Source organism: Mustela erminea, chromosome 19, assembly GCF_009829155.1.
Source record: "Mustela erminea isolate mMusErm1 chromosome 19, mMusErm1.Pri, whole genome shotgun sequence".
NCBI classification, from domain to species: domain Eukaryota; kingdom Metazoa; phylum Chordata; class Mammalia; order Carnivora; family Mustelidae; genus Mustela; species Mustela erminea.
The window spans coordinates 44,982,252-46,135,684 of NC_045632.1; the positions used below are offsets into that span (position 1 = coordinate 44,982,252).

The 1,153,433-nt window shown below is 42.4% G+C and overlaps 2 protein-coding genes, 1 long non-coding RNA gene and 1 other non-coding gene across 8 annotated transcripts; 2 read left to right on the top strand and 2 right to left on the bottom strand.

Moving 5' to 3' along the window:
• Positions 1 to 93,047: 93,047 nt before the first annotated feature.
• LOC116579026 (basic proline-rich protein-like) lies at positions 93,048 to 915,227 on the top strand. 3 transcript variants are annotated; one of them, XM_032323799.1, is made up of 10 exons: positions 93,048 to 93,299; positions 228,758 to 228,820; positions 341,036 to 341,100; positions 558,051 to 558,320; positions 650,539 to 650,648; positions 736,790 to 736,881; positions 833,199 to 833,278; positions 871,205 to 871,564; positions 898,588 to 909,799; positions 911,111 to 915,227. In XM_032323799.1, the coding sequence occupies exon 9, from the start codon at positions 898,957 to 898,959 to the stop codon at positions 900,043 to 900,045; it is 1,089 nt and encodes a 362-aa protein (XP_032179690.1). In that variant the 5' UTR covers positions 93,048 to 93,299; positions 228,758 to 228,820; positions 341,036 to 341,100; positions 558,051 to 558,320; positions 650,539 to 650,648; positions 736,790 to 736,881; positions 833,199 to 833,278; positions 871,205 to 871,564; positions 898,588 to 898,956; the 3' UTR covers positions 900,046 to 909,799; positions 911,111 to 915,227. The 3 variants fall into 3 exon arrangements, with proteins under 3 accessions (XP_032179690.1, XP_032179691.1, XP_032179689.1); XM_032323800.1 differs by lacking the exons at positions 93,048 to 93,299; positions 228,758 to 228,820; positions 341,036 to 341,100; ... (3 more) ...; positions 833,199 to 833,278; positions 871,205 to 871,564 and adding an exon at positions 898,310 to 898,485; XM_032323798.1 differs by lacking the exons at positions 93,048 to 93,299; positions 228,758 to 228,820; positions 341,036 to 341,100; ... (3 more) ...; positions 833,199 to 833,278; positions 871,205 to 871,564 and having other exon boundaries at positions 898,310 to 909,799.
• LOC116580396 lies at positions 306,491 to 306,638 on the bottom strand. Its single transcript, XR_004281641.1, has one exon. It is a non-coding gene; the product is annotated as a U4 spliceosomal RNA (small nuclear RNA).
• LOC116579027 lies at positions 742,353 to 758,365 on the bottom strand. Of its 2 annotated transcripts, XR_004281117.1 has the most exons (5): positions 757,555 to 758,365; positions 754,317 to 754,510; positions 749,704 to 749,916; positions 748,473 to 748,562; positions 742,353 to 744,067 (listed from the first exon to the last, which is right to left on the bottom strand). It is a non-coding gene; the product is annotated as an uncharacterized LOC116579027 (long non-coding RNA). The 2 variants fall into 2 exon arrangements; XR_004281116.1 differs by lacking the exon at positions 754,317 to 754,510.
• A 71,408-nt stretch (positions 915,228 to 986,635) lies between the features above and the next one.
• ZFHX3 (zinc finger homeobox 3) lies at positions 986,636 to 1,145,806 on the top strand. 2 transcript variants are annotated; one of them, XR_004281115.1, is made up of 10 exons: positions 986,636 to 989,348; positions 994,158 to 994,654; positions 1,045,890 to 1,046,121; positions 1,097,532 to 1,097,639; positions 1,115,177 to 1,115,310; positions 1,115,468 to 1,115,668; positions 1,129,390 to 1,129,492; positions 1,130,783 to 1,136,263; positions 1,137,562 to 1,137,698; positions 1,140,063 to 1,140,149. XR_004281115.1 is itself a non-coding variant. In XM_032323796.1 (9 exons), the coding sequence occupies exons 1-9, from the start codon at positions 986,636 to 986,638 to the stop codon at positions 1,141,742 to 1,141,744; spliced, it is 11,151 nt and encodes a 3,716-aa protein (XP_032179687.1). In that variant the 3' UTR covers positions 1,141,745 to 1,145,806. The 2 variants fall into 2 exon arrangements, 1 of the variants encoding a protein (XP_032179687.1); XM_032323796.1 differs by lacking the exon at positions 1,137,562 to 1,137,698 and having other exon boundaries at positions 1,140,063 to 1,145,806.
• The last annotated feature ends 7,627 nt before the right edge of the window (positions 1,145,807 to 1,153,433 follow it).

Sequence of the window (1,153,433 nt, forward strand, 5' to 3'; positions counted from 1 at the left end):
TGCCTTTGGTCATGAAAAACACGTAGATTTGCTTCCATGTCTTTGCATAATTATTGCAAGTGGGAGGACAGGAGTGAGCTCTTACCTCCAGGAGAACTTAAGTTGATAGTGTAGGCTATTTCAAAGCCAGGAAGAGCGGGGGGAAAAAAAAAAAAAACTGTTTTATCCTCTTGTCTGCCAGGGGAAAAGAAAGACCTTTGAAAGGTGAGTTTGAGAATTTTTCCACCCTTGTAGGACATAAGTTTCTTAAATTAAACGGTGTATCACCTTAAAGGGTTGATAGTATTATGAAAATTTATGGCTGTGCACAGTGATAGAAAATCATTGCTTGTGATGAGAAATTTCTCCTGTGAGTTGCAATGAAGGATATTTGCTCTCTTTCAAACTTGAAATGAGTATTGGATATTAATATTATGAAATTTAATCTGACATTTAGGCACTTGTCAAGTTCTTTAATTTATTCTTATTTGGATGGCCTCATGAGATTCATGCTCTGATAAGCAATGAAAGTTAGTGGTGACTAAATGTTAGCATGAATTTCAGACATATTCATGATTCTTGTCCTCAGAGGTAGCTGTTGTGTGCAGGTAGATTCTGAAAAATGGGTTAATTTTCGTAGTCCTGTGCCTTCTGGATTAAACACCCCAAAGTAGCCATTATAAAGCAACAAGCTTGGAATAGCAAATCCCTGGTAGATACATTGGGAAAAATGTTTAGGTAATTGTTTTCTCCTGATGATTTCATGCGTGATCATCACTGCATGTCTTGCTTTTATGTTTTTAGTTTTGCAATTAGATGTTAATCAAGCCATCAGTATGGCTTCTACTAGGATTTCAAATGTGTAATGAATACAGTTTGTAAGGGTCTGGGTAGCTCTATAGCTTCAGGATTATGAATTTGCACAGCTGTATGTAGCTCTCCATTCCTGAGTTCCACCCCTCAAGAGCAGCTGCTTCCAACACTTTCAGCTATTTTGTTCAGGAGTGTTTCTTCTAAATGACCAGTAGATCTTACAACTACTCCCCTCCCCCAGAAATTTTAGACATTATCCTTGGCTTTTTAGCAGAAAGATGAGGACTTTTGAGTCTTTTTACACTACTCCCCATCCCATACCTGCACACTTGGCTTTTCTTTATTCTCCAAATATAGTTAATGCTATACTTTTTGGTAAAATTTATAATGTATCTGCTATTTTGACTATGTAAATATTGTTCTTAAATGAGCTATGTGGTGTTCTTATAGCTAGATTTCCTTTCTGGGGCCAGAGTTTCATTTTCCTAGATTTAGAGGTAATAATTTGTCCTTTTTTTTTTTTTTTTTGCTTGCTTGTTTGTTTGCTTAATTTTCTGGATATGCATCACTGAGTCTTCAAAGTTTGTTTTGGTTTCTTTCTTTCTTTCCAGTTTTGAGATAGAATTCATATACCATATGATTCACCTATTTAGAACCCACAGTTCAGTGATTTTAGTATATTCACAAATATGTGAATCACAGATATGTGACCATAGTCAGTTTGAGAACATTTTTAACAACAAACAAAGAAACCTTATCAGTTTTAACTATCATCCATCCCCCCTGAATTCTTCACCCCCACCTTCCTGCCATCCCCAGCTATAAGCAACTCTACTTTCTTTTTAGATTTGCCTCTTCTGGACACTACATATAATGAAGTCATATAATATGTGATCTTTTGTGACTATCTTCTTTGACTTCGTGCGTTCTCAAGGTGTATCTATGTTGTGGCATGAATCCACATTCCATTTTTTATGGCTGGATAATATTCCACTGTATGAATATGCCACATTCTTTTATCCATTCATCAGCTGATGGACATTTGGGTTCCCACCTGTTGGCTACTGTGAATAATGCTCTGATGAGCACTTTTGTACAAGTTTTTGTGTTTTCACACAATTCTCTTGGGTATATGCATAGGAATAGAATTGCTGCATCATCTGGTGACCTTTTGAGAAACTGCCACACTGTCTTCCAAAGTGGATGCACCATTTTATATTCCCACCAGCAGTGTAGGAAGGTTCTGATTTCTCCATATCTTTGTCAACACTTGTTATTGTCTGACTTTTTTTTTTTTAAAGATTTTATTTATTTATTTGACAGAGATCACAAGTAGGCAGAGAGGCAGGCAGAGAGAGAGAGAGAGAGGGAAGCAGGCTTCCTGCTGGGCAGAGATTCCCAATATGGGGCTCTCTTCCAGGACCCTAGGATCATGACCTGAGCCAAAGGCAGAGGCTTTAATCCACTTAGCCACCCAGGTACCCCTATAGCTATCTTTAGAAACAAACACTTCTAGAAAGACTTTCTCTTTGTACAGCTTTCCCTTATGTGGTCCACATTTTCAGTAGCTTTATTTGTGATAAGCCGGTTTCCTGGGAAGGTAGAGGACAGGGGACGTGGCAGAGAAGAACCCTGAGCAAATCTTTCTAAAACTGGGCTTTGGATAGCTCTCTCTTTTCCCAAAGCCCCACACCCTGAGCAGATGCTCTCTGCATGAGTTTTTTCATCCCCTATGCCTCCAGTTCCTGCACCCCTCTAGGATACTGAGGGGTGAGACCTCTCCATTCTCTCCCTACCTACTTTTGCATTCCATTGTTTAAGCTTTGCTGGTGCTGCTCAGGGCTCGGCTCCTTTTCATCGCCTAAACTTTTAGGACAGCTTTCACTTGCTGTGTTCTCTGCACCCATTGTCCTTGCCCTCTTCAGTAAATACATATTTTTAATATCCATTCAGTGTCATTTTAATGGGCTTTTAGGAACAAAGATGATAAGGCCTCTTAATCTGAGAGCCTCCAGAGAGACTCCCGTCTGGCCTACCTGCCTCCCCACCCTTGGTTCTCTACCCCAAGTGCTTCAGAATCCTTGGGAGGGCTTGTGAAAGAGTAGTGCAGGTCTTACCCTGGGAGTTTCTAATTCAGCAGCTCTGGGTGGGCCCTGAGAACTGTATTTCTAACGAGTTCCTAGGTGATACTAATGCTGCGGTTTGGGGAAGAAAACCTACTTTTCTAGACACTCTTTCAGCCTACGGCTTGCTGCAAGTTTTCATTTTGCAGAACAAATCTACTTCCGTCATATGCATTTCAGCGATCATCCCTGGTCACACATGGGAGGACATCCAAGCTCCTTGGCATGTCCTAGGCAGTAATATAATTTGAGAAATCAATAGGTCTTTGATTGGTTCTGAACTTTTTACCATCCTGTGGGGATGGTAGCCAGACCTCTGTTTTCTTAACCTCAGTGGAGGTTGGGGTTGTGGGTAGAAAGCAACGTGTATTTATGCATATATATTTATATGTATATGTATTTTTGTATTTATTTACTTATTTTTATGTTTACACACACACGCGCGTGCACACACACACACATTGATAGTTCCTTTACTAGTTTTTGTTTTCTTTTTTTTTCTTTTTTAAAATTTTTTATTTTTTATAAACATATATTTTTATCCCCAGGGGTACAGGTCTGTGAATCACCAGGTTTACACACTTCACAGCACTCACCAAAGCACAGTTTTTGTTTTCTTAAAGTAGATCTACTAGAGGAGTATTCCAGGGGACAAGAAAGTAGGAAGAAGGGGGAGAGAAATTCTTCTTAGCCTTGGAGATGGTGGATGGAGGTAGAACCTAGGCTTAGTGACCTTGACAGAGATTTTCAGGGGCTCACTGTGGCTCACAAACAGCCTGGGAAGATGTCAGAGGCTCACCATCAAGTTTCTTTTAGCACTGACTGAGTTAGAGGAACACTCAATGTGAAACAATACGCACTTCAGAGTCAAATGTAGTAATTACTAGTAGTGGTTGGCTGCCTGACCATTTCCAGGGACTGGAGTAAGTGCTTATAATGTGTTATTTCCTATTACCGCTTATCTCTCTTCACACGAGGAAACACACAGAGAGGCAGCACTGGCCAAAGTCACACACTGATGTGATTCATTTAACCGGTCTCATGAAACCTCCCCAAGAGAGTCCTATCTCCCTTCTCCCAGCATATCTGGCCCCTTTTCCACCCTGCCTCGAAAGCATTCATGCATACATTTTCCCCCATTTCTGTTTGGAAAATCCTAGTGTATGAGTTGCATTTCTGTATCACTCTGAGTAGAGAATTTCACTTCTAGTATATGTGAACTGTGAATCATTCCTGTCACTAGTATTTGAAAACGTGGACACCAGCAGCTGGGATAGAGATTGCCGCAATAACATTTAGAACTCGTAAGGGAAGCTGAGGAGGGAGAGCCCGGCAGCATCCTGGTGCTGTGGGAGGAAGCACAGGGAGTTAGCAGGGGTGTGCCATACCTGACGGCTAGGGGACGGAGGTTCAGAAATACTCAGTCATGCGGACTGGCTTAACTACCATTCCCTGAACTGGCGGTGGTGGTGCCTGCTGCCGCTTTTCTTCCTCTTCTTCCTCCTCATTCCTGTTCCGATTCCCACTCCTCATCGGATTCTTAATCCAGCTATTTTGCAACTCATTTGTTTTGCGGGACCTGGGCAGAAAGAATGTGTTTTGAATTATAAAATAAGGAAGGAACCAACCATTGGAGAAGATGACTGGCATAGAATATAGTTCCTCTTAGTTTGTGCATCGGCAGCGAAGCAAAATGAGTGGAGAGACTAGAACGTCTATAGAAATTGTAGATTGCCCTCAGTTTGTTCTTGCTTTGCTGGGTCTACTTCTGTCTGGACTCTAGTCGTGGCCATGGGACTTGCTTCAGCCAACGAGATAGTATCAAATATGATGTAGAGGCTGGAAAAGGACTCATGATTAGGACTTATGTGCTCTAATTGCTGGAAACCCTTCCGCTGCTGTGCAAACAAGCCCAACTAGCCTTCTGGAAGATGAGAGACGCTGTGGAGCAACCTCCAACCATGCACACCATGCAGTGGAAGCCATAGGTGTGAGTGAGGCCATTCCTCCTCATTCAGCCCTGGCTGAACCCCAGATCAGAGTCAGAAGAAATAATATGTAGTTTAACTTTTGAGGTGGTTTGTTTTATGCCAGAAATGAATAGTAGAGTAACCTTTCCCACAGTTTTGCGGTAAGAAATATTGTTCATTTTCTCTTCATTTCATATGCTACCTTTGTTCTCTTCTAGTGAAGTCCTATAGGTTTATCATAATGAGTGTTGAAGTTGGATTATCTGGGTTTAAATTTTGACCGATCTGCCAGGTACATGGTTTTGCACAAGTTGCCAGACCTCTCTGGACCTGTTTCCTTATTAGTAAAATGGTTTTGGGAGGCTTAAATGAGAATGCATGAAAGGTACTTCATGTTGTTTTTTGACACATAGTAAGTGCTCATTAAATATGAGCAACTAGAACTAGTATGCAATATTTATAAAGTTTCTCCTGGGTTAACTCAATCCTCTGACCTTGTTTTTCCATAAACTTCTACAAGTTTTCTTAAATTTCAGTTCTGTTGTCAAATGGATTTTTGGGAATAGACTTCAGGGTTGGTGAAGGATTCTATTTTTATTAGCATTATCATATTTTTTGTGTGTATGTTTCTTTCTCTCCACAAATCGTGGTTCCCCTGGGCAAGGGACAGAGATATAGCTGTATTATTAATATGTAGCATGGTTTCTGGCATGCTGCAGCGTAGACAATAAGTGTCATTTGAATGACTGGAGTCAACAGGAGTTGAGTAGGTGCTCCAGAACGCCACACGCTTTTGGCAAGACCCTCCCCTCCCAACATTTTATACCTTGCCAGGTGGGAGCTCTACCCTGGGCCATCAGGATTACTCTTGTTGAACTTTTATCCCTGTTTATGGTAGTCATAAAGCCAAAGCCGTAGAAGGCATTAGAGTTCATGACCCCTGACCCAAACCCTAATAAACATGAAAGCTCAGTCATATCCCTAAACCCAGCTCTACCTATTGTATTATGTGGTGGCTTTCCCATTATCATATGCCTAAAATGGATATAAAGTGACATAAATCTGTAGTTGATCAGAAAATACTGATAGGCACATGAGTAGAAGCTAGGTTTCTGGAGCTATTGGCCTGATTTGGTAGTTAAGATAGATGGATAAACTAGGGCATGTAGCAGATAAAGCTAACGTTTTGCCTCCTGTTTCCGTGGCTTGTAACTGAACCCACTGATGGCTCCTGTGGCTGGTTCCTGTGCCTTGTGACAGCTTCCATTTCTAGTCCTGTGTCTCTGCTTCTTTTCCTAAGAGCTTTTTCTAGTGCTGGACCAGGTTATCCAGAAGCTGGAGATTTAACCCTCTATTAATGCTTTCATTAAAACACAATAAAGGTAGCTCATGATAAGAAGAAAATATGAGCAGTGTTTCATATTGCAAAGATATGCTATAGCAACCCTCATCTCCTGAGAGATGGGAGTTAGTGAACACATTCTCTTGCCTTCCCATCCTTGGGAAGGACACTTTTTTTTAACATAAAGTTTTTAATTTTAATTCCACTGTACTTAATATACAATATCATATTAGTTTCAGGCATGCAATACAGTGATTCAATAATTCTGTACATTACTCGGTGCTCATTATAAGTTACTCTTAATTCCCTTTACTTTTTTTGTCCATCCCTCTGCTAGCCTCCCCTCTAGTAATCCTCTGATCTCTGTAGTTCAGAGTCTGGTTTTTTTTGGTTTGTCTCTCTATTTTTTCTTTCTTTCTTTGTTTTGTTTCTTAAATTCCACATGTGAGTGAAATCATATGATATTTGTCTTTCTCTGAAGGACGTATTTTGCTTAGCATTACTCTCTAGCTCCATCCATGTTGTTGCAAATGACAAGATTTCATTCTTATTCTATGGCTGAGTAATATTCCATCATCTATCTATCTATCTATCTATCATCTATCTCTCGTCTTTTTATCCACTTACCTATTGATGGGCACTTGGGCTGCTTCTATATTTGGCTACTGTAAATAATGCTGCAGTAAACATAGGGACACATATATCCTTTTGGATTAGTGTTTTTATATTTTTTAAGTAAATACCCAGTACTGTGATTACTGCTTTTTAGGGTAGTTCTAGTTTTTAATGTTTCGAGGAGCTTTTCATACTGTTTTCCACAGTGGCTGCACCAGTCTGCATTCTCACCAGTCACGCATGAGGGTTCCTTTCTCTCCACATCCTTGCCAACACTTGTTTCTTGTGTTACTGATTTTAGTCATTCCGACAGGTGTGAAGTGACATCTCTTTGTAGCTTTGATTCACATTTCCCTGGTGATGAGTGATGTTGAGCATCTTTTCATGTGTCTGTTGGCCATCTGTATGTCTTCTCTTGAGGAATGTCTTCTGCCCATTTTTAAATTGGGTTATTTGGTTTTTTGGGGTGTTGAGTTGTGTAAATTCTATATATATTTTGGATGCTAACCCTTTATTGGATATGTCATTTGCAGATATCTTCTCCCATTCAGTAGGTTGTCTTTTAGTTTTGTTTTTTCCTTTGCTGTACAAAAACTTTTTATTTTGATGTAGTCCCGATAGTTTATTTTTGTTTTTAGATCAGAAGGACACCTCCGATCCACCTGGTGGCTCAGAGAACCCCCAGTGGGACTGAGGCCCACTTGTCTATGACAAAAGCCCCTCATCAACACACAATTTTTTTTTTCCTTTTCTCTCTCCATCTCATTTTCCCCGTTCCCTCAATTGTGCTTCCTGAGATTACCTTCCGAATAACTGTCCTGTGCTGAACTCCTTGCCTGCTCAGGGCCTGCCTTCCATACTGGGACAGTACCTGCCTAGCCTTTTCCCAAGGAGTATTTAAGGCAGAAGCAAGGTTACTATATTTTTCTATGTTACAACATGAGAAAGATTGATTTTGTTCATAATGGAAAAATAAGGAGAACAGCCAGCAGTATCAGCCAGTGATTTCCACAACATTTCATGGATTTCAGAAGACTCAAGAGAAATCCCAGGATGGCAGATATGTTCATTTGTTTTCTGGATCCCTTCCAAGTCTATGCATACATTATACCGAGTATCCTGCCCATATGAAAAAAAAAAAAAAAAACAAGCTAAAAAATACTGCAGTGGAACAAAGAAATCTCGAGAAATCTTTCATATTGAAAGCGACTGCTATTAAGTGTCAAGTAATGTGCCAACCACCTAGGGAGAAATCTGTCCTTATATTATGCCTTGAACCCAGTGGGTACTTAATATATTTTTGTTGAATTATGCTTGAGGAACTTATGTTCTAATTAAGTAGGCAAGACATTCAGTCAGTGGTTAAGTACTTCGTAAAGGTGTTATTTAATTAAGGACAATAATTAACAGAATAGGTAATAAATGGTTAGATTCTTTCCTCTGGGGTCTGAAGCCTGGAGTGAGTAGAAGAAAATTATAGAATAGGTTAGAAATGATCTAGTCTCTTCTATTGATTTTACAGATGCTGAAACCAGGAACATTTTAGGCAGAGTTCCTTCCCCTAAACATACTTCTGTGAATAAATCTGGTTAGAATCTGTATTAAGTGCTGCACTTGGAGCATAAACCTAAAGAGTGGGATTTTTTTAGGATTAATAGCCTAAACCTCTATATTTTTAGCTTTAAAATTTTCAAAAGTTAGTTCTTATTCATTCTTGTACTTGATTTGGGGTCCTCTAATGAGTCTGGGAAACGTTAGAACTGGGTTATTAGTGTCTTGACTTTTTTCTTGTGCTATTGACTCACCACCAAAAAATGAAAAATACAAAGACGTCCATCCGCTCCTATGCTCTCATTCCAACCAGATAGTGAACTTGATAGTTCTGAAATCCCCAAGCATTTCAGGGGCAAAGAGGGAAAGGAATTATGGGAAAAACTCTGGAATTTGGAAGTGTTTGTGACTTATTTAGAGGGAAATATAATAGGATATATAATAGGATGGCTTATTTCAGATCAAATCAAATCAGGCTCTCCGCTATCAATGGTTGGCAAAAGGTTCAGTATCAATTTCCTTTGGGCTGAGCCCAGGGCTTCTGCTATCCATTACAAAGAAGATAGAGATCCCTGGCCAGGTTTACCCGGGGTGCTACTGGGACCATGTGCTAGGTCTATTAATAGATCAGCTCTCCTAGTGTTGTCCACATCAAGCTGATCTTGAGAGCCACATCTCAAGGCTGTGGCACTGAGTGTGGGTAATAGATTGCTACAGAGCCACTGCCATCTGAGGTCTGTCACCTACAAGATGTTACCATCCATGGAACCTGTTATCTCCTTGGGAGCGAGTTTTCACTTGGGAAAATAAGGCTGGACATCAAAGATACTTGGATCAGTTATCCTTCTGGAATGTGGCCAAGGGAGGAGAAGAGAATGCCTTTTATTTTTTTTTTATTTTTTTTAAAAGATTTTATTTATTTGACAGAGAGAGAGAGAGAGATCACAGGCAGGCAGAGAGGCAGGCAGAGAGGGAGGAGGAAGCAGACTCTCTGCTGAGCAGAGAGCCCGAGACATGAACCGAAGGCAAAGGTTTAACCCACTGAGCCACCCAGGCACCCGCCTTTTATTTTTTTGCTGATGAGTTGATAGGAAGAGGAAAATAATTTCGGACATCTGTTAATTTTACCATATCCGCAGGATGGGATCCTCTTCTTGCCAAGTAAACAAGGGAAGTTGTGAGGGGGCCAACTCAGAAAAGCGTTGATTACTAGAGTACAGAAAAGTTTGATTGCCTCAGTAAGGGCATCTGGAGTTTTTCCGAAAAGGAACGGTACATTTTGAAGAGGGGGTTGGGGTAATGAAATCAGTGTGCAAGGTGGCTTACCTTGGTATTGTTTAGACAGATTAGAGAGCATGGAATTGTTCATTAGATAGAAAGAGTTATAGTAACTTTTGAAACAAGATGCCTGGCTGGTGGCAGTATGATTAGAAAGAGATCCAGAGACAGATGGATGAACGGATGGATGGATGGACTGCTGCTGACTTATTATCTGCTCTATTAGGCCCAGGGTGAATAAGACCCACAAGGTCTCTATGTCCTGGAACTTATCTTCTGGAAAGGAGGACAAATGATAAACAAAATGTAAATAAATAAAAATTTCAGATGGTGATACATGCTCCAAAGAAGAAAAGAAAGTGAGGTAATAGAAGGTGATGGATAATGGGTGAGGATGTCTACTTTATATTGATTGGCCAGCAAAGGTCTTTCTGAGGAGGTCGGCTTTGAGCTGTAAGCCTCCGTCCTCTCTCCTGTCTGTTCTTGCTCTGTCCTCATGCATGAACTCTTGTGCACAAGTGCGTGCCAATTATTGTTCTCTACCAGATAAATTCTCACACTATGTTATGAATCTGCATTGGCTTATTTATATGCTCTGTCATACAATTATAAGGGCAAAGGTTTATCTTACTTATCTTTATAACCCTAGTATCCAACACTGTACTTGGCACATCATCAGGATTCAGTGTTGTGTGAATAAATGAATGAATCGTTCAACTCACACTGAGGAAGAGTGTGAAGAGGCGGGAGTGGGTAAAGGATTAGGCTTTGGGAAACTTCATAGTTGGGGGTAGGGACAGAGAGAAGGAGGGAGTTGTTATTTCCCTTCTGCCATCCCTGCCCTGTTAGCACGTTATTCTGTACCTGCCTCACATCATTCTCCCTGTAGTTTCCTCATCTGTCTGGAGCTGAGCTTTTCAGTGTGGTAGCCTCCCTGGTAGGTAGTTTGGTGTGGTAGCTATCCGTTATATATTATGTGTAATAGAAAATAATACATACAAATAATGTCAATATTTTTACCTTTTTAATGTGGCTACTTGAAAATTTAAAATTAACATTTGGCTGATATATTTCTGCAGCATATCACTTGTCTGTATCCTGTAATAATTAGATTAGCTTGATATTAGCTGACCATATGTGAAATGAGTGGTGCATTATAAAAATCTCCACACGTTCAAAAATGGGGACCAAATGAGGGAGGTATAACTTACCTTTATAGCCAAGGAGACCTATCCCAGTGGGAAACAAGTTTGGGAGATACTGGTTTAATATTTTAATGCATAAGTAACTTCTTGATTAGAAGATAGCTTTCAAGTTTTTAGAGGAAAAAACCCTCATAGTTTTATACTAAAAAGCCCCTTTTCTAATTTCATTTCTATTTTATCATTTGATTCCTACTCTTTGATATTTCTGCCAGATGATAACTGTATGACACGAAGGGATATTTTTCCTTTTTTTTTTTTTTTTTTTAATGATGGAGCACAATCCCCAAAGATGCAGTGAATGATGCCCCAGCAACCCATCTTATTCTGGCCTCACATAAATGATAGCAATATGAAGATGCTTAAAAGAGAAAAGCAGATGTGAGTCACTCCACTTTTATCCTACCAGTAACATTTTTAAGATTGAGCTCATAGTGCCCGGATGTTAAAATTCTTTCACAGATCCCAAATTATGAATGCTCCGTGTTGCTTTAATCCGTTCCGTCGCACTGGCTTTATTAGATGGAACACCCTGTCGAGCATCTGAAGAACGGTGGGATTATCACATTTCCCTTTGAAAATCCGGTAAAGACACAATAAATGGTTAACAAAACAGCAAAATCAGTTTGCAGGTGTTCATAGGCGATGCCACCCCCGGTAGAATCTGGGTGTCTGTATTCTTCCTTGCTTGCAAAATGCCTTTTAAGCAGGCCAGAGAAAGAGGAAAAAGAAATCATGGGGCAAAAGTTGCTTTCCTCTCCTTTTGATGTGTGGCTAATTGCATTGTGTCGACTCCAGAGACCGTGTGTCGGAAATCTGACAACTTTATTTTGTTAAGCTTTACTTTTGACTCTACCCCGAGTGTGCCAATAGCACTTCTTCATCCTGTGCATCTCCTAGAGTGGAGAAAAATAAACCATTTTTTTTTCTTGGCAAATCTAATTAACTATTTCAAGTATTTCATCAAGCGGTACCCAGTTACTACACACACTTGGTGGGTGGCTCTTCGAGATAATCTTAAAAACTCAGTTACGTCCCAGCACTCTAAGACTTCTTGTCTGTCAGAGCAATTTGAATTTTGTTATTAGTGTCTGCTGGAAATCATAATTCAATAAAGATTAACTCATTTAAAAATGTTTCATACTGGGCATGCTTTAGGTAACAGGTAACTTAGGAGACACAGAAAAACATACAATGTTCAGGTCCATGTAGGAAATTGGAGTGGTAGCAAACAATTTGAAGGAGGCTTTTTGTATTTTTTAAGCAGCTGTAGCCAGATGAGGAAGAGTGTGTGTGTGTGTGTGTGTGTGTGTGTGTGTGTGTTTATGTATGCATGCACACACACGTTTAAATCATTGGACCCAGTGGTCTTTGCTTTTGCTCCTCTAATGTACTAGCATTTTCCATCAATCCCCAAACACAAGCTAGTGGATATAAAAGGAACCTCTATCAACATTTAAAATAATAATCAACAAGGGCCCCTGCATATTTCTTTGTGTAATGCTTGTATGACCCTGGCTTCTCCCTTGAATGAGATTGTATCCGTCTCTTGTCTTCTCTCTCTTTCTTTCTCTTGTTCCTTTTATGGACATAGGATTATTGCTATAGAAAATATGGTCATGCCATAGGGGAATGTACCTCCTGCTCAGGGTGTTTTTTTCAACTACATCTGCAGACTGCAGCTGCCGCAGCCTTTGAAAAAAAAAAAAAAAGTCTGGGTCCTTATGAAACTGTAATTCTTGAACAATGAATTCTTCTTCACAGGACAGTGTACTTTTTCACTGCTGTTTAGCACAGTCTGCCATTAGTCTTCCCTGCAGTTTGTTTGCTCCCCCAAGTTCACCATCTGACATGTAGGAATATTTAAGTAATTCTTTTTTTTTCCCCAGAGAAGTTTGCTTCATCTTCGGAACCACGGGGCTTTCTGCAGACTTCACAGGACCCTGCATAGTCTTCCCTTCTTTTTTTCCTGTGTGCTGTTTATCTGTGCCCACTCCCAGATGTCCCTTTCCTTTATGATGGGGCCTCTCACAGTTCTCCATTTGCCTCCAATCTGCATTTAAAACATACATCTTTTCCCCGCACCCCACCTTGCCTTCTCTGTCCCAAACCTCCTCATCTTTTGTGACGTAGCAGCAGACTTGAACTTCACATTTCTTCTTCCTTGTTTACTGCTCTGCTACATCTTGTCCTTTTATGAGCTGTAATTTCCCTGTTCTTAAAATTAAATTTAGTGCCTAGAGAGATGATGATGTTTTTCTAAAAGCAGGGAAAAATAAAAATATATTTATTTTATTTTGGCACATTTCTTTTTTTGTCCTCTAAACATTATTAGTTACTTGAAATATAAGAGGAACCCATCCTGATTTGATGAAGCAAGGCAGTGGCCTCCAGATAAATAAAAAGACAGCTAAATGATGGTTAATGATTTGTCATATAGAGATACATTCTTATTTCTCAAACTTTTTTGTACATACCAGAGGAAATCAAACCTGATTTGTGATTTTTGTGGTACAACTCAAAGGTTTGAAAAAATGGGTGTTTTCAGATACCAGCTAGTTCTCCTTTCTCCTTTAATCTTTAAGTGCAAGTGAAGCCAAATTATTGATGGTCCTGTAATGGTTGTATGGGATTTTTTTTTTTTTTTTTTGGTAAGTCTTTAAAAAATAAGAATCAAACCGAGACAGAAACCTAAAGTTGTTGCTTTCTGGCTAGTGCAGATACCCATGCTAACATTCAAGATGCTTGTCAGTTAATGTTTTTATGGGGAACTTTTGGTGCCTTTTCTTTTTAAGAATAATATAGAGAAAGCCGTTGGCATGTTGACATTAAGCTGTATTGGGGAAAGTGGGTCCCTTCTCTCCACATCTGTTCAGTGTTTCTGTTGCCTTTCATTTTCTAAAGTGTTACATATGGAATACATATGTCTTTCTGTTCTAGTACCACAGGAAAAAAAAAGAAGTAAAAAAGAGAAAAATCACAAAGAAATCAATAAACACCTGTTATTCCCAGATCTACCATTATTTGGGCTCAGAAGTGCCTGCAGGCAAAGTTAGAACAAAAATCCAGGATGTCTATGTGCCTTCATAGATTTCTCTTAGCCTGTATGAGAGTTTTTAAATTTTATTTTATATTTATTTCATTTTGCTTCATCTTATTTTATCCCAGAGTGGAGCCTTCACCTTCTGTTATTTTACTGACCTGGATTTGTTCTCTCCAATGTATATTTCCTCCTTCGCTATATGCTATATTTTGTATTCAGCAAAGTGGAGATTTTTTTAACTGGCTCTAGAATGTAACCTTGCTTTATCTTTCGCCATTTCCACAGCAGGTTTCCTACGTTAGATTGCCCCCTGCTGCTTCCGGAACATTAAAAATAAAGCTTGAAATAAAATATGTTTGGGGATGTACCATTATAGAAGTATATATTCAGTGAAGTATATTGGAGTATAATCATTAGAAAACAGATTCACAGTAACAATTGGCAGATGCTTTGGCTTGTCATATGGAAGTTTCTAATTTGAGTGTGTGTGTGCAAGCACACATGTGTGTGTGCACGCACGTGTGCGTACATGCGCACCTGCCTGATGTGCATACTTATAGCCAGCTCACTTACTGCCCCTTACTGTGGAAAGCGAGCTATGAACTAGAAGGCATTGTTGAAAATAATTGTGAATCACATGATCTACATTTTCCTTTTGTCATTTATAGGCAATATACTTCCCACAAGTGCATTCTTACTCAATTTTATAATCGTTTCCTTAAAAAAAAAATTTTTTTTTTCTTAAGGGCAGGGACTGTAGTATGTTTGCTTTGTGTCTTTAGTCCAGTACCTGACAGATAAAAGACACCGCTTGTTAGTTTCAGTGGGTTCATTCATTCAGCAAGGAGAGTAAGATCACTCAGGTTTAAGTCATAAAAATAATTTTCTTGTTGGTTTTAGGATCCAGAAAGAGCAAATAATGTAGCTAATATTTTGACAGAAATAATTCCCAGCAAAGGCATGGAAAATTTTTAGTCATTCCTAATGAAAGGGCAGATTCCACATTAGTGGCTTGTATTTTTGGCTTTCAGAATTTGCTTTCTTTTTATTGCTATTTCCATCTTTCCCAGCTCACATTTTATAGATAGACTTGACCTTCTCTCCTGGGTACTCGTCCCTGGCCCCGCATATATTGTTAGGGTACCTCATTCAATAATTTGATTACTAAAACTTATCTGTGTTCTTTATTAAACCTTGTGAATGATTTGAGGGCAGGAACTATATCTGATTCCTTTCTGCATCCCACAAATTTCCATTTGCTATTACATAGTTGACATTGAAATGGGATTCAAATATCCTCCAAAGGAAACTAGATTTTAAATAAGAAAAAATTAATAAAAAATGGAACTGAAATTATTTTAGATGTGGTATCTAGTTTTAAGGACGATCCAACTAAAAATAAAGGACAGCAGTGAGGTATAAAATGGCTGTGGTGCCAAAGGCAAAGATTGGGTAGTGGAATGAAAACACGAAATTGATTGTGGTTGGATGCCATGATCTCTGTCCTTCTTCCCCATCTGTACTCATTACAGCATCTCTATGTGTACATCCTGACACTTCTTTTTCCCTTTTCCCACAACAGCTGAGTCCCACTGACTCTGGCATTCCAACTGACCAAAACTATCCCAGCTTAATTTTAACAGCTGTAAGACCTATAATACTCTAGAGTGGGATGAGGGATCTTGTGTCCCTCACTTATGTGGGTAGTATTGGAGTGTGGACCTTTTGCTTCTCTCTTTTCCTTGGTCTGCAAAGGTTGAGATCCTGGGGTATAAGTCTTTATCAGGAGAGCATAAAAAGAGGCTATTCCCCTCATGCTGGTATCTGCTCAACCAAGAAACGTTCACTCTGTACCATTTCCAGGGATGTCTTCTGCCACCTCTTGTTTTAAGTATGCGCAAGTGAGGTTTATAAAAACTGTTGGATTATTTAACCTTTTGCTATCTAAATGAAGAAGAGCTTATTTAAAAAAAAAAAAAATCCTTTGGGACTCATTCTCCTTTTTCCCAGACAAAAGTAACGAAGATCCCCAAATTTTATTTCCTCATTATCTTGTCCCTTAAAAAAGCACAACATTTGTACCACCATGTGATACATAGGTCTATGGCCCCCACTAGCAATGTATAATAGCTCTCCTCTTCCATATTCTTGCCAGCCCCTGGGATCATCAGACTCCTACTAAATTTTTGCCTATCTGGTGATATAAAAGTGTTATTTTACTGTGGTTTTAATTTGCTTTTCCTTGATAACTAGTGAGGTTGAGAATCATGAATTTTGGCCATTTGTGTTTCCTCTTGTGAAAAATACCTGTTAATGTCTTTTGCCAATTGTTTCCAAATAAATTTTGTCTTTTTCTTACCAGTTTGTACAGTTTTCTTAAATATTCTTGATATGACCCTTTGTTAGCTGTGAATGTACAAATTTTTTTATATTGTGTATTTTTTTTTCATTTCTTCTATTCTTTTATTATCTTGTTCCCTTTTTTTTGGATGAAGAGTGGTTCTTCATTCTAATATATTTTTATGTATCAATCTTTTGCTTTCTTATTTTTTAAAAAAAATTTTTAATTTTTAATCTTTTGTTAAAAGATTTTTAACAAAATCTTTAATTTTTTAATTAAGGATTTTTAATCTTTTGTTAAAATCCTTCCCTGTGCTGAAGTCATAAAAATAAATTCCCATATTTATGAGACTTAAAGAACTCTAAAAAATTTTAATTTATGCTTTTCTTTTTTAAAGACTTATTTATTGATTTATTTGAAAGAGAGAGCAAAGGGAGAGACAGCACAAGCAGGGGGAGGGGCAGAGGGAGAAGCAGGCTCCCCACTGAGCAGGGAGCCTAAGGTAAGGCTCAATCCCAGGACCTCAGGTCATGACCTGAGCCCAAGGCAAATGCCCAACCAACTGAACCACCCATGCACCCCGAATTTGTGCTTTTCCTGGTAAAATCCATAACCTGTCTGGGATTGGTTTTCAGCTATGGTGTAAGGTAGGGATCCAAACTCATTTTATTTCCCTACACGGATAATCAATCAACTCAGCATCATTCATTAAGTGCTCCATCCTTTCTCTGCTGATCTACAGAGCCAGCTCTGACATCCATCAAGGTTTCAGAAACATGGAACCTGTTCTAGGCACTCTATTTGGCTACACAGGTCTATTAATCTGTCTTCTGCCTTTACAGATTCTCTTTCCTTTCTGTCTTCCAAGACTAAGAAATAGTTGGCCTTGGACCTGAGACCATTGTTTGCATTACCTTTGGTAAAACAGCCTTAATGTGTAATGTGGAAAGAAGCAGTTGGGAAACTACTTGTTTTTAATACTGTATGTTTGTGGAAGCTCTTTTAAAGGCATATTGTCACATGTCTAGTGCCAGCATAAGTAATTTTTGTTATCCAGATCCATGTATCAACTATTCAGTCTCTTGATAGTTCAGGCTTTTGTTTGTAAGTCTTGAGTTTTTGTCATTGTGATTCAGTTTCCTAAGTGGGACTGATAGAACTGTTGGAGTTTTCTTTTTTATATCCAATGAAGAAGAGCATGTAGACATATATAATGTTGCTTCTACTAATGAAAATTCAGTAGAATCTCATTAGAATGCTGATGTCAGAGAATGAGGGTAACACCTGCTCTTTCATAACTTACTGCATTATGGTGTGATGTGCTGTGTATAGACGGGAAACTTGGTGGCACATGATTTGATTCATTTGAATCCTTGGAACAGTGAGATTTTTTTTTTTTTACCATATATAAAACAGTCTAGGAAATAAACTTAAGATTTAATTTTTTGGGGAACGGATTTCCTAAAAATGGAATCTTTCATTAAACGAGTCACAGAGCTGGTTTCAGGAGTGTTTCTTACTTGGATTTTAATGAAAGTCATACATTTTTATTTCAACTCTGTGGTAATCTGTGTACATATACTTCTATTCATTTTAATAAATCTTAAGAAAATGGTGACTAAGGGATCCACACATCTTAGCGGTCTAACATAATCATAAACTACTCAGTCTTGACTCTCTAGCCTAAGATAATATGAACTGGAATTTCACTGATATATATAGCAATGTTCTTTTAAATCACAGCTGTGTGTGAATAGATACACCCATACAGATTTCAAGAGATTATGGACTGCATGCACTGTATATATTCTATAAAAATTTATGTGCTGATTTTTGTGACTTTATGTACCACTTGACCTAATAATTGAATTTAATTATTTTTGCTTGTTGAAGAGAGTAGCTTTTCTTTCAAAATTAGTTTTGATCCTAATTTTTAAATAGAATATTTTTTATTCTGTTTTATTGATATCACAACTAGACTTATTCTAGGCATAATGGTTGTTTTAAGAAAGGTGCGATTAAATGCATGTCTCTGATTTAGAAGCCATCAAAGTGGAAAAATAACCAATTGTGAGTATTAAGGAATCTGGATTTATATATTTTGGAGAGATGCTGCTGTTCTGGTCTATATTCCTTTCTCTCTTAAATGCATCCCATTACCGTAAATGAATCTAGCTGAAGTATTATTCTGAGTTATTTTTTAAAGTGAAGGACAGCACTAGGCACTACTAACACCATGCCTGAATTACTGAAAACTTAAACTGTTGAATATTTTATGTTTCTTCTTAAATGCTCAGGTTTTTTTGTTTGTTTGTTTGTTTGTTTAAAGATTTTATTTATTTATTTGACAGAGAGAGATTCCAAGTAGGCAGAGAGGCAAAGCAGAGAGAGAGGAGGAAGCAGGCTCCCCACGGAGCAGAGAGCCCGATGTGGGGCTCGATCCTAGGACCCTGGGATCATGACCTGAGCTGAAAGCAGAGACTTTAACCCACTGAGCCACCCAGGCACCCCTAAATGCTCAGTTTTTCTGAAAGAAAGAATGTAGGTGGAAGGAAGACCATAGCAGGAAGCTTTGTATAAAGGTTGAGAAACCAGAGCCCAGTCTGGACTGACATTTGCAGTTTCATGTTTTGAGGTCCTTTGTAGAATTAAGAAAAATGCTGATCCAAACCATTGTTCTCAAGGTGTGGTCTCTGAACAGACAGGACCAGTGTCACTTAGAAATGTATTAGAAATTCAGATTCTTAGCCTTCACCCCAGACTTCAAATTTATTTATATTTATATTTATAAATTTATATTATAAATATTGTTTATTTTCAAACTTTGTGCCTATTGTTACTTTGTATCTGAGCTCATGGTTTGGCCTCTCATTCAGATTTTCTCATTCTAGCAAAGTAAGACCAACTTCACCTTCTGCAAGAGTTTGGAAGACATTGCAAAAAATTTAACTGTGGTCAAGTTCACCCGAAGTGAACTTTTTGTGAGGCTTTTCCTTGTCCTGTTTCTTCTTTTCCCCTCCCCACCCACCTTTCTCTTGCTTTCTTCCATTTCTTCTCTTGCTTTCTTCCATTTCTTTTTTCCTTTCTCATTCTTCCTCTTCCTGCTATCAAAAGTGGTTCTAAACCCTTCCCTATCTAAGTCTATAGTACAGAAGTCAGTTCTTGATTATAAATTCTGAAGAAAGAAGACATTGTGAGGTGACCCCAAATGTTAGTTGAAGGCAGGTCTCAGTATGTGGTAGCCCAGCAGGCTATGCACCTTCGTAGAATTACAAAATTAATCAGCCAGTACATTTAGTCTCTAAATTATTTGACAATTTAGATTTTGATTAATTGATCTCTTCCTTTCTTTCTTATTTTTACTTCTAGACTTTAGATTAGCTGTAGACTAACTTTTTTGACCTGCTGAGAAAGCCATGACTGCTCATAGGGTTAAGCTAGCCATGGGTTGGGGCGCCTGGGTGGCTCAGTGGGTTAAAGCCTCTGCTTTCAGCTCAGGTCATGGTCCCAGGGTCCTGGGATTGAGCCCGGCATCGGGCTGTCTGCTCAGCAGGGAGCCTGCTTCCCTCTCCCTCTCTACCTGCCTCTCTGCGTACTTGTGATCTCTGTCCCTTTGTCAAATAAATAAATTAAGTCTTTAAAAAAAAAAAAAAGCTAGCTGTGAGTCATCACTAGATGCCCTGCCCCCAAATGTCAACTCCACTAACCTATCCCTGGAAAGGACTTGCCCTTGTGAAAAAGGAAATGGACGCCAGAGTCCAGAGGGTTTGGTTCTATAATTCCTTTAAAAATTATGTGGTTTTTAATTTTCTCCACCACCGATCTGGGAGACATTCATAGAACAGTGTTATTATGGAGCATCTACTATATACCGAGCACATTGTTTCCTCTAGTGACCAAGACACAGTTCATGCCCTCCAGCCTAGTAGGAGATATAGGCAATTGGAGGGAAAATTTAAATGCAGACCGATGATTATAACCACTGGGATAGTTCAGGGCAAACCTGTGGGATGCTCTTTTCAATGGCCATGTTTTCACCGAAATTGAAAATAGGACTCCACTCTTTTCTAAAAGAGCTTATCTACTTTGCTCAAAGCTAGATGTTTACAGGCTGTCTTTGAAAAGGCCATAATGATATGCTTTCTTAACTACAGAGTGAATTTCCAAGTATTTACTTGGCTAAAGGTAGCTTGTGAACAGGTTTTTCTCTTGTCACTTCGGCACACACTGGGGAGTACTCAGAGATTCTGAAGAGGCATGGAAATGGCAAATAATGAGATTTGGATGAAACGTTTCATTGTGGTTGAATTTTAAAAGCATTTTGTTTAATTTATTAACAAGCCTGAATTCGTGCACATCAACAAACATTTGTAAGTAGGAGGAAACTTTCCTTGGGAAACAGAGCATTTTTCTGGAACTTAACTTTTAAGAGAAAAGGACTGAATCTCATGGAAGCTAGTGCTGATAGCTCATCCAATGCTCCACAACTTTGCCTTAACTTGGTTTATTGCAGGAAAAATAAAATTCTGGACATACTGTAAATGCTGTTATAGAAGTTGGCAAGGTTGTGAACAGTCATGGAAATCAAGGAAGACAGTTGGAGGGCCTTTCATTTTGTGGCTTACATATCTCAGACTCATTACATGGCCCATGCTTATTATGTGTGCTATGATTTCATGAAGCCCAAGGAACCTGAACGTATACCATTGTGAACATGGCAAGATTTTGGAGTCACTTGTTCATTTTGCAACAGGATAAAGAAGGCTAGTGCTCTAAGCAGAGAAGGCTTTCAAATGTACAGCAGTGACTGAATTCTGTTACTGGCTTTATTACTTTGAAAAGACGTTCATGTTACATTGAAATAGATTTATGGGATGTTTGAGAGGCAGGGTATTAGGACCAAGAAAAATCAGCTACATATTGGATAATTTTCTAAAAAGTGGAAATACCATCCTGGAGGTGTTTTGTTTCTGGTGATTATGGTCTTCCATTTCTGTATCTTCTGTTTTGTTATTCATTAGGGATTTCTTCCTTCCTTCTTTCTTTTTGTTTTTAAGATTTTATTTATTTATTTACTTTTAAGAGAGAGAGAACAGAGAGGGGAAGACGGGGAGGAAGAGGGAGGAGGTTCTCTCCACTGAGTGCAGAACCTCACATGGGGCTTGATCTCACAACCCAAAGATCATGACCTGAGCTGAAATCAAGAGTCAGACTCCTAACTGACTGAGCCACCCAGGTGCCCTTCATTGGGGATTTCACTCTTTATCCCCATCATTTGAACCCTTTGTTTTGCTGAACATTTTAGACAATTGTTTCTTCATAAAGGTCTTGCTATTCAAAGTCAACTGAGGTACAGAGACAGAATTTCTTGAGTAGAGTCTTGCAGGATCCAGAAAAGTCCTCTCCCCCAAATAACCCTACTTCCCCTATAACATCTGTTGCTGTTGCCTGAAGTTTTCAATCAGTGAGTCATTCCTCTGGATTAGCAAACACCATTAGAAAAAAAGGAAATTATTATTATTCACACATCTGTAATGCAAATAGTTTTTACAATTATTAGGAGTAGAATAATTTAGAGTAGAAGCTCCCTTTAGAGGAAATCAGGCTCAAGTGGGCATGAGGGGGCACCATAGTTATGGTAGCATTTGGGAGTGCAGGAAGGGAAAGTAGGACGATCACATTTCGGTGACTTAATAGTTTCTTAGCTTAACATCATTTAGTGACCTACCATGTTGAGACTTTCATTGTGTGACAATATAACCTCCCACTGGAGCATGAGCTCTGCAGAGACAAGTTCTATTCATTCACTGGGGTTTGTGAAGCAGATAGTATTGTACCAGCCCATAGTATGTGTGCAGTAAATATTTGTGAATAAATGAATAACCTTGTACACAAAAGCCACCCTGGAAGGGTTTTTCTCTGCATTGCTGAAGCAATTTTTTTCGGTTAATTTTTATAGTGCTCTTTTTTTTTTTTTTTTACCCCCAGCTCAAATGATTTTTTAATAAGCTTTACAAAACCAGGTATAAGTAATTTCTACCTGCCCCAATCTTAAAACACTAAGTATCAGATGTTCTAGCACCTAAACAACTTATTACAGGAATCAGTCAATCAAGTATTATTAACCACATATTCTGTGCCAGGAACTTTTTTTTTCTAAAAGAGGGCAATCTGTTGGTGCATATTTTACTTTTATACATGTAAGAACCCAAGGCAAGCAATTAGGACTTTCACTATTTGGAGATGCAAATATGCATGATAAATAATAGCCATCATTTTAATCTTTCAGATTTTATTTTATGGTTGCATTATGACCATTTGTCTGATGTATTTAATTTTCTAAATTTCTGTTACATGAAAAATGGAAACTGTATTGATTTAACATCAGAAAAATGTACAGCAGTTAATTTTAAAAAGGCGGCATCTAATTTTGTTAATAAACTGTAAATGGTAAAATGACATACAGTTTAGACTTCAAAGCTTTGGGAACCCACATTTTTGTGTAATAGTAATGATGCAGTTTTCGTTTTGGCAGCAGCATAATTCTATAGTGTGATATTTCTACTTTATTTTTTCTCAAAAGTAAGCCTGAAATGTTAATATAATATGGGAAATTTTCCCCTAGTGAAGTGTGCACTGAGCAAGGGGGCTGTAATGTTTGTATTACCAAGGTAAGTCTTGCAGAGATTTGCAGATTAGACACTCTTGTCATCATAACTCCTCTTAACCTTGACACTGAAAGATTTTATTAATGTCAAATGACACAGATTTGCCATTATATATCATGGATTTAAATGCGGTTTGTTCCTCCTGATTGTCTCTGGAGTAAGAGTCAGGTTTAGTACTTCACTCTGCAACCTTGTAGCCTTGGTTTGAATCCTGGTGCTCCAGGTCTTAGCGGGTTCATCTTTACTGAATCATCCCATATCCCAGTTTCTTCATCTATAGAATGGGGGTAACAACTGGATCAACTCTAGGGTTGCTTTGAGGATTGCATATGTTAATACAAATACATGTTTAGAACAGTGAATTGCTATGGATAGATTATGAATATTCTTGCCTTTAGAAATTTTAGCTCTGAGGAAAGAGTAATAGAAGAATACTATGGACAAGGGTAGCTCATAACAAAATGTAATGACACGTCTGATGTGTCGGGTCTTGGAAGAGTTATTAGAGGTTGGACTGAGCATGGAAGCCTTTGAGATGAGAAAGAACATGGGTCTCTGTGTTTGAGAGTGCACAGCCTCCACTGGTGAGAGATGAGGCTGGGTAAGTAAGCAAGGACCGAATCTTGAATGTGAGATAGAGAGCTTTGGCTGTTACCTTGAGGATAGCGGGAAGTCCTAAAGGATTTTACAGTGGAGAGTGACATGCTGAGATGAGTGTTGAGCAACACCACTGTGCCTGCAGCACAGAGACGGGATTGGAGATTGACTTGTGTAGGAAGTAAGCTAAGAGGCTGTTAGGCGGAAAGAATGGTGGTGGCCTGGATGAAACAGGCTGGTGCCCTGGTGGGCATAGAGACATGGACAAACCTGAAATCCATAAAGAAGATGGAATCAATAGCATCTAGTGATTGTTTCCAGGTGGTGGGTCAGAAAGAGGTAAGAGTTGGGGATGATGTCCACATTCCGAGCTGTGGTCTACCAGCATGCGGCACTTCTCCCTGACCAGGTGCAGCGTTGTGCTGGGCCATGAGGCCTAAAGGAGTAATGTGGTGGATGGAGTGGCTCTCTGGGGTGAGACAGCACCACAGTTGGGACTGAAGTGTTTGGGCCCAGGTTGGAAGTCCAGAGAGGTTAGAGAAGCAGTGGGTGTATGGTATTCAGAATAGAAATAAGGGTAAATCTGGGGCCAGGGTCCAGAACAGCCCAGGACATTGCCCCCGACACTCTCAGGGCTCCATGCAGGAGGGAGCAATCTTTTAATTTTTTTTTTTTAACTTAATGTGATTCTTTTCTAGTGAATTTTGTCCCCAGAACAGCCCCTCTAGGCTTTAAATGCCCTGGGCAATTTCAAACCTGTGTTGACTCTCCCCTTTTCTACCCTGGAGCCTTGTTACTAGCAATTGTTACTAGCAGTTAAGGTTTGTGTCTATCCCTGAGGCAAACTGGAGGTCACCTTGAATCTGAGATTGTCTTGGGCTCATACCTCCAGGTTCGGAAGATGCTCTTTTCCCTCTGGGACACTGGACCCTGAGAAGCTAAAGCAGAGAGTTCTTAATTCTTCATCAGTGCCCGTGTGGCAATTGCCTTCCTCAGGCCTTAAGGTTTCTTTGAACCATTCTGCTGAAACTTGATCCCTTGTGCATTTTAGCTATGTGTTTCTGCAAGCTTAGTTCTTAAGATGAGTTAGGTCGAATTTAGCTAATTGATAAATTAACTTTCTAATTTCACAAAGTTTAAGTTTTACGAATCATTGCCAAGCTTTTAGGATAAAATACAAGCAAGCCTGCACATGATGTGAATTGCAGCGCTGGTGGGCAGGAATTAAAAAATCAATGTTGCTCAGAAATTAGCAATCTAATCTTACATGAGCTAGCAAAGAATGGTAGAATTGTTAATTTATGTGAATGAAATGTGAATCTTGTTTCAGTTTGTTTAATATTAGAAATTCAAGAAGAGGATGATTCAAAGCATTTCAGAATATTGGAAACCTTCTTAAGGTGATGATTACAGCAACCCTCATGGAAAGTAAACAGACTTCTCTTGCTTCTTCCGTAGACAGACCACACTAGAGAGAATGAAATTAGCACTGAAAGTATTAAAATATTGATAGCAATCATTCCATGTCCATGCTCTGCCAATTAATAATTAATTTTTACCTTGAAGGTAACTGTAAGAGTCAGAGTTGTTTTTTTCACGCTTTTACTTGGCAAGAATACTTCACTTCCCCACCCCACCCCCATGGTATCAAGTCTCCAGTAAATAATTCACATTTTAATGTGGTTCATAGCTAGAATTTCTTTTGTGTGGCTTCATAAAATGAAAAAAAGTTTGCTGCGAGCAGTTTAGAGAATGCATAAGTTGGTCATCTGTCTGTTTTCTATGTGGCATCAGTGGATTTTTTCTTTAAAGATATTATTTATTTAGGAGAACATTTATAAGCTAGGGGAGGAGCAGAGGGAGAAGGAGAGAGAATCTCAAGCAGACTGTGCATTGAGTGCGGTGCCCCATGCAGAGCTTGATCTCTTGCCCCTGAGATCATGATCTGAGCTGAAGTCAAGAGTCAGATGCTTAACCCACTGAGCCACCCAGGTGTCCCATGGGTAGATTCTTAATGTGTCATCACCAGTTATGTACTTTGTACAGTATACCTGCTGGTTTTTTTTTTTAAGGGTCATATGAAAAAGTGGAAGGTGATCTTTATCCTCTGCTTGCTGATGATTATAAAAGGGCTATAGTTTATTACAAAATGGATTATTTTCTCACCAAAATAAACATCCTTCAGGTTTTATGGCTTTGATTTGGGCAAGAGAAATTTGTGTGGAACTTTTCCCAGTATTGTGGGTAAAGAACCTTCTTGCTATGGTGGTATTTGGGGGCTAAAAGAGATTATGCTATCTAAGTGTTGATCTTGCCCTGGTAGTTGGTAGTAAAACTATGTCCTGATTTGTTTTATACATACAATAGTTATCTATTCAGAGGTCCATTGAAATAAGCAACTAAAATATTCACTCACTGTCTTAGCAACTATTTGCTGAATGCCTGGTGTATGCCATCCTAAAAGAAAACAGACAACACCTGTTCATCTTGTACTAAAAAGTTTATTTAGTAATAGTACTCAAAAAAAATAGTACTCTATTTCTCATTTTCTAAAATGGAACAGGGTATTTATAGCCTTTGAACCTTACACCAACATGTTTCCTCTTTTAAAACAACCTTTCCCACCACTTAAAGGGATAGGCTTAATTATTTTGATTATGTAGACTTGGTGTTAAAGTCACCCATCACTCCAGATTTTGGAAATGTTTTATTTTAAAATCCTTGTTTACGTGTAACTACAGGAAAAGCATAGCTGTCCTAAGTGACTCTGTCCAAATGTTTGCAAAAGACACCTAGCAGAGTGCAGGGTCTACGTATTTATTGGTGTGGAGTGCGGTGGAATCCCAGCTTAATTCAGCCCCAGCTCTGTGCAGCCACCTGACTTTCCAGTGGTGCTTTCTGACTTTATTTCAATCTTGGTGCTTTAGCTCCAACCTGACCCAGACAATTCAAATTGCTTGTTGCTCCCTAGCCTCTAAACGAGCAGTTTTCAGACTATTAATTGCAGTGTTAGCCAAATTGCAAGCACTGTTTAGTTTGAATAAAAAGTCTGGAACAGAAGGGAGTACTTTTTTTGGTTGACCATTTGTGTGAGTCAAAGTGTGGCTACTGATAGGATAAGGTTTCACATACCACTACCATATTTATTATTAATAGGATTTATGTGGCTTATAGGGTTTCTACCAACTCCTCTTCCACTGATCAGTGACATAAGTGGTGAGACACTTGCCAGGGAGTTAGACACTTACAGTTTTCTGTAGTTACACATGAGATTTATATGGTCATGCCAATAATTTAATTTCTACAATTTTAAGGTCAATAGGCATTGTCACTTGTGAAATGTGAGCTGGAATTTATAATAGCCTTCAGATGGATTGTATTTTGCTCTTTATGGTTACTCATGGAGAGAGAGTTTCTGTGAAAACAAAGATGTACCAGCATAGTGTCGTATTTATCATTTTTCCGGATTAGATAGAAAGCATACTTATAGGTTATTTGTATCGGTCACAGTAGAGTTCCCAGTGTAAGTTGAAAAGAAATGCTATAATGTTTTATATTCAACCTTTCAAAACCCTGTTAATTATGCATAAGATAATACTCTTCAATAACATCAGGAGTAGACAAATGAAATCATTAGTTTTATATTCCAGAGCTCCATGCACATCCATTATAACTGTGCATTTGAATACCTCCACCCCCATTTCTCAAAATCACTTTTTCATACATTATAATGTGATATTACAAATGAATATGAACAGTATTATATAGTGGATGAAATTGTACAGAAAAGACCTTAGCTTTTGAAAATTATAAAACTATTTCATTACTTGGAAGGGACAGTTTGCTGACAGCCTGTGACAGTGGAAGGAGAGGTGTTAATCAACCATTTATTGTGGTCTTCATTTCATTAAATAGTGCCTCTGACAAACATGGAATCTACTCCAACATGCTTAGGATGCTTCACATGCTACCTTGGCAGTGTCAGTGTAGACAGAAGTGGATCTTTGTGGTGATACTGGATTATGAAGTCTAGCTGGAGGAAAAGTCCTCTGGCTTCCTGCAAAGCCTGAGTATGTTGAGATATTCAGGGTATATCTGCATATTTCTTTAAATTTGAAGCATTCTAGAGAATTATTTTGAGAGGTAAGAGAAGAAATGCATAGTGCACATTTAAAATGACTTTGTAAAATGATATGATTTGCCCAAATGCACATTATTGTAATTTAGCCAAGATAGGTGGCCAATTGAATGCTCCCAGAACTGTAATTGTCTACATGCTATTTGCAAGACCCTTTCTGATAGCCCTAGCAAAATGCACCTTTTTCTTTCAATATCCATTTGGTTAGGAATGCATCCATTACGTGTGAATGATGACTCTCTCTCTCTCTCTCTCTCTGTTGGCTAATGTAAATATAGGTGAAGGTAATTTCTAATACTGTGGGGTTTTTTTTTCTATTTTTGTTCATTTTCTATTTTTTTGTCAAAGTTATTTTTAGATATACTGTTGTTTTCTTAAAATTCATTCTAAACTGTATGTTTGCTTAAATAGGGAAAGGAAATATAATTTGAGAAAGATAACTATATCCAAATAGAGGTGGTTCTAGCTATGCATTTTATAGTCAGAATTTCAAAACAAATTTCAAATTGCTAAGTTTTTGTTATTAAAACCTGGGTAACTTTTAAAAATTTCACTTAGCGGACATGGACCAGAAGCAATTAAAATATTTTAAAAAGAATCCTATCTGTTACAGAAATGGTACATTTTAACTGGAAAAAGTCATGATTTACACATTGGTAGATACATTGGTGCTTTTGTTGTGAAGTTGTAAAGTATAAAAGCATGAACAAAATTTTAGAAAGGGATTTTTTTCTTGTTTATGAACTCTGCTATTATTAGTAAATGTTAAATATGTCCTCTCATCGAAATTTTCTTTATTGGAAAAAATAAACCAAATGAACAAGTAATCTTTATAAGTTCTATCTTATATGGGAGACCTGGATGCAGATGTCTGATCTCTCCAACGCACACTAATAGTCATATTTCTAACCTTATCCTGCCCCTACTAGGTGTTTGACTTTAGGTAAGTTATTTAAATCTCTCTGTACCTTATCTTCCTCATCTGTAGAATGAAAGAAAAACAGTATTTTCCTTCTTAAGTTGTTAGGAAGATTACATGATTGAATATGTGTATCTTTTATAGGGATTCAGATAACAGGCAGTATTGGCTATTCTCAGTTATACTCTATTAATAAAGTCCTTGGTAATGAAAAATGCATGTATTTTTTCAAATTCTAAAAATCTATTTTCATTTAAAATTTTTGGAACATGCAGAAAGAAATAAGGAAGGTAATAAATAACACTTCTTATTCCCCATAATCACTGTTACATTTAGTTATAAATCCTTCATTCTTGGCAACTCTTTCTTTCTTCCCTTGCTACCTTCCTTCTTTCTTCTTTCCTTCCTTCCTTCTTTCCTTCCTACTTCTATTTCTTTTCCTTCCTTCCTTTCTTCCTTTCTTTTTTAGAGAAGGAGGTGGGGAGGAACACAGGTAGAGGGAGAGAGAGAATCTTAAGCAGGTTCCATACCTGGCAAGGAACCTGATGCAGGGCTGATGTCATGACTCTGAGATCATGACCTGAGCTGAAATAAAGAGTCCTATGCTTAACTGAATGAGTCACCCAGGTGCCCCTCTACTTTCTTTTGGTTAGTATTTACCTAGAATGCATTTTGTTATCAGTTTATTTTCGACCTTTCAGTGTCAATCTATGGTGTCTCCTTAATAAACAACATAGAGCTGGACTTTAAGTTTGATACAGTTTGAGAGTTTCTGTCTTCAAAAAAGGCAATCGAAATCATTTGCATTTATTATGGTAATGGATACTTAAACACTTCTTTAGTATCTTTGTCTTCTGTTTAACATTTTTCCCTTCTTTCCTGCCTTTAGTTGAATTTCTTTATCTCCCTTGCACATTTTTTCCCATTTACTGAACCTGTAGTTCATATTCTGTCAATTCTTACAATATGTACCCTAAAATATTTGACACGCATACTAAACTGTAGATTTTCCAAACACAGTGTAAAGTTGATGAAAATTCTATCCTGCTTTTAAATAAAACAGTAATCCTAGAACTTAAATAACTCCTTCCTGTTTCATGTTATTGTTATTAAGAATTTCATTGATTTGAAACTCTCCAAAATTAGTTACTTTTTTTTTTTTAAAGATTTTATTTATTTGACAGGCAGAGATCACAAGTAGGCAGAGAGGCAGGCAGAGAGAGAGGAGGAAGCAGGCTCCCTGCTGAACAGAGAGCCCGATGTGGGGCTCGATCCCAGGACCCTGGGATCATGACCTGAGCTGAAGGCAGATGCTTAACCAACTGAGCCACCCAGGTGCCCCCAAAATTAGTTACATTTGATTTGGATTTATCTACACATGTTACCAGTCTCTTTGTTTGCTATTATTTCTTGTATCTCATTCCTTCCTGTGGGATTCATTTTGTTCTGGTTGAATCTATCAGTGGTTTTTTCCAAAGGGGTATGCACTCAGCAAGCTCTTAATTTTTATATCTTTGGCAGTTTCCTTTTGTTTGAATTAAGTGATTGTTTAGCTGGGTATGTAAGTCTAGGTTATATTATTTTTTTCTTAGTATTTTAAAGTTACTGTTATTGTCTTTGTGCATCTATTGCTGCTGATAAGACTTCTGTTGGTCTGATTGCTGTTCCTTTGAACATAGTTTATCTTTTTTGTCTTGTAGCTTTCACAATTTTTTCTCCTCTTGGTGTTCTGTAGTTTCAGCACGGTGTTTTAGTTGTGACTTTGGCTTTAGTTAGTCTGGGGGTTGATGAACTCTTTCAAACTATGCATTTATATCTTTCTTCGGTTCTGGAGGCTTTTTAAAAGTCTTATCTTTTTCTTCATTCTCCATAGTCTCTTTTTTTCTCAGAACAATCATATTCTGGAGTTTTTCCATTCTCTTCTCTGTTTAAATTTCTCTTTCATACTTTCATATTTTTAACATCCTGTGATACATTCTAGGTTATTTCCTTGGATCTGTCTTCCAGTTTACTAAATTTTCTTTATCTTTGTCTTATGTGCTCTTTTAATGTATCATTGTTTTGTTTTCCAGTGATAGTCTTTTAATTCCAGAATTCTTTTTCAAGAATTACTTTTTGTAATATTCTGTTTTTGTCATGGGGAATATATTATCTTCTTTATCTGCTTGGTTGTTATAAATATTTATTTCAAAAAAATTTTAAAAATTGCTTTAGTATCTAATGTTATTTGATTATGATTTTTTTGTTGAATTTGCACTTTCATAGATTGGATTTCTTTGCATTCTTTGTAGTCTTTTCATTTGGGTTCATCAGTAGTGATTATATTTTTTAAAGGTTATGTGCTGTTTTGTAGAAGAATTCTTATGGGGCAGTTTTGTGCTTTACTCTGCCGTGGATGTATGGGTTCCCTAGCTTTGGACCACTTTTTATATTAATTTCTGAATTTGGAGTTTTCCTTATGGCTCAAAGAATTTTACACTGTGCTTATGTGCCTTATGGGGTAGGGAATTAATATTGTCATGGTAGACTCTGCTTCCTGCTCATATCTTGAAGCAAACCTTGTCTTTAGGCAGTGGGAAGTTTTTCTAGTTGCAGTTTACCTTCTAGTCTAGCTTCATGGAGGAAGCTCAGGACTTAAAATCTTGATTTTCTGTGTCAGTGCCAAAATTTATATCCACCTCCTCCAGAGGGCACAGTGACTTATTCTTTTGCTCCCCAAAATGTGTTTTTCTTATTTTCAAGTCCAGTGGTGCACTTCAAAAATTTTCTTCAAATTTTACCTAAAATTTCTCGATGTGTTTGAAGTGAGAGGAGAGATTTTATACCTCAGATCAGTCTGCTCTCAGTCTGGAATGTTCTCCCATTTTTTTTGTTTTGTTTTGTTTTGTTTTTGTAATTTTCTTTTTATACAATCAGGATTCTACTATATATAACTTTTTATTAGTTGCTTTTTTACCTCTAAGACTTTATCACAAGTCTTAAACCATTATTAATCTTCTAAACCATGACTTTCTCATGGTTGTTTTCCACAGAATGGATGTGTCATTTATCTAGGTACTACTTGTTGTTGCATATTAAGTTATTCCTAATTTTCTTTGCAATTATGTTATGCTTCTGTGAACATCTTTATGCGTATATCTTTGTGAGCCTTCCTGCCAGGGCTACCTTATTCGAGATGAAATAATTATTGTATATTGGGGTGGGATGATAACAATTTGAATGACTGATTAAGCAGTAATGGGAAGTATCATAGATATATCAAAAATTCTGAACTTTAGGGGAAAAAACGGGATAAAATAGGAAGAGGAGAATAAAGTACAATGGGCTAGAAGTTTATACCATTATAAACTTCAAATCTCTGTTCACTTAGTTCACTCATAAAACTTTGTGGCATTATGTCAAGTATTGGACCTAATTGGGTGGGATGAGAGATAAAAACAAGGGGGTTTCTGTTCTTTAGAAGAATATAGTTGACCTCTCAATGGAGATAAATGGAACTACAAGGAACACTAATGAAATGGTAAGCATAAGTAAGTGATATACTACAGGTTACAAACTGGAGAATGCTGTGACATCTCAGAATGATAACTCAGTCCATTTGGAGGAGCGGGTCATATCTGCCTAATAATTCATGACTCAAAATGGCAAGAAGAAAGTTTAAGCAATAGATGAACATGTGGTTATAGGAAGAATAGTTGCTTCCGTTAATTTGTGAGCCTAATTATCTCAGTAAACACTTGTTTGTACGAACAGAACTACACTGTCAAATCTGTTCTTGAACTTCCGCATAGCAGTAACACTCTAACACTCATCTCAGTTTCATCCTTTTCAGTAGAAACTGTTGGTCTGGTTTCCCACCATCCTCGCACATGGCTGTATACTTCAGAGGAAGCTAGGTCTGTCCCTGCTATCCTGTTCTAGTTAATCCAAGATAGTCATCGAGCATTCCCCTTGCCAATAGCTGGGTGGCACACACAGGTAATACATAGGAGGAAAACTTTGCTGGGGGCTTTCTTGGAAAGATTTACTCACTGCTAAAAAGGAAAAAAAGATGAGATGGTTCTTCTTTCATGGGCCAGTGTTGGGATCTGGATGTTGTACTAGGAACTGCTGTAGTCATCCTGCCATCAGCCTTTGGATGAAGTCAGTACAAGAGAGAAGGCAAAACTAAGATGGAGGGAAACAACTTAATGTTGTGATGATAAATGCTCATATGATTTATGTTTTCAATTGTCTGAAGCTGAAATCTTCCGAAGGTGAGTGGGAAGCTTGCAGAGTTGTTCCTTGGCACTCTTGTCACTTTGGGACAATCCCTGCAGTCTACTAAAGAGTCTCATGCAGGGATGGAGGCAAGATGCTGGGTGACTTGGGCTGCTTTCCTGTTTGTTGCCTTTGGACAGTTGTTGCCACAATACCTGGGTCTTGGAAAGTATAAAACTATGAAGTATAAAAAGTCTTATATCTTAGAAAGTATGAAAGGTGACATAGAAAATGAAAGTACAGAAAATGTGAAGCATTTGCATTCCTTCCAGTCTATTTCATTGTCTGTTTTCAGCCTTTCTTTTCCCCAACCTAAAAGTAGGCTCTTCTAGTTGATTTTTGAATGACTTAGAACCAAGAGAACTATTGATGTTGCACAGTACTTACCCATATGTTTCCTATTCAGTTCCTTTGCCTTGAAAAGTAGAGAAAAAAACATACCAAGAAAACTAGTTTGGGCCAAATATAATTAAAAGTAAAAATTAGCACTTGCAAATGTGATGACTTCTCTTCATTGTGTCCCTTGTGCCTTCACTGTCTTTTGACAGTTTTTCACTCACTTTCAAACTCTTTTCCAAGCACTGAAACTCTTTTTATTATTTCCAGGTAATTTCCAAATGGTCAACACCACCTCCCTTGACAAAAAAAGAAATTGTAATGTATTGATTTCATAAGTTCAGATTTATAATTGAAGATTATGGGTGACAGTTGCAATCTGATGTCATCTTGAGCAAGTGACTTGTTTTAGATTCCCAATGGTGAGAGAATTCTGATTCACACTGATAAGTAGTTAGAAACTAAAGGTTTTTTTTTTTGTTTGTTTGCTTATTTAAGCAGCTTACTTTGCATTCTCTAGGTTCTTAGATAAGGATAGTAAGAAATATTTCATTCAATGTCTTTTTTAAAAATTATTTCTTTTTTTTTAAAGATTTTTATTTATATATTTGGCAGAGAGAGATCACAAGTAGGCAGAGATGCAGGCAGAGAGAGAGGAGGAAGCAGGCTCCCTGCTGAGCAGAGAGCCCAATGCGGGACTCGATCCTAGGACGCTGGGATCATGACCTGAACCGAAGGCAGAGGCTTAACCCACTGAGCCACCCAGGTGCCCCTCAATGTCTTTTTTTTTAAGTGAGTTTTTTTCTTTTCATCTTTTTCTTATTTTGAGATTTTATTTATGTATTTGAGACAGTGAGTGAGAGAGAGAGAAGAGGGCACAAGCTGTGGGAGAGGCAGGGGGAGAAGGAGAAGCAGACTCCTGGCTGAGCAGGGAGCCTAATGTGGGACTCAATTCCAGGACCCTGGAATCAGGACCTGAGCCAAGGGCAGGTGCTTAACCAACTGAGCAACACTGGTGCCCCCTTTCAAAGTTTTTATAAGAGCAAATTAATCAGGTTGCACAACTTAATGTATTGAAAGTTTCAGATATATTAAGATTTGTGTATAATATTCTTGGGTGTGCATGTTTTTAAATACTCATTTTAGAAATTAACATTATTTAAATGAAATTAAAATGACAGTTTTGGTACCCCTGAAGTACCCCAGCAAAACTTGAATTTGGAGACCACTGCTTTTAAAAGATTTCTATCAAATCTTAAAAAACGAGCAGTATTTACCCACTGTATTTAAAACATTTCTATCAAATCTTTTAAAAGAGAAAGCAAGCACAAGCAGGGGGAGTGAAAGAGGGAGAAGCAGGTTCCCTGCTGAGCAGAGAACCCAATGTGGGGCTCGATCACAGGACCCTGGGATCATGACCTGAGCCAAAGGCAGACACCTAACTGACTGAGCCACCTAGGCACCTTAGAGACCACTGCTTTTTAAAATTATTGTTTTGGGGGGCCACCCAGGTGGCTCAGTGGGTTAAGCTTCTGCTTAAGAATTTAGGCTCAGGTCATGACCTCAGGGTCCTGGGATCAAGCCCCACATCTGGCTCTCTGCTCAGCAGGGAGCCTGCTTCTGCCTCTCTCTCTGCCTGCCTCTCTGCCTGCTTGTGATCTATGTCTATCAAATGGATAAATAAAATCTTTAAAAAAATTATTGTTTTTTACAGTACTTCTCCCACCATGTTGCAATTAGTGAAGTTCTTGCCTCCCTTAAGCTGCTTGGGCAGCAAAGCTTCTATCTCATTTATGTCTGTATCCTAAATTTAGGCAGCCTGAGCCTGACACAGAGCTTGATCTCACAACCCTGAGATTATGACCTGAGCTGAAATCAAGAGTGGGACACTTAACTGACTGAGTCACCCAGGTGCACTCCCAGTTTTATTTTTACCTGGTCATCCTCTCGTTGGACCACCTGAGGGCTTCCCTAGGCACTGCTCCTCGTCCACATAGTGCAGTGTCTACTGAATGATCAATCTATGAAAGGATCATATTACATTCCAGCAAACATTTCTCTATTACAGTCTACTCAGTTTATAAAAGACCATATTAGGGGTTGATCTTACCGAAGCTTCTCTTATAGTATGTATATACATCTCCATTTATGATAACTTTGGTTGTTCTTTTCATGTGTAAGATAAATTGATGCTCCTGGTAGAAATCTAGAAAGTATAAAAATGACATAGAAAATGAAAGTACAGAAAATGTGAAGCAGTTGTATTCCTTCCAGTCTTTCTTCTTTGTGTGCATTAGTTATGTAAGTGATGCCTACGTCCTCCTTTTTTCACTAACATAGTAGGGGCATTTCTCCATGCCATTAAAAAGTTTTCATAAACCGGGGTGCCTGGGTGGCTCAGTGGGTTGGGCTGCTGCCTTCGGCTCGGGTCGTGGTCCCGGAGTCCTGGGATCGAGTCCCGCGTTGAGAGGGAGCCTGCTTCCCTCTCTCTCTCTCTCTGCCTGCTTCTCTGTCTACTTGTGATTTCTCTCTGTCAAATAAATAAATAAATAAAATCTTTAAAAAAAAAAAAAGAATGCTTTAAAAAAGTTTTCATAAACCTAATTTTAATTGCTTTGTGAGCAGTTCCATCTTATGAAAGTACCATGGTTTATTTAACCCATTATTTACTGTTTCTAATCTGCTTTTGTAAATTATGTATTATATAATGCTGTGATACTCTTGCATACAATGTATCAACTGTGCAAAGATTTGTTCAGGATAAATTCTTCAAAAACAAAACACAAGATTGGATCAAAAGTACAGACATTTCTGTACATTTTCTGTACAGAGACATCGTACTCTGATTGCAATTGGATAATTGTTGGTATCTCAGAAAATGAACTCTTCTGTTTAGAATTGTAGCCTTTAGATGGACAAGTACCAGCTAAGTTTGGTTTGTCAAACTGAGCAGGTAACAGAACCAGGCAGGCTACCATGCTATGTAAAAGAATTGGCTTTTAGACACTTAATGTTGAATCTCAGTTTTTTAAGGATACCACTCTCCAGGGCTTTTTGTACCCCTGATTCTTGCTGTCTTTACATATCCCGAGTTTCAGTGGGACCTGGCCTTTTCCCCTAAATAGCAAGGGACAGAGAACCTGGTTAGAGACGGACATCATTTACAAGCCAGCCCCCATTTACCTTATCACAAGCTGAACTTGGCCTCTGGCCAAGCAATACAGTCTGGGTTTCTCTTCTCAGGTTTGCATTAACAAAGCTTTTTTAAGCTTACACGTGCAGAAAGGCTTGATATAGTGGAAACATTATTTTGTTTCAGGGAAAGGATAATATGTATAAAGGGATACATTGAAACTGAATTCTTACATATTTAAAAAATTTAACCTATTTACCCAGAGGCAGAAGTGATTTGGGGCATAGAAAAAAAAATCACAGATAATTTGAAATTCATACATTATTATTCGATTTAAAGTCATATCTTTCTTCATCTAGATCATATCAGTATAATTCTAAGAGAAACATCCCAGGAGTTTGAATGAGATTTTTTTTTTTAATGTAAAGCAATGGCACTTTTTTTTTTTAACCAAATTGGCTTTTCACAGTGGCAGACCTGCAGCTGTTAACTAATCCCATAACGAGCAGTATTTACCCACATATTTTTCAAATTAAATATGGGTATATGCAAGCCTGGTTTAAGATTTTATAATACACACACTTTACCTGCTAAGGAAAAAAAATGTTAAATCTAAATTGCCCCAGGGATTACAAGCCCTGATGGGGAGGTGAGGATTAAAAAAGCCAGGGAGGGGATGTATGTAACTTTGTAGAATGCCCACTGCCCACTTAGGGCAGAACGGGGAGGATGTTGCAGAGAGGGTTGAAGAAGAATGCAAGTACCTGATCATTGCTTAGCAGCTGTGATCAGTTTTCCAGAACAAATCGTGCTCCTGTTAGTAGGACCTGGGTGTTAAGGACTGCCATTCAGGCAAGCACTGGTGATTGTTTTTTCCTAGGAGCCATTAGAAAAAAAAATTTTTTTTTCAGAATTACTGTGTAATTTTATATTTGTCCTTCTCTTTAAAATTCTTTTTTCAGATAGTGAAATGACATTTTTACAACTTTAATTTAATTTGGATTCCATTCATTATAGTTTTTCCAAACAAATTAATCGTACAGTGAGCTAATACTTGGATTGCTAGAATGGCTGATCATTGCATCTCCCCCTAGCCTGCAAATTTTTTGAGATCCCATTAAATTTTATTCAGGAGTCCCTTACCAGCCAAATGTATTGTTTCCATGGATACAATTAATGGGGAAAGCAATTTTATAAGACTGATGTAAAAAAATGAGCACTTCATCAGCCCCCCTGCTGGTCGCATTTAGAGACTGGAGGAAGGAAGTCGGCTCTTGTGAGGTTGGCAGAAGCTCTGTGGTGTAAAGGGGGCAAAACAATGAAAGCAGAAGTCAGAAGTGTCTTTTTTAGTGTAAGGAAGTAGCCCTGAAGACTTTATTAGGAGTTGGAAAATGTTACTAAATTGTGATACTTTCTTCCATACTTTGTAATTATGGAATCCAGTCTATAACAACCTTAACACACACACACACACACACACACACACACACACACCCCTCATTTCTTAAGAATACAGATGTCCCTTCCCCTTTAATTGCTGGAACTGGATTTGGGGTATCTGGAACAGGATGGATAGGCAAGAAAGAATAGAAGCCTCAGTGCAATGAAGGACTGACTTACCAGCTCTTGACCGTCACTGATTTCTACCAAACATTTAAGTTGTAGGGGTATGGCTCAATCATCAAAATTTTTCTTGAGCATATTTATTTATTTTCTGAAATATATTCAAAGAGGTGAAATCAGTATCCCCTCATCTCATTTTCCAAAACACTGAAGTGAAACTAAGAGAACCCCAATGCAGTACCCTAAGCACCAAAGAATAATTTCATTCCCACCCCCAGCCCAAGCCCAGGGCAGAAACCTAGAGAGATGTCTTGAAAAATTTAGGGCCTACGTACAATGATCCCATGGTATTTGAATGATGATTAAATTTGGAGGGGGGGGGAGGGTGGTTTACTCACATTAGGGGAAGAAAGGAGACCGGAGCGATTCTGTGTTCAGTTTTAATATCACTGTACAGATTGTGGCCAAATGGTGCCCTTTTCCTAGTCTCATGTGACTGGAAATGTGGGATAAGCCAAAATTAAAAAAAATAATAATAAAGTGTGAACAAGTACATTTTAGGGTGAATAAATGCAGTTTAATTGCTTGCAAGCAAATACATTGAAGAAACGATTTGTTGATATTTTCAGTACCACAGCTATGCTGGGGTTTTTTTGAGTTTGCTCAGAAGGGGGTTGTTACAAATGTGTTTTCCCCTGCAGAGGGCAGTCTGCCTCTACAAAACATACCCGGCCTCGGCAGCATTTGAGCGTAGAGAACAAGTATGTATAATTATTTTCTAAGCTATAAATGTAAATAATTCTTTTTCTTTTGGATGAGGCTGTGGGAAAAAAATCTACTATATTGGAAAATTATAGATTGTGTGTAGCTCCATGTACGTGTTTTCCTCTTGCTCTTTTATGTATTGTTTTGCTGACCAGCTTTTTAAGATTGAAGGCATTTTTGAATAAGCATTGAGCAAGAAAGATAACAAATAAGGTCCCAAGTGGAGGGGGAAATGGTAATCAGGGAAGTAAGAGAACCATCAGGCTGGGTTGCAGATTAAAAATGTATTTATATTAAGAATTTAAGGTCCTACAAATTGCACCACAAATGTAGAGAAAGTAAAATACACCACCTGATACATTTTTTAAAATACAGAAAATAATTTTAGTTTAAGGAGGTTTGTATCCGCAGCTGGAGATATTTAATCGGAGAAGTGTGAGAAAATAGGTATTTCTTTCTGTACCATTTCTCTCCTGTTTGATGTACCTCCCTAAGAGAGGAATGGATTAAACGAGGCAGCTATTCCAGAAGAGAATGGGAACCTTTAGAGAAGAGGCGCCCGAAATGCATGGAACTGATGCACAGATAAATACGAGAGAACAGAATTCCTAAACAGTTTAATCACAGGTTTTCTGGACTTTAAAGGGGAGGTTTCACTTTATGCTGACCAGGAGAAAAGTGCTGGGAGATAGATACTGTGAAGGCTTAGTTTAAGGGTGTGTGAAAAACGATGAAGCTGCAAACGATCATTTCAATAGATCAGCTTCAGTGAGCAAAGAAGCCACCTTCCTGGTGTAGAAATTCATAAACACTGGGAAAAATTACATAGTTTTTGTTTATTGGAAAACATAAAAAAGAAATGTGTAAAACACTCCTTAAAAACACAATAACTAATACCGAGAAAAATGCTCAGAAACTTATGCCTGGGGAATATTACAGGAATCTGCAGCTCACACCGATTTTCACGTCGTGAATGCAAGTTTGGAAATACCTTTGAGAATTTCTCTTTTGCTGCTTGCCTGTCTATTTACTTGCCAGCATTTTTCTCAGTTCCTTTTTCTAAAGCTGTTTGAGAATGTGATTTCGTGTTGAGATGCTTTTGTGAAGTGCAATTTATTTATTCGCTTCTCACCACATATGTTTTTATTAATGTGCAATTATTATATAGCCCGATAACACCAGCACAAAATTTATTGTCTCTAAATGAAGAGGAGGACCTGTAAGTGGTTTAATTTTTGGAACTTGCATTTTTGGAGCCGGCTCTCAAATCATGCAGCTTTGTAGTCTGCGATTTATGACGGCTGTGGTCGAGCCAGGTGGAGCAAAGCCGCAAAATGGCAGGACAATTACTGGAAGGGAAGAGCATGGAGGAGTCTTGTCAGTTCCCAACGTGAAATTTAATCAGGTTACGTAGAGAGTGATGCGATCTATCTTGTTAGCCCATTCTGAACACTTTTGAAAATATAAATTATAAACCTTTTAAAATTTAAAACTCAGGGAGAGGAAGAACTGCATAGCTTATCCAGATGTTTATTTTGCTGCCATGAATTTTTAGATCAGTAAGTTTATTTTAATCAGGTGGCCCATTCTATATCATACTGATATTGCCCATACAATCATGGTTGTGAGTTTTAACCATTTAGAAGGAATTTTTTTTAGCAAGTGTATTACGATCAAATAGTCTATTCTCTTTTATATTGACATTGTTCTATCTTGTCACAGTTGCCAAGGCCAACATATAATTCTTCTTTCTCAGAACTGCAGAGCAAGTACTAAATGTTTGCATGCATCCAACGAGCTCATCTTTGAGGGCTGTTCCTCCCTGTGCTACCGTGAACAGTTGGGCTTATGCCCTCTAATCCAAACAAATATTATTAGAAAGTTACTGGTGTTGTGTCCTTTTATTTTAAAATGAACACCACTTAAGACTCGTGAATATTAAAAATTAAATCACAGAAGATAAAGTATACAAGGTACTGTTAAGCCCTCCCGATGTTTAAAGAGTTACAGTGTTGGATAGATTGGTTATTTTTCTCTAAAAAAATGAAGACTTTCACCTTGTAAAATGTATGCATTTTGTGTCACCAATACTGATATGCTTAGGGGAATGATGCTCTTCTCTGCGCTCACACAAACACACGTAAGCATAGAACACATATCAGTCTTTCCTGGGGCTAAAAAAAAAAAAAAAATTATGCCTACTTTGTTCTGTGGCTAATGAGACACACCTAATCAACTATCCATAAAATTAGTACCTTTGCCAAAATATGTGAACTTTTCTAGTCTTTCAAGTGTATCATGCGCTCTCCAAAATCTACGTGATTGGATTTACCTCATTCTTCCTCACTCCTGGGGAGCAATGCTTGTAGAGGAAAGGGTAGGTGGCTTTTAAATGGCTTGAAATGTTTAGATAATATTCCAACTTGTGAATGTATTGCTATTAAGTGATCCTAATGCCTCACAGGTTTAAGAAAGACTGTCTTGGAATCCTAAGTCTACGCTGAAATTATGAAAAAGTATAATGATTTTTTTTTCCTGTTGCCTCAAAAACAAGTCATTTTAACTAACTTTCACATTTGATTTGAAAAGCAGAAGCCTTCAGTACTGCGGTTCCCCCTCTGTCTTGACTCTGCATTGTATTGTGTTTTCCTGCCACCTTCCACCGCCTGAGTGCAAAAAAAAAAAAAAAACCACAGTGGGAACCCTGATTTTTCAGCCATTCTGTATCTTCGTTGCTGTTAGACTCGTAATTCTGCTTGAGTTTATAATATTTGCGTTTGGTCTTATTACACCAAAAGAAATTCCTTGGAAAACTTACTCACTTTCTCCCCATTCCTTTCATTTGCAGATGAAAGGCAAATGCAGATTTAAAAAAAATAAATAAATACGATATGGTTAGGACCATTCATCACTCTCCCTGTCTGCTGGGTCTTTGTTTCTGTTTCATGCTGCGTGCATCACATTACATTTCTGAACCTGTTGTGAGTTTTTTTTTTTTAAAGCATTCTTCTTTTGTAGTTTATTAAAATAAAAATATTTTCAGTCAGCAGAAATCCCATTGGTTCTTCTGGAAATCTTGCCCCACAGGCCTTTGCAGGACAAGAACAGATTGTCTGGGGCCTAATTCTGAGCATTGTTTTTTATGAGGAAATCAAAAGTATAATTGTGAAGACCCAGTGTGTCCTTTTATGTCTGAAAAGGAGAATTAAATTGCTAGTGGCAAAGCAACAGGGGATAGAGAGAGAGAGTGGATGTGAGGCAGGCCCTCTGGAATTGGGGGTTTGTTGTTGAAAGTAAAGAGAGAATGCACTTCAGAGTGTACCCAAGCGAGTGAGCATTTGGCAGGTAGATCATGGGACCCACCCGGTACAATGCAATGGGAATTGAAAAGGAATAAATGCAATAAAATGGTCTCTCTGGCCATTCAGTTTGCGGCTGTCAAATTCTTCCTTCAAAGTCCCAATTTGCAAATGGTGGAGAAAAATATTCTGATTCTAACTAAGAAGATGGACTATCAAATACCTACCAAGTTTGGTTCTTTCTAGGATAAAAAGCTCTATATTCTTGAGGGCTTTTTACTGAGACATGTGCCTTTTCAGCATAATTTACAACAGGGCTACTCTAGCTCTTTGACCTGTGCTTTCATTTTTAATTCTGATGAGAAATAGCTTGAAATTTCTATTTCATTTGAGCTGATTCTGCTTTCTGGCTCTGATCGCTAAATGATGTGTCTTGATCTGGGACTTGTGGCATAACCGTTCTAGATTCCTGAATTTAGTCAAGTTCTGAGAACATCCCCAGAGGTCTTTAATTGGGGGGTATTCAGTCAATTGTGAATTTTGGCAAACAACGTTTAACATGTTTCAATGTTTTAGGGGACGTACCTAAGACAGAAGATTCTTTGAAAATGATCTGTGTTCAAAATCTAATGGGTATGTAATGAAATAGATTAAAAAATAGAAAGAGAGAGAGAGAGTGTTGTGAATCCTGACAAAACGTTGGTGGTATGCCGTGGTGGACAAATGGTTAAACCATACACTCACTGGAGTATGAAGGCAGTTCTTTTCGGCTGTCAGATAGTTTGACCAGTGTCAGGCTATTCTGACGCGTGCAGCATACCTTCATTGCATCATAAATAAAACAGACAAATTACTTTTTTTTTTTTTTCTTCTCTAGGACGGAATAAGCACCATGAGAGGGGAGGGGAAAGGATTACCGGGGGTAGGAGGGGTGATTTGGAGGGTCTGTAGGGGGTGGGGGGTCTAGTGAAGAATTAGAAGGGAAAGGGAAAAAGAGATCCTTTCAGCCCCTCTATGAATCTTGGAATGGCAGCCGAGAACAATGAGAAAACCAGGCAATTACCTAGAATCCTGTTCCCTTATCCAGACATAGAAAATATATTCTTGCCCAGCCTTCCTTCCATCCCCCACTCCCCACCCGCCCCCTCCCCTTTCGTCCTCCCCACCGCACCCCCCTTCTAATTCAGTTCTTTAGTGGAAGGCCCAGCAGATATAACAAAGGGAGAAGGGTTTCCTAAGATGGGCCACTCCGGTCTCGAAGATCCAGCCTTCCAGGGATGCAGCAACAATTTTTTTTTTTTTTTTTAAATTCTGTGCCCTTATACACTTTGGTAACCTCTGAAGCCGCGGCAGTGAGAGATGAGTGGAAAGGTATTTTATGGTCTGAACTCTTTCCCTGATTCTCCGACAATCAAGTGCTCAGGACACTGAATCACCTGGCAAACGCGCACCACGCCAACATATCTCTTCAGTCTTTGGGAATTCTGTCCTAAGGTGTGACTAGGAATCCTGGGCTCTGAAACCGGTTTGCCCAGAAACCTTACGCGGAATCCCACTAAGACATTCTGCTTTATTCCTTATTTAATTAGTGCTGTCCGGCTAGAGGCTGCCACCTACCGAACTTTTCCCTTCGATTAGACACCACTGACTCGAGATGCTGGCAGCGTGAGTGATTTGACAGGTACTGCCACAGTGACTGGAGAGACTGCCCTTTCTTCACTCCTTTGCTTCCTCATCACCTACCTGGCCAAAGCACCTGTATGGAAGGCTGAGCTGTAAATGACTACTCCCTCTGAGGCCTTGAAGGTGGGAAAGTGTGCATCCCATTATATGCTGAGCGGGAGCATTTGGTTAACAGTGTAGTGAAAAGTGACATTTAAGTGAGAGTGGGTGTCTGAACCCCTGTCATTTATATTCTAAGATGGCAAGAGTGGACCTAAATACAATTTCCTGTGTCCTCTACCCACCTCCTCCCACCATGAGTAAGACTTACTTTGCATTGTCTTGAATGGTGATGGTTTATAAGGCTCCATCCACACTTCTTGTCATGACTGGTAGTTCATAAAGTGAGTCAGCTGCCTGGGGTTAGGGTGTGGTTGGCAGCTGCTTACAAAAATTCCTCCCTGTACTAGTTACAGTAGCTGTGCAACCACTATAAAAAAAATGGAATACCCAGGCTTTCCCATGGCAACGCTTACTCAAGATAGTGCTTGAAAGAGACTTACTTTTTTTCTTGGAAAAGCAATTAGCAAAATCTCAGAGGCCAGGAGATTGCTGAGACCACCTCCCTAAATTAGCCAAAGAATACTTGTTGGCATTTACTAGCTTATTTAACCTCCCCCTTTCAGTAAATAGATTTACTGGAAATGCCATTGTTTCCAGTGGAGGGTGGTGTTTGGTTTCAAAGTGGATGCAAAGTGTTTCGACATCTACTGTGCCTTGCAGTGTGATTTATATCCTGTAGTTTTCACTGTATTTATGTTTACAGCTTGGTTATGAGTCAGGGGTGGCTGGAACCCTGGTTGAGACTTCTCTGCATCATCCTATGGAATCTGGAGGTTTGCGGTTGGAATCTATGGGGTTCAGATTGCATTTTTACCTCTTGCCTGGTGTGATGTTAGGGAGATGTGATGACTCTTAGGTTGAGACTCAGCTTTTGATGGGCAAACAAGCATTAGCAGTCTCATGAAGTTTAATAAAATGATAGCATAACATATCACTTGGTAAACTACCCAATGCCTCGAAATATTAGTTAAAATTACTCCAGTAGTTACTTGTGAGTATCTGTTGGTTGAGGCCTCAGTTCTGTAAAGGTAAGCCTAACCTAAGCTCTGTTTTCCTAAGAAAACCCCTAAAAATAAAGGATTGTCTGGGTTAACACTAGGAAATATGTTGGGAGAGGATGGTATTCAAGTTAAAAAAATATATTGCCTGGAAAACAGCTTTCAGTGGCCAGATAGAGCTTTTTCTCTTTCTCCTTAGAAGTGACATGTGAATTGAACATAAGTTCCAAAATTCAGTGCTGAGACAAACCATAAAATAATCCAATTAATGAGTCCCTGGTGTAATTTGTAAGTTTATATAGCAGATTCATCATTAAAAAAAAAAAAACCTGATATTCTTTACTAGTCATTTTTATGATATTTAAGCCAATTTAATTGGACTCCTTAACTACTTGAGCATTGTCTTTCCAAGATTTATCTAGTACTGACCATTCCTGATAATTTTTTATTAGGTAAGATCATCTAATTTCTCTAAATTTAATTTCTATAAACGGTATGTTTGAGGAAAATGTTACTGCAGTTGAGGTTTTTTTAGTTGTCGAGATAATTGTTTCCAACCTCACTGATTTTTTAAAATTCCCATGGTCTAATTCATTCATCATATTATAATCACCTTCACTCTCCATGTTGACAGTGAGGGAAGTTGTGGCTGGCCCGTGATGCATCCTATCACAGTCCACACTGCTGATCTGAATGGCTTTGACTTAGAAATCTCATATATGAATACAAGTGTATCAGACCTGGAGAAATCCTACAAGTCCCACAGACTGAAGCAGAAAACCTTTTCTGGGCAATTGTACTGAAACAGGTCACCCCAGTTCCTTTTGCTAAGGATGGAAAATGCCCAGAAAGGATTTGAGTCCTTACTTATTTATGTGAATTTAAATGACTATAAAAACACTTGAGTGAATAATTAAAAATATCATCTAAAACTATAACCCCATTTTTAAACCATTTTTACTTTTAAAAAACTATTTGACAGAATCAAAGTTTTGTTTGAAAGAAGGGCTTTAACTTTGGGAGAAGTGCAGAAGCAGAAGCAGAAGCAAAAAAGTTAAGGATCATGCATTGTTTAGATAGACATTAACTCTTTTTAAAGATGCTCCTTGGAGGTTGAGATTTGTTTTTTAAATGTTGGAGGATGACAAGTAATTCTAGAGGGACATCAAAGGACAGAGGATGCTATATCATATTAAGATCACAGTTTGGTGAATCTGTGCAAGGCTTTTCCTTAATCTAATGTAAAGGTTTGTAAGAACCTGTCATCTCACTGTTCCTTGGCTGCGTTTTACATAATACCCTTCAGCATCACTGATACCAACCTCGATGGCATTATTATTGCTATTTACTGTCGTGCGCTAGTGATGTTAAACCCGAATGGGATTAATAAAATAAATTAAGTGATAAAGATTTTAATGCTATTAACCATCAGTAATACTTGGTGACAGCAGAAGAAAAGGAATAGCATGCCATTAGCCAGCCTAGATAGACTCTACAGTGTGTAAACACAAAGGTTCCTGGTAATTCGTGTTGATAAACCTTACTTTCTTTAAGTGGTTTTTCCTCCACCTTCCTAATCTTTTTGTCCTTTCTCTTCCTTCCTCTCTCCTCTCCCTTACTTCACTCCCTCTTTCCCTCTTTCCCTCCTCCCTCCCTCCGCCTTTTCTTCTCTTTGTCCTATCTCTGCGTGTGAAGATGCATTCTTCATGATCTCTCATCTTTACTGCTTTGCAGTTATTCTGCTGTTATTGTCTGGAAATTGACCGCTGCCTAGCGATCATGTGTGTGACTTCTGCCAATAAACCTGCTGGCTCAGACTCCTTTGCTCCCAGCTCTCGTTGCCTTCCTTAGCTAGTGCTTTCCTCACTCCCACCGTCTTCAGCTTCCACCTCAACTCTCTTCATCCTCCCGCAGATGCTTCCTGGGGTTCTTTTTGAAATGGATGCTTGCCTTTTGTTCCAGTCCCACTCTGAGCCGCTAGGGTCAGGCAGCTAGCAGCCTCCCTGGGGCAGTGCTATGATGAATTTTGGCATGGCCAGGCTGTTAAACAACTCCATCGCAGAGTGCCAGGTTCCTCAAAGATTGAAAGGAGCTGTGATGAGCTTTTTCCAAAGGCTCCATGCAAGTTTTGAAATGCCAGAGATTCCCGTGGATCTCTAAATTATGTGGTAATTTTTTGAACCACGCCTTCCCAATAAAAATGCATTTTCTTTTTCTAAGACACATAGGTACTCTGTGATCTTACTAGTTAGGTGCTCACATTTTCGCTGGGACTCATGTTATTTGGGCTTAACAATTTTTTTTATTAAAAAATGTTCAAGTCCTGTCAACCTTTTTGTTGCTGATTGTCAATTATGTCTCATCTTTGCCATCATTCACGCGTTTTCTTCTTTTTAAAGTCATAATTGTTTTAAGTGACTCCCTCAAATAATTTTTAAAAACCTTCGTTATTTCAGAAACATTTAGGAAGTTGTCCTAATTGAGTACACACTTTTTTAAAGCAGGTAGAACCATTTATTTCAGCCCAAATTATTTATCTAGGTCTGCATGCATGTGAAAAATTGTTCAGATTAGAATATATTACATTTTTCTTTATGCTATTGATATTTTATCTTCAGAATTACTTAATTTTTTTACATTTACGTATTTGGGGTATAACATGGCCACTACAGAGCCAAATAGTGGTCTTTAACTGAGACTACTTAAGTAGTCAGAGAAGACAGTCCTGCTAGGGACCTTCATGATGTTAGTCGTAAATGAAAAGACATGTAAACTTAGTTGATGTGACTGTGTGCACAAAACATAAGCATCTCGCGTGGCCTCTTGGCAAAGCAGATGTGCCCTTCAGCTGTACTTCATTTTGGTGACGCACAGCTTTTCTGGAACCAAGGAATGGGCAAAAGTAACAGGAAGGATATGTGTGTGTGTCTGTGTGTCTTTATATCTGTGTCTCCATTGAATGCGACCAGTGTTCTCAGGAAGGATAACTTGGGCTGATCTAACAGTTCTGTACCTTTTTTCTTATCCTTCCTGGTATTCATTAAGTTAATATACTGTTGCCTGCATGGGGCACCTTCTTTGATGGTGAGTACAGTTAAATGCAGTTAGACATGTCATGGGCTAAGCAATGCAAGAAGGGGCATAAAGTATGGCGGGAAGAGAGGGAGACGGGGAGAGAGAGGCAAGTGTTACTATAGATTTTTTAACTTAAAAATGCTTCTTCTTAACAATCCTTTGCAGCTGGCAGAAGGCTAAGGTTTCTCACACTGTGAAAGGAAGTCAGACCATAAATAAGCCAGTTGAGCACACCTGGAAAGAATAAAATGCCTTTCTAGACTTTACACTGTGCTCAGAATGGATGCCAGCCTGGTGAGTGCATTCAAACGGTATGGAAGAATGTGTAAATGCCACATTAGCATAAAGCTAGGGAAATGTTTCAATTTTTAATCTCCAACTTTTAAACAAATAGTTTAGAAAATACGGAAAGGCATTTTTCAACGTTGATTATGTAGCTGTCATGCTTGGGGCGATGGACCTCTTTGGAAAAGTAGTGACAGAATAAGACAGAAAGCTCTCCTCTCACAGTCAGAGACTCACAAACTTTCCCAAAGCTGTCACAGTTTTCACCCTATGGATCTAATTCAAAGAGCAAAGATAAGCAGTACATTCCTCATCTGATGTGCATAAAAGATCTAATGTGATCCAGTGATTATGAGCTCTCTTTACCTCATCCCCTTTCAGGCTATTACACGAGATTTTATTATCGCTGCCCTGGTCATACGTGCGCTGGTGCAGCTCTTGGGTTGGGAACTGTGGATGCTTCCATTTAATCATCTGGCTGTCAGACTGTCTGTGATGTCCGTCCCATCTGGCTTGCGCCTTTTACAAATTTTAGGGTAGGATTCTCAACATCCCCAGAAGGTGGGCACAGCTGAAACAAGTCAGCAGACTTAAGGTTATACTACTTTTGTCTGAAAAGTGTGTATTCACAGCCTCCCTTATCCGCAAAAGAGGGTTCATGTCTAGGCCACAGGATGGACAGGAAGCGCAGACTTTGCCAGGTCCAGGCTTGACTGTGGGATAGACACTTCGCAGGTGAAGAGAAGAGACTTGGTCTTGCACAACCCATTCCTGATGCGGCTAACTTGGCCCCCAGATTCTGAAGTCCAGAAGGGGAAGATAACTTTTTTGTTTGTTTAGTCTTCGTCAATTTTTACAGATGCATGCCAACATTAAGTCGATTTTTGAGTACATTTGAAAACATGTATGGTATGTTCAGGAAAGTAAAAACAAGTATATCTGGGCCCAGCTGCCTTGTCACATTCTTCCTCCTTCTCCAGTTTATCTCCTGTCACTGGCTTCTTTTGATGGTAGACACGGATTCATCGTGTATCCTTGGCTGGTCCACTTCATTAGCAGCCCCTGGTACAGAAGGACACAGCGGAGGAGGGCTCCCAAGAGACAGCACAAGGCTTCCCTTTAGAATGTATTCATTTTCTTTACCCAGGTGGCCTCCTTCCAAAATGATGGGTTCTGCCTCTCACTGGCACTCTAGAGGGGGATGGGAGGAAGCAAAATAATTCTCAAGTGCCTGCGTTTTGCCAGGCATTGCCAGGCCCAGATGCCACTGAGCCCTGGAGTCACTGGGATTACGTGAAGGGGTTTTCCTTGATGCTTTCAACTTCTTTGGGTTCCTGTTTTGAACCTTCGTGGGCTAACATGTCTGGTGATTATTTTGTGCCGGACACTTTGTTAGAGTATCACTTGATATTATATAACTTCTTATAGCTGAGGGGGAGGAGCCTGAATATTTGACTTTTTTTAATACCAACTTAGTCCTTCTGAAAAGAAGAGTGGGAAAAAAAGAAGAAAAAAGTTTATGGTCCATTTGTTTATTCTTTGGAAAAATCAGTTGTATGTTTTGATTTTTGAGTAATGATAATCTCTGCTGATCTTAAGTAAAAAGCCAATTTTTAAGAAATTTTTGTTCCAGGACACCTGGGTGGCTCAGTTGGTTGAGCCTCTGCCTTCAGCTCAGGTCATGATCCCAGGATCCTGGGATTGAGCCCCACATCGGACTTCCTGCTCAGGGAGGAACCGGCTTTTCTCTCTCCCTCTACTGCTCCCCCTGCTTGTGTGCTCTTGCTCTCTTTCAAATGAATGAATAAAATCCTAAAAAGAAAGAAAAAGAAAAAGAAAAAAATGTTGTGTTCCATTAAAAACAGAAATTTATGTGTTGAATAGGCTGACAGTGATTCTAAAAGGATAGGTATCTTAGTGGAAAGACTAAAAATGGAAGTTGCTAGTTTGCTCCAATAATAATTGAAGCCAAGGATCCATTTTAGCACAAGTTTGTTTGTAGACCAAATGCTGAGATGCTTGCTTTTTGATAAAGATGGAATTCACTGTTTGCAAAGTTATTGTATATCCAAAAGGAGGACAGTAGTATTTTTAGCATAATGTGCTGCTAATATTTAAAGTGTTGCTTTTCTGATACTATTGCTTGAAATTTCCCATGGTATCAGTTAAACCCTCCAATCCCTGTCTCAGCCGTAAACAGTAATTGAGGGTATTGGATGATTTTTGTCCACGTGGCAGAATGTACTTCATGATTCAAAAGAAGCAAATCTCTGCATTCAGTTTATTTATACTACATTTTTTTTTTTTAGTTTCAATATTTTGAGGAGTGAAGGAATGGATACATAATAATTTTCTTAACAGATAAAAATCAAATAAATAAGTGAGGATATAGTACATTACTAAGCATTTCTTGAGTGTGAGTTCACTGTATGCTCTTTTTCAGCAGTTTATTTTCAGCTCTTCTTCCTAAGCCTCTTGGCTGATTAGAAACATGCATTGTCTTTCTAATTTTATCATCTATGTCTTCGCTTTTTTATATCACAACATTTTAGTTCGTCTTTTAGTTCCTTTTTGGCTCAGAATCAAGTGGAGAAATCCAACACGAGAGTAAAGGGGGCAATATTACTAGTTTGTGAGGAATGTCACATAACATACTTGAGTATTATATGTCATGGTGTCAAATATAAATCTCTTTACCGGGCTTATAACTTTACTGTTAAAATTCACCTGAGGGTGATGCTCTATAGGTAAGAAATATTAATTGAAAAGAGATTTACAAAACCAGACCTTAAAGAAAGCACCAGAGGGTGTTTCTAATTTTCCTAAGCATAGTTTTTCTATTTGTATTCCCTTTAATATGCCACTATGATTTTTAACACTATATTTGATAGGCAGTAAATCTAATTATTAGTGAGCATATAAAAATGTATATATAATGTAAGAGAGCTGGCATCTAAATATTTTGCTTTCACATTCATGGATTATTTGTTAACAAAGTTTCATAAAGATTTTAAAAATCATTACATATCACAGTTATACCTCTAATAAACTAATTATATATGTTGATTCTACTCTGTAATTAGGCGTAATTACACTAATTGCGTAAACAGATGATAATCAACCCAGAATTACTTTATAAAACAAGAACATTTACACAACAATAATGTCATTAAAAAACATAAGCCCCCAAGAATGAGACAAAGCAAGCACCCCCAGGAAATTCAGTTAGGGATTAAGTGTCTAGCACGGTAGGTATAATAGGGACGCTGTCACCTTCCCATTACCCTAATGCACTCCATTCCTCTTAGATATAGTATGTTTAAATCCCGAGCTGTGAATTTCTAGGCCTTTGTGCCTTTGTCTCACCACCTTAACATTTTTAATGTAGTTTTTGTTGTGTAAATCTATATAAGTGCCATCACCCGTCAGCGGTGACATGTGATGGCATGAGGCCGACCCAGTCTGCATGTATTAGGGCTTTTTGTGTTTGTGCAGTGGAACCTACTTAAACAAATTCCAGTTGAAGGAATAAACCTGTAAAAGGAATACATTTTCCCTGTTCTGAAACAATAGCTCAGTGTTGAATGGATGCCCATGAAAAGAATAAATCACACAGAAGGATAAAGTTCTTTTCCTCCACAAGGCAAGAGGAAGGTAATGATGATTTTGACCTATTGAGGAAATAAATCTCTTGATTTATCAGTGTAATGTGCAGACCAATCTAGAACACATGCCAGGAAACCTCCTTGAAATTATTGCTAAATTTTGGATTCTCTGAAAAGAATTCCAAGTAACAAAAACATCATGAAGAACTCAACAATTTCACACATACACACACAAAATGTTGAGGCTCCCTGGACCGGAGCACACTTGACATTCCTTTCATACCTCTTGAATATCTAGTCACTTTATCAGTGCTAGACACCAGTAAATCAAATACCTAGCATTCTGGGATTAGAGGTAAAAATGAAGCCTCTGTTAAAATACAGTGTTTAGATTGGAACCGCCCTTTTGTGTTGTCTGCAAACAATAGTCTAGGAACTCTAGACCTTTTAGTAAATACACTTTGGGAAGGACTTGCTGTGAATTTGAAGTGAATTTAGGCCTTCGGAAATGTATAGAGCCCTGGGTTGTTAGCTTCTAAGACTTGTGGCATCTATGCTATATAAAACTTCAGTGCCCATTATCATCTTAATTTGTAGTAGAGCAATCAGAGTATTATTAAGGGCATTTGGGACTCGAGATGCCAACTCAAGTTCAACTTGAGAGCCTGAAGATGCCGGCCTGTATTCTAACTTCATCAATTTAAAAAAATGTAGTTGACAAAATAATATATAATTTTCAAAATTGTCAGCTGCTGATTAAAAAGTAGATACACTGGCACTCAATAAATACTTGCTAAACAAATACATGAATATAGGGGGGAAAAACAGTATTTGGTAGGCCCCCCCACCAAAAAAGCGAGAATGTAAGTTGTGTTTTGACCGAAAACTTGCTGATCACTTTATTTCCTCTGATCATAAAATAATATTTACTGTAAAATTTTGGAAACTGCATATAGGCACAAAAGAAGAAATGGAGAGCCTTTGAGTTATGTGCTGAGTTTTTACTCTCCAGAAAGCTTCCATTCCCACCAATATGGGGTATAAGAATGCTGTTTCCCCGTATCTTAGCAGTATTGGGTGTTTCAATTTTTAAATCTCTGTTAATTTTATGCACTACTCCTGTGTATCATCTTCAATCCTAGAAAACTATTTTTCTTTGCATTTCTGTTTCCTTATGATTCTATTGGATATAACTTGTGTTCCTATAAATATTATCTGAATCCCTTTTCTATGCTGGGAGAATTCTGCAATGTTTCGAGTCTTAATGCAGCCTGGCTTCCACTATGAAAATTGAAAAGTTCCAACTTTCCTTATTGTTGAGAGTCCAGGCATGTATAAGTTGTACCTACAATGTGCCCCCAATTCAGAGTTGAGGCAACCATGAGGAGTATTTCTTCAGGACAGTTGTGGAAAGAGTGAGTTCTTGGATAGAAGTGGTGTCTGTGCTGCAATCCTTTGTCCACTGATGGGAGTGTTTGCAGTGTTCATGCTCAGCTGGGGCACTAGTGATGTACCATTTCTCCTGAGATTCTCCTAGCTTTGGAGCTTTCAACATGCATCTTCAGCTCTCATGATGATAGACAATGTTCTTTAATAAGCATCGTTTTTGCTTCAAGAAGCCAGCATAGGTTTTTATTACTTGCGACTTGGGATATATTAAATAAAGAAATGGATGCTAGAACCCAGTTACTTCTAATGTTGCCAGACAGTTTAAAGAAAAAGAAGGATGATCTCAAAGTTCTAAATTCTTGGCTTTAGAAGGGGAATTTGTGTTACAAATTGAAAGAATATCTTCTCTCTTGGTACCGCAGAACTGAAGAAATTCAAAGTCAGCAGTGGTCAACCCCCAGTGTTGTTGAATTACCAAGTCAATTGAATTCATTGCCTGGTGCGAAAGTATACTGACGAGAATAGAATTGGGGTGGAGATAGAGGGAAGCATTTGAATGATTCAGCCAATAATGAACTCCCTCCCAATCCTATGAGTCTCCTTTGTGGGCTAAAAGAGACTTCTTGCCCTGTCTTGCTTAAAGACTTTGGAATGACCTTTTGCAAAGGGAATCCAATATTCCTTATGGCCATTTTCAACATCATACACCACCCCATGACTTATATCCCAAAGACTGATCAATCCTGGTGTGCCCTGGAATATCAGTTATGGAGTTGAAACTGCAAGATTTTGCTCATTTTTATTTGCAGAAATCTGATTGTATGCATGCAAAAGGGTTCTAAAGGTAAAAGAACAAGGAAGGAGTGTAATTTTATTTTATTAAATTTTTAAAAAGGTTTACTTATTTGAGAAAGAGAGTGCACATGCACATGTGAGTGTGGGGAGGGGCAGAGGGAGAGAATCTTCGAGCAGACTCCCTGCTGAACATCCCCTGACCCATGAGGTCATAACCTGTATTTTTAAATTTAGCTGAATTAATTGATACGGATATACTTGCTACAGATTCTGGATTCTGTGTAGCAGCTTAAGTGAGAGTGCTCAGTGTTACTTGAGGCATTTAGCTGCTCAGGAAGTTAGAAATGTTGGAGGGGATTTATCATGTTTGCCTAAATTTACCCCATGTCCTTTAAGAGGATTTAGAAGATACTCCCTTTAGACATTTAGAAATGCATTAACAAGAGTGTTCTAGGTCTTGGAAGACTTCTGAAGTGGCTATTCTCTATAAGTCAGTGACACTGGTGGGAGACACAACAGGGCCCCATGAATTTACTGGCGTTACAGGTATTCCAGGATGGCAAAAGCTTAGTAGCAGCTCAGAATCAGAAGCAATAAGATAGATGTGGTTATCATAATATGCATCAGATCTAATATGATAATAGTTTGACCAGCTATAGTGTTTGGTGATAACTAGGATTAAAATAGATGGGCAAGGGTTGCCTGTCTGGCTCAGTTGGAAAAGCATGTGACTTTTGATCTCGGGGCCATGAGTTCAAGCCCCCACATTAGGTGTGGAGATTACTAAAAAAAATAAATAAATAAAACTTAAAAACAAATTAAAATATATGGGTAGCCCAGTAAGGTTCTATTCAATACGAGTAACAGAACAACTGCATACTTGATAAACTGAAGTCTGACATGCACTATATCAATAGTCATGATCTCTAAAAAATCCCAAATCTCTGTAAGTTTACAGTTTAAGAATTCTTTGAATGCAGGGGAGGCCAGATGCCTTGAGAGGGAGATATCTAAAATACATCGTAATCAGTACATGTATATCTTTTTGTCCTTTTCAAAGGGACCTGGACAATTTAGCAGGGTAACTGAGCACTTGGAAGGAATACCTAGACCTTTTTTCTTTTTTTTTTAAGATTTTATTTATTTATTTGACAGAGAGAGAGATCACAAGTAGGCAGAGAGGCAGGCAGAGAGAGAGAGGGAAGCAGACTCCCTGCTGAGCAGAGAGCCTGATGGGGGGCTCAATCCCAGGACCCTGAGATCATGACCTGAGCTGAAGGCAGAGGCTTAACCCACTGAGCCATCCAGGCATACCAGGAATACCTAGACCTTTTAGAAAACATTAGATGTTAGCTCTGAGTTAACACAAGTCTTTGGACCCAGAATATAATATGGTTTTTCCATCAAAATATGGGATTTATAGGGGTGCTTGGGTGGCTCATTCAGTTAAGCGTTCACCTTCAGCTCAGGTCATGATCCCAGGGTCCTGGGATCAAGCCCTGCATTGGGCTCTCTGCTGTGCAGGGAGTCTGCTTCTCCCTCTGCCTGCCACTCCCCCTGCTTGTGCTCTCTGTTTCTCTCTCTCTCTCTAATAAATAAATAAAATCTTAAAGAAAAAGAATATGGGATTTATAAAATTCAGAAAATAGAGGTTTGATATGATCCACCGTGGTCTTGAATGCATCCCTCACTTATTTAATTCATGAATTTATTGTTGAAATATATATCCTCAGCAACAGAATAACCCTATAATAATTTCTGGCATATCAGAAAGGACCAAGTGGGAACCCCTGGACTATGCCTTAATACCCAAGAGAGTAAATGAAAAGCATTACCCCATCCCTGGGGAACTGTAGGTAAGTATCATCATACACCACTTGAAAGAGGCAGGGATGTTGACTTGTTTCACTTCCTCACATAACTCTCTAGGATGGATAGGTCTTGAAGAATGCTGGTGGGGGAATTATCACTTCATAAGCTAAGTAGGCAGGAACTTTATTTATTTATTTTTTAAAAGATTTTATTTGTTTGAGGAAGAGAGAAAGAGAGAGCAAGAGCACAAGTGGAGTGAGGAGCAGAGGGAGAAGCAGCTCCTCACTGAGCAGGGAGCCTGATGGGGGGCTTGACGCCAGGATTCCAGGATCATGACCTGAACTGAAGGCAGATGCTTAACTGACTGAGCCACCCAGGGGCCCCAGGGAACTTCATTTAAAGCCAATGTTCCAGATGTGGTATTTTTACTGAAGCAAATGAGCATAACCTTAATTACTGATCTTGCAAATCTATTTTTTTTTTCCTTATTTCAATGTATCTAGAACACCAGTAGGATTTTTCTTACACTTGGCATGGATAGCAATATACTTTCACTACTTTGCCTCAGAATTCTGTACATTGCCTAACCTTGAGCCATAGTGGGGAGTTAGGTTGTATTATTATCCTGAAGGACATCAGGTTGGGTCATGAAATTGATGACTTAATGCTGATATAATCTGGAGAATATTAGGTAGTAGACACTGTAGGTATACACATACCAGAAAATGGGAGCAATATTCATGAAAATACAAGGCCTGAATTGCTCGATGAAGTATGTAGAGGGTCCACTGGTTTGGAAATTTTCAAGGTATTTGCTGAAGTTTGAATCTCATACCATTAAGAAACATAGAACTTAGTGCATCTCTTTCCATTTTGAAGGCAATATATACCACATTCAGCTGTGGTGATTGACAACAGTTACTCAGGGCCTCACCACATCCTCTTACTTCTTACCCCTCCCCTGTAACTCCTTTGTCAACACTTCAGGAAAACTGAGAACTGCCAGTGCCTGCATTCTTTTTTCTGAGGGATTTCTCTGATTGCCAGAGCATAATTTTGCATCCATTATTCAGTGTCTTGAGAAAACTGGATGCTGAATGAAAATTTTATTAAGTCTTGGTAAGAAAAGCATTGTAAATGCCCTGGGGCTTGGGATTAATGCCATCCTCTTAGTCAACTAACTTGTCTATTGAGAAACAGTTCTCAGTCTATTGAGGAACAGTTCTCTATGGCCTTAATATAAAGGCCATATAGACTAAATGTTTACCCATGGCATACCAGGTAAGTAGTCAACCTGAGCTGCCCCCAGCATGTGTTGTGATTCACCTATCCATACATTTGGATGTGCTAAACTGCAGTCTGTTTTCAAGTGGAGGTGGTATATATGTGATCTAACTCAAGTAGGTTTGTCTCATACTTAGTCTCATACCTCATACTTAGGTGTCAAGGGGAGGTTTCTATAATCAATTGATTAAGGAGGAGAGAAAAGCAAAGGCTTAATTACCATTGGTCATGCATGATTGATTAGTACCAACCTCAAGTGGACTCTTGTACTTTTACACATGTACTCTGGGATTGCTTGGCCTTAGCTTGTAAGCTTTATCTCATCAAGGTTGACTTATCATCTTACTGAATGCTCAACCTGTTGACTCTAGCCCCAAGTATGGTACCATACTCCAGGTAGATTAGCCAGATACCTAACATAATAAACTATAACATCATGGAGCAAAAATCATTTTGAATTTGAATTTGCTTTTCCTTGCCTGCCATGCATTAGCTAGTCCCACCATCCTTAGATCTGCTAAAGGCTTTATTTTCTATCATGATGTCCCAAACCACAGAGTTTCTGAATAGGAACTCTCCTTAAAAAGAAGTAGGGCAATATGTATAGCACATGAGATTCCTGCAATCACCCAGAAGCTGCAATGGAGTCTGTGAAATATAACTTTTAGCTTTACATCATCTGGAGTTTAGGGAAGCAGATAGAAGAAGGTAAGAATGGATGCTAAGGGTCAGTCCACCCCTTTGTGAATTTGTGTGATCACCCAGAATGGTGGAATGGCCTACCACAGGCTGTTTATAGCTTCAGATCAGAGACTAATTTGTGAATTTGAGGTGCTGTCATGTAGAATACAATATATACTTTGAATTCATGATCAAAATGTGATTCTGGTCTGTCCTATTGGGAATATGTAAGTTTGGGAACCAAGGGGGAAGAAAAAAGAGAATGATATTTGAGATATCATTGAGATATATGAGAATGATATTTCTCATAGGTTCAGCTAATGACCCACTCACAAAAGTTTGTCTTCCTGTGTCACTCAGGATTTGGTAGAAGAAACGAAAATCACTCCAAGTATAATTAGGCAGAAAGGGCTTTAATATAGGTAATTAGGTGATTATAAAATCAATGGGAGGCTGGAGGAGTGAGTATCAGGAGTCATTTCAAGAATAATTGATTTCAAAAACACCTGCTGTCGCCACAATTCTGGAATTAGGTAGTTGAAGAACCAATTGGAATGGTGAATGCTTAAATTGTATCTGGAACATTTCTCATTTCAGAAGCTCTACTGCTTTAGAGGTTTAATACCCAAAGAAAGATGGCTTCCATCAGGGGAATAGTATCTATTCCATTGAATTCAGTCTGAGCCAACCGACTCAGTAATTTCAGACTTCTTGTACCCTTTGACAAATATGTAACACGGGATTTAAGATTGGCATGGGAGATTGTTCCTGTCACCAAGGTTGCTGCACGGAACCCAGGAGATGCTTTGTGGTACCATCTTGTACTGTTCCAGTGAAATACCTTAATGAAAGTCTACATTAATATTTTAAATTCCTCAGGAATGAAGGTTTAGATCATTTCATTCCGTAAAGAAACCTGGTCAGGTAAGGAGCCAGATACAATTGGACCTGGAAGGAAGTGTGGGGAAGGGAAGTCAAAAGTACCAATGATAACACCATGTCCATTCACAGATGACTATTTCATCTACCGTATTTTCATATCTGCTATGATGTCTCATGTATACTTCTGTATCTTAACAAATTCTCTTCTTTTTCTCTCCTTTCCCCCACTATCATTTATATATATGAATGATATATATATATATATAATTTGTATAAATATATGTATATATCTTAAGTATGTTAGTGATTAACTTTATAGTTTAGTCTACAGATTATAGGATATTGGAAAGTGACAGGGCTATGGAGGATCTTGGACTCGGAGCTAGTTGTTGCATTTAACTGAAAGGTCTTGGGATTGCCCACTGTTGGAGGAAATGTTTGCTTTTAGATTAGAGAAGGATGGTTGTATTATGTTAGGCAAAAGCTCTTTGTTGTGTGTGTGAGGGGCAATGTATGAGAAAGAAAAATGTAGGTTGAAGTGGAGCAGTTAAAGTGTGGTCTTTAAGGGGATGTTTGTCATCTGCCTTAGCCATTCAATATCTGAACCTCCTTCCTTGTTTTGGGTACTCCCTCATCTTATGAGCATTCTGGAAATGCTGAAAATGCCAGTTATTTGCTTTTCTCATCCCACACCCCCTTTGGGTCTCTTGCAGCAGGGGTGCAACCATGTCATCTAAGCTCTAGGGACAGCTGTTTTAGATTGACAGGGAAGCCACACCTTCAAGGGCATCTCCCTGGTAGAGCAGGGGCTGCAGAAAGAGTGCATTGCTGGGATGATATTGGTGCGGTATCAATGAGACCATCCCATTGTGGGTTTTTTGTTTTGTTTTGTTTTAAATTATTTGGGGGTGGGGAGGGGCAGAAGGAGAGAATCTTCAAGCAGATTTCCCGCTTAGTGCGGAGACCCTGTGAGATCACCACCTGAGCTGAAACCAAGAGTTAGAGGCTTAACTGACTGAGCCACCCAGGCGCCCCCTGCTGGTGCTCTTGAGTGCTCATCAGTGACAGTAGTAGCGCTCTCTCTGTCCTCATTCTGAGGTGTGATATTTTGGAGTTTTTTTGTCTGTGTTGCCCCAAATAAAGGTCTTCAGCCTTCCTGGGAGTTCTGTGCATTCCCCTCTATCCTTTTTCTTTTTATTCCTTTTTACTGTTTCTTTCTTTAATTTATTCAGTGATAAAATATAAAGAGCACTGGATTTGTAGGTAAGAGACTGGATTGAAAATGGGGGCTATTACCTAACAATTTTATGACCTAGGGTATATTGAACTTCTCAGAGCTAGGTATTTATTTATTTATTTAAAATATTTTATTTGTTTGTTTGACAGAGAGAGAGAGACACCGAGAGAGGGAACACAAGCAGAGGGAGTGGGGGAGAGAGAAGCAGGCTCCCCGCTAAGCAGAGAACCCAATACAGGGCTCTATCCCTGGAACCTGGGATCCTGACCTGGGCCGAAGGCAAACGCTTAATAACTGAGCCACCCAGGTGCCCCCAGAGCTACAGTTTTTTAATCTGTAAAATGGGAATAAAAATTCCTACTTCAACCATTTGGCACAAAGATCACATGAGCTAATACTTGTGAAGGGTCGTAGACCTATGTTTGTCACATTGTTGTTTTTGTTTTTAAATAAGCAGCACAGTGGGAAGATCACTATTTGAGCACAAAGTAACTATGCTGTTACTGTACTATATGACTATATTTAATATTACTTTCATTAAAATGTCCTGGAAAAGAATGTTTTCTTGCTTTCTTCTGAGAGTGCACAAAGTAATAGAGTTATAATTTCCAATTCTGAATGCAAGTGTTCTTTAGTTTTCATTCAAGCATTTCCACAGCACATAGTTCAAATTTCTGAGGGTCATCTTGGGAACTGCAGAATAGCAAAATGTACTTTTATGCCTGGTTGCTGTTAGAACGTTTAATAAAGTTGGTGAATGTATTAAGTAGGCCATTTATGGTGAAAGGCAGCTTGCTTATCTGTCAATTAAATTATTTTTTACAAAGGCATATATATATATATATATATATATATATATGACACCTATATACCTATCACTTAACTGAAGCCTCTTAACTGAATTCTCTCCATATCCTTTCTCTGTCCTTCTTCTAGTAGTATGCTTTTAAAAATACCTGGGATTATGTACAACAAACTTGGCAGAAGCAGGAACCATAGGGTGCTTTCACTTTCTTCAGTTCTTTGTAGCGCCAGTGTTTTAAGAGTGCATTTTTTTTCATTTAGGAAAATAATATATTAAAAATGAAAAAGAATAATGCTATTAATTGCATTGAAACAACAGAAATTAACAAATGAATTACAAAACATAAATATAGTAGACTTGCTAAATAAATGAATGAAAATTTAGAAGCACATAAGCAACAATTAGTCAGACAGTGATTAGTTTGTCTGGTTCAGTTGCTCTCTGCAATTTGTAGTGATTGAAAGGGTGGACTTTGGAGCCAGTGGGTAAGCTCCAACACTGACTAGCTATATGCTGTAACACTTTATGACTAAATCATGAAAACTCCTTTATGCCTTAGTTTCCTCATTTTTTAAAAAGATTATTTATTTATTTATTTGTTTGACAATTTATTTATTATTTGACAGAGAGGGAGAGCAGGAGAGCACCGCAGGGAGAGTGGCAGAGGGAGAAACAGGCTCCCCGCTGAGCAGGGAGCCTGATGCAGGGCTCAATCCCAGGACCCTGGGATCATGACCTGAGCCAAAGGCAGTCACTTAACCCACTGAGCCACCCAGATGCCCCTAGTTTCCTCATTTATAAAATGTGGATAGTTACGAAATCAGTCTTATAAGATGGTTGTGAGGGGCCGCCTGGGTGGCTCAAAGGGTTAAAGCCTCTTTCTTCGGCTCAGGTCATGATCCCAGGGTCCTGGGATCGAGTACCACATCGGGCTCTCTGCTCAGCAGGGAGCCTGCTTCCTCCTCTTTCTCTCTCTGCCTGCCTCTCTGCCTGCTTGTGATCTCTTTCTGTCAAATAAATAAATAAAATCTTTAAAAATAATAAGTTGGTTGTGAGGATTGGATATATACTTACTTAGGACAGTGGTGCAGCAATAGTATGTATGTATACATATGAAGTGAGATTCTGGCAAATATAATCCATCCTAGTCAAACTGATGCATTATGAAGTCCTCTATTCTCTACATTGGCTATTTTATGTATTTTTTATTAACATATAATGTATTATTTGTTTCAGTGGTACAGGTCTGTGAATCATCAGTCTTAACACAATTCACAGCACTCACCATAGCAATACCCTCGCCAATGTCCATAACTCAGCCACCTTATCCCTCCCCATCCCCCCTCCACCAACCCTCAGTTTGTTTCCTGAGATTAAGAGTCTCTTATGGTTTGTCTCCTTCCCCAGTCGCATCTTATTTCATTTTTCCCTCCCTTCCCCCCACGACCTCCCATCCTGCCTCTCAAATTCCTCTATCAGATCATATTATAATTGTCTTTCGCTGATTGACTTATTTCGCTTAGCATAATACCCTCTAGTCTCATCCATGGTGTTGCAAATGGCAAGATTTCGGGTTTTTTTTTTTTTTTAATTTTTATGTCTGCATAAAACTCCATTGTAGATATACACCACATCTTCTTTATCCATTCATCTGTTGATGGACATCTAGGTTCTTTCCATAGTTTGGCTATTGTGGACATTGCTGCTATAAATATTGGGGTGCACGTGCCCCTTCAAATCACTACATTTGTATCTTTAGGGTAAATACCCAGTAGTGCGATTGCTGTGTTATAGGGTAGCTCTATTTTCAACTTTTTGAGGAACCTCCATACTGTTTTCCAAAATGGCTTCACCAGTTTGCATTCCCACCAACAATATAGGAGGGTTCCCCTTTCTCCACTCCTTGCCAACACCTGTCGTTTCCTGACTTGTTAATTTTAGCTCTTCTGACTGGTGTGAGGTGGTGTCTGACTGTGGTTTTGATTTATATTTCCCTGATGCTGACTGATGTTGAGCACTTAATTGTATTTTTTAAAAGATATTTATTTAGTTATTTTAGAGACAGAGATAGAGAGTAGGGGAAGGAGCCGGGGAGAGGGACAAGAGGGACAAGACTCTTCATTGTGCATAGAACCTAATGTGGGGCTTGATCCCCCAACACTGAGCCAAAATCCAGCGTCAGTTGTTCAACTGACTGAACCACCCAGGTGCCCCTACATTTGCTCTTTTATTTTTTTTTTTAAATATCCAATTTTTTTTTTTAAAGATTTTATTTATTTATTTGTCAGAGCGAGTGAGAGCAAGCACAGGCAGACAGAGTGGAAGGCAGAGTCAAAGGGAGAAGCAGGTTCCCCACGGAGCAAGGAGCCTGATATGGGACTTGATCCCAGGACGCTGGGATCATGACCTGAGCTGAAGGCAGCCGCTCAACCAACTGAGCCACCCAGGCGTCCCTACATTTGCTCTTTTAAAAACTCTTTATTACAGGAGAATTCTTCCTGGTCTTCAGATTTGCTTACTCAGTTTTCTGGAGCTTAAATTCTGCTCCTTACTGCCTTTAATGAAGGTATCACCCATTCTTTTTTTCTTTCTTTCTTTCTTTAAATCCAAATTTTAAAAAATTCATTGTTACTCTCAGGTAGTTACTTCTCCCCCCTCTTTCCCTATTCTATTCTTGTTTTAAAATGGTGAAAAAGTGTGTTTAATCCTATTGAGCCAGCAAGTCAAATATTCTCTGTGTTTCCTGCATTAACATTAGATCTGACATCTTAGTTTTTCTTGTCTTTCAATTGCTGATAATCTTCCTGTGTTTAGTAACTTTTTTATATTGCCTGATCCCTAAAAACTAAGATCAGTAGTCGTTCCCCAAAGTGAGTATGCCTTAAAATCACCAGCAGGCTTTATTAAAAGTACAGACACCTGTGTCTTACTCCTAGAGATTTTTTTTTCCCCCCGCAACAAATAAAAATACATTTATTTGGTTCTTACTTTCAAAATTACCAGGTTATGTGGCTTTCTACCTGAGAAATACAAACAAATTGAACAAAAAGACATCGACAGGTTTTTAGTTTTCTTGAAGCACTATTAGCAGCACATACAAGGGAAACACAAGAAAACACCTATTTAAAAAGACAGAGTTTAAAGTTCAGGCCCTTACTTACTTAATAGGTCACAGAAAAAAAGTTGAGAAAATACTCTTGTACCACTTAAAGAACAGCACAATGAAGAAGAACAATGTTAATTAATAGAAAGTGATCGCAATATTTTCAGTTCTATTTCATTCCTTACTAAGCCTCTCATTCTACTGAAAAGTACTGGATAAATTGTTCTCTTCCTCATTTAAGGCCTACACACACAGACAAAAAAAAAAAAAAGTTTCTTCAAATATAAATCACTCCTAGAGATTTTCATTTGGAAGTTCTGTTGTAAGAGCCAGGAATCCTACTTTTAAAAATAAGTATCCAGTACTTTGACACCATTATTGTGTATAGGACAGTATTTGGGAATCCTTGAACTGGGTTGCTCAGTATGTATAGCTAGTAAAACTCATGTTGGCTGCAGTTGTGTATTTATTCTGTTTACTTTTTCTTGATAGCGTTTTCTCTAAGCATAGCAGTTGGTGTGTTATTGGTAGGTCTTCCTTTCCTTATTCACAAGCAATAGGCAGGAGCCAACCATCAAACATTTTCTCTGTGAATATAAAGATTGAGTGTAATAGACTCCTTTAATAGGATACCATATGCATTAAAATACACGCACACACACACATTTGGATTTGAATATTTTAGTTAATTTATACATATGTGTATATATTTATATTTGAATATTTAAGTTAATATATTTTGAGTCTTTACTATTTAATAAGCTCATAATTCAGACTTATTTGCCTCTGGGCATAGCTTTTTTTTTTTTTCTTTTTAATATTTTATTTATATGAGAGAGAGAGAGAGAAAGCACACTAGAAGTGGAGAGTCAGAGGGAGAAGCAGACTCCCTGCTGAGCATGGAGCCTGATTTGGGACTCAGTCCTTGAACTCCAGGATCATGACCTGAGCCAAAGGTGGTGGCTTAACCAACTGAGCCACCCAGGTGTCCTAGGGATATCTTTTAGTACACCTTGTAAGTGTTGCTGTAGTAAGGTTATCATTGTTACTATTTCCTAAATGATCTATGATCTGTGAGTACTTTTACTTAGAAGACTCTAAAAGTGTTCAGGTTGTTGAAGGTTTTTTGTTTTGTTTATGTTTCAGGGTTTATTATACTGTGGACAGATAATGAAGTCTGTCTGTATAATTTTTACTATCTTGAGTTTAGTCAGTATTTCTTTTTAGGTAATATATAGTAAAATAATATGAATGTTCTATGGATATTGGTTTTTTATGGGGTAACCATATGTATTGTTATTTATAATTTGTTTAATCTGCCAAATTTATACTCTGGCATTTCTTGAGTTTTTGCTATATTTCCTTTATTTCTTTTATATTTATCTTTCTATTTCAGGGAAGTGTTATTCCATGCATAAAAGTTAATAGTTGTTAGAATTTCATTACATATAATTTACTTTCTATTAACATATTGATACCATCTTACTTCATTTAATGCTTTGCCTTGATTTTCCCTTTTACTGATACTAATATAAGAACTGTCACTTTCTTTTGGTTTATGTTAGTCCATTATATTTTTGTCCATCCTTTTAAACTTTCTGTGTCACTTTGTAAATGTTGAGGCAATTTAAAAATCCAATCCAAGAATTTTTGTCCATAATAGGGGTGTTTAACTCATTTATATTTATAATAGCTATTAGGATAATACATATTATTCTTATTTCTGTCAAAAATTCTTTTTTAAAATGTATTTTTGCTGTTTCTTGTCTTTTCAACCATAAACTATGTTCTTTGCTTCTGTGCTTGTCAGTGTTTTGGAAATTACGTATCTTGATTTTAATTCTATAAATGGTGACTATGCTCATTCAAAAGCATTTAGTATTATTATTTTTTTTCTAATTTTCAGAGCTGACTAAAATAATAGCTTAAAACACTACCTGGCAGAATTTTCTGATTGTTATAGATAATAGGTTAATAAATAGGAGAAAGAAACTTTCTCCATCTTAACTCTTGCCAGTTACTACAGGAGCCAGTGAGGAAAACATTCCCCATTGCTGCATCTGGGAATTGGCAGGAAACAAATTGAGTTTTTGTGTAGGCTTGTATATAGAAGTAATTAAGCCATAGAACGTACAAGAATATATGTTTCTAAAGATCATAACGTTTCTTCTAGAATAACCATCCCATGTTGCTCTGTTGGGTGTAATTGAATAAAAATGTAGTGGAGCTAGAAAAGATTCTGGGAAAGAAAATGAAAGCAATTAAAATCAGTTGAGAAACTTCCATATAAAGCCAAATTAAAAAAAAAATCTTTTATAGAAAAAAATAAAATAATAAATTTATAGTTCCACTGCCAGGATAAAACTCTGAGCCAAAGAAAGTTGCCTCAATATGAATTGGTAATTGTTTTTAACATAATGAATTTCTTTCCAAAATATTTTTAATTTGTTAAAAAAATCATCTAATGCTTATCTCCTTGATCCCTATAACAATGAGATATGGAGATTGTTGCTCCTTTGACCAGAGGTAGGAAGATGAGTGGAGATCATTTTTAGCATGTTACTACTTTGAACCATGCCCTGGCTTAAATACTTGAATTGGAGATAGTCTTTTGAGTTAGAAATGTTACAAATGGTTCAGATGTTCATCAAATCTATCAGCCTTCTTTCATTTAGATTCACTTTATACAGTTTTGGAATTATTTACAATTTTCTTGGATGTACAAAGCCAACATTTCTGCCTTGGAGGTGGTATGGAATAACAAATAAAGACATAGAACAAAAGAGAGAAAATAATTGAAAAGAGCCTACTGAAAAAGCAAGAGAAATGGAGAACTTAATAGCAGTAGGACTGTTGGTCAGTTTGGTACAGCTGATCATGGGTATCCTGGGTGATAGTCATTTTCCTGGAATTTTTCACTAAGCCATAAAAGTTAGATGGCTGATCTGATGGTTTTGGGAAGAAGAAGGACTAATATAAGAATGCTTTTCCAAAAAAAAAAAAAAAAAAAGAATACTTTTCCATTGTAGGATCATAATTTACTGTGATATTTTACATATAGTGGATGACCCAGTGAAAGGTTTAAGTCCTACAAATTAGTGGTACCTCCATCCCCCAAAGGAATATTCTGTAAGAGTTCATTTCAAAAGGAAGTTTAGAAAGCATTATGCTACTGTCAAGCATTTGGTCAATAGTACAATATCTATAGCCATGGGGGTAATATTATTAAGTAGACTGCATTATCAAATGGTGTGTTCCTCAGAAAGTGTTCATTTCCAACAACAGTAGGTGAGGATCATCTGATAAGAGTGACTTTTCAAATTATATCTTGAATGAGAAATCACCTGGCCAAGGAATTCTGAATATTGGTAAATTCACTTGAAAACAATTATGTGGAGCATTTGTACATTAGTCCCTGTGAAGAAAACCATTTATAAAGCCTGTTTAGCAATAGTTTTTCATATTTTAGAGAAAAATGTGGAACTGCCATGACCTCTCTGGAATGTAGCCCAGGAGAAGGAAAGCAGACATATGGAAGAGTTTCAGGATATTTATTCCCCATTCACAAACAACACATTTTTTTCAGGTTAAAAAGGTCTGACTAAGTCTGTGGTGGGTTTTTTTTGTTGTTGTTGTTGTTTTTTTTTTGTATTCTCAACATTTCCCTAGTAGCTGATGAGTTACATAACTTCTGTCTGCTCTGTTTCTATATCAGAAAGGGTGTAGCATGAATAGGATCGTGGTTTTCAGATATGGATATCAGTTCATAAGGAAAACAGCCACATGCCAGTCAGATTTGAAGGTGAAGTTGTTTGCATTGTGTCCATTCTCTTTTTTCTTGGCTACTTGGTGACCTATTTGTAAGGGCAGATAGGCTATGTGGTGACTTGCCAATGGTATTCTCAGGGAATGTACTGTGTTTTGTTCAGTCCTAGGTTAATCAAGATAAGCCATTCCAATTGAGCTTGACAAGGCAGATGGAACTATTACGTGATCCACGCAATTTTTTTTTTAATTGCAGTGTGATTTTTCTGGGGGCAAAAATAGCAAAAAAACTTGAGAGGCTAAAGATGGTTTTGCAGCAACAGAATGAACATGGATTTGAAGTGAATGAAGAAAGAGGAAAAGAGAATGACTGCAAGTGTTTTGCGTGTCTCCAAGCATGCGCACTTATTTATGTTACATTGTTTGTGACATGGCATATGATGTCACCCAGTACTGGTCCCTGGAGGGGAACCTAAGTGTACCCAACGTTAACCATAGTGAGATGGACTTTGCCAAAAGTTTAAAGAGAAACACATGATTCCTGGATTGTTCTAGTATCTAATTAGATACTGAGTAGTGGGAGAATGTTGAATAATAAAAGCAGGAAAAAAAAATCTGGCATGTCTTTTGTTGAAATTCAATCCTCTTGCTTTTCCCCCCTATGTTCTCAGCAAGAGTCTGAAAACTTTTCAATCACTTTTTTTAAGGATGCAGTGAATTTTATCACAATTTTGTCTATCAAAACCACATGTGCTTGCTCCATTGATGACAGAGGATAACAAAATCATATTTGTTAAGACCGAAACTGAGGTAATAAATAACTGGGATGCAATGTGAAATCTAATGTTCTTTAAAAGGAACAATGAACATTGCCGAGAAATTTTATTTGGAGGGTAAAATGAACTTTTTGAAGAGAAAACCATACGAAAGTTGTGCTTGTGGCTCAGAGACCTTTTTTTCCCCCTTTATCAGACCAATTCTCTTTTTCTGTCCTGAGGTCAGAAGAACTCTCCTCCAGCCGCCCAGCATTGATGTGCTGTCAGCTGAAGTCCAGAAGCGTGGGTTATGGTCAGGACCATGTTTTAGAGTGAAGATCGACAAACTAGAATCTGCAGGCAAATGTGGCCTAGTGCTTGATTTTGTGAGGCAAGGCTTACTAGATCACAGGGATGTCCTTTTTGTCCTTTTGTCCTTGACGTGTCATCTGTGGCTACTTTTATGGTCCAGTGGTGGAGCTGAGTAGTTGTGAAATAGACTGAGTGGGCCCCAAAGTCTAAAATATTTATCATCTGACCTTTTACAGAAATATCTTATTAGCTGCTCCTTTAGATGATTGGGAATGTTCAGACAAAATACAATCAGAATAACTAACTCCTGGGAACAAGGAGTAAGGATTGTGGTAACTTAGGGAACATTTCCTTCTGATTCTTGGGCTATGACATTGTTTTGTTTTGTTTATAATGCTATAAGGAAAGCTAATCCCGTCCATGTGACAAAGGCCATCAGCAGATGCTCAGAGACTTCCATTCTCTATCACTAAAATGACTTACTCTTGGGTTTGGCCTTGGCAAGTAGCCACAATGTCTCTGTCTTCTCCTCTCCCCTCCTCCTTTACTGAGAAGGGCCTGGCTACAACCTAAATGCATGGTAGAGCTTTAGGGGTGTGGAAATGTCAAGTTCCTCCTTTCATACCATCACTGTGGAATGGCTTGTCCTAGTGTTTGTATCCCAGGATAGTTAAGGACCAATCATAGCCTTGCCTTTAGAACGTGATGAATGTTAGGGTGTCATTTCGTCTGTTTTTATTTTTAGCTTTGGAACCCGTTTGATTTTAGGAATGCTATCAATTTTAATATGATTGCGCAAAGAGAACAAAAGAAATGTAATCATATCTTGAACAAGATCTTTGATCACTTAATTGATGAATTAAAGACTCTCAGCGGCTGTGCACCAGGCGGAATGCTACAGATTTACCGGTAATTTTAGAAGTCCTTTGTTATTAGTTCCTTATTTCCAGCCGTCCTGCAAAAGGTATTTCAAAATGTATATTAAAGTCAAAGCCAAGCTGCCTCTCTTCTCCAACAGCTACAGAGCTCCAGGGAACTTTTCTAGGAAGGCAATGTCAGGATATTTGGAAAGATTAATTCATCTCTAGGTGATAGGAACCAGGTTCTGTCCATTTGAAGGGAAAGAAAGGAAGGGGGAGGTGGACAAAAATGAGACACCAGGAAAAAAAATAAAGGCTACATAACTAGAGAAAATAACCATGAAATGTGTAAGGCCTGTGGGTCTTTGCTTAAAAGAAATCAGGCTGGGGTCAGTTAAGAATTTGAATGGTAATATAAAAGGTCTCTACTCTGATTAGATATTTTCAGGTGATTAATGCTCTCTGCTGTCCACTGCATCATTGTTGCTAAGTTTGGAGATGGTAATAATTTTAGCAGGCTGGTTTTATTTTGTGTGCTGCCTATCGAACAAAGTAGAGATGGCAAGTCAATTTCTCAGCAACCTCTTCCAGCTCTAACTTGTTTGTATGTCTGAACTGTAGAACATCTTTTGAGCTTACCCCTGTCGCTCAGTAAACTAGCTGAATTGCTTGTGTCCGGGGAAATCCCTGGGCACTGGGGACTGCTGGTGCCTTTGTGCTTTGTAGCAAGAGGAGTGAAGGGGAAGCAAACGGATGAGCCATCAGCCATCATGGAAAACAGTATGATAGAAACAGAGTTCTTTGTTATCCATATTCTTGTGGCCCATAGGCTGAAATATTTTGTGCTTGTTGAGGGGGGGGCACAGTTTAATTTAATTAGAAGTAAATCTGAAGTCTTGACCTGATTTCAGGGAGGCAGTACCAAACATTGAATTGTGAGCCAGAGGCTTGCTGCATTCTGCACTGCTATTTTATGAGTTCATATTTAGAATCTCTCTTTCACTTATGACATACTGAATATCTAAATGGTCATATTTACCAGTGGGAGAGATACACAACTAGCAAAGCTATGTAGACCACTTTCTTAGGGGGAGGTTTTCAAAATAGGCTATTTTGATACTAGAAAGGAAAGAAAAATTGAATGAATATGACATACCCAGATGTCTCTATAGGAATTGGGCCTCAGCTGAAAATTTGAGTTTAGTTTTGGGGACCACCTCTTCAGAGGTATGTTACACGTGAGAATGTGCTGAGGTGAGAGGACTTAAAACCATGTAGTCATTCATTCCATGGAGTTTTTGATTGTTTTTCATGTGCCAAGCACCATATTAGTTACTAGAAATACAACAGTAAAAGACAGATATGGAACCCTCCTTTGTGGAGCTTAGTCTGTAAGAGAAAATGGTATAGTTGAACACACAAACCAGCTAGCTAGCTAATTAACTCACATGGGAGTTGTGATTAACAGAGAGGGGTAAATAGTTCCTAATTTAGGAAGATAGAGACTGTGTCATTGAGGAAATATTTAAATGGAGGACTGAAGAATGGGGAGGAACAGGATGAAGAGCATTCTGGTAGAGTGCAACAGTCCTCAGATGGAAAGAAACTTAACATGTGCTGGGAACTACATGCGGGCTACTGTCACTGTAATGCAGTGATTGAGGGGAGGGAGAAAGTAAGTTGGCATCAGAGGGGAAGACTTGGGTTAAATGACCCAAGGTCTTAAGGACCATGGGTGAGAGGCTGAAATTTTTTCAGTGCCATAGGAATCCACTGAGGGTTTCAAGCAAGAGAGTAACGTGATGTACTTTACATCTTAGATTGATTGATTGTTCATGGTTACCATAGGAAGAATGACTGAAAAAGGAGTGAGCTTGGAAGGGGGGATGAGGGAGCTTTAGGAGACTGCGTTAGCTCAGGCTGGAAGGTCGTGGCAGCTTCGAGGAAGAAACTTGTATGGATTCATGTACATTAAAAAGGAAAATTAGCAGCTCTTGTGTTGGATTGGAGATGAGAATGAGGGGTGATGAGAAATCAAACATGACTTTCAGGTGACTACCATTTGTTAAGATAGGGAAGAACATGTCTGAGGAATAGAGTAGGGGAAATAAAGAGGTATGACTGGAGGAACTGGAGATACTTCTGGGGAGATGAGGATGCTGGAGAAGATTAAGTGCTTCATTTAAGCATTAAATCAGTGGTTCTTAACTGTTGCAGGGGAGGTCACAAAGTATTTTAGAATGTGATGACAGCTGAGGATACTCTGTAAAGACAGAGGACTGTATATCTGATATCACATATGATTTTAAGAGCTCCAGGGACTGCCCAAAGCTGACCCATGGATTGTTCATGGAACCCAGCTTTTAAAAAACCTTTCCTTTAAATACGTGAAGGGTTGCCTATGGAAAAGATCAATGCCTTTTCCATAGGCAGTCCTTCATCATTGATCTTTAGACGTCATTGATCTTTAGACAATATGGGTTAAAGGTGATGCTGTATCTAAGAAGTCTTTGCCTAATTCAACATCATGAAAATTTACTCCTCTGTTTTCTTCTGGGAGTTTTATATTATTAGTTCTTACATTTAGGTCTGTGACCCATTTTGAGTTAATTTTTGTCTAGTGTGAGGTAGAGATCCAACTTCATTCTTTTTTATGTGGCGATCTGATCATCCCAAAGTAATTTTTTTGGAGAGACTACTAGTTCCCCATTAAATTTTCTTGACACTCTTCTCAGAAATCAATTGACCATAAATGTCAGGGTTTATTTTTGGGCTCTCAGTTCTATTCCATTGGCCCACATGACTGTCTTTATGTCATTATCACACCATGTTGATTACTGTAGCATTGTAGCAAATTTTGAAATCAGGAAGTGTGAAGTCTGCAGTTTTGTTCTGGATTTTTTGCTTTTCCATAGCAATTTTAGGATGAGTTTGTCAATTTCTACAAAAAGTTAACAGAGATTTTGATAGAGATGGAGTTTAATTTGTCAGTCAATTTGGTGTGAATATTGCTTTCTTAGAAATATAGTATTCTGATTCATGAACATGGAATATCTTTACATTTATTTAGGTCTTTAATTTCAGCAATGTTTTATAGTTTTCCTTCTACAAGCTTTGTGTTTTTGTTATATTTATTTGTATTTTATGCTTTCTTTTGCTATTATAAATGGAATTATTTTCTAAATTTCATTTTAAGTTCACTTCCCCTTCAAGCCTATGTAAATATAATTAATTTTATTGTATTAATCCTGTGTCCTGCCTTCTTGCCGAACTTATTAGTGCTAATATTTTTTTAGTGGTTGCCTTACGAGTTTTTATATACAAGGTCATACCAGCTATGAAAAGAGATAGTTTTACTTTTTTTCAATTTACATTCTGTTTCTTTCTTTTTCTTGCCTAATTACCCTGGTTAGGCCCTCCATTATCATTTTGAATAGAAGTGGTGAGAGTAGACACCCTTATCATGTTCCTGATCTTAGGGGAAAAACATTCAGTCTTTTACCATTAAGTATGATGTCAGCTGTGGGTTTTATTAGATGTCCTTTATCAAAGATTGGTAAAACCCCCTTTAATTCTAGTTTGTTGAGTGTACATATCATGGAAAAGTGTTGGATTTTGTCAAAGACTTTTTCTGCTTATATCAAGATGATGATTTTTTTGTCCTTTATTCTATTAATAAGTTATATTGTATTAACTTTTGGATTTTGAATTAACCTTGTGTTCTTGGGGGTAAATCCTATTTGGTCATGGTGTATATTTCTTTTTATATATTGCTAGATTTGTTTTTTTATGTATTGTTAGTATTTTGTTCAGAATTTTTGGATCTATATTTGTAATGGATAATCGTCTCTAGGGTTTTTTTTTTTCCTTGTTATATCTTTGGTTTTAATATCAGAGTAATAGTGGCTTAACATAATATGTTCCTTCTATATTTTGAAAGAGTTTGTGAAAGAGTTTGTGAAAGATTGGTATTAATTTTTTTTTTTTTTGAATGTTTGGTAGAATTCACCAGTGAGATCATCTGGGTCTGGACTTTTCTCTGTAGGAAGTTTTAAAATTGTTAGTGGGCTCTCTTTACTATTTATCTAGCATGAAGCAGAGATCCAACTTCATTCTATGTCTATGCAGAGTTTTTGTTTGTTTTTGTTTTTTTGTTTGTTTTTTACATCATCTTCAATATGTTTTGGTAATTTGTGTCTTTCTAAAAATCTGTCCCTTTTACCTAAGTCATTTAATTTGTCAGTGTATCACTGTTCATAGTATTCCCTTAAAATCTTTTTTTTTTTCCCCTTAAGGATGGTAACAATCCCCTTATGTCACTTGTGATTTTAGTAATTGTATCTTCTCCCTTTTTTTTCTTGGCCAGTGTAGCTAAATGTTAATTTTGCTGATCTTTTCAAATAAACAACTTTTGGTTTAGCTGATTTTCATTCTCTCTCTCTCTATATATATATACATATATATATATAGTCCTCAGTAATATATATTACTCTAATGTTTATAGCCTTCCTTTGGTTAGGTTTCAGTTTAATTTTCTCTTCCTCTAATTTCTTAAAGTAGAAGGTTAGTTTATTGATTTAAGATTTTTCTTCCTTGAGACACCTGGGTGGCTCAGTTGGTTGAGTGTCTGGCTCTTGGTTTCAGCTCCAGTCATGATCTTGGGGTCCTAGGATCAAGCCCCACATCAGGCTCCATACTAGGTGGTGAGTCTGCTTGAGGATTTTATCTCTCCCTCTACCTGTGCCCCTTGCCCCAAACTCTCTCACTCTCTCACGTAAATAAATAAATACTTAAATAAATCAGATTTTTCTTTTTTTTAAAAGAGTTTATAGCTATTAATTTCCTTCTGTATCCTGCTTTAGACGCATCCCATAAATTTTGATATGTTGTGTTTTTGTTTTCATTCCTCTCAGAGAGCTTCTAATTTATGTTGTGATTTCTTCTTTGACCCATTAGTTATTTAGGCATATGCTATTTAATTTTCACATACTTGTGAATCCCCAAATTTCCTTCTTTAACTGATATCTTAGTTGCACTAAGAGAGAATATACCTTATATGATTTCAGTCTTTTAAAATTTAAGTTTGTTTGGGCGTCTGGGTGGCTCAGTGGGTTAAACCTCTGCCTTTGGGTCAGGTCATGATCCCGGGGTCCTGGGATCGAGCCCTGCATCGGGCTCTCTGTTCAGCGGTGAGCCTACTTCCTCCTCTCTCTCTGCCTGCCTCTCTGCCTACTTGTGATCTCTGTCAAATAAATAAATAAAATCTTTTAAAAAAAAAATTTAAGTTTGTTTTATGGCCAAGAATTTGCTTTACTTGGGAAATGTCTCATGTGTACTTAAGAAGAATGTGTATTTTCCTATTGTTGAATGAAGTATTTTAGAGATGGTTGTTAGATATGGTTGGTTTATGGTATTGTTTAAGTATTTATTTGTTTATTAACCATGTCCCTAAACATAAATGGGGTATTGAAACTCTCTTAATTGTATCTGAGTTGTTTATTGTCCCCTCAGGTGTGTAAAATTACAGTTTTGGCATTATGTATATTGGGACTTTTGTTGTTAGGTGCATATATTGTTACAGTTGTTATATATTCGTGATTGATTTTTTTATCATTGTGAAATGCCCCTATTTATCACCAGTATTTTTTTTTAATTTTAAAATCAATTTTGTCTGATATTAATATAGCCATTACAGTTCCTTTAATGGTGTTGTTTGTAGGGGCACCTGGGTAGCTCAAGTTAATTGTCTATCTTCAGCTCAGGTCATGATCCCAGGGTCCTGGGATGGAGCCATGCATGGGGCTCCCTGCTCAGCAGGAAGCCTACTTCTCCCCTTCCCACTACCCCCGCTTGTGGTCCTTCTCTGTGTCTCTCTTTGTAATATAATTGTCCTGTCTACTTTTAATTACTTCACCCTTTATTGCTGCCAGGGGTGAATGAAGATTTCTTTTATTTTATTAAAATAAAACAAATTCCCTAAGAGAAAAAGAAGCAGCTATCTATTATACAGTTTATCTACTTTTTAATTGTCAAATATTTCTAATGTACAGAAATGCAAAAAATAATAAACTTGTATGTTTTAAAATCAGATTTATCAGATCTTATTTTGCCATGTTTCTTTCATATTTTACCTTTCATAGGTTTTTTTTTTTTTTTTTTTTTTGCCTTGAGGTAGACTTCTTACCTCACCAGTGGTTCTGTGTTTATAAGCTAAATGAAATGATTAGAATTTTTATTCTTCACCAAGTCCAGAGCACATCACCATTGTCAAGATATGTTGTTCATTTTGTTTGTTTGTTTCTTTTAAATTCCTGTTCTATCAGCTTTGCATCCAAAGACATTTTCCATGTTCAGAATGAAGCTTTTCTTTACATTTAGGCGGACCTATTTGCAAGTGCATCTTTCCACATTTCCTAAGTTGCTTTCTAAAATACCAATATGATAGTCTCCTGTTAGTAGGTAACCTCGGGGATTCCATTTTTCACTTGAGGAAACTGAGGTTTGGAGAAGGGTAGAGGAAACACTTAAATCAGCAGATGGAAGAGATGCATTGAAATTGAAATGAGACTACAACAATCATTCTTTCTGGGATGTTATGCTCACTTTTCTTACACTAACACTTGGGTTCCAGAAAATAATGCTGTTGTTATCATGAGCACTTGAAGGAACCTGTGAGATTGTATCTTTTTGCATGACTGAGAAGGTTCTATGTTGTAAGTACCGAAAGCCACAGAGAGAGTCTGAGTGGCAGTGTGTGAAGAGGCAACAGAGATAGAGAGGAGGACTGCAGACGACAGGGTTCATGGATTCATGGGCAAAAGTGATATGCTAAAATGTTTGAAGGAAATAAAATGTGTGGGCATAAAGATGATGGCAAATTCCAGAATGAATAGAAAGAACTAAGCTGACAATGAGGACTGAAGAAACAAAAATATACATAAATTTATTTTTTCTCAGCTATGGAAATTAACAATAGTTATATTTATTTAACACTTTGTAGTTTAAAAATCCTTTAGAGTCACTGCCTTATTTGCTTATTACAATTACCCTGAAAAATGCTTTTTCTGAATCCCAGTTTGAAGATTTTTTAAAGGAGGAAAGACATTACTTTTCACTAGTCATTTGCTATGTGCTGGCCACTTGACAAAACATGTCTCATTTCATCATTGCAGCAACTATGAAATAGGTATTATTAATGCCATTTACAAATTAGAAGATGAGGGTTATAGATTCTGAGTTACCAGCCTACAGTTGTACAGAGAAAAGCAGAGCAAGTGGCTCAAATCTAATTCTCTTTCTACCATCAATGTTAATGTCTAGAAAGTCTTGATCAGAAACGATAAATCTGTGCTGTAAGGTAGCCCATTAGTCACATTGGGGTTCCTGATGATGCATTCAGTTAAGAGTCTGACTCTTGGTTTGGGCTCAGGTTATGAACTCAGGGTCGTGATATTGAGCCCCAAGTTGGGCTCCATGCTGGGCGTGGAGCCTGCCTAAGATTCTCTCTCTCCCTCTCTCTCTGCCTCTCCCCCTGCTCCTCTCTCAAACAAATAAGCCTTAAGAAATTAAATAACATTAAAGATTATTTTCTCAGTCATACTAGCCACATTTCAGGTGCTGACTAGCCACGTGTAGCTAGTAGCTACCATGTTGGACAGTGCAGTTATGGAACACAAATGTCGTTGCAGAAGTTCTGTTGAACAGGGCTGTTAGAAAGACTGTGCCAAATGTCTAATACCTTTGTTAATATATATATGGTACAAAATGTAAGAAAGATGGAGTCCAGAAAATGAGGTAGCAGAACAGAAAGCAATACTAGTGAACCCACTACTTGCTTTGTTCGTGTGAGAGTGAGGCAAGTTATAACTGAGTGGGTATACAGCAGGCAAAAATTAAAAAGAAAGGATCCCTTTATTTCAGCATATGGAAAGTAGCAAAGGTTGTAGGGAGGATGTATTGGTAAATGTAGTAGTTAGTGAATAAGTATTTGAGTGTCCGTAGGATGCTTAGTTCTTTACTAGGTGCTTGAGGGTACATATTAAAAATAGACATGGTCTAGTGCACAGTTTGTGGATCCTATGATTTTTCAGAACTCCCAGAAAAGCTGACAAAGAATTGCCTCATGCACTGCACAAGAACCATACAGATAAAAACCATTCATACCGTCAACACAGTCATACAGAATATTGGCTATTATTTTCTTCCTCAACAAATGTGGGAGATAGATTGCCTCAGGCAAAATAGTATTTTACACATGGTTTCCCAAAAGCCCTGTGCATATTTAGAGCTCTTCTCAAAATGTTTGCATTTGTTCTTCCAAAAAGAAATTTGCATGACATTTTAGAATTGCATTCTGTCTAGAAAGCAAATCCTAGCTTTTCATATTTAAATTCAAAGCTTTCTGATGTAAAATCTGCCAGGAAAATGTATGTTCCAAATTAGGTAGTTGTTAGAGCACAGCAGACCTTTTTGACCATTAAAATAATCTGGGGGAAAAATTCCTAACATCATGCCATCCTTCTTGGTTGAGAAAACTATTGATGGCGATGCAAGGATCCATCTAGTCTTTGACTTACAGAAGTAGAGGCTGGATTCCATTTTGATGAGGCTGCCCAGAGACAGTCATGTGCTATTACTGGCTAGCCACTTGATGTCACAGTTGTTCCACATAAAAGTCCTTAATAGAGTATTTGACAGTAGTAGCAAAAAGAAAAAATTCCTAAAATTTTTTTTTCCACATTAAAGTAGTTGATCACTGTAATTAAAAAAGATTGCTGAATTATTCAGGTTATATAAAAGAACTCTTGGTAATCCCTCAAATTTACCTTCTAGACTGGCTTCATTGGACATCATCGTCAATGAGCACAATTGCTCAGCCATGAGCCTTTGAATTTTTCATTTTTGAGCCCAATTTCTCTTGTTCAGTTGTCTGTGAACACTTGCTCAGCATCCTTCCTCTTAAAACTCTGCAGCATGTTTTAAAAAGTTCTAGTTCTTCCTAGCTCTTTTTCCTATTTTATACTGTATGTCGTAAAGTACCTGTCATAACAAATCTCTAATGTGACTAGACTCAAAGCAATATTTATGGTTTAATGGCAGAGATCAAATCAGTGGGCCAGAGCCAGTGGTATGGTTACTTGGTATGGCAGATTATTGCAATGATATTCCTGCCTTCTTGTAGCCACAGCCACATGACTCTGGACTTGGTAATGTGACTTGCTTTGACCAATGGGACAAAAGCAAATGCAATGCAGCAGAAGCTTGAAATGTGCTTTTGCCTCTGGGATTTCCCACTCTTGCTGCTCTTTGGAACCCTGAGACCACCATGAGAAGAAACGTGGTGTAAAAGAAGAGAGACCATATGGAGCAGCCACCAGCAATCCCACCTGAGGTCCCATTAGATTAACCAAGATGGCAGCCACCAGACATGTGAGTGAGGACTTTTGATGAATATCAGCTGACTTCAAAGAACTGCCAAGTTGGCCCATGGTAGCTGTATCACCTGGTTAACCTACGGAATATCCAGAGGACCATCTTTGGGCTGTTAGATCTCTATTATATGTTTTATATTACCTAATTCTGCTTTGATCTATATTGTTGCTTTCCATCTACTGTCTTTGACTTCTTCTTTTCTTTTTTTTCTTTTTCTTTTTCCTATCTTTTTTTTTTTTTTAAGATTTTATTTATTTATTTGACAGATCACAAGTAGGCAGAGAGGCAGGCAGAGAGAGAGGAGGAAGCAGGCTCCTTGCTGAGCAGAGATGTGGGGCTTGATCCCAGGACCCTGGGATCATGACCTGAGCCGAAGGCAGAGGCTTTAACCCACTGAGCCACCCAGGTGCCCCTTTTTCCTACCTTCTTAAATTGGATGCTTATCTTATTAATTTTCAATCTTATAAAAAGGCTAAGAAAACTTGCTTTAAAGGTAAAATTGAAAGAATTTGGTGGTGAAATAGATGTTGAGACTGAAGGAGACCTAAGTATCAAAGACTCACAGGTTTTAGAATTCATTTAGATTGACATTTTCTTTGCTCTGAATATCCCAGATGGGTTGACTTTGTGTCAGTTCAGTTCTCTATTAAATCTCTTGATGGTGTGACAAATGGTATGTAACTTTTGTTATCCCTTAGTGAGATGAGTATCATTACAGTAGTACTGATCTAACAGGATTTCTTGAGAATTAAATGAGATAATACATGTAAGACATTTGACATGCATAATAAGTGTTAGGTGTTATTATATTACTAGTATTAGGTGGGCATGGTACAGATCCCAGCATGGGAATTCTTTTATTAAAGACCATGATTGACCCGGCAGGGCCTCCCCCAAAGTGGGAACCAAAGGCTTAGTGTTAAGTGAAATGTATCTGCAACCTATCTTGGGCTTGTAGAACTCATTTGTTCTTGATTCATTATCTTGTTTATATTTTATATTTAAGCCCTGTCTTGGTTGTGATGATCATTCACTCTTGTCACTTGATATCACTGTGCAGTAGTTCTTCAAGATCTCAGTCTGTTCTGAATATGAAGAAATGGAGGTACTGAGGGGGCCACAGAAATTAAGAATTTGTATTCTATGTTACTTTTAAGCTTTTGAATGCTTGATTTCTTCTGAAAATTTCCCAAGTTACTTGAAATATGAAATGAATATCTTAAAAACTACCCCTTCATTTTCCGTGGGTGGTGTTTGCCTTGGGTCTCTCTGGACAGGTTTTGTCCATCCTGCATATCCTCTCCAACTGGAAACTGGGTGCCTCTGGGGCACAGGCAGGCTGTTGATCCCTGTTTCCTTCTCAAAAGAGCAGTTATGTGACACCTGCTCTTTTGTCCTGGAGCAGGCATCTTGGCTCTTTGTTCTTGTATGTCTTTTCCCTTTAATTCCCTTGAATTATAACAGAAGAGTTACTCTTCTTTCTGCTGTGGGAAGCTATTTCCGTTTTCCCTGTTGGGCTCAATAATTACAATTCTTTATTTTAACACATAGCATAAGCATGAGGTCTTGTGTTTTACCCACACTTGGCGCTTTCTAGTAGCTCCTGACACTGCTTCCAACAGGAATGCCTTTCAGTCCTTTGAGGTAGATGTAAGGCATGCCTTGCTTCAGGTCCTATGGCTGCAACAGTATATTGGATGGTCCTGGGTACCCTGTTGGTGCCTAACAAACAAGCTCTAATGCTGACGACAACGAGCAAGCAAAGGGAGAGCCACCCGTCAATTTTCTGTCATACAGGATTGAAGTGGAGGGACTGGGGTGCAGAAGGCAAACCTGTGCCATCTGCCTGGATGTCTGGGCCGTGTACTGGGCATAGGCCGTCTTAGTTAAGTTTGACTGTGAGTAAAAGACCACCCCACCCTACCTTTGATTACTGTATCAGATTATTGCTGTCCAAAATCCCACAGCTGGCCTATCCCACTGACATGTTCCAGAATTCTGGCTTGGTTTGTCAGTCCTTTATATAGGACAGAAGAGGTGAGCAGCAGGAGACCTCCAGATTGTAGCATAACTAAAGACCTCCCCGGTCACATGCCACTTTTGGTCCCTGCCCTTTATAGATTTTGAAACAGACCTTACGTCAGGTAGGATCTCTCTGTTGGCAGAGCCAAGTTGCAATGCAGAAATATTCAGTGGTTTATTTTATCTCTTGTAGTCTATGAATAGCAAAGCCACAACCAACCCACAAAAGGAGATGTTCAGCCTTCCAGTTCACATTTCCGTGCTTGAATATGGCCTCCCGCCATTTTGAACGTGCAGAGCACAGAACAGAGGTTCTTTTCCTGGTTTTGCACATTTCTTCACCTTTGCTGCTCCCTTGATAAAGACTATAAATCAAATTAAAGAAGAGGGTTGATTTTATTCCATTTCTCAAAGAATTTAGGTTTTGCACTTCACCACTTAAAAGCACCCTCCATGTCACTCTCACAAGGCATTTTGAGTTGAATAGCAACTACTCTGAACTCTGTTTTTTAACAGAGAAGACCGTTTTCTATCACAGTAGCTGCTGCCACTGAAATAATTTTGAGATGCCAGTCAGCTTTCAGTCTCAGGTGCCATAAATACAGGAACCTTATTCTCCAAGTGCTTTAAGGAAAAACTGTGATTACAGTTTCTTCCATGGCTGCCTCGATTTAGAGCCTGAACTTCTTTAAAAAGCACCTTCCAGATTTGAGCAGTAGAGGGAAATTCCATCTGGGCAGTTTTTCTGTGCAGGATCTGGGAGTGGTGCTAATGGGGAAGGGGGCTGGGAGCAGAGATTCTTACAGTTGGAAGAAATAACTACTTAAAGCAAATGCTAATGATTTAAAATGTTATTCCTTCTGTGCTTTTAGAAAAAAAAAATAAAATTAAAGTAATAAAGGCTCACAGCCTGTACCTCATCTCCAGTCACTCCACTGAAATTCCCAAGAGGTTCTCAGCTCCCCTCTCCTCCCTTTAAAAATGGTGGACCTGGAACCACTTACAGGAGGGGTTTAATAAGAGGCAAATGTGTTTTATATTTTGTATCTTGTTAAGTGAAAAAAGATGGATTCTCACAAGTAGTCTCTTGGTGCAGATTTGAGTGGTCTGTGCATGCAAACGTGGGGATGCTTTGCCAGCTAGCATCTCCGTTCTGGTCCCCCATGGCTACTTAAAATCCCCCCTCCCATTCTACTCCCCCAACCCCAGAGCCAGCAGAGATGAAATTGCTTCATTTGTAGAATGGATCTGCAGGTCCAGGAAACTTGTTTCTATCTGATTTGCTGATAATTTACTCCTCATTTGATTTAGGGGGAAAAAGAGAGGGGGGAAAAACCCAGTTTCAACTCTCATAGCCCTTCCTCAAGGAAAGAGGGATTTCTCTGCAGGTTAGAGAAAATCATGATTGAAAGCAACTGAAAAAATTAATAAAGATTTATGCAAAGGTTGCTCGGTTATTAGAGGAAAAGCCAGGAAAACCTTGCACCTGTAAGGGACCGAAAAAAAAAAAAAATCAAGTAGCTCATTGGAAACTGGGCTAGGGAGAATGATTTTAAAAATATATATTTTGCCTTAGATATATAATTTTACAATGAGACACATTCCCTTTCTGGCAATTTTTTTTATGACCTTTGGGTGCCAGATAGCGCCATTCCTGCTGTCTGCTTTCACTATTCAGCGTTGAGGAAGCCCATTATATCTGTCTTTGATCCAGAGATCGGGATTGCTAAAACTGATGGCCACAATTAAAGACAGTCCTGTTGAAAAGCTGACCTCTGCCTGCTCTCAACTGCATGTAAACTTTTCAATATGGATGTAATTTGGTATTAAATTACCCATGCTTTATTGCTTTTTAGTACAGCCCTGTCTGTTGCCTTTTAAAGATAAAGGTAACATAAAAGAAAAATTGTGGTGTGTCTGCATAATTATGTAATTATAAACTTGTTTTCCTACATTCAGAAAACCCTTTGTGTGTGTGTGTGCATCTATTGAAAAGTCATAGGGTGGTAGGATTGGAGAAGAAGCCTTTATATTTTTTTTCCTCCTGATCTGCTCAACTTAGACATAGGCTGTTCAAGATAGGTCACTGGATTTAACTGTTTTAATCTTGGCTTTCAGAAGAGATTCTTGATTTAGAAGTGAGGCAGGTTCGTAAAAGATGTCGCTATCTTTATCCTCAAGATTTGGCCAAACCTGAATGGAGTTTATGCCATAGCTCTCAGACAAAGCCTACCTGTTTTACCAAGGATTGAGCCTATCCTAGGGACATGGTAATATCCCAAAAGTCTGGAATGAGCCCTGGGATGATTTAAACATCACTATGCCTGAAATTAAAAATGATGACTGTGATTTTCTCTCCTAACGTTCTTGTTGGAGGTGAATTCTGCAGAGGGGAACTGAGAACAAGCTGGAGGGACTGGAGCAGATTTCCTTTTTACATTACAGAGCTGCCTGCACCTCTCAGTTCTACTAGCTACCACTCTGTTATTTCAGCTGCAAAGAGCGTAAGCTATCATTAGAGTTGGATATAGGTTTCTAGAATTGCATTTTCTGAATAGAGACAGAATATCTATTTGGAGGGATAGTTGAAATCACAATCCCATCATAAAACTTCGAGGAAGACACACTCTCAGGCCTCTGGAAACATGCAATAATTCTGGGTATAAATGGAAATTTTTGAGCTTGCTTCCTCTTCTTGTTAAATGTTCCATGGCAAGATCTTCTGGTAGAATCACATAAAAAGCCAAGCAGATAAAAAGCTGATAGCAAAACAAACAACCCAAGGGAAGCCAAACAGGCTGCTCCAGATACCTTAAAATGTAAGAAAGCAAAGGTTTCAAGTTGAGGGGAAAATGTCTGCAGAATGGGGGTCAGTCCATCTCTTCCTCCTTTCCAGACCTCCACTGAGTTATGTGTCTAGTCCACTACCTCCCCTCCACCTCCCCAGTCTGATTCTCTGGGCACACTGAAGAACTGTGGCCTGACCCATGTTGTAATTTATCTGGTTGCTCTATAAAAATTGCATCCTGTGGAAAACATATGCCACATATACTTTTATTGGCTCTCATGCAAAGAGGTAATACCAGAATATTGAGGACATGTTGAAAATAGATTCCATGCTACATTTAATCCCCTCCAACCCTACCCCCCCACCCTGCCCCGAGTATAGCTTGCTTTAGGGATTGAGACCAAAGAGAAGGCTCAGCTTCAAGTAACCTTTGGTCCAGCTACTGTTTGAATAGGGCTCATCCTTTTTCTTTAATTCCTCCACCTTGGATCTTCACTTCTCTGATGTTGCTAGTAGCAATGATGTGATGGCTGGGCCATTAGATACAGTAAGAGTTAAGGATTGAGCTATGGGGCTCAAAATGGTAGCTCCTACCCCATGTGGCTACAGGTATTTAAGTTAATTAAAATTTTATTAAAGTTCATGTCCTCAGTCATATACCCTACGTTTCAAGTGGTCAATGGCCACATGGGCTCCTGGCTACCATTTGGACATTACAGATATGGAACATTTCTATTCTTGTAGAAAATTCTGTTGGACGGTCCTGATCTAGTTAGACCTGGACTGTCTGTTCCATCTGCCTCTGGCTAAGCCACAGCACCTAAGTTTATTAATCTATAATGTCGGAATAATAATTGCATGTACTTCTTCAGGTGATTGTTGGGATATTTAAATGAGGCAATATATGTGCTGTCCAGGAGAATTTTGTGCAATGGTGGAAATGGAATCTTCTCTATCTGCTTTGTCCATTAGGGTAGCCACTAGGCACAGGTAGCTGGTAAGCACTTGAGGTGCGGCTAAGGTGACAAACTGAAGTTTTAATTTTATTAACTTTTAATTAATGAAAATGTAAATATCCACATAACGGTTCTGACTGCTATACTAGACAGTGTGGGTCTAGAGCAGAGCACCTGAAGTAAACATTAGCTTTTATTTCTGTTGGTTCTTCCAGCAGTTTAGAAAAGGTGCATAGTGACACAGTACAGGTTTGAAGTGTAAAGGAGGAAATATTCATGAAGGTGCTAAATAAAGAGTATTGTTTAAGAGATTTTTTTTCACCATGAATTAAACTTAGTTACAAATGGAAGGCTTATGGAAATAGAAGGCTTAGGAATAGGAGTCACAAGTCACCGTGAAATCGTAAAGGACAAAGTAAATACATTCGTCTTCTGTTTAAATGTTCAAATAAGTTTGAATTCCAAGAAAGTTAAAAAGTTTAAGAGCAGAAGATCCCTGAGAGGATCATTATTTTTCTTGTGTTTTCACTAACATATAGGCCAAACTTGATTTTCTGAAAGGTCAGTGGATCAGCTGCATTATTTACTAGTATGAACAGTTTAATCTATTAAGGAATATTTTTGCTCATTTTTGTAGGGAGCCAAAGGTTTGGGGGCGAGCAGGATCCTTCCTTTTTAAATGCAGCTGTTTGAAAAGATATACAGTGGAAAAGAGTCTCCATGGTGCTAGTATTTGGTCTGAGCCAAATCTGCAAAGCAAGCAGAACTGCTTTTGATTTCTTTACTTGCCGAGTTCGTTCGGAGCAGTTGCCTACAAAATTTCCCTTAGTGTGTGATTGTGTGCTCTCTTGTGTTGTTTCATGAGAGCTTCTGCCCCCGTCAACTAAATCATAAGCTTCCTGAAGGCAAAGTCCAGGATTTCATACGTGATCCACATCTAGCACAACACTGATAGGTAGGTATTCTGTAAATGCATGTTGATTTATTATTGATCTTTCTCGATTGCTTTTCTTTTTATAACACCAAATTTTATTAGGCAGTTGTGACACAGTGACTACACATAAGGCCCTCTCTGGCGATGAATAATGATTCTGCACCTGTTTACAGTCATAAAATCTCTGGTGGTTCTGCTGACGTGTCCCTGGGACGCTGACACTTGTGGGGCTCTTATTTGAGAAAAATCAGATCGCTTGGGGGCATCAGTGTCACCCAGAACCACTCTTTAAAGGTCGTCACTTATCTTACCAGTATAGAAACAACCTGACCTTTTTAATCTTAGGAAAAGTATTCAATTGACTCCTGAAACATTTGGTAGGAATCACAGTGTCTATTTAAAAAAGAATCATTATCAATTAAAATTAGATATGCTAGAGATGTGGCAGGTGAGGATAATGTTGAAGATACAGTTTTATAAAAGATTGAAGAATAATTGAGCTCCTTCTACTAAAATATTCAACTGAATATCTTGATCCATATCCATTTTAGCATTTCTTTGCAGAAAGAAAGAAAGAAAAGAAAAGGAAAGAAAAGAAAAGAGAAAGAAAACCTACCTTCAACATTTTTGGGGAAATTGGCCAGCAAAGCCAATTGTGAGGGAAATGTACCTACTGAGATGGCCCTGGGCCTGACAGTAGAGTTGAAAAGGACCTCGGAGCTCAAATGGTTCGGTACACTAGAGGTTAATGAACTGACTCACGATGACACAGAGCCAAGATCAGGTTCAGTTCAACTCTGAACGGGCCCACTTGCCAGTGTAGACACAAGACATGATTCACTTAAATACAAATGCATCCATGCTAGTTTAACCCCGATTGTTACAACGGTGCTACCTGGGGGCCCTGTGCTACAGTTTTATTAATCCCTAACTCCTCATTGAGATTACTGTATTTAAATGTCATCACCCAGCTCTAAAATATGCTTTCAAAATAACCGTGGTGGCCATGGGATACAAAGTAATGGGAGAAAAAAAGGAAGCAGTAGAAGCCAACTTCTGTTTGATATGTAGACAGGTTTCAGTCCACTGGGCCCCTGGTGGTGGCACTGAGGCAGGCTTTACAACCAGGCCCGGACATCCCAGCTGTCAGAGGGGGACTGCCATCGCCACTGGCAGGGTTGTGCCTTTGGAGGCATTTGGGTCATTGGTAGAGTAGGATCAGAGAAAAGGTATAAAAAGTGAGATGAAGCAAAGCGGTCTATAAACTAAAGTCTTATGATGCAAGGTGGGGTGGGGGAGGCTCCTGGCATTAGACAGAGAGAAGATCAGAGTCAGTTAATAAGTTTGGGGTGCTGGCGACTGAAACCAGATCACTGGTGGCTGTCAGCTGGAGAGGGGCGTTATCCCAGGTGGATGGCGACCTGGTCAGCTCTGTTTCAGCGTGTGCCTTAGTATTCATTTCTCTCCACTCCTGCTCACTTTTTTCAATCCTTTGTCGAAAGACAGTGGAGGGTTGGCCTTTTCTCCCCCATGCTGATACAGGTAAAGGCAGAGACTGATGGTGCCAGCCTTAATTCCCCAAAGAAAAGGAGATCCAGATTTATGTGAATACCTTTAGTTCTGAAACAAGAAAAGATAAAACAGGTTGCATTCATGTATTCATGAAGCAGGCAGTGTGTGTATTGGCGAATTCTGTACAAATTCACTTATTGTTCCATCCCTCTTATTTCTGAAGACCCAGTGCTCATTTTCCCTCAATAACATAAAAGCATTTTTAGCACAACTGAATTTTCCCATTTAAAATGGGGTATCCATAGTTCAAAAATGCCCTTTGTATGGGTGTGTGTGTGTGTGTGTGTGTGTGCACGCGCGCACGCGAGCGCAACAAATTGATTAGAAGATCAGTGTGATTCCACTGGGAACAAAAGTTTGTTGTTGTTGTTGTTTTATTTTGACTTTGTTTGTTTGCTTTTGCTTTATGGGATTTTTTAAAACCCAAACTAAAACAAAAGGACATCTTCCAACTGAGAGAATTTTGTGGTCACAGGTTGGAATTTTGACATCTTGATAAAGATGGTGAGCTGCGACAAGCAGCCAATTCTCCTTTCTCGGGTCTGTATAACTTGTCTTGCTTTTCCATTGATAGATGTTCTATCTTTGAGAGCTGGAATGACAACTTTTATGGGGACTAGGAAAAAACTCAGTTTAGAAACAGTGGTCCTCAAATATTTGTATTTCCATCAATCACCCAGGGGACTTGTTTAAAAAGAAAAAAAAAAATCAGATCGTGGTTCAGTATGCCTGGAATGCAGCCCGGGAATCTGTAATGCGTACAAGTAGCCTGTGGTCACACTTGTAGAGGTATTGGCCTGGGACGAGGGGGGAAAAGTACAGCCAGTGGGCCACATCTAGCTCATTGCCTGTGTCTGCAAGCAGAGGCTTAGTGCAGTGCAGCCACTGTCATTTGTTTTTGGGTCATCTGAGGATACCATTGTACATGGCCGTGGTGGCAGGGAGTACTGTGACCAAGACCGTACGGCTTCCACAGCTTAAAATATTTACTGCCTGACCTTCAAGGAAACATTTGCCTACCTGTCTGATCTAGGAGAAGAGGAAGATTTCAACTTGTTGTTGTAGGTTGACGTGCATGTACGTGCGTGAGGGTGTGGTGTGTGGTGTATGTACATGCATGTACACACACACAAATGAATACATCCACATGTACATATAAATCCCCAGTATTTGTTCACCCCCATAAAAGGTACGTAAAAGGCTGGATGATTTGGTTTGAGGGTGATGCTGTTATTTTAATAGGAAGACTGCGATGTAGGAGTTAGTAGTGTCGTCTCTGTGGCTGAATAGACAGTGCAAGAGTGGGCTTTGTTACATATCAGACTTGTGATCTTGGACAGGTTACTTTAGCTCTGTAAGCCTCAGTTTTCTAACCCACGACAAAAAGATGTAGTAGTGTCTACTCATGGGGTTGTGAGGGTTAAAAAAGATAATGGGAGCAAAGCGCATGGTATTGTGTCTGGCATGTATCTAGTATGCAGTGAGTGTTGGCTCTTGGAATCATCACCTTGCTCACCAGTGTTGTGCACTGCCACTTAGCTGCAGGGTGTTGAGGTCGATAGATTCTGCTGCCATGCCTGTTTGGGCCCCCTGGGCTGACAACCTGGTCCAAAGTTCAGGACTCTGGACAGCCCAGACCCTGTCGGTTCTGAAGTAGGCATTTTATGAGGCATGATCTTCTCTTATTAAATGTCATTTCCAATTTCCCCCTTGAATACACAATTTCAAAGAGGTGCCTATACCTTTGGAAGTGGTTAGTCCCATCTCCTTTAAAAATATTGCTTAATTGTAGCCATGAAACCCTGTTCCCCATAAAAAATTCCATCAAACAACAGCCAATAAATGGTAAATTGAGATAAGAACTGTGAAGAACCCATGTGCTTTGTTATACTTTCTCCAATCTACAGTGAATCACTGATGGTGGATATGATACAAATGAACATTTTATATGCAGTTGTGAAAAGATCTCCCTATAATCCAATGGCTTTTTTCTTTCTGCTCTGCTTATTAACTATGGGCTAAGTGGCTTAAAAAAAACAACTGATTAAGCACTATCTTTGTCCTATTTAGAAAAGAGGCTAAATTGTTCTGAATGAGGAAAGAACAAATAAAATATCATCATTATCATTACAACAAATTTTTTTTTTTCTGTACCTACTGAGTGCAGGCCCTGTGTGGGTCTCTCTGGGCATATCCCTTCAAGCTTTACTCTAACTCATTGATTATCACTGGGGAGGGTTTTGCCACCTCACCGCAAACATTTCTGCTTATCATAGCTGGGGAAGGGGAAATGCCACTAAACACCATGCTGAGCACTGGACAGCACTATTCCGTCCCCACTAGAGAATTATCTGGTCTAAAATGTCAATAGTGCCAGAGTTGAGAAACCCTGATTTCTGGGGAATGAAATCCAGATCCTCTACTTTCTGGGCCTGTTCCTGGCATAGGTACCAGATGATTAGTAACTTTACCCCATTTATTGCTTTGAGGCCCCTTCTAGAATTTTCTTCCTCTTCTGTAACCTTTCTGCCATTGACTGCTTTGATATCCCAGGAAAGTATGCTTGTTGATTAAAAGCAGTTAATACAGGAAAATATATTCAACTTGGGGAATGTTAGAACAGAGAAGGAGTGATTCACTCAGGATATGGTCCATAGATCCTTGGAGGTGAAAGAATCCTTACCTTTGTGGTCACCCAGTATTGCATACCACAGTGATTCATGATGATTGCAAGTCGGCCTACACCAAACATTGCCTTTATTTTTAGCCATTGCATATCTTTAAATGTGTTATATATTCTAGTTATTTAAGTATGATATTAAAACAAAGATTGGTTATTAAAAAGAAAGTGTCAATAGTTAATAATGTTTGATATTTAATAAGTTAATAATATTTAATAGTTAATAATATTTAATAAGTGCCTGGGTGGCTCTGTTGATTAAGCGTCTGCTTTTGGCTCAGGTCATGATCTCAGGGTCCTGGGATCAAGCCCTGTGACAGGCTTAGCTGGGAGTCGGAGTCTGCTTGGCCTTCTGCCCCTCCCCTGCTCGTGCATGCTCTCTCTTTCTTTTTCAAATAAATAAATAAAATCCTTAAAAAATAGTATTTAATAAGATTAATTAGACAAACATAACTGACACAAGAACTTTATTCTAATGATCAATTTTTAGTAGGCATGTTTAAATTTCAAAAAGTGAGTTTTTTTTTTTAAGATTTTATTTATTTATTTGACAGAGATCACAAGTAGGCAGAGAGGCATGCAGAGAGAGAGGAGGAAGCAGGCTCCCTGCTGAGCAGAGAGCCCGATGTGGGGCTCGATCCCAGGACCCTGGGATCATGACCTGAGCCAAAGGCAGAGGCTTTAACCCACTGAGCCACCCAGGCGTCCCAAAAAGTGAGTTGTTTTAAGAAGTATTAGATAACAGTCTTATTAGATAACAGTCCATTGACACAGGATATGGCAAAGCCACAAAGATGGCATTAAAGTTTCTCAGATCTGGGGAACTCTAATGTAGTTTACACCCCTTGTTTTGCCCATGGGGAGAATATTAACAGTGATTTAGAAAGCACTGTCCCACTTATTTGTTACGGTGAAATGAAATACCCCAGTGCTTAAGGGCTCCGAAGAATGGTAATATTCGTTTTGCTCATGAACCTACAATTTGGGCAGGGCTTCTTGAGAACAGCACATTTCTGCTTCTGTCATTGTTAGCTGGGATGGCTGGACAGCTGGGGACTGGAATCCTCTGAACCCTTGCTCATTCACATGTCTGGTGCCTGATGCTGGTGTTAGGACCTCAGCAGGGGCTGCGGTGAGAACATATATATGGTCTTCACCTATGGTGTTTTGCTTTCCTCACAACATGGTGGCTAAATCCCAAGGGTGAGTGTCTAAGACAGAAGCCGTTTTGCCTCCTGTCATGCAGCATCACTTCCACTTCAGTTATAGAAGGTGGGGATGTGTGTGTACCTCTCACCTCAGTCAAGGAGTGTCCATGTCACATTGTTAAAATTACCTCTGGGTTGGGATATACTGCTGCCACCCATCTTTGGTTAAAATAGTTTGCCATAAGCACCATCATGTGTATTAGTATATTTAAATTTTTGGAATAATTTTGTGTGAATCCTTGTATCACCCTCCTTCTCTGCTATTTTCCAGATAACAGAATTGAGGCTCAGTGAGCTTAAGTCACATGTCTGTAAACGCATAGCTCGCTTGTGGTTAAAACAAAGTTAAAGCAGTTTTGGGGTCTAGGCGAGACAATCTTCACCAGGTTGCCAAGTTCCCAGAGATCCATCTCACATTCTTGATTATCCTCTTGCGAGGGCTGTTGCTTTCTTTCCACCTGGGACCATTCATTGTGCAGCTTTGGAATACCGCTTAGAAACAAAGATCCCTGGTACAGCCTCCCCCAGATATCATTCAGTCCTAAGATGTTTTAGAGAGGGGCTGTTACTGTTTACTGTTGTTGTTTGTTCAGTCAGCAGCTTAATTTAGGCACTAAGACTGGAAGATCAAAATCTCCCGGTCAGCTTGACGCAGAGATAATTGTGTGGACCACATTTTCCTGAGTCTTCACAATGTTTTAAGGTTTTTAAGTGTAAAAGAGTTCAAATAAAAAACAAAAATAATACTCATTCCCTACCACCTAGTTCTAACAGAGCTTTGCCATATTGTTTCACTTAAAAAAAAAAAAATAGGACGTTACAGATATCCACATTTCCTCTACCTCCCTAGAGGTAACCACTGTTTAGTTTTGTTTATATCATTTCCAGGGATGTTTTCATTGTTGTTTCAAATATATATATACATATATATTTAATCTATCTATAAAAATAATATATTCTTTAAATATACATGAATTCCTGCATTTTGTTCAACATTATAGTTTTTGAGATTTATCTGTGTTTAAACTTAGAAATAATTTATTCTTTTATTTTATCTGTTCTATAGTGTTCCACTCAATACTGAATTTGAATTTGGCATAAGAGGACATTTTAGCATTTTAATCTGCATTTTTGTGATTACAGGTGAATATGAACACCTTTTCATAAATTTAATGTTCATTTGGAGTTCTTATGTTAATCTCCTGTTCATTTTTTTCTGCCCATTTTTTTTCTACTAAGTTTTTTTTCTTAAAAATATATAGAGAATCTTTTATATGTTCTGATCAGAATACTGTGCTAATTATATGTATGGAAAGTATCTCCATCTGCTCTGTGACTTGTCTTTTCACTTTGTTCCTTGTGCTTTTTGTCGTATAGAAGTTTTACCTTTAAGTACAACCAAAATTAACAGCCTTTTCCTTTATGGTTTGGACCTTTTGTGTGTTGAGTACTTCTTCCCTACTGAGATATCAGAAAGATATTCTTCCATGTTTGTTCAGTTTGGATGATTTTTCCTTTTCAGTTTAAATATTTAATCTATGTGCAGTTTTTTCCCATTTTGGGAGGAAGTGATCTAATTTTCAACTTTTCTAAATGGATGGTTGATTGTCCCAGCAGCATTTAAAAGTCCATCATTTCTCCCACTGATTTGCAGGGCAGTGTTGTCCTATGCCAAGTTCCAACGTGTCCAGGAGACTGTTCCAAATTTTCCATGTCTACCTGTATGTTAATATTAGATGGTCATAATTCCTGTAGCTTGGCGATAAGCTTTGTTATCCTGGGAGTGAGGCTCCCCTCCCTTATTAATTTCTTCTTTCTGAAAATTGCCTTGCTTCTTCTTGACTTTTTGCTTCCGAGTAAGTTTTGGGGTCTGCTTGTCAGCTATGCTAAGAATAATGCCCCGCTGGTGGGTTTTGATTGGCATTATATTTAATTCTTAGATTGTTTTAAGGTCAGTTCCCACCTCGAGATAAACTTCTGCCGTCCAGGAACAAACTGTCGCACTTCACGTATTCACGTCTTTCAGAGACTTTCCTTGTCTCTTGGGGCATCTGCGCATGCGGATCAGTCAGAAGGCTTTCCCGGAGGCGCGCGCCGGCTGCTCCGGTGCCCGCGGGTCTCCGCAGCCCAGCGAAGAGCTTCCCAGTCATTGCTGACGAGGGAGCAGCTCCGACAGGCCACAGGCGAGGGCACTGTGGAAATGGGGTTCCCTGCCCACCCGTCTAGGCAGTCCCTTCGCTGCCGGAGTCGGACTACGGTGATGGCGGCAGGGTAGAAGACAAGGAGCTGGAGATTGAGACCCGGGCAGCGCTTCTGAGGAAGAGGCCCGCCGACCCTAATCATAGTGAGCGTACAGGTTTTTGGGGCCCATTTACTTCCTGTGTTCTGGTGGGAGTGTACATAGTTTTCCAGAAGAAACTGGGTGCACATTCCACCTCACCACTTGCTAGCCTGAGAAACGTGCTGAACTTATTCGTACCCCCGTTTCTTCATTTGTCAAGTAGGCAATCTCATGGGGGTTGTGTGGAGAAGTAAAAGTTAAAGGTAGCAAAGTTCTGAGAATAGTGTTGTGCCTTTTGGGTCTTACCTGCTGTTCCAACATCACCATTGTATTGTTTGGATTGTATTGAACCCGCTCAGATTCAAGCCGGCATTTTCCCGCGTGTGCTTTCTCTTGAAGTGAGCTTCCTGGGACATACTCGAACTTACGGGAGGCTTTTGGTATCTATTCTCATATATTCAAGGTTCTTAAAATATTTGTACTAAGAATACTGTTTCATCTTATTTAAGCCAATATTTGCAAAATCCACTTCATTGGACTTTCGCTTTTTCCAGATAGTACCTACGAGTATCGCTGTCATTAGTATTCCATAGAAGACCGTTTCAGGAATAGTCCTTAGGGCATCACATTAAAAAATTACCTTTAAGTTGGCGTATGGTACAGAAAGACATCCCAAGAAAATATATTCTTAGTGAGGGGTTTGAAAACAGAAGTTAGCTAAGGCAGGGAGATTGACATTGGTAGGCAGGCTCTGATCAGTAAAATATCCTTTAAGAGTGTTGAAAAAACTATACCATATGTTAGCCAAAGAACTCCCACTGATTATAAATATATTCATATAACTTAGGCCATTGAATAAAAGGGAGTTTGATTATTATCATCAGGTGTTTTTTTTGGTTTTTTTTTTTTTTTTTTTTTTAAGAAAAAATGTTGTAATTTTGGTGGCGGTATTGCAACTTCGTGCTGAGATAGAATTAGATTCATTTTGTGGAAGGCCCATTGGAGTTTCTCCTAAAGGCAGGAAGGCCAGTTTGTTGGTATTAATCATAGTTCATTTACTGCTTGTTTTTGTTTCTTCAAAGAACTCAAGTTGCAATTGAGAATGGCATTTTGGGAATGCTGGGAACGCTACTGAGATACATATTTACTCCCCCATCCTTCATATGTGTTTGGTTATTTCCTTTGCCATATTCTCTACCAACCGCCTTTGAAAATGTTTGGCTAGTTAATTGCTCTGAATCAGGGACAAAATGCAAAGGCAAAGCAGAGAGGAAGCAGCTCGGTGCTGCCACCTTCCCTGTCACCTCTGGCTGCTCTTAGCTGAGGGAAGAGTGGGTTATGTGAATGTTTGATCCAAATAATTAGCTCTTTATCAACCAAAGCAAAGCAAAACCAATTGTAGACATGATTTCCTTCTGTTTCCTGAAAGATCTTTTCTTCAAATAGCTTCCCCCAATCCCTTTCTATTTCCAGTCCTGTTCCCCGTTCAAATAGCTTCCCCCAATCCCTTTCTATTTCCAGTCCTGTTCCCCGTCCTCCGACCATGGGACTTTTTAATTGCAGTAAGGTGGTATCTCCTTGTGGGCCGCTGATGAGTTTGAAAGCTGCTGGGGGCAGGACCTGGTGGGAAATGTTTGACCATGAAGAGAATTAGAACTGAGGAGGGAACTTTCTGGCAGGGCCATCCCTCTTCTTAATTATTCATCTTTCTTTCCCTGTAATGCAGATTCCTCCCATTAAAGTAGTTTATCCTAAAGTCAGCAGTAAAATCCAGGTGATTTGCTGATAAACTGCAGTACCTCCAGTTCACATATGTTAGAATAAAATGTCCAGTTATAGGTTTAGGTGCTTCTAGAATCTTAAAAATGGCTCTTTGATGGCCTCGGTTTTCATGGATCATGTTTGGTTCTTCCAACATGCTCATGCTAAGTGAGATGTCTTGGGTTAACTTGAAGTAGGTACATTTTGTTGTACAGTTTTATGAATGAAGTTTTATAGATATTGTCTCATATTTCTTTTCAAACAAACTTACTATAGGCACTTAAGTATCTAGGAATTACTCAGAAATCAAGTTAAACTAATAACTTTTGGGTTATCTGTCAAAGATAGATTTTTATGGGACTTAATCATTACTTAAGCAGAAACATTAAAATACCAAATGAGCTTTGGGTTTGTTTTTCATTAAAAAAGAAAAGAACTGGTAACACTTGCAAAATGTAAACATTGTTGCCTAGTAAATTATAATTGAATTGCCGTTGGAATACGTATTACACTGTGCTAACATTAAAGGACCCATTCCCAGTGATGTCATTACAGCCTCTGAGTAGACAAAATCTGTTACTATTAAAAAGAATGTGCTAACAATTTGCAACAGACCAAGAGTAATTTGGGGTAGGACAGGCTAGAATTTTAAAGAAGCGTTTCTTTTTGTTGAGAAGAAACTTTCACATGTTCAATCTTAACTTGTTTCGGGCAATATTCAATAGCCACAGACCATTTTATTAATTTAAAAAGTGTCTTAAGTACCACCAAATTTGTTTCTCTGAATACAGTTGATTTTATATAATAGGATCAGATGAAGGAGAGGTTGAAGCTTGCAGAAGAAAGTTTTTGTCTTTGTGTATGCTTCTGTTACCAGTACAGATAAAATAAGGAGTGAATGGTCACGTCAGTGGTTTTTAAAGTAGATGATTTTTATTTTACGCTCCTTTTTTGCATACCATGGAGACGGGATGCATCTGTGATTCTCATACGTCCACTAGTGGGTGCTGCAGCGCTTCCAACTTTCTGTATGTTGTTATCTGGGCAGTTTTAAAAAATCATAGTGAATGGCGAGTTTCCCCTTAGAGCTACTGTCCTGTCAAGAAAGACACCAAAAGTACATTTGGAAGATTATATCTACTGAAATTATTTACTAAAAATTTTTGAATAATGTGTTTGAGATTGCTGCTCAGTTTTTGCTAAAATTCATTTATATTTGTGAATTGTCACATTTATTCTTGCTTGATCGGCACATATATTGAAGTCCACATTATAAGGAAAAGGAAACGTACTTAATGCCATAGTACAAATTAACAGTATTTATTAGGAGAAAATCCTGCCCTTTTTTATTAAAGACAGACATTTAACATGTTCAGTTTATATGATTTTGAGTATGAGGCAGTGCAGTTGTGGCTGAAGATGTCTATTTGATATTTAGGGAAGAATTTGATGCTTTAATAAGGGAATCCTCTGTCTCCCTCATCCATCATCCGCCATCCTCATCCATCCAAACAACACTGTAAATTTGTCAGAGCCTTTTCCATATTCAGTACTTGTATAAATAATGGCTGCTGTGATTTGAAAAAAGGGAAATGTGCACTTTCCTGCTATGTTATATATCTGATCGCAGTCATGGCGACATTTCATAGTTTTTGTTTTGCATTGCTCAGCCTTGGTGCATGTAACTTAAGCTCCAGAGCCAAAGGACATTTTTGTATGTTGACCCTTATTGTGGTTACTACTTGCCAAAATGGAATTAGTTGGGGGAGGGGGAGGTTGCTTTTCTACAACAGCTGAAACACAGTCTCTGCTCCATTACTATACCTTTATCATTGCCCATCACCTCTCCTTCTCTCCTTTGCTATCTTAGGGATTGTTCAGGTTCTGTGCAATATTCTGAAATTAATCAAAGGAAGCAGAACCCCATGCCTCATTATACATCACAGGAAGAGAGTGGTTTCCACAATCCAGACGGCTTTGTGATGTTGTCTAGTTGTGTAACTAGAATTTTATTATCTTTAAAAAGAGGTTTTCGTTTTCACACAGTAAAACCTTTCATGTTAAACTTGTACAAGCAATGGATTGCTCCATGTGAGTGTAACAAAGGGTCTGAATTGAACTGATAGGCTGTTTCCCTTATTTAAATAAGAAACTGATCTGTGAACAATGTTCATTTCTTTCTTTGATTTTTAGCTTAGGAGAACAGCTGTATGTCCTTAACGCATTTTGGGTCATAGAAGCTTTCTGTGCAATGAGATAGGAGCAAACTTACAGGATGCTTATCCAGTCTGGACCATGTATTCTATCTCATCTTTTTTATAATCATGCTCTACAAATTATTTTTTCCTAGTAAATTAGTGGCCATTGTACAGATTGCAGACACTTAGTTTGATTGAAAGTAATAAAAGGAGATTATCCACCAGGTTGGTTGAGTGAAGGTTCTGATTTGACCCACTGCCTGGAGAGAAAGGAATTAATCTTATAAACCCGACTCACTTCTGCCATGCTTTGAAAAACTGCCAGGAATGCATTAGATCCCTTTGTCTTAAGTCCATTGAGGACTAAAGGTGGAGTGGGACAGATCCGATGTCTGAACCCCAGAGACAGTGGCCTGCCTCTGTGTTTCACTTTGTGTGGTATCTTGAACTTGAATGAGGGCTTTCCCTTGCTCTCTGAATAAATTCCTACCACCACAGTCTTTCAATTCTGTGGAAGAGGAAGAGAGAGTAGTTTTCATTTGTTACGTAAATTCGTTGTGCTAGGTAGTATTTTAGATTGTGAGTTTGGAATATATGTATTTAGATTGTATATGTTTTCATATCTTATCCTCATGAAATAAAGTGCTGTTATGTCAACTTTATGGGCGTGGGTCAGGTACAAACAGGTGGAATGTAAGATCCTACAGCTAGTAGGTGGATGATTTGAAATTCAGACCCAAGCTGTTTTTCCTATGAAGTACTTGCTTGTAAACGTCATGCTATCTTGACTAATTTGAGAGAGAAAAGGTGGAAGCACTAACTCAGGGAAATCAGAGTTGGATCCTGCAGCATGCCCTGAATCAGGCTGGCCTAGGGAGGCCCTCAGAAGAAATGAATGAAGTTCATCAGTGAGGTTGAGGGGAGAACCTTTTGTACTTCTTAGCAGGTTGCGTGGTAAACTGGAAAGAGCACAGGCTTTGGAGCTTGCCTGACCTGGGTGTGTGTACTCTCTTCGTTGTTGTTTCCGCTGTGAGCTCACCACTCACCTCTCTGAGCCTCTGTTTCTGTCTCCATAACATTCCTCATGGATCGTTGTGAAGATGGAGAAAGATGGCCCGGTGAGTGTTGGATGGCTTATAATAGCTTGAAAGTCTGTTTTGAAGATGGGATAAACTGCCTCAGATGGGAGGTTGGAGGTTGGGGATGGTCTGTGGCACCAAGAGGAAGGTGGAGGGAGCTTCCCTCATGTCATATTGGAAGAAACTTAAGGGCCCAAATCCAAATGAAAAATCCCAACCTAGAGGTGACACATAGTAGGATTCACACTAACTTTAAAAACTTTCAAAGCCTGAAGAGAAGACTCTTCCACCAGAGTTATTTTAGGGTATGCCTTACATAAAATGGTAGTGTCAGCTCTGATCTTTAACTATAATTTCCAGTGGGCATCTGGAACAGCCCTGAGCATTTAATACCAGTCCTGCTTCTCTATGTTAGTGGAGGGATGCCTGATTTACTGGAGTAGGCACTGAATGAGCCTATCTCACATCCACTTCTCTCCTGTTGTGTGGACAAGAGTGAGGAAGATGGAGAGAAAACAAACTTTGTCCTAGAAATAGTTTCGTTCCTTCAGATTCTTCAGGTCCTTCTGTTTGAGTGTGTTTTTTGTTGTTGATGGTTTATAATCCATTTTCCCAGTGTTACCCATTTTACAATTTTTTTTTTTTTTTAAGATTCTTTATTTTAGAGAGTGTGCAAGGACCTGCGAGTGCGGGGAGGGGCAGAGGGAGAAGGAAGGAGAATCTCAAGCAGACTCCCTGCTGAGCAGGGAGCCTGACTGGGGTTGGCTGGGCAGGGCTGGATCCCATGACCCTGAGATTATAACCTGAGCCGAAATCAAGAGTCTATGGCTCAAGCCACTTAGCCCCCCAGGGACCCCCCCCTTTGCAATCTTGATATGTGGTAGTAGAGAATGAAGAGGAGCAAAGGAAAGAGTTAAGGGGTATGGAGGTCAAGAGGATAAATGACGTGGACTACGGTTGGAGGCCACACAGGGGCCGTGCTGGCTTTGCAGGTTAGTATGGTAAGGGCTGCTCTGTGGGCTGTTTCCCCTTCTTGCCTTTGTTTTAGCCAGAGTCCAGCTCCTGGTCTGCAAGTTGTTTTGCAGATGGCTCAGCAGCAGACTCCCAGCTGGGCCGATTTAACCCACAGAGTGTGTTTGTGTTTGTGTTTGACGGCCAAGACAGGGAGCAGGAAAACTGTTTTCATTGGGATCAGCTTCAGTTGTTCTCCAGAAGCAATTGGTTGAACTGCTCCACTGTTTCTGGAGCCATTATGCCATGAAGTGAAGTTTGGATGAAGGACAGATGCATTACCTAGGAAGGAATCCTGGTTTTTCTTCCGAAGAATGTCCAGTCATTGACTATGCCAACAAATGGAACTGTTCTCCAGTGTTCTGTTTTCAGAGACTGTTTCTGGGGGAGGAAGAAAAAAAAACAACAACACTATGACATTAATTCTCCTTTGCTCAGAAGCAACTAAGGAGCAAGTATTGGTTAATATCCATTTTATAGGTGAGGAAGTAGAGGTGCTGAGAGATGAAATAGATAAGTGCTTCTCAGAATTGCATGTATTTATGAAATGCCTAGGGATCTTGTTATAAATGCAGGTTTGGATTCAGCAATCAGGAGAGGAGACCTGAAAACCTATACTTTTAACCTGCACCATGGTGGTAGAGATGCTGCTGGGCTGTGATTCCTATTTTGAGTTTCAAAGATGTGGCTCATTTACCTATGCCCCAAGGAAGGAAAAACAATGCAGTCTTCTAATCAAGACCCTATCTGAATTGCTTCAAAATAGTTAAAATATAAAGCATACCACTTACTGACTCTTCTGACCATAGGGCATAAAATAACCAGATTGACAGGTTTGGTTTTCAGCAGAATCAGGTAGTTAGACTGGTTTCATGCAGCCATAACCATAGTCTGCCTTAGATAACAGACGCATTAGAAATTGTATCCAAGCATCAGGAACAAAGTAGTGCTTTAAACAGAAGGCAACTGCTAGCTTATAGATTCATATTTCATTCCAACTAAAGCCCATAAATCACGTGTATGTATGTGTTTGTATAGGTCCTGTGTTAACTCTGGTTCTAACCGTACTCCTGTAGTCTATTTCCGTATAACATGTTATCAGAGCGGAGTTGGCCTCTGCGAAAGACAATCCTTCCCATGTGCTGCTACTCAGAAAGATTCCACAATTTGTTGATGACTCGCACATCTGTGTGGAAGTCTAGGCTACTGCCCTCAGCTGCAGTAGTTTATGTCTTTCTCTCCTCTAGAATATGATTACTCAGAACTATGTAATAGTCATCTAATGGGGAGCAGGTGTAAGAAGAAACAGTAATTTTGAACAAAAGGAATGAACGCAAAATGCAGCATGAAGGACTTAGGTTAGACATGCACGTATGGGAAAGAGCAGTGAAACACTGGGACGTAGGATCAAAGCAGAGTTGTGGCACATTCTTCAGGCGTTTGAAAGAAAAGGGCAGGTGGTTTTATTTCAATGCTTTTTATACAGCTCCTCCCAGAGAGAGGCGAATGAATCCTGCAATTGCTGGAGATCATTTTCAGTTCTGTGATTCATGAGAGATGAATTCTGGGGACATTTGATTAAAAACCGTGTCAGAGAGGCACATATTCCAGAGGTCCTTTCTGATCATCCTAATTGATACGGAGATGTCAATTTTTGGCATGAGTACAGGAAGCCAACAAGTATTTAAGACCAGTTTCATGTAAGGTTTTTTTCATTTGGCTGATTCTCACCTACACTTTCAATGATAAGAAAAATTACCTTCCCTAGGGGCATATAAGACCTTGAAGGTAGAGTATCATCCAGAATACACAAGGAAACCAGAGGTCATCAGATATTTTTTCTCCTGGTCTTATTTAGAATCTTCCAAATATTAATAGTCTGTACAGTAGTTTAACAGTTTAAATAGTAGTTCTTTGTTTTCCTTTCTGATTAGAATGCTGACTAGGGATCCTTACAGGCATTCACTTTCCTCACTTTGAATGATTTGGTGCAGTAGGCAGTGATTAAGGATGTCCGTACATGGGTCCAAAGTTGCCATTGTGGTGTCATTTTTGGCATTATACCATATTAAAACCCATGCCTTAAGAGAGAGTGACAGTGCCTAAAAATAATGGAGATTAAACTTTGTCAGCTTTTCAGAGGATCCTGAAAATAAAATACTATGTGTCTTCTAAGTGACTAATGGCACCTTGTTATAAACAGCATCATAAGATATCACACACACATACACACACACAATCACATAAAGATGAGAAATGGGCATTTGATTTTCTAGTGAATATTTCCTAGGTCCATTATATATGGGGTCAGCAGCAGTGTACATTCAATAAAATTCACAGCAGGCAAATAGGAATGTGGAGAAATTCTATAGACCTTTCGGAGCTGGATAACTCAAATATTAAGAAGGGGAGGAAACTTGCAGCTTTTGAAAGCAAGAATTAGCAAAGTGAGCAAAGAGGGTAGGGGAAACTGAAAGTCAGGAGTGACAGGCCTATATTAAAAAAAAAAAAAAAAAAAAAACTCCTGTAGGGGGGATTTATGGCACTTGGATTCCATACATTTTCTTTCTTTCTTTTTTTTTTTTGGTACTGTTGTCTTTATCCCAGTCACAGAATCTACCCCTCAGTAAGCTGCCCCATTAACTAGGCAGAGTGTGGATAAGAAAACTGAATTCTTTGGTGGTTGTTTCAGTTATTAAATTCAAGTTTCAAAAAGCTATGCCAACACAACAATTCCTTCTCTTCTTTGTCAGGTTACTAGACTAGTGAGATTAATTAGTATTTTGAAAGAAAAGAGATGGAAACTGTCAACTGTACTTGAATTATTTAAAAAGAGAGAGAGAGAGATAGAAACTTTGTCCCTAAAACTTTTCTCTTCACAAAACCCCAGAAATTTGGACTTCATAGATCATTATTTTTTATAATTTTGTCAATTAGAATGTTTCTTTCTTCTTTATTTTTTTTTAAGATTTTATTTATTTATTTGTCAGAGAAAGAGAGAGAGCACACGCAAGCAGGCAGAGGTAGAGAGAGTAGCAGGCTCCCCGCCGAGCAAGGAGCCCAATGTAAGACTAAATCCCAGGACCGTGGAATCATGACCTGAGCAGATGGCAGCAGCTTAACCAACTGAGCCACCCAGGCGTCCCTGTCAATTAGAATGTTTCTAGAAAGATGTTTCCAAATTAAAAAACAAAACCCAGCAGACAAATAGAAAACAAAATAAGTATCATTTATTACAGCTTTCATTTTGTAAAAGAAATGCCATATGAATACTCAAAGTGTGGGTAAGATTTCTTTTCTTTTTTTTTTTTTTAAAGGATTGCCTGTATGTTCAATAAATTTAGCTTTATGGCATCCTGGCACAAACCCATGGAAATTTCACCATGGACCAACATTGACCAATTGATGGGATTTGGGAATCACTTCTGCAAAAACCAGCTGCTTGTTTAAAAACTGATCTGCTTGACAGGACAGGGTGACTTCTGAAGGCCCACTGGAGTTGGGCTATTGGTGATCTTCACTGATGGGATAGGTATGCCATAAAAAAATTATAAACATTAGAATATTTTTACAAAATCATTTTCATAAATGAAAATACATCATTTGGGGGCACCTGGGTGGCTCAGTGGGTTGGGCCTCTGCCTTTGGCTCAGGTCATGATCTCAGGGTCCTGGGATTGAGCCCTGAGTTGGGCTTCCTACTTAGTGGGGAGCCTGCTTCCTCCTTTCTCTCTGCCTAACTCTCTGCCTGCTTGTGATCTCTGTCTCTGTCAAATAAATAAATAAAAGTATTTGTTTAAAAGAGAAAATACATCATTTTGACTCCAGCAGGCTTGAAGAATTTCCCAATACCCAATTTATCTTGTGATTGTTCTACCAAAATTTAGCAATCTCTGGCCCATTAAATACAGAAAGACATGAAAGCTGCTTGGAGGAAATCATACTACATCTATTCTAAAAGTCTTATCTGTTTTCCATTTTACAAACCTGCGATGACTTAGCAATTTCACCGCAGAAGTTTAGGCATCATAATGTTTGAAATGAGAAATCTTCATGTTATTACATAACTTTTAGTTGTAAGTCCTAACTCCTCTTACTCTTGTGTAATATGTAAAGCTTTCTGAACAGAGAAGCCTTGGTTGAAGGAAAATGGAATGAACACCAGCACTTGAGGTTTGAAAACCAGTTGCTAGTCCAGATATGATATGCTTACCTCCCATTTTGTACCTCACTTAGGTATAATAGTCCATTTTTTTCACCCAGATTTTGTGTTTAGAAAAAAATTACAGGGATGAGGTAAGCATCCCTTTCACTGTTTTAACTGTTTGTAGCAATAGTTTGACCTAAGAAGTCTGGGTCTGACTTGGTAGTAATCACATGGACTGGTATAGCAAGAGAGACTAGAAGGATACATTATTTTATAGACAAAGGTGGGGGGGTCCAGGGAAGGATTCAAGTTGAAATGCAGATGTCTGCAAAAGGGTATAACAGGACCCAGAAGTGGAAAATTGAAGAAGATGACAGAGTTGAAAGGTACAACAGTATTTCAGATAAAACTTTATGGATTCCTTCCAGGAGTACGTGGATTTCAGTTGGAGCTAAGTCAGTGGTTTTGTGTATAATGTGTTCCACAGCCGTTAGGAAATGCCAGATGTGTGTGTATTATGCTCTTTGGATAGGCACTGCTAACGAGGGCCTGCATATGGTCACTTACCTGTTTTTGTAATCGGCTACAGCCTTAAAAGGCCCAGGCCTCACAAGGGCATCATTTAGGTTCATTGCAACAGGGGCTTTCCCATTGTGTGCTATGCTAATTTTGGCAAAAGAAGATGTTGCTTAGAAAGTTTGCATATTTAAATATTACACGGACATTATACATGGAGTCTGCTCCCATTTTAGCACTCCTTGAAACTCTTTGTCTTGACTCACTTCTTACAGTGTGGACTTGTTTGGCTTAAAGGAAAATTAAAAAGGTCAAGCATCACTGCATTGACCTTAAAGGAATAAACAATTAATCTAAAGATCATAGTATAGTCCATTTGTTAAGCTCATTTTTGTTTGCTTTTGTTTTTTGTTTTTTTGGCCAGCTACACTGAGGCATTCAAGTACTTAGGTCTTCATAAAACTGTTTTCTTTCTTCCACTTGTGTTAATACAGATATTAAGTCTCATAATATCTACTTAGCCTAAACAAGAAGATAAAAATGATTTCTATGATTGAAATGTTTGTTATTTAGCATTAAGCATCTTCCTGCTCCCATGCGTTTTGCATTTAATCCACTCGGTGCTTGGTTTGGGGATTGCTAGATTAGTTTTAATCCCCTGTCTAATAGTGGAGTAGTGGTGAGATTTATTACACAAGCAGGGTTTGGTTCTTGGATTTAAGAGGGCTCACGTGCACTCCATGCATATTAAATTTGGGAAACCACCGGTTCAGTATAAACGGTTGGGGAGACATCCTTTATCTCAGAATGGTTCTCTTTAGGCACACAAAGTGCAGACAGCATTTATTGCATTAATGAAAAGAAAATTGATTACAAGTGTTTCTCTCTTTTGGGTTCAGACTAATGTTCTCAGAATATGTTTTTTTTCCCCTCTTTTGAAATGTACTCTGCCATCATTTCAAAGCATTCTAGATGTTTTCTTTATTTCTTTGGAGGCCACCTTCAGGGAAAAGATAAATAGCTTATTATATAATGGGTTCTTCCCAAGAAAAATGGAAAAAGTTGGGTACTACCGAATTAGGGGAATAAATATTTGCAGAAGTTTCAGAAGAATAGAATAGCTCACTAGTCCTAGACAATCTAATAATTGTGAAATTTTCACCAAATGGATATAAAAACCTGTGCTTTTCAAGATTGGAGGTTTATTATTTTAATATTTACTATATTTCACATGATTGAAAGGATTCTGGTTAATAGAAAAAACATTAAAAAAAATATCAGTGCGGTGTGACCTGCACATTTTTGTGATAAATGAATTAGTCACACGGGGTGAAAATTGTAGTGGTTGCTTAGGCTTTCTCCTGTTGTTCCTCTTAATTAATTTTACCTTAAGAAAAAGAATGGAGGGGCGCCTGGGTGGCTCAGTGGGTTAAGCCTCTACCTTTAGCTCAGGTCATGATCCTAGGGTTCTGGGATCGAGCCCTGCATCAGGCTCTCTGCCCAGGACGGAGCCTAGTTCCCACTCTCTGCTTGCTGCTCTGCCTACTTGTGATCTCTCTCTCACTCTGTCAAATAAATAAATAAAATCTTAAAAAAAAAAAAAAGGAAAAGAAAAAGAAAAAGATAAAGAGTGGAATGTATTGTTTAGTGAACAGACAAATAGACAGGTACTAGGAGCAACTCAGGATATTGGGTGGAAAATACAGATTTTTATGGTGTTAATATACCATCTGTTATTTTGAATGAATCTTACCCAGAGAACTTGAACTTGAATCCAATGAATTTAACCTGTGACCCAGGAAATCTTACTTAGTGTGTCTTTCAGAGCTATTTTACTTTCCATTAAGGTTTGACCCTCTAAAGGAAGAAGACAAGTACGGGAAATGGTCAGTGATCTCCTAGTAAAATAAAAAGGAGCTCAAATGAGGGCAAAACAGTTCAGCTTACTTAAAAGCCTTATTTAAACCTTACGAAACAATGTTTTTTGTTTATGATATGAAAGTTCATAGGCGCCCTTCTGTATTCTTCGTATTTTCCTTCAAATTTTGACTCTTGATTTGGTTTCCAAATTTATATTTTATCCATTAAATTTGTTTGGTGCTAGCTGTGGATATAGTGTAGTGTAATTGGTTTCTTTGAGAGACTAAAATAAGAAGGAAGTATGTACTTTTGGAGTGTTACTAATGCTATGTTTTAAAATCCCACTGAGCAGACTTTTAATATATATATTCAATAATATAAATAAATGGACTTCATAGTAATTTTACCAAATATGGACCACTAGTCCAGCTTTTTAACATCTCTGAGACTCAGGTGAGAATGTGCTGTTCGATTTGACAATCTCTAAGGTACCTTTTGGTTCTAGGATTTTGTGATTGAATGAACTACTGTATAAATCTACAAACCTATTAAATTCCTGTTCTAAAAACTCAGCCAATTGAAGTTTTGAAATATCTCTTTCATAATGAATAAAACATTAATATAATTATTTTTTCATTTCATCATCATCCAAATATTTGCTCCTTGAGGGCAGGGACATTATCTTGTTTATTGTGGCATCCTTAGAGCTTAAAATAGGGTGTGTGACATGTCATATTTGATAAATGAATAAATTAACAGATGGACCAATGAATGAATCTCTGGAGGTGAGATGTTTGAGCCTCCTCTGTATAAAGTTGTCAGGCAACTTCTTTTTTTCCAGTTTTATTGAGAAATAATTAGCACATATCACCATGTAAATTTAAGGCATAGAGGATAATGGTTTATATAGGATGTGAAATGATTATTGCAATAGGTTCAGCTAACAACCATCATCTAATGGATACAATATAAAGAAAAGAAAGATATAAAAAAAAATTTCTCTTTAGGAGATACACTCTTACCAACTTTTCCATATGTCATGCAGCAGTGTTAGCGGTAGTCATCATGTGTGTCACATCCCTAGTATGTATTTATCTTATTACTGGACACAGGTTTTTGACCACTTCCCTCCGGTTCTCCCTAGCCCCACCTTCCAATACTGGTAACTATGGTAACCACGCCTGATTTCTTTTTCTGTGAGTTTAGGTTTAGTTTTTTGTTCATTTGTGGTTTTTTTTTAGATTGCATGTGTAAGTGAGATCATACAGTATTGGCCTTTCACTGTCTGACTTATTTCACTTAGCTTAATTCCTTCAAGGTCTATCTGTAATGTCATGAAGAGTTAGATTTCCTTATCACATACATGGTACTTTATTTTTTTAAAGGAGTGGACACATATGTGATAAATGTACATCTCAACTTCTTTAGCTATTTATCCATTAAGGGGTTAGGTTGTTTCTGTGTCTGGGTAATTGTAAATAATGCTATGAATGTGGGAATGCAGACAGCTTTTCAGGTTGGTGTTTTGGCTTCCTTTTGGTGTATTCTCAGAGGTTGAAGTACTGTATTGCATGGTAGTTCTATTTCTAATTTTTTGAGGATCCTCCATTCTGTTTTCCATGGTGGCTTAACCAATTTACATTCCCACAGGCAGTGCACAAGGATTCCCTTTTTTTCCACATTTACACGAGCATTTGTTATATCTTATACTTTTGATGATGGCCATTCTAACAAGCTTGAGGTGATATCTCATTGTGGCTTTAATTTGCATTTCCCTAATGACGAATAACATTGAACATCTTTTTGCATACTTGTTAGTCTTCTGTATATACTTGGAAAATGTATTATTCAGGATATTTTCCTATTTTTTATTTTAAATGGAGTATTTGCTGTTTTGCTTTTGAGTTGCATGAATTGTTTTTATATTTTGTATGTGTTCACCCATTATCAGATACATGGGTTTGCCAATATTTTTTCAAATTCCATAGATTGTCTTTTCCCTTTGTTGGTGGTTCTTTTTGCTTTTAATTTTGATGTAGTCCCACTTGTTTATTTTTTATTTTGTTGCTTATGGTTTGCATGTCATTGCCAAAAATTTATTACCAAGACCCGTGCTAAGGAACTTTCTTTCTTTCTTTCTTTCTTTTTAATGAGAGTTACATGGTTTCCAGTCTTATATTTTAAGTCTTAGTCCATTTCACGTTAATTTTTATGAATGGTCTAAGATAGGAGTCCATTTTCATTCTTTTACATGTGAATTTCCAGTTATCCCAGCACTATTTATTGAAGAGATTGTCTCTTTTTTTATTGAGGTTTCTTGGGTCCTTTGTCAAGTACTAGTTGACCATATATGCTTTCGTTTATTTCTGGGCTCTTGATTCTGCTCCATTAGTCTATGTATCTGTTTTTATGCCAATACTGTACTGTTTTTGATCACTGTAGCTGTGACTCAGCTCTTCACCTGGGCATGAGTAAATCAGCCTTTAAGATTAACAAAACTCTTTGAGGATCCACATCAAACAGATCTGCATCCTGACCAATTTCCTTGGTCAGTATCCATCATTGACTTGTTCTGTAGATGAGCAAAATTGCTGGTTGAGATTACTCCTTGGGATTGCAGGTGCTGTGTACTCATTGTTGTAAGCCACTCATCTTTTCTTGGTCATAGTCAAATTTCCAGCTGTTGAGGCTTGCAGATTCTTCGGCAACCCCATGAAGTGAGATCATAGTAGTAACTCTCTCAAAGTAACCCACGATGCTGGGGAATGCTGATTTTCTCCACCCCTCTAGTTCTCCATTCCCCCTGGAGGAGCTTGAGGCTTAGGGGAGACATCTGTGTGTAGAGCTTCACTGGTCTAGGGAAGGGGCAATGCAGTCAACATGCACCTGCTTCTCTTACCTCTCTAATGCAGACCGTCTTGGTCTCTGTGGTACAGTGGCATGCTTCACTCTCATCTCCATGTTCTAGGATTCTCTCAGTGGTGTTTTGTTCTTGAATAGTTGTTAGTTGTTTCTCTCATGAAGTCAGAAATGACCAATACCACCATCTTGGTGACATCACTCCCCACAGCTTCTTGATATTAAGGGATAGGGAATTCAGCCTCTGGTTAGCCAGACCTTACAAAGGGGGTGGAAGTGTATTGCAAAGGAGAGATACGAATCTGAAGGCCAAAATTGAGGTTTAGGGTATTTCTATTAAATCTATAAAAAGTAGAAAAATGGTATTATGTAATTTATATAAAAATACATAAATTATAGAACTTATATAAAATATAATAATTATATGTGATAACATGAAAATTGTGTGTCATTAATATATAATATAAAATTAAAATATATAAGTATATAAAATATGTATAACTGAAATATAACCCATATTTTATTGTCTGAGAGGTAGATTCCATCTATTTGCATTTGTAATTTGTTGAGTATGTTTATTTTGAAAGGATTGGCATATTTTTTGTCTGCATTAATCGAAATGGTCATATGATTCTTTTTTCTGTCATCCTTTAATTCATATATTCTATCATATATTCTATCCAGTTCTCTAGTTGTTCATATGGGTGCGTGCAAGTCTGATAGAAATCAATCCATCATGGCCGGGAACCTCTGGATGTTGAAGTTTTTCCCTTTTTTTCTTTCTAAATATTTTTTTCATACCTCTCAGTTATTAACTATTAACATACTGGATTCAGGGTTTTTTTTTTGTCTTTTCTCTTTCTTTCTTTCTTTTTTTTTTTAAAAAAAAACATAGACATGGACATATTTCCATCATCATCTTTCTGTTTTCTATTTGTCTTGTTCTTTCCTTGCTTCATTTTCCTTCTTTGCTTATTTTTTTTCTGGTTGATCTCACTTTCATTGTTATTCATTTCTGTAGTTAAATAATATCTTAATCTACTCTCCAACAAGTCATTGTTTTCAGAATTTTTATCTTAATCCTCAAGAATCTTATACTGTCATTGTTTAATAGTGTAGTTTTACCTTTTTTTTGTTTTAAATACCATAAATTATGTCATCATTACCATTGGTATTATTTTATATAAATATTATTTGTTTGGATTTACAGCTGAGTTTACCTTTTATTTGCCTGCTGTTTATTTTTGTATCTCAAATCTCCTTTTGGGGATTATTTTCCTTCTTTCTGAAGGACATACATTTAGTACTTCTTAGATACAGGGTTTTGCATAGGAAGATTCTCAGTTTTTGTGGATTCATAAATATATTTACTTAACCACTACTCTTAGAAGATAATTTTGTTGAATATGCAATCCTGGATTGAAAATAATTTTCTCATCATTCTGAAGCATTATTCTACTGTCTTCTTGTATCTACTGTGAGTACTGAGATGTCTGTTGCTATTCCTTTGTAATTGTTCTAGTCCTTTCTCACTGATTTCTCTTAAAATATTCTCTTTGTCTTTGGTATTCTGTAATTTCTCTATAATGTATCTAGGAATGGGTCTCTTTTCATTTATCTGGCTTGGGATATGTTATAGTTCTTTGTTGGAATCATGCTTTTCATCGTCCTGGAAAATTCAGAACCTTTATCTCTTTAAAAGTTCCTTTGTTCCTTTTTCTTTATTTTTCCTCACTGGTATTCCACTTGAATATATCTTAAACTCAATTATTCACTCCTATGTACCTCTGAATATCTCTTTCATATCCTCCATCTTGCCTTTAAATTTTTGGTAATTTCTTTGTGTGCATTTTCCATGTCGTGAATTCTCCCTTCAGTCAGCATGATTCTCTGCTTTTTAACCCATCCATTAAATGTTTTATTTCAACAACCTTATTTTAACATCAAGTTCAGTTTATATTTCTTTCAAATTTATCTGCTGATTCTAGATATCCTCTTGTTGCTTTCTTATCATTGAAACAGTACTCTTATTTCTTGAAACATTTTTGGCCATAGATGCTCTGATTTCTGTATCTGAAAGTACCAGTGTTTACATACCTCGAGGGTCTAACCCTCACTTTTGCTTTTTGTTTTTGTTTGTTTGTTTGTTTGTTTTTTGTTTGTCTTTCATTCATAGTGTCTCCCCTTCAAGTGTGCTTAGTGATCTTTTCCTGTGAACCCTACGTTTTGATCTTCATCTGTGGGGCTCCTTTAGACCTAATTTGCGGATATACTTCCTTAAAAGAGATTTTATTTTCTGTAGTCAAGAACTGTACCCGGTCTGTCACCATTCTTGAGAGGTGTTAGTTTTTCACAGAAGTCCCAGGCTCGACTTCTTTTTTTGCTGGCCCAAGTCTTAGTATCTTGATAGGAGTACTTCAACTCCCTTTTCTTTTTTTTTTTTTTCCAACTCCCTTTTCTTTTAAGATACATTGTACCTCCTCTCTCTTTATTGCTCTGACCTCAGCTAAAAACCACCAAAGGTTTTTGGTGGACAGTGAAATCCTCCTTTGAGTTCCTATAACTTGTGAGACCAGTAATGCCTTGAGAATGTGCCCCATTCAGCAATATAGTTGTTCTGAATTAATGAGGCTCCCTAAGGGTTTTTCGAAAGCTGTAATGCTAGAAAGAGAAGTCATATGGTTGCTTTTTAAACATTAATCTTTTTTTTTAAAGATTTTATTTATTTGACAGAGAGAGAGAGAGAGATCACAAGTAAGTAGAGAGGCAGGCGGAGAGAGAGGGGGAAACAGGTTTCCTGCCGAGCAGAGAGCCTGACTTGGGGCTTGATCCCAGGACCCTGAGACCATGACCTGAGCCGAAGGCAGAGGCTTAACCCACTAAGCCATCTGGTGCTGCTAAATATTAATCTTAAATGCTAATTGTTCTTAGTGTAAAAAATGCCTTAAGTTTAACTTTAACTCAACTATTTAATCTCTAAATTCTTTTAGAATTTCTCTGTACACAATGATGTTTCTTAACAAATAATGACAGTATTTATTTTTTCTTTCCAATCCTTACAACTTTTAATTCATGTTATTCTCTTACTCTACTGACTAGAACCTTTATTACAGTAATAAATACAGGAACTGTTAGTGGGTATCCTTTTCTTCTCTTCTTCAAGGAAATGCTTTCCATATTTCTTCACTAAGTATAATCTTTGCTGCAATGCATGTGTGCGTGTGTACCTGTATGCAGAATAGTTAATTATTTTTTTTAGCATTTATTTATTTAACATATAATGTATTATTTGTTTCAGGGGTACAGGTCTGTGATTCATCAGTCTTACACAATTCACAGTGCTCACCATAGCACATACCCTCCCCAGTGTCCATCACCCAGCGACCCCATCCCTCCCATCCCCCTCCACCCAGCAACCCTCAGTTTGTTTCCTGAGATTAAGAGTCTCTCATGGTCTGTCTGTCTCTCTGGTTTCGTCTTGTTTCATTGGTCTTCTCTTCCCCCATGATCCTCTGCCTTGTTTCTCAAATTAATTCTTATTAGAGAAGTTAGAGCATTGTAAGATTTAAATTTGATCTTGAAAATGAGCAGGTTGAGATATGTCATAGCTAGATGGCATGTACTAACTAGTTTACATTGATTAATGGAAGAGAAATTTGGAAGGGATGATAAAATTTTTTGTCTTGTTTGCATATTTTTCATTCATTTGTATATCTGAGTTTAACATAGCTAAGCCCCTCATTTTTTTTCCTAGTTTTTTTTTTTTAAGATTTTATTTGTTATTTGACAGAGAGAGACACAGCGAGAAAGGGACTGCAAGAAGGGGGAGTAGGAGAGGGAGAAGCAGGCCCCCTGCAGAGCAGGGAGCCTTATGTGGGGCTTGATCCAGCACCCTGGGACCATGATCTGAGCCTAATGCAGATGCTTGATGACTGAGCCACCCAGGCACCCCATAGCTTTTTTGTTTCTTTTTGTAATTGATATATGCATGACCTTTCTCTGTAATTCTAATGTCAGGCAAAATTAGTATATTAGAGCTCAAAAGTTCATGAACTTAGGGTCTTTCAGAGAGGAGTAGTGATGGGGTAGAGTTGATTAATTTTTTTTCGTTCTTTTTTTGCAAAATTTCTACTTTTGCTCAGTTATCCTGATCGGGTACATTCCAGCCTTTAGCAGTAAGAACCTCATCAGCTCTCGAATTCAGTGAACCAGATATATATATATTTTTTTTATTTTTTTATTTTTTTATTTTTTATAAACATATATTTTTATCCCCAGGGGTACAGGTCTGTGAATCACCAGGTTTACACACTTCACAGCACTCACCAAAGCACATACCCTCCCCAATGTCCATAACCCCACCCCCTTCCCCCAAGCCCCCTCCCCCCAGCAACCCTCAGTTTGTTTTGTGAGATTAAGAGTCACTTATGGTTTGTCTCCCTCCCAATTCCATCTTGTTTCATTGATTCTTCTTCTACCCACTTAAGCCCCCATGTTGCATCACCACTTCCTCATATCAGGGAGATCATATGACAGTTGTCTTTCTCTGCTTGACTTATTTCGCTAAGCATGATACGCTCTAGTTCCATCCATGTTGTCGCAAATGGCAAGATTTCATTTCTTTTTTTTTTTTTTTTAAGATTTTATGTATTTATTTGACAGAGAGAAATCGCAAGTAGATTGAGAGGCAGGCAGAGAGAGAGAGAGGGAAGCAGGCTGCCTGCTGAGCAGAGAGCCCCATGTGGGACTCGATCCCAAGACCCTGAGATCATGACCTGAGCCGAAAGCAGCGGCTTAACCCACTGAGCCACCCAGGCACCCCAAGATTTCATTTCTTTTGATGGCTGCGTAGTATTCCATTGTGTATATATACCACATCTTCTTGATCCATTCATCTGTTGATGGACATCTAGGTTCTTTCCATAGTTTGGCTATTGTGGACATTGCTGCTATAAACATTCGGGTGCACGTGCCCCTTTGGATCACTATGTTTGTATCTTTAGGGTAAATACGCAGTAGTGCAATTGCTGGGTCATAGGGCAGTTCTATTTTCAACATTTTGAGGAACCTCCATGCTGTTTTCCAGAGTGGCTGCACCAGCTTGCATTCCCACCAACAGTGGAGGAGGGTTCCCCTTTCTCCGCATCCTCGCCAGCATCTGTCATTTCCTGACTTGCTGATTTTAGCCATTCTGACTGGTGTGAGGTGATATCTCATTGTGGTTTTGATTTGTATTTCCCTGATGCCGAGTGATATGGAGCACTTTTTCATGTGTCTGTTGGCCATCTGGATGTCTTCTTTGCAGAAATGTCTGTTCATGTCCTCTGCCCATTTCTTGATTGGATTATTTGTTCTTTGGGTGTTGAGTTTGCTAAGTTCTTTATAGATTTTGGACACTAGTCCTTTATCTGATATGTCATTTGCAAATATCTTCTCCCTTTCTGTCAGTTGTATTTTGATTTTGTTAACTGTTTCCTTTGCTGTGCAAAAGCTTTTGATCTTGATGAAATCCCAATAGTTCATTTTTGCCCTTGCTTCCCTTGCCTTTGGCGATGTTCCTAGGAAGATGTTGCTGCGGCTGAGGTCGGAGAGGTTGCTGCCTGTGCTCTTCTCAAGGATTTTGATGGATTCCTTTCTCACATTGAGGTCCTTCATCCATTTTGAGTCTATTTTCGTGTGTGGTAAGGAAATGGTCCAATTTCATTTTTCTGCATGTGGCTGTCCAATTTTCCCAACACCATTTATTGAAGAGGCTGTCTTTTTTCCATTGGACATTCTTTCCTGCTTTGTCGAAGATTAGTTGACCGTAGAGTTGAGGGTCTATTTCTGGGCTCTCTGTTCTGTTCCATTGATCTATGTGTCTGTTTTTGTGCCAGTACCATGCTGTCTTGATGATGACAGCTTTGTAATAGAGCTTGAAGTCAGGAATTGTGATGCCACCAACTTTGGCTTTCTTTTTCAATATCCCTTTGGCTATTCGAGGTCTTTTCTGGTTCCATATAAATTTTAGAATTATTTGTTCCATTTCTTTGAAAAAGATGGATGGTACTTTGATAGGAATTGCATAAATGTGTAGATTGCTTTAGGTAGCATAGACATTTTCACAATATTTATTCTTCCAATCCAGGAGCATGGAACATTTTTCCATTTCTTTGTGTCTTCCTCAATTTCTTTCATGAGTACTTTATAGTTTTCTGAGTATAGATTCTGTGCCTCTTTGGTTAGGTTTATTCCGAGGTATCTTATGGTTTGGGGTGCAATTGTAAATGGGATTGACTCCTTAATTTCTCTTTCTTCTGTCTTGTTGTTGGTGTAGAGAAATGCAACTGATTTTTGTGCATTGATTTTATATCCTGACACTTTACTGAATTCCTATACAAGTTCTAGCAGTTTTGGAGTGGAGTCTTTTGGGTTTTCCACATATAGTATCATATCATCTGCGAAGAGTGATAATTTGACTTCTTCTTTGCCGATTTGAATGCCTTTAATTTCCTTTTGTTGTCTGATTGCTGAGGCTAGGACCTCTAATACTATGTTGAATAGCAGTGGTGATAATGGACATCCCTGCCGTGTTCCTGACCTTAGTGGAAAAGCTTTCAGTTTTTCTCCATTGAGAATGATATTTGCGGTGGGTTTTTCATAGATGGCTTTGATGATATTGAGGTATGTGCCCTCTATCCCTACACTTTGAAGAGTTTTGATCAGGAAGGGATGCTGTACTTTGTCAAATGCTTTTTCAGCATCTATTGAGAGTATCATATGGTTCTTGTTCTTTCTTTTATTGATGTGTTGTATCACATTGACTGATTTGAGGATGTTGAACCAACCTTGCAGCCCTGGAATAAATCCCACTTGGTCGTGGTGAATAATCCTTTTAATGTACTGTTGAATCCTGTTGGCTAGTATTTTGGTGAGAATTTTCGCATCTGTGTTCATCAAGGATATTGGTCTATAGCACTCTTTTTTGATGGGATCCTTGTCTGGTTTTGGGATCAAGGTGATGCTGGCCTCATAAAAAGTGGAAGTTTTCCTTCCATTTCTATTTTCTGGAACAGTTTCAGGAGAATAGGAATTAGTTCTTCTTTAAATGTTTGGTAGAATTCCCCTGGGAAGCTGTCTGGCCCTGGGCTTTTGTTTGTTTGGAGATTTTTAATGACTGTTTCAATCTCCTTACTGGTTATGGGTCTGTTCAGGATTTCTATTTCTTCCTGGTTCAGTTTTGGTAGTTTATATGTTTCTAGGAATGCATCCATTTCTTCCAGATTGTCAAATTTGTTGGCGTAGAGTTGCTCATAGTATGTTCTTATAATAGTTTGTATTTCTTTGGTGTTAGTTGTGATCTCTCCTCTTTCATTCATGATTTTATTTATTTGGGTCCTTTCTCTTTTCTTTTTGATAAGTCGGGCCAGGGGTTTATCAATTTTATTAATTCTGTCAAAGAACCAGCTCCTAGTTTTGTTGATTTGCTCATTGTCTTTTTGGTTTCTATTTCATTGATTTCTGCTCTGATCTTTATGATTTCTCTTCTCCTGGTGGGCTTAGGGTTTCTTTCTTGTTCTTTCTCCAGCTCCTTTAGGTGTAGGGTTAGGTTGTGTACCTGAGACCTTTCTTGTTTCTTGAGAAAGGCTTGTACCGCTATATATTTTCCTCTCAGGACTGCCTTTGTTCTGTCCCACAGATTTTGAACCGTTGTATTTTCATTATCATTTGTTTCCATGATTTTTTTCAATTCTTCTTTAATTTCCCGGTTGACCCATTCATTTTTTAGAAGGATGCTGTTTAGTCTCCATGTATTTGGGTTCTTTCCAAACTTCCTTTTGTGGTTGAGTTCTAGCTTTAGAGCATTGTGGTCTGAAAATATGCAGGGAATGATCCCAATCTTTTGATACCGGTTGAGTCCTGATTTAGGACCGAGGATGTGATCTATTCTGGAGAATGTTCCATATGCACTAGAGAAGAATGTCTGTTCTGTTGCTTTGGGATGAAATGTTCTGAATAGATCTGTGATGTCTATCTGGTCCAGTGTGTCGTAAGGCCTTTATTTCCTTGCTGATCTTTTGCTTGGATGATCTGTCCATTTCAGTGAGGGGAGTGTTAAAGTCCCCTACTATTATTGTATTATTGTTGATGTGTTTCTTTGATTTTGTTATTAATTGGTTTATATAGTTGGCTGCTCCCACGTTGGAGGCATAGATATTTAAAATTGTTAGATCTTCTTGTTGGACTGACCCTTTGAGTATGATATAGTGTCCTTCCTCATCTCTTATTATAGTCTTTGGCTTAAAATCTAATTGATCTGATATAAGGATTGCCACTCTTGCTTTCTTCTGATGTCCATTAGCATGGTAAATTCTTTTCCACCCCCTCATTTTAAATCTGGAGGTGTCTTTGGGCTTAAAATGAGTTTCTTGGAGGGAACATATGGGTGGGTTTTGTTTTTTTATCCATTCTGATACCCTGTGTCTTTTGTTTGGGGCATTTAGCCCATTCACATTCAGGGTAACTATTGAGAGATATGAATTTAGTGCCATTGTATTGCCTGTAAGGTGACTGTTACTGTATATGGTCTCTGTTCCTTTCTGATCTACCACTTGTAGGCTCTCTCTTTGCTTAGAGGACCCCTTTCAATATTTCCTGTAGAGCTGGTTTGGTGTTTGCAAATTCTTTCAGTTTTTGTTTGTCCTGGAAGCTTTTAATCTCTCCTTCTATTTTCAACGATAGCCTAGCTGGATATAGTATTCTTGGCTGCATGTTTTTCTCGTTTAGTGCTCTGAAAATATCATGCCAGCTCTTTCTGGCCTTCCAGGTCTCTGTGGATAAGTGAGCTGCCAATCTAATATTTTTACTATTGTATGTTACAGACTTCTTTTCCTGGGCTGCTTTCAGGATTTTCTCTTTGTCACTGAGACTTGTAAATTTTACTATTAGGTGACGGGGTGTGGGCCTATTCTTACTGATTTTGAGGGGCGTTCTCTGCACCTCCTGAATTTTGATGCTCGTTCCCTTTGCAATATTGGGGAAATTCTCCCCAATAATTCTCTCCAGTATACCTTCTGCTCCCCTCTCTCTTTCTTCTTCTTCTGGAATCCCAATTATTCTAATGTTGTTTCGTCTTATGGTGTCATTTATCTCTCGAATTCTCCCCTCGTGGTCCAGTAGCTGTTTGTCCCTCTTTTGCTCAGCATCTTTATTCTCTGTCATTTGGTCTTCTATATCACTAATTCTTTCTTCTGCCTCATTTATCCTAGCAGTGAGAGCCTCCATGTTTGATTGCACCTCATTAATAGCTTTTTTGATTTCAACTTGGTTAGATTTTAGTTCTTTTATTTCTCCAGAAAGGGCTTTTATATCTCCCGAGAGGGTTTCTCTAATATCTTCCATGCCTTTTTCGAGCCTGGCTAGAGCCTTGAGAATTGTCATTCTGAACTCTAGATCTGACATATTACCAATGTCTGTATTGATTAGGTCCCTAGTCTTCGGTACTGCTTCTTGTTCTTTTTTTTTGTGGTGAATTTTTTTGTCTTGTCATTTTGTCCAGATAAAAGTATATGAAGGAGCAAGTAAAATACTAAAAGGGTGGCAACAACCCCAGAAAATATGCTTTAACCAAATCAGAAGAGATCCCAAATCGTGAGAGGGGAGTAAGGGGATAAAGAGAGGTTCAGAAAGGAAGAAAGAAAAAAAAGAAAAAAAAAAAAGAAAAGAAAAGAATTAAAAAAAAGAAATCAAATAAAGAAAAATATAAAAAAGAAAAAAAATATATATATTAGATAAACTAGTTAAAAAACATTAAAAAAGAAAAGGGTAAAAGTTAAAAATATTTTACCAGAAAGTGAGGGGGAAAAAAAATGAAAAAGAAAAAAATTAAATTAACTGCAATACTAAAAAAAATCACAGGGAGAAAGCCATGAGTTCCATGCTTTGCTTTCTCCTCCTCTGGAATTCTGCTGCTCTCCTTTGTATTGAAACCGCACTCCTTGGTAGGTGAACTTGGTCTTGGCTGGATTTCTTGTTGATCTTCTGGGGGAGGGGCCTGGTGTAGTGATTCTCAAGTGTCTTTGCCCCAGGCGGAATTGCACCGCCCTTACCAGGGGCCGGGCTGAGTAATCCGCTGGGGTTTGCTTTCAGGAACTTTTGTTCCCTGAGCGCTTTCTGTAGAGTTCCGGAGGATGGGAATACAAATGGCGGCCTCCTGGTCTCCGGCCCGGAGGAGCCGAGAGCCCGGGGCCCCACTTCTCAGTGCGCCCTCAGAGAATAGCTCCCAGTTACTCCCGTCTGCCTGACCTCTGGCCGCGCTCTGAGCTCACCGAGCCTGTGGCTGGTTCAAGGTAACACCGAGCTGTGAGCTTACTGTCGGCTGTCTCTGTAGCCGGTTTTCCCGTTCCAATACCCGCAAGCTCTGTGACACTCAGACACCCCCGATCCTTCTGTGACCCTGCGGGACCTGAGGCCACGCTGACCCCGTGTGGGCTTCGCCCCGGTTTAGCCTCTGGAGCGATGTCCCTCAGTGGAACAGACTTTTAAAAGTCCTGATTTTGTGCTCCGTTGCTCCGCCGCTTGCCTGGAGCCAGCCCCTCCCCCTGGGGTCTATCTTCCCGTCGCTTTGGATTCACGCCTCCGCCAGTCCTACCTTTCAGAAAGTGGTGGTTTTTCTGTTTCCAGAATTGCTGTTCTTCTTCTCTTCGATCAGTTGATGGATTTGCAGGTGTTTGCAATCTTTAGATAAGCTATCTAGCTGATCTCCTGCTAGCTGAAGTAGTCTCAGCCTGCTAATTCTCCGCCATCTTGACTCCTCCTCCCCAGAAGTATTTTTTATTTTTTGTATTTTTTAAAGATTTATTTATTTATTTATTTATTTGACAGAGAGAGATCACAAGTAGGCAGAGATGCAGACAGAGAGTGGAAGGGAAGCGGGCCCCCTGCTGAGCAGAGAGCCCAATGTGGGACTCTATCTCATGACCCTGAGATCATGACCTGAGCCGAAGGCAGTGGCTTAACCCACTGAGCCACCCACGCGCCCTGGAGAGATATTTTTAGATATGTGTTATTTGCTTAGCCCTCAACCCCATGCGTTCCCTTTGTCTCTGTATGCTACCATGTAGTTCTTCATGCTATTATCTTTCTCCTCACTGTTGATTGGATGAGGGTGGCTGCTGGCCTAAACACATTTTCTTTTTTGAAAATTAAGAACCGGAATCCAGAGAAAGCCAGAAATTTTCTCTTTTTTATTTTATTTTATTTTTTATTTTTTCAGACACTCTCTCTTTAAATGGATGAACATGAAACTTATACATTTAGTAACAATGTCATGGCCATCTGTATCCACTATGGGAATCAGGGATAAGAGAAGATGGTTTTGTAGAGGAAGAGAGAAGAATTCAGAGAGAAGTTGAGTTGACTGATGGAAAGAAAGAACTGCCAGGGTTACTGACAGGTGTTTCTTTCTTACACCAGCTGCCCTACAACCTTTGTATTTACGAGATACCTCCATATCCTTATTATGACTAGTTTTTCCTTTTTGCAAAGACTTTATGGAACCACAGGCTTTAGCATCTAATACACCTGCATTTAAATTCTAGTTTAGTGACCCTGAGCAAGTTACTTCATCTCTGTGAGCCTCAGTTTCTGCATCTGTAAAATTGGAATAATGACTTCTACTTTTCAAGGTTCTTATGAGTATCTGAGCTAATGGAAGTAGTAAAACAACTGATTCAGAGTACACTTTTAAAAAATAATAGTTATTACTTTTAAAGTTATTTTCCCAGTCCCATAAGATGTCTGACAGTGCACTTTTTGTTTGTTTGTTTGTTTGTTTGTTTTTTTGACACATCCTAGTCTGCTTGTGTTTTTGCTTCTTGGTTGTTTATCCTGTCTTCCATTGGGTTTCAAACTTCCTGATTGGATTAATTCTAATATGTGCTTCTTTATGCCCTATCAGAAACCATCCCAGAGTTTATTCTTAATAAATAATTATTGAATGGGATTAATACTTTTGGAATTTTTTGTTAGAGAAAATCAAAAGAGCCAAGAGTAGACCACTTTACCCATTATTTATGATTACTTGCTTTATCAAACTAGCCAGCCACAAACTCTGATGTCTTCTATTCTAAAGAACTGCCCTTAAGTGACAGTTCTTTTGCGTGGATAAGCCCCTGAAGACTCAATGTTATTTCAATTATAGTTTTTCTAATCAAATCCTATGGAGGAGCTCCAGTATACAAAACAGATTTAAGCAGAGGCATTGTGACTGAGCAGGAAATTCCTGTATCGCATTCTCATGGTATGCCAGAAGGCACCTGAAGGCTCTTTGAAATCTTTGAATCTTTGAAAAGATTTTAAAAACTATTACCATAGGGATGCCTGGGTGGCTCAGTTGGTTGGGCCACTGCCTTCAGTTCAGCTCATGATCATGGAGTTCTGGGATCGAGCCCCACATCAGGCTCCCAGCTCCTTGGGGAGTCTGCTTCTCCCTTCTCATGCTCTCTCTCCCTCTCTCAAATAAATAAATAAAATCTTAAAAAAAAAAAACAAAAATAAAAAACTATTACTATAGATTATTTAGGATAGTCTGTGTAACCAATGGCTATCTTAGGTTTTTACTGAATTAAAAATATGTGGAACCAAAGAAGCTAGATGCCATAACCCTTCCCAGAATGATTATGAAGGTTTTAAAAAGCTTCAGGGCATTGTTGTCAAGCTTGTTATGATTGATGGTGTGGAGACTTTGGGCCACTATTACAGGTAAGAATGGTTTTGATGAGGTAGGATGGAAAATGTTTGGGGCTTAACATCAAAAGACCTGAGTTTGAATTCTCTTGTTTTTTCTTACTGGCCAGGGATGTGAGGCATCTTTGCAACCTTACCAAGTCTCAACTGCAAATTGGGAATTCTTATCCCCACCTACTTGATGGGTTTGTGAGCGCAGACGACAGAGAGATAAATTAGTTTTGTAACCTGAAAAAAACAGTATTATGTAAATATGACACATTTTTAGTAATAGGATTAAGGAACTAAAGAAATAAATAAAATATATTGAATTAACGACTTCCTTTAAGCTCTGGTTTTTTTTTTTTTTAAGATTTTATTTATTTATTTGACAGAAATCACAAGTAGGCAGAGAGGCAGGCAGAGAGAGAGGAGGAAGCAGGCTCCCCGCCAAGCAGAAAGCCCAATGCGGGGCTCGATCCCAGGACCCTGAGATCATGACCTGAGCTAAAGGCAGAGGCTTTAACCCACTGAGCCACCCAGGCGCCCCTAAGCTCTATTTTCATCTTATGACTTGGTGTACACATATTTCTTTTTATTTTCACTAAGAGAAAAACTCAAATAATCATCGTATCAATACAGACCTTCCTGTTAGACTGGAGGTTTCTTGTTTCTCTGAGTCTTTACGTTTTGGTAATAGCTTTCATATTAACCAGATATTAAAAGCACATTGTAAACTTCTGCTTCTGAAAACATGAAGCAAACATATTTCTAAGTCTCCCATTAAGTACAGCTAAAAACTCTGGATATTATTTGTAAAACAAACAGTGCTCTGAAGAGTGGAGGGAATAAGGCAAACTGGTTAGGGACCTTGGGATCCTAGGAAGGATATTGTGGTGAGTTTCCTAGGCTTTCCTTTTGCTTCATAAATCCCAGACTCTGTACTGAAGAAACTGGCAATCTAGAAATGCCAACACACACAGACAAAAAGAACTGAAGACTGCTCTCTCTAGCCAAAGGACCAAGAAAGAGACAACCTAGCAAGGCAGAAAGCTTTCTGTTGGTATGTTGGTTTGCTTGTGTTGCTATGACAAAGTGCCACAGACTGGGTAGCTTACACAACTGCAATGCATTGTTTTACAGTTCTAAAAGTTAGAATTTGAAAATCAAGGTGTTGGCAGGATTGGTTTTATCTGAGGGCTCTGAAGAAAGCCTCTGTTCCAGCCTGCTGTCCTTGGTTGTAGGTGGCCATCTCTCTGTCTTGTCATATTTTTTACCCTCTGTGCATGCCTCTTTGTCTAAATTTCCCCTTTCTATAAGGATACCAGTCATGTTGGATTAGGGTTCATCTTAATGACCTTGTTTTAACTTGATCATCTTTTAAAGACCTTATCTCCAAATAAGATGATGTTCTGAGGTACTGTGGGGTTAAGACTTCAACACTGGAATTTGAGGATGCTATAATTCAACTGCTCTAGTCCAGCCAAATCTTTGTCACAGTAAAATCTTTGATCTTATCCCATTTCCCATCAACAAAGGCCTAGTGGAAAGCTTATACTTCTGCCTTTGCCCAACTATAAGGAAGTGTGATCTCCCCCTCTCCTTTGCATTGGTGAAGACCACATGGGGCTTGCTAGGATTTTCACCCTTATACAGGGATAATCAGGTACCCCTCTGCTGTCCTTATTATGATGGTTTCAGAGAAGGCCTAGTGGAGAGTCAGGTTAACTTTGTTTGCTCAGCAGGAACAAGGTGTCCCCAGAGGCCATGTGGGGGAGAAGTAATGATCAGCAGAGGCCTGTTGAGGAAGTCTTAATTCTTACTTATACTGCAGTAGTAGGAAGAAACTTTCCTGCTGTCAGTGGAGGCTGAGTGGAGAACATGGACTTTAGCTCTTACTTGGCAGTAATCAGGTGACATCCCCCTTTCCCTGCTGCAGCTGTATCAGAGGAGCTCTACTAAAATAGATTTTTTTTTAAAGATGTATTTATTTATTTATTAGAAAGAGAGAGCACGTGAGTAGGGGAAGGCTCAGAGGGAGAAGGAGAGAGAGAAAATCTCAAGCAGACTCTCCACTGAGCACAGAGCCCAATGCAGGGGTTGATCCTCTGACCCTGAGATCACGACCTGCATGGAAATCAAGAGTCAGATGCTTAACCCATTGAGCCACCTGGGTGCCTCTTAAATAGAAAGTTTAAATATGATCAACTTTTCTAACATAATATCCAGAATGTCAAAGTATCAATCAAAAATCACTCCTCATACAAATAATCAGAAGATCTTCGCTTCAATGAGAAAGGACAACAAATACTGTTACATGACAGTAACAGATGTCACAGATGTGACATGACACAGATGTTAGAATTACCTAATGAGGGTTTTAAACAACTATCCTAAAAATGCTTCAGTGAGCCGTTAGGAGCATGTTTGAAACAAGTGAAAATACAGGAAGTCTCAGCACAGAAATAAAAGATATAAAGAAGAATCAAATAAAAATTTGAGAACTAAAAAAATACAACAGTGTAAATAAAAAAAGTCAGTGGATGGACTCAACAACAGAATGAAGGGGAGAAAGGAAAGAATCAATAAAGTTGAAACTAGAACAGTAGAAATGACCAGTCTGAACAATACAGAAAAAAGAGACTGAATGACAACAACAAACAAACAAACATTCAGGGACATATGGGAGTATAAGAAAAGATCTAATGTTTGGGTCATTGACGTCTCAGAAGGAGAAGAAAATAAGGGGAGGATTTAAAAGGTACTTTAATAAATTGCCGAAGATTCCCAAATTTTGCAAAAGTCATGAACGTAGAGACCCTAGAAGCTAAGTGAACATGGGACAGGATAAATCCAAATAAACTCACATTAAAGCACACTGTACTTGAACTTTTGAAAACTAAAGACAAAGTAAAGAACTTAAGCATCCAGAGAGGAGCAATATATTATCTCTAGGAAAAACTATTTGAATGACAGAGTATTTCTCATCAGAGACCACAACCCAGAATGAAGTGGTATGAGGTTTTCAAGTCCTGAAACAGTGAACTCAAATTCTATTTCCAGTAAAATGTCCTTCAGTAATGAAGGGGAAATCAAGATTTTCTTAGATAGAGAAAAGCTAAGGAAGACAGCTAAGTTGTCAGAACAATGACCAAAGGCAGTTTTCTAAAAAGAAAGGAAATGAAAAAGGAAGGGACTCTTAGAACATCAGGAAGGAAGGAAGGAAAAAGGAACAGTAGAAGAATCATGAGTACAAATGCAGTAGGATTTTGAACTCTCTAAATTATATATGATGGTTGAAGCCAAAAAAAAAAAAAAAAGTAACACTGTTCAGTGTGTTTCTCAATCTATGTAGTGATAATGTTTAAGACCATTACTTTACAAACGAGACTAAAGAGTGTAAAGTGACATAAGGTTTCTAGACCATTTGAACTGGTGAAACATCAGTAGATGATGATAAATTACATATGTGTGTGTATAAAATTTAATACCCTAGAGCAGCACTAAAAAAACTATACAGAGAAATATACTTCAAAACAAAAAACTCCTAAGGATTAGTTAAAAGTGAATGAAAAAATTGTTCAGGTAAGGAAGGCAAGTAAAAGGAAACAGAGAAGGAAAGAAAACAAAAAAGAAAATGGCAGACTTAAATCCTAACATAATAATTACATTAAATATAAATAGACTACATTCACCAAATAAAAAAGAGGTTGGCAGAGCTTATTTAAAAAAATTATACAACTATATGCTGTCCAAAAGAAACTCACTCAAGTGTTGGATTCAGGTTAAAAGTAAATGGGAGGGGGCACCTGGGTGGCTCAGTGGGTTAAGCCTCTGCCTTCGGCTCAGGTCATGGTGTCAGGGTCCTAGGTTCGAACCCCACATCAGGCTCTCTGCTTGGCGGGGAGCCTGCTTCCCCTTCTCCTTCTGCCTGCCTCTCTGCCTACTTGTGATCTCTTTCTCTCTCTCTGTCAAATAAATAAATAAAATATTTTTAAAAAAAAAGTAAATGGGAGGAAAAGGATATAAGAAAGCGGCAGTGGCTGAATTAGTATCAGATAAAGTGGACTTCAGGGCAAATTAAATTTTTAGAGACAGACATCATATAATAATGAGATGATCAATCCACCAGGAAGACATAGCAATGCTAAATTGTATATGTGTCAAATAACATGTTAGCCAAATGTATAAAGCAAAAACTGATAAAACTGAAGGACAGATAGACAAATTGAAAATTATAATTAGAGACTTCAACACCATTCTCTCAACAGTTAATGGAACAACTAGACAGAAAATGATCAAGAATATTAAAAAACACACCATCAAGCAATAGGATATAATTAATGTTTACAAAACATTGTCTCAATGGTGGCAGAATACACATTCTGTGCAAGTGCCAGTGGAACATATGCCAAGATAGACCATATTCTGGTCCATAAAACAAACCTCAGAAAATTTAAAAAGAATTGAAATCATTCAGAGTGTGTCCTCTTACCACAATGGTATCAAACTAGAAATCAGTAACAAATGTGACATGAAAATCTCCAAACACTTGGAAACTAAATGATACATTTCTGAATAATCTGTGGATAAAGAGAAGTGTCAAAGTTTAAAAAATACATGGAAGTGGATGAAAATGAGTGTAACACATCAAAACTTGTGGGACACAGATAAGGCAATGCTGAGAGGAAAAGGTATAGCATTAAATGTTTATGTAAGAAAAGAGGGCAAAATATCAACATCAATAATCTAAGCTCATATCAAAGAATATCAAATCCAATTTGAGCAGAAAAAAGGAAATAATGTATACACAAGCAAAAATCATGGACCTAAAAAAGCAGAAAAATGTAGAGAAAATCAATGAAACAAAAAGCTAGTTCTTTGGAAAGATCAATAAAATTGACAAAACTCTAGTAAGAATGACAAAGGAAGAAAGAGAAGACACAAATTACTAATGTCAGGAATTAAAACAGAGGTATTACCATACCCCACAGACATCTTTTTTTTTTTTTTAAAGATTTTATTTATTTATTTATTTATTTATTTGTCAGAGAGAGAGATTGGGAGAGAGAGCGAGCACAAGCAGACAGAATGGCAGGCAGAGGCAGAGGGAGAAACAGGCTCCCTGCTGAGCAAGGAGCCTGATGTGGGACTCAATCCCAGGGCACTGGGATCATGACCTGAGCGGAAGGCAGCTGCTTAACCAACTGAGCCACCCAGGCGCCCCCCCACAGACATCTTAAAGATAATTAAAAAAAAAAAAGTATTTTGACTCTGTAGCCATAAATTTGACACCAAACAATTAAAACTCAAATAGATGATTTCAAGAGATCATCAACTCTTCAAGACACTGAATTTTTAATTTAAAACCTCCTGAAAAAGAAATCTCCAGGCCCTGATGCTTTCACTGGATAATTCTATCCGATGGTCAAAGAAGACTGAACTCCAATTCTTCAGTCTCGTAGAGAAAATAAAAGAGGAGAGAACACTCCCCAGCTATGAAGTCAGTATCATCCTGATATCAAAACCAGACAGACAGTACAAAGATAGAAGAAAGAAAGAATGACAGACCAATGAAAAAGAATCCCATAAAATTCAGAATAGAGTTTTGATAGAGCACATCTACAAGAAATATCCAGCTAGCCTCATACATAATGGTCAGAATTGAATGCTTTCTCCCTTAGATCAGGAACAGCTCAAGGATGCCCAGTCTCACTGTTGCTATTCAGCAGTTGTACTATAAGTTGTAGTCAGGGCAATATGGAAAGGAAATAAAAAAGGTATATATGTAGCAGAAAGGAAGACAAAAAACCTCTGTATTTACAGATGACATGATTGTCTAGAGTATCTCAAGAATCGATGAAAAAAAAACCCTCTTAGTACCAGTAAGTGAATTCAGCAAGATCTCTGGATACAAACAACATACAAAATCAATTTTATTATATACTAGCAATGAACACATGGAAACTGAAATTTAAAATACAACATCATTGAGAGAATGAGAAGACAAGCCACAGACTGGGAGAAAATATTTGCTAAGCACATGTCTGATAAAGGTCTAATATCCAGAATATCTGAACACTCTTAAATCTCAACACTAAGAAAACAAACAACCCAATTAAATAGTGGGCCATGGTCTGAACAGATATCTCACTAAAGGCAGTGTCCAGATGGCAAATAAATATATGAAAAGATGCTCAGTGTCATTATCATTAGAACAACAATGAAATACCACTACACACCTATTAGAATGACTAAAATCCAAAACGCTGGGAATGCCAAATGGTAGTAAGGGTATGGAGCCCTAGAAAACTCTCATTCATGTGTGGTGGGTATGCAAGATAGTACAGCCACTTTGGAAGACAGTGTGGTATTTTCTTTGAAAACTAAACGTAGTTTTATCGTGGGATCCAGCAGTCACGCTTCTTTGCATTTACCCAAATGAATTAAAAACTTAAATACATATAAAAATCTGCACACAAATGTTTATAGTAGCTTTGTTCAGAATTGTTAAAACTTGATGTAGGTGAGTAGGTAAAAAAACTACAGTACATCCATATGGTGGAATATTGATATTCAGTGATAAAGAACTAGAAAGCTGGAGTGCCTGTGTCTCAGTCATTAAGCATCTGTGTTTGGCTCAAGTCATGGTCCCAGAGTCCTGGGATCAAGCCCCACATCCGGCTCCCTGCTCTTCGAGCCTGCTTCTCCCTCTCCATCTGCCTACTGCTCCCCTTGCTGTGCTCTCTCTCTGTCAAATAGATAACTAAAATCTTAAAAATTAAAGAACTAGGGACGCCTGGGTGGCTCAGTGGATTAAGGCCTCTGCCTTCGGCTCAGGTCATGATCCCAGGGTTCTGGGATCGAACCCTGCATCAGACTCTCTACTCAGTGGGGAGCCTGCTTCCTCCTCTCTCTCTGCCTACCTCTCTGCGTTCTTGTGATCTCTGGCAAATAAATAAATAAAATTTAAAAGAAAAATTAAAAACTAGAAAGCTAAGAAAATATAAGGAAAAAGCTTCAATTTGTATTGCTGAGTGAAAGAAGCTAGTCTGAAAAGTTTGCTATTGTATGAGTCCAACTATATGATGTCTTAGAAAAGGGAAATCTAAGAAGACAGTAAAAAGATGAGGTGGAATGGCTGGAAATACTGAGACTAATGGGGCCCCTTTCCATGTGGTCTTTCATTTTGTAAGAAGGTAAATCCTACATCACATTGTCTGTCCTCAATAGCAAAAAAGAGAAGGTACTTTCTGAGCATCCATTGGCTTGGGTGATGTTCAAGGCCAGATTTAAGGTGGGGGAAGAAATCGTCTTCACCTTGGAATGGAGAAGCTGCAAAGTCATATGGAAAGAGGTACAAGGATGAGAAAGGAGCAATTTGTGGCTTCTTTACAGTCTACCACATGGGATAATGGTGAGAATCTTAGCCCAGACACATAGGATTCACCATCCAGACACTCAGTGTGGCTGTAAATTTCATGGTGTTGGAGGTGGCCTTCATCACTGGAAAGAAAATTCTTATCTTTTGTGGTAGGCATCACCAGCTGTAATTTGCCACTTTAATACTGTGCCATTTATTAAACTATTGTCTTTTATCTCCAAACCCAACTGCTTTGTGATTCTGGGGGCTGAAGCCCTGCAGATTCCATTTTTTGTTCTGCTAGCAGGTTTGCCTTAAGCTCTGTCAGTAGAGACCACCAGAAAAGATTCTGAAAGTCTGGAGAGGAAGAAATGACACACTCCTATGGTTTTTCTTCCAGTGGGCATCCCTCCAGCACCATTTTGTCGCCGTGTTTATGGAAGTTGCTTCCTATAGTAACAGTTGAATCCAATTTGCAGTTTTCCTAACATCTTCAGAGTCTGCCTGTTTCATCAGGCCCTGCTCAGATAAACCAGTACCAGCCTCTTCAGAGAACTGAGTTTTGCCCCTCCTCCAAACCCCTCAGTTTTAATAATTCCAACTTTTTCTCTTTCAGTCTTTGGAGTGCTTGGTATTTATTTGATAACTTAAGGTTCTTTTGGTTTTTTAGTTAGCTGGTTAGAATTTTTATATCAGTTAACAACTCTTTATATTAAATTTTCGTTGTGACATGAACTGGTGTAGTTTGTTTTCTGCGTAAACCTTGACCAGGTAGGAAGAGGCAGATAAAGAAGGAAAGCTGGATTGAAACATATAAGGCAGTACTTGTTTTCTGCCATTGTAGTTGCCTAAGTACAACTATAAAATTCTTAAGACATTGTTTATCTTACTTATTGAAGCTTGGAAGCAAGTGAAACTTGACAAGAATAGTACGAGAAAACGAAAGTTATAGACTGTCTCTTTAATGGATGCAGAGTCAAGGGCAGAGTATTAGCAAAACAAATCTAGCACTAGATATTATTAGCAAACCAAATCTAGCACTAGATATTATTAGCAAATGAAATCTAGCACTAGATATTATTTTATGGCCTGGGCTTGTTTCTGGAGTGGTATGTTGGTTTAACATAATAAATCAATTGATTATTATATTATATTATTATTATTATATATTATATAATGAAAGGGAAAAATGATCATCTTAATAGGTACAGAAGAATTTGATAAAATTCATTATATCCACTGTGAAAATTTTTAGCATACTAAGACTAGAAAGAAACATTCTTTATCTGACAACTAATATCTAAAAACCTCCAACAAACAACCTTATTAATGGATAAACAATATAAATCTTTTGAGATCAGGAAAAAGATAAAAGTACCTATCATCCCTTGCCTTCAACACAGCACTGGACTTTCTAAGCCAGTGTAATAAAGCAGGAAAAGGAAATAAACAGTACAGGATTGTGAAGGAGGAAATAACAATATTTATTATTCTTCTTCATAGCTGATATGATTGTGATATAGAAAACCCAAAAGAATCAATTGAGAAATCATTAAAATTAATAGAATTTAAATTTTTAATAAAAATTTAATTAAAATTAAATTGAAATTTAATTTTAATTAAAATTAATAGAATTAATAGAATTTAATAAGGTTGCTGGAAACAAAATCAATATGGAAAAATGAACTACATTTCTGTGTTTTAACAATAAATAGAAAACACATTTTAAAATATACATCCTTTCTGGCACATCTGACTCATGATTTTGGCTCATGTTGTGATCTCAGGGTCGTGAGCTTGAGCCCTGCTTTTGGGCTCCACGCTGGGTGTGGACCCTGTTTAAGATTCTCCCTTGGCCCTTCCTCTCCTCTGTGTATGTTGTGTGTGTATATGCATGCACACTTGCGCTCTCTCTCTCTGTTATACACACACACCCTAAGAGTACCAAAATATGAAGAAACTAGGAAGAAATCTAACTAAAGTTGTATAAAGTCTTGCTAATCTTAAAGTGAAAAACTTAATATGAAAAAGTATTTAAATAGACAAGTATAGCGTGTTCATGAAATATAACAGTTCCCTAAAAATTAAAGCTTCAATGCAGTCTCAATCAGCAGCTCAACTTAATCTCAACCTAAAAAAATAAATTTAGGGGCGCCTGGATGGCTTAGTTGGTTAAGCATCTGCCTTCGACTAAGGTCATGATCCTGGAATCCTGGTATGGAATCCTGTGCTTCTCCCTTTCCTTCTGTCTTCCTCTTCCTCTCCTTCTGCCTTCTTCTCCCTCTCCTTTTGTCTGCCATTCCCCCGCTTGTGCTCTCTCTCTTTGTGTCAAATAAATAAATAAAGTCTTTTTAAAAATTAAAAAAAAAAAACATAGAAATACAAGCAATAGGGACGCCTGGGTGGCTCAGTTGGTTAAGCAGCTGCCTTCGGCTCAGGTCATGATCCCAGCGTCCTGGGATCGAGTCCCACATCGGGCTCCTTGCTCATCAGGGAGCCTGCTTCTCCCTCTGCCTCTGCCTGCCATTCTGTCTGCCTGTGCTTGCTCTCTCTCTCTCTCTGATAAATAAATAAAATCTTAAAAAAAAAAAAAAGGTTTAAAAAAAAATAAATACAAGCAATAAAGTATTGCCAAGAGCCTTTTAAAGAAAAACATAATTGGGACTTCTTGCCAGATGTCAAGGTATGTTATTAAGCCACACTGATCCAGTTTAGTAATGGTATAGGTGAAAAGAGCCCAGTGGAACAGAAAAGAAAACCAAGAAATAGAATAAGTCATATGTATACATTAGATAAATAATAGAAATGGCTTTATAGATCAGTGAGGAAAGGACAGACTTGCCAGTAAATGGTTTTGGGAAAATTGGTTATTTATATGGAAAAATAAATGAAGCTGAACCTCTAGCTCATAAGATACAAAATAATTCCAGGTGGAACAAAGACCTAAAGATGTAAAAGGATAACTAATAAAGCTTTTAGAAAGATATTTTAGAAGATAATTGGGGGAAAATTTTTTAAACAAGGCACAAAAGGACTAACTGTAAGAATAATAAATAGAACTGCATTAAAATTAACAACTTCTATTTATCATGAGATACCATAAAGAGAATGAGAAGAAGACCCATCTCATTGAAAAGATACTTGTAACACATGCTGACAAAAGAGTACTATCCAGAACATATAAAGAATTCTGGCAAATGAATAAGGAAAAGACTAATATAGTAAGAAAATGGATGAGAAATCTGGATTCTTTAAGCAAAAGAGCAAACCTAATAAACATATGAAAAAATGCTTAATCCCACTGGTAATCAGGTCATTACAAATTAAAACCCTCAGGAGGTATCATTGCACACCAAACACCTTACCAACATTTTAAAAATCTGGATGGGGCGCCTGGGTGGCTCAGTGGGTTAAGCCGCTGCCTTCAGCTCAGGTCATGATCTCGGGGTCCTGGGATCGAGTCCCGCGTCGGGCTCTCTGCTCAGCAGGGAGCCTGCTTCCTCCTCTCTCTCTCTCTCTGCCTGCCTCTCTGCCTATTTGTGATCTCTCTCTGTCAAATAAATAATAAAATCTTTAAAAAAAAAAATCTGGCAAAGGTGAAGATCATTGAGAGCTTTGCTGATGAGAGTATTAATTGAGACCACCATATTGGAGAAGAGTTGGGTTTAATTTGTTAAGTTGAACTTACTTTATACCCTTAAACATCCTCGCTCCTGCCTATATATATATATATACCCTAGAGGAAATCTTGTTCATAAGTACTAAGAAACATTAACAAGAATGTTCATACTATAACTGTTGATAATAGCCCCAAACTAGATAAATGAAATGTCCACCAGCAAATACTGGTCAATAAAGACTGATATATTCATAAAATGGAATACTGCAGAACAAAAATGATTGGACCATGACTGCACATGATTGAACTTGTGAATCTTCTAACACTGAGCAAATGAAACAAGCTCTAAAGAATAAATTTTAGTATAAAATAAATTTTATAAATATATAAATATAAAATATATATAATAAATAAAATATATAAATATAAAATAAATTTTAGTATAAAACCAGGCAAAATTAAAATCTTGTTAGGATTAATATGAGATAGAAAACTATATGAGAAAAAGATCAGGACAGTGGGAACCTCTTACAGGGCTGTGAGAAGGAAAGTATGATGCTTCAGTCCAGGACAGGGAGGCACAGAGTGGATTCTAAGGTGTTGGCAAAGTTCTGCTGCTTCACTTGCTTGGAGGTTACATGGGTGTTTATTTTATGATTTTTCTTTGAACTATACATCTGTATTTACACTGTTTTATGTATATATATGCAATATGTTTCATGGTTAAAAAATACATTTTTATCTCTTATTTAATATAGCAATTGCAGAAAAGGAAATGAGAACCTGGAAGCTACAAAGATTACTTTTTTTTTTTTTAAAGCTTATTTATTTATTTGACAGAGAGAGATAGATCACAAGTAGGCAGTCAGAGAGAGAGGGGGAAGAAGGCTCCCTGCTGAGCAGAGAGCCTGATGCGGGCTTGATCCCAGGGCCCTGAGATCATGACCTGAGCTGAAGGCAGAGGCTTAATCCACTGAGCCACCCAAGCGCCCCCAACCTCAAAGGTTACTTTTAAATGTTGCTTCTTTAGGAAAAAAAGTAGTATTGTTGTTCCTTGTACACAAATGTTTATGTTAAGTATCATTATTAATCAGCGTTAAGTTAGTTCATCATAGATTTGGCATAGTGTTATATTAAAAATTCATGAGATATCCTTCCTAGAACAGCTACTTTCATGGTTCTCAGAGGCTAAGCTTCACTGGCTAATGTATATTTTACTGAGGGTTGTCACCATCATGGAAAATACTGACCAAAATCCTCAAAGAAGACTTGTATGGGGGCTGAGAATGCTCCACAATGCATTGCTAGGAGCACCCCTACATTTATAACCCTGAATGAAACTCCCATTTTGCCATTTTAACATCGATGCTTTGCTTTGGGGTACAAAATTTCCACATTAAAAAAAATAAAAAACAACAAAACAGCAATTATGTAAATTGAATGGAAGAAAACCAGTAGTGTCCTGTTTGAGGTAATTTTCCTCATAATGAGTGTTGGGGGAAGAGGAGAATGGGAAGGACTGGAGGTTAAAAATGGGAAATTGTGTATGTGTATGTAATAAGCCTGCACAGAAAGCAGATGCACGGTGTGGAAGTCATGTATAGAGGCAATAATCTGTGACAGAAAGATTTACATAATATTCTTTCAGGGCAAGTTCCCCATTTTAAAAAGATGGTGAAATGCAGACGGCAGGCCTGACTGTAATGAATCTAAATCAGGTAAATAATTTGCACTCTCAGATTAGGCTCCCCCTACTTCCAGTCCACACTTGGCTAATGGATCTATTACAGCTTAGAGGGTAAAGAGAACTGAAGTTACCTTGATATGGGCATGTGACATAAGGGAAAACATTGTATTTTGAAAGGCAGAATGGTACTAATACTCACAATTTTGATTCTTACAGATCATAATTAATAATTGGTGAATTTATAAATGGAAGATAAATTTCCCTAAATCATCAAAGGAAGGTTGTTTTAAACACACACACACACACACACACACACACACACAAACACCCCTCGAAACTGTCTTAGAGGACTCCAGGTTTAATGGGATGCTGATTTTCCCTGCACTAAGGTTCATGCCATAAGATGAATATTATGTTAAACATATATCAGTAACCCTTTCTCTCTTGTCCCCTTTAACAGCAAATTTCCACTAGGTACTGGGATGCCTTTTGGCTAAAGAAGGAAAACCAAAAACACAAAATGCTGTTCACCTCATGTGATGTCACTCAATATTGGATAGGAATGAGATCCAACTGCCTTATTTCCTTTACATGTGATGACAGTTCCTACATTTTAAGCTTTCCCTGCTTGTATTTATAAATACCTCTCTTGTCTGTTATGCTATTATAATTCACATAATTCTGAGTGACTTTTCCTTTGGTTATAAATTGCAGCTAGAGGTCTTCTTTGTGTGTGTGTGTGCATCTGATGCAGGGAGGCTAATAGATTTGACTCCAGCAGCTCCTGATACCAGGCTTATGGTTTCTAACTTTTTACGGTGCAGTAGTCACAAGCTGTTGCAAAGTCTTGACTTGGATACTTAATACCCTGTCTCTATTACACAATTTTCAATTAACCTACAAACCTCTTAGTTACTGTAATGCTTAACTAGAGCTAGAGTAATTAACTGCCTATAATTACTACACAAAGCAATTTAAAATATTGTTTCACATGTATGAGAATTAAAAAAAAAACTTTAAAACTTTTTTTCTCCTTTGAATGTGAATGGTATTGTCCATTGTAGGTACGTGGTATTTCTTTTTTGAGGTAAACACAAAACATTGAAAGGGAAACAAATCATAGAATATATCCCAGATACCAGCAGTGCTGTGGGTTTTCAATCTTTTCACTTTTCTTTCAGGTCATCAATGTGGGTACCAGAATAAGGTAGGCAAAGAAGAGAATTCTAATGTGGTTTAAAAAATACATAGTTTATTTGTTGAGGGCATCTGATTTGCCAAGGCACATCTCTGATTCAGATGCAGGCGATCTCCAATTATCGCTACACATTTATCATCATAAAATGCCTATTTTGACTGTTTTTAAGGAAAGCAAAAATTTATGTATGTACACACATGCACACACACACACACAGGCACATAAAGGGCAGTGCAAGGAGCCGTCTCTCACGGCTAGGCTATTACTTGCCCCCGCTTGGAAGAAAAGGCTTTCTCAATGGGATTATGTCCCCTCTCATAACCTATCAGTTGTCTGATCAGAAATTCATAACACAGCCCATCTATCGCTCAGCTTGGCCAGGGCTGCAGGATGGAATTTAAATAGGCAAATACCAGACTTGGGCGTTGACATTCTCTCTGTCTCTCTCAATCTTCCTCTTTCTCCGGTCTTCCTCCCAAGCACACTGTCTCTCTTTTCCTTTTTTTTTTAAACCTTTTTTTGTTTATGTTTGAAAATTCCTCCACATACCACAGTTTTATATTAGGCATGAACTAACGTGATGCGAAGTTATCAGGAAATGGAGAATGGATGTGAGTGGAGAAGCAGACACAGCGAGGGGGCAGAAGGAAGGAGGATGAACAAGAATGAGATGGGGGAAATTGTAAATTTTTGTTGTCATATCCTTGCTGGGACAGTAAATCTTGGTTGCCTTTTTTTTTTTTTCCATTTAAAAGAAAATTTTTCAGGTTAGATTACTTACCACATATCCTTACTCAACCAGCAAGATGCCTGTGTATGTATGGTTTACATGTGTCTGGATTCTACCCCTTTCTGTGTGACTGGTATGGAGAAAATGCATTGGAATCTGTACTTTGTCTGTCTTGGCTTCCTTTGGTCACATGGCTACCGAGAGCGTCGGTTCTATAGAGTTGTAACTTGGTGACATTTAACTTTGGTCTGGTAAAGTATTAATTCAGATTCCCTCTTCCTTTTCATCTTCTCTAACTCCAGTAAAAGTGAATCAGATTTTTCTCTAAGTGCAAAACCACAGTGGAAGGGAAACTTGTTTAAAATGTAATATATTAAACTAGCCATAGAACTTAAATGTGGAAAGTTAAGGGTTTTGTGTTCAGGCAGGTGGGTGAATATTAATCACTCTGGTGCAGTCCTGCTGCAAATGATTAAAAAAATGAAAATTTCTGTGAGAAAACTGTCTATTGTCTTGCCTCTCTCCTTTAAAGAAGGTGGGAACATTCATTCAACTTTGTGTCAGATTACTGGTTTTTAAATGTCATGCTCTCCTTCTTCTCCCTCCCAGTATCTTTTCACTGGGCTAAAAAGTGAACCTTGAACTAGGAGTTTCCTTGTGTTTGTGCTAAAATCCCTCTCCTCATGGCTACTTCTAGAAAATTAGACCCCTTGATTTTAATGTTTCTGTCAGTAATGCTTAGTTAAAAAGAAACATTTATAAGTAGTTTTTTTTTTTAATCACCATCAATTTACTGGTACTTAAATTTATTTCAGAGGACACACTCCAAATAAATTTTTCCACATGGGAGAACATTTGGGGAATATTGCACAACTTGTAACAAAAACCCTAGCCTTAATAAAAAGGACATTCTACACTTTAACATACTTCTTTGGCCTGGAGGAGGACAGTGTTATGTACCAGAAAATGTTGCTAAATATTTCTGTATTTAAAATTATCTCCATAAATATTATAACCTCCTTACTGTCTTAGGATTTTGAAAACTCAGGTGTTGTACATTTCTGGTCAGTCAGTGTTTTGTTTTTTGTTTTTTTTTTTTTAAAGCCAGCAGCTTTAATGAGATAGAATTTGCATATTATACCATTCACCCACTTAAATGCATAATTCAGTAATTTCCAGCATATTCAGAGTTGTGCAATCATGACCATGATTAGTTTTAGAGGATTTTTATCATCCCAAAAAGAAATCCCATACCCATCTGCAGTCATTCCCTAACACCTGGTTAAAGGTTTAGAGGCAAAGGAGTTTATACTTCATAGTGATACAAGCAACTTTATAATCTATGTATTTATTCAAGGAAGTCTTTGGCCTCTTAACTATAGAAACTTGACTGCTTTTCTTTGAATCACTCACTTCTTTTTCTATTCGACACTCTTCTCATTTCTTGTCTCCTTCTCCCACCTCCTAATTTATGTGTTTGTATATAGAAAACACCTTAGCATTTCCTTGTTGTTTTTATCTTGCAGTTTGGCTTATTTTCCACAGTAAAGTGGCACATGAGAGTGTTTCCTATCCGAAAATGTAAACCATTCCTAAGCGTGAATGCTACTGCTTGCTGTTAAAAAGAAAAAAATAAGAAGTCACTGTGCTATATAACTCTCTGAGGATGATGATGGCAGAACAAAGTCAAGCCACTCTTCTTTTCCAGTAACAACTTTGGAATAATCCTGTTATGTTTTCCTGGATTGTCCCACTTGTGAACACTATATATGATGTTTATAGCTTTTGTATTGCATCAGTGAGTTGATTGTAAATCACTGAAATATTACTGTTTAAGTTCTTAAAGTGGAAAAGTAGGGTCTTTCTCCCCCCCGTTCAAGAGTAGGAAGCAATTGAAGTTATAGAGAAAAAAGGAAGGAACTATTTGAAGTTTCCCGAAGTAAATATGAGAAGGTTGTTTTGAATCCTGCTAATAAATAAAAACGGTATCTGCTAAGTCAATAGTAAGCATTTCTCAAGCTAGTTTTAAGGTTTTATAAATGAATGGGTAAGCAAATTTTGCTGATGACAAAAATGAAAGAAAGAAATCCAAACCCATTTGAAATACAAGTTGAAACCAAAGTTCTTTAAGAAATGAAATTTCAGGGGCACCTGGGTGGCTCAGCGGGTTAAAGCCTCTACCTTCGGCTCAGGTCATGATCCCAGGGTCCTGGGATCGAGCCTCACATCGGGCTCTCTACTCGGCGGGGAGCCTGCTTCCCCCTCTCTCTCTTCCTGTCTCTCTGCCTACTTGTGATCTCTGTCTGTCAAATAAATAAATAAAATCTTTGGGGAAAAAAATGAAATTTCAAGGGTGCCTGCCTGGCTCAGTGGGCTGAGTGTCCAACTCATGACTTCGGCTCAGGTCATGATCTCAGGGTTGTGAGACTGAACCCCACATCGGGCCCCATGCTGAGTGTGGAGCCTGCTTGAGATCTCTCTCTCTCTCTCTTTCTCTCACTTTCTCGCTTTCCCTTTGTCCCTCCCAGCCCACCCTCTCAAAATTTTAAAAAAAAATTCTGAAAATACAATTTCAGAGAAATATACCCAATGGTTGCCTATATAGAGAAGTGATCAGTGCTTGAAAATTCACAAACCTTTACAAAAAGGTACTGTTTCTTAGCAGTTACTACATTCCACAAAGCTATCACATAGCATAGAAACAATATGTAAAATTTTAAAGATTACTATCAGAATTAAATGAAAGCAAATCATGGGCAAAATTTCTGCTCTGATGAAAATAGATTGTTGAACTTATCTCTGCCTTTTGTGTTTTGCCTTGGGCAACCTATATCCAAAATTTAGCTTAACAGGTTTCTGATTAGGTAAAAATCCAATGTAGAAAATCAGAATTGAAACATTTTGGTGTCTGTAATAACAATATTTTCATGTGCACTTCAAATTCATTTTGTGGCCAGAAGCCTGCTGGTTTTCATCTGTATTTCTCCACTGGTAAAGCTTCACTTCTCCTTGTTTGTAAAACTTAGTAGGAATTTTAGGTTAGCAGAGTTTTCATGATGTCATCAGATATTTTCTGATGATAACTCCTGGTCATCTACCCACTCTGTCTCTGCATGAATATTTCAAATTGGTGAGACTGTGAAATACAAGGCTTAATCTCTTGTTCAAACATCTTGAAAGGTCTAGGCATTTAATATGTGCACACACTTCTGAAAGGGCTCCAGGGGTGTTGAAAACTAGTTAAGAAAAAAAAGAAAGAAAGAAAACTAGTTTAGTTTGGCATGCAAAACAGCTGATGGATCTGTATCCTTGACATAAACATTTCCTACTCTTCAGTGGGGTTTCTTTAGATGGTATCCTGTAAGAGAACACAGAAGGAGTTTAAGAGAGCTTCAGTGCTTTTAACAGAATAAAACAGGAGAATAAGATTATTTGAGAGCTCATCATTAAACTGAAAACTATAGCAAACTTGGTTTAGTAGAAATACACCATTTCCTGTATCTACAGGAGGCTTTCTGAACCTATGAATATGTTTTCTCTGTGTATGGAGTTGTGTGCATGTACGTGTGTATATGGGTGTTAATTATTGATGACAGATGTTTGTTTAGCTGACACATTCAATGAACGAAGTATTATTTGTGGTCAGGGAATGTACAGAAGCAACAGCAACTACAACACAGGTTAAGCAATATTGTATCTGCCATGCCTGGTCCAGTATAAATACTCTTAGAGAAAGATGATGGAGTGTCTGTCAATCATAGGAATTTCCTGACCTTAGTGTGAGTGGTATTGTTCATCCCTAATGTCTTTTGGTTAGCTGACAGTGACAGAAATATTGGGATTATTTGGCAGCACTGTAAAAGACAGAACTCCTGTCCAGTGTTCTCAGTATTATCCTGCTCACCGAGTGGCATTCATTCTTTCTTCTCTAACATCCTTCCTTTTGTAAGTTTGGGTAGCTTCTTCTTGACTGTACAGTGCCCTTCCCCAGCCCTGTGGAGTACATTATTTATCACAGTGCACCTGAATGTATCAGTTTTCATGTTGTACTCTAATGTGGGTAGTTGAGGGTGAGTTTCCATTGTAGTGAATGTGACCATGAGCACCTTCCTTTCAGTTGGTCACCTGTAATTCAAACAAGTCCCTTGACCCATAAGGGAAGCTGCAGGGGAAAATCACTCAAGGCAGTTACAATGTTCTTCCCCCCATACCAAAGGGAGATGAGTATACAGTGCCTTTAGCCTCTAGGGCAATGATTCTTAACTTACTTAGGGTCATGGGTTCCTTTGAGAATCTGATGGAGGCTATGTCCACATGCCTGTGTACACATCTACTCTTACACATCTGCACATGCTGTATCTGCCTGTCTCTGTATCTCTGTCTCTCTCTCACACACACACCCCTTAAGTTTTATGCAGTATTTCAGAGGATTCTTGTACTCCCTGAGGCCCATCAATGATCCTTTTGAGGCTTAAGCATCCAGGTTAAGACACCCTCATCTATTGAACCCAAATACTGAACATTCTGTATACCAAGAAAAAAATCGATTTTTGAGTTGTTTTGAAATTGAGTGGCTGTAATAAGTTACCATTATACCTTGTGTCTCTTGGGGTTTTACCCCTTCTATATCCTGTTTTTGGGTCTTTGCCATTTATTTTCTGACTTTTGTCCTCTTTCCCTTCAAGGAGTCCCCAATCTGGATATTTGACTCCAGTGTCTATCCAGATTTCCTTCCTACTCAACCTCTCTTCAGATGAAATCTCTTTTCCATTCCTACTGTACTGTGCTTTTCTCCATCTGTTTCCCACATGCCTTGTTCCTTTAGGGGACTTGACAAATTAGATGGTGGTGCTTGCAGGAAATGGGCTTTAGAACATGTTACATAATTTTGGTAGCAGTCACTGTGCAGTATGACAAAAATGTTATGATCCCAGTTTCATTTTATCAATATCAAAATGCAAAGGAAGAGAATACAGAAAAGATGTGGTGGTGACATTTTGCAGACACACAACTTTTGATGTAAAACAAAGAATATTGATGTTTTATCAAAAAATGTTTAATATTTAATAAGTCACTGTGCTACATGAATTATGATCCAGGAAAATGAGACACTGACTTTGTTTTCAAGCATGTTCAACAGGAGCCTTCAATTTTAGAAGCGAAGGTCTGATTAACCATAGTTGGTCTTTAAGTAATTTAATTCTCTGCCACATTTTAAGTAGGCTCTGTTGAAAGCAATGGAAATGAAAACCAATGAAGTGTCCATTTCAAGATAACATCTTAGAATTAAGCAAGTTAAATCGGTGGAAATCAATAGAATATTAGGAGAAGCAAGAAAACTACCTCGCAGGACAGCAGTAAAGTAGTGAATTAAATTTTCATACCAGAATCTGTGTATTTCCACTATAGTCTTGGGGCTTTGTGGACTCAGTTGGGTGAAGAATCTATGTGTGATGTCTTGAATTGAACAGTTTGTGGCCGCTACTCTTTGTCACACTGGTCTGTGATACCATTTACTGTAGGGCTGGAGTAGGGGCAGAACTTGCTTTTGAATGTAGGCTCAACTACTACATTTTTAAAAAATTGTCAATACTCTGTTATTTTTGGCCTAAACAGCAGCAATTTTATCTTTCCACCTAATTTTATTTTGTGTGTTTGCAACCTATAAATGCTATAGCTTCTCCTTTTAAAGATAGAAGTAACTGGGGTGCCTGAGTGGCTCAGTCAGTTAAGCACCTGCCTTCAGGTCAGGTCAGGATCTCAGGGTCCTAGAATTGAGTCCTCTGTCGGTTCCTTGCTTAGTGGGGAGTTGGCTTCTCCCTCACACTCTCCCTCTGTCCTCTCCCTCTCCCTGTCTCTCAAATAAATAAATAAAATCTTAAAAAAAAGAAAACAGGTTTAAGAAAAATGGAGGTAGTAGTTAGACTTGCCTTATGAAGTGGCCTCAGGATTAAATGAGATAATACATGGAGCTTGCTTAGGATGATGCTCATGAACTCTTAACAATCACTGTTGTCATTACAATAAAAAAAAAAAACCTTAGTTATATTTTTATGCACAATACTCCCAACAAATTTTTTAAAGCTTTTTTTCCCCTCTTCCTTTGGTGGCTTGAAATATCCTAACAGCCACTGGCTTGTGAATGAAGTGTGGCCTTCTTCAGTGTTTTGGTGTAGACACAGTTAACCTAATTTAGTTCTCTATTCTTAATGCTTTGTAAATGTCTTTTACCTAGTAAGTGCTGGTACATATTGAACTGAATTGCTTTGAACTGCATTTTCTCTTAAGTTATAGAGCACTTTTTAATTGTACCTTATTTTTAAAAAAAAACACCTTATTATAAGAAGTACAAATTAATTAGGCATAGGGAGTGTATTTTGAGATACTTGCAAAAGGTAGTCATTGTAAGAAAAAATCTCATAAAATAGTAACTCTGTTATCATTAGATATGCAGAAACACATAAAATAGGCAAATGGGATTCTTGGGGGCACAGGGATATGAGGATGAGATTTGGCTGCTGGTCACACCTGTAGCTGGACAGCTGAGGAATCATGCTAAGGATGACCTTTAATTAGTCAGCCTCCAGGAGCTCTTACAGGTTCTCCTTCATTCCAGACCTCGTCCAAGAAGAAAAGGCTACCCAGGAGGAAAGGGCTATGCATGCCCACCTCTTCTCTTAAAGAACCATATCTATTTTTTGTTAAACTGGTGTATTCTTTTGGACTCCTGGTATTGATGGAAATTATTTTTACCCATTTTATATATTATTTAAATTTGGACAGACATTAAATTAGGCATTTATTTCCTATGTATATAGCTTTTATACAGCTATAAACCTAAACTATATTTACAGATTACTTGTATAAATTTCCTATAAAAACCACTAAAGTTTAAATTAACAACATTAATGTTCTATGTGATGTTTTGCTGAAACTAAAGCATTGATTATGGATTTAGTCAAAGAAAAAATGTATTTTCATATTTGGTACTTTACTTATTAAGTTGATTCTTTGCATTTTGAGCCTGATGGTATTATCATTGTAATAATTTTCAGCATCATGGTTATTTTCCCTTTTACATACTGAGTTCATTTTAAATCACTGATCTGTCATTTTGATGACCATTTGATTTGAGAATGCTACTCAAAATACAGTATTGAAGTTTAAAATGTGCTTTAATGAAAAATCTTCGCTATTATTTTCTACACTTACTGAAAATGAATTTTTGCAAGTTTTTATGTATAATTATGGGGGTCTTGTTATTAATTTAAAATGGAAATATGACAGTGGTATTGTTATGGTAGAGGTTGTTTGGGGTTTGGCTTGCCTGTGTGAGTAAATGCTATGTGAGAATTCCATTTTCCCGCCATTTTCTTCCATTCCATTTCCCACAGAACTTTTGCTTCTCCAATGTCCTATGAAATCATTTGGCAAGAGCCTATCATTATCTATTAAATCAGCCTTTACTTTTTTCTCACTGGATGCTATTAAAGAAACAAGTTGATCTACCACACACTCATGATGCCAAGTCAAAAATTCAGTTTATTGGGTAATTTATTGGGTAATCTCTGTTTTACTCTGTAAAAATGCCTCTCAATAATCACTGCAAAAAAGACTGTTTGTGTTTATAGTATAAAGAATTCTACATGACTATTATGGTAGACATGATGATAATTTTGTATTTTGGACTTTTCAACTTTGTAAAACTTCAGTGTAGAACATGAGTATGTTATTTGAATGAAGGCAGTGAGGGACAGGGATAAAGAGAATGGAAATGGAAGGAAGTTTCATTTTGAAATAGTTGTTTCTGCTACCTGACCATATATAGAGTTGATCTTTCAAAAGAAAACCATCAAGTGTTTGTTACAAAAAACAGTGATTCCCAAAACATTTTAGAATTGAAATAACATTGTACATTATTTAGTTCAGTACGAGAAACTCCGATGGCTGAACCCTACTAAGTTTGTCAATTGATACTTTATACTTATTTTATTGCTTATTTTAGCTGTTTTCTAAGCTTCTCATAAACACCCTGACTCTAGTAGTAAATTTTTACTCTATGGCATTAATTTGTCTTGAAAACAAACTCTGTGTGTGGAGTGGCGTGTGTGTGTGTATGCATGCATGTATTTTAATCAGTAATTTCATTTGAAGGAGCACTCAGTAGTATGTGAAAGCCCAGAGGTCAGTGCTAGCTCTGCCATTTACCCGCTCAGAAATCTTTGAGAAGTCTGGGTCTCTCAGCCTCAATTTCCCTATCTGCAAGGTGGAACTAATACTAATTGATCTGCTTCATCGGGGGTTAGTTGTGACAGTATTATTGTATTTTGAAAGGATGAATCTTATGTGTGTATATGTTGTTATTACTCGAGAAATTCCAAATGCTAATCAAAAGGTTTAAAATCTTACGTATTTGCAATCATTAAGATTCTCTAATTCTTTCTCTTCTATTGGACATCTCCACCCATTATTCCATCCTTCAATTGCATCATTTAAAAAGGTATTATAGATCACATCTTAGGAAAATGCAGGCTGAATCTTGCCCACCTACCTTGTTTATAAATAAAGTTTTATTGGAACACAGCTGTGCTCACTGGTTTAGTATTGTGGCTGCTTTTCTACTAGAGTGGCAGTTGAGTAGTTGTGATGAGACTACATGGCATGCAAAACCTAAAATATTTACTCTCTGGCTCTTGACAGAAAAATATTGGTACACTCTGTTACATAACATTAAAACCCTAGAACCAATTGTAATCCAGCTCTTTCTGAAACCTATGTTTTTCACAGATGATGTAACTCTCTCCCATAAGTGTCCCTGAGTGTCCCTTTCCTCTTCTGATCCATGAGTTCAAAGATTGGGGACACCTTATGATCTTGTTTCTTTTCTTGCTCCTTTCACTGGCTTGTTTCTTGAAAAGAATATGCTTAGAGTCTTGAATGATATTGCTGAAAATTTCATTTAGAAATCTAGGAACTTTTAAAATCAGTTCATTACCAGGGTATACCAGTATATGCAGGCCATTTTCTTACCAGTTTTTAAGCTCAGATGTCACACTGAATAATGTAAATTAGCAATCCAGCAAGTAATGTGGAAAGATAAGATACAGTGGATAAGTTCACACTTAAAATGCACTTCAGTATTTTTCCTGTTTCCAGATTTTCGTATGTCTAAGTTTTTAGACTTGGTATGCTATCATCATGTGAATTTGGAAGAATCTAGTGGAGCAATAGGGGATTTGGCAGTCTTTGCAAGTTTACTTTCCACTAATTTAGAAAAGTCAGAGGTGTCTCATTTAAAATATAGAATTTTAGAGCTGAAAGAGACCTCAGAGATCAGCATTTCCCAACCTCTTTTGACCCATAGACCGTTTTCACAGTAATTTATAATCTTGTCAACCCTCTTAGGAATTTTAAAACCCAGTTCATCATTTTTGTGTGATATATTATGAAGAAATAATTTTAAGTGAAAACTATTTCATCTTAGATTAGTACATTATTAAGGATTATATTATAAATTTTATTTTAATGCCATCATTAATGGTGGTAAATATAAACAAATATTACCTTTTTTCACCTAATGAATGGTAAATACTTTTTAAATTTACACAGGAGAAATTATGAAAGGGAAAAGTGATTTGTCAAAAAGGAAAAATTACATTATTTTCAATATGTAGTTTTAGAAAGGAGGGGTATAAAAGAGGTAAAATTTGCTTTCATAATCTGATATATTGAAATTCTTAGATTTTATAAAAGTTAATTTTGTATAATTTTTGTATTTGTGCTTTAAATGATGAAATCAGGGAGGTTTGGAGTTTCCCATCTCTAAAGAAATTACAGTGACAGAAAAGTCCCAATGAAAAGCCAAATGGGATATAATTGCTTATATGTATACACACATATATTCATATATTTTATTTGAACATTTTTCAGGTACTAGACATATTTGATATGCTATATAAGAATTTTTGTCAGGTAAATATATCCTGTGAACTTCTTGAGGCAATTGGGCAATTATTACTATTTTAATCACCTCATGAACTTCATTTCCACATCTCTTCCCCTTTTTGGCTTTTGGTATTAAGTAAAGGCCTATGATGATTATGTATTGAACTCCACATGACTGTGAACAAGATAACTTAAAGCTATGTGATGTTCGAGGACCTGAGGTAGCCGACTGTGGGTCTGGGTCCAGAGAGCACTCATCAACACTGATCTTATGCTTTCCCTACATATACTTAGAGGATCTTGAACTCTAACTTGAAAGGGAAGGGAATTTCAGTAATTGTGTATCTTCTGAAGGGATGTAAACAGATCTTATTGACCAGAACCCCATGGTTGGCTCATTTTATATATGACAAAAGGGGATCCAAGAGAAGTGAAGTGATATTCCCAAGTTCACACAGGGGAATGGCCGTGCCATGCCTGGAACACAGGACTCCTAATTCTCAGTGCCCCATTCATGTGTTTTGACCGAACCATTTAGCATCTTGCTACCTGAATGCATGTAATTAAGTAATGGTACTGGGTCCTGCACAAAGCTTGGAAAGTAAACTTGATTCTAGTTTTTAATTGGTGGCTCACCAATTAATTCACTCCAAAACATGTATTGTGTTCTAAAGCTGTTATGTAGCCGAAAGAAGCCTGTCCAATTACTTCTGAGACTTCTCTCTTGAAGACGTTGATTCTTAATGTGCCTTCCCTTCTGGTATGCCAGTAGTCTGATGGTAATTACTTCTGTATTTGTGTTCAATCACAGCAAATACCTATGCAATGCAAATCACGTTGTAACAAAGGATATTGGACCTGAACTAATGAACTACTTATTACCAGCAAGTCATTGAGTTTACAAAATGACAAAAAATTTTGAGGGTACTCTAGTGCAGTAATATTTCAACATAAACAGATTCTCCCCAAGACATTATGGAATAATTTGTTTAGGTCATTGCTCCAAAATCAGACTGAAGATTAAGAAGGGTGTATTATAGCATATGATCTCTATTGGTCAGTTCAAAAGAATTCCATTCAAGAGATAAGTGTCCATTTGTAAAGTTGCTTTGATCACAATTGTTTTTCTTACAGATTATAAGGAAAACATCCTTGGGTGTCTTCAGCTGATTGATTGTCGACTGTTCATCCAGCATATATTTATTGATTAATAGTCCTTCCTCTCCATTGTTAAATTTATCAGATTACATTATCACCCAACTCAAGGCCATGCTGTCATCCTGTTAGAGATGATTTTAAACTAATCTATGACTACCAGGAGGAATGGAAGTTTCCTGCTTGTAACATAGTATTTTTAGTGGCTAGTCTTCACTGAAGATGAAATGAGTGGATACAAAAGATCAATCAGAAAGCAGTTAGAAATGTATTCTGATCAAATTGTGTGTCTTTATGAAATGGGAATATACGCTGGTTCTCTACATTTAGATGTTCATATTTTTTAAAAAGGATTTTATTTATTTGACAGAGATCACAAGTAGGCAGAAAGGCAGGCAGAGAGAAGGGGAAGCAGGCTCCCTGCTGAGCAGAGAGCCTGATGTGGGACTCGATCCCAGGACCCTGAGGTCATGCATGACCTGAGCCGAAGGCAGAAGCTTAACCCACTGAGCCACCCAAGCACGCCTAGATGTTTATATTTTTAAACAAATTTTTAGGATTATGAGGAAAACAAGGTCTTTGCTAAGTAATCAACAATTATTACGTTGTCCAGTATTTCTTTTTATCACTGCTGCCTGCATTCATTCTTTTTTTTTTTTTTTCTTTATTTATTTGACAGACAAAGATCACAAGTAGGCAGAGAGGTAGGCAGAAAGAGAGAGGAGGAAGCAGGGTCCCTGCTGAGCAGAGATCCTGATGCGGGACTCCATCCCAGGAGTCTGGGATCATGACCCGAGCCAAAGGCAGAGGCTTTAACCCACTGAACCACCCAGGCGCCCCACCTGCATTCATTCTTTTTTTTTTTTAAGTTCTTTTTTTTTTCTTTTTTAAAGATTTTTATTTATTTATTTGGACAGAGATCACAAGTAGGCAGAGAGGCAGGCAGAGAGAGGAGGAAGCAGGCTCCCTGCAGAGGAGAGAGCCTGACATGGGGCTCCATCCCAGGACCCTGGGATCATGACCTGAGCTGAGGGCAGAGGCTTTAACCCACTGAGCCACCCAGGTGCCCCTGCATTCATTCTTGATGGAGTCATGCTGCACCTGTACACATTCCCAAAGAAATAACTCTCAGGTGGATTTGGAGAAATATTCTGACTACTTTTAAACCTTTATCCAATAAAGACTCTATTTCTTAGCACCACAATTTAAAGCAACCAAGGTCAAAGTTAATAAAATTGTCCTTGTGTCCCATTGATTAATTCTCTGTGATCAGTTATTAGGATGATCATTATTTGGAAAAATAAATTTTTTCACCTTGGCATAGTAATATTTTAGAAGAAAGCCATTTGTGTTATTTTTGCCTAAAATTGTAATTAAACACTTAAGCTCTTGGGTTATGTCATAAGCCAACCATCTGTGCCCTCCATGTGGGGGTACCTAGACTAGATGGAAGATGGCATCTCCTGACTTGCACATACTTTAAGTCTTGAAAACACCACGCTTTTCAAGCAAACTAAGTTATTTAAAACACACTATGTAAAAACCCCAAATGTTTACCCCCTTTGTCATGATTAAGGGCCATGAAGTTCTAAGTGGGATATTAGGTTACAGACTAAGTCCTATTTATCAAAAACTTCATAGGTGATTCCCTGTTGTGGATCACAGTGCCACGCAGAAGGTATTACCAAAATTAGGCACCTTTGAATAGCTCTTCTTATTCTCTGCACCCCCTCCCCCCACTACAGTTAGAGTGGGGAAGGAGAAGAATATAAAAATATAAAACCAGACTTCTTTTCTTACCACTTTACTGTCTCAGTGGGAGTCACCAATGGCAGATTATTCAATGGCTATGTTGTAAAATCGTAGATTTTTAATATCTGGACTACTGAGTACAAACATAACATTTAAATAAAAATAATGCAGAGTTATTTATCTTCACCAAATCTTCTCTGTCCCATATTGGATGTGAGCTGTCTCTTTAATAATGCAAAGGAGTAGTAAATTTCAAGCTGAGGATGGGCAATAACAAGGAGAGTGATCTCCACGCTGCCCTAATGTCAGTGGAGTGCCTTAGGAGAACACCTTATTAGTTCTAACAGGCTGGTTAGCGCAGGGTCACCTCTCTGCCTCCGTCTTCCCCAGCAGGGTCACTCATCTCTGGGCTATATTTGGGAGGAAAGAAGTGAGGGGGAGGGGAAAGCATACATTTAGAGCTTCTCTCATCTTTCCAGCACTGAGAGCTGTTTTTGTTGTTCAATTGTTACTCACCTTTTTTCTCTCTCTCCTCCCATTTTTCTCTTCCTTGAGCCCACCCCGCTCCTTCTTTTCTCCTGGTACGTCTGCTTACATTCTCTGGTTTGAGTTAAAGCAGAAACCTCTAGCAAGGTATTTTTTTTTTTCAACATTGTTGTTTCATTTTTAGAAATCATCCAAAATAAGTGTGGTTTGTAAGTCTGTATTTACATAAGTATTTACTGTGTTGAAGACATTCACTGGAAGAGGGGCCTAACGTAGCTAAGCTTCCAATTAACTTGACTAGCAGAAAAAAATAGGGAATATAGACACACATTTATACACCTTTTACTGTCTTAAAGAATTGAGATAAATATATATGTTAAATTAATCTCATTTTAGAATTGCTCTTCGTATTTTCACAAAAGGAAAATATTAACTGTCCTCTTTTTAAGTGTATTTTTGTGCTCTTTGATTTTTTTTTTTTTTTCATCGTGGCTACAAATATCAACCCTTTCTTCTCCCCAGCCCCCATTCCCCATCCCCCATCCAAAAATGAATGCAAAGAAATACTATTAGACTGTCTGGTTATGTATTTTTTATGAGGCCATACAAGACGCAGCCTGACCCCTTGCAGCTCATGTTATAAGCACACTGAAGATGCTTTTCATTTGGGTTTTGCTTTTCAGCCTGGATGACCTCTATTAAATAAAAAAAGGGGGGGTGAGGGAGGGGGGGCAGGCCTAATATGTGACCCCAGGGACTGGTCGCTTCAAGGATTACATTTAATTCATATGATAATATTGAAATATAACGTTCCTTGGTCTAATGTTTTGGTTATTTTCTCTTTCTCTTTATTTTGGGGACTCATCAATGAGTCTGGTCATAGATTTTTTTTTTCATCAATTTTGGATGGAGAGCTATAATTTGTGCATTAGGGTCAAATTCTTAAAATTACATTCCCCCCCTTTTCAAATTCAAGCCATCACTACATAACATCGCTCTTTTCATAGTTTCTCCGAGAGACAGAAATTAATTTCTCTGATGCGTGTCTGCCAAGAATTATGTTTCAAATAAAGAAACAATTTTTATTTGGGAATTTACTTAACCATCCTCATCACCTGGTCCCCAAGTTCTTTATTCGTGTGAACCTAATGTTTTTTACACTCCTTCCTTCTTTCCCTTGCTTAATCGGTTGTACATATAAAATGGTGTACTCTCATATGTGGTATGTCATGATCTAGATAATGACCCACATTTGGGTCCTTATGTGTCCTACGTAAATGTGCTGTAATTCATATTTTTACATTGCTTTTATAATTATCCTTTTTTTAGTGCCTCTATTAGTTACTGGATGCTCACAAGCACAAATTTTAAGGGACTTAAAACTTCACTATGCATCATCATCTTTTTTTTTTCCTTTTACAGGGAAACATTGTTCATACCATTTAATTTTAGGATTAATGTTCAAAACCAATTTGCAAAAGCATCCCTCTGGCCAGTTAGAATTATATTTCTATTAAAGTTTCTCACCATATCGGATGCCTTTTTGTCTTTGCTAGTTGAAATGAACAGGTTGAGAAATGGAATTGAACTACACACCATATGTTGTATTTTGAAAATGTTTTTACTCCTTTCACTTAACAGACTAGCACTTAATTTCTTTGAATCAGCTGCTGTTCATCAGTACTGCAGCGGCTCACTTGTCTTCGAAGGCAGGTTCCTTGGAGGGACAGTAACATTTCACCGGAGCTAATAAAGTCAATTAGGATAATATTATACAGTAGGCCACTAGAAAATCAGCTGCATTTTGTGCGAATCATTCTATGTTTTTAATTCATACCAATTTTACACTTCATAAGGAATATTTAAAGAGACCTATTATTATTAGTTACATCAGCTTGCACATATATTTAATTGCAATTTTTCTTCTTCCTTCCTTTCCCTTTCTTCCTTTCTCTCTCCCTCTTTCCTCTTTCTTTCTTTTTTCTTTCTTCCTTTCTTTCTGTCTTTTCTCAGTGTTGCAAGAAAATTTGTGGACATGTTCACACATTTTTATTACCACAAAAGTACTGGTGAAAACTGATCAAAGGTGGGAAATTCATCTCAGCAGCTTGAAACCCCATCTCAAGCCAGTCCCTTATTACCCGGGTATTGCCACACAAATGTGATTCAGCAAATAAACCAACCCCCTAGCTGCCTGGTCCCCTCTGCAATCAGCAGCAAAGTGATTCTGCAATGGGGTTTTCACAATGACTCATAATTTTCCTACATTTGTTTGCATCACAGTCTTAACATTTTTGACATCTGAGTTACTGGTGAAAACGTTCATATGTCTTTATGTATACATATAGTATGTATATTTTTGTCTTGGATAGTCATTGTATGTGAGAGGGATGTTTTAAAAACAGACTCCAGGTTCTCCTTTGTAAAGCATTAAGCTGTGACCCTCCCCTCCTCTCTTCCCTCCCCCTATAGCCCAGGACTTCATGATGCCTTCTTGACTGCTAGCTGAACATGGACTTGTCTTTTTATTTTTTTTTTTATAAACCCAGTCACAACACAGAAAGAGGAGGAGGAGGAAGATAGAGAGGGGGAGAGAGAGAGAGAGAGAGGGACAGGGAGAGAGGGAGAGAGGAAGAGAGAGAGAGAGACAGAAAGAGAGAGAGAAGTAAAAATCCTGAAGGATGGTTCTCAAAAATTCTAAAGGAACCACAGGGAATTCCTTTTAAGAGCAACAGAAAGCAAGCTAGCTGAGGTAAGGCAGATGTGGACAGCCTTTCTTTTCTTTCCTTCCCTCTCTCTGTCTCTTTCTGTGTCTTTCTCTCCGTTCCCCTTTCTCCTCATACTCTCTCTCTTTCCCTTTCCATTCATGTGTTCTCTCTCTCTCCCCACTCCTCTCTCCCCCACCCCCACTAGAGCTGTTTCTTTATGGCTCGGGGAGGGTAGGTGGGTGGGGGAGCTACCTAACTTCTTCCCTGCATAAGCAATCTGAGAATGGAACTCATGTGAATATGCAAATAGGACTGCCTGGGCCGCGTTGCTGACACGTGTATGTGTTGTATCCTTCTCCCCACCTCCCTGTCTTAGCGTCTGATCTTCAACAGATTGCTGTTGTTTCTTGTGATCACCAGCACAGCGTGCTGGAAAGAGAGATGGGGGGAGAGGTGGGGATTGGAGGGAGTGTTGTGGGGCTGGAAGGCAGGAAATCAGACATGATTGCTGTGACTTTTTTATATTAATGTGTGGCTTTTTTCTAGCTCATTTGCATGTCAAAGTGGCGGAGGTGTGAGGGCAGAGATTAGTATGGAGATGACATAATGATGCAATGAATTAAATGTGATCACTTCTCAGAGCAGGGGGGTTAGGGGGGCCGAAGGGGTGGGGGGAAATGGGGGGGCAGCAAGACAGAGTGAGAGAGCAAGAGGGGAGCGCTGCTTCTGATCTTCACCACACAGTTGATTGATGTCACCAGCGAACAGAATGCATCTTTTTATTGTGATGATGGTGATGGTGGTGGTGGTGATGCTGATTGCCATGATTACACTTATCGTTAGTGTGAAATTTGAATTTTAAGTGGTCAGTGCTGCAGCTCCAGTGCACGTGATTGTTTGGTCCATCAGTGCAAACCCTTTACTGTCAAAATGTAACGCCGCTCTCCGTTTGCTTTTATTTAAAAAGGAGGATACAACATGCAGAAAAGAGATTACTAATTTGTGATGTTACACAGTAGGCTGGGATACCAAGGTTTTTCCCTGTAGCTTCAGTTCTATTTTGCATGTGGTTCCCCCCCAACCAGAAAAAGAGGGAGGTCGAGATTAAAAACATTTTTATTACTACAAAAAAAAAAAAATCTTTCACTGGATCGGTGGGGTGGCAGGGGTTTCAACCGTTGACAATAAAGAAAATGCAATTTCATCTCTGGCATTCAGTGTTATCTCCCTTTAATAACAAAACCAAACCAGACTGATTACTGAACAAAGCAAATTCTCAGGCGGCTAGTTGCAGGTCTGAATGCAGGAGTAAAAACTGAACATTTTTTCCCTTTCCTTTTGGCTATTTTGTATGCAACACCTGCAAATGTGCATGGAATAGTTGTAAAAGGATTTGTGGGGGAAGAAAGGAGAGGCTTAAAAAAAAAACCCCACAATTCTGCCGTAATTAAAAGTAGAAAAAGAATATAAACACAAACTACAAAGAATTTTAGACTGCGTTGATTTATTTGTTTTAGAAGTCAAATTCATTTTGTCTTCCAGTAAGTTTTCCTTTGATTAGTCTCAGCTACTGCTTCTTCAGGAGGTCAGACTTCCTATTGTATAGACAAATCAGTATAGAAATTTAGGACTAATTGTTATGTGTGCAATAACCCTGATGATATAAATGAGCACTTAAGAATCCACAGAACATCACTAACATTAATTTATTGAAAAAGAAAATCTAAAGCAACTCCATTAGTTTTTCCCTGTTATTGTTAAGGACTTTAAATGGATTTCCTAATTGGATAATTTTATTCGCAAGAATAATATACAAATGGAAAACAAGCCCTAACTCTAGGGTTGAGGGGGGGCTGTTGGTCTGCACAAGGAGGAAGAGTCAGTGTGAGAGTGAGCTACTGTCAGCTTCTAGAAAACCTGCTCAGATAGTGCACTAAAGAGGAAGATGAAGCATTGGGAGAAAAAGCCCCATGTGTGAGGACGAGCGGGCCAACCTAGGCGAGGGCAGAGGGTGCTTTAAGCATGTTCAAGCGATAGAGCTGATAAATCCACTTGCCTTCTTTGTATGATATTTAAAAACGTTGATCATCGTTGCTCCTCTTTGCTCATAGGCACTTCACATTCATCTGTTCTAAGTTTTTCCTAAGATGTAACATCACATCTTCACACTCTTTCATTCGCTCTTATCCACACCTCTGGCATTTTCTGTCCACCCAGTTCACCTTCTTAGAGGGGTACTTGGGTTTGCATCCTGTCTCTTCTTCTTTCCCAGATGGAGGTAGTCGTGCTTACTCTAAGCTGGGTCTCACGGAATGCTGTGCACGACTACTATTAATAGAAAAGTATCTTGTGTCCTATTCTTACACCCTTTGCCTGCCAAACACAGAGAATGAATCAAGATAGTTGGAGAAAAGTTCTTGAGTGCGGTCTGGAGTGGCTTTCCTTCTACACATCAGCACCTGTGTTCTTGCTCTCCATCTGTCCCCAGGTACTACTGCTACCTCCTCTACATCCTGCTTTCTCCTTGCCTTAGTCTTCTAGGCCAATAAAGAAGAAAGGCAGGGATGAGGATTGTTCCTATTGATCTGCCCAAGGGGATCATTAGGCATCTGTATCAATCTACAAATCAGTAGGCCTGTGTTACTAGCTTGGGCAGTCATTGCCAATTTGTTCCTATTAGATGGAGGAGCCTGGAGGTGTTTGATGAGCAGATTGGGTCTTTATCTCAGTGCTAGAGAGTATGCAGGCTTGCTGCCAGACAGCAGAGGTTTATAGGACTTTTTTTTTTTTTTTTTTTTTTTTTTTATTTGGTAGAGGGGTCAGGGATCCTTACGGTTATTGAGGATTTTGTTTTTGTTGTTATTATTGTTATTTTTTGTTTTATTTTTATTTTCTTTTTTTTCCTGAAATCTGTCCGTACCTTAACTAGACCTCCAGCACCCAGTCACCACTGAATTGTCTGTAGTTACAATTAACCCCCACGTTGCCTTCTCTGGCTCTGACACTTCCTCCGAAAGCTGCCGCAGATATATCTTCTTGAGTATTCTTTTGTGATTCTTTTCAGGACTGGCCTCTGAACGATTAAAATGTAAACACTTTTCTGGTCCTTCCTCGGACTCCTCCTTTGCAGAGAGGAGCGGTGTTTTTTACTGTTGAGCAGGTGACCTTTTTAGCTGTCATTCTCTCTGCAGTTCAATTAGAGAAAGTAAAAGTTAAACTCCAGATAATTTTGTGTGGGGAATCCTGTTTACCCCTTGAAATTGAAATCGGGAAGGAAACGCGTTCCCATGGCCATGCTTTTATTTTTTATTTTTTATTTTTTCATCTTTTTAAAAAATCATCCTTGTGTTTAGTCCTTGGCTTTGAGAGAGCAGCAACTATGGTAAAAGCCATGCTCTCCTGGATGCATGTAGATTTGAAAAATAAAAATGATGTTTCCATGGGGGTAGGGGAGGGGAAAGGATAATGAGTGAATAAGCACAATTTATGCTGTTACTGCTGCTAGCATGACATTTCCTCTTCATTATTTTGTGAAAACCTCAATTTTAAACCTGGTTTTACTCATTCCTGACGTGAGCATTATTCAGTATAAATATCTGTCCATTGCCAGACCATGGTGATGCTCTCAGTGACATTTCTGCTTTATAGCTTTTGGTGGGGAGTGAGGGAAGGGAGGCCAGGGAAGGTAGGCTGATGCAGATGGGGAGGGAGGGAACCAGTCAGTGTTCACTTCCTGGGAGCTCTGTTTTTATCCTGCCCTTGAATTTGTTACCTGTGAATCATATACTGCTTTTCTGAGCTAGGGCTTTGGGGGCGGTGGGTAAAGTATCTCACCTGAAGTGTCTGTGAAGCACCTTAGTGTTCTCTTGAAATTTGTCCATCCTTTCAAAGGGGCAGAATGGTTTTTTGTTTGTTAATAAAACCTTTCATATTTTGAGTAATAAACATGAAATGAACTCTTGAGACTTCACCCCAATTTCTAAGTGGGTTTGGCCTGTTTTTAGTTCTCTGATATACTAAAGGTAATTGTTAAGGAGAAACCTGCATTCTCCTTCTTTAAACGTAGTGATTATTATTGTTAGTTTGTATTTACATTTTTCTCACCTGTGTACTTGTTGTTGCCCTTCCTTCCCTGCTCCCACCAAGCCACTCTGAAGAAGCACTCGTTTTCTTCCATTTGACAAGCGCCTGCTTTTTTTGGTTGTTGAGTAGCTCACAAAACTTCACAGAAAGACATCTGTGTGGGGTATATGATTCCTTGAAGTTAAACCATCTTAATTTATCATAAACCAGACATCCAGTCAACTTTTATCTTTACAGTGCATGTGCAGAAATTGATTTGGAGTGGACTCAGAGGAATGTTTTAAGAGTTTGTTTTGCAAATATTTATAAACCTTTTTCTCTGGAGCAGAGTCGATTTTAGAATACTCATCATACTCTTAAGAACAGAGCTTATTTTGTGGAAGACGTTGCCAAAGTCTGTTGTTTGTTTTATTGTGAGGGTTGAGAGTTCAAATTTGTTTCGCCACTGACTTACTGTCGAAGCTAGAGATATGTGTGAATAAGGTGGTTATTTTATCATCTTCGGGATGCCCCACTCCATTTTTTTTGTACCCCATGAGAACTTTAAAGTGAGTGAAACAGCCTAGGTGCTCACTTGGATTTTCTGCCTGAAGGACAGAAAGTGGATCCTTTTGCATCTTTCTTCTGGAGAGAAAAGAAACCCAACATTTCCTCATTACATCCAGGCTTATTATTTAAGGATGCTGACAGTATGTTGCAGTTTTATAGAAACTTTTAATCATGGAGAGTCCGGCTCTTGAGCCCAGGCATTTATAGTTTGCAGTTCACCTAGCCCATGCACTGGGGACATTGCTTTGATTTCTCTCATAGTGATAGAAAACATTTTCATTCCTTAACACACTGTTTGTTTATCTATCCATACATCTCCCTGGTTTTTCTTGTTTTATTTAGTGTGGCTTCAGATGTGCCATTTCTCCATGAAACAATTGATACATTCTCGGCACGCTGTTGTGAGTAGAAAAACTCCTAGATTAATGGTCAGTGTCTCACACACGCACATTTGTGTTGTGATACTACGGAGGAGCTGCGAATTACTGACAAGATCTAGAATAATTCCTAATGCTGTCGAAGGCTTCATTTTCTCCTCGGCATGATGGATGAGGCATAAGAAGTGCTTTCTGAGATCATTATGTGCATCATTCTGTTAAGTGTTATTAAAGTCCGTCTGTCTTAGGCAGCAGAAACAATATCTTTGCCCTTATTTTGCTCTTGTTTTTAAAAACAGCAACTGCAAATCCCTTTCTTCCTCATGTGAGCGTTGTTTTTTGAGATCGTCTGGCTACTAATTTGTGCCATAAAATCAAGAATTGCAGTTTTCTTTCTTCTTAACATTTGATAATATTAATCCATAAATGAATTCTGGTCCATTTTGAAACCTTTAATTCACAAGAAATGCTTTAGAAATCCATTTTGCTAAAAAATAGAGGAGATGTGGGAAGGGGTCAGAACTTGAGGTGTGAGTTTCAGTCTGTGACTTCAAAGAGCTTTATTAGTCTTTTATTTTCTGGGCTCCAGTTATTTTAACTATCTCGACTATTTGTTAACCTCGAATTGATTGTGTAAGAAACAGGAAGAATATGAATTTGACAGATATTTCATTGAATTCCTCCCTTAGAGGCAGTTGTGTTTCCAGCTGACAATGCAAAGCCATGTAAATAGGGATGAAAACTTTGCTCTAACACTTGGTCAGGGAAAGTTTGTTTTTGTAAAACTCTGCATTTGGAGGGCAGATTTCCCTTAGTCAGTTGGGGGTACTTAATGTTTTTGAATGGGAGCGGGCAAATGGGTCTGGGAGTGAAAGTAGCTGTGCCTGTTTAATAGGGCAGCCCAGGTAAATTACAGATGGTTCATATTATATCTCAAGCAATTTCACCCCAACAGAAGAATTTACTTTAAATGTTTGTAACCTTCCTTTAAGTCGCAGATTTTTTTGCAATAATAAAATTCAATCTGTTTCACAGAACATTTCCATTATTACCCAGTAGCCCTCCCCCACCACTGTTTTGTTGTTGTTGTTGTTGTTACTGTTTTTGAAGAGTGTGGTAGAACATTTGTAGACCCTGGCAGGCTTGTCGAAGGAAAATGAAACAAACAAAAAGAAGTAGATCATCACACTTTCTTTAAAAACACTGCCTGCCCTGTTCAGAGATCAGCGAGACCTAGAAAGGCTCACTTTTACACTTTTAATAAAATTATATAAGTTTGATGCACAGCTGGCATAAGCTCAGCCATCCACAGCATAGCGCGTTTTTGAACATTTAATTTTATATTTGAATAATTCTCCAGATCAGGCTATAATCATGAATGTCATATAAAAAGATTTTTTTTATAAATTACATTATTTCACAGATGTGCAAATACTTCTGAGAAAAAAATTACATTGATCAGTTTTTAATACCCCCCTGTCTCACCCTTCAGTCAAAGGGAAAAATAGCTTTTTTCCCATCTTTGTCTTCAGAAAGGTGCTAGATTGTAAACATCTGAAGGAAATGAAAGGGGGTTGGCCAGTCCACCCCAAACTCTTTCCAGATTTTCAATCCTTTCAGCAGCAGCCTTCAGTTTTCAGAAAAGAGGGAGGGTTTAGGGGGGGAAAAAAAGAAAGGAGATGTCTCTGTTTATTATTAAAATTTAAAGTGAGAAGCATTGCTATAACTGGCTAATTTTGAATCTACTAATTTAGAGGGTTGCACAACAAGAGGCAAAATTTAGACAACGTGTGTACTGCAGTAATTGGGAGAAGATAAGGCATTTGCAGCTAATTAAGATCTAATTCTGGAAAAAGGACAATAAGCAACAGATGGCTATCGTTTCTTTTATAGTTTCTGAAACAATAGCATGTGGATATTTAATTCAAAAACTATTCAGGCAAATACAGTTATTTTTACTTAGGCAGAAAGATGATTATTCTTCGTATACTGTTTCTGAAGTGTGTGTTTATTTTAGTTTAAATAAAGGCATTTCAGAATTTGTGTATTGCAAATACTGGACTATTTCACCAAGCAACATTTGAAGTCGTGGTCTGTGGTCATCTTGGGAGCAGTCACCTGGGGTTGGAAACATCACTGTTACTCAGGGCTGAACGAACAAGTGCTTTTGAATCTGAAACAAACAATTTTAATTAAAAGTCTCGACTGTGTTGATTTTTTCATGTTTCTTTCTTTAGCGCCTCTGACCAAGTAACATGGCATGGCCTTAAAACCCATATACTATTTGGATATTTGATATGTCATCTAAAAGATATTCTGAATGTGGAAAAAAATTGCATTAGCATTTGGCCCATGGATAATGACCTGGTTAAGCTAGCTGCAGTTTTTCGGGACTTCTCTATTTGACCCAACATAAGTATTCTTTTTTCTTTTCTTTTCTTTTCTTTTTTTGGATGCAAAACACTGAGAATAATATACAAAAATAAAACAAGGTATATTCATATCAGTAGGTATGAAATCACAATTGCCTCTTTGTCTTTTGGAAACCATAGATACCAGATGCACTATGAGAAAAATAATCTAAAATGTTGAGTTTATTTTCAATATGCAAGTAGTATAAAAATATGCAAGCTCTGATCGCAGTGGGCTGGAAACCACTCCACAGAAATGTGTAACGAAAGCTGTTACTATAAGTGCGGTTCATGTATTGGAACAGCTGTGACAGCCTGATACAGTTTAACACTTGTTCAATTATAAGAAAAAGAAATTCAGAAGGGAACTTGATTTAGATAAGAATTTTAAATAATCCTTGAAATTTCCAAAGGAAGTTCTCCTTCCAGTCAAAATCATACCTTTTCTCTAGTTTGCCCTCTTCTCTTTTCCTATATTTAGCATCCCACTTCCTTACAGAGACCTTGGAAGGAACAGCTGTGCTTGACTTGACCACCTTTTCCTTCCAAACTGCTTATATTTTATGTTTCTTTGGGTCTGGGTTACAGCGATTTGCAAATTATTTCAGGTGTCTGCTCTTTTATATTCACTTAGGAAATTGCAAAGAAATCCCTTAGTAGCTGGCCACACTTTATACCCAATCCTTTTTTCATTTTCAAGTGGATTTTACTATGCTTTTTTGTGGATATATTTAGGTGTACGTAAGAAGGCTGACATTGATATTGATACCAAACCTTAAGGTCTGGGGAATTTGAACACATGCCTCTGTTTTCTTTTTGTTTAGCAAATGCTTGATTGATGTGGGTGCAATGTGTGTGATGGCATGTACGTATTATATATATATTTTTATGTATATATACATGACTACATAATGCATACATGAACACATATACATATATGTGCCTAATGGGCTGTAGTGTCTGTGCTTCATCGAAACTAATTCGTGGAGTAACTGAATGCAGGAAGAATGTATGTTTGATGTGTGAAATTTGTTTAGCTAAACTTTTTATTTTCTGAGCTGAGTTATCTCTATGGTTTTTAATGTGTGTAAGGCTCAATTAGCTAAAACTGTGTATTTTGGAACTGAAATATTAATGGTGTTTGCAAAAATCAGCATTTTAATATCATTTTGAAATTTCCTTCCTCCAGAAACAGACAGACACATAGGACAAAGCCAACCTTAAAGCTAACAGAAATTATTTAGTATTTCTAATCTGAAAGACTATTATTTTCTTAATATGACAAAAACAATACTCTCAGGCATTTAAAAAAAAAGCCCAAATCCCCAGTGCTTATGATCAAGGTCTACTGGTAGGCAATATGGGGAAGTATGTGTTTGTACCAGAGGGAGAGATGGCCCTCAGGCTTCCTTGATTTCCACTGATTTTACATTATTTAAGTCTCTGAAAGTGGACAGGAGAAACAAAATACTGAACTTTTTCAAGTGATTTTTTTGGGAGAGTTACTGTCCAAGAAGCTTACAAAAGGGTCTGTGCATTAAGAGTCTGGCTGGAAAGGGGGAAAATGATGCAAGCTATCTTTTTTCATTCTGTGGTGGTTGGTATGGGCAATTTAAAGTAGGATCCTGGAATTTCCAGACCCTGACTCTATCTTCTAAGTCATTTCTGTACCTGGAATAAAATGTTGCTGTAGAAATTATTGACATAATAGTCCCCATGAGGACTCATAGCCATCAAAGTGAAATCTCACAATAAATTCAGAGGCCACCTGGAGAACCACCGTTAAAGAGCTTTTTAGAGGAGGAAAAAAAAAAACTTTAAAAGCTTAATTCTTCTTAAATATAAGTTCACTGATCATGTTTCTGTACCACTTTCCTAGAGTTTAGTTCTTTACTTTTAGCTTTGTTAAATAATCCTTTAAAGCTTTTTTGACAGCAAAAATGCTGTGTTTTGTATAGATGACATCACTAGCCCAACTCCAGCCACGTTGAAAGCCAAGGGGTTACTAAGCAATAAACCTCAGTCAGGATTTCTTCGTGTCTCGGGGCATAAAAGCCTTAAAACGTGAGGTGGGTCTTAGTGATCTGTGGGACAAACATTTCTACCATAATACAGAAGCATTATTGATCAGTTTGGGGGGGAACATTTTTTTAAAAGCTAATTAGTCTTTGCAGAGTTGAATAACTAATGCTGTTTTACACTTAGCACTTAGGCGGTGCTTTTCATCTTCAAAGTGCTCTGAAAACATTAACTAATTAATCATTAGCTAATTTAGCAACTGACGATAAAAGTTAAGAGTCTAAAAGAGGCTGGATTCCACCAGTGTTTTGTACACAATGGCCCCTCTTTGGAATCAAAGAGAAGGGTCTGTCTGGAAGGGAACCATGGGGGCAGGTTGCCAGGTGTGGGGGACTTTCAGAACACTGCCCAGGTAATATCTATAGGGAACTGAAGCAAAACCCTTTGGATACACACTCCTGAACAATCTTAAGAGGCAGTGATCAGCTTTTATTTATTTATTTTTTTTTAAGCTACCACAGTAGCAGGAATCCTAGCAAATACCCAGAGTATATCGGAATGCTGAAATTTACAATTATGGCCATCGTAGGCAGAATGGGAAGTATGTGTATGAATAAATGATCGGTACCAGTAAACCTTCCTGGATCCATTGCAATGTAATCCATGAATACTGCCCTGGAGATCTAGCTTAATTTGGGAAACTTAATGCAGAAACAGAAGAGAATTTTCTTGCATGTCGTGACAAACAGAACGCTTTCCAGGGGGCTTGTCTGCTCTGCACTGTAGTCCCATCCATTATGTGAATGAGATGTGAAAATAGTTCCTTGTTTCTCTGAGATATCAGCAGACCGCACAAGCTGAGTTTCTTTAAAAATACGGAGACAGTTCATCTATAGACTTATTCTGAATGAGTGAGTATGTGTGGTCCAGCTCATTTAAAGAAAGAAGCACTTCACAAAGCCACCAGTATTATAGAATGTGGTACCAGTGACTGTAGTTTTGAAGAGTGAATATACTTTGTTTTGCATTCAGTTCCTTCTTAATCCCACATACCGTTTTCTTGCAACAAGGAGAAAAGCAAGATTTCAGAGTATTAAAAAATGTCAAATGTTAAATATCTGTTTTCTTTGCATTTGCTTATTATCACTGAAGGGCTGATAAACACAAGAAGCAGAAGACAGGTGTTTTTTATTTTATTTTTTCAGTGTGAATGCCACAGAAAGATGAGTATCTGATTGAAAACTGCCCATCAACCCAACTTAGACAGTAAAAAGCAACAGAAATAGACAGTGCACATCTAGTACAGTTTGTTAGTCACTATAGAATTATTCAGTGTTCTATTGGAAAAATTTGAATGGAGCCTGCACATATGTCCTGGGATAGAACTTAAAAGATGTTATCCCTAGTTATAAGTGTTTCAGGTAAATATAGATCTACAGTGTTCTAGGCCTGAACTTGGCTACAACTTGAACCTCATTAGTCCTCTTGAATGTAGACCTGCGTCTTCCCTGCCCCCGCCCCAAATCCACTTTCTCCCCTTAACTTTATCTCAAGCTCATCTTTTCTTACAGATGAACAGTTTTAGAAAATCTGCAAATAGTTTCAAGCTATGTCCCTAATTTGGAAATTTAAACCTTCCCTGTTAAAATTTTCTATTTTGGAGGCAAAAGACTTTGTGTTCAAAGGTGACCTATTTTTCAGTTCACTTTTTGACTCTGAATGGTGAAGTTGCTTAATGTAAACATTGAATAAAACACTACCCATTCCTCTCCCCATTGTCCATCTGAACCCTCTGGTTGACTGAATATGTTATCAAGATGACAATTTTTTCCCTTCTTTGGAGGTATATCCTTTTCACAGCTACCATCCTTGAGCTAGCTCTTCCCTCCTAGAACTCCTTCCCTAGAACTTGCAGGGGAGCCCTGTGGAAAGGTCAGGTGCCCTGACTAGCCCTCACGTTAAATAAATTTTTAAGTGGAGATTACTGCTTTTTTCTTCATGTCTTGTATCTTAAAAAATATTAATTCATGCAACATGAATCACATGAGAACTAATGTATATAAGACTGGAATTAGTATCCTACAACAGTTATCAATGGGCAGAACAGGATTTTGTTCCCGAGGTGATCTATAGCAGTGTGTGGAGACCTTGTTGATGGTCACAGCTCTGTGTGTGAGGGTGCCATTTGCGTCTCTTGGATATAGGCTGGGGATGCTGTTTACCACTCTACAATGCACAGGACAGCCCCCCCCCCCCATAAACAAAGAAGTGTCTGCCCCCCTAATGTGAATAGTGTGGAGGGTGAGAATGTCTGCTCTTTATTCATGCCTATGCCCGTACTGGAATATACTAGCAATAGCTCTTAGGTAGGCGCATACTGTTTCTGATAGTGCTTATGAAATAAATTCTTATTTAGCTGGGGTGATAGTCCGTTCTTGTTTCTTAAATATGTCTTTCTTCAACTTGAATAATTCTGCATGGAGAGTGAGAAATGGTGGCCCTGCCTCCTTTCTGTTTCTCACTTTTAAAAAAATCACAGAGCAAGCCAGCCAGAATGAGAGAGGAATGCACACACGAGCAAAGGATGCATTGGTGGAAATGTGAGAAACCTGGCAGCAGAACCTGGACAGATTTTTGCTCTCTAAAAGCTATCTTAGATTCTGCATTTCCTATAGTATAAGAGGATATAAAAAGAGACTTTTTGCTTATGGTGTCAGGGCTCTCCCTGTGTCTCCTCTCTTCTTTACTCCCTCCTCAGCAGAACCCTTGCCTTTTCCCATTGTGATTTCTAGGGATAAAAATAATCTTGTGCAGAGAAGATTCTAACACAAACTGCTTGTAAAAATCACAAGCTAGAGATTGCAGAAAAGAACCCCAAGGTCGCTCACTGTTGGTGATTATTTTTCTGGGTGTTGGGAACTTGTTACCCAAGAGTAGTTGGAAGGAGCTGAGAAAGAGGCTTTTAGCTGTAAATTAAGAAGCAAAATGCTGGGAGGAGATTGCAGACGAACAAAATGATCTATAATAAGAACTGATGTCTCAGTGACAATATATATTTTTTTCTTACCTTTTTTTTTTAGCAATGTAGAGTGTAGGACTGGATGTCTCCCTATTTAAATCTGCCTTTTAAACTAGTCTTGCTGTTTAAAGTGAAGTTGAACTTCACTTTCCCAGTAGATGGCATTGTAGTCTGTTCAGTGGAAAAGAGCTTCCCCTAACCAATAGGACTTTAATTTTTTTCCCTGAGCTTCCTCCTTGATAATGCACCCTCCTCCCCCTTGCATTAAATACTAGCTTGAGGTTATAAATAAGAATCTTGTTTTCGCTAGTTACCTGTAACTCTCAAAAGATTTGATTTAAAAAAAGAAAGATACAGTAGATAATTTAATATCCCTATATCAAATGAAAAAAATATAGACTCGATCTGGGATTGTGGCATATGGAAAAAATATGCAAGCATGGAATATTTTCAGACTACACTGTTTCAAAATGAGAGCTGCCTCTGGTCTTCCTAAGTACACTTTTCAGTATTAATCCCTTAACTTACAGCATTTTAGTGTCAGTATGAAGAGGAGCCTTGAGAAAGTTATTCTGTGTCAAAGATTTTCAGACACAATGTGTTCTTAATCAAAACCCTGACATAGTTTGAGTCTTCTTTATTATCTAATTGCTTAGCATTCCCTCTCCCTATCCCTTTTCTAAATCATCTTTTCTGGCTTTCATGTATATCATATGTAGGACAAATACTTTCATATTTGGGAGAGGTTAATTATAAATACTTTTTCGTATTATTCTGTTTACTTCTTTTAAATCATTAAACCTAAAAAATAACAGCAGTAATGGATTGAGTTAGGGGAAGTCATCATTGCTTGGTGTTAGAAAGAGATGCCTTGGTGGGCTTTATTATTGTTATTTTGTTTATTATGAAGGTCCCTGAAGAACAGTCAGAACATTAAACTGGGTTTTAACCAAAGAGAGAAGTGATATGAAGAATAGATAGATTGCTTTAAAAAATTCATAAAGAGGATTTACTTATGTAAATACCTTTTCAAAATAAAGAGATTGAATGTATTGACAATTACAATCAAAATGGATCTTCTCTCTTTTTTTTTTTCAGATGAACTTTGAAGAAAGAAATATGGTTGTGTGTGTCTCTGTTTGTTTTAACAGAATCTGGGTTGACCCTTTACAGTCCTTTTTTTCTATGGGGTTACTATGTTCTGTTTTAAAAATATTTTTCTAAAACTATTTTTTTCCTCTCCAAACAAAATCCTCTTTCCACTGAATATAATCTGTATTTCGCTGATAGTCATTTAGTAATAATGTTTGACTTCCATTTATCAATACTGTTTCTTTCCATTATTTTTAATCACAAGATTATAAGCTGTGTATTTAGTTATTATTTAAGTTAAATGGTGTCTTTGGCTGTTAGCTTGAAAAGATAATGTCCCAATATCAGGATTAAGTTTTCATCTGTATCAACTGGCTTAAAAATACCCAACTTGATTCCTTTTGAATTAACTCAGTCTTATTTTATTTTATTTTTTTTTTTCAATATCACCTATCACCATAGTAACCACTAGCTGTCAGTTCAGCTTCTGACATTTTTCTCATTTGGTAAGATTTCAGAATTGCCATCCTCCCTGCCAACATGTCATGAACAAGAAAAAAAAATTGCATGAAAAATCTAATGGGTGTCTGGTCTGATTGTCCTCATTCGTGGCAGGAAAGACAAAAACTGATGAATTGTGAAATGTATTCAGAGGGATTCAAGGAAGCAAGTGCCTGGGACCCCCCTCCCCGCCAAACCTCGTTTTCATTTTGTTATGCTTGATGCACCATACATGCTTACCCTGACACTTGGGTTTGTAGAAATTTAAGATGAACAATTTTTACATTCACCCTGCTGATCTATCTCCCCTACCTTGGTTTTTTTTTTTTTTTTTTTTTGGTAAAAAGTCATCATTAAAAATAAAGTTACCAGCACTCGTATTTAGCATGATTTCTCACTCGGATCATAGATTTTTAGTAAGGCCAAATTGTCTTCCAGTATTTAAGATGTTGTGCTTGCAAAGGTACAGCTCTGTTTTGGAGCCTCATATGGACCGTGGATGCACATGGTGGGTTTTGTGCATTTGTGTGTGTGCATGCGTGTGTGCATGCGGGTGGTTGAGAAAAGATATTAGGCCCGTTTGAAAAAAGAAACAAAGCTGATTCTGGACCTTTTCTAGGGCTGGTTTCTCATGGCAAAGAAAAGTAAGAGGAAACGCTGTATGTTCTAATTCTTTCCAGCTTTTTGGTTTAACAAATGAATGGGGAAAAAATCTTGCTAATGAATTTCTACCCCAAATACCTGGTTGGGTAGTTGATGAAAGAAGCTGTTTCTATACTTATTTCCTTCCTTTTGATTGCCAAACTTGCTAGAGCAAAAAGCAGAGAAGAAAGGTAAGTGATTATGTAGTTCGGCTGATGCAAACACACAAATTATTGAATAAATGTTACTGATAAGACATGAATGTATACCCCATATATAGATCTTATCACTGACGACCTAGGTAAGACATGTAATATGTATGTGGTCTCAACACCAGTAAACATATTACGTATATTAGCATGTGTTTATATGCACACGGATATTTGTATTGTTAATATGTCCTTAAGCTATCTAGGTGTACGTGGGTTTGAAAAAAGTTACGTGTCTTTCCAGAGGTTTTGTTTTGAACTAGATCAATCTTATAGGGTATTTTTTTTTTTTTTCCATGACAGTCTACAAATTCAGGCTCAGCAGCAGGAACTCATTCCAGAAACGTAAAGCTGATTTGATAAGCAGCTGCAGAATCCAGTGCCTTTTTCCTAAGGGGTGGACAACCCCAGGATCATGCATGTAGACATCGGGATGTTTCCATTTCACATCTCATATGCTGTGGCTTTAGCTCCTTTAAAACAATTCACATACTGGACAGTTTGGGGAAACGTTGTAGAATTTATTGCAGATTTTTATTTACAAGTATATTTAAACATTACATATGGCTAAGAAAGAATGGAAAGGCCCAGTGAAAAATATCTCCATTAAGGGCCAAAGTCTCTTAATTTAAAAAGCAAAATCACATGTATATTTTTGATGCAATTTATATGAATATTAAAACATTTAATGTTCAGTGTAGGTGGATTGATAACACGATTTTGGCATCCATGATTAATGATGTGCTAGAAATATACATGCATAAGTGCATACATATGTATACGGCTATAATGTGTGTGTAAAGCAAGCAATTTGGTTCATCATGCTTTTGTTATTTGATTATTTTTAAATTTAAACACTTTGGAGAAACCAAACGAATAATGCTTGAATGTTTGCTGCTATTATTATGAACAAATATAACCCTTGAGAAATAACTAGAAAATTGATATTGAGTCTCAGGGTATATTTCAAACACATATTTGGAAGTGGAAAAATAGAAAGTATTTTTTTGAGTGCTGGCAAATAAATTTACCTCATAAAAGAAAAAAGCAAGAAAAATATAAATCTTTTAATAAGAAATAATAATATTTTCATAAGCTGTATTTTAAAATGAATGGTATAAACAGAATATACTTTAATGCCTTTATGCTTTATAAGATTTATAACAATAATCAGCAAAACCTTGTAACTGTGTTTGCACCTTATGTGCCTTCAAGCCATTGGACCTTGCAGTTAATTGTATAAATTCCATACACTATGGGAAATCACGAAGTATCATTTATATTCAGCATGTGTCATGTGTATAAATATTAAAATATATTAGCCAAAAATGGCTGATTATTCCTCAAACATTTTGTGATAAATCTTATCTTTTTATGGGTTGGGTGGGGGAACCTAAATATTTTATGTTATTTGGAAATATTCTTTAAACAACCTAGATTTATTATTAACATTTTAAACATTTATAACTGCATTAAAATATTCGGAGACTTAGCTCACTGAACAGCCATCTACCCGGGTAAAGTTGTTTTTGTATGCAGCGTAGGCAAGTGTGTCAGACTTCACTGTTCTCTGGTGGGCTGCCTAGATGACCGTCCACTGGTGGAAGCTTCTATCTGGTGGCAAGCTTCTGTGTATAGAACACCTGTGTGGGGATATGTTCAGAGTTACATAGGATCACTGAACAGATGCAGCTAGGACAACCATATGATCTGTATGTGCAGGGTTGTGTTGAAACCTCCATCCTTCTAATTCTCATCTTTAAAAAAAATTCTTTTAATCCATCCTAGACAGGAAGGCAGCATATAGGTGAATTTTTGCATGTGAAACCTTGATTTTATTTTCAGTGTGTATTTGAGGAGGTAGTTTGAAAATGTGGGTTCACTGTCTCAAACATAAACTCAAAGTCAGATATACAAATGTCTGATGTAATAGCAAATGTAAAAAATTAGAGTGATACATATTTATTGAGACTGATAGAGATGCCTAATGAATAAACAAACACAGGGTTGAACTGTTTTACAAATGTATTTGGCAACTGCCCGTAGCAGTGAGTGTGTACATTTTGAGGGGAGGAAATGTCAGAACAGAGTCTTGTAAATACATGCAGCTGGAAAGAATAAAATAAAAAATGATGACTAGCGTTGACAGGCAGACTTGGGGTGTATGATATACTTTGTTCATTTGATTCTTAGAACTCAGTCGGGGGTTAAATTGGAATCCAGACATCAAAGAATTCTTCCACCAGACCCAAATTTTGCCCGTATAATTTTTTTTCTTACAGTTGTCATAATTTTAGCTAATTTCACAGTGCAATAAATTTTTACCGTTTGAAGTCTTTTTTTTCTTTTTAAATATGCTCACAGTATGTATGTAATATATCTCACACAAACTACACACACACTTGCTATTAGGTACACATACACATAAAAATGATCAACGTGCACACATATGTGTATCACACACGTGCCAGGACATGCACATTCACACATGGAGAAAGAAGTGGCGTAGGCAGCCGCTGTGTTCATCTGACCTTAATCTTGAAATATTAAAAAGGAGGCTAACGGTTTTCAGTAGCAATGTGGGTTTTTTTTTCCTTTTTTTACCTGTTGTTGTTTTTCTTCCCCCTTTCTGACTGTTGTGTCTGAAAATGTTGGAAGCCTGTGGTGCTGCATATTTGGAGGTTTTGCAGATTTCTGTATGATTTTTATCTGAAGGTCAGGGCTGAGGAAATACATCAGGTTGGGATGTTTGCCGTTTGCCATTTAGCCTTGCTCCTCTTATCAGATCATTTTGTCGCGTGGGCCACAAACAAGGAACTCCTCTGAAGAGAGAGTAAAAATAAGCATTATTTTACTCATATGCAATTTTCTTCCTTTTTAAGAGTCACAACACCATTTCTGTGTATACTTAACTTTCAGTGCTCCTTAGGTTCATTGGCTTATGATTATAATCCCATTTACCATTTGCATTTCTCAAGTAAAAATGTTAAAGGTAAGTGTGTCATTTCCTGCTAAAAAGTGAAAACAGTGATAAATCACGTCCATAAGGTAATGTGTCATTCCTGAGGCATTGGTTTGAGTTCCCTATGCCTGGTTTTACCTGAGTAAATGCCACTTACGGCAAAGAAACACATATAAGTTGCTTAAGAGGATTTTCTTTACTTGTACTTTCTATAGACTTAAGAATTTTGTTTTATAGATGGTAAACCCGTCTGTTTTCAAATGGGCTGCGCTGGTGCAGGGCTGGGTAATTTGGTCACCACTACCAGGAGATTAGGTAAACAGGCTGTGGCTTTCATTCCGTGAAATTAACATTGTTAATGGAAGCCCCAGGTAGAGAGAGTGTTTCATACTATGAGTGGTATAAGTAAGTTTATTCAGGGTAACTGTCCAATCTCTATCCCTCATGCACTATTCAAAGGGCATGCAGAGAGAGAGCCAAGGAAAATGAGCTTCCGGTCTCCTGCTATTAAGAAAGGATCTCCTCCTATTTACGTGGAGTGTGATTAGACAGGAGCCATACTGGAGAATGAAAGCCATTAAGATTAAGTGTTGGTCATGGCTTTGGGGAACCAGGTTGAGAGATGCCTATCGGCTTTTAGGATTATTGGGTAAGTAATTATGGTTTTAATTCCAACAAGTCCTTCATCTACAATTAAAAATTAGAATATGGATTTCAAAGTTGGCTACAAAATCTTGCGTTTGGACCTGAGGAAAATCCTAGATGACCCTCATTATGGCGGACCTGCCATTTTTCATCAGTGCAATTACTCTTTGAAATAATTTTGAAGGAATGGCTCTCATTGGGAATTCCTGGAGGAAGCCAAGTTTCATTTCCCTAAGCGTTTATCTAGCTCAGGGGGCTCTGAAGCTGCTTGTTGCTTTTCAGAGTGATTATTTATTTTGTTAGCTCGCCTGGCTACAGTCTCACTATTAAACAACTACCGTCAGAGGTATCCATTAAAGACTTGTTTTTTCTTTTTTTTTTAGCAGGGACTGGTGAGAGTCTACCATAAGCTTTGTTATGCTGTCCTTTGCAAAAGATAAACATTTGCTTTCCATCTTGATGTCATCTTTTCAGGTTATTATTTGGTCACTAATTTATCTCACCATTAGCGAATTATGGTAGATTATTGCTTGGATGCATTAAAAGCACCAAGGAGATGTGGTCCTATGGCTATTTCGGGCAAAGTCATAAGCACACTCTTTTTTTCTTTCTTTCTTTCTTTTTTTTTTTTTTTTATTGTCCTCCCAGGGAGCAGAATTTGAACTTAATATTCCATGAAATAAGCCATTGTAATCACGTTGGGTTAATAGAAGAAGTAAAATTGCCTCTCCTCTCACAAGACATTAGAGCAAGGCTGCGTTATTAAAGTTTTCTTGCGGACAGGCGGTTTAAAATATATCCTCAGTGGCTGACGCAAGTCCTTTCAGGGTGGATGACAGCTTTTCAGACCTTAATAGGCTGCTCATTCCTGGCCCATGAGTTTCCAGCAATTCTTTCTTTCGAACCAGGCTATGACATGATAGCTAAAATGTGACATAACAGAGTACCATAGGCTGCGTAAACCCTTCCTCATTAAGTAGCTTTATGTAAATTTATGTCAGTAAGTAAACAATTAGAACTTGTAAACACTATTGATTTAGACCACTTCTCACCCATTTGACCCACAGAAGTTTCTATCGGATGGCTTCTTTGGAATCCACAGCCTGTTGCTTATATACAGAACGATAATGGAAGTCTAGCAAGGATAGGATTCTCTGTTTGACTGGCCCAGGAATTGTGGAGTCAGTGGGAGACATTATTCAGAGGTTTTATTTTTTAATTTTTAAAATCTTGCCATTATACTTGCACTTGGTCTTCTGGTGAGCTAAATTTAGGGAAAGGTAAGAAGAAAGCAGTGAGTTATTTCCATGTCCCTCCTTTTGCCTCCCCTGGTTGCTCTGCACCCCCTGAAGATGGTCATGTGCAGGTCCAGCAAGTACTGGGAGGCAGGTGCTGCCCACCAGTCTTCAGAACTAATCCCAACACTTCCCATAGGTTTGAATCAACTTTGAACTTCATTTGAGTTGCGGACTCTATCTCAGGGTGTATTTTCCTCTTAGTGACTTTATGAACAAAGGAAAAAAAAGCAATGAGTTCACAAATGCTTTGTAAATGCCCTTTTCCAAGTCATGTTTTGTCCAGGAAGTACAGGGATGAATGGGCACCCAACCTGAGTATTTTTCAGCTCCTTAGGAAAAAGAATTGTTTCAAGGGCTGGGGTGGACGGGTTTGAAGCTTGCTTTGCCTTTTTCTTCTTGCCATCTTGTTTTGGTTTCTCTTTCCTCCCAGCTTATCTCTACTCTGTAGGACTGAACAGCTGACCAGCTTCACTGGTGGTGATGCTTCAGAGGGCTTCTAAGGATTAGCTGGAGGCAATTCTTTGTTATTGGCCTTGCCTTCAGCCTACTAGTTGAGAGGGAATACCGAACTTGTGTGGTGTGTCCAGTGCCCAGTGGTATGGGAGATTCTCTCAGGGCCCCTGTGTTAATGCAAAATGCAAACAACAAACCTCAGTTGTGTATAAAGTGATTATCAGGAAGCTATCTTTATCGGTAAATGTGATGTACAAATAGATACATAGTTGGAGAGATGGAAAAGATGAGCTTCTGACCTATTTTGTTATTTCAACCTGTGAGATTTTGACATATTTAGTATTTGGAAATAGCTCAGTGGAGTCAGATGGTTCATTTTCCAGTGAATTGAGCAGCTTTCTGGAGCTGACTTTGTGCCCACTTGGAGGATGGACACAGAGAAGATAATGGGAGAATTTAATTTAGTCTAGTTAAACCACTGTTTGTTGGACATCTGTTGTGTTTCAGGCATGTTCCTAGGCTCCTAAGGTTGCAGAAGTTGTCCCTTGCTGAAAGAAACTTGCTAATACGTAAGACCACACCCTCCCATGAAACAAACAGGACACAGGGTTAGAAATTATGAGATGCCTGGGCTTCTCTTCAAGCCCCTTCCATAATGAACAGGCTACCTCCCCAGACCCCTGCCTCATCCCTGGGGAAGTGGGCTTCAACAGGTCAGTGCCAGCATTTGTAGATGGAAACACATTAATAGCTGCCTGCTTTGTCTTTATTTTCTTCTCCCAGTGTATGTGTATGTGCCTCTTTCTTTCCCATGATAATCCTTAAGTATAGTCATGCAAATACACAAATAAGTTATGTATGTATATCCCACAAATTCTAAAGCATTTCTCCTGTTATCTTTTGCATGGGCAAGCCCTTTGTAGTGGAGTGTATTTTATCTGTGGTGCATAAACAGTTAGCCCTTTGTGTAACTTTTACTTGAAGACCGCTCTCTGCAGATGCTTTGCTTTTTTTCCAGTATTGACATAATTCATCTCAGCTGATAAGTTTTAGTCCTTTTTCCTAGTCAAATGGCATCTAAAATTTAACTAAACATTCCCTCTGTGTTTACACTTGGAGTTGATTTGGGTGGTCGGGGCTGTTTGCTTATTCATGAGTTGTATTTAAAATGCTGTCTTTTCTAAAACACCCTGTAGGTTGCTACACTATGAATTTGCAGCTCTTCTACCAACTGTGTTTCCAAAGTTGTACAATTTATGTGTGCCTTGACCATGATAAGGTTTTTTTTTTAAAAACTGTTGTCAACATTACTAGCTACTGGGGAGGTTAATGTGACACATTCTTAAAGAATACTGACCTGGAATCTGTCCCGGGCTTTTAGAGAGCACTGGGCATTTCATCCTAATTTAAATTTAATAGGACAACATTCACCATTTTCAAAGGGTAGAACTTCCAAGGAAGGGAAATGGTATAAAGAAGATTATGAAATCATGGGAAAGAATAAAAGTGTTCTTTAAAAAGCAGATCAATAGCTGGCTTAAAGTCCTTAGATTATAAACTGATAATGCAGAGTATTGAAATAAAAATATGGAGCCCGGGCATGTGATGGAACAAGAGGGGAAAGCCAGCTCATTAAAAAGGGAAAAAAAAAAAAAAAAAAGGGATGTAAAGAAACCCTTCAGAGTGCACTGAATAACGTTTGCACTGGGACATCCTCTGCATTCAAATGGAAAAATAGGCTTTAGTTAATATGCTTAGGTTTGTTAGAGTGTATGAGGAGTTCCCTGTATTGCCACGTAAATTTTGCATTCACGTGATGAAATGCAGAACTATGTACAGTTTCAGAGGGATCAGAGAAAAGCTTCTGTGGATACAGGTGAGAACCTTTGCATATGTATAAACCTCGGTGCTTCCATTGGGTGACATGAACATTACCGATTCCACAATCAGTTTGTCTGTGCTCTGTATCAGTTATGATTTCTGGGTACAAATACTGAGATCCCGGGAAATTAAGCAAAAGGAAATTGATTGAGAGGAAAAGAAGTGGAGCAGTGAGCATTCGCCAAAGACCAGGGTATCAGGTGGGTGGTCCAGCAGGAGGACCCTTGTTACTGCTCTGGTTAAGAACTCACCATTTCTGTTTTAGCATCACTTGCTCAAGTTGGAAAGTTCCATGAGAAAGTATCTTCTTGGTCCCTGGAAAGGATCAGGGCACCACAGATCCTCAAATGAAGAGCAAGTCCTTGGACTTGCCTCCTGATCATGCATACACTACTGAAGGAGAGGTGTTTGTTTATGAAATCAGGATGCACTTGGGAAGGGGCATGGGTACTGGTGCCCAGAAAATATCAGGAGATGATAGGTGTCCACTACACCTTTTTGTTATGTAATACTTGTTTGTTAAATAGCTTAATTGCAAGGTGTTAAATATCTCGTGGATTAGTTTAGAAAAACACATGAGACTTTAAGCACATAAAAGTTTATTTTATTTATTTATTTATTTATTTCTTGAGCGACAGGGAGAGAGAACATTCAAGAAAAAGGAAGGAGAGAGAGAATCTTAAGCAAACTCCATGCCCAGCATGGAACCCAATGTGGGGTTCAATCTCAAAACCCTGAGATCATGACCTAACCCGAAATCAAGAATCAGATGTTCAACTGACTGAGCCACCCAGGTCCCCTTTAGGCACAGAAAATTTTAAATGGCTAGATTAACCAAGAAATAAAAAACTAAAACGCAGGGGAGAGACTTACCATGGCCGTGTATGAGGTTGTGAGGGACTCCAAGGCAAAGGCCGTTTCTGTGGTCTTTCTGTTAGTTTCCACAATGGTAGGGAGCATTTGCTTTGCCTATTGTTTGCAGTCTGTCTTACCAAGCTGCTTGATGTGCAAATGCATGAATGAATCAAATGGAACCACACTTAGGATCCTCCGCCCTACCTACTTGGGACAAGGGTCTCAGTTTCCCCATTTGTAAGATGGAGCTCATAGTAACCTCATGGCTTTTGTTTGAGTGTTGCAAGAGATTGATTCATGTGAATCATCTGACACCAGATTTGACTCAAAAACAGTATCTGTAAATGTTAGCATAGTGGATTCTGTCAATGTATTGCTCCAAATCCCCTTGACCTTTGTTCATCTGTAGCTGAGGTGGATACTACCAGGCTGCTGATAGCTGGCTTCCTTTCTCTAGGGTCTCTGTATCTTAGTCTATGGGATATTCACAGACCATGAGCATTAGCCATACTCAAGCACTGGGCAACAGAGATGACAGGGGTATAATGCAAACAAAGAAAGGATACCAAGGGAGGTGGAGGGCGAACACTCTATATTTCTAGCCCTCGAAGGAAAAATTTATAGGCTGGTCTTCCATGATTTCATCAGTGATGCCCCCGCAGGATTTCGCACTACGTGCTCATGGCAGTCAGTACACCATTATTATTGCTTTCTTTTACCGTGCTCCCTCACTTGTCCTTCCTGGGCTCAGTTACTAAATAAGCTCCCTGCATCCAAGTCATCACATTGAAGTTCACTTTTGAGGGAAACCCAACTCAACCAGCTCTCATTGTCAACCCTAAGGATAAACCCCAAGGATAAATCCATTTCTGACATGCCCGCCCCCCAAATTTTCACCTTGTTTATTTTTTGGTGCTTGGAGTAAATAAGGAGAGAATAAACAAGGACAATTCATTTGAGGCCACAACTCTTTGAAAAGTGATAGATTTTTGTAGGAGGGGAGGGCTTGTTATCACTTGAAGAAAACTGAGTTCTGTGACTAAGCATAGGATGCTCGAAGCCATCCCTAGGTCAGTAATATGTTCTTGGACTCAAGTGGATGCTTCTCTGAGTCAAGAAGTTCAGATTTCCCCCAAATGTGGACCAGGAAACTGTACCAATGGCCTGGAACTAGGAGTGAATGGGAGGGAGGGAGGAAATTGACAAGGTATAAATGTGTAATTAATGAACAGATCAGAGAAACTACTTAGAACATCAAACATTTGGGAGGTTGGAAGGTGTGTGTATCTCAGTCCCAGGCAACAGGATATGAAGAGTTTCCTAAATGAACACATGGCATACAAGCTTCAGAGGGGTGCCTCATTCCTTTCCCTGAGCTCTGGCCACACCTGTCTTCCAGTTTCTCAGATGTTCTTATGCCTCAGGAGACTTGTCAGGAGATTTCCTCAACCTTGATTATTCTTACACACTCTAGACCTTTCATTTGTTTCAATCCTTATTTTCAGGTCCCAGCTAATGTTTGCTGCATGATATACCATCCCAAACTAGTCACTGTACAGCTGCTCATGTCTGTGGGTCCCAGTTTTAGCTGGGTTCACTCGGGGTGGTTCCTCTCTGGTGTTGACCCTCATGACTTATTTGGGCCCTCAGCTGCAGTGCCTGGGCCTGTTTCTCATGGGGATGTTCTAATAGCATGAGAAATGAAGCAGCAAGTTCCCTTGAGACCTCGGTTCAGAACTCACATGGTTTCACTTCTGTGAGATTCTGTTGGTCAAAGCCAGTCCAGATTCTAGGGGGAAGGCAATAATCGCTACTTCTTTATGAGCTGTAATACTCCATGGCCATTCCCAACTTGTGACATGACTCAAATAGCCTTTCTTCAGAGATGCCTGACAGCTCTTGGACCAGGTTATGTCAGGTGCTCCCCTTTTATTTTTTCAGATTACTCTGTACCACTTTGTAGTCCAAATGTGCTCTTCATTGTACAGCTATTTCATTAATATGTGCCCCACTCTAACTTCCATGTTTATCATGTATCCGTGACATTTAGTATAGTGCCCAGCACAAAGTAGTTAATAACTCTTCCTTGAGTGAATGAGGGATGGTTTGGGCGATATGCATATAATTGAGTGTGATGGTAGAGAAACTGTTCAGGAGGTGACAGAAATTTGGTTTGGAAGCCAAAAAAAGACTGTGTTCGGTGAGATCAGTTATGAGTAAAGTCATGAAGCCAGAAACAGCACATTTTGGTTCTGGATTACAAGACATGCCCATAATCTGGGCATGTAGAAGTACATATGACACATACCAAAATAAGATAAATTCTTTAGAAATTTTAGATAAGGCAAAGTGCAAAGCAAGAGAACTAAAAAAACTTGCCTCTTAAATGTGAAACTAGAATTATTACATACTGCCTGATAATTTCTTTCTGTCAGAAAAATTGGGCTACATGTATATTAACCAGAGTTTAGTAAACTAATAAGAAATTATGAAATCAGGAAGGCTGTTGGAATATGCATCATTTATGTACTCCTTCACCTGCGAAACAGCTCTTGAGCCCCTCCTGAGTACAGTGCACTTGGCTGGATGCTTTACAACAAGTAAAGAATATAAGAAAGGTCCATGTATTCTAGGGTATAGTAGAGACTTAAGGTATATGCACAAATGCCTAATTTATGATCTCAAAAGTGATATATTTTGGAAAATGTGTAAAATGACTTGAGAATTTAGAGGATGCTAATGGGGAACTTCTAGTCACCATCATTAAATGTCCTTTTTGCCTTTCTAATTTTTTCTCTGTTTGATAACTAACTGCACTTGCATGTACTCTGCTCTCTGTGAGGAATACCTCCCTCCCTCTGGACTCAAGAGGGTACTTTATAAAGCATGGAAACCATCTCACAGTCTTAGGCAAAGACAGTTCATGTCTTCTTGACCATTCCCATTCTTCAGCCCTGATCCTTTCAGGGTCTACTCTCTGAGGATCACTGTTCATGATCTCGAGTTTTCTGCCCACTACCTACATTCTAAAACTTAACTTTCAATATCACATTTCCCTAGGGAGTGCTTCTACTAATTATTCTGTCCCAGTTGTGCCAATGAGGGGTCTTTTAAAGTTGTATGATTTGAGGTATTATGTTTGGCTGGCAGGTAGAGGTTTTGGTATAGATAGCTGTCTTTACATGTTTCCCTTCCTCTCTTATCTTGCTAGTGAGGATAGGATTCTAATATGTCAGGGGGCCACAGATGCTCACCACTTACAGATTTTTACTATATGTCAAGCACAACACCAAAAACTTTCACATATATTTGATAGGTTCTTATGTACAGACAACAGAATCTACTCGAAGTTAAAGTCCCTGGAGATTTCAAGTGATAGCTCATAGGAGTCTTGGGTGGTTCATTGGGTAAGGCAGCGGACTCTTGACTTCGGCTCAGATTGTGATATCAGGGGCCTGAGGTCAAGCCCTGCTGCGGGTACTGTCCTCAGCCGGGTAGTACACTTGGGACTCTCTCTTCCTCTCCCTCTATCTCTTCCCCCACTGGTGCATGCTTTCTCTCTCACTCAAATAAATATTTTTGAAAAAGAAGATAGCTCATAAATTTGGTGAGAGGGCCTAAGACAGATGCCCAACTGAACTCTAGAAAAGACTCCTGGAAACACACTTCAAGAACAGATTTGCCATGGGAGCTGCAGCCTTTAGTACGATCAGCTACAGGTTCAAACCACATGGTATTCTATGGATCTGTGCTCACAAATTGTACACCAGCTCCTGGCCTTTTTTCTCTACTTAACTCATATGGGTGCTTCTCATTTAAGGAATCTAAATGACAGGGAGGCAGAAAATGTAGCTTTTAGGTCCTTCTCTGGGAAGGTGAGGTGGTATACTGTAGGGAACTATCAAAATGTGGAAAGGAGCTTCCAGAAATTTTAGGAAGTGACAGCTGAAAGTGCTCTTTCCATAAATATGAATCATACATTTTGACTATTTTACTTTCACATTATTGATTTCCTGTGAACTTTGTCAGGTAGGGATTAATACTTCCTCTTTTAAGGTTAGAGGAAAAGGCACAGAGAACCAAATAATGTGTATACAGTAAGAAATAGAATGATGATTAAAACCCAGAGTGGTCTGACTTCCAAATCCTCTGATTTCTTTGACACCATTTGTGTTTGTATTAAAGAACATTTTCCTTCCCGGACTCTATTATTGTCTTAAGAAGTAGCAATCATACTCTTGTTAAACAGATGATTTTGATTCTAAGAGGAGAAGTTGTATAGAAATATTCACAAGTGTATCAGCAGCATTATTTCCATCAGAGAGTCTATAAAGGGGAACTAAGAAAATACTACCTTTCCTCCTCCATACAGAGCAGAACTTCTGGGAATGTGCAGAGGAGAGGAGGCATGTGGTGGGAGGTGGGGAGTCTGTCCCTGACACTTGTTGTTCAGGCTTTTATGACGAAGCCGTGCTAATGTCTTTAATCACTTCCAAAGAAATGACAAGCAGAGTTCTGGACCAAAAAGGCCTGAACTTTTATCAAATGGTGGCGTCTTTAGGAGAGAGCATGGGAGAAATAGAAAACAGACCTAAGGAAGGTGCAGAGTCTGCTTTGTTTCACTACCCCCCACCCCCAGTAAGATATAAGTGAGATCCTTCTGTAAGGACCAAAATGGCTCCGTGAGAATTTGCCATATTAGACAAGAGGTCTTTTTACTTTTTATGTGATGCATTTATATTGAAAACACATGTTGGAGGCCAAAGTAATTTTCTTTACAGACAATGAATCTTACAACTGGTTTGAACAGTTTTTTTTAAACCCAAAACTCAAATGTTTTAACGCTCCCTGTGATGGGTAGGACTGGAAAAATTGAAAAGAAAAAAGCCGTGAGGGAGAGAAGGAAGACAACAGAAGCAAAACCAGAATGAAACCGCTTGGAAAGTTACAAGTTACAGAAATTAAGAAATAGAACCTTCAAAAAGCAGTGATTCCTTTACTTGGGAAATTTTGCTTGTGGTCATTGCTCACAATTTTAGGAGAATGAAGGGAAAAATGAAGGGTGGGGGTGGAAATTGGAGTGGGAGACGAACCATGAAAGACCATGGACTCCCGAGAAAGAAACTGAGGGTTTTATAGGGGAGAGAGTTGGGGGTTGGGTTGGCCTGGTCATGGGTATTAAGGAGGGCATGTATTGCGTGGAGCACTGGATATTATATACAAACAATGAATTATGGAACACTACATCAAATGCTGATGATGTACTGTATGGTTACTAACAGAACTTCAAACAAACAAACAAATACACAAAAAAACTTTCCCAGAACTAGAAAAAAAATTTTAGGGAAAATTGTACATTTTTTGATTGTTAGACATTTTATAATTCTTTTTTTTTTTTTTTTTAACTAGAAAAGAAAGCAAGCTCTGGAAAAAAACAAAGCGAAGCAACACTTTAGGGTGATCTTGCTTCAGGATGGTCTAATCCTTGGTTCCTGTTTGCTATTGTGTTTTTTGTCCAGCAATGATCAAGGCAGTATCTTTAAACAAAAGTGAAAAGTTGTTGTGACCTTCACTGTCAGACTCAATTTGAACCAGGCCACAGGACTTTGCGTTTTATTTTTTAAATTAGCCATTCCTGTCTCTTGGTGTTTGTCTACAGGCTGCTCCTGCTGCATGAAAAAGACATGCAGTGGGATGCTTTTACTTTCCTTCACATTTCCACACAAACAACAGGGGCCTACCTTTTAATATGCTCTAAATCAAAGCAAGACTCACTGACATTGTGTGAGCTCTATGTTAGGCTTTATTAATATGTTAATATGTGAAGCATTTTGTCTCTGAGTCTTTTGGTCAACTTCTCCCCATGTTTTCTTCTCTCTTTGCTAGAAGAGAGCTTGTTTCCCTTGTGTGGCTTTTATTGTGATGTTTTTGCTTTCTTGTTGTTGTCTTTCTTGAACTGTTGGATATCACTTTGTTAATAGCTGTTGGAATTCTAATTTCTAAATTTAAGAGCAAGACTTGGGACACCTGGCTGGCTCAGTTGGCTAAACGTCTACCTTTGGCTCAGGTCATGATCTCAGCATCCTGGGAGTGAGCCCCGCATTGAGCTCCCTGCTCATGGGGGAGCCTGCTCTTCCCTCTCCCTCTGCTGCTCCCCCTGCTTGTGCTTTCTCACTCTTTCTGTCAAATAAATAAATACAGTTTTCAAAAAAAGAAGAAGAAGTCTGTACCTTGAGATATGCTCCTTTAGTCTTTCTGAATGTGAAGGAAATTGGCTGTTAGAGAAGTAAAATGACTTGTGCAGGGTCATACATCTAGTTACTGACCTGCAGACTGACTGCTTGAATCTCTCCTTTGTTCCAGGTGGCTGATATGTGGTGAGGGGATAGAAGGCTACTGCTTCAGATGGCCTTTAATTCACAAACTCAAATTAATTTTGATTCCCCAACAAAACCCATGTGACAATAAGATTTAAATTTAGTGGTGCTCTTTTACCATTTTGCCTGGTAGCACTTATCATTTTATGAGGGAGGAGCTAAGTGCCATTCCCAAAACCTATTTTAGACAACAGGGGACGTTAGTCCTTCACTGGGATCTGCAGATCAGATGGTTGTCCGGAAATCATTGAGTGTAATTCCTCATCTCAATCTGAAATTTGGAAATACTTCCTCATATCTAGCCGTACAACTGCTCTTCTCTGGGGGAAAAGATGGGGATTTGTACTCTTCTTATCTTCCCTTGGGTATTGTTGTGGCTTTTTTTTTTTTTTAGATAAATGGAGTTTACACAAATAAAGATGGAGCGAGGAACAAAGGGAGAAGTAGATGACTATGACTGGTGAGTTCGGGTGGGAAGAGCTGGATCAGAATGAGGTCTGCTTCTCCTTTCCTCTGCTTCTTATGTGCCCCGTAATTTACTGAAAGTTGTGGATTATTATGGAGCTAAGAACCCCATCATCACGATATAGTCCATCTGAAAACCCTATATTAAAAGCAAACCAAGCTGTGTCTACCTCCCACTCGGTGAAACTCCCTGGACATCTTTTGTGATAGCTTTGTATTTTTGTATATCAAAAAGTTTAAAGTAGGGATTATTCCTCCCAAATCCAAATGCTAGATTAACCCATATGTCATCTATTTATTTACAAGACCCCGTGATCCTAGTTTTCTTTTACAGTAAATGAGTCAGTGTATGGTGGTATTTCATGAGGGCATAATAATGCTACACAGCATCTTAAAATATAGTGTGATGACACAGTGCAATTCACATAAGCATTCATTTCCTTTCAAAATGACAAATGGGGTTTCAGTGCTATAGAACCCAACTCTGGCCATTGTTATCGATGGAAATCCCTTGTTGTCACTGGAACATCTAAGACTCCATCAAGATCGGTAGCCACTCTGCCCCGAATGGTGAACTTTTTGATACTCAGGCCTTTCCAGGAGTTCTTTGACATGGTCTGACCCTCTTTCTATTTTATTTCTAATTCTTGGTCTTGTAACACCACTGTTTACTGCATTTGTACCCACTGAGCTTTTCCCATGCAGGATGCCAAAACTCTGATGTACATGGTGGAGGAGGGGCAGGCACTGTAGGACAAGTTCCTTTGCTTAGTTTAATCGGGACATATTTTCCATTTCTTTAAGGTGTCCAAAGTTGGTAACGGGTCTCTACCACAGGACTGGGGATCCTGTTGTTTACAACCCATGGAAGGAGAATCTTTATGGACTCTACATCTTATTAGAATGTGCGGAACAAAATTCCTGATGCAGCATATTAAAACTTAAATGGTATCAGGCAGTTCTATTTTTAGTTCCTATGTTAGCATCTTTTACCTGGACATGTTTGGCGCAGGTTTCATGAGACTTCATCATAGAACCCACGAACAGGGAAAATATTCTGGAACCCATACTCTTTTTTGAAAACTTTATCGATGGTTTGGAAACAGATATCTGAGAGCAAAAGGAAAACTTTAGGAAGAAGTGGAACCAGTAGGGTTATTTTATCCTAGGGAGGGGACATGTCACTTCTACCAGAGGACTCGGCATGTTCACAAACAATCACTTTTTCAACTGGTAAATATATTTAGGGAGAAGTGCATTTAGATAGCATCTTTACTCATTTATTCTTCAAACTGTAATACAGCACATTTTGGGTTTCAGTATATTGCATTTTAAAACTAATGATGCATTCATTCTAGAGCAAATCTTATTTCTAAGCCCTAATTTAATAGAATTAAACTCTAAGCTGAATTGGTTTTATGAGATAAAACTCTGAAGTTGATAACCACATTTAGGCATAGTTCAGGTATTGAGTTTCTAATTTGCTTCCTGAGCATGGAAATCCCTCAGATAATCAATACTGACTACCTTTAATTGGTAGGAAGGGCTCTTGCTGAGTTTTCTGTCTTCTACTGAAGGAATTGCCTCCACACGTTGGTTGTTTGTGCTGCTCTGATTGCTCACAGGCGAAGAGCCCTGGGCTCGAATTCATTTCAAGTTGGGTATTTTTTCCTGACCAGCTGACCACAACTCCATTCAGTTCTGTTCATGTAACAGTGGGACATGGAACTCTTCCTTCTCTGTGCCTTATTGGAGTTTCTGGATTTATTTTACTTTCCCTTTAAGACTGTAAATTTAGTCTTTATTGCAGACATTACTGTTTTCGTTTGGTGGGGCAGGAGGCAGGCTGGTCAAGATAAGATCAGGAGCTTTCCAAAGATTGGGGACGTTTCTGATTACAGTATGACACTTTGTAAATCAGTTTAATACCTTCTGAAAATGAAAATCCTACTAATTGTTCAATGAAGTAGTCACAGATGCTACAGGCATTTGGAAATGGATTTCTCCAAATCCCTTAAAAATCAGATGCTGGCTTAATTTGGTAAAGGAAATATACTTTAAATGTGATTTTAAACACAGGCAAATGTGTATTTTTCTTTTGGAGTAGAGGCCACCTAGTCATTTCATCCTCGAGCCAAGTTCTCTAAGAAATAACTTTTTTGGTTTTGTTTTGTTTTGTTCTTGCCAATCTAGGAGTAATTTCAAGGAATTAAATGCGAATACTGTAGAACTGCTACTGCACCCAATCTCATTTTTCAGAAATAAGGCAATTTAAAATTTGTACTGTTCCTTTTTTATTATCAAGGCAATACATATTTAGTGTAAAATATCTTTAAAACTGTGGGATAGCACACAAAATAAAATAAAAATAAAATGTAATCCCTCTACCTACATATAATCATTGCTAACATTGAAGAGTATATCTCCTCTTTTTTCTTCTATGCATATATGCTTTTGTACAGTTTATGAAATTAGGATAAAAATGTGCATACTTCTTTGTAAACTGCTTTTTAAATTTGAAGTTATATTGGGAACATTTCCTCTTGCTATTGAATACACTTTTACAATATGATTTTTTACTAGTTCCATGCTATGGATGCACCATAATATATTTAACTGATTCCCTGTTGTTTGGCATTTATTTTCCTCCACATTTCTTAGTATTATAAATAATATCATGATAGATAACCTTGAACATAAATCTTGTAAAGCAGTTTTTAACACCATGCTATTTTATATGTATGGAAAATCTTGCCCCAAGTACCCACTTTGCAGTGTTTTTGGTGTGTGTTCTCAGACTGATTTTTTCCTGTCTTTATCCTTTCAGAAATTTTCTGTCATGATAATGTAAATGTTTATATGTTTAGGTTATTTGTGAAATTTAATTGATCTCTTTAAGTTCAGCACTCTAGTAAATACTTTCTGAGCTTGTTGTATTTTCCAGAGATGACTAAATCTATGTATTTTATTCCCATCTATAAATTTGCATTAATTTCAAGGTATGTGTGGGAAAGCTGAAAGGATTTTCAAATGAGAAGAGCTTTGGCATTTGAAGTGGATAGCAGTGTTCTTCCTTCTCCTGTGGAAAACTCCCTGTGTTATGGGTGACCCTGCCACCTGTGCCTGTGGCCACCCACCTGCCACACCATGGATATTTGCAGGCCACAGAAGTTGGCTCGCTCTCTGATAGTTTGGGAAGGCCACTGAATATGAAATCCAGACTGAAATGCTGGGAAAGTAAATCATGGATCTGGCAAGTTTCAGTGCAAGTAAATTACATTTTGTCAGCTTCATTGCCCTGAATTTCATGCACAAATGTGGGACATTGAACGACTGGCATTTGACAAAAAAAAAAAAAGCTAACGTCTTATTAATGCAAACAATTTCTGATTCAAATGGCTGCAGGCAAGAAATCATTACTATTTCTTGGGACAATAGCTGTTTTTCCTTCTGTTCATATTAATTTATCAGAAAAAATCAGGGAAACTTTGTTTTCCAGTTTGCTCCTCTCTGAATTGGAAGCACCAGTGGCTTCTTTGGAAGGATATTGGCTTTTGGAGGCTTGTAGAAACCAGGAGATTTGGGGTCCTCATTCATGACAGAGTGCCTGTGTTTGTGATTTATGTAACAACAGGCTCATCCTCTTAAGTCTGCATCCGGGCTTGCCTCCTTTCACTGCAGATCCTTGTGCTTTCTTCTCTGTGGTTAACCTCCCAGAAATGCTCTTGAAAAACCTAGGTACTGGATCAACATGGTAGGTGTTTTATGCCCTATACAAAGAACCAGAGGTCTTTGGTTGACTTCTAGAAATATGAGTCAGTTCTTTATTTTGGTGGAGGAGGAAGGAGGGATAAATTCCTTTATCTCATCAACTCCAACAAACATGGTATTTGTGCTTTCCTTTCTATTAGATCAGAGAAGATAGCTAACTTTGGAGAAGCCAAAGGCAAATCCTAGTTCAGTTCTGTACATTCATTCCTATTTTTATTGATCTAAAATAAGAACAAATGTGTGCTTTTTAAAATATTAACTTTCCATACCAGAGAGAATGTGACACTCAAAATTTCAGCAAGTTTATGGATAGGTTTGACCTAATGCTACCTGTTTTTGTGGTTTGTCACTAGTGAGACACGAAAATGTCTGTTGTATTTCTTTAAATATCTGGTTTGCCTCTACTCAAGAACATATATGTAAAACACATACCCAAGTAAAAAATATAGTGTTGTTTGTGTGTGTTTGTATGTGCTTTCTTTGTGTTCAGCTGAAAGGTCCTGCAAGAGTGTCATCCTCAGGAGTGCCTGGGTGGCTCAGTTGGTTAAGGAACTGCCTTCAGCTCAGGCCATGATCCTGGAGTCCCAGGATGGAGTCCTGCAGTCCCAGGATCAAGCCCCATATCCAGCTCCCTGCTCAGCAGGGAGTCTGCTTCTCCCTCTGACCCTCCCCACTCTCATACTCTCTTTCTCTCATTCTCTCTCTCTCTCAAATAAATAAAATCTTTAAAAAAAAAAAAAAAAAAAGAAGTGTCATCTTCAGAATCAAAACCTTGGATCCTTAATTGGGGCCTTGACTAAGGTGCAGAATGGAAACAAATGACCACTCTAACACATGTGACAATAGGAGACCCTTACAGTTTTGTGGAAAGTTTTGTCAGTCTTTTCTGCAAACTTCTCAATGTGCAAAGACCTAGTCTTAGTCAACTTGATCACATGGTGATGAAATTTTGACCGTGACTTTTAAGTATCCTGCCAAGTTTTCAGGCATGGGCAAGAAGGCCCAGCCTTTATAGGAGAAAAATCTGACAGAGGAATCAGGGCTAAAAAACTGATGCTTTCTATTACAGTGGTGATGATAACCAGTTTCATCAGGTGGACACAAAGAGGGCATAATATCAGTTCACAATCCTATTAAACTCAGAACTCCTCCTTTGATAACAAATATTTTATAGCCTCCTCTTTACCAGCCTACAAGAAATACATAGACATTTATAACCTACCATTCACATAATTTTAAAGTCAATAAAATGCCCCAATAGCAATGTAAAACAAAATTAAAAGGAAAACAATTCATAATAAAACATGCATTTGCATATGAAAATACTCAGGACAATCATACTAGAAAATATAATGTAGAAGTTAATAACTATACCTACATGTAGATTGACCATGGGTTGGCCACAAATGGATCAGTGAAAAATGTGTTGTATTGGCGACTTGGTTTCATTAATTGGCTTTGTCATAACTTTGACATGGGGAGCAACTCTTGGTCGAGTTTGGAACAAAGCAGCATACCGTTGTCCCTTGATTTATCTGACAATTATATTCCTGGAGAATTCATTTAAGTTCATACCGAAAGGTAAATAGTTTGTTTATATGTGAAAGTATGTAGGTTCAAGGCTCAGGTGATGATTAACAAATCTTTATCTTTGTAGATGTCCAGGGGCTATTGGAAAGTCTTGCAGGAGGTAGGTGGGGCAATTCTTCATCATGAGAGATTGTTTTGGGTCATGTTCGGTGTTTAACATTCCTGGATCTGCCCGCTACACATCACTAGTGCCCTCCCCACACTATTGCTGGGACAATCAGAACTACCTTCAGGAAGTTCCCCACTGTGGAGCCACTGTGGAAGATGGTGTGGTGAGGAGGATCAGAGAGACACAAATGTATAGACACAAGCACAATACAAGCACAATACCTGGGTAGGCTGTATTTTGAAACATTTTGACAGGGATAAATCTTCATTTCAGTAGGAGTTCTCAGGTCCCCTGTGGAGATACTTTTTGAAGGCACTAAAAATATGCTACATTTGAAAACTTAACATGTGCCTAGCACTGCATTAAGCAGTATTTATATATTATCTTATGGGACCCCACCACCTCTAACTTTTAAAAGATGTTAGAGAAAACAGAGGCTGTAAGAGGTAGAACCCCAACAAAACTTACCCAGCTGATACATGTCAGAGTAAGATTTGAGGTTGTTTGTCGAGAAAGAAGTAATTGCACAGCCACCTCAGTGGAGATAACCTCAGGAGAGTACAGTTGTTGCCTTTTAAATTGCCCTAAGACCTGCATTAAGGGTGTCTGAAATATGGCCACACCTTTGTAGAACATTTCAGCTCTTGATTACTTTACATGCTGTGCTCTGTTGAAGGTTTTGTCACACACCATGCTCTAGTGGCTAATTTTCTCCTCTCTGAATTGAGTTCTATATTTTAATCTATGTTCTAGCTCTTCATAGAAAAAAAAGAGTTTGTAACCATGTTTTGACAGCAAGAAAACAGACTGTAACTCAGAAGTAGAGATGTTGTGGTCTTTTGTAATTGTGCTTAATCACAATATATTTCAACAAAAGGAAAGTTTAGAAGGAGGATTAAAAGTAAGAGGATAAAATCATGGAGGGGCATACGGCTCTGCATATTTTGCCCCCAGAGGTCACCCTGTTTGGTGGGTTCCAGATTTTTATAGAGTAATTTGTGATGTCTTCGTGGTAGATGCTGGTAGTAGCATGCCACCCAAATCCTCTGGGCTCCCTTTTACCAGTTGGCAGGCCTATATCTCTCCCCTCACCTCTACTTCTGTTGAGGAGCTGTTGAATACATCTGTAACTTTCTCTCGAAGCTTGATCTTGGCCACGTAGACTGCTTTGCCAGAATGTTCTGGGAGTTCTCTCTCTCAACCTGAAAGTGAGGCTTCACCTGAAACCACATTCTTGTTCCTTCCTTCCCGGGCCACATCCTGCCATCCTCATTCTCCTACTCCTGAAAGCTCTCACTGAACAGCTCATGTGAAGGATAACTCACGTGCCTACTGAAGACTGTTTCTGTGAAACCAGACTAGAGACAGACCCAGTTTTCAGAAGGTAACCATGTTGATTGCCAACCAAATTCCTGCAAGAGTCATTTAAAAAAATAATGCTCATCTTATTGAACGTTTTCTCTGTCTGCCACACTCTACAAAACACCTTATATATATTATCTCTTTTATCCACTCTAACAATTTTTTATAGTTGAGGAGACTGGGCTTAGAAATGTTAATTTGCCTGGCAGCATACAGGTTAGTAATTGAAGGAGATGGGCTCTGACTTCAGAACCTCTGGTCTTAGCCGTGTTATTCTGCCTCCCTGGTTACTAATCACTGAAATGGTGAGCCCTCAGCAAAGTCAACCATGATTTCCAAGATTCAGCATTGTGCACTGAAAATTAGTCTTGCCAAATGAATCTTATTTCTTTTCTACAATGAATGCAGTGTCACTGGATTAAGGGAACATCCTGGATTTTAGCAAGCCTCTTTTTAAAGTCTCTTACAAAACGGAGAAATGTAGACCGATGGGACTAATAGTTGAATAACTACACTCAGGAAGTTTTCTTAACCACAGAGAATTACCCTTCTTTTACAACCACTCCCAACTTGGAGGTTTTGTTATTTTTTAAAATTTTAAATTAATAACTTAGATGATGACACAGAACCTATACATTATCTGTATGCAAACTAACAGGAAACTAAACAGACTGGCTCCGAAAGCCAGTGTTCTGTGGAATGTGCTCTGGGAAACACTGTTCTAAAGGATTTGCCAGTTCTTGTTCTTATTTGTTAGAGATCAGGCATTAGGCATCACTGCTGTAGTCTCATAATAGCTTTTTGCTGGGGCTCAGGCTTGAGCATAGATCAGGTATAAAAAATAAGACTGGAAATGTAAAGCTATTGAGTGACCCTGACAGAGTCCATCTTCTGCTGGCCATCTTTGATCCTGCATTACATGTGATTAGGACTGTCCAGGGGGTGCCTGGATGGCTCAGTCGATTAAACATCTGCCTTCAGCTCGGGTCATGTTCCCAGGGTCCTGGGATTGAGTCCTGCATTGGGCTCGTTGCTCAGCAGGGAGCCTGCTCCTCCCTCTGCCCCTTCCCCCTTCTCATGTGCTCTCTCTCTTTCATGATCTCTCTCTCTACCAAAAAAAAAAAAAAGAAAGACCTGTTTCAGCTGGTAGGTAGGGTACTTATCCCACATCCAGACTGGATTGGGCTTAGACTGTATAAAATAAAGTTTACTGTTCCTCTGGGCTTTACTAATGCTACTAATGGAAAACAGTATTTATTAAATACTATATGCTAGACGCAGAACTAGTTCTTCCATGTATATTGTCTGATTTTATCTTCACTACAGCTGTGCAAGTTAGTTTTTATTCATCTCATGAGACAGATGAGTAAACTGAGGACTTAGGATGCTAACTGACTTGCCCAAAGGTCACTCAGTCACCAGAGGATGGATCCAGGATTTCACTCTGACTGCAGTTACACTGTGGACAGACTCAGCTCACCACACTGGATGACTTCATCAGGGTCAAGGTGAGTTTACAGATGCCATCCAAGGGAGCCTTCTCCCAGCCTGGTTCTGACAGGAATACTTTTCCCTCAGATCATCCAAATCCCTCTGTGGCACTAACATTCCTAGATTGGGACCAATACCATCCTGAAGGGCTTTTAAAACCCCAGAATCTTTGAAAACCTAAGAGATGGGTGTGGTCCACAATGGAAGAATGGAGAGAGAGAGAGAAACACCTACTTAAAAACATTTCAAAAATAAAAAAGCACCTGCTGGAAAGTTTCTACCAAAGTCAGTTTACTATTTGTTGGGATCCAGACATTCATGGTGGCTTCTCCTTAATGGCTGAATTTGTCTTTGGTTTTTGTTAAAAGTACGTCTTTTGAAGCATCCTATCCTGGAAGGCTAGTTTCTGTCCACGTTGGAAGGTGCACCCATGTGGATGAGCAGCCCCAGCTTCCGCTGTAGGCATGCCACATTTTCTCATGCGCAAGTAGGTAGCAAGAGGGCGCCCAGACATTTGGCTTACTGCTGAGGAGTCTGTGCTTATTCATGCATATTTACAAGGTAATTAGTTGTCCATTCATTCATTAGCGTGTTTATAGGGCCACTCGCAAAGCCTCTCAATGCGGCTTGGAGAAGAGAGACAGCCAACGCAGGCCTCCAGGGAACACTTAGGTTAAACAGAGTCACAGCTGGATTTAGTGGAACCCACCAGCCCCAGAACCAGAACTAGTTTAGCAATCAAATGTAGCTTGTCAGCCACCCTGGAATGAGGTATGAATTGGCTTATTCACATCTCCCTTCAAAAGTCAGACAGACACTCAGGAAGTTTCTGTTTTTAAAGACTTTCACATCTAGGCAGATATATATACATGCATATGTGTGTGTGTGTATATTTAAAGTAACTTTTATTCAAATTGAGATATAATTTGCCTATACTTGAATTCACTTTTTTAGTAGACAAGTCCAGGAATGTTGATAAACACGTACAGCCCTAACCTACCACTACAATCAAGGTTGGGAACAATTTCCATGTGTCTGAAAAGTAAAGAGATGTTGCATTTTATCGTTTTCAAAATCATTTGAATAGATGGGAAGTGGTCATGTCTTACTATGTGGAGCAGGAAAAGATGCTATTATTTTTTTTCTTTTTCTTTTTAAAGATTTTATATATCTGAGAAAGAGAGCACGAGCAGGAGGAGGGGCAGAGGAAGAAGGAGACTCCCTGCTGCACAGGGAGCCCATTGCAGGAACTCGATCCCAGGATTCTGGGATTATGCCCTGAGCCGAAGGCAGACACTTAACTGACTGGAGCCCCAGGCATCCCTAAAAGATGCTATTTTCAGAGAGTGAGGCCTGTTGTGGGAAGGTTTGGAACCCTGACAGCATAGGTGGTTGCAGGAGCCATTTTGGGGAAATGCCAGTGAAGCCAGCATGTCTCCATGGAATGATCCATCTATCAGCAAAAGGGAGTAAATTGTTCTGATGACTCAGAATTGATTTAAGATCAGTGATCTAGTTTTCCAAAGCTTGCTCTTTCTTCCTATCCCTCCCTCCCTCCCTCCCTCCCTCTTTCTTTCTTTCTTTCTTTCTTTCTTTCTTTCTTTCTTTCTTCTTTCTTTCTTTCCCTCCCTCCCTCTCCCTTTCCTTCTTTCCTTCCTTCCTTGAATAAAAATGAGGATAATGTTATCTGCCATTGTGGTTTGGTGTGAGTTAATAACATTCCTGGGACCCCCTGAATATTTGGGTGTGGGCCTCCGTGTAGCTAAAGTAAGCTCCCTGGCCACTTGAGGCTGGATCCATCATGGAGGAAGATGCTTCTTTCACAGAAATCCTTTGCGTTCCTGGTGAGCCCCTCTTGCATATCAGACAGGGGCACTTTGTCGACCCCATGTTTTTGAAAATCTCTCCCTATGTTAGATCTGAGAGGAAAAACCATTTAGCTCTTCAAATTGTCTTTTCCCTTTCGAGTCCCCTCTGACTCTTTGTTTTTCCAGTGTCAGTGAATATCCTTCCTGTGGGCATGTGCTTGTTTTAGTATTGAGTTCCTTCGGTCGTTTCACAATGGCTTCAAACTCATCTCCTTCAGGAAATTTCCATCAGACTCACCTTGTAAAGAGCGGAGGATATCACTGCATGGCTGCTTAGGGAAAGTTCATCTTGCTTCCACTTCTTCAGTTCCTGTTGTGTATTCCAGCAGCCTTTTACTTACTGTCCTGTTGCTTAGCAGAGGCCCCTCAATGTAGGGTCAAGTGCTCCATTTTTAGAGTTGGGCTGCTGTCTTTATCTGTCCGTCCATCCATCCATCCATCATCTCTATCATTAATTTGTACCATTCTGTTTATCATTCTATTATCTATAATCTGTCAACCATTTCTGTATCATCTCTAACACTTACTTTTCTGTCATTTGTCTGTTTTTCTATCAGTCATCTAGCTATCTATTTACCCGTCCCTGCCTTGGGCATGTTATTTAGCCTCTCAAGATCTCAGTTTCCTCACCTGTAAAATAAGATTAACAATAATACCTCATAGGGCTGTTACGAGGATTAAATGATATACTACATATGACATTTAGAATAATTCCTATCATATAGGAAGGCTCTATAGTATTACTCTTCAGTGCCTCACTTATTTTCATGACTTCCTTTTCTTCTTCCTTCTCCTGTATTCAAATCACAAGAGTAGGGCCATGCTTTCTCATTTGGGACTTCGCTCAAACCCTACCCTCAATCAAGTCCAAGTGTCAGTGGCAAAACAGCTGTTTTTTTCACCCCTTTTTCGCACACTCACTTCGTCATGAGGACTGATGCAAATAAATTTCAGCACATTTTATGGCTCCCTTTTCTATTTGTGGTTTGCTCCTTTCCCCTACTTTCTTTAATACTAGAGTTTTGTGTGGTGGCCGGTTCAGTTTCTGCATTCTGGAACATGTGTTCTGAAGTAGGATTCTGAGTGTTTAGATCATTGAAATAGTTTGTGCGTGATGGAACAAAAGGAGGGTGATCCTGCCCACCTACTAATTTCATATGGCCCATCAGCTAAAGATGGTTTTTATATTTTAAATTGTTGGAAGAAAATAAAAAAGAAGAAGAATTCATAGCATGGAGATTATGTAAAATTAAAATTTCAGTGTCCATAAAGTTTTATTGGAACACAGCTATGCCCATTTGTTTACACATTGCCTATGGCTGTTGTCACACATTATTACGGCAGAGTTGAATAGTTGGGACAGAGACAGAGTGGCTTGAAAAGCCTAAAATATTTACTGTCTGGCTCTTTACAGAAAACATTTGCTGACTGCTGACTTGGATTCTTGTGCTGTGTAAGTAAACGCCATGATTTTAAAAACAGTATACTCTGATATGAAAAGTAGGAGATTGAAAGCAGATGATTTTAAGGAGAGTTGTCTTTGTGGAGCTGTGGTCTCCCATTTTTGGTATTTCCTATTCTTGTTTGATGTATTTGACATATCGGACGGTGCGTGTGTTAAGTGAGTTTTCATAAAACTTTCCTGACGAGTCAATTTCCCGACACTCTGCCCAGCAGTGAGGCAGACCCTGTCATCTTGGAGTGCTGGGTTTCTCAGGACTCAGTCACTTTCCTCAGTGGTGAAGGCTTTGTTTCTTTGTGAGCTGCAGTAGCTCTTCCTGAATTTTTTTGATGTTTAACACCGGGCCTTTTGTGCCGAATATCTTCACACGTTTTAAAACAGTGCAACATCGGCCTTTTCAGCTTGCACATGGAAGGAACATATGCATTGTCTTTCTATTGGGGTGATTGACTTGTTCTTTAAATAAAACCACAGCCTTTGTTCTCAGTTCTCCACTCACTGCCATTTTCAAATTGTTTGTTCTTGTCTAAAATCACTTGTTTGTGCCAGTTACTCTGCAGTCTTGCAAACAATTAAGTGCAATGTTTACAATGTAAATTGACACCTATTCTGGAAAAATTCTGAAAAAACAAAGAAAGAAATCCAAATAACAAAATGGGGGGAAAAAATCAGACAGTCCTTTATTTTGTACATAATGTGTTCCTGAAAACTTGTCCAAGAGTGAAACAATCGACTCCCGCACGTAAAATTGGGGGTTCTGTTTGCAGAGACTTTTAAAAAAAGGCCACAGAAGGCATAATTCTGATCTGGACAGACTGTGCCTGCCGTGACTCATCAGAGCTGGGATGTGAGCAGTGGCCATGCATGAGGGAGGTGACAGCACATGCTGGTTTTTAGGGAAGTTGAGTCAGGCATCTACCTGGACTGTGGTTGATGGTCAGGCAGGCCCATAACCTGGAGCCTCTATGTATGGATGTGTTAGGTCCCTGCAGTAAATGTGTGGGGAAAGGTAGAGTTTTCCCCTTAATTCTCATATATATATATATATATATATATATATGTAAAGATTTATTTATTTTATTTGAGAGAGAGAAAAAGCGAGTGCATGAACATGTGAGCAAGGTGGGGGAAGGACAGAGGGAGAGGAAAGAGAGAATCTTAGGTAGACTCCCCGCTGAGTGTGGAGCCTGACGTGGAGCTTGATCTCACAACCCTGAACTCATGACCTGAGCTGAAATCAAGAGTCGGACACTTAACCAGACTTAGCCACCCAGGCGCCCCAGCTCTCCTACTATATTACTAGTAGTATGGGTTCTTGCCTAGCTCCCTCCTGTGTATACACATACATGTGCACACACACACACATGCACACCCGTCATTAGACTGCTTCCAAAGGGAGAACCATGGTGAAGTAGGAGGGGTCAGATGTTAAGACAGGATGGACACAGGCTGGACCCTGTACCCTAGCAAAAAAACTGACTCCAGGTGTCTGGCTTCTGGCCAGGTGTTGTTTACTTGCTGGGATGGCCCATTGCAATGGCAGCTCTTTGAGCCTAAGGTTGGTGGGATGCTTCCCCCCTGCCAAGGTCCCATGCAAGCCCTGTCCTGGTAGCTCTCTAAGGACCTGCACTCCCTCAGCCACTTCTTCCCTTGGTGAAGTCCAAGCATCAGGCAGTGCAATTACGGGGTGGCTTCCAATCATATTTCTTCATAAAAATTACAAAAGTTCACAGAACTGGATTGCAAGCTATACACTATATACTGATTGCAAAGAAAATGTAGTTTTTAAAAAAAATGTTCTGTAACAGATCTCTTCTTCCCTGGTTAGCCCCCAAAGTGCTCAGTATCAAGGAAAAATAAGATTTGGTTTGATTTGACAAGTTAAACACCTTTTTCAGGAAAGGTCTCTTTAGGATAAGTATTAGTCTTTTGTAGTTCTTCCTCTGCTTCTGTTGTTCTCCAAGAGAGCCCTTGGGTGGGTGGGAGAGGAATCTTAAGTCATGGTAGGCGGATACCTCCAGCATGCGGGTCCCTGTACTACCCATTGGATCCTCTTGTGGCCACGCCATGCCCTCGGTCTGTGTGGTTGTGAAGCTCTGGCAGGAGGGGCAGAAGTTTATGGCTCTGAAATCTTGGTGCCTTCTCTCTCAGCTTGGTGGTGCCAGGAGTCCTCCCAGCCAGCCCAGGCCCCTCCTGGCTCTGAGTGTCTCTCATCATTCCTGATCTGGGACATCTCCCCTGTAGTTTGCAGTTCTCACGGTTCTCAGGATTACTCTATCCCTGCTGTGAGCATCCGCTCCCTTATAAGCCAATCACCTATCATCTGGGTCTTTCCACATGGCATCCAGCAGCTAATAGATGCTTGCTGTGTAAAGAGATGCTGGCAAGCTAAGTGCAGGGTTTCCCTGCGCCAGTCTTGCCATGCCCCCAATTGGACTGTGCTGTGGATACCCCAGGTTGGTACGGGGTAGGGAGGAGTCAACTTCTGATGTAGTTATTACAGACTCCGAGCACCTGATGCGAGGGAAGTCTTCTCTCGGTTTACTTTTTCCCTTTAATGTATTTCACTTGCCTTTTCCCCTCCAGGATTCTAGCTGAGAGAATGGAGGACATGCAGTTTTTACCACCTGCTTTCATGTTGCTTGTCCTGGTATCCTATCAGTTCCCCTGGGATAGAAGGGAAAAGCATTCTCTTTCTTCCTTTCCTTTGATGGGAATATTTCTGTCCATCGGGCCTCCCACTTCCCAAACTGTTACTCCCTTCCCCCACCCCATCCCTACCCCCTAAAATTAGAATAGTAAAATGGTTGCCAAGGGACATGATTTATGGTGAGAATGAATGGCAATCACATTGGTTTACTCTTTTCAAAATGTTGTCTTAGGTTTAAACCTCAATTTATGATACGAAAGGCAGTTTAGAGGTACATTATATAATGGGGTCCAGCTCAGGGTGTACGGGAATTGACATGGAATAGGTGAAAACCACACTGTCCTGTAGCCTGTGTAGGCTTATTAGTTACTGAGGACACAAAATGCTTCTGTCCTTGAATGAGATGTAAGGTCCAGCATAGTCTGGAACACAGGAACATTAGATCCTCTATTGTCAAATGATGTTACTAGAAGTTTCCTATATCAGGGGGAATTGTTATTGTTGAGAATAAGCCAGCCAATTCCTGGATATCAGGCCAGGGAAAATTACATTGTGTGTCCAACTGAAATTAGGTGGGAGTGAGTACCCAGATCATCCTTAAAGGAAAGAGAGACACATGATCAGTGGCCTAATAGGCCACTGCCTTTCTTTCATTTGTTGGTGGGGGGCATTTTTGGGACCGGGGAAAATGTGTCTCTTAGCAGTGAGAGGGTAGGAGCAGATTTTGTTGTTACCTTCTCTGTTTTCTCCTCTTCACTGGTTTCCTTCTCTCCGTCTTCATGCCATTTCCATCCCTTAGAGCCTTATTAGTAGCCATACTATACTGTTGGTGGTACACAGCCCCTCATTCTTTCAGCATGTATTGAGTGCCTGCTGTGTGCCAGATACTGGGCTAGGTGGTGGAGGGCAAAGATTAAGTTCCCGTTTCTCTCAGATGGAACTGACTTGTGCGAAATGGGATTTGAGGAAGTTGTTGGTTGTGAGAGGAAGATGTCTTGGGAAATGGAGAGGAGATGGAAAATGGGGAAGAGAAGGGACAGGGAAAATGTCCTGTGCGCAACTAGCGGGAAGTGCCTGGTACACCACGCCTCTCCCTCAGAGGTTAGTTTTTCACAGTTTCCAAGGTTAGGGTTAGGGTGATGGAAATGGCTGCAGTAATGAACTCACTTAGCAGATGACAGAGCGGCAGCATGTCTCCTTGGGACTAGTCTGCTGTGAGAGGGGAGTAAGGTTCTTGGGTGCTGATGGGCCGTTTCCGCGCTATGGGTGCACGTTCCCTCGTCCTTGACACAGAGAAATGAGGAGAGATTTAATCCTCTAAATTAATTGGGCACCTGAGTGGCTCAGTTGGTTAAGTGACTGCCTTTGGCTCAGGTCATGATCCCGGGGTCATGGGATCGAGTCCCACATCGGGCTCCCTGCTCAGTGGGGAGCCTGCTTCACCCCCTCTCTCTGCTGCTCCTCCCCCTGCTTGTGCTCTCCCTCTTGCTCTCTGTCAAATAAATAAAATCTTTTTTAAAAATCCTGTAAATTAATTATGATGGACTCCAGACAGGTTCACAAGGACAGACATTAAAAATACCCTTGAACATTTCATTCAATTTAATTATATATATGTATGTATTCCATTTGGCTGAAATTTTAACAGTTATTTTCATCCATAGTGATTTCTTAGGTAAGTTCAGGCAAGGATTACCTTCTAAACTGTCAGTTTCTCATATACTCATGTGCAACCTGAAAGGTTCTGAAAATGAACTCAAAATACTCCAAAGCATATTTTTAATTCACTATCCGTGCAAACCTAAAATTTTCTCTGCTTTCATACCAATATACCCTGCACCAGCCAGCTCAGCACCGGAGGCTACAGCCATCTACCCACATTAATAGCAGTTGTCTGTGAGTAGTGTTGTTTCTCATGCGTGTTCCTGATTGAAATTTGTTCTGGTAACTTTCTCATCTGTTTCTGAGGCCCTGATCCTTCCTTGGTCTTCCAGGTTTGGGATTTGAGCTTTAGGTTTTCCCTGCGAACTTGAACCTAAACTGCTCCTTCAAGAAAATGGAACATTGTAAGAAGCTTCTTATTAAACCTCTGGTTTCAGAGAACTCCAATCCGTTCCTGACCTGCCAGTGCACACCATCCATATGAACACACACACGTGTGCATGCACATACACACACAGGCATACTTCACACACATACACACATTTGTACACACATGGTTGTAAAAGTTGACCTGCAGGACTTGACCAAAACACACACTGTTCTCATCTCCCTTTTATACAGCTGGATGTTTGGAAACATCTTCAATGAGACTAGAAAAGACCACTTGTAGGTGACAGCTAGCATTCAGATAGGAAACTCCCCACTTCAGTAGCATTTCACACTTGCCAAAACTCTTTCAGACTCATTATGTCTCTTAGTTATCTCGAGGCTATATTAGGATCCACTAGAGTTGTCTGAGCTGTGGACCTTCATTAAGGCTAAGATATCTGATTTTTATGTGATGTAAATTAAATTGGCAACATGCATTTTTTTTTTTTTTGAGCTGGCAAGTGTTGGGAACATTTTCTCTATTTGCTATGTACCTAATTTTATTAGAGTCCATTAAAAATGACAGAAGATATGCTCATATCGAAAATCTTTTGTCTGCTTTTTTTTTTTTCCTTAAAGAACAGAGAAAACTACATAGCAGAGCTATGACATATATTAGCTACAGCTCTGGACAGGTCAACCCCAAAGCAGGAAAAGCATGGTGTAAGTCCCAATGGAAGAAAGACCTTCTGGGCCAATTTGGAGTACTGCATTACATTAGTAATTTTCCAAATTCAGTCAAAATCTGACAACACTCACATATTTGTAGTACAGCAAACACCCAGTGTCAAATGGTCAAATTAAAATGGAGACTTGGAAATGCTAAATAGCTGAGTATGTCATGTTCAAGTGCATGTGACATTGACACTGGGGCTTTATTTTTTTTTTAATAATTTTTAAATTTTTTAATGAACATATAATGTATTATTAGCCCCAGGGGTACAGGTCTGTGAATCTCCAGGTTTACACACTCCACAGCACTCACCATAACATATACCCTCCCCAGTGTCCATAATCCCACCACCCTCTCCCTAAACCCCTCCCCCGTCCCCCCTCAGTTTGTTTTGTGACATTAAGAGTCTCTTTTGGTTTGTCTCCCTCCCGATCCCATCTTGTTTCATTTATTCTTTTCCTACCCCCCTAGGCACCTCCCCTGCGCCATTGCATCTCCACTTCCTCATATCAGGGAGATCATATGATAGTTGTCTTTCTCCGATTGACTTATTTCGCTAAGCATAATATCCTCGAATTCCTTCCACGTCATTACAAATGGCAATATTTCATTTCTTTTGATGGCTGCATAGTATTCCATGATATCTCTCTCTCTATATATACATATATATATGTATATATGTATATATATAATATCTTCTTTATCCATTCATCTGTTGATGGACATCTAGGTTCTTCCCATAGTTTGGCTATTGTGGACATTGCTGCTATAAACATTCGGGTGCACCTGCCCCTTCGGATCACTACGTTTGTATCTTTAGGGTAAGTACCCAGTAGTGCAATTGCTGGGTTGTAAGGTAGCTCTATTTTCAACTTTTTGAGGAACCTCCATGCTGTTTTCGAGAGTGGTTGCACAGCTTGCATTCCCACCAACCGTGTACGAGGGTTCTCCTTTCTCTGCATCCTCGCCAGCATCTGTCATTTCCTGACTTGTTAATTTTAGCCATTCTGACTGGTGTGAGGTGGTATCTCATTGTGGTTTTGATTTGTATTTCCCTGATACCGAGTGATGTGGAGCATTTTTTCATGTGTCTGTTGACCATCTGGATGTCTTCTTTGCAGAAATGTCTGTTCATGTCCTCTGCCCATTTCTTGATTGGATTATTTGTTCTTTGGGTGTTGTGTTTGCTAAGCTCTTTATAGATTTTGGATACTAGCCCTTTATCTGATATGTCATTTGCAAATATCTTCTCCCATTCTGTCAGTTGTCTTTTGGTTTTGTTAACTGTTTCCTTTGCTGTGCAAAAGCTTTTGATCTTGATGAAGTCCCAATAGTTCATTTTTGTCCTTGCTTCCCTTGCCTTTGGCATTGTACCTAGGAAGAAGTTGCTGCCGCTGAGGTCGAAGGGGTTGTTGCCTGTGTTCTCAAGGATTTTGATGGATTCCTTTCTCACATTGAGGTCCTTCATCCATTTTGAGTCTATTTTCGTGTGTGGTGTAAGGAAATGATCCAATTTCATTTTTCTGCATGTGGCCGTCCATTTTTCCCAACACCATTTGTTGAAGAGGCTGTCTTTTTTCCATTGGACATTCTTTCCTTCTTTGTTGAAGATTAGTTTACCATAGAGTTGAGGGTCTATTTCTGGGCTTTCTATTCTGTTCCATTCATCTATGTGTCTGTTTTTGTGCCAGTATGACACTGGGGCTTTATGGACAGGTTTTTATCCCACCACCATTGTTGAAAGAGAAATAACAATTTTTTTAGAAATAGCAGGATAAACATAATTCAGCCCATGTGTGCATGTTTCCAAGAATTCTTGAGCCCATAGTGACTCTAGAGCCTGGGGATGGATTGCTGCTTGAAGAAAGTTGAAGAGATTTGAAAAGCAAAACACTATTAAAGTATTTCAAATGGTTTGTGTCACTTTATCCCAACACTTCTATTTTCTAGCATTCCAGGATTTTTTTTTTTTTAAACCTAAGTAGTTGAATGGGTCTTGGGCATGGAATGGAACATCACAACATCACAACAGGTTGGCCCAAAAGTAATCATCATTGGGGGTACCTGGCTGTCTCAGGCAGTAGAGCATGCAACTCTTGATTTTGGGGTTGTGAGTTCAAGCCCCATGTTAAGGATAGAACTTACTTAAAAAAAAGGCAGTCATCATGTTGATTTGATGAAGCTCAAAGAACTGAACTTGAATATATGAAATTCAGGTTTATAGGGATATTGTACCAGGTAGGTTGAGCTAGATCAAACCTCCAATCTGTAGACATCAACACAAGTTTAGTTCTCACTCATGTTTACTTGTTGTACTAGATAGCTTAAACAACAGGAATTTATTTTCTCATGGTTCTGAAGATTGGAAGTCCATGATCAAGGTGCCGGTATGGTCAGGTTCTGATGACAGCACTCGTCCTGGATTGTAGATAGCTGCTGTCTTCTTGCTGTATCCTCACACAGGGTAAGGAGAAATCATCTCTCTGTGTCTTTTCTTTGAAGAGCGCTAGACCCCATTCACGAGGGCTTCAGGCTCACGATCCATTTACCTCTTAAAGGCCTCATCTCCAAATAGTAGCACATTTAGCATTAGGGTTTCAATATATGAATTTGGGGGGGGAGCACAAACATTCAGTCTGTAGCACACCTACTACAGTCCCTTACATGTGGGCAATGAGCTTCTGTACATGGTCATTCCTAGACCCGGTCTGTTAGAAGCCTCATTTTGATGTGAGCTTCAACAGTCTTATCAGCAGGGAAGAGAGAGACTGTTAAGCCATGAATGCTTAAAATGTATGCTTTGATGTGACCAGTTAATGCCGTTCATACCTCAATGGTTAAAGCAAGTTGTGCTGCCACTCAGGAGTTCAAGTAGATGGAGAATTGTGATCCACACTTCTAGAACATGTGCTGGATGTTGGTTGATAGTGTCAGTGGCTACCACAGTTACAATTAAGGATCATTTGTTTTTTATTCTTAATAATTAGGAAATAATTCTTACCTTCTTGAATCCTGAATCCATCCCACTTAAAGTACACTTTCTCCCTACAAAAAATGAGCATGTTAAATAACCGATATCTATATGTAAGAACCTCATTTCGAATTGATTCAGCCTACTAATATTAGTTCTATTAGTTTTTTCTATTGTAGGCATTATATTAACTGCTATCCTCAAGTTGCTTACTGTCTAATTAATTGGGTGACAGACAAATGCTAGCAGTATAATAAGATGACTAGTCCTCTGCAGATGGGTTCTGTATAAAATGAAAGTAGTGGACGAGGTGCTTTTAAGTCTCTCTGGGGACACGTGAGGGAGTCTACTTATATTGAAAGGAAGTTTTTTGTGCTTTCTTGTGTTTCTTGTACTCTCCTGTCTTCTTCTGGCCTGAATATTATTATTATGTTTGAGTGAAAGCTTTCATGTCCTTGAAATTAATACTGCTCTACTTTCCTCCATCTTTTCTGTGCAAAGTGAGCATGATTCTTTTTATTTCTATGGGTTGAATTTCTTTTCCTTTGTGGCCCTTTGGAATCCTAACTTGCTCCTAACCCAGATGTGGAGAAAGTGATGAGAGCACAAGAAATAATGCACATTTGGTCAAAAACTAAGCTGATTGGAAAAAAACCCTTGACTACCCCAAGGGAAAATGGGAAATTAAGCATAGTTTTCTTGACTACCTGGAGGGAATGGGCTCTCACACATATTAGAGCTGAAGCCACCCCAAAGCTGGAGGGGGAGTCCTCTTTTTATTCTTACAGTTTCCTTCTAGATCCCTCAAGCAAACCAGACTAAGGAAATTGTAGACCATTTCACATTCCCATCTTATTGGAATCCTCTCTGGGAGTACTTAGTCCTTCGGCTTCTCCAGTAATGCAGAAGCTGCTTCAGATACCATTTTTGTTTGTTTTGTTTTTGGTAGCAGGGGAGTCATAACATAGAGTTGCACCATTTGCTACTACAATACCTTTTTCAGTCATTTCTGAGGGCAATCTTCCTCTACTTTTTTTTTTTTTTGGTTTTCAACTAGTCGGCAAAATGTAGCACAGTTTATGTTTGTTCATTGTTAAACGTAATACCTGTGGCCAAACTTATTGGGGAAAATGCTTCTTCCCTGCTGCTGATGTTCTCTTCCATGAGAAGAGGTGTTTGCTAGTATAACTCCTGGCTTTACCCTGATCCAGTAGACATAGATTTGACTAAGTTGTAAATTTGGGGAGAAAGAAAAAAGCATTTGCTCAACTGTGCACTTCTTCTTACCTTCTTTTCAGGAGCACTTGATATCTGACTCTCTGGGAAACAGTTCACCTAATTGTGGAGTTCATGTATCAGACTCGGCTCTGTGTCCTTCAGTTTGGCCTTTTTCCTTAGTAAGGGTGATATCCACATATAGTGATCCAAAGGGGCACCTGCACCCCAATGTCTATACATCAATGTTCACAGTAGCCAAACTGTGGAAGGAGTCCAGATGTCCATTGACAGATGAATGGATAAAGAAGATATGGCATATGTATACGATAGAATATTACTCAGCCATCAAAAAATGAGATCTTGCCATTTGCAATGATGTGGATGGAACCAAAGGGTATTGTGCTAAATGAAATAACTCAATCAGAGAAAGACACGTGATTTCATTTGTGTGGAATTTAGGAAACAACACAGAAGCTTAGGGCAAGGGAGGGAAAAATAAAACAAGATGAAATCAAAGAGGGTAACCATAGGAGACTCTTTTTTAAAAGTTTAAATTCAATTAATTAACATCCAGTATATTATTAGTTTCAGTGGTAGAGTTTGTCAGTTTTATGTAACACCCAGTGCTTTTTACATCACATGCCCCCTTTAATGTCCATCACCCAATTACTCCATCCCCTGACCCCTTTTCCTCTCCAGCAACCCTCAGTTTGTTTCCTATACCATAGGAGACTCTTAACCATAGGATACAAATTGAGGGATGCTGAACAGGAGGGGGGTGGGGTGATGGGGTAACTGAGTGATGGCATGTGATATAATGAGCACTGGGTGTTACAAAAAATGATGCATCGCTGAACTCTAGCTCTGAAATTAATAATATACTGTATGTTAATTTCATTTAAATTAAATTAAATTACAAAAATAAAGGTGATATCCAGACCTTTGACTATCTATCACTCTTGTTTTTCCATTGGTAGAAGCTGAGTGACGAGGGGTGTTATTTATTGAACCCCAGTGACACCAGGAAATTTAAAAATGCAATTCATGGCAAATACTGGATAGTTAGTACCTTGGGTGAATGAGTGGAGTAATCCAGGGAGTCTAGAATCAGCCCTGTTCCTGGAATCCTCTAGAGGTTCTCCTTGGCCTGTTTTTCAGAAAAACTTCTCCAGTGACTCAGACTCACCACTGATCTCTCTTCCTCCCTTTTTCTATAGCACATTATAATAGACAGTATGGCACATTATAATATAATTTGCTGAATTTCCTGGAGTCTCAGTTTCTTCATTTTATTTTATTTTTTTCTTCATTTTAAATCACAATACTTTCTCACTATTTTGGGGGGAGGGTGATTGAAATTATATACATACACACATTCACACATATACAGCTTACTTACTATTCTTATAATATTTGTGTTTTTGCATAAGTTTATGTGTTTTGATTAAGATCCTGAGCTGCTGCTGCCTTTTTTTTAAAAGAGAGAGCGCATGTACTCATGTGGGGTTGGGGGAGGGGCACAGACAAAGGGAGAGAGAGAATCTCAAGCAGTCTCCATGCTCAGCACGGAGCTGGACAAAGGGATCTCATGACCCTGAGATCATGACCTGAGCTGAAGTCAAGATGCTTGACTTCATTGGATGCTTAAGCAACTGAGCCACCTGGATACCCCAAGATCCTGAGCTTCTTAAGGACAGGACCTATGCTTTATATTTCTTTTCCCATCTTTCAACAAATTGGTAACCAATTCTGAATAAAGTATTGAGAGACACTCTAGAAGCCTATATAAAACGATCTAAACTTATTTTTGAACTTCTGAAAGCCTAGTTTGGGCAGGAAGTATTACAGTTCCATTATATTTTCTTTGTGTAAGCCTGCATTAGATATTCACTTTGATAATCAGATACTAAGTTTCATGGTCAAACAGCCTGCTTTCTTACTCCAAAACTCTCCCCAAATCTCTAACACTTAATATCAGACACTGTGCTGGAGAAAATTTGTGAGAAAAAATATTTAGCAGTATTCCTCAAAGAAATGACAGATGTGTATATGAATTTTTAACATGTAATACCAGTGTGTGAACAAATAGTAAAGAAAAAAAACCAATACTGGCTAAAAAAGGACCTTGCTTAAAATAATTCCCTTTATCACACGTTTGGTCTCAAAATATGCTTCTTGAATATACTGTATGTCATATGCTCATTTCAATCTTCTTCATTCCATAGTCTTAAGGAATAGGCGACTATGGGCTCTTTATGCCATTTCTTAAACTCTTAGATTAGCATTTCTTGTAAAATAAGTATAGGTGCTTATGTCCAAAAAGCCCCAAGTAAACTGGAAGTCTGCGAGAACTGTGGGTAGTCTCAGCATACGTCAGAGACCCAGCAGGTTGGTACCATCTGGAATGAAAATGAATGGCTTCAAGAATGCTACAAAGCCTATGACACTGCCGTCAGGGAGGGTCAGTCCTGGCCAGATGGAAAAAATGGATGCCCAACTGCTTATCCCCGTCCCTGAAGGAAGGTCTCCTATAAGGAAACTTCCTCCCTCCCTCCTACTTCCTACCCAATTTCCCCTTGGCCTCCTCCTCTTTCTACCTTCCCCCCTCTCCCATGGGTGCAAGGAGCAAGGAGTTGAAAACAATCCTTCTTGGTGGGAGAGTTTTACAAGAGAAAGTTGTGGGATTGCCAATTATTTTATAATTAGGTATTAGATTAACTGTCTTTGTGAGGGAGAGAAAGCCAAGGAGTGAATTTTCAAGAAGCTGTGAAGTCTGTATCACCGTGCTGGGAAAGCACTTTGCGTTACTGTTAATAGGCGTCATGTAGATGAATCTCCAAGTGCTGCACACACTCATCTGCTGAAACCTCACTCTTCCAGCTGTCATTTTGCCCATTCCCATCTGTTTCTTATGCTCTAATAAACGATTGCACTAATTTATTTAGCACCTCTCATCAGAGCCCCCAGGGCTGCTCCAACCCTGCAGGGATTCTTGCCAATGTGTGATGACCTCGGAGTGGACACATGGCCTGCTGCTTCTGGACGTCAGTACCAGACTCTGAAATAGGACTTTGCCTTCAGGGATGCTCACCATCAATGGTGTGATTTTTCCATTGCCCTTTTCAAATCCCTTTAGCCTTGAGAATGGAAAATTTGGCCCATTTCTCCTGGGCTGTGACTACCCTGGGAATTGCTTGCCTACAGAGTCTATAATGTTTGTGTATATTTATGGTTCTTTTGAAAATGTTTATTAGACTTCTGGTGGGTCTTTTGGAGGTAACAGAAAGAAAAGAGAAATACATATAACATTTGCCTTCTTGAAGAGAATGTCAGTCTTTGGGTTGTCAGATGTCCAGATCCGTTTCTTCAGCGCTTAGAGATGGTGGGCCTGAGAGCAGTAAGTGCAGTATGAGTTGGCTGTCTTGTCCCTGACTGATTTCTTTTAGACTTTGAGCCTTTCGGGCTACAGTTCTTAGCATATTAAATGATTGGCTGGGAAGTTATCTCTTGCAGTATTTAACAGAAATTTGGCATACAGGATTTGGGATGCAGTGAGACCATCAATTTAAGAAGTTAAAAACATTTGTTTATTTCTCATCAACTGATGCTTTGAATTTAGAATTTTTGAGCCAAGAGCAATTTGTTGATGTTGACAGTTTGTGGGAGATAGAAGAAGAGAGGCAAATAAATGCCTGAAAACTCTAAAAACTAAGTCAGTTGGGGCGCCTGCATGGCTCAGTCGGTTGAGCATCTGCCTTCGGCTCAGAGTATGATCTCGGGGTCCTGGGATTGAGTCCCATGTTGGGCTCCCTGCTCAGCGGGGAGTCTGCTTTTTCCTTTCCCTCTGCCCCTTCTCCTTACTTGTGTTCGCTCTCTCTCAAATAAATAAATAAAATCTTAAAATACAACAATGAAATCAGGGAATCCCAGACGTGGGATTTTTTTTTTTTTAATAGGAAATGGAAACAAAATCTAAGGGTTTGTGTGGGAGGAATTGAAGGGATGGAGATTTACTTCTTGTGTATCCATGGGTTTCTAGCTTGCCACATCTAACCCTTTCCTCTTCTGACAGTTCTGAAGATATTTTGAAAGAAAATAGCTTTCTGATACTATTTTGGAGAAATTAAGAAAAGGAGATTTGCTTTAAGAAGTTCAATACAGTGTTCCTCAAAGTATGCCTCAAGCAACTCTGGCCTGACAGGGTGTTGGAAAAGGAGTGTGTGATCAAATAAATTTGAGACATATAGCATGTATTTTTCTATCTCCTGGAAATTTGCAAGGCACATACTATATTTAAAGGCTCTGATAAGTCTTGCATTAAATATGCTAGTCCATCTTTGTTTATCCAGTGTTTTCACACTTATATGAGTACAGTATTTTTGCTTGTTTACTTTCTGGATCACATCTGTGTGTGATTCTTTTCAGGGAACAAATTTTGGGAGATGCCAGTGTACAATGAACTTTCCTGGAGTACACTGTTCTGCAAAACAAAATATGCCTAAATGCATGGACCTTGTCTAGTGTGATACTATAATCTCTATGATGTCCCCTTTCCCTTTTGTGATTCTTTCACTCCCTCAGAGCATTTCCTGAAAGATAAGCTCAAGCTTCCTTCTTCCAGGCACCAGAGGCAGTAGATACCGGCACAATTTTCTTCTTGTCTCATAATTTCAAATTCTGGTCATCATTTTAGATCAGGACTCAGCAAATGTTTTGTGCAAAGGGCCAGATAGTGAATATTTTTAGTTTGCAGCCTAATGGTCTTTGTAGCAACTACCTAATTTTGCCATTGCAGTGTGAGAGCAGCCACAGGCACCGTAAATGAATAGGCATGACTGTCACCCAGTATAACTTTATTTTCATCAACAGGTAGTGGCAGAACTTAGCCAACCACTATCCCAGACTCTTCAGAGGTGACCCCCTTCTTGAAGACGTTGTTGAAGTTCCTGGCACTATTCCCACATTAGCTTGGACTTTGGCTTAGTGCTTACTTTTATTTTTTCTGGTTGTGGTATCTGTCGTCTGTCATTTATGTTATTCTGAGGGACAAAGGATACAGGGTGGCCTTATGTACACCTCTCATCTCTCACAGCAGGCTTTTCCTTCTTGCTTGCACTTTGGTTCCTCAAACATGCTGTGCTCACTATCTTTGAGCACCCTGTTCCCCCTGCCTGCACCACTCTTCTCCCTATTTCTCTCTGTCTAATTAGCTCCTTACTTTGCCATAAGGTCTTAGCCTACTCATGCTTTTCTTGAACTCATGGATTTGTACAAACTCCCCCATTTATAAGAACTCAAAGCTTCATGCATCTCATAGACCTTGGCTCAAATGAAATTTCCTGCTTACTTACTTACTTACGACTTAAGGGTGCCTGGGTAGCTCATTCATTAAGCATCTGCCTTCGGCTAAGGTCATGATCCCCCGGGTCTTGGGATTGAGCCCCTCATCAGACTCCCTGGTCAGTGGGAAGACTCCTTCTCCCTCTGTGCCTGCGCCCCCCTCCCTACTTGTGTTCCCTTTCTCGCTGTCTCTTTGTCAAACAAACGAATAAAGAAAAAAAAATGAGATGATTCATAGCTGGTTTTTTTTCTTCCCACTAAGCTCTGTGCTCCATAAGTATAGGAATTACGCATTGTTTTGCTCACTGTTATATCCCTAGCACATGGCTTGGTGCCTGACATATAGTAAGTGCTCAATAAAATCTTATGGAGAGAATGAATGCGTGAACTAATGCTTACATGATTGAACCCATTTCATTGTTCATTTACCCCTGGTTCATTGTTTTGTCCAAGAACTTGCAACGGATGCTTAATAAAGATTTTAAGGAATAAAAATTAATGACTACTGTTACTCTCAAAATATAAAAGTGACATAGACTTCCAGCTGAGACCCCCTTTGGCATCAGTTAGAAATTTATAAGTTATGCCTCATGCCACATTATGGCACCTTCATCCAAATATTTGATTTCTTTTCAAGTTGAACTCAAGGAACAACTGCCAGGCATAGACTTTACAATAAATGACAGAGAGTGATTCTTTTCTGCTTAGGGAACTTTCAGTATCTATGCTGAGCAGAACTCAACTGGACATGAGCACCTAAAAATAAAGTGTTATAATGTCCTTTAGTATTTTTTTTTATTATTTTTTTAATGAGAAAAAAACAGATAGCAATAGTGCCTTTTCAGTGACAGCTGACCTGAGAAAAGCAAGCAAGTGGAAAATTCTGAGTTAAGATGCAATTGTGTTATTAATTGTGTTTTAAGGTCGTTTGCAAAAGTCATAACATGGTGAATTTGGGATGAATAGTTGCTTTTCCTTTGAAACTCAGGCTTCTTAGCTGGCAGAAACTTAATGTGGCTGAACTGTAGTACATTTCCTGAAGAAGAAAGCCTCCGGCCTGGGGTGGAACTGTGAAGGGAGATCAGAGCCCCAGTTCTGTGTTCTCATTCCTAGCCCCTCCCCTGATGTGAGCAACCTTCAAAGAGAAAAAAAAAAAAACAGATGCTTGAGGGACACTGACAGGAAAGGGAACTCTCACCTGGGCTGGCACTGGATCCTGTTAAAAATTTTTGGTTACTCTTTGTTGTGCTGGTCATTGATGATGCCAGCAGAAGTGTCTTTCTACCTGACTAAAGATTTTATGAAGATCCAGGTGTGGAGTTCCCTTAGAAGGCCGCATATCAGCTGTGCTCAAAGGTAAATGTAGAGGGTAGATCCCTTTGGAATGGGCCTGCAAGCATCAGGAATTTCCAGGCATGGGGTCTTTAGGCTGCATCTACTCTAACAAACACAGCATTGGATATCTGGGTATCTCAGAAGTGTGTGAGCATTGTGTGTGCAAAGGTCAGTCCATGTATGTGCATCTTAGACTAGAGTGTTTTTAATTTTCCACTGAGCCCAGCACCCTGGCACCTATCGTCTCTGTTACATGTCTGCCCTAGGCAGCCCAATATGGTTTTAAATTTCCAGGTATTAGTTTAGACAGAGGCTAAGTGTTAACATTGTAATCTGGCCTCATTCCTCAGCCTACACAGTCTGGTCATGTGTCCTAGGCGGACCACTGCTTTTGAGTATCTCTCGTGTGCCAGCAGTAGGCTGGGCACTTTCAAACTTTAAGTTGTGATAGCAACTCTGATGGGTAGGTAATTCCCATTTTATAGCTGAGGCCTCTGAGGCTTAGGAAATAGAGATAAATCACGATGATAGTGGAAGAGATAAGGATTAATTCCTTAGAAGATTGTATGAGGTTTTTCCAGTCCTATTGCCCCTTCACAATGCTACCAAAGATGGCACCTGATCTCTGTACTTGCCAAGTGTGCTGTGGGTCACATTTCTCAAAGAAGAGACATGTATGCCAGTCCATTGGGAAGAAAGATGGCTGCGTACATTACTCTGGGAACCTGTGATCACAGGATGGAATTTTCTGATAGGATTCTTTGAGTGGCATTCGAAAGAGACTTTCTGCCCCCATCTAACCTCAGCTGTTGTTGTCTTTGGGAGAATATTTTCCCAGGTCATGCTACTAAGGGGGAATCCTAGTCATTGCTATGCCATTGGTATTTCCCTGCACAGCAACAGTTGTGTTGCTCCACGGTGTACTTTTCATCTTGTTGCTAGATGTAAGGAGCACCTAGTTGCTTGGGAGACCTGAAGATTTGCTTGGGTGTGGAGATAACTTGATTGTATAGATTCCCAAAACAAGTATACCAGTTCATACTTCTTTCAGAGTCTGTCCCTGCGAAGGTCCTATGCATTAGTCACTGTGTTAAGTCCGGCTTTCTTAGTCATTGTGTGTGTTGTCATTTCTTGTCTCAATGAAACTCTGAAGCTTCCTGAACTTCTGGGAATCATCATTCTCTTGCTCCTGACTGCCCAAATAGTGAGCAATTAAAGTTGAAGAACAAATCCAGAGTGCAATATGAGAAAGTGCTGCAGAACCATGATCATTTTCCCATCTCCCTTTTCTTGAATGGATTTGGTGTTAATCATCCTTCACTGGCCCAGCAGGGACCCAAAAGGATCTCTTTAGAACCTGTAGGTGAATTGAGTGTGGATGTCTGTTTCTTTAATGCTCTGATACAAAGTTGAGCAGAGTTGCCAGATGTCTGAAACCTCTACTGAACCTTTCTCGAAAGAGCAGGGGGTCTGAGCTTCATAAGAGCTTTGGGTGGTATCATATAATGATGCTGTGTTGGTGAGAGGACTTCTTAAACATGCCATTTGTACATAAAATCGCTTAGCATGAAATCCATCTAACTCTGTGGTATGGGGTGGGGGCTGAGTTAATATCATCTAACCTGATGAAAATCACCTTGCCATGAACTCCTTTATAAGCTGAAAATCCATTGACATTTTCCCTTTTCTCCCTAGTAGCAAGAGGTGTTAATTGGGTCCATTGCTCCTAAATAAGTATTTGCTTCCCACCCACCCCCTGCATACAGTAGGATTTCTGTTTTTCTGTAAACAGTTGCAAATGATAAAATAAATCAATATTTGTTAATATTATGATGCAGCAGCATCCCCCAGATCTGCAAAGAATGATTTATAGACTACAGCATTTCAAGCCTGACCCGTTCGGGTCTCAGAAAGCACTTAAAAAATAAATTTACCCTGGCCTCTCTCACCCCATTTCAAAAAGGGTGACAAAGATAAAGTAATTTATAAGTCACACTTTTATTAATGCTTTTAACTTTCATACACTTGGCTTTGTTGGCCTTCGAGTGGCTTTAGTGCAGGCCCTGGTTGAATGGTAACCTTCGGCACTTTGGGGGGGTTCGGTACAAATGATCAACTCATAAATAGGTGCTGGGCTCCACATTATCCTGCCATAAATTCACCAGACCTTTCAAGTACATCAAGTAAGAGCGAGTTGAACTAGGCGTTTCGCTCTGCGTTTACAGACTAATGCAGTACTAATGAGTATCTGGGCAAAGGGTTCCCAGAACGATGTCCAGCACTTTGCAATGAGAGACACTGCTTGTCATGAGGGAGACAAGAGCCTTGTAACATAGGAGTCGTGGGGAGCAGGCCTGTCTGTTTTCAAGAGAACCAAATGGATGTTCCTGAGTGGTGCAACTCCTCCTTTGTAGCCAGAGCAGGAAAATGAGGAATTGACTTGAACTTCACAATCTGCCTGTCAAGACTGTGATTTTAAGACTTACTGTTAGGGTGTCTGTAACATGAAAAGGAGAAGAGCCAGAGAAACTCCCCGAAAGATGATAATAGCCACCTATTTGCTTGAAGTCTTTAAAAAGGAGTCTGTTGTGGTTTGCAGGATTAGTGATGACAGGGTATTGACCTGTCAGGGTAACTTTGAGAAGCAGCAAACTGCTGCTTTTCTCCTTCCCTGAAATAAGGCGAATGAGTCAATGTATTACATTGATTAGCAGGGGTGGGGAGAGAAAAAAGATCGCTGAAATCATTGACCCTGTACTTGAGAATTGCTTTGGACTTGATTCGTGGCATGAAACTTTCAGGCACACCTCCAGCTGTCAGCTTAAGAAATCGCATGTGCCGGTGCATGTGGCTGCATGCAAAGTGGTCAGCTTGGTGGCCAGCTGGGGCAGCACTCTGCTCCACCTCTTTCCTCCTCTCCAAAGCCAGCGGCTATTCAGGCATGATGTTGAGCTTTTCCTGCCATCTCCCTTACTTGGAACATTAAGCCCGGCCCGGCAGCTTATGGGCTGCTCAGACCTCAATGTCCTGTGCCAGGAATCTCACACCATCCACAAAACCACTGCCTGACGGAGTTTTTCTAAATCTTCACTTTTGTTTTGTCAACCCTCTGCTCTGAAACCCTCACTCGTGGCCAGCTCTCTACAGGATCAAGTCCCAGTGTTCTTGGTCTCGATGTCTGTGGCTCTCTGGCTCGAGCAGGGTTATCCCGTGTCACCGTTCATACTGCCTTTGACTGAGCCACTGCTTGGGCCCTGTAGTGTCCAGTTCCATCTCCACTCAAATGTTTTGAGTGCCTTCTTGCTTGGGGAGCCCTTTGCTCGTTCAGTTACTACCCATTGCTCAAGACAGGTCTGTGTGTTTTTTTGTTTTAAACTCCCTTTGGAAAGCCTGTTTGTGGGGATCAGCAAATGTTTTTAGTAGTGGGCCAGATAGTGACTATTCCAGCTCCATGGGCCATACTGTCTCTCTTGCAGCTTCTCAGCTCTGTCAATGCACAGTGGAAGCAGCTATAGGTCATGCACAAATGAAGGTCTGCGTTCTGAGAAAACTTGACGAAAATAGGGTATAGGCTGAACTTGGCTAGTGCGGCTAGAGCATGATCTTTGACCTCTGACTTAGTTACATGGTCACCTTCCAAGACCTCATATGAGAAATTTAACCTTTCTGATACACTTTCCATAATACCTTATCCATGAAGATTTTGTTAGGTTATTTAAGGTTTCATGACTATATTATTTCCATAATTAGATTTTAAGTATCTTCTGCACAAATATCAGCCAGATAATTTAAGGTAGAATAGCAGAGCTGAAGATCCAGTCTTACCCCTTTGTATCTATACCTATACCTATAGTGCATGTATACCATCTATATTTATATATAACTATCTCTATCTGTATCTCTCTTTAAGTATATATAGTTTTTTGCTTGATTTGGTTTTTGGGCTAAGTGGTCTTCTAGATCCAGATTCTGGGTCTCTCCTACCTAACTCATTCTCTACCACCTTATTTTCATAGATGAAGACATAGATACTGAGTCCATGAAAGGCTAGGCTTCTACTTGAAAAGTAGAAGCTTCCCCTGATCTCCTGACACCCATCGGCCTCATCACAGTGCCTTGGAAGAAATGCCATTCTTGGTTGGTTTCATTGGCAGATTGGAAGATGAATAAATAATAGATGAGATTTGGGTCCTAATAGGTCGTTCCAGATAAATTCTGCAAAATGGACACCATATGGGATGTTCTGGTTATATAGAATGAGGTGTGAAAGATTTACTATGTAGCTTGGGTGTTTGAGGGCCACTTTTAAAGGTTTCCTAAGGAGCACTTCCTACATGGGGTTTCTGTAGCTAAGTTCAAGTTTACACTAAAGGTGAGTTTGACTGTAGAAGTCACCACCTGTGGTGTAAAGCATTCTGGTATATTCCAATCAGAAGGATCAGCTACTCTGCTTGGAACTGTGAACTTCAAAAAGATATGTTCTGATGGCATGTTTCACCTTAGAGATAAGGAAGTCAAACTGGGTGGGATATTGTAGGTAGTAATGATAGATTCCATTATAGTTAGCATTTTTCTCATTCTTCTGATATTTGCTGAGTACTTATTATAGGTCAGGCATTGGGCTACATGCTTTGCATGTGTTTGTCATCCACATGTTATGTACTATCCGGCATTCTCTCATTATATGAGCATAGCTCGGAGATATTGTAGGTTCGGTTCCAGACCACTGCAATAAAAGGTATGTTGTAATAAAGTGAGCCAAATGAATTTTTTGGTTTCCCAGTGCATATAAAAGTTATGTTTACACTATACTGTAGTCTATTAAGTGTGTAATAGCAGTATGTCTTAAAAATGTACATAACTTAATTTAAAAGTACTTTATTGCTAAAACACGCTAACCATCATCTAAGCTTTCAGCAAGTCCTAATCTTTTTGCTGGTAAAGGGCCTTGCCTCCATGTTCATGGCTGCTGATTGTTGAGGGTGGTGCTATGCTTACTGAGGGTTGGGGTGGCTCTGGCAATTTCTTAAAATAAGACAATAATGAAATTTGCTGCATATATTGACTTTCCCTTTTGTGAATGATTTCTCTGTTGTGTGTGCTGCTGTTTGATAGCATTTTACTGCGGTAGAACTTCTTTGGAAATTGGAGTCAATCCTCTCAAACACGGCTGCTGCCTTATCAACTAAGTTTATGTAATTCTCTTAATCCTTTGTTGTCATTTCAGTAGTTTTCCCAGGATCTTCACTGGAGTAGGTTCCATCTCAAGATGTCTTTGCTCATCCATAAGAAGCCACTCCTTGTCCACTAAAGGGTTATTGAGAATTCATCAATTCAGTCCCATCTTCGTACTCTACTTACTTTTAATTCTAATTCTTTTGCTGCAGTTATTCCCTCCACATAAGTCATCTGTGAGGGTTAGAAGCAACTTCTTCTGAATTCCTATTTATTTTGTTAATTTGACCTCTTTCCATGAATCATGAATGTTCTTGATGGCATTTGGATTGGTAAATCCTTTCCAGAAGGTTTCTCAGTTGACTTTGGCCAGATCTATCAAAGGAATCACTATCAGCAGCAGTTCTAGCCTTGTGAAATGTACTCCTTAAATAATAAGACTTGGAAGTCAAAATCGCTCCTTGACCTGTGGGCTGCAGAAAGGATGTTGTGTTAGCAGGCAGGAACACAACGTTTATCGTGTTGTCCATCTCCATGAGAGCTCTTGGGTGACCAGGTGCCTTGTTAGCGAGCAGTCAGGTTTTAAAAGGAATCTCTTTTTTTCTCAGTAGTAGGTCTTAATGATGAGCTAAAAATATTCAGTAAACCATGTTGTAACAGATGTTCTGTCATCCAGGCTTTGTTTTTCCATTTATAGAGCATAGGTAGAGCAGGTACAGCACACTTTTTGAGGGCTCAAGGATTTTAATAATAGTAAATGAGCTTTGACTTCAACTTAAGTTCATTAAGCCCCGAAGCAGCATTAGCCTCTAACAAGAGAGTTGTCCTGTTTTAAAAGGCTTTGAAGCCAGGCATTGACTTCTCTTCTCTAGCTATGAAAGTCCTTGATCGCATTTTCTTCCAGTAGAAGTCTGTTTCATCTACATTGAAAATCTTCGGGAGAACTTGCTGCAGATTCAACATGAGCCCCTGTGGGCTCACCTTGCGCTTGTATGTTGCAGAAATGGCTTCTTTCTTTAAACCTCATGAACCAACCTCTGCTAGCTTCAGACTTTTTTCTTTTGTGGCTTCTTCTCCTCTCTCAGCCTTCACAGGATTGAAGAGAGTTAGGACCTTGCTTTGTAGGTGTTGGCTCAAGGGACTACTGTGACTGGTTTGATCTTCTATACAGACCACAAAAATGTTCTCCATATCAGCAATAAGACTGTTTTGCTTTCTTATTCCTGTGTTTGGTGCAGTAGCACTTTTAATTTCCTTCAAGACGATTCCTTTGCACTCAGAATTTGGCTAGTGTAAGAGGCCTCATGCCTTTCGACATGCCTTCCTCACTAAGCTAAATCATTTCTAGATTTTGATTTAAAGTGAGAGATGTGCTTCTCTTTCACTTGGACACTTAGAGGTTGTTGTGGGGTTATTAATTGGTCTACTTCCCATTTTGTTGTGTCTAAAGGAATACAGAGGCCTGAGAAGAGGGAGAGAGATAGGGGAACGGCCAGTGAGTGGAGCAGTCAGAACACACACAATGTTTATTGATTGAGTTTGCCATCTTATAAGAGCATGGTTCGTGATGCCCCCAAAGATTTCCAGTGGTAATATTAAATACCACTGGTCATGGATCACCATAACAAATAGAATAAAGATGAAAAAGATTGAAATATTGCAAGCAGTACCAAAGTGTGACAGACACTAAGTGAGCAAATACTGTTGGAAAATGGTACCAACAGATGTGCTCAATATAGGGCTAATATAGGGTTTATATAGGCTTCAATGTGTGGAAACACAATGTCTGTGAAGCCCAATAAAGCAAAGCACAATAAAACCAGGTGTGCCCGTATTAGAGAAGTGCTTCCTAAATTTGGTAACTCTTAGCCCACTTTTCATAATGGTGACTTGTAAACACTTTATTCAGAGATTTTGGAATAGCCTAATTGACTACAGAATGATAAATACTGGTGTTTCAGTATATGTGGGCTGTGATCTGTACTTTTAAGAAGGTGTGAATTGTGTTTGGTCAGAAGACCTTCCAATGAAGAAGTGTTAAGCTTCCTTTGAAAAACACACCTATTACACATTTTAAAATTTGTGTAGAAAGGCATTGTTATGAAACGTCTACCTGCTGAACAATTTTTTTTTTTATTAAAGCACGAAGATCCCAAGATTACTTCTTCATCTAAATCCGTAATAATCACAGCCATCCCAATGATCTAGCCAAGCTTTAGGTGGTATTCATTTTTTTTTTGTTTTAATTTTTGAAACTAATTACCATATGTTTGGTTTTGGTTTTGTAGGTTTATAGGAATATAGAGGATCTGTGTGGCTGTTGTTTGTCCGTCTACCAGTTGGCAGGGATGGTAGGGGAGAAGTAACTTTGCCTAACAGTTTGCCTGATTTTATTTATAACAAAGAAGCTAATGAAAAAATTTGAGGATACAGATCCCACTCAGCTTTCCCATCACCCTGTCCTCCCTATAATTATATACATAAAATTGCAGATATTACTTGCAAGGAGGAATTACTGGGCCAACAGACTCCAATGTGATGATTAGAGAAGGCAAAATCACTTACAACTTAAGAATGATACCCAATAATAGAAGATTGAAAGAAATGAATTGGTACAATGAGTTAAATTAAATTCAGCACAACTAATAGTAGATTAAGCAAACATTACAAATTAAAACCAAAGCTCCAGACAAACAAGGGAACAAATCTTGCCTGGAGCTGAGCTGCCGAGAGACCCATCTGATAGCCAGGATATGTGCCTTCGCTCAGGGAAGGAGTCTTTGACTTCTTATTGGGGCCAGGGTATAGGAAAAAGGAAAGAAGCTGTGTGAAAAAGCATGGACTCAGCTAACAAAGCCGGCTTCTGGTTCAGTGCAAAGAGCCATGGCCATATAATGACTGCCATGGGAGGGCTTTTGAGGAGAGTCTGCCTCAAAGAGCTTGAGGTTGGTCAGACTCCCGAGATGAGTGGGAAGAACGCTCCAGACTTTAGCAAGGAGTGGGAAGTATATGCCCACTTTCTTTCTTTCTTTCGGACTGCATGATTAGCTTTTTTTTCCTTTTTAAAAGTAGTTTTATTGAAATAGACATACAGATAAGTGCCCAGTTAGTAAGTTTACAATTAATCACATTTACCCATGCAGCCAACTTCCAGGTTGAGAAAGGGAACATTACCAGAATCTGGGGCATCCCTACTACTCCTCGTCCCTGTCCTCCAAGGGTAACTATTTTACTGAGAATCTTGGCTTGCTTAACAGTGCATTCTATCTCCCACCCAAACATTAACTTACCATGAGAGAAGTAGAGGTGGGGAGGGAGGGGGGCCGAGGAAGGGAGAGAATGACAACAGAGAGTAGAGAGAGGTTGGTTTGCTCTGGGAAAGATGCTTCACATTCCTGGTTTGGCAGCTGGGTGTTTGCAGAGCCAGAAAGATAGACTGGGCAAATCTTGGTGTTTAGTTTGCCAGCTCTATTTAGAGGGGATTCATTGGAAGCCCAAAGCTGGTATTCACAGTAGGACTCGTATCTACCACTTAGTACAGATAATGCCTAACAGACATTAACTAATTATTTCATGTGGCTCCCTAGTGAGATGTAGGTAAGTATTAGCATATCTGCTTTGTAAATTGAGTTAACAGGCATAAAGAGATTAAAGCAGCTCCCCATTTTATGGGTTTGCCCAATGAGTTACTGCTTTATCTGCCACCCTTGTGCTCAGTAGATCTTTTAGCTGCCTTGCAGTCTTCCTGCGTTCATCTGTTCATTTTACTTACTCGTTCCTCAAACATCTATGGAGCTATTTTTCTGGTACAACTGCAAACCAACGTGAGGCTGCATGGAGGATACTAAAATGAATAGGGTGTAGTCCATATTCAAAAAGGTATAATTCTTATAGGGGTTAAATCGTAAATCCCATCAGAGGGCAGGCAGGTAATACAGATAGGCGACCCGGCAAGGATATGACAGTAGGGAGCGGGGAGGGTTGTGGCATGCCATCTATTTATTATAATATGCTGGCTGTCCCAAACACAACTGTCGATGATGAGGATTCAGTTTGCAAGACTTTTTGGAGGGGGCAGAACACAATTTGCTCTAGTGCAGCATGGTGAATACTGTAATAGAGACGTAAGCAGTATGATGGAAAGTCAGAAGAGCTATTCATTATGACAAAAGAACAGAGGAAGGGTGTTAACTGTGGACACAGGAGCATCCCAGAAGGAAGTAAAAGGGCTTTAAAGACAGATTTACGACCGTGAGATTCGAGAGTGAGAAGCCAAGTGGAGGCCCAGGCTATGCTTGGATGCCTGCAGTGATGGGGAATTCAGTTCCTAGAGAACTCACCCCTTTGGAGTTCTCTCTACTAGCTGATTAGTGGGTATATGGGCTGCACTTTGGTGGTGAAGACCACCTTAGGCTTGGAATCAACCTAGCTGGGTTTGAATCCTAGACTCTATCACTTATTAGCAATATAAGCCTGGAGGAAGTTATTTAACCTCTCTGTGCCTCAGTTTACTCATCTGTAAATGGTGGTAATCATAGAATTTGTTATAAGGACAGAATGCAGATTAAAAAAACTTAGCACAGCATCTACATGTAGGAACACTCTGCTAGAGTTGTTCCTGTACGACTGGGGCTGAGTAAAGCTTGAGAACTGGACAGGGCTCTCCAAATAGTGATAAACCCCTGAACTCCCAAAAGACCAATATCCAGAGGGAACTAAGTTGTGATAAAATAGTCTCCTTTGTCCTAGCAAGGGAAGGGATTGAAGATCATCTTTGATGCTTTCATGGGCATGCTCTATGGCCTTGATGTGCCCTGGAAAACTTAGGGTACAGGTGTCATTTACAGAGGTCATAGAAAAGACAAGTGGCACCTGGCACAAGGTAGACTCAGGTCTCTCAAACTGAGGGCTCCAGTTCAGGAGAAAGGCAAGCACTAAAAGCACATTCTGGATAGTTTTTCATCATACTGAAAGAACAAAGCTATTAATTAAATATCATTGAAGGGTGAGATTCTGATAATTTTATACCATAATGGGGATAGTAGGTGCCTCTGCTCTGAGCTTTTTTTTTCCTAAAATATGTGTGTGTGTGTGTGTGTGTGTGTGTGTGTGTGTTTAATTTGGTCTATTTGTATTTGCAAGGCTTCTGAGTGTGCCACAGTGACTGTTTTCAATCTCAATTCTCCTGAATGGTTGATAATATTCACTTATTTTTGGTTAGAGGCATGAAGCTCAGAGACTTAGGATGGTAGAATTTTAGGACTTTCAAATGATGATAACATCTATCTAGTTTATTCATTTTACAGATTGAGACAATCAAGCTCAGAATAGCAAGTGATTTACTTAAGACTATACAACTATTTAGTCTGAAGATTCTGGACTTGGATCAGTCCTAAAATTCCCTGATGGTTTATATTCAGGTTCTTCCATTTTTTTAAAATGGCCTTGGCTAACTCTTTTAACCTTCTTGAACTCCCATTTCTTTTTTTTGTAAATGGGGGTCCTAATAATACATACCATAATCCATAAGGTTACATGAAGAGTTAGATAGAATAATGAATGGGAAAGCATTTTGTAAACACTTTATAAAATGTTAACACAAACTTTAGGTATAATTATTATTGTCTGAAGTAATTGAGCAAAATAGTAGGTGACACATTTAACTCAAAGAAGTTGCTGGATTTTTAGAGTTAGAAGGAATCCTCAAGTCTACCTATGTTAATAACTAAGTAATTGAAGAATATGTTACTTGTCTTTCGATTAAATCAGAGAATCTTTTAAAACGTGCATTTGTTCTTTGTGTGTTTTTTTTTTTTTTTTTAGAAAGAATGCATACGTTTGTGGGTGGTAGGTGGGCGGTGAGGGCAGGGAGGGGCAAAGGGAGAGGGAGAGAAAGAGAGAGAGAATCTTAAGCAGTCTCTGTGCCCCACATGGAGCCAGCATGGGGCTCAGTCCCATGATCCTGAGATCATGACCTGAGCTGAAATCAGGATTCAGACACTTAGCTGACTGAACCACCCAGGCGCCCTTTAAAATGTGCATTTGTAAACTGACTTCCTTTGCAAATAGAAAAATTTTGGTTATCTCTGAAAAATCACTTTCAATCAGGGGCCTGGATACTCCCAAGAACTGGTTCACCACCTCATTTATTAGGAATGGCAATAGAAAGTTTGATTGTTTTCCAGCTTAATTTTTTCAGGGCTGTGTGCATGTCATACAGTTCCACTTTCCAGGGGTCAGTGGGGTTAAATAGGGGAGAGGTTGTGGCAAGAGTATGGGTGGGAAAAGACTTAGCCTCAGATCTAGTATCCGACAGCCAGGACATGCAAATGCCAAAGTTTACATAACCAAGTCCTCCCTTTCTAGATTTGCTCTCCACATTGTCACAAGAAATGAGGAGGCAGACACTGCAATCGGCAGGTTGCAAGAAAAGGCGTTTATTCCCTGCACTGCTGCTAAGCAAGGCGCGCAAAGTCACGATGGGTAGGAAGGAGAGCAGGTGGCAGCAGAGATATCTGGGCAGGGCTGACTTTTTCTCCAGAAGAAGCAGGGTTTTGATGGGCTGGTGATTTCTGAAAACTATTGGCAAGGTCATGGTAGGTCATGGAGATCATTAATTTTTTTTTTTTTTTAAACAACCAGAGCAGGAAGAGAAACTCATTTTAAAATTGCCTCCCATGGCTCCTGTGCATGTTCAGCAGCACAGATCAGAGCTTCGAGGGGGGTGCATGTGAAAGAGGTGAAACTGCATTCCCATGCTGCCCGCCCCCTTAAGATCCTATATTCCGCCGACTCCCCCAGTAAGTGTGCTTCCACTGTGAATAATTCAGATGATGAAGTAGGCTCAGTGAGAGTCAGCACCATGAAACACACAGAGCTGTGTGGACCGGAGTTTATAAATCCGTGACAGCTCATGGGTTTCAGAGCACTGGAGAGGAGGACAGGCCTGCTGCGGCCCCAGTGAGGGCATGTAGGCCCCCTTGAATGAAGCTGTGGGCCAGGCACCTCTCCCTGACCAAGGAAGGCACCTCCCCAGGTCAGGTGCATTTTCGTTGCCTTTTCGGGAGAAGGCGGTAGGACTGTCCGCTGTCGGCTGCAGCTGCCCCGTGCCGCTGACCTACATTACAGCTTTGATGATGCTTTTCTCCGAAGAGAGGTTTCAGTCTCTGGAATAGCCTTAAAGAGGCCTTTTCATCCCTCCTGGGAGCTCTGTCTGCACCTTGGGATTGCAGCAGGGTCACCTCCATTCTGACAGCCGGGGAGAGCAGGAAGCTGCCGTTTGGCTCCTCCTCCCATCTTCTCATCAACCCCTTGCTCTTTCGGAAACACCACATCATTGCTTGATACAGATGCACTGTAAAAACATCACAAACAGCAGACCAGAAAAGCAAACTCAATTAGAAAGTTATGATAGAACAGAATCTATCCAGCACTTTGTCACCAACCAGGTACTATAAATTCCGCTTCTCCAAGTAGTTGGTTTTAATTCTTTAACTTGTGAGTGGGTGTCCTCAGGCTCCTTTTCCAGCAGATAATCATATACTTTTACCCATTTTGCCCATGCCTTTCCCCATCATCTGCCTTTGGAAACTGTTTTTTTGTTTTGTTTTGTTTTTCTCTTTATCTATGAGGGTTTTTGTGGTGGTAGTTTTGTTTGTTTAGGTTCTACACATAAGTGATATCAAACAGTATTTGTCTTTCTCTGTATGATTTATTTCACTTAGCTTAATGACTTCAGGATCCAGCCATGTTGTTGAACATGGCAAGATTTCCTTTTTTTTGGCTCAGTAGTATTCCTATATATGTGTGTGCATGCACATAATGTGTTGATTCCCTCATACATTCAATAGTTAATTTGCTCCTATGTTTCAAATACCAAATATTGTAAATAATGCTGCAGTGAACTTGGGGATGCACATACTTTTTGAGATAGTAATTTTGTACCCATAAGATAAATACCCGGAAGTGGAACCAGTGGATTATATGGTAGCCCTATTTTTAATTTTTTGAGGAATCTCCATACTGTTTTCCACCATTACGTTCCTACCAACAGTGCACAAGTCTTCCCTTTTCTCCATATATCCTTGCCAGTACCTGTTATTTCTGATCCTTTTTGTAGGAGCCATTTTGACAGGTAAAAGGTGATATCTCATTGTGGTTTTGATTTTTATTTCTCCGGTGATTAGTGAGGCTGTGCACCTTTGCATTTACCTGTTGGCCATTTGTATGTCTTCTCCGGAAACCCTTTTCCAGCACATTCTTCTCTAAGTCTTCTTAGAATGCGGGGTTATTGCTATTGTAGATTTATAGTCTTAACACTATATGCTGCTTTCTGTCTCTGGATTCTTCTTTCTCTTCTAAGTGTTTCTATGTCTTTCTGGAACTAGTGCATTCCTTCCCTCCCCCTAAACTCATATGTTCAAATGGTTGCATGTCATATAACCAAAGGCATGTGCTTTAAGCTCTTCTTAAATTTCTTACCCATGTCCCTGCCATCCACGTACAATAGTTTCAGATTGACTCAGTTCAGTCAAATTCAACTGACATTTTATTTGATGAACACCACTTGTAAAGCCCTAGACTAGATGCCAAGGTGGTGTGTGTGTGTGTGTGTGTGTGTATCTGTCTGTCTGTCTGTCTCTTTCTCATTTCCTAGCTATTCATCCATCTTCTATTTACCTGAGGCGTAAGATATAAGGAATCATAGCTTGTAAGGTTTTTTAACATGCCCAACTTTTCTTCTTTTTTTTTTTTAAGTTTTTATTTTATTTGTTTATTTTACAGACAGAAATCACAAGTAGGCAGAGAGGCGGGGCGGGGGTGGTGGTGGAAGCAAGCTCCCTGCTGAGCAGAGAGCCCAATGTGGGGCTCGATCCCAGGACCCTGGGATCATGACCTGAGCCAAAGGCAGAGGCTTTAATTCACTGAGCCATCCAGGTGCCCCACCGACTTTTCTTTTTGATATTTAATTAAGACTTTTCAACAATAACAACAGTTATACAATAAGAATCTTAACCATCCACCATTGCTTTCTCTGCCAAAATGGGATGAATGAAATTCAACAGGTTTCCCTATAATATTCTTTTCTTTACTCTTCTCCCAAAGGAGAATTTGCTTCATTCTTGTAATAAAACATACTCATAATCCGAGTTATGGATATAACCATTTCCCTTCTTTTCACAAAGTTCCATCATGGAATATTCTCAAGAAGGAAATTGGACTATTTTCAGTGTGCACATCCTTCCTGCCACTGCCTTATGCCTAACAGAAAGGTTACTATTGAGAGGTAGGGTGACTGAGTCATCTCCTAACCATAGACATTAAACCCTGGATCTTCCATTACTTAGGTATGAGATTTGGATCAACCTATAGTCCTTGAATGTAAAATGGTGGCATAATAATAGTACCAAGTTTTTAGGGATTGTTAGGGCAATTAGATTGAATGAAATGATACATGTAATCTAGCACAGTCCCTGACATAGTACGTATACTTTAAAGGTATGTTGGAAAGAAGAGAGATGCTAGCATCCTGAGTGGGTAGATAAGCTATCTTAATTTTAAAAACAGATAATTTTTAGCAGCACTCAACGGATTTTATTGATGCAGATGATTTGGTGGTTATATTCCCAAGACGTGTATTTGGATTTTTCCTAAATTTGGTTATCAGTGGATGTAAAGACTCTTGGACTGAGAAAAGAAAGGAAGGGATGAAAGGAAGGTAGAGGGAGAGAGAAATCAGTCCAAGGGTGTTGGTCAACATATGGATTTGTATCACATAGGTCAGGACAGATTTGCATAATGGAAGATTACATATGGGCATTACTAATACCCAGTTGCTATGTGATATAGGTACCTATGTCTTGAATGCCCATGGTTCCTGATGCCCCACCTGGAGGTGTCCAGTGGATGTAACCACTTTTCTTTCTCAGTTCACAGTGCTTATTTGTACTCATTAAGCATTTTTTTTTGTTACATCCTGCTTTTTTTTAATAGTTATTTTCTATTTTGTGGAAGCTCAGTGCCTCTTTGCCCTGTCGCGTGCTAGATGAAATTGGACAGAATGCTGCCATTCACTCAGGCGAGGCTCAAATCTGCTGACAGGATGATGGATTCCTTCTACTCCAGAGGCAGCAAAACCCTAATAAGGGTTAGGGCAGTGCCCAGGCTGGAGGGGTTTTTGCAGAGTGGGATCTGGAGCTGTTGTTCCCCTTGGTCTCATTTTCCCAAAGTGGCATCTTTCACCAGTTCTTGAAAGGTGCACTGTTCTACAGGAAACTTGTCAAGACGCTGATGAAAAGGGAAAGCGAAGAGAAAGCAAAAGTTTTTGTAGATAGGGTCAGGGTGAAGCCTGGAAACCTTACAACAGGATGTCCTAGTGTGGCCCCTTACTGTACTCTTCTCCCCTTCTACCCCCACACCAACCAGTGTTAGAGGGTGAACTACCCCCACCTCTCACCCTCAAAGCTGCCCATCTTGGGAAAACTAGCTGTTCATCTGCATGAGGGCTGACCCACTTCTCCCTGTATTGCCCCTGAAGCCCCTCCCGTCCCTAGCTGAAGTAAAGCCATGGCATCAGGACCCTTGGGGATCCAGCTTGGTCTCCAGCTCTGATCCATTTCCTCTCACTGTGTTGTGGCCACATGGACTTTTTTGTTGTTCTTCAAATGTGCGATCACATTCCTGTCTCTGGGCCTTTGCACTTTTGTTCCCTCTATTGGGAATGTTCTTTTCTAGATGTTTCCATGCCTGATTTTGTTCAAGTCTATTATCAGATGTCACCTTCTCAGGCCTTCTCTGACCACCCCACACCCAAGCTTAAGAGTTTCCCCTGTCACTGTCTTTCTTCTTATTATGCTCTAATTTTCTTCCCATACCACTGGGCATTATATTGTACATGGAGCAGATTATTGTCTGACCCCCACAAGAATGTAAGTTCCATGATGGCAGGGACTTGGAGTGTTTTGTTGTCCGTTGCTGTATCCCCAGGATAGACTCGGACACTGTACATCATAGGTGCTCAGTAAATTTGTTGCATACATGAATAAATAGTGAGTGATTTTTCACTCACCCATTGATCATACATCCCTTCATTGCATGGTGACTGAGTGTCAACAGTGTGTAAAGACAAAGACATCATCGTCCTCACTTTCTAGGAGGTGGCAGTGGTGATGGGGAGATAGATATGTAAACAGAGATGAGTGAATGAATAGGTGTTTATGAAAAAGTTTTGCAGGTGCAATGTAGAGCTATAAAAAGGGTATTTCCTCAAATACAATGTCAGAGAAGCAGCAGATAATATGCAGACATTAAGTATACTCACTTCCTTGAGAATTGAAGCCACATGGAAACATACTGTGTGTGTGTGTGTGTGTGTGTGTGTGTGTGTGTGTGGTGTATATTTAATGGTTTGGCCATATAAAATTTCATAGAGTTTAGAGAAAGGCTCAAAATGGTTTTGCAGTGCTGTTACTGTATGTCAGAAAGGTGAAGAATTCACTCTCTTTCCCCCCAAATGAAATAGAAGCTGCTGCATTTTTCCCAGGTGGGCCCAGGCATTGTACAAGACCCACATATTTTTTAATAAGAAACTCACATTTGCTGTGATGCTAGGAGCTTCTAATGGGCCTCTGAGGGTTGTAAATTATATCAAATAATTTTCCAGATACAAAGCTGTTGTTTTTTAAAGGATGGAGATAGGAGGGGTAAGGATAAATCTTTCTTTGGGCCCTGAAATTATACCTTGTTTCAACCACATTCAATAAATCTTTGTGAATGTTCATTCATTCAACAAACATTTACTGGGTATCAACTATGTGAGAGGTGCCATCCAGGGCCATGGGGCCATTGTTGGTGGGGAAAAGTCTGTAGATCTTTACTGGAAAACTGCTAGAACTTAGTGTAGCTTTTTGTTTGTTTTAGCATTACAATTTTATTGCTGTTGTTTTATTCATCTTTATTGTAGCAAATCAGATAATATAGAGGTGTATAAATATGCATTAAAAAAACTAATGTTCCACTCTTTCTCTTCATTCCTATCACCCATTGTAATTAATTTTTTCAGTAATTTGATGGATATCTTTCTATTCCATTATTTTAGTGTGCACACAAACACACACACATGCACATGCACACAGTTTTTCCTTTTTTAAAAATTCTGTTATAGAAGCAAAATCCTGTAACGCATATTACTCTGAAATGTACTTCTAAAAACTTACTGATGTAAAAAGAACATCTTTCTAGACCATCTTATTTTTATTAAGTTCATAGTTTTCTATAGAATTTGCATAATGCAGCTACCCATTTTTGTATTCTTAGACTTTTAGGTAAATCAAAATTTTTTTCTACAATATTCAGATTTTGAGTAAACATCCTCATACATATTTTCTTATATATCGGCGATTTTATTTCTATTGAGTGGATTCAGATGTGATTATCATGTCAAAGTGTAAATGAGTTTTTAATCTTTTTATAACCATAGCTTGATTACTTTTCCAAAACATTGTAGCAATTTCTATTTTCTTCAGAAAAATACAGGAGTGCATTTGTTCCTATTATTATCCCCAGCACTAGATGTCATCAATATTTTTAAGTTTTGTCAAGAATGACAATAATGATGTGTCAATAATGGTACCTCATTATTGCTTTACTTTCAGTTACCTGACTATCCCCGGGGTTGGGCACTGTTCGTGCATTTATTAGACATTTGCATTTCCTATATTATAAATTCCCATTCCCATCCCTTTGCATGTTTTTCTTTTTTAAAGATTTTATTTATTTATTTGACAGACAGAGATCACAAGTAGGCAGAGAGGCAGGCAGAGAGTGAGAGAGGGAAGCAGGCTCCCTGCTGAGCAGAGAGCCCGATGCGGGACTCGATCCCAGGACCCCGAGATCATGACCTGAGCCGAAGGCAGCGGCTTAACCCACTGAGCCACCCAGGCGCCCCCTTTGCATGTTTTTCTATTGTGTTTTCTTTTCCCCTTGATATGTAGGAACTCTGTGATAGAAATAATAATGGTTTGTTGGTCATGTATTATAAGCATATATGATAAATCATCCTGCAGATATATGTATCTGCTTATTTTTACAATTTCCATCTTTGTCTTGCTTAGAAAACATCCCTTATCAACCTTTTGAATATGGTGCTCATCATAAACATGACTTGGATAAGCAAGAGTCTTTGAATTAGAGTCATGCCTATTAATGGTGCTTTGTGGCTACAGGGTAGCATTTCAGGATCTGGTGCTGCCCCCTGGCAAAGACGTCACCTGCATTAGCCTTTTCCATCCCACCCCCCTCCCTGATTTTAGTGGAGACTTACTTGCTAGCCACAGACCTTGTGTCCTATCGTCAATGCCTGGGATCCTCCTGCTGGAAAATGTGTGGGATATTCCAAACCACAAAGTAAGACTACTGAAAGATGTGGTCATTATAAGACAATGCAGCATTTCCTAACATCTCTGGGCCATATCTCACTGTGGGAAACATCAATAGCAAAGCATCCAGAGTTTGGCAGTGAGCACCCTGGCTCACCCCTTCCCTATAGAACTGCGTCTCGATTGCCTTTGCTTTGTTGCTCTTTTTCACCCTCTTCCCTGAAGGGATTATTGGAATTGCCCAAGACCTCTGACACTTTGGTACTTCACCCTGGTAGGTGGATTTTCTACAGAATCAATTTGATGCAATTTTGCCATGTATCTTGCACCTAGAATCTTGTTGGGGTATGATTTCTGTGGTCCGGGGCGTTGAGGACTTTGGCATGTCCCTATGGTAATGGAGTCATTTGTTTCTCTTGACAGGACTAAAGGACTGTCCTTCAAATTCATAAACAAGGACGACTGCTGACCGGGGCAGACTATTAGGTGAGTTTCTCAAAGGATGAGGATAGTTAGGAATTTATAGATTGTAATGAACATTTTCCCTGTTCTTATGACTGAGCTGTTAGAGAAAGCTAGAACATTAGAGCAGAGCCACAGGAAAGTTTGGGCTGGGAAACTGAGGCAGAGAGAAGTAAAATGGATTCACACGAGTCTCTTCACACATTACTATACATTAGTAGTCTTTGTGGGTTTAGGATAGCCACAGACACAACAATAACAGGTAAATAGAAATAGGTTCAAATGGACACATCTCAGTATGTGTATTATCCTATCAGTGGGACACAGGCCAAGTCCAGAATTATTGAAGGTAATTCAGAGCCACAGTTCAGAGCCACAAGACCATCTGGATCTCTCCATTTTACAGCTGGCGAGATGGAAACATGGGCAAATAAAGTGATGTGCCCCATCTTAATGTAGTAATTGGCAGCACTGTCAAAACTTGAATCCATATGTCCTGACTTTCTGGTCTCAGTCCTCTCTCTACTGCCTCGTGCACCTCCTGGTTGATGTATGTAGTTGCAGGAGTAATTTTTTTCGGTGAAGAGTAAAGATTGAAGACCAGCTCTTTTGGGGGACCAGTATCTATTGGGGGATAGGATTTATTGCCACTCTCATATATATCCCTTTAACCTGCCTCCCAGCCAAGGAGGATTATGTTGTCTTGTTGCTTTATTCAGAAAATGTGTATTGGTCATTTCCGATGCTAGGGGCTTAATAAATATGTGTGGCAGTTCATTCAGTGTTGAACTGATTGCATTGTTAAGGTACCAGAGGTGGGGAGCTGAGCAAGTGACTGAGCAAGTTCATTTTACCAGTTAGGGTAGAAGATGCAGTACCCTGAAAATATACAAATCCGTTCTTAACCGTTCCGTTAAAAACATATGCTATATAATTGAATATAAGTACAAATAGAAGACACCTGGTACAGCTTGTTCCAACTTCTCTTTTATTAGAATCTAAGTGGTAACATTCATTTCCAGGCAGTGTCACTGATGTTGGTTTTGTTCATTATTAGGATGTGGTAGTTATTGCACTCTGAAAGGAGAAGCCCTGGGTTTATAACTGCCAGGACTGGCAAGGGACTGAAGAATGACACACACCAGCTTATGCCCTTTTATAGAGTCAGTGTGTCAGAAATCATCTTCAGGAAGCAGAGTGTCCCTTCCCTGTGGCTTGTGTTCCCAGGAGGAGGATGGACACTTTTTCTCCTTTGGCTGTAGATAATAGTATGGACTTGAGCCCTGAAGATGCTGTCTGATTTTGGACCCTGATTTGGGGCCCAGGCGCTGCTGGAGGTGGGCAACTGGGAGGCTGATGTTGTTGTGGCCGTGGGCCCCGTGAAGACTGCTGAGAGAGCACCAGGGCTGGTGGGCCAGTGGGCCGGTGGGCTGGTGGGCCGGCGGGCCAGCGGGAGCTCTGACGTTTCATTATTCCGATTGTAAATGGCATGATGAGGATTTTTGGATGGGCTTCAGAACAGGTGGAAAGAGAAAAAAGGCACAATGTAAATTACAACAATAATTTATAAGCTACCGTTGAGCACACTCACACCATGATCACAGTCCCTAATAAATACATTCCTGTGACTTATGAGGCTATAAGAATCCGCTCACTGATTATTTCGGCGTTAAGTTGTTGCTGTTATTATTACCGTGCATGTTTGGTAATGAAGAGCAAAAATCAATATTGGGGTGTTTTGATTCTTTTAATAAGGAGAATAAAATTCTTATCCTTTCCTACATCCTTTACACCTTAACTAGAAACAGTTTCAAAACCTGGAGATCGAAGATTGACTTTGGAGTTTATCCTTTTCTATTTCCTGATCTGCTGGGGGAGGTTTCAAGGCAGACCTGTAGTCATATCAAGTCACTTTCCTGTGTTCTTTTTCCTCCTGGGAGTAAGGGAGAGGCTATTTTGTTCCCTCAGGAAGCTCTGTGTGGAGTGTTAGCTGTCTCAAGGGGAGCCATGGAAGCAACAGGTCCATAAGGAGTCTATACCACGTTCCTAAGCAAAAGGAGCATCTCGCCTCCCTTATCCACCTTTGTGGATGAGAATGCTGTGCTAAAGGGAAGGAAGGTCAAAGAAATCTCCCCCAGTTCCAGTTCTATCACTAGATGCTTTATAGCCAACATAAATGTCGTTTGCTATCACAATATGGGCCTACTTGAGAATTCGACTCTGGGCTTTTTTTTTTTTTTTTTTCCATTTACACCTAAACAGTATCTTATCATTTTCAAAAACATTTTTGTTGCTTTTTCTCATTTAATCATTGTATCATTTGAAGTGGCTATTAGTCATTGCTGTTTTCAGGTGAGGAGACTGAGGGTCAGAAAGGAGGTGGGTTTCTTAAGGTTGCCTGAGTATGGGGGGGATATAGATCCAAGTTTCCTATAAGAAGAGTATTATTCCCACTTCTCCGGGTTGGTGCCTCTGGAGTAGCACAGCATTCACCGGGGGTCTAGACAGGGGCTTGCTTCTACATTCTCCCACAGAATTTAAATAGACACATCAGATTCAGTGGAAACTTTGAAGAATCTTGGTGCTTAGATCAGGTTCCCTTGAGGGAACGGTAGACAGAGAGAGAAATTGCTGTATGCTGGGAGTATGTTTCTGATTACTTAATATTAGCAGACCATTTGTAACTCAGACATCAGGTACGGTTTTAGTGTCCTAAAATTCCTAGAAAAGTTGGTTAAGCTCCTACCCCACTCCAGATACGTCCCATGTAAATACATGGCCCTTTTCAATGCTTTATAGATTTCCAAAGGGCTTATGCATCCTTGTGGTTGCCTTTGGCCTGCAAGCTCCCACTTCTGTGGAATGAGTTCATCTGGGAAATTGTCTCAGGGCTCCTCTTTTGTCTAGGATGTATGATACAGCTAAGGAATGTGGCTGTCTTCCTTTTCCTTCAGACCAACCACTCAGGCAAGGAGTGTGTATATGTGCGATATATAGAAGGCTACTGATGCTTTGGTAGGGCAGGGATGTTTACACATCACCCCTTGGGTCCTTTTTCAACTTTCCTGCCATTTTCCAAGACTCCCTATACTCTTGCCCTTCTTTCCTCACTTGTCCCTCTGCCCCAAATTCGTATCTTTTCTGAATGCATTTCAGTGCATTTCAGTTTAGCTGCTTTCTTTATTTCCTTCTGACAAAAGCTCTGAGGGTCTCACCTTCTCTGCAAGTGCCTTATCAAGGATATTTTCCTCAAAAAGGCTGTTCCCTAAAAGGAATTCTGATGCCAGCTGAGGCCATGTTTTCCAAACTACTGCATAAATAAATAGTTAAACAACAAGCACAGGAACTGAGTCTTGGATGTACATTGGAACAGTGGTAGCTGTGATATTAATATCTTACAGATATTGAAAGTTTTCATGTTGCCAGCATGCTTTGTCTATATATATTAGTGTATTCTATCCATAGAGTAATTCCTATGATCCTGATTTTCAGATGAAGAAACTGAGGGTCACAGAGAGCCAGGAAGAGTGTGCAGGTTCCCTGACATTTTTAGAGCTCTTTCCCCACCATGTCAGTATAGGTCTAATTCTATTCCAGTCTATACTGCCACACTGGTTGACTTCGGTGTTTTGTTGTCACACAATGAATCAAACTTGAAAATTTCAGCCATCTCTGACTTATATTTGCTGCTGGACTCCATGGATCTTAAGCTCTCAGGAACTGACTTTTTGGTTTTTGACAGCCCTAAGCATTCAACCACCCTAGATCCCCAGCCTTTTGGAAACACTGTGCAATGAAGGCTGTGCCTCACAGGACCAGGTTATGAGGCCATGTCACATGTGTAACCTGCTTCTTTAAAACTTGTGGACTATTTCTCTCTGTGTTCATTGACGGCTACAACCAGCCTGCATGGACATTGTTTAGTTGTTTGTTTGTTTGTTTGTTTGTTTTCCTATGTAACATTTCTTCAACCTGGAAATGCTTTATCATGTGACTCAAGGACATGTTTTGGCCCCAGCAAGGCAGGGGTTAAAGTGATTTTACCCACAGGATGTCATGAAACAGCTGTGAGGCAGTTTTTGGTCCTCTTCTCCATGTCTTTATGTAGTTGTCCCTACTCTCTCTCCCAAGTATGCATTATCTGGACCATTATGGAACCCATCAGCAGAGGGGCCATGACCTCTGGCTGACTTTGGCCTGCTAATGCCCTGCCATGCACTCCATTTACTAGGATATGTAGAGGTGGCTACAGCCTTCTGAGACCCTTGGACGCTTATAGCTTTGTCAGGCCCTTACCTCTTTTCAGTGGCATTGGGTGACTTCTAGATCCTGCTGGCATTTCTCTTCTCGGGTGACATGTGTGCTCACTCAGAAATGAAAACTCCAGAACTGTGGTTGGTCTGTCTTATTGGAAAACCTGTAATTTTCCACTGCTTGGCCTGTTTTCCTTGGATGATGGGCTCTAACAAGGAACAGTGAGAATATGAGGAAATTGGTTAATATCTTTGCTAGCAGCAACATTATTTTTTTATATTTTCAGGGGGTGGGGGCATCTAGAGTTGAATTGCCTTGATACTTCTAAGTCTCTCTTCTTATCTTTTAAACTTCATATTCATCCCTAAATTGACTATAGCTGTGCAAAATGTTTAATGGTTTTGGTAGTATTTTATAGTATTTTTGTTAATCTCGCTCTCTCTCTCTTTTTTTTTTTTTTACCCTGACCATGGGCACTAAAGAAAAAAATGTCAGTATGCTCTGCATTCAGAAGCAAAAGAAAATTAGATACCTGTTATGTAATATGCTCACAACATTATATAACAAGTCTTTCCACTGGATATAATGCTCCAAGCTGTTTTGTTCTCCATTTGCTGTGATTCATTTAAGTGTTGAATGTTAAACTGGTCTATTTACCAAGCTCAGAAATGTATCAGGTTGAACCCTATGAATTTGCTGATTATGTAGATCAAAGCACTAAGATACAGACAGTTTTATAGGGTCCAACTTGTAGCAGCAGCACTAGGGAAAAGCAGATTGGAGGCAAGAGGGATCACCCAGTGTCTCTCCCTGTCTCCAGGCAGGATTGCATTGCAGTCAGACTCAGAAGAACCTCTTAACTCGCACTTTTTAACATTTGTCGTCAATGAGTAAGATCCCTTCTACTGCTGAGGGTTAGTTAAGGGGTTACTATCATTATCAAAGCAGGGAATGGGTCGTTCTGGAAGATCCACTGAAGTGTCAGTTATGTCTGCTCTTTAAGATCCTAAAGTATATGTCACACATTGTGTCTCTTAGTAGCATGATTGGGTTTTTACTTTTGTATTTTTTTATTTTTAAACAACTATTAAATTTGGGTATATTTCTCTTTTAAAGGGAGATTTTAAGACATTTTTCCAGTTTATTGGGATATAATTGATAGGCATCACCATATACATTTAAGGCGTACAGTATAATGGTTTGACTTGGATATATTGTGAAATGATGACTGCTGTGAGCATCCATCATCTCATGTAGATAAAATAAAAGGGAAAAGCATACAAAATATCTTTTTTTCCCTTATGATGAAAACTCTGGATCCACTCTCTTAACAACTTTCCCATATATTACAGAGCAGCGTTAGCCTCAGGCATCATGTCGTACATTATATCCCTAGTACTTACTTATCTTAAAACTGCAAGTTTGTAACTGGCTGCCTTTCCGCAGTTCTCCCCCTACACTCTCACTCCTGCTATACACAAATCTGATCTCTTTTTCTGTGAGTTCTCTTCTTCTTTTGGATCCACATATAAATGAGATCATACAGTATTTGTCTTCCTCTGAATTCATTTAGTATATAGTGCCCTCAAGGTTGGTCTGTGTTACTGCAAATGGCAGGATTTTTCTTTTTTTTTAATGGCAGAATAATATTCCATGGAGTGTCTGTGTTTGGGGGGGGGGTTCGCATTTTTTTTTTTTTTAATTTATCAGTTGATGGAGCTTTAGGTTGTTTCCATGTCTTGGCTATTGTAGTGCTGCTGTGAACTTGGGAGTGCAGATAGCTTTTCAACTGAGTGCTTTCATTTCTTTTTGATATATTTGATTGGGATTTTAACAACATGGAAGGATTTTTTATTCCTTTCACCTCCTGCCAACCAAATATGCATTTCCATGTTCACCAGAAAGCAGCGAAGTCTGGCTCTGATTTGCAACCTGCTGGAGACTCTCTCTCAGATTTTAGCCTCGAACGTAAAAATATAAGTTGTTAAACAGCTTGCTTGGCTACCTTAGGAGGTGGCTCCTCTAAATGAAGAGATCGAATCTGCTTTACTCAAGCAATGAGATTTCCAGACAAAGCAAAGTCATGGTGATAGCCTCTGGACTCTAGGTAGAGTTCTCAGCATGTATATCAAAGCCAGATGCTCAGGGTGTGTGCCCTTCCTCCCAGACTCCTCACTGTGTCAGAGCCTGCAACTTCTCCCCACTCCCACGGGCCCTTGGCCAGCAGTTCATGACACCCAGAGGTTTTAGCTCAGCACGCATGTTTGCTTAAGCCAGTACCTTTTCCAAGCACTGAGCTGGACTTACTCGTTTGTTGCCTGTAAAAATGTAGCCACCCAGTCCTGGGTGTGTTCACTGTAGCATGAGTTTTAGGTACTAGATTTTTTTTGCAACAAAGAGCATGAAGGCAGCCTCTTTTCATTTGTCTAGGAACTGAACTCAGAACTTTGTACACCATGATGTTATTCCAACCCAAAAGATACAGGGTTTGGTTGTGGGCTATATGATAGGAAATTTTATGCAATATGTAAACTCTGCTTAAATGGGATAAAAACACCCAATATAGTTCTTGGCCCCCTACAGACTTCTTCCAGATGCCAAAACGGCATAGAATAATTAGCTAAAAAGGAAAGAGGAGAGGCTTTTGGGTCAGGAGACCTACGCTCAGGCCACTTGTACGTGCCTGACCTCAGGCCACTATTTCATAGCTTCTGTTCCCATTTGCAAAGTGGGGTCCCTGTACCACTCAGGATTGTGCCGTGTGCATAAAATGCAATTGTGGGAGCAACAGTGCTTTGAATAAAGGCTGGCAGAACCTAAAGGTATTGGTATCTTTTACCCTCCAGGTCTAATTCTTATTAGACTTCAGATGTTTTTCCATAATCAGACAAAAGGTTAGGCTAATATGTCTTAGAAGTGGATGTTTCCTAAAATTGATGAGCAGCTCTGAGGCTCCACCAGGGTCTTACCCTTTGGGAATCAGCTGTGGCAGTAAAGGGCTTAGAGGGGTTTGTGGCAGGCTGGGGTCCCCTATTATAGAAGACACCCCTTCCCCACAAGTCCTATGTCCCCTCCCTTCTTCAGCTTGTCATTAATGAGGGAACTTGGTCCAAACCCAGTGTTCCAGGGTCTGAGGAAAGCCATAGCCTACGTAAATCATTTTCCTGTGGCCTTTAACCTAAAAAGATTACATTTCAGGGGTGTGGGGTAGAGGAGGGTGAGCAGCAGAGGACCAGCCTACTGTCAGAGGACAAAATCAAATTTTGTATGTGATGTTGCTGCGTTAAATGGGCCAATCTTATGTCATGTAACATGTGAATAATGGCTCTAGCATGTGATGTCAAAATTTTCCACACGTCTCGTAAATAAATCCAGCCACACCCCTCCCCCACCCACCACCCAAAGGCTATCCGTTTTTGAACCTCAGCTTGCATCCCAAATTAAGAATGCGTTCAGATTCAAGGTTAAAGGTACAGTGTCCCCTTTCAAAAGGCACATGTCAGTGTTTCTGCTGAGAATGATAAATAACATTTGAAACAGGCTATCAATTGTCAAGACTCTTCCTCCCTACCTTCCATTTTTCCTCTTCTTTTTTTTTAAACTTAACTTTGCTGGTTAGTTCTGATGCTTTGGAAAGAATAGATATTATGTTAGGCCAACACTGGATGGGATTTTCTTTAAAGAAAACCACTTGAGATCCCTAGGGGAGAAAAATTCCACAGTCCGATAGCCCAGTGGCCTTCCAGAGTGAAGGAGCTACATACAGCGTAGCTACAATTAGTATTGGCAGCAGAGCCAAGCCAAGCACTTTTTCTAGCAAGAAGCCTATATTCTTTCGAGACCTGTCCATTCGCATGGAGATACCACGCACAGATCTGACATTAGTCAGAAAACCTGAAACTCTGTTGTTGTTTGCCAGGGAGATGCTTCCTTTTCGTTATTGATTGTGACCAACACAGGTGACTTTTGGAAATAAGAATCCAGACTGTCCTCGAGTCCAGCACATTGAGTATCAGCCGTAAATGTACAGGGGGATTTTCCTACAAAATCCAGCCTTGTCGAAAGCTCCTTTGTTGAAGCAAAACGGCCTCTTTATTTCCTCTAAAGGACAGAATGCTTTTTTTTGTTTTGTTTTTCCATATTCCAGAGGGTCAGGAGGAGGCAAGGCGCATGATGGCTGAGAACCAGAGCAAAGAAAAGGAGGGGAATTTGGCTTGATTTTCTTAGAGGCTCAAGTCCCCTTGTCTGCTCTCTTGGTCCCTCCCTTCTCCCTGCACCTCACAAACAAAGGCAGCATCATTCTCAGATAATGCCGCGTGTGTCAGAAGCGAACGTTCTGGGAATGTACATGGTGACCTGCTCTGTGTAACAAACGTCAACCCCAAACCATACAGAAGTCGCTACATCTGTTTTGGCTTTGTTCGCAGCACAGAGGGGAGGGGGGTGCACTCCATGGTCAAGGGCCAAACTACATGTCATATTTCATTACCTTCATTAGCTACTACAGAAGGCTGCATTCAAAGAAAACGTTGGTATTAACTCTTGAGCCGCCAGCCTTTTCTGACAGTCATTTTCACCTTCACCCACTACTTGCCGATCACTGTGCATTCATGCTGTGGGCTCTGATTTAACTAAACTGTAAATCAGTCCTGAGGTCCACGATTTCACCTTCCTAAAGGAGGCAAGCTACTGTTTTATCCTAGGTAGCTACTTACAGGACGGCAGAACATCTGGAACCTATTAGGGCAAATGCTAGTGTAAACCCAATGGGGAAAGCGTATTTAGAATTAATAAAACTTTCCCTTCTTGTTTTGTCCGCAGTTGTCTTTTTCTTTCCTTCCTCACATTATTTCTGTGATTTAGTATTGCCAGCTCTGTTTCTGGTGGCTGAAGTGAAATAAGATGATACTGATGCCTCGCTCTTTTCGGAGAGCTTTTCTTGTGATGACATCAGTGGAGCCTCGCAGTCACGGTCCTTGGACATAAGAACCCATTCCACCATATTCATGTTGTCTTTCTTAAGCTGTACTTTGCACTTACTGAAATAAAAGTGGGTACAAGCATAAAGTAGATCTTGATAATTCAAGGCTGTAAAAGTGGTCTGTTTTCATGCTGCATATTGAATGCATCATGATTCTATTTTAAATCCTCTATGGCCCATATGTGCTGTTACTTAATATTATGAAGAATGGCCAATCGGCCAGCATAGGTCAGAACACACCTGGACTGTGGAATTAGAGGTCTGGAATTTGATTCTTCGTCCTGGCTCTGCTATTGATTTATCTCCTGGTATCAGACAAAACTCATGCCCTTAATTCTTCCATCTGTAAACTGTGGCTCATTATACCATTACAAGGGTTCTAGGAGTTCAAAAGATTTCATTTGAGGACACTCCTAAAAGCCGTAAGAGGACAATACTTTAGAATACAGCATTTGGAATACAATAACATTTCTTTATTTTTATTACTAAACCAGTAAGTTGCATGTGTAGTTTCAGACCAACAACATCATTATCACATAAGAACTGGTAGAAATGCAAATTCTTGTCCTGAAATCTTGGCCTGAATGTACCTACTGAGTCAGAAACTCTGTGGTGCAGGAATTCTGATGTACCCTCAAGTTAGAGACCTGCTGATCAGTACATTTGGCTTCTAATCCAGAAGTTAAATCCACAGAGCTCTCTAGCCCCAAGTATTGAAGTGGAAGCTCAGCTCTCCAAGGATTGAAATGTTACTTCTGAACACCTCTCTAGATCTGTAAGTAACACGGTTCCTCTTTCATTCTTATTTGTGGGCAGTGCCGAAACAAAATTGCTTTTCTGGTTTGGAGATGCGTTTCATGATTTGGCTGAACATTATTGACTTGCTAAACTCCATAACGCACTTTGTAAGCTGGTGTCTGTCTCATGGCATTTTGGATACAGTTTAACCTTACAGGAAAATAAATTTATAATGAAGATGGACTCCCACCAGCAGAGTAAAGGCATTAAGCTTAGATTTGGGACTCAAATGTACACAGAGAAAGAATGATGCCATAGAAGGCATCTAGAACTTATCTGGAGTTGGGACACTAATACAAACATAATTTGCACATTATCCACTTGGAGGCAGAAAGAGTGAAGTGGAAGAGAATAGTGTTCATGGTCAGAAATGCTATGCTTTCTTTGGTGCGTCCCACATGTCCCTCTTTCACATTTTACAGGAGTTGTTGTAAAATAAAAACTAACCATGCAGTGGACACCCAGATATGTGATCTAGTTTGGTAAATCAGTAGCACTGTGTAAATTCTAAGTGCAGGAGCATCCGCTATAGGTTAGCTTTTAGTATGTATCTGTGTCTAATGCTCCTCTGTGCCTATAATGCCTTTTTTTTTCCCCCATAAAGGAATGAAAAATTATACTCTCTCTCTCATCTCCTTTTGGTATTTCAGGTTTCCCTAAGATTCAGGACACATTCGGAATCTGAGAGAAAGGCCACCAATTAGGACGATTTTTTGGTTCCCATTTTTAACCTCAGACCAGCCAACTCATTTCTCCCTCCTTTGAATTTGTCCCTAAGTTCGGTCCTACAATGAGACCTTTTGCATGGCAAGTTTAAGCCTGGAGCAAATTTTTATGGCTGAATTATAAACCCTTGAAAATAGGGGTTTATAATGGAAACGCTGACACAACCTTAACTCTAGCAGTGAGAGCGCAATGTAATAATAAATGAGGCAGAACAGCAAAGTGCTGCTTTTAATTTATCATTTAGTAGAAGAAAAAGGCCTTGTTTACTTCTTCTTTTTCATCTTCTTCTCTGCTTCCAAGACTTGCAACCATTATTTTGAAATGTATTTTATAATAAAACTCAGTGGTTATGTTGCCTAGGGCTTGAGTCCATTTTTGAAAGGGAGAAAGAGAGAGAGAGAGAGAGAGAGAAATTTTTGAGGCCTGAGAAGCATATTCTGTTGACTGATTATGTTTTGACGGCACAGTTGCTGCCTGGGATGCATTTATCGTGGAACAGATCAGCTACTCTGCTATGATCCAGAAATGCCCTGAACATATGATCCCGTTTGGACATGTCTACAATAGTAGCAGTAAGAGTAATAATAATATTTGAAATGCCTTCCAGCTCTTTAATTCCAGACATTCTAGACTTCTTTTAATTCAGTGCGTTTTGAGCATGTGGATTATAGCCTTTGGAGTCACTTAAGTCATGTAGCTTCATATCATCCCCCATTCCCTGCATTCCCATTTTGTGGATGGAGGAGCTGAAGTCTTTCATTGTCATTGTGATTTCTAGAAATTCACTTCGGTCCTTACTAGGTCTTTGTATGCTAAGCACTGGGCTGGGATACAAAAGAGCATGGCCATTCATCTCCTGGAACTTAGAGCCTAATGGGCAAAGCAAAGATGTAACAAACAAAAAATAATGGTGTAAAACATCACAACAATAGAAGCCTGTTTTAAAGTCACTTTATGACATGGGTGTTCACCTACTTCTAATCCCAACTCCATCATTCCTCTTTCTTCAGAAGGGCCCAAGGATCCAAAATCTTTAGCATACCCCACTTGAGTATTTTACGGTCTGTGTGCCCAGGATGGTGACCTTTATAAATGCAACAAATTCCTTCCTTTGTCCTGTAGCTTCTACTTTGGTTTGTTCGATAGGAGGGCTCTGTAGAATGGGAGGCAGTAGGAAAGTAAGGTCATAGTATTTATCCCTCTGGCTTTCTCCCTTTTGGGGGCAGATTTGGTTGCATTTCTCTATTGAAGACCATAGCTCCTGGGTGCAGCCCTTTCCAACAACTACTACTCTTGCCAGGTACTGGCAACCCTGCCCTCCTTGGCACCTTCAGGCCTAGGGGTGGTAATGGTTCCTGTGCTCTTGCTAGCCCAGGGGTGCTGCTGCTTCACTGTCCCTTGTGGGTTTCCCCAAACCCAGCTCACATCTTGGCAGATACTCTCTTCATTAAATTCTACTCAGTATCCCCATTTGAGTGTGTACAAATTGTTTCCTACTGGGCCTCTGGCTGATGCAAGAATTAGACACAGCACACCTGTGTGTGCACACACATATGCATACATATACTTTAAGAAAACAGAGTATTTAAGCAGAAGATTTATAGAGTGGGTCTATCCAATGTTGGGATTTGTGTGAGTACATTATGAAGTCACTTCTTAAGATTCCTAGGCCAGATAATGCATCCATCATGCAAGGCGGCAAGCCCCTGAAATTACATCAGATTTACAACATAATAAACTTTCATTAAGATGAAGCTACATGAAACTTATTCCCTTTCAGTCCCAGGACTAAACAAATGCTGCTTGAATGCTTAATGAAGCCAGATCTCTCCCAAATTGGTAATGCTTGTATGAGGATGTTAGGATGAAACCAGGAGACACAGAACATGTGACTCCTTGGAACATCCTGGTAGCTGATCAGTACTTACATAGTTGGCCTCCATTTTCCTCAGCCATTCACAGTGAGAGACATGAGGCTCCTCACTGAGGTTGATCTGGGCTTGCACCCACCATACAGATTCCTGAGTGCATTTTAATCATCATGTGTCTTGTGCTTTATTGAAAGGTTTACATTGTTTGGTTGCTTCCTTCTCTGATATTGCACTGGATAAATCAGTTGTGATAATTCCTCGGCATTTCAGAGAGCAAATACTCCAATGAGAATGGAAGTGGTTCACCAGGAGGCATCCCCCAAAAAGACATAATTCAGGAACATGGCAGCTTGAACATGTAGGTTTATCTCTGTGCTCTTAGCCTCACTGAAATGACAGTTTAAGTATAAAATATAAAACCACAAAGACAACAAACATAGAAGAAAAAGTGATGGCAGATAAGAAGTGTCAACAAAATTTCGGAAGCTGAAAAATAATCGGACTGATGGTAACTAATTTAGCAGATAATAGAAAGGTAGAACTATATGCCTGCAAAAGACAAAGTCAAGAATTGAGCCAATTTGGGGTGCTAGAACATAAAGGTTCTGCTATTGGAGACCCTGCCTATCTCTGCAAGTGTGGGAATGGGTAGGACTGGGAATAGAACTGTTTGGAAGTTGGAGAAAAGAGAAGTGATTCCCTCACCCTATAGTACTTTGCTGAACTTTATCAGAATCTTAGGTTCTGGAGAGGCTATTGAATAGGGTCTCACTTGGGGATTCAGGCATAGGTGAGTGAGGGACACTAGTCTCACTGCACATGAGGATTAATTGAAGTCTGTGTGCTGAATGATGACACATCTTTGCTCCTGTCTGCCATCTGGTTGGGAAACATTGTTGATCAGCTCCAGGCTGGAGACTGGAGGATTCCTCCCTGAGGAGTTGAAGATTCCAAGAGGAAAGTTCTATAGATACTGTCAGCTGGGATTTCAGGGAAACGACCAGATCTCCTCCTAAATGCAGAGGACATCAACCCCCCACAGACCTTCCAACAGCTTTTTAAAAAGTGTCTATCTTAAAAATATAAATGAACAGTGTTCCTCCAGATACTTGAGGAAAACTTTATCTTGATGACAAGAACAAACAAAGAGAGAAAGGAACTCAGAGGCGATGGAAACAGGGCAGAAAGCCGTCGAAAATGTAAAAACAGAATTAAGATACTCAGACGAGGGGTGATGCCACATCCATCGAATAAGAGTGGTATGGTGTTTTTGAAAGAGTTCAAGATGAGAAATAGCACCCAGGTACTAAGGAAACAAGTGAATATGGCAGAAATTTCATACAAAGATTAAAAGTTTCAGAGAGTAAAATGGTTCCAATCAACATCAGCTTTTTGAACAGAAGTTCTGGAAACTAGAAAACAGTAAACCTTGAGCAAAAATTATTTCCAGTGTAGAACTTAAGAACCAAACTGCTGCTTAAGCATGATGGTAGGATTTACCTCCCCTGTCCCTTTTCTTTTCTTTTCTTTTCTTTTTTTTTTAAAGATTTTATTCATTTTACTTGACAGAGAGAGAGATCACAAGTAGGCAGAGAGGCAGGCAGAGACAGAGGGGGAAACAGGCTCCCTGCTGAGCAGAGAGCCCGCTGCGGAGCTTGATCCCAGGACCCTGAGATCATGACCTGAGCCGAAGGCAGCGGCTTTAACCCACTGAGCCACCCAGGCGCCCCCCCGTCCCTTTTCTAAGAAAGTTATCGAAGGGTGTACTTTCCTGATGAAGACGAAAGAAACTAAAAAAGAAGCATGAAGATTAAAAAAAAAAAAAACAGATGATTTAACACTAGAAGGAGGCAAATGGGATGCTTGGGATAATGGAGAAGAGGCTTTGTAGGATGACTGTTGGTCAGAAGGGTAAAAATAGAAACCTAGTCTAGTTTAGAGTAATAAGACATAGGGCCCTAGGATGTCTCTGAGGGAAAAAAATGATTAGGATAGTTAATCTGATGGGTTTAAACATATTTGTAAGAAATTCATAAGTGACAAGAATTGGGGGATAAATTAATTATACATATGTAGAAAACCAAGCAGACAAAAAACAAACAAACCCCAAAACAAAAACCAAGACCATTACTAAGTCCTGGAAAAATAACAAAATTGTGCCCAGAAAGAACTGTAACTATAATAAACCACAAAGCATGTGTGAATAATGTTTGTATGGTAATAATACAATTACAATATAGACAGAAAGTGTTTTGTTAACAAAAAAATGTTATATAACTATATCAATAGAATGGCACGGGTATATACATACATGCACGTGCTTAGAGTTATAAGAGATCTGAATCCTCATTTTCCATAGTGTGAAGTCATTAGATAATAGTAAAAAGAGCCCAAATCAAGAAACTAAAGAAAATCAGATTAGTTTAGAAAAAGGGAGGCAGACACCAGTAGTAAGCGGGAGATTGCTCTCGGGAGCCGGAATCAGGACTGGAGAGAGGGTGAAGTGAGGAATTGCTATTCCTCTTTAGAGGCCTTGCAGAAGTACTTGCATTACATGGATAATTTTGTAAAAGGTAATTTTAAAAACAATTCTGCAAGTCAGAATATGTCTTTTTCATTTGTTTATTTTTCTTCTTTGGTCATGGTTAAGGGAAGGGCTCATGATGATATGTATTGGTAGTGCTATCTGAGTGCCAAGCACTCAGTTAAATACTTGACATGCATTTTCTCATTTAATCCTCTTGATAGTCCTGAGATGTCTCTTTTTCCCCCTTTTAGAGATAAAGGAATTCAAAGTTCAGAGAAGATAAGACATTTGCTCAAGTTCCATAGCTCTCTCTGATTCCAGAGCCCAGATGTTTGCCTTCCTCATCTCCCCTACCTGCCCTCTCTCCAAGATAGCCAAGCATCTCCTTCCTGTGATCTGCTCCCCTCTCCATATTTTTAGTAAGGCTTTGCTCATGCTATTCTTCCCACCTAGAGAATACTCTTTCCTGCTCATCCCACCTGCCTCCTTTCCTTGCCTCCTAAACATAGCCCAACTTTGTCAAGTTGCTGTTTTGAAGAACAGCACTGACCTAATGGGGATGCTGCTAGCTGAATAGCTGAGGACCAGGATACAATGGAATGTAGTACCTGGGACAGCCCTATTTATAGCTATACTTAGTACTAGCTCCATGACCTTGAGAAGACCATTTAAATGTACCAACTTTCCTTGTCTGGAAAATGGGATAATAATAGTAATTACTTTATTGGATTGTTGCAAAGATTAAATGAGTTCATACCTGTGAAGTCTTTAAACTAAGACTGGCACATAAGTGTTAGCAATTATTATTATTTGCAATAAATACAGTTGACTGGTTTACAGTTGATTAATAATTGACAGAAAGTTTGTGGATCTAAATGAATAATTCATCAGTCTTATAGAATAAAACTTGAAACTCTTCTTTATTTTTTTTTAAGATTTTATTTATTTATTTGACAGAGATCACAAGTAGGCAAAGAGGCAGGCAGGGGGTGGAGGGAAAGTGGGCTTCCTGCTGAGCAGAGAGCCTTTTGCGGGGCTCGATCCCAGGACACTGGGATCATGACCTGAGGTGAAGGCAGAGGCTTAACCCACTGAGCCACCCAGGTGCCCCTGAAATTCTTCTTGATGATGTAGGCCACACACTTCTTGCCCACTGGGTTTCCTTCAGGGTAATAAAACAACAGAATCTTTACTGTTGTCTACCCTCAGCGTCCATTTCCCTGAGTGGCAGTCTTAGGCTGAGTTATCCTAATCTAAGAGGGGCATTTGTGTTCAGGGAACTTAGGGGAAGTATATGTGAGTAAAACACTATTAAGGGTCTTGGGGAAGAAGCAGGATTGGGCAAAGGAAGAAATCAAAGAGTGATGTTCTGGCTGCAGAGGCCTTTGTTGATCCTATGGGAAGACCATTGGAGGGCCATGGGATCTGAGTTGTCCTAAGTCCGGGAGAGGGGGCTGGGCCTTTCTACGCCCACATTAACAGTCATGGGACGTGTGTTAGTCTGAGGTGGTGCTCTTCGGCCAGAGATGCAGCTGTGAGCCTTCAACACCGAACTCACCTGGCAGCTGCAGAAGTGAGTATCTCACACAGATGGAAGGAATGGGGCTACTCATCACAGCCTCCATTTCAGTGACCCCCCTCTCTGGCAACTAGCATTTTCATGCTGCCTCAGCAATTAAAGTTGGGAAAGAAGGTAGTCCTCAAGATTTACGTATTCTAAGTTTTTTTTTTTTACCCTCTGTATTTCAGAATATATTATGTTGTGATAACAGATTAACTTTCAGTTTCCAGGGGCTTAGCGCGACAAAGATTTATTTCTAATTTACAGTGTGTATTTAGCAAATTTAACTCAGTTTAGTTGTGGATGGGGATGTGTTCCACACACTAATTCAGGGACATGGGCCCTTAGGTACATCATCTTGCAGCAGTCCACCTAGAACCTGAAACACAGAGCCTCCTTTGTGGCTGAGGAGGGAAGCAGATTGTCACATGCCAGTTGTTAATGCTTCTGCCCCACAGATGTACACATTACTCCTGTTTAAAGACCAGTACCCACCCGTAGCTGTTTGACTCTATTTGCTGGAGAGCTGGAAGATGTGGGGGAGCCACAGATGTGCTGGGGGCTGCCAAAGCTTTGGAAGCTTTGGCTTCCATCAAGGCCATTCCCATTCTCAAGGAAGGAGGATAGCAGATTACTATCTGCCACCAGAAGGAAAGAAGTAGGTTTGAATGTTTACCTCTAATCATACCCTAAGTCGTGGTGCTTAAATTGCTACTCATTAGTGAGCTTCAGGGAATAATTGAGCCCTTTAATGTTGCCTGAAAAATCTTACATGTATTACACATGTTCCTGGGGTACAGAGTCCATAACTTCTAGCAGATTCTCAGAGAGGGCTGTGACTCTAGCAGTGTTAGAATTCACTGTGCTCTTAGGTCTCTGTATTGGTCCTTGGTTTCACCTATACGACAAAATAAAGGCTCAGGCTTTGCCTTTCTGCAAGTGTCAAGATTCAGATTTGAAAACTGGAGACAGGAGTTGTAGCAAGTGGGGGCTGCCTTTCCCCTGAGCCGACTACCCACTGTGCACCTGAAGCGTAATTCCTGACCCCAGCATGATTCCTAGTTTCCATAGTGACCGGGACCCTGTGCTAGCCAGTGGGGCCCTGCCCAGGCTCCAGTCAGAGCTTTTCTTAACTTCGGCGGCAGGTTCTCTCATGTACTGGATAGAGGATCCAGTTAGTGATGGCTCCTTCTAGCCCTAAGTTTTTATGACTCTGGTTATAATATATAGATGAAGTCAGCAAACTTTTTCTGTAAAGGGTCATCACCTCTGCCTCCCGCAAAGACCCCAAATGATGTTAATCTCCCCATCTTCCCAAGCCAGTTTTCCCTTTCTGTTTTGTTTCTAATCGTTGGTAAAGTTTTTAATATGGCTGAAACAAAGGCTGTTGTTTTTATACACGTTTTCTTCATTATTGTTATCGAGTAACTGATATTATCTTTCATGTGTGCCAAGGGACTTCCTTGTAAATAGCAAATAGGTGTGGAAAAAAAAGCCGCCTTTGAATAGTCATAATGCCTAGCTCTTACGTTCCACTTTGATGAGAGGCAGTCTGCATATATATCCACCTTTAAAACAGGAAGCTATTCAGCACTGAAAACAATTCACAGAGGAAGTGAAGTGATTTCACAATTCAGCTGTCACGAACCTTGTTGGCTCCATTCATGACTTGGAGGTCTAGGTTGGGTGAAGACAGAGAAGACAATTTTAGGAAGTCTGGGGGCTGCTGTTTGATCTGAGGTGACCTTTGTTCCTGTGAAGGAAGAGTAGAGCTTCCATTCTGCTTTCACTGTTGACCTGTGCTTCTGGGCCTTAGATTTCTGTATGTATTTGGTGTAAGGTCCTCACAGACCACAGCCTTGTTTATCTTTGTAAGACCTAAGTTTTATCATCTTCCATATGGCAGACTTGGAAGAGTAAATGAGAGAATGAAGGAATGAACAGTGTGTAGGATTTTAGGACCCAGTAAAGTCAATCTCATTCTTTGGATTTTCTTCTCAGTCACATCCCAGAAGGAAACACTTAACTGCCTTTTCCTCTTCCTCCTCCTTTTCCTCTTCCTCTTTGTTCATTGGTACCTTCTTTTCACATGAATTACATACAGCATTCACTTAAAAATTAACTTCTGGGGCGCCTGGGTGGCTCAGTGGGTTAAGCCACTGCCTTCGGCTCAGGTCATGATCTCAGGGTCCCGGGATCGAGTCCCGCATCGGGCTCTCTGCTCGGCGGGGGGCCTGCTTCCCTTCCTCTCTCTCTGCCTGCTTCTCTGCCTACTTGTGATCTCTGTCTGTCGGATAAATAAATAAAATCTAAAAAAAAAAATTAACTTCTGGACAGTCATTATACTTGAATTGTGTGTCGTTCCAAATGGCATTTGTAGACTCACTGATTTTACTCTGGTGGTCTTTGAATGTATGAATTTGAGCTCAGGCAGTAAAGAAAAAGTGAATTCCCAAGATGAGCTTTTGCAAATGTTGGGAGGCTCTGAAATGCTACAGTTATATGCCAGTTTCTGTCTTCAAAATAGGAGACATGGGTTACTGCATTCTACTCTGTTAGCCGTCTCCTGGTGATTCCTGCTAGACCCCTCTCCTGAGGCCCAGACAAGATGAGTTTCATGTCATCCAGAGAAAACACTAAGCTATAGCTTATCTCCCCAGAGTTTGCTAGTAGCTTTGTTCATTTTTCACTCACCTGTGAATTTTCCATTTAGAAAATATGATTAATATTCCATAGAAGAAGAAGAATCCCACCTTTAGAGATTTTCTTACCACCTACATTGCATTTAAATTAGTTGATAGAAGAATGTCCTCCTTTCACTAATCAAGATTCTATACCTGTTCAAGATCTAGAGGATCTCCCTCCCATCAGCTTCTCAGCATGAAGTGACCTTGGCTTTTCTTGAGTTCAGGTACAAGTTGTTGGTCATTATATTTTGTACTGACATGGTTTCTTAGTGTTATATTGAACCATTGATTAAATCCTGCTTTGGCATGTTACCATTTAGTTAGATGAAACTTAAGCTCCTGGAAATCAGGCGAGGTATTGTCTTCTCCTGCCTTTTCCTCTCCCTCCTCCTTTTCTTCTTCCTCTTTGTTCATTGGTACCTTCTTTTCACGTGAATTACATACATCATTCACTTAAAAATTAACTTCTGGATAGTCATTATACTTGAATTGTGTGTCATTCCAAATGGCATTTGTGTGTCTTTGTAAATCTTTTGGCATTAAGTATGGTGCAGAGGTACATAGGGAAATCGTTGTAGCTCTGGGTAGGTCATAAGCAAATGCATCAGTGGTTGTTCTCACATATTGACATTTTCCCTGTTTGATCTTTGAAAATAGTTACAGCCCAGCTTAAAACTGGAGAACATACATTGCTGCTATCATTTAGGGGATTATTGTGGTTTGAAATATGCCCTTGAAGAATACTTAATATTTTGCAAAATATTTTCACTGTTCATTTCACTTACTTTTGCCTTGATTGAACAAATGAACAGGTAAGTGGACAAATGGCATCAGAACAGAATCCGAATTGGAGCTGTTTGATTTTGAGTTGAAGGCTAATGCTTTACTCCCTTCGGCGGTTAGGATGGTGAGTGCAGTGTTTGTCTTCCAGGACAGAGTTGTGTAGGAGTGTATGGTGCACCGATTCCTCTTCACCAGTGGAGCTTTCTTTCAGCATCTGCTTTCTTTCCTGGAGAGAGCTCCTAAGGTCACTTCTGCATTCACCAGTTGGCCTTGCCACTTAGTATCATTTAATCTTTCTCCGTCTTTTCCAGGATGCTTTTGGTGTCCTTCCCCTAAAGAAAAAAAATCCCATTTCTGTCACTTGCGCTGTGGGAAAACCCTGAGCCTCAGTTTTCTTATTAGCAAAATGGGGACGAAATGGGACCAGCCACCGCAGGTTAGAGAAGTAGATGAGGCAGTATCACATGCGTGGCCCTCTACTGGCATAGAGCAAGTGCTCACCAAATACTGGCCTTCGGTGCTGTTGATAGAATTGGAGATAAACACTGAGGAAAAAGGATTTGCAGATGATGTCATCAATGGAGTGGCGGTAAATGAGTATTTCCTTAGTTGCATTACATTAAATTAAATTTAACTCGGCTTCCTAAGGGAGGCATGTTGATCCAGGGGGTGGTGAGGGACAGGGATCCTCACTGCGCACACAGAGAAAGGAAAGGTGCAGCAGGGCTGTAGCAATTAAAACTGATACGTTAGATGGGATGCGTTGTTTCTTACAAATCCTGGCAGCGCAAGACCTCCTTTACATTCATGGGAAAAGATGAAGAGTAATCCTGCCCCCGGATGCGGCCTTCCTTGCCAGGAGAAAGGGATTGGCCCAATTCAGTTGCACAATGTGCAAGGATGTAAATCCGATAATGTCATGCTTTAAAAAAATAAAGAAAGCAAGCCCTGCTGATTGCTTATATGGACAGCCGGCATACCTTAAGAAGTGAGAGCGGTTCAGGCGGGAATGTAATAAGGCCCAGGAAAGTGGCAGCATGAAAGGGATGACCTTTATTTGCAATCATGGCTGAGATTTACAGTTTATTACTGATAGCTTTTATAAAGAGCCATTCAGTTCAGAGGTGAGAGGTTTGTCATCTGGAAATGCAATTAACTTTACCTTATCCCAATCCCCCTGGTCTTAGTGTGAGAGCAGCACTCCAGCTCTCCAGCAATATCATGATTTCCCCTCTAATTTCATTTCTGTCTACTGCATCCCTTGGTCCCTGGCATTAGCGCGGTTGCATATTTTCACTATTATTATTTTTTCTTATTGCTCCTCCCTGTCTTCGGTAGCCAGGAGGCACTTGTGTATTTTTTTTTTTAATTTAAATTATTTGATTTCCGAATGAGGAAAACTCAAAGCATAAAGCCCTTTTAAACCACAGCAGTTAGAGGAGCCTACAGAACCAAAGGTATGCTGTCTGAGGTCCTGGAAATTAATTATGGAAATGGAGAGCTGGTATCAAGGTGGAGCACTGTGACCCATAGATGGGATCCCAGGGAGTTGAAAGCCTTGCAGCCCTTCCTACTTTAGCGCTGGACACACCGTGCCTTAGAGGGATACCCGCTCCCCCGTGCCTGCTTGGGCGCATGAGCATGGGCAGGAAGCACAACACAATTGGAAACATGAAAAAATGAAAGCGATTTTGGCACCCCTGCTGTGTGTGTATGAGAAGTCCCGAAAGGTCTATTTTTGTTTCACAGGTTCAGTTTTATGATCCTCTCTTGTCTGTTAAGTCAGGTCTGCAGGAATTTAAGAGCCAGACACAAAAGCAAGAATTTAGTACTTTTTGCCAGTTGGTTTAGGTTATTTGAAATATAGCCTAGTATATTTTCCACACTAGGCTGCTGCCAGATAGAACAGAGGAGGGAAGTGGTTCCAAGACCCTGCATCCTCAGATTTTTCAGCCTTTGAAGAATGGAGGGAGAGGTGTGGGATTCTCCTGCGTGCCCCATCCCTTAATGCCACATTGTCTGCGGCTCTGGCACACTCCCCCTGCCTCCAGATAGCCCCTCCACCTGCCTTATAAAACCCCAAACAGAGGGACCTTTTACAAATTCCTAAAGCTCTATCTGAAAACTATTTCCTCTGGGGTAAGGTAAGAGCAGAATAATTACTACCCCTGCGTTTTTCATCCCGATTTTATTGTGGCTATTATTTTCATCAGTGTTAGAGGTTAATATCCCTATTTTTCCCCTCCACTGCCTAAATATAACTGGGGCTCAGCACACAGCCAAACCAGGTAGCGGAGGAAATAGCATTGCCACCAAAAGAGGCTTGGATTAGTCCATCTGAAATGAGGGTTTGGGGCCCTAGGGTAAGAATTACCCTACTGCAGCTGATAGCAGATAGATTTAAACCCATAGTATTTCTTTTCTCAGCTGAGAGAGGTCGGGCTAAAAGATTCAGAAGGTGAATAGAGCATGAAACGATGCGCTTATATAACTATATTGGTGCTCCAATAGAATGGCATCTCTAAGAATAAAAGCATCCAAGAGCCATTTTTAATAGGAAGAAGGGAAAGCAGGAGCTTCATTTGAGCATCCTTAAAGAACTCTTTGCAAGCAAAGCAGGGCTGAAGGTGCTTAACTTAAGGGACTGTGCTAAACTTGAGGGGGATATGTTCAACTGCCCTTTCCCGTAGAAGTACCTTTAAAATTAACTTTTAGAAGTCTGGCATTTTAAATCTTGTTTGTCCCTAGGCTGTGTCTATACTCAAAGAATAGAAATGGGGGAGAGGGCAAACATGGAAGCTGGAGGGTGAGCGTTTCAAAGGCTAGTGGAGGATTCCAGTTGAGATGCTATCTGGACTTAGGTAAAGGTTCTGGCAGTGGAGATGGAGAGATGTAAATGGATATGAGATAAAGTTTGGAGGCAAAGCCTACAAAATATGCCTACATATTGAAGAGGATTAGGAAGCATTAATACAAGGAAGTCAAGAAAATTACATCCCAGAGCCAATGTGTCCATTTCAACAGGCTGCTTCCTTAGAGTTCCAAATGCTACAGCATCAAAAAGCCATTCCCATTAAGCACTGCTGACCCACTCTGATAAGCTAGGGAGGTACTCACCATTTGTAGCTTGGTGATGTGGTTCAGGTGCTTTTTTGCAATTAATGCTTCCAGCTGTGGAACTCAATAACATATGCCTGTTCCCTTCCCGAATGGTACCTTCTTCCAAGTGTATGTGTAGAACAGTGTCAGCAGTGGACACAGGGATAGAAAGAAAATTTGGGGTGAGGCAGATGTTTATATGTACGAGGAACAGAGCATATGAGTCTTTGTTAGAATACCTCTGGGCCATCAAACTCAGGAATGCTTGTGAGTCATGGGAGTGAGTGTCATAAAGTTACCTTGGACCATGAGGGCAACACGGAAGCTCAGATTTCACTAAACACTTAGTGAGTTTATGCCCGCACCATGTGAGGCCATGGGGGCTTTATAGTGACTGAAATAGAGAGCGTTCTCTCTGTCTTGGAATTGAATTTGAGAGTTTTGACCCATGAATCAAAGAGGAAAAAAAATCAAAGTGAGAACAGTCAAAGCTTAGTATCTTTTCCATTTATTTATTTATTTATTTATTTATTTATTTATTTTAAAGATTATATTTATTTATTTGACAGAGAGAGACCACAAGTAGGAAGAGAGACAGGCAGAGAGAGACAGAGAAGCAGGCTTCCTACGGAGCAGAGAGCCCGACGCGGGGCTCGATCCCAGGACCCTGAGATCATGACCTGAGCCGCAGGCAGAGGCTTAACCCACTGAGCCACCCAGGCGCCCCTATCTTTTCCATTTTTTAGGAGGATTGGACCATGGAATATTAGAGTCTCCTAGAACTTAGCTCTAAATCCTCTTCCCATCTACATTAGCTCCCTAAATGTTTTCATCTGCTGCTATAACGTTAAATACAGTCCATGGGCAGGTTACACTCAAATATATGTGTTAAAGCCCAGCTTTCCTCTGAGTTCTAGATGTATATTACCAAGTGGCTATTCAACATTTCTACTTAAATGCATGAGAAGCAGTTTAAACTAAATGTGGGCAAATTGAACTCCTGATTTTCTCTTCTGAAGTTTGTGCATAACCATCTTAGTAAAATGTACTGCCACTCCTTCTGTTCCTTTGACTGCAAATAGAGGGTTCCATCACCTTCCACAGCCAAGCCACCAGCCTTTCTGCAGGTTCTCCTCAAAAATGCCCTTGCACCCACTGCTTATTCTTTCCATTTTACACACCCTTGACCCTGGTGTAAGCACAGGTAGCTCTTGCCTCCTCTTTCATTGGTCTCTTCCCTTTACCCTATTGTCCTTGTTTTTGGTGTCAATTTCCTGCTTGGAAGCCACAGAAAGTATAAATTAAAAAAATGTTTTAGAATGCAAATCAGAGCCTAGCTCTTCTGCTCTCAAAACCCCGCCCTGTGGCTCTGATCCTTCCCAAGCTCTCTGAGACCACGAAAGATCTAGTCTCTGCATCACGGCTGCCCCCATGTCTTTGACATCTTCTTTCACCAGAAGCAGCTTTTGTTTCAAGTGAGTGAAGTTTAAGTTTCATGGACTCTTATTTGCACAAGCCCCTTCCGAGGTTTGGGGGCGTCCTGGAGCAGCTTTATATTTGTAATTTTATTTTCTGTGTTGTAAAAAGGGTCCTCCCAAACTACATAAGCTTCAAGCCCCTATGAAACCTGGTTTCACCTCCTCTAGCCCTCTTCCTCTTTTTTCCTTCTCTTCAGCTGTATTAGGCTTCTTTACCATTTCAAACATGGCAAGCTCATTCCTACCTTGTGGCCTTGGCCCTCACTCTTCTTCTGAAGCATCGCATGGTTCACTCCCTCACTCTCTTCGAGTTTCTGCTCATGTACCTCCTTTTGAGAGAACCCTTCCCTGATGGTTCTCCCCCAACACGCTCTGCCTCTTTTTCCTCTTCACAGCTTCCCACGGACATATGAGTATGCATACACTCGTTTGTTGATTGTATACTGATTGTATGTTGTTTGTTGTAGATGTTGTACTATTATCTACTAGAACAGAAGCCACCTGTGGACAGGGACTTTGCCTCATTCACTCTTTATTCCAGGATCCAGGAGCAGGGCCTGCCCATAGCCAGGGGCCAGTCAGTGATAGCTGCATGAGTGAAAGGAGGGCCCAGCTGTTCTCCATCTTCTTTGACACAGAAAGACTTTGATAAGAACTGAAAATGTATACAAGGGAGAGAAAAATATACTGCCTGGTGGTGAGGTCTGCAGGATGTAAAGAAGGGAGAACAGTGGGACCCAGCTGTCTGGAGCAGCGCTCCCCTCTAGAACTTTATGCTGTGATGAAAACATTGCATATTTTTGCTGTTCAGTAGCCACTAGCCACTGTGGATTGAGTACTTGGAGCTTAATGAAACTCAGGAAACTGAATTTTAAATGTTATTTGATTTTAGTTAATTTTATTTCAGTTAACATATTTGATTAATGTCATTAACTTTAAATAGCCACATGTGGCTGATGGTTACCACATTGATCAGTGTAAGTCTAGAGACTCAGAATCCTTTATCTGGGAGGAGCCAGATGCAGGAGCTGAGACCAAAACTGAGTGCTTCTGATTGTAGAGAAGGGGAAAAAAAAAGTCCCAAATTTACCACAGATAGTGACAGGGTGTAGAATGAGGCATGTTTTTCAAGATTCCTTGAGATCCTACAAAAGCAGGACCTTTCCCATTTTTAAGAAAACTGTCTGATAGTTAGCAATAATTAGATTTTTTTTTTAGGTTAGCCAGACTGGATGATTTAGAAATACACACACGCTACAGAAGGTTGGTGAGCAACCAAGGCCAGGTAACCTACATCAGCTAGAAATAGGAGCTGCCCAGGAAGGATGAGAAGCAGTTGTAATAAATACAAGGTTTCATACTCAAAGAGCGATGCAAACAGCCAGATCCAAATGAGAGCAAGACTTCTTAACTGCAGAGCGGGTGTGCCTGAAAAACACTTCAAATGAAGAGTGAATGACCAGCTACATAGGGTTTTGCATGGCAACACCAATTCCATTTTCACAGGAAGGGTGTATGGCAAGGGGATCCAGGTGGCCAATTGCATTGTTCCAGCTCACCCGAAAAGATTCTAACCACATCTGGAAAGTCAGCTGTGGTTCACATCCCCACAGTTTAAGAAGGAAATAAAATGTAGAGGAAATAAAAGAAAGGCCACAAAAATGATAGAATGTTGGAAGAGCAAACTTGAGTGGTCTGACTGAAGTAGTAATTTATATCCTCCCCAAAGAAAGGCTTCTAAGGAGGAAGTGACCGCAGTCTATAAATACCTTCAAGGTAACCATATAAATGAGAGAAAGGGATTAGTCACTATTTTCTGGGATGGCAGGACCAGGAGCCATTGCCTAAAGCTAAGAAAGAAAATGTATTGTAGCCATTAGTTTAAAAAAAAAACTTTTAGTCCTTATAGGACTGGTCAGTGGGCAGAACTCTCAAGGGAAGGAAGCCAAGTCCTGTCACTACGCTCAGAAGCTGATCGAATGAGATAGTAATGGAAATAAAAGGAACATCAGACTAAGGACTTATTATGTCCTGGGAAATAATTGGTCTGATAGGTCTGGAAATCTGCCTTTGGCCGTGGTTCATGAACGAGGCCTCAGAGAAAAGTCAAAGCTCCACACAGTATTTCTCCAGACATGCCGAAGCCAGGCACATGAGGGAAAGTCTCCCCTGACGGTTGCTTTCAGTAGGCCCTGAGCTAGAAGCTTTGTGTTGTGTTGCCCACACCCTGTTAATCTGGATTTTTGGCTTAACTGACCAGCTCTGCTGTGGGAGCTGTGCTGAAAAGGGTCACGGGCCAGCTGTCAGGGCACCATCCTCAGGCTTCTTCCTTAAGGGGAGGATCCTGCAACACCATGTACAACCTTCCAGAAGAAAAGTCTGGCCTGGCCTGGCCTGACCTGTGTAGTCAAAGCAAAGCTGTGCTTGAATGCGCCCTCACCTTTCTTTGGAGGACTTGATAAGTTCATCTCTCTTCATTTTCCCCATCCTGCTGAGGCATCTCTTAGCATCCTAAACATTTGACTCCCAGGGAGCTTTGGTGACCATATCATCTTCTTATATTTTTCACAATGAGAAAACTGAAGCCCAGAAACATCAGGTGAATTATTGTAGGTCACACAGCCAGTGAGGGGCTGAACCAGACTCGTGATCCACAGTCCTTAGTCTTCGATGTTACTGTGCCCTGCCTTGCAAGGGGAAAGATGATTTATCCACCCATTCCATAAGTCATGACTGTCTCTTATGACACTGCGGCCCTGTGTTAGATTCCTCAGCTGTGTTGGGAGAGGAGTTGAAATATGGATCATGTGCAGATTCTAGCTTCAACGATGATCATCTCCAGAGCACAGTTGCCTATATCAAGGGGTGCACAGTGCAGTCCCCTGAGGGTATCAGAAGGAAATTTTAGGACTCCTGCTTTTGAAAACAGTTTTGTGTAATGTAAGTTCTGTGGTGTAAATAGTACCACTACATTAGGTGTATATATATGCTTATATATAACTTACAAACGAAATAAACGAAAATTTATTGGGAATGAACAAGCTAACATTTTATAAACTGATTTGGAATGGTTGCAGCAAGATAAACTCAGGTAATTATAACAGCAGGCAGCAGAGCGATACTGCTGGATAAGTGGGGACCCGGAGGAAGGATGTGGTGGGATTAAGTAGAGTGTTGAAGAGGTGATGTTGGAACCATACTTTGAAGGGTGATTAACATTTGATAGAAGAGACAGAGGAGATGAAGAGTTTCCAGTGTAGGGAGAAGAATCCTCACAACAGGAAGATTGGGATTCTCTAAGGATTGTACAGGAAACCCAAAGTATTTATTATTGGCTGGACTTTGAGGATAAGGAAATGAAATAGTAGTAAATATGGTTGGAAAGGCAAAGTTGTACTGTATTGTGGCAAGCCTAAAAAATTAAGGTCTGCCTTACCCATTTACTAAAGTGGTCCTGTTTGAACCAAAATGGAAGGGGTAGATGAGAACAACAGTTTCCCAAGGGATTTGGCACGAGCTGATTTGCGGGCTAGAGTTTTTCTTGGCTAAGAATAGGAAGGAAGGTTGTGTACCAGGTAACAGATGAGCATAGGCATGGGGGACAGGGAAGGAGTTTGTCAAGACAGCTGGTCTCTTACCTGCTCAGGCCCTGAGAAGAATGGGAACAGAAGCTGGTGAAGCCGATTTCAGTAGGGCACTTGGGGCACAAGTTATGACAAGGTGACATCGTTTGCTACATCCGGCACATCATGTCACTACTGCCATATCGTGCTGTGTAGGAAACTACCCCAGAGCTCAGTGCCTTGCAAGAATTATTTATTGTTCCTTACGGGTGTGGGGGTTAGATGGGTGGCTTTTCCCTCTGTACGTGGCTTCATGTTGCACGTCTTCAGGTCCGCTCGGTAGCTCCCTGCGTTCATGTGAGCACACTTGAAGCCCATGCTGGCATTACACATACTACCATCCCATTGCTTCAACAGATCAGGTAGCCTAGCCCAGTATCAGTGGGATGGGGAAAATATACTCTGTTTCTTTGGGACTGTGGCAAAGGTGTGGATGCACATTGCTGCAACAGGGAAGTGAAAATTGTGACCAGTCACTGGATTTCCTTCAATCCACCCTCTTAATCAGGTTTACTCATATTCCCAACTCATGAACAGTACCCTCAACTCCACCTCCAGACTTCTGGTCCCTGAGGATTCAGGGGGGCCATCCCTAGAGACTTGCATTCTTTCTGTTCTTGCATTTGTTTGCAGAGCACCCACGAAGAAGTGCTCTTAGAAAGATCATTGCAAGATTTGATGGTGGTGAGACTCCCTCAAGGGAGGGTGTAAGTAGACCCTGATGAGGGGATGGACTGAAGGAAGAAAAGTGCCTTTGCTCCTGAAAATATGCAAGACAGTTGCTGGGTACGTGGCAGATGATGGAAACCTGTAGAAATGCCTGGCTTACTACACAATCTATCTCCATAGCATTTTTCATGTGATTTTTATTTGTACATGGAGACTGGGGAGGTCAGGAATCATTCTCATTTCTTTGCACACAGTGTTTGTCTTCCTCTTCTTTCTTCTTAATTGCTAGTTAAAAAAACCACTCTTTGGTAAGGCATATCACATTATCACATTAAGCAGTCCTTATCCCATTATCACATTAAGCAGTCCTTATCACATTAAGCAGTATTAATGCCTGTCTCACCTTCACCAGTAAGTAAGCTCCCTGAGGACAAGGTTTTTGTTATTTGGATTTTTTTGGTTTATTTTTGTTTTAGTTTCTTTTGTTACCTGCTGTATTTCCAACACTTAGAACAATGCCTGGCACATAGGAGATGCTCAATAAACGGTCAATAAATAAATGAATATAAGTGTTTGCTGTTAGAGATAGTGATGTTTGTTGACCAAAAGGGTCACCAGGGTAAGCCAGCTGGAAACTTGTGCTGGAAGGTAAAACTTCTTCTAATGGATTATGTAGCTTGTAGATTACTCAACCTGAAACTCTAGTGTTCATCCATGTCATATAGGGTGTACAGGTGGTTAGAAAGTAGATCTTTTCAACTCTGACCCTTCCCACCCTCGTCTTCTGTTATGGTGGGGGAACTTCTAATAAGCATGGAAACCTATTCCAGATGAGCTTTTTATTTTCATCAGATTACACTCTTTACCCTTTGTGTTCTGCCTGTGCCTAGTTATCAGACTAAAGTCTAGAAATCTCATCAGTTATCTCCATGAAGAGCCTCCTTACTTGAAGCTGCCATTTAGAAACAGATAAAATTGCTAGGATCTGTAATGCAGTGTTCCCCCGTATGTCCTACCCAGATTTTTATTGCATGTTTATGTGGACATTTCTGACGGTACTTTCTACTTTTAAGAATTTGAAGAACCTTCAAGAGCTCTTTTGGGAGAAGGAGTGGGAGACAACCTTGTGGTAAAGATTGCTATTATTGTTAGTAGTGATAGGTTTTCTTTAACAATTCAAGTGAAGATGCCATTAAATGATAAACATAGGGCCTATTAATAATATATTATTAAATATGTTAATAAATTACATACTATTAAATGTCCTAAAATAACATCCCAAGTATCTAAAAGTACAGCCTTCTGAACAGATACCAAATTTGATAGATTCTTTGCTTCAAAAAATTTCAAACTAGTATATTGGGGGTCACATAAGTTTCAAAGAGGGTTAAGTTAATTTGCTGGATAGTCTTCAGTTTTATAAGTCAATTAATATACTGAATCACTTTGCTATCATTTCAATGGTCTTCTTTGTGGCACAGTTATGTCTAATGAATTTGATTGTGTTACCAATCTTGTCAAATTGTGAAATACCTGATTTATTTGGTCAGCATTTTCAAATTTGCTACTGTAACTCAAGGCAAGCCTTCTTGCTGTTGTCGTTTTCAAACATGTTATTAAATTTACATTTACGGTAAAGAATTATTCCACTTAAAACCCAAAGTGATCTTTGTTACATAGCTTTTAAGTCTTAAAATTAAGAATAGCATAAATTGTGTCTTGAGGTGAAATAATATTTATAATCGTGCCTCATTTGCAAAGAACCTTCACATATATTATTATCTTGCTATCTCCATTTTATAAAAGAGGGAACATGGGCTCAAATATCTTGCCAAGAATCCAAGTGACAAAGCTGAGTTGCATACTTTCTTCTTGTGAAGGTAACTGTAATGGTCTTTAGAACAACTTAACACATTCTTCCATTCTTTCTGCATTCTTCCATTGTGAGGATGTGAGTATGCTGTGCCTAGAATCATCCTTGATGTGTTATCACAGACAGTAACATCCTTCTTGCTGTTGTCGTTTTCAAACATATTATTCAAACATATTATTTCTGCCATTCTAACTGTATGAGCTTATGTTCCTGGTAAGCATTTTTCTAGAAAATTATGATACCTAAGTGCCAGGTCTCTCCATTTTGAAAGCATCCTTATTTCTGACTGTTGGAGGTTCACTCAGCAAATATTTAATTTCCTGTTGGTTTTTCTAAAATGATTTTGGTTTTTCTGACTCTTTCTTTCTTTCTTTTTTTTTTTTTTATTAATATATAACATATTATTGGTTTCAGGGGTACAGGTCTGTGATTCATCAGCCTTACACAGTTCACAGCACTCACCATAACGCATACTCCCTCTCCAATGTCCCTCACCCAGCCACCCGATCCTTGCCACCCACCCCTTCCCCCACAGCAACCCTCAGTTTGTTTCCTGAGATTAAGAGTCTCTTATAGTTTGTCTCCCTTTCTGGTTTCATCTTGTTTCATTCCCCACCCCCCCTTCCCCTACAATCCTCTGTCTTGCCATACCACCCTGAACACACCCAGTCTCGTCTGATCTTGGAAGCTAAGCAGGATCAGACCTGGTTGATACTTGGATGGGCGACTCTTGCTTTTTTATGGTTCTGAACATCTACTGACTATTTCTATGTATGTTTGTGTGTATGTGTGTCTGTGGGTAAATATATTTGCATATCTGTCAGTTTGATTCAGTCAATTTCTGTTCATCTGGGTGATTAGTACCTGTGGATGAATCATTTAAAGAACCTGATTATGAAATCAGTTTTGACTTGTTGCTCTATTCATTCTTATACTGAGAAAACCTGGTATTTGCTGAACTTTGAGGTTTTCTCATCCTCTGGGCTTTCCCTGGGAGATGTACATCCCTACCCTGTTCATCTTCTCATGGGCAGGCCATGGGAATCATTTGCTTTCATCAGTCACATTGTTGCTGCCTCTATACTACGATATATTTATTGTATAAATGTCCCGAGGTTTCCACTAGCTATTAAGACTCTTGTGATTTCAGTGACTTGCCTTTTCGGAGTCATATATCCTTGGGAAGTTGAGTTCTGGCACAGGTCAATATGGCTAAATGCCATTCTAGCTTTAAGTAGATGCCTCTGCAGCAACTGAGGCACTTGCAGGTCCTCTCAGTCCTTAGTCACAGACACTGCCAGCTCTTCCTTGGTTCATTGTCTTTCATCTTCCTGGACCTATCTCCACCTTCTGATTCATCATCTTCACTTGTTATTGGTTACATCTCAGTTCTCATGCAGCCTTACCCTCTGATGGCTTCCATTCCACCTCTTTTTGGCAGGAGTGCCCTCAGAAAAGCCCCATTTTGCACAATTTTGTTCTTTTACCTCATTCTTGTCAACACAGGATTTGGGCTGACCTTCGGGTTTCTTAAACCTGTGTTCTCATCTCCTTTTCCAATTAGACTGGTTGCAGATAGCCGTGTGGTATTCTTGTTTATTTTGATTGTGTCATTAAGTTGCTTTTTATAAATCTTATGTTCAAGGGTGACATTATAACCTACCTGTTTTGTTTGATTCTGTTCATTAATACATAATTGTTGACAGTTCTAGAAAAGCATGACATTACTTTTCTATGGATGTTGTAGCACATCACCACAAACATGGTGGCCTGAAGCAATACTGATTTATTATCTTAAGAATTGGGGAACTCAGAAGTCGAAAATAGGTCTCACTGGACTAAAATCTTTGTTTTCTGGAAAGTATAAGGAAGATTCCATTTTCTTGTTTTTTTCCAGTTTCTAGAGGCTGCCCACTTTTCTTCATCCGTCATCGAAGCCAGAAATAGCTGGTCTAGTCTTTCTAAACTTGCCTCACTCTTACTCTGTTTTTTTAGCTTTTTAACTAGTTTTCTAGCTTTTTAGCTCTTCCACTTTTAAGGACTTTTGTGATTAACATTGTCCCCCCAATAATCCCGAATAATCTCTATATCATAAAGTCATCTGATCAGCCACCTTAATTCCTTCTACAACTTTAATTATCCTTTGCCAGGTAACATAACACATTCACAGTTTCTGGGGTTAGGGTGTGTATGTAATTCCAGAAACAATTATTCTCCCTACCACAGGTTGTGATAAACGGTAAACAAACATTGAGTCCATTATTCTCATGAACAATATGATGTAACTACTTTTTAAATTTACATACCTAAGTTATCTTTTGCCTTTCGAGTTATAGCTATGCAGTGCAAAGAGAATTCTGTTAACTACTAGGGCCAAAAAATGTGTCAAGAAGGAGCAATTCAGAGGAATAGGGGTCACAGGCAATAACCTTGGTGTTCTTCTATGTTCTCTACCCTGAGTATATTTGCAGGATAACTGATTTGTTCATGTATCAGAAAATTTTCAGAAAAATATTTGTCCTTTTAAATATATTATAGCTTTAGAAGCAGTTTCAGTGACTGAAAAGATAAAAATTTTCATTTCACATTTTAAGTCACTTTTTAGCTGTAATAGGTTTTCGGATTGTCACAGATTTTCTGTCTTTATAGAAAACCAAATAACTGCCTGATTTGGAACTCCAGAGTATAAATATAGATGCTCATGCCCATTAAAATTTGAATAAGAATGGTAGCATGCTGCTATCAATTCTGTAAGGATTTGATGAATTTGTATAATATACTGTACATTACAAACTAACATAACACTATTATGAAATGTCATTATGACATTTTCCGGGTTATATTTTCAATCGATATAAAAGAGCTCATTAGGGGTCTTGCAACTCAGGATGGTTTGCTAGGTGGCTTACAGATGTATTTAAATCTTTATGAAGTTTATGATGTAAGTCAGTGAGGCACAGCATGGGACAACAGAACCTTTGCTGCTAGTCCTGATTCTCTTTTAATCGTCTGTGTAACATTGGGAAGTTTCTTGATAATCATGGGCTTCAGGTGTCCCATCTACTAAGTGTCAAGTTTAGTGAAGAATTTCATCCAGGTTCAGGGGCAGGATTGTCAAACTTAGCAAATAAAAATGCAGGGTGCCCAGTTTAATTTGAATTACAGGTAAAAAATGAATACTTTTTAGTGCATGCCCCAAATATGGTATGGTATATATTTGTAGTAAAAACTATACACTTTATCTTAAATGTAAATTTAACTAGTCACCTTATATTTGTATTGACAAGGTAAAGTAGTTTCAGGGATGTACTCTTTTCGTCCATCAGCTGGAAGAGACATATTTCCTATAATGTGGGGTCCTGCTTTTAATTGCTCTCAACACAATGCTTCATGTAGTTCCTACCAGTCACTTACAGTTGGCATATATGATAGAATCCAAGCTCAATAAATATTTATGGAATGGAAGAGTACCAGTATCCCTAATTTAATGTTATCTTCATTTTATTTCTAGAGTTTGATGAATCTCAAACATTTACATAGTGTAGATAGGAATAAAGATGAACAATAGTTGTGTGGGTTTTTTTTGTTTAGTTTAGTTTTGTTTTTTGTTTTTTGTTTTTAGTTGTGTGTTAATATAGAATAGCAGAAGGATCTCAGAAAAGATTAAGGTCATATTCAGTATTTCTCTTTTTCTATTGAAAGCTTGAAATGGAAGACAGGATTTCCTATATAGCTTGGGTTTGAAGTATGGTCTACTGGGAAAACATTGAGGGGTCGGGCTTAGTACATTTATGAGGTATTCTGCTGGATGTTCTTTATTTCCATATCTACCCTTTTCCCTTCCTTAGTCTACTTTGTGTCTCAGGAGGCCAACCAGCATGTACCATATCAACGGGGTCACTTGCTTTTCGGTTTCTAGTTGGATTTGGTAACTCAAAATCAAGAGACTGGAGTGTGAGAGGAGAGCAATAGAGCATTTATTTCACATTAAGTGGCCTTTTAATGAAGACCCCAGATCCTTTCTGGCACATTCCTCCTAAAATTCTTATTTCCAGATTAAGGAATGACTCCCTCCCTTGTGCCCCTTCAGATCCAGGGGCAGTAGTGGCTCCCTGCAGTTGCTGGTCCTAGGGTGCTATGTTCTATTTTTTTCCTAAACCTTCTTCCCACCTTTATAATTTATAATTAGTCTCTTTATTAAATTCTCCTCAATTAATCATTTTGACTGTGCTATTTGCTTCTTGTGAGGACCCTGACTGGTACATGTAGTGCTGTTATTAGCTGATTATATGAGAGTGTTGGGCTCACAGAAGTTAAGTCACTTGTCTAAGGTCACGTGACTCACAAGAGGCAGAATTAGGACTCAGACCTAGTATCTTCAAGTGAATTTGAAAGAACTAAGAGAGAAGAAAAAGTATGTTGGGGGATCTGTGGGGAATCTGGTTATAGTCTTGGAAATATTAGTATATTTTTCTTAATTGCCCTGAAAAATATTCTAAGGAACCAAACCTACATTACCATCTGTTATGCCTCTCTTTTTTTCATTTTTGGGAAAGTCAGAGAAACAATACTTATGTACCTATTCTTTGTTAGTCTTTCAAAAAAGGGGAATCAAATGAATTAGTGATTTATGATTCTTACCCTAATACTCTGTTTTCCAGAACATGCTGCTTCCAGTACCTTCTACTTAATCTTCATCCCTTTTCTTGAAGTCGAAATAACTTTGCTTTTTAAAAAGGTGATCCTTCTGCAGGGCATGTGGGTATTCATGGCAAAGCATTATCATTATTATATGATTATTATTTGACGAGTAGCATGCCATTCTTAACATTATGTGCCTCCTTTGAAATAATTATGAATGGCTTGGAATTAAGCCACTTTGCTTAGATTGGACCATTTCCCATGGGTGTTCTTTGCTGCCAGCTAGCCTGGGTATAACAAGGAGGGGCAAGTTCTGGGAATCCTTGTCTCTCTGACCTACAGTCCTCTCTTGAGCAGTATATTCTTTGGGCAGCCTTCTGGCCATTCTCTTTCCACTTATCCTTTCATGCGCCCTGAGCTGACTCCACTTTCTCTCTTTTCCTACTGAACACATCTTTCCAAAGCTTCAGCTTGCCTCACACTCAAGTTGTTCTTGATTCACATCAGTTTCCTAGTTCCTGCTTTATTCTCATTGGTACTTGCAAGGTAGGTTAAGATCCATTGATGATTGCATGAAGCACGAGTGATATTACAAGGCAGAAATATGGTATAGATGTCAGGAGGAGGATGCTACCTTTTGTTTCTGGGCAGAGAAGGATTTGGTGGCACCCAAAAGAACTAGCACATCCTAAAGGCTTCTGATACATGATACATAGACAATCTGGTGTATTAGTAGATCCTTTCGAGCAGAGGAAATAAGAAATTTTAAGATAAAATACTTAAAATAGCATACAATGAAGTTTTTGAGGAGAGATATGGGTTTTGTTAATGAAGGAGAAGTTGCTGCTGCATGGTTTTAGCTAATTTCATAAAACTGGAATTTATTCATGCTGTCACTGTAGGGGATTAAAGTGATGTTGAAGGTGAATCCTTTTTCTTTAAAAGATCTTCTTAGGGGCTGTGGGATCCAAGGAACTTTTTTTCAACAATATATCATGTATCTTAGTGAAGAAATTCTACTCTTAGGGACTGGGTAGGTCAAGGAGCTCTAATTTTTTCTCTCTTCTTTCTTTCTTATTTTTCTTTTGATCTCCAGTTCCTGAAAACTTAAACCATATTGAAATGGGCAGAGAGTAACCATAGAGCTTTCTTCTAGGAATCATCCATAGGGTTCAGCCATAACAGCCAGTGTTCCAAGTGAACTTCCTGGCCAGAGCCAGTGGTGTGGCTAGGGATGGTATGGAGGCAGATGAGTCATTCTGAACATTCATCCTCATGCTGGAAAACTGAATACCTTTAGTTAGCATTGAACTTTTTTCCCCCTAAGATTTTATTTATTTGAGATAGAGAAAGTGAGCACAGGTAGGGGAAGGGGCAGAGAGAGAGGGAGAAGTAGACCCCTTGCAGAACAGGGAGCCTGACAATTCAGGGCTTGATCCCAGGGCCCTAAGATCATGATCTGAGCCAAATGTGGATGCTTAACCTGACTGAGCCACCCAGGTGCCCCAGCACTAAACTTCTTTCACAGAGAGTTGTACCAAAACTTAAACCCATTATTTTCCATGGGACTCAAACTAGACCTGTTACTTTCTGACCAAATAATTTGGGCAGTGTTTTCCTGAATGACCAGTGAACTGGTAGCTGGCTTTGAATCAAATATGAACTGAATAACTCTGGTCATGACCGAAATGAAAGTGTAGCTGACTCAGATCTCAGACATCTTTCCTTGACATTTAATTTAAACTCTAGACTGAGTGAGGCTTTTGGCCCAATAGCTACCAATAGGTGACCCCCAGCCTTACCCAGTCCTGCAACTCTTCTTTTCATTCTATGTTGTGTTGATCAAGTATGTACATCAGGTAATTTTCTCCATGGTAGTCACATCAGTATTTAGAATCAGAATTGCTTTTTTTTTTTTTTTTTTTAACCAACCTGTTATTTCCCCATATACACACACTGGAAAGAAAAAACAATGTGAAGAAATTTTAGTAACTCAATGTTTCCCAAATCAGAGATATTTGCATTGCAAATGCTGCCAGCCACTATTCTATGGAGAATCTGTCTTTTGAACCCTTCAGTAGTGACGTGGGTTGCTGGGGGATCCCATAAGACAAGTCAAAGAATGTAGACCAGATTTTTTTTTTTTCCAAGTTGTTTCCTTGGGAGCAGGAATAAAAGGCTAAGATATAAGGGAAATAAAGATGGCCTTTCTGTAACTTTGAGAAGGGAAAAAATATCAGTGAATGGGAAAGAGGACGAAATTCAGGAAGTTGGGGTTAACACTCTAGAGAAAAATGAGGATCCGAGAAGAGTCTTGGGAATAGAACTGTGTTGTTTGTACTTGCTAACCCAAACACTGGAATTACCTTGAATGGGCAAGACTTTGACTTCTGGGGCCACAGAACAGAATATTTCAAGCCTAGATGCTTCTAAAATAGGTGTCAAGACACAAGGTCCCAAGAGCTGCATATAGGGATTCATTTGGGGGAAAAAGCATGGTGATTTAGAGTTCCTGAACTTCAGGACATTCAAGCCACTGGCATACTGACTTTAATACTCTTTTTAGGTTTGTGCATATGTAGGCTGACTATGATTTGCTTTTAGAATTTTTCTCAGCTGTTCTTTGGATGCTCCTTTCCTATATATTCATTTTGGCCAAGCATCCTACATGATTGGACTGCCTATGAGCATAGAGCGCTCTCCTTCCTTCTTATCCTGAGCCAGAAATCATTCCCTTTTGTATCCACTGTTTTCCTTAGAAGCGTGAAGCATTAGCTTTAATCAGTTTATAGAGCCCCTGACCTAATTTTACATCTGCAATAAGATCACTATGAATTCTCTGCTTCCCCACAGAGGATAAAGCTCTGCCTTCCCCCTCCCCTCTGCAGTCTTTCTTTGTGATGGACGTTAGAGAGCCTGGCAGGTTCTGTTCCACACTGCATTGCTCCAAGAGCAAATTTATTTATATATTAATTTTATATTAAAAAGATTTCTCATAGGGAGCCAAAGATTGAATCATAGGCAGAAACCTGATTTGAGGTTGAAGGCAGGATGGCAGCAAGCAATGTCAAAGAGAGAAAGCTTTGGGAGTAGGAGGCAAGCACGGATTAAAAATTTGCTTCCGAAGAGCTCTGCACCTCTCCCTGTCCCTTCAGCGCCCTGGCACATGTTGAGCCTACAACTTGTGTATTAGGTTTCTTTTGCTCTGTAACAAATTATCACAGATGTAGTAGCTTAAAACAATATCCATTTATTATCTCACAGTTTCTATAGGTCAGGAATCTGGGCTTTGCTTAGCTGGGTTCCCTGCTCAGGGTTTCACAAGGCGGGGATCAAAGTCTTGGCTGGGCTATGTTCTCATCTGCAGGTTCAACTAGGGATGAATCTGCTTCCAAACTCCCCCAGGTTGTTTGCAGAATTCATTTTCTTACAGCTGTAGAATTCATGGCCACTTGCTGCTTCAAAGCCTGAGTTGGGGGTAGAAGGGGGTGGGGAAGTCTCTGCTGATGGCTCTGACCTCTAGACACTGTTTTAAAGGACTGCTCTGATTAGGTCAGGCCCACCCACGATAATCTTGCTTTTGATTAACTTAGTCAACTGCTGAGAAATTTTAATTATATTTGTAAAATCCCTTTACCATTTCCTTATTATATTAGTTAGAAGCAAGTTACAGGTTCCAGGCCTTTCAGAGGGAGGCTATTATATGGGAATGTGGTTCATTGGGTGTCACCCCAGGGTATGTCCTTCATATCTTATCAATCCTCCAAGCCACCCAGGGTCCAAAAAAAATCTTACCTTCAATAGCACTCTGTCATTTTAAGCAACGAAATGTGGTCCAGTAGCAGAAGATGTATCTTTCATAATGTTCTGCATTTCCTTCCTGCTTAGCAAAGTCCTTTGTTAGTTTACTTAAATAGGGTTCATGTGGAAAAAACCAAGAAATGGAAATGAATTAATAAGAGTTTACTTATAGTTATATACCTCACTCAAGTGTAGTGTGACTGTACTCTCTATTTTTTTTATTGCATTTATTTGGTGAATGCCTTGGACTTTTAAAGATTTTGTAAAGTTTGATATCAGCCTTCTCTGCGGCCTTTCAAAGAGGAGTAATTTTTTGTGTAATTAAGAAAGTATATTTTGAAACAGTGTGCCCTTAACACTGGAGACTTTTAGATTGTTTTTGTAAAAACCTTTATTTTTAAAGACTTAATGTGTGAGAAAATAAAGAAATTCAGGAGCATTTCTTTTCTAGCACATTTGGGAGGAGATATTTAGGGAGGGAAGCCCACATTATACTTCTTTTTTTTCTGTAATACTAAGACAAACCGAGACATCAGTTACGCTCACTTGTTAATCAAAGTTCTCAAGGTTATTCTGTATCTAAAAAGAGAACTCTACCTCTCTTCCACTGTACTTCCTTCATTCACAGAACTTAAAGGGTGTAACCTAGGGATTGGCCTAAAGTATAGGAAACCATAGTTTCCTATGCATAGTTTAACAGTGCATGAGAGTCAGGAATTTCATTCCAGAAATAATTCCTTAGAAGAAGGAATTTGGAAGACCAGGGTAAGTAGAGAGCCCTGGAAGAAAAGAAGTTTAGCTTACCTATACTTGGTAGTTTTGCCTCCTCTTTTTTCACTTCTTTCTTTTTTCCTCTTGTATCTCACTGTAACTTCTACTGCCTTATTAATGGGAACTTGTAACACCTGAAGCCAGGTTTTAGACATAGTCATTTGCCTTTTTTATTTAATGAGAATTTTTAGCTGGGCACATGACTTCCCACTTATGCATTTCCCAGCTTCCCTTGCAGCCAGGCATGGCCATGTGACTAAGAGCTAATCAGTGAGATGCTGAGTAGAAGTCATGTGGGCAATTGCAGGCCATGTCCTTAAAGGAGCAGACATGCCCTCTCCTTACCTTTTTCTTTCTTTTTTTTTTTTTTTTTTTCATTTTCCTTTCCTACTGGCTGACCATGAACATGAAGATGGAAGTGGATCAGCCCTTCTGGCTCATATGAGGGAAGCCATGCATTAAGTGTGACAAAACATCAGGAGGAAAGACACCTAAATTTCAGTAGTACTGTGGAGCCACTCTCCCTATCATAGACCTTCACATGAGAGAAAAGTAGACTTCTATTCTTTAAACCACAGTTAGTTTTGGTATCTTGGCCAAGTCAGCCTACTTGATACCATAACAAATGCAGCAGCAGAGAGATGATTCACCAGTGGTGTCAGGGGACAGTGTAGTGGTTGAGAGCAAGGCTGTCATAGCAGGCTGAACCTGGATTAACTTACTGCCACTCTGCCACCCACATCTCTGGCTGAATCCCCTTTTCATTCTTTTGTAAGTGGAGATAATAGTAAATGCCTCACAGCATATTGTGGAAAACCAGGAGGTGAAGATTCATTGGGATACAAACAGATACAGTCTTTGTTACAGAGGGAGAGCTACATAAGTAAGCATGTGCATAAATAATGCCAAATTGTAACTGGTGCAGTGGAAGAACAAATGAAAACCAATAGCTGGGGATTCCTTGGATGTGAAGGGATTCCGTTAGAGGAATCTAGTGAGAAGGAAGCAGCCATATGGAGCACATCGCTGTGGCCCAATTAGACATGCCTACATGCTCAGCCCACTAAGATGTCATTCACTCTTCTCTGGCTCTTACTGAAGTTGCATTTAAAGTACTCAGATTTGAGGTTGGGCTGTCCTTACCAAATAGACTGTAGGTCCCACAGGGGCATTGTACGTGTTCTCCTTGCTCATTGCTATAAATATCAAGGCACCCTTTTATTGGCCAAGTAAAGAATAACTAATGATTAAAGCATGGATTCCCTATCTTCCAAGAGAAGTTTAGTCTTCTTATCTTCAAAGACAACTGGACTGGAGCTAGGCTAGCAAGGTGTGATCACTGAGAACTCTGTGGTGAAATTGTTTTATATAATTATATTTATACTGAATTCTTAATGACAGCATATGGCATAGAGTGGTAGTATAGTAAATTATTTGTTGAAAGAATGAGTTTCTATTAACCTTTCAGTTCCCATGGTTGGAAATCTTTTTTTTTTTTTTTTAAAGATTTTATTTATTTATTTGACAGAGATCACAAGCAGGCAGAGAGGCAGGCAGAGAGAGGGGAAGGGAAGCAGGCTCCCTGCTGAGCAGAGAGCCTGACAACTCAGGGCTCAATCCCAGGACCCTGGGATCATGACCTGAGCTGAAGGCAGAGGTTTTAACCCACTGAGCCACCCAGGCACCCTCCCATGGTTGGAAATCTTAACCTGATGAACAGTCTAACAAATGCTAACAACCAGGGCTGTGCAAAGGTGGATGAGCCCCTTGGAAAGCATTGAATCCCCTATTTTTGGACGTATTCAACCAAATTGTTCAGGATTTTGGGGAGAATGTCACACTCTGAATGGAGGGCCTTATCTTCTGGATGTCTGCCAACCCTGAGAGTATATGTTCTGTCAATATGTGTGCTAGTTTGTACTTGAGGCTGTTGAAACTGATTCTTACGGAGTTTTGATCATTTTATTGAAATAATATCTGTGCGCTGAAGTTAGTCTAACCTTTGTGCCAATGAGTCACATAGTCTCAATGGCATTGAGTTTCCCTGTGTTTCTTGAGCACATGGAAGCTACTGAAGCCTCCCGGAGACTGGAGGCAAGGATTTCAGTCTACGTTTTATCATTTCACATCTGTGCATCCTGCAGTGGCCCTCCAACACTGTGCTCCATGAAGAAGACCTTTCCCATATTTCCATCATCAAAGTCCCCATATTCTATTAGAATGATCTCTTTTTGGGTCTGTTTCCACCAGTAAATTATGTGTTCCTCATGAGTATCTTACTTATATTTTATCTTGGTACTTTACACCATGCCCAGCCTTGATGGGTGCTCAATAAATCTTTCTTGAGCTACTGTACTCCTGGGGAGAAGAAAAGCGAGGTAGGTTTCTGATTTTCATGGATAAGCAAAGTAAATTGTAGAAACAGAGGAACTTAACTACAGCCAGCATTCTGGGTATGACGTTTGTCTAGGTCTCTGACTGTGGAGCTCCAGTCTGTTCTAGAAGCTCATCCAGAGACACAAGGGGGACCCCACAGAACTTACAGGAGAAGAGAGTGTGAAAGAGACGTACTTCTGCACCAGTTTGTTTTTCTGTCCCTTGCTCGGTGGCACCCTGACTTGACTCTTTCACTTTCCCCTCTTCCCCTTCCAACACTAGCCTTACACATCTCTTCTCATACCAGCTTTCACACAACCCCACCCACCCCCACTCCCCACCCCTCTGGATTCCCACAGCCATACCTAGGAAGAGACAGTGAAGCATCTGTGAGCCAGCATTTGTTCCTGCACTTCCTTACAGTGACTAATGGGTAACACCTGTCCTGTGGATTCCCTGTTGCACTCTTACGATTGGATTTATCACTGCAGTAGTTTAACCATAACTAGAAAAATGTAGCTCTCTAAAGTCCCTATAATGTGGAAGTTCCTAATGTGGTTTAAGTTATTCTTTGTGTCATAAATAACACAGACGGCACTATTATGGACCAATACCCTGAAAAGAAAAGGCACTAAGATCATAAATAACACACACAATAGGGGCTTGAGGAGACTCCTGGAAGTGCTCCGGTTCCTGATGGAGGACAGGAGCGTGGGTGGTTTCTAGGAAGGCTTGAGGTTTCAGGACTCCATCTTGAAGAGAAGTGTCATTGCATCTGCAAAAGTCTTTCCAGTTTCTCTAACCTAATTGTGCAGTAAAGGGATCTCACCTGGTCAGAGACCAAGGACAGCCTGCTTCCCACCCTAGGAAAGATGGGAAGAGAGTCAATCTGTTTGTGCATTTTTCTTATCCTGTATATCCCCAGTAATTTGCTAGGAAAGGGAAGTGGGTAGGATGAAGTCCGTGACGCACGAATGGCCTCAGTCCCTGCAAGGACCAAAAGCTGCATTTGGAGCTCACATGTATTTCCATCTCTTCTATCCCTTGTCAGCCATCCTGTTTTAAGTAGTTGCCATTTTTACTGGATTAGGCCTATCAGATTATACTCTAAAGATGAAGAAAATGCTACCTCTCCAACAAAATGGTTTCCCCTTTACCTCAAAGGCTCTCATTCTCTTTGCTTTGAGGAAAAGAGAAAGAGAGTGAGAGAGTGTGCATGTGGCGCCCTTTACTTGGACTTTCATCTTAACCTGGTCTTCTATTTCCTTCCTTCTCATGTAACTCTTCATTGATTTTCTTTAAATCAAACAAGCCACCATCACAGACTCTTAGAAAAGAAAGTCAGCCATGAAGGAGCCCTGGGCTTGGAATAGAAACCAATCTAATTTTAGTTGCTGGTGAGCCTTTCTAAGCAGTGGACATTGTTCAGAAGCTCTTCTTGGGGGCATGTGCTATCAGGACACAATGGCAGCTGGCCGGTGTCACCCAACCTCCTGGGGAGTGGGGCACAGGGAGCTCACACTGATGACAGTTTCTGCCATAATTTCCTGATGAAGCAGCTGTCTGCCACAAGTAGGTCTTTCATTCTTTACTTTTTAAAAAATTTGTGGGACGCCTGGGTGGCTCAGTCAGTTAAGCATCTACCGTTGGCTCAGGTCATGATCCCAGGGTCCTGGGATCGAGCCCTACGTTGGGCTCCCTGCTCAGCAGGGAATCTGCTTTTCCCTCTCCCTCTGCCCCTTCCCACCACCCATGCACTCTCTCTCAAGTAAATAAAATCTTTTAAAATTTGCTCTGATTTATGGGCTAATCGCTTGCTGGTATCATGGATGGGGGTGCTGTGCCTCATTGTGATAAGCAGCTGGAGCCTACACTCCTGCTTTTCTTCATGGAGGTTTGACTCTTTGGCTGAAGTCAGGGGACTGGGCTGACCATGAACCATCAGGAGAATTCACAGGATATATCTGTAGGATCCCCAGCCTTTACAGACCGTTCCTTCCTTCAAATCTTATTCTAAGACTACTGCATTATTTTTTTTAAAATGAATTGTGTAATTTATTCATGCTAATAAGTTCCAGAAGTTCTTGTAGGATTTTTTTTAAAAGGAAGAAGTGATATGAAGAATTATTCACACATTATGTTCTGCCTTGAAAAATAGTCCGGGCCCTATCTACTTATGGATATAATTAAAACTGAATTAGTAGGATAGATTATAGAGTTTCTAAGACCATCAAAGATTTGAGTTCCAGAATTCTCCTACCCTTTTTTCCCCTCCTCACTACTCCCTTTTCTTCAGTTCAAATTTATATATGTCATTATATCCAACTCAAACACAACCGTGTCTTGGACATGGGACCTTGGTTAGCCAAAGGGAGAGATCTTGGGAAGGAACATAAAATGCTTGAGAAGAAAGGGACCTTAGAGATTAACCAGGAAATGTGAATGAGAGATTGACTTAAACTGCCTGGATTCGAGCCATGACTTGGTAGCTAGCGCTGTCAGTGTAGAGGAGCTCATCACTGAGCCACCCTGCACCTCTTTGCAATCCACCTTCCTCACATAGAAAATGGGAGTGATAATAGCATCAACTTTGTAAGCTTGTTTTGGAGATTAAATGAAATTGTGTTTAGAAAGTGTAAATGTAATAAAAGCTATCAGTATCATCATCATCTTCATCATCATCTCGTCATAACTCCTGGGGTCCTTTCTGGAAGGGAAACCAGGCTCCTGAGAAGCCCACCACATTTGCCCAGTAGCTAAGAGCTATAAGCTGAAAGCATCCCAGCTAAACCTTTTCTTAAGTGAATTCCATGTATTGTGTAATTTACAGAAACTTAATATTCTCCCCTCCCATTTTCCCCCCAATGTCAAATTTGTGTCTTCCTTCACCCGAAACAGAGCATATGTAGAAAAGCTACACCCAGTGCAGATTCATAAAGGCAATGTTGATCAAAGGCAAAAGTCTGAGAAATCAGGCAGCCTCTTATGAGAACACCAAAGTCAGATCGAGGAAAAATTTCTCATTTTTCAATTACCTCTATCTTATTGCCAGCAAGATTCAAGGAGAATAGAGTGTGTGGCACCTGGTTGGACAGTGATGAGCCAGAGATGCAGGTATGTGCTGTGATTTTCATCCATGAGAGAGAGAGAGAGAGAGAGAGAGAGAAAGAGAGAGAGAGATCTATTCGGTAGCAATGGTCTCCGACCATTGAGACATCAAACATTCGGATCTTCCTCTCAAGGATGAAGAAGTTTATTTCCCTACAAATTCTCTAGCTTCCTTCATTCCCTTTGCCATTAAAATGAAAAATGGTTTTGGGTAGATACCGCATTTGAATAGATCTACCACATACCCAGAGGGGAGGAACTATAAACAATAAGGTAGCAGGGAATGCTCTAGAAGTTTTTTGCATGGGAACAATTGCACGAGTTAAGCCAATTTGATGTAGGTTCTGTAACTGACCAATATATTCATAAATCAGTAAGTTTTGAAGTGCCCACTAATGTGCCTTGTTATGCACAGAGCACATATGGTGTGAGCTCTAAAGGAACTGGCAGTTTGGTTGGAAGAAAAAGTAGATCTGGGGAGCAGTCCAAGAGCATAAAATTGAATAGCTTTTTACACACACACACCACAGTTGATTCCTATTATTCGTAGTAGTTGTATAAAGTCAGTAAAAATAATGAATTAAAAAAACTGAACATTTCTATTAGAGAAATACAGGGTTTGGTTCCTGTAAGCCTCTGGTCACAGCATTTTGTCAGCGGCTCCATGCATAACTTTGTTTTGTGTGTGTTTCTGTTTAGAAGCACTTTAATACACATTGCTGGGGAACACTGAACTCACAGCCAAGAGCACTGTGAGTGAGGCCTGGATGAAGCTTATCTGGCACACTTGTTTTCTCTGTAAGGGACGTCACAGCCTCCCCGTGCCTAGAACACTAGCCGGTGCTTTGGCACTCTGTTTGGGGCCATTTAAAACAGTAAAATCGGGGCGCCTGGGTGGCTCAGTGGATTAAGCCGCTGTCTTCGGCTCAGGTCATGATCTCAGTGTCCTGGGATCGAGCCCCGCATCGGGCTCTTTGCTCAGCGGGAGCCTGCTTCTCTCTCTCTCTCTGCCTGACTCTCCGCCTACTTGTGATTTCTCTCTCTGTCATATAAATAAATAAAATCTTTAAAAAATTAAAAAAAAAAAAAAACAAAAAACAAAACAGTAAAATCACATCCATAGCAGCCACTATTAAACAACAACAGCAACCATAAAAAGGCAAAAAGAAAAGAAACTGGAACGAAATAGCTGTAAAAAGGACACTTGTTTACAATGTGAGCATGGGAACGAGAAGACAGACCATGGCCTTGGTTAGCCACAGGTGGGAATGTAACACAAGGGTGCCTCAGAATCCTTGCCACTCTGGGCACATCCGTGAACACCCCAAGTGATGGGTTTGGGCTTATCAATGGGTGGTTGTGAGTAGGCACATTTGCAAATATGGAGGACCCGCTGTTCCTTGGAGTGTTATTTGGTATTATGGGAGGTTCTCTGCTTCTCTGTGCTATGGAGAATGAGAGAAGGAAGCAAACAGTGAAGGTTTGCTGGAATGAGGGAAAATTTCATGGAAGAGGTGGGATTGGAATGGCACTCTTAAAGACAAGTGAGATACACAATTTTCAGAGAAGGGTCCCTAGAAAATATGCAGAATTGGGAATGATTTTTGTGTTGATGGGGATGTGACGCCATACCGAGGAGTAATGAGAGGTGAGCTTAGACGGGACTAGTGGACATCTACTATTTTTGCCCTCCTGCTACCCATTCCCACTCATCCTGTTACTGCTAAGTCTTCTTTTAGAACAGCTCCTCCAGTTCAGTCTGTATCGTTTGGATGGAGTCGCTTCTTCCCTGGGCTGCAGGGCCTGCGGTGACTGAGGGTTGGCCCATTGAGATATTTAATCTCTTTGACCATAGTGACTGTAGTAAGGAGATGGGACGTGATCCAGGGTCAGTGAGAGTCATCTCTGGAAGTTTTTTCCTGCTATGATTTAGTTGCAAAAAGATGAATCTTGGAGCTTTTGAGGACTACCAGGAAGAGAGAATGTCTGTGAATAAAACCAGTACAGAGTTAGAAGAGGGACAGTGACACGATAGAGAGAGAGACAGTGACATGATGGAGAGAGAGAGACTGGGATGTCAGTTTTTAAAAGTAGGTGGATCTCACCATGCCTAAAGGAAACTTGAGACTTTTTAACTGCGTGAGCCAGTTCATTTCAATGCATTCTTACTTCCTCAGGTAGAACTGGGTTAGGGCCAGAAGAGCCACATAGTAAGTAGGTGTCCAAGAGAAGTGGATTGGAGTGAGGAACAGGCACCTCAAACTAAAAAAAGAAAAAAAAAAAGAGAGAGAGAGAAAAAAACAGAGGCCTGTTCTAAGCCACAGAAACTCATATGGAATCCAAGCACAAGACATTTCACAAGGACTTGGGAAAATGGGAGTTGTAAACTGAAGACTCAGGAATCAGGGTTATTCCCCTAAGTATCAGGGCCCACACGGCTCTGCTCATCTCTTGTGTCTCTGGCCCCCCACTCCATTCTCCTTTCTCTCTCTGCTCACAGATTTTGCTCGTGGCTAGCCATAGTGACCTCAACTTTTTTTTTTTTTTAAAGATTTTAATTAATTAATTAATTAATTAATTTATTGACAGACAGAGATCACAAGTAGGCAGAGGGGCAGGCATAGAGAGAGAGAAGGAAGCAGGCTCCCTGCTGAGCAGAGAGCAGGATGCAGGGCTGGATCCTAGGACCCTGGGATCATGACCCGAGCCAAAGGCAGAGGCTTAAACCCACTGAGCCACCCAGGCGCCCCTCAACTTTTAACAGTGTCTTAACCAGCCCGGTTTCTCAGGATGCCAGCTCCAGACCCCCAAGAAAGGATCCTTATCGACCTGGTTCATCTTTTCTTGTAAGACCAACCTATAGGTTCAGTCCTCAGAATAGAACCCTCCTCAGGTCCCACTAACGTCGATCATCAGGGATAAAGATTGTACCATTGCGGTAACAGACATCTCTGATATGCGTGAGGCTAGATCTGAAAAAGTTTCCAAGGTCAGGTGTGGGTGCATTTGGGCTTAAGGCTGTGGCAGTAGGAAGCCAGAGATCTCAGAAGATAGCCATTACCTTTCTCTCAGGACTTCCTGCTTTTCAATATGAGAAGACGGGACTATAAAAAAGGCCTTTATATTGAGAAAATTACTTTACTTAAAAATATTTATTTTAAGTATATATACATAACATATATATAATGAAATGTGTGTGTGTTTATGTACGTGTATGTATTTATATACACACACACACATACTCTGTGTCTATGCATTTCCTCATATTTCACTCTCTTTGCTTTGTTTTTCTGAATTCCTATTGAGGTATCACATATATATGTGTCTATATGATTATATACATAGACACATATCTAGGCATTAGTTTGCATTCTTTGCACATACAGGGATATACATTTTGAAAGCTGATACACAGTGTATCCTTGATGGAGAGTATATATGTATGTTTCTAAAAACCAGAATAGATTAGGACACTAAAACCCTTCTTTGCCTTTCCTATCCTGGTTTTCCTATTCATGGCTCTCTTATAAATTGAATCTCATAGATACATATATTTATGTATTTACGTATTTTTACTGAAGACAAGTGCAGGATGGGTATACGGTACTTGTTCAGCAAACATTATTTGGAGGCACAGACTGATTGACTTTGTGTCCCTAGATTGAAGGACCTCCTTGCAATGGGCTCTTGAGTTCTTCCCAGAGGTTCTCTGTCCACAAATGTTAAATAATGATTTGAAGGCATACATAGTTGCTAAGAACCCAGGTCTGTTTATTATCCATGACAGAGTCCCCATGCTTCAATTAGATGGATGCAAAACACTGACTTTCTATTGAGTTTTCTCACAGATGAAGCCATAGGTATTTTTCAGCAGCGGCCAGACGGTAGACCTCTAGGCCTCATTTTGGATTTTTACGCTCTTTTGATGGTTATCATGGTCCCCTAGGTTGTTATTTAGTCAAATTATGTTCATTTTATCGCCTAGGCCTTTCCTCATATTTCACTCCCTTTGATTTGTTTTTCTTTTCTTTTCGAAATTCCCTTTGAGGCATCACATTACCCCTAATTGCCTGCAGTGTTCTGGGTCTGGTCTCATAGCTGACACACAGACCCAGACTCTTAGCCACGGTTTGGGATGCCCCCATGTGAACCTTTCACAAGCTCAGAGATTGCTGAACTGGACTTCCTGCCTAACCTCACGATGGCTCTTTACCATGAGCTCAGAGTTTTGTTGTTGTCTCTGTTACTGCCATCCAGGACTCCCCTTCCAGTTAAATGCCATCCTTAAGTTTATTCATCTCCGGATAGATCATCTGCATTTTTGCAACCAGAGCCTCATTGTGTTACTTTTGACATCTGTTACTAAGAGTTATGCATAGCTTGGTATCGTGTGCCAATCTTCACCCACTGTTGGGAACGCCACCGGATTTAGTAGCTAATGTGATTATCATGATAATAGTAATAAGATCTTTCCCTCTTTCTTGATTCATTTTTTTTAAGGTTTTATTTATTTATTTGACACAGAGAGAGAGAGATCACAAATAGGCAGAGAGGCAGGCAGAGAGAGAGGGGGAAGCAGGCTCCCTGCTGAGCAGAGAGCCCAATGCGGGGCTCCATCCCAGGACCCTGAGATCATGACCTGAGTCTAAGACAGAGGCTTTAATGCACTGAGCCACCCAGGCACCCCTCTCTCTTGATTCTTAATAAGTTCATAAAGCCATGAATCTTTGCCAGTCGTGCCTCTAGACTTTCTTCTCACAGCTCTTGTCAGTCTCTGCTCGTGGCCGGCCTTGGTTTTGGGTCTGTTTTTACTTTTTGTGATGGTGCCGCAGGATACACCCAGGCCTCCCTTTATTAAAGGGCTCTTCAAAGTCAATTTACCAAACCCAGGGGAAAGTTTCAGTCTTGGTTTCTTTCTCCTTTTTCAGTTCCTTCCTCTCCAGTTCCATCTTAGAGGTAAAGTAGACCTTCAGGACCCTTTAAGGAGATCACAGAGTGTTAATTATTGAATAAATAAGACTCTTCAGTCACTGGGCTGCTGACTGCCTTGAGGTTAGGGGATGTACCTTGGGAAGCCAAAGAAGTGGTTCCTTCCCTTTGGTCTGATAGACAATGTGGGGTTCTTTTGGCAGATCAGTCCATTTCTGTGCCAGGCTGCTCTTCAAGTAGGCAGCTTCTGCCATCTTCAAGAACAATCCCTGCATTCCTGCTTTTAACTCAGCGCCTGCATTAACCCACACGCAAGTCCAACACTATATCTTGTGGCACACTCCAATGAGCGTGACACCAGTGCCCTGCCTTAGCGTTCTCATCTGTCCCTGAGGCCCCTGTGACACAGTCACACAGAGCTGAGTATTAGGAAGGGTATTTGTAATACTTGATTTCTCACTGTTTGGCCTTTTGTGGTGTTACTCTCTGTATCTTTTTGAGTGTTTTAAATATGTCATCATAACCTACAAAAATAAAAGTAAAAGGCAGCAAATATCTGTTAACAAATGAGGAAGAAACACTACAGATGAGAACGTCTGCAGTCCTGTGGCTCCAGAGATGAGTGAGCAGCCTCACTATCAACCAGGGGAAGGGAGTCCTATGAACAGATAAAGCTCCGAAATTATCTATAGGATGAGCCTTAAAGAGGAAGTGGAGGTCACCAGGTATACAAGGCAATAAGGGATATTTTAGGCAACTATATAGTATATTTGGAAAGCATAAGAGGTTTGGTAAAGCCAAAATAAGTGTATTTGGGAAACTGGAAGATTTGTGCTAGTGATAGTTTAGAAAGGAGAGTTTGCAAAAGATTATGTCATTCATGCCAGGCAAAGACATTTGCATCCTATTCTATAGGCCCAAAGGCTTTTCTTTCCTGTTTTGTTTTGTTTTGTTTTTTAATTTTATTTTGAGAGGGAGAGAGAGAGAGGGAGAGAGGAGAGAGAGATTCCCAGGCAGGCTCCATGCCCAGCGACCCTGACAAAGGGCTGGATCTCACAACCCTGAGATCATGGCTGAGCTGTGAAATAAGAGTCAGACACTTAACGATTGAGCCACCCAGGTGCCCCCTGTAGGCCTGAGGGCTTTTAAACAGCCAGAGTGATATGATGAGATTTACATTTGATGAAGATGAGGCAGCAACCTGAATACAGGATAAGCCTGGAGGCAGGAGTAACTGGTCTTGTGGGAAGAGCACACTAAGCAGAGAGAACCGAAGAGCATCAGTACAAAGAAGAATAACATAAATTTATACGGAATACATAGAATATAAGCGTTTTTTGCCAAGTTCTTATCCATGATCAAATTTGAAAGCTACCAATATAGCCTGTGAATTCACAGCAACTCTGTGCTGAAGCTTACACATTTCCTATTATTTATAAAATGTTCCTTCTTTGTGGAACTTCTTTGCTTTGTCATATTTGTTCTTGGTTGAAAGCCCCAGGTTGTTATTACCCATCATTAAAGCATTTTAAATAGGGAACTACAGCAATAATAATCCAAGATATTTTTTAAAAAAGTTGTTGAGTGACAATGAATGAATGTGACTGGAAAGGATCTTGGATGACAGACCAAGAAATCTTAACTTTATTTACATGGTACCAAAGGACTATTCTAGGTTTTTCAGAAGGGATGACAAGCATAAACTGTAGTTTTAGGAAGATTTAATTTAAGTTCATGGTAATCTGAAACAATCAGATGATGGAATCAGGTAGATTTGGTTTGTTTTGGTATAGCTTCTGTATTTTGGATTTGTGACTTACATAGTTGTCAGTATTTCCACATTACAAATGTTATTGTTCTTTTGCCCACTGTCAATGCCTTCATCTCTTTGCATTTCATATTGTGAAAAGCCTCTGCAAAGTTTCAAATGTTAGATTCTGAATTTTTCCAGGAAAGTTCTCAAATAATGATTCCAGGTAGTTTCTACAACCTAATCGATAGAATATAATACCCATCTTTCTTTTCCTCTTACTGCATGTATTTGTAAACAAAGGATAGAAATCTCTCACAGGAAAAATTTGACAAGCCCCATTCAGCTGTATGATAACAAAATAGACAGTTTATTTGCCAGGCTGTGGAGCTTGGATTCCAGATGCCTCTCTGAGGAATCAATGATAACTACCAGTTTTGGAGCTTGAGTAATTGAATGGTATTGATGCCATTTAATAAAACAAGAAAACTAGTAGAGACCTACTGTGTGTGTGTGTGTGTGTGTGCGTGTGTGTGTGTGTGTGGAGTAGAGGGGATTCTCTTAAGCAATGTTAATTTTAAGGTGCCTTTAGCCATCTAAGTGGGAAAATCAAGTTATAAATGTACATATATCTACATCTGTATCTCTATCTATTTGGGGGTGCTGTCCTGGAAGAAATATTTGACCCTAGATACACTAATTTATGTTCTATTCATCCTTCTATTTTGGGGATTATTTTAAAAAGATTGATGCAAATTCTTTTCAATTCAGTTTCAGAAGGTATAGAAAGCTAATACTCTATAACAGAGCCCTTGTTTTGAAAAGTATGTATTTTGACAATTTAAAAAAAAAGCTTGTTTTGGGGTTCCTGGGTGGCTCAGTTGGTTAAGTGTCCACCTCTTGATTTTGGCTCAAGTCATGATCTCAGGGTCATGAGATCAAGCCCCGTGTTGGGCTCTGTGCTCACTGGGGAGTCTTCTTGAGATTCTCTCCCTCTCCCTCTGCCCTTTCCCCTGCTCTCTCTATAGCACATATGTGTATGTGTATGTACTCTCTCTCAAATAAAGAAAATCTTTAAAAATTTTAATTTAAAGAAAACTAGTCTCTTAAGTAGTTAAATTTAGACTCTGCTTAATCAGATATATGGGAACTTTTGGTCTGTATTGTTTTTACATAAATGGTCATTTCAGGGCATTTGTTATCTTGCCTAAGGAATGATTTACAGAGCTTAATAATTTGGTAAATTTAACCTTGATGTTGGAGGAGTCCAAAGAGGATCATGCCATTATCTAGATGGCTGCTGCTCCCTTGCCTTGATATTTCAAGAAAATTGACCCTCAGTACAGGACATAGTCTTATCAGTGAAATCCCACTCAGCCCAGGACCTAAGTCTCAGGGGGCTGGAAATAAGACACATGCCCTCTGGAGGGGCTGTTCTAATCCACTGATCCTAAAAGATAACTCTGTATTTAGTATTCTGTCAAGAGACTGCAGAGATGCTGTATTTATATATCATGACTGAGAATGGTTTAAAACTAAGTGCTATCAAGCCTGCTTTTGTTCCATATATAAGAAAGAGATTTATAACAAAAATCATAAATAAGAGACAAAGGAACTCTGAAGTTTCTTTTTCTTCTGCCTGCCTTTCCCTGTTCAGTGATAGAACAATTTATGAATCTGACAAATCCTCCCCTAGATAATAGTAAGAGTAACATAGTGTTCAGCTGAGTAATCCCGGGCCACTAAAGTTTATTGGACTGTGGAGCAACAGCAGCAGGATTGACGCAATAATCAAATGACATGCTTGATTTGGGCTCTCCCAGTCTCTTTCTCCCCACCCGATCCCCCATTTCCCTCCCCACCCTCGCTTTTTCTTGCCTGTGCCTAAGGAAAACTAAATAGAGGGAATTTGAAATCGAATAGGTTGGCAGCGGTAGACTCCCAATTTCTCACAAGTACATTCATTGAGAAAGTATGAAAAGTCTGTGCCAAAAGGTTAAATGAAAATAAGGAACGGGGTTGTAAACACGTTCCGACTAAATTTTTGGTTTGGATCCGAGTAACCTAAGAGGCAGGAAGAGAAGCCTGTTTCGACAGCCTCACTCTTAGGTCAACTCTGAATTGTCGGGACATCAGAGACATCATCAAAGGACATCAATAATGTGAGTTAAACCAGTGTTGATGGTTAGAGTTGGCAAGAAGACAGAAATTTAGGCACTAAAAGCAAACTCTACTATGCTTTGAAACCATGGACTCCATGTAAAAGCATTTTTTAATAGGTCACTTAATCCAGCACTTCAAAATGGCAGCTAGAGGCTGAATCTGGCTGGCTGTCCATTTGCTTAGCTTGGACCACAGGAACAATTTTGTCAAGTGGAATTTTAATGCCGTCAGGGTAGATTTTCACAGTCCAGCCCACCATCGGGCCTCACCTCATTTTGTTATCTTCTGCCTCTCTCCACAATATATGGCCCTCACCTCCTGGCTCATGAAGGAGTTTGTGTTTGAGGTGTAAATCCACCCCCTGCTTCTAGTAGGACCACAGAATGACTCCAAAGTGAAAAGAAGTGGGAATCTTTAACTGGCCTCCCCATGCTCTGCTCTTAAGAGGATGGAATTCAGTGGAAATTGTTAAATGTCACCATTGTTCAGGAGAAGAAGAAGTTAACATATTTCGAGAAAACCACCAGGAATGACACCCAGCCCAGGAGACCTTAAGCTTTTTCAAGACACTGAAAGAAAAAGGTCTCTCAAATATCAAGAAACGTACTTTATAACCAGAATAGTCTGTGATGAATGGGGTAATAATATTCCACCCAGCCTATAAAGAAAAGTGGTATGGACATTATTGCTTTTTTGGACACTGGAGCAACTGTATCACTCATTTCTGAGAGGTTGTCAAAAAAAAATTGAAGGGTTTAAATATATGACCTTTTACAGGAATTACTTCAACAATAGCTTCTTCTACTGAGTGCACTGAAGTTGCGGTTGCAACAATGAATTTCCTGTTGCGAGATGCAAATTGTGGGCTAATTGCAGGATTCAATCCAATCTGTTTAGGGCACTCCTTGAAAAATTGGTCCTTGTAACACTATTTTATTGGTTGATACCAAATATATTCTGTCACCAGGAAGAAATAACAGAAGAAAATTAAAAAAAGAAATAGTAATAGTCAGAATGCAAAAGTTGTCAGAAATACAGACTGATTTTGAGGCAAATGGGTTTTGCTTTGAGAATCAAGCTGGTAATGGGACAAAGGAGCCACCTGGATTGATGCAGAATACCAAAGCCTCTAAAAAAAAATAGGGGCAGTATAGATGCCAGCCACATATGTAGAATAAAGCAAAATAAAAGTGAATGTATGTTTGTTCTTTAGTTAGTCACTCTCCTGTGAGACACCGTGCCATTATACCTGTCTAGACCATGCACATGATCTAGCCTGAATGACAGCATTTTAGAAATACCAGGGTGAGGTAGGAGAGAATGTTTATTGAAATAGATCACTGAAAGCCCCATTTCTAGCCTGTCAGCTTTGCCAGCTGAATAATTGAGTCTGAAGCCCTGAATAAACTCCATCCATAGATGGCCCGCTTGGATTAAATGGTGTCATCTTAGTCATGGACAGCTCCCTGGATTTTCTCTGTCAAACACTATATGTGTGTACACCAGAGACATATCCAAAGGCTACTGGCAAATGTCTTTAGATAATGAGTGCAAATTAATAACTAGTTTTGTACATCACAAGAGATCATGCCATTTTAATGTTATGCCCTTTGGGTGAACAAATAGGACAAAGATCTTTTAGATACTAATGAATAATGTCTTACAAGGATTAATTCGCCCAACTTTTTGTTGAGTTGGTATCACACGCAACTTGGCTTGATTTGTTGGGGCTGTGTTGGGGTTGCCTCTGTGGAACTGTGGAAAAAGAAGGGTTTTAGCTTTGAGCTTTATGACTGTTACTTAAGAGGGATGCCATTCTGGATTCTCAGTGAAACAACTTGTCATAGAGTTACCATATATGCTCATAGAGGCTGCAAGCTCATTCCTATGCAGTGTAGTCTACATGAATGGTGTCCCCTAGAGTTGTGTGTGCCTAGCTGGCGTAACTGTTTGCAGTGGCCCTGATAGCTTCTTATGACTGTTAATCATTACTCTGTGATGATGGTGTGTATGTAATAGGAGTATAATACTCCATTGAATTAACAAGAATTTGTTTATTCGTAATGATTCCTAGTCATTCTGATTAAGAATACAGTGGCTCTTGTTTTTGCTCTATGTGGGAGACATGTGTATGTCTTCTAAAAAAAAACAGATACAGTTTTTAGCTATCAGACTTCCGAATGTTAAAAGTATAGGTAATTGCCATTATTGGCTTGGGCACAGGGAAGTAGGCCTCTTAAATTCTTTTTTTTTTTTTCAAGATTTTTTTTATGTATTTATTTGACAGACAGAGATCACAAGTAGGAGAGAGGCAGGCAGAGAGAGAGAGAGAGGAGGAAGCAGGCTTCCCACTGAGCAGAGAGCCTGATGCAAGACTCGATCCCAGGACCCTGGGATCATAACCTGAGCGGAAGGCCGAGGCTTTACCCCACTGAGCCACCCAGGTGCCCGGCCTCTTAAATTCTTAATGAGTAGCTTAAATCAGTACTACAACTTTTTGATTTTTAGGGTAGTTTGGAAATAGCCATTACCTAAGAATGGGTATATGCTTTGACCACAAATCTCTTTGGGACTCTAACAGAAATGCTTTCACAAATGTATAATGTATATGTAAGTATTGTCTATTGTAGTTTGTAATGACGAAGATGGACATTCAGGCAGTTAGATGTGTCCCAAAGTAAGAATTTGATTCAATCCGCTGTGGACTGTGTGCCTTTGCAGTGGAGTGCTATGGAATGGTCAACAAATGAGGCAGACTGGCTGTCCGTACAATGTACGATACTTGCAGGCATATGTAGCAACCAGGTCTGTTTATAATAACTGACCTAAAAGAGACCCAAGATATATCATTAAGTGGAAAAAAGCAAGTTGTAGTATGGTATTTAGAGTATGATACCATTTATATAAGAATTAAGTAAATAAAAGTGACACACATACACATATGGAAACAATTCTGTACAAATAAACACTGAATTGTTGCCTGTAATTATCTCTGGAGGATGAGACTTTAAGGGTCCCTCATTTCCTATGACATATATTTCTATACCTAAGAATAAATAAATAAATAAATAAATAAATAAATAAATAATTGACGATGGCCAAAGAAAGGCATTTCTAAAAAATTGTAATTAGTTAAAAAACAAGCTTGCCAGGTTCCTGATTGGGAGTGCATTTGCTCACATTTACGATCATGAATTCCCATAATAATGTGTATCTCCCTAGACAAGGAGAGACTGGGTGCTGAGACCAGCTTAGAACTAATTACTGGCTCTGTAGAGAGAAACCTGACTCTTCCCCAGTAATGGTGACCACATTCTTTTTCAGTGCTTACTTGATCTCTGTTTTTAAAGCCAAAATTTTAACAAGGTGCTGCTATGTATATAGAAGTGACATTTCAAATAAATAGTCACAAAGCAGGTTGACCACATTCACCCCCACTCCCCGAGGAAGTCATTGTAGGTTCTGTGAATCACTGAAGGGTCAAAATGGCTCCATATGGAGTATGTTTCCTTGGTCTAATGGAAGACCAGAACCCATCCGGTTGTCAGGTGCTATTGGTGGTGAAGAGTTCTTAATCATTTTGCGGGGGGCGCCTGGGTGGCTCAGTGGGTTAAAGCTTCTGCCTTCGGCTCGGGTCATGATCCCAGGGTCCTGGGATCAAGCCCTGCATTGGGCTCTCTGCTTGGTGGGGAGCCTGCTTCCTCCTCTCTCACTCTCTGCCTGCCTCTCTGCCTACTTGTGATCTGTCAAATAAATAAATAAAATCTTTAAAAAAAAATCATTTTGCGGGTAGACACTTGTGTATGTCTATGGAAACAATAATCGATTTACCTATATACCCACATCAAACATCATTTTGTACATAATGTGGGGGCTCTCTGTCCTTTTAAACATTCCATGATGGCATTCCTTTTTATCATGTTTAACATTGGTAGACTAGATAAAGTATGCTGGCAAGTAATACATGTCTGTGTTCATATACACACTTAAAAGTGGCTGTAACTTCAGTGGAAAGAAGGTCCTAGGAAGGTAGCTTTCTTTTTCAAAGATCTGAATATGAAATATCATTCCAAGTTGATGCTTTGGAAACTTGAATTGCTTATGGGTTGATGATCTCAGTATTGGTGATGCATGCTTGCTAAGTGGGGACCCATTTCATCTCAGCATTAGCAGTTTCTGGGTTTCTCTTGGTTTGTTTTCATTTTGTGGACCCTGGGGCCTTCATAAATGGTTAAGTTTTCCCTTTTTGGCTTTGTTGTCAGGAAGCCTTAGAACCAAATCGGTGGTCTTGAGAACAAGCACATAAGACTCAATGCTATTTCGCATTTATCCATTTCTGGGTCCAGTTTATACTCCTTGTGTTTTTCTGTCTTCCCCTTCCTTCCCCATTTCTCTTCTCACTTAGGTCGCCTTGTGTTATTTGGTGTAGTAAAATAGGCGATAGGTATAGGATATAAATATATAGAGAGATAAATAAGTAAATGTGATCATCCTAAAAATGATGGCATTTTTATCTTCCACTTGATGAGGCTCAGGGCTCCCATCTCTCTGCTTCTCATGGATCCCCAGAGCAAATGTTGAAGCAAAGCTGCCTGCTGCCCCAGTGAAGTTGCTTAGAGTTTGCAGTGGTACAGTTTGGAGCTATCTGGACGTTTTTTTCCACCTGTTTCACACGTGTCATAAACATGCACACTCTACATGAAGGGAGAAAAGCCATGGAGACTCTATTTGTGAGAGGAGTCATAGACTTGATTTGGGAACATGCGGAAAGAGGGATTTCTGGAGGAACACGGACTTCCAAGATTTAGAAACTCAGGAGATTTCAAGTCCCCATGTTTTCCTAATTGCCGCAGTGGTAAGACTATCATTCTAATTTGACGTGTGAGGTGGATAGTTTATAAAGCTGGGATTTCTGCCTGTGGTCACGTCTTAAATGAACTGATTTGGAGCTGGCCCATTTTTGCCATTTTAATGCCCTACATACAGGAGCATTTGAAACCCTCTTAATTTTTTACTTAAAAGTATTTAAATTCATAGTCTTTATCATTTAGTTACATTAAAAAAAAAAAAAAAAAAAAAAAAGGATGTATTAGCTACACCCTCCAGAGTAGCTAATCACATAGCTACTATGGTCATCATGTCATCAACCATGTCCATGAGTAAAACCAAGGTAACTTCAGGAAGTCTGTCCAGGAAAGGCCTCTTTCTTCCCTGTGATATGAATTTTTTGACCCCCTTGTATTCCATAATGAGGGACATAATTGAAAACGGGGGTTGCTTTCTTTAATAATTTACTGTGGCCTGAGAATCTGGGGTTCAGAGGTTCTTTGTTCATCAAGTAGCATCTCACTAGACCTCAGCTCAGAGAAGACCGACAGAAATATGTCATTTAATCTCTAAAACGAAGTAGCCTTTTAAGTATTTTGCATTTATATTTTGTGTTCAAAGCACAGTAAAAATGATTGCCACTTTATTATAAATAGCATCTTGCTGAAGGAAATATATGGCAGGGTTTTTCGGTTTTTTTTTTTAATGATTTGGGAAGTTAAGCCCCAAAGAGAGAGACAGAACAGTTTGCCAAGAATGGATCTGGGTGAGAATGAAACTTTCCCATCTGTTATTCCTAGCTCTAGGCAACAGCTCCCACTCTAGGATCAGAAGTCCAGTTGAAGGGATATTCATTTTAACAGGAAGAATCTCAACCATTCAAGACCAGACTTCCCAGGCTGCCCAGCGAATACTCAGTCATTTCAGTGTGTGTTTGACAGCAGTTAGCAACACAAAGCAAGCCCAGTGTCCAAGGAATGTGTAGAGGAATGTTAATTCTAGGAGCAACCATAACCTGATTTTCTAGATTTCCGTGAGTTTAAAGTCTCAGCTACAATATTACATTACCAAGTTATTTGCATTTGAAATATAATACCTGGGAGGTTGACATTTGATTAAATTACTGTGCCACCTCCCGCCGCAGGGAGCTAGGATGGCACGCTGTGTGGGTGGGGCCAGCAGTACCTTTGTACCCTTTCTGAAAGACAAGGGATTAGGAGGAGGAAGCCTCACAGGTCACCAAGGGCATCAGGGCCAAGGGCACACCATTGGCTGGTTTACATTAAGAACATGAAATGTGTTTAAGAAGCGGACAGGCCAGACCTCACGGAGCGTGGAGAGCCTCATACCTGGAGGCTCCATTCTCCACGTTTTCTCAGTGTCCTTACAAAAGAGAGGTGGCAAGTAAGAATCCTTGGCCCTATTGCAGCCACCATACAGCCTGGACCATCATTTTTCCCAGCAAGGAAGGAAACTGGTCCTTTTGTCTTCAGAGTCAACATGGCTTTTTCTTCCCTCCTCTTGAGAATTCATGGTAGTCAGTGGAAGAGGCCACCAAAGGCCCACTGATGAGAGCCCGTCTACCATGGCCCTAAGCCCCACTCACTGACCAGGTGTAGGGCAGGAACATCCAAGGTGTATACACAGAGCTGTCGCCACCAAATCTCCTACAGCATCCACCCTCAACCAGGGAAGGTGTGTTCCTTCCCAGGGGACACCTTGCACCGTCTCTGGAGGTTTTTGGATCTTATTACACAGGAGATGTCCCGCTGGCACCTACTGGCTAGAGCCGGGGATGCTGCTGAATTGTCCACAATGCACAGGACAGCCCCTCCCAGCAAAGAACTACCCAACTCAGTGAGTCAGTTGTACTGAAGTTGAGAACCCTGTTCTAACAGGCGGCAAAATCATGTAAGTGGATTCCAGCTACTGAGTCAGCTGTCAAGATAGAGAATCATCTCTCAAATGCACTGCTGCAGTGTGTCAGTCAGGATCCAGCCAGAAAAGCAGAAACCACTTTGGTGTTTAAAAGGGAGCAAATTCGGGGCACCTGGGTAGCTCAGTGGGTTAAAGCCTCTGCCTTCGGCTCAGGTCATGATCTCAGGGTCCTTGGATTGAGCCCCGCATTGGGCTCTCTGCTCAGTGGGGAGCCTGCTCCCCCCACCCCCGGCCTACCTCTCTGCCTACTTGTGATCTCTGTCTGTCAAATAAATAAATAAAAATCTTTTTAAAAAAGTAAAAAAATAAAAGGGAGCAAATTCAATGTGGAGTCAGATGTCCAGGTGTGTTGGAGAGGCTGGAGAGCAGAGAGGACAAGGCAGAGATTCACAACAGCAGGAAGCCACTGCTGTTCCTTGGGTAGAGGGCAGAGGGAGGAGGTGGCTTGCTAGTTAGGGATTATTATAGTTAGCACGTAGGCTGGCCTGTCTGGTGAGGGCCAGAGCCACAGAGATGAGGAAGCTTCTGGGGCTGCAACCTGAGGAAGAGAGGAAGAAATATTCTGTTTGTCTCTTTCTTTCCATCTTTGAGCCCCAGCAGTAGGGAAGGGGGAGACAGCTGGGTGCAAACAGGTCCAAACTAGAATATGCAAACCCTTAGAACCCTGTGGATTTTCCAGAGCACTGGAACCAACTGAACAATGGCACCCTTGAGGAGTCATGCCAGGAGTTCTGTGCTGCAGCTGGTCCTCTTCTAGCACTGAGTGTCTACTTTCCTTATATCTCGGAACACTAGGCTTGAAAGAAATAAAAGATTCTCTTAAGAAAGAGCTGGTAGGGGGCGCCTGGGTGTCTCAGTGGGTTAAGCCTCTGCCTTTGGCTCAGGTCATGACCTCAGGGTCCTGGGATCAAGCCCTGCATTGGGCTCTCTGCTCAGCAGGGAGCCTGCTCCCCGCCCCCCCACTCTCTGCCTGCCTCTCTGCCTACTTGTGATGTCTCTCTGTCAAATAAAATAAATTTAAAAAAAAAAAGAAGAAGAAAGAAAGAGACCCACCTGTTTTTTTTGTTTGTTTGTTTTTTTTAATTCAGCCTCAGAAGTAGCAAACTTGTTGTATGGAGTGGACTCCCAACATGATGGAGAGTTTTGTGTCTCCTGCACAGACAGCAAGGTTCGATGGAAATCCGTGTCAACGTGCAGAGCACACATTGTTAATTTTACTGTGTCTGTGGCGAACTCCATCCTTCATTGTCAGGCTTTGGCTCGTTTTGGTGGCCGTGATCTCGATTCTTGCTTTACTCAGATGTACCCTCTCCATGGGTCCTGCTCCTCTCTTAGCTGGAGTCAGGCTGAAAAGAGAAGGTTGCCGAAGAGCCGGAGAACCTGCTGGGAAGGTTTTTATTTTTCCTTACAGTGCAATTTTAAGAATCTAGACAAAGCAAAGGGAATTAATTTATTTGTTTTCCATTTGAACTGCCCAACAGGTCCCCAAACTCTCAGGGATAAAAGTGATAGATTTTTAAGTGTCTTCTTTAAGAAAGTTCTGTAGATGCTTAATTATTTCGCCCCACTTTTGATTATCTGCACTAATGGAGATGTAGAGGGCACAAATCAATAAAATCCCTTGATAATCCCCAAAATCTCAATGTTGCCATTAGTTTTGACCTCCTCCCCCACCAAACCTTTTATCGGAGCTACTAAAAAGTGCCTCTGCACCCCCTGGGCTCTCAATATATTCAACTTGTTGACAGGCTGACTGATAAAATTGTCTGATTTGAGTTTTATCTCTTTTTCTCTTCTCCTGCCCACTCTCTGGGGGAGGTGCTAATGAGCAGCACAAGAACAAAACCACAGGAAAAAGAGACTGCAGAAAAGCCAGGGTAACACACAAAATGATTAAATAGCTCCCGTATCCCTGAAACTTTACTATATAATGTCAGCTTTGTGGGATTTTTTTTTTCTTTTTTCCTGAAGTAAATTGAAATAACTCAAATGGCCCAAGTATATGGGGCCTTCACAGACCCTTGCTTTGAAGCTTTGAATAGCTTTTGTATGGTATTCCTTTCCTGAGGAAAGATTTTTAATTGTTAATCTTTATATATGGCGTTCATGTTACCCCTCATGCTGGTTAAATGGCCGGGCATCTTCTTAAACAACCTCAAGGCACAGAGAATTGGGATGGTGGTGTTTGTCTTAATCCCATTAGGGATGTCTGCAAACAAGGGGAAAAAAAAACACCAAGTTGTTTTTCTTGTTTTGTATTTGCCAAACGTATTTATCCATTATCCATAGTGGATTCACAGATAGCATAGAAAGAGACCAAAACGTGGCTGGCTGCTTACCCATCTCAAGGCACCTGCCTAGTCTTCCCTGGATCTTCCACGCACCAGGCATCTGGCAGATTTGACAGTGAATAAAGCATATGTTAATATGAAGACAAAATCTCTTAAAAGTCCCAACTCACATTGTCCTTTAATATACTAAGTCTACTAAAGATGACTGCCTGTCTTCCCACAGTGCCAGAATGCACCCCTAAACAAATCAGAATGTCTGATAGAGGGTGCAAACGTGGAGTGAGAAGAAAAGTTCCCATAGGAGGGAAATGATCTGATCCCTGTACAGGAGCCAGCAACCCTTCCCTTTGGGCTTTACTTTTCAGAGGGGAACAAAGTTTGCTCTTTCCAAAGGAGAAAAGCATTGCATTTTCCTTTCTGTATTTCCTTCATTCATTTTATTTCAATTTGCTACATATTTGAAAGCAACTCATAAACATCAAAGTGGCTATGAAATTCAGTGTTTGTATCTGGCAGGTGGTTTGTAAAATCAAACCCAGGCACCACCTGGATTTGAAGAATTGGGATGATGTGTCAGGGTTCAGTCAGAGAAGCAGAACCATCTTGAGTGATTAGAATAAAGGATTTGTTATAGGGCTCAAACCTTCCGCTGCTGTGGGAGCTGGTAGATGGACCCATGCAGGCTGATGCTTTGGCATCCAGTGCTGGAACTAGAATTGCCGTTGGTCAGTTAGACCCGCAGTTGGGAAAAAAAACCTTGAAATGGACATGCACGAGGATAAACTAGAAACTTACGAGGACGACTGAATCCATTAGCACAAACTGGAATCCCCAACTGTGTTTGACCACTTCCAACCTCAGTGCTATCAATGACTACAAAGAAGAGATGGCACCCTTCACCAAGGAGCTATGTATGGACCTGGCCAAAGACTGAGAATCCGAAGAAACAGATCCAGCAGAAGCTGGAGGAACTGTGGGTCCAGGTGCTGCTACACATCACCAGGGTGAGCCAGCAGATGCACCAAGTATATGAGCTGTCATATGCCTAGTGTCCAATCAGATACAGCAGTCTTCAGAGCATTAACACACAGTCTGCTGCTTCATTCTGCCTTCCAAAGCTTGCACAAAACAGCACTTGTGGGCATTGTTGACTCAAACTATGCAGGGAAGGGAATGCTGGGAAGCAACTATAGTTCTTGCTTAAATTGGCGTTGTACAAAGCCACATGATGACATGACTCAAAAAGAAATGTCTCTGGGCACACTGATAGATAACGGAGACCTCATACTCTGGAAGAGGGTGCCTTTTCAGGTGAATGGCAAGGAGTCACTGTTTGGTGATGTCATTCAAATGTACGTTGACTGTAATAGTCCCATACTGTTGTAGATTTCTTAGCCATGTTTCTAATAAAGTATCACTAGTATTCTGAAGAATGTACTCTTTTCACTGTTATTATTTTAAAACTTTTTCATAAAATTGCCTACAACTTGGGGTGCCTGGGTGGCTCAGTCAGATAAGCATCTGCCTTGAGCTTAGGTCATGATCCCCAGGGTCCTGGGATCAAGCCCCACATCGGGCTTCCTGCTCGGTGGGAAGCCTGCTTCTCTCTCCCTCTGCCCCTCCTCCTGCTTGTGCTTGCGCGCGCACTCTCACTCTCTCTGTCAAATAAATAAAATCCTTAAAAAAAAATTGCCTGCAACTCTTAAAGTTGCATTTTTTTGTTTGAAACTATTGACATTAATTTACTAATCTTTGTAAGCCACTATACTCTCAAATGGGTAATTACTCTCTCTACAAATGCTAGAGTATCTGCTAAGCTCAGGGGAAAAGATTCTATCAAATGGATTATAGCCTCAATTTTTTTGTTGTTGTTGTTCATATGGAAGTGTGTAAACATTTCTGCTTTAATTCAGGGAAACTTACTGTGATGAAAACTTAAGACAAAATGCATAATTATCTGTTTCTCTGTAATTCTTTTGAATTTGAACTAAGATGCTTCAAAATCATAGGTTTTCTCAATTTCAGTTTATCCCAGTAAAGACAGGAATTTATATAATTTTTAAGGAAGAGATTCATCCAAATATTCTTTGTACAACTTGAAATGTTCTAAAGCCTATTTATAGAATTTCAAAATGAAATACTATACATCATATATGCTCTCATCATTTACTATGTTTAAATTTCCTTCTTGCTATTTTGGGGATATATTCCAATGTGTCCCTATATACAGATTTTGTTTCCAATTATTGTGATTTACTGAATTCTTTAGGCTGTAATCATTTGGTGCTCATTTGTTGAATACTTGATTAAAGCTCTCGGACTAATTTTTAACAAAGTACAAACAAAATCGAAAGGACTCATTATTTACATTATTATTCAAACACTTAGGTTGGCTTACAAAGTAGTTCTTCAGAGGTTGAAATCTAAAACCCGATCAATTAAAAAAAAAATTAACAATGAGTAGCAAAGAAAGAGAAGTCATTCCATCATGGTCAGGTCTTTTTTAAAAAGTGAATTTTATATCAGCTTAGTCATAAAATCTTGGTATTTAATTTAATTTAATTTCAAGTATATAAAAATGTAAATTTTAACATCTATTTCTTTTTTTAAAAAATATTTTATTTATTTGACAGAGACATCACAAGTAGGCAGAGAGGCAGGCAGAGAGAGAGGGGGAAGTAGGCTCCCTGCTGAGCAGAGAACCCAATGCAAGACTCAGTCCCAGGACCCTGAGATCATGACCTGACACGGGCACCCCTTAACATCTATTTCAATTGAAACCTAAAGTAGTAAAATTAAGAAAGAGAACATGACATTTGATCTAAATGAAAAGTCATGGTTGATAAAGTAGTTCACAGTCAAACCTTCTGCAGGTTGCATATTAAAAATCATCATTCTTGGTCACCTGGGTGGCTCAGTTGGTTAAGCAACTGCCTTCGGCTCAGGTCATGATCCCGGAGTCCCAGGATCGAGTCCTGCATCAGGCTCCCAATTCCATGGGGAGTCTGCTTCTCCCTCTAACCTTCTCCCCTCTTATGTTCTATCTTACTCTCTCAAATTTAAAAAAAAAAAAATCTTGAAAAAAAACCATCATTCTTTTAATATTGTTTTCATAGAATAACTACTACCTTTTTAAGTAGAGCATAGTATTTCTTCGGCAGCTGATGTCCTTTGCTTTTCTTGTACTCTGTCATACTTGTACATATGTGTCATACTATAATCTCTCCAAAGTAGATGGTAAACATCAATATACCTTTGTGCTAATTAAAAAATTTTCATTAACTTTTTTAAGGAGTAGAATTTCAGAACTTAAACTTCCTGTCATTTTTTGTGGTTTTTGAGCTCATTGTAGGCTAAAGAGTTTATTGTAAAAAAAAAAAAAAAAGCATTACTGGATATTAAAACAGTCATAGATTCTCACCATACACTGAGGGACAAAGCCCAATAGTAAGAGTACACAGACTACTGTCTGTGATCCATGATAAGACTGCTATAATTTTCCACTTTCCCTGCTGATTCCACCACCTTTGTGCATCTTGTAGGCAGCTTGGACCATGACATACAATGAGCCAGGAAAAGCAGTGGTGACAAATATCTTTTTCATTATCACTGTAAACCAGAGGAGGTAGATTTCCCTAAGTGCTTATTTTATCCACAAATACTTTCCAAGCTCTCCTTGAGAGAGAGGTATGAATTGTCCCTGGAATGAGCCTTTAAGACAGACATATGGGTTAACAGTAGTCATCCTTCAGATTTAACCATGGGCTAGTGGGAGAGTTCTCCTACACATCCATTTCCTGCATGAGTAAATTGGACCGTAGATGAAGCTGGAGGTACAAAGTGCAGGTCTACTAATCCATCCTGGATTGATACTTGATTCATGAGAGAAAAATCTAAGACAAATGCTGAAGCAAATGAGACACAAGAACAAGAGGCCAAAGCTGGGCTTGGTCTGGGCTAAGGAGGACACATGGTCCCCCTACCAAAAGACCAACTTTGTTGTTGTTATCTGTATGTTTATTTCCTTGCTAACTTGAAAGAATGTGAAGTAGATTTTTCTCAACTCTGATTTCCTTTTCTATTCCTTAAGCAGATTACTCCTAAGAAATCATTAGGCCTTGGCGAAACCTTCAGAAGATAACCCTCTATGGCACTTTTTCTTAGTGACAAAGCCTGGGTGTTAATGGTGAGTGGCGGTTGTTGTTCCGAGCCAGCCTCCCTTGCCATTTTTAGGGGAGTTGATCCCATTTGGTTTGATGTTATCAAATTTGAGATTATTTAGATGATTACTTAGTCTAGAAAGCTGTATGTATTTTTTTGCACTCATCTAATTGGTGGAAATGGTTATTAAATGCAAATAGTTTCATGTGGAGTTAGAATAATTTCTAAAATTACAATGTTTGCTGCAGGTGAAGACACGAAATCCTGAAACTCTAAGCAGGAATTGCGTATTTAACAAAGCAACCAGCATTTGAAACGGGAAAATGGCTTTATCCTGCTACTCTCTATTACAGATTGTTCTTCACTCAGAATATGTCCAATTCTCTTTAGTGCATCTTTTCGAAATATGTATCTTTAACCCTTCAGTCCCCCTGTAAAGAATGGCTTTTCTCATGCAATTTCAGTCTAAATGATTCCTGCTTACAGGAACATGTTTTGGGTTTAAAAAAATCTTGTTTGGCTTTATTTTGAACATAATGCCCCATTTGCATTTTCTTATTGTAGCCTGTCACTTGTTATTTCAGAAACTTTGCTTGAGGAGTTTGGAATAGCTTTTTTCCTCTCTGAACATCATTGGTTTATGTGTATGAGCTGCTGCAAAGTGCAGTGATTGCTTAAAACACTATAGTTACTTAAAAAAGATGACTTTGATTGTGTGTTTTTTGTTCCCATCACAATAACACTTTGCAGGTGATTATTAAATTAGAGATTTTCTTTGTTTTTCTAACAAGAAAAAACCTTTTTTATGTCAGCGCCAATTATGAGTGGTAATTTTTCACATTTTACAAAAGATTTTTCTGTCCTACCTCCACGCCCCTCCCCCAGATAAAGAAGGGCTTTGACATTCTATGACAGGGAGGGTTTTTTGCATACACAGTGCTTTTGACTTTTCTTTTTAAAAAATCTGTTGACTCTATTGAAATGTGACAGGACAATATTTAACCTGAATAGAGGCATGTTGACTCCTCTTATTAAAACTGACAGTTAAGGACGTTTCTCTCTTTATTCCTTCTGATACACGCAGACAAGTCTTCACTGCTAACTAGTATACAAAATCAAAAACAAAAAAATACGGAGCGAAGAGATGACTACCTTATAAACAATATATGAATGACAATCGCAAGTTTAATCTAGCAAAGAAACCTTTTTTTATCCTTTAAGAAAATTAAAGCCCTTTCAAATTAGCTTGATATATGAAGACAGACTGACATCATTAATTTTCAAGAATTCGCTCTTTTACTCTGGCTGCCTTTCCCCTCAAAGATATAGAATGTTCCGCTAAGCCCTGGACAGGGCCACAGCGACATCTATGGAGAGAGTCCAAGGCCTTAACTTGAGTCTTTTGTAGAGCTTGAAGGTCTGCATCTTGTTCCTTGGAATTCATCCACCTATTTTACTCTCAAGGGAACAAAAATGGTGGCGTGGAGGTAGTCCCTGATCTCCCTTCTAACTGACTGATGCTTGGTCTCTTTAAAAAAAAAAAAAAAAAAGGCTGGAAATATCAAGCTTTGGAATTCTTTCTGTCTTATTGGACAAATAAAGAGCCTCATTAGCATGAATGAGGCTTAAGTTCCTCTGAATTGTGCATGAAGTGGGCCTCTTGGGAAGAGTACAATTGGGAACCTGATGCCAACTTTCAGAGATAGGCAGAAAACATATGGAATTTGGATGTCTTTGGGTACTTGCCCACTCTCCTTAGCTTCCAGGAGTCAAATCTCTTAAAAGGAAATGTTGGCTTCCTTATGTATTATGCCACTGGATATTTATGGGCTACAAGTAGATTGTCTACTGAAGACTGAATTTTTTTGGGGGGGTGGTAGGAGGGAGGATATTATACAAGGATTAATGATGAAGTAATTTCGTTGTAATGGAATTTGAGCTACAGCAAAATGGTGAATGGAACAGTTGGCCATAGTGTTGGCAGTTACCTCTTACTTTCATTTCCTCCTGAGCACGCTCTTCTCTGCATTTATCACCAAATGAGGGTTCTTACTGTCATTAAGTTTTTCAACATTTTTGTTGTGGAGAGTCAGAAAAATAACCGTTTGTTCCCCAGCAGCCTTCTGTATTAGCCATCTAGAGTAGAATAATCAGTCTTCTGTGTACTGATGCTAATGTGTCCAGTTTATTTCTAGAAATGACTTTATTTGTATTTCTCTGATTATCTTGAAAGGGACCAGGTAGGACAACTGGTCAGGGTAGCCTGTAGGTTATACCATGGAAGCAATTCTAGATTTCCTTCCTCTTGAGAAGAAGGACCCCCACCAGCATTTTATGAGATTCAACAGTGCCTATGGTACTGAAAATGCCTGTGGTAAAGAAAACACCTTATGGTGTTGTCATTAAAAATTGGTGTATAAAACTCAGTCCCTCTCTTTTGTGTGTGTCATGATTGTGGGAGAGGCTGCTGTCTGTCATGGTGTTTTAGTTGGGGTTTCTACAGAGACAGATCTCGGAGCGAGGATTTAATCCAAGTAGTTCATCTGGAAAACCATCTCAGAAGTGCTGGAAGGGAGTGGGGGGAGGGAAGACATCCCAGTGGGGCATGTTGTTAAGTATATTAGCACCGTGGCCATTTGGAGCTTCTTCTTTTGAGGGTCCTATGAGAGGTAATGTAGACTATCCTTAAGAACTGGACCATGAAGGAACAGAAAATTATTTACCCATAACTTCTATCCTTTGTTGGTTGAGAACCATTTCTGGGCATTGATTTCTTAGCATTTCGGGCCTTTCCTCTGTGCTGGTCAAATACACCACTTTGGCTAGAGGGAGCAGGAAAGCAATGCATATGGACCATTTTGTTGGTTAAGTCTGTGGTGGCCTGAGGAGATAAAGGGAGGGCCCCAGTTGCTTCTTTTCGTTTACACAGTTTAGAGAATTAAGTACAGTTAGAACTTTGTGTGTGTGTGTGTGTGTGAGGGGTGGGGAGATTATTCGTTCTTCCTGTCATTAAGGTGAGTGTGTTTTTGTGTGCGTGCACGCGTGCACATGTGAGTGAGGGTGGGCATTGCCACTGTGACTCTCAAGCAGGGGTACAAGCCTCTTGTTAGACGCAGAAGGACTGCAAGCTACAGATTCTCAAGGCCTCTGCTTGGCTCTTTGAGTTGTAGCTGAATGTTAAAGGGAAGAAGAAAAGATTCATTAATGGGACAACATGACTACCTATAAATCGCAAGTCTTACCATGTATGAGAGTGAGTTGTGAACCACAACAAATTGTGTTTTCTCTTTATTTTGGCTACTTTTAGTTCCAGAACAGTGCTCTCCTGTAGAACATGCTGCTCCTTCAGTGCGGTTATTAAGATGTGGCGAGTGTGACTGTTAGTTCGCTAGGCTGATGTAACAAATACCACAGATGAGGTGGCTGAAACACAGAAGATTATTTTCTCACAGTTCTGAAGGTTAGAAGTCTGAGATCAGGGTGTCAGCAGCATTGTTTTCATTCTGAGGTTTCTGTTGTTGGCTTGCAGATAGCTGCCTTTTTGTTGTGTGTCTCCACATGGTCTTTCCTCTGTGGGAACACATCCCCAGCATCCCTCCACGTATCCCCATTTACTCTTCTTCTAAGGACATCGGGAAGGAGGAAGGCCCACCCTAGAGACTCATTTTAACTTAATTACCTCTTTAAAGACCTTCTCTCCAAACAGAGTCACATTCTGAGATGTTGGGGGTTAGAACTTTAACATATGAATTTGGAGAGGGGGGGGATACAATTCAGTCTAGAACAGTGACTGAGGAGCTATAATTTCTCAACTTAATCTCATTTTTGTTAATTTACATTTGATTGGCTGTATGTGACTGGTGGTTTATATTGGCCAGCGTGGCTCTAGATGATTTACTTGTTGGTCTCTCTCCTGGGAATCCAGAGAAGTCTGCACCAATGAATTTCCTCCTTAATCACTGAAGGATTGGTTTAACTGGAACACCAGGCAGTGAGTGCGTTGTGTCTTAGAGATTTCCCACATCAGAAAGAGCCATGACTCTTTGGTAAACAGTGACATTCGGGGTTGGAAGAGACAGAACAACAGATCCCAAAGTGATAGATCAAGAGGAGGTTACTTGCCAGAGGTAGGGGCAGAAACCTAGAAGGTGAAAGGGAACAGAAGACATTCAAGAAGAAAAGGCAAAGGGTCTTGGACACTGGGTACAACTCTGATTATGACTCTGATTACATCTTGCTGTTCAGCTGCCACAACCCTTGACAACAGTCTCTAGGTTAGATGAACTCTGTTTAGGTAAATGTTGGGTGAATATAAGATCTAAACACCTCTTTCAGGGAGGGTTTTTTCTCTTCTCTTAAACTGTCTAATCCTGGCATGCCTTTTTTATTCTAGGGAAGAATACATCTTCTTCATGGGGGCTGACAGAAGATTGTCCTCTGTATATGCATTACCCTTGGGTCTCTTCTCTGGCTTGGGTGGCCTGGGTAGTTTCCTGACATTCAGTGCGAGTACCCACTGAAGCTTGGCTGAATCTTGCTGGTCTTCCTGGGCTCTGAGTGGGCTTGGGCATTGCCTCTGGTCCCCTCCGTTTGTGGTGTCTTCTGAGAGACCAGTTCACTCACCAGTTCCACCTCCACCCCTTTTGAGGTGTCCTGAACTCCTCAGTTGCCTGCACTTGGGCACGGGCTATGAGAACTAGGGTGCTATCTCTGGTCCCATGGTGTTCCACAGAAAATGATTTGGCCCCCTCCTTAGGGGATGTTGGCAGTGTCTATAGACATTTTTGCTCACCCCAACCCAGAGGTATGGGTTTTATACTGGAATCTAGGGGATAGAGGCCAATAATGCTATGAAATGTCCTATACAGCCTCCACCACAACGATTATCTGGTACCTAATGTCATAAAGCTGAGGTCAAAAACCTCCTTCTAGTCCATCCATTTAAACCCCTCCTTTAGCCATTTCCAAACAGTGCTTTGGCAGTAACGTTATGTGAGGATTTCTATTTCTTCTTACTCCCAGTCTTTCTTTGGAGTTTTGACCCCAGAGGGAAATTGATGACACTTGTATCTCATCTGTTGTTCTTTATCATAACCTACATTTCCTCTGCTCCATGGCTAATTGATTTGGGTGCCCCAGGCTTAGCTCCATGAAGGGGAGTTTTTACCTATCCACACTTCCCTTGAAACAATGAAGCTCATTTATTTAATGGATGGTAAGGAAATCCACTTAAAGGAAAAAATTAAATAGGTTACTTTTCCCAAAATATCACCCCCCTTATGCTGTGGCTTAATGTTGTTGGTGAGCATATGGTGCAAGCATGTGTCAGGTCCATGAAGGTATGTGACCCCACATGCATGTCCAGGTCTGTAGTTGAATCTCTCATGGTTCGAAGGAGGAGCTCCGGTTTCATTCTTAGCAACACTGCTCATCCCTACTTCCAAGTAACTTAAATAACTTAAATCATGTCTTTAATTTTGTTCCTAAGAGCTGCTGATTTTAGAGAATTAGAGCAAGGAGTAAAGGGAGAGACTTGGTGCTTCTCCTGTTCCTTCTCTTAACCCTGACTGTAAGCGGTCTGTATTCAACCCCATTCCTTGATCCTCTGCTCTCACCACACATGCGTGGGCTTGCAACTGCATGCGCATGCGTGTGTGCACACACACACACACACACACACACACACACACACACACAGGAAGGAAACAACAATGAGAAATGGTGCTAATAGGAAGATCTCTGCTTCCTTGGGAATCCATGTTACCACCATGACCTCTATCCCATGGGGACCATAGTCAGCTCCAAGTCTTAGCACCTCCAGGGCATCCTGGGTGCTTCTCTTTTGGCAGTGTGATGCAGGAGAGTGGCAGGCCTGCAGCTTGAACATATTTCTCTTTTGCTGCTGCCTCGAGAAAACAGAACCCTTTGTGGCTAGGGTTTGGCAAAGCACTGAGCATTTCAAATCAGGCTAGGCCAAGAAATGTAGGTCTAGCTTTCTTTTTATATATAAAAGCTTTTAAAAAAATCTTTAAATTTGTTCTTCAAGAAGAAATAAACCTTTATTAGACCCTATGTATTGCTGTAAATTTGATTGACCAGATGTTTGTCAGATTTAATACACGCTGTTTAAAAAGTTGCTTTCTACATCTTGACTGAGGCCCTTTCTGGTGAGGAAGGAGCCAGTTTATAGGAAACAATGAAATCATTTTTTACACCTTACAGATGCTCTAATCCCATTACAGACTGAGGTGTTTAAAATTCTTGGTGTTTTCTTGCTTTATTTTTATGGTATGAGTGATTCTGAAGGAGAAAGCTAAGGCAAGAAAATATTTAAAGGAGACGTCCCCCAAGGGGGCACTGGGGTGTGGGTGGAGGAAGGGATGCAGAGAATGGTTGAGGGTTGTTCTTTGTGTTTGGTGTGCCTTCCGGCCCTGGCTCCTGGCAACAGCTGAAAGGCTACTGCTAGAACTTTGATCAGTGATGCCAACCAAGCACTTGGACCCAAATCCCAGAAGTGGCTAAATAGAATTGGGGCTAGTTTCTCTCTGATCTCACTGAACAGAACATGGCTTCTCTCACCCCTTAAATTTCTTTCTTAAAAACTGGCTGGAAGTGTGTTTCCTAAGAAGGTAACAGACTCAGATACCTGCAAGGGCCCGGCAAGTAGCAAAAATGACCAAAGTTGGCCAGACAGCCCACTGTGTCAGACTGGAAAACCCTAAGCCCCACCAAAAGAATAGTGGGTCTTCAACTACAGCTTGCTGTTCCCAACAAGGGGATCTGAGCCCAGTGAAAGGGTATTTATGAGAAATTTCTCAATTGTTAGCAAACACAATTCATCCACAGGGTATATTCTGCCTTAGGACCACAGATTTGCAAATCCTGTTGAAACAAAATGTGTATAAATAGAAATGCACCATTCATCAATAAGAAATCTCCAAATTTGAATTACCAGGACTAGTAAAAATTATTTGAAGCTTTGGAAACTACCACAGGAGTTGCCAGCCTTTTATTTTGTTATGTAAGGGTATAAAACAGTTACTAAATACTATCACCAATGTGTTTCATAAAATAATGGATATTTAAATAATTCCCCTCCCTCCCCATGAAAGAGTAAGAAGGAGACCATCTGAGACTTAAGGACAGTCTTTAATATGAATAACTTCAGTTTTGCGGAAAAATCTTCCAACTATCCATTCATTTCTAATTTTCTAGTGAACATCTTTTCAAAGACCATGGGTGATCTACAGACCATTGCCAAAGTTGTACCGCCTATTGATACAAATATAGATTGTTTCCTTGAACTACTTAGACCATTAGGGTATTCTAGGGTGTTGTCATCTTCCTTGCCCCTTTTGGTGTCTTTGGCTTCTAACTCATAGAAGCATCACTCATAAGAGTTGGAGGAACATTAAAGATCACTGAATTCAGCCAGTTTATCCAAACATTGAAACAATTTGAAACATTTCAACAACACAGGTTGTACAGTTCATTGATTAATAACTGGGTCCATAATTCTTTAAGTCACACATGGGAAAAATATGTATTTTTTTAAATTATAAAAATTATACAAGCGGAGGGGCACCTGGGTGGCTCAGTGGGTTAAGCCTCTGCCTCTGCCTTTGGCTCAGGTCATGATCTCAGGGTCCTGGGATCGAGCCCTGCATCGGGCTCTCTGCTCAGCAGAGAGCCTGCTTCCCTTCCTCTCTCTCTGCCTGCCTCTCTGCTTACCTGTGATCTCTGTCAAATAAATAAATAAAATCTTAAAAAAAAAATTTTTTTTTTAATTATACAAGTGAAAAGAGGAAACTAACAACTGTCTCAGTTCTGTTTCTATGTGATGCCACTTAAAACATTCTGGTGTGTATCCTTCTCATCTTTTTTCTGAGTGTGTATTTATTTGGGATACTGCTGTCTGTGCGGTTTATGTGTTTGCACTTCAGCAATACATTGTGAACATATTTCTTTACTTAGTAATCTTCAGCACACTTTTTAATGGCTGAGTAGCATGATATTTTGTGGCACAAAATAGTGTCTATGGTTGTATAAGCATAGTATTTCTCATTTTGAAATTTCCAAAGAACATCAGCATGAGTATCTTTGTCACTGTAATAGCTATCTTCTGAATATCTTATTTTGCTTACACTTCTTTTCATACTTCTAGATCCTCATGGATCTGTTGGGCCATGTTTCGTATAGTGGGTGTTACATAATCGGTCTGAAGCAACATTGAGCTGGTGCTTTGCTAAAATGGATGACAAGTGCTGGTCTTATCAATGGAAAGGAGAACACTTGGCTTTAAGATTACACAAGCATCAGGAAGCCACTTGAGTACTGAGGAGTTTGAAACTGGGACATTTAGAAATGCAAGGACCACACGATTCAACCATTCTGCTTGGAAAAAGATGGGCAATACCTAGCGTTCTTAATATCTGGATGTATTTTCTCATATTATTTAAATAGATTTAAAGCAATTATAAAATGTACTCTTTCCAGAGACATTTAGAATCTTTTTTGTGTTAGATCCTGTTTGTACAGAAATGTTGTAATTCTTCCTTATAAGCCCTTCTTATCTAGGTTATTGGAGGCAATTTCATTAAATGTGTCATGGTTTATATCTCCATTCAGAATCTTCTCACCACATGGCTTACCTTTACAATTTAGTTCTTCCTTAGGAAAAAAAAAAAAAAAGACTTTTCTGGAGATTTGGGCATATCTAATTTTCATGCTGTTGTATTTCATGGAGTACTCTGTCTACAGCACTTTGAACCATCTTGTGTAAATGGGAGATGAGAGAAAAGAACTTCTACATTTGAAAGAAGTTTAATTTTGCTGCCTAAGAATCAGAACCAAGGGCGCCTGGGTGGCTCAGTGGGTTAAGCCGCTGCCTTCGGCTCAGGTCATGATCTCAGGGTCCTGGGATCAAGTCCCGCATTGGGCTCTCTGCTCAGCAGGGAGCCTGCTTCCTCCTCTCTCTCTCTCTGCCTGCCTCTCTGCCTACTGGTGATCTCTGTCTGTCAAATAAATAAATAAAATCTTAAAAAAAAAAAAAAAGAATCAGAACCAAGTGTTAGAGGATTTCTTGATTCATAAAATCAAGGTTATTTTGGGGAAAATGATTTTGGTGTCCCAGATAGCTTGAAATTGAATTCTGATGGTTGGAATTCATGTAATTCACTCTACATTTTTTGTAAGTCTGAACAAGCAATGCCCCAAAACATTGTCAACCAGTTGAATATGACGTCATCTTCCTTGGCTTCTCTGAATCATTATCTCTGAGCAAAATGTGAATGCTTTTTTATCATCCATTGCTAAATTATCTTGTAAGTTCCATGAGGGCAGGAAACTTGTTATTCTCTTAACAGCTCTGGCTCAGTACCTACTTGAGCCCTCTGCATATGGGATGTGCTTAATAGTTACTAAATGGGAGAATGAATGAAAGAACCATCAAAACTGGGTAATTTACTAGTGGCATTGTTCACACTGACTAATAATTTCCCTAGGTCGTGCACAGTTTTCAGAATCAAGATACTGTTCTCATACAGACTGGGTCTATAGCAGGAGAACCAAAGAGCATCTCCTTGCACACACATTTAGGACACTGAAGAAATAAAGCCCTAGGAGGAATAGTTGGAATGCCTTGCCCAGGTGAGGCTTGAAAGTGAACTATGTTCCACAGGAAGACAGAAGGCTACCTGTTATTATTTCTGCTTTGGGGACACTTGCTCTGTGCCCAGGTACCCAGATACGTTCATTAAAGCAGCCTTGATTCCGGACTGAGCCACTCTCTTTATGACTTCTAGGCTATCTTTTTTCATCGATTATTTTCTGTATTATATTAATGGTAAAATTGCCTTCTTTGATAATTCCATTCCTTTTCTCCAGTTCCTTCATGTAGTGAGCAGCTAGGAAAACAAGGAGGACAACACTTTGGCATTGTTGTATAAAAGGGTCTATGAATCCCGCATTTATCCCTAACCTAAAGCCAATTCACCTGCCATTCTTATTAGTTAAGATTCCTCTCCAGAATTACAAGTTAAAATAACAAGTAATAACTAAATTAAAATTGAAAACTATTTTAGGAAAAGTTTTCAATTAGCAATAATCGCGCCTCGGGTAAGCCTCATTGGCTACGATACTGCCACTGCGCAAAGCTGAAAACTATTTTATTAAGCCGGACTTTGAACAGGAGTACTCTTATTGGAAGAGGTGAGGGGATATAAAATAGAGGAAACTTTGGGATAGAGAGCAGTGTGGTACAGAGGAAAGAAGTAGGCTTTGGCACCATAGAGCTTGGCTCTGGGCCTGGCACATTCTCAGTAAGTATTCACTCATTTATGTTGTTTAATCCTTTTGTGCTTGTTTGACCATTCATACAAATAAAAATAAAATAAAAATAGCTTTCTAGAATTGTTATCCTAGAAAAGGATTAAAGGTGCTTATAAATACTTAGCATGTTTTCTGGCACATTCTAGGCATTCAGTAAATAGCAACACCATGAACTGTGTATTATGGGCTGAATAGTATATCCTCCAAAATTCATATGCCAAAGATCTACCCCCAAGATGTATTAGGAGAGAGGATATTTGGGAGGTAATTAGGATTAGATGATGTCATAGGGGTGGACCCCTCAGGAATGGAATTAGTGCCCTCGTAAGAGTCATAAGAAACTTCCTTTCTCTCTCCTCTCTGCCATGTAAGGATACAAGGAGAAGTAAGCAGTCCACAACCAGGAAGAGAGCTGTCACCAGAACCTAACAATACTGGCACTTTGACCTTGGACTTCCAACCTCTAGAACTTTGAGAAATAAGTTTCTGTTTTTTATAAGTTACCCAGTCTATGATACTTTGTTATAGCTACCTGAGCTCATAAAGACACTGTGTTTACCATGCTGCTTACAAAGCAGCTAAAACTTCTGAAAGGCCCTGATTGCAACAGAACCAGAAGTATATATAGGTGAGGGGTAAATAATGTGCAGGTGGATGCATAAATTAGGAAGAAGGCTTATGGGCACTTCCTATTCTAATTTGGATTTCTACTTTTGGCAAACTTTGTTCACTGAAATAGATAAATGCATTAGAGGTCTGCGAATCCAAGACAGAGAATTAAGACATGATTGTGTAAGACTGTATGGAGGACTGAGGACTGTGGCAAACTGCAAAAGGTAGACTCTACCCCAAAGTATTCAGATTCACATCTTAAAGATGTAAACAAAAGATGTCTGCGGACTACAGGTGGCTCCTAGTTGTCACAATGTTATCATAGAAAGAATCAAATGCCCTGTTTTCCTGATGAGAAAGTTGAAGATACTAACTTGGAAAGACAATAGATAAATTATCTCTTCTCTGAATAATTGCCATAAAAATAAACCCCATCCCTTAGCTTTCCTATATGTTTTCACATTTTTTACAATATTAAAAATTAATGAATATTTCTAGAAAGAAATGGCTTCTTTTAGAAAATTTGGGGGAAAAAATGGAAAAGTATGGGACAAAACCACAAAATTACCTATAATTCCATCACATAGAGATAACTACTCTTTATATTCTATGGGTAGTCTCCTAGACTTTTTTCAGTGGAGAGATGTAGTCATACAGACATCATAGAATTGCACAAAATTGAGATCATGCCATACAATTTGTTTTGTTTAACTCAACATAACTAGTGTATTTTACTTTCATTAAATGCTATTTTAAAGCCATGATTTTAAATGACTACATAATAGTTTAGTACATGAATCGACCAAATTTTATGTCAGCATTTAACATTTAACCACTGAAATGGACACTTGGATTCATATTATTTCTTCTGCTTTTTGAATAACATGATAAAAATCTTCATATATAACATCTCTCTATAAATCCCCAATACTTAGAATCAATTTTCAGACATTGAAAATTGTGGTCAGGGACTATGAATATTTTAAGGGTGTTTATCCATATGGCCAGATTGCCACCCAAAAAGTCAGTACCAATTTGTACCCATACAACCTTTTCCTATAACACTTTTCCACATTAAAATATGTTGTCATAAAAAAGTGAAACATATGAAACTTTGCCAGCGTGTTAGATAGAAAATACTTTTGTTGCATTTTCCATTTCATTGGTTGCTAGTATTTATTGGTCCATTGTATTTCTTCTTTGGGACCTTATTTTAATGTCCTTGCCTATTATTCTGTGGGTTATTCATCAGTTTCATAAATATTTATTGCACAGCTACTTTTCTAGGCATTGGGGAAACAAGTGACGTAAACAGAAAACATCTGTTGTTCTAAGAATTAAATGAAATCAGGTTTATAATATGCTTAGCCTGGTAGTATGTGGTTCACACAAGATTGTAGCAGGTTATCATCCAGTCTTTCCTGGTGTAATTATGAGTCGTTCTGCCTGGAGCATCAGTTACTATTTTGGGAATAGGCTGTTTCTGGAATTTTCCTAGATTGAGTTGGGTAGCAGTAACTTCACTGTTCATGGATGTGAATATGAACCTCACATAAATGTCTTTCTCCATAGCCACACTTAAGCATAACCGGATTCCCAAAATGCTGGTGACCATTGGGGTGCTATGTGGCATGAAAGGAAGGGTAACAAGGCCAACATGAACAGAGATGGCAGTCTTAAGTGATAGCCTAGCATACCTCACTTCCACACATTTTGCAAAAAATAACAGCCTTCACCATGGTCTCTCCCAGGGCCTCACCATTAATCTTTCTCTGGATGGGAAAGATACGAGAGCTTGAATAGCATCCCTCAGACCCCAGGTTCAGGCAGGATGATTGAAATACAGTGAAAAAGTGATAGTTGACAATCACCAGGGTTCTTGTGGTTGTTACCCAAGGATTTTCGAAGCTGGTGTGCACCGGCCATGTTGTAACTGTGCTTGCTGCATCAGGGTGTCAAAGAATCAGACAGTTTGCAAATTAGAATTACAGGTTTTATAGGACTAATCACTTTCTTTACCCTGATTTCAATGGGTTTTCCATGTGGTCGCTTAGAGGACGGCTGGTTTTTGCTTTTAAACACAATTCAGCTCCTGAGCTAATCACCGAAGTTCAGGGGTGAAATGGATTCCAGGCCTGTTCGTTGCAGCTAGACCTCAGTCCCTCTAAATGTGTAGTGTTTGTGAACACTCCCGCCAAGCAGGAGTGGTTAGAGGGTGAGGGAGGGACTTGTGTGCTTTGAAGGGCTGGTTCTTGTAGGTGGAGGAGGGAGAGGTTGAGGGCTGGGGACAGTGGAGAAGGGATGACATGATAGGTGTCAAATTTATATCTGAATAACTGGATCCTTTCAAGATGGCATCACTTGGAACAAAATGTCACCAAATCCTCGCCTTTTACCAAGAACAAACTGTCCACTTCTCATTCTGCAGTTTGATGGCTGTTGAGCTCCTTAGGTCTGAGCAGAGCCTTATGCAAAGTGTTGGGTAATTGTGTAGTTTGCCTTGGTCTGCCTTTGGAACAATGTCTCATAAAAATCTTAAGCGGCTATCACTTTTCATGGCTGATGAACTGAGGAACTGGGAATGAGATCCAGAGCCAAATCTTGGATTAAATCTTCTGAGCCTCAAACAAGGCTGTGTTGAGGAGCTGAGGCGGGTGGGGGGAGGTGCAAACGAAGGGATGGAGGATGATAAGCTCCAACCTTCCAGCAGTAGGCCTAGAAGCCTGCTGGAAGAGGGCACCGCTGACCAGTCAAGGAAGGACGGGAATATTAAAAGGCTTGTTTGAGCGTCAATAAAGCATTTAGTGTATTTCCCCCCCTCTGTTTGTTTTCCATGTGATTTCTAAGAGGCTCTTTCTCATTTTAAGACATATTTGAAGTAAGAAGCATTGACATTCACATGCTGATCAGTAGCCAAATGGCAGTCATGGCTGGTGAAGAGTGTCGGCCTGGAGTGTAGATCAGGAACCCTCTGGCACAAAGGAATGAAGTAGAATTGGAGTTGCTGGTCTCTACTGAGAAAAGCATTTAAAGGCAGATTTCATCCCGTCATGGGTAAATGTAGATAAATAAATAAACAAACAAATATACATCCTTTTCCCCTTTATTCCATAATAAGGACAAGGTCTGCCAATGCTTTTGCTCCCTGAGGAGGAATGGCCCGGAGCTGGAGTCCAGGTGTAACTGCATTAAAGATATCTCAGATAATTCCCAGCTAGATCTCTGGGTCTTTCATCTGGTTTTGTTTCTGAGATACTACAAATTTCCTTTCCCTTCTTTTATTTTTCCATCAGTCTTTGGTGCTTGCACTCATTTCCAAAGAAGCACTGAACATTCTTTCGTATGGCAAGGTGAAAATAATTTTATTTTCATCACTTCCCTCACCTCCCCCCACCTCAACCTTGTGATGGATTTACTTGAAAAAAAATAATGACGGGGCTTCACAAACTGGCCTGACAGTTGTGATGCGGGGAGCGAGCCAGCTGAGTAGGGACGGTGAGGCATCTCTGTACCTATTATGGCAAAAATCAATAATGCTTTCTGTAAATTGCTCCTCCCAAAGGAGCCGAACAAATGCAGGAGACAGGGGAAGCCATCATTCTGTGTGAAGGCTCTGCACACTTGGACCAGTGCAATTATGAACAGAAGGGTGATTTGATCTGTGTTTGTGTGTGTGTGTTCAGAGTAAGAATTCTGGGGGAGGGGGACCTTATTCATTCTAAAATTTTAATTGTACAGTTCTTCTCTTAGAAAGGTATATCCTTCCATCGGTCCTTCCAGGATGGGAGAGCCTGAGTCAAGTTACCCCAGTCAGTCCTTTGGAAGTTGCAATGGGTAGGTTAAGGAGAATAGCCAGACTATTTAATGGTTGGTTTCTTTGTTGAGGATTTACCATTTTGGTGCTTTTTGTTGCAGGCTCTTGCAAGGGTTTTCAGAATTCTATATTCTGTGACTGTAAACACTCTTGTATACTTAGGTTATTTTAAGAATTTTCTTTACATTCCAAATCTCTTATCTTAGTGCTCTTTGAATAAAAGGTAATATATCACAAGTTCCTCTTGTGACTGTTTTTTCTAAAAGATTATGACACCTTTCCAGCTTGACCCACCCTACACATTGAATTACAGAAGAATGTGGCAGCCATTTTCACAAAGACAATTCTCTCTATAGGGAAGGTAACTGCATTCAGAGCCTAGGTATAAGGATCAGCTTTGCTACTTACTAACTCAGCCTGTGGTATGTTTCAGCCTTTATGTCTTCATCTATAAAATGGGAAAGGCGACACCTTCTAAAGCTCTTTCACACATTGTGAGAAAGTTTTATGAAAATCCATTGCCAACATGAGAGTTATATAAGGATATAAATTATTAGCATTAAGGAAGATAAGCAAGGTCAAGCCTGAGTATACTTGAATGGGAAGACCCAGTGGGTCTGTCCATGGTCACATGATGCCAGCACGCTGGATTGCATTTGGTCTTGGATGCCATTCATGAGAGACGAAGCCTAGGTTTCAGGCCATGTTGGCATTGAGCACCTACATAAGGGGAAAATGAAACTGTGGAGATTCAGGTTGTTGGAATTTTAGCTGAGTACCAACGATCTGACAAAACCACTTTTCCCATGGCATCCAGTTTAAATCAGGTAGATTGGGGATTGATGCTATACCCTCGAATGAGAGAGAGTTGCAATTTTGGTGGTGGGAGGGAGGCAGCCGAGAAACAGAAGGCATTGTTAAAAAGCAATGAAAGAGTCAGAGAGAGAGAAACAGAGACTTGGATTTTATCTGGGAAGATGACATGGGGAGAATTTCCCATTGTTTGTTAGACTCTTCTGTTTAAGTTAGTGGGTAGATGAATAATGGGTCAGTGTATGAGAGTCTGTGCCCATCATCTAGTAAAAAAGCAAAAAGCAGCAAAGGACAGATGGTAAGGTAAGGGGAGAAAAGATTGCACAGATAATAAAATTTTAGGAATAGTTATGTATATATAGTCTTAGAATAGTCCAGTAGTTGTAGGATAGGGCAAGTGGACACACGGGAAAGCATAAAAAACTATCACTATCGTCATGGCCCAAGGAAAGAACCTAGTCATTATTGAAAACATATTCCAGTTGGTTGAGAAGTTGGGAATAGAATATAACACACTTATTGAGACGAGCCGGGCAGCCATCTCCATGTAGTGAAGAAATGGAATGTGCGCGTAGAAGGGGAGTCGGAGAGCAGGGTGATTTAGAGGGCACTTGGATGCATGGACATTTGGGGACATCATTTAAGAAACAGAGTCACAAATACCGGAGGAAGGAGTAAGGCTAATGGAATTCTACCAGGTTGGTAGAAATGAGTCCAGCACCAGACAAGGGGAGTCCCTTGACCCATATCAGGCTGGGAGCGAAAGCATATCCTTTCAAATAGAAACCTTGTCTGAGGCTTGCCCCCTGTTGGAAGCAGCTGCTTGGACTCCCAAAAGTGGTGGGGGGAGGGAGCAAATACAGGAAAAAAAAAAACCTGACCTATTAAAGTCAATAATCCCGGGATCCTAATGGATCCAACTGCATCTGAATAGTATATTAAAATTACCAAAATTGTCTTTTAAAACATACTGATGTGGGTCACCCAAGCAGCATGCTCCCAGTTGTTAATAATTAATACTGAGCATCCTGGGGAGGAATCGCTGTGGATAATTGTAGCTGGTAAGTACAAGTCTGGCAGCCTAGTGTGCTGCGGGTCGGAAAAGGGCAGCAAGGAAGGAATCGTCCATCAAACTGGTGCCCGCCGCCAGGTACCCGTGGTCTGCTGCCTTTGGCTGTACTTATTCTTCTGATGGGAAAGCCTTCTAAACAAGGCTGTGAATTGGTTTTCATGCTCGCATTGACAGATTGGGAAAGCAGTTTGTTCTACCAAATTTAACAATGATATATCATTATCACAACTTTGGGGGAAATCTATAAAATCAATAAGTTTGTAGCCTGAACAGGATTTGTATCGCTTGCTTGCTGTGCTGGTGTCAAAGCGTGAGCATATGGATTGAGTCACAGCCTGAGATCAATGGAATTTGTGGACAGTGAGCTCAATAACAAGCCCTTCTGAAAAGAAATAGATGTAAAAAGCAAATTTACTAGAGTATAAAAAAAAAAAAAAAGCTAATATCTGTTCCGCGCCTGACTGTAAAGTGCTGTTTGGCTGCCTTTGGCTGCGGGTACTTTGAAAGCTGTCTCGGGTATGTGCTCGCAATGCTGAATGCTCCTGCGCCCGCTTCATGCATTGCCTGGACAGTCGGGTGCTTCTGTTTGCAGGGTTTGTACTAGGAAACTCGCCAAGAATAGGAGGAGGGGGAAAAATAGCCCTTTATATTGTAAACTGAATAAAGAATAAAAACAGTCAGTGTGTCTGCTGGGGAAAGACCACGGTGGCTTTATTTACTTTGTGCTGGTAGGACTTGCTAATGGAGAAAAATAAAAAGGCATAATTAAATAGTTTAATGAATTCGCAGCTCTTTTGTTTGAGTGGGACAGGAATGCATGTTCCGGAGAGGCCTCACAAAGAGCTTGGCTGGCAGTGAGTTAAAAGTAGGAAATCAGTTCTTTGAAGGCATTTTTATACTTCATTATCCCAGCATGTAAAATGACTTGTACTAAACGATTGAGGATTTTATTTTTCACTCTGTCTCTTTCTCTCCTTTTTCCTAAACAAAAGAGAGCGTGGGGCGGCTGGTGTCTAATTCCCCTCTGGGTCCTGGAGCTGGGAGATCAGCAAGGCTGATCACCAGGCTGGTGGGCCAGTCCCCGCACTGGAGCCAAGTCCAGACTGTGAACCGCCATGGAGCAACCCCGCCACCCCCCAAGAAGCCAGCCAGCCCTCCCCCTCCCCTGGGCAACAGCCCCTGGAGGCGGTGCCCTCAGCCCCTCGGACCTCCTCCTCATGTAAGAAAGCTACTGGCCAGCACTGGGCTACGAATGGGGGTGTGCTTTATGTTTTGTTTTCTGAGCTGCAGAGGGTAGACTTCTTCTCTTACCGTGAGGACAAAGGGGAGAAAACACCAGGGGAAGACCAAGCCAACTTGGAGTGTCCGGACTCTGATTCTTAGCCCTGACCTGGTGACCTTCTGTTCTGCTCCGGAGGGCAGGGCCTAGAGGGCAGCCAGCTGGCCACCAGCACCCAGCTGTTCCCCATGGGCCACTGGTTCCTACACTGAAATGGGCCAGCTGGGTGCCGACAGGCCAGTGAGAGAGGTGGGCGTCCTCCCCGCCGCCAAGAGTCAGAGCGGGCTTGTGTTACCTACACAGGACGAGTACAAGGTTGAGCCTCAAAATGGTGAACTCCGGCTGTGGTCTGGACAGGGGGCTGGAGAGGGGCACTGTGGATCTCAGGGGTCCGTGTTTAGGTGAGACTCATCCTGAGGGCCCAGTGAGGAGAAGGCCCGGAGAAGGGTAGCCTTTGGCCCCTGAAGGTGTGGGGCAGCCCATAGGAGGCAGAGCAGGTGACTGAGGAGCAGCCCCAAGTACCTTAGGGCAGGTGTAGATCCCTGGTTTTAAAACCCACCAGGGGAGTTAAGCTCAGCCTCACAAAGCCCAGGGCTCAGGATGAGATCTGGGTATTTTAGGACCAGTGATGACCATTCTTCAACGTCCACTTGAGCCTACTGTGTAGAGAGTAAGCAGAATGATTGTTTTTTCAATAACTTGATTATTTTAAGTGCTTGACAGTTTCCTACCCTCTCTTTCCCCGCCTTTCTCCCTCCCCGAGCTGTTAGAGCGCAGGGTTTCCCAGAGGGTGTGGCCAGAGCCCCAGGGCAGGAGGGATGTCCCTGCGCCCTGGCAACTGCCTGGAGAACCCCACTATAGATTTGTTGTTATTCCTTCCTTCCAGCCAAAGTGAGGGCTCTCTGCGGAGCCTTCCGTGGCAGAACTTTGAAGGCAAAGGGAAAACAGCCCAGCTGAGGTGGTTCTAGGTGACACACCTAATCCATCTTTGGAGGAGGACTCTCTTGGGTCTGAAAATAATTGCGTCTCCTGTTAGCCTTTTATTTTCTCTCTCTCTTCCCTCTTTCTGCTGTACTCACATGCTAGTCTTGCTTCCAGATCAAGACCACTGTGTGGTTTCTGGCTCAGCCTTTCCCCCAGCTCAGTGGTATGCCCCCAATAATCCTCCACAGTGTATCTCTGCACACCGCCCCCCGCCCCCCCAAGGCCTGTTCCTGGTGGCCTTTCCCCTCCAGCACCTTCAACTTGCCAGTCAGCCGCCAGCAGCAGGGAATTTCCATTCGGTGTTTTGCCAGGTTCGGGGATTTGCATTTACAAAGCCTCTCTATGCCTTTAAATGGCTACATTTGCTTATAAACAGCACTTGTTGTTTGTTTCTTGTTAAAGTTTACCTCGTAAACAAATATTACTGTGTGAGTCTCACCTAACAATTGTTTAATCCCGACTTCTTTTTTTTAAATGCCTATAATGCATTGACTATAAACCCAAGATTTAACTTTCATAGGATTTACCCCCTTCCCGCCCTCCCCCCCGCCCCCGCCCCTGCCCCATCTCTCAGGAGAGCTCAAGGTTCATCTGTGTGTGGGTATTTGAAGTAGTAGTTGGGCCCACGAACGTAAATACCAGATAGAAAGTGCATCTTCGGGGTAAATATAGTTAAACACTCTGGTTAAATAAACAAACCCCAAACGGACGGGCTCTGAGTTCTCTTGCCTCCTTTGGTTCGGGTCCTGAAAAGTGTGACAGAAATTATTTTCACAATTAGCCCTAACTTTTGAATTACAGCATTTCTTTGGGTATAATGACCGGGCTGTGTGGTAATTTACAGCCAGTCCCAGCCTCACTGAGTAGCAGGGAGATGCTGTGAAAGTGACTGTTAATATTGATCAATGAGGGCTGGAGAGAGTTGCAGACCCTCAGCAATGCCACTTAAAGTGGGCAGGAAACCCAAATTGACCAGTAATAAAGTGTTTGAGGTTGTACGAGGCGGCTCCTGGGGAAACTGCCTGCTCAGAGGGGAGGCTGGAGGAGAGAAGCTGTCAATTACTCTTGTTGGATGCCCAGTTGCCGGAGCAGGACGGAGCGGGCTGGGGCCTGTGGCAGACAGAGGACAAGAGGCAGACCCTCCTGCATCTCTCCAGAAACTGCCATCGTTAGTGTAGGGAGACACAGTGGCTCTTTTTACATTCCTTATGGGTCTAGAAGCCTCACCTCACCACTACGGTGGCCTAGTTTTCTTTCATTTAGTAAGATCTGAGCTGTTTGCAGCCTTTCTCCCACTTCTCTGCTGGACACTAGTTGATGACCTGGCTTTGGTTTGGGCTACTATTGGAGTTATGTGCATGAAAGACCAGAAATCTCAGAAGACAGATTTGGAGATGAGATTCAGCTTCTGTTAGGGACTTCAGGCATAAGTCTCATTTAAAGTGATCACGATGCCATTACCATTGTGCAGATAATTAATAACAGCAGCATGAACCATGCACTCGGATCTCAGTCCTTAATGTATTAACTCTTTTAATCCTAAAACCAACCCTGTGGAGGGAGGTGCTGTTGTTTTACTAAGGGAATAGTATATGATCACAGTTTTGATATGCTGTATTTGATTTGCAGTAATTTTACTACTTAGAGGAGATGAATTAGAACATTGTTGGGACAAGACCATGCTCCAGAAGGAGTTCATGAGAAATTGTTCTTTTACCTCCTGCATGCACCCCCCCCCCATAACTGCTGCTGGAGTAATAGATTTCCTTTAATGAATATGTGGCACATTGGCATTATTTGGGGTTTGTAGCATTAACCTTCCAATTTGTCTGGGTCTTGTTGCCTGAAATCAGCTGCATATTCTCTTTGAGAGTGAGTGACTTAGTTAAAGCTCAGCTTGAGTAATTAGCCAAAAATAGATGATTATAATCAATTTAGATGAAAAGACCAAAGAGCACTGATAAAATTGAGGCATTGCTTATGCACTCACTTTATTTTCCATGTTTTGCCCTATGCTGGTTCACATGTTCTATAAGTTATAGTCCTTATTTGTGAACTCTTCCAATACAAGTTAATTCTTTTTTTTTTTAAATTATGAAATATTTCAATGGCAGAAAGAAAATGTATAGAGATTAATATCTATTGTAGCCACCCAGCATTGTCCAATCTAAATATTCTTTCTCATTTGTTTTAGACCATTTTTTCCAACATATAAAATGTTTCAAGTCTGTTTGAGACCCCTTGTCTGTGTCTCTCCTTGATCTCCTCTTTTTCTCCCTGTTCCCTGTCCCCCAAAATTAACCAGTCTCCTGGCTTTCGTATTTTCTTTTTCTCTTTTCTCGTTTTTTTTTTTCCCCCTCACCTGTGGGCGACCATAAATGTGTTATAGTTTTATTTTTGGTTATTTTTAAAGTTTATATAAATATTATTATAGTGGATGTATCTGCAACTTTTATTCATTCCTCCTTACATTTAAAAAAAAATCTTCATGTTGATACATATTCCATGGGCCTTTTTCTAAGTGAATCCATCATCATCTTTCCTGAGTATGGGGTAGGCAGGTGTCCAGTGTCTCCAAGCAAAGGGGTCACTCCTGGTGGAGTGATTACAGCTTAAATCACAAGAGAAAAGCAAATATTGGCAATGTTGGGCAGAAAGGGGTTTTTAAAAATCAGCTCGACAACTTCAAATGAGTTGAATTAAAAATTTTTTAAAAAATCTTTAACTAAATGGACAGTGTATTGTATGATAAAATATATTGGCTGTTGAATTAGGTCTTTACTCCCCATTCAGTCTTATCCAGTTTATTTGGATTGAAATGGATGTAATCTATTTATTCAGCAAATATCAAGCTCCCACTGCATGAAGCACACTGTGCTAGGTGCTCCAGAGGAGACAGAAATTAGTGAAGTAAGAATAGCAGAAGGCAAATTACTAAAATGCGGGTCAGAATAAACACTATGAAGGTGGTAAAAGAGCACATTAACGATTTTTGAAAAGGGGAGAGGTTTCTGGGTTGGAGATGAGGAAGCAGGAGATGATAGTGCATTGAAAAGCTGGTCTATGAGATAGCTTTTGAAGGATGGAGAACCATGTTTCTCATGAATAAAACCGTTTAGGTGAGGGCACAAGGCAGAAAAACTCCAGGCATTGTGATAGGGCCAAGCCAGCCATTTGGTTTTTCAGGTATCCCAGAGTATGAAGGAGCCTTGGTGGAATAGGGCTGTAAAGGGAGATTGCCTAAAGCAGAGGAGCAGGAATGCTTGCTCAAGGTCTCACCTGGGTAGCCCCTCTAACACTCTTTAAGACATACAGGAAAGATGACTCCACCGGTGATTTAGAGGTGACTTCAAGCCAGAAGAGACTGGAAGCCATGACTCTACTTTGGAGGCATCGAGAAGAGTCTCTATGAGATATAACACAGGTCTGGACCAAAACAACTACATTGTCAAAGGAACTATGACCAGGAGTTGAGAGAGACCTTCTTGGGGGCTGACTGGATATGGATTCAAGAGAGAGTTATAAGGTTTTCTAGAAGAGCAGTTCCTCAGCAAAAATAGGAATGGCAGGAGAAGAAGAGTGAATGAAATATTTTAGACATAGTTTTAAACAATAAGGCAGGACAAGTCAGTGAAGAATATGGGTCAGTGTTCAACTGCTAACATCTTCTTTGTCTGGTCTCTGGGGTCCACTTTGCAGCTCACCCCATAGGCTGGAAGTCACAGGGACTTAAATCTGCATTGGGCGTACTGTTCCAACAACGACTGAGGGGAATTTGTGCATTGGTGGTGTGGAAGTGGCTCATATTGGCTTGCACGATCTGATGGTTCAATTTTCAGGAATTTTGTGAGTTGGTTATTAAACACAGACATTATTAAAAATTAAATTACATACAGTTACAATGAAGTAAATTATATTAAAAGTAAAGGTAATCAACCCTCACTTCCTAATTATTTTACTAGATTTTATGATTCCCTGTGTGCTTTTGTATTAGAAGTTGGCAGAACTGTAGAGGGGCGTCTGCTCTGCTTTTCTTCCCAGCTGTCTGTGCAATGGTTCCATGCTGAAATCAGCATGAAATCAGCCATGGTGGGTATTGACACCACGAAAACTGGCAAATGCTATAAGTCAGGGTTCACTCAACCCTACCCCATTCCTGTTGGAGAACTTGTCGCTAAAGATTACCAGCATACCCCTGAATTGGTAAATAAATACTCAAGTCCCTTTACCTCACAGGTGGGACAGCCCTGAGATACACATCTATACCCGGTGAGTTCCCCAACTGAATTAGGGTCTGATTTCTCATGTTGATAACTTGCTTGATGACATTATTTTTGGCTACTTCTTTCTTTGTCTCACTGCCTTTTCAATAATTCTTGGGATCACTTCTTAAACTGTTGACAGTTAAATCCTTATTTGAATGCCTACCTCTGGGACAACCAAAACTGAGACAAATGACAGGGATGGTTCCTCTTGCTGATGAAGGTAGATGACAAGGTAGGTCAAGAGACGCCTGTGACCCAGTGGGTGGCACGTGGAGTGCCTGCTCTATGGATGACCCACGGCGGGAGTGGCACTAATGGGTTTCTTCTCTCCACTATGTATAGTTGTTGCAGTGACTTTAAAATGATCGGGTTCCAACCTCATTTTATTTTTAAATCTTACTTTTTTTCTCTTCTGTGTTTGGGAGCACTCTGTAAGTACAATTTCTTGTTTATTCCTTGAAGAATAATGGTATAGCGAACAGATGATTGTTCATTCTTCAGGAACTGTGATTTCTACTTCCTCCTGACATGTACTGCTTTTGGGAGAACGTCACTGAATAATTGCATGTGCTTTTTGTTTTTGTTTTTGTTTTTAATATTGGATTCATGTAGCATAAATGACCAAAGAGCCAAGACTTGTCACTTTTTCTCTCTGGAATTGTATAATCTGAAATTGTATAACCTGAAATTGTGTAATTGACATTTCTTTGTGACTTGTAGTAGGAGACAAATTTCCTTGTCTCAGCTGACATCTTACAAATATTTTTCACCCTGTGGAATGATCTTAATTCCAATTGAGTTCTTTAAAATACAGGTGAGAGTGATAAGAATTAGCCAATGAAGATAGCATCGGTTTGGTTGATATGGCCATCTAATGTTCAATTTCATCTTGCTTTTTATTTCCCTACTTTTAACTTACTCACTCTGCCTTGGGTGCTTTGAAAACTTACCACAGTGAAGTAGAAAATTTTTAGTGCATCTTAAACCTGAAGATTGCCTGTCTATGCTTTCCTATCCATCTACCTGTGTGTCTACCTTAATGTATTTTTTGTTGTTGTTGTTTAGTTATTGGAACGTCCAGTCCAGTGTCTGCCTTGAACCTCTTGGGACTCTTAAATCTTTCTTACTCGTGAAATGATTCAGGTAGGCACAGTCTACCAATCTCTGCACACTTCTTTATTACTAGTTCGTTATGGATACCATTTCATGGCTCTCTCTGCTACTGCTATTGGAAATTATAGAGCTTCCTCCTATAAACCTCCTCCTTCCCCTCCCCACATCAATTTTTCTGCTTTCTCTTGCTTTCTGGTTTTCAATTCCGATTTGAATCCACAGAACCTAGTTTTAATCTTATTGGCTAATTAATATATATCTTTTAAAAGAATGACTTTTTTTTTTTCCCTTCCCTTAAGCTGGGTTGTTATTTTTAATGGTTGATTTAATGGTAGCCAAGGATGTCTCTGCTTAGGGAGGCCTTTTCTTTCTGTCCATAATGAGGCATAACTCATTTGTACTGTCCTGAGATTTATGGAGGGACTGGGGGTGGGGGGAAGCACCTTTTCAATTTATTACATCTTAAATGAACTGCTCCCAAAGCAAAAACAAAACGAAACAAAACAAAACAAAAGGGCAGTAAAGCAGTGTCTGTGTTCTGTTTAGTTTGATGTTTATTGAGCTGTATGGGAGTTTGCTGACTAGTGTGAGACTGGTAGGCAAGAGTTATCATCTCATTTGAATTGCTCTCCTCTGTTCTGTTTGCTGTAGCTCTTCCTCCTTTCCCACCCTCACTACCTCTCCCTCCGCTCCTCTACTGAATAGCTGAAATGTTACCGCGTAGAATTATACCCAGGTCATTAGATAGTTATAATGATTACTTTCATCATAACTTGTTTTCTCTTTTTTTGCGGGGGGATGGGTAGGGAGGAGGAACAAGGTGAAAGAGGGACCTCTTTATTTCCTACTACTTGGTACAGCACACTAAGCTCTTAGGTATATGATCTCAAGGACATTGTAATTTAATAGGAATCCTTTTTCTTTCCAAACTAGTTTGTGAAAAGATAGTAGAGCATTCAATTCAGTTTTCCACTAAAATCCTACTTTATGGGGCGCCTGGCTGGCTCAGTGGGTTAAAGCCTCTGTCTTCAGCTCAGGTCATGATCTCAGGGTCCTGGGATCGAGCCCTGCAATGGGCTCTCTGCTCAGTGGGGAGCCTGCTTCCCTCTCTCTCTCTGCCTGCCTATCTGCCTACCTGTGATCTCCGTCAAATAAATAAAATCTTAAAAAATAAAAAAACAAAAAATAAATCCTACTTTATATCATCTACGGGATCCACTTCCTGAATTCCATACTCTCCCATCTTTTCAAGTCATGTCATGGGGGATCTGCCACCCACAAAACTGACTTTTCCCCAGTGTCACTGATGTACACTGTGGAGGGGCTGATACCTGTCCCTGAGGGAGAGTTGGGATTACTGGGGCATCAATTGAATGCAGTTTACTTTCTTGCATTGGGGATTAAAGAGCCGTTTGATTTCTGAGGAAGGTTTAGCATACCTATAGGTACCTGTCTTTGCTCTTGATTTACCAGTTTGTGAATTCTGGAAGGAGAGAGAAAACCCTACCATTCAGCAGAGTATTGAAACATTCCTGAGAAGGCCAGAGTTGCCTCTGCTATGTACCTTGTCCAGGCTGCTGATAACTCATCCCCAAGAAGCCTTTTCTCTTAGCTATGTCTTCATATCCCAACTCTGGACCCCTCTACTTGGCCACTTTGGCTCAGTCCTCCTCTTGCAACTGTGAATAGAGGGTGCGGTTTTAACCTCCCCCCACACCCCCAGAGCAGACTTAGAACTTGAAATTGTTGCTCACGGCAACATTACTCTGCTTCCTTGGTTTTGGAAATGAGGCATTTCATTTCTGACCATGGTTTGAAGACTATATAAATGCATTTCACACAATACAAAACACCAGCTGTATATAGATTCTAATATTTTTTTCATTAAAAACCTTTTGCCTCTTTCCTCTTGCTTCTCTTGATAGGTGCTGTGATAGAAAGCTCCCGCACACCTAAGACTTCCTTTTTTTTTTTTCTCCTAGACTCAAACTTCAGAATATTTTCAATATCTGCAACATTATCTTTTGAATAATAATTACCTCTTATATTAAATTATAAGACAGCAGGATTCAGGATTAGATCTCCCCATATTATTCTAGTGAAGGAAATTATGACAGGGGTCATTTTTTAGAATTATGTAGCAGGGTAAAAGGTCCTAGGCAGCATTAGAAGGCAAAGGCGTTTATAATTAAATTGTAATTTAGGCCAGTGATTTATCGTTTTCTCAATGAAAAATTTGGTGCTGCCGAGAGATCCTAAGAGGAACTTTAGTGAGATACAACTTAATGAAATAATAAAAAGAAAAATTATTCTGGAAGAGATTGTATTACAGTAGTAGAACAATCGCAGCCTGCCTTCTGTGGGTATTTTCATTATCAATCCTATTTTTCAAGGATTTCTAATTTAACCCTCATTTTCTTTTCAGGGTAAAACATGGCACAGGAATGCTGAGTTTTGTATCTAGGATGTTTCTGAAGACTGGGAAAACACAATTGAAATCTTTTGTTTGTGTTGTTCATGCTCATAAATACATTTGGAAACATTGCCCATTTACTTAAAAGCTATTTATTAAAATTGAAACTTTGCTGTCTCTGTAATAGCAATCAAAAAACCCGATTTATTTATTTTAGAATAATAGATGACTTTCCTTTGTTTATTTATTGTGGAGGCTTGTGTCCATGAAGGTGGACCTTTAGTATTTGTTTGTTAGTTTCCTTCCTGTCTACAATTCTATATCTCCCGTGAGTGAGGTATGAGATATGATCTATGGGATGGGTATACACAAACCAAAAGGGAGGTTGCAGAATGTGAATCATTCTTCTTTTGAAAATTAAAAAAGCGAGGGCAATTTTAAAAGTAAAAGAGCGGAGTTCTTTGCTAGAAAAGATCTTTCATAGGCTCTCAATATAAAGTCAGCAGTTTTACAAAACTAATTGTGACCAAAGATTTGGCTCGTGATAAGGCCAATGCAGTCGGTGTTTTGAGCCAAAAGATTAAACCTCTGAGTTATTGAAGAAAACCAAAAGTGCATCTTTCACTGTAGTGGGAGACCTGCATTTATTATAATTCAAATGGTTCACTTATTTTTATATTTTAATTATCGCCATAGAACCTTGATTGCTTTAATGATCTCGGTGGTAATTCTTTAAAAATAATCACACTAATAAACTTCTAATGGCATGTGTTTTTAAGTAATTGATTGAAAAATAGTCTGAATATCTGTTTATCCAGTAGTCTGTAATAGTTCTTCACTAAACATTTAATCTATTGAGTAAATAATGTGTGTTTCAAAAAATGTACTCTCTATTTACATAATAGACTTCAGGTGTAATAAGAAAACAATGTGTATTTTACAAATTCTTTAAGTATATCTTCTTCAATAGCAGAAATTGTCACCATTCATTGAGGAAAGAACACACACTTGAATTATCTAAATAGATGGATATGAAAGATCTTGTCTTGGATGGACCCTGTTAAGGCTTATCTTACTGGTCTCTGGTTACATAGTACATTCTGTCTTTTTTACTTCCTAAAATGTGTCTGATGGGCTCTGGGATAAAATTTTTAGAGAGAATAAAACCCTCAGAAACATGAACTTTTCAGAAGAGAGGAATGCCTTTTCATTTTCAATATGTGTTATATCCTTCTGAATTACTATTTCAGGCTTTTAACCTAAACTTTCTTCTCCTCTGGAATTTCTCTTTTTACATATTCATATTGGAGGCAGAACTGACCTGGGATGGTTGCCTGGACACTTCTCTGCAGGCAAAGCCCAGTGGTGAATAAAAGCATGAGAAAAGCAGCATGACCTTGGACAAGTGATTGTTTATCACCTGTAAAAATAAGAATAATAATAGGATGAGGCTCATTGGGTTGTTGAACACATGAAATGGGTTAATACATTCAAAGCACCAAAGAGGTTGGAGCAGAGTAAGCACTTAATGAATGCTAGCTAGTATGTCTGTTTATTTGTCCTTATAGAGCATGACCATCTTCACTCAACAGATATTGACAAAATATTCTATTCAAGGTAATAAAAACTTGACAGTCTAAATTTTGACCTTTGTATGAAAAGCTTTTGAAAATGAAGTCAGTAAAGAATCATAAACCACTAGGGGAAGTGTCTGATACATCAGGCGATCCACAAAACATAGCTGTTTTATTCATGTGAAACATGTTGTCATTTTATATTCCATTCCCATGTCTTTTTTTTAAAACTTTTTATTTTCTAATAATTTTAGACGTAGAGAAAAGTTGTAAAATAGTAGGGAAAGTCCCCATATACCCATCACTCAGCATCCCTTAATGTTAATATCTTGCATAACCATGGGTCAGTCAGTTATCAGAACTAGAAACTGAAATCAATGGAATAAAATTGCCTAAACTTAAGACGTTATTTGGATTCCACCAGTTAATGGATTTCATCCGTTATTTGGATTTCCATTAGTGTTCTCTTTCTGTTCAAGGCCCCAGTTCAGGACTACACATTGCATTTAGTTGTCATGACTCTTCTTCTCCAATCTGTGAAAGTTCCTCAGTCTTTCTTTGATCCCTATGACTAGGCACTTTTTTTTTAATTGAGGTAAAATCGCTATAGAGCATTATGTAAGTTTCAGGGGTACCTTATAACTCAACATGTGTATGCACTTCCAAGTGGTCACCATTAAAAATCGAGTTACTGTCCATTACCATACAATTGACCTTCTTTGCTTGCTCTCACCCAGCCCACTTCCCCTTTGGTAATCACCAATCTGTCTGTTCTCTGGATCTGTGAGTTTGTTTTTGTTTTTGATCTTAGCAGTGTTGAAGTGTATTGGTCAGTTATTTCAATAGAATGTTGCTCAATGTTACTCATCTTTTTAATGTATTTTATGATTACATCAGTATTATACAATCTTGGCCAGAATATCAGAGAAGTGATGCACCCTTCTCACTCTATCATGTCATGGGGTATGTGACATCGATATGTCTTTTAACTGATGATATTCACTTTGGTAACTTGGGTAAGATGGTAATTGCTAGCTTTCTTCCCTGAAAATTTCCTGTTTCTCCCTTGGTGATAGCAAGATAAATATCTTGAGGGTGCTGCTTTGAGATAAATTTTCACCCACTGATTTTAGTACCCATCTGTGGAATTTTATCTGCAACAACTACTACTGTGGTTTTCTGGTGGAGATTTTCTGTTTTCCTTATTTCTTCCATATCGAATATTTGGAATTCTTCTGAAACTAAGAGCTGCTCTTTTCCTTCTCTTTTTAATTTAATCACTTATTTCTATCAAAATGAATTCATGAATATGTGTATAACCACATATGCTTATGGATTCTTAAGTCACTTAGAACTGTGGTCATTTTTTTTTAATGACCACAGAAGAAAAGGGGTGAAAGTTTTTTTAAGACAATTAGTACATTTGCATAGGTAGAAAAATAAAGTAGGAAAAATTTAAAGATGGGATTTCACACATATCCAGGATAGGACTGTGAACCTATCATAATATTTTAGAGAAAGTCTTCAGAGAAATTCCTTGATCTATGAAACAAAAACTTATGAGATTCTTCACAATCCTTGTGTGTCAGTGACTTGGGGACCTGGTGATAACTCACCTTGAATTCCACTGTCACATATTTGGCAACTTGGAAACAATGTTGAATCATTTACCTAGAAAAATGTAATAGGTGAGTGGGAGCATATTTTAATAACTGGATGACAGCTTAATGTTTATATGTGCTAAAGAAAACATTTTGCATCTGTGTTTTGAAACCATGGTTCGTTTCTGTTCAAATATACATGAATTTGCTAAAAAAATCAATAATTTCCAAAACTTCATTCATATTTTAAACACCTGTGTGTCTCATGATGTTTACATGATCCCTACTTTCTTGGTTACTTCTTAGTGTTTACATAAAAAAAGTTAAAAATTTAGGGGCACCTGGGTGGCTCAGTGGGTTAGGGCCTCTGCCTTTAGCTCAGGTCATGATCTCAGGGTCCTGGGATCAAGCCCTGTATCAGGCTCTCTGCTTGGCGGGGAGACTGCTTCCCCCACCCCCTCTGTCTGCCTCTCTGTCTACTTGTGATCTCTGTCAAATAAATAAATAAAATCTTTCAAAAAAAAAAAAGAGTTAAAAATTCAGAAATAGACATTTTCCTAACCCGACAGAATTTTGTCTGTTTTAAAATATCAGATAGAAGTGATCTCAGAATTGGTTTTTCTAAGAGTTAATTCAATTAAGATACTTTTTTCTTTCCCTATTTCTTCTACAAAAATTGTTTAGATAATTAAACCCTCTTTTGATCTCTTTTCCATCTGTTTTTTTCCTTTCTTTCTTTTTTTTTCTTTTTCTGCATAACTGTTGTTTCCTTTTTTCATGGTAAATAAACAAATAGTTACTATTGGAATTAATTGCTACATGTTAGAATGGTCACTACTGATTATTGTACAATGTAAATTTGAAGTTAACCAACACTCATTCCTACCTTACAACTTATATTTAAAGTCTTATCATTATTTCCAGAAGTCTCTGGAAAGATTGAAGTTATGAAAGCCAAAAGTCAAATGGATAAATGGAAATTAAGGAAGAACTAAGTGCAGGATTGCTGAGGGAGAAGGAAAGTGAACTAGAGAATGAGCCACTTAATGTGTTCATAAAACTGGTGGCTTTCATAGGGTTGACATTACACACCAAGCCACACACAGGGAAGCAGTGAATCTAAAGCTGAGCCTTGTGGCACTTCCAGTTCCTGTTGGTATGTAATAAAAACCAAATTGTATGAGAAGCTTTCTATGGATGGGGATTAGAGATGCCTTAATGCTTCTTTTATCAGTGGCTCTTTGATTTCGAATTTTTGACTCAACATAATGTTTCTTTGGCTATTGGTGATCCCAACAGCCACCACAGAAGTGGCGAGTATCACAATATCACCTTCAGGAGTAACCTTAAGATTACTCATTATAGTAATGTCTTTACTAGTTGAAAGTCAAGTCACTATGGCAGACCCTGGTGGTGTCCCAGCCATATCCTAAGGGCACTGACCTCTTGACACCAAAGGCTGCTTATTGAGAACAGCTGTGACTGTCTGTCAGAGCACAGTTTTCTCTGATTGTATGCTCACCTTGGCCAGCATGTAGGGCAAGCCAGAATTGCTGTATGTTTGTGCTACTGGGAGCATCCATCAGCCAATGACAGTTGAAGGTTTAATAAAAGCCCTGGGAGAAGAGGGTATCGGTGGTATGATGTCTGTTTTGGAGATAAACTGATACACAGAGGGCTTAAGAGTTGTGCATATGGTTACAAAACTGCTAGTGAGTAGAACTAGGTTTGGGACCTAAGCTTGTGTGTGCCTTTCCTACCTGCTCCATTGCCTTCCTAGAGAAAGACCAGGACCAACAGCCAGAAAACCAGGTTTAAATTCCAGATCTTCTATTTAAGAGTTGTATGGTCTTGGGCAAGTACTTTAATTTCTCTAAAATTGTTTTCTTATCTATCAAGATAAAACATTTTGTTTACTCTTAGCCAGTGGGTGCATTGAAATCATTTTGTTCTAGACAAGAAAAAAAGAAAAAAGTATAGATATATTTGGCCGGAAGAGCTCTTGAAAACTATGGCTGGGTAGGAAGGAGTGGGGCTGGTGGAGAAGAGTAGTTTACTTTTAAACTTATGGCTTTTTGGTAATCACTTGTGTAAATAGCTCTGCAGTAATGAGGCAGAGTTGTGTATCTGAGCAAGCTGACCTTGTCCTTTGAGGTGGCCAAGCCATGGATCTGAACTACCTCAGTGTCATGAAAAACTCGGCTCAATCATGGCTGTTTTTTTCCGGGGGTCAGTCAATGGCTTAATCATCATGTGGCCTTTCATTTCATATTTGTCACTGTCAAGTTGACTTTGTATTCTGGAAAGCTTCCAGCATTCATTACCATAATGACAAAGAAGAGAAGTTCATATCCCCAGCACGGAGACTTGGGAAACTGCTCAGAGGGGCCTTCCTTGCTCTCACTATTTCTCCTTTCCACCCAAAGAACCTGCTAACATACGTATTTTATTTGAGTCTGTAAGATGGGAGCCATGATCTTGTCCAGAGTTGGCCTGCAAGAGAGACAGGATTGATAGCAAGCTCACTGTGGTACTAATTGATTTATTATTTTCTTTTGTTTCTTCTCACCTTGGGAGCCACTTGTGGGTGTGTTGCAATCAGTCAGGAGACGTGCAGACTCACAGGTTGATTCTTTTAGTAGCCGTGATAGGCAAAGGATTTCTAAGATCTTCTCTTAAATGGAAACCTGGCATTTTATTTTGTCTATTGTAATCGAGCTCCTCACTTGGAAGAAGAGCATTTTGCACTGACTTACAGAGCTTCCTTTATGTGACTGATAAACCCGAGTTTGTGTTTATTAGACAGAGGCCAGAGTGTGGCCTTTATGCGAAGTAAAAGAGCCCAACTTTCATCCAATACTTTCTAGAGCAGGCTGGAGGCCAGTCTGTATTCTCACTTGTCACTTTCTTGCCTGCTACAGGCTTGGGAGCTATCTTCATGATGCAGCTCAAACATAGATGTCTCGAGAAGCTCTAATCCAAAGTGAACCTTTTATAAATAATAAACAGCAAATAGGCTCCATTTAGTTATATTAACCCCCAAATAGGTCAGGCACGTTGTTTAAAAATGCAAACATCACAATAAAAAAGATTCCCTAGATGCAGAATTTGATGTGTATGTGCAAATTTTCTGGACGTGGTACAGAAAAAAATAGTCCACACCTATGCTTCGCTACTTAAAATATTTATATATTATCTCTGAAAAGTGCTACTTTTGAAGTGCTATTTATTATAAGCTGATAGAACTCAAGGGCTCTCTGTCCTCCTAGAAGCCCTTATCTTTCCTGATTGCTGAGTAGTTACTGCTAACTTTACTTTCTGAGACCTGTGGAGTCCTCAAGAGAATTGTAGCTTCGTGCCAAAATTTTCGAGATTTCTTGCTGAACAACTTGGCATTTGTTTGCGATCCTCTTTAGTTTCATCAATGGGTCTAATTTCACATGTTAAGAATCTTATTGTTTGCCAGCCAAAATACAACGGCATAGTTCAAAACTATTTATACAATTCAAAACATTTTTTCATTTGGAGCTCAGTTAGCTTGCCTTTCTACCTCAATTGTATATTAATTTCTCTTCTTTCATGCCAGGAATAATTAGACAATTAAGTGCTGATGCTCTGGAAATGAAAGGGCATATTTTCATTGAAATTCTCACCTACAAAAATCCCTAGTCTAATTCACATTCCCCTTAAAATCAGATGAGTAAAGTGTTCCATTGTGAACTCTAACATATAGATCCTAAAGTATTTACACTTGGACAAAGATATGGTATGGTAATTCATTTGAGCAATGGCAGTAATTACTTTTTCCCAAGGAAGAGTAATTCTTGCAATTAAAAATATACAGAGGTTGGGGGAGACATTTCTGTACTTCCTCATTTGCTTATGACTCAGCCAATACCCATGTCAATCTGTGATTCTCTTGTAATGATTTCAAGAGTATATAAAACTGCATGATGTCCCACCAGTAGTTAGAGAGAGAGAGAAAGACAGGCTTCATTAGTGTGTTGAAATCTCCTGACCCTTTAAAAACTAGTTACTTCTTTCAAGTCTTCACTGAATTCCCTCTCTTTTCTTCTCTACCTCAAGAATTGCCATAATTAGGAGATGAAGTAGAAGCCCAGTTTCGTTGGGATCCAACTGTATATCTAGCTTGGTACATTCATGTAAAAAAGACACAGTGCTACCCCCATTCTAATCCTTGGGGTCCCCTCTGTAGCTTCTCATTTGAATATTGCTCTGATCTCTAGGAATCTCTTAAAAAATGGAACTCTTAAAGTTTTAGGGAAGAGTTCCTGCCTCCTCTCACCGACAGATGCCTTCCTTCCTGTTACTTTACTGTGTTCTATTTGTTAGAAGCATGTCAGTACGTCCAGCCCACACTCAAAAGAGGAGAATAAAGTTCCACTTCTTTCAGGGAAGAATGTTGAATAATTTGTGGGCACAGTTTGAAACCACTGGAATCCTAGAGAAGGATTTCAGGCTAAGGAATGGTGCAGCTCTTCAGTAGAAAAAGGATGGTCTAAAAATAGGGTTCAGAGTATGCTGATACGAGAAGAGACTGAGTTATTTGATTATAATCTCCTTTACCCACTAAACCTAAAACCCTATTAAGGCAGGGACCACATCATTATTGATTCCCCAGCACTTCAAACCCTTGCATGTAAGAGGTGCTCCTTAAATATTTTTAGAATGACTGAATCAATGAATAACTAACTCAGTAAATGAAAAGTTAACGAAGAATGAGTGACTTGGTTATGTAATTTGAGAGATAGCATGTCACAGTGGGATGGATAGAAGATCCTCTCTGGAGTCATACTGCCTGAGTTCAAATCTGGGCTCTATCATGTACCTGGTATTTTCTTGTGAAGTCACTTAATCTCCCTAAGCCTCAGTGTAAAAATGGGAATATTAATAGAACTTATCCCACAGAAATATTATAAGAATATGATCTCTCTGATATGATGAATTTGTGAGGCAGGGCGGGGGTTCGTGGAGAGTAGGGAGGGAAAAAAATGAAACAAGATGGAACCGGGGAGGGAGACAAACCATGAGACTCTTAATCTCAGGAAACAACCTGCGAATTGCTGGGTGGTAAGAGGGATGGATTGGGTGCCTGGGTTATGGACACTGGGGAGGGTATGTGCTATGGTGAGTGCTGTGAATTGTGTAAGACTGATGATTCACAGACCTGTACAGACCTGGCACAAATATTACCTTATATGTTAATTAAAAAAAAGAATTACATGATATTGGTTATTGGGTAAAATATTGGATATATAACAAACACTTAGTTTTATCTATTATTATAAGTATTTTTAATACTCATGTTCTACAGATATTAAATGGTAGAGTCAAGATGTGAACCCCTGTCTGTTTTATTTAAAATCCCATAGTCCTAATTTTTGCACCTTCAAGATTGGATATAATACTACTCTTTCATGGGTAGTAAAGTTTAAACTCATTGGACTCCTTTAGTCAATATTTTTATATAAAAAGTACTACAATATTTGGGTTTCACCAAGTCCTGGGCTTTTTTGTTCACTTGTGGTGGGAGATGATGGGGGCTTCTTGAGGTTTGCTGATTTAGCTACTTTTTCTAGGGTAGTTCTTAGAAAATAGCAGGTAATATCACCAGGACCACTTTAGAGAACACTTATTTTGACTGACTAAGATACATAGCAAGATCAGTAGCAGCAGCAAGAACCCACTCTGATTTGTGTTTACAACTGAGAGACCCCATGTACATATGTTGGTGAACAAGTGAGAAACCTTTCAATGTTTGTGGGTAACTGTTCTGTACTTTTTATTTTATGACATTTAGTCTAAAATGGGGAAGAATGGATTGATGTGTCAGTTATCTATTGATGAGTGACAAATCACCCTAAACTATAAAAGCTTAAAACAATAACCATATAATTTACTTGCCAGTCTTTAAAGTAGCAATCAGGACTGGCTCTCTGCTGGCCAGTGCTGCTAGTAGGTCTCACCTGGGCTTGGATGGCTATAGTGGAGGAGATGGTCTAAAATAACCTTGCTCACATGTCGCTGGCCCTAGCTATTGGCTGGTCCATGTTTCCAACATCTAGCTAGAGGTTATTTGCATCATGGCAATCCAAAAAGGCAAATTCCCAGTGTGCCAGTGCCCTTCCAGTCTCTGCCTGTATCATGTTCAGAGATACCCTTTTGGCCAAGAAAGTCACATGGCCAAGACCGTATTTAAGAGGTCTTTTATTTATTTATCTGGCAGAGAGAGAGGGAAAGAGATAGCGAGAGAGGGAATACAAGTAGGGGGAGTGGGAGAGGGAGAAGCAGGCTTCCCACTGAGGAGGAAGCCCCATGCAGGGCTTGATTCCATGACCCTGGGATCATGACTCGAGCCAAAGGCAGATGCTTAACGACTGAGCCAACCAGGTGCCCCTTAAGAGGTCTTTTTTAAAAGCCTGTACTTAAAAGGTCTTTTTAAAAAATCTTTTTTTTTTTTTTTAATATTTATTTATTTATTTGGCAGGGAGAGAGAGAGAGAGAGCCTGAGTGGGGAAAGGGCAGAAGGAAAGAATATCCAAGCAGGCTGCCACTGAGTATGGAGGGCGATGTGGGGCTCCATCTCATGAACCATGAGATCAGGACCTGAGCCTTATCCAAGAGTCAGATGCTTAACTGAGCCACCCAGGTACCTTACCCCAAAACACTTCTTGATGGGGGAGCTGCAGAGTTGCAGAGTTGCATTGCAAAGTTGCATTGCAAAGGAATGGGGAGGAATTATTGTAGCCATTTTTGCAAACAATTACCAACTACAAAATAGGAGATGGTTTCACGTTCATTTTTGGAAGGTGTGAAACAAATCCTTAAAATTTTTTGAAGGGTTTGTAGCTCAGAATTATATCTGCTACAGAATTGATTTGCATTATACTTCTTATGTAGTGGCTTCAAGTGGGTTACTAGGGGACCACATGGTGTTAGTTGGTGATCACTGAAACCTTAATTCACATGCCCTGCTCATGGATGCTAAGATGCAAGCAGCTTTCAGTCTGCAGTTCTAGCTTGGGACTATTGGGATGCAGAAGCCTTGTTTCTGCTTCTTAAAGACTGTATGTCTCCAGAGCTGGGAAAGCTTTGCTAATGAAACTTCATAGTTATGTTTTCCATGGTTTCTTAAGAAAATTAAAAACTCCAGGAAACTCTCAGAAATTTTATTTATACCATCTGACTTATAACACAGAACTCCTGCCATGCTGTGCCCAGCCCATCTCTCTGACTCCCGACCCTGTTAGCTCTGCATCTGAGTGAGTTAGCTGGTTAGATGCTGAGCAGATGGGGGAACGGGGAGTAGGAGGGGATAGGAACACAGGCCTAATTTCTGCCACAGCCAACCAGGCATCTGCATGGTGCCTACCCTGTTCCCTCACTTGTTAGAAAATGTGCCTGCTACTCCCCCTGACCCCTACCACTCCTTGACCTTGCAGCAAAGCTAGTGACCCCAGGAAATCAGTCCCACGCGATTATGTGGCTGCTTCCTGGCATGTGTTGAGTGAATTTAGAAAGTTGGGGGCTTCCTAAAATGTTCCTGTCCTCATGGCATAGGGTGTGCAACCACTGTAGTCTGCACAATAGAACCTAGAACCTTAGGTTTTCAAGTAACTAGATCTTCTCTTGATATTTTGAATTGGAAGAAATGCAGTGGTATCAGGATAATCTCTCCTAAATTTGTGCCTCTAGGTTTAGTTTATTATGTTTTGGGACAACCAGCATCAATCATTTGGCAAATATTTCTTGAATCATTTTAAATGGGTTGATTTGTGTTAAACTCACTAAACTGTGTTTGTCACGGTGTCACACGTCCTCTGAAATTACATGTTCTCTTATGGATTTGGGGCTTGCAGCTGAAAAAAAGCTTATTGTCTTAAGGGCAAAAGTACAAATATTGTGGAAATTTGGGGGGCTAGCAGAAGAAGAAATTTTTATGTTAGCAGTTCCTAAACCTTTAGTGGCTGCTGATGATATTTCCTTTGCTATGGTACAGGAACAGAAAATACACTGCTGGGCCACTTTGTAGATTAGCTTTCATTTCTTGACATTTAACAACACAGTCTACATTTATCTTGGAACAAAAAATGAAGTTTGGAAACCAATTAAAATAAAAAATATATAACTTAAAGGAAAAGGTGTAATATGTCTCTGGTAGCATCCCATTTTCTCTTCTCTAAATAGAGATGCTAAAAATTGAGCCCCCCTTCCTAGAAGTGTACAAAAAGGCTCTTTTCTCGCCAGGGTGATGAATGAGATAGGCCAAGGCTAAGATACCCCCACCGCCAAAAAAACCAAATAGCTGTGTTATGTTCCTTTCTTCTGCGCTAATACTGTAGACTTTGAAACTCTGCTAAAGAGAGGGTTTTGAATCCAGACATACATGCTACAAACATAATGGTTATTCTAGTGGGTATCCCACAAGTACAGGCATGCCTACTTCTACAGTTAGTACATGCCCTGCTGAGGGGGGAGCCCTGAAGCTCATCCTAAACAGAGGGGAGGCTCAGCCTCGATGCTTACAGAATGGCTGTGAGGCTGAGACCCTTGTGAATTAATCACAGTGGGCAGCTCTAGGGATCGATCACTTAATTTCATTGGGCGTTAGTTTCCTTAACACCTGGAGAGCATGTAAGAATTCCCTAAGAGGCTTTTGGGTTTGCCCATTGCTGCATGTCAAAGTTTTCCAAAATGGGTTATGCAGGATTCTATGCTCCTGATAGTCCTGGAAGAGAAAAAGGATTTATGGCGAGAGGGCCCGTATATATTATTGTCTCCTTGGAGATTCGCATGAGCATGTTAAAGGTTCAGAGAAGCTTTAAATAAAAACAACTTTAATTTTGAATGATCTCTCCTACACATATGTGAACACAGATTTCTTCTTTTCTTGACATGTCATAACACCACACTTCATAGAATATTATATATGGATATTCTAACTTCGATCCTTACATGAAGCCAGGCTCTTAGAGAATGGATCTTATGGTGTTGTCTCCTTACAGAAGACCATTTGCTCTGCTGATTTGCTGCTGTGCCATTAGCCTACTCAAGGGTTATTTCAGGAAAGAAGAACAGGGAACTTGGATTACATTCATTGTGGGCATCTCATTCAGTGTGTAATCTACATTGTCACGTAATACAAAGACCCACAAAGAAATTTCTACATTCTGTTTTGGACCTACATATTAATTTCTTCTGTCTGCTATAACAAATTACCACAAACCTGGCAGACTTAAACAATGTGCATTTACTACCATATAGTTCTGGTGGTCAGAAGACTGAGATGGGTCTCCCTGGGCTAAAATCAAAGTGTTGACAGGGCTCTGTTTATCCTAGAGGCTCTGCTGGAGAATCCTTTTCTTGCCTTATCCATCCTCTGGAGGCTGCCCACATTCCCTGACTCATGGTCTCTTGACCATCTTCAAAGCCAGCAGTAGTCAGTCTAGTCTTTGTCATGATTCCAACTTTCTGGTTCCTCCCTCTGCCACATTTAAATGATCCTTGTGATTACATGGAGCCTACCCAGGTAATCTAGAATAATTTTTCTATTTTGAGGTCAGCTGTTAGCAACTTTAATTCCATCCACAACCTTCAAACCCCCTTGCAGTGTAATCCAGTATATTCATAGGTTCTAGGGAAAAGGACACAGACATCTTCAGAGAGTCATTATTCTCTCTACGACAACCCAGCAGACATGTCACTCTTTCCGTTTTGACTTGTAGGCTGCTTAGAGTTATTTAGTAACTATGTAGACTTTCGTCTTATTTTCCTACGACCATTTTCTTTTTTGCTTCTATATCCTCATTCCCTTCTCAAATTCATTTTATCACATGTGCCCACAAGTGGATAAGCCATGTTGAAATATAGTAGAAATTATTACTAGCAGTGAACCTCTAGAATAGGGCTAGGCAAACTAAAACCCATGGGCCAAATCTAACCACCTCCTGTTTTTGTAAACAAAGTGATTTTTTAAAAAAAATTTAAGATTATAGGGGGTGCCTGGGTGGCTCAGTGGGTTAAAGCCTCTGCCTTCGGCTCAGGTCCTGATCCCAGGGTCTGGGATCAAGCCCCCCATCCAGCTCTCTGCTCAGCAGGGAACCTGCTTCCCTTCCTCTCTCTCTGCCTGCCTCTCCACCTATTTGTGATCTCTCTCTGTCAAATAAATAAATGAAATCTTTAAAAAAAAATTTAAGATTATATTCATTTACTTATTTGAGAGAGCGAGTGAGAGAGAGAGAGAAAGAGCACGAGTTGTGGGGGCAGGGTGTTGAGGGGCAGTGGGAGAGGGAGAAGCAGGCTCCCTATTGAGCAATGAACCCAATGTGGGTCTCCATCCCAGGACCCTAGGATCATGACCTGAGCCAAAGGCAGACACTTAACCAACTGAGCCACCCAATGCCCCCGAAAGTAAAGTTCTTTTGGAACACAGCTGCTGTTTCCTTGCTCCAAGGACAAGGTTGAGTAACTGGGCAGAGACCATATGGCCTACAAAGAAGAGAATAGTTACTATTTGGCCCTTCTTAGGAAAAGTTTGCCAGCCTCTGGTCTTGACACTCTGAGTCATAATGCATGCAGGTCTCTCTCTTTTTGGTGGAAAGGGAGATTCAGGGTCACTAAAATCCCTGAAACATATTGCAGTTAGCTCTGTTGTCATTTTTAGGTTTTGGCTATATAAATTAGATTTATAAAGTGTATTATAAAATAACCTGGGTAATCTTGGACACTGTGACTATAATCTAAGTCACTTAGGAAAATAAAAATAGATGTTTACTTTATTAAGTCAAGTTTTATCTTCCTGTTTTCAAAAGGTTGAGCCATGCTTTAAGACATCATTGGTTACCACCTTGGTCACACACATAGACACACATATATGCACCTTGTCCCTTCTGCTCAATTTCTAGAAGTCTGAGAGGGAATTAACTGTGGGCTTTGAGCTATTCTTTCTTTTTTTTTTTAAAAAAAGATTTTATTTATTTATTTGAGAGAGATAGAGAGAGAGAGCAAGCACAGACTGGGGGCAGAGATGGAGGGAGAGGGAGAAGCAGCCTCTCTGCTTGATAGGGAATCCGATGTGGGACTTGATCCTGAGATCATGACCTGAGCCAAAGGCAGATGCTTAACTGACTGAGCCACCCAGGCACCCAAGGGATTTGAGCTATTCTTAACATGCACATGTCTAATGGACATTGTACATATACTTATAATATACACTGCTGATGGCTTCAAAATGGAGAAATGACATTTTAATAAATACCATTTGTGTATCAGACAAAATTATAATTTTTGAGAATAAAAATGTTGGAAATCTCTAGAGTTAGTCTGTTTCCAAAAATAAAGCTATTGTTATTTATCTTTCTTTTATTTTTTTAAATCTTTTTAAAGATTTTATTTATTTATTTGACAGAGAGAGAGACAGCAAGAGAGGGAACATAAGCAGGAGGAGTGGGAGAGGGAGAAGGAAGCTTCCTGCCAAGCAGGGAGCCTGACGCGGGGCTTGATCCCAGGACCCTGGGATCATGACCTGAGCCAAAGGCAGACGCTTAATGACTGAGCCACCCAGGCGCCCCTTTTATCTTTCTTTTAAATCAGTGTATAATGTATAAATTATGAACTGTATAGAAGAGGAAGTCTTTATGACCAGTCCAAACGAAGTAGACTTGAATTTTCTTCTAAAGGATGTTTGCATTTGAGCAACATCTCTTTCTATTTTCTTCATTCATCCATTCAATTTTCAGGTAATCTCTGCCCAATGTCAGGCTCAAACTCACGATCCCAAGATTAAAGTTGTATACCCTACTGGCTGGCTTATTTTTAAGATCGCTCCTGAGCGATCTTTCTTTAAAGTAATGTTCTTATGTGCCTTATGGCTAAAAATCTCATTTTGAATGCAGTGTGTACATGGAAGGAAGCACTAAACATTAAGTCTGGAGAAAAGGATCAGGTGCTTGTCATAGGCACCTTCTGTCTGAGAGTGCTTATGTTAGATAATACTGAGGGCTTTGTAGTCAGCAAGGTGTTTTCTTTTCCCTTTTTCAAGTTTATTGAGGTATTAGTGATCTACAAAAAAAATTACAGGGACACCTGGCTGGCTAAGTAGGTAGAGAGTATGACTCTTTATCTCAGGGTTGTGAGTTTGAGCCCCATGTTGGGTGTGGAGATTACTTTAAAATAGAATCTCATTGAATCTTGGAACACTGAAAAAAAGAAAAGAAAACCACACACAAAAATTAGAATCTTAAAAAAGAATTGCACACATTTAATGTATACATCTTAATGAGGTTAGGCATATATGTACATCCGTGATACCATCACCACAACCAAGGTGCTAAACATAGCAGTCACCTCTAATATCTTTGTATGCTTTTGTGGATTTCTTTGGCAAGAACATTTAAAATATTTTAAAGTGCACAATATCAATACTCTCTTATTAACTGTAGTATGTTGCACAGCAGACCTTAGAATGTATTCATAATGGAAACTTCATGTACCTATTGAAAAACAATTCCCCCTCTTTCCTCTCCCCAGCTTCTGGCAACCATCATTCTATTCTCTGCTTCTATATTTCGACTGTGTTAGATATCTCATGTAACTAGAATCACGTGCATTTGTCCTTCTGTGACTGGCTTATTTCACTTAGCATCATGTCCTCCAGGTTCATGCATGTTGTCACAAATGGCAGGCTTTATTTCTTTTTTGAGGCTGAGTAATACTCCATAAGGTGTTATTATCTTTATAATGGCTCAAAAACAGAAGTAGAGCTCAGGGCTCAGCTTGCTCCAGACTCTGTTCTGAATTATTTTTCATTCACTGCCTATTAGTTTTCTTTTTTCCTGGTTTTGGTTACCCTGTCCTTAACTCTTCTTAATCTCCCCATGTTTCAATAACTGTAATTTTAATGAAACAAACTTTTAAGGCTCATGCTATGCTTTTTATTTTAAAATTGATTTATTCGTTTAAAAAAATTTTATATTTTAGAGAGAAAGAACATGAGCGGGAGGGGTAGAAGGAGAGGGAGAGAGAGAATCTTAAGCAGATTCCACGCTGAGCATGAGCCCCATGATGGGGCTTGATCCTGTGATCCTGAGATCATGACCTGAGCTGAAAGCAAGAGTCACATGCTTAACAGACTGAACCACTCAGGCACCCCTTCATATATTCATTTTAAGTAATCTCTATACCTAGCATGGGGTTCAAACTCACAAACTTTAGATTAAGAATTGTGGAGGCACCTGGGTGGCTCAGTGGGTTAAAGCCTCTGCCTTCGGCTGAGGTCAGGATCCCAGGGTCCTGGTTTTGAGCCCCACAACAAAATCTCTGCTCGGCGGGGAGCCCGCTTCCTCCTCTCTCTCTCTCTCTCTCTGCCTGCCTCTCTGCCTACTTGTGATCTCTGTCAAATAAAATAAATAAATAAATAAATAAATAATCATCATTACTTTTAAAAAAAAAGAATTGTGTGCTTGTCCTGCTGAGCCAACCAGGTTCCGTAGTTCACATTTTATTTTTAAAACTTACTCTTGTTCTGCTTCATGCATTTGGCAAGATCCTTCTACCTTGGTTTTAGAAAATGATTGTTAAATCTGGTTTGTACAGTGACCAGTAATTTGATCAGTAACTATTTATTGCCCTTTTAAAACAACTGTTGTCTTCAATTAAAATGCTTTTTCCTTCCACAAGCTCCTAATGTCCATGTCCTGCTCAGTCTCAGAATAATGGCAAGATGCTTATGGAACTATTTATACCATGTTTGACCATCTCAACTTTGGTTTCTCTGCTTAAAAATAAATAATAGTAGGTTGCTTTCTCCTATAAGACCAGATATCCACCAAGAGGCGGTCCTCTTCTGGTCTAATGCTGTATTGAATAACCAAAACCTTTGTAGTCACTTTCTGCTTCTGCTGTTCATGCTGGATTTCTGGACTTGTTATTTCTTATTTGGCACTCATTCTTGGCATACATGATCTTTTTCCTAGGTTCTATTTCATCTTATTTGCTTGATGCTAGTGATAATAGGTAAATCATATAATATCCAAGACACTTATCCCCAAACAGAAACACAAGTGAGGCAAAAGTTCACTCAAATTCTGATCTTTTGCAAAAAGGATATAGTTTTAGATTGGCTGTTTTTATACTAAAATTTTAGGTTATGGTTAGGCAAATTTGCATAACAAACTCCTACCTGAGTTTCATCCTCAACGTAGAATTCTTCTGTAATTACCTCTGGGGAAGAAATTTGCTGTCACTTACCTTGTACTTTTCTCAGATGGAGACCTGTGAGAAAATCACAAAAGTTTTCCTCTTTTTTCATAAATAAGTGCTTAAACTACTCATTAATTGGAATGTATACATCATTGGATTTAATATGAAGTGAATTTCTATTCAATCTGTCATCTACCTTTTTGGGGGAAGGAAGGGCAATGAATAGTACTTCATAGGCTCCCTTTTCAATTAGAAACAGTACTTCCATTTTGAGATGTGAAGTATTCAGTGTTCACTCTGGCCATGACCTCCATGGCTTGCAGATTTTTATCAACTTCCCACTGAGAATGCCTCATTTTTAGCCGAGCACACATATTACCACTGTCAATTCTCCTTCATCAGTTTGACTGCTATTTTTTTTTTATTAGATCTTTTCCTTAAGCCAAACCTTTTTCTTTTTACAGATTTCTGGATTTCTTGAATTCTTTCGTGAACAGAAGAAGAATAAATCAAAGAAGAACTCACCTTGGTATGTATGCACATCCTGTTGGGGATGCTCTAGATTTACCCATGGAATCCTCTTCAGAGTGCTTTTTTTTTTTTTTTTTTTTTAAATTCAGTAGTCAGAGTTTGATTTCAGCAGGTAGGGTGTTCTCCTGTTTGATTTCTTAGACATAGTGATACTGAATATTTGTGACACGAGAATGAACAACTTAAATGTTAACGGCTTTGCTTCACAAACTCCTGAGTATTTGTTCTGTCATGAATTTGACCTTTGTTACTAGGACTTTGATGCCCTCTGCATGATAAGAAGTATTCATCAACTACTCAACTTTTGGTTCTGGAAAAAATCAAATCAGTTGCTAAAGAGTCTGTTGGTGTGTAGGTAGGGACAGTTGGCAATTTCAAAGCAAGGTATTGTTGATGAGCTTGATAATTCTAGTGCTTAGTTATGGCTGGTTGTGATGAGGGTCATGTGGATGACTCATTGATGGACTCCGTGTTGAGACTGAGTGTACCTCTGGATCCCCATTATTCTAGAAATGAATGAAGCAAGTAATGGGAAAATCCATAGAGTAGTGAAATAGGATGTTATTTGCAATTCATTGGATACTTCTTGGAATTCATTTCCATTTCTGTAGCTAGACCTGAGGATATGGTAGATGTACTCACCAGAAAATTGTGATTTGTGTTTTCCTACATAAGGAGAAAGAAGGGAAGAGAGAGGGAGTTTGAGTGTTAGGGCATGTTGGAAGCAGAACCAAATTGACATTTGCTATTCCTAAGCCTCTTTGCTATTCCAGAATTCTTTTGACCCTGGGAGCATTTCACTGCCCAGTGAAACATCTCTCTTCTTGCCCTAAAGTATACAAGGCCATATTTTGTATTGCTTTGGTATATATACTTCTCCATGCTATGATTTGAAAATACCAACACTGTTAAAAAAGAGCAGGGACTTAGTTGAATGCATCAGACACTCATTTGATGGAGTGTTGAATAAACCAGATGGTTGTTATCAAATGCCTTGATAAAGTATTTGAGAAATCAGAACTGTTTCTCGTTAAAAAAATAGCCCCTCCGGAGGGGTTTGCTTATGACTTTCTCCATTTTGTTTTCATTTATTTCAAATAGTTTTTAAGATTTAGTATATCTATAAGCACATGCCACGTTAAAACTATAGTTTTCAAAAAGTCAATGGGCTTGACCCCAGATATCTGATCCCTGTCTGTGGTTCCTGGTCACCTGGTGGCCTCATCCTGGTTATCAGAGCAACATCTGCTTAGATGTAGTATTGACATTTGTGTACTTCGGAGCCCAAAACACTCGAATTTTCCAACAATGAGAACATTGGATGTTTCTCTTTGTGAGTGCTAATGGTATGGACTGATTTTGCAGAATCACTGCAGCAAGTTGTAAATGATGTATGAAATGAAAAATTCCTGTCCAGTGCACAGAATGAATATATACAGTTCTATGCAGTTACTGCAGCGCTGGGCTATTTGTTTTAATATTTCCTTCAGACATATAGTAATTTTTTTGGTGAGTCATATCCAGATGCTTGCCATTGGCACAAAGCACAGATTTCCTTTGTATATATCTCAAATGAATTTTGTGATTTGTGTTTTCCTACATAAGGAGAAAGAATAAGTATGCTTAAATTAATAGAATACTGGATTTTAGAGGGCTTGAGCTTAAAAAAAAAAAAAGAATATCTTTAGGAAAACAATAGCAATATATTTGTCTTGAAAAATTTGAGAAATGTGAAGAGCCCAAATATTAAAATCATTTAATCCCATTATGGAAAAATATCCTCTGTTTACATTTAGTATATATCTTCTAAGGTTTTATCCCCTGTAATTAGTTTGCATTCCTAAAAGAAATTATGCTATTAATTTGTTTGTAAAGTTTTAGTCCTGATTACCTCTTAGACTTGGACATCTTTCTGTGACTTCTACAATTTAATTTTTAATCACTGCATACTCTTCAATTGCATGGCAGTAGTTTAAAGAAGTTTTACCCATTCCTACTGAACAGTGGAAATGTAGGTAATTTTGAATTTTGGTAATGTAAATAATTTCCTATATCAATGCTGCAGTATTAATATAATTGTTGTCATTTTGGTATATATTTAATAATGCCCATCTTGCCTCCGCCTTCTCTTTCAAAATTATCTTAGCTATTTTTTCTGTTTTTCTGTTGGATATTTTTCTGTTGGATTTTTATGATACTTGGATAAAAATGCAAATGATTGGAGTAGAATTGGCATCTCCATAATAATATCGAGTCATTGGAGAACATTGGGTGTCTTCCCATTCTCAGTAGATTTTCTAAGAGGAATTCATTCTTGCATATCAGAAAAAAAACCTCTCTTGGTTGTGATAACATTTTATTTAGAGTTTCTGCATATGTTGTCTAAGTTATATCTGTAAAGTTCTCTTTTTGTGCCATTTTAATTACAGTTTTTGAACAAGGGAAACTGTAGCCTCACAATATCAATTAATAAAATTTCCCCATCCTCTCCAGTCCTCCTCCCCCGTATCATGTTCTGGAGCAGTTTAAGTGCAAGAATTAACCCCTCTTCTTCTTTAGATGTGGTAGAATTAATGTCTGCGCCTGACTCATTTGGGGGACAAATTCTTTGAAACCTGTAATTTCCTTTCAAAGGTATTGACATATTTAAGTTGTTTTCTTTCTCTTATTGAATCAATTTTGATTAATTTATATTTCCCTGTTGAAATGCCAGTTTATATAGGTGAAATTTTTTAATCCAAAGGCATACAAAATATTCTGTTACCATTTAAAAAATAATCCTATAAATCTATTGTGAAGTCCCTTTTCTCATTCTTAATATGAATAACTTAATGAGCTTTGCCAGAGGTATTTTTGAAGAACCAGCTTTTGAAACCACTTACTATTTCCAGTTTTGCTATTTTTCTTACTAGCTTTTTTTTTTTTTTTAAGATTTTATTTACTTATTTGAAAGTATGTGCAATAGAGAGAGCCTCAGTGGGGTGGAGGGGCAGAGAGAAAGGGAGAAGCAGACTCACCACTTAGCTGGTAACCCTATGCTGGGCTCAGAGCCCTGGTATCAAGACCTGAGCTGAAGGCAGACACTTAACCAACTGAGCCACCCAGGTGTCCCTCTTAAGTTGCAGCTTCTTAAGTTGCATGCTGGGTTGATCTTTTTTGTCATTTATTAACAAAAATATTTCAAACTATGAATTTTCCTATGATTCCCATTTTAGCTGCATCACATACCTTTTGATTCTTATTTTATTTATTAATAAACTGAAGTGGCATTTTGTTATTGTCTATGACCCCCAAATTTTTTAAAAGATGAATTTGAAATTTTTAAATGGTTGAATTTTAAAATTCCATCTGTTACTATGAATTTCTAGTTTGATTTGATTATCTCTGAAGTATACATGAATTTTACATAAATTTACATAAATTTCTTGAATTTTACTGGCATTATCTTTGTAGAAGGGTATGCCTGATGATCTTTAGGAAGGAGTGCATGGGCACTGGAGATAAAAGTTATTTTATTTAGAGAACTTAATCTTATTAATTATATCATCAAGCTGTTCTGTCTCCAGCTCATTTTTTGTCTTCTTTGATTTTCTTTGACCAACTGTGAAGAAAGTTGAAGTCCTTTATTAATTTGTTCTTACTACCCTGTAACTTATTTATAGGTAAGATAGCTTATTTATAGATAAGATAGATATAGATAAGATACCTATAGATAAGTTAACTTATTTATAGATAAGATAGATACAGAGATATTTTTTTCTGTGAGTCAACACAGTATTATTTGACACATAAGCATTGTATATTTGCATTGAACTCTTTTCCTCTAATATGAAAGCTCTCTTTGAACATATGTGTGTTTTGCTTTGAGTTTTCCATTGTTTAATGTTAATATTAAAACTTTGATTTTCTTTTTATTTGTATCTCTTCAGATATCTTTGCTCATCTTTTTACTCATCCTTTTGTACTCATTTGTCTTAGGTGTATCTCTTGTAATAAATATACAATTGACTTTAGTTTCCCAATCTGGGTTTCTCCTTTTTAGTCTTCTCACAAAGAAGTTTAAGGCATTTACAAATATTGTCATAAACAAAATATTAGCTTTACTATTTTCATTATGTTTTCTTTTTGACACTTGGGTGGTTTTCCCCCATTCTTTTCTATCTTTGAACATACAGACATTCTTTATTAAGTTTCATAGAGTGTATGTTTTGTAATAAGTTCTGTTTCCATTAAAGTCTCTCAAAAGCATTCTTTAGTCTATCAGTCTCTCTCAAATTTAAGGGCAAACAGCATTTTTATACCTTCTATTTAAATGGAAAAATTTAGCATACTTCCCACCCAGTACATATACTACTGCTCTCTCTTGGCCCTATATCTTGGCCTCTGTTAATATAATGTCAGGTTCTAGAAAATTTCTATTAATTTAAGAAATTACTATTCTTACAACATATGCATTGCTTTTTCATAAATAATATTTATGATACCTTTTTAGCTTTTAAAATAGACTTGATATAACTACTTTGTTATTTGTATTCTTTTTTTTTTAATTTTTTTTTTTTTAAGATTTTATTTATTTGTCAGAGAGAGGGAGAGAGAGCGAGCACAGGCATACAGAATGGCAGGCAGAGGCAGAGGGAGAAACAGGCTCCCTGCCAGGCAAGGAGCCCGTTGCAGGACGCTGGGATCATGACCTGAGCCGAAGGCAGCTGCTTAACCAACTGAGCCACCCAGGCGTCCCTGTTATTTGTATTCTTAACTGGTTTTACTATTCCCAATTTGATTTTTATACTTTATCTTTCTTATTTTTGACCTCTTAATTTTTCTTAATCTCTCAGTGAGGTTGAGTATGGCTTTAGATAATTTTTCAAGAAGGATGCGTGGTTGGTTTTCTGAATTCATGCATTTGAGAGGATTTTTTCCATTCTTTCTTTAAGTATACAATTCTTGAGTTGGAACGTTTTCCCTCAAAATTCTGTAGTTTTGTTAAACCAATTTTTGCATTAAAGGAGAAGCTGAGGAAGGGCTGGTTTGTTTGTTTGTTTCTTTATGGGGTATGTGTGTTGTTGTTGTCATTGTTTTCCCATGCCTGGATGTTTGTGAGACTTGATTCTTGTAACTCAAACATTTTGACAAGATGCATCTAGGTATGGATTTGCCTTGATAATAATTATCTTTTTGATCGGTATTCACTGTACTTTTTCCACTTGATACCTGTTTTCATCTATTATAGCTTGAATTATTGGTTTTGTCCCATTTATCCTGATCTTTTCAGAAACCCCAGTGATGTAGATGTTGAAACAGTAAGTTCTATGAAGGCAGGAACCATACCAGTTTTGTTCATTTCTGTATACCTGGATATGTTGATGTCCAGATCCTGGCACACTAGAGACACTAAACATATGTGTATTTTCTAGTGGATGAGTGAATAAATAAATGATAAATCACTGTTCTGATCTTAACATGTACTCTTCCCTCTTCAGTAAATTTTTTTAAAATTTTTTTATTAACATATAATGCCTCTTCAGTAGTTTTCATCTTGTTTTTTCCTCTGCTTTTGTGAGGGTATTTAAGGGAAAGGGGCTTTCCAGGAAACCATAAAACTGAAGGTGATACTTCAAGGTTAACTTCCTCCAGTTTACTTGGACACTGACTTTGCTTCCCTTGTTCAGTTCCTCTACCTTCCCATTAGGATATGGTTTTATTAGAACTCTTTGGCTTAAGAACCAGCAGTTTCATAAGTTGGAATGTTCCTTCTTAACACATACCTCATGTAAATTTTTCCTGAGTGATGATTAAATCTAAGTATAAAGACAAGGTGGGGGCAGCTAGGACTGAGCTTAGATCTAAAGGCCTTGGGCAGAGAGTATTAACTGAGAGCTGACTACCTCTGGGTTAGCTGGTTTTTGCTGCATAGCTATCATTTATTAGTTCAAAATTTTGTAGGCGGGTAATTTTGGATTCTGTTGGGCAGTTCTCATGTGAGTGCATTCAGCGAGTGGGTCAATTGGAGGTGATCCCCGTGCCTGTTTCTGGACTTGGAACCACATATCTGAAAGTTTCTAAAGCAGCATATGAGGGCAAACTCCAAGACTCTGATGACATCACTTTGCTAAGGTTATATTGGCCAAAGGAAGTCACCTGACTGTTGTGGATTCAGGGGGTACAGAAATGAACTCTAGCTCTTATTTGGAGAAACTGGCGTTCCTTATTACTGCAGCATGGATCCAGGGAGTGGGCAAATTTGAGGCCTCTTCACAATTCCCTATACTCTCACTAGGGACTCCGGAAACCAAAGGACTTAATGCTGAGACATATGGGCTCCTGACAATGTTGCTCTCTTGGCCAACTAAATTGGAACTTAATCTAAACCTACGGTTGGGTGTTTGGTCTCTTGCAGTTGATTTGTAGTCCTGAAATGTTACGCTGTTTTTTTCTTGTTTATCCTTCTTGTATTTACTGCCTTTAGCATGAATTTACGTCTTGTCCGTGCATTTTTGGTTATATATACTCTCTTCTTATCTCACTCATCTTCCTTTTATTATTCTGTTTCTCTTTCGTATTTTATTTCTCTTGACAGTTTTCTGTACTTTTTACAGTGAGGTCTATTTTGCTCTCTCTTGTAGATCTGAAACAGTTGAATTTATTTTAAAAATAGTCATTATACATTTACTTTGTGCCAGGCACTGCTCTAAATACTAGAAACACATGAGTAAACAAGACTTGGCCCCTGACCTCAAGAATTCACAGTTGGGTAAGACCTCTGATGTCCTCAAGTATCATATTTTCAGAGGCAATGATCTTCCTTTGAGTTAATGGACCGTTGTTGTTCCTTCTTCTGCAGTAGCCTATCATAGATGCTTTGTTGGGTGCTTGTCAGCAGGCTTAGGGGTTTCTTCTTAGGGGTCTGTCTTGTTGTGTGATGGTCAGATTTCCTTCTTTGGTCTGTATCTGGAGGAAATATAAATGTGAGTACATTCTTGGTTAAGTCCCAGTTTTTGGAAAGCATCATCCAGAGATCTAAACTCTGAAAGTCTAGGTCTCTGTTCAAACACATAAAACACTCTCCTTTCCAACATGTACTTCTGTTCTTCCTTTTTCTGCCCCAGTTTCAGTACTTCAGTTTTGAGGATGAGGTTTCCCAGGGAGGTGCTATAGTACCCCACCTTCTTTGCCCCCAACCACTACACACACTTTTTTTTCTTTTTGTACTTAGTGTTTCTGAATGGATGTCAAGAGGGTTAGTGGATAGGTTTTTGTAGAAAAATATTCTGGCTCATCATAAAATAGCTCTTGACTGGTATAGAGAGAGCTTCTAGTCTTGTTATCACCTAGCTCTGTCAATGGTGAGGCTCTCGGGAGTCTTTCACTTGTCCCTGGTGGAGGTGGGAAGGATCATTTGACAGGGGAAATAGATCTTTTCTGTCCTTTCTCTGCTTTGATTTTATTGGTAATATTTTATGCATACAAATGAAATACGTTATATATGTATAAGTTGCAAAGCATAATAACGAAATGAATATCTACAAACTTAAGATCCAGCTTAAGAATGGTAACATTAGGGATACCTGGGTAGCTCAGTTGGTTAAACGTCTGCCTTCAGCTCAGAATATGGTCCCAGGCTCCCTGCTCAGCTCGGAGTCTACGTCTACCTTGACCTCTGCTGCTCACCTGGCTTGTGCTCTCTCATGCTTATGTTCTCTCTCAAATAAATAAATAAAATATTTTTTTTAAAAAGTGTATCACACTAAAGGTATACTGATGCTTCCTTTGTGACAAATTTTCACTCAATATTATGTTTCTGAGACCCATTTATATTGTTGAATGTGAATGTATTTTACTCATCTCTGCTGTTGTATAGTAGACCTTTGTGAGAATGCAGGATTTAAATTATAAATTAAAAGCAATGATTTTTGTCTAATAAACTGAATATTGCTTTGAATATTTTGGTGTATTTCTCCTGGTTGTCATGTATAACACTTTCTTTTAGATATATAGATAACTTATTTTCATAAAAGCATATAATTATGAATGGATAAAAGTATAAATGATTATAAGGTCTTTCTTATGATCCTTCTAATGTCTGCAGGATCTTAGTATTGATGACATGCCCCTTCTCTGTTTATTGATTTTATCATTTTCTTTAAAAATAATAACTTTTAGCTTTGTTGATTATTTTCTGTGATTTTTTTTTCTGTTTTACCAATTTCTGCTCTTTATCACTTGATGCTAGTAGTGAAACCTCTTGAGGTTTGAAGAATACATAAAATTTGGCCAGTGTGAGAGTATAATCTGCATAATATTTGACAGAAAACGTTCTTCATAGTATTCAAGAGACTTTAGGAAATACTGTTTTAATGTGTGCTGTTAAAGTAGTTAGTCCTATTGGATACCCTGTATTTCAGAAATGTTGATACAGAAGTCTTCAACACTTGGGATCATTTGATTTCATTTAATCAGGGGTAATCATTTCTGAGTGATATTTCAGCTCTTTTATTATTTCCTTGGTTTACCACACTCACCCAATACCAAGGATGTTTTTCTAACTCTTTCTAATCTGTTAAAATTAGGGGTGTCTCATTAGAAATCATATGATGGGGGCATCTGGGTGTCTCAGTGTATTAAGTCTCTGCCTTCAGCTGAGGTCATGATCTCCGGGTCCTGGGATCGAGCCCCACATTGGGCTCTTTGCTCAGCAGGGAGCCTGCTTATCCCCCCTCTCTCTGCCTGCCTCTCTGCCTACTTGTGATCTCTCTGTCAAATAAATAAAAATGGAAAAAAAAATAAAAAAAGAAATCATATGATAGTGTTTTTCTAGTAGATTTTTTCTGCCACCCAAACTTGTCTTATATACACAACTCTATCCTTAAACTACCATTGATTTTTATTTGCTTTGGTTACTCATATTTCCTACCATGCATTTTCCCCCCTCAATCTATCCCTTGGTCTTGGATAGTATCAATTTTCTTCACCTAGTGTTTCTGTCTTTGAAAAAAGGAGAAGGATGACAGTGTTAAATGGGCCATTTAACTGAAGAATGGCATGTCAGACATCCTTTTTCTATATATATAATGAGAGACATGTATATAGGTTAATGTATGTATTTATAGAGATGAATATTACAGCTATTTTATGATATTTAAGACTAAATGCCATAGTTGTATTTTTTTAAGTAAGTCTAAACTTCCCTTAAAGGAAAGCTGAGCAAAGTAGTAATTTGGAACTAGTTGGCTTAACTTAAAAAGCTCCCCTGTGACATCGGAGTGTGTTTCATGCAATTGCTTTCTTAGACTTCCTCATTAAAATATTGACTACTCTTTTTCTTCAGTAAATGCTAATCCTGGCTCCCATGTACATGTATTTACATTTCACTGCAGGCAGCCTGCCAGGTTAGAAATAAAACCAATTTGTTAATATCACTATTTCCTTTTCAGCAAAGAAAATATGCATTAAATTAAAGACTTTCTAAAAATAATAAGAAACGGCTCCTGTTGATACTAACCGTTTATTTATCTCTCCGGTTTAGAATGTGACAGCTCATCTTTATGAGCCTGCGTTTCTCTGCTCCTCTGAGCTCCATCCGTCTCTGCCAAACTCTGGCTTCTGCAAGAAAGACCCTTGTCACGGGGCCCTGAAGGTCCCTCTGCCCCCTTCTCCCCCTACCTTTCCCGCTGTCTCTGCCAGACCTGTCTGAGAGTGCAAAATGCTATTTTTAAAAGAGTGTGAGCCAAGTATGGTTAATCCTGGCTGATAACATGCTGCTTTGCTGGAGCATTCTCTCCAGAAATCTTGGAAATCTTTGAACTGCAAGAGGGTCCCCATTTGATTTATGATTCATAAGTGGATCAGTGTTATTAAAATCCACAGGAGCCCTTTGTTCATTTAGTCGTTCTGAGGGCCACCCATCATGTACTTCCCTATGCTATTTTGCATGGGAGCACCTTCCTAGAGCCCATAGCTGTTTCTTAAATAATCCTTTGGTAAAAAGCAGCTAATTATGCAGCTGAACATCAAGGAGTTCTAGTAACTCTAGAATGTTTGTGCACTTTGGGTTATCCAGACTTGCAAAGTCAAGTGAATTTTCAATAAAGCTAACAAGTCATTAACCTTATCAACCTACTTTGCCTGGCTGGATGCTACTCTTTACTTTGTTGAATATTTTATTTATAAAATGGATTGATTGCTATTTACTATCATTCTTGTGACCCATGAGGAAAAGGAGTCTTTTGTAAAGCCACCGTCTAGTTGGTGCTGGGAGAAGTGAAATCTGGCATTGAAAAACTGTTGCATGTTTGTTAGTTTCTCTTGATTTTTCTGCTTATTTCATTATGTTTTCCCAGTTGCTTTCTTCTCTCATCAGTGTTGGCCTTTGCTGTAATAAGGTTTAGAAGAGTAAGGTCTTATTGATAATCTGTATGGTTCATTTCTACTTTCGGAAAATATTAAAGAAAGAAGAGATTTAGCCTAACTAATTGACTGACTACTTCCTTTCCAGTTTTGCCTTAACTGGCTTTAAGATTTGGGGTCCTCAGTTCTTTCCTGCAAAGATTCTGTATCAGTCATCAAACTTGGGACTCATTTCCTGTTGTGAGCTCTCTCACCTTTCATCCTTTTGTTCCATCTTACTCCCACTCAGTGTGAATGGAGTGGTTGGCTTCTCTCTTGCATCATTGTTTTTGTATTTTAGATTGGTAGAGCATTGTGTCTGTTTTCTAAAACCCTGTACAACCTTGAGCTGGATTCCTACCAGGAGCTTACTAGTCCTTTTCCTGTAGTCTTTGGTCCTGAAAGTGTTCAGCATTGAGATCCTTCTCAGGAAGACATATTTAGCAGTGCGGTGTTGTTCCGTGAGGAAAACCGCCTCATCCAGCTGGTAAGCAATTTATGCCCTGAAGCATGAAGATTTCATAGCCCTTGTAATTTTATCCTTCCTGGTGTCGCTGCAGGTGCTATTTTTATTCATATAAATATTTAATCTTCTATAAAACTTATTAAGCTGTTGGCCTCAATAATATTTTTTGGCAGCGAGTTCCCTAGGTTAAAGGGACACAGTCGAGTACAGCAGCTTAGCTCAAGATCACAGTTTTAAATAAAGGTATAAAAGGTGATATTCTGAGACTTTAAAAAAAGACTCCAGCAAGGCTGTTTGGGGTTCAGCTTTGACATTTCCCAATAACGCTGCTGCCGTCTCAGTAGCACTGAGTTGGCATTTGGGAGACCAGGCATTTGAGAGACTCAGTTGAAACTATAGTGAAAGAAGTAGTTAACATATGATTTTTTCTAGACCTAGTGAAAGAGGAAGAGCAGATTAAAAAAAAAGAAGGGGCAGTGTTTTTCATTTTCTTAGCCCTTCGGCTTTCACATAAGATTTTTACATGACATTTAGTCTATGGAATTATTTTTCTTTAATAGTCTTCCCTAACCCTCTCTAAGTAGTTGGCTTCTTTTGATGAATACCTCTTTTCTTGTTAAAGCAGATGAAATGTCCTGCGTCTTTTGTTTTGGTGGAGGACCACCCGGCAATGTGTGGTGGCATCTTCCTTTTAGATTATTATTTGGAGATTAAGTGGAGATTTCCCCTGTTGAATTCAGTCAAGGTAGATCCACACTGTAAATTTTAAACCTAAGTGCATTGACTATCCAGAAGGATGTGTATAACTCTGGAGTTGTATATTTCTTCATCATCTTGGATATTTATAGTGGCTGGTGCATTTGACCTTGAACATTATGCACACTTGTACCACAGAATAGTCTGGCATACATAGACCTATTCTGGTTTAGAGAGTTGTACAGCTGAGTTGATCTCTTTTTGCAGCCCTGGTATAAGAAGAGTATGATTCTCAAGGAGGAAAAAAATAACTATACGTGCTTTTAATAGAATGCAAGCCATGAGATATATAATGGGAATTAAGAATTATGAGGAATTATAAGGGCTGTATGAATTCAGAGAAGAAATTGGTTATTCTTGCCCAGAATGCTTCAAGAGAAGCTGACATTTGAAGTGGGTCTTCAGGATTCTTGAGGTTTGGACAAGGGAAGCAGAAGTGAGGAGAGAAGAGGTAAGTGGTGGGGGGGGGTGCATGTGCAAAAATGGCAAAACTTCAGTGTAATAGGTTTTGTGACTCCTAAAATAGAATTTCACCTAAAGAATCATTAATGAAATTGAGTGTTGGCTCAGTCTGCCTTATACGGAACTGAATTTAGTGCTAATCTTTCTTTTCCTGATCACTATCCATTTATTGATACAATTCTTTAAAATATTCTCATAGGGTACCTTCCTTAGTTAAATATGTAACCAAACTCTCACACATGCCGATGAAATGGAAAATGGGAGCACTCTTTGGAAAACAGGTTGGCAACATCTTAAAGGGTTAAATGTACATGTACCATATGACCCAGAAAACCTATTCCTAAGGGTTTTCCCAAGAGAAATAAAAACTTATGGTCATGCAGAAACCTGCCAGTTAAGGCTTATAATGGTTTATTCATAATCTCTCAACCTTGGAAATTGTCCAGGTGTCCTTTAGCTGGTGCATAGATAAACAGTGATCTAGCCATATGATGGAATACTATTCAGCAAGAAGAAGGAATGAACTCCTGATACTTGCAACAATATGGCTGAATCTCAAATGCCCTATGCTAAGTGAAAGAAGCCAGATTCACAAATCTCCATGCTGTTGCTTGCATTTACATTGCAAAGCTATAGGAATAGAGGATGCGTCAATGGTGGCCAAGGATTGGGCTGAGGGAGGAGTTGACTAAAAGTACATTGGGATTTTGGAGGAGCGATGGAACTTTTCAGCATCCTGGGTGTGGTGGTGGTTACCTAACTCTGCATTTGACAAAACTCATAAAACCATACACTAAAAAGGGTGTATCTCCTTTCATGTAAATTATACTTCAATAAACCTCACTCTCAGAAAGAAATAGGCAGTAGTCTGATGTTTACAAATCTGACATCATGACCTCACATTGGTGCCTTGTGAGGGCACTATTGGTTGAATTCCATGCTCCTCCTACTACCATCTTCCCCATTTTAAGAAGCTTTGTTTATAAACTTCCATGCCCCTTGAAGGAATTTTTATTTAAAACTCCCTTAGAGGGCGCCTGGGTGGCTCAGTGGGTTAAGCCGCTGCCTTCGGCTCAGGTCATGATCTCAGAGTCCTGGGATCGAGTCCCACATCGGGCTCCCTGCTCAGCAGAGAGCCTGCTTCCCTCTCTCTCTCTCTGCCTGCCTCTCCATCTACTTGTGATTTCTCTCTGTCAAATAAATAAATATAATCTTTAAAAAAAAAAAAAAAAACAAAAAAAAAACAACTCCCTTAGAGGGCTCCTGGGTGGCTCAGTGGGTTAAGCCTCTGCCTTCGGCTCAGGTCATGATCTCAGGGTCCTGGGATCGAGTCCTGCATCGGGCTCTCTGCTTGGCAGAGAGCCTGCTCCCTGCCCTCCCCCCACCTGCCTCTCTGCCTACTTGTGATCCATCTCTGTCAAATAAATAAATTTTTTAAAAAACCTTTAAAACTCCCTTAGAATTTTCATGGAGATCCTCAAAGACCTAATGTATGTTAATAAGAGCTCTCTTTGAAACACAGATATGTAAGTAAAGAGGTACTATTTTAGAAAGATTAACTATTTTCTGCAGAAATAGGTGGCTCTTTTGAGAGATGGGTATGACACGATGGAATCCCACTGCGTTACTGTGTGAGTAACAGTTCTATAGGCCTTCTAAGATGTGGAGATTTGAATCCTTTAAACCAATCTTCACCTCAACTTTTCCAGATATGAGTAAACTCCCAGGCTGCTTAAAGAGTATTGAAGAAAGACCACAAAACTTGCTACATGCTAAAAAAAAAAATCTTTGTAATAAAAATTTCATTGATGTCAAAGCATCCACCTATTTATGTGTGGTTTAGAAAGTTGTTTGTGTCCCATTTGCTTTTTTTTCCCCCTTAAATATTTTATTTAAGAGACAGACAGACAGAGACAGAGAACTAGCACAAACAGGGGGAGAGACAGAGGGAGAAGCAGACTCCCCAGTGAGTGCAGAGCCCAACACAGAGCTGGATCCCAGGACCCTAAGATCATGACCTGAGCCAAAGTCAGACACTCAACCAACTGAGCCACCCAGGTACCCCTGTCCCATTTGCTTTTAAAATGGATTTGAGGGACGCCTGGGTGGCTCAGTGGGTTGGGCCGCTGCCTTCGGCTCAGGTCGTGATCTCGGGGTCCTGGGATCGAGCCCCGTGTGGGACTCTCTGCTCGGCGGGGAGCCTGCTTCCTCCTCTCTCTCTCTGCCTGCTTCTCTGCCTGCTTGTGATCTCTCTCTGTCAAATAAATAAATAAAATCTTTAAAAAAAAGTGGATTTGAAGTGGCTCATTTTAGTAAAAACAGATAATCTAAAGTTTATCCACTTTGCTGGGTCTCATTGCCACTTCCATGCCCTTCATTTTGTTGGAACAGTCTCTTCATATCACCTTGGACAACTTCTTGCCCTCCTTCTGGGTCTCAGATTTTCTTCTGGAAGTGAGTGATTGCAGTGATGATCTGAGAAATCATCTCCTCAGTGGTTACCAAGTATCCATATGTCCCCTTTTGTTACATCCATCACACCATATATATTACTTATTAATTCATCTTCTACATTAGACTATAAGCTCAGCAGGACCGTGTTTCTCTTATTAACTGTGATATCCTGAGCAGACAGGAGGTACTAGTGAAGAATTTGGTGAATAACTGGACAAACGTAGGGCACCAGCCCTCCCTAAAGGCCCTAATTGTGCTGACTACCTCTGACTACATGTGTATACCATTCTCTGTTTAAATAAAGTAGAATACTGGTGGAAATAGTTGAATAAAGTATCATCTATGTGCAAAAAAAGTTATTGGTAAGGAGATGCCATTATTACTTTTGGTTTTGGTGGCTCTGAATGCTCTGTTATCATTTCCTCTCTGCCACATGTTTAATATCTTTGCCTATTTCTTTTGGCTGGAGTAGAACTAGGTGGCAGCTCCTTCAAATGACTGTTTTGTACAGTTGTGCCATGTCTCATCACAGTTTATGTATGAGTAGCGTTATGTAGTTGGTGCTTGGTCTCTTGACATGTGCATCATTGTGATGACTCCTTAGTGTGGCAAATCCCAGATGGCAAATTATGTGAGTTTTCCAATTTTGGCAGATCTGTGGCTTTTTGTCCCTACTGATTGACTGATTTTTTTTTTTTTAAACCAGTTACAATCATTGAATTGGGGACTTGCATTTTAGGAAGGAGATTTCTGAAAGGATATAAATATGTGGCCATTACATAGAACGTACATATTCCATATAGCTCTGTGCTGTATATAGAGCCTTTAACGTTAAAATTAAACTATCTTAGATTTTTGTGTTAGATGTTGATACAATTTTCAAAGCCCAGTCCCTCCATTTACTGTAGTTCTTTGTTCTTAATGGAAATTTAGGTCAGTACCAGACAGTGCCAGGGGCATTCCCAAGAATTTCCTCTAGGAAGTAAGGAGCCAGACGTGCAGAAGGAGGTTGGCAACACTTGGCAAAGTTACGTTCCCTCCTAGTGGCAGCTGTACCTGGTTCGGTCAGAAAACAGTGACTTACAGGTTTTCTTTTTCTCTTGGGTTATTTTTTTCTTCTTCTTTTTCTTAAAACCACTTGCCCTTCAAAATTATTATATATCAAGTTCTCTCTCGGCTTTTTGGCTAAGATCAAGTGTGAAAGCAATGCATCTATTCAGAGAAAAATGAAAAGTCACTCCACATTTTCAAATGGCCATGTTCCCTGCAGTCCTACTAGGCTCTGCAGCTTTTTGAGTCTTTTGAGTCCAGATGATAAGGGCATAAGAGCATCAGGATGAGGTGGGAGGTGGGTTCAGCAAGGAGAGGTTAATTTTTGCAATAAAAAAGAAACGTCTACTACATTCTGAAGCCGGTCCAGTGCTCTCTTAGAGAGTAGGTTCAGAGCAATAGATGCCATTGATTTCACTTTGGTATCCATATTTTACAGTTTTCCTCTGATTTTCTTGGCTCATGCTTTCCAGACCACATTCATTCTTTAGTTAGCAAATATTAACTCACCTCCTTCTCTGTCTTTGACACTTTCTGGGTCTCCAGGATGCGTCTATCTTAAAAATGAGCCAAGTGCTTTCCCCTTGTTGTTTTCTGTTATCCTTAGCACACTGGCAAGCCAGTAAGACTTTTTTTTTTTTTTTTTTTTTTTTTTTTAAATCATCCCCACTAGGAAATGGGAGAGTTTGTGGCTTTCCTCTGAGATCTCACATGGGGTTATTGGCAAGATCAGAACTAGAAACCAGTTCCCAGAAATGTGTTCCCAGCTACCCATACCATTCATTACCCCAGAGAAGACCCGCGGTTGGGAGTGGTGGTAGTCAAGTTACCCTTTGGATGGGTGCCTGTTATATTTGTCCTTGAATTGTGACCTTCCAAAGGACCACTGAACAGCTTGTCTTTGAGAATTGACCTGCCGTTTTCAAACAGCGTTGAGGAGAATCATGGTTGGGAAGCAAAGTATTGAGTTTTAAATTTTCTTTTTCTGTATTTGGAAAGAGGAAAAATGTGTGATTCAAGGATAAGGTGTAAAGCAAAAACAGTTTTTTTTAAAACTCTTTTTGCCTATAGAGACACTACTTACTAATCGGAGTGAGGTTTTTTCCCTCGCCTCCCCTCCACCCCCCGACTCTTACACTTCTTTTATTTTTTATTTTTATTTTATTATTTTTTTTTGGAAGGGGAGGGATGACCCTGCTGAGTTTTGGAGTATGCCTATAGCAGCTTTTAGCAAATCACAATCCCAGCAGTAGGTTTAGCTTTGAAGAAAGATTTACAAATCTCTCACTGCTTTATAAATATCTGCATTTATATCTTAAAGAAGAAGAAGAAAAAGCCCCTCACGGTCGGTCTCAGCCTTCTCACCCTCTCCCCCCTCCCCACTTCCCCTTTTCTTGCTTTCCTCTTTCAGAAATTAAAGATTGTGATGTGTGCAGGAAATGAGGGTCTATAAAATTGTGATAAAATGTTCCTGCAAAATTGCCTTTGAATTTTCGCCGTGAATTGCAGGCAAAATGAAATTGTTCGCTTTCAGCATTGCTTTGTTTTTGACCCCTTTTTGTGAATTCTCAAAGGAAAGAAACATATTCCCATCTTTTATAGTAATCAAATTTATCTGGCATCTCTCAGCCTCTTGAATTACTTATGCTAGAGTTGGCCAGCCTCAGGAAGGCTGTGGCTGGTTTATTTATTTATTGTTCTAAAGTGAGGGTTTTTGACATGAAGTTCCCTACATCATCCTAGGGGAGTATAAGAGAAAAATCGAAAGTGCTTTGTGACATTGCATATGTGTCTTATGTATATATGTGCATACGTGTTGTATAAGAATCCATCTAATGAGAAATAACAGAGGACTTCCTGATTACAGGTCATGGCTGTTTAATATTTTCATGCGAGAAGGAAAAAGTTTCATGTTACTGAGATAAAATTATATGTAAAAAGCAAAAAAAAAAAAAATCTGCGGAAAGAATTTGCATTTGGACAAAAGCGCTAACAATAAGTGGTTGTAAACCTGTTTCAAAACTAGTTCATTTTGTCAAGTATTGTTCCTGTAACAGGTGATTATATCATCTCATAATTTGGGGGGTTTAATATGACTGTTTCTTATAAGAATGTGAGATCAGAGAGCAAACATTGACCATCACCCGAGGCTGCATTCTGTCAAGCCCAGCCTTGCCTGGATACCCTGGGTTCTCCTGTAACGTGATTCATTCTCTTCATTTTTATTTCGGGTGCCTTGTGTTTATGCTCAGAAAAACCTAGGCTACAGGTGTAAACCTACAGAAATCAGATTCAAGTTTCCAAACTAAATTTCTCTTATTTGAGAATATGAAATAATATACAGCCATCAGGAAGAATACATAAATAGTACTTCTTTGTGTGACCTTAATCTCCACTGGGCTCAACATAAAAATCTACTAAGAGAAATTATTTTTTGAAACTATTACTAATGCCGCACATACCTGTTTTTTAAGCCTATGCTTAGAAACCCTGATGCATACAGCTACTGGACTTCTTCCATCTGTATACACTTCTAAATTATAACAAGTAAACTCTGTAAAGCTCTAAACAGTTACTTCATTTTTTCCTATTATTTTTTATAATATAAACAAACTGTGTTTATGCCAAAACCTCTTCTCTCCCTACTAATTTTTCAAAGCTATTAATTGTGTGTTTCTGTTTTATTACCTATACATTTCCTAAATAGAAACTCATGTAAAAACCAGACACCTTCCTTAAAGCGATTTTTCTTTAGGTTAGTAAAAGGCCCATGTAATTTTAGAAAATATAAAATAAAAACCCATGGGGAATGGTGTGATGTGTGTAGTTTGGGTATTTCTCACATACTCTACTCCTTTGATAGTGTGGAATTCCAGAATTCTTGGAAGAGAGGATGACATGCAAATCACTCTCTGACAGAAAAGCATCTGTCTTTGTATCAGCGTCTTAGTTAGAACAAATCTCAGGATTAAGCAAAAAGTCTGCTGGTTCAGTGTAAGTGAAAAGGTTTGCATCGAATTAACTAGTAACATTAGATTGACTTCAGAAATACTGCTTTTAACAATCATTACCTGTGACTAAATTTCTCATAATTTTTGCAGTCAAAGGAACCAACCAACCCAACTGTCACATTTTGGTTTTGGTGAAAAAGAGAAGAAAATTCAAGGAGATTTAAATGCAAAAGCCTAAGTTTTCATAGCATTTCCCGTGGGGCTACAGATTTCAAGAGGATGTAGCATTCTTTATGAGCCGTGTACAATAGATCAGCGACTCGCATTTCAATTGCTCCTTTTTTCCTTATATAAAAAAATCTTGACATTTATACAAGTACTGTAATCCACCAAAGAGTGGATTAGTATGATTCTTAATTGTGGCAGTTGAGGAAATAGAAGGATCAATATTTATTTGAAATAATTTTTAAAGCCGTTCTCTTCTGCCTCCTCAGAGAAGGCAGCACAAATACTTTTCTGGTTCGGACACAGTAATTTAAATGTGTCCAGTTTTGCAGTTGTGCCTACGAATCAATTTAGTGCGGGTTTGTTCACATCTAAAGGAAAGTTAAATGCTGACTTTGAAAGTAGAGAAACGTTCCATAGATATCCTTCGCTTTCAAAAAGCACGCATTTGTCTGTGATCCTTAAAAGCGCTTATTGAACTATTTTCTTTTTCTGTTTGCAAAATTCACAAAGGGCTGTTCTGTAAGCCCTCTTCATATTTTCCCCAGTTTGTCCTAAATTTTGCCTCAGGGGAATAAACAGCAACAGTATTCAATTTCCCATTCTGAATGTATATGCCAACACAGAGAGCTTTTATTACAAGGAAAGAAATCAAATCATTGTCACCTAAAGTGCTAATTATGTCTGATAAATGTACGGCATACACTTAATGCAAAGAGAGCTTAGGAAATGATACACCTTCCGTAATTACAGTGACCAACCTAGCTCCATCAATCTAAATTTTTTTTCAATCCACGTTCATTTGGGTGGCTTTATTTTTATTAAATGGCTTTCTTAAGCTTCAACAGACCCACTTGCTGCTAATAAGGAAGCTCGCATTAAGTATTTTGGAACTGCTACAACAAGAAGGTGTGTTACCTGATATATGTGGAGATGTGCGTACACAGAGAAACAGAAGCTGCCAGTAAATACAGTTACATTTTGTCCCATTGGGGCATGGAACTGCAAACTGAGGAAGAAATTTGCCATTCTTTGCTTGCCTAATGAATTTGTGTATCCAGTTCACCAAGGATACTACATTTCAGTTTCGGGAGAGCCTGAAATCCTTCCATAGACCGGACAACAGACCCTTTAGCCCCCTCCCTGGGGACATTAGTGACCTCGGGAGGAGGCACGCTGCCCCCAGAACCTCTGATGATCGCATTTAGGAATTACTTCTCCCCGCCTGTTTTTCCTCATGAAAGCAGGCCACTATTCTTCTCAGAGCCAAATTGTTTGTGGCCTTTAATCAAACCTGACACCCTTCTACAAATGAAATAAAAGTAGGTTTTAATTAGACTGAAGGATGCTGATTTCCTTTGAAGCTGCCTCAGAGCCCCTCTCCTCCCTGAGTCCTCCAGCGCGCACATTCATTCATCTCACACGCACATCCGTATGTGGCCTTAAAAGGTGTTGCTCTGAGTGTGTGTGAATTCATGGCCGTCCTCAGGGCCCGCTGGCTGAGTGGGATGCTCGATTTTTCATTTTGCCATATCACCATTCTCGGTTTTTGTCTGTTGATTTCAAATCCAGCCAAGGTGCATATGGTGGGAACCATGCATATTTGGACAGACTTTTTCATCAGCAATTAAAAATCTAACCAAACCTTCTTTTTGTTGTTTTGTCTGTTTTTCTTCATTTGCCCTCCTGCCTGTCTTTCTCCATGACTTCTCTTAAACTCCAGATCTCCTTAACTTTTCTTAACCTCTCACATTTCTCTTTCTGTTTATTGTTGTAAAATTTTCCACTTTAAACTTCTAGCAGATAGCTACTGGTTCTAAAATCTGTATTTTGGAGGGCAGCAAAGAGGCTCATAATTCTTCCATTTCCTTTTGATTACCCATCTGAGAATATTTGTGGGTTTTGGGGAAAGTTAGTTCTCCCTGATTGAACAAAAGAGTTAGTGGTAAATACTGAATCCTGCACTTATGATTACTTTTTAAATCATAACTATCCTGCCAGAATTCAGAGTTTTCATTGTATATAGTTTTATATAGCTATATACAGTTACAGTTGAAATAGTTATGTTTCACTATACAGTTATATCTAGTTATACAAGTAAACTTTGAACAAAGATGTAGTTTTATTGGATACTCTTTTTTTTTTCCTTTTACTTAATAATTCTGTACTCATTTTCCAAGTAGTCCATTTCTTTTAACCTACTTTAGAAAAATCTTTAGTAAGATTTGGTATCACTAAAAATGGTAAACATTTGGACTTACTCCGTTGGGTTTTTTTTTACATAGGTGGGAAGACTGTTAAAAAACAAAAACAAAAACAAAACAAGAAACCAAAACAAAAACAAAAAAAGAGAGCAGGTGCCTGGGTTTGTCAGTTGGTTAACTGTCTGCCTTCAACTCAGGTCATGATCCCAGGGTCCCAGAATCGAGTCCCACATCAGACTCCCTGCTCATCTGGGAGCCTTCTTTTCTCTCTGCCCCTCCATATGCCTGTTCATTTTCTCTCTCTCTCTCTCTCTCTCACAAAAATGAATAAATTAAAATACTTAAGAAGAAAAGATTCTTTTCTTTTTTTGAGGAGGAGAGCGTACATATTGAACAGGGAGCCCAATGTCCACTTGATCCCAGGATCCTGAAATTATAATCTGAGCCTGAGGCAAACATTTAATGGACTGAGCCACCCAGGCACCCCTCCCACACCCCAAGAAAACGATTATTAAATAAAGAAAATTAGGAGAATTCTCACTGTAGCCTGGAAAACTCTCAAAGTTTGAGAAAAATTTGAAGATACTTTCCATGAGTTTAAAAGTTAGTATTTAATGAAATTTATATGTTGTAGTTGAACATATTTAATTGTAATCAAAGAATAAATGTGTTATTAATGGTGATATTGTATTACCACAGTGGAAGTGATAATGTACTTCTGACTGATATGGTAATCAGCTTTAGAAAACTAAATAAAAGTTTGTTTCACCAAGATGGGATCGGGAGGGAGACAAACCATGAGAGACTCTTAATCTCACGAAACAAACTGAGGGTTGCTGGGGGTGGGGGTAGGGAGAGGGTGATGGGGTTATGGATATTGGGGAAGGTATGTGCTATGGTGAGTGCTATGGAATATGTAAGCCTAATGATTCACAGACCTGTACCCCTGGGGCAAATAATACATTATATGTTTTAAAAAAAGTTTGTTTCACAAAACCAACTCTCTAAAAATAATGAAGAAGTGCTATAATTGAACTTCATAATTACAGTTTGTTGTAGTCAGACATTAAGTCAAATATTAAAATATTAGAACTAATTCATCAGTGTATACCCTAGAGAAAATAAAACCTGTGTCCACACAAAAACTTGTATAGAAATCTTCATATCAACATTATTCCTAAGAGCTAAAAGGTAGAAACAACCCAGATGTCCATTGATCAATGAGCAAGTAAACAAAATGTGGTATATCCATACAATGGAATAGTATTAAATCATAGAAAGGAATGAAGTACTAAAACATGCTATAATATGGATGAACCTTGTAAACATTATGCTAGATGAAAGAGCCAGACACAAAAGATCATGTATTACCTGACGCCATTCATATGAAATGTTCAGAATAGGCAAATATAGAGACAGAGATCATAGATTAGAAGTTGTCCGTGGTTGGAAGAGGGGGAAGATGGGATGTTTAGAGGATAATAGCTAAAGGGTGCTGAATTTCTTTTGGGGATTGTGAAAATTGATGGTTACCTAACTATGAGTGTACACTGAATCATACATTTTAAGTGGGTAAATTATTGGTATGTGCATTATAATCCAAAAAGGCTGTAACAAAAAAATTAAGACTTGCATTTGAATGGTTAATGGTCTTAAATGCTGATGAGCAAAGAAAAAAACCCAATTACTTTTGAAAAAGAAAGCTATTGTTTGTTTAAAGATATTTTGGTTAGAATGAAATTTCTGGGTTAACACTCTAGCTAATATATTATACATATTGATATTCTATCCTAGGACTTGCATTTTTGTTATAACAGAAATAATAATTTATTCTGTGAGTGAAACTCTGCAAATAATTCTTTATATTGGCTATTTTTAACATTTTGATGTAAATCAGGCCAGAATTTAAGGAGAGTAAGAAAAGAGTAATCAGAACTTGAGTCAATTGTTATTTTTAAAAATGTACATAGAACTAGACCTTTCACATTTAAGTCTGAAAATAGAAACTTCACTTTGTTTTAAAAATTATAACCTGGATAAAAGAAGCAATACTTTTCTGTTTCTTTACCTTTTTTTGAGTGTAAAATTTAGCATTGATTTAGAAAATCATATAAAACACAATACATTATGCATATATGTTTTATATACATATTCAGTATACTGGATTAGTAAAACTCCCATGTATCTACCACCCAGATTAAGGAGCAGATCATGGGCAGCTGCCCTGAAGTCCTTTCAGCGTCCTTTTGAAACGCAACCTCTCTCATACGTTTTGAGATAATTGTTTTTTTGCATTGCTTTAAAATTTTACCACGTATGAATGCATCCCTCAGCAATATAACTTAGTTTGCCAGGTTCCTTACGTTATGTAAATGGAATAATTTAGTATATAGTCTTCATTACTTGTTCTTTTGGTCTTGCAAGATTCATTTAAGACAGAAGTTTTAAAAAAGGCATCTTTTTCTGTGAAGGGCTAGATAGTAAAAAAAAAATAATAGTTTTGTGGGCTCTATGGCTTCTGCTGCAGCATATTTGGCTCTGCTGTTGCATTGTGAAAGCAGTCATAGACAATATGACAATGAATGAGGGTGGTATATTCCTGCAAATTTTATTTACAGAACAGTTCGCATTTGAGACTATAGTTTGCCAATCCCTGATTTTAGTGATTGCACAGTGATAGTTTATTCATTTCCATCATTGCATAGTGACCGATAATTATATCAAAACGTATTTATCTCCTCCATTTTTTTAAAGATAGAAATACGTTTCGTTTATTTTTCAATATTTCTAAGTTTTTATTTCAGTCACCCGGTGCTCACTGCAGCCAGTGCTCTCCTTAAGCCCCGGCCCTATTTCACTCATCCGTCCACCCACCTCCCCTCGGGCAATTACCAGTTTTTTCTCTGTAGCTAAGAGTCTGTTTCTTGGTTTGTCTCTCTCTCTCTTTTCCCTTAGCTTGTTTGTTTTGTTTCTTGAGTCCCACATAGGAGTGAAATCATATGGTATTTGTCTTTCTCTAACTTAATTCACTTAGCATTATACTCTTTAGCTCTATCCATGTCATTGCAAATAGCAAGATTTCATTCTTTTCCGTAGCTGAGCAATATTCCATTGTACATATGTACCACATCTTTTTTTATCCATTCATCATTTGATGGACACTTGGGCTGCTTCTATAATTCAGCTATTGTAAATAAAGCTGTTATAAACACACAGGTGCATGTATTCCTTTGAATTAGTGTTTTTGTATTCTTTATTTCTATAAATATTCAGCAGTGAAAATTATTAGATTGTAAGGTACTTCTGTATTTAACTTTTTGAGGAACCTCCAAACTGTTTTCCAGGGTGGCTGCACCAGTTTGCTTCCCCAGCAACAGTGCACGAGGATTCCTTTTTCTCTACATCCTTGGCAACAGCTGCTGTGGGTTTTTTGATTTTAGCCATTCTGACAGGTGTGAGGTGATAGCTCAGAGTAGTTTTGATTTGCATTTCCCCAATAAATGATAATGAGCATCTTTTCATGTCTGTTGGCCATCCTCTATGTGAAAATGTCTGTTCATGTCTTCTCGCCATTTTTTTTTATTTTATTTTTTCAGTGTTCCAAAATTCAATGTTTATGCACCGCACCCAGTGCTCCATGTGTCCTACTTAAAATCCACCACCAGGTTCACCCAACCTCCCATCCCCCTGCCCTCCAAAAGCCTCAGTTTGTTTCTCAGAGTCCACAGTCTCTTATGGTTAGTATCCCCCTCCGATTTCCCCAAATTCACGTTTCCTTTCCTTCTCCCAGTGTCCTCCATGTTATTCCTTATGCTCCACAAGTAAGTGAAACTATATGATAATTGACTCTCTCTGCTTGACTTATTTCACTCAGCATAATCTCCTCCAGTCTTGTCCATGTTGATAAAAAGTTGGGTATTCATCCTTTGCGATGGAGTCTTCTGACCATTTTTAATTGGGTTCTTTGTTTTTTGCATGCTGAGTTTGATAAGTTCTTTATATATTTTTTATACTAACCCTTTATTAACTGTGTCATTTGCCAATATCTTTTTCCATTCCAAAAGCTTCCTTTTAGTTTGCATGTTTCCTTCACTGTGCAGAAGCTTTTTGTTTTGATATAGTCCCAGTTGTTTACTTTTGCTTTTGTTTCCCTTGCCTCAGGAGACCTATCTTTAAAAAAGTTGGCTATAGCTGATGTCAAAGAAGTTACTTCTTGTGTAATTTCCTAGGCTTTTTATGGTTCCAGGTTTCCATTTAGGTCTTTAATCTATTTTTATTTTATTTTTGAGTATGGTTTAAGAAAGTGGTCCAGTTTCATTCTTTAAATGTGACTATCCTGTTTTCCCAACACCATTTGTTGAAGAGACTTTTTTCCATTTGATCTTCTTCCTGCTTTGTTGAAGATTAATTGACCATATAATTGTGGTTTATTTCTGGGTCTTCTGTTCTGTTTCATTGATCTATGTGTTTATTTTTGTGCCAGTACTTTACTGTTTTCAATACTATAGCTTTGTAATATAACTCGATGTCCAAAATTGTGATGCCTCCAGCTTTGGTTTTCTTTCTCAAGATTGCTTTGGCTATTTAGGGTCTTTTGCAGTTCCATACAAATTTTAGGATTGTTGGCTCTAGTTCTGTGAAAAAGCTGTTGGTATTTTGATATTTTAGATGTGTAGATTACTTTGGATAATATAGACATTTTAACAGTGTTTTTCTTCTAATCCATGAGCATGTCAAATGCTTTTTGTATATCTTTGAAATAATCATATACGGTTCTTACACTTTCACTTATTATTTTTTTTAAGATTTTATTTATTCATTTGACAGACAGAGATCAGAAGTAGGAAGAGAGGCAGGCAGAGAGAGAGGAAGGGAAGCAGGCTCCCTGCTGAGCAGAGAGCCCTACGCAGGACTCCATGCCAGAACCCTGAGATCATGACCTGGGCCAAAGGCAGGGGCTTTAACCTACTGAGCCACCCAGGTGCCCCACCCTTTCACTTACTGATGTGATATATCATATTAATTGATTTGCAAATATTGACCCACCCTTGCAACCCAGGAATAAATCCCACTTGATCATGTGGGATGATTTTGTCTAATGTGAATGATTTTTTAAATGTACTATTAGATTCATTTTGCTAGGATTTTGTTGAGGAGTTTTGCATCTGTCTTCCTCAGAGATATTGTTGTGTAGTTATGTTGTGTTTTTTTTGTTTGTTTTGTTTTGTTTTTGTGGTATCTTTATCTGGTTTTGATATCAGGACAATGCTGGCCTCATAAAATGAATTTGGTAGTCTTCTTTTCTTTCTAGTTCTTGGAATAGTTTGAGAAGGATAGGCATTAACTCTTTTTCAAATGTTTGGTAGAATTTGCCTGTGAAGCCATCCAGTCCTGGGTTGTGTTTATTGGGAGTTTTTTGATTGCTGACTCAATTTCTTTGCTATTAATCTGTTAAAATATTTCTATTTCTTCCTGTTTCAGTTTTGTTAGGTTATATGTTTCTAAGAATTTATCCATTTCTTCTAGGTTGTCCAACTTCTTTTCATAGTATTCTCTTATAATTGTTTGGCTTCTGTGGTGTTTATTGTTATTTCTCCTGCTTGATTTGTGATTTTATATATTTGTGTCCTTTCTCTATTTTTCTTGATAAGTCTGGGTAGAGGTTTATGGATTTTATTGATTTTTTCCCCTTAAGAACCAGATCCTGGTTTCTTTGATCTGTCCTATTGTTCTTTTAGTTTCTACACCATTTATTTCTGGTCCAGTTTTTATTTTTTCCTTCCTTCTGCTGGTCTTAGATTTTGTTTGTTGTTCTTTTTCTAGTTCCTTTGTGTTGTAGGTTAGGTTGCTTATTTGATATTTTTCTTGCTTCTTGAGGGGGGCCTGTATTGCTATATACTTCCCTCTTAGAACTGCTTTTGCTGCTTCCCAAAGGTTTTGAACGATTATATTTTCATTTTCATTTGTTTCCATGTACTTTCCTATTTCTTATTTCCTGGTTTACCCATTTGTTGTTTAATAGCGTTTTATTTAACCTCCGTGTATTTGTGGTCTTTTCAGATTTTTTCTTATGGTTGACTTCTAGTTTCATAACATTGTGATCAGAAAAGACACGTGGTATGACTGTGATCTTCTTGAATTTCCTGAGACTTGTTTTGTATCCCAGTATGTGATCTATTGTGGAGAATGTTCCATGTGCACTAAAAAAGAATGTGTGTTCTGAGGCTTTAGGATGGAATGTTCTGAAAATATCTGTTAAATCTATCTGGTTCAGGGTCATTCAGAGCCATTGTTGATCTTCTGTTTAGATGGTTTGTCCATTGATGTAAATGGGGTATTAAAGTCTACTACTATTAGAGATTATTATCAGTTTCTTAATGTTTGTTACCGGTAGTTTTATGTGTTTAGTGCTATGTTGGAGGCATAAATACTTTTATGTGTTTAGTGCTATGTTGGGGGCATAAATACTTCTGTGGGTGTCTTAAGGTCTAAAATGAGTGTCTTCTAGGCAGCTTATAGATGGGTCATCTGCAGAGGCTCTCTTTGCCTATTATGAGCAGTATTTACCCGGCCTGAATGTGGTGCATTTTAACAAGGTGTACTCTTGAAAAATGAGACCTGTTACTACTGCCACCAGAACTGAACCTGCCAAAATTCCCAGGTCAGGAGACACTGTGTTAGCAGGATTTGAGCCAGTCTTTTGGGAGAGGGAGCTCACCATGCTGGGATTAAGGCAGGCATGACTGGGAAGGGCAGTTCTTCCAAGTATGGTGGGGGCAGGGCTTGGTGTAAGCAAGTTAAGTGGTGAGTATGTGTGCTCTGGTTCCTGCAGGTAGCCTTGTGCTTATGCTGAGGGGCAGGGGAGGGAAAAGGCACTACCAGTTCCTTTATTCCTGGAGGGGTCTCCCTGGAATGCTGACTCAGTGGGACACATTCCAAGATGACCAACTAATTCTCCCTCCCCCCCACCACCACTGCATGCCCCAGTTGCTCTTCAGGTCACTGTTTCCACAGTCCAAAGTCTGTTTGCCTGCCTTTTCTCTAAGAGCGGCCCCAGTGTTCCTCAAGTTCTTCCAGTGCCAATGACCTTTAAAACTCCAGGTTTTAAGCCCCACTAGTTGCAAGAAGTCATGAAATTTGGCCCCTTTCACATTCCAATCCAGTTGCTTTTGGGATTTGTCTTCCCCGTGTGGGCTCCCCTGTGTACTAGTCTGTCTGTTTTCTTTGCAACCACAGCTCCCTTTCCATTACTGCAGACATGACCCATTTCTCCCAAAATTCTGTCTTATCTCTCTTTTCTACTAGTAGTTGTGGAGTTTGTTATGTCAGTCTTCACCTCGATTTCTGGCATCTTCAGGATAGTATGATAGTTATCTAGTTGTGTTAGTGGGATGGGGTGAGTCATGGAGTGTCTTCCTAGTCTGCTGCCATTTTCCCCTTCTGATCTATTCTGTTCTTGATGGATGTTTGGTTTGCAACCAGTTTATAATATTACAAAAAATGCTGCTACAGACATTTTGATATATGTATTTTGGTGCAAATAGGTAAGAATTTATTTAGAACATACATACTAAGAGTAGAAATACTGGGTTACTAGATATGATATCCTCAGCTTGAATATTAAATCTCAAAATGTTTTTCAAAGTGGTTTTTTTCAGTTTACTATCTCACTAGAAGTATTTTAAAACTACTATTATTCAACAAGTTCCTCAATACTTGGTAATGTTGAGTTTTTAATTATAGCCAATTTAGTGGTGATGCTACTACTGTGTTTTTATTTGTATAACCATGATTATTAATGAGATTTTACATCTTTTCATATATTAGGTTTGAAATCAGCTTTTTGTAAGATTTATCCATAGTTATTCAACATTTTTTGATGTTATTATAAATGGGATCTTTATTCTAACTTTCTTTTGCTGGTTTATAGAGATCCAGTTGATCTTGTATCAAGAAACTTGCTAGAGTCTCCTCTTCTAATAATTTATCACTAGATTTTTAAAAAAACATGTATAGTTATAAATCTCAGAAAAAATGACTGCTTACTTTCCTTCTCTTAGTCCTTATGTAGTTTGTTTCTTTTTCTTGCCTTATTGTGTTGGCTGTGATCGTTAGTATAATGCTTAGTTGTAGAGATAATGAGGGTCCTCATTTTTTTTCCTGGTCTGAAGAGGGAAAGCATTTCAACATTGAATATGATAGTTGCTTTAGTTTGGGGATAGATAACCTATGTCTAATTTTTAAAAAATCCTTTCAATTCCTAGATTGCTGAGATTTTTTTAAGCATAAATGGGTTATTAAGTTATATCACTTTCTAAATCTTATTTACATGACTGTGTAAATTTTTCCCCTTTAAGCTATTACTATAATAAATTGATTTACTAATATTAAATTAACCCAATATTTCTTGTATAAAATCAAATTAATCATGACTCATGACACATTATCTTATATATTGCTACTGTTTCTTTCAATGAATTCATACTTTTAGCTCTTTTCTAGACTTTTTATCATATCTCACGTCTTTCTGTTGGGATTACTTCTGCCTTTTCTTAAATTATCATTTCTTTTAGTGAAGACATTCTGGTTATAAACTTTCTCAGTTTTTATTTGTTTAAAAAACGTCTTTACTTTTCCTCACTCTGTAATAAGGAATCTTACTCCATTTGTTGATGTTTGAGTACTATGGCTTTTAAGCTTCACCTTCTTTTTCTTCCCCTCTGCCCTATATGTAAGATAATTAAAAAGTCCAGACTCTCTCTCCTTTGGCATCAGTGGTAGATTCAAACCACACAAGCCCCTTTCTATATCTTGGAACCCTCACCCTGGGCCTACCCCCTAACAGCAGTTTAAGCCCCATGCCAGTCCTCTTTCCTTGCTATAGGCCATTTTTGGAACACCTTGGGAGGCCTGTTATGTTCTCCTTAGAAGGCTTCAGTTATGTAAGGAATAGTCTTTTCATCCTGCTTGATGTGAGGGAGTGTGTATGTGTGTGTTTGTGTGTGTGTGTGTGTGTGAGAGAGAGAGAGATATGTGTGTCATTGGTGTCAACATCCAAACCAAATTTTTGGTGAGGGTCTATCCTATCTCTCTCTAGTATGCTCAAAACACTCTTAATAGATATTTTTTTCAGAGTATTGAATTTGATTTTTATAAATATTTTTGCTTACCATAATGGAGATACTCTTCTGCTATCTTTTGGCTTCCATTGTTGCTATTGGGAAGTTAGGCTTTCTCATGCTATATCCCATGACTCTTAATTTTCTTCTATGTTTTCCATTTTTTTCCCTCTCTGTGCTACACTCCAGATAATTCATCTGACCAATATTCCCATTTACTTATTTTCTCTTCACCTATTTCTTACCTGCTCTTATACTCATTTATAACATTTGTGATTCCAGTTATTGAATATTTTTATTTCTGGAAATTATAGTTTGTACTTTAGCAGATCTGTTAGGGTGTATTTTTACAATTCTCTGCATATATTTTCAGGCTTCATTTTTATTACTTTAATGTTGATAGATGTTTTATCGTCTGTTTTATAGCCTAATAATTCCAATTTTAATTCTTTTTTTCTATTGTCATTTGCCCTTCTCTATTTTTCTTTTATGATGTGATTTCCTGTTATATACTTGAATTTTTTAAAAAAATCTGAACAGCTTAGTATCTTTGAAAATAATTATTTGTGAGTATTATTTGAGACTGAGGTTAAAAGTGACTCCTTTCATAGGTTATTTGAGTTTGCTTCATCCAGACACCTAAAAAAATTACCTTCATGACCACCCTAAATTGAATTGTTGGCATTAGGTTTTTTTGGATTACTTAGTTCACGTGAATTTGGTTTGCAAATCAAAGTGAGGATAATGTTTTGCTTTTTCTCAGTGTCGTTTTCTTCCTTCTCTACTTAGTGCCTGGGCCCCTTAAATTCAGTCCATTGAGAATGAAGGAGGGCTGGGTGGGTTTACTTCTGGCTTCCTCTTATTTTGAGGGTCTGAGCCTTAGGGAATCTAGTTTAATTTGGAGAAGTTCACCTTTGTGGAAAGTGCCCTAAGGGCGGAAGAAATTTTAGTACTCTGTTTCCCTCTCTGGGTTTCCGCTTTCTCTGATATTTTGAACTAATTTTTTTTACTACTTGATCAGACCTTTGATAATTTTAAGAAGTTACTTTAAAGATGTCCAGTACTTTAAAGATGTCCAATATCATTTGTGATTACTTTTAGGGGGAGGATTCATCCAAATAATTTCACCTTCCATATTCTCAGAAAGTGAAGTTTCAAACCTATTTTTAAAAAGAGCCTCTCATTTGAACCACCAATTCAGGCTGTGAATAACAATCCTTGTTCTTCAACATTGGGAGAAAGTCCAGGGTCAAGGACAGAAAAGCATCTCATTTTAAGATCCCAATTCCAAGCTAGTAGGACTCTTCAGTCCTCATAAAGTGTGGTTATCACTGTCTCCTTTATTTTAAAGATGAGTAAACTGAGGCACAGATGAGTAAGTTGTTATCATCACAGCATTTTTTTAAGTGATAGAGCTGTAACTCAAAACCAGATCTCTCTAAACCACAACCTGTTTCCTTTTGCACCTATATCTTACCAGGTTCAAAGTTACTCTAACTGTCCTTTTGATTATGCCACTCTGCTTTGGTCTTTGGCCTCTTGCGAATTATTTCTATATAGCCCCTATAAGCATGGGCTAGTGTTCCTGCAGTATGCCTCAGCTCTCTGTGTCTGGCCCCAGAAATTTGAGTTGTAACCATTACGAAATATTATGTATGTCCCCAAAAATGTTACATTTAGACTAATGAGCTCTACACTATACCAGATTTACTGACCCAAACTGTCTGTAACTAACAAGTTTATTAAGACTCTTTCTTGGTATAAAACACATCATTAATCATCTTGGAACATCAAAATACATAAATGAGCAAAACCAAGAAAATAGAGAATACCTGTAATCATACCCAGTCAAAGACAATCACTTGGAAACCCTATATGCATATACACATTCTCTATATTTACATTTATATTCTAGAGGGGAATTATGCCACCCATTCTGTTTTATAGCTAGGTTTTGGCTACATGATATCATCTACCTTAATAATTACTGCATTTTGAGTAGAGAACAGTATAGATGGAGACCAAAACCAGAAAACAATAAGAAATCAGGCTAGAAGCCTTTTCTAAAATATCATAAGCTTTGCTTTTGGGGAGGGTGTATAATATAACTTATTTTTCTATTTTCTAATATTACACAGCAAGTCATTACTTACTTAGGGAACATCATTGTAAAGAGAGCACTTGTTCTCTCTGAGACAGATATAGTTACGATGGTTAACACAGAGCACACTGTCCCATGTGGTTAAGGGCTATTGTGATTTTATTCCTGTTGATCTATTTCTTCTTAGTAGTTACTTCAAAGCATGTAACATTGAAAATGAGAACCATAATGTCCAAATGTAAAGATACTTGCATGGAGGTGACATTTCAGCATAATACTTAAAAGTCCTAGAAAAGTAGTCTTTATTTCCATTAAACTTTTGAAAAACCAGAAAATGTTGAAGGGCAAAGTGACCCATCCCAAGGGTGGAAGTGATTTTAGAGGATGAAATCTGCTTGTTACAAAGACGTTAGTATGTTTCTAATCAAGGGATTTTAAACAACCATGAAGACCTCAGAATAGAAATTGTCCAACAGTGGGTCAAGTTAAACTGTAATATTCTCATTATATGTTAGTGAACTGCTCTGTAGAGTTTAAAGCTCTTGCTTATGCACAATTTTTTCTAGTTCTATATACCCAACTTGTAATAAGTCATTTAATATTTCTGAGACTGTTGCATTACCTGAAAAATTAGTACTTTAGGCTGTTTCCAGTTGCATTATTATTATTATTATTATTATTACTTAGATTTTTATTTATTTGACAGACAGATCACAAGTAGGCAGAGAGGCAGGCAGAGAGAGAGAGAGAGGAGGAGGCAGGCTTCCCGCCGAGCAGAGAGCCTGATGTGAGGCTCGATCCCAGGACCCTGGGATCATGACCCGAGCCGAAGGCAGAGGCCTTAACCACTGAGCCACCCAGGCCCCCCTGGTTGCATTATTATTGAATATTGAATACATCTTGATGCTTTTGACCAAGTATTCCTGTAGTAGAGATTCCTAGAAGAGAAAAATTTATATAAAAGGTATACATATGTAGAATTTTGGCAAACAGTTGCCAGATTATCCTCCAATTTGCATTCTTAGCAAGAATGTATGACAGACCACAATTTTTGACATTTAATATTATTTTTTCTACCTTTATTGAGATATAACAGGCACATAATAATGTTATTAACAGTTATTTCTTTCAGTCAGATGGGTTCAAATATAAAATACTACTTTTTTACTGAGGTCTACTTGGTATATAACATTATAAAAGTTTCACGTGTACAACTTTATAATTTGACATTCACATGCAATACAAAGTGATCACCACTCAAGGTCTACTTATGATCTATTATTTTTATTTATGTTGCAGTCATTACTACTGGGTTTGAACACATTTTTCGTATTTTATAGTTTATTTTTATTTTTTAAAAGGTTTTATTTATTTATTTGACAGAGAGAGAGAGGGATCACAAGTAGGCAGAAAGGCAGGCAGAGAGAGAGGAGGAAGCAGGCTCCCTGCTGAGCAGAGAACCCGATGCGGAGCTGGATCCCAGGACCCTGAGATCATGACGGGAGCGGAAGGCAGAGGTTCAACCCACTGAGCCACCCAGGCGCCTCTATAGTTTATTTTTATTCATTTTTTTTTTTTGTAAACTGAGTTTGTATCTTTTGACTATTTTTCTGTTGTGTTATTTGTTCTTATTGATTTATAAGTGCCCTTCAGCAGTGTGTACAGTATACATGTTTTGTTTATTTAGGAACATGCATGACTAGGCCTAGAGTTTTCTTCCTATTTTTCTCTCTTCTGCTTTTCTTGACTGTGAACTGGAAAACCTTTAATCTTTTACTAAACTATGATGCAGTTTTCATAACTTTAGAATTACTTATCCTTTGAAAGTTGGTACTATGTAGCCATTTGTCCTGATTTGCCTGAAACAGTTCCTCTTTCTCATATTGTCCCAACTTAATTATTAATAATGCCGTCTGTCACTCTCCAAAGTGCCTGGTTTAGGCGATAAATTACATCGTTCCCCTGGGATGAGCTCACTTAAAACAACTAGCTGAGCCTTAGGCATTTGGGGTGCAAGATCTTATCCAACTTTTTCTGTTTGTCATATAGTTATTGTATATTTAGATTTTTTAATGTAATTTGTTTTTGAGCCATTTTGGAAGTTTATTTGTTTTTCTAAAAAATCTTTTTCACTTAGCTTTTGAAATTTATCAGTACACAATTACATAGCCATCTGCTTTCAAGTATTATTTTGGCTCCTGCGTAAATAGTGTAAATAAGTCCCTTTTCTGTTTCCTAAAACTAAGTATGTCTCTTCCTTTTTGCCAGAGAACTATCTGTTTTATAGGTCTTTTCATTTAGCATATCATATTTAACATATTTTTGTTTTCCTGTTTAAAGAACATCTCTGCTTTCTTTGAATTCACTGTCTTTTCCCACCTTTTTTTCTTTCTTTTCCTACCTTTTTAAGTTAAATTTTCAGTTAACTTATCATTTTTTCTTATTTTCTGTGAAATACCATATAAACTATAAATTTTGAGCCATATACCACTTTGGCCACGTCTCTTAGATTTTGAGGTGGGTACTCTTATTGTCTCATCTCAAATTAGTTAGTAATTTCAGTTTTGATTCTGCAAAGCTATGTCAGAATATATATATATACTACATTATTTTAAATGTCCTGATAGCATTCCATTGTAATGACACACCATATTTTCTTTTTTTTTTTTTTAAAGATTTTATTTATTTATTTGACAGAGATCACAAGTAGGCAGAGAGGCAGGCAGAGAGTGAGAGAGGGAAGCAGGCTCCCTGCCGAGCAGAGAGCCCGATGCGGGACTCGATCCCAGGACCCCGAGATCATGACCCGAGCCGAAGGCAGCGGCTTAACCCACTGAGCCACCCAGGCGCCCAACACACACACCATATTTTCTTTAATCAGTCACCTAATTTTGGAAGTTTATCCATTTTCTGATTTTTCACTATAATGATATAACAACGAATATATTGTTTCTTTCTTTCTTTTTTTTTTTTTATTTATTCCTTGAGAATAAAATTTTAGGTATGAAATTTTGGTCATTGGCTGGTAGTCCTTTGACACATCTCAAAAGTATCCATTAGGGGGGCGCCTGGGTGGCTCAGTGGATTAAGCCGCTGCCTTCGGCTTAGGTCATGATCTCAGTGTCCTGGGATCGAGCCCCGCATCAGGCCCTCTGCTCAGCAGGGAGCCTGCTTCCCCCTCTGTCTCTGCCTGCCTCTCTGCCTACTTGTGATCTCTCTCTCTGTCAAATAAAATAAATAAAATCTTTAAAAAAAAAAAAAAAAAGTACCCATTAGGAAGATAAAATCAGTTTTCAGACTCTCATCAGCACTGCATGAGGATGTGCATTTCCTCACATCTACAACACTTAGAATTACTGGTTTACATCTTTAACAAAATGAGTTAGAATTTCTTAAAGAGAAGCCAAGTTATGCCCATCCCTATGGAGTTACCACTGCCTTCAAAGCTGACAAAATTAGGAGAGGGAGGAATATTATGGGACCACAATGTTGGATCTGGAAGGTACATGAAAAATGACTCCATTTAGCTGCCTCATTTTTACATATTACAAAATGGAACCAGTTTTTTAATTTTTTAAAATTTTTTCTATATTAAAATTTTTTCAAGTAAATATTCTTTTTTTTTTTTTTTTAAAGATTTATCTTTTTGAGGCAGAGCATGAGAGAGAGCATGAGTGGGGGGAGGGAGAGAGGTGGTTGGGGAGGGGAGGGGCATAGGGAGAGGGAGAAGCAGGCTCCCAGCTGATAAGGAAGCCAGATGTGGGACTCCATCCCAGGACCTGGTGATCATGACCTGAACTGAAAGCAGTTGCTTTACCGACTGAGCCACCCAGTGCCCTTCAAGTAAATATTCTCAAAGCATCATTAATAAATGCTTATTATACTAGCCATGTTACTTATAAATAAAGTAAAATATGACATATGTATACATCCTCTAATCATCAAACATGTACTTATTAAGTGCTAACTACATAAAATGTATAAATGCTTAGAATAGATGTTTATGGTTAAGGATGGTTATTTAAATGCTATGTTTGGAACCCCCAGGAAAATATTTGTATTTATTGTTAATAGAAAAGTAACCAGGATTTTAGCAGTAAAAACCCTTCTGTTTACCAGCTTTCCCAGAAGAACCTGGTAACTTTCTTAAAATCCAACATCTTAGCCATATGAGATACGGAGGCAAATTTAACAATAGACCCTATGCCCCACTCCTACTTCCCCCAAACTCTGGTCAGTGGATATATCATGCTGAGTAAGTCAGGTATTCAGCAATACTCTATCATCAATCCACTCATTCCTTTATCAAGTAGGTCTTCGTGCCAAGCCCTGCTGTAGGTCCTTTGAAGAAGAACATTAAATACATGGTGGCTTTGTGGAGAGAGTCCCACACATGTAAACACTACTTCGAGTAGCATATGAAACACTCTATCATATGTGTTTGTGTGAGGTCCTGTGGAACATTTTGAACTACCTGGGAAATTTCAGGAGCTTCACAGAGATGGTCAGATGGACTAATGCATGCAAAGTCATGGTGATATGGAAGCATGTGTCCTCTATAGGGAATTATGTGTGTTTCCACTGACTGGTGATTAGGAAATGCAGGAGAAATGCAGGCTGGGGGATGTGTTAGGTTTACAGTATCTCGAGATAAACTAAAGGAGGATGAAACTATGCCCCAGAGCTTTAGAGCAAAGCAAAGAAAGTTTGGGAGTTATCAATAGGTATTTGCAGTTGAAAGCCTTAACCCCGAAAGGGTGTGTTGACTGAGAGAATGGGATTGAATCAGAACGCTGGAACCACCCTTGTCAAGGAGCAAGCAGAATTGAAATGTTATCTGTGGGTGAGTTTTAGAAAGAAAGTGCTGAGTAGATAAGAGGTGTGGTCCTATCTATAGAAAGGTCAGTTCACTTTGGGTCTAGAAACAGCCTTTGAATTTGGCCATTAGGAGATTATTTTCAGTGACCTAAGGATGGAACCCAGATGGTGAAACAGTTTGGAGTAGACCGTCTGGAAGGAGTAGATGTGGGTAATCCTTTCAAGAAATGTGCAGATGAAGTGAGATGAGGGAAGACAGGACACAGCCTGCAAGGGAGAAGCAAGGGAGGTGGAAGAGGGGAAAGTGATGAAGAGATGCCCCAGGGAGACGGGATTTGGGGAGCCTGAGAACCCAGTGAACAAATTTATGAAACACCCCCTCAACATCAGCCCGGACCCCAAGTTAATGGGAACATTGGAATTGTTGGGAAAGAACACTTGGGCAACTTTTAAGACTGAGTTTCTAAGCAGTCTTCGGAAGGAAGAAAAGTTACCTTCCCCTCAGTAGAACATTAATTTAAAGCCCAGTTCAGTATGTTGGTGGCTACAAATAAATGGCATTAAAAAAACTATGTTGTCCTTTGCATGCTAGCCAAAGCAGTCAGTAATTCATTTGTTAAGTTGTTCTTACTGATAGATGCTATGATTGAGTAGAGGGAAATTACTACCCTTCAAACTCTTCCCAGAAAAAGATTCATTTGTATTTGTAATCTTGAAGGATTGAGCTCATTTACAATTTTAACTAACACCCATTTCAAAAAATTCTATGAAAAACAAAACCTCTTGATGATTTCTTCACTTACCAATAAAGCCTTCCAGTATGTGCTACAGTGGAAATGTCTTAAAACTGTTTTGCTTTAAATAATGTTTTTAGTTCTTTCGTGAAAGGCACTGGCAGAACTTCCTAATACCAGAATTTCTATGCTTAGAGTTCCTTTTACATGACCCTAAGAGTTAAACTGCTACACTGGGGGATTTTTCTTTAAAATTAATTTAACTGAAAATCTCTTCAAATTGTATTGTTGGCTTTGGTACAGGGCATGAAATAATTTTCCCTTGTACCCACCATTCCTCGAAGGTCAGACTTTGAGTTGGGCTGTTACTGTCTTGCTGCAGAATTTCTAAGCTACGTTAATTTTGGGTCTGCTGTTGATGGATGGAGCAGTTTGAATTCTGACATGTAGCAGGCTGACTTGAATGACCTGCAGAGGCAGATGTCAGTCTGTTATTTTACGCCCGTTTGTCAGGAAGGAAAAACAACGTCTGTTCAGGCTGTTCTGTTCTGGGTTTCCTATGTGCAAGTGTGCAAATGGGTACTATACTTAATATAGGTCATGTCAATGGTATTTATATAATATGTATAATATATTTATTGATGTGTAAAGGAACACAAATGATGTATGCATAATGTTTTTATATGCCATTTTATATTTTGGTATTATAAATATTTTGTGTGGATGTAAACAGAGGTGTGTGTCTTTGAACACACAGACCCACAAAATTGCTTTACGTATAGAGGAATGTATCCATTGACCGTAAGCCCCTCATCTTTCTATGGACGTTTATTCTTTCCATTGAGATCATTGGAGATTCCTCAAAATGGTGTAGGTAGAAAGAACATATGTCGATCCCAGATCTCAAGGAAAGTGACACTATGGAGTTAGAAATATGAGGCTGGCAAGGAGGGAGTGGGAAGCCAGAAAAAGTACAGAAAGGATCTGCTCACATCCTCACAAAGGATTAAGCATAGGGTAGGAATAGTCTGAAGAGCCATCTAATAAGGAAAATGGGATCTCATTAGGAGTCAGAGCTGCTTCCGTAAGTGAAGTGAAATTTCCTTGAGTTCATGAGTCCTTGTGACTATGGCCATTCACTTCCAAGCACCACCTTAAGCAGCTTCCTTGACTGAAGAACAAGTTGGGTGAAAGGGTTCTAGAATCCAGTGTTCTCTGAAGAGGTGGCGGACGAAGAAGGTGTGGACTAGCCCTCTCCCTCTCAGCCCCAAACTGGTTTTACCTGTTTCATTTATATCTGGGGATTTTACGCAGACACTAATTTGCAGAAACTGAGTTTTATTTGTTTATTAATTTTAATTTTTATTGATTATGCATATAGTTTTTTTTTTTAAGTCAAATACTACTAGAAGGCTTATAATACAAATAGCAACTCCCCAGTCCACCTCCCATCCCTAATCCTAGTCCCAAAAGGGAGCTACTTCCCATTTATTGATCTGTCTCGTCTGGTATTTATATACTTGTAAATAAATTCCTTAACTTACCCATCTTGGTCCTAATTTCTGGGCTTCTGTGTCGGTGGGTGAGGATTCAGCTCTCCTATACCTCATCCCCTGCTTCCCCTCTCCTCTCCTCCCTAAATTAGTATTCAGGTTTCTATCTTTATGTTGACTAAATGTGTTCTATAGTTACATTACTTTTATTACACATCAGTTTTTGTACTTGCTTAATTAAAAAAAATCTTCTCGGTGATTCTTTCCATATGTTCTGATATCATCCCAATTAAGTGTTGCATCTAATTCTACCCATCAGGTAATGTATCAGTTGCCTCTGTCAAGGGCTCTCAAGTGAACTTCCAGTTCAGTGTGGGCAACTTCAAGGCCACTCCCTTCTGTTGTCACACTTTTGTTGTTATCTTGAAACTACTATTTCTCTCTTGCCTGATTTTGGTTACTTTTCCTGTATGTTATGCCTTCTTTTCTCAGCTTCCTCCTGCATTTTGTTAGGGTGCTTTACATCCTCAAAAACATGTATTAAGAGGTGGCTGTTTTGGGCACCTGGGTGGCTCAGTGGGTTAAGCCGCTGCCTTCGGCTCAGGTCATGATCTCAGGGTCCTGGGATCGAGCCCTGCATCGGCCTCTCTGCTCAGCAGGGAGCCTGCTTCCTCCTCTCTCTCTCTCTGCCTGCCTCTCTGCCTACTTGGGATCTCTCTCTGTCAAATAAATAAATAAAATCTTTAAAAAAAAAAAAAAGAGGTGGCTGTTTTGAGACCTTAAATATTTGGAAATACCTTTATCCCACCCTTTGAGAGCTTAAATACACGAAAATATCTTCATTCCTTTCTCAATCGCTATTTTGGCTATCGCATTCTAGTTTTAAAATCATTTTATCTCAGATTGTTTAAGGCACTGTCCCTCTCTGTCTTCTAGCTTCCAGTGCTCCCATAGAAAAGACTGGTGCCGCTCTGGTTCCTGTTGCTTTGTGTATGGCCTGTTATTCTGTTTCTGGGAACATCTAGAATCTTCTCTATGTTTCTAGTCTTAAAATTTCACAAAGATGTGCTTTAATGTGTGTCTGTCTATATTCGCTGAGCAGGTTACCTGTTTGGAATTTCTTAATTTATGAAGGTTTTGGGTCTTTTAGTCCTAGGAAACCTCTTTGAAATGTTTCTGTGATAATTTTTTAGCTCTGTTTCTTTTTTTCTCCTTTGGAAACGTTAATCAGAAATTAGGCCCTCTTGGATGTATTTCCTAATTTTATTATCTTTTCTTTTCTGTTTTCATTTTACCTTTAAGAAAATTTCCTCTGATGTCTCTTTTTGCCATCTGATTGGACTTTTAAAGAATTTTCAGGGACGCCTGGGTGGCTCAGTGGGTTGGGCCTCTGCTTTCAGCTCAGGTCATGATTTCGGGGTCCTGGGATAGAGCCCCACATCGGCCTCTCTGCTCAGCAGGAAGCCTGCTTCTCCCCACCACCCCCTGCCTGCCTCTCTGTCTACTTGTGATCTCTGTCAAATAAATAAATAAAATCTTAAAAAAAAAAGAATTTTCATAATGTGACATTCTGGTTTTTTAATTGTTCATATCTACATAGCAGTCTGTTTTTGTTTCATAGATACAATACTTTCTCTTATCTTCCTGATGGTATTCTTTCTTTGTAAAGCTTTTCTTTTGTCCCTTGTATTGTTTCTGGTTTTTTTGGAGTTCTTTTTCAGCACTTCATTTCATTCCTGCAATCCATTTTCTCTAAATGTGTTCTGTTCTTTGACTTCCTGAGTTCAAGAGTGAGGCACTAAAACATTGATTACTTGGGTTTGCCTAGTGTAGAGAGGGACAGTGAATAAGTGTTTCTGTTGAAGGACACCCAAGTGAGTTCAGTTTCTCTAGAGAAACTTCTAATTCCTTGCCTGAAGGATCTAATCCTGGCTGGAGGAAATCTGGAAGCCTGGAAGGGAATATGGTCTGGGGGCAACACTGTTCAGCTTGCAAACTTTTACTTCATGTTCCTGTTTCATACTTGGACCCAGGTTGTCTGAGTCTAGAGCTACTTCAGCATAAATACACCCTGCAATAAACTTTCCATCTAACACATAAATGAAGCAAGAGTCGTCTCCTGGCTTCGCAGAATGGAGGAGGGAGTAGAGAGTTCCACATGCTTTTTCTACAAACTTACAACCAATCCTCCTATTTTTAGCTTTTTTAGGATTCTGTGGGGGAGACTCAGCTTTCTTCTCATCCCTCTAACTTTGGTTTCATCTGCTCCGCTAAGGCAATTCTTACTCTTCTCGTGGCTTACTTTCCTTCAAAGCTTTGTTGACATTTCTCATCCACTGTCATCTTCTTACACATTTTCCTTGTTCTCATAAGTTTATGCCTTTTTTATTCTTTGATTATTTTTTATTTTCATTTCTTTTGTAGGATTGGGATAGGACGCAGAGATAAACACATGTTCAATCTACCATGTTTAACTAGAAGTCTATGAGGTTTTACTTTTCTAAATACAACCCAGTAACATGACATGTTTCTGTTTTAATATTAACCTTCATGAAAAGATATGATTAAACCACTGTGCTCTCCAGAGCATACCAATAAAGAACCCTTCAATGACTATTGAGTCTCATGGGGCTACTATAAACCCTGGTTGAGAAGATTCTTGGTTTGGAATTTTCTATTTGTGAACAAATGGATTTATCTTCTGCAAAACACTGCAGTGTCTTTTCTTGCATAAATAACAATGGAAAACTCAAGAAGGAAAAAAATATTCCACTGTAGTATATCTGAGCAGGGGATCTGGTATTTGCAGATTCAGCCAATATTGTAGCCCACAATGCAACTGTGAACTTGATGAGGCTATTGATTAAGGTTCTAAGATGTTCTGTAGTAGATTCCTAAATACAAAGAAGGAGGAGGTGAGGGAACAAAAGACATAAAAGAATATTGCCCTGCCGCCTCCCTGCAAAGGACCAATATTAATTATTATATGGCACTTTCCCTGGATGTCTTCTTTTTAGTAGATCACAGCTCACCTATTTCTGTGCCTGAAAAGCTAACAAATTGCTAATATACTACTCTTTCTTTTTTTAATTTTTGCTTCTCTTTTCAGCAGGACCCAATGAAGCCTTGGTAGATTTCATACCCCAAGACCTATTTTTAGATGGCTTCATTTTTAGGCTAGTGTTTTGGAATATACATATAAAGAGTCCATTTAGGAGAAATAAACCAGATTCCTACTTCATTCATTCATTCATTCATTCAATAAACATTTGTTGAATGTCTGTTATGAATCTGGTACTGTGCTTTGTGGTAGTGGCATGGGGTTGAGTAAATCATTGAAATTTGCTCTCAGAGATAAACAATTGAGTGAGAAACACAGACATTTAACCAGCTAAAATACAATGCAGCAGGTGTTGTAACATGTTTATTTATATAACAAACATTGATTTTTAAGGCATATTAGATACTAATATGCTAAATAGAACTCTTCAAAGGACTCATAGTCTTTTGAAGTCTTTGGAAGGACTGAGAGAAAGAGTATAAATGAAGGCCTTCACACCATATGTCAAGATATTGAAAAGTCACAGGTAAAATTCAACCTGTTAAGTAAGATATTTGCAATTTTCAATGCCTCCCTGGTCTGATTTCATTCTTGCCTCTTGACAGTCCATTCTAGACAAAGCAATCTGACCTTCTACTATATATCAGGTTAAATCAGTTACCTTCCTAAAGAAAAATCAACCCCCTATTAATTTTCCTTTTTGAGGGCGCCTGGGTGGCTCAGTGGGTTAAGCCGCTGCCTTCGGCTCAGGTCATGATCTCAGGGTCCTGGGATCGAGTCCCGCATCGGGCTCTCTGCTCAGCAGAGAGCCTGCTTCCCTCTCTCTCTCTCTGCCTCTCCATCTACTTGTGATTTCTCTCTGTCAAATAAATAAATAAAAATCTTTATTTAAAAAAAAAATTTCCTTTTTGAGATAAGTTAAAATCACCTTGTCATTGAGTATCCTTATCCATGTATCTTTACTTCGCATGCATGATTGTATCCATAGAATAAAATTTTCTATGAGTATGATCATTTTATAATTCTTGAAGGGTATTGCTACACTGCTCTCAGGATGTAGTGTGTAAGTTTGTACTCATGTTAACAGTTTATATGAAAGTCATTTCCCCTGGAACCTAACTGATACTGGGAATTCTAAGTTCTTAAAAAATATTTATCAGTTTGACTAATAATAAAGAGATAACATTGCTTTATTTTCAGATCTCTATTAACCAGAGAAGTTAAAAATGATTTCATATGTATTCTAAGTATTATTTTTAACATTCTTTAAGGAATTGCCTAAGCCAGTTCCTGTGTTTCTATTAGGGTGTTCACCATTCATACTCTGTTTAAGCACTGCTTATATATTGCAAATGTTTGTCTTTTGGGCTAAATGCATGGTTTGCTTTCCAATTTGTTTGCATAGTTTTTTTAATGTATATGTTTTGCAGCTTAGGCTAATTTGTAAATCTGATATGATGAAATCTTCTGTTTCTCATTCTAAATCATGATATATTTTAAACATTTAGAAAATACTATGTTAGATACCCATGTACACACCACCTGGGTTTAACACACACACGCGCACACATGCTCCTGTGCGCTCCTGCTTCAAACTATCTTTTTCACTTTGATGTTATCTTTATAAAAACAAACGATAGGGATTTAAGTTCATTTTCTCCCCTAATAGCTACTGATCTCCATTTTCTTTTTTTTGAGGCTGTTTTTCCTATTATTTGAAATGCCACATTAAGTTACGCAAATTCTTTTTTATATTCAATTTTTTTTTCATGTTATTTTGTTCCATTAATTTACCTTTTTCAAACTAGAACCTCATTGTTTTAACAACATAACTGTATATATTTTAATATCTGCTAGAAAAACTCCTCCTTATTTACTACCGCCCAAATTTCTAGCTAATCTCCTGTTTTTTTTTGGTTTTTTTTTGTTTTAAGATTTTATTTATTTATTTGACAGAGAGAAATCACAAGTAGATGGAGAGGCAGGCAGAGAGAGAGAGAGAGGGAAGCAGGCTCCCTGCCGAGCAGAGAGCCCGATGCGGGACTCGATCCCAGGACCCTGAGATCATGACCTGAGCCGAAGGCAGCGGCTTAACCCACTGAGCCACCCAGGCGCCCCTAATCTCCTGTTTTTATTTTTTAAATGAGCTTTAGAATCATTTTACTAAATTCTACCCCCACCCCAAAGAACCTTGGGACTTTTAGTGTAATTGTGAGATTTATACATTAATTCAGCTGAAGTTATTCGCTTTATAGTTGTATATCCTTCCATCTAGCTATAAATATGACTTTGTGTCTATATCTATTTAAACCTTCCTCTATGTTTCACTGTAAAATGTTTCAGTTTTTACCATATGGTATCATGCAATTTTTATTAAATATGTTTTTAATAATTATATCTTCTAAATCTCACTATGAATGGAGTATTATCATTGTTTTTTCTAACTGATTATTGCTGGCGTATAGGAAAGCTAAATTTTCAAAAATTTACTGAATTTTACAGTTTGCCACTTTTTTGAATAGGTTTAGTTTTCATAGTTTTTTAGTTGATTCTCTTAAATTTATCAGGTGGCAATTATATCATTAGCAAACAATGGTACTTTTACCTCTTTCTTTCTTTCTTTCTAATATGCATACTTCCTAGTTATTTTCTTATCTTATTGCTTAGGCTAGAACTTTCAAAACCAAGTTGAATATTAGTAACATGACAATAAGAGCAGGCAAACCTGCCTTATATTTGTTTCTAGGGTTTTGCCATTAGGTTTAATACTAGCTCTTAGTTTCCAAGAGATATCTTTTCTTATTTTGAGGATATACTCTCTTCTAGTTTATTGTAATAAGTTTAGTTTAAAGATGATGAATTATAGGAGTCTGGGAATATCTAATTGGAGATATCAAGCTAATGAAAGAGATCTGGTCAGACTTCCATTATTGTATCTGAGAATTGAAATTATGATAGTAGAAGTGAAGTTAAAGGAACAGATAAGCTCTTCCGTGGAAAGTATATAAAAATGGTAAAGAAAAATCAAATAGGATGAGAAGTAAAAATAAGCTATTCAACTGCATTATCTGAGGCCATTAGTGATGATAAGAGGAAATTACTAATCCTACTGAGAATACAGGAGTGCTGTATATTGTAAGGGTAGAAGACAAATTACAAGGGAATCTTAAGAATACATATCTGGTAAATGGAGATGCCAATATAAACAACTCTTTTAAGTAGCTTTATGGTAAAGAAGATATGCTAGTATGTTTAGCAGGAAGAAGAGGCAAAGAAAGACATTGTTGACAAAAGGGGGAAAAAAGACAGAAGGGGAATAGTTGGGTGGATATGAATGGTAGCATGAGAAGATGTTCAGTGGTCAGTAGAATACAATCCAGATCACAGAGTGAAAGGTTTATTTTAGAATGGAGGACTATCCTTCTGATACGAGAGGAAAGGAAAGGTCATTCTGTTTCCAGCCCTCCATTGCAAGCTTGTCACAATCCTAGGACATGAGCTCCCCTTGCACAATTTAACAGAACACTGAGTCAAACTTCTGTTCATACTTGTGTGTGTGTGTGTGTGTGTGTGTGAGAGAGAGAGAGAGAGAGAGAGAGAGAGAAGAGGAGGAAGATGAAGAAGAAGAAGAGAGAAAGAGAAGTTCCATTTTTCTGGACTGATAACCCGAGTAGCATACAGCTCCCTGTACCTCTTGCAGAAAGTTGAGTATGTAATTGCTAAATGGCTGAACAATTCGTTTATCCAGTGGCTTCTACTGGGTTTCAGAAGGAAGGCATATCAATGCCTGATGTAGTAGTTTGCTAGAGCACAACATGGGTCTATTTCCAATAGTAAAATTCCTTGAAAACTCTCTACCCTCTCTTTATAATTGTACCACACAAAGAGCTTTGCCTGAATTTCTTTTTAAAAGTGAGGAAATTTTGACAAGATTCCACTAGAATAAAACACTACGGTTTGCAAATTCAAATTTTCTCCTCCACCACTTCCTCCTCCACTCATCATCTCAAATTACTGTTTTTATGGTGGAATTGATCTTTAATGAAATCATTGAACATACCTTAAATGTGGAATGAAAGTTCTAAGATGTTACAAAGGAGTAAGCTGTCCCTCTCATTTCTTCTTCTCTACTTCTGGTGACTCAGAAGGATTAGCTTCTTCTAAGAAGCTTATCCATTGATATTCAGAGGGCATGTTTCACCTGAATTGTGAGTCCTTAGTTGGTTGTCCTCAAGAGGAACTATAAAAAAGACCTCTGTGTGCCTTCTTACTTGTAGGACTCACACATGCAAAATGGGTTAAAATAGCTCACTGATACACACTTCTCTAACACTTTATCTCTACTTGTAAAATGTGTATTTGTAAATATGTGGGAAGTATATGATGTTATTCTAAATATTTAAATATGGATATTTTAAATGTTAGTGTTAATGAGATGATGAATTTAAATTAAATATATATAAATATAATGAGCTGAGTTCCTTTCTCCATGATTGTGTTTTTTCCCTCAATACAAATGACCCTAGATTCATTTCTTAAATTTAAGCCATTTCTTCATATGAGCCATCCTTCCCCCCTCCCCCGCATGAGCCACTTTGAAGTGAAGACTTCTCTGAGGAGAAGGAATAGATCTGGTCCCTTTTTAGGAGAGAAAAAAATAATAATGTTTAAATTTTAGTTCACTCATGAGGCATAATTTCACTAACATATACATTTCCTTTTTATATTATTGACATCATACAGTGTGTGTTTATAAGTATGTGTATGTATATACAATATATATACATGTGTGTATAGATAGGTCTTTGTATCTCGCTTTGATCATGTAACATTTTGATCAGTTGTGTATATTATAAGAATGTCAAGATTATTCTTTGGATCACTTCATAATATTCTCTTATAGATGTGTTATAATTTTTTACTTTTCCTCTTTTATTGTACATTTAACTTATTTTAAATATTTTACTGTTAGAAATAATACTTTGATAAACATCACTGCTCTTAAACCATTGTTTTTGTCTTGGCTCTTTTTCAAGGGTAGCTTCTTAGTAGTGAAGTGAAGAGAGTCACAAGCCATTCTGAAGGCACCCAAAGCATGTTGCCAGTGCTTTGAAGAAATGCCATGCCATCTGTGCTCTCATCACAGCCACCAGCACTGAGCAGTGTTGTATCTTTATTCCCTTTATTAATTAAACTTCTTCTGGTATAGAGAAAAGTTACAGAGAATAATGTAATCAAATCCACATACCTACCACCCAGCTAAAGAAATCAAACGTTAAAAATAACCATGAAGCCCCATCCCATCCACCTCATTTTTTTTTCCTGAGAGTGGGTTCATCACTCTTGCATGCATCCGTGTTCTTCAGCTGTACTGGCGTTTCCCAGACAGTTACTAATGTGATATGTGACAATGCAAGATTGCGTTGTTGATTTAATTAGTATTTCTATGGTTATTTGTGAGTTTGAACACATTTCATGGTTTTGCCCACTCATAGTTCCTCTTATAAGATTGTCCCTCTTAAAATTGGTCTCTGGTTTCTCCTTGTCAGTTTCTATTCCTTTATATATTAAGGAGATCAACCTTTAGACATATTTGTGGAATACTTTTTATTTGTTGTCTTTTAATTTTTAAAACAATTTTTGAAACCTAGAAATTAAGGTACAACAAAGCTATCAATCTTTTTATGTTAATGTCATACATTACTTCTGTGCTCATAAGATCATCTGTGTCCATAATCTGTATAATCATGTGATTCTCTACCAGTTTCTTTTGTTTAGTTCTGTGAAGCCAGGCAGCCTGTGTCCTTAGGTTTCAGGTGCTGATGGGACAAGAGTGAATTTTCATACGGCTATTCTCTTCTTCCAATGAAGCATGGACACTTTGAGGGCAAGAACTCTTGTGTTTCTAACTGCATGTCCAGTACTGGCCTTGTAGGAACACAGAGCTAGCTGGAATATGCCTGTTCAATAAGGAAATGACCAGTGTGTTCACGTTTTCATCACACCATCTTAGTGAAAACATTTTATGACCCTTTTTGAAATTTTACCTGGGGCATTTTCTTTCTCCTCATATCCTCTTACCACTTTGAAACTTTGGTTTCGTATTCTTAAATAACCTTAAGAAATATTGCTTACTTGCTTCATTTAAAATAAGCTAGATTTCTTCTTAGAGATGCAAAGCACTTTTATTACAGAAAAACACAAAACTTAAACACTGAGAAAAAAAAAATAGCATACTTCCTCCAACCCAAACAGCTTATCAAATTATCTTAACTCCAGTTCTGTACGTAGATTGGTAATTTATATATAGGTAGAAATGATCTCAAGCTTGATGACACATAGGTGAAATAGATAAGATGGTAGATAGATAACAAGACAAATGGAGGTTAAGTGTTATATGATACAACTGACAGGTTTGAAGCTGGAAATTCCTTGACTTTTATAGCATTTATTTATTTTTCTTGAATCAGAAGCTCTGAGTGCTACCTCCTGAGTTGTTAAAAAAATTATGAACTTCTGACACATCCAGAGGATGAAATAATATTCCCCAGATAACATTTGGTGTCTGTGAGACATGTTAGTTTTAGAAAGCTTCTGCATATAAATGCTGAGGGAGGGAGGTGAAATTCACACCTGACATGTATACCCTAGGCAAGACCCAGCCCCAGGATTGTCTTGGGCATCCTTCACAATTCTGATGGGTGAGGCCTCATTTCATCCATCCCAGAAATCACCCTTGGTTTCTTACCGCTGCTCCAAGTTGGAACATACTCTTATACCTCTGATGTACAATATCAGTTTTAAGTTAGTAAAACCTCGTGCCAGTGTATTTTATTACAGGGTTAAAACAGCCAAAGGTGGGGCGCCTGGGTGGCTCAGTGGGTTAAGCCTCTGCCTTCGGCTTGGGTCATGGTCTCAGAGTCCTGGGATTGAGTCCCGCATTGGGCTCTCTGCTTGGTGGGGAGCCTGCTTCCCACTCTCTCTCTGCCTGTTTTTCTGCCTACTTGTGATCTCTCTTTCTGTCAAATAAATAAATAAAATCTTTAAAAAAAAAAAAAAGGTAAATAGAAGTTTAGAAACTCATGTGACCTCTTTCTCTGTGGAATGTTTCTTTGTTGTCTAGCCACCCCCTTTTCCCAAAGAAATTACATTAAAAATACATTTTAAATAGCAACAAGACTGTGATTCCTCTGATGACAACAAGGAAATTAAAAGTTAAGCCTTTTGCTCTGTCTTTAACTGAGACTGTTGTGGCTTATTCCCCTGCCAGCTCCTGAGAGAACAGTGAGACACCAGCTACACTTTCTTATTTTCTGGCTGCTGTTCACTTATGTCACCACTTTGTTGAAATATGACTTTAAAACAGCATTAACGAGCTGTTGTTCCTGGCTAAAATGTGGCGGCAGGTCCACCCCTTAAATTTGGTTTCTTCTTCCGTTGCTGTTTGTTTTCCTTTCCATTTATTTGTAAGTACAGGGTTTGGTGGAGCCCATTACCCTGAGATACTGAGCAGCACCTAAAATCATGTGATGATGTAGAATTGTCTTTAGTCACTGTACGGCAAGGTGGAGTAGACATTTGGAACATTTTACAATTAATATTTGTTTGTTACAGAAAAACAATGCAGGTGAAGTCAGCTCCCCAGTTAAGACATGTTTCTTCTGAGAGTATGCTCGCCCTCTCCAAATGATCAAACTTATTTCCAGTTTCCTTCTGACCATACAGAGGGCTTGTGGCAGGGGCGGGGGGAGGGTGGCTGAGGAATTATATCTGGCGACTTTCATTTGTCTTGATTTTCTTGCTAAATGTAAACTGTTTCTAAGAAGGTTGAAATTAGACTAACATTTTCCAAAGTGTCTACCTTTCAGTCTCACTGAAGGAAACCTCTGGAATTTTTTTTCCACTGTGCAGAAATATCATGACACCTGTCTAGACCAATTAGAGAGGGAGAGTGGTTGAATCTCTGCAGTAGAAATGATGGATGTGCTGGGGATGATTTTAGTGACTCATTAGCCAAATGCTACAAAGATATAAAAGTTTTTGTGGTTTTTATTTTCATTTACATCAAGAGCCAGCTTAAACCTGTACCATTCTCTCCATTACCTCTTTCTTGTGCGGTTGAAAGAAACTATCTGTTCAAACCACCCGGCATGCCTCGCATTTAGTATGCAACCTGTCTTGTTGCCAGTGTCTTTTTAGTTATTCCAATCGTATTTCTAACTAGTAGGATTTCTAAGCTGGAGCAGGCAAGTGGCAGGAATTTAAGTATGCCTTAAATTCAACTCTTTATGTCCATCTCCCAAGCATAAGTGATGGACATGCTGTGTTTTTTTTTTTTCTCTTTTCTTTTCATTTCTTTTTTTTTACTTCATATCAGTTTATGGCATTTGGGTTTGCTTTTGTCTTTTATTACCCTCACCCAGCCTCTATCCTCTCATTCCCCCCTCCCCCCATGCTTAGTCCTGTGGCAGGTGCATCTTGCTCTGGTGCCTTGGAAAACACTAGGCCCTTATTCATATAAGTCCACAGTATCATAAATGAAATTTTGATTTGAGTGTAGAGGTTGCCCTACTTGTAATATGAATCATAAACAGCAGCCATGCAATTTTAAGACGCTGATTTTTTCTTTTTCCCCAAGAAGGAAGGAGAATAAAATCTCTGAATCTGCTAGAGTCGGACCACCCTCCCTGCTTACTTACTCTGAACAAAGGCTAGGCAATCTCAGTCCTTCTGAATACTGTATGAAATTCCAGGCAACATACAGAGCATGTATGGAAGCAGAATGTGCAGCAGGAGATGGATTGCACCTCTTGCAGTATTTACGTATCAGCAGCCTTGTTTGCGCACACACACATACGGCACACGGGAGGTGGGAGGAATGGCTGGCTGTTGGTACAGATTTATATTTCCCATCACTGCTCTCTATCCTTTGGGATCAACTTTGTCACGGGAACACCGGCGGGGGTTTATTACAGTGTGTGACAGCAGGTGTGGGGCTGTATGCACATTGTGGATTCATTGTCCTCCTGGATCAGGATTTATACAGTCCTCATATCCCTTCTTTCCAAGTGCTTACCTGGTGCATAGACATTCCTGTCTCTACGGGACTCGGTCCTGCATAATGCCCCTCGAGCCACTGACCAGATCCTGTGCCACGGGGCTGGGAGTGCCTTCAAAAAGATCTGCTTCTACATGTTTGGTGCTCTTCTTTTTAAAATTTAGATTCTTTCATGGGGCGCCTGGGTGGCTCAGTGGGTTAAACCGCTGCCTTCGCTCAGGTCGTGATCCCGGGGTCCTGGGGTCGAGTCCCACATCAGGCTCCCTGCTCAGTGGGGAGCCTGCTTTCCCCTCTCTCTCTCTGCCTGCCTCTCTACCTACTAGTGCTCTCTTGTCTGTCAAATTAAAAAAAAAAAAAATCTTTAAAATTTAGATTCTTTCAGAGATGCAAATGCAACTGAAAAAAAAAAAAAGGTGGGGAGACTCACCATGCGACAAGAAAATCAGAGGTCTACCGGTGTGATTCAGAATAATTAAAATAGACACAGTGTTATCTAAAGCCACCAATTTAGTCAAATCAGTGTTAATTTATTGAGTATCTACTGCAGGCGAAGCAGGCCTAGTAAATGGTACTTGAAGGAGCCCAAGAGGGTTTCTAGAATTGAGAAAATTCAACTTCTCGGAATTCAAATGGTACAACTCCTTTCCATTCTCCTGGCCCCCTTGTTTTCTGGTGAAGAAATCCTGTTTGGGACCGAATATGAGGTCATTGGGGCCAGAGCACTTTCCAGCAGATTGTTTTTCCAAGCTTGAAAAATAGAGATGCTTTATAAATGGATGCCTTTTCTCTAAGTAGATCCATGAATCTGAACCCCGGAAATCAACTAAGTTTTTATAGCTGTTTAAAAGAAGAATTAAAAATACACATTTGGGTGGGAAATTGGAGTACAGTAATTTTTATAGGATTCTAATACAGTGATATGTTTGATAATAAAGCAAATTTATAAATTGATTTTCTTATTTGCAGATATGTGATAAGGTAGGAAAAGTATGTAGCAGATGGAAAGAAGGGATAAAGCTCTAGAGAAAAGCAGTTCTGGAAGGACAGTGCAGACCATTTCTCGGTGACCGTATAGCCTAGATTTTGTAGGTGGATCTCATTTCATGTCACTTAATTCTTTCTAATGAAGCCCATTTATCAAGTGAATGTCTAAATGTAACTTGATTTTTCATATCTCCCTTTCATCTGAATAGATTTATAAATCATAATGTGTATCTTCACTTTAGGTTGGAAAATATGGGTGCAAATTCCCTCTGTAAATTTGCATGTAAAGGTAGAAATCTTCTGTTTAGGGGCACAAAAGGATTTAAAGAAACCAAAGCCATGGTATTTTCTTTTATGGTTTGGCTTAGGTTGGTGATGCTTGTGCAGCTGGTTCCTTCTTGATGTAGGAGACATACAGATAGCCCTGCCCAGCATGAAGTGAAAACCACAAATTTGTTACATGACAAGTATATTACTTAGTCCTATGCTAATGTCCATTAAGAATATTATTTCATGGAGAACAGGGAGGCTTCATACCCTGGCTAGTCCGTGGTTCTGGGACCACTTGGAGCTGCTTCCAGGGCTTGGGAGTTTGTTGGAAATGTGGAGTTCTGGGCCACACCCTGGACCTACTGACTCAGAATCTACGTTTAAACAAACTCCCCAAGTGATCCGAAGGTTACTGGCCTGCAGTCTGTACTCTAAATAGTGAAGCTGGCAGCCTTTTTCACCTGGGGTTCCTCATCTGAACCACAGAGACACAGAAAATGATTTGAGGGGCAGTTTTCTCAATTTCCCACAACTGGTGCATGAATATTGCATTCTAGTTACAGAGGTAAGAAGTTAATTCGTGACAAACAACATATGCCTTAGCAGATTAGGGCTGGCTTTTCTTATAGATACCCAACCAGGAAAGGCATCCAGAATCCCAAACCCAGAGAATTGTGGTTGGTTCTATTACATTTAAATGTCATTGAGTGTGAACACATTGAGCTTGGCGAGTGTGAGTTGTAATATCCCTATGAGAAGTGTGCCATCCCATTGGTGAGAGTTTTGTTTTTACTCTGAATTATTGAAAAAAAAAAAAAAAAAAACCAACATAACCAGCTTCCTACAAACTGCAGCATTCTAAACATTTAGCAGACCTTGTATGCCTGATTTATAAACCCCAGTGGTGCAGATCTCTCTGTGGTTGATTTAAGTAAATAAAAAGCATGGCCCATGCTTTTCGTAGCTCCACATATATATTGTATTTAAATGACTTCAGATTCCAAAGACATGTTTCTCAGACACCCAAAATAAAAATCACTTTTTTTTTTTTTAAATCCTAGAGTATGTAGGGCATCCACTGGAAATGTGCTAATAGGAAAGATGAAATTTTTTTCCATGCTCTGGGCCCCTGGAAATGGGGCTGTAATCGACATTATTGGGCAACTTTCACCATTAGCATTCAGTACGACAGGCACATCTGTCCTAGGCGTGTAAGTGTGTATGAGATTGGATCTGGGAAAAGAAGAAATGTCTTTGAGCATGCGGCAGCATCTGGCCTCCCTACCTGGAGTAAGAGATCAGGGAACGCTGAGGCACATTAACAGCCAGGGACTTCTGACGGTGACCTCCTACAAAATTGGATCAGGCTTTTCCCTGGCAGTTGTATTAAGCTCACACATTTGATGAAATGTGCTTATGAAGCCGGCATATTTGACTGCTTTCTTTCTCCTCCACTCCCTTTTTTTTTCTTTCTGGGAGGATGGATTCCTTATTATCTGCTGAATTCATTTCACTCTGTCAATATTCTATAGAAAAATGATGGACATTCTATAATTTTGACTTTTATATTAATTCGTAATTTTGATGGCTCTACCTTAGGGCTGCTTTCTCTCGCACTGCCTTTCTTTTCCTCCCTCCTGTCCCCGACTTGGGTCTCTGGTTGTTCCATCCAGCAGCTAAGCTCATGACAGCTGCGTTGTTCCTTATTGCTTTAGCAGACTGCAGGTCTTTTTTCATATTAAACCCCCGATAACAGCAATGAAATTCAGATTTATAGCTGGAAATCAGCCTATTTGTAATATAAAACATAAACATCGCAGCATTTGAAAAAGCTAACGAATGTTTTCCCCCTGCTTTATATTTTTCTTTTCTTCCAACTTCATGACTTGAGTCCCAAACAAGTGCTATTTTAAAATTTTCTGGCACCATGTAATATAATTGATAATAGTGTTTAAGCAGCATCTAATATCATCCAGCGTAGTGCAAAGTGAGCCATCCTAAGATATGAGCTTAAAAAATTGCATTAACACTTAGACAAAATGAAATTTTTATACTTGATTTGCTCATGGTTGGACGGATGCAACTAAACACAATTTGAGCTGTCACTTTGCAAAGGGGAAAAAAATATGCAACTTTGGAATGTTTCAAATGAGCCCAATATTAGATTCTATAACTCAGAGTGACACAGGAAATACTATTTGCAACATGATTGGTTCATTAATATTTGGTAATTGTAGTACATCATTTTAAGGGGGAAATAAAATGCAAACAAATGTTTGCTGCTCCCAGTCAGTCACTGTTTCTCACTCGCCACCACCAGGAAAGGTTTGGGAGCTAAAGGATCCATGTCTTGGAAAGGTTATATTTCCCCTCCCCATTTTCATTTTGGAAGAATAATTTTCATCATAAACCAACATGTCAGACAAAGCATCTACATTTAAAAAAAATATTATTTCACGATTTTCCACATGCACATTTGATGTAAACCCTGGAGGTGTATTCCCTGAGTACCTATTAGCTCCATTTTAGGGAAATTACATTAAATTATTAGTGACAAATTTACTTGTCTGCCAATGTATTTTTCTGGAATTTTACTACAACATCAATACGTGGCTGTTTTATATGGGCCCTCATTTACCTGTCTTTGAAGGCAGCCACCCCTTGGGGAGCCCTGTCTGTCACTAACAGAAGCTGGAACGAGTCTTTAAGTTTAACATTCACAGTTTTGAGTTAGATGGAAAAATATGTTGCACTTGAAAAATGCAGTGTGCCCTTCTGAATTTTATAATTAGGCAGCTTGTTTTGTAATCTTGCATCTCATGTTTTAAGTAGGGATAAAGCAATGCAGATCATCAGGTGCAGAGTCTGAACGATGGACATTGTCTCTCCGAGTAAAATGTGTCTCTGCCAGGAGCTGACAGCAGAATAGGGGTAGATGGTCACCCTTCTTGTGTTTCTTTTGGGGGAAATTGGTGCAGAGAGGATTTCCTAGGATTCAAACGAGACTTAATTTTTGGGGTCCCCCCTTGGAGAGCACCCTTAGTGTCTTGGGAGCTGAGCTATGGAGGGCTCCAGGAGCAGAAGGGGGAAAGCCAGGTGTCATCAGGACGCTGGTAGAAATCTCCCAAGAAAGGGATCTGGAAGCTGGAAACCCAGCTCTCTGTTGGGACTGATTTTCTCATTTTAAGTAAATATTTCTGTTGAAACCTAATTCCATATTCCTTTCTTACAGAGAACTCTCTCAATTCTGTTAGCTTCAGATCCCACAAAGTCTGGACCTGTTACTAAAATGGGATGTGATTTCTCTTCACATCCCAGTTTGTGAACAAACGGAAGCAGCGTGTCAAAAGCACAGGAAAAAAGTTACATTTCAAACCATAGAGGGCTATTGAGTTATAAGACTGGTGAGCATGGAGTATAAAGCTGGAAACAGAAAGGAAGGGAAACTGAGGGATGATAAGAAAGAATGTAAATCCCAGAATTCTTCTTCATTAGAGTTTACTGAAGCAATGCTTGGCTCTGAGGCCATTTAAAAGCCTCCTAACCTGCACTGTGTCTTGTTCTCTGGTTTGTATATTATTTTTCCTCTTAGACTTCTAAGTAGTTTAGTGGAAGACTTCAGTTCATTTTTAGCTGAACATCTGGGGGCCTTCAAGCTGAGCAAGACCCTTCTGTGTCTTGACTTTACCAAAAAAATATGCAAATAATCAATTGTAGGTACTTAGAGTTGAGAATTGTGCACATACACTTTTTCCCTAACTTCTCAGGAACTGTTTAACTGAAGTGTACAGCTGCGTGTGGTTCAAACGTTGGCTCTGTCCTCTTCCTCCCCATAGTCCACTAGCCAGAAGCCTTCACCTTCTAAAGGCCTTTTCCTTCCCTCACCAAATCAACACCAGCATTAGATGAAATAGACTAGAATGTGTTTCTACTGACCTTAAATTCATCCTCTCTTATGGCTTGGGAGGTTTGACCTTAATTAAACCTCTGTTTTGCCAGAGAACGAGATTGCTGGAAGGGAAGACCATATGAATTTCTGCTTTCATTTCAGGTGGAACATTATAGCACCTGGGAATAGATTGTTAATGAAATATTTGTTTTATCTAGTAGTGCTTTGTCAAAACCTGGACATTCGGCAGTTTGGCAAGTCTAAATGGGGAAGAATTGTAGCTAAGGCCGCAGAGGGCAACAGTACTCTCGAAGGGGAGGTCAGGACTCTTGAAGGAGGTAGAAGAGGGGTTGACTCAGGACGCACGGAGGAGACGTGTGAGTCATGTGAAAGTGGGATTTCCTCTCCATCTTCCTTCCTTATTTCACCATGGTCCTTAATGCTAGAAAACTAAGATTCATTACATTGAGTTATCACAAGCACCCTATGAGGTAGAAACCATGACCTTCATTTTTTCCAAGAGGTAACCGAGGTGCAGGGTGATGCAACACTTTGCTCAAGGTTGTCTGAGGTTCCCACAGGGATTCCCATCAACTTGTGCCACCCTCAAGAGTAGGGTCCGTTTCTTCTCTGCTCGATTACCTTCCGCTCTCAATGGTGATGAGGTTGAAAATGTTTATTCTTCATTCTTTTTTTTTTTTTTAAGATTTTATTTATTTATTTGACAGACAGAGATCACAAGTAGGTGGAGAGGCAGGCAGAGAGAGAGGAGAAAGCAGGCTCCCCACTGAGCAGAGAGCCCGATGCGGGGCTCGATCCCAGGACCCTGAGATCATGACCTGAGCTGAAGGCAGAGGCTTTAACCCACTGAGCCACCCAGGTGCCCCTTTACTGTTCATTCTTGAACCAATTTTAGAATCTCTAGAACACAACATTGTAGGCTTTGAATATATCGTCACAAGTTGAATAAAAAACAATTAATAAATAAAGATGCAGCTCAACTACTTTGGTCCCTAAGGCATTGCCTTAACTTAGGGGAAACAGATGAGTGATGAACTTGGGAAGGAAAAGGCAACCCTGGGGAAACCTGGACCAATCTGCGTCCTGTCTTAAGCTGCATCAGCTCTAGCAGGAAAGTACTGTGCATTCATGTTCATTCAAACCAGACTCTTTATTCAAAGAAAATGTTTAGAAATGTTAGGCTGTCCTAACAGTTGAGACATTGTTGTTAACATCTTCTACATCTCCACCCCTGATGGCTGCTGAAGCTTCATGATTACTTTAAACCAAACAAAAAAAATATGTGAAGGAGGGTTGGGTTGGAGAGTGACAGCCACCCAGTGGAAATGTCGTCAAAGCCTTTCAGTTTTGTTTTTCATTTATTGCCCTAGGAGCAATATTTATGTTTCTTTGACACTTGAAATCAATGCTTCCATTTATAAATCTCATGCTGAGAAACAGATGTGTACTGTTACTTGTGCTTTTGTCCTTAGGATGCTACCGAATTAGAATATTCTCTCTGACCTCTCCAATATCCTTAGTGCTCCCTACTCACAGAATGTGGTTGAAGTTCTCAGCCTTTCATGGCAGCTTGTGGGTTAATAAGCTAGATAATGACCAAGTATTTATTAAAGCCTAGGAGTGTTCCAGGTATTTTGGAGGCACAGAAGAAACTGAGCTGTGCTCCTAAATGTAGTCAGAGAAACAACTGACAGTACAGTTGATAGGGCACCATGTGTTGAGACATTGTGGTATGGGACAGAAACTGTAGTGGACACTCACGAAAACAGGGTGTGTTTCATGGGTGTGCGGGTGATGCGGCAGGGGAGGTCAGTAAGCAGGAAGCAGCACAGAACATTTCTCGTGGGAGGCACAAGTAAGGCAAGAAGTGGGGATGTCCTGCGTTTTGCAGCAGAGTATCAGGAAAAAGTAGAAATGGTTAGATAGAAAGCAGAGAACTCTATACCCTTGGTAGGCTATTCATCATGAGCCATTGAAAGAACATTGACTGCATTCAGAAAAGGTAATACTATTGATTGAAATGCCAAGAGCTTTGCAGACCTATAATTTAATTTTCCCTTTCCTGCTCATTTTTATTAATTTGGTATAGCTTTGGGTATAATTTTGAAGGTGTCCTTGTCTTGAACCTTTGAATAAGGCAGGTTTTATATTTAAAATTTTGCTTAGCTTCCCATCTTAAATATCTGTTGATATGGAGCTAGTCAGTGTCTTCATAGACGAGAACATTCCTGATTTAAATTTACTCTTCTTTTTTTCCCCATAAGCATCCTCCAAATTACCCATAGCAGGCGATCTGACAGGCGATCGTCCCGTTACCCTCCTGTGCTTCAGTCACATCCTAGGCCAATATTCTGGTTCAGAAAAAAATGATCTGAACTACTGAGAGAAAGCAACAGAAAGTGAGTGGGGATCCAAGATTGAATCAATTGCACCAAAGATATAATGTGTCCATCTTGAAACTTTAGTCTGGGGGCACTGCTTCATCGTCAAAGATTGAGCAGAGTTCCTTTTCCCTTTTTAAAAATGCAAACCATTTCCCTCCAGAAGAGTCTTTTTCAGGTGTAGAATAAGGGAGTAGGTTTCCTGTCCTCTCTCCATGGTTTGAAATCTACAGATAAGGCTTTTAAAAGTGCTTCTTGGTTCTTTAATCCTCTTGTGAAACAGAAGAGATACAGTTTTAAATATGGACTCTGCCATTATGAGCTGTGGAACTTTGAATGAGTAACTGAAATTCTCTGAGCCTCTGAGCATTGTCTACAAACAGAGAATTATAATAATCCTCTACTTTGTGTAGGTTTGTGATAAAAAGAGTACATACAAATGTAAAGAACCCGGCAGAATGGTACTGGGATCTGCTTCTGTCCTTGTATCAGCAACTAGATAGAGTGTTCTGATGCCAGGTGGAGTTTAATTTGGTAGAGAATCACCAGCAGCTAAATTTTAGCCCTGGACAGCGATTGTGAACTTGATTCTAATAGCCTGGGATTCTTAGATAACTCCACTTTGAGGAACTGCCCTAAATGTGGAATCCTATAATGATGATCATTATTGACTGAAGTCTAGGTGCCAGACAGCACCGCTAGTGTCCAGTGGTAACAAATTCATTTGCCAGGCAAAGGAGGCCCTGTGGGTCGCATGGATTTTTTGTTATGAGTGATCTGACAGTACCTGAACATTAGTTAATGACTTAGAAAGACGTGGCTCAATTGCCTTGTAGGCCCATGTGCAGAGCCAAGAGAAGTTCACGGGTAGCACCGCCTTGGGAGTCAAAGAGAAATGACAAGGACATTATTTAAGACACCCAAGTGAGACTACATGGGTGGAGGGGGAGCATCTGGGTAGTTGAAGGAAGGAGTTGTCATTCTCCTACTCAAAAAATACATCACTTTTAAGGATTTAAATGAGATTTTTGTTTTTAAAAAGCAGGGTAACATTTTGAGAGTCCTCCCTCTGGTATATTCTTTTATAAGATGATTTCTTATAAATGGGGTTTCTTTGGTTTTTTCCTCCTGGAAAAACAGTTCCAACAGAGACTATACATTTGGCTAATAATGGCTCAGATGATTGCATCTATTTTCCTAGACATTTTAATAAAGAAACCATTTTTTCAGGCATCTCCATCTCATATATAAATCTCTCTTAAGTAAATTGTACAGATTTATCTTCCCAGATAAAAGCATTAAAGTAGATGGTCAGTTTTCTTGGTATTGTTTTTCATAAGTTTTAAAAATGTATCCTTTATAACACTGAAGTGATTAAAGATGATTTATTTAGAATACAAATAATTATATTATAAGTGTGTTTATAACACACTTACCCCCATGGTCCCCGTGTGTATTTCAGCACCTTCTCCTGGAAGAATTCACATATGGGTCTGAACTATTTGGTGCCTTTTATTTGCCCTTTGCTGCTTGCCTCACCTCACTGTCAATGCTTGACGAGGAGTTGGCTGCCTGAGTGGTCGGCAGCTAGATTCCCATATTATAAGCAACTGTCATATAAATTAGGTCTGTTGTTAGAACCCATTTCCACTAGTTGAAAGGGTTACTTACCATCCAGAATTGTGGGGAGCAGGGGGTAGGTTTTGAGCAGAAAGAACTTTTCCATGCATTTGCTGTTTACAAACTCATCTGTACCTAATCTTTCATTTCAGCTCAAGATGGAGGGTTTATGATTAATACAGTTGATGCAGAAAATGGCCAAGTGCTTGGCTTCTTTTAAATATATCATGCTCAGTGCACACAGACTCTGAGCATCAGTTAGAGAGAAGTGACAGCCGACGTGACCTTTCTCTCTGAAACGCATGTGGAAAAAGGGAATTAGCTTGCTACCATAGTACTTGAACTTGCTTTAACTTATCACTTTCCTCTTTGGAAGGAGGAATGCAGGTTAGAAATGCAAAATCACTCTCAGGCCTCATGTTGTTTAAAATGAAATTAAAATTCCTCATAATATTAAATCAAATCTGTCTTTGAAAAGAGTTTGCTAAGGTGATCATAATAAATATCATCCAAGTTTTCTTTTTCTTTCTTTTTTGTTGAAAGAAGCTAATATTTACATTTAATGTAGAAATGCATTGTGTGTGTGTGTGTGTGTGTGTGTGTGTGTGTGTGTGTGTGTGTTGGATTTTGCAGTGGCTGTTGAGCTTCCCCAGGAGAACATATGAACAATAGGTCCACTAGTGAGGTATGAGTTATAAAAGCTTTTAAATTGGCTTCCATGTAACTGGAAACCAAATAAATGGCTATGGATAATGCAAAAGGAGACCTAGCAGGGTTTTTTTCATAGTTGTCAATTACTGCTATTAGAAGATCTAGTGTGCTCTGCTTATCCCCTGAACAAGGGTGATTGACACAGACCTCAGCCAATCATAGTGTTTCCTGGTCAGCTGTTGTTCCCAGTGATCGATTACTATGATTTTAGACTAACTTGAATGGAAAATAAAAACACATTGTTACCCAAAAGCTCATCAGGTAAATATGCCATATAAAGAAATATATCTTCTCTGACCTCTTTGACATTTTCAAACTGTTTAAAAGCTGAAGTTAATTCTTTCTGATGGCCTTTCATCTTTAGTTGACAACAGAGAGCCCCAGAGTGGTGACAGCTCTTGTCAAGTGGGACTGTCTTATCAAAAACAATACCCTCCAGATCTTTCAGTCCAAATATTCTAATCTAAAATAATTGCATTTAAAATTTCATGTAGCTTTTTTGTCTTCCCTGAACCATCCTGATCTGAAACCACATGAATCTCTTCCTGCTTCACAATTTCAGTATTGCTAGTTTAAAAATGTATTATAGAGGTACCATGCAAGCATTGAGATTATAAAACTGTAGCCTGAGTGAACAGCTACAATTTGTTCAGCTATGTCTTTTATTTGTTTCCTCACGCTTGGAAGGTGTTTCTGCAAGTGTCAGTCCTGTTCCATTTCTGTATCATTGTACTTCTTGTGCTTAACCCAAGCAGCATAAAATCTTGTCTCTGCAAAGACAGCAGAGATCCTGGATTTAGCTCTGAGATGATGTGAATCATCTGTTGAATATTTAGATTTTTAACACTGTGTTTTAGATATACCTTCTGAACTCAGTTCAGTTGGTGATTTGGAGGAACCCTGAAATTGACATGCAATTGTAAGCAGCTCCCGGCTTTATCCCATCTCTGTAGTGGATCCCAAGTTATTTGTAGAAGGACTTCACTGGTTTATAGATTTGAGGCAACTGCTCATCACTTGGAACCAGCCCTGTTGAAACAGGTGCCAATGTTACAAAGGACTAGTTTATGTTTGGGGTTCAGAAATCTTTCTGGCAGGATCCTGCCACAGACCTATGCTTTTCCTATCCGCATGCGATCTAGAGTCCCTACTCTGGTCAGTCCCCGACAAACCCTATCACAGGCGTCATCCCTGACCATTCTTGTCCTGGTCTCTCCTCCAGCTGTTGTCGTGGGACACACACATTCTGTTCACCCAACCCTTCTTTCCACTCTTCTTCTGGATCCAACTCCTGAACCATGTACCTAATTCCTAATTGTGTCAAAGTTTGTGTGTGTGTGTGTGTGTGTGTGTGTATCTTTTTTTTTTTTTTTTAAGATTTTTGTTTATTTATTTGACAGAGAGATCACAGGTAGGCAGAAAGAGAGGGGGAAGCAGGCTCCCTGCTGAGCAGAGAGCCCGATGTGGGGCTCCATCCCAGGACCCTGAGATCATGACCTGAGCCAAAGGCAGAGGCAGAGGCTGAGCCACTCAGGTGCCCCATATATCTATCTATCTATCTATCTCTCTCTCTCTCTATATATCTATATATAGATATCTATCTATCTATCTCTATAGATATATCTATCTATCTCTATAGATATAGATATATATCTATCTCTCTCTAGAGATAGATAGATATATATATCTTTTCCCCTTGAATAAGTTATTTGGTTGGGTTTGTTGGGTTTGTTCCAAGACAGGATGACATTTCAGATTGGAAGAAAAAGTTATCCTACTTTAACTAGTTTTCTTTCTTTCTTTCTTTCTTTCTTTCTTTCTTTCTTTCTTTCTTTCTTTCTTTCTTTTATAAGATTTTTAAAATTTAATTTGACAGAAATCACAAGTAGGCCGATAGGCAGGCAGAGATGGGGTGGGGGGAAGCAGGCTCCCTGCCAAGCAGAGAGCCCTGTGCAGGGCTCAATCCCAGGACCCTGAGATCACGACCTGAGCCGAAGGCAGAGGCTTAACTCACTGAGCCACCCAGGTGCCCCTTGAACCAGTTTTCATTGTTAAAACGTAGCAGGCTCACTTTCCATTTTATACAGGGAAGGCAGGGCTGCCACCTTTCTCCTATAGATTTAAGGTTCCCAATTTAAGCAAAAAGAACTGCGAAATAAGATCCTTTAACATATTCTCTGATGAGAATGAGAGTGAGTCTTCTCAGTGAGTCCTGAGAGAAAACAATAAAAGTAAAAACATCCATTCTCTTTCAGTGTTAGTTTTTCTCTTAGATGTATGGTACCAGTAGAATATTTTTATTTTTTATTTTAAGCTTTTACTCAAGAATAAAAAAGGAGAAAGGGGGAACCAAATGGTGTTTACATCTTTCACAAAACGAATATGAAAAAGAAATAGTGTGTTCAAAATAAGAGGATCTATTTCAGAGCTGGAAGTCTGTCCACTTTGGGGAAAAATTTTGTTCAGAATCTGAGTTGAGTTTGCACATTGCATGTAAACTCCTGACTTGGGCTTCTCAAACCACTGAGTGACCAGTCACACGTGTTCCTGATGTGACGGAGGCCCCCTTACCAACTTCACTTCACTCCCTGCCCATGCCATACGTTCGGAAACAAATCATGACTGTGTGCCCTCACCTCTTCACAACATTCTTTCCTCTCTGCCCCCCCCCACCCCCAGTTTTTTTGGTTTGGTCATAAAGTATGCTTAGTCTTTTCTTTCCAGACGTAGACATTACTAAAGGTATTAGAAAACCTTAAAATTTCATCATTCATTTCAGGCAGTGTAAGCTGCAGGTCTCAGAAAGCCCAGATTCATTGTATAGCTGGATCTTTGGATCTGAAGAAAAGTTCTATTAGAAAACAGTAGTGTGCTGAAGGTGTCAAAGAAGTTAGGGCTCAGATCCCAGAGGCTGATTTTATTAGGACTTGAGCAGTGCTGTGACCATACCCTGCCTGTCCCCCACCCCCACCCCAGTGACAGGACATGGTCCTGCACTGTCTCTGCAAGATTAATGGGCTCAGGGTTGTTTATACAATACTGTTCACAGGATGTGCAAATGCAGACACCAGTCCTGAATACCACACCTAGTTAAAACTAGCCCCAAATCTCCATAGATGGGCTCTATAAAAACATTTAAAGTATCTCTCATCCCCCATTCAAGAGCCCCATGGGGTATCATATGGCCCTCAAAGGTTATTTTTAGGGATGACCAATGTCTCACCATTCCTGTACCGGGCAGTTCCCACCAACTTTACTCTCACATAAATAAGAAGTCACCTTTGCTCCCAAAAGAGCAAGTCACAACCATCCCACTTCTAGAAACTTCCCCCTGTTTTCTTAAAGATCGCACTGCTTTTTATATCGCTTCTGCACTAGGATCATTGTGATTCTAAAAATCTTGCCTTGCTTCCAAAGAACAGAAGCAAAAACTAAAAATGTATTCGATTTTTCTTATGTAAATGAAAACAGATTATGAGTCAACATCTCTTTATTACTGTTTTACCCAGGGGCTTATCTCTTTTTTGAACATTAAGAAAAATTCTGGGCGGAAGCCTTGGATAGATCAGAGTTCGGGAGAAGAAATTCCTATGTCCCATCGGAGGCTCTTCTTCCCCAAAATGAATATGTAGCCACCGGAGTTTCCAGTGAAATTGTTTTGACCCACAGACAATTCTGAAAGTTTGGATTTGGTTTTGTGTAGAACAGTTTATCAGTATTAATCACCCGAAACCAAGATTTTGATTTTCACTAATGTAAGTGAAGATTCACTTTCTGTTTCATTTTTCAAAATGAATTTTTCAAAATCTAATAGACTTAAACTCTCTACTTTGATGTTTTATTGGTCTTTTAGGTAGTTTTCTATTCTCTTATAATTTTTTTTCTCCAAGAATATTAAAGGGTTAAAAGTTCTGCTGGAAATATCCCCTCATCTTCTGCTTTCTTCTACTGTTTTAAATCCTGACTTTTTTTTTTTCATTTTATTGAGTCTTGCTTTTTCTTTTTAACCCTGCCATTCTTTGCATTTTCTCTTTTGCGTTCTTTTTCTCTCCCTCCTTCCTTCCCTTCCCTTTATTTCTTTCCTTCCTTCCTGGTGTGTGTGTGTGTGTGTGTGTGTGTGTGTGTGTGTTTTAAGATTCAGATGCACTGTTCTTGTGTGTCCTTCAAGAGCTTTAGAAAATTATTCCAAAATGATTTATTACTTTTTAGTTCTATCAGAAGCTGACTGTTAAATCGTGCTTAAGGTGTGTATTTCTGTGCTTTCAAAATGCAGTTCACTTCACTTAACATTTGCAAAGGTTAGGACTAGTGTGTGAGTTACCCCATGGGTTGAAAATCCCTAGTCGCCAGGCAGTACTTATTTGCTAATCAATGACAAGACATCCCACACACCCTCTCGTACTCCTTTTTTTTTTTTTTTTGCCCCCACTAGAGATACATTGTTCTGTTTTAAAACAGCTTTATTGAGGTAGAATTTATATGCCGTACAATCCACCCATTTTAAGTATTTCAAGGAAAGAGAAGCTTCCTTCTTATTCGACTGTATAAGTTTGTTTATTATTTGAAACTGGAAAAGCTACAAAACATGATCAAATGGAAATCTTAAAACATTCTGTGAACCCCATTCTATTTTAATGCATAATTTTCCTATTACAGCCGCCTGTTTGCACCTCTGGAGTTAAGGTCACAGCAGCGTTTGCATTATAAACCCTTTTTTCAAGCGTTTATAAATGCAGCTGCTTTTGTTTGCTCAGGACTGAAGCTTGCCTCATGAGGTTTCCATGCAATAGAGCAGCTTTTTGGGGGTTGAGTTTTCTTTAACTAAATTAAAATTTTAAAACACCACATTGCCCTTTAAAAAAATCATTGCGAGTGTCAAAAAGTCTAGCTAGGAATTTCTCCCCAAATTAACGTTTTTATGCATATGCCATTTTTAATTGCCTTTAGTTTCCAAAAATTCTCCACCGTGCTCATTTTGTAATTAATGCTATTTGCCTCAAATATTTACAAACCTAAATCCAAATCGGTTTATAAACTAAAGAAACATGTTATATACAATTGCTTTCAGCATTGTTAACGAATTATTTTATAGTCACAAAAAAGCTAAAGATGGAGTGAGAGGATGGAGAGCCTGTCATCCCTCGTGAGAAGTTATACACATATATGGATGCATTGGAGAGTGCATGTTCTCTAGGATAGGTCGAAATATGTAGGGCAAAAAGCGATTTACATTTTTAGGATCATATTTTGCCTTTTCTTTAAAGCAATAAATGTGGGCGGTATAATATACAGAAACAACCATGAATTATTAAATTGGTTTTAGACATTAAAGAACAAAAATACATACATGATCACTAAACAAAATACAATGTTAAAATGTCAGTTTAAATGAAGTATAATTGAGAATCCCGACTTGGTAATTACCAGAAACTTCTAATCAGAAGTAATTGGTAATTGGTAAAATTGGTAATTTTAGGAGGTGTTTTACTTTTCAGTACTTTTCAATACAGACCAGTGAGTATGAAACATGATCTCCCCTTATGTTTCAGAAGCCCAATTTCATCCTGCTCAATTTTATTTAAATTTAAAATTATTTTATTTAATATTTTTCAGGCCAATACATATTTTGTATAGAAAAAGTGAATAAAAGCAAATGCAAAATATAACTAGTGAATATTGTATTCTGACATGTACATTTTGATGGGAAACAGCTTTTTCTTTTCCTACCTTATCAGTAATGCTCAAGCCAAAAGTGTTTTTCAGCCAGGTCTGTTTTGGGGTTGACTATAAGCCCCCAGAAGTCAGGGACTCCTTTTTCTCCCATGGCCATTTATGGCTTGCCCATCCCAACATAGTCCCTGCCTCCAAAAGGTTTGTTGAGTGAAGAAATGACTGCCCTGCACCTCCCCACCCCCCACCCCAGACCTTAGGGACAGCAATCAAAAACTCAAAAGCCAAAATTGTTTTTCTAACCTTCTTCCCACCTCCTGACATCCGAAAACAAAACAAGACCAGCAAACAAACAGAAAGGTTTAAACTGGATTTATTAGACCTAGCGCGAGGGTGACAGCTGGAGTTGAGGTTCCAGCAGCGGCTGACAAAGGCTGCATCAGGTGCCAGAGAAAGGTTGTCTCAGAATCTTTCTGTCATCCGAGGCTGCGATAGCCGATAGCCGTCCTAAGCCCTGAAACGTAGTCGCTTGGCTCCCTAACCTCCTGGCTTTTGACAATTCTTTGAATTCAGAATGTATTTATCTAATCCAATTTTTTTTTTCTAACCAAATAAATACAATTCTAAACCAGTGTTAGGAAAATAAATGTATTTGTTCCCTGCTAAGATATTTAATAATCCTTCTTGTCTCTCCCAGTCTGCTATTTTTTTTTTTAAACTGGAAGATTCTATGAATCATCTGTATCTGCTGTTGTTGTTGTTGTTTTTTTTAAATCAAATTTTGTTTAATTGAATTGTACTATACCTTCAGGATCATTAGAGGAATGGGAAAAATCATTGTATAAATTCACTAACAGGTTTAATTGTTTCTATGTGGTATTTCATTCAGGTGACAGTCTGTTTATCCTGTGGATAAACAACCACAACAAGGTGCCTTTGAGCGCTTTTATCCCCAGCGAAGTGAGGCATTGTAGAGCCAGGGACATCGTGGGAAGCAGGGTTGCGGTCGGGGGTGTGGTGCACAGTGTTTCTGTGTAGTGATATCACTCAGACAAACATGCATTTCTGAATTCCACATTCACACGTGTGTGAGGAAAAAGGGGCACCCACCACCCAGGAAGAAAATACAATGATGAGGGCGTGAAATCATCTTCTTTTGTGAGTGAATGCATCAGATTTTCATTCTGGAGTGAAAATGAATCCATCATTTCCAGCCCCCGACTATTTCCCATTAATCCCTGAGTAGCTTTTGCTCTAAAGTTGATGCTCTTAAATGTGGGCACTCAGGCCCCTGAAAAACCCAGAGTTCAGGGCTCCCTGGAAAAATTAAAAACCTGCTTTTATTTGCTCTAGCGCCATGGGATCTTGTCAGGCCTGGCTGAAATGGTGAGGAAAGAGGGACAGTGCCTTTTGGAAACCTGTGCTCTACTCCAGCGTGACAGCGACAGCCAGGAGCCAGGTACCTGACCGTTTCCCAGGAGCCAGGTACCTGACCGTTTCCCAGGTACCTGACCGTTTCCCCACACATACCTGGTCTGAGTACATATTTACAAATTTCAAATATGTATGTACACAGTTCGGAATGATCGGTTGAACCAATGACTCTGGGATTTTCATAGCCCACATCATTTAAGAAGTGTGTGTCTCTTTTGCATCCAGTGGGTTAGAATGAAATTACGATTTGACTTGATTTAGTTTGAATTTTGGGATTATAGGCACTGTCGTTTGGCATCTGTAGAAACTTCTCTTCCATGAGTATACATATCCCCGTCTTTTTAGTATTAGGCAACGATGTCTTTAAACAGTACCCCCACCTTCCCCCCTGCCTCTCTCCCTCCCTCCTCTCTGCTTGCCTGTGCTCCTCTTTCTACCCCCCTTCTCTTTTTCCCCTCCCCATCATATCACCTATGGTTTTCCTGTTAAGTATTCCTCCAATGGCTGAGGTTAAAGTCCATGGTCTGAGTCCCTTTTGTTTTTTTAAGTTTTCATTTAAAAATAAAAATGTGGGCGCTTCCAGTTGTGTCTGCTTGATACCCTCTAATTAAATCTAGGCCGTTCTAAAGGAAAACTTCTTCTCCTTGTTGGCAGCACATTCATTTTCCCTTCTGCTCCTTATAGGGACAGTAATGAAGGGCTTAAAATTGATCCTTTTATTTTTTGAAATGGAGGAAGTGTCAAATATTCGGATTTGTCTTGATCATTTATTTTCCACAAGCAGGGAGTAAACACTGTGTGAGCGATCCGTGCACATTCTGTAGGTGGTTATGATGAATAAATTGGTTGTGTGATGCAGAAATCAAGTGATGGAGGGATGAGCAAATCAAATGTCTTTACGTTCTCACTTCTGAAATGGCGTTAAGTCAGAGATTTTATAAGAGTGATTCCAAACGTCTGCTTTCCTACCAAAATGAAAGTTGCAGTTCGTGCATATCAAGACTGGAAAACCAGAAGGATTTGTGCCAATTTAGAGAGGAGGAAAACGTCAGATTGATAAGAAGTCTGTGGATAATTGAAAGTAAGGTGGCTGTTGCTGTAGTTTGTGGAATTTGGGTGCGTTCACAAGTAATGAGGAGGAAATAAATGGGACATGGAACCTAAGGAATAAGAAAGAGTAATTAAGAAATACTCACAAAATCCAGTTAAGTGCATGTTCAGCGGGCAGTTTTCATGGCCAAACTCTCCTTTTTGTTCTTTTCTTCTTCTTCTTCTTTTTTTTTTCTTTTGGTAACATACCTTTTAATGCTTATTAAACCTGAAACCTGAAGCCATAAAGCAAGAACTCTGCTTATGGACCGAAGCTGACAATCACCCCAAGTATTATATCCCTTTCAAGACAGAACATGAATCTAGTGGAGGATAATTGCCATGTATTTAGTCATTAGTTGATACCACGTCATTTCAACTAGAGGAAAAGCCGCAAGGAAACATTTCATCTGAAACATTTTGTTGTTGCCTGCTTCGGAATATTAGCATTAACAAATATTTAGCTCTGGAGGATTTTTTTTTTTTTTCAGTTTCATCAAAATGAAATGCAATGTTGCTGTTGTTTTCTACTTTTCCAGTAATCTCTGAAACTGAGCAAATAAGTGATCCCTCCTAGCCTGTATTTGTACTGTTCCTTCCAAGCAGAGAGTCAGCTGAATGAAATTCAACACCCATGGATTTTGTGCGGTACCATGAATAAGTATTACTAGGCCAAGCACAGTCTAGAATTCTCTATACCTACTCTCTTGATATGTCAGGAAGCTCCACACAGTCTTGTGTTTTAGACATGGGGTCAGCGTCAAGAAAAAGGGCACAGGAGAATTGGGGCAATAGGTGGGGTTTATATACAAACTGAAGTTCTTTGAGTCTTGAAGCCAGTTTCCACACATTTTGCCCATTTCTGTTCCTCATTTTAGATGAGGATTGCAATGCCACTTCCCCCATGTCACCTTTATGAAACACACCCTTAGTGCAGCTCATCCTTCTCTCACTCTTTAGGCCACATGATTCGGCTACATTCGGGTTGTTTGTGGCTACACCTGGTTGAGAGGACTAGTGCTGGGTTTTTCTTGATGACGTGTGGTCAAAGTTTCCTTGAAAGTAGTACTCAAAATGATAATACCTGGTGTTGATGTAGACATTTAAAATTCATCATAGTTCCTTCACATTTGTTTCCTTGTTGGATCTTCAAAAACAATCGTGTTGGATAATCAGGGATATTTAGGATTTTTCCCATTTTATAGAAGAAATGGGATGAATTAATTAAAATCACATGGAAAGAACTAGAACTGAAGCTCCCTACTTTCCAGCCAGGGGCTAGTCTACCCAGTGTCCCAACTAGGGGTCCATAAACTGAATCCCAAATGCCAAGACCAGCCCTGTAAGAGAAGAATGGTTTTTACATATTTAAATGATTGTATTTTAAATGGTTTTAAGTACTTACACAATAGCCTTGTTCTTTCCTCTTGGCCCACAAAGTCTGCAAAAGTTACTATCTGGCCCTTTAAGAAAATGTTTGCTGAACCCTAGTCTTCCTTTCCAGCACCTGCCAGTTCTATCCCCTAGACTATCTTTCCCCCATATTCTACTCTCCCCTCCTGCAACCATAGATTTTTGACTCTGTAAGCAGATAACTTTTTTTCCCTCATGAATTTGGCACAAAAAGTATGGGGCTCTATGCATGCAGGAATTTGGCTAATACTATTTGACCATTTAATTTACCCAGACAAACCCAAGTATGCCAGTTATGCGTGGAATCCTGCCTTAATTTGGGGTTAAAGTTAGAAACAGGGATGCGGTAAAAGTGGAAAAGATCTAGCTTCTTTAAGTTTAGTGTTTGATTTCCAGCGTAAAATTGGTTTCAGTCCAACCCGGACCTTCAGTGATGAAGTTTTCTCTTGTATCCTTGTATCCTAAAATAAAAGGGAAATGTGTATCACATTTAGTTCCCTGTGCCCCATGAGGTAAGTCAGGGAGTTCCTTTTTAGCTCCTCTGTGACTGTTTTTAAATAAAGACAACAGAAGAGACAGTGTTTGCTAGACACGGGTTCTGTTTTAAGAGGGTCTTGAAGGTTAGGTTATTTGAATGACCACGTCTGCCACCCATAGACCTTTCTGAAGATGAAATACTCAGACCTAAATCGCCAGTTTTTTTTCATTAGAGTAGAGCCAGAGCAGCCATTAAAGTAGAGTGTGACTTTGTTAGGCTCTCAGAAGCAGGTAGCAATTGACTGGTGACCAGGCTGGTGCAGTCTCCAGGAGTGGATCCAATAACTGTGTTGAGTGCATGGGTTTTGGACAGAGATCTGAAACACGCAGGTGAAACATGGAATTTTCTTCTGCCTCAGTCTACCCCAGGAGAGGTTTTAGAAATTGTCTCCATGCAGTGGCCATTCCTGGGGGTAGTCATAGACATGGGTCAAACACTCCTCCTATACTGCTTAGCAAGAGGCAGAGAGACCCAGCAACTCATGTTCCTGGGAAGGGTTAACTAGGCAACTTCACAGTGAATTAGATTTTAAATCTAGGTAGATGTTTTTTGGGGGGAACAGTGAATTCTCTTTTTCTTCTTTTAAGGCTGATTTATGTATTGCTCCTTTCCTGAATTAAAAAAATATAGCCCAATGTAGAAAATTGGGAAAATATGAAAAATAAAATCTGAAAAAAAAATCCATAATCCTCTGAAGAGCTGCCCAGTGGTACTATTTCAGTGCATTTCATTTTAGTTTTATTTTCTGTAAATATGGACAATTTTAACAGTGTTGAGATTATACTATATTTGGTTTCGGTTTTGCTGTTTATTTTAATTACTGGTGTAGTGTGTTTTTTTTTCCTGGGTATTTTTAATGAGCATGTTGATGGCATAATATTCCCTCCCGTAACTATGTAATTATTGCCGTATTCATTCCTAGTAGTGACCACATAATTTGTTTTAGTTTGTCCATTTGTTATAATAATGTTGTGATGAATTTTTTAGGAGGGATTTCTGGAAATGGGATTACTAGTTCAAGGGGTTAAACCCTTTTCAAGATCTTGGATAATTTGTAACAACTTATATTCCTTTTAGCTCTCTATGAGAGCTCATTGTCACCAACTTTCATATATTCATTTATTTCTAATCTTTCCCACTCCAGTTGTTTAAAGGACTATCTCAGTGTTTTGATTAAATATAATTTTTCCATGGACTTATTAACCAGTTGTATTACCTTTGAAAGCTATGGGTTCATGCTTTTGCCTTTTTTGGGGAGGATATTCATATTCATCTCTTTTTCTTACTGATTTCAGTGGTATCTTAAAACCATCAGATAGTAATATTTTAAAACTATTTTACCACAGAGAGTGAAGAAAACCAAATGGAAGCATTCAGAATTAGGAATTTGAATGCTTCCCCCTCCCTCTCTCTGCCTGCCTCTCTGTCTACCTGTGATCTCTGTCTGTCAAATAAATAAATGAAATATTAAAAAAAAAAAAAAAACTTCCTGGTGATAACATCTTAGAAGGAAAGAAGGCAGAATGTGTGTGTGTGTGTGTGAGAGAGAGAGAGAGAGAGAGAGAGTCCAAAGGCCATTTCCAAAGAGGAGCTACAACAAGGTCAATTTGTTGACCTACAACAATTTGTAGAGGTTGTGGTTTTACAGGAAAGATTTAAATAAATGTAAATGTTCTTCTTAAAAGCTTTGGGGTATGGTATGAAGATTAGGGCAACTCCCGCTGCAGGAAAAAGGCTTTGGTTCTCTTCCCTTCCATTTATGGGTATGACTGCTTTTCATATTGGGAAGGTGTTTGCTGCTTTGTCTTTGCATCCTAGTTAAAATTTAAATTAGAAGCTCCTAGTTTTGTTATATTTGAACATATAACCAAAATGCACATTGGTGTTGCAAGAGACAGATTTCTCTTTGTGACCATACTTTCTCTGGCTTCCCAAATTGAAGCAATTGAAACATTGTTTTGGAATAAAAGATTATGTAAGAAAGCCCACCAATCAGATTTTAAAATGTTAACTTTTTTTTTTATTTTTTATTTAAGATTATTTATTTATTTATTTTACAGGCAGAGAGGCAGGCGGAGAGAGAGGTGGAAGCAGGCTCTCTGCTGAGCAGAGAGCCCGATGTGGGGCTCGATCCCAGGACCCTGGGATCATGACCTGAGCCAAAGGCAGAGGCTTTAACCCACTGAGCCAGGCACCCCTAAAATGTTAACATTTTGCCTTAATTGTTTCAGACCACTTTTTTCTTTTCTGGTTTTCTTTGCTTCCTTATAAAATAAGAGGCCACAGCCCACTAATCCCATTCTGCCCCTAAGTTCTGAAGTTAATGTGTTTTGTTCCTGACCATATTTTGCTTTAACTACCTATGGAGGTTTGTCCCAGGATCCTGTATTCTGTGTTTTACCATGTTACACTAAGCAGCGATTTCAGTAACTTCTTTCCCTTTACTTAACATCATTTTCAAGATAGTGTCATTTTTTTAAAATAGGAAAGTATACATTTTCAAATGCTTTATATGTCAAGGAATATCTAGTGGGGCAGCTATGGTGAAATAGACTAAGTTGAACAGAGAACAGTGGGGTGCCACAGAACCAGAAGTCAAAGAAAGGATCTAGGAAATGCCTATTCTGTTGGGTTACTGTGGGGGGTACGCAAAGTCATAAACCTCTGCCCTCATTGAGTTTTATTTTAATTCAAGAAAAAGAAAAGTAAAACTTAACTCATGACAAGTTATAACAGAGTGCCAAATTACTATTAAATAGCAGTACAAGAAAACTTTTTAAATATCACGAAGTAATATATATTTCAATGTCAAGAGATGAACTGAGTTTTCTAACACTTAAAAGCCAGAGTGGAAATATATTTGTTAGTAGAACACTAAACATTTTCTGGAAAAATGAAAAAAAAGAAAAAAAAAGACTATCATTCATGGTATTGAAGTTCTCCTCAAATATTTACTGACAACCGACTCTGGGTAAGGCATTATGTTAGGTGTTAAGTATAGCTTGAAGGTCTGGAGTTAGAATGGGTTCCAACCCTAGGTCCAGGGCACTGGTGCTCCATGATGAATCAAATTTGGTTTATATGCTTACTCCTCTGGAGGGGGTAAGGTGAGGGTACTTGGCTAAGCTACTGTGACAAGCTAAATGGTATATGTTTCAAAGATCCATGATGCTAATAGATGGGAGACCATGGTTTATACATGGACCCAAAAGATATGGTGGACATGGTGATACAGGCCTAGAGGGAATGGGGAAGAAAAAGTCAGCCATCTTCACATTTCTAGGCGACTTTCAGGTTCCATCTCTTCTGAGGTTTCTCATGATTGCTTCCTAAGCTATCCTTTAGAAATAGCCTACTTTAGACCTTTGTCTGTGGTCTTTGGTCTAATTTAATTAATACAGCTTTATACAGATTTGGAGGTTGGTCCATTTGGTGTGCATGAGCAAGGTATCCTATATTCATAAAAAGAAGGTTTGGGGATTCCCTTACAAACCATTGAGATGTTTCCATGTACAAATAAGATGCTCAGTATATACTTACTGATTCAATTATTTAGTGACACTAGCCCTCCCAGCCTTACCCAGGAGCATTGGGGGATGGAAGAAGGGGGCAGAAACTAGAAGGGAAGAGCTAACATCTGCTGCAAAATCTGAGCATAAAACTTCCCAAACAGGAGAAGCCAATTTATATCAATAGGCTTAAGAACTCACAAAATAAATTCTACTCTCTGAAGAGAGGACTCATTTTCTCTGTCCTGAAAGTAAGCCTCATTATACCAGGGGAAGGGTATTCACTAGTGGATTGTTAGAGTTTTTTGTTTTTTGTTTTTTTAATTTTTTAATGACATTTTAATCTTGGATTTATTATTCATTGTGTAAACCATTTATATAGTTCTCAATCAACTGCCATCATTTTTGATGACTTGTACTAATGGAAGGAAGCAGTCGTGGAGAAAATCCAAAGCACTTGACAACCCCAATGCTGTTAATGTTTGCTTGTGAAATAGAACATCTGGTTTTCAACTGCAGCTGAGTTTGGATTCATGGGCTGTCTGCTCAGGAGGGCCCTGCTTCTGACTTAACGCACTCCTGTCACTGCCTTGAGACTTTAATCATTTTTAAACAAAGGAGCTCCACGTTTTTCATTTTGCACTGGGCCCTGCAAATTATGTAGCTTGTCCTGGTTTCAGATTGGCTTTTCTTGGATCCACTCTGACACACTTCTGCATCCCAGACAATTGACAAAAGGAGACTTCCCAGAGGCCGGCTGGGTGTCTGGCATCCAACCTGTGGCTTCCTTTTGTCTGATATCCATATGGTTAATGGAGAGGTAACTGACATATGGTGATAATCTGTCAAACACCCAGAGCAGGTAACGTCAGAATTTAAAGATCACAGAGACCAAACTTGCCCTCCTGTAGAAAAACTAGAAAGTGATGGGGAAATCCACTCTTTAAGATACTGTTCTAATAAATGTATGACCAAGAAAGGTGTTCTAACAATCCAACATGAATTTTAAGTCCTGCTCTTGGCCAGTGGAAGAGAACAGGTATGAAGTGAGTTTTGTGGGTGAAATATGATGTGTCTTGACCTGGACAAGCCGAGAGAATTTGTCCTGAGGAAGCTTTGATGAAGAGGAAGCTGCAGGGAAAGCAGAAAGTAGAAGTCTGTGAGCTTCCTGAAGTGTCCTGGGCCCTCTCCCTGCAGAGAAGCCTTGCCTCCCTCGAAGATCTGCCTTATCCTGACTGCTCTGCCCCCCCATTTCTAAGCTGCACTGGGACCCAAGGGTCCTTGGGGGGTACCCTGACTACCTAACAAGAGCCGTTAATCTCCTCTCCCATATCAAATCAGCCTTTGAAATAGCTCATCCTTTCCACATGACCTCATGAAGAGTTGTCTGGGAATCATAGGGGCCATCCCACATGTCTGTAATGACAGTGATAATGTCACTTTATGTCCCAGTCTCAGGCAGTATAGGCTTCAATATTTATGCATTTACTCATGCAACAGTTATTTAAATTAGCACTATAAAGCTATACTGAACTCTCATGGATACACAGTGTATTCATTTCCTAGAGCCGTTGTCACAGATTACCTACCATAAAGTAGGTGACTAAAACAATAGAAATGTATTTTGTCACGTTTCTGGAGGCTAGAAGTCTGAAATCAAGGTGTCCTCAGGGTCCTGCTCCCTTGGAAAGCCCTAGGGAAAAATCGATTCCACGTCTCTTTCCTAACTCCTGGTAGTTGCCAACAACCCTTGGTTTGTTATTGCTCCAATCTACACTGTCGTCTTCACATGGCATTCTGCTCTCCTGTGATTTCACATGCCTTCCTATAAGGACAGGAGCCATTGGATCCAGGGCCGCCTTCATCATATATGCCTTCATCTTAGTTCAGATAATTACGTCCTCAAAGACCATATGGCAGATAAGGCCATTCTCTGAGCGTCTGGATGGACATGAAATGGGGGGGGGGATACTGTTCATCTCAGTACATACAGATTTTTGAAAAGATGAATTTACTGCTCTAAAGTTGCTTGCCATCCTGAGTGAGAAAAGAGAAATGCAAATATATGGTCTATAGATACAAAGTGATAAGGCCTATTAGAACTATATGGGTCAAATACTGTGGAAGTCCAGAGAAGGGGAGATAATTTCCAAAGGATATGATCAGGCCAAGCTCTATAGTTATTGCATTTTAAATGATAAGTAGGACTAAGACATGTGGAGATAATGTCCTGGGAGTTTGGGAAAGAACATGAACCAGGGCAGGGAGGTAAGAATCATGGGGGCACATACAACTTAGGAGTTATTCAGGTTGGCTGGAAAAATGGAACATGTGATGATGAAGAATATCCAGAAAAGTCAGCTGGAGCAGATTGTGGGAATCACAAATGCTTAAGCCTAAACATTAGAACTTTGTTCAGCATGTAATGAAGAGTCACTTGTTTTTTTTTTTTTTTAAAGGAGGTGGTAGACTGGACTTGATCCTTGAAGTAGAATCAGTATGGCAGAGGTGTATAGAACGCATTCATTCATTCATTTCTGCAGCACTTATTTATCATCTGCTGGACTCTGAGGCTTATAGGAGATCCTAGAATGTGCTGGTCAGTTACAATAATGTTTCCTACCCACTAGAAGCTTCTTGTTCAATAAAGAAGACAGAGAACTGGACGATTGATACTGAGTATTGTGATGAAACAGGGTAAAGCTGAGATGGGGGAGGGCAGGTGGCAAAGAGGGCACTAAGGGTGCCCCAGGCAACACAGTTGAAGGTCCGGAAGCCAGGGCCATTACAAGAACCTAGAAGAACTTCCCTGCAGGATGAAGGGTGGTGGGTTGGGATGGCCAGTCCAGTGCGGGTAGAAGTGGGGGGAAGAGGTCAGAAATGAAGCTAGAGAGAGACAGGAGCAGGTGCAAACTCTATCCTAAGGGCAATGACTTAGTGAGAATTTCATTTTAGATAAACTCCCAGGGGCTGTTTTGTAGAGAAGAGATTAGAAATTAGTGATCAGGGAGAGGGACATTTCGGGTCTAGTCTGTAGCAGTGGCAAGGGGAGTGGACAGAACAAACAAGTCAGGGATGCAATCTCAAGCTTGGGTAACAGGAATGATGGTGATGTTATTGACAGAAAGAGGGACACAAATGGAGAAGTTATTTATGTGTTCGAAAGGGGAGATGATGAGCTCCATTACTTGCAGTGAAAGCATCCTGAGGAAATCTGCTTGTTCAAGCAAGCCTAAGACAGATATTCTCACACATATTCCCTTGGAGACCTATGCAAGAGCTTCCCTGGGGTTTTGATAAGAAATGGGACTGCTGAGTCATACTTGGGTATAAGGATATTTAAGCCAGTTGGGTAGCTCTTCAGAAACACTCTCCCATTTTATGCTCCAACCAGAAGTGTATGATGGTCCATATAATTTCACTTTCTTTTTTTTTTTTTTAAAGATTTTATTTATTTATTTGACAGAGATCACAAGTAGGCAGAGAGGCAGGCAGAGAGAGAGAGAGGAGGAAGCAGACTCCTGCCTAGCAGAGAGCCCGATGTGGGACTCGATCCCAGCACCCTGAGATCATGACCTGAGCCGAAGGCAGCGGCTTAACCCACTGAGCCACCCAGGCGCCCCTATAATTTCACTTTCTGATGTTTACCAGTCTCCTAGGGGTAATGTTGTATCTCACTGTTGTTTTCAAATACCTTTTCTTTTTTTTTAAGATTTTTAAAATTTTGTTTATTGGACAGAGAGAGAAATCGCAAGTAGGCAGAGGCAGATAGAGAGAGGGGGGAAGCAGGCTCCCCGCTGAGCAGAGAGCCCTATTTAGGGCTCCATCCCATGACCTGAGCTGAAGGCGGAGGTTTAACCCACTGAGCCACCCAGGCGCCCCTCAAATACATTTTACCTATTGCTAGTAAGACTGTATCTTCATACATATATAAACATTCAGATATTTTCCCTCCTTGAATTGCCTAGTCACATCCTTTGTCCATTTTTCCCCCTGCTGATTTCCCATCATTTTCCCATTGTTCATTTATTCAATGTTAATTTTTGATATTAAATCTACATTTGTTTTGGACCACTGGTTCCCATTTATTAGAAATCCATAAATTTGGGGCACCTGGGTGGCTCAGTCATTAAGCATTTACCCTCGGCTCAGGTCATGATCCCACGACCCTGGGGTCAAGCCCCACATTGGACTCCCTGTGCAGTGGGAAGCCTGCTTCTCCCTCTCCTACTCCCCTTGCTTGTGTTCCCTCTCTCGCTCTCTCTCTCACTGTCAAATAAATATTAAAAAAAAAAAAGGAATCCATAAATTCGTACCCTCAATATTTTTACCACTTAATTTCTTTTCCCTACCTCCTTTCAACATCACAGATATTTTCTCTTTCCTTTTCTTCTTCTAGATTATAGTTTTTACCTTTTATTCTATACTTCTTAATCCTCCTGGAAGTCCCTTTTGAATATGATGTGACACAGGAATCCACCTGATTTTTCTCCCTCTGGTGAATCAGTTTCCCCAAACAACTTAGTCAACAGAACAGTCACTGGTTACTTGTTTGTTCTTACAGTGTATCCCATCTGGGCCAGTTCTATGTCATGTCTTTGTTTTATATCTTGATATACTTAGAATGAGTTCTACATTTTTTGTTCTACTTACACTTTGATATAAATGAAAGTATAATTTTGTTCATCTTTCAAAAACCCTGACTTAATTTTGATTGAAATTATAGGGAATTTTCAGACCCATTTTAGAACAATTCATACCTTTACAATACTAAATTGTTATGTCCATGAATAGGATATATCCCCCCCTTTTTTTATTTTTTATAAACATATATTTTTATCCCCAGGGGTACAGGTCTGCGAATCATCCCCCCCCCCTTTTTTTTTTTAAGATTTTATTTATTTATTTGACAGAGAGAGAGAGATCACAAGCAGGCAGAGAGGCAGGCAGAGAGAGGGGGAAGCAGGCTTACTGCTGAGCAGAGAGCCCGATGTGGGGCTCAATCCCAGGACCTTGAGATCCTGACCTGAGCCAAAGGCAGAGGCTTAACCCACTGAGCCACCCAGGTGCCCCGGATATATCCCTTTCTTGTTCAGATCTACTTTGCATCCTTTAATATACTTTAGAACTTGTTTCTATTAGGGTCTTGTGTCCTTTGTGTTAGATTTATTACTTGATACTTTTTAGTTTAGGATGTTATTGTGAATGGCATCTTGTTTTTCACTGGAGTTTCTAGTTGGTTATTGTTGGTAGAGAAAGCTATTGATTTTTTTTAGTTGATCTTATATCTGGCACAGTGCTGAACATTTTTATTAGTTCTAATAATTTATCTGTGGTTCTGTTGAGCTTTCCATTATAGATGATCATATCAACCAGAAGAAATGACAATGTATCAGTGTAACTTTCCAATACTCACAGTCCTTATAATTGGTTTCTTGCATGAGCTAGTCTCCATGGTGTATAAACACAAAATATTTTTGTTTTTCCTATTAGTTATTCCCCCAAACCCACTGTAGTAGATTGAGTTGTGGCCCCCAAAAGATATGTCCAGGTCCCAACCTCAGGACCAGTGAATGTGACCTCATTTGGAAATAGGGTCTTTGCAAATGTAATAATTAAGGATCTTGAGATGATATTACCCTGAATTTAGGGTGGGCCCTTTTTCATTCAAGTTTTTATTTAAATTATAGTTAGTTAACATAGTGTAATATTAGTTTCAGGAGTTAGGGTACATGCATCTTAAATCCCAAACCTGATGTCTTTATAAGAGAAAGTTGAGGGAGATTTGAGACATATGGAGACAGAGCAGAAGAGTCATAAAGTTAGAGATGAGAATGATGTATCCACAAACCAAGAAACTGTCTTACCCAATAGAATCCAGGGGAAAGGCATGGAACAAATTCAGCCTCGAAGCCTTCAAGACGGAACCAACACTATTGACACCTTTATTTCAGACTTCTGGTTTCTAGCACTGTGGGAGACTAAATTTCTGTTGTTTTAATTCACCAAGTTTGTGGTAATGTGTTACAGTAGCCCTGGGAAACCAACATACCCACTGGTGGGCTTAAGCATTCCTGATCCTGGTTGAATTTTGGGAAAATGCCATAGCTTTTCCAGCCACTCCATTTCTGTCACCATTGCTATTCTAACTCCTTGAGTTAGATGTTTAAGTCCTCATTTTTTAGACTTTATCTTTACTAATATACACATTTAAGGTCATAATTTTTCCCCAAGGAGTTCTTTCTGCATTCTTCAAAATATATATACTATATATACACTACATTTAAATAGACTTATATATACTATATATATAAATGTATGTACTGTGCACGTTGGTCTATAATATTATCATTGATTCTAAATATTTTCTAACTTCCATTATGGTTTCTCTTTTGAGCCATGAAATATTTAGAAATGGGTTTTTGTCTTTAAGTATAAGACTTTGATCTGTTAATGCTGTTGTTGTGTCCTATTGTTATCAGTATTTGTTTATGGTCTTAGCACAGGGCCTAATTTTATTGTTAACCTCTTGGGTAGCCGTGGTCCCAGTGTCATGTGTGGGAAAGTTGTTCCTATCTACACCGATTCTGCAGTATTGCCTCTGTCACATATCTAGAGTTCTACATTTCCAGATCTGCTTCTAGACCATTCTGTTCTATTGGGCAGTTTATCTCATGTCCACTAATACCACTGTTCTAACTGATACAGGTTTATACACACTGTGGTGGGACAAGTCTTTTCTCTTCCCAGTCTTAGTTTGGTTTTAATTACTCTTATAAATTTCAGCTAATAAAACGCCTGTTGGTTAGGACATTTGTTGACATTGCCTGTTATCTATGGATTCACCAGGAGGTAACTGATACTATTTCACTCTTGAGACTTTTTTTTTTTAAGATTTTATTTATTTGTCAGAGAGAGAGAGAGAGAGAGAAAGAGTGCATAAGCAGGGGAATGGCAGAGGCAGAGGGAGAAGCAGGCTCCTAGCTGAGCAAGGAACCCAATGTGGGACTCCATCCCAGGACCCTGGGATCATGACCTGAGCCGAAGGCAGATGTTTAACTGATTGAGCCACCCAGGTGTCCCACTCTTGAGACTTTTCATTAATGAATGTATCATGGTTCCCCATTTATTTAGATCTTTTTAAAATTATTCCAATAAATGTTTAGTTTTATTAACAGGCACATTTTGTGGCTATGTTACTGTAAATAATAACTTTTTAAAATTTAATTTTGCAACTTATAGTTGAATTATTTAGAAATGCAATTGTTTATTGCATGTTGATTCAAAGTAATGTTGCTAAATCCTTTTGATAATTTATCTTTAGAATTCCTTTTAATTTTTTACCTTCACAGTCATCTTATTTGAATAATTTTATTTCAGCCTTTCCAATCATACCTTTTATTTCTCTTCTTACACTCTCTGTGACCTCCACTAGAATGTGAATAGGAGCAGTGGGAGTGGGCGTCCTTTCTTAGTCTCCATTTCAAATAGAAGGCTTTCAGTATTTCACCATTAATAAGATGTTTGCCAGAGTAAACCCCCTTTATCAGGCAAAGGGTATATAATTCTATTTCTATTTTGCTAAAAGTTTTCATATTGAATTGATGTTGAATTTCATCAAATCCTTTTTTTTGGATCATTGAGTAAATCATACTTTTCTCTTTAATCTGTTAATGTAGTGACTTATAGTAATTAATTTTCTAACCTTAAATAAATTTTTCATCTCTGGGATCAGTCCTACTTGGGCATGGCATATTATCATTTATATATATTAGAGGTTTGGATGTATTAATAGTTCAGTTAGAATTTTGTATCTCTTTATTTACATGTAATATTTTCTGTAATTTTGCTGCCTCACAAGGTCCTAGTCAGAGTTTAGTATTGAGTTTTGTTAGGCTTATAAAATTAATTTATTGTTAGTCTCATAAATTTGTTAGCCTCATGAATTAATTAAAATATTTGTTCCCTGATCAGGGAAAATAAATTAGTGAACCACTGAAGGCCTTAGTTTTCTCTGTGGGTGGATTTTTGATTACTGATTGAATTGTTAATGTTTATGTTCATAAACAATTCAGATGTTTATGTTTAAGGGTGCCTGGGTGACTCAGTCAGTTAAGTGTCTGATTCTTTATCTCAGCTCAGGTCTTGGTCTCCAGGTCATGAGTTCAAACTCCATGTTGGGCTCCATGCTGGGTATGGAGCCTACTTGAAAGAAAACTAACTAAATAAAAAATAAAAATGTTTGTGTTTAAACATTATGTTTTGGTAAGTTTGATTTTTCTAAGAATTTGTCAGTTTATCTAAATTTTCAAATTTATTGATGTAAGGTTGGTCTTGCTTTCCTCTTATATTCTTACATCTGTACAATCTATAAGTAATCTCTCTTTTCATTACTAATGCTGCTTTTCTGTCTTTTCTGGTTTTTTTCCCTCTGTCCACAAGTGGTTTACTGGTTTTATTTTTTTTCCCTTTGTGCACAAGTGGTTTACTGGTTTTATTAATTATTTCAAAAATTTAAAATTGGTGTTTTGTTGAATCATTTCACTGCACATTTATTTTCAGTTTCCATATGTTGCTCCTACTCTTATTACCTTCCTTCTTTCTACTTTTTGCTTAAATAAACCCTTTTATTGTAGAACACTTCAAACATAGGCAAAAGTAGAACAGTAAAATGAATCATCATGTACTAATCATTTAACCTCAACAGTTATTGATACATGATCATTCTTGTTTTATCTATACCCTTACCCACTTTCCCCCTGCCCTTAGATTATTTTGTAGGGCATATTTCCAGCCCACATAACATTTTCTCCATAAATATTTTAGTGTATATCTCTAAATAATAAGGAAAAGTTGTTTAAGATTTTTTAAAATTTTTATAGCAAATTTCAAATACATACAAAAAGTAAGAAATACAGTTCATTCTTGAATGACAGAAGTTTGAACTGCATGTGTCCACTTTTATGTGGATTTTTTTCTATAAATGCAATATATCTCTTCTTATGATTTTCTTAATAACATTTTCTCTAGCTTATTGTATTGTAAGAATGCAGTATATAATATATATAATATGAAAAATATGTTAACCAATTGTTTATCTTATCAGTAAGAGTGCTGGTCCACAGTAGGGTATTAGTAGTTAAGTTCTGGGGAGTCAGAAGTTACATGGGGATTTTTTACTATGTGGAGGGCTAACACTCCCGACCCTGACATTGTTCAAGGGCCAACTGTAGTTCAGTGGGCTTAATATACATAGCTTCCAGCTTTGAGCAACTATCACTGCATGATACCTTATTTCTTCTGTATCCCTTCTGTTCTCCTTCTCCACATTATTTAGACCAAATATTTACCTAAGGAAATATCCATATATATCTTTCCATTTGCAACTATCTTAATATATCTGTAAAAGCTAAGGACTTCTTTACAAAATGTGGACATCACACCATTTTCATATCTAAAAATTAACAGTAATTCCTTAATATGATCAAATATTTAGTGTTCATTTTTCTAATTGTCTCATTTTTTTCACCCTTTCCTTGAATCAAGATTTAAGTTTATGCATTTCGTTCATCAATATGTATCTTAACACTTTTTTAGTCTATAGATTCCCCATCTCTCTCTCTTTTACTTTCTAATTTTTGCTTTGTTTTATTTTATTTTTAAATTGATTGATTAAGGAAACCAAATCATTAATCCTGTAGATTTTCCCACAATTTGGATTTTGCCCTTTGCATCCCCTTGTTATTGTTTAATATGTTTTGTTCCCTTATTTGGTGTAAATTTTTAGTTAGATCTACAGGCTTAATTAGATGCTGGCTTGATTTTTTTTTCTTTTCATAAAATCTTTATGGGGGTGAGATATACTTCTATAAGCAGACACAGTATCTAATTTTTTTTTTTGATATTACAGCTATTGATGATTATTGTCTTTATCTATTAATTTATCAGAGGTTTCAAAATGGGAATATTCTGTCATTTATGTTCTACTTATTAGCTGGAACATTTCTTAGAGCAAAATAACCGCTTCAGCAAATATTTGATTATGGGTAAAATTTATATAGGAAATGCAGGGCAAATATTTGATTCTTTCCCTTTATTTACCAGTTTTCAAATAAGGGTTGGTTTTCTAAAATAATGATGACCAATGTCATCAAAAAGAATTTTTATGAGTTCATAAAGTTTAATATGTTGATATGTTTAGATGGGCTAAATTTATTATTGATAATAATAATGCTGCTCATGTTGTCCCACGTGTGGTTTTGGGAATCTCTTTAAATTGGTTCTCATTTCCTTTTGATACAGCCCTGGTCATCATTGGCACCCTCCTTGCTTTCTGGCATGATAAGATGTCCCATGTTCATTTTGTATAGTTCTGTCCCAGCCTGGAACTCCATTATGTTTCCAAGGAACTCTGGTTCCTGTTAGCTGAAGATAATTAAGAGACCACAATCTTTTTTTTTTTTTTTAAATTAAAGATTTTATTTATTTATTTGACACACAGAGAGAGATCACAAGTAGGCAGAGAGGCAAGCAGAGAGATAAAGTGGGAGTTTTTATTGTTGTTGTTTTTAAAGATTTTATTTATTTATTTGGCAGAGAGAGAAATCACAAGTAGACAGAGAGGCAGGCAGAGAGAGGGGAGGAACAGGCTCCCCACTGAGCAGAGAGCCCGATTCGGGGCTTGATCCCAGGACCCTGAGATCATGACCTGAGCTGAAAACAGAGGCTTAACCCACTGAACCACCCAGGCGCCCCTAACTCAAGTTTTAGAAAGAATCATAGGGCACCTGGGTGGCTCAATCATTAGGTGGCTGCCTTTGGTTCAGGTCATGATCCCAGGGTCCTGGGATCCATGCCCACATTAGGCTCCCTGCTCAGTGGAAAGCTTGCTTCTCCCTCACCTGCTCCCCCCACTTGTATTCCCTTTTTCTGTGTCTCTCTCTGTCAAATAAATAAATAAGATCTTAATAAATTATGACTTTCCCAGCCCAAAATGCAGTCATGAGAACCATGGTGGTGGTAGTTCAAGTTTTGGTGCGTGTTTGGGAACGTCATCCACAGCCAGCCATTGTCTAGGTCCTTTACAATGGTTACACAGTTGATTTTTGTCATGGATTGTGACTCACCCTAAAAATGTCTCTGTGGTAGTAAAAAGTATGTGTGTTTCTGAATGTCTCTTTTTTGTTTTTGTTTTTAAATCATTAGGCAGTTAGGATATTCACTTGTGTGATTTTGTAAACCCTTTCTATTACAGTCAGATGTTGAGTAATTGTCACAGGTTTCAAATTATGAATTGTGAATTAGCTTCTACTGGGACTTCGTGTGTGTCTTTTAAGATTTAGTTATTTATTTGACAGGGAGAGAAAGAGTGCAGTGAAGGGGCACAGGGAGAAAGAGAATCTCAAGCAGATTCCCTGCTGAGCGTGGTGCCCGATGGGGTGGTTGGATCTCACAACCCTGAGATCTCTACCCGAGCTGAAACTAAGAGTCAGATGCTTAACCAGATGAGCCACCCAGGTGCCCCAGCTTCTACTGGGACTTTGAATTGACCTTTGAACGCTGAGATCTTTGAGATTTAAAACCCCAGAATATAGCTTCTGAACTACTAGCAAATAGCTCTTTAACTAACAGAGCCATCTCCAAAGACAAAATTGTTATTGTAACCTCTTTCAGTGGTACCATGTCTGCTTAAATTTATATATTTCTGTTTAAAGTACTTAGAATTCTTTTGAAGACATCATAATATCTAGAGATTAGATGTAGATCAAAAAATAACCAATAGCAAAAATAGCCTGATTATCCAAGAAAATTAAAGAGTATATCTGTTTTAAATTCTATAGAGGCAGTAAGAAATGTACTAGGTAACAGTTTTGCTAATTTCAAATAATCTTTGGCTCATCTGATACTAGCTGTTTTGTGTGGTAAGCCTGATATTGCCATTAGATCAATTTTAGTTTTGTGTTTTTTCAAATCTTGTATTTTTTTTTTTTTAAAGATTTTATTTATTTATCAGAGAGAGAGAGAGCGAGCACAGGCAGACAGAATGGCAGGCAGAAGCAGAGGCAGAGGGAGAAGCAGGCTCCCTGACGAGCAAGGAGCCCGATGTGGGACTCGATCCCAGGATGCTGGGATCATGACCTGAGCCGAAGGCAGCTGCTTAACCAACTGAGCCACCCAGGAGTCCCCAAATCTTGTATATTGACTGGTCTGTCTGCTTCACCAATCAGTAAGAGAGAGGGTTGAGTTAAATCTTCATCTGTGATTGTTGATTTGCTTTCTTCTCCTGTAATTCTATCAGCTTTTGCTTTATGCAGTTTGAAGCTGTGTCATGAAGTACATATACATTTTAACTTTTTTTATTTTCCTCGTGAAATGGCACTCCATTTCTAGTAAATTTTTGACTATATTCTATTTTGCCTGACAATAACATACGCTGTCATAACATTTTCCCCCATACTGTTGCTTTCATTTTCATCCCCCCCCTTTTTTTTTTTTACTTTCAGTTTTTCTGTATGTTTTAATATGGTGGTTATAAACAGAGTATTGTTGTGTCCCTTATACTGTATTTTATAACCTTATATATATTTTTACCTTCTGTTATTTTATTTTAATTTTATATTTGTATTTCTAAATACAGAAGACTCTTGATTAATACAGGATTGAACTGTGCTAGTCTACTTATATGTAGATTTTTTCCTTTAAAGCACAGTACTGTAAATGTATTTTCATTCTTATGAGTTTCTTAACATTTTCTTTTTTCTCACTGTATGGTGAGAATATAGTATATAATACATGAAAGATACAAAATATCTCTTAACTGGCTGACTATGTTATTGCTAAAGCTTCTGGTGATAGTAGGCTATCAGTAGTTACATTTCACAGGAGTCAAAGTTATAAGCAGATTTTCAATTGATGGGGTCAACTGTGCATTTTTTCCCTCTCTTGTCTTTTTTTGGATTAGTTGGTACTTATTCCACATTTTTCCTGCATGGCTCATTTGGAAATCATATACCCTCCTCCTTTTTTCTTTCCTTTTTATTTTTGTTCTTAATTACAATATGTAGTAACTAATCAAATTCTAAAATTAACCAATATATTTCTATACTCTTAAATCATTCCAAGACCTTAAGACATTTAAACTGCATTTACCCTCTACATACAGAGGACATTCCGTATATTATTTTTATCTGTTTTACCCCACAAGTCATTACTTTTAAAGTTTTTGTTAGATTTACCCATACATTTAGATTTATATTTCTTTTTAAATTTGCCTACACATTTTTTACTCCCTGTGCCTTTTTACTCCCTGTGCCTTTCACACATCTTTATCTTCAACCTGTAATAATTTTATTTTTTTATTTTTTAAATTTTTTTTTTTAAAAGATTTTATTTATTTATTTGACAGAGAGAGATCACAAGTAGGCACAGGAGCAGGCAGGGGGGGGGGGGGAAGAAGGCTCCCTGCTGAGCGGAGAGCCCGATGTGGGGCTCAATCCCAGACCCTGGGATCATGACCTAAGCGGAAGGCTGAGGCTTACCCACTGAGCCACCCAAGTGCCCCTCAACCTATAATAATTTTCATAATGCTCAAAGTATATCCTTTAGTCTGTTAGGAATGGCCTAATGTTGGCAAACTCTTTTTTCATCCTTATTTTTAAAAGATACTTCTTGCACTATTTGTAGAAGTCCATATTTAAAGTTATTTACTCTTGATTCATTGAAATTATTTTTAAAGATTTTGTTTATTTATTTGAGAGAGATATAGAGAGGGAGCGAGTGAGGGGATGAACAGGAGCAGGGAAGAGGAAGAAGCAGGCTGAGCAGGGAGCCTGATGCAGGGCTTGATCCCAGGACCCCAGGATCATGACCTGAGCCGAAGGCAACTGCTTCATTGACTGAGGCACTCGATGATAAATTGAAATTTTTATTCTCTGGGCTTTTCACTTCTATTGTTGCTGATCAACATCACCTGTAAAATCTGTTTCTCCTCTGAAGGCAAAGTATGGACTTATGACATTTTCATCATTCTTGCTGTTCCTCAATTTTACTGTGCTGCATCTAACTGTAGATTTACTGTCATCTATTCTGCTTGGAATTTATTAAGCTCTAAGACTCTGACTTCCATTGCATATGGAAAATTATCTGCCATCATTTCAAATATATCTTACGCCTCATTCTCTCTCCATCCCAGGACTCCAATGAAATGAATGTTAGAACGTTTTCTAAATATCATTTCTCTTAACCACTTTTTCTACCTTTTTACATTTTCTGTATTTTTGTCTCTCTGTACTACACTTGGGATAAGTTTTTCAGCTGTATCTTCCAGTTCACTAATTCTCTTCTCACCTATTTTTATCTACTTTTTTTTTTTTTAAGATTTTTTAATTTATTTGACAGACATAGATTACAAGTAGGCAGAGAGGCAGGCAGAGAGAGGGGGAAGCAGGCTCCCTGCCTAGCAGAGAGCCCGATGTGGGGCTTGATCCCAGATCCAGGGATCATGACCTGAGCTGAAGATAGAAGTTTTAACCCACTGAGCCACCCAGGTGCTCTATTTTTATCTACTTTTAACCTGATCTTTGAGTTTTTAGATGTTGGTGACTAAGTGATTTTGTTGTTTTGTTGTTGTTTTTTTTAATTCATAAAGTTCTATTTAATTTGTTTTCAATTTCCCCAGTCATTTTTTACAGCAGGTGATTCTTTTCCTATGCTTTTTATTCTTTCTTATAGGGTTATAATATTTTATATGTACTCATATCACAGTCTCCATCAGGATCTGATCAGAATCTATTCAATTCTATTAAAAGTTCTAGAAAGTCAGTATTTTGTTTGATGGATTTTGTTAATTCTCTTGTGAAGCAAGTATTTTTTTCATGGTATATTTATAAGTCTGAAATGTGAGTTTATGTTTTTTGGAGACATTTGGCACCCAGATTAGAACATATCTGGCTAGAAGGATCTTGTACTACATTAATTTCTGGGATTTGGCATTCTTGCACAACTTTTTCCCTTCCAAATCCCAGGAGGAGATAAATTTCATTATTATCTCCCTGAGCAGTTTGGCAGAATTTATTTCTACTACCTTTCACAAAGGATCAGTCCTTTGAGGATGCCAAGAGAAGTGGGAGTTAACTTCCCAAGATATAGGGCACATAATTTTCTGTCTCTGAATTTGAAACATGTTCCCTGTTCCTATCCACAGTGACAACTCCTGAGCTTACCTCCCTGGTTTGTAGCCCATTCTTTTTTCCTGGTAACTGAAGATACCCTTGCTTCTTTTTATAAGACTAGTTGTATACTTAAAAAAAAAAAAAAAAAAAAAAAAAAGATTATGTTTTGTTTAGATTTTCTAGGTTTGTTTGAAATGGTAGGGCTTGTGGCCTACCATGTAACATGTATCATGGTCTCACTTTTGTGGGGGAAAAGAGTGTGCACATATGGCAGCAGATGAGAAGAAGAGGTCTTAATTAGCCCAGATATGGTCAGTACATGCTGAGATTTTCAGAAGTACTTTTCAAGACAATTCAGGGTTCCCCTGGGAAAAGCCATGGTTTGTAGTCAGTCCCTACTACCCTGCAGTTATAATTCAACCCTTCCATTTTAAGACTAGTTCAAGAAGTGAATCACATGGCTTTTTATATTTGGGTTAATCAATGCTTAAAACAAGGCAGTATAATAATGACTGAAACTTTGCAGGGTTTTTGGTACCTGGAACTAATCCCCAATTCTCAACATGTGGATTTTATATGGCTGCTTAAGCTCTCCTGCTATGTCTCATCTGATTTCACTCCAAGCCAAGAGTTGGGTCCAGATGGGAAATCTGGATAATAAATAGTTATTATTAGATTTAGACTTAATTTCCTATCTTCCTGTATCTTAATGGTAAAGAATGTTAGAAGTTTGTAGGAATGAAATGTGTGTCCATTTGGGGTTTTGTGGGAATGGATACATCAGAACTTTGGGTTTATGAAGATTAGACACAACCTCATAGAAGATGAGTGAAAACTAATGTGAAGAACATATTTACAAGTGTTCCCATTTCACTATGGCCAAATCTTTGCATTGATTGTGCCTTGGAGCTTCTCCTGAACTGTCCAGGAAAGACATTTTTGCTTCTAGGGTTTTGTGCTATGGTTCAACTCTATTTTTTCCAATAAACTGTGCTTTCCTTTGTCTTCTAGATTTCAGGATTTCCTAGTCTTGTCTAGATCCGTGTTTGGGTTTCATAGTATAATCATGCGATCACTCATTTAAAAAGCAGTGTTTCACTTATTTCACAGGGAATTTGAAAGAAAGGGGGAAGATATATATGTTCCCAATCCACTATTTTGAATGGAACATTTATTTTAAGCTTTATGATCAGAGACACAGATAGCAATGTAAACTTTAATATTTTTTGTAATAGAATTAATAATATTTAAATATAATACTTAAAAAATTGTTGCTTATACTTAAACATTTCTAACTTGATCCCCAAGAACTTTTTGAAAGTAACAGGGGTATAGTTTTTATAATTTTGTTGTTGTTATTCCTACAAATGACAAGTCTGATTTCAGATGTGGACAGAGGAGCCAGACCTATACTACTTGTTTTTTTTTAACGATTTTATTTATATATTTGACAGAGAGAAAGAGAGATCACAAGCAGGCAAAGAGAGAGAGAAGGAAGCAGGCTCCCCGCTGAGCAGAGAGCCCGATGTGGGGCTTGATCCCAGGACCCTGAGATCACGACCCAAGCCGAAGGCAGAGGCTCAACCCACTGAGCCACCCAAGCGCCCTGACCTATACTACTTATATAGTCAGTTTGTCAGAGTAGAAATTATTAAATTTGCCTCCCAACTGCTGTAGTTGAAATATTGATTTAGATAAGACTTGAGGAGAAATTAACATATTTTATATGAAATCATGTACAAAACCCAAATTGAACCACTCATTAATGCCATCAATTTATTTTCTCTGTTGGTCAGCTGCACTTAAATGATAACATACTATTTCCTTCTCTTGAAGATACTTAAAGAAGGCCAGTAGTCTGGCTGTTGTTTAAAGCCTCTTGTTTACAAAATTTTCCTTTAGAAGGCAAGTAGGTAGTAGTTCTCCAATCTGTCTACAGAACAGGCCTAAAAGTAATGGTAACCCAAAAATAATGAACATGCCCAGTGTCCAGATTGAGGTGTCTAAATACTGTTCTCCATTAAAAGGAACTAGGGCTTCTTGAGGAGTTGGCTGGTTCTGGCCTGGCAGGTGATACATAAGGTCACAACAAGATATCTTACTGTGCCAGAAAGTAAAGAAACTGTCAAAGATGAAAGAATTTTGTCAAAAGGACACAAGAAGAAATACAAATGGGCTCCCCTCAGTGATAAATGGAACACTCGGAGCATTAAAAAAAAAAAAAAAAAAAAAAAAAAAGGAAGGAAATTAGTTGAAACACATTGAGTCCAGTGACACTCAAATGAAGAGAGAGGAAGAGAGATTGAGAGAAAGAAAAACCAAAAAGCAACCAGTATCAGTAACTGGATATCATTAGAATTAACTTCTTGCTCTGAAAATTGGTAACTAAAAGGTAAGAAATAAGTAAGCATTTATCCTATCTTTCCCATATGAATTGCCTTTCTGGGTAACTAGTCCCAGTTAATGAGGGAAACTTCTTTTATACAGAAGAATTTCAACTAACATAGGAAAGACAGAATCACTGTTTTAAGATCCCTAATGAAATAATTAGTACTTCATAATGCTAAAGACAGAATGTTTTCATTTAATACCTGTGACATGTAAGTATTTTATACATCGTCCAGGGAGAATGTATATCATATTCATATGAAAAAAGGGACAGGTATAGCAAAATCTGAAGAATCATCACATCTAGGTGATGGGAATATGGAGGTTATCATCTGCTTTCTCTGCTTTTGAACATATTTGAATTTTTTCATAAGAAGAAATAAATGCATTTGGTGTAGTTGAAAGGGCCAGAGTGGGAATTAAAAGGCCTAAATTCTTGTTTTAACTCCATGTAAGGGAAGCACTTTTTTTTCCTTTTTTTTCTTTTCTTTAATTGAAGTATAGTTGACACAATATTACATTAGTTTTAGGTGTCCAGCATAGTGATTTGACAACTCTATATGTTATGCTACATTCAGCACAAGTGTATCTACCATTTATCACTGTATGACACTATTATAATACTGTTGACAGTATTCCCTGTGCTGTACCTTCATCCCCGTGACTTTTTAGCTCCATACCTGGAAGCCTGTCCCTCCCATTCCTATTAACTTATTTTACCCATCCTCCTGACCCCCTCCCCTCTGGCAACCCAGTTTGTTCTCTATATTTAAGAGTCTATTTCTGGTTTTGTTTGTTTGTTCATTTATTTTGTTTTTTAGATTCCAGGTGTAAATGACATCATATGGTATTTGTCTTTCTCTGTCTGACTACTTATTTCACTTAGCATAATATCCTGTAGGCCCCTTCATGTTGTCACAAATGGTACGATCTCATTCTTTTTTTATGGCTGAGTAATATTCCTCTGTGTGTGTGTGTGTGTGTGTGTGTGTGTGTGTGTGTGTGATATCTTCTTTATCCATTTACCTATGGATGGACACTTGGGTTTCTTCCATATTTTGGCTTTTGTGAACAATGCTGCAATAAAGAGAGGTACTTTTATCTTTTTTAATTAGTTTTCTCATTTTCTTTAGGAAATACCCCATAGTGGAGTTGCTGGATCATATGGTATTTCTCTTTTTATTTTTTTGAGGAATTTCCGTACTGTTTTCCACAGTGGCTGCACCAATTAACATTTCCACCAACAGTGTACAAGGGTCCTTTTTCTTCCAAATCCTCACCAACACTTGTTATTTCTTGTCTTTTTGATTCTAGCCATTCTGACAAGTGTAAGGTGATATCTCATGGCTTTAGTTCACATTTCCCTGATGATTAGTGATTTTAAGCATCTTTTCATGTGTCTGTTGGCCCTCTGCATGTCTTCTTTGGAAGTAAGGAAGTATTTTAAATAAGACAGATTGCTTCTTTGAGTTGTTTGTTTCCCTATTTATAAAATAGTTTGTTATACATCACTGTGGTTCAAAACTTGGTAATTAGAATTCTGATCTGTGGAAATTAAAAAAAATAAAGATTCTGTGTTGAATGTAAGCTTAGAAGAACCTGCATATTATATTCTCCTTTTTTAGAATGATAATGCATATTAGCATTTTAAGGCTTTTGGGAATTCCTTGGCAAATAAAGAATCAAACAAACAATTGAACATCTTGAGCTCAGTGTTTCCCAGATACAATTAAAGAAAACACCCTTCCCTCAGTTTTGTTTTTTGTCTTTTTTGTTTTTGTTTTTGTTTTTCATTTAACACCTATGACATTTTGAGGAAAACCCTAGACTATGCAATCTGCGAAGACCCTTTTGGCACAGAAGTTCTAGGAGTCTAATTCTGTAAGCCTTTTAAATGTCTATAGAAAATCAAAATAACCAGTTAATACAGTGGGAAAAAAAATCAATCAAATCAGTTGTCTGACAGAAGTGCCTATTTAATTCAGTCCAAATGTTTTATCAAGTAGCCCCAGGTAGACCAGCTTGAGTGTTTAAAAAAAATAATCCTGGCACTATCCTATGAATTCATGGTTTGTTCTATTTGTGAGATGCTGAGCTTAAGTAAAGACACAATATTCATTTGGTCTGTTGTGATCAATGCTGATTGCTCAACAATCAGTGATTGATGTCAGTCAGAAAGCTCAACAAATGGTCATATTCACTGTTTGCATATTGCCACTCACATGACCACCATGACCTAACTTGGAATAGATATGATATTTGACCTGAAACATATTTGTAACTACTCTGTATCCCCCTTATAAGTAATTTTTCTAATATTCACTCAATTTCATGGGGTGATAGCTATAAAAATGTGGAGGATTTAAGGAGGTCCAGTGCTGACCATTATTTAAACAATTATTTTTTTTCCTAAAAGATACATATTCTCTCTTTTTTCTTGCTTGAAGATGAAATTCAGAACTTTTAAAATTAAAATTAATTTTAATTATTTAATTAACTTTTAAAATTAAACCCTCAATTTCTCAGTCTTAAGGAAAGAAAAAAACTACTGTCAATAGTTTTCTTGTGTTTGCTGTTTAGTAGAACTTTCTAGAAGGTTGGGAAGTGAGTGAATGAGCAAGCACATGAGCTGATGTTATTCATTAACAATAAAAGAAAAAGCCTGCCCAATTCTGTGTCTACCCTACAACCATATAATACATGAATTTTTAAATGAAACTTTTAATTCTGAGATAATGACAGGTTCACATGCAGTTGTAAGAAATAATACAGACAGATCTCATATATATATATATATATATATATATATATATATTTTAAAGATTTTATTTATTTATTTATTTATTTGACAGAGATTACAAGTAGGCAAAGAGGTAGGTGGCGGGGCGGGGGGCGTGGATAGGGGGTGGGGGAAACAGGCTCCCTGCTGATCAGAGAGCTGGATGCGGGGCTCTATCCCAGGACCCTGAGATCATGATCTGAGCCAAAGACAGAGGCTTAACCCACTGAGCCACCCAGGCACCCCATATCTCATATATTCTTTAGACCATATCTCCCAATAACATCTTACACAACTATCCACTACAACATTGTGCTGAATCACAGTATGCCATTTGTAAAGTTTAAAGGAGATGCCAAAGTAAAGAAAGAAGAAAGGAAGGGACAAAGGTACATGAACTTTCTGCATAAATTTCATTTCACATTGACTACCTATATTCCATGTTTTAAAAGAAGAAATCCAAATCACTCTCTGTTACAAGTAAGGAGGCATCCAGATGCTTTCTCTTTCTGCATTTGTGTAAGTAAATGATATGATTTTCCGTGTATATAAAATATGGACTCAGAAGTCATACTTAGCATAAGCATATACAGTATGATTCTGCATATGCTTTCACACACCCCTCTCTACCAAATAAATATATAAAGTTTGAAATGCCTCGAGGTGCAAACCAAAGCAAATTTATCAGAAGCTGGGCCTTCTGAAAAGATCCCATGGCATGAATTTGCTGTCTTATGAAATTTTAAGCCTGTCATTTCATTTTGAATGTTTAGAGGAAGGACTGTACAGAACACCTCTCTACTTGGGCCATCTGTAATGTGGAAAACAGAATGGTCAGCAGGGTGTTGGCTAGTCACTGTCCATTTACCTTTAACAGACTTTTCCTTCCCTGGGTGCATCTCTGATGATGGAAGAATCATTTCTCTTCCATCTTCTCTTTGTGATAATTATTTATCTAAATACTGGTGCCACATGAATTCACTGCTGCCATAGTGCATTATCTCTTCTTGCCCATCGTTCAGATCCTTGGGTGATGTGGACATGTGTGTATGTGTGTGCATGTGTGTGTGTGTGTGAGCCAAGGGTAAATATTTGACAGTGGTTCCAGCCACCACTGCACAGCCCCTGAGTGACCCTGCATTAATTAGCTGAGAATTTCAGGGCTTTGAATCTGATTGAATCAAAATATTGTTTTTACAAGTTGATGAAGGCTCTTGATTGATGTGGGCCCTGCTGATTCTTTAAAGGATTAAATTGTATGTACAGATTACGGAGTCCTGGCTGTCACTGCTTAAAAGGGGATTGTTTTTTAACCAGGCTTAGAAAAAAAAGTAGTGCTATGTTGTGTTTTCCTCCCCGTGGGCATCGTGATCATTTCAGTGGGCAAAGTATGAAAGAGAATTAGAAAAATTGAGGAAAGTGGTCAAGAAAAACATCAGGTAGAAATAAAGAGGCAGAAGAGACAGACAAAAGGAAACAGAGAAGGAGGAAGAGGCATGGTTTCCATTCGTCCTGAAAATAGGTTTTGCATGCACATCTGCCATCATGAAGCCTGCCATGTTTTACCCTGGGCTCGGGAAAGGAGCACAATCATTGGGGTCTGTGCTCGTCGGGGCCTAGAGCTACTGAATGGCATCTCTGGTGAGATAGACTCACAGGACCTCGGGTCACATGGGCCTTGGGTCACACTGAGAGCCCCGCCGCTTCAGTGAGACACCAGACCTGCCCGCAGTCAGGCCCTTGGCCTGAGACAAGCAAAGCTCTGGGGGGGAACTGACAGGAATAGAGAGCCAAAGCAGGAGCACAGCTAACCCCCTGCAAACATTCCGTATTAATGGAAAATAGCCACATCCCCAGACAAGGCAAGTCTTAATATGTTGCCCACTTCTACTTCTCTTTCTCAAGATCTCTTCTATTGGTCCTGTGTTGATGTTTTTCCTACTTGCAAATTTAGAAAACTTTAATCTAATTTCATCGTGCACCCGTTAACGTGAAAAATGACTTTTCTCGTGGACTCTGTGTTGTGTAATGAATCAAAACCAATCAGCATACAGAAGAAACAATAAAATGGAGCACAAATCATCATGTACTCTGAGCAGGGAAATTGCTGAAGGTCTAAGCCAGCATCCCCTTGCACAACTTCTGAGAATGAACCTCTGGTTTTTAAATAGTTCTGGGAACATGCCATTTCCCCTGGGTTCCTTTTCAGACTAGTTAGCTAGAATCTTGGACCCTTTCTGAAGTTTCATTCTCCTTTCACTTGTGTCATGAAGGGATTCCTGAAAGTTGGTTAAGCTATAATATGTTAGGCAGTGGGTAGAGCACCGTGATGAGTAGGTGACCTAAGAGCATGGGAAGGGGGAATCTATAGGAAAGAAAACTCTATAAGCCTATTGTCTGGTTTAAAAAAAGATCAGATCCACAAAACTGACCATCATTTTTTTTTTCCCCTAAGATTTTATTTATTTATTTGACAGAGATCACAAGTAGACAGAGAGGCAGGCAGAGAGAGAGGAAGGGAAGCAGGCTCCCTGCTGAGCAGAGAGCCCAATGCAGGGCTCAATCCCAGGACCCTGAGATCATGACCTGAGCCGAAGGCAGAGGCCTTCACACACTGAGCCACCCAGGCACCCCTAAAACTGACCACCATTTAAAAGAGCATATTAGTAAGTCTGTCATAGTTCGTAACAACATCCTATAGACTTTAAACAAGTGGGACAACAGAACTTTGTAACAGCAGAAATATATTTACCATCGTTCTGGAGATTAGGAAGTTTGAAATTAGGGTGCCAGTGTGGTTAGGTTTCGTCGAGAGCCCACAGCCAACTTCTCCTTATACCCTCACAAGGCAGAGAACAGAGAGGGGGGACACTCACTCTTTGAAAGTTCTCTTGTGACCTATCAGGACACTAATTTCATTCATGACAGTTTCCACCCTCGTGACCTCATCTCATCCTGATTACCTCCCGGAGGCCCTCTTCCTAATACCATCCCCTTGGGAGTTTGCAGGGAGGCGAGGGCACAAACATTCAGTCGACAACACATATAAGATGGTGGCTTTAAAATGAAGGGCACGCAGATGAGAGTGAAATAGAACAATGGAGAATGCGAAGTAAGACCACCGGGAGGCACTGGGTCTTCAGAGTCGCCTTGTGGGAGACGGCAGGTGTGAATGTGCAGAGAGCAGAGGAGATTGTCCTACAGGACAAAGGACAAGTCTAAGAAATCAGGACCTTTTGTGGTTATTTAGCTTGGTCGAGGCAGGAGAGTGGTGTGGGTCAAGGAGCCGAAAGACAGTTGAAGGAAGTGGCTTCCTTTCAAAAAAAAATTCCCTCCTGTTTATTGACAATTTGTATTTCTTCTTTTGTGGATTGTTTGTTCATATTGTTTATTTTTTCCCCCTGGGGTGTTTGTTCTTTATTATTCATTTTAAGCGTTTTCTGTGTGTTAGAGATATTAATCTTTTTTTCATCTATGATATGATTCTTTCTCTGTGTTTGGTGTTTGTTTCTGATTTTTGTTTATGGCATTTTTTTTTTCTCTTGATGGAGGATCCTGGCTGTCACAAAGAGATACCAAAAGCAGGGGCTATTGAGACCCAACTGCAGACACCTAAGCAGAGGGAGGACAGCAGGAAGAACCCCCATGTGAGGATATAGACGTTCCTGCTCTCTAATCTCAAAACATTTGATTTAGTAGGTCTGAAGTGAAGGGTCCAGAAATAAGTAGTTAAAAGTCCCCACTGTTAGGACTTCCACACTTTAAAATGCGTACAGATGACCTGGGGATCTTGTTGAAAAGCAGATTCTGACTCAGTGGGTCCAGGGTGGGCTCTAGGTTCTGCAAATGTAGCACACTCCCAGATGCATGGTGGCCGGCCCCACCATGAGTCCCAGGAGCCGGTGAGATGATAACTAGGTATGGTTAGGACCCACTTCCTGAGAGCATCTAAGGTCTAAGAACAATGCAGGTGCAGTAACCTGTGTGCATGAAATCTTACATCATTTCTTTCAGCAATGAGAAATAAAAGAGGTGATTTTTGTTTAAAGGAACCAGAACATGACCATAAAACAGGGAGATTATTTCTTTTTCACATCTGCATTTAGAATTAGTCTCGTTGTACTTAACTCACAGTTAGTAAAAAGAATAAGAAAAGGAAGTCTTCAGGTCTCCCTGGAATATATAAATAATGGATTATTCCTCTAGGTTCTTCCTCCTGTCTTAAGAACCAACATGGCATTATTTCAAAAGAAATGGAGGAAGGAGGAGAGGAAAAAAGGGAGGAAGGGAAGGGTGGGTATGGGAAAAAGAAGGGAACAGGCCGGAGTTACTGGAGGTAATGCTCAGCAAGGGAAGACTATAGCTGTGAGAAAGAGAGAGGAAATAGGGAGCTACACCTAAATTATATGTGTGTGTGTGTATGTGCACAAGAACATGCATGTGTATATATATGTGTGTAAATATGTAATGATCTGTAATTATGTGTATATATACATATGTGTTAGGTACAGTTATATATCTTAGGTGTATATATGTATATACTTATATTTCTGTGTATATGTGTGTAGGTAGAGAGAAAAAGAGAAATGACCAAGCTGGTAGAAAATAAACCAACTAGGGGGCATCTGGGTGTTTCAGACAGTTAGGTGTCCGACTCTTGATTTTGGCTCAGGTCATGATCTCAGGTTTGTGAGATAGAGCCCCAAGTTGAGCTCTGTGCTCTGTGCAGACTCTGCTTAAGAGTCTCTCTCTGTCTCTCTTCCACTTCTCTCTCTCTTTTTCTTACTCTCTCTTCCCCCATCTTTAAAAAGAAAAAAAGAAAGAAAAAACTAAAAAAAACAACAACAACATCATCTTATTTCTAACAAAATAGTTGGAGGTACTCTGGTTATGTATAATATAAATAGATATTAATATGATCTCATAGATTATAATCATCATTATAAAGTACACCTCCTTTGACACCCACCAGTGGCAGAAGTGTTCTAAGAACCACACTTCGCTGAAAGAAAGCATTTTTAATCAAATATAGGTACAGCCAAGACCATTGACTCCCCCCTCATTCCCATCATCTATTTTATGCATATAAAAGTTCCATCCTCCCTTTACAGACAAAAATCCTACTCTTTGCCCATGAAGGGCCATGGTCTCTCTGTGGCCTGGCTTCAGAACAGTGCACTTCCCACTCCGTTACCCAAATCTTCCCAAGAACATGGCCCTCTCTTGCCCCAGTTTTAGCAATGAAGTTCAGCCATCGCCAAGAAGGCTAGGCAGTCCTCAGGTTATCTTCACTTCCCTTCCAACTGGGGAGAGCTGTGAGGGTCTTTGGCACAAGGGCACAAGAAGGAGTGAGGGCATGGGGTATGGACTTCTGGGGGTGTCTGCTGCAGGGTAAATATTCTTGCAGAAAAGCAGCACATCGATGCAATAAAAGGCACCCCCCTCCCCTCGTTCACTATAACTCTCTTATTATCCTGGGCTCAGGTGTGTTGCATGAATATACAATAACGGGGCTAACAAGATGGTTTGGGGTCACAGAGGGATAAACCATGGCGTAATCCAGCTCCAAAAGCCGTTCTGGTAATGAAAATTGTAGAGCAGTCTTGTGGCTAGTTTTGTAATAAAGATATACAAAGATGAATATAGGTTTCCAGGAATTAATCTGAGAGCATTTGATCCAATTTATACTGGAGTGGCTGCATTGAAGGCAGCTCGGTAGACGGGATTCCAATTTAGGTTGATAGAGTGCTGTGGGGTCCCAGGGAGGAAGGGCTCCCTGTAATTGGGAGATGATTTTATTTTTGAAATACCCATCCCTTGGCTTTGTCAAAGGCCGTGCATCTGTCTGCCTTGCCTGTGAATGCAGCCTGGCTCAAGGCACTGAACCCTGCCGTGTAAGCTTCTGGTTCAGTATTCAGCATGACCGACAGGCTTCCAGTTTTATTCTTTCAGAGGGGACCCCAGGACACGCTGCATTTTATTGTTGTGATTGTTCTGTGGCCCAAGCAACATTAGGCCCATGGGGAATGGTGGCTCCAGACAGCGTTAGGCACCCTCTCTTCCCCCCTTTCCATTTCTGACCTGCTGGAAGTGACCAAGTGGAAGTCTCCTCAGAGTTTCTGCTCCGGAAGCCAGGAGCTCAGGGCTGAGGAGCGGGTGAGGAGGAGGGAGACGGGGGTACCATTCTTATTCTGTCCTTGAGAGGGTGTCATTCTCTGGCAGATGTCCAGGCTGGGGACAGGACGGGGTGGGGGAGGGGTGGGGGGGTGGGGGGGACAGCAGCTGAATTGAGCCTGCGGCTCTTGAAGAACTGGAATTCCTGGCACACTCCTGATAAAGCAGCCCCAGACCACCCCGGGATTGTTGACTGTACCGACCTTATTGTCATGCTATCTGTTGGATTCTTGGAGCTGCCAATTCAGGAAGAAGTTTCCTGAAGAAGTATTTAGATTCAAAAGCCATTTGATGCTTCCCGTTGACTTTTATTTTTTTTTTTTTTAGGGGACATTAGGGAATCCGTCTCTTCAGATCCTACCTGGGTAGCTGTTAAGAGAGGCTTGTATTAACAACTCCTGTTCTGTTTAAGAACGTGAATCAGAAAGCATTGACCTCTGGCATTCTCCCCTAGAACCCTGGGCCTCCCATTTGTGATTTTATTTAGTCCTTTTCACTGATTTAATTTTGAAGGTCTGTGAGTTTATATATTTTCTCACATATGAGTTTACGTATTTATGATTCACCATCAAAACATATTGGTTATTGGAGCACCTTTTTAAGCATAGTTTTAAAAGAAGTTTGTAACAAGTTTCCATTCATGTCGTGAATTACCACTTCAGATTTTCCTATCACTGTTAGAAAATTTGGCTATGTAGCTGTTTGTTGTAGTGTGGGGAAAGAAATTTAATTATCACTGAAGGCTTTTTATTTTTTTCCATTCTTAATCCTATTTTAATATTTCCCTAAATGGTGTACATTGGCTTGTATACTGTACACACAAGGTGGCATAAGATTTGAACTGCCTTTAATAACAAATAAAAAAGCAGTTTGTATTCATCTTAAAATAGCCCACAGCTAAAACGAAGAATATAGCTTTGTAGCCAATGAACCCAGAGAGAGTTTAATCATTTAGCCTGCAGATTACAACTTAAGGCATTTGTAGGATTTTCAAATAGATACATATATATGTATATGTATAGTCTGGAATTTGCTTATTATTTGCATAAATCACCTTTTGTTTAGCACAAAACCACAAGCTTTTTAGATCATTTTTACTTTTCTACTGTCTTAGATTATCTTGGATGGGAGGTGGGAGTGGTATTTTTAGATGCAGCAAATGAAGAAAAAAATGCATTTTCAATTGTCAGTAATATTTAATTTCTATCAATAATTTCTTAATTGTTCTCCTGAAAAGCAAAGCTTTAATGTGTCAGCCTAAATTACAATACAAAAGAAATCAGAAATTATGCTGTTAACATTTCCCATTTTCAGATATTACTGATTAGATTAGAGAAAATTATTCCTTATAATTTCACTATAGAAAAGCTATATGTCTAGTCATATCACTACATCGAAACGAAATTAAGGAGAAACGGCTTCTTAACACAGTGTTTGCAGTTTTTTTTTTTTTTTTTGAGAAGAAGGAAAGATTGCAGCATCTAATTTTACCCATGATTTGTCTTTATTAAAAGCTCTTGTCAGGGAATTAAACTTTTTTTGGTCTGGGCATTGCCTTAAAAATACAAAGCGTATCATGATGTTGGTCTTATAATAAAAATTAGACTGATTTTAATTTAAAGAGATTTATAAGTCATTCTCTTAGGAATTTTATTGTTTTATTCACCAAGTTAGTAGACCAGTGGAAACATACCACTGATGTTTAGTTTGCAAGTTAATGAAAAACAAATCCCCTATTGAAATAAACTAGATATTTTCTTCTTTTAATATAGAGAGATCAAGTCCATGCCTAAGAAACTTTTCAACTAGCAAAATTCTCCTGAATTTCTTTCTCACATTTTTAAGATCAGATACCTTCTGTATCATGGAACTCACCATTTGGGGTAGGTGGGGGGGAATCTTGCCTTTTCAGAATTCACTAAGGCCATTTGGTGAGGTTGAACTTTTTTCAGTATAACGTTAATGTCTAAAATAGAGAAAAAGAAAGAAAAAACCCTGAAGGAATGAAAAGAGCATTTAATTTGAATGATTTGTATATGGGCATCTCAGGAAACACGTATTGTGCATGAGCAAGCCATCCCTCTGTTGTAAAAGACGCTATATCAATGTGTATTTAACTTCAGATGAAAGTTGAAGAGCAGAAACAAGCTTCTATTAGGGAAACATTATATGGGGTTGTGTTTGTGACGGGAATCTCAAGGATTTTTCTGAATACGTTAACTTTTTGGGGTAACTGATGAAAGCTTATAGAGGAGCAAGTCTGTTTCTTAACACAAATTTGTAAGGGTGGTTTTGATATCTTTACCTTTAATGTTTCAAAGAAGCTTTGTTAAAGTCCAGTTTCTGCAAAACGTGTACTGGGGAAGTGTCAGATCACAGGAAAAGAGGACTTTTAAAAATTCAAGGAATATTTGTTTTTTAAGTAAAGCTCATGAAAACTGCCTGGCAAGCCTATTTTTAGGATACCAGATACACTGCCTTCTCAGGGAGGAGACCGTACAAGGAAAAGGGATGATTAGGGTTCTAACTGCTATTTACAGCAAACGATCATTTGGCTATTTTTCTTTCCAAATACGCAGATTAAGATAATAAAAGGAATGACAGTGGATTCCTTGCGGAATTCACTGTTCTTCTCAAGCTCCAGCCTGGCATCGACGACAGCATCTGTGTGCACTTCTGGCCCCGCCTGCGAGTGTACATGTTTGTATATCCTGGTCTCACTGGCAGACCTAATTTCAGAATACATAATGCATGATTTTGAAACCAATTTGTTATTGTAATAAAATATTTTTTAGGAATGCATGGAAGTACTTGAGAGGAGAATGGTAAATTATACATGCATTGTGGCCGAGTGGATTCATTTAGCTCAGTCTGCAGGTGAATCTCCCTGTGACCTTGGCACTTGCCGGCTAGTATAGAATAACAATCAAAGCTTGGATTGGAAATCCGACCATTTCCAAATATTAACAACTTCTTTCAAAGGAAATGCTGATTTCAGCATTTATGTTAATGGGGACATCATTATCTCTTTCAGAGTTTTTAGGGGAGGGGGAGAAATTAAAAAAAAAAATGCAGCCATGATTTTAATAGGATTAAAAGCCTGGCTTTTTATTTTCAAAATGCTAATTTGTTGTCTGCATTCTGTTTTCATATCAGGGCTTGTTACTCACTACCTTAGGACCCACAGGCTGTGGAAGACTCAAAAGAATTGCATTGGTAACAATAGGAAAGTGACCTTACAGGTTTCCGTCTGAAAGGAATTCTACACTCTTTCCAAGCCCCTCCCCTCCTTTTCTTAGAAGTCAGCTTGTGGCCGAGCATTTCCAGATAGAGGGCAGGAGAGTACGGACATGCTTCAGGTCCCTGACCTGACTGCCATTTACTTACCCTTCCACGTTAGGGAACAAACTTTAGTCATTAGAGGGGCGTTAATTGAAACAGCGTGCTATCCATATGAATCAGATGAACCGCCTGGGCCGGAGAAGTTTGGCTGTGAAGTTGAGTCGCCGGAGGCTCCTGACATTCTATAATCTGCTTATCTTGCTGCCTTTCCCCAGTAGCTCACCCTTGGCTGAGGCAGCTGAACAGAGGGGCAGAGAGAGAGAGTAGGCCAGAGCTGAGACAGTAATTTACCATGTAATTTGTTTTGAGATTCCTTTGATAGATTTCACTTTCAAAGAAACTTGCAAGTGAAGGGGACCCTTGCACCCTGAAGCCAGCCTGATCTTGGGACTTGCAAGGGCTGCACCATGCCTGAGTCTAGTGACAATCTTGGTAAATGGGACTTACCTGTACTCACCTGAGTTGAAAGAGGAATTCCTCCGCTGTCTTTCTTTTTTTGCCTTTTGCTTTCCTGTCCAACGGGGGGATGAAGAGAGGACTTAGAAAAGTTCCATGCAGGTTGATGAAACCCGGGTGTAGCAATCCAGAGAAGCAGGTAATTTTAAGTTCAGGTCTGTTTGGCAAATGAGGTGTCCCATTTGAGGTAATACATGTTCATGTTCATAGCCCAGCAGGTGTGCTAATGCAAGACAGGTTTCCTATAACTGCCTTATTTAGGGGATGTTACAAATGGAAAGACTATTTAAATGCCCACAAAGACATTAACAAAAATATTCCAACTCTCAAAACCCTTTTCTGAAAACAGAAAAAAAAAAAAAATCAAAGGAAAAAGGCCCACGCTTTGGGTTTTGCTCACTTGTGTTTTTAATAGTTGTTTAATGACCTATAAAGTCACTTTTTAAAGAAAAGAAACATAAAGGAATTTGGTAACTAAAAAAAAAAATTTAAAAGAGAAGGGGGTTGCTGCTGAGACATTTCCTTCCAGCTGCTGAGAGAAACTGAACTGGCTATTTTCTGTGGTGCTTTGAATGGTATGTGTAGCATTCACCTTTTCTTCCTTCCTTACTGACTTTGTTGAAGAATACAAATACAGAGGCTATTTCTTTTTCCTGCCAGAGCAGTTGGTTTGCTGGGAGTTGTGTTTTGTTTTCTGTTTAAAGGAACAGCAGATAAAAGGGGAGGTATCATCTATATTTTGCTTAGTACATAGGTTTCTATTCAATGTCCTTTTGGAAAAAAAATAAATTCCTTCAATTAGCATCTCTCACAGAAACAAAGAGTTTGCTCTGTTCAGAGCTCATTATTGAAGTATTCTAAGGCATATAACATCGCAGCCTGTTGCCATGAAATGATTTGTAAGTCATGCCTTAATTAAGGGGTGTTTAGGCCAGAAGATATGCAAGCACATCCTGACTGAGAATGGGAACAAAACAAATGGACAAAGCCTGTAACTGTCCAACTTTGTCCTCCAACTTGGAAAGGCGTTTTCTATCTTTCCGTTCCTGTTGAATAAGTACCGTGGGATCTGAAGAAAAAGAAGACACTGGAGTGGACATTGATTCAATGGAATGACCTTGGCATACGAGAATGTTCTGTTTTGAGAAAATGGGGCTGAAGATGGCTGGTTTTATCCTGGTAGAGGCTAGAGGAAGCACCTATAGAAGGTCCCAAAGAAGGTAAATGAGGAAATCTTGTAGCGATGACAGTGACTAACAGTTTTCCATCTTCTTTGAGTGCAAGGCAAGAGAAATTGGGCTTCAGTTTAACACGGAGAATTAGTTCAAAGGAAGAAAAATTGTAAGTGCTTGAAATAGATTTCCCAGTATGGTGGTTGAATAGCATCCCCCCAAATTCATGTCCACCCAGATACTCAGAATGTGATCTCCCTTGGAAATAAGATCTTTGTAGATTTATTAGTTAAAGATCTCAAGGTGAGATTGTCCTGGGTTTAGGATGGGTAGTAAATCCAGTGCTTAGTGTTCTTATAAGAAAAAAGAGGAGATATAACTCATAGAGAAACACAGGGGAAAGCCATGCAGAGACAAAGGTAGAGATGGGAGTGATGAATCTACAAGCCAAGGAATGCCAAGGATTGCTGGAACCACTAGAAGCCAGGAGAGAGGCACGGAAAGGATTCTCCATTGGAGCCTCCAGAAGGAACCAACCCTGCTAGCACCTTGATGTTGGCCTTCTGACTTCCATAACTATGAGATGATAAATTTATATTGTTTAAAAACACCAACTCTCTGACAATGTGTTATGGCAGCCCTCAGAAACTAATATCACCCTGAAATACAGCAGCCGTTTTGCATATTTTAAGCTCAACAGGAGCTGATCCTCATAAATACAGATAAATAGGAGATAAATCTGATTTTCATCTGCCATCTGCAGAGTCCTCTTATTCTAGCTTATATGGGACATGGCTATTAGGGTATTACCAGGACCCAGGGCCCTCTGGCATTCCAAAACAGATCTGCAGCTGGTATCAGGAGAAGGTGTACTCGGAGTCCCAGGCTAGCCCTGATCTGGAATTGCCATGGCTGCCGAGTTGGAAGCTTCCACAAGGGATCTTTTACCTAACTGGGTACAAATTCTACCCATTTCTCCTAGGTGCCAAAAAATTACACTTATGCCCTAGAATTTAGCCAAGGAATCCCGAGTCCACAGAGAGATTCACCAGGCCCCACCTTTCCCCATTATAGCATTTGCAAGTTAGGCACACACCCTGGGTTGTATTGTGCATTCAGAACTCCCCAACTTGGCAGATGTTTATGGTAGTCAACTTGGAGAATATGTTTACCTGGAAGAGGGACTGACCTGTGTGATAGTGTAGACGAGCACTAAACCTAGATTTGGAAGGAAGGTCTGGACTGGTCTGGGTGATCTTGGACAAGTCATGTTTAAATAGCACCCTCATTTTCATTATCTATACCAAGTGAGACTAGCATACTCTCCCCCGAGTTATGAGAGAGAAACAAAATAATGTGTAGTACAATGCCTTGGTATCTATTAGGTACCCTGCAAACCTTAACTATTTGAGGTAACCTTTAGGGAAAAGGACCCCAGTTAAATTTTTTACTCCTTAGCACCACCTTGTGTCCAAGCTACTACTCTTGAATTTTTGAGTTCTATGTTATAAAATGGATCAGTGAAGGACTCATTGGCATTTTCTTCCCAATGCCATCAATGTGACAACAAAGTAAAATTGAATAAACTATCCATGGTCCTCAACAACTTCTAAGAATTGGCACCAGATGGCAAATGTTTGATAGTAGATGGTTTTCTACTACATGGGATGCATGGCAATTGAGAGGCATCATCAAACCTATCAATTACAGTATTTTTCTCCTAGGAGAACAAAGAGGGACTCCAAAGTTAAATACATTGCTTAGCTACCAGTATTTAACACCATAATGTGAAGATGATAGATTTGGGAGAAACTGCTAATTCTAATAACCTGAGCAAACCTGACCACCAGACACAGAGAGACCTCAGCAGTATGATTCTGAAGAATGGGGATTAAGAATGGATTAAGCTAGAAAACATAGCCAATTGAAGGTCTGATGCCATGGGTTGGACAGAGGGCCTGATGGTGGAGTGCTATGGTGGGCTGGGTCTAGTCCATGCCCCTGTTTTTATTGAGTGTAAACTAGTTGGGTTGGTGACGAAAGCAGACAGGTTGAAAGGAGGAAGTATAGGAGCCAGAGTCTTGCCATAGTGGCAACAGCCATAATCAAATGTAATGATGTTGGAACTCATATCTTCAAGTGGTGGGATAGTTGGTATAATCTAAGGGTAGAGGGAGTACATCCTATCTTTAAGGGGATGAAACCAAGGGTTGGCAATAATGAAGATGCAGCAGGGTCTAGTTACTGTAGACACTAACTTGGTTGTAGACCAAGGTACAAGGTGGAGTGTGTTTCCAGTGAGAAGAAGCTGGGCTTAGTAGGCTGTACCTACCAAGACCTTGATCCAGGGAAGCTAGGCTGTTGTGGAGAGTGAGGGTAGGGATAATGACACATTGCCAGGTTTAGATCCCACTGACTCAGGATGGGGAGAGGTGGAAGTCAGAGGTCAAGGGTCTTCAAGACTTACAGATGGGGACTTGTGACCAGGTAGGAAGTACATTCTTGGCTTACCCTAGTCACAGCCATGAAAAAGTGTTAAAACCATGTTCTGACTCATAAACAAGCTCTGTTAGACTTTGCCCTTGGCCTATCCCTAATATTATGGGTCTTTTTTTGGATTGTAACTAATGACTTCTTTGAAGAACCTCATCTACTTGCTTTATTACTGTAAAAAAATGTGTTGAGTTACTTAAGGATTTAATTTTGGGGTCTTTGACACAGTGCTTTGTCATTTCTTTTGGGGTGTTTTGTCTTCCTACCTAGAGATAAGCTCTTTTAGGATAGTATCTATACCTTTAAAATGTGTTTTTTTTTTTTTTTTTTTTGCTCTTGCAAAAACCAATCCTAGGACTCAAAAACAGAATAGACTAAGAACTGAAGCCTGGGTGCATGACCTATTCCAGGTGGAAATCAATTGCTTTCTGCAGCCCGGGGTGGGGAACAACAGCATGGAGGGTGGGAGGTGGGTTGGGATTAATATTATACTTAGATTATTGCTGTTTCACTCAACATGGAATCAGGAAGTAACCAGTCAACCCCTAATATCATAGATTACCACGTGTGACATTAACACCTGTGAGAATTGGATCTTTAAGATTGCCCATTCAGAGGCTAATCACCCTCTTTTACAACCCCTCCATAGACCAAGTCTTGGTCTTCCCCTTCATTTGTAAAGCCTCTGGGTACTGCTGGTTAACTAAAGTTTTCCAGAGCAGTATTTTGAATCACTGGCATTAGGACTGCAACTGAATAGTAGACAGTGTTTCAGGCAAAGGTCTTCTTAAATGGAGGCCAGGATTTTCTGCTTATCTTTCTGTAATGGTACAGTAACTTTGCTAGGGGGTGGATTCTGAAGTAGCACTTAACAGCAATCTAGATCCTTAAGATTCTTGATAACATGGTTTGTATTTCACTACTAATAAATAGGACCAGTTTCAGAGAAAGGCTGTTAAAAACACAGATGCGTTGGATTTGCTGTACTTAAATCATTTTGTTTATTGTGATTTGACCCTCTCGTTGTCATTTTAAAGCCATCTTTGAAAAGGAAGACACCTTCTTTATCTACCCTGGTGAGATAAGTGAATAAATATGTTTCTCATGGCCTCTTCTTAGATGCCTACAGTCCTGACACTGCATTTCAGACCTGCAGGGGTACAGCCTTCACCATAGAATATTTTAGTGATGCTGCTAACAGAGAAATTCCTAAAATGGGCTATCCTGGCAGATCCTAGGGAATATTCAGATCTAAAATAGTGTAGGGACCCAGGGAAGTGGCCCATTTTGGCGCAGCCTGCCCTAGGCCCCTATAATAGATCTCCCAAATGTTGTGCTTCAGTAGGTGAATTTACCAGACCATCTTTGAGAAGGGACATTAATGATGATATCCCATTTGGATGCTTAAAACTCCATCCATTCTTATCGAAAGAGTTGGCTCTAGAGATTTTGATTTTGCTCAAAAAAGGCAATGAATGGATGGGGAACCTGGGTGAGTTCAGGAAACTTGTTTTTCATTTCTTTTCCAGGTGCAGAGCAGCTCGCACCAACCCACCCCAGTGATTCCAGAGCCCACAGAGATGGCTCAAAGACACTGGGAGGGATAAGAGAAAGCAATCACTGGGGGGAAATTAGTCATCTTGAATAAAATATAAGAATAATAAACCTTAATTATTTTGTATTTGATAAATTCTGAATTTGTGATAATTCAACCTGGTTAGGAGAAATTTGAGATTTCCGTTACTCCTGCACTCAGTTTCTAAGTACAGACTACGATAAAATATGGTAAAGCAAGTAGTCGGTTTTTAAGGGTGTGATCTAATTAATTGTGATATGCAAGATTTTAGCCCTGGTTATCTGTGTATCTTTCCTAAGGCCTATCATTTAGAAACAGTTCTTTTATTTCTGGTGATTTAGGCAATTGTATCTACAGTAAAAGTGGTAAAACTGATTTTTTTTTAAAAATAAAGAACAGCTCAAATATTCAGATGTTTCATGAAGCATGACCTTATCACATAGTTCCCATCAGTATATGTGTAGAAATTGAAACATATTGCCTGTCTAATATCTACTGTTGGTAGAAAATTCTAGAACTCCTGTCTCCTGCCTCTGGAAATCAAATTGGTGCAAATATGTTGTGGGATTGTCAAATTTAGCAAATAAGAGCACAGAGCATTCAGGTAAATTTGAATTTCAGGTAAACAATTACTTTTTTTTTTTTTTTTTTTTTTAGTATAAGTATGTCCCATGTTTGGATACATGTATACCACATATTTTATACTAAATATTTTAGTATGTTATCTGCATACATAATACATGCTGCATTTATAATACATACGTATATAATACATATGATACATAATACAAATACATAGATCATTTATTGATCCTAATTAGGGAGAGATTTAGATTCTGCTTTTACCTTTTCTCTGGTGATTTCCTACTATTTTGCCTAGTCAATCAAACCTTCGAGGTCTCTGTATTTCAAATAAGGGACAGAGTCACACTTCCCAGTCTCATGGAGTATTTTTAACTTGTTCTGCCTCTGACCTAATGAACCATGGAGTAGAAACAACTCACACAAGTGACATTTCAAAGGCCAGATCATAGACATATCACCCTCAGACATATCACCCTCCCATCTCCTGGTGATGGGGACCTTATTTTTAAATTACAGACAGTGTCCATATATACCATATGCTGTTGATCCAAGTAGAGTTCGGAGACTACGACTGAACCCCCAACCAGGGCCACTCTCTTCGCACCTTGGAATTCTCCAAAGATTTTATCCTTCTGACCTGGACCCGCTCTAAGCCCATTCCTGGCAATTAAGATGGTAGCGATGATGATTGAGGCTTTGTGAAATACTGACTTGATGAGGTAACATAAGAACAGAACTCCAGAGTCATAAATGTAGAGAGCAAGCATGAAATCAGTGGGAAATTTGGCTTCCAAAAAAGCATTTAAAAAAATCAGCCCTGTCAATGTCTTGATGATAAAATGGCATTGACTTTTGAAAGGACTTAGCAACCAGTCGGAGCCCTGACAGGTCTCTTAAGGGGTGCTCTTTTTGTTTCCTCTGCTCCTTGTATGCAGGAGGGGAAGGGAGAGGGATCTTGTTTTTTAGTGTGATATTTACTTAGAGATTATAAACCGAAAATCTTTGGCACATCTGTGGTCCCTGAAATAGGCCGTGAAAAGATTTTCGTAATTGGGAAATCATCAGCGTCTTGTGACTTCTTTAACATTTGGTGTGAAAACCAGTCACTACAAAACAAGGGAGAGCAAAAGAGGGAGAGAACTTGACAGACCGGCCTCGAATCATCATAGCTCTGGGTTCTCCCCTACCCTCGGGTCTTTCATGGATGAAATGTCAAGTGAAACCAGCCTTTTGAGTTCCTCTATGAAGCCCAACATCTAATAACAAGCATCCCGGATGAGGAACAGATAACATTTGTCTTATGAGATGTGACAGTTGGTTCCCTTCCTAAGCACAGACCTGCACACAAGACTTTGTCAGGGGCTCAGTCCTGACAAGTTTGCAGATGCTCCTGCTCGTCAGTTAATCAGGTCCAGATGCTTCTTCCAAACAATTTTCTCACTGGTCTTGCATCCCTTCATGGTGGAGAGAGGAAGTGAGGAGAGCCAGAATTTGCCAAAGGTCTTTTTATTCTGAGAAGTCTGCCATGTTTTCCTCATAATTCTATGTTTGTTTCCAACATGGGGTATTTGCAGTGGCCAGCAAGTAAACATGGGACGGGAGGGAAGCTGCCCGTCAGACACAGCTGCTTGAAGGAGACGCCACATGTAGATCTGGGAGGAGCACGTGTGTCTCCATTTCCCTTCTTGACTCTTCTGACAACTCATTAGGAGGTCCACTATCTCCTCAGTTGAACTTGGAAGGATGCACAGACTTGAGAGAAGAGCAGAAAGAGGGTAATTTCTTTAAGGCCCAGGGTCACACAGTTATTTCCATCGGTTAGATTCAGCGTCTGTCAGTAACCCAACAAGAGAGCCCTTGAATTATATTTGGAAACAGGGTCGGGGAGGGCAGGGGACAGAAGGGGAAAAGAGAAGTAGAGACATTTTCTTCTGTGTGCAGGGGGAGGTGCATGAATATGGAGCTCGTCCTCAGAGTTTTGGGGTTCACCCCTTCCCAGAGGTGTCACCAGCCACCAGCTCATCCTCACGCCCACTACTGCCATGAAGAGCACCGCAGCTTTCAGTGTGTCCCCATCTGCTTTTGCAATGAGAAATAAGAGGCCCTAGCAGCAACTCCAGGCATTGTGGTAAAAAATCCCGAGCTTCAATACTGTTTGACAAGCGGAAGAATTACCCTACCACCACATGGTGCTGGTATTTGGAAGTGCTTTCTTTTAGAAAGTTCCAGGTGCCTTTGCTCTCTGAACACACAAACTGTTTATGAGGCAAAGTTGTCCTCATTTATAGAGGGTCTGTTTTCTTTCTTTCCCTCTTGAAGAAACCTGTTATTCAGTGGGCTGTAAAATGGAAAATAAAGATCAGAGGTAGTGGAAATAATATAATGTATCTGGATAGAAACACTAGAACTCCCCCATAAAATGAAAGGCATTTAGAAATTTTCACCCTGTTATTTCACCATGGCCTATTGGGAAGCTATTCTTCGTGCCGGTCCTTTTGGCCTTGTTCTGGGACATCTTCATAAATTTGTGTTCTCATTCCTTTAACTCTCAGCTTCCCGAAGGAGGGAATGCCCATTAAGAACCACTTTGGATGATTAAATTTGGTTTTCTTAGCTCTAATTGCTTTGATACAGACTGGCGTGTTACGTCTCCACTGAGAGGTTCCAGAATAGCTTTGGTCTCTCCCTGGCCATCCCAAATAGTGTGATCCCAAATAGTATAGTTTTTCATTTTAGCGGGAAAATTGTTGTTGTTTTTCCAGCCCACAAACTGTCTATCAGATAGTACAGTACTAGCAGATTGTTTATTTTCCCAAAGCCCCATTTCTCTCTGCCTTACGGTCTTGCTTCTTTGATCGTGTCAGAAAACCTTTGTTCGCTGGATATTTCCTACCTTCTGGACAGCTCCGTAGCGTTTGTTTTCCTAATAGTTGGCTTCCTGCTCCAGCCGACGAGGTGAGAGGGTCGGCCATGCCGTGGGCCCTCCTTGGTTACTGGCCGTCCTCCATCCCCCTGCTGTGTTAGTTCACTGGGGGACCGTCTTAAAGCCAGTCTTGCCTTAAATAAAAAAATCCCCCAATGGAGGATGTGCAGCAGGGAGGATCCGGAGGGGCGCGCAAACCCCCCCATTCACCGCTAGACATCACCCCAGTCTGAACGAAATTCCCTCTCAGAACACCTTCCTCTGGTCCTTCCATCCCTTCTTTCCTGTCTTTCTACCCTCTTTCCCGCCCACCTCGCCTCTCATCCTGAAGAAAACCCTTGGGTTTCTCTCCAGAGAACACTGTGCCTCCGTCCTTGGTGCCCACCCAGAGCAGGGAGGGAAAGTCGAGGTCAGCATGGCGGGCTGTACAGCTTTCTTTTGAGGCGAACAGATGGTGAAGGGTAAATGACAACTCTCTGACCGCCTCTTCTGAAGTAATTGGAGATAATTTGTATTTGGAATCAGAACTTGACCATTGTCAGAAGGGAAGAAGGTTAATATGGAAGTGATTTCACATGAGCCCCTGTTTCTTGCACTGCCCCTCCCCCCTTCTTTCTTTCCTTCCTTCGCAACCTTGTTTCTTTAATCCTTGCTCCAGGCAATTGGTGAGTCCGTCTCTGGGCCCAGTGTGCCTCGTTTTTAGGCCGTGGCTGTTATGAAAGCCAACAACAGCTTATTAAGGCCAGTGATAATCTCTTCTACTGATGCATTGTTGCTTTCCAGAGGTCCAATTAAGGCCACGCATCGGAAACAAGATTTTGTAAACCTAGGGCTCCTTACCTAGGACAGTTTACAAACAAATGCATGGGCTGCTTTCTCATTTCTGTGTCTGAATGCAAACTGACTTCCTATCACAGAGAACAGTGTGTTTGCAGTAAAGAAAGGGACATTCACTGCCTGCCACCCTTCCTCTCCAGACACTTTAAAAAAAAAATTATTTTAATTTCAAAGCCTGGCTTTGGGCCCCACCTCTGATGTGAAGCATGGTATTGTTTACCTCCTAACTGCATCCTTTCAAAGAACTGACAGTACTTCCTGAAATCCCACTTGGGGAGGGAAGGGGAAGAAAGGCCCTGAAAAATAAGAAATGCTTTGCATGTTCTAGAAAAGAGACTTAAAGGTAATAGCATATGGATTTCCCCTCTTTCCTACCCCCATCATAAATTCACTCAGGGCCAGCAGGTTCTTAAAGTAAAAATGCACAGAGTAAGGAATTTGATATTCTTATCAGTCTCCATCTAGAGGGAATCTGGATGAAAACGATGCCGCCTTTTGGAGGTGGCCATGATATTAATCTAGCCAACCCATGACTACACTGTCCGGTATGGCCAGGTACTGGGGACACTCTGGTGAATGGCGGACACATTTGTAATTTCCTGGCATATCACACCTGAAGTGTTGTCTTATACACAGCTGATGAGAACTGGTGAGCCCATGCCTTCACAGGCAAGCACCGTGCCTTTTATGCTTCTCCAGGGAATGCTGGTTAGGACGGGTAGTTAGAACCCTGCCTATCCCTTGTCCCCTGAGTGTCAACAATAGAAAGGAAACCTGACCACCACTTGGGTGAAGATGAAACTCAGTCCTCCCCCTATTGAGGTCTTAAAGGCAAGAAATTAGCAATACTCTGCCATGAAAAGGATCTGGATAAAGTAACACAAAAATATAAGTTTTATTCTCTGCCACCATGAAAAGTTTTAATCTGTAGAATCCATGGGGAAGGATCGGAAGTGAAGACTGAAGTCTGTCTACAGCATGTTTAAATGCTATTTGCAAGAGAAGTGCCGAAGGCAATATTGTATTTTATTCATATACATCTGGGTTATTATGAAGCAGATTCCCGCCCCCCCCCCAACCCGCTAACTTAGAGAAAGAAAAGAAGATATTGTCGTGTTATTCCTGGCTCTTTCTTAACCATCCAAAGTAAAGATATGGCTACAAAACCTTTAGAAGCAATTCAAGTACCTCTGTGGCTTTCATCAGACGTTCTCTGTACAAGAAAAAGAAAAAAAAAATCGTTCTATCTTTTTATTTTTACTTTGCTTTAATCTTATTTGATGATGTCTCAACAGGCTGGGACATGCTTTCTTGGATGGCAATTTCACTGCGCCATATGTGTCTCTCACAAGATAGCAGAGTGAGATGAATCTTGGCAGGAAGAGAACTAAACACATCGACAAAGAAAAGAAAAAATTTATTTACTTAACTCCCTGTTGCCTGCATACATTTCCCACCCCCTCCCCTTTTTATTCCAACTCTCAGTACAGGAGTTTAGATTTAGTTTGTTATAAACAACTATATGGAATGCAGTCCCCCATTTATTGCTTTTTTTGATCATCTGTCCTCATTTTTCTGAAAAGCTACATTAAGCATTTCAGTGACTGGAGGATGAAGCCCAGTATACAGAAAGAGAAAATCTGGTTCTGGCCCCACCCCCAGCCCCTTTAATGTGGGAGAAGCCCCAGAGCTGCCCCTAGGAGTAAGAGCCCCTCCTCTACCCTCTTCTCGCTGATGAGCCTGAGGTCCCCTCTGTCTGCCAGGCAGGTGAGATCCTCAGTTCTGTAGGATGCCCCATCACCATCTGGTCCTCAGATTGGCTTTGGATGTGGGGTTGCCATGAGTCATCATAAACTGATTAACATGGCTGGTCTATGCAGGAGAGATTGCAGTCCAAGGGCTGGCAAGTAGTTGGGGGGAAAATGTTATTACAGCCTTGGAGATGACCGCCTAGTTTGGGCTGTATTGGAAAATGGCTCTGATATGTCGCAGTTCCATCACTTTCATGACAGGGACAAGGGCTATTTCAGAGAGCAGGTGAGACCCCTGGTGTAGGCGTTTTGGTCACCCTTGGAGGGAGAAGGAGGTTGTTCGCTGTGATGCATTCAGGTTATGTTGGCTAATGTTCTAGCAACAATGTTTGAAACTCTGAAATCTGGATGCATTTATTATATTTGTGTAATATTTTCAGAATAGCCTAGTGACCTCATTGTGACCTCTAGTGACACACAACACAGAGAATGGAGCTCAGTGAGCTCTTTTAAAATGTGCTGAGAGGGGCACCTGGGTGGCTCAGTGGGTTAAAGCCTCTGCTTTTGGTTCAGGTCACGGTCTCAGGGTCCTGGGATCGAGTCCCGCATCAGGCTCTCTGCTCAGCAGGGAGCCTGCTTCCTCCTCTCTCTCTCTTTGCCTGCCTCTCTGCCTACTTGTGATCTCTGTCTGTCAAATAAATAAATAAAATCTTAAAAAAAAAGAAAAAGAAAAAAGAAATGTGTAAAATGTGCTGAGATTTAGGTAAAATTAAAATTAAAAGATGCAAATAAGCAGTCCATTTCATCGGTCAACTTTGAGAAAACAGGTGCTATTAGACTTATTTTCCAGGTATCAATTTTAAAACGTTTGGAAGCATTATTTTGTTAGGGCAAAACATCCATGTTGGGTGTTTCCTGGGACCAGTGAATGGAATTTGCCACCCCTGTCATCCTTTGGGTCAAATTCAATGTTCAGATTAGGGCAGAGCACGGTGACATGTGACAAAGGGTGCTTGAAGCATAAACTCTCCCTGGAATCCTCAGGCCTGGCCACACTGGGGGTAACAAGAATAAGACTCAGGTCACAAGGAAAGAGAGTCACATTCAGAATCAGCTGCCTTCAGGTGTGTATGTAGACTGCTGTTGCTTTTCCAAGAATCTTATGAGTAGAAAGATCAGTCTAGAGCAGGAAAATTGAAGTTTTTTTTTTTTTTTTAATACATAAAAAAGAATTTAAATGCAGCATGACAAACAGGTGTCTAATGTTCTTTTGCTGCCGGACGAAATGCCTTGCGTCTCTCACTTACGTGCATTCAGGTCCCTAGAGAACAGAGTTCAGATAGAAATTCAGTCTTCTGGTTCTCAGAAAAAAATATCTCAGATTGTGGAGTTGTGCAGAACCCATCCCAGTCCTACTGATTTTTCAGTTAGAAATCTCATTGCAGGGATAGCATGGAAATGTAAATGTGGAATCAGGATTTCCAATTGTTTCAAAAACCAGGCTGATTTTATGAACTTAGTAAATTCCATGTTTTGGGCCTTTTTAGCTTCTGCCTCAGAAACTGACATTTGAATCAGGATAGAACAATGCCTGAATGAAATGGCAGAATGTTAGTATGAATTTCATAACTAATTTTTAACTTACTAATGGTACACTTATTAGGTGCTAGAAACACATAATGGGTATCATAGATATATATTTCTCTTAATTGTGAACTGTCTGAGCATTGCATATTGAAAGGAAGAGGTGGGAAAAATTACCGAAAGCAGGGTGGGGGAGAAGTTTACTGGCAATGATGTAATTTCCCTTTGGTATCTCCCCACTAAAAACTCAAGATTGCCCCATTATAAGTACCAGATCAATGCAATTTATTTCTTGAGTTAGGACTGTAGTTAGAAGTCTCTTTGGATGAGATGAGTAAAAGATGCATGACCATGTGCTTGCTCCGTCGTGCTCTCTGCCTCTCTCTCTGTCACACACATAGACACACACTCACTCATTCAGTCACAAACACATACACACATATATCTGTGTTGAGATTATTCATATCCTTTCAACATAAAACTTGAAGATGGAGTTAGCAAATGTTGATAGTTGTGTTCATATATATGCACACACACACACACACGCACACACACACACACACACAGGTGCGGTACACACATTATCAATTATATGTTGAAAGAAAATGAGTTTACCGTAACTCTTCTAAAAAGCATACCAAGACATAAATCCCCTTAAATCATTTGAAGCCTCCAAATCCACAAAAATCTTATTTTTAAGCTTTGAGAACAAGATACAATAAAGCAGGTGTGAGTGTGTTTTAATTTATCCAGTTTCTCTGGAATGAAGCAGGTACTGAAATCAGTATGAAAATGAGATGTAGCCTGCATGGTTTGATAAACTGACGCCTTTCAGAAGAAGTAATTCTAAATTTTAGCAAGCTCTAAGGATTTCAGACTGTATTAGGAGACAAAGCTTATGAACTCTGGAAAAGTCTCTCTCAGGTTTGGATAATGTGAAGTAGACAATGAAAGCCAGACGCTTAGCCCCACCTCCCTCACTCCTGGTTAAACATAGCCCACAGCTGCTTCCTTATTTATCAGAAGGGTAGTTAATAGTTCAGTAAATAGATTATCTTGCTAATTAGATTTCTATTTTTAAGACAAAACAGATGCATAATTTGGTCAAATTATTAGCTCATTTGTACCTTTTTTTTAAAATTGTGTATTGTAAACTAGTGGTGTTTAAAGAAGGGGGGTTGTTTCTGTTGGATTCAGTTTTCGGTTATGGGGGCCACTTAAAAATTCCCTCTCGTTTTCCCTTCTAATGCAGTATCAGTTAATTCTCAAGAGGAATCCAGACAAGGTGTTAAAACTAGGATAAAAGCATTGTAATACCAGAAAATCTGCTCTGTCAAACCAGAGGCCGCTTTGCTGGTGAGAAAGCAGAAAAAGTAAACAGTAGGGATCTCTTGCGTAACAGAAGATTTAGGTATAATTTGTTTAAATAGTAGCAATAATGATTATTAATTCACCCTTTGAATGTTAACAAAGACCTGGTTTTTGTTAGTTTGTGATTTCGATTCATTTTCAAACCGAAGTTTGTTTTAGGCTAATGCTGCCGTCGATGGGAAATGCAATTAGCTTTAGCTTCCCACTCCCCTGCCCCCCAAAACATATTTGGTGTTTGGTAATACAAAATAAAATAATTCCCTTCTGGAACACTGCCTCAAGAACGTTATGATCACAATGGAGTGAATTTTTGTCGAATTCTTCTCTACTTCCCTGGGAAACAATAAGGAATTCTTTTTGTTCTTTGCCACAGAAGGTGTAACAAATGGATTTCAAAATACCTGCACTGTATCAGCAGTGCTTAGGAGAAAGAGAAAAATCAAAGGGAGAAATAAAAATTACAAAATGGTGGAGCCTGACCACTTTATCCACAATTTGTGTCTGACCTCCTTGTTGAAAAATTTTGTGAAGGATCACTGTGGCTAGTTTTTCTGCCTTTGATGCCAGAACATTAAAACTAGTTTTAGGTATATTTTACCCTGTTTGGTGTAAAAGGGACAGAATCCCTAGAGGACCTGACACCAGGGACCCCTGGCTTTCTCCACAAGGCAGCGCGGTACTGGGCCTGCTGTCAACATAGACAGGCTCAAGAGCGGGGTCCAGCCTGTCCCGTCAAGTTTATCGTCCACTCCATCAAAGGGCCTAATGGTCAGCTGAGGGGGCTAAATGTGTCCCCCGTGACCTGACATTAACGGAGTGGACTGGTGTAAGTGTTACTGAGGGGGTCTCAGAATGATTTGGACGCCAATACCCGTTTCCCTCAATAAGCCATCATTTGGGTCATGACTCAATACAGCTTTGCACTGACACGGCCCAGCCCCGAAGTGCTCCTGGGGGACATGGCCTCACCTCTGAGACCAGCAGACAGCGGGGCTGATCAATGCCCTCTGACAACAAGTGAAACAATCACCTTTTCCCTCACCCCGCCACCTCTTTGCACCTCCCACCCCCTAGGCCATCTGACCAGCTTGAAAATGATAAAGAGAAATTGTTTTATCTAAACATAAAGCCTGACACTGAGAAAAGACAGGAGGAGTGAAGAGAACCGCCCAGTTTGTCGAGAGTCTTAGATTCCAGCTTTTTGCTTCTCATGTAATTTTGATGGGGGAAAAAAAAATCAGTCTGTATATCAAATGTAGAGCTCGACTGATGGGGGGCCGGGGGAGCCCGGAGTTGTGGTGAATATTTCTCTTCAGATTTAAGCTGGCCTGTAAACATTAGCTTTGTAGGTGTTAAGGAGACACAGGGCATTTTCTGTGTTTGGTTTGGGATTTTGACAAAACCATATGCATAGGAAATAAATTTAAATTATAAGGTTCTTTAAAACGCTGAGTATTTTTCAAAAGGAAACCAACAACATAATACTGATGTGAGAAATCTTTAGAAAAGGCTTGAAATACTGTTAAAAAGAAGATTCCCTGCAGAGTTCTAAAATAACCATTTAAACCATTTTTACATTCCTATTTATTTGGATTTGAAACAAAACTAGATAGAAAATGTACGTATTCTCTTGCTATCATGACTGTCATTTTCTTCATGACATTAAAAAATACAAACCTATAGTAATTCCCAAGTAAGAAGTGTGACGGATAGATAGATATGTATTAAACAGATATTTTAAGAAAATATTTAATCAAAAGAATGTTTAAAATGTATACATACAAAAATATTTTAAATGTGTTTGGAATGGTTGAAATTAGTGGATTAAAATGTTTAAGAATTATGTTCTGTTTACAAATGATAATGTCGTTTCTCAGGTAGATTTTAATGTAATATTTCATTGTGAAATCGTTTTTAAATCATTTCTTTAAGGCAGAAAAAATCCAGAGTAGATCCAGACTTACACTCCTCATCTAAGAGTAAGATTACTTCGGAATGTTTAAAAGAGAAAAAGTGTATCAGAAACTTTATTTTCAAAGCATTACCTTTAGAACAATTTCTAAATGTCCCTTTTATAATTTCTGTGAAGAAATTAAAATTCCAAATGCAGGTTTTTTTTTTTTTTTAAACAAATACTTGTTTTCATTTTTTTGGCTGCTGAGAGCTCTCTCTACTTGCACTATTTCGTTTGCTGAAGCAAACTGGGAATGTAAATAAATCAATGGAAAAAGAGTCCAATACTTTGATTTTTGACAGAGAACTTTAATTTTTACTAGTAGTTTTTATCCTTTGATGTTGTTTGTTTCAATAGCAATTCAGAACCACATTTTATTTAAATCATTATTTACGTAAGTTATTTTTCCTTCTTGGCTTTATTAATTTTTTTCTATCTCGTTTACCCTCTCCAGCAGAGTGAAGTAAATACATTGTATATACAGTGTTTCACTGTATTATTTCAAAAATAGTTTATATTATCAGTTGCTCAAAGATGATGTTTAGAAAATGTACATAGTTATAGGGTTTATTTCTAACGAGAATGAAGTACATTTTATTCTTTGTATACTAGCTTTAACAACAGATTAATGTCTTCCTTTTGGGAAGCACAAATATTTATTATATAATTGCACTGGGGAAAAAAAAAAAAAAAAGGCTAAACACCCAAAGTGTCAAAAGTCAAGCTTAACAAATTTAAAAGCAATGAAATGAAAACCCAGTTAAGCACAAAAGGTCTTTTTTGAATTTAGTGAAAAGCTGTTGCAAGAACTAAAGAAGACGAGATCTGTGCCTCCAGTATTCGGTTTATTAGGTCCAATGCTCGTCTTCAAAGGAATATCACAGCCGTGTGGCATTTAAGGATTTGGAGGAATTCTGAGAATTTAAGTGCTTTTTGCCAAAATGGATTCCGTGTGCACTTTAGCCATGAAAACTGATTTAGGACCTTTTCCTCACTCTTTGTCCTCCAGCTATCTTTGTAACGTTAGATAACTACCAAATTATCAGGCCGCAGACGTAGAAAAATCAAGGAGGGATGGACCTAAACAAAAATGGTGTATCTTAGCAAGAGAAAAAAATCACACTCCTCTGTTTACAGTGAGGAGCAGGCAGGTGTGGTCACAGCACTGACCACCAACATCAGAGCCTGCGTGTTTTCAGATGCTACAGGGGTGTTTGGATATATCTTTCTTCGCCCAACACATATAAAGATGTTTGTAATGGTTTTAAACTAACGTTGGGCAACGTCTGGGTTCAGAAGTTCCAAAGCAATTCAGCAAAACCATATCGGCGTTGCACTTCAGAAATAGGAGCTACAAGAATGTGGCGTGGAATGAGCATAAGTGCCTGAGGGAAGCATAGAGCCAGGAGGGAGCCAGGACGTACCACCATACCACCAGTGCTGACTTGGTTAGTGTCCCCCCATTACCCGTCTCTTTCTTCATTCAGGTTTAAATAAGCCAGGTGAGACCCGGTGTTCAGATCAAAAGGGCACAAAGTCAACCTTGCATTATGAAAATCACACCCCGTTCCCTCTCCAGATTTCCAGCAAGAGCTGTTTCTCCCCTTTCCATTCCACCTCCTGCTCCCTCCTTCTGTCCACGGATAAAACCTGGGTCTAGGGTTAGGAAGGGAAGTGACACGGATCTTGAGAGACCCAATTTTGAGATGAGGGTTTTTTATCCCTGGAACTAAAGGAATAAACCCCAAGAAAGGGGATGGTTCAGTAAAGCGGCTGAAGGGAAACAAGTCTGAACTTTGAACAGAAAGAATGAAGTAGGATTTAATTTAAACCATGGTATTACTTTCTTTTTTATTAGCTTTGATTGTATATAAGACATTGCAGTTTTCTTTTTTTTTTTTTTTCTTCCTTTCCTTCATTCTTTCTCTTTTTAATTTAAAGCCAATTTGGTAACATGGGGCTCATTCTGTAAATATAAAAATAGAATGGTACAATAACCCATGTGCCGGAGGGGAGGAGATGGGGGCAGGTACCCTAGCTATGAAGATCACTGAATTTCTTACACAAAGAACAGATCTCTCCATCCTGCATTGTCATTAGGACAGAAAGATTTCTTTCTTTCTTTCTTTCTTTCTTTCTTTCTTTCTTTCTTTCTTTCTTTCTTTCTTTCTTTCCCCCTCCCCCTTCCTTCCTTCCTTTCTTCTTTCTTCCTTCTTTCTTTTTTTCTTTTCTTTTCTCTTTCTTTCTCATTTCAATATAAGAGAAGGACCCCCTCAAGATGAGGTTCCTGTTTTGCAGTGTTGTATATGTTATTATAAAATGTGGTTATATTCTCTGCCTCTTCCGTTAACAATGGGGGCAGAGGTAGGGGGTGGGTCCAAGGGGCCTGAAATGACAGAATGAGGGACACACAATAGGATGGCCGTGACTCTGAACAAATAAATAAAACATGTGAATCACAGTCTCTGCTCTCTTCCCCTCCTCCCTCACCCCCCAACTGTGATTAAATTTGCTGTGGTCATTTCCCAAATGTCTGCCTGATAAAAGAAGAAGAAGAAGCAGCAGAAGCAGGGGCAGCAGCAGCAGCAGAAGCAGGGGCAGCAGCACCCAGAGCCTTTTCTCACACCGGGACTTCAAGCAAGGGCCCTTCCCCAGAGCTGGCAGCCCCCACTGCTGCCAGTCAATGCACCCAGCACAGACACGCATGCCGTTTTCATTAGCGAAAATGCGCCCCGTCTGATTGCTGCCCCCCATGGCCCCCTCAAATGAAAAACAAAAACAAAAAGCAAAAAAACAAACGACCAACCCTAGAACACAACTCTGCCCTCTTAATAAACAGCTTCCTGCACTACCCCCGGCATCACACTGAAACCCTAGGCGCCTGGAGCTCAGTAATGGGATTTCTCATACCCCTTCCTACAACCACCAACGCAGCTTCCCAGCAACCTATTGAATGCACGGGGGAGAAAAAGAATACATTTTAATAAATCGAGGGGAAAAATGATTTGGGTCCTCTAGCCCTGTTCTTTAGTAATAGAAAAAGGTGAGGTTGTTGGGGGGAAGCGGGGGGAGGAATTTAATATTACAAGAGATAATAGCAACTATGTTAATATCCGGAATTTTCAATGTACCATAAGTACATTTTGTTTTTCCTTTTAGCACGATTTATAATTAAAGATTTTAATCTGGCTTCACATTGAGTTAATAAGCCCTTTGATTGATTAGGATTCATAAAATTGCCATTTCCCGCTGATGCTTTGTGTTTCTGGGGATGTTCTTTTGAAAAGCTGGGTTAAGGTGAATAGGAAGCAGCCATTGTTTGGGCTGAGCTGTGCCAATTCTGGGAACTCGGAACTGCTTTATTCAGAGTTTGTCCCCTGCAATATCTTGTTGTTCAGCCAAATTAATGCAGATAGGATCTGCTGGGCTACAGTTTAGCCATTTTTAGGGGAAAACTTTTTTTTTATTATTATTATTTCAGCAGGTGTTCTGTGCAATTTCTGCCTCTGTTTCCTGACCTGTTCTGTGCCTTAAAAAAATAAAATAAAAACCACAATGAAATAGCATCAAATTGATAAATAGAATGTTACAAACTGTTTCAAAGATAAAAGAGAGAAAGGCACCAACCAAATGAATATGAATGCAGCAAACCCAAGAAAACGGGGCTCCGATTTTTCTTTTAAAAATTCAACTTCAGAGGCTGTATACCCAATAAATTATCCTCTTGCATTAATGGCCAATATAGCAAGATGTGGGAAGTGTCCTCCTTCAGCTAAAGGGATGTCTTAGAAATGTAAACACAAATGAATAAATAGGAGCGAAGGCCAAGGGAAGGAGGCGGGCTCCGCGCGGCGTGCTAATGCGGTTTATCAAGTTAAATAATACATCCCATCACCCCTCCCTCTAGAACCAAAGCAAAATTGAAAAACAATGATAAATTCTGCAAAGAAGAGAAGGAAGGAAGGAAGGAAGGAAGGAAGGAAGGAAGGAAAGAAAGAAAGAAAGAAAGAAAGAACGGCAAAGAAAGAAGGAAAGACAGAAAAGCAAAGCAAAGAAAAAATATAAGAAAGAGCCCGTGATTTGAAATGTCCCGTCAAAGAGCCCCTTTTCTCAGTTCATTGTACCCGACATGTCTATACGGGAGTGTGTACAAGAGAATTCTTTCTTCCCCCCTTATTTTTAGCATGGGGGAAAAAAAAAGTGACTCTCTTCAGCTTCCGAAGGGCCTCACTGTGGGGACTGAAGCAGAGCAAATTCCCTTTGTGTTCCTTGCTCTGAGGGGACATGCTATTGTTGACTCCGGGGCCTCTTGTAAGATCCAGCCGAGCCGGGGGATATGGGTGAAGCCTCTTCAGATAACACTCAACTTGTTTGGGAATTGATACTGCCTCTCCTCCCCTGTCACCCACCCCAATTTACTTGGCATGACCAGCATTTTCCGATCCTTTTATCATTCAGATGTTCTCCAAATGCAAACATTTTTAGGGCTCAGTGAGAACAAACGAGAAGCCATGTCCAGGGCTTGTCCAGCAGGGTGGAAGTGCCCAGGAAGCCTCCCCCCAGGGGGGCCTGGAGGTGCTGCTGAGCTCGCTTCTCTCGCACACCTTTACCTGGGGCTCTTCCTGGCTTGCCTTCCTAATGTGAAACCCCATCTCCGTGTCTGTGTTGCCAAGACCTCATCCCGGCCAGCATCTTCAGTGCTCTCCTCACTCAGTCCCCACCAGCCCCCTGAGCCGCATGGTGCTCTGTTCCCCCCCCACACCCCCCCGCCCGGCCCTGTTCCCCCTGAGCTTTCTGCTTTTGCCACAAAATAGCAAACACCAGCACAAAGTAGATAGCAGCCAAACCCGCAGAGTGAAACGAGTTTGGGTTTCTAAACAGACAGCGATGCTGCTACCTACCCCAGGAGTCCTTGCTTTGCCATCTTTGACCTCATGAATCCAGACCTGCAGGCCTGATTGGTGGGCTTTTAAACGTGACTAATGAAGAAAATTTACCCTCAGGGGGGAGAGTCCTTTCCCTACAACCAAATAGAGTGTGCCCTGATGCATTATATTTTTTGCAAGAAGAAAAGAAAAAGAAAGCAAGAAAACAAAGCCCCAAACACACATTTGTGGCAATGCGAAAATAAAATAAATTTAAAACAAACTCCCCCCACACCCCCGACCACACACCTTTTTTTTTTTTTTTTTTTCTCTAGCCCAGGTCCTAGGCAATGACAGCAGAGAACGAATAATTCCCGGTGCAGTGTCTTACATCAGTTAAAGGTACCTTTGAATGAATGTCAGCTCCTTTCTACCTTAGTGCCAGTCGATCGATGCTTCATTAGGGCCGAATTGTCTTTTGCCCATGCAACCTTGAAAACAGTCCCTTTAATTACCTGTGAGGAAGTCGGGACCCTCCTTTCCCCCTCTATCTCCCTGTCTCCCTTCCCTCCTCTCTCTGGCTCCTCTCTCTCTCTCTCTCTCTGCTCAGGGAAGTGGGGGTGGGTGGGTGGGGGTCACTCACATTTATTCAGTCAGTCTGAGTACATCACTCCTTGATAGAGAAGCTGGGAGGAGGAGAGAAGGTGGGGGCGGGAGGGGGGGGGATAGAAAAGAAAGAAATATCGGACCCTGAGGTGAGAGGGCAGGGTTCAAGTCCAGACTACAGATCTATTGAAGAGGTTTCAGCCAGGCAGGCCTCCACTTGACTTTCTCAGCAGCTAGCTTTATGGATTCTCAGCTGCTCCCTTTACACCACGGCGCCTTACATCTCCCTGCTGCTAATTACCAGGGGATTCCAAATAACGCAGAACCAGGCCCTGCCGGGGGCCGCAGAGGATCCTGAGTGGCCTTTATCCAGGTCTCTAGAAAAAGGGGAACCTGTTGGCTCAATCTTTCAGAGAGATTGGAGAGAGAGAGAGAGAGAGACAGGGCACAGCACAGCTCGATGTAATCCCTCCCATCAAAACCGAAGGCGTTCCAAATAATTGTAGGCCTGGCAAGTTGAGCACTGGAAGAAAGTGCATACATAATCGTATTTGTTATGCACTATTAAAAATTCAGAAAGATTTTAAATTCAAGTGATAATCTGGTCATCCTGAGGGATAGGCTTGTATTTAATAGCCAGGTATTTTTTACCTATTCAATTATGATGAGAAATATTCTAATGAAGTCATAAACCTCAGCAGAGAATGTTAATCACCTGTGCGTGCTCTGTTCGCGCCGTGTTGAAAAACATACCTGCCCAAGCCGAACTTCCCCCCAATGCAGTAATTTAGTACCGTATTTGGAACCCTTTTTCCCTTCAGAGAGGTCCCCAGGCACCTGGAAATAGATGGCTAAAAACTACAAAGCTCATCTGATCGTCTCTCCAGTGGCTGTAGTTTTATCCAAGCAAGGAGTCAGAGGTTAAGAATGCATTTCCCCCCCCTAAATTTACACAACAGAATGAAGTTACATTGCACTGCTCCCCTTCCTGACCACCCACCCCCAGTGCCCGACCTTGCCACACACACACAGAAACTCTGCAGGTTTGGGGCTCCCCAATTACTGGATGCCAATTCAATTTGAATTTCAGATAAACCACAAATAATTTTTTAGGATAATTATGTCTGAATTCTTACACCGGGCATACTTATCCTAAAAAAATTCACTGTTTACCCAAAATTCGAATTGAACTGGGCATCTCATGTCATTTCTTTTGTTTTACTTGCTAAACCTGGCAACCCTATTCAGATTCCTCTGAAATCTAGATATTTTCTGCCAACAAATGAGGGCAGCGAGTGATGATTTCAAGTCACTTAAAAAAGAAAAAAACATAATCGTGGAAGAATTTATTCACCCATTTTCAGGTCTAGCTAATGATACCGGAACCTGAACTGTGACGCTGTGTTTGTGCACAGGATATGTCCACAGAGTTTGCCCTGCTCTGTCTATAGTCATTTTATTCCCTCTTGACGTAAAATCTCTGCTGGCTGAGGAGGTTACAGCGGGCAGGTGCCTGCCTCTTAGGCCCAGTTGTATGAAACTGAGGACCCTGGATAAAATAATAACCCTCCAACCCCTGTTCACACATGCTCGGGTTGTGCCATCATCATCATATGGCAATCTTCATGCATGAGCCCAGTACTCCCAAGACTGCGTCTGAGGCATGTATACATGTCCCCCACGGCCCCTACACAGGCCCACAACTTCTAGTCTAGCAACACGCAGTGAGCCTTCCTGGGCCCTAGGTCTGGTTACTGGAAAGTGCATGTGGGTGGGGGGGGGGATGTATCCTACATGCGTGCTCAGCCCTTGACCTCATTCAGCAGCCTGTGATGTCACTACATTAAGCTATAATAAGCATCTAGCAAGAAGGCAGGAGTCCAGGGCCCAGGGTGGGGAGGGAGTGGGAGGAAGAGTAAAGACATTTCTGCACGTGCGTTGTTGGCTGGACTGAGCCGTCCTTGTGCTCAGAGGGTCCTGGTGTAAGAAAAAGGGTGGCAGGACCCAAGCCTCAGTCTTGGTGTGTGGGGTCTTCACACTTGCTCTCAGCCGGAGGTCCGAGAGCATTTTCATAGCCTTTACAGAGTCTGCCAAATAAATAGAAGAATTAGATTTCTATTTACATGTTTCTGTTTGAATGTGTTTAATACTTTGTACGGGGTAGGGAGGTACGTCATATCTCAACATAAGTTGGTGGGGTCCAGTATAAATATTCACAGAGACAAGAATATTCATGATGCAGATGAGTAGGTAGAGAGTGAGGGTCAGGCTGATATGATGCTTTCAGATCACTCCTGCTGGGTGGGCAGGGGGCAGTGCTGTCATTTCTGGGAACAGCAGAGGAAATGTGGTCTTTGACACTGCCAGAGTCTATTCAGAGAGAGCATCTTGTTTGCCTGGATCCAAATCCTCTGCGTTTAGGAAGCCTAGGCAAAGTGGGGCATGGCCATGCTTTTGTGGGCTCACAGGCCAGGCTGACTCTCACCATGTCCACAGTGACCTGAGACAGGAGCACAATGATGAATTCTGGACGAGGTTGATTCTGCCGATGTGCAAATGTGGTGCTCTGGGTCTGGGTTGTAATCAAGGCGTATTTGTAAATACCAGCACTGTATTTGATCTAGAAAACAGTGAAGACGATGGTTTAGTAAGGTGATTTTCAGAATGATATTGTTTCTTAACGAGGGAAAACAGCAAGTGGTCAACACTTAAAAGAGAAAAGAAAGTATGTGACTTCTTGAGGAACCAGGAATAGAATTGTCTCCAGAGGAAAGTACAACTATACTTTCATTTTCCCCTTTAACTGATGCTGATGTGGTTTATCATTTTCTGGTAAGGTAGGAAGGAAGGTATGAGATGAGGACTATCGTCTAGAAAATTTTGGTGAGACCAAAAAGTAGGATTTGAGATCTTTGGGGTCCTGGAGGAAAATAGGGTTGATTGTGTCCCTTATAGAGCTTCTGATCATGAGAGAAGACTTATGTTTTTCCTGAAAGTAGATTATAAATGTGCTTATAAAAAAAAAAAAAAAAAAAAAAAGCCAACAACAAAACAAAGTTTAGCCTGCCCAGCAGATATGTCCTCTTTAATTGTCTCTCATCTAGACATGGAACAAGCCCAGTGGCTTTGGAAGCAGTTACTCCTGAGGGCCATTGAGGCCTTTGTCCTCTTGGGCCCATATCCTGTGAAAGCCACAGCCATGTCACACAGCAGAAAAATTTTGCTTAAATGTAACAAGTCTACATTACCAATTATGATAATGGGCTCCCAAAACCTTTGTCTAATGTAAGTCACTGGATTATGGAGCCCGTAGGTGCAGAGGCTGAGCTGATTAACCTCGGGGGTATTTGGGATGGAGACTTGCACCTTCATGGCACAAAGTCCACTGCGTCGACTGAATGCCTCCTTCTAATCCAGTCTGTGAGTGTGCAGAGAAAAACAGTGTCTGTATATACTGGGCGTCAAAAAGCAATTTCTTGCTGCAGTGAACTTAATGTATTCAGTAACCTGTTTATTTGGGTATTGTTTGCTGTAGACCCTTGGAAAGCTGTGGTGTAAGAGTGTAGGAAAACCCAGGCCAGGTGTTGATCCACAGCTCCCCTCATCACACACCGATGGCCCAGACCCACATGGGCAGACAGCGGAAGAGCTGTCTCTCTTTACTGCACAGCATCAAATAAGGTCAGTAATGCTGCTTGTGCTCCTTCCTCTTTCATTGTCCATGTTATTGAGGAAACCCATAAAAGTTCCCTCTTTTGATATCTTGACCCACGGTGTTGCTCGCATGCTGCTTTGTGGTTTAGAGATTTAAAGAAACAGAGAGGGAAAAGGAGTGAGAGAGAGAGTTTGCCTTAGGTGATAAACAGCAGTGTAAGGCCAGAGGCCTTAGAAAAAAAGGAAAAAAAAAAAAAAAGGAAGAAGAGAAGCAGCCATAGCAACAAGGGAGTTTGGAAATGTTCAAGGGTTCAGGGGCTTTTGCAGGAAAAGGTGGGGGCATGTATCCGAGGGCGTAAAATTCATTTTAGCCCAATAACAATGTAAACTTGAATTCCAGGCATTCACAGACTCATTGGCACTGTAGCTTGAATGCAAGCGTAAAAGACACACACGTCTGCAGGGGCCTAATGGTCACATAAAAAACGCTTGAAAAGCCACAGGTACACTTGTTCAACTCTCCCAGTTTTCAAAGACAGAAAACAAAACAAAACAAACAAACAAACAAAAAACACCCCTGTTTGTTGACTTAGGTTACTGCTTTCTGTTTTTAGTAGGACTTTGAAATTAGATGCTGTCATTCCTATCCCCTACCCTGCCTCCCCCACCCCCATAATCTCTCCTGCAGCTCTCACCTTCTCAGGCAGACCTCCATGCATATTGCCCCCACTTCATCTGATACCAGTGGTGTTTCTTGGAGTAAAACATCCCCATGACTTCAGATTCGACACGTGTCGCTGATTTATTGAGATAACCTCTGTCCCTCCCGTATGGCTTATGTTGCATGTCTGTCCAAGGCAAGGTACTTCTTGAAAAAATGGTGGAAGGAGGTGCTGCTGTTGAGAGTTTGTCTGATGACCAGGAGGGGCAGAACTACCTGTTTATTTTTTCCAACTGTTTCCATGTGTCGTGTCAAGCTAGCTTGGGCGGTGATTCTGAACAGTCAGGTCTCCACTGTGTTAGCAGACGGGCGTGTGCCAGGGAGGGAGGAATTAGGGTCCATGTGAGGAACAGGACCACTTGGTACAGGAGATGGTCACATTTGAATGTTTCATCTGCTGTCTGGACATCTCCTCTGACCATTGCTTTGATGAGAGGTAGGATTATTTCCTTGGAAAAAAGAGAAAATTGGTTGTTGTTGTTGTTGTTGTTTTCTAGAGAGATGTGATTTTAGAAATAAATACTGAAGCTTTTGTTTCTGGAATGCAGTCAGTATGCACTTATTGTTGGTATACTTTCAGGGTTGGAGTTTTGGTATAGTAGTACTCAAGTACAGAGAGCCTTTTTCCTTTTTTAATAGACTTTTTATTAAATTTTATTCTAATACTCCTCAATGAGATTAAAAAAAAAACTTTTATAGCAGAGGAAACAGAGGGCATAAGATGAGAAGCTGGAGATAGTAACATGAAGGCTTTTCCATTTTTTAGTTTAGTCTGGTTAGTGAAAAAAATAATAAAACAATGATACAGTAGTCATTGACGTGTTTTGTGCATATTATCAAGTTATAATAATCACATTCAGCACTCAGAATATTCTCATATGATCACCTGGTTGGGCCACCTCTTTTGTTCTCACAGTTTACTCAGACCAAAAACAACATAAACAACAGCAACAACAAAACCAAAAAGCCAGAATGCAGTAATGACTAGTCAGTATCATTCCAAAAAACCTGTAAGGCAGTGAGCCCCATATATGAATGAAAAGTTAAGGCAGGGAGAAAACAGTGGCCTCCAGGTCTGCAGAATGGCATGGACTGGCTGGTCTCAAGGCCCTCAGATACTGCCTTCCCAGTAAGTGCAATGGTGACCTCTGTATTTCCAGGTCACAGAGGCTACTCCCTTAAGTCATTAAGGAGTGACTGGAGAGCAAGCATCAAAACACAGGAAAATACTCCAGAGCTTTCTTCCCTTAGGGCTGAAATTCATCTTGGTGATGCTGAACTTGGAGCCAACAGATGCTGAAGTTTTGAAAATAAATATGAGCCAGAAATATCATGCCTACTTAGGGCTTGGATACCACATGTTGAGTGAATAAATTCAGTTGGTCCTAACTGATTCAGGTCTCCTATTCGCTCAGCATGTGATGAGATAGAGAATTTACTGCTGGTATCTTTTGGATGCTCAGGTCAGATAAACACTCAGGCAAATTAACACAAACTTGAAATGTAAGATTGGCCAATGCTCATCATTCAGGTTTCCTTCTTCTTCTTCTTTTTTTTTTTAAATGAAGAATGTCATTGAATTAACCTTTGCAAATACATTTTCCCAAATAATAAAACACAGATCCCTTAGTTAAATGTGTGCCTACCATGTATTGCTTTCATTTTAATAACAGCAGATCAGGTCTTCCTGTCATGGAGACTCAAAACGGAGTTCTCTGACAGATTCAGAATCTTTTTTTTTTTTTTTTTTTTTAAAGATTTTATTTATTTATTTGACAGACAGAGATCACAAGCAGGCAGAGAGGCAGGCAGAGAGAGAGGAGGAAGCAGGCTCCCTGCTGAGCAGAGAGCCCGATGTGGGACTCGATCCCAGGACTCTGAGATCATGACCTGAGCCGAAGGCAGCGGCTTAACCCACTGAGCCACCCAGATTCAGAATCTTATGAGCTATGCAGAAGTGACTAGAAGAAAACCACATAAAAAGCGACTGCTTTAGAGAATCCGGCCTAACTAGAGGGGTGTTTTTGCTTCTATATCCTGGATGCCACTTTAGGTAGCACACCCACCAGGATTTCTTAATCATTTATTTATTGTAAGATATGTTAAAATAAAATTAATGCATCAAATTCATGATTTTATAGATATTTTGGTTTAGGTTGCAGTTCAGTGAAGTTACACTTTATGCAGATTGAATGAATTGCATTTCTCTTCTGTGTTATGTTGACTTTGTTGCTGCATGGTTATGGCAGGAATCATACCAGTGGTGCAAGAAAGTCTGAAGTTGGCAAATGACTACCTTTTGGGTAACACTGGCCAGAGTCAATTGAGGCTGCAGCTCCCTAAATTTTCATCTCCAAGAGCCCATTTTATTTTTTTTCCCAACGTAAACTTCATTTTTGAAATATCTTTTTCACCTTTAAGAAATACAGTTTTGGGACGCCTGGGTGGCTCAGTTGGTTGGACGACTGCCTTCGGCTCAGATCATGATCCTGGAGTCCCGGGATCGAGTCCCGCATCGGACTCCCAGCTCCATGGGGAGTCTGCTTCTCCCTCTGACCTTCTCCTCGTTCATGCTCTCTCTCACTGTCTCTCTCTCTCAAGTAAATAAATAAAATCTTAAAAAAAAAAAAAAAAGAAATACAGTTTTTATGCAGTCATTCATTTTCTCTTCAAAGCCATCTATACCTGATAAGCATAAAGCAGTTAGTGGTACTGACTACATAACTCCAGCCAACTCCAAGTGATAAGCATCACATGTCCTCAGGACAGTTGTTTGCAAGAATCAGAAGCCACCTAAAGCTTGACCAGTGACAGGGAATTTATTTTAGATACAGATAGACATGTCGTGGAACCTGAGTGCCAACATCAGGAACAGCCGCATCCAGAAATTGGAAGGTGACTGATACTTCACTAAGAATGGCCTTCTAGAACTGATTCTCCTTGTAGATCTTTACGCTTTCTTAGCAGACTCTCTTTTCCTGCTACCCTGTCCTCACAAGATACGGAAGATGGCTGTCCATACTTCCCAAATTATATTCCAGCGATATAAAGGACTGAGTCTCTCAGCTCTGATTCACTGTCCCTAGGGAAGAGACTCTCAGTGGCCCTGCGTGGGCCAGATGTCCACTCTTACCATTGGTATACTGATGCTTGCTCATACCAGTTTCTGAGGGCCAGTGGTTGAGTTTTCAGGTATTTTGGCAAGCAGGTTGTTAAATATAATTATTACTGAAAAGTAAATTATTTTTACTTGCCATTAAGGAAATTCTATTTATAATGTAATAATTCCTTAAAACATCACTTCTTAATCAGCTTGCTACATTTTATTACTTATGCTCGTGATGTTGTTTATGTCTATTGTATCCAGATGGTAGAACTACTGTGTAGTGGTACACTACTGGGCATCTCTTTTCAACTCTCTGTGTAGTCATATGATGTTGAAAGCTTGAGAAAGCCATGGTGGGAATATTTACACTATGAAAATTGGTGAATACTACGCATCAGAGTGATGGCAGTGTAGTTTCCTGGAGAGCTGGTTGTTAAACATTTATCAGTATGTCATTGAATCTAGTCTATTCCAGGTGGCTATGGGGCCTAGGTCCCTTTCCCTGTAGAAAGAATGGTGGCAACCTCCCACCCGTGAATGGGTCAGGGGAATATGACCATTAAGAGAGTCACTATAAGCTGGATTCTACGCACCGAAATCTAAACACTTCATTTTCACACGTAGTGAATGAATATCCTGTTGCTTATTCATTTGTTTATGTACTTTATGCTACAAGATGCCAACAAGGGAGTCTCAGACACTGTTATTATTTGGTATCTTGATGACAATAATGATAATGATGATGATTTTGAACACTGTTTTAAGACTTTTTATGATTTTATGATATCTTTGGAACATGTCATTCAAACCGAATTCATTTTAATTCAACAACTATTTATCAAGCACCTGAAATGTACCAGGTTCTTTTCTATGTGTATATGATACATTAGTGAGCAAAACAGAGATCCCTGGTGTTTGCATTCTGTCTGGGGAGGACAGACCTATAATATGCATAGTAAAGTTATATATCATAGAGTGTAGTGGAAGGTGATGCAGTGGAGTAAATCAAAGATAGAGCAGGGAGGGGAACTGAAAGGTCTGGGGATGGGGATGGGCTGTAGCTGTAAAAGGGGTGTTCAGAGGTGAACTCACTGAGAAGATGTTTAAGCAAAGACTTGAAGGAGATGAGAGAGTTGCTTTTGTTGGTATTTGGGGGAAGAGTGCTCTAGTCAGAGGGAACTGCAAGGGGCTTGGCCCTAAGGTAGATACATGCTTGGTGTTTCAAAGACACATTAAAGAGACCAGTGTGGCTGGAGCCTAAGGAGAAAGAGGAAGATTCGTAGCTAGTCAAAGAGGTAAGGAGGTGGGGGTATAGATAACCTGGTAAGATGCTGGAATAACATTGGCTTTGACCTTGGATAGAAGGGGAAGCCATTAAAGTGTCTCCAGCAGAGGAGAAACGTGACCTCACTCAGGTTTCAAAAGCACCACCCTGGCTTCTGGGTTCAGAACAGAGGGCAAACATAAAAAGCCTCCTGTTGGAATCCAGGTGAGAGATGGCATTAGCTCTGACCAGGACAGCAAACATGGTGGTGATGAGAAATGGTTGAGGGTCAGATTCTGGGTACATTTTAAAGGTAGGGCTGAAAAGATTTCCTGATGGTTCAGATGAGGACTAGAGGAGAGAATTCAAGGATGACTCCAGTGCTTTAGTCTTGGCTTGAGCCATTGGGAGGTTGAAGTTGCCATCACCTAAGGTTGGTAAGGCTGAGGGATGGGTGGATTTAGGGGAGAAAATAGTTAGCTGAGTTGATTTTGAGATGGCTATTAAAAATACATGTGAAGATGTAGTGTCACCCATTGGTAATTGAAATTTGGGTTTTCCAAGGGAAGTCTGAGCCTGAGACACAAATGCAGGAGTCCTTACAACATAGGTAGGTGGTATTTAAAGCCATAAAACTGGCCGTGGTCCCCAAGACAATGAGGATAAGGAAGAAAAAGAAAAAAAACAAAAACAAAAACTGGTGATGCAAGAGTGGAAAGGGAGAGCAGCTAGAGAGAGACTCTTCAGATGGCAAGAGGGGTAGGGTCTAGTTTGAAGTGAAGGAATTGGCTCTAGGCTAGAGCTTAAGTAGTTTTTGTGTGGTAATAAGATGGCACACTATTCACTGGGTGGTGAATGTAGTAGTCAGGAGGTCTTTGGAAATTCACTTCGCATTGCTTCACTTCTCTTGGTAAAGTAGGAAGCAAGGTCCTCAGTTATGAGTGAGGATGGAGAAGAAGGCATTGATGGTTTGAGCTGAAAGGAGAAACTGTCATCTTCATTCCTGGAGAACGAAATGAACTATATAAATACACCATGATCTCTGAATAACATAAAAGGTCTGCTTGAGACTGATGGTTATGTTATGGGTACAATGATTATTTTTCCATCATAGTGTAGGAACCTAGGCTCAGAGAGCTGAAGTTACTTGCCTAAGCTTACACACCTAGTAAGTGGCAGAATCAGGATTTGAGTTCAGGCAGTCTAGCTTCGGAATCCATCCTCTTAAGCACCATAAGATATGCTTTCCAGTTAACTAATAAACAACTGTAATTCTGCACCTTACAATGACTACTAAAATAACAGCACTTTATCTATGGGATATAAAAAATCCACAGTTCAGATCCATCAAAGGTAATAACCTTAATTAAAAAGACAAAACGAGTCTTATGTAAAAATTCTCAGATAAGAAAGGGAGCAAGGTAAATTCTGGATTGGTGTCTCTTGAAGGGTAAGTTGTTATTGCAAGGTTCTCAAAAGCATTTAAAGTAGTAGGAGAAGCTGACCTGGCAGCTAGGAAGAAGCCAGTCTAACCGTATCGGGCAGTGAGGATCTGTGAAATGAACCTGAAAGGCATAGAAGGACGGCCAGAGCCTTATCAGGCCCGAGCCCCTAACCATTATATGTGAAAAAGAGATTCCCATCAAGAAAAGTAAGATATCTACCCCTGGGGCAAATAATACATTATATGTTTATAAAAAAATTTAAAAATTTTTTAAAAAAAGAAAGAAAAGCAAGATATCTTGAGGTTTTTGAAAGCCACATACTTCATTAAGTGTCCCATCGAATAATGATGGTTTGGAAGAAAAAACTATTTGGCATATTTGATCAAAAATAATTATAATTCATCTCTCTTGCTGGTCAACAGCCTTAAGAGAGCTTTTAGGTTCTTAGCGTGTTGACATGTCTCTCCCATGCAGAGATATCCCTGTTGGCAACTGCTGGTTGAGCTTTCACCAAGGGACAGATGTGAATTACAGTCCACATCTAGGTGTTCAGTGTTTTCTATGCCAGACACTGGGGTTATGAAGATGAATAAAATACAGACTTAACCTCATGAAGATAATGATAAAGAAATAACACAGATAAATAGACAATCATTTGTGTGGTATAAAAAGTGCATGGATGGTAAGATATAGAAAAGAAGGCAGAAAAATCTAGGAATGTTGACAGAGTTAAAATTGTAACTTAGAACCTCGCCCTTTGAAGAGTATGCTGGTGGCACTGGCATCGTTTTGGGGCCATTTTGGACATATGTTATACACTGAGCATCTCTGTCCTAACTTTTGGGGTAAGGGAAGCAGATTTCCAGCCATGGGAATGAATCTGTACAAGTTCTGGTCCCATCTGAACTGCTTAGGAAACACAATTAGCCTGGGACACGAGTGACCTATTCCATGCCCACTACAAATTCCCTTTTAGAGCTGAATCTTGGGGATGAGGGGAATTGTTTTCTTCTTCTTCTTCTTCTTCTTCTTCTTCTTCTTCTTCTTCTTCTTCTTCTTCTTCTTCTTCTTCTTTTTGAAGATTTTATTTATTTATTTAAGAGAGAGCGCATGAGTGGGAAGAGGGAGAAGCAGACTCCCCTACTGAGCAGACTCCCCAGGACTCCAGGATCATGCCCTGAGCCTAAGGCGTTTGCCCAACAGACTGAGCCACCCAGGTGCCCCAGGGGAATTGTTTTCTACGAAGTTTTGTTGCCTGGTGACAGCGTGTCATCCCATAACTTGAGATTGCCCAGTTAAGCCACCAAGCAGCAGGTACATCAATCGAGATGTAAAACCAGCAATCACAAATGGCACAATTATTTCCAGCACTTGACATCAGAATTTTAGGGTTTGACAATGACTTTCCACTACATGACTGCCTAGGCGAGGGCATAAAGTTACAGTGCCATTGACTTCCTTGGCAGTGCACCTCTTTCTCAAATTTTGCCACAGATTCCGATGAGTGCTTTCTCAATTTGTCACTAGAACTCTGGTGGGGGGGTGGGGGGGTGCAGAGAGCAGGTCTGTTGGGCCTGACAGCTGACCTCAGCAGGCTTGGAGAAGGTGGGGGCCAAGCTGAGTCTTCACTGTGTCCCAGTGGTACCCGAACTGGGGAGCTGCCAGCAGCCGTCCCTATGCACCATGCTGTTTCTCTCAGTAGGATGCTGCTGGAACATATCACAGAATGAAACCCACTGAATTGGCTTCTTCTAAAGAGCCAGAATATTTTTTATTAATCCTGTTCTTTGGCATCTAACTGCCTGAGTTCTTCTCCTTTCCCATATAGGCTTTCTTTATGAGCTTACCCAAAATTAATAGCAACACTTTTGACCAGGAGAGCGCTCCTCTCAGCAGCCACTCTATCTAGTGGGCAAAACCATCATCTACATGTAAGGCGGTCTAAACAGCAGAAAGAAATACAGAAGCAATCCATGTTCAGATAATTGAGATCCACGATCTATTTCACCACATTTTCAAAGTAGAAGAAAAACTCCTCATTCCCCCACACACGTATTGTTTTCATACCATGCATTTATGCTGTGTGACCTCTTCCTTGGTACGCTCATATTTTATTCTGGGCTGTCCTCAAGGAAACCCTAGCTTATTAATTGTTAAACACGTTAAGGAACTGGGGATTCATTACATGCTGTTCTCAATTCAGAAGGTTGGATAGCCAGATGCCTGTCCTATATCCAGGAGGTTGATGCTCAGTAATGTATCATTATAATGTAGCTGCTGTAAAGAAGCTGAGGTCCTGGGTGGGATTCCCAGGGTGCCAGTTAGCTTGGCTCTCCGGCTGCGGACCGTAACTCTGTTATGGCATTGCAGTTCAAGTGTGTGGCGTTGGTCAGAGGGAGACCAAACAAGGGGCTATGACTAACACATCGTGGATACCTCAGGAACAAGAACTCACAGCACATTCCTTAGCGCATGCATGGGCGTCCGGTCCTTCTTCCAGCCACCCCCAGCCAGAGCTGAATTCTACCTGCTTCATCTGAAGTCCTACTGCTCTTGCCTGCACTCACTTAACCTATCCCATGCTCCTTGCACCTCCAGCAGTTAGTGTCCTCGTATTGTCTTCTCTGTTGTCTTGTAAATGCCTTGAAGACAAACCTTGTTGAATACACTTCTATATTTCTTAAGTACTCTCTCCAGCTCAGTAGGTGTTGAAAGGTTGGAGAGAAGGATGAATGGTTGGATAAATGGATGGATGAGAAAGCGTGCAAGTTGTCTTGGCAAATTTGTTGGCTAGGACCTCATAGGTACCGATCCAGGACAGATAACTCAGGAATATAAAATATGGAAGAATAATCATGCCTGATAATGATGCTACGTCTTCCACAAAACTGATAAATCTGATAAGTCATGTACATCAGTTTCTCATGGTATTCTGACATGCATAGAATTTCCCTTCACGCCATCAGAACCAGATCTTATAGATATTTAATTCATGTCTAAGCCTCTCTGGGAGACTGTTCCCCTTTTAGAGAAAAAGGAAGCAAAACTACAGAGGACATACCCTCCTACCAAGATCATGTAGTGCATAGTAGGATCAGTGGAATTAGTGTGTATACTAGTTATTTGTTGATGCCTAACAAATTACCCCGACATTTAGCAGCTTAAAATAGCAAAGACTGATGATCTCAGTTTCCCTCAGTTGGAAATTTGGGTGCCTTTTAGCTAGATGCCTCTGATGCTAAGTGTGTGATAAAGCTATAGTCAAGAAAGCTGGGGCTGCTGTCTTCTCAGGACTGGACTGGTGAGGATCCAATCTAAGCCATTCCCATGGCTGTTGGCAGAAATGAGTCACTTGGTCCCATCCAGCCTCAAGGTGGACGGGATGATGCAGGGCCCGCGGACCAGGAGGTGGGGATCCTTGGGGGCCATCTCAGACAACTGTGGATTGCAGTATGGCCCAAGGATCAGAGAGGGACCATCTGCAAATTGCCTCTTGCCTATCTGTACATAGAGTGTTGATCAGAAGGTGGTGCCAAATAGGAGATCACAGAAGCCACCTGTCCCAAAAGTAAAACCTCTTTTCTCCATTTAGACAGAATGCAAAGCTTAGAGGTGGCTTCTTGCTGGAAAGTTCTACACAACTCCTCACATCCTGAGTGTCACCTAAGCCTCTGACCTCCCTGCCTGAGTTTACTCTGATAGAAGGCAGTAGATATCTGAGAAATTCAAAGACAGATGTGTAGCCTCCCTCTGCATCCACAGTGAACGATTCAGGCTGGGACCCTCTGAGATGGCAGGATTGCTTTCCCAGTCGGATCAGGGCTCAAAATGGTGAGTTTGCAGGCAGAGGAAGGAAAAATCCTTCTTGATGTTTGGTGGAAACAAAACTCCGTTCTGAAACTGGTGGCCTCTTGTGTTGGAAATGAATGCTTCGAACTGACTAAAATCCCCTGGAACTGTATCCCTTTGTGTCTCTCTTAAAGCAAGGCTTTCAGGATAGCTATAATCAAAGGGACAGAGTGTACTGGCTGAGGAGCAGAGGGTATTTTTAAGCCCCTCTCGCTTCGAATGGTCATCTGTCCTGCAAGCCCACTGTTATCACCAAATCTCCTTAACTCCTTAAACAAGATAATGACTTTTTATTAAAGAGCAATTGCTAGATTATTAGCCACCAGGCTTAGACACTGAAGAGTCATCACTCTCCTGCTTCCCTTGGCTCAGATCAACACAGTTTCAGCTGCTTCTGAGATGTGAAGTTCAGAGCAAGCAGTTCTCTCCATCTCCGCTCAGAATTAACCAATAAATTAGAATAACTAAGTGAGTGAGGGTGAGACAAAGGCAGTGTGGAAACCGGAGGCCGGGGCTGGGGTCGTCCTGAATATGAAACGAAGCATGGTTTATGTTTTGTATTTTATAGGTTTTAAAACAAAGCTAACGTATAGCATTAAGGATCAAGGTCAGAGTGTTATCTTTTGTGGGGTGAATGGGGTGGGGGTGGCGAGGTCACAGCTTATGCCAAAGACTCGGCCCCCCCTTTCTCCGTCACATTTATTTTCCCGAGCTTCTGTCTAATTAATATAAGGCCTTGCTCGAGCACACTGGCCCTCATTGGGCCTGTCACTCGTTAATCAAGCGACCCTTCTAGCCTTGGGTAATGACCTTGAAAGAATATATCAGCCCATGATGGCGGAAGTGAGGAATTAAATTGTTTCTCTGAGTGCTTATGGTCATTGCTGACAATTTATATCTCGCAGCTGCCCTGGGCTGGCCATGCCGGCCATTGTGAGGCCATCATTTTCCTGGCCGGGAATGGATTGTGTGCCGGACAGGGACCAAGCTGGCCTCCTGTACATCTCCATCTTTATGGTAGTTTCCCCTCCCCCCACCTGCTTTTAATCACGTCTTTGTTTGAGAGGCAGGGATTGTATGAAGTTAAAAGCTTTGTCATTAAAGCCACCAAAAGCCAAAAGCTTGGGGTAAATCGGGTGCCTGGGCATACCCTGCTTTGTCTCCAAGCACACTGCTGTTGCCTTTGCTGATGTAAGGCTTAGAAGGGAAGTGTCTTGAGAATTATGTTACCTCAAAACTCATAAGAGAAAAATTACTGGAAATATTAAAAGGCTGCAAAGGGTGTATTGTGTACAAGTGATTAAGCCTGAACCCTTTCTGGGTCTCTCTAGGAGGTCAGGGAGATATTGGCTGCTGGTCCTGAGGGGAACAGGCAAGGATGGGGACTTTCATCCTTTTACCTTTTATGGTAATATATTTAGACTTAGTGGTATCTTGGGGTATGCTGGTGTGTGGCTGAAGTCATACCCTCCTATCAAGATAAATATTATATGTACCCAAAATGAGGCACCATATATCCACCTGGAACCTGTGCAACCCCTTCTCTTTCACTGTTTGCTCTCCTTGAAACTAAGTGAGTGAATTTTAGAGCTCTTATCTTGGGAGAAAGTCTTTTTCATTGTTTTACTACACCACACTAGGGTTTGCAAAAGAATTAAGAGGGAGATTCTGCCCATTAGCTAAAATTTGTCAATAAATAGCATACCTTTGCACAGCTCAAGCTACAGTTACTAGATTTTGTGTGTGAATCTTTATAAATACTGTGGCATAGCTTGGATTTGCCCTGGGTTTTCTTTGTATAAAGACATTCACTAGTTATCACTTAATGTCTGTGCTGAAACTTCAAAGAAGAGAAATCACCAGCAGGGACCTCCAGAGGTGGAGAGAGAGTTAAGTATTTGTAAAACCCAAGTTAGGATTCCTTCCTCTGGCGGGGTCCTGGCTTCATGCCTAGGTCTGTTTATGATTATTGGATGGTGCCTTCCATACACAGGGAAAAATCCTTTCCCTGAGGTCTGTATGGTATAAGAGCTTCTTCTGCAAGTCACAGCTCACCGAAGTTAGGAATCATCATTCATGACCATGTCATGTTGAGTGGTTGGTGGAAGGGTGGGGTTGTGATGAGGACAGGTTCTGTCTCATTGCTCAAGCACGCTAGCCCTACTCCATGGGAATAGGACAGGTATTCATTCCGTCCTCAGCCCGTCTGGGAGAAGACTGTGGATAAATGTGGAAAATGAAGATTTCTGGCAATACCAGTGCAAATGAAGGCAGATTAGTAGAATGCCTGCTGACCATTTACTTGCTGATCCTAGTAAGATTCTTATTGCCATGTTTGTCCTTTAAGGGGGAGCTCATGGAAGGCAAGGGCCACATTGTTTTTATCTCTAGATTTTTTACCATGTCAGGTATAGCAGCTAGTACACTAGGCACTAAAGGAAAAAGAAAAAAAAAACTGGTTGAGTGATGGGATTCATCCATTCATTCCATGATCAGAACATGTGAATTGAGCTGGTTCTGCCACTCTTTGACAAAACTAATTGCCATGAAAGTGATTCTTACCCTGTGTCTTCCTGTTTTCATTGCATGCATCTGTTCTAATGGAAGGAGCACAAAACAGAAAGTCAGAGTCCTTACTTCTGACCTGATGGCTTCATTCCCTTGAGCATCAACTTTGCAAGAGTCATCCCTTTTCTGCGAGGATCAGAGTCTATACTTTTTTTTTTTTTTCGTGTTTACAACTTCCTTCTTTAATTTCTAATTACATGATTTTCTTTTTTGCTCTCAACTGGGACTTCAGTTAATTGGGGTTCTTAACTGATAGGGTGACCAAACCTCCATTTACAAAGGCCCTGAATCTTCAGTATCCTGCTTTAGTTTTTGTAGTTTTCCATTAACTTTTTTTTAAATAAAAAAACTCAGCCACCCTATCCCTCCCTGCCCCTCTCCAGCAAACCTCAGTTTGTTTCCTGAGATTAAGAGTCTCTTATGGTTTGTCTCCCTCCCTAGTCCCATCTTGTTTCATTTTTCCCTCAGTTCCCCCCATGACCCCCCATCCTGCCTCTCAAATTCCTCATATCAGAGGGGTCATATGATTATTGTCTTTCTCTGATTGACTTATTTTGCTTAGCATAATACCCTGTAGTTCCATCCACATTGTTGCAAATGGCAAGATTTTGGGGTTTTTTGATAGCTGCATAGTATTCCATTATATATATATACCACTTCTTTATCCATTCATCTGTTGATAGACATCTAGACTCTTTACATTGTTTGGCTATTGTGGACATGACTGCTCTAAACATTTGGGTGCCTGTGCCCCTTTGGATCACTACATTTGTATCTTTAGGGTAAATACCTAGTAGTGCAATTGCTGCATCATAGGGTAGCTCTATTTTCAACTTTCTGAGGAACCTCCATACTGTTTTCCAGAGTGGCTATACCAGTTTGCATTCCCATCAACTGTGTAGGAGGGTTCCCCTTTCTCCACATCCTCACCAGCATCTGTCATTTCCTGACTGGTTAATTTTAGCCATTCTGACTGGTGTGAGCTGGTATTCCATTGTGGTTTTTGATTTGTATTTCTGTGATGCTGAGGGATGTTGAACATTTTTTCATGTGTCTGTTGGCCATTTGGATGTTGTCTTTTTTTTTTTTTTTTTTAAATAAACATGTATTGTTATCCCCAGAGGTACAGGTCTGTGAATCAGCACTCACCAAAACACATACCCTCCCCAATGCCAATAACCCCACCCACCGTCTTGCAACCCCCCTCCCCCCAGCAACCCTCAGTTTGTTTTGTAAGATTAAGAGTCACTTATGGTTTGTCTCCCTCCCAATCCCATCTTGTTTCATTGATTCTTCTCCTACCCACTTAAGCCCCCATGTTGCATCACCACTTCCTCATATCAGGGAGATCATATAATAGTTGTCTTTCTCTGCTTGACTTATTTCGCTAAGCATGATACACTCTAGTTCCATCCATGTTGTCGCAAATGGCAAGATTTCATTTCTTTTGATGGCTGCATAGTATTCTACTGTGTATATATACCACATCTTCTTGATCCATTCATCTGTTGATGGACATCTAGGTTCTTTCCATAGTTTGGCTATTGTGGACATTGCTGCTATAAACATTCGGGTGCACGTGCCCCTTTGGATCACTACATTTGTATCTTTAGAGTAAATACCCAGTAGTGCATTTGCTGGGTCATAGGGCAGCTCTATTTTCAACATTTTGAGGAAACTCCATGCTGTTTTCCAGAGTGGCTGCACCAGCTTGCATTCCCACCAACAGTGGAGGAGGGTTCCCCTTTCTCCGCATCCTCGCCAGCATCTGTCATTTCCTGACTTGTTGATTTTAGCCATTCTGACTGGTGTGAGGTGATATCTCATTGTGGTTTTGATTTGTATTTCCCTGATGCCGAGTGATATGGAGCACTTTTTCATGTGTCTGTTGGCCATCTGGATGTCTTCCTTGCAGAAATGTCTGTTCATGTCCTCTGCCCATTTCTTGATTGGATTATTTGTTCTTTGGGTGTTGAGTTTGCTAAGTTCTTTATAGATTTTGGACACTAGTCCTTTATCTGATATGTTGTTTGCAAATATCTTCTCCCATTCTGTCAGTTGTCTTTTGGTTTTGTTAACTGTTTCCTTTGCTGTGCAAAAGCTTTTGATCTTGATGAAATCCCAATAGTTCATTTTTGCCCTTGCTTCCCTTGCCTTTGGCGATGTTCCTAGGAAGATGTTGCTGCAGTTGAGGTCGAAGAGGTTGCTTCCTGTGTTCTCCTCAAGGATTTTTTTTTTTTAAAGATTTTGTTTATTTATTTATTTGACAGAGAGAAATTACAAGAACACTGAGAGGCAGGCAGAGAGAGAGAGAAGGAAGCAGGCTCCCTGCTGAGCAGAGAGCCCGATGCGGGACTCGATCCCAGGACCCTGAGACCATGACCTGAGCCAAAGGCAGCGGCTTAACACACTGAGCCACCCAGGCGCCCCCTCCTCAAGGATTTTGATGGATTCCTTTCGCACATTGAGGTGCTTCATCCATTTTGAGTCTATTTTTGTGTGTGGTGTAAGGAAATGGTCCAAATTCATTTTTCTGCATGTGGCTGTCCAATTTTCCCAGCACCATTTATTGAAGAGGTTGTCTTTTTTCCATTGGACATTCTTTCCTGCTTTGTCGAAGATTAGTTGACCATAGAGTTGAGGGTCTATTTCTGGGCTCTCTATTCTGTTCCATTGATCTATGTGTCTGTTTTTGTGCCAGTACCATGCTGTCTTGATGATGACAGCTTTGTAATAGAGCTTGAAGTCCGGAATTGTGATGCCACCAACGTTGGCTTTCTTTTTCAATATCCCTTTGGCTATTCGAGGTCTTTTCTGGTTCCATATAAATTTTAGAATTATTTGTTCCATTTCTTTGAAAAAGATGGATGGTATTTTGATAGGAATTGCATTAAATGTGTAGATTGCTTTAGGTAGCATAGACATTTTCACAATATTTATTCTTCCAATCCATGAGCATGGAACATTTTTCCATTTCTTTGTGTCTTCCTCAATTTCTTTCATGAGTACTTTATAGTTTTCTGAGTATAGATTCTGTGCCTCTTTGGTTAGGTTTATTCCTAGGTATCTTATGGTTTGGGGTGCAATTGTAAATGGGATTGACTCCTTAATTTCTCTTTCTTCTGTCTTGTTGTTGGTGTAGAGAAATGCAACTGATTTTTGTGCATTGATTTTATATCCTGACACTTTACTGAATTCCTGTACAAGTTCTAGCAGTTTTGGAGTGGAGTCTTTTGGGTTTTCCACATATAGTATCATATCATCTGCAAAGAGTGATAATTTGACTTCTTCTTTGCCGATTTGAATGCCTTTAATTTCCTTTTGTTGTCTGATTGCTGAGACTAGGACTTCTAGTACTATGTTGAATAGCAGTGGTGATAATGGACATCCCTGCCATGTTCCTGACCTTAGCGGAAAAGCTTTCAGTTATTCTCCATTGAGAACGATATTTGCGGTGGGTTTTTCATAGATGGCTTTGATGATATTGAGGTATGTGCCCTCTATCCCTACACTTTGAAGAGTTTTGATCAGGAAGGGATGCTGTACTTTGTCAAATGCTTTTTCAGCATCTATTGAGAGTATCATATGGTTCTTGTTCTTTCTTTTATTGATGTGTTGTATCACATTGACTGATTTGCGGATGTTGAACCAACCTTGCAGCCCTGGAATAAATCCCACTTGGTCGTGGTGAATAATCCTTTTGATGTACTGTTGAATCCTATTGGCTAGTATTTTGGTGAGAATTTTCGCATCTGTGTTCATCAAGGATATTGGTCTATAGCTCTCTTTTTTGATGGGATCCTTGTCTGGTTTTGGGATCAAGGTGATGCTGGCCTCATAAAATGAGTTTGGAAGTTTTCCTTCCATTGCTATTTTCTGGAACAGTTTCAGGAGAATAGGAATTAGTTCTTCTTTAAATGTTTGGTAGAATTCCCCCAGGAAGCCGTCTGGCCCTGGGCTTTTGTTTGTTTGGAGATTTTTAATGACTGTTTCAATCTCCTTACTGGTTATGGGTCTGTTCAGGCTTTCTACTTCTTCCTGGTTCAGTTTTGGTAGTTTATATGTTTCTAAGAATGCATCCATTTCTTCCAGATTGTCAAATTTGTTGGTGTAGAGTTGCTCAGAGTATGTTCTTATAATAGTTTGTATTTCTTTGGTGTTAGTTGTGATCTCTCCTCTTTCATTCATGATTTTATTTATTTGGGTCCTTTCTCTTTTCTTTTTGATAAGTCTGGCCAAGGGTTTATCAGTTTTATTAATTCTTTCAAAGAACCAGCTCCTAGTTTCGTTGATTTGCTCTATTGTCTTTTTGGTTTCTATTTCATTGATTTCTGCTCTGATCTTTATGATTTCTCTTCTCCTGCTGGGCTTAGGGTTTTGTTCTTGTTCTTTCTCCAGCTCCTTTAGGTGTAGGGTTAGGTTGTGTACCTGAGACCTTTCTTGTTTCTTGAGGAAGGCTTGTACCGCTATATATTTTCCTCTCAGGACTGCCTTTGTTGTGTCCCACAGATTTTGAACCGTTGTATTTTCATTATCATTTGTTTCCATGATTTTTTTCAATTCTTCTTTAATTTCCCGGTTGACCCATTCATTTTTTAGAAGGATGCTGTTTAGTCTCCATGTATTTGGGTTCTTTCCAAACTTCCTCTTGTGGTTGAGTTCTAGCTTCAGAGCATTGTGGTCTGAAAATATGCAGGGAATGATCCCAATCTTTTGATACCAGTTGAGTCCTGATTAAGGACTGAGGATGTGATCTATTCTGGAGAATGTTCCATGTGCACTAGAGAAGAATGTGTATTCTGTTGCTTTGGGATGAAATGTTCTGAATATATCTGTGATGTCCATCTGGTCCAATGTGTCGTTTAAGGCCTTTATTTCCTTGCTGATCTTTTGCTTGGATGATCTGTCCATTTCAGTGAGGGGAGTGTTAAAGTCCCCTACTATTATTGTATTATTGTTGATGTGTTTTTTTGATTCTGTTATTAATTGGTTTATATAGTTGGCTGCTCCCACGTTGGGGGCATAGATATTTAAAATTGTTAGATCTTCTTGTTGGACACACCCTTTGAGTATGATATAGTGTCCTTCCTCATCTCTTATTATAGTCTTTGGCTTAAAATCTAATTGATCTGATATAAGGATTGCCACTCTTGCTTTCTTCTGATGTCCATTAGCATGGTAAATTCTTTTCCACCCCCTCACTTTAAATCTGGAGGTGTCTTCGGGCTTAAAATGAGTTTCTTGGAGGCAACATATAGATGGGTTTTGTTTTTTTATCCATTCTGATACCCTGTGTCTTTTGATTGGGGCATTTAGCCCATTCACATTCAGGGTAACTATTGAGAGATATGAATTTAGTGCCATTGTATTGCCTGTAAGGTGACTGTTACTGTATATTGTCTCTGTTCCTTACTGATCTACCACTTGTAGGCTCTCTCTTTGCTTAGAGGACCCCTTTCAATATTTCCTGTAGAGCTGGTTTGGTGTTTGCAAATTCTTTCAGTTTTTGTTTGTCCTGGAAGCTTTTAATCTCTCCTTCTATTTTCAATGATAGCCTAGCTGGATATAGTATTCTTGGCTGCATGTTTTTCTCGTTTAGTACTCTGAAAATATCATGCCAGCTCTTTCTGGCCTGCCAGGTCTCTGTGGATAAGTCAGCTGCCAATCTAATATTTTTACCATTGTATGTTATAGACTTCTTTTCCCGGGCTGCTTTCAGGATTTTCTCTTTGTCACTGAGACTTGTAAATTTTACTATTAGGTGGCAGGTTGTGGGCTTATTCTTATTGATTTTGAGGGGCGTTCTCTGCACCTCCTGAATTTTGATGCTCGTTCCCTTTGCCATATTGGGGAGATTCTCCCCAATAATTCTCTCCAGTATACCTTCTGCTCCCCTCTCTCTTTCTTCTTCTTCTGGAATCCCAATTATTCTAATGTTGTTTCGTCTTATGGTGTCACTTATAACTCGAAATCTCCCTTCGTGGTCCAGTAGCTGTTTGTCCCTCTTTTTTTTTTTTTAAGATTTTATTTATTTATTTGACAGAGTGATCACAAGTAGGCAGAGAGGCAGGCAGAGAGAGGAAGGAAAGCAGGCTCCCTGCTGATCAAGCTGGGACTTGATCCCAGGACCCTGAGATCATGATCTGAGCTGAAGGCAGAGGCTTTAACCCACTGAGCCACCGAGGCACCCCATGTCCCTCTTTTGCTCAGCTTCTTTATTCTCTATCATTTGGTCTTCTATATCACTAATTCTTTCTTCTGCCTCATTTATCCTAGCAGTGAGAGCCTCCATTTTTGATTGCACCTCATTAATAGCTTTTTTGATTTCAACTTGGTTAGATTTTAGTTCTTTTATTTCTCCAGAAAGGGCTTTTATATCTCCCAAGACGGTTTCTCTAATATCTTCCATGCCTTTTTCGAGCCCGGCTAGAACCTTGAGAATTGTCATTCTGAACTCTAGATCTGACATATTACCAATGTCTGTATTGATTAGGTCCCTAGCCTTCGGTACTGCCTCTTGTTCTTTTTTTTGTGGTGAATTTTTCCACCTTGTCATTTTGTCCCGATAAGAGTATATGAAGGAGGAAGTAAAATACTAAAAGGGTGGCAACAACCCCAGGAAAAGATGCTTTAACCAAATCAGAAGAGATCCCAAATAATGAGGGGGGAGAAAGGGGATAAAAAGAGGTTCAAAAAGAAAGAAAGAAAAAAAAGAAAAAAATAAAATAAAATAAAAGAATTTTAAAAAAGAAAACGAATAAAGAAAAATATAAAAAGGAAAAAATATGTATCTTAGATAAACTAGTTAAAAAACATTAAAAAAGAAAAGGGTAAAAGTTAAAAAAAATTTTAGCAGAAGAAGAGAAAAAAATGAAAAAGAAAAAAATTAAATTAACTGCAAGACTAAAAAAATCACAAGGAAAAAAAAAAATTACAGGGAGAAAGCCACGAATTCTGTGCTTTGCTTTCTCTCTGGAATGCTGCTGCTCTCCTTGGTATTGAAACCGCACTCCTTGGTAGGTGAACTTGGTCTTGGCTGGATTTCTTGTTGATCTTCTGGGGGAGGGGCCTGGTGTAGTGATTCTCAAGTGTCTTTGCCCCAGGCGGAATTGCACCGCCCTTACCAGGGGCCGGGCTGAGTAATCCGCTTGGGTTTGCTTTCAGGAGCTTTTGTTCCCTGAGCGCTTTCCTTAGAGTTCCGGAGGACGGGAATACAAATGGCGGCCTCCTGGTCTCTGGCCCGGAGGAGCCGAGAACCCGGGGCCCCTCTCCTCAGTGCGCCCTCAGAGAACAGCGCCCAGTTACTCCCGTCTGCCTGACTTCCGGTCGCGCTCCGAGCTCACCAAGCCTGCGACCGGTTCAAGGTAACCCCAAGCTGTGATCTTACTGTCAGCTCTGTCTCTGTAGCGGGCTTTCCCGTTTCAATACCCGCAAGCTCTGTGACACTCAGACACCCCCGATCCTTCTGTGACCCTGCGGGACCTGAGGCCACGCTGACCCCGCGTGGGCTTCGCCCCCGTTTAGCCTCTGGAGTGATGTCCCTCAGTGGAACAGACTTTTAAAAGTCCTGATTTTGTGCTCCGTTGCTCCGCCGCTTGCTGGGAGCCGGCCCCTCCCCCTGGGGTCTATCTTCCTGTCGCTTTGGATTCACTTCTCCGCCAGTCCTACCTTTCAGAAAGTGGATGCTTTTCTGTTTCCAGAATTGCTGTTCTTCTTCTCTTCGATCTGCCGATGGATTTGCAGGTGTTTGCAATCTTTAGATGAGCTATCTATCTGATCTCCTGCTAGCTGATGTAGTCTCAGCCTGCTACTTCTCCGCCATTGACTCCTCCCTGGATGTTGTCTTTGCAGAAATGTCTGTTCATGTCTTCTGCCCATTTCTTGATTAGATTATTTGTTCTTTGGTGAGTCTAAGTTCTTTATAGATTTTAGATACTAGCCCTTTATCTGGTATGCCATTTGCAAGTATCTTCTCTCATTCTGTCCATTGTCTTTTGGTTTTGTTGACTGTTTCCTTTGTTGTGCAAACGTTTTTTATCTCGATGAAGTCCCAGTAATTCATTTTTGCCCTTGTTTCCCTTGCCTTTGGCAACATTTCTAGGAAGAAGTTGCCGTGGCTGAGGTGGAAGAGTTTGCTGCCTGTGTTCTCCTCAAGGATTTGGATGGATTCCTGTCTCACATTGAGGTCTTTCATCTATTTTGAGTCTATTTCTGTGTGTGGTGTAAGGAAATGGTCCACTTTCATTCTTCGGCATGTGGCTGTCCAATATTCCCAACGCCATTTGTTGAAGAGACTGCTTTCTCCATTGGATGTTTTTTCCTGCTTTGTTGTAGTTGACCAAGAGTTGAGGGTCCATTTTTGGACTCTTTTCTGTTCCATTGATCTATGTGTCTGTTTTTGTGCCAGTGCCATACTATCTTCTATCTTTGTGGGTTACAGACCTCTTGTTCCAAGCTGCTTTCAGGATTTTCTCTTTGTCACTGAGACTTTAAGTTTTACTATTAGATAATGGGGCATTGACCTATTTTTATTGATTTTGAGGGGGGTTTTGTGTGCATCCTGGATTTTGATGCTTATTCCTTTCCCCCAATTAGGGAAGTTCTCTGCTATAATTTGCCCCAATATACCTTCTGCTCCTCTCTCTCTGTCTTCTTCTTCTGGGATCCCAATTCTTCTAATATTGTTTTGCCTTATGGTATCACTTATCTCTCAAATTCTCCTCTCTTTGTCCAAGAGTTTTTAATCTCTATTTTTCTTAGCTTCTTTATTCGCCATCATTTCGTATTCTATATCACTATTTTTCTCTTCTGCCTCATTATCCTAGCAGTAAGATCCTAAACTTTTATTGTGCTTCATTAATAGCTTTTTTTATTTCAACCTGGTTAGATTTTAGTTCTTTTATTTCTCCAGAAAGGGATTCTCTAGTATCTTCTATGCTTTTTTTCAAGCCCAGCTAGCATCTTGATAATCGTCATTCTGAACTGTAGTTCTGATATCTTACTGATGTCCGTATTGATTGGGTCCCTAGCCATTGGTATTGCTGCTTGTTCTTTTCTTTTGATGTGAGTTTTTCCACCTTGTCATTTTACCCAGGTAAGAATAGATGAATGAGAGAACAAAATACTAAAAGGGTAACAATGACCTCAGGAAAATATACACCAGCCAAATCAGAATAGACTCAAAACTGGGGAGAGAAGAAAGGAGGGAGAAAAAAATATATATATATATTATATATTATAATATATATTTTTTAATATATATATTTATATATATATTTATGTACATATAATATATAAATATAATATAATATTTTATATGCATACATACGTATGTATATAAAATTAGATTGGTGAGCAGAACAGAGCCACACACTTGATTTTGGGTGTATTTTAGTCTGTTAGAAGAAATTATCTCCCAAAATTTTAAAGAAAAAAAACCTTACATATATACCAAAATAAGGGTAAACTTGATGAAGGGATGGAATATGGCTGTAAAGATGAAAATTTTAAAAAGATTCTAAAAATGGATTGATAAGAAGTTGGCTGAAAAAAGAAAAAAAAAAGAAGAGAATGTGATCATGCTGGAGACTAGAACAAAGCCACATGCTAGATTTAGGGTATATTTTGATCTGTGAGAAGAAACTGTATCCCAAAATTTTAAAGAAAGGAAAACTTTTATGTATACAAATAGTAAGTTTAAATGCAATGAAAGGATAGAATATGAGTATAACAATGAAAGTTAAAGAAGATTTTTAAAAAGGTATTGATAAGATAAAGTAGTTTAAAAAGTTAAAATAGGAAAGAGGAAAAATTTTAAAAGTAGAATAAGAAAAAAAAAATTTAACTTTGGAAGACTAAAGAATCATGAGAAAAAAGAAAAAAAGCCATGAATTCCCCCAGCTCTGGAGTTCCACAGTTCTCATTTATCAGTGGACTGGGTCTTTGCTGGATGTTCTTGCTGATCGTCTGGGGGAGGGGCCTCTTGCCATGATTCTCAAATGTCTTTGCCTGAGGGGGAATTGCACCACCCTTGTCAGGGGCCAGGCTAAGTAATCTGCTTGGTTTTGCTCTCGGTAGCTTTTGTTCCTGAATGCTTTCCATACAGATTTTGAGGAAGAGAATGAAAATGGTGGCTTCCCTATGTCCAACCCTGAGAAGCCTGGAGCTCACGGCCTACTCCTCAGAGCACCCTCAGAGAAAAGCAGTCAGTCATCCCTGTCTCCCTGGTTTCAGCCGCACTCTGTATTCATGCAGCCTGTAACCGAGCCTTTCTTTCTCTGGCACACAACCCTGTTTGCAGTTTCCAAACTCAGCAGATTCCTGCAGTGTGCTCCCATGCCACTTCCCTTATGCCACTCCCATGCCACTCCCCCAGTCAACCTGGATCTGCCACTTGTGGGGTCCCTGCTCAAAGAGCAGTGGCCCAGCTGTGCTGGGGATCATGGTTTATGGCAACCCTGAGCTGAGAGCCTACTCCTCAGCTCTGTCTTTGCAGTTAGATTCACAGCTGTGAGACCTGAGAGCTCTACCACACTCAGGCACCCCTGGTATTTTTGTGACTTCACGGGTCCTGAGACCACACTATTCAGCAAGGGCTCCATGACACTGCTTAGCCTCTGGAGCAATGTCCTTCACTGGAGCAGACTTCTGTCTGAAGTCTGCTCACTGAGCAGTGGAGTTTTGTGCTCCACTGCTCTACTACTTGTAGGGAACCGGCCCCTCCCCCCATGGTCTATCTTCCTGTATATTGCCTTGGAGTCATTTCTTCACATGTCCTACCTTCCAGAAAGTTGTTGATTTTCTGTTCCTAGAATTGCTGCTCTTCTTCTTTTCTGTCTGCTCTTGAGATAGTAAGTGTTCAGAATGGTTTCATAACTATCTAGTTGATTCCTGGGACCTGACAATATTTAGGTCTCCTACTCCTCTGCCATCTTGCTTCTCCTTCCTCCTAAATCTATAAATCTTAAGTGAAGAGGTTGGACTTGCTAATCTCTTCAGTTCTTCCCAGCATGACATTACTGTAATTTTAGAGGACTGCTGTCACTTCATGGGGGAGAAATCCGAGTCATAGAAAGAGAATGTGTTTATGTATAAAAATGGTCAGGTTTTCCTGTGTGCCTTGCCCATGGTAGGTGCCCGCAGAGGCGGGTGGAATTGATTTGTGGAAGGAATTAGATGACAGCCAAGAAACCACTCAGTTCAAAGCCATGTCTACACTCAGACTTCTGTCCTTCCCTTACTCAGACATTTCTGTCAACTATTTACCATGGCTTTTGCCACAAACAGAACTGTTCCTTAATTTATTCACTGTACTTTTGAAATATAATTCTATCAATAAGGCTACTGTTGATTTGAAGGGTCTACAAACTGAAATGATAGGGATTTTGAAAGTTTCATTTGCTTTTTTACCTCAGACCTTAAAATCAGTTACCCCCTTTTGTACTGTCATTGAGTTGGCTAGATTTTTACTTAACCATCTGCTTCTGTATTTTCAGTGACTAAGATCTTAATTGCTACATCTAAATATTATAGGTTTGTTGGTTTGTTTGTTTTGATAAAGGATAGAGTTTGAACATGTGAGAGGCAAGGCAACATCAAGGAGGGGAAGCTTCAAAAAGAGGTGACAGAGAAAACATCATCCATCTCCTTTTTTTAGTTTATTTGTCATCCCTTCCTTCAGAACATACACATAAAAAAACGAAGCTTTCTTTCCCTCAGCACCACATCAATTGCACCAAAACATGCTAAGCATTCAGGGTAAGTGGCCATTTGTAAGGCCGATGCTATCTGGGCATGTGAGAAATGCCATGAGTGTGGAGTGTGCTCCCAAACATGTCAGTGAACTTTGTCCCTGGTACAGGGCCACCATATGGGGAAGACAGCACCAACATCACCCCTCAGTGGCACCTGAGATGCAGGAGCAGAGCATGCAAATCAAGGGTGGACATGGATGCTTACGAGTTTGGAAACTACTTAGTGTCCGGGCTTAAATCTGCATGGTAAGAGATCTTCTTGTACCAGGCAGGTACTGGGTTCTGAAAGTTCTTTGCTGAATAGATTTCATGTGTTTTGATTCTTCAGCTCTAAAAAAAAAATCTTTTCAAACTGTAAATAATCCCAAATCATTTTATGGCAAGTCATGTATATTTGTTTTGCCCCAAAACAAGGAACATTCATGCTCTGATGCAAATGGACATTGAGTGAATTATGATGAATTCCTCTATATTCATTAAGGGCAGACACATATAACTAAACAGTCAGAACTTCTGTGAATAATTGGATGCCCAAGGCTTCTGTGCAGAATGTTATAATTTTAGACATAGAGAAAGGGACTTGGCATTTTCATCAAGGCTTGTGAAATCTTTAATATGGGAAGATACTTTTGCAGAGTCAGGATTTTAAGGACCTAGGGTGGGAAACCACTGCTTTTACTAGTGGAAGTTTAGGCACTATAATAAGCAGGAGTGAAAACAATTGGTCATTGTGAGAGTTTCATCTTTTTGAACAGGGTTCCTCTTCTATGGAATAAGGAAACCTATCCTTAGAGTTTTTTCAGTTTTCACAGATGTCCACCTACATTCACTACATTTACTCACAGTGCCTTCCATAAGAGTCACCAGGGAAAAGGAGGGTGATATGGGGTTGGAGATAGAACAAGTGTGGGGTTCCATGTAAGCCAGAGATGTCACCCCTCCTCCAACCTGTCTGTAGGATCTGTCTATTAATTTAAGTAAGTTTATCAGCACTGTTCTGACAGATTCAGAATTACTGACACAGTGATTTAGTAGAAGAAATGATTATTATTACTATTATTACTGTTATTAATGGCTGTTCACATTCATCAAGCTTGATTATATGCCAGACTCCTTTCCAAACTCTTTTTAATAGCCTTTTAAGGTAGATATTATTTTCTGCATTTTATTGAGGAGATTCCTTGACTAGAAAGTGCCATAGCCACTTCTAACATCTGTTCTCTCATCTACTGTATGGTATCCGAGACCAACCAACAAGGAGACCTAGTTTACATTTGCTATTAGAAGGCTAAGATTCCCCAACTGCTTTGAAAAGTGTGGAGCTATTTAGGATTTGCTTGTTTGGTTTGGTCTTTTGCACTTTGATATTCTGAATAGTGCTGGATTCGGTACTATGAAATTCTTAAGGATCTGAAAATTGGTTTCTGGGTCCTCTCATCTTAATTGAGAGATTATATCTCCCTTCTCTTAATGAATGTTAACTTGTCCCAACTTATTATCAATATCATTCCAGTATATAGTTATCTCTGTCCTTCCTTTCCCCATATTAGTCTATGGACGCTTTCAAGCAGAATCTACATCTTCATAGTCATCCTTTTTTTTTTTTTTAGTGTAAATAGTATATGCTAAATAAATATTTGTTAAATTAAGTTGCTTTTGTCTAAATTTGCATTTAACTCCATAGATGACCCAGTTTATTCCTTCACTAAGCACTGATTTCACTTAAGAAGAAGTAAGAGAAGGAGCTAGAAGGTGAAGAAGTTGGGTGGGGACTTTAGAAGGCAACTCAGCTGTTCTTCTAGAACCCAAAGAAAGAAGAAAACCAATATTTGAGGTGAATTTTACCAAAATGGCAATTTATAAGATATTTTCAAAAAAATCTATTTCCTCAATGAAAGCCCATGGCCAATTTTGTTCTGTACATGAATTTAGAAAAACTTCAAACAGGTTTCTTAAGCTGTGCCTTTAAGTTTTAGTTTTCATTCTAGATCAAGATAAAAGATTATATAATTCTAATTCTTGTTGGTAAAATTTGGGGCCATATATGGAAAGTTCTAGAAAATGGAAAATTGAGGATTAGACATAATCATAAGATACAACAATCATTGAAAGACACGTAAGGGGCGCCTGGATGGCTCAGTGGGTTAAGTCTCTACCTTCGACTTGGGTCATGATCTCAGGATCATGGGATTGAGCCCTGCATTGGGCTTTCTGCTCAGTGGGGAGCCTCTTTCCCCCCTCTCTCTGCCTGCCTCTCTGCCTACTTGTGATTTCTCTCTCTGTGTCAAATAAACAAAATCTTAAAAAAAAAAAAAAAGACATGATAATATTCAATAAAATATTTTTTAAAATGAGATTTGAAGCAATACTTTTTTGAAGATTTTCTTGTTTTAGATGGTTTTCAGTTTACAGTAAAATTGAGAGGAAGTTACAAGGATTTTCCATATTCCTCCTGCCTTGCTTTTGCACAGCCTCTCCAACTGTCAACATCATTCATCAAAATGGTACATTTTTTTTTCTACCAAGGATTAACCTACATTGACACATTATAATCATCTAAAGTTCATAGTTTCACCTAAGGGTTCACTCTTGGTGTTGGACATTCAGTGGGTTTACATACACATTTAATGACATTTTTCCATTATTAGAATATCATATAGAGTCTTTACACTGCCTTAAAAATCTTCTGTGCTCTGCTTATTCGTTCCCTGCCTTCCCCTGGCAACCACTGATCTTTTTACTACCTCCAGAGTTTTGCCTTTTCCAGAACGTCAGATAGTTGGAATCATACACTATGTAGCTTTTCAGATTGATTTCTTTCTCTTGGTCATATGCACTGAAGATTGTTCTGTATCTTCATGGCTTGGCAACTCATTTCCTTTTAGCACTAAATAATATTCCATTGTCAGGATGTACCAGTTTATCCATTCATCTACTGAAGGATATTTTGGTAGCTTCCAAGTATTGGCAATTATAAATCTAATTGCTGTGAATTTCTGTGTACAGGATGTTTTGTGGACATAAGTTTTCAAATCATTTGGATAAATACCAAGTGCAATTGCTAGATCATATGGTAAAAGTATATTTAGTTTTGTAAGAAACCACCAAGCATCTTCCCAGACAACAATACCATTTTACATTTCCACCAGCAGTGAATGAGAATTCCTGTTGATACACAGCCTCAACAGCATTTGTCAGTGTTCTGCATTTTGGTCATTCTAATAGGTGTGTAGTGATATCTCATTGTTTTAATTTGCAATTCCCTGATGACAGAGGATAGAGAGCGCCTTTTTGTATCCTTATTTGTCACCCCTATAGCTTCTTTCATGAAGTGTCTTTAGGGTATTTGGCTTATTTTTGAATCAGATTGTTTCCTTACTGTTGAGTTTTAAGAGTTCTTTGTATATTTTGGATAACAGTCCTTTATCGTACGTGTCTTTCAAAAATATTTTCTCCCAGTTTGTGGCTCCTTTTCTATGAAGCAGTACTCTCTTTCTTTTTCTTTCTTTCTTTTTTTTAAATTAGGCTCCACACTGGGTGTGCTTGAATTCAATGCAGGGCTTGAACTCATGACCCTGCGATTGAGACGTGAGCTGAGATCAAGAGTTGGACCCTTAACCAACTGAGCCACCCAGGCTCCCCAAAGCAACACTTTTAAAATGCATTCATTATCTAAAAGAAAACCTCACTCTTCCCAACCCAAACTTGAGTTTGTGAAAAAGTACCTGGCATGAAATGAAATCAAGTATACAATGAGTCTGTATAAACTAACCGCAAATGGCAGCACTTTCCATACTTCCCTTTATCTTTAAATATGTAATTTGCCTTGTACCTAAAATACTATAATTTCAGCTTATAAAGAAAGGCATCATATTTTTTTCACTCCAAGTACACTACACATACACCTACTTTTCCTAGAAATTTTTGTTGTGAAAATGTATTAGTCTTAATTCCTATAGTTTGTGATCAGTGCCACTTAAAGTAGCTGAGGATAGTTTATTACTCAACTTGTTTCTTAGTGATAAGGGACTATAGGTGAAAAAAGTAGTCCCAGGTGTGGGAGTGCCACCTCTTTACCTTACTCTGTGGAGTATATGGAGAAGTACTGACTCTGCCTCCTGAGCCGCCAGTCACTGAAGTCCCAGGGGAGAGAAATTCCAGGGGAAATGAGAATAGGAAGACTAGACAGGTGAAATGTGACCAGCAAGAGCCAGAAACAGGAAGGTGGTCTCATCTGGGAGGTAGGAAATGGGAAGGGAAACAGTCCAACTTGACCAAGAGAAAAGATCAAAGTACGTGATTCTGGAAGTAGGACCATTTATGAATGAGAATGAGTAATAGGCCCAAGGTAGAGAGGAATGGAAAAGAGTTAAGAAGGAAGGAAACATTTTTAAAAAGGAAGGCAAGCAATAATTTAAAAATAAAGAAGATTTTAGAGAAATGTGGCGGGGTGGGGGGTAAAGATTTAAAAGCAAGAGAAAATTTACGGAAAAACCTTAAAAGAGACTGATTAATTGTTAAACATTTAATCTTAGATAAATGAAAAGAGAAAGAAAACCTAAAGTTAACAACTAATAGTGGAGAACATGTCTTTTTTCCAATGGAAACTTTCCATCTTTGAATTTATTGATGGTTTGACTGTCACAAACAGCCCTCAGTTAAAGATACTGAAACAATTTTTGGCCTTATGGTCGAGAAGGATGGGTCATTTTGAATCCTTTAGAATTCAGCAGATTATCCCTTTTTTCCTAAGAAGTTGATGGTTTAGAAATGTTTACATCTCTCTGCTTGTGTGAATGACACTTGGGAAATGCCCATTTTCCATTAGTAGACAATGAACACCATTTTCTTAGATTTTGCCAAATCTCTTTTCCTTCACTGCTCTGCCTCTTTGGTGCCACAAATCTCAGTGCTTTTTGCTCTGTGGCATAATGTCTCCTGTTCTTTTTGGCTGGGAAGACATGTTAACCTTTTAATGGCATACTGGTCACCAAGTGCCTGTCCTGTGCTTTCCAAAGTCCTCTGAGCACTTGGAAATGAAGGCAGCCAATAGAACAGAGCAGGCAAGCCAAAACCTACCAACTAAACTCCTTAAGGATGATTTAGGTTAGGGGAATAGATTTTTTTTTTTTAACAGAGAAAAATGTGTTAAAACACTTAAGTCTGCTACTGGAGGAGTTTGCTGCATCTCCCTCCATGGAGGTTTTTAAAATTCGTGTCTGTGAAATGGTGACTAGTCTTATGCAGGGCAGGGTCTCCTAGTTGCCTGCCAGCCGCCAAGCTAAATTTCCCTCTGCGCTGAGAGCTGGGCGGCCACATCTCCCTTTCCCTCTCTGAATGGGGAATTAACAGTGATTTCTCCTCACAGAAGGTTAGGGACCTGTGGATAAACTGACTTCAGAGAATCAATCATTTGGCAAAAGGTAATTGAACAAGGCAATAAAAAAAGGAACTAATGGGAAGGTACACAACTAAATCCTAGAAGTATACTTCTTTATTCAGGAGCATAAGACCTAACCACATGAGAAAGTAAACAACATTTCTAAACGATGAATCTTAGATCAGTACTTTAAATAGTGAATTGAAAGAAGATGATCTCAGTGTCTAGAAATTGCTGGTGTAGCAGATGCTCATGTGCCTGCCTGTATACCTTAAACTTGCGCTGTCCAGTAATGGCAGCCACTAGCCACGTGTGACTTTTAAACACCATGATGTGTGACTAGTCCTAATTGAGATATGCTCTAAGTATAAAATGCATACCAGCTTTTAAAGACTTAGTATAAAAATGTAAAATATCTCAGTAATTTTTTATGTTGATTACATGGTGAAATAATAATATTTGGGTTAACATATTGTATCAAATAAAGTATCTTAACTAACAAAAAATGTATTTTTGAAGCTAATTTAACCTATTTCTTTTGACCTTTTTAAATGTTGCTACTAGAAAACTTAAAATCACATGAACTCTTTCAGGATCTTTATCTCTATACCTGAGAGTTTCTTCTGGAGTTCTGGTAGATGGAAATAATGGGAATAATGTTCTTCCCTCCTCTACATGGATCCTCAACCAATAATTTTGAGGAGTTGGTGTATAAATACCCCAGCTCCCTTACCTTACAGATGAAATAGTTCCAAGGTGCACATTTTGCACCATTTCCAATATTTTTCCCATAGCTCTCCGCTGTGGTCCCACTCTCTTGCTCATTTTCCTTGCTCTTCCCAGATAAACCATATGCCCTCAGATTTCTTGCCTCACATACTGAGACTACTAATGCAAACCCAGGCAATCAGGGTAGAATATTGTAGAGTTAGATGTAACATTTGAAATGTGGATGGGATTTGTAAAGGTAGATGGGAAGGAACTTCATCTGCATATTTGTTTACCCATGAATTTTATTGATGAATGTAAAGAAAGACAGACTTTGTGAAGGTAGAGATGACCATGCTGTTAGGAGAGCATTAGATGACAGAAATTTCTAGAGCAAAGATGTGTGACAGACACAGGTAGACAAATATGCAGATCCCCAAATGTGGATGGTCTCAATTGCTTTGTAGTTCTGTTGGCCATAGTTCCTCGTTGGTAGTGTCAGATGGTAGAATGGAGTAATTGCCACAGAGCTTGAGGAGATCTTACTTTATTTTTTTATTTTTTTTTTTAAAGATTTTATTGATTTATTTGACAGAGATCACAAGTAGGCAGAGAGGCAGGCAGAGAGAGAGGAGGAAGCAGGCTCCCCACTGAGCAGAGAACCAGATGCGGGGCTCGATCCTAAGACCCTGGGATCATGACCTGAGCCAAAGGCAGAGGCTTTAAACCACTGAGCCACCCAGGCGCCCCGAGGAGATCTTACTTTAATGGGAATATGGGATGATAATGAAGGGAAATTCTGAAAGCAAGCAGCTTATTATATTTGTTGTGGGATCATGAAAATCTCAACAAGGGTTCCAGCAAGCAGAAGTTGGAAGGAATAATTGTCCTAAATGTGTATGGTGTTGTAAAGTTTATCGGTCATTTTCACAGGGTCACTCTCATTTTATCCACCATCAACCCAGTGGGGGTAAACAAGTGCAAAGAGGCATTTTGAAGAAAGATATGCCAGGGTTCGTGTGTAGCTGAAAAGGAAGGTGTGAGAAGAACCCCGCAGCAGGGAGAATAGTGACATTAATGTTCTTCTACCTAGCCATCCTCATGAATCATTCAGTATGTGTTTACTCAGTACCTACTACACGCCAGACACTGCTCTCGGCCTTGGGAATACAGTTGTGAACAACTCAGACAAAGCCCTTTGCCCCCGTTAGAGTTCACCTGATAAAAATCATGGGGAAAGGAGGAAGAGACAGTTAGGCTGGGGAGAAGGTGATGATTTTATTTTTAAACATAGTGGCTTCAAGGGACAATTTTCAAATGAAAATGCCTAATGATCTACAGGCACTTGGAACTGTCACTCCAGAGGAAAGGATGAGCTAGAGGTTATCTTGAACATTACCTGCGAAGAGGTGGTATTTGAAACTAATATCACTACCCAATAATAGCTACGTGTCATGTGTTAGAACATTAAATGATTAAATTTGCATACAGGGTAAAAAGGATAAACTTTGGGTACTTGGATATATTTTTGCATGTGTGTGAGTATGTGTATCCCTTGTGTACAGGTATATATGTATGTGAGTGTTTACATACTAGTAATTTCTTCTCTAACCATATGGTTCCATGGACAGTAGCTACAGTAGAATGTAAGCCCTGTTACAAAGGAATGTGTGCTGCTTTAACTTGCTGCGTACAGCCCCAGCTATGCAATGTGATTTAATGCTGTTATCTTTTCTGGCAGTGACAATATTTAGTGTTAGGATTTTGTGTGACTTGCTTAACTTTTCAAAATGTACTCACATAGGTCATGGCATTGTATTCTTAAAAGAGCCCATGGGTCAATTAACGATTATTGTGAAGAGTTAGCAATAGAGGTGCTGACATGTTTTCCCCTGCATTCTGTCTTTGAATATAAGTTTATTTCATAGGGATTACTTAGTTCCATGTTATATGCCATGAGTGGCAAATGACCAATGGAAACAAAGCGTTTGCATTTGCACAAAGAATATAACATTATAACTGACTCTACATCATCTTCCAGATTGGCTTGTTTGACTGATTTAACCCATCCATCCAGCCACACAATCATTCCATTTAAACAGCTGGTCAAATGATCAAAATAGTTAGACATAGATACAGCTCAAAGAAATGTCTCTCAAATAGAGTCCCAGATTCCTCCACGACAGATTTTAAATGGTCCCAGATTCCCTGTAGCCATAAATCATTTCAAGGGATTATTTTCCAGACTCTTCTCCATTACATACTTCTAAAGAAACCATATCCTCAGAATCTTCTATTTGTTCTCCCTCTCCTCTCTCTTCCTTCCTCACTCTCTCTGTCTTCTCCTCTACTTTCCTCTCCTTTTGCTTCTCCATCCTAGTTTAAGCCTTATTTTCCTGGCTTCCGACCTCAGCTCCATCTTTGTTACCCAGAAATCCCTTTACATATTTGACTTGGTTATCATTAACCAGTACATTCTGTTCCAATTTAATGTGCTGTGTCCTGCACATCCCCGAGTGCACAGAATTGGTAATTGGCAGCCTGGGAAGCTTAACAAAAAGACGACAAGACTTGCAGAGCCTCAATTGTGCTGCCCTTCTGCGCACACAAATCCGATTTAGGTCAATGAAAGTTATGTAGATAAAGGCGTGGAAAGGGAGCCTCCAGAAAGCAGATTTCCTGGCCTCTATGAGATTCAAAGCATTCTGGGCTGTAGCATGGAAAAGCCTTAGAAGAGCATTTGGGCTACATCTCTTGCAATGCATATGCTAGAGTTCTCTTTGGTTTTATTTCTTAAGATATGAGTAATTTTGGTTTATGAAGAAAAAAGGAAATTTCCATAAAATATCAAGATGGTAAAGATGACTAAGACCAGCTCAACTGTCATCATTACGTATGTGGGAGAAAGAGAAGGAAGGGACGAAGAAGGAGCATGGCAGGAATAGCAGTATTCCTAAGGTGGATCAAGAACCTTGGCAATTTAACTCTTTTATTCATTCACTCATAACAGTTTGATTAAGCTCTGTGGCCCACCCTCACCAACCTTTTAGGCAGAGATGAGTGACATAAAGTACTTTGGCAAAAAGGAGTCTTTGATCTGGCAGACATGATGTTTAGCTCATCATCTGAGTTGAATTTATCACTTGTAAATGTTTAGTTCATCACTTGTAAAACAGGAATAATAATACCTATCTCATAGGGTTATTGATTAAATGACATGATAGATGCAAAGTTTGTTCTTAATCTGTAGTTGTTAGTATCACTAGCAGAAGGAAATAATAATAATAATAAATAGGAATATCTAACTTCATCAAATACAAAATGGTAGTTAATAATAAAAGGCTCTAATTCATAGAGTTCTTGTGAAAGACAAATTGGAAAATAGATATAAAATGCTTAGAGTAGTGTTTGGCATATCATATACCATCAATAAATGGTAGTCAATATTGTTATTACTAGTAGTAATTGTGGTGCAGCTGGTGCTGGTGGTGGTAGTAGTGGTAGTAATCATCACCTACCAAATACAGATTCATCACCTGCCAGATACAGATTCATCCTTCATTATAGCTGAAATATCAATTCCTCTGTGAAACTTCCCTTCCACTGTGTCAACCCCTCCTGCCTTTGCAGAACTGGTCACCTTGCAGAGGTGAGAGAATGGCTGATATCTACAGGATGAGTTCTCCTGATTATTTCTTGCTTCCCCTGTCGTGGGCCTGAACAAAAAATCCCCAGGCTTTGTGCTCCCTCTCCTAGGTCTACCAGTATGTCTCTTTCGCAGCCCTCCTTATTTCCAGTCTTCCAGTCTTACTCCTTCCAGGCTCTTGACCAACCAAGCATTTGCCACGGCTCACAAGGGTTTCTGTATCTTAATGTCAAACCATTATATTGTCTTCAGCTCAAACTTATGACTAAATGTACTAGTCAGAGCTCTGCTTTAGAGAATGACCCACCACCACTGTCTTGTAGGCTACTCTTGAGTGATGCTATCAGATCATTTACAATTCACACCAACATACTGTGCCAACATATTCATGAACCAATCCCAGTTTCTTTCTTCCTCTGTCATCTGATCCTAAGGAAACATCCCTACCGTGAGCAAATGGTGTGGTTTGAGGGGAGGGGTCAGTGTAACATTGGTTGGCATAGGCATCTTGGCCATCTGTTCTGTAACTCTGGACCTTCCTACACCTGATGCCGAATATACCTACTATTCACATTGTATGATGATGTGCTGGTCTGCCTATCCAATCTTGTGACTAATGGGTCTACCCATCTCATAAAAGACAGCTCCAGTCACACAGTCACTTCAAGTTCCATGATCAGACTTTCAGTCACTACTTGGGGCTCAGTTGCACACCAGGGACTGCTTTTCGAAGAGCTGCCCCCCTCTGTCTCACCTGCCAGAACAACATGATTTTTAGCCAGCTCCACAGATCTCAGATTGCCAGCTCAGCCTCTCTGAACATTACAGTAATTATAACTGTTATGTCTTGAAGGGTTAAGTGCCACCATCTGACCTCTACCGTTCCAGAATCCTGTTTTCCTCATTGAAATTAGAGAGATTTGTTCCAAGACAGAATTTTTTTTTTTTTTCATTTACTCTGAGCTATAGAGAATGGCCACTAGTGAGTTTCATAGGGATGTCACTGCCAATCTCACTGGTATGTTCTTTACTGATTCAGTGAAGGGACTGTTCTCTGGTTCTTCCTAGGCAACATACTCATGTAGTGGGTTCTGTAGGCTTACATAATAAGTCTATTCTGAAATAAATAAAATTTTTAAAAAAATTAGTCTATTCTATCTAACATTCCTACCACCTGAGCCTTCTGACCTTTCCCTGTATACAGTGCCAAAGCAATTCTACTTCTCTACCCCTATTTGCTATAGGCTATCACCATGCCCAAGGGTTTAGTAATTCAAAGTAGCCCAGGCAAGCATTAAGACTGGCTCCATGTTTCTTTGCCAGACCATAATAGAGTCTTCTTCTTCCATTAAATTCTTCCTTTATTTGCCCTATTTTCCAACCCTCCTGTTTCAGCGTCCTTTAAACCCATTCTCATGGATATTCCATGTTTCACTACAAAAACATCAGTTCTTTCAGTGAATAAGTTATTTCTTCCTGGAGCAGATCATTGTTTCCCCTCTTGAATTCTCCTGAGGGCTAACCCTGGTTGTCAGGCTATCAGCAACAGTGAATCCTGAGGAGTAAAAGCATGATCTGCCTCAGTTGGGGTCTTTGCAGGTGAGTCTAGGTAAGGGGAAACTGTTCTGTTCTGGCGAAAGGGAGAGTTGTTTGCCTCTGCCAACTGTCCAGGTACAGGGGAGGCCAGAAGTTCAAGATTCATAGGACAGTCCATCCAAATTATTGCATTGCAGCTGTAAAGGTCCCGCTCTTTTTCTATCAGTCCTGACTTTGGCATAGGATACCTGTTGAGACTACATATTCCACCTCCTTTGTAGTTCTTCTACCATCAAAATTTTATCATTGGCCTGATTTTGAGCTCTGTCTACCACATGATTATAGAAGATGAGGGTCTTCTCAAATGCTGCCATACACAGAGTTGGTTTTTAGAGCTTCCTTGGATTGATAGTTCTCTAATTTGAGCTTATCATTTTCTGAGGATTTCCAGATCAGCTAACAAAAGTCATTCGATACTGTAATATTTATATCTACCATTTCCTAAGGCCGTGCAAATGTCACTGATACCACATGATCTTGTGGTTTGCTTCCATCTCTCCCAGTTGACCAATTTCAAGGTGGCCATAACTCCTCCCATGTTGAGCAGGTTTGTACAGATTTCACAACACCAGAGAACTCTAGGGCAAGCATCAGAATTTTGATGCACAGTCCAAGGAAAATCACTGTCTGGTACCTGCAAAAGTCATGCCAAAAATTTTTGTGTGTAACTGGTTATCATGTTAATTGTTGAAGCAGATGGTGGTAGAGAGGATATGAAGTGGTACCACATACCCAATTCCACTGAGAGCTACCTCTAAGGTCCTTTCTAAAGTGTGGACTGATGGAGAAGTTAGCCAGGGCAAGTACACTAGGGACTGAATATCTGCCTAGAGGAAGAGGTAAAGGAAAACATAAAGACAAATCTGAGCTGCCATTTATAGTTATTCAAGTTGGTTATTGCACAACCCCTTGGGCTGCCACTGACATCACTGTGATGCAAGTCGGTCCCCTTGGAGTTATTTAGTACATCACCTGCACATTAGTACATGGCAACCCTGGGTGATCTTCCTAACTTTAAAGTAAATAGTGAAGAATATTCAGCCCATTCTGTGATCTATATAAAATGCTATGGGAATTCAGAATAACAAGTGACAAATTTTATGGGACTCAGGCTGGGACATTCATTCAACATAAATTTATTAAGTACTTACTACCTAGGTTCTGGGGATACAGTAGCAAGCAAGATAGATATAGTCCGATTCTTTCATGGAGCTTACACTAGTGGGGTAAAAGGGATGATGGGCAAATGAACAAGAAAAATAGATAATGATATATTCTATAAAAAGAATTACAATAGCGTGACATAACAGCCAGTGGATAGTGACTTTAGAACTGTTGATCAGGGATGTCTTTTCAGAAAAGGTGAAATATGGCCAAAATCAGAATGACAAGAAGGAGCCAGTAGTACCAAGCTCATAGGGAAAAAAAAAAAAAAATTTTCTCTCTTGAGAAGGAACACTAGTAGAAAGACCTCAAAGAAATTCTCTGGGCACACTCGAGAAAGAGAAAAAAAGCGAGACTGTCTAGACCAAGGTTGGAGTGGACAGAAATGAAGTGGGAGAGGTAGTCAGAGCCTAATTCATGCAGAACTGTGTGTGCTGACCTTTATTCTTTTTTTTTTTTTTAAGAATTTATTTATTTGACAGAGAGTTAGAGAAGGAGAAAGAGCACAAGTGGGGGGAGCAGCAGAGGGAGAGGGGGAATCAGGCTTCCCGCTGAGCAGGGAGCCCTATACGGGACTCGATCCCAGGATCCCGAGATCATGACCTGAGCTGAAGGCAGAGGCTTAACCAGCTGAGCCACCCAGGTGCCCCATGTGCTGACCTTTATTCTAAAAGGGCATTGAACGGATTGGCTGACAGATTGGTGTAGAAGGGGACCATAACACAGAACAGTTGAGAACTGTGTGATGGTAATGTGGCCACGCTATTTACAGAAACAGAAAGGGATCTGGGTTTAAAGGGTGGGTAGAAGTTCTCCAGATGGAGGAGGAGAAAGGGTATTTTTAAAAGAACAACTGACAAAGTCCTAATATGAAGACTTTCAGTTCTAGTAGCTACCATTACATTCAGTTTATTCCCATGAGAATCAAGGCCAAAGTCAAAGTAGCCATACCAGAGATGAGACCTTGAAAATATCTAATTAGTATCAGCTATGTGAATGTATATTTCCCCATGAGACTGCATTTGAAATGGATTTGATCCATTGGCACTGAATTTGTCTGGCTCTGAAAGAGTGTGGAGGGTGCCTTGAGTGTTCATATTCAAGCCTTTATACATTTGGCACAGGGTTATCTTTTTCCAAGATTCATTCAAAAGACATCAGAGACCTTCAGCACATTTCTTATTTTGGTGGAAGTGTCAGAGACGCACAGCCTCCTTTGACAAAAGAGGAGAGAGACATACTGCTTCTATTTGTGCCATTTAAAGGCTGTGTCTCGCTAAGCTGGTTTTCATTCACGTCTGGACAATAATGTACCATTGCATCTGTGTATATTTCCATTGTGTCCTATTCCCCTGGACTGTGTTTTGCCTGTTTTTGATGATGACTTGTTGGATGATGGAGAATAAATTGAGTACGATTCAGGGTTGTCCAAAGTTCAGCTCATGCTCTTTTCCTTAACTGGCTCCATATGATAAAATAAAAGCTTTGTGTCTACGCTCTGCCTCACCCCCGTATGTGTAATGACAGTCCTGAAGAACTGCATGTCTTCTCTTCAGGTAGAAGAGCTTTTCACCTGCAGGGAGTATTGGGGTAGTTTGCTCAAGTCTTTTCCCCTGGAACATGCTTTCCTCCTTACCCCAACACATTTGCATTAAGGTATATGAAGAGGAACAAAAAGTAGCTCTCGCTCACCAATCTAATGTCTTTTTTTAAAGATTTCATTTATTTATTTGAGAGAGAGAGACAGAGAGAGTGACAGAGCACGAGTAAGCACAAGCAAGCGCCAGCGAATGTGAGCTGGGAGGAGAGAGACTGAGCAGGGGCCCTTATATGGAGCTCGATTCCAGGACCCTGGGATCATGACCTGAACTGAAAGCAGACGCTTAACTGACTGAGCCACCCAAGCGCCTCTGATCTAATTTCTTTTCATAAAGTGTAGACATTTTCCCACAAGGCTCTTAGAATTATTGTAAACTTTAATGCTTTCACATGGTCCATCTCCCCCATTTCAGTGATGAAGGAGTTGAAACTTAGAAAAAAATAATTCAGCATGCTAGCAGCAGAATGAATCCACTTATCCCTCTCTCCATGAGCTTTGGGTAGATCTTAGACCACCAGGAACATTGTAATGGGTCTCGTTAGCTAATAGGATCAGTGGACATTTGAGGAAAGTGACTTTATATCAAAGCCAAATTATCATCCTTAAGCACATGCAAAAGTACCACACATATTATTATTATTGCTTTCTGACTTGGTCCTAATGTTTGTTGAGCATCTGTTATATCCAGGCACTATCTAATTCAATTTTACAAACATTTTATAAGCTCATTACAATTACTCCATTCTATTGATGGGGTAACTGAGGATTATACGGGTTAAAAACTTATCTATAATCTCATCCATAAAAAGTGGCAGAGCTGGGGCGCCTGGGTGGCACAGTTGGTTAAGCCTCCAACTCTTGGTTTTGGCTCAGGTCTTGATCTCAGGGTCGTGATCTCAGGGTCATGAGATAGAGCCCCTAAGTGGGGCTCTGAGCTCAGTGCAGAGCCTGCTTAAGACTCTCTCTCTGCCCCCTCCACCTCTTGAATAAATAAGTAAATCTTAAAAAAAAAAAAAAAAAAGTGGCAGAGCTGAATTTCATGTTCATTCTCTGCCACTAAATCCACCACTCTTTGCATTGTATCTGCTGCTAGGTTGGGTCCCATGAACTTTCTGGTTTAAGTAGTCCTTTTAGAAGTCACCACAGGGTGAGAGGTATTTTGTATTGAACTCAAAGGGATGTGGCTTTCAGCTCATAAACCCGGGAACTATCATGCACGCAGTAGGTACAATCCATTCTGGTTCTTCTACTCCACCTTGTTTTTCTATCTTACTCCCCCTCCTTCTTCACTGAAACACTTTTGCTCTTCTCCCTAAAAAAAGAGGACACCCACATCAGGTTGTGTCTGTCTAAAGAAGTAAAAAAGATGGAGGCAGACATTAAAACTAAAAAAACCTTGCTGAAACTGGGGAAGATGTTGAATCTGTCCCAAGAGTGTGGATGCAAAACTGGAGTAGGCAGAGGCAAAGGGAGGCTGCGGAGGAAGAAGCGCTCTGTGTGGCTGACCGCAGAAGCAGCCAGGTGAGAGGAATCGTGTTGGAGCCCTTTGGGGAATGCCGACCATTTCACACGGCATCATTTAGAATGGATTTCTGGACACAAAATACACATTATCGCCTTGGTTCAGCCAAGAAGGCGGCTCTTGGAGGCCACATGCATATTAAAGTGTGTAATCTTGCCGTTACTATGGGGAAATAATTTACAGGATCATACAACCCGCTGCCTCCTGTCATCTGCTGGGACCCTGTGGTTGCCGTGGCTGCACGTGGGGACCCGGCTACCGAGTTAATGTCACCTACTGTGTAAAATTGCACCTCAGCAAAAAGCGAAAGCTGATTGGTCTTAGCCAGGGCTACATGTGGTGAAGGCTTAACTAGGAGAAAAGCTATCTGGACCCCTGTGGCTCCTGGCCAAGGGTGTGTCAGAGCCAGGCCTGACAGATCTGCTTTGGTGTCATAGTGTAGGATCGTTCTGGCTAAAATGCCTGGATGTTCTGTTAGCAGATTTGTGCTAAACTTCAGAGCATTTCTTTGGGACTCTGTGTTAACATAAGAATATGAGTGTTCAGCAGGGGAAGGAAATCTGGAAACCAAGTCTGTATTTCCTCAATATCTTCTTTAATTTAGGGGGAACAGAGTTAGGAAGGTGTGGGATGTCGAAAGAGATCAGAGACAGAGAAAATGACAGAGAAAATCAGAGGAACTTGTCCATTAGATTTCTTAGGCATCCCTAAATATCTGGGCCGGGGCCTGGAGGGGTGGGAGGTTGGAACCAGTAGCATTTCATGAAAAGATAGGTAAACTTCTTTTGAAAAACCTTGGCATTGGGGTCCCTGGGTGATTCAGTTGGTTAAGCATCTGCCTTCAGCTCAGGTCATGATCTCAGGATCTTGGGATCGAGCCCCCAGTGTGCTCCCTGCTCAGTGGAGAGTGTGCTTCTCTCTCTCCCCCTGCCTCTCCCCGTCCCTTGTGCTCACTCTCTCTCTCAAATAAATAAAATCCTAAAAGAAAAGAAAAATCTTAGGTTCTCAGGTCAGATCAGACGCAGGGCTTAGGAGATTCTCTGTGAGATCCATTCCACAATAAGGCATCTGTGGACCCAAAGCAAGCCTTTATCCACTTGGGGTTTCTCTGTCTTCGTCTGCAAAATGATGAAGTTTGCGTGAGATGAACTTTTGGGCCCCCTCCTCCCTGACCCTCATCCTGCCATAATATAAGCTTCTCAGTCTTTACTGTCTCTATATCCCACACACGCTGTCCAACAGGGTGCCTTGCGCATAGTGGGAACTCACAAAATATCGAATGGAAGAGAAGAACACATCCAACGGCAGAGAGTGGCCATGCCCATCTCTCCCAGCGCATGGAGAAGGAAAGATTCTGCTTCAGTGCGTCCGTTAATGTTAATGCGGCCGTGCTCCTTGGTTCTGCTCTGCAGTTCCTCAGGTTTTCCATCGTGGAAAGTGTAGTACCTTTCAAGGCAGGTAGGAAAGTCTCACAGTGTCAGCTGCTGGGGGTAAAGTAAGAAGCCAAATCTAGGATCAGGGATGACCAGATGCAGCTACCAAAACTTAACATGGGTACGAGAAGAAAAGTTTTCAACCTGGGGAGTAATTCAGCACTGGATCCTTTAGACTCAAAACCAAGTGGACTGAAATCTCTTCAATCTTAGCTCGATATATTGGGCTTTGGATGCTATTTATATGTATTCTTTGCTTTTCTTTCCCCCAGTGTTTTTCAGCTTTAGTTAATGGAGCCGGGTGCCTGGCTAGGGATTTAATGTACAGGTCTCGGAGGAATACAGAGACAGGGATAGCCCCTTGACTTTGCAATCAAGCCAGATGTTAGAGTTAATTATTGAAGGGGATAGGGGAAGAAACTGGTTAAAGAGAAAGTGAGCAAGTGGTCAGTCCCACTGTTCAGGCCCTGCCTTCCCTAAGTGACGTAAACCTTCCCAGAGAGGCAAGAATTTTTTTTTTTTTATTTGTTTATCTCCACTATCAGGTGGCATACTGGCCGGCATTCTGCATTTAGACAGCAGAGCAGGGAGGATATACATATATATTTATATTTATTGTATTTTTTCAAGCACATTCATCTGAAAAGGCTTGGGTTGATTAATATTTTCCGCTGTCCGGTAACCATGGCAATAGGGTCAGCAGATATAATACTTAATTTAATCTTCCAGCTGCCTCAGTGTGCTTCACCGGTGTCCCGAATAATAGAAAGCCTTTTGCCTCCCTCTCTCTCTCTCTCTCTCTCTCCCCCCCACCTCGTATATTATTATCTCTGCCAGTGGCTCCCTCACATGACCCAAAAGGAATACACTGGTTTTTTTTTCCCCCTCATTTCATTCTGTATATGCACCTAAAATAAATTCCTGTGTGATTCCGCTTCCCACCAAGCCAGATCCCCCCTTCAGTAACCCAACCATCCTCTTCCCCCTCCACCTCCACTCCCCGCTGCTCCCCCCGCACCCAACACTCCAGCAGCCAATCTCCACGGAATGACAGGAAACGTGGGAAGATCCTGATAGCTTTCATAGCCACACCGTAAGGTTTATGAAACACACTCCTCGGCCAAATGAACCCATGCCGACTCTCCTCCCCGCTGCAGACCCAGGCGATTGGCTGAGAGCGCCTTGCTGGTCCGATTTGCTCTCCAGGTGGGTTAAGTGCATTGCTTTGTCTTCATTTGGCCCAGTTCCCTTGTGTCATATCTCTTTATTTCCTTTCTCTTTCCTTCCTCCTCCTTCCCTCTGATAATTATCTCTTTTTTTAAATTTTATTTTTTAAAGATACCACGTTTTTGCACACACTCAATATTTGGTTGGTTCTGGGAGAAAGGAGAATTGGTTTTCAAACCTAGACAGACTTTTAACAAGAACGACTCCAAAGAAAGACCTTCCGAGGAAGATGGGGGTATAGAGATCAGAGATGAATATTTTTGTTTTTCCCGCTTTTCAGAAAAGCTGATGTGAATTCTCTTTGATTTGAGTTCACCTGGTTCTTTCCTCCTTCGGTTTATCATCCTGCCACTATTTCTTCCAGAGCTGTTAAAAGAAAGCGTTAAGATTAAACTAATACTTTCTTCCCAAAGCTGGCAGGAGGGGTAGGTTGGTGAGGGGGGATATTTAAAAGAAAAAGAGGAGGGAAAAGGAGAAATGGTTAGAATATGGGTTCGAAGAAAACTGAAACATTTTTTCCATTTCTGTTTGTTTATTAATCAGACTTTGATTAATCCTGTCATTGACTCAAATAATAAACATATTTTCCCATTTATGCTCCCCCCACCTTTTGTTGTTGTTTTAGAAAAAAGAGCCATTTCAAGAGCAGAACAGTATTTTTTAAAAATGAGGAAATAAACAACTGTCACCGCCCCCCCCCCCCATTTCTTCCTCTGAGGAGCGTAAACTCCAGTTTATCCCTTCAGGATTTCTTTTTCTTTTTAGAAGAAAGAGGTAAAAAATATCACAGAAAGTGCCGAGTGTGCATTCACTCACTGGCTTCAGTCTGAAATTGGGCCAAATCCAGTTGATTACATTTTCCCAAAATGGAGGAAGGTCCCCATCGCTTTTTGATAATGTGTGTCATGTAGATATACATCCACTATCTTTGCTCTTCAAGGGCAGCTCCCCAGTCCCCCTTTCAGGAAGCGGGCCATCCAGTTAAATCATAACGTTTTCTGTAATTCACATGCTGGTAACTGAAAGCTGAGGAAGTGGGGCTGGGACACAGAGGGGAATGGCTATGCAGCTGTCAGTGCCGTGAAATAGGTGCCACCATAGAGCCACCACCACCCAGAATAGACATTGCAGTCTGCGCCTTTTGCAGACAGGTCCCGTGTTAAGCCATGTGACGTTCCTTAGCCAGCTCCTGTATATGCGAACATTTATGACTTGAAGCAAATGGATGCCCATAATTGTCCATATGCTCAATGTCCCAGGCATTCTCAGAGACAAAGGTACCTGCAGACTCACCTGGGGGACTAAGGCTGTGTACCTGAGTGACCATAACATCCAGACCCTGGAATGATAGGCACACAGACAGCTATGTGCAGATATATAGACTGGCATCTCTAGCTCATCACCATGACTACAGCTACCTCCCAGATGAAATCTTGGATCTCCATGGGCCACAGGCCCTTTGGGGTGAATGCTGACTCCCATCTTATGTGTGCATCATCTAGCTCTGACTCGAGCATCCCCCAAGAGAGTGGGAAAGGGGATCAACAGTTCCGCATGCATACAACACAGTAGGCTTGATCAGACTAGTCTGCGGAGACTCGGGACAGGCCAGTAAACGCCCTACAAGCAGGGCTTGCCGTCGTGTCTGACACTATTATGTCAGCGTCCCAGGGAGGTGCTTTGCTGTTGCAGGGAGCCAAGATGGTCTGAGCTTACCACAGAGAATGGAGTCTATTTTAATAACACCCAAGGAAATGAGAAGGAAAGGCAGCCATTTCATGAGGACACAGCCAAGGATCAGAAAGAACTGGAGCATCACTTGGAGACAAGCAGTCCTTCTAGTACTTCAGCATCTAAATGGCTCAGCTGCTGTCGTGGTCTTCATCTCCTGGGGTTACCAGGCCAGTCTTTCTGCTTTTTCAGCCACTGATGCCCATGGCTCCTACTGTAGCAAATCCATCGAGTCCTTGACTAGGGATCTGAGAGATCCACTAATTTCTCTGTGTGCTTCTGTTTCTGTTCTCTACTGGCCCCGATTCTCTGTCCTCTCATGGCCCATCACTTCTACCTTCTTTCTTTGGGGTTCTCAGCTTCTGGGCCACTTACCATCCTGATAGGTCTGAAGTCCACCCTGCCCGTGAGGGAGGGTCTGAGTGGTTAGTCTCCCCGCGGTGCAGAGTAGCTTTTTAGGTCAGGCCACTGTCCCAATATCTATGATTATCTTGGGATAAGGGGCCCATCTCTGACCCTTTTAAACTGTGGTCACTTGTTAGGGCCATCAGGTAGAAAGGAGGCATGATGACCCCTTTAAAAGGGAGCATACTGAGCCCCCTAGGTGTCTCAGCCAATACTTTTAGTCATTAAATGTCCCAAGTTGGCACTGGGCACTAGGCTTTATCAAAGAAAACCAAGAAAAAAAATGTGCATTTTCCCTGCCGCTTTCCTTAATGGCCTTTTAGAAGTTCCCATTTATATTCAAAATGGACTAACCACAGGTTTCTTGATCTATGGCCCTTTTTTGCTCGATCAGTGACTTTTAATGCTGTATCTTCAACCACTTTCAGTAGGTTTACCTCCTGGTAGAAAGAAAAAGAAAAGAGAGATAACCTGCTGCTTGTGGGAGGCACAGTTTATCAAAGGAAATAAATGGCTCTTTGTTTTTAAAAAAAAAATGCTACGTAACAGCCACCAAACCTTTTGTCCATACTGTCTCTCCCCAAGTATAAGGAAGGTACTTTCAGCGGGTCTCTTCATCTCCCTGCGGGAGTTGCTGGGTGTGGCCCCAAACTTGGGCGCAGACTGACTCTCTTAACTTCCATCTTGCCCCACACAGCAGCTTTCTTCTAGGTTACTTTTAATTTTCCTAATTAATTTTGAGAGCTCTCGGAGACATTTTCTATTTTGTTCACAGTTTGAGTCCCGCTCTGAGGTGTTCTCAGTAAATGCTTGGTGTCTTTGGCAGAATGCTTTCAGTGTAATGGATCCTTCGAAAGGGACTCCTATTCCCATCTAATTTAGATGCCTGATCTGCTTGTCATTTTCAATTCAACGATGGCTTTGATTATCGATGTAACCTATAAATCATGACCACTCCTGGCGTAGTTCAGAGAGGGAGGAGGAAGACTGCTGGTTAACTATTCCAGAATTACGGAGCTCGGGAGTGATACAACTGTTTCTTGGGAGGTGCTGGGGTAGTTTTTCTTCTAAACAGTTGGCTTACTTCATGCTGAAGTAAGCAGCAGGTCTGTTCCAGAATCTCGGATTGTGAGTGGGGTGTGTGAATGTGTGTTTAAGGAGAGACAAAACAGGCAACATTTTTGGTGTAGGCTTTTGTAACTGTTGTGTATTTTTTTTGTTTCCATATTTCCTTATAGTTGCTGAGACCTCTTCTTATAATATCGATAGTCTCTACTTATTAAGCTTTTATCTGATTTTTCACAGATCTGGTCTAGCTGGTTCTAGCATAAAACTGTGTCTCTTCCATGTTTGCGCGTCAGATGGATATTTGTACCATAACATGAGGAACTTAGAAGGCAATTCAGCTGTTTTCCCAAATGTGTAACTTGGAAAGATCCGGTATTCCACGGTGTGAAAAACACAGATGTCCTCCTCCACTTCAGAGAATGCCTGTCAGTCAGTTGCCACCTGTTCAAGAAAGGGAACTGCTGAATGCAAAGTGGCAGCTTGTCACCAACTTCCCAAACCCGAGCACACTAATTAACTCGTGCCCCCTCACAAAAACTCATTTGCAGCCCATACAAAGATGCTTCTCCCTCTAAGATGGTGGCACTCAGGGGAATGCCCCTTGGGTAGATGAGCCTGCAGCTCTGATTGTCTTTCTTGGCTGTGACCCAGCAAGAGAGGTCATGGGCTTGAGGGACTAGAAGGTACCCCTGAGTTTCTCCCCCAGGACCCTCGAATTCTCTTTAACTACATGGGATCTGCAGGCTCAATATCCTGCTACCTAGGATGCCAAATGAGATCCATATTTAAATGAGCTACTGTAGTTTTGCCCTTGATTTTAACCTTAACTCCAGGACTCGGAAGCACATAGCTCACACTTTTTGAGTGCTGGGATACTGTTAGGACAATGTGGTGCCTGCTCCTTCTTGCCTCCTCCCTGTAGTGGAATCTTCCAACACCATCCAGAGCTGTCCTCCACCTTAGAGCAGAAGCATTCATTCCCCTGGCTGTTGCAAATGTTGGAAGCCGACAGCTCTCAACAGAGTCCTATCCCTAGCAGTTGCCTCGGGTTAGTAAAGTCCTTTCCTCAGAGGCAGACTACATCCCATTCTGGAGCTCCCCCTCAGATGAGGCCTTGGTTTGATCTGCATCACTGTTCAACTTCTTCGACTCAGCCCTCCTTCCTTCACCCCAACGGAGGCAGTGTTGATCCCAAATACACTGCTTAATAACCTTTGTACCTGGACATACCCCACATGAGTCTCCTTACCGTAAGAGATCTGTTCCCATTAAGCCCTTCAATGTGGTCCCCAATAGGTGATTCCAGGCATCTCGAGGCAACCCTGAGTCCCTTGAGGTGTGCTTCTTGTGAGCTGCTGGGTTTCTTCTCACCGGTAGCTATTCCTTGGGCTAACTCGTGTGGTTGCCAAATTTCAGGAAAATGCCCATCCTTTAAAATGATGGTGTAGCCATCATTTTCCTGTGAAGAATATCCCTTCTTTAGCTGTTCAGGGGTTGAGGTTGCAGGTCTTTGGGAAAATGAGTATCTTCATGGTTTTTTTTCCATTGATGTGTACATACATATAATAAAGAGCACAGGTCTTAAGTGTACAGCTTATTATTTTATATATGTGTGTGTGTGTATGTATATACACACACACACACAAACACACACACTCTGATGTAACTAAGCCCATATCAATGTGTCAGACACCTCCAGCATCCCAGGAAGCTCCCCCCAGCCAGTGTTTCTCTACCAAAGGCCAATACTGTTCCAACCGCTACCCACATAAATTAATTCAAAAATTATAATCTTGTGCATTTAGAGTTTCCACCTTTCATTTACGGTCTTTGGAATTTGGTGAGTACTAGTGGGATTCATCGTTCCGTTATGCTTTTAAAAAGCAATATTTAGGGGCGCCTGGGTGGCTCAGTGAGTTAAGCCTCTGCCTTCAGCTCAGGTCATGATCTCAGGGTCCTGGGATCGAGCCCCGCATCAGGCTTTCTGCTCAGCAGGGAGTCTGCTTCCTTCTCTTTCTCTGCCTGCCTCTCTACCTACCTGTGATCTTTGTCTGTCAAATAAATAAATAAAATCTTTTTGAAAAAAAGCAATATTTAGGAAGCAGCATGCAAGGGGAAAACTCACAACTCAACATTTACACGAAGTGCTTAGAAGTCTAAGCAGTGACACTGTTAATATTATATACACGTAAAACCAAATAGGCATTCATAATTTGCAGAGAAAATGGTTGCAGAATGCTATACAACCAAGATGTCAAATTATTTATAACTTAGTAGGATGGTTAGGTTGGAGCTGAAGGAGTCATTAGGCTGGGATTTTGAAGTTAAATTAGGATACACAATCTAAGCTCTGAATATATCACTATTTTGTTTGGTTTGGTTTGGTTTTCTAAAGGAGTCCTACATTTTCTGAGGTGTCACCTTGTAATTCTTATAATCCTTCTTTCCCCAGTGCTGTTGAAGTTGTCTGACTTTTACTCACCATCTCTTTGGTGTGTGTCAGCCTTCTGTCCCACTCCTTCCATAGCTATTGCCAGGATTCCCAGAAAGCTTCAGGTTGCATTTTCTGAGGTCCCACAGGTGACGCTCTCTTTCTCCAGGGGGAAGAGGAAATAAAGATATCAGGTAATAAATGTGGTTGCGGCACATTTGTCAGATGGTCTTCGAGAGGCTGAGGACTGGGTGAGGCTGGAAGCAGATTTGAATTTTGCTCCTCATCCATGCGCTGATCAGTTGAAGATGGTGGCACAGTGTCCACACTCCCCGCTCAGCCAGCCAGCAGGTCCCAGCTGGAGGAAGAGGGTCTAGGTACTTAATGCCGGGAAGTCACTCTGGGGTCTAGTGTCAGAGGTGCTAGAAGGGCCCAGGGAGGTAATCAAGAGATGAGCAGCAGAGGGAAGCCTAGAAGAACAAGGGGAAGAAACAATGGTACAGAAGCCAAGGAATAGGCTGGCTCTCTGGAGGGAGCTAGAATCATGAGAGCACAGACAGGCAGAAGCTGGAGTTTGTAGGACAAACAGCAGCTTCCAGTGGAGACAACAGGAGAGGGCAAGCGAGAGAAATGGGAGAATCCCAGGTCGTATCCCCCGGGTTCCTGCCAGGTTCTCCCGTTGGGTGATCCCCACCAGAAGCCTGTGGCAAGGGAGCGCTTGGAAAGCACTATCTGCACAGGGCAGTTGTCTGGGATGTGAAACCCCATGGGAGAAGGGAGGGTTTGGCTGAGAGCAATGTGGCCCACGACCAACCCATCTCCATTTCCCACCTCATTAACTGATGAAGAGCAAACCTTCCTACCACTTGGATATAGAGCTCATTTTTTAAGATGTGTTTCTCAGGAGAGCAAAGACTAAACGTTTAGTGTGTCTTTGTTCTCAGTGCAGGGGGACTTCCAGCTGAAGCCCGTGCTAGGGGGCTCTGTCTCTTACACTTTGGGAGCTCATAGATGCAGCGCCTTACTTGACGATTTACAGGCTATCTCAGTGTCATAAATCAGCGATGTGCGCTCCGCGGGTGAGAGTCTGCAAATTCTAAACTAATATGTCGCTCTCTTTCTGTCTAGCATCATATTTATGTTAAGGCTCCATAAATCGTGCTGTATGTTTCTGCAGCACAGCCATGATGAAAAGTGATGTAACCAACAATAAGAAAGAATGGGAATTAGAATGCAAGAAAGCAAAATGAAATAAAAATTCATGTGACCTGCAATTTCAAGCTACTTATCTCAGAAATGTGCATTGATTAAGGGAAGGGAATCAAGGATTCAGTCTGCATTTAGCCATTTGGTGGCAAAGCCATTCACCCTGTCCTGGCCACGTGAGAGAATCACCTCTTGCCAAGGCCCTGAGGCTTGTTATATACAAGCTGGATCAGAGGTGATGGTGGGGAGCTTTCTAGCCTGAATATCTTTCCTCGGGCAGAATTTCTAGAGGGATCTTAGGGGCCGGGGCATTGAGGTAGGATTGTAAGGGCAAAAAGGGCTACTTTCAGAGACCAGATTTTCCCACCAGCAGGTGAAGACTGAAGAGGTTACTCAAGGAAGCACTCCTCAGGATTGAGTTAGGAAGTTTGCTCTTTCCTGCCTAGTCTAGCAGACCAAAGCAAGGTGGATTTCAGCTGCTCTGTTTAGTTCAAGCATTTTTGTCATACAGATTTCAGTGTCTTGTATACACACAGATCTCTTCCCTCTGTGTCAGACTTGGAGAAGGCATGAATGTACCAGAGTTAAAGAACAAGCCTGCTAAGTGGGTCGGTTGGCTGATAGAGGGCAGTGATTTCAAAGGGAAGCCACCCAGAAACAGAGCATCTTCCTTTTCTTGAGGGGTGTTTGCTTTTCAGGTTTGTTTATTACATATGAAAACCAACTGAAACATCAGGTTATGCATTAGACCAAGGAATAAAAGGTAATATTTTAACATGCTAAAGGAATTCTGCCAGCCAGTCATAAGTATCAATCCATCACAATTATTAGAAACAATGTACTCTGCAGTAGTAAAGAGATACGGCCAATATGCAGACACACACTAAATAAATTCCCTCATAGACTGGCTGTTTCCTCCCCTGCCCTGACAGATGCAGAAACTGTTTATACAAAGGAGAAATGCCGAGAGGTGGAACTCAACAGCACACAGGTTCCCCTTTCCCTCCCCCAACCCGGGTCCAGCCCGGGTCCCATTCATTCCTGCAAAGTCTCTGAGTAGAACTTATATCAGCACCCCCATTTCCCTCTTAAAGTAATAGCTCAGCTCTGGATTCAGGGGTTTTCTATACAGAATATGATTATAATGCTAATGACTACATGTAAGCATCAACAGAAACAGCCTTTGGGGAGGAAGAAACTGAGGGGTGGGTGGAAGATGCAAATTGATTCTGCCAGAAAATGGACCTCACCTAGGCATTTCTGTGCACGCAGGTACCTGCTTTTGTTTCTCTTCAAGTTCTTTTCTTTTCCAGCCATATCGTCATTAGCAGAAAGAATGCTGGAGGCAGCCCCTCTTTCCTGTAGCCATTTGCTTTACGTAAACCAGCTAGCAAACCGCTCCGTTAGTATTGATGTAGACATTACCACAAATCGCCACTTAGGGACCTGAACGAATTGACTAACTGGTTTCAGATCCAATACACATAACTTGATCAGACACAAAGTTTAAGTACACTTGCAGGCGTGCCAACTGCACCTACCAGGAAGTGACTCTTTGGCTGCCAGCTCCAAGAGGTCCTAAGGGAAACCCAGGAGGAAGGCGTGCAGACCTAGGGATGAGGCAGTGAGTCGGGAGGTTTCAAGAAGCCCAGTCCAAGGTGGAAAGAAATGAGGCACTGAGGGCAGGAAGTAAGGCAATTTCAAAAGCCATATGCACCCTTCAGACCAAGGTGCATTTGATACAATTTTCATTAATTTGGCTTTTTATCTCCCATTCATTGGCTCTGAGATCTGGGAGACCGAGTGTCAGATGACTTGGGAGATGCCTGAACTCTGATCAGAGAGAAATCTCAGCTGATTAAGGGTCTGCTGCATGCGTATCTGCCCACCAGGCTGCTGGGGCCTGAGAACAATGGCTTTTGAGTTACGTGTCTTCCCAGTAGCCAGAAAATGACCTGGGCAGAACTGGGCAGAGACCTTGGACAGACTGAACAGCACTGAGCCTGAGAGGTCAGGGCTGGTGCTTGGTGGGTGGTGTGGCAGTGCTGAGAACCACGCAGGCATGTTCCACCCAAGCTGAATGTTAAAGCAGCCCCTGCTTCTTCCTCCTTTGGGGCAAAAGTGTTGGCTTTCCTCCCTTCACCCTGGGAGTAGGCATGCTGCTTTTCTGTGGCATGGGCTATCCCTCAGAAATTGCGTAGTAGAATACTGGATATGCCAGTGGAGGGATAGGTTGGATGTGTCATCATGGGAGTTTCTGGAAAAAAGAAGAAATGAGAAAAATCTGTGAGGTCAACAGAGGGGCATGAATCTGTGTGTATATGTGTTTATGGGGGTGGGAGATATATTGATAAAGGTGAAGCAGGGAGGGTCCTGGCAAGAAAGGAATGCATAGACTATTAGAAGCGGACCAGGCTAACAGCTGCAAACAGTAGGTGGCTCAGGACAGACGGAAAGTTAGAACAGAGTGGAGGGCTTAGCTGCAGGGAGAGAAGTGGATATGCAAGGACTTCAAGAAGGATTAGATTAGAATGGGAAGCCTTTAAAGCCAGAAATAAAAATCCTGGTTTAAACATAGACAAAACACTTATTTCTTACATTATCATATATTTATTATTATGTGTATATTTAAAATTTTATTATTCATATATTTAATAAATACTTATTGACCACCTCCTCTGTTGTCAAAGCATTGTGGATGCAGTGAAAGATAATAATGACATGGTTGGTGACCAAGTAGAGTTGACAGTCTTACAGTGTTATCTGTGAACAGATTATTGAAGGCTTAAGGCATTTGCCAGTGCTTAATCCTTACAAATTGAAATAATTTAATGTTAAAGGTGATTTTAAAAGTGATTTAATAATAACACAAGCAAATAATTGTGAAACATATTGAGCACCTGGATGTAACCAAGAATTGTGTGGTAGATCTCTGTTATATCACTTAATTCTCATGACCATTGTATAATGGGGAAGCTTTTAGTCCTGTTTTATATCTGTGGCTTAGAGAGGTTACGGTACACCCCACACGTTATGGAGGAAGACCTAGTTTTTGAATTTAGGCATATCTGACCCCGCATCCTTCTCCTTGTTCTGCTTTACTATGCAGCTCCCCTGGTGGTGATGTGGAAGTTGGGTCAGGGTGGAGAGAGACTGAAGTTAGGGAAACCAACTAAGGGGATAATAATATTATTACTCTATGGGAGTAACAGTGAACCTACCAGCTGTAGAACATAGATGGGGCAAGGGAGATGGAGAAGAGTGTCAGACTTAGTGGTCTTGATGGGGCTGCCTACAGAATTGGGAGGCATCTGGGATTATGAAGGTGAGGGAGTCAGTAATGGCCCTTAAGTTTTCCAGCTTAGGTGACTAGAAGGATGGGAGGTCTGTGACCTTAGAGAAGGTGGAAACAAGGCAAAAGGGCAAGAAAAATAGCAATGAATTTCATTTTGAATAGATTTTATGTAAGGAGACAACTGGACATCCAGATAAATATAACTGATAGATTGGGTATATGTCATTTGAAAGAGATTAAAATTAGATATACAGATTTAGAAACCATCAACAAAGAGGCCAAGGAAGCAGGAGGACATAGGTGAAAGCAAGCAATTGTTCAAAAGCACTCGGTGGACGTAAGGGGCAAGATGCATTTCATGGACCATCTGGTAGACCAAGATTTCTCAAACTGAGCTCCATTGACAAGATAAGCCAGATAATTCTGTCTTGTGCATTGTAAGATGTTTGGCAAGATCTCTGGACATTATCCGCTAAATGCCAGTGGCAATACTCCTCTAACTATAACAGAAATGTCTCTGAACACTGCCAAATATCCCCTGGGGGACAAAATTACCCTAGTTGAAAGCCACTAAGGTAGATGAAAAAAGTTAATTCTTGTCCATATGACTATTTATAAGTATGCATATCATGATAATATAACTTCTTTATACATGTTATGCATACCTCTGCTACTTTTCCAGTCAGTGGGACTTAATAATACCCCTGTATTTGCACACACAATGAAAAATGACTTTGATATGAAATGGTCAGAGCGCTGCGTAGTTCCTTGCTTATGATTTGAAATCTTTTGAGACTTGTTCGAGCTCACTTAATTATACAGTTTTCTTTTAATGTCTGTGTCAAAGACAGAACTCACTAACCATCCGTGTGCTCTCTTACATTTCTGAGACAGATGAGTTAGAGCCAGGTGACTAGTTCTAGTCAATGGATGGAGAGAAAGTGACATATATCACTTCTGGGCTGAAACAGATAAAAGCCAGGTGCCTTTCCATTTCTCTTGTCAAAGCATTGACACAGTGGCGCCAGAGGCCATATTCCAAATGACTTAGCTTCAAGATGGAGAAGGAGTGCCTGAGCCATTCCAGACTTGGCATGAAGATTGTATGTCAAGACACTGAGGGGGGTTTATTTGTTATCACATCAGAGCTTAGCTTTACCCTGACTAATAGAAATCTCCTAAATATAAAAGGCAGGGGGACTAAGAATATTTAAAAAAGGTTTTGCCATCTGTATATCCACTTTATAAGAACATGACAACCACCTAATCAGGGTGCCTGGGTGGCTTAGTCAGTTGAGTGTCTGACTCTTGATTTCAGCTCAGGTCATGATCTCAGGGTCATGAGATTGAACCCTGTTTCAGGTTTGGTGCTCCATGGGGAGTCTGCTTGAGGATTCTCTTTTTCCTTCTTCCCCCTCCCCCTGCTCATGTTCTCTCTCTCTCAAATAAATAAATCTTTTTTTTTTTTAAAGATTTTATTTATCTATTTGACAGAGATAGACAGAGCTAGAGAGGGAACACAAACAGAGGGAGTGGGAGAGGGAGAAACAGGCTTCTTGCTGAGCAAAGAGCCTGATGCAGGGCTCGATTCCAGGACCCTGGGATCATGGACCTGAGCCAAAGGCAGACGCTTAATGACTGAGCCAGCCAGGTGCCCCTCAAATAAATCAATCTTTTAAAAAAAAGAAAGAAACTATACCTAATAGAGTAGTAAGATAAATGTTAGTCATCATGACAAATCTGACATCTTATTATATACTCATTCAAAGAAATATCAGTTAGTAGTTGCCTCTAGTTTCCTGGTTTCAATGGAGTTAGATTTTATTTTATTTTTTAACACAAGATAATTCTGCTAAACAGAGCTTATGTCAGTGAATGGTAGAATTATGTAACACACCAATTCAGTTGCGTGTGTGTGAAAAAAAAATATATTTAGATTTAGCCAGCTGGACTCAGTTTAGATAATCCTAATTTTGTTGGCAACATCCAAAGCATCATAGTCAGGAGCCAGTCAAACATATGCCTTCTTCTCTCCATCAGGCCTGATCGTGGTGTTGACCTTGACCACTTCAGTGTCTAGAGCTTCTTTACAGCCTGTTTGATCTGGTGCTTGTTGCGCTTGACATCCACAATGAACACAAGTGTGTTATGGTCTTCTGTTTTCTTCATGGCTGACTCAGTAGTTTGGGGGATCTTGATGAAGGCATAGTGATCAAGCTTGTTTCTCCTGGGGGCGCTGTTTCAAGGCTCTTTGGTCGGCCTTCGGAGACACAAAGTCTTGGGTCATGGTAACATAGGTGACCTGCAGATTTTTTTTTTAATTTTTTTTTTTTAATTTTTTATGACTGTGAACACCTTTTAGCACCGCTTTCTTGACCTTCAAAGCCTTTGCTTTGGCTTCAGCTTTGGGAGGGGCAGGGGCTTCCTTCTTAGCTTTTGGGGCCATGTTCATAAAAGGGATTTCCAAGGCTCATTTCCAGGGGCTTAATTCAGTCTTAATTTCAGATGTATCATGTGCATCCTGATACTAATTTCTACATTGCTTCAGGCAAAATAAAAAGTTTGCTAGTTTGAAAAGTAAGGGAATCACTACATTTTTTGTTTGTTTTCTCCCTATATGCTTAAAAAGTTTTAAAATAGGAATTGGGCAAAACTTTACAACTCTGTTACCAAAAAAAAAAAAAAATATATGAAAAACATCCGGTCTTTGGAAACTACACTTGTGGAAGTGCTGGAATTCATGTGACGATTCTTGAACTGGATATCTCTGCTATTTCTCCATTCTGAGTGGCAGTAGAATTCTTTTTTTTTTTTTTTTTTTTTTTAAGATTTTATTTATTTATTTGACAGACAGAGATGACAAGTAGGCAGAGAGGCAGAGAGAGAGAGGAGGAAGCAGGCTCCCCGCTGAACAGAGAGCCCGATGTGGGACTCGATCCCAGGACCCCGAGATCATGACCTGAGCCGAAGGCAGCGGCTTAACCCACTGAGCCACCCAGGCGCCCTGGCAGTAGAATTCTTGATAAAATCGTTAGCATGTTGGCTGAAAGTATTTTCATTAGTTTTAAGGTGAAAATATAAATGTTTTAAGATATTATTCTAAATGTGTTTGAATAACTACAATGAAATTTTGTGGGAAGAAATTTGTAACAATTACATAAATGGTGCACCTTCATTTTTACACTTGATGTGATGTTTTTCATATTTATATAGGAGGAGTGGAGATGCTTTAATCATTTTGTGATTTTATTGAAGTACAGATCAGATATCTTACCTTGTGGAACACAAGATTTAAGTGACTGATCCCTGCTCTCGCAAGAAGGCTAGTAATTTTGCAATTACTAGGAGCTTTGTTTTATTCAATTGAAAAAAATCTGAAAAACATTGTTTTAAGCATTCTGAATCAGAACTTTGGTTCTTATCTTAAAATGTTTTTCCCTAAAGCCCTATTCTTAAGGAGAGGGAAATTATATTGAAACCAGAATTATGGTGAATATTTTCCCTTAGAATTTATTTAGAAGAAAGCAAATGCTGCTTAAGGAAAGTTATAGAAGAAAATAGCTAGCAGTAGTATTTGTTGCAATTTGGATCCAGTGCATCAGGTAACAAGGGTGTCTGATGTTAATTACTGAATTATTCCAGAACTTTGAAAGGCAAATCTCAGTGCTTTGATGAATTATGCTGGATTCAGTTGGAAAAAAAGCCCTAAATGGGATGATCTGGAGAAGATATGGAATCATTTCTACGTTGTTCATCTTACTCTGTCATAAAATGATCTTTTTAATGAACTTTCAGTTCTTAAATCATATCTTAACGAGAACTTGCTAGCCAGATGGGATAGAAATAAAGATCAAATATAGTTGAATGTGAGTATAGATTTTCACCAGGAATATATTAGAATCCCCAACATAAGGAAACACAGAACTTTCTTCCCTCCCTACCAGTTTCACATGCTATGATCAAGAGGGCATTTTCCCTAATTAATATATTTTAGGTATCAGAGAAGGTATTGGTGGGATTCAAATGGTGAAAACTTTGTGGCTAATCCAAATGAATTACTCAGAACTTTGAGAAAATGTGGAGGACTAAATAACTATTGAAAATAATAATATAGGGTCGCCTGGGTAGCTCAGTAGGTTAAACATCTGCCATAGGCTTAGGTCATGATCCCTGGATCCTGGGATAGAGCCCCATATTGAGATCTCTGATGAGCAGGGAGCCTGCTTCCCCCTCTGCCTCCCACTGCCCCTGCTTGTGCTCTCTCTCACTCTCTCAAATAAATAAAATCTAAAAACAATTTTTTTAAAAAGAAAAGAATGACAATATAAAGCATTTGCTGTGTACCAGACAGATACTGTGTGAAACTTTGAATATATTTTTCTTTAAAATCATCATGGCAACCATATGAGCTAGAAACTATTGCTATTTCCACTTTACAGATGTGGAAACTGATGTTAAGTAAGCTGCCCAGGGCCAACAGCAAGTAGGTGGTTAAGCTGGCATTGGATTCTAGAACAGATGCTTTTAATGACCATTCTGTCTTTGACCCTAGCAACTGAGCATACAATTGGACATCAACCTCAATAGTGGCTGGGATGATGAAAATAAAAACAAAAATAATGTTTAGGCTGAAAGATAACTTTTGCTGGGTTTTGTATGCCCTGTCATGCAGCTTTATTCATTGGGCATCCCATGCTTTCTTAAATCACAGCCAACTGCCTGAAATGGAGGTAAACTCGATCAGTGAAGCTTTTCCCAGTAGAGTAATACCCCTCACCACCATCTATTCTTGCCCCAACAAAATCCTAGGAGGCAGCCAGGAAGATTTACATGCTGTATCCATCCATGTCAGTATCAGCATCTGCTCTGTTATCCTTGTGGCTCTCCTAGCATGGACCTTGCTGTGACCTGCCATTTGACCATGAGATCCCTGCTGATGTGGGTTCTGTTATTCTTTACATCCTTCTTGCTTTCCCTTAACCCCACTCCAGCCAGGGCTGGCCCATTTGCTTTTGTCATTAGAAGAATAGTGGACTATCTCTCTTTCTTTTGTCACCCTCTTCTTGGCTGCCATTCTTAACCAGCCATGGTATTTCAAAACTCTGGGCAGACAGCCCTACAGGATGGCCCCATTCTTTTAGTTTTCGTACAGTATTTGTAGCTCTTTTATAAGTTCCTAAAGGAGTAGGAACTTTTAAAAGTTCTTCTAGGGTCCTTTCTTGAGAACCTTGTATCAGTCATGTGTTGGTGAGTAACAAATCACCCTGCAAATAGAAGCTTACAACAAAAATGGTGTATTAATAGCCCATTCATCTGCATGTGGACCATTTGGGCTGGGCTCAGCTGGGACAGCTCATTTCCCCCCACACACAATGTCAGCTGAGCTCTGGGACCTCAGTTGGGTCAACTAAGCTGGATCTCTGTCTTCATTTGACTTCTCCTTCTCAAGACTAGCCTAGGCTTCCTTCACTAGTGCTAGAAGCACATGCAAGCAGCAAGAGAAGACAAACTCCAGTGCAGGAGTCCGAAAAGTTTCAGACTTCTGTCTGCCTCACATTTGCTGAAGTCCTTTTGACCAAAGCAAGTCACGTGGTCAGTCACAGCATCAATGTGGGAGGGTCTACATAATCATGTGGATCACACAGAGATGTGATTCACTGGCCCGTTGCTATAAAAGACCTTTATCAAAGTCCTTCTGGAAATGGTTCAAAAGACATTTAAGCAACTCTGCCCTATCATGCCAAACCCAAACTGTCCATCATCAACTAAAATCTTCAGTTTGATATTCAAGGCTCTCACCAGTGTGGCTCTCTTCCAAAACTCTACTTTTATAAACCTCTTGAGGAATCCTGTACTCTAGCCACTTTTCTTGTTCACTGTCCCCTTCCCATTTCCTCAAGGTCAAACCCTTGCTCTTTCTAAATAGCAAGCTATTTCAGCTTAAGGAACACTATTTTTCTACCAAACTTCAATCTCTAGTTCCATTTCTCATCATTTCATTTCTGTTATTGCTGTCATCTCATAAGCCTTATTTTTCCAAGGAGGTTTTATGCTCTAACACATGTATACCTAAGATATAAACACTCAGGAGCCTGCACTGAATTGGGCTTATGATGAAAGGAATTTGCCTCACTGTGAATTCCCTGCAAGGGTTGAAGTGGTCTTGTTCTGAGTTACGGGTAAAGTCTGAGATCCTGAAGTATGCAGAGCAGGCACAGGACACAGAAGGATATATTCTTTGCAATGTTTGTAGATAAAAATGAATTCCATTTCTAAAGAGGGAAAAATAAGGAAGGGAGACCCTAGATTCATCAGGAAGTGAGGAAGGTTCTGGGCTAGAATGAAAACCGCGTGACAAAACCCCTGAGGTCAAGAAACACCACTGAGCTAATTTGGTATTTTGAATACACACTGGTCTATCTTCATGTTGGGGGCTTGCTGGAATTCTTGAATTGATAGGCTTTCTAGCAAGCAGAATTCCCCACTGCAAAAACAGAGTAGTGAAGAAGTGTTATCAAGTGACACTTAAGGCCCTCAATTAAGCTGTTGGAAATCAATTAAGCTTTTGGATAATCACACGGTATTTATTTAACACATGTTTATGGCTCAACTACTATGTGCCAGGCACCATGTTATGTAATGGGGGCACCATGAACAAGAGAGAGGTGGTCCCTGCTCTCAAGAAGCTTATAGCTTTGGAAAAGGAATGATTAGGGAACGTTCTATTAAGTTCTAGCACTGGGCACTGTGAGAGTACATAGGAGAGGGCTTACCTCAGATTTGGGGGGTCAGAGAAGGCTGTCAGAGGAAGTAGCATCTAACCAGGGAGCTGAGGAGGAAGACATGGGTGAGTCCGCCTTAGGGGGGTGTGTGTGTGTGTGTGTGTGTGTGTGTGTGTATTCATGTGTGTGCAGACAGGTGCTTCTGTGACAGAGCAGAACAAGTAGAACAGTGCATCCAGAGAATAGTTTGTGTTGAAAGTAAGAGATAAGAGGTGCCTGGGTGGCTCCGTTGGTTAAGTGTCTGCTTTCAGCTCAGGTCATGATCCCAGAGTCCTGGGTTCGAGCCCCACTCAGGGCTCGAGCCCCACTCAGTTGGGCTCCCTACTCAGTGGAGAGCCTATTTCTCCTTCTCCCCCTGCTTGTGCTCATTCTCTCTCTCTCTCTCTCTCTCTAAATGTAATCTTAAAAAAAAAAAAAAAAGAAAAGAAAGAAAGAAAGAGATGAGAGAAAGCATGGTGGGTTCAAGACACTGCAACCCGCTTCATGTGGTTGGATTTCTGAGGAGGAAAGGGGGAGAAATGAGGGCGGAGAGCTGGGATTGGCAGGCCTTGTGGGTCACAATGAGGTAAAACTAGAACAAAAGCCCGAACACAGTCACAAAATGGAAGGGTATTTTTTTTTTTATCAGAAACCTTTTCTTTTTGGCTTAAAAAATAATTTGTAAATGTTAAATGTATACCCCCTCCCCACTGTCTGTCCCTGGCTTCTCTCCATGGAGACTTGAAAGTTTCTCACCATAGAGACTTGAACCCAGGATTGTACCTAGGAGTTGAGCATTCTTTCTTTAATAAAGGAATGGAATGGGTCCAGAGAAACCTGGGGCCAGTTTTCCCTGTCTACTGAGTGGGGGCTGAACATTACAGAACAAGAGGAAGCCAGCATCTTGGACACCACCTTTGTACTCAGCTTCATTCCCTAGATTATCCATTGGTCCCATCTGCAGTGACACTGTGCAAGCAAGTTGTCATTTCCTTTTACTCATTATTCAACCCCCTGTTTGACTTTGCTATGACCTGATCTATTTTTAGTCTTTCTCATGTTTTTGTTAATTTTCCAAATGTGCGCAACTCACCATTAGTTCTCTCTCTACCCTTTGGAGGACAAAATTGGTGGGATCCTTTTGTATCTGTGTCTCTGAGGATACTTCAAACCTTATAAAACAACTTTTTTGTTTTCCTTATGGGAAGCGCTGCCTGGTTTTAAAGGTGTGTTAGGTGGCTGTATCTTTCTAGTTAGCCAATTGGAAGGTTCCTATTCCTATCCATGTTTTAACACTGTACATTTATGAAATGTAAAATAAAAATAAAATGGCAAGGCAATGCATGAAATGGCCCTCTGCCACGAGAGGAATACAAATGAAAGACCTATTTCCAGAGAGGTCTTTTTCATCCAAGGCATTCCTCTGGCAGAACAGATGCTAAAACAAGGGAAATGGTTTGAAGGAGAGAGTGCTTTGGGAAATGTGTTTCTTCACATGGTAGCTTTTCAAACACAGTTCTAGATGTCCCCTCTGATGCCATGCCTCTCATTTGGGACAATTTGGCCCTGAGCTGACCATTCCCCTTCACTCACTCGTGCCGCACAAAGGGGTGAGCTCATCCCAGTGTCATCTGATATTCCAGTGGCCCATCTGGTCACCAGTTTCCCAGCTCCTGGGAACATGGAATTAGGCTATCTCAAGGGAATGCCCAGGGCGAAAGTCTCTGAGCCTTTTCTGCAGGAGTTTGGGGCTTAATGCATCATGATTGGAGGTGTCTAGGCTGGGTATCTGAATTGTTAAGACATTAGAGACAGCCAGAACTTAACAGTCTTTGGGAGTGGGATGGAAGACAAAACCCAGCTCTGTCCAAGCAGGCAATGTTCTCCAGACCACTGGAATCAGGTGAGGACCCTTCCTGGAAAGAGTACTTCCTCTGGCACGTCAGTTCCAAAGCCTCTGTCATCACCCAGGGCTCTGAGTCATAACATTTGCCCCAGCGCTCCTGCGCCTTTTCTTACCTGCAGCCCTGGGGCTCCAGCCCCGAAAGATGCTCTTCCCCCATCCACATTCTTCCCCCTTGCAAACTTGACATTCTTGCAATCACGTCCCTCACTGTCTGGGGGAGGGGGGTGGATTTCAGAGACTGTTTTCTTATTACTAAATGGAGAGGTATTAACAACACAATGCAGAAATTAAAAAAAAAAATAAAGGCAGAGGGTGAGGAGTGGGGGGAGAAAAGAAAAGACAGCCGCCTGCTCTTTTCTTCTTGGTATTATTATTTGTGACAAAGCCCTCGGTCCATTTTTCTTCATAATTTGCAGGACTCCTAATGGGAACAGCACCTCCCAATTACCATGGCTGCCAAAGGCTAATTTGGTTACCCTCCGGATCCACAATAGCGAAACTGTGTCGAGCCTTTGTCGATATTTGCATACTATACATACCAGGAATGTAAAACAGCTGCCTGGCCCCTCTCCCACTATCATGGCAATTATGGGTCATTAGCTTACCCCCCCTCCCTTTTTCTTGTTCTCGTCTTCCAGGGTCTGGTAGGCAGTGGTAGGCAGCTGACGGATTTGCAGAGACAAGAAATGAGAGCGCCGAGCTGCGTGGCCTATTTGTGGAGAGGCTGAGGCTGACGGACTGCCTCTTGAATTGCGCTAACACGGCCCGGCGCTCTTATTCATGATTACCTCCTTTTCTGCCAGGCCCCTCCCTGGCTCTCTGCTCTCCTTTCCGAAGCGTCTGGGAGGGTCAGTGCTGGCCCGCACGTGTCTGTACGTGTGCGCCTTGGTCCTGGCAGCCAGGCCGGAACCTCGGGGCGACGTATGGGCCGCCACTTGGCGCTGGGAACGCGCGCTTCTTGGGGACGCGCTCTCCTGGGAACGTGCTCTGAGGGATCAGGCCAGACCGGCAGCCCAGAGCACACAAGCTGCTCCGCCTTAAAAGGAGGAGAGGCTTCACTTCTCAAGTTTTCTTACTGAATCTTAGCCCAGTGGAGTAGGGGGAGGGCAAGAGGGAGGCGGCGAAGAATAAGAAAGGGGCTTCACCATGACGTGCTCTCTCCCTTGGAACAATGTGTTGTGTCTTGTGGTAGTTAATGGGAAGTTATGGTTTTGAATATAATTTTTCCCCCTTCAAGCTGCTAATTTTATTGACAATATGGATAGATTGAAAGACCCAAAGCTTTTGTGTTGTTTTGTTAAAGCAAATAAGTGAGGCACAAATGTAAATTACATCTCCAGGTTCACATTAGAGGTTTGCAAATAATACTGAGCTAATGGTTATTGCAAAGGAAAATAGCACTGGGATCAATATTCTATACAGTGGAAGGCGATACCTCTCTCTCTTTTAATCACCTCATTGCAGAAATGGCATTGAAATTTGAAATCTCATTTTCTCCATTTGTACAAATTGAACATAAATCACCATGAGTGAGGGGAGGTGGCAGGCAGCTTCACTCTTTGCAGGATTGCATTACTAATTAGTGTTGGGCTAAAGCCCTGCACAGGCTGGGAGAGGTTTTGCTAGACCTCTGGCCAGAGGCAGGATGCTCTGGAAAGCCTGGATGTGTGGGGGAGGGGTCCTGACCCGTCTAGTGGGGAGTGAGTGAGGCCAGGGTCAGCCCTGTGAGAAAAAATGGAGACAAAGGGCAAAAGGCGTTCAGACCCTCACTGGCTTAGATCATTTTCTGTTCTGGGATAGCAGCTCCCCGCCAAACCCCTTAGATGTCACCAGGTCAGGATGTGTAAGACATCACTGTTCCTAATAAGCAGCAGGTGAGATGGGAGCTTCCAAGCCTTATCTTTGCCTGTGTCTGTAGGGGTAGAGCACAGGGTGTATGAGATGGAAGAACCCTGCCTGTACATGGGCACACCCCTGTTACCAGCGCCCCGCCTCCCCGCAGTCAGCCTCCTGCCTACCTACACCAGTCCCAGCTTCCTTCCCTCTTGCCCTTCCCTTCTGTTGCTCCTGGCTTCGTATGCTTGCATCAAGGGGCCAGCACAGCTGGGTGATAGATACAGTCTACAAAAGATACTCTTCGATGTCAATAGTCAACCCACTTCCACTATATTTTCTCAGTGTCACAGCTTACTTGACCTTGACTGTGGGGTCATCAGGGGAAAAGAAGTCAAAACCTCTTTCCCTCCCATTGAGCCAAAATAGCTCATGCTTGTACTTCGGGAGGGGGCAGGTCTGAGAGAAGAATGTCTTTTTTTAAAGGTGATGAGAGGTGGGTGAGAAAGTCCGTATCTGAAATGTGTGGAGAGAGAAGAGAGCAGTAGAGAAGGGTGTCAGCTTGGCTTGTGGAACCCCTGGGTTTAGGACTTTGTTCTTAAGGATTTGGGAAGACCACGGAAGGAAGAGTTGTGCATGCAGAGCCTTTGACTCATCTTTGCAGCTGGTCACTTGCGCTCTCACTTGGAGTAAATAACATTCTGGTAGGTGATGAATAGAGGATGTTTAACTCATTAAACTTGATACCCCCAGGGCAGGGTGGACTGGTGAAATATTTATATATTTATATGAGAGATTGCTCCCATAGGGGCCAGTGTGTGCAGATTAGCCTGAAATGGGACAAGCTAGTGTCCATCACGGTGAGGCCTCGGCGGTCCAGTCGGTTGCCATTAGGATGAAGAAAGACATCCTAGTTGCCAGTCAGGAAGGCCATTAGGAAGGCCAGAGTGGGTCCTGCCATGGTTCAGGAGGATAGCCGGCCAATGTGGAAGGGAGCCAGGGCACCTGCAGAGCCCAGGCGCACTGGGCCTTCTTCTGCCTGCCCCTCCTTCTCCGTGCCTGGGGAGAAAGGCGGAGGGACTCCCATAGAGTCATCAACACCCCAGGAATTTTCCATCCTTTTCCTTGCTCTTAGCAGTGGCAGGAGGAGTTAAAAATAGGGGAGGTTAGGAGGAAAAGTGGAAACAAGATTCATTACCTAAGGTCCTTCTCATCCATTTCAATAGATGAAAGCAAAGAAAATACAGCAAACCCCATCCAAACAGTAAGCAGGTGGTGGCCGCTAATAGAGAAGAAATAAAAACCTTTTAGAAATCAGAGCCAACTACAAAAAACACTGACAAAGTGGAATGAAAGTTCTGAACAATCAGTTCAAAGAAAACGGTGTTTGAAATAAACCCTTAAAAACATTTCAAATGGCGAAGAAGGAAAAAAAAAAGCTGTTTTAGATATTTGAAGCTAGGATGACTTAATCTAGAGAGAGGATTTTTTGGATTCTACTTAAAAATAAAATAAAATAAAACAAAGAAAGCCTGATAGGTTCTTGGAGGTGGTGGGGCTTGGAGGACAGACATCCACCAGGTGCACATGGACTGCCTTTATTTCCAATCACAGGTCCATAACCAGCTCCTGGGTTGACCTGGGGCTCTTAACCTCCCTGTGCCTCCATTTGCCCAGCTATAAACTGGGGTTGGTAATAGGCATGTCCTCTTACCCCCCAGGTCCCTAAGGAGGTATAATAGGATAATGGTTCAGATCTTATTGATGGAGAATGAGTAACTGCCATTTTGTGATCTCTGGCTCTAGAGGTGAAGCAGGTATCATCCTTCCAGAGACCTTTGGGGGACCCTTCCCTTTCCAGTGAGTTTCAATATTCATTAATTTCACATGAGGTGTGTCTGCCATAGTTGTACAGTGGTATATGATGACAAAATGAGGAAAATACACTGTCCCCTCCCTCCAGTTGATCACATATTGAAGGAGGCAGGCAGGGTAACAGGTGACTGTAACACAGCATGAGAGAACAAGCAAGGGATATCTAGGGAGTGCAGCCTAAAGGGGCTTCCTGGAGGAGGTGATGACTAAGCTTGTTTCTCGCAGAATAGTGGAAGTGGCTGGGTGTTAAGGCTGGAAGGGCATCTCAGCCAAAGGAATAGCATGTGCAAAGGATGAGATGGATGAGTTTTGAGAACAAGAGTCAACAGGACTCCTATGGCAAAGGATTTGGGGCACAGAGGGCAGAGTGGAGATGGAGGAGTCTAGGGAGGGAAACAGAGACTTCATCAGTGAGGATTTGGGTAAGTCAGGACTTGCATTCAGTTGGAAGTTGGCAATTCACAGTTGTGGAGGCTCTGAGTCATCAGCAACCCAGGATAGTTTTATTTTCCCCAGCCACCTTCCATAGCAGGTGACTTTTATCTTCAAGTTGGCCTCGCAGATGATGGGGGTAGAGTAGGAAGGACATGGCATAGGTATGGAGCAGGCTCTAGCACAGCCTTTCCCAACTTAGGAAGGGGTGCATTTATCTCGGGTGTGGTCTCTGATCATTATCTCGATGAGACCTGCATTCATCTTGCTTTCACACCCTATCAGATATTTGCATCTCACTCTTGTGTTTTATGAAAGATCCAGGAGTCCTAAGGGATGGACTGGCTCACAGAAGAACACTTAGGGGAGAAGAGGATAAGACATTAAGAGATTTGCTGCAGTGAAAATAAAACCCAAGAGTCCTAAGACCTAGGCTGACAGTCCACCTTAACTTGCCCGGGGGAGTCCTAGCATGTGCCTATTTCCATGTCCCATGCAGCTTAACATTTGTTCCGGATTTTCCTTTTATTATTTTTCACAAGTATCTTTATAAATCGTTGCATTAAAATAAGCCAGAAGGGGCTGGTAGATCTTCATTTTGTTTCACGGACTCCTATCAAGGTCTTACCCAGCTGTATATGAGATGCAAGTTCAGTGAACTGAATTCCCATTTTAACTTCTGGTGAAGACCAGGGGTGACTGGTCTCTGTTCTCCCGGTTGTTCTGGGCTCAAGGTAACTGACTCCGCCTTCCCAAGTGTAGCAGGCAGGGTGTTTCCTGCGCATGCAAAGTGTGCTCAGCTGTGAGCACGGGGTTCATTAACTCCTCTGGGGCTCTGGTGGTAGTGAGAAGCCTTTGATGCTCTGGCTGCTCCCACTGGTGACCTATGCGGGGGACCGACGGGGTACAGCATGCCTCTGTCATGTGATGCCCAGGAACTGTAGGAAACTGTAAGTGTCCTTGTGTAGGAAAAGAGTGGTCTCATGCAGGAAATAGAGTCTGAGCAGCCCTCCCATAGAACAGAGAATGCTGTGGGAATAGCAGTATTGTCTCTTATTTAAATTCAGTGTTTATTATTTGGTAACACTCTTATTTCAGAATAAACCCTTTTTGGCAGCTGTGAACTCAAAAAATAAAAGTCCATGTTTAAGGAAAAATTCATTACTGAGTTTCTTACAAGAGTTGATGAACTTGCACAAATTGTTTATCAACAGTTTCCATCCATTGTGGCAAGTGACTCCAGGAAAAACAGGAGGCAAAATTTGCTAACAAAACATCAGCATCTAGTTTTAAGAATTGATAGTTATCTTAAAATGAATCTTATCGATGATGTATCTGCGGAAGGTGGGTTTATAGATCCCTTTACAAAATATGATACTTCATATGCATCAAATGGTTTTTAAAATAAATTTCACTCATTTTTTAATTCTAAGTCTCCTTACACGCACAAAAGGTGAAGTGTTTGCATTTAATAAGCTCACACTTCAAGCAGAAGGAAAACTGCAAATACTTGAAGGCTCTCAGTTTTATTCGTGCTGTGAGTTGCTTCACAAAGAAACTCAGTTAATTCTAATAATTGGTACAAATTTTTACTTCCAATGGAGGAAATGAAAATAAAGTTTCTGGAAGTTTATTCTGAAGGAGGTGAAATAATCTGGCCTCATTGTCCACACTACTGTCAGATTCATTTTTTTAAAAAATAAACTTTAGCATTGAAGAATAAATGATTGATTTTTGTAGTGAGAAGACACATTCTTACCTTACATTGCTTCATGGCAAAAGCAACATCATTACAAAACTAAGAAACTTAAGGTGCAGAAATAGGTTTGAGATTGGTTTGGGGGTTCATATAACTCATACTTCCCTCCCACTGAGCTGCAGTGTTAGATCGATTAAAATAAAAGTGGCAAGCATTTAAATTTACACCTATTTTTGTATATCCTCTTAGAGTAATTAAACCACAAAATTTTTGTGATGGAGCTAATGGTGGATATAGCAAAAAAGGTGCTCCTGTCTCAGGTTGTACTTTTCTCTTTGCAGCCCACAGTCTTTTTAAACATTTTTGCACCCTCAAAGAAACTTTTTGCACCTTCAAAGAACTAATTTTGTAAATCAACCTACATGTTTTGCAGTGGTATTGAACTTCATTCATAAACACATTTGTCAGTTTTGGTTGCATTTTATTCAACATCTGTTGGATAACTTGAACCTGAATTTCAAAGAATAGTGTTCACAAAGCTTCATTTTAAAGCTTTGAACCAGTTGCAATCTTTGAAAACATTGCTTACAAACAGGAAGAATGAAGTTTATTTCTATAGTAGAAAGGAAAAAAAAATGAACAAATTAAATGTGGAGAACTCAATATAGAAGACTTTAGTTTCAACGTTATAATTGCTCTTTGGAATATCTTAATCTTTGGAAAACTCTCTTGATATCATTTTTATTTTTAAGTGCATAAAGTTATATTCTTATTGGGTGGAATGAAACCGAATGGCTTATGATTTGGAATCATAGACACAACTTATTTGAAGAGTTTTTCCCTTCAGAAAATATCTGTGAAAGATAAGTACTTGGGAGATTAAAAGACAATATCTGAGAAAGCATTTGGGCTAAAATATTTACGCATTTTAATATGAAAAATAAAGAACTGGAATATATGTTAGTAGAATTTGCTTTAAACTTACAAGGCCATCAAGTAACTAGAGAAGAAGTGTTTTTCTCAATTAAAAAATAATATAATCTACAGAGGAGATTCAGTTGAGGATGTCAACAGTCTCAAACTTATTAACAATTAAATGCAACGTTAGTACTTTCCAGTATGTACTACTTCAAAAAGCTTTAAAAATGCAACTTTGAAGATTACATGCAATTTTATGAAACAAAAAGATTTTAAAAATATGTCAAAAAAGTTCTTCAGGAAAATACCATGACATAGTAATGACATAGTAATATTAGAAATAAATATGACTTAAAAAACCATGATAAAACAATGAAAATATATGCCAAGCACCATTATTCTGCTAATGGTATTGTTTAATATTTGGGTAATAGGTGGGACAAAATAAGTTATTTCTAGTTTGCTTTCATGGGCATGGATATATTTATTTGGTGGCAATAATTTCATTTTTGAAAATAGGTTTTAAATAAAACAATTTTTTTAGTTCTACCAATATAAATAAATCAGACTATTGATCAATAAATTAATATTTTAGATTATAGAATTTTGGTTACTCCTAGCACTCCTTTTGACTCTAAAAAGTGTCCTCATTCAGTTGATAAATTATATGACCTCCCTGATAACAGAAATAAAAACTGAAGAAATGGTCCGCAAGAAGAGAGGGAAAATGGATGGAGGAGTCAGTGGAGGGAGGGACAGGAAGGAAACCAGTGGAAGCAAAAGAGAGGAAAGGAAGGAGGCAGGAAAGGAGGTGGGGAGCCCCAAAGGAGCTGGGGCATAGCACATGATTCAAGAGGACATCCCTCCTAGGGACTGCAGAGGCCAGGAGAATCTCGGGTGGCAGGTGTTGGTTTTCCATGTATCTCCTACCTTGTCCTGCCCCTCATTTAAATGGAAGTGACTCCATACACAAGTCAGTTAATGTAGGCTGTTGTTCTCTGATACATTTCCACCGAAGGGTACCCAAGAGAGCTGGGTACAGCAGGGCTTACACCTGAGATGAGAGAGGACAACAGGGAAGAAGTAGTGAATCCCCATGAGTTCATAATATAGGTCCCTCTGGTGGTAAATAACCATCCCTTTCTGAAAGAAATCCTTCATCAGCTAGAAAGACAGTGCTCTCAATTCTTGATTCTTCCATTAACCATTTCATCCCTTACTCATCCACTCATTCATTAATTCATTCACCCAAGGAGCATTTGTTCATTACTTACTGAGTGCCAAGCGCTTTGTTAGGCACTGGTAGGGCGCATAATGGAATAAGGCAAAACTTAAAGGCGTACATAGGTTTTGGTTCCATAGATGGTCAAGGAAGCTGCCAGTTGGCATGGGGCATGTTGGAGGCCTATAGGGTGCCCCCAAAGGAGCATCTGCTTAGAGGAGTACATGGAGGGGGGAAGGGTGGTACCAGTTTCTCCAGTTAAAATAAGCTTCCACTGTCCCCTCTTCCTCCTCTGCTGCCTCCTGATCCCCACCCTCCTACCCATGCTGTCTTACCTGGCAGGTAAGGGTTTTAGGTCAAAATGCAAGCCACGGCCCTTTGCTCTTGCTGTCTTTAATAGTAAAAGAAAAGCAGTAACACAGATCTCCAAGAATGATTCTCATTGCTCCTTGGTGTGGCTTCCAACTGTTGTTTCATTCCTATCTGGTGTCAGACAGTGTCCTGGAAAAACTTTTAGGACCCAGTAGCTGTTTCCTGTTCCAGGTTCCTCATGTGTTGTTTCTGGGCATAGAAACAAATCCAATTCAAGCAAATAATGCTGTCATCAGGATCTTGTGCAGGCGTTGGGGTAGGGGAGAGGCCTGGCCAATGGAGTGCTATGTTTAAAATATCTTGAGATCTTCAGAAACATTTGTTTTTGTTCAGAAGTGTTCATTTGATGTTTCCCTGACCCACGCAGTTTCCCTATGGGCTTAAGCTCCCATTTGTTAAAGAAACAGATGGGAAAACCAGTTCAATTTGTGTTTGTTTTAGCATTTAAGACAGCTTACCATGAGTTGGTAGAGGTTGGACATTGCAGATTGTGACATGTTATATTTAGCAGGCAGGCAAGGGAACAGAATCATGTGACCAATTTAGAGAGGTAGAAGCTGGGACCTGCCCAGTTGCACAGAAAAAAATCACTGGTGGCACTGGGAGTCGAATCCTATGATCCTACTGTGGGGCCAGTGACCTTGAGTGGGATGATCTTAGGTGGACGGGGAGAATCGCAAGTGTCAGGCAGATTTTTCCAACTGCTGGTGGTTTCCCATTACCTCCTGCCTTGTTTTGGCCCTTCTCCCTATCGAAATAGAGGCAACTCTATACACAAGTCAGTGAATGTAGGCTATTGTTACATGATACAGTTCCACCCACAGGTACCCCAGAGAGGTGAGGAGTGCCCCAACCCCCAGGGATGGTCCCTGTCAGAGTTTGCATTCTGGAAGGGAGGAGCCAGCATGCTCAACATGTTAGTCTGCCCAAGTGAGTTGGACAGGGTAAAGGGTAAAGAGTGAGGGGTGAAGGGAACTGACAAAGGATGATGAAGAACCTCAGAGGACTGAGGTGGTAAGAAGAGAGACAGTGTTTCTGATCTCTGGTGAGACCTGTGCCTGCAAGGGGAGCTGTGGCTGTTGGTGGAGCCACTGCCCAAACCATGGCAAGGCAAGGAGGGGACCAGAATAACCAGTACCCTGACCTCTGACCTCTGACCTCCTTCTGGGCCTTCCCATGGGTTAAACCCAACTGTGAGCTGGAGGACAAGCTAATCCAGGGGGTGAGCCAGTGGAGGTCAGTCTCCCAGGACACAGAGTGGCGTGGAGAGGGATGGAGGCAGGCGGAAGGTCTGGACGGGCAGGCAGAATAACCAGCACACTCCTTACTTTTACAACACTCCCTCGACTCAGGCAACTATGATCTATCTAAAATACCATGTGCTGTTTCTCCCATTGCTGACAGAAGCAGAGAATGTGCCCTTTCAATATGGTGGAGCTTCTGGAAATAAATAGAAGCTTTATGGCTCCATTCGAATGCACAGTGGAGATAGCAGCCTACAGACAAGCTAAGAGTAACTTCACCTTGTGCCACCATAGGCTAGATAATCCAAGAGCTATTTCTTTGGGTCTTTAGGTTTCCCAGTGTTTAGAGGTGTTGTTTTTTTGTTTGTTTGTTTTGTTGTTGTTGTTGTTGTTTAAAATAGGGTTCTGAATTAGGAGTCAGAAAGCCTGGGCTCCTGTTCCAGCTGGCTTGTGGGTAATCCGCTCTGGGTGTTTTCTCATCTGTGAAATGAGGAAATTGGGTTAAAAGCTGGCTTAAACCTCTGTTGGCTCTAGCGTTTAGTAGGACTTTAAATCAAAACCAAAAGACGACTTAGGAGGAAGGATCCATGTATGCAGGGGACTATCTGAGCATCCCAGACATGAGGGTCTGGAGAAGCAAGAGGAAGTTCTGAAATGCTCAGGCCGCTGGATTGGTTGGGCATCATGTTGTCAGAATCATAAGGTGAGGAGGTGGTTTCTCAAAGAAGCAGGCTGGCTCACATGCCGAGAATGCGAGCTGCTGTCAGAAGCCTCTGCTGCCTTCACGGTCTTCTCCAGGCCAAGGCTAAGCACAAAGAGGCAGACAACTTCTTAGCTTTGCCCCTTTCCACCCAGGAGAATAGAAAGAGACCTTTGAGTCTCCTTTAAGTGAGCTCCTGCCATGGGAGACTGTGAGCCTTCCTTCTAGCCTAGTCCCCAAGGACTTCAGACCCTTAAAGGTTCCCCTGAGATCTCCTTTCCCCCGAATTACCCAAGTCATTTGAACCTGTATTTAAAGGTAGACCTGGGTGCCTGGGTGGTTCATTGGGTTAAAACCTCTGCCTCCTGCAGGGTCCTGGGATCAAGCCTCACATTTGGCTCTCTGCTTAGCAAGGAGCCTGCTTCCCTTCCTCTCTCTCTGCCTGCCTCTCTGCCTACTTGTGATCCCTGTCTGTCAAACAAACAAACAAACAAACAAATAAATCTTTATAAAAATAAAAAAATAAATAAAAATAAAGGTAGACCTAAAGACAGAGGAAATTTGGAAGGGCAGTCTTGCAGTGGCTGCCCGTCTTGTCCAGCTGTAACATGAGTCGGGGATGAAGAGCCTACCTTGGCCCGTCTCTTTACATGGGATTCAGACTTGGAAGTGGTGCAGTAGTCAGTGTGAGCCTACAGAAAGAGGCCACTCGGCTACACCTACCACTTTGTAAGGAAGGCCCCAAAGCAGCTCCCGTTACCCATCCTAAGAGCTATCGAGTTTCCTACATGGCAGTTAATTGTTGACTATGATAACACATCTTGTTATCAGTTTTTCTTTAATGAATTCCCTAATAGATGTCATTAGGCATTAAGTGCTACATTACTTCCTCTCAGAAGAAATATTTAAGGAAACTACACATACACACATACACACATACACACATACACACACACACACACACACACACACACACACACACACCAAAATTCTGCATTCTGAATTAGTCCATCTTTAACAATCACAGACCTTGCTATGGAACCATGTTCTTAGTGATGTGCTTGTATTAGCTCCTTTGGCTTCTGACAATATGTGTTTCTGAGGATAGAATTTGAAGCTACAAGCCTATGCTCATTCAGAAAAAGGGGGCAGAGACTGAATTCTAAGAAATTCACTGGATCTCATAGGAGACAGAGAGCCATGATGAAAAATAGATAAACAATCTCAGTTTGTCAGCGCCCTGCATAGGGAATTAAACTCACAACTTCCATGTTAATGACACTTTCACATTTAATTTCCTGTGTGCCACACTGAAAGTGTATCTGCTGAAAGTGGAATTTCAGTCCATAGAGCTGTCTTATTAAGTGAGTGTGTGTGAGGTTGTACCTGTCAAAACAAGATTCTGGAAGCTCATTTAGAGCTATAATTTGGAGGGGGGTAGTATACAAAGGAGATTGTACCATGTAGGACTATCATTGTTTTCTCGATGCCATTATTAGTATTAGTAAGCTGTTACTTATTAGCACGAAGCATTAATTATTAGTATTAATAAGAGCCATATGGAGCACCAGTAGCCTGCAGTGTGCTATGTCCAACATGGGCCAGTCTAGATCATCAGCTTAGGGGATGGCATGCTAAACATGGAGGCAGATGCAGAGTAAGCAGCAAGGAGCAGAGCTGGGGCCCTGTAAGGAAAGGCTTTATTACAGGGGTATATAAGTAGACACCCTCTGGCCTCCAGACAGCCTTGTATAAGTAGACAATGCATCAGAGCCCTTAGTAGGATAGCAAAAATGCATGTTCTGTGTAGGAGAAATGCAAGAGTCAGACTTGCTACTCAGAATCAGGTGTGCCCCTAAGATGGGCAGCATCATTATCACCTGAACGCTTATTAAAATGTGGTCTCAGTCCTATCCTGGACCTTGTGAAGAAGAATCTGCATTTTGCAGTCCCAAGGTGATGGATATGTACACTGAAGTGTGAGCACCCTGACTCTAGAGTCTAGTGACTCCCTAACTTTACTAACAAAGTCAGAATCTTGGAGGTTGGGACTAGGCATGAGTATGTTGTCAAAAGCCCCAAGTGATTTCAGTGAGTAGTCAACTTTGAAAACTCGGATCAAGAAGACTGTGCCACTAGACTAACTTAAAATTCTTCAAGAACCTTAAGAACTTACATTCTAATTCTTGGAATAGATCTGAGACATTGTATGCATGCCGGTGAGCTACACTAACCTCCGTGCCCGTGTCCTTCCTTCTTGCAGAGGACTCAGCCACTCAGAGATCCTGGGCTGACCTTTCTTAGCCTGGTGTTTTCCTGCTGTCTCCCTAAAGTCCACTTCTGGCTTTTGTTGCTTGTTTTCCCCTCCAGGTGAGAGCACCTGTTTAGAACCCCTCTGCTGTCAGGAAGCCTCTGTGCTTTTCAAGGTTTCAATTTTCTTATGGAGGTAGAGGGGCTGAGTGGTGGGAGAGACTGGGGAGACTTGCCCAGTGTCCCCATGCACATCACCAGAGGCCTCTAAAGATGAAGTCTTCATCAGTCTTTTGCATTTACGGAAGCCTCCATTTCTTTTCTCTAACATGATGGTGGCAATACCTATCCCACCCTTTGGTTATTAATATCTGAAGTATTTATTACAAAGTTTCATATTTCTTTCTCCTCCTTACTGTATGTTCAAGCCAGAAAGGAGACTGTTGTCACGGAGGTTAATGGGTAAGGTCAGAGATGACCCTATTGGAGGACAGAGTCAGTAGAAAATTACAGATTTGTGAATGCAGCATTGTAGAGAGACATTCTCCCTGCCTTTGAGAGAGACAGCTGTCCCCGCAAATCCTTTCTCCCTTTTTTCATAGTAATATAACTTCTCTGGCTAGAATCAAAACACAAGAAACAACAAGTGTTGATGAGGATGTGGAGGAAAAGGAACCTTGTGCATTGTTGGTGGGAATGCCAATTGTTATAGCCACTGTGGAAAACAGTGTGGAGGTTCCTCAAGAAAATTAAAAATAGAACTATCCTAGCATCCAGTAATCACCCTACTGGGTATAAAAATACTGCTTTGAAAATATGCACCCCTGTTTATTGCAATATTACGTACAATAGCCAAAACCAGCCCACCAGTCCATTGATAGGTGAATGGATAAAGACAATGTGGTTGTATATACACCAGTGGAATATTATTTAACCAGACAATGTGATTGTATATACACCAGTGGAATATTATTTAACCAGAGAAACACTGAAATCTTGCCATTTGAAACAACATGAATAGAGCTAGAAAGTATAATGCTAAGCGAAAAAGTCGATCAGAAAAAGGCAGATACCATATGATTTTACTCATGTGGAATTTAAGAAATAAAACAAATGAACAAAAGAAAGAGAGAGAAAGAGAAAAGAAGAAATAGACTCTTAACCATAGAGAACAAAGTGATGGTTACCAGAGGAGAGGTGAGAGGAGGGAGTGGGTGAAACTGGTTAAGGGGATTAAAAAGTTCACTTACCTCGATGAGCACTGAATAACATATAGAATTGTTGAATCACTATATTGTACACCTAAAACTAATATAATACCATATGTTAATTACACTGGAATTAAAATTAAAAACTTAATAAAAATGAAAAAAGTTAAAATTATAAAAAAACTAATATAATTCCTCTGTGGGGAACAATACAGCTGAGAATTAGGACTACATTTCCCATTCCCCCTTGCAGCTAAATGTGAACATGTGACTAAGTTTGCATATCAATTTCCAGGAACCTTCCTAAAGAGATAGCTTGGGCATGCTGATGTGTTCCTTCTTTGTTCCTGCCATCATCTTGCTTCTTGGAGTTTGGGTGCAGCCACCTTGGACCTCGAAGAGGGGGACTATCTGTATCTTAGGGGTTTTAGAGCATTGAGCTGGAAAAGATAAGGTTCTTGAAATGTTCACAGTAGAGAGTCACAGGCTACTTCCATTTGGACTCCATGTATGTTATCATGAAATGAACTTCCATCTTGTTTACCACAATTATTACTTTTTTTTTTTTTTTCTGTCTGCATTTGCAACTGAATCTAATCCCAACTGATATGCTGCCTATAGTTTCTTCCCCACTGGCTGAAATTCCACTTAAGATATATTTCTTTGGATGTTAAAGACTTGTATCACTCGTTGTGAAAGACTTAGCAAAATATGGATTCCATAGTATGGGCTCCTAGCTTCAGTCTTTACAGGTGACATTCTTAGCCCATTGTCCAGTGCCAGGAGAGTGTGTGGACAGCACTGGGCGTCTGAAAGGTGAGGGGAGACAGTTGAAGAAAATCTACCCTTTCAATATTGTGCCAACTCCTCTTACGGGCAACTTGTCTTGAGATAAGAAATGATTATCTTGGATGTTGTTACCTATATTTCCCCAATTTTTTATTATTAAAATGGTGAACACATAAAATTGAAAAGAAAATATTTACAGTGAACACTCATACATTCACCATCTACATTCAGCTGTGAAAACTGGAGCATACTTGTTTCATCTCAGTCCGTCTATTTGTCCCTTTGCCCATCCTTCAATCCATCTTTTTTTTTTTCATTATATTTTGAAGTAAGTTGCATGCATCAGTACACTTTCTCTTGACTCCTTCCCTCTTCCCTAAATTTTGTTCATTTTTGTAGCTTCTTTGTTTCTGTTTAAGCCCATTTCCCTACAAAGGAAGGAGAGCAGGTGCTCCAGAGCCAAGAATTATGACTTAGAGATCCACAGGTACCTTTCTTGACTCTTCTAACACCCAAAGTTACATGGCCACAAATGGAGGATGGAGATGCTGTCCTTCTGGATATATCTTGCCTCCTCCCTCTCTACTCTTAAATTTGCTCCAAGATTGTTCTCCAGATTTCCTTGATCCCTATAGGTCTCCTTTCTTGCTTGTCTCCTGCCATTTACTTCCATGGCTTGTTGAGGTAAAAAGATCATTCCTCCTTAGCCAGAATCTTCTCCATTCTCTTCAACTAGATCTTCCTCCATAAGCTCTGCAGTGAAGCCTGCCTCCCTTTGTCCCCTTCTTAGGGCATCTGCCCAGCAATTCTGTATATGTCACTCTAGAAAATCAGTTCACCTCCCCTTGGCTCAAAGCTCAGGTTTTGCTTTGTGTTTCTTAACTTAGAGCTTCCTGTGGTTGTAACTTGGCCTATTTTTTTTTAAAGATTTATTTATTTATTTTAGAGAGAGTGAACAGGAGGAGGGGCAGAGGGAGAGAGGAGAGAGAATCTCCAGCAGACTCCCTTCTGAGCATGGAGCCCGACCTCACAACCCCCAGATCATGACCTGAGCCAAAACTGAGACTTGGATGTGTCACCGACTGTCTTCATTGGCGCCTCAGTCTCCTAAGCGTCCTCCCTCTCACTCTCTGGGAACCCCAGAATATCAGACCTCCTGGAGTTGAAGAGGGAATGAGGAATTCAGGATTTGCTCTTGGAGTTTTCTGACAATAAGATAGGTACCTAGATGGATTCGAGTTTTTTTGTTTGTTTGTTTATTAACATATAATGTATTACTTGTTGCAGTGGTACAGGTCCGTGATTCATCAGTCTTGGCACTCATCGTAGCACATACCCTCCCCAGTATCCATCCTGCAGCCACCCCATCCCTCCCATCCCCCTCCCCTCCAACAACCCTCAGTCTGATTCCAAAGATTAAGAGTCTCTTATGGTTTGCCTTGCTCTCTGGTTTTGTTATTTCATTTTTCCCTCCCTTCCCCTATGATCCTCTGTCTTGTTTCTCAAATTCCACAATCAGTGAGATCATATGATAATTGTCTTTCTCTGGTTGACTTATTTTGCTCAGCATAATACCCTCTAGTTCCATCCACATCATTGCAAATGGCAGGATGTGGGGGGTTTTTAGATGGGTGCATAATATTCCACTATATATATATATATATATATATATATATATATATATATACACACACACACACACCACATCTTCTTTGTCCGTTCCTCTGTTGATGGACATCTGGGCTCTTTCCATAGTTTGGCTATTGTGGACATTGCTGCTATAAACATTGGGGCACAGGTGCCCCTTTGATCACTACATTTGTATCTTTAGGGTAAATACACAGCAGTGCGATTGCTGGGTCCTAGGATAGCTCTATTTTCAACTTTTTGAGGAACCTCCATACTGCTTTCCAGAGTGGCTGCACCAGCTTGCATTCCCACCAACAATATAGGAGGGTTCCCCTTTGTCCACATTCTCGCCAACACCTCTGGTTTTCTGACTTGTTAATTTTAGCCATTCTGACTGGTGTGAGGGGGTATGTCTTTGTGGTTTTGATTTGTATTTCTGAGGGATTAGTTTAACTAAAGCTGTTGCTGGCTGAAAACTCACAATGTGCCAGCACTTTGCATGAATGCATATTACCTCATTTTATCCTTGCAGTAACGCTTTGAGGTAGATACTTTTACTTGTCTTCCTTTTATAGATAAAGAGGCACAGAGAAATTAAGTAATTGGCCCATGTTTGCACAGCTGATGAAAGCCCTCTAGTATGTTTTGTATGAGGAAAGCTCAGGTTGGAAAAGATGGTGTTTGTGGGGAATGTGGGTCTACTGCCTTGTAGGCTATGTAGGGCTGTGCTTACATTTATATTTTCATATTGCAACATTTTTGTTTGTTTTTCAAGGCAATGTTTTTCAAACTAGACTCTTCAGACCCCAATGGTTCATGAATATTCTTGTGTTTTACCACATTTTCTTTCAAAGGGCTGTGTGCATTCTTCCAGTTTGAGAAACACTGGCTTAGAGGAGGTGGGGTGGGGGGGGTTCTTCTTCCCAGTCTGTCTTCTCCTTGTTGTCACAGCCCCCAGCCTTAGTTCACCTAAGTGAACTAACAGGCCGTGCCCTCATTCCTCTCACTAAACTAGGTTTCACAGTCCATTTGGAATAATTTCTTATCCATCTCATCTGCACATCAGACTAGAAGTTGGGCCAAGAAAGGACTCAGAAAAAGGGAGAGAAGACAGAGGTTGTTTTCCAGGTAGGAGGAAAGTCATAGCAAAGGGCTGGAGGTGGGACTTTGCTGGAATAGTGGGGAAGCTCATCACCCGTGTTACAGGACTAAGGGTAATAGCTGGAGGAAGGTCTAAAGGCAGCTTATCTGTAGAGCTGTGAGTGCTAGGTTATGAAGTCTAGGCAATGCTCTTGGCAATGGGGAGCCAGAGAGAAATGAATGAGCAGGTGCAGTCCCCAGTGAAGCCTCAGAGGAGACAGGGGAACCTGGAGGAGATGGGCAAAGGTGGCTTTTCAGATGGGCAGAAGTGAGGGGAGGAGTGGATAGGACTCTTCCGGCAGCCCTGAGCTGGACCTGCCTAGCCACCATGGAGAGCCATGCAGGCTCTGGTTGTGTCCCCCCAACATGCAACAAGGAAAACACAAGCCCTGAAGATCTTCAGCTCTAAGACCCTAAATATAGTTGTTGGCTTCCTTCTTTTGAAAGAAAATTGTTTAATTCTGCTTCTTGGGCTGCCCTTTGCTTCAGTGCAGCATAAGCCAAAAAGAGAGAAAATAACTATTAACCCAAAGAATTAAAATCAGAGAAATGCAGCCAGTAGTTCTCTGTGTATCTTGTAAGCACTGGAACTCTCTCCACTCAGCTGTCGTGTGCACTGGAGACTGCGCTGGAGCAGCTGGGTCTCCCGATCTAGTGACCACACCAGATCTCTCGCGGGTGTTCCCATCCAGCCCAGCCTGCCCCTAGGAAGGCAAGAGCCCCCACTCTGGTACAGCCTCCGCAACCCCTGTTATATCACCACCGGTATGATCCCACCTCCCCCAAGCACCTGAATAAAACCAACAGCACTGTGGCCTTTGATGGTCAAGGGACATACTGGGAAAGCGAACTTTCCCATGTGGACAAAGGAAAGACATGGAGAGCAGGACCCAGAGGCAGGTCAGGGACTAAGTTCGTCCCCAAGCCCCTTGGCGTGACCGAGCCCCAGCACAGCTGTGACATTAGCAGCCGGCATTTGAGGCACAATAATAATTCTTCAGATCAAAGCAGCTCCGTCTTTAGACAATTACAGTAAAATTGAAGCTCTCCTCTAAAAGAAACACATGCTCTTGTTGTGTTCCCCCCCTCACCCCCTCCTTATCTGATTCTTTATGAACAAATTGGTTTTCAGGGCTATAGAAAGAACCGATTGGAAGCTTAAATTCTCACTGTCTGCCCAGGGGTGGATTCGCAGGGGTGGACATGGAACATCTGAAAGCTGATTTTTTTTTTTTTTTTAATTGATATCCAAGAATAAAAGAGAGAATGGTAGGAGAAGCTGATCAGGAATGAATAAAGTCTCCTTTTAAGCTGAAATAACACCCTCCCCCCATCTTCCCTCCAGAAAAGCCGGACTGTAATTGCTTGCAATCACTCGGCACAAATTGTCTGCTCGTATTTGCTTTTTAATTTTGTATAATCTGGTCCATTTCGCTCTCTCTGCCTTTGAGCTTAACCTCTCTCTTTCTCTCTCTCTTCCTCTTATTCCTTCTCTCTTCCTCTCTGTCTCTTTAATTCTTCAGGGTCGTTCAAAAAATTAGTAATAATTCTCAATGATATTTGATGGCTTTTACCAAGCAAAGGCACTCAGGGAAAAGAGAAAAAAAATACACACATACGCCAGAATAGAATGGATCTGGGCTGCATCTGCTTACAGGTTCATTTCTGCATCCAAAGTATTGTTTATTTTAGTGAATTAATACAGTCTTTTAAGGCAGGGTAGACATTTTAATTAAAAACTGGACTGATCCCAAAGTGAACAACAACAACAAAAAAGCCAGAACAAGAGAGGTGATTTCTCAGAGTAACTGTGCAGGCTTATGTCTCCCGGCCCCATAGATCCCCACTTGTTCTCACAAGTGCATTCCTTTCAACACCCTGTCGCGTCCGTCCTGCCATCTCACCGACCAGTGCCTACCTCTCTTCTTTGGCCTGTGCTTTACCTATGTGGGGCCTGGTAAATCTAAAAGGAGACACATCAGTTGGCATTGCTTGCTTTCCAACTATGCAAAAGGTGATAGGGAGGTGAGGGGACATTTAGATGGGGGAAAGTCCAGAGGGAAAATCTTCCAAGGGCAGAGAAAAGAAGAAAAATGGAAAAAGAGGTGGGTGTGAAGAAGGTAAACAAGATGAAAAGCACAATTTTTTCCAGGAGCCAGGGATGTGACTAAGGCTGAAATATATGCTTTCTATCAGCACCACATGCCCTGGTCTTCTGAAAGAGACATTATATGCCAAGAAAAGGAACATCAGTTGAACTGTGTGGCTAAGAGTTTGATTTCTGTCCTGCTTCAGATCCTTACTGTGGGTTTGTTTACAGATGACTTCTCTGTATTTCAGTTTCCTTTTCTGTAAAGTTGGAATGACAATGTAGCCTTCCCTAGGAGGCTGCTTACGTGAAATAACACGTGTAAAGTACATAGCAGGTGCTTGGCATGTTTTAAATGCTCAAGAACTATTAATCGTTATTATCATTATTTCAGTTTAATACCAGATTACTTAAGATATCGGGATTCAGTCAGGGAAGTAGATAAGAGTATTAGGAAGTAAAGAATTTATTACAGACATTAGAATTTGCACACTTACGGGAAAAGCTGAGGAAGTTAGATCTGGAAGGAGAGTTAGAAGAACAGAGAAAAATCAGAAATGGTGGTTTCACTGCTGAATTCTACCAAGGGCTTAAGGAATTAACATCAATTCTACATACTTTCATCCGGAAAGAAGGAAAAAAATACTTCCCAATTCATTTTATGAAGTTAATAGTATCCTGATACTAACTACAGACTAATACAGAACAACAAAAGAAAGAAAGAAAGAAAGAAAGAAAGAAAGAAAGAAGGAAAGACAAACCTGTGGGCCAATATAACTCATGAACATAGACGCAAAAATTTTTAACAAATTGTTAGCAAATACATTTCGGCAATATACAAAGGGAATTTTATACCATAACCAAGCAGGGTTTATTCCAGCACTGCAAAACTGTTTACATATTCATAAATCAAACAATATAATCCACCATATTTACAAGCTACAGAAAGATTGCATGATTTTATCAACTGAGGCAGAGAAAACATTTGACAAAATGGAATACCTGTGCATGATAAAAATTCTCAGAAAAATGGGAATAGAGAGGGATGCTCAACTTTATAAAAAGCATCTACAAAAACCCTACAGCACACCTTATACTTTTTTAAAAATAGGGTCCATACCCAGCATGAAGCCCAATGCAGGGCTTGAACTCATGACCCTGAAATTGGGACCAGAGCCAAGATCAAGAGTCAGACGCTTCACTGACTGAGCCGCTTAGGTGCCCTGCAAACATTTTACTTAATAAAAAGACTGAATACTTTCCCCCAAAGATCAGGAATAAGGCAAGGATGACCACTCTCACTATTCCTGTTATACACAGTGCTGCACATTCTACTCAGTGCAGTAAGGCCAACAGAAGAAATCAAATGCACACAGATTGGAAAGGAAGAAGTAAAATGATCTTCACTTGCATAAGACATGATTGTCAACATAGAAAATCCTTAGAGATCTACAAAAATTAATAATAAAATCTTCTAGAATGAATAGCGAGTTTAGTAAAGTCACAGAACAGAAGATACAATACATAAGAACCAACTATATTTCTATAGATTAACAATTAACACATGGAAATAAAAATTAAAAATACAATGCTATTTATCATAGCTTTAAAAATGAAGGCTTAGGTATAAATCCAGCAATACATGTAATTCTTGTATGTTGAAAACTACAAATGCTGATAAGAGAAATCAAAGAAGTCCTAAATAAATCGAGAGAGGTACTATGTTCATGGTTTGGAATATTCAAAATAGTAAAGATGTCAATTTTTTTGAATTGGCTTATTCCTCAGTGTAATTCCTATAAAAATTCCAGTAGGATATTTTTGTAAATATATGCAGAATTACTCAAAAATTTATATGGAAATTCATAGAAACTAGAATAGCTAAAACTGTTTTGAAAAAAGAATAAATATGTGGTAGGAAATCAGTCTACCCAATATAAAGACTTCATTTTTGGCTACAGTAATCAATGCTATGTGGCATCGTCACACACATCAGTAGAGAAGACTAGAGAAGACTAGAGAAGCCAGAAATAGACCTACACAAATATGGCAAAATGATTTTTTTTTTAAAGATTTTATTTATTTGACAGAGAGAAATCACAAGTAGGCAGAGAGGCAGGCAGAGAAAGGAGGAAGCAGGTTCCCCGCGGAGCAGAGAGCCCAACGTGGGGCTTGATCCCAGGACCCTGGGATCATGCCCTGAGCCGAAGGCAGAGGCTTTAACCACTGAGCCACTCAGGCGCCCCGGCAAAATGATTTTTGACAAAGATACAAAAGCAATTCAGTGGAGGAAAGATGGCCTTGCAGCAAACGTTGCTGGTGCAAATGGACATCAATGGGCAAACCTAAATAAACTTCAACCTAAGTTTTTAAAATAAAAATTAGGGGCACCTGGGTGGCTCCGTGGGTTAAGCCTCTGCCTTTGGCTCAGGTTATGATCTCAGGGTCCTGGGATCGAGTCCTGCATGGGGCTCTCTGCTCTGCAGGGAGCCTGCTTCTTCCTCTCTCTCTCTCTCTCAGCCTACTTGTGAATTCTGTCTATCAAGTGAATAAATAAAACCTTAAAAAAATTTTTTTTAAAAATTAAAAAATTCAAAGTGGATTACAGAACTAAATATAATTCATAAAATTATAAAAACTTTTAGAGAAAATAGGAAAAAGTCTTCAGGCTCTAGAGCTAGGAAAGATTTCTTAGTGTTGACAGCAAAAACTCAATCTATATAAGGAAAACATGATAAGTTGATTTGGCAAAATTAAAAACTCTTGCTATGTGAAAGATCCTTTGAGGATGAAATAACAAGCTACAGAGTAGAAGAAAATATTTGCAAATCCCGTATCCAACAAAGGACTAGTTTCTAGACTATATAAAAACTTTTGAAACTCAGCAGTAAGAAAAAGCAAACAATCTATTTAGAACATGGCAAGTGACATCAAGAGTCATTTCACCAAAGATATACAAATAGCAAATAAGCACATGGAAAGATGTTCAACATCATTAGCTATTTAAAAAATATTAAATTAAAATTAAAACCACAATGAGCTATCATTACACACCTATTAGATGAGATAAAATAAAAAAAAATAGTGACAATACCAAATACGTTTAGGGATGCAGAGAAATCACTCCTACATTGCTGGTGGGAATTCAAAATGATAGAACTGTTCTAGCAAAGAGTTTGGGAATTTCTTAAAAGTTGAACATGTAATTATACTACCCAACAATTGTACTCCTGGACATTTACATTAGAGAAATGAAAACCTATATACCATGTAAGAACCTGTACATGAATGTTTATAACAACTTTACTTATAATAACAAAAAGCTGGAAACAACCGATATGTCTTTCAATGAGTGAGTGGTTTTTATCAAGAAGGAAAAATACACAAAAGATTGGGGGATAAAGGTTGGGATGATAAACATGGAGAGGTGAACTATAGTAGGAAGAGAGGGAGTTGATGAGTGTAAGGACAAAAACCAAGAAAGTCAGAGAAGCTCAAAGCTCAGGTGTAAGGATTTTACTTGGGTGTCTTAAGCAGCAGGTAACTACTGTGGGGTTGAAAATCATGTTTAAAAGGGAAGAAAGAAGAAGAGGGGAAATAATAAGAAAGAAAAGGAGGTTTGAAAGAGGGAGTGAGAGAGAGCTCTCTAAGGATAAATTTTTTAGTTGACTAATGAGGGGACAGAAAAAGGAAAACTAGTAACTATTACCAAAGTAGGCAACGACTGTGGATGCGGGTTGTGACAATGTGAGCCAAAGTGGTTCAGGTACCTTTCTGTGACACCAGCACCTAGAATGTAACAGAAAGACTTGTCCAACTGCTGAGCTCAAGTGCCCTTTTCTTCAGGTAGTGTCAACCCTAGAAGGAAGCTGGAATGGAATGCAACTCCAACCAGGCTAACACATCAAGAGCTAGGGCTGTGTGCAGAGCATTTTCCATGCATTATCTCTTTTAGGTGTCACCAGGAAGCAGGTATTACTGTCTCATTTTATAGTTGACTGAATGGGGTTCAGGGAGGTTATGTAACTCCTACAAGGTCATTCTGCCAATAAGGAGCAGATCCACATGGAAAGAAACTTTCCAGCTCCCATAATGCAATCAAAGCCAGGTGCTTAAGGGCTGCTACTGGTGGGAGAAACGTTCTGTGAAAGGAAGACAAGATCTCATGGCGTCCATATTTGATGACCAAGATTTATACTCCCACTGGAGTATCAGGCTGGTTTCAAGGGAAATGCTACCCCATGGAAGAAAACTGGTAGTTTCCTCAATAAAAATCCTCCAACCATATTGGTTATGGGAGTGGGAGGTACAGAAAAGGAAGAGAAGTGGGTCTTCCAGTCTACTCAAAAACACAATCTACCCTCCATTTGTGGCGGTCCCTTTTCATTTCTAACCCAGAGCAATCAATGGACTTCCTCCTTTCTGAATGCTTTCTCAGTGTGTTTGATTCTAGAGCCCAGGATCCTTCCATTATCCCATCCTGAAGGGAACTTATGGGGCAAAACTCTGACTGACCATTCAAGTACTTTAGTCTGAAAGGTGATTGTGATTACAGAATTTGAGAGGGAGGTAGGCAGAGAATTATCAATACCTAAAGTGGATGCACATGTTTTTTAGTAGTTGATGGTTAATAGTTTTTGGTTAAGTAAATAAATTATCAAATGCAGCTTGATTCCATCTTTCCATCCAGATAGAACATAGGATGACATCTGGATCCCATTCTCCAGGCCTTGGAGCAGCTCCTCATTCATTTCAAGGTTGTAATTTTCATTTTGATGTCAAGGCAGCTACTTTTAGAACTGAAACAGAAGAGATGAAATCTTATGATTTTTGAGGGGCACCTGTTTTTTTGTTTGTTTTTAACTATGGTTGGCTGTGGCCTTTTCTATTGGAATGTATTTTCCATTGTTTTCATAATTTTTAGCAGTAAGTGGTCTTAGTCAAGAAGGTAACATTTGCCTAAGAGATTCAGTTGTGGATATTTTCTAGAGGATGTAGTCCCCAATGACACTTTGGTTTGTATTTATCTTTTTGCCTGGTGTAGCATGGAAGGTGATCTCTGTAACCACATGGGTCTTCCTGTGCTGCAGAAGGTAGGAAGGTAGGCAGGTAGGCAGTCAGGCAGGAAGGAATCTCTTTAATTTGGAAATTGATCCCAGTCTTAGCGACTTTAAGAACTTAACAAATTAAGAAAGTTCTTTCTTTTATTTTCTTTCCAGGGATTTGAAGAGGAGAATGAGGAGCAATTCTAAAGTGTCCCTGTCTTGTGACCCTGTCACATTCTCAGGGAAATGAACATAGGGGAGGCTACAGGATATCCTAGCAAAAGAGACAGCAGCCTTCTGACTCTTGAGAAGAGTTCTGTGCCCTTCCCGCACATGCCCCATTGATGAGAGGGCTCCTCTAGCACCCTGATCTTTTCTGGAGCGTTCTAAGTCAACAAGTATGGTTTCCTGGACTGGAGAAGTCTGACTAGCAATTTTCTTCAGGTAAGTGACATTTCTGCTTCAAATTCTAAGAATTCTAAAGAATAAAAAAATAAACAATGCAAGAATAAAAACAAAAAAAAACTAAACACTTCCTGGTGCTGGGGCTTATACCACAAGTGAAAATAATGTTAGAAGCTCCTACCAACCTAGGTTAAAGGATCTCTCCAGTTGTGCCTCCTCACTCCTCCCCAAATCAAACATATTCCCTCCGTAAAAATAAATTGGTACCTGCTTCTTAACAAACAAACCCTTTGAGGGCAAAAAAAAAAAAAAAAAAGGAAAAAAAAGCAATATTAAAAAAAAGAAGAAAATTACATGTGTATTTTCTCCTGACACAGTTTTAAAAGCTGTTTGTAGCTGATTTACAATGCTCCTAGTATTCAGCTTTTCATTTGAAATTCTAATAAGTGCTTTGAATGGGTTGGAGCTTGTTAGAAAGTAAAGGGAATGAAATGTCTTCATTGAATTGTGTGGTTTTACTGGCTTCCTCATGGATGTCCTAGTTCTCTTCACTGTCGCCTTTCTTTCCATGGAATGTTGTTGAGTTGATAGAACAATGAAAGCCAATATGGAGTCAGAGGATGACCATGCGGAACCATCATGTCTGTTCCATTTTTGTAGTCCTCTGGGTCTATACATCCACCCCTTGGTCTGCATATTCCTATGCTTTGTAAGTGAATTAGAAGAATTATTTATTCCATCCTCCCCAAGAAATTCTCCTCTAAAAATACAAATATAAAGTCTCTGGGAAGGGTTTGGACATCTCAGATCAAAGGTGCTATTTTTATGGATTAAATGTGCTCACCTTTCTTCTAAAAGCAAGTGTTGGCTGATATGAAAACCAGGCCTTAGCAGATCTTGGTTCCTATCAATAGGCCATGGTGTAATTCTACAAGCTGCCCCATCTGTGACGGGCACCAAACAAAGCCATAATGATTTTTAAAAGGCAGTCAGGTCAGAATTCGTTAACGATATGCTTGCATTTCTAAATCATTTAAATAATAAGTAGCATGTTCTTGGCATCAAAGGTCTAATTCTCATTTGGTCTGACCTTGGCAAAGATAAATCCAGGCCCAGGTTAGCTTGCTGTAACAGTTGTTTTACTGCTTTATCTTCTAATATCCTCGCTTTCCCAACACTGTTATTATAAATGATGGAAAAATCTTGAATATTTGCATAACATTACAGAAGATTTGTGACTGAAAGGATAGGATGTTACTTACGCAAACCGTATATATCTTTTCCTGTGTGTTTGTAGTCAGTTCTCACTCTTCTTTCTTAGCCACACCACCCCTTCCCGGAGGATGACTTTCTGACTTAGAAAAAGAAATAGGAATCATGAAGGGTTTGAGTGAGTTGAGGAACGAATAGATGGTGAAGAAATTGAGAACATGTGGATTGGCTCTTCTGAGAAATTTGGCTGCGCGAGTGGGGCGAAAGAGCCTTGACATTTCCTAACTAACCTGAGCAAAATTTCTGGAGAAATGGCTGACTTTGGTAGGTCTAATGGTCTCAACACCTGGGAAATCCTCTTAAGGTATTTATTCCCTTAGTATTTTCATCAATTTAAAATTTAAGATTGAAAAAAATCTGACTAGTTTTATTGTCTGCTGCTTGCTTCAAAGAACATATCTTTATATCCTCTGTAAGACAGTTTCTGGTTGTATAAGGTTGTCTGGATTTTCTCTCTACAATAAAAATAACAGGGATCTGAGATGGTGGCAAAGGAATGGTTGCAAATGAAAGCCTCTTAGGATGTTCCAGGTACCTGTTATTGCCTCACAAACCACGCCAAAAAGGCAGTGGAGGAAAACCACAATGAATTTATGACTCTCGTGGATTCTGTGGGTCAAGAATTCCAATAAGGTGTAGTGGGGATGCTGCCCTCTCTGCTCCACAGTTTTGGGCTCAGGGCTGGTTAAATAAGAGATTCTTGGCTATGTTGGATCCAATGGCTGTGTCTTCATGTGACCATATTTCTGGCATCTGAAGAGCTTGGAAAAATGTTTTACGTACCTAGGATTTCCTATGTGAATTAGAAGCTTTGGTGTCTTTCTGCCAGCTAGAAGAGTTCATTACATTTTTAATGTGATTAAAAAATTTAAATAAAATTGTGATTTTTATATATAGCCATTGGTGAAAGATGTGTTTTTAAAGCAGTAAATTAAAATCTCATTAATATTTCAATGAGAATATTTTGTGCTTATCTGTTTCATCTCTATTTTTGACCTATGGCTTAGAGTTCACAGCATGAAGGAGATGGTGAAATCTGTTCACCATAAAATGTTAATTATAAGTAAATTACAGCACAAACGTTCAATCAGCCACATTAATTCTATATAAAGTGAATTATTGTAGCAGAAAATTTTGAAATGTGACTGAATTTTATAATCTTCAGTTTCCTTTTTCTACCTTTTATGCCAACTCTGATGCCCATGTGTTTATTCCAGAAACTCTGAGCTCTTTGTGTAGAGTTGAGCTCATTCTACTCACTGTGTTTTGAAAGTTAAATACAGTGTGCACCACCCCCCTCCATCTCTCCAAATGATTCTGATTTGTACATAACTCTGTTTGCCCATGGCAACTTAAATGAAAGCTTTGATATTTTTCAAGCAGAGTTTGGCTTTTAAATGAAGGTGTTGGGTTTGTCATATGAAAGAGTTCTCTCCTAAAATATGATCAAAATGTCCTCACATATGTCATATATATATATATAAATTATCATTTTTCTCTTGGATTTAGGTCTGTTTTAAAGTCGCAAACTTTTTTAAAAAGAATTGTTTTTATAGCCAAAACCCAATGAGTCTTCCATCTGGGATCATCTTAGTCACAGAAAAATACAAAGGGAATCAAAAGTCTTATCCAAAGAGTAATAATAATTTAGAAAATGCTTAAAACATCCAGACTGCATATGGCAGCTAAGCTAATTGTTCATTAAAAACAAAAATATGGATGCTTCCTCAAACAAGAATGCCTCGATATATTTATTTTGTAATCAGAAATAAGGATGCTGCTCATTATTAATAGGATATTTAATGCAGTGACTAGATGCTGGTAGGTACTGTATTCAAAAGAAGACACAGATATTGCAAAATACTGGGGAGGGCGTTACTTTTTTATTATTTGGTACAACTAACAGTCAACTGAATTTAAATACGTAGCCTAAAGCATTTGAGTGATAGGGGTTTTCAATTCCTAATTGTCTTCAGGTCTAAAGTATTTTGTGATGGATGCAGTATGCCTCTTTCCACTTCTCAAGGTCTAGTGTATCCTAGTGGATCTAGAATGTTTATGTTGAAAAGTTGGCTCATATTCTGGAGGACCCATTTTAGATCCATTTCGGATCCCTAAGACAAAAGCTGTCACCTCTCTCCTGGTTTTATCTCACCCATTGTGCTAACATTATTACTCAGGTATCTATTCTGTGACCTCAAGAGGACTCCATGACTTAGGGGAACATAAAGAATGGCGCATGTATTGTAACCTACCAATGCCTGGCTTCTGTATTAAGGATCAGTGTTCCCATTAGTTGAAGGAGATAGCCTTTGTTCCTTCAGAGAAACCATTCCATTTAACACTCATTAACTCAACAGAAGGCTGAAGCATCCAAGAAAAATGGAAATGCTTTCCAGACTAGATTAATAAAGGAAGATGCAGAAATGGGAATCATAGTACCACTAAGAGAAAAATTCTTCTACTATAAAAGGGATAAGGGAGAGAATTTCCAATTTGCTAATGGAAGAAGCTGTTAATCTGCAAATGTATTCAGGCATTGGTGAGTCTGCCTTTGACATGCTCAGGAAACCTTGAGGATTAAAATATCTGAGAGAGTCAGAATTAAGGATCTGATAACCATTAAGAGAAAAGGAGCATCCACTTCCTAAGAGGCTAGATCTGCTAAAGAAAATAGAATAAACAGTGTAGTAAAGTTGAAATGATAGCCACTTTAATTTGAAACCATAAGCAAAAATTTTAAAAATAGTAAAAATGATGTGATGCTTCTATTATAATTTTCTTCCCCTTTCTTGATGCCCCAGTTTCCCAATCTGGGCTCTTAGTGTCTTCTGGTGTCTAATTTCCTTGTCTGTCATGTACAAAATTATAAATACATTGATAACAAAGTGATAGAAGACTTTATCTTTCTTTTATAGAGTAGTGACCACTGTTTTTGCAAAAATTGTATATGTTCACATTTTATAAAATTAAAAATGGTTAAATACAAAAAAAGCAGAATTTCACTAAAAATCTCACCACTCACAAACAGTCAGCTTTCTCACCTGGTGAACATTTCCCCAAATTCTTGGGGAGAGAGGCAGAAACAGTGAGAGGCTCAAAGAGACTGAGAAAAAATTGAGATTTTTATTTATTTATTTTTATTTATTTTTTATTTATTTTATTTATTTTTTTTAAAGATTTTATTTATTTACTTGAGAGAGAGACAGTGAGAGAGAGCATTAACGAGGAGAAGGTCAGAGAGAGAAGCAGACTCCCCATGGAGCTGGGAGCCTGATGCAGGACTCGATCCCAGGACTCCAGGATCATGACCTGAGCCGAAGGCAGTCGTCCAACCAACTGAGCCACCCAGGCGTCCCAAAAATTGAGATTTTTAAAGAGGCATTTTGGGGACGCCTGGGTGGCTCAGTTGGTTAAGCAGCTGCCTTCAGCTCGGGTCATGATCCCAGCATCTTGGGATCGAGTCCCACATCAGGCTCTTTGCTTCACGGGGAGCCTGCTTCTCCCTCTGTCTCTGCCTGCCATTCTTTCTGCCTGTGCTCACTCTCTTTCCCTCTCTCTCTCTGACAAATAAATAAAATATTAAAAAATAAAATAAAAAAATAAAGAGGCATTTTGTACGACAAAAATAACTATGAAGTGTAAGGGTACTAAATTATTTTGGGGGTACTAAATTATTAAAATTAAAAGAGGGGTGCCTGGGTGGCTCAGTGGGTTAAAGCCTCTGCCTTCAGTTCAGGTCATGATCGCAGGGACCTGGGATTCAGCCCCGTATAGGGCCCTGCTCTGTGGGGTGCCTGCTTCCTCCTCTCTGCCTGCCTCTCTGCCTACTTGTGATCTCTCTCTCTCTGTCAAATAAATAAAATCTTTTAAAAAAAAAATTAATAAAATTAAAAGAAAAAGCTTAAAGATGAAACGGAAGGAATTTTGGATCCTTGGTGGGGAGATATTTTTCATTAGAATGTACTTCTTAAATTATCTATGATTAAGAAAAAAGATTGGGAAAAAGGTTTGTCTAGATTCCTTATTCTGTTTTAACTTCATGTTTCAGTATAATGTAATAGTGGTTGATTCCCTGCTTAAAAGATGAGAAAATTAGCACACAGCTGCACAATTTCTTTCCTATTTCCTGGTATTTACTGGTTATTGCTTTACTTTGTCATAGTAGTGACATTTGTCATCTTGTTTTGAACCACGAATAACGCGTTAATTTTGTAATATTTTTATACATCTATGTTAAAATAACTGTTCAGTGTTAAAATCGAGTTTTTAGATCTGTGTTCTTACATTATTAAAATTCTGTTTCTTTTTTAGTTGGATGAACTTTATCTTTAAGTAGACTTAGAAGATATTTAAATGCCATTATTTTAAGTTCTTTCATTTTTGAGAGTGTTTGTTGCTTTTATATTCAAGGTGAAGTATGAATGCAAAGGAAGTAAATGAAAATGAATACATGAATAAATAAAAGGACACTTTAGCTGGTGATAAAATTTTCAGATCATGCTTTCTTCCCTCAAAACTTTGTTGGTCTTTGTTCATTTGTTCATTTGTTCATTGTCTCCTGGTTTTTGGTACTGTTCTTTAATCACAAAGTTGTCATTCATGTATTGTTTGATTGGTAGATAGACTTGTGGATTCCATACTCTGAGTTTCTTCATATTTGAGAATATCTCAGTCTTGTGTTTGTATGTGAACATCAACTTCACTGGATATGATATTCTACAGAGCATACTTTTTTCCTTTAGCACCGTGTAAATATTACTTCCTTGTCTCCTGGGATTAATGCTATGGAGAGGAGTGAGGCTCATCTAATTTTTCTCCTTATAGAGAACTTGATTTTTCTATCTGAATAACTAAAAATCTTTTCTCTTTATCCTTTAAGCTCAGCGACTAAACCAGAATATGCCTAGCATCAACTAATTAGTATCAGCTTTTCTTAGAATGTACTGTGTCCTTAGATTGATCTAATTCTTCCTTTACTTCCCCCCCACCTTATATATTTGATTTTTTATCCATCTGTTGCATTCTCTGCAGGGCCATCCACTCTTTTTTCTTTTTCTCTTTCCCTTTTCATTCACTAAAATTATCTCAAGCCTTTTCCCTATGCCACAGATTCTGGTTTTGGTCATGTTATTATATTCTACTTGTTCTCATTTATTTATTCATTATATAATGATGTTTTAATCCGCTGTTTGTCTCCAAAGCTCCAAAATCTCTTTTTCTTATATTATTTTGCTACTTTAATAGCCCACCATTTAGTGACCATTTTAGTAAATTTGTGACATATTGAATTATTCTGTAACATGAAGTACTCAAAAAGAAATTTTGTTTTTCCTTGGGTTGTATTTTCTTCCAGGTGAGTATGCCATCTCTCTTTTGCATGTCTTACTTTGTTTTTAGTGTTCCTTAATGTGTAGTCTTTTGAGGTCCTGACTTAATGTGGGGAGGTCTCTTACAAGATTCATTATCCTGAATACCCTGAATACCTCTCCCAGCTCACATACAGCAAGGTTGTCAAAACCAAAATCCAAATTTTTGCCTGTGACAGATATCCTCACTCACTGACAAATGCTGGTGAGCTAAAAGAGGGGCTCTTGCACTCCACATTCCTTTCAGATTTCTGGAAGTCCCTTTAGTTTGGCCAGCTCCTTGATTTCTCATCAGCTCTTCACTGCTTCAGCTCTTCACTGTTTCATTGTTTTATCCTGCATATGAAGTTGATTTTAATAGAAGGTCTAGTCTAAAAGAATTAGTTTGCTATTATTAAAAATGAAAGTCCATGTTTTTTAAAAAAATTATTCATTCATTCGTTCATTCCTGTGTCTGTTCTAGCTTAATATGTGAAACCATGTGGAGATCTTCTTTTTGCACTGACAGATGTTGGGTAAATCTTATTGACCCCTTCCTATTTTATCTGAGTCCTGTTTTTCCTCCTAACAGCTTAATGTTCCATCCTATTGTCTATATCCGAAGTACTTTGAAGGAGGGATTATTCTGATGGACTTTGTCTCAGAGAATCAAGGACTTAGCTCTTCTCCTGAGATTTTATTAAATGTCCCTCATCAGAATTCACTTCACCAAGTTGGAAATATATCTTATTACCTTGGACCCCACCCTCTGAAATATTGAGCCTGGACCATTTTTCCTGCCTCTTATAAGACTGAGTTCTTACAGTGATAGGGCTTCTAGTCTCAAAATTTCCTGACTCAACCCAAGATACCTAAGCACACCTTTTGTTTAGTTCCAAACTGTGAGGTATTCAGGGAAAATACTAAACGTTTTCTTTACTTCTTCCTATTCATTCTAATGTTCAGGGTCTAGTTGAAATTAGCATTAAGGTACATCAAAATAAATTTCCACCACTTCTTAAATGATATTTTTTGAAGTTTATATAACTTGAGGTTATACTGTTTTCTTTGTTTGACCATCCCTGGTGAACATTTTGCTGGTTTTCACTACTTTTTGCTCCTTTTGGTAGATATTGGAGCAGGAAGATTCTGTGTTCCAAATTCACTCCACCATCTCCCCCTTACACACAAATCTAAGATTCTGCTTTTAAGAGAAGACCTCTTAGCAGTATTGATGCTGTCCCAAATGAATGACCACATTGTCTTTATTTGGGTTCTCTGAGAAATAGACTCTGAGACAAGCATCCAAGTAAAACCAATTTATCTGTAGAGTGATCCCAGGAACTAGAAGAAGTGTAGGGGGAACAAAGTAGGGAAGGGAAGGTGCTAAGAAAGAGTATATTAGCAAGCAAGTTGATATTCTGGGCAACAGAAGCTTAATTTAAATAGCAAAACTCAGGGAGTAATGGAGAACACACACTTCACAGTTATCCAACCCAAGGGAAAGGAGAGTTGGTATATTTATACACTAACTGCTGTTATTTTTTGGTTGTGACCTGCTTGCACAGGTGGTAATTCCCTTTCCAGTTCTACCTACCACATGTATAAGCAGTGCAGCAGCCTGAGATGGCCAAAGAAAGACCTCAATGAGATATGGTCTCTAGAAGTTGGAAGTTCAGCTCTCATGCCCCCAAATGGTAAAATTCAAGGGAAGATAGGGAAGAAAAGAGATCATCCCACGGCTGCTCAGTTGTACCCCTTGGATTGTTTCCTACTTAATCCCAAGTATAGATTTTAAGCAATAGTCCTTTCTAATTTATATAGTTATACCATCTCTTCAAATTCAGTGGATGCACTTACAGAAAAAAAAAAAAATAGGTGAAATACCTTGGGAGGCCTAGAAAATGGGAAGAGGCAGCTGTTTTAGTTAATAAAGCTGGAAAAACCATGGATTCTTTCTAGAATTTTATATATATATATATATATTTATATATATATATATATTCATGTGTATCTCTACATATATCATGATATATATATATTTTACATATATATATATATCATGATATATGTAGAGATACACATGAATTCTATCCATTATATATATGAAAATATTTTTATAGGAGGTGAGGTGAAGCAATGCACACAAAATAAATGTCTGATGAATATGTTGTATGGGTGCTTTATGGACAATTAAATTGAGAGCATTAGGAGCATTGCTGAATTCTATTCCCATCTGTTCTGATCTAACATATAAGGGATCACATAGTTTTTTATGGAGGCCACCACATAAATACACTCACCCACAACCTACTTTCAAATAACCCTCTTAAAAAAAGGTATCATACTGATTTCAGTTTTAGAAGGGACACTGCTTTTGACTACTGTACATGTCCTGTGTCATGGAGTCCCACAAATCCATCCCTTTCCCTCCGTGCGGACTATCTAACCCAGGGGCTAAAAGGTGGTCAGTTACATTAAACCTGAGAGGAAAAAACTAAAATGATATCCAAGCTTATTGATCAAGTTAGAGAGAAAATGATCATGTTAAGTATAGCAAGTTGGGGAATTCCAGTCAGCTCTTTTACATATAAAGTGCATATACAGAATATTATACTTTGAAAGGTAGGCATACTTCAGAAGTCCCTCCCAAGGGATTAGAACTGCGTATATATTCATGTGGTAAAAAATACCAGCTTGCTTCCTTCATGGTACTTGATAAAATTATCCACACTAGAAATCCTTATTTAAAAAAAATTTTTTTTTGTAGCATTCTATGTATGTTTTACTGAAGAAAAGCTAAATCTAGGCTATCAGGTGGGAAGGGGAAGGATGTTTTGATATTTATTTATATTATTATATATATTACTATGTATAATATAATGTAATTATTATATATTATTATATCTGTTTCTCTTACAAAACAGGAAATAAACCAAGGAGTAACTTGACTACTCACATGTATTTTCTGTGGATATTTCTGAGTAGTGATTGTCCATAGAAGGAGGAAGAGAGAGAAGGAGGCAGGGACTTGGATGGCCAGAAAGGAAGACTAGCAGGGAATGCGAAGGAGAATGACCTCACCAAAGTCATGAAGCCTTGAAATGCTGAACTTTGGCTTTTGTTAGCAAGAGATTTGGGTCAGATCTAACAAGCAACTTTTTGGTAGGCAGAGTAGATAAATCAACACAGCAGATCTCTATGGGATTTCGTGGAGTGCCCACTTCTGAAGCACTTTCGAGAAGAAACTACCGTCTTTAAGAAAGGCTTATGTGGAAGGGCTAGGCCAGAATTTGAACATTATTATAATGCGTGGAAGCTCTTATTATTCTGTGAAGGGGGATTATCTGTTGTTTTAGGAAACTGTATCTTTAGAAGCACATCTCAGTAACTTCCATCCACAAAACCATCTGCTTCGGCCAACTCCTTAGTCTCCAAATCTTTCTGGTATGTCACTGAACATTTGGGCTGTCCATATGCTTGCAGATTTGCTTCCTCCACTCTCTATGTTGTTGTCACACTAGCTCCAGATCCATCTCTGAATTTACATGTTGTTCTGGGCTAAGTTGTGCCCCTTCTCCCCTCATCCTTGAGTTCACCTATTGAAGTCCTGCTCCCCAGTAATTCAGAAGGTGACTGTATGTGGAGATAAGGTTTTGCAGTGATAATTTGGTTAAAATGAAGGGGGCTTTAATCCAAGATGGCAGGTGTCTTTATAAGGGGCAATGTGAACACAGACCTGTACAGAGTGAAGGTGATGCGAAGTGGGGGATGGCCATCTGTGAGGCAAAGAGAGAGGCCTTAGGAGAGGCCTGGTGACTTGATCTTGGACTTCCTGCTCACACCTTGATCTTGGACTTCTGGCTGCCAGAACTGTGAGATAATAAATTTCCCTTGTTCTGTGCTATAGCAGCTGTAGCAAACTCACACAGACGTCCTTCCTCTTTATCACATCTCCCTTCCCTTTGCCTTTCCTTGGATGACCAGTTAGGCTAACATTTCTTTTCCTTCTAGCCATCCTTGAAACATACCCCACCCTCCCTCTTTAGGTTTTCATTCCCGTGTCTTCCTTCAGAGCTGTCTTTTTCCTCGCTGCCCTACACAGGCTCCCATCGAAGCGGAGAGATAACCATGTGAATCACAAGACTCTGCTGAGTGAGTTTTCATGCACACACATGTCGTCTTCCATCATTTCCATTTTAGAAAAGGTGCACATTTTCAAGTAACTTCCACATCTGTGTTTGGCACATTGCAGTCTACAAAGCATGTTTGCAGATATCTTTGCCTAATCCTCCCCACATTTCAAGTTTGTGGTTTTTCAGAACATAGAAATCCAGAGAGGTCAAATAACTTGATCAAAATTACACAGCTTGCAAGTGGTAGAGCTGGAATTTGAACCAAGGTGAAAATAATTATTGTCACCAATTGCCATTGCTGGATAGTCAGCTGAGCTGTTTCACGGTGTGGCTGCTTTTTCTCTCCTAGACATTCTTGAGCTTTGTCGTGGTATGCATCATTACCTCTGGCTAGGTGTTTGTTCCAGAATCATTATCACCCCAAATACACTGGAAGCTCTGGGGACAAAAGTTCTGGCTGTGCTCTCTGTTTAGTCATAGTGTTTGAGGAACGTTTGTTGATTGATTGGTTAAGTGGACTTTTTTTTTGCTAGAGAATTTGTCACATTTCTTGTCATCTGGTTTTCAAAGATATATGCAAAGGCACAAGGATCTCCCAATGCTGATCTAGTCTTTGTAGACAAAGATTAAGAAAGGGTATGTATAAAAAGGATACTGTGGATTGACATTATATTATAATGATTATATCCTGTATTTATATAGCATTCTGTCTCTCTCAAATTGTCTCTGTCTCTCTCTCTCTCTCAGGGGTTCAGAGTCATTTGTAAGCAGTGGGCCTTATCCTGCTGCTAAATAGAAAATAAATTGCTTATCTCTTGGAAGAGAATTAACTCTTTCAGGGCACTGGGGTACCATTTAGTAAATTAGTAATCCTCTAAATGGCACTCTAGATACGTAAGATCCCCCATATAAACTGGAAAATGAACGTGTTCCCAGTGCTTAAAAGAAATCAGGGCATGCCTAACAGAAACCAGACAGCAAGCTTAAAATATATGTAATGTACTTATCTCTCTCCTCTAATAACTTTGTGTTCATTCTCATGGAAATCTGTTTGTGACTAAAGATGAATCTGTTTGCTAAAAGCTGGCACTTCTGATCTTTTAATCTACTAATATGAGAGCAATAAATGGGAAAGGGGCAGATGATAGGAGAAGTAGAGTAGTGGTGTTTATATGCATGGGATCAGGGACGATTTGTTCAGCTACACACATTTTGAGAAACTGATGAATTAAAAAAAAAAAAAATTGAAAAGCTGGCCTTGATAGTTTCCTTAGGTCTTGAAAATGTTTATCTATTACCAGAATAGTAGTGAGTTGGAATCAGCCCCAGGGATCTCCTTGGAGCCATCTAAGCTAAGAAGGGGCCTAACTACGACTCAGCAGTAGCTTTAGAAATTCACTCCTCAAGCGGTCAGAAATGAAGTCGTGGAAATTAACCCAAACTTGTAGATGCTGGAGATTTTCCATGGCTGACACCAAGAGACAAGAATGGCAAATTGGTAGTGAACTGAACCATTTTTAAAAAAAGTAGATCAACTGCAGGCTTTCTCTTGTTTTCTCTCTCTCTCTTTCTCTCTCTCTCGCACACCCCCCTACCCACAGCCTTTAAGACATTGCTTCCAAAATTATGATCTGACCACTTCATCTCGTTTAACATTTTTGGAGCTCACCCGTTGACTCAAATGCCTCTTAGACGCACTTGCTCGTTGAGGTGTTGCTACACTGAATTCTGATTGTAATTCAGTAACATATTATTGATTGTTGAAACTTTCGGTTTATGTGCAATGAGATAGAATTTGGAAACTGGTGGTGTCTTATTGACTTTCTGATTTGTGCTGCTGGGAAGCTCATTGGCTGGGCAGATGGGTTGCTGCCAGGCAGTTCGGCAGTTCAGTAAACACTCTGTGGTTATTTCTCCGCGTCGTGTATCATACCCAACAGTACCGTCTCCCTCGGATCACACACACTCAGGAGCAATGCATTTGACGACTAACTGCCACGCCTGTTCCTTGCTCAACAGCTCCCCACCCCCCACCCCTCACGCCCATCCAGGAGTGAGCCTCTCTCTTAAGCATCATCCTTCCTATCTGTCCTCTTCGGTTTTTTTCCTTGCCTCTTCCTACCCCACTGACAGCCAGCTGCCAGGGGCCTCTTTACACAAGCCTCAGCTTTTCAAAGTAAATATGCCTCGTCAGTCCAATTTCAGCAATCCACACACCTCTGAGCCCCTCAAACTCCAAGGAGCATCCTTAAAGGGGAGAATCAGCAGGCTGCTGCAAAGAAATCAAAGGAGATCAGCAAAATGTCTTGAAAGGGGGAAGGAAAGATGAGCCACATAGACTAACGGCCTTCATTTTTCCAGTAAGCAATGTGACTGGCGACAAAACACTAACGGGGAAAGTGTATATTCAGTCTAATGTATAATTGCAGGTTGCTTTCTGTACGTCACACAGAGACTGAAGTAATGTAGCACCGGGAAGTAGCTCAGTAGTTTCTCTCCTGCATTCATAAACATTTGCATTTAGTTGCACTCTGGCGTAAGTCATAGTCCAAGTGGACCAGGTTGAGGATTCTGTCACTATTACTCACCATCTCAAGATGAAGGTCAGTGGCAGCAGCGCTCTGAGCTCAGAGGTAGCGAAGTGAGGGGAACAAAGCTGGCAGGAGGAACAGAGCCACTAATTCATTTCCCAGGTGGCCCTTTTAATATTCCAAACCGCATTTAATCATCAAGCAGGATGTTGAACTAAGGAGCCTGGTCAGCAGTGTCCTTCTGCTGACTGACTTTTCAAACTTTCGAGCAAGTAGGGAAGCTGATGGATTTCTTATCCGCCACCCCCCAGCCCACTGCTGATAGCAGACCCGCAGAGACTTTTCCGAGGATGAGAAAGTGAGGGTGTATTCATTTCTGTTGGTTGTACAAGGAGGGAAGAAACCCCCATTTGGTTCCCTCCGAGGAGGGTATGAGACAGATGTGCTCCTCTTGTCTAAATCCCCATCCCTCCCTTTTGGGCATTTATCACTCACAGATTTTCACTCTTCTCAGCAAACATAGCCACCACTTCCTTGCTCTGAGCCATCAAGCCCCCTTTGTCTCTGATCCTGGCTGCCATTTTCTTTGCTGTTCGTGACCTCGATTTCCTCTTGACTGGAAAACACCATCACAGCCCCGGCAAGTGGGAAGTTTTTACAAAGGGGGACATTTGCACTGCTGTGGTTGCGGTAATTTTATTTACTGCATTTTATTTCCAGTTTTTCAAGAGGAAGCTGGAACTGTGGGAAGAATTTGAGGTTCTGAAAATTCTAATTTGACACAAATTTAGTAGTAATTCTTAAGGGTTATCATTAACACATTATGGATTTTTCATTTTGTAACTGAGAATTTTTTTTTAATTCCTGAATTTTGTATAACCCAGAGGCAATGCCTAGATATATAATATGATTTACATTTGATATTTGTTATTGTTTCATGTCAATATAGAAAATTGCTAATTCATGAGAATTTAAGATACATTTGGATGATTATTTCTTTCATCTAGTTATACTCATTTTATAATTTGCTTTCACTCTTTGTTCATGATTTTTGTGGCTTTGTTCAAATGGCCAAGACTGCCTTTGAGCCACTGAGTTCATAATGATTGATGGACTTATCCCAGGGACCGAATTATCAGCATCTGCCCTTCTGCAGGGAAAACATCTTTACCACGGAAGATCCAATTTTTGTTTCCACCTATTTGTTGTTAATCTGAATTTGTGATAATGTCATCAAACCTTATTCTGTACTTTTTCTTGATGAGCTGGAATTCTCTGGAGCTGAGAGTTGTAGGCATGGGAGAGAGTGATAAACTGGGACCATGGAATTAGGCAAATATACTTCTGACATTCCCCTGCCTCAGACATAAAATTGATGGGTCCACACTTGCCATTTCTTAGGTTTAGGCACTTAGGTTGGCACTTGTCATTCAAAATCAAGCTCTGTTAGAACATCTGACTCAAGAAAAGGAAGCCAAAGAAAAAGTTGACCATCCATGTTGAAAGAAAATATTGCCTTTAAATTCAACTTTCTTTGATGCCCATTGGTTTAAAAAAGAGGCATAATATTAAGACAGACCACAGAGGAATTTTCAAGGACCCCTTTGGTCTGCAAATACTTTGAAAAATTAACAGGCATTAATGCTTCATGGGTAAAAATGGCAAATGGGGTCTATCTAGAAAGCAGTGAGTTAAACTTTCTTTTGATTAACATTTCTAAGTTAGAGACAGCATTACCCTCCAAAAGCTGGTAAACATAGACTTGTTAGTAAAAATATTAATAATAGATGATCTCATTTATTCAGAAATTACATTCAGTACTACTGACTATGTAGAACAAAACAAAAACTCCCAGGTACTGGGGGTGGGAGTGGAGGGGAGAAAGCCTTCTATAGAAAAAAACGGTATGACACCAAATGTACACACTAATACCGATTAGGTAAAAGCCTTTGGCATATTCTTATTTAAAATGTTTTAGAAATATTTTCTTAAAAATACTTAAAGTGAGGGGCACGTGGGTGGCTCAGTCAGTTAAGCATCTGCCTTCAGTTCAGGTCATGATCCCAGAGTCCTCAGATTGAGCCTTGTGTCAGGGCTCCCTGTTCAGCAGGGAGTCTGCCTACCCCTCTCCCTCTGCTCCTCCCCTAGCTCATGCACGCTGTCTCTCTCTCTCTCAAATAAATAAATAAAATCTTTAAAAAAATACTTAAAGTGAAAGCAAAGCTTTGATGGTTGAAGGCATAAGCTTTAGTTTTCCACCACATTCATACATGAACACCCCTTAATCCCATGCCAATAAAAAAACACACTGATGTACAAGACCACTTTCCTAAAATGAATTCTACACGAATAGCATTAATTTCTACGACACTTTTTGCAGTTTGCAAGTTAAAGATAGTCACCAGGGAGGGAATTCAGCATCTTGTTCTTTCCTTTATTACTTGTTAGTTGTGTGACCTTGAGCCAGTCATTTAATCTCTGGCCCTATGTTTATTTCAATTGCAGAATAAAGTATTTCTCCAAAATTAAGTTTCTCCTATTTGTAAGAAGTCAAGTGATTCTTCTGTGTCAGTGGTTCTAGTTGATTATATCAGTCAGCTAGTGGGCTCCAAGCCTCCCCAGGGTCTCTTTGGCCAGGAAACTGAGGAAGTTTCTGTCTCTGAGAAATGAGAGTGGCTTGAATCAATTACAAGCCATCAGTGGAAGGCAGAAAATCATGATCTGGAACTCAGGAGAGTCTGTGACACAGATGTGTGCTTTAGGTCAACCTCTCTACAGCTCTTGTATGCGAATCCAAAGACCTGTTTTCAGTGACGCTCTGTACTGCCTCTAGAGAATAGGTTGGATTGCTTTGGTGTCCATCTACTGGAGCCTGAAAACAAACCAGAGCCACCCCTCCCCAACTTTAGCTGGGATATCACCTGGCTTCACTGCATAGAGGGTCCCAGAGAACACTGGGAGCCAGCCATGGGGGGCCCTGACAGCCACAGTGACAGTGGTGATGGATAGCAATTCCCCAGCACTCTGGGCCAAGGGAGAACTCACCCCCCTTTTGGGGAGCACCAGCAGATATGTTCTGGTATGGATGTCAGTGCTGGGAGGGTCTTGTCGAGGTTTGGAGGGCAGCCCAGTCTTCAGTGGCGAGAATCACTAATAGGCCAGAACTGCCCAAGAGGCAACTAGCAGGTTCGTAAGGTAGCTGCAGTGACTCATGTGTGAGTACCTCTAGGAACCAACCCAACGAGCAAGGAAGGACCCTTGAGCAGAGGCCAAGTTTCTATGACAGCATATGAGGGCGCTCTGACTGTGCTGTGTCTTGGTGGTTCTCATCCCAGGCAATTTTGCCTTTTGGGGGCATTTGACAGGGTCAGACATTTTGGGTTGTCATGACTGTGGGGAAGGAAGTGCTACTGGTATCCGATAGATAAAGACACCAGTGCTACAGGATGCAGGACAGTCCCCCAACAAAGAATTATCTGGTCCAAAGTATAAATAATACTGACACTGAGAAGCCCTGTGGCCCTTCACGCAGGTGCAACAAAGGGAAATAGAGATTCCATGTACATACACCAGGGACTTGCATATGTGCCGTGTGGCCAAGCAATTTAACAATGAGGATGATTCTTTGGTCAGAGTAACATAAATCATATCACTAATAATATTGCTAACATGTAGTGAGTTTTGTCTCTTACCTGTTAGACTCTTCTAACCATTTCACAGGTATTCGCCCATTTAATCCATATCCCAACTCTGGAAAGTAGGCATGATTCTTAGCCACAACTTACAGACAATTTAAATAGTGGTCCTGGCAGTTTGCTAGAAAGTATCAGCCAAACTGCTTGTTTGACCACTGTGAGTAATCAGCTCAGGCAAACAGTCCGTAGAGAAGGGACCATGGAAGTCCCTGACCTTGCTCATGTCCACCACTGTCCCAGCAGCTGGAAAGCAGAAGGCCTGCCCAGCACGCCCACAGGCCTGTTCTGCATCTTGAGATCAGCCCCTGTTATGTGATCTGACCACCTTCAAGAAGATTATTGTTTTCTGTGGGTTGGGATGGGGGAGGGGGGGTGACAAAACCAGAGACAAATCAGCACAGCACAGGGTCACATGGAAAGGGGTTGGCAAGAATGCAGGGACTCCAGGTATCTATTCAAATAGATCACGAAGCCTCCAAACTCTGTTCTTGCCTCAGTTATCCAAACACATGCAAACTGTTTGTAAATTACCCAGATAACTGGGACATGCTAGCCCTGCTCTGATTTTATAGGATTTTAGTAGATGCACTAATGAGATGGACTAATTAGTTTCTTAGTCCATTGTGCTGTGGCCTTGGTGTCTTTAGAGGAATACCATAGCCCTCCCATTCACCTTTTATCCCAATCAATCGCCTTATATTTACTAAGGGCCCCAGGAGGGGGGCACGAGAGGTGTAGATCATTCAATTTGTCGCAGCACATATTTTCAGTATTATGATAAGAAGACAAGGGACTCTGCATTTTGTCAACTCACAAGGCCAAGATCGATCCGCAAATAGATGGGCCTCCCCGTATTCTGAATTAAAGTGTGTGTTTTTTGGCAGTGTATTGACAGTTGATAACTACTGACCACTAGTCCTGATAGAGTTACAAAGGTCGGGTCAAGGCAGGTCAGAGCCACAAAGAACACCTCCTGCTCCTGGAACCCACTGGCCTCCCAGAAGAGATGTGTAGGTCAATAACGAAGCCACCTGTAGGGTCTGACGTCTTTTCCAGACTTCTTCCTTCTGGCTGAGCCGTGAACTCACCTCTGTGCAGCCCCATCCCCTCTTCTTTCACCCTGACACGGCTGCTGCCCTGGGGGTCCCACAGGTGCCTGGAAAGCCAGGACTCCACCTGCAAGGACAGGAGGCGCCGGGCCACCATGATGTGGGCCTAGCTCTGCATCCCACCCCGGACGCTGTCCTGAAAGGGGTTGCTGGCATAGGCCGTGCTTCTGCCCATGACCTCTGAGTGTTAAGGACACACAGAAGCAAAGGCAGTGACTGTCTTTATGGCTCCCCCATGAGCGCCAGCCCTCCTGTGCGTATGCATACGACTCTTGGCAAGCAGGAGTTTAATTAAAAGCCTCTCCGAATGCCTCTCCAGCTGGGGTGGGCCTCAGTCGCCAGGAGGGGCCTTTATCAAGCGGATGCGAAAGCATACAAATGATAGGCCTTGTTCCCAGGAAATGTCATCTGGTCTGCCTCGCTTGATGCCTTGCTGGGGAGGCAAGGAGGATGACTGTGTCTGTGTATTTGATGCAGTACCCATTGTCTACCTGGAAGATGCAAATGAGATTCAAATTTGGTTCCAGTGTACAGGCTGCTTGCATATACCCCACAGCAACCCTCCAGCAAGTGACTAATGGGAACATGTGTTCTTTCTATTTTTATAAGGCGGGGAGAACAAGGGGATGGAGGGCTAAGCTTGTGGGGTTTGAAATCTCTTTTTCCAGGGGACTTGCTGCTGTCTGGAATGATAGTAATACCCAGTGGCAGCTCCATGGCAATGGCCCAGACCCACCTAGAGGCTTCACTCCTCGGAGGCCCTGGGGCTGGGTAAATGGCCCTGCCTCTCCCTTCCATTCAGCCAGAGGTAGACAAATCAGGGGACACCAGAGGACTCTTAGGACGGTGGCAGGACTCCCTGTCTCTCCTTCCTGCTGGCTTGCCCACATATCAGTCTTGGCAGGCCTTTCTCTCAGCCAACGCTAGTAGAGTGCCTGTCCTCAGCAGGCACTGGGTCTGGGTTTTTAATGAGATGATTTCTGCTAGGAGGAAACTTGAAGGTGCCTTAAATAAAACCTGTACCCATCCAAAGCCACCTGTAGCCACTTACAGCCCAAATCAGAAAAAGGTCAGGAGAATGATTCTATCCAAGACAATCTTAGTATCCAGACTTGGTCATTGCAGCTAAGTCCCCATCACTGGTGCTGTTGTGAAGGCAGTGGAGGGCCTCCCACATTGCAAACTGCTTTTGCTTACACCTCAAGCCAGTGACCAGGAGTTGGGGGCAGAGAATGAGGGAAAACAAGAGGCAAATGAGCTCTTTTCTGTGAAAGGGGATCTCTTGCTGTGTGAATGACAGTGTGCAAGAATCTTGACATGCTAGGGTTTGGAGGGATTGAAACACATCAATGGGTTTGGTGACCAACACACAGGATCCTAAGAAATCTTTTCAGAGGGGAAGGAAGTGGTTTGGGCTCTAGACCCCTCACCCCTTCATACAACAGTTTAGCTTCAGCTGATTTCTTTTATACTGTGTATTTCTATAGCCAGACTGTAAAGTGGGTTATGTGCTAACTCCAGTCAACTAATCCAGGTTACCTACATGGCTGTGATGAGGACTCAGAGGCCAAATCCAAGATCTTTGAACAAGAGGCCTGGAATCATCAGGCCCAGGACTGGGGAGTAATAGCAATATAAACCATGCATTGACCATCCCAAGTGTCAACCTATTTTTTAAGAAATGCTTCCGAGATTTTTAGAAGTTTAAAGACCATCAAACTCTATTTTCTTGCATTTAGATAGGAATCTTGGATGGAAACCTAGGCAGAGATACATCTTGATTTTAGTGATGAATTTTACAAATGCTCATGGGAAGCCATTATCAGCTGAGGAGTTCTTAACAACCTCTTGGTATGAGGAAACCAACTGACTGCCTTCATAAAAATGGAAACTCCAAGTGGAGGAGAATGTTGGGGATGAGAGTGGGGTGCCAAGATCTCATTACTTCGCCCTGTGTGGAAACCCGTCTCTACTGACATTAGTGGAGGTCCCATCTAGTCTTGGCAAGGCTGTTGGGTGTCTCTTTACACTTGGTTACAGTGATTCTAAGGGGTCTGGTGCTTTCTTTGCTTCAAGGATCTTAACCAAAGTGCATGCCCTTCCTTGACCAGACTTTGAGGATTTTCTCTCCTGAGGGAATAAACCATGGAATCATATATAAGATAATAAGGAGTCACGTATAAAAAGATGCTCACCACATCTTTGTTGCAAATAATTAAAAAATACTGGGATTAACTAATTGTCTAACAATAAGTCATTGGATGTTTAAATAATGAACATTCATGGATTTTATGTGTGTGTGTGTGTGTGTGTGTATATATATATATATATAGTCACAGAAAAGAGCTCATTTGCCTCTTGTTTGCCCTCTTTTTTGTGTGTGTATATATATTTATATATAAATATATAGTGTATATATTTTATGTGTATATAAATATATGCACATATATGGAATAGTATAAGGCTTGTAAAGATCTTGATTTTTTAAGAATATGAATGTTCTGAGAACTATGAAGTGGAAGAAACAGCATACAAAGTTACATAAAATAGGATCACAAATTATTGTATATATGTGTAGGCACATACCTGAAGGGGAGAAATAAATACACACACACACACACACGTACACACACATGTATACATGTGACACAAAAGGATAGAAAAATGCACCAGATATTGACAAGGACTATCTGCGAATATAGGAATAGTGGGTGAGTTTTAGTCCTTCTGTAACTTTTCTCTATTTTACAAATTACTTTTACAACCAAAAACATGTTTACAAAAAAATAAGGCCCAGGTTCCCATGAAAATTAGGGTCCTTTATTTTTAAGACTATCTCTGCTTCAAAGTTCCTAGAAACAAGTTGCCTAAGAGAAGATCTATAAACATCTATAAAGACAAAGTGAAGTGAATTTACTTTTTTTTTTTTTTAAGATTTTATTTATTTAAGAGAGAGAGACAGCACACAGAGGGAGAGGAAGAAACAGACTTCCCTCTGAGCATGGAGCCTGATGCGGGGCTCGATCTCAGGACCCTGAGATCATGACCTGAGCTGAAGGCAGACACTTAACCAAAGGCAGACACTTAACCAACTGAGCCACCCAGGTGTCCTATGAATTTACTTTTAACATTCACTTGGAATTAATACGTAAATTGCATCATGCAGCCTAAACAGAAAGCCCCCCTTTCTCTGATGTTAGTTGTTTGGACTTCTTTATCAGGGAACTGGCTTCAAATTTTTATTTCTCTTTGCTTGTGTGCAAACTTCAAGTCTTGTCGTGTATTAAAGCAGCCAGAATCAGACCCACTGAGCCGGCCCACTGAGTCCTTGCCATGTGCCAGCTGTGTGCTAGGCACCAGAGATATAAAGATCTTTATGATGCCATTCCTTCCTGGGAGGGATGTGTGGATGAAGGGACCCCAGAAATGTAGATGAGTAAAGGTCAGTTCTGCAGGAAACCTGTTGGGATGCTTTCCCCCCAGCTACTTCATGCCAGGCTTTGTCCTAGGACCGTGCCTGAGTACAATTACTGCCTCATATGTTCCCATCAGCCTTCAACACAGGTGCCATGACCCCTTTCTGAGATGAGGCCGATGACCCCTTGGGGGCTGGCTGGCAGGTGGTAGAGCTGGGACTCAAGGACTCCTCTGCTTGGACTGCCTTCTAGTATCATACTTCAGCCAAACAAACTGATGTCAAGACAGGAGAGGAAACCCCTGTTTCGGCCTGCAGACCATCGCTCCACAGGGAAAGGGATTCTGGATTTGATTTTATTGTTGGGGTCCACTTTTGTCTCCTGTATCCTCACATCTAGAACAGTGCCTGGTAAGAATGTAGCTGGGGGGTGCTGCAGCAAAAGTAGGGTGGTCGGATGGAGCAGAAAAAAATAAAGACACCCAGCAGAATTTACATTTCCTGTAAGCAGTGGATACTTTTTAGTTAAGTATGCCTCATGTAATATTTAGGGCATACGTCTACTTAAAAATTATTCTTTGTTAACTGGAATTCACATGATCTTGGGCCTCCTGGTACATCCAGCAGCCTTGCGCAAGGGAGGTAGGTTCTACTGAGTTAGGTTGTTGGCAGGTGGGACGGCCACCACCGATTATTCAAGACGGACAAGACAGTCATGAGCAAGGTGTGCAGGGGTGAGGATGTGGCTAATTCAGGGAACTGTAGGCCACATGTTGGGACAAGAGTGGGGAGCAGGCTTTTTGTGAGGAGAATGGTGCATGAGTAGATTATCCAGAGGTTTTTATTTCCACATAACAACAGTAGTAGGTGAAGAGCTCTCCCTTTCGTCCCTTTAGCCGGGGTGATAAGGAGGCTGGGCCCTCCCGTCAGCTGCTCTCTCCTGGTGCTTGCTTTGGATGTGTGCTCTCTCTTGGACGATACAGTCTTTGCTGTTTGCTCTGCCTGCTGACAGTGATTGGATTAACTGCTGCCCCAGTGTGAGGTGCTGGGGGGTCACTCTCCTGGTGTGGGGTGACTGAGGGAATTCCTACCCTCAGTGTCAGATGACTGGGGGTAGTTGCCACCCCTGTGCGGGGTGACTGGGGGAATCGCTATACCCAGTATGCAGTGACTGGTGGAATTCCTACCCCTGGTATGGGGTGACTGGGGGGAATAATGACCCCAGTATGGGATGACTGGGAGGAGTTGCGACTCCAGTGTGTAGTGTCTGGGGGAAATTGCTACCCTTGTATGTGGTGGTTCAGAAAAGATGAAAAAGTTAGGAAGGCAGGCAGGCAGGCTGGCTCTTATCTAGGTTGCCAAGTGCCTGTAAATCAGGCCAAGGAATTTTCTTCTACAGACAGAGGGCTCAAGTGGGTACTTTGGAAACCAGGCTTGTGGCATACCCTTGTGTGCTGTAGGATGTAATGCTGATGATGCTGTGGAGGGCGGACTGGACCAGACAGTGGCTGACATCAGTAAGGCCACTGCAGTAGATGAGGGTGGGGAGGATGACGGGGAGAACAGGTTGAGAGGGCAGCCTAGATCACGTTACCCACCTTCAGGTCCTTGTAGAAGGGGCTGAGTGCTTCCAGAGTGTTCAGTTCCCCTCATGAGCCAGTTACTACGTTGTGAGTTCAAGTGGAGAGCATGATAGGTTTAGGGGGTGGTGACATAGAGTGATCTGCATTCATTCAATCTGTCTGTTTGTCTATCTATAATTTATTTATGGTGAGTGAAGAAGGAAGAAGGCAACAGATGGAGTCAGAAATAGGCATGACCCCCCCTCATTTGCTCTGCCAGCTCCCCTTGACTTGAGGAAATTTAGTTATTCCCCTGCCCTGTGAGTCTGGCGGACCCAGGCTGTCCTTGCTGGTCACGGGTTGCTTGGGGCAGATGCATTCATAATGGAAGAGATGAACTCACCATCGGGGGTTGGAGGGAGGGCATCCCCTATTCATCCGATCAGGAAGGAGCACGGGGAGGTGTTTTCTTCTCCAGTAATAAGATTGTCAGGGCCCCTTCCTGGCCTGAATGGACCGACGGAGGCTTCCAGGATGGCGAGCTCACTCTTCTTAATTAGCACTAATGCAGTCAAGGCTGTTTTCTTAGCCTGACCAAAGGGAATAGTAATTAATATGGTGGGGGAGACAGACGGAGAGTTCAAGGCTGGCATGTGTGCCCCTGACCCTGGGGTCATGGGGAAGGACAGCCTGGAAGACAATAGCCTGGCTCCCGCAGGCCTGGACAAAGGCTGGCCCTCGTTCTCAAACCTTAGCTCTCTGCGGCCTTCCCATTAATGAGAAATTCTGGTCTCCCACTTCAGCAGGGGCTTAGCAGGTCTCCTGGCTAAGGTGTGTGAATATGTATATACATCTCAGTCAATGTAAGTGTTTTAAGGGATCACTTTTCTCCCACTTAAACCTCTAACTTCACAAAGCCTGGGGAGGTCTTTCCTTCTCCGTGCTAGTACACGGCTCCTGTTGGTGAGGGTGGGGCCTGAGTCTATACCCCCATTGGGCAGAAGAGAATACAGGTTCCACAGTAACCGTTTCACCCTGAAGCTTGCCCAGCATCCAGCCGGGGAGATCAGAACTGAGAATGGCCTTTTACAAGCTGGCCAGAGGTCCCCTGAGGGGGACTGGTTGCTACCGGGCTGGATAGTGGGCAGACTGACTCTCACGTGGCAAGGGCTGAAGCTAGAGGAGGTGCTGCTCCACCTCCCGGGCAATCGCTACAGAGAGGCAGTGGGAGCCAGTGGGCCGGGGGCGCATGCCATCTAAGTGATCGTCTTCCTCATTAAGGATGACCTCACCGCTCCACATGACAGGTAGACGTGAGGCATCATGAAGACATGAAAATACATTGGACTCTCAGTCCTCTTCCTTCTTTCAAGCTGCTGGTTTTTCCCAAGATGAATTTGGTTCTTTTAGATTTTGTCCTTGACTTTCCTTATTTAGGCTGGTGGTTCTTCTTATTTCTTTCTTTCTTTTTCTTTTTTTTTTTTTCTTTTCTTTAATTAAATACTGCTGCCTGACTCTTTCAGGTCAGCAGCAATGTCACTAGCATCAGCCATGAATCACAGCCAAGCTGACATTTTAAAAATGGCATCATCAGGGCAGCGAGTGCAGGCCAGACACCCAGGCACAATGGCTGGACCCCGTAAATTACACTAAAAGTCTAATCAGAATAATCAACACACTGACATCTTTATGCATGTGGACAGAACTTGGGGAAGAGAAAAGCACTACCTTGGATTTCCCTGAGCTTTCCCTTGCAGCAGATTCGGGTGCTTTTCCAGGATATGGAGAGAATCCTCAAGGTGTGTCTCAGAGTACTCTGTGACCTCTATCTTCACATTTTCGTTGTGTGATAAAAACAGATCTAGTGAGTGCCTCTCTGAGTGTGTTGGTTGATAAGTACCTTGTGCAGCACAGGCCTCTAGTTTTTGTCTGTTAAACACCCCACACCCATGTATTTCTCCATCAGTGCAGGTGCACACGGTGGCTCACTCTCACATACACACACAGGCACACACAGACACACATACCCAGTGAATATGCTTGAAGTCATTCTTGGGTGCTCCCGGCTGTAGAACTATAATCGAACTCTTTCCTTGTAAGAGTTTCCTTTCATAATTCCGAACCAAATTCTTTACCGATCTCCATTAATGTGATTTCCTAAGGCCAGCCGGGACAGCCACCGTCTGGCTGAGACCATTCATCAGCCTTCGAACTCCATTTTAGTTTCTGACCTTTCCCTTTCTCTTCTTTGAGTCCTTTCTCTGCTCGCTCTCAAACTGTCCCCCCACTCCTTTCTTGTCTCTCTGGTTTTTAAAAAAGAACCTCTCCCAAAGCTTTGGGCTCCCTGCCTCTAATGGAAGGTCAGGGGTGCTCTTGGCCATACATATGCAGAAAGAGCGCCTCCCGGTGATTAATTGGTCCTACCAGGTCACAGGCACGGAGAGCCCATTTGTCACCAGCCCTGCTCTGGCCGTCATGGCCAGGCCACCGGAGCTTGTGGGCGGCCCAGTGTACACCAGCTGGGAGTAGCCAGTTAGCGCCCACTGAAGTGTGGCCAGCAGGGGCCCCTGGGTGAATGCCATCAAGGGTGGCATGGGAAACGAAAGAAAGAAAGAATAAAAAGCGAAAAAAGAGGGCCACACTCAAAAGCTGAAAAATAGACACATTATCTTAAAAGGTAAAGAAATTGGTTTCTGTTTTGCTTTCATAGATTTCTCATTTATTGAGTACCTACTATGAGCCTTAATCTGGTGCTAGAGTATTGTTGATGGAAGTGCTTTGATAGATTTTGCCCATCTGATGTTTGCGATGGTCGCAAGGGAAAGGTATGGCTGATATTCATATGCTAATTGTTCAGACAGGTATGCTGAGCCTGTCTCTGTGTCTCTGTGATTTGCCCAGGGCCATTCTGAGAGTGGTGATGATAACTCTTCTTCCAGAGCTGCTTCTGCACTACCACACACAAGAGGATGACTCAGTTCTGCCATGTTCTTGGGTCCTCCAGTATCTTCTGACCAAGGGACAGCCCTCAAACCCTTTGGCTCCTGAATATAAAATGTCTGGGTTCTGGTTTAGGTTTAGACTCATTTATGCATCGGCTATATGGCCTTGGACAAGTCACTTTACCTTTTGCATCTTCAGTGTCTCCATCTATAATTGGAGGGCTGGTGGTGATTAAATGAGATACTAAAACTTGGGGGCATTGTGTCTGGCAGAGATTAATCGATTAGCAAATTGCTGGGTATGTAAGGTGCATATATATTTGTATAGAAACATTCTGGGTTGGGTCTTCTGGGCGCCCCCAAGTGGCCATAGCCTAGGCATGCATCTTGGGCCACAGTCTGGCCAGGGAATTGGAACACAAGGTCAGATGCCCTGCCATGCAGTTTCCAGAAGTATGCTTCTGCAGCTTCCCCCTACCACCAGTCTCTCCCCAGCCTTAGTTACAATGATCCCTACACCCAAACATTTGTTCAATAAGCACTTGTGAGTAATTACCTCTGGAAAACATTATGTTAGGAGTTGTGGGCAGGGCAGGTAGAGGATGAGGGGGGAAACCAAGCAGTGAGAAAAATAACCAAGTACAGGAGAGGGTAGGGATAGGCAGGACACAGTCATGAGACCCCAGTTATGAGACCACCAAGCAGATATGTCCTGCTTAAGACAGTTCAGTGTAGGAAAGTGCCACCCAGTGAACGATTTCTGGAAAGGGTGACTCCCACAGGATAATACACACTTTTTTTTTTTTTTTAGCTAAAGAAAGAGGGTTGACTTTTAGGTCAATAGTTTACACTACTTGACAAATAGTTGGTTGCAGAGTTTCTTGAAATAGCAAGGGGTCTTAGTGGATTTGATTATAATTCTGCACACAAAAATATCAGTAGCCCAAATCATTAGGCCACTCTGCTTATGAGCACATATGTGGGAAGTACAAGAAGAGCGATTTGCAAGATAGCAGAAGCCCCCGGAAGAATGAAAGGTAGTAACAGCCCTTGCTTTTGAGCACCTGCTAAGTATGAGATGATGCATTGATCTCACTCAAGTTATATAATAATATTGGGCTGTAAGTATTATTATTGCTATTTTACAAATAAGGGAACTAAGGCACTAAGAAGTGACTAGTGAGTGACTCACAAGTGGCCTGAAGCCATTCTCTTAGTTAGGGTGATTTTAGATAAAAGTGATAAAAATCTACTTGAAACTGGCTTTAAATAATAAGAAAAAAGTCTTTATCTTGCCAAACAACAGTCTAGTGGTAGGGCAGGCTCTCCGATGGGTGGATTTCATGGTTCAGTGATGTCATCAAGGACCGGACCTAATCAATGCTGTCCTTATGTTAGCTTGCCCTTACTTAAGGTCCCCTGGAGGTTGCAGTAGAGGCACAGAAATCCCAGGCATCACCCTGGGAGCCAAAGTGGTCCAGAGGTAAAAAGGAAGGATCACTTTCTAGGTTTCTTAACAGCAAATCTTTGCCCAGAAGTCCCCAGCAGACATCCCTTCTCTCACTTAGACCAGAGTCAGGTCACCTGACCAGACCTAAAACAGTCACTAACAAATGAGAGAAATGACCAAGACAGCGCAGACTGGTAGAGGAGATTAGGACATAGGCACACACACACAGAGGAGAGACCATGTGATGACACAGGGAGAAGACAGCCATCCAGCCAAGGAGCCAGGCTTTGGAGGGACCAATCCTGCCAACCGCTTGATCTCCGACTGCTAGCATCCAGCACTCTGAGAAAGTAAATTTCTGTTTCTTTGGCTCTCCAGCCTGTGCCACTTTGCTTTGGCAGCCCTAGCAAACTAATACAGGAGGAATGACAGATTTATAGCTTTCCTTCCAATCTACAGTATTCACTGCAAATCGGTAATGACAGGGGAGATCTGGGGAGGGAGGAGGAGGACTGCAAAGAAATCGAGGGAAGGGGCAGAGAAAGGACTGTGGTCGGGGACTAGATAGGAGGTGTGGATATGCTTCTTTCGGGAAGTTGATCCATCAGGCAGTAAATTCAGCCTGAAGCCTGGGTGCTTGAAACATTCAGAGCACTACTCATTTGGAATTTGGAAGAGAGAGTTGCTTTGGATGGAAAGAGGAATTTAATTTAGGGAATGGTCTCTTTACTCTTTGGTAACTGTGAAGTAACTAATTTAGCCATTTTTCTCTGCCGGTCCCTGTGCCAGGACATGAAGATGGGGAGATGGTGTGACCCCTCCCTTCAGGAAACTGATCTTTACTCAAAAAAGAATGAGTTTAGCATTAGTGGGGGGAGGAGTATTAGCATCAGCAGTCTCACTGACAACCTCCAGAATGCGATCCTCAGAAAGTTTATGATATATGGGAATCATGCTCTTGGTAAAGACGCATGGTCCCATTGGAGGGTGGAGCAGAGGAGACATCTACAGATTTTGCTTCCCAAATAGAAATCAAAACAAAACAAAAATTCTTAGAACATTCAGTTTGACTTCCATAAATGATCTCCATGTGCTTCCTAAATGGAGGGGAGGAATTGAGACATGGTACTTGGATTTAAAGTAGAAATAGGTAGAAAGCAAGGACTTTCAGGAGCCAACATATGTTACCCATTGACACCCCCCCCAAGCATGATAGAGCAAGTATACTTCTCTGATGAAGAAACCCAAGGCAAATGGTGGGTCTTCTTGCATATCCATGCATCATTGCGCAGTCTTGCATGTTTTCCTGGAGGACTTCAGAAGATTGCTCCAGTTGAAGGAATTGGGGTTATTGTCATTTGTGGCTTTTTTGAAGTTCCCTCAAATCTAAGGCTTTATCCAGAGTAAGTCAAGGCAGAGCCTTGTCTCAGGTGTCACCCTAGGTATGCGTGCTTCTGGAGAGAGAAGACCATGTCCTGCCTTGCATCTGTCCCCTGCCCCTCTGAAGTCGTAGAGGTATAAAACTATGGTGGCCCATGGATTAACAAGCCCAGGGCATCCGAAGCCCCACTGCAAATGCAAATTCCATATCAGCTGAGCCCAAAGGGGGGATTTATGGCAGCTCTACAAAGATGACAGTTTATTTAGGCTGTCCTGCCTTGAATTTCTTGTCTTTTTTTTCTCTTGATTTTTATTGGCATAAAATGTTTTACATTTACTTTTGCCCATTTGTCACTATGACAGCGATGTTTGGATGATGACTGTAAATGAAATGTGTATGCATCCTAAAGATATTTATGTAATTTACCAAAATTATTTTTCAGATTCTTTGAAAAGAATCTGCTCAGTTTGTGTCTTGCTTGCTAGGACCACAAAAAAAACCATTTAACTAATCATACCCCTAATGTGGGAATGAACACATACTACTTAAGCATACCAAATATGTGAACATATAAATAGTGTTTAAAATATCTCTTACACAATAAATTATGATCACTATGTTAAAGTACCAATTTCTAGAAAAAAATTGATTTAGGAAAAATAGCTAATCACAGTATCCTGTGAAAGCAGCATCCTTTCAGTATCATTTATTTTTCAAGCCAAGAGATTTGGCCTATTGTTTCATTTTGTGTTCCATTATTTTTCCCCATTCATTTGCTGAACAATAATCTTCTAAAACATCTCACTTCTGCAGGGGTATCAACTGGCGTGATACCAAAAAGATGTAAATGATTTAATTGAATTAGTTTAATTAGGTAAATTAACAGTTAAGCATATCACACACAAGCTTGTTCTGTTTATCCTACGTTATAGAGATAATTTAGTGCAGAAGGAGAACGGGCATGACCAAAATTCCAATGCAGTGAGCCAGATTAGCTGGCAAAGGAAAAAAACACACAGATAACATTCACTGGAATTAAATCTGAGTAAATAATTTATGTGCTGGATTCATTATGTAGTTTGAGTTGTAGACAAACGTTGATAGTCAACGAATGTGCAAAAACATTGCTACTGAGCAAAAGTGTGAGTATAACCACAGTTTTCTGACCTTTCCAGAAGCATTTTCCTGGGAAAATTTCAACTTTTTTTTGGTAATTCAGATACACTGAGGCAAGAAAAGCCTGTCTGCCTAGCCAGAAATCTGAGTTAAAGCAGGAAAAAAAATGAATAAGCCATAGTTCGATTGCTTTCGAGGACATGCTGTTGAATCAGATATAACAGGGTTTCACAACCTTGGCACAATTAACATTCTTGTTGGGGCTGTGGGGAGCTGTGACTTGCATTGTAGGATGATTGACAGCATTCCTGGTGTCTACCCTCTAGATGCCATTAGTACACCTTTCTGCCCCCCAGCTGTGACAACCAAACTGTCTCCAGACATTGCCAGATGTCTTCTGAGTAGGAGGACCAGAATCACCCTGGTTGAGAAGCACTGAGAGAAAACCATTGAATATTATCCAATATGGATCTTTAGGAATCTTGCTTTAGTGAGTTACTCATGAAGACTTATATCATTCATAGCACTTACATAGGATATTTATAAAAATTTGAAAAATATTGATTACCTTAAGTATTTGAAATATCCTGTTCTTTCTCCTCCATTCATTGATTTGGCAAACAGGTATTAAACACTGAGCATAGGATATTGGTAGATACCGAATAACACCCTCTTTAGCAAGGAGCTCTTGGCAGACTTGGGGATGGAGAATAATGGGGCATTGAAGGAATGCTGGTGGATGTCGGGAGTGGGGGCAAGGAAACCATGTGCCCTAGTGAGAGAGCCCTAGACTTGGGTAACTTGTCTTTAGTTCTGTGTGACAGAACACAAGGCCAGAAAGGACAGCAGTGCCACTACCAAGACATAGAGCGTTGGCTAAGACATTAGTTGACTCAGTGGCACTGTGAGAAATTGGATGATTTTTAAGCAAGAGTGTTTATATATGGTCAGTGTTGACTTTTGGAAAGAGCAAAGGTGTTAAAGTTATGCCCACACTGATGAAATCCTGACTTGGCCACTCACTGGTTGGGTGAGTGCATATGTAGATTTCTGAGCCTTATGTTCTTATCAATGAGATGGAAGTAATAATAGTTATGTTATTGCAAAATTTAAATGGGACAGTGTATATAAAGCACCTGGTGTGATATCTTCCCATAAAAGTCACCCAATAATTATTAGTATTTCTTTTTTTTCACTAACCAGTATGTCCCACTTATATCTTTCTCACAAAGATGCAATGGGAAACATACATTTATGAGGTCTGCATTCTCCCACATCTGGGTTGTATCATTTAATGTCACTGAAATTGTCCCAACCTTGCCACTGGATTTTGTTTACTCTAAAGCTGAGGTTTTAAATCCCTTAAATTGATAATGTCAGTTTGACGTCCATGTTAATCTTCCATGAGATTTTAGAATCTGGAATCTGGAGGTGGCTTTCTCTACCATGTCCACTGATCTGGAGCCAAATGTGGCAGTTATTACCATGGGAATTAGGGACAGCATGGAAAAACCCCCATTGGAAGAAATGCTCATTTTCTATATATACAAAGGAACTGAAATGTTTTGCCAAGCAAGTTTCTGGCAACATGTCTTGAATGCCCACATTTTCATTCTTTTGGAAAACAGGGACAACCAAATAGAGGGGGAGCAAGACCTGTTTTGCATTTGGAAATACCAACAAAACCACATTCCCACCCCTCCTGCAAATTTATCACTAAGCTTTGTATATATAATGGAATGCAGGGCTAAGCTGTTTTCCTTGGGATTTTGACATGTCTCTTTCTCTCTCACACACACACTCTTCAGTGATATATGTAAAAATGAGGAAGACGTTTCCAAGAACACACTTCATTGTCAGACACATATATACATAGTATAGTCGGCACCACAGACAAAGATGTCCTCTTCTTCCCCCACTGCCCTGAACTCTTGGGTAGCATGTTCTGTGGTGATGGGATTCCCCATCCCAAATTAAGCCAAGTGAGCCTCTGTGAGTATAATCTTCAGGGTGATTGGCCTCAGATCACAGCCAGCCCTGAAGACACTTCACATGGCTCCCTTCTCCAAAGGCCACCAACTGCCACTGATGAAGAAATCAAGACTTCTTTAACCTCTTCCATACCCACGGACTTATTCTCAGAAGTTTATTTAACTTGTGTGTGTTATGACTATAATAACATACAAGTTCAAATTAAGTCAAGAGAGCAATGCAAATTGCCAGTGCCTTTAGGTTCTAGATGGTTCTAGAAGGAATGATCGGCTGCTATGCTGCATCTCTATCCCATTATCCACTCTCTGTCCCTGACTGTTTCCACAGCCTTGCCTTTTCTCACTTTTTAGAAAAATTTATTTTGAAATCATTTTAGGCCAAATAGAAAGGTTACAAAAATAGGTCAGGGGGTTTCCATAGCCTCTTGACCCAGCGTCCCCTAATGCTAATATCATATATAACCATAGTATTATGATCAAAACTAAGAAGTTAATATTGGTACAGTATTATTAACTAAACTACAGTCCTTTTTGGTTTTCAGCTGTTTTTCTGCTAGTGTCTTTTTTCTGTTCCAGGATCCACCATTGCATTTAATTGTCATGTGTCCTCACTGTCTTCCACTCTAGGATAGTTCTGTCTCCTTCGTCTTTCTTGACCTTGACACTTTTGAAAAGCACTGCCCAGTTATTGTATAGACTGTCCCTTTATCACTGTGTGTCTGATAGGGCTCATGATTAGAATGAAGATACACATTCTGTCAAGAATACCCCAGGAGTGCTGGGGTGGCTCGGTTGGATAAATATCTGACTCTTGGTTTCGCCTCAGGTCATGATCTCAGGGTTGGGAGTTCAAGCCTTATGTAGGTCTTCTCACTGGGCGTGGAGACTGCTTACTATTCTCTCTCTTCCTCTGTCATCCCCCACCAAAGAAAATTCTAAAAAAGAATACACCAGAAGGAAAATGCACTTTTCCGTGTCATCTATCAAGGGGTACATGATGTCTCTGTTTTCTTATTGATAATAATTTTCGTCAGTTGGTTAACATAGTGTCTGTTGAGTTTGCCCAGCCTAAAGTTAGCTATAGTTTGTAAACTTTGTAGTTAATAAATATCTTGGGGAAAAATGTTTTGAGACTCTGCTCTTGTTTCTCATCAAACTTTTGTCCTCTGGTGCTAATGTACATGGTCATTGGAATAGTGAAGGTTAGATTCTTTGTTTTAGACTGCAGGACTTACCAGAACCCTATCTTGCCTGCAGCAGTTATCACCGTGCTGTTCCCATGGTAATTTTCCACTCCTCTCATTCCTTCTGCCATTGTTAATTGGAAATCCCAAGACCTTTTACCCAAGTCTCCACAGAACTTGTACCCTCACCTTGTAGGGTTTTGCCTGGTCTCACACTCAGGTCCATAAAAAGAGCTTTATAGATATTTTGGAAAGGAGAAAGAAAGGGGAGAAAAAAATGACAAAGAAATAAAAGAACCCAGAAAGATTCTAGGGGCACCTCGGTGGCTCAGTGTGTTAAGCCTCTGCCTTCAGCTCAGGTCAGCTGGGATAGAGCCCCACATCTGTTCAGCATGGAGCCTACTTCCTCCTCTCTCTCTGCCTGCCTGTCTGCCTACTTGTGATCTCTTTTTCTCTGTCAAATAAATAAATAAAATCTTTTTTTTTTTAAAAAGAAAGAAAGAAAGATTCTAATCCATGCTACCTGTGTGACTTTCAGCAAGTCAGTGTCCTTCTCTGAGACTCAGTGTGTTTCTTCTTAAAATGCCATCTCAGAGCACCTTCCAGCTCTAAAACACTATGATTCTAGGACAGGAGGCCAGGTTGTGATCAGATCTGCAGCCAGTGTCACTAACCTGCCCAACAGTGAGACAAATGCAGGACAGCAGCAGCCACAGATGGGAATTCAGGGAGAAGGAGAGAAATGGTCCATGAATCTTTTACAAGCACTAGTGATACTGACATTAATAATACTTTCCACACCGAGAGCCACACTGGAGGGGAATGCCAAGGTTTGGGGAGGAGGCAGCCCTGTTTGGGATGAGGTCTTTTATCTTTGCCTGGCCCTTGAAACAGATGAATCAGCCCTTTCTCTTCAGATTGAGGAATCTACACTGTGTGTTTCCACTGTCAATTTCATTACTTTGCATCAGGCTTAATACCCATTTAAGGCTTAATGGCTACAACATTACACTGGATGTAAAATACAGTTTTTAACAGGATAGTTAAAGAGCTGAAGTTTTGCTCTTATCCTCTATATAAAGATCACCCAACATCCAGGCCTCAAGGCTAAAGCATTCTCTCTCCATCCCTTCTAAGCTAAATCTGTTTCTACTGATTTCCAATGCAGAGCAGATGTTTATCGATATTTTAAGTTTACAATTAGAGATTGCAGTTTATTTTGCCTACCTTTTAGATAGATCCAGCATTAGACATCATTTAAAAATGTGAGACTTAAGATATCATTTAAAAAAAAAAAAAAAGACTGAGGGCAAAACATTTATGATTTTACAAGATAGGGCTGGCTCCCAGAGTTCACAATGAATGCTTCATGGGGCAAGACACCCAGGAGTTGACCAGTGGCTTCTCCGTTACAGGGGGAGAACACGCCAGAGATTAAGTAAAATCAAAATTCGTTCCCTACTCTTTTTATTTGAGCCAGTATTTCTTTCTTTCCTTTTTTTTTTTTTTTTAAGATTTTATCCATTTATTTGACAGAGATCACAAGTAGGCAGAGAGGCAGGCAGAGAGAGAGGGGGAAGGCTCCCCGCTGAGCAGAGAGTTGATGTGGGGCTCCATCCCAGGATCCCAGGATCATGACCTGAGCTGAAGGCAGAGGCTTAACCCACTGAGCCACCCAGGCGCCCTGAGCCAGTATTTCTTAAACCCCCTTTCCCAACAAACCTCTTCTCAGATCTGCTAGTGAATAGAAGAATGTACTGGTCTGGGATCATACCTCTCAATTCTCCCATTTCTAATAAAGGAATTTTTGAAATTTCAGTATAAAATTGCCTTCTGTAAATATACTTTGGAAGATCACAGGGAAAGTGGTAGGAGGGTAGGAGGGTAGAAGAATGAGTAGCCAATTTGGTACAAATTATTGTTTAGATTGTGCATTACTGATTAAACATGAGTTTAGTTCCTTCCAGACAGGTAGATACAACTACTGCTGTCTCATACCAACCACAGTGCCTGGCACATGGTGGGTACTCAACGAATCCCTGATACATGAATAAATTGTTGATTATAGAAATTATTTTTGTATGAGTTATACCCTGATACAGTCCCTTTTCATTTAGCTTTGACATGAGGATTGTAGGTGGGAGGTGGTCTCAGAAGAATAATTGTACATCATGGGCTATATCATGTATTTATATAGTACTTTGTAGCAATATTTTTCAAAATACATTTTTTGGACTGTTAATAGTATTATTCAGTAAAAAGATTCTTTGTCAAAATTTGAACAGTGAAGGTTAGACTCTTTGTTTTAAACTGCAGAACTTATCAGAACCTTTGATATTTTGAAAGGGTGTTGGGACTCACCAAGGGAGCCATAAAGCATCAGACTTCTAAACCTTTTTTTGGTGACATCTTTTGTGTAATGACCAAATGAACAGTTTGAGAAACATCAATAGTATACAGGGTATTTTATTTGCATATATCCTTCTAGAACATTTCTTTTCTTCTATCTTTGACTTTAGACTAGTTGCTCATATGTGAATCCAGTGCATAACATGAAAAATGCTCTCAGCACTCTGCATGTTCAGTGAGTGAATGAATGAATGGGTGGCTATATCAGAATACTGTTCTTAGATGATATAGAGAGTGATATCATCATTACCAATATCTTAGAGAGTTGTTGAGACTTCAAAAAAACCATAGATATTCTCACATGTAATCCTTTCTTGCCATTCCCATTGCCAGTCCCTTCAGCCCTTTTCCCCCAGCATAAACTACTCATTAACTTTTGCTAATTGCGGTGGCTTTTTCACTAGTCTTTCCACATCTTGTCATGCAGTCCTCCACTCACGTAAACTCCTACAAGGCAGCATTTAACTCTTTTGTTTGCTTGTTTTCCGTACCTAGCACAGCTCCTTACACACAGTGGGACCCCAGCTAATATCTGAGTCAAGGACTCTTCTTAAGTAAAATCCATAAGTGTATCTCTGTTACTGCTTTTCAGGAGAGCAGCACAAAGAGACACAGGCCTTGCCCTAAGGAAGCTTAAGTTCCAAATGGGAAGCCCAATTATCTTCTAGAACTTAGAAACATCAAATTTATTACTGTGCTACATTGCAGCTTATTTGTGAGTCTGTTCATTTTCTGGGTTCAGTTTTCCCTAAGAAACAGTATTATGCACAGTGGTTGTATCTCCTAGCCAGCCCACAAAAGCCTATTTAACTTGTAATGTGTCTAAAGTCTGATACTAATAGCAGCCCCAGGGGTACATCGGCCTCTCCTCTCAGGCCATCTCCGGCCTTAACACTACAGACCTTGCCCTGAGGCAAAGCATGAAGCCGGGACGGAGCAGGGGCACAGTCTCTAGCAGCGGTGGATGACAGAGGGGGAAGGAGGGAGGACGGGGGAGAGGTGAGGTCTACTGTGAGCAGGAAGGAGCAGAGCAGAAAGAAAGTGGCCATGAGAAACTGAGTGAGGGCACTCAGTCTGTGATAGCGCTTCCTGCGTGATGGGAACAATGTGAGGAAACATGTGGCACTTTCGGGGATACATACCTTCTCTGACATTTACGTCTATTAGAAAGTCATTGGAAGGCTACCTGCCTATGCTGTCACAGAGGCGTGGATGATTCTTCCTCAAGTTTTAGGAGAAACTGAGTACATCAACAAGGAAACCAAGGAAAGACTTATTTCAACATGTGAAGGCACCCGCTGTGATATAGACTGCAATTCACAAACTTAAGTGCCTAAGGGGCCAGGCAGGGCACAGATGCTGCAGGATGAGAACAAGAGGAAGGCTGCTGGGGCTTCTGGCCCACTAGCAGAGCACGCGCTCTAGCTAAGGAAGTGGGTTCTGCTTCTCTTCAGCCAGGCATTCACCCAAGGTGCAAAAATCTCCAAATTTTCAAAAGAAGTCATGAACCTGACATTTTCTGTACTATCTCCTGGATTTTATATGTTGACAGCCAGTTAAAATCTTTTAAACATTATATAAAGCAAACACACATAGATTTTTTTTTTTACCCCACCCATGAAATCTTTTCTGTACAGGGTCGTATTTCACTTAGTGTGCTCCTGAGCGGGGGAGGGGGAGGGAAGAATTACAAATAGAATTGTGTAGGTAAAAACGTATATTCCCGTTTGATGGACATTAAAATTTCAGAGATGTATTTCCTCAGAAAAAGATGTCTGCACACTTGAAAATCAAACTTCTGGGAATTGTTGATGTACACATTTCAAGGAGCAATTGCCAATTTCTGATAAAATTTTAACAATAATACACCAATCTCTATTACGTTTAATTGCTAATACCTTTACAACCCAAGGTAAAATGGCTCTGAAAACTGAGGAAGTTTTCAACAAAGGACTGGGATACTTGTGGACAGAAACTCACGTCAGCATTTCTGAAGTCCTCCCCAGCACAGGGCCAATGCCATCCTCCACAGAGCATCACAGCACTGTGTCTTTGCAATTCTCTATCTTTTTACATTAGCCCTTAGGGTCACTCACCCCGCATCCAGGGCCCTAAAAGGTTTCTGGCTAGTCTCTATTCACCCTTTGATAGTGTCTCCCAGCATGAAAGTTGTTTTGTGGGTGGTTTTCAAAGATACATTTCGAAGATGGTCAAAGAGAACAGCCATATCCATCTCAGGAGGCAGAGCTCTATGCTCTGTATGGTGGACGACTGGGTGGGCGAAAGCACAGCATCTTGCCTGGATTTAGATGCTGGGTTCTGGTTCTAGAGCTTCCAGTGCAAGCATGGGCAGGTCACTCACACTCTTTGTGCTTTCATGTCCACATTACCAAAAAGCTACCCATCCCACAGGTTGTTATGGGCATACGAGGAGATCATGCTCAAGCATAGCACATAATTTTGTCCTCAGTGGGTGGTGACCATTGTGATCATTCATTCTGAGTCATATCGTTAGCATCAAAGGAGAGTACAGCCTCTCCCGTTTGGTTCTTCCTCCATTCACCCTTAAGATCACACTAGTCGAGGAGCAGGAGATAGATCAGCACCCAACTGTGCTATGGGTACAAACTGTAGGCATTTGTCCTTAAAATGAGAGGTATTCCATGAGTCAAGATTTCTTAGCATTTTATCCGGGACATAGTTGTCTCCATACCAAACGTAACAGTTTTTCTCTGGGCGTCTTCAGGGTTGATGATTTAGCCACAGTATGTCTGCTCTATGCTCAGATCCATCATCAGACTTTCTAGGGAACAAGAGGCTTTTAAAGGACAGAACATGTTCTTCTGTCTTGCAGTGCCTGGCTTGACACTATAAACAAAAGGTACTAATAAGTTGCTTTTTTAGCAAGGAAAGTACTCATTTTGATTGAAATATTCATCTGGAGGATGAATTAATACTTTCATTTCATCAAAGCTGGCTTTGACCAAAGGAATGAATTGTTGTGCTGAATGCAGAGAAAGAATGGTTTAAACAAACAGCAGGAATCCCTTGCACAAAGCCATGTTGAAATGAATGGGAAGAGAGCCAGCTTTTTTTGGGAATCCCTAGAGCTCATATCCACAAAGCTTGATGCAGTCTGGCAGATGAGGACAACTCTGGTTGTCTTGGCTGGAACTGGATGTGGCTTGTCATCCTCTCCCAAGGGGCAGTTAGGATAACACATGATCCCCATATAAGGCCATACCTGTCTCCCTTCTGAGCAGAGGCTGAGCTCTTTCTTCAGACACTGACACACATGGCAGCATCTCGGCCAAAGGCCTGACCCTCTGGTCTACCCAGTGGGACTTTCAAGGCTACTGTTGCCCTGACTTCAAGTATAAAGGGCCCCAAAGTCAGTTGGAAACCAGATTTCTAAAGCTGCTCTGCTTGTGTTCCCTCATTCCCATAGCAGTGAGTATTCCTGCCCAGAGACTCCTAGACATGGCACATTGAACCACAGCCCTTCCAGCTATTAGGATTCCGACTTGCCTTTGTTTCTTGGCCAGACTGTCCTGGGGGTGAAAAGGAAGGGCAGATGTGTCAATGAGGAACTGGTAGCAGCAGCATGTGCTGCTGGTTAGAGTTGTTGGCATCTAGATCCCTTTTTCGGTCACCCCGTTGCCTTTAGACCTCAAGACCCTGACCGGTCCTGTTCTCCTCCCTGAGGTCTCCCTCTCTCATCAATTCTATCCCAGATTGTTGTCTCCACACGTGCATTTTGATGGTGGCTAACAACAAAAGACTTTTCTTTCCTCTGTATCTGTTCTGATACTACTTAATGCAGAAATGCTTCCCAGGGCCTTGGAAAGAACAACCATCCTTTTAGGTCCCAGGCCAAATCCCTCCACCCAAACGGATAAAGCAGCTCCTCAGGCTTCTACAACCTGAGCTTCTTCCCCCCACCACTTTTCACCACCACACCGCCCCCAGTAGCCTTCACACTCCTAGCCTTGGCTGCCTCCCCAGTGGCCCAAGTCTCCTGCTTCCATCAGAGGAAAGAGTAGGTGCACTTCCCTCAACGACTGTTTGCTTTCCCCCGGCCTGTGGGAATCAGAGGTTGGGGTAGGAATTGATAAAAGCGAGCATTTTGCCATGAAAAGAATCTAAGAGGGCAATGGAAGGCCATCCGTACGATTCCCCAGGCTGTCTGTCTTTGAAAAGGAAGATCTGGTCAAACCTACAGAACTTGCTGCCTCTGGAGTTTACTCTTTATTTCACTCTGTGCAGCACGTCCTTGTGTATGAATTAAAGATTAAAGGCAACTTAACCTGCATTTTGCTATATCTCTATATACAGGAGAGGAAGGGAGGGAGGGAGTGTGTGTGTTCAGCATGATCTCCTGGTTCTAAAACCAGAGTAGGAGAAGGCAGACTAAAGGTGGTCCCTTTCCAACCAGCCACTCCTTCATGCAGTGACCTCTGGCAAGTCCTTGAACTAGGCTGTGCCTCCATTTCATCAACCGTAGAATGAGTATTGTGAGGCCTGCTTAGACCACCAATGTGTCCTCTGCCCCAGTCTGTGGGTCTCTGAGTGCAGGTGACATCATTAGAGCACTGACCATTTGACACAGGCCACAAAGCATGAACTACCTCTCAGTGGAAACATCAGCATTTGGCCCCACCCTGATTTTGAAATGAAATTAATTGGGGGTGGTACTAACCTGTAATCCCACATGCTTCTAGTCACTGAGCATAGTAGCTACCTTCTGCTAACCCTTAGAACAGGGTTTCTAACCTCAGCACAACAGACATTTTAGGCTAGGACATTTTCATCGTGGAGAGATAACAGCATGGGTGTGCGTCATTGGCTGTCTAAAGTACAACACAGATGCATGGGCTCATGCAGTGCCTTTCTCAGGAATTCGAAGGTTACCAGACAATATAAACCAATTTCAACAAAATTTCAAGAAGATAAGACTGCAGAAAGAATGTACATTTCCAAGTCATACTCTGTGATCTTGTCCACATGTGTTCTTTATGGCACTAATGTCCTGTTGGTGCAAATCATGGATCACTGACCCAAAGAAAAGACCATCCTAGAGCCCTAGAGTTGTCCTAGCATCTTCTGGGCACTTTGTTTTTTGGGCACAGGTAGGATGAGTGCAGGAAAGTAGTTTACAGATGCGTATGGACTGAGTACCCATTTGGCTCAGGTCTGTAGTTAAGAATCCATAGAGTAAGTGTTGAGCAGAATTTATTGCATTCCGTATGAACATATGAGCTTGGTGCAGCCACATGACGCTATTGGTGTCTGCTTAAATGGAGATGTCTTGTGGATGAGACTTATTAAATATCAAATAGTAAAAAGGCAGGAACAGGCCCTAACAGTGGACACTATTATCTGTGGTCATCTGAAGTTGTCTTTAGGTCTAGCAAGGTCCCAACTGGTCCTGCCTGAACTATAATTCTGTGCTAGCTCCTCTGGCAAGAGGTTTTATAGGTAGATAAGGTGATGGCTCCAGTATTTACCAAAAATCAGTCAATAAGTTCTAGGTCTCCAGCCAGAATCACTGGTAATTGTCAAAATGGAAAGAAAGGGGTCTTGGTGCCTAGATGGGGTTGACTCTGAAATGGAATGATCATTCAGGGTGCTCTTTGCAGCTGACACTTGTCAAAGCATCTGGCAGGGCATCCTGAGGCCAGCTTGGCTGTCCACATGTTTTGGCTTTGCTGCCTCCTCCTAGAAAACAGGGAATGTATATCTCCTCCCCCCTCCCTATAGCTTGCACCCCTGCAGACATCTACACGGGATGACTCTTGGAAACCACATTCCTGAGAGGAATTGTTTGTAGGGCACTTTGCAGCCTCCCCTGGAGCCAAGAAAAGATTTACATTTTGCTGTCCTTGTTCAACAGGTCCCAGTCATTTCCTCTCCTTTCAAGAAGATTCCAAATGAACATAAATCTCACCCCAGCTCTGACAGACTCCAGTCATCTGTTTACCAAAATAAACTTTAAGCATACATTGAAAAATAATTCCTAGTGAAATATGCATCCCCATGGCATTCAAGTCTGGTATTTAATGTCTTTTTTATGGTTAATAATGCATCAAAAGCATCCCCAGTCTGAAGCTGTCATTACATCACATACATGATGTGCAGGGCCCATTTCAATGACTAAAAAAACTTGGAACCCATTTTTATTCTTAAAAAAAAAAATACTAATGTATAATTACAGTGGCCTGTTTGCTTCTTTGTGTATTTCTTCTTAATAAATCTACTGCTTGATGAGATCACGCTGCTGAAACTACCTGGAGAGATTCTTTGCATTGTACAGATAAAGAGGCATGCTATATAAACAACTCCAAAATCCCCTCATTAAAACGGGGTTCTGTTTGAAGAGCACCCTGGTCTTTTTTTTCTTTTTTCTTTCTTTCTTTCTTTCTTTCTTTTTTTTTTTTCTTTAATACTGGTTTATTTAAAAAAAAAAAAAAAGGAAGAAGGAAAGAAAGTCATCCAGGATTGTATAATAGAATACAACTAAGCCTTGTCCTTCTTGGTAGATGTAGAAAAAAAGAGTATTTGAACCAAAATATTGACATTCATTTTAATTCCAGCCTCCTAAAGTTAAAAACCACCAGGAGAGCCCCATTTGCCTTCTGTTAATGCAAAAGGAGCATTGCTATAGAAGTCTTAGTTCATTTCCTATCTGTGTGGTCGCTGGTGCTGAGAGCGGCATGGATGGGAGGGACGAGGGGACGAGGGCAGTCAGAAGCATCCTTCCTGCGTCATCAAGAGCCTCATCTCACCCTTCAGGTGTAAGAGCCCCAGCTCCCATCCCTGCCATGTGTAATGACCACATTTATGACCAGAAGTGATTTCTTTGCCACCGTGGACCATTTCCAATGGCCTGAGGATGATGTGACTCTGTGGGAGCAGCCAGCTTGTAAGTGCTTAGAGGTTGGGCAGTGTCTGCTTACCTTGATTTGTGGCTCCGAGGACCAAGTGAGATAATTAGATAATGTATGTCATTTGCTCAGGATGGCCATGCACCTGGGAGACACTCAGGAAATGGCAACGGTCAGGATTTGGAGGGGCAGTAGAGCAAGCAACCAGAGCATGGCTGTGGGCTCAGATACTCTGGGCTAGGTGGCTCATTCCTCGGCTCTGAAACTTAGTTTCCTTGTGTGTAAAATGAAGATTATAGTTGCTGAGAGACTAGATCTTAAATATTCTCCCCACAAAGAAAAAGGAATTGGAATTATGTGACATGGTGGAGTTGTTAGCTAAAGCTATGGGAGTAATCATTTTGCAACATATAAATGTCTCAAATCAACATATTGTACACCTTAAAGTTATACAACCTTATGTGTCAATTGTATCTCAATAAAGCTGGAAGAAATGCTAATAATAGTACCTACCTGCTCTCTTACATAAGTATTATGATGTGGACCATGAGCTAACATGTATTAAGTGTAAAATACTTAACAACACCAACAGCAATAGCTATAGTGAGCCCTATAATTTGCGAATACTTAGGTTATGTACTATGACAGTCAACTTTGTGGCCCCTTCTACTTACTGTGTTTAGCGAATGCTGGACAATTCAGACCTACGACACAGCGTTTGAACCAAGACTCATCTTAGAAATCCTGAGAGCTTTTCCTCCCCTGGAGCTGTGGTCAACACCTGGTTTAGGAAGTAGGTAAAGAAGTAAAGGATAGCTTCTTCTGTGACTTGCAGATCTTATGTTTTGGATGGTTAGTTCCATGAAACCTTTACAATCCACAGGATGTAGGTTGAATTCATGCCTTCTTTTGTGCCTGGTAGAGGACCCTCTGTCCAAATACTAAAGTTTGGCTTTGTCCAAGGCCAGCTGAGAGAGAGTGGGGGTGGATTGGAGGGGTGGAAGCTTCCCTCAGATGGGGCTAGCTTTCCCCCAGCCCTGGAAACCCTTGACGTTGGCTCCTCAGCTGCTCCCCAAGGGACAGAGCACTTTTGAGACTAACCCTGAAAGCTCCCCTGGCACAGGGAGGAGTTTTAATTTTTTTTTTTTTCTCTTAGCATTCTTCTAAGATCTCCACGGTGGGATTCCCAGTGGGACTCCTAGTCCCCTAAAACTCCTTGGGGGGGGGGGGGTCCTGGGTGGCTCAGTGGGTTAAGCCTCTACCTTCAGCTCAGGTCATGATCTCAGGGTCCTGGGATTGAGCCCCACATCGGGCTCCCTGCTTGGCAGGGAGCCTGCTTCCTTCTCTCTCTCTCTGCCTGCCTCTCTGCCTACTTGTGATTTCTCTCTCTGCCAAATAAATAAATAAAATCTTTAAAAACAATAACAACAAAAACTCCTTATGGGAGTTTTTCTTCTACCTTTGCATGGAAAGTAGCATACTGATATCCCAAACCGAAGCAACAGGCACTCTGCGTGCCACCCGGAGCCCGACATTTTGGCCAGTCTGTTTGTCTGGCTTATTCACCCCTCATCTCTTCCTCACCCTCCACTGTAACTCTGGTTTCTGGGCACGCCCCTCCCAGGGGCTGACAGGCCTCACCATCTGGAGATAAATGCTGCGGGCACTCCTTTTCACGGGTGGTTTAAGAAGTTACCATTTGGATGTGTTAGCCACTGGCTTCTTTTCAGCTCCCCAGCACCCCCGCCCACCCAGTTCAGATCCTTTCTTGGCTTCTCTATTGTCCGACTCCACGGTACTTTTTAAAGTGTCAAAGCAAATTTGTGTTTCCAGTAAGAAAGCACCTTTTGCTTTTTGCTTTTTTTAATTGCATGTGACCCTTGTGATTCTAATTCCCACGGAAAACTTAACTGTATCTCCAAGAAAAGGCACACGTGCGCGCACATGCATACACATACACACACACACACACACACAAATGCAGCCAGCAGATGCCCCTGCGCCTTCACACACCCTTGCAGACACACAATTGCATATCGCAAAGCGGGCTAACGTTGATGCATCCAGGTTGGAAATGACAGGATATTGTGGAGGGCCAGTCACTTAATGAACCCCTGCGGGACCAGTCTTGGTTACTAACAATTTCTCTCCAATTCATCAGGCAGGGGAATCACAGCCCTCAGTGTTTCACTCCATCACATCCCCCCACTGCCCCCTTCTTTCTGCTCTACACAAACAAACCAATTATAGCAACAGATATAAATTGGACCCCTTTCCTGAAAATGCTCCCTCAACCTTTTTTCTGCCCTTCCTTACTCAGCTTCAACCAGCCTGCTCCCCGAGTGGACTGGAGGCCCCCAAATGCACACTCATGTACACACACACACACACACACCCGTGTGCGTACATAGGAATACTCAGGTATATTCTTTGTCCTGTATAGCCTTCACATACTTAGTGTTCTTTGGTCCAGCATAGGTTCAGTGGTCTTTTAGCCCCTTCATCTACTATCTCATAAAATGCAGATTTAGAATTGCTTTTTTTCAATTTTTGTACTTTCTTTTTATACATCGGCCAGCCTCCCTCTGTCATACCTTGGGGTAACGTCCTCATTTATTCTTGGACAATGCCTTGTGTAACTTGTATCAGTATTAATTCTGCCCTCCATCGAAGTTATCAATTGGTTACTTAGCTTAGAGGCTTTGTATAAAGACCACTTTCACCTCAAATACAATTAGAATTAAAACATCTGATTTACAAAGGTTTACATGAAGTGAGAAGTTGTGTAGTTTGGACTTATGCCATTGTAAGATAGCAAGATGGTTCATTGCCTCTGCAGGAGTCCCTAGCCCACTCCTGGTTGTGAACCATTCATTAGAACAAATTTAGCACAGAAATTAAGAGTAAGAGTTTAGAAACTTTTATAGTAATCTGCCATTGCTGCAACACAGAAGCAACATTTTTTTGGTCCTAGTAATTCATCTTTTATACATTTTACAGAGGGTTAGTCTAGAAGGATTAGAGGTGAACAATAACAGTGACAGAAGGGTATTCTTCCCCACAAAAATTTGAGAAGCAGGTTCTTGGTCATTGTGAAGATGTTCAAGTTCACATAGATTGACAAAGGGTCCCTTTGAAAGATTAACTAATTGGGGCACAATTACATATTTGCTTATAGAGCTTTAACTGTTTGAGTGGACAGTATGATCAAAAGAGGGCAGATAGAGTTAAAGCCCAGATGCTTCTTAATAGAGATTGCAAAGGAATGAAGGTAAACTTAGTCTGGCCTTAATGTAGGTACGTGGGAATTGATGACATTTTTGCGGTGACTCTGTTTTGAAATAACTTTTGGGAAATAAATCTATCATGCTTGGATCCTAGAATGGCGAGCCCATATCCATATTCTATAGGGTGACTCTTTTATAATGCTGGAATCAGGTTACCTTACTAACTTGTCTATTAAAAGCTTGATGCTTTTGTTTTTCAGAGGCGGATATTGTTAGTTCTTTGCCATCTACAAATCTCCATGGAGTCAAAACCTTGTTATTACAGGGATCTCTATACCCAAGCTTCCACAGAGATGTACAAACATTTCAAAGAGAGACTTTTGTTCCCTCTGGCATGAGGAACAATTACCCAATTATCTAAGTAGAATGATAGGTGTCTATGACAGATTGCAGGCTGGAGACATTTTAGAAATAATAATAACTTGCATTTGTAGTACACTTTCCCATTTACAAAGCAGGTCCACCTCTATTAATTCCCTTGAGCTCTGAGTTGGCCAGCAAGGGAAATCAGGCAGAGTTTCTCACCTCCATTTTAAGGTGGGCATCTGTTACCTAGAGTTCATCTGCTCCACTGCTTGTGTGTGTCTATCCAGATACTGCCCAAGGCCTGAGGAGATGCCGAGGAAATGGAAAGAACCTCTCCTTGCAGTCATTTTACATTGTGTAACTGGAGGAGAGCCTGCCAGGGGACACTGGGAGATTCCAACTGTCCTCTGGGTTTTGGGGTGTTGTTTTTTTAACCAAATACCTATGGGTGTTATTGGCTGGACTGTGGCTGGAGGCAGCCAGGGAAAGGGAACACCAGGCATTAAAAATGACAAAGCACTTTCATTTGCGAGCGCCATCCAAGGAAGGTGGAAATGAACATATTTTTCTGAGGGAAAGCAATTTCACAAGCCCTGCCTGTGTACAGATGAGCAGGACAGTGAAGGGGTGCAGGATGGCCTCGGACATTCCTGGGGAAATGTGCATGATTGATGTTTTCTCATTACGTGGGCTGGGAGGGAGTTTTATGCAAAATTCAGAGAAGGAGAGAAACCCCAGCCTCTGCCCTCCTTCCTTTCATGAGGGCCTTCCTTGAACTGGAGACGGCCAGATGTGGCCAGAGAGCAGACCCAGAATTAGGCAGAGGTGACGAGATCTTTTCTGAGGGTAGTTAGATGAACCAGACCTAGCCAAGCCTTTTTGCCGGAGAGGATAATGTTTCCTCCAGGGAAGAACACGAGGTAATAAATGGCTTTTGCAGCAATTAAACACAAGAGCAAAAGGTGAGCCTCTGACTCTGTGGTGCCATCTTTTTTTTTTTTTTTTTTTTTTTTAAGAACAACAGCAACAATGACCATGAAGCATGGATTGGGAAGAACCATTCCCCTCACCGGGACGCGGGCAGCTGTCTGTTTTTTCTCTTGGTGAACTCTCTTCACAGGAGCTCCTTGTGGGTTTCACAGATCGACGTTCCGTAGGAGCTCAGAGAGTCCCAGTCCATCTTGCATTTGCTAAAATGCATTCAGAATCACATTATTATAGATTATGCAAGATTGGAACATGGTTGAGATGAAAAAGTAGCCCTTGATGCTTCTGAGAGAAGGAAGTCCGACTGACCCCTTGGAGACCAAGCTGCTGACTCTTTGTTTTTCCACAGATCTATTTGCCTGAGGGAACAGTTCAGCTATTCCTTCCTTTTAATTCCTGTCTTATGGGAGATGTGAAAACATGAAGCAAGGAGAGACTATCCCCTGCAAACTCGCATCACATACCAACAGCGCTCCCCATAAGCAAACATGAGTGGGCGCATGCGCACGCACGCACACACACACACACACACACACACACGGAGTCAAGGTTTTAGAACTTGGCTTAGATGGGGCTGCTTGCTTATGGGAAAAAGGGCTCTAGAATTGGAGTTCAGGAAGGCAGGGACTAACCGCTACTCTGATTAACTGTGTGGCCTTACAGAAATCATTTAATCTCTCTGGGCCTTCATTTCCTCATTTGAAAAAAAAAAAAAATGAGGCTTTGGATTTGATAACTTTTGTGATTCCATACAGACTCAACGTTCCCTGACTAAGTGGAGCCGTTTCTAAGTGAAAACCTCTTTCCAGAAGGCTCGTGAGTTGTGTGTGTGAGTGTGCGTGCGCGCACGCCTTCACGTACACGTGCTGGCATCCTAGCTGTGCACAGCAGATAATACAAGGACTGCATTTTGTTCCCTCCCAAGTTCAACCTCTGTGGATGTGCTCTCTGCAGTCTACCCCTCCCCCTGCCTTCTGTGCACTCTTGATGGCCCCGTTCTATCCAGACAGCTACGGCTTCTGAAAATCGTAATTAGAGTGAGGCTGGCATGACACATCTCTCAAATCCCAAACACCAGTGCAGACCAGCACTCGATTCCTGTTGGAGGCAGTCGAGGTAAGCACGGCCCACTCGAGCGTGCCGGGAGATTGGCTCTATGCTCCAGTGCACCGTAGCATGTCAATACTCCTGAATAAACTAATCAACCCATTTGCACCTTCGTGAAAACGCTCCTTGGAGGCAGTGAAATAGGTGTGGTAGTGACAATACCAACATTGAGTAGGGCAGAAAGAGGGAAAAGGGTTACAAAGACCAAACTCACTGCTTTTGTCCAGCAAGTGGGGGCGAGCTTAGAGAGAAGTCCCAGGCATCTGGGTTCCCTCTGCTTTCTTGCCCCGGGGCCATAGGTCCACCTTGATGCTTCTACCAGCGCCCCAGAGGGAAGAAATTTCCCAATTCCCCAGTTCTTTTGCAGCTACTGTTTAGTAGAAGCAATGCTGTCTTACCTTTCTAAGGACTCATTCTACACAAAGCTGGACACTCAGGTTCCAAACTTTCCCTTTGACTTTTTCCCCAGGGCTGCTTAAGACCCGCTACTGGTTACCATCTGTGTAATGATTGCAATGGACTGATGCTGGTTCAAGGTTGGAATGTTATAAGAGTTCCTGGCTGAGGGGATGATGCCCCTGTGTACTATTAATCTTACGCCATGTGGGTCAGCTAACGGAGGAGTGAGGTCCTGGAAGTATGCACTCATGGTCTCTAGAGACCCCATCCCACTCCTCTGATGAGGCTGTGTCTCCTGCCCCCCTAAAACTGGAAGGGCTCAGTGCTGTCCTGATAAACTGGCTCTCAAGTTTTACAAAAAAAAGCCTCATTTTGAAGAATTTGCTGATTTCTGTGGTATAAATGCTCCCACTGTGACTCCCCCAATAATGGCTATAGTTAACAACTGGCTCGCACAATTCTTGAAAATTTAACCACCAGCTCTCAGGAGCCACAGGCTGGCCCCAGCATCCTCCTGAAAGGGAATCCCATGATGCTAATTAGAATTACCAACAGTGGCATGGTCTTCTTCCTTCCCCTAGAAATCTGATGGGTTGTTTATTCCAGGGTTTAGTAGAGAAATACTAAATGTGTGCTCAGCCAATTCTACTTTTCCCTGGACTCCTTCTCTTCCTTCTCCATTTCCATTCCCTAAAAGGAAAAATCTTGGCCCAGGACTTTATTTATTTATTTTTTTAATTTACTTCTTATAGTGGGGAGGGGCAGAGGGAGAGGAAGAGAGAGAATCTTAAATAGGCTGCAAGCCCAACACGGAGCTCCAAGATCATGACCTGAGCCCAAAACAAGAGACACTTAACTGGCTGAGCCATGTAGGCACCCCTAGGCTCATGACTTTAAATTCCATATATTTGCTGAAGACTCCCTAAATTATCTCCCCTGAACCCAGACTCTTCAATTCACCCTGTAATAGGCATCTCAAAGTTAGCCCTTTTACAATAAATCTCTCAATGTCCTTGCCCCCAAAATCTTCTCTGCCAGTCTTGCCTAATTCAGTAAATGGCACCACTGCTTGCCCACTCAAGATAAGAACTCTCTTTCACCCTCCACATCCAGTCTGTCAGCTAGACCTGTTGATTTTATCTCCAAAACACATGCTGAGTCCAGCCCTCTCTCCCATCCCACTCCTGACATCTTGGTCCAAGCCACCATCATAGCTCACCCCTGCACTCTGACCATAGCCAAAGTCATTATCAGTCTTCAGTCAATGGTACATTTTTGCTCTCTTTTCCTCTCTCAACACATACACACCTACACCCAGTGTAAAACCCCAGGGGCTTTGTATCGCATTTAGAATTGCCTCCAGACGCCTTATTCTTACTCTCCAACCTCACCCAGTACTGTTACCCTAATCACTACACCCCAGCCACATCAGTCTCCTCTTTCATTCCTCACACACAGGTTATTTTCTACCTTTGCATTCAGTTTTCCATTTTCTTGAGTCCCCAGATCTTTTCGCTTGGCGGGCTCTCCTTACCTTGCATCCTTACCATGTCTCATTGTAAATGCCACTTCCGCAGAGAGAGCTTTCCTCACTACCTTCAGCACGTAGTGTCTGTTTAGAATGTGAGTTCCATGAGGGCACAGACCGGTATTGGGCATCCATAACAAAGCCTCTATGGCAAAGAGGTCAATGATAGAGCCACCAAAGAACAATGAAGTGAATTGCTGGCTCACTGGAGAACTGTTCAGGTTCCTCCCTTCATGCAGTTCTGCTGTCTTCCAGGGATCACTGCCATCTGCAGGATCAAAGCTGAGTCCCTACAGCTGCCACCCAGTGGGAAAGGGATCAAGTAGGAGGCAGCATACCCAGTGTCTGAAGGTCTAGGCACAGACATGGCTCACACTTCCTTCACCCTCCTGCCATCAGTAGTACTCCTCCACGTGGCCGCCCCTAACTACACGTGAGGCTGGGAAATGTAGCCTGTCCATGTGCTGAGAAGGACACCTGGGCACTTAAACTGCATCAAATGAATGAACAACAACAACAAAGAATCTTCTGGTCTAGCAGGTACACATTTCAGTGTTCCCTGGTTGGAAGCTATCAAAACTGCAAAAAGAGGTTGGGAAGGTCAATTAAGGCTCTCTCCAGCATGATCCTGTGTGTCACACTTGCACCACAGAAGACATTCATAAATAAACCAGCCTTCAGTCATCACAGGATGGGCACATTTTCCATCCTTTCCTCCCTGTGAGCCTCTCCCCATCCTAGAAACTGGAAAGGAAGGGAGAACATGCCCACTGGGAGGCCGACAGTGAAAACTCTCTCTGCCCCATTTTCAAACTCCCTGTCTTCTTCTGAGACCCCTCAGCCACTTCTCCCCAACTTCAACACAGTACTGCATCCCTCTAAGGCCCTGTCCTATATATTTCAGGTAGGGTGATGATTGTAAAAGAAGGAAAGAGAAAAGCAAAAAAGAGTAAGCTGTTGATTTCCTCTAAACCTTGTCAAAAGCTTACCTCTACCAAACACGACCATGTGAGCTCATTTAACTGAGTCCTGTGGGACAGCTGGTATGTACAGGAGCAAATCTGAAGATGCCTTATATATCTGCACTCAAGGTGGGAAACGGGTTTGTTAGTGGGATGTCTGTGGTGACTTTTGCACATCAGGACCCCTATTCTGCAGTGAAGTCCAGTCTTTAGGCCTTTTCAGAGGATTAATCACATAATCACTTATGAAAGAAAAACATTCGGTATCCTTAAATAGCAGTATAGGAGCTTTAATAACTCAGAAAAATAATCCATTTGGTGATAGTGATAAGACCATTAACAGTGACTACATACTAGGTACTGGGAATAAGATTGTGAGAATTCAGAATTTCTTAAGAAAAAACTCATATAGCGCAGTGTAGGGTTCTCAGTCTCGATTCTGTCTGCACTTGGGGCCAGAGCGTTCTTTGCTGTGGTGGTTGTCCTCTGTGTTGTAGGATGTTATACTGTATCCTTGGCCCCCACCCGTTAGATGCCAGTAGGACTGCCATCCCCAACTGTGACATATAAAAATGTCCCCAGACAATACCAATGCTCCCTCGGGGTAAAATTACCATCACTGAGAACTACACTCTAGTGAGGAAGTCCATGGTCTTTGGGATCAGATCTGGGTTCAAGTCCTAGCTCCACCCACTGTTAGCTTCAAAACCCAGGGAAATTTCTTTGTCTTTCTGGGCCATGGTTTCCTGATCTGTCAAGTGGTTTTTGTAAGAGAATGGCATGAGATAATGAATATAAGTTGGCTGAGGTCAGTGTTTGAAGTAAGCTTCTGGAAATGTTATCTAAAGGGTATGATGCAGTTTCATTTGCTCTGGGACCATGTTAAAGTTTCAGTTAGTATAACATCTAGACAGTTATTTATCATGCCAGTTTTGAAAATTTCAATAGGTTTTGTATACCTTTGTAAGCAGATCTGTTAATGTCTCTATTTGTGTAATTTGAAATATTAAATAGGATATTAGTAGAGTTGGTGGCATAGAGATAGAAACAGCTAAAGAATTCTTGTTCTTAATTAACAATTCAGTATTTTCTAGCACTTTCCTTTGTAACAGTTCTTTGCCCCACTGGATTTCGTGGTGATTCCCATTACAATATGTTTTCTTGCAGGAAAACATATTGAATGTTTTCCAGAACATATTAAAACATAAAACATATTCATGTTTTCCAGAAATCAGGTCCCTACCTTCTTTAGTTTATTCATTGTGATTGGAGCTGGAAAGTAGCACAGAGTGTCAGAAGGTTCACATGAGAAGGGACGTATCCTTCCAGTAGAAACTGGAGTTTATCCTCCAATGACTTTCAAGTTGTGAATGGCTCCAATTACATTACATATGCATTCACTTCTGCTTCCAATTCAAGATTGTAACTTTGGTAACAAAGGAATTGGCATGTGAACAGCTGGCTAGATTCAAAGCTGTGAATGTCAACTTTGTGTGGAGGAAGGAGAGGGCCAGAAGTGGCAATATCTGGATGGTGAAATACTGCAACAACCATTAGGGCCAATCATTGCACTGTGGGGTTGGTCAAGAATATATTGACAAGTGACGTGCTGATTTTGTCAAGGAAATGTTAAGCTTAAATTAGGGAGATAGGAGGGAAAACTAGGAAGCAAATTACATTTTAAGAAATTATGTGAGGTAGAAAATTATGAAAAGATCTGAGAAGAATGATAATTTTCTGATACTTTAATGGAAAAAAACCAAGAATGATCATTAGAAGTAGTCTCAGTTTTCTGTATCCCAGCATACTATATGTTACTAAGAAAGCAAACTTGAAAGTTTAATGCAGGTACAAAGATGCTCTGTGAGACCTAAAAATTAAACAGTAAGGCATGGAATCCTAGAACCAATGGGTTGAAATGTAGTGGAGAATGTGTATCTATGGGTAAACCGCGGAAGAAAGGGAAGGAATATCCTTATGAGAAGTGATACCCTTTTGGGAAAGAAATGGAAGTGGTGTCTTATCATTCTCCTCTGGACAACCCAAATAGATCTCTTGGCTCGTGTTTTGTTGTCCATGACTCTGAACTTCACACGTATAAAATGCACCCTTCCACATATGCTGCATCTCTCCTTCTGTTAAAAATATACTTCCTGGGGTGCCTGGCTGTCTCAGTCAGTGGAGCATACAACTCTTGATCTTGGGGTTGTGAGTTTAAGCCCCAAGTTGGGTGTAAAGATTCCTTAAAAATAAATCTTTAAGAGAAAATACACATCATGGAACATTCTTGACCTCCTTGTTCAGCATTTCATCTACTAGAAGGTAAAGGCAAAAGAGTAACTGCCAATTCTGGACTTAATTCTAATAAATCTAGAGGGACTGATGAAGAAATCAATTTGTGGAATACACTTCAATATGAGTTTTAATTTTCTAAATTTAATCTTAATTTTATCAGTTATTCATACACATAGTTTTTAGATATACACTCGTTCCCAAAAGTCACCCACCCAGTGCCTGTTCTCCAGAGATAAACCCTCAATTCTTTTAACTGAGACTGTTAGGAATTTATCTCCACATCTCTAAATACCACTTTTAAAATTTCTCTTTCATGGGGTGCCTGGGTGGCTCAGTTGGTTAAAGCCTCTGCCTTCAGCTCAGGTCATGATCTCAGGGTCCTGGGATCGAGCCCCACATTGGGCTCTCTGCTCAGCGGGAAGCCTCCTTCCTCCTCTCTCTCTGCCTGCCTGTCTGCCTGCTTGTGATCTCTGTCTGTCAAATAAATAAATAAAATCTTTAAAAAAAAATTTAAAAAAAAATTTCTCTTTCTTAGTTGTTACTTCTAAGCTTTATCTATTGACTTCCCACTATGGAAAATGAGACCCAGCTCTCTTTTAAATCCCCCTCTCCAGAAACCTCATAAAATTTCCATCCTTCCAATATTGTAATATTATAATTTTCATTAGACCAATATTCAGCCCAGCTGAGCCATGTAGTATGCTATAATTACTCATTTCCCCCCCTACATAACTCTGTTTTCAGTGGTTCTAATTTTGCTTTTCTAAGTTTTCTATGTAGTAACCCTGGACACGTCTGTAAACTCCCTCATTTGTGTACATCTCCTCTCTCAATATATTCAAATATATCGGATGTTCTGTCAATCATCTTCTTATAAAAGTCCTCCCAGAGCTTTCTGACCTCCTCCCATCAAGACTGGTGGTCCACAAGTCTGAAGACCACTTAATGCCTTGGATATCCTTGGGAAGGTTATCCCTTCCCATCACTGGGGGACTTTTTTCCTCCTCTGTGGTATGCTGGAGTCTCTTTTCTGCATCCTGTTTCATTTAATCCTCACCCAAGAGTAGCTACTATTATTAGTTATGTTTTGCAGGTGAGTAAGCCAAGGCATGGAGAGCTTCAGTACAAATTTCCCAAAGGCATATGGTTTGGGCACACATGGGACAACCAGGCCTCCACTCCAGAATCCATCTGACACCAAACCTGTACCCTTAACTCCTCACTGAACAGTCACAGCAAACGTCTGGCAGTCTTGAGGCAGCCAGGTGGTGGAAGCTGGGGGCACTCACAGGTGGCTAAGGGCCTTGTGTGGGCTGTGCTTCCCATGTTCAGGGCACTCTGTTGCAGCATTCCTATTTCAAAGCACTTTTACAACCCCTGACTCACTGTCCCTAATGGCAGCTTCTTATTTCTGGGATTAGTGGGAAAAAAAAATAGCTTCTGGGCATGTGACACTATTCTCGGGCCTTTAATGTCAGAAATAATGATGGTGTTAAATTGGAGCTCATTACCACAGAATGAGACCTCATTGAGCCCTCTTTTTGGGGGGTTGTTTAATGATTTTTTTCCCCGTGGTTTTTTTTTTCTCCTCCTTTTTTTTTTTTTTTTTTTTTTTTTGCCTTTTCCTTAGTGGCTCAGACACAGTGCACTAGGGGGGCTGTGGGTGTTTGGAGTGGCAAATTTTTAAATAATAAAGAAGATCTCTTTTCATCCATGTAAGGAAAGGGTTCATCCTCCATTGTTCTCACCAAACGCTGGCTGTTCCTTTGTTACGGTCTCAGGGAAATTTCCTGAGCCCCTTAAGCCACTAATACCAGTTGTATCCCTAGCAGCCACAACACGTGCTTAAAGCATTATATTCAGCACAGCCTTTCCCATAATGAATCTGACAATCCCGTTTTATGATTTGTTGAGTGGTTAATTCAAAATACACCATTCTGTAGGACCAGTTTTCTGGAGGCCTCTAGCCACTGGCACAGAGGCATGGTATGATGATTCTCAGAGGGCACCACAGCCTGATTAGACTGTTACCCTATGCCTGGGACTCTAGAAAGAGAGCAACCATCTCTGCTCTCTGCCTTCTGAAAACTCTTCTGCTGACCTCTCAGAACTGTGTTGACAGAAGTAAATGCCCTCCTTGAGGCCAGACCCAAAGTCCTCACAACCTTCTAAGTGTACAAAGGATAGGGGTATCCAGGAGCAGTGACAGAGGGGGCCGGGAGCTTACTCTATACCACACAAAGAACAATACAGGGGGACTGGGGAAGCAAAATACAAAGGTAAGACGTGTCAATTGTTTCCAAATCTTGATGTGTTATTTTATAAAAGGGATTATCCCCTTTTCCCTGACTGGCCCCAAAGGGTGGAATGGGGACCAATAGGTAGGAATTGCAGGAAATTAGATTTTCACTCGTCTTTTTTTCCCAAAGAGTTTATTTATTTATTTATCAGAGAGCGATCATAAGTAGGCAGAGAGGCAGGCAGAGAAGGGGAAGCAGGCTCCCCACTGAGCGGAGAGAAGGATGCGGGGCTCGTTCCCAGGACCCTGAGATTATGACCTGAGCTGAAGGCAGAGGCTTAACCAACTGAGCCACCCAGGCGCCCCTAGATTTTCACTCTTAAAGAGGAAAAAAAAAAAAAAAAAAGCTTTCCAACGACTGTTGGGAAACTGCATGATTTCCTGTGAAAAATTATGTTTTCCCGTTGATTGGAGATATCTAGAGAGATGGGACATCTGTAGATATTCTGGAGGAGAATCACACACTAGGCTTTTTAGGTAGGACTAATAAGCTAAAATACATCTTATAATTATAGGGTTCTATGAATCTAAGATGTGGTTTTGAATTAATTTTTTTAAAGATTTTATTTATTTATTTGACAACAGAGATCACAAGTAGACAGAGAGGTGGGCAGAAAGAGAGGAGGAAGCAGGCTCCCTGCTGAGCAGAGAGCCCAATGCGGCGCTCCATCCCAGGATCCCGGGATCATGACCTGAGCTGAAGGCAGAGGCTTAACCCACTGAGCCACCCAGTTGCCCCTTGAATTACTTTTAAATGGAAGACCTTTTGGCAATTAAAGAAAAGAAAATGATTTCCCAGATCTAAGGTGCTACTTTAAAGTAAAGGTCAGTAGTAAACTTTTTCTTAAAAGGCCAGAGATTAAATACTTTAGACTTTGTGGACCAGATAATCTCTGTCATGACTGCTCAACCCTGTTATAGTGCAAAAGACAACATACAAGTAGATAACACACAAGTAAGTGTGTCTGAGATCCAATAAAACTTTATTGACAAAACAGGCAGGGTGGGATTTTGCCTGTACCCCCTACTTTAGGTATACTGAGAACCCCAAAGAAGAAAAAGGCTTTGCTAATGCCATGAGTGTGCTTGTGAGTGTCACATGCATGTACAGTACACACATGAGCACCTTTGTGTGGGGGAATGCATATTTGTGTCAGTGTGGTTTTGGAATAACAAGTAGAGAGTAACAGAACACACATCTGCACACAGAGAGGTAAAGCCTCTGAGGTGCGCTGGTCATGGTTTGCGCAGACCAGTTCTCTGTTATAGTGATGTAAAGGCTCCAGCCCCAGGGTTACCCCAAGGGGAGTTGTACATAGCGTCTGAAATTCCTACTGCTTCACTCTCTTTGCTTTTGGCATCTGCCTTGTGAAAGAAAAGCCCTAACTAAATGTAACTTTGTCCCGAAGGAGGGAAAAACAGGGTTATCCAGGTTGGCTGGTTGTCACATAAGCCGTCAAACAGGGAATTCAGGCCAGATTGTGAAGCCTGATGCAGCCAGGCACAGCAAGGAAGTCCTCAACTCCTGGAAGGGAGGTAGCCCGGAAGAGAATAGAAAGGGAAGAGGAGGAGGAGGAGAGCAGAGATTTGCAAACCGCCCCCCCCACCCCACCCCCTACCTGGAAGGTTTGCTTAGGGATTACCTTGCGTCTGTGCCTCCAACCCCCTGACCCTTCATCTGGTGCAATCTTGGGGTCATTTTAAACAAGGTATTTCTAAGCGGCTAATGAGCATTTGCAGAGAATTTTTGGGGTCCTTGATGGCACGATTATAGTTGGAGGTGGTTAAAATACTGAAAATTCCAAGAGTCTTGTGGTCAGCATACTTTCCTGGAGGGTTACCTCTCCCAAACTGCCACCCTTCCCTGTTCTCTGACCATTTTTCTTGTCAGCTGCCCCTTCTTTCTACATGCCCGCCTTTTCTGCACCTGAACCTAAGAAGCCTCCCAGCCCAGGTGGCACCCCCGGTCCCCCAGTGGACCCAGGCGTGCACATACATCTCTTCAGTCTCCCGGGAAGCCCCTCCGCCGCCATTTGCTGCTGCTTCGCGTTTCCACGGCGGCCATTTTGTCACATCTGAAGAGAGGGAAAGCACAGCCTCCCCCGTTCCTTGTGAAGTGCACTGTGTAGCACTGATTTTTTTCCAATCATCTCTAAATAGAGGTTTCTCTCCCCCTCCTACCAGCTCAGCGCCCGAGCGCGCAACGAGCGTGCCCTGCATTTGAAATCTGACATCTCCCTCTCTCCCTCATTCACTCCGTCTTCAGCTTGGCAGAGCGCTTAAAAATTGGTATCCCTTTAACTAGGCGAGCTATTCTTCTGCTGGGAGATGACCTTTTATACAGAAGATAGGGCTGTCATAAGTGATCTCTGATATATGGAAGTTTCCTGTGTGTTCCGCCAAGGAACGGTACCACACGGAAGAGCAGTGGGTGTTTGCAGCGTGTTCCTGTGCCACGTGTGTAAAGATGTATTATGTTACTTTATACGGACCTGAATAAATTATTATCAGTTCTTGAAAATACTGCTAGCCCTCATGAGGCACATCCGTTCAATTTTTTTTTAATTAAAAAAAAAAATTGTCCAATTCAAAGGCTCTTGGGGGAATGGATGGGGGGGAAAATCATTGAAAATAGGAAAATTGTCCGTGGGTTTTATAGAAATTAACTGCATTCAAAATTATGAAAATAATCGTTAAATAATTCTTCCCACAGACTTCAGAAATGAAAACAATGAATGGCTTTTTATTCTCCAAGGTAATAGGTTATCCTGAAGCCTTCAGCTTTACCCCTTTTTTTCTTATCAAGCCTAATGTCTGATTTTTCTCCCAAGCAGAATATTATTTATTATTATTTTTTTCAAAATGTTAATCTACATTACCATGGAGTTGTGGGATTCATGAAGCAAAATGAAATGTGAAATTTCCAAAATGGGAAATGATAAGGATATGCTTGCCTGGCATAAATCCACTGTGTACCACACTTAGTGTTAATGAGTCTTAACTTGAGGACCTTGTCATTTGCTCAAATAATGCGTGTAACATAGGTTATTAGTATACTGAGGAAACGACTCACACAGTCTTCACTGTCAGATGGGATGGAAATACCAGGGATGCGTTGACTACCTGCTGACTACCTGCAGTTTGCTCTATTTTGTCAGTTAAGCAAGAATCCTGGGATGACTGCTTTGGGAGTGAAAGAGCTGCTTCCTTTGCGCCTGAGCCCTTTCTTCAAGCTACTGTGACAATGGATTCTGAGGGTATTCTTAGTTTTTGCATGAGAGAGCATTTACAGACTTACTGGTTGATGCCACCTTTGACCTATGTGGTAGGAGGCTCATGGCTGTCCCACCTTCAACCAATTCTGGGATTATCCATCACAGTTCAGTGATGATAATGACCTCTAAGAGCTATATATTTTAAAACCTGGGTGTTAGTCAGTGGCGGCTCCAATCTCTGGAATCCCTCTTTTGACTTCTAGCCATAGGCCTGTGTTTATTCTCAGGGTCGTTACATAAGGACTATGCAGACCTCCTGTACCTTCATTAAGTAACCATTTTCTACACATAATCCTAAAAATAGCTCTGTTGCTGTGACTGAAAGTTTAACATTAGGAGCTCCTAATGTTGGGTTAAAAAAGGAATTGTTTCCTATGAAGAACTAAAACAATATTAATATTATGACTGTAATATGATTTTTTACAATGTAGTAATAGTCTTACAACTAACCACTATATGCATTCTTTCATCTCACTATGATAACCCAGCAAGGTAAATATATTAAAAATAAGGAAATGGGGATTCAGAGAATTTAAACTTACCCAAACCCATACAGTAAGTGGGGGGGCCTGGGATTCAAATCCAGATCTATCTGATTCGAAAACTGGTGTACTTAATTCCTATGGCTTGTTTAATAACACCCTTTCCAATCTGTTTACTGGGGGAGAGAGAGAGAGAGAGAGAGAGAGAGAGAGGGAGGGAGGGAGGGAAAACACACATTGGTTCATTTAAAGTTGAGAAGATGCTTTGAGAACCTGTGATAGTATAGAAGAAAACATTACCTGCTCTAGTCTTGCCTGGGATGATCTGCCCTTTGATGTCTCTTTGCTCAGTTGACTTGAGGCAAGATTCTTGAGCCCTTTGGCCAGGATTTTTCCTCTGGAAACTGAGGGACAATGTTGTGTCATGAACTGGTGGCAGTTGGAGAGATTGGAGCTGCTGGGGTAAGAAAGCAATAGCAACTTTGGTGATGGCCAGGCAACAGGTGCTCCAGCTCTGAGATGGATAGCAATTTTTACACGCTCTTGTGCCCAGTGTGCCAAAATGTTTTCAAATATGCAAGAGTCTTAAGAAGAGACTCCATGTATGGCAGGAGTACACATGGACCTAGATGTTCAACCGCAGTCTAATGTAAGGTTTTATCAACTTTTCCCATCAGAACATCTTTTTTTTTTCCCCCAGTTGCAAGGCACGGACACCCCAACTCCAAATGGCAGTAGCAGAAGAGGGTATAGGAGTTCACATAACTGAAAAACTTAGGGCAGAGTCTATTTGGACAGCCAGGTCAGAGATTAAGTTTGGTTAAGGACTGAAACCAGGTCACCAGCTTTCTTCTCTCCGTCGGTCCCTTGGAGCTGTCTCCTCTGTACTGGTTCCTCTTCCTTGAGGAGTTTCCTGTCAGGGTCATAAGATGGAAACAGCAGCCCAGATACTGCAGTCTCTCACTATAGATGTTCTGGGTGAGAGGGAACATCTTTTTCATAGAAGTTCCCACAAAAGTGCCATGGGTCACATAATCATCCCTCTACCAGTCTTGGTGGTCCAGGGGAAGTGCAATATGATGATTGGTTTAGGTCTGAATCAGATGCTGTCTGTCTGAATCAGATGTCTCTGCCTGAGCCCTATGAACTGGAATGGGTGGAGAGAGAGATCTGAAAATGGCTACCATCAGGAAAGGGGTGAATGGATGCTGAGGGTCAGAAAGCAGAATCTGTCTAACTTTTTGACTGTTTCCAAACATGTAGATGAACTAAGGAGAGAGCTCCAGTCCCTTCTTTTGTGAGTGCTTCTAGGCTTGTATCAAAAAAATGAAACCAATGAAGCAAGGATACTCAATATTTTATTTGATTATAACTTACTCAAGTTATGTGAAGCTGCAAAACTAAATTCATGCCTTGTACATGGTTGGTACTTGAGGCTTATTGGTTCATCATACCTTGGTTTTGTGTTGGAAAAGAATGTCCTAGAACCTTGCTGTTCAAAGAGTGGCTCACAGACTATCTGTATCAGTGTCACCTGGAAGCTTCTTAGCTTCTAGAACCCTTGACCCCCACCTCAGACCTGCTGAACCTAGACAGTGGCCTGGAGCATGAGTCAGCAAATTTTTCTGTAAAGGGCCAAATGATAAATATTTCAGTTTCACAGGCCTTACAGTCTCTTCTATTGACTATTCAAGTGTCTTGCTGTTGGAGCTCAAAAGCAACCCATAGAGGATATATAAATGAATTGTTGTGGCTATGTTCCAATAAATCTTTATTTAAAAAAAAAAAAAGAAAAGACTGCAGGACTGATTTGGCCCTCAGACTATAGTTTGCCAATCCCCAGCAAAGGGGATTAGATATCATAACAGGAATTAAAGTCACCTGGTCTTACCTCTGCTTTGGATTTTTACATATCCAGATGGATTGTTAGAATACAGGTAACATAATCTGCTTGTTCATTTGTTTCTTCAGAGCATGTTGAATATCCACTTTGGGGGAGGCATTTTGGCAATACAAAATGATTGAAGGGATCCAGAATATCCTAAGTGCTTACAACGTGGCAGTACTCTCCAGAGGGCACATGCTCTTCTCAGTAGGCAGAAATGTGTGCATGTGCACAGTGCAAGGCACTGCTGTTAAAGACCAGCATGTTTGGCCAGTGGGGCCCTTTGTGCCTGTCTCCCTGGGGAACCAGACGCAGACTCAGTCATGGAGAATAGAACATCTGCAGCTTGCCCAGATGCAGCTGTGAGATGCAGATTTGCAGAGAGCTAACAGTGTCCACCCCCGCCCACCAGTACCTTCAGATCCACTTTCCTTTGCCTGCTCCACAAGGGATTGCAGACAACAGAGAGACCTCCACAAAGATAAGCTGCATAGAGCTCTATGGTGGGCTGCAGGGTCCCTCTGTGGAGATGCTATTCTCTTCCCTTTGCAGCAAATGTCAGCTCTGCTGCCTCTCTCCAGCAGCTCACATCTGTGTGTGTTCTTTTATTTTTCTCTAGAGATCCCTCCTGTCCTGGACGTTTTTATTTTATATTTGAAAAAGAGGAGTCTCTGCACAGAGCCTGAGTTACCAGTTCTAGGCCAGTGCAGCCTCAGATTTTTGCCTCGGGCGCCCTACTCCTTGCCCAGGGAGGGGGAACACTCCTTTGTGCTGTCGCTCTAGCTGCTGGTCCTGCTGAGAGGTGGGTAGAACCCACTTCCTAGCTGAGGAGAAGAAAGCTGTTACTTCAGTCTGACCACTTACCTGTAGAACACTCTTGGACTCACACGTGGGAAAAAATGACTCACAACCCAGGTGGGTTCTTCCCATGCCTGGCCTCTTTAGGGCAAGAATTCACTACTTCCTCCAGATTGCAGTACATCTTCTTACTTCCCCACCACCTCCCTATACCCAGAGCCAAGAAGGACAATCAGACTGAACCATGTGGACCAGTAAAGCAGGATTATCTCAGGACTCATCCTGGCCAGAGCAAGCTCTTGGATTCAGACAAGCAGTGGCCAACATTTGCTTACCTGGAAAAACTTAAGAGAGTCATGCCATATTCTGAACCTTGTCTTCCCTCAAAGAAAGAATCAAGGTGTTAGCCCAGGAACCCTTGGCTGAGAAGTCATACGGAGCCTGGCTTAGATGTTTTCATCAAAACCAGCCTATGTTTATTGAACATCTATTAAGCCCTCTCTAGGGAGTCTGCAAAAACGTCCTGGCTGGCCTCCCTGGTTCTGTGATTGCCTCCTGCTCCCTGCAATCCATTCAACCACACAGCAGCCTGAGTGGTCTTTTTAAAACATAAATCATTATCACGCCCCTGCTCAGAACCTCCAAAGGCCTCCAATTGCACTGAAACTAAAATCCATACCCTTTGCTCATTTTTCTGTTGGGCTGTTGGTCTTTTTCTTGCCAATTGGTAACAGCTCTTTGAAGATTAGAAACATCAGTCATCTGTGGTGCAAACATTTTTCTCAAATCTATTCTTTTGTCTTTAGACTATTTATGGCATCTTTTGTCATATAAAAGTTTTATATTTTTACATAGTCAAATATATCCAACTTTTCTTTTATGGCTTCTGACTTGATTAAGATGGATGCCCTTCTTAACATGATTGTACATCTAGTCCACCTAGATTTTTCTTCTGAAAGGTTTTTATGGTTTATATTTTACATTCAGGTCTTTACTCCTGTGGCATTTATATTTGTATTTGGTCAGGGATGAAGAAAGCTGGGAGAGGATGCTAATTTTAACTTCTTCTAGAGCAGAGATTAGCAAGCTCTGGTCCACAGACCAGTGCTTATATTTGTAAATAAAGTTTTATTGTAACACAGTCACGGCTGCCCATTTACATATTGTCTTTGCTGTTCTTACATTATAATGGCAGAGCTATACAGTTGCATCAAAAACCATAAGGCCCACAAACCCTAAAATGCTTACTGTCTCTTTATGGAAAAACTTTACTACTACTGCTCTACATAGTTAGCCATTTGTGCCAGCACAATTTGTTAAATAAAACCACCTCTGTCCTGTGAATGAAATTGTCTTTATCATATATGAAGTTCTAAAGCATCCTAGGATCTTTTCCTGGATTTTCCATTCTGTTCCACTGAACTCTTTGTCTGTCTCTCTGCCAGTACCACTTAGATTTGATTACTTTGACATTATATCTGGCAAGGCATATCCTTCATTACAATTATTTTTCATGGTTTTTTTTTTTCTTTTTACTTTTTTACTGTTCTCATGTGATTACCCTTTCATTAGAATTTAAGGCATTTTTGGGGCGCCTGGGTGGCTCAGTGGGTTAAGCCGCTGCCTTCGGCTCAGGTCATGATCTCAGGGTCCTGGGATCGAGTCCCGCATCGGGCTCTCTGCTCAGCAGGGAGCCTGCTTTCCTCTCTCTCTCTGCCTGCCTCTCTGACTACTTGTGATTTCTCTCTGTCAAATAAATAAATAAAATCTTTAAAAAAAAAAAAAAAAAAAAAAAGAATTTAAGGCATTTTTTATCCATTTCCCCCAAAAAAGAGAAAACTTTCTTAGAATTCTAATTAGAATTACATTATACACACACACACACACACACACACACACACACAGGCACATACATACGTATATACATACATGGAAGAACTGATAAATTTTCCTATCTGAGAAAATACTTTTCTATCTTTTCAGTTCTTGTTTGGGGTCTTCTAATAAAATTTTACAGTTTTCTTCACATAGATCTGTATTAGTCAAGGTCTGGTCATAGGCAGAAGCCATACCAGTAATTTGAACATGGAAAATATATATAAAGACTTATTCACCAGTGAAAGGTGATTAACTTCTAAAAGAGTTAAAAGGCTCTAAGGAATACAGCGATAGCAGATGCAGAAAGGGCTGAAAGAAAGAACACAGGTATGGAACCAAGAACTTGGAAGAGGGACCTCCCCAAACCAAAGGCTAAAATTCAGACAGCACTGGAGAAGGTGTAGCTGCCATAGGAGAATGTAGCCTGGGTTCAAATTATTTTATGTTAAATTTGTCCCTATGGATTTTAATTTTTTTTTAATTCTTTTATAATTTTTCCTACTCTCACTTTTGGGCGCTTATTGCTAGTAGAGACTGAAGCTATTGATTTTTGTGTATTTCTCCTTACTGTCTTTACTAAATTATCTCATTTATTTGACTAGTGTTTTATTGAAGTCTCTTGGGTTTTCTAGGCATTCAAACATATCAGTATAAAAGAGATGATTTTATCATTTTTTCTAAATATTGATACCAGTGATTTTCTTTTCTTACCTCAGTGCATTCACTAGTTTATTAGATAATGTTAACTTTAGCAATTTATCTATTCTTCGAAGGTTTTTTTAAAAAAATACTTAGTTCCCTCTGTCCTTATTTTTTTCTCCTAGATATGTCCAGTTCTGGGAGATACGTATGAATATGATCCCCTCATTTTATTTTAATTAAAATCTTCTTGTAAATAAATAGCTTTTTTTCTTTATGTATTTAGCTGTTATGTTTTATGGTGCATACAAGTTTACTGATATTGTATCTCCTTTATAAAATGTGCTTTTTAACACTATACTGTCATGCTTCATTCTGTTCTGTAACTTCAACCTTAAATTCCACTTTTTCTGAAATCCATATTGCTATTTTGCTTTCTTTCTTTCCTTATTTGTTTACTTACTTATTTTTGCCTGGTTGCTTTTTATATTTTCTGTTTCAACTGTCTTCTCAGTTTCTCACTGTATAGCCAAATAATACAGCCAACACTTTTGAGTTTCTTTAGAAGTTTCCATAGTAATTGTGTTTCTGGACTTCAGCACCTCTGGTTGTTGTTCCCAGTAGGTGTAACACTTGATGTTACTTTCAGTCAGCAGTAAGCCTTGCATATACACTCTGTTCTTTCCATACCAGTTTACCCCTAAAACAACACTGAAACTAGTACCCTACAAGTAGGGTAAGAATAAGTATTTTAGCAGTAGCCCTCAAACAAGACCCCAGCCTTTTGTTTTTTACCACCCTAGACATGCCTGATTTTTACTTTAGCCCATGTTGACCCAACCTCTTTATTCTTGAAGGACCCAAAAGGCCAGCAAGATACTGTTACTTTCTGCTTATATTATCAGTGACTTTCATTTATTGAGTTTGGCTCTACAGCCGGCACTTTGCATACTCTATACACATTATCTTACTTAATCCTCACAGCAGTCTGAGAGAATATATTACTATCCCTGGTATACAGATGGTGAGTTAGGTAACATGTTTATGGAAATACAGACTGTAAAGAACAAAGATGGAACTTGGCATTTATTGTGTTTTACTCCATACACTGTTTCTTCCTCCTCCAGAGTCTGCCAACTCACAGTGCAGTTCTACCCTGTGCTGAGATTGGGGTTATAAGGTTATAGAAGCAAAAAGTAAAAGTATTTCAGAATGATCCAATAATGGCTATTTTACCAACTTCACCAGATTGATACTAATACTATCATAATGTCTATTTGAGCTGAATGCCTTACTCTCTTATGACTCAGAAATCAGGTATTATTACTAAAATCTGTAAGTTTAATTAAAATCTTTCATTACAAGGTTTGGTGTTATGCAGATATAAAAATATTTTAAAAAATGGATCTCCCCAAGTTGCTGTTGACAGTTTCCCCTCCATAGAATCATGGGAATCATCCACATACTATATTCTTGGGACTTTCTACAACACAATGATATAAAAGAACTGCAAGGTGTGCTATCTTCCTCCTCCAGAGTTTTACATTTAGGTTAGGATGTTTTCTCTCTAATGGAAAGTTTTTAAGAGGTAGATGGCATGGAGAACAGGGAGTTGCTACAGTAAGTGTTGCCAAAAGTCAGAGATGATATTCTCCCAGGGAAAGATTTAAGGGGATAGTGCACTGGAGCTGGGCATAAAAAGAGATAAGAAATGAAGAGCTGAAAAGAAGGAAATAATAATATGGGAAGAATGACAGCAAAAGAATGGAGGGGAAAGAATACAGAGCAGACCAAGTTGGTCAAGGATGAAGGTTTGTGTAAGAAGAGTTCTGGTGGAAGGTAATATTGGATTATTTTGGTACAGATCATGCTCAGGGTCAAGAGTTTTGAGTTCATCTTGTAGGCAGCAAGAATCATTTAAAATGTTGCAGAGGTAGTACGTAGTAGGTACACCATAGCTACTTAGAGTTATTAATTTCACAATGATTATACCTGATGGGTTGGGGTGGTATGAGAAAGAGATCACTTTAGTAACTGTTGCAAGAACAAAACAAACATTTCACAAAAGAAAAACTGTAAAGGACCAATAATCATTTGGGAACAAAAAATAACTTCACAGGGACGCCTGGGTGGCTCAGTTGGTTAAGCAGCTGCCTTCGGCTCAGGTCATGATCCCAGCGTCCTGGGATCAAGTCCCATATCGGGCTCCTTGCTCCGCAGAGAGCCTGCTTCTCCCTCTGACTCTGCCTTCCACTCTGTCTGCCTGTGCTCACTCTCGCTCGCGCTCTCTCTCTGACAAATAAATAAATAAATAAAATCTTAAAAAAAAAAATAACTTCACAGATTATTAAGTAAATGCACATTAAAACAATCATGAGGTAGCTTTTTTCACCCCCACGATGCAAAAGCATTTTAAAGTGTAATAGTCAGGGGCGCCTGGGTGGCTCAGTGGGTTAAGCCTCTGCCTTCGGCTCAGGTCATGACCCCAGGGTCCTGGGATTGAGCCCCGCATCAGGCTCCCCGCTCATCAGGGAGCCCACTTCCTCCTCTCTCTCTGTGATCTCTGTCTGTCAAATAATTTTTTTTAAAAAGTGTAATAGTGTTATCAGAGAGAGTAACCTTGACTCTTTCATAAGCTGCTATTGGGCATAGAAGACATAGGGAAGAATTTAGAAATTTGGACCAAGATTTCCTAAAATATCAAAATCCCTTTGACCTATTTTTTTTTTTTGTCTGAAGACTAATCATAAGGAAATCACAATCATAAGGAATCAAGTCTGTGTTTAACATTTTAGATATAAAAATCTCCATTGCAGCACTGTTTTTAATAGCAAAAAAATAAGAGCAACTTAAGTATTAAGAGTGAGGCATGATGTTAAATAAATGGAGGTACTAATCGCATATTCATACAGTGTAATACCCCCCGTAGCTGTTAAAGATCGTGGCTATCAAAATCAGTTGAGATGGAAGTATGGTAGTAAGACAACGTGTTCATCCTTTCCTTTTGGTATCCAGAACCACCTCTGTCATAAAGCAAGCATCTAGGCATGCATCTGTCTGTTTCCGATCTTGTTCTGTTCCATTGGTCTCTGCTGACACCACACTATCTTAAACATTATAGCTTTATAAGTCTTGAACTTGGTAAGTCTAATTCCCCTGACTCTGGCTGCTGGGTGAACAATAGATTTGGGTGGAAGGACAAAGGGTGACCAAGTGGGGCACTCTTACATTAGTTGAAAGTTGAGGAGGCAGGGACATGTTTTTTGACGGGGTGGGTGGGAGATTACTCTAGTGCTCTACCAAGTCCAGTGTTTTAAAGGGCAATAGTAAGAACTTCTTACAACATGTATGGGCAGCTCCATAAAATATCCTAGAGCCTGGAACAACTCCTCTCTTCTCAAACCAGTTTCAAACGTTATGAAGGAGGAGACATCAGTTGCTAAGCAGAGTGTTGCATTTAAGGCTCTGTGTCCCCTAGGTTACCCACCATGTCTTCCATTTATGCATCTAAATACAGAGGAGGTATGTATTCCTCCCCCAATTACCACGTTCCATTGATCTTTCAACTGCAGTTTCCAGAAAGTATGAATCGTCTCCTCTAGTCGCTGCTATTATAAACACTGTGAATTAGGACTTCAACATTGACTTGAGCCAATGATGAAAGAAGTGCAACATTGTTACTCACACAACAAACCTAAAGAAATCCCCAGTGATTTTGCTTTTCTAGAAGAGCTAATACATGATGTTAAGGGGTTTCCTTCCTTCTATGAAAATGAAATGAATTAAGGTTTAACAAGTGGGCGGTGAAAGCCTTGCTGACATGACTGAAAAAGTCTATGGAAGAGCTGATTGAAGGTCTGGGAGAGAAAATGATCCAAGACTGAAAATAATTTTTTCGGGAGTTTTCTACAATACTAAAGAAATACAAGTCAGTAATGACCTTCTTAGATTTGAACTGTTCTAGGATTTAAAACTGTTTAACTTCAATATGAATAACATGGATAACTCATTGGTTCTATATTAAATACATATATATATTTAATGAATATATATGCATATATATATAAAGGTAAAAGACAGGTGTTATTATCTTTAAAAAGAAACCAAAATGAAGTACCAATCATAACTTTTTTTAAATTTATTTTTTATTTATTTTCAGCATAACAGTATTCATTATTTTTGCACCACACCCAGTGCTCCATGCAATCCGTGCCCTCTATAATACCCACCACCTGGTACCCTGACCTCCCACCCCCCACCCCTTCAAAACCCTCAGATTTGTTTTTCAGACCATAGTCTCTCATGGTTCACCTCCCCTTCCAATTTCCCCCAACTCTCTTCTCCTCTCTAACTACCCATGTCCTCCATGCTATTTGTTATGTTCCACAAATAAGTGAAACCATATGATAATTGACTCTCTCTGCTTGACTTCACTCAACATAATCTCTTCCAATCCCATCCATGTTGCTACAAAAGTTGGGTATTCATCCTTTCTGATGGAGGCATAATATTCCATAGTGTATATGGACCACATCTTCCTTATCCATTCTTCTGTTGAAGGACATCTTGGTTCTTTCCTGATTTCTAGCTTTATTACAAAGCTGTGATCACCAAGAGAGCATGGTACTGGCTTAAAAACAGACACATAGACCAGTGGAACAGAGTAGAGAGCCCAGATATGGACCCTCAACTCTATGGGCAAATAATCTTTGACAAAGCAGGAAAAAAATAAGTGGAAAAAAGACAATCTCTTTATAGTCTCTCTGGGCAGCTATATGTAGAAGAATGAAACTCGACCATTCTCTTACACCGTATACAAAAATAAACTCAAAATGGATAAAAGACCTCAACGTGAGACAGGAATCCATCAGAATCCTAGAGGAGAACATAGGCAGTAATCTCTTCGATATCAGCCACAGCAACTTCTTTCAAGATATGTCTCCAAAGGCAAAGGAAACAAAAGTGAAAATAAACTTTTGGGATTTCATCAAAATCAAAAGCTTCTGCACAGCAATGGAAAGAGTCAAGAAAACAAAGAGGCAACCCACAGAATGGGAGAAGATATTTGCAAATGACAGTACAGACAAAAGGTTGATATCCAGGATCTATAAAGAACTCCTCAAACTCAACACACACAAAACAGACAATCATATAAAAAAAATGGGCAGAAGATATGAACAGACACTTCTCCAATGAAGACATACAAATGGCTATCAGACACATGAAAAAATATTCATCAATCATAACTTTTTAAAAAAGTTACCTATAATAGGAAGAAGGGAACACAATGAAGAGGACCATGATAAATGTCAGGAATTGAGCTTGTTGAAATATACCTTGCTTTGTGTATTTGACCTTGGAACTGTGTAAAGATTTACATAATTGTAAAATAGAAGTAAAAATTTAAAAGCCATCCTTAAAATCTTTTAAAATCAGGATGAAATAAATTGACCCAACTATGTGATCAATGGTAGCATGACCACAGAGATGGACTTGTCTCAATGAATTTAAAACATAGTAATTTGATACATATCATTAAGGATAAAAAGAACTGCAAAAAATATTAAGCTGTTTTCCAGTTATGACATTATGGATAGTTACAGTGTCATTGTTATTCTGGGAATACTGGGTATGTAGGATAGGAAGAAGCAAGTAAGTATTTAGATGAGCATCACTGAGAAAAGTGATGGGTAAAAGGAAATAGAACAAAAGGGTCAAGAAGTTAAATTATAACCTTATCATTCTGAAATTAAATAGAAGGTATCACTATGAACTTATACTATATTTTATCTCAGATGTGTATATGCCTATGTAGTTTATATAATTTACATATTAGGCTGTGTATGTGTGTGTTTCCTTAAACAGTGATGAACACATTAGCAATAACCAACTCTAGCACCCAGATAGTGGTCTCTAAATGAAGACAATCAGCAATGACCAACCCTAGCATGCAGGGTTCCTTGGAGAAATGGCTGATTTCAGGTCTGTGGCAAGAAATATACAAGATGAACTGGGAACATTTTGTCATGCCAGAAAGAAATACCCCTGAGCCATCTTGAAGAAACTTCTAATGGCTAACTAAGCCTGCCACAACATGATTACCAATAATAATAATGATTACCACAATGAATTTCACTGGATTGAAATACAACAAATCAAATAGGCTTAGATTTATGATTCATAGTTTTTCAAAACAACCAGTCAAACAAAATCCAAAGACTCAGGATAACCAAATCAGGGGAAACTGCTCTCTGTGGAAATATTCCAGCTTTATTAGAAAAAGTTGTGAGGAGTGGGAAGAGGAAGAGGAGGAGGAGGTTGGAAGGATAGAATTAAAAGTTCATTTAGTAATCCTTAATGGATCCAGGCAGTATCGATCACCAGTGACTTTTCACATCAGGAAAAGAGCGAATCAAATATTAAACCCCTCTTGATAAAGATGCAAACACCACCACCTATGAAGTAGCCTTTCCAAAGAAGTGAGCCTAAGGAAGCCTCTTGATCCAAGTGCCAATTTACCAAAGGTGAGGGGAACAGCAGACCATGTGAATACCACCACAAGGATACGGTCTGCAAAATCCAGACTATTTGAAACTCTACAGGACACACGACCGCATTTCTTCAGCGACAACAAATTTACAAGGACAAAAGAGTTTGAAAGGGAACCTATTGATTAAAGAGATTTAAGAGACCTGGCAGTCAATCTCCAAGTATAGACCTTATGAGATCCTGATTTCGACTATCAAAAGGTACAATTGAAAGGATAATCTGTGGAATTTAAACACTGACTAGGTATCTGATGATGTTAAAGAAAGATATGGGGGTGTGGTTACTGCTATTAGGACTATGTTTTTTAAATACCTCATTATTGGGGCGCCTGGGTGGCTCAGTGGGTTAAGCCTCTACCTTCGGCTCAGGTCATGATCCCAGGGTCCTGGGATCAAGCCCCGCATTGGGCTCTCTGCTCCGCAGGGAACCTGCTTCCCTTCCTCTATCTCTGCCTGCTTGTGATCTCTGTCTGTCAAATAAATAAATAAAATCTTTAAAAAAAATAAAAATAAAATAAAATACCTCATTATCTTTTGGAGAGGCATACAAAATAGTTACAAAGTGTATCTGAGACTGCCTTCAGAATCCCATAGGGAGGAGAGTGGGGGTGATAGACGAGCTGTGAACTGGTGGTTGTTGAAGCTAAGTGATAGGTGCATGGAGGTTTATTTTTTTACATTACAAGAAGTTTTCAGGAGACATAACCTAGATAATTTCATATCATTTACGTGTATCATTCACAACTTGGCATTCTTTAAGAAATAACCTAGCCCACCCTCTTATGTGTCACATATTGCCCATCATGGGCTCTCTTAACTTCTCCATCAGCTGCTTTCCTTGCTCTGCTGCCAGCCGTGAGTTGATGGGACCATCAGGAGGTCTGGAGGATCTGGCAAAGCTGCTATCTCCCAGCTTGCCCCATGCGTGCTACTGCCTTCCCTCTCCATTCTCATCTCAGGAATACTGGGAGAGCCCGTCCATCTTTTGTACAATAATATAATGTAGAGTGTATTTTAGCAGCATCACTTTTTTCAATAGTTTTGTAAGTCATTGTAGGCCCAAGTTTATATAATCGTTAATTGTCTGAAAGGTTAGCTTAAATTTTTTGCTTACACTTTATTGTCTTGTATAGGGAAATCATATACCATAGTAATGAGAGAGAGGGGAGTTTGTGAAGCTCTCTGTAAATTTCTACACCAAAGAAGTATTCAAAGGCATGGCCTGAGGCGCAGACCTGAGAATTTTATCATGAACTCCTTCGTTTTGTTCTTTGTAGAAGGATGATCTTGTGTACAGGTCCCTAGTAGAATCTGCATCTTTGGCTTTTGTTTTCCATTGCCTCTCCAGCTGGACTCACAGGGGCTTGATTTTCTGGCTAACAGGAACTGAACAGAGAGGCAAAAGGGACAGAGACCCATGTTATCTCCACGCCATGGTCCCTTTTGTCTCTTGGGGGTCAACCCACAGGGAATCTCACTTGGGCAGGCCAGACATAAGAGTCATAAGGCTCTTCCATACTGCCAGTAGGGGTCTCGGTGGCTCCTGGGTCACTGGGGGCAGAATGTAGTGGGACTCTGCTCTTGTAATCCACCTCACCCAAAATTCCTGACTCAGGAGCTATGCTTCATAAGAGACAATACAGCCAAGCCAAGAAGGGGCCGTGGAATGAATAGCCACCCGACTAGTGAGAAATGGAAGCTGAGAAGCAATCTGACAATTTCTCTCTCTTAAATTAAAGAAAATGGATCTGGAGACTCTGGGAACCTCCCAGCCCCACAAATTTAAGTCCCCAGGCCCAAGTGCTCTAATTCTTCACCCTGGAAAACTTAGAAGCCTGAGGACCGGTGGCAACTGCAAGTCTGTCTCTGGATGCTCAACTCATTAAACTCTGTGAAAGCAATTTGACAACATCTGGGACGTGTTTTGTCATTAGGGGTGGGACTGGCACTGTTATTTATTTTAGCCAGGAAGAGGTGTGTGTGAAGGTGTCTGCATGTGAGGGGGTATGTTTCAGATGAAGGTGTCACTGAGTTTGTGTGTGTTAGGAAGGGGTGTGAGTTTTTTCGAGGGTTTCAGCATTATTTTTGTTTTGTGTGGTTCCACCAGTAGAAGTGTCCCTAAGCTCCTGAGTTTGATTCATCTTGCAATGCTGTGCTTTCTTCCTATGTTACTGGAATTGACCAAGGCACTGTCAAGTGCCTTGACACTGCTGACCAAGCAGCCACAGAGAATCATCTCCGAATTTTACACACCCTTGTCATTTCACTCAGAGGAGCAGGTTATCATTCTAATCGAACAACAACTTTATTCCATGATGCAAGGAGTAAAATCTATGAATTACTTTCACTAAATTCCAGTTTAAATAAAGTCTTGCGAATAATTACTTGAACATAAATTATTTACCCATTAATTCTTTATTTGAATTTGGAGAAATTCAAATATGTTTTCTGGCAAGTGCTTCATGATAAATGACTTGTTTAATTGGCAGTAAGTATGTTATTCTTGTAATTTCTAGTGTGTAATAAGCAGAACCCAGCCATTTCTGTCTCATGTGTTCTTTTTAAACCCTTTATCTCCTTTAAAAAAAATCTTGTTTAATAGATCACAGACATGATCTTTTAAACTGTTTTCAGTAGTTATGCAAAATCTTCACAAAAGTACTGGTGGGCAGACTACAGGGACTTCTCGACTTTAATCAGCCATGAGAGTCGCAGGATTTAGAAGTCATTTCTCAACTCAGGATCACCTGCAGAAAATGAAAAGTCCCAGGGAAGACTGCTGAGTATAAAATGCCATTGTGTACATAGACTTTTATGGACTCTGAAAAGCCCTTTGACTCCTTGGAAATAGAAGCTATGCTGGAAGTGGAAAGAGTAGAAAAATTTGTGTGACATGCGCATGTGAACGCAGCACTGATGTTTAGGCTTGAAAAAGAGTGAAGAGGTCTGGGAAGGGGCTTGTAGCCACTGAAAACCTTAACTGCTTGCCCAGAGGGGCTGGGCTGAGACCTTGAATGGGAGGGAAAGGGCATCAAGATCAGTGAGAGACGCTTTGAACTGTTTGCCAGTGACATTGACTTCAGAGCCCCAAACCAGACAGCAATAATCCAAGAACGGGAGGAAGGTATGGAAAATGGGCTCGGCATGAGGATGAAGAAACCATATTTAAAGGAAACATGATAAAGCGTAACTGCTGTTTAGGAGAAGCCGTGGACCTCACTAGAATCTGCTAGAGCAGACCAAGATGGGCAACACGGGGTTGCAAAAAGCCCACTGGTTTCTACTGACAGATGGAGCTTCCCGTTCTGCCTACGACACTTCTCATTATGTGACCTTGGGCAACTCGTTTAGCTTCTTTGGGCTTCAGTTACCCTTCACCTAAAAGTTGGGGCTTCGAATGGCAGACTTTAAGAATCTTGCAGTTCAACAATGATGTATAAGAGGAGAGAGATTGGCTTTCTAAAATTACACCAATGTTGGAGAATTATCCCAAAGAACTTTTTCCTCCCTTAGTTCCTAAGCGTCTTGGAGCTTTGGGTAGCCAGCTACCCACGCATTGACCATAGACTGTCCAGAAGCCTGGGAAGGACCCATCACGTCTAAGGAGGCTGGATGAAGAGAAGGAGTATGACCTAGCCTTTCTTGTGGCTGGGGAGGTAGAGATAGTTTGAGTTTCAAAGTAGTCAGTACCAGGAGAAAAGAAGTAGCGGTCTCAAAGATTGCCCGAGATTGCCCTTGACTGAACCAGGGCACTGTGCTGTGTGTGTCGACCCTGGAATGGCAACCTCTCCCCGCTGACCCTCATAACAGGGTAATCACACCAACAGCCCTACCATAAATATATAGGGGGGAGGTTTACAGCCAGGAAATTTGAGTTGAGCCTACGTCATATTATGGGGTTGGCACATGGGCTTTCGTGTACACTGGCTAACCACTCCAGGCACCTCTGAGCTCCCTATTTATGCTCACGTACCACCCAATTAACACCCCGTTAATGGCTGCACACATGCATGGGCTTTGCCTTGTCACCACTGCCCTGCAGCTCTTAACTCCCCCCAACCCGCCTCCCCATATAATAGAACCTTAATTAATACTCTCCCATTCAGGCAGAACACAGCCTGTTTAAAAAAAAAAAAAAAATCAAATGGCTTTGATGAGAGGATGTGTGTGACTTGTCAAATGTAGCCATTCCATGGTTCTCAGAAACAGACACCCAGGTGAGAAGCTGGGTGAGCTACAGTGACAAGGGCCAGGTGGCATGAAATCTATCGCAGTATGATCAGTTTTCTACTGAGAGTTCAAGTATTTCCAAAGAAAGGCTGCAGTTGTAGAACTCTTCTTACTGGAACTGGTCTTTTCCGGTTACGTGGCAACCAGAAGCCAGAAGGTTGAGGGTGGGAAGCTGAGAGTTTGGTGTGGAAACTTCGGCCTTGAAGTTATAGTTTCGCATGAGGTATTGTTTCTTGCCTAGTGGCATAAAGGAAACTTTTGTGTGTCCTAGAACCATATCCCTGATGGAATGACCAAGTGATACATTGAAATGATTTCATAGGTTGGCTTTCCAGGGACTTGGAACTTCAAATGGATCTTGGCTGTAATCTCAAAACCAAGGAGGGACCATTCTCATTCTGAGTAATTAAGCTGAGTGTTTGTATAGTCTGTAATATCTTTTGTGTGGTAATACATTGCTACCTGATCCTATCTGTGCCTCTGAATCAATGATAATACAGATGCAGAGACCAGAGCTCCTGGGCCTGAATCTTCAAGAGCAGCCAGCATCCACCTTCTTAACAAGCTCAAGGGGGTTCTGAGGCACAGTTAGGACTGGGAACCTCCAGCAAGGAGGTTATGGCTAAGCCAGAAATTTCTACCCATTCCTACAACCTGTGAGGCAGGGCTGCTTTCCACATTATTGAGGAGAAATCAGGGAGAGACTCCCAAAGTTCCAGTGCTCTGCTCAAGGGCACGGGGCTGACAAGTAGTCAAGGCAGCCTGGACTTGTACCACTAGAATTGTCTTCATGGGACCTGTATGGTTGCGCAGGACCTGGTAGTTCAGAGCCCCATGCTTCATTTAAATCTCTGCAGCTGCCATCTTGAAATTCTTCATAAGTTTGGAACAAGGGCACCACATTATCTTTTTTGTACTGGGCCACAAAATCATGTAGCCAGTTCTGCTGTATATACTGTGTTGCTTCAGCTGTGTTAAATCCAGTGGGGGAATAGAGAGTGTTTCTCTCCGAAGTGGATCCCAGTTCCAGAGTTGTTAACTTAAGTGTGCTAGAATGGCACCCTAGGGGAGAATAATAATAATATAAGAAAATACTCCCATTTACTGAGCACTGTGTTCTGAGCTTTTCATAAATTTTATCACTTCATCCTCATAACAACCCAGTATTATTGTTGTCACCATAACAATTTCCAAGTGAGGAAACTGAGACATGGAGAAATTAAGTATAAAAACAGAGGTCATACTTCTATGATGACGCTGGTTCTGGACTCATATCTTATGTCTGCCATTTATCAGCTGTGTGACTTTGGGCAAGTTACTTGATATCTCTGAATTTCAATTTCCACAGCCAGTAAATTGGGGGTGATAATAATTGCTTCAGAGAATTGTTCTGAGGATTAAATGAATTAATATGGACAGAGTGCCCAGCACATAGATACTCAATGAATACTGGGGCCTTTAACAACCTTTGCACTCAAGAATATTACCCATTACATACTGAAATAGGTATTTAAATGGTACCTTACTTAAGGATCTGAAGTGTTTTCACAGCACTGGATAATATAGTCAAGGTGCAATTAGCCATACATTATAATATTTTTAAGTGATTCAAGTGACACTTCTTATGTCTAAGTATAATCTTTCCCACTTTAGCATTTATCATAGTTTAATAACTCCTGAATGCTGTTGAATTAAAATACTATTCTGTCTGGGGACACATTGACCCTTAGTGTGGTAAAGCTCACCCAGAGCTCAGCAAGAGCCTAGCAAAAGTCTCACCAGAGTAACTGAACTCGAATGTTCTTTGGACAAAAGAAAAGATCACAAGTAAAATGGAAAGCCTGTGACTTTTGGGACCAGCAGCTTCACACCCAGGTGAGGAAAAGGCATAGGCTAGGGGCTTACTCATCATAATGATATCTCAACAACATTTTATGGAGGTTTTTTGTTTTGTTTTGTTTTGTTTTTTTGGTAGTTCTTCCATACTTGGTAAGTTCATTTGTTCCAGCCAACAACTTGTGTGGTAGAAAGATGTAATGTTAAGACCTTCTTTAATAATCTCCTCCATATATGACCATCAGAGTATACCTACCATATGACTCTATCCTTTATTTAGTGCTGTATGTACATTCACTCTCATACAACCTGCAGGAGAAGTAATACTGCCCATTTAACAGATGAGAAGAGTGAAGCTCAGTGGTTAGAACAATGTGTTTGGTGGTGGAGGTTGCAAACCCAGAGTGGGCTGGCCAGAGCCTGTACACCTTAAGTCTTTATTCTTTCCATCTTCAAGTCATATGTTCTTCATGCTCTGTGATGAGAAGGAAGAGGCCAGGCATAAGGAAGGTAGTCAGTAAACACTTAGTGAATGAAGGAATGTGAGATGGTTAGAAGGACACCCGGTTTCAGTCACCTTGTGAACTGGCTTGAACATGTGCCCTAGTCAAAGGTACCATTGTCCTGAATTATTCAAAAACTATGAAATACTTGGGGTTCTTTTAGGGACCAATCTTCTTTTCTTTATTGCATGCCATTCTTCCTCTTTCACACCATGAAGAGAACCAGCTTGATATAAGGGCATATGGTCTTCTTGGGTAGTTAGCCATTTTGGTTCAACAGTCTCATGGAATCTCTTTCTGTCTTGTGCATCTCAGACCTGGCTTGACAGCCATGGGGTTTCCTTTTCCAAGTGACCATTCCGTGGGAGAGAATTTAATATTTGTAAAGCTTTGTGAGGTCACTGAGGAAAGAAATCCCTCTGCTCTTCAGAAGAGTTTCCTGGTGAGCTCCTGGGAACCTGGGAGACGAGACAAAGATTGCTCCCTGGGTGAGAGAGAGTGTGTGCATCTAAGTGTGCACACACTCACACTCAGTGCCGAGTCCAGTCGGGGGAGGGCATGGGCCCCACAGGCAAAGCATTGGTGATGTGGGTTCCCAGACTGGGGTGCTCAGAATGTTGGGAGTTAGTCATTAGACACGAACCCTCCAGCTATCCCAGAGAACTTAGGATCCCAACCACAATGGAAGATAGTTTGTGATACGGTGGTTTCAACTGCACTCTGTAGTCTTGGCATGCTCATAGAGTCCTCTGTGAAATAATGAAATCTTGGAACCTGGGAAGAATTCACATGTGCAGTACACACACACACACACACACGCATGCACGCGCACACACGCACACACACAGAGTTTTGTAAGTAATATCAAGTGGTTTGTGAAACCTGTGAATTTCTCTCTAAAACCACTGCTCAACTGCATTTCTTTCCTGTCTCAAAACAGTCTCCAAGACCAATGTCTTTCTCTTTTCTCCATTGCTTTCCGTCACTTGTTCCACTTACAGGTCAAAACAGGGCAGGGTTTTATTTTCTACAGCTTCTTTATTCACCGTGTTATATTGTAAGTCCTTTAACATGTTGCTACAAAAATCTCCATAATGACCATTTTTCATGGCTGCAAAGTATCCCACCCAGCAGCCATCTCAGACTTTTCTTAAACCTTCCATCATTGGTAGATGCAGCACTGGTTTCTAATTTTTTGCTATTTTAAGTTAGCATTTCAGCAAACAGTTTGCCCCTAGCATTGCACATTCCCCACTCAAACTGCCCGCCCATTTCTATTTTCTTGCAGTGTAATGGCGGTCATCGTTTCTAGTTCCTTGATTTAAATGTGCTTCTGTCTGTCCTTCCTGTCTGACCGTGGTGTAGTGCCTTTCTCCTGTAGCTCCTCAGCTTGTTCCTATCCCATCTTGCCACCACCAGTTATTCCTTCTTGTCTCTTGTGCCTTTAGTTTTTCCCTTTGACCAAGTATGCCACATCCTTTTTGTCTAGATAAATCTCTCTTGCCTCCAAGAATTTGCCAGTGCTGGTTCCTCTGCCTGGAGTACTCTTTCCTCCCGCCTACACCTGGGAATCTTTACCAAGCATTAGACTGAGAAGGGACATTGCTTAACAAGGTGACTCCAGGGTGGGGAGGGGGAGAATGTGACTTTCTGTGAGGACTCTAGATGATGGTAAGCTGGGCTCCAGAGGGCTGATGTGGCTCAGTGCCCATGTTGCAGGATTTCAGTCTCTGCAGAGGTGGAGATCTTAGGAATCTTTGTAAGTTCCTGAAGCAGAACAGTGTACTGGAAAAAGGACAGTGTTTAGAATTGGGCTGACATTCAATCAAGTCTCAGTTCTGCCATTTACTAACTTTGTGACCCTACAGATGTTGCTAAACACCAGTTTTTTAATCTGTAAAGGGATTAATGAGATATTATTTGGCCTGGTACTGAGCCCCTCCGTTAATGTCTCATAAGTGATTTCTCTCCTCTGTTACCAGCCTTCATCTGCCAGCAGTGTCTAGCCTTATGCTTGGCTCAGAGTAGACACTCAATAAATATTTGTTGAATGAATAAACATTGACTGATAGCTCCAAGGTGTGGGCACTGGCCCTCATCTGCGTCCTTGCTTGTCACAGCCTGGGCAGACGAACAGGCAGCGAGTGCCTGCTGTAGCCCAGAGCGATCTCTGTGTGAAGCAGGAAAGTCTGTGATGGTGAGTGCGCACGCGGCCAGGCAGCAGCTGTCTCCGGAGAAGGTGGTGGCACCATGCCAAGTGCCCGTGGCCTCTCCACAGAGACGCGGTAATAATTACAATCCCTCATGTTCCTTCTGCGGAGTGCCTCTCTTCTCAGAACATGTGGCACTTCACAGACGTTGTCTCAGGGATCGCCGCCACACGCCTGTGAGGGGCCAAAGGTGCCACACACTTGCCGCATGCCCTGTGGGCACAAGGCAAAGGAGGATAGGTAATGAGACAGGATGGGAGTGGTAGACGAGGCTCATGTCCTCATCCTACAGGTGGAAAACTGGCCGAGAGAGCTTTCAACATCTCAGCCTCTACAGGGCATCGGGAGCAAATTCAGGATCTCTTTGGATCTTGGTGCAGCTGGGCAAGTCCACGGGCCCAGGTCAGTCTTGGCTGAGGCTTTTGGCTGTATCTGTAGTCCCAAGGACTTGGCTTTGTCTCTGCCACTTTCGTGAATGGAAAAATGCACCCCCCCCCACCAAGTGGCAGCCATGAGATGGGAGGAGGGAGATAAAACCTCACAGACCGAGACTCCTCACTAGTTAATAGTTCCATTCCACAAACTCCTTAAAACTCAGTCCCAGGGCTTTAAAACTGCACAGAAGAAGAATGTCCTATCATTCCCCAGCTCACGTTGGGATGATGTTGTGCCAAGCTGTTTGCTATGCCCAGGAATTCCCCAACCATGCCTCACCCAGACTAGATCATGCTCTTCTGTGAAAGCACCCTGTGCTTTTCTTTTGTGATACTTGGCTGCTTTGTAATGATTTGTTTATTAGCATGATTATACATAAAATCACACATAGAGTCTCCTTGACCAGACTGAAAGCTCTGTGAGGTCAGAAAGGACTTCTGTCTAGTTTACTGTGTGTGTGTGTGTGTGTGTGTGTGTGTGTGTGTGTGTGCGCACATATATATACATTACCAAGTACAAAGCACTCAATAACTTTTTGTTGAATGGATGAATGAATTATAAATTTTAAATGAACAGGGAAAAAACAAGCCAACAAATGTCAAGTTACAGGAAAAGAAACGCATCGTGCCAGGATGAGATGGTATTTGTTCTCGACATTCCTAAACCATAGCCTTCCTTGTAATTTCGACCTACAGTTGTAAAATGAAATTAGTCATTTCTTTGTTACACAGAATTGAGGGTGTAAATTTCTAGAGCTCTGTAAGGTCAGGGATGCTCTCTGTCTTGCTGATCCATTGTATCCTACGGGTTAGCATTGTACATAGTACAGATTATGTACTAAATAAGTATTTTTGAAGGGTGACTGGAAGGAGCCTGCAGATGCTTTAAAATTCATCAGTCCATGGTCCATTAATTAAGAATATTGGATAATTAAGACAGATTCTAATTGGGTTTTTCTCTTTACATTTTATTTATTTATCTTGTATTTATCATCACTCCCCGCCTCGTTTAGGAAAAAAAAAAAATTGAGGTGGCAACAAAATAAGTCTATTTCACCCTATTCTTTTACTCAAAAAATATGTATAAGATGCCTGTTCTAAGTTTGGTATTTGGTGATGAGGCTGAGAAAAGGTAGTTCACAATGTCTGTCTTCATAGATATTCCAGTATTGAATACATTTTGGCCAGCCAAGAGAATAGAATTTGGAGTAGTGTTTAAAAGGTATACCAGTTAGCTTTTGCTGTGTAACAAACCACCCCAAAACTTTGTACTTGGAAACAACAACCATTTATTTAATTTGTGATTCGGCTTAATTGTGTCAGCAGTTTGATCTGGGCTCCTCTGGGCGATTCTGCTGACCTAGGTCAGACTTAGCTGCTCTTGGCTGGGGCACATCTGAGCAGCTGCAGGGAGCAGCTACGCTGGTGAGGGACTGGCCGAGTGTCACCTGGGGTGCCTCCGTTCTGTTCCAGGTGGCCTTATCCCCCAGTGTGCTCGTGGGAGACTTATTCTCGTGGAAGTCTCAGGGCTCCATGAAGTTGAGAAGAGATGCTGTGAGGTCACTGAAGGCCTAACCACCAGAACTCACATAATGTCACTTCCGCTGCATTCTGTCCATCAAAGAAAGGCACAAGGCCAGACCAGATTCATGTGATAGAGAACAAGATTCCACCTGTCAAGGGAAGGAGTTACAAAGTGTTATGGTCATTTTTGAAATCTACCACAGCATAATTTTTTCTTGTGATAAAATATCTGTAACAGAAAATTTCCCATCTAAACCATTCTTTTTTTTTTTTTTAAGATTTTATTTATTTATTTGACAGAGAGATCACCAGTAGGCAGAGAGGCAGGCAGAGAGGCAAGCAGAGAGAGGGGGAAGCAGGCTCCCTGCTGAGCAGAGAGCCCCATGCGGGGCTCGATCACAGGACCCTGAGATCATGACCTGAGTTGAAGGCAGAGGCTTAACCCACCCAGGTGTCCTCCAGCTAAACCACTCTTAAATGTACCATGCAGCTGTACTAAATACATTTGTAAGGTTGTACAACGATCACTACCACCAAGTTCCAGAACTGTTTTCACCTGGTAAAACTGAAACTCTCCCCATTAAACAGTAACTTTCCATTCTCTCCTCCCCACCCAGCCCCTGACAAGTATGATTCTACTTTCTGTCTCTTTGGCCACTATAAGTTACTCATATGAGTAGAATTATACAGTATTTGTCCTTTTTTGTGACTGGCTTATTTCACTTGCATTGTGGTAAGTCTTTAAGGTCTGTCTAAGTTGTAGCATTTGTCAGAATTTCCTTCCTTTTAAAGACTGAATAATACTCCATTGTGTGTGTGTGTGTATGTGTATATACATATATATATATGTATATACACACTACCTTTTGCTCATATATTCACCTATTTAGGGACACTTAGATTGTTTTCGTATTGTAACTGTTGTGTATAAGGAACATGGGCATATTAATATCTCTTTGAGCTCCTACTTTCCGTTCTTTTGGACTGCCTCAACATATCCACCAAAACATGTTTTAAATCTTTTTATCTTACTTTAGAAGTTCTCGCTTGTATATAAACTAAGTACGATACTTCGAGAGGTACAGAACTGCCAGGAATTTTATTTGACAACTTTTTGGTAACTGTTTAAGATTCCTTAATTCTGAGAGCCTGTCTGCCCTCCCCCTAAGCCCATATTAGGGTGATGCTATTATTCATTTTCACCTCCAGGAGACAAAGACCGCTTTATCACTAAACGCACGGTGGCAGCATCACTGGCTGGTATGCAGGGACCCTATTTGTCCTGCAGCATCTTGCATCAAGCTACACATCCCAGTCATATGCCAGGTATTGAAATATCAGATGAATTCATTCCTAGTTCTGGATGTGTCTTTGTGGCTCATTTGTAGGATCCTTCAGAACCCTCTGTGAAGTGCACCATGTGTGTCTGGGGAGGTCTGACACCCGTTAGACGCTCCTGCTGTAATTGGATGCACCAGGCCCCGTGAGCTGGCGCCAAGGTGTGAATTAGATAGAGATGTTTTCGACTGTCCCTCTGGCCTCCTGACTCTGTTCCTGGGTCATCCTTTGGCAGTCCAGGCCTCCAGGCAGCATGCCTGACCTCAGCTGCCCAGAGATATAGGTAAAACAGTAGGGAACTGTAACAGCTCCTGCATCCTGTTTGCAAACTAACAGAACACAGAGCTCTCAGAAATCTGAGCTTCTGCTGATTCCTCTCCTTGAATGCAGATATTCCTTGGGTAGGGAGTGTTGTGGGAAACAGAGATCCTGGGGAGGCAAGGAAGGCAAGAAGACGTGTAGCCCAGGGTGGAAAGCCAAACCATTTTTGGCTACCATAATTTCTCCCAAATCGTGTTGGAACAAGTTGTCTGGGAGGGATTTCCCCTCCATGAGGATATGAGAAATGAATGTTGCTTACTAAGTCCCTCTGGGTTCATGTTCTTCTCTGAGGAAGTTTAGGAAGCAGGTCAACACATTGATTTAGTTGGTTGTGAGCACAGAGGCAGAGGGATGGACCGTGTGGTTAGAGGCAAGTTGATTGTTTTTCAGTCACTGTTTAAGGGTAGAAATCGCCCCAACTGGCCACGCGGTTGCCCTGTATTATGGGGCAGAACTGTCATCCTCATCTTCAGGTAAATAACAGTGTTCATTTCAGTGCTGCCCCAAAGTTGCAGTAGAAAGTAGTCTCAAAAACCTATATATTGTCTTTGAGTATATCTATATCTGTGTGTGTGGAAGGTTAAAAATATATATATATTTTTAAATGGATGGTCCCAAACCCCCAATTTGCTTACCTCTACAAAGGGGAAAGGAAACCAGAATTAGAAATGGTAATCAAAGAGAATTTCAGCTTTATCTGTAGTAGTTCTGTTTTTTAAAGAAGAAGGTATTTCTATGTATCTTTTGTAATTAAGAATTAAATTTGAACAAGAAAATAAGGAAAGTCACTTCTGTTATTTGTTTCTGTAGAACCAGCCACCTAAAGACCAAGTGGCTTAAAATCACAACCATGAATAATTTCTCACAATTCCATCTGGGTAGTCCTACTCCACAGGAGACAGCTGGGGCCCCTCATGCGGCTGCACTGCACTGTGAACTAGGTTGGGGCTCCAGGCTTTCTATCTGCATTCACTGTCTCTTCACTTAAGTCCAAGCTTCGTTGCAGAATAGTTGCTGGCTTCTAAGGAGACAAGCCCAAGTGTAAGCTCTTAACAAGCCTCTATCGCGGTGGAAGGCCGATGTCCCATTGGCCAAAGCATATCACAGGACATCAGTGGAGTCCATATGGGAGGCACAGACAAGAGCATGAATCCCGGGAGGCGTGGTTCACTGGGAGCCACCAGTGTCACAGTCTACCACAGTCCTTCAGTTCTTCCAAACCACATGATTCTCCTGGGGATGAGGCGCAGACATATAAGATAGCAGTTGCTGATACTTTTCCAAATTTTGATGAAGCCCTGCTGAATCTCAAACTCAGGATTCCAAAATTACCCATCTTTCCTCATTTGTTTTTGAGCATACTTTTGCTTTTTTATTCTCTGTTCCTTTCTCTATTTTTCTCCCTCATCCAGTATTTTTGGGGGGAAAGGGTGGGGGGTTTATGATACTTCATTACTTTCTTTTGCTTTACTCCACAAACTGTCCAGTCAGGAAGATAGAAAAACTGATTCTAGCAGCTTGCATAGAGTTAATAAAAGGGACAGCATGAACTTCTAGGCCCTCTCATCAACATACATGGATCTCAGTTATTATGTGTGCTTGGTACTTGTACAACAGACACTTGCCATACATACATGAAGGCCATATTCTCAGGGGTGAACATCGCCAGCTGTGGACATGGGTTACCAACTTCAAATGCTGGCTCCACACTCTGTAACCTGTGGTAATCTTCTGTGCCTCAGTTTTTTAATTGGGTGGTTGTGAGGATTATATTAGTCCATTAACTCAAGATTATCCACTGTTGTTATAATTACCCTCATCATCATCCTCACCCCTTGTATCTTCCTTAATTCTCCTATCAACTTCAGGTTGTAGATAACAGCTCTCTCATTGGACCTATCAGGAACCTGAAGCACAGAGAAGTTGAGCAACTTACCCAAAGCCACACAGCTACTAAGTGGTCAACCCAGGATTCAGACCAGTATCTGTCTGGTTTAAAACTAGGCACTCAATCAGTGCATGATATGTTACTTGGGTTTATGGCCCCTCAGGCAAGGTGGGTCCTGGTGGGTGATCCTGATTTAGTTTTCTACCAATAGTTATTTGATCATTTGAAAAAAACAGCATCTAACAAGACCTGCCCTATGATCAATACCCATCCGCACTGAATCTTTAATGCTCTGTCTTATCAAATTAGCAGTTTCCACCACACCTCAGGGGGAAGTGAATAGTTCTCCTGACTTTAAACATATACTTACTTGCGAACACTGTGCTACGGGGCTTTGGTGACTTGTGGGTGAAGGGAGTCACTCCCAGCCACAGCCACTTCAACCCTGTGAGAAGGCAGCCCAGGTTAATCCATGCCACCCCAGTCCCCAGTGAGCCCCACAGTCATGGCCCCTCCATCACCAGGCCATCCTGTCCCTTCTTCCAGAATCTGGGATGTCACCAAATGTGCCAGGGTGCACAGCACACTTCCAGGTAACCTCTGGTCTCCGCTTTGTCCTCAGCTCAGCCGTAATAATAGGAGGCCTCTTAAGCTCCAGGGTCTCACTTTCCTACATACTTCTGGCCTCAGTACCTTTCTTGAATACGTAGCAAGCCAGAAACTTGTCCCCCCATCCTACCGGCTCTAGTCTAACACTTTTCACTACTGTGCAAGATACCTCATTCATTAGTGTCCTTGCTTCCCAGTCCTCCTCCTCCACTCCAGCCCAGTCCCTTGCACTCCTGGTCTCCTATTTTGTTCCAACCTCTTGGTCTGTGCTCACACTAGGGGTCCTTGCTGCAATTTCCCCATTCTTTCTTTTGATTCCTACTTAGAGTCTAATAATCTTTCATGCCTTGTTAGAGCTTCACCACAAAACATTCAAGAAGAGCCTGGCCGGTTTCTTTTCTTTACCTCTTCTAAACCCCTTCAATATTTTGAGTCTCAAGAGCAATGGTTTAGCTATTGTCTTTTACCCTCTGTTGTTGCCATCTCCCCAGGCGGAAAGCAAGATCCTCAATTTCCAAAAATTATATTATGCCTTCTTTTATAATCTTCATAAGAGCAGTAATAGATACATCTATTAAGTGCTTATTAGGTACCACGTAGTGTTTTAAACAGTTTATAAGTGTTATCTTGTTTAGTCCTCAGAACCGATTTATAAGGTGACATTATTACTTGCATTTTGCAGTTAAAGAACCAAGGCTAGGAGTCAGATAACTGGCACCGAGTCATCTAGGTGGTAGGTGATGATGCCAGGATTTAAATCCTGGTAGTTGGACCGCAGCAGATGCTCTCAGCCACTAGGCTTTCCATAGTTAATACGGAGTTGTTTTATAATCAATACCTGTTGTGAAATCATTCCCTAAGGCATACGCTGTCACTGACTCTATGGAGTAACCACATAAAATGATGAAACATAATCTGAGTTTGTTTCTCTATTGTTGCACTGCAAATTTCCCCCAAATTTAGTTGCTTAAAACCATGTTTATCACCTTAGTTTCTTCGGGTCAGAAATCCTGGCAGAGTTCAGATGGGGTCTCTGGCCCTGGGTCCCCCACAAGCCTGCAGCCAAAGCGTTGGTCATCTCAAGGCTTGACGGGGGAAGGGTTTGATTCAAGCTCAGTTACCAGGTGGTTGACAAGGTCCAGTCCCTCTCGAGCTCTTGGCTAGAGGCTCCCTGCCATGCCCAGCAATACAGCTTCTCCACAGTGCTGCTCACTACATGGCCATTTGCTTTATCAAAGCATGCCGGGGGTAGAGACAGAGAGAGCACGACCAAGACAGAAGCCACAGTCTTTGTAATCCACTTCTGGAAGTGACATCCCAGTGCTGTTGCCATAGTCTGTTCAATAGAAGCAAGTCACAGGTCCAGGCCACCTCCAAGGGAAGGGTGTTCTAGAGGGTTGAAACACTAGGGTGGAAATCATTAGGAGCCATTTCAGAAGCTGCCTACCACAAATCCATAAAAGCAATTAGGGGAGGCCTGCCTAAGGAAGGAGCATTCAAGCTGACCCCTGGCAAATGACTAAAAGTTGGCCAAGATCCATGCATGGGGTAAGGAAGCCAGGCAGAAGGAAGGGATTATGGGAGGCCCTGGAAGGAGCCCCTTTTGTCCAAGCGACAGCAAGATACTCCATGAGGTTGGAGTGGCAGGTGGACAGGGAAGGCGACCCAAGATAAAGCTAGGGTGAGCCATCTGGTCATGTCTGGAATCTTCTTCCACTGAGAGCAATTAAGAAGTCTCTGAATCGGGGCGCCTGGGTGGCTCAGTGGGTTAAGGCCTCTGCCTTCGGCTCAGGTCATGATCCCAGGGTCCTGGGATCGAGCCCCACATTGGGCTCTCTGCTCAGCAGGGAGCCTGCTTCCTCCTCTCTCTCTCTTTCTGCCTGCCTCTCTGCCTACTTGTGATCTCTGTCTGTCAAATAAATAAATAAAATCTTTAAAAAAAAAAAAAAAAAGAAGTCTCTGAAGGAATTTCAGGAGTGCCATCAGAGTATGGAGAATGTGTTAGAGAAGATGGGAGTGGAGGAGGGTGACAGGTGGGGGTTGTTAGAGCTGGAAAGGAAGAGATGCAATGAGTTTGAGATATTATTGGGATGAAGAATTGCCTCAGCCAACCTGCTGCCCAAGGCAAAGGACTGTGCAGATTTCCAAGTGCTAGAAATTTCCCACCACATGAGAATTGACTGCTTCCACACTTCTGTCTGTGGGTCCTAGGTAAAACTATCATCCTTGGACTCTGTTTAGAATCTGGAGAAAAGGGGTCCTTTTACGGTAAATCCTCTTATCTCCTGGTAGGACCACACTGTCACTAAGGTGGCTTGTCTAGGATATGGCTATGTGTCTTCTCCAGACTCTGTATGTGCCTCTGTGCATCTGTTTCATCTGTCTCTTCGAAAAAGCTTTGGCCTTCCCTCTTCTCTTCTTACTTGCCATCCAAGGTACGCCAGGCCACTTTCCTCCCCATTTGTTTCTTTCCAGAAGACTTCCCCATTATCTTCACATTCCCACTTCCTCTCTCCCTCAATGTTGGTCATTAGTATTGTTAACGCTTCTGTCTTACTTTGGGTTTTCTCAGACACAGAACCAGAGATGAAAACTTGAGAAATTTTCTGTTTGGGAGGTGATCCCAGGAAACCCTAGCGGGAATGTGCAGGAAGAGAAATAGGCCCATAAGCCACAGCTGCTGCTGCTTCTTCTCTCTTCCCACAGCCAGAAGAGAAAGCCCCCATGGGGCGTCACCGGTGTCTCCTGCCGACAGCCTTCCTGTGGAGGTTGGTTGAGAGGGCATGAGTGGGACTTAACAAAACCTAATGTAGTAATAATAGCTAACATGCTTTCATATAATTAGTCTATTTCATCGTCACAGATATGCTTTCTCAGTCCTTGACACATGAAGGTGCTCAGCAAATGTTAATTATACTTGTTAGTGTTGCCCCTGTGTTGTCCAAGGTCATCCAGCTTGTGAATGTCAGAGCTTGGACTCCCACCAGGTCATCAGTGCGGAGTCCACTGGTCTTTAGACCGTAGAGCAAGGAACATGTGACTGCCATGAGGGGGTCCTGCCTCAGCTGGGGAGACTAGTTGAGGAGAAAGGTGGAATGGGTAATCCAGAGGACTGACTTTGAAACATTGCCATCTTGCCCTGGGTCAGCCCAATTAGCAGGGTTTGTCTGATAAAATTACAAAGAGGAAAAGCCCAGAATGACCTCTGGGGATGTATAGGAGAATCCGGGAAGAACAAATGAGGGTGAAAAAGTATATACCAACTGTCTCTATCAAGCCAAATATATCAGATGGGGGGAAAATCATTTAGGTATTATCTCTTGTTTGCTTCTGGAGACCAGACTAACTTAGCCCCAAGCTTTTCTGGGAAATGCACCACGCAGAAAGGGTCCATCCAAGTAAAGACTAGTTGATTCCTTGGTTGTATCTGTTGTTGGCCATAATCTTATTTTGGCACCTCAATGGCCTTTCAGAAATGCAGGTCTCTAGAGTGGATTCTGAGCAGAGTAGCAACCAGGAGCATTACTGGTGGAGCAAAGCAAATGCAGGAGAGAAAAATCCCCGGACTTGAGATGGATGATGGCTCTAGGCTGGCTTTCTAGGGAACAGTGGCACTGCCCTGAGTAAGAGAGAAAGGGGACAGAACCTAACATCTGGTACCTCTCCTGTGTGTCAGGCAGTGCCCTTGGTATCATAAGCACAGAGACCCCGCATAGTAGACATTAAAGTCAGAGGCATTAAATGGCTGGCCCAAGGTCACCTGGCTATTAAGCCAAGAAGCATCTGAACTCAGTTCTGCCTGACTCTGACATCCTTGCTCTTTTTTCCCTGCTATGCCTCAGTTTCCTTCTCTGCTTTATAGAACTATTTATCAAATGCATGGACATGCCCTTTTTTTTTTTTAAGATTTTATTTATTTATTTGACAGAGATCAGAAGCAGGCAAAGAGGCAGGCGGGGGGTGGGGGGCGGGGGAGCAGGCTCCCTGCCGAGTGGAGAGCCCAGTACGGGGCTTGATCCCAGGATGCTGAGATCATGACCTGAGCGGAAGGCAGAGACTTAACCCACTGAGCCATCTAGGTGCCCCTGGAATCGCCCTTTGTAAGTATGATCTTCTGTACACATTGATGTAGATTATTGATGAAGCATTGCACATCAGTGCTCTGCTTTTCAGCACCCCTTTCGGAGGAGTTGTCTCCAGAAGGCTCCACTTGGTGCCTTTTCTGTACCAAGTGAAGAAGGCTATTACTTGGGAGGAGGGTCTCCTCATCATCTGCAAATCATTGGGACCCCGTCTGGTTCTGGCCAGAGAGTTAGCAAAACCCAAATGGAGTTCTTTTTTTTTTTTTTTTTTTTTTCTTTAAGTCAGGTTTCCTTTTTATTATTATTATGCATGCCAGGAGTCCACTGGGAAAATCTTTATCTGCATTAAAACATACATAAGAAGAGAGAAGAAAAGGCAGACAAGAGTGTGTCCTACAAAGGGTTTCTTTGAGCCCAGCTCTATTCCTCTGTCAAGTTCTTTGCCGCGCTCTCCACAAAGATGGAATCTGGGTTCAAGGTTGAATGGAAGCCGGCTCCTGATGGAACACATATCCCCTGAACACACCTCTAGGAGATTAGCCCGTCATTAAATATTTGTAGGATAACAGGAGAAGCCTAATTTAGTTTTTGTTTCTTTCTCTCTGTGGTTTAATCACAGATGAAAGAGACTAATAGCACTGCAGAGCTTTCTGGTGATCAAAGGCCAATCAATCCCCTTTGTGGAGTAATTAACTATTTGCTAAACTTGCAGAATTGATTTCCATTTAGGGCTAAGAGAGAGGGTTTTAAATGAAGACCGATTCACCAGGCGAGAGGAGGGAATCTCGGGGCTGATGCCAGGAGATACTCAGGGTGATGAATTGGAATCTGCTAATTAGAGACTGAAAAATACAGCCAGAACCTGACCCTATTCAGGAGTACTTTAGGGGAAGGACAGGCAGGAAGGCAGTTGGACGCCGATGCTGTCTTTATCTGCCAGGCAGCTGTGCACACTTGAAGTGTACACTTGGAGAAAGTGTTGGCATCCCGTTTGGGGCAGAAAAGGCTTGCTCGCAGGCAGCCGCCAAACTGGGCAGGAGGCAGAGAGAATGTGGTAGGAAGTCAGGGTGGAAGTCAGCAGGTGACAGTGTGGAGCCCCGTGACATGAGGGCCCCGTAGGAGCATGCCCCAAAGCATCGAGCTGGTCACTGTGGACCCTTGAGATCCTCCTCCAGCACTTGAAGTCACTCAAGAATTTAGATCCTGTTGGCATAGATGACCTGCGAATCTGACCATTTGAATACATGTGGGACCTTAAATGAAAAGTTCATGCCAGCTTGAAACTATGAAGACCTGAGACAACCTAATAATACCTCTCTCTAGGCTTGCCAGATAAAACACAGGATGCCCAGTTTGGTGTGAATTTCCGATAAGTAAATAATTCTCTTTAATCTAAGTATGTCCTAAATTATCTGTTGCTTTAGTGAAAATATGTCTCCAATGATTTGGGGTTTCTTTGAAATTTATATTTAGCTGGCTGTCCTGTAATTTTATTTGCCAAACCCTACAGCCTCACTCTAGTTGGATTCTGGTTCGCCACATCCTGGGTTAGGGCTTCTGAGTCTCAGTTTTCTTCTCTGTGTAGTTGGCTTCTCATTTGCAGTGACTGACTGTTTTATTATGAATATTAAATAAGATAACTGAATGTGATGCCTGGCACATTTTCTATTCTCTGCTCACCTTACCTGTTATAATATAGTGAGCACTATTGGTTTGATAAATACAAATAATAATCTTAAATATTAAAAATGTATTTCCCTTTTTCCTGTCTCCTCCTGTCCTGTGTCCCCAGCCTCTTTTCTTCCTCCCTGTCCTCCTGCCTTTTCTCCCTCCCTCTCATTCTGCGCTCTGAACTAGGTCTGTGCTACCAACATTAATGGTCTGTTATAAACTACAGCATCTCTGTCTGTTTTCCCACCTGCGGAGGAGCAGGGTGGATGAGTGGCCATGAGCCAGCTCAAGGTGCTGATTCTGTGATCTTGGCCGTGCTCTTTCACGTCTCTGTGCCTCAGTTTCCTCATCTGAAATGATGATAATGTGACATGTGAGATTAAAGGAACGCATGCAAGGAGCACACTCAAAATAGCGTTGGACGCATTATTACCATTATTTCTAATAACACGTATGTGTTAGTTAGATTGGGTTGCCCCAGAAATAATGCAGAAATGTTCCACTCTTTCAGTAAGATCACTTGAGTGATCTGGATACTGGTTCATCCTGAGGGAGCCAGTACGTGGGTGTGGGTCCACCTTTTGGCTTTCCCAGTTCTGCTCTGATGGGAGGAGCTCAGAGGTAAGTAAAAACCAGAACTCAGCCTTTGGTGAGATGAGCCCATGGATGGTCTCACTGTTTGAAGTAAATTAGAACATTCTTCTTGCCTCCTGCAGACCGGTTTTAACCGTGGTTTACCATTTGCCAGAGCAGAGGTTCCCAGCAGGTCGACTGTGATTGAACAGAGTTTCTTGAGAACGTACATGATCGATTTCCCCGATGGCCACTATGACCTCTTTGCCACAGCCAGTATGGAGTAAGATTAGGAGTGAGGTCAGGGATGGGGGACGAGGGGGGTGCATTTTTTATTTCCTGTGTCCTGCTTGGCCCCCAAATCACACAGCTTCTAGAAAAACAGCCCAGTCCAGGCACAGGTGCAGATCGGGGACCCTTGCCCCATACCAAGCCAGTTTAGGGAGATTGGGCTGGACAGCACAGCTAATTGATCAGTGGACTGTGGATTTCACAGTAGATGAGGAAAAGATCTGGACAGGCTGATTCTATTGTACTCTCTTTATACTCCCTCATAAGTAGCAGCCCATCTTACCTTTACTTAACACTTCTATATGTAGCAGGCTTGGTTCCAGAAGCTTGGCACATGTTAACTTAGTTTATCCTTATAACAAGCTGATGCAGCAAGTACTATTATCACTCCCATTGCACAGGGGAACAAATACAGGAACAGAGAGGTTAAGTTATTGCCCAAGTTCTCACAGCTGTGAAGTGGCCCCTTAGTCATTCCAGATCATTTAAGTGGGACTCCACAAATAGTTGCTGAGTCCTCGGTTAGACAGTGCAGTGTACAAGGTGCTGGGTGCCCCAAGGATGCCTTCCACCCCATTCCCACCCTCTCTGTGATCTAGAGGCATGACCCAAGGAGATGTGTATATGATATTGCCAGTATGGTGAGTGTTCAGACTGAGAAAAAGGTGGCTGGAACCATGCTGCCAAGAAGCCCACAGAGAAGGGAAGAGGTTAAACATGCTAGTGTTTTAAAAGGATTCTGTTTGATTCTTTATTGTAAATTGAACTCCCCGATCAAACAGCCAGGACTTGATTCTCATTGGCACATGAGACCAGTGTCTCTGCAGCTCCCCGTAAACAGGAACAAGACAATGGCCACTTAAGACAGAGCCATGCAAAATCTCCATTGCTCATTAAATTATTTAGGAAGGGGAGAGAAAAGTAGCTGGAAAGAAATCAGGAAGGTTTCCCAAGTGGTGTTCGGAGAAGGCACCTTGATGCCGGCCGGCCCCCGACCAGGGCTGACCAGCAGCTTTTAAATGCAGGGGCTGCCGTGAACTGACTCACTGCTGGATAATTACGTTAGGGACCAATACGGCCTGTTGAAAATCAATTCTGTTGGACCAGTGTGTTTGTTCGGAAAGCCACTCAGCCAATTCAGGAGTATATTAGGCAGCAGGCCCAGTGCGGTGACCTCTTCCGGATTGGGGTTGACACTTGAACGAAGGCGTTTGTCCAGTTAAAGGACAGTACTAGCAGCAGGCCCTTATCTCCCCTAAATTGGATTACTCAGATCTGCTTGTTCTCTTTAAAGATTGCTACTCTTGGGTTTTTTCCCCTCTCTTTCTATCTGTCTGAGATGGTTACCTAGTGATTACTGTTTAACTTGCCATCCTTATGTATTCGCGGAGAGTTAACGTTTAATGCCACCCATGTCACTTCCCTTTCGTCAGTGGGGAAGGTCCTCTGATGCTGATACCTTCATTTTTCCGGTCATTGGGTGCACCGATGTGGGTTGGGATCCAGGGAAGCTGGCCTGTTGTATTCCTAAGGGATCGAGAATTGGCAACCCTCAATTCACTTTTCAGGGAACAGAATACAGTCTCAGAGATACCACAAATTTCCCCTCCAACATGCCAGTTCCCCCCAAAGGAATTACTCCCAAGATACTTTCCGTGCCTTGAAAACTCTCTCGAGGCTGCTCACCAAGCAGTGTCCCTCGAATGGGCATGCCACCAGGCCACCAGGACCATAGACAGCAGCTGCCTGCAGCCCTCGGAAGCATTAGCGCCCTTGACGGAAGGCGAGGGTACTGGAGAAATGCGCATCGAAGAGGGCGCCCCTGAGAATCCTGAGAAGCCAACATGGGCCCAACTCTCTTCATGGAGTCTTCCCTACTTAGAGTTGCAACAGCTGCTACCACACCTAAAGTGGTGGAGGGTGTCAAGAAGACATTGAGAAGCCCAGGGAATCCCACATACACCTCTTGAAAGAATCCAGGAAAGACTTATTGCCGCAATTATGGTTCCTTTAATGACACATAAAATTAACCGCTTCACATAACCATTCACTTTGACAGCTGAGGATTTCACTGTGATAAAAGTAGGGCCACGAACACTGTCAGTGATTTACATTTCCGTATCCCAAACCCTGTCAACCAATTAGACTGCAAGAGAGAGCGGCACCATTTTCTAATGAAGCTATAATCAGGCTGCTCCCTCACCCAGAAAGAGCAGATATTCTTGTCCTGAATGGAGAAGGTAATCATCAGGGAAAAGGGTTTGAATAAATCAGATGTGATATCAGTGCAGCTTGCTATAGGTCCATTATAATTGGAATCTGGGCTGATGGAGGCTCAACATCCCCTCCTAACTGTTTCACTTAAAGGAAAGTATGCTTTTCTGTGGAAAGAAAGGCAACCTGGTTTCTGAAATAAACAGCTAGGAGGGCAGAAGGCATGGATATCGGGCCCGAGCTCTCAAGAGTCCACTAAAATGTGCGCGGAGGAGAAAAGAGGGGAGGGGTGGAGAGGGAAGATGGGCAAAAGGGAGAGAGAGAAGAAGGCAGAAAAGGAAAGAAGGGTGGAGGGAAGGAGGGAAAGATGAAGGAAGGTAGACAAAACTCACTTTCTACCCAAGCTTCTTCATATAGAAAAACTGATTAATAATATCTATGATCCTTATCTCAAAATGTTGGAAAATGAAATGAGATCCTGTGGGTGGAAGATACCATGTGATCACCTTTTATTAGAGTAGCTGCTGACCCAGCTCTTGGGGGATAGCACTACCCACGGCGCGGCAGCTCACACACTACCATGGGCACTTGGCTCATGGTAATTCTCATCGGCTGGTTCTCCAACAGGCGTCAGGGTAACTCCAGGGAGAGGAAGTGGGGAAGGGTGTATAAAGAGCATCTAGGGGAATTCCAAGTGAGTATTGTGTGCCGCAATGACAACAGAGCCTCCCAGTTCCTTCCCCTGAGTCCTTCCCAGATTTTAAGATTTTCAGTCCCACCGCTGCTGTGGAACAAAGGTGTGGAGGCACTGGGGAGCCGTGAGGACTCCCTTGGGAGATTCCTGGGTGGAAAAGTATAAAAAAAAAATTGCTCCCTGGGAATCTTTTCTACTTTGATCTGTGTTATTGATGCCGCCAAAGGAAGGCCAAGAAATGCAAGATCCTTTGGATCCCCAGACAGGATAATGGAACCATCCCCACATTGTTGCTCCAGATTTTCTTTCTTTTTTTTCTTTTGGAAGTATCATTTCCCCCCACTTTTTAAAGGCAGTCATTGCTTCTCAAGTTAACCAATTTTACTGCCACAAGAGAATACCTGATTCTCTACATAAACCCATCAGCCTCACTTCCAACAATTGAGAATTCCCTGGATTTCTGGCAGCTGACTTGGCAGGGCTCTGCTCTATGCCAGCCTTGGTGAGGACTGGTCATCCACCAGGGAATTTTTCCATCCTTAACTGGGAACACAGGTCCCGCAAGAGCCTCCCAATGAGCGCCAAGGGTTCAATGAGAAGCGATTTGAGTGCACTGCTTGTGCCAATTTGGCTTGTTGGCTAATTGCACTGTGTGCAGAAAATAACACCTGCAAAGATCAGTCCATCCTCTGAACGCCAGACTCTCAAAGTCAACGACAAAGCTCTCTGGGTGAAGCCCATCAGTAGAAACACCCATGGAAACATCAAACGTGGCTTCAAGTGGAAAGGGACTGAGAGCAAAAACTTTAAAGATCAAGGACAAGGCTAAATTGAACCGAATTCTTTCAGGGTCTGAAGAGGATGGAGGCCCAGCCTCGGAACTGGGAGGCATGAGGGTGGGGGGAGGGGTAGAAATGACACACCCTGAGGGTGAAGGACCCATCCCAGAGAGGGGATTAACAGCACATTGCTGAAGATTGCTAGTCCCTCCCATTTTTCCCCATTTCCAGGAAGAATGGGAAAATACTCAGCTTCTCCTTCGGACTATTTTCTCACCAATGTCAAGCAAAGTTGGAGTGGTGGGGTGCTGGAGATATAATTACATGGGGGATGACTTGACCACCGGCGCAAAATAAGCCATGGCTTTAGTAGGTTGGGGGCAGTTTCCTTTTAAGCAGGCTCCTTTTCCAAGTTCGAGGAGATAAGTAAACAGAGATAGTGAGGCCTTGTTTATAGTGACAATGTATAGTGACTGGCCCTTTAAAAAGTGTCTGTGAAGCTGCTCCCCCCACCCCAACCCCTTCACCAGTGGACTGCCTAAGGAACAAGCTTGAAATTCTGCCTGCTTTTTAAGAAATACTTAAATATCAGAAGTTTTCACTCTTTTCTGTGTGTGCAAAATATCAGCTTAAAACCCAATGGGAGTCAAAGTTCTTGCTTAGCATACAAAGGCTTATGAGTTTTATAGTATTCAGGACTTTAATCTACAAAGTCTAATTTAATCCTCTTTGTGTTATCTGCACCACAGAGCCATGGTTGTAAATAAACCATATGGTTGCAGTGAAGGCAGCCACAGCTGCCTGCCTCCATCACTCACCCTTAGTAAATATTTCTGCAAAACAGATGAAATTAACTACTGTAACAGATAAATAGAGAGTGCAGTTCTCCAAGCAAATGTTTCACCGTGGCATTCATGTTGAAACACAACCAACAGCTCTAGGTTGGCACTCAGCCACCTGCCAGTGACTTTCCGTCTTCACTGAGCCCCGGGATACCTGGATTCTGGTACCTACCTCCGAGACAAGTGAAGATGGCACAGAGATACCCAGGAGGCAAGGAGGGTATGTGGGAGGGACGGGCTGGACCATCTAGGCTGCTGCACGGGTCTGCTGGCATGCTGATGTTGCATTATTCTACAACATGACTGTGGGTGCTTCTAGGAGTTGCAGGGGGTACCCAGTTCTGGGCATCGAGGCCCAGGAGAGGGGAGCAGAGGCAAGTCAAGGAAAGGAGGTGATGCTCTTGGAGTTGAGGTGGCTCTAGGTGAAAGGATCAATAGCAGTTGTGAGTCCTGCCATGTTGGGAAGTAAAATGCGATGGAAGAAGATTATTGGGCATGACCTGGATTGAGTATATAACTGGTAAACTTGGACTCTGTGGTCATTAGAAAGGGAAAATGTTTGAGCAAGTCATGTCTATCTGGCTCAGGCATCACGGAGACCCAGATTTGACACCAGATCCTTGTACCTGACCACTGTGGAATTATGTGCTGGCTAGTTTACCTTGCTGAGCTTTTCTTTTCTTCCCTTGTAAAATGGGAATGATCATACTTCCTTATGCATTTATGAGTGTATTAATTGGAAAAATCATGATCATTCTTAAAGGAATTATTTATTACTTATGATTGCAATAATGAGTGTTTAATTCATGATATAGGGAGGAGAAGAAGCTCCTATCTCTGCCCTGTGCTTTCTAAGCTGTGGGTCTTTTTGGTTGGGGCTGTGGTCCCCATTTCTAGCATCTGAAACTGATGATAACCAGGGGTGGCTCTGTCACTCTCCGACAGAACTTCAGCCAATTAGTGGCACCTGTCTCCTTCAGAGAGCACAGGGCTCGGCTGACTAAGCAGTAACCTGCTGGTCTCCCTCTGAGCTCCACCAAACACAGGGGGCCCTGTGCATACAGCTGGGGCAAGGTGGCAGATAGCTGGAGAACACAGAGGGTCCTAGGTATGTGAGGTTCTCCAAGCCAAGTGTCAGTGCCCTAAAGACTGAGGAAGTTCCAAAAGGCGGGCAGAAGGTGACTCAACCAGATCACTACACCTGCTCTGTGCTGCAGGGACCCTGAGGCTTCAGGGAAAGAAGTGGGGCCATGCATTCTTCCTGGCCTAGGTGACATTCCCCAGAAATAAAGCAGCACCCAGAAGGGCCTCCGGAGAGAATCTTGGTTTCTTAGGGCTCTGTTTCAGCTGAGAGACAAGAGGTCCAAAATCCCAGCCACAGCAGAAGCTGCAACACACCTGTGCCCCCAGAGGTTGGCAAGACCCCAAGCTAGAGTTGCCGAGGGACACGGTGGATCCAGGGCAGCTCTTGAGAGAGTTCTCACTCACAGATTAACATCGTGTTTGAAAAATAGCAGGGTCTAATTGGATAATATTAAAAAAAAAAAAAAAGAAAGAAAGAAAGAAAGAAAGAGAGAAAGAAAGAAAGAAAGAAAAGGATTTAAATTCTAAGCTACGTGGGGGGGGGGGGCTCTTAACGGGGAAGAGGAATCTTTTTCTGTTTTTCCAAACCGATCGTATTCACACCATTTAAGCTGGGAGTGGGCCTGAGTAATTCCACAAACAGGACAGGAATACTCAAAGAGTGTTTGGTCCAGCTTGGAAAACAGAGACCTCAGGGACCCATGTTGTCTCCAGAGCCCCTGGAGACAACTCCAGAGTTGTGACATAAATGTTTATGCTGGGATGTGGCATGTATCTATGAAATAATTCTCAATCATTTGTGAATAAGTTGCTGATATTGTACCCCTCTGACCCTAAACACTTCAGTGTATATTTCCTCAAAACAAGGACATTGCAGGACGATTATCTAAATCAGGAAACTGAACATTTGTACAACATTGTCAACTAATCTGAAGTCCAAATTCAAATGTTGCTCATTCTTCCAATAATGTGCTTTACCCAGGACTACATGCTGCCTTCGGTTGTCACATCTCTTCAGTTTCTTTTGAACTGGAACCTTCCTCAGTCATTCTTTATCTTTGCCTGTTCTTTCTCTCTCTTTAACCTTGACATTTTTGAAGAGTACAGACCATTTATTTTGTAGAAGGTTACTCGATTTGGGTTTGTCTGATGTTTCCTTGTGATTAGATCTGGGTGATGAATTTTGGGCAGAAACACCCCAGAAGTAATGTTGTGTCTCCCTTGGTGCATCCAGCCAGAGGGATTTGACGTTGGGTTGGTGTCATTATTAGTGATGTTATCTGTGATTACTTGGCCAAGGTGGTGTGCATCGGGTTTCTCCACTAGAAAGTTGTTTCCTTTCCTTTTGTGATTAATAAGAAGTTTCTGGGAGATACTCTGAGACTATGTGAATATGAAGTCCTCATCAAACTTGCACCCTCTAGTTTTAGTCTCCATTGGCATATCTTGCCTGAATCAGTTATTCTTAGAATATTTGCCAAATGGTGATTTTTCTCATTGTGTCATTCCACATTTATTCATTCAGTTCTACCAAAGAAGAGCCTCCCTTCTCCCACATTTATCTATTTATTGATTCATTGATACCAGTATGAATTCATGGAATGGTATGCCTTATTCAGTGGGTTATAATCCATTATGACTACTATTTATTTCACATCCAAATTGCCTTAGAGTTGAGTGGAGTTCCTTTCTGCCCTTTTGACATTTATTTTTTGGGCACTTTCTGAAATGAGATGTTCAAGTTCATCTTGTATCTTACCTACCCTGGAATTAGCCAGTCTTGCCAACAGGTCCTATATCCTTTTAGTGAGAATGGAATTTAAAAAACCAAAATCTGGGCATCAGGTTCTGAGCATGAAGGCTACAGGGGTGTCATTGTTTCTAGACCCTCTCAATGGACAGAGCTAAGATCTGTATCTGTTTTAAAAACATACTGATGCTTTTAGTCCCAATCGCATAACATGCTGGCCTTCCCTTTCTTGTATATTAAAAAAAAAAAAAAATACTACTTCTCCAATAGTGAGACATCTAGCCCCCCCTTTTTTCAATATATGTATTCCTTTGCTCAATCCAAAAATACATACAGAGCAATTTTTGAATCATTCACTCATACCACTGTAAAAAACAAAACCACTAATTAGAGTTCAATATTTTTCTGCGCTCCTTTTTGTCTTTAGACTGAGGATATGTAGTCAAAACACTGTCTTCAAAAGTTACTTCAAATAATTCTCCCTCCAACCTTTGTTCAGCATAGTGATGCCATTCATTGGAAACCTAATTTGGTTCATTTGTTTCTGATAGGGCCTTTCTCCCCATCCTTGTAGATTTTTTGACTATACGAAACACGAATATGACTATAACCATCAAAACTAAATTAAAAAAGCTGATCCAAAGAAGTGTCACTCCCCCAGCCCCTCCTTCCCATAGCCACACACCCCTAACATGGAACTAATCTCTTTCATTTCTGGCTTTCTCCCCCATGTTTCTTTTTGCTAAAATAATTAAATACATGTACCATTTGTTTCCTCTTCTTTCTCTTAAAAATATGAAAGAGAGAGAGCATGCTATACATGAACTTTCGCACTTTGCTTTTTTTTCTTTTAAGAAGGCATCTTGGAAATCACTCCCACCAGCTCATGGAGCTCTTCAGTGTTCTTTTTGGGCTGAGTAGTATTGCACTGAACAGGGACCACAGTCTATCCAGCAGGTCTCTTATTGATGGGGATTGAAACCATTTCCAGTGTCTTGCTGTTACAAACAATGCTTTGGTATATAAACAAGCATGTAGTATTTTCATATATTTGGACAGCGTCTTCCAGGTAATTTCCTAGAAGTGGGACTGCTGGCTGCTAGGAATGCAAATATATAGTTTTGCTAGATATTGCAGAATCCCCCTCCTTAACGGCCATACTGATTTGTCTTCCCTCAAACAAAGTATGAGAGTGCCTGTTTGTTTTCCTTTGGCTTCACAAGCAGAATGTTTCAAGCTGTCTTATATTTACCACCAGTCTGATAAGTGAGCACTGATATCTCAGTGTCAGCGCTTAAGCCAACTTTATTTAGATATAATTCATATACCCCAAGATTCACCCATTTAAAGTGTACAATACAGTGAATTTTTCGTATGTTCACAGATAGCTACAACCATCACCACAGTCAAGTTTAGAAACCCGGTAACCTTCAGCTACCACTCTCCTAGCTCCTCATTTCCCCTGGTCCTAAGCAGCTACTGATCTACTTTCGGTCCATAGATTTGCAAGTTTAGGAAATTTCATATAAATGGTGTCATACAATATGTGGCCTTCTGTGGTTAGCTTCTTTCATTTATCCTGGTTTCAAGGTCCATCCACGTTATGGCATATACCAGTACACCATTCCTTTTTATGACTAAATAATATTCCATTGCCTAGTCAAATAAGAATCACTGTTGTTTATTCATTTGTTGATGGACATTTGGGTTGTTTCTACCATTTGACTATTAAGAGTAATCCTGCTGTAAACATTCATGTATTATTTTTTTTCGGGTGAACGTATGTTTTTATTTCTCTTGGGTATATATACCTAGGAAAGAAATTGCTGTGACCTATGGGAATGCTGTAGTTGTTTGAGAAACTGCCAGACTGTTTCAGTGTGTTTCGACTATTTCACTTCCATGTCAAGTTGAGCATTTTTTCTTATATTTAAAAGATTATTTTTATATAGTTTTTCAAATTGTCTATTCACATCCTTTGCCCATTTTCCTATTTGGTTATTGGGTTTTTTCCCTTCAATTTTTGAGAGGTCTTTATATATTGCAAACATTACATTAGCCTTTTATCTGTAATACACATTGCAAACATTTTCTCGCATTTGTTGTTTGTCTTTTTATTTTGTTTATGGTATTTTTTTTTCATACAAACCTAAAAACCTTTCTCTGCTATCAGATTTATCATTCTTTTCTTTTCTCGTCTTGTGACATTGATTCAAGTTACAAATCCTTTCTCCATACCTGGGAATTCACCCAGGTTTTCTTCCAGTACTTGTCGGATTCATTTTTTTCCTGTAGCTCTCTGATCCTTTTCACAGTATATTCTTGTGCATGGTTGGAGGCATAGGTCTAACTTCATTAATTCTACTAACTTGCTACCCAGTTGTCCTAGCAACACTTATTAGAAAGATTATCTACACCCTAGTGATTTTCTGGCGCCCCCTTTATATTTAGGATATACTAAATTTTCATATGTGCTTGGCTCTCTTCTCACATTTATTGCTTTCTTCCAGGGGTCTGTCTGTTTATTTCCGCACCAACACCATGCTGTCTCATTTCTTATGAGTAAGTTTGATGACCTCCTCTGGGCACCTGTTCTTTTGCTAAGACCCTTACTCTCAGGAAGTCCTTCCCTGTTTTTGTGCTTTGGTCTCCTACTGCAGCTTCAGCCCCTTTCCTCTGTGAGCTCCTGTGAATGCAGGGCTCCCTTTGTACACCTCTCCCTGAGTTGTCAGGTGCTATGAGCATTCTCCTTTAATGTAAATGTGGCCGCTGATTTCCGGCCCAGAGGTGACTCCCTTTCATTGACAGCCCTGGCGGCCCACTTTACAAGTAATTTGCTGAGTTTGTCAAGCACTGCAGAATCATGTAAATGCCATTATCATTTTTGTCATCATCATCATCATCAACGGAAGCATCATCTACTTCCCTTCCCTTGCCTGTTGTTTAGAGCAAATGAAGTAGCTGCTGATGTTCAGAACAGAGGCTTTATCTGTAGAGTATCCAAAGTCATACCCCCTGTAGGTCAGTTCATGTCTTAAAGGTGTCCTGTAGGCCGGGAGAAAGATCATCATATACCCCCACTCTTTGTGGTTGGGGAGTTGATATATCTCACAGGAGCTGGACAAGCAGTCCTCTTCCTGCACCCCAAATTAATTTTCTTTCCTGCTTTTGGCATGATAGCAAAATGTCTAAATGGAGATATATTTATGCTACCAAATTAGTTGTTTTGGGGGCACCTGGGTGGCTCAGTCAGTTGAGAGTCTGACTCCTGATTTCAGCTCAGGCCTTGATCAAGCCCCACATTGAGCTCTGTGCTCAGTGCACAGCTGCTTAAGATTTTCTCTCTCTCTTTGCCCCTCCCCATCACTTGTGCTTTTTCTCTCTTTAAAAAACAGAAGAAAGAAATTGTTGTAGACTCCATAAACCTATTTTTCTCAGTTTTATAAGGGCGAGTATAAGGTTATATATGCTTGGGACAATTAACCACTATCTGAATCCATTCAACAAATATCTGGTGAGCAACTGGTGTGTGTAAAAGCACTCTAGTAGAAACAGTGAGGGACTAAAAAGTGGATAGGATAGGATCCTTCCCTCCAGGAGTTCACTCACAACTGCAGAAGATAATGGGAAAAGAGAGCTAGGCACAAGCAATGTCATGACAAGGCAAATGAGAACAAGTGAAAAAAGGGAAAGTCCTATGGGAATGTAGAAGAAAAACCATTCATCTGGGGCCTCTTTGGGAGAGATGAGACTTAAAATTGGACCCTGAAGAATGAGTTGGATGACCCAGGAAGATAATCTAGCATTTAGAAAAGCTTAAACAAAATTACAAAGGCAAAACAAAGCATAACAAACCACTTACATTGAATTGAGTCATACGAAATGACTGTTCTGTTGGTCAGATCAGTCACGTTTAGTCATATGTATGTGATTCAATCTAATACATCATATATGAAGATACTGTAGACTGTTTGTAAATCTAGTAGAACTAGTAGACTAGGGGCACCAGGTGGCTCATTCGGTTAAGTGTCTACCTTCAACTTAGGTCATGATCCCAGAGTCGTACTGGGACTACTGCCCCTACTCCGTGGGCAGTCTGCTTTTCCCTCTCCCTCTACCCCTTCTCCTGCTTATGCATCCTCTCTCTCTCTCTCTCTCTCAAGTAAATAAGGAAATTAATAAATTTTTTTTAAAAAAAAGAACGAATAGACTAACGTTAAAAGATTCTACATGGGAGACCAGATTGAATAGGATTTTCAGTGTTAAATTGAAGAATTTGGCCTTTATTTGGTGAGATTCATTTAATTACTTGTTTATGAAGGATTTGTTGTCCCTATGACCTGCCCAGCCTCCTGGTCGGGGAAGCTCTGAGAACAGAGCTGTGTTTCAGGAGGATAATTCTGACAGTGGTGTGCATGATGGGCTGCAGAGAGGAGGCAGGGTGAATGAGAAGACTACTTAGGAGTTCTAGGAACTAAAGGGTGAATGAGGACCTGAGGCAGGATATGATTGTGAATAGGAAGGATGGAAGTGAAAGCTGTTCCAGAAATAGAATTGACATCAGACATTTTGACTGAATCAAAGTAAAGGCAAGGGAGAAAAGGCAACAAAAATCTCCAACCAGCCAACTCAGGAGAACCGGGAGGCTCTCAAGGACCTCCATCTGTTGTTCCATCCATTCTGCAAGTGTTTATTGAGCACCAGCCATGAGATGAGCAATGTTGCAGGAGCTGGACACACAGCAGAGAACAAGAGAGGCACACAAGTCTAATGCAGAGAGACAGGCAATGAATAGATAATAAATTAACATATGATGTAATAGTAGAGAGTGGGAAATGCTCTAAGGAAGATTATTCAAGGTAAGTGGAGAGTGGAAAAGGTATGTTCCCAAAGGATAATCAGGGAAGGATTATTGGAGCAGGTGATATTGGAGCAGAGACCTGAATGATGTCAGGGAGGGAGTGTGGGAACACCTGGGGGAAGGGAGTCACTGGAAAAAAGAACAATGAGTACAGAGTCCTTGAGGCAGGTCCAAGCTTGGAGTGTTGGAGGATCAGCCATAAGGCCAGGATGGTTAGACTGAATTAGAAGGAGGGAAACCAGTAAGACATGTAATGGCGGGAAGGGGCAAGAGCATGTCATGGCAAGGAGTTTGATTTTATTTTGAGCGTGCCGGGTTTTGAGTTCAAAGAGGTGGCCTTTTAAAGTTTCTCTGGCTCCTATGTGGAGAATTGACTATAAAGGAACAAGAAAGGAAGAAAAGTGCTGTGGTGGGTTTGGTGAGAAGTGGTCAGATTCTGGAAGAATGATGGTATTATAACAAACAGAAAATGCCAAGGAATTAGACACAGTGTAAGGGAGAAGGGGAAGTAGAGCATGACTGCCATTTCTAAGTCAGAGGAAGGAGCAGGATTTTCATAGAAAGTCAAGGTTTCTGGTTTAGACTTGGTAAGTTTGGCATGCTCAGCCACACTCAAGTAGAGAGAATGATCAGGCAGTGGGGTGCAGGAGCCTAGAACTCATAGAAGTTGAGTCTAAATTTGAGAGTTACCAGCATATAAATATACTTAAAACTCTGAACCTGAAGGAGACACAAAGGGAACAGGTGTAGACAGAGAAAAGGAGGAGTTCTCAAGCCAGTTATCAGACTCTGTAGTGGTCAGGAAGGAAGCAAGGAAGGAAGAGTCAGAAAAGGACACTTGGAAGGAGGGGCCAGTGAAAGAGGAGAACCAGGAGAGTTTGGTGACTGGGAAGCCCTGCAAAAGGAACATTTCAAAGAAGAGGGGATGACTAGCCATGTCAATGCTGCTAAAAGGTCATGTAAGATGAGGACAGAGAACTGACAAGAAAATTAGCAAGAAGGAGATGTTGGTGACCTTGCCAGGCAGTTTTAGTGGAGTGGTGGAGGAAAAAAAATCTGAGGAGAGAACGTAAAGTAAGGAACGAGAACAGAAAATGCAAACCACTCTTCTTAGGATATTTGCAGTAAGGTAGAATTAGAAAACAGAGTGGTATTTTGGGGAGGGAGGTGGTACGCATTTGGACATGGAAGGGTTGATGATAATAATCAAAATGAGGGAAAATGTTATGACTAGTAAGTAGAGCACAGGGAGTAGGACTGAGAGCTCAGTGGGGACATTGGACCAATATAGGAACTTGGACCTTTCCCCCATTTTTTAGAAAAGATTGTATTTATTTATTTAACAGAGAGATCACCAGTAGGCAGAGAGGCAGGCAGGGGGCGGGGAAGCACATTGAGCAGAGAGCCCCATGCGGGGCTTGATCCCAGGACCCTGAGATCATGACCTGAGTGGAAGGCAGAGGCTTAACCCACTGAGCCACCCAGGTGCCCTCTTTTCCCCCATGTAATGGAAGACACAGTTGAAAGGACAGAGATGCCAAATCCATAGATTTGGCAGCAGAAGAAATGAGGAAGTTCTTATTGTCATTTTCTTAATGAAATAAGAGGCAAGGTGAGAGTCAGGATAGAGGAGGAGGTGCCTGACTTTGAGGAGAGGGTGAAGGGTAGGAGAGAGAACCAGGTGAGGGAACTCATTAGCCATGTGTGCTTGGGTTGCTGGTGGCATCCCGTGGTGAGGTCTACGTGCCACTCATGGTTGTAAATTTTTTTTTTTAATATTTTATTTATTTATTCGACAGAGAGATCACAAGTAGGCAGAGAGGCAGGCAGAGAGAGAGGAAGAGAAGCAGGCCCCCTGCTGAGCAGAGAGCCCGATGCGGGGCTTGATCCCAAGACCCTGGGATCATGACCTGAGCTGAAGGCAGAGGCTTTAACCCACTGAGCCACCCAGGTGCCCCCATGGTTGTAAATTTGAAGTGAGATCCATCATCCTGGTTATGTTGTTTCTTTTAAGCACATTCTGCTGCTCACTTTTCAGAGAAGAATTTTTTTTTTTAAAGATTTTATGTATTTATTTGACAGAGAGAAATCACAAGTAGATGGAGAGGCAGGCAGAGAGAGAGAGAGGGAAGCAGGCTGCTTGCTGAGCAGAGAGTCCGATGCGGGACTCGATCCCAGGACCCTGATATCATGACCTGAGCCGAAGGCAGCGGCTTAACCCACTGAGCCACCCAGGCGCCCCCCCCCTTTTTTTTTAAAGACAAAGAGGTAATGTTCATGTACTTGAGTGAGGGGTGTACAGAAGGAGAGGGAGAGAATCTTAAGCAAGCTCCATGCTCAGCACAGAGCCTGACTCAGGGCTCAGTCTCATAACCCTGAGATCATGACCTGAGCTGAAACTGAGAGTCAGTTGCTTAACTGAGTGAGCCCCCCAGGTGCCCCATGGTAAGGACTTTTTTTTTTTTTTTTTTTAAAGATCTGGGTTTAAGCATTGTTAGGGTTTTGACAAGGACAATGGAAGGTAAGAGGGTAAGGGGTAAGGGAAGGTAAGAGGCTGAGGGTGTGCACAAGAGACACATTTTGTTATAAACCCTGGAATCAAAAATGAGTAAGGAGGGGAGTGAAACCTGGGACAGATGATAGACAGAGAAGGAGCCCAGAAAGGGGTTGAAGATTCAGAGAAGCTGGAATACTAGAAAGAGTGAGGTGGGAAGGTGGAAGCTTAAAACAAGGGGATGCTTCAAATAGAGGGTATTAGAAGTGATGAAGTTGCTGAAAATGACAAGGTCTAGGGTACGACTGTGACCTAAGAGGGATAGAGAAAAAGAGCATTAGAAGTGAATAGGTCAAGCGACTGAGAGGCCAGAGTGTTAGATGGATTGTCTATGTGGATATTGAAGTCATTGAGAATAATGACAGGGAGTGATAGAGACAAAGACAGTTGAGCCAGGCATGAAAAAATTCAGTGAATCCGTAGATGTGCTGTGCAAGGTTATCAGTGACTGCAGTAAGGAGGGGTGTTGGGTGGGAACTGGGCAGTAGCATGTTCCTCAAAGGAGGTTTTGGTTTTTTTTTTTTTCTAAGATTTTATTATTTATTTATTTATTTGACAGACAGAGATCACAGGTAGGGAGAGAGGCAGGCAGAGAGAGGGGGGAAGCAGGCTCCCCCTAAGCAGAGAGCCTGATGCAGGGCTCGATCCCAGGACCCTGAGATCATGACCTAAGCCAAAGGCAGAGGCCTAACCCACTGAGCCACCCAGGTGCCCCTCAAAGGAGGTTTTGAAGAAGAAAATAAAATCAGCCCAGAAGTAGCAAAATGAGGGGCTGTGAAGATACCCACCAACCTCCTGGCTCTATGGCACACGGGATGTGGGAGGGAAAAAGGTGACCCCTTCAGGGGACACTGGGGAAGTAGTGAATTCCAGAGAAGACTGATGTAAAATGGTAAAACATTTACCCAAGAGCTTCAAATGTTAGGGGACTTGGGTGGTAACAGACCATGAGTTACAGAGATCATGTTGTAAGAACTTGGGGGATTTAGGGATTGGTGGAAGATTGGGTCAGACTAGATTAGAACTGGACAGCCATGGAGAGCAAGCATCTGGGGATGTAGGGATGATTTGGGGTCTTGGATTTAAAGTTAAACTGAGGTAAACTGGGATATAAAAAATGATGGCATTGAACCTTTTGGTCTTTATAAGGTAAAGTTCTGAATTATTCCTCGTTCTTGAGATATCTCTTAGACAAGGTGGTGGTGGTTAAGAAGTGATGGGTGATCAGACCAAGAGGCCAGGGAACCCTGCAGGCCTGACCTCATCTTTCTGTGGGTAGCATTACAACTCTTAAGGGAGAACAGTGGAGGCGTATGGGATGGGGGAAAAGAAGGAAGTTGAGGACACTGGAAATTATAGCCATTGTACATTTGATAAAGCTGATGATCCTTGAGATTCAGGGAGATGGGGTCTCCAAGATGGCAGAAAATGGATTCAGCTTTAGTTGGTGGGAGATTTTAAGCACAGGATTATGAGGAAGGTTGACTTCCATCCATCAGATAGTGAGATAACCACAGTCCCTGGTACTTAGTAAGTGAATAGGGTTGGTTCCCTCCCTCTCCGCTATGTTCGGTGACCTCCAATTCCTCTGCAGATGCATGCAAGTGGACCCCACAGGGGTAATGGCAGTGTGGCTATGGATCAGTATAGATCCATCTCCAGCTGTTAGAACAACTTAAAACACATGCACTGCTCCAGATGGCTAGAGGCAGAAGTGGGCATTGAGTTAGAAGAAAAGGAATCTGTAATGCACAGTTTTACAGAAATGTGGCCCAAACATTTCAAGACAGTTGCAAGAGCTCATGATGTTGAGCCCAGCTATTGGGAGAATCTAATGGGAAAACCTTTAGTATATTAGGGACATTATTGTAAGTGCATGAAATTTAGCCAGAACAAATACGATCAATATCTTGATCTTAGTCTTCATTGGCAACCTACAGTAGAAATAGCTGTCAGAATTATATTTGAGTTTGTTTTGATCGCTTCAACTATAAAGTTATAGATGGTTACATCAGTACCTTAACTACATCAATTAAATGAGACAAATATTATATTGCTGATATTTGGCTCTTGGAAATATTAGATGCAGAACAGTTATAGAATAAAAAGTAAGCCTTTTGAGGAGTTATTTATCACTTTATTTTTTTCATGTCCAATGCACGCCAGTATTTGTTGAATTCAGAGTTTTAAAATTTCTGGGAATTTTGAAGTCCCTAGGAATAGAAATTTGTCCTCATGTTTATTCGATTTGTTTTCTGGGGTAGAAAACACAGGACCTCACACATAACACTTGGTAAACATTCTTTTATTATTACTGTTATCTCTGTAAAAGTTTGGTGCCCTTTTCTTAAATTTACCGTGTCAACCTGGGAAAATAAAACACTTTATGTATTTTTTGGCTTTCCTGAAAAGTAATCACATTTCAGATATTTAAAACCATGGTCTTGTCACATAATAACTGATCCCACATTTGCTAACTGAATTTATCTTTAAATGTTTTAAACTTTGTTGTGAATAGAACTGCCTGAGTTTAATTGTTTTTTCTTTCTCTTCCCCCTCCCTGGCTTCTGAGAGAAGCAGGCAAACTCAAGAACAAAACAAGCCATCAACATTAGGGTGGAACAAAGAGTTCTTCCGTCAAGCAGATTCAAAAAGCATTCATTTTCCAAAATAGAATGAGAAAGACAAGGAGGGAAAGGGATCCCCTTATCTAGTTTAACGGAAGATCCCAGGACTGAGGGGAGGAGGGGCCAAGTTCAAACTTGGAGACAACTCTGAAGCCTGTGCAGTTGCCCCTTGCCTCTGTCTTGAGCCTCTTGAGCCTGCAGTAACTTGGTTTTAATCTCTCCAAGCACAAAGGAGAGCGACCACAAGTGGCCACTTGGCCTGTGGTCCTTGGAGCAGCGGGCAGACAATGGGCTCTCTGCCACCCTCCAGGGCTGAAGGGGACAGGAAGTTGACAGCCGTAAAGGAACCTAGTTCCACTTCCTTAGATCCTGGGACTGAAGTGGTCTCCTGGAGTCAAGGCTGTATTTCATTCTGGCCTACAAGTTTATTATTCTGTTTGGCCTCGGCATTTAGGATAGTTAATGAGTTTTTTGCCCTTACTGACTTTCTGCCCTCACCATGCCCTCACACCCTAACACCCAGCAGTCTGTCGTCTCTGCCCACCACGGATCAATAAACTCAACAGCCTCTTCTCCCTTCTTACCCAGTGCAGCTTGGTAATGAAGCTTACCCAGGAAGCCGATGGCTGTCCCTGAGCTCTCTGCTTTCTCAGGGCTCTCTCCTCTGGCCGGGGAGGTTCTGTCCTCCTCTTCTGTTGCCTTTTGTGTTAACTGACTCTTCTTTCCCCTTCCTCCTACAGAACGAAGCTCTGTCCTTGGCCCCTTCCTCCTCGCTCTCCTGTTTCGTCCCGGACACCCCCCCCCCACCCCGTGTTTATTTCCGTGTGCATTATCTGGTCTCCATTCTGCATCTCCAGATCATGTTCATTTGAAACTTCACCTTCTAAACATTTCACCTGCATGAGTATCAGGACCTTAACTCACTGGCTATAAAGGTGGAAGTCAGCAGCCTGTCCTGAACATGCCCCTCCTGGTAAATGCCTTATTCCTCAGAAAGGTTCCATTGAGGTTTTTTGTCACTCAAAACGAAACAAAACAAAACAAAACAAAAACCTCTTTTGACTTCCTGTTCTCGCTCATCCCACATCCAGTTTGTTGCCAAATCTGTCTCTGTTTTAAGCAGCTCTCTCATTCGTCTTCCCCTTTTCCATGCCCTTTTGCCATTTCCTCCTAGTTTGGGGCCCTTGTTACCCTCGAAAATCAAAATTGCCTTTTGACCATACCCCCCCCCAACACACATTCACCTTCATTATCGCTTTATGTACTCATCCTGTACCCCACCATCTGATTCATATTCCTAAAATAAGACCATATCAGGACATCAATAGACACCATATACATACCCCTTCTTCCCTAAACATATTTGGCAAATAAATATAGAGGGAGGGAGAGATGGATGGATGGGTAGAAGGAAGGAAGGAAAGATGGAAGGAAAGAAGGAAAAAGGGAATACGGAGAGAGGAAGGAACTACAAGACAGCAGCCATAGATTTATTTCTAAGTTTGTTGTTAATTTGGCCTTGGGAAAAACCACTGACCCTTCCTATGGCTCAGTTTCCCTCTTAGAAATTGTGAAAACCCTTGTCACCAATCTTGTTGTATAGAATATACTCTTCATTGACTACCACAAGGGTTCCACGAGCCCTCATGGAAAGAGATCCCTCACATTTATTAATGACATTTGTTCACCTTTGTTGGTGGTTTTGATTAGTCCCAAGCCAAATTAAGTATTTGCTGGTCATATGGTTTTTTTCCATCCTGTAGGGTTAACACTCTTAAACACCAGCAAAATAGTCCATTTCTCCTCCTAACCAGATAAAAGTTTTGAGAGAACTTCAAAGAAGGTTTATTCAGTAAATGTAGTGGAAAGAGGCAAAAAGAAAATTAGTTTTAAGTTTTTCTCTAGGGTAGTAGTTTAACCACAGGCCTTTGTGATTTTAGATACTCCAGAGCATTTTTAGCCAGTGAGATTGGCAAGCCAAGTTTCCTGGTCCATCCTTCTGGGAAGAAAGGGCAGCTTATGGCTTCATGTTAATCTAAGTGATTTCATCGCTCACGAACAAGTTTGGGTTCCTTCCTATCCCTCGACAGCAGATAGAGTTGGTTATATGATTTCTTTCTTCCCATGTATAATTCCTGTATAAAATCCCCATCTCCTGAAAATGACTTCCTATTTATTTAACTTCTCCAATTTCCCCCAAATTCCATTTGTATCATCTGACTTCATTTTGTAGTCAACCTTTTCAGGATACTGAAAATATCTCCCAGCCAGCCCTTCCTTGGAAAGGAAACTTTGGAAAGAGAATCAATTACACATTTTTGACTGCTTGGGCACTTTAAAATGCATCTTGTCTACTTACCCTCAGACAGATTTGAATGTGGGTAGGGGAATAGCAGAAGATGTATGTCATTGCTTACTTCTGCTTTGCTTTTTCTTCTAATATATAATGTAGTACTTTTACCTACTGACTAACCATCTCTACTCCCTTGTAACCCTGGTTTGTCTCTTCCAGACCAAGGGTAACACTGCTGAGATTAGGTTGTGGCAGTCTTTTCTCAACTCCCAGATACAAGTTATTGAATAGAAATGTCAAGACTTAAAATCTCCTCCATCCCCATAGCGTTCTTAAATTTTGACATCTTGTCTACACTAGCCTGAAGTGTCAAATCACTGGAAACATAGCAGAAATTGCCTATTTGTTATTCTAATATACTATATTCACAGTCCATGTTCTTCCACAGAAAATGCCAACACTTCTAGGTTTTCTCTCCATTGAAATAAGTCAGAGGATTACTCCTCTTAACTACTCTCATGGGCAGATCACGACACTCATGAGATCCAAGTTATAGATGCACCCTCTGTATAGACCAGTTAGCACGGTTTTATTCTGAGGCATCAGAAGAACAAAGGACTCCAAGCAAAAGGCCAATGATGGTCCAACCAAAGTAGTGCTCTTGTCACACCAGGGGATACTGAACACATTCTTTTTTTTTTTTTTAAGATTTTATTTATTCATTTGACACATACAGAGAGATCACAAGTAGGCAGAGAGGCAGGCAGAGAGAGAGGAGGAAGCAGGATCCCCGCTGAGCAGAGAGCCTGACATGGGGCTTGATCCCAGGACCCTGAGATCATGACCTGAGCCAAAAGCAGAGGCTCTAACCCACTGAGCCACCTAGGCGCCCCGATGCCAAACACATTCTTTCTAATTTTCTCTCTTGTACATTTTCTGCTCTTGGAATGCCCTTTCTACAAATGCTGCCTCTATCTTTCCCATCAAAGATAACTGAAATAATCTGTAATCAGCAAGAAAGACAGAAATATAGAAATTTGTCAGAATAAGACCAAAGTGAAGAGAAAGAAAGAAATGCAGAAGGGTATGGGTTTGATGCTACTCTTCCTTTCAGAAGAAACATAGCCAGACAATGGGGAAAACCATGGTGCCTTAAGCCTATTTATTGTCTTGGCATCTTTCTCTCCATTATCTCCCTCTCCTTCATCAAATCACAATGACCTGTCTTCCCCAACACTGATATGTCCTCACCACCCCTTTATTCAACCCTTTATTCAATGGTCATATTATCTAAACCTATCCACATCTACCTATGGACTGGCAAGCTCTTTCCCACACAAGCTTGCTCTCAAAATTCAGCCAGGCCAATTGTATCTTAAATAACAATTGGGGCCCTTTCTGACTACAAAAGCCTGATATTTGTATCAATCCCATTCCGCGTGTGATACTTAATGTAATAGACTATCTCCCAACACATATATGTATTGCTTGCCTCCACTTTGCTTTGCCGGCTCTACTCTTCACCACACCTGCAATCAATCCCCCTTTTAATATCTATATTAACCAGAGTCTGAATGACAACACCCTAATAACTCTATCACTTAACGTGCCCCGGCTAATTTTGAAATCCAGTTCACTGGCTGCTTCCTCTTTGCTTTTCTCCTTCCTTCCCGGTCCTTAGTGGCTCCCTTGGCTACCTGGGCTGTTTCTCTTGCCCATCAGTAGGTGGCTCGAGACTCTCCTTTCTCTTTCCCCGCTTCCTGCCCCAAGTGTGCGGCTCTTAGAACGGCGCTTAGGATGACCCTACTTGATCCCTGTTACATTCCTCCAGGCTTGTCAAAGGTTTGCATTGTGTCCCTGAGTAGCTGGGGCACGCCATGAAGAGCGAGCTCGGCCCAGCCCTAATCATGACAACCCCAGCCCCAGTGAAAGATGAATAATAACAACTGCTCTAGCCAGTCCCAGAAGAGCCTACTGAGGACGTTTGTTTTGGAATAATGAATATGGAAATTTGGAAGCCATAATAAACTGCAAGCAGTCTTTCAACTCACTCGTGCCGAAAATTCACACTCGCCTTTCCCATAACTTGTCACTTGTGTTTTTTATTGTTCGATATGTAAACAAGGCCGGGAAAGCCTTTGTTCCTTGGTGCCTACTTAGATTTGCCCATTAATCCCAATCCCCCTCCCTTTCCCACCAATGCATGCAGGATTACACAAAGCAAAAGTCATTAATTTTTATCTCTGACTATCTGTAGGGTTTTTAATGTGGCCTGGCTTGCTTATGCACCACCAATTACATGTCATAAGTGCTTGTAGATGCTGGAGCAGTATCATGGGCTGATGAATCACTGCCTCCTCTCCTGATTAGTATGCAAGGGGCCGTGTTCCTCTTTGAGCAGCTGGCATGCCAATGAGGATCTGGCTCCGCCGGTCAAGGCATCTGGACATGAATTCAATATGGATTGCTTTAATTAAATGGCTAAGCGCGCGAGACGCTAAGAAACAACTCCATCATTGAGTGAAACTCAAAAATATAGTCGACACAAGCGAGAGGTAGGAAGGTATTCCATCGTCACTGCCCACTCTACCTAAAATCCTTGACAAACCCCTCCCTGAACCCACCCCCCCACCATACCACGTGAAGCACAACCACTTGCTAAAAGCATGATGAATTGTGGAATCCCTGATGAAACACCGGAGGTGAATCTAGTTCATCACCCTTAAATTTAGAAATCAAAACAGCAGAGCAAAACCTACTCTTCTGCCCTTTGAAAAGATTTTATTTTAACTATACACTTGATTGCAAACTACTGATGCGGTGGATTTCAAGAAGGAAGGATGCCAGGAGAAGTGGGTAGTAAAGTCTGAATGTACCTGTTACCAGCAGTCTTGAAGGAAAAGAACAAGCTAATGCAGCTTGGCAAATATCAGGAGTCCAGAGTGGTCCGTCCGTGTGCTAATTGGCTGACGAGGAGAAGGGAAAAGCAGCATGGATTCACACTGTCCACTTGGGATGGGCTTTGCATAGATCAGAAAGATGAAGTATCTGCCAGTTCATGTTTGCTTTCAGCCTACCTTTTATTAGTCTATTTCCATAAGGAAACAAATGGAATATTTTCATAACGAATAGCTGTTGTAGCAGTAACCCCAGTTTTATTCTTCTGAGCACTTGTCTTTAATTCTGTTGCAAGTTTCCTCTTATTTTTACCTTCATTGTATTCAGTTTGGTTTGAGTGTGTATTTCACTGGTAGGCAGAATAGAATAATGTCTGAGAGTAAGGGCTCAGGATTCAGATGCATCTGGACTCTTATCCCAGCTTCATTCATTTCTAAATATGTGGTTCTAGGCAAGTTATGGGACATCTCTGACTCTCCTTTTCCCTATCTCTGAAACCAGGATAAGAATAATACCAACCTCACCAACATTTTGTAAAGATTGATTAGTCCACATCAAATCTGTAACACACACTGGAGACTCTCAAAAATGATGGCTACTATTAATGCTTGTAGAACGTGTTCTTGTCAAGTGTTGATGTTTTACTGACCACATACAGGGAATACCTGTTTCCTGTAATTGACTAGATTTACCTACCTATAGCAGCAAGGATTTTTAAAAGACCTTTAAAATATATTACTATGCAACCACTACCTGTCCAGTTTCTACTTCTTCTCTACTCCCCATCAAAGATCTGGTACCTTCAATAATAGCATGCACTACAGATGGACCTGGGGCTCTATTTTCTTTTTTAAATAATTTATTAAGATACCATTGTTAAAAAGACCCTGAGGCTCTCTGCTTTTAAAGGGGGACAGGAGGGATTTTAAAATGATAAAGCATTCTTGCTGGTGTTCCTCTCTTATTCTAAGCTGAAAGGTTGATAAACAGGAAAGGAAGTTCAATGCTACTATCTATGTTCTTGCATGGTTCATTCTCAGATTTTATAAATCCATGGAGGATCGGGACAGTCGACGCCAACAAGACAATCAGGGTCTGAAGAGCGCCCCCACCCCAGGGGCATGTCAGAAAGCACACTGTCCATGGTGCACAAAATTAACTTAAACCACACGTGGACAGTATGTGAGATTGCAAATAGTAATTAATCACAAGGAGTCCATTTCAGCACAGCTCAACATTTGACACACCAGCCTACCAGATCTAAGCTTGACATAAAGGCAGTATTCTTGAATAATGAGTTAAGACAATCTTTTGGGCCTTTAGAAGATAAAAGTCCAATCTGGGTTCTCCTTGGAGCACCATTCATTCACCTGTCAGGTGCTACCTTTGGAAGGAAGCATGTTAGTAAAGATGGCTATTATTGGAGAAGGGACCATGGCATGATCTGACTATGTGTCTTCAATGTTCTAAAAATAATGCACCCAGGTCTCCTTCAGGAGAAGTTGGAGGAGAAGATAGAAGAAGGTTGTTTGTAGAAGAAGAAGGAGAAGATAGAAGAAGGCATGGGAAGGGGCTCATATCTGGTCTCATGGAGTAATTGAGACATTGACCAGCAGTCACTACAGTGGTAGGTAGGACATAGGAGTGGAAAAGAGTCTACTCAGGTCTTAAAGTCAGCTTATATGCCATAAATTGCTTCTCCTTGTTCCAAGTAGGTAGGAGTAATGTAGGACAACCATAGAACTCCAGAACAAGTAAGCCAAAAGTCCTATCAGAAAACTGCTGTGCTGGGGCACCTGGGTGGCTCAGTGGGTTAAGCTGCTGCCTTCGGCTCGGGTCATGATCTCAGGGTCCTGGGATTGAGTGCCTCATTGGGCTCTCTGCTCAGCAGGGAGCCTGCTTCCCTCTCTCTCTCTTTCTGCCTACTTGTGATCTCTCTCTGTCGAGTAAATAAATAATATCTTAAAAAAAAAAAAAAAAGAAAGAAAGAAAGAAAAGAAAACTACTGTGCTAACAAATGAAAACCAAAAATAATTTGAACATTAAGACATATAACTATTTGTCCAGGCTTCTTTCTAGCCAAATGTTCTCTTTTATGTTATTTAGACAGTGCCTTTCAAAGAGCCCTTATGGGATATGGTTTTCTCAGGAGTGAGACTTCTTTCCCTGCAAACACATTAAACCCCATTGAAGTTCTTTAAAACCACAAATACATGTTGGAAACTCTAAGGTGTCAAACAGGAAGTTCTGTGAGTTTGACAAAGGGAACAATTGCATTTTCTCCAAGGTAGGTTGGTGTAAGTTGTTTTAATAGGTTAATTAATATGCTAAAGATACAAATGAAGACTGTAGCAACTTCAGTTTTTTAAAGAACTTTATAATCTCAATTATATAATTAAGAGTGGTTAGTATATTCAGAGTTGCGTAATCATCCGCACATTCTAAGTTAAGAATATTTTCATTACCCCCCAAATGAAACCCCATACCCATTTGCAGTTACTCCCCATTATTTCTTCCCTCCAACCCTTGGAACCACTAGTCTACTTCCTGTCTGTATAGATTTAACTATTCTGGACATCACTTATGAATGGAATCCTACAATATGTGGTCTTTCACAATTGGCTTCTTTCACTTAACATAGTGTTTTCAAGGTTCGTGCACATTTAAGATGTATCAGCACTTCATTTCTTTATAGCTTCACTTTTAAAACTTACATGCACACTCTATCCATTGCACAGCGAGCTGGAATGTCAGCTCAGAATAGATGTGTTAACTTGCTGATTGTTGGACATTAGCATGTTATTGAACTTAAGATATATGATTCAGTTTCTTCTGGTCTGTCATGTAGATTCCTTCCATGGTCCCAAAAATCTTGAATGGCCCCTGCATATAATAGGAATACAGAATAGTATTATTCTTTATGATTTATCTATGTTAGGAAATACAAAGTGTCATTGAAAAAAATCTGTTATACAAATCAAATTGACTCATCCCAATATTCTGGATTTGTGAACTTTTTTTCACGGAAAATTACTTGGAGAAAAAATAAGCACACATTATATAAATACAATGAGACTTTACAGAGGGGGTAGGTAGGAAACAGGAAGAACTCTGAGTCATGAGGGAGGTGATCTGCACCTCACTACTGCTCCCACCACTGCAGACCTTGAGGTCATGGACATGTCACTTAGCCTCTTAGCTGCTATGTCCCTATCTATAAAATGACCATGCCTCTCCCAGGCTTCGAAACATCACTGGCATTCCCACTGCTTGATACTCAAATGCTAACTTCTTAGCATAATCATCTGAGTCTCCCTTGATATGATGTGGTCTCAGCACACTTATCTAGCACCATCTCTCCTTTCCTCACAAATTTGGGCCACACTCCCTCATATTGGCATATGTGCACTTCTTAATATCCTGCTCCCTCCACCTGGTGTGTCCTCCTGCCTTCCCCTTCCAGGAAACTCCCCTCTCAGCCTTCCAGACCCTCCTCAGATGTCCCACTCCCCTATTGGAAGTCGTCTGTAAATTCCACAAAATTATCAGACTCACCCCTAGATCCTAAGACACTTTGTTCATACTTCAGTTAGTCATTACCCCATTGTGCCATCATTATTTGTTTCCACATCTGCCCCAGCACTTCCCAAATCTTAGTCATTCTTTGTAGACGGTATCTCTAAGCACCCAAACCCTGTCACCATGTCTGAGCTATAGTAGATTTCTATAAATGTTTGTTAAATTTGTAAATCAATGAATTTGAGAAAAGTGACTTTAAGTTAACCATCTGCTTCTCTCCATCTTCATGTCACCATCCTAAACTACACTCCCATAATGCCTTTTGCGTAGATTACTCCAGACTACCCTCTTCCTCTTCCTTCCTATAATCTGTACTCTACCCGGAAGTCCGAGAGGTTGTGAAAGAGTCGAATGAGACCTTATATACATGGGGGAGATTTGTTAATCCTAAAAGCATTATACATATTTAAGATTTTTAATTGTTTAATTTTATGCCTGTCCAATTTTGATTTTTAGAATAAAAATGATCCAGGGTCAATGTTGCTTTCTCGAAGATAATTGGAAGCACTCTCAGCTCTCACAGAACTGGGGCTGAGAACCACAGGATGTATGATTGTTTTCTTAAGCCTGTGCTCCACATCCAGAGTCTGTCAACTCTGACATCACCCTTTCAGTCTTCGTGAGTGTCCACTCCAGAAATTCTGTAGGTCCTGACAGTGGCTCTGAAATCACAGAGTTCAGGAGAAGCCTCACCTGTTTCTGCACCTCCTACCGGTAGCCTTTCTTACTGTGTGTAATGTTGAGCATAGTGGCTAATGTCACACCCATCCTAAATCATCCTAAATTTAGTGTCCTAAATCAGTAGGACACTTTCCTTCTGCCCACTTTTGTCCCTGCATTCTCTTCTCTCTCTTTATCCATTCTGCTCTGCTCCTCCATCTACTTTCCTTATTCAGTTTTCTTTTTGGAAACCACTCTATAACTTCTTGCCATAAAATTGACCTTATTCTTTCTCCTGCCAGAAATTCTGGCATCTTCTCATGATAAACACTGTAAATAGAAATATTAAATTGCCAGTACACTGTGATTCCAACCTTTATTGCTACCCCCCAAAAAGAAGCTACTGAATCAAAATGCCCAAATCCATCTGCTTCTCTCCATCCTGGATTAAGGTGCCATTGTATCTTGTGCCTGCATTATGCAAAAGTCTCCCTGTTTCCATTCTTCCCCACTGTGGATCATTCTCCATACAGAATTCTTAAAACAAAAATAAAACTGAATCAGATATATCACCCCCTTGCTTAAAATTCCACAGAATCTCCCCAGAGCCTATAAAATTGAGTTCAGATTCCCTAACCCAGACTATGCCCTCTATGTGATCTGGCCTTGACCTTCACTTTGCCTTTTTCTCTCTTCCTTGCCACAAGCAAACCCAGTACTTTGTACTATCTACGCCTTCAGCCTGGAATGTTCTTCTTTCATTCTCTCCCATAACTAGCTCCTGCTTGCCATTCTGTTCTCAAATTATATGCCATCTCCTCAGAGAGCCTGTTTCTGCCATCCAACCTAAAGTATCCCACTATATTAATCAGGCTGAGGGATGTTGTGCTGTGGTAGCAAGCTTTCTAAGAGAGAGAGAGAGAGAGAAACAAAAAAAGAAGATTTGTCTCCTGTATTATTTTTCTAGAGCTGTCAAAACAAAATACCCCAATTTGGATAGCTTAAACAACAGAACTTTCTTTTCTCATAGTTCTAGAGGCTAGAAGTCAAAGATAAGGTGTCAGTAGGTTTGGCTTCTCTTAAGCCCTCTCTCTTTGATTTGCAGATGGCTGTCTTTTCACTGTCTCCTCACTTGGTCTTTCCATTGCACACATATATCCCTGATGTCTATTTGTATGTCCAAGTCCCCTTTTCTTATAAGGACACCTGTCAAATTGGATTAGGGCCCACCCTCCTGGCCTCATTTTGTTAATCACCTTTTCAGCGGCTCTATCTCCAAATATAGTCAAATTCTGAGGTCCTGGGTTTAGGGGCTCAACACATGAATTTCAACAGCATTATTTAGCTCATAGCAACTCCCTCACTCAAAGTCTGCTGAGGGTCCAAGTAACTTACCAGCACTGTTGACCTCCATTCTTAGAAATCCATGCACCTACCATTTCAACACAAGGCCTCTTTCATGATGGACACAGTAGGGTTAAAAAGTTCTAGAGTATTGGGACAGCTGGGTGGTTTAGTCAGTTAAATGTCTAGCTCTTGAATTTGTCTCAGGCCATGATCTCAGGGTCATGAAATCTAGTCCCACATCTGGTTCTGCACTCAGTGGGGAGTCTTCTTCTCTCCCTTTCCTTCTGCCCTTACCTCCATTCATATGGGCGTGCTCTCTCTCTCTCTCTCAAATAAATAAGTAAATCTTAAAAAAAAAAAAAAAGTTCTGGAGTATCGCACACTGAAAATTAAATAATCCAGCCAAGGAGTGATATGAGTCACACCTATTCCCATTTCATTGCCCACATCATATCACATGGTCATGCCTTACTTCAAGGCAGGAGGAATGTACACATCTTTAAGTGCCCAGAAAAAGAGAATGGATATTCTTGGTAGTAATGCCTACCACACTGAAAGATTAATCCTACAACCTACAGCAGAAAACAGAAACTGTCAACTTGTCCATGATGATTAAAAAATGGGCTGAGCCTTTTGCCCTCCAAGAATGACACTCATGTTTCAGGAAAAACCAATCTAATAATATAAAGTCCTGGTTTCTCTGTGCATTTCAGAACCCTCCAACTCAATTGCTGCCGTGCATATTAGTCACCTCTTGTTGACCCAGTCCATTAGATCTAGTCTAGCTACATTTGACTGCCTGCATGATCCAGATGTTCTTGTCAGCCACTCTAGTCCCTTTTCACTCATCTCAGAGATGTTCCCATCCATTGAACTTTGTCCTGGGCCAATATCAACCTGAACCACTCTAGCATATACTCAGACCCAAGCCATAGACCCTTCCTGAGGTAAGTCATCAAAGCAAGTGGATATGGCCTACAATGGAGAGATGCTGTGATACTCCATGATAACTCAAGGAGCCTTTATAGCTCATGAACAGATCTTGAATTCACTAGTTTCATCTTCTTAGCCCCAAGCCAGCTCCTCCCTGCTATCTGCTGATACAAGGAGCATTGCCCAGCTTATCCACCCCCCTCCACACTCACCTTCTCCACACTCTTCATTTCCCAACTTAGAGCTCCTCTGTCCCTTCTGTATGCTTCTTCCTCTTCTCCCCTAATGTGCCAAAATCTGCATTCAGTTTTGCCTTTCACTCCAATTACCAACCTGTATCCTCTTTCATTTCTTAGTCAAACTTCCTGAGCAGGTGACCCATACTCACTGCTTCCTGTTCTTTATTTTCCTGTTACTGCTCTACCTTCCACACTCCTATTCTGCTGAAAGATAGGCAGGGCCTCCTTCTTCCTCACTTCCTGCAAATCCACCTCCTCCTTGCCTTTGGGAATCCCACATTTTACTGATTCACCTCCTACCTCTCTGACCATCCTTTCTGCTGGCTGCTCTGGAATGACACTGGCCACTCTAAGCAGATGGCTCTCCTTCTGTCCCTCAAACAGCAATGCTGCTTTTTCCCTCTACATCTTTACCCTGTTTCCGCCAACCAAGAATGGCTTCTCCACTTCTTTTAGGCTTCTTTTACTCCTTTCAGGTCTCACAGGCACTATGAAAAGCCATCTTTACTCCTAGCCACTATGATCACTTTTTTTCTGAACCTAGAGCATCTCAACTAGAGGTTGACTATCTCTTTTGGTAAAAGACCAGATATTTTAGATGGACCATATAGTGTCTCTAGAAACTATTTGTCTCTGCCACCATAGGAGAAAACATCCATAGCAAAATGTAAATGAAAGGGCATGACTGTGTTCCAATAAAACTTTATTTACAAACCCACGTAGCAGTCCAGTTTGGACCCACAAGCAGTAATCTACCAACCCCTGATCAAGCTTTAATTTTTAGCCTTAATTTTTTGAAATAGCATGTTACTCTGTGCACATATGAGCACCTTGTTTTCCAGCTAAATTATAAAGTAGGTAGAAACTCTACTTCATACTAAGAGTATGTTGATATACACTTAGCAAGACTCTATAAGCATTTGTAGGTACTCGGTAAAGGGATTGAATGAGTTTGGAGGCAGGCCTTAGAATGATCGAGACAACTGGATGCTACGTGGTTGGAGCACCCAGAAGAGCTCCCAGAACACATCAGGAGTTCAGTATTTTCTGTTGCAATTCTTCCTAAAAAACACTTCCCAGATCAAGGCCTGTTGAAGAAGATTGGAAACTGAGAGCAAATCTGCCTACAAAACCAGAAACCATGTCAAGTCCCGGGTTTGCTAGGCAGCTGCCGGGGGACATTCCTTTCGAAATTTCCTCCTCACATTTCAGCATCTTCCTATCACCATTCTGCCTGATGGAACCGTACATCAAGACACACTGCATAACCTTATTATTCTGTTATGGCACATTTAAATGGGGAAGTTTCTTTAAACCTAGCTGCCTCGCCATTAAACGTGTGAAAAGTGCATCAGAAGCTGCAAAAAAACAGTCATGAGGATTCAGATGTCTTCTCCCTTTTCAGTGCTTTCTGACTGATTCTCTTCTGCGTCTGGGCTCCCCTTACTCTCCCTTGTCTTTATTATGTGCACCAGACTGGTCCACCGGCAGGTCTCCGGGCCTCCCTCCCTCTTCGAGCTGGGTGCACACCACTAGCGCGCTGCCTGCTTACTGAGCAGAGGCTGATGTGCCGGCCCCGAGTGAAGGGAAGCAAATGAACTGTGAGGGCTGGACTTTGATGCCTTTTGGTTGGGAAATCACGAGTTTTATTTCCAGCCTCTACCTCTGGGATTTTTATGTGCTTAACAATTTCGTACACTTTGTAGTTATTTTGGTCCTCAGGAGGGAACGTGAGTGTAGCTGTCATGGAAAGTTGATAGACACCAGAAGGTCTCCTTCTTTTTTTGCATACAGTATACCATGCTTATGAGGAGATGCTTCCCCACCATTTTGGGGAGAGGGACAAAGCCGATATTTTGTCAGTAGTCAAAATACAAAACAAAATGAAAGGTATTTAGCAGAGGAAGGCAAGTTGAGCTGTCTGCCAGGCCTGCCTCCCTGGGGGCATCCAGGAAAGAAAGTTCTGGAACAAATATATCCAAGCTATGTTCTGTACTAGACTCTTCCAAAACAGGTTCTTTCTTTTTGTTTTTTTGGTTTTTTGTTTTTAAATTGTTGGCCTATTGGTTAAGAAAATTCTGCTTTTCTCTGTTGCTAAAGTAGCAATGGGATTAATGCTGCCTGCCGCAGCCTGGCTAGGTCAACAGGAAGTAACGACAATTAATAAAATGTGAATGCCCTGGATTGGGCATACCTGTTTATAAATATTACCTCATTTAGTTCTACCACCCACCTGAGGAGATCAGGTACTCTTATGCTCCCACTTTTCAGATCAAAAAACTGAGGCTTGGAGAGGTCACCCAGATAGCCGGTGACAATACATGGCCTTCCCCCCTGAGTTGTCCTGCATCCCGCACACTGGGTTTGTTTATATAGATTTATGGGAAGCCAAAGCTTGTTACAGGACCCTAAGAAATATGAAAGAGTGATGTTCTTCAGCCCGAGACTCAGGAAAACCTAGTGTCTGGAGTGGAGAGACGGAAATTGGCTTTGCTCTCTATCCTAATACTCGTCTCTGTCTGCTGGTGTCAGAGCTACATGTCCCCTCTCCTCTGCCAGGCTAAGGGTCCCTGGGGCCCAGGTCCCCTCTGCTGGCCCCTGTACATCCAGAGCATTGGCATAAAGTAGGTGCCCAGTCAGTGGCTGACACATAGAATTGAATCTTCTGATTCTAGGACAAGTGTCATTTAAAAAAAAAAAAAAAAAAAAAAAAAAAAAGGACGATGCCAAGCTCATCTTTCTGCTGCATCGTGTTTCCAGAGTAGGAGACTTTTGTGGCTTGTGAGGCCACAGGCTTTATGGTAATGTGATTTTTAAATAAAGCACGGCCAGCCATAGCCACAGAGAGGGGGGAAGGGAGGCAGAATGAGTGAGGGGAGTGGGAATCTGGAGGTTCGGGCATCTCACAAATGGTTTATGGGATCACTTAGAGCCTACAGTGGGATTATATAGCCCTGTAATTCCTGGCTTTCCTTTCTGTATGCCATAGTAGTGCTTGCTCAACAGCGGACAGAAATCAAGCACGGGTCGGTAGGAAGGATTGTTGGGATAATATCCGCAGAATTATCGCCACCCCTCGACGTCAGCAGGGGAAAAAAATTGTCAGCGCATTAAAGGAAATGTGAAACCAGATTTCCAAAGGAAATGCTCCCCACTAACTCCGAAGTGATATGATGTGGATCTGGGGCTGTCAATGGACTTTTATATTCAATAAATAAATGCTGTGTAATTTGCCACCTTCGTCGTTATTAGAGCATTTTATTTAAGTGGCGGGAGCTGAGCTATTCGTTACAGCAGTAGCTCGTGGGTTTGGTTCAGATCACTGTTGATGTTTTCCGGAGCCAAGGTATTGCAGGTTCATTTGGACTGTGTTTTTTAAATAAGGAGTCATTAGCCCGATGGGCTGATTTGGATGATGAATTCCATATCAAACACGACTCGGTGTCTGTCTTCTGAATCTCAGGCCCTCAATTTAGACACAGAGCTGAGGATCTTTCTTTTCAGTTATTGTATCCCTGTGGTTTTTCCCTCTTCCAGACCTCCAACCTTTTCCTCCTCCTTCTTTTCTCCCTCATTTGTACTGGTTGCTAGTCTCTGTCCAGCTCTCTCTGGAGATAAAGACTCGCTTTAGCATACAGCGCGCTCTCCTTAATGCAACCGAGTTCACTCTCATCATTTTAATAGTGGACCTAAGGTATGTTGCCATGTGAACAAGCCATCACGTCACCATAGCAACCAGCCAGATTGCAGCACACCAGTCTGAGGACTGGACCTTTTTCTCCCCCCCCCCCCTTTCTCTTCCTCGCCTGGGCTCTTTCTTTTGTTAAATTTGCTGAAGTGCTCACAATAGGAAGATTCAGTCTGCTTTTTCAAGCGGGGTTTCGTTTAAACCTGTAAATTGTTGTATAAACAGAAAGGCCAGCGTGGCACTAGACTTACTTTCAAAGACGACTTGATGAGGACTTTGAATGGGGACCCCACCCCCACCCTCTGCTATGCCTTGCAGTTTGATCAAAAAAGGGACGATCACACGTATTGGCGGCATTTGGACTTAACCAGCCCCCCGCCCCTGAGTTTCTTCTTAGCTTCCCCCAGCAGGGACTCCGTGACTCTCCCACACAGGCCTGGTGACCATAGCTAAGCCCTCAACTACGCTCGGAAGCCCTTTACAGTTTCTGAGCTCGGTAGGACCCGAATTAGACCCAATTAAAGATGTGGATTCTCCTTCTCCGTTCCCTATTGCCAAGTAACCTGCGCTGGTTCCAATTCCAACCGCGTGGGGAGAGCAGGGATGTTGAAAGGACAAATGATAAAGGGACATGTGTCGTGTCCGCCTGCCCATATTCATCAACGTTGCTTGGCCTCTGATGCTCCTAACCTTCTCGTCTTTGTTCGGGGAAGCATAAAGAATCATTCTCCCAGGGCCTCACATCTTTTCCCATTTTATCCCCCTGCTCTCTTGCGCATGGTGCATCTATTACCTGCTCCGGTCCTCACACATCTCTTCTCTTCCCCCTCCCCCCGCTGCCCTGCAACCGCAACACAGCCCCCCTCCCCTTCCACTCCTCGCCCCTTTCGTGGCATCACTGCTGAGCGTGTACAGACAGATGCACCGAGCGGACCCGACTGCAGGCTCAGCTGCAGGCAAGCCCTGGCTGGAGGGTGGAGTGAACTGCGCTCCGTGGACAGGAAGGACCAGTGCAGCTTTGTGCATAAAATTACAGCAAACAAGCTTCAAATAACACAGGACACTTTCATAATTGATTTATGCAGGGGCGCTGAAAGTTCTATTACCTTTTGTTTAGCTCAGGGGGCCTGACTCTATGCAATCCATTGCTGAAACTAATTACAAGATATAATTAAACTGTGACACAAAGATATTATACCGTTAGTTTACTAATGACACCGCGAAGCTGTACCACCAGCACAGGACAGTGATTACGCTTCATTTATTATTTATCCTTTTGCTAAATGAGACGCTGACATTTTCAAAAATTACTTTGAGGTTTCTTAATTGTCGGCAGCAGGATGGACTAGAAGGAGATCTCCTTCCTCTTAGTTACTTATCCAAACCTCAGAAGCATTATTAGCCAAAAGAAAAGAGAATAGTGGAGAGAGAAAAAAAAAAAAGAAAGAAAGAAAGAAAAGCAAAAACAGTCACCCAGTAGTAATAAGTAAAACCTAATTGCATCTTTGGACATTTTTGAATTTTTACAAACAGCACTCTGTGGTAGACAGGGTTGCTGACCCAGGGTTTAGGGCCACGGGAGAGAAAGCATTATTGTGAGATTTGAGGTGACTCTTATTCTGTCACTCGGACAAGGGCAGGTGGCTCTGGGCATGTATGGGCAGAGGCTGGGCGTGAATGGGCTGGAAGTTGATCTTTAGGCCTTTTCCAGGAGCCTGTTTCAGGAGGCAGAAAGCAGGTAGGGCTCTAGTGCTAATATTATTGTTGGGTTTTCCTTGAACAACTTTCCCCTTCTAGATTTCCCCCAAACAGCACACTTCATTAGCAATACTGACATGAAAATTTGTGTTTATGTGGCAAGATAGGTCTGCTGATGGTTGGGATTAGGACTAAGGTAGTTCTGTTTTGACCTTTTCTGTTACATCTTCTGTGGATGGGGGATTTCCTGTAAGGACCCACATGCCTCAAATGGATGCTTTTGCTTCACTGAAAAGGTTTCCTGTGTCCTTGTCTTTCATTGTCCATATCACTCTGGCTATTGGCAGAAAGTATCCTGGAGAAGGTTAGGAACAGGAATTCCCTGTATCAGCTCTAAGGACTGGAATTCTCCCGGTCTAGTTATCCACCATCCCTACCTCTCCATGCACAGGCCTTGCTTTATTACTCTCTCATTCATCACATTCTCAGAACAATAAAAGATTAATTTACTGGCCACCATTTGATGAGTTTTTGATGCGGTGAATCTGTGTGCTCACGGGTGTGTCTCCTTACAGCTCTTCTGGGTCAGGCGTCCTACAAGGTACCGCTGGCCCCGAATGGCCACTAACCTCTCGGTAACCCCAGTGGTGATGCAATCGCAGCAACCACTGGTCGGCTTGAGACAGGGTTTAATTTCTTCTGAGTGTAATGGCATCCGGCATCTATAATTATGCTATTTTCTCTCCTGTGCTGATTAAATACGATTTACCCAGAGAGCTAAATGATGAATATTTGAGTGGAATGTGTTGAGCCAATAGCTGGTAAAATAGCCACAATAAATAAACTTGGAGGGGGGAAGGGGCTCTGCCAGGTAGCATGGACAGGTGCAAGTGGAAAGAAAGAAAAGCAGGATTAATGCTGAAGCCAGAAGAATGCCCACCCCCACCCCGCCCCCAGCTTCTATTGAAAGGAAAAACAACCCTGGAACCTGGAAATCTCACCTTGAGATCTTACTGAACCTCAGCAGCAGTTAAACAATCAGACCCCCTCCCATGGATATCGTGGTTGGGTGTTGTTTCCAGATCTCCCCCGCCCCACCCCCACCACCCCACCGCCTCCAAGAATCCTCCTCATTCCCTAGCATATAGCTGAGAAATGAAATTCAATATCACCTCTTCCCTGACCCTGGACCTGCTCATCTCACAACTCCTGTGTTTATTAAAAAGAGGCCTGACTTGTCTCAAGGTTCCTCTTTCTATGTCAGAGATTCTCACAGATTGAGCAAAATGTCTGTGCTCTTCCGATGGAAGGGCCAAGAGCCCGCTACCAAAATCCGTCAGGAAATCCTTGCAAGCCTTTCCCTATTCTGGGCTCAAAACCCAAACAAAGCATCTTCAGCAATTGCACTTCCTTTCCCCGCCCAGACCATAATTTCTATGTGAGATTATGACTTGGGTGTTTGCTTTTACTGGTCGGGAAGACAGCGTGAGAGTGAAGGCCTACGCATTGCGCACTGGAGGTGTGGACGTGGAGGCGCTGCAAACTGAACGGTTTATCAGCAAGAATTTACTGAGGTCACCGAAGTATTAAATCTCGTGAGGGTGGAGAATCTCTGAAGAGTATATGACAGCGTCCTTTCTTTCAAGGCATGCAGTGTGTTCTTTGGTAGAAAAGACCCTACATACATGGTACCATTTGAGGACAATACCAAATAGCATCCAGGTTGGAGCGTGATGGCATAGGTCACCTGAGGTCAGAGACAGAACAGGTCATTGTGGGATGGGGGCAGCAGGGGTGACCCAGTGCCCACACAGTGACCCTTGATGTGGGTGGACAGTGAAGGGCTTAGGGGCGAGGGCATGGGGGGTGGATACAGGGAAGAGGAATGGGGAGGCAGGACTGTAAGAAAGACCAGACAGCATGTGTCTGTATAAAAAGCCCAGTGTCCCATTGCCTTTAGATTTTACTGCTTAAGACCCCACACTTTTCCTGCCTATTCAGTTTGGCTTTCCTAAATGGCATTCACTGATGCTCAAGGATATATTGTTATGAGAAACGGTGCACAACGGAAACTTTCCACTGGGGTGAGAAACCTGCTGTCTCTAATAGAACACCTAGGGTTTGCGTTGGATTAGAAGCTCTTAAATTTGTTTGCCTCTTCGTGTCCACTTTCTTTGTGATGAAGCATCCAAGAAAAGAAGAGGCCAGCCTCTGAGAGCCTCTCACAGTGCACCGGCCAGTGTGGCCCAGCTGTTCATGGCTGCCACTGAGGCTGGACCAGGCAGGTCACCCCCTGGGCAGCAGCGTGGCATGGTAGATGAGGTTGTGTCTTGCATATCTTTGACTTTCAGGCTTAGCATCTCCTACTTTAGCGGCAACACCTTCCTCCTTGCAACTCCCACGGGGGCTGCAAATGGATTTAAAAGCTTCTCTTACATATAACTGTAAACGGGAAGTGAGCGGGCAATGACATCCTCATAGGGAAATACTCTTTGAGCATATGTTGATGCATACAAAGAAAATACCATTTCCTTAGGCACTTTGCGTTTGTTAGTCATTTTGCTTTCCTTCCTTCTTTTGCTAACCTTGCTTTTTTCTTTCTTCTTTACTGCTGAAGTCTCATATAATAAAACCATTGTATTTCTGTTTGGGTCTGTTTCAATGCCTTTTTTTTTTTTTCAATACCTGGTCCCATGGTATGTTTTTGTGTTGCTTTTGTCTGTTTTGTCTTTTTGTTTGGAAATTATGTGAAAGATGAGCCACCAAAAGAGAATACACTTTGGATGGTCCAAAGAGAGACCGGTATTAATGGAAATCTGGCAAAAGTGAAATTTAAACTGAGAATATCAAGAGAGTTTTTTTTTTCTCTCTCTCTCAGTGAAGGGTTTAGTAAACCCAAATGTAGTAATGTTATCAGAGGAATTACTGAAATCAGGGAAGACTCGAAAAGCTTTGGAAAAATAATAGTGCGCAAGCTTCTGCTTTTTCATCAGGTAGAAGTCGAGAGGAAATTTCATGTAGTCGGATTATTTTGAACAGGCTGTATTTGAAACATAAATTGTCCAATGAGTGTGGAGGGTAGAGGTAAGAATATAGTTTCCTCTTACTGAGAAGCATAAAGTAGTCAGTGAATTCTTTCTCAGTTGAATCAAATGATAACAGGAGGAAGCTAAGGTATTGGGTCTTATTGCCTTTGATCTGTCAGTTATTGAGAAATGTCCTAAAGTGATAGAGGCTATCTGGAAGGGATAAAAATACCATTTGGTAGAGGGAGGAGCCCAGAGGTGACAGCCTTTCTCCCCAGCCAGCCCTTCCTTTTCCTCCTTCAGGAGGTTACCTCTACTAGTCTCCTAATTTCATGCCACCCAGTCAGGAAAACATGCCATCACTGAGAGAGCAAATAGCTCCAGAGAACTTCACGTAGGAACTCAGACAATATAGCTGGATGGTTAGTTTCCTTGCTGGCTTGGCCATTTGTTAGTCGTGAGCAAACCATTTGATGTCCAAGTCTCTGTTTTCTCATGTTAAAAATGAAGACAATGATCGTACCTACCCGCATTAGTTAGGGCTCTTTAGAGAAACAGAACCAATGGGGTATGTGTGTGTGTGTGTGTGTAGAAGGAGGTTTATTATAAGGAACTGGATCACATGATTACAAAAACTGGGTCTAAAATCTACAGTGTGAGCCAATAGGCTTGACACCCAGTAGAACCAAGAGTGCAGTTTCAGTCTGAAGGCAAGTAGGTGGATACCCAGAAGAGTCAATGGTGTAGATAAAGTCCAGACACAGTCTGCTTGAGAATTCCCTCTCTCCTAAGGAGGCTAGGTTTTTGGGTTCTAGTCAGGCCTTCAGCTGATTTGGTGAGGCCCACTCATATTATGGAGGGCAATCTGCTTTACTCAGAGTTTACTCATTACAGTTGTTAATTTCACCAAAAATCACCCTCCAAGTTGACACATAAAATTAGTGAGCACACTACCTCATTCGGCCGTTGTGTGTCCCTGACACACAGTAAGTGCTATATAAGTGTTTGTGCCATTACTGCTATGACAATGATGATGATGAGAATTCTTAGTAGCTGTTACTGGTACCATTATGGAGTCTAATGTACCAGGTTTGAAAACCCAGATCTACCGCATATGAGTTACATGACCTTGAGCAGGGGCTTCAACCTTCCCAAGTCTACACTTCTCATCTGTAACAGGGTAAAAAGAGGAAGTTGTATTAAATAAGTTTATATAGATACAACATTTGGAACTGCATTTGACACATGGTAAGCACTATACAGGTGTTTGCAGCTATAGTTAATATAATGATGCTGATGAATATTACCATGATTAGCACTGCTACAGATTTCTGGCATGTTTCTGGCCTTGGACAAGATCCTCAACCCCCACCCCCAACCCAGGCTCATCTGTAAAATGGAGATGCAGGTGTACCATTTTAAACTATGTTTGGTTATAGTAAGCATTATACAGGTGTTTGCTGCTGCAGCTATGATGATGCTAATGAATGTTGCCATTATTAGAATTGCTATAGACCTTGATAAGCTTATTAGCTGTTGCTTTGGGCAGGGTCCTCAACTTACCCCAGTCTGCATTTTCTCATCTAGGAAATGATGTTAAGTTGTAAAGAACACATTAGATCATGGGAAGCCCTTGGCGCCATTCCTGGCACATGGCCATGGAAAGCACGTGGTGAATGTTGGCAACTGCATTTCTTCATGTATCGAGTACTAGGTACTGGGAACACATTAACAGCAACACTGCTGTCTCCTTTTCTCAGCTCTCTGTGCACTCTACACCAACCCTGACACACTAAGTCAGTAATGGGGGCCATAGGATGTCCCAAGTTGGCCACCCTCTTTTCAGACAACTCTTAGATTTAGAACAATTTTCTTTTCTTGTTTAGAAATTATGTGGAAAAGATAAGTTATCAGTTAATCTCAGTGGTTAGTGCTAGCTCTGTGGCCTGGGCCCGTACAAAGAACATTTGTCCCTCTTCCATGTGACAGCCCACCAAACATTTGAAGACAGCACTCACTTCTCTCCTAAGCATTTTTGTCATCAGACTAAACATCTCTATCTCTTTCACCCTTTTGTCACATAACACAATTCCTAAACCCCTCACTTTATTGATTGCTCTCATCTGGACCTGCTCCAGGTTTTCAGTGGTCACCCTAAAATATGTCATGTGGCCTGCATTCAGCCCTCCAAAGGGACACATTTGCCCTAGTGAGGACTGCTACCTACTTCATCCTGGTACAATCTTAATTTATTAAGCTGTCATAGATTTGCTATAGTTATTTAGCAATCCCATCCAGCCTCTCCTGCTTCAGTTGACTGACACAATTTACACATGGACTGGTCATAAGCAAGACCATCCTCCTCCTGCCTTTGATAATTAAATCTTCGAACCTATGTGTGCATATTTCACAGTCCAGTTATATTTTATCTTGTTAAGTTTGGCTTATATTTCAAACTATTGAGATATTTGACAATTACTACATTTTTATTAGAAAATTATTTCATCCTTATGGTAAGATATTTGGGAGATACAGATAAGTGCAAATAAGAAAATGAGGATCATTTATTTCTCACCATCTAGAGATAACTATTGTTGGCATTTTGGTGACTTCCCAGACAGGTTTCTCATGTTGTGTATATGTTGTGTGTATATGTGCATTTGTTATTACAAAATTGGGATCATATTGTTGATAGAGTTTAGATGCCTTTTTCATTTAATATTAAACTGTGAGAAATTTCTTATATAATGAAATTATATTTGGAAATTTGATGGCAAAGTATATCCAGTGGGGATATGGCTATTCTGTGGTATATTTGACATTCCTCTATTGTTAGCGATAAAGATTATTTCCAAGATTTTGATGTTAGAAATAATGCTTCAGTGAGCATCTCTGTCTATATCAGGGTTTCTCCACCTCAGCAGTATTGACTTTGGGGGCTGAATAAATCTTTTTTGTGGGGCTGTTCTTTACATTGTAGGACATTCTATCTCTGTCCCCTACCTAGTAGATGTACACCTCCATGCCGAGTTGTAAAGACCAAAGATGTCTCCAGACACTGCTAAGATTCCCTTAGGGTTAAAATTGTACACCCCCCCCCCCAAGTAGGGAACTACTGGTCTTTGTCTCTTCAGCTGAATGAGGGAGAAGGAGGACAGTGCAAACAGTCTATCCCAATTGCAAACAGTAAGATGGTGCATCATCAATAGAGTTTAAAAAAAATAATAAAACCAACTGAAAATTGGCCCATTTTTTATTCTCATCATGTCCCAATAATATCAATAATGAAATTGTCCTTCCTACCAGCGTTGTATGCTCCCATTTCACTTCTATCACCACACTCCCGCAATGGTTTTACCATCATCCTGTTAAAAAAAAAAAAGTTCCAAAGCATACTGTTTATGTTCCCCTGAAGCTGTATAGAATTTTAACAACACAGCTTTCTGAGTGAATTTTGTCTCTTTTTCTTTTTTTCTTATAGCTTTCCTGTCACAGATCTCAGACCCACTGGTGGCAGTGCTAGGATATCCTTGCTATACTCACAGTTGTCTTGTCCCTGTGTTAAGTACTGTTTTCTTACCAGATTACGTTCTAGGAGCCTAACTCCTCTTCTCTTAGGGTGTATCAATCAATCTCTTCAGTTCCTGGGAACATATGCTTGAGGGTTTAAGATACTTTCCTAGTTTGTCAAAATATGCTTTCATTATAATACTCCTCTATTTTAAAATAATATTAACTGGTCTCCTTGCTGCTCCGTGAGCATACATTAGACTTCAAGGCTTCACACATGTTGTTCCACTTCACTGGAATGCCCTTCCTGTTTCCTACATAAACCTTATGTATAGGAGGCCTTTCTTGGGTTCTAAGTCTCTCATTGATATTCTGCTTCTCTAGGCTCTTTCTTATATGATCTGTATCGCATCTTATCATTTAGTATCCTTTGGCACTTAACTTACCCATCTATGTATTTCTAATTATTTTAGTAACTTAGTCTTATCTCAACAATTAGAACATAAATTTCCTGAAGGTAAAGATGTCTTACCCTTGGAAATCTTCTCCAAACAAGCCTGTAAATACTCAGTAAACAGCTGTGGTTGGTGTATAATTTGTTCTGTTCTAACATTACTTAACTTCCTCATTTCCTAGCTCAGCTCTATAAAATTCAGTGCAAGAATTAAAAATATGTGTGTGCGTCATTCAAATTTCTTAATTTAACCTTAAAATTAGCTAGACATGCAATCCTTAATTTCAAAAAAGGTCTCCCAGATATTTCCATCACTTATCTATCTGATAAGTATTTTCTGCAGGAACACTTATCTATCTGATAAGTATTTTCTGCAGGAATCAAATGATCTGTAACTATCTCTAAGAATTCCAGCCCCCACTCCCTGGCCACTTCAGTTATTTCTGTCCTTCAGCATTCATAGCCAAGCTACCATAGAGTACAAGGTTGTAGAAACCACAGGAGCTGGCAACTTTGCTGGCTAGAGTGCTGGCTCTACAGAGTCAAGAAACTTCCTAAAACTTCTTTTTAATGTTCCTGTAAAGGTAATTACTAACCTTCTGGGTACCTGGTACCCATTTCCAAATGTCATCCTACAGCTCATTTTACATGAAAATAATATCTAATACCTCTTGTCATTTCCCCCAGTTTTTCAAACTCTGAACTTTTAAAAAAATTATCATTATATTATGGGATCTTGGAATGAAGGAAATTTTCAAGTCTAGATTTTAACAACCCCAAATAAGGAGAAACCAAAAAGATGCTGTAGGAGGGGAAGAGATGACCAAGGTGAGAAGGGAAGAAAAAGAGAGATCTTGCTGCTAGGCTTCGCTCGGTAGTCAGCATATTGCTTTTGTCGATCCATCTGTTGTTCCCATTGCCATACTGCCATTGCAAGTCACGGGGGAGCCCGGAGAGTACACCAGAACAAAATGAAGTTAACCTTGACTTGGTTACTGGCATGAGAGATTCAAAGGGCTGTCCTAGAACAGACCAAATTCTATTCTAAGGGTATGTTTTTGCAGAAAGAAGCAGATTTCCCAGTTTCAGAGAAACAAGAAAGTTCTTTTAAGTCTAGCCTCCAAAAGCTCCTTGACCAACAACCTTCAGTGCTCACTGTCCTCTTGGGGTCAGCCCAGATTGATTTAGTGATTAACTCCAACATTTTTCTGGCTTCTCCACTACACCAGCACATTTCAGGTTTCTAAATATAGGTCAACCCAGGCAATTAGGAAAGAGCTTCTGTTTTTGAAAGGTATTCAGCAGGCAGAAAGCCCAGTTTACAAATGAGTGATCATGTTTGGCCTCAGATGACTTGACTGACAGGGACTGCTATATTCTCAGCGACACGCAGGGATAGATGAGAAACTACCACAATTATTACATCAAGGACTATATTAACTACAAGAAACTTTAAATTCCCATCAGCAAATACATTCGTCACTGAGCTTTGTTAAGCATCTCCATTTTAGGTTGCCTGTTTTGTGATCTTGCTGCTCTTACTGCATTGGAGAGAAACAGGTTATGTTGAACGAACCCACAGTCCCACTTCTCGGTTGGCCACAAGTAAGTTAATCAGCAAAGGTTTCCATTTGGTTCCCACCTGGCTCCACATCCTTCTCTCAGTACTGTCCCAAGCTGGGAAATTTATCACACTGACTTGGGAGGTTAGAGATAATAATGTGGCACTGACCCTGCCTGGGTAGGACATTATTTAGGAAGCCTCCTCTCCAGGCCAGTACTCTGCATAAACCATCAGGGTCCCTTTGGATAGGTCTTGCAGCCTGTCGTTGCCAGACCGTGCAGGTCAGTTGATCCAGATTCATACCCTAATAGAGCCTCAAATGTGCACTCTTGTCATTATCCCTAAATAGGATGAACATTTCATTTTGGAGAATTAGAAGTTTTAAATGTGAATATTCAAACTACCACAATTTTTGAAGCTTTATCTTGATATTAACTTTGAAAAAATATATATGGAGAACCAAGAACAAAATATATGGGAACAAAGGAACAGACGGGCTCTCTCCTGGGTTTGGAGGGAAGGAGAGTAACTGTACACATAAAAACTTGGTAGAACCCAAAACCTTGTTTAACATGTGGTCCAGCAGAGTCAGCAGCACCTGAGAGCTTGTTAGAAATGCAGACTCTCAGCTCCCCCCGCCACCAGACTTACTAAACCAGAATCTGCATTTTAAGATCTCCAAGTAATTCCTATGTACTTTGCAATTGGTGAAACTTTGATCTAGATGTCTGCCAAAGTTTGGGTTCCATCATCAGACTAGGGTTGTGTGGATTTTAATGTACATAGTAGCTAGGACTAACTATTATTCCTGCCAGGATGCTAACTGAATTTTTCCCTCTCTGATTTGGAAGCACCATACAAAATGATTACCATTTTCTCATAATCTACCATTGTGAGATGTTAACATATCAAAGTCATATTTCTTCTTTTCCTGTGCTGTCTTCCACTGTAATGGATATGGCTGGCATGTTAGGAAAGCAGAAACTTCCTGGGACACAGGATTTTTCAAAGGGGCGGAAATTCTTGGGCATCGAGGTGGTGAATTTCAGCTTCAGCCCTGCCAGGTCTCAAGTTGCGGAGATGATAAAACACTCCCGACCATGCGGGCACTCGTTTCTAGCTCGGCAGAGACACGCAAGTCGGTGAAATCTGGGAGTCAGCTGATTATAATTCCTAAACTATAGTAGTGTCTTTCTTCCTCATCTTTAGCTTTCAGACCACAACAGCTCATCTGAGATGTCATCTCTAGGCTATTTCTGATTCCGTTGTCCTCTTTTCATGGACCGATTGCCTAGAATCTGGCCAGTTAAATGACAACCTAACGGAACCCAAGAAACGGATTTCCATTGCTCTTCCTTGCAATGCATTCATGACTCAGAATGGGCTTTCTTCTCATCCAACAGCTTTACCCGGTAGAAACCCCTTTCTTCAACCACCCCAGGCAAACTGCTTCCTTCTTGAGGACTCGGAATTGCCTGGCTTATTTCTCCTTCCGCCCACCTAGTCACTGTGGTCACATTGGCAGCTCCCTCTGCTATTGTGAGGTAAGCGTGGCTCCTTCCCTCTGGTCTTGGGCCATTTTTCCTAGGCTGCTTTTTTTTTTTTTTTAATTTTATTTTATTTTATTTTATTTGTGGTCTCTGTCATTCTGCCGGGGCAAGGGGGTAAAGAGATCTGACACTAAGTGCGGGGAAATGCTGAATCTGGAATCTATCTTCCAGACGGCACAAGAATAAAAATTCATGGCAGGACAGCAGCTGCTGACACACTCCCAAAGACATATTGCAGGTAGCATTATTTATTGTGGCAAGGAGTTCATAGAAGTGCTACCTCAAAGCACCCTGAGAGATCCTGAAAAGCCCATCTCCCATCACGTGAGGCAGATTTATGGGGGCTGCTCTTAGAGAGGTCAGGCGGTGCGGCTCAGGACGCAGCTCCTTCCAGAAAGGCTGGATTCCCTTAACATATTCAGTGCAGTTTGATTGGTTCAAAGGAGGGCTTGAGTCTGTAATGTTGACCATAAAATTGCAGTGACACGCTGCTTTAGATAAGAGGGCTAGAGGAAGGGGGCAGGGAAGCTGTGGGCGCAGGAGCAGCCAGCACAGGCAAGACCCGAGCATGCGCTCATATTTTAGGTTAATGTGCGGGAAAAAGATGGGGGATGGGACCAGGCGGATTAATGTTCGCACAAAGGAAAGCTGAACCCACCAGCCTGGACAAGGCAGACACCCTGCCTCTGTCCACATAAAGCCACGTGCACACAAACACACGGAGACATGCAGGGACCTGGAGGTACCACCCAAACAGAAAGAACCAAAGCCGGTCTAGCCAGAATGACTTCCCCGTTGTCCTGGAGTCACCGGCAGGAGGGACTGCTTTCCCCATGACCCTTGGCAACTAGATCAAGTGTCTCCCAGGCTCTCCATCAGCCCTATTTAAATGCTGTCATTCCCTACACCGCTCACTAACCAGGCTCGGACATACAAACTCCCCATCCACACCCTTCGCCCAGACACAGCTCTGAATTGAGATTCTTGTGCAAGCTCAGTGGGGGCTCAGACGGACAGGAGGCTGCCAGAGAAGGGCACTGATTCCACTTTACTCAGGGCGCTGATTCCCCTTTTCTCGAATGAGTGACATCCAGGTAGGCCAAGAGACGGCTGGCCGTGAGCAAATGACCTCCATGTCTTTTCCTGAATCTAGGATTTTAGAAATTCAATCAGATGGGTGAGCATCACTCACTGATTCAGGGCAAGTGTCTTCAGTATGAATGTGTTTATCCTGGTCAGTCTCTACCCATAGTATTTCAGCGCCACTGCCTTTGTAGCCCAAATCCTTGGCCTTCTGTGGGCGGCTTGGTTAAGAGATTTAATTGCTGTCAACTTTCCACATCTGAGTTAGAGAGATGGACTATATAAGGGGAAGAGATGGCCATCTAAATAATTGAGGTGATTATCTTTTTCTGAATTATTCAGCTAGGACCTAAATTGTCCTATAAATTCACAGAAAGGTAGGTTTTGGTTTGAATTATACAGATAATAGCCTTAATTCTTCACTTCACTCAATCCTGTAGGTCCAGTTGAAAAGCGACTCTTTCCTCCTTTGTTGAAACTGACATCCTTTGGGGCTTTGCCTCTCCCTCATTTGAAACTGTTGCTCTTAACCACATCTCTCTTATAACTTATACATGAGACATTTGGGCTGTGCATCTTGGTTCATGAGGTCGGCCTCTGGAGTGTGAACTGTGGCAGTGGGAGCATGAGGGTTTTTAAACTTAATGGAAATGAAAAGTGGAGAACCTATTAAAATCTATCCTTTACTTTTTGCTCCTTCAGAACCCATTTCGAGACTCCCCATAATTTGGATACTCTGCCAAGCTGCCATCTCTCACCCATGAATTTTAAGATAAAAATCGCTGCCACTGTTCAATGTTGCCTGCTCACAGTGGATAGTCCAAGGCACTGTTATTTTTCTACTCAGTTTCCAGACCTTGCCTCCTTGCAGGCTCTGCCCTGAGGGATGTGACCACTGACTTCGTCAAATCCAGGAGACCACTCGGAGACTCTGGGCGCCACTGCTCAGATGGTCATCCTTGCCCGTTGGCCTAAACAGTCGCTCCTCCGAGTACCACTGTTGACCCCCTGAGGTCCAACGCTTGACCTCATTAATACAAAAGGGGAGAAAGCTAAGTGAATGTTTTCACAGTCGCCTTTTTCTCTAGGCCACCTGGAGGTTATCAAGGCCAGAGGCTGCTTTCTAGTTCATAAACCTGTTAGGGTATTCGGAGTCATGATTCTCTTATTCAACTGTCTGTGCTTTTCCTTGGGACAACTAATCCCTCAGCGTGACTGGTGGAAGCCGCAGTATTGATTTCTGTGTCTCTCTAAACCTCAGTTGTGTTCAACGCTTGTTAGACATCTGAAGGAATATCCAGTGGGCTCTGGGGGCAATTTGAGAGCGAGGCGCAATAGGCCTGCTCTTAAGAGAAGTTTCTGTAAGGTTGCCGGGCAAGCCAATTGAATAAAATGAGAAAGAGAGGGGATGGAGAGGATGAGAGGGAAGAGAGGAGGGGAAAAAAGGGAGAGAGGAAAGAGAAAGAAATAAGAGAAATAGGAGGGGAGAGGGAAGAAAGGAACGAAAGGAAGGGGGAAGAAGAAAGAGAGAGGGGACTGACTCTGTCCCACTAATAGGAATCTTGAAGGATTTTCATCTTTTCTGCTCCTTTAAGTCTGAACTCGCCCTTTGTTAATAAAAGAGTATTTTTCATTTTCTGGTCAGTTCCAAATGGAATGAGAGGAGGGTGACCACATATGTGGCTGGTGCACCCACCGCGATGTAGCTGGGGAATTCACAATGGGCATGGCCTCGTGGCTCCTATGTAAATGGAGGAGGGCGTGGCCAAGGACGTTCCTGCCCTCGAGTTGAAGCCAGGAGAAAGGTTGATGCAAAATACAGGGTTCTCATCAGGGTTACCGCACTCTTAAAAGAGTGCTTCGGCTCAGGTCATGATCTCAGGGTCCTGGGATCGAGTCCCGCATCGGGCTCTCTGCTCAGCAGGGAGCCTGCTTCTCTCTCTCTCTCTGCCTGCCTCTCCGACTACTTGTGATTTCTCTCTGTCAAATAAATAAATAAAATCTTTAAAAAAAAAAAAAAAGAGTGCTTCCTGGGGCGCCTGGGTGGCGCAGTGGGTTAAGCCGCTGCCTTTGGCTCAGGTCGTGGTCTCGGAGTCCTGGGATGGAGCCCCGCATCAGGCTCTCTGCTCGGCAGGGAGCCTGCTTCCTCCTCTCTCTGCCTGCTTGTGATCTCTCTCTGTCAAATAACCAAATAAAATCTTTAAAAAAAAAAAAAAAAGAGTGCTTCCTATAACAACAGCAACAAAAGCCCTGGAATATGGTCTCATTGCAGGAATAGCAATCTTAAAGTGAAAGACTGGCTCACTGCAACAGGACATCTGAGACTTGGCTATGATTTTCCACTGTCATTCAGTAAGGAATGTCATTCACTTCTTTAACATACCTGGGCTGCAAAGCCTCTAGGTCTAAGTCAGGGGTCCCCAACTGGGGCAGTTTTGCACCTCCCTGCCTCCCCTGTCCAAAGGACATCTGGCAATGTCTGGAGACATTTTTGATTGTCATGACTGGGGCATGTGGCTGGCATTTAGTGGATCGAGACCAGGGATGCTGTTAAACACACTACAACGGGCAGGAGAGCCCCCCACAACAAAGAATGGTGCAGTTTGAAATGCCAGTACAGCCAAGGTTAAGAAGCTCTGCCTCAGCTGTGAAAAAGTATGATTTCCCTTTTTTTTTCTCCCTTATTTGCTTCTCACTTTTACCTAAGCCATTTCCTAACCAGTTGTATATGATAGCCACCTCTAGGGAATTAAAAATGGAAAAAAAAAAAAAAAAGAAGAAGGAAAAAGATGCTTTTTTTTTTTTTGGTCCAGGCCACACTTATCAAATCTCTCTGGGAATGAGGCCCAAGAATCTATATTTTGATAAGTGATCCACATGACTCTTACCCACAACCAGATCTGAGGATCCTAGAAAGAGATAGGTGGCCCCTTCAAGACACCATCAAATGTGAGATCATATGTCCAGATCATTTTTCAATGAGAGATCTCTGGAGTTTTAGAATTGGAGGAAGTTGACCAGCCCAACACAGCCCAGAGCAATGCAATTCCCCCTTACAGATGCTCTAGTATTAAGGCTCAATCCTCCACCTAAGAATTATATTAGGCTCCAGCATGAGTGTGTTGGGCTCTTTCTAGCATCTTACTTCTTGTACTATAAAAGCCTGGACCATTGGTCTGCAAAACCAGAGAACTCTTGACTGTTAGAGCCCCCGTGTGCTGGGGCCCAGAGCCACCTGCAGGCCAGGCCAAGATTACCTTTGTTGACAGTGTTCTTCAGGTAAAGTCTAGAGGAGTCTGCTCACATGCTCACGAGCTGTTTGCACCACATGAGACCTCACCTCCGTAATGGCCTCCTGGTGTCTCTGTTTTCTAGAGCAGGGCTATTGGAGGGGTCCTTTGTCTTACCAAGTGGCTTGGAATGTATTTGGGAAGAAACAATAGCAGAGGAATCACACCAATCTCATTAGCTGAAAGAAGGCAGAGCATTTCGTGGTAGTACAGGATAGTCCAAATAAAGCAGAGATTCAGATGATGCCGTGGATCAGTAAGATTTATCAAACCCGTTTCTTTTCTGCCACTGAGAGGAGAGAGATTAGGAGATGACCCCAGTTGTTGGTGATTGTCATATTTCTGTGCTTTGCTGGGCCTGTGGAGAGCTGACTTGGGAGCACACAATGCTCCACATCATTTTTCCTTTGCTTCCTTAACTCTTGCGAACCTGGTAGTCCCTAGAATGTGCATGGTGGAATACGGGGCAACCTGCGTAAATAGGGCCAAATGGTCGACCCTTGCCGGGCCAGCCTCAGCCTCCCCCTCCTGGGCTGAGACATTTTATTGTTTTCCCTCTTCATCTGCAGCATGGGCTCTTGCCCCTCCTCATTATCATTACCTTTCCCGAGACTCGAGCCTGCCCCTCATCAAGATTTATATCGCTACATTCATTAGGTGATACAATACTGTCAACAGAATCAGCAGTGGCAGCAGCGGCCTCATTATCTCCGAGGTTAACCCCTGCCTCCCCAGTGCTGGGCCCTGTCAGGGATTTTAAATTCAAATTAAATTTTCATGCGGCGGCTTTGATGTTAGAGGTAGAATTGCCTAGTCAGGAGGTGGCTGGGGGAGGAGATGCTATTGTTACGTTACCTCGCCCTCTCAGGAGCTCCAAGCAGCATGTCCCGTGGAAGATACGCTGGCTCTGCGAGGGGACTTAGCAGCATATTCTGCTGCTGGAACTTAACTTCGTTTTCTGGTTGGAATAATAAATGAGCGAGCATGTATCTCCAAGGCCTATAGATCATAACAGATTGTCTAAGGACTGGAGTATTTGGGTCCTGATGCTCTATGTGACCCTAGGGGCCAGCTAAGGGATCCCAGTCTGTAAAATAATAATAATCATAATTTGAGTGTTGAGCGGAAATTAGTCACTTTCAAAGATTGTCTTACATGAGGAAGAAAGAGCATTCTTTTCTGGACCTTCCTCTCCTTGCGGCGCTCGGGAGGTACACAGATACTGATGTTGTTTAAGATATCAAAAATACACATAGTCTTGATCTTTGTGCATTTATGCATTGAACTTAAGTTGTCCCAGGTATACCTGAAGCTCTGTAAAGTACAGTGTGTATTTGGGGCATCATTACAGAATAACAAAATGCATTTTCACTACGGAACTGGCATATGGTAGCTACTTGCCAAATGTTATTTTCTCCTCCACCTACTGCATCTCCCTTGCACATGCCTGAGCCTTTAGAGTGATGATCCTCAGGAAAAACTTGTCTGCTGGTCTGGGTTGTATCCTAATAGAGTAACAGCTGGCCATTTCAATCAAATGGTAAGGCCCCAAATCCTCAAACCTACCCTGTGAGCTTTCTACCTAATTGCTTTCAGATAACAATCAGCAACAAAAAAGTTGATTGTAGGAGTAGACATAAGTCTAATATTAATTAACTTTCACTATGTGCCAGGCACTATGCTAAGTGCTATCTCATCATATTTATCATGCCCAACAACCCCACATGGTAAAGTTACTGTCGCACAATTTTTGGAGGAAGGAAAGGCTCAGAGAGGTTCTGTAACTTGGCCAAGGTCACATAATAAAAGAAAGGTTTTGAACCTGGCCTGCCATGTCTTCAAAGCCTATGCTCATTCTGCCTCTTCTGCTTCTTGTTTCTCTTTTAAAATGAAAAGTTCACATCATAACAGATCCACATCTGTCCTCTTTACTTCCACATGCTAAAGAAAGCAAGTTGCAGGTGGAAGGATCTGGCTTACTTCCACCTATGATCGTTTAGCTTTCATTTACGTGCCTCTACCTTCTCAAGCCCCATTATAACTAAGGGCAAAAACAGGGATTGTGTATCTGCTGTAGGCGTACACATTTGTAGCAAGCCTCCTATGTGTCTGTGGAAGAGAACAAGGTGACCAGTTGTCTGGAATGACAGTGCCTCTCAACATTCAAGTGGGTTTGTCCTAGAATCAGCACCTACATAACTAACCACTTGGGCTTTGAGACTTGAGTCTGCCTCTCAACTCCACAGCTCACCAGCTCACCAGCTCACAGCTCACCACTCACTGTCCAGTCAGTGACCCAGGATAATTACTTAACCCTTCCAACCTCAGTTCCCATATCTAAAAAAATGGGTAAGGGGCATTTCTGCTTCACATGACTATCACAAAAGTAAATGAGATAGTGCATATAAAGCATCTTGAATTGTGCTTGGGCAGTGGTAGATGCTCAGTAGACTTTTATTATCATATTACTGTGGTTGAAATCATTAGTTGTAGTATTTTGTCCTAGGCAAATCAATGCAGAACTAAGACCCAGTACATAACAGTTTGTCATGAATAACTGATCAAGGGCATGGATTCTATTTATTCATCTCTTTGAATAAGGGACCAAGAAACAGAGGGATAGGAAGCAAGAAGGAAGCCATTAACAGAATTGTTGTCTGATAAACTTGTTAGATTTTTTTATTTTATGAGTCAATCCTGGACCTGCTCAAAGAGAGTAATTTTCTAATTGTGCTGATATATATTATCTTCACATTAGAATAGTACCGTCTGTTCTCGGATATATTTTCAGAGTGAGCCCTAGAAATGTGGCTGTTTCGTGTTAATTTCCCACATTGAGGGTATGGAAGGCCCATTAAAGTTCTTTCATGCTTCCTTCCCGGACTTTATTTCCGCAATCTTCATAATTCAGTTGTAACATTGCACTTACACATTATCATACAAGGTCTTGGCTTGTAGTGATGTTTTTAAATGAGAGAATTTGGACATTTTTATGCTTTTTCAGTTATGTCTCTTAAAATGAAATTTCATAAGCATTTAGCTGGTAATATGAACCAATTGCCTGAGTTATTTCCAAACAGAGTGCCCAGAGGTCAGGATACTATGGTTTGAAACACACACACAGAGGGGATTGTAATGAAAGGCCTAGAACTGTGAGCCTTTCTGAGGATAATGCGTAAACTGTGGCTGAACCAGGGGACCCCATTCAGGGAGTCACAACACTGGCCAGACACCATTCCCACTACCACTGCAATAAGAAAGAAAGGAAGAGCCACAGGCAGCTGCCCCACACTGCTTCAAGAAAGCCTCTTCCTACAAGGAGGTCCCTAATGGGTGAAGACCAGCCAAGGCTTTTGGCTCCCTTTGCCACCACCCTTCTTGCCCATGTATCTTCCCCCTCACCACAATCCCTTGTTCTCCCAGTGCCTTGGCCAGGTGTGAAAAGGGCAGCCACTGCCTTGTCATCCAGTCTCGTGTCCCACCCTGGCCCAGTCTCATCCCTTCCTTTCCCGAACCCCTCATCAGCCACTTCACAGCAGCCTCCTATCTGTACCATTCACTAAAAGGCAAATGATTTGCTGACATCCTAAATGTTGTTACCTAGTCCTGGAAATAGAAGATGAGCAGCCCCAAGGTTGTGGCACATTACTCTGAGGGCATTTCAAACGCTGTGCAAAAAGGTTGTTGAAATTTCAAAAAATGTGCTGAAGCCCAGTTGTACAGTTGGACCTTAATTCTCAGAGCCAACAAGAAAGGTTTCATAAGTGCACGAAGTAAGCCTTCAGAAAATTCACCTTTTTTTTTTGAATACTTTTCTTCAAACCTCTTCCTCCAGTTGACAGAAAATGTCCAGACACAGGTTGAGTCATGTTTTCTATCAATTCCTCAATCATTCTTTAGTTGAAGTGCCAAATAGTGAGGGAACTGGACAAAGAAAGAGAGAGAAGCAAAGATTCTGAGTGGTCCCCCACCTGGCTCAATCCCTAGACAGTCAAGGGTTAGTCATTCTTAGACGAGAATGGCTGTGGGTATTAAGACTAATATCCATCCACCAAGCAAAACTAGAGGGTCCACACTGTTGCCTCTTCCATGGCTAACATAATTCTTCCATTTGGGTTCCTTGCTCCCAGGCCTGTTGCAAATCAGCATACTGCTTAATGATGTCTTCCTGTGTTCTACTGTCTCCAAAATAAACACAAAGACCCAGCCACCTACTTTGTAGTTTTGAGAATTCTGGCTGTTGTTTGTAGAAAACAGAAGGATGGTCAAAATACCGCCATTGTAGGGGAAGGGACTGCTTTTCTAGGAGAGACTTTGAGGCTGTCGGTGTGGCATCTATCACTTGGGCAATTTGATCCCTTTCTAGGATGTGATTCTCAAACTATAGGCTAGGAAACTGATGCTACCCACATTCCAGGAATGAGCACTCCTTCTCTCAGGGACAAACCCACTTACACAACCCTGTGAAATAAAACAAGGGCAGTTTACAACTTCATAATTAAAAATATAACCAACTGTAATAAATATTTCAAGATATCCAGCTTTTTTTTTTCACTAAAAATAAGAGTACATGGGAACCCAATTCATCATCAAAATATAAATGTACTAGGGATGGCTGGGTGGCTCAGTTGAATAAATGTCTGACTCTTTATTTTGGCTCAGGTCATGGGATTGAGCCCTGAGTCAGGCTCTGCTCAGCAAGTGAGTTGGCTTGAGATTCTCTCTCTCCATCTTCCCCACTCCCCTGCACACTCTCTCTCAAATAAATAAATAAATCTTTAAATATATATATGTCATATATATATATATATATATATATATATGATACATTTCTGTGCAGTGAGAAGCAACTGTTCCAGAGGCCAGAATTGGCAGAGTTGTAATGCTGAGCCCATTCTTATGGGGATTTCTAGTTGGACAGCCAAGGAATAATTTGAAGGTTTTCTAGTGAACACTGAATCTGATCATAGTAAGACAGGTTGTGTAAATATGATGTAAATGTGTAATGGTGGTCTTACCAATGAGCCCAAATATTCAAAGGCTATTGGCCAACACTCACTGAATGTTTACCCACATTGGCTATACCAATAAAACTACCATACCACTCAGCTCCAGTGAATGGTTTTTATTTGGCATTGCCAGTGTATGTCTCCATGAATCTCCTTTCTCTACATTGCTGTTGGCTGACCAACCCTGCTTCTGATGAACATTGTCTTCTATTACATTTGTTGACATGTCTTATAGGCACAGTGATACTGGCCTGTATGTGTCAGTCTGTCTCTTAGAGATGACTGCCCACAAAGAATGTAACTTTAAAATCCATATTCCTGTAATTCATTTTTTCATTCCCAAATCCTAGGGGCTCTTCTTACTATTTCTTCATGCACCAGTAGCAGAAAATAGAGTAGAATAGAATATGGCCAAACTACAGGGACATCACAGGCATTATTGCATGGACTAAGATGATTGATGTCTTGGGATCAAAGTTCTCTGAGTTCATATAGTCAGTCCCAACCATATACAGCCTCAGGCTCTTCTTGGTGACCCATCAGGTGCCATGCTTATCTGTACCCCACACAAACCTGCACAAGCACACAATAGAAGGCAGCAAGAGTCAAGCAACACCTCTTGGATCCTTCAGGAAGACTTGGAGGGAACTGATGGCCATACAAAACAATCCTTTTTTTTTAATTATTACCCAGTTCCCTCCAGAACTTAAATATTTTTAGTTTTTATTTCAGCCTCTTAGAAGTGTTCTAGTAAAATGAAGCCGGGCCAATCTGTAACTCACAAATGTCAGAATGTCCTAGACTTGGGCTGGATATTGAAGTTGCAGACACTGCAATGCCCTATCACCCAGGAGTAGAGAAACCTGGAACTTCTTTACAGTCTCTGAATCTCATTCCTACAGGTCTGAGACTTTGTAGCCATCTCCCTCAAAAAGTTTTGTACCCAAGGCCACACCCTGTTCTGTACTCAGTGAGGTATACGATCACCAGATAAGTCTATTACCCTGCTCTGATTCCACCTTTTTTTGCTGCAAATTACAAATTTCCTTCTCCTTCTAAATTTGCAAATGGCAAGGAACAGTTTTTACATTTGTCTTATTAATGTTTGTAGTTTTCTCCCAAATCTTTACAACTATTTGTAGGATGAGTAACATGGTGAACTTCACCAGGGGTCTTAAAAACCCTTCAGAACCTCCCTTCTGTCAGTACTTAGCAACTGCCGTTCTGAGCATGCTCTCTCCTTATCAAGGCCACTACCAAGACTTTTTCTGCAAATGTAGATAAAACATCAAATCAAGGGAAAAGCAAGAGGCTTGACAAATGACTAGCACCTGAAAGTTCTCCCCAGAATATATGGAACACTCAAAGCCAGCTTTAAAGCTAGCCCAGTTAACCTTGGCAGGGTCATATGGAGCTCTCATGTGGAATGATGGCAAGTATTTTCACAAAAGCATGTCAAGCTTTCTTGAAATGGCCATCATGGTTTTGATAGATTCTGGTTCCAGAATGAGAAGAGTCAAAGGCACCTACCTAGTTCTTCTGGGTCAACACACCTGCTCACCAGGTGCTCAGGACTCTTAGGGTGGCTTTCCATGAGAGAGAGAGGGAGAGGTGAGGGGAACAGATGCTGTCCACATTTCAGGCTTTCTAATCAGGGGTGAGCAGATGCTCTCCCAAACAACTCCATGTTGAGATGTCACTAATGTAAAAATTAGTGTTTTTCTCTTTCTGCCAGAATGCAGGATTTACATGATCCCTCACACATGTCCCTGGAAGACTAGGGTATAATCTCCTAACCAGCAAGGAGCCAATAAACCTTCATTCAGGAGAAAATTTAACTCTCAAAAAATTCAGAGACCTTGCTTTTGCTGGCAGCTGGCCAAAACGCCTCTGTCCCATGTTGGGGAGCCCATTGTCATTTCAAGGTGTGCGTCTCTCTCACCAGCCTGTGGTGTCCTGCCTGCCCTTTGATGGAGGTCATGAGCTAAGATTTCACGAGGCAGCCATGATTATTGGTGGGGAGGAAGATGGAGTAGAACCCGAGTTTAGGCAAATGTGTGCCTAGCAGGCATGGGATCTGAATGTTGGGGAGTACAAACCTTGGGCACTGTCAGAAGGACTGGATAATCCTACAGTGTCATGATGGTCTTCTGGATTTGCTTCAAATAAGATTTTACTCTACTAACCAGAAGCTTAACTCTCTAAGCCCCAAAGCCATCTGGGAACTTGGGAAAGCAGAAGCCAAGAGTCTGGTGGCTCAGCAAAACCATTTGTTGTTCCTTCCTCCACTGCCCACTTGATACCTCCAGAGCACAGAGGAGAGGGGACACTGCCCTAGAACAAAGGGGCAGGCCCCTAGTGAAAGGTGGAATGCCACTATATAATGTGTAGCATCATAGAAGAAACTCGGCCTCACCATTAGGCTCATTCTCTGAGCTTCAGGCCCACCTGGGACTCCTTTCTGTCCTTCTTCCTTGTCAACTTTTATTTCTTCAGGAAACTTTCTTTGACAGTTGGCTTTTACTTCACACTGCAGATGACTTTCCTCTTGGCACCAATTCTCAACTTATATTTCAGGTTTGGAATATTTTTAGCTAATATGGAACACCATGACATCCTTGTCTCCTTGTAGTCTTCATGATCCTGCCTACCACAGGGCCTTTGCATAGGCTTTTCTCTCTGGCTGGAATGTCTTTTCACCTGCTTCATGCTGACTTGTCTTTCATATCTCAGCTTTACCACATTTCTTAGAGCGATCTCTGACTGCTCAGATGAAATCCAGTCTTTTTATCAGGTTTCCATGGTGCTAAAGACTCTACAATTTTATACTCACTTCTTCATTTTGGTTAGAGGCTCTCTCCTTTATTCAACTGTAATCTCCATGAAGGAAGGCACAGAGTCTGTTTGGGCTCATCACTGGGTCCCTCAGTTCTAGGCACAGTGCCTAATTTACGTAGGTACACAGTAAGTATTTGTTGAAACCTCGTGATTTACAGATATGAGCTTACATTCTTATTTCATCTGTATGTATCTATGTGGATATGTGATTTACACTCTAATAACTATAGCCTCTACTGTACAATCTTGATACTATAACTGATACTCAGAAACTGCCTTTGCTCAGCAGTCCTGAATCAGAGAAGGAGGCAACCCAAAGCATCCTGAGTAATTTTGCGCAGGGGACCTGGTATGGCTGTATCACTTGGCAAGGCTATCTGCAAAGCACCTCTCTGTCACACTCCCTCCCTTATTCCTGGCTTGTGTGCACATCTTGGTTCACCCGCTAAATTCTTTCCCTCCAAAATGGCACATAAAGTGGCTGCTTATCTCTTTAGCTTCCATTGACCCGTTGGACTAAGACCTTAGAGCATATGGGAAGCCTCTGCGTGTGTGGCCAGCAGCCTGGGGATGGCACTTGTGGTGACAGGGCCTGGCAGGCCAGCCAGAGATCTCAGCAGGGATCAGAGCACTGCCTCAGAGCTGCCAGAAATGCTTCATTTGCCCCATCCCTTTCTTGTTAGAGGCAAATATCTGGGGCACATCCCGTGGGATGCAAAGCTGGGTGGTGGTTTCCTTCACCCCGAAAACAAACAGCTGGGCTCCCCTGAAGATGTGGTTTTGAATCACCGAATTACAGTCCCACCAAAAGGGTGGCATAATTGTTGATGAGGGAAGCACATGCCTCCTTGGCCCCTTTGCTAGGCTCAGCTGTAACAGAAGCGTGCGTAGACAAGTGTTTGAGGGGTTTTAAATCACCAGCCCAAACCGCAAGCTTGATTTGTTCCCTTTGGAAGATATTTGGCCAGACACAGGCATCTTCCTCTTCCTCAGCCACATGGCCCTGTAAATCCTCCACTGCGCACTGGATCGGGCCAGGGCCCGGGCAGAGGAGCCCTCTTCATTCCGGCCTTCAGTTCCTCTGCTGCCCGCCTTCCCCTTTGAAGGAGCAGGTTGATTCAGTACTTTTGGGACTTGGTGACATTAATGGATCTGTTTTATATAACACAAAGTCGTTATTAACAGCATCCTAGATCATAAAAAAGGTCTAACAAGAGACAAGGAGGTTTTCTGCACCCCCACCCCCGAAGATAATAGCAGTCAGACCGAGAAGAGAAGGGTCACGGAGCCGCTCTCTGATTGGTGGCTTCCACCCCGCATTGACATTTCTGCAGTTTCATCAGAAATTCTAAATAATCCATGTGAAAATGGACGGTTATTTACTGAAGATATACGCACTGCATGGGCCCAGAATGCACTGAAGACATAATCTTGGCTCTTGGCGCTGCCTTTTTGTGTGTGGCTGTGGGGGTAGCAGCTGCCGCAAGCCTCAGAAGAAGGGGACCTCAACATCTGTGGGGAAACTGAGTTAGTGGGTGACAAAGTACAGGGGTTTGATAACACGAAGGCTAAGGAAATCCATCTCTGCTGTGGACAGCAGGCGGAGTAGCTAAGTAGTCACATCTGGCCAGCAGCTTTAAAGAGGACCGAGTCACAGAGCCTCTGGGACCGAGCGCCTTTGTGTTTTTTCAAGCTGGTTCCTGTTTTCCAAAGGTAAAGAAAAGCATCCTCGGCTCTCTGTGAAGGAGCAGATTCATGGGATTTGGTCCCTTCAATTTTGTCATGAAAGAGCTGACAGTGTGTATCAGCAAGGAGAGCTCAGCCTCTGGGCTCATTTTTTCTTTCCATGCTAATAGGACAGGATCCAGAAATAGAATCCCATGGAGGGTTGCTGAGTCCGGCTTCCGTCTGGGGCTGGGAGCCCTGATTCCCCTGGTTGGAGTCATATTTTGGGTGTTTTCAAAGCCTCCTTTTCTGTCTCCTTCCATTCTGTCTATCCCCAGCACCATGATTGTTGCCCCTCTCCCCCTCTCTCCCTCCACGGGATGGCAGCCAGGAGAGCGGGCAGCCAGGCTGATGAAGAGCCAGACCCCCAGCCTCCTCCTGGGCTCCCCACTGAGACTGAACATCTAAGAGCAAACATACAGGGTCAGAGCATTAATGGGGGCACAGGCAGTCCATCTCTGCCTGGCCGAGATGCTCAGTGCAATGTTCCCAATCCTGTGTGTGAGGGGACAGCACCCAGGAGGAACAGCAGGGCTCCTCAGAGTAAGGCTCATGGTGAACGGGAATGTGCATGTTTGTTTTCCCAGGGTTTGAGCAAGCCTGATGCTGGCGACTGCTCTTGCTCTCCCCCCACCTCCCTCTCCCCCTTGCTTTCTCTCTGGCTCCCCCCTTCTCTCTTACGTGCGCACATACACCTACACGACCTCACACGCTTGCACACTTCTACACCCACACACAAGCATATCAACGTGATGAAGGTTTGGACCACTCCTCTCATACATCAGCTGCACAATGTGATTTCACATTCAGCTTCCGTCCTCCGAGTCACAGCTTGGCAAACCCCAGGAACATACTTCATAGGGATTCCTGGAGCCATTTCCCAAATTTGTGGCGGCTTGATCTGTAGAGTTATGAATTGTTGCTTTTCATGAGGTCACTTCAGGAGGAGGGGGAGAAGGCCTGTGTGTGTGCATGTGTGCACACACATGTGAGAGACAGACAGACACAAACACCATGGGAGCTGCAAAGGGAAGAACTGGTCAGCTCAGTCTAAAGCATTTGCATGGTAGTCCCTTCCAGAAATGTTTGTGTGTGACAGACTGTCCCAGATCCAGCAAGGTAGAGGCAGATTTTACAGCACATATAATGAATTCCAAAATGTATAATAAATACACATTTTACAAAAGCAATATGTGTTTTAAAATATAATATATGCAAACAATCTTATAAATCACTAGGCTTGACGCTAGTCAGCCGAAGAGGCTTCTGGGGAAATGGTGTTGTGCATGTGCGTGTGTTTTTAATAATGTAAAAATATGTGTAATATGTTTGAAAAACAACAGCCAGAAACCCCTTCTACCTGCCAACTTTACAATACTTATTTCCCAGGAGCCTGCTGTATCCTGGACTCTCAGGAAAATAAGCGGGGGGCTTAAATAAAAAGTATAAATATGAATAAAATGGGAAAGCGCCACCCATCTCAGTATATATTTTCCTGATGGACTTGACCAGCCCAGGCTCCATATGTCAAAAAACAAGCATTTTATGATCTCAACGCAAAGGTTTCTGTAACGTTATTGCATGCGGCAGAGGCACAGACAGCAAGAGGAGAGAGTTCTTTGGATCCCCCGTTCTGACATACCCCATGGAGCCTGACGCTGTCATGGTGCATTAAGGGCTAAATGTCAACCCAGACTATGAATTTTGTGCCCTTTGTCGACTAGAGACACCCTTTGGATTTTTTTCAGGCCCATTTTTAGTATTTAATGGTTTAATGGCGCTCTCCTGGTGTTAGGTAGAAATGGTCACAATGGGATTTCTGGCTCTCACAATTACTCTCTACTGGATCTCCTTAATCTCCTCAAGTAGCTACGTGGGTCTCATCTTCCTGTGGGTACCGCTTCCCAGGGCATCAGTATCCCGGTCCTACTCCAGGGTTGGTGGGTACACAGTGACCTTCACATGCTTTTCCATTCTGCTTCCACCTCCACAAACCCAACCAACCAAAACTGACAGAAGGGACAAGAATTTCTAAAGTGTTACAGCCAAATTTTTAACACAAAAATGAGACAAGTGCCCAGACCAGTTGACATATATTTATGAAGAAAAATTCAATTGTAAGGTGCATACTGGGAAAAAAGGATATATGGTTATATTTAGACAAAATGATATTTATTCCCGTATTGTTTATAAGACTGTAAAAACAGAAACAAAGTAAGTTTCCAATGATGCAAGATTCTTTAAATAAATGATGGTACATATGTGCAGGGGAATACTTTGCTACCATTACAAAAATGGTAAAATGGTAAAAAAATGGAAAAGTTTCATGATATATTAGGAAATGCAAAAAGCAGGTTATAAAACAGACCAAATTAAGAGCGTTCTGTATTCTACTACATATGTTCTTGCCATCACGTAGTACTTATTGAAGGCCGTAGACAGTATGCTAGATATTCAATATGAGCCCATTTTAATGTTTTCATATATATAGTAATATAAAATTATACATTTAATATATACTAATATCCAATATAGATTTGTATTTGTAGAAAGATATTTGGAGGAACACCTGAAAATGTTAGCGTGGGTTGTTATCTCCAGAGGGGGCATTTGATATTTCTTTTTAATTCTCTTTGCCTGTCTACGATTGTTTCTGCAGTGAATAAAATCTGTTTTTATTATTTATTTATTTAATTAATTTTTTTTTTCTTTTTAGATTTTATTTATTAAACACATAGAGAGAGAGATCACAAGTAGGCAGAGAGGCAGGCAGAGAGAGAGAGGGAAGCAGGCTCCGTGCTGAGCAGAGAGCCCAATACGGGGCTTGATACCAGGACCCTGAGATCATGACCTGAGCCGAAGACAGAGGCTTAACCCTCTGAGCCACCAGGTTTTTTTATTTTTTTAAACACTTTATTTATTTGACAGAGATATCACAAGTAGGCAGAGAGGCAGACAGAGGGAGAGGGGGAAGAAGGCTCCCTGCTCAGCAGAAAGCCCCATACAGGGCTCAATCCCAGGACCCTGAGATCATGACCTGAGCCAAAGGCAGAGGCTTAACCCACTGAGCCACCCAGGTGCCCCGGAATAAGTGTATTTTAAAAAGCATTTTAGCAGCCTAGGAAAATAAGCCGAGGGTTAATGTAAGTCTATCACATGCAAAATCAATATCTAGTAGTAAAAGCTTCCATCAGCCAATGTCTTTGGGTTACACCTCTGCCCCCATACTCCTTTAGGGAACTTGCATGGTGTCTCCCTTGTTCGCTTTGCTCTGAGACACCCCCCACCCCCTTAGTTGGCAGTTGTCCCAGGATCAGGGCTGGAGAGCTATAGGGAAATGCTAGTACCAGGTTCCAAACTTTCAGTCCTTCACACTGGCAAATGGAAATGGGCTCTGGCCAGAAGTGACCCAAATGACCCTTCACCCTTGGCCTTGAAATACTAAGGAGTGAAGAGGATGGGGCTCAACACATGTAGACTCCATCTGAGTTCTTTACTCCCTCCTTGCTGGGTGGTCATCAGCCTTTGGTCTCTTCACTTAACTCCAACCCAGGGCCTTATACTTCATTGCATAAAATAGGTAGGATGTCCTCAAGGAAAGTAACACTGGTAAAGAGTTGTCCTAAACCAGGTGTCTGAAAAGTTTTACTGGAATACAGCAACACTCATTGGTTTATATACTGTCTATGGCTGCTTTTTGAGCTACAGTGCAGAATTGAATAGATGACCTGTGGCCCACAAAGCCAAAATTATATTCTATCTGGCCCTTTACAGAGAAAGTTTTACTTAATGTTACATTATATATTTGGAAGTTTTTACCTAGCCTCTCTGTCTAAGATGAAGTATCTGTGACAGCAGGGAATTTGGTTTCCCCAGTGGTTCTCTCCCTGGCATCAAGAATAGTGCCTTACACATAGTAGATACTCAATAAATCAATATCAAATGAATGGAACATAGCATAAAAATGACAGATTAGGGAATTAATCTGGGAAAAAAGAGAAGCCAAGGAAAAGAGGACAATCTTATGCAGCTGTATCATGCTGCTAACGAATGTAATACAAACATATTTTTAAAGGAGATTGGAAAAGGAGAGAGACTATAAAGTTAAAGAAATTGAGAACAAAAACACTATTATAGAACTCATAGACAAATTAGAATAGCAAAGACTAAAAAATACTACTAGCTAAAATAAAATTCTGATATTAAGAAAATGCTTAAATTAATCATGGTGAGAGTAGAAGAATAAAAGACAAATAAGAGAAACTGTCATCAATCTGCTGATAGTCCAAAAGTGATTAACTATAAAGATGTTCCTCAAGTAGAGAATCCACAAATGATTTTTTTTCAAAGATAGAGTAACCAAAAGAATTCCCTAAAGTGAGGGAATAAGAATATTGTAAATAGAAAATGAATTCATTGTAGACCAGCAGAGAAATTCTAACCCTAAGCTATATTCTAGTTAAAATTTTTAACCCTTAAAACAAAGAAAAACTATTTGGCTTTTTCTCAAATCTAAAATACAAGTCACCACCAAAGGGGATGGAGTAGAGTCTGAAGCAACACCCATTAACAGAGACATGGGATAGTGTCTCTTAAATACTGGGGAACCAGTATGATTCCAGGATGTGAAAAAAATACAGAAGAGTTTATATGGTTTACAAACATACATAGAAAAATAAAAGACACACCGACAATCTATAGATTTTAGAGTTACAGTTAGGTTTTTTCATGTTGTGTTTCATTTTGGCATTTCTGATGAATTTCTTTGAGGCATCATTGTGTTGGGAGTCCAGTGAATTCTCATTTAATTGTCTCTAAAGTTGGGATGCCTGTGTGGCTCAGTTGGTTGAGCAGCTGCCTTCAGCTCAGGTCATGATCCCAGAGTCCTGGGATCGAGTCCTGCATCGGGCTCCTTGCTTGGTGGGGAGCCTGCTTCTCCCTCTGCCTCTGCCTGCCACTCTGTCTGCCTGTGCTCACTCTCGCTCCTCTCTCTCTGACAAATAAATAAATAAATAAAATCTTAAAAAAAAAAATTGTCTCTAAAGTTGGCTTCTCCAAGTCTAGCCCTAAATCAGGCCAGCTCATCAGATAGGCTGCCTCTTCAACTCCCCAATGTCCTGCTATTAATATTGTCTGATTAGTGTGTTCCACAGGCCTTTGTAACATGCATAGTTATCAACAGCAGATTATAAGAGCATTTTAGATACTTTTTAATTACTTCCAGTATCTTATTTTTTTTAAGATTTCATTTATTTATTTGACAGAGAGAGACATAGTGAGAGAGGGAACACAGGCAGGGGAGCAGCAGAGGGAGAGGGAGAAGCAGGCTTCCTGCCGAGCAGGGAGCCCAATGTGAGGCTCAATCCCTGGACCCTGGCATCATGACCTGAGCCAAAGGCAGATGCTTAACAACTGAGCCACCCAGAAGCCCCAACTTCTTAATTACTTCCAGTATCTTATTTGTGGAGTTGGTGATTGCTCCTTTGGACCAGACACTGGACTCTGTTCTGAGAGGAGCAGGGTTAATATTCCATGCAATCACCTTTAAGCTTCAGCTATATGTTCTCATGCTTTGTGCCTGTTCTGTTGAGAAATGACTTCCATTGCCTGCCAAGTTTTGAACTGTAAGGAATAATGCCATTGTTGAGAAGATCCAAAAACCACATGAATGAAAAGATCTGGCTGCCTGTACTATGTTTTGTAAGACCTTGAGTGGTGTAGCAACAAAAGAATTACTCAATATTGATACCTTGGAGAGTTCAATAGCAATTTCTATTGGGATCCTTATTACCTTTGTCCTGAAATCATTTTCCCAATGTAAGACACAACGTTCCATTGCATATGAGCTCTTCCTTTCCTTCCGTGTAACTATAACATAGTATATATATCACCTTCAGATCACTAATATGTGATAAACTATAAATATATTGCATACTGCTGACTCCAAGTAGAATGAAATACCCAAAAGGCTTATTTATGGCAGGTCTGTGCATCTTTTTTTTTTTTTTTTTTTTTTTGGCTTAAAAATGCATCTTTTTGATAGATAGCAAGGACATGATTGCTGTCTGGTACTCAGTTCTCTGCAAACTTCTTTAAGGGAAAAACTAATAGCATTGACTGTTCATTGGGATTACAACTTCTGTCCTAGTTTAAAATTTGTGCACAAAGAATTACGTCTAAGGTAGGCAAAAAAAATCTAAGATAAAATGACTACTGTCTTAATTTGTAAAGATCATGAATGGGATCTACAGACAGGGAGACTAAGACAACAACAGAAGTTATATTATAGTCAACTGAGAAGTGTGGGTTGCCCCCACTTAGTGGTAGGAAAAGAGTAGAGAGATGAAAATTCTTTGAAACTGTCCTCTGGAGCAAGCAATCACCACTTTCGTCCTCCGTCCGTATGCAGACTTTGCCAAAAACATCGCCTGCTGGGATTGACTTATTATTTTGACTGTCTGAGACTATAATTACAACATGATAACAAGAAGTTGCGTAACAGGAGATTTCCAACGACAACAACGCACATCTTATTTTAACTGAGTAGAATATTAAGATGTGTATTTTTACCTTGATTCAGTTTGAGAAACTTCTTCCTTGGGTTTAAATGATCATTTATCAAATGAACGGGGGGAAAAAAACACCTAAAAGTATTTCCTTTTGGACATAAAAATTGAAAAGACCTTTTTCTCTTTCTACCATATGCGTAGAAGATGAATTTAAAGGAGAATGAATCACAAAACCTTCAGTGATTGCTCTCCCAGCTTTTATTAGGCACATCGGTGTCCTACAAACAGAAATGCTTTCATTGGGTGACAACTACAAAGTGAATAAAGTCATGAAAATTTAATTTATTCTACAATTTGGGGGATTATTCTCCTCTATAAATGGTGGGCCCTAAGGAAAACACTATCGTACTTTTGGATTTTAATAAAGATTTCATGCACCCGGTAAGAATGACAAATAGGATGCCACCCAGAGCTAAAAGCCACAGAGAATGGCCTTGCTCTGGGACTCTGGAGCCAGAGTGCTGCCCTTGAGAATGATTCATCATCTTAGGCAGGGTTGGTATTAAGTAAATCTGGGGTGACTTTCAGTTCATTCTGAAAATTAAATATTTTCATTAGACGGAAAACAAGGACATCAACATGCAGTTTGTCAACCCTGAGATTTACCATGATTAAAATGCTGCAATTGTACCCACAGTGCTTCTCCTAAGTCACCTTAACAAGTGTCTGTCAAGCCCTTAGCAAGTTCTTTAGAAGAAAAAAAGTGTGAGAATCACTTAAGGATCAAGCTAATGTTTAAAGAAAACGATTCAGGGCTCCTAAAACTACATGTGCAATTTTACCATTTTCCCTGTTTCTACAAAATCTTTCCTGTAAGAAACTTGGTGTTTTGTACATATTTGACCTATTCTAATCATCAGAAGTTCCACCAACCCCTTGGAAGACGGAAAAGACTGACTTTTCAGTTTCTGAATAGCCTTGATTTAGCCAAGGTGATGGAACGTTTGTACTCAACCCCCAAAATAATGCTTTCTCCTTATGGAAACCAAAATATCCCTCAGTCCTGGAAAATTTGGCTGAAGTAGATAGACATCCTGTGAGACAGCTATTATCTACTTTTGAACAAAATAAAGAAATAACCACAACAGATTTTTTTTTTTTAAGATTTCATTTATTTGACAGACAGAGATCACAAGTAGGCAGAGAGACAGGCAGAGACAGAGAGAGGAGGAAGCAGGCTCCTCGCTGAGCAGAGAGCCCGATGCGGGGCTCGATCCCAGGACCCTGGGATCATGACCTGAGCTGAAGGCAGAGGCTTTAACCCACTGAGCCACCCAGGTGCCCCACCACAACAGAATTTATGACAAGATGGTTTTATATTTAAGAACCAAAGAAATAAGGGAGGGGGGATAATTTCCTTACATTTTATGGATTTCAATATTATGCAGACCTATACCATGCAAGTAATAATACTGTTAAGAAATACAGCCATTGATTAAGAGTCACTTATGGTTTGTCTCCCTCCCAATCCCATCTTGTTTCATGTATTCTTCTCCTACCCACTTAAGCCCCCATGTAGGGTTGCTGGGGGGAGGGGGTTTGGGAGAAGGGGGTGGGATTATGGACATTGGGGAGGGTATGTGCTTTGGTGAGTGCTGTGAAGTGTGTAAACCTGGTGATTCACAGACCTGTACCCCTGGGGATAGAGTATTATGCCTCCATCAGAAAGGATGAATACCCAACTTTTGTAGCAACATGGACGGGACTGGAAGAGATTATGCTGAGTGAAATAAGTCAAGCAGAGAGAGTCAATTATCATATGGTTTCACTTATTTGTGGAGCATAACAAACAGCATGGAGGACATGGGGACTTAGAGTGGAGAAGGGAGTTGGGGGAAATTGGAAGGGGAGTTGAACCATGAGAGACTATGGACTCTGAAAAACAATCTGAGGGTTTTGAAGGGACGGGGGGTGGGAGGTTGGGGTACCAGGTGGTGGGTATTATAGAGGGCACGGATTGCATGGAGCACGGGGTGTGGTGCAAAAATAATGAATACTGTTATGCTGGAAATAAAAAAAAATATATATATATATATATATAAAAAAAATAAATAAATAAAAAAATAATAATAATTAAAAAAAAAAGACAGAAAGAAAAAAAAAAAAAAAAAAAAAAAAAAGAAATACAGCCATTGAAAAACAATGACCCCTCCACTGCCTAATCCAACGGCTTCCTAACTCAAAGAGCACAACCAACTATCAGAGAGAGAATCTGTATTCTATAGTCCACCATGTTAGGAAAAAAAGAGCATTAAAAAATGGGGCATGAAGTATCATCATCTAATAATCATCATCCTTCCCTGTCCCTCCCCATCACTCTTTATTCTACTGACTTTAGGGTAGGTTGAATTCTCCAAAAGCCTCATTATATTGCTGAGCAAATGAGAAGTTTAATTTATTGACATATTTTACTTCTTTTCTTGTCTTTCTTTTTTCTTTCTTTTTTGGCTTACCGATTTGATAAAGGAAATAAATAAAACTAAAAAAAAAAAAAACCAAATATTAGGAATGGAAAAACAATGTTAAGACAGATTAAAAATTTTAATAGTTATAATTTTATGTCAATAAATTTGAAAGAAACATACCAAAAAAACCTTAAAATTATCAAGAGAAAATTTAAAGGGCATTATCTCTGGGGTGACAGTAATAATAACAATTTTAAAATTGAATATATAAAACAGATTTCCCACCAAAGAGGACACTGAATTCATAAAGTCTTAATTTGTCAGAATGGCTAAAGTTAACAACACAAGAAACTATAGGTGTTGGCAAGGTTGCAGAGAAAAGGGAACCCTCCTGCGCTATTGGTGGGAATGCAAATTGATGCAGGCACTCTGGAGAACAGTATAGAAGTTCCTCAAAAAGTTAACAATAGAACTACCTTATGACCCAGCAATTGTACTACTAGATATTTACCCCAAGGATACAAAAATACAGATTCTAGGGGACACATGCATCCCAATGTTTATAGCAGCATTAGCAACAATAGCCAAACTCTGGAAAGAGCCCAAATGTCCATCGACTCATGTGGTCTGTGTGTGTATGTGCGTGTGTGTGTGTGTGTGTGTGTGTGTGAGAGAGAGAGAGAGAGAGAGAGAATATTACTCAGCCATCCAAAAGAATGAAATCTTGCCATTTACAACAACATAGATGGAGCTAGAGAGTATAATGCTAAGCAAAATCAGTCAGAGAAAGGCAAATACCATATGATTTCATTCATAGGTGGAATTTAAGAAACAAAACAGATGAACATCTGGGAGGGGAAAAAGAGAGAAGGAAGCAAACCATAAGAGACTTAACTATAGGGAACAAACAGGGTTGATGGGTGTAGGTGGGCGGGGAATAGGCTAGATGGGTGATGGTTATTAAGGAAGGCACTTGTTAGGATGAACACTGGGTGTTATATGTAGGTGATGAACCACTGAACTCTATTCCCGAAACCAATATTACACTGTATATTATGTTAACTGCAATTTAAGTTACACTACCATTATAATTACACTAACTACAACTTAAATAAAAATTTGAAAAAAAAGAAAAAATTTTGAATAAAAAAGAAAAAAATTTACATATTTTTACCAAACTTAAAGGAACTGAAAAACCCCTAACTTAATCTATTTCAGAGAACTTTTTAAAAATATTTTATATTTATATTCTGAGGTTAGTAGAATCCCCAAGCCTGGCAAAACCAAAACAAGAAAGGAAAATTAGAAACCAAACTCACTTGTGAACCTAGATGCAAGCATCCTAAATAAGCAAACAGATAAACAAAAAACTAGCAAATGGAATTTAGTATATAAAATATAAAAATAGGGATGCATGGGTGGCTCATTTGGTTGGGTGTCTGCCTTTGGCTTGGGTCATGATCCCGGGATCCTGGGATCGAGTCCCGCATAGGACTTCTTGCTTGGCAGGGAGCCTGCTTCTCCTTCTGTGCCCTGCTTCCCCTGCTTGTGCACTCTCTCTGTCTCTCCCTCTAACAAGTAAGTAAATAAAACAAGTAACTAACTAACTAAGTAAATCAAACATAAAAATAAAGAGGAATTTAATTTCTGGAGTGTGAAATGGTTCAAACTCGGAAAATCAAAGTATACAAGCTACCATATTAATAGATGAGAGGAAGACCATCCTATGATCACTTTAACTGATAGAGAGGAATCATCCAATTGAATAAGTTTATATTCAATATAAAAATTCTTAGAATCCTAGTCGCAAGAAAGTTTTTTTTTAACCCAGTAGAAGGTATCTATCAAAAATATGCGGCAAACATCATAGTTAATAGTGCCCCCATTCATTCATTATCTTTGGGGAACATAAAGAAAATAATACTGGCAATTATTTTGAAATAAACTATATATAAACACACACACACATATACTGGCTGGTAATTACTGTGAGTATATATATACTCACATACATATATATGTATATAAATATATATGCCTATACTGGCTAGGATATTTCAGGGAGGAGGTGGGGAGAGTGATGGAATGATTTATCACTATCAGATTATCAAAACAGATTAAGAAGCAACAGTAATTAAGCCAATTTGATGTTGCTAAAGAAATAGACAGATGGATGGAATCTAGAAATAGACCTAAGTATGAAGTAAAGATAGTATATCAAGTCAGTAAAGAATAGACAGATTATTAATAAATAGTGTGGACTACGTGACTAATCATTCAGGGGAAAAATTAACATCAATAAACCCAATAAATTCCAAATTTATCAAAGTCTTTAAAGTAATAAATAAAAGCATCAAAGTTATAGAAGACAGCATAGGTGAGCTTAGTATCCTGAAGTGGGCACACTTTCTAAGAAGATAAGAACCAGAAGCCATCAAGGAAAAGAATGATGAATTGGCTGTACAAACCCACGAAGAAAATCTGAACAACCCAGTGCAAAAACAACAACAACAAAAACATGTAAAAACATCAATGTGGTATTAAAAGCCAACTATCGAATTGGCAAAATTACAGAAGTTTGGGAATATTAATTCCTGGCAAGGTAATATACTATCATTCTTTGTAGGAATATAAATTTGTGCAACTATCTGGAGGGCAATTTGGTAAAAACCATAAAAAATTTAAATATATATTACTTTATACACTATTCCACTTATAGGAATTCACAGATATGCCTCAAATATATGTACAGACACACTCATTGAAACATTATTTTGAAATGGGGGGGAGAAAAACTATCTAGCAAATGGGGTACTGGTTAATAGAAGTGCAGTTGGTGTAACTTAAGATGGAATACTATATGGCTTTTAAAAAGAAAGGGACAGAGCTGAAGAGACTAATATGGAAAAATTCCTAAAATATACCATCAAGTGAAAAATACGAAGTGCAGACAAATATGGGTTAGTATGAGTCCTCTGAGGGGGAAAAAAAAAGTGGATGGATTTATATATTGTATTTTGTAGACTTTATATATAAATTTTGATTACATGGATAATATGTATTGTGTTATGTATACTTTATATATAAATTTTGATTATATACACTTGGAAATGTTTCTGGAAAGGTACATGGACTGCTGGGGAGAGTGGGGACTTATTTTTATTTATGTCTTCCCAGTTTTAAGTTGAATTTTCTAACCATGTGCCTAAAATACTTCTAATTTTCGTATCTGACAAGAGTTATTTGGATAGTAGTTTTATGGACCATTTATATTCTTCATATTTTAAATGTTTTTTATTTAAGTGACCCGAACTCTTATATGCATTGCTGTCTTCAGTACCTCCTGATAACACTAGAAAGTCATGGAATTTGACCAAGAGATCTGATATCTCATCAGTCTACTCTCATCAGGGCTGATGGGCTGGTACAGAGCAGGAACAGGATTGTGTTCTGTCTAATTAGTTATTTTTTCCCGGGGGTCAAAAGAGCAACAAATATTGACTGAATATTTTGGCAGTATACCAATAATACTGATAATATTGATATTTCTGATAGACACATTTCTTCTTATCTTCCCGAAACGGTTGAAAATGGAATTGAGCTTACTGAGGGCAGCGACTGCGTTCTGTTTAAGTCCTTCCTCAAACCTGAGTACAGTGCTTAGCACAACTCAGATAATACCTGTTGGTAGAAGGACTTAAATGAGAAGCTAAAAGACTTTCTCTTCCTCTCTTCTATTGGCAACATGTTTGCACTGGAAGATAAATATCATATTCATTGATTTAACAAATGTGTATTGTGCATCTTTTTAAACATAGTTATTCTTTAGAGTAACAGATCTCAGACTTCTCACTTCACAGACCGCTAACATTTCACAGAAGCAACTGTGGGAGATAAATATAGGAAACCCAGTATTTTATTTTGCAATGTAAGGTCATTTAAAAACATCTGCTACAATCTGCTATCACTACCATGCCATTAACCAAAAGACATTTAACACAGGATGGAAGGAAGGGGGGGGGAGGGGGGCAGGAAGGAAGCGGGGGTCAGGGAGGAAGGGAAAGAAAAGAAGGAAGGAAAAACCAGAGTCTGGGATCTCAGAATAAAGCCATTTCTTTAACTATAGTTAGTGCTCTTTCTTTCATCTCATTTTCGCTCTAAGTGGTAAAAACTCTGTCAGGGATGAATGCTGTCATGGATCGTGTGACCTTGGCGGATTACCTGGCCTTCCTGAGGTTCAAGTTGCTTGACTGAAAAACAGTAAAACAGGGCAATAATAGCACCTGGCTCTAGGGTTATTATGGGGATTAAATGAGGTAATATATGTAAACCTCTCATTGCCAGGACCACAGTAAGCATTCAGTAAATACCAGCTATTATTGTCCTTGTAGAAGAAGATATTAGTTGTCTTGGGACTGAGTCTAAGAGGAAATAGAAGACCTTGTTTCTGACGGGAGCTCAGCTCAGCATCTAACTGGGAAAAGAAACAGGTGAAAAGAAAGTAAGAAAAGTGCCCTGCTGGGCACAGGCAATGTGGGTGATGAGAAGCATCAAGGTGTTGTGGGAGGAGGGAGGCAGTGCAGCGGAGTGCAAGGAGGTGCGGCGGCGGGGTGGGGGGTAGTTGGGGGGGGAGCGAGGAGTGGAAGATGCCTGGTGTGAACCGCCAGGGTGGATTGCGACCCTTTATCAGGCTCTTATGCCCCAGGTCTGTGTCAGGTGCTTTTCATCATCTCCTTTCATCCCTGTTCAAAGCTATGTGGTTGTTTCTATTGTCATTCCCACTTTCCAGATGAGTAAACTGAGGTGCAACCAAGCAGAGCAGGTCAGTGTGAGAGAGAGAGAGAGGTGGGATTCTGATCCAGTTTTCTGTCACTTGAAAGTCGGGCTGCAGTGTTGACCCAGGCATCTGCCCTGTACTCTTGGCAGTGCCGTGCTGTCCCTAAGAGCAGTGTAGGCTTTAGTCAGGAGGCTAGGAAAAGCCATGGAGAGGGAGTGAGCAGGGCCGTGACCTACCCCCGTGGGTAGGAGATACAATAAAGTAGAGAGGACTGAAAGCAAGAAGACTGCTTTAGAGGGAAACAAAGATGACCCATTTTGCTGAAGGGGTTGCTGCTTAGAGTGAGCGCTTGTGTGCCCAGAATCATCTCTCATGGCCTGTAGCCCAGACTTGGTCTTTAGTGGACAGTGTGTAACTGCATGGCTCAACGCTGAGGCATGTTCCACTCTCTGCCAGGCTCTAAAAAGTGCCCATGCCTGGGCCACACCCTGAAAAATTAAATCGCAGCCTCTGGAATGAAGCCCAGCAGGAGAGATTAGGTTTTATGAAACTTCTTGAAAAAAGAACACAAAATCATCACCAATAACAGCAAAATCCAGTGCTAGTATTTTCTTTAAAATGAGTGCAGAAATCATGGAAATTACTGAGACTTGGGTCCCTTGCTTCCAAGATGTCTTTGAGTGTCCTTATTGCAACCTGGCTTCTTCCTTGCCCTCCCAGAACATTCTGTAACTCCCGATACATCCCAGCATTCACGGGGTACCATGCAAGTGAGAGACCCTCACTAGCTTCAAGGGAAATCTGTGTCTGGTCCTAGGCATCTTTTTAAAAGTATTCCCTACCTGATTCTACAGAGCATTCTGATGGAGGACCTCTAGTCTCTATATAGCATTAATGCCCTCCACAGGACAGCAGAACCTCTCACTAAGTGGCCAATCCATCCTCCGTGGCTTAACATATCCCAGAACATATGTGCACACCCTGGTCATGTCCACTGGGAACATGAGCCACCATCTTGCCTCAATCAGATATTTATTGAAGCACTTGCCATGGGCTTGACCCTGAATTGAATGCTGTGCTGTGGAAGGGAGATGAAAAGACCCAGTCCCCACCCTGAGATGAGCTCAACATGTAGGAAAAGTTAATTTAGACCAGTGTTGTTGTCAATGACCTCACAGCTGGGTCATTGCTATGTTTTACCTTTCGTGGGTTGCTCTTGTGAGGGTTTTGACAAAGCTCTCCTAGAATGAGGTACTTGAGAACTTGCTTCAACAAGAATTTGGGCAGAGTGGATCTAAGGTGATTTTTTAAAATTAATTATAACATGAAAGGAATCACAGAATCATTAGTTATTAGGAAAATGCAATTTAAAATCATAAGATACTTACAGATGCCTATTAGAATGACTAATATAAAGTGCCAGGACAGGATATAGAGAACTGTAACCAGCAGACATTGCTGATGGGAATGCAAAAAGGTACATCCACTCTAGAAAATATTTGGGCAGTTTCTTTCAATGTTAAATATACAACCAAGGACCAAGGAATTCCACTCCTATCTGCCCAAGAGAAGTAAAAATTTATGTCCAACAACTTGTACATGAATATTCACAGCAGCATTGTTCACAGAGCCAAAGGGGGCAACAATCAAAATATGCAAATGCTGGAGAATGAACTGGGGTTCATCCATGGAATACCACTTAACAATAAAAAAGAACAAATTACCGATCCACACAACAGAGGTAAATCTCAAAGCATTATGCAAAGTGAGAGAAGCCACTAACAAGAAACTGCTTACTAAATGATCTCATTTGTAGGCCATTCTGGAAAAAAAACAATAATGGGGACAAAAATAAGATCAGTGATTGGGTGGTCTGGGGGTTGGAAAGGAGGAGTGACAAGAAAAAAACAAGAAGGGATTTTTAGGGGCAGTGGAATTGTTCTCTGGCTTGATCGTGGTAATGGGTATGTGACTGTTCACATTTGTCAAAACTCATAGAATGGTATGCATTAAAAGGACGAATTTCCATTAATGTAAATTATACCTTAATAAGCCTGGCATTTTAGAAACTAAAATAAATGATAAATATTAATTAGGATAAACAGTGCATTCTTAGAATAAGGACAGCTGCCAGGTTAGATGATGACCCTATGAGAAAATAATAACCAAAAAGCTTTTGCACCACAAGTGGCATCAGTTCAGGTCTTTATTCCCATACATTATGTCCACAGTGGTTGCTAAACAGTCTCCAGCACCGGGCACTGCTCAAAGCCGAGCTTCCGCACATTCGTGGAGCACTCCCTGGGCCACCCTGTCTGCAGTTGCCCCACCAGTAAGAGTGGCCGGCATTCCCTGCTGCTGTCTGTTCTTGTTCCGAGGAAGCATGACTTCAGGGCTGGCACTCCTGCCCACACTCCAGGCCTCCCCTGGGTCTCCATGGTTATCCCTAACCAAGAAGAGAATGCAATGTTTCGGGTTGCACCAACCCCTCCTTTTAAAACAAAAGCCTAATGACAGGGCAGGTGTGCCCGGAGCCCTCTGTGATTAGCTGTAATTCTTGGCAGAGTGTGACATGCTTATTCTTCTGAATTAGCACAGGGCACAAGGCATTTACCACGGTGCTAATTGCTATTGGATGAAAACAAGCAGCCCCAGTATGTGGGCATGAGGCAAGACAAAACAGATGCCAAAGCCATTCAGAGCCATGCCCTGCATCGGGCGCTGCGCCGGTGGCTGAGAACACGTTTGTCTAAATGTCAGTCTCCTGTGGGTAGGGTGTGGGGAAGCGAGGCTGGAATCCAGCATGATTCTGGTTGGGTAACTGGGCAACCGCACACCCCTCTTCCTCTCCTCTGATGCAGTCAGTGCTTGCTTTCAGTACTGTTCTTTATATTCATGAGAGTTAGGGAAATAATGTGCACATTTTAAAGCATCTCCCCCCGAACTCCACAGTATATGGAATTTCCTCTGGAAGGGAATGCTCATACTCAAGCAAAGACAACTGTAGGCCAAGTTTAACTCATCTACCAGACTTCTTCAAAAATGCAAGTACAGGAAAAATGGCAGATTTCAGTGTCCTTCATTATGGAAAAAAATTTGTGCATATCCTACTTCTTCATGTTTTTTCCTTTGTCGTCCTCAAAATCACTGTAGATGTATGGAAATAGAAATACCTAGTAAACCATATCTTCTGAAATCTTCCAAGTGTAGTCATGGAGGCCAACAATAGAGCTAATATCACTGTCCATTTTAATCAACGGATATCCCTAGAGGTGGTTATGTGGGGACTTCATGAATTGAAAAAAATAAATACCCTTCTTGTGGTTCTTTAACACTTTATAGTTTAAAAATAAAACTCTGGAAAAAATAAACTGAGGGAAAAAATTCACTTAATGAAGATTAGCTTATCTCCTAAAAGTCTTGCCCAGCTTCTCTTCAAGGCTATGGCAGGCCGGACCAAGCCTGCTGATGGAGACTCCGGTCAGGCATAAAGAATGGCTAACCAAAGGTGTCGTGACAGGCGGTCATGGCTCAGAAAGATCTAATAAAACCAATTAGATCTTTAAAATTTATGTGGCTGAATTTTTGTTTCTTTCAAAGGATAGTACAGATCTGAGCCTGGTTAATAATCACCAGGGACTATTTTATATGCCCAAATTCTACTTCTCCCAAATCTCAGCACTGAAACCTGGCTGGCCTTTGCAGTTTGGGTGATCATGTTGAAGCCATGTATCTCCTTATTAAACAAGATGACCACCCCCACCGCCAAGACCCTGGACCCTCGGGCCTCAGGGACTTCCCCAACTGCAGGGAGAAGGAGCAGGTATTCCATAAGAAACTGAAGGGAGAGATGCTTAATTAAAGTGTTTGCTTGAAAATGGATCAGAACTCACTTCTTCTTGCCTTTCTCCTATTCCCAGTCAAGTTCTTCCACCTTAGATATTTTTTTCCCTCTTCAGCTACACCATGCTCCCATAAAAAGACAATGAAGCCACAAGTCATGTTTTTGCTTTTTCATTACCAAGCACTCAACTTCAGGGACATCCTGAAGGTATACTGGCATTAGACTTGGGATACCTGGCTTCAAATATCTTTTCTGCCAATCAATAACCAAGTAATCATGACCAACCCCTTATGTGCTTGGAGTCTGTCTTTGCATCTGTAAAATGGGGACACAAAGATGACTATTCTTCCTTCACAAAAGCCTTGTGAAAATTCTAGGTAATAACGCTTCTCATGGTGCCTAGCACCTCATAGCTGTTCATGTATTTCTTGAATTTCAATGGGGAAAGTGTAGACATTATCTTGTTTTTAAGTTTGCTTTGGAAAGGGAGCTGTAGAGGAACCTGGATGGTTCACCAGGTTGAGCGTCTGACTCCGGATTTCAGCTCAGGTCAGGATCTCAGGGTCATGGGATTGAGCCCCGCATCAGGCTCTGTGCTCAGTGGGGAGTCTGCTGGAGAGTCTCTCCCTCTGCCTCTCCCCCAACTCGTTCTCTCTCTCTCTCTCTCTCAAATAAATAAATCCTTTTTTTAAAAGGGGAACTGTATAGTCATTCTTTAAAGTGTGTAGTAGTTCAACCCCCCCACCAAAAAAACCAAAGCAGAATTTGTAATGATATGGTTATAAAAACAGTAGCTTCTAGATAGGAATCCAGCCTGAGCTGCCTACTGGGTGCAGGCCAGCAATAGGCAGACAAGCTTAGCTGTGAGTACTGTTTCACTTACAGCACCTAAAGGTTACATTTGCATTTGTAATCACTGCCCTGTCACATTTTGATAAATTGAAGAGCAGCTAGATCTTTCTCTTGAAAAACTTTGGTCCCCTTGCTGTAAAGAGTAAGCGGTTTGTTTTCCAAACTGACAGCTGTGATTGCCATGTTTCCTCGTTCTCTGTTAGCCATTGAGAGAGTGGTCAGGTTTGGGAAATTCCTGCTGGAAGATGAAGTAACGCATAGGACGCCCACACTGAGAGGCTGTTTACATTTATATCACTATCTGTGGGAAATTTTGTTTTTCCCTTTAGAAACCTGTGTGCTTTGGCCAGCAGACCTCAACTCCTGTGAGGACTAGAACCTAAACTACCTTCTGATGTCTCCTGTCCTATCACTGCAACCATTTTTATACCAATGCCCAGAAACTTCAATTAAAATGGAAGAGCTCCATGTGGGACAGAAAGCCAACCCGGGAAATTCCAAAAGGGTTGATAAGGTCATGAACCAGAGTTTCCAGGGTGACAACACAGAGATTTCCTCATTCCTCCTCTAAAGCACCTTTCAAAAGTACCAAACACCCCACATGCTGATGGGAGTGGTCAAAACCACTTTCTTCCCACCTGGGTGATCAAAGCACCTCTGTTTATTCCAAGAATCCCATGAAGAAACTTGCCATTCACACTGGTTAGGGCACAGTTCGAGGAGGATGGAGTTCTGAACGCAGTGTCCAAGGGAGACGCAAGGGAATGAGCCTCGATGAGAAGGGACCAGCAGCCACTCTGACTCCAGCTCCCTCACTGTCACTGGCCTCTCTCCCCTGCGATTTCCAGGTCCCTAACTGATTCCCTTGTCTCCTAAGCCCAATTTTTCCTTTGCTTCCTGTACTTGGCCTCTTAGTAATTGAGGAGCCAGGACTTCCTAAGATTGGGATTAGAAGGATCTTGGGACTTTAATCAGGAGCGTAGTGTTTTTTTCAACTGTATGGGAGCAGTTAGAAAAAGAGTCTTAAAAGACAAAAATGAAAAAAAAAAAAAAAAAGGCCTGAATTTGGAGGGATGAGGACTGAGTACAGGATACAGGTATGAAATTAAATGGGAACTGGAAAACCCTTAACTGATTTCTAGAAATGGAAATGGGCACTTTAAGGGGATGGGGGTAGAGGTGGGTACTCTTAATGAAAGTCAACTAAAAGGGAAATGAGGGAGAAAAGGAGGATGACTAATGAAAATTTGGGGTCATATGACTCAAGAAAATCATTCCCTGGCTTTCATTTTTATAGGATGTTCTCCTGTTTGCCCAGCACCTCCCAAGCTAGTGCCACCTAAGCCCCCTCCCTTTTAGTCCTATTAGAAAACAACATATTTGCGTATCAGTCTAGAGTCTGTGAAGAAAGAAGTAGAATAAGAGGGCTCTGCAGCCAGCAGTTCCCTGGGTCCTATGCTAATCTCTCTTGCTATTGCTGCAGAATTATGGTCTGTAACCCTGGGAGACATGGATCTTTCCCTCCCTTGGCAGAATCCCACCCAGAGGCAGGGGTGTTCTTGAGAATAAAGAGACAGGGACCAGGTAACACATGGGTGGGAGAGGGAGTTAATCTTGGAGCATAGCTGGCCACCCAGACATCCTAGAGATGAATTATAAATGCGGTGTCATTGAAGAGAGGCCATCATTGGGTTCATTATCAGTCCTTGCTGTAAAAAACACCACTCTCAAAGGTAGTGGCTCAAAACATGAAATATTTATTTTTTAGCTTACAGTTCCATGGGATGGCTGGAATGGCTGAACAGTTAGGGTAGCTCTGCTGGTCTGGACCAACTCAATTGATTTTTGTGGTCTGCTGGTGGCTTGGCTGGAGTTGGATGTTCTAGGGAGGGGGCATCTCCCTCACGTTTCTGGCAGTTGGCCAACTGGTTGTTGGTCTAAGAAGGCCTCCTCTGGGACTTCTTGTCTACACTCCATGTGGTCTCTCATCCTCCCACAGGCTAACCCAAGCCTTACCGTAGAGCAGCAGTGTCCAAGAGAGTGAAAGCAGAAGCTGCAAGACCCCTTGAGGCTGAGGCTCATATCACACAATCTCAATTCCACTACTTTGGAGGACTGGGGAAATGGACTCGTCCCCTTGATGGGAGGAGCTACAAGGAGGCTGTGGTTGTTTACAATCTAACACAGCTGGCAATCTCACCACTGATGTTCTGGGGTTGAATCTGCTTTGGTTGACTATGCCACGTTGGACCACTACTTTTTCTCATTGAGCTCCATTTTTATTTCTCATCACCTGAAAAATAAGAGACATGAATTAGATCATCTCTGAGGGCCCTCCTAGCTCTAAAAATTACATGATGATAAGAATTATAGGGGCACTTCAGTGGCTCAGATGGTTAGGCGTTGGCCTTCAGCTTAGGTTATGATCTCCAGATTCTGGGATTGAGCCCCACATCAGGCTCCTGGCTGGCTCAGCAGGGAGCCTGCTTCTCTCTCTCCTTCTTCTTCTCCCCCTGCTTGTGTGTTCTCTGTCTCTCTTTCAAACAAATAAATAAAACTTAAAAAAAAAAAAAAAGAGAGAGAATTGTAACTTAGCAACAAATATTGGGGATAATGTAGAGAAATTGGAAAACTTGTGTATTGTTGGTGGGAAGGTAAAATGCTACAGCCCCTATGGAAGACAATAGCAGGATGCCTGGCTGCCTCAGTCGGTAGAGCATATAACTCTTAATCTCAGGGTTGTGAGTTTGAGTCCCACGTTGGGGATAGAGATTTCTTTAAAATAAAATCTTAAAAAGAAGAAGAAGGAAAAGAAAACAGCTGAGGTTTCTTAAAAAAAATAAAAATAGAACTTCCATATGATCTGGGAATCCTACTTCTGGTTATTTATTGAAAAGAATTGAAATCAGGATCCTGAAAATATAGTAGCACTCCCATGTTCATTGCAGTACTATTCACAGTAGTCAAGATGTGGAAATAACATAAATGTCCTTTTATGGATGAATGGATAAAGAAAATGGTGTTTATACACACAATGGAACATTATTCAGTCTTAAAAAAATCTGTAGTATGCAGCAACATGGATAAATCTGGAAGAAGTCATGCTAAGTAAAATAAGCCAGTCACAGAAGGACAAATACTGCGTGACTCCACTTATATGAGGTGTCTAAAATAGTCAAACTCATAGGAGCAGAGAATATAATGGTAGTTGCCAGGAGGAATTGCAGATCAGTGGGTATAAAGTTTCACTCAGACAAGATGAATAAGTTCTAGAGATGCACTGTACAATATTATTACTGTAGATAACGATAAAATGTATTTATCGTATCCTTAAAATGTTGTTAAGAGAGATCTCATAGTAAATGGTCTTACCATAATAAAATGAAGACAAAAACAAATTATAGCTTTTATCTGTTGACTATATCATGTGTCAGCACAGTTATAAGTGCTTTATAGGTAATAGCTCATCACGTGTCATCCTCACAGCTACCCTAGAAGTCCCAATGTACAGAATAGGTAACTGAGGCACAAATTAGTTAACTAACTTGCCCCAGGTCACAGACGTAGTGTAGCAGAGCCAGAATATGAACACAGTTCCCTGACCCCAAAACCCAGGGTCTTCACTACTAAGCTGTGTGGCCTACCTGGAGCATCACAATTCTTATGTGAAATGTTGAATAACAACAGTGCATTAAAGCTTATTTGCCTTAAGACTGTCCCTTAATGTATTCCTGTGCTTTTAAAAGTTCTATTCCTGGGCACCTGGGTGGCTCAGCGGGTTAAGCCGCTGCCTTCGGCTCAGGTCATGATTCCAGGGTCCTGGGATCGAGTCCCCCATTGGGCTCTCCACTCAGCAGGGAACCTGCTTCCCTCTCACTCTCTCTCCCTGCCTCTTTGCCTACTTGTGATCTCTCTCCAAATAAATAAATAAAATCTTAAAAAAAAAAAAGTTCTTTTCCTGAAACTGAAGTGGTTGAACATAATTCTCCTCCCATCTTCCTTCTCTTATATCTTCATCCATCCATCCATCCATCCATCCACCCATCCATCCCTCCATTCCTTCATTCAATAGATATTTCTTTTTTTTTTTTTTAAAGATTTTATTTATTTATTTGAGAGAGAGACAGGGAGAGAGAGCATGAGTGAGGAGAAGGGCAGAGAGAGAAGCAGACTCCCCGTGGAGCTGGGAGCCCGATGCGGGACTCGATCCCAGGACTCCGAGATCATGACCTGAGCCGAAGGCAGTTGTCCAACCAACTGAGCCACCCAGGTGTCCCTCAATAGATATTTCTTAAAATCACATAATTGTGAGAATGTGTCATGACTAACAGTCACAATATCTTGGCACTTTGTGTTTTCACTCTTGCCTCAATTTCCTTTCCTCTGGCTTTTAGGTTAATAATATTATACCCATATCACAGATGGAGAAGTTAAATCATAAAAGTATCATAAGACTGTTTATGTTTATGCTAAGATAATTATCCAATTGCAGTTATGCTTTTAGCTAGACTATTGTCCCAGAAAACAGATTTCCTCTTTTGATATTTGGGTTGGTAATCAATACTTTATATTAAAATGATACTTTGTTTTATCTTTCATAGTATTTTTTAAGGCTTCATATGATTCCAAATTTAATGGTTCAAGATAGTTTATAATGAAAGCCTTCTTCTCTCTGTTACTCAGATGGCCCAATTCTCCTACCCACAGTCAATATTTTTTGGTTTATGAAGCTTTTCCGGAGCTATTTTATGCATTTATCAGCAAACACATACACATATACAATGTATGTGTATGTGGTTTCCCCTTTTAGTACCTAAATAGTAACGTATAACGTACTATTAGATAGTACCTAAATAGTAATGTACTATAATAGATTGTTAAGTTAAAAAAATCAATTTATACATAGTTCTATAAATTGATTTTTTTTAACTTAACAATCTATTTTGGAAATAATTTCTCAATCTTTTATGGATGCATAGTATTCAGTTATATAGTCTTAAATAATTTATATAAATAATTTTATATAGTCTTAAATATATAGTTATATAGTCTTAAATAATTTATTTAACCCTCCTGATGACACTTTCAGTTGTATCTAGCCTTTTGCTGTTCTATTTAATGCAGCAATTAATTATTTTTACATAAATCTTTTAACAAAATATGGGTATATCTGTTGCAGAAGTTTCTGAAGGAGAAATCAATAGGTTAAAAGTTAGGTGCACCTGTAACAAAGAACACATCTAGCACCTGTATCTTGGCTTCTAAATACCATTCTTCCCTTGAAGGAACAAGGGCTCCTTAGAAAATGGCCAGCTCTAGTACAGGAGCTGGGTAGGCATGAAATGAATCTAGGACATCTTTTGGTGCCAGAAAGTAAGGAAGTGCTAAAGAAGAATGGGGATAGAGCAAAAGGATGCCGAAGTCAGCTTGAATGAGTGTTCACTGACCAAGCATAAAGCAATTTGGTCATGATGATAAACAAGGATAGTAACCCAATACAACCTACTAAATCTGAGTCCATCCGATATAAATAGAATATGTCTGTAGTCACAAAATATCTCCCCAAAAGATACTAAATTATAAAGGGAAAAGCAGTAACTTGGCAGATACCACCATAACCAAGTGATCAAAATAACATTACCAGGGCGCCTGGGTGGCTCAGTGGGTTAAGCCTCTGCCTTTGGCTCGGGTCATGATTTCAGGGTCCTGGGATCGAGCCCCGCATTGGGCTATCTGCTCGGCAGGGAACCTGCTTTCTCCCAACCTCTGCCTGCCTCTCTTCCTACTTGTGATCTCTCTCTGTCAAATAAATAAATAAAATCTTTAAAAAATAATAACAACATTACCATTAGTGGGGCGAACCGACATCAGGTACATACTTCAGTGATACACTGGGGACACCTTACTTCTGTGCCAAAAATGCATATTTTCTCTCCAATTATGAGGAAACATAATGAGGGGTGTTCTACAAAATAACTGATCTTCAAAAATATCCTGGAAGACAAAAAAGACTGAAGAATTTGTCATGTTAAATGGGACTAAAGAGACATGACAACTAAGTACAACAAATGACTTTCGACTGGATTCTGGAAGAGGAAGAAAGTACTTTCTTTTACTATGAAGGACCTTTGTTGGAGAGTGGATAAACTTTGAATAAGATATAGGAGTTATATAATAGTATTGTGTGGACACTCATTTTCTGATTTTTTACAAGTTTTCGATGGTCAAATAATGGAATGTCTTTATAGAAAAGTTTCAGAGGAAATCATTTTGGAAATATAATATGTAAGTGTGTACATTTATAGATGCTTATAGATACACATATATACAAAGGAAAGAGAAAAGAGGAGGGGAGAAAGGAGAAAGAAATCGAGAATCATAGTGCACATCTTTTGAAACATTAACATTTTGAACAGTCTGGGTCATACCAAGAATTCTTTTCACTATTTTTGTGAGTTTTCCTGTAATTCTGAGATTTTTTAAGTTAAAAGAAATATATGTGCATTTGAAATTTTGATAGATTTTGTCAAATTGCCTGCCAGAGAAACTACAAATACTCTCTACCACCACCAGCAATGCACAAAAGTGGCACTTGATATTTACAAAATACACTCACATACTACAGCAGAAGGATTTATTACAACTCATATGAATAGGCAAAGGTATTTTCTCCATTTTACATAACTGAAGCTTCCAGCAGTGTAGACATAAGAGGAGTGGTTAAGAACACAAGGTTTTGAAATAATAATTATATGCTATTTCTCCCTAATCAGGCTGGCAAACATAAAGTTTGAAAATACTGAGCATTGGCAGGGATGTAAAGAAATGAAAACTCTTACAGTCTGTTAGAGGGAGTGTAATTTAGTGCAATCATTCTGTGGAGCGATTTGGCAATATTTAATACAGTTGAAGATGTGCACAGCCTGCAACCCAGCAATCCCATTTTGAGATATGTGTCCTGGAGAAACTCTTACACATACGCCACTGCATTCCCAGCTATGCAATTTGTGATAACAATGGGAGACAAACTGAATGCCCACCGAGAGGAGAACAGTTGAACACATTGTGGCCATTTCCTACAATTCTGTAATTAAAATACAAGTATTAGAACTATAGTTTTAACATAGGAAAAAACTCAAAAACATAATGTTGAGTAAGGAAAGCAAATTAGAGAAGCAGGTATACCCTCTCTATGCATATTTTGGAGTGCTGCATATGGCTTGTGAACATACGTATGTGTAAAAGGTGTGTGAAATCTTTTCCAGGAAGGAACAGCTTCAACGGAACGGTTATTTGGGGAAAGGAATTGAGAAGAACAGAGTGAAAATGTCTAAGAGGGAGATTCATCTGTATTTGCAGCACTTTATTGCCAAAACAAAAAGATAGAAATTAAATATGATAAAAATAGTATCATTTGTTAAATTCAGAGTACTAAGTCCATAGGTGTTTTTAGATAATCCTCTGCTTTTTTTGAGTGTGTGGAATACACCGTAGCAAAAGAAAAAAAGTAGGGAACAATGAACATGAGCCATGAGATTCAAAATCCTGGGTTCAAATCTCTAGCGCTTGCCTGTTGTATAATATTGGTTTGTTTCCTTAACATCTGTGGACTTCCATTTCTCCATGTGTAAAATGGGGAATAGCATTGCTTACACTGAAATGCGTGTTTCAAGACTGAGTGGGATGTATATAGAGCTCTACCAGTGCGCTAATAGCTGCTAAAAGCTAGCAGTTATTACTATATCCGGTAATTCTCAACCGGGGACAATTTTGCCTCCCCCACAGGGGACATTTGGCAGTGGCAATGTCTAGAGACGTGTCTGATTGCCACAACTAAGAGATACTAATGGCATCTAATAAGTAGAGGCCAGAGATGATGCTAAATAGCCTATGAGACACAGGATAGATCTCCCCACAGCAAAGAATTCTTTGGCACCAAATCTCAGTAGCGTTGAGGTTGAGAAATTCTGCTATATCAAAGTGGCCCAGAATTTGAACTGGACCTCCTGATTCCCAGTTGGGTGCTCTTGCCTCTACAACACATAGTGTCACAAGACCATAACCTTTGTGTTAAATGACTTGTGTAACTAGTGATGAGGATTTACCCTCTTTCTAGCCAATCAGCTTCCCATTGCGTAAACATATACTACTGAGCAGAATAATGGCCTGGCATATAAAAGGTCTTCATAAATATTTATTGAATGAATGAATGAACCAGTCAGTGAGTGAGGGCAACCTCTTCACTTGTGAAGGTCTAGTCACTATCCTTGGCATAATTTCTCTGAGTCCCCATTCATCTGAAATGAGGCTGTACTCAGTTTTCACTTCCACATATAAAGAGAAGTACCAAAAGACAAGTGAGTGAGAAGTTCTCAGAGCCTGGTAGCCCATATCAGAGAGGTCTTCAAACAACTATGAACTAATCTTCCAGTGGCCCTTGTCAAGACACATCTGGAATTTGCTGAGACACAGAACCCTTCAGCTTCAATTTACCATGGTCAGACAAAGTAAAGTGAAAAATTAACCTAAAGATGAAGAGCATAATTATGACACTTAAAGCTCATTTGATTCTAGCACAGCTTATGGAAAGTACTTATTATGTTAATGTAGCATCAGGAATAAATACAATTTCTTGCACCTGTTTACTCTTTGTTTTACCCCAGGCACTGATTTGGGGGAACCCAGACATTGAGGTTGTTCAGAGGACAACTATGAGTCCCTTCTGTCATCTTCTTCACCATTGATTTTAAAGACGGTAAGTACCATTTTCTTATGAACATTTGCCTTGGCAACACTGAAGCTCTCACCAGTTCCTTCAAAGGAGAGAAAATTTTTATAAATAATTGAGACATACTCTAATTTCTATTTTTGTGTGTATATATCCAACTGGACCTAACAGAGAGGAGTTTCCACAAATCATACAGTATAGTAAATGCAAAAGGCACAGTAACTAGTCTTTGCTTCTAGTCCTAACTTTTTACATTTAACCAGCTGAGTGACCTTGAGAAGGTTACTTAAGCCCTCAATTTCTTCATCTGTAAAATGAGAGGTTTGGCTGGATTATTTGGAAGGTATTTCTCTCAACATCTTAATATCACACCCTCAGGAAGATTGAAAGGCAGTGATTTAAAGCAATGACTTCCAAAATATGGTAGGTGATACATCTGCTTCTATCACTGGAGTGCTTGCTAAAAATGTACACTTTTCAAGTTCTATCCCAGACCTACCAAGTCAGAATCTCTGATGCTATCGAGCAGAAATTGGCCTTTTTAAGAAACTCCTCAGGTAAACTGGCTGCACAGTAATGTTTGAGAATCACTGTCCCAAACACTGTATAACCATCATTCTGTTTACGCGGGATGTGATGAGCTAGGTCTGGGCCAGGCAGCAACTGGCTAGAATCACTTGTATTCAAAAAAAAAATTAACAAGGTCAGCATCTGATGGCTGTTTTACCTTTTGTTTCTTGGCTCTGTACCTTCCCCCTTGGCTCAGTCCTCCCCTCAATACTTCATTGGCCAGATTTAGGTGTCTTGCATAGGCTCCTTGGCTCTCATCCCTTTGGCTGCAACTGAATGAGAGTAAAATCCTTTTGGAAATGACCACTGAAGGATAGCATCTCCTCTAGACTCTACTCAGAATATGATCTTGTTTGTGTGTGTCACTCCCAGAGATGTCAGAGTTATTGCCGCCTCATCTTACAGTGGCTTTGCCGTCCCTCTTTTGCTCTGGAGGGTCGGGCTTTGCTCCCAAGGATGATTGCACTCTGAAATGACTAAGGGAATGTAGATGGAGGTCAATCATGTTTGTGGAACCAAGATGGTAGGCTTCTAGAGAGAAGGGGCTGTGCCCGGAGATCCCAAATCAGATAGCACCAGACTGTGCTTAAAGCTCCGGACTGGGAATCAGAAAAGCATTCAGCTGTGCTGTAGTCTGGTTCAGTTGCCAGAACAGCATCCGTGGCATTTCAGGCTTTCTGGGTTGTGTGCCTAAACCCTCAAGGAGTCACAGGCAGCCCTGAAGAGACTTATATCTTAAAGGACAACTAAATCCTGGCTTTGAAATACAAACAGGGTCTCCCAGTACTGCCTGCAGAGACTTCCCACCAGGACCAGTCTAATTGCTCAGTGGGGTGACGGTTGTTCTTCTCCAGAGCTTCACCAGATACTATTTTCTGGCATCAAATAAAGGGAAGTGGAGCTTTAAGAACATAGTGTTCCTGCTGTCTGCTGTGGATCAGATATAAAACTCTCCTTCCAAATCACAGGCAAGGCATTGGCTGTGATGTGTCAGGTAAAGTACTAACAAGTGCTCCTTCGTGAGAGAAACATTCGCCCATAAAGAGCGTTCCAGACAACACCCACCGCTGGCCAGGGATGGATGTAGGCTTTATTTGATTTGGGGTTGATTTATTTGTTTGCCTTCCTTCTAGAACAGCATAAGTTGGATTTAATGTCTTGAATACTGAATCCAGTACTTCTAGGTTCACTGACTTGTTATTATTTAGCATTTATGAAGTATATGTCAATGCACTCAGTGCTTTACAATGACTCATAAACAGGCATGATCCTGGCTGTTGAGCATACATTTGCTACCAGTTGAATTACTGTCTAGGTGAAAATGATCACGGACAAATCTGGATAGCCTTTGCCCTGAAAACAACTATGTATCTGGGCTTCTCGTTGCATCTTAACACGAACAGAAGTGTGGTAGCTGCTGCTACCATTTTGATATCAGTGTCGAAATGCAGTAGATGCAACATATAGTTCCTGGCACTTGGGAAAAGCTTGGCAAACGTGGATGGAGGGATGGAGGGATGGATGGATGGATGGATGGATGGATGGATGGGGTGCTCTCTGCTCAGTGGACATATGTCATTTCCTATTTGTCCTTCCACCTAATGACTTTATTTTTGCATTTACAAACCTTGTGGTTATAGATCTGGTTGACTTGGAAGGGAACTGTTACTTACATGGCCTTTTGCAATGGAGATGAGATCAATATATCTATGATGTGGACAGAAACATAATGAGAAACAGATTACCCCAAATCATATGAACTTGTTAACAATATTATATCAATATCAATTTCTTGGTTTTAATTACATAAGATGTTGTCACTGGAGCAAGCAGAGTGAAGGGCACAGGGGAAATCTCTGTACTATTTTTCGTCTTCCTGTGAGTCTTTAATTCAAAAAAGAATCCATGAGCATCATCTACACATCCTTGTAGGCATCTCATTGCCCACACCTTCCATTCACTCGGCCCTCCACTAATAATAGCACGCCCAAGTGTGTCCATTCAGGACTTCCAAAAAAGCAGAAGCTAAAATAGAATTAGACATGTAAGAGATTGGGGGAAATGCCTGGGAAACATAGAGTGAGAGGGAGTCAGGCAGGAAGAACCTTCAAACTGCCAGGCAGTTCTAACACCTGTGAAAGGAGAGAGTGGGGGGGAGGGACCGGGGAGGAAGAGCCTCAGATCACAGGGAAAGATCAGAGAAAAATTTCACCCAAGCCAACGAGGAGTCCCTGAGCAAACTTAACTGTGAGAAGAGTCCCACCTGAGGAAGCGTGGCCCGTTTTCATACCTCCACCAAGTTTAGTCCTCACTGGAGCAGCCTGGAAGCAGCCCGGCCGGGGCCGAACATGGGGTGAATCCCGAGTTGTGGAGACTGTCAGTCAGCTGTGCTTCCAGAGCAGGTGATCTTAAAGGGAAAGCTGAGCCTTCACGGCTGCCATACTAGGCAATGTTTTTCTCTCAGTCCTCTGGCCTTTCTATCCAGTCCTTAGTGACCTTGACCCCTTGTCTCTCAGTGGAACACATGTTCTAACTCCCAAACCAGAGTGAACTCCACCGTCTGCTGCTTCTACATATATACTCCCTGCGTCTCCAGTGCAGTTTATAAAAAGCTGTAGAGCTGAGCCAACTAATTCACCATACCTATCATCCAACATCAGGGGGCCCTCGTTCCCCCAGTACTTTCCACTGTCCTTCTCCTGTTGACTCCCTGTCACACTGCTCACAGTGTTTATCGCAACCCTGTTGCACTTTGATCGAGTACTTCCTTGCTGCCCATGCTCTGGCTCTTTACCGGATGGCCTTGCCCCATGAGCTCCCTAAGGAGCTGTCGCCATCTCCACGTCTGTAGCTTTCTTCATCCTCTCCTCCTTTCTTTAAGTGTTGGAGGAAGAAAGGTCTCTCTCCTCCACTGCCTCATCTTGCCTTCCGTGACCTTTCACCTTGCCTGTCACCCCCTCATTCTCCAGCTGTCCTCTTCCTTTTGCTTCCAGGCCATGCTGCTCTCAGTTCTCTTCCTGTGTGACTCGATCCTTTCTGGCTTCTTATTGCCTCTAAATGTAAATGTTCCCCCAGGATTCTGCTTATCACTCTTGATTTGACTCTACATTCTCCCTTGACATTCTCCTCCATTTCCATGATCTCGACTCTCCATGCTCTGCAGAAGTTCTAAGCCTCCCCTCGAACTTCCCTCTCAAACTCAGGTTCCTCAACAGTATCCCTATGGATCTCGCCAGAGCTTCAAATTCTGTGCCTTCGCTTCCCTCCCAGACATTCTTTCCCTCCCAGCTCTCCGCTTTCTCTGCGTGAGACCCCGTTCTGTCACTCACTCGGATTGGAATCTTGTCATCAACTCGACCCTCCATATCCATCCCTCTGGCCTTACTCCACAGAGCCTTTCCCAGCCTCTCCATGCCCAGGGTCACTGCCCTGGTTCCAGCCTTCACTACCTGTCCTGTGAGTTCCTGTAGACATCTTTAAAGTGGCCTTTCTACCTTGAGTCTCCCCTCCTTCCAGGCCATAATAGTTACCAGTGGTAGTTTTATTTTCCTAAAAGCACAGCTTTTATTATATTCCTTTTGTGCTGAGAAACCTTTGACGGCCCTACATTGTGTACTCAACTCCTTCCTGCCTAGTAGCTAAAAATAATCTTCTCCCAACTAAACTGCCATGATATTTTATTGCCAAATGCCTTCCTTTAGCACGTATTATTAACTGAACAGGCTAATTCTCCCAGCTCTGTGCCCTACCCCTCACTGAACCCCAAAGAAATAAAGGGGTGTGTGTGTGTGTGTGTGTGTGTGTGTGTGTGTGTGTTATTCTTGTTCCTAACTTATTTCTCTATGTTTTCACCTGGAGCAACTAGTCTTCTAGAAGGGACACAAGAGTAAAGCATTCTGTTGGGTTCAACTCTTCAAGAGTGTGGTGACTAAGAACAAGGCTCTAGGATCCATTTGCTTGGGTTCAAATCCTATAACCTTTGCACATACAATGTATCTCTCCGAGTCTTAGTTTCTTCATCTATAAAATAGGCTAATAATTGTATATGTGCCATAGGATTATTATGATTACTAGTAATCAAATAATGCATGTAACAGCCTAAGAAGCATGCTTGGCACCAAACAACGCTCAGTGTTAGCTATTGTTATTACCATCATCATTATTGTTTTATCATGCTTGCAGGATGACATTATCCACAGCTTAATTAGTCACTGTTTGGCACAAGAGACTAACTTGGGAATTATACACAACTGGTGAATTAATATCCTGAGTACTTCCACTAAGACATCAGGCTAATAATTTTTGGTACTTTAGATAACCCGTGATGGGTCCCAGAGGATCCTGAAACCAAGAGTCTACATTTTTCCCAGTAAGAATGGATTTTTTTTTTTTTTTTAACTTTTAGCTCTCCATAGTTTAATGTAGCAGCTTCCAGTTCTGGACAATGGTAAGCTGAGCTGAAGAAGGAAAGAAAGTCCTGTGAACAAGAAATCTAGTCCCCCACACATGAGATGACACACATGATTGGGCTGTAATTGAGACCAAGGACCTGGCAAAGATGGCAAAAGATAAAATGTAGGAAGAGGGAAGGGCTGTATTAGAGGAAGTTTTGAAAAATTGATTTGAAATATCAAAGTCGATTCTAACAAGGACATTAAAATGAGAGGTAAAACTGGGCAGCTAGATGGTTGTACAACATAGCAAATATAATTAATGCCATTGAATTGTACACTAAAAGTGGCAAATTTTATGTTATATATGTGTGTGTGTATATATATATATATTTATATGTATTATATAGTCACAAAATTAAAAAGTAAATACACATACCACAAAAATGAGACAGCTAAAATGTATAGCAATTTATAATAATAGTTTTATTTTAGATATGTTTTATATATGACAGATCTGCGTGTGCCAGTTTATTGTCCACTCAGCATCTGCTGTGTACAAGCATTGTGCTTGGTATGTTGTATTATGATATATAGCTATATTTTTTTAAGTGTTAGTACTCACATGATCATTACTGTTGATGAAAGAATGATATTATCCATGGAAGGGTAAATGGCTATCAATGCAATCTTCATAGACCTGGGGGCAAAGTACACCTGTCTTAATTGAAGTACAACAAAAATAAGGACCTGACTTCAAAATTATTTGAAAAGAAGGTTCTGCTTTAAACTTAGACAACTCAAGTATGAGCCAACCAATGTCTATATTACTCTTATACTTAAAAGATCCAATATGTTATTTCTTCCCATCTAACTGTGCATGAATTAAGTCTAGCAACAATCACTAAAGAAGGTTGCAAATAAACAGCAAAGTCACAATAGAACCTTGTATCGTGTGGCTGATACTACCCTCACTTATTGAGAAGACTGGTTGCTCTTAGACTCCTCACATATTTAGGGAGAGGAAGGGATAATAACTTAGGCTGATATAAATTGTTGTCTTAGAGTCTGTCCCCAATTGTCTTTACCTAGCTGGAAGAGAAAAAAAAAAAAAAAGGAGAGAGAACAGGAGTAGTGATGTTATGGAAGAGTGTCTTATAATGGGAAGGAGAATCAAGCAGACTTACGAAGTTAGGCAGATTATAATCTGGTTAAATTTGATTTTGATAGCAACAATGAAAGCTGTGGTAGATACAAAAGTTTATTTTTACTGTAAAATGTAATATGTATTTGGAAGAGCAAATATATACAATTTATAGTATAATCATAAAGCAAATGAGTATATAACCACCTCCCAGGTCAAAGAATGGGACATTTACCAGCCCTTCAGAAACTCCAGCCCCCAATCCAAATTCATTCTTGATCAGAGCTCCTTCTCCAATATTGATCACCATTTTCCTATATTTTATGGTCATCACTTCCTTGCTTTCCTTCAGGGCTTTTTTTTTCCTCTTCATTTGTGTCTTGCTTCTTTTCTTCAACATGATGACTATAATCTTTATCCATGGAGTGTATTCATTTTCTTTATAGTCCAATATTCCGTTACATAAATAGAACACAAAATACTCCTGCTGATGAATCCGTGGTTACTGCTATGAACGTTTTTGTCATGTGTCCTGTGCCCAGGCTCACAGATTTCTCTCAGGCAATACTTCTTCTACTTGAGAGCTCATCACCATCCCCAGGAGGTTCACAGATGATGAGGCTCTACCCTCAGAGTGTCTGATTCAGAGGGACATGAGTAGCTTTTGAGAGTTTACATTTCTAAGAAATTCCCCAGTGATGCTGATGCTACTAGCCAGGAATAGGGACTGCACTTTGAGAGCCACTGCTTTAAGTTGTTGGCAGGGGTTTTGGGGGGATCAAGGAGCATGCATCTATTCAGCTTTACTAATTAATGCAAAACTACTTTCCAAAGTAGTATCTTTACATTTCCACCAGCAGTGTATGAGTGTCCCCTTGTTCTGTGGCACCCGTACCAGCACTTGTTATTACCAGACTTCAGTTTTTGCCAAGTCAGGAGGTGTAGAAGTGGTCTCTCATTGCAACTTATTTTGCATTTCCTTAATTCCAATGAATTGAAGCACTGATTGGCCATTTGGATTTATTTTTTGTGTGTGAAGTCTCTATTCCAGTCATCTGCCCCCTTTTTGGTGAGTTATCTGTCTTTTTCTTACTGGTAGGTCAGTTACCTTTATTGAAAAGACCACAGTAAAGTTTTCATTAATTAATGCTTAAAACTTTTAACAAATCTCTACATAGTTAATAGGATGAAATCTCCTTTAGTAAGTGCAAGAATGCAATATGAAATAGAAGTCTCTAGATAGCCTCTCTTTTGCAAATGTCTTCATGGAAAATAAGTTAAGGGTGTTTTCTCCAAACAAGTTACCAACTGGAGAGGCCAAACACATATAGGAAATCAGCATTCTTGATACGTTCACGGAGACTGCGTCTGTAAGCACAAGGCCATCTTTAAATGATAATAATGCAACTGAAACAGATCATTCAAGAAAAGGAGAACTATTATTGAGGCCAACATGGCCATCGACACTTGTTAGCTTGTCTCTGAAGAACAAAATTCTGAGCAGCAAAAGCTTAAAGTAAATGAAATAGTATCCAATTCTCAATCTAATGAAAATGCTTTGGGCTCTGGGCCAGAGAATAGATTCGAACCATGGATGGGAATTTTTTTCAGGGCCTTAAATTTAAATGACTGAAATTATTTCTGAAGTATCATTCTACTCAATCTTTTGAAATAAAAACAGAGTTTTCAGTTTTTAAAAAAACTGCGTTTCAGTGTAAGGATGGAATACAAGATCTTTGTCCTTTGGTAATCCAGAAAACAGACTGTTCATTCTAGAGCATACTCCACGTGGAGTAGATGCCTATTATAGCCACACATGCACGCACAAACACTCATATACTCTCCGCATATGAACATACACACAAGCACCATATATATACAGTATACACACCTATGTGTATGCACACACATACAACACACATGCACATATATACACAGACTATTAAATACATATATGTACCTGCACACAGACACTAACACCTTGTGAATGGAAAACCTGAAGCAAATGTGCATATATGTCAATTTAGCATAAAGGGATATTTTTACTCTGAACACACTATTCTATCATGAAAATGTCTCTAACCCTTTCCTTGACCAGTCAAAAACAAAGGAACAATTTTAGAATTACTACTTTGTGTAAAACTTAATTATCTAGGAACTCAAGGCAGTTGAAAGTTCTAAGAGTTGAAAACTGCACCTCAAATTATTGCTTATTTTAAAAGTGTCATGTCTAAGGAGTATATAGACTTGTTTTAAAATACAAGCATTTGGAGCTGCCTGTCTGGCTCCATCGGAAGAGCATGTGACTCTTGATCTGGGGTCATGAGTTTAAGTCCCACATTGGGTATAGAGATTACTTAAAAAATTACTTTGGTAGATAAAGTTTAAAAAAATGCAAACATTTAAAAGGAAAACGTGTTGCCATGGCTCGCTCTCACTCTCTGGCTCTCACTCTCTTAAATAAATAAGGTAGAATTAACAGTAAATATAGATTAATCAGGAGATTGAGATCCCTATAGCTAGGAAACACCTCCCCCCACCGTCATAAGAAGCATAATCAAGGTGCTTCCTAAAGCCTTCCCCTACCCACAGCATCTCAGGGCTCAATGAGTGGCAGTGACCCAGCTGGCTACTTAAGGAGTCAATCAGCCTAGATTCTGTATTCCCAGTGCATTTGCCTCCAGACTCCTGAGCCCTGTGCTCGTAACTCCAGACCTAGGTGGGGAAATCCTGCTTGGAAATACAGACTCATAAATCTGTGACTTAGGAATCCTTCATTGGTTAAGTCCCTTTCCTCCAAGCCTCTGGGCATGAGGAGGAAGCCAGGGCCCAGTGTTCACCATCAGGCCCTGGTATTCAGGATACTGTGGATCAGCTCCCTCTAGAATGTCACAGCTCTGGGGCTTGGAATCCAAAGACTATTAGCCACCTTTCAACCACTGAAGGGCACCTCCCCTAGATGCCCCCCTTACCAGAACCATCACCACAGAACCTTGGCTAAGCAGCCTGGGACTGCTTACAGGGGAGTAGATCTTCTTGCTACATTTTCAGAGAAGGAGACAGGGAGTGGTCTTGTGCTGTGACAGTGTCTCTGCCATCCACAGCTATCTGAGGTCTGTATCCCACTAGAGTATATGCAATCATGGTCCAAGGCCAAGGATCAAACCGTCTTGAAGTCCATGGATCTAAAGGCAGCACAAATGCATCTACCATTCCTTCTCACCTTATAGGGCTCTTCCTTTTCTTGCTCTTTAACTCGTCAATTATCAAGACCTTAACTTGTTGGGGTACAGGACTAACACCCTCTCTGATCATTGCAGAGTTGTGGTGACTTGTTCTGGAATAGTTAAGTCACCATTAGGGACTATAGTCTAACAAGATTCTAGGAGATTCTGAAAGAGCCCATATCAGAGCCAGCTTTGGAGTGTACGTATCCCCCCCAACTCCCTTCAGCCCTTGTAGGGCTCTAAATAGGGTCTTCCCCTTCTTTTCATGGGATACAATCCTCATTTATTTACATAACCTTATCTCAGATGGCCGTCTCATTTGGGACATCTCTTGATTTATTCGTGTATTTATTCATCCAACAAACATTGATTCAGTGTCTCCTATTTGCCTGACAAGGTGTTGAGTAGTAGGAATCTACAGATGAATAAAATATAATCCCTTTCCTCAGTGAGCTTACAGCTCACAAAAGGAGACAGACAAGTGAATTAACAGTCAAAAAACAATATAGTAACTGCTGTTAGCTCTGGGGAAAAAAGAGACAGAAGCTTCTAAATCAGTTATTATGTCCAAGAGAATGGAGTTGGACTACTTCTGGCACCCATCCTTTCTTCACAGGGTTTCCAGGCATTGGCTGGTAAGATAACCAATTTCAGGCCATGCCCGTGTAAAGCTCGGGCCATGCTGATGTTGGTGGCTTTGACATCCACCTGCAATGGTAGAACCTCCATTCTCGCTCCAAATCTCCCTCACGTACTCTAGGAAGTAACCCAGTGCAGGGACATCATGTGTGTTTGCATAAGTCCTCTCCATCCCTGACCTCTAAGTCCTCTGCCGCAAAACAATCTCTGTGAGTGTGTCTCATCCTGCCACTGTCCCAGCTGCTATGAGGGTACGTGGCTGCTCTCCTTCCATTCCCAAAGCTGATGGCATTGCTGTCTGCCAGCTTCTCCCTGCTGCCAGAGCTGGGAGGCCCCATATCACAATGCCAGTCACTGAGGGGAATCTGTTGAAGCTGAGACTGATACGGCCTGAGCACCCATGTCTGCTTCAGACTGAAATTTCTCGCTTTTTTTCTGCACTCCACTGCCTTGGTCCCTAAGTGCTCCTGGCTCCCCGTCTCTCCTCCTGTCCCACCACTCAAAAAGACTCTATATGAACTTTCTCCTGAGCTTTTTACTTGTCACCAAGACTCAGACCTGTGCCCTGGGCTTTGGCCTGGAAGAAGGAGGAATGAAGGATGGTCTTCACAGTGGAGGATATCCTATATCCCAAATCTGCATGCTATTTATTACCCTGTCATTCTTCTTAAGTCAAGTTTATATGCCTGACCTTCTCCTCAGGACAGACACTTTCCTAGAAGATTTCTTCATCTGCCACTCAAGTATGCTGCCAGCAGATCTTTCCATAGCTCTCCAGCCACACCAGGGGTGTGGAATTCCCTGTGGATGCCACTGTTAAATTTCAGAGCTCTGTTGGTGTGACAGGCAATGTTTTCTGTTAATTATGAAATATAGGCAAGTGAAGGCTCTGTCCTCCACTTATCAATTGAGATATTCTTGGGTAACCTCTAAAGAAGTGGCAGCTGAATTAAGGAGATGTCCTAGGCACCAGGAAGAATTTCAGATCTAGAAGCACCAAATATTATTAGATCAGCGGTGCCATTTCCCAGTCCTTGCAGGGACCAACATACCCAAGATAGCCTTCATGAGTATCTCATGCTAAAAAAGATCTAAGAGGCCGTATCCTGCTTGCACAACTTTTCCTTTCAAAGGAGGCCACCCTTGCATGATGCCATTACCTCCAAGGGCTCCTGCCTATCAGTGAACCATTCAAACCTGGTACTGGGACAGGGCATCACATCCAACTGAGAGTCTGACATTCCTGAACTTCCACGCATGTCACTTCAGCAACAACTTTTCTGTCTTTTCTGGGGCCTTTATTCTCAATTAAATCCAGATAAGTAAGATAGCTGCTGAATTGTTGGATTCAGGATAAGTGAGATGCTGCATAAATCCAAAAATTAAGCCATTGAAGAGACTATACCATAATAAGCAGTGTGTTGGATGTTTATGTGTATTCATTGTGATCTTTTTCTATGCCTGTAGAATGATGGAATTACTGAAGCAAAACCCGATGAAAGCGTTTCACAGTTTAGCATTCACCATCATATGGAAATGTCAGTTTCATCTAACAAAGAAAATATTGGAGGCATGGTCAATATAAAATGCAAATAGAATAGCTTAGTGGGCTAGATAAGTCAGCTGTGTTTCACTTAAACCTATTACCTTGTCAGATTAAATGTGGCTCCAGATCTTTTGCAAGAAGGATATTCTGATGAAGTTACATCTTACACCAGCTTTTGTGGCTTCAGTAGCCTGTGAGTAGAAAGAGGACAAAAATGGTTGAGGAGTAAGAGTGAGTGGGACACAGCCGTAGAGAAATAGGAGGATCTGCCCCTACAGACTTTCCAATACCCACTAAGAAATACTGTTATTTGCTCAAGGTTAGTTATGAATAATTTGTAGCAAAGATTAATCTCTCATGTGATAAAATAGGTGAGGGTGCACCAATATTACCAGGCCTGCCTAACCACTTCCAAATTTTGATACCTGCTTGTGTAACCCAATTCAGCTGAGCAGAGGTAGGCCCAGCCTGGCCTGTGATGCTAGCTCTACCTTGGTGCTTCTGCTGTCCTGTGAGGTCCCCAGCTCCCTTAGCTAAAACCCCACAACAGTAGACCCCTCTCTTGTGTGACCATCACACACTCCAGACTCTGACCTCATCTTCAGCTCCAGGACTCATATGCACACCATGCCCTGTTTTAGAATTACTGTGTCCTGTGAGATGCAACCTCCTACTTAAATGCCACATAATCCATCACTCTATGGCTCTGCGCAGTTCCTGCCAGAGGATTACCTTGTCTCATCTCCCACCCTACACCTTCACACCAATGGAAATGTTGCTGTTTCCTGAAACAGCCCACTTTATGCTTCCACTGCGTAAGACAGGCTTGGTGGAAATTAACCAGCCCCATCCAGTTTGTCCAGTGCAGTTCTCTTGTCCCATTGCTGCATGATCACTTATAAGCTTTGGGGTTTGTATGTCAGGTGGCATTTCCCTGTGAGCTTTTCCAAAAGAGAAACTACAAAAGAGAACTACAAAATAACTGATCTCTTTTTAAAAAGAGTATTCCTTCTGTAGCTTCTGGGATCCTTTTTGCTTTTTATTACATTAATATACTGTAAGTAGATCTGTTCATAGCTATAGATAGGTAGATAGATAGATATTTATATTTATATATAAAGTCAAAAAAAAATGAAGAAATCATACTTGGTAATTCCTGCTCTAAAATACTCTACTTGGCTGTTGCTACTAGCACCAAGTCTTCCTGCCAAAGAAGACAACAGCCTACAGGCAATGGTTACCAGGCTATCGGGTAAGGAAGAAGGGGTGGGAGACAGATGAGAGTTGTAGAAAGAGATTCTAGAAGGGAAATGTTGGCACAAAGGACTTTACCAAGTAGTTGTGAACTGGACTTCAGAGAGCTGCATTCCCCTTTTGATTCTTCCCTTACTAGTTGTGGAATGCCACACTGATTAATCCTGTTTGGCCAATATTCTCTTCTTCACAATGCGGAGGTTGCCCGAGAGCAGGTCTTTCAACTCCAATCTTCTGTGTTTCTACAAATATGTATTACCCAGATGTCAGGGCAGATGGCTAGTTAGGAATCTAGAAAATTGTAACAAAAAGTAACGATTACCACTTCCCGTTTTCATAGTAATTTCTGCCAGACTTCAAGCTCAGCACTTTACATGACATTATCTCATTTAGTCCTCACAGACATTCTTGGAGGTTTGTATCACGGTCCCTATTTCCCAGAAGAGGGAACCGCTCTCAGTGCAGTTATCCAGTTGCATTAGGATGGCAGCAAGAATAAATGAACAGAGCTGAGATTCCAACCCTGTTGGAACTAACTCCAAGCCCACTTACAGTGAGACACAGTAAAAAGTTCCAGAGGCTCTTCTCATCACTCATTATCTGAAATCGTGCCAAGCTTTGTCTTCTTTTATACTCTAAATACCTGATTTACCCCCTTTTCCTGACTTCTAAAACACATGTGTATCTGTGCCTCTGGCTTGTGTGAAAGGGTAACAATAGAGTCTTAGAGTTCTTCATCTACTCTTTGCAACCAGATAGGAATCGATAAGAAAACAGCAAAAATGAACTTCTGAGCTGCTGCTTGCAAAATAAAATGTGAGTGAAGATATGACCCAATGAGGGCAAGACTTAGCTCAAAAGAATGGCTTTTAAAGACAGTGATATAAAATCCTCTTCATATAGGGAGAGATGCCTAACATGAATCAACTGTGATTTTGCTGAGGCCACCTTTAAATCATAAACATTCAATGAGGTGGAGGGTGGCAGCGGGGGACTCCACCTAGCTAGCAGTGGAGTCTTAATGATTGCCCAGCCTTCACATATCAGAGCAAACCAGTTTTGTTTCTTTGGGGAAAAATGTACCATCCCACCCCCAGCAATCAGACAACCTCTAGTGAGTGGCAATTACTTATGCAAAGAGTCCCAAGAAAGTGAAAGTGATCCTTTGCCAGAAAGATGTCTCATACAAACTAAAGAATGGATGCCAAAGTCACAGATTTGCTGTGAACAAAGTCATCATAGTCTCTACTTGGAAATAAGCAAAAGCTCTAATGTTTCATCAATATATTCAGGTAGTGTAGTTGGTCTTCATTGACAGATTCTGTACTTACAAATTCACCTATTCACTTCAATTTATTTGTTACCCACACAGCAATACTTGCAGTGTTTTCATGGTCATTTGTGGACATGTATACAGAGTGGCAAAAATTTTGAGTCCTTCGATATGCACATTCCCAGCTGGGTTTGAATGGGGCGACACTCTTCTTTCAGTTCTCATTCTGTAGACAGGTGTTTTATTCCCTCTTTATTTAGTGCTACATCTTTTACGTTTTGGGCTTTTGGTTCACTGTTTAAAATGGCTCCTAAGCATAATGCAGAAGTGTGGTCTAGTATTATTAAGTGAGGGCAGGCTGCGATGTGACTTACAGAGAAAACACATGTTTCAGATAAGCTTCAACCGGGCAAGAGTTATAGCACTATTGGCCGTGAGTTTAGTACTAATGCATTCACAATAGATATTAAATAAAGTGTCTTTTGGGGGTTCCTGGATGGCTCAGTTGGTTAAGTGTCCAGCTCTTTATCTCAGCTCTGGTCTTGATCTCAGGGTTGTAAGTTCAAGCCCTATGGTGGGCTCCATGCTGGGCATGGACCCTACTTTAAAAAAAAAAAAATTATTTAAAGAAAAAATTTTAAAAATAAGGTGTCTTTAAACAGAAACACACATAAAACAAGGTTATGCATTGATTGCTTGACAAAAATATGGTGACCAGGGGCTCAAAGGAACCTAACCCTTTATTTCTCCTAGGAGCAATGGTTTGGTATTTGCCAGTTCAGAGTCTGTGTTGACTTTATAGAATATAACTACCATGTAATGAGAACTGACTGTATTTGCAAATTTAGGAATTCGTAATGATGTCTTGAGCTATTTCTTGGGACTGTTAGGGGACTATGGTATGAATGATTTCATGCCATTTCCTGCTTCATGGAAGATGGGAATTTATAAAACCATCCTTATTCTTCCTTCTATGGCAGGCAGCTTTCGTTACTATTCAATTCAACCAGTATTAATTGAGTATGCCAGAATCTATTGCTATTGGAAGATATGCAAAAGAAGCATTTAGCAGTCTGACCTCAAGGGATTTCACCTTTGTTAGAAAGACCAGGCTTAATGTGGCAGATGTAGCCAGGTCCAAAGGAAAGTGAAAACATCTTAGAAATGGCAAGGAGAAGATCAAGCTCCCTGAGGCATAACCTAAGGGAAACAGACTATTTTTCTAATAGTAACCTTGAACTGTTAATTTAGTGTTTCCTCTAGGAACTCTGCAAAGGAAGTTCAGCTTTAGCCAAAGCTTCTAATTAACTCCAAAGTTTCTACCACATCAGCAAACACCTAAAGACCACCCCAGCGTTCATTTCTCACCTAACAGAAGTAAAAAAAACTGATGTAAGTGAGAATTGCACCGGAGGAAGTCTTTTTTTCACTGTGGGAGACGGTTGCTGTATTTCCCTCATTTTGATTATTTGGGGGACCTGTAATCCTACAGCTAAAAAATAGCATTTATGATTCTCAGAATTAAAATAGCAATGTTAATTTATTACGCAGTCAGTATACGTCCGAACCTATGCTGGGTTCTGGGAACACAGGAATAAGTCACAGACTCTACCTTCAAGTATCTCACAGTCAAATAGGAGAACCTGATTACTGTGCCAGTGAAATAAATGCTGTGGGACAGAAGGCAGGGGTTGAGGGCTTGTGGCAGCACTTAACCCATAGTAGGGGTCTTGGGCAGAGGGTAATGCTTCTTGCTGGAACAGAATCTTGAAGGTGAAGGAAATAACCAAATGACAAAAGTAGAGGTGAACATTCCAGGAGGTGGGAACATTGTTCGAAACCCTTGAGGCACAAAAGAGCCGTGGGTATTCTGTGACCTACAGTACCGGGTGGGAACTGGAAAAATTTTAAGGAAGAGGGCTGGGAAGATCCTCATCCTGAGGAGCCTTAAAAGGCACATGTTGGAAAGGAAGAATCCACTGAAGAGTCCCAGAGGCAAGTGAAATTGTTCTAGTTGCACTTCTTGTAGATCAGTTAGAACTCATACAGAGCCTGCATTGTGGGCCGGACTCATCTGAGAATGAAGAGAACAGCTGGGCTGGTAGAAAAGCCCCTGAGGAAATAATCTGAGAGGCATGGCCTGAATAGAGTGAAAGAAAGTAGTTAGAGAGGAATTAGGAAAGTTGAATTGCAAGAACTTGAAGAGCAGTTGGGAGTGAGAGGGGTGAGGGAGAAGGGTTGCTGAAGGAGGAGAGGTTTGGGGGCTGATGATGAGTTAGGGATGTACTGAGTTAAGAGTGCCCAAGCTGATGTCAGCAGCCAGATATCCAGAACCGACTCAGGAGGGTGGTTTGGGCTGGAGATGAGAATTCGATGATCACTTTCTAGATGGTTACCGAAATCAAGGGCTTACATTAACACAAGGCAAAGTGTGTACAGCTGAGAGTAGAGGAGGACTGCAGGAACACTAATATTGAAGGGATTAGAAAAGGAAGATAAATCTGGGATGAAGCCACCATAAATGAAGGAGGAAATCCAGCTTAGGATAGTGTCAGATAGGAAAGAGAAGAGGAGAGTGTCATGGAGAAGGGGGTGGTCAACAGAATTTAACTCAGGGAAGGAAAGCACAATTGAACTGGCCACTACTAACCTGAAGCAGTTTTAATGGGGAGTAGAAATAAAAGCAGAGGGCTTTGTTAGCGATGCAAAATGAAGCACTAAAAACAGGCCAGCCCGTGGATCAACTTGACTTTGAAGGGGAGGAGGGAGATGGGAGCAGATAAGAAGGAGTAGAAAGTTAAAGATGGTTTCCGCCAATGCCATTTGGAGCTTGCCAGTGGTTCTTTTTTTTTTTTTTTTTAAAGATTTTATTTATTTATTTGACAGAGAGAGATCACAAGTAGATGGAGAGGCAGGTAGAGAGAGAGAGAGGGAAGCAGGCTCCCTGCTGAGCAGAGAGCCCGATGCGGGACTCGATCCCAGGACCCTGAGATCATGACCTGAGCCGAAGGCAGCGGCTTAACCCACTGAGCCACCCAGGCGCCCCGCCAGTGGTTCTTCATTGCTGGAAGGATGTAAGGAGCATTTTCAAGGTACACATGACTACAAATTACAGAGATTACGAGGTGAAAACCTCGCAGTGGGGGAGTAAGCTAGGAGGAGGAGGGAGCATCAAGACCAGAGGAAGCCTTGGGTGAGGGGTCTGAGGAGACTATTCTGGGAGAACCTATGAAGAATAATAAAATGGTATCGGGTTAAGATTCAGAAGATCCATGAATGCCTCTTACTAGCATTCAGCCTTACGCAGTTTCATCACCTCCCAGAGCCTGCGTGTCCTCATCTGTAAAATAAGCTAAATACTATCTGGCTTGCCTGGTTGTAGTGAGAATTTAACCATGATAATATGCAAGAAGAGCACCTGCAAAATTGGAAGATCCTCTTACAACTATGTGAGAAGGGGGTCCTTCTTGCTGCCCTTTACCATTTGCTGAGGTGCCTTTTCTTGCTGAGGTTATTTCAGATGCCATAGAAAAACTTTCTTTCATACTATATTCAGGATCTCTCTTCTGGGGATTTCTATCTTTTCCCCCCACCTATTTGAGATGTGGAGTTCTGTGGATGAATAAAAGGAAGAGTATTTTTTAATTTCTTTTAAATGTTAGCATAGCACTAATCACTAATGGTAACAATAGATGGAGATACATATGAAAATATGCAAACATATTTCTTTCTAGGTATTTATCCTTCCCAGTTATGGCTTTTGTAAAAAACCTTTAGGAAAATGTGGCATTCCAGCATGCTAGCTAAGATACCAGTAACCACAAAGCAAGTAGGCAATGCAGACTTCCATTTCCTTCCCCTCTTTATTGTTTGAAATTAGCACTTCCCTCTTGGTCCAGCAAAATATACACTCCCATTGATGTTTATTGTATAGCTGCTAATATCTGTATATTTTTAACTGAAACAAAATATTTTACAGAAAGTGTAGACATTAAGAAAGCATCAAATAAAAACACTTAGGTGCTAGGCATTTTGAACTAAAGCAAAGATTACAAGGTAGAATGCTGTGGACCAAGACCGTTCTCAAAAATGTATTCTATTTGACCCATAGATTGTTTAAAAGAAAAAACGAAACATACCTTGAGCCAGTATTTCAAAATCAATATAGTTATATTTAAACATATCAATATCTACCACCTCTTAAAACATTGGGAAACTAGGCAACACGGAGGACAGCTTTTATTCCCCTAAATAGACTTGAATGGCTCTGTCTCCACTTCATCCCAAGCTCCACTGCTCCCTATTGCCTCCTCAGGCTGGTGCCCACAGGTCCCTGAAATATGTCAGACGGTAGGACCTCCAGTATAAGGCAAATCAGTACAATACAATGGAAGAGACAAAGCTTATTTCCAAGAATAAAGTGGCTAAAAGAAAGAAAAAGGAAACAAACTTTTCCCAGCCCAAGTACAAGGTAGGGGGTGCCCAATTCTTCACTTTTAAACAGCATTCTGTCTCCTTTACAATAAGGCTCTGCAGAAGTACAAGTCAAATCTTCTTTGTGAGCTTTTCTGTATGATAGAGATTTAAAAAAAAAAAAAAAAAAAGGCAGCTATTTCCTTTGGGAAAATCTGATGCATAGCCCAAAAGAAAAATTTGTATTACTTCGGAAGCTGAGGCAATTTGCCAAAGATCCCAAAAGGCTCTTCCTACCCTCACAAGGTCAAGAAAATTTGATAACGGCTGATGGAATGGAAAGACATCTGGTAGACCCCACTTAGAGTTAGGAAGATAAAACTCATTTCTAAGTTTTATTAATACAGACATACTGGCCACGGCTGGTCTTTGCCACATAGAAGAGATTCCCAAGCAATGCATTCTTGGGCTCTCATCAAGTGGTCTGTTGTCTGTGGAATTTCCTATTCTCCAGCCCCAGAGCAGAAAGCAACCCCCCTACCCCAGCTTTGGCCGTCATGAGGTTTAAAGAGGATCATTTGTTTTCATTACAGCCCCTTGAAGCCCTTCCTTCCCTCCTCATTAATGAATTTCCAGTCTTTCATCAAAAAACAAAAACAAAAAAACAAACACAAAAAAGGACCTGACAGAGGACATGGATAAGTGGCTGGCGTGCATGGCGATGCCGGCTTTAAAGAGAGTAGACGGCCATTTACTGATTGCAAGGAGGGGTTGACATCCTTGGTTAGTATGCTAATTTCGTCTCTTGCATTTAACATTCAGATCAGGTCTGTACAGGCCCTCCAGAGCAGCAGAGTCCGGGGATGGGTGGCTGTCTGCCTTGCAGCATTGAGCATTCTCGGCATGAATTACATAAATGCCCAAACATTCTGTCTGTTCCGACTTCATTCTCATTTCCTCCCTCTCAGAGACACACACTGACACCGAGCCACACATACACAAACACACACTACATGTAATGTCATCACACACATACACACACACACATGCATGCACAAACACTATAGACACAGGTCTCTGTGAATGCTGAAGAAATGCAACGTGAGGTGCCCGAGTCATCCACGACTGGCTTAATTCCTCCACCCCTGAGTATCCAGGGTACAGTGCTGCAGGATATATTTCTCCTGCTCAAGAAACTTGCAATGTATTGGGGAGTCTGCATTTAAAGAGCAACATGAAGAATAAAACTCCAGTCAGAAGGAGGACATCTTATCTATTGACCTTCCAGTTCCAGAAATCCTTAAAAAAAAAAAAAAAAAGCCCTAACTCCATTCATGTGAAAAAGAACCAGATAGTTCAGTTAACTGAACACCCAGAAAGAAAGAAGATCCAGCTCATTTTATTCCTTGGGGTCCCCACCTTGTCATGTGTGTTTGGAACCCCGTATTAAAAGAGTCCTATTCACTGGTTTTGGACTCACCAAGCCACAGCTGGGTGACAACAGAAGAGGAATCCCGAACCATCTCCCGCATTCAAATGGCGGTTCAAATGGCAAAGACAGTCGCCTGGCATGATGGCCAGAAGCCCAGTCTATGGAAAACTGAATTTCCTCAACCTCCTTTTTCCAGGATATTTTTGTAACCTTGCAGCAGCTTCCTGGAGACAAACCGAGAATCAGCAGCTCCTCTTATCGGAAGGCTCCTTTAGGGGTTGCTTTTAATAAACTGAAGCAATTTTGAGCAAGCAGGAGCTCCAATTAAAAGGAAAGGACAGGTTGGTTTTTACTGTTTTGTTTCCTTAAAGTATGGCATAACTATGTAACCTGGCATGCCGTGGTTGCTTCCTCTGGATGCTCTGATGGTCCCTGACCCCGTCTCCTGGTACCCACAGAATATTCCATATTTGGCTGAGGAACACCGGGCAATTCCTGTCGGAGGCTCCGACAGGAGTAAAGGGGTGTTTCCTCTGAGCTGCAGACTTGATTTGCCTCGATTTTTTTTTTTTTGGCTCTGGTCCAAGATGTTTTCCTGTCATCATTTCACTGTCTTTTCCAGTAATCCCTTTTTTAAACATTGCCAACAATTAGTCGATTTATCTCCACCACCACCACCCCCCACCTCCATATTCACGCAAACACACACTCCACTAAGCCCCATCACTGTCTTGTTTTGCCTTGAAGTATAAGAAATTACAGCTTCTCATTAGCTGGAGAGCACGTTTGGAACGGCTTTGTGTTTACTCACTTAGTAAGTGATGCTGGCCTTTTTAATTATTCTCCCTCCGCGTGCCATCAGAGAGCAGCAAGCTGTTCCAGTCAAACCAAGCGACTGCATATCCTCCGCAAGGCAGTTGGAAGTAATCGTGTTTTACCTCACTGCTGCTGCTTTCTTCCTTCCCTTGTCAGCAAGCCAAGGAATCCCCCCAAAGCTCTTACGTAGGAGATACCAAAACTGTGAGTCACTTCTCACTCCCAGAGCGGAGTGAGTCCGCTGCGTGTTACACGGAGCAGCAGACCAAGATGGGGGTTTCCTCCAAGCCACCAAGATCCCTGGAACCAGATGTCCATCATCACTTGGTCTTTCTTGCTATTGCTCCCTCTTTCTCTTCCACCCTGGTCCATTCCTTCGTTTTTTCAAGTGCCTTCCTCTTTTTCTCTTCCTTTCTGTGTCGCCGACAGCCGCAGACCCAGCAAGAGCTGGGTCCCTCTCGCCTTCTGTTATTTTTTTTTCCCCCTGCAGCAGGCTTTGGCTGCTACCTCTGCGAGCTGGATCACCAAAGACACACGACTCACTCACAATGAATAATCAATACAGATATTGATCTGTGGAAAATGTTTGTAAATTCCTGAAAGGGAATCAGGAGCAGGGGGCAGGGAGGCTCGTGGGGGACGACGCTGAAGTGCTCGTGGCGGTAGGAAGCAGAACTTCATTTGGATCCCAAGTCTTGCCGGCTCCGAGGTGACGGTACCAGAATGCGTGCGAACGAGGGTGTGCGCGTGTGAGTGCGCGTGTGACGAGGGTGTTGTGCATTCTCCTTTCTCTACAGCTGCTTTCCCCGAAGAATCAAGAGCCAAATGGTCGGGAGCCCCCGTCAGTGCCATGTCTTGGCTGCGGGCCAGCACTGTTTTGTTTTCATTATCACACGCTACTTTGCAATTTGCATAAATACAGGGTTATTTTTTATCGTGTCGCCCAAAAGATAGAAAAAAAAAAATAGAAGTCTTTGTTGTGTGCAAGAGGGGCTTGCTGCCTACTCATCATGGCTAAGGATTTAGTGTATGTAGAAGGCTCCAGAAGAAATGCGGCCAAAGAAGTAGAAATCACATAGAAAAAAAAGATTGCAGGAGAGACAGATAGAGGACTTTAAAGAGAGCGGCAGGACACTCAGCTTGGTGGAACCAAATATGAGGGACATATTTTTCTCTGTGGAGCAGGGCTAGAGCCTTAGACAAGCAAAGAAGAAAGATCGCCAAGGTCTAACCAGTGCCCTGCAGTAGCCACGCTGCACCCTGTCAGCTGGAACGAACTATTTATTCTTGGTGAAAAAGGTACACAGACCATTGAACACAACCTTGCTTTTCCCTGCCCTCATCCAAAACCAAGAAAGAGTGGGAGCAGAGGAAACGTTCCCTCTCACTGGTCTACGCGGATGGTTTTCCAGCAGGCGAGGAGTTTTGGACCTTGTGCTTTTATTTACCCTTGCCTTTCCTACAGCTTCATCGGTTCAGCTGACTCCCTGGATTGAGCTAGCCCTAGTACTGAATGGAATTTGCACCCTCCCCTTGGCTTTGGCTGTGGAGATGAGGCCTCCTGAACTTATACCCCCAAGTGGGGGCCTGGGATGCTCACGTGTCCGAGGGAGCGGCACTTCCTTGAAGAAAAAGCTTCTAGCTCTCTCAGGCCGTTGGATGTCCCCCTCTGATTTCCTCCTCTTTCATCTCTCCCCCATTCACTCTGTTTTTGTGGTTTGGTAGTAACATCTCTTTGGGATCGTTTCTACTCTTTTCTCCCATTGCTCTATCTCTTGCTGGTCTGGTGACAGAAGGGCTGTGTCACCTTTGAAATAGCCATCTCCAGTGAGACCTCCACAAGAGGATTCAATTCCAGCACCCCCTGTCCTGAGAGAGGAGCTGTGCGCTTTATCAGGCAGCAGCAGCAGCAGCAAGAGGAGGAATACAGATTTTTTTTTTCTTTTATCCCCCTCCTGGCTTCTGATTAGCTCCAGCAATCCAATTAGCAGAGGAATTTATATCACACAGGCCGAGGTGGCCCTACTCATCCCAGCAGCCCAAACCCACTCATAAATTCTGCGGGTACTACATCCTCCTGTGACACGGATTAATTACAATATTAGACCTTCCTGAGTAGGTCAACCAGTGAAGGTATATGTGAATATCAGAATTGAAAAAGAGGCAAAAAGGCAGGACTTTTGTGCATCACCAAGGATGCGTGAAGGCTGCCTTGTACACCGTCTGCTCTGTGCATCTCTTGTTGTTCTAGTGTGTATCAAAGAGGCCAGGTGGGCCAGAGTGGAGCATTGTGTAGGAGTGGCTCAATCATGGCAAACCCATGTATTTTTTTCCTATCTTTGAGAGACACTTATTGTGAAACTTCAGGGCTCGTAGACACCGACTGATTTCCTGCTTCCAACCTATCCTTCCCCCCCCTCAAATAGTTAAATTATTTAAAATGGCTCCATGAAGAGAAATGCCATTATCTCCATTGGTATTCCATTCCAGTTGGGTACAATCGTGATATTGTTGTACTCTTTTATCTATCTGCAACTTCATTCCAAATTTATCCCTGCATTCATCAATCTCAAACATCTATCTCTCCATTCATCTAACTATGTTCATTTATGTATCAACTCTTTATTCTGCTTCCCAGTCATCTGTTCATCCATGTGCGTCTAGCTATCCATTTTCTAACCAGGTATTGATCTATGAATATCTTTCTATTATCTGTCATCTACTTGCCTATCCTTTGTGTCTCTATTAATTCATTCATCTGTGTTATACGTCTGTTTTCTATCTGTTCATTAATCTATCTGTGTATCTATCCGTTCAATCATCTATCATTTGCTTATCAGTTACTTTTTACTTTGTGCCTTTTGTTGGTTATGATCTTAACAGAGTCCCACATTCACATTCCCAATCATTTTTAAGGTAAATAATGCCCAATTTTCTAATGAAGTCTGTAAATGCCATCCACTTCATTATCTGTTCTCTGGTTTAAAAGTCTTATAAACTAAAGAAGTCAGTAAAATCACATGATTTTAAATGAGTTAAAAATCGCAAGGAAAATGTTTTATCCTGGATTCCTGGGATATTTTCTTTGCTTAATAGAAGTATGCATTTCTACTCCCTTTTGGGTTTTGTGTTTTTTTTTTTTTTTTTTAGTTTTTTTTCAAGATTTTATTTATTTATTTGAGAGAGAGATAAAGTGAGAGAGAGTGAGAACACGAGAGGGGAGGAGGACAGAGGGAGAAACAGACTCCCTGTGGAGCTGGGAGCCTGATGTGGGACTCCATTCCATTCTGGGATTCCAGGACCATGACCTGAGCTGAAGGCAGTTGCTTAACCAACTGAGCCACCCAGGCGCCCTCTACTCCCTTTTAAACCATGGGTTTAAAAGAAGGGAAATTTCAGGTAATGTCTTACACACAAATCTCATTCAGGATGCTGTGTCTACCACTAAGAGAACTTCATGCAAGAGATCCAATTCAACCAGAGTTAACATGAGATTATTTTTATTGTAAAGCAAAGCAGATACTAAACCCTAGCATGGTAATGTGATCATACTTGTTTGGGTTTATCTTGTACCCAGGTTGGCAGTGGAGTAGCAATTTGGGAACTAAAAATAGATTTTTCCCCCCCTCATTACTTTTATTCAGAATACATTCAGGTCTGGACCAAAATCTGAGATTCAGCATCTTCTCAAGATGACCTCTAGTTTGTTAGTACCCAAGAAAATGTGTCAATGAGGCATTATTGGGTTGGGGAAAAACGTTAATGGATAAACTTCATTTCTGTTTGGGATAGAAACTACCGTTTGTTGCTGTGAGTAAGGACTGAGGTATTTGGTGGGCTTTTCTCTGTGTTTCCAGAGAATCACTTCCCAAACAACAGGCCAGGTCAGAATCCTAAGAGTAGTCAATCTTAGTGTCTCTGACACTAGCCATCTCTAATATTCTGTTAATTTGTAGCCAGTATGATCAGTTGAGGATCCAAGTTTGGCTGTTTGTTTGTGTGTGTGTTTAACTAAATGGAAGTGTATTGATAAAGATAAAGCCAGGCACCTGGGTGGCTCAGTGGATAGGGGTTAAAGCCTCTGCCTTTAGCTTAGGTCATGATCCCAGGACCTTGGGACCCCACATGACACTCTCTGCTCAGCAGGGAGCCTGCTTCCTCCTATCTCTCTCTCTCTCTCTCTCTCTCTCTCTGCCTGCCTCTCTGCCTACTTGTGATTTCTGTCAAATAAATAAATTTTTAAAACCTTCAAAAAAAATTAGTGCTTAGTCACTTCTATTTAAAGATAAAGCCAATAAAGACCTCAACACTTCTTTTTTTTTTTTTTTTAAGATTTTATTTATTTATTTGACAGAGGTCACAAGTAGACAGAGAGGCAGGCAAGAGAGAGAGAGAGAGGGAAGCAGGCTCCCTGCTGAGCAGAGCCCGATGTGGGCTGGATCCCAGGACCCTGAGATCATGACCTGAGCCGAAGGCAACGGCTTAACCCACTGAGCCACCCAGGTGCCCCAAGACCTCAACACTTCTGAAGTTCCACTCCCCAAAGAGCAGGCAAGGACCCAAGTCATGTGTCCTCTGAAAAAACAAGGGGGATGGGGGAGGAGGAGGGGCAAGATGGTGAAAAAATGAGGGGGATGGAAACCATTCTTCTTATCATTTTATTTCCATGTGTCCCACCACCATAGCTTTCTGGATTCCATTGTAATCAGAAATCAGAAATGAAGTTACCTGATCTCATGTTCGAATCTGGTCCTCTTAGGCCAACCAGGGCCAACTTCTCCATTAGGCTCAGGAGACACAGTACCTAGGATCTGCAACACTTTCAGGGGCCCATAGAAGTGTTTTGATTTCTTTTTAAATGATTAAAATGGTAAAATTTTTGCTCAAAGAAAATGGCTTTTTTCTAAGTGTTTTTTTTTAAATAATTTTTAAGTGATCTCTATACCCAACGTGGGGTTCGAACTTACAACCCTGAGATCAAGAGCCACATTCTCTACTGACTGAGCCAGTGAGGTACCCTTCTCAAAGAAAATGCTTTAATATCTAATGTTAATATGCTTATCAATACAGTCATAAAATAAAAGTTTGAATAATCTTTAGCGAGAAAGGAGTCCATGAAGGCAAAAACACCCTGGGCTACCAAAACATATGCATGATGTGGCTTTGACATTCAACAGATTACTTTTAACTTATATATGCTCAAGCTAGTGTGGTTAAGGACCTGCTGGGTTCAAATTCTGGTGTCGTCACTTTGCTAGAGTCATTCATCTTCTCCGAATCTTTCCTTAACTGTGACATGGGGACAATGATAATACCTAATGCATAGGGATGCTAGGAAGAATGAATGAGATTGTATGTGTAAATTGCTCAGCACAGAGCCTGCACATAGTAAGGGCTCAACAAAATTTGTTATAATGATTGCTTTATTGTTATTGTTCTAGCTCTGTTGTCTTTGATTTCATTGTCTGCCTCTCTATAATGCAGCAACTATGACTAAATCAGTTCCTTTTATTTAAAAAAAAAAAAAAAGATTATCTTCTAGTCACTGTGAACAGAAGAAAAAGGTGGTAATTGAAGTTTCCTCCCTACTCTGGAAATCAGGAAAATTTCCTCTCTTAGAAGTAGTAAATTCTGTACTCTCTACCTGGAGCCAGATCTTTATTCTGTATTATAAAACTCCTCTAATAAATCAGTGTCATCTCTCTTGATCGGAGATTTGATTCTTTCCTAACCTAAAACAATTCCTGCAAAAATCTTATTAAGAACCACAGGTTAAAAAGAATATTGTCAAAACTTTCTCTCTCCTTTTTTCTCTTTACTTTATTATCCCCTCATTTTTTTTGTCATTTAACTCCAATTATGAGATGCTAAGTGCTTTTGGAAATTTCATTGTTAATATCTTCTTACAGTGCTATTAACGTAAATCAAGTTTAATAGTGTCCCAGAAAGTGTAAAAGCAATCAAAAATTCAGTACTCACGAATCATTCTGTAATTTCAGCATAAAATGTTAATAGAAATAATATCCAATACCATAAAATATCAGTAAATTCAACTTTAAATATATGTGATGAATTACTTCTCCATCCTATAGCATTTGTGGAATATTCTAGTGTGAAGTACTTAATTGGCCATGCCATACCTCAGTCACGCTAAGGCCACCAGAAGTCCCCTCCTCTGCCTTTCCTCTTACTAGCCAATCCTGGCAGAATGGACAGCTCAGTGACAGGCATTTCTTTATCCCAGGCACGCTGAGTTATTTGGCCATCAGGAAAAATGACTCCAGACCAGGGTGGGAAGTATGGTCGACTTGAAGGAATTCAAATTAATGAGAACAAAGACATTTCAGTTCAATTCTAAGAATATTGATCAGCAGCTGCAAGGCCTTAGCTCCATGTAATCAGCAAAGATGGCTAAGATAGAAGCCCTGTCCTTGAGGAGCTCACATCTCATGAGACAGACCAAGGCCAAGACACACACAACACAGCAGTATTTCAGGCCCAGCCGTGAGAACAACTATCATGCATGCCCGTAGGAAGGCTCCAATGAACCACTAGTTGGTTTGTAAATTGTAAAAGTTGGCTAAAGATATATATATAGATATATATATAGATCTATATATCTATATAGATCTATTAAACTTAAGCATTTTAAACTTTAAACTTAAAACAACATACATCTTTTTGCACAAACCACTGTCATATTGCTCATCTATAGTTTCCAGTCTTTGAAGTGAAGGGAGAATTTAAGGCATCCAAGAGGCAGTCAGAGTGCAGAATCCTTCTGTTACATTTGTCCTACCTACACGGCAGTTTTTCACAACTCACCTCAGTGTTTTCACAGTTAGTTTAGCTGTCATAAAAACAATATTTTTTTGCACCCATCTATCTCTGGTTTGTATTTTATTTCAATATGAATTTCATTAGCAAGAATGATTTCCATTAAATGGCTGGGGACTCATCCAACTGGTCTCAGGAAGGATACAATTCAGCTGGTGGTGCCAGGACTGCTCAGGTGCTCCAGGAAGTAGATGATTGTCTGGGACCACATGGAGTGCTGTAGGCATCTGTCAGTGGGGCTTCCCAAGGGAGTGGAGAGTGACTGTGAGTTTAAGTAGTCAGTGAAGTGGGTGTTGCTTCAAGAGTCTTACTCCATCAACAGAAAAGTGAGCCCAGAGACCATGCAATGTTGGGTGAGAATACAGATCCACATGGCCAATAGTCAACCTTTACTAGGGTTATATGATGTATAACACAGTGTTAATGGGTTCACCTGACATCAGGGAGCCAAGTTAGTATCCCAAATACCCACAGCTGAAGAGCTCGTAGTGACTCTGACCTCCAGTCATGTATTCAAATCTCCTTAAACCTGACTTCATTTAGCCTATAAGGATACTCAGAAAAACAAGTCTTAAATGTTTACTCTCTGTTGAAAACAGTCATATTTTCTGTATTTGTCCTAAAGGAGCTTTCCTTAAGCTAGTACTTCTTCAAGTACCGAATGCATAACTACAGTGATTTGAAAGACCACATTTGGAAGTACACTAACAACATTTAAACATTCATGTACACATATAAATTTTAACCACATAATCTCGTGTTTTCATGGATAGTGTCTCAGGATGAGGCTACATCCACTTCAGTAAAATTATGAGTCTATTGAAAGAAAAGTATGAAGTCACAGTGAAAGTGGTACAGGAATAGGACAGAATCATGAAGGTGACAGTCAAATGATTAAAGTTTAGGAAAACCAACTGAAGGTTTAAGAGAAATCTCTAAGTTCAAGTGTTCTACAATTCAGCCCTTCCACCATTCAGACCTCTCCAGCAGAAGGCTCTGGAAGCCATACGTAGTCTGGGTTCATGCAATGCAACTCACCTTTTTGGTTTCATGCCTGTTTTCCATGCCTTACAATCTGTATCCATCTGAATGAAACATTGGGGCTTGTACTCACAGGCTTGCATTTTAAAAACACCCAAGAGACCTCTTTTTAGCAAAAAATTCTGGGTGGTTGGTGCAGTCTTTCATCCGTCTGCCAACATGGAGTCCTTTTCCTTACAAACAAGACTCTGTTGGCCACAGTTCTACAAAAGGCTCCTTTTTCTCCACAGGCTACACCTAAAGATACAATGCAAGGCACTTAGAAACAACACTTGAGGAATATTGTGTATTTGAGTTGACTTGTCTTGCTTAGGTGAGGTCGACCTGCTCTCCGTGAGTCTGTCCTTGGAAATTCCCATGTCAAGAAAATTGATACAACTAGAGAAGTAACCTCAAAGCTCCATACGTAGCTGATTTGAGCAAGAAAAATTTATGAGCATTTTGTATACATGTTGTGCTACTAAATCCACCTTTTAGTTTGCACTTTCTTACTGTGTAAGGGAAAGTAATACTTTAAAGCCATGTATTTTCAACATGCCTTTTTGTATTGTCAATCTTAGTGTATGACACTCCTATGAGGAGAGATTATTCACACCTGGTAAGTATCTTGTTCATCTTTAGGAAATAATTATAACCATCAGTGATGACTTCAGTATGTTTGGTATTGAGGAGCATAAGAAAAAGATGTGAAAGGTTTCTGGGAGACAATCAGACATGTGGGGGAGAAAAAGATCTATCACTGAGTTCTGTTTAAGAGAGAAAAATTTAGAACAGCCTGAAAATCCAAAAATAGGAGTTCTATTAAGTAAAATGTAATCTGTCCATATAATGACACACAGCCATGTTGTGAAGTGATATTTAAAGACATGGAAAATATATACAATACATGAATAAGTGATTTTCTTTAAAAAAAAAAGTTAAAAAACAACATAGATAGGAGATCCCAATTTTATTTTGCAATCTATAAAAAGAGTCAACCCAAAAAGTAAAATATTTAAAATGAAAACTTTTATGTAAATAATATGTAAAAAGAAAATAAATACTTATATATAAAAGCATATAAAATAGACATCAAATTGTAACTATGAACAAAAGTATTACAGGGTTCTTTATTTCTTCTCTCTCTTTTTTTTTTTTTTACATTTTCCAAATTGTCTATGATGGTCACATATCTGTTATGTGAAAAAAATCTTAAATATAGATATATAGTTATAAATATATATTATAAGACAAGACACAGATAGCAACCTGACATACAGAATTACTTTTATTTTTGAGGCACTTGGTTTTAATGTCACCAATTTTGTAATCCTAGAGGCATGTTTATCTAGTAAACCCAGTTTTCCATTATGATCATGGCCATCGGTTGGGATGTTGTGATTAGTCAAATCTTCTTAGAAGTATCCCACGTGGAGTACCAGTTTTCAGAGAATTCAAATATAAATACGATGAAACTAGGCAATATCAAAAATAATTTAATCATTTTACATTGATTTAGAAGGAATCTTGTAATCCCTTAATGCTCCAGTATTCTTTTCATTTGGAACATCAGTGACCTCTGAGCAGAGGATGCACAGAGGTGGGAGTTAATGTCCAGTTCAGTGCCCAGCTCAGCATCTCCCTAAAGACTTCCTGGCCCGTCCGTCACACTGAGGTGATGTCATCCCAACTCTCTCTGAGGTCTTGGGTTTTTAGTATACACCTCATCCTGTGACATTCTGTCAGCTCTTTGTCTGCCTCTGTCCAAGCCTCTGTCCAGCATAGCCTCAAGGTCAATCTTCTAGGAAGGTCAAAATTAAGTCATATCCAGACCTCAGATATGGTGGCTCAGTTACAACAATGGGGTTCTGGTATGTTTCCTTGTCCCTAATGAATTCCAAGGTGCAGTAGCTCCAGGATCAACCTTTGGATTCCTATCTTAGTCCACTTGGGTGGCTCTAAAAAAATAACATAGACTGAATGAGTGACTTATTTTTCATAGTTCTGGAGGCCGGGAAGTCTAAGATCAAGACATCAATAGATTCAGCGTCTGATTGGGGCCCGCTTCCTGGTTCACAGATGGTTTTCACTCTGAGATCTCTTTTATAATAAGGGCACTATCCCACTCTGGAGTGTCCTATCCTCATGACCTAACACCTTCCGAAGGCTCTAAATATCATCACTTTGGGGATTAGGTTTCAACATAGAAATTTGGGGGAGACACAAACATTTAGTCCATAGTGATTACCTTGCTGTTGGAACAATGCTTCTGGACTACAGCCTTACCTCATTTAAGACATGCCCAGACATTCCCTAGAACATTCTTGTTCTGTACATACATCCTCCTTCTCTCACACAAACACATTCATTCACAGTGTTCCTTCAAAAAGGGTCCAGGGATTTTGCTACCCACAGAGCATCCTTATGAAAATTAGAAGATGGAAACTGTTCTTAGAAGACAGACAAACAAAACCAAACCCCTCTGGGTAAACACAGCTACACAGTTCCTTCATGTGGGAGGCAGAGCACAGGGCACATACATTTCAGCTTGCAGCCATTCCCACAGGTAGGTAACTTTGTGTAGCACAAACACTACACAATAAACAGTAGCAATAAGGGATTCCACAGACAAAGAATTTCAGAAAATATTGTATAGAGTGTCTGGCCTCTTGGAGATTCAGATGCATGTGGTTATATTAAAAAGCTCTGCAAAGACCTGAAAACTAAGACCTATTTAACTTCCTTGAACCTGACCTTTGACTGCATCTCTCAGACTTAACTGTCAGTGAAACCCACTCCTTGTTTTTTTTTTTAATGGTTTACAATTCACCTAGCTTTCCCCCAAATATATTTTCCAAAGGAAATCCTGACTCATTTTCTTGGAACCCTACTAATCAAAGAAAGCAGCCTTTGAGCTCTCACCAATCTGGACTCTTGGGTAGGGTCAGTCCAGAAGCAGCGATCATAGTACTCCCTACTCTGTGTCTTATGGGCTATTCCCTTCATTTCGGGCTCTCTTCTCACTAACCATTTGTCAAAACAGTGATAGAAAATTGTAATATCCCTCACACAGATGACCTCTTGGATCCAACAGGGTCCTAGCTATCAACTAGGCATGCGTTAGGTACACGTTCTGTCCCAGTCAACGGATTTCAGCCAGGCCTAACTCCCTTTTGGTTCCACAGTATGCCCTGTCCATGGACCACCTACATTACCCCCTATTTATTTCATATAATTCTTTCATCATTTCTAGTCTACCCACATAGAGCACTTAGAGGCAAGGACACGAACTTATCAAGCAATATTGATTGAGTGCCTCTAGTATCAGTACATGTTGACAGTCTACTGAGAGTAAAATATGTTAATAACTTGACTCATCAAAAACTGCAACAACAACATTAGAGTTGTACATCGTTCATATGAATTTCTGTTTTATGAAAACAAACTCAGGGACACCTGGGTGGTGCAATCAGTTAAGCATTGGATTCTTAGTTTCAGCTCAGGTCATAATCTCAGGTCGTGAGATTGAGCCCTGCCTTGGGCTCCATGCTCAGCACGGAGTCTGCTAGAGATTCTCTCTTCCTCTCCCTCTGTCCCTTCTGCTCATGTTCTCTCTCACTCCCTCTCTAAAACAAATAAATAAATCTTTAAAAAAAAAAAAATGAAAGAAAGAGAAAAAAACAGAAACAAATCAGATCCAAGAAACCAAATGTCCATCACCAGAGGAATGCATCAACAAAAGATGGTACATCCATGCAGTGGAATATTATTCAACGATAAAAAGAATGGAATACCAATGTATGCTACAACACGGATGGAACCTTGAAGACACTATTAGGTTAGATAAAAGAAGCCAGACACAAAGGGCCACGTATGTGATTCCATTTTTTTATGAAATAGCCAGAAAAGGCAAATCTATAAATATAGAAAGCACACTTGTGGTTGCCGGAGCTAGTTGGGGAGAGGAATTAGAAAGAGACTGCTAATAGGTACAGGGCTTTGATTTGGGGTCAGGAAATGGTTCTGGAACTAGAGAGTAGTGATGGTTGCACAAGCTTGTGAGTGACCTAATGCTACTCCATTGTATACTTTAGAATGGTTAGGATAATAACTTACGTTATGTGTCTTTACCACAATCAAATACTGTAAAGATGCTTACAAGAATTAGTTTGTCATTCCCTGGAGCTGGCTCAGGACTCTTTTCCATAACCTTCACCCGTAAAGTTTCTCTGGACAGGTTAATCACTGCTTCTCTATTATGAGATTTTCGGATTGGAATTCCTTTTAGTTGTGTAGGCCAAAGCATATTGAATAATATACCATCTTTTGTTGATGCATTCCTCTGGTGATGGACATTTGGTTTCTTGGATCTGATTTGAGTTTGTCTTTTTCTCTTTCTTTCATTTTTTTTTTTTAAAGATTTATTTATTTGTTTTAGAGAGAGAGTGAGAGAGAACACGAGCAGGAGGGACAGAGGGAGAGGAAGAGAGAATCTCTAGCAGACTCCGTGCTGAGCATGGAGCCCAAGGCAGGGCTCAATCTCACGACCTGAGATTATGACCTCAGCCGAAACTAAGAATCCAAAGAAAACAGTTTCCTGTTTCTTATTTAGGCATGGCGATGACTCATTACAGAATTTTCTGGTGTGCTATCTCTAGCCTCCTAATGTATATAAATCTAGATAAGATTGTGCTGTATTAGGCTCCATTTTGGGTACCCCATTCTGCAGGATGAGTGATTCTTAAACTGTGCTAAAGATGGCTGAACTGAGGAGATGCAAGAGTGGGGGTGGGGGACAGGAGAAGGATGGAGTGACATAAAAGCTTTTCCTCTCAGAATCAAACTGAAAGAAACCATAACTTTTATACTCTAGAAAAGGCTCATGGACAATATAAATCCCACAATATAAATATAAATCACCAATCAATTTTTTTTATTTTTATCTTTTTAGTCTTGGCATCTATAGGTTAAAAGAAATTGGATTTTTTTTTTTTTTTTTAGGTTAACTACAAAGCCACCAGCAGGGGGAAGTACACAAAGGGATGTCAGGACTGCCTTGGGGCCCCAAAATATCCTGGGCTCCTCTGTAAACAGGGGGGTTTCTTTTGTGCCTTCAGTGGAAAAAAATAGCCCTATTGTGAGACTGTGAGAGAAACAACCTTTAATCCTTGCAAAGCCCAATAATATTATGTATATTGACTAAAACCCTGTAGAGTGGGCCTGACAGGGTTTTTTCATTACCACGGTACATTGTAACCTAGCTACCTTTGAAAAGTAACCAACATCGAGAGGCACTTGACATTTGCAAAGTATTATGGGTGTCCTCTCTATGTCCTCTCAAGTTCCCAAATTTACAATGGTCTTAATTTAAAAGTTAAGCCAGGGGATCAATTGCTTAGTGTAGGGCCAGGCTGCCCTTTTTAAAACAAAACAAAAAATACCAAACCCCCGTGGGCCAGTGTGACCTGCCTTCCTCATGTGGCTCAGGTTTTGGTGGGTTGCACGTTGTTTTGTGTTTAATTTTGAAGGAATGTGTCCAAACCCCAACCGGACGGTCATGTTCCACTCCTCCAGGTGTTGCTGAGACATAGGAAGGCAGCAGCAGCTGGTAATGAGTTGGTGAAAATGAAAAAGGAACATAAGTAGCTTCTTTAGCAAATCCCCTGGAAATGACACAGAGCCTTGAGGATCGATAGCATCGATCTATCCCAGGGCTACAGCCCTGTTCCATCTGACTTGTCTGCGACAGTCAGTCCAAGGAAAACAGCAACATTATTACGGGCAAAACTGTGACCAAATCAACTGGGAAAATCAAACTCCGGCCTGCTTTTGGCTCCCTCTATTTGGGCAGTGGCCATGGGTCAACATTAGAGCAAGGATCAGGCTGAAATCCCAAGGGAGAACTTAAGTGGGCCATGGCCTTGCTTTCAGAACATATCTTTATGACCTTAGACGATATTTGCACCACTGTGTGTCTCCTACTGAAATCCAGATCACTGTATAAATCTAGACTCCTGAACTGGGAAAATGAGGAGTCTAAGTTACATTCTTAAAAATGTTCAGACAACATCTGAGTCTGTTGTATGCAAATGGTCTATTGATGTTTCTAGTCAAAACCAGGCAGGTTGTAATCATAACTAAGTAAATCCAATTTGTTTATTATAGGCTAGGGCTGGCACTATGAAGATGAATGGACTGACTCTTGACTCTGGAGTTCTGTCTTCTCAGAGAGAGAGATACAATACTGGGGTATCCAGTAGGATGAGTACTGTCGTAGCCAATCATGAAAGTGCTCTAGAAACCCAAAGGAGGGGAACCAATCAGGTTGGGAAGGTTTTGCAGAGAAACTGACACTCAGGGTAGAGCTTGACTGGGAGAAGCCTTGAGTGCCATGGTAGAGAATTTGACTTGTCCTATAAGCAGCAAAGAACCATGAAGCAAGGGGCTAATATAATCATATGACAATTTTGGAAAGATAATTCAGGATTATCAGTCTTGATTGTATCAGTCAGCTATGGCCACACACTGCTGTATAACAAACCTTCCCAAAACATCTTAAAACAGCAAACATTCTTCCCCTCCCCCTTGTGTGAGCTGGCTTTGGCTCTGCTGTGCTTGCGTGGGATCAGCAGAACTTGGCTCCAAGGTGTGAGATGGGTTCAAGTCAGCTCCAAGGGTCTTGTCGTTCTTTTGAGACCACGTGTTATCCAGACCATATTATTCTCATGCAGACTAACGGAGCCAGAGAGCAGGAACAGAAAGACACAGTTCCTCTTGAGCCCAATCAAATCACGTGGTTGAATCACCCAGCAATGCAATGAGGAAATATCCTCCACTTTTTGTGGGAGGAACTGCAAAGTCACAAGGCAAAGGGTAGAGATGTACCAGTTCTAATACACAGAGGTCAGGAAGAATTGCAAACAGTGATTCATTCCACCATACCAGGAAGAGGACAGCTGGGGGTGGAGAGCCATCGGGGGCTTATGATATGTTGAGTATGGTCCATGTAAAACAGACGGAAGCAATTCACTGAGTGACACAGAGAACTTTTCTGAAACTACAGAGTCCAACCAAGTTGGCCTCACCCATATATTTAGAACAGGGAGAAAACTCTAGCTAGAACATTATTAAATGGCTGGTTGAAACATTTAGGAATTCCCGGTTGAATTATAGTCTTGGCAGCAGCTGCCTTCCAGATCCATCTGGTTTGAATTGGCAAAACTGCAGCTGTGCTTGTTGGTATGGGTAAGCCTTTCTTTTGAGTAATGGGCCTGCATGGAAGGGGTGGAGAAAGGGAAGAGTAGGATGAGGCTGTTGTCATGAAAAATGGGTAGAGAGAACAACAGCTACTACTGTTTTGCTCAGCAGCAGGGAAGTGGGCCTGTGGTTCTGGACTGGAAGACAGATTCTTGTAGGATTAGTGGGTCCCTTCTGCAGTTCTAGAGCTGTCATACCCAGTAGATGCTGTCACATCACATACTTGGGTTATGAATTGATTGTTTCGCTTTTATGGGTCTGGTATAATTAGTTTCACATTTTTAATTTATAGCATCAGCTAAGCTTTTTAATCCGTTATTTATGGCAAAGAACTAAGAACTAAATTGCCTCCTGCCCCCCTCACAGAAAGCATTTCAATCCCACAGTTTAGTATCAGTTGTTTGGCTAAGACATGTGGCCTCCTTAGAGGAAAACTTCTCTCACAGAGCAGTTGCTGTGGCTTCTTTGCATTTCTTCATGTTGGAGTTCTGGAAACCCTGGGGGCAGTGGTGGCGGGGTGGCGGGTGGGGGGGGGTAGCCTCAAATGTTTAAATGGAATAATGTTTCTCTAAAGCACTGCTTTAGGAGAAAGTGAAGCTGGCAGGGTTGAGAAATTCATGCCAGAAAAGTTGCACTGAAAGAAAAGCTCTTGTGTTTGGTCACATTTTCTGTCTTTGGCTGCCCTCTACGCAGCCCTCAGGTGTATCATGATCTTTCTGAAACCACGAAGGTCCGCTGAGCCTCTAAGAAGCAAACTCAAAGAGCTGGGGGATATAGGAAGAAATCTATGCTGTTAGCGAAGGGTCTTGGAGACTTAGGCAAGTGAAGGGCAGAGCAGCCTGGTAGACTCAGAAAGGGTCCTGATCTTCCTCTGGTTCATTTACTAGGGCTTCGGGTACCTCTGATCTGGTTCGGAAGAGCAGCTGGGAGGTTTTGTCATCTTCCTCCTGTTGAGTTGTATTGATGTCCACACCATAAGTCACTTTAAAAAAAAAAAAAAAATCACAGTCACACTTACAGATCTGAAAAGACCGGATCCGCCGTACCTCACACTTAGCATGGTCGGTGAGATGGCACTGGGGAGACATGGACTGTTGCCAGACGGTAGCCCCCATGGTAGCTTGAGCTGTAAGCTATCGTTTAGGCTTCTATCCTGACTTTGATCCTTTGCCCAAGCCCATTTGGGCTGGAGTGTTGAAGGGTTAAAGATGAAGAAGCAGACCGCAGCAGGAGCAGCTCCTACAGGACAAAGGAGGCATTGATGCTGAGCTGGGGTCCTCCCCCTGCCCCCACTCTCATCTAGGCAGCGGGGTCTCAGTGTTTACTGAATGTTAAATAAATACCAATTGAATCGTATGTTTAATGAGGTGTATCAAACATGTAATAAGATACATATCTATTAAACAGTTGTGAAATCTCCGTAAATATGTTCTTAATAATAAAGGGTGCAGATGGCTTGCAGATTGGACCGAAGAACAAAGACTAAAGGAGCTTATGGAAGGAATAGGAGAGCCATCTTCTGAAAACTGAGAAGACAGCTGATTTTCAGCCAGAATTTGATACATGTATCTGTGCTCAGCTAGAGCAAAAATGGGACCCAGGCCCATTAAGGAGGAGACTATCAACTTTGAAACCTAAAGACTAGGAGAAACAGCGACTAAAATTAAAGACAGAGAAATGGTTGCTCACAAAAATGTCACCAATGTTTGAAACACACCCTCAGGTTTTAGCAGTACATGATTCTCAATATCACACAGTCACCCCTCAAATGTCCCCAGACTGCAGGGCCTCGCCAAGTATTAGAAAACAAAGGAGTCACACGATATGTAGGTAAAGGATTATTAACTTGTTTTTCTTTCTTTAAAAAGTGGTAATCATCATATTATATTGCAATATGCTATTGAAGTTACATCAGCAAACTACTCTTGAAAACCGATCTCTTTCTCCTGGCATACACGGGTCAGGCTAAGAGCCTGTGTGAGTGTGATTGTTTGCCAAATAATTGCGGAGGGAAAAGAGGGGGACAGCAAAATTTGCAGAGGCTGGGTATCTTAGAGTGGGTTCTGAAATAAACACAAACCTAGGGCCACGCTTCCCAATCCTTCTCAAGCCTTCACCTACAACAAAAACTATTCTTTTTGTTCAGCAGACTGGAATAATCCAAGGTTGGGTGCTCTCGGCTCAGGGGCTCTGATCCCTCGGGTCTTGCCATGCCATCTTGAGGGCAACATGAATCATTTTCTCAACACAATTTGGGAAGCCTTGTCCTAGACCATACAGAGCTTCCAGATGCCAAGTGTAACTGTCTATCTTTCAGATCAGAAGCCACCCCAGATTTGAAGCAGTCAGAAAGTGTGCAGATGTATATATAGTTATATAGCAATAATTAACATTTATATTGCTTCCCATGGATTTGATATTGTTCTGAGTGTTTATATTACTAACTCAAACAACACAATAACTATGAGCTGGTTATTATTCCCTCCATTTAAGAAGTGAGGAAGCTGAGGGACACAAAAAGAAAGTCCCTTCCCTAAGATCTCCCAGCTGGTAAGTGGTGGCGTGAGGGAACGGGGGTGATCTAAGTCAGCTGCTTTGGCTAGAGAGGGCATATTTGTCATTCCTACTCTGGAACAGCACTTTCCAAGAGTTTTTGAGTCATGGGTCACATAGAAAAGACCTTCTGTAGAATATATTGAAATAAATACTGCAGATAGACCACTCACAGCCCCAGGTGTAGGGTTGGGCCAGAGCAGCAAGTGGGCCACGTGGCTCCATCTCCCACACCGGAACCCTCTTGTCCTATACCCATGTGCCACGGCATGCCAGTTAGAAAGTTCTGCACTGTACAGTTACCTGGGATGCTCACAGCAGGATTATTTCCAGCAGCAGACTAATGCTTCCCAACAAAGCATTTGATAGACTTGCTCCCTCTTGGAAATGGGTAAAGTCCATATGTTAACATGCTAGGGAGACCTCATAAAGTTAGATGTCAAGGTATATTTGTTGGCACGGAGGAGAGATGTTCATAATACCTTACGGTAAAAAGAAAATCAAGTGACAAAATAGTAAGTAAAATTTGATCTCTTTTTCATTTTCTAAAACAGGACATATGTCTGTATAAATATCTATATCCCTATATCTGTTTACCCCATCCTTTTTCCATAATGAACATGGGTAACTTGAAAGTTTTTTCTTTGAAGAGAACTCACCTGCTTAATTCCTACAGACGAATTATTAATGTGTAGATTCCACTTGAGTCTAAATGTACTTACCCCAGACCAGTGACTTTCAACCTTTCATTGTTGTCGTTTCTAGCAGTAGAATTCTTTTTCTAATAAAATCTTACTGGCAGCCTCAATATATAAAAACAGACCGAACAGAGCTTCTCTGATTGAAGCCAGGTGTGAGGCCCAAAGCCCACTGCCTACTTACCACCCTCCTTCCCCACCACCCCATTTGCAGCTGGGCCTGGTCCACAAAATGCCACCCTGGACCACGACAGGAGAATCCTGGTAGCCCAGAAGACATGTTTGGAAAGAATAAGTCTATCTCAAGCCTCAAAATCATTATAACAGAGAAATAACAGAAAACTCTACTATGAAAAAGGAAGATTCTTTGGGACTTACCTTTAAATGCATAGGCTGTTGCCAAACCCTGCTGTACAGGTACTAATTAGGGACAACCAAGTAGTTTGTCCACACGGCAGCTTCCTTGCATCTAGCACAATGCCTCCATCATGAGGACAGGTAAACTTGCCCTGCTTTGTATTTTCACTTTTACAGCTTGTTCTTGTTCTCTCTTCATTTCTGTATTGTCCTTAAGTGTCCCTGAACCTCAGGAAGAGTCCAGAAAGAAATCCAATGCCCAGAAACTCTACTTTCTCACACCTCATTTAAGCTTGCTTCCATGAAATGTTTACTTGCCTCTTCAGGGGGCAAATCTACTGCAGTTGGTAGAAGTTAATTTTAAAGAAAACAAGGTTGTTGTTTTTTTTTAATACAATATGGTCCCCAACAATCAACCAGGGTGTGACAGAATGGAACTGAGCCACAACACTGCCCTGATGTAGACTTTTAATCTAAATCCATAGCTGTTGACATCATCTTGTGTTTCTCTAGAAAGGACTCAACAACAGTCAACCAAAGAGATAAATTTTTGCTTATGCTTATTATTCATTCTCAAGAAGAAAACTAAATAGATCCATAATGTAGAAGAATTAGGTCCATGATCATCCCATCATTGGAGAGCTCTAGTCTTGTCAACGTTGCCTCCCAATTGTTCAGAAAAACAAAATAACATTCGAAAAAAATCTTTCTGAAAATAAGCTGGATGTTCCTACCTCTTCTCTTTCCATGGTTTTCTTGTCTGCCATCTGTGTTGTCCCTCAACATAAGAGCAGCATGATGCTTAGAAAGGATTAATTGTGACACTATAAGCTCAACTCTGCTGAGCTGAGTTGAAATCTTGTTCTGTATGCTACAGGTTATTAGGGTTAGCTGAAAGAATGTGCATTTATTTACTGAAGGTACTTTATAAATCAATACCTTGTTTTTGAATTCAGGTCAATAGGAATAACTCTGAAACACAACCAACAACTACAGCAACCCTAAAACAGCACTTTCAACTTATTGATTTTTAGAAAAGTATCTTTTCCTGGCATTATTCACACACTCTTGATAAGCAACTCAATGCAATCAAAAAATCTAATGGATTCTTTTTTACCCCCCTAAATATATATTTATATATTTTTCAACATGCCTTTGAATTGCAGCCAGTTAGGTTCTTTGAAAAGGATAAGTTTGGGAGAGACATGAAAGATGGAGTTTGCATTTATTCCTTCCCATTTGTACAGAGAGGCATTTCGCTGACTCAGTGTTAGAGCACGGCTCACCAGATCCAACAGCTGTTTACCATTTAATTTCATTCAGTCTTTTGGCGATTTTAGATATTTCTTGAGTTTTGCTGAGAAAATTTCATTTCTTCTCATGCACCAGTATTTATGAAGCAGCTTAACCAGGCATGGTCTTGTCCTGGGGCACTTCAAAAAGCATATGTAGCTAGAACATTTCTTTCTTTCTTTCCAGGCTAAGTATTTTTTTCTTTTTTTTTTTTTTTCCAGGCTAAGTATTTTTAATCTGGGTGTCCATAGACATCACAGCTTTGGTGAACTTGCAGAGTTCCTTACAAACATATGTATGTGCGAGTGTGTGTACGTGGGCGCATGCGCATGCTCCTTTCTTGGAGAAGGAAGAACCTGCATGGTTCCTAGGGGAACCGTGACCCTGAAATGGCTGTGAATCGTTGCTTTGGAACAGCAGTTCTCAAAGTGCGGTCAGGGAATCTCTGGATTTCCTGTGGTCTCTGAAGTCAAATTATTTACATATTAATAAAAAGACCTTGTCTTTTTCACTCATTCTCTCACAAAGGTACCTTGGAGCTTTCCAGAAACTACCTAACATAGTATATTGCAACAGATTAGACTCAGAAGCAGATCTGAGAATCTAGCTGTCTTAAGACTAGATGCTAGAGATTTACAAAATGTGATGCAATGCCACTCCTCTCACCAAATTATTTTGGTTTGGGAAATGTAATGTTTTTATGAAAGTATGTGATTTGTGTTAACATGTAATGGGTGTATTATTTTATTTCTAAATGACTCAATTGTTTAAAAACGGTTTCCATTTCCATCTTTCCTATATCCAGACAAACCAAAGCTCTTTGGCATCCTTAATAACTTCTCAGATTATAAATAGACCCTGAGGCCAAAGAAGTTTGAGAATCTCTGCTTTAGAAGATTTGGGGCTTTCTCTGAGCAACTAACAGGGCAAAGTAAAAATAACCATACAGCCTGAGAATTAATTTTACAAGCGGACAGTATGTACTGTTCCTGAAATATTGGGTTGAACCACATGAAATTGCCAGTGTTCGACCATTATTTGCTTTTAAAAAAATGGTTATTTCATTTGGTAAGCCTAATGAAAAGATGATACTATTATTTATTATGACTTTAGCTTTTCGGATTTGTCTGGGCAGTGCTGTAAGTTTTGCTGCTTTGTCTGCACACCCTTATCCAGGTTCCTTTTGTAAGCGAACATTTTCTTTTCTAAGTACTTTCTTCAAACTTTGATTATGAGAGTAGTATATGACTTAGGAGAAGTAGAGAAACGTGCCAGAAGGGTCATCTCTAATCCACCATCTAGAAATAGTCTCCTGTGGAGCATTCTTACCAATATATTACGTTCATTTAGTTATCAAGGCATTTTTCACCTAAGTAAGAGCATATTGTATTTTTTCAATCGTGAATCCTATGTTTATCATCTAACACTATTATTTTAACAATCTCCATTTTGTTTAAATCTCATCACTAAAAAATGTGTGATATTTTTCTGATTATAAAAATGAACACATTCATCTTTGTCATCTTTGAAAGTATAGAAATTTGTGAAGAATTAAATAACTCTAAGTATCACCATCCAGAATAATCATGCTTATGATTTTGTTGTAGTTTTCTCTCTGTCTACACATATCATTATATACTCTTTATATCCTATTGTTTACATGGTTTTTTTTAAAGATTTTATTTATTTACTTGACAGAGAGAGATCACAAGCAGGCAGAGAGGCAGGCAGAGAGAGAGAGAGGGAAGCAGGCTCCCTGCTGAGCAGAGAGCCCGATGCGGGACTCGATCCCAGGACCCTGAGATCATGACCTGAGCCGAAGGCAGCAGCTTAACCCACTGAGCCACCCAGGCGCCCTGTCTACATGATTTTATATTCTGTTTTTCATACGATGAACAGTTTTTGTGTTAGTGGGAAACTCGTCATGAACAGTTTGTTTATGGGATAAATATTAACATGTTATGTAACATTATCTGTTACCTATCCCTCTGTTTTTTATATTGTTGGCACTCTTTCACAAACATAAATAAGGCTGCTCTGAACATTTTTGGGCAGACATAAATCTTTTTCTCTACTGGAGATTTTCACCTGGTTTCCCAAAAATGCAATCATGCCAGCTTGGAGGTTTCTGTCACACTAGCAACCCTACTGATGGTATTAAAGCACAGGACATAGAGGAGACCGAGTTCTAGAGGAAAAGAACTAGCTTCCCAATTCCGTAGGAAAGATTCCTCGAAGTTGAACTGTTGAGCCAGAGGGCATGAACATACATTTGGCTCTTTTCTTGCTGAATTGCTTTCTAAGAAGTTGTCCCGATTGACATTTCCATCAGCCACGTTGGAGGGGCTGTTTTACTGATCCATGTCAGAAGTGGGTTTTCTCTGTGTCTCTTCGCCCTCCCCACCCCTTTCGTCCCCTCCTGTCTGCTCCTCTGTTCTCCCCTCTCCTCTGTCTTCCCAAGGAAATGAACAGGAAAAATGTTATCTTATTTTAATTTACATGACTTTGATCTTCAGTGATGTAGAAATTGTTTTCCCAGATATTATTTGCTGTCCACTAACTTTGCCTCTCTCTCTCTCTAGCGAGTCACTTTTGTTTTCAAGATGGCTAACTAGCGCTGGAGTCAAACCTTAATAGCTCTAGACTATAGTTATAAAATGAGAGAAACCAACTGACCCACCGGGCACTGAACTCATTTTTTGGGCTTCATTACTACCTAGTTGCTAACCAAAAGAACTAACCAGCCACTGTTAGAAATATTCCTGGCTAGAAATACAAAATGTTGAAACCACAAGTAACCTTCTCATTATACCCTACACTGGTCAACATCCCACTGCAGTCTAATTTAGGACCCTGTAATTTAAGAGGAAAGTGAATAACTTATACTTCAAAAAAAGAGCAGTAACAGAAGAATAAACTGGTAACTGGCCTTATTTAACTGGGAAACAAGTGGTTAGGAAGCCCTGCATCTCATCTGATACCTCCCTGCCTCTTCTTTGGGGTTGAAGTTTCTCAAATAATCTCAAGAGTCTTTCCCTGTATCTGTGAATCAATACATTTGAGATAGTAAGTCTGACGAGACAGAGGCATGTCTAAGTCTTTTTTTTACAATTTTGTACTAATAGATCCTTTCTAAGCATTCTGTTCGGTTGTATATTGAGGTGGTGGCCTTGTGTAGGGGTTAAAAAGAAAGGTGGGAGAATTGTTATAAATACATTTAATAGAAAAAATACTGAATACACGATGTTGTGAGAGAAACCCCAGATGTCAGTACAAATCTTTGAATGGTAACCTTGAGAAATCCTACTAAGGTGTAACCTTAATTGTGGTCTAGATAAGAAGGTAGTTGTGAGCTATAAGCTGCCCTAGGGATAGAAGGAAATCAAAATTGAAGGGGAAACACCCTAAAATAAATGTCTGGAAACAGCAAAGTCCCCGTTTTCCTGAGTTCTGTTGACCAGATCTCTCTATTAATTATCCCCCAGGCCTGACCAGTTATGAATAATGGTTTGAATGATGACCTGGTGGAAATAGCAAGAAATGTTCTTGAAGTGCCCTCTGACTCACCGAAGAAATACTAAATTAAACATATTTTGTTGTGGTCTAATTCTTTCAAAATTGGTAATCCATGTGTGGTGTATATGATAATTCCATATTAATGTTCTATTTAACCCGAGTGCGATTTGAGTAATCCATTTCCCCACAACAGTGAAGAGTTGATGCTGGTTTTTGAGATGGAGCTGAGCACAAATCAGTTGCATCTCTATTGTACATTGCTCAAGGAATTTACATGAGCACAGCTGAATATCAGTTGTTTTCTTGCCCTGTGATAAAAGTTCATTTTTAAAACCCCAAATTGCAATTTGTCAAAGTCCATTTGCCAGTTCTTTAACAATTTCAGCCAAATTGTAAATTGTATAACTGTCTGCATCATTTGCATACATAATCATGTTAGAGTGATGGTATAATCTGGGCACATCATTTACGGGAAGAGGGAACAATAGCAGCCAGCTTCCAATTCTTAGGATACTGAGAGTAATTTATTACATGGCTGATGTTTTCTTTCTAATTTCCACCAAATGATCTCTTTTAGAATGATGAGCACTAAGGATGGCTGTCCCTTGTGTATTATCTTTACTGCTTTCCTAATCTTGAATTGAGAGCCAAGATGAGCACCATGTTACATGTCTGCTTCATTCACACACACACACACACACACACACACACAGCAATTTCAGTCCAAATAATATCACAAGAGTTCAATGAAACATCCTCCTCAAATGATGCCCCTGTGTTAAATTAATTTAATCTCTGGATCTAGTTATTGAGTATTCTTTTCTGTGCATTGACAATTTGCCAATTGCTTCCTTCCTATTTTTAATCAATCTTGCAGATAATTTACCAGCCAACTAAATCGTTTTACTGGCCTATCACACTTCTCAACCCGACAGAGAGCAAAAGTAAATACAATCAGTCTTGTGTTGCACCATCAGAAATTTATGATGACCCCAGGCAAGTAGCTTTCTGCAAGACTAATTTATGTATAGTCACATCTGTCACTGTGGCACTTGGACACGTCTTAGGCTTTTTTATTAGTTATTCCTGGTAACAGCCCAGTGAGATCACAAGATAGGTTAGATACACCCTTTCTTAAGAGGCCCCTGAAATTGCATTAGATGCCCCCATCTTGAGACTCAGTCCTCAAGTCAGGAATATGGTCCAGACCAGTGATCAGCATAACCTTTAGTTCTAGGACTCAGAATCTCTGCCAGGTCCAAATTCATTATTCTGCTTATTCATTTCTTCCCCTACAATAAACACTGCTGGCCAGAGAGGAAGTCACTTTCCCAGGGTCATAAAATAATTTAATAATAGTAAGATTAGGCTCCCTTGTAAGTTAATGATTAACACAAGCTCCGACAGATCGAGCTTTGAATCCTGACTTCTCAGCCACTTACCAATAGTATAACTTTGGATGGGTTGCCTAGCTTCTCTTGCAACACAATCAGCTTTTTTTTAATGAGGAAACTGGGATGCCAACGTGGCTCAGTCACTTGAACATCCAGTTCTTGGTTTCAGCTCAGGCCATGATCTCAAGGTCATGAGATCCAGCCCCACACTGGGCTCCACGCTCAGCAGACAGTCTGCTTGAGATTCTCCCTCTCCCTTTCCCTCTGCCCCTCTCTACCACATACTCTCTCTCTCTCTCACACACACACACACAAATAAATAAATAAATCTTCATACATACATACATAAAATGAGGAAAACAGTGCCTACCCTATAGGGGTTATTGTGAGAGTTGAAGTAGTAACGGCTCCCCAGTCTGAGTATTTCCAGGCTAGGTTATTTATATTTCCTACCGTGTTTCATCTGCACCCCAGCCTTGCAAGTCATGAAAGGGTGTCTCTGCAAAGAGCTCCAGATATAGGATCTATACTCCCTGTTACTAGGATACTATACAGTGAAGAACACCACCTTGGTTGTCTTTCTATCCTGTCTGAAAACCTACTGTTTATTTACTGAAAACATCTTGGAATCCGGGGAGGAATTTTTTCAATTCAAGTTGCAAAATCACAGGTTAATGGAATTTAAAATAATTTTGGCTTAAAATACTCAAGTGTGAGCCGAGAGCAATTGATGAAGCTCTCTGCTAACTCTCAGAACAAATCCATATAATCTCAGCTTTCACATACAAGCATGAAACTCAGCAGATCCAACTCTCTCTCCCGACTTACAGCTTCAGAGTTGTCACTGCCTCCGGTGCAAGTCAAACTCATGACTATGAAGCAGCATTGTATGGTGGGTTGATACACATAAGGCTCTTAGAACAGGGTGTGTCCTACAGTGAGAGTTCAGTTAGTGTTAGCTGGTATTATCACTGAGCATCTCCCAACCCCTGTCCCACCGCACCAGTTAGGTTTGATGGATCAGCTTTTTTTTTTTTTTTCCTTAATCCAAAGCTAGGTAGATTCTCCTACCCAGTTTGAGATTTCTTTGACTGACTTTTACTTTCTTATAGCCTAATGATACCATATAACTTTCCATAGATATTTATGGGACAGTAACACACGTGCACACTCTATGGGCAAGGCATCTTCAGAGATAGAAGGATAAAGAAGACATGAATCTTTTTTTTTTTTTTTAAAGATTTTATTTATTTATTTGACAGAGAGAAATCACAAGTAGATGGAGAGGCAGGCAGAGAGAGAGAGAGGGAAGCAGGCTCCCTGCTGAGCAGAGAGCCCGATGCGGGCCTCGATCCCAGGACCCTGAGATCATGACCTGAGCCGAAGGCAGCGGCTTAACCCACTGAGCCACCCAGGTGCCCAGAAGACATGAATCTTAACCTCAAAGAGCTTACACTCTGTTAAAGGAAAAGTAGGGAGCCTGTCCATAATGCAAGCCAAACTGTGTGAACTTTAAAAGATAATGTATATAAGTAAAGTACAATAAGATGGGAGGGATCATATAAGGAAGTGGCATGAGAGCAGAGACTAAGGGCTTAAGACTCCCTTCCTTCCTTCCAGCAATCTCTCCACCCTTCCCACCCAACACCAGGCACTAAGTGATAGGAATACAAGATCAATGCATGTATGATCTCCATTGTCAAGGCCATTCTAGGCCTAAGGAAAAGATATACATTGTAGATCAGTGGCCACTGGACAGTGGGGTGGATGCTCATAAAGTAGGCACAAGGGACTATAGGAACCCAGAGAAGGGTCTTATAAATTGAATGAGAGATCAGAAAAGGCTTTCAGGAGAAGGTGATGGTTGAGCCAAATTTAGAATAGCTTGGGGAGATAAATAAGAGAGTAGAAGACGAGGGAGAAAGAAAAAATGAGCTAGGTCAGGGGCGGAGAATGAAAGCAGAGTCAGGTAGACAGGATGGCCAGGACTCTGATGGAGCCAGTGAAGAGCAAAGGAGGGACAGGGACCAGCATAATCAAAGGCACCGAGAGGTAAGAATGAACTACGGGAAAGACAACAAGTGGTGCAGCGCGGCTGTAAGAGAGATGAGTCTGGAAAGGTAAAATGGGGCAAAGTCCATCTTCCTCCTGTGGAATTCCTGTCTGGCTCTCTCGGCACCATCTGGTCAGTCTAGTTCTCAGTGATTCAGTGTAGTCATTCTGCCTCCAGCAACTTGAACATCTTCCCCTGCCTTACTGATGGTTTTATGACTTTGATTTTGATTCTGAGCCAAACTGGCCATATGACTGAGCTGCCTTAGTACAAAAACTCTTTGAGCCATGTGCCCTGGGTACTGTTCATATTTTCTTCTCAGGCTTCAGATTTCTCTTCCATGTGGCTTTTGATTGGCCTCACATTTGGGCCAACAGTTAGTGTCAGAAAAAGATGGTTAAGCAATAAATACCTAAGAGATAGTTGGTTCAAAATGAATGCATTCTTTTAACCGTGTTCATTCTAGAGCTTCTCAAGGGCTCGGCAGTGTTGGATCTAGCTCAGATTTTGGCCACATCTATGACTTCTAACAAGTCTGGTATTCTTACCTATTGGCCTAAGGTGAAGAGTGGGTGTTGGGCTGCAGCATCTATGGAGTGACTAATAGTAAATGTAAATCTTTGCTTTCAAATGTCCTTTTTTAGACGATAATTATATGAGCCACAGAAAAAGAAGGCTCCTCCCACTAAGGTATGCTCTCGTTTTCTGGGAGTTTCGTCAATCTGTAGAGAAGAGTCTGATCATTTTTGGATTGTACTGACTTCCTCAAAAATACAGGCATGCCCAAAGTACCTTTCCTTTTTTTAATATATCATCAGTATTAATAGTTGATGGCAGTTTTTTTCCTAATAAATTTAATCCAATAAATGCATACTATGCCCTCCAGGTCTTTGTTTGGTATTGTAGATGCCAATGAAACTCTGTGCCTTTCCTCAAGGAGATTTCATGTAACTCAGGACTACCTAAAACAAAACAAAAGAAAAATGGTAAATCATCATCATTTTTATTATATTTAAGGGTCTTTCAGCATCTCTCTTCTTGCTCTAGAAGAGCCTTTCTCTGACCAAGCAGCAGGATGCCAAGTCCAAGATCTTTAGTAACGTTTTCTTTTCAGTTGGACAACAAAATCATTAAATTCCTTTGAATTCAGTGAACCTGCCTATACATTCCAAGTTTATTTCAGAACAAAAAGAAATCCATTTGGAGCATGTAGGTCTTCCATAGACAAAATCACTCTGATTAATCAAGCCCTTTTGGTTGAAACTAACTGGAACCAAATCATATTAGCTTAAGTAAAAATGCGATTTTGTTACTTCATATACTAAAATGCCTGGGGGAGGTGGCTTCAGGCTTAGCTAAATTCAATGGCTCAACCAGTAACATCTTATGCCCCCACTCTCTTCACATCCGCTTTGGTTCTGTTTGCCTTATTTCCCAGCAGGCTGTTCGCATGTGATAGCCTGTTGCAACTTCAGGCTCACATCCTACTCATTTAACCACCCCAACGGTCAATGGTTCTAGCCAAAGTCCCAGTTTTGGCTCTCATTGTCTCAGCGTGGGTCCATGTCTTGGACAGGGTGGTGTGGGGTCCAACTGGCTAGACTTGGCTTGGCCCAGAGTCAGGGGGTTGGATCAGCTCTACTTAATGAAACAGACAGAGAGCAGAGTAAGGTGTCTCCTTGACAAAGAAATTTAGAGTGAATGCTCCAAAAGAAAAGGAAGAGAGACAGAGCAAGCAATAACCCCATCCACTTAATCACATCACTACGTCCTAGCATATTGGAAAATCAGGTGGTACAAGTCAGATGAAGGACGTACAACAAAAAGAAAAGATAGCAATAACAATGTAATTGGTGATAGGCAATTAAAAAGTGAAATATACCCTCAAAACTTATTTTTAATCTTCTTCAAATGCCTTTGATTTGATTTTTTGATTGGATTATCTTCACTGATTTAAACAAATTACACTGTCATTGGCCTAGATGATTCTTAAACTCATTTTAACCTAAAAAAGGTAGGGATGGGAGGGGTGGGGGATGCCTGGCTGGCTCAGTCAGTGGAGTGTGTGACTCTTGATCTCAGGTCATGAATTCAAGCCTCAGGTTGGAGGTAGAGATTACTAAAAAATAAAATCTTAAAAAAAACAAAAACAAACAAACAAAAAAAAACCTCACAGTTCTATGGATTGGTTAGGTTGATTAGTTCACTCTTTTGGAACCATCTAGGGAAGGGTTTTGGGTCATAAAGTTAGGTAAACTACATGATACTGTGTAAACAGGCTGACACGCATCAGGTTTTTTCAGGCTGTGGTTTCCCCACAAGGCCAGTCTAAGATACACTCCTTCAGGGGATTCTTTATTTAATATCACCTCATAGAAGAAGCAAAGACAGAATCCAGCCCTATATTCTGATGAAACAATGTCATTTTTATATAATTATTTAATAATTATGATTATTTAATAATATTATATATGTTTTTCAAATATATAACATTCTCACCATGACCCTAAATATATAAAATAGAACTCCATGAAGGAACCTTATGGGTGAAATGGAAAGTATTCCTTAGAAATATATAAAAAAATAGCTGAATAAATTTTTAATGATAAACTTTTAAAGGCAAAATAATAAGGTCCAACGCTGAGACTAGAAATTCTACCAACTTGATTTGATTTTACTACTTACCGTGGATCAAAATGATACTTTGCTGGAAAAAAAATACACTTTTTGGTTTATTTCCCTCTTTATGACACTGATGTGCCTTGCCCAAACAAAAACTCTCCAGAAGATACTTACCATTTTATTCTATATTTTCCATCATGTTCACGTTTTCCTTTACTTGAAATACTCAGACAGGAGGCCACACATTATAAGAAAAAACAATGTCATGACAACTCTTGCATATTTTCCATGTGGAACCTTGGTCACAATAAAAGGCAAAAATGTATTTCATAAATTGACAAGAATGGTGACTTTTTTAAAAAGATCGTAATAAACCCAGGTTTACCAGCTTTACAGTTATTTCATAAGCCTTTTTTTTTTTTTAACTAAGTACTGCCAATCTACGAAACACTATTTCATTTCTGAAATAAAAGTTGCATGGAATTCAGTAGTGTATCAAGAAGGCAACAATGTTCATTGTGGAGTTAGCATTGTTCATCCTGTCACTGTAGCATTTGAACTATCATGAGGCTATCTTTCTGTCCACCATGGCCTCCCAGAAGTACTTGTTTTAGCGATGAGATTCACCAATCTCCCATTATTCCAGAAAAGATAGTAGCCGACTGTCTCTAGTGGACTCGGTGATCTTACCTTGAGGTGTTAAGAATCGCTAAGGGCTATAAGGACTTGTGTAAATTACAGCCATGCAGAGAGGTGTTGAAAAATCAATAAGTAATGAAATAGTACTGGAGTGAAGTAGCCAAGAGAGCAATGGGTGGGAAACTCCCAAGGATGCAGTTTCATTTTGTCAAAAGGCAAAGGAAGATGTTCTGATGTGTTTCGATAAAACAGGCTTCCTTGGAAATGAGAGGCTATTGGCATAGATGGCAGGAGAGTCACTCCAGTGTGCCACAAAACACAGTGGACTGTGGACTTCTTGGTACAGCAGTTTGATTTTAGACAACCATGCATTTTAGTCTAGTAGGGCAATAAATACAGCATTTTCTTGATCACTTTGGGGTGTTTGCCCTGTCCCAGGTCTTCTGCCCCCTTGATACTCAAGTGTACCCCCATTTCTTCTGATCTACAAGGGACCATCCATATTATCCTCACAAATCACCTTCATCCTTTCTGATTCTGTGTTAGCAGTGTTCCCTCGGAATATGATATTGTTGTTGCCCACCTGTTCACAGACAGCTCTAGATATGTACAGCCTGGAGACTGAAAGTCTCTTCTAAGCCTGGTAGCCAAAGGGCTTTGTTTTGAATAAAACATTCATATAGTTGTTACCCTGAGCTGATATTTAAATCTCCTGGTTTCTTTTTCTTTTCTTTTCTTTTTTCTTTTCTCTTCTTTTTTCTTAATTTGAAATGACATGTGTCCGTGTCTTTTGTGTTGATGATCTGTTTTGAGATCATAGAACTGATTTTTTTACAAAAAAGAAGATCATGGGGTATTTGAATATAAGAAGGAAGTAGGTCAGAGAGAGTGATCTAATTCAATCGAATTTGTTTGGGAGACCCTGCTTCTCTCCTGCTTGTGGTTGAAGGATCTCTTTTGTCTCTGCCCTTCCCAGTAGTGATAATGCCTTTCACCCTTTATATGTCCATCTGGTATATAAATGAAGCTATCTACAGAGAAGAACCAACCAATCACCAATTGAATCTGGAGGTCTAGTTAAGGAAAGGGGAACCACAAACATGTCACCCAAGAACTGGTTGAAATGATGAGATTACCCTTGCTTTTTGTCTTTCCTTTTTATATACACGTAGCTTCCGGCCTTCGTTTATCAATAAGCCAATGAAAACTGAAAAATGTCCCCAAGCTCACTTTTGGGTCAGCTGGTGTCATTATAGCAATAGGAGTTGAAACTTTAAAAAAAAAAAAAAGGTAAAGATAAAGATAACTAGTAAGGAAGAGAATAACCATCGTGTTTGAATAATTAAAAGATGTGTAGTCTTGGTGATACTGTGACTAGAGTCTTAAAATGCTGAATAAAATATTCTACTTATTTATTTTCCCAAATACATCTGACCACTGACAAGCAGACTCTTTTATATCTGATAAAGCAGGTCAATAACCATAAAGTGAAAAGCATTGAGATGCCAGTTTATTCCCAGGCCTTTTGCGATATGTTGAGTATATTTCCTAGTAAGTAGTGAGCTGGTTTTAATTATTATTTTTTATTCTAAGGCTGGGTCTGCCTTTATTATGTAGCATTGGAAATGAAGATGTACATCACATTTAATAGAACTATATACAATGCAGGACCCAGAAAGCCACTTTCTCTCTGAAATATCCAGATAGTGAGTAAGTGGTTTGGGTAGCTAGGGGTATCTAGTGATTTGATTGCCCCGTCCACTTACATGAACATATAGAATCAAATTGCATTCTTTGTAGCCATCATCTACTACCACTTCAATGTGAGGTCACCAAGATGACCAATCCAATAGACAACAGACAACTATTTGTGTCGCTCACCATAACCATTGTGATTGCCTGTCCTCTACTTGAAGTACTCCTAGTAAATTCCTGCTTGTCATGCTTCCATACATGGACGCAGCAATACCCATCTCCTCCGACAATTCATCTGTTGATGCCATTATTCATTGTTTATGACATTGCAACCGCAGTAATGAATTGATATGTCTTGATCTTTGAAATGCTCAGACAGGAGGCCACACATTATAAGAAAAAACAATGTCATGACAACTCTATTCGGCAGGGGTTGGAAATGGATATTGTGCAGGAAAATGCATTAAAGTTGAAGAGGGTTTTCTTTAACATGATGATTTTAAAGACGTAAACAATTATGATAGGCAATAACTCCTTCAATTGGAGATGGTGAAAAAGCCCTACGTAGACCAGGGTGCTGGTGTGATTCCAAGCCGTGCTACCACCACAAAACACTAGGGGTCGCCATATTAATACCAGTGTCTGGGCTCCATTGCCCTCCAGAGAGCCTACCACCCTGAGCAGTAGGCTCCCTGTTTATTCAAGGAATGTTGCTCAGTGCCTATCTTCATGACATGTGACCATTTGCAGTTATTGCAAGCTCCACTAAAATAATGGGGTAAAGTCCTCTTTAAACCTCTTTCTGGTGAATGACATTTTTTTAAGGGCCACCTAAGAGCATCAATCCATTATTTTGGGCTAGATGTAATTATGAGGGGGGGTACAGGCCAATTAACCAAATATAGAACATTTTCATTCAAGAGCTACACAGTATGCCAATTCAAATGTTCTGCTAAAGCCTGAGTCTCTCAAACCAAGACGACACTTTTTCACTTGCCAGGATTGGGCCTTCTGTTGTGTGTTGACTAAAAAAATAAATGCCTCTCTCTTCCTCTGTTCCACATCTCTTGATGCTTTCAATTCCCAATTCAGAAATTATTTTCCAAAGAAGAATTTCTGTAGTTGTCTGTTAGCTACACCTAAGCAACCTCCAGGCTCTGCCATGGCCCAGAATGGGAACTGGTGGCCCAGGTCCATGGGGGCCCCAACCTCCTAGTGACATGATTCTACTTACTCCTATTTCAGTTTTAAGGATAATCCTACCCACCCCACCACCATAAGCAGGAAGCTGTAGTTATCTCATTTGGGGTAATGCTTCTGAAGGCTAGGATTAAAGCAGTTGAAGATCTGTGAACAGCATTTAAACCACAAAAATAGTATCACAAGGGAAGCAGATGGCAGGTGATAATAATGGTAAGATCATAGCCTAGCTAAAGTGCACTTTCAAAGTCAAAATTAATTTCAAAGCTTCTGGATTTTTACACGTTCTCTTTGTTTCTCTTTCATTTACTTACTGAGTGCCTAACAGGTGGAGGCATGTGTGAGGCAGTAGGAGAGACACAAATATATACATGTGCGGAGAAGGTAACTAGTGGTTACTGTTTCCTTTTCCTTGTCCTCACCATTTGTGCAAATGCCTTACCTAGATCTATCCCTTCTGTACCCACCATTTGTCCCCTACCCCATTTGGTCATGGTCTCTTGCTTTCTTCCTGGTTCCCTACTCTTCAGGACTCCCCATCACCTATCTTCACCCTTCCTTTTTTCTCTGTAGCCCATTTGATTGGACATAATTGTAGAGAAATGGAAATATATTTTGTACTATGCACTTACCTTCCTCAGACTTCATTTTTAAGGCAGGCATTTCTTTCTCTGAGAAAAGAAAACATTGATGTTACTTTGATTTTTGCATGTAGACTTCACCCAGTTCTTTTCTGTTGGTTATTAGTCCTTGGTAGAAAAAACAAGGACTTCTCTTCCCCTAGAACAACCACGGTTTAGTGAGAAAGCGGTTTCAGATACTTCTGTGTAGCAAATTTTGCAAATCCAATGGTACAGAAGTAGAGAAATAAATCAAAAGCACACAAAAGGTATTTGTTAAGTAGGTATTTTGGGAGACTTGAAATATGCTTCTGTCTAACCTGAAAATTAAACTCTTGTGGGTCCAACCCATAATTCCTATGCAATGACAATGGGGTTGTCTAGGGTATAATCATATCAAAGGGTGTATTTGCCATTATTTGTTTTTTAATTTAAGTCTTTCCAAATTCTAGCCTATAAACACTATACATAAGAGAGTTCTTTAACTAGAAATAAGGAAGCTTTCATTGTTAACTCAGAGGTTCATGACTTTAACCTTCCATTTCTCCAGAACTGGAGATTCTTAACAAAGTGACCCTTGGTTATTTGAAGCTGCCAGATAGTGGGAATAGAGGGAGAGAGAGAATTTCTCCAAGACTCTCTCTCCGAGCAGTGCATGTTGGGCTTAGATAAAAATTGCAATGGTATGCATCAAGGGCATAGGCATAGTAGGCAAGAGAGAAATTGTGTAAATTCTAGTTCGGGTTCAGTTATATCATACATTTTGTTTTCTTTTGGGATCTCTTGTTGCTGGTAACCATAATATAATGTTCTGATCAGGGATTCTTATTCTTTACTACATCCAAAGCGCTACCTGGCTGGTCCTGATAATACAATAGATGAGAAGGCATGAATATGGTGGTTCCTAACAAGAGGTCTACAGGCCCCAGTAATTCCATGGATGTGTTGAAGCCCCCACAAAAGCATACGGGAAATTTGGGCCATCCGTTAACTTCTCTGCGGAGAATCTATAACGTTTATCATTTTCTTAATCGAGCTATGCCCCTCCCAGAACCTTAAGAACCCTTTGGACATGAGTGTTTTGACTCAAAGAAGTCTTCCATAACTGAGTCAGGAATCTCCTGGTCAGGGTTTCTCAGTGCATGAATGAAGAAAATTCAAGTAGTAATAATAATGCTCTCGACAATGATGTGGGTGTTGTCTAGTTGTATCCATGGGACAACATGAACTTCATATCCTCCTTCTCCACCATCTTCCCCATAAGTGAAGTTCTCAATAATAATAATGCTCTTCTTATTTGCTGAGTGTTTATCCTGTGCCAGAGCACTTTTCCAAGGATATTATGCAGGTGCATTTAATCTTTCTCACAAGGCAACTATTATGATCCCCATTTTATAGTTGAGAATTCTGAAAGACAGAGAGGTAGGCAGCTGGCCCAAGGATACAAAGTGGGAAAGTGGCAGAATTAAGACATAACCAGGGACTGGCCCCACAGTACGTGGGCTTAACCGAGTGCTTTAACCACTCTGCTCTAGAGCTCCTTGGCTGAGGGACACTCCCAGCCAGGGACTGTCCCTTTCAAAACAAAATTAAACTGAGAGTTAAAGGAAATGCGACCACTGAAAAAATAAGCAAGAAAATAACTCGCCTCACCCCACTCCTCATTCCCTGGATATTAGCAATTCAGGGGAATACCAGCAAAATGCGCTAGAGAGGACTCCAGGGGTCGTGGGCAGGTTCTAGGGGCCCAGGGGGGTTAGTTGGTCCTCAAATTTCAGGATCCATAATGGCTTCCATTCTCCAATTCACAGCCCCTTCTCTTCTCTCTTTTAATGTTCCCTGTCCCCTTCAAGGAAGACAGGGTGGAGATTTTTAACAGACCAGAAAATAAAGGCCCAAAAAGGTTGCACCTTCCCTAGGACCTGGGTCTCTTGACCTTCAGTCCAGTTCTCTTTCCACTGTTTTTGCTTCTTGGCCTGTCAGTGTCCCTTGGCATTGGAGAATGAAACACCCCAACAGTTAAGAATTCTACGTGCACCCAACTCCACGCAGTGGACACCTTTTTTTCATTTTTTTAAGTTTTTATAGTGGACACCGCTTTATTTGTGGGCACGCGGTAGGCCCTGAACCAAGGCAAAGCACATTACTTCCAATTTATCTCATTTAATTCCCAAAATACCCCAGTGAGCTGTTACTTCCCCAAATTCTCAGGCAAGGAAACTGAGGCATGTTAGCCCAGCTAGGAAATTACAGAACCTGGACTTCAGACCCATTCCCCATCGTTGGCTCTTCACCGCTAGGCCATGCTACTGTCCAAAGAGACAGGAAAAAGCAGAGGAGGAGGAAATGAACAGCCGATTTTGTATGATGAGCAATGCTTTCTACCCTCTCTGAGGACGGCGCAAACGGAAATCTGTTTCAAGCACTAGCACATGAGGTTAAAATTAAAGAGGACAATTACGAGCGATTAGTCACTGGAGTGGGGCTCCATGGGCGTCTTCAAAAATAGGATCAGCCTCACTCCCTTGGACCTGGCACAGAGGAGCAGTCAGAGAAGTCTTTTCTAGGCTGTGATTCTGTGATTAACTCTTTTAAAGGAGCCCGACTGCTGAAGCTCGTTAGAAACAATGGCCCCATTTCTCAGGGGCTGTCGAGTCAAGCTGGTCCTGCGGAAATTTCTTTGGCACCCAGGGATCATGAAATTCACACCAGAGGCGCTGGCACTGGATCGCTCTCCTCTGTGGAGACCTCAGGAAGGGAGCAGTCACTCAACCTTTTTGTTCTGAAAACCCAGGAAGCCCAGGCAGCCAGTGGTTTGGGTTTCAGCCCTTCTGAAGGCATCATTTCAAACGGCCGCTCTTCCGAAATTTGAATTCACTCGAGGTCCCAGGAGAAGCATCCTGAATGGGCACAGAGGGGTGGGCAAGTCTTTGAAAGGCCGGTGGGGCAAAGTGTCGGGGGCCAGCCCCTGAGCTGGAGGGAAAAGCAGCAAGTGAGGCTTCCCTACCGGTTACAAGGGCAGAAGGGGCCCTTCTGTCTCTGGATCCCCTGAGAATTAAGGAGAATGTCCCAGACAGGGGCCCTCAGGAGTTTGCATGGGCCCCCTGTCAAGGACGGCCTGCCAGTATGACTGAGCGGCTGCCAGCAAAGCTTCCAAAGGGGAGACCCAGAAGGCTTCATCTGTGATGTGCTCAGTGGGTAAAACTCCTCTTCGTGGAACCTTCCCTCAGCTTCCAGCATTATGTCCACCAGAGAGTGTTCTCACAGTGTTAAGGAGGCCTGGCTCGACCACGACCATGAGCCGGAGAGGCCAGAAGGCTCCCTCCAACGGCGAATGGGGTCCCCGGGGCAGCACAGCTCAGGTACCTGGCTCCGGCCCACAGAGAATTTGGATTTGGCCTCCAGTAGTAAAAAAATGTGTACCTCCAGGGTTCTCTCTGAAAGAACTATGGGCAGGTTAGAGCCAGAGCATAGACTGACTTATAGCCACTGTAGAAGAAAAGGTGAGAAACTAGGGGAAGGGGGGGGGCAACAAAAAAACAGGTGGAGTGGGGGGAGAGAAGGGAAGGGTTTTTTATGGGTTTTTTCCTTTCTTTTTTCTTTTTTTTGTTTTTTTCCTCCTGCAGCAGTGTCTCTTTTGGAGATCTAAAATCTGCAAGTGTTACGTCAAAGCTTTCTCCAAATGACTTGATGAGGGTTTTTTGTTGTTGGGTTGCTGCACTCCCGGGACTCATTGGGATGGCAGGATAAAAATTAATTAGAGGCTGTTTGGAGGGGGCTTTGCAAGACAGCCTGAGGCTACGCTTCAGTCTGGTTGTTAGAAGCAATATCATCACCGCCTCCTTGCCCAGCGAACAGACCTGCGCTGGGGCGGCCGGGGGGAGCCACGGAACGTTCAACACAGACATCAGAGCCAAGACTTCCTCCCAGAGAGATTACTTACCACAAGCCAGTGGATCTACCTGCTGACAACCTCAGAAATATGTCTTGTTTCATTTTCAGATTTTTAAGAGGGGTTACATAGGAAGCTTACAGAATTCTGTTAAAACAGCTCTAGGAGGAGGAGGCACCGCTCTTCCATACCTCTGAAAATGACGCTCAGGCCAGGCAGAGCCACCAACCAGACACAAGGCAGGCAAGGTCCTTTCCAGGTGTGGATTTGCCTCCTTCATAGGGGGTGGCCAGCGGGAAAGGGGACGCTAGAAGTTGGCACATTTCCACACGGCCAAGGCTAACCGGTGATTCTTTCAAATTTGGGCAGCTGACAGGGAAAATAACCACAGCTCTCTTTGCTCTTCTGGTCTGTATATTTCTTCCTGTGCTTCCTTTGCCCTGAAGTCCTCACACCTCCTGTCCGCTCTCATCCACGTGGAATCCTCCCCTACCCGAAGTACTGGGTCAGTGAGTGACCTTGAAGTTTGAATAATTGGGAACTGGCTCCTCAACTCCAGATAAAATAGTTCAAAGCCCAATATCAGTCCGGGCATTTTATCAGCCACGAGTAGCTTTTCTGGGTTAAATTTCACCCTGGAAATGGAATGCAAAGTGAACAAACGCTCGGGTCCCCTTCTTTTTCCTTTTTTTTTTTCTTTCTTTTTTTTTTTTTTTTTTAAAGATTTTGTTTATTTATTTGACAGAGAGAGATCACAAGCAAGCAGAGAGGCAGGCAGAGAGAGACGGGAGAAGCAGGCTCCCCGCTGAGCAGAGAGCCCGATGCGGGACTTGATCCCAGGACCCTGAGATCATGACCTGAGTGGGAGGCAGAGGCTTAACCCACTGAGCCACCCAGGCACCCCCTGGGTCCCCTTCTTAAGAGCACTTTGAACCATCATGAAAAGTCCTGTGCACTTCATATATGTATTTTATCTCCAAACCAGTGTACAAATGTTAGCTATATAGTCCTTAAAACATTTCCTGGTATGTAAGCAATCATTTAGATTCCTGTTTTATGGATGGAAAAACCGAGATTGTTCATATTTCCCATGTCCAGAAAAAAAAAAAAGCAACCTGCGTGTGAGCTCAAAGAAAATATGCAAACTCCTAGGGCCCTTCCTTCTCCCCAAACTTAGCTGTGTCTATTTTATTGCCTATAATTGCTTCCTTGCATCTTGTAGAGGAATGGGGGGTGGGGTAAGCCAATGGGAACAATTACCAAAAGAAAAATAGCAAGTTTTCCCCCAAACTGCCATTTCCAAAATGAATTCACCAGCTACATAGTATGAAATTGCACCACTTCATGCTTTCAAACGTGCCTTCTTTTGGGTGACTCTCCGGACCTCAGGGTAAGGGTTGATCATGGAGCTTACCACATCTTCAGAAGTAAGGGAAAGCCTTTTTCCTAGCAAGGCTCACTACAGAGTCGGAACACTTAGCTTATTTCAGAAGGGGTGTAAGAGAGTGGTAAGCCAAACTAACATCACTTTCATGCCCGATTGCTTGTTTTTACACGTTACCAACTAGATAAGAATTAGTCCCCAGTGCACAGAGACGATAGTAGCTGGTTAGGGAGCTCAGTGGGGGGCCCTGAGAACACCCCATACCCCTTTGCTCTCTGCCAGAGGGAGGCAAAAGGATGTATGTGAGGGCTTCCTTCAGAAACCAGGTACCTACTAAAGTGAGGGTCAAGGGGTATGGCTACATGAAGCCAAATCCTCTCCGCTAAGTGCTTTCAAAACTAACCAGTCTGCCTGAAAATCAATCTGCCGCTTTATAAGCAGCCAGCATATTTAGAACCATGGAAATTAAAGATGGAAAAGACCTATTAAGTCTTCTAGATCATTCCCTAGGGCCCAGTGCAGGCTCATTCCCTGTAGTATATTTGTTAGCGCTGTGTCAGGCCTAATTTCAAGTGTCTCAAGCAATGAACATGAAGGAGGCAGAGACAGAGGTGTCTGCCCACCGCAGTGAACAATGATCATGTGATTAGAGTTCTCCCAGCTGCTCACTGGCCTTTAGCGTGCCCGGAAAGGGTTTGGATTCCCCTGGGCTTAGACCAGAAGAAAGCAGCAGCTTCTAGAAAGTAGAGGCATTTAGAGAACTTCTCTACCTCTTTATATATAAGCAGAGTAACACGGTGCCTCTTTGTAAATAAATTCCCACAAAGGAAGAACAGAGAATCCAGGTGGACCAGGAGAAATTTAAAAAAAAGAAAGAAAGAAAGAAAGAAATCCTACCCTTAAGGAACCCAAGCTTCCCTCTCACAAGTTTTATTCTAGGTTGGCCAACAGTCAACTAAACCACCTTTCCAACTGGTGGCAACATGGAGGAAGTATATTCAGAGATGCCAGGACTTTATTCTAGAACATTTAGGACCAAGTGCTATGAAAATAAGAGCAGATGGCACCACAATAGCACAGTCAAAGGTTTTCTGAGAAAACCATTTCTCTCTTTGTCTCTGTTCCCAGCCTGAGAGGAAGCAAGCGAAATTCACAGTTTCAGGTGGGAGCATCTTTAAACAGCGGTAAACAGAAGCCAAAGCTAATAATCTGGAGAACAAAGGGATCAAAACCAAATACCAACAATGTTCTTTTTACTTCTCAGTTTTAAAATGAGAGAGAAAATCCCTTTAGATATTCATATTAAAAATTCTAAATCTGTGCATTGTCAAGTCCACCTCTGTCCTGTGACATGAGTGAAATGAACACTGAGTCATTCACTGACCCGGTACAGAAAGCCTGCGACAGTTCTATACCCAAAGATCATAAAATTGTTACCACTTCACATTTCTGGGAACAGGATCATCCGAAGAGACTCTTCTGCCCCATTTCTGCTCTAAAGAAAGAGCTCCATTTTCTTTACCGGATATTTGAAGCAAAACAGAACTTTTACAAGCCTGAAGTTTGACTCATAGACCAGCAGCCCATTCACTTCTGGAATGCCCCACCCCCTCATCCTTCCCCCCACAGCCCTTTTCCCTCTAAAACATTATCTCATCTCAGCATTGCAGCTTTTTTAAGTTCAATGTCAATAGCTAGTTAGGAGAGGGCAGGCGGGTCAGGGCTTAGGACTCGGAACTGTCCTTGACGTCTCTCTGTAGACTGATCTGCTGTTTGCATCAGCCCAATTAAAAAAAAAAAAAAAAAAGGAAAGAAAAGAGAAAGAAAAAAATCCCTCTTTACTATCTGAGAAAAGATCAGAACGGGAAAATGTCAGTTTGAGAGCTGACAGAATTCTGATAAGAATGAACTGGAAATGAGAGAAAGAATGGAAGAAATGCTGTCACTCTAAGAAGTTTTTAATTTAATGTTTTTAGACAAATATGTTCCCCGCTGAGTGTGTGTGTGTGTGTGTGTGTGTGTGTGTGTGTGTTTCACACACAACTCTTCCATCTCTCCACCTCTTTTCCAAATACTCTTCTGGAGAGAAAAGCTGTCCATTCTGACTTGATTTGATTTGATTTTTACGGTCTTTCCACAACCTTTCAAAGATCTGGAAGGGTCAACCTTTCTGGCCTGAAAGCTGTGAGCACATTCACTCCCACAGAATTTCTTCTAAGCCCTGGGACAGTTTCCCCTTTCAGAAGTATCCATACATATTTTTAGAGTTAGAGAGATAATTTAAATTCTCAAGCTTAATTGAACCGACAGAAAGCAGAGTGGAGTGCTACAGATGGAAACACTTTCCAAGTGTGACGACCTCTGAGTTCAAATTTAATACCTACATAATAAAGGCTTGAAGATAATATAATGGGCATTGTTTGTGATGCCCCCCCTTTTTTTAACTTGTGTAGTAACTTTATTACGAGAGGAAATGGCGGGTGTTTTTAAATACAGGCTACATGAAACATCAAGAAGTGACCCCCATTAAAAGAGAAATTTTTCATGAAGAAAAGGCCAAGTCTTTGATGAATAAAACACTCAGTAGGAGCTAAGTATTCTTGTGAATGAAAAAAAGAAAAGTGTTCTGGAAACCAAGGAGTTGCCTAGTTTACCAACAAAGCATTTATTGAGTACCTTACTCTATGCCTGGCATTGTCCTGGGTGTTTTGTATCATCTCAGCTAATCCTGTAATAACTCTATGAGGGAGACATTACTGTCTGTACTTCCATTTGAGGAGAATGAGACTAAGTAAGAGTGGGTTGCCCAAGGTCACACAGAAATGGTGTGACACACTTAAGGTGCTTATCTACAGACGGGGTGGGTCCTCTATTTACCGAGTTTTTCCTGTGTCTTTATTCATTTTGTGAAGACGCCTTACGTGTCCTGTGTTCAGCTATTTTTAATAAGTTTCAAACATTCATTAGAGCAATTTTTCTAATTTAACTGGGTGTTCTGTAGTTTTATTTGCTAAATCTGGCACCCCTAACATCTGGGTCTCATGATCCCAAATCCAAAGGTTTGCCCCTTCTTTCACACAAAAGAAATGTTTTTTGGTTTTTGTTTTTCTGGACACTTGATGAAACAAGCAATATATACAGTGAGTTTGATGGAGAGTAGTTTAACTGTGGATTCTTGAGTCAGTCAGATTAGGTTCAAATGCTTGCTCTGCCACTTGCAGGCTGTGTGACCTTGTTTCTCAACCTCCCTGAACCTCAGGTTGCCTATGGGTAAAATGAGGAAAAGAATAGGGCCAACCTCATGAGGCTGTGTGATTTAAAAAGAGAATGCATGTCATAAGATAATTAACTCAGTTCTTGGCACATGGTAGGCGTTCAAGAAATATTAGCTATCGGGGCACGTGGGTGGCTCAGTGGGTTAAGCCACTGCCTTCAGCTCAGGTCATGATCCCAGGGTCCTGGGATCGAGTCCCACATCGGGCTCTCTGCTCAGCAGGGAGCCTGCTTCCTCCTCTCTCTCTCTCTCTCTGCCTGCCTCTTTGCCTACTTGTGATCTCTCTCTCTCTGTCAAATAAATAATTTTAAAAATCTTAAAAAAGAAAAAAAGAAATATTAGCTATCACCTGTGTCCTCAAAGTCCTTCTACCACGGCCCTTCCAAAGCAGAGCTCTATTCATGCCCTTGCTTTAAAACATTCACTCATACAGACAGTATAGATTCCTTAACTTTGTAATATAATTTCACATGTACTGGCCCCACCAGACTTGCTGGTCCTATTTCCAATTTCCATACAGAGGAGAGAGTCAGTGTTTGTCAGGATAACTTGTCGAACATAATTCTGAATTTGTTTAAGGAGACAACTATGTTTTTAGGTTTGTGTGAATTCTTTTCCTGCCAAAGAGGATTCAACGCACCGAATCCTCGGGTCTCTTTGTCCATATCGGTGGATTTCAGTTTTGAATTAAAGATGCCAGATGACTTAGAATATTCTACTCTGAACAAGAAAGCCCCCCTGGGGTGGCCAGAATGCTAGAGAAGGTGCCCGTAGGAAGACTTTTGTCAGGAACAGACTCCAGGTTTTGCTCTCCAGCAGCCTCGGGCTCACCCCCAGCCCCTCCCTCTGACCAAGCCCATTTGAGATGAATCCCTGCTTGAGTCACATCGCCTCCTGGCTTGGAAGTAACCAGGCCATAAACACCAAGGAGGAATTTTACTGGCCTATCCCCAGCTTGCTCTTTTATTGTCTGGCATTTCCTCTACCTTCTCTTGAAATTGACAAAAGTATCTTTTACAAAACCTGCATTCAGTTTTCCAGGCTCAGATTTGCGTTGTCTGTGAAGGCTTCCTATGTAGCTGCATTGTCTCCTCTGTCCCTTGTGGTGTTGTCTCTTGGTACCCCCCACCAACTCCCCGCCGTGTTCTTGTCACTCTGAAACAGGAGGTGTCAGCCACTGTCTGGCCACTTCCTTTGCTGACCTGGGGGATGCCAAGAAGCACCTAGTCCCTTGTGGCCCCACAGTGCCCAAGGCAAACCCTCAAGCCCTAGGACGTGGGATCAGGTGGGAGGTTAAGTCAGAAAGGAGGGTAGAAAACAACCAGAAAGAGCTGACCTTCCCCTGCAAGAGAAAGAAGCAGTAGGCCAAAGGCTTGCCCTAGTGAAAACCAAGGATACAAAACAGGCCTCTTTATAGACACATGACCTGCATCCCTGAGGCCCTGCTCTTTACGGATTCATGCACTGGCATAAGTTCTAAATTGCTGCCAGTTTCACAACTGTTTTTAATTTAAAGGCCTCCAGGCCATGATATTCCAGGGCAAAGAGAGATTTTTCGGCAAACAGAGCAGAAGAACGAGATCAGAGCGCCCCCACAGTTTGCGACAGCCGACTTCACCTCCTCCAGCTTAGGAAATCCGAGTTAATTTCTCTCCGTTTCCAAAATGTACTTCCATTTGGAGATAAGCACGCATGCTGGAAACCATTCAGAGGAGGCTCACAGGGGCAGCGTAGTCAAGCGCAGCAGCTATAAACATAACTTCCTTTAAGGAAAAAAAAAATAATAATAAGCAGGACGTCTCAGAGTCTTCCAGAACTTAAGACAGTGTGTGACGTCTGAACTGTAACATCAACCATCTCTGGAGGCTGATGGAAAGAGATGGGCTCAGTGACACCCCCCGGACAAGGAGTTCACTCAGGCAGGGAATACTTGACAAATCCCTTCAGGGAGGAAAAAACAAAGGAACACTCACCTCACTTTACAGTAACCCAGTTGCGAAAGAACGGGAGAGCGAGCCAGGATAATTATACAGGCATTTTATTATCCACTGCTGCCTTTTAAAAGGCAAAGCATGAACTTCTAAATGCTCTGCTGGGATCTTCTCCACCTTTTTTCCTCCCAGCTCCAAGGAAAAGGCCAGAAGAATCAGGGCCTTGTCCAGCCTGTTCTGGACCCTTGCACCATTTAGAAAAGGCTACTCCCTCTATAGGGACCATTAGAAAAGAACATCCCACTTGATAGACAAAAGTCCATGGCTGCATGCTTGAGCGACCAACTTCTCCTGTGTATGAAGAAAAAACTCCCATCTCCCTCCAGGTGGACACCACCCCCCCAACCCAAGGACACATGGCTCAGCAGGTTGGCAGGTAGAATGTCAGCTGATTTTAGCCCACAGTTGTCCCTCAGTGGGGCACCTTGACAAAACCCCAAACACCCAACAACACACTCTGGCCTGAATGGAAATTATACCCCCAACAGGCTTTCATCATTTATTGACATTGCAGAGATGATCATGTCCCTCCTCCTGATCATCAGTCTTTTTATCCCAGAGCATGTTTTGCCCAATTCCCTTTGAGTGATGACTGCCTATTCACAGCCAAGGGCACAAAAGGAAAGAAATGGAAATTGGATTCGAAGGGCAAAGTTTCACTGCAAGACCATTCGTAGATAACGGAGCCAGCGGTGTTGTTAAAGAGCGTTCACACAGGTGCCCGCCATCCATCATCCACAGACTTGTGCTGCCACTTACCGAGGAGAGTGGTTTGGGGAGATGGTCCCACTCCCACAGGCAGAACTGGCAAAAAGAAACTCACAGGGCTCTGGAAACTAAACTGTAACCTTGCTGCAAAGCCCTCCTTATACAAATTATTCCAGGCATCCCCAGAGATATTTCTCTTACTCAAGAAGGTCACCAGACCAAGAAGCACAGGGACCTGGACCATGCCGTACACCTGGAGAGACCAGGATGGCAGAGCAAAGCTTTGGTTTCCCCCTGGGAATGCCAGCAGTGGCACACCAAGAAGGGTAGGCAAGGTGGATTGGCATAGAGAGCCTCCTGGCAACAGTTACCAGCCCCTAACCTCCCTGTGGAGGTGAGCTTCATGCTCACTCACGTCTCCTGTGCCCTCTCTTCAGCATCTGTGACCTTAGGACCTCCTCTGGCAGGCAGGGCACTCAGACCAGGTGTTCTGGATCTTTCTAGTGAGTCTAGACCAGACTTGAGAGCAAAAGCAAAGAAGAAGAAATAAGAATGAAGTAAGAGGATCCTTTGTGAATGGATCTAAGTCCTGAATCTCTTCCCAACATGCCTTTAAATTTTCCCTACAAATATTTGGATCTGTGCAGAGCAAGTCTGATTTCGTAGAGAAACTTGCTCTCTCGATGACCCTGGGTCCAAGAGTTGGCTAGAAATAGAAATGACTGGCCAAAGCCTGGATGGATTCAGCTGGGCTCAGTCCCTGAAGGCTTTGTTCTTCAATCTGTTTATACAGTTTCCCGTAGGAGTCTGTAATTTTAATCAGTAAATATCTCCCTTGATTTATCACCTTCTATTGACATAGTGGTAATTCAAGCAGTGGAACTAAAGCTGGGCCTGCTGTGTGTTTTTTCCCCTCATTGTGCCCGGCCTCTGTTTGATTTTTTCTCAGTCCTCTTAGGTAATTGGTCCGCCTCTGACACTCTCTGTCTGACCGGCTGTGGTCAGGGGTCAGTGGGCTCCCCCTTCTGAAGAGCAGAATGTTCTAACCAATCACGATACAGCCCCATCTTGAGTTTGCTAAAACCTGAGCAGACAAACCACAGACTGATAGGACCCAGTGGATTTCACTGGAAAAGTAGAAATCCAAGATGCTTATAAAGAGCGCTGTTATTCTCCTGAGCTCCACAGACAGTTTGGAGACTTAATCCTCTGATTTAGTATCTCCGAGTTGAGCAGGGAGATCCTCCTTCCCAAACCTTTTGGAGCTGCCAGTTTCCACATTAGCAGACTGATCCCTCTGTAAACATGGTGTTGGGTAAGGCCTGGTACTTAAGTTCTACTATTTTTTAAAGTGTTTATTTACTCAGTATTTATCCCGGTGAAGTGGTAAAATTCTTTGGGCACCTGTATCCTAACTTCAGTATCACACTTGACCAAAAATGATCTCTTTGATGGCCAGGATAAAGAAATGAGGACTTGATAGTTTTAGAGCTAAATGGATTCAGAGCTGGCTTGATACACTCCAAGGTTCCATACTAAGCTGCTTGTGTTTGCAGGTGGCCCAGAACTACAAAATAGTGCTTGATATTGGAGAACAGGGTCTAGGTTTCCAAAAGATCTCCATGAATTGAACTGATAGGCTGATATTTGAAAGAATCAATGTAGAGATTTGAAATATGGTTCCAAAAATCAAATGCTAGTGGACCAAACAAGGGCAATCTGTTTAAGCATAAGTTTTGTGAAACTATCTTGCAAATCTTGGGGTCCACAAGCTCACTAAGTACTGTATGTCCCAGGGGTGCCGAAAGTACCAATGAAATCTTAGGTCGTGTTGGTATGAGAATGGTTCCCTCTAATCCTCGTCTCATTAGACTTGACTTTCATTGAAGTTTTTCATCATTTTATTCCCCATAATAACTAGAACAGTGCCCCATATCACAGAAGTTTACTTAAGTATCATTTGGATAGATGGGCGGATGGATGGGTGGGTAGGAAGGGAAGAAATTTACCCACTGGTCAAAACCTGTCTTAAAATTGTGTCCAGTTCTCAATACCATGTTTAAGGACGGACATGAATAAAGTGGAATATGTCAAAAGAAGAGCATCCAGATAGTGAAGGATTTGACAATCGTGACATAGGTGAAAGAGTCGAATAAACTGGTACATCTAATCTGAAATAGGAAAAGGCAAAGGAATCTTTGAGTGAAGGAGCACTGGGAAATGGAGAGAAAAATCAACCAGATTTAGAATTTTGAAAGCTGATGTGTATGAGAGAGATTAAAATAATATATATTACCTCAGATAATAAAGCTAGCAGCACATGGTGGAAACTGTAGAGAGGCAGATTTCAGTTTAGAACAAGGAAGAAATCTTTACCAGTTAGAAGGGCTTTTGTTACCTACAGAGGAATGGTCTGATTCTACTGATGGGTCTTTCTCTTTCTCACTTGGGACTGACTGTCATACACAGCCCCTGCCTGGAGCAGCTCCTACGCTAAGATGCCTCCACAACTCATTGTCAATAGTCCTTTCTCAGTGCTTTATTTACTAGTGCCTTGTATTAAATTTAGTTTATATGTCTGTCTCCTCCACTAAGTTATAAATTCCTTAAGAACAAGGCTGTTGCCTTTCATGTTCTTTGTACTTAATAGACACTCAATCAACATTTACTTCATATGTTGAGTTAAATAAAACTTGGCAGCCTCTTTGATTCAAGACTAATACCAAAAAATTCGTTTGGTTTAGTCTAAGATATGTGGAAGCACAGGGACTCTGGAATGGTAATAGAGCAGTGTTGGCTCTTCTCCAGGGTTCTGTGTATTTGAGGGAAGAGCTCATGTGTGAGTCTACTTTTCCCATCTTTAAAGTAAGGAGACCTGTAAATTCTAGAAAACTCATTTCAGTCAAAGCCATTTATCTACTACCCACCCAAACATACATAAACCAGTAAAGTCTTCTGCATATAATGGAAGAGATCTTTACTTTCTTCTTCCTAAAGCAGTTAATAGCTACTCAGTCTTTTCCTAATAACTCAAATCACTGAATGCTGTGGTCTGGGGGATATGCAGATTTCACCTTCAGATCATATTAATGGACCAGAGTGCCTCAAATGTGCTGACAGATTTGCTTTTATGACTGAGTCACAGTGATGGTACAGATCCAGGTGGGGCCAAGAGTGAAATGATGAAGGCAGTTGTGCTTATGCTTCTTCTGTTGGTTGACAAGAAAGGCTCTGATGCAAGCCCTGGGCTATTTCTCATGATTACATCATTGCCTTCATATTGTATTAGCTTCCAGGGTGCAGCTGGACCAGCCCGTCAATGAGAAGACCTTTCTTGAAACTTAGCCCTTATCAATCCTACAGTCCATCACACTGCCACATTCTTTCCCAAAGGTGGCAGCATTCTGGTGAATGGTAAAGTAAAATGATTTCCAGAGAAGTAATTAGCAAAGTGCACAGAAGCTTAAGAGAGGGGTGGGGGGTGGAAAAAAGGACAAGCTATCAATCAATAAATAATAAAAAATTCAGTCGAGGGCATTTTCCATCTTGGTGTTCTTGATTATGAGAGAGAGAGAGAGAGAGCTATTCATGAGGACAGGTCAGGTTACCTCTTCCTATCTCATGTTCCATAGCTTCCATATAATACAGTGTAGACACATAATGAGTGGTGATAAGGATCAAAAAATAGGGACTATAATTTCACCTCCGCCTGGTTTCCTACCATCATTCTAGGCTTTCAGGTAGGGCTGTAATATACCTGATCTTGGATATTTGTGCAGTAATTGCACAGACATTGATCTCTTAATGGTCGATGATGAGTTAATTCATCCCAAACCCTTCTCACTTGGCAGATAAGGAGTTTTTAGTCATAACACTCACTCTGGGCATTATATATTCTATTATTTATCGTTTACATATAAATGAAAGCATGAGCCTTTCACAGGAGAACGTGACTTAAAAGTAAGAGAAAAGAGTTGAGCAGGGGAGCAAGAACGGGGCAGCCCCTGGATGATTCAGAGAACTTCCAATGCCAAGAGACCAGGGCCAAGAGTGGCAAGAGGGGGTGAGCGGATACATAAATAAATAAATACGGGATCTGGAGGGGAGAGGGTGGCCTAGGAGATGCGGTGAGCTGGGAGTGGTTCTGGTATAGAAGAAAGGAGAGGAGCTTGATTCATTCATTTACGCATTCATTCCACAAATGTTGTTCATGCTAGATAAGGATATGCAGTCCTAACCTTGCCCTCGGGTGAACAAATAACCTGTCATTGCCGGTTGGAAAAAGTGGTAGGAGGGAAACAAGTAGAATGTTACAGGACAAAATAATGGGAGTGGGGTAGAAGAAACAGGACCCTATTTGAACAGACTGGTTAGAAAAGATCTTTAAGGAGTTCACATTTAAACTCACATTTGAAGGGATAAGGAAGAACCAGCCACACAGAAAAAGGTAAGTGACAGAGGCTTCTGTGAAGGGAAGTCCTTCCAAATTCAAGGAAGCAAACCTTAAACGGCCCTTCCGTTTAATTCCCCCAAGGCAGTCAGACCCTGGTCTAGGTGCTTTAAGTGTGCAAAAGGGTCTCCTCCTCCCAGTCCCATCTGTAGGCGTTGTTGTAAGCCCCACTGTCCGGGGGAGGAAGATGAGGCTTGAGTTTCTGCCGCAGAAAGAACCGAGGGATGGCTCAACAACAAGTCAGAGAAGGAGGCGGGGACCAGGAGGGTATCCCGCAGAGACGTGCAAGTCCTCTAATTTGGGTTTTTAAACCACCCCTCTGGCCTCTCACTGATGACTGGACCGAAAGAGGGAGAGACAGGACACGAAGGGCCTGCTTGGAAGGCATCTCGGGCCCCAGGCTAGAGTCGATGTGGCTGCACAGGAGGATGGCAGAGGAGATGGCGGGAAGCGGTGCATTCGAGGCATATTTTGGCCACATTGAGATTTGAGAGGCAGCCAAACAATGAGGACACAGAAAGAAAACACATGGACTCCGACCTAATTCCAGCTGCCTTCTACTATGAAAGAGAGGGAACCAAGACAGTGTTGAGAAATAGACTCCTTGAAATTGGAAGATGTTCAGGCCCTGAACCAGGATCCTGCCTCACTGTCAGTGTAAGACTTAAATACCCATCGCCTGCATGTTGTGGTTTGGCTGTCCTAATTTCTCTCATGTTTTTTTGTTAAATGGATACACACACGCGCACACATAGCCCTCCTGATCCACTGAGCACCGAGAAAGACCCAGCAAGTGAGGGTTCCTTCTGGGACCAGAGAAGTCTCCATGCAGGGAAGCGAGACCTGCTATCCGAAACTGCAGTGTTAAAAAAAAAAAAAAAAAAAGACAAGGAAGAAAAAAAAAATGAAGACTAAACTGTGTAGACAGCTCACCTGGGGGAAACAGGTCGCACTAACCTCAAGCCAATCATTAACCCTGCCCAAGGCTGTCAGGACACTCACACGCTGGGGAATTTTAGGAGCCTGGAAACTAAGAGCAAAGTTTATTTTCAGAACAAGGCCTGAAGAAGGAAGCAAAGGATAAACAGAGACCAAATGTTTTAATTATTTGAAATGGTTTCCACCCCAACACCGTTCCCCAAATCTTAAAAGAACAAAGGTTGGGGAGGACCACTGGGGACCGCTTCCCTTCAGCTCTCTCCGCGCCAGCTGCTGCGGCCCCCACGCTCTCCCTGTCGCGATGTTTTTTGACCAGCAGTGGCTGGGGATACCTGGTGGCCAGTCTGTGACTTTGGCCAAAGCCGGGTGTCGTAGCCTGGTGAGTTTTCTGGGCGGCCATCTGGAACAGTCCTCAGCCTCAGAACAGTAGCCACAGTCGGTCCTCCAGGGGCCGCCTCTGAGTTTCATGTGATACAGTTCTTCATCTGGGTTTTATAGAGAACAGGGGTCTCGACCCCAGAATGGCAGAGAGCACAGCCTTGTTAGCAAACTGTCCAGGGAGAACTTGAAGGACAAATGTGGGGAGGAGGGGGGGCAGAGCCGGACAGGCTGAAGGAGTGCAGGCCCTTCAGCAAGCGCTCGTCTCCAGCCGGCTCCCTGGGTGTGGCTCCAGACCAGAAAACCAGCTCTGGATACCTCAGGGAAAGGGGGAGGAGAGGACAAAGGTGTCGGGAAAAATAACTGCTAATATGATAAAATGTGAGTGGATATGACAGGCCGTGGCCCATCGAAGATCTCAGGAAACACAGCTCGGAAAAAGTACAAAAGTCCTTCAGTGTGAGGTAATGAGGCGTGTCTAATTATATTTAAGAAAAGAAACAGCAAGAAATGCTTTCAAAGCCTTCCCCCTCTTTCTTCCCTCACGAACAAGTCCAAATCCCAAACGGAGAGACACCGTTATTTCAGAGAAAGTGAGGAATTTCCGAGAGCATCACGGGAAACAAGGTTGTGATTTTCCCAGAACTGAGAAAAACTATCGCACAAACCTTTCCCTGCCCCTTTATTCCCCTCCCCAAAAAGCTCCCATCAGGAAACAGCAGGGGGAGGAAGAAAAAAAAAAAAAGAAAGAAAGAAACACCAAAAAACACACAGGCAGCCCCACCATGAGAAATCAAGGCAGTTGAAATGACATTTGACACCGCCAGGCCACAGCTGAAGAACAAGGGAAAAGTTTTAGGGTGACTGTCACTGACCCATAGTCTCTCACTCCTAACCTTGCTCTCCAACATATGTTTCTCATTTCCTTGCTTATAGCTGGTCCAAGCTAATGATATGTGTTTTGGCCGGGATCCCGTGCTTGGCATACAGCCGGTCTTGTTCTCATTGTCCGGGCTACTTACAGAAACCTCTTTCTCTGTCTCTTTCTCTCTCTCAAAAAACCGGCTTTAAAGAACAGTAAATATGCAAAACAGCCCCCACGCTCTATACAGCTACCATCTTGAACATGGCCCCCTCTACCCTAACACACCCCATCATAAAGGCCTGAAGAGACTGCCCACGGGTGAGGGGTACGTTCAACACAAAAGCAGTGGAAATTCAAACAAATTGGCCCATTAGAGTCTCACACGGCTATAAATACAGCTCGGCTCGGGCTATTTTGAGGGATGGTGGCATGGGAAAGTTCCGCCTGGAATCTTGAGTTTGTCAGAGGAGACGGATCTCTCCCAAGACATGGGAAGAAGACGAAGCACTCAGCAGACCCGGAGGAAGGAGGGCATCAGCTCTGGTCAGCTCCAGGGCAAGGTTAGCAGCGGACGAGGAGACACGGCCAGGCCTCGCCCCCGTTCTCCAGCCCCGCTGGCCTTGCCATTGGAGGTTTGGCTCTGGTGTCACTCAGAGTGTCCATAACCTCTAAAAAAGCTGAACATGCCCTTTTGCTCCTCAGAGGTCAATGGACCATTTCACTCTTCCTGAAAGACCGGGCAGGCGAGAGGAGGAGGGGTGGGAACGAGAGCAGCCTAGCTAGTCTGGGCAGGCCCCAGGCTGCAGCCAGCATCTCTGGCTGACCATGAGGGAATCCTGAGGAGGCCATTTTTTGCAGATCGGACCCCAAAGTGTGGCACCCAGTACATGTACATTATGAAATTAGGGCAGAGTTGTGTGGATTTTAGGAATTGGAGACCCACACACGAGTGTTAGCAAAATATGCAGGCAGAGAATGCATATGCAAATATCCAGAGCTGCTTCACATTTCCCCCCCGGGTGTGTCAACAGATGGCAATTAACTGCTAACAGTTCGGAATGAGTAAACACAGAATACACATATATTTCTGCACTGTGTCCCTGCCCACTTTGGGGGAACATGGCTCCCTCGCCTTGCCATCCCACTGCTTGGTCTGCTGTACTTTCCTTATTTTAGTGGACCCGTATCTGTTTCTGTTAAGAAAGCACACCCAGGACAACTTCGGATTTTTCTGGCTGATTTAATAAGATGGAGCACCTGCTGTATACCAAGCACTGTCAGAGGCATGGGCTCACATAACCTGGTGGTTGTGTCTGATCTGGCCCCGACCCTGGTTTTCCTACCTGCACATCCTCCTTTGCCCAGGACAGCCCAGTGTATGTCTGTTGTCCCCGTGGAATTATTAATAGTGCTTCTTTTCACTCTCCCAAGTGTCCCAGTTTGGATGATAAATCATACCGTTACTCTATCTACAGTCCCTTTTTAAAAGTGCTTTTTTTGGTATGAAATCTAATACGCAGAGAGAAAAAGTGCAAAAATACAGCATCCTCTATTTTTGAGGCTCTTTGGAACTTGCAAAAGTCAAGAGAGGGTTCCCAAATTATCAAGAAAATGGCTTTAGCAGATTAAATTTTAATTAGTTCAAGAACAGCCTCCTTGCATTCTGGGCTTGAATCCTTGCCACATGCTGAGTTTGGTTCTGTCCTTACAAACGTTGTCTGCTCTGGATTTTCCATGTTGCATCTGAAACCTCAAAAGGACTGCCACTGCACATGGGGACAGCTGGGGCACATGAGGGCACTTGTCCCTGTACAGTCCAGAAAGGAAGAGCCATTCAGGTTACCATGACAACACTCTTTCCTGAAAATCTCTGACTGACACTTCCTGGGGAGACAGGAAGTAAGGACAGGAAGACACCGAGGTCACTCTCTTCCCATGTCCAGCACTCCCACCTCCCAGACTTGTCTGATACTTGACCTTTTTCAGCTCAGTCTTTCTTCTCCCATTCCCATCAGAGACGTTATCCTGGGGGTGAAGGCAGCCCACTGCTTCTGTCCCTTTCTTCACCACCAGCCAGTGGAAACTCCCAAATCGTCCAATAATAAGCTATATAGATGCTAAATAGATGCTTCAGAAAGCTACACAGCTGATTCCAAAGTAAAAAAATAAAACATGGATGGACAACTCGCACTTCTGCAATCGACATTACAAAATATAATAATCGTTTAACTCGTGATATTGGGCACCTATTGTGTGCCAGGCCTTGAGCTAGAGATTGGGTGTAGGGTGTTGGCCAAAATGGGCATGATCCCTGCCATCATGGAGCTTATGGTATCTCAAGGGAGATGGACATGAAAGGGATAATCCCACAATAAATGCTAACTACAGATTGTAGTAAGGACAACAAAGGACAAATACAGAGTATAAGAGAAAGTACAAGGGGGCCCAGACTACATATGAGTGAATCCGGGAAAGCCCCCCTAATAAGGCAACTTTAATCTAGGATCTGAATGATGAATAGGATGTAGGCAAGGAAGTCCACTTATATCAAGAGCCCATGAGTCACCACAGTATTGAGCCTAACCTTCATATTTTACTGAAATATGTCACTTCAAGATCAGAAGAGCTTCGGGGCACCCGGGTGCTCAATTGGTTGAGTATCCGACTCTTGATTTTGGCTCAGGCCATGATCTCAGTCTCTTGGGATTGAGCCCCCCTCTCCTCAGGCTTCCCAGACTCAGTGGAGAGTCTGCTTGTCTCCCTCTGCTTTAGCCCCTCCCCCCAGCTCACATGTGCTCTCTCTCTAAGTAAGATAAATCTTAAGAAAACAAAAAAGGATCAGAAGAGTTTTGCGAGTATGTCTTTCAAACGTACAGATTTATAACCTGTATCACAAATAAGACAAGGAGGTAATAATAGCTCACTTCTAGGTTATTAGTTAATTGTTTGTAAAGCTACCGGTACTGCATTTGAAATGTTGAAAGTGCTCAGAGCATGGCATTCCTCTCTCTGTAACTATTTCAGCCAATGTGGGGTCTCTCATATCTGAATCCCCAACACCTAGCACGATTCAAAGTAGATTTATGTAGTAAGTGCTCAATGTACGTTGAAGGAAGGAAGGAATCCATGAACAAATGAATTAACTTTTATAGGATGTCTTCTGTGGACCAGGCACTGGGACCAGATATTTTCACAAATATTCTTTAATCTCAACACCATAACATGATTGTACCTTTCTCGAGGCTAGGATTCTAACATGCTGAACTAAACAATAGCTCTGAAAATAATGATAAACTCTGACCCTAATGTAGTTTGGAGAAACAGATGAGGGAGAAAAATGCTTTTCAGAAGCATTTGGAAATAGCAAGTCAGTGAAATGAAAAGGCATAAATGCTCCAAAGAGTCACAGAAGGGAGATGAGAAGGCACTCGTGGGACGATGGGAGCCAGGATGGGCCGCTGTACCAAAACCCATAGAACAATCTGAGCCCCTGAACAGTCCGCGACATGTTTTCTCAGTAGAGATGATGCAGTCACAAGGAGTCTGTCGTCCATGGAACAAACAGTATATATGCCCCCTAAAGTCTGGGCAGGGGACTGTGTTGGTAGAGAATGACAAGAAACAAATTCGGGCTCAGTGGAACATTTAAGCATAGAGAAGCTTCAGAAAAAATAATGTTACAAGGCTGGGAGTTATGGGGTAGGTGATAATAGTACTGTTTTCTGAAACAAATGTAATGAAGTGTGAAGTCAAAAGTAGCTCTGGTTCTTCCTGGTTTAAGAAAGGATGTGGATAAAGAAGAAAATTAAACAGAGAATTTGATATTTCAAGGGGTTCCTCTTGTCTCAAAGAGGCAAGTCTTACTGTGAATGATTTAGACAAAAGAAGGTTTAAACAGAGGTAGGAGTTTGTGTTATCAAAGATGGCAATCGGAAGCATAGAGTCATCTTAGGCTCAGAAATCCCTGCATTTAAAAACCATCCACACTAAATTGGAGATGAATGGAAAAAGGAAATGTCTGAGAATGAAAAACCCAAAGGCAGAAATGATTGCCCCTCATAGGGAGCTCTGCTTTTCCAGAGGATTTTCTGCAGAAAAGGACTCGGGTTTAAACTTGGTGCTCTGTTCGGCTGAATCCCTATGGTTCTCTGAGATGGTGACAAGTTCCGTAATTGTCCCAGCTTTATTGTTATTCCTCCACAAACCTATTTGTAAAAGTGCCATAAAGTCGTCCTACCCAAAGCTCTCAGTTTCAGGAAATATGATACACAGCAGATCAGAGGAAATTAATATTTTCTTTTCTTATTTCGCAGTGTCTTGGCCCAAGTTCAGCACTGAAATGGTTAAAATATCAGCACATTTCACTGGTCTTGGGTTACTCATAAACATTCAGCAAAGCAATTTCACTCAATCGCACATATTAACTGCTTAAGTTCTTCTCTCCGAGGATGTGGGCTGTTATTTTATGCCAAAAGTCCTGTAATTAAGTTTGACATAAGCGCATGGATTAAATATGTGGTTGGGGCGGGGGGCGAGGAGTGGAAGGTTTTCTCCCCTCGCCGTCTTGCCATATGGAAACTGTAACCAAATAACGTGCAAAAATTTTTAAGAGAATTTCCAATCTTATTACTCACTGTTGTTTATCAGGTAAGTCACCAGGCCAGCACACTTACAAAACCAGTTTTTCTTTTCCCCGATTTAGCAATAGGAACAACACGGTAGTATTCTTAAAACAGCCCCCAGCCCTCATAGTAGATAGAGTCTTGGTAAGGTAGACAGCAGAACAGATCCTCAAAACCCCTCCAGTGGGCAAGCCACTGTGGCTGGAGTTTGGAGCTAATTTATCAGATTGATCTAATTCAGAGATATATTTTAAATGCTGAGACTACAATGAGGGTGCTACGTGTCGCATTGCTTTGTCAATTATGGAAAGGTGGGCAACATTTGGGATGTACTTTATTCTAAGGGGATTTTTATCATGGCCAGAGTTGCCCTGTCTGAAGGGTCCTCAGGTGACTCTGAAAAGGCCTGAATCACTTAAGCAACATAATAACAAATTTACTTTCAATTTCTGGCCATATTCATGAAGGTTTCTTGTGGTTTGAGAGAGGAATGCTCTTATGCCTCCTTTCGTAAAAACAGCTGAAAATAGCTTTTTCAAATGTTTGAAAGAGAAAATATCCTCCTTCAGTTTCCCCCAAATCCGAGGGAGCACATAGGAGATTAACCCTAAAAAGGAAGTTAGAGGCAGGTTACCTCCCACCTTCCCTCCCGTTGGACTCGCCCCAGGGCTCTTGCCCAATGCTGGATCTCTCTCTTCTTGGTTTAACCCAGTTCGCTAGGGTCTTGGTGGCTTCATCCTGCTAGAACACCTTTAAAGCGACAAAACACATTATCCAACTCGTTGCCATCCTCAAGTTCTTTATACTGGCCATCACTCTGACAATGCTCATTGTCACTGTTCCCAGTTACCTTCCACTCTGTCTCCATCAGTCAGCCCTGGATCTTTTCCTTACGGAGGGCCACAGTCTAAGCTGCTTATGACATTGGAAGCTCCATTAATCCCCACGTTGTGCTCACTTCTAGAGAGGGCTTGCGACCATGTTCGCATGTCCATTTTTATTTCATAATAGGATATATTATATGGAAATATAATGTGGCCCAAACTGAGAACAGTGTTGAGATAAAGCCTGGATCTTTGCTACACAGGAGTGAGAATAATTTACTTAGGTTCAATACAACCCTCTGTATTCCCTTTAATTTGAAGGAATATCTACTGCGTCATTCAAAAGCCTATCCCAAGCCCTTCAGGGATGTTCTTGTTTCTTAGTTTATCTTCCTCGTTTTATAACGTATATTTCTGCTCATCAAATTACATAAGCCTGTTACCAGGTCCATAGCCCTAATGTATTCCAGGCATTCTGAATTGTCCTGTACTCTTCTGTATTATCCCCCGATCTGGTACAAAATAGAATTATCTTCGACTCTACTATCCATGTTATTGTTGGAAATTGTCTGGGTCTCTTAAATGGCTTTCACTTTTTCTTTGGTATCTGAGGTAGTTCTTTTTATTCTCAAACCTTACTCTCTAGAGGAGCCGGTTCACCAGACTTGTCGGGGAGAGCTGATGAAATGCATACCCATGTGCCAGAGCTGGGCTGCTTTGGTCCTGAGGGCCGAGGAGGAAAGACACAGTGGACTGCTACTCCCTGAGTCCGGCCCAGTGACTTGAAATTAATGGGACGATTCCAGGGCACGCTGAGAGAGATGGGTGTGTTCCTCCTTCTCACTGTCTGGCTGCATTTCCCATGGACCCGGGTCTGCCATTTTCTTCTGTCAGTGTCTTATTCCTCCATAACAACTCCAAAAAGAAGGGAAAGCCAGGCAAGGATGCAAGATGAGGCACCAGGCGGAGTGTGCCTGGGGTTGCATGTAGCTGACTCGAGTAGGACATGTGTGGTATGTTAAGAATCCTGGAGCCCCAGCAGAGCCATGCGGCTCTTCTCAGTGGCCTATTGAAAACCTTCTGCACTTGAGCTTTTCTCATCTTTGTCCCCCAAATAAGACTCTATCTCCATTTTTCCTCTTAGGTGCTATTACGTCTTGCCTCTAGCATGGACTGTGTATTCCTCCTGCACTCCCTGTCCTCCCTCTGACAGACCCATGGGACTGCGAACCTGTTAGAAATAAGGCTGAGAACTCACAGCCTTCTGAATCTGACACTTACTCCATTGAAGGGGATGGTCATCTTCCCTGCGGTTTATGCATAGTGTTTTTTTGGTTCATCTTCTTGAGTAGGATTCGAAATTACATCCCCCATGCCTGTCAAGGAGTGACAGAATGTAACGGTGCAGTGAATAAGAATGCGAGTTTGGAAGCCTGACCACCTGGGGTCACATCCCAGCTCTGACATCTATTAGCTGTCTGACCTCAGGCATGTTAACTTAACCCTCATGACTCATTTGCCTTATGCGTATCATAGAGAATAACAGAACGTTCCTCTTGGGGTCTTTGTGAGGATTGAGCACATGAAGGGTTAATGAGAGAGCTTGGTCCATGGCAAGCCTTCAGCTGACTGTCTTCCAAATATTCTAAGAAGTATCAGCTACATTGGTTTTTGGTTTGAGACGAACTGGTCCTTCAAAGACCGAAGATGCTCACGCTCTCAAGGGGTCAATGATGAGCACGTCCCTATCTTCAGGTAGTACTTTACTTGGTGGACCTTACGTCAAACTAACAGTCAGCTCATGACTCAGCCTTTCACAGCCTAGAATTATTTAAGGACATGGGGACTCGGGAAATGGGAACATTGATGGAAAAATTAATACAAGAATTTCATTTCAAAATTCTTATTGTTTCCTCTGCTGCATAGAGATACAAACTGCAGAGTTCTCACGTGGGTTCTCCGTAAAAGCCAATACCTTGGTAGAGTTTCAGGGAGAACCAGCAGCTCTGCAACCTCCAGCAAGACCTTCAACCATCCTCTTGACCCTCAGCTGCCAAACTGGGGTGATTCACCGCCATGCCTCCTTCACAAGACTGTTGCAAGCAAGAGAGTAAAAACAATGGGAAATATAATCATCGTGACTGTGGGACACATGGTTTCTATTAAATAATCTATCTTAAAATCAATAATAACACTTTTAAAAACTTATTTATTTCTATTTATACAGAATATTGCAACATACCCTTGGCGTGCTCCATTTCTCCCATCTCACTGCCCTTTTCCAATGCCCAAATTAAGCCTCACTTCCACTAAAAAGTCACCCTGCACATAGACACATGAATACAACATTAAATTTTCACTCTCTCAAGCTCTTAGTTCACTACCATCCTTTTCACTTGCTTTAGTACTTTCTCTATTCCAGGATAAATTCAGAGGCTTCTCTGTCAAGAGCCGGATAGTGAATATTTTAGGCTCCATACCGACTCTGTCACAACCACTCAGCACTGCCCTTGTAGAACAACAGCACTGTAGACAATATGTAAATGAATGGGCATGACTGTGTTCCAATAAAACTTTATTTACAAAAACAGCTGCAACCCATGAACCCTAGTTTGCAACTCCTTAGTAATAGCTTGAGCTTGTTGTTGAACACCTTTACTTGTGCCTTTTTAGGCTACCTCACTGGATTGTCAGGACCACAAGGACAAGAGTCTTTATTAGGTGTTCGTAACACCCTATTTCCCACTTCTCCTGAGCCCAGCACCTGATTCAGTGCATACTTGTTGGGTTAAACTATCTCATGGGAAAATTGTGTATTTATTGTGAGTACATTAACTCAGGGAACCAAGCCATGCTGAATGCCCTGAAGAGTTAAATAAGGGAAAAGAGAAGTGGTGTCCCTGTGGAATGAGAGACAGCCGTCTGCATGTCAAACACATGAGTGGAAGAGAAACGTTGCCCACTGATCACTGTCAAATCCTGAGGGAAAAACTATGGAAAACACCTGACGACCACATGTTCTTGGAATTTGAGTTCTATGCATGAATAATGCCATAGAAGACCCAGAATATGGGTAGTTATAACTCTGCATTCACAGACAACCACTGTTCTTTAGAGGTAACTCTTTTATTCTTATCCATGAACTTAGAATAATTTCACTGTTTTTCTAATTTAGAAAATTAGAAAAAAAATAAATATTTTTATTTGTGGAAATATGATACTCCAAAGGCAGGTAAAATAGTGGTTAAGAAGATCAGGGCCCAGAGTCACACCTAACTCAAATCTATGAGCCTTTGAGTAAGTCACTTAACCTCTCTTCATTGTTCCCTTCTGTAAAATGGGAGTTTGGGGAGGTTAAATGAGACCATGTATATGAAGAACTTAGTATAGGGCTCAGGACAGGGTAAATACTCAGTAATTATTTGCATCTAGTAATAGCAGTAGTAGTAGCAGTCAAAATCACAGAAGTAAAAGACATTTCTTTAAACAGAAACATATGGCCTAGGAATTCAACTCCTGAGTATACTCAAGAGAAATAAAAACCTAGATCTATAGCAAAAAATCTCTACACCCAGAAATTTGTATGTGAATGTTCACAGCAGCATTATTCATAATAGCCAAGGAATGGAAATAACCCAAATGTGCAACAACTGTCAAACGGATAAACAAAATGTGGTATATCCATACAATGAAATATTATTTGGCCATTAAAAAAAAAAAAACAGTGGGGTACTGATGCACCCTACAACGTGGATGAACCAGGGAAACATCATGCTAAGTGAAAGAAGCAAGTCACAAAAGACCACATATTGTATGAGTCCATTTATATGAAGTGCCTGGAATAGGCAAATACATAGAGACAGGAAGTAGATTGGTGGTCGCCAGGGGATGGGAGGGGTGTGGTGTAGGGAAGAATGAGGCATGACTGCTATTAGGAATGGAGTTTCTTTTGGGATGATGAAAATGTTCTAAAAATAAATAATGGTTATTGTTGCACAACTCTGTGAAATACTAAAACCACTTTAAAAGGGTAAATTTTATGGTATGTAAATTACATCTCAATGAAGCTATTTTTCAGACTTTTAAAAAAGTGAAATAACTTAGCTATCCTCATCAAAAATTAATCTGTGATATGTAACTTTTTTCCCTTGATATGAGCTAGAGGTTTATTGTTTAAAAATTCTACACACACAGGGGCGCCTGGGTGGCTCAGTGGGTTAAGCCGCTGCCTTCGGCTCAGGTCATGATCTCAGGGTCCTGGGATCGAGTCCCGCATCGGGTTCTCTGCTCCGCGGGGAGCCTGCTTCCTCCTCCTCTCTCTCTCTCTGCCTACCTCTCTGCCTACTTGTGATCTCTCTGTGTCTAATGAATAAATAAAATCTTTAAAAAAAAAATTCTACACACACACACACACACACACACACACACACACACACAAATTCTACACACAAAAAATAATGTGTCATAAAAAAATAATGTGTCATGTACAGATACATTTTAAAAGCCGATTAGCTATGGGGCGCCTGGCTGGCACAGTCGTTTGAGTGTCCAATTCTTGCCATGATTGTATAGTGGTTAGTACTCTGCATTGTGAGTGTCCAATTCTTGGTTTAGGCTCAAGTCATGCTCTCAGGGTGGTAAGATCAAGGTAAGATTGAGGGCTCCATACTTGGCACAGAGTCTTCTTGAGTTTCTCTCCTTCTGCCCCTTCCCCCACTTGTGTGCTCTCTCTCACTTTGTCTGTCTCTAAAATAAATCTTTTAAAAAACTAAGAGCCGATTAGTTATTAGTTAAGTTTGTACATCCATGGTATTTAAATGTACTTATCAAGGATGTGTATATATAATATTCATTTATAAACTCCAGTTAATTTTAAGAATCACTCAGTCAGGGCACCTGGGTGGCTCAGTTGGTTAAACATCTGCCTCACCTGGGTCATGATCTCAGCAGTCCTGGGATAGAGCCTCTCATTAGGTTCCCTGCTCAGTGAGGCCTCTGCTTCACCTCCTCCCTCTGCTCCCCTCCCCACACCACCCCATACTGTGTCTCTCTCTCTCTTTAATTCTCTCTCTAATAAATAAACAAAATTTTCTAAAAAAAGAATCTCTCAGAGCCTGTAACTATGTGTTGAGGACCTACTATGTGCTGCACATGAACTTGGGCATAGGGACATAGGAGACAATAAGATCCTAGGATCATGAAGCTTATGGTTCAGTAGTTCTTTGCATATCATGTCAAGTGAGGTGATTTTATCTCACTCCACCTTTCTGTAGTTTGTATCATAAGAACAATTGTATTTTCTCTAATTCTCAATCATATCATCATCTTAACTGCCTTTTTAAACTCTTCTCTTCTGGGACAAACCACCCCCATCCCCAGTTGAAAATCATCATTCTGGATTCTAGAAGTTTCAAAAGTCCAGGATCCCTAAGTTTTACAGAAAGAAGTAAGGAGTCTTCCAGGCCATGTGTGGATTGAATTTTTTCACTTGAGAACCTGTAGTAAAAGAGAAGTTCTAACACTTTTAAGAACTTAAGAATCCCCAGAAAGCTTGTATGCCATGCAGATTCCTGGGCCTTAGCTGCAGAAAGGCAAATTGAGTAGGTTTGAGGAGGAGCCCAGGAGACAGAATATTTAACAAGCACCCAAGTCCCTCTGATGCAAGAATGCATGAACCACACTTCGAGGAATGCTACACTCAAAGATTGGAAACCAACGCATTGCCAGATGTTTCTTGCACATCGACCTTACACACACACTGTCTAGGCACTTTGGGTGACAGGAAAATGTACAGTCTTCCACAGGGAGCACACCATCAAGTCTGGAAGACCTGAAGGACCCAAGCATGATAACTGAATGCATACAGGACGTGATCGATAACAAAGGAGTGACTGAGACCCTGAGGGGTGGAAGCGCTCAGAAGAGCACAAGTTTCATGGGCCCAGGTGGCTGGAGAGCTCATGGAGGAGAGAGGCTACTTAGGCCTAACCTTAAAAGGTGACCGTGATTGTAAAGAGATACGTGGAAGAATCTTATGCAGACGATGAGGGAAATTTGTCTCAGAGAAGATGGCTTCATGTTAACATGAAGAATGAGAAGAGCCCTAGTGGTCAAGCCGAGTGAGGTCAAACTCTGGAAGGCCCTAAATGCTTTGCGGAGGGACTGAGATTTTACCTGTAAGAGGGTGGGGACCCACTTTGGAACAGGAGATTAGCAAGCTGAGCTCAGTGCTGTAAAAGGATTAGTCCAATCATAAGTTGCTATGAGCATTTTCAGAATGAAATGATGCATAAATAATGAAGCAATAGTGCGACAGAAGTAGAATCCAGAAGGGCCTGGAACAAGAGAAGACGGAGATGAGAGAACCATTTGGATTAGCACCTCCCGAAACAACCTTTCCCCTAAAACAGCCAGACTTCCTACTATACTTAAAAGGGAAAAGCAATACTGACAGGATTTCTTTCTTGCTGTCACAATGAGAGAGATGCTAAGTTGAAAGAGACAACTCGGGAGTGAGATGAGAACAGCAGGAGGAAGGGACACGAAGGTGGAAGAAGGGCTTTAACCAGCCTCAGAGAAAGAAAACAATGCCTGGGAGGTGAGGGAGAGAAGGACATGCAAAGCCACGTCTGCCAAGCTCTGCTTGGAGCTCTCATCCTTAGGACCCGGCTCCTGAGAGCTGGGAGGGGCAGCATTGCTTTCCAAGAAACCAGTCCACAAACACATGGGGAGCAGCCTTTGCAAATGACCACAACGACTCCTCAGGAAAACTTGCTAAGACTCTTAATCAGAAAGGGAGAGCTGTCGTTGTGTAATAGTTAATAATCATAAGTCCAAACAATGCCTTATGTTTAAGGAACTGTGTCCCTCCTAATACAGTTTAAAGGAGAAAAATAACAAAGCACTTGGTTCCGGTCTGTTAGTCAGCTTTTGCCATGTAACAAATGACCCCAGAACTGAGTTGTTTTAAAACTGGAAATCATTTCTCACAGTTCTGTGGGTAGGCAGGACAGTACACCTGGTTTGAGCTGGTTTGACTACAAGGGAGAAGCAAGAGTGGCCTCGGACTCCTGGTGCTGGGCTCAGGGTCAGCTGAATTGACTCTCCCCCCACCACAGACGAACGCGGGCTTCTTCGCATGGTGGCCTCGTGCTTTCACAGGGCGGCGTTTCTGAAGGCTCATTTGCTGTTGCTGTGTTGGCCGAAGAAAGTCACGCAGCTAGACCACAGTCTGGGAAGGCACTGTCCAAGAGCACAGAGCAAAGGAAGGGGGAATGTCTGGCTGTTTTTACTCCCATAGCAATGTATGTCTGGTAGATCAGGCTCCTCTAAAGGAAGTGGCAACTGTCCACTTAATCTTGCTTGAAGGATCTGGAAGGATATGCGTCAGTGTGCGCTTACACTGTCCTTGTCTGAATGTACATACCTGAACAATTATGAAAGAAATTCATAAATATATATAACTGATTTTTACAAAGTTTTAAAGAGAAGGAGAGAGGGAGAGGGAGGGAATGAAGAAAGGGGGGAAAGAGAGAGGAAGATATCTTTCTTAGCCTATCCAATTGCATTATTCTGCATGGGGAGAGAACACTAGCAATCCTATAAAGATCCTAAACTCTCTGGCTGTCATGACTTGTCTTGTAAAATAGCCTCGTATCTCCTTCACTTGTGCACGGGTCAGGTGTCAGCTGCTACAGAAGCACCCTGGGCCATGTGGGTCCAGGACCCTCTCAGGGAACAGAAGCCAACATCTCAATTCCAGAGAGCAGTAGGGCTTCGGGGGCTGGCACTGCCTCAGGAAGACCAAAGATGCAGACCAGCAACGCCCCATTCTGAGGACATAATTAATGCGCTGTTAATTTTTTTTTCATCAACAAAGGATTACCAAAATACCGCATGATTTCCTTCAAAAATGTGACCCTCCCTTTCCTGTCTCATTTTTCTTTTCCTGGATCTGAACGTGTTTTCCATTGGCCTCCCGAAAACAGTCGTTTCTGTTCACTTTCCTCAACTTGTCTCAGTTCCTTGATCTTAAGGCATGCAGACATGCTAAAGCCAGTTCTCAGCAGAGATTGTTCAAGAGCTGCTCCTCTCACTCAGAGCTCTTCTCCAAGGCACTTCTCCCCCTTGTGAGGCCGGTGGCTTCCTCTGCGTCCCACAGCAAACCTCATGGTGTTATAAAAAGCCAACTCACTAAATAATGCCATAGGAATCTTAATGACTAGGGTTATTTGGCCAACAACATTACACAGTTTTTTCCTCTCAGAATTCAAGCATTTAAAATTACAAATATCCCATCCAATTCAAATTTAATTACCAGTGTTCAAACTTTAAGAACTTTCTCATTTTCAATTATGTATAATTGGAAATAATGAACTACTGCTAGAAGATGGTGATTCAACTCCTTTTTTTTAAGGGGGAGCAGGAAAATGGCATAATTGTTATCTCTTCCTGATAAAATTTTTCTTGTTGACTGGCCATTTCTTTACCAAACTTCCCTAAATCCCGGAGGCCAGTTTCTCCACATTTATTATCAACCACAAATGAAAACTGTGATGAGCCCTGATGTCTGAGTTGGCCATAGAGACCGTAGTTTCCAGAACAAAAGCCCAAGTCTGACAGCTGGGCCAATGCAAGTTTTGACAATGGCAGAGGGCATTTTAAGTAAGAACTGTCATGGAAACCCAGGATATAACAGTCACTATTAGCCCAAACAACCTTGGAGCTACTCTGAACCATCTGTTGTGTGAGGCAATGGAATTGGATGGGTAGTGAAGGGGACTGCATAGCACATTTAGGGCTTCTGAATGATCCCACTCATGACTTGTCCTCCTTCTCACCAAAGGCTAGACTTCAGAGTCAGACATTTCTGGCCATGCTTCAGAAACGTGGCCTCTGAGAAGGCAGGGCTAAGAAGCAAAAGCTTGCGTTGAGACAGCCGTACATATGGGGAACTGTCTCCTTGAAGTAATAATGATGGCTTCTCTGTAACCCATGTCAGCGTGCTTTGCTGTCAAGTCCATTGTCTCTAATGATCGTCTTTTAAAAACACTCCCCAGTTTTCTTTTAGTACCCCAAATGACTTCTTTAACGGGGAACTACCCACCTATCAAGTAGTTCATATCCTGAGCCTGACTGTCTCATAACCAAAAAAGACAGTTTCGTATACATGTGTGTATACATGTCCATAAATGTGCATGTGAATAAATACATCTAAGGGGTGTATGTGTGTGTGCGTTGTTCTATCACTAGCATCCCTTTGAAGTGTTGTCACCACGGGCTGTTCTCTTTACAGGGAAGGTTGTGGGGTTGGGGGAACTGTCTTTCCACTCAGCTTTCTCTTTGGAAACAAGAGTCCTTGTGTCTGGGAGATGCTCCCAGTTTCACGCAGGAATAATGTCCCTTCCATTAACAATTAAAACCTAAAGCTCTAAAGATTATTTTCCCTTAACTGTGTGCTATTTTTGCTCTGGAACAACCCAAGTACTTTTTAAGGGGGGTATACACGCCAACTGAAAAAAATCCTACTTTATGCTGAAATTGTATTTCTGCTTCTTTATTTCCATGATCTTACATTTCAGTGTCTCCTTTTTTTAACAGACTTCACTACACACATCTCCCCCATTCTTTACCCACCTTTAGTATTATGAGGTTTTCTGAAGGTTGAGCATTTCAGATCTGACTCGTGTTTTTTCCCCAGAATGTATTTCTGTTTACCAAAATCTCAGATTACTGTGGAAACTGTCAGGAGTCCCTAAAATGTGTGTTGCCTTTTCTGTACTCAACCTAGGGCAGAGTCAGGGAAATGGCCACAGACATAAGAATGCTCTCCAAGGCTGAGAAAGAGCCACCCACCCTCACATCATTTCTTTCCATTTTAGTGGGTCTTGGGGGAGATTGAATGGCAGACTTAGGAGGATAATAAAATTGTCAGTACACACTCTTCTCATTTTGCAGACAGGGAGCCACTGATTGTCCAGTGGTGCAGGACAGAGAAGAGGAAATGTTGAAAAACGGAACAGGAAACAGATGGGAGATGTGATCTCTCCAAGCTCCCCAAATTCTGAAAAACCTCAGACTAGCCTGGTTGCTTGAAGATTAGGACAAAAGTGGGATCTGTGCATTTACCAAAGAGAGGCCAGCAGAAGCAGGCACAACAGGGAGTCCTGTCACATGGACCCCAAATCCAACAGGCTACAGTTCATCATGCCAAGGGGAAGTGAGGAAGCTCCGCCATTATGAGTTAATTTCAGCCACGGGGTGGGGAGGAGCCTTACACCCTTGCACCCTAGCTTCATGTTGACAACTGAAACCTCTGTAATCATGTGCTTCGGGGTTAAGAACACTTCTCTCTTTACCAAGAATTAAGAGATATTTATTTACTAAAAAGTAAGCATATAGAGGTGCATGACTGGCTCAGTCAGAAGAGCATGTGACTCTTTGATCTCGGGGCTGTGGGTTAGGGCCCCACCCTGGGTGTAGAGGTTACTAAAAATAAAAAGTAAATAAAGTTTAAAAAATTAAAAATAAAAAATTAAATTAAAAAATAAGCCTGTGTAATCGTGGCCAGAGGAAAGGGACTCAGTCTTCCACATCTGCAACCTTTAGGGCTCATGCCAGGAAAAGGAGGAAGGAGAATCTGGAATAAATGGGCTGGGATCACTTTCAGGGACCCCCCCCAACACAGAGACATCAAAGAATCTAAATGATGTCATTAAAATTCATCCAAAGGTACAATTATTTGTCCAAAAATGATTCCTGTGCCTGAATTCCAAGCTCTGGGAGAAACTGCCGTGGTGATTGTTTCCCCAGGTTGGAATGAACATCCAGGCTGGAAGTTTCCTTTGCTTTGCTGGTTTGGCAGGAGGAGTCCTGGGGAGGGGAAGCGATCACTCCTGAACAACCAGCAAGTTGAACCTGCTTCCTGAGGGGATGCTGAAATCTGACAATCCAGTTGACCTCCCCCTAACAAAGCCTGATAGCAACACCATCCCAAAATCCCAGACACCCCTCCCCCTTCCAGAACGCCACATTTCACTTGTGACTTGGTACACCCTGTGGTCTGGGAAGAAGCCTTTGAATACATCTCCAGAGCTGCTGCGATTAGAAGGTCTTTGATTACTCAGCTCAGCCGGTCCACCCTGCTCTGTAATTCCCTTCTCCCCGCCTTCAGCCCCCTTCACCTTGTCCAGTAGCCCAGGCAGTTTTTTTTTTTTTTTTAAGCAACCCATTTTTTTTTTTCTTCTGTTTTCATTTTCCTATAGCATCCTAAACCTCAAGTTGTAGTTAACACTAATCCTGATTTATTTAGGGTTTATCTGCATTATTAATTCCAATCACGAAAAAAAGAAAAAAAAATGCTCGGGGCCCTGGTTTGTATACAAAGTTTGGGTGTTTGTGAAAGGGGCCAGCAATCCCTGAGAAACATATTTCCTTTAGCTATCTTTTAAATCCAAACAAGTTTCCTTTCTAGTTTGAAAATATTTCTTGAGATGGGTCCCATCCTTAACAATTTCATTTATTATTATCCACCCCCCTCCCAAGTCGCTCTCCTTTGAAGCTGCTTCCTGCATTAATCTGGACTTAATATGGATTTAAACATTTACAATGGAAAATAATTTGGGTTAAAAAAATAATCTCCCTTGATAAAGCTAGAAAACCCCCACAACTGTCAGTATCTCTGACAGCCAGGAATAGAATGAGATTCTTGAATATGCATATGGAAGAAAAGGAAAAGCAAGTCTAACAGGGCGTGTGTTATATTTTATATTTGTCAGCTGTTATGACTGGACTGGAGTTGAGTGATATCCAGGGTCTTGACTTGTTGTTTGAATGAATTCATCATCACCCGGAACATAGGAACAGTTACTTAGTGCCCAGGATATACTAAAAATACCTTCCGTTGGCGTGAAAGAAAGCTGTGTCTCAGAGGTAGCAGCCTGCATCCATCACTCACAGAAGGGCTGCTTGGGAACGAACAGGTTCCACTGCCCCGTCCGCCATCCTTTCCGGTCTTACATTTTTCAGTTTATTGATCAGTCCAACGCTGGAAATAGAAACTTCCTATTTCTTTGGGGAGGCCCCCAGCATGGACACTGTTACGGAGGGAATTCATCCTGGATTTGACTCAAGGAGCAAGCTGGGATTGGACTATTTTCATAGGAATTTAAAGGAATTCAGATCAGACTCCCAAGTCTGCTTTGTCAGATCTCAGCACGTAAGGCTGACCTTAAAAGTGTTTTTGATTTCTTGGGGACCTGCAGAAGGAGGCTAGGCTAACTCCAAGAAGCACCCCTTTCCCGGGGATGGAAGATAGTGGCTCTTTCCCATGCCCATGGCAGGTCTCACTAATCAATCCCAGCATTCTTTTCCACTGAGCGGGAGGCAGCCCCTGTATCCTTCTCAACTCGATGCCTGGGGAGCTGCCCGCAGTGGTTCTGTTTGGGACAAACGTTGAAGGCTCCTTGTCCTTCCTTCTGGGCCCTACGGTACTTCAGGATACTCTGAGCTGATCTCCAGGCTTTTAGCATTCCCCTTCAGCCTACCTTGTGCATTGATGCTGGCTCTCTTCCCGTTCTCGAGAATACGGGCCCATGGTGTTAGGAGCAATTCCAGAAAGACTATAAAGTCCAATGTAAGGGCATGTAAAATCATTGCACAAATTTTAGAAAATGAAGACATACAAAAAAGTGGACATTTAAAATGAATTATAATTCTATTATGGCATATATATAGATGTATATGCTTCTCTTTTTTGTAAGATATTTCTTTTTTATTGTAAAAAGTATGCATATACTGAAAAAGCAGGTGAATTCTATAATTTCTTCCATGTAAATTATGCCTTCATAAACTGATGAATATATTATACAGAAAAAAGTATATGTTGCATAGCTGAACTTTGCATGCATTTTAAATAAAAATATGGGTTTCATATGTATGCATTTATTGAAAAGTCTGTAAACTTTATTATCTGTAAGTTTTTAGATCCTAAAATATATTGTTGAACAATCATAGGGCATATACCCACATTTCCCGTATTCCAAGGATATATCCATATGTTTGCCCATTCTTTTTAAAATTTCTTAATAATTTTATTGAGATATAATTTACATACCAAGCAATTTATCCTAAGGACACAATTTCGTGGCAAAGGGTATATTCACAAGGTTGTGCAACCACCATCACATTCCATTTTAAAACATTTTCATCACCCCAAAAGGAAACCCTACCCACTCCATTTTCCCCTCCAAACCCCCTCAGCCCTAGTGAATGTGCTAATCTACTTCCTGTCTCTCTGAATTACCTTGTTGTGGACATTTCATATAAGTGGAATCATTCCATACTTGACTTCTTTCGCTTAGCATAACCCATCTGTTACAGCGTTCCTTCATTCCTTTTTATTGCCAAATAATATTCCGTTCTATTTGCCCATTCTTTATAAGAGCTTCTGTTTTGTTTTTGTCTTCATAATGTCGCTTTCAGCACTTAACTGAATGGAGTAGCCATTACTTCTCCCATCTGTGCACCCTTTAATTGTTCTGCTGATTCTTTTGGTAGGAGTCTACTGAATTTACAAAGAAATCCAGTTCTATTCAGTTCACCAGTTACATATTGAGTGTTGAAATATGCAGGGTTCTTTGCTAGAAAATGCTGGGGATACAAAGATGAATGTAAACCCCGTCACTCAGGGTTTACAATCTATTTACATCAAATCATGACAGCAGATCATGTCCATGGGTCACTCTGAGACCATTAGCTTTTTACAGATATCAAAATCACAACCCTGAGGTCAAGAGTCTTATGCTCTACAGACTGAGCCAGCCAGGCACCCCTAACTACTATGTGAATTTGCGTTGTTTTGATATAGAAGTATAAATGTTTTTCCATTTTATTTCATGTGTCTTTATGTTTATACCATGCTGTTATATAAGCCACCCCAAGATAGGAACTACGCACTCTTATTTCTCTTCTATTATAATAATAGTAGTATGAATTACAATTACATTAGCTATTATTTACTATCCATTTCTTTTATTTAATCTGCAAAACAATCCTGTGAGGTAGCTGTTGTTATTTTCATTTTCATTTGCTGATTGGGAAACCGATGCTGGGTTAGTTAATAAAGTAACTTGCCGCAGGTCACTGACGTGGTAAGGGTGGTCGCTGGACCACATTAGCTCGCTGCTGCATGAAAGGCGCTCTCAGCATCCAGGAGATGATTCCGTCTCCCTGCCCTTCTGGCAGGCAGCCCTATGCCTTGGTGTTTGGCAACCTGAAGGAGTCTCTAGGGGTGAAGGATAAAGTCAAAGTGTCCCAAGTCTTCATCCTGTGGCATTGGCCATTGTGTCCATTCCATTATTCTCTTGGCAATGACCCACAACATAGCTCCCCACAGAGGTCACTCTGTGTGGTACAAGAAATCCCTGGATGTCATCTTTGGAATTTACCATTTTGGAATCAGACCACTTTGGAATCACACTAAGATGTGCTTAGGCATAACACATGAGGATCCTCTCAACTTCTCACGTGTACCATTTGGTAGAGCAGCGTGATGAACGGCAGAATGGGAGAACTCCAATTTCCAGTTCGGGACTTTCTAGAACTGTCCGACTCCCTTCCTGAGACACACTTGACTGTACTGTGCTGTCATCTTCCACAATAAGGCAGGTTACATCCGTGAATCTACATATCACAATGAAGACACTCAATAAATATTAAATAATAATTATTGTTTCTTTCACATTCACTGACAGGGTAAAATCCCAGGGAAGAACCTTAAAGGTCTAATTACTTTGTTGGCATTGAAACCAAACTGCTAGTTGAGAAATTAATTGTGGAGCCGTCGGAGATGGAGCAGTAGGAAGTTGTTTTGAGCAGTGATGTCAGTCTGAAACTCCGCGTAAGATGTGCAGTAATAAACACCAACGCAAACTGCCGAAAGTGACTGAGCAGGAGACTAGATGTGCTGCTCGTGCCGAGCAGACTTCTTTCTATTCATTTCCCAATTACTTCAGTGCACAAACAAACGTGTTGAGTGAGTGACCACCCAAGCTAACACATACGCAGAAAACATCCCTAGAGATATTTAGAACAATGTGGAGATGATCTCCAACAGAAAGGAAGGTCCAGAATTTTAATAACCACAATTATGATCAGAATTAACATTCACTGAGCACAGGTATGAGCCAGGTCCTCTTTCAAATGCTTTAAATGTAGTATCTCATTTAATCTGTGTAACAAGTTGTGTAGCAAATATCATCCTCATTTTTTAAATTAGATAATGGAGGCCCAGAGAAGTTAAGTAACCTTCCCAATATCACACAGTTAGTAGTATAAAATAAATAAATGAAAAGCACCCAGGCCAAGTAAAATTATATTCACTGTGCCACTTTCCAGTCTCTTAAGAGATCACCAAGTTTCCAAGACCTTAAAGAAATATCCAGAGATTATCCAGTCCATAGTCTTCAAACTGCTCCACTGAACCTTGGGATTTGCTTTAGAAGTCTGTCCTACCCACTATAAAGTGTGTGTGCCAAACAGGGATGAGTTCGGAATTTGCTGCTTGAACCTGCTTTGGTTATTGGATTTCCACCTAACATGGAAATGAATGTGGCTGTGTCCCAGTGACACCTCACTTATAAAAGTAGCGTAATCTGCTGACCTCTGGTCTAGGCCATCCCCTGTGGTCAGGTGAAGTTTGCCCAAACTTTATAAATATGGGTTGTTTTGCTTGCCCAGAAAGAGAAGGTACGCTCTTCAAGACCCCTATTTATTAACACCAGTCATCTGTCAGAAAGTCCCACCACAGTTTAAGGGAAAGGAAACTCATGGGTACTGAATGTGGACTTTGCATTAGGTAATCTACTAATGGCTCTCCTTCTGAACTGATCCTCATTGAAACTGGGTGTGGCAAACAACAGGACCCCCTTTAACAAAGAAGGAAACTGAGGCTTACAGAGATGTAAAGGGTAACTAAACTAGAGTCAGGCTGCTGCCTCCCTGTTCAGCATCACACTATATTGACATGGCTCAAAGTCACATTGCTTGTCTTGCCTTATAACAGATTGGAAGGCCATTCGTGAGTCACTCACTGGGCAATTCTTCCCCAGGAAAAAGCAGTCAAGTTCACTTCAAACCTCACTTTGCCACCCCCCAGATGTTTCACCATTTCAATAAGCTGTTCTCCCAAGGATGCTTTCAGTCACGTACTGTGTATCTTACACAGGCGTTGCAGGTGTGTATTAGGTGGTGATCCTCCACACTGTACGTCTTTCATAAAGATCATTTTTCATCTCCATACTTTTGTTCTCTACCGCTTGTACTTGTCTCTCTCGAATTCATACTGTGCTGGGAAATTTTGGAATTCTAAATCTTCAATGAACTCTTTTTCTTCCAATATTTACTGGTGCTACTAGCTTGGTTATATGCCACCAGTAGATAAAGAAATATGGTTTCTTCCTTCTGCAGAGATCGGTTGAAATTTTGAGGCTGGGATATTAATGGTTGGAGTACTGACTCTTCCAGAACACACATTTGTTGTCTTCTTTCTTGTGCACCAAAATTCCTTGGAATTGAAGGACCCTTTACGTCTATTTTCAATTCACTCTGGATCGGTTTCTTGAACCATCGGCCCCATTCACCTGGCAATAGGAGGTTGGTGCCGGATGTCAAGACAGCATTGCCTCTAGTGGCTCTCAGATCCAGAAAAATCTGGGTCCATTAGCCACGGCAGCCCACTACCACAACCGAACTGTAACCCAGCTGCATGTGAAGCAGAAGAGAAATCCATCACACATGGAAAACTTAGCCATCAATAAGCAGCTCTACAGGCCTTTCAGTTGGGGACCAACCACAGAACTGGCTCTCCATCAACAATCAAACAGTCTTTAGCTGTGATCAGCCACTTCCATCACCTCTGAGACTGGCAGGTTTCCAATAAAGCCAATAGCCCCCTCCCCCAGGGTAAGGTCATCAGCAGGAGGCAGGCATTGTCGTTTAACCAAGCAATTTGACAACAGTGTTAGCTTACACTCTATTAGCCAGCAGCTACACCCTGACCCCTGACCCTGACATTGACCTCAGACAGCCTTCTCCTGAGGTAGACTCTGATCATTTGAGGTGGCCTGCCCTGCTGGTTAGCATAAGAGAGGGCCCTTCAGGACCAAGCAGGGCTCCCTGGTCACCCCTGCTCCCAACAGGAGGCTTAAGGCTTAGAGTACAGAAACAAGCCACCGTTGAACCCAAGATGGCAAAGGTGAACGTTCAGAAGCATATCCATCAGCAGCCTGTCACCAAAGGACGATGTAAGAACTATGGAGGCTTTCAGCGCAGGGGTAGCCATTGTCTCCAGACAGTTCTGCTCCTTAATGGAAAAGACATATCAAAATATGGCTTACAAAATACAAAATAATGGACCGAGATGTACATTATATGAGGGTGTTAGATTGCAATGTACTTTACAGTGGGGGAATTAGATTGAAGTGTTATGCCAGGGTAGTTAGGTTGAAATATGGATTATCCTAGGAATGTTAGCTTGAGATGTGCTTTATAACACAGTTGTTAAATTAAGATGTGCTCTTCAGTGCAGGCATTAGCCCGAGATGTGCATTATAGCAAAATTGTTAGGGGAAGATGTGGATTCCACTTTGGGAGGGGATAAGAGCAAGGAAAACACCTTGTGTTGAATATTATTCAAGGTTATGGAACGTCTTCTGCATTACATGGATTTTAGGGGTTTGAATGCAGGGGAATGAGAGCATGAAATATATAATGTTCCTTCCCTTCTCCTTTCTCCCAGCCAAACAACCTGCCACTTTCCCCACTTTTCCTGTTAGGTACTTACAAGCCTCCCCCATCAATAAAAACATTAGCTCACTAAACAGCCTGATGGCTTTTCCTTCCCTGGCTTAACCCTTCGGGATCTGGGGTTTCCTTTGGATTTGTAAAGATATTGATCCCGGATAATGTTTGCTTTTCTAACTCTCTCTTCCCTAGACTTGATGGATAGGTTCAGGGCTACATCTCGGCAGCCAGTGCACCGCAGCTACCCAGGGAAAGGGGAATGGGAAGCAAGGCGAGCGTTCAGTAGTTAACACCATCGGAATGCTTTTTCTGGGATGGACAGGCCGGGGAGAAATGCGGGGGCCACAGTCACTTTTAATCAGCACAGGATTTCACTTTCGATTTTCCTCATTCTTGTCCTGATCCCTCTACCAATATTTCTTCAGTTCAACTCAGAGAGCGTTGTATAGTTTCTAATTAATATCAGATGCTATCTCGAGGTTGGCTGCTCTGAGTTCCATTTTCAAAGGCTGCTTTTGCAGTTAAAGGATCTCTAGCCTCATCAATATGGATGACTACGGTAGCGATGTTGTTTGCTTGTGACGCTGGCCTAGGTGGGTATGACTTTCATAAACCCTCACCCTAGATATAAATCTTAACCCAAGAAAAGTAAGTGGAGAGGAATGGGAGCATCATCTCACTCATTAACCTCTCGGCCTACAGGGGTTCACTGACTGTCTTCCCAACGGTGTTTTTGTTCTTTCTCCTCTTCCTTAGCTCAGAAGATATAATTTACCGCCTCCAGAAGTCTAGCCGAGCACAACTGGATGGTGTCCAGCTCCGCCGGCATCAGAGAGGTGAGTTCCAGCCTTCTTATTTCTCAATGAAAGAAAATGTTATACCAGGTGAGTTAACTCGGTCAAAAAGACTAACCTGCCAGACAAGGGCACCAAACAAAACCAAACAGTTCAAAGGAAATTGCAGTGTTACTAGACACCTGTGCATTGTGCCTTGTGGTTCCAGGAAAGAGACAATCAGGCATTTCTGTATGCATTTTGTCAGGCTCTGTTTCTATAGACAGAAAAAAGGGTTTGCCGCAGGACAACAGCACTTACCTTCCCTGGCCGAGCTTGCTATGGAGCAAGCGCAGGGAGTAGGACAGAAACCTGCTGGCCAGGTGAAAAGCTCTTCCACACACCCTCGCTTAGCTTTGCCAGCTCTACTCCGTCAGTATCTCCACTCCTCTAAGCATTTTTTGGGTAAGCACTCTGGAAGTTTGGTGTGTTCTTTTCTCCTCTTGGTATCCATTCCTGCCTCATTTTCTAACATCACATTTTCCTTAAAAATAGGCTATGAGAGCTATTTCTGTCTGCTGTCAAGGGATCTGTCCAGCCAGACTCCCACGGGATGTAGGAATGAGTTTAAAACCAATCCTGAAGGAAAAAGAAAGGGAAGGGTTGGCTTGGTCCCAGACTCTGTTTTTAAACAAGTCTATTGGGTCAAGTGATGTATTTGTAGCCCCTTCCTAGGAGAGGAATTGCAGTGTGGATCTCTTGAAAAACCATCGAATTCCCACCCCAAAGAAGAGACCGAGTAGTATCATGGCAGAATCATGGTGGCCTGGTGGTGGGAAGCAGTTTTGGAATCCGTCCTATTCCATCATTTGCTTGTATTGTGAGTTTGGGAAAATCACTGGACTTTCCTGAACCTCAATTTTTCCATCCATAAAATGGGTTTACTGGTAGTAGCAACATCACAGGGATATTATGAGGAACAAATGGGCTATTTTGTACAAAATATTTAGTTTTATGCCTGCCACAGGGTAATCATTCAACAAACTGTAGCTGAGAACTTTATAATTTTATTACCACACCAATGACTAACAGGAGCAATGTGCCAGATTGCCATGGGTTCCCGCAGCTCTGACTTCTATCACATACCATACCGACCTCATGTGCTTATCAAGACATCTAGCTTTAGAAACATACTGTATCCCTAGCCTCGCTCCTTTCCAAGACTAGTGTTTATGCGGATTTTTCTCTGTACAGGAAGAAGGGCAGCCCTGCCAATGAGGGGATAGACCGATTAGAAGGGCATCATTGATGGAATATTGTCCCCCTCTGTACTCACTAGTAACTATCCATGATTGTATTTCAAAGGTAACAGTTCATCTCCACTGTGGGGATTGGCGTGCACTCCACAAATAGGGCCTAATGTGATCTGACAGGCCTGATTTGTCCAGATATATATTAAAACAACATGCCCAGTGCTGATGGCTCCAAGGTCCTGACCTTTAACGAGAACGTATGACGTAAGGCAACCTGCCCAGGAGAGCAAGTGGGGCAGAAGGCCAGAGGGACAAGGTCATCAGCTAATGAAGTGGTCAGCATTGAGTTTCTGTCACTCAGCTGGTTAAGAGGAAACCGAGAGGGAAGTAAAAGAAAATGGGGGCATTTAAGAAACAAAGAGAAGGACCACATCGGAGCTGACGCTCCAAAAGTGAGCAGATGTTGTCAGAATGCAGGATGATGAAATGCAGCCCGTCTGAGCCTTCATTATAGCCTTGCTTAGTTTTACCTTCTGAACACAGGCTAGTTGAAAGAACAATTTGGAAGAAGCTAATTCTGTACAAATCCCAAGTTAGAATGAAAATGAGTAGGTACTAAGCCAACCTACTCTTTGGTTCTTACTGGCCCCAGGCATACAGTAAGGAAAGGTGGTCAGGAACATGAGCTTAGAGATGTCTTCCAGACCTCTCTGTGTTCTGGGCACATGACCCACCGAGCTTCAGCATGACTGCCTGGAAAACTGAACATGGTCCCTACCTCAAAGGGAGGTTCATAGAATTACAGGAGAAAATTTGTATCAAGGGCATAACATTGTGATGACTCTGTCAGCATTCAGGTGTCAGCAGGGACTACCGTGACCAGACCCTAACAGTCTTAGACAGAAAGCCCTGGAGGTGAAACACTGGCTAGTAAGTGGTGTGTTACAGAAGGTGGCTCCACCAGCTTCACGTGAGAATTCTAATGGTTCCCATTGGAGAAGCGCTTCAAACTTCTGAACCACTCATCTGGTCAATGAACTTTTATTGACAACTCCTGAGTGCTGAGCACAGTGCTAGGTCCTGGGTGATGCTGAATTGACTTTGGTCTTCACCACGCTGTTGGGGAGACAGGAACATCGAGTCTTAGAGCCCCAGTGGTAGCATATTTCAAGAATATAGCATGCAATGGGGACAACCCACTCTTCGTGGGATCAGAGAGAAGTCAAAGAGAAGAGGACATTTATTTTTCTTTTATCACTTGGGCCTTCACTTGATGCCTTGGGGCAGGTAAGGCAGGTGTCACTCTCTCCATTCATTTTAAGTATGAAGAAGTTGAAACCCAGGCAGGTTACCCTTGCTTTTGTTTGCAACAGTTCACAGTAGAACTGAGACTGTTACCTCAGCCTCCAGGCTTCCAGAAGGGAGATTGCCCAGCAACGTCAGGATGAATTATGCCCACTGAGGGCCATGTGAGAGCCATAAACATTTCTCGTAACTGGCACTGTCACCGTAGCCAGATTATAATCCACCTCTTGAATCCCAATGCACAAAGATGCAGAAGGCTTCAGTTCCATTTCTGAGCTAGTAAAAAGATTGTTGCAAAGCTTTACCCTCTTACTTCTAAAAGTGAAGTGCTCTCTAGTTTAGGGGAAGAAGCACTGAATGGATAGGCCGAGGACCAACATGCTGGTCCTAGCAGTGCCCTGGCTTTCCTCACATCCCACAGCCACTGGTGTCTCAGGTCCCTAGATTAGGACATTTATATTCCCTGTCCACCTCTACCTTGCAAAGATGACAGGAGGATAAACTGAAAGGATTGATCTGAGGAAGCATTTTGAGTGTTTAGTGGGGAACATAAAGTTTCAGTGGAACTGATGTTCAAATTAGGCTACAGGAGCCTGGGAATAAAGACTTGGAGCATCACCAGGGCCACCAACCCCTATGCCAGTTGTGACCCAGACGTCTTTCTCAGGACTCAGTTCCTTGGGACTTTTCTGGGTTTGGAGACTCTAGTAGAAAGCACAAATGCTCATATACCATCCACCAAAGCTAATCTCTTTTTTCTTTCAAATATGGACCTTGCTTTAAGTCTTTTTTTCTGATTATGGAAATAATATATAATCTCTGTAAAATGCAAGCAACTTATTAAAGCATAAAGAAAATTAAAACCACCCAAAATTCCACTACCCCGAAGCAAACTGTTAACTTGGGCTACCTCCTTTCAGACATCTTTTCTGTATACATGTGCGTACACGTATCTTATTTTATGTTACTGACATCATAGTACACATGCTGTCCAAAACAATATACCATGTTACTAAATTACAGATTTGCATGTTCCTTTTCAATGACACTGTTGGATATACCATCAGTAACTTAACTAATGCCCTACGGACAGGCAATAATGTTACTATAAATAATACTCTAATGAATATTCCTATCCTTAGTGAATCTATCCAGTTGTCTCCTGAGGATAAATTCCTACAAGCTGGAATTCTAGGGAAGCTGCCCCCTTCCAACCACTGTTAAGAAGGATTCCCGTGAAGCAATGAGGGAATAGAAGGGCAAAGGACCAGCGAAGCTGAAGAGCGCCGTGTATCCTAGTGACCCTTACCCATTCATCCATGGGGAAATAAGCATGACAGAGGTGAATTTTCATATCCCTGAGATGAAGTGTCATGCCATGAGGTTCTGGAAGCTTGTCTTATTCTGTGTTGTGATTTTTTTTTCAACTATTCTCCTTGCCCTGGCCTTGGGGTCCGTTGCACACCATGCGACCCACTCTGCCCTACTCTCCAACCCCAGACACACCGACACAGTGGATTCCATTTTCTCTTTCCTGGGTTTTCTTTCTGGTGGCTTTTCTCCATATGGGGCCCCACGGTTGATTAACTCCTTTGGGTCGGAGTCAGCACGGAGGCCTGCCAAGCAGTGAGTTGAGTTGCGTGATTACATTGCAATGTTTTAATTTGTCTTTGGACAAATTCTCATAAGCTTTCCTGAGAAAATCTCCCATTCGATGTAGTCATTTAATTTAAGAACGGTTGGGAGAAGAAGATGAGCTAAGATGACAGATGGAGGAATGCAGATGTGTACAGTGTTAGAGGGACTCAGAAGCACTCTGAGGATTTGGCATCTAGTGAAGCACAATGTCTGTTTTTACTGCTTGTGTCCGTGGACTTGAGAAATTTTCAAGAAGTCATTAAAATACAGGGATTTGCTCATATGACAAGCAAGTTTTATTATTTTTTTGTCTATAAAATCATAACAAGTTCAACTAAGGAAAGAGATACCCCCACACACACCTCAAGTCCAGAAAACATAAAAAATAAAATTTTGAGTAGCCTCATAGGAAGGCAAAACAAAGCAAGAAATAAGAACAAGGCTGCTGTTGGAGAGAAGTTTCCTTTGGTCACATTACCACAAAGATAACTTTTTAAATTCCGTGCTTACTCTGGTTTCCTTCAAACAGATTTTTTGGGCATCTTAATTTGGAGTTGGTATAATTCAACATCTGTTATTGTTTCAGGACCATGGTTATTATTTTAATTATAATTTAAAGCTGCCTAATATACCCAAAGGTCACCGGGCACCTAAAAGAAATAAATAAAAACAACTTGCCATTTTTAAAAGCAGCATGTTTATTTGGAAATCTCACAAGCAACTCAACTAAGACATCATAAAACCTTCAAATAAACTAAAACGGAAACAAAATAAAATGTCCGGCACTAATCTCCTTAGAAGGCAAGCAGGAGAAGGTTGCAGCTAGCTGAACGTGGGCATGAGAACTCTCAGAATGATTTTATTACTGAGTTTGGGAACCCCAGTGTATGTCTTCACACCCACACTCCATATTGCAATCTGTGTAGTCCTAGTCTAAGATTTATAACCCTCGAGACTTGGTGTGAAGTCTTAGTCAATGAGAGCTTAGTCTAGCAACACACTTGGTGCAGTAAAAGAAAAGGACATACTGGAGGCTTGGAAATGCCTACCCACTTTATCCAGATGGCTTTGGGTGACCATCCACAGTGTAAGTGTCCATAGGCAAATTTGGGTCTCATTAACTCTATTTTAAATGTAAAATTACTGAAATATCAAAGTCTAGTGATTTTACATTTGGAAGGCTAAAGAAATTTCAAAACAGTTCCATAATGTTTCTACATGTGAGTTTCCATAACAGAAAACAGTAAAATCATTTTCAAACCATTTACTGCTAGTATTCTCCATGTAATCAGAGCTGTTCTGGTTTGTTAAGCAACAGAATTATCTAGTGGGAAGGAGGTTTATGCTGCTCCAAGACCTTCTAGCTACGTAAGCATGCAAATCACTAAGTATTATGGAATCCGTTGAACAAGCATAGTCAAGATTTCCAGAGGGAAGCATCTATTTCCTCCACTCCCAGAGTGGTCTTAGAGAGTTTAGAGTGACTCTCTTTAGGGCCCAGAGAGTTGTACCATCAAATTTAGGTCACTGAAATTTCTTAGATTAAGGCAGAGAGTAGTGTCCTCGGAGTGGCAAAGAACAGACTCCCAGACAACTCCTTTCTTACTGTGGAAGAAATAAGAATGAGAAGTGAGAAGAGTGCAGAGCAGAAGAGAAGAGGGAAAAAAGAAAAAAGCAAAGAAGTTGATCCCCAGGGTGGCAAACTTGAATGGCTGCAATGACACTCAGCAAAAAATATAAATAGGTGAGGTGGGCAATAGGGAGTGGTAGGGACTGTGGAAAATATGCCCAGCCTAATGGGCATCTGCTGCTCAAATCCAGATGAAGGTTCCCAGACCCAGTATAACCAGAGCTTTCAGTTTTTCAAGAGAAGCTAGAAATGTAGATTTTTTTTGTTCACTTGGAATATCTCAAATTTTGAATGTTTATCATCAATTTTATTCAAATACCCACAGAAAATAATGAATCAAATCAAAACCTTCTACATGCCACATTTAGCTCATGGGCTATACATTTGTAAATTGTATGAGAGAGAAGTAAGCAGTTGGAAACTAAAAACAGCAACAGGTTTTGAAGCATGGATTGGATAATTTATATTAAAGAGTTCTTTCATCCTCTGTCTCAGATAAGGGAGAGTCTTATCAACCCTTAGTACTAATTCTCATCTATAAAGGAAAATATATATTTTTTTTCTCTCCCTTCTATCCAGTGCCCTCAAATCTAAAATAACTTTTAATCTGCATTATCCTTTCTTTCTGATTCTCTTTGTAAGTATTGGGCTGCTGAATGAACTATGGATATACTGAGCTGGGCAAATGCTTATGATCTCTTAGCCTTCTGAGATGGGGTTGAATTGATGCATAGAAAAGATTTGTAGAAGGTGGAAATCTGTTCTGAGCCTATTTGCAAAATTTCTTGGATAAATTATAATATAGCTTATTAGTTACTTAAAGATATTATCCTTATAACATTCCTGGAATTTCACCTTAGAAATATTGGTATTCAGAGGTTATATTAGTCAGTTTTAATTAAATAATGCTACAGTAACAGATAACCCTCAAGTCTCAGGGACTAACAACCAAGATGTATTTTTCATGTATAGGTTGGTTGTATCTCTCCTCTAGTTCATCTTTATTCTGAGTCCTGGGCCGAAGGAACAGCTCCTCCCTGGATTCAAAATAATATGATGCTAGAAGGGAGAAGAGAAACCACGTAATGGCTTTTAAAGCTTCTGCTCAAAAGTAGCATACATCACTACTCCTCACATTTTATTAGTGGCCAAAGCAAGTCACATGGCCGTGTCTGATGATGAGGCAGGAGACTTATTACCTCTCACAGGGAAGGGCAATAATTAGGAATAGTAAAACAGTCTCCCACAGAGGGTACTGCCTTGGGGGCTTTGAAAGAGAAAAAATAATGGGGAAGCTCCCCAACATCTTATGTTAGAGAAACAAAGCTAACCCTCAGGCTCCATTCTGGCCTTGGTGGGGACTACTTTGGCAATCTAAGTGGTGCGTGGTTAAAATCATGGCACCTTGAGTCTGATTTCCTGGGTTTGAATCCTGGCTCTACCATTTCTTGGCAGTAAGGCCTTGGAGATATTACTCAATGCTGTCGTGTCTCATTTTCTTCATGCAAACACACCTGCCTCATAAGGCTGTTCAGAGGATTCAGTCAATGAGGCTATATGTTCAGAGAGAGAGAGAGAGAGAAAGAGAATATTTAGAACAGTGTTTGGCACATAATAAAGATTGACCATTACTACAGTGATGATGATTAGAAAGCCATCAGCTCAAATACATCTCAGTCACCTTTTCCATAAAGGTTAAGATTCCTGTTATAGATAGATTCCTCCAGGTCTTTTCAACTTAAAAATCCCATATTAAAATGCATCTATTTCTGGAAGGGCTAAACCCTTAAGTCTTTATCAACTAATACTTTGTGGGGGTTATGTTGAGAGCAGGTTCCAGAAGGATGAGATGTAAGAAAGTGTCCTGGAGACAGTGAGACAGGAAAGAGAAGTTGGGGAACAGGATGCCTAAAATAAAGTGGACATACCTGATGGTTTTACCAAGAGCTGCTCTGGCTAGGCCAATAATTTTCCTTCATGGCTACACATTAGAATCGTATGGGATGCCAAGACCACACCCTACGCCAACGACATCAGAGTCTCTGTGGGTAGGATACAGGACTCAACGTCTTAAAACTCCCTATATTCTTCCTATGTAAAAACCAAGGTCTGTGCATTGGAGCAGTCTATCTTCCACTCAGAGCACCTGCCTGCCTCCTTCTTGGTCTGAACTTTGCTCCACCATGAGTCTGAATTAACCCCAGTTCTCCAGCACGGTCCAGATGAACTGACCAGGAGAGGAACACTTGCTGAAAAGACAAGGGAGAGATATGGTCCAAGTCAAGCATTTGTCTTTCCTCTCCTCCTGATGGATCACTTTATACAATAATAAAACTTTTAAAAGGTTGAACCTGAACTGAGGCTGTGACTGTGACACAATTAATCAAACTCTTGAAGAATCATGTTACATTATGTGCTTCAAGCATTGATCTACTTCACTGAAAGTTGGCCTGAAATATAACCTAGACCCAGCATACTAGATTCATAAGAAATGGCCAGGATGTCATCTATATCGCTTTGCATCTCCACACAATATGTGGACCTGAAGCTGAGCAGATTATACAGCAGGACAGGTTTTGACTCATCAGAGAGGCCATCATGACCAGTCCCCCGCTACCTTGCCCCACATTGCTGGGAGTGGGGGTACAGAGGAGAGAGGGCCGATTGCGATATGTTCCTCAAAGCTGTTATCACTGAGCCTAGATAGAGATCGTCCACAAGTCTCCCAGTCTCCCCACCTATTCTTTTTTTTTTTTTTCTTAAAGATTTTATTTATTTATTTGACAGACAGAGATCACAAGTAGGCAGAGAGGCAGGCAGAGAGAGAGGAGGAAGCAGGCTCCCTGCTGAGCAGAGAGCCCGATGCGGGACTCGATCCCAGGACCCTGAGACCATGACCTGAGCCGAAGGCAGCGGCTTAACCCACTGAGCCACCCAGGCGCCCCTCCCTACCTATTCTTGAAGAGAGCACAGACAATACCAGCATCCTTAGTACATAACTCTACCCCATGGAGGCAGGCCCCTTTTTGAGGTCCTCTCTAAATCTTAAGTGTAACGACAGATGCATTCCCCCTTTTTAACCCACAGGTGCACATCAAGTCAGTAAAAATATCTAGCATCTCTGTGTCGTTCTTTCCAGTTCGCTAACCCTGAAAAGTCCCCAGGTCCGTTTGAGCCTCACGGCAGCCCCATAAGGGAGTTAGGTGAGCCAGGATTTACGATCCGCATTTTACAGAAGAGGAAATTTGCTGGGGAAGAGATGTGAGCTGCGGGGTCGGGGAACGCGTGGTAGACCTGGAACACTTGGTTTTAGGACTCAGATCCCGTGTCTTCCAGCAACTTCCAGGTAGCACAGGAGACCACAGAGGAAATAAGATCTTGCGCCTGCTCCAGGCAAAATCACATTACAGGCAAAGCTCCTTGGAAGCCTTTCCTCTTTCCCTCCACCAGCCCTCTTCCTGCCCTCCAGGTGTCCCTCCCCCCTCCAGCCCTCCCACTGTGTCAGCTCACAATGTCACAGTACTCCCGGGCTAGGGGTCCTACTCTGTGCCCCCCCCCGCCCCCCCGCTGCTCCACCCTGCCTTGAAACTGCCCTGGTCTTTAGCTGGCCCAGTGGAAAGACAGATGTGCCCTCAAAGCCCAGTTCACCCCTGAGTCCTAGCTGCACCACCTTGGGCAAGTTACTTAATGCTTTTGCCTTCCCCTCCGCAGAATGGATTCTTATTCCTGGTACCTACTTCTTGTGGCTGTATGAACGACTGTGGGAGTCCTGAACATAAAGCACTCCAGACCAGGTCTGGCATTCATTAAGCACTCCAAAAGGACGGTTGTTGCAGAAATCGTTCCTGGGTAGTCGTTAATAATATATAATAGCCAGCATTTTTCAAGACCTACTGTGTAATGCTGTGTATCGAATTGTTCTCAGTACTTTTCCTGTACTATTCTTCCCTCAAGACAACTCCATGAAGCAAGCACTGTGATGAGCGGACCCCCCCCCCCACCCCGACAGAGGAAGAAACTAAGAGATTAAATAGAGGCAGCAAGAGAGAGACCCTGGATTTGGCCTAAGTGGTGTAACTCCTGAACCAGCCCTTAGTTCAGCCATGAGCTCCAGGTGTGGGAGGCGAGGGGAATCGCAAACATTTAACATTGCGTCCTGCCCTTTGCATTTGTAACTAAGAACATCACTGAAGAAAAGAAATATCTTAGGCATACAGTACTCACATGGAAAGGAGTGAGTCTACGATAGTGAAGTGTCAGCCGTTATAGCCAAGAGGACAGACAATAAGTAGGAAAGAGGGCTTTCTAGGTCCTGCGAAAGTTATACTCTGAATATGTTTTTTAAATTGAAGGAAGAACTCACAAGAGCATGTTAACAGTGATGGTTTTTGTAGAGCAGGACAGAGCCCTGGTGAGGAGAACGGGGCTTTTCATTTTCATTTTGTACTTTCCTGTAGTATTTGAATGTTCCAAATCTACCTCCGCATGTGGGTTTTGTTTTATACCAACAGGATTTATCGGAGCCACACAACTTTTGTTTTCTTTTATGTGTTATTTTTTCCTGATACACTTCACATGAAAAAATTAATGAATGTCAAATTTAAAAATTATACCACAAACCCAACCACCTTCTCCACTCCAGTGTCACACCCTCAAGGTGCTTATCATCTCAACTCAGAGATGAGACAGGACAGGCCGAGAAGTGGGAGCGCCCAGCAAGGCGGGATATAATTAAGTTGCCCGAGTATGCAGAGCCATCTCTTGAGACCTTAAGAGTACAGCTCCCTTCCCAAACATGGTATTTTCCCTGATGGTTTTTCTTCCCCCACCAGAAATTTTCCACTTTAATTATGTGGGTTAGGTTAGAGAAGTTCACCTTCGGAACTTGAAATGCGCAAACAGCTAATCCCTTCCATAAGACACATTTCTGGGAAAGCCCAAAGTTAAATGTTTACAGCCTGTGCTGAGAGAATAGAACCCAGTGAAATTCAAAGTGATTTAAGCATTATGTACCCATGCCCGAAGAAACAATTTAGAAAGAGCTCTAGCCTCTACGTTCTGGAATCCTGAGCTTCATTCTTACTAAGAGTGGAATCGTTGGCAACACTCATAGGTTAGATTTTTTTTTTTTCTCCCTTTTCCTGGTTTTGACTTAACATGAGGAGGATGGTAATTAAAACCACACTTAAAATATTAAGTCTACTACCTAAAGGAATGAAGTTTATTGAAGTTGCAAAGTGTTCAGTACAGAAACTCAAAATAGCCTGAACACACTCCCCTCAGCATATAACCAAAATATTGATTGAAAGGAACCTGAGCATGAAGATAACACACACATGTGTACACATACACACACACACACACACACACACACACACACACACCCCACATCAATACATTGATGTATCACTAAATGGACTACATTTGTCAACTAAGTAGAATTTGACAAGCAGAGAGCAAAGATGAACCCCTAATTAAGGTATTTAGAAGGACTGTTAGTCAGCAAAATTATGAAATGGTCTCATAAGAGCCCAGAGAAAACAGGGACCAATCACAGATACCAGTTTACCTCTTGGGGGCTGAGTTTTCTCATCAGTCATATGGGGTCAGTAATATCCATTTGGGAAGGCTATGGGGAAGTCATAAGGAGATACCCAGCGTGACAACTGGCACAAAGTAAGAAGCTACTTAGTGTAAGGTCCCTTAATCCTACAGGGTTTCATGACCATCCAACTGACAAGAGATGAGCATTCTTCCTCCTCCCCACAGGCTGGATGGACTCTACAGGTCAGTCCAGGGAAATTTCAACTATGGTCAAGGAGTAGTCAGTCACCATCCTTCTCCCCTACGCCTACAGTCATAAGGAAAGGGCAGCATGGGGTAGTGGCTAAAAGTTGAGTCCTGGGTTCAAATACCAGCTTTGGACATGGGACAACTCATGTCACCATCCTGAAGGTCATTGTGAAGAATGAACGTGAACCTGAATGACAGGTGCTCGGTACACAGTAGGTTCTGACTGCTCTGGGCTGCTCTGCTCTCCAGGGGCTCCTCTCCCACCTGCATAGCCACCCAGATCTCCCACAGGCTGGACATAAGGGCGAGGAGCCTTTGGGGAGCTGCTAATAAATGTTTATGAAGGAATCATAATAAGCGCTGCCCATTACTGGGCTGCTACTGTGTGCCAGGCACTGTATTTCAAGAAAATCGTAACTGTGTTATTTCATTTTAATTCCGCCAATAAGAAGGAGGCACAAGAGTTTAATAGAAACAAGAATAGACTTCACAGTCATAATTTGAACTAGCCCCCCATCCTCCATTCTAGCTCGGCGACCTCTGGGAAAGTATTTAAATTCTTTGAGCCTCAGTGTCCATATCTTTAGCAATAGATGTAATGTCATATCTACCTCCTATCCATGGATAGGTGGATAGATAGATAGATAGATAGATAGATAGATAAGTAGATCATAGATCTCTTATATGTGTGGACTCAGTGTCTAGAACCTAGAATATGATGTTAAAAAATAAGTGAAAAACAGTATAACACAGTAAGATGGGTGTTATTATCCCCATTTCACAGATGAGAAACTCCTCAGAATGGGGTCCTCTGACAAAAGTCCATTCAGCCTCTTCCAGTGATAAGAAATTCCCTTGTTGTATCACAAATGAGTACGAAATTGATGTGGAGCTTCAGAAATACCCAGGATTGGGGTAATAGGTGGAGTAGAATATGCCAGACAGGCCCAAACCCGACGGAGGCGATAGGGATGAGGGAAGGAGAAGAGTGAGCAACCGAAGGAAGTACGAGCCACATTTTCTTCCTCTCCTCCTATGTAGAATGCTTGGTGTGAGATAACTGGTGAATTTATTCCCAAGCCTATTCTAGGGGACCTGTTATTTATTAAGCACCCATGCTGAGAATAAAGATAGGAAAATAGTTAAGAAAAGGTGCTCTAGGGGCACCTGGGTGGTTCAGTTGGTTAAGTGTCTGCCTTCAGCTCATGTCATGATTCCAGGGTCCTGGGATTCAGACCCATGTCGGGCTCTCTGCTCAGTGGGGAGCTTGCTTCTCCCTCTGCCCCTCCTCTTCTCATGTTCTTGTCACAGGCTCTGCTCGCTCTCTCTCTCTCAAATAAACAAATAAACGAATCTTAAAAAAAAAAAAAAAAGGGTACTCTAGAGTGGTCTGCCAGGGTTTGAAATCCTGCCTGTCATTTTTAAGCTGTGTGACCCCATGGGAAGTCTTTTGCCTTCTGTGAACTTTGAGTTCCACAACTGCAAAATGGGGATAATAATAGATTCTTTTGCAGGGATGTCTTGAGAATTACCCAAGTTAATATAGGGAGAACCTGTGCCGTGCATATACCTTGGAAGCATTCCATGCATCATAATTTTTATTGTTGGTGCTCTTTTTATAGGCTTCATATATATAATCCAAGATTTGGGTGGATTAGACAATGGTCAAATCACCCAACTACTAGCAACTGATAGACATAGGATTCCAAAACCCGATCTACATATAGCAGTCGGAAAGGTTTGGTTATGCTGTATAACAAGCAAGTCCAAAAGTTCAGGGGTATGACACAATAGAAGCTTATTTCTTACTTACGCAAAACCCAGTGCAGTTCTGGACAACTGTGGGCTTAACATTCCCGATGGACTTGCTCTTATCCATACCAATGCTCTGTGATTCCAGTGGCAAGCGAAGACAGGAAAGCTGGGCACTAGCCATTAAATGCTTCCACCCGAAGGGACACATGACTCTTCTACTCACCTGTTATTGGCCAAAACAAGGTTATACCGTCACACCGAATTCAAAAAGGGACATGCAACCATTCTGAACACATGGAAGTATGGGAAAATAAGTTACAAGTGAAGACCATATCCTCCAAAGCCAGCCTCCTAACTACACTAGATTGGACTGTTCTGCCTCTCTCGGTGATAGGTCCATCCATTGTTCGACTTTCCCTTACTGCAGCAGTTAGTTTCAACACCCCTTACTTAAGTTCAGAGAAAAGCATCAGCATTTTAAATGGACTAATTAATCAGTGACTGTTTTGCAAATTCCAGCCTGGCTCCTGTCCCTTTCGTGCATGTCAGCAACCGTCCATGGGCAGTGGCTGTCGTCCAGCTCACCCAGTCAGCTCAGCCAAGGCCAGGGCCACCCAGCCCTCCGTCCGAGGCCCTCTCCTCTTCCCCATCCATCACCAGAGCCCTGCAATCCTGCCTGTCGATGCCCAGCTCTCACTTGATGTCTCAGTTCCGGACCAGAGAAGCTCCAGCTGCTACCTGGGAAGGCTCTGGCCCCAAAAATATTTAGTTAGCAGCCATTCAGTTAAGTGGAATTGACTTTTTATCGGCTTTCCTCTGTACAGCTGCCACCAGCGAAGGCTGTTTCCTCCTTCCCTCTTCTCTGCCTGTCAGTTCACTCCACATTCCTATCGGCAGCCTTTAGCTCTGATCAATATTAACCGCTGTGTAACAGCTCACGCACGGCTGCTCTGGTTTGCATCGATCAGACCCTTCTTCCAACAGGTAGTCAGCTATTTGAGGCAATGGCTTGAGATAAACACCTACTTTTACTTCAGGCTAATTCATTTCAGGTGGATTTCAAGGAGGCTCTGCACCCCGTCTCTGTTAGACAAGCTGAAATCATAGAGTCAAGATCAGCTCCTCATGTGCTCGAGATCCTAGGAGACCTTTCTTCCGCTCCCCCTTTTTCCCCTTCCCTTGTATGTTGTAAGTGCCACTTACAAACAAGATACCAAGGCTTGGGACATTGAAAATGCCACTTCAGAAAATGTGTCAGCCAGCTGTCCCTCTTTCCTTTTAATGAGATGCATCCGGGACCGCAAGAAACCGAGGGCTACTGTGAAGGTACATTGTCGCCGGGCAACCAAGCATCCTTCCAGCTTCCCCAGAACCAATCTCACAATATCCTGCAACCCTGGCTCTCTTACACCCTCCAGGGTTGGGGGAAGTCCTTGAATCCAGACCCGTCCTTCTTCTAGGCTCATAAGTGATTTTGCCCGGAGCTGGTGTTACAAAAACCAGTTGTTATTTTGAAATGGACTGGGGATTGATACAACTTCATGAAATTTGTGCTATAACCAGAATACATGCAGGACTGGACAAAACACACTTTTTTTCCCCCAATATGTACACTAAGCGTGGCTTAATGGTATATCTAATGATACCATGACCCTGTCCCAGGATGTCTCAGACCTCTTGTCATATTTCTCTTTTTTTGGACCCCCTCACATACCCACTTCATCAGTCCCCAAGCCTCTTGAGCCTTCCCTTGCAGTGCAGTCTTAATGTCCCTGCCCTCCCATCTCTGTTGGTAGCATTCTATTCCAGCCCTCATTTCCTGGTGCTTGGACTGTTGCAGTATCTGCTTGCTGCTTGCCTGGCTTCTGGTTGTTCCCTGCTTTGTTAGTTTCATTCTGTACATAGATTAATCTTCCTGGTCCTCTGTTGTAACTACCTTTCTCTTCTCAGAAATCCTCAGTGAATTCCTGTGTATCAGAGTGGTGGTCAGATTCCTTAGCTTATCATTCCTGCCTTCAGAGATCTGATCCTTACCTTTCTCTCCACACTGCTTCTTGCTGTCCTTCAGCAGAAACCCTATGCTCTACTCCATCTAGACGACTCCCTACTTCTGCAAGAGTTTTCTAGATCAGTGCCTGAAACACAAATGTTGTGCCCCACACTACCTTTGAGATTGGTTCGCATCCCAACTTCCTTACTTATTAGCTGGGTGACCTCAGTTGAGTTATCTAACTTCTTTTTGCCTCAATTTCTTATCTGTGAAATAGGGGTAATAATGTTACCTACCACATAAGATGGTCATGAGGATTAAAGAAATCAACATATGTAAGACATTCGGAATGGTACCTACATATAGTAACATCCAAGTTTCTTATCACTATTGTCTTTATTTTGCCACTTCTCCAAGCCACAACCCAAAGCATAACTTTTCCATGAATATCTCTAGGTTACCCTAGCAAAAAGTACTCATTTCCTTTTCTACCACCAGAGCCCCTCATTTATACTGATAATGTAATAATGATAATTAGGTGTTAGGTATATACTCAGTACTTTTATGTGCATTGTTGCTTTTTAACTTCTTGGACTGGACACCTCTGTTTTTCCCAAATCCATTCTCCCTCCTACTCCATCTTGCTTTTGGCCTCTAGAGGCTAATGTGTGTGTCCAGCAGCTTCTAACTAGGTTTGGCCAATGAGGAGTGCTGGCAAGAAGTCAACAGGAGGAGGAAGTATACATCGGAGTTTTATTCCTCCAGCTCCTTCCCAGAGGTATCACTGCAGAACAGCCTCATGTCTCAACCCAAAGTCATAGCTCCTGGCAGGTGGCCCTCTTGGACCAGCCTGCTCTGTCTCCAGGTTCCAGTCACCACATGCTCTCCTTGCCTATTCACGCCTGGGATGATAACATGGCCCCAAGGCACTGCACTCTCCCCTGTGGTTCCCTGAACCCCAGCCACACCTTTGGAGATCTAATGTCACTATATAAACTCTTCCGAAATTATCCTCATTCCCATGTGCCACCCAGGCTGACGCAGTTCTCATTACAACCCCACAAAGTAGGTACTGTCATTGTTACCAAAGACCATACCAAGCAAGTGATGGAAGCACATCTACCCGCTCCAAAACCCATACTCTGAATCACTCTATCATAGTAGGGTGTAAAGTAGCTGTTTCTCTACTTCTTTCCACACTTCTTAGTCAGAATATATTAGTTTGCTTTTGCTACATATAAAACACCCCAGAACTTAGAGACTTCAAGCAAGGATCATTCATGATCTCACCACACTGGGGGCCAGCAATTTGGGCTGCATTCAGCTGGGCAGTCCTTTCCGCTGGATTCATCTGGATTCACTCCTATGGCTGCAGTTCTCTGGAAGACCTTTCTGAGACCTGGTGGTCCCTGACGGTGTCACATATGTATCTGGCATCTTGTGGGAAGCCACAGAAGTGACCAGGCCACATGTCTTCAGGATCTAGCAAGCTAGCCTAGACATCTTCATGTGGTGCTTGGGTTCCAAAGAAAGCAAGCCCCAGTGGGCAAGCTCCTTTCAAGCCTGTGCTTGCATCAGGTTGTCTCCCATCCCATGAGTCCAACCCAGATCCAAGAGCCCACAAAATCCATTTCAGCTCTTTGTTAGGAGGACCTGCAAAAATACTTCAGCTTTTCTTTTTTTTTCTCTCTCTCTCTTTTTTTTCTTCTTTCAACCTATCACACGAGACACTCCTTTCCAGCAAGAGCTATGCCTTAACAACTTCATATCCTATATCCTCATAACCCAAGTCAGAAAAGCAATGCAGGCAAGTCCTATGTTTTAAGGGATAGGGACTATCCATTCTATGAACCTCTACACTCTTCCTATCTGTTACCACCAGACTGAAAATAATTCTGAAAGCAAAGTCTCTTAAAATTTACCAGGAGGGGGTGGAATTTTTTTTTTAATTAGGCTTCAGCAGAATTTTTAAAAGAATTTTTCTTTTCTTCAGTTGCCTCTCCCTTGTTATAAATTTTAACTCCACCCAGTGGCATACCACAGTCAGCCTGGCTTCTCCTTCCCAGTCTTCCACACCACTGTTTGCTTGGCAGCAGTGTTTAGCTCACATTGCCACAAAAGGCAGAGGGAGAAGTCTTGCTTCCTGCTTTCCTCACTTCCTCTTTTCTTTCCCCCAGTCCTCTTGGTGCTTATTCTTGTCTGCTCATCTCTGCTCTGTACCCCATCTGGTGCCCTCCTATGAGCAAGATTCTAGGAAAAAGTGGGAAGGAATGTTCTGTATAGTCCTCAGTTGGGTACTACACATAGTGGCCAAGAGACTTAGCCAGAAGACTGGACCGTCAGGAAGCCCTAAGACAGAATATTAATGTAAAAAGTAGTTGTATGTGAAATTATACTTTAAAATACCTAGGAGATTATGAACTCGATATGGTTAACCATTCATGAATTTATTTCACAAGTATTTGTTGAATACCTACGATGTGCTAGGCACTGTGGAGGCCCTGGAGACATAAAAGATGATCACTGCCCTTGAGGAACTTATAGTTTGGGGGCAGTTGGGAAAAGATAGACACATGAAGAAATAATATCAATTGATGAGGTAGGTGCTATGTAAAAGGAGGTCACTAGAAGGCAGGAGGCCACTGTACCTAGCCTTGGTGATTGAGGAAGGCTTTTTCAAGGAGATGACATCTGATAAGGTCTAGTTCAGTGCTGTCCAGTAGAAATATACTATGAATCACGTATGTAATTTTAAGTTTTCCAGTAGCCACATTAGAAAAGTAAAAATAAGAAGCATCTGGCTGGCTCAGTTGGTTAAGCATTTGACTCTTGGTCTCAGCTCAGGTCTTGATCTCAGGGTCGTTGTTTAAGACCTACTTTGGGGCTCCCATTGGGGAATGGAGCGTACTTTAAAAAAAGTAAACTATAAAACAAACAAAGCAATCTTTTTTTTAAAGATTTTATTTATTTATTTGAGAGAGTGAGAGAGAGAGATCACAAGCAGGGAGCCCCATGTGGGACTCGATCCCAGGACGCTGGGATCATGACCTGAGCCAAAGCAGATGCTTAAGAGACTGAGCCACCCAGGCAGCCGGGAGAAAACAATCTTAATAACATATTTCATTCAATCCAAAATATCCAAGGTATCACCATTGTACTACCCAATCAACATAAAAATTATGAATGAGATACTTTATATTCTTTTTATTGTACTAAGTCTTTGAAATCAAGTGTATATTTTATACTTACAGCAACCTCAATTTGGACACCAGCTTTTTAGCAAAATAAATTGCTAAAAATGCAGTCCAATCAAAGCAACAAGTTGTTTATTTTTATTTATTTTTTAAATATTTTATTTATTTATTACAGAAAGAGAGCACAAGCAGGGGGAACAGCAGGCAGAGGGAGAGGGGAAAGCTGGCTCCCCTCTGAGTCGAGAACGTGACTCGGGGCTCGATCCAGGACCCTGGGGTCATGACCTGAGCTGAAGGCAGAGGCTTAACTGACTGAACCACCAAGATACCCCCTAAAGTTGTGATTAATAGAAACATATTTTATATTGCTCCAATTTAAAATGTTTTAATTTAAGTAGAGTAAAATGTGTGACTAGTGGCTACCATATTGGAGAGCACAGGTCTAAAAGGATAAATAGATGTGAAGCAAAAAAAGTAGAGAAGATAGGACATTCTTGGCAGGATAAAAAATAGTGTGGCAAAGGCACGTAAGTTATTTAGTATGAAATATGGAACTCTGCAGTTTGAAATTATTGTGACACAGGCGCCTGGGTGGCTCAGTGGGTTAATCCTCTGCCTTCGGCTCAGGTCATGATCTCAGGGTCCTGGGATCAAGCCCCACATCGGGCTCTCTGCTGGGCAGGGGGCCTGCTTCCTCATCTCTGCCTCCTCTCTGCCTCCTCTCTGCCTGTGTCTCTGCCTACTTGTGATCTCTGTCTGTCAAATAAATAAATAAAATCTTTAAAAAAAAAAAAAAGAAAGAAATTACTGTGACACAAAGGATAAGACTAGTGATGGGAAGTGAGCCAAAGGTGAATGGATAGGCAAGAGACAGTCATAATGAGCCCTGAGTGCTCCAAATGAATTATATATTTCATAAATATATATTTGATATGTGGGAAAGTGAGCACAGCAAGAAGTCTCAGGTATATACCCCAGCTGGGGCCACTAAAACCTAATGTGAAAGAATCCACACTTCTGGTGGCCTAAGACAAAGGCTCAGCGAGTCTACCTCTGAGATGACAATGCTTTGCAAAACAAAGTATAGAGTAGATGAAATGTATATTCTCTATAAGTAACAGAAATCAACTTAAATGGATTTCAATAAGGGGGTTGACTGGCTTATAGGAGACAGTCCAGGAGTAAGGCAGACCATGTGGCTGGTTGGCTCAAGTGCTTAAGAGTGTAATGAAGGGCCCACCACCCTTCTTCTTCTCTACCCTGTCATTCACACAGCTGACCTCATCCTAAGCCCTGCTCCCCTTGGAGCCCTAAGATGACTGCCAGCAGAGTTTGGAGCCCCATGTTTCCTCATTCACATTCAGTGGTAGGAATCCAAGTAAGTTTCCTGAAATGTACCTGATGAGACCATCCCAGGACACAATGACCATACATGGAGGAATAAGTAGAATCAGGAACAAAAAAGGTACTGACTTTCTCAAGTCATTCATACCTCACAGCTACAACAGCCCACAAAGTCCATGGGCTGCATGAAGCTGTAGTTGCCTGAAAGAAAATCTGGATGCTATTAATATGAGAGAAGGATAAATGAGTGGTGAGTAGCAATAAATGTCAACTACAGTCCACCCCTTTGACCACTCAATGTCTGTGCATGCCCATCTGCCACAGAGATACTTTCACAAGTGCCCACACCCACATAAACATTCATTCACCTCAAACAGAAAGGACTCCAAGGTTTGTATAAGTACCTCTTGTGAATCCCTCTTCTTGAAATCCAGACATAATTCCTTGTGGTTCAGTGACCTTTGGCTAATGGTAAGTTATTTACACAGTAGATAAAAAACCAGAATGTATATAATAAAATCTCTGGGGAAATGGGGAAAAGAGCTTATTATATCCTGTAGAACATACGTAATGAAGACTCCTGGCAACAGGAAAAATTCTTGGCATCCAGTATAGACCAAGGAAGATCATCTTTGTCCATTTATCCTTCATGAGCATATCTGAGAAATGCTCTGGGAAGATGTGCTCTCTGAGAATTCTGTTGCTTTAGCCATTCACAGACATTTGGTGCAAGTTTGGGTGTTGGAGATTGTCCTAAAGTTTATCCTAAGATTTGAGCAACTGAAAATAACTGTCACCATTTCATGCAGTTTGTGTGGCAACACAGCTTATGGAAAGTTAAGGGTCTTTTATCTTTTGCTTCTAGTCAACTCCATTGACCAGTATCCGTAGCCAGAGGTTTAGTTTGGTCATGTGTTTCAAACCTGGAAATACGTATTTTCCAACCAGAAACATCTATGCTTTATTTGTCTGCCTAGACTAACTTCCAAACTCTTTGGCCATGAATCATGTTAAGAAATTCATTTTACTTCATGACCTAGTATATAATTATGCATGTGTGTATATTAATATATATTATGTATAATAAGATCAGAAGTTTCATACAACAGTGTTTACCCTCACTGCATGAGATGCATGCTGATATTTCCTATTTCATTCCATTAAAAGAAAAAGATAAAGAAAAGAGAAAAGAAAAGCTGGTCACAATGCACTAAATTGATTTTACAACAAACTAATGGGTCACACTTGGAGTTTGAAAACATTACCCTTAGTTGAGGCCCATTTTAATAGGCCTCCCCATTCTGCTTTAAAGGGTTACTGGAGGGGAGGTGGGTGGGGAGATGGGGTAACTGGGTGATGGGCATTGAGGAGGGCACTTGATATAATGAGTACTGAGTGTTATATACAACTGATGAATCACTAAATCTACCTCTGAAATTAATAACACACTATATGTTAATTAATTGATTTTAAATCTTAAAAAAATAGCCTCAGATAGAGAGATTCTTATGATTTCTTCTAGCCTTCAGACTGCTCCCAGATACAACTTCACAAAGCATGTGAGTCTCCCCTTTCTTAGAGAATGTTTAATGGATATGCTGGGACAGCCTTGGATGGGGTGGGTCAGGATTTTGCTGTGTCCCAGTCTCACCTTCTGAGAATCCTCTGGTCTCCCTTCATCTGTGTATATTAACCTTGGTTTGAGATAGAAAATGTGGCTTTGCCAACCCCATGGGCCCCAGGGTAAAGACTTTCAGCCGTATTGAACTACATGCCATAGGCAGAGAGGACTTCTCTTAGCAAAGCCATTTTCCCCTCACTTTCTCCTGGAAAACAAGCCACCTTCAGCCTGTCTCTTAGAGTACTGTATTGAAGGCTGCCAGAAGTAACCAACCCACTACAACATCCTGAATTTTTTCTACCAAATTAAGCTTTAATATGTAGTCGACCTGGTCCCTAGCTACAAAAAGCAACGTTTTCACCTACTACTTAATGAAGACCTCCAACTTTCCAGCCTGGGGTCTGGCACCCTCATAGTCCTCTCCTGGCCTCCTTCAGTTGCAATTCCCTAATTTGAGGGGTATTTATTACAACAGTTTCTGGTCCAAACTCTCATTATGTCTCCTTGAAAATTAGTTCTTCCAAGCTCTCCTTGTCCTAAGGAAAAGGCCATAAAGTGAGTAACCTTCAGCAAATACCCGTTAATGTGTTAGAATTTTTATAAGAGCCCCTTCCCACCACTTCTGGGGTGTCAGGACTTCTGCAGAGAAACTCTTGAAGGTAGAAACAGTCCTTAGCATCCCAAGAGCTGAATCTAATTGTGGAACCGTAGGCATAGGACAGAAAGCAGGATGATGGAGTGGGGAGAGTGAGACCTTTGGAACCAGGCAACTGGGATTTGAACATTGGCTTCACCACGAGCTGTGTGAATCTGAACCAGTTACCTCTCTAAGACTTGGTCTCCTTGGCTGTGAAATTGTGAACAGTAATACCTCCTATAATTATGAAGGCTGAATTGGAGATATAAAGCACATAGCTCTATGCCAGCCATAGAGTAGGTGCCAAGAAACGTTGGCATCCCATTCTAGAAGCAAATGTGGTGGGAGATGCTGAAGGAAGCGAAGTATGGATAATGGGGTTCTAGGAGCCTATATTGTTGGGGCCAGGATTACCCTTGGATCCCTAGAATCAGATTCCATGGTCCCCCTGAAGGCACCAACTTAACAGTGTCTGCTGACACTTGGAGATGAGACAGTCAGGGTTAAAGTTTCCTTTAATGGTCAGTTGGTCCTGACCGTCCAGGTGTCGGAAGAGCCATTCTCAGATTTGGTGGCCAGCAAAGAGATATGGAGAGAGGGACTGAAGACAGGTCCTCCTGTGACTTAAAACATCCCTGTAATAGTTATAGCTGAGGCCTAGGATCCCAGGGTAGAAAGAGAGCCCACCTGTTTCCTATAAGCTGCCCCTGTGATGAAAGGCCAACCATCCACCTCATGAAGTGGCGAAGCCTAGATCCTTGCAGGAAATCATCCAATGAGTCTGTCCAATGTTTTGTAACAATTTAAGGGAGGATTGATAAAGAATAGTAAAAATACTACTTTAGTTAATAAAATTCCAACTTACCTTCAACCATCATGTTTTGTCACCAAATAAGCCACAGAAAATAAGTAACATATGCAAAATCCATACCCCCTAAAGTTTCTGAAAACAGGCCCAGTCATGAGGATGACCACTTAATGTAAATTTTTTACCCTGCAAATATAGAACTTGACACCATCCTACCCCGTCTTGCAGGACTCAAGACTTCCCGTATGTGTTTTATTCCACTTCCTGTTATCTCTTCTAGAGCATTCCTTCCTATGCATTTGTGGCACTTACCTCCTTGCCCAGTCCCAGTAGTTCCCCTAGTGGGTGCATGGGATAGCCTCTGGGAGTTCTGACTGAACCTAATTACATGAAAACAACACTTGGGATGATGCCTGGCTCTCCAGGCTGTCACGTGGACTTGGGCGTGGATGGATATGGACCATGCATATCATGGCCTGCCGGCATACGTTTTTGTACTTCCAAAGCTGTTTTGCTAACCTTCAACCAGAACTTGTTCTTGATTTCCCAGCCAGGTTTACTGACCTTCAGGATAAGGTAAAGGGTCTTATGTTATTAGTTTCTAGGAATCCAAAATGCCACCTTCTTCCCTTGCCGGCCCGTCTTTCTGCCAGCCCTGTCCCTTCCTCTCCTTGTTTCTTATCCTGTCCCTTTCTCCTCCTACCTGTCTTCTCCCTCCCATTGTCCTCCTTCTTTTGGCCCTTCTCTTTCCCTAGCGCTCTCTCCTTTTCTCCTTTCTCACTCTTCTGCCCCCTCTTTTAGTTCTCCCTTCTTAACTTCTCTCTCGTCCCCCTGCCCTCTCTCCCATGACCATTTTAACTGGTTCCCTGCGGCACTGTTCAGTTGACTAGGTTGCTCTGAATGTGTGCCCAGAGATGTTCAGGCAGAGGGGGAACTTTGAAAATCCATAAGACAGTAATGTCTGAGGTGCAAGGCTTCTGTCGTGCCTGGTCCTGAAGCATATGCAAAGTCCCCACAGCATAGAGGAGAGAATGGACATGCCCAAATCCAAAGGGGCTACAGACCTCCTTCCGTCATCAGCCAGGTACCCAGGTGGGCAGCGGGGGACCCTCCACTAGCTCCCCTTGATACAGAAGGGAAGTGTGGTATCCAGCATGCTTTTCTCCTCTCCGGCTTTCACCAACCTCTCCCTTCCCACCCCATGAGGAAAAGTGTCTGTTTAAATAGAAAGTCCTTCCTTTGTGGCTTTGTTGTCATCCTTTTAATTTATGAGACCAAGATTCCCCATAGCTTATTATATCCCAGGTCCCTCCTCGTTCCTTCTGTCCACTCTCCTGTCTTCTCATTTTTATGGACTCCTCTGTGGCCTCCTGCTGCTCTTTCTCTGGTTACCTTTTCTCCTTTGCGGATGCTGTTCCTCATCTCCCATGCTGTGGGGTACCATGAGCAGATAGGAGTAAAGAAAAATGGGCAACTCTGGAGAAACGTTTGTCAAACGTATCCAGGGCATTGTCCAAAGTTTTCTCTAGAGCAACTGTAAAAATGGAGGGAAAGGACAGTGAGACACCCAGACCCATGAGTCTAAAATTCTACAACCTCAGACTCACTCTTCAACCTCTCTTAAGTAATTCTGAAGTGGGGAGAGTTGGTGGGCATTGAACTGGGTCTAAATCCAGGCTCTATCACCTGCCTCTCTGTGTGTGTGAGATCTTGTGCAAATGTGTTAAACCCTCTGGGTCTTGGTTTTTCCATCTGTAAAATGGAGGGACAGTAATACTTCTTGGAGTTTCTAGCACAGAATGAAACAGCACATATGACAAGTGTCTGGAATGTGTTAAGCACACAGTGAATATTAATTTCCTTCTTTCCTCCCTGAGAATATTGAATCTGTAGGAACTTAGGATAAATAATAAAGCTTAGCAGTTGAAGCTGGTAAGAGCACAGCATTTCATGTATTGGTTGGTACTGTTTCCTGTGGATAGCAAGAGCCTACAGGTCAATTTTTATTCTGGGTATGCTATAGTAACTGCATTAGATTCTTTACTGTTTAAATAGAGACTGTTTTCCTTTAGTCGGCATGATGGTTAGACCTCCCATAGTGTGCTTATTTATTTATTTTTAATTTCACTAGCAATGTGTGAAAGCATTCTCATGGGGAAAAAAGCAAATCAAACAAGGTAAGATAAAACGAAAATGTCCTCTGGCCACCTCCAGAAATCTTAACCCTGTCCCAGAGGTGACAATGGCTTGATGTGTGTCCATTCAGACCAAAAGGATAAACTTTCATTCATATGCATATGTGTACATTTAGAAATGTCTAGATTTATTTTGGGATTTTTAAACATAAAATGTATCCTTGCTGTTATTATTTTGCAACTTGGCTCTTTGCTTCTTTATTAGGTGAAATGCTCTGGAGATCTTTTCTTGTCATTGTGTAGAGCCCACCTCATTTTTTCTACCTGCTGCAGTGTATTCCAAAATCCTCCGACTAGAATATAAATTTAAAGAAAGAGGTGTCTTTTTCAACTCTTTATTCCTTAAACCTTTAACTGTACCTGTCACATAATAGGTGTTTTACCACTATGCTAACAATTACAAATATTTCTTAAATGATTAAGTGAATTAATATGGATGTACCAAATGCATTTTTTTTTCCCTCAGAGGTGGTCCCTTGACCTACCTGCATCAGAATCACCTAGAATGTTTTTTTTTCCTTCCAATAATTTACTTAAATTTCAGTTAGTTACCATATGTATTATTAGTTTCAGTAGTAGAATTTAGTGATTCATCACTTACATACAGCACCTGCTGCTCATCACAGATGCCCTCCTTAATGCCCATCACCCATTGAGGCCATCCCCCAATGCTCCTCCCCTTCAGCAACCTTCAGTTTGTCCTCTATACTTAAGGTTTCTTATGGTTTCTCTCCCCCTCTATTTTTGTATTACTTTATTTTTCCTTCCCTTCTCCTATGTTCGGGTGTTTTGTTTCTTAAATTCCACATATGAGTGAAATGGTGCAGTGTTCTTTCTCTGACTTATTTTGTTTAACACAACATACTCTAGTTCCATCCATGTCATTGCAAATGGCAAGATTTCATTCCTTCTGATGGCTGAGTAATATTCCATTATGTATTTATACTACATCTTCCTTATCCATTCATCAGTCAGTGGACATTTGGGCTCTTTCCATAATTTGCTTGATAGTGCTGCTACAAACAGTGCCGTGCGTTGCCCCTTCAGATCAGCACATGCATTTTTAACCATTCCCCTACTGATGGACTTTCCTTTTTTTTCTCCTATTACAAACAACACTACAGTGAACATTCTTATACCTGCCTTTCTGTGTGCATATTCATGGTTTACTCTACCATAGGCCCTAAAACTTGGAATTGCTGGATCAAAGAAGACTTCTTTTTATAAATATTGATCAACACTTGTCAAAATATCTTCCGAAGACTGTGGTACCAGTTTATAAACCTACTAATAATGCCTTTTCTTAGGTGTCTTCTTGACATGTTTCCAAAGTAATCATACGTAGTCCTTTTCTGTTTTGATTCCAGAAAAGGTAGAAAAATGATGCCAGTTAGAAAGAAATAAGGGGGTACCTAGAAATGTATTCATTCATTCATTCATTCATTTTTTCCCTAACCATTGATTCCATTCTAGGCCCTATTCTAATACTAGGCACATAAAGATAAATGAGACCTGCTCCATACTCTGGAGGATACCATAGTCTGGACTTAATGCTTACTCAATTCTTAAAATGCAATGGCATAAAGAGACATGACAACTAAAATTCGAGGTCTAATCCTATATTTGATCCTGGATCAAGAAAAACAATAGCCATGAAGAAAAATATTGAGACATTTGGTTAAGTTCAAATTTAATCAGTGGGTTAGACAATATCATATTGATGTTAAATTTCTCAATTTATATGACCATACTGTGGTTATATAAGAAAATATTCTTGGGCACCTGGGTGGATCAGTCATTAAGCATCTGCCTTTGGCTCAAGTCATGATCCCAGGATCCTTGGATCCAGCCCTGCATCAGGCTCCCTGCTCCACGGGGAGCCTGCTTCTCCCTCTCCCACTCCCTCTGCTTGTGTTCTCTCTCTCACTGTGTCTCTCTCTGTCAAATAAATAAATAAAATCTTAAAAGAAAAAAAAAAAGGAAAATATTTTAGGGCACCTGAGTGGCTCAGTCCATTAAGCAGCTGTCTTCAGTTCAGGTCCTGATCCCAGAGTCCTGGGATAGAGTCCTGCATCAGGCTCCCTTCTCGGTGGGCAGTCTGCTTCTCCCTCTACCCCACCCCCAGCTCGTACTCTTTCTCTCTCTCAAATAAGTAAATAAAATCTTTTAAAAATTCTATTTAAGAAAAAATTCTTTTTCTTAGGAAGTACACATTGAAGTGTCTGAGGGTATTTTTCCAGTTAACTCTTAAATGGCTCAAAAAATATGAATTTATATAATACAGAGCTTTCCACTGGAACTTTCCACGATGATGGAAGTGTTCTATATGTGCTCGGACAGTATGGGAGCCAAGAGCTACATATGACCAGCAAGCACTTGAAATATGGCTATTGCAACTAAGGAACTGAATTATTAACTTTATTCAATTTAAGTTTAAATAACCACATGTGGCTAGTGGCTACCATATTAGACAGCAATGATATAGATGGAGAGGGGAAGTAAAAGATAAATGGGACAAAGTATAAAGAATTGAACCTTCATAAAGAGTATGTGGAAACTCTTTGGATTATTCTTATAATTTTTTTTAGGTTTGAACTAGATATTTTTAAATTACATAACAAATGCAATGTCATATCAGAGAAATTCAAATTAAAATATCACTGAGATATATTTTTTATGATTAAATTGTCATAAATAAATAAAATTATACTATCTGGAGGCCATGGAAAGGACACAGTCAGATATTACTATTGGGTATGCAACTAGGCACAAGTTTTTTTATGTATCCTAAAGAAGTCCTTGTGCAAGTACATGAGAAAATATGTAAAGATGTTCACTGCAGTTTTATTTGTAACACCAAGAAACTGGAGACAGTTGAAATGTTCAACTAAAAAAACAAATGTTCAACTAGATAATAGTTAAATGTCCTTTGATTCTATTCTGGATTACTATAAACAGTTCACCAGACTGAGGCAAATCTTTATGCACTGACATGGAAAGTTGCCCAAGGTAGATGGTTGGGTTAGGGTAAAACAAACAAACAAACAAACAAAAAACAATTTGCTGGACAAAATGCTTAGTACGATTGCATTTTTGTAATAAAAACACTAAACTGGGATGCCTGGGTGGGGAAGTCAGTTAAGGACCCTACTCTTGGTTTCAGCTTGGGTTATGATCTCAGGGTCATGGGGTCGAGCCCCACGTCAGGCTCCGAGCTCAGGGCAGAGTCTGCTTAGGATTCTCTCTGCCCCTCTGCCACATTTGCTCATGCTCTCTCTCTCTCTCTCTCTCAAATAAATAAATCTTTAAAAAGTAACCACTATCTGCATGCACATAAACACCTTCATTCACACACACATTTTTCACTCCTTCACATTTAAATGTACATAGGCAAGCGTTTGGAGAAATACACATGAAACAGTTCCCAGGCCATTCTCCAGAAGTTCCTCAAGTCCTATGGAAAGACCACCCAGACACCTCTCTCAAGTCCTCGGGCTGGCTGTGGAGGGTCCTCTCTGAGGCGCCTTGTGTTATAACAACAGAGGCGCCTCTGGCCAGCCAAAAATCTCAAGCTGGTCCGCATCAGCTTATTAGCAGCCTCTCAGCCTGCACCACCAAATCTCCGGGAAATGTCCCCTAACATGGCCTGCCCTTTCTAGGCCCGCACAAAGCCCCTCCCCACAGCCAGCAGGCCTGCAGGGCAGGCAGGGTCATTACTGAGTTCCAAAGAAGGGAGTGTTTATTATTGTTGTCGGTTTGATGCTGATCCCAAAAGGACCTAATCAACAGGTAATAAGACCTCACGGGAGCAATTAGAAACCTCAACTTTAACCCTCTTCTAACCACAGTAGAGAAAGCTAGATTCACTGCAGTACTGTGCCCCTACCTCTACGGGCCCGGTGGAGAGGAGAAGGAGTGGGGCTCGTGGAGACAGCCAGAGAGGTCCTGGTGGTTATGTTTAGAGATGAGTTGAGAAAGGAATGGGGTGGTGAGTGGTGAGCGGGGCATATCCAAAATTGAGTCTATCCAGTAATATACACCATCGTCACTATCATCATCATCATCCTTAATTGAAGAGCCGTGCTAGGTAGGTGGGGTACAGAAATAAATAAGCCACTCTCCTGCCCTCAAGATGCTCACAGACATGGGAATAAACACCTGCCATACAATGGTAGCCACACAACAGAATAGGTTTACTTGGGGTGCAGGGGTGGTACAGAGCGGGGAATTATCAACCTTATTGTGTGAGTCAGTGAAGACGCATGCTATCTTGCAGTAGGCAGATGCAAAAGCATTTGTTGGTTGGGCATAGAGGGCTCTCTTGTATCTCCCTGTGCCTTTGAAGCTGTTTTAGATGTTTTTCTTCCTTAAGACGGTTGGAAATAAACAAAACCAAATAGTAATTTTTAAAATCCATACTTACATAGTGTTGCAAGTGACTCACCTGCCATTGAGTTAGATGGAAAGTTAGTCCCATCCTTTAGCATGACTTCATAATGCCTGTTAAGAAAGCAACGTCATGACCCACTTCTCATCCCCCACATAGTGACCAAGTGCACTGTGGCATCATTATCACATGAGAGCACCCTTGGAACTGGACCGACTAACTGCACACAGGCATATCATCATCATTGCCGATGGATAAATGACAAATATTTTGATTACCTAAAGTTTCCAAAGAAAGACCTCTATGATGAATGATGGAGACAAGGAGGCGAAGCCACATCTTCAAAGGCCAAATTGGCCCCCAGTCTTTTTCAACTTGCACAGAATTACAAAAGCTTCTCTTGCTGTTGCACAAAAATTCCCATTTTCATAAAACTAGCTGCAAGTGTCACGTCAGCTTGGTTGACAGATTTGACCAGGCCCAAGAGCACAATAAAGATAACAAAATTGGACAGTGGCATGGCAGCTATCTCACTGCTCTGTCTTTTATAGCTTTTGAAGAGCATCATCATTGGAGAAGAAGTTTCTACATATGCTGCTTGTTTAATCCTCGGTGTTCATTCTGCTAAAACCAGAGTCCTGGAAACCAAAAACTGGCACCAGACTAAAACCAGCATACATTTAAAGTCTTCTCAGAGCTGGTAAAGAACTTCAACTTTATTAAATAAAAAGGAAATGTAAAATTACACAGATTCTTACTTTGTAAACATTCATCCAGCCACCTGGCACCTGGTAGAAGGTATGGAAATGAAGAACAAGACAAGATCTTTGCCCTTGGAGAGCTTGCCCTCTAATTGAAGGAAACAGAAATAAGCAGAACATGATGACAAAGGTCAGGAGGAACAGAAGCTCAGGGATCTAAGAGGCACATCTAACACAGATGTCAAGAGGCATCAGAATACCCCCAGGTAACTTGGAACTTAGGCCAAATTACCAAACCTCTTGTCTTTATTTTAGGTCTTTCTCAGTATCTGCCTGAACAATCCTGGTTTGGTTTAAAGATCCAGGAAAATGATCTATGTAAAATATCTCTATGAAGATGTCTACAAATAAAAAGGTTATTTTATTAAACCCAGAAAACATCCATCAAACTCTTAGGATTTTCTAGGCACTGTGACTGGGACAGAAAGAGGCATGAGACCTAATCCCCACCCTGAGGAGTTCATGGACTCACAGAGGAGTTCAGATACAAAAACAAATTAACTGTAATTCAATATGAAAAGTGCCATAATAGAGGGAGGTTCAAAGTACCGTGGAAACACAGATGAGGAAGTAATTAATTCTCGGCAATATCTGCAAATGGGTAGCCAAGGGGAGGACAGATGCTGCAGGTCGGGGGAGCTACTCCAGAAAGACCTAGAGGGAATGGGGGCATGCACGTCTTGTTGGAGGAAGAGAGAGAGAGTCTGGGTTGGGGTGATTGAGTGTGAGGGATATGGGGCAGTTCTTGGAGCTCCACGATGCTCTTGGACCAGGATTTTAAACCTCCTTCAATAGAACTGGAAGTCAGCGGAGGCCTTTACAGAGATTTAAATAGAGGGACACCAGGACCCAATGGCTACCATGTATTGAGCACCCGACATGTGCTAGGAACTACATTAAGCACTCACGTGTTTTTTTTTTCTTTCAACCTTTACAATAACCTATGAGTTAGGTGCTATTATTACTCCCCTTTTACAGCAGGTGAAACTGAGGCTAAGAGAGGTTAGGAACTTGCCCAAGATCCCCCAGTGGGTGACAAAGTGAGGTTCTAAGCTCAAGTCCAAGTGGTTGTTGTTCTCTTAATTTCCATCTTTGCAAATGCAGATATACTGAAAGAAGCAAATACCAAGGAAAGGAAGGCCGGCTATGATAATGATTGCAAAAGTGCTTTGGAAGGTTGAAAAATCTATACAAATATCGCTACACATCAGCAGGGGGCCTGTGATTGAGAAATTCACCTGTTCAATTCAACAAACAGTTTTCGAGGCACCAACATCATGGGAGGTCCTATGCTATAGAAAAGCAAAGATGACTTACAGGAAAGAAACTTGGTCCTGGGAGCTTCAAGTACAGTGGAAGAAATCAATAAGCATGCAGAGATACATCCCCAAAAAGTGGACAGAAAATAAATGTTGGGGGAAAGAGGGGACATGTACCCTGCATTTGAGAGGCATCTTGTGGCCAGTGTACACGAATGCCTCCCAATTCTTCATCTAGAGGAGCAGAAGTGATCGTGGGTAGAAACGGTACTGAGGAGGTAGCCCCAGATTCGTGAGGGGCACACTGGGAGGGGTGGGGAACAGGGAGAGGATGACTGTAGGGTTGAGTTTGGGCGCTTGTGGCCTGTGGAAGCAGTGGTGTCGTTAACAAAAATAAGGAAGTCAGGAAGAAGCCGATCTCAAAATGAAATTGAATTCAGAAGAAATGCTATACTTTCTGGCACTGAGCTGGATTTCCCTTAGAGCAGCATTCTCAACCAGGGGCAGTTTAGCATCTCCCCGCCATCACACTTTTGGGTGTCTCTGGAGACTCCTTTGGTTGTCACAACTCGGGGAGGGGGGGTACTACTAGCATCTACTGAGTAGGGATGAATGATGGTGCCCCAATGCACAGGAGAACCCCCACAGCAAAGTGGTATCTGGCCCAAAATGTCAGTAGTGCCAAGGTTGAGAAATTCATTGTTAGACCATCTCTCTAGAACTGTGGCTCCAGAATCCTATGAGAAAATGAAGAAATTAGGATAATTCAAAGGAAAGAAATGGATTGCTTTTCCAAGTACACCCTTCTAGTTGTAAAAATCAAAGGAAGAGGGGAGAGCGGAGAGCTTTGTAAAAGGTTCCAGAATGCTTGCCTCTAATGACTACATTTTAGGCCCCCAAAGAGCTAATATCACTTCATCTGGATTCCTTCTTTCTCCAGTCAACAAATGGCAGACGTCAACTTCAAACCAAACCCCAATCCTGTGCCTTCCCTCCACATACAAGCAGGAAAGGAGTAGCTTTACAGAATCCCAATCATGATAGCTCGGCAGTACTACAATATTTTATTAATATGGTAATCATCTTACCCATGCCAAAAGACAGTGTTCTCAATTTTACAAATAATTCTGAGGGGTCCAAACTGACCTTAGAAATTCTGCTTTGGTAGACCTTGGATGGGGCCCAGTAATGAGTGTATTTAACTAGTACCCCCAGAAACTCTGATAAGATGGGCCACGGCCACAATTGAGAAACCCTTGGTATAAGGGTGCAAATGGGGTGGGGGATGGAAGGGCATTTGCATCAGACTGGATAGGGCAAAAGCAAGCAGGACTCTGAGCTGATGGCGTACAGACCCGATGGGCTTCGAAGGGTACAGAAGGAATGATGAGAAGAGTCTGGAGCACAAGAGAAAGGACACGGTGGGCTCTTTTAATGGGTAAAGAGAAGGACACCAGAGAAGTGCTGGGAGTCCGTTGTTCTCCAATGTTTTGCCCTCAGAATCCTTTTTAAAGAAAATCCTGGGAATTCTAACCTAAAAACCTAAATAAATGAAGCCAAGAACAACAACCAAACTGGGAGTTGTTCCGGTTGAAGTGGGGTGAATGTGCTCTCTTGAGCTCTGCTGCTTCCTCGTATTCCTGAGACCTAAATTTTACCAAGGATTCACAAAGTTAATCAAACCCAGCCAACCCTATTTGGCCACACCAAAGAGGAAACAAGGCACACCCACCAGTCAACTCGTGAGGATCTACTGACCGGTGTTTATTTGTTCATTTGATAAATATTTTCCTGACTGCCTACAACGGGCCAGAGGCTGTTCCAGAATATGAGAAGTAATGTAGGGTCATCCCTTTGTTGTCCACCTTTTCATTCTTTCTCTGCTCATTAGCCCAACTCACAGAAATTAGGGAAACGAGAGGAAAAGAAACTAAATGAAACTCAGTCTGTTCGTCTCCTTGCTTCCAGTTTTAAGGAGCAGTTTTATGGTGGAGTTTTGGAAATGGTCAGCAGTCAAACCTAAGGCTTCTCTGTGAGTGCTCCTTATCTGAATTCCCCTTGCCCCTTTGCTCATGTGTAATGGACTCATGGCAATGGTGAGATGGTGAACATCCAAGTGGCATCTCATGTCCTGGAGACAGTGTTCCCAGGAAAGGGAATTCCCCCAACAGGGCCCCGGAGAATGAGAAGCAGAAGTTCCTCTGGGATAATAACAAGGCATGGCAGGTCCTAAGAGCAGACCAAGGGACCCAGATGGAGAGGAACATGTGACCTGTTCCTGCTCCCTCCCTCCCCCACCCCCGCTTCTGATTTTCCTCAGGACACACAAAGCTCACCTCTTAATATTTCCAAATAATGCTGTTTTAAGAACCTGGCTGCCTGGTGTGTGACAAAAATTTAAAAAAACCCGACAACAAAAATTACTATTCAAAGTAAAGTATTATTTTAGGGTGACATTATTTTTTAAATTCACATTTTTCATTTGTTATAACATGTAGCAGCTCTGTGAACACATAGATAAGAGGATACAATAGATATTTGACAGTGTAGTTCTCAGAATATTTGCATATCCAAGAGATTATTTTAGCAAGTATACTTAGACTGACCCTATTAACCATTCACAATATTTTGTCTTGAATCCAATTCACACTCTATAGACATGTCCAATTCACATTTCAGCTCTTATGCTGTTTTCCCTTTTAGACTTTATATTAGGAAATAAATCCATAACATCAAATTTCATGACAACATCTGCTCTGGCTGACATGATTGAAAGGAAATTTCACTCATGCCAGGTTATTCGGTTTCTTAATTTTTTCTTTATCATACCTGAGACGCAAGCCTGTTTTAGCAAGTCCAATATAGAGAACGGAAGCTCCTAGCATAGAATTCACAACCTGCACCAGCCTCAGAGATGCTGGAAAGTGACTGCAAGAAGTCCTCTGGGGCAGAAGTGTTGACAGGATGTCTAGAAAGTAATTCCCAGGCCTGAGTGGCTTTGTTCCTTGTACCCAGGCCAGCTCTGCCAAGCTAGCAAGTAGAGCACTCAATATAAAAGTAGATGTGTGTTTAAGTAAGGTGCAGTGACCTTTTATGAGAAAACAATGTAACAGTCAAGAAATACTAGTTTCTGTATTTTAGGGGCTCAGATTCTTGTATACTAATGTTCATAGCAACATACCCAGTGGCCAAAGGGTAGAAACAACCCAACTGTCCCTCAACAGTTGAGTGGTTAGACAAAATGTGGTATATCCATACAATGGAATGTTATTCAGCCCTAAAAAGGAAATGGAGTTCTGATACATGCCGCAACATAGATGAACCTTGGAAACATTATGTTAAGTAAAAGAAGCCAGCCACAAAACAACAGCCATTGTAGGTTCTACTTATGTGAAATATCCAGAACAGTGAAATCCATGAAGATAGAAAGTAGGTTAGACGTTTCCAGGAGATGGGATAGGAGGGAGTGGGGAGTTAAGCAGAATGGACACAGAGTTTTTGTTTGGAGCGATAAAAAATTTGGAAATAGTAGAGAGAATTTTCCTGTCTGTAAAAGTGATTGATGCCAATGAATTGTACACTGAAAAATTAAATAATGATAGCTATTAAAATAATTTTCAGACATACACACACACACACATATATATGTAGGTATATACGTAGATAGACAGGTGGATGATAGACACCTCCAGATAAATCCTAAAACCAGACAATCAATTTTAAAAAATGAAAGCTATAAATGGGAAATTAAATAAATGGAAGGTAGAAAAGACAGTAAGGAGCTATCTCAGAGCTATTCTATCCAAACTGTCCCAGAGTGAAATGCATCTATGATCTTCCTCTTGCCTGGGCTTCCCCTACGGATGTGGGTGTTTGTTTATGGCGCATACTTGTGGCTGCATTTCAAGACCTCACCTCCCACATCTGGGGTGATGGCACCTGTCTCCTCTGGCCGAGTTCCCCTCTGGTCCTGACATGAGATGGTCTCCAGAAGCAAGCTGCTTCAAGGAGGAGTCTGAACACCCCATCCCTCACTACCTGCCTTCTCCTGCCCTGTCTCCCCGCCCCCATCAGACCATCATCCCTACCACGTAGGAGGAAATGTTTGTTTTCACTGGTTGAAGAAACACCAAGGGAAACCCGTAAGAGAGTCTGTGGAATGTGGGGAGGTCTCTTAAGCTCGCAGACAGGCCGTGAGAGACCTGCCCACCTCTCAGCCTCCAGCTCTTGAACTTGCTGTCATGAGAAGAAAATGCTACTTTCCGGAACCGTTATGGGAGCCCAGACCCAGCGCCAGCAGCAGGAGCCAGCAGGCGAGCAGGCAAGAGCAAAGTCTGGAAAAACCCCCCCCCCCCCCCCGGGGCATAGAATCACATTCTCCAACCAGGTGCTGGGAATAAGGCTTGTGGCTTCCAACCTTCTTGGCCCGAGGCCAGAGTTTCCAGGCCTTCCTCCACCCTTGGGCTCCTTCCCATCATCTTCCCCACCAGAAGCTTGTTAACTGTTTTCCTGTGCTTTTATTCAGATTTCAAGGCACCCTCTGTGTGTTAAACTTCAAAGAAAGTTTGCTCCTGTAAGTGCAATGCCTGAGCGAGGGGAAGCACCAAACAGCTCAGTTGAAAATGGTTTGGTTAAAATGAATGGTGTTGGGACTCAGCACCCCCCCACCCCCACCCCCACCCCTGAGCCTTGCTTTCAAATGAAATTGCATTTGTGTCTGGATTAAGTTGCCCGGTATCAATCCTGAAATTTTTAAAGATGAAAAGCAGAACAGCCACACAATATTTAACATGTGAAATGATTACAAAATGGCACCAGGCCAATGTTTATGAATCATTGAATATGATCATAAAATCATAAAAAATAATCACCAAAAGGTAAATAAATTACCCAGCTTACTGCTTATTTTCACATAGGGTCTGACACAAAAGCTGCGGCCATGAATGATTTATACCTGTTTTAACAATAATACTCATTTTACTGAAAGATGGTCAGCACTTGGGCTGCTGTGGGCAACATGCCAGTTGTCGAAAGGTTAATGTTTCAGCAGCAATACATTAAATTATGAATAATACCGGTCCCAAAATGGAAGGTTATTAGCTCAGTATGCTTAATTAGCTCAGCTAGAACTTTGCCATCAAGTAGCAGTACCCATTACTGCAGCTGGAGCAATGATGAGGGATGGCAGGGCTGGGATTCTAGTGCCAGAAGAGGGGGCAGGTGGAGAGGTAGGAGGGGTGAGAGGTGTGTCCTTTATTCTCACTTCATTCAGTCTGACACTATGAGAAGCATCTCAGCAGCTGGTTTTCAGGATTTTGAACTCTCCCATAGTTTCTCGGTGAAGACATCCCTGAATGAAAAAAAAAAAAGAAAAGAAAGAAAGAGCAGGAATTATTTGGGCAAGTCATGGTCCTTGGGGTCACAGGACCCCCCCCCCCAACCCAACCATGATCTGCATCCACATCTGCTTTGTGCTTCTTAGCAGGGGACCTACGTGTAATATAAGGTACCATCCTCAGGCTGGGCCGGTCCATCTGCAGCACTCCGTCTAGCAGAGATATTTATTAAACAGCTACGTACCAGGCTGGTATGAAGTGGTTAACAAGACGAGATCTAAGGGATCTCAGGGAAGAGACAGCCCTTAGACCACCCACAATGCAATCGGTTTCGGCCCCGTGATTGACATGAAGGGAAGGTCGAGAACACCAGCACAGGGACCAGAGTTAGGGGAGAGGTTCTTGAAGAAGGTTTCCTGAAAGCAGTGCCATTTGCTCTGGTCTCTAAAGGGTGAGTAAGAATTAGGGAGGTGAATCTCCAGGAAAAACTTCCAGGCAGGGGATATTCTGAACCGTGCATGAGTATCCAGAAAGAAAGATGCTAGAAAAGGTTGCAGGCATTGCTGAAAAGGAGTGTCCGAAGGACAATGCTACTGAGTGTCCAGCCTGCATGGGTGCCTGAGTGTCCACACCTGGCCCCACTACCTGCCCCACCTCCAAACCCTGCGCAGCCCTTGACTTGCCAGGTGTTCTGGTTTGAAACTCAAGAGTTGAGAGCCAGGAGCAGGCCTGGGACTCACCCACAACGCCATGCCGGCTACACCCCAGCTGTCTGCACCCCAGCCGGGCTCGACTTCGTACTATTAGTAGCTTGTTTTTCTAAGCCCTAAAATTCATTTTCTTTTCCCGCCTTGCTTCCAGAAAAATAAATAAAAGTGAACACATCACTCATTTAAGACGAGGAATGGAATCCAGGGTGCGTTTTTCTTTCTATTTTTGTGATTAGTTAGAATTTTCCTGGGAAAGCGGCCAGGAGGGCATTATGGTGAGATAATGTCCTGTATTTAATCAGTGTGGCCATGGCGGACTGCGTTCCATGGGGAGAGGCCGAGTTAACGCATCCTCCTCTGTCCCATCTTTCAGGATGCGTGGGTCCAGCCCGAGATGGAGACGAGACTGACAGGTGGCAGGGCTCCAGGCTCGCGTGACGGCCCCCGGGTGCACAGGATGCGGCCGTGACTCATCGTCTTCACACAGGCCCCGTCGGCTCGGATAGCCCTGAAACCCCCAAAGGAGCTAAGGGAAAAGGGCCCCACACCTGACCAAAGTGATCAACCTTGTCCACCGTGAACGCTTCTGGAGTCGTCCCCTGCGGCTTTCAGGCATCCGTTGGCCCAGCCACGCTTTTTGGCTTCCAGACGTGCATCTTTTCCCTTGACATCCCTAACACAGTGGGTGCAAGGGAAGCACAAGGCTGCTGAGCGCACCTGAAGTCGGCGACAGGTAGGGCCGGATCAGCTTTTTAACTCTGCATGTGTGCCGACGCCCGGGGGGAGCCCCCAGAACCTCTGCTGGAGGCCACGGCCGGTGGTTTGCTGTTTTCGGAGTCGGTCTTGTTTTCCTAGATGGTTGAGCCATCATGGAAGAATGGAAGCGTCCCTGGCGGTGGTAGAATAGAAAAGGGGATCTCTGAGAGATGTCTTAGATGTCTGAAAGGAAGGAAGAAAATGGGGACCCAGGAATAAAGGAGAACAGATTTAACCTCAAGGAAGGGAGCACAGAGACTAGGTAAATGGATGCAGACTGACCTTTCTCTGCAATTAAGCACTGGTGGCCGGGAAAACGGGAGCGTGTGGGGTGCACAGAGCCTTTCACATTTACTGTTGTCCCTGTTAAGTGTGGGGTCTGCGGGAGCCGTCTGTTCAGGTAAGGGCAGTGGAGAGAACAGGATGCCCCAAGCAACCCATAAATAGCAGGGTGAAGACAAAGTGTTTATTACTTAGCCTCATGAAACCCATATAAGTGCTCTCCCAGGGTGCGAGAGAGCAAGAGCATGTGTGAGCGGGCCCGTGTGTGTCCCGGGAGTGGGAGTCCCAGAGCCGGTGTTCGCGCTTGGCTTGATTCTATGAAGGCGTCTATTTGATGGAACGTACTGGAACAGTTCATAGCCAGCCCAGCAAACCTTGTGTGGAGACAGAGCTTTCTTTTTCTCTTCCCTTTTCCTGTTTGCAGTGAGAATGAGGCCTTTCTCTTTTCGGCCCTTTGCTCTCCCCAAAGTTGTCTCACGAGGTCATTGCCAGCTGACAGGCTTCCTTTCAGTGCAAGGTTTGGATGGAAACAATGCTCTGTTTTCTGGGGGGGGTGAGGGGTGCTGGTGAGGCTCTGGGCCTATTCCCGACAAGGCTGCCTTCAATTGAAATGGGTTATTGTTTCAGTAGGCCTTTTGGTTTCTGCAGACAACTCAGTATATGTGGTGCAGGACTTTATCCTTTCGTGTGTGTGTGTGTGTGTGTATGTGTGTACTATGTGTGTGTGTATACACACATATACATATATTTGTGTGTGTGTGTATATATACGTATATGTGCGTACACACATATATACGCATATACATATATGTGTGTACACACGTACATGTGTACACGTACATGTGTGTACACACATATGCATATACATATATGTGTGTGTATATATATACACAGACACACGTATATATAATCACTATTGAACAGCAGAAGGGTTTAAGATCATCACGTTTGGTTTCAAGCCAGGTTTAGCTACTCACCAGCTGTGTGTCCGTGGTTGAATTACTTCCCTCTCCTGCTGGGCATTAGCAGCTTCAGTTCAGACTAATCTATCTCTAAGGTACCTTCTAGTTCATTCTTTGACCCTGTTGTTGTGTGATACTATACTACCATGTTTGCAAATGAGCCTAAACCCCCTTTTTGGAATAACTTACACACCAACAGAACTGATTTCCAAGAGCCGTCAAGGATATGTGCTGAGTGTTCCACTGGGTCTCCTGAATACTGAATTTATGGGTTTGCAAAGGTGAATGGAGAGTAGAAGAGATCTGTGTTGCAAGTCCTCGCATCTTGAAAAATCTTTATTGATGTACTCAGGGTTGTCATCTATAATAATCTTTGTCTCCAGTGGATAATGTTCTGAGAATGAAGAAGTACTTTCAAAAACTATACATTGCAATTGCACTACTGGGTATTTACCCTAAAGATACAAAGATACAAACATAGTGATCAGAAGGGGCACGTGCACCCGAATGTTTATAGCAGCAATGTCCACAATAGCCACACTATGGAAAGAACCTAGATGTCCATCAACAGATGAATGGATAAAGAAGATGTGGTGTATAGATACAGTGGAATACTATGTAGCCATCAAAAGAAATGAAATCTTGCCATTTGCGGCAACATGGATGGAACTAGAGGGTGTTATGCTTAGCGAAATAAGTCAGTTGGAGAAAGACAACTATCATATGATCTCCCTGATATGAGGAAGTGGAGATGCAACGTGGGGGGTGTGGGGGTAGGAAAAGAATAAATGAAACAAGATGGGATCGGGAGGGAGACAAACCATAAGAGACAATCTCACAGAACAAACGGAAGGTTGCTGGGGGGAGGGGGGGAGGGAGAGGGTGGTGGGGTTATGGACATTGGGGAGGGTATGCACTATGGTGAGTGCTGTGAAGTGTGTAAACCTGGCGATTCACAGACCTGTACCCCTGGGGCTAAAAATACATTATATGTTTACCAAAAAAATTTAAAAAAAATTTTTTTAAAGATTTTATTTATTTATTTGACAGAGAGAAATCACAAGTAGATGGAGAGGCAGACAGAGAGAGAGAGAGGGAAGCAGGCTCCCTGCTGAGCAGAGAGCCCAATGCGGGACTCGATCCCAGGACCCTGAGATCATGACCTGAGCCGAAGGCAGCGGCTTAACCCACTGAGCCACCCAGGCGTCCCTAAAATTTTTTAATTAAATAAAAAAGAGGGAGATTTAGGAGTGCCTAAACAAATGATCCCTGAGCTCAAAGTCATCAGCCACGGGAAAGAGATAATCAAGTAGACCAAAAAATCACCAATGTAGTTAAATAAAGTTGTATACACCGAACTTGGAAAGCACAGAGTAGAAAGAAAGCAATGCAGCCTGTTGAGGGGGTCCTGGAGAAGATGTTTCTGGTGGATACTGAAGGAAAAGAGGGAAGGCATTCCCAGCAGAGGAAACACAGCCTAACTGGCAATCATGGGTAGATGTTTTCTGAATCCAATTTAGGATCTGGGGAAGAATCGAGGCTGAAGATGAGTTTGAGGACCTCCAGCCTCAAAGCAACCACAGCTTGGGCTTAGAAATACTTTTCATCCCTATACCCTGCAGACAATTCCCCAGGCCTGGACATTGGTGGGAGGAATCTCCAAATCTTGCTGGTCGTTAATAAAAGACATGATGATCATTATTAAGACCTGCAGGTCAGTCTCCCAGAGTGACATCCTACTTCATGTTCTGTGACTGCAACAAGGAAAGCCCTGCCTGGTGCATTCATCCTATCTAGAAATGAATCTGGATTCACTGGGCTTCTGTTGTCAGAGACCAGACCCGATTTATGACAGCCAGTGGAGTGTCAATGGGTAGTATGGTCAATGCCTCCATGATTTCATCACAGTGGAGTCCTCGATGTTTCTTATATTAGACCCTTTGTTCATGTACAATTGGCTTCATGTTGGCCCAACTCTCTCCTGTTTGCTTTCCTTTTGGTAAAGATGTGCATTGAGTCAAGAGATGCAAGTACATTTTGTGAAGATGTAATACCACCTTTGCCTTTGGAAGTTAGGCATATGACTAGGGAGGCTACTGAAATCCAGCCCCAGGGCTGCATTAATATCTATATGTAGAAATGCCACTTAATTCAAAGCCTTCCAATGAGCCTTACCTTTCTGCATCTGGCTCTCTCCTTCCCACCCCTACACTCTGACCATGGAGATTAAGTAGTATGACTTCACTTTCAGAACCAAGACTCTCCAATGACTAGCCAACATGACCAGCACTGTATGGGTTAGAAGATCAGCTTCTTGTGATAAGATGACCTCTTATGAGTGTTTCTGTCATCCGAAACTGATAACTCTTTGTCTATATATTTGACTGCCCTGACCTTCAAGACCTACTTTGGAATGTTTTAAACTTCATTTGATTTTCTGGATTTGTGACCCCACCATCTACTCTGACTTGCTATACCTACCCAGTCCCTAAAGTTCTGGGTCTGAAGCCCTAAGCCTCATTTGCCCTACTAATACCTCCCTTGTTCTCCATGCTTCACTGTGATACTAAGACAGACTTCATTTAGGTGATGCCTTTTGTATTCTGGGCAATGTGTAATCTTAGAGATGATGGTGAGTGCAGGCATATGAAATAAATGAAAGTCCAGCTTAGCTGATAAACTTTTTGTCCCCTACAGCTTGAAACATTCCCTGATCTTTGAACCACATTAAATGTCCTAATGTATTAGAATTTGGCAACGCTATCTTTTACTACTGGGAAGAGCCCAGACTGATATGAACAAAGTAATCTTTTCCATGAAAGAAGACATATGAATGCCACTTGCCTATAGAGTCCCATGGGATTCTCGTCTGTCATCCTCCATTTTTAATTAGAGTTGTAATCATCTCTCAAGGGGCATCTGGAGGCTTCATTAAATCTACCAGCTTCCCTATGATCTATAAAACTGGTGGTGTTTAAAATCATGGTCAAATAAAAAAATAGCAGGAAGTTGGGAAAAATGTATCTGTCCTCTAGGAGGTTCAGGTAAAGTGAATTCCCCTTTCATTTAATAGAACTAAGACTGACTTTTCTGCGGTCAGCACCAAAAAGCACCCTTTCCAGTTGGTACATTTGCTTCATGTCCACCTCACATTCCTCGAGCCTTAAGTCTCCAGTTACATCATTAGCAGCTGTGGTTCAGGGCTTTTTTATGACCATGAACATGGCTCACTGATGCTCCTTGCATGATTCCACCAAGCCTGCATTCCTTCATCTGTCGAGAAAGAGGCTGCCTTCTGAGCAAAGTTCACTAAGAGCCTTTCCAGTAAGCTACTCTGAAGTAAAAGGTATAGCTATTAGGAGTTTTCCAAAACCTCTCTACTACCTCTCTAGCCCACTAGGTAGGTCTTCCAGCCTCACTATAGAACCGCAAAATATCTTACAGTGTTTGTGACCTATGGGTTACTTCACAGATCCCCAACAGGTAGCTCCCTTTGAGACGGATCAGTCTTTCCAGGTTTGGCACTAGAACCATAGTCCTAGACCAAGGATTCTCAATAGTGGCACTGGATATTTTTTATTGAAAAAAATTCATTGATATAATTATGATTGGCATGTTGAGCCAGATAATTCTTTATTGGTTGAAAAAGGCAGTCCTGTGCTTTGGTATTTAGCAGCATCCCCGGCTTCTACCCACTAAATGCCAGTGGTTCGTGTTCCTGAGTTGTAACAAGTAAGAACGTCTCCAGACATTAACAGATATCCCTGGGGCAAAGAGGCAAAGTCACCCCCCTAGTTGAGAATCACTGCCCTGTGTCTCATGCAGAACAAGTAAGTAGACCTGAGTCTATCTGGCTTTCCCAGTGGAGAACATTTTCCAACGTTCTGGAGTATTTATGGAATCTTCTCTGACCTACGAAAAATAGGAAAGACAGAATACAACCATGAAGAAGGTCACATGAGCCATAGAAAACACAAGACTTGCCATCATTTCGTTTACAGTTGTTCTTATGAATCAGAGGATTACTCAGATGTGTTAGCAGTTGTGATGTAGAGGGAAGCTAGATTTCCTTGTCTAGCATCTCATGTCCTATTGATCTGCTTTGTCTGTGTCATCACAAGGGGTTTTGTTAGAATGAAGCCCATAATATGTTTACATTTTATGCTGACTTAGGTGGCTCCACTAAGCCAAGGTTTCTCTCTTTTAAAAAAAAAATATATATATATATATATTTATTTTAGGTGGGGGAGGGACAGAGGGAGAAAGAGAATCCTCAAACAGACTCCCTGCTGAGCGCAGAGCCCAGTGTGAGGCTCAATCCCAGGACCCTGAGATCATGACCTGAGCTGAAATCAAGAGTTGGCTGCTTCACCAACCAAGCCACTCGGGCACACCGCCAAGGTTTTTCTGAAATGCACTTTCCCATGTCTTGTTTGGTCATTGCTACAGATTCTAGTAAAGTTGTGATGTTTTAGAAACCGTGTCATCATTTCTCAGTGTTTTCATCACACTGCATCTCAAAGAATGCCTTTATTCTGACAAGCTCATTTGAATGGGCAGTGACTAAAAGAAATAATTGGGCCTGTGGAGATCTGTCCAGGCACACCACTTCCTTCATGCCTAAGAAGCATAGTCTCCTAATATTCACTACAGAGTCTGCTTTCATCTTGTACAAAGAGGTAGAGTAAGTTAGTGGGAATAAAACGTAAAATTCATTCATTCATTCAAAGAAAAGTTTTCAAAGACAAGTAAGACATTGTGCTAGTTACCATGAGATATTTAGAGACACATAAGATACAACTTCAGAGTCCAAGAGCTCTTTGCTAGTAATTGAGTCAAAATGTGGACAAGAACATTTGTAATACAATGCCTCAGTGCCATAGGCATTCAGAACAAGGTCATAGGTACGGAGGATTCTGCACATGATACTCCATTGCCTGGCCACAGATTCTAGAAGACATATGTAAATGACCCTTAAGAATACTTCATTTTCTTCTTTGACATGACAACAGATCAGGGAAATATAGAAGACAAAGAACAGGTGGGGTTTACCAAGGCATTTGGCAACTTGGCAAAGGACAGTTTGTCCACTTATCTTATGGGGAAAAGATGAAGTAGGAGATTGGTAGCGATTCCAGGGTGCTGGTATCCGGCCCTGTGCTGGGCTCCCTGCTCAGCGGAGAGCTTGCTTCTCCCTCTCCCACTGCCTGCCATTCTGCCTGCTTGCACTCTTTCTCTCTGGGTTGGTGGAAGGGGGAGGAGTTTGGTAGAACTGGTTCACCATGGTTGGTGTCAGCGTGAAGGGAGATTCTGAGTGCTGTGACATTAAGGTTTTTCATCTTTATCTATGTGTGGTTGTCATGAAGTCCTATGTTACAGAAGAAAGAGTCCAACAGATTTTGATAGGCCAAGGCAATGAACCAAATCTAACAAGACAAAATATAATGCAAGAAAATGGAAATTCTTGTCTTGGATCCAAAAATCCATCTGCGAAACATGGGGGCTAGGTGCAGGCTTGGCAACAGCTGTTTAGAGAGCATCCCCCCCTCCACCAGGTTTTGTGTACATTAAGAATCATCTGGAACTCTTGTTTAAAATGTGTATTCCACCCCCCAAAATAATAAAAATAAAATAAATTTCCCAGGTGTCACTGCATCCCCCCACCCACTGTTAGATTCAACAAGACTGAGGTGCCAAGAATCAGCAATTTTTAAGGCTTCCTGGGTCATTCTGAAATAGAAGCTTGGGGGCCACACTCTGTGAACCACTATCTTAGAGGTTTAAGTTGATAGTGGGAGAATTCAACAATTGTATTGAGCAAAGTGTAATTAGGAGAACAGAGGAGGGGATAACCCAGCTCTACTGTTAGAGGTGGAGGAGCAGAGGAAGCTCAGACACTACCCTTTGAGTCAAACTGAAAACAAGGAAGCAAAAGAACTCAGAATCAGGTCTTATAAAGACCAGTTGAAGAAACTGGTAGTGCCTATCTCAGAAAGATTGGAAAGAGGACAGGACAGAAGAAAGACTGTCTGTGTCAGGAAATTAGACTTGCTCTGGGTGGTCTCAAAAGGTGACACAAGGGACCAGTGGGCAAGAGCTACAGGAAAATTGCTCCATGCTCAGAATAATGGCCGTCTTTCTCCAGTAGTCAGAGCTGTCCACAGGGATGGGGGTGTTCCATCGTAGACTGGAGAATATGTCTTTTAAGAAGTCAGGTAGTTGAGGCGCCTGGGTGGCTCAGTGAGTTAAAGCCTCTGTCTTCTGCTCGGGTCATGATCCCAGGGTCCTGGGATTGAGCCCCACATCCAGCTCTCTGCTCAGCGGAGAACCTGCTTCCCTCTCTCTCTCTGCCTGCCTCTGCCTACTTATGATCTCTCTCTCTCAATAATAAGCCTCAAATAAATAATAAATAATAAAATAAAGCCTCAAATAAATGAATAAAATCTTAAAAAAAAGAAGAAGTCGGGTAGTGAATAGAAGGGTAGGCAGTAGAATCAGGGGAAGTTTTGTTTTTTGTTTTGTTTTGTTTTGTTTTGTTTTAGTAGGAGAGAATAGAGCATGTGTAGGTTTCCAAATATAAGTGAATTGATTAAAGAAAGATAGGAGAGTGGTGGGGACAGGCACGCCATGGAGACAGGAGTAGGGAGAGAGAAATAAGAAGTGGGGGAACGGAGGGACCTATAAAGATCAGGCTTTAGAGCCCAGGAAGGATCTGTGGCAGAAGCAAGGTAGAATAAGAGAAAGGAGGTAATGGGTAAGGATATGAAGGCATTTTATGGTGGAGAAGAGGGTGCAGAGCAAGACACTTTAAGGTAATGCCATGGACCAGTTGATGAAATTCATTCCAATCTCAGTTTCAAGAAATAAGGGTTTGAAATCTTCTGCTGTGAATTAAGAAAGAGTACAGTTGGTGGGAGCTGGAGGAGTATGGAAAAGGTATGAAGTAACAGGTTTGGGGAATTGGTTTAGGAGTCAGCAACCATCTGTGATTGGCTAGCACATTCTAGATCACCACAGATGGTATAGTCCACTCAAGGTCTTATGTCCTCAGCCGTGTTGAGCAATCTGGAGGCTAAAGTGAGAGGCAGGTAGATAGGATAACCTGGACTGGGAATCAGCCTGGTGCACCCAAGAAAGAACACAGGAGCTTAAAATTTCAGGCTCACAAAGATTAGTAAATACCAGGCTTTGACCTATCAAGAGCCTCTTCAGAGGCTTTAGACAAGCATCTGTCTCCATTAAACTTAGAAACCCCAAGTCCTAGAGATACCCAGAAGCACCCAAGATATCTGAATTTCATCTCAAGGATGTGGCCTTTGTGTTCCCATCTTGGTTTTTACAGAGTTGGGTCTGTGGTGACTGAGTTTTTATTAAACTCTGAGATTTTAGGAAGTGTGCAGACCCCATGGCTGCTGTAATTTATGTTAGAAGGTATAAACTTTCAAGTTTTTCGCATTGTTTTTCTCATTTTTCTCATTTACTTCCCAGTGGATTTTCAATAAATTTCTGGAAAATAATGGCTTTGACTTGCGTGAGACCTACAAGATGGACACAATCTGAAAATTTACCATACCTGTCTTTGAGCTTGAGCCCATTCAGTTCAGAAATCCATTCAGATCATATCTAATGCCATGGGAGAGATCTAGAAACAGGCCTGTCAAAGTAGAGGTCTTAAGCTTTGACTGTTTTCTTCCTCATTGTTTTCACATGATCAACTTTTAAATATGACTTAAATGCTGGTAGAAACACCTCTTTTTTAAGTAGATTTTTTGGAGGGTGAAGTTTTTTTTTTTATAAGGGAATCTGTTGTTGTTGGCTAAAATCATGGGAGAGCAACTTCATTTTTAAGAACTTGGAAAGACTGAAAAGAGGCAAGATTAATGCCTCTATTTTTAAAAAAGCAAAGAGGACGTTCGTAATGTCCTAATCTGGAACTTTACCTGGAAAAAATGATTGCCAAATCACTTCTAGAATAATCTGCAGTGAATACAGTGTTGGGAACTTATATCACTTGACAGAAAAAGTCCTGTCAAACTGATTCATTTCCTTCCATGAAAAAGTAACAAGATTTTAGTAGATTGAGGGGAAATGATAAATGTAATCTATATTTTATTTAGCAAGATGCTTGAACCTGCTCCATCCAACATTTCAGTCGATAAATTCAAAAAATTGGGACATTGGCATCAGATGTCTTGGGGGCAATTGAGATCCTGTCTTGGGGTCTGGATTTAATAGCACATCCTTTTCGTAATGGGGGAAATGTTACCTGATCTGCTGTAAGAGGGAGACATTGAAATGATAGTAACTTACCCCAAAAGGATCCTTTATGCTCTGAAAAAAATTATCTGATATGTTTGTCATTCATGGTTTTGATTAGATATGTTCAAAAGATTGGTTATGAATATCTATTTTTTATAAAATAAGAAAAAAAAAAGATGCCGCTCCCAGTCATTCATATAACTTACTTGTACATCCTCCTGAAAATTCCCCAAGAACTTCCTGACAGAATCGGTTCTCAGGCCTCTCTATCACCAAAGAAGGGGGAAAAATAAGAGGAAACAATAACTCTGAAAGCAAGTGAGTTGTGTGGAAATAAATCTGTCATACTCTGTAATTCCAAAAGGGAAAGATACTTCTGGAAATTCTCTTCTGGCCTAGGGAAGAATCTGTTTCTAGAAATGGTGATGATATTATGTTGATGATTATTCTTTGGATTTACATATCTCCTGTGCTGCAGGGAGCCCACGCACCTCGATAACTTGTGTCATTTTTTAACTATTAATCTTCACAAAACCCTCCCTGAGGAAGTCTGCAAGTGGTTGCTTGCATTCCTCATTTCAGTAACTGTATGCCCAGAATTAGGTCTATCAGATGCCTGTATATGGAGAAAACTTGTCCTTGATAATGTGTCTTTTATCTCTGTCTTTCTCCCAATATTAGCTTCCCCCACTTTCTGAAAGTAGAGCGCTCCTGCGAAAACTTTCATAGGCCAAATGGCGTAAAGCGAAGCAGCAGTTACCATTAATTTATATGGAAAAATCTTTGAATGTTTCCAGACCCCGAAAATAACCTCTCTTAGACTTTTCTGTTACCTTACGACACATCAGGCTAACGGATGCACAAAATAAATCGAGACAAAGCACAGATGCTCACAGACACAGTTCAAAGCTCTGGCAGCTGCTGCCGAGATGCCGAGAGCAGATCTGGAAGGAGCTTGCGGGGCCGCTCTGGCTGCTTGGGGTGCATGTTGCCTCTGTTAATGGCTTACTGCAAAACAAATGGTCAACGCTAGTTTTGCTTTTCACCTTTTTCCGCAAAAGTGAAAATTGTTTTCGCGTGTCTTTCGGCTAGTAAAAATAGGTAGTAGGTCTTTTGTAAAAACAATGTAGAGTAATGTGAACTTTTGAGAGGTGAGGAATACCTGTGCTAACAGAGCGTGTTGAACACCTGCCAGGTGCCAGCCATTGTGACAGACACTTTATATTAAGCATCTCACTTGATCTTCCAACAGCTCTGTAGGGTATGTACTGTTGTCTCCATTTTACCAGGAGAAAACACAGTCCAGCATTAAATTACTTACTGGAGCCCATCGACTCTCATTGGCAGAGCTGGGACCAGAACCCAAGTCTTGGGAGATCTTTGCACTCTTAGTTTTAAAGAAAGACTTTGATTCTTCCAGGTAGTTATGGAACTCTTTTCTGGTATTTATTTACTTTTCTGCATGCTTTAAGTAATTAAAACTGGCTGCTTTTCGTATTGTGTATCGCTGCAAGGTGTGACTCCCTCTAGCCTGCAGGCCTTCATGCTTGACTGTCAGGCATGTCTTTCCTGTGTTAGCAGCCTCATCTCTCTAATGTCCTTCCCTGAGCAGATCAGGAGAACGATTCTACACTCTAGGTGTCAGCCAAAAAAACTGTATGTTCTGTGGTGATTTGCCGTGAGAGAGGGAAGTATTAGGTATCTCAATCATATTTTTAAAAATACACTGATGATGAAAAGGGATTGTCAGTCTGCCTCGTGTTATTATTATGCCATTTTAGCCCAACCCACAGGCTCAGCAGTTGAGATGGCTTCTTTTTTTTCAAAGATCTTTATTTATTTATTTGTCAGAGAGAGAGAGAGGGAGAGAAAGCGAGTGAGCACAGGCAGACAGAGTGGCAGGCAGAGGCAGAGGGAGAAGCATTTTCCCCGCTGAGCAAGGAGCCCCATGAGGGACTCGATCCCAGGATGCTGGGATCATGACCTGAGCCGAAGGCAGCCACTTAACCAACTGAGCCACCCAGGCGTCCCGAGATGGCTTCTTTTAATAAGTAATAATGAAGTAAGTATTAAAAAAAAAAACTCAAAAAACAATTGGTGAAAGTCTTAAACTTTATTCATTCATTCTGTGTTTCTTGAGCATCTCTCTATGCCCAGAACTGTTTTCCTCCTTGAATCATTATTAGCAATTTAGTGTCATCATCGTTGTCATCCTCCTCATCATCATCAACATTATCATTATCCTCCACTTCGCCACGGGCACATCAGAGTACCAATTAGCACTGTGGGCATTTATGGAGATGCATACAGAGTGTACTCCATATGGTGCCTATCCTTGGGGAAGCAGGTGGGGTAAAACAGCATGAATACAAATCTATTCATAAGTGCATGTGCATTTCCACAGCATCACAGGTATTGAGGAGTGAAACAAACAGATCTTATTGACTTTTTTTTTTTTTTTTTTTTTGGTGCCTGTCAACTAATCTGGGAAACCTCCAGAGAATATGAATATTGAGAAACTAGGTGAGGTCACCTCCAGTTTGGGCCTCCATAGGAGGAGGTGAGCCTGAGCTAAACTCAAGGATGAGAGGAGAACTTCCTGGATGTCCTTTCCCAGATCCCCTCCAAAGCTGAGAGACAACATATTAAAAAACCTAAACTCCTCTGTATTTTTTGCACAATTCCCACCACGCTCTATCACCGCTCTCCACCATTCTGGGCTTTAGTTTGAGAAACACTGTTAATTGACTAGGTAGCGTAGAATATGTAACAGAGTCATCTCAAGCCCACAGGGATTTTTGGAACCTGGGCTCCATCCTATTCTTCTGTGTTTGTTTGTTTGTTTTAAAAGAAAATGTCTTATTAGTTTCAGGGGTATCATATGTGCTTTCACTTCAGCCAGGGCCCCATAAATATGCATGGAGATGGTAAGAATGACATTGAGGCTCTGCATACCACTTTATTTGGGTTCTGAAACCACAAAAATCATTTAATTGACCAACAGAGCTATCTACCTAATTGACAACTCAAAACAGTGAGTCCTTGGCCTCTAACATTTGGAAGTTTAAAATTAGAACTTGCACAAAATATTTAAAGAAATCCTGTAGAAAGTTCTGGATTCCCAGCATGTCTAAAGAGCATTTAGATCTTAACATGATTGAAGAGACCTATCTATGACTGGACCTCCTCAAAAGACGCCCCCCTGCTGGCTTTGTACATCAACCTATGAGAAGGTCTCTCCAGAAGATGACCTTATAACATCTGAATTCTCTCCTTACTGGCTGCCAGGGCTATTTAAATGTGTGCCGAAAATGTTTTTTTCAAGAAGTAGGAATGCATCTGAATGCTGAAGAACAGTACATTTTATTTATTTATTTTTAAAGATTTTATTTATTTATTGGACAGAGAGACAGATCACAAGTAGGGAAAGAGGCAGGCAGAGAGAGAGAGGGAAGCAGGCTCCCTGCTGAGCAGAGAGCCTGATGCAGTACTTGATCCCAGGACCCTAGGATCATGACCTGAGCTGAAGGCAGAGGCTTTAACCCACTGAGCCACCCAGGTGCCCAGAACAATACTATTTTAATGTTGAAGGTCCTACCCCTAGATTTTAGTAGGGTCTTCGAATTGGATACTATATTCCTTTTTTTTTTTTTAAAGATTTTATTTATTTATTTGACAGAGAGTGAGAGTACAGACACAAACAGGGGGGTCAGCAGGCAGAGGGGGAGACAGGGGGAGAAGCAGGTTCCCTGCTGATCAAGGAGACCTATGGCAGGCTTGGGGCTCCATCCCAGGATCCTAGGATCGTGACCTGAGCCAAAGGCAGACACTTAACCAGCTGAGCCACCCTAGGCACTCCTGGATGCTATATTCCTGATTTTCAACATAACCCAACGGTAGACATTCCCATTAAAACACCCATGTCCTCCTGGTAGGGGTCTACCTTTATGAGTGTTGGGATTATGAGTTCACACCTAAGTAATGATTACTTAATGGTCTCACTCTTTTTTTTTTTTTAATTTTTCATTCCAGTTAGTTAACATAAAGTGTTATATTAGTTTCAGGTGTACAATATAGTGCTTCAACACTTCCATACATCCATCACTCAGTGTTCATGACGACACATGTACTCCTTAATTCCCATCACCTGTTTCACCTATCCCTCCCCCTCTCCCCCCCTCCACTGGGGTAACCATCAGTTTGTTCTCTATAATTAAGAGCGTTTCTTGGTGCATCTGGAAGGCTCAGTCGGTTAGGCATTTGCCATTGGCTTAAGTCATGATCCCAGGGTCCTGTCATTGAGCCCCCCTAACCCCTGCATCAGGCTCCTTACTCAGTAGAGAGCCTGCTTCTCCCTCTCCCTCCACTTGTGCATGCGTGCTCTCTCTGTCAAATAAATAAAATACTTTAAAAAGAGTGTTTCTTGATTCCCCCTCCCTTATTCTCATTTTTCCCCTTGCTTGTTTGTTTCTTCGGTTCCACATGAGTGAAATCATGGTCATAGTCTTTCTCTAACTTATTTCACTCAGCATTATACTCTCCAGCTCCATATTGTTGCAAGTGGCAAAATGACATCCTTTTTATGGCTGAGTAATATTCCACTGTATATATTAATGGTCTTGCTCTTGCATGACTTCATATGCCTCCTTCCTGCCCCACCCCAGAGTAAAAAGTGTTTGAACCCAGGAGATGACAGCCTGGGGTGGGAGGTGGGAGAGAAAGGGCCTTGCGAGTCTGCTTTCCACCGCTTTGCTCAGGCTAGCCCGTTCCCTTTGAAGGCCCCAGTTGTTTTACCCTCTGGCCTCACAACCCTGCAGTCCACTTCTGAGGCAGTTTCCAGGGACATTGTATCTCCACCTTTCCGTAAGGATAAATAAACAGTTTGAGACTCCTGTGTCCTTATTAAACATTTCCTCGAATCTGCATGCTTTGGCTCTGTGCCCACGTGCACCAAGCAAACTTTCCGGGAGCAGTTGGACCCCAGGGCCCTGCCACTGGGTTCCTCATATAAATAGCCCTTTGACCAGGCAGGAGGTACCTGTGCTGACCACTGCCCTTCCTCGCTGCCTCCAGGGTCTTTCCAGCTCCCTGGGCTGGAAGGATGCTGAACAGTCCCCTCAGCCACCTGACAGAAGGAGGAGCAGCAACAGCAAAGACCAGGAGGGAGGTGCATGTGCTCCCTCCACACAAGGCCAAGAGCTGCTGGGTCCTGTGGTCTGGCTGTGGGCAAGGGGAAGGCACCCCATCCTGTAGCCGTGAGGAAGCGTTGGGAGGGAAGCTGGAAGAAGAAAGGCTGAAAACAAATAAATAAAGAAGGCATGTTTGACCAAACCCCGAACACCTAAGTCTCCAAGCCCACTGGAGCAGGAAATGGAGTGGCTGGACCAAGCAGCCTTGATCTGCCCTCCCCTCCACCCCCACTCCATCCTGGGCCTGGAAGGTTCTCCAGGCCTTCCAGACTTAATTTTTTTCTTTTTAAATCTCCAATTTATAGAGAAAGAGGAAGTGTGTATTTAGAACAGTGAAGATTCAAGGGCCCCAGATCTGAAAGAGATTGAAAGAGGAAGAAAGGCTTGTTGAAGAGAGGGGGGAAAAGGATTCCCAGAAGAGTGTGCGTGTGCGCGCCTGCGCGCGCGCGCGTGCATGCGCGCCCGAGAGTGTCTCTGAGACAGCCTACAAAGAGAAAGAAAACAAAGGAAAGTGTGACAGAGAAAGACAGAGAAATAAGTGGGAGAAGGCGCGAGTGCGGGGGGGAGGGGCCGGCGCCCGGAGAGGCGGAGAGGATGGATGCCGGAATGCAGGCAGGGCGGGCTGGAGGGAGGGAGGCGCACATGTGTGAGAGAGAGACAGTGATGTCAGCATTTCCTTCTGGATTGGTCACGTGGCCCTTGCCAGGTAAACAGACTGGAAATAGACTCCATAAAGGCAGAGCCGGCTGGGGGAGGGCGGAGGCAATGCCACTCACCCTTTCCTCTCTGCAGCGTCCTAAACCCGCTGGTTTTCAGGCTGGCGACAAGGTGGTCTCCAAGTGGAATTGCCTGTGGCCGAGCCAGGGAATAGGACTCAGGGAGGGAAAGCTATTTGCTTTTATAACTAGCTCCAGGGGTTTAGAGACGTTTTGATTTTAAAAAAAAAAAAAAAAAAGAACGGAGGTAGGGATGGCAGCACATGGAAGCTCAGATGCTCCAAGAGTGTCTTGGGCCAGGGATTGCTTATTCTTGTTTTTTCCTTCCAAGGTGGTGGGGGGCGGGTGGCAGATGGGTCTGGATGAAGGATGGGTTGGAAGGCCGCAGCTTAGAAAAAAAGGATCAGATGCTGTGAGTATCAGTATTAGGAAAAAGAAAGGACGAACAGGCTCTAGGTGAATGTATAAATGGGTACAGCTCAGAATGTGACCGTGGTGCCCCAAGGAGGAACTGAGGACCCGGAAAGAGATTAGGTGACAAAAGATGTTACAAGCAGAGTTTCAAGCACAGTTTTTTCCAAACTGATGTAACACCGCCTCCAGCCAAACGGTCGCAAGAGTTCAGGGCATTTTGGAATGGCAGAAGCATGTCTGGAAACTTTATCTGAAAAGCAGAGCAGATGGAACAGGTGATTTTTCCACCTGGAAAGCTCTAGAGTCCAAAATGGGGTGTGTGTGTGTGAGGGGGGCAGGACAGTGTATGCCTCTCTCTTCAAATTCCTGGAAATAGGGCCTGTGCATCAATGATGAAATAGCTTATTTAGGTCATTCTTTGAATAATTTTGAATCGGAATGAACTACCTTATCTTGGTCATAATTTTCTATGTCCTTTGTGGAAATTTGGCCAAAACTGTGGGATGGACAATGACCTCCTATCCCAGTTTCACGAGTTGAGGGGGTTCCTGGGAGGCAGTTTTACATCTAGAACAGTCTTGGACAAAGTAGGACTGGTTGGTCAACTGTGGTGGGAGGCCTAGTCTAGTCCCCATGGAAATAATAAGACACCTCACACCCACCCTATTCTACCAACAAACAAAACCAAAAAACCCTTTCATTCCATTTCTTCTCATTTCTCCCACTGCCTCCCCCGCTTTTCTTTCTCTCAGCTGTCCCTGACCCATTTGAGTATCTGACTCTGTATATGGACTTAGGAGCTGGCAGAATGCAGCTCAGTTGAGCAGCTGGCTTTTGTTGCACCTGGGGAAAAAGGGAGGGGAGAAAGAAATGTGCATCCTTGCTGCTGGTCCCTCCCCACCGCACCCCACCCTTCCTTGTTCAGTGGGGGAGGAGGGGTCCATTGGTGCCACAAGTATACTTTCAGCCCTTGGATTGAAAGATAGATATTTGATACCCCTCTCTGCTAACTAAATACGTCACTCTGACAAGACTCCAGGCCAGAGTTATTTTTGTGGCATTATGTAATTGGATTGCCTGGTCAGAAGGACTTCCTTAACAAGGCTTTCAGCAACCCCTCTGTGGGGGCCTGGCCAGCCCTGCCCAGTTCCACACATACACTTCAGCCCAAGACAACCCACCGAAACACAGCGAAGAGATGTCAGCCTATGCCACTGACCTAATTACCCCCTCCCCTCACTGCAGAAGCTCCCCCCCACCACACACCAAAGGAGTGCTTCAGTACCCAGTGGCACCCTTGGAGGCCAGAGCTGGAGGAAGCCTCTCCTATAGCCAAATAGCCAAACCCCAGTAGCCACAAAGCAAGCATTTTTGTTCTGAGGGGGCTGCAGCTGCAGTACCCTTCCCGCCTCCCCCCTCCCCCAGCAGTGAAAAGCTGAGAGCAGTGACCAGGAGACCCTCCAGGGGCCTGCCATTTAGATGTCACTGCCCACTCTTCTTCCCACTTTCTGAATTTCCTCACATTTGTTCATGAGTAATTGGTCATCTGATCATCCCTTCCTGTCAGCCTGCTGACTCACAGAAGTTAGGGACTTGCCTGAGCCTCAGACACAGTAAGAACATTTACAAAGGAAAATGAAAAAGGCCTGGTGTGGTCGTGGCTTGGTGCGGCTGGGTGCAGGCGCGTACGTCCAGGAGTACACTGATGGTTGTTTCAGGGTGACGCTGTGTTGCTGTCATCCGGGGCTGGGGGCTTGTTTGCCTTACATTTGGTTGTTCTTTCTGTCTCTGGCCTTCCGAGAATCTCTTCTGTGACTTTCTGTGATGGGTCTCCCAGCCCTGAATCCGTATTACAGCCAGAGAACCCTTCCCTAAATGTTTTTCTTTCCCTCCACTCAGCCCATGTATACTGCATAGCTCTCTTTTATTTTCCCTTGAATCCCTGGTTCTCCTGACCTTGACTAGAGGCAGACGGTGTAATAAAAATAGCTTTAAAGCCAGATGGAGCTGGGTTCAAATTCAAGCTCAGCCACTAAATAGCTGTGTGATCTTAATCTCTGAGTCTGATATTCCTTGTCCATAAAATGGGACTAATAATACCATTTTCCCAAGGCTGCTGAGAGAATGGAATGCAATTCATGTAAATTTCCTACCGAGGGACTGACATATAGTAGGTTTTTTCAGGGAGGTAGGGAAGAAGGGAAAAAGACTGGTTTGCGAGGCTCTCAGGAACTAATCTCATCCCCTTTGCTACATCACGGACCTCCTGCTGGAATGCTCTTTTTAAGGGTGCAGAATTGAGTCTCACCATCATTGGGGGGATGGGGTCAGGAGGGAAAAGTAAGAGGTGTTCTTGTTCGTGGGCACTAAGAACAGGGTTCCTGGGATAGAGACCCCCATGGCTGTTCCTCCTGGAGACCCTTCCCCATCTGCAAATCTGGCCTCTACATGCCCCCCTTAGAGTCAGGGTCTCCGCACGGACCCTTCCAGGGCTGGGCACTAAGTTCATGTATTAGCTCTGGGTTTGCCTGCACCAATTTGCAGGGGCCACCACATACCCAGAACAAAGGGACAAGTGTGGCTTCTCCCAAAATGTCCACTTATGGAGCCTTGCATCCTTGTTGCCATGGGGAGTTCATTCCAACTCCACAGCAGAAACTAGTTGAACCCATAGGCCAGGGATCCCGAGAGAGCACAGTGAGGTACACAGGCAAAATAGTGGGGGCGACAGGGAAGGAGAGATTCCCTGGAGGAGGTTTAGGTGGGAAGAGCCAGTCCCCAGGGGCGCCTCTCACTGAAGTAGCCAGAGAGGAGGAGGCTCTGATATTGGCTATACCTGGAGGGCCCGTGGCAGTGTGCAGTTGTTCCAGTTGGCAGGAAGCCCTTCCCCGAAGACTGTGAGTTTAACCTTTAGCATTCAAGTGTCAGGGCACTTCTTCCTGCTGCAGCGTTCCCAGACTAGAAGGAGGGTAGGCACCAGTCTGCCTGCTTTCCTTCCCTCCGCCCCTCCCAGGCCAAACAAGAGCGAGGGAGATACATAGAACCAAACACTCTACAAATCAGGCCCTTGCTAACCCTACACATCCAGTCCCACCTCCTTGACCAATCTCGTTTCTGGTCCGCCAAAGTGATGAGCAGGACCCCAGGGGGGCTCTCTGCTTCCAGGTGTCCGTGGGCTGTAGGGTGCACAATCTCTCTGGGCTGGCCTGAGCTGGAAGCAGCCATGTTTTCCTGCAGGTGGGTTCAGGGCCCCCAGCTGCCTCCCATGGTTGCTGCTTGGGGCCCCTGTGTCCTGAAAGAAGCTGGGAAGCCCAGTGAGGACAGTGGCAAGGGAATCAAACCACCAGCTGCCCTCTGTGGGGAGTGAGATCAAAGCTAGAGGCCAGCACTGGGCTGGGGCAGCTCAGCTCAGGCCTGAAGTGTACCTATGGCTTGCCCTCTCCTTCCCAGATGGCTGTTGAGGCCAGGTCCCAGGCCTGCTGGTTTTCTGGGGGTGCCCTGCTGGGGCATAATAGGGTGCTCAAATTATTCCCAGGGAGGCTATTTACCCATCCAGTTGAGGCAGTGATGAGCCTTGCTAAGCACGCACCTGTGAGGGGCGCCTGGGCTCCAGGGCGGCGGCTCTGCCCTGGCTTCAGCTTCCCAGATGGCTTCCCCAGGGACATGAGCTCCCCCAGACTTCCTCTCAGGAGTCCGGAGCCGGCCGGAGAAGGAAGGTGTCCCGAAATGGGGCTGGGTACGCCAGACTTTAAGGATGCATTGTCTAGCTCAGTGAACTCTGGTCAGTGTCTCAGGAAACTGTCGGGATCCTTGAGGTTATGGTTCTTGGGGAGGTAGAACAGTGCCTGGTAGTCAGGAAGCTGAGCCCAGGCTGGGGGGAGGGGGTGAGCAGGAGACTAGATGCAAAAAGGGTGTGCCCTATTCCAAGACTAGAGGAAAGTGTCGTGGAATGTTCCTGCTGCCCCGCTGAGCCCTGTCATTAAACAAGGAGGTGGCCATGCCATAGGGGACCACTGCCCTGCATGATGCCTGGGCACCCGGTGGGCCCGCAGGACATCTGTGGGGAGCCCAGCTAGCCAGAGCCCCAGCCTGTAAGCCCAAGGGTTGGCATGCACCAGACTTTCTGGGACCGTGGGGCGCTGCCCTGCCGGGCCCCTCCCGGCCCCTCCCAGCCCCTCCTGGCCCCTCCCCGCCCTAACCAAGCACTGGCCTGAAATTTCAAGTCTTCCGTGGGCGGGAAGACCGGGTTTGCCTTCTTCTCTATTTCTAAGAATTGGAAACAAACGAATTGGAAAATTTTTGCTTTGGAAAAATATCTGTTCGATGCTGTTTGGTGCTTAAATTGTCCTTGGAATTTTTTTCAGCTTCATTCGAAAAAGAAAGGGAAAGTTAACGCGCGCCCCAAACCTTGTTTCTCTTTAAACCGTCCCCTTAGACGTGCAGTCGGTTCCTGCAGATGTTTTCTGGGGCGAAGAGAGCCAAATGGAATGGGAGGGAGGATGAAGACTGGGAATCTCTGATTTTAAATCCCATTACTGGCTTTAAGGAGAGGCACGCATGCACACACACACACACACACACACACACATATCAGGAAAAGATAGTTTGTCCCCCACTGATTTTCTTCACTTCAAAGATTTCCCTTGCCCCTTAAATCAGAAATATTATGGTGCTAGGTATTTCTCAGGAAAAAAAAATGCACATGTTTCTTCAGAATATGTACACAGTATAGGTCCCTTTTTACATTTCTCAGCAAAAAAAAAAAAAAAAAAAAAAAAAAGGCGGTGGGGGGGTGGTTGGGGGAAGGCACTCAATTCCCTGGCTATTAAACAAGCCATGCCTGCAAGAAATGCAGGCATGGGGGATTGCTCAGCCGCGCATCCGTCCATTAGCGCACGCCTGCGTGTCTGTCTGTCAACAAAGCACGTGCTACCACGGACACTGATTCCCCACGCCAGCCCTAACGGGCTCTACGCAAATGGGCGCCAGGTCTCAGTTGCCCACTCTCAGCCACGCTCCCAAGCCCGCTGCCCCTGCCTCTCAAGGATCCCCTTTTCCTGCCGCTGGCTGGCAAGTCAGAAATCTCGATCATTCTCCCCCAAGTTATGCCCTTGGAAATCCCCAAAGCGAATAGAGCCCGACCAAGGGTCTCTTGCCCTCAAGTTGTTCACTTTGTTGCATAGATATGAAGTTCTCTTCTTCTCCCGCCCCAGGCTTTAGACGTTAGTGCAAACTCCTGGTACCAGGTCACCAAAAGGGAAGCCAGCGCTTGCCCGCGGTGCAGGGTATGCGGAGCCCAAGAGAGCCACCAACTCGGAGGCGACTCCTGCCCCAAGGTTGGATCTCAGATTTCCATTGCAAAGGAGCTGAGGAAACTGGAAATCTGACTCAAACCCTGGAATTGAATAATTGCCTTGCATTTTCACAGTGCGCCAAGTATTGGAAATGAAGGGCAGGCTTTATCATTTGAAACTCTTTCAGTGACCCAGGCGCTCTAAGTTTGGGGCTAATTCTTTAAACATTTTACTTCTGAGAAATAGGGAAGAAAGAATGAAAGAATGAAACAGACCCGCAATCCTGTATTGGGGATGGCACTCAAGAGTAGGTTGTGGTCTCTTTTGAATCGGGAGTTCAAAAGGAAAAAAAAAAAAAAAAAAGGTTCGTTCCCTCCCCCCTTGCCCCAGGGATGAAACCTCTCTAGATTCAAGCGGCCAATTTGGTTTGATTTCTGTGGTTTGGAGGCTCTGGCGGGGTTAGGGGTGCCGGGGCTAGGAAGACAGACCTCAGCTGCCTACTGGACCAGCTGGTCCACTCTTGGCCCTGGAAGCAGAAGCGGAAATCGGGGTGATTCGCCCTCGCTCTGACAGCTGGAGGGAGCGTCTGGGGAGCGCGTCGCCGAGCCTCTGCGCTGCCGTGCCCTACACGCCTTGTACGTGGTCCTCCTTGTGCGCTCATCTCCCTATCTACTCTTAGCATCCCCCACCTGCCTTGTGTCCCCCACAGGGATCTAGTTCCCCTTTATCTCTCATTTTCTGTCATCATTCTTTTCCCACCCAAAACTCCTTTTTCTTGGAGTAACTTTCCAAAAGAGCTGTCGTCGTCCTAAAGTCCAACCTGGTGGGGTGGATCTGGGAAGCTCTTTCGCAATTAAAGCCCCTTTTGTGGGCACTGTGTACACGGCCCAGGGTCCCTAGGACACCACCTGGGCACTAAGCCCCACAACCAGGTGCTTCCATGCAGCACCAAAACAAAAGGGGACTTCAGATGCTTTGCTGTTTTCCAGTGAAATGCCTCAGAAACAAATGTGAATTTGGGTTTTGGTTATCTTCCAGGCGTGAAAAATATTTTGACAAAAGTATTGTCCGGGCTGCCCAAGTTGGGGGAAAGCAAGCTTTGGACTGAGATTGCTGGCACAAAGCAAGAAGCTGCATGTAATGGACACCACTGTGTGCATCCGCTCAGGACCATGAGGAGCATGACCCGAGTCTGTGGGGCTGGCGCCAACATCCAAACTCCCCCACCCTGCCAAGGGTACCCACAAACGGGGAGCATTTTTTACCCAGACCCATCTGCTCATCCCCTGGTGCATTAAGTGCAAACTTTGTGATTTGGTGATTGGGGCTTGGATCACAGTGGTTTAGCCCTCGGATAGAGCTGGGGGATGGAACAATTCTGGACTCTCAGAAGAAGCTCACCCTGCACCCTGAGGAGAAAGGGGAACTGTTCGATTTGTCTGGGGGTCAGAAGGTGGGCTGGGAGGTCGGGGGAGGGAACGGATGGATGGAACGCCAAGTGCCGCGCCTGGCTGCCTCGCTCTCCTGTTTCTCCCTCCCTACCTCATCTTCTGCCATTTCCAGAGGCAGGAGAAAGGTGATCTCGGACTTGACCCCTAAATCACAGCTGCTGGTGGCTGCACCTCGCTCCGGGATGAGCGCAGCCCCTTCCCAGAGCTCGGGCAGCTTAACCCTTTCGTTCCCTGGCGCTCTGGGGCTCGCGGCAGCGGCGCCTCTGACCCCCGGAACCCGGAGCAGCCCGCCTCCTCGGCGCGGCACCTTGGATCCCACCAGGAGACTACAAAAGGGCGAGACTGCAGGGTGCTGAGAGCCTGGGGCAAGGGCCAGCCAGCCCTGAGCACTGCCAGGGAACCCGAAGAAGAGCCAGAGTTAGCAGAACGGAGAGAGATGTTTGGATCGTGTTAACTACCCAGACAGATGCACTTCAGCATGTCTGCATTTATGGAATCCATATGTTGTCGTGGCAAATGAAAGGACAGTAACACATACATACAATAGACTTAGAATAACAATACACATTCAAAAAGAGACCCGCACATTCTTCACCCTGCAACCCTGCTCTTAGATCTAGCTCTAGAGTTGTGCGCAGAGACGTCCTTTCAACCTCCCCTGGCTCTTCACGGGTTTTCTTTTTTCTTCCTCCTCCCCCCAGCTCCCCCCGTTCTTTTTTTGTTTTTGTGTCCCCCAACCCCCCAGCAGAAGAAAACCCAGGGCCCAGAAGATAGGCTCTTTGGAAGTGAGATCTCCTAAGATCCCCTTCACCTCTCTTTTCCCTGAAGACTGGCCCACGGCATCTTTAGCCCTTGGACCAAATAATAGCTGCTCACATCGCAACCCCAGATTCTGAAAATTGCAGGGAAGCAGATTCTTACTCAAATTCACCCTCCATATCTTCATCACTAAACCAATACTTGTATGTTATATTTGCAAAAAAGTAGCTTCAAACAGATCTGGAAACAAAAACCCCCAGCGAGAGAGCACACACGCATAGCTCTGTTCAGTACCTGCATTTATGTATACCTTGTATATTTGTGTGCACATATATTCAGGCACACACAGAGACGCAAAGACATCTAAAGTCATTCAAATGTATATTTATGTACCCATTTATGCATATATCTTTGTATTTGTATCCATTCATTTGAGCGAGAGGCAGAGAAATATACACATCAATGCAATATTTAGCCTACATTCTACTTTCTCTCCCTACTGTAAATGTCTTAAAAACAGATTGGTCTAAAATTTTCTGCCCTCTTGCCAGCTAAATGAAGGATTTAGATTCTGAATTTCTTGATTCCTTTTTTCATTTTGTACATAAAATAATCCATATAGATGCTGGATTATCGCCTAAGCATTATTCAATCATACAAGCTTGGTACCTCTCCTCCTTATAACGAATTCACTGAGTAAAATTAGCATAAGTATTTACCAGATTAAGCTGACATTTTCCTATATTGCAACATGAAATACATTTATATCCAGAATTTCCCCCAAATAGCTTATACCAGTGGAGATACTGACTTCCTCCACGCTGTTTTGTATAACAAGCTACAAGTTCGCTCCTAGTACTATTTACATTTTTAAAAGAAAATAAATACATAGCATTTAAGTGAGCTTCCAAGATCTACAGGGAGAAATTTAATTCTGTTGCACCTTAAAAAAATAAACCAACAGAATTATGAAGATTCGTGAAGATAGATAAATAAGAGGCAAATATACTCCTGAAGGTCTGAACAATTTTCCTTACCTGATGTATTATGGAAAAATTCAGAATTTACCAGTCTTCTTTCAGTCAGCTACATTTTACACTGACCTGCACTTTGGACTGAAAGGGAAAAAAAAAAGATTAACTGTTGCCAGTGAAAAATTTAAAATAATAATCAGAAACCGGACAAACTGAAGGTAAAAATATACAATGGTTACAATAAAGATAAATATTTATTTAATCAAAGTAGAAGTTGTGTTTGGACTGTAGGAATGTTTCATCCTTCCCTTAAAAAAAAAAAAAAAATCAAGAAAGAAAAAAGCCAGAGTCTTTGTAGGCTCCTGGAGAGTTCCCATTGTCCAGGGCTATCGAGAGCCCAGAATGGCATTAACCTCACAAAAGACACATTGTGCAGGGGACAAAAAAAAGCCCCTTCTTCTACAATAACTTTTAGCTTTTTTATTTTTAGAAAATGACAAAGGTTTTGCAAGCACTGACTGGTGAAACCTGTAGCAAGCCAGCCTGGACTTGGCTTTATTGATCAACTGTCCCGCATGGAAAAGCAGCCAGGAAAAGTTTGAATGGCAATCCAGATTTGGCTCATAGAGAGGAAACCCCCGATTTTTCTAAATGTATTTTCTTTTTTTCTCTCTAAATAAAACAGCATTATTCCCAGAGTGAATTCACAAGGATTAGATGAGGTAACCCTGCAAAATCCCAAACCGGTTTTCTCCCCCTAGTCTTGACTAAGAAGCTGCACGCTCTTAAGAGCATTGGAAAATCTCTCAAAATGAAGAATTCCTTTCTAATCAAATAGATTTCCCGATTAATTCCCAGATTCCTTCTAGAATAAATAATCCAACGAGGCTGACGAAAAAATCTTTTTCCTCAGAAAAATAAGTTTTGGTGAGGGCTCTCTGTCTACCTGATGTTACTGGGTTCACTAAAAATGCCTCCAGAAACATAAATGTTGTTTTTGCATTTGTTTGCAGATCACTTAAAGTGCAAATTGCATTTTATTTTATTCCAGACATTGTAATTTCAGTGGTACTAGTTCATATTTAGAACTTACATAAATACACACTTGTCATTAAAAAAAAAAATCTATTGCATTAGCAGTGACGCTAAGGCTAGGATTTGAAAGAGCGGGTAGAGAAAGAGAGAGAGAGAGAGAGACAGACTGAGACTCTTGTTCTTCCTGCATTTGTTTGCTTGCTTTTTGGAGGTACCGTACACCCGCCTAAGTGATGGCTTTGATGTACTGGGAATCGGTACAGTAGCAGGGTCCCTGGCTGCTGTCTTTGATTCCAGGGATCTCCTCTGGGCTCTGGTGGGATGTACTGCTCCTAGTCTTTATCTGAAATCCATCCTCTCATTTCAAGCCCTTTGACTTCGAGACTCTGCTCCAAACTCTTGGAGGAAGCTGTAAGACTTTTTTTTTTTTTTTTTTTGCATTAGGGAAGGGGGACGTAATTTCCCCCCTTGCTCCACTCTAGACCTTTCCTCGCTATTTAAATATATTGGCTTTCTTTCTTACGAATTTAGTCTGAAATTATTTTTCACTGCCTTTATTACATCCCTGCTTTTGATGGCAAAATAGCTTCCTGTGTTTTGAAAACATCTGCTTTCCAGGTTTTACACGAGAAAATTGATTTTACTTTTCTCTTAGGTCCAGAAAGGTAGAAAGTTGGACTTGTTTCCAAGTGCAACTTTTCCTTTTCTTGTCTTTCCTTAAGTTACCCCCCCTTCAGTTCTGTTTCACTTTCCCCCTTTTATTCCTTCTAATCATCACTCCTGCTTCCCCTCTCCTTCTAAAGAACCAGAGAAGATTGATTGCATCTTATTTCAGAAGACAAAATTAACATATCATATATCTATATTTTTTGTCTAGTCTATGGTACGTGCTAAAGTTTTCTCCATATTTTCTTTATTTGTCCTCTGATGGGGGGGTAGGTAATTTTCCTCCTTTAAAAAAAAAATCTCAGATTTGCAATTTAAAGTGGCCTCTATTTTGTCTCTGCTGCTTCTCCGCCTTTCACTTAAATCTTTGCTTTAAGCTGTCCCACTCCATTATTGCCCCCCCTTTGCTCCCCTCTTCTTTGAAGATGCTCTCTTCCTATTTAATTTAAACATTGTTGCATTTGCCAAAAAGAAAAAAGAAAGAAAAAGAAAGGGGAAAAGAAAGAAAATAAGCAAGAAAGAAAAAAGAATGAAAAAAAGGGGAAAGAAAAAAATCTTAAAAAAAAATCTTAGCCAGGTTCCTATTGTTGCTTCTCTGCATTTCACTTCTCGGTGTGTATGTGTGTGTGTGCATGTGTGTGTCGTGTGTGTATGTGTGTGTGTGTGTATGTGTGTGTTTTTAATACATGCATAAACTTTTGGTGCCTCTCTCCCTCTTCCTGGGCTCTTCTCCCATCCTCTCTTCCTGCTCTCCTTGCCCTGCTCATCACTTTCCCCCGGTTTTTTTTTTTTTTTTCTCCCTTCCTCCCCTCTGCCTCCCTCCACCTCCCCCTTTTCTTTTTTGCTGAATCTTATTGATCCAGAAGGTGGCTAATTAGCCCTTCCCGTCGTGCCTGGGTAATGAAGCACATGCGCACTGAATTAATCACAGCCATTTTTTGCAGGAAACTAATTAGCAGAATAAAGATCCAAAGACTTTTTTTTCTTTTCACTCATCAGCTCCCACTTCCAGCGCGTCCCCTCCGACCGCTGCAGCCGCCGCCGCCGCCGCCGCCTCCTCCTCCTCCTCCTCCCGGCCGCAGCCGCCGCCGCCACCGCCTGCTTTGCATCCCAATTACAGCCTAGAGCCGCTGCCGCCGCCGCCGCCGCTTCTCCTCCGTGGCCCCTGCCCGCTCCGGGGGCTGTAAACTCCCCGCCAACCATGCTGCTCGGCGGCAGCGGCGGCGGCGGCTCCGGCTCCCCGGCTGCGGCCGCCTCCCGCCCCGGGCTCCGCCGAGCGCGCTCCAGCTCCGCCGCCGCCGCCGCCGCCGCCGCCAGCAGCGCGTCCTCCGCCGCCGCCGACCCCCGTCAGCCGCCGCTGCTGCCTTGATGGGCTCCGCGGCCCGAGCGCCTCTTTTCGGGATTAAAAGCGCCGCCAGCTCCCGCCGCCGCCGCCGCCGCCAGCAGCGCCGCTGCAGCCGCCGCCGCCGGAGAAGCAACCGCGTAAGTGGCAACTTTTCCCTCTTTTTTTTTTTCCCGCCGCCGCCGCCGCCGCCGCCTGCTCCTCCTCCTCCTCCCGCCGCCACCGCCCGGACGCGGGGCTCCTCGGGGCGCCCGGGCTGCTTTGCATGGGGCTCGTCCTGCCCCCTCCCGGCTCCCGCGCCCGGCCGCCGCCGCCCGCGCTCCCCGCGCCCGCGCCCTGCTCGCTCGCTGCGTCCCGCTCGCCTTCCCCCTGCGCCAAACTTTCTCTTTCTCTTCTTCTTCCTCCTCCTCCCGCCGCCGCCGCCGCCGCCGCCGAGCCCGGGCCGCCCCCTCCTCCCCGGCCCCCGCGCCGCCGCAGCCGGCCGCCAGCGACCCCCGGGAGGGTGGAGGCGCCCGGGGCGAGGCCCGCGCGCCGAGTTTGGAGGCGCCGCGGGGCAGGGCCGGCCAGGGCGCGGGCCGAGGGCGGGAGGGCGGCCGGGGTCCGGGCGCCGAGACAAAGGCGGCGACCAGCGGCGGGGAGGGGGGGGTGTCCGCGGTGCCGAGCGCCCCCGCCCCCGCCACCCCCGGCCCCCAACTTTGCCCCACCCCGAGAGGCGCCGGGGCCCCGGACTGAGCCGCCGAGCGGGGCGCGCACCCGGCCCGGAACAGTCGCCGCGGCCGCCGCCGCCGCCGCCGCCGTTGCCGCCGCCGCCGCCACCACCACCACCACCACCGGCACCACCACCACCGCTGGCCGGCCGGGCGGGCGCCTTCCGGGCCGGGGCGCGACTTGAGGGGGACGCGGCCGCCCGACAGGAGCCGGGGGTCCGAGAGGGGGCGAGGGGGCGAGGGGGCGAGGTGGCCGCCCGACCCTGTACCTGCGCGCTCTCCGCCCTGCCCCACTGGCAGCGTCGCGAGCGCCCAGAGGGGGCTCTGCCCTGGACACTAGGGGCTCCCGGGGGCTCGGGGCTGCGCCGCCGGCCAGGACTAGACGTAGCCTGGCCGGCCTCTCTTTGACCAGCTGAGTTGAGAGACAACGAAGTGTTCCTTTTTTCTTTTTTCCTCCTTCTTCTTTTTTCTTTCGTTCTTCTTTTCTTCTTCTTCTTTTTTTTTTTTCTCTTTCTCTTTCTTTCTTTTTCTTTTTTTTTTTTCTTGCTCACGCGAATCTGGGATTGTTTACGTTCCATTCTGCACTCACCCCTCGTCCTGCTTCACTCTTTTCTGTTGTGCATTTTCCTGTACCTCTTTCTGCATATCTGTTGGAGAGTAGATGTGAGTGTATTTTATGCAGTGTATTTAAATTGTGAAAGGACTTAATAGTCGTCTGTCTCTTGTGGAGCTCTTACATTAAAAAATACATTTTACTTTACAAATTAATCTGTTGCTCAGAAGCTGACTTTTGCAAAATGTGCAATTCCTCGGGCTGTGGCAAATTCTTTAATTACAAGTGCTTTCAAAAATCACCCAGTCTTTAACTTTTCCCTCTTGTTGCTTCCAACTTAAGGTAAATATGACAATTTTTATTGGTCTCAATTACTGAAACTTGATCTAAGGACTGTATGGAAGAAGGAGGCTGATTGTCTTTTTCTGGCCTCCAGTTCTAGTGACTTTTAAAAGGGGGTTTGTTAAGCACCTTTGAAGAATATGACATACGGTGATCGCTTGACTGTAATGCAAATTGGCGAGCATAAATTCACTTTGAATTAAAAAAAAGACTCAAGCCCTTTCTGTGGGGACACTAGAGGATTTATTATGTTTTTTAAAAAATTACTTTTTCCTTCCTACTTTGGGAGAATGGCTAGTTATAGAGCAACTTATTTGGAGGTCTTCAGAAAGAGGCTTGGGAAATGGGAGAGGGGAGAAGATTGATCATAATCTGCATAATCAATAGGGCAGCGTGCTGCAATCGTGTACCTACATTTACTGTAAATTTCTACAATATCTGCAGTGTGGGTGCTCCAGTGCCTTGGTCGGCTTCTTAGAGCGGATTTAGAGGCAGTATAAGCAGAATTTGCTGCCCAGCTCTCTGGAACAATATAGAGGCAGTCCACTCGACAGTGGCTCATTTAAAAACTCCTTCATTTTACTGTACATTTTGGGGGGGGTGGGCAAATCTGTTTACATATGTGGATTTCAGGTACTGAACCCCCAAGGTGTGGGTATCCTCTAGGTTGGGGGGAGTGGAAAGTATTGGGGGGTGTTAAGGGGTGTGTGTTCACTCATTGAATTGCCACCCTTGGGGGCCCTCCTCTCATCTTAGAATGTTAGATATCTTTAGTGCAAATAATTTAGAAATACAAATACAGTAGAGAGTAATACACCAGAGACTGAAGCAATGTCAAAAGTAAGGATTGCTGTGTGTGCATTTGAGAGAGAGAGAGAAAAAGGGAATACAGACACTTACAGTCAGGCTTGAAAGCTTGGTGGTAGGTGAATCCATATTTGGAGATGATTTTGAAATAGTCTAGCAAATGGTGCACGAACAGGATTTCGTAAAAAGTGTACATGGAGTCGGTTTTGAAGGGACTGTGGTTTGGGGAGATGAGGTGTGGGCAGGAAAACCCACTCTAGGCCTGCAGCCTTCTTCTGTCTGTGTGTCTCCTCCCTTCCCCCTCCGTGAGTTTTAGTTTTTAATTACTTAATGCTGAAACGCACAGGGCTTATATAAATATTTGCAAATGCTCTTTCCTATTGATTTCTCTGAATAAACTGCCCTGCTTAGGTCCAGAGAGGAGGCAATTCAGATCTGTGGACTTTTTAAACATATAAATCTCTGGAGGAGTGTTCATCTGTGCATGCATGTGTTTATGGGTAGAGTTGTAGATATGAAGATTTTGGGGGGCTTTAGGGAGAGTTCAGGCTCTTGGCAGTGTGAACTGTGAAAGCTGGGCTGGAGCTGGCCCCATGGCCTGGCATTCCTGACAGACATGTGTGCGTGTGCGTGTGCGTGTGTGTGTGTGTGTGTGTGTGTGTGTGTGTGTAAGGCCATGGTGGGTGTCTCCACTGGGATAGTCTGAATGCATATGCACTTACACTTTCCCCAATCTATCCCCCCCCCCCCCAACTACATATGGAGCAGTTTTCCAGGGCTCAGTGACTGCCTTCTCCTCAGGGTCACATTGAGTTCGAATCTGACCCAAGGTGCAGGAATCCTGCAATGGGGAAATAAAAGAATATACAGAATGGGGTCAGGTCAGCTGCTCAGAGGCCAAAACCCCTACAGCTGCTTTGATTTTATTTTTTTTGTGTATATTTTAGGCTCCTCCTGCCATGTTACAAATTGTGCCTCCCCCTCTCAGGTGTTTGCTCTGTAGCTTAAAGGCACCAGAGCCTCTTCCTGCGTAGTTGTCTGCTCCCAGCGAGAACAGAAAACCCACAATACCGAATCCAAAACAAAACAAGAGAGGAGGGGGGGAGAAGAAAAACCCTATTGAGTTCAGGCAAATAAGGTTGGGTCTCCAGATCCGATTACAAAGCTGCTTTGAATATGCAAGACAGCACACAAGACCAGTTATTCCAGTTACAACAAACTATTAAAAAAAGAGAGAGAGAGAGAAAAGAAAAGGCATGTTTAGGTCGTAATTTGTTAGTACAAGGAAAAGAATCCCACATAAAGCTGCCCTTTCCCCCCCTCCCTTTGCTGGCTTCACATAGAATTCACTCACCCTCTTCCGATATAGGTTCTTTTATTAAAATCTTTTGGGTTTAGGAAGATCGCTGCAAGCAACACATTTTCTGTATTTTTTTTCCCCTCTTTATCTTAGAGGAGAGTTGGCAGGGGTTCTGTGGTTTGCAGTTACACAATATGTTATCATGTTTTTAATCACTAAATCATTGCAGTGGTTATAGATTTACAGTCTTGGGGTATTACAGAGAGGAGCAACGGCGGCTCTATATATGTTTGTGAATTACACCAACGTAAACTGAGCGCAGCAGCTGTGAATATGGTCGGTCGGCTGACTTCAGTCCCCCTTCCCAGCATCTTAGTTCTTTTTCCCCCTCTGTGATTTTTTTTCCATATTGTTTTGCTTTCTCAAAATAAACTACCCCTGCTCCTGTACTCCCTGTCTCTTCAGCCTCCCCCAGTTTTCATCGTAGACTTCTAACCCCAGATAGGCTAGAATTCGAACTCTTGAAATAGAACTTTGGATCAGAGATGATAATCATAACAACAACAATAATAAAAAGAGTGGATTTCCTGCGAAATCCTCTCGGTTTCCATACCGACCTCCTGTATAGGATGGTGGGCCGATGGCAAATCGGGAGATGGGGGTGGGCGGTGAGAGGGAAGGCGGGCGTGGAACGCTTGCCTGCCTGAAGCCTCCAGTGTCCTGTCACCGCGAGCCCACTTTCAGCTTCTGTTTTTCATATTATTATGTAACAGAATCCTTGGCAGCATTAAAAATTCAGTATTACAAGCTGATTGTAATGCTGCCTCATTAGACAGCACTGTCTGGCCTTGTATTAAGTGAAACACAGAGCATGGCTTTTAGATTATAAACACCAATAAATATTAAGGATCAGCAGAGGGGGGAACTAGTCAGCTGGCTTTTTGGCCCCTTCTGGTTTTCTCTCTCCTCCCATCTTCTTCCCTTCATTCCTTTTCCTCCTCCCGAGGCCCCCTCCCCCTTTGGTAGCTGTCATCCGTTTTCTGGGGATGCTGATGTGTCGACCCTGGTGACATTTTAGGAAGGCTTTTTATAGAGTTATCTTGTATACACAAAAGGTTTGGAAGTTTGTTTTGTTTTGATCTGCAATAAACAGGTCCTTCACTTTGCTGATGTCATTTCCGTTCATATTTGAGTTGTTTATTGTGCTTCTTCTCAGGGCCCTCTTATCCCTACCCCCACCTCGCTTTTCAGCCAGAGCCTGGGACTGCCTGGGGAAGGGGGGACGCGTTCCTAAGCTGCCAGGTCTGGGTTCAAAGGCTGAGGGTTGCGTGTCACTGCCTCATCCTAGGGTTCGCCCGCTGGGGAAGATGTTTCCAGCTTAGAATCTGGTTAAACACTCTGACATCCACTTGCCCTGGCATTTCCATGGCATGCAGTGATTCATCTCAGCTTCCTTTCTTTGAAGCGACACCCCCCACACACCCACACACCTATGTCTGTAATACAGCTTTATTGTCCACTTCTCCATGCAGCCCCCCCCCCAAAAAAAAACCCAGCCTTGTAGTGATGATGACTTTGATTCACTCGCAAATCGGAAGCTGGCATTAACGACTTCACGCTGTGAAAAAAGAAAATGTTTTCAGGCGTTGCCCCATGTCCTCCCGGTCCTCCGGACTATCACCTTCTGTCCCTATTCAGGTTTTTTTTTTTTCCCCCTTTCACGTTTATTTTTCTGCTCCCTGCCTTGTTGTAGACATAAAGGCAGTTCTCTGGTGTTACTAAAAATGACCACAATGTCCAGTGTCTCTTATTTCCATGTGATCTACAATTGGGATCCCCCCTCCTCCAAAAAAAAAAAAAAAAAAGTGTGGGGAAAGGAAGGAGGGAAGACTTTGTAGGTCCCCAAGGCTTTCCTCTAATAGGATGATGGGTTTTAGGTTTAAAAAAATATTATTGTTTTGTTCTTTTAGGTTTAGAAATAATAGGGGGAGAGGGAAAAGCAGTCATTAGGAAGTTCACTGAGCTGCTTTCCAACTAAGACGGGTGAAAAATGAACCTGCATTGACACTTGGCTCTCTGTGAAAGCCCCAGTAACCTCTCCCCCCTTCCATGGCCCTGGCCTTTTGTTCCTGGAGAACGGAGCTAAGGTGCTTTTTCTCCCAGACCAAAGGCAGCAGGCAAGGAGTCCCCTTGTGTGCTCATCGCCTTTAGATGGCCTTCTCATGGTTATTGTCAATGCAGACTCCCCCAAACAATTGCTCCAGGGAGACACAAAAGCAAAAACATTTGTCCTATTTTTTTAACCTCTTTGTTTTAGGTTTTTTTTTTTTTTTTATCCATTCTTTAAATTTCACAGTTTCTATTTGTCTGCAGAGAGACAAACGAAACAGCATGAAGCACATTTTACCGTAGGCCTCACTGACGATTGGAACAGCCTCAATAGAAATCCAAATTCTAAAACACTGGCTGACTTGGAGGATATGTGAAATTTCAGCTCTGGCTCTTAAGTCAGATTAGCACAGATCTCAAACAAAAATGCACTCAAATGGAAAGATAAGAAAATGGGATTCTCATTTGGGAAGTGTGAACACGGTCATCTTTTGTTTATCTCTTGGTGTCCTGCCCCAAGAAGTGGTTGCTTGAGAGGAAGGAATTGCAAAGCTAAATGAAATTCTTCACTTAAAGAAAAAAAATGATCCTGGTTATTGTGCTCCTGGCATATTGTTGAATTGATTGTTTTAACACATGTGTATGGGAGCTGTGGGTACATCCTATGGAATTGATGCTGTGTTGAGATTTTTTTTTTCTCAAAATACGATTCATATAAAGAGGCCATATTTCCTCCTCCTTTTTCTTTCCTCTCCTGTTTCCTTTTACCTTTCCTCTCCCTCCAACCTGCTTTCTTCCAAGAAATCAGTGGTTTGCATCAGGCTGAGCTTGAAGGGATGTGTCAGACAGTGGGGACAGCCCATGAACAAAACAAGAGTCCACCTCTTTTCCCTGGCCCCAAACAAAGCGCTTCTCTCCTGTAATGTATGGACCCCAATTGCGATGCTGTCCTTAAGCATCCGTCTGCCTTTTCATTAAAATTCTCAATTTCAAGGTTTAGAAACACAAATGTAAGAATCCCCCTGGGTATAAAAGTCTTGCATGGCAAATTCTCTTTGCCCTTTCAGAAATAATATTTTTGTTAAAAAGAGAAAGAGAGAGAGAGAGAAAGAGAGCAAGCTCTTTACCTAATGCTTTAAAGCTGTTTTAAGGCAAGTTCTTTATTTTTTGCTGTCTTAAAACTTGGGCTCTGTAACTTACAATTAATTTGGAAAAGCTCCTTCCAGTCACGGTTTTTAGAAAATGGTTACTCGTTTGTGTCTTTCGTATGTGTGACATGACAGATTTAGGGTCTGAGTTGGGGAGGGTGGTTAAGTAAACTAGATACTTTCCCAGCTACGATTTGGGGGTAAAAATTAATCTCTGGAATAAGCATTGTAGCAATAGATGGAGGCCTTGAGGTATGTGTCAGAGAAATGTGAATCAAAACATCTGTGTAGGCCTTGGCGCAGCAGCCTCCCATGGGTCTGAAGGTGAGTGTGGCTGTTCTGAGGAGAGCCTGCATTCTCTGTCCTACCCAGGAGGGCCTAGTCACCCGGCAGGGACCAAGTTCTTAAATATAACTGCCTAGAAATGAAGGGTTGAATTCAGGGCATGACATGCAATTTAGCTCCAAATGTTTTATTGTTTGTTTCAGGGACTTTTGTTTTTGCTCATGCCCTTCCCTGGCTTTTTCTTTGTTAAAACCTCAAGTTTATTGAAGCACTAATTTTAAAATCCACGTGTATGTATATTTCCCTAAAAATACCAGGATCTGGAGGAACACACTCATCTCCCTAAACCCCACTGTGCTATGGAAATAGAGAGTCCAGGTTTAGCTACAAGTCAGAATGCTGACATTCACTGTACCTTAGCTCAGAGATCATATTTACCTTTGCTGAAGGAAAGGAAGACCACGTTAGAGAGTGAGTGTGCATGTGGAGAGAGAGACAAGCCAGTTTGGCTCAGTTGGGATAACTATAATTTACCGCTTACGTGTTTGGGGCGGGGGCGCTGGCCTCTGGCTTGGAGAGTGGGTAAGAGGAGGAGTAGGGAAGAGGTGAGCATCCCCTGATTTATTTTTAAATATTTATCCTTTTGGCTGTTCCCAGTTACGGTTTACAGATGACTTGAGACTAGTTATGGACAACTGCCTTTCCCCAGAGTGGGTTTATTTGTCAGCAGTGTTCAGGGGCCATGAAAGTGCCAGGCTGTCCCTGGTGGGGAGGCCATGGGTTTCCCCACAGGTGTCTTGCCCCCAGAAGACTCAGGGCCTGGCAGAGCTGGAGGACAGAATTTGTATCTTGGATTTCAGGGAAACTGTTGATTCCATCCTAAGTGCAGACATTTCGGAATCCCTCCGAAGACGTGTTGTTTTGCAAATGATAGAAATAAGTTTTGGGACAGGTCATGCCCTGGGTTTTTGGTATTCCTTTGTATTTGTCATGATACAGAGGTCATGGATGACCTGCCTGTGGAGTCACCTGTTAAAATGTTGCCTGTCACACAGGCAGGCTTGACCAGCTCTCAGCATGTATATAGCTGGTGCTGGATTAAGATAAAGGGGAGGGACCCAGGGTCACTCTCGGTTCCACTTGTCAGGCCTCTGAGGTGCAGAGAGGCTGGTTGCTGTGTCCGCCACTGGGGACCCCAGCGGTATCCTGCGGGTCCCCCCTAGGGCCTTCTGCCCAGCACCTCCACATCCTCCCAGATGACTTTATAACTGGCTCTTTGGCATTCTGGCTTTGATTTTATTAAAGGTATTTATCTGTCAGCCCACCAGGTTCATGATGTCACCAGATTATGAGGTCGTCCCCTGCTAATAAAAGTTAAGATAAAGCAGCGGAATTAGATTTTCTGGGGAGCATAAATGTTTTCTTAGTGTCTTTATCTAGCAGGCCATGGGTTGCTCCCAGGTAAGACACAGGAGATTGGGGGTCCTAATGTTCCTGAAGACCTTTCCAGAGACATCTCTGTGTTGTGTGTGCCTCATGACTTGCGTTATTGCTAGCATCATCATCTGCATGCATTATTCATAGTCACTTTTTCAATTAAATTATTAATTGGTTTTCTTTAAGGTGTTCTCGACTCATGTGGCTAATATAAATAATCGTGTGTTTTGAAAACACCACCTGTTCTTGGGTCTGAAGTCAGGTGGTCTGGAAGCCACTCGGCACTGATCACAGTCTGGTTTGCAGAATCATTCTCCACTTTCCTTTTTTTGCTCTCCAGTTCCCCTCCCCACACACTCTCTCATGTGTGACAGAATTTGGCTTGTGCTCTCCTTTGTCCCTAATCGGACACGATTCCCTCGAGGCAGTCTTTTCTCCCAGGGTCCTTGCTGAAGGAGGGGGAAAAAAAAAAAAAAAAAGGGAGTCTCTTTTCCGGACTAAAGTGTGAACTCTAGAGAGGGGTTGTTTGTCCCCCAGCAGTTTGGATATTTACGTGAATGTGAACGCAAATGACACTGTGCAGAACGCCTTCTGCATGGAGACATGATAGTTTTCATCAGCCAGGCATCCTGGTTCCTCCTGCCCCAGTGTGGGCTTAATGCTAACACGATTCCATACATACAGCTTTTTGCCTCGTGAGCTTATTATATTTCTCACACTTGCATGGTTCATTATTGTGCAGTCGGAAAGGACTCTCAGGGCTGTGGGGCCAGCCTGGGTGGGTGGCTTTCAGAAAGGGAAAAGCAGGTGCCTTTCTGTGCTGAGACAATCGGGAGTAAAATCAGACTGAGCGTGAGACTCTGACCCGGAGGACAGGGGACTTCCGGCGAGATTTCTGTGGAGCTGCCTTTGCATATCAGAATGGGAAAGGTGAACCTGGGAAGATATTAAGGTGTCCAGCAATGGCTTTGACCCACTGAGGTGGCCCCATTAAATCTGACCTGGCGCTGGAATCTCCCTGTGAAGGGCGTGACGTTTGCCTTATCTGAGATGAGGCGGCTTTTTAAGGCAAGTCTTGTAAAAAGACTGTAAGCTTGATTGCAAGCTGCAACTGCTTTTCTTCCTCTCTTTCCTTTCCTTCTCTCCCTTGAAAAATCCTATCCTTAAACTCTCAATGGAGAGCTGGGGATGTTTTTCTAAGTTTGTGCAGCTGAAAAACAGAAGTGCTCTGTAAAGCAGTTAATAGGATGGGTGTGTGTTTCAAATAAATTCCTGTCCACATTGACTAATGTCCCCATGCTAGAGTGGCCTGGCTGTGACGTGGATGGGGCCCAGAGACCCATGGCTCCGGTTCTGAGGCCCCAGGCTCCTTTTTGTGGCCGAGGGCGCGCCCTTTTCTTCTCGCCCGATTCTAGGCCAGCCCCTGACTTTTGATGAGAGAGGGGTCAGCGCCTGGGAAGGACCGGGCTTTGTTCCCGCCGGGCCGGTTCCCGGGGCAGCGCAGGCCCAGCCGCCCAGGACTCCCGTCCCCGGGCGCGCGGCCCGGCCTGCCCAGAAGCCCGTGCCCGGAGCGCGGCCGTGTGTCCCCGTGTTCCCGCGGGCGCGGGCGCCGCCGAGTACCCGGCCTGCGCCCGGCACGACTGTAGATGTCAGGCTTTGCCCGGGGAGCCGAGCGGCGGCGGGGCTGTGAGTTTCAAATTAACCTTCCGCTTTGTTGCTGTGTAATGTGGATCCCCGAAGGCCCCCCGCCCTGCCCGCCCCCCTTCCCCGGGCGGTGAGCCTGCAAACTGCGAGTTGAGCTTCATTTACATAAAGCGATTCCGGGCGGGCGGGCCGGCGGGTGGCGAGCCGGCGGCGGGCAGGCCGGGGACCCGGACGCGAGCGCCGCGCCCCGTGGGTGAATCCCCGCCGCGCGCCCGGGGACCCTCCCTCCCCGGGGAGGGGCGACCGCCAGCCCCCGGCCGCCACCATGAGCCCCCCTCCCCAGCTTGCAGCCCCCCTGCACCTAGCGAGAGCCACCTCGGAGTCCCGGGGGCGGCGGGAGGTGGGGAGAATGCCGCCTGGGGTGCTTAAGTTCGGGGCTCGGGTGCCGCTGGAATTTCCCATTGTCGCGCGCGGCGCGGCCCCCGGACCTGCGAGTGCCTCCTCCCTCCGGAGGTGTGCGGAGCCTTTGTGTGCCAGGTGAGTGGAGCCTCCCTCCCCCTCGCCCGCGAGCCCGCCCGGTTCGCACAGCCGGCCTAGAACGGCGGGCAGGTGCTGCAAGTCTTGGCTGAACTTCCCATTCTCTCGGGGCGTGTGGGGGAAGGGCAGGCTGGATGCACTTGAACTAGTAGATTCCAATTGGAACCTACCTGGGGTGAGAGTGTCTGAATTCTCCGGGGCACGGAGTAAAGCCCTTCGTCCTCCCTTCTCTCCTCCTCTCCCTCCTCCCTTCCTTATCTTGCTTTTGGATTAGTTCCTGCCTCCTGAGTAATTGCAGTGCTAGTGCCATTTAAAAGTTTGGGTTCCTCTGCCTAAAAACGCACCCTGTTCAGCGCAAGAGAAGTCACTGGTCAGTTGGAAACAATGTGAAGAATGTGCTTATTGTAGAGTAATTAAAGGGAGAATCAGAGGTTTGGAGCTGGAAGGCACCTTTGGAGATCCATTTGCCCACCCTCTAATTTTCGTTTGTTCGCAGTCTGGAGAAACATTTCGGTGGGGAGGGGTGTTAGAGAGGGAGAGCTGTGATGTTTGTCCTGTTAAAGGAGAAAGATTGCCCAAGTTGGGTCAACAGCAGGAAAAAAAAAAAAAAAAGGAAAAAGTAATCATTGCAGACTTAGAGAGGGGAAAGAACTTTCTGGAAAATGGTCTTTTCTTCTTTGGACATACCTGTGTTATAAGAATGGCAAAACACCTGGAGGACAAAGACCATCACTGGTGCCTGGTGTATTAGAAGGGGGCATTGCCTGGCTTAGTGGTGCACAGGATGTAAACTGGTGTAAAACCAGCTGGCCGGTTAGCTCAGTTGGTTAGAGCGTGGTGCTAATAAACTGGTGTAAATGAAACCCAACAGCAGGTGAATCCAGGAGGGTCGTCCCTGCCTCTACACTCATTTAAAAGGCCTGGAAGACTCTAAAAGCCACTGACCGACAAGCTCTGAGAGATCAGAGGGCCCCCACTTGGGCACAGGGAGAAGGCCTTTCCTTAGGGCCCAGTCCTAATTGGTGGAATGTAGGAAGGCAAAGCAAGGAAAACAGAGTGAAGCCATGAAGGTAGATAGTGAGAAAGTTGCACGTCATCTTATTTCACCCCATGCTTTGAGATCCTTGGAGACAAGTCACTAAATAAATAGAGTATAATTTAAAGCTCGCGCCCACTAGCTGGGGAACTTTGTTTCTTTGCCATCAAGCAGCAGGTGCGAGTTTGCAGAGTTGGCCCCTGGAGTCCCCTCATTCCTAAATTCAGGAGGTGTCAAACCTTCATGTTCTTTTAATGGCTGTGGTTTCTGGATAGGTTTCAAGGGGAAACCCTAACAATCACGAGTTCCAGGAGGCCAGGCTGGAGCAGGAAGCCCGAGTGCTGGGGCAGAGACCTGCATGTGAGAGGAAAGCAGACAGACGCCTTCCAAGGTAACCGATCCAGAGAGGCCAGGACTGGAGCGTGGCCTGTTCCTTGTTATCACACCAGCCACTGGCGGCCCGAGATTCTGCCTTCTCTTTACCCAACCCCAACACGGCAAGCAGTTAAGGAACAGAGGTGGGATGTGTGGGAAGTCAAGAGTCCACAGTTGTAAATAATGAAGGGTTTCAAGAATGGAGTCATTGGAGAGAGGCCTACACCTGGATGTTTGCACACCTGCATTTTTGTTCGTTCTCTTTTGCAGAGACCCCGAAGGCCCCTTTCAGAGGGTGTGTGTGGCTCTGAAGGCCAAGAGAAACTTTTCCTCTCCCCCGTCCTTAAATTACAGGACTAAGGAGATTGTCTGCATTTCGTTTCCAGCATGTTTTCAGAGAGCGTGTAACTGCCTCTCAGAATGGGCTGGGGTCACACTTTGCTCTTTTATTTAATTGCCCAAGTGTTATTTAACAACATGGGGCAGATGCAGAAGCAAGCACTTTTACACTTTAAAATCAGCCCTTTTGGAATCACAGGGAATTAAATGACTTGGAGACCTTCTGTCTTCCTGACATGGGTCACCTCCCTCTCCCAGCTCTCTTTTGAAGCGGCTGCACTTACTCTGGGATAGAGCTGCTGTTTTCCAGTTCTCCTGAAAACAGCTTTGATTGACAGGGAACTATTGAGAAACACTTGGTAACTCTTCCAAAAAAAAAAAAAAAAAAAAAAAAAAGAATCTGAGCTGCTTCCCCAACCACCTGAAACTTTAATTTTGGTTTCTTCCCTTCCGTCTTTTATTTGCACAAATGAATACTCAGGGAGGGTGGAAAGGAACCAAATAAAACAGTGCTCTCCGCAGGCCTCTGTTTGGCTCGTTCCAACAGGACAGTGAAGTGCCTGCCTTCTTGCTGCTTTGGGATTGGCTCTAACTGCCGTGTTAAACTCAGTGCCAATTGGACTGCCCAGTGGCAAGGAGCTAAAATAAGCGAGATTTCAGTTTTCATCATTATGACTTTAAATGATGATTACTAGACACTCCCAGGACAGGCCTAGCTCACCTTGGGTGACCCACAGGTGGTTAGTTCATTAGAATAAATCTGTGATTACAGAATCCTCGCAAAGTATCATCTGGGGCTGGTGGTGATTTAGCTTGGTCCCTCAGTTCTGGTCACAAGTCGTCATATCCAGAGAGTGTGTCCTTATGTCCTTATTGTCACTGTGTGGTGTTGGGCATTGGAGCTTTTGTGTGTGTGCGCGTGCTTCTGAAGTGTTACTGTGAGAGCCTGGAAATGCTAGGGGGCCCAGAGCAGAACCTAACCTAAGAAATGATTTGTACTGTAGACTTGCAGCAGCCTTATGTTAAAACGTAAATATTTAAGTGACTAAGCAACATTTTATAAAAGTGTAGGGAACCACTCTCATCACTAGGAGGGAATCGACTTGTTCCACCCACTTTTGAGCATATCTGGTTTGCTTCCTAACTGGAGAGGTTTAAGCCTCGTCTTATAGGGGAGACAACAGTGATAGTGATTCTGGCCTGAAGAAACTTGCAAGCTCCAAGTATCTGACACTTGCCTGCCTCACAGGGATAACACGTCTGACTCTGTAACTTCAACAAGGATGGTACTTGCTGTGGTTTATGTTTTCATTGGTTATTAAAATGGTTGCCTGCTCTTAGCCTGGCCCATTTCTGTAATGCTTGGGCCTGTTGGGCTACTCTGGTTCCCAAGGCTGGTGTAATTAACCAGGATGGGAGCGTTACCCTAAAAACAGAACAGGAAGACAGATTCCATTACTGTGTACTTCGCAGGGGGATCCAAATGCTGTGGTATGAGAACTTGGTCATAATGGTAATTGTTAGAAATCACAGCACACCCCAGAACCACCATCCTCTGCCTGAGTTAGAGACCGTGGTCAAGGGAATTGGGGACCGGTCTTAATAGAATCCAGGCAAAAGAATGCCTTTGCAGGAGCTAGTCTCCATCAGACTTGAAAGGGTGCCTTTTCTTTCCAAAGCACGGTGTCCTGAGTCCTTAGGCTACTCAAATGGAGAAACATACAGAAGCTAAGATTGAGTCAAATTGCCCCGAGGGAGGAACTCTGGCAAAAATCTTAACTCATTGGCAAGTCACTTTCAAAATCCAGATTAAGGAGAAAAAATACAAAATCAACAACTGTCAGATTTCCTTTCTATATGATGTAAAGTTGGCTGCCAGATTGTCACTTTGCACATGTTCAAAGAGGACAGTCAGGTATTAGTGGGTCCCCTCCCCCCAATGTGGTCAGTGTCTCCTTTATGGACAGAAACTGGGAATTGACAACCAACTCCTTTGTGCCGATACTACAGCAGTGAGACGCTTAAATGCTTTTTGGATTTTTTTGGTTTTTTCTGTTTCCATTCTTTGGGGCAGGCGACTGAGTGTTGAGTATAAGGCAGTGAGTAGTTTAGCAGTAATGGGTGTGTTTCCAGAGAGTTCTTTGCCCAAGGAGGGTGACTTTGTTTCTCATTTGTAACTTTTAAAGGTGATTTTTTTTTCCTTTGTTGTTTCTTCCCTTCTTTCACCCTTCATCGCTGGAGTTTCTTGCTTTTGCAAGGCTGGGGTGTGAATGAAAATGGGAAACGAGACCGAGAAAGTTTGCTAGGTGACAAATTTGGCTTCATTTCAGAGTAAGAGTTCTGTTTTGTTGGTTTTAACCCCTGACAGGGCCTCTGAGTAAAATGCCTGGGCTTAATCTGCCTTTTGGGTGAGCCCTTCTTCCTTCCCACCCAGTGGCCATCACAGAGTCTTATCCACAGGAGGGTTAATGCCCCGGGGGTTTTTGGTGCCCCCCCCCCCCCCCAGCCTTAGCTACCCTCCTTTGTCCTGGGGGCCCAGGCTGGGTGGGGTGGGGGTCTGGGGTGGTTCACCTGCTCATGCTTTTTGAGTTTTGTGCCTCCTCCAACATTTTTCCATCCTCTTTCCTCCGTGAAGTGGGTCTCAGACTCCCCTAGAAGGGAGGAGTGGGGAGGGCAGAGCATGCCCTCCCTTCGCACCCCCTGCTCCCTCTGGCTATTGCTGGTTTGGGACTGAAGCCATGAAAACCCCTTTGCAGACCACTCTTTGTGACGATGGGGAAGCGCCAACAGCCCTTTCCCCTTCTCTTCTGCTAATCACATAATGGCCTTAAAGGCTTTCTTAAATGATTATCTTGTCTTTAATTTTTTTTTTAAGTGGGTCTTTTGGGGGCAACATTGGGGACTTTACAGAATATCTTCAGTCATCTGTAGGAAGACTCTGAACTGGGAAAACTGGCTCCGTTGGGCTGTGTGAAAAGACGGTGGAATTTTCATCTGCTGCCGATTTCACGCGCTGTCCTGAAAGTGATTTTGGCCACAAACCTTTGATCTGGGAGTGAGCATCCCCCCCCCCGCCCCCCTCATGCTTCTGGAGGCAGGAATTGGTGACTGCTCAGGCCTCCCTACTTTGTTTGTATATGTGAGAGAGTGTGTGTTGGTGATCATGTGTGTGGGAGTGTGTGGGGGTGTGTTGAGGGGGAGTAATAGCTGAAGAGAAGAGCTGCGTGTTTGGGTGACTGGGGCCAAGGCATGGTGGCAGGGAGGGCGCAGTGTGTAGACTTCCTCAGGGGTAAGAAGGGGCTGAGCTTCTTGGAGACGGTGGGGGTGGGCGAGGCAGCAAAAAAGCCAACTTTGCTGGTTTCTTGGTCGTGCCCAGTTTCATCCCGGAATGCCACTGGAGGAAAGTGTTTCTTTCTGAGGCTGCTGGTTGAGCCGCATTTGAATGCACATCTCTGTGGTGGTGGGCTCTGCGTTTCCGTCTTAAACTGCCGGGTCCCCGGCAGCTGTGTGACTTCTTGCTTGGATCTCCTTGGCGGAGAGGCTGGAGTCAGCTGAGCGGAGCGAAGAAAGACTAAGGGGTTGAGTTCAATATGTGATTCCGGCCCGGCGCCCCCGCCAAAGTCATCTAAGTGCCTGTTCAAATATGGCGGTCTCCCGTCAGTGTATAAAAAGCTCTTTCCAAAAGAATTTTAACTCTTGTAAGTCTATAAAAAGTACATATGTGTGGACATGAACTTATTTGCTTCCCACACTTATGGTCTCCGAGTGGCCTGTTCTGGACAACTTTTCTCTTCCTGACATCTTTCTGTCCAGTGAAAATGTGCTAAAAAACACATGGGTGCTTTTCTTCTCCTTTTTAGCAACTTTTCCTTCTTAAACAATTTTTCTTAACTGCTCAAGAAACAATGCAAGCCTCTTCCACCATTTCAGGCCCTGCTTCCTAAAATGCTCTTTGGCTCAGGGCCTTGGTTCTTAATGTACACTTGGCTTGTCGGGGGAGTGGTTTTTGCTTTCCTTGTAACAGCTCTCTATTTCTCCGTGGAACATCTGCATCTTTGCTCAAGCGTCAAGTCAACTTCTGAACACTTAAGGCGCCTGTGGATCATTGCTGAAGTGACTGTTTTTATTTGCATTTATTTTTTTTTAAAGATTTTATTTATTTGAGAGAGACAGCAAGAGCAGGAGCTGAGGGAGAGGGAGAAGCAGACTCCGCACTGAGCAGGGAATCTGATGCGGGATCCAGTCCCAGGACCCCAAGATCACAATGGGAGCTGAAGGCAGACTCCCAACAGACCAAGCCACCCACACTTCCCCTGAAGTGACTATTTTAAGATACACCTGTGTTCCGCCAAGTTCCTGAATGGTGTCACTTTTATATTCGATACATAGTTATTATCAAGGGACAGGCTTTGATAAAGACTGTCAGTCTTATACTGGGCTGTATACCCACTTGTTACCTGGGCCTACCTGGCGGACTTTGAAAACTTGGTTCCAGGTCAAGGATGGCAGTAGGGAACATGATAGCCCCCCCACCCCTGCCCCAGCCCCCCACACTACCACCACCACTGACATTTTCAAAGAAGTTGAGGCTGGTTTTTCCTGCAACAGGTATGAAACCCAGAGGTGGAGGTGTCTTTAGGGCAAGTGGAGAACGCCTCCATCTGGGGGAAAGGACCATTGCTTTATCTTGCCCTTGCTGGGAAAGCTATAAACAATGGTCTGCATGGGAGAAATTGGCGTTTAGAGGAAATCGTGGTGTAGACTCCCCAGTGTCTAATGGGAGGGAGGTGCAGTCTTCCTCATTGGTTGGAGGAATGAGATAATAACACAGTAAAGCTGGGGAGAGGTCAGTTCAATATCAGAGTGCAGCTTATAAATCAGCCCTTAAAACAGGGGTTCTTTTGTTCATACTCAGTTTTGTGGGAGAAGCACAGGTGACTCCGATGTGCTTTTGGGGGGAGCTGGCTCCTGTTCTTCACTCCGCTTTGCCTGTACCCATCTGCCAGGGTCCCAGGCTTGGGGCCTACCTCTGGTCTGGTATAGCTGTGTGACTGCGGGCCAATCCTTGAACCTCTCTGAGCCTTACTTCCTTCATCCGTCAAACGGGCACAGTACACGCTTCACATCTCTCCTCAGTTGAGGAGAAAACTGTCTTCACAGCACTTGGCATGTTGAGTACCCTCCCCACAAATGATAGTCCCCATATGCCTTTCCCCTGTGTGTCTTTTGTGGCTGCTGCTGGCCTCCACTAGCCTTTGTTTCCTGGCACCGTGGAAGAAATAAACTCAAAGGTCCAGCATTTCTTCAGCTCTCCCCTTATGGGCTGGGAATAAGACCCACTCTTTTTAATATCCTGCAACTAATTGTGTTCAGGAATGAAATAGAGCGTCCTCATCCTCCCTAGCCCTCCCCTCATGTGCCCCCCACCCTGCCCCCTGAAAGCTGGCAGGCGGCCTTCTAAGTGAGCAGCCCACTCCGTGACCCACCTAGAGCGGCCTTCCCGGGCTGGCTTGTATATGCTAATAGGCCTGACTTGTCCTGGCTTGTTTGTAGTGATTTGTGGAGGCATTTATATGCAAATACTATCAACTTGTTGAGTTAATTATCATGTGCCTCCCCCCACCCCCCCTTCCTGCTGTGCCTCCCAGCCTGGCTCTGCGAAGGCGACCGTTCTCATTCAGGCCTGCGCTCTTCCTGTCTTGCCCTCCTCCGTCCCTTGCCCTGTCCCCTTCCTGTCTCTGTAGGTCCAATCACAGCTCCGTGCTGCTCTGTCTCCCACCTCTGGACTCTGTCGTCAGGGATGGGCATGCAAGTGTCTGGTCCAGTTGAAATCCCCTGTGAGTGGTATCCCTTTGCATGCAGGGCGATCTGGGTCACGTGGCTCTGAGTTTAAACCCCATGTTTTACCTACTAGTTTGAGAAATCGAGCTACCCAGACCTGTGAACCCTTGACACTCAGTCCTCAGTCTGGTGAAAGAGTGACTGTTGTTTTAACATCATCATCATCATCACCATCATCATTATTATTTTCATGTGCCCACATTGTTTATACCACTAAATCTTGTTACCACTTCTGAGCGTGCAGAGAAACCATTTTTGCAAAGGGGGTGCCCCCTTCAGCTTCCGCCCCCTGTAAACCTCAGTGTTGAAATGGGCTTGAGTGGACCTCAGTTCTAGTTGCTTCCTGCTTGTGTGTGAGCACTGTTGACATTTGGGGTTGGATAATTCTTTATTGGAGGATGTGGGGGGGCATCCCTGACTCCTCCCCACTTAGGAGCATGTCCATGCCCCCCCACTCAACGAAAATGTCCTGAGGAAATGCCCACTATCTCCTGGGGAGGCAGAATCACCCCAGCTTGAGAATCACTGGGACAGAGATTACATTTATTTTTCTTGGATAAAAAGATGGTAGATTCCTGGGGCGCCTGGGTGGCTCAGTGGGTTAAAGCCACTGCCTTCAGCTCAGGTCATGATCCCGGGGTCCTGGGATCGAGCCCCGCATGTGGCTCTCTGCTGAGCAGGGAGCCTGCTTGCCTTCCTCTCTCTCTGCCTGCCTCTCCGCCTGCTTGTGATCTCTGTCAAATAAATAAATAAAATCTTTAAAAAAAAAAAAAAAGATGGTGGATTCCTGCTTCATTCTCTAAGTTAGACATGCTGACCAGCCTCTGAGCTTGTGCTGTGACCCAGCAGATCTCAGATGTCGCCTCTTGCTTAATTTTATGGTCTTTTTAGTATTTGAAAATTGAGACCCTTTCAGGGCATGGTGATAACGCTGGTGTTTGAGGCTTTATCATTTTTGGCCTCTGGAGAGCTGTCCCATAGAAATAGAACCCAAGCCCTATATGTAAGCTTATGTTTTCTAGTGGTCATGTTAACAGTAAAAAGCAGGTGGAATGAAGTCTAAAATAGGGGCGCCTGGCAGGCTCAGTCAGTAGAGCGTGTGACTCTTGATCTCGGGGTTGTAAGTTCGAGCCCCGCGTTGGGTATAGAGATTACTTAGAAATAAAAAATCTTAACATATGTAACATACACATACATTTGATGCACCCCACAGTATCGCTGTGACTCCTGTTTCAGCAGTTGGGACCAGCTGCCTTTCCAAAGCTCGGGAGCCGCATGTGGCTAGTGGCTTCCCCATGGGACAGCTCAGCAAGATCTAGGATGATTCCAGCCCCTGTCATCCCTCAAATCAAGCCATGTTCTATTGAGTCTGGGAAAAAGTTTTTTTCCTTCTTGCTTAAAGAAAAAAAAAAAAAAAATGAAGGCTTTATATTTATTCTCTGAAAAGTGGGGCCTTGACAGCACAGCTGCAGCCAAGGAGAGGAGTGTGGAGTGAGGCCCAGGGAGCTGGGCATCTAATCTCTGGGGAAGCTCCCCCGGCCTCTGCGGGGGAGGCCCTCTGGGCAGTACCCTGGGCCTAGCCTGGAAGGAGGGTAAATATTCCGAGGGCTCAATGTACTCTCTCACTCCGAGCAGACTAATGGTTTGGGTTAATTTTGTGTACAAGGCCCCTTTTGTTGGAGAAGGGGGTGAAAGTCCGCAGCTGTGACCGGAAACAGGGCAAGGGCCTACTGGGATGACCTTGTTTTGGAAAGTCTAAATGGAACACTAATGGCAGAGATCTGAGACGGGTGATGTATGTGTGTGTTTGACTGGGCCTGAAGATAAGGTGAAGAGTATTTTAAAAGTTACTTTAGTGCAACCTCCCAGATAATCGCAGGCCTGGGGCCAGTTACAATTTATGGTGAGCTGGTCGTCAGGCCTGTGCATTGGCCTCATTTTATCTTTGCAGTCCAGGCTCTGTAGCTTAACTGGTCGGTGCTCTGTTTGTTTATTTTAGCATTTTTGGGAGCTGGGCAGTGGGGGCTCATCAGGTTTTTCAGGGAAGCTGAGCGACATTTTATAAGGCACAAAGAGCTGTTCCTATTCCTGCTGCCGAGTGCCTTGGGACACCTCACTCCTAGCTGTCCCTAATAATAACGTAAGCTGGGGTGTTGCACTGTAGAGTCTCCAGAAGCCTGGCCTGCAGGGCCACACCTCCCACAGTGCCACAAGCCTGCCAAAGGTGTGAGCTAGGGAGGAGGTGTGGCGGCCTTAATATAGCTCAGGCCGAGGTTCCTTTCATCTCTGAGGTCAGCCTTTTCCTGTTGCCTCTCCAGTTCCTGAAGCGGTGTCTCTGGGCTGCACAGGACACCGCGCACACATTCCTTCCAGACAGGACTGCTTTGGGTGGTGAGAACCTAACTTTTTCTGGACAGCAGATGCCTCGTGGGATCTTGTGTCACCCATGGTACCCTTTCATCCCTACATTGAGCCAGTCCCTAAACACTGCCATTCTTCTGGCTTAAAAGAAGCTTACAAAGCTGCCATTGATTTGACGGAGGCATTTGAACAGTGACTGGCTGCCTCACCTTCCTACCCCAGGATTCCCTAGGAAGCACCTTGCACCACAAATAGTCCCAAGCTTTGTGCTTGAAAAAAGTGTGTTCTTCAGCTACTAGGGACTTGGCTTTTAAAAATACATTTTATAACCGGGTCATGGCACTTGGGTGTTGTTAAATCCTGCCTGGTTTCTTATTTGCAGTTTGACAAAGTGTACTTTGGTTGGGGTAGGGGTTTGTATGTGGGGGGGGGTCTTTTCTTGAGGGGCAGTAAAGGATAAAATGGGATATTCTTCTGAGTTTGGGACTTAATGACAAAAATAACTTATTTATGGATAGAGTGGAATATGTTTGTGGATACCCCCCCTTTTTTTTGAGGGGGGGATGTGGTTTAAGGTTCCTTCAGACTTTTCAGTTTACCTATCCGCTAAGCCACTGCCATCTGCTTTAAAAAATTTATTTTTTCATTTTAAATCCTCAAAGACAAAGGGACCTGGAAGCTCAGACCTGTCCTGCCACATTCCTGAGTAATTTGGTTTTGATTAACCCAAGGAGAAAAGTTGGTTTCTCCTAGCGACCGGGGGATCAAAGCACCAGGAGGGGCAGTTCCCCTAATACACAGGGCTCCTGTCTCCTGCCGCCTTCTCCCCCTCCCTGGCCTTTTCAACCTCCCCCTCTTTAGAAAGCCTGAGCAGGAGTTATTTCCACTTTCTGACTCTCAGAGGTGGAAGTGTATCCTAGAGCTTCGGATGGACAGACCAGGGAGCAATACCACCCCCCCCTCCTTTCTTCCTAAACTCCTTTTCCCCCCACAAAGCTGCAAAGCACATTCCTGTGTTAATCCTGCTGCTGGAGGAATGCAAATGGCTGTAATTGTGCGCCCCAGGACCAAGCCTTCCGCATCTGTGCAGCTTTTCTTCTTTGAGGAGGTGGCTAAAAAGTTCATTTACATGGAGAAATGAGACTGGCCTGTGATCCCTAGTGATAGGATGGGCACTTTCTAATAGGAAAGGGGCCTTGTCTGTGGTCTCTGCACCTCCTCCCTGTTCTCTCCCCATTTTAAAGTGTCTGTATACTGGGGGGGGGGGTAGGTACCAGGCTCCTGCTGGGCATATTTTATGGGATGGGGAGGGCAATTAAAAGGGGGGGGGAGACACTGCTTTTGACAGTAGGAAGTCAAGCTGGAGTATTATTAGACAAGGCTTGTCGTAGGCAATCCTTGCGTTAAACTACAACAAACAACTTATTATTTTAAAGCAAACTTTCAGTCTCAGAAGTAATTGATGACGTTTTGGAGAGGTGCACCATGCCCCTGACCTTGTCTAGCTTCTGACAGACTCCTGGACTGGCCTTCCACCTTTTTTCCCCCCTTCCTTAACTTACACTTGCAGTTTGGCAAGTGGGTTATTTGGATACTAAGAATTAGAAGTATCACTGGGGAGTCGGTACACTGTAACTTTAGGGGGATGTTCAAAATAGACCTGAAAAAATCCTGTCTGAGTCCTGTTGAATGATACCTAGCTCCTGGCTGAATCAGAAGTTGAAAGGCAGCCTGAGGTTCCAGGACAGCACCCTTCTAGAGAGAAACACAGTACGAGTCACATGTGTAACTGAGAGTTCCAGGAGCCACATTCAAACAGTTAGAAAGTGGTAGAATTAATTTTTATAATTTAGCCTGGTATACCAGAAATGGTGTCGTTTTAACATATTATCAAGGTAAAGAAGACTGTTAATGAGACATTTTCATACTTAAGAAAAAATCCTGTGTGTTTCATACATCTAGCCCATGTCACAGGCTCACAGGCTTGGTGGCCCCAGTTGCTAGTGGCTCCCTCTTGGACCAGGCAGGGCTCACTTAAAAGGATGCTGGGGTGCCTGGGTTGCTCAGTGGTTAAAGCCTGTGCCTTCTGCTCAGGTCGTGATCTCAGGGTCCTGGGATTGAGCCCTGCATCGGGCTCTCTGCTCACCGGGGAGCCTGCCCTCTGCCTGCCTCTCTGCCTACCTGTGATCTCTGTAAATAAATAAATAAATAAATAAATAAATAAAATCTTTGGGAGTGGGGGAATGATGCTGCCCTGGGCTGCTCCGATGCATTCCGCTGATGGAGTGGAGTCACCCAATGTCTCTTGTGACCAGCTGCTTTCATTTACTGGAGTTCAGGGGTACAGGCCTCAGCTGCACACAGTTTCTTCTATGAAGACGGTGCAACTCCCGTCACACCCTCGCGGGATTGTCAGGAAGCGAAAATACGATGCTGCTGTGCAGACGTCTTGTAAATTGCCTTCCGCTGCTTGTACCTACGGATGGAAGCCAGAGGTATCCGTCCGCTTTGGAGGGCTCTCCAAACAAAGAATCCCTTCGGTGGCAGCAAGGTGGGCCAGACCCTGGCGGGAGAGGGGGATATGGCAGAGTGGAGCCGCTGTTGTCCGTGTGAGCTCTGAGGTGTTTAGGACAACACCCTTGCTGCTTTGTATGGCGGCGAGATTGGGTGTGTATCTGGGACCCACATATAGTGGATCATCCGCGCACTCTCTCTCAGTCCCGCAGGCTGCTGGCCTAGTGTTGGGGCACGTGTGGTTGACAGGTGTGGTTTGTCGCCTGCTGGGGCCTTCCTTCTGGAGTCTGCGGTGCTGCCCAGGTGTGAGGGTGCAGGAGCTGTGGCGGTTGTCCAGGTCACCAGTCCCAGCCAGAATGCCCTTCTTCTCCACCCCCAGTGTTTCTTTCGGATTTCGGATTTCTCACAGTATCTTAATGCCATGCACAGAACACTTTTCAGTAGTCTGGGGCGGGTGGGCATTTCTAGCTGCAGGAGGTGAAAGCGAGGGACAGAGGGGGATAAGGAAAAATCAGAAACCACTTTGCATGGGAGGGTAGGGGATGTGATAGAGACAAGAAGCCCCCGTCTAGACTTCTTTTGGTTTTGTTTTGTTTTCTTTTCTTTTAGTTTTAACTGAGAACAGAATGTTTAAAGATTATTAATTAATTAGCTAAGATCAGGAGTTGTATGCTCTACTGACTGAGCCAGCCAAGGGCCCCCAGACTTTTTTTTTTTTTTAATTTAATGGGCAGCTAATATTTTTCTCCTGTTCGGTTATCAAGTGGCTTCTTCTCAGAACTAGGTGACTTAGGTCCTGCTCCCCTTACAGCTCTTATGGATAAAGTAGCAGCAGGGAAAGCTGTCTGTCCCCTGGCTTCTGCTAATAGAGGGAATGGTGGGAAAGCGAGGCCCACGGACCATCATCTTCTTTCAGAGCATCGTGAAGGACTGGGCTTTTCTCCCTAGTGATCTTCGCCTTCCTTAGTCGATGCATGGGATCAGCCCAGCTTCCCTTCAGCCGCGCCGTGGCCAGGGCACACAGCCAGGCTCTGCCGATTCCGGGGCCTCCCGGGGGCGGGGGTGGTGGATGGTGGGATTTGTGCCCCCGGTAAGGCGAGAGGCGGGTGTGGGTTTGGGGTTTTACGGGGGGAGGTATCTGATTCCTTCCACAGGCCGGGGAAAAACTGTGAAAGTGTGTGAGGTTGAGTGGCCCCCGGCGCCGGCCTCTGCTGGGGACGAGGTAGCGCAGCTGTCTGACCCCGGGTGAAAAGTTCAAATCTGCATTTAAAAAGAGTGCCAGGAGCCACCCCACCCCCTCCCCCAGTCAAGTTGAAGCCCTGCGCGTTGTGGTGGCTCCAGCCAGGCCTTGCGCGGGGATATCCAGCCGTTCCGCGAGCCCGTCGGCGCTGACCCGGGGGTGCTGGACGTCGGAGGGCGGGGGTGGCGGCGGGCGCCCCGGGACGCGCTTCTCCCACAGCAACAGTTGCTGCGCACCAGGCGGCCCCCACCCCGCCTGGAAGGAGAGGGAAGTTTCTCCTTCCGCCAGACGAGGGGGAGTTTAAGGCCGCTGTGGGCTGCGTGGAGGTGCTGGCAGGGCTGGAGGGGACCCTTCTTGCGGGGTGGGGGGTGGCAAAGTGATGCCTGGTGGCCGAGGTTCCGTTTCCATAGAGGAGATCCTCCCTTGGCTTGAGCTTGTCGTTTCAAAGTCTGTCCTGGACCTGTTTGCGCTGAGTGTGTAAGCCCCCTTCCCCTCTGTGCCGTCCCGCTGTGCTGAGTTTTTCTCCAACCTTCCATGGCCTTGGGGGAGGAATCAAGATGGGCTTCGAGGGGTCAAGAAGGGCTCAGGCTTGGGGAGGGGGGAAACCAAAGGGGTGGGGTGGAGAGGGGAGCCTGGTCTGCTACTTGCATTCAGCCCTGAGATGGGACAGAGAAGCGACAGTGTCCGTCTGCCGTCTTCCCCTTTCTCCATCCTGTGCCAGCGTCCCCCCTGCACTGAGGACTGTCTGGCCATTGCCCTGCCGGGAAACCCCTCCACTCAGTCTCTGATTAGTTTACGCCAACGTTTAGGTGACTGGAAACAGTTCGGCCTCTCCGATTTTATATCCCTAAAGGGTCTGAGTCTGAATGCGGTTGGGCTTTGGGCCCCTGCGGTGTCTGTGACTTCCCCCACCCCCTCCCAGTGCTAACAGGCAGGTCTTTAACCTTCCCAGAGGAGGCAGATAGAGTCCTCTGCAAGCCCCAGGACCAGGGACCACCTCCTTGTTGTTTTCCTTTGGTTCTGAATACTGAGATTTAGAAAGTGGTGTTGGGAGGCCCCTATTTGTAGGACTGGAAGTTGAACAGCGAGGAGAGGAAAGCTTCTTTGAAGGGAGAAGTCTGTTGGTTCTGATCTCTTGTTTGGGGAGGAAAAGAGAAGTTTCCTGTGTTCCCCCTAGTTTGTCAAATGCGCTCATGGATTTTGACTCTTAAAAGGCTAAAGTAAGACCGTAGCACTGACAAGGTGGCGTAGTGTACCTTTGTTTCATTTTGCCTGACTCCTTCTTCTTGTTTAAAGGATACTTAGGAACTTAAGGTTTTGGATGCCAGCCCCCCACACCCCCCCACCACGAGAAGTGTGGTGAAGGATCTGTTTGGTTATTGCGGCACATCTCGTTCCTTTTGCCTTTACCAGCGTGGGACATTCCTATTTGTTCTTTTCCTTTGGGAAACATGGGAATTCAACGTCTTGAGGGCCACACGGGGTCCCTTTTCCCGCAGGGTTCCAGAATGTACATTGTGTTAGGGAGCCGGCATTTCCTCTGAAATCCCAATGCCCTCACTTCCCCGTGCCCACCTCTTCCTCCACGCTTCTCTCAAGGGCACCCTTCTTTGCAGCTAGAGGACCACTGTGACCTGCAGGGGAGGGAGAGGGAACATCATCCCTTGGTCCATTTGCCTTCTGGTTCGTGCGTTCAGGTCCTGGGCAGTTCTTTCTGTTGGCTGTGGTGGCTCGGAGTCCAGTTATGCCATCACAGGGGCATTTTAATTAGCAGTGCCTTAGTCATTAGTGAGTTATTGTTTTTGTCTGGAAACACTTAAGTACTGTTTACTCGATGTCTCAACGAAATGCAAAACAGCAATTAAGCAGAAATTTGTTGTATGAGGCAGGAACCAAAATGGATTGTCAAAAGCAGGTTGTGGTTCGTCCCACAAAAGTTGTTTCTCCTTCAGCCTCCTGATAACTGGATTGTTCCAGAACCTGTCTTCATGACCTACTCCCTAGAGTTGTCTGATAGAAGGAACTTTATATCTTTATATAAACTATACTATCTATCTATCTATAAAACTATATATCTTTATATTTCTTTATATACTCAGGAACTTTATATCTTCCTGTGTCGTTTATTCACTGGTGTGGACATTTAGGTTTGGTGAAGTGTTAATGTTTACTTTTTCCCCCTGTTTGGGTTTGTTTGTTTGTTTGTTTGGTCTGCTACCTGGGATATTTCCCAAACCCATTTCAAATGAAGATGAATTATTTGTGAGAACTCATGCATAGCTTCCATTTAGAGAACTTGAACACATTTTCTTCATAGTTTTCTAGATCAGGTGCCACTGTTAGGCTAATAAACCCTTCTTGACCTCCTGAGTGTTGAGGCACTGGGATAGATCTTCTTTTTACTTTAAATTTTGTATGGATTCGTGGAAGAGGGGCTAAGGCTAGGGCAGAGCTAGAGAGGCACTAGAATGCCCCCCCCAAAAGGTCTAGAGGATGCGCATGTGCATTTCCCACAGCTTGGACAGGAACCCAGAGGAAGGAGCTGCTCCTTGTCGAAAGAAACAGCCAACTGCTTTGGTGGGGTTCTCATCCCCTGGAACGCAAGGCTTATGGACAATGCAATCCAAGGAGAAGGCTAAGGGAGCTGTGTAAGGCGGGGCAGAGGGGGTGGCAGGTGAGTGAACTCTGAATTATATCATGTCGTCCAGGAGACACGTTGGTAATAAAACTCTTCGCACCAAGTTCGTCATGGGGACCCTGGTTTCTCACTGCTCAGGCTCTTGTCTCATGCTCCCTGTCTCTTCTTCTTCTTCCTTTTTTTTTTCTTTCTCTCTTTTCCCTTCAAACAATATCTTCTGACTTCCAGATTTCTGATAAATTGATAAGAGGCATTGCGTGAGTCAATAGAGCTGTAGACACTTTGCCAATATAACCCTGGCTCTATTGATCTGCCAGTAAATTAAAGTCTTACTTAGAGGCTGCCGATATTTCTAATCTCCTGCCTCACCAATTACATCCTCCCAGCTACCTGGAAAGGGGACTTGAGCCTTAGGACCTTTTTTGTTGTTGTTTTACCAGGGGCTGCTGTTCTTCCATGGGGTTGGGGAGGGGCACTTGTGTTTTTTAGAAAGGGGAATGTAGAAGAAAATGAACCAGCTTCACTCCTTGTATGGGATCTGTGTTCATGCCACAGGTTTAGTACTAAAAAAAAAAAAATTCTGGAAAACAAATCCCATCAAGATGGTTACTACCTCTTTACAGCAAGTCTGCAACGCCTCTCCTACCCTTGGATTTGCTCCAGGTTTGGAGATAAAGTTGAGAGTTGCTACTATTGGAGATACTCCGGTGTCTTTTATGACTGTCTCTCACTTTTTTTTTTTTTAAATTTTATTTATTTATTTGACAGAGAGAGATCATAAGTAGGCAGAGAGGCAGGCAGAGAGAGAGAGGAGGAAGCAGGCTCCCTGCTGAGCAGAGAGCCTGATGTGGGACTCGATCCCAGGACCCTGAGATCATGACCTGAGCTGAAGGCAGCAGCTTAACCCACTGAGCCACCCAGGCGCCCCTGTCTCTCACTTTTTAAAGAAACATTTTATTTTTCTCACCTAATCTCTACACCCCATGTGGGGCTCGAACTCACAACCCTGAGATCAAGAGAGGCATGCTCTTCTGACTCAGCCAGCGAGGTGCCCCAACTGTGTCTCACTTTTAAATATTTTTGACAGTCTTTCTCTTGAACTGGAAGAAAATGGGAGATTTTTTTTTTTTTAAATTAAAAGCTGGGTTATTTGTGTTAGTCACTTAAAAAGAAATAAATGCTTGAGAGTTTGTGGAAAAGAAGACATTGGAGAGGCTGCCCAAGATAGGAATGGCTGGAGGCATGCCCCGTTCTCATTAGAGCAGAGGAAAGCAGGGGAGAGAATCTGTTTCTTTCTCCATCTTAACTTTTGCCCACGGTGCCCCTACTGTCACTCCCCTCTCTGCCCCTTGCTCAGTGGTTTGAAGTTGAGTAACAGTAACAACAGCTTAAAGATGTTCCTGCAGGAACAATGGGGCTCATAGAGTTCTCTACCGGGATGCCCACTTTCCACCATGGTGGTTAGGGCAGATCGTTCATCTGATAAGCTTCTTTCAAGTCCCGTTTATGTGGTTGGCTTTGAGAAGAAATCTCCAGATAAATGCTCTGTTCTCTCTGATACTCCAGAGCAAAAAAAAAAAAAAAAAAATCAATGGCAGGGATAATTCTTTCCCTTGTCCAACACGCACTTCAATGTGTTTCTACCATGAGCGTTATTTTTTTTTTTTTTTTTTTTTTCCAAAGTAGGCTCCACACCCAGTATGGGGCTTGAACTCACAACCCTGAGATCAAGAATCATGTTCTCTATTGAGCTATACAGGCATACCTCAAAGTTGTGGTTTTTGTTTTCGTTTTTGTTTGTTTGTTTGTTTTGTTTTGTTTTGTTGTTGTTTTGTTTTAAACCAAATGTTCAGCCCTGGAGCCCCATTCTCCAGCCCTGTGAGGAAGGAAGCACTGTTGGGAAGTGCCTATGTCCCAGTTAGAAAGAACAATGTAGGCCCGGTTCCCTGGGAGTATTTCTGGTCGTCTTCTCTCTTCTCTCTCTTCACCTCTCAAGTGGGAGAGGTTGATTGTGAGCTTAGGTTGGGTAATGTGGGAAGCTTGCCAGGGGGTTCATCAGCTGGCTGAGTTAGGGGGCAGAATGGAGCGTGCATGGGGGCCGAGCATGGCCTCGCCTTCTTAGCCCCGGCCTTGCAGAGCTGAGAGGACTGCCTGCCTGAGGCGGTGATTGAAAGCCGCTTAAGGGTGGGTTAGGTCTCCTCGCATGGGGGCTGGAGGAGACTGCCTCTCCACGCTTCCCTTGGCTCCTTTGGGCTGAGTGAGTGAAGGAGATGTTAGACAAGGAGAAACCCCAGGAGGTTGGGATTGACTTTCCCCTTTGTTTGGTTTGCATTGTGTTGTAGGAGGTGTTTAAATCTTGTTCACACCTGTCGAGGCTGAGGCCTGGCTTTGAGAGCAGTTTGTAACAAGACTTCTGTTGTTGTTGCCGAAAAGGTTTCTAGCTCACAACAGAGGAACTTTATTGTAGCAACTTGTTAATGTTCAATTAGGCAAATTCTGGGTGCCCTGGGGCAGTGGAAGGGCTGCTGCCTTTTCCTGGCTGCCCCTGCCGCTGTTCTCAGGGATGGCATGGGGAGGAACAGGCCTGACCCAGGGCTCCTCCAGGGGCAGGTGGGGTCTCTATGGAGGGCGAGAACCCCTCCGAGGAGTTGGACGTGGGACAGGGTGCAGACGGCTGCTCTGAGGCCAGCTCCGTGCCTTTGGTTGTGATAGTCTTGCCCTGTGTGTGGGCACTTGCTAACTGTCCTGACCATGGGTGGGGTGTGGGCCGTGTCTCACAGTTTGCATATGGGTTGGGTGGGGGATGGGGAGGACCCCAAACCCAGTGAGAGGCAGCTTCAGTATCTGCTGCCCCCCCCCCCCCCCCCCCCCCCCCCCCCGCCCTAGAACCCTGTTATCTATGGGAATCAGAGTCTGACTGGCTACATCTGCATATGTTCTCTGGTCTTCTTTCTGGGGCACGAATCTTCTTGAATGACTGTCTGGTACCTGGATGGACAGTATTTTCCACCTCCTGGCGGACGGAGGTCTTGCGACTGTGGGCAAGGAACACAGGAAACTGATTTCTCCAGCAGGAGGTTTGGCTTGGAGGTGCTTGCGTTCTGCCGCAGGAATGGGTTGGGCTGACCGTTGTCTTGTCACGGTAGAAAAAGGGGGAATTGGAGCCCTTGCTGCTTTAAAAAAGAAACAGAAGGAGAAGCTCAGGCCCGGCCCCTTCTGCTCTCCCTTGGCCACAGGCAAGGCACTTCTGGGACCTGTGGCCGGAAGCAAAGGCGAGTGGGTCCTCCCCTCTCGGCGGTCGCAGGGAGTCTTCTGTCCTGGCAAGGCCCAGCTATAAAATATTGCCCCCCGTGGCAGCCTCGCTCCGTAGTGTTGAGCGATGAGGAGTGCAGGGCACCCGGCAGTGTATTAAACACTAGTTGAGCACAGGAGGGGCAGTATATCACAGGAGAGAGATAAGCAAAGTTCTCTGATAGTGGATCAATAAAGGTTAGTGACATCATATCTCAAAGTGAGGGAACCTGCTTTCTGCACAGCCATTTATCAGATCACAGCCCTGGAAGGGCATTAACCCCTTTCTGGCCAGATTTTTTTTTTTTTTTTTTTTTTAAACTGAACACAGACCAAAACTCTTTCTTGGTGAAGGAAGGGCGAGGTGTCAGTGCCCCCCCGCCCCACCGCCCCAACACTGGATTTAAGGCATCTCCCTGTGCTGGTTTTGGAAATGCCTTGTGTAATTAGCTTAGTAACACAGCACGGGGCTTGCGCATGCACTATGTGTTTGTGGAAAGTTTCTTATCTTTGAAATGTGTGCAGACGTTCTATAAAAAGTCAGCATTTCTACTGAAGTCATAAGACTATGTCCGAATGTTATGGGTGTGTGACAGTATTGCTGTTGGGACCCCTGGGGGCTGGGGTTTCTGTCTGGGATTTGATTGGGCTGGACTGATTTTTAAAATTGCAGTAAGCCAGAGAATGGCCCTGATCTGTCTTTTTTGGTGTTGTGGACCTCTAGACATTGACCAGTCCCCCAGTGATTGGGGATTGGCAAACCACTGCCCGTAGGCCTGTTTTTGTATGGTCTATGAGCTCAGAATGGTTTTTACTTTTTTCATCTGTGGTGGAGGTTTGGGGGCGGGGGAATCAAAGGAAGAATGATATTTTGTGACATACAAAAATAGGTGAAAACCTGGTTTTGTTGGGAAACAGCCAGGCTTGTCCATTTTCGTGTTGTCTCCGGCGGCTTTCCTGCAGCAGCAGGCAGAGCTGAGCCGTTGGCCTGCAAAGCCGAGAACGTTTACCTGCCTTTTTACAGGGAAGGTTTGCCAATCCCTGGTCTAGCTTCTGATCTCAAACTGATAGCCAACTAGTTGTGTGACCTTGGGAAAGTCCCTTTCTCTGTTTCACTGATCTGTGTAATAGAATCTTGTCCCTTGGGGCTCCTGGGTGGCTCAGTCCCTTAAGCCTCTTCGTTTGGCTCAGGTCATGATCCTAGTGCCCGCACTAGGCTCCCTGCTCAGCGGGAAGCCTGCTTCTCCCACTCCCACTTCCCCTGCTTGTGTTCTCTCTCTCTGTGTCAAATAAATAAAATCTTAAAAAAAAAAAAAAAAGAATTCTGTCCTTTGTCTGCCCCAGGTGTTCTGGAAATTAAGTGGAAATGGGTAAAAATGGCACAGCGCTTATTAGGAAATAAGGAGGGTCAGGAGACCCTCCAGAATGTGGGCCGTACCTGAAGGCTGCCAGGCAGTGGGGCTCTTGCTCATGCAGGCCTAGTGCCCAGTGTGATTGTGAGAGAGAGGGACCGGGGGTTGTGTACCTTGTCTCCTTCCTGGGTCGGGTTGGGTGAAGTTTGAGTCTCTTCAAACTTCTCTTGGAGTCTTTGCAAACTTGAAGGCATGCATCTTCCTGGAGCGAGCATCTTTTGCTTTGGAAGGGACCATCAATTTTCTTCCGTGACCGCTGAGATTTTTATCCTTAAAGAGTTGGATCACTTTTCTTTCCTTCCCAACTGGTGATTTATAGATGGAGAGTCCAGGCCTTTTCCTGGAGGTCTCGGACTGTTTATCTTTTTGGTTGGGCCCTGACAATGTGCTGGCTGGGATCTTTGCGTGTTTGGGGGCGAGATGCCAGTCACAGGGCCCAGGGGTGTCTAGGGGGAGGAGGGAGGCCGGAGATTCCAGCCCAAAGCTAATGGGCTGATGTCCAACTGGAAAGTGTATTTTCATTGAGGAAGTGTAGGTATTAGTGGGGCCTGGATTACTGTGTGATTGTGCTGTCAATACTGCCGTATTGAGTCCGTGAGAGCCCGCACAATACAGGGAAACACTTAGCTCACTACTGCTGCTTATTGAGAAGCCAATAGCAATTTACTTGCTGACACTTGACATCAAATCCATTCCCAGAGGTGGAGCTCCTGCAAACTACCAGGGGAGCTCTCTCCCTTTCCCAGGGCCCTCCCCTACCTTGGGGGTCTGCCAGCGTGTGGCCTGCAGGGCCAGTGGCTGCCTCCTGGCTGGGGGAAGAAGCAAGATGGGCTAGTAATGGGGGAGATGGTCCTGTTTAACCTTCATAGCCAACAAGGCGTTTTCTTCTCTTCCTAAGCGCTCTTGTACTTGTCTTCTTTCAACAAGTGCTAAATGACCCTCTCTTCATTCCTCCCTGGGGTGTGAATTTTCTGCATGTGGGAACTTTCTCCTCCTCTTTCCATAAAAAAGTTTGTTCCTTAAAATGGATACATGAGGAAATCATATGTGGGAGAGAGGCGAGGAGTGTCTCATCTCCAGGAGATGGGCGGGTGTCTGAGGGAGCAGTGGAGGCTGGGAATGTGCTGTGGGGCTCCCTGCCCCCGCAACCCCACCATGGAACCCAGGGCAGGGGAGCAGGGACTCCTGTGCCCACGCTCCAGGGGCGTATGTGAGTCCAGGGCGCTGGGATTGGACACAGCCAAACTCTGTTCCTTCTGTAGCTACTCACGTGGAGTCTGTCTGCAAAGTGTCTGGCTACTAGATTCACAGTGTTTTCACATGACCGAGTGAATTAGATGTCCTCAGACCCTGGGTTCTTCTCTGAAGACCAGTTTGTGGTTCCCACTGGTTCCTTGGCTTCTCTGAATGTGGGCACCATTTGAGTTTTGTCTCTGTGTTCCTGTGCCTTGGGACTCAGTCCAGACCATTTCTTAGTGTGTCTTCTGTGGGTGTCTTTGCAACCACTGCTTGGGTGACACGAAAATCTGGCCGGTCACCATGGATGGTACTCCTTGCCTGTGGGTGAGGAAGGGAAGAGCCAGAGGAGGAAGCCTTTGCCTGTGGGATCTCGTGAGGCTCCTTGGGGATTGACCATCAGTTCCCTGGAGTCTCCTGCCTCCAGTATCTACCTTACGCCTCCTTCTCTCCCTCCCCCACCTTTTCCTGCTTACCGCAGCGCCTTCCTTTCTCTGCCAAAGCCGCTGTTGTTGTCCAGCAAAAGGTGTGGCAGTGAGGTTAGGGGGCTCTGATTGTTTGACCTTTTATCCATTGACCTTGACCGTGCAGAATTCGATGCAAACGTGTGGGCAGCGGCGTGTGTATCCGTTGTCGATGGAGCACCACACTGGAGACGGTGTAACTTAATTACGATAATGCACATGCTTTGTTTATAGGAGAACTTTTTCTGGGAAGATGACGGTGCTGGAAGGAAGTCACTCCCCTTGGTTTATAGATGGGGTCATGAAAGCGGGTGTCCTTCCAGTAAACCTTTCCAGAAATGGAGATATCACTCAGAGCTTTGTTGCTTTTTGTAACAAGCATTCGATGGGGGCATGTTGCCTTGAGACCGACACCGTGGTGGGGTGGTGGTGGCAGTGTCCTTTTCCTGGTTACTGCGGCTCTGGGATCGTGGGTGGTGTCTAGATGACACAGAAAACATGTGGTGGGTTTGAGGTTGTGCACCTACATGAGTTCTGGTTCCAGCAGGCCTCAGGAAGCTCACGTCAACTCTTTCAGAGCCCTAGGTGTCTGTGTCATAGAGAGAGCCACCTGAAGGATGCCGTAGGAGTCCTTCTAGCTCCAGATGATCACGAGTAGGACTCTGGGGTTGGCTGAACCTTTTGGAGCAGCAGGAAGTACTCTGATTCAGCACAGTGACGTTGCTGAGTTCCTGGAGAGGTTGATCACCATCTGGCTGCTCCTTGGCTAGTGGTTTGAGTGGATTGATTGACAAGGAAAGGTCTCCCTGGGTGGCCGGGCTGGTTGCCCACGAGTGTAAAGAGGTAAAGGCCTCGGCTTTGTCCAGGACAGGTTGTGGGCTTGGGATCACGTGTGTACAGGCTCCTCTGCCCTCTAGATTTAAGGAAAGGACTTCCTGGATTTCTTTTCATCTTCAAGAGACTCTCCGAAGTCTGTGGCTATTAGTTTGGCACTTGTGGGAAAGGCCTGCCTGTTAATAAAATTTGAGAAGTCATGCTGAGTTTATCTGATGTCCCCTGAAGTTTCTGGGACTGGGCCCTCTCTCTATCCCCACGCTCACAGGCCTAGTCTGGGCCCTGTCCCTTCATGGCTGACCTGCAAGACCTTCTGTGCCAGAGATCGCAAAGTTGTGGCCTGGCAAAAAATGGCCTACAGGTGTGTTTTGTTCAGTACATACTATATTTTAAAATTTGGCATGTTTCAGCCTAAAAATCTGAATTGGTGCCTTTGCTTGAAAAAAAAATGGGGGAGATTTGGCCCCTTTGGGCCCCAAGAGCAAAGGCTGGCCAACAGGACAATGGCTGCCCCTCTTAGAAGGAACATGTACTTTTTAGATCACCAGGGTGGGTCCCTGTCATTCTGTTACCTTGCACCTGGCCAGTCACTTGTGTTTGTCACCTGCCTGGCCCTCATGGGTATGTGCGGTCTGTGATCACTCCGTGGATACTGCCACTGGAGCTCCATATTTCAGCGGTTCTCGGGGGAGATGATTTTACCGCCCTCCTGCACCAGGGACATTTGGCAATGTCTGGAGACATTTGTGGTTGTCACAGCTGGGTTGGGGGCAGGGGGCAGATGCTGCTGACATCTGGTGGGTGGAGGCTGGGGATGCTGCTAAACCTCGGACAGTGCACAGGATAGCTCTCCACCCCGGCCCCCGCCATAGCTGTCCTGCCGCACATGTCAATAACACTGAGGTCAGGAGATCCTGCTTTATTTTCTTCTTGTTCTCCTGATCAGGGGCCTGTGATGGCTCCCTGAAGCCTAGCATTTTCCACCTGCCTGCAAGGACCTACAAGCCTCCTGCCAGGAGGCCGGCTCTTCCCCCTCACCTGGTTTGCCTCACTAATGTTCCCATTATTGGTGCTTCGCCAGGCTGCGCTCGCTGCTGCTGCTGCTGCTTCCTCTGGGTGTCCGGCTCCTTTCCTGCCCTTGACCTTTTGTCTACTCCATCAAACGTTTGAGAACTTCCTGTGTGCGAGGCCCTGTTTTAGGTGCCAGTGATGCCTCAGTGTGGGGAGGAGAAAAAAAAAAAATAGAGAAAAATCCTTGCCTTCAAGGAGCTTCTACTCCTGCTCTCCGTCCGTCTGCATACTCAGTAAACGACCCTGTTTTTTTTTTTTTTAGTATTTTTATTTATTTATTTGACAGACAGAGATTACAAGTAGACAGAGAGGCAGACAGAGAGAGGAAGGGAAGCTGGCTCCCCGCTGAGCAGAGAGGCCGACGTGGGGCTCGATCCCAGGACCCTGGGATCATGACCTGAGCCGAAGGCAGAGGCTTTAACCCACTGAGCCACCCAGGCGCCCCAACGACCCTGTTTTAAAACATGTTCAGTGCTGTGGGTGGGGGGAAGCTCGGGAAAGGAAGAAGGAGTGCCGCGGAGGATGTGGTTTGCAGGTTAAGTGGGGTTGTGCAGGCCATGTGAGAAGGGCAATATTTGAGCAAGGATGGGAGGGAGTAAATGATGGTGGAGGCTCTGGACAGAGGGAAGAGCCCTTCAGAAATGGTGAGTAGGGAGGCCCGCTTGGCCAGAGCACTGGCTGCAAGGTGAGGAGGGGTGAGGGGGAAAGAGCTAGTGCCCTCCCTGAGTGTGGTGGCCCTGACAGAGAGAGGGGTTCCTCTACAGGCATGCTGTGACCAGACCGGGGTAGGCAGGCTCCCTCTGGCTGCCGTGCCAGGCTGGGGGTAGAAGCGAGGGGACCGAGAGAGATGATGGCACCTGCCAGGCCAGAGGCAGCTCCAGCCAGGGCCCTTGCCGTCAGGGGTATTGCAAATAGCGGCTTAAAACAGCAAAAATTCATTTCTCTCCTTTCTGGAGGCTAGAAGTCGTTGTCAGCAGGGCCAGGCTCCTGAAGGCTCCAGCTTCCCGGGGCTGCTGGCGATCCTCAGCATTCCTTGGTTTATGGCTGAATCTCTCTAGTTTCTGTCTGTCTTCATGTGGCCTCTTCCCTGCCTGTACCTTTAGGTGCCCTCTCCTCTTTGAAAGGCACCGGTCCTTGGGGCTAGGGCCCACCTGAATCCAGCACACCCCCCCCTTCACTTAATTGTACCGGCAAAGACCCCATTTCCAGATAAGCTCACATTCTGAAGTTGTGGGTAGATGTGAAATTTGGGGGGACACTTGTAATCCTACTACAAGTGGTCACCTTCTGGATAGATTTTGAAGGTAATGTCTGGGGTGGAAGGGAAGGAAGAGTCCAGGAGCCTGGGGTGACCAAAGGCTGGGGTCCCTCAGAGGCCCTCCCTCCCTTGTCCCAGCGCCACCAGTCCTGCCTCTTCTGTTATGACTTCCTCACCCAAGTGAGCCCATCATTCTTTGATTGAGCTATGGCTTGTCTACTCGGTATTACTGATTGGGCCACTCCAGCGTTTAACTCTTTAATTCTCAATAGAAAAGGGAGGTACCATATCTGGTACCGGGAAATTTAAGAGACTTTGTCTTCAAAGCCCTGGAGCCTGTGTTCTTTTCAAGTTCGCTCACAGTTTGGTGAGGTGTGCAGGGTGGGGACCGGTCACTGTCTGGATGAAAAAAACTCAGAGGCTAAGTGTCCTAACGAGGATGGCCTGTAGGTTGGTTTAAATCTGAATTTGAACTCCAGTGGGCAGGCAAGGCCCTGCCTTAGACAGGTGTTAGCCAGTGGGAGGGGCGTAGATTGTGGGAAGACACTCTCTACTCCCCCCCACCCCCCCACCCCCGCTGCCACCATGGGATGGCTGAGGATCCGGATCGAGGGCGGCCCCAGAACCACCTGCATGCATGTTGGGGGCTTGACGTTTGAGGGCCTGTGCAGAGGGAGGGGATGGGCTGCATGCCTCCTCCTGATGTGGGCAGGTGTCTCCTGATAGTTTTCAGAGTGTGTAGAGAAGAGGGATAAGTTGAGTTGAGCTCCTTAGCAGGGACTATTTCTTTTCCTTTTAAAAAAATTTTTTTATCTAGATCCGTTTAGGTGACATATACTGTATTATGAGTTCCAGGGGTAGAATTCAGGGATTCATCAGTTGCACATAACACCCAGTGCTCATGCCATCAAGTGGCCTCCTCAGTGCCCATCACCCACTTACCCCATCCCCGTCCCTGCCCCCCCCCCCCCAGCTTCCCTGGCAGGAACTACTTCGTGTATGACATCTGTGGTTAGTGTGCATACTTAGTTTGTTGGCTGGTAGGTATAGGGACCAGGAGACTAAGAAGAACTTCTACAGGTGCCTGTGCCACCAAAGGACCTGGTCACAGAAGAACAAGGGACTGGATTCTTGCCCTGATACTTTCCAGCTGTGGGACCTTGGGAAAATTACTTGGATTCTTTGGGTCTCCGTTTTCCTTGTGGGCAAAACAGAATTGCTCCTGGTACCCTCTCCCAGGTCATCAGGAGAGTGCAGGTGGAACATTTACTGCCTGGTGCATAATTGTACAGGTGCCGATTATGCAGTTGCACTTAATGGTTTATAATCCCCTGCCCCTAACACACACCACTAGTGACCATGCTTGTAATTCCCTGGCCTTCCCGTAAACCAGTGAGTATTTGAATGGAAGCATACCCAGAACAAGTAGAGTGCTAGAGAATCGTGGAGTCGAACCCAGCTCCGGAGGTCTGAACTGATCCGTTCCACTTGAGTTCAGTCTCGATAACTTCATTGCTGAGTCATCGCTGACAAGTGCTGCCAAAGTCAATACGACGGGTCCAGCCCGGGCAGCTGGTTTCACGGCAGTTTGTCCCATGTGTCCTGCATTTCCCATTTTCTGTGTATTTCAGAAGCTGTCCCATATGGTGAGGCCCTTCTTGGCCCTACCAGGCTGTGTGGGGGTTGTTCTGCTTTCAGAATTTAAGAAGCAGACCTTTCCGTTTTGAAACTTCCCGTAAGAAGTCAGAACGGTATCTTTACATTTCGATAGAATGATAGCAGTGTTCGCTCACTTCGCAGTCTCTCTGGGCAATCTCCCTTTGATCTGATCTGGAATTTGATCTCGATTGCTTAGGAAAGTGTTCTTCCAGTGCGCAGTTTTAGGGATGTGGTTCATTCAATTTGTTTTGGTAAAGCTTGAAATGCAGTATCCTGGTATCTCGGTAGAGGGTTGGGTGCTGGTGCCTCGTGTACTAGTAACGGTGGCCTTTCCCACGTTCTTGGTAAGCCCCCTCCCCCACCTTACACGCTCAGCTCCCAGACCAAGAATGTGGAGGATTCATGTGAGATCTTGCAGGATGAAGTGGATTTTGTCTTTCAGCAATGATAGGGAGATAGTCAATTCACATGGAATGTCTGCTGTTCTTTTGAAAGGTTAAAGGGCTCTGTACAGGACCCATGCGAAGTCAGAACACTTTTTTTTTTTTGAGTGTTTATGCCCTGCTGGAATGGCAGACAGCTCTCTCATTTTTCTTACCAGTGGGCTAAACAAATAAACAGTCCTCATTGCGGGTAGATGAAGAAGAGGTCTTGAAAAGGCCATAGAGAAAGGTCATGGGGTTGGGTCAGCCGAGCGCATTATGTAATGGGGAGTGGGGAGGTGTGGGGGAAGAGAGACCAGAGAAATCTCTCTAGGAACTGACTCTTGTTCTGGATGGAGGTGTTGCTTCCTGCGAGGATGGAAGCCTCATGCCCTCTAGGTTCGAGCCCTTGACAGCAGGAAGGTCTCCATGAGAGAGAATGGTCACCTGAGGGTACCGGTGCCAGCCGTGTGCAGCAGCTGCGCATGGCAGCACAGGTTTGGACAGGAAAGTGTTGCTCCCTCCCATGGCAGCATGGCCGGGAGCAGCCTGAGCTGCTGGGTCAGGAAGGGTGGCTGTGTGTGCAGATGCAGTGGGAGGGAGCAGTGGCCTGTACACCATCTGAGACCTCTGTAGGCACAGGCGCACATGCTGCTGCTGATAGAAGATTCGAAGGCCCCTCTAGGGCTTAGTGTTGTGCCTGAGGGCCATTTTCCTGGGCCTTGATGATGCAGTAGAGCGAGCAGGCGTTTACTTGCTGTTGGCAACTTCTGCAGCTACCCAATATGAACTGGCCACAGGGTCTTTGTCTCAAAGGACTCCGTCACTGGAGACCGGATGAGAAAGTGCCAGATGTCTTGCTGTTTACTCTCAGGTCCAGTGGCAGCTCTCAGGACTCCTGCAGGATGCATTGAAGGAAATGGAGTTACGGGAACACGATGCGACGGAATGCCACTGTGTCTCTTGGGCACCTGTCCTAAGAAAGCTGGGTCACCATCTTTGTGGGCCTGGAAATTGGCATCGATCCTAGGGCACCAGCAAAATTGGATATGGAGTTTTTGAGGGGGGATACCCTTTGAATGAGAAGAATTATATTCCTGGGGATAAAGTCATGGCAGACAGGGATCGGGGAGATGGTTTGCCCAACGGAGTTGAGCATGTAGAATGGACAGAGATGGGCTTCAGTCCCCAAGTGAAAGAGTTTCTTCAGATTCTCAAGATGAACAGCCTGTGGCAGCATATACCAGGCATGGGTTGATTTAGTTCAGGGGCTCCTAAAAATGTCAATTAAAGAAAATTCTGGCCATTTATTGTCCAGAGTTTTGTTTAGTTTTGTTTTTTTGTTTTTGTTTTTAATAAGGTCAAAACCTATGAAAATGTAGGTCTTCCCACCTCCCCGGACCAAAACCCCCAGAATTTTCCAGCTCAAATGGAGAAGTCCTTCCCAGAAGAGAGTAAAAGTAGGGGCAGGAGGAGGATGTGCGGAACTGGTGATGGGGGCAGGGCCTGAGGCATGAGTGCCTGTCGGGGCACGAGCTCTGTGTCGGCAGTAGGCATCTTGGCCTCTTTGGTTCACGGCCCATCACCATCCGTAGCCATAGTACACTCCCCATCACATCATAGCCACTCAGATATTTGAAAGCATGGATGGGCAAGTCTCCGGACAGGCTCTGACTGTGGGGGTGCTTAGATGGAAAGGCTCTTGGTGTAGGACTGTGTCTTCTAGGACCCTGGGATTGGAGAAGTCAGCAGCTGGGTTGTATACCGACCAGAAAAGCTAGGGTTATCCTTGTAGAAGAAAAGGCAGTATTTAGATGTAAGGGCAGGGGGCCTGGGAAAGAGCTGCAGAAGAAAATGGGATTGGTTAGGCTTTGATGGCTGGGCCACAGGAACCTTGGGGTTGGGCGGGGGAGGGTTGGAAAAAAACCTGGAGTGCTCTCAGATACTCCTTTTAAAGTGTTCCTCCTATGGCCAATGGAGGATGTTTTCTGGGGACCTCTTCCCTGAACAAAACCAAAAATAAGACCCTTACTCCCCTTAATCTGAGTGTGTTAAGTTAACCCAAATCATGTTTTAAGATTACATCCTGATTGCCTGCCTAGCCACGGGTATTCCTTTGCCTTTTTAAGAGAAAGGCTCATTAAAGCAAAAGGGGAGTATTCACATAAGTTCCTAGGGGTATATAGCTGCACTTGGGTAGGGTCCCAAGTGAGCGTGTGCTGTAATGGAGAGCCTCTGCTCCAGAGCCACCCAGCTCTCACCAGGGCGTGATCCCACATCCGTGGGAGGCATGGGGAATATTCTTGGTTCACGCAGAGGTTACAGAGTGGCTGTAAATGGACATTCATATAGAAGAAGAGGAAATTACTGTAGTCAGGGCTCTGGTGCAAGGGCTTTAAAAGAAGGCCATAAATTAGTCATAAGCGCGAAGGAAGATGGGATTCTATTTCTAGGGCTGGTTTATTTTGAGGAGGGCATCAGGAGAAGCCATAGGTAAAGAGAAACTGGTCAAGTCACAGAAAGATTTGGACTCCTGGGCAGGTTAGCTGCCTGTATTGCCAGAATTCACCTTCTCTTGGATTTTGACTATTCCAGGTTATATGTTTGTCATGTAGGAGGCCGAACGAGAGACCGTAGTGGGAGTTGGGTTATTTACTTGTTAACTACTTTGCCCCATTGAAAGTCACGCTTTGTATGTGCACACTGAAGTGGCATGTTTGGATCTCGTTGAGCAGTCCTGGTTACCCCTACCTAGAACATTCTGACGTGATACCTCATGCTGATTGTTATCGTAAAGGAAATGGACCAGACTGGGAGCGTGTGGACAGATGTGGAAGGTTGGTTGGCACTGGAGAATGAAGAGCATATGGTTATGGCTGGTTGGGGCGGGCGGGTGGCGGGGGAGGCTCTGACCTCGTGGTGGAAAGAAAGCTGCGGGAAACTGGAGGAGGAGGAGGAGGAGGAGGAGGACCATGGTGGGATCCTCGTCTGCATAGCAAGTGAAAAGAATATTCTTTACCTAGAGGCTGGGGTGAAGCACTAATGCATTTAATTGCTCTGCAACAGGACGTCGTCCCCTTGCCATCCAGCCAGTCTTCACGTGGGATGTTCTTCAAGGCGCCAGGCCTCAGTTGGGTCCACAGTGGCCTGTACCTGTGTGGTTTGTAACACCTAGTCCTGGAAAGCTGGCTCCCGTGGAGATGTTGGGCAATTGGGGCCGGCTGGCCGCCAGCTTCTGATGTGGTTGGCTGCCTGGCTCACACCTCTTAGGTGCTGGCGAGATGGCAAGATCGAATGGCCCCAGGCTACCACGGAGGTAGGCAAGATGCCACCACCTTCCAGAGCCTTCCTCTTCTCTTTGTCTCAGGAGCCCAGTGGGCACAGGCTCTGGTTTTCCAGTTCCTTAGGCCAGCCACCTGCCATCACAGTGAGGCTTCAGGCTGGCCCACCTGTGGGATCCGCTGGGCGAGGTTGGGTGAGGTTGGCTTAGCCTGGCTCTCTTCATTTGATGAAAGGAGCTATGGATCTGGCAATTTCTATATCTATATCTGTATCTATCTATATCATTTATATGTGTGCATATGTATGTCTGTGTGTGTGTCCAGTATTATTTGTCCAGTGTCTCCTGTTAGATAAAATAAAAATGTTGTGCACGTATATTCTTTAACTGCTGTTTCTCTGTTGTTCCTATGGCTTATTTTGGATATCTGTGAACTCTCAAATGCAATACAGTAGTGTGGGAGGTTTTTCCTGTCTACCGCTAACATGTCGACGGAGCACTATCCACAAGACACGAGTTGATTATGGCATCAGGGACCTTCGGCTCTAATTTTTTGATGATGGGGAAAGAGAGGATTCAGCTGGCTCACAGAGCCGAGAGGGGAGGCTGTGTGGACCCTACGGAGGACCACTCATCCTGACTTTCAGGGACATCCCCTCTTCTGCGTGCTCGTTGTCCCTCTCTCCTCTTCTCCAAAAGGGTCATACTCATTTCCTATTGATGCTGTAACAAATTACCATGAACTTGGTGGCTTAAAGCAACATAGAGTAATTGTCTAATGGTTCTGGAGCCCAGCAGTGGGAAATCCCTTTCACTGGGCTGAAGTCCTGGTGTTGCCAGGGCTCCTTCCTTCTGGAAGCTTGGAAGGGAGAATCTGTTCTCTTTCATTTCCTAGATTCTGACACCCACCCATATTCCTTGGCTCACAATCCGTTTCTCCATGATACCACCTCTTGCTTCCATCATCATGTCTACTTTTGTCTGACTCTTCTCTTGCATCCTATCTCTCTTTTTTTTTTTTTTTTTAACCTAGTTCTCTTGAGCGTTAGGAACCCCTGTGATGACATCGGGCCCACCTGATACCCCTTCCCAAGATCCTTTGCCTCTGATCCCAGAGTCTCAATTTGCCATATGAGGTGACATATTCACAAGTTTCCGATTTTTAGGACATGGACATCTTTCGTGGGGGCCATCAGCACAGGGGTCCTGTGGAGGAAATAGTGCAGTTGACAGAGAAGGAAAGCCCCAACGTGGGCCTGGCGTTGGGTGGCGAGGGGAGCTCAAACTACACTGAGTGTTCCTGTGAGAGCTTGAAGCAGCGTACCTGTTCTGGCAAAGGATTTTTTCCTTGGGAAGGGAGGGGAGGACTTTGAGAGGAAATTTGGTAGCCTCTCTCCTCCACAAATGATGCAACACTGTTTTGTTAAATTGTAATGTGGTGAGGCGCCAAGAGTAGTCTTTGAGGGAGAAAGTGTTCATGAAGGTTTCCTGAGGAAGAATCCAGGCGTTGTAAGAGTGAGAGCAAGGTTTTGGGGGAGTCTGACAGCACTTGAGAGGTCAGCTGCAGGGTAAAAACAGGCAACCCTTGATGGTGGGTGGGATGGTGGCCTTCCCTCTGTGCTCCTTGTATGACCTCTCGGCCAGGCACCTTCCCTACCTGAGTGGCAGGTCTGTGACGTGTTGTCAGGAATGGTCTGTGTGTGCTCAGATGGTATGTCCAGTCACTGGATGATGATTTTTTTTGGCAGCCTCAGAGGAGAGCATGTGCATACCGTGGGGCTATGTTTCTAGAACCATCATGGAGACGTTTTCTACCAGAAGTGCAATTGCAAATGATACTTCATTCCTTGGCCAGCCCCTGGAAGCATTATTTTGAACTCTGGAATCGCCCCTTTTGGGTTGGAGCAACTAAACAACATTCTGGAGGAATGTGTTCGGTTCTAGGTAAGGATCATAAAGGCACGATTTTTGGAACAAGTATAGGTAGTTGGTTGCCGTCCTACATGCCAGGATCTCAAAACTCGAGAGAAAGTGATTTTTATCACATTCCTCTTTGTTTAATATCCAGTTGCCAAGATTATGGGGGGAAAAAAAAAAGAGGTCCCAGAAGCACTTTGGGATGGATGCAGGCTGGTTGCTGCCGGAGCTCCTGGCCCCTGTCAGATGCTGGCCACAGGCACAGGGCTCTGTCTCGGTGCAGAGGTGGAGCTGAGGTGGGGTTGAACAGGACTGGGAGACGCTCGCCTGCTCTTAGTCGTACCTATTCCACGAGACGGGGTGGTGGTGCAGAACTGACATCAAGTTCTCAGTCAGCCATGACCACAAAGCACAGTTGAGAAGACTCAGTTGCTTCATGTGTGTCGTTTTTAAGCGGCTCCGGCTTTGGGTTTGTAGCTTGCCTGTGCCTTGTGTGTCATCACCAAGAGCTCCTAGCACTCCTTTCCGTGAAGGCAGTGTTCCCATCCCGGTGGAAGGGGCTTCCTCCTCCGTGGGCCTGCGAGGCAGCCTTTGGCGTCTCCCCTGTGATAGAAACCCACCTGGTGTCCCTGGGATCCGTGCGGAACACCCAGGGAACACCATAAAAAGAGCATCCCGCTGGACTGAGTTTAAAGGGTGCCTCACTTCTCTGCACTATCCCAGCATTATTTCGGGGTTTAGCTTCACTTTTAAAAACCCATCAGGGCACTTGGGATATTAAAATGTTCCATCCTAGCCCCTTGATCGGAGTAGAGCCTGGGTGCCAGACAGCCCGGATGACGGGGTGGTTTCCGAAGATGGACATGGAGCCCGTCGGCCGGCCGGAGACTTCTGGCTGCCAGCTCAGTCCTTTGATGAGGTGTCTAGAGTCCACTCCCCCGAGAGGAGGAGGCCGAGATGAGGTGACCTGGTTCTACAGGTCAGCAGGGGAGGTTCTGCCTCGGGGCAATGTGCCGAGCGCTCTGATAATGCAGCATTTTTGCTTTAATGCATCTTAAATGTGGATTATACTATTAATTACTGCTGGACAAAAAGGGATTAGTGCAGCTGGCCTCCCTTCCCCTCTGCACTTTTACACTTCCCCTTTGCTAGGGAATGGCCAAAGGGCAGGAGTTTTTCCTGTCATCTGTCCTTTGTTTTAGCAGCAGTGGCTGCTAAACCTTCTGGGGCTCACCAAGGCAAGGGAATGAATAGGGCACAGTGCTGAGTGTGGAACTCTGTTTGGCACGTGGGCAATCAGTGGGAGTGGGGCTGTTTCCTTCCCCAGAGTTGGGCATTCCTTGCCAGGTTTGGAGGGTGTCTGGATGGCTCTCCCCAGCAGGGAGAGTTGCCCTGCAGCCTCTTAGCTCTCAGAATGCCTCACTAAGTACTCCTTTCTCAAGGGGCTGTGCTTCCCTCCAATCGGTGCTTTCAAGCCAAGTCCTAAGGTGCTATGTCCCTTTAAGAGTTTCTTAAATGATCCAGTGAGGTGCAGAGGACAGCTCTGGTTTCTGCCGCTAGTCACCTCCAGCCCCAGGACCAGGGTGAAATTTTGGTAGCCAGCCCTGAGTTAATTCCTTGTAATTGCAGGCATTCTGAGTTCCTAAACTCTGCTATTACCTTTTCCTTGCATATGTAATACGGTCTAGATCTTAAGCAATTACATTTTATGTTACGTATTATATAATCTATATTACATGTTGTATTAATGACCACTGCTTGTATCTTCTCCGAATTCAGGCTAGTAGACTAATTTTACATCCATATGGAATATTTTTTTAAGTAGATGAGGCCTTAAATAACATTTCTCTAGTGATACTCCTAGGAGAACATAACTTGGTAGTGTTTGCAGTTACATATACGGTGCAAACTGGTGTGTGTGCAGGCAGGTGGCTGTTTACTGGTAGCATTATACGGTAGCAGAATATGCACGATTTCCTGGTTGCCGAAACTAGAAAGTGGGAAACAGATTTCTTCAACATAAATTGGAAAACAGATGAATGGGTTTTTTTTTTTTTTTCTTTTTTACGAAACCCGACATTGCAAAATTGGTGGGAAGGACAGTGGCATAATGTTTATAATCAGAAGTTAATGGTATTAATTTGGGATTACAACTCATTTTAAATAACAGTGGAGAGGTCTGCAACAACCAAGAGCACGTGCAGAGTGTTCCTAAGATGGGAAAGGCTCGTTGAGGCTGAAACTGGGAATTCGACCACATTCTCAGCTGAACATTCTTGAAGTCAGGTTTCAAAATGGTAGACCAGGTGAAACCTGATGGAAATTTTCTTTCTTTCTTTTTTTTTTTTTTTTTTTTTTGGTTACTTCGTTTTCCTTGAAGCTCTTAATTCTGAACTTGGAGGCTCCAGAATTAGAAATTATTTTTTCCTCCTTCCTTCTCTAGCCACAGATGTTTATCATTTTGGAGCCAAGTCTTACTCAATGAACCCAATCTCTAAATTTCATCAAAGAAAGTATGGAAATTTACTTGGTTATATACTGATAAAGTCTGTCTAGGATGGTTTATTTCCATTTTTTGAGAGATGGCATTGCTTTTTAAATTAATTTTTAAAGAGGCAATACATGCCCATAATAAAATTTTCAGAAGGTAAAGAGGAGACTTCCTCTCCCTCCCTTCTTGTGCAGTCAGCCCCACGATCACTCCATCGCCCAGGATCACCTGCTGTTGCATCCCTTAGAGGAGGTATGTATTTGGAGAGGGCTGTCACAGCATTATAAAATACTTTTTTCACTACTTAAATAGTGTTTTCTGCCGAAAAGATTTCTTTCCCTTTTGTCAGAGTTTCTTCATCTTCTTTCAGAGATGTTTTTGTCCTCTGTAGAATACTTAGTATGAAAACCATTAGGGAGATCCAGTTACTTGGAAATGTAAAAATATGCTCCTGAATCACTTGAGTCAAATAGGAGATGAAGTTACTGCCACAGAATCATTGGGAAATACTGAGAACTTTCGATACCTGAGTGTCTGGGTTATTGCCAAAGTTATACTCAGGGGCACATTCATAGCTTTAAATCCTTCCATTATTACGTAAGAGAAAGTGAAAATAAGTGAATTAAGTATTCAAGTCAGAGTTGGAAAGAATAAAACAAACCTAATGAGTTGTAAGTAATATTAACGAGTTAGAAAACAGGCAAAAATACTGAAGTTGGAAATCTCAGAGCTATGTATTTGGGAGAAAAAAACTCAAGGAAATAGAGCAAACCACTATCATGCATCATTAAAAAAGAGAAAACCCAAATAACACAAAACTAAAAATGTGTTTATGGGATGGAAAAAGAGTAGCAAATTATAAGTTATATTTGAAGTAATTATTTTATAACAAAAATAAAGTAACTTAAAATACAGCAGTTTTGAAAATCTCAGTTGACATGGCTATTCTAGGGAAATGACTCAGAAGTCTGAAACTTGAAACAAGGAACTAGAGAAGAAACTGAACATTTATAAAAAAAAATTTTGTTTCAAAAAGAACTCTGAATACAAGCAGTTTAATGGATGAGTTCTTTTAAACTTTGGGGGACAAAATAATTGCCTGCTAAATAAACTGTTTCAGAGCGCAGAAAAAGAGATAAAGCATTCCAGTTGATTTTTTTTTTTTTTTAACAAAGCTAGCATAACTCTGGGAACCCAACATCATTATAAAGATGACACAAAAAGAGGACTGAGGACTGAGCTCAGGCATGAGTATAGATGCAAAAACACCGTATAAAACAGTTGCCTATTGAATTCAGTGGTGTTTTGAAAGAATCATGACCACATATGGTTTATCCCAGAATTGTAAGAAGGGCTTAACATTAGAATGTCTGTTCATCAATCCATTACCTAAGTAGAACAAAGAAGAAAAACACAATATATATACTAAAAAACATTTGATCATTTTATATTCTTATTCCTAGTTTTCTTAGAATTAAAAAAAAAAAACTTATGAAGAGATTGTATTAATCTGATGAAGAAACCAGTAGCCCCAATCAGAAACTCACCCATGAATGGTGAGAGGCAGCAGAATGAAACTGGGAACAAAATACAGATTGCCCACGGTGCTCATTTCTTTTTTCCTGCCTTATTGAATTGGCCAGAATGTACGAACCAAAGTCAAATAATGGTTAAAAAGAAACAAAAATCATTTTCACATGTTGTTGTCTTCCTAGAACACCCATTACACATTTAAATTGAATTAAGCATGAGAGTTCAGTTACAAAGCAAAATTTCAAAAATCATTAGCTTTCTCATGTACCAGGAAAACTCAGTTAGAAAATATTATAGAGCCCCTCGATACGGAGGAATCAAATAGAAACGTGTTTGGTAAAGGTAGCATTTCAAATAAGTGAGAGGAATTAAAATAATAAAAGCTCACATTTTCAGTACTTCTAAGTGCCAGGCATTATGCTAAACACTCTCATAGGAACTTAGGTCATTTGATCTATGCAAGAAATGTGTGAGGTAGACACTATGAATAGCTCCATTCACTTGTGTTCAGAGAGTTTAAGTGACTTGCCTAGAGTCACTCAGACTTGAACACTGATCTGATTGACAGCAAAACCATTGGTCTCTGACACCATGCTTTACTGCCTGTAGCATTACACAATCTTGTATATTGTGCAATAAATTGTTGTAGCATACTTAGATAACCAAATAGGGAAAAAATTAAGATAGAGTCATTCCTCACAGCTTATATTACCATAAATTCCAGATATATTAGAGAGGTAAAAGGAAAACTGAAATTGTGAAAGAGCTATGAGAAAGGATAGGTTAATATTAATCTTAATGTGGGACAGAGGGATATATTAGACCTAATTCTTGCAGTGAAGAAACCATAGTAGAAAAGACTGATTTACTACATTTTAAAAAATTCTGTATGCTGGGCACTAACAGTAAAATTCAAAGACATAGGACAGACTGGGAAAAAATGTTAAAAACCTATATAGTTGACAGTTTGTCCTAAATGTCCTTAACATATAAAGAACTCTTAAAATCAGTGATACACAGTGGTACACAAAGTAGAAAATTGAGCAAAGTGGGGGTGCCTGGCTGGCGTCTTATTCGGTGGAGCATGTGACTCTTAATCTCAGGGTCAGGAGTTCAAGCCCCATGTTGGGGGTTGATATTACTCAAAAATAAAAATCTTAGGGTGCCTGGGTGGCTCAGTTGTTAAGTATTTGCCTTTGGCTCAGGTCATGATCCCAGAATCCTGGGACCGAGCTCTGTGTCGGGCTTCCTGCTCAGAGGGAAGCCTGCTTCTCCCTCTGCCTGCTGCTCCCACTGCTTGTGTGCTCTCTCTCTCTCTGTGTCAAAGAAGTAAATAAAATCTTTAAAATATTTTTTAATTTAAAATCTTAAAAATGAGGGGCGCCTGGGTGGGTCAGTGGGTTAAGCCTCTGCCTTTGGTTCAGGTCATGATCCCAAGGTGCTGGGATCGAGCCCTGCATCGGGCTCTCTCTGCTCAGCAGGGAATCTGCTTCCCCCTCTTTCTCTGCCTGCTGCTCTGCCTACTTGTGATCTATGTCTCTGTCAAATAAATAATTAAAAAAATTCTTAAAAATGAAAGCGAGCAAAGAATATGAATGGGTAAGAAAAATATGCATGGGTAAATAACTGGTATGAAGGATAAATTCAGGTTGCCCATTCCATTTGAAAAGTCAAATAGATAAAGCTCCTTGTTCTAACTTAGTTGATTACCAGTGAGGTTTTTGTTTTTGTTTTTGTTTTCCCCCCAAACAAAGAATTTATTAGAAAGCAAATACTCTGTTATTATGGTAAGGAGGTAGAGAAGTTGGTACACACTTCCTGAAAAGTAGTTTGGCAGTGTGTATTGAACTTTAAAATGAGGTCTATTTAAATTTGTAGGTTTTCTCACCATAAATTTCTGATTCTCTTTACTCTGTCCTGACTTTCCTTTTTTGGCATAGCCTATGTTACCTAATAAAATACTATATAGTTTTTCAAAAGCTTTGTATTAGTCATATTAGTAGAGAGTCACCGGTGTGTGTTGAGGGGAGACAGAGGGGAAGGGAGGGGACAGGCAGACTCTGCACTGAGCAGGGAGCCCCATGTGGGGCTCAATCTCGGGACCCTGAGATCATGACCTGAGCTGAAATCAAGAGTTGAATGCTTAACAGAGACACCCAGGCACCCTTAAAATACAAGTTTTACCTTTGGTAACTTCAATTGCCTCCCCTGCTAGAGTATTAGCTTCATAAGGGCGGGGATGTGTGTGTGTGTGTTTTTCTTGTTTTTGTTTTTTTTTTGCTAATTGTTTCTTAGTTTCTAGAATAGGACTGGTAACCCAGCCCCTTCATTTATAAAAAAGAAATCACCAGCTTCACGAAAGAAATTTATAAATAAAGATTTGATTATAGACATTTATAAGAGTGAAAAATGGAAACAATGTAAATCTCTCACAGGGGATTGATTTAAACTTTGTCGCATCCATATGGCAGATTCCTTTGTGGCTATTTAAAACTCCTGTCCCCTGGTTATGGATGTGGGAAAACAGTGATGTTAAATTAAAGGAGGCTGTGTGTACCCTAGAACTTCAATTTAATTCTTAAACTACGAAGAGTCTAAAGAAAATATACAACAGAATATTAACGGGGTGGCTATTTCCGGGTGGTATAAGTGCAGGCTACTTTTTAATATTTTGTTTTCTGAACTCTGAATAGTAAACATCTGTTACTTCTGTAATAAGATACACATATGTATAAAAGTTGATGAGGGCGTACAATTACTTGAGTAACACTGGTCTGTGGCCACATCTAGAAGACTTCTGGAGATTATTCAATCTGGAGAATTAACAAGAGCCTAATTAAAAAAAAATTAGCAAGAATGCTTCTCAAAATGTCCGTAGACTCATTAGTCTTAAATATTTCTGATCTTGACTTTAAGTGTCTGGAGTGTGTGTTCGTAAAAATAATGGAAATCTTAGTCGGTGATGGGCAAGCTTGTGGAATCTGGAGTTTCGAGAACACCTCTGGCCAGTTGAGGTTTCTTGAAGGAAATGCTTTGTCCTCTTCCTGAGTGTTCTAGAATTTCAAAGTAAACTCAGTTTGTGCCTCAGCACAAGCTGGGAATGAGGATTTTCTGTTCTCGCATTAACCGAGAGGCCCACTGTCTACCTATTGTAACCCATCGCTGTGCAGAAGGACTCAGGGGGACAGGTGTAGGAGAAGCTGCCAAGTTAGAGGGTGTATATGTCAAGGGGCTGATGGGCCGCCACAGGATGTTAATGAACAGCGGCGTGCCGAAAGAGAAGGTCAGAGTTACTGAGGGGATTTTTTGGCCAGCAAATGAGAAGTATGTTGGGCATGTTTGGGCTGAAATTTCCCAGATCCCTGGAGTCATGTGGCATCTCCGCCAGTATTTGAATTCTGTCTGTGCTACTTTATGACTGTGGGTCTCAGTTTCTTTTTCCGTAAAAGGAGGAAGTTAGACTAGATTGGCTCCCAGCTCTCCTTTTAGATCTGACCTTCTAAAGGAATCTGATGTCTTATTTTAAGGCATGTGTTTCTCTTTTTTATTTTAAAAGTTTACTTATGTATTTTTAAATAATCTCTATGCCCAACATGGGGCTCGAACTCATGACCCTAAGATCGAGAGCTGCATGCTTTTCCAGATGAGCCGGCTGGGCACCCCAGCTGGACACCCGATTCAGGCATGCGTTTTAGGTGTCCGTGTTATCTGTGGTGATGGAGAGGCCCAGCGAGTGCTGTCACTTCATAGCTCCGGGATCCGAGACATAGGCTGCCTTGCTCAAATCCCATGGAAAGGGGAAGGGCAGCTGTGACTGGCGCGTCTGGCCTCAGTGAGAATCCCAGCCCTGCCCCTTGCTCGCCCAGACCTTTTCCTTTTCATTTGTGAACCCCAGGGGCAAGTGTTAGCTTTCTCTTGCTACAGAGCAAATTACCCCTAAACAAGAAACATTTATTATCCTGCGGTTTCTGTGGGTCAGGAATCTGGAGGGGACTGAGCTGGGCCTTCTGTTCTCAGGATCTGTCCTGGGGGCACTGTGACCGCATCAGCGGGGGCTGCACTCTGACCTGAGGTCTCGGCTGGGGAAGGACCTCCTCTGAGCTCGCTCGCTCGCATGGTCCTGGGCAAGCCTCCTCCGGGGCTGGGGGTGGGTGGAGGGCCTGCGCTCCTCCTTGGCAGGAGGCTGCCTTCAGTTTGTGGCCACGTGGGCCTCTCCTTCGAGCAGCACCCGGCATGGCACGTAGGCTCCATCAGGGAGACGGGAAGGCGGTGCAGAAGACAGAAACTTCCAGTCTCTTTGTAACCTCATCTCGGAAGTGACTGGCTCTGTTCGCAGACTCGCAGTTAGAAGTGAGTCACTGTGCACAGCCCACACTGCCGGGGAGGGAGTTACAGCACTCTGCGACTATCAGGAGGTGGGACCCGAGGGGCCGGCCGGCCAGGGTGTGTAAGGACTGGGAGAGCTGGTGGTTTGTCGAAGGAACGGTCAGGAACCTCTTAGGAGCTCAGTGTTAGCTCCTGCCCCTTCCCTGTCCCTGGTTTAAGGACAGTCTGCGGGGTGGAGCGGAGAGCCGGCAGGAGTGGGCTGGAGAGTGGCGAGGTCTCATTACCCCGTGCAGCGCCGCCCTGCCGCGGCCTGCAGGGGCTCCAGGGAAGCGTTGGTCGTGGGGTGCGCTGGCCTGCTAGACTCCCAGCTCCTCGCCCGTGTCTGCTGGGTGTGGCGTGTCTAGGGTAATTTGAGAGGGAAATGGGCGTTTGGCGGATGAAAACGTCCAGTGTGTGTTTCCGTGGGTTAGGCAGCTATTTAGGGAAACGCCCGGGAGCTCTTTGGGAGCCCGCGGGTTGAAACGGCCCAGCCTCCCCGAAGTTGCTCGCCTTTCGGGTCTCCGAATGCCGCCACCTGTGAAGTCGAGGAGGCCTGCCTGGTACAGCCTCTGGTTGGGGACACTCCACTGGAGAGAGCCGGGTGCCAGACATTGCCACAACCCTCGGAAATGAGTAAGAAAAAAAAATTGAAAAGCAGCGACCTCCCCCTAGAACAAGCCGAGCTTTGTGCAGAACAGGCTCCAAATATGAAAAGACCATTGTTCCCGGATGGCTTTTTAATTAATGCTCACCACTCACACCCATCAGCTCGCCAAGAAGAGCCGCCTCCTTCCTTCCTCTCTCCACGTGCTCTGTGCCTCCTGCTCCTCTCCCTGTTGCCTTGGGGACAGGTCAAGGGACCCTCGGGGATGGGAGGGTGCCAGCAGACAGCCTGGACAGAGGGTGGTTTCCCCTTCTCTCCTGCCTTCGATACTTCTTGCGGGCAGCCGTCCACCTGTTGGAACTTGGCCCTCTTCATTTCCAGGCTCAGGAGCCAGGCCTGGGCCCTGGGGGCTCCAGGAGCGAAATCCTGGCCTCAGCCGGTTCAGTTCTGCCTCGCACTTTCTCTTGCCTAAGCCAGGACTCGGGACTGCTTTCTGTGCATTTTAGTTTCCCCTTGGCTGTCCTGCTCTTTGAGCTAAATCTGGGTGGATGAGCCTACAGCAGCATCTGGTAGTCGAGTGTCACTTTCTAGAGCAAATCCTGTGGTCCTCTGGATAGGGCCGATGATGTGTCAGGTGGGCTTAGCTGAGAACCTTGCTCCTGTATTTTATCTTCCATGGAAACATTTTTCTTCGGTTTATAGCAGCTCCCAAAGTGGTGGGTTAGTCCCAAGTCTTTTTTTTTTTGGGTCCCAAGTCTTTTTGTGTCTTAGTATCCCACAGACGCAGCCTCGGTGGGTGAAGCTCTGTAACTTTGTGTCTGGGGACATGGGTATCTTGTGCACCCAGGGCAGAAATCATTCAGCGTGATCTTGAGTTCACAAAGGAGTCTGTCACAGTTGAGGACACACCAACACAGAGACGTCCTGTGGCCGCCACAGAGTTAACTACATACCATCGTGAATGTTCAACTTAGAGGGTTGCGAGGATTTTAAATTAAGAAACCCCAGGGGTCTAGTTGAGTAGTGGACACGCCCTGGAGAGAAGATCTGATTGACCAGATAAGTTATACAGGATTCCTTAAAAATCTGTTCGTTTCCAGGCCCAGCCAGCTTAACTTCTTGACATGTCACCCAAATATAATTGTAAATGCCGTGGGAAAGAATCTTGAAGTAGGGGTGGGTTCTGCAAAGTCTGTGAGTGGGAAAAACAAGCCTGAATTATTACAGCAAGGCCAGAGTAGAGTTCTGTTTTAGGTTCTCAGCAGCAGAGGAGGCCAGGGCCTTAGGTCGCTGTCACTGGGTAGCCTACCAGCCTCGTGTGGCTGCCGAGCACCTAAAATGTGGCTGCTGCACATTGAGGTGTGTGGTAGGGGGAATACACACCAGGTATCCAGGGCTTAGTATGAAAACAACGGGGAAATATCCTTTTTTGAGACATTGGACATGGATTACATTTAAAAGAAGATTTTAGCCGTATTGGATTACATTTAAAAAATTATAATTTCACCTGTTAAACACCCCCCCCCATTTTAATGTGGCTACCAAGGCATTTTTTTTTTTCCTCGCCTAAGTTTAAAAAAAAAAATGTTTTATTTAAATTCAACTTAGTTAACCTACAGGCTGCTAAGAAGTTTTAGGATTATATATGTGACTCCCATTTTAAAGATTGTATTTTTTAAGTTATCTCTACACCCGACGTGGAACTGGAACTCAATCTTGAGACAAAGAGTCGCACGTGCCACCGACTATGTGGCTCCCATCTTAGATGAAGGGTGGCCGAACAAGGGAGACCCCAGCGTGTGCTGTGATTGATGGGAGACCATCTCTGTTTGGGTTTCACATTCACCCACCCTGGACAGAAATTTGTCAGACTGCGTCCCTCCAGCCAGGTTTTGACTGCAAAGTGATGGGACATTTGCCACAGCTAGGAGAACAAGTTGCCCCACATTCTTGGGGAGGCTTGAGTGCCATTAGATATGCAGGGGCTGGGGGGGGCCTCACCATGGCAAGCCCAGGGGGCTTGAGCATTATTACTCAAGTGCTAGAATAGCCCTCCTGGGTAAAGAACTCTTACCCAACGGAGGGACCTTTAGGGGAAGACTGCTCTTGCACAAATGGACCTCTGGACCCTCTCAGCCCAGTCAGTCATTCCGGGCCCACCGGCAAGACCACACCATTCTTCAGCAGTATTACGACTTTATCCCACCATTATCGATGGGCGCTGAGGAGCAGTTTCAAAGGGAACCTTTGGTGAAGAAGGTATGCCTTTTGAAAAAGCAAAATTAGATTTATGTTGGTGATTTCCTTTCCCAGTTGGTTTGGGAGCATCCCTTTTTGACCAGGGCCCTCCTGTTCTCTCTCAAGAGCACCAGATCTTGCCCTCATGCACAGAGAGTGGCGGGGAGGCTTTCTTGGCAACAAGGAGTGGTTTTTACGAGTCAGAGGGTCAAGGGTTCACCATACCAGTTGTCAGTAGTAATAACTAGAGGGCTAGCAAAACGAGATTGACTCTGAGCTGCTTTTCAGTGTGTCTTTCCTGTGATCCTGTGTCCAGAGTACTGGTTAAACCAGTCTGGTTCTGGCTGATTATTATCAAGAAAGTCAACTTAACTCTGTGGCCTGAAACAGTCTCTAGCAGCCAGCAGCTTAGGTTCACCAGGCGAAACTGCCATAGTGACTGGGGTTTGCTTTTTGTGCAGGACGGTGCCTCTTCATGGGAGAAATTGGGACCATTTCTGCATGGAGGGGGTGGTGAGGATATGGAGAGAAACGGAGCGCCCACCCCGTCTTGCATACTCATAGCTGGTTATGAAGGTTGTTACGAGCTTTGTCTCTTTCCACAGAGAGCTGAGGGACTATTGTTAGCATACTGGTCCTTGACAATGAATGGGTAACTGCATGGGCTGTAGATTCTGACCCTTTGTTGGGAACCTACTGGATGGCGATTGGTGGCCTATACACATGGGGTCACCAAAGATAAAAAGCCACATGTAAGGAAGCCACGTGTAGCTGGACTAGTAATTACCCACACAAATAATTACCTACATTTAGGCGCTTAGGAAAAGTAGGAGAACCTATGAATAAATAGTCACAGTTAAGTGGAGGACAAGGATAGCACAGTGCCTCTTGAACAGAAAATTGAAAAATTCTGGAGCTTAAGGGCTTTGGTGGCCGGAATAATCGAAACGTTTATTTGCATTTTCAGTTTGCACTTTTCTCATATGGCTCCTCTGACCCTCTTCACAATCTCAGAGGTCCTTTGCCCAGACCAGGACCTCTCCTGGGTTCGTGGTGAGTTGCCAAGGCCCGGTGAACTTAATTCACCCAAGGTCTTGTAGTTAGGGAGGGTCCGGACTCAACATGGGGTTTGGGGGCCTGATTCTTGTGTGCTTCCTGCACACCATGCCACACCCCTCGCCTGCAATTCTGCAGCAGCTTGAAGTGCTCTGAGAGTGACTGATACCCTTCGTTGGATTCATCTTCGAGGAAGTTAGGGGCTGGCTTTGGGGAGAGGAATATGGCAGCTATAGTTGTGGACGTGATTGGAGAAAAGGTGTCTATCAGAGAGGTCTGTGCCAGCGGCTTAATTTCCTTTACTTCAGGACTGGAAGTTATTTAAATTACTTTATAGACTTCCTGTTTCCTTGCAAGAGCTCATTAAGTCGGGGCTGAAAGGCCCATTGCCATAATGGAGCTGCTAGGCCTGCAGTTCCCATTTCAGCCGCTAGGACACCCAGGTTGGAGAGGTCTATGCTGAAAAAGGAGAGTTTGATAAACTCATTTATTTATGGTGACCCTTTTCACAGAAGTCCATTTAGGACTGGACATTGATGGTCTTCCTCAAGGACAAAGAATTTCCCAGCGTTCTGGACTTTGGACACAATTTTCTGGACTTGTGAATTTCGCCAGTATGTCATGGGATGGGGCAGGCGCAGCTCCTCCAAACCATAGGCCCAGACACCCTGCTTCCATTTCTGGCGATGGGTGCACAGCCTCGGACGAGATGGGGCTCTGGAAGCGGATGTGTGTGCTCTGAAGACAGAGGATTTCCCTAGTAATGAGGCTGAGTGTTAATATAAGTGTGGATTACCTTCACCCTGTCTTTGACTGGATGGGAAGGCTTTCAGACGGGGATTTCAGAATCTCACTGCAGCTTTTGAATGGTACCCAGAGGCAACTCTTGAAGAGAGAAGTGTTTGACTGGATGGTTTACCTTTGAACTTGCTGACAAAATGATTTTAGGTGACCAGGAAGTACCCCAGCCCATGCGCATCGATAATTGATCCATCAGGGGGAAACCTGTCCCTGCACTCGGGCCTGAATTTGTTGCGGAGTGCTAATTAGAAATAGTAGCAACAACAAGCAGGTGTTAGGAAAGAGCGAGCATAAGTGGTGTCAACCTCGAGAAGCTGTCGCTGGCTCCCGGCGGATGCGCGCACCAGCTGTGATGCACAGAAGCCGAGCTGCTTCCCTGCCGTCCACCTGGGGGAAGGTCGAAATCGGACGGGCTCCTGCCTCCGGGCCTTCCTTGCCTCAGTGACTTTCATTCCTTGGCTTGAGGTTCTTTGACACACCGTATGTCCCTCTGGTACTCAGTAGGTCCAGAAGGTCTTGCGGGGATCCCACACCGGGAAAGTTGGGAAGGGCCTCATTCCTTCCTAACAGGCAGACGAGAGTCTTTCCAAAGACGGAGCTAACACGGCGACTGAAACGCGGAAGAGTCAGACTTGCGTGTCCAAGTGAATGCTGAGTCTTAAATATTCATATACAACGTTCAAGTCTGTAATTTCTTCATAAAGAATTCTCAAATGATAAAGATGACCTGGTAGGCATCAATTCACTTGTATTTTCTAAAAGCTTTTGATAAGGTCCCTCATAAAAGATTAAGAGAGAACAAAACCCCAGTGTGGTGTAAAGTCCTCGTTGAGGATTAAAAAATGAGAAAGTGATTGGGAACAGAAGGATCCTGGTAGAGAGCTGTTGCTCGTGGTGGGGAGGGGTTAATAGAGGGGTGTCTGAGGAGCCTGCCGTGGGGGCTGTAGTGATTAAGTGTATTAATTGTTTGGGGAAGGAAGTGGAGGGTCTCTTAGTGCTGTGGGCTGCTCTTACCCTGGTTTTTGTCACTGGATTCAATGCCTTGAAGGCATCGGGGGCTTGGGCGGTGCAGGGGCCGAGGAGAGGAAGTTTGGGGGGAAGTCTCGAGTGTAATTCACATGGGCAGAGACTCTAGTCCATGCGGAAAAGCTACGTCAGCCCCTGAGGAGAGAGGCTCAGCAGTCCTCATGGGCAATGACAGTTCAGTGCAATGGCTTTTGCAGGACAGCAGTTCGGGATGGGGTGGGATCCCAGACCCGAGGGTTTCCTTAGGGAGAAGGGAACGTGCTCTTGTGCCCTCGGATTCTTTCGGCCCCAGTGTATGGGAAGGCAGACAGTTCTCGAGTCTTTCTGGCCATGTTCTTTTTTGTGCAGCCTTATTTCTTTTCAGAGTCACGATGAGGGCAGTCTGCTGTACCTGGAAATGCCTGTCTCTGTGTTTCTCTGCGGGGACTGAGCATACCACTCTGGAACACGTAACCTGTGTGTTCCCAGCAGGTGATCCTACAGATCACTCGGGGTGACCGCATAGCCCCGCATCTGGGATTTTCCCAGTACAGGGTGGCCATGCTGTTGGGGGAGGCAGGGGAGTGTGAGTTGAGTGGGTGAGGTGGGGTGGCCCGGGCAGGGGGTGCAGGCTGGGCAGCCGTGGAGCTGTTGTCGCACGTCCTGTCTGCTCACATTTCTCTTTTGCTGTTTCTTGAAGCCCACTCACCATGTTCCTTCTGTGGCTGCAGTGGAAGTTCCTTGAGCATGACTGTCTGCCTTGAGAGCTTGTGCTTTCCCGCATGGGCTCTTCCAGGCAAGCCATGGATTTCTTTCTTAGTTACCCTCCGTTATCTACCGGTTTCCTTTTTAGCTGTCTCCTTACCCAGGTCCCACTTTAACTGAAACCTGGAAAATGCTGGCCTCCCTCACAAGTGGCACCGAGTCCCTCCTTTTGGCTGTTTGCAAATGCCTCTGTGTGGGTTGGGGTCCCCGGCAGGGCCTCTGGTCCACCCCCCAACCCCCCGCAGGGAATTTTTGCAGTCTTGGTCCCACATAGTTAGAAGCTGCAATTACTACTTGGTCGCTAATTACCCGGCCTAACATGAGATCAGTTTACAGAGGGAGCTGGGAGCCTGTCAGCAAAGGTCAGCCTGAGGTCCTCCCACTAACCAGGCCTCTTGTGATCGCTGTACAAGGAAGAAGGCATTAGCAGGGGAGGCTGGGGGGCCAGCTCCGGGCTTCACCATCCTTGCTGGGGGGATGGGAGAGGGAGAAGGGAGCCATGGACCATTATAAAGGGGTCAGGGAGGCCGGTAACCCTTCTCACAACCTTTCTCAGAAAGCCTGGAGGGGGCTGAAGCCCTTCCTTTCAGAGATGGGTACAGGGAGGAAGCCAGGAGGTGCCAGCTGGTGACTTTTCCTGGTTGACTGTTAGAAGGGGCAGTTCAGCCCCTCAGTGGCAGGGGGGACGGTGGAGGGGGGAGCAGGGCCTACGAGAGAGCCCCCCTTCTATCTCCTTACCACCTGTACTGTACTCTTGGCTTATTTTTCCTTTCCGCCGGCTCTCCCATTAAAAACCCTGAATACCTGCTCTAGCATCATCCCTAAGCAATGATCCCCGACGAGCTTGGGGCTTGTTGTATTGGTTTCTGTATTACATAGATAATGATTCGAATTTAAACCGCTCATCCACATACTGCCTGCCGTCACCCCGTGGCTAGTGGAGAGCAGCGGGGGGAAGGCCACTAGCCTGGAATTGCGAGGGCTTGTCCTCAGGTCCTCCGTTGCTTTCTCGTGACACGTGGGGCCGTGGGTGAGCCTCCCTGCTGCTCTAAGCCTGGACAGTGAGGCTGACCCAGCGTCTCCTGTGCCGCGTGCTTCACTGTCTTATTAACCCTTACAGCCACGCGGGGCAAATGCAGTCTCTACACCTGCTGTGTGTCTGGGGGCCCAAAGTAGGTTGAGAACGTATGGCTTTTAAACGGCCTCTGTGCTGGGATGTCAGCTAAAGGCACATGGCTGTGGCCTGTTCTGTTTTGTATTATGTCTTTTTTTTTTTTAAATTACTGACCCATCCCCAAGTCCTGTATCGGCCTGTTGGTTGCAGTGTTTAAAAAAGTGGACTGCAGTGGGAAGGGCTGGAAAGGGAAGAAGGCTCAGCTTCTCACAGGTGGATCTTTAAACTCTGGGAAGCAGCTGGGGCACCGTCCCCGAGGGCATGGTTCCAGTTGTCTGTCTGGCCCGGCCCTGGTTGGGACAGGCCTGGATTTCCCCACAGCGTTTGCCCTTCCCATCAGGGAGAGATCAGTATGTGGTCAGTGGGGGCCTCGGAGGCAGGGTGACAATGTGTGATGTTGATAACGTTCTTGCGGTCTGAGACGCAGCTTCAGAGCTGCTCGGGAACTCCTTGGTGGGTCTTGTCACAGGTACAGCGCGTCTCCCTGGCCCCAGAAGGATGCTGTACCTTCCTGACCCTCCGAAATGGCCGAGGGACAGCACCAGGAGGTTTAGCACTGTTCCGCACGCCACCGTCATTAGGGGTGTGCGCCCCTCTTCGGACAGAGTCTGAAATGGATGGGCCCAGACCTAACGCTTTTTGATCGGTGTAACTAAATGTTCAGAAAGGAAAAGGACCCTGTGTTACTTTGTAAGTTAGGAAGGTTTGGCTGGAGGGGTCTAGCGAATGTGCTATGGGAAGTAGTCAGGGGAAGGTGTGAGGCCAGAATGTGGGCCTCGGGTTCCTCTTCTTTTCCTGGGCCAAGGAGTCCCAGGCCTGTGCCTGAAAGATGCTTTACAAAACTATTTTACTGAACTCCTCCCTGCCCCCCACCCCACCCCGCATGCTGACGAACACCGCTCCCCCCATATAACTTCACGTTCTTGTAATTAACATATAATTTGATACCTAGAAATTCATGCTGGGTGGAGCTGGAAAGGATTACTCAGCTTTAAGCAATTTAGACTCTTGGGTTCTAGAACTCTGTGTGCTGTGTCCCAGCTCTCCTATTACTGCTAACTTGTTTTGCCAATATCCTTCCTACTTGTTTCTTCCTTCTGTCCTGTGCAGATGAGTGAAATGATGATACGGTATGTTTTTGCATTTAAACAACTGAAGGGTTGTTGACTCCTCTACGTGGACTGCCTGCTTCTCCAGCATGTGTGTCCTCAGCTCTCTTCTCTCACTGGCTGGTGGAATTGGATGGTGCTGTAGTTTATTCCACTTGCTGCTGCTTCGTCAAGGCGGTGCCATCAGTATTAAAAAATGCAGTAAGTAATTATCAGGGAAGAATAAAGATGAAAAATTAGGATGGTTTTGTGATTTAAATTTATTTAGAGTATATGCTGATGATTATAAGTTTTGTTGGAGAGATTATTTACTGTGTTGGCACACGTATTAATGTGGGGGGATCGTGGTTCTCAATGTATATGATGCCTGCCCATTTAAAGATATAAAGACTAGGGGAACTCTGACCTGGAGCTGAGAATCAGCATAATTGAAAGCCCATGAGCATATAGTGAAAATAAATCTGAATGTCCCCATGCTTTGAAAGAGGACACTTAGAGCAGTGCAGATGGAAAGTTGTCTGTGATGTAAACGCAGAGGTAAGAGTGAATCCCTTAAACCACAGTGGTAAGTGGGTTCTGACTTGGAGGACAAGGCTGACTCTCCCTTCTCCCAGGTCATGACTTCCTGATCCAGTGGGTTGAGGAGGAGGTTGGTTCCTGGTCCCCCTGAGCATGCTGTCTTCGGTCGGCTGCAGGGAAGGTGCGGCCCAGGAGAGTAGCTCAGAGGTTGCGCGTTTGTTCGCTTCGATGAACTGACTGTGCTCGTGGGTCTTCAGGGCTTGAGAACTTGACTCTGGAAAGCTTCTAAATTTGTTCCTAGTGAGTTGATTTATTTTGTTGAGGTCAAATTAGAGCTAATGGCCCTAATGGTTTACAGTGCTCCTAAATGGGCCTTAGCACTTAGGCAGGCTTGGCTGGCCATTTTGGGCGGGTTTCCAAGTGTGGACCATATCATTCTGAAGGTATGTTTTTTTGTTCAAGTTATTGTTGTGAGTACAACTTCTATGTGTAAGCGAGGTTAAAAGGTAACAGAAGAATTAGTAACACTTAATAGTCAACTTTCTCTTGGTATCAAACATGGGAATGTGTTTGTTCACGTGGGCCATGGGGGCATCTGGTGAGCAAGCATGGCGTCCAGTGAGGGCTCAGTCGTTGGCAATTGTGCTCTGCCCCTTTGCCTGGGAATGTATTGTTGATGAAATGTGGTAATGGGGAAGCCTCAGATTTTCTTTGACTCTTCCTGGTTGCCAAGTCGGCTCTTGTAAGAGCAGGTAACCAGGTTAAACTCATCTTGGTGCATCCCTTCCAGCCATGCTGTGATATCTGTAAGTTCATGGCAAGGTCTTTGGCAAGAGGATTTTAAAACTGGCTGCTGTCCCCTGATTTCTGTGTGATTGGGAGGAGGTGGAGCAGACAGGTGTCTGCAGAGGAGGTACGAGTCTCTGCTGGCCCACAGTATTAAATCGTGCATGTGTATGCATAGGCAGGCTCCGTGAGCAGTGATCTCGCAGGGCTGTGAGTTATAGCTGAAAGGGGAGAGAATCCAGAGGCTGGAGGTTTCACTTCCTAAGCTGAGGTGATGGAACTAGGTAGAGGCAGGAGCAGTGGACTTCTCCATGCTTTGATTGGAGAGGGCGAACAAGTTCCTTCGGATCGTCTTTGGCCCACGAACTCTTAGAGTAGTGTCCTCTGAGTTGCAGATGTGGCTTCGAAGGTCAAGTCAGTCAGATTCTGTTGTGGGTAAAATCCTATTGGCTGGTATGGACTGAGCCAGAGCTGTTACTGGAGGTTGAATTTGAGGAATGGGGGTTTTGCCTTCTAATTGCTAACGGAATGGCTACTGGGTTCTTCTCACAATTTGGGTTCCTTTTTCCCTCTTGCGTACTCTGAAAACACACTTTCCGTGTATCTGCAAGCTTCGCTCTCTCACTTATTCTCAAGACGAGTTGGAATGGGTTTTCCCTTGAACACGTTGAAGAATATCACGGCACCCGGGAGATGTCTGCTTCTACTGAGAAAAAAAAGTCTCCACGTTCATCTAGTTTATCTGGAAAATAGCATCATAATCATCGTGAACAGTGTTTTAAATGGGAAAACTTGGGTCTCAAAGCAGATGGCTATGTCTGTGACCAAGAAGGAGTTAATTTCCACTATTAATAAAACTAAGCTTTTACGTCAGGCCTCACAGAACCTGAGACGCAAGCCTAGGGTAGCAGCCAAAGTCACCATTGGGTCGTGTCTGTGGATGTGCCTTCTGAACTCGGCATTTGGCCGTGTTCAGTTAGTTCCACGGCCACCAAGTTCTCCAGAGAAGTTTTAATTACAAACCAAGGTGATGTGGTTTCTTAAATGTGTTAGAACAAATGGATGTTCGTCCAAGTAGCCCTGGGCAGCCCCCTCCATCAATAAAACCCCGTAATTATCACATGGTGGGCTCCGAGGAGGAAATCTCAACGCCCTGAGTGTCTAGTCGGCTGTGCTTCCGGCCTCCCTTTCCTGAAGTTGGGGGCAGGGAGAGGTGCTGAAGGAGAGGCCTCTCCTCAGAGGCTCCGGGAGAGTGATGACACAGCCAGGACAGGCTCTGATGCTGTCCCAGGGTGGACCATGTTAATAGCCCCGGGGGCGAGGTCTGCTTTTTTTTGGTGGTGGGCCAGGGGTAGGTGTTTGGGGGAGGGAGGTGGTTAAAATGGAAGACCTTGAAATGGCCAATCTTTATTAGTTTTGTAAACAGCTCGAGGAAGCGCTGGGAGCATCTTGCAGGGACCCTGCAATTATCATAATAAACAGTTTTATCATCTGCTTGGCAATCAATATTGTGGCTTATGCTGCTTTAGTATCTCAGTGGTATTGATTACCTTAACAACTGTGCTGCGGTCAGCTTCCATTAACCCTTGCTCTGCCGGCAGGGCCCATGCCTTCCACCGCGGGAGGGGAGACAGCTCTGGTGCCAGCCCAGGCAAGTGCTCGAATTTGACAGCTCACCAGAGAGTCAGATAAAGCTTTTCATCGCAAGGCGCCCAGCAGAAGGAAGGGTTTTAACCAGGGAATCCTGAGGCTAGGGCATCTTTTTCAAGGCATCTTTCTTTCTCTCCTTTATTTTTATTTTTTAGGAGGTGGTTTGTAGAACAGTTAACAGTAGTGGGTTTTCAGCCGTGGCTCGGGCCTCTGAATGTTAAAAATGATGATTCTGATTCTTCTCTGCGGGGACTCTGTCCGCTGCTCCCCTCAACTCCTCCTCTGCTCTCCTCAGCAGAGCAGGACAAGTGTGGAATTGAACTGGGAGCTGCAGTGCTTACGTCCTCATGGAACAGGCATGCCTGGGACTCTGAGAATTTTTTTGTGATCCACATTTTACTCCTAGAAAAACACCTATCTGGGGACATCTCGTAGGATTCATTTGAGTGTCTGAGGTGCCTTGGCCAGCCGGAAGATGACAGAATGCTGGAGATAGATTTTGATGCCCCTGGAGATTATAGCCCTCCGCTGGCTGTCCCCCGTGTCTGGTCTGGTTAATGTTGACGCTCCCCTTTTCTCCTGATGAAGCAAAGACAACAGGGACGCTTTACCCTAGGAGCACCTGGGATTGACTCCCTGGATCAAGCCGCTAGTTAGGGACCAGGTATGACCAAGTGACAGTCATGCAGAAACTTTGGGGACAGGATCTTGCCAGCAGTAGAGGCGGTGGTGTATGTGATTGTGTTGATTTTCCATTTTTTTTCTTTTAACTTATTTGTTTTATTTTAAATATGTATATACGTGTGCCTGTGCATATATCTATAAGCAAGTATGAAGCTGGGGGTGAGCTTGCTTGCCTTATCCAGTCGCTCAACTGCTTTGATGTAATGTTGGTAAAGACTACCCGGGGGTCTTCAACATCCCATAGGCAAAAGTGCAGGTGCTCTTGAACCTGGGTGACATTGGCCTCTCGTGAGAAGCCAGCTGCCACATCTAAGAGTCAGTCTGTAATGTCATTGAGTTTCATGGTGTCTCCGGGGAGTGGAGGAGGAGCAAAAAGCAGAGGCAGCGGTGTTTGGACTCGGAGGAGAGCGAATTGTATCAGTACCTGCCACCTTCCTGTCCTTTCTGTGCCGGGCTTCAGCCTGTGGCTTCCTTGTCCTTCATGGCTGCCCAAGGAAAGCCAGGGGTGGAAATTCTTCAGATGGGGCTGAGGCCTGTATGTATGTGATGAAGGGGAGGGTTGTTGGCTGAGCTTGGGGAAGTCCAAGGAGGTACAGGCAAGGGGGTCAGAGGTGTACGGAATTCCCAGCCAAGGGCTAGGAGTCCCTATAAGAAAGTGTCAGGCCACAGAGCATGGGCAGCAAGAATGTAAGGTTACACAGGCTTTACCTGGTAAGGCCCTGAGTGGTAATCACAAGATTTGACCTCAGTATCAAGCCACAGGCTAGATGGGCAGGGCTGAGCTCGCAGATGGCATGAATGAATGGTTAGACCTGTGCCAGGTGAGGCGGGGGTCCCAAGGAATCATGGGGGGTCTTTTCTGTCCAGAGGGAAGCTGGTGGGAGTGGTTCTCCTCACGTGGTTGGAGAGTCTGCACAGGGTCATGGCTTTCAGCCTTCTCTTCTGATGGTACCTTACCAGGTCACCCTCTCTGTGACTAGGATGTCGGGGGGTCCCTGTCCCCACTGTCTTGTATTCTGGACCCACCCATTTCTGTCTTCATTCTCCTTCTGCCCAGATGGCGCTGGTTTTACAAATGGGAAAGTTTTATTTGAAGCCTAATGCTCTTCCTAAAAATGTCCCTTAGATGAGTTGGGCTCAGAGGGTGGGTGGTGGTTACGAAGTTGACCAAAGCTCCAATTGCTTTCCCTCATGACAGGGTCTGCAGCTCAGAGGGCTCCAGCATGATAGCGGAGGGTGGACTAGATCACTCCTAACCATAATATGCAACATTTGTGTTGGGAATGAGGCCAGTTCCCCAGCTTTTGGTTTCATGTAGATTTGCGCACTTGTAACTCAGGAAGATGGGTCGCGAAGAAGTCATACTGTGGGCGGCCTCACTCTTTACCTTCCCTACTGGGTCTTAACTTGAACTCTGTGTTGGTACTAGCCCTTCTAAATCTGACCTCATTCGCGAGGATCTCCTAGACATTGACAGCATTTTACTTTCTTCTTTTCACAAATAGCTTTTTGAGCCGAGCAGTCAGACTGTCTCACGAAGGAGTATGGGTGGTGTGGTCGAGAACATTTTAGAGGGACTTGCACTTCGCCTGCTGATGTCTTACATTTTGTTGTGGCCAGAGATCTTGCTTCAGCATTTGGCGCTTTACTAGGTGCTTTTCCAAGCCCTATAACCCTCTGATCTATGTAAAATTTTGAGACTTAATGTCTTCCATTAAGGATCTTGGCTGTGTGGCACAATCCCGTGTTTGGTATTATGTATAACTCTGCTTTTTAGGTGTGAGCAGTGAACTGTATTTTGGGGGGGATTTTTTGGTGTACTCAGATTTTTTTTTTCTAATTTAGAAGATGAAATGTCATTTTTGAAGGGTTTGGAAAGATCACTCTCTTTCAGGAAGTGATACCTTCATAGAGAAAAAACACTGGAGTAGAATCTGGAGACCAAATCCTGGTTCCTGATTGCTACTAAGCAGCTGGTGACCTGGGGAAAGAACAACTTAATAGTAGTTACTCTTATGTCTGATGAATCTCTTTAAACCCTTTAGATCTAAATTGTGATTCCCATTCTGTCTACTTAACAAGACAAGATTGCTGGAGATTGAATGAGAAATGGATATAAGAGTGTTTGAAAATGTATAAAAGACCGTGTAAATTGACGGAGCATTGTTACTTGTGCCCAGGAAGGTTGGTGCTGGGTGTGATTGTTTTCTTGGTCAAATACTAATGCTACTGTAGAAAAGTCCATTGCAAAGAACATTTCCCAGAAGCCGCAGCACAGTGATGGGTGTGTATGGGCCCACATGTGGCAAGAAGCCCACTTGTCATGGGGCCATCTTACTTGCAGCAGAGCCCGAGAGAACCAGCCCAGTGGGAAGCAACTCAGTTCAGACTTTACAAAGCAATTAAGGTGACTTATAAAACATTCATACTGAGATGAAAAACGATGAACTCAAAAACAGTGGTTGGCAAATATTGCCTTATTTTGTAAACTCAATGAAAGTGTTTAAAATTATTTTTTAACCCATTAAATCAGTAAGTGGAGGCTTTTAACTACTAGTGGATGTGGTTTTCTTAACCAGAGTTTGGCTCTGAGCTCTTATGTCCTCTGAGGCTCTGAAATGGGACCCATTTTGCTCAGTGATGATAGTGAAAGAAGTTACCACATATAAATGTGTCGGACACTAAGCCCGGAGTGTGATGCAAGCTGTCTCTTCTCGTAGCGGCTTGGTAGTGAGTGCTTGGTACCTTCCAAGGATTAAGAGTAGGGTTGGGGTCAGCAGATAGTGAGTTTTGAAAGCAAGATATAGAGATCAGCTCTTTTAAAGAAAGGAGACTCGACTCATATTTCTTTGGAAAAAGGCTTAGCTGGTGGTGAACTTGTCAACTCAAGACTGAGAAGCTTGAGTCAGGCCAGTGCTGTGCTCTTTTCAGAAGTTGTTCCTGAACTGGGTAAAGACAGAGCCTGCTTCTTTTAAAGAAAAAAATGCATTATATAAAAATGGAATGGTAGGATGAACTCATTATCTGGACTTAACAGTTCACTTTTTAAAAATATTTTTTTTAAGGTTTCTATTTATTTGAGAGAGACAGGGTGAGAGAGAGAGAGAGAGAGAGCGAGCACGAGCAGGGTGAGGGGTAGCGGGAGAAGCAGACTTTCCATTGAGCAGGGAGTCCATCTTGGGACTGCAGGATCATGGCCTGAGCCAAAGGCTGACGCCTAACCTACTGAGCCACCCAGGCACCCCAGTTCACTTTTTGTTAGATTTGTTTAATCATTTTGTTCATTGGCTTTGATTTTTAAGTCCAATTAAAGATATCACAAGACTTTTATCATTTTGTTAGGTGATAATATTGTGTTTACATAACAAAGCTAACACATTCTTAACATCATCCAATCCTGAATCACTTTTCAAAATGATCTGACCATCCGTAGAATGGCTTTTTACAGTTGGTCTGTTAGCACTGGTCCCCAGAGGAGCTCCCCATGGGAGGCCTGTGTAGCGTATTTGGTTTCTTAGGTCTCTTTACCTGGGACAGCAACCCCCCCCCCGCCCCTGCAACACCAGCCTACCTATGTGTCCCCACTTCTCCCCCTTCCCCCCGCACCAGCCTGTGGATTTTGAGGGATAATGGGGGAATAGCTATTTGTGTTAGAAAGAGCACTGTTCATATGGTGTGAAGATACAGGCAGGTCCTCTTCCTAGCTCTGCCACTGACAAGCTCTCTGACCTTGGGCAAACCACCAACACCCTCTGGGGTCATTATTCTTGTCCATCAGAGGGGGCCGTAAGCCTGAATGGTCTCCAGCTCCAGCGTTCTCTCTGACCGCTGCAGACAGACACAGGGTGGAGGCGCCTCTTGCTACCAGTCCTTATCCCGGTTTCTGTAATTGAGAATTTATTGGTACTGAATACTGAGCAGTTGGCTTGTTCTTTTCCTCTTGGCCACTATGAGTGCTCTACCTAAAACAAGGTTATTGTGGTGGTGGTTTTTCCCCCCTTTCTGGACTTAGAAAGTTTGGAGTCAAATTTCCTGCTTAGTGTGTTCGTTATTACTGTGTACATACATATAAACTTCATTTTTGGCTCAAATTTTCCTCCCCTCTTTTTTTTTCCTCTTTTTGCCTGGCCTCAATTTAGGCTGTGATGTTGTATTGTACGTTCTTATAAGCAGTATAAATAAAGGACTGCATGCAGGGTGTTCTTACGTGATTCTGACTTAGTTTACGAGCTCATGGAGCTCAGGGGCCCCTTCCTTATGTATTGTTTGCTCTGTTGAGCCACAGGTTAGATGCTCAGAAAAAGCTTACTGACAGATTTTGGTTTGACCTATTGTCATCTTTTTTTGCATTTTAAAGTCTCCTATTTTAGTGGGAAGACTTGTTTGGAGCAGTGTTAATTTTGTTGATGGTGGCCTGGTTCTGCTCTGATTCATGTTTCATATGGCATAACAGCCGAAGGAAGTCTGGTTAAGCCACTCAGCCGGCGGATGTTTTTTTGTTGGTTGGTTTTTGTTTCTGTTTGTTATAGGACTTGTCTTCCTGAGTGGCTCCTCGATGTTTTTTTGTTTTGTTTTGTTTTTTCATTTTGTTTGCTTTTGTTTTTTTCTCCATGAATCTTTGGTGAGTGAAGCAATCTTTGCTGCGCCAGCAGTTAGGGGCAGGGGGATCTCAATGGCTAAAACAGTGGCCATTCTGCGCATTCCGAAGCTCGCTTCTTGTTCTAGCCATGGACACAGGCTGGTGTGGGGAAGCCGGGGGTGATGGAGATGGGCGAATCAGAATGTGTTAACTGCCATGTCTGCAAGAAAGTAGACTAGACCCTCAGAAGTGCTGCGTCTTAAGACTCAAGTGTGATGGAGCACGTTTTCTCATTGACTCTTGCTCTGCTTTCCTTTGCAACTAAGAGCCTGGCAAAGCCTCAGGAAGGCGTTGGTCCCAGCTGGCTCTCTCCATCACCTCCCTGGAGCTCTGCCTCCTTGACTGTCCAAGAGAGAGGAGGGTTGGATGTTGGTCCTGGAGTGTTAGGGGAGGATCAGAGTTTGCACATGCTGGGCACTGAGCATAGTGCCTGGCACATAGTAGGCACTCAGAAATGGCAGTCGCCTCCTGGAAAATGTCTCTGAATGGTTGGGGGATATATTTAACTACTGCACAGTGGCCTTCTCTTTTCTTACTGGCTGATGCTTGCAAAGAGATCCTTTAAGCATTGGTTTTGAGGGGCTCTGGAGCTTGACTGTGAGCGCTCCTCTTCTGGGTCCCTGGAAAACTCTGTAATGGACAGAGAACTGAGATACCCTCATTGGTTGAAGGAGTTCAGTTGTTGTTCTCCCAAGCCAGCTGTAGGGCCTTTATCTTCTCGTTGTCATGTTGGAGAGAGCACTTCCGATCCTCTGCTCCATGTGGACTTCGTCCAGAGGAAGGCGAGACCCCCGGGGGGAGGTGGGGGGCGGTCCTGGGTGTGGCGAGGAAGTTGAGGCCCATGGCTTGCAAGTTTTCTTCTAATGGAATTTCCCATCACTTACTGCCCTGCTGATTTCTGATCAATGAAAATGAAATTGCATCACCTCCTTAGAGGCCCCACGTATGCCTGCTGCTTCCAGCTGTGTCAGTTCCGGTAAAATAATCTCATCAGGCGTGCGAGAGGGTAATAGGAAATAAAAATAAAAACCCACAATTAGCAGGAGGCCTTGCAGCTGAGTAACACTTTCCATCCCGGAGGCAGAAAGGGCTGGGTTGTGAATGCTTAGGAAAGATTCCCTTAAAAAAAAAAAAAAAAAAAAAAAAAAAAAGAAGAGAAAAAGAAAGAAAGAAAGAAAAAGAAAAAGAAAAAAAATCCCCTAGTCCTTTTTCTTCATCCTTCTTTTTTTCCCCCCTCACATCCCCTGAACAGTCTCTCCAGCCTTTACAGGTGGATAATTTAAAATTAGGCAAGGGTTTTCCTGCCCTACTTCTGAAGCCAGTAGAATTGCTGTGTGCTGGGCATGTTCTGGAGTGGCACTTGCTTTTCTCTCTCCTGAGTCACCCGCAGATAGACCCCAGAGGAATTCTAGATGCTACAGCTTCTCCCACTGGCCTGCGACCGGGAACCAGATGGTGGGGGCTGGGTGGGTAGCTGGAAGCCAAAGTAAAGTTGGTAAGTAGGCTTTGTCCAGCTGCTTCATTTGAATTCGTAGACTCGATGCTTTCGTATGTCAGTCCACTGAGAACAAGACTTGCCAGGCGCTCCCCGCACTGCCCAGCCAACCTGCCTCACGTTAGTCTCTGAAACGCCCCGTGGTCACATGGCAGCTGGGCTAGGCCACCTCCCTGTGGATTGCAGTGAACATGGGCACAGGCCAACCCCAGCACCTCTTGGTAACAGCAGGGGAGATTGAACACTGCCTCCAGAATATTCTGCCACTTCAGTGTGGGGAGCCTGGAGAGTCAGAGTCCAGCGTAAGGAGGAACCAAGGCCAAAGAAACCAGGATGGGGAAGTACAAAGGGCAAGTGAGGTTGTGGGAAACCTGTTGGATCACCTGAGAGGAGCCAGCAGAAATGGGACCATCTCATCTCTTGTCAACCTGACAGCATCAGAGGAAAGTAAATGCTCGTATGAAGCCCGTTTCCTTGGTGCTAGCCGTTCCGCATACCGTTCAACCCAGGGTGGGGAAAATTCTGGGCTTTTGGGAAATGACTGATCTCAGACATCCCTACTCTTCCTTAAATTGCTGACTTCTATGTGGGTCGACAGCGAGACCCCCAGGAATACTAGGGGGCGTAGTAGGGATACATCAGAGTGTAGGGGCGGCTATGTCCCCAGCACCGTAGGGTCTCAGGGCAGTTGCACAACTTGCCAAGCCATGTGTTGCAATAGTCAAACCGTGGTTTTCCATGTAGTGGACATCAGAGGTCATCACTGAGTACATGCGGTTAGTAGAAGAACAGTTTCTGGCAGTAGAGCAGGAAGCCTCTGGAATGGCAGGAGCAATAACCTAGATAATCGTGTTGATACAGTGAATCCAGTGGCCACGGGAAGTGCTGACTCTGTCCCTACCGGCATCCTGACTGTCACTGTCCATGTTCGTCCTTCACGCATCTGGACCCTAATGATTGCAAATCGGTAGGACTCTCTATTGCTAAGGAGGGATGCTGTGTATACTGTAGGCGCATCATAAGTATTTGTTGCGTGGATGAATAACGATCACTGGAGCAGTTAGTGAGTTTGAGGTTACGTGTTCGGCACAGGAGCTTGAAACAAAGACCACTAGGGCCAGAACCCCAGCAGCCCCTGTATTACTGTAGTCCGTGGACTGGCCAGGTTGGATTTCCTTGATCTCAGCCTGGCTTCATAGGAGGATCTTCTGGAGAGGCAAGAACAGTTTCCAGAACTTTCTCTCATCCTGCGGCTGTGCAAGATTAGCACTGCCTTCTGAAAGTTTTGGTGGGATGAGCAGAGCTCTGGGGACGAAAGAAGAGTTGATGCCTGGTCAGAACGGAAGCTGAAGTTCTTTATGCTAACATGCATTTTTCATATGTTTGTGTGTTCGTGCAAATACGTTTCTCTTCTCTCATCTCAGACACACTTAGCACGGGGTCTTGATCTACATTGATCACATTTTATGACTTGAACTGGCAATTCGCCCCCAGGGATCAGACCTAACCAGGGTGTTCAGGAAGCCATTAAGGAAAAATATGTAACCACACTCGTTCCCAAACTCAATTGTTCAGTCTTAGCAGTGCTTGGAGAAGAGACTTTCAAGCATAATTAATCCGAGGCCTATTTAATGTGGACCTCGGTGAGGCTTCGCAGCAGCTACTGACCCAGAAGCAGCATTTGCATTTGGAGCAGCGAGAGGAGAAAGACCATCTGGCCTTTTATAATTTTTTTTTTTCCTCTGAGTTTGAGAGGGTGTAATTATTACCCACAGTCTCTTAGTTCTTGGGGTGGTTTCCGGAGGGTTAAGGAAGTGTGAACTCGTGGACCCTTGGACTTGAAGAAGAAATTTTCCTTTGTTGTTTTGCCGAATTCCCAGGGCCGCTCTTTGAAGTGGCCACTGGTAAATATGTCTCAATCTGTTTTTCTTGATTAAAAGTAACAGTGCACATAATGGATTTCCTAAATACCACGTGGGATGGAGAAGGGGCTGTGGAGACTGGGATATGTCAGTCAGTTTCATCCCCACCCAACTGTGTTTTAAGCTTTGGAATTTGGAAGTGCTTCAAGCATACTCTAAGGGCAAACAGACTGTACCCCTCTTCAGTCTATCTTGAAGTCCTCCAAGGCCCCGATGACCATTCCTGCCGTACTTCCACTAGGCCATAAGGAAGGGAATTGAAATTTGAAATCACTCCTGAGGCCATTAGGATTTAAGGACTACCGGCAGCAAATGTGCGCGTCCCCTATCTTCAGTTGAGTGAGATGAAGCCCTTGAGGGGGAGTTCTGTGGCAGAATCACTGTCCGTGTGTGCTTTCCAAATGCAAAGTTGGGGGAGCGCTGGGTGAACACAACCCGGCAGGGAATTGGAGGGCATCCAGCCAAGACACACCCTTCCCGAGGCATCCTTTGCGGTGGTTTCACCTTTGCATGGAGACCCGTCTTCATGCCTCCGGCAGGTGCTGAGCCTTCCAGCTTCCATTCCTGCTCTGGTTAGTGGTGGGTCTTGCTCCCTGCTGCTGAAAAGGCTGTTTATGCTGATGAGCCAGGGAAGATCTGAAGAACTTGCTGCGCTGGCCTTGGTGAGAGGCCGTGTGTGTGTGTGGGGGGGGGGGGGTGCGGTGGGGGGGCATTCATAAGCCTTCAAAGGGCAGGCCTTGTTTGTTTTGTCGTGGTGCCAATTCCAGAACCTTGGGCCAGAGTGCACTGCTGCTGGTGAGCCCACCGTGTGGCCTTCTTCCTGCCAAGAGGGAAAGACACTCCTTTCTGAGAGTCATTTCAGAGATGCCAGTTGAGGGAGACTTTGCTTCCCTAAGGCCATCGCTTGCCTCCCCTGTGCCGGCCTTCCCGGTTGTCCCTGGTATGACAGGTGGCGGAGTTATTGGAGAGCATGGATTCCCCTCTCTAGGAAAGTCGGATGGGGTTTTCCAGGTGCTGCACAGACCAGAGAAAAGCAGCTATGCTATGGTACTCATCTGTTCCCACGTAGATCAGATCTGTGTAAAAGGAGGCTCAAGGCCTGGGGCCGCTTCTACCTGTATTCCTTTGGGAATACAGGTACAATAGAGAATCTGCCTAAGTTTGGGTTCTCTCGGGTCTGTGCAGCCTTGAACTACAACAGGTACTCCTGCTGTTCACATTAAATGTTCTACAGAGAATTCCCTAGTAGGAATTCAAGAACCCTAGTAGATTCTTCATCCTGTTAAGCGGTAACACTGTCCATGAGGCCGAAACCTTGTGTGCAGTCGCTGGTATACAGTAGATGCCTGACTCCCCCCCAGCCCCTGTGCCCCAAACAGAATTGTACTTTGGGATTTGCTTGGATTCCCGGATCTCTGTTTCCCTGACCAACTATTAAAGGTGGCCGATAAGAGGCTGCATCCGTAGATCTCAGGCCTTCTGTAATTTTGGAAAACGAAATCGACACTACAAAACACAAAACACTGAAGTGCTCGAGTATCACACTTGAGCCTCAGAATTAGGATGATTGGGTCTTTGGTGATTAATTCCCTCTAATGTTGACATCGGCATGCTCCCGCCGTTACCTGCGGTGTTTCCTGGAAAGAGAAGAAGGTATGCTGCTCATCAGCTTTTGCCCATACCGCCCGCTCAGCATTGCGCTGAGAGATGAGGGCAAGTACAAGCTGATTTTTGCCCTCAAGCAGCTTATTGTCAAGTTGTAGAGCTAAAAGCGAACCATGTGACGTAAGAAGCAACAGTTTAGAGGCAGCGTGGTGATTACTGTGGTAGTACCAAGAGGAGACAGATCTTCATGGGCTCGAGTTATCGGAGGGGGTTTTGTAGCCCGTGTGGGGGAACTTCTTTTTTTTTTTTTTTTTTAAAGATTTATTTATTTATTTGACAGAAATCACAAGTAGGCAGAGAGGCAGATAGAGAGAGAGGTGGAAGCAGGCTCCCCACTGAGCAGAGAGCCCGATGTGGAGCTCGATCCCAGGACCCTGGGATCATGACCCGAGCCGAAGGCAGAGGCTTTAACCCACTGAGCCACCCAGGCGCCCTGGAACTTGAGCTTCTTAAAGGACGTCCAAGGTTTGGATAAGTGTTGAGGAAGAGAAGGGACCTCCAAAGGGCTTGGGATTGTAGGGACAGTGGTAAGAATGCATAAAAATGTGGAGATGATGGGGAGAGACCCTTCTCTTGGAGGGAAGCAAGAGTGATGATTGAGTAGTTGCAAGGGGGCAGATTCTAGACTATTTTAAAACCAGTGTGGAGAGCGTAAGGTTTGATTATTTTGGCATTTGGCTCTTGCAGAGGAAAGGCACTGCATGAATATGACATTGGGAAGGCTAGAGCAATCTTTCCTTTCTGCTTTGTGGAATCAAAGATGGTACCAGGCGTTCCATCCAGAGAGACCAGACTGGTTGGTGGGGGGAACTTCCATTCATGGTGTTGAACCCTGCTGAGTGTTGAGTGATGGACGGCTGGCCACTTACAGACATCTTGTGGTCTGCTGAAAGTATGAGGCCCATACACGAGCGATAAGTCAGGAATGGATATTCTTGTTTTGGGAGTCAACACATAATTTCAGTAATTGAAACCGCAGAAGTAGTTAAGGTAGTTCATGTACAGAGATAAGAGCAGAGAGTCAGCGGGGGTGGGTTGGGGGTGGCAGGGGTCGGGGAGTATGATGGTTAAGTACTGGAGGACACCAGGGAGGAGAGGTTTCTGTGGGTTCAAGTCTTAGGGAGTCTTACCAAATAAGTGGGAAAGGGCATCCATGGAGAGCTGTAGGAACAGAAAGAGGGGCGGGCAATGAAGAGATCAGAGAGGTAGGAGGAGAGCCCGAGAAGCTTGCCAGGGAAATGAAGGGGATGTCTCAAGGTGGTGGTTGGCAGTTCTGAATGCAGGAGAGAGTGAAGACGTTGAAAGTAGAAGCAGCCACGGGCTGCTCTGAGGAAGGCATTGGTGGCCTTGGAGAGAGGGGTGGAATCTTGGAGCCATAAGGGCCTTCTAACGCATGAGGGAGCCTGTGATGCTCCCTTCTGGGAGGGGCCCTGGCATATGTGCGGATCATCACTAAGCCCCACAGTTGCTTCGGCTGCACCTCGGAACTGGAGAAATGCAGTCCGCCTCTCTGTAAACTCACAGAGGAGGAGAAACTCACCCGGTTCTAAAAGATGGGTGCTGGGCAGGTGAAACAGAGGGCAGAGCCCAGTTCTTTGAAGGAGCCAAGGAGAGATTGCTGGAAGGAAGGGCAGAGCGTTGTCTGAACTGGCAATGCAAGTGGGTCAGACTCTGATCCAGGAGCTCGCGGGTGGTGGAATGCGGCAGAGGGTCGAGCAGGAGATATCATCAGTAAAATCCTACAGAGCCCTCTTACTCGTCATCAAGGGAAGGACAGCACACCCCTGGGGTAGACCCAACAGGCATTTCACAAAAGGAATACAAATTGCCAATAAGTATTTACAGATGGCCTCTGTCTTATTAGCAAAAAAAAAAAAAAACCTAAGTTAAAATGAGGTATCATTTCTTGCCTGTCACATTCACTGGTTTTTGTTTGTTTGTTTGTTTCTGTTTAAACAAGATAATGCCCGCTATTGATGAAGGGGCAGGGCAGTCGATGATGCTCACGTGTCATTGAGCAAGAGTTGGAAGGGCTTTCCTAGAGGTTAGATTGGCGTATGCCAGAGAGCCTTACCCATGCTTTGTTACCTTTTAGGCTAGCAATTCCACTTCCAGAAGTACGTCCTAAGGAAAGAGAGATGTAAGGTCTGGGGTAAGATCCCAGATTTTATGGCAGGAAGGAAGGCTTATTACCTAGTTAATATTAGCTAATATTTGACTTACATAAACTACTTAACCTAAGCCTCAGCTCCCTCATCTGTAAAATGGATTGTTACAAGGATCAAATGAAATGATACATATTTTAAAGATTTTATTTATTTATTTGTCAGAGAGAGAGAGAGCATGCACAAGCAGGCAGAGTGGCAGGCAGAGGCAGAGAGAGAAGCAAGATCCCTGCTGAGCAGAGAGCCCGATGTGGGACTGGATCCCAGGACCCTGGGATCATGATCTGAGCTGAAGGCAGCGGCTTAACCAACTGAGCCACCCAGGTGTCCCAAAATGATACATATTCTAAAATGTGCTTAGAACCATGCCTATCCCTACTAAGCAGGTAGCATTGGAGCTGTACTTATTTGTGTTAGTTACTTTGTTAACGTAGATACAAAGATTTTCAAGAGTATATTACAGCATTCACAGCAAAATATTAGGACTTGCCAGAGGGTCCAGTGATAGAATTTAGTGGAATTATGCTATGTCCAAAGGATGCAGTATCTGTGTAGCCATTAATTCTGACTTACAAAGAATATTTAATGTAATGGAAAACTTCCATGCTAGATGAAGTTAAAAGGGCGGCTTATGTAAGGAGTGGTGTGATCTGAGGTTGGTGAAGAAGATCTGCGTCTCTAGACACGCAGAGCGAGAAAAAAAAATCCCTAAAAACCATCTTGCCTACCAGTCACTCTCTGGCTGGTGGACTTACAGGTGACTTTTATTTTAGCTAGTGAGTCTTTCTGCACATATCCATTTTTTTTTTTATAATGAACTCATACTACTTTAATCAGGAGAAATTATTGAAAATAAATTTAACATCGTGAGATGCCAGATTGAAACCGTAACGGGCCCAGATGGCACATTTTTACATCCTCCGCTAGCTTTTGCGTAGCAGCCCAGCAGCAGGAATGGAGAGATCAGAAATAGGATCTTTTGAGAGGGATTTTGAGGAAATGGGGAGGAGATGGGAAGTTTTGGGTGCTTGGTTGCAGTCACTGTGGGAAGGTAGCCCATTTAGTTGGGAAGATGGCGGGGGGTGGGGTGGGGAGGGAGGGCAGGGTGAGCTGAGCACCTGCCCGGTAGGAGGGACGGCTGATGGGGTAGGAGAGTAGTGTAGCTGCTGTGCTGGGTGAAAGGGACATGCTGCTTTACGTCTGGGAGGAGGCTCAGTGTTTCCTGGTTTAAATCTAGATCAGGAGAGAACCATGCAGGCCAGTGATGGCCAAAGATGCCGGTCGTCTGTCTTCAGGACGTGGTGGAAAGCTGCAGGCTGGGTGGGCACTTAGATCAGTAGCTCAGTGCTGGGATACCGTTACGTGAAGAGCTGGTTGAACTGCCCCAGATACTTCTGAACAGAACAAGCCAGGGTAATAGTTGGGTAGTTTTGCCTTATTTTACTGTGTTTATGGCTTTGGTCCTTGCCGAACTGTGTGTGTATCCACATGGTTGGTAAGAAATTGTGTTCCTCATATATCAGCTCATTTTTTCCACCACACGCAGACTGGGTTCCACGCCTGGCTCTGCTCCGGATCTTGCGACGCCTTCTTCCTCCCCTCCACAACTCACAGTAACCAGAATATCGCGGTAGTTGTGGATTCCCTGCAGAATAGACTGAGCTAGCAGTTTTCACTTCCAGGTTGATTTATGTTCACTCTGGAAAGAGCACAGATGCACTCATTAGCAAGACACGAAGCCCAGGGCCTGGACAGCTCTCAGGGCCTTCCAGGCTGTGGGCCCCCTGCAACAGGAGGGACCTGTTCAAGCATGTGTGTGTTCTCTGAGCTCGCCATAGTTACAGAATAATTCTTAAGACTACTAGGGAATTGCTACCAAGCCATTGGATCTCCCCTTTCTGTGGTTTCACACTTACTGACTTGAACACAGTAGCAATATATAAATACAGTTATTGTAGAAAGCATAGGATGGGGTCGGATATGGTTCTTCAGTGGATTCTAAGCTAAACACAGGAGGGTGTGGTGTCTTTGCTCCTTGGATGAATTTCCCACATATCTCAGAATCTGGGTTGCCTTTGGGGGTTTGGAGGGGGCTGGGAGATGTGGGGATGGTTTATTCATTGCCACATGTTTTTCTCTGTAGTATGTTTTAGTCTAGAGGTAGCAGTCCTCACCATCCATAGGTTGCTGGGGTTCTTTTTATGGTTCCTGCCCCTGTCCTTATTTACAACTCTATGCACCAAGTTAGGGAATTCTGCCCTGATCCAGGATCATGTGGATATCTTGGGTAAATGTCTTTTGATAATTGTGTTACTTGAAATTCTGCCCAAGTTAGAATGTTCATTTGTTTTCAACTAGAGAGCTGTCTAGAACCTCTCATTTAGGGGACAGAGAGGCCCAGTTTTCTGTGTCTGTCTGTCTACAACTCTCTGTCCAGCATTACAGCCTGTTTCTTTCCGGAAGCTGTGCCAACAATGAATTTCACAAGAAAATAATGATATGGGGATCAGGGTGGGTTGGCTGTTCACGTGTACTTTGGATGGTTCTATATAGAGTCTTGCCCTGGACAGTTACTTTTTTTCTCCTTGTTTTGACATAAGTTTAGATGTATAGGGTAGTTGTAATAATAGAATAGAGAATTCTCATATATACCCTTCAGTCAGATCTCATGTTAACATTATCTCATATTCTATCCATATGTACACATGTGTGCTTATACACACATATGCTCTGATTTTTCCTGAGCCACTTGAAAATTGAAACATCATCTCTAGGGGAGCCTGGGTGGCTCAGTGGGTTAAAGCCTCTGCCTTCGGCTCAGGTCATGATCCCAGGGTCCTGGGATCGAGCCCCGCGTGGGGCTCTCTGTTCTGTGGGGAGCCTGCTAACTCCTCTCTCTCTCTCTCTCTCTGCCTGCCTCTCTGCCTACTTGTGATCTCTGTCAAATAAATAAATAAAATCTTAAAAAAAAAAAAGAAACATCATCTCTAAATATATCGGTGTATTTTTCCTGAAAAAAGACATTTTTGTGTAACATACCACCGTTATCAAAACTAGAAAATTAACAGTCAGCTAGGACAATTATCTGACCTATGGACCCGATTCAGATTTTGCCAGTTGCCCTAATTATGCCCTTGATGGCGGGGGTGGGGGGGAGCAACCCAGATTACATGTTGTGTTCATTTATCATGTCTCTTTAATCTCCTTTAATCTGAAACCATCCTTCAGTCTTTCTTTTGGATGACACTGACATATCTGAAGAGCAGAGGACATTTTGTAGGCTGTCCTCGATTTGGATTTGTCTGATGTTCCCTCCTGATTAGATTCAGGTTTTGCGTTTTTGGCAGGACTGTCAGGGAAGGGATGTTGTGTTCTTCTCAGTGTATCCTCTTGGGAGGCACATGATGTCCGTTTGTCTATTCCTGGTGATGTTAACTTTGATCATGTGGTGAAGGTAGGGTCTGCCAGGTTCCTCCACTGTAAAGTTATTGTTTTTCCCTCTGTCATTAATAAGTGTCTTGTGGGGAGATACTTTGAGGCTATATAAATATCCTGTTACTATTCGAACTTTCATCCACCAGTTTTAGTATCCATTGATTCTTGCCTGAATGGGATGATGGTTCCCAAATGGTAATTTTCTAACTCCGTAATACCTTCTGCATTTATTAGGTGGATTTCTAGTCGAAGGAAGAACTTTCCCTAATCCCACAGTTTTCCCCTAAATTTATGAAAGGTATGCAATTATGGATTCTTATTTTATACGTTGGGTTGTAAACTTTTACTCTCATGTAATTTTTTTGCTTGCATTGTCCCAGTTTGAGCAAGTGCGGAGCCACTGTAGCCAGTTCCGGTGCCTTTTTGGCACACTCTCTTCATGCTTCGAGCATTTCCTTATGTTCTGGCTCAGAGAGATGCTTCAGGCTCCTCTTGCACTCTCTCTGCCTCCCAGCCCAAGAACTGGCCATTTCTTCAAGGGATCCTAGTTCCATTTAGTGGAGAAGGCCGTTTCTTCAACTAAGAGAGGAAACAAACAAACACAGAACATCTTCAGAGATCATCTCCCCCACCCCCCCCCCCGCAAGTATTCTCATTCCTCCCCGTACCTTTTCCCTACAGTTTTATTAAGCACTTATTACATCTTGGAGATGGAGAAGACAGAGATGAAAGGGACATGGAACAACTTAGTGGCAGAGATAGACCAGCCAACAGATAATTACAGCAGTGCGATAACCACAGAATTGCAGTGTTTCCGTATGCCAAGTGCTACCATGGGATCACAGAGAAGGAGGTTAAAGTTGACTAAGGAACCCACTTGATAACCCAGGCATCTTCACCTTTCACAGGACTGAGAGGCTACCCGATGGAACCTTCTGGCAAAATCCCCTCCTCAATTCCTGAAACTAGGGAGTGCAGTATCTCATTGAGTCCACATTCCATCTGAGAGTTTTGATAATCTTGAGAGAGGCTTTCCTTTCTTTGAAACCGAACTCGAATTTCCTCTTCAGTTCCCCCCATGACTCATGGTTAAGCCCCGAAGCTTGGGCAACCGCCTGTAGCTCGTCCCCTGTGTCCGTGCTGGTCTGCTTGGGGGTCGTTGCCTTGTCCTACGCTGGGAATTGTCTCTTCTGTCTCCCGAGCTGCTCTTGGGCAGCCATTGGATCATGCTCTGCTCTGTGAGACCAGGTTCTTACGGGTCTTTCCTGGGTGAATCATGACATTCCTCATACAGAGAAAAGGATAGGGATATGAACCCTGATGAGTTTCCACAGCTCTGGTGTGTCCCTGTAGCCGGAGGTCCCCTTTCTCTCTTTGGCTGCCACATCAACATTGTGCTTGGTAGTGAAGTAGCACCCCCCAGGGAGTCTTTGCATGAACTCCTGTTATTCCAAGTCTCTTCCCTTCTCTGTCAGTTTACCGATTGCTTGAGCTTTAAATATAGGGCTTCATACCCAGTCTTTCAGAACTTACCGTGTTTGGTTGGGCCTGTCGTTCCCACCAGCTGAGATCTTATTTTGTGTCTCCATGCCACCATCTGGCCCAGGAGTTGGTCAGCCCTCTTAGCTTTCTGTACATGACATACTGTTGTGTGTGCTTGGTTTTGTCCCTTAAATTGTTGGTGCAAATGAAGGGAACCCAGGACAAGACAGAAGGTCAAGGCATGCCACTAGACACACTGACATTTGAGTGGGTAATTTAGGCAATAGCCTCTTCTAGCCACAAAATCAACTAAACTTTATTATCTCAAAGACATTTTGCCATCCTTGATACGAGGAGATGATAAACTTCGGGATACCTTATTAAAATAAAAAAGTCCTCTCTCATGCATTTCTCAGATCATTGAATCTAAGTGAAGCTATTTTTCAGTTTATTTTATGTGAATGTTCTTACTGATTCTACAGCTAATTGCTAATTTTCAGGACCTCCTTTTTTTTTTTTTTTCTTTCTAATTTTTCCCTAGATGCTGTTCAGCAGCCATCAACTCTTTTCTAAAACTGTGGGGGAACTTGCACTGTACAATGTACAACATACCTTTTTAAATCTAGTATCATCACTTTATCCAAAAGGATGTACACACACATAAGTCTTCCCCTTTCTCTTGCTTTATATTATTTCTGAGTGCTTTTCATCACATAACATTCTCTTTGTGGTCTCTCCCTGGCAAGAATACACACTGAGATCTGTTTATCATCGATGCCCTAGCATCTGACACATAGTAGGTACACAGTAAATAGGGAATGGATGAGTGAATGAATACATATTTTGGTTTATGGCCTCTAGAATCTACCTCGTTTTCTCAAAAGAGAAAGAAAAAAGGATAATGTGCTTGTCATTCAACTCCTTGAACACCTCCTACCACTCTCATTACCCCTTCTCGGTGTGAAGACCTCCAGGTAACTCTCCTCCCCCGACCATTCCAAAAAAGGGTAGTGTTTGTAAATGGGCACGTGGTTTTTACATAGCAGTCCTGGATTCCCAGGATCTTAGAATGGTCCCCAGGTCCATTAAGATTGAATCTGAATGTTGGATATAAGGACATTCTGGAGTTCTCTTAGAGAAATAGACATTAAAGAAAAATGTCAGGTGCCTGGATGGCTCAGTTGGTTAACTGTCTGCCTTCGGCTCAGGTCATGATCTCGGGGTCGTGGGGTTGAGTCCCATGTCGGGCTCTCTACTCAGCGGGGAGTCTGCTTCCTCCTCTCTGCCTCTACCTGCCGTTCCCCCTGCTTGTGCTCACTTTCTCTCTCTGTGTGTCAAATAAATAAATAAGATCTCTAAAAAAGGAAAAAATAAAAAAGAATGTCTTAGAGTGGTTCAGACCACAGGCTGCACAGTCAAATTAGGGTTTTAGCATTTAGTTCTGTATAGTTTGCACAACCTCAGCTTTCCCGTCTTTAAAACAGGAATATAAGTGGCACCCATCTCACACCGTGGTTAGGAAGTGGTGTGGTCTCTGCAGGACTTAACATGCTGCCTAATTCAAGAAGGGATGGCTTCCCTCAGGATGGTTCTCATTTTAAAAAATTCAGGAAAGAAAGATACAAAGGAGGAAATGAAGTCGCTCATAACCTCATCCCCTAGCAGTTACCACTATAAAAGTTCTGATGCAAATCTTGTGTATCTCCATACGCAGACCTGTATATGCTTCACTCACTTAGCATCCCGTGAGATCATTTTCCCACGCCTACAAGTAGTTTGTTTACACAGTGATGTTTTATAATGTCGGTGCGCTATAATTTATTTGGAGACCCCCTTGTTTTGCCAGATTATTTCCATCTTTTTTTTTCCCGTTAAAATGTCATAATGAATAGTACTGTATCTCTGTGCGTATCTTGGGTGATTTCCTCGAATAGGGGAATTGCTGAGTCAAAGGGCATGTGCGTTTTTTGAGGCTCTTGCTGAATGGGCTCAGGGAGATGGTGCTCCCCTGGCTTCCGCTCCAGCAAAGCAGGCTGCTTCTGGAGAATGGCCCGCCTGCTGGGTCTCCTCTTTCTGGTGATGCCGCGTGGGTTACTCGGGGAGGCAACAGTTTCTCCCAGTCTGGATTCTCTGTTTTTCTTTTCTTTCCCTTTGTTTCTTTTCTTGGTTTTCTGCCAAACAGCCTCTTGTGAAAGGACCGCCTAATTAACCCTGTGCTAATTAACAATTTAAAATTACACAGTGTGACTGTTCGTGTTTAATTCTCTGGAAGCTGGAGAAGAGCAGGAACCCCCTCCCCTCCCTAATAACTATATCCTGCCTTCCACCACCGCCCCCCCACCCCGCCCCACCAGCTTCCTGGTAACTGTTGCATTAGACCCAGTCCCGTCTCCCTAAAGGAATGTAACAAAACTGTCTTTTCACATCCTCCCAGTTGAAAGAGGGAGATAAACGACTTTGTTAGTGGCCCAGCTTAATAGGGAGTTTTATCATTTTAAACAATCTTTGGAAAATAAAGACTGCTGTTAGGTGCAGGGGGCTTTACAGGTAGGTTCCAAAGGAATTGTTACTTGTGAGGAGCAAGGGTGGGGGCTCTTGAGGAAGGTGTTGGAACTTTTCTGTACAAGATGACTTCTCAAATGGCAGATTTAAACTCCAAGCAGAGAGCATGAATCGGAGAGAACTGGATCACTCCTGTATCTTCCCTTTGACGATCTTACTGGGAAGATGTGTTCTTCTGAAATTTAACTGAATTTTCCAAACCCTGCACATAACTGCAAAAACCATGTTGAGCACAGTGTTGCCCGGGGGTGTGTGGGGGGGTGGTCATGAATAGAATGTGTCTGTGTTTATAAGGGAATTGGGGGTCATAAGCTGCAGAAGAGAAGCAGGCTGCAGAAGTTGTGGGTTTGTGATGTGTGAGCTGGCCCTGGCGTGAGTGAAGGACGAGGAAAGGGGTGCAGAGCCAGGGGTAGGGGGTGGGGGTCTGAGCAGAGCTGCTGGTGGGGCTGTGTGTGAGAGCGTGGGGACCCGCTGGGTTCCCAGGCTGCCCTCTATAACTGAAGATCATTGATTTTACGGGAAACCATGTTTACAGACAGAGTGCTGATCGACCTGCCGAGTTGACTTCTGCCTCCTTAAGTAAGAACTACCTTTTTCTTATTGACTGGCTGATAAACAGAGTGAGAGGGACAGCCGGCTGGGTGGGAGAGTTCTGGATAGCCTGAGGTCCTTGAGCTGAAGGATCAGGCAGGTTTAAGAGATTGCTTCATCTCTGTCCTTAGGTCCCTTCTCATCCACCCCGTCCCTACGCCTCTCTGGGACCTGTGGGGGAATCCAAGGCTGACCCCACCTGGTTACCTGGCAGTCCAGGCACGGAGCCTGGAAAAGATGGCAATCTGGTGAAGACATCATGAAGCAGAGAGTGGCTCAAGCTTTAGGGCCCGTCCCCAGGGGATCATGTTAAAATGCAGATTCTGATCTGGAGTGGGGCCTGTGGGTCTGCATTATACAGGCTCCCTGGTGAAAAACGGCGCCACTTGTCCCTGAGCCACACTTTGTTTAGCAAGGTTATAAACGGTTGTGCTTGTCACGGCCAGCGTGGATTAAAAGGAAGTCTAGTGCATAGATCGTGACGTGGGATCCTTCTTGGCCACTGGTGACTTCATGGGCTGTCGTCACTCCTTGTGAATAAGTGGTATCCCACGTGGCCTCTCTCAGGGGAGACGTGTCACCACCATGGGCGCCATCTGTCTTTCAGAGGTGGCCACAGCGTCATCCTTTCTTGACACCTTTTGCTTGGCTATAGAAAACAAAGTTAGGTGAGTTTCTAAAAGTCCCAGTCATGTAGCCGAATGGCTTGTGGAGGAGGAGGTAGGAGAGAGCAGAGCAAGAAAAGCCCACCAATTAATTGGTAAACGCTTGCAGGTTTCTCTGGCCTAGCCCAGGCTGGAGAGGAGATTGGCTTTGCTGTCGATACTCAGGTCCCTAGTGAAGCATCAAAGCTGTTCTCCTTTATCAATCGTGGCCTCCCCTTCCAGCATGTTCCTGTAACTTACCAAGCATTTATGACATTGATTTTACAATCGGGCTGTTAACCCTCCCGCCCCTTCAGGCCTGCCAACCTTTTTGGCCCGAGCTGTCAATCAGATGTCGTCCAGCCAATCAGGCAGCTCCATAAGAAGAGCCCCCTGGATTCTCACCTGTGTGCCAGCTAAGCCTTCTGAAGTCCCACTGCATTTACTGTTTGGTTTGGCTTAGTGTAGTCATCGTTGTTTAAAATCACTGTGTCTTTTCTAAGGCACACAGAACTCGGTTGTAATGGAGTTTGAGGTTACATGCTTGAGAGGTGGGGTGTGCGTGTGTGCGCGTGCGCGCATGTGTTTTTTGAACAAAATAGAGGACACATTCTTCCAAAAAGTTACTTCTCCAGAGACTTCTGGTAAACCTGCCTTTCCCAATTTTTCCCGAGGGGGAGCTGTTGGCTCACTGTGCAGTCAGGAATCAAGAAATGAAAAAAGAATGGGCAGATGGGGGTGGGGTGCGGAAAGAGAGAGACCGAACCTAGCCAAAACCTTCCTCCGATGTGTATGAATGAGAAGGGTGGAGAAGCAGCCAAGAGTTCTCCAGGAAGGAGGCCGAGGGGGAGGGTGGCCTGGGATTTGCAGGCGAACCATCAGGGCCGTGCGAGAGGCTGAGTTGCCTGTAGGATCCATGCCGGACGGAAGGGATGCCCCTGTGATGATGTGACCACAGGAGCAAGAGAGGTGGCGGGTGGCCCGATGCCTCCCTCCCCGGGGAGGCGAAGTCTCAGAGGGCAGATTCAGCTCAGTGGCACTTTGGAGTCCGAAACGGAAAAGCCCCAGGGCTGAAGGGCAGCTGCTTGCGCAGCTACTAGTAACTCCAAGGCAGGTGTGGAACGGGGGGCCGGCCGAGCCCGGCTCCTGTCTCGGCTTGCCACTAAGATCCCTGACAACAGAAACCACCACACCAGGGGTGACTAGGCCCTGTCCAGACAGGGCAAGGGCGACGCTGCTGGACGGGGAGCCGCCAGTTGAGAGGCTTCCCAGCCATGTCGAGCTGAGATTTCGTGCCATCACAGTCGTGGTCTGAAGCCAGCTCACTCACAAGCAAGAGTGTTCTGTGGGTTGGGGGAGGAGGTGGGATCTGGGAGATCTGCTGTTTGGTTCACAGTGTCAGGGTGGCACTGGGCCCGTTTTTACATTTAGCGCCTCAGTTGTACTGCTTGTCAAATGGGATGGTGCTTCCCAGAGCCGGAGAGGATGAACGGAGCCACGGGCCCTGTCAAGGGCTGGCAGAGCACGTCCAGGCCCCGCAGACTTGCTCTCTGAGCCGTGCAGCCTTCAGTCACTTTCGTTTGAGCTCCGAACTAGACATTTGGCCAGTAAGAGCAACGGCAGCAACTTCACCTCCAAATCAGCGAGCGTGTCCCCACACAGGTTTACCGTCCTTTGTCTGGGGGTACAGACTCTTCGTCCTCTCGTCCGTCCCTCCCTGGTGTTCCCTTGGCCCACAGACAATGCGGTCAGCCAACAAGGACTTGGTGTCGGCCATCCGTATGCAGTAGGGCCGCCATTGTGCGTCCTCGGCGGGACCCGGCGAGGTGATGCGACTGTCCTCTTCTGTGGCCATAGCCTGGCCCCGACTCTAACGCGGTGCTTGCAAAGAACGGAAATTCGAACCGGTTTCCAGGGGGTAGAGCAGCCGACAGTCTGAAGACAAAGAGGGGGTCTCCTGTGTGCCCCCTTCCCTGTGCTCCCCACTCTTGCCACAGACCCTGGCCATAGAGACCTGGTGCCAGCTGCCTCCTGCACGTTCGTTGGACGGCGTGGGGCGATCGCTGGGGTCCCTGCTGCCCTTGCGGTCTCTGTTGTGGGTGTGGACAGAAGCCTGTTAGAGTGCTCAGTGCGGGACCTAGCCTCGGCCCTCCTAACCTCTTTCCTTTCTCTCTCTCTTCCCCCTCTCTCCCTCCTCTCCCCCCCTTGCCTCTGCTCTTCAGGTCCGATCCGTACTGGGTGCAATGAAAGCTCCACGCAGGCCTTACCATGGAAGGCTGTGACTCGCCTGTCGTCTCGGGGAAGGACAATGGGTGCGGTATCCCTCAGCACCAGCAATGGACTGAACTCAACAGCACCCACCTCCCCGACAAACCCAGTAGCATGGAGCAGTCCGCAAGCGAGAACCACGGGCCCCTGGAGAGCCTGAGGGCCCCCTTCAATGAACGCCTCGCGGAGAGCACCGCCCCGGCTGGCCCCGCTGCCGAGCCCGCCGGCAAGGAGGTCAGCTGCAACGAGTGCTCGGCCTCCTTCGCCAGCCTCCAGACCTACATGGAGCACCACTGCCCCAGCGCGCGCCCCCCGCTCCCCCTGAGAGAGGAGAGCGGGAGCGACACCAGTGAGGAGGGGGACGAGGAGAGTGATGTGGAGAACCTGGCTGGGGAGATCGTCTACCAGCCCGATGGCTCGGCCTACATCGTCGAGAGCCTGAGCCAGCTGACCCAAAGCGGTGGCGCCTGTGGCAGCGGCAGCGGGCCTCTCCCTTCGCTCTTCCTGAACTCTCTCCCCGGGGCGGGGGGCAAACAAGGGGACCCTTCTTGTGCTGCACCAGTCTACCCACAGATCATCAACACTTTCCACATAGCCTCATCCTTCGGGAAATGGTTTGAGGGCCCAGACCAGGCTTTCCCGAATACCTCAGCCCTGACGGGGCTCAGCCCCGTCCTGCACAGCTTCCGCGTTTTTGACGTGCGACACAAAAGCAACAAGGATTACCTGAACAGCGACGGCTCTGCCAAAAGCTCCTGCGTATCCAAAGATGTTCCCAACAATGTGGACCTGTCCAAATTCGATGGCTTTGTGCTCTACGGCAAGAGGAAGCCCATCCTGATGTGTTTCTTGTGCAAACTGTCCTTCGGGTACGTCCGTTCGTTTGTGACCCACGCGGTGCACGACCATCGAATGACCCTGAGTGAAGACGAGCGGAAAATTCTTAGCAATAAGAACATCTCCGCTATCATCCAAGGGATTGGCAAAGACAAGGAACCCCTTGTAAGTTTTTTGGAACCAAAAAACAAAAACTTTCAACACCCTTTAGTTTCCACAGCTAACCTCATAAGCCCCGGACACAGTTTTTATGGGAAATTTAGTGGCATTCGAATGGAAGGGGAGGAGGCTCTCCCAGCCGGCTCTGCTGCGGGCCCCGAGCAGCCCCAGGCTGGTATCTTGACCCCGAGCACCCTCTTGAACCTTGGCGGGCTCACCAGCTCGGTCCTGAAGACCCCCATTACCTCAGTCCCCCTGGGGCCTCTGGCCTCCAGTCCTACCAAATCCTCAGAGGGCAAGGACTCTGGGGCAGCAGAAGGAGAGAAGCAAGAAGTGGGCGATCCTGATTGCTTCTCCGAGAAAGCAGAGCCAGCCGAGGAGGAGGCGGAGGAGGAAGAGGAGGAGGAAGAGGCGGAGGAGGAGGAGGAAGAGGAAGAGGAGGAAGAAGAGGAGGAGGAAGACGAGGGTTGCAAAGGACTCTTTCCAGGCGAGTTGGACGACGAACTGGAGGACAGGCCCCATGAGGAGTCTGGGGCCGCGGCAGGTAGCAGCAGCAAAAAGGACCTTGCTCTCTCAAACCAAAGCATTTCTAACTCCCCCTTAATGCCTAATGTGCTCCAGACCCTGTCGAGGGGCGCAGCTTCTACTAGTTCTAATTCTGCTTCTTCCTTTGTTGTCTTTGATGGTGCGAACAGGAGGAATCGTTTAAGCTTTAACAGTGAGGGCGTCAGGGCCAATGTGGCAGAGGGCGGCAGGAGGCTGGACTTTGCTGACGAAAGTGCCAATAAAGACAATGCCACAGCACCAGAACCAAATGAAAGCACAGAGGGCGACGATGGGGGCTTTGTCCCCCATCACCAGCACGCTGGCTCCCTCTGCGAGCTTGGGGTTGGGGAATGCCCCTCGGGGAGCGGCGTGGAGTGTCCCAAATGCGACACGGTCCTGGGCTCCTCCCGCTCGCTGGGCGGCCACATGACCATGATGCATTCTCGTAACTCGTGTAAGACACTTAAGTGCCCCAAGTGCAACTGGCACTATAAGTACCAGCAGACCCTGGAGGCACACATGAAGGAGAAGCACCCGGAGCCAGGGGGCTCCTGTGTCTACTGCAAAAGCGGGCAGCCCCACCCCCGGTTGGCGCGAGGCGAGAGCTACACTTGTGGTTACAAGCCCTTCCGCTGTGAGGTGTGTAACTACTCCACAACTACCAAAGGCAACCTCAGTATTCATATGCAGTCCGACAAGCATCTCAACAACATGCAGAACCTGCAGAACGGAGGGGGGGAGCAGGTGTTCAGCCACTCCGCCGGGGCGGCGGCCGCGGCGGCCGCTGCTGCGGCCGCAGCGGCCAACATTGGCAGCTCTTGCGGGGCCCCCTCGCCCACCAAACCAAAAACCAAGCCCACCTGGCGGTGCGAGGTGTGCGACTACGAGACCAACGTGGCCAGAAACCTGCGCATCCACATGACCAGCGAGAAGCACATGCACAACATGATGCTCCTGCAGCAGAACATGACCCAGATCCAGCACAACCGCCACCTGGGCCTCGGCAGCCTGCCGTCGCCCGCCGAGGCCGAGCTCTACCAGTACTACCTGGCCCAGAACATGAACCTGCCCAACCTGAAGATGGACAGCACTGCCTCTGACGCGCAGTTCATGATGAGCGGATTCCAGCTGGACCCCGCCGGGCCCATGGCCGCCATGACGCCTGCTCTAGGTGAGGCTGAGCGCGTGCGCGTGTGTTCTCGTGACTTGAGGTGAACGGGGGAGCAGTGAGGATAGACCGAGGTCCCGCTGATTTGGTTCATTCTGTCACGTCCTGCGGATTCGGCTCTGATGGTTATTTTTGCAAGACTTGGTTTTGTGTGGACGTGAGTGTCTGACCATCAGCTGTTTCTCTCGAGGAGCCCTTCTGGTGTGCGTATGGAGGATCGTACCCGTGCAGCAGCCACACGACTCGGTTCTGGCTCCACGGGCCGGGATGAAAATTTCAGTGTTGCCTCTAGTGTCGGGCTTCTGGTCGACTTCCCTCTCTCTTCCCGTCTTCTCTTTCTTCCGCAGTTTGAAAAATTGCCACAATTCATCCGAAACTTTCGGGGTCCGTTAAATGTTTGCTGTGACTTGGGAAACTTGCAGCTCAGGTTTTAAATAAGGACAGTCCTCTCCATTAAGAGCAGCTCGAAACCGTAGCGTACCTTATTCACATAACCAAAGGCTGGTTCTGTGCGGAGCGGGGAGCCATCCAGATATGTTCTGCAAACTTCTCCAGTGTATTCATGAGGAGGATCTCGATGCAAGAGACCCGTTGCCTTTCTTTATTGTCTTGCGTGAGTTGTCAGGGATAAGTATAGTTGGGAATTCAGTTGCCCTGAGGCAACCATAAAGAATGCTGTGCTAGATGAACAGTGAGTAAATTCTAAAACCGTACATCAGAAAGAGCAAAGTTTTAAAATCTGTTGGCGGAGCCTTTGTTACCATGAGAAAACAACCCATGTTAGAGAACGTGAGCTGGCTGTGTCCAGACAGCCCGTCTTACCCACTGGCTGCATAGCTCTAGAATGGAGTCAAGAGGATAGGATTGGGATGCCAAAAGCCATGAGTCTTTCCATGAAAAGGATCATGAGCACTTTTGGGGGAGAGTCTCTGTAGCGAGAAAACGTGCGAATCAGTTCCACGAGGACCAGTGTGATGGTTGGGCTGTTTTTCCCCGACCTACCTTTGCCTCAGATGGGCACTGCCTGGTCTCCATCCCCCAACCCTGCTAATCTCCTGGGACCAGTGGTGGTGGCATGACTGAAGTAGTAGTCCCTTCCTGACATGAGAATAATTGTTCTCGGCAACAGAGTGTGAGCAAGTACCTTTATTCTGGTGGTTTAGGTTAATCCCAGTTGGCATGTCTTTGTGTGGTGTTTTAGTCCTAATTGCTGCTGATGAGTTATATTTCATAGCATTTAATTTGTTTTTCCTGCTATGCACTTAAATTTGGATCCTTGCTACTTTAATTCTTGTTTTCTATTTTGGAATATTGACCTGTGGATCCTTTATTACCAAACGACTTGAAGAATGTTTCACCAACTGGTTAATAATGGATGCATAGGGATCAATCATCTTATTTGTCCCCCGAGTGAACCATAGGGGATATACACCAAGGGATGGCCTCGTACTGTAAGACTTTTTTTTTTTTTTAAAGCCTGTGGGAATTGGGGTTTTCTCATCTGGAGATTTAAAATCTTGGGGAGGCAGATCTTGGAGTAAATCAAATCTGATGTAAATGGAATGAAGGCACAGAAAATGGATGGGTTCATACTGGGTCAAAGTGAGATCTTTTTAATTACCTTGAAAACCAGTAATTCTGACTAAGGCTTGAATGAAGCAATAGAAAAATACTGTGCTTTTTATACCAGCTCTCTGTGAGTCCGCGGGGCACCGTGCATTATGGGCATATGGCAGGTGCAAAAGAGACAGAAGAATGGATCCCTGTGTTCTGGATGTACATAGCAGACCCATACTTCATTTATTTTTTTAAAAGAGAACAGAGCTTTTCCTTCTAAGGACCTTCTCCAGGTCAGCCAAGCATAGGCCCTTGAATTTTCAGGGTTACTGCTTATCAGCCAAGGTGTGTCTCTGGAAACCTCCTGTGTCCACCTTAGGCCCCAAGAGCTGCTGAGATAGAGTGAGAGTCACAAGTGCTTTACCCTGGCAGCCTGAGTGGGGGTGTGGGTACGAGAGCGCATGCGCGAAGGACTTAGGTGTAAGTGCTATGACCTTGGCAGAGGCCAACACATGCAAATGTGAAAGGGCCATCACGTTCAGTTCTGTCTGCAGCCCTAGGATCCTTCACGAGGCCACTTGTGAGAAGGCTGTAGGTATTACTAGGTATTCCTGGGCTCTGCAAGGGGAGAAACATTTTTGTGAAATCCACTTCTACTTACCAAGTTACTCCTTCCTTTGACAGAACCTTCTCTTTTGTGATCCCAAGCAGATGCTGATTCCGGGGATGCTTTCTTCCTGGAGGGCTTGGAGGAAAGGGTCGGCACCCTTGGGTCTGGTCTGGTAGGGTGTGCTGCCATTTGTAGATAAGATACTAGGCTGGAGGGCATCTGCAGATATCCTTCCAGGCATCCCCTTAGATGATAAAGTTTAGCCCAGCCCCGAGAATCAGGTAGCTTACAGAGGTGTCTGCATTTTTCCCAGGGAGCCGACTGGCTATAGGACACCTGCCTGAGATTTCAGTAGATCCACTGCTTCTGTCTTTGAGTCTAGAAGCTGTCTTTAATCCATGTGCATCTCAGACGCAGACTCTCGTGGCAGAGTGTAAATTCTAGTGTTAGACATGGGTGCCCCCTCGCTCAAGAGTAAAACCCCTGCTGAGTTTTCACTTCCAGGGGGCGCTCTTCCTAACTTCCTCCTCATTGGGTGAGGTTCCTCCACTTCTTGCGGGGGCTGATCTGGTTCCTTCTTGTTCTGCAGATCTGTAGGATTCTAAGCCTTGGGTTTGTTCCTCCAAGGTACGTTCTCCTCTGGAGTTTTGGCTTGCCTGTCGCCTTCATTTCACTGCTTCTCAGTGTCTGTCTTTGATTTGCATTTCAAGAGCTTGAAATGGGAATAGGGACTTACGTCCTCTGTGCGTTTGGAGGATTTCTCATTTTTACTCAGGCATCCAGCAAGTGACAGCTGAATTTCTCTTTAGAGCAGTATTGATGTGCTGAGGTTAAATTTAAAAAGTGGGGAAAATCTGATGCTTCAGGTGGTTGGCATCAGAAACAAATATATGTTTGCTCCTTGTCTTACCCTCTGGGCAGTTTCTGCTTTGACTGAACACCGCTTGTGTTTCATGGATGCTATCTGGCCTTCGTCCCCATTAAGGGATGGAGCTTTTAGGCTTTTTTTCTCTCTTTTTTTTTTTCTTGTCCTAAAAAGAATGTCTTAGTTATGGCTCCTCTCACCAGCAGAGATGGCGAGGGAGGAGACAAGCAAAAAGCTTCTTGAGCCTTCTGGAATGCACATTGCAAAAGATTTCTGTGGCTTGGTACATTGTGCACAGGCTTCAAACACAGCCAGACTACTCAGTAGAACCTGTAACTGATCTTCTCATTAGAGTTGCCTCATGTAGCGTAAATAAGAAAATCATTAAAAAAGAAATCTTTTACTTGATTAGCCACTAACTTGGATTATAATCAGTCATTAAAAAAAAAAAAAAGTAACCTCAGCCCAGCCATAAGTAAAAGGTCAGATCTGAGTATCATTTGGGGAGGGGCAGGGGAGGACATGGTAGCTCCCATGTGCATGTGTTTGGGGGAGAGGTAAATCACAGAAGCCAGTGCTCAGTGTTCTGCTTGACTGTATGCTGCTCGGGAATGGAGGGAAGACTGCTCTTTCATGATAGAAATAAGAGTTTGCAGTTCTAATATCCCAGTGAATGAGAGCCCATCCCCGGTTTATGTAGGGCAGTGATGAGCTGAGAAATAACAGGGGTGGAGAGGGAGGAGCAGACTCTTTTCGGGAACTGCGAGCTGACCTTTGCGTGCCATTACCCGTCTTGATCCACTTCCTGAACCTGTACCATTTTGGTTCCCTTTTAACCTTGTCCTGCACAACATCTGTGTGGGGGGGCTGGGCACTCTCTAGAGGTTCAGTCAGGACCTCTGCCCTACAGAGGGATGGGGACACAGGCCTCTGTGTGTGCCTGATGAAAACAGAGAATGTGACGTGTCCTGTAGCAGACTTACATTTCATGCATAGTGGGGGCTCAGTAAAGGGGAGTGACTGTGTTCTTGGGGACCTGTGGGAGGAGCTGGCACCATTGACAGGCAGGCAGAATATTGACCCGTGGGGTGTGCTGAGGAATTAGGGAGACCGTTGCCCAAATCTCAGATGGAGAGCTGCACCCTCCGCTGCAGTAGCCCCCAGCCACATGTGGCGATCTAAACTTAAATGAGTTAAAAAGAAATAAAACTAAAAATTCAGTTCCTTGGTTGCAGCTTAGCCGTGGCTGGTGACTAGCCCTTCGGATAGCACAGGAAGTTCCGTTGGGGCCATGCTGCTATAGATAAATTCTGGGCCCTGTTCTGATTTACCGCGAAGGCTGTGTATCTTAAAATGCAGCTGTAACTAACTTCCAGCTTTTAGGGGTCTGGAGTTTCAGATTCTGTTATGTCCAGTGAATGATGTTTATTCCTATCTTTTCTTAGATCTGCATAAAGAACTGAATCAAAATATTCAAGAGATTATGGTTCTAGATCTTCTTTCCCAAAAGCAATAAACAAACAAACAAACAAATAAATAAATAAATAAAGGCTTCTGCTAATTTCAGAATGTCCATGGGAAGGATCCGAACAGATAAAGTTGATTTTTGGTTGGGGTGGGGGGTGGGTGTTCCCAGTTAGTAGTGCCTTGCAACACTTTCAATGTGATTTTTTTTTTCTCCACCACCCCGGGTTGAGGGTGGAGGAGCCTGGGGGTGCTTCCACTGGGGCCGCAGCTGTGAAACTGGCCTCTGATGCTCTCCCCCTCTTCTTCTCTGCAGTGGGCGGTGAGATCCCCCTAGACATGCGCCTCGGGGGCGGGCAGCTGGTGTCCGAGGAGCTGATGAACCTGGGCGAGAGCTTCATCCAGACCAACGACCCGTCACTGAAGCTCTTCCAATGCGCCGTCTGCAACAAGTTCACCACGGATAACCTGGACATGCTGGGGCTGCACATGAACGTGGAGCGCAGCCTCCCGGAGGATGAGTGGAAGGCCGTGATGGGGGACTCGTACCAGTGCAAGCTCTGCCGCTACAACACCCAGCTCAAGGCCAACTTCCAGCTGCACTGCAAGACGGACAAGCACGTGCAGAAGTACCAACTGGTGGCCCACATCAAGGAGGGCGGCAAAGCCAACGAGTGGCGGCTCAAGTGCGTGGCCATCGGCAACCCCGTCCACCTCAAGTGCAATGCGTGTGACTACTACACCAACAGCTTGGAGAAGCTGCGGCTGCACACGGTCAACTCCAGGCACGAGGCCAGCCTGAAGCTGTATAAGGTAGGACCCGGGCTCCTTCTGGAAGGCGTGCATGGGTTCGCTGGGGGTTGGGGCCTGGGATGGCTGCGGACGGGTGACAGTCTGTGTCACAGGGGGGTCGGTGACCAGTTGGTGTTGGAGGGGGTGTTGCCGTCTGCTTCCTCATGAAGCTGCTGCATGCTGGTGGCTTCTGGTAACCAAAGGTTCTCTCTGAGGCTGCCCCATTTTGGAGGGCAGGTTTTATGGACAGCAGCCAGATACGTACCTCTCGACTCTGGACATCTGGCCTTTTCTCCCTTGCAGTTGTTTGTTACGGCTTTTACGTACCTCTGTGTTCCTGCGTTGCCCCATTCCTCTGCGTTCTTTTTTTTTTTTTTAAAGATTTTATTTATTTATTTGAGAGAGAGAGACAGTGAGAGAGAGCATGAGCGAGGAGAAGGTCAGAGGGAGAAGCAGACTCCCCATGGAGCTGGGAGCCCGATGTGGGATTCGATCCTGGGACTCTGGGATCATGACCTGAGCCGAAGGCAGTCGTCCAACCAGCTGAGCCACCCAGGCGCCCCTCCCCTGCGTTCTTCACGCTCCCCTTTCCCGTCTCTTCCCACCCTTCTCCCCCTTTGATCTCTTCTCTCCTGGAGACCCCTGGAGTACAGAGTTCATGTGTGCATGGATTCATGGATTTGTTCGTTCATTCACACATAGATATTGCGCACCTCCTGTATACCAGGTCCTGTTCTGGACACACGCCTCCCTCCATGTACAAAGTAGATCAAAAACAAAAGTCCCTGCCCTCCTAGTGCTCCCATTCTCTTGCAGGGAGTTGGGTGATAAACACAATGAATAAATTGCATAGTTGACTACAAGGTGGCACATGCTATGGGGCAATTTTAGGGTCCTTGACGGGGAGCTCCTTTGTTCTTTCTCCCTTTGCTTCCCTGTCCCGGGCCCCCTTTCTCTTCCTCCTATTTACATTTCCCCTCTCTTCCCCTAGGCTGCTTCTCCCATTCCCCCCCCCCTTCTCTTCCTTCCTTCCTCCCTGGCCCTCCCCACCCCCTCCAGTCTCTCTCTCAGTCCATAGACCTTAACGGTGAGGAGGAGGAGCTCACATACTGTAAATAGTCCTTTCACTTGCGAGGCAGAATTGCTCCAGACGTTTCTATTGATTTTCACTGGACTTAAAGCCTCACCTTTTTCTCTAATCATCCCATAATGGCTTTAGTATGAACAATCAGGTACAAATCGCCATAAATCTGCCCAGCCTCCTCCCACATGCCTTCCACACCCTTTTCTCTTTGCATTTTCTCCCTTTTATCCTCAGCCTCTCCCCCCACCACCTCCCTTTGGCTTTCACAGCCGTTCTCACTCCCGTCTTGGGGCGAGGGAGCCTTTCTGTTGACCCCGAGTGAGTTTATACCCTCACTACCCCTGGTGATTTTAAAGGGAGACTCCAAGTAAGGCTTCCGGTCCTGCCCCTGTGTCAGCCTCTGCCGAGATCGGTAACTATGATTCATTTTACAATTGCTCGTCTTCAGCTTGGCAGGCGGCCTGTGTAGTGTGGATAAGAAGCCACGTTAGGGGAAGGAGGAGAAGACAGAAATGAGGTGGTGGCACTAGAAGGTTCTGGAATTGACTGCCGACCCCAGCATGGATGGGCTGGGGCATGGTGCAGTGGGGAAGGTCCGAACACCAAGCAGCCAGCCCCCTTGTTCTAAGCGAGCAGGAACCTCACTGGATGGTTTAGTTTTAGACCACCATTGAAAGAAAAGGCTCCTTGGGGTCAGTTTAAGTTAGAGGTCTCAGGCAGCCATAAGGGGGGGTGGTTCTGATGTGGTCAGAAAACCTGACGGAAAACCTATAGAAAGAAACTTTTCAAAGGACCTGACTGAGCAAAATTAGTTCAAAGTACTGCGCGTGGCCACGGAAGATTGTAGGCAACTTTGATGAGGGTTGTTTAGAAGTGGCAAGAAGCCAGCCTCTTCCATCTGAGGGGGGGGAAAAAAACACCCTTTGGATGATAAAATGTACATGGTGGTGATTCGCTCTCCACGCTACACCCTCCAGTGAGAGTATACCACACCCTCGGCTTTGCTTCTGAAGGGCCTGGAACCTGGAGGATTCCCTGAGATGATGGCAGGTCCCCAAACCACCTTCGCCGGTCACACCTAGCGAGTCAGGTTGAGGCAGTTTCCAGGGTGGATGTCAGGGAGGAGACGGGGCTTTCCATCTGGGTTTTGCTGAACTATGGACACTTTTCCTCCCTGGCCTTATGCCTTATTCCTCTCTCTCTCTCTCTCTCTTTAATTCAAAAGATGGAGAAAACTCCGACTTAAAAAAGGCAGTGTGCAGGTGGGAGGGCCATCGATATTGGGGTGCAGGATAGAACTTGGGAACCAGCGCCGGAAGGAGAAGTCCCCAAACAGTGCACTTGGCTGGCACAACCCCAGGGGTGAACACCGCCCCCGCCCACATTCAGAGCAGAATTCCCTGTGTCAGGAGCCGTGGGTCATTAGTCTGGTCTCATTAGTCCTTGGGTAATGAATGTCCCCTGGCTTGCTGTGGCTCTGCTCTGGGGGCGGGGAGCACTCAGCCACTCCTGAGTGACACGGAGATGGGTTTCTTCCAGGGCGCGCACCAAGCCTTCCGGTCCAGCGGTGTGACTAAGACAGACTTCTCCTGCCACTGAGGGGGCTCCCTGTCCTAGGGTGTAATGAGTCTGTAGATTTGGGGCGGGGACTGGAGGTGGTTGAGTCAGTTTTTCTCTAGGCCCTGGTGTGGCCTGTAGTAAATGGAGATTGATTGCATGTTATTTTTCCTCTTGCTAATGTAATCCATTAGCCCAGCACATGCATAATCAGTTTAGAGCACAGTTAACTGGATGTAATCGAGTTCTTTACTGTCTGCTAGAGAAACCACTCCAGATGCTGCTGACCTGGGGAGGGCACCAGGCTTCTCACACACAGCCCTCCTTACTCACCCCTTCCCCAAGTCCCGCCCTCACTGCCCACCCCCCACAAACCCGTCCTGGTCCCCACCCTGCCCCATCCTGGTTCCTTGGCAAAGTATTCATTATTGGTCAGGGAAACTTCCAAATTTGCTTTCTGCTGCACCTGCTCCAAGAGCCATGATGGAGGGGACTTCCTAACGGGTCTCCCAACCCTCGCTTTCAACGGAGGTCTTTATTCCCTCCTCTTCCTTTTTCATGCTGGAGGAGACAGAACAGCCGTCTCAGGAGATGCAAGCAGAGGCGTAGCTCTCTGGTGTGACATTTGACCTCACCAGTCCAGAGTCCCTTCTCTTGGTGTCATAAATGCTGGGACAGACGTTGCTGTATTAAGACTGAGCTGTCTGAAAGCATGAGCTAATTTCTAATCCGGACTGAGAAAGGGTTTTGTTAATCCACTACCCCCATCCCACCTCCCCAGAGAACAGAAACAAAGAATGCTGGTGATGTTCTCTCCCTTGCATGGAATTGGCAAGGTTTGATTGTGTGAGAGCAGTTTTTTAATCAAGATTCTCCTTCAGTGAATTCTTCCTGTCTGTTTCCTGGAAGTGGAGGGGAGTGTGTGTGTGTGTGCGTGTGCGTGTGTGTGTGTGTGTATAGGGTGGGCTAGAGAGCCCCAGGCATCAGATGGAAGCTCTTTACTTTTCTCCAGGCTTCCAGGTTGCTCTGTGAAACGTTCATGATCGAATTCCTTAAGTGGTTTATTTGTGTGTCTTCAAGAGTGGTGGGCTCTGGTCCAGCTCTTAGTGGTGCTCTGCCCATATCCTCATACCCTCTGCTGTTGGGCACCGTGACTGATCGGTCCTGTGGGAAGGCCAGCAGCCCCAGTCCCGCTTAGAGGCTGGGTTCTTGGTTTCTGTCTGCAGTGATCCTTCTGGGTCAGAATGGAAGCATGTTGCGGGAGAGAAAGGTACCTCTCTCCCCTTGGGGCTTGAGGTCCAGAATGTGAATTCCGCACCTTTCTCCTTTCCCACGTAAAGGGATCACTCCCCTCTTGGAGGACCTGCCTACTCCCTCCCCCTCCAGCCATAGAGACGTGAGGTGCGCTTGCTTCCCTCCAGCAGGGGAGCAACAGGTCCTGACAGATGCCTGCCCTGTGTTCTTCTCCCTTCTCCTGCAGGTCCCGAGTCCCTGGTGTGTGGAGTGAGAGCCAGCCTGGGCCCTTAGGTGTCTGTCTCTCTCGACCTCCCCGCTATGTGGTGTCCATGGTGAACTCTGAAATTTGTAGTGTCTTTTGCTTGGGGAAAGAGTACAGAAGGGACAGTTGGAGATCAGTGCACACCTGCCAACTGTTAGAATCTGGTTTTCCCTTTGATATTTTTCTTCACCTGAGAGTCATTGGACTGGAAATTTAATAAAGACCCCACCAGAATCTGTTACTCAAAAGTTCCCAACTGAGATGCCTTTGATTGGGCCGAGACTGAAGCTTTCATATTCATGTTAAATTATATACAAAGGAGGTCATTCCCCATGATCAGGCCAAGCCTGAAGGTTTCCTATACTTCTTTGTGTGTAATCATGGGGGTCATCTCCCATGGAGTGGTGTTTGGGCCAGCCACCAGAGCGTGAGACACTAGCTCTGCTTGGCGTAAGGTAGGAGATAGACCGTGGCGCCACTTGGCTCAACACACCCACCCACCGTCTCCGCACCGTGGACTTGAACGCTGGCCACCCTACTGGGATTCTGCAAAGTGAGAGGTAGTAGGAAACCCTCCATCAGACTCGGCATGACTTGGGATCCCATCTTCTCCATTATTTCCCTGACTCATGACCTCGTTGGGGCTCTCTCCCAGCAGGGCCGATCAGAAGACAGAGAACAAATCCGACAAAGATTTCATTGACAGTCTGCATTCTGCGTGCTCCTTTATGGTTACACTTGGGCGGTGGGTGGGCTGGCTTAGGAAGACAGCTGCATGTTCCATGCCTAGAGGTGGTGCCTGGGAGCCTTTGTCTTGCTTGGCAAGCAGAAAGCATAAATCCGCTGGTGACCCTTGCCTCCATCCCCATCCTTTCCTCCCTGGGGCTGTGACATGTTTGAGGCACTGGGGCAGGTATCATCTGGTTTACGTTGTCATTCTGGAACCAGTTTCCTAAAACCTTATTTTTTCATTAGGCTAACTTTTTTTTTTTTTTTTTTAAGTTTATATTTTTGCCGCCTTCTTCCCATACCTTTGTGCCTTCATTCAAAAATGAAAGGAGGGGACTGTTTTCGTGGTTGATTTAGAAGGAGTGAAAAGCCAGATGATCTGGTGAATTTTAGCCCAGTTATTCTCCATGCCCTCCGTCTCTAAGAGCAGCTCGGCGTCTGACGTTCATGACCCTCCCTTGATTCCTGGGCTCATAGATGTGGGTCTCCTGGAGCAGGGCTGGGAGACTGCACACGGGCCCTGTGGTCATTTCCGGAGAGCCTGAGTTGGCTCTGGTGGTATTTCTGACCACCAGTTAGCTGGTAGGTTTAGATTCTATCCTTTTAAGCTTTTTTCCTATGCTTACACTGGTAGAAATGCATACACATACGTACTATTCCTTTAAAAAACCTTTATAGACACAAGTTGTGCTCTTAGCTTTTTTTTTTCCATGTGACTTTTGATTCTGAAAATCATTTCAGGTCAGTACATAGAGATCTAGTTCCCTCCTTTTTTTTTTTTTTTAAGATTTTATTTATTTGACAGACAGATCATAAGTAGGCAGAAAGGCAGGCAGAGAGACGGGGGGAAGCAGGATCCCCACTGAGCAGAGAGCCCGATGCGGGGCTCAGTCCCAGGACCCCGAGACCATGACCTGAGCTGAAGGCAGAGGCTTTAACCCACTGAGCCATCCAGACGCCCCTAGTTCCCTCCTTTCTTTTTCTTTTCTTTCTTTCTTTCTTTTTTCTTTAGTTCCCTCTTTTTTTAGGGCTATGTAGTATTCCATGCATAGGCAGTCAGGAAGGCTTACCAGCACGGTACTCTTCAGTTCCTTTGCTACAGGTTTCCCAGAAATCATCAGATCTCTACAGTTTAGGAATCATAAAAAAAGGAAAAAGAAAAAACCCCAACATTTTGGAAAAATTCAGTACAGAGTCAATGTTGTACAAAAAAGAAGAGAAACAATAAAAGACGAACCATCTCACTGATGTACAGGGAGGTTATCCGCCGTGTTCTGATGCTGTAGACAGTGAGGTAGGGAACAGGTTTGTGCATAGATCTGTCTAGATCTGTGCTGTCCCAAGAAGTGAGGTCGCTGGATCCCGGGATGTAATGCCAGCAGGTATTTTTTACTGCCTCTTCCAAATGAAGGTGAGCATTTTTTCCCCTCCCTGTTGGGTGATGCCCGAAGCCTCACACAATGACCAGCACCCTGTTCCTTTTCTGCTTTCCTCAGGTTGGCAAAATGGTTACAACGTGGACCTCCTTAATTCTTACATAGGGTGAACACTCTTTCACGGGTTTGTTGGCTGTTGGCAGTTCTGTAACAGCCTTCCTGTTCGTAGCCTTTGCCCTTTGTTTTTCTGGGTTCTTTTTTCTGGTTGATCAGCAAGAGCTCCTGACATAAGGGGTTAACAGTCTCCACTGTGCTGTGCCATGGACATTGCCGTAGTTTCTCCTGGTCCTTTGTTCATCTTTGCCTTGGTTTTTGAGGCATTTTAACATATCAGAAACTTTCGTTTGTATGATGTCCGGTCTGTGCATCCTTTTCTCTCTGTTTCTAGCTTTTCTCTTTTCCCAAGGAGGCTCTCTCTTGGCAGTCTTAGGAAATTATAGAAAAGAACAGCCCCCTCTAGAACATTCATTACAAGCCAGGTCCCGTTACACAAGCTTTACATATACTGATTGATTCATCGACTGTCGATGAGCCTGTTTCCAAGTGGGGAAACCAAGGCAGAGAGAGGTTACAAGTCACAAGCTAGTGAGGGCTGTTGGAGTGAGGGTTCAAACCCATGCAGGATGGCACTAATTTGACCGATATTTTCCTCCATACCTTTCCCTCTGCTTCAGTCTTTAATCCCTGAGGAATCTATTCTGTGTATGGTGCACTGTAATGACTCTTTTTTTGTATTGTGTGATTTAGACCATATTTTCTTTCAAAGTGGATGGTTGATCGTCCAACAATTCCTTAAATAACCATCCTTTCCTAGCTGATGTAAAAAGCCATATTTATCATTCCCTTCTCTCTAAGTCTTACAGAGCCGATTTAGATCAGTCTGGACATATTTACAGAGTATTGTTTGTCCAAAGTGCTGTGGAAGGAGAAAGGGGAACAGACAGAGACAGTTCTCTTTTCAAGACATGTGAAGTCCTGTGGATGAAATTTCGTCGTCCGACCTTTTCTTGTTTCTCTCCAGCTTCTTCCCCAGGGTGAAATTTCTTGGATTAATTACCTTTATCAAATTCACTAGAATGAAGGACTGTCTTCAGGATCCACTAGGGTTTGGGAGAGGGGCTGAGTTGCTTATTGTTCCTTCATGGAAACTGTGCTCACCAAGTATCAGAGAGAGAGAGAGAGAAAGAGAACAAATATTGAAACTGAAGATCTCTTTTCTGAAGTTCGTATTCAGATAACAAGGAGACAGCCTGACTCCGACCACATAGTTCCAGTATAAACTGTTTTCAGCTACTGGTGATAAGTCTCCTTTTGGATTCCAGAGGTGTGCTGAGCTCCTGATTCAGGCAGAGGAGCTAGGAGGTCTCCCTTCAGATAATCTCATAACTACCACATTGTCAAAATACTTGAAAGCCTCCCAGTCCTTAAGCCGAAAGCCCTAGATCTTCCTTGAGAGGAAAATCTCTGTCAGTTCCCTCCAGCCATGTAGAGGAAAAAGTCACACTTGGGCAATGCTTCGTAGGAATGCCATCTGCTGCCCTAGGGGTGCTCTGTAGCCCTGAGGGGAATTTTCTGCGAGTATTCCATGGCCTCCACATTCCAGGATAATTCCATGTGTTTCCATCGTTCGAGGTAAGCCTAGTCTAGCAGAAAAGCAGCACCATAGAATGGGACAAAGGTGCAAACCCAATTTCCAGTCCTTCCAACTTGCTGAGGACCTGGACCAAAAGGGCAGATTTGAATCCATTTACTCCCAACAGGTGTCTCTGGGGTTTTGTTTGTTTGTTGGTTGGTTTTGAAAGGGAAATGGTAAAGGAACAATTAAGCATTCAGCCATAGCCTTAATTCTGTTTTGGACATAACTTGAAACTACAAATGCCCTTTAAGTGTGGGGTGGGAAAGGCTGTTAGCACGAACACTTAGCAGTGAGTCATTTTTTTACTGTAATATTTAATAAAATTAGGTTTCCTGCACTTGTTCCAAAAAAAAAAAAAAAAAAAAAGTAATCAGCCTATAGGGTGAAAGGTAAAAATGTTGGGCAGAAAATCTATTGCTCACAGAAATGTTGGAGGTTATTGAAACTAGGGAGGGACTTGAGGGTGGTGACCCCGTGGAGAACCGAACCCACCACAGCGGAGACCTCCAGGCAGAGTCCCCAAATTCGGCAAAGAAAAATGCGGAATACCTAGTTACATGTGAATTGCAAACAACAAATAATGTCTTAGCGATAAGCATATCCCATACGCCGTCATTTCATGTACTTAGTGAAATTCACATGTTACCTGGGCATCCTGTGTTTTATCCGGCGACCCTTCCTCTGGATGGTGAAGAAACTCTTGCATAGCGCCTGCCAACAGGCTCGACAGGAGCTTAAAGAGAGATAAGCGGCTTCCTTGTTGGTAAACCTCCTTTTTTCTTTTTTTCCCAGTGATTCTCAACAAAAGAGGAAAATTACAAATGCCCCTAATGATGATTTCCAATTTTTGTTATTTATAGAAAACTGTCATATCAGATTTTCACATTTTCTGCATTAAATAAAGTGCTTTTCCTATAATGAAATCTGAAATTTTCTTCAGAGCTATTTGTTAAAATTTGCTTTTCAACAATTTTTTCATTATTTCCTTGTCCTGAAGTGCTTTCATGTCACACAGCGAGACGGTGCCCCGTGAAATCCCCCTGCCACTGTGCCAGATGATTCAGCTCTCCCTGCTCACGCTCAGGCCCCTCTGGCCTCCCTGTGCACCTGTTATTTACATGTAGGTAAGAGAAATTCCCAGTGCTTGAGCCCTGGCTGCTGTACACAGAAGACCCCGAGTGCTTACCATATATAGGATGCTAATAGGAATTGCCGAGAGTAGATTTGAACTGGGACTAATCATCAAGAATAATCAGGGAACTTTCTCTAGGGTCCACGTCCTCATCCTCTAAAAGGCAAACTAGTTAGAAGGTTAGAAATGTTTATCTACGGAGAGTGTTTGGTTTGTAACCTGTTAATTAGCAGGGCAGGTTCTCAGACCCAGAACGAGGGCCTCCAAAGCATTTCTGGTCTCTTAGGTCAACAGTTGTAACCGTCCTCTCGTCGGCCCGGGACGGCCTGTGCGTCGGGCTTGCGGAAAGAATTTCTCCTCCACTTGCTGTGCCTGTTGAGTCTTGCTCTCTGGTGACAAGCTCCTTCTCGAGGATCGTTGGGCCTTTGTAACCACACCGGAGCCGACATACTGTAGCAGGCCGTCCTCGTTTCCTTGTCCCTTGGAACGAGGCCAAAGACTGGGCTCTGATGGCGGTGTCCCTGTACCTGTCTGTCGTGTTCACTGGCTTCCTCTTGCTGGGTCAGGCTCCGGCACTCGGGACAGCATTCCCCTGTGCGGTCTCTGGGACACAGATGAACGGGAAGAGAAATTCTCCCTCTGGGTCAACAACATTTGTTGAGTGCCAATTGCGTGCTGAGCTCTGGAGAGGATTTTGTGTGGACTCAGGCTAATGAATCTTTAACACGTTGTTTTCCCCCTGAAAAACCTGTTTTGTGTGGGGAGCTCTTTGTGAGTGGCGTGTGCCGGGAGCGTGTCTTGTGCCAGTGTCTGCGCTCTGTGGTGGCAACCGCCACGGTCCCTCCTCATTTCAGTGAGCCATTCATGCTGCACTGGCTTCTCAGTCTGTACTTGGTCCTTGGGCTAAGCCAGGGGGATGTGGGCAGAGACCACGCATAGTTCTGAACTAGGAGGAGATTATTCTGGAAACTTGGGGCAGACAAGTCCAGTCTGTGTGGGGCTGGAATGTTTTCCTGATACATTCTTATTCCTTTCTGTCTTCTTCGAGCCCCCAAAGCAGGACAGATGACACAACCCACCACAGCCTGGTGATACCTGTGCTGCTTTGACAACCGAGGAAGACAGAACCCAGAATGACCTCACAGCTTTTCTCACAGAATTCTGTGGCCCGTTCTTGTCAGGGGAGTGCCAGCATCACTAGGCTGGTCGTGGACTGAGTGGTGTTGGTGCACACATGTAAAGGTCACCCAGCTCATTCCTGGCTCTTACGTACATGCATCTTTGGGGACTTTGGCACAGTGGGAACGATAATGTTGGGGTTTTGTGTTGATTCCTTGGTTCCCTGTGGCCCTTGCAAGGGCTGTGGGAGGGAGCATGTGGCAAGCGGGCGTCCTGCAGACAAAATGTCTGGGCTCCTGAAGATCTCGGAAGGGCTCTGATTTCATTTATGGCTGACACTGCCCTAGTGGGATGACCCTGTCTAGTCTTAGAATCCATATTGCTGACTTAAACTAGGACTCCTATGAGCTCAATGCTTCACGCCCCAGGCTCTCAATGAACCAGCGACTACCACGGGCCAGGAAGGTTCTCTGAGCAGTGGCATGTGCTTTTCCTGCATTTAGGGCACTTTGTGTGTACTTGTGAGGGGAGACAGGGCCACCCCCAGAGGTCCCCCTTCTGCTCCGGTGTCCCCCTCACCAAGGTGGTTTTCAGCAGCAGCATCCCATCTCTGCCGGGCCTTCATTTTTCTGTATTGCCTTCTCCTACCACGTCTCTTGTTTTTGAAAATGTTTCAAGATTAAAGAAGCTGGGGGAACTTTCTGAGGCTCTTCCAGTCAGCCAAGCCAAGAGGCGTGGGTCCTGGGACTGCCATTTCCTTGGCGCCCTAGACGTTAGTCAGCAAGTGTGACTGCGGCCAGCTGTGGTTGAGGAAGTGCTGTGGGGAGCCCCGTGGCGGGAGGCATCTGCCTCCGTGTTTGTTGGCTTTCTGGTTCTCAGATTAGGGTCTCACCATTGTTATTATTTTTGCCCAGACTGGGTTCCCATTAGTGATGGCCACAGCTGCCAGGATAGGAAGGTCTCATGACTTCTCTGGGGACAAGAAATCTGTACTCTGTCCACGAATGTGTCCCGTGTCATATCCACACGCCTCTCCCTTCACTCCACGATCTCTCTACCCTAATGTGCACGTCTGAGCCTTTGGTGCTTGGAGTTTATCCAGAGTTCAGACTTCTCCCTCTCTGGCCTTGTAGCTCCCAGAGGGCCCCAGAAGTCCCCTTGATGCTCCTTCTGCGTTCCCGGGGCCTTCCACAAACACAGTTGTGTGCTTGTCTTCTTTGCCTGGCCTCTTCTTTATTCCTCTTGAAGTGTGGCATTTGGAACAAAATTTTACCTGAAGATGTCTCAGCAGCGACAAAGCCCAACTCCACCGAGGGGTGACTAATTACACAGCTAATTAATCCAACAAATGTTATTGCAAGTGCTCCTTTCTTTAGAATGTGGGTGCACACATTCCACATGGCTGACCTGGGCTTTGGGCCTGTTGCAAAATGTCTTTTTTTTTTTTTTTCTTTTTAAATCAGACTTGGACTTTTAAGGATGAGTATCTTTCTCGCCCTACCTTTGTGCTCTAGTGACATGGCCCTGCTTTTCCAGAAAGCTCTCTCCCGCTCTTCCAGCCACAGATGGCATCTCTGCCCTGAGTGCAAGTCAGGCCATTTGGCACCGAGCCGATCTGTGTGTTAGCCTGATCACGTGTTGGTTTGTTTCCCCAATAGTCTGTAAGGCTCCACAACACAGGAGCTGCCTCGGCCGTCGCGGGTATCTCTCAGGAAGGCAGCACGAGGCAAGACAAGCAGACACCGGGAGAGGGGACAGATTTCTTTCCCTTCACCTCATTGTCTTTCCTGAAAGCAGGTTTGTTTGCAGTGAGAAGAGCCAAGGAGTGTTTGAAAGGAGCCCTGTCGCTGTCAGATGGTTAAATAGTACAGAGCACCCACGATTTCGTTGGCAAATCATACAGCGCCTGTGCGGGCCACAAAGAGGGTTCTCTGAGGTGAAGGAGGGGTGTCAGGAAGCAGGAGGGAGGCGGTGTCTTCATTCCCGCCCCCTTCAGCGTTCAGGCATGGGACAGACAAGATGACAGAGTGCAGGTGGCTTCGGAGAGGCTGGGGGGTGTCACCGGTGGCCGTGGGGCTCCGGCCGGCAGCCTGTGCCCGAGAAGCTGACTGGTTCCTAGTGGGGGTGGGGGTGCCCGCCCAGGGCCACGCTGACTACGTCCTGGTGCCAGCAACCCCTTGTGCCGTGGCATGCCCACCCTGTGAGTGAACTCATAATGTCCCCTCCCAATCCCTGGATCTGGAAATGACCTATTTCACCACTGCCGTGACACGTCACCAATGGCTCCCATGTGGCCAAACCCGCTGGCCATGTTTGAACCCCATGTGACTTTTCGGCAGCCCTGTCACCCTTTCCCTTACCCCTCTGCCTTCTGTGATGCCAGACCGGCGGTTTGTCTATGCCTTCCCTGTGGTCCCCATCTTGGCTTCTCTTCTGTCACTAATGGTAAATACTTGGCTTCCAGGGCTTGGCCCAGGTGCCCTTTTTTCTTCTGTGTGTAGCTCTTCCCGAGTGTCTTACTTACGCCAGCGCCCTTACAGCTCTACCTTCTGGTGGCACTTGAGTGTGTATTGCGAGCCCCGAGTTCTCTATTTCCTTTGCTGTACCATGTTTCCATCTGAGTATCTGAGCATCAACTCCTCAAACTCAGCGTGGCCTAGAGACAGGGCTTGATGCCTGTAACCCCCGAATAACCTTTCTCCTTTAGGCTCCCGCATTTTGCCGAGCGCCACTGCCAGTCTACCATCAGCTCAAGCCAGTAAGCTGGCCCTGGTGTGTGGGCCCCCTTTCCTTTCACGCCCTCCAGCCCAGCCATCAGTAAGTCCTGTTGGCTCTACCTTCTGTGTTTTTACCACCCACCCCTTTGCCACTCACTGTGTCAGTTCTTCCCCCCGCTCCTGCTTTTGCCCCTTGCAACCCACTGTCTATGGCAATTTTATGAAGAGGAGAATCAGATCAGAGCAGTCCCCTGCATTGACCCAGCAGTAGCTCTCCATCCTACATAAAATAAAGGCCAGACTCATGGCTCTGGCTTAGAAACTCCTCTCTGATCCGCGCTCCGTTCCAACTTCATCTTGGAACACTCATCCCTTTGCCCACTACACTTCAGCCACACTGGCCTCCTTTCTCTCCATTCAGTGTGCCACGGGGCCTTTGCACCTGTGGCTCCATTGCCCAGAATGTGCTCTTCTGACCTTGGCATTCAGCTCTCATTTAAATGTCTGGTCCTCTGAGAGGGTTTTCCTGACTGCCTGCTCTCAAGTTACCATCTCTTCACTTTACCCATGTTTACTTGTCTGCATAGGCAGTTATTACCCATTTTTCTTGCTTGTTCATGTATTTGTCTCCCAAAAGATCAGGGACTGTGGTTGTCATCTTCATGGCTTTACCCTTGGTTTTTAGGAGAGTATCTATTGGTCACCAGCCTACGAAGCGTTTATTAGAGTGACGGAAGTACTAGCAGAACGTGCCTGTGGTTTCTCCCTGACCCGAGAAGGCGGTATAGCAGCCCTGTGTGAGCAGCTTGGCGCCTGCAATTGAGAGTCCAGAAGCACATGTTGGAGTAAACCGAGGGCCTTGCAAAGCTGTTCATAGCCATGTCACTTGCCGTTGGCTTTGTGCAGAGCTCTACCTCCGTCCTGACCCACTGAGAAACGGGTTCTGGTCCCCTTGTGCAGCCTGTATTCAAGTATTGCGAAAATTGCTATGTGCTGCTGGATTTGGCCCGGTATTCTAGAATTCTGCCAATCCGTATCACAACTCTTTCTACTCAGGGGTCCTAGAGATTGATGTCACGGTAGAAAAATTAATGGTGCTTTGTCCCTTTTACTTCATATTATGGTCCGTTTTTATAGTAGTCTTCCTCCTCCACTCGGTTATAAGACCCTCAACAGCAGGATCTGTTGATTTTCATCCACCTTTGTGTCCTTCCCCGTGTCTTAACGATGTTAGATAGACAGAGGGTCAGCTGAAGATTTAGTACCCAAGGACGGAATCTTAAACACAGAAATATGAAGATCAGGTCCAGCCCTGAAAAGCCTGCTCTTCTTCAGAATCTCCCCTGCTCTGTTGACTCCCGCTCTCCCTGGGCAAATATCCGTGTCCAAGTGATGCTAATTAGTCCCGGATCTGGTTGTCCCCAAGAGATCCCTGAGCCTGGTGGCAGAATTCATTCCCGGTAAGAGAGGCCCCCAGTCGGCTTCTGTCCTCTGCTCCCATGTTCACGCCACACAGCTTTGAGCACCTTCTCTGAGCAGAACTGTGTTGCAGCTTCTTTGGGGCTGTGGTCTTAAACTGTGTCCATTGGGTTGACTGTGATTCAAAAAGAGATACATTTTACTTCGGTGACTCAGCTCATACATAAGAGAGAGAGATTTTGTGTCTATCTCTGAAATAGAAGTTTTGTAATTCAATTTTATCCTTTAAACATGAACCTCATATTGCTACTTACTGTTCTCTCCTGTTGTTTTACCCAAGTCTTGGTTCTATGCCCTGCATGGGTTTGAAGACCCGCCCAGGCAGTGATACTCAGCCCAGCGAGCTTTAAAAAAACAGAGGGGCAGGCCTGGCGCAGCCCAGCCCACGGAGGTTCTGATTTTGTGCTCTGCGGGCTTCTCTGGTGTAGCCCTGGGTTGAAAACCATTGCGGCGATGGCTCGCAAACCACGATTTGGATAATAGTGCCACGTCGGGTACAAAGGAGAGCTGGAGATCAGTAAGAAGAGTCAAACGTGGACACGAGTTCTCCCTGCCTGCAGGGAGGTTCGGGGAGGGAGAAATCGCTTGCACTTGGTTAGATCAGAGGAGACCACCTCAAAGAGAGGGCTGCTGGACTTTGGGCAAGATTTGAAAAGGGAGCACTTACAGAGATGGGCAAGCTGGACAAGGGCAGAGTCTTTTCTCCCCATCAAACCTGAGGCCATATTACTAACCTGATTTTAGGGACTAGTGTTTCCTCTCACTCTCTTGTGGGTACTATACCTCTTCAAAGAAAATCAGTTATAAGCCGAACATTTCATACTAAAAACTCACTGGAATTGGGGCCTTTTTAGTTTTCTCTGCTTCACATGATCTGTCGCAATAATAAAAATATGAAAAAAATGCCCCATACACAAATACTGAACTCCAGTTACGGCTTTCCTCACTGAAGCGTATACCGTCAGTGGTTTACTTCACAATGCCTTCACAAAGCTGCATTGATGGACAGATAAAAGAATGGAGAGCCATGCAGTAAGAGATTAGTTTTAGCATCTGGGTGGTGGACATATAGGTGTCTAGTGACTTTTTTCCAGTACTTCTCTGTAACTGTCAGTGTTCATAATGTAGTGTGGGGGCAAAATTTTTAATATGGCCTTTGGCTCAGCCATGCTCCACCATGTAGAAGCTTTGTGTTTGACGTGAGTCCTGTTCTCCACTCTCACTGTCTTCCTCTTTGCCTTCCCCAGCCATGGGGGAGAATGATACTGGGGTGCTGTTGTATCTCTGAAGACAGGGCTCAGGCGAGTTATTTCAAGAATAGGGGGCTTGCAGTGATCACTGAGTTGCCTGAGTGTATTCATAGGACTTTAATGTTTTGTTTTTAAGGGAATACTTCAGTCTCTTCTCTTAAGTAATGGAGCTGGAGCTGGTCTAGTGAAGTTCTTGGGAAAGCTAGAAAGTAACCCAAGTCCAGCTTTATTTTTGCTACTACTTCTTTGACCCTTTTTCCGAGAAGTACTTAAGTGGTCTTCAGTTGTCAGAGGAGAGAGCCGTGAAGTTACTTTTACTGACATAAGTTTATAAAATTTCCCTGCCGAACCTAGGGACTTCACTATTTGATATTCATTCATTCATTTATTTATTTTAAAAGCAGGACTTCCCTGCAAGCCACCAGCACACATATCTTTCCCTTATGTGATGAAAATGAGCTGTATTTAGGTAAGACTGTAGGCTTGGAAACTGGAGCAAAGTACACAGCACACTCAGAGAACTTTTTAAAAATATTTTCTTATATTTCAGAAATATTTATTTCTGATTAAAGCTAATGCATATTCACCTCCCCCAAAGAAATTATAATCCAAAAATGCACAGCATGGAGGGCAAAGACTGAAAAGTGAAAGTTACATTCAAGTTAACCTAGAGTGCATTTGGCTCTGGTATCTCTTTATGTTTTGTGTTTGTGTCTGTTTCCGTTTTGTCACTTTGGCAATGCCACAGAGGATGGTGAAGGGGGAACAGCCTCTGAACACAAGGGAGGCGTTAACTAGCGCCGCAAATCTCCCATACCCACTTCCCCAAGTTAGTTCATTCCAGTTGAGAACCACAGTGTTGGTGGCGTGGTTGACTTAACATTGCCTTAGGGGTCCTCCTTTAGTATTGACATTTGTGTCCCTGCTTGTGGCTGTCCTGTCCCAGTTCCCATTCACTGTAGTAAACACCTGCAGTCAAGTATGCAAAGCTGTTTCCATGGCAACCCTGTGTTATCCATTAATTTAAAATATTCCAAAATTTTTCTTCAGCTGAAAGTTTTGTTGTGTGTGTGTGTGTGTGTGTGTGTGTGTGTGTGTGTGTGTTTAACTGTGCATTCATTCCTCTTCTTCCCTTATTTTGTATGCAGCAAGTTAATCTTCTTGGCTACTCAGGTTCTGGATGTTTTCTCCCTACCCCACCTCTTTTGAGAGCTGATATTTTTTTTCCATTTTTCCTCCCCCCCCCCTTTTTTTTTGCTTTAATGAAATAAATGGCTAAATCCAGGCTCTCTGATTACAGCTCTGAGTCAATAAGTAGGAGGAGATGCCTTCCTCCTTGATTTGAGAGAAGTAAAACTTAATGCGAAACAATCTTTAACATCTGAAATGATGTGCAAAGTATGTGCAACAGAAAAATCTCACCAAGTTCATTGCCTGCCTGATGATTAGATCAGCATGAGCGGATCTGGAAAGTATTCTTGAGAAACAGAGCCGCTCTTTGTCATTTGAATGGTGAATTTAAAGGCCACTCTAAGGACTGAGCTTTGGCAACGTGAGTTTCATGCTGGTGTCAAGGGGTATGTAAGGATGGCGTCCACGGCTTATGTTTGGAAACACCTATGAAATGCAATGCAAATCAATGGCAATAACATGCTAAGATTGCAAATTTGAACCCAAATGAGGAAATGCAAAAAAGAAAGCTTTGCATGGCAACACTCCTTTCACATGCGGTAATTATTACTACCAAATAGGGTATTTTAATGTCCAGGATCTGGGACATCCTTATGCCCTACCATTGCTACTACTCCATGGGCAAAATTTTACAACTCTCATATGCTTGTCTTTTGCATTTCTCATAATTCAGATGAAGGTAATGATTCTGCCATTTTCTGTCAGTATCCTACTATTCCTTATTTTAGCAAGGTACTGACATGATATTTATTTTCTTCCGTCATCAGTTTTATGGGTGTTTCTAAACATGTCGATTTTGCGCTGCTGCGTATGTTGGGCAGGTGAAGGTGGGGGTAGTCTGGGTTCATTGTCACGTAGTTTGAATTCCTGGTGTCTTCCCGGCTGTCTAGGTTCTGCGCTGTTCGTGCTAGTCCCTGTGCACCTTGTGTCCCGGTCATTGTGGGCATTAGGATAAAGGACTTTTATTGGCCTCAGTGCACTCCGGACTTAGAAAACCTGTCAGAATAGATCACACAAATGTCATATCTTCTGTCCCTACCTTGCCCCCCCCCACATTTTATTTTTTAGAAGTTTACTTTCATTTTTCTTTTCCCCCCTCTAACTACAAATAGAGGGGCAGAGACTCTTTATATGCAGAAGAATCTTGAAGTTTTTCTCAGACACCACTCCTTTGTTACCTTGGGGTGATAGAAAGAATGGGCAGGAAGCTGTTTTTAGCAGGAGTGGGGCATGTGGGTGGAGTAGGCCCTATGCCTACTTTTTACAGTGCAGGTTTGTCGGGGGCCTGGGAGCCCAGCATCCCTGTGATTGCTCTTGATTCGGCATAATTGATGTGGTCTCATTTCCCACAGCTGATGAGGATTATATCAGCTTGGTTTAACAGTCTCATTTTCTGCTCCCAGTGCACACTTGTTTTAATGTGTTTCAGTTAATGAGGTAGAAGGGAGAACGAGGTGTTACTGTTTACACACAGACAGTGAGCTTGTGCAGACAGCCCTGCCACAGCCCACGTGGCCCCGGGTGTCCTCAGGGGCAAGTCCCACGGAGCGAAGCCACCTTTTCGGAACATGGGTTTTTCAGGGCTAATGCAGATAATGATTATTACCCATAAGCTTTGCCAAATAGTCTTATTAATACCATTTCTCTTTCCTCGATGCATCTGTCCTGTGCTGTGAGTAAGAGACTCTTAACACGGCTCAGAGCTGGGGGCGTAGCTGAGGGACTTGGCCCACCTTCCACCAGAAGCCTTTCTTGGTTCTGCCCGCCTTCCACCAGCGCACACCCCTAGGGGGAGCCCTCCCAGAGGAAGCTTCAGAGCGTTTGAAGCAGCGTGAGAGAATCCAGTTGTGGAAGTCCAAGAGGAGCCATACCCTGGTGTGGGTAATACCGAGAGTCTAAAACAGGCCCTAAGAAAAGCATATTGCTCTGTTCCTTGGGTTAGAGCAGTGCTGCTGTTAGGGATAGTTGAAGAGCTAGAAGAAACTTCCAGGGATAGATTTGCATGAAGGGGATTCTGTTTTGGGTCCCGACTTTGCTCTTGCTCCTTTGGGGTTAGAGGCCATCGAAATTGAGGTGCAGATCCTGCCCCCTCTTCCTAGACCAGCTTAGGGTAGCCAGGAAATCAGGGCTGGACTGGCCTTTTGCATGTATTCAAATCTCTAGCCTCTGGATGTGTGAACAAGGGAGTAGCAGAGGTCCAACAAAGGAGACCTTTCCTTCTCTGGGCCCACCTGAGCCATTTTGTCAGCCACATCCAGACTTGTGGACAGACACACTCTTACATGCCCTGTCCCCCCTCCCCTGCCGTGTTCAGTTAAGCTCTTTTTCTTCCTTTTCTTTCTCAACATGGAGTGCCCTAAATGGTTAAACCTAGTGCCTGGCTTTGGCACAGTGCCAGCCCCGTGGGGCGCTGTGCAGGCTGGAGGCCCCCAGCGCATCCCAGCTTCCCGAAGGCACAGCGGCCGTGGGTTTCAGCAGGAATTAAACAATTACTAAGTCTTAGTCCTCCCCACCTTCCGTGGATTGACTCTATAAATTGTCAGCCTGTTGACATTTTAATGCGAATTATGTCATGTGGTATCCCCTTTGATTTCGACATGCCTCAGTTTGTAAATACATGAGCCACTCAAAGGCTTGTGGTTAGCGTACACTCCGGAGGCCTCGGGGTTTTTGGTGGGGGAGAGAGCGCTGGAGAGCACACAATGCTGGGAGTGTGCCTGGCGTGGAAAGCCTCTTACAGTTGCCCAGTGTGGCTGGGAGGGCGAGCCGGCCTTGCAAGGGGCCTGCTGAGAGCCTCGGCGCTGAGCTGTTCACCTTCCTGTCCCGCCCTGGGGCCCTGGCCAGTCCACCACCTTTGGGACCAAGTCACCGGATATTTACTGGATGCATGGACAGCAGAGCGTTTCCCCAAAGCCGCTGTGCAGCTCTGTTCCTCCTGCTGTAGGGCATGATGTCACCTCTCCCGTCACCAGCAGCTGGAGCACAGCCCACTGATTCTAGATTCCAAAGCAAGCCTGGAGGCCAAGGGAGCGTTACCTTGGAGCAGGTGTTTCCTTCCCCAGGGCTTGGCCATCCCCTTGGGAGAACGGATGGGAAAGGATTCTGTAGGCTGTGATGGATGGGTGCAGATTGGGAAGTTGAGGAAGGACAACGGTGCAGAGTAAGGATGGGTGAAATATATGGAGGAGAAAGGAAGGTTTGGTATTTGTGCAGGAGAGAAAGAAAGAGTGGAACCTTGAAGTTGTTGCATGTTCCAGTTCTCAAAGTGAAATTCAAGGAAGGAGATTTCAAAGTAGATTTTAGGAGGCAGTTCTCTGGTGAAAACTGAGAAACCCCTGTCCTAAGACCCTCCTCAGCTCCCTGTCCCCAGCACCCTATTTCCTGGCTTCCGCTCTTCTCATTTGAAACTTTCCTTTAAAATGAATAACCATGGAGGAGCCAGCTTCCTGGTGATCCTTTGCATGCAGAATGTCAGTGGTCTAAAAAGTTAGAATTACCCAGTTTGAGACATGTTGTGTTGTGCCCCGACGAGCTTGGCCAGAACGACATCATCAGTAGACACTTTTTTAAGAATGGACCAGATGTAGGAAGCTTGGTTTCTGCTTTGTACACAAAGGGTCCACACTCTTCCCCCTTTGGAATACAGTAACTGCTGGGCCTACTGTCTGTGTTGGAATTTGGCTGACTTACAAAAATGTCATGGGATCTCTAATGGCCATGGGTGGTCGAGACCTCTTTCCCACGTGCTGAGTAATTCCAGTTTCATGTGTGAATGATGCCCAGATTAAAGCAATTGGGAGTGACACATCATCTGAAAAGGAAGAAGGGACCCAGATTCCTGTTGATCAGACGCTTCTAGCTGGTTGATCTCTCCGGTACTTCCATGAGAGCTTTAAAAGTTCTCCGAAAAGCAGTGATCCAGACAAGTGTGTGTGAAAAGTGGGGTTGCTGCGGGAGCCTCTTCTTTGTCTCTTCTGTGGATTTATCTGGCTTTTAGGTTCTTGGGGAAAGGAAGTGAGTGGGACGGTGGGACCAAACGAGACCGAGACAGAGACAGAGGGACAGAGAGAGAAGGAGAGAGAGAACAAACCCAGCTCAGGAGGCTGTGTAGTTGGCTACTATGAGAAATTGTACTTGGTTTCTCTTCAACATCTAGTTCGAATTTGGTTGTGAGAGTACACATGAAATAAAATGATGAGACGTTAAAACAGTTGAGGCTTATAAGAACATTACTCTTTGTTAACTAAAAAAAAAGTTCCAATTGATATGTATGTCTTTCCAAATTAAAACAAGCATTGGCTGCCTGTAGAAGAGGAGGCCTGTGCTTTGTTAAAAAAAAAAAATCATAAAATGTTTTTACAACATGAATGTAGACCTCAGTTACCTAATTCCTCATTTCTGTAGTAAATATAAGTTAACTGTTGGAAACATGCTTTCAGACAAATTTAGGCTCCCTTTCAATAAATTGAAATGTATTTCTATAACTTGCTAAGGAGTGGGCACGAGCAGGCTGTGTGTCTCTTTTCATTCGTGTCTACCAGAGGCTGTAAAACTTGTGGTCCCTGCTGCGCTTGGCTGGCCCCCATTCCAGCCCCCCTGGACACGTGGTCAGAGGGTGACCCTTGGTTTCTCAGCCCCATAAATGAGAAGAATTCTGGATGATGGTAGCGTTGAAGGTGGGGGGAATCAGTGAATTTGCTTTCATTCCTTTCTTCCTTCTTCTTCAACCTTATTCCTGCAAAAAGAAAGGCAGCTCGGGGGCACCTGGCTGGGTCACTCGGTAGAGCACACAACTCTTGATCTGGAGGTCATGAGTTTGAGGCCCATGTTGGGTGTAGAGATTAAAGAAATAAAACATTAAAAATAAAAATAAAGGCAACTCAGTGTGTAATGAAGGGTAATGAAGAGACACAGGAATGGGGTGAGTGCTACTGGCGTGGTCTGGGTTTTGGCCCAGCGGGGGGCATGTCCTCCTCAGAATCACCCGTCCTCCACCAGTGGCGTCTGTATCTGACGTCGGCTGCTGTGGTGGGGGGTGTTTACTCTGATCTGGTGTTTACTCTGATCTATGACATGTTCATCCTCCCTGAAGCTTTCTGACACTCAGGGGGCTTTGGAATTCACTTGTCCTTTACAGAATTAGGGGTCCTGAGATTCTTCTGTTGGACTTTATTAAAATCAGCAGAGCTTGCCAGCTGGGTGGGGAAATCATGTCACAGTAAAAGTGCACCAGATTCGCGGTGGCCAGGCTGAACACGAAACTGCATCACTGGTGGCCAAGGCCTGTTCAGAAGGACGAAGGCAGCTAGATTATGGGCAGCAGGGGAAATGGGCAGCCGACTGCCCCGTTCCTATAGCACAGCAATGGCTTTGTTTTAACCTCACATTCCAGCTTGTCCCAGCCCCACAGCTATTTGCATAGCACACAAACAGCGGATTGTACAATGCACGCAGGTATCGCCGGCGTTGGCAGTGGACCACGGATATGAATGGGACCTGTGTGTCCCTGTTGTAAGACCTTCCCAAACCACCCCTGTGACTGCGTGGAGTTCAGTCTCGCTGGGGTGTGTGTGTGTGTGTGTGTGTGTGTGTGTGTGTTGGGGGTGAGTGGCGCCTGACCTATCTGTGTTCTCACTTCTGGGGTCTGAAAATGGATTTGTGTAAAGGGTCGGAGGAGATGGGATTAAAATCTCACAGGAGAGAAGTACCCTGAGGAAGAAGACCCAGGAGGTTCGTTTAATAAGAAGAGAAAAACGGAGCGAAGTTAGAGGCAGGTGGAGGAGGGGGAATGAATGAGAGTGAATGAGAAGGGTTTCTGACAATTAACTAAGTCTCCTTGCTCCAACCCATGACAGAATTAATCACACATTAACACACTGACAGCAAAATTAATGTCATATGCAAATTAATAGTGCAGGCTTGGCATTCAACAGCCTGTTCCACCCCCAGCCCATAGGCTGCCGCATCAGTGTCACCCCTCCCTCTTTGTGCCCGAGGATACCCACTGCCACCCCGGAGCGGAGCGACATCCCCTTGGCTGGCTCGAAACCACTTGGGTCAAAATCTCTAAGCAGTGGCGCAGAGTCAGGGCTAAGAAGCATTGGTTAGGAACCCTTTGGGCTCTCTTAACTTGCCTACCTCCGCCATAGTTTTCCTTACAGGTAAGCGGGGGTCCCGAAGCATTCCTGGGGAGCTACCACACTGTTTGCTCCCGAGGGGCCATCCTGAAAAGATGCGGCGGGTCGGAGGGAAGGAGTGTGGAGTAGAGCTCGGTCACATCTAAAGTCCTTCTTGCTTTTGTGAGGAACTACGAAGGGAAAATTGTTTTATGTGGCCTCCAAGAGGTTTAATCACTTGACGCCCGCTCTCAAAGAGAAAGTGGGCACCTCCCCTTGATGTTAGAAAATAAATAACCAGAAAAAAGAGTAGTCTGTTTTAGGATATTTTGATGGCTGAACTTTCGTGCCCGGGGCAAGTGCGAGCGAGCCCCGTTATGGCCGATGACTGACCCCCTTGTGCATTCTCCATCTGGGATAATTATTTTGACCCTTCACGAGGACCCAGCATTGTGAGGCAGGTGTTACACACATCGTGGAGACGTGGTCCTGCCCAGAAGGCCCTTCAGGAAGGGCGACAGCAATTCAAAGTAGGATAAAAAAACAGTCAACTGTTTATGTTGATTTCGAATGAGTATTGGCATTTTCTTAGTGGTGCTGATTTCCTTAGCTTTTTCATTAGCTCCCACTTCATCTTCTACCGAGGAGAAGAGACTTGAGATTGATGAGGTCAGGACAGAGACCTGGGAAGCGGTGTTGCTGGCTGTGCAATCATTTTAATTCTGGGGTGTGCCTGGGCTTTTTTTTCGTGGTGTGTCTGCAACAGCCGTGGAGACCACCTGCCTGGCCTAAATCGGGTCCCTAGAAATTGGGATCCTGGAAAATCAGTAACGGAATATTTTAGTTTTATAAATGAAGTGAGGAGTTGTGATGTAACGAAGATACGAGTACCTCTGTCTCTCTAGAGCTTTTATCCTTGACATTCAGACGGATAGATGCCAGCTTATGTATGTGTAAACAGTATCTGTGCCTTTCATAAACACACATATACATATAAATACACATCCATATCCATAGATGTGTGTGTGTGTATCAGCTGTCATTTTATACATGATGCAGTGTCTGAGACCGTAAGACACTGCCAGTGTCATCAGCCCTCCTAGTGGCTTTATCGCCCACAGGTAATGCACTAAGGGCCCTGGTTTGGACCGAGCAGAAAGACGGATTGGAGGGCGGGGTTCTGTTGTGTTCTGAGCTCTGACACATATCAGCCCCAGACCCTGAACACGTGCCTTAATGTCATCTGTCAAACGGAGCTCTGGCTCCCGGAGTGAAGAGCATTGGGTATCCCGACGGAGGTGAAGGAGCTAGGAACCCTGTCTGTCCAGCACAGTCATCAAAAGTGAATATCCTATGAGGAATATCTGATCCCATAAGACAATCTCATAGGTAAAATCCAGGTAGTGGAAAAGCGCCTGGTGTGGACAGAAAATGTGCTTGGCCGCACACCGATGTGTCTGGTGCTCGGTTTTACTCCCCTCCCCTCCCCTCCAATCCCATGGATCTCCTTGCTGTGACTCTAAGGCCCGCCTTGATGTCGCCCCTGTCCGCTGTCTGCTATGGGGTAAGGCAGGGTTCTCTTCTCACTTGTCACCTCCCACGTGGCATCATTGGCATCGTGGGTTGAATAGAATGCGATGAACTGAGTCTGGGAAGGAACAAGTGACGGTGACCAAAGGGAAGGTCATGTGTCTGGAACAGGTGGAGCTGAGCTGGCACATGGGTGGGCCTCGCTGTCCTACTGGAGTAGTTGGGAGATGACGCAGACTTAACACCCGTTGAGAAGCAGCGGATGCGGGCGGGAGAGGCTTGTCAAAGGAACCGCGGAGAGAAGAATTTGGGTGTGGAGAGAATAGTTCAGATCGAGTGCTTGGCGTCACTGCCTGGCTCGGAGTTCTCACAAGAAGGACCATCAGGCGTGTCCTTGGGGTTATGGAACGCTTGAAGGGTGAAAACCAGTGTGCTGTGTCTCTCCCGGGGTGCAGGGCACGGGTTCACAAGTGTGGCCGTGCTCTGTGAGGGCTGCAGAGCTGCGGAGAAGCAGGTCCAAGAACCTCGGTCGTCCGTCCCCCAAAATGCCTTTTCAGTGGAGCTTGGCTTTGGAGCTGCTTCCCAAGTGGGAGTCGGGCCTGCTGTAATGTTGGCCTCTGTGCATGTGGCCGTTTAAAATTTTCCCTAGATGGCCTTGCCTCGGATACTGCCTGTGGGGGTTGCTAGGAGACTGGCAGAGGCCTGTCCTCTTGCTCAGGACAAGGCCCCAGCCAGCTTCCTGGGGCCTGGAACCAGCCAGCGTCACACGCACACAAGAGCAGAGCCAAATACTCCGGCCACCTCCCTTTTTGCTCTCTGCCCCGGGCCTCCTCCTCCGGACACCTGGACTCCTTTCTGCGTGGTCAGGGGACATCAGCCACATGGAAGCATTCCGGGGAAGCCCTGCGGTGTCCACTCTCTCGGTCTTGCCTATCCTCTTGGTGGTCAGACGGCTTTATTAGGGGCTGGGGGTAACCCATAATCCAGTTGATAAGGAGATCCCCTCTAATTTCGTTTTTCCCCCGGCCTTTTTCAGGTCACCCCCTGAGCAGACTAGAGTCCTTTTCAGTTTTCTGTCCTCTCTCCTACCTGTGTGGTCTCCTGCTGGAGCCCCGGGGGTCTCTGGCTTCCCAAGCAGTGCCTCATGACATTCAAAGAGAGGGGAAAAGCTGGATGTATTTTTGGCCATGGGGTTCTGGATGGAAGTTACCACGGTCTCATTTCCATGAAAAACTTGGTCTAAGTCTCTAGCAGCTGCGTCTCCCAGAAGCTTTGCTCCTCTCTTGTCCCGTCGCCTTCTCGCTGTCTAAGGACAGTGGGCGGGGAGTGTGACGGGAGAGGGATCGCAAGGAATAGAATTCACAGCTGTGCTCTGCAGTTAAGAGGCCAAAGAGTGCTGGGGTGTTCTGCAAGGACTTTTCTCTGAATTCTGTTGGATTTGCTTTCCAGCATAAGTGAGTTGTCCTCTTCCTTCAGGGAAACTGCTCTGTGGCTTATACATAGACCAGCACTTTCCTCCGGAGATGCTTATGTTACATGATTATATTCCTAATCACAGGGGAATCCAGAGGCTCGTTCATGTGTCCCGCTGGTGAACACAGAGCTTAGTGTCAAATTTTGCCAGTATCTATCCAGATGTAGACTAGGCTTGCTCTTTTTTTTTTTTTTTAAGATTTTATTTATATATTTGACAGAGAGAGATCACAAGTAGGCAGAGAGGCAGGCAGAGAGAGAGAGAGAGAGGAGGAAGCAGGCTCCCCGCTGAACAGAGAGCCCAATGCAGGACTCGATCCCAGGACCCTGAGATCATGACCTGAGCCGAAGGCAGCGGCTTAACCCACTGAGCCACCCAGGCGCCCCTAGGCTTGCTCTTTGACGAGGCTGTCTCTGACTTCCAGGCATTAATGAGTCTGAAATGGTCTACATCAGAGCGTTATTTCTGTTTTGTTATTATTATTTTAAGTTAGTCAAGTGGTCAGTTGGATGGGGTAAAATCATAGCATGTCCTTGCCGTGGATTACTCTGCAGTGATTAAAAATGATGGTGCATATGTATTTTTTTAGTTGGAAAGATGGCTTTAACGTAGTATAAAAATGTTAAATATACAGATTATTCTATTTATGTAAAATAGTAATATATTGTATGCATACATTAAAGGTGCCAAGATGGGTATTGGCCAAGAACATTTATCTCAGTGATAGAATTTGATTTGTTACTTTTTTCCCTTTCTGTATTGCCTTAAGAAAAAAAAAAAAGAAACTCAGATACCATTTTTTTTAAAGATTTTATTTATTTATTTGACAGAGAGAGATCACAAGTAGATAGAGAGGCAGGCAGAGAGAGAGAGGGAAGCAGGCTCCCTGCTGAGCAGAGAGTCCGATGTGGGACTCCATCCCAGGACCCTGAGATCATGCCCTGAGTCGAAGGCAGCGGCTTAGGCTACTGAGCCACCCAGGTGCCCCCAGATACCATTTCTTAAAAGCTATTAAAATACATCACTTTCCCAAGGGTTTCCAAATCTGATTGTGCATCAGAATCAGGTACAGGTTCTGGGCTTCTGCCTGTGATTTGATTCTATGAATCTGGGCTGGGGAAATACAAGGGATCTGTGTTTCTGGCAAGCTCCTGCCTCACCTGGTCCTTTGAAGGGCACTTAGGAAATTTTGGCCCTGATGAAGGACTGTCCTGTAGAAATACTTTGAAACCATGAACTTCAGCTTTCTTTGAATGTTTCCCCTTTCTTTACATCAGTGAGTCTAGGGATACCTCTAACTGGTAAAAATCCTTTTGGTTGAGTTGCAGTCTGTCTCTTTCCCTGCAGAGGTAGAGACGGCCGTTCCCTAGTCCTCTCTGGGAATACAATCTCCCTGATGATGGTTTTATTTGGTAGAATGTAAATGATACCTTATGTACCGTTTGCTTTTGCAACTAGCTTCTTTAAACTTTGCTGTGTGTGCTTTTCTGGATGTTGGTAAATGTTTTTACACCTATACCACGTGATTTTTAACAGTTGCACTTTGTCCCCAGGGGTGAAGATCCCATAGCTCATTTCACGAGGTGCCCCCTCGTCTTTCTGTCAGTGACTCCTGTGTAGACACCTTCTCCATTCTACTGAGTATATATCCCTAGCATCTGTACCTGATTCTTGGCACGAAGTGGCTTCCAAACTCCTTAGCCATCCCTATCACCAACCCTGAATTGCATATCTCTTGGGTGACGATGCTCATTGTAGGATGTGTAGTGTTCTTGGTGAGACCTCACTGTTTAATTACAGAGGATCTTTCTTCTTCCTTGATAAAGACAATCATTAAGTTTTTATTCTTTTACTAAGAAGCCAAATCAGACCCTGGGATCCAGTGAAACTTGTGGTCCCCTGAAATGGTCAAGGTTTGGTTCATTTCTTCATTTTAGTAGAACTGACAGTTAAACCAGGTCTCACTGTCCCCTAAACCCAAGAACAGGACTGAATGTAAATTGCTAGTTTCCTCCATCCTGTTGACTGCACGGTTTCCGTGCATTAGCTGGCTGCCTATTCAAATGTATCCTATCTGGAAATATGACTGAAAAGATGTCCTATTTATGTATATTTTCCATTTATTTTTATTTTTTAATTTTTGAGTTCAAAGATATTCTTTGTCCATTGTAAAACAAAACAAAACAAAAAAACAACTCACGGAAATGTGGAGAACCACAAAAGAGAGAATCATCCCTAATCTCACTCTGCAAAGATGGTTCTAATTTTAAACACTTTCTGTACAGATGTGGTATTATTTAGGAGAATGTAAGTCATGCTATGTGTATATCTTGTAAATGGCTCTTAGGAACTTCACAGTGTTGGATGTTTTTGGATATCGCTTAATATTTTCCTACCACATGAGTTTTCACTAGCCGCACTGTGCACCCCTGTGTGAAGGTGCTCTGATTTCTTTAGCTCCCGCATTTGGTTTTCAGGGTTTTTTTTCCCCCCCAGTTTTCCACTATTAAAAAGAAACTTTTAGTAAATAATATAAACAAATAAGTTTAAAACGCTCGTTTGATATCAAAGATGTGAAACGTGTGTGTTCCCTGTGAGTTTCACGGCCTCTCCCACTCATTATTACTTTTGACTGTTCATCCTAGGTTTTGAGATTCCAGAGTTTAAAATGTTTATCTCATTGGATCTTTTCATTTTTGCTTCCTTCGCTTTTGTTAAGCTAAGAAATCCATTTACCCTGCCAAGATCAGGTTCACTTATATCCCCATTTAGTTCTTTTATGGTGTAATGTTTTGACACTAAACTCCATAATCCATCTGGAGTTTGTTTGGTGTATATTGTGAGGCAAGGATTCTCCCATGTTTATTTTTTTCCCTCAATTAGTTGTCCATCCCAATCCCATTTACTAAGCAATCCACCCATCCTTTCCTGCAGTGTTTAGAAAATGCCACCATATCACACGCTAAATTCGTATTTGGATCTGGTCCTAGACTTTCTCTTGTTCCATTAATTTGCCTTGACTTGGGACCATACGGAACTTAGTTATTTTAGCTTTGTACTGCCTGGTGTTAAAGTATAATAATTCTCCTCAGTTTCCTTGTTAAAATGTTTCCTAATTTACCCGTTCCTTTTTGTGGCTTTTAGAGTCTTTTTGCTTGTTATTGAGCATGACTCCTGCCTCTATGCACATCTCATGAGAAATGTTAGACAAGAGGGCACCTGGGTGGCTCAGTTGGTTGGGCGACAGCCTTCAGCTCAGGTCATGATCCCAGAGTCCCCGGATCGAGTCCACATCGGGCTCCCAGCTCCATGGGGAGTCTGCTTCTCTCTCTGACCGTCTCCTCTCTCATGCTCTCTCTCACTGTCTCTCCCTCAAATAAATAAATAAATAAATAATCTTTAAAAAACAAACAAACAAACAAATAAATGTTAAACAAGAGAAATCCAGTTGGTAATGATGCTCCCTGATAGATCTTTTCCTTCCGGTTGACTTTGACACATGATCACTGTTCTTTGGGTCAGCATCCTGAAGTGGAGAGACCCCTTGGCATCCTGGAATCCCATCCTCCTGTTTAGATTCTTCTCAGGGATATCACGAGGGACAGCGTTCTATGTCCGGAGGCCCCCCTCTGACAGTCCCCTGATCGACCAGTTCAGTATCAGTAATATCAGCAGTAGGGACATTATTTTGGGGGGAAAGACAGGGGGAGAGTGTTGAGGAAAGAAGTTAGTCTCTTGTTCTGTACTTGGTGAACTCATGTTTACTTCCAATGATTCATTGCTTTTCTAGGTGCTTACAAATGTCTGCTCAAAGACTTCAGATTTTTGCCACAGATAATGCTCCAGGCCATAATTCTCAGGTTTTGGCGCCACTGAAAATCAGGAAATGCGTCCCTCTTGAATGCTATTGTATTTTGTCTGGATGATGTAAAACACTGAAGTCGTGCCTGGTGGAGAATCCACTGACGGGTCAAGGAGTTCCCTCTAGGGTGGTGGGTAATGTGTCTGGTTTTTTTTTTTTTTTCAAACATCTTTGGACAGAACCGTGCCTGGCACGTAGTAAGCACTCAGATACCAGCTGCTGATAGCAACTCTCCTCTGCATTAATAAAATGAGTATAAGGCTTGTAAAATTCTGAGACTCTGTCTGGAGAGGAGGCAGTTCTGTCTTCCTTACGATCTAGCTCGGTGGGCGTGTTTAACCAGAGGCCGGGCGTGCTGACCGGGAGGCTCCCGTCGAGATGAGAGCCGTGGCCCATCCCTGCTCTCCTCCTGTTCTGTGACGCCAGGTGTTCTTGGGTGACCTGCTCTCTGCCCCCTCGTGAGGTGGGATCAGTGTGTTGTGAGAGTAATTGGTATGATATGCTCCTTTGTTGGTGCCGTTTTTACAGGCAGGTTTTTGCAGTTGAAACAGAGAATGAAGCAATGGTTCGATGGAGGAGAAATGAATGCCAGATACTTGGAGAAGACAGTGTGGGGTGGACATCCACGAAGGGGGCATTTGTTGCTCCCTGCTTGTTTCTTCATCGTTTTTTTCCGTGTGGCAAAGGATAACGGTCAAGATCAATGTGGGAATTGAATAATGTGGGTACTTGGGAGAAAGTACTGACTTTCATCCACACTTCCCTATTTTCCTAGAAGCAGCTCATTTCCTTGTTTCTTTTTGATGTCGGAATATGAAATCATTAACAGTTGGGATTAAACAAGCCGATGTTTTAGATCTGGGGGGTCCCGGGCTAAGTTTCTCCCTTCTGTCTGGGCTGTTGGTTTCTTTCTGTCTTGGTATCCGCTCTCTCCACAACCAGACTTGCTTCAACCCTGACCTCTGCTTTATTGCCTCTCTGTCTCAGTGCACCTCAGAAGAGTAGCAGCAGTAAATGTTACTGGAGGAGACAGTTCCTGGCTTTGTCTCTATGACAGACAGGGCCTGGGGTATCAGTGAGCATCGTGTCCTTGGATTTGGAGCATCTTGCATACTTGTTGATGGGGGGGGGGGTCCCTTTGACCAGCTCAGGTTCTCTGTATTTCTTGCCACGCTATGAAGGAATAGGACCGCTGCCTTCTGTTGGAGACCCCCTCAGAGCCTGTCTGTTTTGTTGACCCCCGAGCACCATGATGAGTACGTTTCCCTCCGGAGAAGCCTCTGTCCCATTTGGTTCTTGACATGTTACCGCACGTCCCTCCTCTCTTTATGTTTTACTGCTCCATTTGAGTAGCTTGAAATTTTGGAATTATATGTGGAGAAGCAGGAGAGCACAGAGCTTTCTAGACAGCATCATCTCTAGAGCCAGGAAGCCCGAGTTCGAATCCCGCCCCCATCACGTAGTAACTGTGTTAACAGCAGGTAAATTAAACCTTTTGTGCCACATTTCCCCCATCTGTGATTCAGAGTTGATCCCGTAAGGATTAAATGAGATAATAGATGTAAGCAGGCTGAACCGTGCCTGGCCCATGGCGAGGACTCTGCAGCTGTGGCCCTTTATTCTTCTCTGTCACTGGGAACCCAAGGATTCAAAACAGTGACAGCAGTTCTCTGACTTTCTCGATAGACGTTTTCACTAGATGCTTCTTTTTGGCCTGGAGAAACTTATCTGTGTTTGGAGATACTTTTATTTTATTGAAGACCATTAAGAGAAGCGGGAGCTTCATTCCCCTCCTCTTGAGTGTGGGCTGGCCTTGGTGATCCGCTTCTAAGGAATACGGTCCGGAATTGCAGACACGGTAACTTGCTGGTGGAGGAGGCTGGCAGGAAGGGCCCTCCTTCCCTGAGTGATGAAGGTTCACACGGACAGGGATGGGTCCCCTTTGTCTGTGATCCTGCCTCTCCAAGACAACGACTTCTGACAGTTGGTGTACCTTCCAGACCTTTTTCTAAGTGCTTATAAGTACTTTCATTAAAAATCTTAAAAAAGCCATTAAAACAACAACAACAACAAAACTCCCCTTCTGATTATGTGCCTCAGACATGGCAAAACTTCTCATTTTAGTACAACTTTTTTCCAAATAAATTCCTTTTTGGACATATTTTGGCTCTTCCAGAAGACTTACTTAAAGTGCTGTTTGTTTAGCCCGTGCTTAATTTTATTTTCCGTTCCTGCTTCTAACCCATCCAGGTCCCATTTATATTGCCTCTGCCCTTGCCAGTCTTTCTAAAGCCTCCCAAATTAGCATCATCTGAGAATTTAATTAACTTGCTGTTTACTAACCCTCTCCTTTCAAGATAATTAATGAGGATGTGAAGTGGCGCTGGGCCTGACACGGCTCCCAGTGGCACCTGAGCAGGCCCCTGCCGCCTGGGCCCCTCGAGGCTGCCTTCTCCCCCTTGTTTACCTGCAGCCGCGGGCTGCGCGGCCACACAAGGCAGGGGCACCGTGCCCAGTGTTTGCTTAGGATCCAGCTTTCCTGCCTTGCCTTTTATCCGCTCGTTTTCTGCTTTGTTAATTAAAAAAGCCTCATTTTACTTAGAATGGAATGCTTATTTCTGGTGCTATTCCCTAGACAGAGGCGACATTGCAGGGCCAGAAATTAAATGAGCAGAGACAGTCAGGTGTTGCCGTTCCCTTTTGCCTCTGGGAAAGTGACAGCAGAGCTGCTTCTGCATTCCCCTGTCCCCGACCCTGCACACCACAGTCTCCTCAATCCAGGGATCTAGCGGTGATCCTGGACCTCAAAGTCACGGCTGCCCACTAGAACTCTCTGTGATGATGGAAACGTTCTGTGTCTGTGCCGGCCCACATGACAGCCACTGAGTCACTTGAGTTCATGGAGCCCCTGAAACGGGGCTTGTGTCCCTGAACTTCTCCTTTTATTTAATCCTCTTTCATTTAAATAGCATCACACGTGGCAGAGGGCTCCCACACTGGACCACCACCATTGGTGGTCTCTTTCCTGCCGTGGGTGGTCTGTGGCAGGTGTGGAACCCCTGCCGGCGTCCGTACCTTCTGTAACAACGTTTCCTCTTCAGCAGAGAAGGTAAACTGATTGCACCCTCACATTCGGCAAGCTGTAATTAGGAAGGTGAGTTTTCCGAAGGAAAAAGATGTTACTTTCTAAATCCAAATGTAAATGACTTGGATTATCCGTGTCACTGAGCGCTTCATTCATGCAGATAATTGAGAATTGACAGTGTCCTTTTCCCTCAATTACTTCCTGATAGTTCCATGTGTTACAATGGGAGAAACATGGAGCTGTTTTTAAATAGCTATGTTAATGTCCTCATTAATTTTACCTTTTCCTACCAATTAGCAAATATTAACTCCTTGGCAGAATTAAGTTGGCTTCCCTTATGAAGCCACATTCATCCTGAACTCCCTCACGGCGCAGGCCTGGCACAGCCCGGCTCTCACCGGGTGTCCTGGGCGCACTCCTCTTGAGCAGGCACCATTCTGCAGGGCTATCTTTGTACTCATTTGGTCACAGGGTAGCAAGCGCAGTGCAACCGGCACCGAACCAGGACCAGAAGGCCTGCGGCCGGCTTCCCTGGCCCTCGTGCCCAAGTCACCCTCTCTGGTCCACGTGGCACAGCCCAGGTGCCTGCAGGGGCCGGGCGTGTGTTGTAAACGGGGGCCAGTGCCGGCTTGCAAAGCGCCTGCCCCATCTTAACCAGATAATTTTCAAGTCGAGGGAATGCGAAACCAGTACAGCCAGATACTCCTTTGTCTTTTTTTTCTTTTTTTAAGGAGCGAAAAAAACACCTCAGTTGTATGGGAAATGCACAGATTTTTAAAGTGTTAACTGTTAATGAAGAATTTTTAAAAAACTCTTGGAGTTACATAGCCCGTACCTCGGGCTCCCCCAGTTACCGCTGTTTGCTTTCTCTGGTTTAACGCTGTCCTCTGTCCAAGGCAAAGAAAGGCATCTGTCTTCCCTGAGTGTCACAGGGCAGTGGTGAGAAGCACTTGAGCTGACGAAAGGCCAGACCCTTTGAAATCTGTGCAGGGCTAGATACGTGGCGATGGTGTTATTGAGAAAACACTTAAATATTTTATTTTTCTAAATCCAGACTTCCTGACCGCTCACTGTTGGATGTCAAGATCATTGCTAGCGTTCTCCTTTACAGAGATGCTCAGGAAGTAAGGGCAGGATGTGCGGGAACGTACCCGGGGATGAGAGTGACCTAATTTTTCTCCCCCTTCCGTTTCACTCCCTGGATTTTCAAACCTGCATAATTTTCAGCTACTAGAGGGCACAAAGAAGAAGGCTACTTCCCTTTTGTTGTGGTTAGTAACTCCATCATTAGGTTAGTTAAAAGTTGACTCAATGACAGGTATTGTTGAGTTCTGAATAAATGGATAACCCTCACTTACTCATGCGGCATTATTCACCGTGTTTATAGAATGAGATGCAGAATTCGAGAAGGAGTGCCGCGGATAGAGAACATACTTACACGCAAGTTCTTACGTTCGAAAGCGTGAAAACAAGGGGTGAAGTTTAATTGTTCTGGAGCCATTTCATAATTCCCAGTTAAATGGTACTTGAGTTACTGTTGATCTTTGGTTTGGAATTGCTTATTTTAATATCAAGTTTGCAAGCCTTGCTCTTACTGTGTTTTGACAAGTTGCAAGGAACTTATTTCGCTCAACGAACTGTGTGTGTGTGTGTGTGTGTGTGTGTGTGTGTGAGAGAGAGAGAGAGAGAGTGTGTGTGTGTGTGTGTGTGTGTGAGAGAGAGAGAGAGAGAGAGTGTGTGTGTGTGTGTGTGTGTGTGTGTGTGAGAGAGAGAGAGAGAGAGAGAGTGTGTGTGTGTGTGTGTGTGTGTGTGTGAGAGAGAGAGAGAGAGAGAGAGTGTGTGTGTGTGTGTGTGTGTGTGTGAGAGAGAGAGAGAGAGAGAGAGAGTGTGTGTGTGTGTGTGTGTGTGTGTGTGTGTGTGTGTGTGTGTATCCTCTTTCCTCTTCTTTCATGTTCCAAATGAGTCAATTTTTCATAGTGTTTTTCATCAGGGGTCAGCACATCACTGCCAGAGGAGGGAATCCAGCCAGCCACTGATTTTTATAAATAAAGTTTTATTGGAACATAGCTGTACATGTCTTTCGTCCTGTTGCCCATCACCACTTTTGTGCTGTGAGACTGGGGTTCAGCAGTTGCAGCAGAGGCCGTATGGCCCTTCAGGCCTAAAATAGTTACCATCCAGATACTTACAGCCTGCTGGTCTAGATGATAGAAACTTGTCTTTTAAGAGAGTGTATGTTTCCAAAATCAGGGCAAGCCATGGACTAAGAAATCATTCTCTCCCAATGTAGTTGTTGTCAGCTCTCTTGGCTCTGGTTTATTTCTGTGATCTTAAGAATTTGCTTATTAGATGTTGAATGCAGTGACCCTGGTTTCATGGTAACTAAACCTGCCTCAGCTTCTCACTAATGTACTCCTAGTCATTTTATTCAGTAGACTGAGTAGCTTTCAACGTTTCTATGGGAAGGACACTGCTCATTAGTGGTTATGTTCAGCCTTCAGTTTAGCTAAAATCTGAATGCTTTCTCAACCTGAAACAGTGGGTATTATTGTAAATGTTAAGTAATATGGCTCTCGACAAAGACAAAGTGCTTCCTGGTCATTATTAGCTGTGCACCGTCGTCATTCCTCGCGATAATGCCATGAAGTCGTTTCTTAGTATTGCCATCCAGATTTTATCACTGAAGCAGGAAGGAAGGGTGACTTGCTGAAGGTCACATAATAACAAAGCCCACCAGCAATTTGTGTCATCTCATGAGTCATGTTGGCGCTGGGGAATGCAGCTGGCACCAGCAGCACTCACACCCAGAGGCAAGCCAGTCCTCCTAACACGTTCTTCCCCTGAAAATCCCATGATTTCGTTAGCTCATTCATCTTTGTGTAGACTTCGGACCCCAATGAAGTCAGCTGGTGAGGAAGGCTTGCTGAGTCTTCAGGTGCCCCTTCCCACCAGTTCTTTCTCTCACCTGACCACTTTAAAAAAATTTTTTTTTTCTCTTGCTTGGCCTCTTTGGAAGTCCATTCACACTGATTCACTCCCTGGAGTCTCACAGCCCCTCATTGTGAGGTGGTGTTACTCCATTTCACAATCGAAGAGAGAACTTAGTGTCAGAGCCCCCTTCTCTGTAAGGCTCCTGCCTTACGCCTGTGTCCTTGCTGTGGAATAACCTGACTCTTACATGTCCGGTAGGAGGGTACATAGTCTCTGTCTTCAGGAACCTTCCAGTCTCATTGGAGAATAGGCCACGTACATTATGCTGATAACCAGTGTCTGAGGTGTCTGTGGGAAAAGATGTGCTGAGAGATTAAGTCTGAGTTCAGAGGAGAAAGAGTCACTGTAGACAGAAACAGGGTGGGGGATGGGATATTCAGAAAAGGGAGCAGGATTTGGCTGAGCCGGAATGGAAGTATGAACAGGATGGAATGGCAGGAACCAACCCTCCCCCATACACACACACACACACACACACACGCGCACGCGCACGCGTGCACGAGAGAGAGAGAGAGAGAGAGAGAGAGAAAGAGAGACCACTGAGGGACGGAGGAGACAAGGGTGATAAAAGGGAGTGGTAGGTGCAAAGTACTGCCGTGGATGACCGTTCTTATTACGGAGGACGATGAAAATCATGTTTAGAGACCAATCATCGTTCTTTGTGGAAACCAGAAACAGGAACGTGGACAGACAGATGGGGAATGAATGAATCCAAAGCTGAAAGAAAGACCACTAACGACCATAAAAATACAGGTTTTAGCAGAAACTGGGACTGACTGTTGGTTCCTTTGGCTTTATGCCATTGTAACATAATCTGGAAAGGTCATCAAGAAATTGATGTTTTGGGGCGCCTGGGTGGCTCAGTGGGTTAAGCCGCTGCCTTTGGCTCAGGTCATGATCTCAGGGTCCTGGGATCGAGTCCCGCATTGGGTTCTCTGCTCAGCAGGGAGCCTGCTTCCTTCTCTCTCTCTCTCTGCCTGCCTCTCAGTGTACTTGTAATTTCTCTCTGTCAAATAAATAAATAAAATCTTTAATAAAAAAAAAAAAAAAGAAATTGATGTTTTAAGACTTAAACCTTTAAAATACCGTCTAAAAAGTATCGTAGTCTGTATTCATACTTGCAGAGCCAGTTACTGGATTTGAGATTCCAAAGACGTCACCTGCCAGTTGGGGTGGTCTGTTGGCTTCCTCTGCATACCATCTCCCCAGGAAGAAAGCACTGGCGGGCTTGGGTCCAGACATCAGCATCCCCGAGAAGCATAGAGAGCACTGATGTGCGTAATGCCCCACGCAGCATCCCAGTGCCCCGAGCTGGCAATCTTAGCAGTCTTCTTGCTTACCTTAAGCTCCAGCCTTCTCGAAACCCTGCTATTTTGCTCAAAGAAATGTTCCCAGTTGCCGGTGTTTTAAACGCAGTTTTCTGGAACTTAAATTTTAACGCCACCTGGTTCTCTAGCAGGATTCGTAAACCGTCGTCCCTCTGAAATAAAACTGTCGTCCCCAGCAAGTCTTTTATCGGGGTCCTTCTCATGTCCTCGCTGGTTGTTGGGCCTCCTGAAACAGAATGAAGCTGGTGACTCCAAGGGGAGGATGTTTTGGTCAATGTGGACTGGCTGATGAAAAAACTCCCATATTTTACCATTTAAAATAAGCTTAGGGGCGCCTGGGTGGCTCAGTGCGTTAAAGCCTCTGCCTTCGGCTCTTAAAGCCTCTGCCTTCGGCTCAGGTCATGGTCCCAGGGTCCTGGGATCGAGCCCCACATCGGGCTCTCTGCTCAGCAGGGAGCCTGCTTCCTCCTCTCTCTCTGCCTGCCTCTCTGCCTACTTGTGGTCTCTGTCTGTAAAAATAAATAAATAAAATCTTTAAAAAAAAAAAAGACAAATTTTAAAATAAGCTTAAAAAAAAGAAAAAAATCTGACTGGCCTCAAAGCCACATTCCAGTGGGAACTTGAGAGCAGAACCAGGAGGCGGCGTCTTCCGCCACCAAAACATCATTTGCTCAGAATGTCTCTGGGGAGGGTCTTTGGTCAGCTGGGCTGGCAGCCGTGAGCAGGCTGGGGAGCCCGGAGTTTGGGCCTAAACCAGAAGAGGAAAGCAGCCCATCTAAGCCCAGACAGAGAACGTTTCCTTCGTCCCAGGCCTCGGAATTCAGAAATACGTGGAAGTAGGTGTAACCGGTTCTTTGAGGGAGTGGCGAGGATCGAGGGGCCGTGCGGGAGCCATTCTCAGCGCGGTCAGTTGGAGACGAGGATGGGGAGTTGGGGAAGAAATTAAAGATGAGCCTGTGTGTCTGTGTTGAAAAAAAAGAACAAAAGTCCTCGTCCCGACTTTCCCAAGCTGGAGACAGTCCAGCTGCTGGGCGTGTGTCCCAGGAGCGCCGGTTCAGCCCATGCAGCCGTCTCCTTTCAGGGGTCTGCACACCGTCCCGCCGCACCGCGGGCGCTCGGAGACATTGCACATTCCGAACGCAAATACGTGCTAAGTTGTTTTTATGTGCAGAGGCGTGGCGGACGTGGCCAACTCATCTGCGGGCTCCCGACGGCTTGAGTTCCTCCCCAGCCCTAGGAGGCATCCGTGGAGTTGGCTCTCTCTCCCTGTTCTCTGTGATCTGCTTCTAGGCAATCCTCAGCACCCCAAGTCCGGCCACTGTCCGTTCAATCGCAAGCGGCCTCTCGTGAAAGAGCCTGTTGGTGTTAATGCCGTGTCAATACGGAGACACAGTGGAGGGGTAGGATGATGGTGACCAGCTAAGTTGTCCTCCGGCTGGGGGACATTTTGGTGGATTCTGAGCGAGGGAGTAGAAGCACTTCCATTCGTACACTGAAAAATTAAGTCACTGAGTACAACCATTTACAGTAATTATATCCTGCCATAAAATCTTACTCAAGCAAGCGGTAAATATTAGCAAATATGCTTATTCATTTCAGTCCCAACCTCCCATCTCGGTCATCAAGGAATGGAAACCATGTGAACCCTGTGCCCGGAAGTGATTAGAGGTACACATGGGTACCAGTCCCCTCCTGCTATGGGACCCTGGAGGTGTGGAGACAAGAGTTCTAGCTTGAGTGTGATGGGGAAAGATGTCCAGGTAGGGGTGCCCTCGTCTCGCCTGCAGAGCTGGGCAGATTTCAGCAGGCGGATGGGGTGGTTTGGAAGGGTTTCCAGTCAGGAAAAGCCACCGAAACCAGAGACCTGAAAGAGTAAGGTTGGAGGTCGGGGGGTAAGGTGGGAAGTGCCAGGAGGCTAATTTTATGTCACGTGTGGAATGGAGTAGAGGATTGAAAGGCTGAGGTGGAGGGAGGGAGTCTGGGCTAGATTAGAAAGGTCAGCAAGCTCAAGAGCAGGAGTAACCATGAAGCATGAGAGGATTTTTCTCATTTGTTTGACTTTCAGCCAATAATTTTCAGATCAGGAGCAACAGAAAGATGCAGCTTGGTCTCCCAGCCTGTGAGTTGCTGTTCACGAGGCAACAGAGAAGCAAGGGGTGGTTTGTAACCCAGTAAGATAAGAAGAACATGGAAGTTGCTACCAGTGGGCTGGGGACCCAGACGGGGAGAGGTAGATTTGGGGCATTAGGGAAGGCTTCAGAGAGGGAGTGGCCTGTGACCTGGGCCTTTGCACAAAAGAGGGATCAGATTTCTCCAGCTATGTATTTATTTTCTTCTGCTCATCCTGGTACCTTTATAAAGACCTGGTTTATTCCCATTTTACGTCATTTCATATTATGAGACTGTTGACTTTCGCAGTTCGGTGGTAAGACCCACTCCACGATCTTTCTGCACTAATAAAATGGATTTTTCACAAGGGCCTCATTCCTTTGGTGTCATTAGTCCCAGAGGCATTGCATTCTGGAGCAGGTGGGTGGTGGGCTCTGAGCCAAACCTCAGGGAAAGTGTAGGTTTCTAGCTACATCTTAGACACTGAACTGTTACTGATCCAGAAAAGACCAGCTTGTTAGTTCTCTGCCATTTTGTAGATAGGTCATCCCTGCTTGAAGCTACCTTGCCTAACTCACCCTCTAAGAGAGTGACCCTCAAATGGGCTTGTGTGGGAATCATCTGGAGAGCTTACTAAAACCCAGATTTCTGGGCCCACCCAGACTCCTATAGGTCTAGATGGGATCTGAAGGGGTTTTTTAGGGGAATACTGATGCTCTTGGTTGAGGGGCTACATTTTTGAGAACCCCTTCTGGGAAAGCCAGCCACTGGGAAAAGGAACTGCTGTATTCTGGGTGAGACCTTCCCATAGTGGGGCCTTTCTCAAGGACTTCCGCAGGGGACACTCTTCACAACTAGTCAGTGAGAACAAATGTGGGTCCGCAAGGTGGTTTCTGAGCGAGGGAAGACAACTTTTCAGCACCCTGTGGGGCCCTCCAGATGATCCTTTTCAGAATTCAAACTCCCCCAGTGCCTGTGCTATTCGCAGAGGATGCTGGGCCATGTGAAATGGGATTCCAGTCTCTTGACTTCCCACCCCTTCTTCTGTGAGGGAACAACCATTCTGTAGAGCAAGACTTGATCTCAGACACGAATGTCACCTGAGAGGAATGGCGGCTTTGTTCTTGTCTGTCTTCAGTTCCCGTCCTCTCCAGTATGATTGTCAGACTTCAGGATTCAGCCATGTCTTCATTCTCTCCAGCTGGTTAGTGTTGGGGCCCTTCTATGAGAGAACCCCCACCTTATGTTCTGGAAATGGTGTTGAGGAGATGAGGGTGCTAATACTCAGTGACAACTAAGGGAGGCCAGCAGACACCCAGAGATGCTCTAGCCCAAGGAGTGCTCCCAAGCCCATTGGAATGATTAATTGATGTCCTCCACTCTGCTGGACAATTAAGGAAAGCAGAAGAAGGAGGGAAAAGTCTTCAGTTAGACCTAATTTGGCACCATATTGTTTTCTGTTAATCTATTTTGTTTTCTGTCCGTCTGTCCCAAGGGACGGATGCCTTGCTGCTTGCTGAAGCATGCATAACTAATGTCCTCGTTAAGGGCCGATCTGTGTATCAGGGCCATGCGAGGAAGCCGGCCTGCCAAACCTAGGCACAAGCTGGGGGCTGTTACCTCCCTCTGGGCCTTAGCCCCACCTCATTAAGCTGGTCCAGGCTATTGATTGGGAGCCTGTGTTTGGAAGAGTCTTACTTACTCCATGCATTATCTTGACAGATTGATCAGACCTGATTGAGAACCTCTTAAAGGAACGAACAGCTGTAATGGGAAAGTTGGACTCTGTCATCCGTTAGGATGATTCTGGGAGCAAGAAGAACAAGGCTGACATCTTGGAGCAATTGTATTTACAATTAACATGGCTGAAAACGATTGCCTCTATTGATCCCCCTTCCTGCAATTACAGCCCCATTGTTTACATTCCAGCACTTCAGTTATAAAAAGGAAATTCAATAATTATTGCATTATTTAAAGTTAAAGTGCCACAGAGTTTGCTGGCTACGCTTGCTGGTTGATTTAACGTTCAGTAAAATCCATGCTGAGCTCTCCATCTTGAGGCCGAACAATATCGGCTTTTAATGAGACCTAAAAAGGGGGGGAAGGCGAGCAAAACCCCGTGCACCGGGTGTTTGTCTGGGTTATTTATGGGGGGAACCCAAAAGCAGGGCAGAGAAACTAGCCGTGTCATCGTTCGCAAAACTCTATCCCGTCTGGCCACGTGGCTGTCCCCTCTGCAGCCAGTCAGCTCCCGGCCTCTCGGCTCAGACTCAGCTCGACTTCCTCACAGAACCATTTTTCTCTTTTCCCTTTCTTGGTCCCTTGTCCCCCTCGTGCCAGGGTCACCGTCTTCTTTAGCCTTCAGCAAAATCCATGGAACTTAAGGAGAAAGCGTCAAATGCCTTAGCAGCCACGATGATCGACATCAGAGGCATTCGTTTAGAGGAAATTTGTGTCCCCTGCCTTGTCACCTTCCCATTTTCTCTTCTAAAGGAAAAATGAAGTAAAAAGTGAAGCACCTCTTCCACGAAAGTCAGCCCTGTGTGTGCTCACGGTCCCCCGCAGCCCCCCGGTCCACGTCACGTGGGCTGCCTGTTGTCTTCTCTCGTGATGAAGGTGATGAGGCTACTTGTCAGCAAATCATGGGAGCTCAAGACAAGCCTCCTGGTTTGCGCGCCAGATTCAGGCTCTCAGCAGCAACAGCTAGAAAGTTCAAGAGCGTGGGAGGAATTTTAAAGACCTTTTTATTTCTCTCATACTTGGTTGCAATTCTTCCGTGGGCTCCGTTCCAGCACGACATCTGGACAGGTGCGCCCAGCAGGACGCAGAGCTCACGAGGAAAAAGTGATGCCTCATGCTTCGCCATCAAGAGTCGCGCTTTCAGCCGCAGCCCCAGGAAATTTCAGAGTGCAGGTGCAGAAGGTGCGCGAGAGATGAATAGGGCCAATTCCTACTTTTATGAAGTATCTGGAGCAGGCCAGTAGCGGGCAGCTGCTTCCGTGTGACTTTTTCATTAAAGAGGCGACTTCTTGTGTGCCAGAATCGCGTGATCTCGCTCGTGCGGTTTGCTAGAATCTGAAGTACTCTTTGGGAAAAGACATTGAGACTCTGGAAATTTTTCTTCTTACAGGGTCCCTGTTCTGTGGCCGTTGCTGTCCAGAACAGAGGCTCTCGGAGTGTGGTCCCTGACGAGCAGCCTTAGCATCTCCCTGGAGATTGTTAGAAATGCAAATTCTTGGTCTCCCCCACCCCAGACCAGGTGAATCAGAAACCCCCGGGTTTATGCCACCCCCATCCTGGCATAACGCACCCTCAGGTGCTTGTGGTGTGCGCTCCAGTTAGAGAACCGCTGAGGTAGAACACCGTCCACATCATTAACAACCAGGCCTGCAGCGTCATACCTGCCGACCAGGAGTGAGGACCCAGAACGGGGGCCCGGGGTAGAACTGTGATGGCTGGGCCGAATACTTGGGAAGTGTTTCACGTCCTCCGAAGGATTTGCACGTTTGTTTTCTCACGTGGTTTTGAAAATCATCCCCGAGAATGACGGGGAAGTACAGACATCTCCATTATACAGATGAAGTAATGCACCTGTTTTGACCACCCCCTGGACACATGTCGTCTCTGCTGTGTTGACTGTCCTGGGATTGGACATCAAAAGAAACAAATCCTTCAGAGCAGATTGAGGGCAGCAGGGAGGTGTCTGTCAGCCATTCCAGCTGGGCTCTCCTTCCTTCAGCTGGCCTTCCCCGGGGATGTTGGCAGACATGATAAAGAACATGGTTCTGGATTTTCATTCTGCTGGCACCCTGATGGGCAAAGAGGCCCAGTCAACGGATAGGGTTCTGGGGCAAGGACGTGGGCCTGAGCTGTGGGTCCTGGCTGTGCCTGCAGCGGCATCGTGACTTTGGGCAAGTGACTTAAGATAAAAATGAAGCACCTCTTACAGGGAAGAAGTTGGTCCTGTGTGTGTTCAGTATCCCCTCCATGTTGTAATTTCTGTATATCACAGTTTTCTTTACTGTCCGCTAGGGATTCCTTTTTGAGGTTGTGGGAGGGGGGCGTGGTCCCACGGAGTGTGCGGCAGGCAGGGTTGGTTTTAAGGAGAGAAATGTCAAATAGGTAAATTCAGTAGACCTTCATTTCTATTACTAATCGCAAACCTTAACTCATTTGAAAAGTAATGATAATAATAGCCTTTTTGTAAACCATGCATCAGGCGCTGAATTAAGCACTTCCTGTGAGTTATCCCATTGAATCCCCCCTGAAGTGCTCTGCAGAAGTTCTTTTACTGTCCCAGTATTGCATGCGAGTAAACTGCGACCCCACAGTGTATATAACTTGACCAAGGTAGCACAGAGTTAAGGTTTTCCCCCCAGGCTGCCTCAGTCCAAAGTGCACCTTAAATCTATTAGCCACGTTTTGGCACAGAGTTGAAGGACGACACGCTAGAGTAGCGTGCAGATGGCGGCCTTTATTTTTGTTTGGGAGTTGACATCTTTGAAAGCTGGGAAGTAGTGCTAGCAAAGAAGAGCAGCCTAATGAATGGGGAAGGTTACTGTAACCGGTGTATTATCCTAGTAAAGGGGTGATTTTCAGATCCTAGGAGCTTTTGGTAGATTCTGGAGGATGGTCAGTTTGATGTTAGCTTCGTGGGACCCACATTGTGATTTCAGCCACCACATACCTCTTTCAGCTTCCGAGCTCTGTGTATAGATGCTCATTCGAACCTCGGGGAAACTAGCCCTCATTTGGTTTATGACCTCATGCTCGGATGGGCCCCTTCCTTTGGGAGAATCCCTACATACCTGATAAGTTTCCTCTCCTTTCTGGAGTTTCCCTAACAGAGGGGAATGAAATCTAGTATGTGAAGGCATCAGCATCATCCCACAAGAGACCATATTGGGATTTCTCGTCTTCAGTTTCCTTTGAGAATGTGCTGTGTGTCTCTCAAGGAAATGCTGGCACTGAGACTTCTGAATCGGGAGATGTCATTCAGGAAGCGGGGAAGACACAGGGATGGGAAGTCTCGCCTTCGGCCTTGGAGCTCAGATACAGAGAATGAACACTCATGGCTCGTCCAGGGCAAAAGGAGTCTGGCCTAGAAACCAGAAAATAGGTCAGAGTAACGTTAAATGGATTGATCTAAGGGAACATTTTTACTTCCTTTCACTTTCTCTTATAAATCATGGCTGGGGCTTGTATCTTATGGTGTCTGCAGGGCTCCGACAGTGAAATAGGACTAAATTAGCATGTGCCAAGGATGAGGGCATGAGTGGGTGAAAAGCCAACATTAAACAGAAAATACATATATATTTAGGTTGACCTTCTGGAAGCTTTCCTAAGAATGTGACGTTAAGTTTGAAACTGTAACACAACCAGTGATTAAAAAATTAACTGCCTCCATTCCCAGTCACTTCGCACCTGCAGCGATTTATTTTTTTAAGCATTCAAGGTGAATACCTAGGCATGGGGAATCTCATGTTCCAGAATGCCCCTGCGGTCAGCACCGTGTAGCGAGACAGCTGTGGCCTTGGCATCAAGCCCTACCTTCCAGTCCTGTTTCTTCCATGCTCTGTGAGACCTTGAGGGGAGTCACATGACCTCTCTGAGTTGTGGGTTTCTCCAAGGACAGGAGCCAAAGGCTACCCACCTTATGGGGTGGGTTACAGGGAGAAGGTCACAAGTCGCTGTGGGTGTCTTCTCAGCGGTGAATGTTGTGAACGGGCACAACACCCACTTAGACCTTCCTTAGTTCATCTTACGATGTGGGGAATTTGTTAACTAACTCGGGACCGTCATCTTCTTGTTACTTCTCACGGAAGGTGCTAGTGATTGTCAGAGTCCTTGCCCAGAGGGCAGAAGCTGGAGCCCCTGGCAGGCTGCGGTTCGTAGTTTCCCCTCCAATTTAACAGTGGCCCGATTTAACAGTGGCCGGCTCCATCCGGGACCTCCGTTTTATGGATCGGGGGACCCCTTCCACCTGCCCTTCCTTGCCTGGGTGCACTTCACGTGCCCGTCAGCAGGTGCCTTGGGGCCCATTCTGCATGCCTGCTGTGGGGATTCTCTGCTCAACAGGAGGCAGCTGGTACCCCTAGGGCAGCCCCTTTGCTCTGTAGGGTGCCTGAGAGCCGCTTCGCCCCACGCATCACAGAGCTTCCCTTGCCCAGGGAGCTGCGTTGCGTGCGTGGGAAAGTGTGTGAGGGTGGGTGAGGGTGTGTTTGGAGTAACAGGTGTTCCTCCCCTGAGGAAGCTTCATTATGCGTCCGGTGTGTTTTCATTTGTGAGTGTGTATGTGTGTGTGTGTGAATGTACTTTGTCCATTTCTACTTTAAAGGGAAGGCTTTGACAAAACCTAATCAATATTCTGCATTCCATGCATGAAGAACCAGATGTTAGAAGTTCCTATCACTGGGGAGGAGGAAGGAGCGGGGCCCCGCCAGATTTACAGAAATCAATGTTCTCTGACAGAAGTTGGTTAGTTTTCCTGGGAAACAAGTAACGGGAACACATTTTTTTGATTTTCACGATGAATTATTTTCTAACAAGAGCCCTCTTTTCCTCCCTTCGACTTCCAGTTGTTGGCCAGGGAGAACGAGCACAACATATTAATGGGGTCGGATCCCACAAAGTAACGCGGGCTGGCTTCTCTGCTCTCCTTTATTTTTTAATTATTAATTTGCTTTTTGCGCTTGGATTTATGTGCCAGGCTCATTATCAGAGGTGCTTCTTAAAACAGTGGGGGCTTTCCCTTTCTGAGATCTTCTCCCCACCCCCACCCTCACCCCCAGCATGCTAGACCCAGAAGTGAAGATGGGCGGCATTAGATGTTTCCATGTCCGAGTACAGCAGTGTCACCTTCCAGTGAAACCGAGATGGAATGAGCATTTTAAAAATACTTTAGCAAGGGGCGCCTGGGTGACTCCGTGGGTTAAAACCTCTGCCTTCGGCTCAGGTCATGATTCCAGGGTCCTGGGATCGAGCCCCACACTGGGCTGTCTGCTCACCAGGGAGCCTGCTTCCTCCTCTCTCTCTGCCTGCCTCTCTGCCTACTTGTGATCTCTGTCTGTCAAATAAATAAATAAAATCTTAAAAAAAAAAAAAATACTCCAGCAAGATCAGAAAGAGGTTTGGGACAAGGTCCCTGAGCAGCACAAGTGAGTCCACACTCCCTTGTTTTCGGTATAAAGTACTGGGCACCAGTGTGTGTAAGTCAAGTTCCGAATTGCTCACGATGAGGACAGTCTGTGACCTGCTGCCCGGTGGTAATTTGGAGAAGCTGGAGATGGTTGGGCTCTTCTCCTTCTATGAATGAGTCAAACTGCATACGTATTTCCTTCTTAGAGGTCAGTGTACTTCTTTGCACCTTCAGAGAGTAAATCATATTGCCAAGTGTGGAAGTCTTCTTTCCTTTGAAAGGACCACACGTTTGCCTTCATATCCCCCAGTGTTTTGCAAGTAGTTTTTAAACCAGCCTGTGACATTGAGGAAAATCAAGGGAACCCTTGGGCAGGTTCAAGGGTCATAGGTCACTGGCCCCAGTGTGTTGGGGTAGACCTCAATTGCCACTATTCTTTAGCTAAGTCGATTTTTCTTTCTTGATTTATTAGTTGGTCATGCTTCTTCGTCATTATTAGTTTGTGGATAGATGGCAGTTTTTCTGGAGCAAGCCAGTGATTTTCACGGGTCTAGCTGGCATAGTCTGAACAAGGATTTTGAAGCCAAAGGGATGGCCTCCTCATATCCCCATGGCATGTCGTCCAAGCCACCAGTGTCACAGTCTTAATCATCTGCAGGTTAAGGCCCTGGGGTAGGGCGTGTTCTGTGTGTGTGTTAGGACAGTGTGTGACGTGTTGCAGACACTTAGAAAGGGATCAGAACCAAACCTTGCCCAGTGGGCATAGCAGCCAGTTTTCTTGGGGTCCGTGTGAGCCGTGCACGCCTGACAGCATACTAGGGCACAGTTGAAGTTGTTGCTTTCCTTCCGTTTTTAAACTGTACACCCAGCCTGATCGAGGTAAGCAGCTAAGAATCTTGAATGCAGAGTAAAGAGAAGTGAAAAAAGTAAAGTAACTGGGTCCCCCTCCCCAAGGATGAGGGGGGCTCCATGCTAGAAAGAGAGAGGGTTGGAGAGTTGAGGATTTGTGTGGGAGAAAAATTTCCTGCCTGGCGAGCAGAGCAAGAACTCTGAAAGGAGGCAGCTCCTTTATTGAGTGTTCCCCTGGGACTTGTGCCTTGGTGGATTCTTCATATATTACAGTGAATTTAATTAAATACATGGGGATCCCAATTGAGGGTATTCTAATTAGCTGGGTCAGGAACAAATTATACTCTCTCCTTCTCCAAATGAAAACCTCTCCTCTCTTCTGCAGGGAAAGCATGTCCTAGGCTGACCTGTCCTGGTGGAGCCCTCACTGGTCTCTCCAGCCCCACCCCTCCTGCTGCTTCTGATGAGGCAGTTTCCAGGGGTGAAATCCTGGGGATAGAGCCAGTGCCACTTGGGAGGGAGAGGGTGTCTGTCCAGCAGGTTGGGGCATTAACCCGCTCAAGACCCGGGAAATGACCAGATGGTGTGGAGAAGGTCACAGAGGGCAGGACCCTAACTGCTAGCTTTGGGTCCCTGTTTACTCCAGGTTGGACAGCTTGAGAAGGACTGAGTGAGAACTTGTAAAATTTGGTTAAGATCAGGATCTTTGACATGTGGGTAGACTCAGGTTGTGAGCCTAAGTTTGGGTTGGGGTATAATCTTTATGAGCAGGTGTTTCCTGACAACCCAGAAATAGTTTATTCTGGATTTTTTTCTCTTTCTTTCTTTCTTTTTTTTTTTTTAAGTGTATTAGAGAATGAGCCTGGAGTTCAAAAGCCAGCTGGGAATTTTGAATTGAGCAAACCTCTAAGAGAAGACACTAAATATTCCCTAGACCAGGATCTGATCTGGGGGGAGGCCTTGGCTCTGTCCACCTCCTTTCCCTATACCGTTTGTGGCATGTGTCCACTTCCAGAGTGGCTCTCAGATGGCGGACAGAAGAACTCTTCATGGCTCGAGAGATTGACACTGACAACCATGAGTTCAAGTGTAGGGTGGTTTTGGAACGTTTTCATCCTATTTTTAAATCAGGAGTCCCCAGTATGATGTTCATGTCAATTCAGGATTTATATAGTTCTCTTACCCAAGAGCCCATGGATTTGAGGACAAAAGACATTTGACATTTCATCTCCCATCCAACTCTTCTTGGCCATGTTATCCTCTCTTCTGGCTCAGAGATTGGAAATTCCAGACATTTGGAAAGGAATCTTCATATCCCTATTAAAATTTTATGTTTAAGATTCAGTGCCTTATTGCAAGGAAATCCTGTCTCACAGGAAGGTAATGGGAATTTGGGGGTAAGGCTTTAGTGATTCCTGTTCTGATTTCATAGTTGATAGTATTGCCAAAATCCCTTGATAATACTTATTGCTTTGGATTCCATGGCTGTTTTCTCTCTTATCTTTTATTTCATCAGTTGTTGTTGAAACTCTAATAAATGTAATTCTTTTGGTCTCAGTGACCCAACACAATGGTATACATTTCCTTGTACGGGCTCTTGTAGAGTTTCCTACTTCTTTAGCCCAAGCCAAACCCTTGCTCCCAGGAATATCTTAGTCGACTTTTTGGCTTTTTAGGGGAGAACCTTGTGGAGAAGTCAGGGAGAATGAACATGGGCAAGCTCATCCTTCTCCTTCAAATCTAGCCCACTACACCCTCCTCCTCCCCAGGGTTGGAGCCTTCAGAAAATAGGGCTTTGGTGTATTCCATCCTCTTGAAATCCTCTGCGAGGACCCTTGTCTCAGACCAGGCAAACTGAGGATAAACCACTTTTTTAAAAATCAACTCAAATTTATTTCAGGAAAGGTAGCTTTTTATCACCAGTCATTGTAGTTGCCTTACCGGTTAACACTGAGCTCACTGGTTCTTCAGTTCCCTTCCAGTTGTGAGGATGCTGTAGGAGGGCTGTTTCTGGTTGGGGTATCACATTGTTGCAAAGTTCTGCTTCTGAGTGTGTCACATCACCCATTTTGGGTGAAGAAGGGATTGTTCTCATGTTGGTGCCTGTGAAGCCCTTCACATTTTTACCTATACCTTGGCCTCAAAGCATGGGTTATTATGGACTGGTTTAGCCGGTCTACATGATTGAGAACCTGGGCCTCCCCCTCTGACTCCCCCACAGTGATTTTTCTGCAACACTCCATTGATGCATTCATTTTTCCTCTACCAGTAAGGCTCAAACGTGCTTCTAGGATTTTCATAATTTTCCAGTGAACAAAATGTGTACCTGTGAGCACCTGAGCCTCAGAGCTGTGTCATTTGATAGGAAGTGCTGGTAGGGCCACTCGGTATTTTTGATATTGGGTGGAGTGCACGGCATTCTAACTGCTCTGCCTTCTCCGGGTCTCAAATTATAGTCTGGACAAGAAGGCTTTCCAAGCAGGGTGAACAATAGTTTTCAAAGCATGGGCCCTGAATGGGACAAGTGCAGGTCAGAAAGAAGAAGAACAACACAAATTATTTCCAAGGCACCTGCTGTGTCTTCTGTGTAGCTCCTGGGGCCCGGCTCCGGGGTCCGGGGATGTGGGTACAGAGAAAGAGGGTAATACCGTAAACACAGAAGATACATGATGTGAGTTCCTTCCTTCACAAGGATCCTGGGGGATAGGAGACCCTGGTTCTTGTTCTCTCTCTCTCTCCCACTAATAAGCTGGGTTACTTTGGATCATTGACTCAAGTTTTTTTGGAATTGTTTCCCCTGCTTTATATGCAGCCAATAGAAAAATACCCTCTTCTCCTAAAGTGGGTCATTTGTAAGGAAGGGATAGCCTTTCTGTACCAGGAGCACGTCACTTCCCCAGCAGTTAGTGAAACGGGCCCATAGCTTTCACCATATTCTCAGAGAGGCACAAGACGTTTGTGAATTTTGTCCTTGGATAATCTCTGAGTCTTCTCCTACACATGGAAGTCTGGGGTCCGTTGTTTCCGTGACCTCTCCTGTTCTTGCTCCCCTCACTTTAATCCCGTGTCTGCCCTATTCTCTGCCAGTTGTGGGGCCTCCTGGTTCTGGAATCAGTACTGTGTCTACACAAACACAACGAAGAGTGTAATTTTGACCATCTGATGCACTAAGCCAAATGACCTTCAGATGTTGACAGGGAACCAGTCTGGAGAAGTTTATTTTTTTGTCATTTTTTTAATCCAAAGGAAAATCTAATTTTAGGTTCTCTTAATAGACTGTGGTTCTAAATATAAAAACTTGACCTGTCATTCCTGTGAAAAAGCCAGACAGCAGCTTTGGCTTTGTGTTAGTGACCTCGGATTCGGTACAGGGAGGGTGACCCTTTGGCGTCCCCCTAAAGCAGGGTGTGGCTAACTTTTTCGGGGAAGGGCCTGATAGTAACCGTTGAAGCTTTGTGGGCCATGTTTCCTCTGTCGCAGTGACCCCAGACTCTGGTGCTTTGAAAGCAGCCATCAAGACAACGCAGCTCCATGGCTGGGGCTGTGTTCTGTTGGAACTTTATTTACAGAAAGGCAGCAGGTTGGATTTGGCCTGTGGGCCGTTGTTTGCCAACCCCGATCTAAATAAAGCAGGACGCTCTGGAGTGTGAGGGGGGATCCTTTGATTATCGTGCCAGGAAGACCCGGGTGACATGGGGAGGGTCTGATCCGACAGCGGCAGCGCTGTGAAAAGTCACAGGGGAGGGGATGTTCAGGGGAGATGGGAATGAGAGTCCACCGGCTGCTGGTCCTCGAAGAGCTGCTGGAGGAAGGTCCATCGGAGGAGACAGAACCACCCCTCCGAGGGGCCTCAGCACGGGGCTGCGGCCGGTCCGGAGTGCGCGCGTGGCGGTGGCGGGCTCCGAGTAGCTTATCCACAGCGTGTCCCTGTCCTCTGCCCTCACAGCACCTGCAGCAGCACGAGAGCGGAGTGGAGGGCGAGAGCTGCTACTACCACTGCGTCCTGTGCAACTATTCCACCAAGGCCAAGCTCAACCTCATCCAGCACGTGCGCTCCATGAAGCACCAGCGCAGCGAGAGCCTGCGGAAGCTGCAGCGGCTGCAGAAGGGTCTCCCGGAGGAGGACGAGGACCTGGGGCAGATCTTCACCATCCGCAGGTGCCCTTCCACCGAGCCAGGTGAGTGGTCTCGCGGGCCGGGAGGACCTCTCCAGGGGGCTGGCTGCTGCCGGCTCGCGTGTCTTGTCACCGACCTCACGGGGGACCCTTGTGTTCTGCAGGGAACGTGGCGAGCATTCTTCTCTTTTTTGTTGTTGGTGTTAAGCTAAAGGAACTCAGCATCGCTTTTCTTCAGGTGTCACGGGCCACTGCTCAGGGAGCCGGACACCTGGAGATGTTTTGTCTCCTGTCCCCAGATTCCTCCGGTTCTAGACTCCACATTCAGTTTGTTGCTTCAGAGGGGCATAAAGCAAAGGCATAATGATGTCTTGCTCCGTGGTAAGAGTGGGCGGTTTGTGGCCTCAAGTGCGGTGTGGAAGAATGAACTTCAGAGAGGATCCAAGCAGCGCTTGCTGTAAACGTTTTCACTGGGTCTGAGGGTGGTTCTGCGAGTCGGGGCCCCACGCCGCCTGCTTCTCCTCAGAGAGTTGGGACCTTCCGGGGGACCTTGCTGCTTTCTGCCCCCATTCCTGTCCTGTGCTCCTGTCTCAGACACTTCGGTCCAGTCCATGCCTCAGCTTACCGTAGCCGGTCTCTCGCGTCATCAACCTACCCTTGAGAGGTCACCGTTGACCTTGGATTTACCCAATCCAGTAGCCACCTGCCAGGCTGCCTTTTCCTCCTGTGGTCTCAGGAAGTTTCTGGAAGTATTGCACAGTCTCATCCTGGGCTCCCAGCATGTGTTTCTCTTGTGTCCTCCTGCTTTTCATGAGCATCCTTCCATGCCTGTCCCTGGCTCATGGTCCCGCATTCTGCCCTCCCCCTCACTCCCATGCTGACATCTGCTGGGCATTAGGCCCCGGCCCTTGGCTCCCGGCCTTTGAAAGCTTTGCTCTCCTGGCATTCCCACATGCACATCAAACAGCTCCCTGGATTTCTTGCTGGTGCCACGTCGTAGACTGAGCTCACAACTGTCCCCTGTCTTGGTGGCACGCCGTCACACCAGCTGGCCACACTGGAGACTCAGGGCCGTCCTTGATCTGCCCGTCCCCCGCAGCACTCTTCGCCACTGAGCTGTAGTGGCCCAGTGGGGTTCTTAATCTTACTTTTACCAAATTTCACATTTTTGTAGTTTTTAAGGGCAACAAGTTATGGAAACCTAATGAAAAAATGGCATGACCATCCCTCTCCCCCATCCCATTGCCCAGAGCAGTATCTTTCAACTTTCAGTTGTTTCTTTGGTTACTCTTATTATTTCCATATTTCTCAATGTGCTTCTACTACTGTTTCTTAATGTTTTTTATATTTCAGATATTCTCTATTGGCTTCCTACTCCGAAAGATGACGATTTCACTAGTATACCATTCTACAAACCACACAGTCCTCCTCACACACACCCACAGACTGACATGCAGAAACCCCAAACTACACACTCACTCTCTCTCACACATACACACACACACACACACACACCCCATCTCTCTACCCCCTACACCACCCTCCCCAGCCCCCTGCATACCCAGTCTTCCCTCCCTCCGTCTTCCATGATGATTAAATAATAATTTGGGGTTATATTAATATTCAGTGTTTTCGTTATTCTGACTCTATAAATATTAATCACAGCTGAGCCATGTAGAGTTTTATAATTTCATTTACCTTCTTGTACAACTTTTTATTTTCCCTGGTTTTCTAGGTACCTATGATTAATTCATGGCTAGCCCTCTGCCAGAGTAGACATTTCCTAATCTCCGAAAGCCCCGCCGGATCAGTTGCTCTCTGAGCTTCGTTCTCTCCTGGAGGTGTCCCTCCTGAGCCCTCGCAGACCCCTCAGAGTGCCCCGTGCCCTGCCCCTATCCCCCAGCTGTTCCTTTGCTCTTTTTTCCCCCACATAAATGATATCTTGAAGTGGGAGAATGTGTCCTCTCTGCCGGAGTAGCTGCGGTTTCATTATCACTGTGGAAAGGCCAGTCCTCCTGGCAGGCTGGGTGAATCACTTCTTTGGGAACCAGGATGATTTCTTGGGTACCAGGATAATTTTGGTCACCTCTGGGTCACTGCAAAACTGTCCTTTCCTGTATGTTTCTCAAATGCCTCTTCTGGTTAAAGTTCACACACCGTAATCTCCGGGGCTTCTGCTCTGCCCGGTGTGTGCACTCGGGAGCGAGGGACGAGGCCAGCGCCCACAAGACCCATCTGTCCCCTCCTGCCATCTGGCTGTGGGGGTCCCTGTCCTCCACATTCTGGCCTCTCTGTGATCCTATCATTCCCATTATTTTGCTGTGAAGTCACTTTACAGGATTCTGCTTCCTCCATCCATGAGTGTAGACCTATTTATTTCAGGGTTTGTTTTTGTTGTTCTTGTTGTTTAATTTTTTTTCCTTTTTCTTTCTGTTTTTGGGTGGGGGGGGGGGGCAGCTCCGCACACGTCATTGTTTTAATCTTCCATTAAAAGCTGGTCCCTTTCGCCTTTCAATTCTTTCTTTCACTCTACTCAGAATTCCCTTTTTATTAATGAGGTGCCCCAAACTAAATAGTGTACAGCTGCCATTTCACCCGGGGTCTATGGACTGGAACAAACAGTTCCCTGTTTTATAATGTAATACTTCTATTTATGCAGTCCGCTCTGGAATTGCTTTCTTACACCATTGCCTTCTGGGTTTCTCTCATTTAATGCGTATTAGGAGTTATTTTTCCCCCTGAAGTGTATGAGCAACTTTAGTCTCGATGATAGACTTCCTTTCTGTATTTCAAAATCCTTTTGTATTGTCTTTGGCCTGAAGTCATGTTTTTGCTCTCCGCCCTCCTCCCTCCCCGCCCTGCACCCTCCTCCCACTCCCGCCGCGGCTCCGGCCGTACTCCTCACTCCCGACAAAAGGACAAATTATTAGGTAATATTCACACTGACATTAAAAGGAACTGGGTGCCCTTTCAGAAACCCCTTTATGACAACTCATCTTAAATATATCCTCCCTCCCCCCAGGGATTGGCTTTTAACTTCTTGAAAGAATGTTTTTTAAGAAAAGGGACATTGTGGGGGCACCTGGGTGGCTCAGATGGTGAAGCGTCTGCCTTTGACTCGGGTCATGATCTCAGGGTTCTGGGATCGAGCCCGCGTTGGGCTCCTGGCTCAGCGGAGAGCCTACTTCTCCCTCTCCCTCTGCATCTCCCCCTGCATGTGCGCGCTCTCTCTCTCTCTCTCTCTCTCAAATGAATAATTAAAATCTTTTTAAAAGAGGGAAAAAAAGGGACATTGTAGACCTCTCAGAACGAAGACCCCAAAGGTCATCAGCTTCGAATTTATCAACAGAGACTTGACCCTATATTCCTGATTTTCTCTTCTCTCACATAAGGGTCAGGACATTAATCTTTAGCCGGAAACATCATTCATGTAGCGTGAGGAAGCCTCAGGGAGTCTGTGAGCACCTTTTGGGAACTCCGCTTGTTCTGACTGTGAGCTCCCTGTAACTGCTGTGCTGTCCTGGGTTTTCTATACTGGCCTCCTGTCAGCATCTCCTTAAAGGACGGGGGTCCGGTGGTCTGTCTTCCCTCCTTTCCTCCTCTGCTGTCCATGCACCAGAAAGTTTTATAGGAGAAATCTCTTTCTTTTCTTCTCTGAGCTCAGTCTCCTGTCCCCTTCTGCAGGTACCCAGACTTCCCTTTTGGCGGCTGGTGGCGAGAACTCTCGAAGAGTTTCTTCACTGTGGTGGACAAACATAGCCTTTCAAATTTTACCTGTTCCCTTAAGTCAGTATGTTTTCTGGTCAGTCCAGCTCACCACGTAGTCTGCCAACCCAGGTGAATTTGGAAATACAAAGAAGGAAACACTGAATGAAGGTCTCCACTGCCCTCCACCACTTTGTCGTCCTGGTCAGGGTTCAGCTCTGTCATCCATCATGTAACCCCCCTCTGGAGAGGCCTCCTGGCCAGACGTAAACCATCTAGGTCCTGCCCTGCACCAAAGGGCCAAGTCTCTGTTGTTCGGAGGTGCGCTAGTAATTAGGCTACTGTCCCCCATGTGGTCCTGCCTGGGGTCAGGCTTTACCCTTAGGTCAGTGGGCAAGCCATGTCCTGTATCATATCATCTCTAACCCAGTGTGACAGTTTTGTGGTTACGCTTGCTGCCCTTACCCCCATACTAGACAAGCAGACAGACAGACAGACAGACACACACACACACACACACACACACACACACACAGTGGGCCTTCCCTTTTAAGAAATGACTTGGAAATACACAGTTCAGAGAAAGGGGAGTAACTTAAACAGGTGAGGTCTCCCCCCGCCTCCCAGTCTCCCCTGGACTGGTTTGGTTATTGACTTGAGTGTATGTTCTGCAAGACCAAATGATCTCCGGACTTTGTTGGGATTTGGTCTTTTCATGCTTACAACCAGGTAGAGGTAGAGAAAGCCCATTGCTATATGCTGACACACTGGGTTATGTCTCTCAGTCGCTGGCACTGGCTGTTTACTTCCCCTTAGTTGACCAGAAGCTCCTGAAAAATGGAAAGCTCTCGTAGGTGGGTCATGTGTAGGATCAGCTTCCCTCTTTGCTTATTAAAAAGGCATTTCTGGCTCCCAGGCGAAACTGTAGTTAATTTCACTCTATCAGTGCCCTGAGCTTGGAGGAGACAAGAGGCCCTTTGTAGTCCTCCTGTCTGCCTGCCTTCTCTTCCTCCTCTTTTTTTTTTTTTTTCTATCTTACCCTTGCCTTCACTACTTTTTCTTTCACATAGTCCTAGATCTCCAAACTTCTTCGCACAGATAAAATCGAACGGTTCTTGATCGCGTCCCGACTGCATTGAAGACTTTGTGTGAGTTGGGAGACAATCCTGACGTCTCTCGTCTCTTCGTGTGGATTCCCCGGTCCATACGCCAGCCCAGGCATCCGAGGCAATCAGATGATGACTCAGTTTACAGAGGAAACAACTGTTTGGAGTCTAAGAGCATATTTTGTTTGGAGTGGAAGCTGGCATCCCCCTTTACTGACACATCTTTGGCGCTCGAGGTAGTGAATTCCTCGGGTCGGGAGGTAGGGGCCCGCCGAGTAATGATGTGGATTCAGTGCCGACCCGTACTGAAACACTCACTGGGTTTGCTTGATGGGTTATTTTTTCAAACCAACTTTCAGGGAGTTTTGCTGAACTCCTGCAGCTTGAGAGAGTAAGAAAATGTTCTCTCTTCAGCTTTCTCATTTTGTTCTGTTTTTATTTTTCAGAATTGGCATAAGGCTGCCATACAAAATAAGAAGTACATCTTTTTTTTTTATATAAGTAGCTGAATTATATGCAATTTCAGTGTCATTTTTCGCATAGCACTGACATTTGCTGTAGCCACGTCCAAAATTCTGAGGCATTGTTTTTGTAAACCAAACAGCAGCGTTCCTTGTTTCTTCCTTTTACTACATCTTATTCATGGGACTTGGGGAAGACATAGGGACAGCATATTTCTAACTAAAGACATTGCATGTAAAAGCACATCAAACACATTGGAGTGAGTGAAATTTAAAGCACTCATGGAGGAGTGCAGGAAATGTGACTTTATCTGTCTTAAATACATTCCCTGATAAGGACTATATGGACAATAGGATTGTAAACTTCAGTGTGCTTTTGGGAAACAACGCACAGATGAAGAGAGATCACTACAGATCCCCACGAAAGAGAGTATGCTATCGTTAAAGGGGAAAATGGAGTTTATGGAATAACGTGATTGGGTTCTGTTGGTTTGATTACTTCGATTCTGTTTTTGAAAAGTATTTTTCTTAAAGCTTTTAAAGCTTTAAAATAACCAAAAGTTTATAATTGAGGTCTGAGGCTGCTTCCTGGGTGGAATCTGCTTACGTGGAGTCTGATAGAGCATCAGGCACATGGCAGGACTCACATTTCCCTGGTGCTTGTAGATAGAGACACCCGTGCAGTGGCTAACAGTACAGCAAGGAGTGAGTCGTGGTTGTCTTTTGTTCATGGAGATGGTTTGATATTTGTCACTGGAAAGCGTCCATAGTTTGATTACTGTCTGATTCTCTCGCATTTTGCATCTACATGGAGAGGACAGGAGTAGTTCTTAGGGTGTACACTGTCTTGTTTTTCTGTTGGAACAGAGTTCCTGATTTGCCTTAATTAGTCCTCTAACAATCTACAAAGGTCAGCGCCATTTGCCTGTTCATTTACATTTGTAATTGTGATGGCTTCTGATTACATATTCCTTGTCTTAGTCCTTCCTCTAAGTATATGCTAGTGTGTCCTCCCCACCTCTTCCCCCAAGCCCCCCCACCCACCCAAACCCGCCAGACCAGTGTGGAAGCCGAGGATCTGACTCTTGAGACAAGAAACCTTTGTGGTGACGGCCCAGCCTGCTTTCGAACTTCAGCGTCTGCTATGGAAAGGCATCTTCGAGAGGCTGTTGCTTCCAAGTTAGAAATATAATGAAGCCCGAGTCAGGGAAATTACATTGATACCAGGCAAGAAATCTGAGAGCCATTATCTAGGAGCCTTCTTGAACTGGGTAATTAAGGGCAATTAAACTTTTCTGTTTGCTCTCTGCAAAATATGCTAATGATCTGGTCTTTTGGAAGGTGGACAGTGCAAAGCACAGTTTCACTGCTGTCCTGTGCTCCTGCTCTGGAAGGGTCTCTCCAAAGAGGATGGGACATCACCATAGTCGTCACTTGGGCAGTGGGTCTGGAGTCTCCGACCTCCTATGTAATCTGTTTCCTCTCTGTGTTCTCCAAGAGACACCAACATTCACACCAAGACGTTGACCTTTTAGAAATTATTCAAAACCTGGCTGCAGTAGGCCACATTCAGTGATTCCTTTTTTTTTTTCTTTTTTCACATTCAGTGATTCTTAATCATTCTCCCTTTCATATTCTGGATTGGGTATTCACTAGTTGATTTCTTTTTATGGAATGATCAGAGCTGCTAGGGATTTGTTCGTTTGTTTTATTTCAGTAGATAACACTGGAGCATACATTGCCCTGGACAGGGGCTGTCCATATGGCTACACACTGCTGGGCCAGTTAGCCTTGCTCCTGGTCGGTGGCTCTCGGTTGTCCTCCATCCTGTCCTCTTGGGTAGGTAGTAGTGTGCGCCCTTATGGCCACCCAGTACGGACTCTGAGAGGCAGCAACATCACGGCCACATCCTGGGTGCTGCAAAAAAAAAAGAAAGAAAGAAAGAGAAAAGGCACTTGCTGGTGGTTATTGGAGTTAGGAGAGAGTACCTGTGTGTGTGCTTTTGGAGATCAACATTGGCCAGTGCCCTTTTGAAGGACATGCCAAAGAGCCCGAAAACACAGGAACCTCCCCCTCACAGGGGAGACTTAGAATGACATATCACACCAAGTGTTACTTTAGTGAAAGCTTTATGCCAACTCACCTCTGAAAAGGGGTATCCAAGGAACTTGAAAGTGTACACCTTGTCTTTTAGGTGAACATGGATGGTTAGCCAATGGGTGGGTGTTTTTGCTGGGTTGGGGGCTGGGGATCTGTGCCTGGATTTCATTTGAGGGGAGGGGTCTTGCAATGACCACTGTCTCAGGAACCAGCAGCCCCGTCCTGTGTGCAGAGCCCTCATCCCAGCCTCTGCCCTTCATACCTCTTGTGTCGCCCCAATATATTTTTCAAGTCTAATAACGACTTGTATTTGTTTTGCCTTTAGAAATGTGCAAAAAAATCCATTTCTTGAGCTACTTAGGTTCTATATTAAACTTGTTCCTGACCTTGGTTGGGGGCCAGGGAGGAAAATAGAACATGCATCCCTTTGCTTACAGAAATAGCTCAAAGGCTTCTCAGACTTAGAGATGTTAAGGAACCCCCTTCAAACTGTGACCCAATTATGAGAATTATAGCCACATATGCTTTTTTTTTTTTAAACACTGACTAGAAGTGAAAAAGTTTTATGTCCTTCCAAATCAGTGTAAGCACTGCCCACAGTTCCCTGTTTGTGGGGTCTCTGGGTCCCTTGAGAGCAGCCAGGGAACTTCTCCAGATATGTTTCCTGCTTGTCCAATATGGCAGCTATGGCCACCTCGGGCTGTTTAGGCTTACATTAATTGAAGTCGAATAAAAAACTTAAAATTCAGTTTCTCTCTCATACCAGCCAGATTTCAAGTGCTTAATGTGGCTCATGGCTACCTTGGTGGACAGTACAGATTTATAGAATAGTTGAGAAATTTCTTTTGAACAGTGCTGGGAACCTCCGTGGGATCCCCCAGATTTCAGGCAGGCCCAGGCTGGCTTTGAGCTGCATTTTCTAGAACGTTCTTTGGCTTCCGTTTTAAAGAACGTGGTGCCCATCGGCTATCTGCATTCTGCCAGCCTGAATGGGCATATTCTTTATTGCTTTTCCGTCTCTCTCTCTCTCTGCTTCCTTTTCCCAGTATGGGAGCAGTATGTTTCACAGAGGCATCTAAGCCTCTTAGCAGGGCTGAGGGAGTTTGACTGGGCTTTCTAAAGATGTGTCTTTCAGAGTGCATGTTGAAGGGCTTTTTATAGTCTGTACCTCAAGACTGTCTTGAGACCTTTGGTGTATTATGTTAACAAAAGGAACTATTGATTGCTTTTAAAAGATCCTTGACCTTTGCTCCAATTAGAATATTAAAAATTGGACAGTGTGTGATTTTTCTTGGAACAGACCTGTTGTTTTAACTTAAAATTTTATCCCAAACTGTCATCTTCTCATGAAGTCAAAAAAAGAATCTGTGCTCTTTTCTTCCACTGTTTTCATTGGTTTAAAATGCTAAGCTTAGGACAGAGTTTTTCCTTCTGGACTGCCTTCGTCTGCTTCAGGCTGCCGCAACAAAATACCACGGACTGAGTGGCTTCACTAAGAGAAATTTGTTTTCTTGAAGTTCCGGAGGCTGGAAGTCCAAGATCTAGTTATTGGCAGGTTTGGTTCCCGCCGAGGCCTCTGTCCTCAGCTTGTAGGCAGCCGCCTCCTGTTCTCACATGGCCTTTCCTCCACGTGCCTCTCCCTGGTGTCTGTGTGTCTTGTAGGGACACCAGTTGGACTGGTTCAGGGCCCCCCCGAACAGCCTTCTTTGACTTGATCACCATTGCAAAGGCCTTCACTGCAAAGACACTCCGATCTGAGCAACTAGGGGGCTAAGGGTTCAACATAAGAATTTTGGGGGAGGACACAGCTCAGTCTGTCCCTTGGGCTTTCTGAGGACATCCAAAGCCTGTTTCATGTTCCTTTTTCAATGGTCGTTTTCGATGTGGAGAGAGGGTGGGAGTGGAGGTGGATGTGGGGGTGAAGGGAAGTCGGAGAGACGCTGGACGTCAGGCCCCGCCAGCAACCCCACAGCTTCCAGCCTCCATCCTCGTTGAGGCCCCTGGCATGTGAAGAAACAGAGCCAGCTCCTCGCAAGGGGACACCAGAGGGAAGCAGAGGTGCTAGAGGAGACTTGTCCCGTCTCGGGGGAGCTCAGAGCATGGTACCCACTGAGGCTGAGTCCTGACACAGCCTCCAGTCAGACCTCCTCCTGGGAGGGAGGACCCCGGGGTGCCCCCAGTCAGTCTGCAGCGATATTCTCGTGCCTGGGAAACCTGACAGTCTCAGCATCAACAGAACTCGCCCTTGTGGGGCGCTCCAGCAAGCTGCTTGTGTGGAAGGTTGGTGCGGGAGGGATTTACAGCCACAGCGACTCCTTACTGTTGCCCCCTGGTGCTTTCAAGGGCAAGCAGAACTCAAGGGATTTGTGGATAGTGTTGCCCTGGTACTTTTTTTGTTTGGTTTGGTTTGGTTTGGTTTGGTTTTGCTCTGGTTGGGGTAAATGTCTGGTTGGGGTAAATATTCTCTGACCTGTAGAGCAGACAATTCTGTATGGTGTGAATTGGTTGGGCTTCCATCCAAAGGATTTGGAGTGCTGGAAGTACCTGAAGGGCTCATTATTCTTTGCTTTTACCTTACTCCACATTAAGTACTCCATGCTTGACATTATATAATGATCCCAGTGCAGAGGTTTTCACCCTTAATCACTTTCATTCAGGGCCTGTCCCCATTTGTCCGCAGGGTGGGCACATCCTCATTTCCAGTTCTGATCTTTGCAAATGTGAACCAGGGATGCAGGCTTCAAAGCCAGCCTCCGGAAGGGCCTTCCTTTCCTGCAGCGGTATAAAGCAGCAGCTGTTCACAGCCAAGTGTGGCTATCTCGAGTCTCTAGGGGCCCCGTGTTCTGGGCTGTCTGTGCTCAGTGCCTCCCATGACTAGTGACTGCCATATTGGACACTGCAGAGAGCAGACATTTCTTTCCCTGCAGAAAGTTTTCATGGACAGCGTGGCTCCAGACAGCAGCTAAGCTGGGAGTCGGAGCCGAGGCGCAGGGTAATGCTCTGCCCGCTATGTCTTCCCTCCTTGCTGTGGGTTGACTGACTCAACCAAGGAATAAGTTGAGCGCTTTGCCCCAGGGACAGGGTTTTTCATACCTAGAAAGGAATGTGGTCCATTGCTCGATTCTCAGTATATAAATGAAGAAACCCATTAAGACTGAGGTGAGAAAAGGGGCAACAGTTCTTTGTGACTCTGTGTTCATTGGAGTGCAAGCCTGGGTCTTCTCGGATGCTTGGCCCTGATTTATGTGCTTTTCCTAACTTTCAGAGTCCTTTGTGCTTTTCTTGTGTGAGTTAGCTCCCAAAGCATTGAGAAACCCCAAGGAGTGGAGAGGGCAGCTCGGATCCTGGCAGCTGGGGCAGGGGTCTTTGCTCGAGTGGTTCCAGCCTGACACCAGTACAGGAGCCTTGTGAGGCCCTGATGTGAGGAGGAGGTGGCCCCGCCCTTGGCCATGCAGACCTGTGTCCACCCTGGGCATTGTTATGGTCATAACTGGGATTTTGCAATAGACATTAGCTGGAATTTGGCTTGGTGGGTCTTGAATGATTAACAAAACAACAGCAAAGGCTATGTTGGCAGTAAAACTCAGAACAGAATACAAAACTGGGCCACGGTTCTTGAAAAAGGGTGGGAAAGGAAAGGTATGAGAGGGATGGGCAAGTGCGGAAGACTCGGGAAATGAAGAGGCAAGGATAAGGCACAGATGGGGAAAAAACAAGATTTGACCTTTCTTGGTTTTAGAGAAGAACTACAGCTGGTGAAAAGGGGACTGATTTGAGTCCAGAAGTGGGGTTCGTTAGCCCTGCAAACAGGGACGTGTCCTTAGTATGGCCAGGCACCTCTCTAGGCTCTGGGGAGTCTGCCAGCAGGATGATAGTGTAGAGGCTGACTTCTCCCTCTCATCGAGGAGGAGGGTAGGGTACGGGAGAAAGACAGACACCAAATAAATAAATTCAGGTATGTCAGGTATACAAGGTGCAGGGCCAAGTGAGACAGTGGAGTTGTCTTATAGAAGGTACCCCGGAAGAAGTCCGGGTACCTTCTATAAGTGAGAGTGGTCCTGGCAGGGGCCCAGCAAGCACAGAGCGCCTCGGCTGGGGTGGCTGGGGTCGGAGCAGGGGGGCGGGCAGAGGGCTGGCTGCGAGGCCGAGGCCGAGGGCTGGGAGCTGCCGTTTGCGCAGCCCGATCCCTTGGGCCCTGGCGGGGTGTGGGGATTTGAAGTCTGCTCGCATCAACATGGGGAGTCCTTGGCAAGGTCTGAGCAAGGGGGAGGTGACGGGGTGACCGTCACTAGTCAGGTTGCTGTGGAGATCTGTGTGTCCGCCATAGTTCAGAAGGGAGTCGTGTCCCTCCCCGTCACCCCGCCGGGCCGAGAGGAGAGGGGTGACTGCAAGTAGAAAGGGTGCCACTGACCCTGAATGTTCAGAGGCTGCTCCTGCGACTCAGCCGAGCACTTTGGAATCCTCTGCTTTGGCCCAGGGGTCAGCAGCTTTTTTCTCCAAAAACAAAATCCTTAACTGGTGACTCATTGCCTAAGTGTGAAGCACAGGAAAGACTCGTCCTTTTGACTTGAGGATGCGTTGTCTCTACTACAATGTAAACACCACGCACAAGAATGAGACACTGTCTCTGGGCAGGGTAGGTGTGAGGATGACCAAGGCGCAACGTTTCATCTCTTCCCCTCCACCTTCTGTCCGATGGGCGTGTGCCGTGCCACAGAACTTGGTGTATAAGATTGCGATGTGCATTTCTAGAACAAGAATTTCATTTCACTGCCTGCTACTGTAATCCAAAAAGGGCTCAGTGCCCCAGCACCTTTGTTCTCTTAGTGTCCCCGCTGCTGCGTGCCCAGAGGTCATTATCCCACTCTGGAAGGGCCAGTGACCCGGCTCTGATGTGCGTGTCTAGCCAGCCTTTGACAGACAGGCCTGATCTAATTCCGCAGCCATTTTATTCTCCACGGACATGTGCCCCGACCCCAGGCGGATCTGAAGGCTTCCTTAGAACACATAAGACCTCGGAGATTTGTGCCATACTGTACTGTTTTCTCTGGGCTTTGCTTTAATCAGGAATGTAGACTGGTTGTGTGTGTGTGTGTGTGTGTGTGTGTGTCCAGTACATGGTATGCAGACACAGGGCTTTGGGTCCCTTTTGTAAGACAAGTTTTACATGGCTAATTGGGAAATAGTGACTCTTTTTTAGTAACTGTTTTAGGGTCCCTCTCCCCTTGGGATTGTCAGACTTATGTTGAAAGACCCCTGGAGGGAAGGATGTTGGTATATATCACGGATATTTGGAAAGAATTTTTTAGCCACACCTGGCTGCCGTGTGTGAGGACAAATTTAATTTATTTTAAAAATCTGGCCACAGGCAACCTTTTCTGTTTGTTTCTTTGGGGGGGGGGCGTGGGGAGTGGCTGGGAAGAGCAGCAGCAACCCCTGCTTTGCATTTGTTTTCTTCCAGATTTGACCAGCCAGCAGAAGAGGGATTATCTCTAAAGGATATGAAAGGTTTAATCATTTTAATTTTGTTTTTATTAAAGTTTATCATAACTTTTTTCTTTCCCCGACGTGCCGGGGTAGAACAGAAGGGAGAGAAGAGGAGGTAGCATAAATACACACAAACCCTCAAGCATTTGGTTAATAAAACTCTAATGGGCGGCACCACGTGGGGAGGAAGTGGCTGGAAGGCTGGGGACGACAGCAGGCTGACCAGGGCGTGCTGTGACAACACCGAAATGTGGCTGGCAGCTCAGAAGCTCCCCGTCCACCTCCAGCACATGCTTACTGCGGGGAGCTCAGGGCTTTCATTAAACAGAGAGCAAGCGCCCACTATTGTTTTATTCTCCTTTCGTTCTCAAGTGCCCGGATCCCTAAGCCCTTTCTAGCTGAAGAAGTCTAAATTCACAGAGAGCTAGAGAATTTGCTTCTGTCGGACTCCTCTAAGCCCTTCCCGTAACAATGAAATATCCTCACCCAGATGATCTGAAGACTTGCTTTCGGTCCAAACCTCTGACGTTGTGTGCCTGTGTTTTATGAAACATCCGTAGTCTTGACTTTCTGAGTAGGAAACTGTCCCATAAATTATGGCACAACAGCATACGTAGGATCCTAGTTTTGCAGGCTTCCCGGCTCATTTTCCCTTTCGGGCAGTCAAGTAGGCTTGTTTCAAAGTGGATGCATTGGTCTGGCATCACCTGGGTGTGGACTGGAGGCGCCACGGGCCCAGTGCCGTCTTCCCGTCCTCCGTGGCTCTGAAACTCGGCAGGAGCACGAGTGTTTGGAATCCTGGTGCCGAGACCCGCCAGGCCACGGCGTCCCCTGAGAATGATGAAATCGCATTTGCCGTTCTGTTCTCACGAAGGCTGGAAGCTTGACTCGCACACTTCAGCCATTTTTCTAAGCAGCAGGATTAAAGCATTGTCATCTCGTTAAACTTGACTTAAGCAGGTAGTTCACTGAGCCCTAATATATACCAGTCTTGAAGTTTGGTCTGCGTTGGACTTTTCAGTACTTTGTCTGCTGTTTTTTATGGGGGAAGTGGTTTGTTCATCAGCAGGGAAGCAGCTTTTTGTAGGGACAGCAGCTATGATTCCAGATCCTTGAACCAAGTAGAAACTGCATTGGGGGCTTCAGCCCAGCTGCTGGGGGAGCGTCCTGGCCCCTGGCAGGGGGGGCCATCAGTCATGTGGTCCATCAAAGTTCCCTTGGGGTCTGGAGACCCACCGGGCTTCTGGGCTTTGCCTGTCAGTGCTCGGGTTTCCATGAGGAGCCGTACTGGGTGGAAGGCTTCCCTGCAGGGCGGTGTTCAGACCCAGCTAGGTTTCTCCTCTCAGAGACCCAGAGCCCAGACACTGTTCCAGGCTTACAGGCATCTGCCACTCCCAGCTGGCCGTGTTCCAGATGGAAGACTGTGCCAAGCAGTCTAGCAGCCTGCAACTTTGGAATTCTTTTATGGGAGTTACTTGAACCAGTAGAGGGGCAGCTTTCTTGGTCACTCTCAGTTGGAGTTACAGGAACAGTAGAAATGAATAAATGCCCGTATCATTCCCTGCGGGCTTCTTGACTCAGGCTTGTTATCCACAGGTTAGGCAACGCTCAGTGCCAGTGTCCTGTGCCGGACTTCTGTCCCAGGTTGATCACAGAACATCTGGTTTGTACAGGAGGGCTTGGTCCTGTAGTTTTTGAAGTTATATAGAGTATGAAGATAGTAGAAGGTGGAGGGGGGGACAAACAGACAAAAATACTATTTTATCATAGCCTTCAGCTGTGACTTAGAGAGACACTCCGACAGTGGATTAAAATGAATTAGAATTTTCATTTTCTTTGACAAAACTGACTCGAGAGGAGGGCAGTCAGGTGCAGGTGTGATGCCCCCCCCCCCCCCCCCCCCCCCCCCCCCGCCCCGGGGATCCGTAGGGACCCACCTTCCTTTGGTCTCCCCAGGCAGCCTTGGGTGGCTCCAGCCTGCTCTGTAAAGAGCTTGCCGCAAAGCCACTCCCACTTGCTTCCTCTTCCATCTCATTGGCTGGAACTTGGTCACATGAATCTTGTGGTCCAGTAGAGACCAGGAGATGCCGTTCTTAACCACCGGGTACTGCTGTCCCGGATAGAATGAGTGTTCTGTTCACAAGGAGGAGCAGTTATTACGAAGGCAGTTAGGAATCTCTGCCATGCATCTTTTAAAGGATAAGGAGGGGATTAAGTCAACTGTTATGGTTATGTGGTGGAAATCTAGATAGCCATTAGGGATGTTCTTGATTATTATTTAAGAATATAGAAGAAGCTCAATAGACATGGACGCAAGACACAAAAACCCGTGTAATCGTCCTAGTTTCCTTTAAAACATATATAAATATATCGAGATGATTATAGGTGATTTTTATTTCCTTCATACCTTTGTTTTTTTATTTTCAAGATTATCAACAATAGGCATTTACTGTTTTTAAGATGGGAGGGGGGAATGGCAAACTTTACGTGTAAGCCGTAGAGAACTTGGTAATTACTACCTCATATTTGAAATATACTTGATGGAAAAAATAAAATGAGTAATAAAGGGGAAAATCTATAAACATGTAATGATAATGGGAGGATGATGAGTAACCATAGTGCTGTGGACTCATCAAGAACAAATCCCATCATACTAATAAGATGAAATGAAATAATGTACGTGAATTCTCATTGAAAAGGGAAGTTGTATTGTACAAAGGCAAACTTACATTCTGGGGACTCTAAATGTACTTCGGAAACATTCACCCCTTTCTCTAAGCAATTGTTTTTCAAGGTTACTCAGTGCTAACTCTTTCCCCCATTCTTGCACTGGCAGCTCTGGGATATATGGAGCTTTGCAGCTGTTTCTCATGCACCTGTTAGTTGTAAACGCTAGTTTCTCTGAGAGATTATAAAAGAGTAGAAGAAATGATCCCTGCCTAGGATCTTTGGGGGGGATATGAGACACACACATACGAGTAACAGGGTTCAGGACGACCCACTGTATTTACCGTCTAGTAGGGGGGACGATAAATATCCTGGACTTCCCAAGGTGTGAGGAATTCTTGAGCTGAATGACTGGGGAAGCTCCAGGGAGCAGGCTAATCTGTTACAGGCAGAATGGATGGGTAGGAGCAGGCGGAGGAAGAGGACACAGGGCTGTGGGAGGAAGTTCAGGAGTTTGGATGAGGAGTTCAAGGGCTGGTGAGCAGGTCACTCTAGCTAGAAAGAGGATGTTGAGCCAGGATCAACAATTGCAGTCACATTTTCTTCCATCTTTTGTGTCTAGCTTCCTCTCTTTTCCCTTCCACCACACAATCTGCTCTTTTGAAAGACAAATAGGATTACAAGTGTGAGTATCATAGATTTATTAAAAACAAACACATGAAAACTCCTCTGTTTCCCATAATCTAATCAAATTCAGAGCCTAAAGAGAAATTTTCACATGTGTTAAACCTTTACCTGTATTGAACCCTGACTAAAACAAATACTATTAAATAGGAATAATATACTGATTTCTGGGCTCTTTGTGTGTGGGGGGGAACTCCAAGTGCTGGTGAGAGCTCTGTTTTTATTTAATTTTTTTTCATTAGTAACTTGAAAACAATAAACAGTAAATGAAATTTCTGTACAATTTGCAATGTTTATGCAGTAATGTGCATAATTATGAATACTTAACAATAGAAAAATTATATAATTGCACTAGAGGTGTTAGGAATCTCAAAGTTTTTCATTTTAAACTTATACTTATTTAAAAACTTGATTTTGTTGTAGTTTTAGATGTACAGAAATGTAAAGAATCAAAAGAAATCTTATATACCTTTATCCAGATTCCCCATATCTTAAACTTTTACTTCATTTGCTTTACCGAGCTCTCGGTTTCACAACCTCTTACCCACTACATCACGTGTAAAATATGTATACGGTTATGCATCGTTACTCTTCTGTACCATTTCAGGGTATGTTTCAGCCATTGTTCCTTTTGATCTCCACATATGTTAGGGTATGCTTCCTAAGAACAGGGACACAATCTGAAATAACTACATAGAGATTGCTCAGAGATTACTCAAATCGAAAATAGCATTGAGACAAAACTTCTCGGTAATCTACAGATCTTGGTCAGCTTTTCCCAGTAATGCCCTTTCTTTCCATGAAAAGAAAATCCTAGATCACTTGTTGTATTCAGCTGTCCTCTCTAATGCCCTTTAATCTGGAATGGATCCTCAGTCTTTCCTTTTTCTTTTTATAATCTCAAAATATTTGATAAGTACAGGTACATTATTTTGTAGAATGTCCTCCAGTTTGGGTTTGTCCGGTGTTTCCTTCTGATTAGAATCAGCATTTGTGTTTTGGTAGAAATTCCAAAAAAAGGACATTGTGTTCTTTTTCAAGGATCCTGTGATTGAGGGACATGATACTGATTTCTCTCTCTGTCAATTACTTAGTTATGGTGATATTTGATAGTTGACAGTGACGCTCCTATAAGGTAAAAGGTGAGGAAGGATCTGGACTAGTGGAATGGGGATTTAAGAGTAAGACACTTCGGGGCCCCTCCGTAGCTTAGTTTTAAGCATCTGCCTTCAGCTCAGGTCGTGTTCCTGGGGTCCCAGGGACCTGGGATCGAGTCCTACATTGGGATCCCTGCTCATCAGTGAGGCTGCTTCTCCCTCTCCCTCTGCTGCTCCCCCTGCTTGTGCACTCGCGCATTCTCTCTCTGTGTCAAATAAATACGTAAAATCTTAAAAAAAAAAAAAAAGAGAGAGAGAGAGAGAGACATTTCCTGCTGTTTAGGTGGCCCCGTCAGGAAGAAATAGGGAGAAAGCAGCCAAGGATGATTGCAAGGTGTCTGACGTGGATACTGTGGTGGGTCCTGATGCTCTCATTGGGAGAGAGTAAATTGAAAAGCCCATCTAGGGAAGAAAGAAGCATGGAAAGGGTGTTATCTTTGAAACCACATATTCTCCCCTCATTCCCACTTTTCCAAGGAAATATATCGCTTAATCAGTACCACAGAGTCTTACACGTAATTAGAATTATGTGCTGCTTATTTATCTCCTATTGTTCCAGAAAGGTTTGACAACTTTGGCTATGTAATATCTTCTTACTGTTAATCCCTAAAATCTTAAACCTTTGTGGAGCAGAGACTGTTTCTTATGTTGCTTTGGTCAGTAGCCCCCGATCCAGGATCTATCCCATTGATTCATAGCTCAGCCAAGGCCATGCTTCCTTGGGTGCCATCTTGCTAGATTCCTGTGGGCCCTGCAGTGGGCTCTGAGCACACGCTGATGCCCTGTCCAACACACTCACCCTGTCATGTCCTCTTTGCTCTTGTTGTCTTTGTCCTGCTCCATGTTGAGCCCTTCTGATGATCAGTGAGAACCAGCCCAGAAAAATCACCTGAAAAGTTGGTGCATGGACCAGGATTATCATAACGAGAGGAAGGCTGCTGCCTTGCGAAGGGAGTGCCCAATCCTATACAGCATCACTTCTCTTCTGTTTCTGCAAAAGCTCATCCTCTTCCTGGCTCTGTTACTTTTTACCTTGGCCAGAAAATTGACAGGAAATGACTACATGAGCAAAAACCAGATAATCCAAGCAAATACATGTGGGTTTGAGGTGTGAGCTGCCGTCCACAGTAAAGGGAAGAAGAGTCCAGCTGCTCGTTGACCCCAGAGGGCACTAGCTTGAAGGATCACGGTGTTGCTCCAGATTTGGGCTTGTTTTATGTTCCAAAAGGTATTTTATGTCTCATTCTCTCCTCTGGATAGAAGAGGTCAGAGCAGGGTTGTGAGGTTGGGGGGGGCACAATTAAGAAACAGTACTTGTCTTCCTACTCTGAATGGTACAAGGTACATCTCTTCATTGGATAAGGTGCGCATTTCCAGGGTTCTGTTACCTGCATGATGCCATTCGGGACCTGGCTTATAAAGTGCTGGTTTTTCTGAATTTTGTGTGACTAGTCAGGATAATCACATTATACACTCCCTCCACCATCTTTCACTTTGTGGAGCAGAATTAAGGGAGTGTTCTCTCAGCAAGGTCACAGATGGGAGGTTTCTGGTATGTTCGAGGCTGGTGGTGAGAAGGCCAATGGATGGTTTCATGCTGGGTTACTGAGACTCAACACTGGACCCTGCAGGTCATTTTTGCTCAGCCCATTGCTGGGAAACATTCATGTCACTGAGATGCATTTTTAATTACTGTGTATACAGCTCCCCTCCAAAACAGAGAAAGCAGTATGTGGTTATTATGTCTTCAAGTGCCATGTGTGTATGAGGGGTTGGGAAAACACAGAGCCCATGAGGATAAGACTTCCATCTCCCCAAAGATAATGAACTTTCATATTTTGCAGAACTTCCTTCCAGGAAGCCTATAATTTAGGGCTTGTGGCTTTTTATTGCTTTTTCTCTCATTGCCAGGTCATTTTTTGACATCAGGTAAAGCAGCCGCTGTTGGGTAGTGGGTTTGTGCCTGGGTCCATGATGGATAGGGCATTCTGGTTGGGTTCCATGAAAAAACAGCACTCTGGCAACACTAAATGTGCTCAAAAGGTGACACTGCTTGGAAGACCCTCTAGGATAGGCTGGAAGGGGCTGTGAATGTCTTCAGACAATCTGCTGTGACTCAGAGGCCACCCCATTTCCCTCTGCAGTCCCTCACCTCTGAGGAAACCCTTCTGTGATTCTTTTCCTTCCTTTCTTATACAGCGAACTTTGGAGACTCTCACGTCAGACCTGGGTGGGAAGAGCTTTTCATAGTTACATGGGAGTTTTGATCCCAGCTTTTCTGAACTGGCCGACCTTGGTCAAGTTACCTAACCCAGAGATTCTTGACCTTTTCAGGTGATCTGATGAATGAAATGATCCTTCCTCAAGAAAAATTAAGGCATACAAAAATTTCTCCTGTTTACTCGAGGCTCCTAACTGCACATCTCTAAAGCATCAGTTCTCTCATTTATGAAAGGGGATGGCCATGTGCATTTGGGGGTCTGTCTCATTAATTCCCATATGACAGTTAAGTGAGAGAATGCACATCAGAGTGCCTTACTTAGCATGAAGCCTAGCACATTCTTTCTGATCCCCAGTCTGTCCCATTTCTCTCCCTCTCCTGATCTCTTTTCCAAGCACGGCGCCTTGACCTACAGTACTTTTGCCAAGGGAGAAAAGTTAGTCTCATTTCATTCTTGGATCGTTGGTTAGGACAGAGCCCTGCCAGATTTTCATTTTATCTGCCCCACAATGATTTCTTTGTTCCTTTTTTCCTCCCTCCACTTGGGGTTCCTTCATGGCCGGAAGCTTCGCATTATCTTTCTGGTCTGAGCTCCAGTACACCCATTTCCTTCCTGTGGGAGGGGTCTAGTGTTGGTGGAGCTTGGGGGAGACCTGGGTCCTCCTCTCCCACTTAGGACTGCCCGGGAGTTGTGTGGAATCTTCAAGGTGGCATTTCCTCTATCCCTGGGGGGGGGGGGGGCACAGGAAGCCCTGCTCCACATTTCATGCTTCAGACAAGTACACATAGCATAAGCATGTCCTTGGCCCGCAGGACACACAGTCCCACGGAGGGCCTTCCTGGAAGATATCAGGGCCTTCATCGGCAATGGCTTTGGGAGGAACCGGCCTCAATGCTAGAGGACTTCATTGTGGGTTGGAGGTAACCCTGAGCACAATGGTGACTTGCCTCCTTGGCCAGTCGTAGGCAATGAGAGGCCCCTTCCGTCTCAGCCGCAAGAAGCCTGTCTCACTTTCTGTTTCCTGTACCTCACTCTGTAGACTGTGGGTCTTGACTCCTGCCCTTAGGTTGACACATTGGGTGGAGACAAGGTCCGAGTTCATTTTTGACGCTCACTAGAGAACATTCGAAGCACTAGTGCTAATAACAAAGGTCCGTCACGGCCCAGGCGCCTGACATGACCCAGGATAGAGCTACCTTCAAGGGGGAAGGTTCATAGGACACACCCATCACCTAACTCAGGACCCAGTTTGCTTGTTTGTGAAGTGGGAGCCCGCCTGGATAACAGTGACCGACTGTGGTGAGGTCTTGCCATGAATGCCTTCTCCCATTGGCCTCCTTCCCTTGTGGCCCACCTGGTCCACAGCCTGGTCCTTGGTCTTGTCATTTAATTCCAACTCTGTCTGGCTACATGGCAGTCCCTGGAAACACATGGTGGTAGTAGTCCTTCAAGTCACAGGTTCATTTTGAGAATGTAAAAAAATCTTTTTAGGCTCTTAGGATAATGTTGCATTTTCTATGTAAAATAGTTCATAGAGATAGTTGAGCTGTCCATCACTAGCTTGAGGGTAGGAAAGGATGCAGATCCACTTTTTAAAATATTCTGGTAGGTAGGCAGATGTTCTTCTCATCTAGCACCTGCTCAGGCTCTCCTGGCTGGAGATACACTGATCACCCCTACCCCCAATTTCACTCATGTCCTCCAGGATACCAGAGACTGTCCATTTTCAGTCCACATCATCATGACTCAAGCTAAACGACTTCCATTAGATGGCCATAGGCCCCATCTTCAAACTGTAACATCTGGATGTTTCCAAACAGCTTGCCATGAGGATGATTGATGGTTTTCATTCTTGGTACAGATTCTGACTGAGGCCACAATAGGAGCTGGAATGGGTAACCATGGTGTGCATCCCCAATGTGACTTGGGAGCATGAGTGGCTGTGAGGAGGGGCTCAGGGGAACATGAGCCACCTTGAGAGGCTTGGCACTTCATTCACAAGTTTATAGGAAGCTTTCAGAGTTGTATGTGAGTGTCTTTGGATACATGACAACCTGTTTCTAAAATCTAATGTTTAAACTGTTGGAGTGGCATGGGAATACTTTGCATCTTCCTAAGATGTGGGGTAAGCACCCCCTCAAAACCATGTACAAATACATGGGCACATGTTACTTTGAGTTTCTACTAAATAATTGATGGAGTTGTGTGTGTACACGTGCCTGTATGTTTTCTGATTTGTATTTCATGAAGCTTCCTCCGTGTCAGGCATCTTCAAAGCCTTGCAGGCATGGTAGTAAACATGGGTGACAGACTGAGGGCCTCACTGGTGCAAAGGCCCTGGGGAAGTAGGAAGGCCTGTGGGGTTGGTGTGTCCTGGAGAAGAGGAGGCAGGTATCATAGATCACTTGCCACACCTCTGTAAGTGGGGCCCAGAGCTGGGGGCTTGAATGCTCTAAGACGAGAAGTTTCAGAGAGGCCTGACGTAGTTGGACTCAGCTGTAGGTGACATGGTTTACACCTTGTCACACATTCCTGTGCACATAGAGGCTTCTGTCTCAGGAACTGGGAGACATCGAAAATGAGACAGAAAATCTGTTCCTTGTATGAAGTCTTTCAATCATAAGTACTTCATGTTCTCGAATCTTTGGCATCTTGCTGATTTCAGTTTTTCTGATAGAATCCTCTATGATATCTTCTTCCAGTCCCGGACTCTGGTTTGCAGGGAAACCTTTGGAGCTTCCTTAGGGGTGCCGGATTGTTCTCTTGATCTCAAAGGACTGAAATTCTTGAGGGTAACGGAATCCTTGGTGTAGTGAAATATGTGTGCGAGTGAGAAAATATTTTTTTTCTACGGATTTTGAGGACTCATCTAAGATCCAAGGTGGAACTAGTTCTCACACACCTGGGGCCACAGGGATGCCCGTGTGGTGCTCACCTTAAATGGGGTGGCCTGTCCTCATCCGAGTTGCTGTCTCCCCTCATCCTGGGGGTTAGGTTTACTCCGCACCATGACTACTGTGAGAGTTTCCAGCAAATGCCTGGAGGAAAGATCTAATGCCCCTTTATCCTTGCTGATATTATTCTTTATAGAAAAATTTCACTATACAGAAGGGGGACACGCTGTGTGACATCTGAAACAAGACAGCCCTGTGGCTGTAGGGAATCTTAGGTACCGAGGGGCTTCCAGAAGAGAAGTCTAGGCCTACGGAAGAGGACATGCCTGCCTGCCTGCTGGCCAGCAGGTAGGATGCTGAAGGAGAAGGTACGGGGGAAGGCATCAGTAGACTAGTTGCTGTCGGCCAGGGAGGACAGCAAGATGAGGGAAAGTGGTGAAAATCATGTTTGTAATATGGGGAAACTCGGAGATCCTATAAAGTCAGTTTGATCCCCCTCTAAAAAAAATTTCACAGTCTTTAGTTGTGAGATACAGGGTGAATTTTCGAGAGATGGCAGGGCTACAGCCAGGCTTGGGTCAAAATCTGGAAAGGACGGGTGACGGAGGGTTTCACCAAATCCTTGCCCTCCAGAGGAGGGATGGACACAGGGCGGCAGTTCCAAAGGTGACCTAGAAGTCTGTAAATTATGAAAGAGGCAGAGAGGGACACGTTTTTGATATTTGTTAAATGACGAAAAGAGGCAAACACTGTACTTTAGCAGGTCTTTTTTTTTAATAGCTGTTGAAGTATGCGGATTGGCAGCTTCCCACGGGAAAATGGAGAGGCTTGGGATGATTCCTGATGAAACAGGAAAGAGGATGTCTCTGCCCCGGCCCAGACCCACTCCTTCAGGGGTGACCCACTAGAACGGGCTCCGTGTTTTCCTCCCTGCCCTAAACAGAAAGTAGATTTCCTGGATGGGAATCCAAATGTATTGAAAAAAATTGGCGACGAGAGCAACATTAGGTATTTGAGGATGGCCCCCTGAGAGGGAGGCCTCCGTCCACAGGGAAGGGAATGTCGAGCTGCAGCTGCTGGGGGCCACTGCCTCCCTGCCGTGCCAGGAGCCGCAAACGTCCATCACCCCGACAAGCACCAGTGGAAGAACTTGCCACCCCTTCAGAGATGTCCCAGCCATAGCCCTTGAAACAAGCTCCTCTTCTCCCTGATTTTGTTGTTGTTGATCACCCGTTTCTGGAAACTGGACTCAGGATCTTATAGCCTGGCGGCTCGCTTTCTGTTGAGAATACTGTTGGGAGTTGGGTCCTCCCTAAACAAACTCCATGGACTTCAGGAATATGAACCAGGAGCAGCCAGACAGAGGTGTTCTTATGTCCATAACCAGAAGTGGCCACAACCAAACCGTTGGATTTCGCTTAACCGGCACCCTGCCATGATCTTGCATCACGGGCAAGTCTTTGCAGATCGTACGATGGCGCTGGCATAGCTCCTGTCTGCCCTGATCTCCACCTGAATCCTAGTGAAGACCATGAGCTTGAGCCTAAGGTTTCTTCTGTTGTAATGTGGAGGAATTTAAAGCCATGTTTTAAGTTCCCAGATGTATTTTTTTCTCCCTCTATGGGAAACAGCGATAAGTGGGATCTTATGGATGAACCAACAGATTTTTCCAGAGCTTTTTAGGACAAGGAAGCTGGGTAAAAAAGCTGAGGTGGTGATGGGGAATAGGGTTTTGTCTCTTGCCTCTCTTCAACCTCACTGAGACGATAATGCTTGTCACAGAAATCCACACCCACAGACAGCCCTTTGACCCCTTTCCACCCACAAAAAATGGAATCCAGTGAACTTTCCTGCCTTCTGGACATGAAGAAGAATGGCTGAGCTGGTAAGAGGGGGAAAGAAAGAGAATTGTCTTAACTGTTTGTTTATCTGAGCTGGTTATTTCTAGAAAGAGTAAGTCAACAACATCTTTTTGGTAGACATGCCCTTCTGTGGATTTCTTCAAAAAAGAAAAACAACCGAAAGATGGAAGCTCTGTTCTCTTTTTGGAAACATGGAGCTGTGTTGCCCAGCTGGAGAAGTCCAATCTGCATGGGGAGGGCTTGCAGACATGGACAGGAGCCGGCAGGGAGAAGATGCGGAGGTAGCCTGGGAATGCCCCTGCTGAGGCCAGCCCGGCCCGCCTGCCAGCTCGGCGGCCTCAGCAGTGGAGTGTGAGAAGCAGCAGGAGCTGAAGTCGAGCTGGGCATAGCTTTCGAGATTAGCTCCCTGAAACTTCCCTGTTTGGATTGGCGCGGAGCTGAACAAGAGGCCCCGCCAGCTTTCCGAAGGGAAGCCGGTCTGCTGGTGGGGCGGAGACCGTGCCTCCCAGGCCCTCTGCCCTCCTACCTCATCCAGGTTGTGGCAGCCCAGGCAGAAATGGGGCAACATGTCCACATCCCTCCTTCCCTCTGCACAAATTGGAAATGACTAACCTTGCCATATTTAGTGCAGCGCTAACGGCCACTCGCCTCTAAGGGGTAATCATGCAGGCATAAATTCGGAAAGTTGCTAAGCTATGAGCAGTCTTATGAGCATTAAAAGTGTCCTCTTTGCCAGAAAGGTCATTCATAACTTGGCTACCCTGCTGATGTACAGTCAGTGATATTGATTGATTAATGTATAAAAGCACTAGATCCATTTGCTTCTATGAAAGAGAATAAAGTGCAGTCGACCCTCTCTTTATTTTCACCTCATCCTTTTGTTTGAAGGACATTTTCCCCCTTCTTTTTGTTTTGCCGGCTAGGTTTAAGGGGGTTACAAAAAGCCAGTTTCTGCCAAGTAATGTGTTCACAAAGAGAACATTGATTCACATCAGTGTCGCTTGAATTACCCTTAAAGGTTTGCCAAGGAGTTGCTCTTATATTAACCTTCTGTTCGCGAAGGAAGAAATAAATAAATAAGTCATAAAGTCAAACTCGTTGCTTTGGACTTAGTTTTGGGCTTGATGTCAAATTATTTCTTCCATGGCTGACTGTGGTGGAAAGGCGTTGTCCAGAAAGTCCCTGGTTAGTTTTTGGGGTCTGGGGTGGGGGATACCCAGGGAAGCGAGCCCACCCCACTCTCCGCCGCCTGAGCCCTCCTGGGTACCAGATCATAGAACAGACTGAATTTACTTCCAGCGCAGAGATTAGTTCTGATTGGCTGCCTCGCATTCAGACTGAGGAGCTGTGGTCCCCTTCCCTTGCTCGTGTAGGCAGTTCACACAATCAAGTGGTGGAAAGGGCAAGAAAAACCTTTCTTTGTCTGGGGGAATGAAGGGTTCTGGTGGGGAAGGCAACTTGGCCTTTCCCCTCCGGTGGAATGAATGAGTTACTCAGTCTTCAGGGCCATCAAGAGGCTTCCCAATTCATCACAAACCTAGCAGGGCAGCAGCATGAAGATGGGCAAGAGGACTCCACTGCATTTTTAAACCTCAAATGAAGTTTTATTTAGTCCGTGTTGTTGTTCTGATTTTTCCATTGTCACATATTCTGAAGATTTTCCTGTTCTTGAAAAACCAAAATGGTGTGGGTGCTCTGTAAAACCAAAAGTATATTGATTACCCTGTAATTTGGTAAGCCTTGGATCTTACACAGGATAGAGCATCTTGCCAACTAATGCACTATGTTACAGGCTTTCTTTTCAGAGATTTGATTAGAAATGCCTTGGAAGAGAGCTCAGTGCTAGGCATGTATAGTAGCTGACTGGCCATCTTGGATTCCTTGGCATTTGACATGGCTGTTTTTGGAGTCGGAAGCATTTGAAAACCGTGTAGGGGGATGTGGGGTTATGGTGGCCAAAGCTGCACTTAGCTCCTGGGGAGGAAGTACAGTCGGAAGCAGAGCCTGCAGGTATCCGTGGGGAGATCTCCAGGTTGGCTGTCCTGGGGGTGGATTGCCCTTGGGAGACTTGGAATGAAAAGTGGTCACTCTGCCTGTCTGTTCCTATAAGCCACACCCCATGTACTTGGCAAATTCTACTTGACCTGGGGGTGAAGACGGCCTGAGCTGTCGGTTCCACAGGGTCCAGCAGAAGGTGGCTGCCTTCTCTCCATCATGGCTGACACGGTTGCCTATATGATGAGTTTCATATTCGTTCACAGCTCTTGAGAAGGGAGAGGTTGATGGTGCATAGTCTCAGAAGAGTTTTTTCTGTGCCTCGGAAGCGTTGCTCTGTAATTCTTCCCTGGGAATCCATGGGTACCACTTGTCTGCCCACTGCCCGGGCATTGTAAAAGCAGGTGAAGAAGGAGATTGCTTTTTCCCCCTCCCATAGTTTTGGGAGCTTGAAGGTACCCCAGCTGCTGTGAATTCCTCTTAGTGGGAAGGGGCTCTCCAGGAGCTGGCTACCCCTGGCCGATGCTTTGATAGAGAAGCAGTTCTTCACTTGGGGGCACAGGAAGCTCCCTGTGCTGCCCCCCGCCCCCCACAGTTCGACAGAACACTTAGAGTAGCATCTTATGTTCCCAGCCATGAGTAGTCCAGTGTCACTGGCGGCTTACAGTCTGAGCACGGCGCCAGTGCTCGTGGCAGTCTCACTGGCTTCCCCTCCATTCTTGAACGTGGCAGGGGATCCACAGACAGGTAGAGTGGCCAGCTTTGCAGTTAACACATCCTCTGTCACAGTTCCCTTCGCTTCATACCAGCTGGAGCTCATGGCCAAGCTAATCCCGAGACGCAAGTGAAATGTTGGCCCATCTAGGGAGCCAAACTCATGGAATGTTTAATTAAAACCTTGGTTTTCTCACTGCAGTCTAGACACCAGTGCCTTTTGTCGATGAAGGGCAGTGTCTGTGCGTGGTGCTCTCTTTTTCCATTTTTTCCAACTTTCCTGGAAACCACCATTTCCATGCCTGCTGCTGGGCAGGGGGTGTTTCTTGCCTGTGGGGGAAATGTCCCCCGATTCCTGTTGTCCATCCTTGCCAGCTTCTTCTCGTGGCTACGGTCATCTTTCTGATTTCATATTGCAGTGAATCAAACTCGTAAGCCCCTTCACCTGCTGGAGTAAACAGGAAGCCAGAGGAGAACCCCCAGGTTTCTCCAGTGTAAGCATTCTTTCCCAAATTCCTGGTGCAAGAGTTGAAATAGACCTATTTTCATGTCTGCCTTTTAAAGGGGGGAAGCCGTCCTGTGATCTCCAGGTGAGCCATTCGCACCTTTGTTTCCCCTCCTTCTCTGCTGAGGTGATCGGAGCGGGCTCAGGAGATAGACTGGGAATGAATCCATTTTCTTTCCTCGGTCTCTGCAGAATAAATTAGAATTTGCCTGATTTAATAAAATGGCTTCATCTCTCTGCCATCTTCCCTGTCTCCAGAGTATTCCCTCCATAGCAGCGGGCTCTCCTATAATGGAGCCCAGCACCGCATCTCCTTATTACAGGCCAGTGGCTTCACATGCGATGTGCTCGCTGGCCCTCACGCACACGCTGTTTCACACATGTGCATACATGCCGGCTTTGGGGGATCCTGGGGGCTGGAGGTGCGGAAATTTGTCACCAGATCTCATTTTCCCCATTGTCAGACGTGATGTTTATAATTGATGTAGAGGTCAGTGCAATTTGCCGTCCGTCTGCCATTAACTCAGCCTCCTGGAGTTGATGTGACCACAATGTGGAATATATTTTGGGGGGAAGGGGGGAGAGGTTGGCGATGGCGCATTGCGGCGTAAATCTTCTCGCTCGGCCACAGCCCCCTGTTTAATTGGAACATATTTGTCTCTGGGTATGGTGGAGCATTTTATTGTCGCCCCATTGCTCTCTGATGGACTGACGGGAGTTTGTTTGAATTTGGAATGGTTTTTCCATTTGAGACACCCCCCCCCTTAAATTTGTGTTTTAATTTCTATTTCCTAGGTTGATTTTTTTCCCCCTTTCCATTCTGACACTAATTATGCCAGCCGCATTGGGAGCCCTCACTGCTGGGAGGTACCCAGATAAGGGTTAAGAAGGGTTTTAAAAACAGGCTGAACTCCTTCTTAATGAGGCTCAATCGGGCTCTCCTCCGGGTGGTTTTGTTTTGCTGATCTGTCAGTTTTTCAAGGATTTAATTGCACTTTTTTCGTATTAGTCTTTGAAATTGGCCTATACGATCTTGCTATAAAATAACATTAAAAAAAAAAAAAAAGCAAAAAGTTAGTGGCTTTTTTCCCCTCCCCCCCTTCAAGTCGTTGGGGGGATTTTATTTTTCACTCTCCAGGTCCGTCTTTCTCCCATCCCTCTCGGGAGCTGGCACTCGGGACAGGCCCAGAGCAGCAGAGGCAGGAGGGGCCGCGGAGAACCTGGATCTCCTGGCCTCCGAGGCCATCTCCCCATTTTCAGGTCCTTCCATCTCTGGGCTTCGATAACGCAGCCCAGCTCGTGGCTCCTTTCCAGGGTTTGCCCTGGGCCAGCGGCAGGGAGGGCCCGGCTCCCGGGATCGAGCCCCGGCTCTTCCTCCAGGCAGGGGAGTGATTCCATCAGGTGGTGCCAGGCCAGCTACCCAGCACCTCAGTCCTCAACCAGGGGAGGCAAAGAAGAGAAAGAGTCCCAAAGACTAAAGCAGAAGTTGCCAGGCAGGGGAGGGGGAGGGAAGCAAGGCCGTATCCTTTATGCTATTATCTTTATGGCATAGAAAAACATGCTCGAAGCAATCAGCATGAAATTCTTAATTGCTTCGCTTACTTCTGCTCTCCTCATGGGACAGATTGTGCAAGATGCTGGAGCTGCCAGTGCCAGGACCCTCATGTTAGCACACTGTCCCTGCCACACACACTATTTTTAACTAGTGCTTTGTTTTGCAAAGATGCACAAAGCTTTTTCTTTTCTTTTCTTTTCTTTTTTTCCCCCTTCCCGTGGATGCTAATAAATAGCCAAGGCAATAAAGAGCTACTCCCGCCCGCTAGGACAGCAGCTACACTAGACGAGGCCACCAGCCCAGTGCTCGCCCCTCACCACCCTACCTCCTGCTTCCTCTCTTTAGATTTCCTCATTCCTTCCCCTTTCGGCACAAGTCTTGGCTTTAATTTTTTTTTTTTTTTTTTCAAATTTTGTTTCCTCGTGGATCCTGTGAAGAAACTAAGTTCCCTTTCCCCGTTACCCACCCTCCTGATTCTGATTTTCATGGCTCTCCGCCTCTCTGTTCTGAGGAGTATCTTCCTCTCGGAGATTTCCAGTCCCCTCTCACGAGGGTGTAAAATCCAAGAACCAGATCTCAGAGATTTCAAAATAAAATAAAAGTAAACTCTGCTTAAAAAACACTTTAGCAGGAAAGCCAGGCTAATTGTAAATCAATGGGTCTTAAAATGCAGCATCGATCTCCAGTTAGAAGTTTGAAGGGGAAAGCGGTAATTACTGCACCAGAACGTAGTCCTTTCCTCTTAGTAAGTTCTGGGCAGAAAGAAGGCTCATTAGGGCCGTGCTTCGGAATTCGAGTAATTAGTTTAAAAAGTACTTTTGTGGTGTTATTCCCTTGGCTAGAAATTATTGGAGTCTTCACAGATTTATAGCTCAATTCTGATAAGATTTGATTTATTATCATGTTTGGTGTGGAACAACCTTATATGTAATCACCCAGGTGACGATTCAGGGAAGCATGGGCCAGCATCTTGGGAATGAAGAGCCTTTTTAGAGTAGATGGGGTTTAATTCCATAATGATTCCTGCTGTTCCTGGATTGTATTCAATATGGCCAACATAGAACCCTAGCATGGTAGCTCTCTTAGAACAGCAAAGGCCAACTTTGCTATCTATCCTTCAGGGGAGCAGAGACCTAGTAAAAAAAGGTGACGTTCTTGTCCAAGTGCGTGTCGACATGATGGTTCAGTGGTGAGACTGGATGTAACTTAGCCATCTTCTGTCCCCCAAGGTGAGATCTGCTGTGGTCCCATTGGATCCACAATGCCTAGAACCTAGTCGGTGTACACTCAGAGAGATGTTTAATGACTTGGTGAATAAATCAGTGAACAAATGAGACAACCTCTCTCGTCTGTCTTGGAGAGAGAACTTCTAAGCTCCTGTCTTTGGGAGAGAAGACAACCATGGAGGGTTTCTGTGTCGTTAAGAGTATAAAGACGAGGACAACTGCCGTTTCCCGCGCCCACCTTTACAGAGCAACCGGGCAACTCTTTCTTCAGGGGACTTGAGTTTTGCTTCCATTGTAGATCATGAAGAGATCATGTTCCCTCTTGACTTTTTACTGTAAAGCAAATATGCAGTACAACTTGGAAGTCCGCTTTCATCATCCCATGGCATTCGTACCTCTCTCCATTTGGGCACGTGCTCTCTGACACGCCCGCATAGTGTTGAGCGTGAATGAGGGGTGTGTGTGCGTGCTTAGTCAGCCTAAGACTTGGAGTTTTTACATTCTTTCTCGAAACTTTAAGTTATCACTGTTCTAAATAAATGAATAAATGATCCATGTCGCTTCGAAGAGAGGCTCCCTGAAGAGTATACTAAGTTGCATCTAGAGCGATTCCTCAGACAAAACAGTGCTTTGTAAACTTTCATTAAGTAGAGCTCTTTTCTCTAAACAACGAAATCTGATTTTCACCCAGTATATAAATAATGTTTCTAGGAAAGCTTTATAAAATGGGAATAAAGCAGAAGGTGATCAACATTTTGATCAAAATTAAGCATTATGGAAGGTATAGTTTAATAGGATCAATTAAGCTTTTGTTTTGTTCATGGCTTTCATTTTGGTTTCATTTTTGTGCAGATCCTTGCTCATGGGGAAGTAGTTCCAAACATTAATTTTTTTTTTTTTTTTTTTTTTAAGCATCATGTCTTGCCACCTCAGAAGACTCTTGGATTAAGTAGGGAGGGCAGATGTATTACCCTGAGGTCCACACAAACTCTAGCTTGGCCAGAGTTCATGGCCTGTCCTCCAGTGTGTTACATTTTGGCAAACACCATATTTGAGTAGGTTTTTCTTATCACAACATTTAGTAAGAGCCAGTAATTCAATAAACAAAAGTTTGGCCTTAAAATTGGGCCAAACTTTGCAGAACTCCTGCTAGCATTCCGGGGGTCCCCAGCAAGCTGTTCGGAGACCTTCGAACTCCACAAGCTCTGCCTTAGAGGCGCCTGGAGACTCCTGGTGTTGGAAGACCCCAGGGCTGCTCTTATAGCAAGAATCACTGTGGTGTTGAGTGGTTGGCCACGGGCCCCTCGTCTGGGTGTCTCCCCATCACCTGTGTCGGGTGACCATGGCGCAGATTGTGCAGCCTTCTGCTCCATGGAGAAGGACTTTGCAGGTTAAGGAGGTGTTGGTCTCCTCTCTGAGGCCTCTTGACCCCTGGCTGGATCATCTCCCTGTGGCCCCTGCCTCGGTCTGTTCAGGACTTGCCTCTGCCCTGTGAATATGGAAGGTACGGATGGTCCATGGGGAAAGAAGTCACTTTCTATTTATAAATCAGAGGAAGTATTTCTACTGTTTATCCTAGAAACCTTGAGCTGTGCTCCCAAATGCCAAGGATGATGTCCCTGAGCTGTGGCCTCGGCCACCCTCCCGCGCTCTCTGTCACCGCTCTACCCAAAGCAGCTTGCTTTCCCACCCTGTCTGCTTTTTACCAATTCTTGCTGCTTCTACCCTCTCGCCTTGAATTAAATGTTTGTGCTTGCAAAGTTTATTAATAGCGTTGGCACCGCCAAGTAGAGTAGTGATTTTCTTCCCTTTTTACATGTAATTTATTTTTGGCTTTTAGAAACAAATCTAGAATAATATTTCAAGCTTCTCCCTTTGGGGGCAAACTGCAGGTGATCCTTTTAAAGCCCACCTTGGGGGGGGTCAGGTGTTCCCCACTTACCTTCCCAAAGCCATGGTCTGTCGGCTCATGCCCTTTGCTGTAGCGCTAATGCCCTGGTGTTCGCTGGTCCTCAGTAAAGTCCAGCTGTAAATCCCTGGGCCTGGAATCCACCCACACCCAGACCCTGAGCCTTTTCTAAAACAACTTAACTAAAGATGTGTTGCTGCCTAGAGAAGTTTTTCCCCAGCTGTGACTTTATAGGGATATGAGTGCTATCGAAGAGATTCATTGTGTGCATTTCAACGAACATTAGAGTGCCCCTGTGTGCACAGATTTACCAGGCATGTGGTGGTCCCTGATGGGAAAAGTCCTTTTTGGTACCAAAGCTTGGGATTCAAGGTGAGTGGGTGAAGTTTTCCTGCCGGATCCGTCAGTTGGAGGCTCTGAGTGAGACGGGTGCCGTCCGGTGCGGTCAGCAGATGTGATTGTGTGTGGAGGAGGTTGGGAGGTCTGGGAAGGCTTCCCTGGGTGGGCAGAGGGTTGATGCCTATGGTTTGTGTTTTCAAGCTTATGTGATCGTTGTCCAGAGGCTGGTCTGGGGACTAAGTCATTTCCATTAGTGTCTAATCTGGAAACATCTCCAGATTCCTCCAGCCCTCCTGTTTACTTTAATAGTCCCAGGTCCTTCCATTTTCTTTCTAGCTTATGTATCCTGACAGAGTAGCAATTTTGTCACTAGTGGAAGATGGAAAGGTGATTTTTCACATGGAAGGGTAGGTGTGTTTTTTTTTTTTTTTTTTGGATAGGGGAGCCCCAAGTGGCCAAGGAACCACCTGGAAGTCAGTTGAGAAGGGGGAACTCTAAGGAAAGGCATGCTTGACATGGCTCTGTCTCCTACCCCTGAACAACCAGGGAAGCGAATGGCAGCCTCTGGCCAGGAATTGATTGCATTAATTGATATGCCAATAAGAGAGCTTGTTATATCCGCCATTGGTTAGGAGGCCAGCTAACAAGTCTGCTGATCAATGGCACCAATAAAGATTTCATCCATTAATGAGCAACATGGTAATTAATGTTATCCATAAACCAATTAGCCTGGCTAGCCAACGCACCCGTTTGCACGGTGAGTGGCATTGCCGAAAGCGGGCAGGCACGCACCCGTCTGGCGTGGAGTTGGGTGTTGAGGCGGTTTCATGGGGTAGGACAGAGCCTGAAACTCTGGAGGGTTTATTCCTACTGGAGAATGTGCAGAAAACGTGGAGCCCTCAGAGCCGCTGGCAGACAGAGAAGGCAAACAGAGTCCTTGCTGGGCCCCAGGCGGGAGCGCAGCTGTGCCCTGCTCGTCCCCCACACCTGCCGGGAGGGGAGCGGGGAGCGGGACACTTTTCTCTTCCAACTCCTGCCGGCCCAGCTTTCCCACGCATGTCTCTCCGGGGCTGTTAGGGGCCGTAATGGAATGACTGAGTCCCCGGGTCACTCCAGTCCCAGCTGGGCACGCTCTCCCCGGGGACACCCCCATCCTTGGCTCACACGCACTGCCCTGTGCGCTCCTGGAGGGCGGGCCGAGGCCTCTTCTGGGAACCGTGGACGAGTGGTAAAGTCATTAATATCCCTCCAGCCCCCTGCCCCATGTTTCATTTAGGAAGAAACATTTTGTTAGAAGAAAGAAAGGAAGAAGGAGAAACAGATGATTTGAAGCTGGGCCTTTTTCCTTCCCCCTGCTGTTTTTTTTGAAATGACATCAGTGGGTTGTTTGCCAAGCATAACCTGGCAGCCTGGCGGCTCGGCCTGACTGCCTGAGATTTCTGGGGACCGTGCAGCTCGCCAGCTCCAGCCGTGGCAGCGTGCCAAGGTGACGTTCCGTGACTAAGCAGAAACGAGGGAGAGGGAGAGAGGGAGGAAAAAGGTATGTGTGGTTGGGGAGCTGGGGGAGAGAGTGGTCCCGGGGCTGGGTGTGGCATGGGGAGATGTGGAGGCATGTCCTGGGGTATCCGATCAAGAGGGCGGGTGTCGGGCAAGGCACTGGCAGGCCAGCGAGTGTCCCTGTGGCACCGGGCGGGGGGTGGGGTGGGGTGGTTGGTGGGGGGGGTGAGTTCAGGGCAGCGGCCCGATCCAGCCCTGGGAGGCTGCTGACCGAAGGGGTCTGACTTAGGAGGGAACCAGATGAGCCAAAGTGAAGGTGACAGCCCGGAGGGCCTGGAACTATTGAGAAGGAGGCTTAGGGAAGCTTTTATCAGCATCAGGCCGATACTCCTCAGCAGAGTTTCCTTCACATTGTTAGGTATTGACCCTCAGAGACCCCTTGTGGATTCCCTAATTGAAAATTAATACTAGATCAATGCCATGGGCAATTTGCATATTGATCATAAACAACTTTGAAGGCACCGAGTGTGCGGCAGATCAATAGGGCTCCTGAATAGGCTGCAGAGGGAGCACCTCCCAGTACAATGCACTCCGAGAAAGGTTAATGATTTGGGAAGTTCCTAACTGCTCATCGCTGGGAACGGCCCCCACACCACACAGCATCCGCAAGAGCAATTAGTACAGGCCGAGCCGCCTCCCCCTCGACTCCCCCCGCCCCCCCCAACCCGGCCGCCCCCCCACCAGTGGAGGGGAGGGTAACTGCTGGTGTGAGGGAAGGGGCCGGGCAGGAGTGTTTTCACAGTTGCCTTTTTTGGTGATGGATGAAGTCTTGGGGCCGTTTGTTCTGGGAAGCGGACTGTAAAAGGCAGCAGCAACCAAGTTAAGGCTGCAGTAATTGTTCTGGCCCCTTCCCCAAAACACAGTTCTCCTGATGACTGGAATGGAATGAACTGGAGAAGGGGCTATGGCTCCTCAGGCTGAAACCTCACTGCAGAAACCCAAATTAATGTGTGCCTTAAGCTGCGATGGGTCTGGCCCACGAGGCATCGTGTTCCACGCGGTACCCAGTTTTGTGGATTTGTCTCTTCATTGCAACACCTCCACTCCCCCACTTGGTGTCTTCTTGTTCCTCTCTGGCTTTTGGCCTCAGCTTCCTGGGCCGTCCTGGCTGCCCCCGTGGATCCCCAGCAAGCCCAGAAGGGTCTCCTCTGGCTGGTTCCCCCCCATCCTTTCCCGTCCCGACTTCTTGTGTTTTCTGGGGGCCTCTCCCTCTCTCCCTTCCGGCTAAGATCCAGCCCCTCTGGTCTCCAGGCCAGAGAAACCGTGCACAGACCAGCTGCCCCATAGGTGCTCCGGGTTCAACATGTTTAACAGCAGCACCCAGAACACTTGAGGGCTTTCCAACTTTTCTGTCTTGGAGGTCCCAGAGTGCTTAGAGATGGCTGGTTTGAGGATCACGGCCACGCGCAGCCGGAGGAGATAGGTGATGCCTGTCGACCTTCACCTAGCTGCCTATCCAGCCCCAAAACAGCAGAGGAAGGTGTGCTGCTGCTGCTGCTGCTGCCCGGTGCGTGCGTGCGTGTGTGTGTGTGTGTCTCACTAGGGGGAGACACCTCTTACGTTGTGGCGAGTGGAGCAGACATTCTTCCCACAGCGGCCCATTTAAGAAAAGTAGAGCCCTCTTCCTGCCACGTTCCACATTGATCTTGTGCCTGGAAGGGCCGACCTTGAAAAGCTCTGCCGGGGTCACGAAGCTCTGTAGGATTATTAAGTTTGCAGAGTGCGTTGAAATTCATGTATGTGAAAGGGCAGTCCGGTTTCAGAGAAGGGACGTGCGGAGTGGTCGGCCTTCCTAGCTTGGAGCTACAGCTCTCAGGAGCCTCACGCCTGTCGGCCCAGTCTCGGTGCTGACTTGTCAGCTTCTCAGGAAGGTGCTTTGGTGAGTGGGTGTCCACACGGCCTACCTGCTGCGGTGTGGCCCATGGCAGAGGATAGTCCGGCTCCCACATCCCCTGTTAGCATTTGTTCCACTCACAGTCAGCTCCCACCCACCCCCCCCCACCCCCCAGGAAAGGGAAAGGCTCACAGAGATCGTGTATATTACACATAAATGTATTTGGGGAAATACCTTTAGTCTGTGTACTAAAGTCCTACCGGTGCAGCCGTGTGAGGCTGAGCAGAATCTCGCCCATGCAGCTCTCTGCTAAGGGGAGGAATCCATCCCCGGTTCTACTTGCCAAGCAGGGTGGGGAGTCTGGGGCCGCATCTGCGTAGAGGAGGAGCCCCTTGTTCTCGTTTTCGTCGAAGTCCCTCGCGTGTTGGTGGTGCCTCTGGCCTGACCACGGCCAACAAGGCCCACAAGAAGTCACCTCCACGACCTGTCTGATTCCTCTCCTGGTCCTCCTCTCCCTGTCTGCTCACACTTTGGGCCTTCTCGCCTGCGGTTCCTCTCTGCGTGGATGGCCCTTGTGGCTGGCACCCTTGGGTCCTTCAGGTCTGTGTTCCAATGTCGCCCTTTCTGAGCTACCAGTAGGAAGTGACCCCCGGGATTGCTTTTGTTCCCTGTTCCTACTTTTTCATGGTCCCCCATCAGTGTCTGACTTGAAGTTTGCTGGGCAGCTTCTTGTCTGTCTTACTCCCCCACTCTCTTTTCTGCCGCTTGCCCTTCGAGCGCAGGGAGTCTTCCTGTCTTGTTCCCAGCTGTGTTGTCCGTGCCTAGAAGAGGTGCTCCGTGAATATGTGGTGGGTGGGTGGGTGGATGGATGGATGGATGGACACAGCATGAGCACGAGCAGAAGTTTCAATTCTCTTGGGAAGGCCCCGCAGCAGCTCTCAAGGTCATCACGAAGAGTGTGGGCCTTCGCTTCAGTCCGTTACCTCTGAACTCTATGACCTTTGCCGCTAATCTAACCTCCGTGCGCCTCAGTTTCTCCCCCTGTGAAATGGGAGTGATGATAGTATCTATTTCAGCTGTGTGGCAGTTGTAGTCCCCTGTTACTATCGTCATTAGATACTAATGACTTGAGCAAAGAGAGTCTTTCTGGGCCCATGGTACTGGCTTTTTAGGAGGAAAGGGAAGTATGAAACCTTTTGTACTCATCCGTCCCCCTTGGCTAGTCCCTTCCCCTTCTCTTTGCAATCAGGGCATTTGTGATGGGGTCAAGAAAATGGCAGCCGGGCCGGAGCCTCCTGGGGCAGGATGGGGGTGACCTGACAAGGAGCGTGGGAGCACATGGGCTTGGGGGGACTGGAGAGCTGATGTCAGCCTGATTCAGGGCCCCGCGGGCAGGTGTGGGGCCATCCCCGTGCATGTGATTACTTCATTATGGAGCCTTTCATTGACTTGGCTGCGCTGTGCTGATGAACTGAGACTGGGGACAAGAGCACATAATTGAGGGACATAAATTCCCATCACAGGCCTGGCTGCAGCCAGGAGCAAGCGGCCACCTCCTCTGGGCGTGTGGTGGCGGTGGGGGTGTGTGTGCAGGTGTTCTCGTCTTCCCTGGCTGCAGCTCCCTTCTCTTCTTCCCTTCCAGAAGCGCACGGGCATTGGCTGCAGGCCCAGTGAGCACCCTCTTTTGCAGACCTGCCTCTGTTTCCCCTGCTTGGAGCTGCTTTTCCAATCCAAGCCTCGTGCGCTTGGATCTGACCCTCTGTTCTCGCTCCCCATGGGACGGGCACCTGCGGGGCCTCCCTCTGTCCCTACACACACCTGTTCTTCCTCTCACGAAGTCTGTCTCCCTTTGTCCATTTGTTTGTTCGCCCTGTGCTCCTCCTTAGATCTCCATGAGGACAGAGGAGGGGGAGGCGCTGGTGCCGCCCTTCTTAATTGAAATCCTGTTTCATTCATCTGGGAAAGGAGGCCGGGGCGGGGGGGGGGGGATGGGGCGCTTTCCCCCAAGCAGCCCCCCTTGCAGTTGGGCCCACAGACACGAAGCCCGTCTCGAAGATACCAGCGCCGTGAGTATGTCGCAACGTCGTAAGAAGCAAATTCAGCAACCAAAGTCATTTACATTCAGCTAAACCGAAAACCACACAACCAGCCACATGGTTTAACCACCACACACACAGAAATGTCGTCTTACGATGCATTTGCTCCAGACCAGGAAACGAAAGGCTCAGGTCACCCTCGCGTCTGAAGTTGGTCATTACTAATCAGTTGTTTATAGCAAAGAGATTTTTTTTGTTTCCCTCTCCCCCAGTGTTTTCTAAGCCTTAAAAACATTTCCTGGAATCCTGAGTGAAGTCAGTGTGTGCCGTGGGCTGGTGATACACGGAATGGCTGGGCTGGGGAGGCACGTTGCCTCAGTTACCAAGACGCATGGGTGGCGCAAAGGCAGAGTCGAAAAGAAATGGAGAGCCCTCACTTGACACCCTCTGACCTCGGCTGGTGCAGCTGAATGCTAGACAGCCAGGACTGAAATTGCAGTCACTTTAGATTATTTGGAGCGAGGAGAGGCAGGGAAAAAAGGGTCTGTTGACTACAGGAAGCTGAATTCTTCCTCTGCTGAAAAGCTTATTAGTGGAAGGGGAAAAAGCAATTACTTGGCTTCGGCTAGTTCTCCGCAGCAGGGATTGGGGGCCGCACCAGCCCCTCAGACCTCACCCTGGGTCCAGAAGGTCTCTGACAGGCTCTGCCGTGAGCTGTTTGGAAGCAGTAGTTTCAGGACAGCCCCCTTCCAGAAAGAGCATGAAGGGGGGGAGAGAGGGACAAAGCAGGACCGAGGGAGACAGGGAGAGAGAGAAAGTATGAAAGAGCGAGGTGGTGGGGGAGGGTGCGAGAACTGTGGCTTGTTCCGTCTTTTTTTCTTTTCAATTTTTTTGGAAGATTTTATTTATTTATTTGACAGAGATCACAAGTAGGCAGAGAGGCAGGCAGAGAGAGAGAGAGAGGGAAGCAGGCTCCGTGCTGAGCAGAGAGCTCAATGCGGGACTCGATCCCAGGACCCTGAGATCATGACCTGAGCCGAAGGCAGAGGCTCAACCCACTGAGCCACCCAGGTGCCCCTGGTTTGTTCTATCTTTAAACATGATGGTTTTATTCTGGGTACCACGTTGCCACAGGGCGGGAAGTTAACAGGCTACTCTTTGCCTAAACACAAGGATATCTGGTTCTTAGGGGATGGCTTTTGGTCTCGGCGAACCCATTTTTATCCTTAATATTACGCCTTTTGTCTCAGAATGTAAAGAACAGCTAGCTGCTGCTTGGAACGCCTATGGTACCGCTCTCGGGATCCACCTGCCTCAGCCTTCCGGCTCGTCCACGGGCCTTTGCTTCTTCCTTTGCTCCTCTGACCACCCGTTCCCTTCGTCCTCCTTTGGATTTCCTGACCCCGTGGGCTTCAAGCCCCACCCCCTCCATGCCCCGGTCTCCCAGTCTGGAAAACGGAGGCGCTTTCCATCAGCTCCCCCAAACCCCTCCAAACAAAGGCAGATCCCCGTGATGACCACATTTCTGCAAACAGCTAGTAGCTCTTCCTCCTAAATCTGTTTACTCGTGCCTTTCTCTTAAAAGCCCAGTTTTCTCTTCATCCAGCTTGTCACCAGCATCTTCCAGGAATTGGGTCAATTCATAGACTTTTCACACGGAAATTGACCCCCCCCCCCCGCCATTGTTTATATTGAATTTAAAGATACAGTGTTTTTCTTGGAAAGTTGCTTGTCGGTTACTGTCTAAGTCCTCCTAGTCCACCTCTTCTTCCTCCTTTTGATATTTAAAATCGTTGCTTGGGAAGTGAGAAATCATTCACTTTTCTCTTCCCAATCATTGGACGATCTCATCTTCAAGACGGCATTACATTTTGTCTGCTTTTCACTCACACCATTGGCTTGCTTTATTCCCTTCCTTGCCATAAATATTCGCCTCACAGAGCGAAGCAAAACCGCTGACTGGTTGCAGGCTTCATTTCCATTTTCTCTTTCTACGCCAGGATCTGTATTCCCGTCGGAAGAGTTGTCCACTTTCGGAAGTTGAGGGAGCAACCTAACTTAAGGCATTCCCTGCCGGGAGCTCCTGGTCCTTTCTCCTGGTGCCCGCATGCGCACGGGAGAGTGTAAACGCCCACTGTTACTTCTGGAAAGTAGCACCGTGTGCTGTCAATTGCCGCAGATTCCCTTACTCCTGACTGACCGACTCTTCGTTGCCAAATTTGCACTTTCTGCCCAGATCTTCGGTGACCTTCTCATGTCTTGACAACATTTTCTTTCCCTTTGGTTTTGGGTGTTAGTTGTTGTCAAATGTACCTTCCATGGAAGAGTGTGGGTAAGAGTCTAGAATTTAAGTTCTTTTTTGAGTTGTTCGCCTTGAGGGTTGTGATTGTGTTTTTGTGCCTTAAGATGCATTACAGTGTCACTTTGGGGACTGGTGATGGACTGCATTTCCTTTCCAGGGATTCTAGCCTGTGCTTAGGTGGAAGAAAGCTCTCATGGGAGGAAAGGCTCAGCAGGTGGCACCCAGACCTGAGGCTGAGCGTAAAATACAGTTAGTAGCTGTGGGAGATGTGGAGACGGGTCACTTTAGCGAAAATCATCGTGAAAGGGCAGATGTGCTGGTGGTGGTGGTCTTTTGTCAAACCCCAGAAAAAGAACATTTCATGGAGCAGGATCCAAATTTTTAAAATCTAGAGGCTTTGTATTTGACCACTGGCATAACTTTGGAAGTTTCTCAAAGGGAGGAAGAAGATCTAAGAATTTTCTTTTTCCCTTTGGGCACCGAAGAGCTGTACAAGGTGCATGTTAAAAATGACAGCAACTTCGCAGCCCCATCTGCTTTTCCTCATGTGGATGCAGGAAAGCCCTGGAACATAAACCTTCGGATTTTCTCAGTGCCTCGGCTTCCTGCTTCACTCTCTTTGCAATTTCCTAGGAAATGTCAGCTGAAACACGCCACTGCTGCTGCCGCCTGGGTTTTCAGGCTGAAGTGTGCTGGGGGACTTGATGGTTTTGGAGAATGGCCCAGGTTTTTACTTTCCCCGTGTAGACGCGTCCTTAAATATCTCTGGTGTGACCGTAAATGCTTCTGGCGAGGCGGGCTCTTCTCCGCTTGCACCAGGCAGTGAATGCGTGGTAGGCCCGCACCCCTGGAGGTGTCAGACCCCGTCCTGGGCTATCTCCAGGGTACACGTGTGTCTCTAGCGTGGGTGTCTGCAGTTCCCGGTGCCATCACATCTGCGGGGGTCCTTGGTCGTCTGGCCTGCGCGGATCTGGCCAGAGAACAGGTTTAGCTGGTGCTTTTCTGGGTCCACTCTTGGCCCACATTTGGCGGGTAAGTGGCTGATGAGTGTGCAGAATGAGCCTCGCTGACAGGCAGGCCGTCAGTGCTGCTGCCCACTGGTGGGAGTAGTCCCAGATTTCTCCATGCACCCTGTGCTTCCCGGGGACAAGCTGATTTCTTATTAGGCTCCAGACCCTTCGGACACTGTGGGCATAAGACAGGCCACAAACAGGCTGGGAATTCCAGCCCCTCATTTGTGCCAGCCTGTGACTTAGACTTCTAGAGTCTCTGGCTTTATTTTTCTGGGTTGGGTACTGTTTGTTTTGATAGTCAGCAACCAAATGCTCACCTGTTTCTCTTTCAGCTTGCTTTTTTGCATACCCTCGGCCCACACAGTCCATCATTCCCTTGGGCGTCATCACCTCCTGTCTCCCCGGTGTTGTAAAGGCCTTGGGTTGTCCAGCCTCCCCTCCACCTTCTGTCCCCATGCTGTCATTCCCATATAGATTGCATCCATCAGCGTTGGACAGTCCCGTTACAAGAGCCATCCCGCAAGGTCTCACTTAGACCCATTAGGTTCTAATCACCACCATCTAATATCACTTCTGGTACATCCTGCTCATTTCCCAAACACCTTCATTTGTATATAGATGCTTAAGTACACTTACAGGCTTTCCTCGACTCTTTTCACCCATGTGTTTCCAACATTCTCAAATTAAAAATAAATGGGATTTTTTTTTTTTTTTTTTTTTTTTTTTTTGCATTAAGCATAAGCTCTTTCCCTGACATGCCAAGTCTGTTTCAGCCCAGAAGGACGATACCTTTTTAATGGAAGCTGTAATTTTTTTTTTTTTTATTTACACTCTTTCTATCACTCATGTGTGTTTATCTGTGCTGTCTTCTCCCCTCCAACCAGGGGAGCCTGGCAGTGTTTATTTCAAGCAGAGTGTTACTGAAAGACAGATGATTGTAGGGACTGCCTAGGCCTCACACCTGGAACATTAAAAAGCTTTCAGGCAGATCTGTTTGGGTGAAAGATGTCCTTTTCTGTGGAGGAGGGAGACTAGCAGGGAAGTGGGACCCCACCAAGGGGCTGCCCTTCCTAATCCCGTGTGGGCGTGAGCCCCCCATTCTGACCATACTCCCGGACACCTTAGTCTGTGCTTCCAAAGCCATGGAATGGTCTGTTGTACTGAGCAAGCATATGAAGCCCCTTCTTCCTCCATCAAGGCCGCCTGTCTTCTAACCTTGGCTTTTCTCACCTTTGTCCATCAGACACTCCGTTGTGAAGGCCCTGTGACTGACTTCTTCCCCTCGTCCGTGCGTTCTCAGCAGCATACTGAGTTAGAATCGTTATTTTCCTCCACTACTTTGTTTTTACCAGAGAGGGAAATAAAACACCCTTCTTGGTTTCAGGGGCCTTCTATTTTGCATGCCTCTTCTTTCCAGAACATTCCAGTTTGGTGTGAGGTTAAACTGTGCAAAATACTGTTTGAAAGAAAGGAGCAAAAGAGAAAGGAACTTGTCAAAATGCATTTGTTAGATCACGTTTTAAATGAAGTACAATTGAAGGTAGTTTTTGTCCAAAGAAAGGAAAAACCCCTGCAAATCCGCCGAGCTCCCAGAGAGCGCGCCTCCTTTGTCGTCGCCCTGACATTGAAGTGTAATTTTTCATGGTTATTTGGACTGGAAAATGGGGGGGGGGAGGGGAGAGATGGGTCTGCGATTATTTCCCATAAATGACAACACAATCACATCACGCTCCGCTACAAACATGCTCGGGGAATTTGCCTTTTTCCATTTCATGTGTGAAAGCCGAGCCGCAGTCCTGGCCCTGTGCAAATCCAAGGGAGCTAATCCGTGCTGAATCCAGGTTCTGTCCACGTTCTGGGACAGAGCTGGGTTTCTGGTTCGGGGTGGATTCCGACAGCCGTCTCAGGGCTGGGTGTGTGTTTTACACACTGGAACTCACATCTTTCAGTTATTATTTTTTTTTTTTTAAAAAGAGTGAGCGAGCACCAACTCTCCCTGCGAACAGCCACCAGGCGAGTCCGCGGACATATTTAGTTCCCTGTGCTTTGTCACTGCACACTGGCTTTCATCCTTTCTGCGTTTCTGCAGGGGGCAGCCCAGGTACTTTTGCTGAGAACGCAGATAAATGGAACTTGTTGCGATCCTGGCTCTAGGCGGTTCCTCCCTTTCTCTCCTCCCCTGACCCCCACCCACCCCCTTAATTTTAGCGGGGTTTTGACAGACTGTTCAGATGGACCAAGTGGCCTTGCCCCGGAGAGAGAAGACGGCAGGACCCATCCTCCCTGCCCAGAGGCAGCAGTTTGCACTGGGAGCTGTGGCGTGCTGTGCTGTTCACTTGGGAGGGCAGCCCCAGGAGGGGACGTTTTCTTGGGGGGCCTCCATAGGCCGTGGCCACTTTGGATCAACCCGTAAGATGCTCCCTCTCGTCAATGCTCAAGGCAGAGGTGAAGCTAAGCACAAAGCAAAAGGGACACTCCCCCCCCAGCCCCCCTCCCTGTCCCCGCACACCGCCCCACACCCCCCCATCTCCCACCCCACCCCCGCCCCAGGCTCGTGTTGTGGTTGGAGCAGACCTTGCCTCACCCAGGAGGGGCTGCGAACGCAGGCTGCAGCACGCCCGGCCTTCCCAGGCTCCCTCCTGCCACATGAGCCCCATTTTTCTTGTTTCTATAAACAGTGGCACGATCTTCAAATATACAAAAGCATAAATGGTCTCTATTCTCCAATTATTCATTTTAATAATACCCGGAGTTGCCTTCGGCATGTTGATTCTCGAAGTCTGGTGCCAAAAGGCAGGGTCACCGGGGTGGGGGCCAGGAAACAAGGTCAGGGTGGAGGCAGCGGGGAGGCCAAGGTCCTTCAGCTCTGGGTTTTCCTACAGAGCTTTTCCCGCAGGCCCTCTCCGGGGACCGGCAGGCCTCCACCACCTTTCAGGCTCTCCGCTCACCTTTTCAGGCTGGCATTCAGGAACACCAGGCCCTGTGGCCCCAGGTGCATTGGGTAAATGAACACCTCGTGGTCAGAAGACGGCTTGTGGTAAAATGACGCCTTCAAGGATCTGTGTGCGGGAGAGCTCATCCTGGAAGACGAGTGTGTGTCTCCAGCCACGCGCGCACCCCGCTTCCTCTCCTGCCCCTGTCCCCTTTTCTCTCAGAGGACGGAAGTCCACATGTAGAAACATCACCTTCGACAAGGCAGTTTTGTTTAAAACAACTAGTTAGCACCGTGGCCACATTATTTTTTGAAAAGTGACCAGGGTGGGAAAATTCCCCGCCGCAGCCCTGGGCCGGACCCCCTGGGCTGTGCCCCACAGCGGATAGAGAAGGGGCCTCGGCTGGCTGGCCTGGCCTGGCAGAGCTTAGGTTGGTAAGAAAATGAACAGGGCCTACGACCAGGGCCCATCTGGAGGCGAGACCCCCCTCTGCCTCCCCCTTGCTCTGTCCCTTAGATCCCAAGCAAGAGAGGGACTTCGGAGAGAGAGGCCTAGGCAAGCAGGGTTGCGGGGGGCAGGGGGCCAGCTTGCCTGTTGTCTCTGTGTGTCCTCATGTCTGTTGGGAAAGAGGTGGTGTCTTATCCCGAGAACGTGGGAGAATATTACACTTCCAATGAATTAAATGAGTGCTCCAGGCCTGAAGCCTTGGAGCCCCTGCCTGCTTCACGCCGCCCTTCTCCTAGGCACACCCCGCCCCCAGCCCTTATCCTTTGCTTCTTAAGGTTTCCTGCGTGGACTGGGATAGCTGGATTTCAGAATGTTCCCCTGGCCAGTGTTAGTTGGGATTCCCGGGCCCTTCACCTTGTGATTGGGCATTTCCCACAATTAATCTCTACCCTGTTAAGATGTAGAAAGTAGAATGGACCAGTTTTGCCTGCAAGTGAAAGTAATAATTCAGGTGATTACGCACAAGGAACTTTGTGGGGAGAGTTTAAGTTTCCTGTTACATGTGTCAGCATGAAAACATATAGTCACCTTCACCAAGATGCAAAGGATAAGGTGTGTTAAGAGAACGCTACACATTTGTGGTAAGTCAACCCACCTTCATTTAAGGGACAATTTCTGGGACTGCAGTATCGTCAACCAGAAAACCTAATTGCTCGAAACTATGTCTTACACACAGTCTCCAGCCACATGGCCAGGACTGGCAAGAGACCCCATTAGAATAAAACCCTGGAGGGAATGTTTGAGAAAATGTGTTTGGGGATGTCGCAGAGTGGATTATCACATCCTGGATCTGGGGGTTATTGTGCAGTTGGGAAGAAGCCCAGGGCACCTGGAGAGTCTCCCACTGGTCGGCCCCGTGGTCACCATTCAGTGAGATCATGCTTACCAAAATGTCTTGGAGGGAGAACACAGTCGGTCACATAGTTGGTCACAAGCATCCTACCATCTTCCTTTCCCTCCCTGGCTTGGAGAGGGAAGACGAGACTAGGGTTGAAGAGCTGGGAGCAGTAGGGTTGCCTGTCCATCAGCATTGCCGCTCATATCCCACTACAAGTTTCTGTTGTAGCAGAATTTTAACACACTGGGTCTTATTAGAAGCAAGTGGTCTCAACCTTAACAGTCATTTTTTTATAGGGTAGCATTTGATTTGACCTGTATTTGTGAAATAAAGCATGCGTACTCCGTAGAAGTACAGCTCTGAGAGGTTTCTTGTGGGTAACTCAAGGCCCACAGGATCGGGCACACGTTCTGCCCTTGTTTTCCAGTTGTGCCAACCACCATTTCAAAAGGATGGCACACTGACCACCGTGTCCTCTGCTGAATCTATAGCTACAGAGCGCAGCCCCTGCCGACGACTTATAGGAACATCCTAGAGTCCCACCTGCTACTCACCCTGAGACCCCGGCGTCAGTGGCCGCCACCCTCCGTGGTACTCCTGATGGTCCTACTGTTGTAGGCCTTTTTCGCTCGCTTCTGTGGTTGTCCTTGGTTAATTAGGTTGAAAATGGAGAACGGAAAAGCTTTAACCCTATCTTCAAAGTAGGCCGATTGGTTATTTTGTTTTTCAAAGAAGAGGTCCTATATACAATTAAAACTTGTTTCTGGTAAACCTCATTCCAGGAAAGATGAGCTTTTAACAAAAGGCTTTTGACAGCTGCAGGCTATTTCATTTTTTTTAATGCCGAATGAAAAATCAATACATTTTTCTGGGTTATACATATTCAGAACAGGCCTGATATTTCCATTATAATGGAAAGTGGGTGTCTGTGCACATCTCGCCTGTCAGAGCTGCACCACCGCATTTTCCAAGCCACTGCTAAATATTTCAAACCTGATTTGATTGTGGTTCACGACAGCTAATGTTTCTCAGCTCTTGAGCCTGCCGACAGGCGAACGTACTTTATTTCGCCCCCACCCTCAAACATGGCTCACCCCAAAGGAAAAGGAAAGAATAATTTCATTCTTCAGGGATCCCGGATCGTTGTAGTATTTAAGTAACATGATCACCTGCGAGCCTGGGGTACAGACACCCTGATTCTTAGGAGAATTTCCAAATTTCTGTCACATCGAGGCACTCCTGGGGCTTTGTCGGGTTTGGGGGAAGGTTTGAATTGATCCGCGTCATCCTGTTAGAGGAGTTAGGAACAGAGGGACTCATCGTAGTCATTGACTGACTCCCCTTCCTACAAGTCTGAAAGTGGTTTGTGAAGGACCCCCCCGATGGGCGTGGCCCCAGGCCCCAGGTACTCAGGGAGCAGGACTGGATCCCCCCAATCCGCAGGTCTTCTTGGGGAACACACTGGTGGGGGGTGGCGAGCGCCGACCATGACCTCTGTTCTCACTGCTGCCCGGGCCTCCGCTCATACACCAATTTCCAAGTTGGTCATGAAATTGTTGCAAATCACCACAGGGCTGCCAGTCGGCGCACACACACCTCCTTCGGGAGCAGATCTCACCGCACGCTGGGGATTTAGGCAGTCCCCCTTGCCAGCATGCTAAGCATAAGGTAGGTTCAGAGAACAGTTTGCATTTGTGGTGAACAAAGCCACCCTGACTGAAGGGAAAATTTCCGTAGCTGTGCTGTCATCACCTCAAAAACCTAAGGTGCCCCAGGAACGCTGCCCTTTTAGAATATATTTGTCTGCCACAATTCTTCCACCGGAGGGCTGTGCGCTCAGCCAGGAGACAGGCGTGAGGAGGCTGGGTTTGGCCCGAGTGCCAGTAAGTGCTGTCTGGGAGAAGCAGTTGTAAAAAGGAGACAGGGATGGAAAGAGATTTTTTAAATACCTGCAGCCACTGTTTTATGTGGGGATCGAAGGCAGAAGGGATATCAGGAAGACCTCACAGTGATTCAAGATTTGCTGCTGGTTCTCTAGCCCTTCAACAGGAAAATACATTCAAATAGAAGGGGTGCCCTCATTTGAGGGCCACTGTGGGGTGTACCCATCAAAGTCGCCTTTTGCTGTAGGGGTGGGTCGTGGTCTCTGGAGTCTTCTAAAAAGCTCACCACCTTACTTGCTTGTGCCGGGCCTGCTGCCCCCTGCCAGGCACAGGCAGGGCATAGGGAGCCAAGATGACTGCCCCATCCCGGTCCTGGCTTTGCCCTTGAGAAAACAATCCTGGTGTGTTTTGCTTGGTTCTGAGATAGTATTCAACTCCTGGGGAAAAGATGGTTTTGGTTTGTCTAATCCAGCCTTAAAGATGGCGCAGTCGCTGCTGTGTGTCTTAGGGAAGGGAAGCGACTTCGTCAACTGAGGGAAAGACAGGATTTTCCACATAAAACCGGATCGTCGGTCCATCAAGTCTTTACTTGTTCCCACTGTCAGTAGCCGATATTATTTAGGGGGGGACAATCAATTTCCATAATGACCCCCAGCCAGTTGCCACTGACTGCAATCTGTGATCTGGGAGAAATCACCCAACCCCCTCCTGCTCCATCAGCTCAGTTGGTGTCAAATATACATTCCTAAAGGGAAGAAGGCCTAGATAACCAGCCCCAGGAGGTCCGAGTGTGGATGCCTTTGCTCCCCGGGTCCCCACGTGCGGCAGACCAGGCCCTTCCTTGGGTGCCCGAAGCCTGGGTCTTAGTGAGTGGGCATTTCTTTAGGTTTGGGGGACCAACAAAACATACTCTGCCCACAAAGCATTGCGGATCTGAGCCGCCCAGACAAATTCATAGTTTGTATCTCTGTTTTTTCATCATTTCTCTACCTTTATGGTATTCAGAGCTCAGTTTTCTGGTTACTGTCAGCCTGGGCTTTCATCCATTTTAAAGAGCTATTTTCCCTCTTGCTGTTGATGATGATGGTATAAAGACAGATGGTGTAACTGCTTATGAATGTCCTATTTTATTTCCCCAGGACCAGACAGTTCACTTGAAGACGTATATTATTTCCACATGCTCAGGTTGGGCGGCCCAGACAGTGTCTGCTTCCTGCAGCTAGCTGCCCTTCCAGGCCTCGCCATGCAGAGGGCGACACCTGTAGGTCAAAGGTGGAACTGCAGGGAAGTGCCTGCTCAGCTGATCGGACCCGGCTTTTAGTTGGGGGTGAAGACTCTGACCCCCTTGTAAAGAAAGCTGTCCAGGAGTTTCTCGATCGTTTCTCCTCCCACCAACCATATAAAAGCCTTTCAGTGAATGAGTGACAAATGATAACTTTAAACCTAGGAACTGAAAAAGAAGAGGATTTGATATTTAAGTCCTAAAAATAAGAAAGGGGAGAAACAAAAAAGTCCCTGAATTCACCTCTGTCCTCTGCCCTCTCCTTGGAACTGAGCTGCCTTCACTTTTCTGCCTGTAGTAGGGCAGGGAGGGAAGAAAGCAGAGAACCCACGAGGCTCGTCGGGTGAGGGCTCCGGGACTATTCACCAAGCACCGTGCGGTTTCCTTGCTCGTTGTATCCACAATGTGCTTATTCTTCACTCTCTCTATCTTCTGAATAAGGTTTGTTTGGAAAGGCTCAGAGGACTGGGGTCTGTGCCAGAGCGACCGGGAGCTCTTCACTCTGTGCTCCGATGGCTGCGGCCCACATGCTGTGGAGGAGAGCGGTGCCGGCCTTGGAGGAGGCCTCCTCTGCAGAGCAGCCCCTCAGACGCCGTTCAGCACATCAGGGTCTTGTCTGTTTTGTAGGTGTTGGGCTGTGTCCATCTAAGGTGACTCTGTGTGTGTGTGTGTGTGTGTGAGTGTGTGTGAGTGAGGTGGACAGGAGGGGCCGTTTCAGCCATCTCTGTATAATCAAATACGATTAATACCTACCTCGCTATGGAGAGTTTGAGTCGCACCATGGACTGGGACAAAGGACCGTGTTTTGAGTGTTCTAGCTCCTTTGGGTAGACCCAGTTTAATACCGATGGATTGAATTCTGGTATCACCGTTCAAAGATGGATTTTGTAGTTACAGCGTTGAACGGTTTTATCAAAAGTGTTAAAAATGTGCATGGAACACCCTGCCCGGACATAACGAAGACCGCATATGTGTCACACCGTGTGACTTGGTTGTTATTCTCGACTAATACTTGTATAGAATGTTTTTATCTCTACTTGACGATGTATAGTGTTAATATGGGACTGTATATCAGACTGACTTCAAACCGTGGTTGCCTGAGTTTTCTCTGAACTGAGGTGGGTATGGGAGACTTGCTGTTAACTTTACTATGCAGTAAGACAAAAGGGAAATACACAGAGTAGATGTGGAGGCCTCTTACTTGGGGATGAAAATAAGTACTCTTTGATTTCATCTGGTTCCTGTGACTACCTCACAAATCCTCTCTTGGTGGGAATGAAGAAAGAATGTTTCCCGACCCCACGTTCGATTTTCTAGTCCTTGGACTTCCATTGTCTTTCTGGGAAAAATTTAGGAAAATCAGGCTCTGAACAGATACTTTCTTCCTCAAGTGTTTTATAAACCCTCTGTGGTCATTTTACTCTGAACTGCTTTTACTTCCTTTGTGTGATGACATTTAGAAGCTATTTTCTGCAGGGTTGGGAAGGATAACACTTGAAACATTGAAAGGCAGGGTGGTGGCTCCAGAGACCTAGGGTGACATTGGTCAGAGCCCCAAGGCCAGCACCTGGTCCCTGTACATCCGGGCTGGTGGCAGCCCCAGGCAACAGATGTGGGCATCCAGGTTCTCATCCCAAGAAGCTGTGCTCTTCAAAGTCTGTGGATAATGTCGCCACGAAGCCACCTTGGTTAGCCTGTCTTATTCATTTATTTAACCCGTCCTTAATGAGTGTTTTGGGTGATGATCCAGAGGACCAGAGAGCAGGAGAGAAATGTCTCACCTCCTTTCCCTCAGCATCTGTAGCATATCTTAGCCTCTGCCTTTCTGCTTGGGCAGGTCGTGTTTTACTTCAGGAGTAGGCTCGTGTTGGAAGTGACCATTCTTCTATCTTCACCCAAAGCGTTATGAGTTGAGCTGGAGAGAATTTCCATGACTAGTTTTAAACCCCAGGAGTCAGTAAAGAGTGGACTGACTTCAAAAGGAAAATATATGGTTCTCTTGCACATTTTTTCCCCTTCTCTACAAATCTAGCTTCTCGCCACTGACACCTGGCATGCCTACAGATGTTGTTTGTACAGATGTTGTTTGTTTTCTAGAACTCTTCACATTAATGAAATCCTATCACTGATATTCTGTGATCCTTGAGACTGTGAGCGACTGTTAAAAAACAGACACACAAAAAACCAACAACACCTCCTGTCACCGTCTGCCACGTGCACCCGCACTGCCAGGCCTCTGAAGGGTCAGCGACAGGGTCTGGTCTGGGCCCGGTCCAGGAAGTGCTGTGGTTGGGGCTAGGTAGGAGCCGACATGGGGCTCCTTTTTTGCATTTTTCAAGTGCAAAACACTTGCATGCAACTTCAGGAATTTAGATGGAGTTATTTCTTCAGCAAGATTGGCTTTCCAATATTAAAAGCTTCAGTGAGGCATTCAGAATCCATCTGGAAATACCTCACGTCCACACGTCTCGAGCGAGTCCGTCTCATCCCAGTTAGCAGGGACAGGAAGGCTCCGCGGCTTACCTAGACCTTGGTGCAGCTGAAGTACAGTCAGCCTTTCGGGGACCATGGTTGGGGGCGGGGGCAGTCACTGGCATCTGTGTGCTGTGGTCGTCGGTAATTCTTTGGAGCAGGAGCCAAGAGTCCTTCATTTTCTGTCCCACTTCTGATCTTTGACGTTTTGTTTTTCTTCTCTTTCAGAAGAAGCCGTGGAAGATGTTGAAGGCCCCAGTGACACGGCTGCTGACCCAGAGGAGCTCGCTAAAGACCAGGAGGGGGGAGTCGAGAAGGATCAGAGCAAGTGGACAGGTAGCGTGCGTGCAGCCCCCAGACCCCCGACATGTCTCCCCTGGGACCCTGAGGCCAGCCGGTCAGAGAGCACATGTGTCCTTCATGTACCTGGAAAGATTGTCGGTTCTGTACAGCAGGGAGAAGGATTTGGGGTTTTGTTGTTGTTGTTTTAAATTTTTTTTAAAGACTTTATTTATTTATTAGAGAGATGGAGAGAGAAGACAAGTAGGCAGAGCAGCAGGCAGAGGGAGAGGGAGAAGCAGGCTTCCCGCTGAGCAGGGAGCCCAATGTGGGACTCGATCCCAGGATCCTGGGATCATGACCTGAGCCGAAGGCAGCCGCTTAACCGACTGAGCCACTCAGATGCTTGGATTTGGGTTTTTTGAGTGGTCTGCTTCATTCTCCTTCTCTTAGGTTATATTCAAGAATTTTTAAAGCGTTTCCTAAAATGGCCGCCAGACCAGCTTGTTTATGGAGCATCCTGGTGTCTAGCTCTGTGCCAAGGGCTTCCGTGTTTTCCACGGTTCTTCCGTGGCTCCTCCTTGCGTGCGTCGCCCTTGATGCAACTCTTCCTGCAGTGACGGTCCGGTCGTCTGCCCCGACCCCCCACCCCCAGGCCCAATGGAGGGGCTTGCCCTGTACATCATGATTGGGGTCATCCCGGCATCTCCAAGGTGTCCGCAGTGAAGGGTAGGCTTCATGCCACACGTTGTGTGTCCTACCCGGCTCTCAGGGCGAGTGTCCGCACCCTGAAGCGCGCCCAGGGAGAGGCAGGCAGCGCAGCAGGACGTGTTAACAAAAGCAGAAGTCATTGAAGTCAGGGAAGTGCTGCTTCTGGAAAACTTGGTGTCGTGAGAAGGGGAATAGCCACCTCTCGAGATGATAGGATTGCTGTATCGGAGGAAAGAAGAGCCGAGGCTGAGAAGAAAAGTTGAGGTTGTGTTGAGGAGGAGCAAAGTTGTTTCTGAGAAGACTTCTCGGGCCAGGGGAGTCTCCCAGAAACCACCACAGTTATTAGAGGAAATGATATGACAAGCAACAGAAATTATTTTATTTGGTCAACCTAATTCTTACTGCCTCCCATTATTAATATTGTAATACTTTGTGTTTTTTCAAGAAAATATTTACCTTCTAGAGTCTGTATTGGTTGGGCCTTTGTTACTTTTCCAGGCACGACTGTTCTTAAATCATGCTCAGTGTTGGCCTTCACTATTTAAACAAGATACAGAATCTTGGAGAGAGGCCAGGGGAGAGCAATGAAAATCACTGAAGGCTGAGAAATATTGCCTCTGAAAAGAGGCTGAAGAAATTGAGGCTATTCAGTCTGTAAAAGAGAAATTTGAGAGGCAGCTTAACAGCTTCCAAATTTCAGGAGGGATGGGGTGGAGTCGGCGAGGCGTCTGTTCGGTGTTTCCCGGGACACAGAGACAGGGTGTCCCCGCAGCCGGGTGAACGACACGGTCCCCTTTCTAACTGTGGTGGCCAGAGGCCCACAGTTGAGAGACACTCAGGGATGGGGGTGCCAAGCACCGCGAGACGGGAAGCAAGGGCAGGCCGGGAGGTAGGAAGCAGATGTCTCTCCTCGGAGCCCTTCATCATGGGGAGGATCGCGCTGTTGTTGCTTGACACCGACCGAGATCCAGCTTTCTGCCCTACTGTCAAGGCGACGTGGATACAGAACTGCAGACAGAGGTGACACAGGCAAGAGGATTTCACACGCACCGTTAGAAGGCCAAGTAACCTTCTAGGCCATCTGTCCTTTGTTTTCAGAGTTTGGGTCCCTGGGTGCTGATCCTGGCCTTGTCACTTCCTAGTTATGTGACGTCACGTCTCTGGGCCTCTGTTTCTCACCAGAGGTGGGGATTAAAAATAGTACCTACTTTCAGAGGATCCCTGTGACGATTATTTGAATTTGAGGCTCTTAGAACAGTGCCTGGCCTACAGGAGGCTCTATATTAGCAAGGTTTTTGTTGTACTGTTTCAATAAGTTGGTTAAATAAGACGAGGACAACTAGTAGCAGTATTTCTTCGGGTCCTTTCCTGTGAAGGTGAAACTGTCGCTGGGCAACCTGTGGCTTCAAGGAATTTTGAGACGTGGAGGAGGAGCAGCACATAAGAACCTACTGGATCGTGCCATCAGCCTGTGTGGGGCGTGGCCTGCGCTGTGTGCGCTAAGGACACCGAGTCAGTGACACGACGTGACTGCCGTTTGCGAAATTCCTCCTGTGCGCCAGGCCCTGTACCGGGCCCCTCTCCTGGGCTCCTCTCGTTCCCGAATCAGTTCAGGGCAAGCTTTGCTGAGGGTGGTTCAACTAAACGGCCTTCCGGGTGTTTCGAATTCAGTGGGCGTGTGTCCTCGCAAGAGCCGGCGGACATGCCGGGCCACCAGGAGCCCCATGAAAACGAGCGTCTTTAGTAAAGCCCCACTTTCTCATTCGCCCATTCATTCGTTCGTTCGCTCAAGCAGCAGGCTGTACCTCATCTCCGGAAGACCGAGACGAGACAGAGACCGTGGGAGAGTGACTCAGAGGTGCCCCTTACCAGTCCCGTAGTAGTAAAGAGAGAAGGGAAAATTCTTCCCTGACTCCTGCGAACCGTCCTCTTTTGACCTGAAGCATAATTTTGTCTATGTTGTCTGAGTGTGTAATGACAGGCTTTATTAAGGTGCTTGAGCCGTTTTGCTCTTGGAATCGATACAGGTAGCAGCAGTCTCTGCAGTTTTCTTTGGGATCCTTACTCTTTTATAAAAAACAACAACAACAACAACAACAAAACAAAAAAAAATTACGTTTGTTCCATTTATGCCCTAAATTGAGCTGTTCCTATCTGATTAAATGTGATGGGGAGTGCTTCCTCCCAGCAAATAAATAAATAGTGATTTCACAATTTGTTCTGTTGATTAGTGGCCGCTCATGGTGCAGATTAATAATATTTCAAATGAGCCTGGATAATTGGCATTTTCTCAGCTATTGATTATGTAGTTTGGGGTTTGTGCCGGAATGGATAATCTTCACTAAAAATTTTTAGTCGTTTATTTTTATGTTGGAAGGGGACTCCGGGTGTCCTTTCTGGTGTCCGTGGGCCACCCTCTCTGGGCTTCTTTTATTGTAAGTGTCAGGTCTTTGACCTCAAGTGACAGCAGGGCGGGCAGGACCATGGTTTGAATCCCAGCAGTGTCAACCCCATGGTCAGAGACTGGGCCACTACCTCGTGCAGGGCGTTGGGCAGAGCTCCCCCGATCCATGAGGTGATAGGCCTTGCTTTTGGGGGATGTAGCAGTCCCCTGGGCTTTTGGGAAGGGCTGTCATCCTCAGGACAGTGTGGCTATAGATCAGGGCCGTCCCACAGACCTCCCTGGACTGATGGAGAGGTTTTGCCGCTACCCTGTGCAGTTATCCAGTAGCCACTAGCCATGGGGGCTCTTAAGCCCTTGATGTGTGGCCAGTACCCCTGAAGAACAGAATTTTCTTTTTTTTTTTTCATTGTAATTAGTTGGAATGTGGCTCTTTAAATCTGAACAGTGCAGCTCTGGATACTCAGGGGGAGCAACGCTGCCCCTGAAAGGATGCTGCCTTCCCAGTTCTTACTAAGGCTATGCTATGCTCTACCTGGGTGCCAGGCACTGTTCTCATGTGCCGTGCCCGGTCCTTCCCAGCAGGCATGCCAGGAATGGCGCACAGGTGCAACTCTATGGCCCTTGAGTTGGCCGAGGGGACAGGGGGAGGGGGGCAGGGGTGCTAGATGCTAAAGCAGGGTCAGTTGGCTTCATCTGCCCATACTCACTTGCCATCGTATTCTGTGAGCGCCACAATGGGAAAGAGTCGGAAAGCTCTGCTTGACCCATGTTATTTCATTGGGTTCCCGCCCCTCTGTGAGACAGATGCTGTAAGCAGCACCCCGCACCCCTGGGCCCCCGCCATTGTGCAGAGAAGGGAACTGAGCCTGGCACAGCTGAGCTTGTGCAGGTTGCCAAAAGGCACTCAGCGAGGCTCAGATTTGCAGACCAGCCCTGCTGCTTAGGACGGAGCCCACACTCATACCGGGCCAGTGTCTCTCCAGGAATGGGATTTTTTCTGCAGAATCATTCAATCTGGCTTTCATCTCCATTTGGAGTGTGGAGACTAGCATTCTCCCAGAGTTGTACAGCAGTGACAGTAATGTGACAGCCAGCGGACTCGGATGAGGGGATTGTCCCTCGTTGTAAGTCCATGCCTTGCTCCATCTGAAAGCAGGTTGGTGAAGTGTACCACTCAGTGAGTGGCATTGGCTTCTTGAAGCCTTGGGCATCTCATCTGTAAAACATGGACAGGTGACAGCCACCACCACCCCCTGCGTTCCATCATGTGGGCTCTTGAGGGCTCCGTGATGGCAGGGGGTGGCCCGTGATAAACCCTTCAGAGATCCCATCTATTCGGGGAGAGCGTGATGTACTCTTGTGGGCTAACAGAGGGTGTAGGAAGGTTCTTTGAAGCTAAGTCTCCTTCCTAATGCACAGCAGTTTCCACCATCCAACTTTGTGGTTTTTCTCTTGTGAAACATGAAAATGATCCCTTGTTCTCTTATAGCAGTGTGGATTTAAAAGTGTGTGTTCTAGATTGAAGAGGCCCCAGTGTCGGCAACTGAACAATAATTAATGCAGTGATTATCCAATCAACTGTTAATTGCTATAAATTAAGTGATATACAATTAATGTGATGCTTTATCACCAATAATTAGGGGGAAAAATTGAACTCTTGGCAAAGAATCATAGCAAGATGGTTATTTAAATCCTGTAGCCGCCATGGTTTCCAGCCACAGAGCACTAAACCGGGTCTAGTTAACCTAATTTGAGACAAGATGACCAGGGGGTGTTGGTGCTTTCAAACACAAAGATGGGGCCGTACCAACATGATAATGCTTCAGAGGTCCCTCACTGATATCCGGGCCTGTATTTTTGGAAAATTTTGAGTCACAATTATAGTTTGAGTGTTGTTTTTCTAGGGGAATGGCCCGAAGGGATTTTATTTTATTAATTTTTTTTTTTTTTTAAACCCATGGTGCTCACCTAACACCAAGCAATTAGTGCAATGGAGCGTCCCTGATTTGAATCTATGGAAGATTGCTATTAGAGGAGGTATTAACGGGCCGGCAAGGTCTGGGCGGCTGTGTGGGGAAAAGTGTGTTTATGGAATATGGTGCTGGCAGGCATGATTTCAATCGGGTTTGACATGTTTAACATAAATGTATAGTGTACGGCTCTTGCGGCATATGAATAATTCCTGCAGACCCACTGCCTTTCTAATTACCGAGGTTGAAAAAAAGCAGGTCAGGCACATCCTGGTGGAAATCTATTACCAGCCCTCCCCTCTTCCCCCTGTTGTTTACAACTTCGTATAAATAAGGATGCCGTCGGATGGGAACTGAGTGCCTACAGTGTAATCTGTGGACAGAGAATGGAAAGGGGCTGAAAAAATACCCTTCTCCCCCCGCCCCCCAAATTGAGTCCATTAAAGCAAAAGCCAGTGTCGGTGGAGAGGGAGCATTCTGGGTTTGGAGAAGCGTTGGCCTGCTGGGAGTCCGAAGCCGCTGGGCTCGAGGCCTGGTTCTGCTGCTGAGATGAGCCGCATGGCCTTAGGTCTGTGGTCCTCAGTTTGAAAATCTGTAGAATGGCAGGTTTGGACTAAGGAGGTTCTTGCAGTTCTGGAATTCCTTTAAAAAAAGGTGATGAGGGGAGGAAGAGCTGTACAGGAGCATCTCGGAGAAGAAGAATCTCTAAGGTTGGAATGCAGGTCGCTTGCCAGGATCTCCCTAGTCTCCCACCAGCTGAGATGGCGTGGGTCAGGAGCTGCACCAAGGGTGCAGATAGGTCCCGTGGGCTTTCTCCGGGACGGTGGGACAGCCCCAGGCCGCCTTTCTTGGTGGGGCATCAGAGCTCCACACACTCTCACTTGGTCCTTTGTGACTGGGTGCTTTGCGCTGTGGTCAGAGCCCCATGTCATGAGGGCAGCGGGGGAGGAGCCCCTGGAGATTTGGTGGGGCTGCCTTTGAGTGCTGCCCATCCCGGCTCTGTTTCTGGCTGGAAACCAGGCTCTCCACCACCACTACCACCACACCTCTGTACGAATCACTTCAGCCCGAGTCTGTGTCCTTCTGGCATTTGGTCCCGTTTTTCTACCTCACCCCAAAGTAGACTTGTCTTTGCAGTAGGGTGTGTGCGAGGGAATGCTGGGAGCCTGGCTCGCGTGGCTCCTTTGTGGTTCGCACTCCTGCCAACGGAAACCGTTTTCGGTTTTACGTTTCACACACGGATGGGAATTGTGCAGCTCTGTGGGCTTTTCCAGAGTCCTCTGTTCCCCTCCCCCACCCCCATTCCCCACCCTCCTTTTTTTCCAGGCCTCTTTCAGTAGAACTTGGCTGTTTAAAGTGACTGCAGGCAGAATTCTGCCTCACAATTGGAAACAAACCATTCAAACTATTTTTATGTTGGGAAGCAAAAATAGACATAGGGTGTGGTGTATATCTGCACTCGCCTGAATTCCAGTAATTCAAAGGTCTTGGCTTTGAGAATTTATATTGTAAATTGGAAGAGAGGGAAAAGGACCACATCAGTTGAGCAAATATTTTTGCATGCAGTAACAAAATTAGCGGATAATCTAAGGCAGATACGGGAGATGCAAAAAAGTAAGGAACTCACTTTCTAGAAGGCACAGCAGATGTAATCACGTAACTGTGGTAGTATGATGAGCTGCTCATCAAGGTATAGACAGAGGGCAGTGGAAATGTCGGTTAAGGAGCAAATCATTTTTCATCGCTGTAGAAGATACCTTACAGATTTGCATAGTACTCCTGCAAAGGGGCCATGGGACTCTGGCCTTTGTTTCAGTCCGAGCTTTCGTGCCGACGGGAGAAGCACTTCTGTCATTAGAATCTTGATCATGGTTTAAAACAACAACAATGACAACAACAAAACTCACCATAGTGACATTCTCGGGGATATCGGAGCAATTTTCATGAGGCTGTAACATTCTTCCCGACGCAGCATTCTCTCTGTTTTGCAGACTAGAGAAGTATGACCCATAGGTAGCGAACACCTGGGTGCCAGATGGGTGCTCAAACCCCAGTTTGCCTTGTGGGTCATAAGGGATAGATCCCCCACGTCCTAAAGCTGAAAAACACAGAACGTGGCAGCTTTCTCTTATTATGTGAAGATTGGAGGAGAAGACTTGACAATCTTGTTTCTCTAGCTGTCAGAGAGCATTGTGACTCTTTATGATTTGAACTTTGTGGCATTCATTCATTTTTGTTTGTTTGCTTAATAAGACTTCCCTTTTTTAGAGCAGTTTTATTAAGTTTACAATAGAACTGACAGGGAGGTTCAGAGATTTCCCATATACCCTTTGTGCCCACATAGTCATACATACATAGCCCCCCGCCCCCCAAATAATCAACATCGCTCACCAGGTCTCATCTTGGTATTCGGCACAGTACAGAGAAAGGGGAACTTTTTTTTTTTTTTTTAAACCAGTGATGAACCACTGACACCTTAGAAATCACCCAAAGTCATAGTTTATCTTAGGATTCAGTCTTAGTATTATACGTGCTGTGGGTTTGAACAGAAATATACTGACATATATCCATCATTATATCACGTTATATATTTCCACTGCCCTCAGAGTCTTCCGGGATCTGCCTCTTCATCTCCCCTCAACGTGGCATCCGTTCTTTTCTGTAATCTCTAGCACTTAGCGAGTGCTTGATACCGTTCGAATGTTTCATTAACGACCGGTTGCGTGAAATAATGTGACCATCAACATTTTCAAATCCAAGTCATTCTGTTTTCTGCTTTTTAGATGGCAAACCTGTGGGTCAGTACGATTGCTCCATGTTAATATGGGGAAATGACAAATGTAGGGTATCTGTGCTTCTTTAAAAACCAGGCGTCTCATGGACCGGTATCCTTTCCCGAGATATTGCTAAAAATGATCCACAGCAAGCGGTGTTCAAGCCCTCGCGCTCTGTGCTGGACTCTGTGGTAGGCTTTGTATGCCCGCCGTCTCGCCAGCGTCACAGAAACCCTAGGAGCGGACACCGTGATCCCACTGACAGATGAGGGAACTGTGAGCTCGGCGTAGTCGGGCCCCGTGCTGGAGGTCACACAGCCAGGCTGGGAGCCAGTGCGTGGTCAGCGCTGCGAACCGCTGCGCTTCGTCACCTAGCGAGGGGGCCCGAGGCCTTTGTATAAAGGGAACTCGGTCCTAGGAAAACAGCAGGTGGGAAACATCAGTTCTGAGGGAGTCCCCGAAGGTGTATGGAAGCCCCAGCCCCACCGCACAGGTGGCTTTCCCAGCCCTTCGGAATGCTCTGAGCCAACCTGGGACTCGGGGGGTACGGAGAAAAGTAGGGATGCAAATACGGCTGGGGTTCCTCTTTCTCTGTACTGTGCCAGATGCCAAGACGAGACCTTTCCAGTCTCTTGGTCCTTTAAACCCACATGGGAAAAGAGAATCCGAGAATCGTTGCCATTTCCCCCCGCCTTGCAGGGGGCATGAGTGATGTTGTCTTTCTTCCCCAAGTACAGATTCTCATACCATCCTGCTGAACCTGAATTAGCAAAAACAGAACAAAACAAAACAAAACAAAACAAACCCCAAACAAACAAAAACAAAAACCAAACAACAACAACAAAAAACAAAAAACATCCTTGGGCGGATCATGGGGGAAGTTGATTTGAAAGGGTGCTGGGAAGTTCACTTCAGAGCTCTTGGTGCCTGTCACTATGCTCGGACCTGGATTTGATGTGTTCATTTTCACAAGTTCGCTTTCATTCTGAAAATTTCATGAGTATTTTAGGAAGATAGGTTTGAGACAGAGGAGAAACTGGAGAAGTATTGTTTTATTCCCATCTCTGGGACTCTGCGCTGTGCTGGGGCCCAGGGACCCTAACTCGCCTAATTAATGTTGGATTTGATGGGGACTCGGTGAACCTCTGTTAATTAACTTTGGCCTAGTCTCTGAATGACCCACATTGCCCCCTTGTTTTGACCTACATCTTACACCTCTGGACTTGTGTTCTGTCCATGCAAGGGTCTCTGAGGTCCTTTCTGCCCTGGTTTTCTCCAAATCCCTGTAATTCAACCAGGGGACAGAGTGATAGTGCAGCCCCTCTTCACCCCCCGCTGTGGCCCTCCATCCTCAGAGACACAGTGACCAGGGCTGCAGACGGCATCTGTGGGCACCTCAGGAGTCTGTGCCAGAGGAAACCAGGATACCGGGGGGCGGGGGGTATGGTAGTGGGGAGCTGACAGGAGGCCGGAAATGGACAGGCTGACAAAGACCTCAAAGTGAAGAGACATGGCTTGGCCCCGGGACCCCCCAGCCTCCAGCACACAAGCCAAACACATGGTGGCAGCCCAGTGCTTGAAGTTATTAAATAAACGGACAGCCACTGTTCTAAAAGATGGTAGCTGGTGGCTCTGTTCTGTAAAGGTGGTCCCTTCCCATACCTGCTGCACGGGGAGCAAGGTGTCTCCAGATGGAATTGTGGGGTGTCCTTTCGCGAGCTCAAGTCCATACAGTTAAGCAGCCTGAGGCATATTTCAGCAAGGAATTAGTGTAGCAGATTGACGCCTCTGATGTAGGGCCCAGCCCTGTTTCCTCCCCAGAGATGCAGAGCAGGCAGCTACCAGTCTGCCCAGGCCCACCCGTCCACCGCGAGGCTGCTTACTGGGGAGGCAGAGGCCCCGCAGCACAGCGCGATCGTGCTCTCCCAGCCTGCTGACGTGGGCGCGCCGGAGCCCGTGTGGATCTCTGCATCCCTCTCAGCGCTGAAGCAGAGGGGACCTGGGGTCAGTGAGGCCTGCTGGTGCCAGGACCAGGCAAGCCAGCGATGAAAAGGTGCTTCCTCCTTCTGCAGAGCGGGAAGAGCCCACGGCCGGCTGCCTTCTTTCCACAGAGGTTCTCCAGGACACATAGAAAGAACAAGACATCCTAGGCAAGGTGGTCTGTGGTTATTTTGGGTTATACAGCAGGATAACAGAGCACATGGAGGCTAGTCCTCTGAATTTCTGGCTTGGAAAATGTGTCTCCATTTGTTCTAGAGCAGGCAGGGTCCCTGAGGGGTGGCCACATTTAGTCTTTGACCTTTGGCCTGAGGGGGAAAACACGTAGCTTGGAGACCAGGCCTAGCGGCCCTCCGGGAGCAGAGAGGATTCGAGTGTCTCGTCGGCAGCGGTCATTTGGGGGTGGACGGGCAGATCCACCTACACCTGCCAGGCCCCCGCTTGTAACTGTGGTCCCCACCGGCTCTGGGACGCAGGGACTGACTGAGATCAGTTCTGAAAGTTCAGGGCATCACTCAGGAACTCCCTAGAAATGCAAATTCTCTGAATCAGACTGCTTTTGGGGGGCGTGGCCTGCTCTCCGCATTTTAACAAGCCCTCCCAGGGATTTCTGACTCACACTTGAGTCTGAGAACCTTGGGGCTGTGATCTTGTGACATGCATGGGGTTTCTAGAACTCTTTCTCCTTCAACTGAATGGCAGGTCCTGAGCCCCCCGCTGGGTGCAGAAGATACTGAGCTTTCCCGAAAGGCAGTAGTTCGGCAAGCCCCGAGTCTTGGCAGGTGCCCTCTCTGATGGCAGGGTTGGAAGTGAGAAAGAGGTCTGGTCAGAGAGACAGGGTATCACCATGAAGCGTGAATGAAGGTCTAGAAGTTTTTGCCTGCACACTGGCTACAGGTAACACGAGGGATAGGGACACCGGGCCTCGCTGCACGGTGGGTGCAACCCTTGGGAATCTGTAGTTCTTTCCAAATAAAAAGCAAAATAATAATAATAATAATAATAATAGTAGTAGTAGTAGTAACAGCAATACCTAAGATCTTCTGCATTTCCAAAGTGTTGGCCCATCTAGTTCACATCCGACTTGGAAGAGAAAAATAATCAGCGGTTCCCTGAGTACAAGTTACACCCGTCTGTAGTATTATTACTCAGATTTTCTTTGAAACCCTTTATAGAAACAGAAAGAGGTGTCTGAGAAGTTGATGATACCAGGATGTCTTACTCTCTCCATCTAGGCATATTCTCGTACCTCTTGAGTAGGTGGCTAAACGTCTCTGAAATGCTTTCTAGGGACGAACACAAGCCGTGTAGCTTGCACTTACAGAGAATGAGACTGTGTCTGAAGAGAAGGTTCTTACCCCCACCAGGCTGGAGTTTGAGACCTGTCCCACACCTCTGGGCAGAAATGGGAGAGGAGCCCCCCTACTCTGCCTCAGCCGCAGCCCGGAGACCACCCCCCTCGGTGTATGTGACCAGTGCATGCTTCTGATTTCTCTTGGAAACATCTTTAAGTGCTTTAAGGTAGAATGAGACTGTGCATTTAAAAGACCAAGTTGGCAGCAAAGCACATCCTTTAGAGGAACTGCTGTTCTCTGTATTAGGGGAGGAAGAGAATTTAGCCAGTTCTCTGGCCACTTATCAAGAGCAGTCGTTGCATAGAGATGGGAGTATGAAATCCTAGCCTGTCCTCCGGGGAAGGAATCACAAGCAAACACCAAGAGCAGCTGCACTTTGAGCAACAGTGTAAGGTCACAAAGTCCAGAAGCACAGATTACCCCATGATAATGCTACATTTCTGCTGTCTAGAGGAAGTCTGACGCTAAAGGAGAAGAGTTATGGAAAGAGCACACCGAACCTTCCATTTCGTCGTCATTATGAGCTGAAATGACCATTTGCAGATCTGGTCACGCTTCTGAGTCTTCTAGTGTGCTGGGGTAGTTACCCCAACTCCAACGTTATACGGAGTCGTGTGAGGTTTTTTCCCCCTCGTCAATGGAGAGAGATGAAAGATTGCAGTAAATTTCTGGGGCAGGTGGCAAGCTGGTTTACGGAACGCAAGGCGATGAGAACCCCTGGCTTACGGAAAGTAGCATGAATTAATAATCATCTAATTGGCTCCTCCATTATGTCGCTGGTTTGGGAGATGGAGGGGCTGTCAGTGGTACTTTAGCTAAGAGTCTGACGGTTGAGACGTGGAGGTGGCGGCGGCCTTTGGCTTCTCCTGGGCAGCAGCCTAGGCCCTCAGTGGGCTCACCTTGGAGCCCCCATAAGGAAGAGGATCCCTTGCCACCCCACCAGGAGGAGAAGAAACGCAGAAGAAACTTCCCAGCAACGTGAACAGTGCAGTGCATGGCCGGATCTCCCTGAGGGAGGTCCCAGGCCAAAGGGAGGCTAGCCTTTGGCACAGAGTATCAGCCACGCCAGCAGCCCCATTGAGTCACGAGATGAATTTTGCTTGTGAACTAGAGAAACTACTTTTACGTACTTTGGATTTTTTTGATGTCATGGCTGCTAGTTGGAGGAAGCAAAAAACTTCATTTCCAATTTTTCTTAAGCTTTCTTCTTCATGAGGCAGCAACTCCATGCCTTGCCAGGTTTCAGAGTAGTACAGAGCCCATCAGCAGGTGACACATGGGGCCTTAACTCCATGGGTGGTCTGTGGCATTGCGAATACATCTTTTAAGTTTCCTGTGGCCAAAATTTCAGTGATTCAGATTTTAATTCATTAGTGAGGACTGGAATTGGAAGACTGGTTCTAACAGGTGAAGTTCCAGAGGCTGTTTTCAACCATACTTGGTCATTCTATAAGCCCCCGAAGTTTGTACTATTCTTTTAAAGTCAGTCACTTCCTACATGAAACTTTACATGGCTTGTTTTAATTATTTTTTGTGCCTAGAAACTAAGACTATTTCTTGAAAATCGCAAGCAAAACTTGCATGATTTTAGGTTAGTGCCCCTTTTCCCCCATCCCCTCTAATTAAGTATGACAAGAGGGGTACCTTTTGAATTAATTATTTTTAGAAGTTAAATACTTTCCCAGTAGGTTAAAAGCACAGTTAATGGAAGTTGATGTCTCCGTGCAGAACTGATTTGCCCTCCTATAGAAGCCATGTGTTGACTGCTATGTTTCCTTTTGGGATAAAAATTATTTTGCCTTCTGGGTAGAGAATAAGACAGAGAGTCATGAGTCAGGTCTGCCTCTCTTAGTATTTGTCTTTTTCAGTTGTGGTGACCAACCTGTCACAGTTTAAGGGGGGAAACGGTGGCATGGCTTTTGGCCCAGAAAGGCAACTTGGAATTTTTCATACCCTCTAAGAAGGACAGGGACAAGTTGGGTAGGACAACCTTAACTCCTGACGAGCAAGTGCTTTCTCACTCCTTAGAAAGTCTGTGCGGCAAGGAACGCACAGCTTACATCCTGTCAGTCTGCGGTAGGGCTTGGGATCCGCCATCCCACTGTCACTATTCCATCTGCCTCGCTCGGGAGAGTATGTAATCTGTAGCCCGCGCACTCACGTGGGTGCTTGCCACATTTCTATCCCCTTCCAAGTGCTAGGAGCCCAGCATGTTGCCTGCGGAAGATTCGCTGAGATTTAACACATATTTTTATATGACATAGCTGCCAAAATGAGAAAATTGCTTTAACCAGCAAAGTAAAAAAAAAAAAAAAAAACCAAAACAAAAGACAAAAAACAAAAAACACCTGATGTTTTGCAGAGTACAGATCCAAATACCAACATTGTCATGGACAGTTGAATTTAAATGCTGAGCTATTTAAACTGTAATATTAAAAATAATATAAGTACTTGGTAATCTTAGAAAATGGGAAAGTGGTCCATGATTCCATTACCTAAATACAACATTTTCTTCTAGTTTTCTTTTTTTTAAAGTTTTTTTTTTATTTATTCATGAGAGACACAGAGAGAGGCAAAGAGGGAGAAGCAGGTTCCCCACTGAGCAGGGCGCCTGATGTAGGACTTGATCCCAGGGCCCTGGGATCATGACCTGAGCCAAAGGCAGATGCTCAACTGACTGAGCCACCCAGACACCCTAGTCTTCTTTTCTAGCACTTATTTTTTTCCACAGTAGTATCATGGTGTGCATATTTTTCTTCTTAGCATTCTCAAGAACTTTCTACATTGATTCACAACTATCATTTGTAATGTCCTTTAATACCATTCTTTACTTGAGCATCCCCTGTTGTAAGAGACCTAGATTGTTTCCAGTTCATTTTGTCATTAGTATAAAACCCACTACAGGTAGGAACCCTTCAAGTTGTTTGGCTTTTTGTTGCCAGCTAAACCAAAGGTTCCAGGCACTGTTTAAACCAAGGCTCGTCTCCGAAGTGCATGTATTTCCAATTAATTACTGTGATGTCATAGTGGCCTTAAAGTGACCAGTAATTGATTTTTTAAATAATGTTTCCTAGACTGTGACATCTCTCCTTAAAGTTTAGAAAAGTCTTCAAAGCAGAAACCCAAGGTACTTTCTCTTCGTATTCGTGTGGCCTCATTTACTTAGGCCTCCAATGTGTGCCGAGACAGAACTGAAATAGAAATTGATTTTGAGATTCTGGCCCTTTTGACGTTGTTCAGAGAGAAGCAGCTTGAGGAAACCTCAGACTGTCTGTGGCCTGTAGTCAGCCCTCGTCCAACATGCTGACAGAGAACTTGCGAAACTGTTCGCATGTCCACAGAAATTATATAAAGACCTCGATGCCATGTCTTGATAGAGATTGACATTGTAATGACTGAGGTCAAGCTAGCAGGGGGCTGTCGGCCTACTGAACCTCACTCTCAGGAGCCGTCCCCACATCACCCGGGGAAACACAACGGGATTGTAACTGGGTGTTAATAGAATCTGTTATGAGAATGGCACAGCTTTATCTTCAGGGAACGAGCTTGTGAGCTACAGGTGGCTAATGTCCACTTCTAACCACATCAGGTCTAATAAACATGCAGGCTGTCCAGGATAGAAGGGACATGAGCTCCCGAAGTTGTTTTTTTTTTTTTTTTTTTTTTTTTTTTTTTTTTTTTTTTTTACAACAGTGGGTGCACTATTTCGTATTAGAGCAGGGCTGCTGTGTTACTGGGGAGAAAGGAACAAGGGAGAACATGCTGATTTTATTTAAAAAAAAAACCAAACAAACACTTTATAGGACTCCTTAGCTTGAGCTCACAAAGGAAGCTTTAGAATTCCAGAGCAGTTTGTTTTGGGGGGAAAAAAAGTAATAAAAGTTCCCTGCTCCATGCAAAGGGAGAGAATAGTGGCTTCTGAAACCAGAATTCTCACCTCTGCAACCTCGTTACAATTCACCATGCGTTCCGCACTGAAGGGAGAGGGAGCACTCTGGTCAGACGAGGCCGCTAACGCCTCATGGGCTACTCTCTGTTTGCCTTTTGGCGCCCAGGGAGAGAGACGAGTCGGGTGGTCTTGCCCTGGGTGCTCGTCTCCTCCGGCGGCTGTGCAGTGGCGCAACTGACAACCTTCCTACCAGGGGGGTTAGTGGCAGACTGCGAGCCTTTCCAAGAGAGTGCGTGGTCGTGGAAAAGAGAGTGTTGTTTTCAGGTCAGGCGGACTAACAAAAAGACGGGGGATGGGTGTTTGCAGTGGCATCTGCGTCTTGGTTTGCCTGTAGCGGAAGGAGGAGCAGATAGCGGCTCGTTCCTAACTAAGCACAGAACCCAACCGGTGCCTGCAGGTCGGAGGTGGAAATGGGCAAGGGATGGCCATACCAAGTAAGCACCTGTAAGCACCACATCATGCCTCCACTCATCCCGTCTGCAGAGTGCACCTGGACTGTTAACACAGAGACGGTAACCAGGAAGCAGAAATGGAAAATGATGGGGAATAGAGTCGGGGGGCACTTGAGACCCTGAGCCATTAGTTGAGGACTCCTGTTGGGGGAGTGTTCAGGTAGGAGCCCATCACACCGGGCAGTCAGAAACCTGTGACACAGGGTTCCTTGAGGGGCTGGGAGATGGGAAGTGGGCCGTGGGGGAACCGGTCTGGAACGCTACAGCACCAAGTTAATCGGCGGCGAGTCCATCACATTAAATATCCAGCCGTCATGTATTACCTTTCAAGTGAAAATGAATAACTCCCATTAAGAGCAAAATGGGTTTGAAGTCGATTCGAGACAGATTAAAGTACTGTTATGAATGTGTGTGTTGGGAGGAGGAGGGGTCTGTGTATAAAATGCTTGTCCTTGTACTTTTTAAATAATAGATGCCCTACAAACTTATGTAGACCAGGTTACCAAGATACTGGGGTGTAAAGGTCACAATATGTGCATTCTGGGAAGAGCATCAACTTCCTGGAATATTTCCTGCATTTAGCAATTTTTTTTCAAAATTATTTGTGGCCTTATGATTTTAATGAATAAAATTGATTTTCTAAAATTGTTTATTAAAGCACACATCTATAATGACAGCATCTTGGTATCCATGTCAGAACAGATTTCAAAGCTGAGCATAAAGTGGAAACACCGTCTAGGTAACTAGACCGGGTGAGACAGGCAGCAGTTTTATGAAAGAGCAAAAATTAGGCTTTCTAAACCAGTGACCTCAGTGCCTTGTCAAATTATTTTTCATCGAGGGGATGGGCATGTATTTCTCACTACCATCTTGAGGATTTTAGTAATCATTTTTAGCAAAATTGTGAAAAATGAAGTTGTGTGTCCAAAACACGCGAGAGAACCAACCCTTGAATACTGACCAGGTTTTGGAATGACCAAATCCAACCATGTTGGGATTTGTGTTTACAATGGAGAGTCCCCCCTCCCCGCCGCCCCCCCCCCCCCCCCCCCCCCCCGGTTAAGCCCTTAACCCAGTGGTTTTCTCGCAAAATCTTCCAGATCTTTTTCCATGCTTCAGAGGACTCCTTCTGCCCACACTGTTCGCTATTTAAGTCTCATGTGACTCTCCTCGTTAACTGTTTTTGTTTGTTTGTTTGTTTGTTTGTTCATTGGTTGTTTGTTCATTTTGTTTGTTTGGTTTTGGTTTTTTGAGGTTTTTTTGGTAGAATGGGGTGTGGTTGGGGCAAGCAGATAGGGGACTTTCCTCCTTACCGCCCACTCTGAATAAACGCTTATGCCTGGAGCGCTGGCTAGATTTTAAGTTGGATTCATGCCCTAACTATTCCACTCTTCAATTACTTTTTCCCCGAAAGCAGGTTGCTAAACCCAAACTTGACTTTTTCCCCAAGTATTTGTATGCAGAGCCACATGAACCTTTCTCAGGTCACACTTCTGTCTCTAGTGACATGCTGTGCTGTGTTTCCAAGCCCTGGGACTGTCAGGTTGGGAGCACAGAGTCGATTACATCTGTGGAAGCAGAATGTGTCGGTTCTGGAGTTGTGTGGTAGTTGGCAAAGCAACTGGTCAGACTCTCCCACCCACTTAGGCCCCCATCGGCCGGCTGAGTGTGTCCTCATTGGGGGAAGTCAATACTCTGAGTTTAGCTTAATCCACTTCCGAGCATTTCAGTCCATTTCTTAATCTTTTTTTTTCTTAGTGTTCAGTTGTTAAAGTAGTGACAGAAATTCATGGGGGAAAAAGGAACACTTGCTTCTTTTCCAGCGCGCTTGATAAGTCAGTCCGGATGCTCATCCTACTTGAATTTTGGTGTTTCGAGAAAATCCTGTGCTATAAATGAATGTTGATTTTCACCCAGCACCAACCCTCTGGGAGCTGGCCTGGTCTGGCTGCTATATCGTGTCTTCTGCTTTTTCTTCCAGCGTCGTCCAGCCAAGCAGAGAAGGAGCTGACAGATTCTCCTGCAACCTCCAAACGCATCTCCTTCACAGGTAGCTCGGAATCTCCTCTCTCTTCAAAGCGACCTAAAACATCAGAGGAGACCAAACCAGAGCAGGTGAGACCGGAAGGGGCTCTGCCCGGGGCGGGGTGGGGGGGGGTGCGTTTTAGACACCAGCGGGGGGAGCACAGTCTCAGGTGGGCGGGCTTGGGGCAGACCCAGGCACTGGTGGGAACCGGATATTCAGCCAGAGGGTGGGCGTGTTCCCCCACAGATGTACCAGTGCCCCTACTGCAAGTACAGCAACGCTGACGTCAACCGGCTCCGGGTGCACGCCATGACGCAGCACTCCGTGCAGCCCATGCTGCGCTGCCCCCTGTGCCAGGACATGCTCAACAACAAGATCCATCTCCAGCTGCACCTCACCCACCTCCACAGCGTGGCGCCTGACTGCGTGGAGAAGCTCATTATGACGGTAAGGTGGCAGGCGGCGAGACCTGGGGCGTCGCTTTCCCCAGAGGGCAAAGGTGATGTAGGAAGGTGGACAAGATTCTGTGTTGCTGGATGACAAGCCAGCGTAGAGTTGGAAATGTCAAAAACGATCCTAGTTCTGCGACCTTGGTTCTCCTGGCCCTGCCTGCGGCTCGGCGTGACCACGGGCTGACTGTGGCCCAGAGCACGGAGGACGTTTGTGTTCTCACCTTCCCTTGTCGGCGCCCCTCCCGGGCTGGCGCACAGGTCTAGGTGAATTAACCGTCCCCAAGAAGATATAGTTCTTAGGACTCTCCAAACCTTTAGTAAATCGGTCATGTTCTGGGTTTGCTCTTAGGCTCATTTCACCCTCACAGCAGCCTTGTCCAAAGAGTAAAAGTCTGACGTGTTTACGTTGACAGCTCAGGAAACTCAGACTCAGGAAAGTTAGCCAACGTGATGCCACTTGTAAGTGGCAGAGTTGGAATTCGAGCCCGTATTTTCGAACGCTCCAAATGTGACCCCGTGATGTGGGAGTTTCTCCAGGGGCTGCTTTGATGCTCAGAACAGGAAGATGGGACGTGTGGATTCGTGGATGAGAGCTTTGCACTTTGAACATGGTGTTGCTGCACCTACAGAGTTAAAAGCCTGGCTCCGAGTGACTACTGTAACATGGCCCGAAAGTTTAGTGTAAAGATTTAAATCCCACTGTAATGTGCAAAGTTTTCAAAATACTACAGGTCATACTAATATCCTGCTCTTCTCTCTGTGGTGGGACCGCTGTGCGAGCCCTTTCCTGATCACTGGAGGAAAAACGACCAAAGAGAATTAGTCTCACCTCTAACATATTTCAGTAGTGGAGTAATAAGAAGTTAATTTGATTGCCTTTTTGTCTGAAGAGTCCCAGAGAGGTCTTCTTCCTAGAGAATTTGACGTTGTAATGTGCGGGTCACAGGCATATAACCTCTCGGCGTGTCCTATCCCATTTGGTTATGCAAGGTGGGTGCATAACGTTCTAAGTGATGTTTAGTCGTGAGGAACGTATAATTGATAATGCATCAAGAGAACTTTAGCAGGCAATAGGGAACCTGAAGGTGACCTAGCATAAGTTTCATTTCAGAGATCTTTCAAGTATAAATTCACTTTCCATGGGTATTTTCAGATAAACTGGTGAACATCGTGAAAAGACCCGTCTTCTTGGAATGGGTGGGTTTCTGTGTTATAGATATTGACATTCTTACCAACCTTGGAAATAACAAGGGGAATTTCTCAGGCCTCATCACCCTTCCCACTGATGGCCTGGAACCATAGGAGCCTGAAGGAACAGAAGGAGATGTGGGGAACAATTTTAATACTTAATGACATTTTCTTTTGTTCAGCTGGTTATTTCTCCTGTTTAAGACAAATCTGGTTTATGAAATGTGAGCTGTAGTAATCTGTATGACCAGTTCACATTAAACAGTAGGTTTCATGTATATATCACTAGGGACTCGAATATAAATTATATTTCAAATATCCATTGTTTGTCATGTTTTTAGAGCAGCAAAAGTAAGGTACATTTCACGTAGTGAATCAGGTGGTCATGATGAATCTTCATGTACCAACAGAGTCTTAAAGGACAAGATGGTACTACTGCGTTTCTGGGGAACCAATCCCTAAGCTATTTCAGGATGTCACTCACCAGCATCTTTTCAGCAGTGATTCTTAACCTTTTTGCAGACTCAGATGAAAGTGATTCTATAGCCTTACTGGGTTATTCTATGCACAGTAAAGTTGGACACCCACTGTTAAGATTACCACTGAGGATTCTGCGCATATAAAACTGTATATAATGCCAGGGAGCATAAGAAGACTGGAGAATTCATAAATGAACCAGGGTAATAAACCCTCTTCCTGACAACATAATTATGCAGGGGGAATGAGATCCCTAAAGGGGTTGCACTTGGCATCTTGTACTGAAAATCCTGTGCCCCTCATATACCCACAGCCGATAATGGAGATGTTGTCTACAGAAATGGAGACCTTTTTTGGAAAAGTTTTTAATTTTAATTCCGGTATAGCTAACAGTGTTCTATCAGTTTCAGGTGTACAATATAGCGGTTCAACAATTCTGTAAGTTACTCGGTGCTCATCATGATCAGTGGATCCCTGGTCCCCACCACCTCTTCCCCCCAGCCCTCCACCACCTCCCCTCTGGTAGCCGTTATTTTGGTCTCTGTAGTTAAGGGTCTTTTTCTTGGTTTGCATCCCTCTCTTTTTCCCGCCTTTGTTCATCTGTTCTGTTTCTTAAATTCCACATACGTGTGAAATCATACGCTATTTGCCTTTCTCTGACTTATTTCACTTAAGCATTACACTGTCCAGATCCATCCATGTTGCTGCAAGTGGCAAGATTTCATCCCCCCCCGCTTTTTGTTTTTGGCTGAATAACACTCCGTTGTGTACCTATGCCATACCACATCATCTTTATCCGTTCATCTATGGATGGACACTTGGGCTGCTTCCATAGTCTGACAGTTCTGAATAATGCTGCAGTAAACAGAGGGGTGCGTATATGTAGCCTTTCAAATTAGCGTTTTTGTACTCTTTGGGCAAACACCTAGTAGTGGGATTGCTGGATCATAGGGTAGTTGTATTTTTAACTTTCTGAGGAGCCTCCATACTGTTTTCCACTTTGCCTGCACCAGTTTGCATTCCCACCAACAGTGCACAAGGGTTCCCTTTTCTTCACATCCTCACAAACCCTTGCTTTTTCTTCTGTTTTTGGTGACCGACAAGTGTGAGGTGGTATCTCATTGTGGTTCTGATTCGCGTTTTCCTGATGATGAGTGATGTTGAGCATCTTTTCATATGTCTGTTGGCCATCTGGATGTCTTTGGAGAAATGTCTGTTTAGGCCTTCTGCCCATTTTTTATTTTTAAAGATTAAAAAAAAATTTTTTATTATGTTAGTCACCATACAGTACATCATTAGTTTTTGATGCAGCGTTCCATGATTCATTGTTTGCTTATAACTCCCAGTGCTCCATGCAATACATGCCCTCCTTACTCCCCATCACCAGGGTAACACAAACCCCCACCACCCTCACCTCTGAAACCCTCAGTGTGTTTCCCAGAGTCCCTAGTCTTTCATGGTTTGTCTCCCACTCTTGATTTTTCCCCCTTCATTGTTCCCTTCCTGATGTCCTCCCTGCTATTCCTTATGCTCCACAAATCAGTGAAACCATATGATCATTGTCTTTCTCTGCTCACTTATTTCACTCAGCATAATCTCCTCCAGTTCCATCCATATTGAAGCAAATGTTGGGCATCTGTCCTTTCTGATGGCTGAGTAATATTCCATTGTATATATGAACCACATCTTTATCCATTTGTCTGTTGAAGGGCATCTTGGCTCCTTCCACAGTTTGGCTGACATGGACACCACTGGTATGAACACTGGGGTGTGTGTGGCCCTTCTTTTCACTACCTCTGTATCTTTGTGGTAAATACCCAGTGGTGCAATTGCTGGGTCATAGGGTAGCTCTATTTTTAACTTTTTGAGGAATCTCCATGCTGTTTTCCAAAGTACCAACTCGCATTCCTACCACCAGTGAAAGAGGGTCCCCCTTTCTCCACAACCTCTCCAACATGAGTTGTTTCTTGCCTTGTCAATTTTTGCCATTCTAACTGGTATAAGGTATGGTGTCTCAGTGTGGTTTTGATCTGAATTTCCCTGATGGCTTTATAACTTTGAATAAACCTAACCAAAGAGGTAAAGGATCTATACTCTAGAAACAGAACACTTAAGAAAGAAATTGAAGAAGACACAAAAAGATGGAAAAACATTCCACGCTTACGGATCAGAAGAATAAACATTGTTAAGATGTCTCTGCTGCCCAGAGCAATCTATACTTTCAGCGCCATCCTGATCAAAGTACCAATGGCATTTTTCAAAGTACTGGAGCAGACAGTCCCAAAATTTGTATGGAACCAGAAAACACCCCAAATCGCCAAGGAAATGTTGAAAAAGAAAAAGCTGGGGCATCACATTTCCTGATTTCAAACTATATTACAAAGCTGTGATCACTAAGACAGCATGATATTGGCACAAAAACACATAGATCAATGGAACAGAATAGAGAGCCCAGATATGGACCCACAACTCTGTGGTCAACTAATCTTCGACAAATCAGGAAAAAATATCCAATGGAAAAAAGACAGTCTCTTCAATAAATGGTGCGGGGAAAATTAGACACCTAATATACAGAAGAATGAAACTCGACTATTCTCTTAACACCATACAAAAAAATAAACTCTGAATGGTTGAAAGACCTCAGTGTGAGACAGGAATCCATCAAAATCCTAGAGGAGAACTTAGGCAGTAACCTCTTCAACACTGGCCACAGCAACTTCTTTCAAGACACGTCTCCAAAGTCAAGGGAAAGAAAAGCAAAAATGAACTTTTGGGTCTTTCTCAAGATAAAAGCTTCTGCACGTCAAAGGAAACAGTCAACAAAACAGAGAGGCGACCCACAGAATGGGAGAAGATAATTGCAAATGACCCTACATATAAAGGGCTGGTATCCAAGATCTCTAAAGAACTTCTCAAACTCAATACCCAAAAAACAATCAAGTCAAAAAATGGGCAGAAGACATGAACTGCCCATTTTTTAACTGACTTATTTTCGGGGGGGGGGGGGATTTGAGTTGTTCTTTATATATTTTGGATACTAACCCTTTATTGGATATATATTTGCAAATATCTTCTCCCATTCAGTAGGTTGTCTTTTGCTGATTGTTTGCTATGTTAAAAGCCTTTTATTTTGATGTAATCCTAATAGTTTATTTTTTCTTTTATTTCCCTTGCCTCAGGAGATATATCTAGAAAAATGTTGCTATACCCAATGTCAGAGAAATTACTACCTGTGCTCTCTTACAGGATTTAAAAAAAAAAAAAAAGATTGATTTTAGAGCGAGAGAGAGCACAGGCGGGGAGGGGCAGAGAGAGATGGAGGGAGAGACTCTCAAGCAGACTCCCCACTGAGCATGGGGCTTGAGCCTTGACCCTGAGATCAAGACCAAGCCAAAATCCAGTGTTGGACACTTAATCAGCTTAGCCACCCAGGTGCCCCTGTTTTATAGGATTTTTATGGTTTCGGATCTCACACTTAGGTTTTTCATCTCTTTTGACTTTATTTTTGTGTATGATATAAGGAAGTGGTCCAGGTTCATTCTTTTGCATATTGCTCTCCAGTTTTCCCAGCACCATTTGTTGAAGACTGTCTTTTTCCCTTTATGTATTCTTCCCTGCTTTGTCAAAGATTAATTGACCATATAATCATGGGTTCATTTCTCGGTTTTCTGTTCTTTCTCATTGATGTGTCTTTTTTTCGTGTGTGCCGGTACCATACTGTTTTGATTACTACAGCTTTGTTGTATAACTTGAAGTCTGGAATTAAGATACCTCCAGTACTTCTTTTTCAAAATTGCTTTGACAATTCAGGGTTTTCTATGGTTCCATACAAATTTTAGGATTTTTTTTTCTAGTTTTGTGGACAATTCTGTTGGTATTTTGATAGGGATTGCATTAAATGTGTAGGTAGCTTTGAGTCATGTAGATATTTTAAAAGTTTTGTTCTTCCAGTTCATGAGCATAGAGTGTCTTTTCATTTCTTTGTGTTGTCTTCAATTCTTTTATCAGTGGGTTTTTTTTTTTTTTTAAGATTTTTGTTTATTTATTTGTTAGAGAATATAAGCAGGGAGAGCAGCAGACGCAGGAAAAAGCAGGCTCCCTGCTGAGCAAGGAGCCCAATGTGGGGCTCCCTGGGACTATGATCCCGGGATCCTGGGATCATGACTCAAGCCAAAGGCAGATGCTTAATCGACTGAGCCACCCAGGCGTCCTATCGGTGTTTTATAGTTTTCTGAGTACAGGCCCTTCACCTCTGTGGTTAAGTTTATTTCTTGGGTACTTAATTATTTTGGGGGCAATTGTAAATGGGATTGCTTTCGTAATTGTAGATTACGAAATGTAGATGTTTCTGAAATGTGGGCAAATTATGGGAAATGTATTGAGTATGGGAAGTCACTTTGCTAGCAACAAGAGGAAGTTAATGGATTTAGAAACAAAGTTGAAAGTTATGAGAAATGTAATCATATAAGGGTTTCACTCTTTACTTAAAAGTATATGTAAGGATGATTTGGTACTCCGTACGTGAGAAGATGGGAGTTGCTGCATGGCTGTCAGTACTGAATTGGTTTTCCAAGCTATGAGGATGGTTTGCCTTCAGATGATGAAACATTTCCACCTTGATCCTTTAGTTCAGCGGCAAAAGATGAGCAACCAGGGTTAGAGGGGAATTTGTGGCTGTAGCTTTGGGTTGGAGTTTGCCCTGATGAATCAAAACAGATGCCAGTGTTCTTTTGGAAAGTTTGGTGTTAAAATGGAATTTCCAATTGTTTTACAACTAAGTGATTATAGTAATCCTGTGGTTAAAAATCATGCCCCTGGAGGGCATTTTAACTGTAGTTTTATTAGAAAATTGGCCATAGGAAAGTATTGGTTGGGCTATCTGACTGTATATCTGTTTGTTCCTGGTTAACTGGAGCAGGAAACTCTGAAAACTGCATGATGCGAAAGGCCCCTCAAATCAGAGCTCCATTTTTAAAAACACATCATTAAGGAATAGCCAGTGTACGGTCATTCATCCTCCAAGAGGAGAAAGTTGCCTCTGCTTCCTCCCTGAGCGGCCAGGATGAATGGCAGTGCGAGGAGCGACTCTCCTTCCTTGCCAAACCGTTTGACTGTCAGCGGCGGTCGGTTGCAGAATCGGAAAAGCCAGCAAAATCCACCCAATAGACAATTCTTGGTAGACGTCGGCTATGTCCAGGGTATTGAAAGCTATAAATTCTGATAAACATTTGCTGCTGTCTGGGTCCAAGGTCGCAGGATTTGGCTTGAATTGGGTTTCAGTCCTTCTAAAAGTAAATTTCGCCCTGATAAATGGAAATAGATTACTTTCTACACAATGTCTTTCCGTTCAGTTGTAAATGGAGAGTGTTTTGAGGAGGCTTCATTTAATAATACCTTATCAGACAGCTTTCAGGAACCTGCAGTGTCTAATATGTCTGTTGCTATGGTAACAGCTGCTTGCTTATGCTCTGCATCTCATATCTGTGTCTTCCATGGGCCCCCTTCTCTTTACCGATGAAGGGGCTTGAAAAATATTCTCCACTGGGAACAATTGCAGCTCTGGTCCTCCACTGTGGAAACTGCACCCGCAGCACTTCATTCTGCTTGGCCTATTGGAAACAGACCTCCAAAGAGTGTCTTTATACACGTCATATGAAAGAAGGAAATCTATAAAGCCTAAGACAAGTGCCCCTCCAGACCTGCCCGAGCAGACTGCCCCCAGTGTCGGCTCCATAGAACTCTTACCTACTTACAGAGAAGTTAACAGATTTTAAGCTGGTGGTAGGGATGTAGGAGCTGCTTTTCTGTGCCTTCATATTCCCACTCTTGTGGGGAGAAGGGGTGAGGGTGGGGAGCAGGGGTGGGGGGGTGTTTCTGGCCTCTACATGAGAATGGGAAGGGCCACCTACCATGCATTTCAATACTCTTAAATTATTCTAATTGATCACTGTCCTTCTAAGTGACAGGACACACCACTGGACTCTTGGAGCATTAATATGAGGAAATTGTTTTTGTTCCTCGGTCACTTAACAAAATATAACCTCATACTGGAGATGGAGGTGGGGACCTCAGCAGCCCAGGAACACCTTTTTCTCTAGCCCTTCATCTTTTCTCCCTTTGGTAGTTCTTAATTATCCCTGCTTTGCTGTACACGCACAGATTTCCCTTCTCTGCTCCTGGCCCTGCACCCTGCACTGGCTGCAGCTTTCTTCTCCCTCTCTCCATCCGTCTCTCTCCCTCGCCCTGCCCCCGCTCAGAAGCAATAGTTTGTCTCCTGTGATTTCTTTCTGTCATTGTCTGTGTCTCCCTGTGCTCCTGCGCCCTCCATCTCTGAGTTTCTGGGACAGGCTGGCTGGCTGGCCCCCCCAACCGGGGCAGCGGGTGGCCACCAGCCCTGGGGCTTTTGCACCTGGTGGGTACCAGCTCTCTCACTTTGTCTCTATCTCAGAGGAAGGTAATGAAAATAATCGGGCTTCATTAATTCCAAGCCCTGTGAGATGATAGCCATTTGGAGCCTGTTTGCCAATTAGATGGTCTAAATTAGAAGTGACCTTGGTATACTGCCACTGCTTGCCTCTCTGAGTCTAATGAAGCTTTTCTCTCCAATCCATTCTACTTCCCCATCTCTTTGCTGTTGCCGTGTGTGTGTGTATGTGTGTGTGTGTGTGTGTGTGTGTGTGTGTGTGTGTGTGTGTTAACTGTTCTTGTGTTTCCCATTCTCCCACTCACCTCCTTTTTTGGGTCTTTCTCATTCTTAATTTTTAAACTCAGGTTAGGAGTATGTTGGTTTCTGGCCCACAAGAATGTGAACGTGGCTCTGAAGTTTTTCCTCATGGGTTTTATATTTAAAAAAAAGAAAGAGAACAGGATTTTAGCAAGGAAGTAAGACCGAGGAACTAGGCCATCTGACCTCTGTGGTCCAGCGCCCAGCCTGGCACATTTGCAAGGTAGTAAAGCAAGAGAAAATGGCTGAGGTCCTGCTGCCAAGAGGTCCTCTGGTTTGCTGGCTGCAGAAGTCCAGAGACCCGCTGGCAGACCTAGCGGCGGACTAGGTGCAGAAGGGAGCAACCCGACTTCCACTGTAGCCTTCAGATGCACCACTAGCTCAAATGCTTAGCTTTGGAAGCAGTGGGTTTTAACTTCATTTTTTGAACCTAACCAATTCCTTATTCACAAGGATGTAGAGACTGGCCAGATCTGTATCAGGAAGACCTGTGTCTGGGGTTTTTCCTCTTTTTCCTTCCGCTCGAGGTTCTTCATTCTATTGATTTTCATTGAAAAGTGAAGGATTTGAGGCTTCACTGGGAGTCTAGGTTTTGGGTGAATGTATTTTTTCACTTGTAATAATGAGCCTTTCAGAAAGATACCCTAGTTAGGTGAGCAGTACCAACTAAAGCTGTTGGGATGAGGGTCTCAGGGAAACTAGATCAACACATATTCTAAGAAAATGTCTTTGCTTTCCAGCATGTGGAACACATTGGTTGTATCAGTCTAACCTCAGACAAGGTGGCTTTGAGAGGTGAATTTGCATGGACAGTCCCATGAGAACTTAACAGGATGCTCGAGGCGCTGTATTTGACCATTCCACATCCGTGACCTACAGCAAGCTCCGGGCTTGGAGGAAGGCTCCTAATAACTCCAGCTTCTTTTACCAAGAAAGAATAAATACCGGTAGCCCCTCCCAAATATCATAATAGGGACCAGACCCATATCCAAGCCTCGGGGTTTATAAGGCATGTCCTTAGGGCTTTCGGGTCCAGCTCACCCGATAGAAGCTTTCAAGGCATCAAATCATAATCCAGAACAATGGTGAACCCAACAGAGGTAGGAGCCTAGGTATTTATGAACCCGGGTCACCTCTGGGTGACTATCTGAAGATAGTTAACTTGAGTCCATGGATTTTCCCCCAGGGGAGCTTGTGATTTCCTGAAATTCTCTGCAGCAGTCTCTGTGTGAAACTATTTCTTTAGGCATCTGCAGCCTTCATCAGATTTTCTGAGGCTATAATCTCTGAAAGGTTAATATTCTGTCTTGTGAGCTTCTTGGGCAGAAGGACTGTGTCTCACTGTATCCTGCAAGCGTGCAGTACAGGGATCCCGTATGATATATAGTGAGTAATGGTCAAATGACGGGTGAGCAGAGTCACTTGAGGCCCACCCTTCTCAGCATGAAGGTATTTTGAAATTGCTTAAGACTTTCAGTAGCCGTGTGGAATGTTTTATTTCTATTGTTATTTATGAGAACTGCTTAAACTTGAAGATTTCTAGCATCAGAACAGAACTTCACATTTTTCTTGTATATACGAGATCTCTTTACTTGTTAGGAAGATAGCAGAGCTACTGTTCCCTGACTCTCAGCACCCCAGATCAGATGAATGTTTTTTCCTACATGCCCATCAGCCCTGCATACTCTGGAGGGAATCCTATGTGGTATCTAGAAGATTACCACAGAATTGCCCTTTGACTGCCAAGGCCAATCTTGGAAGACCCAAATTCTGAGGAAATAACGCTCTAATCAATTGAATTTTCTTACTAGAGCAAGGTTTGTTATGTTAGGTTAAAAGTCTGTTTTGGTTTTTAAAGATTTGAGAGAGAGAGTGTGTGTGCACGTAGGCGGGGTGGGGGCGTGGGAGAGGGAGAGAGAATCCCAAGCAGACTGTGCACTGAGCCCGACGCGAGACTCAGTCCCGTGACCCTGAAATCGTGACCTGAGCCCAAACCCAAAGTCACTTGCACAACCGGCTGTGCCAGGCAGGTGCCCCAAAAGTCTGGTTTAACAGTCTTGGGTCCCCTCTATACACCGAGTACTGGGGGACATAAATTTAACATATTGAATGTCCGTGGGTGTACAGATTATTAGAAGAAATCTATAGGGTGGTATAGTGAAATGTAGAAAGTGTAACTGTTCTTTCGACTGTAACTCTCTCTTTGGTTTCTGAGCCTGGGATGGAGAAGTGGGAAGAGGGAGAGAGGCGGGAGGAGGGAAGACTGTTGGCACGCGTGTTTTTCTCTGCCGGGGAAGGTGGTGCCATCCGGGTATTTGAGGGCTGCTGGGGTTCGGGCGCACCTGGGACGGCTCTGGTTATGCTGCAGCCAGGCCGTGTCCTTTCACAGCCTGCACGCCGCAGGGCACCTCGGGAAAGGGAAGGTCTTCATAGAACTGCGCTCAGCACACCTGAGTGACTGCCGCTCCCATGACTTTGAGCTATCCATCATCAGGTGCTGTGGCTAAACCAGTCTGAACCCTCCACACCATCTGGTAGCCAGATAGGACTGGAAGACAAGGGGGATGCCAAGGCAAGTGCTGAAGGAACGCTGGCCAACTCTCCTTTTCCTCATGGAGAACCCCCCTTCATGAGCTGTTGGTAGGACTAGATTTATGGCTCCTTACAAAACATCCGAAGTTTGAGTGAGAAGCCGTGAAAGCTAGTAGGAGAGGGAGGAATGGACACGGGCACGAGAACGTTAGTGTGTGAGAGCCGCTGTGGGGCCGTCCAGTAGCCTGTGCGGGAAGGAGGCTTCCGTTCTCAACCCCTCTCTGTTGAGAGCCGGCGCGGGTCGCCCGGCCAGAATATCTAGATCCTCACGATGCCCTTTCCGGATCTTCCTCTTTGCCTCCTGAGAGTTTCGTGCACATCCACATTTTAGATACCAAACCTTTTCTTTCCCTCTAGAGAGAATTTGGGTACACTACAGATGAGAGGATGCAGGTAGATAAAAGTAATTACTTAAACACATATGGGGCAAGACTTACAGGTTTGGAGGCCCAGATTAAGATGCAGAGGAGCATGTGAGGTTGATGATTATATTTCGGGAAGAGTTAATTGATGGAAGGTGAAGGCAGACAAAGAAGCTCTGCTTACTGCCTTCTTGAATCCCAATCAGGAATTATGATTAAAGTCGCGGCGAGACAACAGAGGGCTGATGAATTGGTGTCTTTTTTTTTTCTTTTTTGCCGTCATTCACACTTGATTGACTTCAACCTTTCAAGTGCAAAAGTCTCTCTTTTCCATTATTATTCATAGCCATCTGAGTTTTTCTAATTAAAGTGTATGAAAACAATTACTGATCCGTCGTACTGAGTCTGTTAGAGGGGATGTCTGCCTTACTGTAATGCGTATAAAAAGCCCACAGTTTTCTATAATGATGTGCAGCTGAGGTGTTAGATAATTTTATTCTTTTTTACTCTGTAGGGTTTTTTTTTTATTTTTCATGATTCATTTTTCATAATTCCTAAAGATCCCCGGAAAGGACTGATCCTGCAGCTACAACCGAGAAAGGAGGTGGGGGGGAGTCTTTTTTCCTTTCCCTTTCTCCCCCTCTTGCCCCCAACCTCGTGCTCCCCCTTGGCTGAGGACTATAAATTAATCGGTGACCTTTCACTTCTTGGATTCCCGCTGGACTCCCCAACCATAGTGGTCAGAAATGCTTTCTATTAAAAAGAAAATGGATGGAATGAGTTTGGCAATCTCTGCTCCATTCCTAACGATTCATCCACAGCGATAGCCTTAACCAGCTGCTGACGAGCTTTGTGTGAGGTGCAGATGTCTCTGAGCGGCAGTTCTGTGTCACACACATTCACCTGCCATGCACCTGCTCTTCCTAAACACTAGCTTTTGCAGAATCCTTCTCCGTAGTGCCTGTTGCTTAATTTTTACACCTATAAGCGTGTGAGTTGCTGAGATGATTCGAATACCCCTAAAAGTATTGAGGAGTTATCGCTTTGGTGTTTACGGGGACAGCTGTCTGGGTTTCCCCTAGCAATGGAGCCTGCCAACCAGTGTTTCTGGGGACCATGTCCTCAGCTATTCTAAGCAAGTCCAGGATCTTAAAAACATTAGAAATTAATAGTAATTTATTTAAAATATTTAATTTTGAACAGTAAAGTAGGTGTTCCAGTCTCCGTACCAGCAAGTACAGGTAGTATACCTGAGTTTCACGGGAAAAAATTCTTTCAGGTACGGCTGGAAGCCATGTAGAAAGGTTAGTGGTGTGACTGTACTTCCTGTTCCGTTCATTTCTCAAGATCATCGCCTACTGCCTTTCTACTCTATAGGAGGCAAAGGAATATTATTACTTTTTTTTAAATGAACAACCTTTTATCGTTCTGTTGAATTTGAGGGCTGTTTATCATGTTAATGTGGGGCAAATGATAACTTCTTCAGGCAAACTTCTGGCCAGATGTCAGAGAAGCCTGGAGAAAAATGTCTGAGGATCTAACTTGATCCAGGCTGATTCTGGAATTGCTGTAATTGCTATATTAGCAAAAAATAGCCATGGCCAAGGGGAGGCTACCCTGGTGTAGAATGCTGTGTAGGGTACCTACCCTGTGTGGTTGGGACGCTGGCCAGATGCTCCCTCCGATGGTGGGCATCTGAAGCAGAGACTCTAGCAGAAATCCTGGCTGAAGTGAGTCGTAAGAAATGCTCGTTTGCACTTGATCTAGCTTCTAAAGGGTTACAAAATGTTGTTTCCTGGAGAATCTGCCAGTGTGTCTGCAGTGTGTCTGTGAAGGCTAAGGCCTTCTCTTTGTTCTCGTCTCTTCTTCTTACCCTTTCCTTCACTCTTACTCCCCTCCTCTTCTTGCCTGAATACATTTTGAAAACAGTACTACAATGCTCCCTGCTTCAAGATTACAGTGTACTTTACTAGGTATGATTTAATTAGGGCCCTTATTATGTTTTCAGCAGCTTAAGGTGGGCCTTTCAACTTATCTACCTAATTGGTTGCACAAGAAGTTTCACAGCCCATGACAAAACATTGTCAGTGATCAAAGTCAAAATTCTGCATAAAGGAAAAATATTAATAATAAGATTATTCTTCAAGTGTGCACTGCTAATTATGTCCAGAATGTAACCGTAGAAACACTTTTGACTGATGTGAGCTTTGTCTAATAAACATGAATCTTCACTGAGCTATGAAAAGTGACACTTCCAGCTTTACACTGGTGAAGGCTAATTTTGCTTATTAAATAATTTTTACACACTTCCCTATTTCGTGTCTCTTTCCTGTCCATTTGACTCTCCTCATTTCTCTGCCTCTTACTCCTCAGGTGACCACCCCTGAGATGGTGATGCCCAGCAGTATGTTCCTGCCAGCAGCTGTTCCAGACCGAGATGGGAACTCCACTTTGGAGGAGGCAGGAAAGCAGCCTGGTTAGTGTCATTCTTGACCCCTACACATGGGAACAAAGTGAAATATTGGGCCAAAATTTTCACTGAGCAGTAGTGCCAAGAATTCTTACAGTCCTCCTAAGGTGAATGTAACGGATCAAGAGATGTGGGGGCACTTTTGTCACCTACCTTATACTCTGGCTCTTGGCATGTATTTATATACCATTCATATGGTTTAAAATGGAAAGGAAATACGGTGAGAACCAGGGGGATTTTGGTGGACACATTTCCCCTTAGATTATACTTTTAGGGAGTGAATAACCAGAGATGGTCCATAGACCCGTGACTCCCCATTCTCAGCTGTTAAGCAATCTCTTAGGACTTAATTATTAGGGACGTTTGGAGCGTGTGAAGGAATTCAGAGCACTGGGTTAGCTGTCTCTCTAACTTTCCTCTGCACAGAGTTCTTCTTTGAGTCTTCTGGGATTGCCTTAGGACTTTACATAGAGGTACATTTGGAAAGAACATTGTTTTAGAGCTGTGCTGGAGCCCCACCGTGCTTCCTAGCTGGTGGCCATTAGACCTCCCCTGAGAGGGGGCTCTCCTCCATCTTTCACCTTTGGTCAGCAGCTAAGATTTCAGTTGGGAAGACTCCAGCCCCGCTCCTGCCCCAACTCCCCCACCCTGTAATTTTTCCATATTAGAAGGTAAACAGCTGACTTTAAAAGGGTCAGAATATGGGTGTGATGACATCACTGTAGAAAATAATTTTTATATAATTTAATGGCCAGTTGAATGTTCATTTCTTATGGAACAGAGAGGACAGTCAAAAGTTATGTTACAACAAATGATGCTAAAAAACATATTCCAAAATTTCTTATATTACAATGGACAACAGTTATCTTAAAATCCCCACAATTTAGGATAGCATTAATTCACATACTTTTTAGTTTGGGTCCACGCAAAAGGGAATCCAGTCTAAGATCAGTAACCTTCAAACCAGTTCTTGAGAAACTCAAGATTCTGAGTCAAGCAACTGAATGGCGTGTAAAAACAGATCCAAGATAGGATACAGACCTATTACGAATGCAACTTTTTTATTTCCTTTTAGTCCTCTCTGTTCATGTGCACTTACTTATAGTATATACTCTTTTCCGGGGCTGTGTGGAGAGACTCTGTTCCAACTGGGTATTTCCCTCACTATAAGATTCAGTGGTCACAAGGACTCGCTAGGTAGATAGCTGTGGATGCCATCCTTGAAACAAAGCCTTCTTTATCACTGGGCTTGGCTTTTTTTTTCTTTTTCTTTTTTTTTTTCTTTTTAAATTACAGAAACCTCAGAGGATCTGGGAAAGAACATCTTGCCCTCTGTAAGCGCAGAGCACAGTGGAGATCTGAAACCCTCTTCTGCTGACCCAGGCTCTGTGAGAGAAGATTCCGGCTTCCTATGCTGGAAGAAGGGGTGCAATCAGGTTTTCAAAACTTCCGCCACTCTTCAGACGCACTTCAATGAGGTTCATGCCAAGAGGCCTCAGCTGCCTGTGTCAGATCGCCATGTGTACAAGTATCGCTGTAATCAGTGCAGCCTGGCTTTCAAGACCATTGAAAAGCTGCAGCTCCATTCTCAGTACCACGTGATCAGAGCTGCCACAATGTGCTGTCTTTGTCAGCGTAGTTTCCGAACTTTTCAGGCTCTGAAAAAACACCTTGAGACAAGCCATCTGGAGCTGAGTGAGGCTGACATCCAACAGCTTTATGGAGGCCTTCTGGCCAATGGGGACCTCCTGGCTATGGGAGACCCTACCCTGGCAGAGGACCACACCATAATTGTTGAGGAAGACAAGGAGGAAGAGAGTGACTTAGAAGACAAACAGAGCCCAACGGGCAGCGACTCTGGGTCAGTACAAGAAGATTCAGGCTCAGAGCCAAAGAGAGCTCTACCTTTCAGAAAAGGCCCCAACTTCACCATGGAAAAATTTCTAGACCCTTCTCGCCCTTACAAGTGTACAGTCTGCAAGGAATCTTTCACTCAAAAGAACATCCTACTAGTGCACTACAATTCTGTCTCCCACCTGCATAAGTTAAAGAGAGCCCTTCAGGAATCGGCAACTGGTCAGCCAGAACCCACCAGCAGCCCAGACAACAAACCTTTCAAGTGTAACACTTGTAACGTGGCCTATAGCCAGAGTTCCACTTTGGAGATCCACATGCGGTCTGTGTTGCATCAAACCAAGGCCCGAGCAGCCAAGCTGGAAGCTGCAAGTGGCGGTAGCAACGGGACGGGGAACAGCAGCAGTGTCTCCCTGAGCTCCTCCACCCCAAGTCCTGTGAGCACCAGTGGCAGCAACACCTTTACCACCACCAATCCCAGCAGCGCTGGCATCCCTCCGAGCTCCAATTTACTGAGCCAAGTGACCACTGAAAGTGTAGGGATGCCGCCCCTGGGGAATCCCATCAGTGCCAACATCACTTCCCCTTCAGAGCCCAAGGAGGCCAATCGGAAGAAGCTGGCGGATATGATTGCATCCAGGCAGCAGCAGCAGCAGCAGCAGCAGCAGCAACAGCAGCAGCAGCAGCAGCAACAGCAGCAGCAGCAGCAGCAGCAGCAGCAAGCACAGACACTGGCCCAGGCCCAGGCCCAAGTTCAAGCTCACTTGCAGCAGGAGCTGCAGCAGCAGGCTGCCCTGATCCAGTCCCAGCTGTTTAACCCCACCCTGCTTCCTCACTTCCCCATGACCACAGAGACCCTGCTGCAGCTGCAGCAGCAGCAGCATCTCCTCTTCCCCTTCTACATCCCCAGCGCCGAGTTCCAGCTCAACCCCGAGGTGAGCTTGCCAGTGACCAGCGGGGCGCTGACACTGACGGGGACAGGCCCGGGCCTGCTAGACGATCTGAAGGCTCAGGTTCAGATCCCACCACAGAGCCACCAGCAGATCCTGCAGCAGCAACAGCAAAGCCAGCTCTCTCTGTCCCAGACTCACTCTGCCCTGCTCCAGCCCAGCCAGCACTCCGAAAAGAAAAACAAACCGATCAGCAAAGAAAAGGAAAAAGAAAGCCAGAGAGAGAGGGACAGTGCCGAGGTGGGAGAGGGCAACCCAGGACCCAAGGAATCGCTGCCGGATGCCTTGAAGGCTAAAGAGAAGAAAGAGTTGGCACCAGCAGCTAGTTCTGAGCCTTCCATGCTCCCTCCACGCATTGCCTCAGACGCAAGAGGCAACGCCACCAAGGCCCTGCTGGAGAACTTTGGCTTTGAGCTGGTCATTCAGTACAATGAGAACAAGCAGAAGGTGCAGAAGAAGAATGGGAAGACGGAGCAGGGAGAGAATCTGGAAAAGCTTGAGTGTGACTCCTGTGGCAAGATGTTTTCTAACATCTTGATTTTGAAGAGTCATCAAGAACATGTTCATCAAAACTATTTTCCCTTTAAACAGCTAGAGAGATTTGCTAAACAGTACCGAGAGCACTACGACAAACTGTACCCCCTGAGGCCCCAGACCCCAGAGCCGCCGCCGCCTCCTCCCCCCCCACCTCCTCCACCCCCTCTTCCTGCAGCACCACCTCAGCCCGCTTCCACACCGGCCATCCCCGCGCCCGCCCCGCCCATCACCTCGCCCACGATTGCGCCCACCCAGCCCTCCGTGCCGCTCACCCAACTCTCCATGCCCATGGAGCTGCCCATCTTCTCACCACTGATGATGCAGACGATGCCGCTGCAGACCTTGCCGGCTCAGCTGCCCCCTCAGCTCGGACCTGTGGAGCCTCTGCCTGCGGACCTGGCCCAGCTGTACCAGCATCAGCTCAACCCCAGCCTGCTCCAGCAGCAGAACAAGAGGCCTCGCACCAGGATCACCGATGACCAGCTCCGGGTCCTGCGGCAGTATTTTGACATTAACAACTCCCCCAGTGAAGAGCAGATCAAAGAAATGGCAGACAAGTCTGGGTTGCCCCAGAAAGTGATCAAGCACTGGTTCAGAAACACCCTCTTCAAAGAGCGGCAGCGGAACAAGGATTCCCCTTACAACTTCAGCAATCCTCCTATCACCAGCCTGGAGGAGCTCAAGCTCGACTCCCGGCCCCCTTCGCCGGAACCTCAGAAGCAGGAGTACTGGGGAAGCAAGAGGTCTTCGAGAACAAGGTTTACTGACTACCAACTGAGGGTCCTACAGGACTTCTTTGATGCCAATGCTTATCCAAAGGATGATGAATTTGAGCAACTCTCTAATTTACTCAACCTTCCAACCCGAGTCATCGTGGTGTGGTTTCAGAATGCCCGACAGAAGGCCAGGAAGAATTATGAGAATCAGGGGGAGGGTAAAGACGGAGAGCGGCGTGAGCTTACAAATGACAGGTATATTCGAACAAGCAACCTGAACTACCAGTGCAAAAAATGTAGCCTGGTGTTTCAGCGCATCTTTGATCTCATCAAGCATCAGAAGAAGCTGTGTTACAAGGATGAGGATGAGGAGGGGCAGGATGACAGCCAGAATGAGGATTCCATGGATGCCATGGAAATCCTGACACCCACCAGCTCCTCCTGCAGCACCCCGATGCCCGCACAGGCCTACAGCGCCCCGGCACCGTCAGCCAACACAGCTTCCTCAGCCTTCCTACAGCTCACAGCGGAGGCCGACGAACTGGCCACTTTCAGTTCAAAAACAGAGGCAAGCGATGAGAAACCAAAGCAGGCTGAACCTCCCAGTGCACAGCCAAACCAAACCCAAGAAAAGCAAGGACAACCAAAGGCAGAGCTGCAGCAAGACCAGCCTGAGCAGAAGACAAACGCGGCCCAGCAAAAGCTGCCCCAGCTCACTTCCCCCACTTCGTTACCACAGCCTCCTCCACAAGCACCCCCGCCTCAGTGCCCCTTACCCCAGTCGAGCCCCAGTCCTTCCCAGCTCTCCCACTTGCCCCTCAAGCCCCTCCACACGTCGACTCCTCAACAGTTGGCAAACCTACCTCCTCAGCTAATCCCCTACCAGTGTGATCAGTGTAAGTTGGCATTTCCGTCGTTCGAGCACTGGCAGGAGCATCAGCAGCTTCATTTCCTGAGTGCGCAGAACCAGTTCATCCACCCCCAGTTTTTGGACAGGTCACTGGATATGCCTTTCATGCTGTTTGACCCTAGTAACCCACTCCTGGCGAGCCAGCTGCTCTCTGGGGCTATACCTCAGATTCCAGCCAGCTCGGCCACGTCTCCTTCGACTCCAACCTCCACAATGAACACTCTGAAGAGGAAGCTGGAGGAAAAGGCCAGTGCGAGCCCTGGAGAAAACGACAGTGGCACGGGAGGAGAAGAGCCTCAGAGAGACAAGCGTTTGAGGACAACCATTACACCAGAACAGCTGGAGATCCTGTACCAAAAGTATCTCTTAGACTCCAATCCAACTCGAAAGATGTTGGATCACATCGCGCACGAGGTGGGCTTGAAGAAACGTGTGGTACAGGTCTGGTTCCAGAATACCCGAGCCCGGGAACGGAAAGGACAGTTCCGTGCGGTGGGCCCAGCGCAGGCCCACCGAAGATGCCCTTTTTGCAGAGCACTCTTCAAAGCCAAGACTGCCCTCGAGGCTCATATCCGGTCCCGTCATTGGCATGAAGCCAAGAGAGCAGGCTACAACCTCACTCTGTCTGCAATGCTCTTGGACTGCGATGGGGGACTGCAGATGAAAGGGGACATTTTTGACGGAGCCAGCTTTTCCCACCTACCCCCAAGCAGTAGTGACGGCCAAGGTGTCCCCCTCTCACCTGTGAGTAAAACCATGGAGTTGTCTCCGCGAACTCTTCTCAGCCCTTCTTCCATCAAGGTGGAAGGGATTGAAGACTTTGAAAGCCCCTCCATGTCCTCCGTTAATCTGAACTTTGACCAAACTAAGCTGGACAATGATGACTGTTCCTCTGTCAACACAGCAATCACGGATACCACTACTGGAGATGAGGGCAATGCAGATAATGACAGCGCGACAGGAATAGCAACTGAAACCAAATCCTCTTCCGCACCCAGTGAGGGGTTGACCAAAGCAGCCATGATGGCAATGTCTGAGTATGAAGATCGGTTGTCATCTGGTCTGGTCAGCCCAGCCCCAAGCTTTTACAGCAAGGAATATGACAATGAAGGTACAGTGGACTACAGTGAAACCTCGAGCCTTGCAGACCCCTGCTCCCCGAGTCCTGGTGCAAGTGGGTCCGCAGGCAAATCTGGAGACAGTGGGGATCGGCCAGGGCAGAAACGTTTTCGCACTCAAATGACCAATCTGCAGCTGAAAGTCCTCAAGTCGTGCTTTAATGACTACAGGACGCCCACCATGCTAGAGTGTGAGGTCCTGGGCAATGATATTGGACTGCCAAAGAGAGTTGTTCAGGTCTGGTTCCAGAATGCCCGGGCAAAGGAAAAGAAGTCCAAGTTAAGCATGGCCAAGCATTTTGGTATAAACCAAACAAGTTACGAGGGACCGAAAACAGAGTGCACTTTGTGTGGCATCAAGTACAGCGCTCGGCTGTCTGTACGTGACCATATCTTTTCCCAGCAGCATATCTCCAAAGTTAAGGACACCATTGGAAGCCAGTTGGACAAGGAGAAAGAATACTTTGACCCCGCCACTGTACGTCAGTTGATGGCTCAACAAGAGTTGGACCGGATTAAGAAGGCCAATGAGGTCCTCGGACTGGCAGCTCAGCAGCAAGGGATGTTTGACAATGCCCCTCTTCAGGCTCTTAACCTTCCTACAGCATATCCGGCGCTCCAGGGCATTCCTCCTGTGTTGCTCCCCGGCCTCAACAGCCCTTCCTTGCCGGGCTTTACTCCATCCAACACAGGTGGGTTCTGCTCTAGGTGATTCTTACAGCATTAAATAGCTGCCCAAATAGCATTTTGTTCTGGGGGCTACTACCGAAACCCTCTGAATGTTGAACAGATAAGCAGAAGCTTCCCTTTCTAGCTTTCTAATAGCAGCAGGACTTCCCAGTCTCAGGGATGGGGCCTTCTGGTTTGAACAGTCTGCTCTGAAATTATTCTCTTGCCCGGTGTTCAGTAACACTACCAGGGTGTATGCTACGGGGAAGAACTTGAGGGTCCTGGCATCCTAAATCCTGGATTATTTTCAAGAAAAAGGTTTCCAGCATAGATCCTTCCAGTCAGTCTTTGTGAAATTGCTAATCCCATCTAGATAGTTGTTGAAAATAGAAGACATTTGAATCTTGTAGCTAATTCTGGATTGTGCTTTATGGAAACTGGTTCCAGAGAACTTAAATCAAGTAAGTCTTTGTCCTTACCTGTGGTCCCCGCCTGTGTTTTTTTAGAGAGCTGCTATCGAGAAGAAGCTCTCATAAATGGATCCTTACTCCTGGGCTTCTTACCTAGACAGAGCAAGAGTGGTTAGTATACTAATTCCAGTCTACTGAGCCTACCTTTGTTCTTGAACGCACTGACCAGGACTCTTGTGTTGGGCAATACAGTTCTGAATCTGCAAACAGACAAAAGTCATTAATGCTCATTTTTAGGAGCCTTCATCACCTCTTCATTTCCTCTCACCCATCTCTCTCTCTCTTTGACTCCCCCCGAGCCCCTAATTCAGTCATATACTTGGTACTCTTATTTTTCTATTATTAAGAGGGAGTTTGATAGTTCTTCCTGTGTCCCTTTCTTGTTCCTCCTCTTCTGCCCTCCCCTGTCTTCTCTGCAGCCAGCTGTCTTTCCCAAATTGAACCTCCAGGATCCTGTGAAATTGAGGTGCAAGTCAGCAAGATCCCCCCGACCAACCCAGTCCCACCCCAGGCCTGCTCTGACCAGTGTACCTTTACCAAAGGAGAGCCCTTCAGAGTGCTTCCTTGCCTTCAAAATGGGTCTCTGTTCCCAGGGATTGCAGTGGTAAAGGCATTGAGATATATAAGTCATCGCTTATAGTTGTTGGCAAGTAAGGTCACAGAATCATGCTAAAGCCAACTAGACAAAAGCCAAGAATCAAGCTATGGAAAGTGTCTAGACCCTGAATTACCCTTGCAGCCCAGGACCTTGGCAGAAGGGCTTGGGATGGTCCCAAATTTCATAATAATGTGGAAAAAAAAAAAAAAACAAAACAAAACAGAATGTCTGATCTATTCCCCTTGTTTTACAGATGAGAAAACTGAGGGCCAGAGAGGTCAAGACCATTCAGCAAGCTAGGGTAGGAGCCAGAGCTCCCACCCAGGCCTCCAGGCTCCCAGTGCTATGTGCTCCTTCCACAACACCCAATATGAGCCAGTCAGTCAACAGGTATATGTTTAGTGCTACTCAGGTTCTGACCACTAAGAGTGGACTCAAGATAGAAAGGTATGCTCTTAACTATTAGAGGCAACCAGGGTTACCAGTGTGTCCTAGTTAACACCTCCTGACTGTACCACAGCTCACAGGAACGCTGGATCTGGAATGGGGGAAGGAACTTGTATTTAGTATGTGAGATCCAACGGTAAGCTCTTTCCATATGACCTTTCCTTTAGTCACTACAACCATGTATCATAGAAAGTTGAGGTTCCATGCAGTCAGTGGCCCTAAGGCCACATAGCAGCTAGCTGTGTGTCAAACGCAACCCATACTGCCTCAGTCTGACTCCAGAGGTGCATGACCAGTATCAGGGCAATGAGACGCCTTACTTGGTTTTAATCTTGCTGAGGCCACACAATTATTTTGAGAATATACTGAGCTACTACATCAAACATGGTTAGTACAGAGCTTGGTAAATACAACTAGGATTCTGTAAATGATCCTTAAAATTTCTTTCTCTTCTATTCAAGATACAGAAGTCAGTTTAAGACCTCCTGACCCAGATCTTTCTCCTGAAAGCCTGATGCCACAGAGATGGAGAAATCGCTAGATGTTTTTCCCTTGCCTCGCTGATCTTTTGGCTCTGCAGCTTGGAGCAGGCCTGCTGCCTAGAAGTAGACAGAAAGAGCCATGTCCTAAGTTGTCGAATTCCTCATCCATTCACCCTCCATCTTGTGCATGCCAGTTTAACCAGTGAACCTTTACTGGCATCTTTCAGAGTCAAGTACTTCTTTCTGGTTTCATTTCCTTCTGTGCACTGAGGAAATTGGATGACTTCATCTCAGTGGTCCCTGTGTGCTGTTTTGAAAGAGCAAATTAATGCTGTTATACAGAGCCAAGGGAAGCATCCTCCTTGGCTTTCCAAACACTAGTGGATATTTTTCTGGGATTGGCACCTCGAGGCAACTTTGTTCTCTTCATCTGAAGGTTGAAGGTTTTTACATGCTGCACCAGTATGAAGCCAGCATTGTCTCCTCCCAGGCCTGGGCTTCTCCGTTTTTTCTCACAAGGACAGCATCAATGTTATAGAACCTCCTCAACCCCAGCTTTCTGGCAAAAGGGCGTCCAGATGAAATAGTGAGCTGTGGGATTTTTTATTTTACATTTTGGTGCCCTTTGAAGAGAAGGGATGAATATGGTCTAGTGTCTTAAGTGTGGTGAATGGAATGATCCGAGCTCTGCTGCCTGTGGACCTCTCAGCTTCTCATCATTTAGCACATCTTTTCTCCAAGCCCCACTTTGCTGTCCTCCACCACCACCACCACCACCACCACCACCTGCTAGTCTTAGTGCACCTGCAGCTTGATGTATAAGGAGCAATGCTGTCTTCCATCACCCTGGAACAAAAGACTCGAACCAGGAGAGAAATATGGGTGAGGGAGGATGTTAGGCTCTGGACTGGGTGAAGGCCTTATAGGCAGAGTGTGACTGCAGATGGGGCTGTACCCCATGTGGACCCAGGGACTTGGTCAAAGACAGTTGCTACCCATAAGTATGAGTAGGTTGCGATGTCTTAGAAAGCAGTGGTATCAACACTTGTGATACCGCTTTTCTCCTCTTCCTGGGGGTGCTTTATCAAGCATCTGCAGCCTTTCTGTATGTCATTCAAATGTGTAGGAAGAGAAGATGCTCATTTTGCCAGTAAAGTTCACAGTCGTCTTCCTAGATGGTTACAGTTTTCAGCAGATATTTTAACCAATATAAAATAGATCGGCTGAGCCAAGCAGTGGGACAGTTTTCCCTGAATGGATTGTTTGGGTTTCTTCCATTGCTCCTCCTCCTCTCTGCCCTCGTAACACATCCATTCAGTTGCAGCAGTGGAGGCCAGAGAGGCACATTTGTTTGTTCACAGGCTCTTGGGGCTGGGCCAGGTTTCTTGCATTTTTGCTCTTGTCTCCTGTTACCTCACTCTTCTACAACTTCTGGTGGGGCCTCTTAGCTACACTCTTTCTGTGGAGCTTTGATGAAGGCCTTTGGTTCAAATGTCCCAGCTGGAACAGCTAGGTTAGGGAACTGGGCAAAGAACATATGAATCAGTGGGTGTGGCATGTGTGGCAGGAAGGCGTTAGAAGTTGTTTAAGTGAAAGGAGTAGTGTAGGGCAGCTGCCCCAGGACTGGGCACTGATTAGAATACAAGGCTATCCAACCCTGAGCCTGGTGAGAACCTGCTATTGAAAATGGTGGTTTTGAGAGGGTCTTTGAACTTTAAACCTTGAGATCTCAGACTAAATGCCAGCGACACAAGTCAAACATCTTGAGCTTCGGCCTCACCACCCCAGACTGACCTGTGTTTTTTTCTGTCTTCATTTCTTTCAGCTTTAACATCTCCTAAAGCGAACTTGATGGGTCTGCCCAGCACAACCGTTCCTTCCCCTGGCCTCCCCACATCTGGATTACCAAATAAACCGTCCTCAGCATCGCTGAGCTCCCCGACCCCAGCACAAGCCACCATGGCGATGGCCCCTCAGCAACCCCCCCAACCCCAGCAGCAGCAGCCACAGGTGCAGCCGCCGCCGCCCACAACTCAGCCACCCCCGACGCCGCAGCTCCCGCCACAACAGCAGCAACAGCAACGCAAGGACAAAGACAGCGAGAAGGTAAAGGAGAAGGAAAAGGCACACAAAGGGAAAGGGGAGCCCCTCCCTGTCCCCAAGAAGGAGAAAGGAGAGGCCCCCGCAGCGGCCACAGCCACGCTCTCGGCCCCGCTGCCCGCCATGGAGTACGCAGTGGACCCTGCGCAGCTGCAGGCCCTGCAGGCAGCCCTGACTTCAGACCCCACAGCGTTGCTCACGAGCCAGTTCCTTCCTTACTTTGTACCAGGCTTCTCTCCTTATTATGCCCCCCAGATCCCTGGCGCCCTGCAGAGCGGGTACCTGCAGCCTATGTATGGCATGGAAGGCCTGTTCCCCTACAGCCCTGCGCTGTCGCAGGCCCTGATGGGGCTGTCCCCGGGCTCCCTACTGCAGCAGTACCAGCAATACCAGCAGAGTCTGCAGGAGGCGATCCAGCAGCAGCAGCAGCGGCAACTACAGCAGCAGCAGCAAAAAGTGCAGCAGCAGCCCAAAGTAAGCCAAACCCCAGTCCCCCCGGGGGCTGCTTCCCCAGACAAAGACCCTGCCAAAGAATCCCCCAAACCAGAAGAGCAGAAAAACGCACCCCGTGAGGTGTCCCCCCTCCTGCCGAAACCCCCCGAAGAGCCAGAAGCGGAAAGCAAAAGTGCGGACTCCCTCTACGACCCCTTCATTGTTCCAAAGGTGCAGTACAAGTTGGTCTGCCGCAAGTGCCAGGCGGGCTTCGGTGACGAGGAGGCGGCGAGGAGCCACCTGAAGTCCCTCTGCTTCTTCGGCCAGTCTGTGGTGAACCTGCAAGAGATGGTGCTTCACGTCCCCACGGGCGGCGGCGGCAGTGGCGGCGGCGGCGGCGGCGGCGGCGGCGGCGGCGGCGGCGGTAGTGGCGGCGGCTCGTACCACTGCCTGGCGTGCGAGAGCGCGCTCTGTGGGGAGGAAGCTCTGAGTCAACATCTCGAGTCGGCCTTGCACAAACACAGAACAATCACGAGAGCAGCAAGAAACGCCAAAGAGCACCCTAGTTTATTACCTCACTCTGCCTGCTTCCCCGATCCTAGCACCGCATCTACCTCGCAGTCTGCCGCTCACTCAAACGACAGCCCCCCTCCCCCGTCGGCCGCCGCCCCCTCCGCGTCCTCCGCTTCCCCCCACGCCTCCAGGAAGTCGTGGCCGCCAGTGGTCTCCCGGGCTTCGGCCGCGAAGCCCCCTTCTTTTCCTCCTCTCTCCTCATCTTCAACGGTTACCTCAAGTTCATGCAGCACCTCAGGGGTTCAGCCCTCGATGCCAACAGACGACTATTCGGAGGAGTCTGACACGGATCTCAGCCAAAAGTCCGACGGACCGGCGAGCCCGGTGGAGGGTCCCAAAGACCCCAGCTGCCCCAAGGACAGTGGTCTGACCAGTGTAGGAACGGACACCTTCAGATTGTAAGCTTTGAAGATGAACAATACAAACAAATGAATTTAAATAAAAAGATTAATAACAAACCAATTTCAAAAATAGACTAACTGCAATTCCAAAGCTTCTAACCAAAAAAAAAAAAAAAAAAAAAAAAAAAAGAATAAAAAAAGAAAAAAAAGGAAAAAAAAAGAAAAAGCGTGGGTTGTTTTCCCATATACCTATCTATGCCGGTGATTTTACATTCTCGTCTTTTCTTTTTTTCTTTTAATATTAAAAAAGAAAAAAAAAACCCTTAACCCTGTTACATTGTGTCCTTTTGAAGGTACTATTGGTCTGGGAAACAGAAGTCCGCAGGGCCTCCCTAATGTCTTTGGAGCTTAAACCCCTTGTATATTTGCCCCTTTTCAATAAACACCCACGTTGATAGCACAGAGGAGCCCGGCATGCACTGTATGGGAAAGCAGTCCACCTTGTTACAGTTTTAAATTTCTTGCTATCTTAGCATTCAGATACCAATGGCTTGCTAAAAGAAAAAAAAAGAAATGTAATGTCTTTTTATTCTCAGGTCAATCGCTCACACTTTGTTCTGTTTTCAGAATCATTGTTTTATAATATATTTTCAGTTTTTTTTTTGTTTTTTGGGGGTTTTTTTGTTCCAGAAAAGATTTTTTTGTTTCATTAATTTAAAAAACGGGCAGAAAGTATTCGAGAAAAACAATGTGAACTGCTTTAGCTTTCTGGGGATTTAAGGGATAGCTTTTCTGCTGAAGCCAATTTCAAGGGGAAAAGTTAAGCACTCCCACTTTCAGAAAAAAAAAAAAAGAAAAACCCACACACAGAGTGTTGAGGACTTGTAGCTTAAAAAAAAATAAGTTTTAAAAACTGACTTTCTGTATTTATGATAGATATGACCATTTTTGGTGTTGAGTAGATTGTTGCATTGGAAATGAACTGAAGCAGTATGGTAGATTTAAAGGAAAAAAAAAAAACCTTTTGTGTACATTTAGCTTTTTGTATGGTCCAGCTGACAGCTCCTCATTTGATGTTGTCTTGTTCATTCCTAGCAAATAGATTGCAATCCGTTGATTCGCCTAAGCTTTTCTCCCCTTTGTCCCTTAATTCCACTTTCTCCTTCCTCCTCCCAGCCTATAATCTCCCACTTAAGGTAGCTGCCTTCATTTCTTAGAGGGTAGCTGCAGAATTATTTTATAAAACTAAAGAAAGAATTTCAAAAGGTTCTAGGGGTCATTAGGATCCTCACAGATTATTTTTGGTTGGGGAGTTGAAACTTTTTAAAGGCATATAATTCTAGTTACCTATGTCTGTGAGCCTTGTGCCATTTAATTTTTATTGATCTTTCCTTTAACTTTTCTTTTTTTCCCTTCTTTTCTTCCTTGTTTGGTGGATGCTTCAAATATTCTTTTCCTAAACTAAAGCGTTTGTTTCGGTTTGTGTCATTGGACTGTGTGCTTTTCTTTCTAAAAAAGTTTTTGGTTAGGGGTTTTGTTTTTGTTTTCTTTCCTCTCAGAAAAAGAAATTTCATGCTTTAAATAAAATCCAAAGACACACCCTTTCACTGCTGATGCAGAAAAAAGGGAAAGGGTTCTTGTTACTTGAGAATTTGTTTCTGATTTAAACAAACAAGACTTAGTTTAATAAAAGAAAGAATAAACAAAAGATTCCCAGGTTGTTATGTGCTTCTTCTGCAAGCAGAGAGGCAACTGTTAATGACAATTCCATATACCAAAAGACACATTTTTTACTTCAAAGTTTTGTCCTTGTGTTAGGCAGTCTGAGCGGCGAGTGATCCAGAGCGCGGCCAACAGAGAAGCAGGTAGCAATGGACAGAGAGCAAAAAAGGAACCGTATGTGAGGCACTTGTATTGATGTTAATATCTGTATTCCTGTACCACGTAACACAATGCAACATACTCCCTTTCTCATCTTAAAACAACGGTCTGAACTTTGAAAGGAAAACTTTGTGCTGCTAAAACGTAGATTTTGGAGACAAGTAGATGCTTTGCTGTTTCACTTTTCATAGCCAAACATCAACAGAAACAATCTCCCCTTGCCCCCAAAGTGTGAAACCCTTCTCCCTCTCATTCTCTTCCTTATGTTTCAAAAGGGAACTTTGAAGACTGTGAATGCAGGTCCCATTGGTCATCTTTTGGGCTTCTTTCCCCAGTGCTGAAGCCACTCAACGACTTTGCAAAAGACTGGAGCATTCCAAGATCTGAAAATGGATTTCTTTTTTTCTTTTTTTCTCTTCTTTTTTAGCCGGGACTGTTTTATTTTTATGAATTTGTTTTTGGTTCAATGAAAGAGTAGATCCTGAACTGTTGTATATATTTCTAACTAGGCTGATGCACAGTGCAAATTCCTTTTTTAAATTTTTTTAAGTAGAAATACTAAAGAGTACCATCTAACTATTCATACCAGTATCCAGTTGTAGCATAAGGTGTCAAAAACGAGTACACAAAAACATTTGCTGTTTTAACAAGCGATTTTCTTTTAACAAGAATTCTTGTATTTCTCCCTGTGTTTGAGATGAACATTTTTAAATTTTAAAGTTGTACAGTTTTTTTTTTTGTTTTCCATTATTTTATCTTGTTTGTAACTCTATGAAATATATATATATTTTTTGCCATTTAACTGTTGTATGTTACTCTGTGTCTGTACCATATAGAAAAAAAATGTTTTTGTTTTTGGTTTTCTATGTGATACCAATTAACAATTTAACACTAGCTTTACCTGTCAAATTCTGCTAGGTTTTTTTCTGAAAACTTTGTTTTAAAAAATGATATTGCTTGGTAATAGTGCAATTTCTATTCCTGTCCCTCCCTCCCTCAACTTTAAGTTCATTTCCTTGTAATTTAGCCACCCCCTCCACAATGGTGTTCTTTTGTTGGTTGGTTGGTTTTGAGCTACTCCGCCATCCTCCCTCTGTGAGGCAGAGTGACTGTCAGTGTTTTGTTATGCCATGCCTTGACCTGTGGGTGTATTTGGCAACAGCAAGGTGGCTGGGTAGATTGGCTAAGCACGCTTCCACCCACCAGTGTTTCTCAGAGGGGTTATGTGATTGTTTCATCCTGGAGTGGGTTGCACATTTGATGCTTTCCTCTACAGCTCTATCACCCACATATATGTTCATTCAAAAAAGAAAAAATAATTCTCAGCATTAACTCAGAAGTAGCAAAGCAGTCAGTGATGGTGACAATTAGAGGTCAAACGTGAGCTAGTTAGATGTTTGTGGGTTGACATCCACGATGGCTACGACTGGTATCCTTTACAAAGCATGAATTCACTACAGTGCTCAACTGTTTAGATTGGTCTCACTAGAATTTAACTCCTGTCTTGCATAGTAGGAAGCGGAATAGGATATCTCAACTCACTTTTTAAATTAGTTCTTCACCTCTATTGACACTTCATATTTTGATTGGTAGTTGTTGGTTTTTTGTTTTTGTTTTTTCAAATACTCCAAAGTGTGGGTTGGCGCTTGACACCGGTCGGTCAGTCATGGCACCATATGAACCCACCAAATGGAACTTATTTCAACCATCCTTCCTCCATCCTTCCAAACAAAAACTTAAGAAGGAAACACACACACACACACACACACACACACACACACACACACACAGAAATGTTTAATAAATCTAGGAAGTTTTTTTTTTAATTAAAAGCTATTTAAAGAGATGAATGTGGCCAAAGTTTTACATGATTGAAAATAAAGTAAAACAGACGGCATGTGTTTAAACCTGAGTTTATCAGGCATGGCAGGAAGTTGCAGGAGAGAGAGGCAGTGACCCAAGCCAGTGCACTTGATGTTCATGGACATATATTTTTTTTAAATAAATTAAATTAAAACATTTTAAATAGAAGCATAAATTGAGTTGGTTGTTTGTTGGCGCTGAGATACTGCCCACTGTGAAACAAAGCTTTGACTAGTTTTTTTTTGGTTTGTTTACTTTCTTGGGCTGGGGGGGAGGGGGGCAAGTTTGGGTAGGAAAGAAAGCATAAATGAACGTGACCCTGAGGTGAAGAGGTATATGAACAGCCTTTGCAATGTACAAAAAACAAAAAACAAAAAAAAAAAAACAAAAAAAAAAATAGAGCAAGTGAAACCAAAAATGATGTTCTTGGTGTTTTTCTATAATGTAGTCTTGTTAGCTTTTTTGTTACTGTAACAATGCTGATCTCGAACTGTACCAAAATACATGGAGACTAACAAACAGAACCACATGGAACTTTCAAACTGAAAAAAAAAAATTTGTCACAAAACTTTGTTGTCATAGTTAAGTTGATTGTAGATGGTAATTGAATATACTCCTTTGAAAATATTTCATCAAGTATGTTTCCTGCTCATTGTGATACATTAAAAAAAATATGAGCAAAAGTTCTTGTCTTACGCCATCAGATTTTGTGTGTGTGCATGTGTGAGAGAGAAAAAGATTGATGCCTGGCAAAGTTTAAATTTGAACAATATCTTGAGGTTGCATGTACTTATTCCAGGGTACACGGCTCTTACAGTTATTTCTAAGTGTCCATGTATTTCCCATCTCTTGGCGTTCAGGAAAGTGCAACAAGTTTTGGTTATGGTGCTGACTAGCTTATTTCTTTTAGAAGGGTAAGCCTGACAACTTGGATAATATTTGACCCTCAAGAGCCCTAATAGTACCTGTATTTTTTTTTTTTCCTCCAAATGTTTCCGTGAGAATTGTGGACACTTGGCACAACCATGAGCAAGTAAGTTTTGCTGATAGCTGGAAGAGAGGTAAGTTAAACTTTCCCGAGATGGGAATTGGATCCACTCTTTACAGCAGAAGAATATAAAAGGTAAGTTGAATTAAGTGGGTGATTCACTACATTTACTTTCCTACCAAAGGACTTTTCTAAACCCCTTTAAGAGCAGAATTTGAGATAAGAACAGTCTGCAAAATAGTAATAGCATCAGGCATGACTACATAGAAGAGAATACTCAGTCCTCATAAAGTCTTATAGCACAAAATCCCTGAAATTCATTAATAAGGAGTACATCCAAGATCAGGCCCAAAGGCCTTCCATTCATCTCTAATTTATAGCCACAGCTGATAAATAATTTACAAAACTCTAGGAGATGGGCTTGGACAGCATTGCAGGCTAGCTGTGTCCTTGCGAGGTCTGTCGGATCTGCCCTTGGCCAACAGGGGTCTTTACTACTCAGAGTTAAGCTATGACATCCTCTTCTATTGGTTCTGACAGCCATTGTCAACTAAGTCTTCTTAGTTCCTGGACCAGGCATTCAAGCAGCAGCAGTGACCCTATTAGCTAAAAATTTCAAAGAATTCTACGACTGGCACAGGAACCGCTAGTGCTTAGAAAGGAAACGCTGGTTCCCTTGCCAATACTAGAACCTCTATGCCAAACAAGTAGTGTTCTTAATACTAACCCTAATAAAACCCTTGTTTTCTGCAAGCACTGTACCTTTCTTTTGGGTGTTCCCACAGAAGCACAAGGGTTCTATGTCAATATGTTTTCTTGGCAAAGAGTTATGTCACTGATTTTCTTCTGATCCCACAAAAAGGTACAGGATAGAAATTGTTCAGACCCAAAGCCATGTTTGCCTTTCTAAGCTATAATTATTTTAGGATCTGGCAGGATCACACTGAAACATTTTAAATGGAACTATTTTGCAGAGAGCTTTTGCTGCCTCAGCTCTTTAGAGGAAGGTGACTACAATTCAAATTCTTCTACAGATAAATTTTTAACAAGAAAATAAGACCAAATCTCAGTGATGGTTGAGCCCTTTGTATCAGAAAATCTCTAAGCACCTGAATTACACTGAAAGAGGGTTGGGCAAAGGACTCCGTTACTAGAAATGCTTTTTCTTTGGGGAAAAGGCAGCTTCCAATCTGGCTTCAATATCATGCTCATGTGGATACTAATCTCCTTGGAATTAATAGTTTTTCCCCCCTGGAAAATGTGAAATGGCAACATCTTAAAACGGCTGATATGTTTTAGGTAGCTGTTTCTAATTTTGCTTTAAAGAAATGTCTGTAGTGCCTAGCTCCTGTTATAGACTAATGATCTTCCAAACCTCGCTTTTAACAAGTTTAGACTTTAAGTTACAAGAGCACAAGCAGTTTAAGAGTCAAGTTGAAGGATGAGAAGTTTGCACCTGCTGCTCTGCTCTGCAGCCTTAATTACAGCAGGACACATGTGCTCACTCAGTCTCTGTACGTTACTGCTGGGGGTGGACCAGCCAAGGCTGTGGCAAAACTTGTAAAGAAATTAATGCTCTCAAGGCCATTAAAGTAGAGGCAGCTTTCCATTACTTTTTACTTCACAGCAAAGGTGGGTATTTTCTTTCCTTCTTTCCTTTCTCCCTTCTTTCTTCCCTTCCTCTTTCTTTAATCCCTTTTTAAAATTAAAGGCACATATTTTTAAGATGTCTTAGCCAATTAGTTTAGGTTCCTCTCAGTCTATCTTCTTGAGCGTTTAAATTATAGGTGCAAAAATAAATTTATTCTTGATCCCTTATGACTGTTTCATTTCTTACCCTATATGGAACAAAAAGACTATGTAATCCAATTTATGAATCCCTTAACATGGGAATAAGAACTTTCAGATCAACAGTTTTACTCTTGGGCCAAGTTCTTCAGGCTAAGAAATGAGTACAAAGCAGCAGCTGAGAGTAGCAACTGAAGAAGACACCAGTGAATATTCTCTGCCTCTCTGTAATGCCAAATATTTCTTTTACTATTTTTCTCATAACCTACAAAATAAACATGGGGAAGAGGCATGGGAACAAGTGAAAAAAATTAGCACAGAGAAACGGTTTGAATAGAATGTTTTCAGCATATTAGAACGCATCTGCGATATAAGCTTTAGGTGGCTATAGTGTGAATTTTCCCCATTTTAAAAACTGTGATGGTACCGGAAATCAGAGTGCAGACACTGGTGTGAGAGGACTCGTAAAAGCTACAGAGGATGACTAGTGGGTGATTGTTCCTTTTCTCTGAAGATAATAACCAATAAAAATGTAGTTTGACATATTGCCTATAGATAGGATTTCATCATGGGGTGTCCACATTCGGTTATATGGTTCTAAGTTTGACAGTGAATAATTTTCAAAATCTGATTTGTATTCAGCTGAATTGATTTGTTTTTTCAAAACTGTAAAGCTGTTGCTGCACTGATGCCTCATCTGAATTGTTTGCAACAAGAAATTTGCTGTCATCTTTATTTTTTAATTTGTTTCCCCTCTAGTTGCTTTTAAGATTCAGTCCTTTATCACTAGTTTTATCACATCATGTTTTGATTATAATGTATCTTGCAGTAGTTTTACTTCTGTTTCTTATGCTTGGGGTTTGCTGAGCCTCTTGGATCTCTGAGATATTACTTTTCATCAAAAATGGAAATTCTTCAGCCATTGTTTCTTCAAATATATTTTTCCCTCTCCCCTCCTTCCCGCCGCCCCCCTTTGTAGGGATTCCCAATTATATATGTGATAGGCCATTTGAGGTTAACCTATAGCTTGCTGATGCTCTGGTTTCATTGGAGGAGGGAGCTGGGGAGAGGACAGGGGGTTAATCCTTTCTCTGTGGGCTTCATTTTCCATAGTTTCCAATGCTGTGCCTTTAAGACCACTTATCTTTTCTTCTTATGTGCTGTGAATCTCATCCAATGTATTTTTTCGTCTCGTATAGTTTTCACCTCTAGAAGTTTGAGAGTTTTTTTATATCTTCCATGTCTCTATGTAACTTTTGAACATAAAAATAGTTACAATAATTGCCTACTGCCTCTTCTAATATCTACATAAGTTTTGCAGTGGTTCAATTAAGTGATTTTTCTCTTTATGAGTTGTGTTTTCGTGCCTCTTTGGATGTCTGGTGATCTTTGATTAAAGCCTAGTAATTGTGAATTTGCTTTGTTGGATAGATAGTTTTGTATTCCTATAAATACCCCGTTTGTTATGTGATGAACTTAAGTGATCTGAAAACAGTTTGATCCCTGTGGGTCTTGTTTTTAAATTTTGTTGGGTAGGATGAAAACACTAATTAGTTAAGGGCTAATTATCCCCTACTCCTGCAAAGGACCCTTCTGAGAACTCTACTCAAATGTCTCATGGGGGAAAAAAAAAATGTCCCATGAAACTTCACCAATCTGTGTGAACATCAGGTGCTGCTCCCTCTTATCCTTTGGGCTAGTTCTTTCCCAGCCTCACATAGTTTCCTAACATGCAAGCATTGGTCAGCACTTTTATGACTACTTGTGGGGGGGACTCTGTATAGATCTCCAGAGGTCTCTCTTTTCTGGTACTGTGTCCTACAAACTCCAGCTGCCTTGATTTCCCCAGACTCAGCTTTGTCTCCTTACATCACAGAGTCTGCTGGGTTCCACCTAGGTTCCTGTGGCCTGGAAACCCAACAAGTAAGATGGAATAATCGGAGGGCTTACCTTGTTTGTTTCTCATCTCTCAGCAATCACTGTCTTTCACTGTGTGATGTTCAGTGGCTGGAGAACCATTCTTTCATGTATTTTTCCTTGTTTTTTTTTAAGTTGTTTTAGCTGGGAAGGTTAAGTCTGGTCTCTGTTACTCCACCTCAGCTGGAAGCAAAAGTCAAATTTAGTTTTTAGATATATGCAAGTAAAGTCTTAAATACCTTTCTGTAGTGCTACCTTCACTGAGGAAATTTCCCAGAAGGTCTGAATTAACATAGAAGTCTTTTCTGAGCAGACTTCTCTGAACATGACATGGTACTGATTCACTCTTTGGATAAAGGTTGTAACTAACTGATCCTTTTGCTTAGTCACAATAATCAGGTGGAAGAAGGGTAGGTTAATGCAAAATTCTTCTAACCACTTTTTGCCATACCGTAATGCCAGGTAGAATGGGAAAACCATTTCTTAGGTTTCAAAGTCAGACCATGGCATCAGAGGTATTTCTGATGGTATTAGGTCTGATTTCTGTATTAGGTCTTTCCCCTTAACTATACGGGCTATCACTATTCATCAAGGTGTTTAAGTCTTAAATATAAAAACAAAACAAAACAAAACACATTTCACTGTCTTGCTTCCCTCAGATCAGTTTTTAGGACTCCTACATGTGGCTTAAGGAGATCCATTAATTTGGAAGTGTGGTGCACACTCAGAGATGAACTCATTGCACTAATACAGAGGAATAATAAAAATCAGGTCCCAACACTGAACTAGTTATTCTGGCTAAATTCAGATCATGGGCTTTGGGTTTTTTTTGTTTGTTTTTGTATGTTTATTATTTTGGCAAACATTTATTTCTAATTAAATTGGGCATATAATATATCCATAATACATGACGTTCTTAAGGTGTTAACTCATTACTTGCTTTCAAGACTCAAGATTTGTTCCAGGGTACCTTTCCTACTTTACTTAATCTGCAAATTATCGATTCCACTAAAACTAGCCTACCTTCCAAACACACCCTGTACTTTACCCTCTATATTTAAAGGTTTAGAAATGTCATTTATTCTATGACCTCTCATCACATTTTCCCAGGCCCTTTTCTGACCCCTTACTGTAGTACACATAATGTCTTTTTGGCAGTAATACATGTATGTGTTTTATCCTTAGATCACCTGCTATCCTATATTTATATTTAATGTTTGAATGAGTAAATCAAGGAATAAGTAAAGGAAAGGGTAGTCACATTCATTTTTATGTTTTTTAATAGGAACAGAGGTCTTAAATGAGTGAGTATAGATCAAATTATATATAATTTGGCTAAAACACATTAAAAATTTTTCAGTCCCAAACCTCTAGGTAAGGGAAAATGCTTTTCAGCAGGTAGGAAAGGAAAATAGAAATCAATGAAAAAAATCAAATGGGACAGGATTAAAAACTATAGAAGCCAAAAGTCTGCTTTTTAGGATAAAAAGTAATTACAATAAAAAACAGTCTAGGAATTTAGAAGTACCAGTTGAAACCCTTTGTAGCTTTCACCAAATTGAAGGATTTTATTAATAAGTTATTTGAAAAGAGCTACATGGATATGTTTTTCTAATCAAAATGGAAATGTCTATAGAACGTTTGAAAGCCAGGCCTCACACCAAACCTAGAATGAACATCAGAATATAACCCCTAAAGAGATAATTAAATAATTATGAAGTCTGAAATTTGCCTTCAGTTTTTACCAGTTGGTTTCTTTGGTTGGCTCATTAGAAAAAAAAATATGTGGAATATTTTTATGATTTTCTGTCCGTAAAATCTCATACCAGTGAAGATATTTCCATAGATTATCTAAAAATGCAATAGCATGAAGTACAGAAAAAAAGATGCAGACTTTCAGAGCTCAACTTCAATGCGTCGGACTTGCAGGGCATACCCTATAACTTTAAAACATTTGTTGCTGTCAAAGAGCTATGTAAGTAATAGTCCCTTCTGTCCCCAAAAAAGCAGCATGCCCATAACATTTCATGAGTAACTTTCACCAAACCTTTAAAGGCCCAATGCTGAGGCAACTGCAAAGCCATTACTGAGGGATAGGTAAATATTGAGAGATACAAGGGTGGGGGGGGGAACTTTTACTTAAGTCCCCAAATAGAAATTCCAAATCACATGAAAAAATTTTACCGAGATAACCAAGAACTTAATAGTCAGTGGATGGATTTACTTAAAATCTAATGGCCTGTGATCCATTAACAACTACTAATTATGAAACAAAAGCAAACAGGTGTAACTAAAGAAAAGTACTATATAAGAAAATATAGAAACTGAATAATAAATGATAATCAGAAAAAAGTGACATAGTCATTTTCCAGAATGGAAAAAATACTTTTCAGATTTAAAGTACATATAATATTTGAGTATTGAGGATGAATTAAGTAATTCCACACTGAGACATACTCCAGTAACATTATAGGAAATGGGTTAGCTGTTTTTCTCCTTGGTGGCTTTAACCATTTTTACATTCAATATTTGGCAAAGATAAAGGAATTAGCCAGTGAGCAGATTTTTTTTTTTTTTAAAATCAGCAAGAACAGATGTGGGAGACTACAGACTAATAGCCATGAGGTGCTGAGAGAAAAGAAATAGCAATGTAGATTTCTATATCCAGGTAAACTATCATTCAAGAGAGGTTAAGGACATTCTGGGGAAACTGTAATAGAAGTTAACATTTAATATCTTTCATAATTGTCCCCAGGAAAATAGAATGACTAGAGTAACAAAACCAAAATCCACAAACAAGATCAAAGAAAAAAAACTGGTGTTAAGATACCTTCACAAACCCCAAAATATGAATAGAAAGGAAAAATCCACCAAAGCTACATGTGCTGCATGGCATTAACAAGTGTCTGAGAAATGTCAGATGAGCTTGAGTAAAGAGAAGCCCTAAAATAGCCAATAGGTACTCATGAGAAGAGCTGAAACTTGGAGAGGTTCTGCATGCTGTGATTATGGGGAGCAAGGCAAGGGAAGATCTGAAGCAATTAGAATTTCAGTTCCCTTTTAGACAAAATACCCCAATGATGATGAACTGCCATCAAGACCATTCAAATCTAGCAAGACAGGGATAATAGGAAGGAGGAAAGGATGGACAGGGGAAGAAGGAGAAAGAAAGGACTTGTGAGAGAGCTAGTATGCCAGCAAGCAGGAGCACAAGATAAAATTGAGGAGGGAGAAGACGCCAAGAAGTCTCCTAGTATGAGACCGTATTTTTGAACACTTCACGAAAATAATGTAATGGGATGGCTAGATCCAG

Bases quoted from the DNA above. Each gene is read 5' to 3' on its own strand.
- ZFHX3 (XM_032323796.1), top strand. From the start codon at position 986,636: ATGGAAGGCTGTGACTCGCCTGTCGTCTCGGGGAAGGACAATGGGTGC. The intron at 994,655-1,045,889 runs GTAGGACCCGGG...CTGCCCTCACAG, and splicing joins CCAGCCTGAAGCTGTATAAG to CACCTGCAGCAGCACGAGAG. The intron at 1,136,264-1,140,062 runs GTGGGTTCTGCT...CATTTCTTTCAG, and splicing joins CTTTACTCCATCCAACACAG to CTTTAACATCTCCTAAAGCG.
- LOC116579026 (XM_032323799.1), top strand. From the start codon at position 898,957: ATGGGCTCCGCGGCCCGAGCGCCTCTTTTCGGGATTAAAAGCGCCGCC.